This window comes from Geotrypetes seraphini, chromosome 3 (genome assembly GCF_902459505.1).
Source record: "Geotrypetes seraphini chromosome 3, aGeoSer1.1, whole genome shotgun sequence".
NCBI lineage: Eukaryota > Metazoa > Chordata > Amphibia > Gymnophiona > Dermophiidae > Geotrypetes > Geotrypetes seraphini.
In genome coordinates, this window is record NC_047086.1 from 43,926,598 (window position 1) to 45,080,030 (window position 1,153,433).

The 1,153,433-nt window shown below is 43.7% G+C and overlaps 3 protein-coding genes, 1 long non-coding RNA gene and 1 other non-coding gene across 12 annotated transcripts; 3 read left to right on the forward strand and 2 right to left on the reverse strand.

Moving 5' to 3' along the window:
* The first annotated feature begins 21,270 nt into the window (after window positions 1-21,270).
* PHIP (pleckstrin homology domain interacting protein) lies at window positions 21,271-625,173 on the forward strand. Of its 8 annotated transcripts, none has more exons than XM_033937022.1 (39): window positions 21,278-21,732; window positions 21,878-21,907; window positions 22,112-22,171; window positions 61,207-61,357; window positions 86,936-87,034; window positions 107,525-107,685; window positions 124,813-125,034; window positions 136,461-136,561; window positions 155,197-155,267; window positions 191,247-191,347; window positions 191,439-191,479; window positions 203,892-203,990; window positions 253,370-253,523; window positions 278,771-278,905; window positions 281,300-281,428; window positions 292,779-293,004; window positions 306,220-306,357; window positions 315,953-316,136; window positions 338,528-338,651; window positions 340,145-340,282; window positions 354,754-354,851; window positions 374,510-374,750; window positions 397,498-397,617; window positions 410,593-410,700; window positions 427,474-427,598; window positions 455,769-455,851; window positions 469,052-469,163; window positions 475,462-475,523; window positions 494,422-494,535; window positions 498,733-498,853; window positions 508,889-509,014; window positions 539,586-539,661; window positions 552,026-552,076; window positions 565,441-565,590; window positions 573,157-573,309; window positions 577,816-577,979; window positions 588,019-588,284; window positions 600,630-600,791; window positions 622,843-625,173. In XM_033937022.1, the coding sequence occupies exons 1-39, from the start codon at window positions 21,508-21,510 to the stop codon at window positions 623,520-623,522; spliced, it is 5,601 nt and encodes a 1,866-aa protein (XP_033792913.1). In that variant the 5' UTR covers window positions 21,278-21,507; the 3' UTR covers window positions 623,523-625,173. The 8 variants fall into 8 exon arrangements, 7 of the variants coding, with proteins under 7 accessions (XP_033792917.1, XP_033792916.1, XP_033792913.1 ...); XM_033937020.1 differs by having other exon boundaries at window positions 21,279-21,732; window positions 494,422-494,577; XM_033937021.1 differs by having other exon boundaries at window positions 21,279-21,732; window positions 494,425-494,577.
* A 43,441-nt stretch (window positions 625,174-668,614) lies between these two features.
* Window positions 668,615-686,290, forward strand: LOC117358004 (F-box only protein 21-like). Its single transcript, XM_033939350.1, has 7 exons — window positions 668,615-668,767; window positions 672,692-672,833; window positions 675,900-675,986; window positions 678,196-678,254; window positions 683,510-683,673; window positions 685,406-685,516; window positions 686,050-686,290. The coding sequence occupies exons 2-7, from the start codon at window positions 672,709-672,711 to the stop codon at window positions 686,143-686,145; spliced, it is 642 nt and encodes a 213-aa protein (XP_033795241.1). The 5' UTR covers window positions 668,615-668,767; window positions 672,692-672,708; the 3' UTR covers window positions 686,146-686,290.
* Window positions 686,291-702,663: 16,373 nt separating this feature from the next.
* Window positions 702,664-717,089, reverse strand: IRAK1BP1 (interleukin 1 receptor associated kinase 1 binding protein 1). Its single transcript, XM_033937541.1, has 4 exons — window positions 716,808-717,089; window positions 713,382-713,447; window positions 703,011-703,141; window positions 702,664-702,916 (listed from the first exon to the last, which is right to left on the reverse strand). Exons 1-4 carry the CDS (start codon window positions 717,087-717,089, stop codon window positions 702,664-702,666), a joined length of 732 nt encoding a protein of 243 aa, XP_033793432.1.
* Window positions 717,090-718,977: 1,888 nt separating this feature from the next.
* Window positions 718,978-738,882, reverse strand: LOC117358265. The gene is made up of 3 exons (XR_004538983.1): window positions 738,406-738,882; window positions 736,745-736,884; window positions 718,978-719,503 (listed from the first exon to the last, which is right to left on the reverse strand). It is a non-coding gene; the product is annotated as an uncharacterized LOC117358265 (long non-coding RNA).
* Window positions 738,883-756,447: 17,565 nt separating this feature from the next.
* TRNAS-UGA lies at window positions 756,448-756,530 on the forward strand. The gene has a single exon. It is a non-coding gene; the product is annotated as a tRNA-Ser (tRNA).
* Window positions 756,531-1,153,433: the final 396,903 nt, after the last annotated feature.

The following is a 1,153,433-nucleotide window of genomic DNA, read 5'->3' on the forward strand; positions in this document are numbered from 1 at the left end:
GATCGTGCCTATCCCCTGAGGACGTGGTTGATGACCCCAATTGTGCGTCCCCAACAGTCAGAGGAGGAGCAATATAACCGAGCCCTGAACACCACAAGGACCGTCGTGGAACGTGCGTTTGGGTTGCTCAAGTCCCACTTTAGATGTCTACACCGCTCAGGAGGGCAACTGCTGTACAGGCCCGACAAGGTGTCCAGGATGTTTGTTGCCTGCTGCATGCTACATAACCTAGCGCTGAGAAGACGGATGCCAGACCCTCCTGAGCCGGTCCAAGACAGTGACGATGACGAGGACATCCAAGCTAGACGCAGGCCTCTACCTGAGCAAGAAGAGTGTAGGAGAGGGCAGGTGGTCAGGGACAACCTAATAAGAGCCCATTTCTTGGGATAATGGTGAGTATATTTATGTGAACCTCAAACAGCTTCTCTCTCTCTGTCTGTCTCTGTCTCATGTGAGTGAATGTGATGATGCCTCTTTCTCTAGGCAGAAGTTAAAGTTCAGATGTCCCTGACCAGCAAAGCAAGAAGTTATTGGTAGCAGCTCAAGTATTAAAGGTAGAATAATAGGTAAGAATCAAATATAGCTATCTTTGTTTTTGGCCTCATTCACTATGTTGCTCCTGTATATCATTCCATTAGCAGGCTTTATGATGAATTGCCCACATGTCAAATAGCTAACAGCTTTCATACTCTTGTTGCAGGTTGGATGTCCAAGACTTTCATCGTCACCATACAAGGGCATCGTAATGTGCTTCTCGATGGCCTGGTAAGAGCTAGCAGTTTAGGACCTCTTGGTTTTTTTGTTGTTTTACCAACAACAAATCGTATATCGACACATGCTGGTGTTAGGTTAGCATGTGTGTTGATTGAACACCCCCTTAGTTTTAGGTATAAATGACATCTATAGTGGAAGCTCAGAGAAAGCCGATTGGATGACCTATACTGCTAAAATGTTAAAACTATGGCTATCAGAAGCCTATATGCTGCTCAGCTTTCCACACCTTGTAGGAGTTAATGATGGTATTGGTCTACAAGTTTCTGTGTAGCATAAGACTATAGCACCTCCCTCCCCCTTCTCCATGCTGGTACTTCAAGTTCAACTGAAGCTATAGGGTAACTGTAGGTATTGTGACAGTTTGAGGTGGGGGACTTTTCCAATGTATTAACATGCTTCCCCTCTTTGCAGGTGTTCGGGCCCAGCTGATCTCCTCCTCCTCCTCCTGTGGCTAGCATCTCATCATGAAGCTGTTCCTGTGATATGGGCGGATCCTGTGACGTATTCCTGATACTTGTGCATAGGTAGGTATGAGACATTTGTGCTCACTTCTACTAACCTTCAACATTCCAACCAGTGTGTGTAGGCTCTTAGCTCACATATGGACTCTGTAACAAGGAGGACGGCTTTTATTTCCCTTGCTTCTATGGCAGAAACCTCTGGCCTTTATTCTCTGACCTCCTTACTTTCCTGTCTTCCTTTTCCTACATCCTGCCTTACCCTACCATGAGGAAATCTTAATATTTCACAGGCACTGACATTGTACCCTTTCCTCCTGTAGGCTGGGAGTTGATTTGGACCTAGGAGTGGCTTACTCTGTATACCGGTGTAGCTGTGATCCATCTCAGCGAACTGCAGTTGCATGTGTTACAATTTCACACTGCTTTTCTGGACTTTTGAGTGTCAATGAAATGACATGATATTCTACAATAAAAATCTTAAACCATTTAAGGATGTTGTGATTACTTACCAAAGGAATGCCATTATTGTAGCATATAGGACGCCGAATGTTAAGCGCCTAAACGGAATAGATTCATTCAGTAGTACAGTTCGGTTTTAACACCCTCAACTCCTTCAGCTGACACAATACTCATTAGAATAAAATTACAAGATACAGACCAATCACATCTCATTTTCATCTGAAACAGCACATTAGCAATACCAGATACAAAACATTAGAGAAGTTGAATTTGCGTGTGATCAAAACAGCACTTTTGGACTATGTATTCAACCATACTTGAGAATATGGATTTCGGGTTAGTGAAAGCAGTGCTTTAAACCATTTTTTTGTGTCAGTTAATTATGATATGATAGCTAAGCTGATTATACCTTGGCACATCACTAAGGTATGCTATGACAGGGGAACCAGAGACACAGGTGTAGGTCAGTGAGTAAAAGCACTATATCGATCATCTGTAGGTTGTGAGTTCAACTCCCGGCTTGTCTTTTACTTGTGGCATATCTACCTTCCAGGTGCACCTTGATGATGTCACAATGAGGTCAGCATTGTGCTGCTGGCTACTTCCTCTTCCTGTGAACTAGAAGCCACATTCAGGTCTGATCTGTGTTTTGATTCTGTTTCTAAGTTGGGCCAGTGTAAGTTATGGGATTTACCTTTGTTGTGAAGAATGAGCTGATTGTAGGAATGTTTTAAGACCAGGAGAGTGTTCTTTCGAGCAAGATATCACTTCTAAACTATCCTCTCTGAAATAATGTCTCTGGGAAATCGAGAGAAAGCTTATTGGATGACTTAGGGTGCCTTTCCTGCCAGTCTTTGTGGAACTTAAACAAAGTTTATAAGAAGTCTATATTGTGTTCAAAGTCCTATCCTTTCCACTTCCCTGGGACATGAGGCTCTTCTGTTATACCGCCGGGTCAGGCGGATCCAGGAGTTCCTGAATTGCAGATATGACCTGCGATGGCCAGGCACTACAAAGAAGTGATGCTCGTTTGGTAGGAAGAGCCTGGTCAGCAGCCTGGAGTCCTGTGTAGAGAAATTTGGCTGTCTCCTGGCTGCCATTTTATAGGAAATAACTGCATATGAAGAACGGGCGATTCTATAACGTCAGTGCAAAAAAACCGCGATGACGTCTTTTGTGCCGCATGGGCGTACTTGCAGCGGCCAGTCCACTCTACATCAATACTGTTGATTACATGCTCAACGACGCCGATATCGCTGTTATACAAAAAAGTACAGCAGAACGCTTAGAAGCTTAGCATGTAAACCTAATGAAACTTCACCTCCCCCAAACACAATGACAAGTTATAAATTAAATAAATGAAGATTGGGAAGTGAGGTTCACATGCTTAGCTATGCATGTTTGGGTGGGTGGAAAAAAAAAATATTATGTCTTTGGTAACCTTAGTCAGGACTTGAACCCCTGACCTTTGGAAGATACATGCAGTGCTTTTAAGCACTGAGCTATGTTGGGGACTTGGGAATGGGAGTCTCCAGAAATGGCTTTAGGTACAAGCTTAGAAGCTTACCATGTAAACCTAATGAAACTTCACCTCCCCCAAACACAATGACAAGTTATAAATTAAATAAATGAAGATTGGGAAGTGAGGTTCACATAGTTTAGCTTAGCTATGCATGTTTGGGTGCGTGGAAAAAAAAAATAATATTATGTCTTTAGTAACCTTAGTCAGGACTTGAACCCCTGACCTTTGGAAGATACATGCAGTGCTTTTAAGCACTGAGCTATGTTGGGGATTTGGGAATGGGAGTCTCCAGAAATGGCTTTACGTACAAGCTTTGACAAGGGGTAATCATTGCAAGTATCTACAGGTGTATTTGATCTGAGAACACCCAATGAACGTCCAAAACGATTTCAAAATTCTAACGGCTTCTATGACGTCAGATGCTACTTTATGGTTAGGGTTAGGGCTAGAGTTAAGTAGCTCAGTAGCTCAGTGAGTAAAACGCGCTGTACCAATCATCCATAGGTTGTGAGTTCAACTCCCGGCTTGTCTTTTACTTGATTATAACATGAGGGGTTTATGCTGCAGGAGTGTGTTGTTGGGGTGTTGCAGGGGTGTCTAGGATGACAGAGAACAGTCACTTGCATTTTCAACAACGCATTTGAATTTCTTAAGACGAAACCTTAGTGAGCCGGGGGAGGGAGGTCACTGCAGCCTCGCGCCTCAGATGAAAAGGTTCATTTTTTAGGGACCGTGTAAGCTGATCTGGGACAGTCTTCAGCAACTCGGAGCCCTCCCCGCTGGGCAGAAGGAGGAGGCTTTGGCGGTGGTGGTTTTGGTGGTGAGTGAGGGCGGGAGGGGGGAGTCGCCTGGCTGCTGCATCTGCACTCCTGCTGGCCACAGACCTACTGATCACAGAGCAGAGATCACAGAAGCACGCAGGTATGTGCGCATGCGCGGCTAGGGTTTTATTATATAGGATATACACCTATAGCATCTCATTTTCATCACAAACACATTAGCGAGACTATACACAATACATTACAAAGTTGAGCTTGGGTTTGATAAAATAAACAGCATAATTTTGACTCTGTATTACATTTATTGAACCATACTTAAGAATATGGGTGTTGCATCCGTGACAACAGTGCTTTACACCATTGAGCTACCAGTCTTTTGCCTCAACTGACTGTGATATGATAGCTAAGTAGAGTATACTTTGGCACACAGGTGTCAAAGTCGGTCCTCGAGGGCCAGAATCCAGTCGGGTTTTCAGGATTTCCCCAATGAATCTGCATGAGATCTATTTGCATGCACTGCTTTCAATGCATATTCATTGGGGAAATCCAGAAAACCCGACTGGATTCCGGCCCTCGAGGAGGGACTTTGACACCCCTGCTTTTAGCACATCACTAAGGTATGCTATGACAGGGGAACCAGAGACACAGGTGTAGGTCAGTGAGTAAAAGCACTATATCGAGCATCTGTAGGTTGTGAGTTCAACTCCCGGCTTGTCTTTTACTTGTGGCATATCTACCTTCCAGGTGCACCTTGATGATGTCACAATGAGATCAGCATTGTGCTGCTTGCTACTTCCTCTTCCTGTGAACTAGAAGCCACATTCAAGTCTAATCTGTGTTTTGATTCTGTTTCTAAGTTGGGCCAGTGTAAGTTATGGGATTTACCTTTGTTCTGAAGAATGAGCTGATTGTTGCAATGTTTTAAGACCAGGAGAGTGTTCTTTCGAGCAAGATATCACTTCTAAACTATCCTCTCTGAAATAATGTCTCTGGGAAATCAAGAGAAAGCTTATTGGATGACTTAGGGTGCCTTTCCTGCCAGTCTTTGTGGAACTTAAATGAAGTTTATATGGTGTTCAAAGTCCTATCCTTTCCACTTCTAATAGGAGGTGAGTATGACATTTCTGTACAGCTTTCTGTGTAGCATACATCTACCGGTTCCCACCTTCCATACTAATAATGTAAGTTCAACACCCACTCGGTACGTTTCATCTTCTAGTTCTCCTTTGAAACATAACATATTTTTTTTCCTTGTATTAATGGTAAACTGTACAATTCTGATATCCTAGAGGAAAAAGATACAACACAGCAGTGTTCTCTTTGCCATTCCCTACCTCACTGATATTGCTAGATCAACTAATATATAGTTTACAAAATGGTATACTGTGTTTTAGTTATTTTTTTCATCATCCTATACTTACAATGCTGAATGAGTGATAATAAAGAGTATAAATAAAGTATAATTAAAAAAAACAAAAAACAAAACCGTACCCACGTCTTTCACGGGTCCATTGGAGACGTCTTAATGACGTTTCAGAAACCTGCGTCTATTTTGCGCGAAGAGGTTGTAGGGGCGTCTACCGCACGCCTAAGTATCGTTTGATTGACACTTGCGTTTCCCGGACGTCTAAAGCACGCCTATGTTAGACGTAGAGAATTTACCCCATTTTGTATAAACATTCATTAATGAAAATTGAAACTTGATTATATAAAAACTAGTTTTTTAGCCCGTTACATTAACGGGTGCTAGAATAGATGTGTAGACTTAGGCATTTCTTTCTCTTTCTGTATGTGTCTTTCTTTCTTTCTGTCTCTCCCCCCTGTCCAGCAGTAGCCCTTCTCCCTTCCTTTTACCTCACCTCTGTCCCGCAGCACCCCTTTCCTGCTCCCCCTGTCCAGCAGTAGCCCTTTTCTCTTCCGTTTACCTCCCCCTGTCCAGCAGTACATTAACGGGTGCTAGAATATGTGTGTGTCTGTCTTTATTTCTTTCTCTTTCTCTCCTTAGCCGCTTTCTTTCTTTCTTTTTCCTTGGCTGTCCATCACCACCCCTTGCTTGCTCCCCGTCCATTCTCCCTTCCTTTTACCTCCCCTGTGTCCACCACCACCCCTTCACTGCTCTCCTTATGCTGCAACAGCCCTTCTCCCTTTGTTTTACCTCCCCCCTGTCCAGCAGCACCTCTTTCCTTCTCCACCTGTCCAACATTAGGCCTCCGATCCTTTTTCTTCAGCCCCCCGTCCATCAGCATCTCTTTCCTTCTCCCCCTGTCCAGCAGTAGGCGACCCTTCCTTTTTCTCCCCCCCTCTTTCTTATCCCTATGATACACTTACCTTGCTCTGCCCCTGATCAGAGGTTCCCGACAGCCGCCCAGTTGCACCCATTGGAAAAGTTCCCTCTGCCGCATCCCGCACCCCTCCTGACACGACTCCCACTGTCTTTCTTTCTGTCTGTCTCTGTCCCTGGTCCCCTTTGTCTTTCTGTGTATCTCCCTGCCCCTGTATCTTTCTTCTTTTCTTTCTATCTCCCTTCCTCCCTCTGTCTGTCTGTCCAAAGCAGCATTCCCTCCCCCACACCAGTTCCCTGTGCACCTGCCCCTGTCTTTCTTCTTTTCTTTCTGTCTCCCTTCCTCCCTCTGTCTGTCTGTCCAAAGCAGCATCCCCTCCCCCTCCATTTCCCACCCCCCCCAGCAGTTCCCTGTACAGCAGCATTAGCGTTTCCTCTAATCCCCCTTCCCTTCCCGCGGGCCCGACTACCTACCCGGCGATTCAAGCAGCGTGTGCAGCAGTCTTCACACGCTGCTTCGGGTCCTTCTACTGGCCTGATTTAGTCTGGCACATCCCTGATGACATCATCAGAGACGCGGCAGAGCAAATCAGGGCAGTAGAAGTCCACGAAGCAGCGTGTAAAGACTGCTGCACACGCTGCTTGAATCGCCGGGTAGGTAGTCGGGCCTGCGGGAAGGGAAGGGGGGGGCGGCAAAGGACTTGGGTCATTGTAAGAGCCGGTGCGGAAAGTTGCTAGGCTCCTCGGTGGGAGCGCTGAGCGGCGGCGATCCCTCTCCTCCGAGACACCCCCCCGCCCGCCCGCTGGAGGAACATAGATCGGCGGCTGGCTGCGGTCCCGGCTTCAGACTAAGCCGCACATGCGCACTTCCTAGCTGCAGCTCACGGAAAAAAGGACGCACGCATAGGAAGTTCGCATGCGCGGCTTACCATTTTATTATATTAGATTGTACACGAGTGAGATTAAGAGAGACCAGTGACAATTTGATACGTGAATCCCTGTCGGCGTGAAGTGACTGAGCCGGCGTTTTCTGTTCCATATTATCTGTTGCAGCACATTTTACCTCATAGCCCTGAAGAAGTGGTTGGTGTACACTTTTCCCTCTGAAATTCAGTTTCAGCATTTGCGGTTTCGATTATTCACAGTTTTTAGCTTGCTGGCTCCTCCCCTCAAATTACATCAGCTTGCAAAGAGAAATCGCTGATTCCAAGCATTTATAGAGAAAATCGCTGATTCCCAGCACTTTCTTCCCCATGTTTTGCTTCTCCTTCAGGAACAGGCCAGGCCTCCAACCATGTTATTTGCGGCTTTACCATATTCACGATGGAATAGAAAACAGTGAATAACACATGAAAAAGTTATTTGCGGTTTTTCTGTATTCGCGGGTCTGTTAATCCCCTATCACAGCGAATACGGAGGGAGAAGTGTACCACAAAACGCAGGTCCACGTAGGGGAGTGTTCAATATGATTAGTGCTCACTTGGTTGCTTTGCCCTTAAATTCACCAGTGGTTTTTTATGCCAGTGAAGTTGAGCTGATTATTTAGTTCTCTTTAGTCCTGAGGCTTTTTCCTTTATTTAAAACTATTTTTTGCTCTGAGCCATGCCGCGAAGAGGTTAAAGCATAGTGGAGTTGATTAAATTAAGTTAGAGTACAAATGCAAAGCGATGCACATTGGGAAGAATAACCCAAATCATAGTTACCAGATGCTAGGGTCCACCTTAAGATCATCACATACTATCATGACCAAGTTCAGCTCCTCTTTTGTGCGCAAAAGTTCTTCATCTCCTAAACTGTCGTACCCTCAGGTTTTTATAGCCCAAATGGAAGGAAAAGATTGATAGACTGGACCCTTAAGAATAGAAAACTGAAGGCTGATAAAAAGACCATATGACCTATCTAACAGATTACCCGCAGAATCCAGAGTCCTCTTCAAGTTTGCTTGTTTTTGCTACAAAGCTGTCTTTGGGATTCTTCCAGCTTACCTAATCTCCCAGTTCTCCCCCAACGAGTCCAACAAGAGCACTCGCAGAACAAACCTATTTAATTACCCCTCCTTGAAATCTTACCAATACAAAAAGTTTCTAGATAGAATGTTATCATTCCAGGCAGCTAGGCTGAACACATGGCTTGGAAACCCATGCTTGAGGCCACTACATACGCAGACTTTAGAAAATCCCTGAAAACTCGACTGTTTAACAAATTCTAAATTCCCATACCCAACTCTTCCTCGCCATGACCCTTCCACCTCGCCCCCTAATTCCAAGGCCCGAAACTAATTATACTTTCCACCTTGAATCTCATGTACTGACATAATGTATTTTTATTGTAACCCATGTACTGACTAAATGTATCTTTATTGTAACCCATGTACTGACTAAATGTATCTTTATTGTAACCCACCTGTACCCCATACACTAACAAAATGCACCTTGATAGTAAACCACTTGTATTGTAACCCACTTACATCCCATGTACAGTGGTGCCTCGCATAAAGAACACCTCGCACAGCGAACACTGCACACAACGAACTTCATGTCATGATTCATACAACGAACTTCGTTTCACACAACGAAGTCGCCCGAGCTTCCACGATCGCTGCCGATGTATTGCATCCTTCCGCGCAGGCACTGCAGGCAGTCGTTAGTCACTGCGCTTAACTTAAGCACGTATCGCGGCAATCGTTCTTCATTACGAATTAAATCACGCACGCACGCACGTATCACGGCAGTCATCCTTTTAAGATAAACTCAATATTTTTTATATATCATGGCTTCTAAAAAAAGCAGGAAAGTGATTTCTGTTGAAATGAAACGGGAAATAATTAGAAGGAGTGAATGTGGGGTAAAACAGTGTGACCTCGTCAAAGAGTTTGGCCTCAGCAAGACCACCATTTTCACCATTTTGACAAATTTATCTTTTTTTATGTCATCTTAGCATATTTTATGCTGCAGAATGAATAATTTTTTTTAACATGTATTGTTATGGGAAAACGCGTTTCACATAACGAACTTTTCGCATAACAAACTTGCTCCTGGAACGAATTAAGTTCGTTGTGTGAGGCACCACTGTACTGACAAAATATATCTTTATTGTAACCCACTTGTATCCCATGTACTGACAAAATGAATCTTTAATGTAAACCACTTACATCCCATGTACTGACAAAATATATCTTTACTGTAACCCACTTGTATCCCATGTACTGACAAAATGAATCTTTAATGTAAACCATTTGCATCCCATGTACTGACTAAACGTATCTTTATTGTAAACCGTTTCTATCCCATGTACTGTCAAATGTATCTTTATTGTAAACCGCTTCGAACTTCACAGTATAGCGGTATATAAGAAATAAATTATTATTATTATTATCCCTGACATCTACTCTCCCTTTTGCTCCCTTAGAGATCCTTTTGCACTTGTCCCAATCTCTTAAATTTCAGATACACTTTTCGTCTCTACCACTTCCATTGGGAGGCCATAACACAGATTTACCACCCTTTCCTCTTTGTGAAGAAGTATTTCCTCAGGTTACTTTTGAGTGTGTCCGCTTTCACCTTCATCCTATGCCCCCTCAGGAGACTCACCTCCTGTGCATTTATGCCATGAAGGTATTCAAATGTCTGTAACATATACCGGTAGTTTATTATTTATATTCTGCCTTTAAACAAGGGAGATATGCTGGATCAGTGGAGGAAGAGAATGATGCCAGACTGGGTGGGGGAGGGAGTGGCCTGGAGTGGGGTTGGCTGGGTCTGGAGTGGGGTTGGAAATAGGGGAAGAAAGGTGACAAGCTGGATAAGGGGAGAGAAAGGGATACAAAAGAAATTCTGTGTATGGAGGGATCATAGCAACAGGGACAGAGAAGAGATACTGGACAAGGGGAGGGATAGGAACAGAGACATCAGGTGCTGAATATGGGGGAGGGCAGATAGGGACAAGGACACAGAGGGTTGAGGCTGGATTAAGGATGCAGAGGAAAAGATGGATAGTGGAAATAGAGAGAAGAAATTATCAAAAAGACATAAGACTTTGAAAAGAGATTTAAGAAAATGAACAGAGAAAAACAGTAAAGAGAGACCACAAAGAAAAAAAGTATTGTATTCTGAGTTTATGAATTGTAATATGTCAGATTTGAGAAAACTGCATCTCTGGAATCTTGCATTTCAGTTTCTATTACTACAGGTTTTCTATATAGGGCTCAGATGTTTGCTTTTTGCAGGATTTGTATACTGGAGCTCTGAAGGGATTCCTTCTTCTTCTCCCCTCCATCTGGTCCCCCTACCTTGGCAGAGATGATATTATAGGGGTCTCATCTTAATTTTTCTCCCCAGCGCTCATTCTGTCTTGATTACACCATGAGTCCTGCTGTTTAAACTAAAAGCACTATCCCGTGTGTTTTATCTCTATTAGACTGCAAAGTGTCTGTAAACCTGATAGTGGCTTAGTCTCTAAAGTATAAAACAGGGGTTTTAAGACACAGTGTCTGCACTTTCAAGGTGTGAAGGAAGAGGTCAAATGGGATGCAGAGGCAATTTATTGAAACTTTCTAGTGTGAAGACAGTTATTAGGATAGTTAGTGGTAGTATACTGTGTGTGTACTACTGTACTGTAATTTTTGCAACATGTTAGCAGTTAGCAGCTATCAGTAAGTGACATATACAGTACTGCATATAGTAGCTGTCAGTAGTCACTAGTGAACATGTATTTAGGAAAGGGATGCAATGGCTGTTAGTCCACTTTTAAAAGTAATACAGTATATAGAAATAAAATGAGGCGATACCTTTTTTATTGGACTAACTTAATGCATTTTATGATTAGCTTTCAAAGGTAACTCTTCTTCAGATCAGAATTAAGCAAATGTTGACAAATATCCTGATGGAGTGGGGCAAGCAGTATTTATAATTAACATTAAGGCTTGCTTCAGACTGTAAACGGTTTAACACAATGAACGAAGTAATATATAACGATGTATTTATTCCTTTGCTAAGAAAACGGACAAGTCTGTTTCTTATTCATCCCCGCCACAGCCCACTATACTAAAACACGATACTTATTTATTTAATTTTTAAAATTTCTATACCATTTTTTCCAAAATGGTTTACAGGAAATCGCATACATAAAATATGAAAAGTCAATACAAAATAAGAACAAAAGCAGGTAGATTCAATCTTACATGAAGTCAATTACTCAAAGAAATGCATCTACAAATAGTTTCTTTAGCATTTTCCTAAATGAGTTCCTCTCTCCACATTGTTGAATCTGGCCAATAAGGCCATTCCACAATTGACTCTTGCACATGTAAAAGTCATAATTTCTTTATAATGTCACTGGGGTACTAATAGTTAAATACTAGTGGAAGTCAGAAAAATATTAGAGTTCAAACAAAAGAACTTTCTCCTTGAAGAACTCTATACCTCTGAATGACTTTCAAATGTGACGGTTGCAATCCTGAAGTTTGGTTACCAATTTGAATGAAACGACATGTAAAAGTCATGGCATTCGTTTCCCATATTTAGGGTTAGCCTTTGTTTTCAGCAATTCGGACCTTTCAGAACGCAATGATGTTAGTGGCCGATAACTAGACAAAATACTCTTAAAAATTTCAGGAATCGTACCACATAGAAATTGGTGACATTAACATAATTGCTTTGTATTGAATTCTGAATACAACTGCCTATCTTTGACTAACAAGTCACCTAACATAATATTATCCCAGGACAAGCAGGCAGCATATTCTCACACATGGGTGACGTCACCGACGGAGCCCCGCAGCAGACAGCCTCGAAAGCAAACTTGCTTGAAGATCTTTGAACTTTCGAGTGCTGCACCGCGCATGCGCGCGTGCCTTCCCGCCCGAACTAGGGGGCGCGTCTCCTGTGAGGATCCTCAGTTCGTTATTTTCCGCGGAGCCAAGAAGATGTTTTTTTCTTCAGCTCTGCAGTGAAACTTGCCTTCTAGTCACCGCGGCTGTTTCTTTTCTTTTTAAAGTTCGGTCGCTGTGTGTATCTTTTCTTTTCTTTTCCGTATTATTAAAAAAAAAATTTAAAAAAAATTTGTTTTTATTTCTCTCCGTCTCCTTTCATCCGGTCGGTGAGCCTTGGGCCTAGGCCCAACCGCTCACTTCGTTCGACACGAACTTTATTTTTTTCTATGTCCCGGCCTCTTACCGGGTTCAAGCGCTATCGTCAGTGTAATTGTGTGATTTCTGTCACCGATCCTCACTGTCATTGTTTACAGTGTTTGGGTTCGGTCCATTCACCGGAAGATTGTCACCGTTGTTTCACCCTTACACCTCGAGCTTTTCATCGGAGGTGTGCCCAGTTTCAACAACTTTTTGGTGATATGGAGCAACCTTTGGATTCGACCCCGGCGGCGGCCCCGGTCTCGAAGGCCTCGACTCCGACGTCGATGGGTATTCCAGTCTCGAAGGCCTCGACCTTGGCTTCGGCTGGAGCTTCGGTCTCGAAGGCCTCGACCGCGACTTCCACTTCTGTACCGACTTCGACGCCCTTGAAGGTCTCGACAGTGCCCTCTATGAAGATATGCTCGATGGGTAAGTCTCCTGTGTCTCTTTCAGGTGCCGTACCTAAGAAGCCACCAGAGTCCTCCTTGCGCCCTCCTTCTAAGCGTGCCTCCAAGATAAGGGAATACTCACCTTCAAGGTCGCCCTCTTTGGAGCGCACTGCTGCACCTATGAGATCAGATCCTTCTGTCTTGGTGCCAATGCTCGAGGACATGCTCAAGTCCATCTTGACCACTCAGATATCCTCCATTGTGGCTCAACTGCTTCCGTCCTCGACTCTGCCTCGGGTAGACCAGCCTGAGACCCAACCGGATCCTCCAGTCCTCGTGTCTCGAGGCAGGTCTCGTGCATCGAAGCTGTTGTCCTCCAGTGATTCTTCAACTGAGTTGCCTCGTTTGAAGCATCGCTCGAAGCATTCGAGGCACCTTGCTTCCAAGCTTCGTCGTGAGACCTCTACAGTGCACTCTTCTCTGGACACCGAGACTTCTCTGCCTCGCTCTTCCACCTCGAAGCACAGGTCTCAACTGCATTCTGCCTCGACCCGAAGTCCATCCAGGTTGAAGCCGGCTCGCTAGGACTCTTCTTCTTCTGCTTCGACTCATTCTGTGCCTCGCACTCTGGGTGCATCTCCATCGCGGAGCCTGAAGCGAAAACATTCCATGACTTCACCTCACAGTGCATCTTCTTCTGTTACCATGCATCTTAAGTCTGAACCAGTCTCTCAATACTCTAGGGAGGCTTCCAGTGTTCCCGCTAAGCTGCGTTGGCCTGCGCTCGCGCACAAAATATTACATCGCAGCGCAAAGTTTCTCTTCACAGCGCACACACGCGTCGGTAAGGTAAGGGGACGCATTGGGGGGATTGCACTTCCCCACAATTGCCATGCTTCGGTTCCTCTTCTTCCTTCCTTCCTCCCCCCCCCCCCCCCCGCGGGACCCTACGGCACCATCAACTCTTACTCCCTCTAATGTCGGCCCTGCAGCTCCAGACTTCCTCGCACCTTCTCCCCTCCCCCTTTGGATCGCTATTATTTTAAATGTTATAGCCGCGGAGCTGTATCCATCAGTGGAGATGTCTAACCTCGGCCTGCCCCGGAACTCTTACTGCAACAGTGACTTCCTGTTCCTGCCTAGACGGGCGGCTGCTGCAGTAAGAGTTCCGGGGCAGGCCGAGGTTAGACATCTCCACTGATGGATACAGCTCCGCGGCTATAACATTTAAAATAATAGCGATCCAAAGGGGGAGGGGAGAAGGTGCGAGGAAGTCTGGAGCTGCAGGGCCGACATTAGAGGGAGTAAGAGTTGATGGTGCCGCAGGGTCCCGCGGGGGGGGGGGAGGAAGGAAGGAAGAAGAGGAACCGAAGCATGGCAATTGTGGGGAAGTGCAGAGCTGCAGGGAAGAGTGTTGCGGTACCCAGCTGGAGGGAGAAGGAAGATGAGGGAGGGAATTAAAGGAGATGCCAGGGCTTGGAGCGTAGGAGGAAGGTATGCCAGTCTAAGGGAAAAGGAAGGGGGAGATGTGAGAGCATGGAGGGGGAGCGAAAGATGGAAGAAAAGGAAAGGAGAGAGATGCCAGAGAATCAGGGAAGGGGAGATACCAGACTATGAGGAGAGGTGTGGGAGAGGGAAGGCGAGGAGAGAGATGCCAGACCAATGGGGTGAAAGGAGAGATGGAAGGGGGAGGCATACAGTTTCTGGAAGGGGCATAGAAGGAGAGAAGATGCCATATAGGGGAAGAGAGACGGCAGACAGTGGATGGAAGGAAGAGAGTTACAAGAAGATGAGGAAAGGAGAAACCACAGAAGACAAAGGTAGAAAAAAATTTCTATTTATTTATTGCTTTAGGAGACATGTGTCACTGTTTCTGTGAAGCATTGTATGCAGAGTCCAGCTTCTTGCTGGTTCAATTTAACCTTTGTCTATGTATTTTTATTTTATCCCCCCTTTTACAAAACTGTGAAGCGTTTTTAGCACCAGCCTTGGTGGTAGCAGCTCTGATGCTCAGAATTTTATGAGCATCAGAGCTGTTACCTCCGTAGCTAAAATCCACACTACAGTTTTGTAAAAGAGGGAGGGGTTAGTTTGTGATTACATATTCCTTACTAGGCGAAGGTGTTTTCTGTGTTCTGTGTGTTCGAAAGACATGGTTTTCTGTTAGGATTGACGGTGTAGGATTGATCTGTGCTGGTCTGGCTTGTTTAGTTTTACAATGGGTGTATTGATGTACTGCTCACTGCAATATGTAAGATGCTGCCTTTTCCTAGGTACTCATGTGTGACGTGTGGTTTGTTACTAAAAATCATGTTTTTCTTACAGATGGGGGGGGGTGCCAAAAAATGATGGGCCCCGGATGTTACATATGCTAGGTACGCCACTGTATGTAAAGATACCAGAAAGCTGGCGTAGCAAAAACTTCTAAGTTTTGAGTATTTAACCCTCCCACAATCTCACGGGCACTCGTTTCAAGTTTATTGAGATTTTGATTTAAACGCAATATCAAATATTTTCAATGCGTATAACAAAAATAAATTTGGGGAAATAAATAAAACCATTTGAACCAGTGTTCCCGCTAAGCTGCGCTGGCGTGCGCTGGCGCACAAAATATTACATCGCAGCGCACACGTTTCTCGTCACAGCGCACGATCGGAAGAGGCGTACGGCAGATGGCAGGGCGGCGAGAGGAGAATCGGGCGAGTTGGCTCATAACTTGCTGGCGCCCGATATTTTTGGCTCACGGTGAAAAAAGTTTGCTCACAACACCCGCCCGCTTAGAGGGAACACTGGTCAGGCTTCTCCTTCCTACTCGGCGGCTCCAAAGTCTCGTAGTCCTTCCCCAGATGAAGCCTCTGATTTCAAGTCAACTTCCTTTGCCAAGTTTGTGTTTGACATGGGACAAGCTCTCAAACTGGACCTCCATTCAGATTCCAAATATACTCCTGAATATTTGGCAGATATGGAACTCCCTCATCCACCTAAAGAGTCTTTGAGATTGCCTATGACTCCAGTTCTTAAACAGACTTTTATTTGTAACATGGAAACTCCTTATTCCATCACTGCTATTCCATCTAAGCTGGAATCCCGTTATTGTACTGTTCCCTGTAAAGGATTTGAGAAGTCCCAACTCTCCCATAAATCCTTGGTGCTGGAATCATCTTTGAAGAAAGCCCATCCTTCCAAGATCTATGCTCCTCGCCGTCCTCAGCAGCAGCAGCAGCAGCATCAACAGAAGTCACAAACTCCTGCTGCTACCAAGCCAGCTCAGCCTTTTTGACGTTCTCAGCTTGAGCATTCCAATCTCCCTATTTTAGAATTCTCCTCTTCCCATAGGGGGGTCGCCTGTCCACTTTTTATCACCAGTGGGAGCTCATCACCTCAGATCTCTGGGTTCTTACCATCCTACGAGAGGGATACTCTCTTCGCTTACTTCAGGTACCTCCAGATCACCCTCCAAGAGAGTGTCCTTCCAATCAGTCGCAACTTCCCCTTCTTCACGAAGCCCGGGCTCTCCTTCGCCTTTGAGCTGTCAAGGAGATTCCTCTGTCCCAGCGGAACTTGGGGGTTCTATTCCCGCTACTTTCTGGTTCCAAAGAAGAGGGGGGATTTGCGACCTATTCTGGACCTCAGAGCTCTCAACAAATTTCTAGTCAAAGAGAAGTTCCGGATGCTCTCTTTGACGACTTTATATTCCCTGATGGATCAGGGAGATTGGATGTGCTCGCTGGATCTCAAGGAGGCTTATACTCATATCCCCATTCATCTAGCCTTTCGCAAGTACCTCAGATTCAAAGTGGGGGATCTTCATCTGCAGTACAGAGTTCTTCCTTTCGGCTTGGCATCATCCCCCAGAGTATTTACAAAATGTCTGGTGATGGTAGCTGCAGCTCTTCGCACCCAAGGTCTTCAAGTATTTCCATACCTAGACGACTGGCTCATCAGGGCACCCTCTCTTCCAGGGGTTATTGCAGCGACCCAACAAACTATTATATTCCTCCAAAGTCTGGGGTTCCAGATAAACTTTCCCAAGTCTCAGTTAACTTCATCTCAATCTCTCCAGTTCATTGGGGCAACTATGAACACTGTCCACCTGAGGGCATACCTTCCACAACCACGTCAAGATACCCTCATTCGACTTTGTCATCAGGTCTCTCGTCTTCCATCCATTTCTGCACGGCAAATGATGATTCTGCTCTGTCACATGGCTTCTACAGTTCATGTGACTCCTTTTTCCAGACTTCACCTTCGCATTCCTCAGTGGACCCTGGCATCTCAATGGCAACAAGCCACGGACCCGCCATCTCACCAAATTACAATAACTCCTTTGTTGCGGAAGTCTCTCCATTGGTGGATGCTCTCTTCCAATCTTTCCAGAGGTTTGCTGTTCCACAATCTCCCTCATCAGAAGGTTCTCACAACCGATTTGTTCGCCTACTCATGGAGAGCCCATGTCGACGGTCTCCGTACTCAGGGTCTATGGACTTCAACAGGCTGTCAGTGTCATATCAATTTGTTGGAACTCAGAGCGATCTTCTATGCTCTCAAAGCTTTTCAGCATCTCCTCCACGACATGGTAGTTCTTGTTTGGACAGACAATCAAGTGGCCATGTATTATGTCAACAAACAGGGAGGTATGGGATCTCACTCCCTCTGTCAGGAAGCTCTGAAGCTGTGGCATGGGGCAATTCTTCACAACATCTTCCTCTGAGCTGTTTACATTCAAGGTCAACGGAACTGTTTAGCGGACAAATTGAGTCGTCTTCTACAGCCTCACGAAAGGACACTCAATTCTCCCACAAATAGACCAGATGCTTTACAACGTACTCTCAAGTCAACTCCTCAATCAAACATGGTGGTGCCCCAAACACAGAGTGAATAATGCCCCGCCTATTTAAGTCTCATTGGTTGTAGTCACATGAAACAAAGATGGAGTAGGATTGGATGTCCAAATAGCTCACATTTTCTATCAATACACGTGGTGCCATTCAGTTCTAAAATTTAACCCTTTCGGTTCGTTTCCAAAGCACAAATCCAAAAAAGTTATTTTTGCAACAGCAAACGCTGACGATTATAGTGATCTGTAGGAATATAATCTATTACACAGCATTGCAGGTCTTCAAAGACATGATTGAACTCCTGACAGTGAGCAACTATTAGTGCCTGCAGCTTGCCGGTGTGAAGGCAGCTTTTGTGTTCCGTCATACGAGTTTTAAAGGGGCGTGTTGTTTGGCCCACATAGATCTTCTAATATGGACATATGATTAGATATATTACATGTTTGATTGAGGAGTTGATTTGAGAGTATGTTGTAAAGCGTCTGGTCTATTTGCATGAGGAGATTGAACAGCTACTTTACAAATGTTAAGTATTTGAATATATATCTTTTTTTGTCTTGTTTTGTAGGATTGACTGTCACTTCACATCCTGAGGCAGCTTATGATCAGTGAAACATTGGCCACCGTCGATGTGCGGTGTGTCTCTTTGTTCACCTTATAAGATTTTGCTTTTCAAATCATTTTCAGTCAGGATTGGTCCCGACATAAAGCAGAATTTATCCAACTTGCATTGCACAAGGCTTTTCTTTATTGAAACATTATCGATTTTGTCCTCCTAAACTTATTGATACCATGTTTGTGACTGCTCTCATGCATATTCTGAAAAATTGGAAATCATCTTCGTTATTAGATTATACTTTTTGGTGGAACTCTCTATGTATGTACCACAGATTTGAATCATATGCATATGAAAATAAAATTTCACTCCATAAATCCATGAATTGGAAAAACAAAAAATCACCCTGGTCATTTTTAGATTCATATGTACATTCTACTATGTAGACACTCCTGTCTTCTCCTCTCTTTAAAAATTATATATATATATATATTTTTTTTTCTTTCTCTCTTCTTTTTTCCTCTCTCTTTCAATTTTTACTTTGTCCTATTTCACTTTCTATTGTCATACATCACCACAAACAAATCCAAAAACAACTCTGAGCTTTTCTTAATAATATGGGCCTTTATAATTAACTGTATATTAATGCAAAATGTTATACTACTTTTATGTATTTGAATTGCTCCTTGTATTTTTTAAAATACTGAATAAAATTTATTGAACTAAAAAAAAATAAAAAAAAAATAAAAAAAAGAAACATTATCGAGGAGGTTTTTTATGCCAGTGATTTCATCATACCCTGTAAATCGCCACCTATTTTCAACCTGAATTTCTTGGTTTCGGTGGAGGGGGGGATCTGAGGCTTTTTCCTCCTCTTGATAATTTTCACAGAAGAAGCATTGTTGACGTGTTAGTTGTGGGGGGTTTTCGGCCTTATTTCGGAACCCGGTGTCTGTGGGGATGATAGTACCTCTCCCAGTTGGTTCTGTTAATCTTTCATGAGTATTCGTGCTGTGCTGTAAACTAGATCGAAAGTGTAGTATCATATTGTTTTGGTTTTTTTTGAGGGGCTTGTGTTGGTTTTGATAAAAATTTATAAACATTAGAGGCTCTGGTAGAAACCCGTTTACAAAGTATGTATTCTTCCCAATTAATATTTCCAAATTAATAAAGTCTTTTTGCTTATTTTTAAATGGGTTTCTACCAGAGCCTTTAATTCAGTAGCATAATTAACTGAAATAACTATTTCTGAAGTTTATAGGGACGGGCGGGGACGTAGGGATTCCTCGCGGGGACAGGTGGGAGTCCTCACGGGGACGGGTGGGACTTTGGCGGGGACGGGTGGGATTTCTGTCCCCGCGCAACTCTCTACTGCAAAAGTGCCTTGGCTTTCTACCTCCAACACACTCAACCTCACAGAACATCTCCTCAACTTTTCATCTCCTTTGATCCGAATAAGTTGGGACGTCCTATCTCTAAGCGTACCATTTCCAACTGGATGGCTGCTTGCATCTCTTTCTGCTATGCTCAGGCTGGTCTTCCTCTGCAGGGTCGAGTCACGGGCCACAAAGTTCGAGCTATGGCGGCATCTGTAGCTTTCCTCAGATCAGCTCTTATTGAGGAAATCTGCAAGGCTGCCACTTGGTCCTCGGTTCATACTTTCACCTTTCATTACTGTCTGGATACTTTATCCAGGAGGGATGGCCATTTTGGCCAATCTGTTTTGCAAAATCTTTTTTCTTAAATTGCCAACACTCCCTCCATCCCATTTTGCTTAGCTTGGAGGTCACCCAAGTGTGAGAATATGCTGCCTGCTTGTCCTGGGATAAAGCACAGTTACTTACCGTAACAGTTGTTATCCAGGGACAGCAGGTAGATATTCTTACAACCCTCCCACCTCCCCTGGTTGGCTTCTTAGCTAGATATCTGAACTGAGGATCCTCACAGGAGACGCGCCCCCCTAGTTCGGGTGGGAAAGCACGCGCGCATGCGCGGTGCCGTACTCGAAAGTTTGCTTTCGAGGCTGTCCTCTGTGGGGCTCCGTCGGTGACGTCACCCATATGTGAGAATATCTGCCTGCTGTCCCTGGATAACAACTGTTATCCAGTACGATATCCAGTACTGTTATCCAGTACGATAAGTAACTGTGCTTTTCGCACATGGCTTCAAGTACTTTATTTCTACATAAGAACGCACTAAAAATGTGTACTAATTCCGCTTTAACCGTTCACAAAGTAAAGTCATTAATAAGATGACTAAGGCCACGTGTAAACCCTCCCATCCTTTTTCTTACCTTCTACATAAGCTTTGGTGCGTTACTAATCAGCTCAGTGGCCTGCAATCCCCTGGGCCTACTACTCATAGTCCAGAGCACAGCAAGCTTCTGAAAAAAAAAAGGGACGAGCACAAACTACAGAGCAAAGAGAACAAGATATTTCGGAAACAAGTCCATTCAATTTCAGTACGAATACTAGAAAACAAAAGAATACAACATAAAACCAACCCCAAAACCGAGCACCAGCTGAAAGAAATAAAGCGCTTACCAGAATGCAATTAAAAAATGCAGGAAATATCAAGCAAGTGTGTCGCTTACAGAAAGAATTGCATCAATACAATATTTGCAACGCTCTTGCCAAAATATTTTAAAACTATTACAGCAGCACCATCTTGGGTTTTATGACTTCTGTTCAAGTTTGTTGGGCTAATATAATTTCTCAAGAAGGAAAGTTAACGGGAGCTCTTCAGGCTTTCACTTCCACACATTTTTCCGTGTCACATTTCTACGCTCACGGTCCCACACACGAGCTGTACATATGAGAACTGTAAATAAAGAACCGCCACAGGGCACAAAAGCTGCCAGTGCTTTGCTGAGGTTACTGGAAAGTAAGGGCGTGGGGAATCTCTATGCTTTTGAAAGTGTGAAGCGAGAGGAATTGATAAAAACACAACATGTCTACTGGGGTTTTTTTTTTCTCCCCCTCACTCGGCACCTTTCCTTTTTCTAGTCTCATTTTCGTCGTGTTCCGCTCAGCGACGGTAACACGAAATGCGTGCGCGCACACGCGCTCGCTCGCTCGCGCGGACTCCGGGATGTGCGCGTGTGACAGCGCGGGGGCGCGTACGTAGCCCGACGCCGCTGGCTTGTTGTTTCCTCCTCCTCAGTTCGCCTGAATGGTGGAATAGAGCGAGCGCGAGGCTCTGCCTGGTGAACGACCGCTGACAGCTTCGCTCAGAACAGGCACGGTAACCCGCTCGCGCCGGCCGGTGGGGGCAGGGGCGCGCGCCCCGCGACGCCCTCCCGGCCGCCAGCCGATCGCCATGTCTTCGGCCGGCAGACACCGCCGGGAGCCGAAAGCGGCCAAGTGCGGCCCCGCCGCGCAGCACAAGTCGCTGCCGCGCGCGGGAGCCGAGCCCGGCGTTCGCCCAGGCCCGGCCGCGTCTGCTCGGCGGAGCGACGCCGATCACACATCTACACCGGCTACGGAGCTCTACTTCCTTATAGCCCGCTTTCTAGAAGACGGACCCTGTCAGCAAGCGGCTCAGGTACGTGACCCACGAGCGCGGCCCGTCTCACGGCTGGGAAGGAGGGGGGTGACCGGTTGGTGAGAGCTGCCTTGAACGTTGATTACTTATTTTTTTTTTCTCTTTCTCTCGGTTTTATCCTGTCTCGCTGCGGGGGTCTGTGCAGGTCCTGATCCGTGAAGTGGAAGAAAAGGAGGTAAGAGCTCATCTAGAGCGGCCGCTCGTTTTCCCCGCCCCCCTCTGTACGCTGATCTGCTTTCGCCTGGGAAAGGGCTCCTTTCTTGGGGGCCGCTCCGGTGTCCTGGCTTTTGCGTCCCGGTTTTCGGTCGTTTGGAAGTGGGAGTTGATTTTTTAAATTTTTTTCCTCATCATCCCCTTTTTCTTTTTTCTGTGTTCGCAGCTGCTTCCGAAAAGGATAGACTGGATGGGCAAAGAGCACCCGCGGACCTACGAGAACCTGGTGAGAGATGTCTATCGCCGGGGAAAAAGTTTTTTGCAGAGAGAAATAGAAATTGAATTTCCCGCAATTTTTTTTTTTTACAGCTAAGAAAAAAAAAATTTATATAAAAAAATTAAACTGTTCAAGTGCAGATAGTTAACTAACGAGACTTGAAATTAGCATTTCGCATAAAATGAACTTCTATTTGAGGGTCTTCTAGTAAGTGGAGGAAGATTTGTTTTGTTTGTGTGTGGGTTTTTTTTTCCTGTAATGTGCCAGAAATAAAGCGACGTCATGTGTTGCTGGGAGCGAGTGTTGGGGAGGAGCCAAAATGCTGAGCTACAGCGCTCGAGCTTAGCTGGGCGGGGCGAGGGGAGGGAGAAAGAGGGCGCGCGCGTGCTCTCGCGCGCTGCCTTCTGCAACAATAGCGGATACTGGTATTGCTGATTCTCTGTGGAGCAGGCATTTGCTCCCTGTTCAGCACATGATTAAAAACTCAAACGTGGAGCGTGCAGTTCTATATGTATATATAATATAATTTGTGGCTTAGGTTTTAGTATTTCTCACGGCTTATCCGTTTCGTTAAGTTTTATTTTAGCAAGAGCTGGTGTGCTGCTTTATAGTGGGTTTTTTGTGTGTGTGTTTGGGATGACTTCCTAACTATTTTTGAACTGTTAAGATTGGTCCAATGAAAGCTATCACAAACCTATAAGTTATTGTATTTATGTGTTTGCAAAATGTTTCTGTGCATTTTCTTTGAAAGTAGTTTGAAGATAGTTTTTCAATCTGTTTAAACTTTATTTTAGACTGATATTAGGAACTTGAAAAAAAAGGAAATAGGTGTATAAAAAAATATATGGTGACCAGCTTGTTTAGAGAGAGCTTCATTATGCTTTTAGTGTGATTGCTATGCCAGTCAAGTAATTTCTACTACTACTACTACTAATTTCTACAGACTACTAGACATGTGCAGCATGTACATCAATTTCTCCAAGGCACTTATATCTTCTGTGCTCCACTTGTTGAGAAACTCTAATCAAATATTTGAGAACTGTTGTCAACTCAAAAACAGTATCCCTTATGCTTCTCACTAATCCTCTCAACATATTGTTTTGGTTCTCAGCAGCACCACCAGGGACTCAATAAACTTTCATAGTCCAAGGCTGTATGTGTCAATTCTTCATTGAACCCTTTTCAATGTTGAGAGGTTTAGTGAGAAGCATAAGGGATACTGTTTTTGAATTGACAACAGTTCTCAAATGTTTGTTGCACTGTGCATCAATACACAGTATAGATGGTCCCTGCTTAAAAAAGCTTACAAACTAGTCAAGACAGACAAACTGGACAAGAAGGTGCATCAATACACTGTGCTCAGGTGGAGGCATTACAGAGGGAATGCTTAGATATTGGTGCTTAGAAGGTAGGTTGAAGTTTGGAATTGAAAGCATCTTCGAAGAAGTGGGCTTGGAGTCTGGATTTGAATAATACCAGCGATGGAGCTTGACATATTGAGTCAGGCAATTTGTCCCAGGCATACAGTACAGCAAGGTAGAAGAGACGGAGTGTGGAGTTGGCTGTAGATGAGAAGGGTACAGATAAGAGAGACTTATCTGATGAGTGTGGTTCCTAAGGGGGGGAGTGTGAGGAGAGATACTGAGGGAGCTGCAGAGTGAATATATTTGTAGTCCAGTAAGAGGATTTTGAAACTGATAGGGAGCCAATGAAGTGACTTGAAGAGAGAGGCATTGCGACATTGGCGGAATATGAGGCATGCAGCAAAGTTATGAACAGATTGAAGGGAAGAGAGATGGTTTAGTGGAAGACCAGTGAGAAGCAGTTTGCTGTAGTCTAGGCAAGAGGCGATGAGGGTTTTGGCAGTGCGCTTAGAAAGGAAGGGTCTGATTTTAGCCATATTATAGAGAAATAACAGATTTTGGCAGTCCGTTGGATATGTGAAGTTAAATAAGTTAGATAATAAACTTCCACCCTTACCTTGTTTTAAAGCAGACTGAAAACCCACCTTTTTGATATTGCCTTCAGTCCGTAACCCTACACCCCACTCCAATCCAGCCAGCAGATTAACTGTATCTATGACATCCTGTTTCTGTCTTGTCTGTTTAGATTGTAAGCTCTTTTGAGCAGGGTCTGTCTTCTTTGTGACTCTGTTCAGTGTTGCGTACATCTGTTAGCACTATAGAAATAATTAATAGATAATAGGGGCCTATTTGATGACTTTATCTTTCCAGACTTTGTATGATTCAGTTTTGATGACTAAATAATTTGTAAAAGGTGGGATGAGACAGGCATCAGGGAATTGTTATTCTAAATAGATACATAATTTAGCCTTATTTGTTTAATTTTATTTAGGGTTACATTTTTTTTGTAGTTGATTTTTTAGTTGTTTAATGTATTGCTTGCTTCTTGTGAAGACACTTTGACACATGGACATATAAGAAAAAAATCAGGCTTTTCCATTCTATTGCTTTTTATTTGTGGTACAAGGATATAAACAGGGCTAACCTAACCATAGAAACAAGATGGCATATAAAGGCCAAAATGGCCCATCCAGTCTACCCATCCATAGCATCCACTATCTCCTCTTCTCCCTAAGAGATTCCATGTGCCTGTCTATGCTTTTTTTAATTTGGACAGTCTTTGTCTCCACCACCTCTGCTGGGAGACTATTCCATGCATCTAACATCCTTCTCTGTACCTTTTCTAATTTTGCTATATCTTTTTTGAGATACTGCGACCAGAATTGCACACAGTATTCAAGGTACAGCCGTACCATAGAGCAATACAACGGCGTTATAACATTTTCATCTTTGTTTTCCATTCCTTTCCTGATAATTCCTAGTACTGTATTCAATTTGCTTTAACTGCTGCCGCACATTGAGCCAATGTATCCTCAACAATGACACCTAGATCCTTTTCCTGGGCAGTGACTCCTAACATAGACCTTGCATCATGTAGCTATAGTTCCTCTTTTCCACATGCATCACTTTGCACTATCTCACATTAAACATCATCTGCCATTTTGAGGCTCAGTCTCACAAGGTCCTCTTGCAATTTTTCACAATCCTCTTGCGATTTAACAACTTAAGAACATAAGAACATAAGCAGTGCCTCTGCCGGGTCAGACCACAGGTCCATCCCGCCCAGCAGTCCGCTCCCGCGGCGGCCCAAACAGGTCACGACCTGTCTGTATCACCAGAAGGGGCTCCCTTGCCACCTTGGTTTCTCATTTAAGTCCTGTCTTCCTATCGAAGTCCTAACCCTCCGGTCTTGCACATGCACGACCTGGTTTGGTTTCTATACTCATTACCTGATTAGCTTTCTATACTTGTGTTACATCCCAGCTCCTCCCTCAGTATCCCATGATCCCTTTATCCTTCAGGAATCCGTCCAATCCCTGTTTGAATCCCTGTACCGTACTCTGCCTGATCACTTCCTCTGGTAGCGCATTCCAAGTGTCCACGACCCTTTGGGTGAAAAAAAACTTCCTTGCGTTTGTTTTGAACCTATCTCCCTTCAGTTTCTCCGAATGCCCCCTCGTACCTGTTGTCCCCTTCAGTCTGAAGAATCTGTCCCTATCCACCCTCTCTATGCCCCTCATGATCTTGAAGGTCTCTATCATATCTCCCCTGAGCCTCCTCTTTTCCAGAGAGAAGAGCCCCAGCCTATCCAACCTCTCGGCGTATGGGCAGTGTTCCAGCCCTTTTACCATTTTCGTTGCTCTCCTTTGGACTCTCTCAAGTACCGCCATGTCCTTCTTGAGGTGCGGCGACCAATACTGAACGCAGTATTCCAGATGTGGACGCACCATCGCTCGATACAATGGCATGATGACTTCCCGTGTTCTGGTTGTTATGCCCTTCTTTATGATGCCAAGCATCCTGTTGGCTTTTTTCGAGGCTGCTGCGCACTGTGCAGATGGCTTCAGTGATGCATCCACCAGCACACCCAAGTCTCTCTCAAGTCTGCTGTCTCCCAACAATACCCCCCCCAATTTGTAGTTGAACAACGGGTTCTTTTTCCCTATATGCATGACCTTGCATTTGTCCACGTTAAAGCGCATTTGCCATTTGTTTGCCCAGTCTTCTAGCTTGTCCAGGTCTCTTTGTAGGTCCTCACACTCCTCCCTGGTCCTAACTCTGCCGCACAGTTTGGTATCGTCTGCAAATTTTATAACCTCGCACTTTGCCTCCTTTTCCAGGTCATTGATAAATATGTTAAAGAGTAACGGCCCCAGCACCGACCCCTGTGGTACACCGCTTGTGACTCCCCGCCAGTCAGAATATTGACCCTTTACTCCGACCCTCTGCAGTCTGCCCGACAACCAGTGCTTGATCCATCTGTGCACATCCCCTCCCACCCCGTGGTTCCACAGCTTCTTAAGCAGCCTTTCATGTGGCACCTTGTCGAAAGCCTTTTGAAAATCGAGGTAAATGATTTCTATGGGTTCCCCATTGTCCACCCGACTGCTTATTCCCTCAAAGAAGTACAGAAGGTTCGTTAGGCACGACCTTCCCTTACAGAATCCATGCTGGCTTGTTCTCAGTAGGCCATTCCTCTCGATGTGCTCGCAAATGCCGTCCTTGATCATAGCTTCCACCATCTTCCCTATAATTGAAGTCAGGCTCACCGGCCTGTAGTTCCCGGGGTCACCCCTCGATCCCTTCTTGAAGATAGGTGTGACATTCGCCAATTTCCAGTCCTCTGGTACCTCACCAGTTTTCAAGGATAGGTTGCAAACATGCTGGATTGTGCCCGCTATTTCTTGTCTTAGTTCCTTCAGAACCCTTGGGTGGATCCCGTCCGGGCCCGGTGATTTGCCGCATTTTAGCCTGTCTGTTTGAGGACATCCTCTTTACTTACCTCTATGTGATCCAATTTTTCAGCCTGTTCCCCACTCATGAGCTCCTCTGAGTCCGGTATATTGGATGTGTCTTCGCTCGTGAAAACCGACGAGAAGAACGTGTTCAACCTCTCAGCTACCTCTTTATCCTCCTTAATCACTCCCTTCCTATCCCCATTGTCCAACGGCCCCACCTCCTCTCTCGCTGGTCGCTTTCCCTTAACGTAACTGAAGAATGCCTTGAAGTTTTTCGCCTCTCTGGCCAGCCCCTCTTCGTATTCCCCCTTTGCTTTTCTAACCTCCTGGTGGCATTCCTTTTGGCATTTCCTGTGCGTCTGGTGATTTTCCTCCGTTGGGTCCTTTTTCCATCTCCGGAAGGATACCTTTTTGTCCTTTATCGCCCTCTTTACTTCTGTTGACATCCAAACCGGGTCCTTTGATCGCTTGTTCTTGCAGCCTTTCCTGAAACTGGGGACATACATTCTCTGTGCTTCCTGCAGGGTGTCCCTGAATAGGGTCCAGGCGCTTCCCACAGTCTCCATCCTAAAGATGTTTCTGAGCTTCCTCCCTACCATTTCCCTCATAGCAACATAGTTCCCTTTCTTGAAATTCAGCGCAGTTGTTGCGGTCCTCCTTACTATGGGTGTCTCTCTTTCTAATGTGAATCTGATCGTGTTGTGATCACTATTGCCTAGTGGTCCTCCCACTTCTATCCCTCTAGCAGGCCCCCCTAATCCGTTTAGGATGAGGTCAAGAGTAGTACCCCCTCGCGTCGGTTCTTTGACTAGTTGCTCCATGAAGCAGTCCTTCACAGTTTCTACAAATCCTGTCTCCCTAGTGCAGTTGGAGTGACCCGTACTCCAGTCTATTCCCGGGTAGTTGAAGTCCCCCATCACTGTTACACTTCCAGTCCTGCATTCCTGTCTCAATTCTGCTTCCAAGTCGTGTCCGACTCCTTCTGGCGCACCAGGTGGTCGATAGTACAGCCCCAGTTTTATGCCCGCACCCTTGTTACCGGGTAATTTGATCCATAGTGATTCCAGCCCCTCTGCCTTTGTTGCCATATCCATCCCGACAACTTTGTGTCATCAGCAAATTTAATTATCTCACTAGTTATTCCCATCTCTAGATCATTGATAAATATGTTGAAAACCAATGGTCCCAGCACAGACCTTTGGGGAACCCCACTATTTATATCCAGAATATGCTCCCAAATCATAGAAGCATGATGGCAGATAAAGGCCCATCCACAGTAACCATTATCTCTTCCTCTGTCTAAGAGATCCTGTGTGACCATCCCAGGCTTTCTTGAAATTAACCAAAACAGCACAAAAGTATATAGCCCTTTGGGTAATAGCCAATACTATCCTAGAAATAATAATGATGAAATCCAATTGACAATTGGCTAACACACTTAATCCCTTGGACAGAAAGTCTGAACTGGGAAGGAATAAATAAAATAGAAAAAGTTCTTTAAATCCTGGACATCAATATGAGCCCTTAATGAATACACGAGAAATTATGGCTCAGGCGTTGTCTCATAGGTGACCAGCACAAGACCACAGTCTAAATGAGAACTGCCCCATACATCATTTACAACATGTAAACAACAAAAACAAGAGGGCACTCGGAGAAATTGAAAGGTGACAGGTTTAGAACCAATGCTAGAAAGTTCTTCTTCACTCAGAGGGTGGTGGATACCTGGAATGCACTTCCGGAAGATGTAATAGGACAAACTACATTAAGCGGTTTCAAAGAGGGACTAGATAAATTCCTGAAGGATAAGGTATTGAAGGCTACAGATAAAGGAGGACACAGGAGCAAAAAGGGGCTTAAATAAAAGTGAAAAAAGGAGTTTTTCAGGATATAAGGGAGTAGGAATCAACGGGTTAGACAAAAGATCACTCTACAGATCATAGACCTGATGAGCCGCCGCGGGAGCGGACCGCTGGGCCCGATGGACCCTTGGTCTGACCCATCGGAGACAAATTATTATGTTCTTATGTGAATAAAATCACACTCCCAGGAAAAAAATTTTTTCAGACTCATACACCAAGGGAGAAAGGTGGTCTTCTGTGGCCCTGCTCCCGACACGTCGGCTGTGAATACAGAACAGAAATATTTGTTAAGCAATTCAGCCTTTTATTTATCAGCTTCTACATATTTCTCCCCTTCACCTTTGAGTCTCACAATGCAACTTTTGCACTTCTTCCTATCACTAATACAGTATATCTAAAAAAGTTTTGTCTCCCCATTTTACTGACAGCTATTTTTTCTTCCATTTGCATATTTGCTTTCCTGACTACACGACCAGCCTCTCTTAATTTTTCCAGATATTTTTGCCTGTCTTTCTTTTTCTGTGATCTTTTGTAGTTTATGAAAGCTAACCTCTTATTCCTTACCTTCTTAGCTACTACTTTTGAGACCCAAAGCAGCCTTCTTTTCCTCTTACTTTTACTTACCTCACAAAAAGGTTTGTTGCTCTTACAATTACTCCTTTCAGTTTTGCCCACTGAATTTCTACTCCTTCCAGATGTTCCCATCCAGACAATTCCTTGACATAATCCCCCATCCGAACAAAGTTAGTTTTTTTTAAAGTCTAGACCCTTTGCTTTTGAATTAGCCCTATAATACCCATCTTAATATTAAACCGTACCATGAAGTGATCACTGGATGCTAGATGATCACCCACTATAACATCAGAAACACTTTCCCCTTTTGTAAGCACTAAGTCCAGTATGACCTGTTCCCATGTGGGTTCAATTAACAACTGCTTGAACAGTTCTCCTTGTAGAGAATCCAGGATCTCCCTACGTCTAAAAAACCCCGCTATAGGGACACCCCAATCAACATCCGGCATGCTAAAACCACCTATTAGTAAACCTTCCTCTTTTTTAGATATATTCTGAGGCCCTGATTCTCCAAAAGTGCGTCCCGATTTTAGGCAGCTGTAGACGTCCTACAGCTGTCTAATCAGCCAATCGGGATGCACGTTTTTTAAAAAAAAAATGCTCCCCAGGCAGGCCTGAAGGCGCCTTCGGGAGCCTAGGGAGACCCGCAAGATGCCTAAGCTCGCCTACAGGCCTTAGGCGAACTTAGGCGGCCCTACGCGTCTCCCTAGTAGAGGAAGAGACGCTTAAAATGTAGGCCAGCAAAATGCTGGTCTACATTGTAAGTAGACGCGGCCGCTATACTGATCGCGGCAAGGGATCTCCCTGCTGCAATAAAGTATAGCGGCCGCGGCCGCCTGCCCCATCACCGACAGGAGGATGCCTAACTCCTCCTGTCGGAACCCCGAACCCCGGAACCCCCTCCCCCCCAAACTCGTAATCGCCAACAGGAGGATGCCCAACTCCTCCTGTCGGAATCCCGGAACCCCCTTCCCCCCCAAACTCGTAATCGCCGACAGGAGGATGCCCAACTCCTCCTGTCGGAACCCCGGAACCCCCTCCCCCCCAAACTCGTAATCGCCGACAGGAGGATGCTCAACTCCTCCTGCCGGAAAGCCCAACGACCCCCCGCCCCAACTAATCTCCCTCCCCCAACTAACCTTTCAATGTTGGTCAGCTGGACAGGTCTTGCTGCCGTCCAGCCGACGGGTCTGCCTCGTGGAAATGAGACGGCACGCCCCTTCCCGGCCCATCCCCGCTAAATCTAAGGCCTGATTGGCCCAGGCTGTAGAAGCCTGGATCAATCAGGCCTTAGGCATAGCGGGTCCGCCCATCCCCACTAATCCTAAGGCCTGATTGGCCAAGGTGCCTAGCCTGGGCCAATCAGGCCTTAGATTTAGCGGGGATGGGCCGGGAAGGGGCGTGCCGTCTCATTTCCACGAGGCAGACCCGTCGGCTGGACGGCAGCAAGACCCGTCCAGCTGACCAACATTGAAAGGTTAGTTGGGGGAGGGAGATTAGTTGGGGCGGGGGGGTCGTTGGGCTTTCCGGCAGGAGGAGTTGGGCATCCTCCTGTCGGCGATTACGAGTTTGGGGGGGAGGGGGTTCCGGGGTTCCGACAGGAGGAGTTGGGCATCCTCCTGTCGGCGATTACGAGTTTGGGGGGGAGGGGGTTCCGGGGTTCCGACAGGAGGAGTTGGGCATCCTCCTGTTGGCGATTACGAGTTTGGGGGGGAGGGGGTTCCGGGGTTCCGACAGGAGGAGTTGGGCATCCTCCTGTCGGTGATTATGAGTTTGGGGGGGAGGGGGTTCCGGGGTTCCGACAGGAGGAGTTGGGCATCCTCCTGTCGGCGATTACGAGTTTGGGGGGGAGGGGGCTCGGGGTTCCGACAGGAGGAGTTAGGCATTCTCCTGTCGGTGATGGGTCAGGCGGCCGCAACAACTGCGGCCGCTATACATATTACAGCAGGGAGATCCCTTGCTGCCATAAGTATAGCGGCCGCGTCTAATTTAACCCGATTCTCTAAAGACGCCGGTTACAGAATCTGCGTTTAGTATAGGACGCCTCTCCCGGGCGGCCTGCTGGAGAGCATTTTTTTTAAAAAAACATGCATCCCGATTGGCTGATTAGACAGCTGTAGGACGTCTACAGCTGCCTAAAATCGGGACGAACTTTTGGAGAATCAGGGCCTGAATGTCTACTATTAAATCTCTGTCCAATTCTTCCATCTGTGAAGGAGGCCTATATATGACATCAATGTAAATATATTCACCGTTTGTTCCCACTTTCCAAATTGATCTACAGTGCCACCTCTTTGTCCTGCAGATCCTGCAATTGTGTGACTTTAATATGATCTTTAATGTATAACGCTACTCCCCCTCCTTTTCTTCCTACCTTGTCTTTCCTGAACAGATTATAGCCTGGTATAACTACATCCCAGTCATGGTTCTCCGTGATCGCCACTATATCCAACTCATCTTCTATCACAGCTTCTAGATCCAGAATCTTGTTTCTCATACTTCGAGCATTAGTATATACTGCTTTCCAGACATTTCCCCCTTTTTCCATTTGTGTAGAGGTTTTCAGTGATTTATTTGCCTGAGGGCTTATATTTACCTGGGGGCTTTGATCACCCTGCCCCATCACTTCTAGTTTAAAGCCCTCTTCAGTAGATTAGCCAGCCTGTTGCCAAAAACACTTCTTCCCTTCTTTGATAGATGCACACCATTCCTACTCAGCAGCCCTTGGAAAATCATCTCATGATCCAGGTAGCCAAAACGCTCTCAATGACACCATACACGTAGCCTTGCATTCATCTCCAGGATGTGAGCTTCTCTGTCCTGGCCTTTACCCTCGACAGGGAGGATGGTTGAGAATACCACCTGCGCACCTGTCTGCTTCACCTTCTCTCAGAGAGCCCAAAGTCGCTTTTGATATGTTCGCAGGTATCGTTAGTTCCAACGTGGATGAGCAGCATCGGATAAGTCATCAGGCTTGTTGAGTCTCGGCAAGCTCTCCATAATATCTTGGATTTTGGCACCAGGCAGACAGCATAGCTCTCGTGATATCATGTCTGGTCTGCAGATGGATGTTTCTGTACCCCTCAGAAGAGAATTGCCAACTAATCTAATCTAATCTTCAATTTCTGCGTCGCTCATACCTATGTAGGTAGTTCTCGTGAGAACTGGGAGAGCCATTCACAGAGCTGCGCGGGACAAGGCAGGAAGCGAAAAACTCGCACCTGCCTGCTTGCCGCTCTGCCGCTGCCACTTGGGGGGAGAAAGCAGGAGAGAAGGGCAGGAGGCTGAAAGCTCCTGCCCTAAAGCGCTGGACTGCTATTCACGGAGCGGCAAGGCAGGAAGCGAAAAACTTGTGTCTGCCTTCTTGTCGCTCCGACTCTGCTGCTGCCTAGGAAGAAGGGCAGGAGGCTGAAAGCTCCTGCCCTACAGCACTGGACTGTCGGAGGAGTTAAGGTAAGGGAGGATCCTGCTTTCCTCCAGGTGGGGGGCCCTGCCTGCCTGCTTGCCTTGAGTTGGGGGGGGGCCCTGCCTGCCTGCCACTAGCCTGCCTGCCCTGTCCCAGCCTGCCCTGTCCCACACAAGATCACCAGAGGGGGGACAGGATACAGAGCCTGGCAGGGAGGGGGGACAGGGTGCAGAACCTGGCAAGGAGTGTAGGGTTGGGTGCAGAGCCTGGCAGGGAGAATTTGGTTCAGAATGTTTTTTTTCTCTAATTCTTGGGTGCGTCTTATGGTCAAGTGCATCTTATGGAGCGAAAAATATGGTACACCTGAAGGGTAGAAAAATCCTACCAAAGTAATGCCCTGTTCTTGGTTGGCTGAAGAGCCTATAAATCAAAAAGCTCTGCCTTGGGGTGGGCGAGAGTTCATACCTCTGAAAGGAACACGACACGTTAACATAAAGTAAGAATCTGTCTAAAGGAGGAAAAAGCCTCAGATCCCCGTTTGCCACCAGAACTTATCTTTGCATGCAAACTGGAAAGAGAAAACACTTCGACTATAAAAAAAAAACCCAAACCAAACCACTCCTCCCTCCTCATTCTTAATACAATCAATGACATCTTAATCAATTTTGTCTTTTTTATAAACTTTATATATTATAGAGGACAGAATACTTAGCTTTAAAGTTCTTGCTCCCAAATTTGTTTAAATTGTATACATGTTTGTTGTCCACCGCTTATTTACTCTTCTTCATTGAGAATATTGACCATTTATACCTACTCTTCTGTCTTTCAACCAGTACTTAATCCATAATAGGACATTATCAACTCCAGACTCTGTTTCTTTTGTTTTGCTGTGCCATATGCTTGGAACAAGCTGCCCGAATCCCTATGGCGGGCTCCATCTCTGGCAGTGTTCAAGGCCCAGTTAAAAGCCCACCTCTATGAGAGTGCTTTCGACTCCTAACCAAAGTAATGCCCTGTTCTTGGTTGGCTGAAGAGCCTATAAATCAAAAAGCTCTGCCTTGGGGTGGGCGAGAGTTCATACCTCTGAAAGGAACACGACACGTTAACATAAAGTAAGAATCTGTCTAAAGGAGGAAAAAGCCTCAGATCCCCGTTTGCCACCAGAACTTATCTTTGCATGCAAACTGGAAAGAGAAAACACTTCGACTATAAAAAAAAAAAACCCAAACCAAACCACTCCTCCCTCCTCATTCTTAATACAATCAATGACATCTTAATCAATTTTGTCTTTTTTATAAACTTTATATATTATAGAGGACAGAATACTTAGCTTTAAAGTTCTTGCTCCCAAATTTGTTTAAATTGTATACATGTTTGTTGTCCACCGCTTATTTACTCTTCTTCATTGAGAGTTCTGCATCCCCAACCCTATATGTCATGTCTGGCTGTCCAAGTTAGATTGTAAGCTCTTCCGAGCAGGGACTGTCTATAAATGTCAAAATGTACAGCGCTACATACACCTTTTGGCTCTATAGAAGTGATTAGTAGTAGTATCTCCTAACCCACGACCTTGTACTTTCCTGAGAAGTCTTTCATGAGGTACTTTGTCAAATGCTTTTTGAAAATCCAAATACACAATATCAACTGGCTCACCTTTATCCATTTGTTCATTCATCCCTTCAAAGAAATGCAATAGATTGGTGAATCAAGATTTCCCTTGACTAAATTCATGCTGGCTTTCTCTCATTATGTATATGTTCTATCATTTTGTTCTTTATAATAGTCTATACCATTTTATTTTGTCTGGTACCAATCTCCAGAATGGTACACAATATTCTAAATTAGGTCTCACTAGAGTTTATACAGGGGCTTATCCCAGGACAAGCAGGCAGCATATTCTCAATAGTGGGTGACGTCACCGACTGAGCCCCGCAGCGGAGTTGCTTGAAGATCTTTATAAGAGCTTAGGAGTAGTGCACTGCGCATGTGCGAGTGCCTTCCCACCTGAGTCAGGATGCACGTCTCCTGTGAGGTACTTCAGTTCAACGTTTTCCGTGGAACCGAGAAGTCAAGTTCCAAGTTTATTTGTTCTTAATGAATCGCCTATTTAAATTGCTAGGCGATGTACAACATAGTAAAATATACAAATAAAACATTGGTGTTGACATCTAAAATAACTTTTGTTATGGGTTAAAACTTAACATACAAAATACATACATATAAAATAATTTTTGTTATGGGTTAAAACTTACAAGAATTGTGAGGGTAAGTGGGGAAAAAGTTACAATGTTTGGATAGGAGAGAGGGATAAACATAAAAGGAAAGAACAAAAGAAGGGGGGTAATTTTAGCTGCTTAAATTAAAATCGATAATGTATATACTAAGAGTCGTAAGCATCTTTAAAGAAAAATGTTTTTAGAGTTTTTTTGAATAAGGTTAAATCTTTTAATTCTCTAATGTATTGGGGTAAGAGATTCCATGAATGGGGGGCCATAACTGAAAACATATCGTGCCGCCCGATTCCTATAACTTTCATTGAGGGAACGGAGAGAAGATTATAAGAGGTCGAGCGGAGAGACCGTGTCGTGCTATAGGGGATTAGCCACCTGTTGATAAATTGTGGTTCATTAAAACTTAAGGCTTTAAAAACTAAAAGCAGTAATTTAAAAGTAATACGATGGCTTACCGGAAGCCAATGGGATTTAATCAACAGGGGGGTAACATGATCATATTTTTTTGCATTGTAGATCAGTTTCACAGCAGCTTCACTTCAGCTCTGCAGCCCTTCGTTGCCTTCTCGCACTGCGGCTTTATTATTTTTTCTAGTCGTTGTGCTCGCGTATTCCTTCTCTTTACTTTAACTTTGTATTCTCTGATGAATCAGGGAGATTGGCTATGCTCTCTGGATCTCAAAGAGGCTTACACTCGTATCTCGATTCATCTAGTCTCTCGCAAGTATTTAAGATTTCGGGTGGGGAATCTTCATCTACAATACAGAGTTCTTCCTTTCGGACTCGCCTCATCCCCCAGAGTCTTCACAAAGTGTCTGGTGGTGTGGCTGCAGCTCTCCGTACCTGGGGTCTTCAAGTTTTTCCCTACCTGGACAACTGGCTCATCAAAGCCCCCTCTCAACAAGGGGATATTGCAGCAACCCGACAGACTATTATGTTCCTCCAATGTCTGGGGTTCGAGATCAACTTTCCAAAATCCCAGTTGACCCCCATCTCAGTCCCTTCAGTTCATCGGGGCCACTCTGGACACTATCCAGCTTAGAGCGTTCCTGCCTTGACCACGTCAGGATGCCCTCATTCGCCTTTGCCATCAAGTGTCTTATCTCACCTCAATATCAGCGAGACAAATGATGATTCTACTTGGTCACATGGCTTCTACAGTTCAAGTGACTCCTTTTGCCAGACTTCACCTTTGCATACCTTAGTGGACCCTGGCATCTCAGTGGCAACAAGCTACGGACCCAATTTCTCAACAAATTACAGTAACTCCTTTGTTGAGACAGTCTCTCTCCACAGGTGGATGCTCTCTTCCAATATTTCCAGAGATTTGCTGTTCCACACTCTCCCTCATCAGAAGGCTCTCATAACAGATTCATCAACCTACGCATGGGGAGCCCATCTAGACGGTCTCCGTACCCAAGGCCGTTGGTCTCCCGCGGACCGTCTTAGTCGCATCTCAGAGCAATTTTCCATGCTCTCAAAGCTTTTCAACATCTTCACGACCACGTAGTCCTTGTCCGGACGGACAACCAGGTTGCCATGTATTATGTCAACAAACAGAGAGGTACGGGATCTCACTCCCTTTGTCAAGAGGCTCTGAAGCTGTGGTATTGGGCAATCCATCAAAACATTTTTCTCAAAGCGGTATACATTCAAAGTCAGTACAGCTACCTGGAGGACAAATTGAGTTGTCTTACGAATGAACACTCAATTCCTTGCCTCTACGTCAGGTTTTTGCTCAGTGGTGGACCCCTCGGATAGACCTCTTTGCGTCTCCCCTCAACAACAAGCTGCCTCTATTCTGCTCCCGGATATACTCTCCCCAGCATCTCGAGGCAGATGCTTTTCTCCTGGATTGAACGGGTCAGTTTCTCAATGCCTTCCCTCCATTCCCTCTGATTCTCAAGACTCTTGTCAAGCTCAAGACAGAGCATACCACCATGATTCTGATAGCTCCTCGGTGGCCCAGACAACTGTGGTATTCACATTGCAAACAGTACACACATTGCAAACAGCATTATAGGAGTCCAATTAGCTCAAGCAGGAATATCTACACAGAGACATAGCAAACATAAGGTATGGAGGGCTATGTTTAATGCCCACAGTTTGGGCATTAAGATTCTGGAATTAGAGACGGAAATGAGGAACGCCGACCTAGATGTGGGTGGCGATATCCGAGACTTGGTTCACAGACTCCCATGGGTGGAATATGGCTATTCCGGGATACAACTTACTTCGGCGGGACAGAGAGGGCAAAATGGGAGGAGGGGTAGCACTATACACTAAAGATGACATCAAAGTTACCAAAATCACAGATGTCAAGTACACCGGGGAATCCCTCTGGGTGAATTTGGCTAGGGGAAAGGACAAATGCCGTATCTTGGTGTAGTATACAGACCTCCAAAACAACAGGAAGACATGGATATAGAATTAGTCAAAGACATTGAGAATATCACTTTGCGTGGAGACACAGTATTGTTAGGAGGCTTCAATATGCCTGATATGGATTGGAACAAACTTTCCGCTGCGTCCAGCGGCAGCAGGAAGCTATTAACCTCTATAAAGGGAGCGAGACTCAGACAAATGGTATTAGAGCCCACTAGGGATCGGGCGATACTAGACCTAATGCTCACCAACGGAGAAAGTGTCACAGAGGTCTCGGTAGGCGATACGTTGGCCTCCAGTGACCACAACATGATATGGTTCAACCTCAGGAAAGGTTTCACTAAGTCAAGCACATCAACCAAGGTCCTCAACTTTAAGGGCACAAACTTCGAAAGCATGGGAGATTTCGTCCATCGAGCACTGCAAAACCATGCCGAAATAGATAATGTAGAGGTAATGTGGTCAACTCTGAAATCAACCTTACACGAAGCAACCAACCGCTACGTCAAATCAGTAAGTAAAAGGCGTAGAAACAATAGACCGCAGTGGTTCTCTGAGGAGATCTCAGACCTCATAAAAAAGAAGAAAAGAGCATTCATCCTCTACAAACTATCAGGGAAACGAGAATCCAAGGAAGACTATCTGGCCAAGTCAAAAGCGGTCAAAACGGCAGTCAGGGAGGCCAAACTCCGAATGGAGGAGAACCTTGCGAAGAACATCAAGAAGGGCGATAAATCCTTTTTCCGTTATATTAGTGACAGAAAAAGAAACACAGATGGGATAGTACGCCTTAGGAAACCCGATGTGAACTATGTAGAATCGGACTCCGACAAAGTCAAACTTTTAAATGAATACTTCTGCTCGGTCTTCACTTGCGAGCTGCCGACGAGGGAAAACTCGGAAGACCCGTTTCGAAATTTCGAGTTTACGCCCAGCAGTGTCTATGAGTAGCTATCAAGACTCAAGGTGAACAAAGCTATGGGACCGGAAAAACTACACTCCAGGGTGCTCAGGGAGTTGAGTGACGTCCTGGCGGAACTGTTATCCGCGCTCTTCAATCTTTCCCTAAGTACAGGAAGAGTCCCGTTGATTGGAAAACGGTTAACGTCATTCCACTCCACAAAAAGAGATGCAGAACGGAGGCTGAGAATTATAGACTGGCGAGTCTCACATCGATAGTGAGTAAACTTATGGAAACACTAATCAAATGGCAATTGGATACGATCCTGAACGAGGAGAATCTACGAGATCCCCATCAACATGGTTTTACGAAGGGAAGGTCCTGCCAATCAAATCTGATCAGCTTCTTTGACCGGGTAACAAGAAAGCTGGATATAGGGGAGTCCCTGGACGTCGTGTACTTGAACTTCAGCAAAGCGTTTGATAGCGTCCCACACTGCAGGTGGGTTCGATGGGACTGGGTGAAACATTAACCGCATGGGTTAGGGACTGGCTTAGAGGTAGACTTCAGAGGGTAGTGGTAAACGGTACCCTCTCCGATACGACGGAGGTGATCAGCGGAGTGCTGCAGGGCTCGGTCTTGGACCCGATCCTATTTAACATCTTAGTAAGGGGCTTCAAGGTAAAATTACATTATTTGCCGATGATGCCAAACTATGCAACATAGTAGGCAACCGCACAACAGATGAAAGCACAGTGCCCGACAAAAGCTCAATTCCCGACAGTATGAAACAGGACCTACTCCTGCTGGAGCATTGGTCAAAGACTTGGCAACTAAGTTTCAATGCCAAAAAATGCAAGGTCATGCACCTTGGCGGCAGAAATCCATGCAGGACTTACACCCTAAATTGTGAGATCCTAGCAAGGACTGTAGCAGAACGTGACTTGGGGGTGATTATTAGCGAAGATATGAAGACTGCCAATCAAGTGGAGAAAGCTTCATCCAGGGCTAGACAAATCATGGGCTGTATCCGTAGAAGTTTCGTCAGCTGTCTCCCGTCTGAGGAACGACTGGGTAAGTTGCAGTTGTACTCACTCGAGGAACGCAGAGAGAGGGGAGACATGATCGAGACGTTCAAATTTGTCACGGGCCGTATCGAGATGGAAGAGGATCTCTTTTTCCTTAAAGGACCCACGGCAACAAGAGGGCATCCGTTGAAAATCAGGGGTGGGAAATTTCATGGCGACACCAGAAAATATTTCTCCACCGAAAGGGTGGTTGACCGCTGGAATAATCTTCCACAACAGGTAATTGAGGCCAGCAGCGTGTCAGATTTTAAGAAAGGATGGGATTTGCATGTGGGATCTCTTCATGGAGGTAGTTAGGGGGTGGGCCATTAGTGTGGGCAGACTAGATGGGCCGTGGCCCTTTTCTGTCGTCATTTTCTATGTTTCTATGTTTACTCCCTTCTACTTCAACTCAGCACCAGGGAGCCTCTGCTTCTACCAGTTTTTCCCTCTCTGCTTATTCAGAGTCAAGGGTCCTTACTTCATCCCAATCTACAGTCTCTACACTTAACAGCTTGGTACCTTTCAACCTAACTGATTCTCTACAGTGTTCTCAATCTGTACAGGATATTTTGGTAGCTTCCAGAAAGCCGTCTACTAGGCAGTGTTTTGGTCAGAAATGGACTAGATTTTCTGCTTGGTGTTCTTTCTACTCGCCAAATGGAGCCGATGTCTACCTCCTTGGCTTCTGTTTTGGATTATTTATTTCACTTATCACAATCTGGACTCTAGTCTACATCTCAGTGCGATTGCTGCTTTCCATCAGCCTCTTGATTGGAAACCTTTGCACATCCTGTGGTTTCCCGCTTCATGAAAGGACTTTTTAATGTACATCCTTCGCTCAAACCACCTCCAGTGGTCTGGGATCTCAATGTTGTCCTGGCTCAGTTGATGAAGCCTCCATTTGAACCAACTGATAAGGCTCATCTCAAGTTTCTTTCTGATTGCCCTCACATCTGCTCGAAGAGTCAGTGAGTTACAAGCCTTGGTTGCGAACCCACCTTTCACTATTTTCCACCATGACAAAGTGGTCCTCCGTGCTCATCCAAAATTCTTGCCTAAAGTTGTTTCAGAATTTCACATCAATCAATCTATTGTTCTTCCAGTATTTTTTCAAAAGCCTCATTCTCACCCTGGTGAAGTGGCGCTCCATACTTTGGACTGTAAATGTGCCTTGGCTTTCTACTTGCAACGCACTCAACCTCACAGAACAGCCCCACAACTTTTCATCTTCGATCCAAATAAGTTGGGGGCACCCTGTCTCGAAGCGAACCATATCCAACTGGATGGCTGCTAGCTCTTTCTGCTATGCTCAGGCTGGTCTCCCTCTACAGGGTCGAGTTTGAGCAATGGCGGCGTCTGTAGCTTTCCTCAGATTAACTCCTATTGAGAAAATCTGCAAGGCTGCCACTTGGTCCTCAATTCATACATTCACCTCTCATTACTGTCTGGATACTTTCTCCAGAAGGGATGGCCATTTTGGCCAGTCTGTTTTACAAAATCTCTTTTCTTAATTACCAACTGTCCCTCCATCCTACTATGCTTAGCTTGGAGGTCACCCACTGTTGAGAATATGCTGCTTGCTTGTCCTGGGATAAAGCAGCTTCTTACCATAACAGTTGTTATCCAGGGACAGCAGGCACATATTCTCACATCCCACCTTCCTCCCCTAGTTGGCTTCTTAGCTAGCTATCTGAACTGAGGTACCTCACAGGAGATGCGCACCCTGACTCGGGCAGGTCGGCACTCCCGCATGAGCGGTGCAGCACTCGTAAGCTCTTATAAAGATCTTCAAGCAATCTGCTTGCGAGGCTGTCCGCTGTGGGGCTCCGTTGGTAATGCCACCCACTGTTGAGAATATCTGCCTGCTGTCCCTGGATAACAGCTGTTACGATAAGTAACTGTGCTATCAATACCTCCCTTTTCATACTGGCCATTCCTCTCCCTCTGCCCCCTAGCATTCTAGCTTTCGCCGTTGCCTTTTCAACCTGTTTGGCCACCTTAAGATCATCACATACTATCACACCAAAGTCCCATTCCTCTTTCATGCACAAAAGTTTTTCACTCTGTAATGGTTTTGGCACCCCATCAGGTTTTGGCAGCCCATTAGACAAACCTAGGTGATCACTTAGGGCAGCAGCTTCAGTGGGACAGTCAAAGCAAAATAGATAGCCACACATACTTAGGAAGCATCAGCACCTACTTTTACCTGCAAACAAAGTTTAATATTTTAAAAGTTTAATATCCAGTTATGTATTTTAGGCCCTCCTTTACAAAGCTGCGCTGGCATATTTAGCTCCTGCCGTGGCAGTAAGAACTCCAATGCTCATAGGAATTCTAAGAGTGTCGGAGTTCTTACCACTGTGACCGACTCTAAAAACACTAGCTCGGCTTTGTAAAGGAAGGGGTTATAGAATAATTGAGTGATTGCAGTTAGAGTTCAATTGTCAAAATGTTGGAGGGGAAGCCTAATGATCTGATGGGGATTAGTAAGACTGAAGTTTTGCCTAGGACAGGGTTGTCCAGCGTTGATCCTTGAGGGTTGCAGTCCAGTCAGGTTTTCAGGATTTCCTTAATGAATTTGCATGAGATCTATATGCATGCACTGTTTCCATTGTATGTAAATAGATCTCATGAATATTCATTTGGGAAATCCTGAATACCTGATTTGGCAAGGTTGGACGCCCCTGGTCTAGGATACATAGTAACATAGTAGATGACGGCAGATAAAGACCCGAATGGTCCATCCAGTCTGCCCAACCTGATTCAATTTAAATTTTTAAATTTTTTCTTCTTAGCTATTTCTGGGCAAGAATCCAAAGCTTTACCCTGTACTGTGCTTGGGTTCCAACTGCTGAAATCTCTGTTAAGACTTACTCCAGCCCATCTACACCCTCCCAGCCATTGAAGCCCTCCCCAGCCCATCCTCCATCAAACGGCCATAAACAGACACAGACCGTGCAAGTCTGCCCAGTACTGGCCTTAGTTCAATATTTAATATTATTTTCTGATTTTAAATCCTCTGTGTTCATCCCACACTTCTTTGAACTCAGTCACAGTTTTACTCTCCACTACCTCTCTCGGGAGCGCATTCCAGGCATCCACTACCTTCTCCGTAAAGTAGAATTTCCTAACATTGCCCCTGAATCTACCACCCTTCAATCTCACATTATGTCCTCTGGTTTTACCATTTTCCTTTCTCTGGAAAATATTTTGTTCTATGTTAATACCCTTCAAGTATTTGAACGTCTGAATCTAAGGTTCAGGGCTTCCAGTCTCTCCTCATACGTCTTCTGGCGCAAGCCTCTTTCATTTTCGTTGCCCTCCTCTGGACCGCCTCAAGTCTTCTTACATCCTTCTCCAGATACGGTCTCCAAAACTGAACACAATACCCCAAGTGGGGCCTTACCAATGACCTGTACAGGAGCATCAACACCTTCTTCCTTCTACTGACTACGCCTCTCTTTATACAGCCCAGCATCCTTCTGGCAGCAGCCACTGCCTTGTCACACTGTTTTTTTCCCTTTAGATCTTCGGACACTATCACCCTAAGGTCCCTCTCCCCGTCCGTGCATATCAGCTTCTCTCCTCCCAGCATATACGGTTCCTTCCTATTATTAATCCCCAAATGCATTACTCTGCATTTCTTTGCATTGAATTTTAGTTGCCAGGCATTAGACCATTCTTCTAACTTTTGCAGATCCTTTTTCATATTTTCCACTCCTTCTTCGGTGTCTACTCTGTTACAAATCTTGGTATCTTCTGCAAAAAGGCACACTTTTCCTTAACCCTTCAGCAATGTCACTCACAAACATATTGAACAGGATTGGCCCCAGCACCGATCCCTGAGGGACTCCACTACTCACCTTTCCTTCCTTCCAGCGACTTCCATTAACCACCACCCTCTGGCGTCTGTCTGACAGCCAGTTTCTGACCCAGTTCACCACTTTGGGTCTTAACTTCAGCCCTTCAAGTTTGTTCAACAGCCTCCTATGAGGAACTGTATCAAAGGCTTTGCTGAAATCCAAGTAAATTACATATAGTATATGTCCTCGATCCAGCTCTCTGGTCACCCAATCAAAAAATTCAATCAGGTTCGTTTGGCACGATTTACCTTTTGTAAGGCCATGTTGCCTCGGATCCTTTAACCCATTAGATTCAAGGAAGTACACTATCCTTTCTTTCAGCAAAACTTCCATTATTTTACCAACAACTGAAGTGAGGCTCACCGGCCTGTAGTTTCCTGCTTCATCCCTGTGACCACTTTTATGAATAGGGACCACATCCGCTCTCCTCCAATCCCCAGGAATCACTCCCGTCTCCAGAGATTTGTTGAACAAGTCTTTAATAGGACTTGCCAGAACCTCTCTGAGCTCCCTTAGTATCCTGGGATGGATCCCGTCTGGTCCCATCGCTTTGTCCACCTACAGTTTTTCAAGTTGCTCATAAACACCCTCCTCCGTGAACGGCGCAGAATCTACTCCATTTTCTCGTGTAACTTTGCTAGACAATCTCGGTCCTTCTCCAGGATTTTCTTCTGTGAACACAGAACAGAAGTATTTGTTTAGCACATTTGCTTTCTCCTCATCACTTTCCACATATCGGTTCCCAGCATCTTTAACCTAGCAATTCCATTTTTCATCTTCCTCCTTTCACTAATATATCTGAAAAAATTTTTGTCTCCCTTTTTTACATTTTTAGCCTTTGTTCTTCCGCCTGTGCTTTCGCCAGACGTATCTCTCTCTTGGCTTCTTTCAGTTTCACCCTGTAGTCCTTTCTGCTCTCCTCTTCTTGAGTTTTTTTATATTTCACGAATGCCAACTCTTTCGCCTTTATTTTCTCAGCCACTAGGTTGGAGAACCATATCGGCTTCCTTTTTCTCTTGTTTTTATTGATTTTCTTCACATAAAGGTCCTTAGCCCTTTCAGCTTAGACCACTGTCTTTCCACTTCTCTTATGTCCTCCCATCCTAACAACTCTTTCTTCAGGTACTCTCCCATTACATTAAAGTCTGTACGTTTGAAATCTAGGAATTTAAGTATCGTGCGGCCGCTCTTCACTTTAGCCGTTATATCAAACCAAACCATTTGATGATAGCTACTTCCCAGGTGAGCACCCACTCGAACATTAGAGATACTCTCTCCATTAATGAGGACCAGATCCAATATTGCTTTTTCCCTTATGGGTTCCATCACCATTTGTCTGAGCAGAGCCTCTTGCAAGGCATCCACAATCTCCCTACTTCTTTCTGATTCCGCAGACGAAACATTCTAGTCCGCATCCGGCAGGTTGAAATCTCCCAACAGCAAAACCTCCTCTTTCCTTCCAAACTTTTGGATATCCACAATCAGATTCTTATCAATTTGCTGCGATTGAGTCGGAGGTCTGTAGACTACACCCACATAGATAGAAGTTCCATCTTCTCTTTTCAGAGCAATCCATATCGCTTCTTCCTCTCCCCAGGTCCCTTGCATTTCAGTCGCTTGGATATTGATCTTTACATAGAGAGCTACTCCTCCACCTTTTTGACCATCTCTGTCCTTCCTAAAAAGATTATATCCCGGTATGTTTGCATCCCATCAATGTGATTCACTGAACCATGTCTCTCTGATAGCGACAATATCTAGATCTGCCTCTTAACATCAGGGCTTGCAGATCATGAACTTTGTTGCTTAGACTGCGAGCATTTGTGGTCATCGCTTTCCAGCTATTTTTCAGCGATAATCTCTTTTTTCGTATGGATTTTTGTTTCGTTTCACTTTCCGTTGCAATACTAAGAAATGAGTTGCTGATATTGCTTATGTTGCAGTCTTTACTACTATCACATCTTTTCTTTTGCCGGGGGTTTTGTCTATAATTGTCCTTTGTACATACACCACCCCCACCTTCTAGTTTAAATGCCTAGAAAAATATTGTCTAAATTTCTCTGCAAGGTTTCTTTTTCCTGCTGTAGTAATATGTAGCCCATCAGTGCAATATAGCTTCTTGTCCTTCCATGTCTTTCCCCATCCTCCTATGTACCTGAAGCCTGAAGCCTTCTTGATGACACCAGGCTTTGTGCCATCTATTAAAGTCCTCTGTGTTTTTCACTCTTTGCTCTCCCTTTCCATATGCAGGCAGGCCAGTTCTCTCCCTTTCCATATGCAGGCAGTATTGTGCCCAGTACTTTGTTTAATCTTTATTTTGTTCTTATTTCTTTGCAACAAGAAATCTGGTCAAGCCATGTCCTCTTATAATTTTATTACTGGTTTTCTCCATTGTAAGACTATTCCATGCATCTACCATTTTTTAAATGAATAAATTATTTTCTGGCATTGCTTCTTAAATCTTTCCTTATATGAGTTCATACACTGCAGATTATTTTTCTACCCCATTCATAAATTTGGAAGGTGTGATGTGTCTGTAATAGTTATTTTTGAATGGGCCTGTACTGATTAAAATTAAATGAAATGGGAATCCTTTTATATGAGAATTGAATGAAAATAGGTTTCATTATAAGGTGGTTTAATATGGTATGTGCATAGAGAGGAGAGCAAAGAGGACCCTCTCCCGCAAAAAACAACAACAACAAAGGAAGGCAGGGATGCTGCTTAGAAGACCAAAGGCTGAAGCAAGAGAAAAGTGTCCAATTGGTAGGAGAGGAAAAGATGTATGTACTTATAATAATACTTGTTTGAGATAAAGAGAAAGATATGCATTGTGCATATGCATAAATCCTGTATAATAAAACCCTAAGTGCGCATGCGCACTTAAGGTTTTGTGTTCCCTGCCACCGTGGTCTCTGCCTCCATGCCGAATTCGATTTTCAAACATGGAGGCAAAGAGAACACGGAGGCAGGGAATATGCTGGCGACTTCCCCCTCTCGCCCTCACTCACCAAGTGCTGCTGCCGCCGCTGTTGCTCCTCTTCTTCAAAGCAGCCTACTGAGGATCGCGGTTGGATGTAGCGAACCTTGCAGGCCGCTCTCCACCTCTGGTAGCATGTTCCCTCTGATGCACGGGATCGCGTCAGAGGGAACGTGCTACTGAGGTGGAGAGCGGCCTGTGAGGTTCACTACAGCTGGCCGCGATCCTCAGCAGACTGCTTTGAAGAGGAGTGGACCAGAAGATACTAGGAAGCTGGGATGGAGGGAGGGTAGGAGTGGGAACAATACAGGCAGGCAAGGGGCCAGGGCGAAAGGGAAAAGGGGGCTGCTTTGGGGGGAGGGTGTGCTGGGGGGAGACAGCAATCATGCTTTGCTCTGGGAGGTGGGGGGAAGCAGAAAGGGGCCATGGAGTATGCAGGCATGGCACAACAGGGGGCCAGGGGGAGAGGGAAAGGGGGCTGCTTTGGGGAGAGGGGTGTGCTGGGGGCCAGTCAGCAATCATGCTTTGCTCTGGGAGGTGGGGGGAAGTAGAAAGGGGCCATGGAGTATGCAGGCATGGCACAACAGGGTTCCAGGGGGAGAGGGAAAGGGGAATGACAGACAGACAGGGGGGCTAGGGAGAGACACAGACAGAAAGAATGACAAGACAGACAGGGGGCCAGAGAGACAGAAAGGAAGACAGACAGACAGCATCCAAGGAGAGAGAGACAAAGAAAAAAAGACAGACAACAACCAAGGAGAGAGAGACAAAGAATAAAAGACAGACAGAGGCGAAGGAGAGAGAAAGAAAGAAAGAAAGAAAGAAAGAAAGACAGAAACACACATCTATTCTAGTACCCGTTAATGTAACGGGCTTAAAGACTAGTGTGTATATAATGTGTTTGATGCCATTACAGAGTTCTCCCCAGCATCTTTTAGCCGGGCACTCCGCCTGGCTAATTTAGGTGAGCGCCTGGCTGTCATCTAGGTTCGGTACTTTAGGGCATTTTGAATTCTTGCAGTCTGAGCATTTCTCCCTCTAACTGGCCCATCTCCTTCACCGTCACTTTTCCGATGTTTTCTTTGTCAAATGGGCCCTGGCATATGTTTTATCCCAGGACAAGTAGGCAGCATATTCTCACACAAGGGTGATGTCACCGAAGGAGCCCCGGTATGGACCACTTCAAAAGTGTATCACCACTTTAAGTCTTTAGAAAGTTTGCAGTAGCCAGTACCGCACATGCGCGAGTGCCTTCCCGCCCGATGCAGGGCACGTGTCTCCTCAGTTTTTTCATTTCTGCGGAGCTAAGACGACGCAGTTTGACGGTTGTTAAACTTTTTCTTGCGCTCTTGCAGTTTTCTGACTTGTTAGTCAATTCCCTTTTTTTCTTTGGTGTTGCTTTCTTGTTAAACAAAAAAGAAAATAATTTTCAGTTAGCTCATCTTCAAGTTTGACTTGGCGAGGCCTATTTGTTCACTTCAGCCTCTGACTTCAATTTTGCTGGGCTGCTGTTTCCTGTACATGTCAGGCTGCTTACTGAGTTTCTTCAAGTGACGCTGTGTTCGAGCTTTTTTGATTATTTTGGGGCTCTTGTGCCGTTTTCAATTTTGTTGCTGTAAAAAAAAAAAAAGAAGAAGATAAGGATCTTTATTTTTCTTCAGCAACGGACTTCATGTCGTCCTGGAAATCAACACCGTCTTTGGAGTTCCCCGCACCAGATGTGTGGGGCCGAAGTTTCGACACCACAGGATCCATTGACACCGCAGAATCCATGAAACTGTAGGATCCAGTGACGTCGACTCCGGTGTTAGTTTCCTTGGACTTTTTTCAACAAAGACTAATTGATGTTGCTACCAACTCCGGTGCTGACCTGCCTCCGGTGTTGTATCATGCTGTTTCTAAGTCAGTTGGCTAGAAAACTTTCCCTTACTCCATTGGGACTCGGGTCAAAATGGCATTGAGTCAAGTCATGCTGACCTCGACAAAGTCCCGTAAGGGTCCTGTCTCGATCTTGAGGAGTGGCTCAACATTGGCCTCATCCTCATGGGACTGGAGCACGAAATAAATGGTACCGGTGAAAAAGCCAGCAGTATTGGCGTTTTTCCTTAAGTTCAAACAACTGGGACTCACCTTCATGTTCAAGTCATGCTGACTTTGGTGAAATCCCGTAAGTACCTGGTCCCCATCTGTGGCTCGACATCAGCCTCTTCCTTATGGGACAGGAGCGTGACACCGATGGTACCGCTGAAAAAAGCTAGCGGTACCAGTATTCTCCCTTAAGCAAAACATTGACAAATTGCTACGAGAAGAACTGGGTGAGAGTTCTTTCACTTGTTGGTACTGACACTGTATCCGTGTTGACACCACCTCTCTCAGTGCCGGTTCAGTCTGAGTCACTCACAGCACCGACCACAATCTCAAGTCTTCGATACTGATTCTCCATTACTAGCCTCATTTTATCCCAAAATTTTGATTTGGATGGAGACTCTGAACAGGTACCATTTTTTACTGCAAGATGATGGTGATTTTTCATCTTTAGCGTTGTCAGCGCATTCTCTTTCTGCTCACGGCATCGTCTTCCTCTACCTTACTCTGCCTCTTCAGTCTTTAACTCCAGTACAGAGTTTTTGGAGTTTGGGATTATGACTGACCAGCAAAGAAAAATATTGAAGTTTTTCCTTCTTCCCTTTTTGAAGGAGACTTTCTATATCAGTGGTCTCAAGCTCAAACTCTTTGCAGGGCCACATTTTGAATTTGTAGGTACTTGGAGGGCCTCAGAAAAAATAGTGTCTTATTAAAGAAATGACAATTTTGCATGAGGTAAAACTTTAAAGTTTATAAATCTTTCCTTTTGGAAAAGTCTTAATAATAATAATAATAATAATAATAATAAATCAATTATAGCTAAAGAGACATATGATCAAGAAAGTGTTTTATTTTACTTTTGTGATTATGATAAACATAACGAGGGCCTCAAAATAGTACCTGGCGGGCCGCATGTGGCCCCCGGGCTGCGAGTTTGAGACCACTGTTCTATATGGATCTAGAGTCTATTTTTTCCCGTTTTCAGGGGCTTCTCTGAAGCTTGAGTCTTCTACAGAGTGGTTCCTATTTCTGCGTTTGATACGCCTCAACTTCTTTATGAATCTCTAGTGATATAATATATTTTGAAGAAGTCTTCAGGCACTAGAGTCTAACCATCTGTATCTGCTCCTTCTCCTTCTCAATCTAGGAGATAAAGGCAGCATTCACGTCAGTGCATCAGGCTGCTTAACAAAAGTCTTCTCAGCCCTTTTGACTTGTTCCTCAGGAGCTTATCCTCAAAACTAAGACTTTCTTTTCGGTGCTTATATGGAAGGAGAGCTGATATTTCTGTTGTAAACCGAATTCATATTCTCCACAGCATTGTCTTGTGCTGCTTGACTCTGCCTTCTCCATAAAAAAAATATAAATAAAAGTAGAAACAATGAACATTGACTTTTTCTGGGTGCCAGACCAGGGGGAAGGAAGGAGGGAGGGAGAGAGGGGAAGGAAGGAGAGGAGAGGAGATGCCAGATAATGGAGGGGGAGAGGAGAGAGATGCCAGGGCAAGGGGGGAGGGAAGGGAAACTAAGGAGACATGCCAGACCAGAGGGAAAGGAAGAAGAGGAGGTGCCAGAGCAGAGAGGGAGAGATAGGAGAGGAGAGCGATGCCAGGGCATGGGGGGAGGGAAGGGAAGGAGATAGATACCAGACCATGGGATGGAGTTGGAAAGAAGGAAGGAAAGGAGAAGAGAGAGATGCCAGAGCATAGGGGAGGGAGTAGAGACAGAAAAATGGAGAGGGGATGAAGCTGAAATGAATCATGTACAAAGGAGAGAAAGGGTACAGGATATACAGTTTATTGAAGCAACATAAAAAGAGGGAAGATGCTGTATAGAAGAGAGAGAGGACACTGGATGGAAAGGGCAGAGAGAGGGTGGATAGTAGATGGAAGGAGTAGAGAGAGCAGAGGCTGGTTGGAAGGGGCAAAGATAGAGGGCAGATGTTGTATGGAAGGGAGAGAGGACAAACGCTGTATAGAAAGAAAAGAGTGAAGAGAAAATGATTAAAGCAGAAACTACAAAAGGTAGAAAGAAATGTAAAGTACTACATGTGGAAAGCAGAAACCCGAGGTACAGCAATACGATGGGAGGGATGTTATTGAATGAGAGTACCCAAGAAAGGGACTTGGGGCTAATGGTGGACATGACAATGAAGCCGACGGCACAGTGCGCAGCGGCCGTTAAGAGAGAGAGAATAGAATGCTAGGTATAATCAAGAAGGGTATTACAACCAGAACAAAAGAAGTTATCCTGCTGTTGTATCGGGCGATGGTGCGTCCGCATCTGGAGTACTGCGTCCAATATTGGTTGCCGTACCTTAAGAAGGATATGGTGATACACGAGATGGTTCAGAGGAGAGCGACACGTTTGATAAAAGGTATGGAAACCTTTTATACGATAAGAGATTAGAGAAACTGGGACTCTTTTCCCTGGAAAAGAGGAGACTTAGAGGGGATATGATAGAGACTTACACGATTATGAAGGGCATAGAGAAAGTGGAGAGGGACAGATTCTTCAAACTTTCGGAAAATAAAAGAACAAGAGGGCATTCAGAAAAGTTGAAAGAGGACAGATTCAAAACGAATGCTAGGAAGTTCTTCTTTACCCAATGTGTGGTGGACACCTGGAATGAGCTTCCAGAGGGCGTAATAGAGCAGAGTATGGTACTGGGGTTCAAGAAAGGATTGGACAATTTCCTTTTGGAAAAGGGGATAGAGGGGTATAGATAGAGGATTACTGCACAGGTCCTGGACCTGTTGGGTCGCCGCGTGAGCGGACTGCTGGGCACGATGGACCTCAGGTCTGACCCAGTGGAGGCATTGCTTATGCTTATGTTCTTATGAAATATTTTTTGTTGCTTTGCATAGAATCAAGTAGTATTGTAACTGTATTGATAAAACTTTATAAATAGGAAATGGAAATAAGGCAATTTCTTTTGGACTAAACCTCTTTCCTCAGGTCAGGACAGGATACCATAACAGCAGTATACTGTATTGTCTTGAAGAAAGATTTGGCCTCTGAAAGCTAATTGAAAAATGGATTAGTCCAATAAAATGGTATTTTCTCATTTCTCGTTATTTGTTTAATTTCTATTTGTTAATTTTTAAAGTGGTGATTGTTATGTATCAGTTTTTCCAAATTTACATCTACTGTCTTTATATTGTGTCACTGTTTCTGTGGTGTTGCATTAGTTTAACTTTTTGTCTACATATTTCTATTTTTAATTTGTGATTATTTTATATTGGGCGAGGGTGTTTCTGTGTTCTGTGGGTATGAAAAGGACATGGTTTTCTGTTAGCATTGACTACAAAATCAATTGACTGTGCAGGATCTGGCTTGTTTAGTTTTACAATTCGTGTGTTGGTGTTCTAGTGCTCATTGCAGTGTTTAAGATGCTACCATTTCCTAGGTGCACCCTTGTGTGGCTCATGGATTATTACTAAAAACTTTTTTATATAGAGGAGGGGGTTGTTAAAAAATGATCAGCACTGGCTTTCATATATATACTAGGCACACCACTGGATTTAATGACCCTATTCTAACCACCAAATTTCCCTGTCCCATCCCACCCGGCTGAAAAAAATTTCTGGGGAGAATACTGCTACATTTTTTCATTCCTGGGGCCCCTTAGCCCTTTGGCCTTTAGGACCTTTGGTCTTTTGGCCGCTTCCTGGCTGTTACAATCCCTGAGTTCTCGGGATCTGGAGTTTTCTCCTTCCCAATCAATTGGTTTTTAACACCTTTCAGTTATACTGCTGTTTTAGCACCCAGATACATTCTTTTCAACCTTTCCCGAGTCTCAGCTCTCGGGGTTTCAAGGAAGCCTGTATTTCTATGTCATTCCTTCTGGCTTCCCGCATGTGCTTGCGCTTTTCCATCACTTAACTAGAATGAACAGAAGCAAAAAATCACTGTTCCTTTTTTATAATAAGGATGCCTATCAATTATGAATCTAAAAAGATTTACCTTTAGCTCTATGAGGAAAAGTACTGCTTCCATCTTCCCAACATCATAGGTTCCACATATTCATGTAACTTGCATATCCATTTTGCTGGCACCAAAGTTTCAAACAGCATGGGGATTTTTCAGCCAACACTCCTGGAACCAATTTTTATCTTCACTAATTCTCAGACCTGCTAATGACCCTGTGGAATGGAGAGAGTTATGGCAGATATCAGGGGGAGAAAAAGTTAATGGAGAATCACCATAAGCAATAACACAAAATGGGAGTCCCAAAGAAGAAATCAGTTCTGCCTGAGCTTTTATCTAATAAAGACACCTAAGTAGCTAGAAATATATCATTCTCACGTAGATTTGTTATCTTAGTTGCTAGCAAGGAGTTCCTGGAAAGATGAAAAAGGTTAGACAAACTTTAAAATTGCAAATTACTATAGCTGCTGTGAAATGGAGAGAGTTGTGGCAGATATAGGAATGAAAAGGTTAAAAAATAATCAAGAAAAGTCTCAGAATCAGCATAAGCAATAACACAGATAGGAGTCCTAAAAGAGAAAACACTGCTCTGATGGACCTTCTTATACTAAGCATGCCTAAGTAGCGTCTGATGTCATAGGCACCGTTTGGACTTCCCACCAGAAAACTTTCAAATCTGATTGGGCGTGCTTTAGATGTGGTTTGGGCAAACACACCTGTAATGACTTTTAATCAATTCCTTCACTTCTCAAAGCTTTTACTAGAAGCCATTTGTCATCTGCTTAATCTGTAGAGGCTCTTGTTACCAAATTCTAAACGAAGTTCCCTCCATAGCTCTATGCCTTAAAACGCTGCTTTTATCTTCTATACATCAGGGGTTCAAGTCTTGAGTGCGGTTAGCAAATATTTGATATTCATTTTTCTATCAGAAAACCTTCAAACTCTTTAGCCATTCCTTTGCTTAAACATATTTAAGTTGATCTTTAAAATGATTTGCAGCAATTCTTAGCAGCCTGTTCTATCTCATCCTAAACCCCCCTCCCCCACTCCCTCCTGAAGCATGAAACCACAACCAGCCAAGCTGAATATACCAACAAGAATGTCTCTAGGGTACATCTTAAAAACATGTACCTTCCTTCAGTACCTGTCCAAGCCCTCTGAAGTTTTAGTAAACTCTTCTACCTGTTGCCCTGTGCGGATATTGGATAGAAGGAAATCCATTCCTACCACAATGGCTTGTAACAGAGAGAAGATGAATGTATCTGATGCACCTGTGCCTGCAAACTGCAGAATGCTGATGAAAAACAGCAAAGTTCACCACTTATGAGAGCTGTTAAGAAGTTGTTAAAATGAGTGAAGGTGAGATTTGAACCGGTGAGCTTCAGAAGATGGACAAGGTGCAACAAGGCACATTAACCTGGTGAGCCAGAAATGCTTTCCTTGCGGTGACTGTGATATCATTCCTAAGTATATGATACATAGGCAGGTCAGTCAGCTATGATATGACAGGGCAGTGAGCTCCACCTGGGTAGAAGCTGTTGTGGCCTGATCATACAGAGGTTGCGAGTTCAACACCCAGTGTATCTTTTAATTGTGGCATACTATCTTGAAGGTGTAGCTTGATGATCTCACAATGAGGTCAGCTTTGTGAAGCTGAAGAGCTCCATTTTGCAATGAGGGAAAATGCATGTTAAGGTCTGTATCTGGTTTTTCTTTTTTTAAGCGCTGAGAAATGAAGTAATGTGTGCATTAATGAGATGTTTTTCATGTTCTTTCTTTGCTCTCAAGAAAGAGCTGATTGCAACACTGTTTGTTGAGAAAAAAGAGGTGGTGTTTTTTTAAGCAGGAAAGCCAAAGGTGGTATAATGAGTAAATCATATTACTATTTGGGCAGAAAAGTACTATGTTTTCCATGCAATATGTTTATATTGATGTGCTCTATTGATATGGTGGCTTATTAAATCTATTAGGAGGGTGAAAGAAGAAAAAAACCCATATTTGAACTCACTATAGAAAATATTATTGCAGAAGCGGAAAGCATGCCTGTCTTGCGTCTATAGGAAGTCGCCAGCTACAAAAGCTGAAACTCCATTGAAATGAAGCAAAAACCACACTTAGACCAGCTTTTTCTTCGCCTGCATTTTCCACGATGTTTAGACGTGGTCTACCACCTAACTAGCGTCTATGTGGTGCCTATACTTAACCACGCCAAGGTTACGCCCCTGTTACGCCCATGTCTGCAAACTTAGAAGCGACTTTTCCCAAAGGCGCGTCTCTTGTGTCTTTGTTCTGAGAACGCCTAACTGACGCCTAAGTCCCAATTAATGCTTGTTAAGACCCTTAAATTGCTCATTATCCACTTAAATTGAACGTCTAAACCATGCCTAAAGTTAGGTGCAGTTTGCAGAATCGGGGCCTTAATGTTTTTTCAACATCTCTTGAACCCTGGAGTCCTCCTTTTGCATGGACAATCTTCTACCCATGTACTTGTAAACACATGGAGCTACAGGGTCTCTCCAGTTATGTCAAGAATCTCAGAAAATCTGGCTTTGGGCAATTGCTTGCCTCCTTATCTTGACATTTCTCTGTTTTTACAGGGGAGTAGAATTCCCTATCAGAGAAACTCAGTGGAATTATTCAGCTTAACCAGTGGACTCCCAGCTCTCCATTCTTTTAAGTTCAGTGGGGCACTCCATGGGTGGACTTGTTGGTGACTCGCACCAATTCTGAGCCGCCCCACTTTTGCTTCAGACTATACTCATTGCATTGTCTGGGAAATAGGCATCTCTTCTGGATTGAACAAGCATGTTCCGTCCTCTCATTTCAGGTTAATGTCCTTGGTCAGACTATAACATGAGTTCGCCACCCTGCTTCTCATAGCTACTGGGTGGCTCAGATCGCATTGGTTCTCGCTTCTACTTCACTTCAGCACGAGGGAGCAAGTACCTCTGCCATTTTTGTCTACTCTGCTTTCTCAGTAGCACGGATATTTTCTATTTTCCAACCTGCAATCATTCCATCTGGCAGTTTGGTTTCTTTTGGGCTGAACCCTTCTGTATTACATCTCTCTCAGCCTGTCTGCAAGATTATCAATGCCTCCAGGAAACCAGCCACTCTATATTGTTATCATAGACAACAGTGAGTTAAGTTTTCTTCTTGGTGTCTTATTCATCATCAGGATTCCACTTCCTTGTCAGTTGAAATGGTGTGGATTTTCTACTTCGTCTATTAGTCTATCTCGGTGCTATTCTAGTTTTTCACCTGCTAATAGAGGGACAGCTTCTTATGGCTTATCCCTTGGTTTCCAAGTCCATGAAAGGACGTTTCAAGGTGAAACCACCTCTCAAACCTCCACCTGTAGTCTGGGACCTTGATGGGGTTCTTTCCAGGTTAGTGAAGCCTCCATTTGAGCCAATAGCCACAACTCATCTCAAGTTTTTCACCTGGAAAGTTGTTTTTCTTACTCACTTCTGCCAGGAAGTTACAAGTGTTGGTGGCAGATTCATCCTTCACAGTTTTTTGCTATGATAAAGTGATTCTAAGCACGCAATCACAGTTTCCACCAAAGGTGGTGACAAACTTTCCTCTCAATCAATTGATTGTTCTTCAAATTTTTTTTCCTAAGCCTCATTCTCATATAGGAAAAACAGCTTTCTGCATTCTGGATTATATGTGCTTTGGCTTTTTACTTTGCTGGGACAAAGACTTAGAGGTCTTCTCCCCAACTCTTTGTCTCTTTTGATCCTAACAAGTTGGGGCATTCTGTTTCCAAGGGAAAATGCTTGAGTACCTGATTGTAAAAACCGCTTAGATAACTTTGATAGGCGGTATATAAAAATCTAAATAAACTTGAAACTTAAATAAAACTTGAAACTACGGTAACTGTTTGGCTACTTGTGTTTCGTTCTGCTTTCCTTAACCTGGCCTGCACTTGGTGAATTATTTCATGGGCCATGAAGTCTGAGCTATGGCAGCTTCTGTAGTTTTCCTTAGATCTACTCCTATTGTGGAATTCTGTTCAGCTGCCACCTGATCTTCAGTTCACACATTCACTTATCATTATTGTCTGCAGTTTTTCTCCAGACGAGATGGACACTTCGACCAGTTTGGATTCTAAAATTTATTTTTTGAAGGCCAACTCTCCCACCATCCCATTCTGGTTAACTTGGAGGTCACCCATGTGTGAAAATATGCTGCCTGCTTGTCCTGGGATAAAGCACAGTTACTTATCGTAACAGGTGTTATCCCAGGACAAGCAGGCAGCCTATTCTCACATATGGGTGACATCATCGACAGAGCCCGGATGCGGAAGCCTCGCAAGCAGACTTGCTTGTAGAAACTAGAAGTTTTGAGTTGACCACACCATGCATGTGCGAGTGCCTTCCTGACCAGCGTAGGGTGTGTCTCCTCAGTTCTCAGTTTTCCGCGGAGCCGAGAAGTCCGTCTGACTCTCTGCGTTTAACTTTTTCACTTCGTGCTTTTTCTCTCACTGCGGTTTGAGTTATTTTTTTCACGAATCGCTGTGCTTACTTTTTCTAGTTAAAAAAAAATGTATTTATTTCTTCCGTTTGGCTGCTAGGGCAGGCCGCTTGGCCTCAGCCCAGGGGCTTTGACCTTGCAGCGGCTGTTTTTCTTTCTATGTCTTGGCCTTCTATGTTCCGATACATCAACATCCCATCACTAAAGAATATAATATCAAAAATCTCACATATTGCTTATGGGATCTGTTCACTGTTCCTTCATAATGCACCTTATACTCGTATTTATGCCCTCAGAGTTGACTCGTTTCTCAGTAGCTCACGATTCACCTCTGGTCCAGGCACTTCTACGTGGGCTTGATGAGCATTTTGGTTATCTTAACCACAAAGATTTGATTCTGGCTGCAATTATGCTACCACAGATTCATCTTCGTTGGATTGAAGACAATGAAATGAAGATGAATCTTCAAGTGTCTTCCTCAAGCTGGAGAAACTGTGGAGCTAGATGCACAATGAAGCATATTTGGTGGCCTAGTTTGAAAGTTAAGACTTTTTTGAAAAGTATCAATTTTTCAGATTTTGTGGGGGTTTTTCTTCTATGTCCCGGCCAGGTTTCAAGTTAGCCAGTGTCAATGTGCGATTTCTCTTACGGACCCACACACCAGGTGCCTCAAGTGCATTGGGCCACATCATCCAAAGTCGTGCGAATGCTGTGCTACTCTTCAACCTCGAGCCCTTAAACGTTGTCTACTTTCAGTGGAGAAGCTCTTCCAGATGGATTCGACCACTTCTTCGACTCCGAAGCCGACCTCGGTCTCGCATTTGACCGAGGGCCCTCCTGCCTCCACTGCTTTGACCTCGAGCCTCATCAGACCTTCTTCGTTTGCAGCAGCTCTTTCCTCGACGACGTCTGCTGTATCTCCTTCTGTTTCCTCAGGTCAGATAGCTCAGCAGACAGTTCCACCGATGGTGCTTAAGGAGCCTAAGACTTCCAAGACAAAGCACATTTCCACTGCCTTGGTGGAACCTCTAGCCAAGGCAAGTGGTCCGGTTTCGGACACGGATCCATCCTTGCCGGCTTCTTTCCAGACCATGTTAGAGCAGCAATTTGTTCAGTTCCTTACCAAAAAGGGACCGAAGCTAGCTACTCTAATCCAGCCTGGGCATTCTGCAGACTCCCGTGAGGTCGAGCCTCCTTCTGTGCCTCAGTCTGAGTCATCACACTTTATGCAGGGAGCAGAGTCTCTATGAGTGTCTGGTCTGGCATCTAAGCACGTGAAGCAAGGAGCAGATTCTTTGCAAGTGCCTCGGCAGGAATCCTCACACTCCATACAAGGAGTAGAGTCTTTTGGGAGTGCATCGAGGTTCCTCCATCAAGCCTCTGGAGCTTCAATCCACAGCCTCCAGTCTTACCCATTCTTTGGTGGTATTGGCTGCTTCCCTCTCTGGGGTGAAGTTTCCTCGATCTTCGAGATCTGCTTCCAAGCACCGTTCTCACCGACGGTCGAGACCTTCATCGAGGCATCCTTCCAGGCATAGTTCTTCTAAGGAGCGTCCTTCTTCAACTAAGCCTCGATCTACACCTACTTCTACTAGAACACCGACTCCTCGTTCGAGGTCTCCACTTCCACACCTTGAAGACTCTGCAGCTTCGCTTGCCTCGTCCAAGTCTCCCTATTCTTTTGATAACCTTTTTTCCAGCCGAAGCTTCATCTTCTACCCAGGCAAGTCCTTCTCGAGGCAAGGCATTACCAGATCCTGTGGACTTGGACCTTCAATTGGATGCTGGTTCCAAATATTCTAAGGAGTATCTCAAAGTCATGCATCTTCCTCAACCTCCAGCAGAGTCACTTAAGCTTCCTATTCACAAGCTTTTATCTCAGACTTTTACCAGATGCCTGGAGACTCCTTATGCAATTCCAGCTGTTCCAGGAAAATTAGACTCCAGATATAAAACTCTCCATTGTAAAGGATATGAGAATTCACAGTTGTCTCACTAATCCCTACTTGTGGAGTCTTCCTTGAAAAGATCCCATCCTTCCAAGGTTTATGCTACCGTTTCTCCTGGAAGAGAAGGGAAAACTATGGACAAATTTGGACATCGCATCTATCAAAATGCCATGATATCCTCTAAAGTCCTCAATTATAATTTCCATTTTGTCACTTATTTTGAGTTCCTTATTGCTCTTTTGCCTAAATTTCTCACTTATTTAGACACTCAATAACACTTTGAATTTCAGGAAGTCATTGCTTCTCTATCACAACTCAGATTACATCTCCTTCAGTCGTCTTATGATGCCTTTGAGTTGTCTGCCCGGGCGGCTGCTTGTTCTGTAGCAATGCGTCGCCTTGCCTGGCTTCGTACCATTGACATGGATCCTAATCTTCAGGACCTCTAGGCTAATATTCCTTGTGCAGGCAATGACCTCTTCGATGAATCTATCGAGGCAGCCACCAAGAAATTGAATGAACATGAAAAATCCTTTGCTTCTATTGTCAGACCTAAGCCAAAGCCAGCTCCTGCAAAGCCTACACGCCCTCCTCCCATTTATCAGAGGCGTTTTGCTCCGAGGACGGCTCCTTACACTTGCCCTCCTCCTAAGAAACAGCAGCTTCAGAAGCAGCAAAATCTCAACCTTCTGTTGCACCTAAGCCTACCCAGCCTTTTTGACTGTTTAAAACAGCATAACCTCCACCGTTCTGTCTCTGACTTCTCTTCCCGCTATCGGAGGTTGTCTCCATCATTTTTACCACCGATGGATGACAATAACATCCGACCTCTGGGTGCTGTCCATCATCACAAAGCTACATGCTGGACCGGGGGAGCAGGTAAGGGATGCTGCTGACCGGGAGAGCAGGGAAGAGGTGCTGCTGATCGGGGAAGCAGGGAAGAGGGACCGGGGGAGCAGGGAAGAGGTGCTGCTGATCAGGGAAGCAGGGAAGAGGGACCGGGGAAGCAGGGGTGAGGTGCTGCTGACCGGGGAAGCAGGGAAGAAGAACCGGGGGAGCAGAGAAGAAGTGCTGACCGGGAAGTAGGGAAGAGGTGCTGCTGACTGGGAAAGCAGGGAAGAGGAACCGGGGGAGTAGGGAAGAGGTGCTGCTGACCGAGGGAGCAGTGAAGAGGGACCGGGGGAGCAGGGAAGAGGTGATGTTGGACCGTTGGGGGGGGGGGAGGGAAAAAATGGGTTTGTAGCTGGGGCTGAAAATAGGGGACATGTGAGGGAAGGAGGCTTTACTAGCACCCATTAATGTAATGGGCTTAAACACTAGTAGTTTATAAAATGGGACACATTTGAAGTGATTTAGAAAGTAATTTGCACAAACAGTTTTTCCTTGAAGTTCTAGTGACCATATATTTACAAGACATTTTAATATGTGCTGTGCTTAACTTTTATTTAGCAGTTTGCTATTTGTCTTCAAAAATTGAAATAAGAAATGATGGAAAGTGAGAGACAAAGAAAATAAAGTGCAGTTCTTCAAATACCGTATTTTTTGCTCCATAAGACACACTTTTCCCCCAAAAAAAGTGGGTGGAAAAAAGGGTATGTCCTATGGAGCAAATACCTAAATCTACCCCTCCCCCCAGTTACCTTATTTAGACCACTGCCCGCCCCTAGCCCGCCGCCACTGCTGCTGGTCGCTCGCTGCCTCCGAAAGTAGAAGAAGAGAAAGGCCAGGTGGGTGCAGCGATTGCATGCTGCTGGCCCGGAAATCTTAACCCCAACATCAATTCTGGCATCGGGGGTAAGGCTTCTGGGCCGGCCATGTGCAATCGCTGCACCCGCCTGGCCCTTCCCAGCAGTTCCTTCTGTTCCGGTGCCGCACTGCTGAGCCAGGAGTCCCCCCCGCCGCTGATGCTTCATCGATGTGTCCTCACAGCGGAAGCAGCGGGAGGTAATTAAATCCAGCGGGAGGGTGGGCAGGCTTGGGGGGAGAGGAAGAGGACAGAGGCTGGAAGGCAGTGAGAGGAACAGGAGGGAGGGAGGAAGGGACAGTTGTTGGGCCTGAGGAAAGAAAGAAAGAAAGAAAGAAATCACCAGACAATAAAAGTAGGAAAAATGATTTAGTGATCAAAATGTATTAGTTTTGAGAATTTTTATCTGCTGTCTATATTTTGCACTATATTTGTCTATTTTTCTATAGTTGTTAATGAGGTGACATTGCATATTTAAAAAAAAGTCATCTGCCTTGACATCTGTGCCCTGTCCCTGCCCACCCTGTCCCGGCCTACCACTAGTCCACCAGAGGAGGGACAGGGTACACAGCCTAGCAGGGAGGGGGGACAGGGTACACAGCCTGGCAAGGAGTATGGGGTTGGGTGCAGAGCCTGGCAGGGAGAATTTGGTTCAGAATGTATTTTTTCTTGCTTTCCTCCTCTAAATCTAGAGTGCGTCTTATGGAGAGAAAAATATGGTAAGATTTAAGCTAATGTTCTTCCTTTATTTCTCTGTTATCTTAGGTGAAATATTATAGGCATTTGGCACCTGATCATTTGCTGAAAATATGTCAACGACTTGGGCCACTTTTAGAGCAAGAAATTCCTCAGAGTGTTCCTGGAGTACAGACCCTGTTAGGAGCCGGTCGCCAATCTTTACTACGCACAAGCAAAAGTATGATTATCAAATAATGAAATCCATGTTTAATAAGCTGTATAGTAGATATGAAGTGTTTTATTTCAAACTGTTCGCTGTACCCTACTAATATTCTGATTATCTACATACCTATTGAAAGCCATTTTTTTATTTTCTTTCGGGTCACTAGCTTGTTCTATATAGGTAAAAACATAATTTCCCTCCTCCATGGTGTGCTAATTGCACGCACGTTAAGCTGCCTGCAGTGAATCTGTGTTGAATGACAGATAAGATAAACACAGTATTGTTTCACATAAGCCTTATTTCATTTGCAGATTTAATGAAGATAGGGCTGATATAAAGTACAGGTCTCCCTCCATATTCACGGGTTTGGCTCTCGTGATTTTAGTTATTTGAGTTTTTTGCAGCCATAAATGCTGCAAATTAAATTTTATGAAATGTTGGGAGTTTGCGCTGTGTTTTAGAATGCCGCTCTCTTTGTCTCCAAACAAAGCAGCTTCACTCACGTGGTTTCATCCCTCCTGCGACATCGCTGACTCTGCCCCCCTCCCCCTGAGTGTGACATTATCATGGGGTGTTGAGAGAAAAGTTCAGCGCCAGAGAAGTGTTTGACTGAGTTTTTTGCTTCAGTCTGGTTGGACAAAGACCATCATTGGAAAAGTGTTTGGCTTTGAGTTTTGCTGCAGTTACACCAGAGGGGAAAAAAACTACCCTGGATCAACTTGTTGGGAATTCTTTGAGAAACAACTGAGCGTGGTCGTACCTTGCAATTTTTCACAATCCGCATGCGTTTTGACCTTTGAACAGTGTTATCTGCAAATTTAATCACTTCACTCATCGTTCCAATTTCCAGAACAGTAGAGACCCCTGCGGCACTCCACTGTTTACTCTCCTTCATTGAGAAAAATGACCATTTAACCCTACCCTCTGTTTTGTATCTGATAACCAATTCTTAATTCACAACTGAACTTTGCCACCTATCCCATGACTAATTTTCTCAAGAACCTCTCATGAGGAACTTTATCAAAAGCTTTCTGAAAATCTAGATACCCTACATCAGTGTATCACCTTTTTACATCTATGGACCGGCGGAAATAAAATAATTATTTTGTGGACTGGCACCGGTCCACGGACCGGCGGTTGAAGAACACTGGGCTAAGTTGTAGGCTAGATCCCGCCCATCTCCGCTAGGGGACCCTGCCCCCATAATAGTACTAATTGTAACACTATTTTTTCCATTCATTTTTTATATATACACACAATATGGTATAGGCGGAATAGAAGTCCCTAATGTAATGTAATATAATCTTAACACATAATGGTTAACCACAAAATTAAACTACACAAAGCACACACTGTATGCTTCTCAACATTCATTCCTACCAGAACACAGATAACTCCTATGCAACTACGGGACCAAAAACTAAAAGTACTAATATACTGTATAAAATATATTATACTATTATTATAAACGTAATTATAAAAATTCTCTCCCTAAATCCTCCCTCCCCCCTGAGTGTGCATATAGTAAATCTACACAAAGGAAGAAAAATGATGCCTATTCATTACAATACTTTTCCAATGGCCCCCAAATCTTTACGAATTTATTATAATTCCCTTTTTGCAATGCTATTGCTCTTTCCATCTTAAAAATATGAGATAACGAATTCCACCAGAATGTGTAATTAAGATTATTGTAATTTTCCAGTTATTGGTAATATGTTGAACGGCAACCCCCGTCATAATTAATAAAAGTTTATTATTATGTGATGATATTTGACTCTCTTTTTCTCATAAAATAAAATCGTATCATAAGAAAGTGCAACGTGGTTTTCCAATAGAGAATTTACTTGAGTCCAAATTGAATTCCAAAATAATTTAATACAGGGACAGTAGTAAAGTAGATGATCCAATGTCCCTGGTTCCAGATTACATTGCCAGCATCTATTAGATTTAGAGCTATCTAACTTTTGTAAACGAACAGGGGTCCAAAACGCTCTATGCAACAAAAAAAAAACCAAATTTGCTTCATAGATGCTGACACTGTACATCTTATTCTCCAAGACCAAATTCGTGGCCACTGAGATGCAGAAATCTGCTGCTTAATCTCAATGCTCCAAATTTCTCTAAGACCACATTTTGGTTTTTTATTCAAGTATCCAGATAACAATTTATACCACAATGCTGCTTGATGTCCTAGGAAGTCTGCTTGGAAGCATAGGAACTCCATACTATATTGATTATTAAGATACTTCCATTCAGGGAACCCCACCTGAATGATGAAGGGTGGGTGGGTAGGGTTTTTATCATTATTGGTCTATTAGATCTGTGTTTTTCAACCGCTGTTCCTGGTGTGCCGCAGGGCCGCCATCAGGGCAGTACTACCAGTCCTGCATTCAGGGGCCCGGAGCTGACAGGGGGCCCGAGGCAGGGGCGCCAGTAGCTCGCCAAGGCAAAGTGAGTCGATCACCCAGGACTCACTTTGTCTTGGCGATCTAATCTATCGAGCCGATAAGTCTTCTTCTCCCCGACGTCAATTCTGCAGTCGGAGAGGAAGTTCGGGCCAGCCAATCGCTGCCTGGCTGGGCGGAACTTCCTCTCCGATTGCAGAATTGACGTCAGGGAGAGCATGCGTCGGCGTCGGCTTTGGGGCCTGTTATCCATTGGTGGGTCCTGTTCCCCGATGGCAGCGGCAGTGGCAGTGGCTTGGGGAACGAGAAAGAAAGAAAGGGGGCAGGCAGGGAAACAGAAGGAAAGAAGAGAAACAGAAAAAAAGAAAGAAAGGACAGGGAGAGAGGAAGAAAAAGTTGGGGGAGGGAATGAGGTGTGGAGGAGAGAAAGCATACAGGCTGATAGAAGGGAAGAAAGATTGGATGCACAGTCAGAAGAAGAAAGTACAACCAGAAATCACCAGACAAGGTAGGAAAAATGATTTTATTTTAAATTTAGCAAAGTGGAGGCAGTATTACCACAGTTTTCAAAGGAATTTGCCCAAATAACTTAATTGTTAACTGGGTAAATTCCCAGAGATGAAAACTTCCCTTCACTTACTATGCACAGTTCTGAATTTATATCTGCTGTCTATATTTTACAATATGGTCACCTTTTACTAAACCGCAATAGTGGTTTTTAGCGCAGGGAGCCTATGAGCGTCAAGAGCAGCGCTGGACATTCAGCGCAGCTCCCTGCGCTAAAAACTGCTATTGTGGTTTAATAAAAAGGATGGAGGGTATATTTGTCTATTTTTGTATGCTATAAAAACCAAATACAGAGAGAGACTGAGAGCTGTTGACGAAGAGCTACGTGTGTGTCTTTCTTCGATTCCAGCCAGAATATCAGCTTTGTGTTCAGCCAAACAGGCCCAGGTTTCGCACTGAATAAAGTATTTTATAATTTTTCACTATTCTGTTTACTTAATATTTCATAATAAAGTAATTATAAAATACTTTCTTTGTGTTTATTTGATTCCTATTCAAGAGAATTACTTTATATATAGTCAATATAGGCACAGAGTTAAATTTTTTAACATTTTCTAATGGTGGTGTGCCTCGTGATTTTTTTCATGAAACAAGTGTGCCTTTGCCCAAAAAAGGTTGAAAAACACTGTATTAGATTATATGTGTTAGATTTTAAGTGCTATATTGGAATCAATATATGATTTATCCCAGGACAAGCAGGCAGGTATTCTCACTAGTGGGTGATGTCATCCGACAGAGCCCCGATACGGACATCTTGCAAGCATGTCTTGCTTGAAGAAACTCAGAAGTTTCGAGATGCCCGCACCGCGCATGCGCCAGTGCCTTCCCGCCCGATGGTCCGGGCGTGTCTCCTCAGTTCTTTTTCTTCCGCGGAGCTGAGAAGTCTATCTTCAATTTGCGCACATTGAATCTCTTTTTTTGCCTTCTGTTTTGCCGCGGGTTGAGTTCTTTTGGCTCTCCTGTGCATTTATTTCATTCTTTGATTTTTTTTTTTTTCAAAAAAAAAAAATAAAAATTTTTCCTTCCGATACCGGGTCGGCCGCGTGGCTGGGGCCCCGCGCCTTCGACCTTGTGGCGGAGCTTTTCCGGCCTATGTCCCGGTCGATTACCGGTTTTAAAAAGTGTAGCAAGTGCCAGCGCGCAATTTCTCTCACGGACCCTCTTTGACGCTGCTTACAGTGTCTGGGACCGGATCATTTCCCGAAATCGTGCCGGCCTTGCTCCACTCTGACGGCGAGAGCGTTTAAGCGCCGCTGTCTACTGTGGGAGTCCATGTTCAAGATGGAAGCTTCATCGGATCCTGCAGCTTCGACATCAACATCGACGGGTGCTTCGACTCCTTCAGCGAAGCCCTCTGCCTCCCCGGCTGCTTTGTGGAGCTCATGCAGACCATGGGGCCTCGGCTGATTGCCACCATCCAGGGTGACCTCCCAGCTTCGGCTTCGAGGGGCGGACCGCCCCCTCCTCCTTCTCCTCGCCCCACGACCTCGTTGCTCGGCGAGGAGGAGCGGCGAGCGGTGTACGGGTCTTCGAGGAGGTCCTCCGTTAGTGCTGTGCCTCCTTTGGAACCGATTCCCTCGACGAGGGCCTCCCTTAGTGATATGCCTCCCTTGGAGCCCATCCCCTCGAGGAAAGCCTCATTTAGTGACCTGCCTCCCTTGGAACCGGTTACTCTGCCCCATGACTCAGTGTGGCGTCCACCTTCGGGGCCACCCAGTCCTGGGCATAGCAGGAAGCAGGACGAGTTCTTCTGAACCCCCTATCAAGTCTGGGCGTCGTCGGGGGAGGCGCCGACTCTTTCGCCTCTGCGATCGACGGCATCGAGTCCGATCTGCTCCTTGGAGGCGTCTGACCCAGTTTCTCACAGACGGGTTCGATCCCCTTCGAGGCATCGAGAGGGGCATCGATCCAGACATTCTTCGAAGCATTCCTCTCGGCACTCGACCGTCTCGCCTCAGAAGAAATTGCCTCGGTTGGGGTATGCTGCTTCGACTGGGTCTCCTCCTCCGGGCCCGGAGTTCGAGGACCCCGAGGTTTTCTACTCGTCCTGTTGCTCGCAGGCCTCTCTGGAGCCTGAAGCCTCTTCTTCTTCTAGTCTGTCTCGCAGACCGGCGACGGCGGACCAACTGTCCTTTTCATCGTTCCTCAGGCAGATGGCAGATGACATGGACATTACTCTCGATGCTGGGTCTCGATATTCCAAGGAGTACCTCGATACCATGCACTTGCCTCGTCCTCCGGCAGAGTCCTTGCGGCTTCCCCTGCACAAGCTCCTCGACCAGACCTTCATGCGATGCTTCGAGTCTCCTTACTCTATCCCTGCGGTCCCTGGCAAATTGGATGCGCGGAACCGCACGGTGCATCATAAAGGCTTTGAGGGTCCTCAGCTTTCTCACCAGTCCTTCCTGGTCGAATCCTCGCTCAAGCAGTCTCATCCTGGCCAGGCCTATGCTTCAGTGCCTCCGGGCCGCGAGGGCAGAACCATGGATAAGTTTGGTCGACGCATCTATCAGAATTCGATGATGACGTCTCGAGTCCTGAATTACAATTTCCACTTTGCAGCCTACTTGGAATTTTTTCTACCTGTGCTTCGGAAGTTCACACCATACATCGAGTCTCAGGCTAGGTTTGAGTTTGAGGAAGTGGTTGCTTCGCTGTCCCAACTTCGGCTTCAGTTGATGCAATCTGCCTATGATGCCTTTGAGCTCACAGCCCGAGCGGCGGCCTGCTTGGTGGCGATGCGCCGGTTTGCCTGGTTGCGGACCATTGATATGGACCCGAATCTTCAGGACCGCCTGGCGAACGTCCCGTGTGCTGGGGCGGATCTTTTTGACGAATCCATCGAGACTGTCACGAAGAAGTTATCTGACCACGAAAAGTCCTTCCAATCTATCCTTCGGCCGAAGCCTAAGCCTCAGCAGTCTCGACCTTCTCGCCCGCCGTTGATTTATCAGTGGCATTATCAGCCGAGGCAAACTCCACCTGCGAGGCAACCGGCGAAGCGACAGCCTCCCCAGAAGGGTCAGCCTAAGTCTCAGTCGCCTGCTGTCCCTAAAACCACTCAGCCTTTTTGACTGTCTCGTCGAGGGCTTAACCAACCTCGTTCTGCCTCCCCCTGTTTTTCCCATCGGAGGGCGCCTCCATCGTTTTTATCATCGCTGGGAGGCCATAACAACCGACCTCTGGGTCCTTACTATCATCAAGGAAGGATACTCTCTTCATTTCCATCGGGTCCCTCCGGACCACCCTCCAAGAGAGTATCCTTCCAACTTGACTCAGACTGCCCTTCTTCTTCAGGAAGCTCAGGCTTTGCTCCGGCTTCGTGCCGTGGAGCCGGTCCCGACGGACCAACTGAACCAGGGGTTTTACTCCCGGTATTTCCTTGTTCCGAAGAAGACGGGCGACCTGCGACCCATTTTGGACCTCAGGGTACTCAACAAATTCCTAGTCAAAGAGAGGTTTCGCATGCTGACACTTGCTTCTCTCTACCCCCTCCTCGAGCAGAACGACTGGTTATGCTCTCTGGATCTCAAGGAGGCCTACACTCATATTCCCATTCATCCGGCCTCTCGCAAGTTCCTCAGATTTCGGGTGGGACATCTCCATCTGCAGTATCGAGTGCTTCCATTCGGCCTGTCTTCGTCCCCCAGAGTCTTCACCAAATGTCTGGTGGTGGTGGCCGCGGCCCTCCGGAACCAAAGTCTTCAGGTATTCCCCTACCTCGACGACTGGCTGATCAAGGCTCCCTTGGCCTCAGGGGTCATCTCAGCGACCCTGTCAACGATTCTGTTCCTGCATAGTTTGGGATTCGAGATCAACTTTCCCAAGTCTCATCTACAGCCGACCCAGTCTCTTCCCTTCATCGGGGCTGTCCTGGATACCGTACGTCTCAGAGCATTCCTTCCTCCTCAGCGCATGGATGCTCTTCTTCATCTCTGCCAGTCTGTGTCTTCTCGCCAAACCATCTCAGCGAGACACATGATGGTCCTCCTGGGCCACATGGCCTCTACAGTTCATGTGACACCGTTTGCCAGACTCCACCTCAGAATTCCTCAGTGGACCCTGGCATCTCAGTGGACTCAGGTGTCGGATCCGTTGACACATCACAGTCACTCCTGCTCTTCGGCAGTCTCTACTCTGGTGGATGACCTCTTCGAATCTATCCAGAGGTTTGCTGTTTCATTCTCCTCCCCACCAGAAGGTTCTCACAACCGATTCCTCAACCTATGCCTGGGGAGCGCATCTGGATGGGCTTCGTACTCAGGGATTCTGGACCTGTGCGGACCGACTCCATCAAATCAATCTTCTGGAGCTCAGAGCCATCTTCAATGCTCTTCAAGCTTTTCAACATCTGCTTCACGACATGGTGGTCCTCATTCGCACCGATAATCAGGTTGCCATGTATTATGTCAACAAGCAGGGGGGCACGGGCTCGGCCTCCCTCTGCTAGGAAGCTCTCAGAGTCTGGGATTGGGCGGTTCGCCACAACGCCTTCCTCAAAGCTGTCTACATTCAGGGGAGGGACAATGTCTTGGCGGACAAACTGAGTCGTCTTCTCCAGCCTCACGAATGGACACTCCATTCCAAGCCCCTTCATCAGATCTTTGCTCAGTGGGGAACGCCTCAGATAGACCTCTTTGCGGCTCCCCACAATTTCAAGCTGCCTCAGTTTTGCTCCAGGATCTACGCTCCTCATCGCCTCGAGGCAGATGCTTTTCTGCTGGATTGGGGGAATCGCTTTCTGTATGCGTTTCCGCCATTCCCTCTCATTCAAAAGACTCTGGTCAAGCTGAAGTCCGACCATGCCACCATGATTCTGATAGCTCCTCGGTGGCCCAGGCAACCTTGGTTCTCCCTTCTACTTCAACTCAGCAGCAGGGAACCGTACCTACTTCCAGTGTTTCCTTCACTGCTTACTCAGCATCAGGGGTCTCTGCTTCATCCCAACCTGCAGTCTCTCCACCTGACAGCTTGGTTCCTCTCAACGTAACTCCGCACCAGTTTTCCCAGGCGGTGAGGGATGTCTTGGAGGCTTCCAGGAAGCCTGCTACTCGTCAATGCTACTCCCAAAAATGGACTAGATTTTCTTCATGGTATATTTCCAATTCTAAGGAGCCTCAGCGATCCTCCCTATCCTCTGTTTTGAACTATCTTTTACATCTGTCTCAGTCTGGTCTCAAGTCGACATCTATATGAGTCCACCTGAGTGCTATTGCGGCTTTCCATCAGCCTCTACAAGGGAAACCTCTCTCTTCTCATCCTGTGGTTTCCAGATTTATGAAAGGACTTTTTCATGTCAATCCTCCTCTCAAACCGCCTCCAGTGGTTTGGGATCTAAATGTTGTCCTTTCTCAGCTTATGAAACCTCCTTTTGAGCCTCTGAGCAAGGCTCCACTAAAGTTTCTCACTTAGAAAGTGGTTTTTCTGGTGGTCCTCACATCTGCTCGCAGGGTCAGTGAGCTTCAGGCCTTGGTGGCGGACCCACCTTTCACAGTATTCCATCATGACAAGGTGGTCCTCCGCACTCACCCGAAATTCCTGCCTAAAGTGGTCTCTGAATTTCACCTCAACCAATCCATTGTGCTTCCAGTGTTCTTTCCAAAGCCTCATTCTCATCCTGGAGAATCAGCTCTTCACACTCTGGACTGTAAACGTGCTTTGGCTTTCTACTTGGATCGCACCAAACCACACAGAACTGCTCCTCAACTTTTCGTCTCCTTTGATCCAAACAAGTTGGGACGACCTGTATCGAAGCGCACCATCTCCAACTGGATGGCGGCTTGTATCTCTTTCTGCTATGCCCAGGCTGGATTACCCCTTCCCTGTAAGGTCACAGCCCATAAGGTCAGAGCAATGGCAGCCTCTGTAGCCTTCCTCAGATCGACACCGATTGAGGAGATTTGTAGGGCTGCCACTTGGTCCTCGGTTCATACGTTCACCTCTCATTATTGTCTGGATACTTTCTCCAGACGGGATGGGCAGTTTGGCCAAACTGTGTTACAAAATTTGTTCTCCTAAATTGCCAACTCTCCCTCCATCCCATTGAGGTTAGCTTGGAGGTCACCCACTAGTGAGAATACCTGCCTGCTTGTCCTGGGATAAAGCAATGTTACTTACATTGTTACTTACGTAACAGTTGTTATCCAGGGACAGCAGGCAGCTATTCTCACGTCCCACCCACCTCCCCTGGGTTGGCTTCTCTGCTAGCTACCTGAACTGAGGAGACACGCCCGGAGCATCGGGCGGGAAGGCACTGGCGCATGCGCGGTGCGGGCATCTCGAAACTTCTGAGTTTCTTCAAGCAAGACATGCTTGCAAGATGTCCGTATCGGGGCTCTGTCGGATGACATCACCCACTAGTGAGAATAGCTGCCTGCTGTCCCTGGATAACAACTGTTACGGTAAGTAACATTGCTATATTGTTGTACACTTATTGTTTGATTTTAAAATGAATAAAGAATTTGAAAAAAAAAAAGTACTAATATATATACAAACAAACCCTAAGATGCAAAACTCTACATGCTGTACAACCCCAGAGAAAAAGAAACAAATGCATTTCTTCCTGAACAGTGCAAAATACGGACAGCAGATGTAAATTCTCAAAATTGACACAATTCAATCACTAAATTCAAAAATAAAATCATACCTCCTACTTTTGTAGTCTCCCTCCCTCTATGCTGTGCCTTACCTTCTGGCCTGCTCCCGCCTAGCCATTTTATGTCGCCCCCGGTGTTATCTTCGGGCCGTGTCCCTCTTCCTCACTGACGAAGTGCACAAAGCCGCGACATCAGAGAGAAGGCTACCGGTTCAGACGCAGGATGTGCTTAGGAGCCGTTGTCCATGCTTTGTGCACTGTGGCAGTGAAGAAGAGAGAGCCGGCCCGAAGATAATGCCGTATTGATCGCACCGTGGATCGGCAGTTGAAGAACACTGTCTCGGGCCCGATGCGCTGTAGGGCCCCGCAGGTAGGAGTGCGCATGCGCGCTTAGGCAGAGGCTGTCGGCCGCGGTGGCTCTTGGTGGCTGCAGGCCGCGGCGGCTGTCGGCAGCTGTCAGCAGAGGTCAGATGCGAGGTAAGGGGTGCTGCTGGACAGCTGAACAGACTGGGGGGGATAGAAAATGGAAGGGAGGCCTGGACGAGTTACTGTGGTATGCCAGAACAACCGGGGTATCACCAGGGCGTGGAAAAGCTACAAAATAATTGGTGTACCAAGGTTCATTCAAGCAAAGCCGTCATGCAAATCGCAAGTAAGTTGCTTGCAAAGAAATAATAAGAAAGCCCTACTCCAATGAGATATGCGGAGAGTTAAAAGAATATGCAATGTAACACAAGAATTATAGGGATTAATAGGGAGAACCATGCTACCGGAAGGCTATCGATAAATCCAGATATCTTATACTTGTATTTCTATACCACAACATGTAATTTACTTAAATCGTTGTAATGTATTTCTCTCGGTAATGTCCTGATCTCTTTTAATTGTAATCCGCTTAGAACCGCAAGGCACAGGCGGAATAGAAATCACAAATGTAATGTAATGTAATGTATCATATGAAAGTACAGCTACTCACAATAGTAGCACATGGAGGTACAACGAGTCAGAGAGAAAAAAATAAAAAGCCAAATTGGAGGCCTACTTCTGGACAGGGGGACAGGAAAGAGGAACTGATGGACAGAGGAAGAGACGGGGGGGGGGGGAGAAAAAAGAAGGGAGGCCTACTGCTGGACAGGGGGACAGGAAAGAGGTGCTAATGGACAGGGGAAGAGATGGGGGAGGGGGAGAAAAAGGAAGGGAGGCCTACTGCTGGACAGGGGGACAGGAAAGAGGTGCTGATGGACAGGGGAAGAGACGGGGGGGAAGAAAAAGGAAGGGAGGCCTACTGCTGGACAGGGGGACAGGAAAGAGATGCTGCTGGACAGGGGGAGATAAAAAAAAGGGAGAAGGTCTGCTGCTAGATAAGGGGAGCAGTGAAGGGGTGGTGGTGGACACAGGGAAGGTAAAAGGAAGGGAGAATGGGTGGACAGCCAAGGAAAAATAAAGACAGAAATACAGAAAGCGGCTAAGGAGAGAGAGAGAGAGAAAGAAATAAACACAGACACACACACATATATTCTAGCACCTGTTAATGTAATGGGCTATAAGACTAGTAAGAACATAAGAACATAAGAATTGCCGCTGCTGGGTCAGACCAGTGGTCCATCGTGCCCAGCAGTCCACTCACACGGCAGTCCTCTGATCAAAGTCTAGCGTTCTAACTGACACTAACCCTACCTGTGTACGTTCTGGTTCAGTAGGAACTTGTCTAACTTTGTCTTGAATCCCTGGAGGGTGTTCTCACCTATGACAGACTCTGGAAGAGCATTCCAGTTTTCTACCACTCTCTGGGTGAAGAAGAACTTCCTTATGTTTGTATAGAATATATCCCCTTTCAATTTTAGAGAGTGCCCTCTTGTTCTCTCTACCTTGCAGAGGGTGAACAACCTGTCCTTATCTACCAAGTCTATTCCCTTCAGTACCTTGAATGTTTCGATCATGTCCCCTCTCAATCTCCTCTGCTCAAGAGAGAAGAGGCCCAGTTTCTCTAATCTTTTGCTGTTCGGCAACTCCTCCAGCCCCTTAACCATCTTAGTTGCTCTTCTCTGGACCCTGTCGAGTAGTACCGTGTCCTTCATGTACGGCGACCAGTGCTGAACGCAGTACTCTAGGTGAGGGCGCACCATAGCCCGGTACAACAGCATGATAACCTCCTCTGATCTGTTCATGATCCCCTTCTTTATCATTCCTAGCATTCTGTTCGCCCTTTTTGCCGCCGCTGTCACACATTGCGCGGACAGCTTCATTGACTGTTCCAGTTTCAGCTATCATTGCCGCTGCCAGGACACTGTACACATAACGCTGCTATCACTTTAAGTGGACTTTTTTCACTTTAGGGTGTATTCAGCAAGCTCTACTTCTAGATATATGTCCCCTGTCTTCAGTATTGGATTACCTTTTACAGCTTTCAGACTCAGGTCTAAAGACTACTTCAGTTAAGAGTTCACCTTGGTGCCTATCACATTCCTCTTCACGAGAAACATCTGTCTATACACCCATTGGTTTCCAAATTTATGAAGGGACTGTGCACACAAAACCTCTAATCAAAGCCCCTTCGGTTTCTTGGGACTTCAGTGTTGTACTTTCTGCTCTCATGAAGCCACCATTTGAACCACTAGCATCGTTGTCCCTCAAATATCTCATGTGGAAAGTGGTCTTCCTGATTTACATCACTTCAGCTCAACGCATCAGTAAGCTTCAAGCACTGGTTTTAGATCCACCTTATACCACATTTTACCATGACAGAGTGGTCCTTTGTACTCATCTTAAATTCCTATCAAAAGTCATTTTGGAGTTCCACCACAACCAGTCATAGTTCTGCCTGTCTTTTTTCCAAGACCACATTCACATTCAGGTGAGGCTGCACGTCATGCTTTGGCTTATTACCTGGATCTAACAAAGCCTCATAGAGCAAATGGCTAAAAATGTAAAAAGGGGAGACAAAATTTTTTCAGATATATTAGTGAAAGGAGGAAGATGAAAAATGGAATTGCTAAACTAAAAGATGCTGAGAAACGATATGTGGAGAGTGATGAGGAAAAAGTAAACGTACTAAATAAATACTTCTGTACTATGTTCACGGAAGAAAATCCTGGAGAAGGACCGTGATTGTCTGGCAAAGTAACACAAGAAAATGGAGTAGATTCTGCGTTGTTCACGGAGGAAAGTGTTTATGAACAACTTGAAAAACTGAAGGTGGGACAAAGCGATGGGACCGGATAGGATCCATCCCAGGATACTGAAGTTGCTCAGAGAGGTTCTGGTGGGTCCTATTAAAGACTTATTCAAGAAATATCTGGAGATGGGAGTGGTTCCTGGGGATTGAAGGAGTGTGGATGTGGTCCCTATTCACAAAAGTGGTTGCAGAGTTGAAGTGGGAAACTACAGGCCAGTAAGCCTCACTTCGGTTGTTGGAAAAATAATGGAAGTGTTGCTGAAAAAAAGGATAGTGAACTTCCTAGAATCTAATTGGTTACAGGATCCGAGGCAATATGGCTTTACAAAAGGTAAATCGTGTCAAATGAACCTGATTTAATTTTTTGATTGGGTGACCAGAAAACTGAATTGAGGACATATGCTAGGTGTAATTTACCTAGATTTCAGCAAAACCTTTGATACAGTTCCTCATAGGAGGCTCTTGAACAAACTTGAAAGGCTGAAGAAGTTAGGACCCAAAGTGGTGAACTGGATTAGAAACTGGCTGTTGGACAGATGCCAGAGGGTGGTGGTTAATGGAAGTCGCTCGAAGGAAGGAAAGGTGAGTAGTGGAGTCCTTTAGGGTTCGGTGCTGGGGCCGATCCTGTTCAATATGTTTGTGAGTTACATTGCTGAAGGGTAAGAAGGAAAAGTTTTGCCTTTTTGCGGATGATAACAAGATTTGTAACAGAGTAGACACCGAAGAGGGAGTGGAAAATATGAAAAAGGATCTGCAAAAGTTAGAGGAATGGTCAAATATCTGGCAACTAAAATTCAGTGCAAAGAAATGCAGAGTAATGCATTTGGGGATTAATAATTGTAAAGAACCGTATATGCTGGGAGGTGAGAGGCTGATATGCACGGACGGGGAGAGGAACCTTGGGGTGAGAGTGTCCGAAGATCTAAAGGCGAGAAAACAGTGTGACAAGATGGTGGTTGCTGCCAGAAGGATGCTGGGCTGTATAAAGAGAGGCGTAGCCAGTAGAAGGAAGAAGGTGTTGATGCCCCTGTACAGATCATTGGTAAGGCCCCACTTGGACTATTGTGTTCAGTTTTGGAGATCGTATCTGGTGAAGGATGTTAGAAGACTTGAAGTGGAGGAGGGCAACAAAAATGATAGGAGGTTTGAGCCAGAAGACATATGAGGAGAGACTGGAAGCCCCTGAATATGTATACCCTAGAGGAAAGTAGGGACTGGAAAGATATGATTCAGACATTCAAATACTTGAAAGGTATTAAGTAGAACAAAATCTTTTCCAGAGAAAGGAAATAAAACCAGAGGACATTATTTGAGTTTGAGGGGTGGTAGATTCAAGACCAATGTAAGGAAATTCTTCTTTACAGAGAGGGTGGTGGATGCCTGGAATGCGCTCCCGAAAGAGGTGGTGGAGATGCAGACAGTGATGGAGTTCAAAGAAGCATGGGATGAACACAGAGGATCTAGAATCAGAAAATAATAGTAAATATTGAAGAACTAAGGCTAGTACTGGGCAGACTTGCACGGTATGTCTGAATATGGCCTTCTTAAAGTTGTCTCAGAATTTCATCTCAACAATCCATTGTGCTTCCAGTGTTCTTTCCGAAGCCACATTCTCACCCTGGAGAATCTGCCCTGCATACTCTGGACTGTAAGCGTGCTTTAGCCTTCTACCTAAAACGCACCAAGCCTCACAGAACTGCTCCTCAACTTTTCATCTCCTTTCATCCGAACAAGTTGGGACGTCCTGTTTCTAAGCGCACCATCTCTAACTGGATGGCGGCTTGCATCTCATTCTGCTATGCCCAGGCTGGATTGCCCCTTGACAGAAAAATCACAGCCCATAAGGTCCGAGCGATGGCAGCTTCTGTAGCTTTCCTCAGATCAACGCCGATTGAGGAGATTTGTAAAGCTGCCACTTGGTCCTCGGTTCATACCTTCACTTCACATTACTGTCTGGATACTTTCTCCAGACGGGATGGACAGTTTGGCCAAACTGTATTGCAAAATTTATTCTCCTAAGTTGCCAACTCTCCCACCATCCAATTCTGGTTAGCTTGGAGGTCACCCCTTAATGAGAATACCTGCTGTAACAGTTGTTATCCAGGGACAGCAGGCAGCTATTCTCATGTCCCACCCACCTCCCCTGGGTTGGCTTCTCTGCTAGCTATCTGAACTGAGGAGACGCGCCCTGGTCTGGGCAGGAAGGCACTCGCGCATGTGCGGTGCGGACGACTCGAAACTTTGAGTTTTTCTTCAAAGAAGCGTCCGCATCGGGGCTCCGTTGGATCATGTCACCCATTAGTGAGAATAGCTGCCTGCTGTCCCTGGATAACAACTGTTAACGGTAAGTAACATTGCTATATGTCGTCTGCGTATATGTAGTGTTTTAGGTTTAGTTTTTGTAGTTGGTGGCCTAAGGATGCTATGTAAATGTTGAATAATGTAAATGCTATGTAAATATTGAATAGGAGACTCTAGGAAAGATTAAGAGTCCCTGCTTGGAGGAGCTTCCAGTCGAAACAGACAATAGGAGACTCTAGGAAAGATTAAGACAGGCAGTATACAGTATTAAAATAAAGTTGTAAAACATAAAAGATCAGGCAGACAGGCAATCAGAGGCTGTGTACACATCAGGCTGCTATGATTCAGGTTAAATAATAAAATATTTGTTTTTATATTGGTCAATTATGTTGGTATACCAGTCCTGAATTTTATATTTTGAGTTTTCTTTCCTTTGGCTAGTTATTTTCATCTATTTTGTATGTTTGGATGAAGATAACCTTTTGCTGTCCTGCACTTTTCAAGCAAGCACTGTTTCTCTTTGCTTTTGTTCTGAGCTACTTCTGTTTTATAACAAAAAGCTTCCAGTGATCTGCATCAATTGGATCATCAAAGGACATTTTGATCAGAAACCGCAAAATGAAGAAACCATAGCTACAGTTTGTGAGTTTTAAGTTCCTATCTTTAATTTAAATTATCTATAAATTTCAGATATTCTGCTTAATATCTCTCTGCATTAAAACTTCCAAATTATTTCACAGGAGTGATTATACAGCATTTGATCAGATTTAATCTCCAGTGAACAGAAATGCCTTGTTAGATATTAGATGCTGGACTTCAAATTTTATCTTGTTTCAAGAAACTATCTCAAAATGTTTACCAAAAAACTAAAGTTTGTGAAACTTTGAAAAACCAACATTTGAAAACCTATGGAAAGCATTCTCTTCTGATCACATTCCAGAGGACCATTAAACTTAAGTACCCTATAGTTTTGTTAAGTGCCTTTCACCAGCTCTGCTTGCCTTGTCCCAAAGCAATCAGAGAAGTTAGAAATAATAGTACAGTATTTTAAAACTTCTTCCAAGCACATCTGAAGAGAGTCAGTCGAACTGCCCCTCCCACTGGGAAGCAGGCAGGACATCTGAGCAGCTCCTCACCCACATGGGGCAGCTGTATTGTCACCTGGAACTGCCCTATCAGGATCTAGCATTGGCAGAGGAAAGGATTGAGTTGGGCTAGCGTGGGAGAGTTCCCGCACCCCCCCTCCCGTTGTTCATAGAAACATAGAAACATAGAAAGATGACGGCAGATAAGGGCCATAGCCCATCAAGTCTGCCCACACCATTTACCCACCCTCTTAAGTCTACTGACCCCTAAAGTACAATAATTGTACTGTCATTCTACTGACCCGCCAATTCAAGTCCTAGTGACCCTATCCCTTGGCATGACCTCGTAGGGATCCCACATAGGTATCCCATTTGTTCTTGAAGTCTGGGATGCTGCGTGCCTCGACCACCTGCACTGGAAGCTTGTTCCAATGCTCAATCACTCTCTCCGTGAAGAAGTACTTCCTGGCGTCTCCACTAAACTTCCCTCCCTTGAGTTTGAGCGGATGTCCTCTTGTGGTCGAGGGTCCCTTGAGAAGAAAGATATCCTCTTCCACCTCGACCCGTCCTGTGATGTACTTAAAAGTCTCAATCATGTCTCCCCTCTCCCTACGCTCTTCGAGAGTGTAGAGCTGCAATTTGCTCAATCTTTCTTCGTACGGGAGACCCTTTAGCCCCGAGACCAACCTGGTGGCCATCCGCTGAACCGATTCAATTCTGAGCACATCCTTACGGTAATGTGGCCTCCAGAATTGCACACAGTATTCCAGATGAGGTCTCACCATGGCTCTGTACAATGGCATCATGACTTCAGGTTTCCTGTTGACGAAGCTTCTCTTGATACAACCTATCATCTGCCGTGCTTTAGATGAAGCCTTCTCCACCTGAGTGGCTGCCTTCATGTCAGCACTGATGATCACTCCCAAGTCTCGTTCTTCTGTAGTCCTTGTTAAAGTTTCTCCATTCAGGGTGTAGGTTCTGCAAGGATTTCTGTTACCGAGATGCATGACCTTACATTTCTTGGCGTTGAAGCCAAGCTGCCAGATCAAGGACCATTTTTCTAAAGTACGCAGGTCTTGCTCCATAGCATCCTGTAGATTATAGCCGTTTACTATATTGCATAGTTTGGCGTCATCAGCGAATAAGGTTACCTTGCCTTGAAGCCCTTGAGTTAGATCCCCAATGAATATGTTGAAGAGGAGTGGGCCCAGGACTGAACCCTGTGGCACTCCGCTAGTCACCTCTGACATTTTAGAGAAGGTACCGTTAACCACCACCCTCTGAAGTCTGCCACTAAGCCAATCTTTAACCCATGCAGTTATAGTCTCTCCTAATCCCATCGATTTCATCTTGTTCAGCAGCCTGCGGTGTGGGACGCTGTCAAACGCTTTGCTGAAGTCCAGGTACACGACGTCCAAGGACTCTCCTGAGTCCAGTCTTCTTGTTACCCAGTCAAAGAAGCTGATTAGATTGGACTGGCATGACCTACCCTTGGTGAATCCATGTTGGCTGGGATCCCGGAGATTTCCCTCGTTCAGGATCGTATCTAATTTATATTTAACTAGTGTTTCCATGAGTTTACACACTATTGAGGTGAGGCTTACCGGTCTATAGTTCGCAGCCTCAGCCTTGCAACCCTTTTTATGTAGAGGAACGACATTGGCTGTTTTCCAGTCCAACGGAACTATCCCCGTACTTAGTGAGAGATTGAATAGCATTGTCAACGGTTCCGCCAGAACATCTCTCAATTCTCTGAGCACTCTTGGGTGTAAATTGTCCGGACCCATGGCCTTGTTTACCTTTAGCTTTGCCAGTTCGTTGTAGACGTCCCCTGGTGAGAATTCAAAATTCTGAAACGGGTCATCCATGTCTTGTTTTATCATCAACTGTGGTCCGTGTCCCGGTGCTTCGCGGGTGAAGACTGAGCAGAAATATTCATTTAGTAGTTCTGCTTTTTCTGAATCTGCCATCGCGTAGTTTCCGTCCGATTGTTTAAGGCGTACTATACCGTCTGTGTTCCTTTTCCTGTCACTGATATACCTAAAGAAGGATTTGTCCCCTTTTTTAATGTTTTTTGCCAGAGTTTCTTCCACTCGAAGTTTGGCCTCCCTAACTGCTCTTTTGACCGCCGCAGATCTGGTCTTATATTCTGCTTTAGTTTCTTTTCTCTGCGTACGTTTGTAGGAAAGAAATGCTTTTTTTTTCTCCTTAATGAGGTGCGAGATCTCTTCAGTGAACCATTGGGGTTTGTTGTTTCTTTGTCTTTTATCTACTGATTTTATGTAGCGATTAGTTGCTTCGTGTATAGATGATTTCAGGTACGACCACATAGTTTCCACATTGCCGGTCTCTGCTTGATCCTGCAGTGTCTGATGAACGAAATCTCCCATGCGTGCGAAGTCGGTGTCCCGGAATTTGAGCACCTTTGTTTTTGTAATTGATTTAGGGGATCCTTTCCCAAGGTTGAACCATACCATGTTATGGTCGCTGGAGGCTAGCGTATCTCCTACCGCGACCTCTGAGACGCTTTCCCCGTTGGTGAGTACCAGGTCTAGGATCGCCTGGGCCCTAGTGGGCTCCGTTACCATTTGTCTGAGATGTACTCCTTTTATGGAGGTCAAAAGCCTCCTGCTACATGCCACCATTAATGGGAGCCCAAAGGTATCATACTTAAACACAGGTCAGCTCCATTGCCTTCAGGAACTGCCCCACTGGAGTCCACCATCGGCAGAGGAGGGGAGTGAGTCAGGCCAGCATGAGAGAGTTGATCAACCCCCAACGCTCCTACTACGTGTTGCCATTAATGGGCTTCCAAAGACATCAAACCTAAATACAGGGCAGCTCCATTGCCACCAGGAGCTGTCCCACTGGGATCCAGTATTGGCAGAGGAGAGCAGTGAATTGAACTGGTGTGGGAGAGTCACTTCTTCCCCTCAATGCTCCTTCTATGTGCTTAAGGAGCAAGCCAAAGGTGTACTTCTTAGCACATTTCTTTGCGTGGCTCACAAAAGCAACTGAAATCCAAATTAAGAACAAGAGCTACAGTACCCTCGTTGTAAACCGCATAGAACTTCACGGTCCTGCGGTATATAAACTGTTATTATTATTACCCTCACATCCAATGTCCATTGAAGACCTCAAACCACTGCATGCACCCGAAAAGCATCAGAGGAGCGCAGAGAGTTGGTACTGGCATGGGAGAATCACTCCATCCCTTGACACTGATGTCACACACCTGCAACCACCATCCTCCAGGGCACTGAGAATCAGGGAGAACATTGAGGCAGTCCCCTGACTCTGACGTCACTTGTGGCACTTGCTCAGACAGAATTATAGCAATTAATGACACCTACAGGCTATAGGGAACCAACTTCAGATTGTGGGCCAATTCAGACACAATTGCAGTGCCTCACCAAACTTACCTTCTATAGGGCACTAATCTCTGAATGTGAGTTTAACTCATATACTGTACATCTATAACACCCACCCAATCTATTTTCTACAGTGAACTAACCACAATGAGTTGGTATCTCATAACAATTCTCTGCCTATTCATCAGCACCAGACAAACCAAAACCACTTCCACCCCTCCCAACAGTAGATCAGATAACCTCTCAGAACACACAGTCCCATCACAGTCATCCTATGATAAACTGCGCTGACCACATGCAATGGGTAATCTCTATGATGGTTGGACCACCCAGACACCGAAAACCACACCACAATTGCATCAGTAAACCAAACCCGGACAACCTAACAAGAATCCCAACCACTTAGACTAATTAAGTCATATTCGCCTCAATCCCATGTGGTCTCTAAGTCTCAAACCAATAGGGATCCAGCCAAAAAATTTTGCATGTTTTTTTTTTTTTTTGAGGCCCTAGGGAAGATCAACATAAAATTTTGTTCAGTTTGGAGAGGTCGAGCATGCACTCCTCTACTCTTCTTGATATGGAATGACCCATATGACTTTTTAACCCATCCAAGAAAAATTATTTTAGTTGTGCTGCAAACAACTTATCCTAAGCTAATATTGCATCCTCAGTGCTTGAAAACTTTATTCTCTTGAGTTGCTTCTTGAGGTTAGCAAAGAGATGGTAGTCTGAAGGGGTCAAATCAGGTGAGTAGGCTCGGTGTTATAGTGCTCCTGTATCGCTCCGTGGTGCGACCTCTCCTGTAGTATTGCATTCAATTCTGGTCTCCTTATCTCAAGAAAAATATAGCGGCACTAGAAAAGGTTCAAAGAAAAGTGATCAAGATGATAAAGGGTATGGAACTCTTCTCATATGAGGAAAGACTAAAATGGTTAGGGCTCTTCAGATTGGAAAAGAGATGGCTGAGGGGAGATATGATTGAAGTCTACAAAATCCTGAGTGGAGTAGAACTGGTACAAGTAGATTGATTTTTCACTCATTCAAAAATTACAAAGGCTAGGGAACACTCGATGAAGTTACATCGAAATACTTTAAAACCAATAGGAGGAAATATTTTTTCACTCAGAGAATAGTTAAGCTTTGGAACACATTGCCAGAGGTTGTGGTAAGAACAGATGGTGAAGCTGGTTTTTAGAAAGGTTTGAACAGTTTTCTGGAGGAAAAGTCCATAGTCTTGCCCTGGATCAGTGACATGGAGAGAAAGACATGGGGAAAACTACTGTTTGCCCTGGATCAGTGACATGGAATATTGCTACTCCTTGGTACTAGGGACCTGGATTGGCCAGCGTGAGAAGGGGTACTGGGCTTGATGGACCATTGGTCTGACCCAGTGAGGCTATTATGTTCTAAGATCTGCCAATTTCTGTTGTGTAATGGCTGCCTTGTGAAGAGTGGCATTGTCTTGAAGAAATGAGATTCTCTTTGAAAGCTTGCTTTGATGTTTGGAGACCAGTTGTTGATTCAGTTTGTCAAGAAGTGCAACATAGTATTTTGCTGTGATGGTTGTACCCTTTTACAGGTATCTCTTAGTGTGGAACCCTGCATCATGTAGCTGTAGTACATTTTAATTTATTTGCCCACTTCCTTTTTATCTTGTTTAGTTTTTCCTTGGTATACCATAGAAACATAGAAGATGACGGCAGAAAAGGGCTACAGCCCATTTAGTCTGCCCACTCTACTTACCCACCCCCTGTCTATGCCCTAATGACCCAATTCCTTATCTTGACCCTCGTAGGGATCCCACATGGGTATCCCATTTATTCTTAAAGTCTGGCACGCTGTCTGCCTCGATAACCTGCACTGGAAGCTTGTTCCAATGATCAACCACTCTCTCTGTGAAGAAATACTTTCTGGTGTCGCCATGAAATTTTCAGCCCCTGAGTTTGAGCGGGTGCCCTCTTGTGGCCGAGGGTCCCTTGAGAAAGAAAATATCATCTTCCACTTCGACACGTCCTGTGAGGTACTTAAATGTTTCGATCATGTCTCCCCTCTCCCTACGTTCCTCGAGAGTGTAGAGTTGCAATTTGTTCAGTGTCTCTTCATACGAGAGACCCTTGAGCCCCGAGATCATCCTGGTGGCCGTCCGCTGAACCGATTCAATTCTGCGCACATCTTTACTGTAATGTGGCCTCCAGAATTGCACACAGTACTCCAGATGAGGTCTCACCATGGCCCTGTACAACGGCATTATGACTTCAGGCTTTCGGCTGACGAAACTTCTATTGATACAACCCAATATCTGCCTTGCCTTAGATGAAGCCTTCTCCACTTGATTGGCAGTTTTCATGTCTGCACTGATGATTACTCCTAAATCTCGTTCTGCTGAAGTCCTAGTTAAAGTTTCTCCGTTCAAAAAGTCCTGCATGGATTTCCACTTCCGAGGTGCATGACCTTACATTTCTTAGCATTGAAGCCTAGTGGCCAGGTTGAGGACCAACTTTCCAATGTAAGCAGGTCCTGCGCCATATAATTCTGTAAACTGCATTCACTTACTATATTACATAGTTTGGCGTCATAGGCGAATGGTGTTATTTTACCTTGAAGCCCTTGAGTCAGATCCCCTATGAATATGTTGAAAAGGAGTGGACCCAGGACCGAGCCCTGCGGCACTCCACTGGTCACCTCCGATGCTTTAGATTCTTTGCCTAGATTCTTTGCAATTTTTGGCCAGTTGATAAACAAATTGTGAGTTAAAAAAAAAAAAAAATCTATTTCTTGATTTATTAATATGGATATGCATTTCTTTTAAGTGATTTTTCTGTTTTATTAATTTATTAATTCATTTATTTAGCCCATCCTCCCAAAGGAGCCCAGAACGGGTTACAAGAGTACATTCATAGTATGGTTAGGACAAACTTTAGTGAGAGATACAGCATTTACAGTAAAGACAAAGGGGTTTAGATTACAGTATAGACATAACATGCAGACTTAAAATACAGACTTAGTGGACATAGGGTGGATTAAATTGCAGCACATTCAGTGTAGATATCATATGGAGGTAAAATAGCTTTCTTAGCAAGTAGGTGCATGTTTGTTGTCTGAGAATGTAGTAGTAATTCTGGTTATATTTATGGTGGCATGCGAGTATTGGTGAGATTCTGTTTGGAGTTTTAGTAACATAGTAGATGATGGCAGATAAAGACCCAACTAGTCCATCCAGTCTGCCCAACCTGATTCAGTCTAAAAATTGGGGTTTTTTTTCTTAGTTATTTCTGGGCAAGAAACCAAAGCTCTGCCTGTACTTTTATTAGATTCCAAGTACTTGAAGTCTCCGTCAAAGCTTACTCTAGCCCATCTACACCCTCCCAGCCATTGAAGCCCTCCCCAGCCCATCCTTCACCAAACGGCCATATACAGACACAGACCGTGTAAGTCTGCCCAGTACCGACCTTAGTTCTTCAATATTTACTATTATTTTCTGATTCTAGATCCTCTGTGTTCATCCCATGCTTCTTTGAACTCCGTCACTGTCTGCATCTCCACCACCTCTTTCGGGAGCGCATTCCAGGCATCCACCACCCTCTCTGTAAAGAAGAATTTCCTTACATTGGTCTTGACTCTACCACCCCCTCAACCTGAAATTATGCCCTCTGGTTTTACCATTTTCCTTTCTCTGGAAAAGATTTTGTTCTACGTTAATACCTTTCAAGTATTTAAATGTCTGAATCAAATCTCCCCTGTCTGAGAGCGTCAGGTTTGAGTTGAGAATCACTCCTAGGCTGCGGACGTTGTCTTTGGCTGTAAGGGTGTCATTTCCCCAGGAGAGAGATGGATGGGGGTATGCACAGGTGTCCTTATGTATCCAGAGAAGTTCAGTTTTTGACGCATTGAGCTAGAGTTTATTTGCAATCATGCAGTTTTTTATTTCTGTTAGGCAGCAGTGAAGTTTTTTTATTTGTGCATCTCGTTGTTGCACATGCTCAAGGTCCAGCACAGGAGGCAGATCTTCGGGCACCGGCAGGACATGCTGGTGCCGGTGCGGAGGGTACACTGAAGTAAGAAGAGGGTTCGGGTGGGTTGGGGGACCTCAGGTTGTGGCGGGGGGGGGGGGGGGGAGCAATGCCGGTTCTTGTGGGGGGGGGGGGAGCAGCGCTGTTGGCCTCGGGGGGTGGGGGGTGGAGGGTGGGAACCTATCAAAGCGAGTTTCCATTATTTCCTATGGGGAAACTCGCTTTGATAAACGAGCATTTTGGATTACGAGCATGCTCCTGGAACAGATTATTCTCGTAATCCAAGATACCACTGTACTTGATTTTTCTGCTTTCTTTTCCTTTGTTTCCTGTGTCTTCATGATCTAGAGATTCTCACTTGGTCTATTTTCCATCTTTCGTTAAGACTAAATATAAGAATCTATTTCTGCATCATTTCCATATCAAGCAGTACTGCATGGTGTTCTTTACAAACTGAATTGACAATGATTTCATCTTACTTGCTGTTTTGTAAAACACTGAAAGCTTATTTATTTAAAAAGTTTCTTTTTCAGCGGAGATGTCGATTCATAATGCTTCCCACTTTCTTTTCCAGAAACGTCAAGTGCACTGTGATAAAAAGACTAGAGCTGCTACATTGACTATTTACTCAGTTCTTCATATGTTTTGATCCTAATGTATGGGAATTGCAGTATTTAAACTTAATCAAACTGGCTAGTAGACTATATATTCTACTGGTGTGTGGCCTGGCAGGGCTGCTCCTGAATGATGGAGTGAAAACACATGAGGTTCTAGTGATTTCAAAGTTGATTGCCTATCTTTGCTCACCTTTCATTGCAGCATGGCTACCCAGTCAAATGTTTATATCTTATTGCTGTTCAGACAGTGAGACAGTGCTTTGGTCAAACAGTTCAGCTAATAATCAGTACCCTTAACAATATGCTTTTATGGGTTGCCCCAAGAATCCAAAAACTATATATTAAAAGATAACCAGTAATACTTCAGTTATTATGACTTAAAAGGTAGTGGCTAGAGATTGACATGGGGACAAATTTCTCCCTTTCCCCATGGGAACTCATTTTCCTGTCCCGACCCCGTGAGTTTTTTCCTGTCCTGTCCCATTCCTGCAAGCTCTGTCTTCCTCTGCACAAGCCTCAAACACTTTAAAATCATAAGTGTTCGAGGCTTGTACGGTTAAGGCAGAGGTTACAGGAATGGGACAGGGACAACGAAAAAACTTACGGGGACAAATTTGTCCCTGTGTCATTCTCTAGTAGTGGCTATAGGGGGAAACATTTTATCAGTTCTGTCAGATGACATTCCCAACTTTTTGTTTGATTTATCCTTTTGTTGAGAACCCCTATAACAGGAGAACAACTTTGCTGTTTTTGCTAGTTTAAAAACAACTAAAAGCTTGTTTTTATGTGTACTAGATTCTTGATATTCTGCATTTCTGTGATACTTAGGTGCCCAATATTTAACTGTGGTGGTCAGTGGTTAAGTAAAATTCTGGCTGCTGCAGTGATGAAACAGGATACTTGATGCTGGTATCCAAATACCAATTGGTGCTGCATATCTGGTTTTAGTATTGACCCAGAGGTACTATCCAGTTAACAGCACAAGATACAGTTAGGACAACCTTTTTGCTGTCCTAACTTTGAGTTTATCTTGTTAGTGGTCTGAATATGGCCATTTACTGGAGAGTGTAGGAGTGGCCTAGTTGTTAGAGCAGCTGCCTCAGCACCCTGAGGTTGTAAGTTCAATTTTCATTACAGCTCCTTGTGGCTCTGAGCAATTAATACGTCATTACCCCGTGCAAACCACTTTGATTGTGTAAACCACACAGAAAAAGTGATATATCAAGTCCCATTACCGCATTTACCCTTTGTCTCTGCCCAAGCCCTACTTATGGACCACTCTGGTGCTGTCTGGATAGTGCCAAAGTGGTCAGAGGGCATATTCAGGTGTACTGTCCAATTAGTGCTGCTGAATATCCCTCTTGCCTGATAATTGGATAAGTGCCTTGGAATATTGGCTTCTTAGTTTTCTGTGAGGCATTCTGATTCTCTTTCAGTTCACATCTTTTCTTTATGAAATAGGCTGCAAGCATGTGGCGTGGAAAGGATCTGCTCTTGCTGCATTACACTGTGGAAGGCCTCCAGAGGCACCAATAAACTATGGCAGTCCACCAAGTATAGGTAATATAAAAAAAATATTCTTTGGATTTAAGTTGCAATGTTTTAGAACTTTCTAGTTGGTGCATACTTGTTTATAGTGATAACATTATAGAACTGAGTATTTGGATATTATGAGGTGCCTGTTAGGGTCACATTTGTACTGCAGATTTAAATCAAATTAAGCTATGATGATGACTACTCTGTGTACTGTGAAACAAGAAATCCAAGCAAGAAAACTGTAGAAGTGAATCTAGGACTGGAGAGGGAACTAAATGTTGTTCTCTCTGTTGGGGATATAAAAAATTCCTCTGTGTTCCTCCAGACCAGAAATGTGGTGGGTTATGCACTCCTAACAGCAGGTAGAGACTTAACCTCTGACTAGACAATGACATGGCGACCCGTTCCCTTGGATAATTGTGGGTGACCGCAGTAAAATCGCTGGAACGGGTAAAATCAATATCTGTTCACTGCCGGCATGAGGACAAACCTTTTCACCGCTCTGCCGAGTGGTGAAAAGGTTTGTTCCCTCAGGAAACTCCACCTACCACAGCTCCCCAATGTCCAACCATTGCAGGTTCGGTAGACCATGTGCAGAGAAGCTACTGCTCGTGGCTTTGCCAAGAGAAGTGTGGCTGGTAGGAGGGAGCTGGTCAGAGGAGGTAAATACCCATGGGAGGCACGAATTTGGGACGCGGAGCGACGACGATGAGGGACACATAAGGGAGGAAGAAGGGGGTGCATTGGTACAGGAAGGAAGAGGCAGTACCCCATTTCGTAAGTACGAGTTTGACGTAAGTTGAGCGTTGTAAAATGGAGACTGCCTGTATTTTTGCTTAATGGGGCAAATTTTTTTGATATTATAACTATAACTTTTGTTTTCACACTCGGCCAAGCTATGTTGATAAAGACATTCTGTATAGCTTGATAGACTGGTATAGTTCCTTATCCCAGGACAAGCAGGCAGCATATTCTTGACTGATGGGTGACGGCACCGACGGAGCCCCGGTACGGACAATTTTAGAGTGATTGCACTCTAAGAACTTAGAAAGTTCCAGTAGGCCGCACCGCGCACGCGCGAGTGCCTTCCCGCCCGACAGAGGCGCGCGGTCCCCAGTTTCTTAGTTTCCGCGGAGCTAAGAAGACGCGTCTCTCTCAACGGCCGTTGTGAGAGAATTTTTGTGTAAACTTCCCGCTCGCGTAAACTTGTTAAGGAAATTTTATTTCCTTTCCTTTTTTCTTTATTTTCTTAAAAAAAAAAAAAACATTGGTTTTTTTCCTTCTTTTTCGGTTTTGCCCCGGCGGGGCCTTTTGCCACCATCGAGGCCTCGGCCTTCGATTTGGCTGAAGCCGTTTTTACATTCATGCCCCCTCAACCCGGCTTCAAGAAGTGCCAGCGGTGTGCACGACCAATTTCACTAACTGACCCACATAATTGGTGTCTCCAGTGTCTTGGTCCCGACCATCGAGCGTCTACCTGCACCTGCTGTGCGACTTTGAAAAAGAGAACTCTTAAAAATAGAGAAATTCAACAGAAATTACTGTTTGGTGCCGAAATGTCTGATTCTACAACACCGGCACCGACATCGGCACCGGCGCAGTCGGCACCCACATCATCGACACCACGCGATACCGCGTCGGTGTCGACTCCTTCAGATAAGCCGGCTAAGAAGCCTTCCCCGTTGGAGCGTCCTCCGGTCTCGATGGCAGCGAGCCCAATCCTGCCGACCTCGAGGCGCCCACGGAAGCGCTCCGCCCCAATAGAGGTGAGCCCCTCTACATCGGGTTCCTCATCCTCGGGGCGTAGAGCGGCACCGCAGGTACCAGAAAAGAAAAAAGCGGTACCGGTGCCTTCCCTCGAAGACCGTATAGCTGCTGTTCTACAGGCGCAACTTAAAGAACAGTTACAGCACCTCCTGCCTTCGTTCCTGGCACCGAATCTGCCGGTACCAGTTCGGTCTGAGCCACCGGTACCGACAGTGGACCGTCCTATTTTATCGACGTCCACTTTGTCGGTACCGGTACAATCTGTTTCCTCGGTCTCCATGCCGATTCTTGCACCGGAGCCGAGAGCTCACCATCAAGCTGTACAGACTTCGGCTCCGGTGCATACAGTGACATCTCCCGGTACCGAGTCAGGCAGGTCAGGGAAGTCTCTTCGTAAATCCCGTCATTTAGAGCCTTCCACACCGGAATCTCGAGACCGGAGTTTTCAAATTCGAGATCCTGACTTGTGGGGGGACTCAGAGGATCCTATTCTTTCTGAGGGGGAATGCTCTTCTGGTGATGAGGACCTGTCTGCTTTAGGACCCTCCTCTAGACCAGAGGTATCTTCTTTTTCTTCCTTTTTAAAGGAAATGTGTGACTCTCTCTCCATTCCTTTGGAGGCTGAGTCAAAGAAATCCAAAGCTTTTCTAGATGCCTTGGATTTTGACCAGCCTCCAAAGGAATATCTTAAGTTACCTCTCCATGACATCTTGAGAGAGACTTTTTATAAGAATCTGGAATCTCCTTTAACTATTCCTGGAGCTCCCCGAAAATTGGATTCCTTGTATAAGGTCATTCCTATCCCTGGGTTTGACAAACCCCAACTGCCTCATGAGTCCCTTTTGGTTGAGTCCACTTTAAAAAAGTCCAAAGGGGCTAGTGTATATGCTTCAGTCCCTCCTGGCAGAGAGGGCAGATCCATGGATAAGTTTGGGAAAAGACTATACCAAAATGCAATGTTGGCCAATCGATCAGGAAACTACGCATTTCATTTCTCTTTCTATCTTAAGCAGCTTATTCAGAATCTCACTGCTTTTGAGAAATATCTTCCTGATCGGAAACAGTCTACTTTTCACCAAACTTGTTCCTCTCTTTTACAGCTTCGTAAATTCATGGTCAGATCCATTTATGATACCTTCGAGCTGACCTCCAGGGCCACAGCCATGTCAGTGGCCATGCGACGGCTAGCCTGGCTTCGGGTTTCAGAACTCGACGTCAATCACCAGGATCGACTAGCCAATGCACCTTGCTTGGGGGATGAGCTGTTTGGAGATTCCATGGACTCCACTACTCAAAAATTATCGGCTCATGAGACTAGATGGGACACGCTTCTTAAAACTAAGAAGCCTCCACCAACCAGGCCTTTTCGTCCACAATCAACCTACCAACGTAGATTTGTGGCTCGTCCTCTGCCTCAAGCTGCACAACAGCCTAGACGTCAGAGACAACAACGTCCAGCTGCTAGACAACCTCAACAACAGCAGCAGGTAAAACCTACACCTTCACAAAAGTCTACACAACCCTTTTGACTTGGTTCTCCAGAACATAGCCAGTCTTGTTCCTTCTTCCCAACTTCCACAGCCTATAGGAGGACGCCTTACTTATTTCATAAACCGTTGGGAACTTATCACGTCAGATCAGTGGGTCCTGAACATCATCCACCACGGCTACTCTCTCAACTTTCAGACTCTACCTCCTCCAAGTCAACCAAAAGAGTCTGCTTTGCACACTCCTCAGTCTTTCCTTCTTCTCCAGGAGGTTCAATCCCTCCTCCTCCTGAACGCCATAGAGGAGGTTCCTCTAGATCAATAGGGGCAGGGGTTCTACTCCCGTTATTTTTTAGTCCCCAAAAAAACAGGAGATCTCAGACCCATTCTAGATCTCCGCGATCTCAACAAGTATTTGGTCAAAGAAAAGTTCAAGATGCTTTCTCTGGCCACTCTTTATCCTCTTCTCAATCAAGGCGACTGGCTATGTTCCCTCGATCTCAAAGACGCATACACTCATATACCGGTAAGTCTGGCCTCCAGACAATATCTACGCTTCATGATCAATCGTTCTCATTACCAATACAAGGTGCTGCCCTTCGGTCTTGCCTCCTCTCCAAGAGTGTTCACCAAATGTCTGATTGTGGTGGCTGCCTTTCTACGATCTCACCACCTTCAGGTCTTCCCTTACCTGGACGACTGGTTAATCAAGGCCAATGCACCTCGGACTGTTCTTCTGGCCACCAACCAAACCATCAGGTTTCTTCAACTTCTGGGGTTCGAGATCAATCTACCCAAATCTCATCTCATCCCCACTCAGAGACTTCAATTCATAGGAGCTGTCTTGGACACAGTCCTCATGAGAGCGTTCCTGCCGTCCAACCGTCTTCAAACGCTTCAATCTCTATGCCAGCAGGTGCTTCCACAGCGTTCCATATCGGCAAAGCAAATGATGATTCTTTTGGGTCACATGGCGTCCACGGTTCATATCACACCCCTCGCACGTCTTCACCTGCGCACTCCTCAATGGACCCTTGCTACTCAGTGGTCCCAAGCGACGGATCCTTGCTCACGTCACATATCTGTGACGTCATCTCTTCGTCAGTCTCTACAATGGTGGTTGGTATACTCAAATCTATCCAGAGGTCTTCTGTTCCATCAACCTCCTCATCAACTAGTCATCACCACCGATGCCTCTCCTTATGCATGGGGAGCTCATTTGAACGAGTTCCAAACTCAAGGCCTTTGGACAGACCAGGAAAAGAAGCATCACATCAATTTCCTGGAACTCAGAGCGATGTTTTATGCCCTCAAGGCCTTCCAGCATCTTCTCTTTCCTCAAGTTATCCTGTTGTGCACAGACAATCAAGTTGCGATGTACTACATCAACAAACAGGGTGGGACGGGCTCTTGCCTCTTATGCCAGGAAGCCCAGAAGATCTGGACTTGGGCCATAAATCACCATCTATTCCTGAAAGCTATTTACATTCAGGGAGAGAAGAATTCCTTAGCGGACAAGCTCAGCAGAATTCTCCAGCCTCACGAGTGGACTCTCGATCCTGTAACTCTACAATCCATCTTCACTCAATGGGGCACTCCGCAGATACACCTCTTTGCAGCTCCTCACAATCACCAGCTGCCCCTTTTCTGCTCCAGACTCTACTCTCCTCACCGTCTGGCAGCGGATGCATTTCTCCTCGATTGGTCCAATCTGTTCCTGTACGCTTTCCCTCCTCTGCCTCTCATGTTGAGAACCTTGTTCAAGCTCAAGAGGGAACGAGCAACCATGATTCTGATTGCTCCGAGGTGGCCCAGGCAACATTGGTTCTCCCTTCTACTTCAACTCAGTTCCAGGGAACCTTTTCTTCTGCCACTGTATCCTTCTCTGCTTACACAGCATCAGGAAACCCTTCTACATCCCAACCTCCAGTCTCTGCACCTGACAGCTTGGTATCTCTCGGGCTGACTTCTCATGATACGCTTTTGTCTCAGCCTGTTCGTTTAATTCTGGATGCCTCCAGAAAACCGGCCACTCTTCAATGTTACCATCAGAAGTGGACACGTTTTTCTTCCTGGTGTCTTCTCCATCATCATGATCCCACTTCCCTTGCAGTGGAGACCTTGTTGGATTATCTTCTTTCTTTGTCAGACTCTGGCCTCAAGTCCACTTCAATCAGAGTCCATCTCAGTGCTATAGCGGCTTTTCATGAGCCAATCCATGGAAAACTCCTCTCAGCTCATCCCTTGGTGTCCAGGTTCATGCGGGGTCTTTTTAATGTTAAACCACCTCTTAAAGCCCCTCCTGTTATCTGGGATCTCAATGTGGTTCTCTCCGTTTTAATGAAACCTCCATTTGAACCATTAGCTACCGCTTCTTTCAAGTTTCTCACTTGGAAGGTACTTTTCCTTATTGCCCTTACCTCTGCCAGGAGGGTCAGTGAGCTTCATGCGCTAGTTGCGGACCCACCTTTTACAGTTTTCCATCACGACAAGGTGGTTCTGCGTACGCACCCAAAGTTTCTTCCTAAGGTTGTTTCTGCATTTCATCTAAACCAATCCATTGTTCTGCCTGTCTTCTTTCCGAAACCTCACTCACATTCAGGGGAACAGGCTCTGCATACTTTGGACTGTAAGAGGGCTCTAGCTTACTATTTAGATCGCACTAAGCCCCACAGATCGTCTCCCCAACTATTTCTGTCTTTTGATCTGAATAGATTGGAACGTCCTGTTTCTAAACGAACGTTGTCTAATTGGCTGGCAGCGTGCATTTCTTTCTGTTATGCTCAGACCGGACTGACACTGGAAGGTTCTGTCACGGCCCATAGAGTCCGAGCCATGGCAGCATCTGTAGCTTTCCTCCGTTCCACTCCTATTGAGGAAATCTGCAAGGCTGCTACTTGGTCCTCAGTTCATACTTTTACATCTCATTATTGTCTGGATGCTTTCTCCAGACGGGATGGACACTTCGGCCAATCTGTTTTGCAAAATTTGTTTTCCTAATGGCCAACCTTTCCACCATCCCTCTTTTTGTTAGCTTGGAGGTCACCCATCAGTCAAGAATATGCTGCCTGCTTGTCCTGGGATAAAGCACAGTTACTTACCGTAACAGGTGTTATCCAGGGACAGCAGGCAGATATTCTTGCGTCCCTCCCTCCTCCCCGGGTTGGCTTCTTAGCTGGCTTATCCTAACTGGGGACCGCGCGCCTCTGTCGGGCGGGAAGGCACTCGCGCGTGCGCGGTGCGGCCTACTGGAACTTTCTAAGTTCTTAGAGTGCAATTACTCTAAAATTGTCCGTACCGGGGCTCCGTTGGTGCCGTCACCCATCAGTCAAGAATATCTGCTTGCTGTCCCTGGATAACACCTGTTACGGTAAGTAACTGTGCTTTACAGATGGGTTATATGCCTCACTGCTAGCAGCAGGTGGAGACTGAGATCAAACTTGTATATCAGTACAGCTTCCCTTCTACTGATCCAGTCTTCCTCAGTCTCCAGTAGCAGAGTGGTAGGCTAATTTTGATTCCACTCAGCACTGTTGGATTTTTGTGTTTGGACTCCTGGTTCCCCTTTTTGTGCTGGATAGAGCTTGGACGGGTCCTGTTTGGGGATCTGTCTGACCTCAGGGATGTTAAACCTGGTGGGTCTCGTGCTGGGTCCCTCCCCCTACCTTCTTCCACCTCCCCATATTTTTCTAGGGGCCTCAGTAGGCGGCCTGGCCTCCTGGTTCGTCAGCTATCCAGCTTCAGAGCCGTGACGTCTGTTCTGATTGAAAAAAAAAAAAAAAAATCCTGTAAAACTGCCTGTTTATTTTGTGTTTTTCTCATCTAACCGGCATATTTTCTTTCAGCTAAGCATTTTCTGGCACAATGAGCACTTTTAAAGGGCAAAAGGGCTCATTGTGGTCCATACGTGAGTTACTCGGGTCCGGCCTGTGCAGGCTGGAGCAGTGGGGCACCCTCGTCGGCAGCGGTTGCGGCCCGTTTATGGTGCCTCGCGAGTCGGCTTTGGATCGTAGGGAAGCCCGGACTTCCCCCGACACCCACGTGGAGGGTTCCCCAGCCGCCGACGGTCAGGGAGAAAGGATTCCCTTACCGCTGGTCCAGCTGAGGATTCCCTTTTCGCATCGGTTGGTTGCTCGGCCTCAGCGTCAGGAAAGTCCCAGGCATTTCAGATGTGGTAGGCTGCAGGAACTCCGATTTTGGCAGTTTTGGTCCGTTTTCGGCGGTAACTTTCTCCTTCCTCTCAATTACCTCAGGTGACCTTTCCCCTGTTCTCGAGCAGGGAGTCCCTTGGGGCTGCCGGGTTCTTTCCCCCTTAATTTTTGTTAGCACTTTGAAAATCTTATGTGCTGGTGGCAGGAGGTTCTGTGTTCATGCCGGGGGGGGGGGGGGAGGAGGCGTTCCCCTCGACGTCTTCCTTGGCGTGGCCGCACAGAGCGGCGGTTTTGCCCCCCCCTACTCCTCTCTCATCCCAACACCCGAGGGTCTCTTGGGATAAGGATTTTTACCCAGAGGAGCAAGATGTTATTGATGAGGACCTAGATCCTTTGGGGAGAATTCCAGGCTCCTCTTTGGGGGTCGGATTCCGCCCGTGAGGGGTTCGAGCACCCCCCAGCTGGCGAAGATGCGTCTGTGGTGTGCATTTTTCAGCGGGACGAGCTTCATAGTTAATTCTGCAGGTCTCCTCGGTTTTGCACTTTGACGACACTGGGTCGGAGCCCCCACGTACGGTGGACCCCTTGTTTAAGGGGATCCGCTCTGCTTCCCGCTCTTTTCCTTGCATCAGGATATTCAGGATATTATGCTCGCACAGTGGCAGGTGCTGAAAGCCCCTTTTCATTTTACGCTCTTCATGGCCCGCTTGTATCCCATTTCTGGAGGGGATAGGGACACTTTGAACTCACCCGTAGTGGACGCTTTGGTCTCTGCCATCTCTAATAGGCATACTGTCCCTGTTGAAGGTGGTGCGGCCTTGAAGGACCCGGAGGAGCATAAGTTGGAGTCCCTCCTTACACAGTTTTGATGTGGCGGCTCTGTTGGTCCAGGCGGCAATGTGTGGCGGGCTAGTGGCTCAGGCGTCTTTTCATTGCGCCCAGTATGTACTTGACAGTAAATCTGAGAATTGGAACTTGCTAAAGCCAGAAATTGCCAAAATTGAATTGGGTGCTTCTTATCTCTCGGATGTCATGTATGATCTCTTGCGAGCTTCTGCCAAGTCTTTGACCTTTGGAGTGGCGGCACGCCGTACCTTGTGCTTCATGCTTCGTCGGCAGATTTGGCGCCCAAAGCTAAGTTGATGAAGTTTCCTTTTAAAGGATCTTTCTTGTTTGGTGAGGACCTGGACAGGTTGGTTCAGACTCTCACTGATTCCAAAGTGCCTTGTTTGCCGGAGGATAGGCCTAGGCTGCTGGCTTGAGATGGTGCTGTTCGTAGGCGTGGGTGTGATTTCTGCCGATTCCATGCTGATAAAGGGGCTGCCTCTTTTCCATCTACTGGGCTGTCTAGAGGCAGATTTTTTCCAGCACATACAGTCCTTTTGTGGGGCCCACCGGGGTTCAGGTAGCGCCCCTGCCGGGTCCCCTGCTGCCCATCCTGCCCAATGACTTCTTGCTGGCGCCTATCTTGGTTCCGGTGGGTGCCCGGCTGAGAGAATTTTATTCAAAGTGGGCAGACATCACGTCCGATCAGTGGGTTCTGGAAGTGATCCGGGCCAGCTCTGCTCTGGAGTTCGCCCATTTCTTGCCCGGCCGTTTTCTCACTTCTCCCTCGCAGGTGGCGTGGAAGCAGCAGGCTTTTTGCCAGACCCTTCAAAGATTATTAGATCTCCACACGGTGGTTCTGGTTCCCCTGCAGGAGAGGGGCACAGGTTGATACTCATTTTACTTTGTGGTGCTAAAGAAAGAAGGGACCTTTCGACCCATCCTGGATTTGAAGGGGGTCAATAGGGCTCTTCACGTGCCTTTCTTCCACATGGAAACTCTGTGGTCTGTGATTCTGGCGGTTCAGCCAGGGGAGTTTCTGACCTCTCTAGTTCTGACCGAGGCCTACTTGCACATTCCTCTTCGGGCCTCCCATCATCGCTTCCTGCGCTTTGCGGTCTTGAGGCAAGATCATCAGTTCTGTGCACTTCCCTTTGGTCTGGTAACGGCACCGCGGATGTTCACCAAGGTGATGGTGGTCGTCACGGTGGTGGCATTGTGAAAAGTGGGCATTCTTGTTCATCCCTACTCGGACGACTGGTTGTTTTGTACCAAGTTGTTCCAGTAGAAAATTTGGGTCATGGCTCGGGTGGTGAGGGTCCTGTTCGACACCTCCTTGGGAAGGTCTTCCTTCTGGAGGCTCGGGAAAGCAAATTGCAATCTCAGATTCGCATGCTTATGGTGTCCCGGTGTTCTCGGGCGCAGGATTTTCTCCAAGTCTTGGGGGTCAATGGCGGCCTCCCTCGATGTAGTGAGATGGTCGGGGGCCCACATGTGTCCTCTTCAGTATGCTCTTCTTCGGAGGTGGTCGCCTCAGAGGTATTTCTGGATCACCCTGTTCTGCTTCCGGGCTTAGCTTGGGGTGGTCTTCGTAGGTGGCTCCAGACTCCCCATCTTGTACAAGGGAGAGTCTGGACCAGCCGCAGTGGACGGTGCTCACGGATGCTAGTCTTTTTGGTTGGAGATCCATGTATTGGAGACCAGAGCCATCCGTCTGGCGTTGATAGCCTTCCAGTCCTTTCTTATGGGCAGGTCAGACAATGCCATGGTTGTGGCCTATGTCAATCATCAGGGGGTTACTTGGAGCAATTTGGTGGCACAGGAGGCGACTCTGCTCTTGGTTTGGGCGGAGTCACACCTTCAAGACTTATCAGCATCCCATATAGCCGGAGTGGAGAATGTTCAAGCGGACTTCCTAAGTCATCATGTGCTAGATCCCAGAGAGTGGTGTCTAAGCCAGGTGGCTTTTAAGTTGTTAGTGCAGTGTTGGGGTCCGCCCCTCATGGACCTGATGACCACAAGTGTCAATGCCAAAGTACCCTGCTTCTTCAGTCATCGCAGAGATGGTCAGGCTGAGGGCCTGGATGTTCTGGTTCAACCATGGCCAACGGAGGGGCTGTTGTATGTGTTCCCTCCGTGACCATTAGTGAGCAGAGTTCTCCGCATAATTCGCCATCCTGGTCTCGTGGTTCTGGTGGCTCCGTATTGATGTTGACGACCGTGGTACGCAGATCTGGTGAGGCATCTGGTGGCGGATCCTCTTCCTCGTCCTCTCTTGGACAACCTTCTAACTCAGGGTTCCATTTGATCCGGGTCCCTTTTGCTTACGGCTTGGCTCTTGAAAGGGGTCGCCTAGGTAAGAAGGGGTATTCAGATAAAGTGATCTCAACTCTCTTTGGGTCCCGGAGGCTTTCCATCTCTCGGGTTTATGTGAGGGTTTGGCATCTATTTGAGCACTTCCCTGCCTAACATCTTAGAGTTCTTGCAGGATGGCTTGATAGGGGACTGGCGTGGTCTTCTCTCTGAGTTCAGCTTGTGGCCTTCTCAGCCTTTCGGGGGTTAGTGACAGGTCAGCGTTTGACTGCCATTCCTGATATGATTTGCTTCTTGCTGGCGGCCAAGTTACTCAGGCCTCCCGTGTGGCCCTCTGTTCCATTTTGGGATCTCAATCTGATTCTATCAGTTCTAAGTGCGTCCTCCTTTTGAACCATTGGGTGACTGCTCTTTCAAGGACCTTAGTCTTAAAGCGGTCTTCTTGGTGGCCATTACTTCAGCTAGATGTGTTTCTGAGCTGTAGGCTTTCTCTTGTAGGTCTCCCTTCCTGGAGTTTTCTAGGGAGCGGGTTGTCTTGAAACCTGTTCTTTCCTTTCTGCCAAAATTAGTTTCTCCTTTTCATGTCAAATCAATCTGTAGTCCTCCTGGTGTTCGGTAGACAGCTGTGCAAGTTGGATGTCAGTTGGGTCCTTCGCTCTTATGTGCAAAGGACCCAGAAGCTCAGGAAATCAGATCATCTCTTTGTCCTTCTATCGGGTCCTCGTAAGGGGGATGGCGCTTCTAAGGTTACTATTGCGCGCTGGATCAAGAAGACTATTGCTTCCTCTTATCTTCTGAAGAAAATGCCTGTTCCGGAATTTCTCAAGGCTCATTCCACTAGGGGTCAGAAAGCTTCTTGAGCTGAATCTTCTCTAGTTTCTCCAGTGGATATTTGCAAGGCTGCAGTCTGGTCTTCTCTGCATTCCTTTGTCAGACACTACCGTGTAGATGTTCAAGCGCATTGGGACATGGTATTTGGTGTTCTGGTGTTGGCCCATCGGGTATTGCTTTGGTGCGTCCTATCCATTAGGAACTATACCGGTCTATCAAGCGATACATATGGATAAATTAGGTCCTTTCTGTTAGCTTGTAGACCGGTATAGTTCCCCACCCTTTCTATCTTTGTGCAGTGATTGCGGGTTTTTGCTTGCATGCAGATTTTGAATTTTTCTGCGGGTTCTAGTATTTTTCTAGGGCCGGGGAGAAGTAAGAACAGTTGCTATGGCTCAGCTGGCTTAGCTGGTGAGCTGTGGGGATGTTTTCTCAACAGGATTCAGTTCTACACATGTTCTAACAGTTGTTTACAGATGTTTGTACCGGGCAACTATAGACCTGTGAATCTCATGTCGGTCCCTGGGAAGATGGTTGAGGCACTGATCAAGGATAGCATAACCCAGCACTTAGGCACACACGACCTGATGAGAGCCAGACAATATGGATTCAGGAAGGGGAAGTCATGTATGATGAACCTACTTCAATTCTTTGAGAAAGTGAACAGACAAATTGATAATGGAGAACCGGTGGATATTGTATACTTGGATTTTCAGAAAGCGTTCAACAAGGTTCCACATGTAAGACTCCTCAGAAAACTGCAAGGCCATGGAATAGAAGGAGACATACTAAGATGGATAGGCAAATGGCTGGAGAACAGAAGGCAGAAAGTGGGCATAAATGGGAAATTCTCAGACTGGGAGACTGACTAGCGGTGTGCCTCAGGGCTCGGTACTTGGGCCCATCTTATTTAATATCTTCATAAATGACCTGGAGGATGGAACATCTAGTGAGATCATCAAGTTCGCAGATGACACAAAGCTATGCCGGGCAATCAAATCACAGAAGGACAGTGAGGAACTTCAGAGCGACTTGAGACGATTGGAGAATAGGGCAGATAAATGGCAGATGAAGTGATGCACTTAGGCAGAAAAAATAAGGAACACAAGTATAGTATGACAGGAGCAACTCTGGGGAAAACCGAACAGGAAAGGGACCTGGTGTATTAATCGATAGGACCCTGAAGCCGTCGGTGCAATGCATAGCGGCGGTGAAGAACGCAAATAGAATACTAGGCATGATAAAGAAGGGAATCACGAATAGATCGGAGAAAGTAATACTACCGCTTTATAGAGCGATGGTTAGACCACACTTGGAATATTGCGTCCAACATTGGTCTCCATACCTAAAGAAGGATTTAAAAATACTAGAGAGGGTGCAGAGACGAGCAACGAAGCTAATAAAGGGCATGGAGAACTTGGAATATGAGAAAAGACTTAAGAGACTGGGATTGTTCTCCCTTGAGAAGAGGAGACTGCGAGGGGATATGATCGAGACTTTCAAAATACTGAAAGGAATCGACCAAAATAGAGCAGGATAAAAAATTATTTACAACTAGGGTTTAAGCCCGTTACATTAACGGGTGCTAGAATATATGCCTGTCTGTCTTTCTTTATTTCTGTCTCTCTCCCTCATGCTATTTTTCTCTCTCCCTTTGTCTGTCTTTCTTTCTGTCTGTCTCTCTGGTCTCCTGTCTGTCTTTATTTCTGTCTGTCTCTCTCCCTGGCCTCCTTTGTCTGTCTGTATTTCTTTCTGTCTCTCTCCCCCCCCACTTTCCTTTGCATAAGCAGCAGCGGTATTTCCCTTCCCCTCCAGGTCCCTGTGAAGTAGTAGCAGCATTTTCCCCCACCCCCCATTCCCTTCTCTCTCCCCCCCACTTTCCTTTGCAGAAGCAGCAGTGATATTTGCCTTCCCCTCCAGATCCCTGTGAAGTAGTAGCAGCATTTTCCCACCCCCCCATTCCCTTCTCTCCCCCCCACTTTCCTTTGCAGAAGCAGCAGCTGTGTTTCCCTTCCCCTTCAGGTCCCTGTGAAGTAATAGCAGCATTTTCCCCCACCCCCCATTCCCTTCTCTCCCCCCCACTTTCTTTGCAGAAGCAGCAGTGATATTTCCCTTCCCCTCCAGGTCCCTGCTGAAGCAATTCCCTTCTCTTACCTGAGCTGTCCTGCTCTGTTCTGCCCCTCCCTGCGATCTGGCCTGCTCTGTTCGGCCCCTCCCCCTTCCCTTCCCGCGGGCTGGCCTGCTGCGGCCGAAGGTTTTTGTTTTAAGTTTTAAAAGTGCCGGCGGCGGCTCCTCTCACGCTGCTGATCCTCCTGTAAAGAGCAGCCTGCGATGGTGGCCGGCTTTAGCGAACCTCGCAGGCCGCTCTCTAGCCTCGGTAGCACATTCCCTCTGACGCACGGGAGTGTTAGAGAGAATGTGCTATCGAGTTGGAGAGCGGCCTGCGAGGTTCGCTAAAGCCGGCCACCATCGCAGGCTGCTCTTTACAGGAGGATCAGCAGCAGCAGTGGCGGCGGCGAGTGAGGGCCGAGGTGTGTTCCCTGCCGAGGACGCGGGCAGGGAGAGAGCTTGCCTGGCTTCCAGGGTGAGTGAGGGCGGGAGGAGGGGAGTGGCCAGAATGTTCCCTGCCACTGGGTTGGCTGCCACGGATCACACACCACAGCGGCAGGCAACACGAAATCCTAAGTGCGCATGTGCGCTTAGTCTTTTATTATATAGGATGTCCAATGGGACACAGACAAGAGGACATGGACTGAAGCTAAGGGGGGACAAGTTCAGGACAAATATCAGGAAGTTCTGCTTCACGCAACGAGTGGTGGACACCTGGAATGCTCTCCCAGAAGAGGTAATTGCGGAATCCACCGTTTTAGGGTTTAAGGGTAAGTTAGATGTACATCTCCTTATGAGTGGCATAAGGTGACATAAGTAAGGGTAAGCTAGATGCATATCTCTTATGAGAAGCTTAGAGTGATATGGGGACTAAAACTATGCCAGGGTACACCTGGCGGGGCCTCCGCGTGTGTGGATCGCCGGACTTGATGGATCTAGGGTCTATTCCGGAGATGGCACTTCTTATGTTTGGAGTGTATTTTACTGTTTTCCAGTTAAGAATTTTGCTAGGTTCTGCTTGGCTATTTGGCAGGCTGGATCAGTAGAGGGGAAGCTGTACTGATATCCAAGTTTGATCTCAGTCTCCACCTGCTGGTAGCAGTGAGGCATATAACCCATTCGTAAGGAACTATACCAGTCTACAAGCTAAGAGAAAGGAAATTAGCAGATGATAACCTAATTTATCCTTTTATGTAGAGTCTGTTTTATTTGAAAAATAACAATAAATCAGTACAGAAATAACACTAGAGTCTCCAATAAGCTTATTATATTAGTGGGATTGGGTTCCTTAAAACCCCACTAATATGGTGTTACAATCACAAAAGAATAGGAAAACATTCTGTCATCAAATAATGATAAAAAGACATTTTATGCAAAATGTCTAACAGTATTTTATTAAATGAACCTTCAATTTCTGCACTTTATTGTGGAAAATAACAGAAATTTAATATGCGTCGCAAATAAACACATACACTTTGATGTAGTCATCTACCATTGGCATTCCAAATACTCGAGCATTCAATGTCTTCTTGAGGTAGGATAAAGCCTATGATGCTGTTCAGTTCCTTGCAACAAGGCCTCACGCTGCACAAGGCTTTTTTCACTGAGTGGATTTTAAAGAAAAATTACAAATTACTAACAATAGCTCTGCAAGTGCTACTATTTGGGGTTTTAGGCTTTTATCATCTGGACTCTATATTGTTAACATCAGTAATAAATCTCAAAGGGAAGCCTCAGCCCCACCACTCCACTGCAAAGCCGCTTTTCAAATTGCGGGAAGTCTTACGTGGCGCCTCATCATTGGCTGTTACCTTCTTGATAGTAAACTTTTCTTTGTTCTATGTGGTGAAATTATCTAAAAAAAATTTTTTTTTGTTTTTTTTGTTGCATAATAGCATTTCCTTTAATAAATATATATAAATATAAAGTGTTAAATAGTGCATTTGTACTTAGCTTATATCACAGCCAAAACCTAGGAGTCTGACCTGACATGTTTCGCATATATTGCTGTATCAAGGGTCCCCCTACGGAATAAAGCATAAAAAGCAGGAAGCTGTGAAAAAAAACATTCATACAACACAGCTACCCACTATAATCCTTTCAATGCTTCTTATATAAATGAATAGAATGTAGCTCACCGAGGTCACTGTTGTCATCCGACTCCAAAATCTGTGAGAGAAAGATGGCCGCAGCATACTAACCGGTGTTTATATACTCCTCCCCATTCTAATTCAAAACCTCCCTCCCCCTGTTCCTATTGGTTAGATTTAGCCAATCCCCCGAAAGCCATTCTATTTCCCCATTTAACCCTCTAGGGTCCACTGTATCCAACAGGAAAATATATTGTTGTTCGCTTTGATTTAACCTCCTTTGATCTTTCCCTCCGTCTCTCCCTGTGATCTTATTAATAACTTGCCATCTGATCTCCTCCACCGTATGATTGTGTGTGATCCAGTGTTCCACTAGGGGTGTCTGCATGACTTTGTTCACAATACGTGATTTGTGTTCAGTCAGTCTAATTCTTACCCTCCTATTGGTCCGACCGACATATATCAAGTCACACGGACACATAATCACATAGATAACATCCTGCGAGTTACAGTCAGTGTCAGTTTTTGCCTTCAAAGTTACGTCTCTACCTGGCACCTTCCACGAGCTGCCCTGAATAGTGGAGGAGCACCACTGGCACTTCCCACACTGTTCATGGCAACCCCCTGTCTCCCTTATTTTCGCCCCATATTTTTGAAAATTACATTTTTGGCCCAGAGTTATACCCCTAGAGTAGGCTATCCGGGGAAAATCCTGAAGCGAGCTGTGGATCTGTACTATATACCAATGTTGTCTCATGAGGTCCACCATTAGGTTAGTCGCTTTAGAAAAAGGTAATACGCAGGTCAAAACTTCATTGTCTTATCTCACTGCATGCCTTTCGCTCCTCTAGAAGGAGTTCCCGTTGGGCAAATCTAGCTCGTAAGTAAGCTAGTCTTATGGATCTCTCCGGATAGCCTCTCTTTCTAAGTCTATTGGAAAGTAACTTAGCCTGGCTCTTATATTCTTCCACAGTGAAGCATACTCTCCGAGTCCGTAAAAACTGCCCTACCGGCAGATTAAATCGTAGTTTAAAAGGGTGAAAACTGCGGAAATGAAGTTTATTTGGACTATTTGGGGTTTTGCCAGGTACTTGTGACTTGGATTGACCTCTGTGAAGACGGAATACTGGACTAGATGGACCATTAGGCCAGTAAGGCTATTCTTATGTTCATATTTCAGTTTTATCAGCACTCTGGGATCTATACCATCCAGTTCAGGCGATTTGCTACAGTTTAATTTGTCAAATTGACCCATTACCCAGTGTTACAGAGATTTGTTTGAGTTTCTCTGATTCATCAGAATTGAATACCATTTCTGGCACTGGTGACTCCTCATCTTCTGATGGAGATGATGACTGTATCTGAATTCAAGATAGCAAGGGACAGGCATGTGGGATCTCTTTGGGAGAGGTTGAGATAGCCTATGTTGTGGATGGGCAGACTGGATGGGCTATTCGGCCCTTATCTGCTGTCATGTTTCTACAATTGAAGCAAGAATTTATTTAATCTCTCCACCACATGACCACTTCCACCCAAGCACCCCACTTCTTCAGTCATTACAGAAACGGTCAGGCTGAGGGGCTGGATGCTCTGGTTCAGCCATAGCCAATGGAGGGTCTTCTATATTTCCTCCGTAGCTGTTAGTGGGCAGAGTTCTTTTCCGCATTGTTCGGCATCCCGGCTTCGTGATCCTGGTGGCCCTGGACTGGCCCAGGCATCCGTGGAACATGGACCCGGTTCGTCATCTTGTGGTGGATCCTCTGCCTTTCTCGACCAACCTTCTGACTCAGGGCCCCATTCTATTTTTCATTCCGGGTCCCTTTTGTCTTATGGCTTGGGTCTTTAAAGGGAATGCCTAGATAAGAAAAGGTTTTCAGATAAAGTGATTTCAACCTTTTTGGAGTCCCGGAAACTTTCCACTTCTCGGGCTTATGTATGGGTTTGGCGTATATTTGAGGAGTGGTATGCTGCGCGTGGAGTGGTCTCTCTTCACGCTTCCTTGCCTAACATCTTAGAGTTCTTGCAGGATGGTCTGGACAGGGGCCTGGCTTGATCTTCTCTCAGAGTTCAGCTTGCGGCCTTGTCTGCTTTTCATGGGTTGTTACGAGGCCAGCGTCTGACTGCTATTCCTGATGTCATTCGTTTTTTGTGGGTGGCCAGATTGCTAAAGCCTCCCATGTGACCGTCTGTTCCATCTTGGGATCTTAATCTGGTCTTGTCCGTGCTAGTGTACCTACCTTTTGAGCTTTTGGGTGCCTACTCGTTGAAGGACCTTGCTCTTAAAGTGGTCTTTTTGGTGGCCATTACATCTGCTAGACGTGTTTCTGAGCTGTAGGTTTTCTCTTGTAGGTCTCCCTTCCTGGAGTTCTCTAGGGAACAGGTTGTGTTGCGGCCTGTTCCTTCCTTTCTGCCAAAAGTGATCTCGCCTTTTCATGTCAATCAGTCAGTGAAACAGTGAAAGTGTTCAAGGGAGAAATAGAGGACAGCCTCACCACAGAAGTGGATTTGGACCAGATATACTACCAGATCGACAAACTTAAAAGTGACAAATCCCCTGGACCGGATGGAATTCACCCGAGAGTATTAAAGGAACTGAAGGTAAAAATCGGAGAACTACTACAAAACCTTGCTAACCTGTCAATTAGAACTGGACAGATACCGGACGACTTTCTCAAGGGACCCTCGGCCACAAGAGGGCACCCGCTCAAACTCAGGGGCGGAAAATTTCATGGCGACACCAGAAAGTATTTCTTCACAGAGAGAGTGGTTGATCATTGGAACAAGCTTCCAGTGCAGGTGATCGAGGCAGACAGCGTGCCAGACTTTAAGAATAAATGGGATACCTATGTGGGATCCCTACGAGGGTCAAGATAAGGAAATTGGGTCATTAGGGCATAGACAGGGGGTGGGTAAGCAGAGTGGGCAGACTTGATGGGCTGTAGCCCTTTTCTGCCGTCATCTTCTATGTTTCTATGTTTCTATGACTGGAAGATAGCGAACGTCACCCCAATTTTCAAAAAAGGATCAAGAGGAGAACCGGGCAACTATAGACCGGTGAGTCTTACGTCTGTCCCTGGAAAGATGGTTGAAGCACTAATTAAAGATAGCATAGTCCGGCACTTGGATACACACGACCTGATGAGAGCCAGTCAACATGGCTTCAGGAAAGGGAAGTCATGCTTGACAAATTTACTGCAATTCTTTGAAACAGTAAACAAACAAATCGATAACGGGGAACCACTGGACATAATATACTTGGACTTCCAGAAAGCGTTCAACAAAGTTCCACACGAAAGACTTCTTAGGAAATTACAAAGCCACGGAATAGAGGGAGACATACTAAGGTGGATAGACAAATGGCTGGAAAACAGAATGCAAAGGGTGGGTATAAATGGGAAGCTCTCAGACTGGGAGAAAGTGACTAGCGGTGTGCCCCAGGGCTTGGTTCTTTGGCTCATCTTATTCAATATTTTCATCAACGACCTAGAAGAAGGAACGTCCAGTGAAATCATAAAGTTTGCAGACACGAAGTTATGTCAGGCAATCAGATCACAAAAGGACAGCGAGGAACTACAGAGAGATTTGAGCCAGTTGGAGAGATGGGCAGAGAAATGGCAGATGAAGTTTAATGTGGAAAAATGCAAGGTAATGCATTTGGGCAGAAAGAACAAGGAGCACGAGTATAGCATGTCAGGCGCAACCCTGGGTAAGAGCGAACAAGAAAAGGACCTGAGGGTACTGATAGATAGGATCCTGAAACCGTCAGCACAATGTGTGGCGGCGGCAAAGAAAACAAATAGAATGTTGAGCATGATAAAGAAGGGAATCACAAGTAGATCGGAGAGGGTCATAATGCCCTTCATAAAGCAATGGTCAGACCACACTGGTCAGTCCAACACTGGTCTCCCTACCTAAAGAAGGATATAAAACTGCTGGAGAGGGTGCAAAGGCGAGCAACGAAGCTGGTAAAAGGTATGGAGAACTTGAACTACAGAGAACGACTTAGAAAACTGGGACTGTTCTCCCTTGAGAAGAGGAGACTGCGAGGGGATCTGATTGAGACTATTAAAATAATAAAAGGAATCGACAAGATAGAGCAGGATAAAACGTTATTTACGATGTCAAATGTGACTAGGACAAGAGGTCATGGACTGAAGCTGAGGGGGGGACAAGTCCAGGACCAATGCCAGGAAGTTCTACTTCACACAGCGAGTGGTGGACACCTGGAACGCTCTCACGGTGGAGATTGTTGCGGAACCCACCATTCTAGGATTTAAGGGCAAGTTAGGTGCACATCTCCTCGACAGATGCATAGAAGGATAAGGGTGACTAAGTTTTCGCCAGGTTACACCTGGATGGGCCTCCGTGTGAGCAGATCACCGGACTTGATGGACCTAAGGTGATGGCTGTTCTTATGTTAATGTTATTCTTTTCTGTTTTCTGATATTTGAATTGTAAACAGCGTTGCTGTTCTATTTGAGAAGCGATGTTTCAAATATAGTAAACTATAAATCATTTACCTAATGCATATTCAATATGGATATCCTGATAACTTGGATAGTTATGGCGGCTGTTCCTGATGTTTGTAAATTTAAGTGTTTACAGCTAATTAGAGTTTATATTTTTTTGAAGGTGCAATAATCAGTGATGGCTTGGTACCTTTTTTGGTGAAATCAAATACGGATGTTTCTTTGACTTGGGAGTCATTAGCATAGAATAGGCCCAGAAACTGAGTGAAGGATACAAAACAAGCCAGGGCAGGGATGAGAGAGTATTTGGGAAAGTGATACTTTCAAGTGAATAAACACTTACAGTATTTTAATTTTTTTTCCATCATAGGTGTTTTATTGGTATTGGTTAAAGTTTAAAATCAGAAGTCCTAATTATAATGCTTAATTGCCATGTTTTTATTTTTCTGATATTTCTCTCTCTTATTTATAGCAAATACAGTTTTTGCAAGAAATCTGAATGGAAAGTACAGAACTGAACATCTTGTTCCAACTCCAGTATATCAACATATGAAAATGCACAAGCGAATTCTAGGCCATTTATCATCTGTGTATTGTGTAACATTTGATCGGACTGGCAGGAGAATATTCACAGTAAGTTATTTAAATTTTAACAATTACTGGTTCTCGTGTATAACATTGTAGTGCAGTGTATCTAGTGGTCCTGAACCGCAAGGGTTTTGCATCTGAACGTGCAAGTTGTTTGTAGAATGCTGTCGATCATTGTTTGAACTCTGCCTCCTTCCCAAGGAGCTGCTACTACCCCCCTCCCCTCTCAGTTTTTTTTCTGCATGCAAGTTGCTCAAAAGTGTTTCTGCTCTGTTCTGCAGTTTTATTAGTTTAGGGTATTTTTTTCTATGTTTTCGGTTGGAGGTTTGGTACCCAGCAGTTTCCACTTGTTGAGACTTCTTTCTGGGAGATTACGTAGACTCATGCTGTGGAAGTCTGCTACTAGCAGGATCAGCCCTTGAGGTCACCTGGCTAGCCATCCTGCTTTTGTATTCTTTAAAGTCAGAGGCTATTCCCTGCATACCTTCTCACATCTCTGGTTTATCAGGAGCTTGAGCACAGGCTGTTTGGCTCCTTCCTAGCTTGGCCAGGATTAATAGTAGGCTGGCTGTCCCTCCCCCTTTACGGCATGAGATTTTCTGGGGATTGAGGCTCAATTTGACTGGCAGCCTGAAGATCAAGTTTGTCCAGCAAACCTGTGAGGAAGAGTTCTTTTCCATTTATCCCAGCTGCATTCTTAAGCTGAAGCATAAGGCACAATGAGTAAGGCTATTATAGCCTATGGGCAGAATTGAGGGGAGAGGGGTTTCCAAAACTGAAATTTAAAGGTTTCTGCAACTAGAGCCAAGGTCTCCCATCTCTAAATCCCTTTTCCTGCAATTTTTGTACTTCAGGAAAGTCCCTCACGAGCTGTTTTTGGCACGATACTACTGGCAGTGGCCATCTTAGATTTTAAACAATCTTTTTTTCTAAAGCCTCCATCTGCCTCAAAACCCTTCAATTTTACTTAAACTCAATAGGGATGGACACCTCAGGCTTTCCTATTCCTTTATCATGTCAGGTTTGCACCGGCTGAGGAGTGTCCATGTCTTGAGTCCTCCAGGGCTGGGGATCCACAGGAGGTGCATTCTCAGGGGAAGAGACCCTTTCCATAGCCCTCTGAAGGTACATTGGCCAAGTGCAGGGGATCCCTACCAGGGTTCTTGAGACCCCCAATACAAGGCTTCACCCCAGATTTTGTGAACCTTATGTGGAATGCCTATTTGAACTGCCAAGGGTCTTCATTGTCTGCGTTCAGCGAGACGGAAGCTTTGGTGCAGGTGATCTCCTCACAGCATGCACTACGACCATATGAGTATTGCTGGACCAGGAGGTTCAGTATAACATAGACATGAAGGATGGAAAGTCCTATTCAATGCTACTATTTTCCTAGGATGCAGTTATTATCCCAGGACAAGCAGGCAGCATATTCTCACCGATGGGGACAGGATGGAGATATTTGTCCCCATGTCATGCTTCCATCGCCTGCCTTCTGCTTTAAGATCAGCCTGAATTTGGAGAATTGTCTCTCAGATGAACTGAGAATATAGAAAAAAAAAGGAAAACACTCAAGAATTTAAAATCTGGTTTATTAAGTCTCTGCTTGATAGTAGGGACATGCAAGTAGCTTCAAGCTCTATATAAGATTAATACTGGTTGCACACAGTTTTTGTATCTGTTTTGATCAGTTACTTTAATCTTATAATGTTAATAGATATGTTTGTTATAGAACAGAATTGTAGGGTCCAGGATTTTTGTCCCGTTTCCTTCCTTCCAATTATGTCTGTCATTACAGTTCTACTTGATTGCTTTTGTATAAACTGAGGAGACAGGAGCAGCTCCCTAGGAAGGAGGCAGAGTTCAAAAGATGATTGACAACGTTCTACAAGCAACTTGTGGGTTCAGTTGCAAAACCCTAGAGTTCAAGACCACTATACAAATCTACAAAAAAGAAGATTATTGAGGTAAGAACCTAATCTTTCTGTAAGGTTAGATTTTTATTTCAAATCGTAATTATTATTCGTTGTTGTTTCCCATATGCTTTGCATCTTTGCAAGTATTCTGTATCTTAGCATTGAATACGTTACAAAAAATTTCAATAAAAATTTTGAACTAAAAAAGAAAATGTGTCTTGAAATAAATTGAGGTCTGAGAGGATTATTTGCCCAAGGAGTTGCTAAATAACCAAGTGTACTAATTTTCAGAGTTAATTTCAGAGACTTGATATCCTGCCTATCATAAAAAAGTCTAAGCTACTTATAGTCTAAATCAGGGGTGTCCAACCTGCGGCCCAAGGGCCGCATGCGGCCCCGTGAAGTATTTGTGTGGCCCCGGTTGAGGGCGATACTGTGTTTTCCTCTGCTGCCCCCGTGTGTTTACCATTTTGCCGGCTCCCTCTGTCTTGCTGCAGTGTTTGCGTTTTTTTGTGCGGCCCCAGAAACATTTTTTTTGGCCAATGTGGCCCAGGGAAGCCAAAAGGTTGGACACCCCTGGTCTAAATCTTGGGGGGAGATTCTAGTCTAGACATGATCATCTAGTCAGAGAGGCTTCAAACTGAGAGTTGCATAACAGTTTAGCACATGAAAATTACAGTTTCTTAAACACAATCGGTAGGCCTCTCTGTCTTCATGATGATCTTGTTCTTCTATTCATAAAGCATTCAGCTCAACACAAGACTGTGTTTCGTCACAGTTTGATTTCCTGGTAGACAGTGTGTTTCCTGCTTGTCAGCTGATGCCGGCTTGTGCCGAACCCTGGGTCCCTGCTCAAGTCATGCTTAGTTTACTGGTGAAGTTGTGATGTTGGTGAGCCTTGCAAACACAGCTCCTGAAGATGCCAGGTGGTGAAACATAGTCTTGTGTTGAGCTGAATGCTTTATGAATTGAAGCACAAGACCTTCATGAGGACATAGAGGCCTGCCGATTGTGTTTAAGAAGCTGTGATTTTCATGTTTGAAGCCTCTCCGACTAGATGATCATGGACTAATGAACTCATGAACTAAACAAGATCCAGTTTTGGGTAAAAGTAATCACAATGACTGTAGTATGTGTGTGAAAGTTAGGAAGTGAGTGTAAGTGATGGGGATTAGGTTCACTGACTAAAGTATTCTGATATTTATTAATACATTAAGTATTGGTAAATTGTAAAAGTACCGTAATGAAATGAACTGTGGGAGATAAGATTAAAATTGAATTGATTCAGATAATACTTGTTTGTATTAAATATTTAATAGCTGGTTTTAAGAATTTGAGTTATCCAATAAGCAACTATTTAACTAACTGGAAAAAAAAACCCAAGCTTAGGCTTTAGGTTAATGCATATTGTAACCAGACAGTGGTCCGACCGGTACTCCACAGCAATTTGTTCAGTTCCTTACCAAAATGGGACCGAAGCTAGCTACTCTAATCCAGCCTGGGCATTCCCGTGAGGTTTAACCTCTTTCTATGCTTCAGTCTGAGTCATTACACTCTATGCAGGGAGCAGAGTCTCTGCGAGTGTCTGGTCTGGCATCTAAGCACGTGAAGCAAGGATCAGATTCTTTGCTAGTGCCTCGGCAGGAATCCTCACACTCCATACAAGGAGTAGAGTCTTTGGGAGTGCATCGAGGTTCCTCCATTAAGCCTCTGGAGCTTTGATCTACAGCCTCCAGTCCTATCCATTCTTTGGTGGCATCGACTGCTTCCGTCTCCGGAGCAAAGTCTCCTCGATCTTCGAGATCTGCTTCCAAGCACAGTTCTCACCGACGATCGAGGCCTTCATCGAGGTATCCTCCAAGGCATAGTCCTTCTTCTAAGGAGTGTCCTTCCTCAACTAAGCCTTGATCTATACCTACTTCTACTAGAGTGACGATTCCTCATTCGAGGTCTCCACTTCCACTCCTCGAGGACTCTGCGGCTTCCATAGCTTCCAAGTCTCCCTATTCTTTTGAGGCCTTTTTTCCAACCGAAGCTTCATCTTCGACCCAGGCTGCCTCACGACTTGAGTCCTTCTCGAGGCAAAGAATTACTGGATCAGGTATCTTTCTCCTCTTTTCTTCATCAGATGGCTGTGGACTTGGACCTTCACCTGGATGCTGGTTCCAAATACTCTAAGGAGTATGTTGACATCATGCATCTTCCTCTAGGGCAAGACAAATGATGGGGTGTATCCGCAGAGGTTTCGTCAGCAGGAGACCTGAAGTTATGATGCCGTTGTACAGAGCCATGGTGAGGCCTCACTTGAAGTACTGTGTTCAGTTTTGGAGACCACCCTACCGAAAGGACGTGCTGAGGATCGAGTCGGTTCAGCGAACGGCCACCAGGATGGTCTTGGGGCTCAAGGATCTCACGTATGAAGAAATACTAAAAAAATTGCGGCCGTACTCACTTGAGGAAAGAAGAGAACGGGGAGATATGATTGAAACATATAAGTACATCACAGGACGCGTCGAGTCAGAGGATGATATCTTCTGGCTCATGGGACCCTCGACCACAAGAGGGCATCCGCTGAAAATCAGGGGAGGGAAGTTTCATGGCGACTCCAGGAAGTACTTCTTCACCGAAAGAGTAGTGGATCATTGGAACAGACTCCCACTCCAGGTGATAAAGGCCAACAGCGTGACGGATTTTAAGAAAAAAATGGGATACTCAGGTGGGATCTTTAAGGGAGTAAATTCAGGGGAGGGGATACTTGGAATGGGCAGACTTGGTGGGCTATAGCCCTTTTCTGCTGCTTTTTTCTATGTTTCTATGTTTCTAACCTCCGGCAGTCACTTAAGCTTCCTCTTCACAAGCTTTTGTCTCAAACTTTTACCAGATGTCTGGAGACTCCTTATGTAATTCCAGCTGTTCCAGGAAAATTGGACTCCAGATATAAAACTCTCCATTGTAAAGGATTTGAGAATTCACAGTTATCTCATCAATCCCTAGTTGTGGAGTCTTCTTTAAAAAGATCCCATCCTTCTAAGGTTTATGCTAAAGTTCCTCCTGGAAGAGAAGGGAAAACTATGGACAAATTTGGACGTCGCATCTATCAAAATGCCATGATGTCCTCTAAAGTCCTCAATTACAATTTCCATTTTGTCACCTATTTTGAGTTCCTTATTGCTCTTTTGCCTAAATTTCTTACCTATTTAAACATTCAAAAGCACTTTGAATTTCAGGAAGTCGTCGCTTCTCTATCACAACTCAGATTACATCTACTTCAGTCGTCTTATGATGCCTTTGAGTTGTCTGCCCGGGCGGCTGCTTGTTCTGTAGCAATGCGTTGCCTTGCCTGGCTTCGTACTATTGACATGGATCCTAATCTTCAGGATCACTTGGCTAATATTCCTTGTGAAGGCAATGACCTCTTCGATGAATCTGTCGAGGCAGCCACCAAGAAATTTTCTGAACATGAAAAATCCTTTGCTTCTATTGTCAGACCCAAGCCAAAGCCAGCTCCTGCCAAGCCTACACGTCCTCCCATTTACCAGAGGCGTTTTGCTTCGAGGACGGCTCCTTACACTCGCCCTCCTCCTAAGAAACAGCAGCTTCAGAAGCAACAAAAATCTCAACCTTCTGTTGCACTTAAGGCTTCACAGCCTTTTTGACTGTTTAAAACAGAGCATTACCTCCACTGTTCTGTCTCTGACTTCTCCATCATTTTTACCACGATCCATCATTTTATCATTTTGGACGATAATTATATCCGATCTCTGGGTGCTGTCCATCATCCGGGAAGGATACTCTTTTCATTTCACTGATTCCACCAGAGCTTCCTCCAAGAGAGTATCCTTCCAGTCCATCCCAGACCGCCCTTCTTCAGGAAGCTCAAGCTCTGCTTCGTCTCCATGCCATCGAACCAGTTCCTTTGGACCAGCAGAACAGAGGGTTTTACTCTCGTTACTTCCTTGATCCGAAGAAGATGGGCAATCTGCAGCCCATTATAGATCTCGGGGCACTCAACAAATTTTTAGTCAAAGAAAAATTTTGAATGTTGTCCCTGTCATCTCTTTATCCCCTTCTAGAGCAGAACGACTGGTTATGCTCTCTGGATCTCAAGGAGGCCTTCACTCATATTCCCATTCATCCGGCCTCCTGTCAATATCTCAGTTTTTTGGTGGGGAATCTGCATTTTCAATATAGAGTGCTACCCTTTGGCCTCGCTTCCTCTCCCAGAGTGTTCACCAAGTGCCTGGTAGTGGTAGTAGCAGCTTTAAGGAATCATGGTCTTCAGGTATTTCCCCACCTCGACGACTGGCTCATCAAAGATTCCACATATCAGGGGTTATTGTAGCGACCCAACAGACTACGTGGTTCCTACAAAGTTTGGGTTTTGAAATCAACTTTCCAAAACCCAGCTTCAACCCTCACAAAATCTACAATTCATCGGAGCTGTTCTGGATACTATCCAACTCAGAGAATTCCTTCCACAACAACATCTGGATGCTCTCCTTCAACTCTGTCATACAGTGTCTTTCCACTCTTCCATCTCAGCGAGACACATGATGGTACTACTAGTCACATGGTCTCCACAGTACACGTAACTCTTTTTGCTGGACTTCATCTCAGAATTCCTCAGTGGACCCTGGCTTCTCAATGGACGCAGGTTTGCGACCCACTTTCTCAACACATAACAGTCACTCCTTCTTTGAAGCAGTCTCTCCGTTGGTGGATGCTCTCTTCCAATCTCTCCAGAGGCTTGCTGTTTCAAACGCCCCCTCATCAGAAGGTCCTCACAACAGATTCCTCGACCTACGCTTGGGGCGCTCATCTCGATGAGTGTGGGTCTCCGTACACAAGGCCACTGGACCAGTATGGATCGTCAATGTCACATCAATCTGTTGGAACTCAGAGCAATTTTCAAGGCTCTCAATGGTTTTCAGCATCTTCTTCACGACCAAGTACTCCTCATTCAGACGGACAACCAAGTCGCCATGTATTATGGCAACAAACGGGGAGGGGCGGGATCTGCCTCCCTTTGCCAAGAAGTTCTGAAGGTTTGGGACTGGGCAATCCGCCACAACACCTTCCTCAAAACTGTCTACATCCAAGGGGCATAAAATTGCTTGGCGGACAACTTGAGTTGTCTGCAACCTCACAAATGGACTCTCCATTCCTCGCCTCTTTATCACATTTTTTCACAGTGGAGAACGCCTCAGGTAGACCTCTTTGCAGGTCCCCACAACTACAAACTGCCTCAGTTCTGCTCCAGGATATACTGTCCTCATCGCCTTGAGGCAGATGCTTTTCTTCAGGAATGGACGAATCTCTTCCTCTATGCATTCCCTCCATTCCCTCTCATACTCAAGACTGTGATCAAGTTGAAGAACGATCATGCCACCATGATTCTGTTGCTCCTTGGTGGCCAAGACAACCTTGGTACTCCTTTCTACTTCAACTCAGCAGCAGGGAGCCATACCTTCTACCAGTTTTTCCTTCTCTGCTTACACAGAGTCAGGGATCTCTGCTTCATCCCAACCTGCAGTCTTTACACCTGATAGCTTGGTACCTTGCAACATGACTCCTCTTCAGTTTTCTCAACCTGTCAGAGACATTTTAGAGGCTGCTAGGAAACCTACCACTAGATAATGCTATCACCAAAAATGGACTAGGTTTTCTAAGTGGTGTTTTTCTCATAAGAAAGAAGCCTCAACATTCCTCCTTATCTTCTGTTTTGGATTACCTTTTGCACTTATCCACTTCTGGCCTCAAGTCTACATCGATCCGAGTCCATCTCAGTGCAATTGCAGCTTTCCATCAGCCTATTGAAGGGAAACCCTTCTCTGCTCATCCGATGGTTTCCAGATTCATGAAAGGACTTTTCAATGTCAAACCTCCTCTCAAACCGCCTCCTGTGGTTTGGGACCTCAATGTTGTTCTTGCTCAATTGATGAAGCCTCCATTTGAACCAATGTCTACGGCTCATCTGAAGTATCTCATTTGGAAAGTGGTGTTTCTCATTGCCCTCACTTCTGCTCGAAGAGTCAGTGAGCTGTAAGCTTTAGTTGCTGATCCACCTTTCACCGTGTTCCATTATGACAAGGTGGTCCTCCGTACTCATCCTAAATTCCTCCCTAAAGTGGTTTCAGAATTTCATCTCAACCAATCCATTGTTCTTCCAATGTTCTTTCCAAAGCCTCATTCTCATCCTGGAGAATCAGCTCTTCATACTCTGGACTGTAAATGTGCTTTGACCTTCTATTTGGAACACACTAAACCACACAGAACAGCTCCTCAACTTTTTGTCTTCTTCGATCCAAACAAGTTGGGACAAACGATCTCTAAGCGTACCATCTCCAACTGGATAGCTACTTGTATTTCATTCTGCTATTCCCAGGCTAGATTACCCCTACACAGTTGAGTCACAGCCCATAAAGTCAAAGCAATGGCAGCTTCAGTAGCTTTCCTCAGATCTACATCTATTGAGGAGATTTGCAAGGCTGCTACTTGGTCCTCGGTTCATACTTTCACTTCTCACTATTGTCTGGTTGTTTTCTCCAGACGGAATGGCCAGTTTGGCCATACAGTATTACAAAATTTATTTTCCTAAATTGCCAACACTTACACCATCCCATTCTGGCTAGCTTGGAGGTCACCCATATGTGAGAATAGGCTGCCTGGTTGTCCTGGGATAAAGCACAGTTACTTACTGTAACAGGTGTTATCCAGGGACAGCAGGCAGCTAGTCTCACAACCCACCCACCTCTCCTGGTTGACTTCTCTGCTAGCTATCTGAATTGAGGAGACGCGCCCTATACTGGGCGGGAAGGCAATCGCGCATGCGCGGTGCGGTCGACTCAAAACTTTTAGTTTCTACAAGCAAGTCTGCTTGTGAGGCTTCCGCATCCGGGCTCTGTTGATGACATCACCTATATGTGAGAATAGCTGCCTGCTGTCCCTGGATAACACCTGTTATGGTAAGTAACTGTGTTTTTCCTACTGGCCATACCTCTCTTTGCAATCTAGCATCCTTCTAGCTTTTGCCGTCACCTTTTCAACCTGTTTGGCCACCTTAAGATCATCATATACAATCATACCCAAGTCCCGCTCTTCTGTCGTGCACATAAGTTCTTCACCCTCTAAATTGTACCGTTCTCTTGGGTTTTTGCAGCCCAAATGTATGACCTTGCATTTCTTAGCATTAAATTTTAGCTGCCAAATTTCAGATCATTCTTCAGGCTTCATGAGGTCTTTCTTCATTTTATTCCCACCATCCGACATGTCTACTTTATTGCAGATTTTGGTATCATCCGCAAAAAGACAAATCTTACCCGCCAACCCTTCAGCAATATAGTGTATAAAAATGTTAAAAGAACAGGGCCAAGAACAGAACCTTGAGGTACACCACTGGTAACATCCCTTTCCTCAGAGCGATCTCCATTGATCACTACCCTCTGTCGCCTTCCACTCAACCAGTTCTTGACCCAGCCTGTCACTTTGGGACCCATCCCGAGGGCACCCAGTGTTCCACACAGACATCTAATAAATAAACAGTCAAAGACTTTGCTAAAATCTAAATACACCACAACTAGCATACATCTATCCAAGAAATTGATCAGATTTATCTTACAAGATCTATTTCTAGTGGCTCCAGTCCTGTAATCCACAGGATTCCAGAAATTTGGCCATTCTCTGTTTTTAAAGTGTTTCCATTTATTTGCTTACCACAGAAGTCAGACTTACTGGCCTGTAATTCTCTACTTCCATTTTTATGGAGAGGGACCACATCCGCCCTTCTCCAGTCCTCTGATACTACTCCCGACTGTAGAGACTCGTTGAAAAGGTCAGTGAGCGGAGCTACCAGAACTTCCCTAAGTTCCTTCAGCACCCTCGGATGTACACCATCTGGCCCATCACTTTGTCTACCTTTATTTTAGCTAGCTCCTCACGAACACAACCCTCTGAAAATCAATCAGAGTCTATTACTCCTCCATCCCTATTCACATTTATCTTCTGTGGCCCCCGCTCTTGGCGCTTCAGCCGTGAACACAGAACAGAAATATTTGTTAAGCAATTTGGCCTTTTCTTTATCAGCTTCTACATATTCCTCCCCTTCACCTTTGAGTATTATAATGGCACTTTTGCACTTCCTGTTACTAATTTATTTTAAAAAAAAATGTCTTGTCTCCTTAGTCCAGTGGTTATAATTTTTTTTTTTTTTTTTTTTGAGATATGATAGCAAAGGCCTTCAAGCAGCAACACCACCTTAAAATAGCCAGAGGGCACCAATGTTCAAGGATTATCTTGGATTATAGCAGATAAGGGGAAAGAGTTCATTCTTGATACTGACATCACTTCTTCCCCAAAGGCAGGCTCTTTCGAGGCTCAAGAATTCCTGGGCTAGGTTTCCTGTTGAGTGACTTGAGATCACCAAGGAAGCATAGTGAGGTTATGCTGGGCCCCTTGTTGGTTTTTTGGGGAATGTCCCTTTGACAAGGACTGGGCCCATATTACAGTCATAATGTTGGAAATGTGAGTCAAGACTATGCCTTAGATCTGGTGCTTGCGAAACAAAAAGAGGAGAAAAAAATTCCTCAACACAAAATATGCAGAAAGCAGTGCAACAAAAACACACAGTGCCTGGATGAATACAGGAAAATATATTTAAAAAAAATGTTTATAAGAAAGTCCAGGAATAACTAGAAAGCAATACTATATTGTAGGTGATGTGCAATAGAGTATTAGTATCCAACACAGTTCTTGTTTGTTCAGTACTAGTATCCTCAGGAGTCCATGTGTCCTGAAGACGAATCAATGACATACAAAGCCATGCTCACTGCAGCATGGAAACAGACTGTTCTCACTGCCAACAGCAAACAGATCTGGCGACTCCCATTTCAGAGACTTAGCTATAAAATGTCAATGGTCATTGATGTACTTCATCATCTCCAGGTGGAGCCTGTAAAGGCTGTTCTTCTGAAGCAGCGCAGAGGATGTTACTCTATTTCATGGTGCCAAAGAAAGGGGGGGGGGCTCCTTCAGGCAGATCTTTGACTTCAGTGGTGTCATTGTGGTACTTTGAGTGCTGTGGTCTTGGAAGGAGACATTTCATTTGCTCATTGCCTCTGTTCAGCTGGATGAGTTTCCTTGTTTATGATGGAGGGTCTATCCTTACTGCTAGGGAAGCATTTGTAGTTCCGCACTCTCCTGTTTGGTCTGAAAAGGTGGTGGCGGTGGCGGCGAATGTATCCCAGCACCATTCCAAAGATATCAAGATATACCCCTATCTTGATGACTGACTGATCAGGGCTGATTTCAGAAGTGGAGTCTAGAATGGCCACCTCCCCAGGTGAGAAAACAAACAGAAAATCCACCAAAGAGTTCTACAAGAAAAGCAGGGGAGCAAATACAAGGAGAACAATTCTGGAAACGATGATTTGATAGTCTTTTATTCAACCAATTGTAGTATACAAAATGCAATACATAGGCAGCATAGTAAAAGAATTGGGGCACAATTCTTTTACGGTGTTGCCTATGTATTGCATTTTGTATACTGCAATTGGTTGAATAAAAGACTCTTATCAAGATCATTGGTTCCACAGTTGTTCTTGTTTCGTCTCCCCAGGTGATCCATTTCCTGGAAGGCCTAGGCTAGATAGTGAACTGAACACAGCCACTTTTTTCCTTTTCCCAGCAGTTGGAGTAGTTCTGCCTCACTTTTTCCTAAAATGGACAGAATCAGAGCAAGAAATAACTCTTTACTCTGGATTGTATTTGGGCTGTTGGAATTTACCAGAAACACTATGCAGCTGTTTCTTTGACCATAGCAACTTGTTTCTCCTTTGGCAATGTATGTACTAGGTAATTGGCTAACATTCAGTTCTTGTAGCTATGTATGGACTTTATGCTTAGTTCCATAATTCATTCTAAATTTTTACCAAATCCACTATCATTGCATTGAAGAAATAATTGTTTTATCTTAAACTTCATAAGCTTCAATTTGAGAAGTCCTGCCACACAATCAACTACAAACGAGCTTGTTTACTGTCTTACTAATATCATTGAAGAAATAGTGTTTTCATTGTTTTATCTTAAACTGCATAAGCTTCAATTTGAGGAGTTCTGTCACACAATCAACTGCAAATGAGCTGTTTACTATCTTAAAAGAATGGAATCTTCCAGAAAGTCTGTATAATTATTGTCTCCTTAAAAATCAATAGTCTTGGTATACCAGTAGTGAAATGCATGCTGGCTAATTGGTTAGTCTCCTATATTCAGTTTTGTTATGAGCAAACTGGTATCCATATATGTTCTCTTAGGCGTCTGCGGCTGGCATCATGATTTTTTCACTTGTCTGGGTCTTGCCACGTCTGGGTAGGTAGAACTGACATTTCAGCCATCATGCTATGACTTTCTTCAGGATATGATGTGAGGTCTGCAGTTTGTCCTTATATATAGTAGGTCCTCTAACCTGATTGGCTGGGGTTTGAGGTGATTGAGGTAGTAATGTAATGTAATTTATTTCTTATATACCGCTAAACTCCGATTAGGATTCTAAGCGGTTTACAGAAAATAGACAATAGGGTGCATTGAAATTATAAGTAATATAGGTTAACAGAGAAATAAACATTAAAGGATACAATAAAAATAAGATAAATAAAGAATAGGTACTTTGAAATTCCCTTACTGTCCCGAAGGCTCACAATCTAACTGAAGTACCTGGAAAAATAACAATTAACAGTTGAGTAAGAAAAGTAAGAAATAGAAATGGAAGAAAAAATAAGAAAATAAACATTCTAACAAGACTACATTGATCTAAGGACTTTGAAAGGTAGAAAAGAAGTGAGATAGGAATAGCTGCAGAAAGGGGGAACCGTTGAGCAATAGAATTTTGGAGAAATTTAAATGTTAAAAATAAAACAAAACAAGGGGCAAATCAATGAATAAAATTAACAATAAAACATAAACTGAAAAAAAATGAAAATAAAAATCAGAACAGTCGGATTAAAGTCCAGATTGAGATGACTTCACTGCTAGGCTGCCAAATTTCACCAGGTATCATCCGATCCTTGCTAGTAAAGTCCGTTGGTCATGAATTTGAATTTTGGCCAGTCTCCGTCATAAATTTGAAATTTGCGGGAAAGTTCATTGGTCACAGTTTTGAATTTTGGCAGGAAAGTTTGCTGGTACACAAATTTGAATTGTGCTGGGAAAGGCCGTTTGACACAATTTAAAATTCTGCGGGAAAGTCTGTTGGTCAGTTTTTAAATTCTGTCAGAATAGAGGCTGGAAACTTTGAGATGGAGGATGAAAGCATTTGTCCTCTTTCCACGAAATTTCTTTTGGAGAAACGGTTGCCAGGCTTTGTTTATGGAGAGTCCTTTATCTCCATTGAAGGTATTGGGGTGTCTTACTGTCTCTATTGCTTCTTTGTGTCTTCTCAGAATACCCTGAAGAAAGCCACAGCACTATGGCTGAAATGTTAAGTTACACCTACCCAGATGTGGCGAGACCCATAGTAAGGACAACATAAGAACATAAGCAATGCCTCTGCTTGTTTAGACCTAAGGCCCATCGTGCCCAGCAGTCCGCTCACGCAGCGGCCCAATAGGTCCAGGACCTGTGTAGTAATCCTCTAACTATACCCCTCTATCCCTTTTTCCAGTAGGAAATTGTCCAATCCTTTCTTGAACCCCAGTACCGTGCTCTGCCCATTCCAGGTGTCCACCACACGCTGGGTAAAGAAAAACTTCCTAGCATTTGTTTTGAATCTATCCTCTTTCAACTTTTCCGAATGCCCTCTTGTTCTTTTATGTTCTGAAAGTTTGAAAAATCTGTCCCTCTCTACTCTCTCTATGCCCTTCATGATCTTGTAGGTCTCTATCATGTCTCCTCTGAGTCTCCGCTTTTCCAGGGAGAAGAGCCCCAGTCTCTCCAATCTTTCAGTGTACAAAAGGTTTTCCATGCCCTTAATCATTCTTGTCGTCCTCCTCTGGACCCTCTCAAGTATTGCCATATCCTTCTTAAGGTACGGTGACCAATACTGGACACAGTACTCCAGGTGCGGGCGCACCATTGCCCTATACAACGGCAGGATGACTTCTTTCGTTCTGGTCGTAATACCCTTCTTAATAATACCCAACATTCTGTTTGCCTTCTTCGAGGCTGCTGCGCATTGTGCCATTGGCTTCATTGTTGTGCCCACCAGCACACCCAAATCTCTTTCAAGGTTACTTCCCATTAATACTAACCCCCCCATTTGGTAGCTGAACATCACAAAGGAATCCAACGAAAACTGCAGTATCACCAGCCAAAGCAAAAACAAAAAACAAACTGCAGACTCCTATGTACCAGATGCAGGCAATGTTTATTATACCAAATATTTTATGCAGTTAAAAATACTACCTTATAACAAACCAAGAGATCTGACACGGTCCGTGTTTCGGAAAACACTCCTTCCTCAGAAGTCCATGGTTGCTAAGGTATAAAGTAAACCGCAATAAAAGGTATAAAATAGCCGTCTGTATGGTATCCTCCACTTAGAGTGTGGACGCAAAACTAGTAAAACATAGTATCCACATAATATCCATATAATTAGTACAATTAAACCTCATCAAATAGTAGCAACTGTTGGCACCATCTCTTTTAAAATCTGCTTCACAGTTATGCAAAATAGGTACTTGCTCCTTGTCTTCACTTCATACTGCTACTGGGGTCAGAGCATTTCACAATTTGTGTGCCTGATTTACCGTATTTTCACGTAGATAACGCGCACCTTTGTAAAACGCGCACACGGGTATAGCGCGCGAAAAACACAAATTTATGTACAGAAATTTTTATATACCGCGCACACCCGTATACCGCGCAAGCTGCCTGATTGCATGCTTCCCGTCACCACCCGACTCTCCTCTGGCCACCCCGACTCTCCTTTCGCCCGCCCCGACTCTCCTATCCCACTTGAAGTCCTGTCCCCACCCTGAAAGCCTGATGCCCCCCCCGACGTCCGATTCACCCCCCCCCCCCGCAGGACTGCTCGCACCCCCACCCAGAAGGACCGCTCGCACGCACTCCCACCCCCACAGCCTCCCGACCCCCCCCATCATGTAGATGCTCCTACCGGTGTCCTGCTGCTTCCTCTTGGCGGTCCCGACTCCCCGACACGATCGGGGCAAGAGGGAGCTCAAGCCCTCTTGCCCCAGCCAACCGCGGCACCCCCGACACGATCGGGGCAAGAGGGAGCTCAAGCCCACTTGCCCCAGCCAACCGCGGCACCCCCGACACGATCGGGGCAAGAGGGAGCACAAGCCCTCTTGCCCCCCCGACTCCCCGACACGATCGAGGCAAAAGGGAGGCCAAGCCCTCTTGCCCCACCGACTCCCCAATTCCCCGACAATATCGGGCCAGGAGGGAGCCCAAGTCCTCCTGGCCCTGGCGACCCCCCCCCGGTAGTTGTTCGGGCCAGGAGGGAGCCCAAGTCCTCCTGGCCCTGGCGACCCCCCCCCCCCCCCGCTAGTTGTTCGGGCCAGGAGGGAGCCCAAACCCTCCTGGTCACAACGACCCCCTACCCCCACCCCGCACTACATTACGGGCAGGAGGGATCCCAGGCCCTCCTGCCCTCGACGCAAACCCCCCTTCCCCCAACGACCGCCCCCCCAAGAACCTCCGACCGCCCCCCCCAGCCGACCCGCGACCCCCCTGGCTGACCCCCACGACACCCCCACCCCCCTTCCCCGTACCTTTGTGTAGTTGGCCGGACAGACGGGAGCCAAACCCGCCTGTCCGGCAGGCAGTCAACGACGGAATGAGGCCGGATTGGCCCATCCATCCCAAAGCTCCGCCTACTGGTGGGGCCTAAGGCGCCTGGGCCAATCAGAGTAGGCCCGGGAGCCTTAGGTCCCTCCTGGGGGCAGGGCCTTGGGCACATGGTCGGGTTGGCTCCCGTCTGTCCAGCCAACTACACAAAGGTACGGGGAAGGGGGGTGGGGGTGTCGTGGGGGTCGGCCAGGGGGGTCCCGGGTCGGCTGGGGGGGCGGTCGGAGGTTCTTGGGGGGAGGGGGGTTTGCGTCGAGGGCAGGAGGGCCTGGGATCCCTCCTGCCCGTAATGTAGTGCGGGGTGGGGGTAGGGGGTCGCCGTGGCCAGGAGGGTTTGGGCTCCCTCCTGGCCCGAACAACTAACGGGGGGGGGAGGGTCGCCAGAGCCAGGAGGGTTTGGGCTCCCTCCTGGCCCGAACAACTAACGGGGGGGGGGGGAGGGTCGCCAGAGCCAGGAGGGCTTGGGCTCCCTCCTGGCCCGATATTGTCGGGGAGTTGGGGAGTCGGCGGGGCAAGAGGGCTTGGGCTCCCTCTTGCCCCGATCGTGTCGGGGAGTCGGCGGGGCAAGAGGGCTTAACGTCAGAGAAAGGGTGGGACCGCCAAGAGGAAGCAGCAGGACACCGGTAGGAGCTTCTACATGATGGGGGGTGGGGGTTGGGAGGATGTGGGGGTGCGAGTGGTCCTTCAGGATGGGGGTGCATGCGAGCGGTCCTTCGGGGTGGGGGTGCGAGCGGTCCTGCGGGGGGGGGGGGGCATCAGGCTTTCAGGGTGGGGACAGGACTTCAAGGGGGAGAGGAGAGTCGGGGCGGGTGAAAGGAGAGTCGGGGTGGCCAGAGGAGAGTCAGGGCGGGCGAAAGGAGAGTCGGGCAGCATGCGCGGTATACGGGTGTGCGCGGTATACAAAAATTTTTTAAACATATATTTCGGTTTCCCGCGCGCTATACCCGTGTGCGCATTTTACATGGGTGCGCGTTATCTACGTGAAAATACGGTACAGCTGTATGAAATTTTATAAATAGTCTAGCCTGTCCTGCATCAATAACTTAAAAATCAACATCTTTCACAGAATAAATAAGGAGTGGAAGAGTGGCCTAATGGTTAAGGCAGTAGACTTTGATCCTAGGGAACTGGGTTTAATTCGGGTTTAATTCCCACTGCAGTTCCTTGGGTAAGTCACCTAACAATCTATCGCTCCAGGTATAAAAACAGAGTGAGAGCCCAGGGACAGGGAAAGTACCTGATATAATGTGTACAGTGCTGTGTATGTCTAGTAGCGCTATAATAATGATTATTATTAGTAGTAAGTAATATATAATTTGACATGTAAAACTATCATACTGACATTTGTAATGTGATGTGTGAAGCTGTCCTACTGACATGGGTGAGTTTACATCAAACATCTCCACTGATAACAAAATACTTTTAACAGGATTGTGTATTGATGCATTTTATTCTTTAGGGTTCTGATGATTGCCTTGTGAAAATCTGGGCAACAGATGATGGCAGGTTGTTGGCCACATTAAGAGGGCATGCAGCTGAAATTTCTGACATGGCAGTCAACTATGAGAACACTATGATTGCTGCTGGAAGTTGTGATAAAATGATTAGAGTGTGGTGTCTCCGAACATGTGCACCCCTGGCTGTTTTGCAAGGTCATAGTGCATCTATAACATCTTTACAGGTAATATTTTTTTTATTTTGTAAGTGATGCATATTATTTTGAGGTTTCTTATTTTGGAATTAGTAATCTGAAAATGAACCATAGTTGTATATTGCTATGTGTTTAAGTTTCCTTGTGTTGTTTGTTCCCAATGTGGTCATCGAAACATGGTTGCTACTTGGACTATGTTTAGTAGTAGCATTAAGTTTGGTGCCTGTGTGAGTTCATGAATATTTTCAGGTCTTGCCCCCTCCCCCAATCCTGTAAGGGCTTTCTTGTTAGACTGGAAACCCCAAAAGAGCACTGGTATCTGTGAACACACAATGATGCAGGGTCTTGTAGTTGACTGTTGCTTTAATGCTAGGATAAGTAGGGAGGAAGAAGTGACTGAGGGCCCAGATTCTCAAAACTTTAACACCATCGCTAAACTGTTTTCCGGCAGTTTAGCAGCGGTTTATCAAAACGGATTATATCTGTCATTAGCAAGATTTCTAGCAATCTCCAACACAGATATGCAAATGGGCTCTTCAACATTTATTCATCTCGGGTCATGTGGCTGACTTATTAAAATGGAATTATACAATACCTTAGTTTGTAAACATCCTCAAGATCATAGCGCTTTGAGTGTCAGCATTCTTACAATTCCTGTAGCATATTGTCCCCTCTTCCCACGGTATTCCTTTTTTAAATTCTTTATTCATTTTCAATCTTACATCAAATGTACAAACATTAAAACAATACAATTAAATACATCACTTGACAATCTTTCTATTTTATCTTATAATACATAAAATTACCACCCTCCCCTCCCATCACTCCTTCTATTATTTTCCCAATATGAATATTTCTTTTTTTTTAAATCATTTTTATTAGTGAGTCAACAAGAGAAACAAGCTGGTGGAACTCATTATGTCACATATATAAAATGGAAAGAACAATAGCTAAACAACAAGGGAATTATAAGAATTTTAATAAAATTTGGGAGCTATTAATTTCTTATTGTAATGAGTAAATACCATTTTCTATTGAAATATACACAATCTAATGTTAGGAGGCTTTATATATTAATATTCTTCCCATGGTATTCCTATTTGAAAAAGAACACCAGTGAAGTTAAAGGTACAGGAACATGAGCGCTCACTTTCACTTAAGTTCAGTGCACAATGTAGTGACCTTGTTAAAGCTATGGGGGAAGAGGATCAAGTGTTAGTTAGTCCAGTGTTTTTCAACCGCTGTTCCGCGGCACACTAGTGTGCCGCGAGATGTTGCCTGGTGTGCCGTACGGTGCAGACACTGATTAGGCCTCAGGCCGGGTCCCGCACGCGCTCCCATGAGACTCCCTCGGTCCCCGCTGCTGTTCAGTTTCGATCTTCTGCTCTGACGCAACCGGAAACAGGAAGTTGCAGCAGAGCAGAAGATTGAACACTGAGCAGCCGCGCGTGCGCGACTCTTTGGGAAAGCGTGCATGTCGCCGAAAAACAAAACCTACAAACTAAGGTGAGGCGAAGGGAGAGAGCTGGCTAAACAGTAGGATCGATTGGGCAGGCGAGTGGTGGCTGCGGGGACCGTGCGATCGCTCGTGTTCCCGGCTCAAATTGGAAGGAGGGAGTGAAAGGGAAAAGGATTCTGGGCCAAGGGGATGAAGACGGAAAGAAAAACCCACAGCAGGAAAGAAAGGGAAGGACAGGCAGGTGAGCCAGATGCTAGAAGCAGGGGGGGGGAAGAAAGAGGGAAAAAAGCTAGATGGGGTTGAAAAGAAGAGACACACTGGTATGGAAGAGGAAGATAGGGGAAATCTGGACACAGGAAGGTAACAGAAAGAGGGGAAATTATGTGCATGGGGCATAGGGACAGAGACATAAAGGGGACATGCCATGGGGATGGTATATGGACACAGGGGGGGGCAATGACAGATACATAGGGGAGATATTAGAAATGGAGAAAATAGGAGCACAGAAGCGAGATGGTTTGTGGGGATGGGACAGGGACCGAGCTCGCAGGCTCCAGTGGCTTGCACAAATTACATTGTAACGTGCCATGAAAATAAGAGGGAGGAAGGTAGATAGATAAGCCATGTGAGAGGAGCTGAAGGGTAGTAGAAAGGAACAGATGGTAAAGGAGGGAGGGAAGGGTGGTGGTGGAAAGGAATAGGACAGACATTGAAGGAGAGTGGAGAGGAACAGACCCCGAAGGGAAATGTGGAAGACAGAGTGGGAAGAAGACAGATGCCAGACTATGGGGGAGCGGAGGGAAGAAGATGGGTGCTAGACCAATTGGGGGGGGGGTGTGAAGGGAGAGGCACAGTAACAGCAAATGGAAGACGTAGAGAGAAGACACACAGTGGATGGAAGGAATTGAATGAGAAGATGTGGAAAGCAGAAACCAGACAACAAAGGTAGAAAAAAAAATTATATTTATTTATTTATTTTTTGCTTTAGGATAAAATAGTATATTAGTTGTGTTGATAAAAATTTATAAACAAAGCCCTGCCAGCTGAACATCTCTTTCTCTAGTTCAGCAGCAGGAACTTTGATTTATAAGAAAGGAATAAGCTAAATATTACAGTACTAAGGCTTATATGGATGCAGCGGGGTCGGTGACGGGGCGGTGAATGGGATGGCAGTGGCGGTGACGGGGCGGTGAAAGGGATGGCGGTGACGGTGACGGTGACGGGGCGGTGAAGGGAACGGCTGTTGACAAAGAGCTATGTGTGTGTCTTTCTTCGATTCCAGCCAGAATATCAGCTTTGTGTTCAGCCAAACAGGCCCAGGTTTCGCACTGAATAAAGTATTTTATAATTTTTCACTATTCTGTTTACTTAATATTTCATAATAAAGTAATTATAAAATACTTTCTTTGTGTTTATTTGATTCCTATTCAAGAGAATTACTTTATATATAGTCAATATAGGTACAGAGTTAAATTTCTTAACATTTTCTAATGGTGGTGTGCCTTGTGATTTTTTTCATGAAACAAGTGTGGCTTTGCCCAAAAAAGGTTGAAAAACACTGAGTTAGTCTGTTTCTTTCTTTCTCTCTCTTTTCTTTCTCACTCTTTCTTTCTCTTTCTTTTTCATGGAGGTGTCTCTTGTGTCCTGCTTGCATCTTGGAAAGATTTCACTAAGAGTTCATATAATTTTAAGTTGATGAGGTTTGTTATCTTGTGTGATAGCAAGGTTCTTAGCCCTTTCTCTAGTTCTACACAAAAACTGCCTGAATACCTTGTACATCTTTCTATAAATACCAGCTCTGTAAGTGTTCATTTCAGTCCAACTGGAGCTTATCATGTGCAGGGTAAGCTTATCTTTGATCAGCCTTTAGTTCACTTTATGCAGAGCTTGCTGTTAACTAACTCACATCAAGCCTTCTACAGTGTTAGTGGGATCTTGAAGGAAGATTCTCAAAACTTAACATTGCCTTTAACACAGTCACTAAACCTACTCCAGCCGGTTTAGCATGTATGGGCGGATTATCAAAATGGTTTACTGTGGTCTTTTCCAAGCTTTCCAGCAGTCTCTGATTCTGTGCTCAGCAATATTTAAACAAGCACCCTGGGTGATTCTTCTTCATCATTGGGTGATCTCCAGATGTAGTGAACAAAAATCAGCGCCTGGCCTACGGTAGAGAATGACATGGGGAAAAAATTTGTCCCTGTCACCGTCCCATCCCCGCGACCACCCGCCCTTGCAACCACTGTCCCCACCTCATCCCTGCGACCACTGTCCCCGCTCCGTCCCTGTCCCCGCAGCATCCATACAAGCCTCAGTACTGCAATATTTAGCTTATTCCTTCCTTATAAATGAAAGTTCTGGCTGCTGAACTAGAGAAAGAGATGTTCAGCTGGCAGGGCTTTGTTTATAAATTTTTATAACCACAATTAATATACTACTTTATCCTAAAGCTAAATAAATAAATAGAAAATTTTTTTCTACCTTTTGTTGTCTGGTTTCTGCTTCCCTCATCTTCTCTGTGCCTCTCCCTTCATCCCCCACAATTGGTCTGGCACCCATCTTCTTTCCTCCGCTCCCCCTTAGGCTGGCATCTCTGTCTTCTTCCCTTCCAGTGTCTTCTCCACACTCTCTCTTCCCCATTCTCTTCAGCGTCTTCTCCCCACTCTCTGTTCCCCATTTCCCTCCAGCGTCTTCTCCCCACTCTCTGTTCCCCATTTCCCTTCAGCGTCTTCTCCCAATCTCTCTTCCTCATTTCCCTTTAGCATCTTCTCCCCACTCTGTCTTCCCTATATCCTTTCAGTATCTTCTCCCCACTCTGTCTTCCCCATGTCCTTTCAGCGCCTGTTCCTCTCCACCCCACTTCAGCATCTGTTCCTTTCTTCCACCACCCTTCCCATCTCGTCACCTCACCGCCCTTCGGCACCCTTCGAGCGACCCCCCCCCCCTCTCCTGCCTACCTACCTGAATCTATCTATCTCCCTCCCTCCTCTTTACCTTCACAGCGCGTTTTGAGTAACTTCTTCAAAGCCGTCGGAGCCTGCAAACAGTAGCGTGCGTGTGTGGGCGGAAGCTTCTCTTCTGACGCAACTGGAAGTTGCGTCAGAGGAGAAGCTTCCGCCCACACACGTACGCTACTGCTTGCAGGCTCAGACGGCTTTGTGAAAAAGTTACTCAAAACGCGCCACGAAGGTAAGGGGGAGGAAGGGAGATAGAATCTTTTAGGGAGGGAGGGGGGCAGCACGCGATTTGTGACCGCGCACGTTCCCTTCCATAACTGCAGGGACAAGGCCATTCACTGCTCCATGGGGCGGTGGATGGCCTTGTCCCCGTACCTGCAGTGAACACTTCCCCCCCTCACCGTTTTGGCGGGTTACCCGCGATTAGCCACAGGTAACAGCCACCGTGTCATTCTCTGGTATAGGGGTGTCGGTGCTATGCTGGCACTGTGAAAAGCACATCTCTGGTGTGTGCTTTTATTGTGGCTCATGAAAAAATATATATATTTTGTTACAAAATTCACATAAATTATAGTAGTTGTCTTATGTGCTCACTCCTTCCCGCCAAGCACCCCCTCCCCTCAGCAGTGGGAGAGATGCCCACTCTCTCCTACCGCTGCTTTCAAGCAACCCCTCCCAGCAGTGGGATGGATGCCCACTCCCTCCTGCTTCTGCCATCATGCTATTGGTGGCCCCCCTACTCCCCCACACACAGCTTGTTCAAGAAGACTGGTCAGAGGGATGCCTATTCCCTCCAGCCAGCAGGCCTACCTCTTTAAAACGGTGGGCCTAAGGCTCTGATTGGCCTAGGTTGCTTAAGTCCCCTCCTATGGGAGGGTACTTAGGCATCTGGGCTAGTCAGAGCCTTAGGTCCCTCCCTGAGGGGAAGGCCTGCGATTTTGAAGAGGCAGGCCTGCTGGCTGGAGGGAGTAGGCATCCTTCCAACTGGTCTTTGTGAACAAGATAGGAGGGATGGGGGGTCGGGGGTAAGGGGTATAATGGCGAGAGGAAGTGGATATCCCTCCTCCTGCCAGGTGGAAGGGGTAGTGATGTGTTGGGTGGGTTACTTGGTAGCGGTGGGAGTGACATCCCTCCCGCCATCAGGGATGTGTGTGTTGGGTGGGTTGCTTGACGATGGTGGTGGTAGGGATTGGGCATTCCTGCTACCGATCTTTGATTTGGGTTTGTTTGGGGTTTTTTTAGTTTGTGGGTGTATTCTGCACATGTGCTGATCGCTATCACTAGCGATCGGCACATGCAAATTTAATGACCCTCTGCAACTCTCTGTGAACTTCGTTTGCATACTTGGTTTTATAAGAATGACTTGCCTTTTTGAAATCGTTACAATAGTGACTGTGATAGCGGCTTGTTGGATTTTACTGCAAACATTAGAGAATCTTCCCTTCAGAGTTTTCCTCACCTAGCTGATGAAATCTCCTTTTGAGTCACTTGATAACTTGTTACCTGAAGTACCTGATCGGGAAGGTCTTATTTTTGGTGGTGGTCTTCTCAGTCTGCAGGGTCAGTGAGCTCCAGGATCTAGTAACTGAATCTATCTTATATATGATTTAATTACAACAGAGTAGTTCTTTAAACACAACCCAAGCTCCTTCCTAAGGTAGTGTTGGAGTTCCATCTTAACCAGTCAGTTGTTTTCCAACTTTCTTCCCCAAAACCCATACCCATCCTGGTGAAAGAGCACTGCGCACTTTGAACTGCAAGAGAATTTTCACCTATCTAGAGTAAACTAAAGCCCATTGACAGTCTCTCCCAGCTTTTGTTTCTTTAGACCTTAAAAGGATTGGGGCAGCTATTGGTAAACACATTTTGTCCAGTTGCCTAGCAGATTGCATTTGTTTGGTCAGTCCTTTAGCTTTTGAGATCTACAGTAGAAACCAACTCCATTCCCCTAGGCCCATCTTTCTGTACCAGGCTGTTCCTTTAAAAACAAGGCTAAAGAAAATTCCTATGCCTTGCTTGTTGAAGATCACTCCATTCCCTCTTTTCAAATTATTATTATTATTATAATTACAGTATTGATTAAAAAAAAAAAAAAATTCAGACGACTTGGGAGCTAAGGAGTCCCATATTTGAGAATGTGATGTTCTGCCTGTCTTGGAGAAAGTGAAGTTACTCAGCTTCAATAGATATTCTCTGAGCACAGAAGGACCCACATGCTCATATCCACTTACCTTCCCTAGGAGTTGTATTTTATAAGCTGTTATATTAGACTGCATTGGTCCTGCACGATGATGGCTGGCAGGAAGGTACACTTGTGCGGTGGATACTGTCAATGGCTTTTAAGGTTGTGAACACTGGGAGGGGGTCTCCATGCTGTGCTCCATCAGATGATGTCACCCATATGTGACATCATCTGACAATTTGTCCTCTTGTCTTTGGAGAATATCTGCTACAGTGAGTAACTTTGCTGTATTTACTCATACATTATAAGAGTATTGTATGTTAGATTGACATTAAATTATAATAGTAGATTTAGTTGGTCGCTGGAGCTGGAATATGATCAGCAGTGACCTGTTTAAAGAGAAAGTTAAGTGGACAATTGGAGTTTGGTTTGCATTTCTACTTGAAGAGCTGTCTGTCCTGCACTGCTTGCTCTATTGGCTTTGGTTGGGAGTGGGGTACAAATTGTTCACATGTACAGAGAGATAAGCTGGCAGAACATGGTATGAGCACCAGAAGCTAGAAAAATGATTGTTTATGGAGAGTGAGGAGCAGTGGTATCTAAAGTTTTGAAATACTTTGAAGTCCAAGAACTTGGTGAGCAATTGTATTTTAAGTTACACCAGTTTTCTTCTGGGGTGGAGCCATTCTCACAGTATGAGCCTTGATATTAGTATACAGTGGTGCCTCACACAACGAACTTAATTCGTTCCAGGAGCAAGTTTGTTATGCGAAAAGTTCGTTATGTGAAACGCGTTTTCCCATAACAATACATGTTAAAAAAAATAATTCGTTCTGTAGCATAAAATATGCTAAGATGACATAAAAAAAGATAAATTTATCTTGTTAGAGCTGTTAGCATGATATAGAGGGGATATATGTGAAGGGGAGGGGAGACAGGGGTTTTGTTGATCCTTGCTGTGTATTATAATCACCCCCCACATACTCCCCAGTACCTTTTTTAATTCCTCCCATCTTTCCCAGCCAGTGGCGTACAGGCCAGAAGCGCAGAGATCAGGAGCAATTCCTCTGCACGCCTGTGTGGGCCCATGCCGATCTCCGAATGGCTGCAGTTAGTTCTTGTGAGTCCCGCGAGAGCTGGCTGCAGTTAGTTCTTGTGAGTCCCGCGAGAGCTGACTGCAGCCATTCAGAGATCAGCGCAGGCCCAGGCAGTAGCACAGAAGGCTTGCTCTTGATCTCTGTCTGCGCTTCTGGCTGGGAAATTTGCTAGACCACCAGTTCGAGTGAGCGGGTGAGATTAAAGTTGCAGCAGTGGTGGCTTTTTAAAAAAAATATGTGGCGGCGGGGGGAGGTTTAAAAATATGCGGTGGCGGGGGGAGGTTTAAAAATATGCGGTGGCGGGGGGAGGTTTAAAAATATGCAGCAGCGGCGGCAGGGGGGTTTAAAATATGCAGCAGCGGCGGCAGGGGGGGTTTAAAATATGCAGCAGCGGCGGCAGGGGGGTTTAAAATATGTAGCGCCACTGCACAGGGAGCCAGGCGGAGAGAGGGCAGTTAAGCGATGCAGCTCGGGCGACTTCGTTGTGTGAAACGAAGTTCGTTGTGGGAAGCAAGACCTGAAGTTCGTTGTGCGCAGCGTTCGCTGTGCGAGGCGTCCGTTATGCGAGGCACCACTGTAGTTCATACTGCAAGATTAGCTTCAAGATGGGGATGCAAATGCAAAAAATTGACTCTGGGTGCCACAGCCTTGCCATTTTCAAATTCTAGCTTATCTTTTACTGCAGTAGTTAATCTGCTTGATGAAAAACTTGACATGTTTGCCATCTGCTGCTGTTATAAACTGTCCCTTTCTGTTACGTCCCTTCTGGATTCAGTACGCTAGGGGTTCAATCCCTTCCCACAATCTGGGAGTTGCAGAAATCCAAACACTTTTCTGAGCATGTGCTCCTCCTACCTTACAGAGAGAGTTAGAGCCCCCTACAGTTTCAATTTCTGCAAGCAATCCATGCAGAAATCTTCTGCATCGTTTTTTTTATTTTATTCACTTAAAGTTGTCTTTTTTGGTGACATGAGTGCCATGACATCCATTTGTGTTGGTCTTCTGTCAGAGGAAAATGCACAGTCCCGCAGAGCCGAAGTGCTGCTTCACAGAGAAGCTTTGGTGGACCTGTGGAGCCAGTCTATGTGCCACCCTTCTTGTACATGGGGTCCGTTTCCCTGGGAGTTTACTTGCCCTCTGATCTTGTCAAGGGTTTAAGCGCAGGCTGTATGTGTCCTTAGTAAAAGTCCCTCCGGGTTTTAGGGTGCAGGCTGCGTTCCCTTCCCCTGGTCAGAGGATACAGTCGGAGTCTGTCTGACTGGCAGTCCGAAGATCTTCAAGTTTGGCCATTTGGAGCAGTTTATGATACAGAAAATCCATTCCTCTATTCAGCTACAGTGTAACAGAGCTAAGAGGCAGGCACTCCACAGAGTATATGTACACCTCCATTATTTCCTATGGGAGCTTTGGGGGTGGTCTGTGGAACACAGTAAAACTCATTTTTCAGAGTTTCTAAGGGTAGGGTTCAGGTCTCCCACCTCCCCAAACCCCAAATTGTGATTTTTTTTAATTTTTGGATTTTCTTTATTTTTGCCGTTTTTGACACAAATTTGTTGGTGGTGGTTATCTTGGATTTTTATTGATCTTTTTTTTCAAAGTTTATTTTCTGCCTCAAAATCCCTCAACATTGTTAAAAATAGTTAAAAATAATTTGGGATGGACTCAGCCCCTAATCTGTTGAATGTGTGTATAGATTGGTACCGGATCAGCGACCATGTACTGCATGCTACAGTGTGCTGGGGGAGGGAGTGGGAGCTCTGGGTTTTGCCTCTTCCGGGTCCTCAAGAGCTGGGGAGCTGAGTTGGGTCTGTGATTTTGGAAAAAAGTCTAACCCAGAGGTCATTTTGGAGTCTAGCAACAAATGCCTGCTTTCCAAGTTTAGGGTCTCCTTTGCCGATGTGCGGGCACCTCAGTAGAGCTCGGCAGTGGCCACGGGGTATGAATTTTTCCTGGACTTTCTTTGGCTCCTCTGGAAAGTGTATGCTTCAGATCCAGATTGTTTGACGCAGCAGGCGCAGCTTCAGAAATGTCACTGATTGTTCTCCTTCCACTAGGTCTCTGAGATGCCTATTATATCTACCTCATTATTCAGTGCTATATACTCTAATTTTCCTATTTTAGTTGTTTAGCTTCTAAAATTTGTATACAATTTGAGCCCTTTCAGGTACCTCAGTGCCATTTCTGAAGCTGTACTGGAGACACAGTGCTTTGTAGCGCGAGGGAGCGCTGTTGAACTGTTTCAGACCCCTGACCCAGCCTTGACTGGCGAAACAGGGATTCTTCAAATGATTGCAGGACTGTGAGAGTTTATAGGACAGTGCTATGAAATGAAAGTTTGTACCCTGTAAATTTCTACACTGTTTAACGTTTTTGCTCTGCATGTCTTTATGCATACTTTTGAAGTTCATGCTGTAGAACAGCACGAGCTGATAAGTGGAATTTTTTAAAGACCTATGAAGCTATAACTGAGGTCTTTTTTCTCTACAGTGGGCATGGTATTGCTTAGCTTCAAACTCTTTCATGCAGGGAAGCCTTTCATCGACTTACAGATGCAGGAATTGTTCTCCGTACTTTACCTTCATTTCTAATAAAGGTGGTTTCCACTTTCCGTGTCAACCAGGAAGTTAGTTTGCCTAGGTTTCATTCCCCTGGTTCAGAGAGAAAGGATCAGATTTTACGTAAATTGGACGTCAAGAGAGGTTTTTGCTCTATTATTTGGAGAGGACTAATGATTTTTGGTTGTCTGATCACCTCTTTGTCCTTACTGCCCCACCTTGGCATAGTAGGTCGGCGTGTAAGACCTCGATTGCCTGTTTGGATTTCTATGGCCATTTCTTTGACTTATATCGCCGGTTTCCCTTAAGGCCCCCTTGACTGTTGCTGCTTTGTGGGCAGAGTCTCACACAATTCACCCAGATGAAATTTGCAGGGCAGCTACCGTTACCCGGTTTTACCGGGTGGATGTGGCGGTTTGCTCTGATGCCGCTTATGGTACCTCAGTGTTGCGGGCAGACTCTTCGGTCCCTCCCTAGATGCTGCCATTGCTTTGGTATGTCACCTAATGTACTGAATCCAGAAAGGTCATAACAGAATGGAAGATTAGTTTTTCTCCTTCGATAATCTTCTTTCTGTTAGTCCCTGGAAGATTCAGTACAGTCCTACCTCTCTGTGTAAGCTCAGTTGTTCTGAATTGCTTGCTTTCTTTGTCCTTAGTTATTTTCCTTATAGGCTTCAGGATCTTCCAGCCAGTAGATGGATTCTGTGGGAAGTTCACTCTTCTGTGAATATGAATATTACCGAAGGCTGTTTCATGTAGGTGCTCATTGCACATAGCAGGTTAGTTCTACATTGTTCCTCAATGTTTTTCTGTGTTGCCTTTTGCCTGTTTATTACTTGGTTTTATGTTTTGCATAGCAGCCCAGGACAGAAATTGTTTGTTGCTGGGAGGTTGCCCCATGCCCCCTTATTTTATCAAGGATTTGTTCCAGTATGTTGTTTGGCTTTGGGACTGAATTGTATAGGGCTCTAATTCTCTCTCTAAGGTAGGAAGAGCACATGCTCAGAAAGCGTTTGGATTTCTGCAACTCCCGGATTGCGGGAAGGGATTGAACACCTAGTACACTGAATCCTCAAGGGACTAACAGAAGATTTTCAAAGGTGACAACCTAATTTTCCATTATTGGTGGCATTTGTATATATGTTATTTATTTCTTAGAATGTTTGCATATTGGTAAAAGTTAACTTTGTTTTGTATTTTACAGTTTTCTCCATTGTGTAGTGGTTCAAAGAGATACCTTTCTTCTACTGGAGCAGATGGCACTATATGTTTTTGGCTCTGGGATGCTGGTACCTTGAAAATAAAGTTAGTCTTAATTTTATTTCATTCATACTTGGTAAAATGATATTTGTATTTTTGTATTATGGTGTTTGCTAAGTTTAATACTAATTTCATAAATCAGAAGAAGAAAATATATTTTTTAAAGTAATTTACTTTGCTGTGCATTGTTTACTATGTCATTTGACACACACATTATCTTCAGTGACTTGGAGATGGTCCAACCAACTCTGTATCATATTTATGAATATCCGATTCTGACTGTATATAAAGTTTGAATTGGTTCCTAAGTGTTCAAATACTTTTAACAGCTATTGGGATGTAGGAATCATTTGTTGGTCCAATCCATTTCACCACATGCACCCTCTGGAATATGCCTTTTTTCTGGTTAGAGTTTTGATTCAAAATTTTTTTTTTTTGAGGCTGGGGAGGAAAGAATATCTATTTTGTTGTAGAGACATTGGGGCATTTCATGTTATTGTCTGATGTCCTCTAAGAGTGCCCCCAGTGGGAGAACTTAAAAGAGCAATCCAACAACAAAACAAACTGTGGACGAAACACAATGCTCTTGACCTTCCTTTATTTCTTCAATCAATGTTAAGAAAAATACCCACGTCAACCATATTAAAAACTAACAGTTGATGTGGATATTTTTCTTAACATTGATTGAAGAAATAAAGGGAAGGTCAAGAGCATTGTGTTTCGTCCACAGTTTGTTTTGTTGTTGGATTGCTCCTTTTTCTGTGGAACATTGAAACTTAAAAGAGCACCAAGCCTGTGACTTTTTAAAGCAGAAAAGGGAAGAATACTTACTGGTGTGATCTGCAAAAGTTGCCTGTGCTGTGGAAACATTGGGATGTGTGGCTGTGGTATTTGACATCATCTAAGAACACTGTAAAGAGCACTATCACCAGAGAAATGAGTGTCAAATATGTGGCCTGTGGTCGCAGAGGAGAGGTACAACTAAAGGCACGACTAGGGTTCTTATGCATCTTTCTGTTGACTGATTTTATTTTTCTTTTTTTTAAGAATTTCCAGATATAGTACTTTTCTTTTTTGAATTGTACTTATGGGTAAGCAGAAGGGGGAAAACTGAATCTGGGACTCTTAGAGCACCCGGAGTCACTGGAGGTATGGGTGAATGGATGAACATCTTACTACCCACCCTCGAATGTGTGATCTTTCAGCTTCAAGTGTTTCTTCAAGCACAAGGGTTGATCTACCCCATCTCTCCCGGGAATCGCTGCTGCTTGTGATCTTAGGCCTTTTCTAGTTTTTCCAGATTGCAAGAGTTGTCTTCAGTTGGAACTGTGAATCCAGTTTTAGCGCAATAACTTTCTATACCACTGTTCTTCAGTGCAAGGCCCTGGGCCAGTGGCAGCCCCTGACGATCTCTGAATCTTTCAAAACAGCCAATAGTAGCTCTCTACTTTTGGCAATGGGAGAAGTCTATATAATATACAGACAGTTTCCCTGTTGCTATGACATCAGAGGCCTGTTTACTTAATTTCTGCTCTTTGAAAGATTCATTGAACACCGAAATCCCCTTCCTCACACCTTCCCCCTGCCACAATTGGACAGGTCCCCCAAATCCATTTGTAAGGCAAGTGTGGTAAGCGCAATTGCTACTTAATACATCATGTCATGACTAGGTAGTTGAACATATTTACTCAGGCATTCAAGAACTGTCAACCAATCAGCAATGACAGTCTACAGAAATTTGCATAGACTGTTTAGAAGGAGTACCCAATTCTTCATAAACAAGTTTTGTGACAGGCTTATGGGTCCTGTCTAACCTGCGTACCACTACATTATCATCAGCATGCTGACCAGATGAGTCGTTTGAAACAGCAGGCATAATTTCAAATGTATTTTCCTCAGTTACACCAATTAGAAGTACAGGGCATTAATGTCTGTCAATATTCCCTTGTAAGGACTGTTATCAACTGTGGAACTGCTAAGCTCAGGTAGAGGTTCAAATAAATTTGTCTTTGCTTTTGTCCAATGTATAAGGAGGTACATGAGGTGTGTCATGTGTATGTTGTATGAGAGAGGGATTAGTAAGATCCTCTGCACTTCTAGCATTTCTTTCAGTTACCGTCTTAATTAGTGACCCATTTGTGAAGTGTCTCATAGTATGTCGCAAACTTCTGGACGTCGCAGCACACTAAACCCTGTGCCGTGGCTGGAGTGCATCTGGAAATGCTCGGACATTAATGCAATGACATTATGCACATGCGTGATGTCATCACGTCGATATCTGTGCATGTGCGAAGGCCCTCCAGACAGGGCCCTGAGCTGCCAGTGGTGTTGGGGGAGAGGGGAGCACGAGAGGCACGTTCTATAAACAGCATCTCTCTTCGCCAGCATCTTGTGACACACGCAGCGGCACACTAGTGTGCAATACATTGCACTAACTCAGTCGGATTTAGTCCTTGTGATGCTGGTGGGTCCATATAGTATTACATTACATTACATTAGGGATTTCTATTCCGCCATTACCTTGCAGTTCAAGGCGGATTACAAAAGAATTATCCAAGATGTATTACAACAAGAACTTACCAAAAAAAAAATTGGTCATTTTCAAAAAGAGTAAGAAATGGGTAAGGTTATTTGTTTGGGGTAGTTGGCTTTAGTGAGAGGTGGAGTTTGAGACTTGCGGTATTATTTCTTTTTTCAGAGTTTTCTTGAAGAGTATGGTCTTTTCTAAAAGTCTTGTAGTCGAGGGATGCCGTCAGTAGATTGGCGATTTGGTTGTCTAGTTTGGCTGCTTGAGTAGCCAGGAGGCCATCATATAGTTTTTTCCGTTTGACCTCTTTAATTGGGGGGTATGAGAATGGGGTGTGAGTTTTCCTATGTCTGGTTGCGGTGTTGTGGATGAGGCGGTTATTCAGGTAGTTTGGACTGTCTCCATATAAAGTCTTAAATAGTAGGCAGTAGAATTTAAATTGTATTCTTGCTGGGATCAGAAGCCAGTGCGATTAGAGATATGCTTCTGTAATGTGATCATGTTTCTTTAATGAGTAGATGAGTCTTAGTGCTGTGTTTTGGATAGTTTGTAGTTGTTTTGTTATGGTTGTAGGGCATGGGAGGTAGAGGATATTACAGTAGTCAAGTAGGCCTAGTATTAAGGACTGAACTATGAGCTGGAATTGAATTTTCTCGAAGAATTTCCGAACTTGTCTTAAGTTTCTCATGACTAAGAATGACTTTTGTATTGTTTTATTGATTTGAGGTTGCATGGTGCAGCATCTGTCGATAGTTATTCCTAGCAGTTTTAGGGTGGTTTGTATGGGGTAGTTGATTGCGTTGATTTCAATGTTGGTTATGGTTGATATTTTGTTGTTTTTTAGGAGGATGAATTTTGTTTTATCTGGGTTCAATTTCATGTTGTGATCTTTCATCCAGGTTGCTATTGATTTTAGTGTTTGGTATATTGTGTTCGTCATGGAGAGCTCAGGTTGATCGAAGGGTATGAGAATGGTAATGTCATCGGCATGTTTGTCCAGGTGAGAGCTGAGGGAGGCTGTATAGAGATTGAAAAGAGTCGGGGATAGAGGGGATCCTTGGAGAACTCTGCAGGGGTTTGACCAAGGTTCAGATTTTTGTTTGTCTGATTATACTCTATAGGTTCTTGATTTAAGGAATCCTTCAAACCATGTGTATACTTTATCTGTGATACCTATTGTATCCAGGATTTGTAGTAGAATGTTATGGTCCACCAAGTCGAATGCAGCGGTAAGGTCTAGTTGTATGAGCATCATTTTTTTTCCTGTGCTGAGATGTTGTCTGGCTGTGTCCAAGAGAGATCCTAGTAGTGTTTCCGTGCTGAAGTTGTTTCTGAAGCCGGATTGTGTGGGATGGAGTATGTTATGGTTTTCTAGGTAATTGGAGAGGAATTTGGCAACTAGTCCTTCTATTATTTTGACGTAGAGTGGAATAGAGGCAATGGGTCTGTAGTTGGCTGTTTGGTCTATTGGTTCTTTGGGGTCTTTGAGGATCGGGGTGATGATGATTTTGCTGAGGTTGGTAGGGTAGCGGCCGTTTATTAGCGAGATTTGTATCCAGTTTAGAAGAAGAGCGTGGAATTTTGTGCTGGATGTTTTTAGGAGATATGGTGGACAGTTGTTGAGGTCACAGGATGCATGGCTGTATTTTTTGTAGTATTTGTTGAATTCAGGCCATTGTATGTTGGGGAATTGAGACCATATTCTATCTTCTGCAGTAGAATCTCTATCTATGGGGAGAATTGTGAATTCGTTAGGATGGGTAGAGGTGTCATTGAGGGTAGCTCTTGCATTGGTAATTTTATTTTGGAAGTGTTCTGCTAATAGAGTGGCTGAGTGGGGGGGATAGTATTGTTAGTGGTCAGGTAGGGTTTGGTGTCAGTTAGGGTTTTTAGAATTTGGAATAGTTTTTTGGTGTCTTGGGTTTCAGTGCCTATTAGGTTGGTGTAGTGTGCTTTTCTCTTGTCCTTTAATTGTGATTTGTATTGTTTGTTGATTTTTTTCCAGGCAGATTTTGTATGATCTGAGTTCGATTTTCTCTCTAGTCATCTACATTGTCTTTTGAGTTGTAGCAGTTCGGAGTCGAACCATTTATCTGATCTTCTGCTGGGTCTGGATTTGGTTTGCAGTGGGGCTAAATCATCAAGGGTGTTGGAGCAAAGTCTTTCCCAATGTAAGATGAAGTCCTCGGGGTTGTTTTCTAGAATAGTTTCATCTATTTTAGACCAGAATATGGAGGGTTCGATGTGTTTGCGTGAGGTGTATGTTACTTTATTGAGTTTTGTTATAGTTTTTTTGTTGTTTTTGGTTCAGTTGATGTTGAAAGTATAGGTGTAGTTGTCTGACCAGATGGATCTGTACCATGTTCCGTTAGATGTATGAATTTCTGTTAAGGATGGTTGGTGGGTCATGAAGGCTGCAATATCAAGTTGGTGGCCTTTTTCATGAGTTGTTTGTGGATTTAGCATTTGGAAGGATAAGGCTTTGAGAAATGAGAGAAAGTTGTCTACTTGTTTGGATGATTGATCATCTAGGTGTAGATTTAGGTCTCCTAGGAGTAGGTTGTAGGTTGCTATAAGTGAGTTTTGGTATATGAAGTCTTCCATTTTGGCTCTTGCTAAAGATCAGTTTCCCAGTGCTATGTAGCAGAGCATGCAGTTTAGTGTGTCTTTTAGTGTGGTGCTTGAGAGTTGGCAAGCTAAAAGGTCCATGTACGGGTAGATGTTTTCTCAATTATATTAAGGGCTAGGTCTTGTTTGATTAAGATTGCTAGGCCTCCGCCTCTTTTTTTCTCTCTGCAGACCACTGTAATTTTGTATCCTTGTGGGCAGACTTCAGTTATTCTGAGGTCTGACTCGGAGGTTAGCCAGGTTTCTGTGAGGAAAAGACAGTCCTGGTTTTCTTGTGTTATCCAGGTTTTTATAAGCTCTGTTTTTGGACCTAGCGCTCTGATATTTAAGTAGGCGCATTTGAGTGTGGATATCTCTGTGTGATAGTTGTGGGTTGTGTTTGGCTATATAAGTGATTTGGTGTGCCGGTGTAGTTTAGTCTTAGTGTGTGTTGGTCTTCTTCTCCATGCTGTGTTAATGGAGTGTAGAGTGTTAGATTGTAGGTTTGAGTTTCTGTCACTTGATGTTCTCCTATTTTGGAAGAGAGATTTATTTATATCTGTAGCGGGTGTAGGGAGGAGGTTATTTGCTGCTATCTTCCTGCTGGTTAAAAGAAGGATTAACAGTATGAAGTGCTGGGCTCGTGAGGTTAGCTATTTTTTTAATTTTTTGTTTGGTGGTTGGTGAAAGGTGGTAGAAGGGTCTTTGGTGCTTTGGCTGCTGTTTTTTGGTTGGTTTTACGTTTGGTAGTGTTGTGGGGGTGGATTGCTTCTTGGTCGCTTCACAAAGGTGCTATGAGCATCTTAGACAGCGTGCTGTTAGGCACTGAATATTTTATGGGTTCAGCGTAGTCCTGTCGGATGGGGAGGAGGGGCGGAGTGTGCTCCCACGCCGGCAAGCCTCCCTGCCTGCTCCTGGGTCCAGCGAAGTGGCCAAAGTGAGTTTCAAACGAGAAACAAGAAGTAAACAGCAACTAACAGAAACACGGGTGCTGAGAGACTTCCTGAGCCTTCCAACTGGCTCAGTGTAGTCTCGTCGGGTGGGGGGAGGGGTGGAGGGCGCTCCCACGCCGGCAAGTCTCCCTGCCTGCTCCTGGGTCCAGCGATGTGGCCAAAGTGAGTTTCAAACGAGAAACAAGAAGTAAACAGAAGCTAACAGTAACATGGGTGCTGAGAGACTTCCATCTGAAAGAGTCAAATCTCAAACTTTGAAAATTCTGCAGAGAGGTCCGAGTCGCAGCTTTCTTGTTTGTTCTGTGAGCAAGTTTGATGTCTTTTTTTTTTTAATTTATGAATTTGAATAATTACAATATCCAATAATACAAAAGAAAAAAATGATCTCATAAACAATACATAATCAATCATGCATAATTCCTTTTTAAGCCCACATATATGGGGAAATATGATACAATCTCACATAGAAATTATAAGGAAAAAATAAAGGATATAATTCTCGACTTACCCTCGCAAATCTTAAACCTTTCCTTACTTTTATAGGGATTATTAATTTTTCTCCTCTTATTTCTCAGCAGTGAAACTTAAAGAAAAAATTAACTAATTTCTGTTCTCGAGCAATTAAAAATTGTTGTAGTTGAATGGGATCCCAAAAAATATATTCAGTGTCTTGTAACCTGACGACATTTACATGGAAATTTTAGGTAAAAAGATGCCTCTAGAGCCAATACTCTAGCAAGTTTGATGTCTTAACTTTTGTTTGTATTTTGCTATTGGCCTGCATGTTGTAGAATTTTCAATTTGTGGCAATTGGACTGATTGACCTGTTGGAAATAGGTGATTTCTGTGTAGAGTGTTCTCAAGACCTTTTCTACTTTCAGGTGTCAGCTTATACACTGGCAGGTTTGGCAACTGAGTCTCTACCACATAGGGCTTTTTGCACTAGCAGTTTGATAATTTGTGCTTGTCTGGAATGCTTAGAGCCTTGATCAGTACTTTGTCCCCAGCTAGTAGCTCTTGGCTTTTGATTTGGGCATCATAGCAGAGTTTATCCCAGGACAAGCAGGCAGCATATTCTTAACGTATGGGTAACGTCACTGACGGAGCCCCGGTACGGACATTTTTAACTAGAAAGTTCTAGTTGGCCGCACCGCGCATGCGCGAGTGCCTTCCCGTCCGACGGAGGAGTGCGTGGTCCCCAGTTTCTTCGTTTCCGCGGAGCGAAGAAGACGCATGTGTTTTCAACGGCCGTTGAAAAACTAGTTTCTGCCTTCCCGCTTGCATACTTTTTCTTTTTCTTTGATTTTTTCCCTTCGGATTCCTTTGCTTTTATTTTCAAAAAAAAAAAACTCGTCGAGTTTTCTTATTTTTTCGGCCCGGCCCCGGTGGGGCCTGTTGCCACCATACAGGCCTCCGGCTTCGATTTTGCGGAGGCCATGTTTCCCTTCATGCCCCCGCAACCGGGCTTTAAGAAGTGTCAGCGGTGTGCACGCCCGATCTCTCTCACCGACCCGCACAATTGGTGCCTGAAGTGCTTGGGTCCAGAGCATCGGGCTGACACCTGCACCCGCTGTGCTACTCTTAAAAAACGCACATTGAAAAATAGGCAGATCCAGCAAAATATTCTTTTCGGCACCGGATCTGCCATGGAACCTGCCGCGACATCGACGGGACCTCAAAAGTCGGCACCGACTACTTCGACGCCGCCAGATCCTTCTTCGGGGTCGCTGGCCCCAGGTAAGCCGGCTAAGAAGCCTTCCACTTCCCTTGAGCGCCCTCCTGCCACGGTTGCGACGCCGGTCCTTCCGACCCCGCAAACGCTCCACTCCGATATCGGTGAGTGCCTCGTCATCGGCCTCCTCATCGCCGGAGCGTAGAGCGGCACCTATGGTACCGAAGAAGAAAAAAGCGGTACCGGTGCCTCCCCTGGACGACCGCATCGCGGCCATACTCCAGACCCAATTACAGGAGCAGCTGCAGCAACAACTCCAACAACTGTTGCCGGCGCTGCTGGCCTCACACCTTCCGGAGCAGGACCGGTCCGAGCCTCGCACGATCCCATCGGTGTCGACCCCCTCGGTACCGCTTAACACTTCCATGCCGGTGCTCTCGGCTGAACCACACCGTTCCCAACCTGCGGTGCAGGCCCATTCTGATACCGACCCTTCCCGGTACCAGGAACGGCACCGGTCTTCCTCTCCCGGTACCGCCTCGGTACGCTCCGGCAAGTCTCTCTCCAAGACCCGCCATGCCGAGCCCTCCACACCGATGGCCCGCCTTGCGCACCCCGACATCAGGGACCCTGACTTATGGGAAGAATCCCCGCACGGTACCGAGGAAGACGCTTCCTCGACGGACGAGGAACCCTCGACGATTGATACCGGTTCAAAACCTGAACAGTTCTCTTTTACCAAGTTCCTCAGGGAGATGTCGGCTGCTCTTTCCATTCCATTAGAGTCCGACTCTAAAAAGTCCCAGGCTTTTCTCGATGCCCTAGACTTTGAGCAACCTCCCAAGGAATTCCTTAAGTTACCCGTCCATGACATCCTACGGGAAACCTTTTACAAAAATTGGGAGAACCCCCTCACTGTTCCTGGGACCCCTCGCAAACTGGATAGCTTGTACCGGGTCATTCCGATCCCGGGGTTTGACAAGCCTCAATTGCCCCATGAATCTCTCCTGGTGGAGTCCACCTTAAAGAAATCTCAGGGCTCCAGTGTCTATGCCTCCACCCCTCCTGGCAGAGAGGGGAAAACTATGGATAAATTTGGCAAGCGCCTTTTCCAGAATGCAATGCTGGCCAACAGGGCAAATAATTACACCTTTCACTTCTCCTTCTATATGAAGCATCTGGTGCAACAACTCTCCTCCTTACAAAAATACATTCCTGAACGTAAGGTCCCTCTTTTCCAACAGTAAATTTCCAGTCTGCTCCAACTTCGGAAATTCATGGTACGCTCCATTTATGACTCATTTGAGCTGACCTCTAGAGCATCTGCCATGGCTGTTGCCATGCGGCGTCTGGCCTGGCTGAGAGTTTCTGACCTCGACATTAACCACCAAGACCGCCTGGCTAACGCACCTTGTCTTGGTGACGAACTCTTTGGGGAGTCCCTGGACTCAACCACCCAGAAACTCTCAGCGAACGAGACTAGGTGGGACACTCTGGTCAAACCTAAAAAGAAGACTCCGCCTGCTCGCCCCTACAGACAGCAGTCCTCCTACCAACGCAGGTTCTCGGCCAGACCTCTCAACCCGCCTCAGCAGCAGCCTCGCCGTCCTCGTCACCAGCATCAACCTCAGGCTCGTTCCCAGTCTCATCAGCCTGCCAAGCCTCTCCCTCCATCAAAACCATCTCAGCCCTTTTGACTCCTTTCTCCAGGGCATAGCCAGTCTCCCACCATCATTGCCTCTTCCTCAGCCTATCGGAGGACGCCTCCAACTCTTCTTCAGCCGTTGGGAGGTCATCACATCAGACCAATGGGTCCTCAACATCATTTGCCACGGCTACTCTCTCAACTTCCAGACTCTTCCACCAGACAATCCTCCCATAGAGTCTGCTTCCCACTCCTCCCAATCCCCCCTCCTCCTGCAGGAGGTCCACTCCCTCCTTCTTCTCAACGCCATCGAAGAGGTACCATCAGACCAAAGGGGCCAGGGATTCTACTCCCGCTACTTCCTGGTTCCCAAGAAGACAGGAGACCTCCGTCCCATCCTCGATCTCAGGGACCTCAACAAGTGTCTGGTCAAGGAGAAGTTCAGAATGATCTCCCTTGCCACGCTTTACCTTCTTCTCTCTCAACACGACTGGCTATGTTCCCTAGACCTCAAAGAGGCCTACACTCACATCCCAATCAATCTGACTTCACGGCGCTACCTCCGATTTCAGGTACAGCACCGTCACTATCAGTACAAAGTGCTACCCTTTGGCCTCGCATCATCGCCCAGGGTATTCACCAAGAGCCTTATTGTTGTGGCGGCCTTCCTCAGGTCTCACAACCTCCAGGTGTTCCCCTACTTGGACAATTGGTTGGTGAAAGCACCTACGTCTCCACTTGTGCTACAAGCCACTCAACACACCATCTCTTTCCTTCATCTCCTGGGGTTCGAGATCAACTACCCCAAGTCGCACCTACTTCTCACACAGCGACTTCAGTTCATTGGAGCACTTCTCGACACCACTGATGAGGGCGTTTCTCGCCTCCGACCGACAACGGACCCTGCTCCACCTCTGTCGTCAGGTGCTCCTTCATCACTCCATCCCAGCTCGGCAGATGATGGTCCTCCTGGGCCACATGGCCTCGACGGTCCATGTGCTTCCTCTGGCGCGACTCCACCTCAGGACACCTCAATGGGCTCTTGCCACCCAATGGTCACAGACCACGGATCCTCTTTCTCATCCCATCTCTGTGACATCGTCTCTTCAGCAATCTCTTCAATGGTGGTTGAACTCCTCCAATCTTTCCAGGGGTCTACTCTTTCATCTACCCCCTCCATGATCATAACCACAGATGCCTCCCCCTATGCGTGGGGAGCTCACCTGGTAGATCTTCGCACCCAGGGACTCTGGACCCCTCAGGAGCGTCAACATCACATCAATTTCCTGGAACTCAGGGCCATGTTCTATGCTCTCAGGGCCTTCAAGCACCTCCTCTACCCACAGGTTCTTCTCCTGTGCATAGACAACCAAGTCGCCATGTACTACATAAACAAACAAGACGGCACCGGATCTCCCCTCCTTTGTCAGGAGGCCATCCGCATCTGGACCTGGGCCACGGCCCGCAGTCTCTTCCTCAAGGCTGTCTACATCCAGGGCGAACAGAACTCCCTGGCCGACAATCTCAGCCGCATCCTTCAACCTCACGAGTGGACTCTGGATCCTCCCACACTCCCCTCCATCTTTGCTCGCTGGGGCACTCCTCAGGTGTACCTCTTTGCAGCTCCTCACAACCATCAGCTGCCCTAGTTCTATTCCAAACTCTTCTCTCCTCATCGTCTGGCCCCGGATGCATTCCTGCTCGACTGGACGGATCGGTTCCTCTATGCCTTTCCTCCACTGCCTCTGATGTTGCGGACGTTATTCAAACTTCGCAGGGACTGAGCCACCATGATTCTCATCGCCCCTCGGTGGCCTCGCCAACACTGGTTCTTCCTCCTGCTCCAGCTAAGCTCCAGAGAACCCATCCCTCTGCCTGTGTTTTCTACTCTACTTACGCAGCAGCATCAGTCTCTACTACATCCCAATCTGTCCTCGCTCCACCTAACAGCTTGGTTTCTCTCGGGCTGACCTCTCCCGAGAATCTGTCTCAGCCTGTGTGTCGTATTTTGGATGCCTCCAGGAAACCGGCCACCCTCCAATGTTACCATCAGAAGTGGACCCGGTTCTCCTCTTGGTGTCTACTACATCATCACGATCCCACCTCATTGGCGGTGGAAACTGTACTGGACTATTTGCTCTCTCTGTCCGACGCTGGCCTCAATTCTACCTCAATCAGAGTCCACCTCAGTGCCATCACTGCGTTTCATGAGCCTATCCTCGGAAAACCTCTCACGGTTCATCCCCTGGTTTCCCGGTTCATGAGAGGCCTTTTCAATGTCAAACCACCTCTGAAGCCTCCTCCAATCGTCTGGGACCTGAATGTGGTTTTATCAGCCCTCATGAAACCCCCATTTGAGCCTCTTGGCACAACTCCGCTCAAATTTCTTACATGGAAGGTGCTTTTCCTCATTGCCATCACCTCTGCCAGGAGGGTTAGTGAATTGCATGCACTGGTTGCCGACCCACCTTTCACTGTTTTTCACCATGACAAGGTGGTTCTGCGTACCCATCCTAAATTCCTTCCCAAGGTGGTCTCGGAATTTCACCTCAACCAGTCCATTGTGTTGCCTGTCTTTTTCCCTAAGCCCCATTCTCATCCTGGGGAACAGGCATTGCACACGCTGGACTGTAAGCGTGCCCTTGCTTACTACCTTGACCGTACCAGGGCTCACCGCTCGTCTCCTCAGCTCTTTTTGTCCTTCGACCCTAACCGTCTGGGTCGTTCTGTCTCTAAATGGACGCTTTCCAACTGGCTTGCTGCCTGCATTACGTTCTGTTATGCTTGGGCCGGTCTCTCACTGGAAGGTGCTGTCACGGCCCACAGGGTCAGAGCTATGGCTGGTTCTGTGGCTTTCCTCCGTTCCACGCCCATCGAGGAAATCTGCAAGGCTGCCACTTGGTCCTCAGTTCACACGTTCACTACTCACTACTGTCTGGATACCTTCTCCAGATGGGATGGGCACTTCGGCCAATCTGTGTTGCACAATTTATTTTCCTAATGGCCAACCATCCCCCTTCCCTCTCTGTTAGCTTGGAGGTCACCCATACGTTAAGAATATGCTGCCTGCTTGTCCTGGGATAAAGCACAGTTACTTACCGTAACAGGTGTTATCCAGGTACAGCAGGCAGATATTCTTACGTCCCACCCTCCTCCCCGGGTTGGCTTCTTAGCTGGCTTATCTTAACTGGGGATCACGCACTCCTCCGTCGGGCGGGAAGGCACTCGCGCATGCGCGGTGCGGCCAACTAGAACTTTCTTGTTAAAAATGTCCGTACCGGGGCTCCGTCGGTGACGTCACCCATACGTTAAGAATATCTGCCTGCTGTCCCTGGATAACACCTGTTACGGTAAGTAACTGTGCTTTATTGCCTGTATTTTGTTTGTCAGCTGTCTCCTGAGCTGCTTGATATGCATCATTAAGTTGCTGCTTGAGATTCTGGATGTATTTTAGATTGTCTCCTGAAGTGTGTCCATCTGGTGTGACCCTAAAACATACATCCACAGGTAATCTAGCTTCTTGGTGAAACATAAGATAATAAGAGGGAATATCCTGTGGCATCATTCTTTGTGCAGTTGATGCCATTGTTTCTGCTTTGGGTCTAAAGTCGGGCCTCACCAATCAGGAGCTGCTTCCCCCGATGCTCACGCGGAGGGTTCCCCAGCTGACAGTCAGAGTGCAAAGTATTCCCTTACTGCTGGAGCGGCTAGGGATTCCCTTTTCGCATCGGTCAGTTCCTTGGCCTCAGCATCAGGAAAGTTCCAGGCTTTTCAGAAGCGGCAGGCCGCAGGAGCTCCGATTTTGGCGGTTTCAGGTCAAATTTTGCCAAGGACCTCCTCCTTCATTTCTATGTCCTCAGGTGACCTCCTCCCTGAGTTGGAATTACAGGGGCAAGGTATTGCTGGGTCTCCTGGTGTGGCAAGGAGTCCCTTGGGGCCGCCAGGGGGTTCACCCCCCAAAAACACCTTTTCGTTTTGCGCGCTCCATGGCCTGCCTGTACCCCATTCCTGAAGGGAATAGGGACACTTAAGTCACCGGTGGTGGACGCGGTGGTCTCGGCCATCGCTAAACGGCATACCGTGCCTGTTGAGAGCGGTGCAGCCTTGAAGGAACCTGAGGAGGGTAAGTTGGAGTCCCTTCTTAAACAGAGTTTTGATGTGATAGCTCTGGCGGTCCAGGTGGTGATGTGTGGCGGGCTGGTGGTTCGGATGTGTTTTTGCTGGGCCGAGCATGTGCTTGACGGTAAATCTGAGGATTGGGAATTGGTAAAGCAGGAAGTTGCCAATATTGAATTGGGTGCTTCTTATCTTTCAGGTGCCATGTATGACCTCTTGCGAGCTTCTGCCAAGTCGTTGGCTTTTGGAGTGGCAACAGGTCGTACCTTGTGGCTTCACGTTTGGTTGGAGGATACAGCATCCCAAGCTAAGTTGACAAGGTTTCCCCTTAAGGGGTCTTTCTTGTTTGGTGAGGACTTGGATAGGTTGGTTCAGACTTTAACTAATTCTAAAGTGCCTTGTTTACCTGAGGATAGGTCTAGGCCATTGGCTTGGGGTGGTGCTGCTCATGGGCATGGGTGTAATTTCCGCCGTTTCCGCCCTGGTCGAGGGGCCGCCTCTTTTCTGTCTGCTGGGCTCTCTAGAGGCAGGTTCTTCCAGCGCATGCAGTCCTTTCATAAGGCCCACTAGGGTGTGGGTAGCACCCCCGTTGGTTCCCCTGCCACCCGTTCTGCCCAATGACTCCTTGCCGGCGCCCATTTTGGTTCCGGTGGGCGCCCGTCTGTGAGATTTTTATCCCAAGTGGGCAGACATCACGTCCGATCAGTGGGTTCTGGAAGTGATTCGGGATGGCTATGCTCTGGAGTTTGCCCGTTCCTTGCCAGATCGTTTTCTCGTTTCTCCCTCGCAGGTGGCGTGGAAGCAGCAGGCCTTTCTCCAGACCCTTCAAAGATTTCTGGATCTATATGCAGTGGTTCCAGTTCCCCATCAGGAGTGGGGCACAGGTTGGTATTCCATTTACTATGTGGTGTCCAAGAAAGAAGGGACCTTTCAACCCACCCTAAATTTGAAGGGGGTCAACAGGGCTCTTCACGTGCCATCCTTTTGCATGGAAACTCTGCGGTCTGTTATTCTGACGGTTCAGGTGGGGGAGTTTTTGACCTCTCTAGATCTGACAGAGGCCTACTTGTACATTCCTATTCGGGCTTCCTATCCTCACTTCCTGCACTTTGTGATCTTGGGGCAACACTTTCAGTTCTGTGCACTTCCCTTTGGTCTGGCCACGGCTCTGCTGACATTCACCAAGGTGATGGTGGTCTTTGTGCCGGCGTTGCGAAAATAGGGCATTTTGGTTCATCCCTAGCTGGACGACTGGTTGATTTGAGCAAAGTCGTTCCAGGAGAGCACCCGGGTCACGGCTTGGGTGGTGGAGTTTCTGCAGTCACTGGGATGGGTTGTAAACCTTTCCAAGAGCCGGTTGTCTCCATATTAGTGCCTGGAGTATCTAGGAGTTCTGTTGGACACCTCCTTGGGGAAGGTCTTCCTTCCGGAGTCCCAGGTAAGCATATTGCAATCTCAGATTCTCCTGCTTATGGCGTCCTGGTGTCCTCGGGCCCACATGCATCCTCTTCTGTATGCTCTTCTTCGGAGGTGTTCGCCTCAGAGGCATAGTCTAGATCAGTGTTTTTCAACCGCTGTTCCGCGGCACACTAGTGTGCCGCGAGATGTTGCCTGGTGTGCCGTACGGTGCAGACACTAATTAGGCCTCAGGCCGGGTCCCGCACGCGCTCCCATGAGACTCCCCCGGTCCCCGCTGCTGTTCAGTTTCGATCTTCTGCTCTGACGCAACCGGAAACAGGAAGTTGCAGCAGAGCAGAAGATTGAACACTGAGCAGCCGCGCGTGCGCGGCTCTTTGGGAAAGCGTGCATGTCGCCGAAAAACAAAACCTACAAACTAAGGTGAGGCGAAGGGAGAGAGCTGGCTAAACAGTAGGATCGATTGGGCAGGCGAGTGGTGGCTGCGGGGACCGTGCGATCGCTCGTATTCCCGGCTCAAATTGGAAGGAGGGAGTGAAAGGGAAAAGGATTCTGAGCCAAGGGGATGAAGACGGAAAGAAAAACCCACAGCAGGAAAGAAAGGGAAGGACAGGCAGGTGAGCCAGATGCTAGAAGCAGGAGGGGGGGTGAAGAAAGAGGAAAAAAAGCTAGATGGGGTTGAAAAGAAGAGACACACTGGTATGGAAGAGGAAGATAGGGGAAATCTGGACACAGGAAGGTAACAGAAAGAGGGGAAATTATGTGCATGGGGCATAGGGACAGAGACATAAAGGGGACATGCCATGGGGATGGTATATGGACACAGGGGGGGGGCAATGACAGATACATAGGGGAGATATTAGAAATGGAGAAAATAGGAGCACAGAAGCGAGATGGTTTGTGGGGATGGGACAGGGACCGAGCTCGCAGGCTCCAGTGGCTTGCACAAATTACATTGTAACGTGCCATGAAAATAAGAGGGAGGAAGGTAGATAGATAAGCCACGTGAGAGGAGCTGAAGGGTTGTAGAAAGGAACAGATGGTAAAGGAGGGAGGGAAGGGTGGTGGTGGAAAGGAATAGGACAGACATTGAAGGAGGGTGGAGAGGAACAGACCCCGAAGGGAAATGTGGAAGACAGAGTGGGAAGAAGACAGATGCCAGACTATGGGGGAGCGGAGGGAAGAAGATGGGTGCTAGACCAATTGGGGGGGGGGGGTGAAGGGAGAGGCACAATAACAGCAAATGGAAGACGTAGAGAGAAGACACACAGTGGATGGAAGGAATTGAATGAGAAGATGTGGAAAGCAGAAACCAGACAACAAAGGTAGAAAAAAAAATTATATTTATTTATTTATTTTTTGCTTTAGGATAAAATAGTATATTAGTTGTGTTGATAAAAATTTATAAACAAAGCCCTGCCAGCTGAACATCTCTTTCTCTAGTTCAGCAGCAGGAACTTTGATTTATAAGAAAGGAATAAGCTAAATATTACAGTACTAAGGCTTATATGGATGCAGCAGGGACGGTGACGGGGCGGTGAATGGGATGGCAGTGGCGGTGACGGAGCGGTGAAAGGGATGGCGGTGACGGTGACGGGGCGGTGAAGGGAACGGCTGTTGACGAAGAGCTACGTGTGTGTCTTTCTTCGATTCCAGCCAGAATATCAGCTTTGTGTTCAGCCAAACAGGCCCAGGTTTCGCACTGAATAAAGTATTTTATAATTTTTCACTATTCTGTTTACTTAATATTTCTTAATAAAGTAATTATAAAATACTTTCTTTGTGTTTATTTGATTCCTATTCAAGAGAATTACTTTATATATAGTCAATATAGGCACAGAGTTAAATTTTTTAACATTTTCTAATGGTAGTGTGCCTCGTGATTTTTTTCATGAAACAAGTGTGCCTTTGCCCAAAAAAGGTTGAAAAACACTGGCCTAGATTATCCTGTTCTGCTTCGGAGCTTAGCTCATTGCAGTCTTCGTTGGTGGCCCCAGACCTCCCATCTTGTTCAAGGTGCGAGGCTGGACCAGCTGCAGTGGATGGTGCTGCTCACAGATGCCAGTCTTCTCGGTTGTGGGGCTCAGTGTCTAGGTCACTCAGCTCAGGGCACCTGGTCCATGGAGGAGGCTTCCTGGTCGATCAATGTCTTAGAGACCAGAGCCACCGTCTAGCGCTGCTGGCTGACTGGCTGGTTTCGGTAGGAGATACGTTGGCCTCCAGTGACCACAACACGGTATGGTTCAACCTCAGGAAAGGTTTCACTAGATCAAACACATCAACAAAGGTCCTTAACTTTAAGGGCACTAACTTCAAAAGCATGGGAGATTTTGTCCATCGGGCGCTACAAAATCAAGCTGCAACAGATAATGTAAAGGTAATGTGGTCAACTCTGAAATCTACCCTACAAGAAGCAACCAACCGCTATATAAAAACAGTAAGTAAACGGCGGAGAAACAATAAACCTCAGTGGTTCTCTGCGGAGACCTCAGACCTTGTAAAAAAGAAGAAAAGAGCATTTATCTCCTGCAAACAATTAGGAAAATGAGAGACTAAGGAAGAATATCTGGCCTAGTCTAAAGCTGTCAAAACAGCAGTCAGAGAGGCCAAACTCCGAACCAGCCAGTCAGGGTTCTTTCGGACAATGCGACTCGACTCGACTCGCGAGAACTGAAGGCACCATTCGGAGGGCGGCGCTGGCCCAGGCAGGTGGGCGGAAAGCTCGTGCCTGCTGGCCGACATACCACTGGACCACCAGGCAATGGGAGACATTTAAGGGCTGCGGGACAGGAAGAGGCGGCACGAGCCCAGGCAGGCAGGTAGAGGGCTTGCGCCTGCTGGCCGATGCACTGCTGGGGGAGATTTGAAGAGGGACAGGATGGGGGTTAAAAAGATTGTTTTTTTGTTTTTTGTTTTATTGTTCTGCATACTGGAGGTTGCTCCCTGCTCTAGGAGGGTGTGGGGTTCATGCTGTAGTATTCTTGATTATTATTCCAGTTTTGTATGGGACTTGTTTCTGTTTTGGGCCAAGCCATGTTTGTAACTTATTTTGGAAATCAAAAATTGTTGTACCATAAAAAATGGATGGGGAGGGGATTAAAAAAGGTACTGGGGGTCAGGTTACAGGGCAGTGTAGTGGGATAGGGTTCAGAGCCTGGCAAGGAGTGTAGGGTTGGGTGCAGAGCCTGGCAGGGAGAATTTGGTTCAGAATGTTTTTTTTTTCCCCTTGTTTTCCTCCTCTAAATCTAGGGTGCATCTAATGGAGCGAAAAATACGGTATGTGTGTATACTGTATATATACACCTAGGCAGTTTACAACTCTAATAAAAGGAAAAAGTGATAAGGGAACATCAGTGAGAAAAGTAACATGAGTAGTAAGGATACATACCCAAAGTACAGGTTAGTAAATCAAAAATAAACTTGGAAATAAATAAATTTGGATTTAATTTAACACAGCTAGAGCTCTACTGCTTTAATTCTGCTTTTTCCTAATACTGAGTATGTGCTTGTGAGAGTAAGAAAAGAGTTCAGTGTTATTGTGAAAACCTCCTCAAACATTGCAAAGATCAACATTCATCGGTTTTCACAGAATCTGATAGTGAGGCATATCACAATACTTTATTTATAGATGAGCAGCTGTCTGTTACCTTGTGCTTCATTTTGTCCTGATTATTTTAAAAGTGAAATCTGTTGCTTGTAAGTTCTCCAGAGGTAGTTTTAATTTTTGTTTGTTTGTTCTTATAGTCAGAGGCCGGTGAAATACACAGAGCGCCCTCGACCTGGAGTTCAAATGATCTGTTCTTCTTTCAGTGCAGGTATGTCTTTCTACTTTTAGTTGGCTGTGGAAACTTGTGATTAGATAGTTCTTGGACTACTAAAGATGGCATCTCTTCTAATGTGAGCAATTACAATGTGAATTGTTAGTTTATTTTGCAGTTTGAAAAGTCTTGAAACTGGTTTCCTTCACAAGAATACTCTATTGAAGGGATGCTCTATTGTCTACTTATTGGAACAAAGCACATAATGTGATAAATATTTGCAAGTTTCTATGCACACATTATATATGTTGAGAAAATAGTTTTGTGAACTTTTTTCACGTATTAAAAGAATTCTATAAAATTACTCCAAGAATTTTCCCCAGACTATGGCATAGTTCTTCTACAATAAAATCCAGAAGATTCACCTTGAGCGCTCAACCAGGCCATCTTCCCCACCCCTTCCCTCCTTCAATTTATCCCTTCTATTAACCTCCCCTCAACATCTGCCACTCTTTCCTCCTCTGAAATCCCTGAAATCTCTGAAATCTTCTCTCATCCTCCAAACCCACCACTGGCTCCACCGATCCGATTCCCACTCAGTGCTGTCTTTCCCACTGTCAAACCTCCTATCTGTTACATCCTCAACCTATCGTTCTCCATTGAAACTGTTCCTGATGCCTTCAAGCATTCAGTAGTCACACCCCTTCTCATAAAACCTTCATCCCAAGCTATTCTTGATCCACTTCAGTCAGGTTTTTGTCCTCTGCGTTCTATGGAAACTGCCATTACTAAAGTTTCCAATGACCTGTTCCTGGCCAGATCCAAAGGCCTCTACTCTATCCTCATCCTTCTCGATGTATCTGCCGCTTTTGATACTGTTGATCACCACTTACTCCTTGATACGTTGTACTTGCTGGGATTCCAGGGTTATGATCTCTCCTGGTTTTCTTCCTATCTTTCCAATTGCATCTTCAGTTTATGCAACAGTGGCTCCTCCACAGCCATCCCGTTGTCAATTGGTGTACCTTAAAGGCTCTGTCCTAGAACCACTCCTTTTCTCAATCTACATCTGCTCACTTGGAGTGCTGATCTCCCATGGCTTCCAGTGTCACCTCTCTGCTGACGACTCCCAGATTTACCTCTCTCAGCCTGACTGTGCGACATTGCCGCCTAAATATCTCACCGCTACCTAAACTGATTATGGCTAAAACGGAGCTGCTCATCTTTCTGCCTAAATCTACTTTCCTCGTTCTCTGTATCTGTGGACAACACTCTCATCCTCCCTGTCTTGTCTTCTTGCAATTTCGGGGTCATCTTTGACTCCTCTCTCTCCTTCTCCACCCAGATACAACATACCACTAAAGCCTGCTGCTTCTTCCTCTATAATATTGCCAAAATCTGACCCCTCCAAGCATTCTACCAAAACCCTTATCTATGTCCTCTTTACCTCCCATTTAGATACTGCAGCTTGCTGCTCTCAGGTCTTCCACTTGACTATCTTTCTTCCCTTCAATCCTTTCAACATTCATTTTCATGACTGATATTCCACAAAAGCCACTATACTCATGTTACCTCTCTCCTAAAATCACTTCATTGGCTCCCTATGCATTTCCGAATACAATTCAAATTCCTCTTACTGACCTACAAATGCATTTACTCAGCAGCCCTTCAGTATTTTTCTTCACTTATGCTTCCCCTGTGTCCCCCCATGAGCTCCTATCTGTGCCCTTCTCCTCCACTGCCGACTCCAGACTCAGTCCCTTCTATCTTGCTGCACCATATGCCTGGAACAAATTGCCCAGATCCCTAAAGTGGGCTCTCTCTCTAGCAGTGTTCAAGTCCAAGTTAAAAGCCCACCTCTTTGGAATTGCTTTTAACTTCTATCTCCTCGCACCTTGACTTCTTCATCCCCAACTCTTTATATCATGTCTGTCTGTCAAAGTTACACTGTAAGCTCTTCCAAGCAGGGACCATCTACTAAATGCCAAAATGTACAAACAACGCTGCATACACCTTTCAGTGCTATAGAAGTGATAAAGAGTAGCAGTTGCCACTGCAGAGGAATTTAAAATATTACTATTGACAACACTTAGATAATTTTCTGGGTGGTGATTCCTAATGTGGAACTCTGCATCATATAGCTACAGTTTATTATCACTTTGAATTTGCTTACATTAAATTTCATTTGCTATTTGGTTGCCTAGTCTCCCATTGTTGTAAAGGCCGCCTGTGATTTCTCATAATCTTTTCTGATTTAACAAATTTGAGTATCCCAAAAACATAAAAACTGAGAAGAGAATTCAAAAGTGACACTAAAAAGTAACTGAGCTGCTATTTACAGGCTGTTTCTTAATAGGAATGATAAGACTATAACCAACTTCATATTCTGCACAAAAAATACAAATGGCTGATATGAGACTCTCCAGGAATTCTTTAACAACATCACAAAAAGGACAGTGATACAAATTGGATATAACAGATCATCATACATAGTGAGAAGGACACAAACAAGAAGCACCATAAATATAAGCTATGCTGGACAGGTGTGGAGCCAAGTACGCAAAGCCACTCTGGAAAGGTTTCAAAAAATTTCAAACTGTCAGAGAAGCTGTGGTAGCCAACAGAACTTCTGTCGTGAACTGGCCCATCCAGTTTGGCATTCTGCATCTTCCTTTCCCTAAGAAATCTCATGTAACTGTCCTACACTTGCTTGAATTCAAAGTCTTTGTCTCCACCAGGAAACTGTTCCATGCATCCAACACCTTTTCTGTAAAAGAGTATTTTCTTTGATTACTCTTGAGTTTATAACAACTTAAATTCATTCTATGTCCTCTCATTCTGAAATTTTTCTTAATTTGAAAAAGGCTCTCCTCCTGTGCATTAATGCCACAGAAATACTTAAAGGTTTCTGTCATAGCCTCTCTGTCCTGTTTTTCTACCAGAATATGCATATTGAAATCTGTAAATCTGTCCCAAAACACTTTTCTGACAGACCATTGACCAATTTTGTAGCAACCTTCTGGACCTGTTTATATCTTTTGGAAAGTGCAGTATCCAGAATTGTACACAGTATTCTAAATGGAGCCTCACCAGAGGCTTATATGATGGCATAAGAACATAAGAATACCAATGGTCCATCTAGCCCAGTATCACATCTTCATGGAGGCCAATCCAAATCATAAGTACCTGGCAAAAACCCAAATAGCAGCATTCCATGCTACCGATCCAGGGCAATAATAATAATATAACAGTTTATATACCACAGGACCGTGAAGTTCTATGCAGGTTACAATAACTAGAAGATGTTATAGATTGAATGGGATTTAACAATGTTCTGCCGGTTAACATTGATTGAAAGATACTACAAGTTGAGTGGATTTAACAAAGTTAGAAACTAGTGATTAACAACTCTAAGGATCAGTTATTGTGGGATGAGGTTAGTTGCCTAAGTACTTTAGAACAGATATGTTTTTAGGCATTTCCTAAATTCTCCATAAGTAGTAGACGTAAGGTTTCAAGGTTTATTAAATATTTGATGAATCGCTATATCTTTATACAAAGCGATGTACATTAAAATACAATTTGTTAAGATAAAAACATACAATAAATATATAAACATTAGATATTAGACAAGACCAACAACAATTGGGAGGTAAGGGAGGTTAAAGTTACATATCTTATAATAAGAAACACATTTAAGGGTAAAACATTAAGGAGGTAGTAAAATTCTTGAAACGTAAAATTTATATTTAAAAGAAAAAAAAATTTTTATGTTTTAAAAATCTTTTTAAAAAGATAAGTTTTTAGAGATTTCTTAAAAGAGAGAATGTCTTTTTCATTTTTTATATAATGGGGCAATGAATTCCACCATTGGGGGCCAACGACCGAAAACATATCTAATCTACGAGCGCCTATAATTTTTAAAGATGGAATAACTAATAAGTTTTGGGAAGATGATCTGAGTGTGCGTGCGGAACTATAGGGAATTAGCATCTTAGAAATGCACTGAGGTTCTTTGAAAATCAAGTTTTTATAGATAAGTAATAGAACTTTAAACTGTATACGCTGGCAAATTGGAAGCCAGTGTGCATCTTTGAAGAGTGGAGTAACATGATCAAATTTCCTGGCGTCATAGATTAGTTTTATAGCCGTGTTTTGAACAATTTGCAGTTGTCGTTTTTCCTTTTGAGTAGTATTAAGCAACAAAGAGTTGCAATAATCCAGTTTTGATATAACCAAGGAATGAATTAAAATATTGCGAGATTTGGATTCAAGAAATTTTGAAAGAGATCGAATTAGACGTAATTTGTAGAAGCAGACTTTAACTATATTATTAATGTGATCTTTAAATTCTAATCTTTCATCAATTATAACACCTAAGATTTTCGTTTTAGGAACGATTTCAATTGGTTTATTATTAAGGAGGAAAGGAGAATTAAGTCTGATATCTCTTTTCCAGTTGAAAATCATAGCTTTTGTTTTATTTATATTTAATGATAATTTATTATTGTTAAGCCAATTATGAACTTGTTCAAGTTTAGCATTTAAAGATTTGATGTCTTCTTGATTTTCGGGATTAAATGGGTGAATTAATTGTATATCGTCTGCGTATGAAAAAGCAGTGAAACCAATAGACTGGCACAGATTCAGTAATGGTGCAAGATAAATGTTAAATAACAGGGGTGATAGGATAGATCCTTGAGGGATGCCAAAGGTTGTCGTATATTCTTCTGAAAATTCCTTATTGAATTTAACAAGAGAAGTTCGATTAGTAAGGTAAGATGTAAACCAATTAATGACTTGATCACGAAAGCCTATTGATTCTAATCTCCTAAGAAGTAAATCATGATCTATTGTATCAAATGCTGCAGAAATATCCAGGGAAAACAAGACTACAGATCTGTGATGATCCAGAAAATAGTGAATGTTGTTTGTTAAGCCAATTAGGGAGTGTTCTGTGTTATGGTGCTTACGGAAACCTGTCTGATTGGGATGTAATACATTGGTCGATTCTATAAAATCGGAAACCTGATTAAATATAAATTTTTCAGTCAGTTTTGCTAAGAATGAGATATTAGCAATTGGGCGATAATTTAAAGGGTCATTTCTACTGATTTTGTGATCTTTGAGTAAAGGAATAATAGTAGCAGTTTTCCAAAGCATAGGTACTGTAGCGGATTGTAAACTTTTTAGAATAATGGAATCAATAAATGGACCAAAGAGATGAAAGAATTTTTTTAAGTAAAATGGGTGCAGAATTTCAAATCCAGAACTCTTTAGATTTATTTGTGACATGAGTGATTTAATATCATTAAGTGATGGGAGTTTGAAATTTGAACATTTGGCAGTAAAAAGATGGTCTTCAGGATGTTCTATGGAATTATTATTGCTTATATTGGAGTTAAAAGTATTTCGAATATTGTAGATTTTTTGATTAAACGCGTCTGCTAAGTCTTGCGCTTTTAGAAGCAGTGTCTGGTTTGTAGAATTATTTGTATTTTGAGATGTGATAGATTTTAGAATGTTAAATAGAACTGCAGAATTTTTAGCTTTATGAATTTTGTCGGAATAAAATTTTTTCTTGGACTGATTAATTTTTAATTTGTATATGGCCGCTTGTTCTTTAAAGTTTAGAAAATTCTTATGAGTCTTGTAGTGGCGCCATTTTCGTTCTAGGGCTCTAAGTTGTTTTTTTATTAGATGTAATTCGGGCGTAAACCATGGGTTAGATAATTTTCGTGCTGATATACATTTTGAGATTATTGGAGCCTTAATATCTAGAAAAGAGGTAAGAGAGGAATTCCAATGTAGAAGGTGATCATCAATCAAGGTTGGCATGTCTTCAATGGTTGAAATGTCGAAAAAAGGTGTTATGTCAGTATCATGTAAGTTAGTGAGATCACGATATGAAATTATTTTGGATTCAGTTTGCTTTTTATGAGATTTTAAACTAGAAAAGGCTATATTAATAGAAATAAAATAGTGGTCGGACCATGGCACTGGATTAATTAATGGGGTGGAGCAATTAATATAATGAGAATTGGGGGCAAAAATCATATCCAAGGTATGATTTGCTGAATGAGTTGGGCCTTCAATTTTTGGAATTAAGTTTAATGAACAAAGCATATTTAATATTTCTTGATTATTGTTGTCTGAGACATTGTCAAAATGAATGTTAAAATCTCCCAAAACTAGAGGGAATGATGAAGATGAACAAAAATCAAAAATAATATCTTGAAGTAATGTAATTTTATTTTGACATACTGGTGGAGGAACATATAACAGCAAAAAATTAAAGTTGACATTAGAGTTAAGTTTAAGCTCAAGATATTCGATAGCGGAATTACCATTAGATTGATCATTGAGATTAATTAGATTGGATTGAAAAATTACGGCAAGGCCACCTCCTTTACGATTTAAGCGATGATTATAAAAATAATTGTAATTTGGGGGGCAGCAGTATGATAGATATGCTTCCTCACCATCTGAGAACCAAGTTTCAGTAATAAAAAGTATATGTAATCGTTGAGTAGTAATTGAATCTTTTAATAGATGATATTTACTCTTGATAGATCGAGCATTGATAAGTCCAATTTTTAAATTACTGTTTTTTGGTGATTCACTAAGAGGGGAAAAAATGGGAATTTCTAAAAGACAAGGCTGGTGTTGCATTAAGGATCTATGTTTAGGAGGACGAGGCCCCCAAATGGTAGGAATATTATTGTTAGATGGAATTGCAGACATGTTAAAAGTTGAGTCAACGCTAGAAAACGAAAATAATAGACCAATAAAAAAGCAAAGAGTAAAAATTGCTAAAAATGTGATATGCTGAAAATAAATGATGCGCATAAGAACTTGAGTTAGGGCTGTATTCATGTAACAAGTCGCGCCCTCAGTCTGCGCACGAAGTAAGCAATTGTTTTAGATCTTTACCCCATAATGCTGCCTGGTGTGAGAGAGATGTTGATGTCTTTTGAATTTACATTCTCTAACCGGAGGGGAGACAAAATTTAAGTGTGAACTTCTCTTATGACTGTTGGCTGAGAAAGAGAAAAGGTCAGTTATGTATTTAGGGGCTAAACCGAGTAGTACCTTGTAACAGAAACAACCAAACTTGAACTTCACACGTGCCTCCATCGGCAGCCAATGCAGAAGTCGGTAGGAAGGTGTAACATAGTTGAACTTCTTCAACCCGAGGATTAGTCTGATCGCTGTATTTTGCACTAATTGTAGTCGCCGTGTATTCTTCAGGGAAATTGCCAAGTAGGCGATGTTACAGTAATCAAGTTGACTCAGTATGAGGGATTGTACCAGAATTCTGAATGATGACATCAAAATATGCTCTAATGGACCGAAGCTTCCAGAGAGTGATTATGGAGTCCACCTGGTCTTTCATGGTTAGGCTCTGGTCCAGTGTTACACCCAGTATCTTCATAGTAGATTGAATAGGATAACTGAGTTTATTGATGCATAGTGATGTTTTGGTATCGAGCGGGTGTAGCGAAGCTACAAAAATTTCGTTTTTTCTGAGTTAATTTTCAATCTGAATTCTGTCATCCATTGCTCCATCAAATTTAGTACTTCTGTTGCTTTGGGAGTGATTTCCGAGAGAGAGTTAGTAAATGGGATAATGATTGTGAAGTCATCTGCGTAGCTAAAGAATTTTAACCCCAGCTGGGACAATTGCATACCTAATGAAGACATGTAGACATTGAAAAGCAATGGGGATAGTGGTGACCTTTGCGGCACGCCAGATGGATTGCTCCAGGTATCGGAGAGATCGTAATTGAAACGTACTTGATAGGTGCGAGACATAAGGAAACCTCAAAACCAGTCTCTGATACCAATTGCATCTAAGCATTGTAGCAGTTTCCCATGGTCTACTAAGTCAAATGCAGAGCTCATATCGAATTGCCTGATCAGGGCGTTAAGTCCCTTACTGAACAGGAGGCATAAGTTATCCAAGATAGCCGCAATTACTGTCTCGGTGCTGAACAAAGGCCTAAAACCAGATTGAGTTTCATGTAAGAGAGAGAATTGATTGAGATATTCCATTAATTGGGTATGTACCAATCCTTCCATGAGTTTTACAATAAATAGAATTGATGCTACTGGTCTGTAGTTGGTGACTAGTGCTGAAGATTCTTTGCTATTTTTTGGAATTGGGGTTATTATTATGTGGCCATTGTTAGTGAGGAATTTTCCATTTTTTAGATTATCGGTTAAATAATTCAGCAAAGATAGTTTAAAGTCTAATGGAGCTGCTTTCATAATTTCTGGGGGACATGAGTTCAAAACACAATATGATTTTGAATACTTGTTATATAATTTGATATAGTTATTCCATTCTAAATCTTAAAAGGAACTCCAAATCACGTCAACTGGAATAACATTCCTTGTATATCGACTATTTGATGTTCATATGTGTCATTTGTTGAACAGTTAATTCTTAGGTTTTTAATTTTTGAATCGAAATGCTGTGCTAAATCATTTGCTGAAGGTAGTTTGATATTTAAACTGAAACTCAACACAGAAAAAACAAAAATCTTCCTTGCAAGCCCAACTGACAAAATTACTAATTCAACGCTACATATAAAAGACCATGATTACCCAATTACCAACACAATAAAAATATTGGGAGTCACATTGGACACACACCTCACAATGACTGAACACATGAATATAGTAGCAAAAAAATGTTTCATGATGTTATGGAGATTAAAGACCATCAAAAAATACTTCGACCCACTATCGTTTAGATTATTAGTGCAATCACTAGTGCTTTCTACCTTGGACTATTGTAATATCGTTTATCTGGGTATACCCAAAAAAACAACGAGGAAGCTTAGAATCATTCAGAACTCAGCTGTCCACTTGATATATGGATTAAAAAAGAATGACCATGTCACCCCCTACTACAAACTACTGCACTGGCTGTCAGTCGAGGCAAGAATATTATTCAAGTTCTCCTGCATATGTTTCAAGCTAGTTTGGGGACTAACTCCTACGTATCTACAAACTCACTTCGTATTCTACAACCCAATAAGACAAACCAGAAATAGCTATCTTTTTGCATACCCAAGCATAACCAATTGTAAATATAAAATCTTTCAGGACAGAACTTTCTTGCACCAAGCAAATAAACAACAACATTGGCTAGACAGTTACATTAATAAAGCCGAACTGACATATAATGCCTTTAGAAAACTCATAAAAACTACCTTATTCGACAAGATACATCACCTAAACAGAACCTCACCGAGTACTCTGTTTCTTTTCACAATGACCTCTGAAATCCTAATTCTTGCTCTTTCTGAACCTCTAAACAAACTGTATATTGTAATTTTTTCCTTTTTTCAGGAAAGCTGCGATTTTTCTTTACATGTCCGCTCCGAAATTCTTAGCAAACATATTTTGTAATTTTGATTTCTAATAATCTCTGTACTCTGTACTCCTTCTACATATTGTAAATCGCTGAATGTCCAGCTCTCTTGAATGTAAACCGCCTAGAAGTCGCAAGATTGTGGCGGTATAGAAGAATAAAGTTATTATTATTATTATTATGCACGAGTTGAGTGTGGTGTTAAATAAATTTGTAACCAAGTTGAACAGCTCTTTTGTATTGATACCTTTTGGGCTAGTGTTAGATAAGTTGATTATGGAAGAGTAAAATGCTTTATGTTTTTCTTTTATCAGTTGTTTATAGATTTTTATGTTGGATCTCAAGTTTCAAGTTTCAAGTTTATTAGGTTTTAATATACCGACCATCAAATAAATATCTGGCCGGTGTACATTACAATAAAAATATAAAAAAGGAAGAAGAGTTAATATATTCAATATTTAGAGGACAGACAGTGTATATTAAAACATAGACTAGACAAACTTGATTGTGAGGGAAGAGGTTAATGGTAGGGTAAAGTTACAATGTTGAGAGAAAAGGGAGAAAGAGGGGATGGGAAAAAAACATTTGGGTGGGGAAAAATCTTTGAAATAATTTTTTGAAGTTAAATAATTAAAAATAACTGAGAAATAGATACTAAACTGAAATAAATTGTTCCGGTCTGTCAATTTTCCTGTTTTTTTCCAAATTCTTTCTAGTCATCTGACTAGTTGATTCATTTTTAGAAGTTCGGTGGCAAACCATTTGCTATATTTATTCGAGCAGCTTTTGCTGTTTCGTTTAGGGGCAATTTTATCTAAAATGGATGTGCTAGTTTTCATCCCCAAAATCAGCCCCTTCTCCTATCTCCACTTATAGTTCATATTGTGACCACTATTCCTCTGGATTGATAGGATCCCTTGTGAGATGCTCTCTTTTTATCCTTGGTTGTGTTTTAGATCAGTGGCTTCTTCCATATCTGTCTCAAAAGCAGACTATGGACTTTTCCTCTAGGAACTTGTCTAAATCTTTTTTAAAACCAACTACATTAACCACTCTTATCACTTCCTCTGGCAACGCATTCCAGAGCTTAACTATTTCCTCCTATTGGTTTTAAAAGTATTACTCTGTAATGTCGAGTGTCTCCATATCTCTGTAAATCTTGATGCAGTAAAAAAAAAAAAAATCGATCCACTTGTACCTGTTCTGCACCACTCAGGATTTTGTTGACTTAGGGCCGAACTCACTAAGCTCACCGATCATGTTTGTGATCATGTACCGACCCGATTTTTCCCCGGCCTGATTCACTAACCTCGTGGCCGATCAATCTCCGATCCAATTTGCGCATGCAAAGTAGGAACTAAAATCAGGAACACTGACTGGGCTGGCCGATCAACAAAGAAGCAACTGCTGGAGGACCAGTCGCTCATGTCCTTTCCAACTGCCCTGCTCTCTGCTGCCCTGCTCTTGTATGCAGCCATCTTACTCTCGAGCCCGTGGTTTTAACAGAACAGAACAAGCTGTGAGGAAGGATGGAGGAAAGCAAGTTAACAGTTCCTTTTATTGTTACGAGCTCATGGTTTAAACCCACGGGTTAAACCCATGGGTTAAAACCACAGGCTCGCAACAATAAATTTTTTTTTTAAAAAGGAACTGTTAACTTGCTTTCCTCCTTACGATTGATTACGCCATATCGAAGAAGAGATAGAAAAGCTCCAGTGGCAACATAAAAGGCACGTTTTCTTGTAGGTGATTTAGGTTTTCTTCTGTTCCGTGCTGTCAGTCATTTTAGGGAGCGAGAGGGAAGTTAGGAGAGCCAGCGCATGCGCAGACCATCTACAGGCAAAGAACATGGTCTGCGTATGCGTCAGGATCGCTCTGCAGTGATCAGTGGGATCGCTTGTGGGCGTGTTTCCGAATAGAGCATTTGCATGGAGAGTCTTTAGTGAATTGGTCACCCAGGATTGATTAGCCACGGATCGGATCGCTTTGGTAAGTTTAGTGAATCTAGCCCTTAATCATAACTCCCCTCAGCTGTCTCTTTTCCAAGCTGAAGAGCCCTAACCTCTATCGCTTATTTTTTTTTTTTTCTTACTAGCCATTCCTCTCCCTATGCATCCAAGCATCCTTCTGGCTTTGACTGTCACCTCTTCTTCCTGTTTTGCCACCCTAAGATCATCGGATACGATTACTCCCAAGTCCTGCTTTTCTTTTGTATACACAAGTACTTCACCTTTAATACTATTATCATTTCTTTGGATTAGCATTAAATCTTAGTTGCCAGTTTTTGGACCATTTTTTGAGCTTCGCTAGATCCTTCCTCATGCCTCTGGGGTATCTACCCTATTCCAGAGTTTGGTATCATCCACAAAAAGATAAACCTTACCAGACAGTTCTTCCTCAATGTTAAGAGCCGGCCCAAGGACGGATGGATTCCTGTGGTATACCACTGATAACATCCTTTTTTTCAGAGCTAACTCTATTACTATTGCACCCTGTCTCCTTCCATTTAACCAGTTTTTAACCCAGTCCATCAGTTTAGAGCCCATACCGAGAGCACTCAGTTTATTTAGGCTAAGCGGAACCATCTCAGTTTTTACTAAAAATCAAGTACACCACACCAGTCAAAGAAATCAGATTTTTTTGAGAAGTCCTGCTTCTAGTAAAATCACGTTGCATTGGGTTCTACTGTCCATTTGATTGAAGAAACCTCATGATCTTCTGCTTAAGAAACATTTAGATTATTCTACCTACCACTGAGGTCAGGCTAACAGGCCTTTTTCCAATCCTTCGAATCATGAATTGGGCAGCACTACTCTGGACTGCATGTGTGCATTGGCCTACTATTTGCAAAGGACTAAATCTCATAGATTTTCAAAAATTTTTGTCTCCTTTGATCCAAACAAGTTGGGCACCCTGTTTCCAAAAGGACAATTTCCAACTGGTTGGCTGCTTGCATCTCGTTTTGTTATGCTCAGGCTGGGCTGCAACTGGAAGGTCGAGTCACAGCCCATAAAGTTAGAGCTATGGCAGCTTCTGTAGCTTTCCTCCGATATACTCCTATTGATGAAATATACAAAGCTGCTACTTGGTCCTCGGTTCATACTTTCACTTCTCATTATTGTTTGGAATTTTATTCAAGACGGGATGGCTGTTTCAGCCAAGCAGTATTACAAAATTTAAACGCCAACACTCCCACCATCCCATTCTGGTTCGCTTGAAGGTCACCCACATTTGAAAATATGCTGCCTGCTTGTCCTGGGATAAAGCACAGTTACTTACTGTAACAAGTGTTATCCAGGGACAGCAGGGACACCCACCCACCTCCCCTGATTTGCTTCTTAGCTGGCTATTTGAATTGAGGAGACGCGTGCCTACGTCAGGCAGGAAGGCACTCACGCTTGCGCAGTGCGGTCAGTCGAAAACTTTCTTAAGTTCTTAAAGTTCCACAGCATTTTTGCAGCCATCTGCATCGGGGTTCCATGGATGACGTCACCCACGTGTGAGAATATATGCCTGTTGTTCCTGGTTAACAGCTGTTACAGTAAGTAACTGTGCTGTCTGGGTAGTCTGTGCTTAATAGCAGGATATGCGAGTAGCTACAAGGTTAGTTTTGGTTGCATAGTTTTTGAACCTGTTTTGATCAGTTACTTGAATGTTATAATGTTAATGGATATGTTTGTTGTAGAGCAGAATATTCAGGGATTTTTCCCATATCCCTCTGTCCAGTTATGTCTGTCATTACAGTGTTACTTGATTGCCTTTTGTACAAACTGAGCGGGCAGGAGCAGCTCCCTGGGAAGGAGGTGGAATTCAGGAAGAAGATTGACAGCATTCTGCAAGCAACATGCAGGTTCAGGTGCAAAAAAACCCTAGTGTTCAGGACCACTAGACACATCTACAAGAAAGAGATTATCAAGGTAAAAACTTAATCTTTGGCAGTGAAAGATGGTCTGAAAATGTGTGCAACCCTGAGCTTTGGAGTCACTCATTTGTATGTTTGATTACATCCTGCGTCTCAGTGAAAAAAAAAGAAAGCAAAGTTTCTTACTTATAAGAGAGAGATTTCTGCAGACAGCAGGATTAATTGGGCACATAATTCCCTACCCCCAACTCCCCAGTATTTTAATTTCTTCTGCTACAGAAGAGGTTGCTGCAAACAGAAAGGATTGTACACAATCAAAATTTTCCATAAAAGTTCTGAGCTCTGGGAGAGCTGTTAGTTCTGGCGATATTCAAAGACATTCCCTACTTGTATGTCTGATTTAAGCCTGCTATCTACAAAAATGTCTGTTTACAGGTAAGTAACTTTGCTTTAGGGTCATTCCATGTCAAGTGATCAGATTCTTGGAAAGTGCCCTGCATGACCATCACGGATTTTGATGAAACTTCATATGCAGAGTCCACCATGTCTCAAATGAACTTTAGTAAAGTTTTAGTTTCGCCTGTGGAATATTTGTGGAGATATAGCCATTTGTTTGACCCCATACCACAATGAAATACAGTACGACAATGACATTCTGACAAGTTTGAGACACAATATCTCCTGAGCTGTGTTTCCAAAAAAACTGAAACTTAGCTACCCTGCACAACTTTTTGAGCTCTGTTCATTGCTACCAATAACAATTTTTGCCGAGCACTGATCGAATGCCTGAATTACAGTAAACTTGGCCGAAAAAATTAGTGCTCCAAAAAAAGTCAAAGTTTGACATTACTTAGCTCCACAATAATTGAGTAATAAATGCGAAATTTGGCGCATAATGTCTCAGTACAACGTTGTTTTCAAAAGTACAATTTCAACCTCCAAGCTCTTTCCATTAGTTTACAAATTAAGTGTAAAGTTGCTAATTTGTGTAAAAAGGCCAAAAATAGGGTATTTTCAGCCTGCTTTTACAGAAAAATACCTTTTAGAAACTCTTTCAAATCAGTCTCATTAGAAAGAGCATATTTCAAACCCCCTAGAAAAGTGGACTTCATTTTTCAATGCAGGTTAACAATGGCTGAAAAAGGGGGACAAAGTTGGGAGACGTTGCCACGGCAACAACCTCTATTTCAACATAGTTCTGTCATTTTTAAAGTTACAGTTTTGTATTGACGTAGTATTACTACTACTACTCTATTGCGTTGGTCCATGGTGACATTGTCACTACCAGTTCAAGAGTTTGAACTGGCAACCCCATTGCCATAGGAGTCACGCCCGATAGCTGTGCAATACCAGCCAAGGGTGGACCACTTCGTCCAGGTTCCCAAGCCTCGCATTTGGTTTCTTTGTCAAGGTTCCAAAGCCTTTTGTTGGTATCTTTCTGGTTCCAAAGCCAATGATTAGGGTGTCTTATCCTAGGTTCCCAAGCCTAAATTGGGTATCTTATATGGTTCCCAAGCCGAAGTGAAGTCCACTTTGATTTTAACTGCCAGCAATCTTTATAACATTCTGTTAAATTTTTGAGCCACTTTCTTCAATGCAGTTTCTGGAAATTGATATTGGCGGCCGGATGATGTAACTGAAGGGGCACAAAGCATGCAGATGAGGTGTTGCTCTAGAACCCAACAAACGTCTTGCCTTTCTGGCCAATAAAACAAATGAGCTGGACCGTGAGGATGCATAAATTTTATCAATGCATCATTTTGTTCAATTGAGACTTCAACAACGTTGCCTATCCACCATTGATTATCGTAAGTACAGGCAACGTAGCAACCAGGAAAGATTTCGGCCACTTTCAAATTTGGAATGGCAGTATCAGAAATTTTGGCAACAAAATTTATTGTGTCATTTGAAACTTTGCTGACATGAACCGAGTTTGAGTCGACTGGTACAAATTGGTGGTGCTCTCTGGTACCGGCTACTGTGCTGCTTTCATGCCATCTTTCTTCTTGAAACTTTTTGCTTTCTTCAATTTCTTCTTTTGGAACATAAATGTATTTAACTCCGTGTATATTTTGGTCACAAAAGTTAAATAGATCCTTTGGCGTCAATATTTGATCCGTTGATGGTCTTTGGAGGCTAGCCCGGGCAGCCAGTCGTTTAGTTCCACCAACTCAATCGCAGGGTGATTTTCCGTGGCTAGTTCCAAAAAAATTCCATTCAGCCTCAATGTTGAAATCATTTCTGTGATTGCACAAATTCACAAAGTTCTTGTAGTTTTTATATTGTGCAGCTGAGCCGTCACTGAAGTAGTATATTTTGGTAATGTTTGTTTGAGTTACCAAAAATTTGATCAACTTTTGAATAAACACGTGTACAGATATCGTATCATGTTGCATATGATCAGAAATAATGCAACAGTTTACAACTTGCAATGTGCCCACTTCATTGAGGTAATATGCAACAAAAGGATGTACCGTAGCTTGTGAATTTTCCCAGTGAAAGCCTTGGGCGGCATCCTGTACAACAAATGAGTAATTTTCAGCGAAATCCATCAAAACGATAATTTCCGTTTCGTTTAAGCCTGTCTTCAACATCTTCAAATATTCACTTTGATGTTTTGAAATGAAATGGTGGCTTGTTGTCCATGGTTAGTACGCTTGTTTCTAATGTTTCACGGTCAGCGTGAACCCATTGCTTAAATTCTATTGATTCTTCTGGATCTAAATCCTTGAATATTTCTTCCAGGTATGCTGTTAGTGCTTCTTCACCAGGGCAGTTTTGACATCGTTGTAGCATACAGTCCTTGACATTTAGGTCGCACACAGTTTTTTCCATAAGAACTTTGTAGTTTTCTTTGACATTGGCATTGACATTGAAGTAGCATGAGCTTTACATTTTGATGTATCGTGCAGACACACACGGAGTGTGCACCTGATGCACCAACGGTTACACACCACTTTGGCCTGAGCTCACATAATTTAGAAAAACCAATTTCAGTTCCGTATTTGTTACAGTACGCCACGTACAGCTCTTTTAAATTACACAACAGCAGCCGCTTTTGCTTTTGTACTTTTAAACCATTGAGGCGGACTGAAATGCAATCTTTTTTGCCAGGACATATTCTACTGAATTCATCGTCTTCGTAAAAATCTTGAACTCTATTTGCAATTTCTTTTGGAAGGGACTTGCCAATTTTTGCATCAGGTATAGAACAAATGCCTTTCTCTTTCTTTACTTTTTGGGCTGTTCTGACCATGCGCTCTGAAACGCCAAACTTCATTGCTGTTTCCTTTATTGACCAACTTTTTGGGGCCATCGTCAATAATTGAACTTTCATTGACCTGTTGGATATTGCAATTTTCGTTTTCATTTCTTCAATGAGGTCAGTGTAATCTTCACATAACTTGCATTCTACAGACTGACGAGACGGCCCAACTTCTTCAGCTGAAACTCCAGCAGCAGATGTAATCTTCTTGGCTATCACATTCTGCACACGTTCAATTTTTCGTATCACATAGCCGGCTTTATCTCTACTAGCTAACCTTCGAATTTTCAATGGAGAGGTTCCTAAAGCAGTCAAGCTTTGATCAACTGCATCGGAGATGCTGATATCAAAATCGTCTGAAGATGAAGATGCTGCAGTAACTTCACTCATTGAAACGTATTGGGCTTTGCACCTACTGCAAAGTTTCTGACCTGGCTTGATATTTATTTTTGCCACTTTTCTAAAATCATTAGACATGGCAAGATCGACTTTTAACAATCCACTTTGAACAATGTGATTTTTCTTTTCAAATGGATTACAACACGATGTTTGCTTTAATTCATAGAAACATAGAAACATAGAAGATGACGGCAGAAAAGGGCTACAGCCCATCAAGTCTGCCCACTCTGCTTACCCACCCCCTGTCTATGCCCTAATGACCCAATTTCCTTATCTTGACACTCGTAGGGATCCCACATGGGTATGCTGTCTGCCTCGATCACCTGCACTGGAAGCTTGTTCCAATGATCAACCACTCTCTCTGTGAAGAAATACTTTCTGGTGTCGCCATGAAATTTTCCGCCCCTGAGTTTGAGCGGGTGCCCTCTTGTGGCCGAGGGTCCCTTGAGAAAGAAAATATCATCTTCCACTTCGACACGTCCCGTGAGGTACTTAAATGTTTCGATCATGTCTCCCCTCTTCCTACGTTCCTCAAGAGTGTAGAGCTGCAATTTGTTCAGTCTCTCTTCGTACGAGAGACCCTTGAGCCCCGAGATCATCCTGGTGGCCGTCCGTTGAACCGATTCAATTCTGCGCACATCTTTACTGTAATGTGGCCTCCAGAATTGCACACAGTACTCCAGATGAGGTCTCACCATGGCCCTGTAATTCGTATTTGTCGAGATACTTTGCTTTGTGGTGGAGGCAGATTTGGTCTTTATCCATCAGTTCAACTTCAGAGCGCCGAGTGATAAGCAATTTTTCATCGGTTGACAAATTATGTAAAAAAATGAGCCCACATTTTTTAGAATAAAATGTGCCGTCATGACACTTTGTCAACAATTTTTGCCCAATGGCACAGTCTGGCAGAAAAGGATTATTATTAGTCGATTCGTTGGCATCCATTTTAAACTGAATTAATAATAATGTGGATCTGAAAAAGAAAACAAGTTGTAATTTGTGATCTGCATGCAACAAAATTATCACTTCAATTTCTAGTTAGGAATAATCATTAATTAAGAACACTATAATTGTACCCAAAGCTTGAGTAAAAATAAACAGGGAAAAACAGTGTGAAAAGTGACATAATTGTAAGTTGAAACGTAGGCCGTTGCCATGGTGACATCTCCCAACTTTGTCCCCCTTTTTCAGGCATTGTTAACCTGCGTTGAAAAATGAAGCCCACTTTTCTAGGGGGTTTGAAATATGCTCTTTCTAATGAGACTGATTTGAAAGAGTTTCTGAAAGGTATTTTTCTGTAAAAGCAGGCTGAAAATACCCTATTTTTGGCCTTTTTACACAAATTAGCAACTTTACACTTAATTTGTAAACTAATGGAAAGAGCTTGGAGGTTGAAATTGTACTTTTGAAAACAACGTTGTACTGAGACATTATGCGCCAAATTTCGCATTTATTACTCAATTATTGTGGGAGCTAAGTAATGTCAAACTTTGACTTTTTTTGGAGCACTAATTTTTTCGGCCAAGTTTACTGTAATTCAGCCATTCACTCAGTGCTCGACAAAAATTATTATTGGTAGCACTGAATAGAGCTCCAAAAGTTGTGCAGGGTAGCTAAGTTTCAGTTTTTTTGGAAACATAGCTCGTGAGATATTGTGTCTCAAAGTTGTCAGAATGTCACTGTGGTACTGTATGTCATTGCACTATGGGGTCAAACAAATGGCTATATCAACACGAATATTCCACAGGCGAAACTAAAACTTTACATTGCTGAAACAAGGCTGCCCTGTGAACTTCTAAAAGCTAAGTTACTCAACATTTCATATTCTGCTCTTTTGACTGGTTTTCAGCATTATATCTGCTTAATTTCTCTTCTCCTCCCTGTTTCTTACTAAAAAAAATATAAAAAAGCACAAAAAAATCCTTCTCTTTCCTCTGTTAAATCTTATTTCCTCTTCCTGCAGTTTTGTTTAAAATACTGTGTTTTAGGTGGTATAGACTAGAGCCTATATTTCTGGTGCATGTGGCTCAGGGTGACTAAAGTAGGGAAAATCCTGTTATAAATCCTGTGTTTTAGGGTAGCACTGATAGAACCTGCGTTTTTGTTTAAAATACTGTGTTTTAGGTGGTATAGAGCCTATATTTCTGGTGTCTGTGGCTCAGGGGGACTAAAGTAGGGAAAATCCTGTTATAAATCCTGTGTTTTAGGGTAGCACTGATAGAACCTGCAGTTTTGTTTAAAATACTGTGTTTTAGGTGGTATAGAGCCTATATTTCTGGTGCCTGTGGCTCAGGGTGACTAAAGTAGGGAAAATCCTGTTATAATCCTGTGTTTTAGGGTAGCACTGATAGAACCTGCAGTTTTGTTTAAAATACTGTGTTTTAGGTGGTATAGAGCCTATATTTCTGGTGTCTGTGGCTCAGGGTGACTAAAGTAGGGAAAATCCTGTGTTTTAGGGTAGCACTGATAGAACCTGCAGTTTTGTTTAAAATACTGTGTTTTAGGTGGTATAGAGCCTATATTTCTGACTCACTAGTTTTTAGCCATTGTGTCTGATTAGGTGGAGAAGGGAGGGGCTCTGTTTTACTTCTAAGGTTAATTGCATTATCTTTGGGACATTGCTGAAACAAGGCTGCCCTGTGAACTTCTAAAAGCTAAGTTACTCAACATTTCATATTCTGCTCTTTTGACTGGTTTTCAGCATTATATCTGCTTAATTTCTCTTCTCCTCCCTGTTTCTTACTAAAAAATATATAAAAAAGCACAAAAAAATCCTTCTCTTTCCTCTGTTAAATCTTATTTCCTCTTCCTGCAGTTTTGTTTAAAATACTGTGTTTTAGGTGGTATAGAGCCTATATTTCTGCCTTACTAGTAGTCTTACTTATAGTCCCACCAACCCCAGGGACCACTATTCATATATAGAGACCCATATAATCAGGACTTCACAACCAATCAAGATGACCTTTATTCTATGCAATCACTGTGGTGCTTTAATTCCAAGACATACTATTTGGAGGCTTAAGGCTTGCCCCATCTGTCTTCAACTTGCCAGTATTAAGGAGGAGCTCTGCAAACTTAAACAGGAATTGAATACAATTAAAGCAGCTTCCATCACTCCACAAAATCATACCAACTTACCACCTCTACCTCAAAGAATAAAACAGCCCAGGAATAAATGGGTCACAGTAGGCTCAGGAAGACTGCGACATGTAACACAGAAACATCCACCTTCACTAATATTACCTCTACAGAATTCCTTCGCTCCACTAGTGCACTGCGATACTCAGGAAAACAGAAGGGAGGTGGGACTGGAACCAATGAAGGAAACTCAAGAGAACAAGAGCACCCTAAGTACAAATAAAAAAGCCAAAAACAGAAAACTATTACTGTTGGGGGATTCCATCATCAGAGGCATTAACCTTGGAACACAGGGCGAGGAGTCCAAAATAGTGAAATGTCTTCCAGGATCCTCAGCTACCAGGAGTTCCAGGCAAATACTGACTATAATTAAGGAAGAAACTAAGGATTTTAACACTGATGTTGTTATCCATCTGGGAACAAATGACCTGGCCAACAACTCCACACTTGCAGCACAGAAAGCTTTTCGGGAGCTTGGTGAGGGCGTGAAACCTTTTGTAAAGACTTTAGCTTTTTCTGAAATATTGCCTGCATATGGAAAAGGAGAGCAAAGAATGAAAAACACAGAGGACTTTAATAGATGGCTCAGAGCCTGGTGTCATCAAGAAGGCTTCAGGTACATAGGAGGATGGGGAAATACATGGAAGGACAAGAAGCTATATTGCACTGATGGGCTACATATTACTACAGCAGGAAAAAGAAACCTTGCAGAGAAATTTAGACAATATTTTTCTAGGCATTTAAACTAGAAGGTGGGGGTGGTGTATGTACGAAGGACAATTATAGAGACCACCCCCGGCAAAAGAAAAGATGTGATAGTAGTAAAGGCTGCAACATAAGCAATATCAGCAACTCATTTCTTAGTATTGCAACGGAAAGTGAAACGACACAAAAATCCATACGAAAAAGGAGATTATCGCTGAAAAATAGCTGGAAAGCGATGACCACAAATGCTCGCAGTCTAAGCAACAAAGTTCATGATCTGCAAGCCCTGATATTAGAGGCAGATTTAGATATTGTCGCTATCAGAGAGACATGGTTCAGTGAATCACATGGATGGGATGCAAACATACCGGGATATAATCTTTTTAGGAAGGACAGAGATGGTCATAAAGGTGGAGGAGTAGCTCTCTATGTAAAGATCAATATCCAAGCGACCGAAATGCAAGGGACCTGGGGAGAGGAAGAAGCGATATGGATTGCTCTGAAAAGAGAAGATGGAACTTCTATCTACGTGGGTGTAGTCTACAGACCTCCGACTCAATCGCAGCAAATTGATAAGGATCTGATTGTGGATATCCAAAAGTTTGGAAGGAAAGAGGAGGTTCTGCTGTTGGGAGATTTCAACCTGCCGGATGCGGACTGGAATGTTCCGTCTGCGGAATCGGAAAGAAGTAGGGAGATTGTGGATGCCTTTCAAGAGGCTCTGCTCAGACAAATGGTGACGGAACCCACAAGGGAAAAAGCGATATTGGATCTGATCCTCACAAATGGAGAGAGTATCTCTAATGTTCGAGTGGGTGCTCACCTGGGTAGTAGCGATCATCAAACGGTTTGGTTTGATATAACGGCTAAAGTGGAGAGCGGCCGCACGATACTTAAAGTCCTAGATTTCAAACGTACGGACTTTAATGCAATGGGAAAGTACCTGAAGAAAGAGCTGTTAGGATGGGAGGACATAAGAGAAGTGGAAAGACAGTGGTCTAAGCTGAAAGGAGCGATAAAAATGGCTACGGACCTTTATGTGAAGAAAATCAATAAAAACAAGAGAAAAAGGAAGCCGATATGGTTCTCCAACCTAGTGGCTGAGAAAATAAAGGCGAAAGAGTTGGCGTTCATGAAATATAAAAAAACCCAAGAAGAGGAGAGCAGAAAGGACTACAGGGTGAAATTGAAAGAAGCCAAGAGAGAAATACGTTTGGCGAAGGCACAGGCGGAAGAACAAATGGCTAAAAATGTAAAAAAGGGAGATAAAATTTTTTTCAGATATATTAGTGAAAGGAGGAAGATAAAAAATGGAATTGCTAGGCTAAAAGATGCTGGGAACAAATATGTGGAGAGTGATGAGGAGAAAGCAAATGTGCTAAACAAATACTTCTGTTCTGTGTTCACAGAAGAAAATCCTGGAGAAGGACCGAGATTGTCCGGCAAAGTTACACGAGAAAATGGAGTAGATTCTGCGCCGTTCACGGAGGAGGGTGTTTATGAGCAACTTGAAAAACTGAAGGTGGACAAAGCGATGGGACCAGACGGGATCCATCCCAGGATACTAAGGGAACTCAGAGAGGTTCTGGCGAGTCCTATTAAAGACTTGTTCAACAAATCTCTGGAGACGGGAGTGATTCCTGGGGATTGGAGGAGAGCGGATGTGGTCCCTATTCATAAAAGTGGTCACAAGGATGAAGCAGGAAACTACAGGCCGGTGAGCCTCACTTCAGTTGTTGGAAAAATAATGGAAGTGTTGCTGAAAGAAAGGATAGTATATTTTCTTGAATCTAATGGGTTACAGGATCCGAGGCAAAATGGCTTTACAAAAGGTAAATCGTGCCAAACGAACCTGATTGAATTTTTTGATTGGGTGACCAGAGAGCTGGATCGAGGACATATGCTAGATGTAATTTACTTGGATTTCAGCAAAGCCTTTGATACAGTTCCTCATAGGAGGCTGTTGAACAAACTTGAAGGGCTGAAGTTAGGACCCAAAGTGGTGAACTGGGTCAGAAACTGGCTGTCGGACAGACGCCAGAGGGTGGTGGTTAATGGAAGTCGCTCGAAGGAAGGAAAGATGACTAGTGGAGTCCCTCAGGGTTCGGTGCTGGGGCCAATCCTGTTCAATATGTATGTGAGTGACATTGCTGAAGGGTTAGAAGGAAAAGTGTGCCTTTTTGCAGATGATACCAAGATTTGTAACAGAGTAGACACCGTAGGGGGAGTGGAAAATATGAAAAAGGATCTGCAAAAGTTAGAGGAATGGTCTAATGCCTGGCAACTAAAATTCAATGCAAAGAAATGCAGAGTAATGCATTTGGGGATTAGGAAGGAACCGTATATGCTGGGAGGAGAGAAGCTGATATGCACGGACGGGGAGAGGGACCATGGGGTGATAGTGTCCGAAGATCTAAAGGCGAAAAAACAGTGTGACAAGGCAGTGGCTGCTGCCAGAAGGATTCTGGGCTGTATAAAGAGAGGCGTAGTCAGTAGAAGGAAGAAGGTGTTGATGCCCCTGTACAGGTCATTGGTGAGGCCCCACTTGGAGTATTGTGTTCAGTTTTGGAGACCGTATCTGGCGAAAGACTTGAGGTGGTCCAGAGGAGGGCGACGAAAATGATAGGAGGCTTGCGCCAGAAGACGTATGAGGAGAGACTGGAAGCCCTGAATATGTATACCCTAGAGGAAAGGAGAGACAGGGGAGATATGATTCAGACGTTCAAATACTTAAAGGGTATTAACGTAGAACAAAATCTTTTCCAGAGAAAGGAAAATGGTAAAACCAGAGGACATAATTTGAGGTTGAGGGGTGGTAGATTCAGGGGCAATGTTAGGAAATTCTACTTTACGGAGAGGGTGGTGGATGCCTGGAATGCGCTCCCGAGAGAGGTGGTGGAGAGTAAAACTGTGACTGAGTTCAAAGAAGCGTGGGATGAACACAGAAGATTTAGAATCAGAAAATAATATTAAAGATTGAACTAGGCCAGTTACTGGGCAGACTTGTACGGTCTGTGTCTGTGCATGGCCGTTTGGAGGAGGATGGGCAGGGGAGGGCTTCAATGGCTGGGAGGGTGTAGATGGGCTGGAGTAAGTCTTAACAGAGATTTCGGCAGTTGGAACCCAAGCACAGTACCGGGAAAAGCTTTGGATTCTCGCCCAGAAATAGCTAAGAAGAAAAAAAAAAAATTTAAATTGAATCAGGTTGGGCAGACTGGATGGACCATTCGGGTCTTTATCTGCCGTCATCTACTATGTTACTATGTTACCAAAGTTCGTTTGATACATGTGGGACTTTGTGCATAAAGTTTTATCAAAATCCGTGATGGTCATGCAGGGAGCCCTTGATCACTTGACATGGAATAACACTTTAAAGACCAACCTATAGGAAACCAGTATGTTCTTTAAATCCAGCAAAATAAAATACAATTTAAAAAGGTAATGGCGGAATAAAAATCACTAATGTAATGAAATGTAATGTAAAATACTCCATGAGTCCTATATAGATCTACCGCGAGAGTTCACAACGGTTTGGTTATTTCCTGCATAACTTGAATGTGATAAAGCTCCTGGAACCCTAGTAAACAATTATTTAGAATGCCATAAAATAAAGTATTTCTGACAATAAATTACATAGAATAAATCAGGTAACCATATATTTCTCTGATACTGTAGGCTTATTCTTGTGGGAGGGTTATATCTTACTAGGTAAAAAGAGGAGATTTATGAGATGAAATTGGTTAGTAGTGAAACAATTGTAATTCACTGATTGATGAAATCCAGATGTTATATTATGGTTATATCTTATGTTATAGATTTAATTTGTGGAATTTCTAGATACTCTGAATAATGGAAACAGAATAAATCCATAACTCTTTTTAGATGATTTGTATCATGCACTGAAAGAAACTATATACATACCATGCATAAACAAATGAAATATAAAGAAAAATTATTTTACAGTTCTTTAATTAGATTTGTTGAATAAAATTGCATTTGTATTAAATGAGAAAAGCAGAATGATTATAAAACCAGTTAATTGCTATTAATGTGGGTGGATGAATAACATCTTTTTCATTAAACATATTTCTTATCTCAGGACAAGCAGGCAGCTTGTGGATGACGTCACCAATGGAGCCCTGGTACAGAAAGTTTAAAAGTGCATCGCCACTTTTAAGACTTTCAGAAAGTTCGCAGTAGCCCGCACTGCGCATGCGCACCTTTCCGCCCGATGTAGTCGCGCAGTCCCTGAGTTTTTTAGTTTCCGCGGAGCTAAGAAGTCGTATTTCAGTGGCTGTTGATCCTTTTTTTGCCTTCCCTTTCTCACGGTTTTTTACTTTCCTAGTCATAATTCCTTTTATTTCTTTTTTCCTTTTTTTTTTTTTCAAAATAAAAGCACCGTTCCCCTTCAATGTTAAAGGACTCCGACTTGCAGGAGGACTCTGAGCCCGATCCCTCTTCGTCTGACACCAATGCTGATGACTCTCATGCCTTGGATTCTTCCAAAGGTTCTTAAACTCGAGCAGCTTCTTCCACCGTAAAACTCTCTTTTACAAAGTTTATTCGATAAATGGGAAAAGATCTCTCGTTGCAGTTGGAGGCTGACTCGAAGTATGGTAAAGAATATCCAGACACCCTGGACTACGATCAGCCTCCAAAAGAGATGCTCAAGCTCCACCTGCATGGAATTCTAAGGGAGACCTTCTATAAAAATCTGGAATCTCCACTTTCCGTGCCGGTGGCACCTCATAAATTAGAGTCTCTATATAAATCATTGCTCTACCAGGGTTTGATAAGCCTCAACTTCCTCGTTAATCCCTTCTCTTTGAATCTACTTTGAAGAAGTCTACCTTTTCTAATGTTTATGCATCGGCTCCTGGTAGGGAGGGCTGTACCATTGCCAAGTTCGGTAGACAGCTGTACTGGAATTCATTGTTGGCAAATAGAGCTGTCAACTATAATTTCTATTTTTCCTGCTACTTAAAACATTTATTTAAGCAGTTCTCTGAATACAACAAGTACATCCCGGCCTGGAAGTGGAAAGGTTTCCAGCAACTTACCAGCACGGTCCTCCAACTTAGAAAATATATGGTCCGCTCGGCCTATGATATTTTTGAATTGACATCTAGAGCCTCTTCCATGTCAGTGGCCATGAGGAGACTAGCATGGCTGCGGGTCTCTGACATGGGGGTTGAGCTCTTTGGAGACTCAGCAGACACTGCTACTCAAAAGCTGTCTGCTCATGATACCAGGTGGGATACCTTGGTGAAACCCAAGAAGAAGTCTCTACCTTTGAGACCTTTCAAGCCTGCTTCCTCTTATCAGAGGCACTTTTCGGCTTAAACCTCGGCTCTAGCATGACCTCCACCAAAGAAGCAGAAACAGCAGTGTCCTGCTAAAGCTCAGCCCACTGCTCCCACCAAGGCCACCCAGTCTTATTGACCGATTTCTGGAGAGCATAGTCTCAATCAACTTGAATAATCCCCTTCCCTAACCAATCGATGGGCACCTCCAACTTTACATCAATTGTTGGGAACTTATCACCTCAGACCTTTGGGTCTTGAAGATCATTTGAGAGGGCTACTTTCTATATTTCACTGCCCTTCCTCCAGATCATCCTCCAAGAAAGTCTGCTTTCAATCCTCAACAGTCCTTTATTCTCCTGCAGGAGGTCCAGTCCCTTCTCCTCAGTGCCATCGAAGAAGTTCCCGTTGATCAACAAAATCTAGGGTTTTACTCCCACTATTTTCTAGTACCAAAGAAGACGGGTGGCCTGTGACCAATCCTAGATCTCAGAGCTCTCAACAAGTTTCTGGTCAAAGAAAAATTTTGAATTCTTTCTCTTGCCACTCTGTATCCCCTCTTGGCTCACAACAATTGGCTATGCTCTCTGGATCTCGAAGGAAGCCTACACTCGTATCCCAATTCATCCGGCTTCCAGACAATATCTCAGATTTCAAGTAGCTCATCACCACTATCAATGCAAGGCCCTACCATTTTGCCTGGCATCTTCTCCCAGAATCTTGTGTCTGATTGTTGTGGCAGCGACCTTGAGATCTCAGGGTTTTCAGGTGTTTCCCTATCTGGACAATTGGCTCATCAAAGACCCTTTGTGCCAAGATGTTGTTGTAGCAACCAATCACACCATCTTGTTTCTCCAGAGCTTGGGATTCGAGGTCAACTTCCCCAAGTCTCAGCTTCTTCCATCTCGACGCCTCCAATTTATAGGGGCTCTTCTCGACACCACTCAATTGAGAGCATTCCTTTCCCAAAATCGTCAGGATGCTCTAATTCAACTTTGTCATCAGGTGGACCATCTTCACTTCATATCAGCCAGAAAAATGATGGTTCTTCTCGGCCATATGGCCTCCACGGTCCAATTAACCCCTCTGTTGAGTCTTCAACTCAGAATGCCTCAATGTGCTCTGGCTTCTCAGTGGTCCCAAGCGACAGATCCTCTTTCACAGCAAGGACAATCAAGTAGCAATGTATTATATCAACAAGCAGGGAGGGACGGGATCTATTCTCCTTTGCCAGGAAGCTCAAAGGATTTGACTGTGGGCCACTGCTTGGAATATCTTCCTCAGGGCAGTTTACATTCAGGTAGGAACAGAATTGCTTAGCAGACAAGCTGAAGAGAATTCTTCAACCTCACGAATGGGCGCTCAACTCGGCAGCTCTCCATCCCATCTTTGCTCAGTGGGGCACTTCTCAAGTGGACTTATTTGCATCTCCCCACAACAACAAGTTGCCGCAGTTCTGCTCCAGACTCTACTCACCTCACCGTCTGGATGCGGATGCGTTTCTGCTGCATTGGACACACAGGTTTCTCTATGCGTTTCCTCCTACTCCTCTCATTCTAAAGACTTTTTAAAATCAGACAGGTGTCTACCACAGTGATTCTCATAGCTCCTCGGTGGCCTAGGCAGCCTTGGTTTTCCCTTCTACTTCAGCTCAATGCCAGGGAACCAATGCCTCTGCCGGTATTTCCATCTCTTCTAATGCAGAGTCTAGGTGCACTATTACATCCCAACCTTCAGTCTTTACACCTGACAGCTTAGTATCTCTCAGGCTAAATATGGCTGAACTTTGCCTCTCTCAGCCAGTGAGACTTATTCTTGAAGCCTCCAGGAAACAGCCATTCAACAATGTTATCAGCAGAAGTGGACTCGTTTCTCTTCCTGGTGTCTTCTCCATCACTATGATCCACAATCCATTTCAGTTTCACTGGTGCTGGATTACCGTCTTCATTTGTCTGATTCTGGCCTCAAGTCTTTATCTATCAGAGTTCATCTCAGTGCTATTACAGCTTTTCACCATCCAGTGGAGGATAAACCTCTCATTGCTCATCCTCCAGATTCATGAAAGGCCTGGAACACTATTACCACCCCCACCTGGCAACAATTCTGCAAGTTCTACTCTAAATATGCTGATTCCTATTACAAATTAGACTGTTGCCCACCTAATGTGATGAAAGTTGCCCCGGTCACCTTCAAAGCCAAGTTATAAGAACATAAGAACATAAGCAGTGCCTCCGCCGGGTCAGACCATAGGTCCATCCTGCCCAGCAGTCCGCTCCCGCGGCGGCCCAAACAGGTCACGACCTGTCTAAATCACCAGAAGGGGCCCCCATGCCACCTCGGTTTCCTAATTTAGTCCTATCTTCCCATCAAAGTCCTAGCCCTCCGGTCTTGCACCTGCACGACCTGGTTGGGTTTCTACATTTATTTTCTGGTTAGCTTTCTCAGTATCCCATGATCCCTTTATCCCTCAGGAATCCATCCAGTCTCTGTTTGAATCCCTGTACCGTACTCTGCCTGATCACTTCCTCCGGTAGCGCATTCCAAGTGTCCACGACCCTCTGGGTGAAAAAAAACTTCCTTGCATTCGTTCTGAACCTATCTCCCTTCAGTTTCTCCGAGTGCCCCCTCGTACCTGTTGTCCCCTTCAGCCTGAAGAATCTGTCCCTATCCACCCTCTCTATGCCCCTCATGATCTTGAAGGTCTCTATCATATCACCCCTGAGCCTCCTTTTTTCCAGAGAGAAGAGCCCCAGCCTATCTAACCTCTCAGCATATGAGTAGTGTTCCAGCCCTCTTACCAGTTTCGTTGCTCTCCTTTGGACTCTCTCAAGTACCTCCATGTCTTTCTTGAGGTACGGCGACCAATATTGAACGCAGTATTCCAGATGCGGACGCACCATCGCTCGATACAGTGGCATGATGACTTCCCGGGTCCTGGTAGTTATGCCCCTCTTTATGATGCCCAGCATCCTGTTGGCTTTTTTTGAGGCCGCTGCGCACTGTGCAGATGGCTTCAGTGATGCATCCACCAGCACACCCAAGTCTCTCTCAAGATTGCTTTCTCCCAACAATGCCCCCCCCAATTTGTAGTTGAACAACGGGTTCTTTTTCCCTATATGCATGACTTTGCATTTTTCCACGTTAAAGCGCATTTGCCATTTGTTTGCCCAGTCTTCCAGCTTGTCTAGGTCCCTTTGCAGGTCCTCACACTCCTCCCTGGAGTTAACTCTGCCGCACAGTTTCGTATCGTCTGCAAATTTTATAACCTCGCACTTTGCCTCTTTTTCCAGGTCATTGATAAATATGTTGAAGAGTAACGGCCCCAGCACCGATCCCAGCACTTGGCTTTCTTCCCTTCTATGGTCAGGTACTTTTCCAGAGACCCTAGGCCAGATCCTGATCACCCCGATAGTAAAAAATCCCAAAGAATCAATCAAACTGTCTTCAAATTACAGACCCATCACAAACATTCCCTTCTTTGTAAAGTTGATGGAAGGCCTGGTCAACCAGGTCTTAGTAATCTATCTGGACAATTTCAGCATACTAAATGACAACCAATCAGGTTCTGGGTACAGCACTGAAACTGTCATCGCCTCACTGCTAGATTCACTCCACAGCTTATTTAGCCAGGGCACAAGTGCACTGGTCCTGCAATTCGACCTAAGCAGTGCCTTCGACTTAGTTGATCATACTATTCTTATGGATTGTTTGGAGTCAATTGGTCTCTCTGGTAATGTGTTAAAATGGTTCCAGGGTTTTCTGAGCAAACAATCTTACCAAGTTTACAGCGACAACACTCATTCCTTCAGCTGGGTAAACTCGTGTGGAGTCCTGCAGGGCTCCCCCCTATCCCCCACACTGTTCAACATTTACCTTGCCGCACTGGGGAACCTATTGCAAAGTTTAAAAATCAAATTCTACATTTATGCTGACGACATCACCTTAGTCTTTCCCCTAACAAACCTATCCCCCGAGACGAAGAACCACCTGGCATCCATATTAAAGCAAATTGAACTATGGATGACCGAATTCAAATTAAAGCTCAATTCAGAAAAACCCAAATTCTTCCTGGCGAGTCTGAACGACAAAATCAATTTCCTTGAATGGTCAAGTCTTTCCGATTACAGATTCAATAAAAATTTTGGGAGTAACTCTGGACCGCTACCTTACCCTTGAAGCTCACACCGACTTGCTGGTCAGAAAAGGCTTCTCAACATTGTGGACATTAAGAACTATCAGAAAGTACTTTGATGCTGTCTCATTCCGCTTACTGGTGCAGTCCTCCATTCTATGCTCACTTGACTACTGTTACATCATTTATCTAGGGTTTTTCAAAAAAATCACTTGAAGACTCCGAATCATCCAAAACTCAGCAATCCGATCTTTAGGTTAAAAAATTGGGAACACCTGACTCCCTACTACCAAAAACTCTACTGGCTGCCCTTCGAAGCGAGAGTGGTGTTCAAATTTGCCTATCTCTGTTTCAAATCCATTCTAGGTTCGGCCATGTACTTGATTCCCCACTTCAACCTAGAAGTCCATCCAGACACACACACAGAGTCCATCTATTCAACCACCCAACACTAAAGGCCTGCCGTTACAAAAGATACCTGAACAGAACACTTGCCTTCCAAGCAGGTCAATTGAACGATTGGTTGGGTAACATTATCACATACTCCTCTTCCTACCTAAGTTTCAGAAAACTTATAAAAACAAACTTGTTTAACCAATTTGTAACCAAGTCCTCTTAAGCCCTACCTCTCCATCTCCAACTGAATTATTCCCAAGATCACTCATGCCTCACCTCTGTATCCTGCTCTCCTGTATTTTGATGATCTCACATTGTACCTATATTCGCTGATTGTCCAGCTCTTCTTTGTTGTAAACCGCCTCAAACTACCACGGCTTTGGCAGTATATAAGAATAAATTTATTATTATTATTATTATTTTCAATGTGAAACAACCTCTCAAGCCTCCTCCAGTTGTCTGGGACCTTAATGCAGTTCTTTCCAGATTGATGAAGCCTCCATGCGAACCAATGGCTACAGCTCATCTCAGGTATGTTAACCTGGAAAGTTGTTTTTCTCATCTCCCTCACCTCAGCAAGGAGAGTCAGTGAGCTTCAGGCATTAGTGGCAGACCCACCGTTTACTGTGTTCCACCATGACAAAGTGGTTCTTCGCACACATCCAAAGTTTCTACCGAAAGTTAAGAACATAAGAAGTTGCTGCTGCTGAGTCAGACCAGTGGTCCATCGTGCCCAGCAGTCTGCCCCCGCTGTGGCCCACAGGTCAAAGACCAGTGCCCTGATACAAACTCTACCTGCATACATTCCGGTTCAGCAAGAACTTGTCTAACTTTGTCTTGAATCCCTGGAGGGTGTTTTCCTCTATAACAGCCTCCGGAAGAGCGTTCCAGTTTTCCACCACTCTGGGTGAAGAAGAACTTCCTTGCGTTTGTATGGAATCTCTCCCCTTTTAACTTTAGAGAGTGCCCTCTCGTTCTCCCTACCTTGGAGATGGTGAACAACCTGTCTTTATCTACTAAGTCTATTCCCTTCAGTATCTTGAATGTTTCTATCATGTCCCCTCTGTCTCCTCTTTTCAAGGGAGAAGAGGCCCAATTTCTCTAATCTCTCACTGTACGGAAACTCCTCCAGCCCCTTTACCATTTTAGTCATTCTTCTCTGGACCCTTTCGAGTAGTACTGTGTCTTCTTCATGTATGGCGATCAGTGCTGGACACAGTATTCCAGGTGGGGGCGTACCATGGCCCGGTACAACGGCATGCTAACCTTCCAGTTTTTTTCCCAAAGCCTCATTCTTATGCAGGAGAAACTGCACTTCACACTCTGTAAACATTCTTTGGCCTACAGTCTTAACAGAACAAAGCCGCATAGATCATCTCCTCAACTTTTCACCTCCTATGATCCTAACAAGTTGGGGTATCCTATTTCCAAGAGAACAATTTCCAACTGGTTGGCTTCCTGTATATTGTTCTGTTATGCTCAGGTTGGACTTTAACTTCACAGCCCATAAAGTCATAGTAACATAGTAGATGATGGCAGATAAAGACCCGAATGGTCCATCCAGTCTGCCCAACCTGATTCAATTTAAATTTTTTTAAAATTTTTTCTTCTTAGCTATTTCTGGGCAAGAATCCAAAGCTCTGCCCGGTACTGTGCTTGGGTTCCAACTGCCGAAATCTCCATTAAAACTTATTCCAGCCCATCTACACCCTCCCAGCCATTGAATTCCTCCCCAGCCCATCCTCCACCAAACGGCCATATACAGACACAGACCGTGCAAGTCTGCCCAGAACTGGCCTTAGTTCAATTTTTAATATTATTTTCTGATTCTAGATCCTCTGTGTTCATCCCACGCTTCTTTGAACTCAGTCACAGTTTTACTCTCCACTCTCGGGAGCGCATTCCAGGCATCCACCACCCTCTCCGTAAAGTAGAATTTCCTAACATTGCCTTTGAATCTATCACCCCTCAACCTCAAATTATGTCCTCTGGTTTTACCATTTTCCTTTCTCTGGAAAAGATTTTGTTCTACGTTAATTCCCTTTCAAGTATTTGTACGTCTGAATCATATCTCCCCTGTCTCCTTTCCTCTAGGGTATACATATTCAGGACTTCCAGTCTCTTATCATATGTCTTCTGGCGCAAGCCTCCTATCATTTTCGTCGCTCTCCTCTGGACTGCTTCAAGTCTTCTTATGTCCTTCGCCAGATACGGTCTCCAAAACTGAGCACAATACTCCAAGTCCGAGCTATGGCAATTTCTGTAGCTTTCCTTAGGTCTATTGGGGAAATCTGTAAAGCTCCACCTGGTCCTCTGATCATACATTCAACTCACATTACTGTCTGGAATCCTTTTCCAGATGGAATGGGCACTTCGGCCATTCAGTATTACAAAATTTATTCTCCTGAAAGGCCAACTCTCCCACCAACCCATTCTGGTTAGCTTGGAGGTCTCCCACATATGAGAATATGCTGCCTGCTTGTCCTGGGATAAAGCATAGTTACTTACTGTAACAGATGTTATCAAGGGACAGCAGGCATATATTCTCACAACCCTTCCATCTCCCCTGGGTTGGCTTCATAGCTGGCCTACTAAACTGAGGGACCGCGCGTCTATGTCAGGCGGGAAAGCTCTCACGCATATGCGGTGCGGGCTATCGCAAACTTTCTGAAAGTCTTAAAGTGGCAATCCATTTATAAAGTGACGTCACCCACAAGTGAGAATATCTGCCTGCTGTCCCTAGATAACACCTGTTACAGTATGTAACTGTGCTTTGTCAGCTTACACAGTTTTGAACCTGTGGGTGTTATTCCTTCCCACCAGCAGATGGAGGTAGAGAAAATGAATTCAATCAGTGACATCACATCTCTGTAGCAATCCACTATTTATCTCTACGTTCCAGGAAGTGATAGGGTGTGTTGTGATGCTCTGCCCCTGGCCTAGCTCTCTCCTCTGCTGGCTGTGGCTACACAGATGCTCCCAGGTTGGAGTTTCAGGATCATACCTGGCTGAGCTTGGAGCTTGGCTCTGAAGCTGTCAGTCACATTTCCTTAATACCACCGGGTAAGGCTTTGGCTTGGTTCCGAGGAATCTCTTCTGAGTGGTGTGGGTCCTCATCCACCCACCCATCTTGCCTATTCACGCTGTTTGGGTGTGCTCCCTCCAAGGGTTCCCTCTGTGGCTCCCAAGTGCCTAAATTCCCCCCAGATTACCCTGGGCAACTTTTTGTCTCTGCTTTAGGGAGTAAGGCTTTTTTGCTGCTCCTATCCCTGCTTTGATACATCTTGCAGATTTGAAACAGTGCAAACTACCACTAAGAAAGGAGAAATTATGTCTTATCTGATGATTTTCTTTACCTATTTATTTTTATTTATTTAGTCGAATTTCTTGCCCATCCTCCCAGAAGAGCCCAGAACAGGTTACAAGTTTACATGCACAGTAGAATTTAGCAACAAGGTTACAACTTCATATACAGCAGATAAAAAGAACACATTAAAAGGATGGAGAGCAGTAGTAGAAACTCATATGTACATGTTTTGTGTACTGAGCACAGCAGCATGACAAAGAATGGGCAACAAGGATGCAAATTCACATATAAGATATTCAGAACAACAGATTAAAGGGAAGAACAGCAGCAGAGGGATAATTCGTATGAACTGCATGGAGGAATGAATACAAGATTAGGGGGCTGAGCACAGTATCATGGCAACTGATAGGCCCTATAAGTAAAACAGCTAGAATTACAATACATTCAAAGTACAGGACAGATTTTGGCATTTATGATGTGGGTACATGTAGTAAGGAGATGAAATCTTGCATAGTTTCGTACTGAGTGTGCACCTCGAGACTTAGTTCTGCCTGTGTGTTAAGTAGAGGGTATCACTGTTCTGAAATCCCATCCTTGGATGACCTTGGGTTTTGGGTTTGCTTTGTCTTTTCCTATTTGAAGTAATTGAGGTTGAAAATCCTGATTCTAATTGGCAACCATACAGGGTTACATTACATTAGTTTCTTTTATTCCACTAATACCTTGCGGTTCTAGGCGGATTACTAAAGAATGAGATTCTGATCACATCCAGAAGGGAAGCTATTGGTTGGAACATTTATATTCTGGTGATGGGGTGAGGTTATTGGTTGTATCAGGAGTTTGTCTTGATATATTTCTTGAGTAACCTGGTTTTTGTTTCCCTCCTGTAGGTTTTGTAATTTGGTACTGAGATTAGTAAATTGGAGATGTGGCTGTCTAGTTTCGCTGTATGAGAGGCGAATAGTCCGTTGTGTATTTTTTTACGCTGAATGCCTTTGATTGAGAGGTGGCTGAAGGGTGTCTGAGTTCTCCTTGGTCTAGAGTTAGGTGAGTGTTCAGGTAGGATGGTCCATTGCCATAGGATGGTCCATTGCCATGTAGGGTTTTGAAGAGCATGCAGTATAATTTAAAAGTATTCTTGCTTGTACAGGTAACTGGTGTGTGTCTTGGTAGGCGACGTTGATGTGGTCGTACTTCTTCAATGAGTAGATCAGTCTGAGGGCTGTGTTTTGCACTGTTTGTAATTGTTTAATCATGGTGGTGGGGCAGGGTAGGTATATGATATTGCAGTAGAACTGTGACATGGCTATTCTCTAGTATATGCAAAGTAGCGAGTGCCACTCTGTGCTGTATTGCTCATTTGCTTATCATTGCAGCTGCAGGGTTGATTGGCTGAGTATGTTATCAATAAGAGATCTTCTACTGCTTGGATAGATAACACACTAGATTGTTCCTGAGACCACCACACAATGTAGCTAGTAATGTCACTGGATGAATTCAGTTTTCTCTACCTCCGTGTTCTGGGGGAAGGAATTACACTTCAGCAAGATATAATTTATCCTTAAAAATGAGAGGCTATTTCAATAACCATTCCTCAACAATTTTTCTTTTTTTTTGGGGGGGGAGGATTAGTGGAATATGTTTTATAAATTCATAAATAAAATATACTAAGGGTATTAGCAGAATTAATCACAACCCCTTATTCATAATTGCTATCTTGTGTTTATATTCGTTAAACTAAACAAAACTCTTTCAAAAAGTTCAAAGTCTAGGAGGCATTCCATGAGGTTACATGGTGGTAATTTTAAAACAATTGGGAGAAAATTATTTTTTCACTCAATGAATAGTTAAGCTCTGGAACTTATTGCTAGAAGACATGGTTAAAAGGATTGGAAAATTTCATAACCTGTCTACCTTACTAGCAGTGGAAAAGTCACTTCTTGGAGTCTATGTAGCAAACAATCTTGCTACTCTTCGGAATTCAGCCAGGTACTTGTGACCTGGATTGGCCACTTTTGGAAGCAGGATACTGGGATAAATGGACCTTTCATCTGACTCAGTCTTATGTATTAGACACAAATGTGAAAGAAACTAATAAGCTTAGATTGCATTATTATTATGATACGTCCTATTTTCACTTTCCTTAGGTGGAATGTTCTTGGCAACTGGAAGCACAGATCACATTATAAGGGTTTATTATTTTGGATCAGGTCAGCCTGTGAAGATATCAGAGTTAGAATTCCATACTGTAAGTATTTTTAAAAAATATTTTATTAAATATTTAATTGATTATTCTAAGTTTTAGATGATGTAACTTTTATTTATTTCTTTTTGTGTAGGACAAAGTTGATAGTATTCAGTTTTCTAACAGCAGTAACAGGTAAGTAGTGCAATCATATCTGTGCCTTTTCCCTGTTTGTTGTAGTGGTGAATACTGTATTTTTTTATTTGCTGAATCAGAGAGGTGCTTACTTTGGGGTAAATATTCAGCCGGTGGCGGTGTGTGTTTTGTTGACTGCCACTGGTATTAGTCCTGAATATTCAATTCTAGCATATCTGAGCTTTGACACCATATATCCAGCTTATGCAGAGCCAGCTAATGCATAGCCAGTTAAATTGATATTCAGAACTTAAACAGCTGTGGGTTACCGCTTAAGACAGGACTCTGCTGAATATCACCTGACTGCTGACTCTCCCAAACTCTTTCAAATCTAACTTAAAAACATTTCTGCTCAGATACCTTTGAATTTTGATCCTTGTTAAGGACATTTTACATACATGTTAGACCTGCTGTTATGCAGGCCTCTGTTTTTCCTACCATTTGTTTTTTCCTTTTTTGCTCTTTTCTATCTAATTATTGTAGTTCCTCCCTTCTCCTTTCGTACCTCTCAGTCATTGGGTTTATTGTATGACTCATGTTTATTTGTTGTAGATTTGATGTATTATTCTTTTTTGATGTATTTGATGTATTATTCTTTATCCCAGGACAAGCAGGCAGCCTATTCTCACATATGGGTGACGTCATCTACGGAGCCCGGATGCAGACAGCCTCGCAAGCAGACTTGCTTGTAGAAACTAGAAGTTTTGAGTCAGCAACACCACGCATGCACGAGTGCCTTTCTGCCCAGCGCAGGGCGAGTCTCCTCAGTTTTCCGCGGAGCCGAGAAGTCCGTCTTTGACTCTCTGCATTTAACTTTGTTACTTTTGTGCCTTCTCTCACCGCGATTTGTGTTTATTTTCTTCACGAATCGCTGTGTTCTTTTATTTATTTCTAGTTTAAAAAAAAAAAAATAAATAAATTTTTTTTATTTCTTCCGTTCGACTGACGGGGCAGGCCTCTCGGCCACAGCCCGTGGGCTTCGACTTTGCGGCGGCTATATTTCCTTCTATGTCCCGACCAGCAACGGGCTTCAAGAAGTATAGCCAGTGCCAGCATGCGATTTCCCTCACGGACCCATACCGTTGTTGCCTCAAGTGCCTGCCTTGGGCCGGACCATCAACCGAAGTCGTGCGAGCGCTGTGCTACTCTTCAACCTCGAGCCCTTAAATGTCGTCGGATTTTAGTTGAGAAGCTTTTCGGGATGGATTCTTCAACCACACCCTTGACTTCGAAAGTGGCCTCGGTTCTACTTTCGACCTTCTGCCTCCACTACTCCGACTTCGAACCTCATCAGATCTTCCTCATTTCCTCTTTCCTCAAGTACACCTGCTGTATCTTCCCCTGCATCCTCAAGTCAGATAGCTCAGCAGAAAGTTCCAGCGGTGGTAATCAAGCTTGCTAAGACTTCCAAGTCGAAGCACATTTCCACTGCCACTTTGGAACCTCCAGCCAGAGCAGATGGTCCGGTTTCAGACATGGATCCATCCTTGCTGGCTTCTTTCCAGACCATGTTAGAGAAGCAATTTATTCAGTTCCTAACTAATATGGGACCGAAGCTAGCTACTCTAATCCAGCCTGGGCATTCTGCAGACTCCCGCGAGGTCGAGCCTCTTCCTATGCCTCCGACTGAAGCTACACACTCTATGCAGGGAGCAGAGTCTCTGCGAGTGTCTGGTCTGGCATCTATGCACTCGAAGCAAGGAGCAGATTCTTTGCAAGTGCCTCGACAGGAATCCTCATACTCCATACAAGGAGCAGAGTCTTTGGGAGTGCTTCGAGATTCTTCCAAGCCTCCTGAGCTTCGATCCACAGCTTCTAGCCCTATCCATTTCTTCATAGCAACGTCTGCTTTCATCTCCTGGGCGAAGTCTCCTCGATCTTCGAGATCTGCTTCCAAGCACCACTCTCACCGGCGATCGAGACCTTCTTCGAGGCATACCTCCAGGCATAGCTCTTTTTCCAAGGAGCGTCCTTCTTCAACTAAGCCTCGCTCTACACCTTCCAGCTCTAATAGACCACCGACTCCTCGATCAAGGTCCCCGCTTCCAGACCTCGAGGACTCAGCGGTTTCTATTGCTTCATCCAAGTCTCCTTATTCTTTTGATGCCTATTTTCCTGCCGAAGCTTCATCTTCGACCCAGGCTGCCTCGACGTCCTCGAGTCCTTCTCAAGGTAAAGCATTAGCGGATCAGCTATCTTTCTATTCTTTCCTTCGTCAGATGGCTGCTGACCTGGACCTTCAATTGGATGCTGGTTCTAAATACTCTAAGGAGTATCTCGAAGTCATGCATCTTTCTCAACCTCCAGCAGAGTCACTTAAGCTCCCTCTTCACAAGCTTCACAAGACTTTTACATGATGCCTGGAGACTCCTTGTGCAATTCCTGCTGTCCCAGGCAAGTTGGACTCTAGGTATAAAACTCTACATTGCAAAGGATTTGAAAATTCGCAGTTGGCTCACCAGTCTCTGCTTGTGGAGTCCTCCTTGAAAAGATCCCATCCTTCTAAGGTTTATGCTACCGTTCCTCCTGGAAGGGAAGGGAAAACCATGGACAAGTTTGGACGTCGCTTCTATCAAAATGCCATGATATCCCCCAAAGTCCTCAATTACAATTTTCATTTTGTCACTTATTTCAAGTTCCTCATTGATCTTTTTCCTAAATTTCTCAGCTATTTAGATACTCAAAAGCACTTCGAATTTCAAGAAGTCATAGCTACTCTGTCACAATTCAGATTACATCTACTCCAATCTTCTTATGATGCCTTCGAGTTGTCTGCCAGAGTGACTGCTTGTTCTGTAGCAATGCGCCGCCTAGCCTGGCTTCGCACCATTGACATGGACCCTAATCTTCAGTACCGCTTGGCTAATATTCCTTGTGCAGGCAATGACCTCTTCGATGAATCTGAGGCAGCCACCAAGAAATTGTCTGAACATGAAAAATCCTTTGCTTCTATTGTCAGACCAAAGCATAAGCCAGCTCCTGCCAAGCCTACACGCCCTCCTCCAATTTTCCAGAGGCGTTTTGCTCCGAGGACAGCTCCTTACACTCATCCGCCTCTCAAAAAAAACAGCAGAATCAGAAGCAACAAAAATCTCAACCTTCTGCTGCACCTAAAGCTATGCAGCATTTTTGACTGTTTAAAACAGAGCATAACTTCCACCGTTCTGTCTGTGTCCTCTCTTCCCCCATAGGAGGTCGTTTCCATCATGTTTATCACCGATGGGAGATAATTACATCTGACCTCTGGATGCTGTCAATCATCAGGGAAGGATACGCTCTTCATTTCATTCAGGTTCCACCAGAGCTTCCTCCAGTCCATTCCAGACCGCCCTTCTTCTTCAGGAAGCTCAAGCTCTGCTTTGTCTCCGTGACATCGAACCAGTTCCTTTGGAACAGCAGAACAGGGGGTTTTACTCCCATTACTTCATTGTCGAAGAAGACGGGCGATCTGCGACCCATTCTGGATCTCATGGCTCTCATCAAATTTTTAGTCAAAGAAAAATTTTGAATGTTGTCCCTGGCATCCCTTTATCCCCTTCTAGATCAGAACAACTGGTTATGCTCTCTGGATCTCAAGGAGGCTTATACTCATATTCCCATTCATCCGGCCTCCCGTCAATATCTCAGATGTCGGGTGAGGAATCTGCATTATCAATACAGAGTGCTACCCTTTGGCCTGGCTTCATCTCCCAGAGTGTTCACCAAGTGCCTGGTATTGGTAGCAGCAGCTCTAAGGAACCATGGTCTTCAGGTATTTCCCTACCTAGAAGACTGGCTCATCAAGGATTCCACATCTCAGGGGTTATTGTAGCGACCCAATGGACTACATGGTTCCTACAAAGTTTGGGATCCAAAATCAATTTTCCCAAATCCCAACTTCAGCCCTCTCAGAATCTACAATTCATCGGAGCTATTCTGGACACTATCCAGCTGAGAGCATTCCTTCCACAACAACGTCTGGAAGCTGTCCTTTAACTCTGTCATGCAGTATCTACCCGCTCTTCAATCTCAGCGAGACACATGATAGTACTACTAGGTCACATGGCCTCCACAGTACTTCACCTCAGAATTCCTCAGTGGACCCTTGTGTCGCAGTGGACGCAGGCTTATGACTCAATTTCTCAACATATTGCAGTCACTCCTTCCTTGAGACAGTCTCTCCGCTGGTGGATGCTCTCTTCAAATCTCTCCAGGGGCTTACTGTTTCAAACGCTCCCCCATCAGAAGGTCCTCACAACAGATTCCTCGACCTACGCTTGGGGCGCTCATCTCGATGGTCTCCATACTCTGTGAGAACATGAAGACTGCCAATCAAGTGGAGCAAGCTTCATCCAAGGCAAGGCAAATCATAGGTTGCATACGCAGGAGTTTCGTGAGCTGAAAGCCTGAAGTCATTATGCCATTGTATAAATCCATGGTGAGGCCCCACCTGGAATACTGTGTACAATTCTGGAGGCCGCATTACCGTAAGGATGTGCTGAGACTGAGTCGGTTCAGAGAATGGTCACCCGGATGGTCTCGGGACTCAAGGATCTCCCGTACGAGGAACGGCTGGATAAATTGCAGCTGTACTCACTCGAGGAACGCAGAGAGAGGGATGACATGATTGAGACATTCAAGTATCTCATGGGCCGCATCGAGGTGGAAGAAGATATCTTCTTTTTCAAGGGTCCCGCGGCAACAAGGGGGCATCCGTGGAAAATCAGGGGCGGGAAACTGCATGGGGACCCCAGGAAATTCTTTTTCACTGAAAGGGTGGTTGATCGCTGGAATAGTCTTCCACTTCAGGTTATTGAGACCAGTAGCGTGCCTGATTTTAAGGCCAAATGGGATAGACACGTGGGATCTATTCAAAGAGGTAGGGGAGGGTCATTGGGATGGGCAAACTAGATGGGCCTTGGCCCTTATCTGCCATCTATTTCTATGTTTCTATGTAAGGCCACTGGACCAGTACGGATCGTCGGTATCACATCAATCTGTTGGAACTCAGAGCGATGTTCAACGCTCTCAAAGCTTTTCAACATCTTCATGACCAGGTAGTCCTCATTCAGATGGACAACCAAGTCGCCATGTACTATGCCAACAAACAGGGAGGGACGGGATCTTCCTCCCTTTGTCAAGAAGCTCTGAAGGTTTGGGACTGGGCAATCCGCCACAACACCTTCCTCAAAGCTGTCTCCAATCAAGGGGCGAAAAATTGCTTAGCGGACAACTTGAGTCGTCTTCTGCAACCTCACGAATGGACTCTCCAGTCCTCGCCTCTTCATCACATTTTTTTTCACAGTGGGGAACGCCCCAGATAGATCTCTTTGCAGTTCCCCACAACCACAAACTGCCTCAGTGCTGCTCCAGAATATATTCTCATCGCCTCGAGGCAGATGCTTTCCTACTGGAATGGACGAATCTCTTCCTGTATGCATTTCCTCTGTTCGCTCTCATTCTCAAGACTTGTCAAGTTGAAGAACGCTCATGCCACCATGATTCTGATTGCTCTTCGGTGGCCGAGACAACCGTGGTAATCCCTTCTACTTCAGTTCAGCAGCAGGGAGCCATACCTTCTAGCAATTTTCCTGTCTCTGCTACATAGAGTCGAGGATCTCTACTAGAGAATGACACAGTGGCGGTTTACCCGCGGCCACCTCATTTTAGCCGCGGGTCACCTGCCGAAAACGGGGAAGAAAACTAGCAGTCGCTGCGGCGACGGGGACAAGGCCATTCACCGCCCGCGGGGCGGTGAATGGTCTTGTCCCCGCAGTGAGGCATGAAGGATCGCGCGGTTCCCGCAGCTCACACCCGCCTGCCCAATCGATTCTAGTGTTTAGCCAGCTCTCTCCCTTCTCCTCACCTTAGTTTGTAGGTTTTCTTTTTCGGTGACACGCACGCTATCAGAGAGCCGCGCACCTGCTGCTGCTCAGTTTCGAACTTCTGCTCTGACGCAACCGGAAACAGGAAGTTGCAGCAGAGCAGAAGATTGAACACTGAGCAGCAGCGCGTGCGCGGCTCTTTGGGAAAGCGTGCAGGTCGCCGAAAAAGAAAACCTATAAACTAAGGTGAGGAGAAGGGAGAGAGCTGGCTAAACACTAGGATCGATTGGGCAGGCAGGTAGTGGCTGCGGGGACCGTGCGATCGCTAGTGTTCCCGGCTCAAATTGGAAGGAGGGAGTGAAAGGGAAAAGGATTCTGGGCCAAGGGGATGAAGTCGGAAAGAAAAACCCACAGCAGGAAAGAAAGGGAAAGACTGGCAGGTGAGCCAGATGCTAGAAGCAGGGGGGGGGGAAGAAAGAGGGAAAAAAGCTAGATGGGGTTGAAAAGAAGAGACACACTGGTATGGAAGAGGAAGATAGGGGAAATCTGGACACAGGAAGGTAACAGAAAGAGGGGAAATTATGTGCATGGGGCATAGGGACAGAGACATAAAGGGGACATGCCATGGGGATGGTATATGGATACAGGGGGGGGCAATGACAGATACATAGGGGAGATATTAGAAATGGAGAAAATAGGAGCACAGAAGCGAGATGGTTTGTGGGGATGGGACAGGGACCGAGCTTGCAGGCTCCAGTGGCTTGCACAAATTACATTGTAACGTGCCATGAAAATAAGAGGAAGGAAGGTAGATAGGCCACGCGAGAGGAGCTGAAGGCTAGTAGAAAGGAACAGATGGTAAAGGAGGGAGGGAAGGGTGGTGGTGGAAAGGAATAGAACAGACATTGAAGGAGGGTGGAGAGGAACAGACCCCCAAGGGAAATGTGGAAGACAGAGTGGGAAGAAGACAGATGCCAGACTATGCGGGAGCGGAGGGAAGAAGATGGGTGCTAGACCAATGGGGGGGGGGGGGGTTAAGGGAGAGGCACAGTAACAGCAAATGGAAGACGCAGAGAGAAGACACACAGTGGATGGAAGGAATTCAATGAGAAGATGTGGAAAGCAGAAACCAGACAACAAAGGTAGAAAAAAAAATTATATTTATTTATTTATTTTTTGCTTTAGGATAAAATAGTATATTAGTTGTGTTGATAAAAATTTATAAACAAAGCCCTGCCAGCTGAACATCTCTTTCTCTAGTTCAGCAGCAGGAACTTTGATTTATAAGAAAGGAATAAGCTAAATATTACAGTACTAAGGCTTATATGGATGCAGCGGGGACGGTGACGGGGCGGTGAATGGGATGGCAGTGGCGGTGACGGGGCGGTGAAAGGGATGGCGGCGACGGTGACGGGGCGGTGAAGGGAACGGCGGTGACGGGGCGGTGCAGAGGATGGTGGGCCGGTGACGGGGCGGTGACGGGGACAGATTTTTTCCCCGTGTCATTCTCTAATCTCTACTTCATCCTAACCCGCAGTCTATGCACCTGACAGCTTGGTACCTCTAAACATAACTCTTCTTCAGTTTTCTCAACCTGTATGAGACATTTTGAAGGCTTCTAGAAAGCCTGTCACTAGACAGTGCTACCACCAAAAATGGACTAGATTTTCTATGTGGTGCATCTCTCATGATAAGGAGCCTCAAGATTCCTGCTTATGTTGTGTTCTAGATTATATTTTGCACTTATCCACCTCTAGCCTCAAGTCTACATTGATCCGAGTCTATCTCAGTGCAATTGCTGCTTTCCACCAGCCTATTGAAGGGAAACCCTTCTCTGCTTATCCGGTGGTTTCCAAATTTATGAAAGGACTTTTCAATGTCAAACCTCCTCTCAAACCACCTCCAGTAGTTTGGGATCTCAATGTTGTTCTTGCTCAATTGATGAAGCCTCCATTTGAACCAATGTCTACGGCTCATCTGAAATATGTCACTTGGAAAGTCGTGTTTCTCATTGCCCTCACATCTGCTCGAAGAGTCAGTGAGCTGCAAGCTTTAGTTGCTGATCCACCTTTCACTGTTTTCCATCATGACAAGATGGCTCTTCGTACTCATCCTAAATTCTTGCCTAAAGTGGTTTCGGAATTTCATCTCAACCAATCCATTGTACTTCCAGTGTTTTTTCTAAGGCCTCATTCTCACCCTAGAGAATCAGCTCTTCATATTCTGGACTGTAAATGTGCTTTGGCCTTCTGCTTGGAATGTACCAAACCTCACAGACTGCTCCTCAACTTTTTGTCTCCTTCAATCCAAACAAGTTGGGACATTCAAATTCTAAGCTTACCATCTCCAACTGGATGGCTGCTTGTATCTCTTTCTGCTATGCCCAGGCTGGACTGCATCTACAGAGTCGAGTCACAGCTCATAAAGTCAGAGCAGTGGCGGCTTCAGTAGCTTTCCTAAGATCCACTGCTTTTGAGGAAATTTGCAAAGCTGCCACTTGGTCCTCAGTTCATACTTTCACTTCTCACTATTGTCTGGATGTTTTCTCCAGACGGGATGACCATTTTGGCCAAAGAATATTACAAAATCTATTCTCATAAGTTGCCAACATTCCCACCATCCCATTCTGATTAGCTTGGAGGTCACCCATATGTGAGAATAGGATGCCTGGTTGTCCTGGGATAAAGCACAGTTACTTACCGTAACAGTTGTTATCCAGGGACAGCAGGCAGCTATTCTCATAACCCTCCCACCTTCCCTGGTTGGCTTCTTTGCTAGCTATCTGAACTGAGGAGACTCGCCCTGTGCTGGATGGAAAGGCACTCGCGCATGCGCGGTGCGGCAGATTAGAAACTTCTGAGTTTCTACAAGCAAGTCTGCTTGCGAGGCTGTCGGTATCCAGGCTCCGTGGATGATGTCACGCATATGTGAGAATAGCTGCCTGCTGTCCCTGGATAACAACTATTACGGTAAGTAACTGCTTTATATGCTGTGGTAGAATAGTGTGCCTTGACGAGATTCCAGGTGTGCTGTGAAAGAGACGAGTCTGTCAGCACTGGCGCCTCTTCTCATCTCTGCCCAACTGGCGATGGAGAGATTTCCAAAACCTGGCAGTTTGTCCAGGTTTTGGAAGATCCCTGAGCTCAGGGCTGTGTCTACAGGGCCTCTGAGCATGTGCATTGACGTGATGGGAAATGGGATTGGGACATGTATGCTGCCTTTTTGTAGTTATACAATTTCACTCTTAGCAGTTTATATACAGGTCCTTCAAGCTTTTTCCCTCTCTGTCCCAGTGGGCTCACAATATATCTAATGTACCTGGGGAAGTGGAGGACTTGCCCATGGCCACATGGAGCAGTGGGAGGTTTGAACCCACAACCTCAGGGTGCTGAGGCTGTAGCTCTAACCACTATGTCACACTCTCCTCTTCCTGCTGTGGCAGAAAAAGTTTGTGTGACACTGATCTAGAAGATATCACAGTTGCTTAGTTTTTCATTTCACTAAACTGTGAATTTGTCTGCAGAGGTAATGTGCTGCTGCTTCACAGCAAAAATCTTATAAAATATTAATCGATGTAAATTATTTAAATTAGGTCTATCTGACTAGTGATTTAAATAAATTCCACCCTGCTTATTTGTTTTTTTATAACTGTCGGGGACAAGGAGCTAAACTGGGTTACTTTTACATAATAGTGTGGAGAGATCACTTTTCTGTTGCTCACTTTTTAAAAATAAGAGATTGTTATACTTCCCTGGCTTCTAATTGGAAATGGACTCATCATTTAGAAACCTGCCCAAATCCTTATTTAAAAATCAGTTATAAACATTGACCATAGTCTGGATAGCAAACTCCATATTTCCTGACTGAGCCAATTCTGTTATTTGCATTTTTATAAATTAGAATATTCTCTTTTAGATTCTAAAGAAGAAATGCTTTGAAGTACAGTTTCCTTTGTTTCCTTTCAGCTTAAATTTGAATGGCTTTTGAGTATTTTTGGGGAGAGATGACTTCAACAAGATTTTATTGTATGCCTTCTGAGTAACTAGAAACAGCATAAGGAGAAAGGCTCAGAGGAATGAGTGGAAACTGCTTTTAGAGACAATGTATATTCTTCACTGCAAGGCCTAGCAGGCACTGGTAGCCCCATTGACCTTAGGCCTGGCTCTCTAACTCTATCCTCAGAATACATACTTTGTCCCACCTTGTCCAGAGGCTTGCTGCTGACACTGTATCCGGAACATCAGCTCTGTTTTCCTTCAGGACTGTATGGTTCTCAATGAGTTTGAGTTATACAGCATACAATCTCTCATATTCTTTTTGTGAGACTGTACGAACAGTGAAGAAGTTTAAACATCAAATGGCTCAAGGTCACTGAGAGCCACATGATGCTGGAAGAAAGCAGAACATGTGTCCAGAGGCAGTGCCTGTAGGAAGACTCTGGAAAAGGTCAGATGGAAACCCAACTTGGAGGCATAGTGAACATGATGATGGTGGCTGACTGGGAGGGAAGAGCTGGTGGAAATTGAGAATAATTGGGATAGAGTTGAGGTAAAGCATGAATTGGAAGAGGATTTGGGTGGAAATATGGGTTGGGAGAGACAAAGTAGACTAAGGCACAATTCTTCAACCTCCGGTCCGCAAAAAAATCTTGCCGGTCCATGAAGGATTCGGGTCCCTGCCGCAGCAAAAGGTGCCAGTGTCGGCTGACATGCAACTTCCTGTTGCCATCGCAATGCCGGCACTCCTGCCTTCCACCACCGACTCCTGCCGTGTATGTCTCCTGCTCCAGCCTTTATCTCCGCACCCCCAGACAAGCAGCGGCAGCTCTGTGTGCTTTTAACTTCAGCACACAGCTGCCCCTAAGCAGTATTTTAGCCACGGTTTCATGAGACAGCTTCAGGGCCTTTGCTAGGTCGGCCCGCTTCGATGATGCGATGAGGGCCGGCCTACTAGAGGCCCCAAGGCTGCCTCATGAAACCATGGCTAAAATACTACTTAGGGGCAGCTGTGTGCCGAAGTTAAAAGCACACAGAGCTGCTGCTAGCCTACATAGAGGAAACATTTGCTGGAGAGGGAAGGAGGGAAGGGAGAAGGGGTAAAGAAGGGGTACTCCTGGACAAGGGAGGGGAAGGAGGTACTGCTGACAGGGGAGAAGGGAAAGGGAAGGGATGAGAGTTACTGTTGGATAAGGAGAGGAGGAAAGGGAGAAGGGGTACTCCTGGACAAGGGAGGTGAAGGGGATACTGCTGACAGAGGAGAAGTAGAAGGGAAAAGAGTTACTGTTGGATAAGGGGAGGAAGAAAGGGAGAAGTTACTGCTGGACAGGGGAGGAGGAACATTGGAAGGAAACAGCTGGCAGGGAGATTAGAGGAGGAGAAGGAGTCAGGATGGAATGGAGAGATCAGATGAGGGAAAGGGGAGAGACAGAGGAATGACAAAGTAGAAAGAGATTGATGCTGGGAAGGGGAATCAGATGAAAAATAAGGAAAGAGGGACAAAGATGCTAGATGTGGTGTAGGAGAGAGGGGCATAGAAAGAACGCAGATTCCATATGGAAGAGGGAGGGGTAGAGGGCAGATAGTGGATGGAAGAGGCAGACGCTGGATGGAAGAGAGTGAAAAGAAGATGAAAGCAGAAACCAGAGATGACAAAAGATAGAAAAAAAAAATTTTATTTCTATCTTGTGATTAGAATATATCAGATTTAAAATATGTATCCTGCTAGAGCTGATGTTAGCCATAACTGGGGAGTGCAAAGCCCAGGCAGTGTGTCTTTAGCTTCCAGCTGGCTTAGGTCTCTCTCTGAATAGGAGGCAGTTGCCCTAGTTGTACTCCCCTAACACCATTCCTGCCATGCGTGACTGCGGTATTCTGTTAGCATGATATTTGTGTAGCATTCTGTAATAATTTGGCTTATTCAGTTTTCTTGATAGTAGAGGGGATATATGTGAAGGGGAGGGGAGATGGGGGTTTTGTTGATCCTTGCCCTGTATTATTTATATTTATAAAATGACAATTGTACAGAATATTGTTTCTTTTTATATTTTAATAAAATATGTTCAATATAAAAGCATAACTATTTGAGGCTAGTGCGGATGGGATCAGATGGTTAATGGGACCGAGCTTGCGGGGACGGGGCGACAATGGGGTTTTAAAAAATTTCAGTCTTATTAGTTTACCGGTCCACGAAATAATTATTTTATTTCCGCCGGTCCATAGGTGTAAAAAGGTTGAAGAACACTGGACTAAGAGACAGAGAATCTGAAAGCACCTGAGCTTCTGGTCTGTGTTTGATTGGAGAGAAAGAACTCTCTCCTATAGTGCTCAGGGTTCTGGACACAATTTTATCTAGCACGGATTCTGGCTCTCATGTTAATCTTTTGGCTAATATGGCTCCTACCTCAAAAGTGGTGGAGATCACTGTGATTGATTGTTACAGGCAACAGGAATGTAACTTCTGTAGAACCACTGTCATAGGTCATGGAGTATAGCAGATGCATATAGACTAATGACTTCAAGGTTGCTTAATAATCAATTTCATATGATAATTTTAATTATTAGATGTTAATATTTCTATTTATTTGTTGCTTTTTTATTATATTTTTAAAGATTTGTTAGTGGAAGTCGTGATGGGACAGCACGCATCTGGCAGTTCAAGCGAAGAGAATGGAGAAACATTTTGCTAGATATGGCTACTCGACCAACAGGGTAAGAGTTAGCAAGTAGTTTGTATTAGAAACATTTTGTATATATGTTTTCAGCTTTAAGCTGGCATTCTCTGATGATAATCGGTTGCAAAGGAGCCATACACATGGGTCAGCCATTTGTTTTAAGCTAGTATAAATTATATTTCCAGTGCAGTAGGGATGGTATACTGAACCAAGAGTCTTGCATCTGCTCCTGCGAGTCCATTGCAGGAGATACTGATTACTGTTTTCAGTACCGTCTCCTTCTCCCTGCTGTCCCCAATCAGTTATTATTTCTTCTGCAAACGAGCCTGCAGGAGCAACCTGATTGGCTCAGTCTTTTTTTTTGTTTTTCATGTTGGTTGTTTTTATTTTTGCTTGATTTTGTGTTCCTGTTCACCTTCAGTGACTGCTTAACCTGAATGAGAGGAGCAGACTTTGGGTCTGCAGATGACAGATGGATCCTGCGGAGACTTGCTCAGACAGCCTACTTGAACTTTGGAGCCAGGGCTTTCCCCTGCTGTTTGATCGGTGTCAGGTCTTGTCTTCCGCGATTATGTCTATGAACCTGATCGGTGTCAGGTCAGAAGCGCGCTGGGACAAAGGCGCGCGCAGACAATTGAGCGCAGCGTGGAGGCGCGCGCCGAAGAAAATTACTGTTTTTAGGGGCTCCGACGGGGGGGGGCGTGGGGGGGAACCCCCACACTTTACTTAATACAGGTCGCGCCACGTTGTGGGGGTTTGATGGGTTGTAATCCCCCACATTTTACTGAAAACTTCACTTTTTCCCTGTTTCTAGGGAAAAAGTTAAGTTTCCAGTAAAATGTGGGAGGTTACAACCCTCCACAACGCCGCCGTGATCTGTATTAAGTAAAGTGGGGGGGGCTCCCCAACAAAACCCCCCCGTCGGAGCCCCTAAAAACAGTAATTTTCTTTGGTGCGCCCCTCCGTCTTGCGCTCAGTTGTCGACGCATGCTTTTGTCTTCCGCGATTATGTCTATGAACCGTTTGATCACTCCTTGACTTGATCTGGAGTTCTAGTGCAGGCTGAACGGGTACAAATTGCGTTTCTTGCAGTGTACATGATGGTGTGGTGTCGGCTGCACATTCCTCCCCACCTCTTCGCTGCATTTGTCTTCTGGTCCCAGGGGTTGAGGCTTAATCCAGCTGTGGCCCAACTGATAGCTGAAGCCAGAAGAGGCAGCTTTCCTGGTGGCAGAGGTCCTCTCCTAATTCCAGCTACCCTGAGAAGAGCTGTGGCAGGTTGCAGCACATTTTCCCAGCGTCTGGTCTGTGAGTAGAAGTGTCACAGCCCACAGGACAGTTTAGGGTGGGTTCTGAAATTGTAGATTTTGAAGTTATATTTTGTTGTAGCCTTGTTACCCCACCCCAGAAATCCTAAAATTGCTGGTTTTTGAGGTTTTCCGGTGGAGTTAAGCTGTTTTTTTCTGCAGGAAATCCTGGTGGCGACCATCCTGGATTTTTCCCAATTTAAATTCTAAGTTCTCAAACTTCTTCAAAAGTTTTTAGTTTTAACCAACAAGGCAAGCTCTTGGGTCCTTTCTCAGCTCCTGCTGTTCCTACCTTTTCTCCTCTGGGTCCTTATCCTGGAGGTGCTTTCAGAGCCTACAACAGAGATTCTCCGGAAATAGAAAATCCTAGGGCTCCACCTCCTTCCCAGGGGATCAGCTCAAGAAGTTGCAATGACTTTAGGCCCCATCCTCCCTGAGCAATATCGGAGGCAGGCTGCAGGACTTCCTGACAGCTTGGGAGGCTATCATGATTGACTAATGAGTCCTGAAAATCATCTGGGATGGCTATGAGTTTTCTTGTCATCTCTCTGCTTGGTTCGTGAAAGCAGCCCATGTTCAGGCGACTGTCCAAAGGTTGCTCGACATTCAAGCGATTGAGTGGGTACCAGCCACAGACTTGGGATTTGGCAGATACTCCATTTACTTTGTTGTGCCCAAGAAAAGTCAGAGGATTTGAGGCCCATCCTGGACCTCAAGTTCGTCAATGTGGCTCTCAAAGTGACTTTTTTTGATATGGAGACTCTCCGGTTAGTCATTACTTCAGTGCAGCCAGGTGAGTTTCTGGTAGTGCTGGACTTGATGGAGGCATATCTCCACATCCCAATATTTCTGGATCACAGGGTGCATCCTTCGGTTTCATGTACTGAAGCAGCACTTTCAATTCTAGTCTCTCCCGTTTGGTATAGCTACAGCCTCCTGGATTTTCACCAAGGTGATGGTTGTAGTGGCGGCTCACCTCTGCAAACTAGGTTGGTTAGTCCACCCTTATTTGGATGACTGGCTCATCAGGGTGCCTTTGTGGGAGGAACATAACATAAGAATAGCCTTACTGGGTCAGACCAATGGTCCATCAAGTCCAGTAGCCTGTTCTCACAGTGGCCAGTCCAGGTCACTAGTACCTGGCCAAAACCCAAGGAATTGCAATATTCCATGCTACCAATCCAGGGCAAGCAGTGGCTTCCCCCCTGTCTTTGTCAACAGACTATGGACTTTTCCTCCAGGAACTTGTCCAAACCTTTCTTAAAATCAGAGAGAGCTGTTCAGACTGTCTTGACAACCCTTCAAGGCCTGGGATGGATTGTCATCCTGAAGAATAATAACAATAATAATAAAGCTTTATTTCTATCCCATCATACCTATTCAGTTCAAGACGGTATACAGTAGCGGAAAAGTACAAAAGTAGATAATGAACCTTTTTGGTTCTAGACAGTATAAAGTAGTGGATAGTTACAAAGTGGGATTGTGGGAACAGGTATCAATATAAGTAAGGGGGTAGGGAAAGAGAGGGGGAGATGGATGCAGAGGGGGGGGAAGAGAAGCAGGAAAAGAGGGGTGGAGGGGCTTGGAGGATCAGACGAACTTGTCGAATAAATGGTTTTCAGTGCTCCTCTGAGAGCTTAGTACATTGGGGAATTCAAGAGGAGGTCACTTAGGGTGGTGTTCCAGATGCCTGCTTGGAAGGATAGTGTTCTATCAAGGAATCTTTTGTAGTGGTATCTCTTGGGAGTTGGGAATGAGAATATTAACGTTTTGTCCTGTAGGACAAAGTGATTCAGGAGGTAGGTGGGCGAGGTGCCGAATAGTGTCTTGTAGCAAAGGCAACCAAATTTAAAGATGATTCTTGCCTCGATTGGTAACCAATGCAGTTTTCTGTAATATGGGGTTATGTGATCGGATTTTTTCAGGCCGAAGATCAGATGCACCGCCGTGTTTTGGATCAGCTGCAGCCCATTCAGTCCCTAGAGTATCTGGGTGTCTGATTTGAAACAGAGACAGGCTGGGTGTTTCTTCCAGAAGCCTGCAGACTGAAACTTGTGATCCAAATCTACTCTCCTGGCACATCAGTCTCTGTCTGCCTGGGATTATCTTTAGCTTTCCTGGTCTCGATGGCAGCCTGAATAAAAGTGGTTCCTTGGGTGAGAGCACATTTGCACCCCCTGCAGCACACTTCTCTCTTGCTGGTCTTCGCAGAGGGACCCTCTGCATGTTTGATTGCCCTGGACGATGGAAGCATGCAGCAGCATGTACTATTGGCTTCACTCTCAATCACTGTCCTCAGGGATGCCTCTAAGGATTGACTCTTAGACCACGTTGATAACGGATGCCAGCCTACTGGGCTGGGGAGCACAGGGACAATGCAGTGCAAGGGCAATGGTCCCCATCACTGCTTTGTTGATCCATCATCAGGCTGGAGCTCCAAGCCATCTGGTTTGTGCTGATTCAGATTCAGCTCTGGTTGTTGAACAAAGTTGTCAGAGTGTTTTCTGACAACGCAACAGTAGTGGCTTACGTCAACAAGCAAGGAGGCACCTGGAGTATCGGCCTCAAGAAGGAGGTGAAAGCTCTCTTCTGCTGGGTGGAGACTCATGTTCTGGCCATCACTGTGGCTCACGTTGCTGGAGTACAAAACATGTGGGCACACTTTCTCAGCAGGCAGACTCTAGACCAGGGACAATGGTCCCTCTCGCTTTAGGCATTTTAGAGCATCGTTGATTGTTGGGGCAGCCCTATGTTTGATCTCATAGTGACGGTGAGCAGCAAGAAAGTAGTGCAGTTCTTCAGCCACAGATACGAGCATGGAAGCACCAGGATCGATGTGCTGGTTCAACCTTTGCTAATGGATGAACTCCTGTATGTGTTTCATTCCTGGTCCTTGATAGGGAGGGTCCTGAGAAGAGTGGCCAGGCATCAGGGATGGGTTATACTGTTGGCCCCGGACTGGCCTCGATGCTCCTGGTACATGGACCTAGTGTATCATCAGATCGACCACCCTCTGTGTCTTCAACCATTCCTGGGACTCCTCTCTCAAGGTCCGATCATCCTGCGAGATATGGAGCACTTTGGTCTCATGGCATTGCTCTTGAGTGCTCGGCTTTGAGTTAGAAAGGCTATTCAGATCTGGTTGTATGTACTCTTGAAAGTCAAGAAGCCTGCCACATTCATGGCATACACCAAGGCATGGGATACCTTCTAATGCTGGTGCCGCAAGAGCAGCTGGATCCTGCCATGGCTTCGGTATCTGCTGTCCTGTCCTTTCTTTAAGAAGGTCTGGATATGGGGCTGGTGGTTTCCTCACTGAAAGTTCAAGTGGTTGGCATTTCCTTTTTTAGGTCCCAGGATGCCAGATGTTTTCTTTCTGCTTACCCAGAGTTTGTCAGGTACTTCAGGGGTGCTCTGAGGCTGTGGCCCTGTCTGCCAGCCCTGTCTTTCCTAGAATCTGAACATCTTGTTGGAAGGGTTCTCGAGGGCTCTGTTTGAGCCCTTGCAGGATGCTATCCTAATGGACTTGACTATCAAGACAGTGTTTCTGGTTGTCATCACTTCTGCGATGCATGTCTCCGAATTGCAAGCTTTGTCATGTAAGGTCCCTTACCTGCATATCACAGAGGTTGGTGTTTCCTGTTTCTTTGACGGACTGTTCCTTCTTTCTTGCCGAAGGTGGTATCAACGTTTCACATCATCCAAGAAGTTTGTTGTTTAATGTTTGTATTTAGAGCAGAACAGATTTATGTGGTTTCAGGCAGTTTCCCTGCACCACTCTCTTATGTTTGGAATTGGACTCTAGGACTCACTAGACGTTTTGGTACCGACTGAGGGTGTGGAACTCATCCCAGAGTAAAGGGAAGTGGAGCATGAAAACAAAACAGTAGGCTCTGTACAACCCTTGCAGCTAATGAAGATTTTACCTGCTGGTCAAGACTACCATTCCTGTTTACAAGAAAGAAGATTAGCAAGGTAAGAACCTAATCTTTCCTAATGCTCCTTTGGCCTGACTGACCTTAAGCCCTTTTAGCCTTCAACTACTCTCTCTCAGTCCCCCTCCCCCCTTTCAGTTTTCATCCTGTGCAGTGCACTAGCACAGGGCTTCTCTGCTGAGATTTGGCTTTCTATGTAATCTTGAGCTGCACAGTGCAGGAGTCCCGTGGGAGTTGAAGCTGCGAGACTCCTGAGCTTTCTGCACCACGCAGCTCAGTTACACAGAGGGGCTGAATCATGGTGGAGAAGCTCTGTGTTAGTGCACAGCTTCTGAAGTGTGTGTGTTTGTTTGTTGTTTGGGGGGAAATCCTGGACAGTCTACAGCAGCAGGTATAATGAGGGCTGCAGTGAAGGATTGCCGGGACCACATGCGGGCTGTGTGTTGGAGACCTCTGTCCTAAATGGTTGTTCTTGCTAGGGTAGTGAGAATTCTGTTCTATATTTTTGCTATAACTTGTTGGCTAGGGCTGATAGGGCTCTCATTTCACATGTATGATAGCAGCCAGAGTGCACAGTGTTTTCCCCTAGCAAATTACCTTCCAAATTAATCTCCTCCCACCAAATAGATTATTATACTGGTGAAGGGGAGCGCCTCTTTTCTACAGGATGAAAGTAAATTCAATCTTCGGTAGTCTGTTGAGCCACTGGAAATCACTGTGGTATCCCAATTTTATAGTCCATATAATATCAACGGGCAATAAAAATTCCTAAAGAGAAGTTAATCTGGCTTTGTTTCTTATTGTCAGCTGAAAGGTATACAGCTTCATAGAATACAGTATATTAGTTATTCATGATACCTCCATGCTGTAGATGTTATGCCTCTGTTGTTGTTGTTATGGCTGAGCCTTGTCAATGATTTCATCCCATTATGGTTTTTTTCCAAGAAGTCTTCATAGAAAACTAAAAATATAAATCTGTCGTCAATCTAAGGGGATCATGTATTATTTTCAATCATATAATTTTATTTCATTTCAATATTTAGAATTTTTAAACAGAACCACATGGGGCCAACTCTAAAAAGCTTGTGAAAAATGCCAGTTTACGCATAATGCATGTATTTCCCATATATCTTCATTCTATTGTGCCATGCATTCCCAGTTGGTTCATAAAAATGCTTGCTAATCAATTTAAGAATTTAGACCAGATAGAGCTAATAAAAAAAAAATCTATTTTGTAGATATTTATTGAGTCTGAGCAGGAATATGTTTTGATAAATTTCCTTTGAAAATATGTGGCTGTTCAATGATAAAAAATTATAAATCTGAAACCTCCTTATTCTTGTGTCATCAGTGAGCTATATAGGAGGAGAAGATTTCATGATGTCTGCATAACACTGAACAATGTTCTATAATACAGGTCTTCATTTTATAAATTGTTTTCCCAATATATATTAAGGAACATTGGCAGATTATAGCATATATTACTCCCTCTGAATTACAGTCTTTGTAATTATGAGTCTTATGGATGATTGCCAAGGTTGGATGATTAAAGAAAGATACATCTAAAGTATATTAATACACTATACATTGACAACATTTATAATGCATTTTATTTACTTTTTCTCCTGATGACTTAAATGAAAAGTGCTGAAAATTGTATGTACAAATTTGGGCATGAACAATAGAATCTCAGTTTTCTGGCACCTATGGGAATTGATGGCTTCCAGGCTTTTATGGTTAATTGAGTGTGTTAGAAACCTTGTCTAACATGCTTTAAATTCCCAATTATTGACGATAATTAGCTTGTTATTCAATTAAATTTGATATATGTAAAATAGGTACAGTAGAGTCTCACTTAACCGGGGCTCTCGCACAACTGGCAAAAAAAATCACCGGTGGGAAAAAAACCCATGTCTCCTGAAGCACCAGTGCGGCAGCAGTCCTGAGCCGCAAAGCCCTCCTTCCTCAAGCCCTGAAGTGGCAGAAGCAAGCGGTGGTCCTGAGCTATGAACTCCCTCGTGCTCTCTCTCTTACCCGAAGTGCAGTGGTCAGCAGGAGGAAGCCTCAAAACAGACTGCTCAAAGCCTGCAGGGCCTTTCCTCTGATGTGTTGGAAGTGACACATCAGAAGAAAACCCCTGCCAGGGCTGGCTGCAAGCAGCCTGTGCCTACTGCTAACCACTGTGCTTCAAGTAAGGAAGAGAGAGAGAGGGAAGAAGGGAGTGAGGGAGTTCACAGCTCAGGACCACTGCTTGCTTCTGCCACTTCGGGGCTTGAGGAAGGAGGGCTTTGCGACTCAGGACTGCTGCCACGCTGGTGTTTCGGGGCAGTAGGGAGGGGGTTCATAGCTGCTTGGGGGCTTAAGGGAGAGAGGATTTGTGGCTCAGCATGCTGTCGCTGGTGCTTCGGGAGACACGTTGTTGTTTTTCCCACCAGTGAATTTTTTGCCGGTTGTGTGAGAGTTCCGGTTAAGTGAGACTCTACTGTACCTATTTAGCATATATCAATTTAATTGAATAACAAGCTAATTATTGTCAATAAATGACATTTCAACAAGAAATTAGTACTAATTAGAATTAATTACAAGTTATGCATGTACATTTAGACATCCAAGTCAAAGGAGATACAGGAATGGGTGGGTGATGGGTGGATCGGGGGAATTCCTTTAAGTTACGAATATAGTTATATTATAAGGGCATCTGCGTTTAAATTTTGGCTTGGGCATTTGCATCACGTTTTCATTGATGTAAATGGCCACATTTTCTAAAGTTAGGCATGGGTCCTGCGCACAAGCGCTGTCTATAAACCATGCCTAAATTTAAGCACAGCTTATGGAATAGTGCTTTTTTTAGGTTCCATAAATAGAATTTATCTTGTGTGTTTAAACAACAGTTAATCAAAAGAAAGCATGACATTCAGCCATATCTTCTAAATAGTTTCCTTCTAATTAACTGGATGACTGTATCTTTTTTTTTTTTTTTTTTTTTTAAATCTTTATTCATTTTTTTGTGTTACAACAAGTGTTACAAATAAACTCAATAGAAACTTAAATACACACTTGACTAACTCATATATTAATATCAATTTTAACATTAATATAATAATCCCCTGTCCCGCCCTCCTTCCCAACCAATAATACATAAATCAATTTTATTGTACATTCTTTAAATATTAGTTTAGTATGTAATAATCAAAATTGAAAAACCCACCCCCTTTCCCTCTTTACAATTATCTTATCATGGGAAAAGTTCATTAGAGAAATCATGTTAACGGTCTTCAGATATTTTCAAGTTTTATTTATGGGAAAAATTATCCTTCTTTACAAAAATCGGTTAATGGTCCCCATATTTTTTTAAATTTATTCATGTATCCTTTGTGTGTTGCAATAGCGAGTTCCATTTTGTATATGTGGCATACCGAATTCCACCAGAACATGTAATTCAATCTATCATGTTGTTTCCAATTGGATGTAATTTGTTGTATTGCAATTCCAGTTAAAATAAATAAAAGTTTGTTATTACTAGATGAAATTTGGCTTTTTGCTCTCATGGTTGTTCCGAATAATATAGTATCATATGTCAAGGCTACCGGATTTTCTAACAATCTATTAATTTGGGGCCAAATTGATTTCCAGAATGATAGGATAAATGGACAAAAGAATAAAAGATGATCTAATGTCCCAATTTCAATATGACAGTGCCAGCATCTATTAGATCTTGAACTATCTATTTTTTGTAAACGAGTAGGGGTCCAAAAAGCTCTATGAAGAAGAAAAAACCAAGTTTGTCTCATAGATGCTGACACCGTACATTTTAGCCTCCAAGACCAAAGTCGTGGCCATTGAGATGCCCTAATTTGGTGTTTTATCTCAATGCTCCAAATGTCTCTAAGACCATTTTTTGGTTTTTTATTTATATATCCGGATATTAATTTATACCACTGTGCGGCTTTGTGACCTATTGAGTCCATCTGGAAACATAAGAATTCCAAACTGTGATATTTAGCGAGATCTTTCCATTCAGGGAACCCTTTCTGAATAGATTGCTTCAATTGCAACCATTTAAAATATTGTGTTTTATTGAGACCAAATTTTTGTTGCAATTGTGAAAACTCCAGCAATTTATCATTTTTAATTACATCATCCAAAGTGCGAATGCCTGCTATCATCCAATGTTTCCAGATGACTTTAAAACCGCCAATTTTGATCTTGGGGTTTAGCCATATAGTTTGGTTGGTTGATTTACTAATTGGAATTTGAGTAAGATTACTTGTGTATTTTAGAGTTTTCCAGGTATCCATAAATATTTTATGATCTTTGTATATCCTTGGCATTTTGATACTAATTACATGATTAAGACGTAATGGAAACATAAGCCTCCATTCTAGCCAAAACCAGTCTGGAATATTATCTGTGGGTTCTGGGAGGATCCAATACATACCATGACGTAAGATATAGGCTTGATGATACCTATAAAAGTTGGGAAAATTTACCCCTCCCTCCTTAATTGGTCTTTGTAATGACGCTAGAGCAATTCTTGGTTTTTTATTAAGCCATATAAATTTTGTCAAAGTCCTATTTATTTTTGTATAAAACGAATCTTGAAAAAAAACTGGTATCATCCCCATTTGGTAACATACTACCGGTAAAATCATCATTTTTACAGTTTGTACTCTTCCCCACCAAGATAAATGCAAAGGATTCCATTGCTCACACATTTCTATTATTTTTTGTAATAAGCATTTTTCATTAATTTTCATTGTTTCATCTACTGTTTTTGTTATCAAAATTCCAAGGTATTTAATATGTTCTTCCTTCCAAACAAAAGGGAATGTATCAAATAAACCTTTTGTACAATGTATATTTAGTGGAAGAATCTCTGATTTATTCCAATTAATTTTATATCCTGAAAAATTTCCAAATTTCTCAATCAATTCAAGTAGATGTGGAATGGTGGATTCTGGATTCTTCAGATATAGTAATAAATCATCTGCATAAGCAGATATCTTATATTCTTTATCTGAATGAGGTATACCCTGTATCTCCTTAGCTTGTTGGATGGCTAATATTAAGGGTTCTAAAACAATATCAAACAGCAAAGGGGATAAGGGACATCCTTGTCTAACTCCTCTCTGTAGATTAAATTTTTCTGAAAACGTATTATTAATATATAGTCTAGCAGAAGGGGAGCTATACATTGTTTGTATCATTTGTATAAATCCAGGACCTATACCAAACCATTCCATTGCTTGATACATAAAAGGCCATTCTACTCTATCAAAGGCCTTTTCTGCGTCTAATGAAATTGCAAAAGTAGGTTCATTCAATTTCTTTGTTAAATATAACATATGGAATGTTAATCTGGTATTGTGAGATGAATGTCTTTGAGCAACGAATCCTGTTTGATGCATACCTATTATATGGGGGAGAGCTTTAGCTAATCTTAGCGCAAGTATTTTTGCTAATAATTTTCCATCTACATTTATTAAAGATATTGGTCTATAGTTTGAGACCAAAGTGGGATCTTTATTGGACTTTGGCAAAACAATAGTCAAAGATTCTGCTATAGTGCCTTTAATACAACCTTTATTGAGCTGATGTTGATAGAGATTTAATAAATAGGGTAATAAAAAATTTTGAAATGTTTTATAAAATTCCACTGTATATCCATCACCACCTGGAGCGGATCCAACTCTAAGGGACTTCAAAGCTGTTCCTAATTCTTTTAGTGATATTGGTTCTTCCAAACTTCGTTTTATATGTTCAGGAATTTTTGGACCCTCTAACATTTTTAAAAATTCAAAACCATCTTTTTCTTTATTTGGATAATTTTCGGAAGAATAAAGAGATTTATAAAATTTCAAGAATTGTTTTAAAATAGGTTCAATTTGTGTATATGTATTTCCATTTTCGTCTTTTATTGCTATTAATTTTGTTTTTCTTTTTTTCGCTTTAAGATAATTTGCCAGTATTCTTCCTGATTTGTTTGAATTACCATAGTACAATGTTTGTTGAGAAAATAAATCTTTCCTAATCATTTTAGATGAGATCTCATTATATTTACCTTTTAATTTTAATAATTCTTGTTGAATAGAATATTCCCATTTTTCTATAAGTTTTGATTCTAAATTTTTTATCTCTTTTTCTAAGATTAAAAATTGTTTTTTAATTTGTTTTTTTAGAAAAGCCGAATAAGAAATTATTTGTCCTCTAATTGATGCCTTAAAAGCATCCCATAAAGTTTCTCTGTTTATATCATCATTATCATTTATTTGAAAAAATTCTTTCATTTTTGTTAAAAGATTTTCACAAAAGTTTTGGTCAACCAACAGTGTATTATCCATTTTCCAAATTGGTCTGTTATTATTTTGATCTGTAGTTTTAATTTTGATCCTTGATTGAATATTTGTGTACAAAGAACTAGTATCTAAAGTCATTAATATCTAAATTGACTATATAGTACATTTTCCTGGTCCAGGCACTAATACTAGGCCTACCAGACTACTGCAATATCATATACCTACCCTGCCCCGCCACCATGATAAAACAACTACAAACAGTGCAAAACACAGCCCTCAGACTGATCTACTCACTGAAGATGTTCGACCATATCACCGCTGCATCCAAGACACACACTGGCTACTAATACAAGTAAGAATACTTTTAAAATTCTATTGCATACTCTTCAAAACCCTAAATGGCAATGGACCATCCTACTTGAACACTCGCCTAACTCAGAACAACTCTCCTAGACCAAGGAGAACTCAGACACCCTTCACCCACCTCTCAATCAAGGGCATTCAGTGTAAAAAAAATACACGACAGACTACTCGCCATGCAAGCAGCGAAACTAGACAGTCACATCTCCAATCTACTGATTTTAGCACCAAACTACAGAACTTTCAGGAGGAAAATAAAAACCAGGCTGTTCAAGAAATATGTCAAGACAAACTCCTGATTCAACTAATATCCTTACTCCATCACCAGACTCCAAATGTTACAACCAATAGCTTCCCTGTAATCTTCTGGAAATGACCAGAATCTCTTTCTTTTGTAATCTGCCTAGAACTGCAAGGTATTGGCGGAATAAAAGAAACTAATGTAATGTAATTTTCAGTTTCATTGATGTGGAATCTTTTATGTATGATTTCCCTGTAGATACTAATAGGCATAGATATAGGTCAACATAAATAAAGGGTAAAAAGGATGGGACTTGATATACTGCTTTTTCTATGTGATTTTACATAATCAAAGCAGTTTTCCATGGGACAATGAAGTGTTAGGAGTTGTAGTGGGAATCAGACTCATAACCTCTGGGTGCCGAGGCAGCTGCTAACCACTGGGCCACTCTTCCACTCTAGCTACTGTAGAATTGTGAGGAAGACTCAGAAACATAGAAACATGACAGCAGATAAAGGCCTAGTGGCCCATCCGGTCTGCCCTTCCTCATCATCCATTATCTTCTCCCCAAGAGATCCCACATGCCTGTCCCATGCTATCTTGAATTCAGATACAGTCTTCATCTCCATCACCTCCACCAGGAGACCATTCTATGCATCTACCACCCTTTCTGTAAAGAAGTGTATTGTCTTACATTACTCCTGAGCCTATCAGCTCTTAACTTCATCCTATGCACTCTCCTTCCAGAATTTTCTTTCATTTGAAAAGGACTTGCCTCCTGTACATTAACGTCAGATATTTAAACATCTCTGTCATATCCAGTGTCTCCCATCTTTCCTCTAGAGCAGGGGTAGGGAACTCCGGTCCTCGAGAGCCGTATTCCAGTCAGGTTTTCAGGATTTCCCCAATGAATATGCATGAGATCTATTTGCATGCACTACTTTCAATGCATATTCATTGGAGAAATCCTGAAAACCCGACTGGAATATGGCTCTTGAGGACCAGAGTTCACTACCTCTGCTGTAGAGCAGTGTCCCTCAAACTTTCGCGACCTAGGGAACACTAAAGATAGTGTCCACGGCTCGAGGCACCCGTAAGTGCACACCAGTGGGGGGGGGGGTGCCAGCAGGGAAGAGGGCCGGAGAGGAGAGGCGCTAGTGCCGGCTGATTGTCTACACAAGAATTACACTCCAATACTGCCAAAAACCTAAACTAGCAACAACAAAAAAAGGCAGACCTAGTCACATCAAGGTTCATTAGGAGGACGCTCAGGAACACAGACTATACACACAAACCACGTTCAGTATCGTGTGAATGAAGTCAAAATAAAGGGTGCTTTCAGTGTGAACCACCATCGATAGGAGTCCAGCTCCAACACTTCACTTCTAGGTAGAGGCAATAAGCCCCCACCTCCTCCCCAGTGTGCCATGGCACACCTGAAATCTCAGGAGGCACACCGTTTGCAATACACTGCTCTAGAGTATACATATTAAATTCTCTAAGTCTGTTCCCGTACGATTTATGATAAAGGTCCGACTCTATTCTGTTTATATCTTTTTGAAGGTATGGTCTCCAAAATTGCACACAGTATTCCAAATGGGGCCTTGCCAAAGACTTATACAGCAGCATTATTGCCTTTCTTTTCCTACTGGTTATTCCTCTTTTTATGCATGCAAGCATCTTCCTGGCTTTGACTGTTGTCTTTTCTACCTGTTTTGCCACCTTGAGATCATCACACAATCACTCCCATGTCCTACTCTTCTTACGCGCACAAAAGTTCCTTGCCAAGTATACTATACCTTTCTCCTGGATTTTTGCAGCCCAAGTGCATGACCCTATTTTTTTAGCATTAAATCTTAGTTGCCAGTTACTTGACCATTCTTCAAGCTTCACCAGATCTCTCCTCATGCTATCTATAACCTCTGGGGTGAATACTCTATTACAGAGCTTTGTTCATCCGCCAAAAGGCAAACTGTGCCAGACAGCCTTTCCACAATATCACTCACAAAGATGTTAAATAGAGCTGGCCCAAGGACAGTTCTCTGCGGCACTCCATTAACAACATCCTTTTCCTCCGAGCAGACTCATTTACCACTACCCTTGGTCTCCTTCCATTTAACCAGCTTTTAATCAAGTTTATCGTTTTAGGGTCCATATCGCATGCATTCAGTTAACTTGTGATAGATTTGTTAAATTTTGGAATGACACAAAACTTTGGAATATTAAGGTGATTTTTATACATATGCCTTTCTCAGTCATTCCCTGTTCAAATGCGTAATTCAGAATATATTCTAATTCACTCTATCATCTGTCTCCTTTCAGGGGCAACTATATCATTTACCTAGTTCCAGACCTCTCTCTCATAATCATGTTGATCCTAGATCACAATACTGTTTTTATATTTAAAATATTTATAACCCATATAATTCTAATATGCTCGATGGCTAGCCAAATATTCACAATAAAAATACATATAAAAAGTCGAGAGTAGATGTCCTATGACCCAATGCGGCTGTGTTTCGTTGATGTGTTTGCATCAGGAGTCCTAAAACACACAATTTTATTGCCAACATAAAAGTTATTTTTAAAAAAGTGAAAATCAATTAGAAATTATACAGATATTAAAAACATCACAGTAAAAGGACAAGTATCATTTATTTCGTATTATTGACCAAAACGTTTTAAAAACACATTGACCAACACATTTTTAAAACATTTTTTGTCAAGCAGTGGACAATAAGTAAAAATAGTAATAAAAAAATGGAAACAAAGGCATAAATAGATAAAAAAGATAGCACTAAGGCCTTCTTTTACTAAGCTGTAGTAGAGGATTTTATTGTGGCCTAGAGCTGTTATGAGCAGCGCCAGAGCATTTAATGCTTTGGGCCGTAGTAGAAATCCCTACCACAGCTTAGTAAATCTGTAATCTGTTTTAGTTTAATGATGGTCTATTATGTATTTTATGTGCTCTGAACTGTTGGATGTAATGGTTATAAATTTTTTAAATAAAAAAGTGTGCAGTGCATTTTTGGTGGATGATTTGACAAATTACAGCTTCATAAGATCCCTAAGTGAATTATCAACAAGCTTTTGTCTTAATGTACAGTCTACAAAACTATCCATATCTTAGCACAAAAATTAGTCCAGATAAAATATTGCTTCATTAGGCTGTTTTCAGGGCTACATTCCTTAAATATATAGCATGCTATAAATATGCTCTTTTTTTAAAGGTATAATAAAATGAGTAAATATGAGTATTAAGAGCAGTGATGCTAGCACTATTTTATTGAAACTGAAATGGCCATGAATGAAAAACATTATGAAAAACATTAAAACAAAAATGTGTAATTAAAAGGAAAAAAGCAGTCTCTAAAATTGTTCATTTATCAGGCAGCAACCAAAATGGAAAAGGTTTATTAGAATTATTTAAAAAAAAAAAAAAAAAAAAAGGGGGTTATTTAAAAACACAGTTAAGGCATACCCCGAGTAAACTGCACCATAAGTTGTAGCTACTGTGCTATACTTTTATTGTTAATTGACCTCAATCATACAGTGAGCATGTTTAAATTCTTTGTTAAAAAACTCTGTCTTGGAGATTAGAAACATCAAACTTTAAGGAAATCCCTTAATGAGCTACTTTATGAATAATGACAACTATCCCCCTATGTCTGAGGAAATGCTATACAAATGCTGAGCATGCTCAGGCTTAATTTAAAGCTGACATTTCTGCACCGTTAAAAACTTTTTAAGCATACCTTATATTCCACAAAATCTACCAAAGGGCTTAAATATATTGATATAAAATCATATAAACAGCTTCAATAGTAATATAATCTTAAAGGCAAGAGGATTTAGAAAACCAAGGGATCCTTTTCCTAAGCTGTGATGCAGCAAAAATTGGAGTACCATGAGATGTGCTGCAGTGGTAATCTGAAAATGTGTGCATACTAACCATGTGCTAAATAATTACTATTAATTCTTTTTTTAAATTGAGGAGGGGTTTCAAGGGCAGAGAGTGATCTGATTAGCAAACAGGTAATGCAGGAGCCCTTACTGTCTAGAATAGAGGTGTTAAGTGCTCCCACAATAATTTGTAAAGATGGCTGAACACTAATGACAACATTAGTACTTGGCATTTTATGGCCTATTAAACATGATCATAGCATATTGAAAAGGGCTAAAGCCTATATTTACCACAGCTTAGTAAAAGGACCCCTTCAAGTTAGAATCCAGTTTTAATGTGGATTACTTTATAAGTACATATATATCTTAAAGAGGTTTACTTTATAAGTACATATATATCTTAAACCTACTTTATAAGTACATATATATCTTAAACCTGAATTTTAATAAAAGAATATGTAGAACCAACAATTGACAGATTATACTGTAAAGTCTAATAAACAGAAACACTCCTGTCATATGCTTTACACAATTCTCTCGATAAAAATACATATGGAGCCAGCCAGTTTGAACAGCAGATTATTATGGGTTTTCAGCTTACTTGCAGCCTTTAAAAGGTGCTAATAGTATGTTGTCATGCATTCCAGGGTGACTTCCAGATGGTCTGGGAAAGGGCTCATGCTTTAGGACTAGATTCACTAACCTTGCTTTCCATGTCCGATTGCATTCAGACCGATGAATTCACAAAAGGCCTGCATGCAAATGGGGGCGATCGTTGGCACACACCCCCACCGAACACGCAGATTGCTGGAGAGCGATCCTTGAGCATGCGCAGATCATCTTCCTTGACTTTAGATGGTCTGTGCATGTGGTAGCCCTCCGTGCTCGGCAGAGCAGAAAACCTTTTTTGCTATTTTTTTATTTGCAAGCCTGTGGTTTTAACCTGCTTTAAGCCTGCGGGTTAAAACCACGGCTTGCACTGTGGGGAAGGGCAGAAGATTTGGGGCTGAGAGCAGGAGATGGGGTTGAGAGCAGGAGATCGGGACTGAGAGCAGAGAAGCAGGGCAGAGAGCAGGGCGGCATAAGGCAGGGCAGTCGAAAAGGACCTGAGCGACTGGCCCTCAGAAGTTGCTTATTTTTGGATCAGTCAGCCCAGTTGGTGTCCCTTTTTTTTTTTTTTTTAGTGAATCGCATCCCTGCCTACTTTGCATGCCATTTCCCCTCATTTGCATGCACGTATTGGAATCGGATTGGAGGAGAGGTTAGTGAATCGGGTCAGAGGGAAATCGGGTCCCAAAGGGGTGGCAAACAGATCAAATCTAGCCCTTAGTTGCTATCCATTAAGAGAGGATGTCAATTCCTTTTTTTTTTTTTTAATACTGGCAAATTCTACTGAACTAGGTTTCCACTGTGATGGACAGCTCTCTTCCATCATTGCTCATGAGGAAATTTGTCATCGAGAAGGCATACCATCATTTCTCAAAACAGCTTGGTAAATGCTACTAAGTCCTGTATTACATGTATGGATATTGAATGTCATAGAATACAACTAGAAAGACCCAGAGAGAGGACTTTGTGACAAATAAAGACTTTACCTATTCAAACTGAAAGAACTGGGGTTTCATTTGCCATCTAGAAGCAGCCCATTGCTCCCAAAGGATGCACTATTACCTTATCAGAGCAAACACCATGGTTGCATATTTGATCTAGATTGCATAGGCATGTCTGAGATTGAATGGCATGTCTGAGATACCTTGGTTTACTTCTACAGCAGATTGATGAGTATGATGTAATGCTGGTAAGTAATGGTCCACCACAAATGTTCTTAGTCTCTGACATGACACACACAAAGAGTGTACAATTCCTGGCTAACATTCACTCATAATTTCTAATCCATCTTTGACCCAAGGCCCTTGCATTGCTGTTACTGGGTTTTTTTCTACAATAATGGCAAGCAATCAAATTTCCAAAATTTGGAAGAAGATCCAAAGTTGACAGCCAGTTATTGTCCTATTTCTTTATTGAGTGTCTTTTAAAATGCCTTGAACATCTTGTACTTCAGCATCTTTCTCCCATAGATTGGACTACTTTCATCTCAGACCAAGCTGGATCCTGACAGGATCACAGCCCCTGCTATCATGTTGCAACATTAACTGTCTTCATCAAGAATGATTTTCAGGAAAAACTGGATCTTATAGCAGCACATGATATAATTTGGTGTGCTGGTCTTCTGGCAAAATGTGTCAGCGTTCTGTCATAGTGGTTTGCCCATCTGGCTTAATTACTTCTGCATGGATGGAAGATTCGTGTATACTTGGGAGGTGATACAAGTGCTTGGCAGATCCAGCAAAATAATATCCTACAGGATTCCTTGCAAACCCTCATCATTTTAAACTTGTATGTCCATGGTCTCTCAGGCACAAAAAGATGGACATTTGTATATGCTGATGTGACATCTGTTGTGGTATACAGGTTCATATATTCACTGAACATAACACAGGAATAGCCATACTGGGTCAGACCAATGGTCCATCTAGCTCAGTATTCTGTTTCCACTGTGGCCAATCCAGGTCACAAGTACCTGGTAGAAACCCACTGAACTTGAATGTGCCCTCATAGGATATGGTGAAATTGTCTGAGTATTGCCATCACTTGTATTTTAAACCGAATGTCACCAAGACAAATTGCCGCTTGTCCTATTTAGAGATAATATTTCTAAATACAATTTTTGTATCTGAAATGATTGTGGACTGCAGTAGGAGTTGGAAAAAACAAGTCACTGACCCTCAAATTTGGAATCTATTACCGGCCCACGTACGGGAAGAAAAATCCCTTGACAAGTTTAAAGGGAAACTAAAAAGTTACCTATTTAGGGACACTTTTGAATAACCCATCTTAGTGCTTACAGTGACATTAAAAGCAGGCAAGCAACGATCAATGTAACTCCCTTTTGGTTTTCCCCTTCTCCGTTTCTATCCTATACTGATTGTAGTTCCTCTGCATTTTTCCTTTTCATTTGCCCATTTTTCCTTTCGTTTGAAGTAAGTCAGAGTCTCCCTCAACAAATTGTTTGTCTCCACCCCTCCCATTTTTAAATGTACATCGCTTTGAAAGTCTGAAAAAGCGATTTTTATCAAATTTTAAAGAAACTTGGATGAAATCCATTTTGAGGGGAAAGGATAACCTTCAGCAATCTGAAGGCTTATAAATGTGGAAAATATGCAAATTGTGACATTATTTGATAGTATAACTCATAATTGTCATAAATATGATGTTTTACCTTACTTTACTATTGAGATAATTAAAAAAAAAAGAAGTTGCTTTGTGTTTGGGTGTACAGTGAGGTGTTCCTTGAACAGCACCAGTTTGCCTTTCAGAGAGGCACAAATTTGAGAGATTACTCAGATCATATTGAACACCACACAGGTCATCAAAAGAGGAGGTAAATAAAGGTCATTGTAAAGGCAATCAGTGTATAGTAATCATCCAATATTGGCGATAATTCATAAGATTTATAACTATACAGACTGTATTTCAGAGGGTGTAATCTATCCATGCTTCTATATATATACTGGGAAAACAATTTATAAAAATAAAGACTCATGTTATGGAATATTGTTCAGGGTTATACAAACAAAAAGAATTGGCTTTTCTTTCAGTTCATTGGTGATTAAAGAACATGAGATATTTTTTGTTTGTCACCGAGCAGCCATAGAAATTCATTGCAACATTTATTTTGATGTTAGTAGGAATATATTTACAAATAGCATTTTTTAACTTCTATCTAGTCTATATTATGAAATTAATAAACAAGTGTTTTTGTGAACCAACTGGGAGTACAAGCATGTAAGTGAGAATATATGGAAAGTGTATGCAATGTGCATGTTCCAGCACTTTTTCACAAGCTTTTATGCTTGCTTCTTGTAGTTTTGTTTGAAGTTCTGAAATAAAATTTAATGATTGAAAATAGTAAATGATCCCCTTAGTTTAAATAAAGATTTATATTTTTAATTTTAGTTTTCTATGAAGACTACCTGAAGAAGCTCCTAGTGAGAGTGGGACCATTGGCTAAGGTGAGGCTTGAAGGAGTTGCCATGAATAACTTTATTTTCTGTGAAGCTGTGCACTTTCAGCTGACATTGAGGGCAAACCTAGATAATTTCTCTTTTTTGACTTTTAGTTTTCTGTGGACTAGAAAATTAAAATTGTATTGACTCGTATTCTAAAGGGTTATGCACTAAGAATATTATTTTTTTGTGTTAAAAAATGCTTTTGATTTTGAATGTTAGAATCTTTATACAAATATAAATAATTTATGGTTATTTCACTATATATAACTTTACATTTTGGTGCTTTATATGACTATTTTGGATAGTTGGAAGCACAGATTTATTTGTTTTTGCTCTAATGATGGAGTGGGCTAGACTGCAAAAACTTGTGACTCCATTTATTACAAATCTTTTGTTTCTCTAGGACAGGTAAGGAGAGTTGAGTCTTACATAGAAAGAGTGTCATTTTTTGTTCTGATTAGGTAGAGAAGAGTGCCCTGAGGTCTTTATTATTTATTGAATGCTTCTATGCTGCTGCTAATGACAGGGGGAGTCAATTCAGAGTGATTTATATGAGCTTTGTAATAGTGTTACAATACATGAGCTTCTATAAAGGTGTTACAATACAGAGTTTGCATTTCCTGGGATGGGAAAGTGGTTTGATAAACCTGGAATTGGTTGTTTTTTTAATGATCTCCATGCCAGGGCTTTTATCAGATTCGTCAAGTACATTATTTGCTTGTGAAAAAAATCAGTTAAATGAACATAAAAACATAAGAATAGCCTTACTGGGTCAGACCAATGGTCCATCTAGCCTAGTAGCCCATCCTCATGGTCACTAGTACCTGACAAAAAACCAAAAAGTAGCAACATGGACAATACTACACGTAAAACCATTTTCTCTGTTGTTGCTCCCTCACTGTGGAACTCCCTATAAATCTGAGTCAAGAACACTGTCGTCTAAATTCAAATCAGGCCTAAAATCTTTTCTGTTTCAAGACACTTTCAATATTTAAAATATGTTTTCAGCCCATGATTAATTCTGTCAGCAGGCCTCTTGCTGCTTCCTTTACCCCTTTTTGTTCCCTTCTTACCCTTTTCATTTGTTCTTCCACCTAATAAAATTTAAATTATGTACCATTTTACCGTTCTTCCTTATGTATCCAGCTTTACCCTTTTGTATGTCCTTTTTATTTGTCTCCCTTTTGATTTTTGATTATATTATTACCTTTGAAGCATTTGTACAAATGTTTCTATTTTCTAATCTAATCTAATCTAATGCTTAGTTTTGTATACCAAGTCCTCAATCTGAGAAAGCTCGACTCGGTTTATAATAGTTAGATAAGATAATAAAAATATGAAACGGTGATTAAATTAAGCAAGTAACAACATAGCAAGAATGGAAGAGAAATTAATTAGCAAAGTGTTTGGTAAACAGAATGGTTTTCAAAGACTTGCAAAAGGGTGAAAGAGAACTAAAACTTTGCAGAAAAAGTGGAAGATCATTCCAAAGTTGGGTGAACTTGAAGGACAGGGATTGACCAAAAGCTTTGATTCTTTTGATACCTTTACTAGATGGACAAGATAGTTTAAATTGTTGATTGCCCCTTGCAAAAGAGAATCTATAAAGATTCCAAGATAGAGGAACTAACGGGGAAAAAATTCCAAAGAGAATTTTGAAAATGACACAGGCACATTTAAACTGGACTCTAAAATACACAGGAAGCCAATGCAAGTTATAAAGTATTGGTGTTACATGATCAAACTTATATTTCCTGAAAATCAATCTGGCAGTAGTGTTCTGGATCAGTTGTAATCTAGAAAGACAGGTTTTTTTGTAATACCGAGATAGAGGGCATTACAATAGTCAAGATGAGATAAAATAATCGACTGAACCAGATTGGAAAAATGTTGTTGATGAAAAAGATGTCTGACTTTCCTCAGCATACGCATAATTCCCGACAGGCTCTGTTTCGCAATCCTGCTGCATCAGGGGAATTTATTTGAAAACGAGCTACTGCTTCAAAAATCTTCCAGAAAAGACCTGTCGGGAATTATAAGATGATATTCCATATTGGTCTGTAATTTGAACATTCCTGAGTAGATCCTTTATAATTTTTGAGAATGGGAAAGATAAGTGAATGCTTCCAGGTTTCTTGTAGTGTTGCTGAGGTGAGACTTGCGTGAATAAGTTTAAGAATGAATGGTCCAAAAATAGCAAAGTGACGTTTAAGAATGAATGGGGGAATAGAGTCGCGTTCCAGAGCTTAACTATTCTCTGAGTGAAAAAATATTTCCTCTTATTGGTTTTAAAAGTATTTTCCTGTAACATCAAGCATTTCTAGTCTCTTTAATTTTTGACAGAGTAAAAATCGGTCCAGTTGTACCTGCTCTACATTACTTAGGATTTTGTAGACTTCAATCATATCTCCCCTCATCCGTCTCTTTTCCAAGCTGAATAGTCTTTCCTCATACGAGAGGAATTCCATCCGCTTTATCATCTTGGTTGCTCTTTGAACCTTTTCTAATTCTGCTATAGCTTTCTTGAGATAAGGCAACCAGAATTGAATGCAATACTACAGGTGAGTTCGCGTCATGGAGTGATGCAGATGTCTTCAAACATTCTTAGTCTTGATAAGCATCCCTTTTTAAATAATTCCTAGCATCTTATTTGCTTTTTTTTTTTTTTTTTTGCCACTACACCTTGGGGGGAAGGTTTCATCGTATTGTCTACAATGACACCCAGATCCTTTTCTTGGGCACCAACTCCTAAGGTGGAATCTAGCATCTGATAACTATGATTTGGGTTATTCTTCCCAATGTGCATTACTTTGTATTTGTCCACATTAAATTTCACCTGCACTTGGATGTCCAGTTTTCCAATTTCTTAAGGTCTGCCTGCAATTTTTTTACAATCCACATGCATTTTAACAAATTTGAACAGTTTAGTGTCATCTACAAATTGAATAGCCTTACTGGTCAGACCAGTGGTCCATCTATCCCAGTAGCCCATCCTCATGCTGGCTAATCCAGGTCACTAGGTCCTTTCAACTTTTTTTTAACCATTTTCTTCATTTTATTCTAGTTGTCCTTTCGAAAATTAAATTAATTTATTTATTCAATTTTCTATAACGTTCTCCCAGGGGGGAGTTCAGAATTGTTTCCAAGAATTTTATTCAGGTACTCAAGCATTTTTCTCTGTCTTTCCTGGTGGACTCACAATCTATCTGATGTACCTGGGGCAATGGGGGGATTAAGTAACTTGTCCAGGGTCACAAGGAGCAGCAAGGTTTTGAACCCACAACCTCAGGATGCTGAGGCTGTAGCTTTAACCAGTGCACCACACTGCGCTTGTTTAGTATATTTTGTTTGTGACGTCACTCCAGGTATCAACCAAATTTGATCACGTTATGATCACTGTTTCCCAGCGGACCCAACTCAGTTACCTCCTGTACTATGCCTTGAATTCCATTAAGGACCAAATCTAAACTAGTTCCCCCTCTTGTTGGTTCTTGTTGGTTCCAAGTTGCTCTAAGAAGAAATCTAATCTAATCTAAACCTTAGGTTTGTATACCGCATCATCTCTACATTCGTAAAGCTCAACACGGTTAACAAGAGTTAGGGTAAAAAGGAACTCCGAAAGGAACTCCAGTGGAGGGAAGAGGCAAAATGAAGAGAAAATTTAGAGGACTAGAATAACCAGAGAGGGAGGAGGAGTTACATTTTTGAGAATAACCAGGTTTATCCCAGGACAAGCAGGCAGCATATTCTTTACGCATGGGTGACGTCACCGACGGAGCCCACGGTACGGACCTTTTTACTAGAAAGTTCTAGTTGGCCGCACCGCGCGTGCGCGAGTGCCTTCCCGCCCGACGGAGGAGAGCGTGGTCCCCAGTTTCTTCGTTTCCGCGGAGCGAAGAAGACGTGCGTTTTTCAACTCCGATTGAAATCCTCTTTTTGCCTTCCCGCTCGCGTTCTTTTTTCGTTTTATTTACCTTCGGGTTCATTTTTCTTTCATTTCCAAAAAAAAAAAAAAAAAAATTTTCTTTTTGTTTCGTTTTTTGTCCTTGCCCCGGCGGGGCCTGTTGTCACGATCCAGGCCTCGGGGTTTGATTTTGCGGAGGCCGTGTTTCCATTCATGCCCCCGCAGCCCGGTTTTAAGAAGTGCCAGCGGTGTGCACGCCCGATCTCCCTCACTGACCCACACAATTGGTGTTTACAGTGTTTGGGACCGGAGCATCGGGCGGACTCATGCACCCGCTGTGCCACTCTTAAAAAACGCACTTTGAAGAATCGCCAAATTCAGCAAAGTCTGCTGTTCGGCACCGGCCCGACTATGGACTCGACTTCTTCAACTGCGGCACCATCGAAGTCGGCACCGACCACCTCGACACCGCCTGACATTACATCGGCGCCACCGGCGCCAGGTAAGCCGGCTAAGAAGCCTTCCACCCTTGAGCGCCCTCCCACCTCGGTGGCGACACCGGCTCTTTCGGCTCCACGCCGAACTAAAAAGCGCTCCGCTCCGATATCGGTGAGTGCCTCGTCATCGGCCTCCTCATCGCCGGAGCGTAGAGCGGCACCCATGGAACCAAAGCAGAAAAAAGTGGTTCCGGTGCCACCCCTGGATGACCGCATTGCGGCCATCCTCCAGGATAAGTTGCAGGAACAACTCCAACAGCAACTTAAACAGCTCTTGCCCTCTATCCTGGCACCACTGCTTTCGGTACCAGACCGGCCCGAGCCCCACACCGTCCAACCGGTATCCACGCCATCGGTACCTATGGACCCCTCCATGCCCATTCTCTCGGCACCGCATATCCATGACCATGCCGAGGCCGTCGCTCTGACGACATCCGATCCTCCTCGGGACCGAGCGGAACACCGGTCTTCCCGCGAACCTGACCGGCACCGTTCTTCCCGGGACCGAGACAGACACAGGTCTTCATCCCCCGGTACCGTCTCGGTACGCTCAGGCAAGTCTCGGTCTAAAGCTCATCATACCGAGCCTTCCACTCCAGTCTCTCGGCACGCACACACCGATGTCAGAGACCCGGACCTCTGGGAAGAATCTCCCCTCGGTACCGAGGAGGATGCATCGTCGTCGGACGAAGAGCCCTCGGCCCCCGATACCACATCTAAACCTGAGCAATCTTCTTTTTCAAAATTCCTCAGGCAGTTATCGGGGGCCTTATCTTTGCCTCTGGAATCTGACTCCAAGAAATCACAAGCTTTCCTGGAGGCATTAGATTTCGATCAACCTCCTAAGGAGTTCCTGAAGTTACCCGTGCATGACATCCTACGGGAAACTTTTTATAAAAATTGGGAAAATCCATTAACTGTCCCTGGGGCACCCCGTAAACTGGATAGCCTTTACAGGGTTATTCCAATCCCGGGATTTGATAAACCCCAGCTGCCCCATGAATCTCTCCTGGTTGAGTCCACTTTAAAAAAGACTCAAGGCTCCAGTGTATATGCCTCTACCCCTCCTGGCAGGGAGGGCAAAACTATGGACAAGTTTGGCAAGCGGCTCTACCAGAATGCCATGCTTGCCAACAGGGCAAATAATTACTCTTTCCACTTTTCATTCTACCTGAAACATCTGGTAATGCAACTCTCCGCCATGCAAAAGTACATGCCGGAGCACAAGGTTCCACTATTCCAGCAGCACATCTCCAGCCTGCTTCAATTTAGAAAATTTATGGTGCGCTCCATCTATGACTCCTTTGAGCTCACCTCTCGTGCATCTGCCATCGCTGTGGCCATGCGCCGCCTGGCCTGGCTCAGGGTCTCTGATCTGGATGTCAACCATCAGGACCGACTAGCCAACGCCCCATGTATGGGAGACGAATTGTTCGGAGAGTCTCTGGATACCACCACACAAAAACTCTCCGCCCATGAGACCAGATGGGATACTCTCATTAAACCAAAGAAGAAGGCCCCTCCTGCTCGGCCTTACAAACCACAGTCTTCATACCAGCGCAGGTTCTCCGCTAGGCCGCTTAACCCACCTTCACAGCAACCTAGGCGGGCTCGCCAACAACACAACCAGGCTCGTGCACAACCTGCCAAGCCTCTTCCTCCTGCCAAACCTTCTCAGCCCTTTTGACTCCTCTCTCCAGGGCTTAGCCAGTCTTCCACCCTCATTGCCTCTCCCTCAACCAATCGGAGGCAGGCTCCGCATTTTTCTCAGCCGTTGGGAGGTCATCACATCAGACCAGTGGGTCCTCAACATCATCCGCCACGGCTACTCTCTCAACTTCCAGACTCTTCCACCAGACAATCCTCCCGTAGAGTCTGCTTCTCTTTCAACTCAAACCCCCCTCCTCCTGAGGGAGGTCCAATCCCTCCTTCTCCTCAATGCCATCGAAGACGTACCTCTGGAACAAAGGGGCCGGGGATTCTACTCCCGTTACTTTCTGGTTCCAAAAAAGACAGGAGACCTACGTCCCATTCTCGATCTCAGGGACCTCAACAAATGTCTTGTCAAGGAGAAGTTCAGAATGCTCTCCCTTGCCACGCTTTACCCTCATCTCTCTCAGAACGACTGGCTATGTTCCCTGGACCTCAAAGAGGCCTACACTCACATACCAATCAATCCAGCTTCACGTCGCTACCTAAGATTCCAGGTGCACCATCGCCATTATCAGTACAAAGTGCTACCTTTTGGCCTCGCTTCATCACCCAGGGTGTTCACCAAATGCCTCATTGTGGCGGCGGCCTTCCTCAGGTCTCACAACCTCCAGGTGTTTCCCTACTTGGACGATTGGTTGGTGAAAGCACCTACGTCTCCACTTGTGCTACAAGCCACTCATCATACCATCTCTCTCCTCCACCTCCTGGGGTTCGAGATCAACTACCCCAAGTCGCATCTGCTTCCCACGCAGCGCCTTCAGTTCATTGGAGCAGTTCTCGACACCACACTAATGAGGGCATTTCTCCCCTCCGACCGTCAGCGGAACCTGCTCCGCCTGTGTCGTCAGGTGCTCCTTCATCACTCCATTTCTGCCAGACAGATGATGGTCCTCCTGGGCCACATGGCCTCGACGGTGCATGTGCTTCCCCTGGCACGACTCCACCTCAGGACACCTCAATGGACTCTGGCCAACCAATGGTCGCAGACCTCGAATCTTCTTTCTCATCCCATCTCTGTGACATCGTCTCTTCAGCAATCTCTACAATGGTGGTTGAACTCCTCAAATCTTTCCAGGGGCCTTCTTTTTCATCTGCCCCCGCATTCCATGACCATCACCACGGATGCCTCCCCTTATGCATGGGGAGCTCACCTGGGAGACCTACGCACCCAAGGTCTTTGGACCCCGCAGGAGCGTCTTCATCACATCAATTTCCTGGAACTCCGAGCCATGTTCTATGCTCTCAAGGCCTTCCAGCACCTTCTTTGCCCTCAGGTTCTGCTCCTGTGCACGGACAACCAAGTTGCCATGTACTACATCAACAAACAGGGCGGCACCGGATCTCGCCTCCTTTGTCAGGAGGCTCTTCGCATTTGGACCTGGGCCACGGCCCGCAGTCTCTTCCTCAAGGCTGTCTACATCCAGGGCGAACAGAACTCCCTGGCCGACAATCTCAGCCGCATCCTTCAACCTCACGAGTGGACTTTGGATCCTCCCACGCTCCACTCCATCTTTGCTCGCTGGGGCACTCCGCAGGTGGACCTATTCGCAGCTCCTCACAACCATCAGCTGCCCCAGTTCTGCTCCAGACTCTTCTCTCCTCATCGTCTGGCCCCGGATGCATTCCTTCTCGACTGGACGGATCGGTTCCTCTATGCCTTTCCTCCTCTACCTCTGATGTTGTGGACTTTATCCAAACTCCGCAGGGACGGAGCCACCATGATCCTCATAGCTCCCCGGTGGCCTCGTCAACACTGGTTCTCCCTCCTGCTTCAGCTCAGCTCCAGGGATCCCATTCCTCTACCTGTGTTTCCTACTCTTCTTACACAGCAACATCAGTCTCTACTACATCCCAATCTGTCTTCGCTCCACCTGACAGCTTGGTTTCTCTCGGGCTGACCTCTTCAGGAAATCTGTCTCAGCCTGTCCGTCTCATTTTGGACGCCTCCAGGAAACCGGCCACCCTCCAATGTTACCATCAGAAGTGGACCAGGTTCTCCTCTTGGTGCCTCCGTCATCATCACAATCCCACCTCTTTAGCGGTGGAAACTGTTCTGGACTACTTGCTCTCCCTGTCCAACGCAGGCCTCAAGTCTACCTCTATCAGAGTCCATCTCAGTGCCATCACGGCATTTCATGAACCTGTCTTAGGAAAACCTCTCACGGCTCACCCCCTGGTTTCCCGATTCATGAGGGGCCTCTTCAACATCAAACCACCTCTGAAGCCTCCTCCGGTCGTCTGGGACCTGAATGTGGTTTTATCTGCCCTCATGAAACCTCCCTTTGAGCCGCTTGCCACAACTTCGCTCAAATTTCTGACATGGAAGGTTCTTTTCCTCATTGCCATCACCTCTGCCAGGAGGGTTAGTGAGCTTCATGCACTGGTTGCCGATCCACCGTTCACTATTTTTCACCATGACAAGGTGGTTCTGCGCACCCATCCAAAGTTCCTTCCAAAGGTGGTCTCAGCTTTTCACCTCAACCAGTCCATTGTGTTGCCTGTTTTCTTCCCGAAACCTCATTCACATCCCGGAGAACAGGCATTGCACAGCCTTGACTGCAAGCGTGCCCTGGCTTACTATCTTGATCGTACAAGGGCTCACCGCTTGTCCCCTCAGCTCTTCCTGACCTTCGACCCGAATCGTTTGGGTCAACAGGTCTCTAAACGGACGCTATCCAACTGGCTTGCAGCTTGCATCGCGTTCTGTTACGCTCGGGCCGGTCTGTCACTAGACGGTGCTGTCACGGCCCACAGGGTAAGAGCTATGGCCGCTTCTGTTGCTTTCCTCCGTTCCACACCCATTGAGGAAATCTGCAAGGCGGCCACCTGGTCCTCAGTTCACACATTCACTACTCACTACTGTCTGGATGCTTTCTCCAGACGGGATGGGCACTTCGGCCAATCTGTACTTCAGAATTTATTTTCCTAATGGCCAACCATCCCTCCTCCCTCTTTGTTAGCTTGGAGGTCACCCATGCGTAAAGAATATGCTGCCTGCTTGTCCTGGGATAAAGCACAGTTACTTACCGTAACAGGTGTTATCCAGGGACAGCAGGCAGATATTCTTACGTCCCACCCTCCTCCCCGGGTTGGCTTCTTAGCTGGCTTATACTAACTGGGGACCACGCTCTCCTCCGTCGGGCGGGAAGGCACTCGCGCACGCGCGGTGCGGCCAACTAGAACTTTCTAGTAAAAAGGTCCGTACCGTGGGCTCCGTCGGTGACGTCACCCATGCGTAAAGAATATCTGCCTGCTGTCCCTGGATAACACGTGTTACGGTAAGTAACTGTGCTTTTCAGATGTTTACGGAAGAGTTGGAGGGAGCTCAGATTCCTAAGAGGGGAGGTAAGGTTGTTCCAGAGCTGAGTGATTCTGAAAAGGAGGGAAGAACCTAGTTTTTCTACAAGTGAAACGCCTTTCAGAGAGGGAAAGGAAAGTTTCAGTTTTTGGGTGGATCTGGTGGAATTGGGTTTAGAGGAGTTCCAAGAAAGAGGAATGAAGGGAGGGAGGATACCATGTAGTCATTTATGACATCTAGAAATTTTACCTCTCTAGTACTTCCTGATGTAACAATGTTGGGGGGGGTAATTGAAATCATGAATAATTAACCACACATATTCTATATATTCACAGGTACCCCTCTCCCAAGCTTATCCAACAGGGAGAGAAAGCCAAAGCTCAAACAAAAATAAGAAAATGGAGAAAAAAACTTCAGTGTTCATGAGTTTAAAAATCTCCACTTTGTCACATACGAAATAGCCCAAAACAAACTGTAATGTTGTACTTATAAGTATCCCAGGATATCAGCCTTCAAGGAGAGAAATCAGTTCCACTCTGATATTCACACACAGTTCTATTCAACAGGTGGAGGGGCATAATCGAAAGGGACATCTAAGTCCGTTTACGTCCATCTCGCAAGTCGTCCAAAGTTAAAAAGAGCCTAAGACACATTTTCGAAAGAGATGTCCAACTTTTTTTTACTTTCGAAAATTGTCTAATTATACGTCCTGCCGATCTGATCGTCCAAGCCACTAAATCGTCCATCTTTATACCACATTTCCGTCCAAGTCCAAAACGCCTAGAACAAGCCCTGTTGGACATGGGAGGGGTCTGCAAAGTGATGGATTGAACACCCAGACATGCCACCTAAATAGTGGGGTACCTTACAGGGCACTGCTGTGAACTTCACAAAAAGGGTGCCATGGCTTCTCCTCCCTACAGCTCCCTTATAGGTCATGGTAAGCCCCCCAACCACCTTCAGAATCCCCTAGACCCTCTTATCTACCACCCCAATAGCCCTTATGGCTGCAGGAGCCACTTATATGCCAGTAAAAAAGGGTTTTGGGGGTGTATAGGGCAGTGCACATGTTTAAGTATCAATGCAGTGATTACAGGGGCTTATGGGCATGGGTCCTCCTCTCTATGGGTCCCTAACCCACCCCCAAGATGACTTAAGCTGCCTCCGGGCTGGACAACTAGGCTTTCCTATGCCAGGCGGCCAGGTGATGGTCTGGAAGCTGAAATTTAAAGTTGTGAATAAAATTTTTATGGGGGCGGGGGAGGGGTTTGGTGATCACTGGGGTAGTGTGTGGGGGCATGTATTATGTGTTTGCAGTGCTTATCTGGTGATTTTAGGTGGGTTTTTGTGACTTAGACCATGTTTTACATGATCTAAGTCACAACGTCCAAGTTCCGTCGATCCTGGGCTGAATAACTTTCGGTTATACATGCTGTAAGACTAAGTCTAAGCCAGCCCACGTCCCGCCCAACTCCCACCCTCGACACGCCTCCTGAAATGCCCCGTTGAGCGGCACTATGAAGGCCTAGGTCATTTAGAAATATGTCCAAAACTCGTTTTTATTTTCGGCGCTTGGACGTTTTTGAGAAATGTTCGTCCAAGTGAGGACTTACGCCGGTTTTGGACTTTTTTTCTTTCGATTATGAGCCCCATAATGTTCAGTTTCCAAGTTTTATTAAAATTTGTTGAAACGCCTATCATAAATTCTAAGCTTTTTTCAATATTAAAATCAAGGGGGAGAGACTTACAAAGGCATATCAACATGACAAATTATGGACTGGACATGAAAACAATGGGTAAGTAGTGATGAAATACAATAATTACAGGAAAAGGATACATAGAAGGGAAGAATAGGAGGAGAGGGGAGTGGAAGGTCCTCTTTGTTAAAGAAAAGATCTTTTTTATTTTTTGAAAGAAGCTGAAAATAGAGAGCATATAAAGGAAAAGAAAGAAAGAAAAATGTATGTGTAGAGAGGAAGAGACTACTCAAAAGCGTCTTTGAAAAGGAAACACTTTAGACCGCCTTTGAATTTATGTAAGTTCTTTTCGGCCGTCAGAGTATTTGGTAGGGAATTCCAGATTGTGGGGGCTGTAACCGAAAAGGAGGTGGTTGACGACTGCCGATAATTTTTAAGGAGGGGATATGGAGAAGATGTTGGAAAGTTGATCTTGAGGCTTTAGGGGGATCATAGGGGATGAGGGCTCTATTAATGAAAGCAGGTTCGTTGGATTATAGGGTTTTGAATGTGAGGATAGCTATTTTGTAGGTGGTTATTTGGGAAATTTGAAGCCAATGGGCCTTTTTAAGTAAAGGGGTAACATAGAAACATAGAAAGATGACGGCAGAAAAGGGCTACAGCCCATCAAGTGTGCCCACTCTTCTGACCCACCCCATCAAGTCTGAGTGCTAATGACCCAGATCCTTAGCTCGACCCCCATAGGGATCCCACGTGGATGTCCCATTTATTCTTAAAGTCTAGTACGCTGGTGGCCTTGACCACCTGCACTGGAAGTTTGTTCCAGTGATCTACAACCCTTTCTGTGAAGAAATACTTCCTGGTGTCACCATTAACATAGAAACATAGAAACATAGAAAGATGACGGCAGAAAAGGACTACAGCCCATCAAGTCTGCCCACTCTTCTGACCCACCCCATCAAGTCTGAGTGCTAATGACCCAGATCCTTAGCTCGACCCCCATAGGGATCCCACGTGGATGTCCCATTTATTCTTAAAGTCTAGCACGCTGGTGGCCTTGACCACCTGCACTGGAAGTTTGTTCCAGTGATCTACAACCCTTTCTGTGAAGAAATACTTCCTGGTGTCACCATTAAATTTCCCTCCTCTGAGTTTGAGCGGGTGCCCCCTTGTGACCGAGGGTCCCCTGGGGAAGAATATATCGCTTTCCGCCTCGACACGACCTGTGATGTACTTAAATGTCTCAATCATGTCTCCCCTTTCTCTACGCTCCTCAAGAGTGTATAGCTGTAGTTTGCCCAGTCTTTCTTCGTATGAGAGACTCTTGAGTCCGGAGACCATTCTAGTGGCCATTCGCTGGACAGATTCAGCTTGAAGCACATCTTTTTGGTAGTGTGGTCTCCAAAATTGCACACAGTATTCCAGGTGAGGTCTCACCATGGTTCTGTAAAGCGGCATTATGACTTCAGGTTTGCGGCTGATGAAGCCTCTATTGATACATCCCAACATTTGCCTTGCCTTGGATGAGGCCTGCTCCACTTGTTTGGCAGCCTTCATATCTGCACTGACGATTACTCCCAAGTCCCGTTCTTCTGAAGTCCTAGCTAGTGTTTCCCCATTTAAGGTGTAAGCTTTGCATGGATTTCCGCAGCCGAGATGCATGACCTTACATTTCTTAGCGTTGAAGCCCAGCTGCCATGTCGAGGACCAGTTTTCCAACGTGATCAGATCCTGCGTCATATTATCCTTGAGATTGCTTTCACTCACTATATTACACAGTTTGGCGTCATCGGCGAACAGTGTTACTTTACCCTGAAGCCCTCGGGTCAAGTCCCTTATGAATATGTTGAAAAGGGATGGTCCCAGGACCGAGCCCTGCGGCACTCCGCTAGTCACTTCCGATGTCTCAGAGAGGGTGCCGTTGACCACCACCCTCTGAAGTCTTCCACTCAGCCAATCGTGGACCCATGCAGTTAGTTTCTCACCTAACCCCATCGACTTCATCTTGTGCAATAGTCTGCGGTGTGGGACACTGTCAAAAGCTTTACTGAAATCCAAGTACACTATGTCCAGAGACTCTCCCGAGTCTAACTTTCCCGTCACCCAATCAAAGAAGCTGATTAGATTGGATTGGCATGACCTACCCCTAGTGAATCCATGGTTGTATTTCTTTGAATTAGTTATGACTTTTATGGCAGTGTTTTGGATTAGTTGAACGCATCTGATCTTTTTTTGACATAAACCCTTTGTATAATGAGTTGCAGTACCGTAGTCTATTTTTGAAATGGGAGAATGGATAAGAATAGTTAAAGAAACAAAAGCCCTACTCTTCAAAAAATACATAAAACCAATATAACACAACCAGACATGTCCCAAACTCCTCCTACAATACTATCTACTTCTTAGCAAATTAGAAAATGTTCAAACTATTCCTTAAGAACTTATTACTTTAACAATATGTACTTCTTAATATCATAACAATTCTTATGTAATCTGCCTTGAACTGCAAGGTAAAGGCGGAATAGAAATCACTAATGTAATGTAATGTAATTGTTGGTCCAGGATAGTTGCCAGAGATCTTATCATTCTTAACTTTAGAAACAGTTTTTAACTACTGCAGAAATATGAGGGTAATATGTTAACTTATTATCTATAAGTACATCTAGAATTTTTGTTGTACTTATCAGTTCGATTGAAGTGTTATTGATGGCCAAAGGTGCTATAAGTTGAATATTCTCCTTCCAGGTAAAAAGAATACAATTAGTTTTAGAAATACTGAGAGAGAGTATGTTTTCATTTAACCATAGCCTAATTTTATGTAGTTTTAAGTTGATACTGCTAATATCAGAAATGTTAGATGGATCAATGGGGTGAATAAGTTGAATGTCATCAGCGTATGCGTAAACGGTAAAGCCAATAGATTGAGAGAGAGTCAGTAAAGGGGCCAGATAAATGTTGAATAGTAAGGGGGAAAGAATAGAATAGTAAAGGGGCCAGATAAATGTTGAATAGTAAGGGGGAAAGAATAGAATCTTGGGGAATACAGAAGACATGGAGTTATTGAAGGATACTGTAGAAGTGTGGTCTGTAAAGTAAGATGTAAACCATGCAAGGGTTTGGTTAGAAATATCAACAGAAGCTAACCTTTTAAGTAGTAATTTGTGATCTATTGTGTTAAAGGCCGCTGAGAGATCCAATGAGACAAGAATAACTGATCTTGCTGTTCAAGGAAGAATTGAATAGAGGTTGTTAATCCTAAAAAAGAGTGTTCTGTTGAGTGATTTTTACAGAACCCAGTTTGGTTAGGATGAAGAATTTGTGTTTTTTTCTACAGTCTGAAAATCTGATTAAATACGATCTTTTCAGTTAGTTTTTCCAGGAAATGTTATAACTGATCCCAATCTTATTGTAAGCTGCAATGATTACTTGTAAAAAAAATTTGGGGCCGTAAGAAATGGTATGGTATGTTTTTTTTTTCACACCTTAAAAGAAATCAAGCAGATTGGTGAGGCAAGACCTCTCTTGGCTGAACCCATGCTGACTCTGTCCCATTAAACCATTTTTGTGTACGTTTTCTGTAGTTTTATTTTTTATAATGGTTTCCAACCATAGGCATTGGAATGGGGGAGGGGGAGGCACAGGGGCCATGGCCTCCCCAAAAATTGCCAATTGGAAGTATGGATCTCCTAACTCCCCCCACCTATCATCTCCCTACTGCTGAAATTTAAAATCTTTTGGCAGCCTATGGCACAACAAAGCCAGGCTTCCGCCGTCGGCCTGACCCAGAAGTGTTCTTTCTGCAGCATCCTGCCTACGCAGGAAGAGGAAGTGCTGCAGAAAGAAAACTTTCAGGGCAGGCCGACGGTAGGAGGCTGGTTTCGTTGTGCCGTTGGCTGTCCGAAGATTTTAAATTTCAGTGGCGGGGAAGGTGGTAGATAGGGGAGTCGGGAACTGGGGGCAGGTTGTACCGTAGGATCTAGCTGAGAGGGGAGGGCTGGGGTTGGGAATGAGGGAAGAACATGCTGCATGGGCTGTGGCTGGAGAGTGGTTGAGAAAGCAAGAAGGACAGATGCTGCATGGGCTGGGAGAGGATCGGGAAGGACAGAGGCTGCACAGGCTCAGGGTTAGAAAGGGAGGGAAGAAAAAAAGAAACATTTTTGGACATAGGTGGGTAGAGTGGGAGGGAAAGAGAGACAGTATACAGCAGAGATAGTAAAAGCAGAAAGAGGGAGAACTGTTGGACGTGATAGTGGTATAGAGGAGGGAGGGAGAAATTTTACATTGGGAGGGAGGAGAGATGACTCAAAGAAGGGAGAGAGGTCAGATTCTGGATAAGGTTGATAGAAGGAGGGAAGAGAGAGATGTCAGATCACTAGAATAGGAAGGACAAATGCCAGACCATGGAATGGAAGAGAAGGAGGGGAGAGAGAGATGCCAGACTGCAGAAAGGAGAGAAGTAGAGAGATGTTATACCTCCAGAAGAGGGAGGGAGGAGAGAGAGATGCCCGATCATGGGAGAGGAGAGAAATTCCAGGATATGGGAAGGAGAGGAAAAAGTTGCCAGACCATATGAGGGGGGGAATGGGGAAGACAGATGTCTGACTGTTGGAGAGGGATAAGATGGTGCACAGCAATAAGTGCGGTAGGGAAGAGATAAGAAGAAATGCTTCTTATGGATAGATGGGAATAGGGGAGAAGAAAGAGGAAGGAGATGGTACACATGGATAGATGTGAAGGGAAGACATGGAAAAGTCGATAAATTTTGAGAAGAAAGCAGAGAAAAATAGAAGAAAGTGGAATGTATGGCAGAAAGTGAAGGATAAGTTGGCCCTGGATACACAGTTAAGAGCACAGACAGAAGGAAGTGCAGCCAGAGACTGGGAAAAGATGATTTGAAAAAAAACAAAATCACCAGACAACAAAGGTAGAGGAAATGATTTTATTTTCAATTTAGTGATTGAATTGTGTCAGATTTGAGACTTTACATCTGCTGTCTATATTTTGCACTGTTTAGGAAGAAATGCATTTATTTCTATTTCTCTGGGGTTGTACTGCTTGCAATCTTGAATCTTAGAGTTTCATTTGTATATATTAGTACTTTTAGTTTGTGGTCCCATATTTGCATAGGGGTTATCTGTGTTCTTGGTAGGAATGAATATTGAGAAACATACAGTATGCTTTGTGTAGTTTAATTTTGTGGTTAACCATTATGTGCTGTTAATAAGATTATATTGTGTGTGTATATGAAAAATGAATGGAAAAAATGGTATTACAATTAGTAATGGGGGATGGGGTCTGGGGCGGAGCTTTTGAGACTCCCCCAAACAAAAAAGCATTCTGCTGCCTATGGTTTCAACTATATTTCCCAGCACTGAAGTTAGGCTCACTGGTCTATAATTTCCTGGATCACCCCTGGAACCTTTTTTGAAAATTGACATATCATTAGCCACTCTCCAATCTTCAGGTACTATAGACAATTTTCGCATTAGGTTACAGATCACTAACAGCAAATCAGCAATTACATGTTTTGAGTTTTTTCAGTACCCTGGGATATATACCATTTGGAATCATATTTCATCTCAAACTGCAGAGCAAGGAGACAAGCATTTATAAAGGAATTAAATATCAAAAGTTCATCTTGAGAACACTTCCACAGAGAAAAAAAATGTCATAAATAAGAACAAAAACATAAAAATAGCCTTACTGGGTCAGACATATGGTCCATCAAGCCCAGTAGCCCGTTCTCACGGTGGCCAATCCAGGTCCCTAGTACCTTGTCAAAACCCAAGGAGTAACAACATTCCATGCTACCGATCCAGGGCAAGCAGTGGCGTCGCCCATGCCTTTCTCAATAAGACTATGGACTTTTGCTCTAGGAAATTGTCCAAACCTTTCTTAAAACCAGCTACGCTATCCACTCTTAAACAGTCTCTGGCAATGCGTTCCAGAGCTTAACTATTCTCTGAGTGAAAATATATTTCCTCCTATTGATTTTATCTTCAATTCTTTATTTATTGATTTTTATAATTTTTGACAATCTCAGTCAAAACACAAGAAAAAATACCATGTAAAACAAAATATCTCTTTAAATCATAGTCATAGTATAAAGGTAAAGTTTACATTACATAATATAGTTAGTCCACAGTCTAATGGAGACTGAGCTGAAATTCGCTGAAATTAACACTCAAATTAAATACCAGAAAAATCAGAAGGAGGCTCGACTGCCCTTGAACAATTCCTCTCTGAACAGATTTAAAAGAAGCAGAACAAGTAATTACTTATTATCCTGGGATGAAATAAATTTAGATAACTGCTGCGGCTCATAGAAAACATATCTGTTCTCTTTATACACCAAAATGCACTTACAGGGGTATCTCAGGACAAAGGTTGCCCCTAACTGTATCACCTGAGGTCTCAAAATAAGAAACTGTTTTCTTCTCTTTTGGGTCGATCTCGAAACATCTGGATACATTCTTATAATATTTGATAAAAAGGGAACATCCTTATATTTAAACGACAATTTTAACATCCATTCCCTATCAGAATCAATAGCAAACTGTACCAATAATGTAGTCGAAACTTGAGTCTCAGTTTCTGACCTCTCGAGGAAATTAGACAAATCCAAACTATAAGCAGATAAATTCTGCTGATTGGGATTCTGAGACTTAACTCTCCTAGTTAAGTTCAAACAATTTTTATTGATGCAAACAACAACAAATACAACACTTGTATAACAATGATGATGCATCAAATATAATAATATGATGAACATATTGATGTGGTCAATATTACATACAACACCAAGGTGCTTAGTATAATAATGAAGTCCCACTAAGCATCAATTTGCCACCTAAGTTGAGAAATTTCAACACACAAGTTCCTCTGAATGCCACACTAGATATTACATTACATTAGTTTCTTTTATTCCGCCAATACCTTGCGGTTCTAGGCGGATTACAAAAGGAAGAGATGTGTGCTAGCCGTCCTCATAGGAACTTTTAAGTGTGTGAGTTTGTTGTTTTCTAACGTTATATTCTTTAAAAATATAACAAAAATGATAACGATTTAAAAATACAACAAAAATGATAATTATTTATTGAAGCACTTGCACTTTATGAAACGTTAGAAAACAACAAACTGTTACTTTGGTGCACATTGTAGGAAGACCTCCACCATAGAACATCTGTGTACGAGTATAATAGCTACGTAATGTTACCTTGTAATATGTTTCTCTTAACCATGCACATTGTATCACCCCAGGTGTAGCCCTTAAAGAATGGGCAACATCCCAATGTCCCAAATTAAGCTGTAATTCTCTCTCCCATTTATCCCGAATATTCTGGTAGTTCTTATCTGGTTGTAATTTTTGTAAGCTAGCATGAATGCTTGACACTGAAAGAGAAACTCCCTCTTCCCGAGTAAACAACTCTCGCATTTTAACCCCCAAATGTAAACTCAGTTGTGCTCTATCAAGGGATCTTACATAATGCTCCACTTGAAAATAGGCAAACTGCGCTCCCCAGGTCACCCCCACCATAGCTAATAATTCAGCATGGGTTAACATTTTTCCTTCATCCCCTAAAATATGTTCCAAATTTTTAACTCCTCTTAGTCCCCATAACCTATACTCTCTAGAGTCTCGTCCTGGAGGAAAGGCCAGATTACTCTGCAAAGGCAAAAGATCAGTTATCATCGGATTCCCACCTAAGAGTCGCACAAGCCAACACCATGCCATCCGTAATGTGTTGAATAATAAACTTGAACAAATATGAGAAGGCAATGCCAGAGAGAGGTGGGTAAGAGGACTCAGGTGCTTTCAGAACTTTGTTTAGATAACGCTTAAACATAACTATTGCAGGTGTGGAAAACAATTTTGGAAAATTAATAATCCGCAAATTGTATTTCCTGATGGAGTTTTCCAAAATTTCTTGCTTGAATCTGTGCTGCCAGAGCTCGGATCCTGCTTTGCTCTGATGTCTTCAACTCCTCTGTTCACTCGGCCACACCGTTTTTATCTTGTTGGGCAAGTCCTAGCTACAGGATTATTTCCTACTTCACCAGGGTGATGCTCTCCTTTTAGGAGACCCCTCACCTCCAAGGGAGCACAGGGGTTACCAGACTGGAGGTGGAACTTCTCTACAACATCTCTGTATGTACTTCTCTGTCTTCCTCAGCTGCTCCGAGACTGCTACTCTAGCCTCAAGGGAATGTACTCATTCTCTGAGAGCTAGGAGCTCTTTGCAGCGGGAAACACACATAACTTCTTGCCAACCGGGATAAAATCATACATGTGACACTCAGTGCAAAGACTGGATAGCAATCCTCTTGCTGCTGGACTACTGTCTAAATTTTGTTATTGAGCTGATTAATTAATTAAACTTATTAAGCTTCTAGGGGCCAGATTCACTAAAGATAGCGATTCAATTGCTGTTGGCCGATTCCTGGCTGATTTTGAAACAGCGATTGATTCACTATCTTTTTTTACATGCGAATGATTTGCACGCAAATCCCCGACTCTTTCTCCTCGTAAAGAAGCGAGTCCAACAACTGTGCAAACTGAGATTTATAGATAGAATCATCCTCAAAGGCTGTCATAAATAAGTTTGCCACAACGGAGGCAAACAATGCACCCATAGCACTGATGGAAAAACTAATTTTCAAACAAAAATAATTCTTACTCATTGCTATTGAATTCAACTCTATCAAAAACTCTGTGGGAATTGGATATGGGCATGGATGTTGATCCAAATACAGCACACTTGGGTCGTCCATTTGCAGAATGGAAGTGTACAAGGATGATTACATCAAAAGTGACCAAAATACTAACTTCCTTAATCCTCTCTTCCCAGTATTGGAGCTTTTGCAAAAACTGAGTAGTGTCCTGTAATAGAGATCTCGCACTTTCCAAACAGGGCTGCAAATGGGCATCAACAAATTTACAAGATCTCTCTAATAGTGACGCTTGGGCAGCCACGATCATTTTACCTGGAGGCCTGCATAGATTCTTACGTATTTTGGACAACAAATAAAACAAGGGTATCTTATATTGTTGCAAAGTTAAAAACTATATTCATGGAGGGGCATAATCAAAACATAGGTCTAAGTCCGATTTGAGCAGATGGCGCTAGATGCCCAAAGTCGACAGTGGGAAAATGCCCATTATTGAAAAATACGTCTAGAATTTTTTTTTTTTCCTGAAAATTGTCTAAACTAAACTAAACCTTAAGTTTATATACTGCATCCTCTCCATAAAGATAGAGCTCGGCACGGTTTACTTTAAGATAAGGAAGGAAAAACATAACTAAAATTTGTGAATATAAAGAGGGTAGTGAGATTTACATTTTTGAGAATAGCCAAGTTTTCTCGACGTCCAGGCTATTGTTCGTCCAGACTGCCAGGACGTCTATCTTTATACCACATTTTCAACCAAAATTTCATCCAAGTCCTAAACGCCCAGAACAAGACCATTTGGACATGGGAGAGGCCATTCTTGTAATGGACTGGCTACCCAGACATGGCAACAAAGCAGGGCATTGCTGTGAACGTCACAAAAAGGGTGCCAAATAAACATCTCACCAGAGCTCGCTTATAGGTTATGGTGAGCCCCCCAAAACCCACTATACCTACCTGTCTACAACCCCAATAGCCCTTATAGCTGCAGGTAGAAATATAGAATCATGATGGCAGATAAAGGCCAAATGGCCCATCTAGTCTGCCCATCAGCAGGTGGTAACTATATAGCAATAGTGTAGGGTTTGGGGGGGTTGATGGGCTCACATGTTCCACCATAAATGTAGTGGTTAGAGTGGCTTATGGACCTGTGCACAGCTCTACTAGACATTCCTATACCAAGTGCTGATGTTCTGGAGACAGGTATGTACTTTTTTATTCTGATCTTTGTGGGGGTGTGAGAAAGTCAGTGAACACTGGGGGAGTGAACACTGGGGGAGTGTGTGTGGATCTTTACTTTGTCTCTGCAGTGGTTATCTGGTCACTTTGGATACTTTTTTGGCACTTATACCTGTTTTTACATCATCTAACTTACTCAACTATGTAATCTCTTCTGGAATTGTCTAGATAACCTCTTATGTAATCCGCCTTAAACCGCAAGGTAATGGCGGAATAAAAGTCACTAATGTAATGTAAAGTTTAAGTTTCGTCCAGGATGTCTAGTAAAACATTTATCCCTGGAGGATGACTAATAATAATAATAATAATAACAGTTTATATACCGCAGGACCGTGAAGTTCTATGCGGTTTACAATGAATTAGAAAGATTCTATGAATTACAATGAATTACAATGAATTAGAAAGATTCTATGAATTAGAATGAATTACAATGAATCAGAAGGATTCAATGCAGTTTACAATGAATTAGAAGATTCTACAAATTGAATGGAACATTCATAGCTAGAGATTAGTGGTTGACAGTTTACGGGATCGGATTTGGGGGGTGAGATTGTGATGGGGTCGATTGTGCAGATTCGTTACCTAGGTACTTCAAGAACAGGTATGTTTTTAGATGTTTCCTAAATTCACCATAGTTATTTGCGTGTATAATTGGTTTTTCCAGGTCTTTGCCCCATGTGGCTGCTTGATACGATAGAAGTTGTTGATGGTGTCTCTTAAATTTACATCCTCTAGCCGATGGGGAAACGAACTTCAGGTGTGTTCTTCTCTTATGTCTGTTGGTTGAGAAGGAGAAGAGGTCAGTTATATATCTAGGGGCTAGAGCAGATAGTACCTTGAAGCAGAGACATCCCAGCTTGAACTTCGCACGTGCCTCCATTGGCAGCCAGTGCAGGAGTCGGTAGGAAGGGGTTAAGTGATCGGACTTCTTCAACCCAAAGATCAACCTGACTGCCGCATTTTGTATCAGTTGTAGTCTCTGCATTTTCTTTTGGGAGATTGCCAGATGGGCAATGTTACAATAATCAAGATGGCTTAGCATTAGGGATTGTACCAGAATTCTGAATGAAGAAGTGTCGAAGTATGCTCTAATGGATCTAAGTTTCTAGAGAGTAAAAAACCCCTTTCTGACTAGGGAGTCCACATGGTCTTTCATGGTTAGACCTTGGTCCAGTATTACCCCCAGAACCTTCATTGTAGATTGAATAGGGTAGCTGAGATTCTTGATGCATAGTGGTGTTGTGGTGACAGGTGGGTGTGGCGAGGCTATGAAGAATTTAGTTTTATCTGAATTAAGCTTCAGTCTGAATTCTGTGGTCCATTGTTCCATCAGGTTTAGTGCTTCTGTTGCCATGGGGGTGGTTTCAGAGGGCGAAGTATTGAAAGGGATAATGATTGTAAAGTCATCCGCGTAACTGAATAATTTTATACCCCGCTGGGCCAGCTGCACGCCAAGTGATGATATGTAGACGTTGAAGAGCAGTGGGGATAATGGAGATCCCTGTTGAACGCCAGATGGGTTTCTCCATGTTTTAGAGAGGTTGTAATTGAAGCGTACTTGATAGGTGCGGGACGTAAGGAATCCTCAAAACCAGCTAAATACCTCTCCTCTGATGCCGATTAAGCATTGTAGCAATTTCTCATGATCCACCAAGTCGAAGGCCGAGCTCTTGTCAAGTTGCATGATTAAGGCATTAAGGCCCTTGCTGAATAAGGTGCGTAAGTAATCTAGGGTCGCCGCAATCACCGTCTCGGTGCTAAACAGAGGTCTGAAGCCAGACTCGGTTTCATGTAGTAGAGAGAACTGATCAAGGTAGTCCATCAACTGGGTATGTACTAAACCTTCCATTATTTTTATGAAGAATGGAATGGATGCTACCGGTCTGTAGTTGGTTACTGATGTTATGGATTGTTTACGATTTTTTAGAATTGGGGTAATTATAATGTGACCGTTATTAGTTAGGAATTTTCCATTTTTGAAATTATTGGTCAGATAGCTCCACAGTGTTAGTTTAAAGTCTAATGGGGCTGCTTTCATAATGTCAGGGGGACAGGGATCTAGAATGCAGTGAGATTTAGTATACTTGTTATAGAGTTTGATAAAGTTATTCCATTCTAGGTCCTGAAAGGAGTTCCAAATCATATCCGCTGGTATTTCATTTCCATGTATGTTGGCTATTTGATGTGCATGTGTGTTTGTCGGACAGTTGTTCCGTAGGTTCGCAATGTTTGAGTCAAAGTGCTGTGCTAGATCGTTTGCTGACGGTAGTTTCGTATCGTGCATGGATTGACTGTGACGTGTGGTGTCAAATAAATTAGTAACCAAGTTGAACAGTTCTTTAGTGTTGATTCCTTTGAACTCATATTGGATATATTAATTTTGGATGAGTAGAATGCTTTTTGCTTTTCTTTTATCAATTGTCTAAGTCTAGGTTGGCCCACATCCCACCCTAACGACTCCTCCAGATACGCCCCTTTCAGCTCTGAGCGCACAGCGGTATTCAGAGGCATAAAAAGTCCCTTGACATGTCTAGAAAGCTGGTTTGATTATCGGCACTTGGACGACCTGTCTTTTAGGTTGTCCAAGTGCTGACATTTGCGGGTTTTTGGACATGTTTAAGTTTTGATTACGAGCCCCATACTGTGTAAGGAAGCCAGTTTTTTTAAAACCTTATTTTAATGGCTACTTCTAAAATAAGACTATAAGTGAAGTCTGGATCGCCTCCAAGGGTACATAATTACTAGTATATAACTGGGACCAAGCCTCTGCTAGATACTCCTGCCTATCCCATAGTACTATGGCTCCCCCATTATCAGCCCTACAAATTACTGTTGAACTGTCTGCCCTTAATTTATCCAAGGCTAGGCATTCAGCCCTGGACAAATTATGGTTTTTGCTCAAGATGTTCTACATCTTTTAAAACTGCTAACCTAAAGGCAGCCACAACAGGGTCCAAGGGGTCAGGGGGAAACCATATAGACTTATCCCTTACTACAGAGCAAAATATAGTCTTATCCCTTACTTCTGATCAAAATAATAGCCTTAATTGTAGCTTCCTAATAAATATCTCCAAATCAACCCTAAACTGAAAAAACTGATGGTTCCAAGATGGAAGAAAAGACAGCCCTTTTAGATAATAGTGACTCTTCCACAGGGGTAAGAGGATAGCCAGAGATATTTATTTATCGTATTTTTTGCTCCATAAGACACACTTCCCCCCCCCCCCAAAAAAAAAAAACAACAACACAAAATAGTGGGTGGAAATAAGGGTGCGTCTTATGGAGCGAATATAACAACAATACTCCTCCCCCCCCCCCGGAACCTTTTTTTGTATTCCCGGCGGTCCAGCGCGCTTTCCATGCTCCTGCCTAGCTGGATGGCTGCCTCCTGATCTCTTTCCCATACTTTTTACAGCAGAGTGGCGCACAAGGCAGGCGCGAGCTTTTCGTGTGCCTACCTGGTCCCGCACCGCTCTCTGGCTGCTGTCAATTCTCTCGCAGGACCACCGCTCTCTGGCTGCTGTCAATTTTCACGAGTCCCATGAGAACTGACGGCAGCCATTCAGAGAGCGGTGCGGGACCAGGCAGGCACACAAAATGCTTGCGCCTGCCTTGTGCATCACTCTGCCGCTGCTAGAAGAGATCATGAGGCAGCCGTCTAGCAATTCAGGAGCACGGAAAGCATGCTGGACCACCGGGATTAAAGGCAAGGGGGAGGGGGAGATCACTCCCAACTGTTCGAAGAAGGAACCGGCAGGTTAGACAGTCACCTGGGGGCAGAAGCAAGGGAATCAATCACGAGACGAGGGTGGAGGACAAGGAGGGGAATGATATTTGGGTGGGGGAGGAAAGAGATGCCTGATTGGGAGTTGGGGCCTGGGTTGGTGTGGAGAAGAGAGACATGGGATAGCCACTAGAGAGAAAGGCTTTGGGTAGGTGAGAGAAGCAGGCATTTGGAGGGAAGGTAGGAGAGAGAGAGTACACAGATGGGATGGGCTATCACCTCAGCGAGCGAGGGCTAAAGGAGCCCTTCTGCCCCGGAGAAAGTAAAAGCGCAGAGGAGCGCGGAAGTGTGCGCTGGGGCTCGGTTCGGCTTTCCATGGCCCAGCAGTTCGCGAGCTTCCTGAGGAGCAGCATCAGGCGGCAATCCAGAACCAAGGGTGACGAACGGAGTCTGGAGGGGAGACGGGACACATTTGCCCATTGTGTAGCTGGGCAGGTGTGTGCGGGCAGCTGGCTACAGCTTGGTTGATTAAAGGGCAAGAGATCCCTTAGCTGGCACAGCTGGAAGGCGGTTTCAGTGAGGGTCTGGGCAGGGAGAGAGACAGAAAGAAAGAAAGATAGACAGCGGAAGGGAGAGAGACAGAAAGAAAGATAGAAAGAAAGATAGACGGAGGGAGAGAGACAGAAGGAGAGAAATAAAGAAAAATAGATGGGGGCAGGGAGAAAGACAGAAAGAAAGAAAGGAAGAAAGAGACCAGGGGGCAGGGAGAGAGACAGAAAGAAAAACAGACACCAGGGGGCAGGGAGAGAGACAGAAAGAAAGACAGACATCTATTCTAGCACCCGTTAATGTAATGGGCTTAAAACACTATTTAAAGTATTAAAGAAATAATCTGTATAATTGTCATTTTAGAAACACAAATGATACAGAGCAAGGATCAACAAAGCCCCTGTCTCGTCTCCCCTTCACAAATATCCCCTCTACTATCCCAAATTCTTGTCCCTCCCATGTCCCAACGTGGTCATCCCCCCCTCCTTTTTTTCTGTGTTCCACATTGATATCCTCTCTCTCTCTTACTTGTTCCCTTCAGAGCTGATGTTGGCGGGAAGCCTTACAGGTCAGCCAGGGATCCCAGTTACCTCACTCAACAGTCCTCTTTCCAGCTGGGCTGCTCCTTCCTGCCTTCAGCCATACTTGTTTGCAGGGACCGCCGCTGGCAGCAGCTCTTGCACACTGCATGTGGCTGACCTGGAAGCCATCTCTCCTACATCAGCTTGGCTAGTGGCTTGAGGTAGATAGTGAATAGAATAGCTGACCCTATTGATCTTTGTGGTCAGTGCGTGTGGTGACGATGAGGAGCTGCCAAACAGTATGGACTGTTGTCTGTCTGATAGGATCTGAACCAAGCAAGTACTGTTCAATTGATACCTATTTCTGCTAGTGCTAGCATAATATCGTGATCAACAGTGCCAAAAGCTGCTGAGAAATCTATCGGAGCTAGCACAGAGGCAAATGCCTTATCTTGATTTCTGTGAAGATTATCTAGGAGGGATACAAGGACCATTTTCAAAATTGACATGGGTCTAGCCAGTTTCCCTTTTCTAGCCATTCATTGATCTGAATACAGACTTTATGCTCTATTAGTTTTCCTAGAAATGGGATGTTAGATACTGGCCAATAACTTTCTAGTTATTCCTTTCAAAGTTTTTCTTTAGCAAAGGGCACACCACTGCTCTTTTTAATGTTGGTAGTTGCCCTTTGAAAGAGAGGAGTTAACAATTTTTGTGGTGCCTTCTATGAGGCCCTACTTGCCTGTTGCACTGTCTTTGATGGACAAGGATCGAGGGAGCAGATAGTTGTTCACAGGTCTTTTAGAATTTTGTCATGACCCTCCTGTGCTACTAGGTTAAAAAAAGTCTCATATGTATGTGTCAAGGGATGGTGGTGTGTGGTTTCAGTTTGTGATTTCCTGGTTTATGTAATTGGAGACTGGGTGGGACTTCCTGTAAATCTTGGCGGAGACTTTTAATCTTGTTGGCAAAATATGCTGCAAAATTGTCACAGTTGAGTTTTAACTGGGCAGGCTGGGTCTATTGTGATGGCTTCAGTAGGCTATTTACTATGCTGAACAAGTGCCTGATTGAATTGGGAGCCTGTTCAATACATTGATAAATATTGTTTATTGGCTGCTTTTGAGGCTTGGTGATACTTTTGTCATGTGTCTCCTACAATTTAGCCTGTCCTCATCCAGGCAGGATTTATGCCATCTCTACTACTACAACTGCTATTTATCACTTCTGTAGCACTGAAAGGCATACGCAGCACTGTACATTTTACATTTAATAGATGGTTTCCATTCAGAAGAGCTTACAGTCTAACTTGGACAAACAAGCATGATATCCAGAGTTGGGGGATGTAGAACCCAAGGTGAGAGGAGTTAGAAGTTGAAAGCAGTCTTGAAGAGGTGGGCTGTTAACTTGGACTTGAAGACTGCCAGAAACTGAGCCCACCATAGGGTTTTGGGCAGTTTGTTCCAAGCAAATGGCACAGCAAGATAGAAGAGATGGCGTCTGGAATTGGCATAGGAGAACGAGGGACTTACCAGCTGAGCGGAGTTCACTCTGTGGTGGGGGGGGGGGAAAGAGAGGAGAGATTGTATGTATGTGGGGGAGGGGGTAGCCGAGTGAATGCATTAGTAACATAGAAACATAGAAATAGACGGCAGATAAGGGCCACGGCCCATCTAGTCTGCCCACCCTAATGACCCTCCCCTATCTTTCTCTGTGAATAGATCCCACGTGTCTATCCCATTTGGCCTTAAGGTCAATAAGAGGAGTTTGAATTGTATTCGGAAATGGATGGGAAGCCAGTGATGTGTCTTTAGGAGAGGAATAATATGAGAATAGCGACTCTCATGGAGTATTAGTCATGTAGCCGAATTCTGGGTGGATTGGAGGGGGGAAAGATGGCAGAGCGGAAGACCTGAGTGTAGCGAGTTGCAGTAATTTAAATGTGAAGTGATGAGGGCATGGATAAGGGTTTTGGTAGTGTATTCAGAGAGGAAGGGTTGGATTTTGGTGATATAGAGAATTTTCAGTTTCCATTCTTCGTGCTTAAAGGTCTGAAGTTCTGGATAAAACCAGGGTGAGCGTTTGTTATTGGGGCATAAGACCTTTTCTAGTGATGCCATTTTCTCTAAAGTCTTAGCTAAGTGTGTATTCCACTGTAGTTTTAGTTTCATCCACATGTGGATAGTCCAAGTTTTCTAAGAAATTCTCAGCAGTCAGCTTTTTCTTGTTGTCTGATTTCCTTCCAAACTCTAGAAGGTGCCATTTGTTTCAGGTGGTGACGGTGTTCTGGGATGTCAACTCTTTTATTTTGGTGTTCAGTAGAATACCAAGTCTAGTATGTGGCCTTTTTTATGGATTGGAAAATTAATCACCTGTGTGAATCCTAATGCTGTCCTCGTGTCCCCGAAGACATCTGTGGTGGTATCTGGGGTTTCGATATGTAGATTGAAATCTCCCATGATTACCATCCTAAGTTCACAGTCATTTGTGTAATCTGATAAAGTAGTTCTTGCACAGATGATGTGGTGTTACGAGGTACTCTGTATACCATAAGCAGCCAGATTAGTTTCTCTTCTAGCTGAATTAAAAGAGATTTCGATTCATTTAGATGGGGAAGGGTGTTTTTGTGCAATTTGATAGTATCCCAAATTAGAACTACTACTCCTCCACCCTGTCTTCCTGGTCTTGGTTGATGTTGGATATTGAAACCTGTTGGGCATAGTTCAGCCAGTGGAGAACCCCTGCTTACATCTAGCCAGGTTTCATTTATTCCTAAAATGTCCAGATGCTGTTCATAGATGACGACATGGATCACAGAAGATTTCTTAGCAACAGATCTGTCATTCACCAGTCCTGTAGTTCCAAAGGGTGGTCTGGGGTGCTGGGAGTAGCTTTAGTAAGGCGGTGAGATGATCTTTTTAGTACTGTTGTGTAGGTGTTTGACCTCTTGCACTTTGGTCTTCTCTTTAGTTGGTTGGAATTATATATATCATTTGATGTATGTCTTTATACGTTTGATTATATATGTAATTGTATTTTTGTTTAAAGGATCTGTGAGGATGGCTTATTTTTGCTGAAACACTGACCGTGTTGGATCCTATGTCAGTTTATGCCAAGTTTCCTATTGGACTTGTATCATTTGCACTATGTTCACATGTGAAGATTTTTGAGTTTGTTTAGAGATTCAATAAAGAACTTGTCATCCAGTTCATTGAATCCCCTTGCTTCTTGTTTTGGTTTTTCTGTGACTTTGTGGAGCTTAGTGGTTGTTTTCCTTGTGTGCCACTGTCCTCTGAGAACACCTGCTACAGCTAATAAAATAAAGCAAAGTTACTTATCTTCAGTGTTCATGATAAGTTCTAATTATACATGTGTCTTTTAAGCTGAAAAATAAAAATGAACTACTGTATTCTGATAATTTAGGGATATTGAAAGTTGGTCAAAGATGAGTCTGACTTAGTTTGATGCAATGAATTTATGTTCTAATTTCAGGCATGGTGTGCAAGGAGCAGAAGACAAAATCACAAAACTGAAAGTCACTATGGTGGCGTGGGACCGTCATGACATCACTGTTATAACAGCTGTCAATAACATGACACTCAAAGTTTGGAACTCTTATACAGGCCAGCTGATTCATATTCTTATGGTAAGAAAATGTGCTATGGTAGAAGTCTTCCTATTCCTGAATAAATTAGTTTCAGCAAGGTGCTTTTCTTAAAACAGCAGTGTTTCTGCAGGGAAAGCTTTGTCTGGAACAGCCCTATTTCAGAAGAAAACTTTTAAATTAACTAAGAAATATCTAGGAAGCAATATTTCTCTTCTTTCAATAATACCTCAGAATATTTTTTAAGCTACTGTGCAATGGATTTACTGTACATTGCCACTAAATACAATTGTTTTGAAGAATCCTCAAGAAAAGTTACTTTTAAAGTCTTAGCTTGGGTTTTAAACGCTTGTTCTGAATGTGGAGCTGCTTTTCTTCTTCTGAGGAGATTAGGCTATATAGATGACTGCATTCACACCGGAGGAGCCTGCCTTCACATCGGGCCCCCTCTGCATCGAGGAGAGGAGCGTGGGAGCCCTGCTCCGCCCCCCTCCCGACACAGGAGAACACATCGCTGACTGCATTCACACCGGAGGAGCCTGCCTTCACATCGGGCCCCCTCTGCATCGAGGAGAGGAACGTGGGAGCCCTGCTCTGCCCCCCTCCCGACACAGGAGAACACATCGCTGACTGCATTCACACCGGAGGAGCCTGCCTTCACATCGAGCCCCCTCTGCATCAAGGAAAGGAGCGTGGGAGCCCTGCTCCGCCCCCCTCCCGGCAAAGAAGAACACACTGCTGACTCAACCACAACGGAGAAGCCTGCCTTCACATCGGGCCCCCTCTGCATCGAGGAGAGGAGCGTGGGAGCCCTGCTCCGCCCCCCTCCCGACACAGGAGAACACATCGCTGACTGCATTCACACCGGAGGAGCCTGCCCTCACATCGGGCCCCCTCTGCATCGAGGAGAGGAGCGTGGGAGCCCTGCTCCGCCCCCCTCCCGGCACAGGAGAACACATTGCTGACTGCATGCCACTTATTATTCCCACATGTTATTACCCTGCTACCTAAGTCTGGGTTTTCCAACTGTTCTGACTCTTACCCCACCTACTGCTGATCATCCAGTTCTCAACCTCACAGACTACCCAATTCACTATCCTGTCGCTTATTCAGTCTAGATACCATAGTACACCCTCCCCTAAGCTCGGGCTCCTTGCCAACCTTCTTCCTCTTCCGATACAAACTACTTAGCTCTTCACCAGATAAAGCTCTCCCCAAAAATAAAAAAAATTATAGTACCCTCATCATGAAGCCGCCTTCATGGCTCCTCCTCCTCCTGCTCTGCACTTCTCCACTCACCTCCCCCTGCTTGAAACCTCCTTCCCCCAACCTTCCAGACCCCTCAATCGATGCTAACATCTGCCCAGGCCTCAAAATCCCCACGCTGCTACGCACCAGAAACCATCCCTCCAAAAAAAACCCTCGAAGAGTCAACCACGCCTCCCTAAAGCCTGTTCCCTCCGCTAATCTCCCCAACCTTGCCTCAGACTTGCTCACCCCAGTCCCAACACTCTATTGCAACGCCAGATCCGCTTGCAATAAGATCCAAATCCTGAAGGATCTACTCGAAGACTCTGACCCGGGATTCCTATGCATCACGGAATCTTGGATCACAAAAGACGACATATTTACACAAAATGAACTCTGCTCCCACGGCTACCAAGGTCTCTTCTCTCCCAGAACTAACCGAAAAGGCGGCGGCCTGGCACTAATTTACAAATCATTCTTCGATGTCCAGCTCATCGAAAAGAGCAGCCACACCTCCCTAGAATACATGCTTGCCTCGGTCAATGACGAACTCCAACCTCACCCTCTGGGTATCCTACTTTTCTATCGCCCACCTATCCCCTGGAACAAATCCTCTGATCTCGTTCTTGACACCATTTCAAACGCCTTCCTCAAATTTCAAAGACTTTTGATCATTGGGGACATCAATCTCCACCTTGATGACAACACCAACAAGGATACGATTGAACTGAAGAACTTCCTCATCTCTCTTGGTTTTTCCCCCCCCTTCACCTTCCCCAACCCATGAAAAGGGACACACTCTAGACCTCATTAGTTTCCTGGACCTTACCGCCTACAAAACCGCAGCCGACGACACCCGCTGGGAACAGGTCCCCTAGTCTGACCACTTCCTCGGGACCTTCTGCCTACCCATCTTCATGTCGCAGCTTGGGGCCTCTCCCCCCTCCTCTAATTCCATCACCTTTCGCAAAAAAATTTCAGGCGACCTGTTCTGGACAAAATTTCTCAAACAACTCTCCTCCACTCCCAAGCCCGCAGACCCCGAATCCAACTGGCATAACTGGACCTCCCTCTCCGAGTCCACCTTCCACTCCTTCGCCCCCCTTTCCACCAAACCCATCTCCTACCCTCGCAAAGCCCCATGGTACCTCCCTTATCACAGAGAACTAAAGCAGAAATGTCGAGCCCTAGAGCGCATATGGAAAAAATCTAACTCCCCCATAGACAGACTGTCCTGGAGAGCCAACATTAAGCTTTACAATTCAGCACTGAAAAAAGCTAGGAAGAACTTCTACGGCGAGACTATATCCAGATCCAACAACCAGAGCAGTACACTTTTCAAAATCTGGCGCTCCCTAACCTCCAAAAAAGATTCCACCTCTCTCCCCTCCTCCCCCTCATCCGAAGCTCTAGCAAAATTCTTCAATGAAAAGGTCACTTCCCTACGCTGCTCCTTCCCACCCACAATCTCCTACGACGCCCTAGTGCTCATTGACCCCTTCCCTACTCCAACGGCCTCTAGCAATATCCCAGCCGACAGATTCTGGGCAGCCTTTGAGCACGTACCCGAATCCATCATCCTTAAACTCTGTTCCAAACTGAAATCTTGAAACTGTTCTTTAGACCCTTTCCCCTCCTACCTCTAGGAGGAAATACCCACTCAGGCCATCTCTTCCATTACCATACTCCTAAACTCCGCCCTGCATTCGGGCCTTTTCTCCCCAGAAATGGGCCATTTCGCCCTAACCCCTCTATTGAAAAAACCCGACCTCGACCCCTCCTCTCCATCCAGCTATCGCCCAATAGCAAATATTCCTCTCCTAACCAAGATGCTCGAGACCATCATATCGACCCAACTCTCATCCTATCTTGAGAAATTCTCCATTCTCCTACCTTACCAATATGGCTTTCGCCCCAATTTCAGCACCGAATCCCTATTGACCTCCCTAATCTCCAAGGTTCAACAACTCCACTCCCGTAATAAGTTCGCTGTCCTCCTGCAATTCGATCTCTCCGCCGCTTTCGACGTTGTTCACCATGATATTCTGATCTACCAACTCTCCGAGATCGGTATCACCTCCACAGTCCTTGAATGGTTCTCTAAATTCCTCCATTCCCGATCTTACATTGTCAATAGGAATGGCACCTCATCCCCCCCTGGTCACCAATCTGCGGAGTCCCGCAAGGCTCACCTCTATCTCCTATTCTTTTCAACATTTACATGACCTCCCTAAAACTCCTCCATCTATCCCCCCTTGAAACAATTTACACCTACGCTGATGACATCCTCGTCCTTCTCGAGACTGACTCGAACCTCACCAATCTCTCAGAGAACATATCCTCTTGTATCTCGAATCTCCAATCTTGGGCCAACACCGTCCAAATGAAACTGAATGAATCCAAGACAAAACTACTTTAGCTCGGCCCAAAATTAGCTCAGCTACCCACCTCAATTCCACTGTCCTCTGGCTCCACTCTGCAGCTCGAATTCTCCAGCAAGGTCCTGGGCGTCATCATAGACTCTACACTGTCCTTCACTGACCACCTCAACTCCCTGGTTAAAAAATGCTACTTCAGCCTACACATGCTGAGGAAAGTAAGATCCTGTTTCCATCAAAAACATTTTGCTGTTCTCGTCCAGTCCATCATCCTCTCCAGACTGGACTACTGCAATTCTATCTTCATCAGCCTAACGAAGAAAAACCTCCACAAACTCCAACGGATTCAAAATGCCGCGGCCAAACTCATCTTTGCAAAAAGTAAATCCGACCACGTCACACCGCTCCTTTCCAAGCTCCATTGGCTCCCGATGATTCCCAGAGTTCACTTCAAATGCATCTGCCTAACTTTCAAGATCCTCCACGGCATCCTCCCTCCATTAATTCCTCTTTCTTGGAATTCCTCAAATCTTAATACCACCAGACCTATCCAAAAATCGAAATTATCCTTCCCCTCACTAAAAGACATTTCCCACCCTGGAAAACTGGGGACTTCCCTCCTCTTCCGATTCATCGAGCTCTGGAACGGCCTTGCCTCCCCTCTCCGGAACCTGAGTGCTCTCCAACCCTTCCGCAAGCGTCTGAAAACCTGGCTTTTCTCAAAAACCTAACTATCCCCACCTCCGACATCCTAGCTCGCTAACACTCTTCCTTCTCCGATCTTCACCCAACCCTTCCTTGGAATTCCTTTCTCTTTATAATTCCTGTAAACCGTGCCGAGCTCCACAAAAGCAGAGATGGCGCGGTATATAAACCCAAGATTTAGTTTAGTTTAGATGATGTCTAATTGAATGTAAGCTGGTTTTCAAGCGAGTTTTCCAGAGTAATGAACAACACTTTGTGAGTCCTCCTATATTGGCATAATTTGGGGCAACTTTGTTGTGGGTTTTTTTTTCTTTCTTGAAGCTAAGTAGTGGTGTGCTTTTGTAGGTAGAAGTGATTAAAATGATCATGTTGAAAGGCTAGAAGGGCCCTGGAGCTGTATCTGATGCTGCGAAAGCATCGATGTCAAAGTTGAGCATTGACAGATCATCAGGATTGACTTTAATTAAAGAGTTCCCAGTGCAAGCAAAGGATTCTACCGCATTAGCATTGGTGCTTGTTGATGCACCCTGATGAGAGTTGGAAGACTCTTGACTGTTGTTCCTAATTCACATCTGAAATTTATTCTTTTTTGAAGATGATTGATTGGGACGCTTAAACCTAGAAAAATAAGTCATTAAAATGAACTAAGGATGAAATTGTTTGCTATGTATTTTTGCAGTTTTGAAGCCCTTCCTCCTACATAGATTTGAGGCTGTGGGATAATATTAGCTGCTTTTACTTGATATTTAATTCTCAAGTATTCCTGCACAGACGAAAACTCACCCTTGACATATTGTGTAATGCATTACTTTCTAGTGGTCTGAAGTCCAGCCATTAATATATTTCAAGTGACTGAGGAGGATGTTGCTGCTTCTGCACACCAAGGAGGAGCTAGATAGGAAGAAGCAGAAGAATCTATATTGCTGGCCTGTGTTGAAACAGAATGCTTTCACAGTGATGCTGAAGGGAGGTTCAGCTATTATGGAGGCTTAGTATTGTTGTATTGGCATATGCATCTTAGCTGTTTGTATGTTTCCCTCCATTGCAATGGTGGAAGAGGATTCATAGTGACACCAGTCTGCTTCTGAATATAGGACCATTTAGTTGGATGGAACTGTCTCAGAGACTTTATCTGCTAGCCAGATGTTTTGCAGAACTGTCCTGTTGGAATTCTTAAGACCTGAACAATTTCATAACATTCTTTTATAGAAGAAGAGAAAGTCTCCACTGGAGCACATTATTACTGATTTTGTTAGGGAAACAACTGAGACCATGCTATTTAAGCTGGAGAAAGAAGAAGATTCCAAATCAAAGATGTTAGATATCCTCAAATCATAACTTTCCATTCTTTCCAACCAGGAAAACCATGACTGTCTGTGCACAGCATAATTCAGAGTGCTTAAATAAAAATGTGAGAGACCTTCCCTTGCTATTCAAGTTGTAAGGCAGCTAACTCTCTGTATAGAGTCCATAAGGTTTCCAGATATAAAAAGCAATAGCTAAAACACCAGTTGGTGATTAAATCTATTTTTGAGAAGGCTAGACAAGCAAAGACCCACTTCTCAATGCACCACTTGTAGATGTTTCTCGCATACATTTTGTTGCTCGTCTCCTTCATAGCTTTTTACCAACTTTTCCTAGGCCAGTTTATGGGGAGCATTCTAGTAAGTCTCTTAATTTCTTCTTAGGTCACTAATGGACATGGACTGTGTGAAAACTCTTGGTCAGGTTGAGTTTGAAATTGTAATGGAAATTTCTGCTATTGATATCTATGCCTATAGACTCTTATGGCTGTGGCCTACATGTCAGATATGATCATTTTGGAGATAGTCAAGAAAGCTGTGGATCAGATGAAAAACCGCTACTTTGCCTCGAATCCTCTTTCCAATCACCTCTGGCCAACCCTTCCCATTATCCAGGGAGTGCTATAATGAGTTATCAATCAGGAAAATAATGTAGGTATCAGAATAGTCAATATGTTGAAATCTTCTGCATAGTATGTAGCAGCAGCCAAAAAAGCAAATAATGTTAGGAGTTCTTAAGAAAGGAATTGAAAATAAAACAATATCATATTGCTGCTCTATTGATCCATGTGGTGACCACAACTTAAGTATTGTGTGCTATTCTGGCCACCATAACTCAAAGATATAACAACATTAGAAGAAGTGGGAGTGTGTGGGGCACTGGTTTGAGCTACAGCCTCAGCACCCTGAGGTTGTGGGTTCAAATCCCTTGCTGTTCTTTGTGACCCTGGGCAAGTCACTTAATCCCCCCATTGCCCCAGGTACATTAGATAGAGTTTGAGCCAACTGGGATAGATAGGGAGATATGATAAAATACCTGAATATAAAACCACGTAGGATATAAAGTGGTATATATATATATATCCTACGTGGTTTTATATTCAGGTATTTTTATCATATCTCCCTATCTATCCCAGTTGGCTCAAACTCTGTCTAATGTACCTGTGGCAATGGGGGGATTAAGTGACTTGCCCAGGGTCACAAAGAACAGCAAGGGATTTGAACCCACAACCTATCTATCCCAGTTGGCTCAAATTCCAACCTGCACTTATTTATATATATATATATATATATATATATATATATACACATACATAAATAAATAAGTGCAGGTTGGAATTTGATGCTGCAGGTTTATTGCTTTCAGAATTAACATCCATAAATTCTTTGAGACCTGTATTTAAACTAATTGGCTGGGAAGCCTAAGAGTTATACAGTAATAATCTTAGCAGACAGTAGTCCAGCAGCAAGAGGGTTGCTATCCAGTCTTTTGCACTGAGCGTCACATGTATGATTTTCTCCTGGTTGACGAGACGTTATATGTGTGTGCTTGCTGCAAAGAGCTCCTAGCTCTCAGAGAACGAGTACGTTCCCTTGAGGCTAGAGTAGCAGACTTGGAGGAGCTGAGGGAGACAGAGAAGTACATAGAGGAGACCTACAGGGATGTTATAGAGAAGCCCCACCTCCAGTCTAGTAGCCCCTGTGCTGCCTTGAAGGAGAGAGGTCTCCTAGAAGGAGAGCATCACCCTGGTGAAGTAGGAAATAATCCTGTAGCTAGGACCTGCCCACCAGGGGATTCAATATTACATTACATTTCATTAGTGATTTCTATTCCGCCAGTACCTTGCAGTTCAAGGCGAATTACAAAAGAAGTTATCTGGCCATTTCCAGAGGAATTGAATAGTAGAGCGATTTGCTACAGAGAATTGGGTTGAGTCTTGCGGTGTTAGTTTGTCTTCAAGAATGTCTTGAATAGGATGGTTTTTATTTCTTTTCTAAACGATTTGTAGTCTGTAGTCGTTATCAGTAAATTGGAGAGTTGGTGCTCTAGTTTTGCTGCTTGAGTGGCTAGAAGGCCGTTGTACAGTTTTTGTCGTTTGACGTCTCTGATTGGGGGATGAGTGAACAGTTTGTGCGTTCTCCTGTGTCTGGTAGAGGGACTTTGGATTAGGCGGTTGTTTAGGTAGGCTGGGCTGTCTCCGTTTATGGTTTTAAATAGTAGGCAGTAGAATTTGAATTGTACTCTTGCTTGTATAGGGAACCAGTGTGAATCTAGGTATGCCGCTGTGATGTGTTCGTGTTTCCTCAGTGAATAGATAAGTCTTAGCGCTGTGTTTTGAACAGTTTGTAGTTGTTTTATCATGCTTGTGGGGCAGGGGAGATAGAGTATGTTGCAGTAGTCTAAAAGACCTAGGACTAGGGACTGGACCAAGAGCTGGAATTGTGTTCTGTCGAAGAATTTTCGAACCTGTCTTAAGTTTCTCATGACCCCAAATTATTTTTGTATTGTTTTGTTGATTTGTGGTTGCATGGTACAGCATCTGTCTATTGTCAGTCCTAGAAGTTTTAGAGTGGGTTGTATGGGGTATGTGAGTGACGTCCTGACATCACAGACTGGCCTAGACACAGCCTGGTCACCCCACACTATTGCGACGGGTCTACCGATACGATTCTATCTGGCCTCCCTGCAACGCGGAACCTGAGCTGATAGGGCAGGGCATCACTTTACAAAAGTACATAGTGTTTTTTGCATTGTACCGCCTTATCCGTTAGAACCTAGAAAAGTTTACATTGTACTGCCTTGCTGCACTGCGTGAACCCGCTTAACCTGTTCAACCTGTTTAACTTTACATTGCTTTATTGCATCGCTGTAACCTGCTCAACTTTGTACTGCCTTATTGCACCGCTGTAACCTGTTCAACTTTATATTGCCTATTGCACCGCTGTAACCTGCTCAACTTGGTATTGTACCCTTCCCCCCTTCTATTCCCCCCTCAGCCTCCCCCCTGGCTACTACCAAACCCCACTTCCTTCCCCCCCAAGAGCGTGTCACCATGGCATGGCCAAACACCCCTCAATGTGCAGCACTACTTCTACTATATCTCATCACCCTCAGCATCTGCTCTGCAGACCCATCACACGCAACCACCATCCCTGTCCACTTCTCCCTATATCGCCCTTTAAAACCCAAAGTACCTTCACTCACACCCCACACCCCACATTTTCACCCTAACACGATTCCGCCCCCAAACCCGCCACCCTCCTGCAAACCCACCAAACCCTGCTCAAAAAAACCTAGAACACTAAAAAAACTGGCCTACTCCCACTATGCCCCAGCCAACCACCCAAACCACCAGAACCTACTAGGTTTCTACCTAAATATTAGATCCATGAGGAACAAAGCCATTCTAATTAGAGACTGGCTGACTGATACCAACCCCGACTTTGTCCTACTCACCGAAACCTGGCTACTATCAGACAAGGATATTATAATCATAGATTGTCTACCCGCAGGATACAAGATCCTCTCCCTGGCCAGAACTTGGGGAAAAGGAGGAGGTCTAGCAATAATCTTCAGAGACCAGCTTAATTGTACTGTACTTAACACCAAATCCTCTCCCAACGCAGAAATACTAGCCATCTCACTCACCTCTAAATCCCTGGCCTCCTCGCTAACTATCACTCTATTCTATATCCCGCCCAAAAAATGGTCCCTAGCCAAAGAGGACCTCGCTGATTCCTTATTAACGAATTATCTAACAAGTCCTTACAACCTTCTATGCGGAGACATCAACATCCACCTGGAGCAAGCTGACCAACCAGAAGTTACTGACTTCTGGTCACTCACCTCCCAACTAGGCTTCTTCAAACCCCCCCCCAATCAAAACTCACCAAAAGGGCCATCAGCTAGACCTGGTCACTTTCTCCTCCAACGAGCCGACCAACCCAAAAATATACTGGAAACAAGCCAACTGGACAGACTCCCTATGGTCTGACCACAGACTATGCGACTTTTCCATGGGCTGCCAACAAAAACAATCAAAAAACAGCAAAACAAGAAACATCACAAACAACACTTCCAGAGGAATGATAGACCCAGCGGAATTCTGGTCTCGCTACGACACGCACACAAAACAAAACGAAGAAACAGATCAACTCATGTCCGCCTGGATTATTGACAGCACAAACATTTTAAATGAAATAGCCCCTATAAAAACCCGCCACATCAGAACCACAAATCAGGAAGGATGGTTCGACACAGAGCTGCTACTGTTAAAGAGGGACCTCAGAAAGTCAGAAAGATCATGGATAAAGTCAGGAACCCAGGAACTCAGAACTGCCTGGAGACTCAAACTAAAAACCTACAAAAACCTTACCAAGGAAAAACGGAAAAAATTCTACTCCCACATAATTGGTAACATCACAACCAACAGCAGCAACCTCTTTAAACTCGTCAATAACCTTTACAACATCGAAACACTTACTAACAACCATGAAGAATCAACACTAACCGCCAACACCCTAGCGGATTTCTTCAACTCCAAGATCCTAAAACTAAGATCATCATTACCCACCATGACCAATCCCCTGGAGCTCTTTCCCATCCTCCCTGACATTGACATAGCTAAACCAGACCAAGGGTCTAGATCAGACTTAAACTGGAACCACTTTACCACAATCGACTGGAAAACCTTCAACAAATATTATAACAAATACACCAACTCCTTCTGCAAACTAGATACCTGCCCCCCAAATGTAATGAAAACTGCTCCGATCCACTTCAAAGCAAACATGCTATTATGGGTCAACTCCCTACTATCCGCAGGAAACTTTCCTCCAGTGCAAGGTCATATCTTAATAACCCCAATCATAAAAAGCATAAAGGAACCTTCCAACGCACCTTCCAATTACAGACCAATAGCTAGCATACCGCTATTTACCAAAATCGCGGAAGGGGCAGTAAAAGCAGAACTCTCCGCATACCTGGAAAAATTCAATATCCTAAGCGACAATCAATCGGGCTTCTGCACGGACCACAGCACAGAGACCATTATAGCCTCCTTACTTGACCACTTGCACATACTCTTCAGTCGGGGCTCCAGCGCCCTGATCTTGCAATTTGACCTAAGCAGTGCGTTTGACTTAGTCGACCACACTATTCTCCTGGAATGCCTGGCCCACATTGGCATCTCCGACCTGGTCCTCAGCTGGTTCCAAGGGTTTCTACGAAACAGATCCTACAGGGTACGCAAAAATGACAATTTCTCCTACAGCTGGGTTAACTCCTGCGGCGTACCGCAAGGCTCCCCCCTGTCCCCCACCCTGTTCAATATCTACCTCGCCTCCCTCAGTAACCTCCTTCACAAACTCAAGCTCAAATTCTTCATCTATGCAGATGACATCACAATTGTCATCCCTCTAACCAGTCTATCCCAGGAACTTCTCACCTACATAACTAGCATACTCAGTCAGATAGAACTCTGGATGCTCTCCTTCAGACTAAAACTCAACCCGGACAAAACAAAATTCTTCCTAGCCACCCCCAAAGACAAAATCAAAGACACCACAATCCAAGTGAAAGGATTGGTTTTCCCACTCGAACAAACATTAAAAATACTAGGAGTCACGCTTGACAAACATTTATCCCTAGAAAATCACACCGACCTCACTGTCAAGAAAGGCCTTTCAGCACTCTGGAAACTCCGTACCATAAAGAAATACTTTGATGACACCGCATTCCGCCTACTAGTTCAATCCTCCATTCTCAGTATACTGGATTATTGCAATATCATTTACCTAAGCTCCACAAAGAAAATCACCAGAAGACTAAAACTGATTCAAAACACAGCCGTCCGCCTCATTTTTGGCCTGAACAAATGGGAACACATCACTCCCTTCTACCACCAACTGCATTGGCTACCTTTCGAATCCCGAGTCCTTTTCAAGTTCGCCTACATCTGCTACAAAACAGTATTTGGTCTTTCACCAAAATACCTCTCCCCCCATTTCACTATGTATTGCACCAATAAGAAATTCCGCAGAATTCAGATGTTTGCCTTCCCCTCCATAAAATTATGCCAGCTCAAAAGATTCCTCGACAAAACCTTCGCCTTCCAGGCGGCCAAGCTGAACCCTTGGCTAGCCCAAATGATGCTAGTGGCCCCGACCTACCTCGACTTCAGAAAACTTCTCAAAACACACCTCTTCCGCGAACAGGACCCTTAACCCTCTTTCCCCGCTACAATCCTAGCCCCCCACCCCTTCCTTTCTCTCCCCTCCTCTCTTGGTTCCCTCTCCCTCCCTTTTTTCTTCCAATCCAACTATGATAAACATCTGCAAAAACCCAATACTTCCTTCCTCGTTGCTTGTAATTCCGACAAAATTTTGTAAATCCGTGTTCAGACCGGATCCTAATTTAATTGATGTGAACTGCCTAGAACTCTTTGGGTATGGCGGTATATAAGAACTTAATAATAATAATAATAATAATATTACTAGATTTGTTATAGTTGGGGTTTTATTATTTTCGAGGAGAATTAATTTTTATTTATTTATTTATAAGATTTTCAATTTTAAATACAAGCATTGCTTTACACGATGCTACAGATCTAGAAATTATATTCAATAAAAGTTATAAAGGAAACATTAACTATATCTTATTTAGTCCACAAAAATGAAGATCAAGAAAAGAAATAAACTTCCAAATAGAAATAACAAATAACTAAGTTAATTAAGGTCACGGCATTAGATTCCCGAATTACAGCCAGCTGGCAGGTCATACATCACTAGACATGGTTACCGATCTTTCTTTTGATCCAATAAATTCCAAAAGTTGTTTAGGCTCAAAGAAAAGAAAATTCTTATCTTGATAAGATACATAACACTTTGCAGGAAATTTAACAAGAAATGTAGCCCCTAAGGCTAGAGTTCTTGGCCTCAAGGACAAGAACTCCTTCCTATGTCTCTGAGTCCTCTGAGCTAAATCTGGAAAAACTCAAACATTAGAGCCCAAACACTTATCATTTATATGACGGAAATACATACGAAGAATAAATTCCCTATCACTCTCCAAGGCTAGAGTCAACAACATGGTAGTTCTCTGAATGACAACCCCAAGGGAATTTTCCAAAAATGAAGATAAATTCATATTCACTATTTTATCCGCTAAAGTTTCTGTAGGAGTGGATTCCTCTTGTGGTGTCTTTATATTCAAATAGTAAGCTCTAACAATTGGAGGTAAATTTTCTGGTAGAATGGCTAAAGTTTCACGAAAATATTTCCTAGCCATCTCAACTGGAGATAAAATAGGACATTTTGGAAAGTTCAAAAGTCTTAAATTGGTTTTCCTCTGTTGATTTTCAAAGTTCTCCATCTTGCGGGAAACATAAGATCTCTCCTTAACCAATTCCATTTGTACCTTCTTTACATCATTCAAATTATTTCCCTCTTCCTCCAACTTTTCCTTCAAATTATTAAGAAGTACCCCTTGTTGTTCCACCTTGGAAAAGACAGTTCCATAATCTGTTTTAATTGTAGATAAAGTCAATTTGAGATTGGAATCCATGACTGATATGGCCTGCCATAGCGCCTCCATATCTATCTTGTCTGGTTTCTTCATCTCCCCAAAACTGATAGTATTCCCTCCCGAAGCGCCTCTCACCTCTTCCTCTAAAGTGCAGGGAAGTTTCTGATGGTTCCTGTCTCCTCCTTCTTCCGAAGGGCTTAGTGGGATTGTCCCTCCTGTACTGGGATCAAGCTCTCCTTCTCGGGGCTGCCGGATTCCAGCCGTTCCCTGCACTAGTGCACTTCCGGGCTGGGGAGGAACCAGCCTCTGGTCAGGACTCAGCATAGCCCGACTCTCTGCGCTGAGGTTCCCCGGAGAATCCAAGCTTCCTCCCGAAGTAGTTCGGGCCTCCTCACCCGAACGAGCAGAGATGCTCGTTAGCGTCGTCTGGATCAGCCGTTGAGAGGACTCAGCCGCAAGAGGGACCAAGCGGGAAACTCCCTTCCTCTTCCCCATATCGCTACCGGGGAGGAATCTCACAATGCGGGTCCAGGAGCAACGAGCAGCACAGCTTGCTCAGGCGTCCGCTTCCGACGCCATCTTGATCGTTATGCCCGAGGAGAATGAATTTTGTCTTATCTGGGTTCAGTTTGAGTTTGTGATTATTCATCCATGTTGCAACTGTTTCAAGTGTCCTCTGTAGTTTGTCTGTCATGGAGGACTTTGGTTGGTCAAAAGGAAGGAGAATGGTAATGTCATCTGCATAGCTATAGGAGGTTAAGCCTAATTTGTCCAGGCAGGTGCCGAGGGATGCAGTGTAGAGATTGAAGAGAGTTAGGGATAGTGGAGATCCTTGGTGTACGCCGCAGGGGTTGGACCATGGTTCTGATTTTTCTTTGTTCAACTTTGACTCTGTAGGTTCTTGATTGTAGGAAGCCTTGAAACCATGTGTGAACCTTGTCTGTGATTCCTGTTGTTTCTAGTATTTGTAATAAGATGTTGTGGTCCACCAGGTCAAATGCTGCAGTGAGATCCAGCTGTATAATCAGCATTTTTTTTTAACTTGTGCTGAGGTGTTGTCTAGCTGTGTCCAGGAGGGAACCTAGTAGAGTCTCTGTACTGTAGTTGGTTCTGAAGCTCGATTGTGTAAGATGGAGTATGTTGTGGTCTTCTAGGTAGTTGGTGAGGAGTTTGGCTACCAGGCCTTCCATTAGTTTGACATAGAGTGGTGTTGAGGCTTTGGGTCTGTAGTTGGATGGTTGGTCTGTTGCTCCTTTAGGGTCTTTTAGGATCGGGGTGACAACCATTTCCCTGAGGTCTTGCGGGAAAAGGCCATCTGTGAGCATGGTTTGTATCCATTGTAAGAGGAGAGCGCGGAATCTGGTGCTAGAGGTTTTTAATAGGTATGGTGGGCAGTGGTTTAGATCGCAGGTTGCGTGGCTCTATTTTTTGTAGAGTTTGTTTAGGTCAGACCATTGTATTGTGGGGAAGTGGGACCAGGTTCTACTACCACTGCTGAATCTTTTTCTGTGGGGGGTTTTGTGATCTCTTCTAGGTGAGTTGGGCTTCTGGAGAAGGTGGACCTGGCAGTTGTGATTTTGTTTTTAAAGTATTCTGCTAAATGTGTAGCTGAGGGGGTTGGGATTCCGTTGTTGGCCAGATAGGGTTTGGTGACTGTGAGTTCTTTTAATATCTATATAATAAAACCGTAGGCGGCGCATGCGCACTCTAATCCGCGTGCTTCCGTGATCCGTATGTCCGTGGCCGGCAAGAGTGCACATGCAAACTTACAATAGCTCGCACTCACGGTCTGGCTGGCTCTTTAAAGTTTTTTTCGGTGCCGGCTCACCTGCTCCGCCTTCCTCTTCCTGCCAGTCTCAGCCGGACTCACTCCTCCCCCCCTGGCAGCCCTGAACCTGTTCCTCCGTTCCCCGCCCGACGGGCCGGTGAGTGCTGCGCCAGGGGCAATGCAGGTGGAGACTATCGGCGGCGGAGCCGGAGGGAAGGGGGGGTGGGAGGCACGCGAAGCTGCAAGTCGCCGACTCCACCCCCCCCCCTCTCTCGAACCGCACAAGGACTGCCGTTGACGAAATTTGCCCCACCGTTCCTTCCCTTCCACTATCAGGTACAGTTCAGCTACGCCTATGTTAAAAGCAGCTGCTTTGAAATTGGAGTCCTGCCGCCACCGTAACACGTTCCCTCTGCCGCGGTCCCATATGTCAGAGAAGGGGCGGGACCAAGGCAGAGGGGAACGTGCTACGGCAGTGGCAGGCCTCTGATTTCGATGCGGCTGCTTTTAACATTGGTGGAGCTGCACTGCACCTGATGGAGGGAGGGAAGGAAAGGTGGTTGTGCGCTGTTGAGCCCCTCTGCACGCGCCCAAACCAAAAAAGGAGCCAGGACTCTTCCCCACCCGGCGCCGGCAGACCCGAAAAAACGACCCTACCGAACAGACCCGCGAGCAGGGTTGCCATGGAAACCTAACCGGAATTACATGCAGTCGGCAAGGGTCAGTGAGAGGGGATCAGGAGCTAAAGAGAGATTGAAAAAAACAAACAAACAGTGCACAAGTAGAGAGAGACACACAGACAGTCACAGAAGGACAGGGGGCTAGAGCAGAGATGCTTGCAGGGAGAAAAAGCTAAGCAGTAATGTTACAGCTTGAGAGTGCAGACTGAGGAAGAAAGCAGAGACAGCGCTACACAGGGAAATGGAGGGAGGAAAGAGACAGAAAGAAAAATACAGACAGACATAAATTCTAGCACCCGTTAATGTAACGGGCTTAACGACTAGTTAAGAATAATTTTTTTTGTGTCTTGGGTTTCGTTGCCTATTAGGTTGGAGTAGTGTGTTTTTCTTTTTTCTTTTATTTTCAGTTTATATTGTTGGTTTAGTTTTTTCCATGCTGTTTTCGTGGGTTCTTGGTTATTCTTTCTCCATTTTCTTTCTATTTGTTTGCATTGTCTTTTGAGTAGAAGTAATTTGTTATTGAACCATATGTCTGATCATCTGCTAATTCTGATTTTTGTTTGTCTAGGATAGCTGTGCCTAGCTTGCATCATTGTGAGACGAAGTTCTTGGCGTTGCTGCATCTGTTTTAGTCCAGAATTTGGAGGGATCGATGTATTTATGAGAGTTGTAGGTTGATCTTTGGAGTTTTGGTTTGGTTTTGTCTTTGGCCCAGTTGAGGTTTAAGGAATATGTGTAGTGATCTGACCAGAGGGATCTAGACCATTTTCCATGTGATGTTTGAATCTCTGGTAGTAAGAGCTGTTGAGTCATGAAGGCTGCTATGTCTAGTTGGTGACCTTTTCCATGTGTGATTTGTTGGTCTAAAATCTTGTATGTTAGGGCTTTGAGAAATGACAGTAGGTTTTCTACTTGTCTGGAGAATTGGTCTTCGAGATGGAGATTTAGGTCTCCTAGAATTAGGTTGTAAGTTGCTGTTAGTGAATTTTGGTATATAAAATTCGGGTCTGGCTGTGTTCCAGTTCCCTGGTGTTATGTAGCAGGGCATGCAAGTTATGTATTCTTTTAGTGGGGTGCATGAGAGTTGGCAGGCTAGTAGATCCATGTAAGGGGTGGACGTTTTGGCTAGTATATTCAGATTTAGGGAGTTTTTGACTGTGATGGCTAGACCTCCTCCTCTTTTTTTTTTCTCTGCAGACCACTGTTATTTTGTATCCCTTGGGGCAGACTTCTGTTATCCTGGGATCTGAGTCTGATGTAAGCCAGGTTTCTGTGAGGAATAGGCAGTCCAGGTTTTCATTTTCTATCCAGTCTTTTATGTGTTCTGTCTTAGGCCTAGAGCTCTGATGTTTATGTAGGCACATGCAAGTGTTGTGTATTCTGTTTGTGCACTGCTTATTGTTTTAGGATAGATGAGTGGTCTTGGGCGAGGATGTGGTTTGGTCATGGAGGGATTTGTCGGTCTTCTTCCCCATGTTGGTTTGATGGTGTGGTGTGCATAGGTCTGGTAATTTATGTGCCTGTCCAATGTGGTTCTCCTGGTTGGGTGGTGAATTCTATTAGTCGTTGTAATAATTGGAATTGGGGAGATGATATTTGCTGTTGCTTTCCAGTTGGATAGGAGTAGGAAGATCACTAGGATAGTTTGCGTTTGTTTTTATGTTGTAGGCTACATTGTGTGGCTACATTGTGTACGATAGGAGGTAGGAGTTATAGAGAGTGCGGTTGTAGGAGGTTCTTTGGGTTGCAGAGGTTTTTTTTGGGGTTTTTTTAATAGAAGAAAAGGAACGTCGCAAGGGCCGTTGGGGGTGGAGTTGGGCTCCCACACCCGACTAACTCCTTCCCTTACGGCTGATTTTAGTCCGGTCGGGTTGGGGCACCTCCCGATTCAAACGGAGCTGCCCTGAAGAGGAAACTTCTTTAAAAGAGAAGCGCCGCAAGGGCCGTTGGGGCTGGAGCTGGTCTCCCACACCCAACCAACTCCTTCCCTTGCGGCTGCTGAGGTCCGGTCGGGTTGGAGCAGCTCCCGAGTCAAGTGGAGCTGCCCTGAAGAGAAGAAAACCTTTAGGTAAAATGAAGCACCGCAAAGGCCGTTGGGGTGGAGTTGGGCTCCCACACCTGACCAACTCCAACCCTTGCGGCTGCTTTAGTCTGGTCATTTGGGTTGGGGCAGCTCCCGATTCAAACGGAGCTGCCCTGAAGAGGAAACTTTTTAAAGAGAAGCGCCGCAAGGGCTGTTGGGGGTGGAGTTGGGCTCCCACACCCGACCAACTCCTTTCCTTGTGGCTGGTTTTTGTCCGGTTGGGTTGGAGCAGCTCCCAATTCAAACGGAGCTGCCCTGAAGCAGAAACTTCTTTAAAAGAGAAGCGCCACTAGGGTCGTTGGGGGTGGAGCTGGTCTTCCACACCCAACCAACTCCTTCCTTTGTGGCTGCTGAGGTCTGGTCGGGTTGGGGCAGCTCCCGAGTCAAGCGGAGCTGCCCTGAAGAGAAGAAAACCTTTAGGTAAAATGAAGCACCGCAAGGTCTTCCACACCCGACCAACTCCTTCCCTTGTGGCTGGTTTTAGTCCAGTTGGGTTGGGGCAGCTCCTCTTGCTACGAGGATTTCTCTCAAGGGGCTTCTGCCCAGGAGGGAAGGGTTAGAACAGCAGTTGTAGTTGGTGATTCAATCATTAGGCATGTAGATAGCTGGTTGGCTGGTGGATGTGAGGATCGCCTTGTCACTTGCCTGCCTGGTGCAAAGGTGGCGGACCTGAAGCGTCATGTAGGATAGGGGAGGAGCCAGTTGTCTTGGTACTTGTAGATACCAATGACATAGGAAAATGTGGAAGGGCAGTTCTGAAAGCCAAATTTAGGCTCTTAGGTAGAAAGCTGAAGTCCAGATCATCCAAGGTAGCATTTTCAAAAATGCTCCCAGTTCCACGCACAGGATCCAAGAGGCAAGCAGAGCTCCGAAGTCTCAGTGCGTGGTTGAGATGATGGTGCAGGGATGAGGGATTTAGATTTTTTAGGAACTGGGCAACCTTTTGTTCTGAAAGGATGGACTCTACCTTAACCGGGATGGAACCAGGCTGCTGGCACTAACATTTAAAAAGGAGATAGAGCAGCTTTTAAATTGAGATTTTTTTTAATTTTTTTTATTTTTGGGGGGGGCAACAGTTGCCCAGGAGCAGATGGTTCGGTGTTAGGTATCCTTGAAGGATACCATTGAAACAGGATATTTAGAGAGTCCCAGTAGAGGTTCCAATAATGGTGAAAGAAAGCCAGGAGGATTTAATAGGAAGGCAGAGTAAAAGATTCAGATTTTCCCTGTCTTCTCAGCAGCCTGTAGTTACATGGGGAAAAAAACCAATTTGTAGTGTCTGTATACAAATGCTAGAAGCCTAAAAAATAAAATAGGAGAGTTAAGAGTATATAGCACTGAATGATGAGGTAGATATAATAGGCATCTCAGTGACCTGGTGGAAGGAGGACAATCAATGAGATACACTATTACCCGGGTACAAATTACCATATATACTCGAATATAGAACAAGATTTTGGGGGGCCACAAAAATGATCCAAAAATGGGGGTCTCGTTCCATATTCGGGTCATCAACCTGACCCCCTCCTGGACGATATGGTAGGCCGGGACAGGAGGGATGCCTCCTGTCTCCTGTCCCAGCCGTCTAACTTTTTTTTTTAACCCCACCTGTCGTGTGCTTACCTGTCATTTTTAATCCCTGGTGGTACAGCGGTGTACAGGGCAGGAGCGATCTTTTTGTGCCCTGCCCCGTGCTGAGCCTCTCTTTTCTTGTTCCTTTTTGGTGGCAAGCGGCGCACCCGACAGGGCCGAGCACTTCCTGCTCGGCCCCGTGCTGCTCTCTGAATGGGCGCCGCCAGTTCTCGTCCCGTGAGAACTGGCAGCGGCCATTCAGAGAGCAGCGCATGGCCGAGCAGAAAGCAGGAAGAGCTTGGCCCCATCGGGTGTGCCTCTGGCCACCAAAAGAGAACAGGAACGGAGAGGATCAGCACGGGGCAGGGCGCGAAAAGATCACTCCTGCCCTGTACACCGCTGAGCCACAAGAGATTAAAAATGGGAGGTAAGCGCTCCCGGGGTGGGGAAAAAAAAGTTACTCGGCCGGGACAGGAGACATCCCTCCTGTCCCGGCCTACCACTAGACCACCCAGATGTAGGAATGTGAGGCAGGGTGCAAAGCCTGGCATGGAGTGATGGGGGTGCTAGGTACAGAGCCTGGTAGGGCAGGGAGGGAAGAGGGCTGGGTGCAGAGCTTGGCAGGGAATGAGGGGGGCTGTGTACAAAGCCTGGTAGGGCAGGGAGGGAAGAGGTCTGGGTGCAGTGCCTGGCAGGTAATGAGGGGGGGGGGTCTGGGTACAGAGCAAGGGAAGGAAGGGAAGATGGCTGGGTGCAGAACCTGGCAGGGGAGGACGTGAGGGAGGGGACACTGTGTGCAGATCCTGGCAGGGCGTGGAACTTGAATATTAAGCCCCCGTCTTATATTTGAGTCAACCATGTTTCTTCTTTTTGGGAGGAAAAATGGGGGTCTCGACTTATATTCGGTTCAACTTATATTCGAGTATATATGGTATTTCACAAGGGTAGAGTAGATGAAATTGGAGGGAAGTTGCGCTATATGTTAAATAAATAAATATTATGCATGACATAGATAGCAGTGTGGAATCTATATGGATAGAAATTCCATGTGTGAAGGGAAGGAATAAAAAGATAGGGTTATACTACCGTCTCTTGGGGCAAACTGAGCAGACAGATGAAGAAATGTTTTCAGAGATTAGGAAAGCTGGAGAATTGGGCAACAGTATAAAAATGGATGATTTCAATTACCAAAAATTAACTAAGGAGAGGACATAAATATCACAACAACAATCTCTATATGTCCCATGATATGCCCTATAGAGATTGTTGTTGTGATTTCAATTACCCCAACATTGACTGGTTAAATTTTACGTAGGGGAGTTTAAGGGAGGTAAAATTCCTAGATGTCATAAATGACTGCTTCTTGGATTTACTGGTCCAGAAACCAACAAGAGGGGGGGGGGGAGCTATTTTAGATTTGGTCCTTAGTGGAATGCAAGGCATAGTACAGGAGTTAACTGTGTGGGGTCTGCTGGAAAACAGTGGTCATAACGTGATCAAATTTGAGCTGATATTGGGTGTGACGTCGCAAAAGACATCCACTGTAAAGGCGTTTAATTGTTGAAAGGGTGACAATGATAAAATGAAGAAAATGGTTTAAAAGAAACTAAAAGGATTAGTTGCAAAGGTTAGAACTGTAAACCAGGCATCAATGTTATTTAAAAAGGGTGATTTTATTGGGGTTGAAAGCAATTCTTTCTACATGGATAGGTTCTATGGGACTGAATTATTGTCATTGGAGAGCACAAATGTTATCTCTAATGCTAATGGAAGCTATGTGTATTTCTGACTGGGATACGAAGCAAGGTAGGATTTTGCTTGTTTGGAAGCCATTTTTAGAAACATTGACTCCAGCTACTCGCAGTCGTGTTCTTTTAGGAAAACCTTAATTTTTATTTTATTTTATATTTTATTATGCAGTTCTGGAAGGGATATTTATTATTTTGGAAATTGGGTTGGTAGGGATGGGATATGGGTTGGTGGGATAGCGATTGGTAGATGAAATTGCAATTGTTTAAATCTGATCTTTGATGTTTGTATTAACAATTTTCTTTTATATCTATTTCTCATTGTATTTCCTTATATTCAATAAAAAAAAATAATTTACATTAAAAATACCATCATGAAAGCCCAATCATTAAAATCGTCTGTAGTACCTGAAGATTGGAGGGTGGCCAATGTTAGGCCAATTTTGTAAAAAGGGTTCCAGGGAGATTTGGGAAATTACAGACCGGTAAGCCTGACTTCAGTGCTGGGCAAAATAGTGGAAACAGTTATAAAAAATAAAATTGTAGAACATGTAGACAGATTTGATTTAATGAGACAGATTCAGCATGGGCTCAACTGAGGGAGATCTTGCGTCGCCTAACTTTTTTGTTTAGGGGAATCTATCATGAACCTAAAGAATTCTGGAAATAATCCATCTTTGAGATCAACAAAAAGAAAAATCCAACCGAATCTGCAGAAAAACCACTGAAACAGGAAAACCAAACAAAAACTGCAGACAATGTACACGATGCAGGCAAGAATTTATTGTATCAAAGTTAAAATGCAGTAATAAAAAACCTTTTTACCAACCAAGAGACCCAACACGGTCTGTGTTTCGAACAACACGCCTTCGTCAGGGGTCCATGGTAAATAAGGTATACAATGTACCGCAAAAAATGAAGGTAACAACAAATGCCTGTGTATTACACCAAAAGCCACTGCCAATAAACAAAATCACTCAAAAGTTTTAAAATCAATAGGAGGAAATATTTTTTTCACTCAGAGAATAGTTAAGCTTTGGAATGTGTTGCCAGAGGCTGTGGTAAGAGCGTTTAACTGATTTTAAGAAAGGTTTGAACAATTTCTTGGAGGAAATGTCCATTGTCTGTTATTGAGACAGACATGGGGGAAGCCACTGCTTGTCCTGGATTGGTAGCATGGAATTTTGCTACTACAGTGCTTGGATTACGAGCATAATCCGTTCCAGGAGCATGCTCGTAATCCAAAATGCTCGTTTATCAAAATGAGTTTCCCCATAGGAAATAATGAAAACTCGCTTTGATGCGTTCCCCCCCCCCCGAGAACCGGCATTGCTCACCTCGAAGGCCCCCCCCCCGCGATCAGGCACCCCCCCCCCTGCGATCCGGCACCCCCCCCTGCCTCGAACCGGCACCCCCCCGCCACGATCCGACCCCCCCCGCCACAATCCGACATCCCCCCGACACAATTGGACACCCCCCCGCCGCTTCTTACCCTCATCTGGGCACTCTTGAAAATCGGCTTCCTCCTCTGCTGGGCCTTGAGCATCTGAGCATGCTCAAGACCCAGCAGAGGAGAAGGCTGATTTTCAAGAGTGCCCAGATGAGGGTAAGAAGGGGGGGGGGGCGCCCAATTGTGTCGGAGGGGGGAGGGGTCGGACCGTGGCGGGGGGGGGGGGGGGGCGGATCGTGGCGGGGGGTGCTCGTAAATTGAGCCATGCTCGGTTTCCGAGGCACCGATTTTGCAAATGTTTTGCTCGTCTTGCAAAACACTCGTAAACCGAGGTACCACTGTATTTGGGTTTTTGTGAGTTACTAGTGACCTGTATTGGCCACTGTGAGGAGAGGTTACTGGGTTAGATGGACCATTGATCTGATCCAGTAAGGCTATTCTTATATTCCTATTTCTAATAGTATAACCATATCAGTAATCTGAAAAGTTATTAAAAAAGAAAAAGAAACCTTAATCTGGCTGTAAATATTAAGGTGCGGATTGAATGTTTCTGTAGAAAACCATTTTATCCCAGGACAAGCAGGCATGATATTCTCACATGTGGGTGACGTCATCTACGGAGCCCCGATGCGGACAGCTTTTTCAAGCAAACTTGATTGAAGATTTAAAGTTTGCTCTGCTGCTCCACGCATGCGTGCCTTCCTGCTCCACTAGAGGGCGCATCTCCCCCTCGTGGTCTCCAGTTCAAATTTTTCCGCTGAGCCTAGAAGTCGTTTTTTTCCAGGCTCTGCCCCAACTGGTTGGCTGCTTGTATTTCTTTTTGCTACGCTCAGGCTGGTCTCGCACTGCATGGTCGAGTAACGGGACATAAAGTCCGAGCAATGGCAGCCTCCGTAGCCTTCCTCCAGTCCACACCAATTGAGGAAATCTGCAAGGCTGCCACGTGGTCTTCGGTTCATACTTTCACCTCCCACTACTGCCTGGATACATTGTCCAGGAGCGATGGCCGTTTTGGCCAATCGGTATTACGTAATCTATTTGCTTAAATTGCCAACTTCCCTCCATCCCTTTTCAGTTAGCTTGGAGGTCACCCACATGTGAGAATATCATGCCTGCTTGTCCTGGGATAAAGCACAGTTACTTACCGTAACAGGTGTTATCCAGGGACAGCAGGCGTATATTCTCACAACCCGCCCGCCTCCCCGAGGTTGGCTTCTTTGCTGGTTAAGTGAACTGGAGACCACGAGGGGGAGATGCGCCCTCTAGTGGAGCAGGAAGGCACGCATGCGTGGAGCAGCAGAGCAAACTTTAAACCTTCAATCAAGTTTGCTTGAAAAAGCTGTCCGCATCGGGGCTCCGTAGATGACGTCACCCACATGTGAGAATATATGCCTGCTGTCCCTGGATAACACCTGTTACGGTAAGTAACTGTGCTATTTAAATCAAGTCTTGTTTCTACTAGGGAGTTAAATTGATTTAATTTAAATGAAATGGAAGGGAATGGAATGTTTTATGAGGGAGGGTTAAAGAGGTTAGGGCTCTTCAGTTCAGAGAAAAAATAACTGAGGGAAAATATGATACAGGATTATAAAATCTTTAAATGAAGTGGAATAGGTAAACAAATCAACTGTTAATTCTCTTGAAAAGTACAAAGACTAGAAGACACACCATGAAATTATATAGAATAAAATGATTTTGCACTTAAATCAATGAACTCTTAATTTTTTTGCAAGCAGATGTAGTAAAACAGTTAAGGTAGCTGTGTTTAAAAAAAAAAAGAACAAATTCAAGTATGTAAAGTCATAGGGCAAGCCACTGCTTATCTTTCAGTTAAGCAGAATGGAATCTTGCTACTTTTTAGGATCTTGCCAGGTAATTCTGACCTAGATTAGTCTCTGCTAGAAACAAGATATGGGCTAGATTAGTGTTCTTCAGTGTAAAGCCTGAGGGCCAGTAGTGGTCCCCAGAGAACTCTTAGGTGGCCCCCATTGTCTTTCTGGTTTTTTCTGCTACTCTGTTTATCTATTCATACTTAGGACACAAAGAGGAAAGTGGATGGGGGAAAGAGCTGCATGCTGGAAGGACAAAAGAGAATGCATTTGGAAATGCTCACAATTAAGATTGAGGATATGTTGAAACCCTCAGCTCAATGTACAGCGGCTGCTAAGAAAGCAAATAGAATGCTAGGAACTCTGAGGACTTTCTTAAGTGATCCTTGAGGGAAGGAATGCTGGCCTAGTGCCTAACCCTCAGTAAGCCTGGTTCTAAGAGAGAGGTTTTAGAGAATCAGCATTAAAAATAGTTTTCACAGCAACCTGTTAACTACTGTATGCCTCTGCCCACAGGCCACCCATCTGTGATCAAAAATTAACTACTGCTGCTGCTGTAAAAAGTTCAGTACTGGGATATTTTTTGTTTTATTTAGTAATCTGAAATATTGCTGAAATTTAAGGGGGCCCAGTGGAATAAGTTGTAAGATTGTTTAATAAATTTTTATAAAATCAGTCCAGGAACTTTTTGAACAGACCTCGTATGTGAAACTAACATTTCTGGAATTGCTAATGTAAGGTGAACTATCTGTATGTTAAAAATCCTCGTTCTATGTTTGCTAATTTAGGATGAACCACTGTATTAGACAATTATCACTGTAGCCCATACTACCACCTTAGTTTTATCTGTATCTCGTTTTTGTTCAGTTATTAAGTAACCCTTGTAACCCATTCTGAGCTCTGGGGAGGATGGGATATAAAACAAATTAAATAAATATGACAAAAACAGTACATCCAAGTTATTTAAAGTAATTTTTTTTCTCTGCTGTTTTATTTTAGGGACATGAAGATGAGGTTTTTGTACTTGAGTCTCATCCATTTGATCCTAGAATTCTCTTCTCTGCTGGCCATGATGGAAATGTAATAGTCTGGGATCTAGCAAGAGGATTCAAAATCCGCTCATACTTCAACATGGTAAATAACTTAGCTACTTAAGAAATATGTCTTTCTTTTGCTTCTCAACAGTATCACCCATGTCTACCTTGTTTCAACCATGTGAAGGCATAGCTCTGGCAGAGGGATAGACACTTGAAAGCATAAGAAGGGTTAAAGGTTTTAAAGTAATAGGGCAAAAAAGTCTACTTATCAGCTTTCATCCTTATATCTCTTCTCATCATTTTTAGCAGATCTTTTCACCTTTTCATTATTGCCAACCTTTTTTCTCTTTTCTTCAATATCTTTCTCCATCTATTCATCTCTCTTCATTCTTTTTTTCTGCTTCCCTTTCCCTTTCCCCATCAACATTGCTTTATCTGCTTTTTTTCTACTTCTGAATTTCCTACTACTGGTCACTTCCCTATTTCTTGCAGACTTGTTTTAGCATGGAGGTGTCGGCAATAAAACCTAGAATGTGCCATTCTACAAATCTGTTTCTGAGGCTTTATCTTTTTCTTTGAGGACAAACATGATAAGTAATCATCACACTGGACAACATTTGATGGAACCTGAACCAGAGACATAACTTGAAAAGTTGCTAGAACTTTCATATTTCTATTATGTTTCCAAGTTTTTTAAAACTTGCAATCCTGCTCATTATGGTAAAAACCTTTTCAGCGGCTTACAATTCTAAAATAAAAAATTAAAGAATGGAGTATCGTTATAATAAATCTAGATAGTGAGGGTGGACAATAAAAGTACATTCATTTTTAAAATTATAAAAGGAGAAGGGTAGAACATAATGTCATGTGCTTGTCTTCCTGTTTTCCACAATTCACGGCAAAGCATCATTGAAAAGTATTAAATTAAATTAAGTTTTAAATTATTCCAAATTAGTTTCTAGCCATATATTTTTGGCAGAGAATTCCAAATAGTAGGACCTTGAACTGAAAATGAATGGGATGCTACGACACTCTTATTTCTGTATCTTTCATAGAACCTCAAATTATGTCCTCTGCTTTTACCATTTTCCTTTCTCTGGAAAAGATTATGTTCTATTAATACCTTTCAAGTATTTGAACGTCTGAATCACATCTTCCCAGTCCCTCCTTTCCTCTTAAGGTATACATATTCAGGGATTCAAATCTTTCGTTGTTCGTGTTTTGTTGCTAACATCCTATCATTTTTGTCGCCCTACTCTGGACCACTTCAAGCCTTTTTGTGTCTTTGCCAGATACGGTCTCCAAAACTGAACACAATACTCCAAGTGGGGCCTCACCAACGACCTGTACAGGGACATCAACACCTTCGTTCTTCTACTGGTTACGCCTCTCTTTATACAGCCCAGCATCCTTCTGACAGCAGCCACCGCCTTGTCGCATTGTTTTTTCGCCTTTAGATCTTTGGACATGATCACCCCAAGGTCCCTCTCCCCCTCCGTGCATATCAGCCTCTCCCCACCCAGCATATATGGCTCCTTCCGATTGTTAATCCCCAAATGCATTATTCTGCATTTCTTTGTATTGAATTTTAGTTGCCAGATATTAGACCATTCCTCTGAACTTTTGCAGATCCTTTTTCATATTTTCCACTCCCTCTTCAGTGTCTACTCTATTACAAATCTTGATATCATCCATAAAAAGGCATACTTTTCCTTCTAACCCTTCAGCAATGTCACTCACAAACATATTGAACAGGATCAGCCCCAGCACTGAACCCTGAGGGACTCCACTACTCACTTTTCCTTCCTCCGAGTGACTTCCATTAACTACCTATTCGAATATATACGGTATGTGCTGAACTTTCTTTTCCTAAATTCACCTTTCTTCTGAAATCTTTTTGTTTTCAAAAGACTTTTGGTATTTCCCTTAGAGTAAATTTGATTTCATTATTTTTTCTTTTTTTTTTATTCTTTATGATTAAGGTATGCGATTTGGGGTACTGCAAGAACCATTCATTTGTAGTTTGGTTTTTTAAAAATGGTTTTAGAGTTTGTATGGCTCTTGTATGATTGTTTCTTTTATTTATAGAGTTGGCGTTCTTTTCTGTGTTTTGTAATTGGATTGTTTATTATGTAAGCCTCTGTGACTTTTTATGTAATTTATCTTTTATTAGTTATATCAATTCATTGTGAATTGGTAATGTTTATGAGATAATTAAATGCTAATTTTTTAAATATAAACTGTTTTAAAATAAAAATCTGTTGTCAAATATTCTGATCTTTCATAAATCAGTAGTGTTTTGATTTCTGTAAATGTTTTTAAATTCCTAGATTGGATTGAATTCCCATGAGCATTGAAATGATACGCCCTGTATGTTTGTATATACCTCAGAGGAAATAAGGATGTATGTTATAGAATATCATGCACTGAAAGGATTGAAGTCTTCATTTATTATCATTACCTAATGGTTGTTTTCTTGCTTAAATTCCAGATTGAAGGCCAGGGACATGGAGCTGTTTTTGATTGCAAGTGTTCACCAGATGGTCAGCACTTTGCATGTACTGACTCCCATGGCCATCTTCTGATATTTGGCTTTGGCTCCAGTAGCAAATATGACAAGGTAAGGATGAAGAGAGACATTTCCCTTTTCTATTAATCTCCAGCTATTAAGGTCTATTAAGAATATATAAATCTGTTTTTCAGAGATTGTTAAAGATATACTCCTGGGGAGGTCTGGGAAGAAAAAAAAAAAAATGTCTATGCACAATATTCTATATATTGTCTTATTATAAACTATCTTAACATTAACTATATATAGTATATTAATTTGTTTGTAACTTGGAGTATATGCAGCATACAGTTCAGTTTACATTGTCTTTGATTAGTAATTTTAAACAAGAAAAAAATCTGGAAGATAGAAAATTTAAAAATTTTGTTGCAGAATTTTCCCCAGCATAATAGTGCATCATAACTAAAGCTTTTGGTTTTCAATGATTTTACTTTTGGAATCCACAGTCTGGAGATCCTCAGACAGTTGTTGTTTGGCAGTGTAGCAGCACAGCAATGTCTGTAATTGCTACCGCAGATATTATCAGTTGAAAGAAGCTGATTCTATTTGCAGTTGTTAATTGTGAATTGTTAAATTGAAATCCCTGAAATATGGAAATTCAGAATAAACTCTTCCTCCTCATCTCTTCCATTACCTTGTCCTCCCTTCTCTAACTCTCCCCTATTTTTGAGCTTATTTTTCTGAATTTACATCATTGCCTCTTCTGATTTGCCTCTACATGATACAAACTCCTTTAGCTCATTCCTTTTTTCACATTTCTTTTTCTACTCTGTCTTGTAGTCACTCTGCTCCCCTCTCCTCTGCTCAAGGAAGTACACTATCCTTTCTTTCAGCAACACTTCCGTTATTTTTCCAACAACTGAAGTGAGGCTCACCGGCCTGTAGTTTCCTGCTTCATCCCTGTAGCCAATTTTATGAATAGAGACCACATCCGCTCTCCTCCAATCCCCACATCCGCTCTCCTCCAATCACTCCCGTCTCCAGAGATTTGTTGAACAAGTCTTTAATAGGACTCGCCAGAACCTCTCTGAGCTCCCTTAGTATCCTGAGATGGATCTCGTCTGGTCCCATCGCTTTGTCCACCTTCAGTTTTTCAAGTTGCTCATAAACACCCTCCTCTGTGAACGGCGCAGAATGTACTCCATTTTCTCGTGTAACTTTGCTAGACTTGGTCCTTCTCCAGGATTTTCTTCTGTGAACTCAGAACAGAAGTATTTGTTTAGCACATTTGCTTTCTCCTCATCACTCTCCACATATTGGTTCCCAGCATCTTTTAGCCTAGCAATTCCATTTTTCATTTTCCTCCTTTCACTAATATATCTGAAAAAAATTTTGTCTCCCTTTTTTACATTTTTAGCAATTTGTTCTTCCGCCTGTGCTTTCGTCAGACGTATCTCTCTTAGCTTCTTTCAGTTTCACCCTGTAGTCCTTTCTGCTCTCCTCTTCTTGGGTTTTTTTTATATTTCACGAACGCCAACTCTTTCGCCTTTATTTTCTCAGACACTAGGTTGGAGAACCATATCGGCTTCCTTTTTCTCTTGTTTTTATTGATTTTCTTCACATAAAGGTCCGTAGCCATTTTTATCGCTCCTTTCAGCTTAGACCACTGTCTTTTCACTTCTCTTATGTCCTCCCATCCTAACAGCTCTTTCTTCAGGTACTCTCCCATTGCATTAAAGTCCGTACATTTGAAATCTAGGACTTTAAGTATCGTGCGGCCGCTCTCCACTTCAGCCGTTATATCAAACCAAACAGTTTGATTATCGCTACTTCCTAGGTGAGCACCCACTCGAACATTAGAGATACTCTCTCCATTTGTGAGGACCAGATCCAATATCGCTTTTTCCCTTGTGGGTTCCGTCACCATTTGTCTGAGCAGAGTCTCTTGAAAGGCATCCACACTCTCCCTACTTCTTTCTGATTCCGCAGACGGAACATTCCATTCCGCATCCGGCAGGTTGAAATCTCCCAACAGCAAAACCTCCTCTTTCCTTCCAAACTTTTGGATATCCACAATTAGATCCTTATCAATTTGCTGCGATTGAGTTGGAGGTCTGTAGCCTACACCCATGTAGATAGAAGTTCCATCTTCTCTTTTCAGAGCAATCCATATCGCTTCTTCCTCTCCCCAGGTCCCTTGCATTTCAGTCGCTTGGATATCGATGTTTACATAGAGAGCTACTCCTCTGCCTTTTTGACCATCTCTGTCCTTCCTAAAAAGATTATATCCCGGTATGTTTGCATCCCATCCATGTGATTCACTGAACCATGTCTCTGTGATAGCGACAATATCTAGATCTGCCTCTAACATCAGGGCTTGCAGATCATGAACTTTGTTGCTTAGACTGCGAGCATTTGTGGTCATCGCTTTCCAGCTACCGTATTTGCCGGCGTATAGGACGACTGGGCGTATAAGACGACCCCCCAACTTTTAGTTAAAAAATAGAGTTTTGTGTTATACTCGCCGTATAAGACGACCCCTTCTTCCTTCTCCACCCCTTTGTATTCCCCCATGTGCTTTCAGCGTTCTTCTCCCTCCTCTATCTTCAAGTACTTTCAGAGTCCTTCCCCCCCCCCCTCCTGTCTTCACCATGGCATTTCAGCGTCCTTCTCCCCCCCCTCCTTCTCTACCGCCCCGGGTGCAGCACAGCCAGCCAGGTCCCCTTACTTTTGTGGCACTTCCCCGACCGACCGACAACAGCCCGGGTCCGACAAACTTCCCTGCCCTTAACCGCGAATCTAAATTACCTTCTTACAGCTGCTGTAAGAAGGTAATTTAGATTCGCGGTTAAGGGCGGGGAAGTTTGTCGGACCCGGGCTGTTGTCGGTCGGTCGGGGAAGTGCCACAAAAGTAAGGGGACCTGGCCGGCTGTGCTGCAACCGGGGCGGGGCGGCCGCCCCTCTCTCTTGGTACCGCGAGGCTACTCTCCTTCTCCTTACCTGCCATGCCTGCAGCACAGAGCCGAATGGAAGTCTTCCCGACGTCAGCGCTGACGTCGGAGGGAGGGAGGGCTTTGTTTAAGCTTTGTTTAAGCCCTCCCTCCCCTCCGACGTCAGCGCTGACGTCGGGAAGACTTCCGTTCGGCTCTGTGCTGCAAGCAGAGAAGGTAGGGAGAAGAAGAGCCGCGCGACTGAGTACATCCAGCCCCGCAAGTAAGGGCATGTAAACTGTACCCGGCGTATAAGACGACCCCCGACTTTGGGGAGGATTTTAAGGTACTAAAAAGTCGTCTTATACGCCGGCAAATACGGTATTTTTCAACGATGATCTTCTTTTTCGTATGGATTTTTGTTTTGTTTCACTTTCCGTTGCAATACTAAGAAATGAGTTGCTGATATTGTTTATGTTGCAGTCTTTACTACTATCACATTTTTTCTTTTGCCGGGGGTGGTGTCTATAATTGTCCTTCGTACATACACCACCCCCAACTTCTAGTTGAAATGCCTCGAAAAATATTGTCTAAATTTCTCTGCAAGGTTTCTTTTTCCTGCTGTAGTAATATGTAACCCATCAGTGCAATATAACTTCTTGTCCTTCCATGTATTTCCCCATCCTCCTATGTACCTGAAGCCTTCTTGATGACACCAGGCTTTGAGCCATCTATTAAAGTCCTCCGTGTTTTTCACTCTTTGCTCTCCCTTTCCATATGCAGGCAGTATTTCAGAAAAAGCTAAAGTGTTTACAAAAGGTTTCACGCCTTCACCAAGCTCCTGTAAAGCTTTCTGTGCTGCAAGTGTGGAGTTGTTGGCCAGGTCATTTGTTCCCAGATGGATGACAACATCAGTGTTAAAATCCTTAGTTTCTTCCTTAATTATAGTCGGTATTTGCCTGGAACTCCTGGTAGCTGAGGATCCTGGAAGACATTTCACTATTTTGGTCTCCTTGCCTTGTGTTCCAAGGTTAATGGCTCTGATGATGGAATCCCCCAACAGTAATAGTTTTTTTTTTTTTTTGGCTTTTTTATTTGTGCTTAGGGTGCGCTTGTTCTCTTGAGTTACCTTCATTGGTTCCAGTCCCACCTCCCTTCTGTTTTCTTGAGTATCGCAGTGCACTAGTGGAGCGAAGGAATTCTGTAGAGGTAATATTTGTGAAGGTGGATGTTTCTGTGTTACATGTCGTAATCTTCCTGAGCCTACTGTGACCCATTTATTCCTGGGCTGTTTTATTCTTTGAGGTAGAGGTGGTAAGTTGATATGATTTTGTGGAGTGATGGAAGCTGCTTTAATTGTATTCAATTCCTGTTTAAGTTTGCAGAGCTCCTCCTTAATACTAGCAAGTTGAAGACAGGTGGGGCAAGCCTTAAGCCTCCAAATAGTATGTCTTGGAATTAAAGCACCACAGTGATTGCATAGAATAAAGGTCATCTTGATTGGTTGTGAAGTGACTAGATTTGAGTAGTCCTGATTATTTGGGTCTCTATATATGAAAAGTGGTCCCTGGGGTTGGTGGGACTATAAGTCTTACCCTTAATCCTATGAAGGGAAAGGGAAAGAGGAAATACAATTTAACAAAGGAATGACAAGGGTTTATTTTTTGTATTTTTTTAGGTAAGAAACAGGCAGGAGAAGAGAAATTAAGCAGATATAATGCTGAAAAACAGTGAAAAGAGCAGAATATGAAATGCTGAGTAACTTAGCTTTTAGAAGTTCACAGGGCAGCCTTGTTCACAGCACTGTCTGTCTAGGTTAGCATTGCTTCTCACTCTATTCATCACTTTTTTACTTCCATTTTTACATTTCAGCTCCTTCCGAGTAATGTTTTTCCCAAGCTCTCAAGGTTTTCTTGCAATATCTTCACTCAGCTCTTTTTTTAATAATTTATTATTTTTTTATATAAACCTAGAAACAATGATTTTCTAGAGACCATAGTTCATACAGGCATTAGCTCTTATTTTCCTTAGTGTTCCTGTACTTATTTATTTACTGTAGCCATCTACTCATGACATTCTTTTCAACCCCCCCCCCACCCCCCGGCTAGTATTTACAAGTATTAAAAAGGAGAAAAACAAGATCTATCTATCTCTTTATCTAATCTATCTTTTTGTTGGACTCTAAGGCCTAGATTCACTAACCCTCCAAACCGTGTGCGATCTATTTCTGTATGCATGCAGGTCAACAAATTCACTAAAGGCCTGCATGCAAATGGGGATGATCGTTAACACACCCCCTACCCACAGCCAGGATCACTAGAGAGCGATCCCCGCTCATGTGCACACCCTGACAGTAGTGACAGGAGAAGCAGCCTCCTGTCACTGCTGTCAGGGCTCAGCCCCGATCTCTCCTGCCTGCCCTGATCTCTCTTGCCTGCTCGCCAGATTCTCCTGCTCTCTGCCGCCGTTCACTGCAGTGTAAGCCTTTGGTTTTAAAATGGGCCTGCACTGCGGAGAACGGCAGCAGAGAGCAGGAGAGTCCGGCGAGCAGGCAAGAGAGATCGGGGCAGAGCAGGGCAGGCAGGAGAGCCTACACTAGCCCCACCCACCGGCCCGACACACCGGCCCTGCCCAACCCCACCCCAGGCCCCGATCTCTCCTGCCTGCCCTGCTCTGCCCCGATCTCTCCTGCCTGCCCTGCTCTTCCCCGATCTCTCCCTCGACCTCCTTCCCTGTGACCGGCATGTCCCTCGCCTCCCTCCCGGCACGGCCCACCCACCCCCTGCACCAAAAAGTTGGGAGCAGGAGTGGTGCTCAGTCCCTCCTGCTGCTAGGCCTCCTACCCCTGGTCGGCCCAGGCGGTCGGGCCTGGCCCATCCATCCCGGTATCTTTAAAATAGTTGGGAGCAGGAGGGGTGTCCGTTCCCTCCTGCTTCTTCCGACAAGGCTCCTTCCATCTTCGGGAGAAAGAGGGGTGCCCGGACTCTCCTGCTCCTACGTCAATCTTAAAAATCACCCTCATTCTACTCTACAGAGCCCCCCAGTCCACAGCAGAAGCCCTAGAGTGCCTCCTCAAATTCATCACCGAGCTATCCATCTTCCACAACATGTGAGCATCCTAGGAGACTTCAACTTCCCAAATTACCCCAACACCTCAGGAATGAGTGACAGCTTCCTCTCCTCCCTCACCAACCCAGGATTCCACCAAGCTATACCCACCCCCACACACTCAGCAGGCAACACTTTAAACTTAATCTTCACCCATAAGGACCTGACTGCAGAGCCCCAACAAACAACCTGCACCACTACACCTGCCCCATGGTGAGACCACCACCTCATTGAGTTCCAACTCCCGCTTGAAACTACCCCATCCCCGCTAAAAGGCCCTATTCCACCCACTCAACATCGCATCCCTAACTCAGTCAAACCTATAGTCATGGCCGCAGGCATTTGCAATCTAAACAAAACCTTCACCTAACATCCCCACTCTATCGACCTAGCAGCCTCCACCTGGCACTCCAACATCCAGTCCCTCTATAATAGCCTCGCTCAGAGAAAAACAACATGAATAACCACCAACAAAACACCTGCTCCCTGGTACACCAGTGACTTCCAATCCATAAAAAGATCACTGAGGAAAGCAGAAAGAAACTGGATCAAACACCCAAATTGAGAATCCAAAGCTCACTGGGAAAAAACATCTACCACCTACTAAGCCGCCATCCTAGAAGCAAAGAAAGCCTACTACTCTCACTTCCTGCAGAAAGTCCCAGCCAGATCCAAACAACTATTTACCCTTACTGACCAACTCTTCACCAATGCCCAAGGAAAAAAACCCCCACAACAACCCAACTGAACTTGATAGTGAGACTCTCTTGGACTTCTTCCAGTCCAAGGTACATACCATCCGCAATAATCTTGACACCGCCGCCAGCACCAACCCCCCACCAACATACCCCCAACCCCAGTATTCCATCCTCTGCCACTCTATCCCAACTTCACATGGCCACCGATTCTGAGGTTCTCGAAACCCTGAGAGAACTCAAGCCCTCTGGCACCATCCTTGACCCCTGCTCATCCAGCCTCCTACTATCCACAGAAGACGCCATGGTGGAATCTATCCTCCCCATCATTAATTCCTCCCTCTCCACTGGGACAGTAGCACTCAGCTAGAAGTCGGCTATTATCAAACCCACACTCAAAACCCCCGCCCTCGACCCTAACGAATCCAGAAATTATCGGCCAGTCTCCAACCTCCCATTTGTCTTCAAACTCTTAGAATGAATAATGCTTCGCAGATTACATCGTTTCATAGAATAACAAGATGCCTTGTCCCCCGCACAATCTGGCTTCCGAGCAGGCCACAGCACAGAGTCAGTACTCCTGGATCATAGATGACAGCTGGTCAATACTCGACAAAGGCAGCAATGCCTTACTGGTCCTACTTGACCTCAGCGCTGCCTTTGACACTGTCAACCACCACCTCCTCTTATCCAGACTCTGTGATCTCAGAATCAAGGACTCTGCCCTCCAGTGGTTCACCTCCTTCCTTCACCAAGAACCCAAACAGTCCTACTAGGACCACACAAATCTGACCCCAAACCTATCAAATACGGTGTTCCCCATGGTGCCCTTCTATCTCCCCTCCTATTTAACCTCTACATCAGACCGCGTATCAACAAGTAATCCAAGAGGAAAAAGAACAAGGAACCGGCGTGGCTCACCGTAGAGGTGAAGGAAGCAATCAGAGACAAGAAAACTTCGTTTAAGGAATGGAAAAGGTCAAGAACCGACAAAAACTGGAATAAGCACACAAACATCAACGCAGGTGCCATAAGGCGGTAAGAGGGGCCAAAAGAGACTACGAGGAAAAAATATCCAAGGAGGTGAAAAGCTTCAAGCCGTTCTTTCGATATATTAAGGGAAAATGACACACGAAGGAAGCGGTGGGAACGTTGGATGACCATGGAATAAAGGGAGTGCTAAAGGAGGACAAAGCAATCGCCTACAAACTGAACACATTTTTTGCGTCTGTATATACTAAAGAGAATATACACAGCATACCGGAACCCATCAAGCTATACGCTGGAAACGAAGATGGGAAACTGACAGGGTTGCCAGTCAGTCTAGAAGAGGTATGCAGACAGATTGATAGGCTTAAGAGCGATAAATCCCTGGGACCGGATGGCATCCATCTGAGGGTCATCAAGGAACTGAAAGGGACTATAGCTGAACTGCTTCAACTAATAGCCAATCTGTTGATTAAACTGGAAAAGATTCCGGAAAACTGGAAGGTGGTGAATGTTACGCCGATCTTCAAAAAAGGTTCGAGGGGAGATCCGGGAAACTACAGGCTGGTGAGTCTAACCTTGGTACTGGGAAAGATGGTAGAGGCGCTAATAAAGGACCGCAGAATTGATCACCTTGACGGACATGGTCTGATGAGGACCAGCCAGCACGGTTTGAGCAAAGGCAGATCTTGTTTGATGAACTTGTTGCACTTCTTCGAGGAAGTAAACAGGCAGATAGACAAGGGCAACCCGGTCGACATTGTGTATCTGGATTTTCCGAAGGCGTTCGACAAGGTTCCACATGAACGACTACCTCGGAAAATTGTGAGCCATGGAATTGAGGGTGAAATACACACATGGATTAAAAACTGGCTGGAGCATAGGAAACAGAGAGTGGGGGTAAATGGACAATACTCAGATTGGAAGAGCATCACAGGTGGGGTGCTGCAGGGACCCGTGCTCTTCAACATCTTTACAAACGATCTGAACATCGGTACGACGAGTGAGGTGATTAAATTTGTGGATGATACGAAGTTATTTAGAGTAGTGAAGACACAGGGGGATTGCGAAGATCTGCAATGTGACTAATCAAGCTCGAGAAATGGGCTTCGACATGGCAAATGAGATTACATAGAAACATAGAAAATGACGGCAGAAAAGGGCCACAGCCCATTAAGTCTGCCCACCCTATTGACCCACCTTCTTAACTTCATACCGCTAGAGATTCCACATGCGTATCCCATTTTTTCTTAAAATCTGGCACGCTGCTGGCCTTGATCACCTGTAGTGGAAGTTCATTTCAATGATTGACCACCCTTTTGGTGAAGAAATACTTCCTGGTGTCGCCATGAAATTGCCCGCCCTTGATTTCAGCGGATGCCCTCTTGTGGTTGAGGGTCTTTTAAGAGAGAAGATATCGTCTTCCACTTTGATATGGCCTGTTATATATTTAAACGTCTCAATCATGTCCCCCCTCTCTCTATGTTCCTCGAGTGAGTATAGCTTCAATTTGTTCAGCCTTTTCTCATATGGATTTCTGCACCACTATCTGCTTTATTACCACTAGAATCTGATCCTATGTTAGTGATGCATTTATATTCTGCAATAGTAATGATACCACCCACTCCCCACTTTCTTTTAAGTCCAGTTGAAACAGAATGAGTGCAACACAACATTGCCTTTAGCTTTCTCAATATGTCACCCACTTCATTAGCAGTAATCAGAGAAAAATTTTCAAGAACTGTACCTGAATATAACTTTAGAAACACCCTTGGCATAGCCACCTTACTTGTATCACATCCTTTTTGTTCCCAAATATCCATATCTTTATTGGTTAAAAAAAAAAAGTGACTGAATTTGTCAACTTTCAGTCCCAAATAAATATCTTGTTCCAACCCCTAAGACTTGGTGAATTCATGCACCAGGCTAAATAAATGTGTGGATATGTGCATCTGGACTCTGTGAAAGTTTTCATACTCTTATGAGGTTAGCAGATGTTCAATGCTCTCTCTTTGATGATAAAGTTAAAGATTATGTCTGCCATTGAACAAAAGTCATGAGCAGCACAGAATTATTTGTAGCACTACAAAGTCCGGTTGACATCAACATTAGAAGTATTGGTCCCATTTTTCTTTTCTTACCTTTCTACCAGATCAGTCCAAATGATCGGGATGTTCTAAAGCAGTACATTCTGACAGTGGGGTCACTGAAATCCTTGCTGCTAACACTTTGGCCCCAAGAGCCACATTACATTGAGCCTGAATATCCAAAATGTAGTAACAGGCAAAAGAATGTATAGATTCTAGATTACTAGTTTGCAGATTTCATGAGAAAGAACGAAGGAATGCTTTACTCAAGAAACATATTGACTCCTTATAGAATAAGCTTTCCAAAAACTTCTGAAACGTGATGACCATAGAGAATATATGCAGAAGCAATAGCCTTTTTAACGCATTGAGGAAGTGTTTTAGATGTTGCTTTCTCTTTACAGACTCCACAGAGAAGAATAAAGAGCTTATCTGATCTCCTTGTTGTCCCTGTAATCTTTAAGTACTTCTTAACATGTCCTGTATCCAATTTATGGAAGACAACTGTACTGCCTTCTAAGATCCTGAAAAATAGATACTTCGAGAGTCTGAAAAGAAAGATGGAGCCGGTCTAAGCAAACCTTTTTCTTTTCTAAAGACCAAAAATGTTCACTGTAGAATAAGGCCTATAATTCTGAGATTTGCCTAGCCAAACTTTAACTATAAGAAAATCTGTGTTAAGGGGTTATCTTTTAAGATTGCAAATTCCAGAGGATCAAAAGGAAGCTGAACTTAGGCAGACAAGACCAATTTTATATTCAGGACTGGTGTGGAGGCAATACTGTATCCCCTGGTGTGGAGGTGATACTATGCTGGGAGGATGAATTGTAAGAAAATGATGAAAAATCAATTTTTTTTAGTGCTTTCCTGTGTTAGTTTTTTTAAATGAGAGCTGTTCTGAAAATGTGTCTGTATGTGGTGTTTAACTTGTTATGATTGTAATTTTTGTAAACCGTATAGTTAATGTACGGTATATAAATTTTTAAATAAAAATCAAATCAAATAATCATATGACACAGCACCTTGATAAGTTTAGCCTTGTGATAAAAACCTATGTTTTTATCACAGGTCAAAGCCAAGCTCTTCTATTTTTTTTTTTTTTTACTCCGAATACCATGTTAGAAATTCAAAAGTAACATGAGACTGAGTCAGTATTCAAATTCATGGCTGCCACACAAAGAACAGTGGATGATTTATCTGCTTATATTTATGTCTAATAGTCATTGGTCCTATTTGTTTGTGTAGGAGTGCTGTTTGAGCCATCTAAATAGATACGTTGATCCTATTAATGGTGGAACGTTGTCACTATGTATGAATTTGGGCCCTTCTCCAGAATCCCACTGATACCTGGGGCATTAAGTTGTCTGTCCCAAATTATTTATTCAGTGCTTAATAAAAATAAAACGGAGGACATTTATGCAATTTGCATCAGATATTGGCCAGATACAAGTGCTGTTGAATATTGATCCGAGCATTATAACTCTTACAGTTCTGTTTAGATTTAATAAGGTTGATCTTTGTGCTCATTTATCTGTTATTAATTAATCATGATAGAATGTTAAAATACTAGGTAGGATAGAAGTATTGTTAATACAAATAGATGTTGAAGATTTTAATTAAAAGGATTTAATTTTTGTCTTCTTTCATGTCACAGATAGCAGATCAGATGTTCTTTCACAGTGATTATCGACCTCTTATCCGTGATGTCAACAACTTTGTCTTAGATGAGCAGACACAGCAAGCTCCACATCTAATGCCACCACCATTCTTGGTGGATGTTGATGGTAACCCTCACCCAACGAGATATCAGAGATTAGTCCCAGGCCGTGAGAACTGCAGAGATGAGCAGCTTATTCCACAGATGGGGGTCACCTCCTCAGGTATAATGGGTATGCTATGAAAGTTTGGTTTGGGATGTTATAAATTTTTCTTTTGAAAATCCATGTGTAAATTACGTATTGAGATATTTGCAGTAGGTTTGTCCTGGGTTTGCTTATTAATAATAGTTTTACAGGCATGACATTTAGGGGCTTATGTACTAATCTGCAGCATTGTTTTGGTTTCAAAGAGAGAAGGATTTGGATCCTTTTTAGCCTTGTGTCAGAAGCAAGAAGGTGGGGGTGTTGACTGTTGGGCTTCCTAGGCCACAGTGGAGTGGAGATTCCCTGAGAAATAGGATCTGGTGTGACTATTGATTCAGGTTGGAGGGCTCTTTAAAATTTTCCCTGATGTTGCTATGTGAAGGAGACCACAATTCTTGTTACACTTGGTAAAACTACAGTTCTTAAGCTTCAGATTCCAATGAAAATGTTAGAATGGCTTGGTAGACCCATGTTTGTATGTACTGTTCTGTATGCATGTACCGTGTTTCCCCGAAAATAAGACAGTGTCTTATATTCATTTGGGGCCCAAAATAGGCACTAGGTCTTATTTTTGGGGTGTGCACATGACCATCTCTCCCTTCCTCTTTCCTTTTGAGGAGGGGGAGGAAAAGTCCTGTAAGTTCAGGTGAAGACCCCCTAGAATTTCCCTGTCACAGCAGGAGTAGACCAAAGCAAGGCCAATACAGCTAAGACCTAAAATGGTTGCTGAAAAAGCAAGATGGACTCTCTGACAAGAAATTGTCAACTCTGAAACACACTGTGAACTCTGAGAGGCACTTCTGCTTTTTCTTAGAAACAGAGGGCGTAGTTATAGAGAAAAACAATTCTGATGAAAAATATAAGTAGCATGATAACTTTATGAAAGTTTCACCAGAAGAAAGACGAACCACGGACAGAAGTGTACAAAAAGGCTAACCACAGAGCCGGAAAACCATTAGGCCCAGGCGCTCAAAGGAGGAACTTGGTATATTAAAAGGACATTTACGGGGAAGTAAGGGAGAAGCTTATGAGAAAAGGCGTGACACAGAATCACTCAATTATATTAACCAATCCATAGCTTAATATATGAGATAATGAATATGATTAACTAATGAAAATGTGAAATGTAACATGCATCAACGTGGGCCAGAGCTGCCAGAATCATATAAAAGAAAGCTCCTTGAACCAAGGATTCAGAACTCATCGGAAGTTCTCCATCAGTCTGGCCAGCCTGGTGTATGCTCTATCACTCTGTATGCTGTGTGATTTGTTCCTGTAAGCTATTACTATTTAATTATTAAAACTCATATTATTTGTTTCAGCATATAGAGAGTTGAGTGGTCTGCCTGTGAAGGCCTAGGGTCTTCACTTTCTCTCCCCTACATGTGCTGCATCTTTCCTCCCTTCCCTCCCAATACCCTTCGCAGCAGAAGTTTGCCCAGCTTCTATCTTTCTCTCCCTCCCATCCCTTGTGCAGCAGAACCCTTGAGCACCCCTCCCCACCCCCACTACGCAGCTGAACCCCTGCTGACCCTCCATCCTTCCCTCCCCGCCAACCACAAGTGAGCCCTACCTTCATCTGAAGCAGCGTCAGGTCGGCAGCACTCTAAACAGGCTGCTTGGCCTTGTCCATCGGGGATTTCACTCTGCCGCGTTAATGATGATGTACAGTTTAGGAGGTGAAGAACTTATGTGCATGACGAAAGAGCGGGACTTCGATGTGATTGTATGTGATGATCTTAAGGTGGCCAAACAGGTTGAAAAGGTGACGGCGAAAGCTAGGTTGCAAAGGGAGAGGTATGGCCAGTAGGAAAAAGGAGGTATTGATGCCTCTGTATAAGACTCTGGTGAGACCTCATTTAGAATATTGTGTACAATTCTGGAGGCCACATCTTCAAAAAGATATAAAAAGGATGGAGTTGGTCCAGAGGAAGGCTACTAAAATGGTGTGTGGTCTTCATCATAAGGCATATTGGGACAGACTTAAAGATCTTAATCTGTATACTTTGGAGGAAAGGCGGGAGAGGGGAGATATGATATAGACGTTTAAATACTTATGTAATATAAATGTGCATGAGTCGAGTCTCTTTCATTTGAAAGGAAACTCAGCAACGAGAGGGCATAAGATGAAGTTAAGAAGTGATAGGCTCCAGAGTAATCTGAGTAACATAGCAGATGATGGCAGATAAAGACCCGCATGGTCCATCCAGTCTGCCCAACCTGATTCAATCTGAAAATTTGTGTGTGTGTGTGGGGGGGTTTCTTAGCTATTTCTAGGCAAGAATCCAAAGCTCTTAGGTTCCAGCTACTGAAGTCTCCGTCAAAGCTCACTCCAGTCCATCTACACCCTCCCAGCCATTGAAGCCCTCCCCAGCCCATCCTCCACCAAACGGCCATATACAGACACAGAGTGTGCAAGTCTGCCCAGTACTGGCCTTAGTTCTACAATATTTACTATTATTTTTTGATTCAAATCTTCTGTGTTCATCCTACGCTTTTTTGAACTCTGTCACCGTCTTCATCTCCACCACCTCTCTCGGGAGCGCATTCCAGGCATCCGCCACCCTCTCCGTAGAGAAGAATTTCCTTACATTGCTGTCGAGTCTACCACCCCTCAACCTCAAATTATGCCCTCTGGTTTTACCATTTTCCTTTCTCTGGAAAAGATTTTGTTCTACGTTAAAACCTTTCAAGTATTTGAACGTCTGAATCATATCTCCCCTATCCCTCCTTGGGAAATCAACGTCCCTCCTTGAGGGCCGCAATCCAGTCAGGTTTTCAGGATTTCCCCAATGAATATGCAATGAAAGCAGTGCATGCACATAGATCTCATGTATATTCATTGGGGAAATCCTGAAAATCCTACTGGATTACGACCCTCAAGGAGGGACTTTGAGATCCCTGCTCTAAGGTATTCATATTCAGGGCTTTCAGTCTCTCCTCATACGTCTTTTGGCACAAACCTCTTATCATTTTCGTCACCTTCTTCTGGACCGCTTGAAGTTTTTTTGTGTCCTTCACCAGATAAGGTCTCCAAAACCCTTTTTTACAGAAAGGGTGGTAGATGTGTGGAACAATCTCCCGGAAGAGGTGGTGGAAACAGAGACTGTGTCTGAATTCAAGAGGGCTGGGATAGGCAGGTGGGATCTCTCAGAGAGAGAGAGAGAGAGAGAGATAATGGTTACTGCGGATGGGCTAGACTAGATGGGCCATTTAGCCTTTATCTGCCGTTGTGTTTCTATGTTTCTATACATCCTAATAAGCCCCCAACAAGGAAAGTACCCCAAGAATAAAACACAGAACCTACTACAGCCATGCACAGTCAAGCATCTGCCCCCCAGCACTCACAATCCATTTATACCACCCCTCTTGATTTCCATCCATTCATCACACATAACCCATTCATTAGTAATACCCAAGCCCATGCAGCCTAAGCAAGCTCAAAAGAAAAAATGTGGGCTAAACAAGAAACCAGAAAATACAGTCACATGCAGTTCTTAGTCATGCCATGAACAGGAAGGTCAGGCTCTGGACCCTGAGACAGCTACATAAGATGCTCTGTGGTGTGGCCGAGATCTCCATTCCACCCTCTGCTAGTGAAAGGTGGCTAGGCGTTGCTGGAGTGGGCTGCTCCTGCTGCTTGGGGAACTGCTACAATCTCAATGCCTTAAGCAAAATTACACTGGCTTCATCAAGAGTCACCACCCTCTTGTGGACCCCATTGATGGTAATTAAGAGGCCAAAGAGAAAAGTCCAACGATAACGAATGATGGCCCGGGACAGGGAGCGTGTCACCTCCTGAAAGGCCCACTGCTTCTGTAACATGCTGGCTGATAAATCTTGGTATAGTTCTAAGCAGTTATTTTCCCAATTGACCATCTCCATCTCGCGAGCCCAGCGCAGAAACCTCTCCTTTAAAGCAAAACTTTGAAAGAACATAAGAATTGCTGCTGCTGGGTCAGACCAGTGGTCCATCGTGCCCAGCAGTCCGCTCACGCGGCGGCCCCCGGGTCAAAGACCAGTGCTCTAGAATGAGTCCAGCCTCACCTGTACGTCCCAGTTTAGCAGAAACTTGTCCAGCTTAGTCTTGAAACCCTGGAGGGTGTTTTACCCTACAACAGACTCCGGAAGAGCGTTCCAGCTCTCCACCACTCTCTGGGTGAAAAAGAACTTCCTTACATTTTGTACGGAATCTATCCCATTTCAACTTTAGAGAGTGCCCTCTCGTTCTCCCTACCTTGGAGAGTGTAAACAGTCTGTCTTATCTACTAAGTCGATTCCCTTCAGTATTTTGAATGTTTCGATCATGTCTCCTCTTTTCAAGGGAGAAGAGGCCCAGTTTCTCTAATCTCACTGTACTGCAACTTCTCCAGCCCCTTAACCATTTTAGTCGCTCTTCTCTGGACCCTTTCGAGTAGTACCATGTCTTTCTTCATGTACGGCGACCAGTGCTGGACTCCAATGTCCTTAAGGTGATCACCCAATTTAGGTCCCAACGACCGATGCGCTGTCTTTATACCTAGGCAGTCTTTCAACTACTGCTTTAGTGTCTTTATACTGTGGGGAATTCAGAACACTTCACACACATATACTGTTGTGGCGGGCCTTGTTCTCCATATCTTCTACCTTATTGATCAGTTCAGATAATTCTCCTAGCAGCTCTTCCATACTCTGCTGTGAGCCCACCACTTTCTCCTCACAAGAATCCACATGAAGTTCCACAGTGTCAGTTCTGCTCCCCATTTCAGCTAGGTCCTGGCAGAGCTCCTGAACTGCCTCCCGGATCTTCTCAGCAACTCCTGAAATCTTTGTTTTAACTGCTTTCAGCAACTCTCGCAGGTCCGCTTTAGTTGGTGCCTTCATGCCTTTGTTTCCAGAAGCGGGCTCCTCCATAAGAACTCCAGTCAGGAACGGCAATGATACCTCAGAAATGCACCTGTTATCACCACCGAGTGCGCTCCCACCATGTGGTGGCCTGGCTGCCGATTTTTCCTTCACATGACTCTGGTTTTTCCATTTCCACTCGCCTTTTAGAGGACATCATGAGTACAAGCACAAGCTTTATTTGTAGTGTTCAAAGGTTGCAGATAAACAGCAGGGGAAAAGCTTTGGCCGAGGAGCTGAGCCCTGAATCAAGCTTCCATCTTCTCTGGTGACGTCACTTCCTCTCATGTTGTAAGATGGTTTAATAAATTTTTATAAAATCAGTCCGGGACTTTTTGAACAGACCTCGTATGTGAAACTAACATTTCTGGAATTGCTAATGTAAGATGAACTATCTGTATGTTAAAAATCCTTGTTCTATGTTTGCTAATGTAAGATGAATAACTATATTAGATGATTATCACTGTAGCCCGTACTGCCTTAGTTATCTCTATTTTGTTTTTGTTTAGTTATTATGTATGTTACCTTATAACCCATTCTGAGCACTCTAGGGAGGACAGGATATAAAACAAATTAAATAAATTTTGCATCACAGCAATTTATTAATGTAATATTTATAGAAGTTTATTTGCAGAGGTTTACTAATGCAAAGTGTGCTTTTTTGGAAATGACTTTGAAAACTGCTTTTAAAAAAAAACCAACCAAAAACCCCAAACACAAAACACCTGCATTTTGGTGTCTTTCATGTTTCTAGGTATTTTGCTTGATTATTTGCATAAAAAACTAGCCACGTCCACTTTAGTATATAAAGCCCTAAGGCTCTAATCTTTTCTTGAAGGCTGTCTACATTCAAGGGGAGAAGAATTCCCTAGCAGACAATTTCTGCAGAATTCTTCGGAGGTTTCCACAAAAATCCACTCCTGCTTTCTCTAGGCCTCCTTCGAAACGGCCCCTGCAGCAGCAACAACGTCAACCTAAGACTCAGCTGCCGGCCTCGGCGAAGACCAGGCCGTCCTTTTGACAATTCAGTCCGAGTCTTCGGGCTCCCTTCCTCCTGGAGCCTTTCCCCCTCCCCATCGGGGGTCGCCTCCATCATTTCTATACCCAGTGGGAGAGTCTTACCACTGACAGTTGGGTCCTGTCTATCATCCGGGAGGGGTACTCCCTCCACTTTAGTCGCGTACCCCTGGATGTGCCTCCAAGAGAAGTTCCTTCTGCTCAGTCTCAGCTTCCCCTCCTCCTACAGGAAGCTCAGGCTCTTCTTCGCTTTCGGGCGGTCAAGGAGGTTCCCCCGGAGCAGTGTTACTCCGGATTTTATTCCCGGTGCTTTCTGATACCCAAGAAGACGGGGGATCTGCGTCCGATCCTGGACCTCCGTTCTCTGAACAAGTTTCTGGTCCGGGAACGATTCAGAATGCTCACCCTTCTCACGTTGTATTCCCTCTTGGACGAGGGGGACAGGCTGTGCTCACTGGACCTCAAGGAGGCGTACACGCACATTCTGATACACCCGGCCTCTCGCCGTTATTTGAGATTCAGGGTGGGGAATCTCCATCTCCAGTATCGTGTTCTTCCCTTTGGCTTGGCTGCCTCTCCGAGGGTTTTCACGAAATGTCTGGTTGTGGAGGCTGCGGCCCTGCGCCTCCGCGGCCTGCAGGTGTTTCCTTACCTCGACGACTGGTTAATCAAAGCATCTTCTCGCAACGAAGTCCTGCGAGCGACAAGTCAGACCATCTTGCTCCTTCGAAGTCTCGGCTTCGAGGTGAACTTTTCCAAGTCTTACCTCTGCCCAACCCAGTCTCTCGAGTTCATCGTAGCAGTCCTGGACACGGTTCGTCCGCTCCTTCTTGCCTCGCCCTCGTCAGGAGGCCCTAATCCAGTGGTCTCAAACTCAAACCCTTAGTGGGGCCACATTTTGGATTTGTAGGTACTTGGAGGGCCGCAGAAAAAATAGTTAATGTCTTATTAAAGAAATGACAACTTTGCATGAGGTAAAATTCTTTATAGTTTACTAGTTTTTAAGCCCGTTACATTAACGGGTGCTAGAATAGATGTCTGTCTGTCTGTGTTTCTTTATCTCTCTCTCCTTGGCCGCTGTCTGTATCCTTCTGTCTCCCCCTCCCCCCTGAGCAAAGCTGTCTGCCCCCAGCACCCACCTCCTCCCCAAATGTCTCTCCATGGCCCTCTTCTGTCTTCCCACCCCAGAGCAAAGCTGTCGGTCCCCAGCACACCTCCCCGCAAAGCAGCCCCCTTTCCCTATCTCTCCATGGCCCCTTCTGTCTCCCCCCAGCACACCCCTCCCCCCCAAAGCAGCCCCATTTCACTCTCCATGTCTCTCCATGGCCCCTTCTGTCTTCCCCCCCAGAGCAAAGCTGTTTGCCCCAAGCACACCCCTCCCCCTAAAGAAGCCCCCTTTCCCTCTCCCGCTGACTCTCTCTCTGGCCCCCTTTCTCTGTCTGTCTTTTTGTTCCTCTCCCTGCCCCTGTGTCTCTCTTTCTTTCTGTCTCCCTCCCTCCCGCTGTCTGTCTGTCATTTTTCCCCATTTCCCTGTGCAGCAGCATTTCCATCCCACTTCCCTATGCAGCAGCAACAGCATTTCCCTCCTATCCTCCCCTTTCCTGTGCAGAAACAGTAGCAGCATTTCCCCCCACCCCCCTTTCTCTTCTCTTATCTGCTCCGTTCGGCCCCTCCCCCTTCTTTTACTGCCGTTGTCCTGCTCCATCCGGCCTGCTCCTGACCCTCCCACCGCCGACAAACCTCGGGGCTCCAGCCGCGTAGGCAGCACTTTAAACACGCTGCTTCGCGGCCTTCTACTGCCGATTTCCTCTGCCGCGTCTGTCTCCGATGATGTCATCAGAGACGCGGCAGAGGAAATCGGCAGTAGAAGGGCGCGAAGCAGCATGTTTATAGTGCTGCCTACGCCGCTGGAGCCGGGAGGTTTGTGGAGGGTCAACGGCCGGAGCGGGGCTGCTGTCCACCACTCGGTTGCTGCCACTGGTGCTGCCTACGCCGCTGGAGCCGGGAGGTTAGGAGAGAGAGAGAGAGCACAGTCGCGCGCCTCCAGCCCCCGCATGCGCCCTGAGGTTTAGAATGTTGCCACAGAAGCACACCTCAGGGCGCCAGCGCTCACGAATTTTCAAGAGCGCATGCGCCTCTAGCATTTTATTATTATTGATAAATCTTTCCTTTAATAGTTAAAGGAAAGATTTATAAACTATAAAGAGTTTTACCTTATGCAAAATTGTCATTAACTATTTTTTCTGCGGCCTTCCAAGTACCCTATTTTTTCTGCAGCCCTCACATTTAAAGTTTAATATCTTTCCTTTCTCAAAACTGACACATTTCAATCACTATATTGAAAATAAAACCATTTTCCCTACCTTTGTTGGCTGGTAACTTTATTTTTCTGTGCTTTTAACTGTTTCCAGGGCCTTCTTGTCCTTTGACTGTTTTTCTCTCCGTCTTCACTTTCTGCCTTGTATCCATCTTTGGCATTAACTTAAAATTCAATTTTTCTGCTTTCTTTTCAAAATCTACATTTCCATGTCTTGACTTCCCTTCTATCTCTCTCTTCTTCTGTCCCTATTTCCATGGTCTGACATCTCTTTCTTTCCTTTCTCTCCCTCCCTCCTTCCTTTCCCCTGGTCTGGCATCTGTCTCCTTCCATCCCCCAACTTTGTATTTCTTTCACCCTGCCCCTTCTTTCTTTCTCTCTCTCTCTCTCCATGCCCCCTTCCTTTTTATGTCTGTCTTTCTCTTTCTCTCCGTGCCCCCTTTCTTTCTCTTTTTCTTTCTCCATGCCCGCCCTTTCTTTCTGTCTTTCTCTCTCCATGCCCCTTTCTGTCTGTGTCCCATCTCCCTTTTTTCTTTCTGTCTCCCTGTCCCCCTCCTTTTTTTCTTTATTTCTCCCTGCCCTCCCCCAAGCCACCACCATTGGGGAACAAGCCGCAATCGGGGAACAGGCCAGCGCGATTGGCTGGCTCGGAACTTCCTCCCCGACGTTAGAATTGACGTCGGGTGGCGAGAATTGGTCGGCTCTGAGCTGGAGAAGATAAGCAGGGAGAGCTAAGACCTCGGTGCTGGCCTGTTCCCCGATTGCGGTGGCTTGGGGGAGGGCAGTGAGACGGGAAGAAAAGCAGATTGGGGACCCCTGCTTTAGGCGAGCCGCGATTGTCCTCTCCACAATTGGAAAACTTGTGAAGTGGAGAGGACAGATCGCGGGCCGCAAAATAGTCCCTGGGGGGCCACATGCGGCCCGCATGTTTGAGACCACTGCCCTAATCCGTTTGTGCTGAAGGGTGACCCATCTGCACTCGGCTCATCTGCGCTCGGCTCATAATGGTCCTTCTAGGTCACATGGCCACCACGGTTCATGTGACTCTTTTTGCCAGACTTCACGTCCGTGTTCCTTAATGGACTCTGGCGTCCCAATGGAACCAGGATCAGGATTCTCTCTCACGACGCATTGTCGTGACTCCTTTGTTGAAGAGGTCTCTCCGTTGGTGGATGCTCTCTTCAAATCTTTCCATAGGTTTTCTGTTTCATGCTCCTCCGCAAAAGGTCCTCACGACGAACTTGTCGACCTATGCTTGGGGGACTCATCTGGACAGTCTGAGCACCCAGGGTCTTTGGTACCGTGCCGACTGCCTTTGTCACATCAATTTTCTGAAGCTTCGAGCGATTTTCCTAGCTCTGAAAGCCGGTCACCTACCTACTTCGCGACTGGGTGGTGCTAGTTTGCACGGACAACCAGGTTGCCATGTACTATATCATCAAACAGGGGGGCATGGGGTCTAGGTCCCTGTGCCAGGAGGTGATGCGGCTCTGGGATTGGGCCATCCGCCGCAACATATTCATTCGAGCTGTCTACATTCAGGGCCAGCGGAACTGTCTGGCAGACAAGTTGAGTCATCTGCTGCAGCCTCACGAGTGATCCCTCCACTCCGTAACCCTGTGTCAGGTGTTTGCTCGTTGGGGGACTCCGGACGTCGATCTGTTTGTGTTCCCCCTCAATCACAAGTTGCCCCGCTTCTGCTCCAGGGTTTACACTCCTCTCAGGATTGAGGCGGATGCCTTCCTTCTGGATTGGACGAACGAGTTCCTGTATGCGTTCCCTACATTTCCGCTGATTCTGAAGACTCTCGTCAAGCTCCAGTCTTCACGTGCCACCATGATTCTGATAGCTCCTTGGTGGCCCCAACAACCTTGGTTCTCCCTTCTGTTGCAACTCAGTTCCAGGGAGCCTCTTCCTCTGCCTGTTTTTCCTTCTCTGCTTACACAGAATCAGTCTCTGCACTTAACAGCTTGGTTCCTTGAGACTTAATGCCCTCGTTCCAGTTCTCCCAGCCTGTGCTGGATGTCCTGGAAGCATCTCGGAAGGAGTCCACTCACCAATGTTATCATCAGAAGTGGACCCGCTTTTCTTCCTGGTGTGCTACTAGGCAGCTGGAGCCGCTGTCCGCCTCCTTGTCAGCTGTCCTGGATTATCTGTTGCACTTGTCTGGCGCTGGGCTCAAGTCCTCTTCGGTTCACCTTAGTGCCATTGATGCTTTTCATCAGCCAATTGATGGGAAGCCTATCTCTGTTCATCCTGTGGTTTCCCGCTTCATGAAAGGACTTTTCCATGTTCATTCGCCCCTCAAACCTTCTCTGGTGGTTTGGGACCTTAATGTGGTCCTTGCTCAATTGATGAAACCCCTGTTCGAGCAGGTAGCGCGGGCTCACTTAAAGTATCTTACTTGGAAAGTTGTGTTTCTTATTGCTCTCACTTCTGCTCGTCGGGTCAGTGAGCTTTAAGCCTTAGTAGTAGACCCACCTTTCACAGTCTTCCATCACGATAAGGTGGTTCTCCGTACCCATCCTAAGTTCTTGCCTAAGATTGTTTCTGATTTTCACATTAACCAATCTATTGTTCTTCCTGTGTTTTTTCTGAAGCCCCATTCTCACCCTGGGGAAGTGGCTCTACATTCTCTTGATTGTAAGCGTGCACTGGCCTTCTACTTGAAGCTCACCGCTCCGCATCGTTCTGCTCTCTAGCTGTTCCTTTCTTTCGATCCTAATCGTTTGGGTTGCTCTGTCTCTAAGTGGACCATTTCTAACTGGTTGTCCGCTTGTATTTCTTTCTGTTAAGTTTCAAGTTTTATTATTTTTAATATACCAACCATCAACAAATATCTAGCCGGTTTACAACGCTACGATAAAATGAAGAATTAAAATAATGCTTATAAAAGGGGTAAAAGTGAACATTGTAGACGTTTTACAAAGACATACATGAGAGTGTTATGCTCAGGCTGGTCTCTCCCTGCCGGGTCGAGTCACAGGCCACAAGGTCAGGGCGATGGCGGCGTCTGTTGCTTTCCTCCTCTCCACTCCCATTGAGGAAATCTGTAAGGCTGCCATTTGGTCCTCGGTTCATACATTCACCTCTCACTACTGTCTGGATGTTTTTTCCAGGCGTGATGGCCACTTTGGCCAGTCAGTTTTGCAGCATCTATTCTCCTAAATTGCCAACTCTCCCTCCATCCCTTTCTGGTTAGTTTGGAGGTCACCCACATATAGAGAATATGTTGCCTGCTTGTCCTGGAATAAAGCACAGTTACTTACCGTAACAGGTGTTTGTCAGCATAGCTATTGCTAGCAATCAGCATTTTCAGTTAGCATAACTAATGTCAGCAAAGGCTTATGGGAAATTATATCAATCTGACTCTGGAATGTAGATGCAGATAGACCCTGAGTGCTTATTCACAGAAAGCATCCAGGCAGACGGTTTCATATAGCCCTAAAGATGGTTTCAAATAGCCCTGATTAAATCATGATTACAAACCAGCTTGCAGCTAAGAGGGGCGAAGAGGTGCTAAGAAGATGTGTTAATGTCTGATGCTTAGGATGGACAGCTTAGGATATGCAATGGGTCCAGGTGCACAGATAACTAAGATTAATCAGAAACTATTGTCAGAGGCATACTGGAAATTACATTTGACTTCAGCCTATTCTTCTTCTGTCTAGCACAAGTTTACTACGGATGGGGATGTTTAACTTCTATTGAAGCTCAATAGATTCTATATTTAGAATAAGTTTCCAAACTATAAAAGCCCCCTCGCAACATAACCCCCCTCTCTTGGCTCTGGTCTCTCTCTTGCCGGTCTTTTTCTTCTTGCTTAGCTTGGGACATCACCCTCCCCATCCCCTTTCTCTCTCTTTCTTTGTGTGTTCTCTCTCATTCACAAGAACATAGAAGCAGTCTCTGTAACTGTAATTGTAACTTTAATGAATCCTACTTTTCTGTATGCCTATTTCTATAATATATTCTTTATGCAATCACCTCTGGCTGTGCTTCTCATTTGATTCTATTCCTGGTGAATCTTCAGTGAGGGTATTGAATCCGGGACCTGGCGTTTTGTTGTAAGGGCGCCTAACATAACCCCTACAACCTAACATTGTGGGGGCCACTTCAATTCTTACAGTGTTATCCAGGGACAGCAGGCAGATATTCTCGCAACCCACCCACCTCCCGGTGGTTGGCTTCTTTGCTTGCTATCTGAACTGAGGACACGCTGAGAAGACGCAGGCCAATCGCAAGCCTGAAGGTCTTCAAGCAAGTCTGCTTGCGAAAACGTCCGCTAGGGGGCTCCTTCGGTGACGTCACCCACATGTAGAGAATATCTGCCTGCTGTCCCTAGATAACACCTGTTACAGTAAGTAACTGTGCTTTTCCTCCTTTTATGTGTTTGTTTTATTTCTACATATTACCTTGAAGTGTGGACTAACACAGCCACCACACCTTTTCATGCAAAAAAAAATAAAAATGAGATGTTTATTAGATGAACACTGGAAATAACACTTTTGTACTCTCAGCCCTTTCCATGTCTTGATACACTCTCTTCTTTTGTATTTCTGTGTTGATGACACCACAGCTAATAATATGGATGCATTTGATTCAAGCACAAACTGTACCAAGCAAATAAACATTTTTTTGCACCTTTTCACAAATCCTAATTAGGGAGAAAAAGAACACCTAATCCCAGTAATGGAATTTCTAAACAAAAATAAAAATAGAAATCCTGATTATTCTGAAAGAGTACATGACCAGAAGACTACATTGGAACTCCAATGTATTCTAAAAACCAGACTTTTTTTCTGAACTGAGAGTGCTGTTCTACATGGGTGTAGTGAGATATTGTTCCTGAGTTCTTTGGCTGAGTTATCCTTCTGTATATGGAGAGCCCCTGTTACAAATAAGCAACTTGGTTTTCCTTTGGCATTGAATAATTGCATCAGAAAGAATACTATATAGTATTGAAACAGCAATAAATCAGCTAATATTTGCACAACAATGTGGTGTTTCCATAGGTTTGAATCAAGTTCTGAGTCTACAAGCAAACGGTGAAGTTAGCCCATTAGACAGTTTGATTCAACGACTTCAACAGGAGCAAGATCAGAGACTTTCTTTTGAGTCTGGAACCAGCAGTACTAGCCGTTTGGGCAGAGGTGAGTAAATGCTTTCACTAAATGAAATGAAAAATCTTTAATCTAGTGCTGTATTTCATTCTTCCTTTAGAAGATACAAAGAGACAACCAACTTAGAATAAATAATCATCCTGATATTCAGTGCAATTAACAGCCAGGACTACTCTTGGCTCGATAAATAGTGTTTAGCTGGCTAACTGCTAATATTCATTGGGAGATGGCAGTTATCTCCACTGAATTGTAATGGATAGTGGTCAGCCGCTAACCGGCTATGTCTCACTGCTTAACTGCGAGTATTCAGTGCTATCCAAGTTAAGTTTAGTGGGCAAATCAAACCACATAAATAGCAGTTCTATCTTTACCCGCTATTAACTTAAATGGCCAGTGCTAAATATTTGCTTAGCCAGTTAATTTAAACGGCCAAAAACTCCCCAGTATTCAGTGGCAGTTACTGGAAACAGCCCAACAATGAATATCTAGGTTGAGTGCTGGTGTCGGGCAGACAGCACACTGCCCTATGCCATTTGAAAATCACCTGGACTGTTTTCTTTTTTAATCTTTATTAATTTCAAAACTAATACAAGTGCCATGAATTTTAAAAACATTAATAATCAACATAAGCACTTAAATTCCATCAATAATAATACAAAGAAAAATATCCCACCCAACCCTTTCAACAGTACAATCAAAAATAAACCAACAAAATATCCCACCCCACCCTGGATATGCATAAAAATAGACAGAAATTAAATAAAGACAATTATGTTGAATTAACAAAGGATGTCAATGGTCCCCATCTTTTCATATTTATATCCTAAACATAAACTAGCCCACCAAAACGCAAAATTGAGGCGGTCGCAATTTTTCCAATTGCGTGTTATCATTTGCATCGCTATTCCTGCCATAATAAGGAAAAGCCTGCCTTTGTAACGATCCATAGGTGGCTTGAAATGCAGCAAAGTACCACATATAATTGCCTCATACGTCAAAGGGATAGTTGATTCCAATATGAGGTTAATCTGTCCCCATATTGACTTTCAGAAGCTGAGTATCAAAGGACTTAGAATTGTCCAACTTATGTAACCTAACAGGGATCCAAAAAGATCTATGTAATAGAAAAAAACATGTTTGTCTCATAGATGCTGACGCTGTACATTTCATCCTCCAAGTCCAAATTCGTGGCCATCGAGATGCAGAAATATACTGCTTTATCTCCATGCTCCAAATGTCTCTAAGACCATTTTTTGGTTTCTTATTCAAGAGTTTAGATATTAATTTATACCACCGGGCAGCCTGATGCCCCAGTAAATCTGTCTGGAAGCATAGGACCTGCAAGCTATAATGATTTTTGAAATTCTGCCAGTCAGGGAACCCACTTTGAATGGCCTGCTTCAACTGCAACCATCTATAATTTTGAGATTTTGAAATACTGAATGTTTGTTGCAGTCGTGAAAAATCCAGCAGTTTCCCATTAGATATAATATCATCTAATGTACGAATGCTTGCCTGTATCCAATGCTTCCAAAAGATCCCAGACCCGCCTATTTAAATCTTAGAGTTTAACCATAGAAATTGATAAATGGATTTCTCTACTGGAACATCTGTTAATTTATTAATAAATTTCAAAGTTTTCCAAGTATCCAATAAAATACTATTGTCCTTAACATATTTAGGTTACTTAATACATGAGCCAGTCGTAATGGGGACATCAATTGCCACTCTAAATATAACCAATCAGGGAGGTATTCCATGAGCTTGGGGAGGATGCAATACATACCCTGTCGCAGTATATAGGCCTGATGATACCTATAAAAACTGGGGAAATTTACCCCTCCCTCCGCAATTGGCTTTTGTAAAGGTACTAAAGCAATTTAAGCTGCTTTACCCAGCCAAATAAACGTGGTAAGTATACTATTTATTTATTTTGTAAAAGGACCCCTGAAAAAACATTGGTAACATACCCAATTGGTAGCAAACCACAGGCAGAATCATCATCTTAACTGTTTGAACTCTCCCCCACCAAGACAGATGTAAGGGGTTCCATTGCTCACACATTGCTGTGACCTTCAGCAATAAAGATTTTTCATTTACTTTCATCGCCTCTTCCAGAGTTTTATGAAACCAAATTCCTAAATATTTTATACCCTTTTCTTTCCATAGAAAGGGGAAAGAGTCAAATAATCCTTTTGGACAATGTACATTCAGCGGAAGAACCTCTGATTTACTCCAGTTTATTTTATATCCAGAAAATTTCCCAAATCTATCAATCAAATCTAGTAAATGTGGAATGGTAGTTTCAGGATTCCTCAAAAGAAGCAAAATACCATCTGCATACGCAGACACTTAGGCCCTGATTCTGCAAAGTGCTCCCGATTGTAGGCAGCTGTAGGCGTTCTACAGCTGTCTAATCAGCCAATCGGGAGACACTTTTTTTAAAAAAAAAGAAAAAGGTCCCCAGGCAGGCTGCCTATATTGAAGGCACCTCTAGGGAGCCTAGAGAGGCCTACAAGCCCACCTAAGCTCGTGTAAGGCTAGGCGGTAGCCTTAAGCGAACCTAGGCGGCCCTACGCGTCTCCCTAGCAGAACGGGAGATGCTTACAATGTAGGCTAGCAAAATGCTTAGCGCGGGGGTTTGCGTGCGCTAAAAATGCTAGCGCACCTTAGTAAAAGAGGGGGGTTAATTTTCTCCACCACCAAATTTTCCCATCCCGTCCCACCCGGCTACATTTTCATGCCACTCAGTCGTATAGAAAGATACTACATGAGGGGATGGGAAGAAGGGAGGGATAGAAGCTGCAAGGGATGGGAGGGAGATAGGTGAGAGGGGAATAAAGATGCATATGTGGGGAAGAGAAAGGAAATAGGAAAAATTGGGGTGGAGGAGAGGAAGGGAGATGATCATTGTACATGAAAAAAATAAGACATCCCTGAAAATAAGACCTAGTGCTTTTTATCCCAGGACAAGCAGGCAGCATATTCTCACATGTGGGTGGATGTGGGTGGATGTGGGAGCCCCAGCGCGGACAGCTTTTCAAGCAAACTTGATTGAAGTTTCAAGCTTGCTATGCTGCACCACGCATGTGCATGCCTTCTCCCTCCACTAGAGGGCGCATCCCCACCTCGTTGTCCTCAGTTCTGTTTCTTCCGCGGAGCCAGAAGCCCTGTTCGTTTTGTGCTCCGTGCTTTTTTGCCTTCTGCCACCGCGGCTGATTGATTTTTCTCGGTCGCTGTGCTTTGTTTGTTATTTTCTTTGTTCGCGTGTGTGATATTCGTCGAAAAAAAAAAAAAAAAAGTTTTTCGTTCGGCTCCGGGGACTCCCGGAAGCCGCGGCCGCGGGACCTCGTTCGTTCTCGGCCGTTTTTTTGAGTTCATGTCCCGTCCCTTGACGGGCTTTAAAAAGTGCACCCGGTGCGAGCGGTTGCTCTCGATCACCGATCCCCACCGGTGGTGCCTGCTTTGCCTGGGTGCGGAGCACCCTACTGACTCCTGCACTCGGTGCTCCACGTTCCAACCTCGTGCTCTCCGACGCCGGCGTGCCCGAATGGCGGAGCTCTTTACTGTGGATCCCGCGGCGGGAAAAGCCTCGACGTCGGCCTCGGCTTCGGCCCCGGCCTCGACCTCGGCCTCGACTCCCTCAACCTCGCCGCAGCTGCCTTCCTCTTCGAAACAGGCGTCCTCGACCCCGAAGCCGACTCTGGGTAAGTCCTCGCTTCCTTCCTCTGCTCCAGAGTCTTCGAAGAAGCCATCCTCGGGCTCCTCGACGGGGGCGGGTGGGTCGTCCTCGGCCCCGCCCCGGGCGTCGAAGTCGGGTGCCCCGCGGGAATACTCGTTACAGAGGTCGCCCTCGAGGGAGCACCCGCCGACTTCGGACATGCCATCTATGATGGCTGTCCCCGTTTTCCAGGACATGCTCCGGGCGATGATCGCTTCGGAGCTGTCCAACGCCCTGGCCCACATGCAGCCGGCTTCGGCCTCGGCAGCCTCGGCATCGGCAGCCTCAGCCTCAGCAGCCTTGGCCTCGGCACCGGTGGTCCCGACCTCGAACCCAACCTTGCCCTCGACCTCGGTAGTCGACCAGCCTGAGCGGAGTGTGTGGCCTCGGGACAAGGTGCGCAGGGTTCGCCGGATTTCCTCTTCGTCTTCCTCGTCGAGGTCCTCCCGGGGATCCTCGCCCTTGGGTCGGCCTCGGGCGAAGCATCGGTCCCGCAAACCTAAGCGCCCTCGGGGGTCGCCTCGGCGGCGGGGGTCACTCTTCGCCGGCGAGGAAATCGAAGCCTCTGAAGGTCTCGGAGCTCAGCCTGGATAACCCGAGGCTTGTGCGGAGGGAAGGGGATCGAGGGACTCCTCCCCGAGGAGGATGGAGCTTGCCTCGGTGCCTCGTACCCTGGGGACTTCCCCGAGGGGTTCCTCGGGGCATCGGAGGTCGCCGACCCCGACGAAGTCCTGTGGTGTGGCTTCGTGGGGCTCGGAGTCTGGTACTGGTCAGGAACCCAGGTATTCCCGGGAGGCTTCCCCATCCTTCTTGACGGGACGGGCCTCTCGATCTCCTTCCCCTACCTCGAAGCCCTCCTCTTTCTCGAGGTTTGTCATTGACATGGGGAAGGCTCTGGACCTCGACCTTTTGTCGGGGTCCCAATATTCGAAGGAGTTTCTGGAGGAGCAAGATTTGCCATATCCCCCTCGTGAGTCTCCGCGCCTGCCTTTGAACAAGATCTTACATCAGGCTTTCTTGCGGAACATGGATTCCCCTTATGCGGTCACGGCGGTTCCCTCGAAAATGGAATCGAAGTACCGTAAGGTCCCCTGTAAAGGGTTCGAGAAGGCACAGTTGTCCCACCAGTCTTTACTGGTGGAGTCGGCTCTGAAAAAGTCCCAGCCTTCTCGGGTTTCAGCTGCGGTCCCGCCAGGGCGCGAGGGGCGGACCTTGGACAAGTTTGGGCGCCGCCTCTATCACAATTCGATGATGGCTAACCATGTGCTTAACTACGCTTTCACCTTCTCTTCCTACCTGCGCAAGATGGTGAAGGCGATGCCCCGTTATCACGGGGTTATGCCGGATTCGCAAAAGAGAGACTTTTGCGAGTTTATGGAAACCCTGTCTCAGCTGCGCTTGTTCCTCTTTCATGCCATCTATGACGCCTTTGAATTGTCATCACGGGTCTCCGCCTTTGCGGTGGCGATGCGCCGTCTTGCGTGGCTGCGCACGGTGGATATTGACCTGAATTTGCAGGAGCGCCTGGCCAATTTACCATGCGTCGGCTCGGAACTCTTTGATGAGTCGCTGGAGGTGGCGACTAAACGCTTGTCCGAGCATGAGCGCTCTCTCGCCTCCTTGGTCCGTCCTAAGGCCAAGTTGGCAACTCCGAAACCTTATAGACCTCCGCCGCGGCGTTATCCGCAGAAATCTACGACGGCGTTCTCCAGGCCTCCTCCCCGGCGTCCGCCTCAGCAGGCCAGGGCACCGCACCAGAAGCCTCCGGTGCAAGGGGCGTCTAAGCCGGCGCCGTCTTTTTGACGTGCTGAGCGGATGGGGGCGGGCCCCCTCCGCGCTCTCGCCGACCCCGCTTCCGATCGGGGGTCGGTTAAGGACTTTTCATTCGGCCTGGACTCTGATCACTTCGGACGCTTGGGTACTCCGTGTCATCTCGGAGGGTTACTCACTAAACTTCATGGCGCTACCGCCGGACGCGTCTCTTTCCAACCGCATTCAGCTTCCTCTTCTTCTCTCGGAAGCCAGGGCCCTGTTGAGCCTTCGGGCGGTGGAGCCGGTTCCCCCCGAACACCGGGGATGGGGGTTTTACTCCCGTTATTTCTTGGTCCCGAAAAAGACCGGGGACTTGCGCCCTATTTTGGACCTCCGGAAGCTCAACAAGTTCCTTGTCCGGGAGAAGTTCCGTATGTTATCGCTTCCGGTCCTGTACCCACTGTTGGACGAAGGGGACTGGATAGAAACATAGAAACATAGAAATAGACGGCAGATAAGGGCCACGGCCCATCAAGTCTGCCCACTCCAATGACCCTCCCTATCTATCTTTGCGGATAGATCCCACATGTTTGTCCCATTTGGCCTTAAAATCTGGCACGCTTCTGGCCTCAATAACCTGAAGTGGAAAACTATTCCAGCGATCAACCACCCTTTCGGTGAAGAAGAACTTCCTAGTGTCACCGTGCAGTTTCCCGCCCCTGATTTTCCACTGATGTCCCCTTGTTGCCGCGGGACCCTTGAAAAAGAAGATATCCTCTTCTACTTCGATGCGACCCGTGAGGTACTTGAATGTCTCGATCATATCTCCCCTCTCTCTACGTTCCTCGAGTGAGTAGAGCTGCAACTTCCCTAACCGCTCCTCGTACGGGAGCTCCTTGAGTCCCGAGACCATCTTGGTGGCCATTCTCTGGACCGATTCCAGTCTCAGTACATCTTTGCGGTAATGTGGCCTCCAAAATTGCACACAGTACTCCCTGGACCTAAAGGAAGCTTATACTCATGTTCCGGTGCATCCCGCCTTCCGCAAGTTTCTACACTTCCAGGTGGGGGAGTTGCACCTTCAATACCAGGTCCTCCCCTTTGGCTTGGCTTCGTCCCCTCGAGTCTTCACGAAGTGCATGGTGGTTGTCGCGGCAGCCCTGCGATCTCAGGGTCTGCAGGTTTTTCCCTACCTGGACGATTGGCTGATCAAGGCCCCTTCCAGGGAGGGGGTTATCTCAGCGACCCGACAGACTATCATCTTCCTTCAACGTCTGGGGTTCGAAGTGAACTTTCCCAAGTCTCAGTTGTGCCTGGCTCAATCCTTTCAGTTTATCGGGACCGTGCTGGACACGGTTCGCCTCCGTTCGTTCCTCCCCCCGCCTCGGTTGGAGGCCCTGCTTCAACTGAGCCGCCAGATTTCGCTGCAGTCCTCCGTATCGGCTCGGAGTCTGATGATTCTGCTAGGCCACATGGCGTCGACGGTTCATGTCACGCCGTTCGCCCGGTTGCACCTGAGGCTTCCTCAGTGGACCTTGGCCTCCCAGTGGCGTCAGGATCGAGATCCGGTCTCCTTTCCGGTGATGGTGACTCCTTATTTGAGACGCTCGCTCCGTTGGTTGACCAACTCTTCCAATCTTTCCGGGGGTTTGCTCTTTCTCATTCCGCCGCATCGCAAGGTCCTGACCACGGACTCTTCGGAGTACGCGTGGGGGGCTCATCTCGACGGTCTGCGGACTCAGGGTCTATGGTCGGCGGAGGACCGTCTTTGTCACATCAATGTGTTGGAGCTTCGTGCCATTTTTCTGGCTGCTCGAGCGTTCTGCTACCTGCTGCACGATCAGGTAGTTCTCGTGCGGATGGACAACCAGGTGGCAATGTACTATGTGAACAAGCAAGGGGGGACGGGCTCTTGGTCCCTGTGCCGGGAAGCCCTGCGCCTTTGGGAATGGGCGATCTCCCAGAACATCTTCCTTCGGGCGGTTTACATTCAGGGAGAGACAAACTGTCTGGCAGACAAACTCAGTCGTCTTCTTCAGCCGCACGAGTGGTCGCTAAACTCCCGAGTCCTGCACGAGGTCTTCGACCGCTGGGGGACTCCTCAGGTGGATCTGTTCGCCTCCCCGGAGACTCACAAACTGCCCCTCTGTTGTTCCCGGATGTACTCCCAGGATCGTCTAGAGGCCGATGCCTTTCTTCTGGACTGGGGAGGGAGGTTCCTTTATGCGTTTCCTCCTTTCCCTCTGATCTTGAGAACGTTGGTACATCTCAAATTGACCAGGGCCACTATGATTCTCATTGCGCCTCGATGGCCTCGTCAGCACTGGTTCTCCCTGCTTCTTCAACTCAGTGTCAGGGAGCCTCTATTTCTGCCTGTTTTTCCCTCTCTGCTGTCTCAGAGTCGGGGTTCGCTGTTGCATCCCAATCTTCAGTCTTTATATCTGACGGCTTGGTTCCTTTCCCCTTGACTTCGGTCCCTGTTTCTCAGTCTGTGAAGGAGGTTTTGGAAGCCTTGCGCAAGGTCTCGACTCGGCTTTGTTATTCCCAGAAGTGGACCAGATTTTCCTCCTGGTGTTCCTCGCACCGTCTGGATCCGAGTTCGGTTCCGGTGTCTTCGGTTCTGGAATATTTGTTGCATTTGTCCCAGTCTGGGCTGAAGACGGCTTCCATTCGGGTGCATCTCAGTGCTATTGCTGCTTTCCATCGGCATCTCGAGGGTCGGTCTCTCTCTCTTCATCCTCTGGTTACTCGTTTCATGAGGGGTCTTTTGAATGTTCATCCTCCTCTGAAACCTCCTCCTGTGGTTTGGGATCTTAATGTGGTTTTGGCTCAGCTGATGAAGCCTCCTTTTGAGCCTATTGACAAATCTCATCTTAAGTTTCTCACTTGGAATGTGATCTTTTTGCTTGCGCTCACGTCCGCTCGTCGGATTAGTGAGCTGCAGGCTTTGGTTGCGGACCCGCCTTTTACTGTGTTCCATCATGACAAGGTGGTTCTTCGCACTCATCCTAAATTTTTACCTAAAGTTGTGTCTGATTTCCACCTCAATCAGTCCATTGTTCTTCCGGTGTTTTTCCCGAAGCCCCACTCTCATCCTGGCGAGGTGGCGCTTCACACGCTTGACTGTAAGAGGGCGCTGGCCTTTTATCTTCAGCTCACTAAGTCTCATCGGAAGGTTCCTCAATTGTTTTTGTCCTTCGATCCTAATCGGTTGGGACGTCCGGTTTCCAAGCGCACCTTGTCCAACTGGTTGGCTGCTTGTATTTCTTTTTGCTACACTCAGGCTGGTCTCACGCTCCATGGTCGAGTCACGGGGCATAAGGTCCGAGCTATGACAGCTTCTGTTGCTTTCCTCCAGTCTACTCCGATGGAGGACATCTGCAAGGCTGCCACTTGGTCTTCGGTTCATACTTTCACCTTCCATTATTGTCTGGATACGTTGTCCAGAAGCGACGGCCGGTTTGGCCAGTCGGTTTTGCATAATCTGTTTTCTTAAATTGCCATCCTCCCACCTGCCCTTTTTTGGTTGGCTTGGAGGTCACCCACATGTGAGAATATGCTGCCTGCTTGTCCTGGGATAAAGCACAGTTACTTACAGTAACAGGTGTTATCCAGGGACAGCAGGCAGATATTCTCACAACCCGCCCTCCTCCCCGGGGATGGCTTCTTTGCTGGCTATGGAACTGAGGACCACGAGGTGGGGATGCGCCCTCTAGTGGAGGGAGAAGGCATGCACATGCGTGGTGCAGCATAGCAAGCTTGAAACTTCAATCAAGTTTGCTTGAAAAGCTGTCCGCGCTGGGGCTCCGTAGATGACGTCACCCACATCCACCCACATGTGAGAATATCTGCCTGCTGTCCCTGGATAACACCTGTTACGGTAAGTAACTGTGCTTTTTGGGCCCAAAATTAATATAAGACAGTGTCTTATGTTCCGGTGAAACATGGTAGTAGTATTTAGCTCATGCTTTTCCATCAATCACATATGGTGAGTTATATTCAGGTACAGTAAACATTTCCTTGTCTTCCAAAGGCTTAAAATAGTTGGTACCTATGGCACTGGAAGGTCTGAATGTTGGTTTATCAGATTCAGAGTTTTCCTCGACACCCTTGTGCAGTTTAAATTAAAATGCTATATCTTTTTATGTGCAGGCTCTGTAAGTTCTACTTCTGAAGTACATTCACCACCAAATATTGGTTTGAGGCGCAGTGGCCAAATTGAAGGTGTGCGGCAAATGCACAGCAATGCACCAAGGAGCGAAATGGCTACTGAGCGAGATCTTGTTGCCTGGAGTCGAAGAGTTGTCGTGCCAGAATTAACTCTCGGCGTATCCAGGTAAAAAATATCACAATGGAAAATGACCTGTGTATATTTAAAGTAAATATTTTAAAATAAGTACAGTGGTACCTTGGATTACGAGCATAATCCGTTCCAGGAGCATGCTCATAATCCAAAATGCTCGTTTATCAAAGCAAGTTTCCCCATTGGAAATAATGGAAACTCGCTTTGATGCGTTCCCCCCCACGAGAACTAGCATTGCTCCCCCTGAAGGCCTCCTTGCGATCCGGCACCCCCACCCCCCCACGATCCAGCACCCCCCCGCCACGATCCGCCCCCCTCCCCCCCCGCCGCTTCTTACCCTCATCTGGGCACCAGCATGTCCTGTGCTTGATGCCGGTGCCCGAAGATCGGCCTCCTCTTCTGCTAGGCCTTGAGCGTCTGAGCATGCTCAAGGCCTAGCAGAAGAGGAGGCCAATCTTCGGGCACCGGCACCAAGCATAGGTCATGCCAGTGCCGGTGCCCAGATGAGGGTAAGAAGCATCGGGGGTATGCTGGATCATGGCGGGGGGTGCCCAATCGGGCCGGGGGGGGGGGGGGGAGGGGGGGTGCTCAATCGCATTGGGGGGGTGCCGGATCGTGTCGGGGGGGGGGGGGGATGGGGCGGATCGCGGGGAGGCGCTCGTAAATCGAGCCATGTTCGGTTTCCGAGGCACCGATTTTGCAAATGTTTTGCTTTTCTTGCAAAACACTCGCAACCGGTGTACTCGTAAACCGAGGTACCACTGTAGTTTATTTGCAAGCAGCAGAAAGCCCTAATGTGGGTCAAAAATATATAGATTTTTAGCATAATAGTTTATTTCATTTAATATACTTTCTCTTGAATTATTACAGTAAAGTGTTTTACAAACAAAAAGGAAGGAAAAAGAAAGGAACTCTTTGGTAAAGGACATTTAATTTTACAGATTTGCCTTAGAGGTTTTGCATAGTGTTTTTAAATCACTTAAAATTAGAATGTATTTAATACTGTAATTAAATGGCATCTGTTCACACAGAGTGCACAAAATAATCATGTGTGTAGTTTGGTGGGTGGCCGATGGTGGCACGTGGACAGTGTCATCTACCAGTCCTCCCCTCCCTCATATACAGTATAGGCACTATTAAACCCTCTTTTTGGCCTAACTGACATAGAAACTTAATTCTGATATTTTGTGGGACATGGAAATGACCTTGGTCTCTGGCTTGTGGTGTGTGAGTGCATATGCTGCCAGTCACAGAGATTTATGTGGTTGTTGAAGCCATCGGAGGCTGAAGAGTGGTATAGCTGGAGGGAGGGGGTAGGTAGAGGCCTGCTCTTCATTTGGTTCAACTTCAGAAAGTTTGAGTTTGCAGCTGAGCATTTAAAGTAACAGCTCAGCAACTCTTATTTGCTTCAGCTCAGCCTGACAGAGAGGGCTCTCAGCAAATGGATTTGAGACTTCAAGGAAAATCCCTCAAAGCTGCAAATGTTTATAGGAACAGCTGAAGACTCTGGGGAATTCCTGGAGTGGATTTGTCTTTTCCTCTGGAGTTTGTTCTGCTTCACAAAGTATTTGTGATGAAACACTCAGACTTGCTGATGACATAAATTGTTAAAAGTTAAATCACAAGAGGGAGATGAGAAAGTCCAAATCACACAGCACCACTGTGATCTTATGTTCTTCAAAGGCTTTTTTTAATCTTTATTAAATTTCCAAACTACCATTGTGCAAACAAACAATTTCAATATACATAATATTACACGAAATGCACATTAAACTTATAGACATGCACAACTATTTCCCCCCCCCAATAATCATAAAACCATCCCTATATTCCCCGAATGAAACCACCCCTATATTCCCCGAATGAAATTCCAATGCAAAACCCTCCCCCCTCCTACCCACCTTGGATGTGTAGGCTTGTTTATTTTAATAAGGCTTTGAAGAACATAAGATCACAGTGAGACCAGAGAATACAAAAGACCGCGTTGGGTTTTCTGAAACAGCCTTGTTGCGAAATGCGTCAAAACCCACACAAATGCTGCCCAGTGCCAGCTCAGATAAGTCCTTTTCAATTTTGAAAAATATATGTTTAGTAGCTGAAGTTTTTTGCTATTTGAAGTTTTCCAAAGAAGTTCTGTGATTGAAAAAGAAGAGAAGCTTACAGCTGTGGCTGGTGCCCAAAGTCTGGTCTCTTTAACACTTTTTTCTGAGCACTTATTAAGAAGAATAAATTGTATATATGAGTTTGATAATCAGGAATTTGATTAGAACATAAGAATTGCCGCTGCTGGATTAAACCACTGGTCCATTGTGGCCAAAAGTCTGCTCATGCAGCGGCCCTTAGATCAAAGACCAGTGCCCTAACTGAGACTAGCCTTACCTGCGTACATTATGGTTCAGCAGGAACTTGTCTAACTTTGTCTTGAATCCCTGGAGGGTGTTTTCTGCTATAACAGCCTCCGGAAGAGCGTTCCAGATTTCTACCACTCTCTGGTAGAACATCTTCCTTATGTTTGTACAAAATCTATCCCCTTTTAACTTTAGAGAGTGCCTTCTCGTCCTCTCTACCTTGGAGAGGGTGAACAATCTGTCTTTATCTACTAAGTCTATTCCCTTCATTATCTTGAATGTTTTGATCATGTTACCTCTCAGTCTTCTATTTTTAAGGGAGAAGAGGCCCAGTTTCTCTAATCTCTCACTGTACGGCAACCCTTACAGCCCCTTAACCATTTTAGTCGCTCTTCTCTGGACCCTTTTGAGTAGTACCATGTCCTTCTTCATGTATGGTGACCAGTGCTGTATGCAATATTCTAGGTGAGGGTGTACCATGGCCCTGTACAGCGGCATGATAATCTAATCTAATCTTCCATTTGTGTGTCACACATACCTATACAGGCTCAAGGCGACAGATCAGGGAGGTAGGGGGAAAGTAGTAGGGAAAGGGGGCATGGAGAAATAAGAGAGGAGACCCAGAAGTAGGGGAAGTTATACAGAAACTAAGACTGTCAAATGTCAAAGAGGTGAGTCTTCAAGGTTTTTCTGAATGTAGTGTATTTTGTCTCTGTCCTGAAAACTTCTGGTAAGTCACTCCAGGTTTTTACACCCAGATAAGTTAGCATAGAGTGGAAAATTCGCTTGTAGTGGAGGTTTTTTGTGGATGGTAGTTTTAGTTGGATTCTGTTAATGATTGATTCTTTTTGATGTCGACCAAACATTAGAGAATAATTGAATGAGAGGGGCTGCTGAGCTTCCATATAGGATCTGGTGTAGGATACAAGACAATTTGAAAAATATTCACGATGATATTGGGAGCCAATGTAATTGCCTGATGAAGGTTGTGATTGAGTCAAATTTCTTTAATTTGTAGATTAGTCTAACTGCTGTGTTCTGGATGAGTTGTAGTTTGTGGATGAGAGAAGTGTTGATGCCAAGGTAGGCGGAGTTGCAATAGTCCAGCTGAGGTAGGACCATCATCTGAACGATCAGAGCAAAGTGGTGTGGGTGGAAATATGATCTTGTGAGTCGCAATTGACGCATAGTGTAGATGGTCTTTTTCCGAAGGTTAGATTTTTGTGGTTCCATTGTGAGAGTGTCATCTAAGAAGCAGCCTAGTACCTTGGTGGATTTTTCCATTATGAGAGTAATGCCTGATGGAAAAGTGAGGTTGGGTATGACATTCTGTTGTGCGGTGCGGAAACCAATCACTTTGGTCTTAGTGGCGTTCAGTTTCAGCTTGTTGTTTGTTGCCCGGGTTTGAATTTTATCTATATTGTTTGAGATTTTTTTTTTGCAATATTAGAGTGGTTGTTGGTTATGGGAATGAGGAGGAGGATGTCATCGGCATACGAAAGTACGGTTTCAGCTTCCATTTTGATGTGACCCAGCGAGCTCATAAATAAATTGAATAGGATTGGGGATAATGGGGAGCCTTGTGGGATGCCACAGAATGCCTTCCAAGGGTTGGAGTATGATTCTTGCCTTTTGACTACGTATTCACGATTTTGTAGGAAGTCGGCTAACCAATTCAATACAGTTCCTGTTATACCGATTTCCGAGAGTTTGGTTAGGAGTAATTGGTGGTCCAATGAGTCGAAGGCTGCGGAGATATGAAATTGGAGTAATATTGCCTGATGACCCAAACTTAGCAACTGTTTGATTTTAGTGATTAAGGTGATGATGAAGAGCTCAGTGCTGTGCTTTTTTCAGAAGCCATATTGGGATGTATGAAGGCCGGAGTGTTGGTCTATGTAAGAGGTTAGCTGCTTGCTGACATGGGACTCGAGGATTTTAGTGAGGATCGGAATGCCAGCAATCGGACTGTAGTTAGATGCTATGGAGAGGTCTGCTTGGGCTGTTTTCGGTTTAGGGGTTAAGGCTATTTTTCCCATTTCTTTGGGTGGGTGCCCTTGGTTCAAGGAACTATATAACAGATGAGCCAGTTGATGATATGATGCAGAGCTGCTGAAAGAAGGTATGGAGGACAGTTGTCCAGGGGGCTGCTTTGTAAGGCTAGCTTTGAGATTAGCTTATTGGTATTGAGGATGGATAGGTTAGTGAATGAGGACCAGATCTGGTCTGCTTTTATGTATTCCATATAGTTGTGTTGGGAAGTGTTTGTTGAGGCTGTCCTAGCAACTTCCGATTGGACCAACTTGAATTTATTGAGGAAGAAATCTGCAAGTTCTTGGGCTGAGATTTTATTAGTGAAGATTGCAGATTATTGGTTTGTGGGGGATGTCATTTGTCGTACTAGATGGAACAGTTTTTTGCTGTCGGTTGTGTTGCCTCCTATGCATCTGGCATAGTAATTTTTCTTTGTTTTGGATATATTGTCCTTATATTTATTTATGGCTGCTCTCCATTGTGTTCTGTGTTCTGATGTCTTGCTTTTCCTCCATTTCCTCTCTAGACGTCTGCATAGTTGTTTGTCTAGTCTTAAGGACTCCGTAAACCAGGGCGAACCTTCTCTGATCTGTTCGTGATCCCCTTCTTAATCATTCCTAGCATTCTGTTTGCCCTTTTCGCCATTGCTGCGCATTGCAAGGACAGCTTCCTTGACTTGTTGATCAGTACTCCCAAGTCTCTTTCCTGGGGGGTCTCTCCAAGTACTGCACCAGACATCCTGTATTCGTGTATAAGATTTTTGTTACCGTCATGCATCACCTTACACTTATCCACGTTAAACCTTATTTGCCATGTTGCGGCCCATTTCTCGAGTGTGTTTCTGTCATGTTGTAGGTCTTCGCAATCCTCCTGCGTCTTCACTACTCTGAATAACTTCGTATCATCTGAAAATATAATCACCTCACTCGTCGTACCAATTTCCAGGTTGTTTATAAATATGTTGAAGATCACAGGTCCAAGCACTGAACCCTGCGGCACTCTATCGTGATGCTTTTCTAGTCCGAGTATTGTCCATTTACCCCCACTCTCTGTTTCCTATCCGCCAGCCAGTTTTTAATCTACATGAGTATTTCACCCTTGATTCCATGGCTTGCAATTTTCTGAAGTAGTCGTTCATGTGGAACCTTGTCGAACACCTGGAAATCCAGATATAGTGTCGATCAGGTCACCCTTGTCTATCTGCCCGTTTACTCCCTTGAAGAAGTGCAGCAAGTTCGTCAAGCAAGATCTTCCTTTGCTGAAGCTGTGCTGGCTGGTCCTCATCAGATTCTGTCCGTCAAGGTGATCAATGATGTGGTCCTTTATCAGCGCCTCTGCCATCTTTCCCGGTACCGAGATCAGACTCACTGGTCTGTAGTTTCCTGGATCTCCTCTCAAACCTTTCTTGAAGATCTGTGTAACATTCACCACTTTCCAGTCTTCCAGAATCCTTCCTGATTTGATCGACCGATTGGCTATTAGTTGAAGCAGTTTAGCTATAACCCCTTTCAGTTCCTTGATTACCCTCGGATGGATGCCATTCGGTCCCAGGGATTTTATCGTTTTTAAGCCTATCAATCTGCCTGCATACCTCTTCTAGACTGACTGTCAACCCTGTCAGTTTCCCGTCTTAGTTTCCTGCGTATAGCCTGTCGGCTTTCGGTATGTTGTTTATATCCTCTTCGGTAAATATAGATGCAAAATATATGTTCAGTTTGTTATCGATGGCTTTGTTCTCCTTTAGCACTCCCTTTATTCCATGGTCATCCAACGGCCTCTCCACTTCCTTCACGGGTCGTGTCCCCTTAATATATCAAAAGAATGGCTTGAAGTTTTTTGCCTCCTTGGCTATTTTTTCCTCGTAGTCTCTTTTGGCCCCTCTTAACGCCTTTTGGCACCTGTGTTGATTGTTTTTGTTCTGTCTATAAAGACATTGTATTATTTTCTGTTCACTTAGGGGTTCATTGAAAACATAATTTGTTCAGCATGCCTAAGCTTTTACACATAACTTAACATAAAATCCATTTCTAGACCGCATCACCTTTAAATTCTATGCGATTTACAAAAGATATAGCTAGGAATACATAATTTATTTTATTTTATTTTTTTCAATTCTTTATTCATTTTTTCATCTTACATCAAGTGTACAATATTATATCAATTGAATCATACACATCACTTGAAATTCTTTCCTATTATCATCTTAAATACATAAATTAACCCCCTCCCCCACCCTCCCTTTCCACAAATATTGTAAATCAAGAATATCATAGATGTGTTATATTCAAAAATATTGATTAAACCAATAATATAACTATATATCACCCCCTTCTCATTATTATAATTATACTTTCAGTGTAAAAAGGTTTCTAATCATTACAATATGCTATCAATGGCCCCCAAATCTTTTTAAAATTATTATAATTCCCTTTTTGTATGGCAATTGTTCTTTCCATTTTGTATATATGGCACAACGAATTCCACCAGAAGGTGTAATTAAGTCTGGTATAATTTTTCCAATTTCTGGTGATATGTTGAATGGCAACTCCTGTCATTATTAATAAAAGTTTATTATTGCTTGATGAAATTTGACTTTTTATTCTCATTGACGTCCCAAATAGAATTGTATCATATGATAGAGCTACATGGTTTTCTAATAAACAATTAATTTGAGACCAAATTGATTTCCAAAAGGCCATGATACAGGGACAAAAGTATATTAAATGATCTAGAGTCCCAGCTTCCAGATTACAATGCCAGCATCTATTAGACTTGGAGCTATCCAACTTTTGTAATCTAACTGGGGTCCAAAATGCTCTATGTAACAAAAAGAACCAAGTTTGTCTCATAGATGCAGACACTGTACATCTCATTCTCCAAGACCAAATTCGTGGCCATTGAGATGCAGAAAATTGATTCTTAATCTCAATGCTCCAAATATCTCTAAGACCAGTCTTTGTTTTTTTATTCATAAATCCAGATATCAATTTATGCCACTGTGCGGCCTGGTGTCCCAAGAAATCCGCTTGAAAACATAAGAATTCCAGACTATACTAATTGCTAAGATTTTTCCATTTAGGGAACCCCTCCTGAATATCCTGCCTCAGCTGCAACCATTTAAAGCTTTGTGATTTGTTTAGACCATATTTACGTTGCAACTGTGAAAAATCAAGCAGTTTACCATTTGAAATAACATCATTTAAAGTCTGTATACCTGCAATAATTCAATGCTTCCATACGATTTTAAAACCGCCAATTTGAATCTTGGAGTTTAGCCAAATAGATCGATTTGTTGATTTGTGTATTGGGTTAGGTGTTAAATTACTGACATAACGTAATGTTTTCCATTTATCCATCAGTATTCTATTCTCTTTATATATTTTAGGCATTTTTACAGTGAGAACATGAGATAGGTGTAAAGGAAACATGAGTCACCATTCCAAATACAGCCAATCTGGGATGTTTTCCATGAGCTCTGGGAGGACCCAATACATACCCTGGCATAAAATATAAGCTTATAAAAGTTTGGAAAATTTACCCCACCCTCCGCAATTGATTTTTGTAAAGATACTAAGGCAATTCTAGGCATTTTACCCAGCCAAACAAATTTTGTAAGAATACTATTTAATTTTTTATAAAAGGACCCCTGAAAAAAAACTGGTTTCATACTTATTTGATAACAAACCACAGGCAATATCATCATTTTAATAGTTTGGACTCTCCCCCACCAAGAAAGATGTAAAGGATTCCATTGCTCGCACATTTCTGTTACTTTTTTAATAAAAATGTTTCATTCTCCTTCATTGTGTCTTCTAATGTGTTTTTTATTCTAATACCTAAATATTTTAACCCATCTTCTTTCCATACAAATGAGAATGAATCAAATAATCCTTTAGTACAATGCACATTAAGTGGAAGAATTTCTGACTTGCTCCAATTTATCTTATATCCTGAAAACTTTCCAAATTTCTCTATCAATTCAAGTAAGCATGGAATGGTAGTTTCTGGATTCCTCAAATAAAGCAGTATATCATCTGCATAAACAGAGATTTTATATTCCCAATCTGCACGATGAATACCCTTAATCCCTTTTGCCTGTTGAATGGCTAATAACAAGGGTTCTAAAACAATATAAAAAAGCAAAGGAGATAAGGGACAACCTTGTCTAACCCCCCTCTGCAAATTAAAATGCTCTGATAAATTATTATTAATGTACAATCTTGCAGCAGGGGAGCTATACAACTTCTGAATCATTTGTATAAATCCTTAACCTATACCAAACCAATCTAATGCCTGATACATGAAAGTCCATTCAACTCGATCAAAGGCTTTCTACGCATCCAAAGAGACAGAGAAAGCCGGATCATTCATGGTTTTTGTTAAATTTAACATATGAAAAGCCAATCTAGTATTGTTAGAAGAATGTCTCTTAGCAACAAATCCTGTTTAGTGTATATCAATAATAAAAGGGAGAGCCTTAGCCAATCGTAAAGCCAATATCTTAGCTAAAAGTTTTCCATCAACATTGATTAGCGAGATAGGCCTGTAGTTTGAAACCAAAGTAGGATCTTTGTTTGGCTTTGGCAAAACAATTGTTAATGATTCTGCAATAGTACCTGTAATACAACCTTTAGTCAGTTGAAACTGATATAAATTTAATAAATAGGATAAAAGGGTACTTTGAAATGATTTATAAAACTCTACTGTAAAACCATCACCACCTGGAGCGGATCCAACTCTTAAGAGACCAGGAATAAATGGGTCACAGTAGGCTCAGAAAGACTGTGAAATGTAACACAGAAGCATCCACCTTCACAAATATTACCTCTACAGAATTCCTTCGCTCCACTAGTGCACTGCGATACTCAAGAAAACAGAAGGGTAACTCAAGAGAGCAAGCACACCCTAAGCACAAATAAAAAGGCCCAAAACAGAAATCTATTACTGTTGGGGGATTCCATCATAAGAGGCATTAACCTTGGAACACAAGGCGAGGAGACCAAAATAGTGAAATGTCTTCCAGGATCCTCAGCTACCAGGAGTTCCAGGCAAATACCGACTATAATTAAGGAAGAAACTAAGGATTTTAACACTGATGTTGTCATCTATCTGGGAACAAATGACCTGGCCAACAACTCCACACTTGCAGCACAGAAAGCTTTTCAGGAGCTTGGTGAAGGCGTGAAACCTTTTGTAAACACTTTAGCTTTTTCTGAAATACTGCCTGCATATGGAAAGGGAGAGCAAAGAGTGAAAAACACAGAGGACTTTAATAGATGGCTCAAAGCCTGGTGTCATCAAGAAGGCTTCAGGTACATAGGAGGATGGGGAAATACATGGAAGGACAAGAAGCTATATTCACTGATGGGCTACATATTACTACAGCAGGAAAAAGAAACCTTGCAGAGAAATTTAGACAATATTTTTCTAGGCATTTAAACTAGAAAGTGGGGGTGGTGTATGTACGAAGGACAATTATAGACACCACCCCCGGCAAAAGAAAAAAATTTGATAGTAGTAAAGACTGCAACATAAACAATATCAGCAACTCATTTCTTAGTATTGCAACGGAAAGTGAAACAAAACAAAAATCCATACGAAAAAGAAGATTATCGCTGAAAAATAGCTGGAAAGCGATGACCACAAATGCTCGTAGTCTAAGCAACAAAGTTCATGATCTGCAAGCCCTGATGTTAGAGGCAGATCTAGATATTGTCGCTATCACAGAGACATGGTTCAATGAATAACATGGATGGGATGCAAACATACCAGGATATAATCTTTTTAGGAAGGACAGAGATGGTCAAAAAGGTGGAGGAGTAGCTCTCTATGTAAAGATCAATATCCAAGCGACCGAAATGCAAGGGACCTGGGGAGAGGAAGAAGCGATATGGATTGCTCTGAAAAGAGAAGATGGAACTTCTATCTATGTGGGTGTAGGCTACAGACCTCCGACTCAATCGCAGCAAATTGATAAGGATCTGATTGTGGATATCCAAAAGTTTGGAAGGAAAGAGGAGGTTCTGCTGTTGGGAGATTTCAACCTGCCGGATGCGGACTGGAATGTTCCGTCTGCAGAATCGGAAAGAAGTAGGGAGATTGTGGATGCCTTTCAAGAGGCTCTGCTCAGACAAATGACGGAACCCACAAGGGAAAAAGCGATATTGGATCTGGTCCTCACAAATGGAGAGAGTATCTCTAATGTTCGAGTGGGTGCTCACCTAGGAAGTAGTGATCATCAAACTGTTTGGTTTGATATAATGGCTAAAGTGGAGAGCGGCCGCACGATACTTAAAGTCCTAGATTTCAAATGTACGGACTTTAATGCAATGGGAGAGTACCTGAAGAAAGAGCTGTTAGGATGGGAGGACATAAGAGAAGTAGAAAGACAGTGGTCTAAGCTGAAAGGAGCGATAAAAATGGCTACGGACATTTATGTGAAGAAAATCAATAAAAACAAGAGAAAAAGGAAGCCAATATGGTTCTCCAACCTAGTGGCTGAGAAAATAAAGGCGAAAGAGTTGGCGTTTGTGAAATATAAAAAAAACCCAAGAAGAGGAGAGCAGAAAGGACTACAGGGTGAAACTGAAAGAAGCCAAGAGAGAGATACGTCTGGCGAAAGCACAGGCGGAAGAACAAATGGCTAAAAATGTAAAAAAGGGAAAAAATTTTTCTGATATATTAGTGAAAGGAAGAAGATGAAAAATGGAATTGCTAGGCTAAAAGATGATGGGAACCAATATGTGGAGAGTGATGAGGAGAAAGCAAATGTGCTAAACAAATACTTCTGTTCTGTGTTCACAGAAGAAAATCCTGGAGAAGGACTGAGATTGTCTGGCAAAGTTACACGAGAAAATGGAGTAGATTCTGCGCCGGTCACGGAGGAGGGTGTTTATGAGCAACTTGAAAAACTGAAGGTGGACAAAGCGATGGGACCAGACGGGATCCATCCCAGGATACTGAGGGAGCTCAGAGAGGTTCTGGCGAGTTCTATTAAAGACTTGTTCAACAAATCTCTGGAGACGGGAGTGATTCCTGGAGATTGGAGGAGAGCGGATGTGGTCCCTATTCATAAAAGTGGTCACAGGAATAAAGCAGGAAACTACAGGCCGGTGAGCCTCATTTCAGTTGTTGAAAAATAATGGAAGTGTTGTTGAAAAAAAGGATAGTGTACTTCCTTGACTCTAATGGGTTACAGGATCCGAGGCAACATGGCTTTACAAAAGGTAAATCGTGCCAAACGAACCTGATTGAATTTTTTGATTGGGTGACCAGAGAGCTGGATCGAGGACATATGCTAGATGTAATTTACTTGGATTTCAGCAAAGCCTTTGATACAGTTCCTCATAGGAGGCTGTTGAACAAACTTGAAGGGCTGAAGTTAGGACCCAAAGTGGTGAACTGGGTCAGAAACTGGCTGTCGGACAGACGCCAGAGGGTGGTGGTTAATGGAAGTCGCTTGAAGGAAGGAAAGGTGAGTAGTGGAGTCCATCAGGGATCAGTGCTGGGGCCAGTCCTGTTCAATATGTTTGTGAGTGACATTGCTGAAGGGATAGAAGGAAAAGTGCCTTTTTGCAGATGATACCAAGATGTGTAACAGAGTAGACATCGAAGAGGGAGTGGAAAATATGAAAAAGGATCTGCAAAAGTTAGAGGAATGGTCTAATGCCTGACAACTAAAATTCAATGCAAAGAAATGCAGAGTAATGGATTTGGGGATTAATAATAGGAAGGAACCGTATATGCTGGAAGGAGAGAAGCTGATATGCACAGACGGTGAGAGGGACCTTGGGGTGATAGTGTCCGAAGATCTAAAGGCAAAAAAACAGTGTGACAAGGCAGTGGCTGCTGCCAGAAGGATGCTGGGCTTATAAAGAAAGGGGTAGTCAGTAGAAGGAAGAAGGTGTTGATGCCCCTGTTCAGGTCATTGGTAAGGCCCCACTTGGAGTATTGTGTTCAGTTTTGGAGACCGTATATGGCGAAGGATGTAAGAAGACTTGAGGCAGTCTAGAGGAGGGCGACGAAAATGATGGGAGGCTTGCTCCAGAAGACATATGAGGAGAGACTGGAAGCCCTGAATATTTATACCCTAGAGGAAAGGAGAGATAGGGGAGATATGATTCAGACATTTAAATACTTGGAAGGTATTAACGTAGAACAAAATCTTTTCCAGAGAAAAGAAAATGGTAAAACCAGAGGATATGATTTGAGGTTGAGGGGTGGTAGATTCAGGGGAAATGTTAGGAAATTCTACTTTACGGAGAGGGTAGTGGATGCCTGGAATGCCTTCCTGAGAGAGGTGGTGGAGAGTAAAACTGTGACTGAGTTTAAAGAAGCGTGGGATGAACACAGAGGATTTAGAATCAGAGAATAATATTAAATATTGAACTAAGGCCTGTACTGGGCAGACTTGCACGGTCTGTGTCTGTATATGGCCGTTTGGTGGAGGTTGGGCTGGGGAGGGCCTCAATGGCTGGGAGGGTGTAGATGGGCTGGAGTAAGTCTTAACAGAGATTTCAGCAGTTGGAACCCAAGCACAGTACCGGGTAAAGCCTTGGATTCTTGCTCAGAAATAGCTAAGAAGAAAAAATTAAAAAAAATTTAAATTGAATCAGGTTGGGCAGACTGGATGGACCATTCAGGTCTTTATCTGCCGTCATCTACTATGTTACTATGTTAATTTATTTTCCAAATGTTTAATTTCTTTTTCCAAATTATAAAATTGTTTTTTTAAGTTGTTTTCTAATATATGCCGAATATGAAATAATATTATCTCTCATGGTAGCCTTAAATGCATCCCATAACGTTTCTATGTTAATATTTTCTGAAGGATTAAGTTGGAAAAATTCAGTCATTTTTAGTTTAAGTTCTTCAAGGAAATTTGAATCCGCAATCAAAGTATTATCAAATCTCCAAACAGACTTACAATAAACTTGCTCATCAAACTGAAACTCAATCCATACCCCACCATGATCAGATAAAATGATAGGATCTATGGTGGCTTTTGTCACTTTCTGAACTATTTGATTTGAGACAAAAATATATTCTATTCTTGAAAAAGTATTATGGAGCTGTGAAGAAAAGGAAAATTCCTGATCATTAAAATGAAGTATACGCCATATATCTATTAAATTACAAGATTGTGCCAAATTATCTACCCTAGTGACTTCATAATTTTACTTGGTTTTTTATCCATTAATGGATCCATTACAGTATTGAAATCTCCAGCTACTATTAGATTAGAAGTAACCAGTGGGAGTAGTAATTGTTGTAGATTCTGAAAAAATTCCATTTGATTCGTATTTGTGGCATACACATTGAACAGTTCCAGGGTAGTATTGCCCATGCTCATTTTTACATGTACCCACCTACCCAAAAGATCCGAATCAATCAGCTGAAAATTGGCTGTACATTTTTTATTTATTAATATTGCAACCCCAGCTTTCTTGCCAACTGCAGGGGCAAAAATTTTTGTCGAACTCAACCCCCTTCCAATTTTATTGATTCCATCATTGATAGGTGCGTCTCCTGAATAAAATATAAATCAGCGTTTTGCTGTTTTAGTAAAGCTAACATTTTTTTCCTTTTTATTTGATGGTTAAAGCCATTGACATTCAATGAAAATATCTTAATCTCCATCTACTTCCAAATGTATAATCCAACAATGATATTCAAATTTATTAAATTTAATATGATTAGACACCATTGCACAGATAATAACCAATGAAAAATTAAATTGATCTTCTTCAATCCCATCATTCCCTATTCTCCCATCCCTGATTTTGAAGAAAAACCCCTCCCTTTTCCCTCCTCCACCCCCCACAGAAATTGATTGCCTTGGAACACACATAGGATTAGTAATCACAATACCCCCCCAGGCAACATTCCATCACTTCTTTCTCTTACAATATTTGAAAATATTAGATTTATTCATAATGCAGTATGATTCAAGTAACCTACAATAAACTAAACTAAACCTTGGGTTTATATACCGCACCATGCAGAGCTCGGCACGGTTTACAGGAATTAGAATGAGTGAGGAACTCCAGTGGAGAGTTTAAGAGTTAGATGAAAAGGGTAGGGAAGGAGGGAGAGGCCTAAGAGGGGGGAAATGTTACAGTTTAGAGAATAGCCAGGTTTTTAGGTGTTTATGGAAAAGTTGGAGGGAGCTTGAGGATCGGAGCGGGGAGGTAAGGTTATTCCAGATCTCAGTGATTCTAAATGGGAGGGATGACCCAAGTTTGCCTGCATGAGAAATACCTTTTGTGGAAGGGAAGGATAGTTTAAGAGTTTGGGAGGATCTGGAGGAGGTAGGGGTTGGGGAATTCCAGGATAGAGGGATAACGGCAGGAAGGATGCCATGTAGGATCTTGTAGGCTAGGCACGCACATTTGAAGTGGATCCTGGAGATTACTGGGAGCCAATGGAGCTTAGACAGGAGTGGCGAGACGTGATCAAATTTGCTTTTCGCGAAAATAAGCTTAGCCACGGCGTTCTGAATCCGCTGCAGTCTGTGAAGGCTTTTCTTGGTTAGGCTGAAGTAGATAGAACTGCAATAGTCCAATCTGGAGAGGATGATGGATTGTACTAGGACTGCGAAGTGTTTTTGGTGAAAATAGGGTCTGACTTTCCTTAGCATGTGAAGGCTGAAGAAGCATTTTTTTACCAAGGATTGGAGATGGTCGTTGAAGGATAGAGAAGAGTCTAAGGTGACACCCAGGACTTTGCTTGAGAGTTCGAGCTGTAATGAGGAGCCGGAGGACAGTGGGATGGAGGAGGGTAGATGGTCTAATTGTGGGCCGAGCCAAAGGAGTTTTGTTTTGGACTCGTTTAGATTCATTTGTACTGTGAATGCCCAGGATTGGAGGTTCGTTATGCATGAGGATATGTTCGTAGAGAGGTTAGTGAGGTTCGAGTCGGTCTCAAGGAGGACGAGGATGTCATCGGCGAAAGTGTAAAGAGTTTCAAGGGGGGATAGTTGGAGTAGTTTTAGGGAGGACATGTAAATTAGAGAATGACACGGGGAAAAATCTGTCCCCGTCACTGCACCGTCCCCGGCCCACCATCCTCTGCATCGCCCCGTCACCGCCGTTCCCTTCACCGCCATCCCTTTCACCGCCCCGTCACCGCCACTGCCATCCCATTCACTTCCCCGTCACCGTCCCCGTCTAGCACCCATCTTCTTCCCTCCGCTCCCCCATAGTCTGGCATCTGTCTTCTTCCCTTCCAGCGTCTTCTCCCCACTCTGCCTTCCACATTTCCTTTCAGGGTCTGTTCCTCTCTACCCTCTTTCAATGTCTGTTCTATTCCTTTCCACCACCATCTGTTCCTTTCTACCACCCTTCTTTCATATCTTCTATCAGTCCCCCCACCATCACTAGCATTCTCTCTTCTCCCTTACCATGAGCAAATAGAACTTCTGAAAATTGTATTGCTGAGGCATTATTTCTAGTATGCCTTTTTTTCCAGATGGATAATGACATCAATTTTATAATTCTTACTGTCTGCTCTGATTTCATTCACAATTTGGTTTGTGTTTTGTACCTGAGAATTCCATGAGGCATTTAACCTTTTCCTGTCTCTTCTGTGATTTCAAGTTGATTCCTTCAATAATGGAGTCTCAAGGCAGTAGCAGTTTTCTATTTTGGGCTCTTCTGACATTGTTTAAGGGATTTCTTGTACATTTGGTGCTGGTCTTCTTTGATGAAGTCACTTCAGAATCTATTTCCAAGGAAGAGAAACTTTTTTCCTTTCACCCCCTCCTTCCTTGTGTGAGCCGGAACACGCGGTCCCCGCAAGCAAGTAATTTTATATCATTTTCATTCTATTCATTCATAGAAATTAAAGTCTAGATAATGGCAGTCACATAACAAAACATGATTTTACAAAAATAATTCCCTGCACAGTCAAGCCTGCAAGGATTACTAGATGTCTTTCAGCAGCTCCCCTCCCTCCCTCTACCTTACCTTTGTGGCTAAGTCAAAATGATCTACCAATAATAAAATTTTAAAAACACAAAGCACGCTGTACGCAGAGAAAATGTTAATTATCATTTATATTCCGCGGGTTTTCAAAGAGGTCAAGGCAGATGACTTTATGCAATGTCACCTCAGTAACAACTATACAAAAATAGACAAATATTCCCCTCCCTTTTTACTAAACTGCGATAGCGGTTTTTAGCGCAGGGAGCTGCGCTGAATGCCCCATGCTGCTCTCGATGCTCATAGGCTCCCTGCGCTAAAAACCGCTATTGCGGTTTAGTAAAAGGGGGCCATAGTGCAAAATATAGACAGCAGATATAAATTCTCAAAACGGACACATTTTGATCACTAAGTTGAAAATAAAATCATTTTTCCTACCTTTTTGTCTGGTGATTTCAAGAGTCTCTGGTCCTTCTTCTGATCCTTCTTCTTTCTTCTCCTGCCCCCTCCTTTCTTTCTCTCTCCCCCTGGCTCCCCTCTTTATTTCTGCCTTTCTTTTTCTCTCCCCCTGGCCCCCCTCTTTGTTTCTGCCTTTCTTTCTCTCTTCCCTTGGCCTCCCTCTTTATTTCTCTCTCCCCCTGGCCCTCCTCTTTCTTTCTGCCTTTCTTTCTCTCCCTCTTGACCCCCTCTTTATTTCTGCCTTTCTTTCTCTCTCCCCTTGGTCCCCCTGTTTCTTTCTGCCTTTCTTTCTCTCTCCCCCTGACCCCTCTTTATTTCTGCCTTTCTTTCTCTCTCCCCCTGGCCCCCCCTCTTTATTTTTTCCTTTCTTTCTCTCTCCCCCTAGCCCCCACAAAGCCATCGTGCCAATTTCTCCACTTCCACGATTCTTTCCCTACCCTCACCCCCAAGCCAGCAGTCGATTTCTCCCTGCTCCTTTCCCGATGTCCTGATGTCCTGAACTTCATCGGGCAGCAGCAGCATTCACAATTCACTGCTGTTGCCCGCTCCAGGCCTTCCTCTCTGTCGGGTCCTGTCTTCATGAAAACAGGAAGTAGGCAGGACCCGGCAGAGAACAAGGCCTGAAGCCGGCAACAGCAGCTAATTGTAAACGCTGCTGCTGCCCGAAGAAGGTAATGGAGCACCGAGGCAGACCGCTTCTCTCCCCTCCCTGCCGAACCCCCGCTGACCCTCCTATCTCCCCCCCTGGGAACCTTTCCGACCCTCCCAGCGAGAGCAGCAAACCTCCTTCGCAGCTTTCTCCTCCCTCTGCCGCGTCACTGATGACGTCATCAGTGATGCGGCAGAGGGAGGAGAAAGCTGACGCTACTGGAGGGAGGTTTGCTGCTTTCGCTGGGAGGGTCGGAAAGGTTCACTTGGGGGGGGAGAGATAGGAGGGTCAGCGGGGGTTCGGCTGGGAGGGGGGAGAAGCGGTCTGCCTCGGTGCTCCAAGGCCTTGCGCCATTACCTTTTTCGCCCCTCCCGCTCCCCCCTTGGTACGCTACTGCTCTCCAGCTCTCCTTAGTTTGCTGGTTTTCTTTTTCGGCGACCGGCACGCTTTCAAAGAGCCACGCATGCGCGGCTGCTCAAAGTTCAATCTTCTGTTCTGCTGCTTCCTGTTTCCGGTTGGGTCAGAGCAGAAGATTGAATACTGAGCAGTCGCGCGTGCGCGGCTCTTTGAAAGCGTGCCGGTCGCTGAAAAAGAAAACCGGCAAACTAAGGTGAGGTGGAGAGAGGAAGCTGGTTAAACGATCGAGCCGACTTGCGGGTGGGCAGGTTGGGGCTGCGGGGACCGCACGATCCTTTATGCCTCACTGCGGTGTCAAGACCATTCACCGCTCCATGGGGCGGTGATGACCTTGTCCCTGTCCCCGCAGAGGCTGCTGATTTTCATTCCCCATTTTTGGCGGGTTACCCGCGGCTAAACGCAGTAGCCGCGGGTAAACCGCCACCGTGTCATTCTCTAATGTAAATGTTAAAAAGAATTGGGGAGAGGGGTGAGCCTTGCGGGACACCACAAGTCGGGATCCAGGGGGAGGATGAGGTGCCGCTCATGTTAACCGTGTAAGAGCGGGAGCGCAAGAATTTGGAGAACCAATTAAGAACTGCGGAGCTAATGCCTATCTCGGAGAGTTGGAAAATTAGAATGTCATGGTGGACAACGTCAAAAGCTGCGGAGAGGTCGAATTGTAGAAGAACAGCAAACTTGTAACGAGAGTGCAGTTGCTGAACCTTAGAGATTAGAGAGGCCAGTAGGGATTCGATGCAGAAGTTGGGTCTGAAGCCATATTGGTAAGGTAGGAGGATAGAAAATCTTTCTAAGTAGGAAGAGAGCTGGGTAGATATGATAGACTCAAGCAGCTTGGTGAGGAGAGGTATATTAGCTATTGGACGATAGCTGGATGGTATGGAGGGGTCCAGGTCAGCTTTTTTCAGTAGAGGGGTAAGTGCGATGTGTCCCATTTCAGTGGAGAATAAGCCCGATAATAGGGCAGAATTTATGAGTTCGGTAAGAGATGTGATGGCCTGTGTGGGGATTTTCTCAAATAGGTAGGAGGGGAATGGGTCCAGGATGCAGTTGCAAGATTTTAACTTGAGGCAGAGTTTAAGGATCTGAGAGTCAGATATGAGCTCGAAGGCAGTCCAGGATCTATCGGCAGGGATGGGGTTGGAAGAAGCTAGGGTAGGGTTGGGTTCGGGGGGCACCAGAGAGTTCTAGGAGACTGCGGGCGGGAAGGAGTGTCTTAAGGTAGTGATCTTATCATTGAAGAATTTTGCCAGGACCTCTGCTGAAGGAGATGAGGGGAGAAGGTTGGGGTCATTTTTTGTGGTTAGGGAGCGCCAAATATTGAACAGTGTGCTATTCTGGTTGTTGGATTTGGAGATCTTGTCTCCATAGAAGTTCTTCCTTGCTTTTTTTAATATTGAGTTGTAGAGCTTGATATTGACTTTCCAGGCCTGTCTGTCAGATGGGGATTTGGATTTTTTCCATTTTCGCTCTAAAGCTCGACAATAATCCCTTGCAATAATGTAGTCCTAATTATTTATAGTATAGAAGTTTTTCATAAAACCCATTAAAAAAATTTCCAATTAAATCAAGTTTACCAAATCATATCTTATCATTACCATAAATATTTTACTATCTTTTGCAAAAGAAGAAATGATATATATATATGATCCTTATTATATAGACAATAGTCATAAAACATCCCTTAAACTTTCATGATAAAAACTATTTCATTTTTACATGCCTATCAAATTAACATTGACATTAAATCAATTTACTTTTACCATTTGGTAAAATCTTACTCAGTAGAAATCAAGTCTGAATTTATAGAACCTTTAAAGTCAGAGATAAGAATCATCTTTCTTATTAAACAATTCATAGTTCCAAAAAAAAAATAGCATATGAATTTTTTTCCTATAAGTGAAATTAGTTAATCATCTCTATAGAACAACTTCATATAACAGAATTCAACTTCTATTAAATAATTCATATTTTACAAACTTTCTTGTATATCCTTTTAAGTTTTACCATGACCATCCCAAAATGCAGAAATATTGACTCCTTTTTCCCTTTTGACTATTCCACTGACTTTTTCAACACACATTAGATCATCTTTTTCCTTCAATAATATATATTTCATTAAAATGAAATTACCATCCATCTAAACCATTACTATAAATAATAACTTTAATATCTAAATCAATCATGTAAATTTCCCCTAGAACATCACCATTTACAACAATTATATCTTCCTTCCTTGAAATCATTGTTTTAACCTCTTCCTCCTAAATTAATAACAAATAATTCTAAAAGAAATTCATATATCTGAAATTAAACCCCATGCTTTTTTTGTTATTTAAAGTATAATCTGAATTAAACTGAATATTTAACTCATTACTTTCAATATACGCCTAATAATAATTAATGTTTCGGACAATTCATGACATTTACATAACATCTTATTGTATAAAATGAATTTTCAATAAAACCAGTATAATTTTTTAGAAACTTTTAAATTCATTACAGATTAGTTTTCTCACTAAAATTTATTTAACTAAAAGTCAACTTCTTAAATTAAGTCATATTAAAAAAAACCATATCATATTGTTTCAAAAATGAGTATATGCAACTGCACAACCTGACAAATAAAAATTAAGTACATTAGAATTATTTTCTTAAAAATAAAAGCACAGATTAGTCAAATGGTACATTACAAATGTGCTTCTAATTCTTGGTAAGTCACTTGTTCACATTCTGAAATATTTTCATCTGTAAAATGTCAATTTCAGTATGAAGAGATTTCTTTATCATCTTCTTTATAAAGTTCCAACTTTTACTTAAGCCTTAAACACTCTGGATCAATTCTTAAATAAGTACATCTTTTCCGGTTTCCAATCTTTTGTAACATTTTTATTTTTGATTATATGTTCTTTGAAGTCTCTAAGATTTTTGGAATTCTAACCATTCCTGTCTAAGCATTCTTCCGTAGATTCAAAGCATTTATATGAACATTTTCGTTTTCTATCTCCTCTGATACTTTTCCCCAGGTACAAATTTCTGTACTCACTTTTCTAAATTAAGAGAGATCTTGTACTTATCAGTCCATACTCATTGCCAAATCTTGAAACTTCTTTCATAAATTTCTTCTGTTCTTCATTATCTGTTTCTTTTATATATTCCTTCATAAGCATGACTGAGTGTTTTTCCAGATGATCTTCACTTTCCTCAAAAGCATCAGAGAGAAAAGCCTCTCAGAAAACTGTATAACCGTACTTTCCATGTTTTTTTGTCCATATCTTTTGTTGATTGATTTTACCAAAACCTACATGACTATTACAAAGTCCAGGTTGTTCAAATTAATTTCTTTTAAATAGAGATTGGCTTAGAATTTAACAAGAAGTCTTTTAACTTCTCCGGATCTTCAAAAAATAAGGATTTATCTCCACTTGTTACTCTCATTTTTGCAGGGTAATACAATCCATATTTGAATCCTTTTTCTTTCAATTGAGGTCTCAACATGAGGAATTGCTTCCTCGTATTCACCGTGTTCTTAGCGAAATCAGCTGTCAGCTTTAGCTAAGTTTAAAATATCTAAAGCCTGCTGAAATCTCAGTAACTTAAAGATCAGAAGTCTTGGTCTCACTTGACTTGCTGACCGTTTTAATGGAATCCTGTGTGCTCGTTCTATTTCTAGGGGATATTTTGAGTTTAACTGCAATAGTTTAGGCAGAAGGTTTTCTAGAAATTGGACAGCATTCCCCCCCTCCAAATTTTCAGCTAATCCAATAATTTTTATATTCTTTCTTCTACCTCTATTTTCGTATTCTTCAAGTTGTTTCTTTAATTCCTGCACAGTTAAACTGTCATTTTTGCATTGTATCTGAGTTCCAATCGCTCCATCTTGTCTTCTAAGGTCGTCATTCGCTTATTAGCTACCTCCATTTGCCGATTTAAGTTTAACACTTTTTCTTTCATTTCAGTTATGCTGATCGCATTATCCTGCAGCATCTGCTTTATACACCGGAATTCGGCCATTATTTCATTTTTATTTAAAACTTCCGTTTCATCTCCCGGAAGAGGAACCTTTGACGGCGTCATCTGTTCTTGTTTTTGGCGTTTCGCCGCTCCTCCTGCCGCATAAGCCGACTCATTTTTAGTTTGCGGTGTACTAGCCATGCTTCCGCACTAAATCTGATACTGCGGGTAAGAAAAAAAATCAAAGTAACCTTTCAAAATATTCAAACTGTTGCCCGGGTTAGAGGAGCGTCGCGATCACTCCTCCATCTTATGTGCGCGCCAAGCCACGCCCCTTAGGAATACATATTTAGTAATAGTTAGGAGTCTAGAAACCCAAGAACTTTGAAAATAAGTAAGTCTTCAACTTTCTCCTAAAATGCAAATATGAGACAGATGTTAATAGTAAAGGTTTAAACGCCATGTCCCAGACTGCAACCTGGAATGAAAGCAGCTGATTATGATATCTTTTTAATTTACAACCTTTTGCCGATGGAAAAACAAAAGAGCTTTTGCATGTTTTCCCATGGACACAAAAGAAATACTGTGAAGTCTACTTCATTAAACTAATATCTGTGTTCACATGCTGTCAAACTCTTTCAGGAGACAGGAAGAGTGGAGAACTGCAAAGGGAATACAGGAAATAGAAATGTATAAACTAGAAGAGAAGAAGAAAAATACTTCATACCATGCTCCAAGGGAAAATAAAATCTCCCCGATTTCTAAGGTAAAACTACTGACCAATTTTCTTTTGTTTTTGTCACTTTGGGTTTTTATTTAACTTTATTACTTTTATGTTTAGAAAATGTATTACTTTATTTTTTCCTCCATAGGACACACTTTTTCCCCCCAAATGTGGGTGGAAATAAAAGAGTGGCTTATGGAGTGAATATACTTCCCCCCTCCTCCCCCTGGTATCTTTAAATTGTGGTGGTCCAATGGTGTATCGGCAGGAGTGAGCTTTCCGCACTCCTGCCCCTCCCTCGCTGGACGGCTGCCTCCTGAGTCCTCATTATCTCAGGGCCAGCAGCGCATAAGGCAGGAGCAAGCTTTTCATGCTCCAGCCTGGCCCTGCGCCGCTTCCTGAATGACTGCTGTCAGTTCTCGCAGTGGCCGGGACAGGAGGGATCTCTCCTGCCTCCTGTTCCAGCCAATTCAGTGCAGTTAGTGCTTTCCACTCAAGATCTATGTCAAGCCAATATCAGTTCACCCCAAGATAGTTTGAGTCATGAAAAATTTGTTTCATACCAAAACACTTATCAAGGCTTCCCTGGTGGCCTGGTATCTCAATGTCATCCTTGTGGTTTTCATGAAGCCTTCTTTTGAACTTGTCCATTCCTGTTCCTTGAAATTCCTGACATGGAAAGTGGTCTTCATAATAATGCTCACTTCTACCAGATGGGTAAGCGAACTTCAGTTATTAGTGGCAGACTTGCCTTATACTAGATTTTTCAAAAGAGACCAACAATAAGGCAAAAATGGTCCAAGGGTTCCCAGAGTGGTTCAGCAGTGACGAAGACAACTCTGTGATAGTAACATTAGTAAATTACTTTATAAATTTAGTGAAGTAAGGTACCCTCAGTGTGAGGGGTCAGCGACGGGAGCAATCCTCCAACACTTCACACAACAAAGTAGAGGCAACCAAGCCCCCACCTGCACACCATCATCGGGTACCTAAGTGTGCTTTAAATCAAAATAACACAACCACCATAAATGCAGTGAACAGTGAACACAAGTGAATTCACTCACAGCTACCACTCTGGGAACCCCCCCCCCCAGCCAACTCCCAGTCCTTGAATGAAAAATGAAAAAGGAGACTTAGCTTCAGTAAATCTTCATCTGTCATTCAGGTGTACAAAGGGCAAGGCAGATGAAATGCCAAAGAATACCAGGTCCAACCATACTGGTTTTGGGAACGCATCCCTTTACTGAAGCTAAGTCTCCTTTTTCCCATGGCATGAAAGCACCTGCACAATGTGGACATGTTCTCAAAGATTTAAAGTAACAGTATACTTGGAAGTGGCCACACTGGGCTCCATGGTTGACATCACTTAAATATGAGAATATGAACCTGCTGTTCTCGGAGAACACCTGCTAAAGGCAAGTAACTTAGCTTTATTTGTAGTATTTGGTACAACTCTTGTTTCAGATGAGCTAGAATACCTGTCATAAATTCAGAAAGAGGCTAATGTTTTCTCTCATTTTTATGTACTATTACAGAATCATTCTCATGACCTTTTATTGGATGGTGGAGATGCAAAAAGACAGCAGGCTAACCTGCACAACTACTGCACCCGATCTACATTAGAAGAAATGGCAGAACCCGCTGAAGAGTTAGAAAATATCAGTTCTTCTGATGTAAGATGCTGTACAATATATTTCTTGATGTGTTCAAATTAGTCTTAAAGAAACTTAATTTCATCTTACCTTAAATACTCAAATATAAACCAAACCGAATATAAACCGAAGTAACCTTTACCCCCGCCCCCCCAAAAAAGGAGGTAACTAGATTGACTCGAATATAAACTGAGTTGGGGGGTGTTTAATATTCAAGTGCAGGGCCTTGCACTGTCCGGCTCTGTACTCTCTGTTCCCTCTCCCTTGCTTCTCTGCTAGGCTCTGCATCCAGCCCTCTCACTCACTCTCTCCCCTGCCCTGCCAGTCTCTGCACCCAACCCCACTCCCTCCCTACCAGGTTCTGTCCCCTGTCCCCCCCTCTTGATGACTTGCAGATCTCCATTGGCCTGCTGCGAGACCTGGTGGTCCAGGGGTGGCCAGGGCAGAAGAGATCTCTCCTGCCTCCTGTCCCAGCCAATTCTAAGAATTTTTATCTCCCTCCCACCTTCCCTACGTACTTTTAGTATCCCTGGTGGTCCAGTGGTGAATCTCGGGAGGAGCAACCTTCCTTTGCTCCTGCCCTGCCTAGGCAGAGCCGCTAGCTGATTGGCTGCTGTGACCTCGTGGCAGCCAATCAGCTAGCAGCTCTGCATGGGCAGGAGTGAAGAAAGGTCTGCTGCAAATTACCACTAGAACACCAGGGATACTAAAGGTACGCGGGGGAGGCTGGAGGGAGGTAAAAATTCTTAGAATCGGCAAGGACAGGAGGAGGGAGGGATCCCTCCTGTCCTGGCCACCGCTGAACCATTAGATCTCATGGCAGGCTCAGCAGAGGCCTGCAACAGGTTCGAGAGGGGGTAGGTTAGCGCTGACATGAATATAAACTGAGACCCCCATTTTTGGGCCATTTTTTTGTCCTCAAAATCTTGGTTTATATTCAAGTTTATATGGAAACGCAAAGATTTTTTTTTATTGTGCTAAACAAATTTTAAAAGATTTTAGAAGGATATAAAGCAGTGGTCTCAAACTCAAACCCTTTGCTGGGCCACATTTTGGATTTGTAGGTACTTGGAGGGCCTGAGAAAAGAAATAGTTAATGTCTTATTAAAGAAATGACAATTTTGCATGAGGTAAAACTCTTTAGAGTTTATAAATCTTTCTTTTTGGCTAAGTCTTAATAATAATATTGTCATTTATAGCTAAAGAGACAATGATGTTTTATTTTACTTTTATGATTATAATAAACATACCGAAGGCCTCAAAATAGGATCTGGCGGGCCGCATGTGGCTGCTGGACCGCGAGTTTGAGACCACTGATATAAAGCAAATAATATTCTTCTTAACAAGGGAACTGTTACCCAAATCCCATATTATGAGGAAACTAAAGATATTATCTTAAAAGGAAACTAACCAAAAATAGATACATAGTTCTACAATTGCCACCTGTTGCTGGATCTGTGACCAGTAGGAGACGAAAGGTAGTGGTAGTTGGTGATTCCCATCTAAGGAATACAGAGGTGTTCATCTGCAGTCCAGACATGATGTTCCAGAAGGTGTGTTATCTGCCTAGTGCCAAAATTCAAGATGTTAAGGAGAGCTTGTTGAGTCTCTGACCTTTTCTGCCAGCTATAGTAAGTTGGAAGACATTGTATATTGTCTGTTTATCCCAGGATAAGCAGGCAGCATATTCTCACATGTGGTTGACGTCATCCAAGGAGCCCCAATGCGGACACCTGCCAAAGTGCTGCTGCTTTAAGAACTTTAGAAAGTTTGTGACTGATACACCGCACGTACGCAAGTGTCTTCCCGCCCATATCACCGTGTAGAGTCTTGTTCACACTGCGCCACACTTCAGAAACATTCCATCAAAAATCGTCTAATTCGGTGCCATGGATGCATCGCAGGTATCTTCGACACCGTGCAAGCCCTCGACATCTAAGGCATCACCATCGTCAGAGGTACCTGCTTCCATGTCAGTGTCGCAGTCTATAACTGTCAGGAAAGCCAGCTAAGAAGTCACCAGCTTCCCAGACGGTGTCTCAGGCCACAAAGGTACAGAGTCAAGTTGTACCGGCCAAACAGAGACCATTGATGCAGCTCGCTTCAACCTCGAGGGGGTGCATCTTCATCTATGTCATCCTCTCCGGAGCGATCTGCAGCACCAGTGATATCGGCATCCATGCCCCAGGAATTGAAGCAGGCATTCAAAGAGAAGCTTGATGCTCTCTTTAAGTTTGAGTTTGGAGACATGTTCTAGATGCTCACTCCCATGTCAGCTCCTCCGGTACCGGCCCAGCCTGAGTGTCGCTCCATGCAAGATTCAGGTACCAATGCTGCTTCATCGGTACCACCTTGGCGGCATTGAACATCGTGTTCCAGCCATGATTCACGACACCAGTCTTTGAAACATCGGTCTCCTTCACTGAATTCTCGCTCCTCAAAGCACTGGACTTTTTCACCAAAGCATCGCTCCTCGAAGCATCGGAAACCTTCACCGAAGCATCGTTCTTCTAGGTACCGATCAACTTCCTCGGAGTGTAAGCACAAGAAGCATAGATTCAGTCGTTCCAGACATTCATCTCGACACCTTCCATCCTGCAAAACTGGCAAACATTCTAATAAATCCAAGCATGTTTCTCCACGCTTGGACAAGCGTAAGCGATCTGTATCACCTGTTTCTTTGACTCGGTACCATCCTAAAAGAAGGTACCGCTCTTCCTCTATTCCTGAAGATTCGGATCTCCAACTTCAGTCTATGTATGAGGCATCTACGGAAGATTATTGTTCCCAAGCGGATCATTCTCCTTGCTCCACTTCCCTTCGGGAACTTTCATCTTCTGAGCCAGTCTCATTTACCTACTTCATCAGGCAGATGGGTAAGGACCTGGAAGTAAAGTTGGAGGCAGATTCCAAGTATTCAAAGGAGTATATGGAAACCTTAGATATCGAGCATACTTCTAAGGAGTTACTCAAACTTCATCTGCATGGTATCCTGAAGGAGACTCTTCATAAGAATTGTGACTCCCCTTATTCTGTACTAGCAACCCCTAGAAAGCTGGACACTCATAGAAACATATAGAAACATAGAAAGATGACGGCAGAAAAGGGCTATAGCCCATCAAGTCTGCCCACTCTACTGTCCCACCCCATTAAATCAGAGTGCTGCTCGACCCACATAGAGATCCCACGTGGATGTCCCATTTATTCTTAAAGTCGAACACGCTAGTGGCCTTGATCACCTGCACCGGTAGTTTGTTCCAGTGATCCACCACCCTTTCTGTAAAGAAATACTTCCTGGTGTCACCACCAAATCTCCCTCCTCTGAGTTTGAGCGGGTGCCCCCTTGTGACTGAAGGTCCCTTAGGAAAGAATATGTCTTTTTTCACCTCGACACGACCTGTGACATACTTAAACGTCTCAATCATGTCACCCCTCTCCCTGCGCACCGGCTGCAGTATGTATGAGTACCTCCCCTCAGGGACGGAGGCATACTTTTGCAATCGGTGCAGGGAGCTGGAAAGCCTGAAACAGCAAGTTTGGTTGCTGGAGGGAACGGTGAAGGAGCTGGAAGAACTTCTCGGCAATAAAGTGGAAAACCGCACACAAGAGAAGTTGATTGTGGAGTCCAGCACTAATGAAGAGATTGAAGAATTGGAGAGGTACATTGAAGATGCTCACCAACAGATTGTGGAGACCCCAGGGCTGGAGATCAGCTACCAAACAACCAAAGAAGATGGAACAATGGATGCAGAAGGAGACACCAATCCAACCAGCAGAGGCGATAGACCAACTGAGGAGGGGACACAGAACATAGAAAACTGCGCTTACGACGAGGATACAGACTTAAGACCCCCGAGGAACCTCCAAGTAAAGCAGATTGGGATAATAGTCGGAGATTCCATATTAAGAAATGTGGATAGCCACATTGCGGGAAGAAGAGAGGATAGGATGGTCACCTGTCTACTTGGAGCAAGGGTGAAGCACGTCGCTAACAGGATCACCAGGATCATAGACGGAGCAGGAGGAGAGGATACTGCAGTGCTCATCCACGTGGGTACCAACGATGTTTGCGGGAGGAAGTGCAACAGGGAGGAATTGAAGGACCAGCTCTGCTCACTTGGAAGGCAGCTGAAGGTCAGGGAGATGAAGGTGGCTTTCTCGGAAATCCTACCGGTACCAAGAGCGGACGCAAAGAGACAAGACGAAGTGAAAGCTGTTAACACCTGGATGAGGCGTTGGTGCGAAGATGAAGGCTTCGAATTTGTGCGAAACTGGACAGCTTTCTGGGGTAAAAGCAGGTTATATAGAAAGGACGGACTACACCTCGCCAAAGAGGGAGTGAGAGTCCTGGCAGAGAACTTTAAGAAGGCCATTGAGAAGGCTTTAAACTAAAAATCAGGGGAGAGCCGACAGTCGACAACCGGTCGATGGCACGGACACCAGGATACCAGGAGGAGGTAAATTCAAGCAAAGATCTGGGGCAAGTTCATGATGACACAAGAGGCAATGAAAAAGATCAAATGGATACAAAAAAGGATGTGAGGGCCAATAAATTCAGTAAATTGGCACGAACAGAACTTAAATGTATGTACACGAATGCCAGAAGCTTAGGAAACAAAATGGGCGAGCTGGAAGAATTAGCAAATAGGAAACAACTGGATATCATAGGAATAACAGAAACATGGTGGAATGAGGAAAATGAATGGGACACAGCAATGCAAGGATATAAACTATACAGAAGAGATAGGATTGGGCAAAAAGGGGGAGGTATTGCTCTCTATGTCCAGGATGAAATAGAGTCTGTTAGAAAAGGAGACACAGATGAAAATGGTAAACTTGAGTCACTCTGGATAAAGATTCCGGGACAAAAAGAAGCAGACATACATATTGGCCTCTATTATCGACCCCCGGGTCAGACTGAGGACACAGACAATGAAATGATGGACAAAATTATTCGTAATTGTAAATCAGGAAATGTGTCAATCATGGGAGACTTCAACTATCCGGGAGTAGACTGGAAATTGGGAACATCTAACTGCGGAAGGGAGATAAAATTCTTGGAAATGATCGGAGATTGCTTCCTTGAACAAATGGTAGTAGAACCGACAAGAGGAACTGCAATCCTGGACTTGGTCATAAATGGCATTACTGGAAGGACAGCGGATGTAGAGGTTATGGCTCCGCTAGGGACAAGTGACCACAATATGATCAATTTTACCATTGGCATCGGAATGGTGAAACCAATCAAGACTAAATCCACGGCCTTTAACTTCAAAAAGTGGAACTACGACAGAATGAGAACCATGGTTAGAAAACGGCTCAAGAAGGGCAAAGCGGAATACCAAACAGTCGATCAAGCATGGTCTCTACTGAAAAACACCATCACAGAAGCACAGAATCTACACATTCCGAGGATACCCAAAGGAAAGCGAAAAAAGAACAAAGGTGAACCAGCTTGGTTATCCAGTGAGGTGAAAGAGGCAGTGAGGGAGAAGAGAAACTCGTTTAAAAAATGGAAAAGGGAAAAAACAAAGGAGACCTGGAACTGTCACAAAATCGACCAGAAAAAGTGTCATAGACTGGTAAGAAACGCCAAAAAAGTCTATGAAGAAAAGATAGCACAAGAAACCAAAAACTTCAAGCCCTTTTTTAGATATATAAAAGGAAAGAAACCAGCAAGAGAGACAGTGGGGCCTCTAGACGACCAAGAAATAAAAGGGTCAATTAAAGAGGATAAACAGGTTGCCGATAGGTTAAATTCATTCTTCACAAATGAGGACATTTCATCAGTGCCTGACACAGACAGGGAGGATATTAACCAGAGGCATAGAGGACAACCTCGAATCAGTAAATGTGACGTTGGACATGATATACGTTCAGATTGACAAACTAAAAAATGACAAATCCCCCGGACCAGACGGAATTCACCCTAGAGTATTAAAGGAACTTAAGGTGGAAATTGGTGAACTATTACAAACCGTAGCTAACATGTCAATTAGAACAGGGCAAATACCAGAAGACTGGAGGACAGCAAATGTCATCCCGATTTTCAAAAAAGGATCAAGAGGTGATCCAGGAAACTACCGACCTGTGAGCCTCACATCGGTTCCTGGGAAGATAATTGAAACACTTATTAAAGACAGCATTGTGCAACACTTGGAGGATCACGACCTAATAAGGGCTAGTCAACACGGCTTCAGGAAAGGGAAGTCTTGTTTGACAAATTTACTACAGTTCTTTGAGAAAGTGAACAAACATGGATACTGGAGATCCAGTAGACATAGTTTACTTGGACTTCCAGAAAGCTTTTGATAAGGTTCCACATGCAAGGCTTATGAAGAAATTACTAAGCCACGGAATAGGGGGAGAAGTGCATAGAAGGATCAGTAAATGGCTAGAGAACAGAATGCAGAGGGTTAACATAAAAGGGAAATTCTCGGACTGGGTGAAAGTGACTAGTGGAGTGCCCCAGGGCTCGGTTCTTGGGCCTATTTTGTTCAATATTTTTATAAACGATCTTGAGGAGGAAACAACAAGTAATATAATAAAGTTTGCCAATGATACAAAACTATGTCGGGCGGTTGGCTCTCAAAGGGACTGCGAGGAGCTTCAGAAGGATCTGAGACAGCTGGAAGCATGGGCGACAAAGTGGCAGATGAATTTTAACATAAATAAATGCAAGGTGATGCATCTAGGAAAAAAGAATAAAGAACACGAGTATAGAATGTTTGGGGTAACGTTAGCAAAATGCGAACAGGAAAGGGATTTGGGGGTACTGATTGATAGAACCCTGAAGCCATCGGTACAATGTGCGGCGGCAGCGAAGAAAGCAAACAGGATGTTGGGCATAATTAGAAACGGGATCACGAGTAGATCGGAAGAAGTCATAATGCCACTTTATAGAGCAATGGTCAGACCACACTTGGAGTTCTGTGTCCAACACTGGTCTCCTTACCTTAAGAAGGACATAACTCTGTTGGAGAAGGTGCAAAGGCGAGCCACGAAACTAGTCAAAGGAATGAAAAATTTGAGCTATGAAGAACGCCTCAGGAAACTGGGACTGTTCACACTCGAGAGGAGAAGACTGAGAGGCGATTTGATAGAGACTTTTAAAATATTAAAAGGATTCGATGAAATAAACCAAGAAGCAGCATTACTAAGTTTTTCAGATGTGACACGGACTAGAGGTCATAGCCTGAAACTGAGTGGCAGCAGGTTTAGGACGAATGCCAGGAAGTTCTGTTTCTCACAACGAGTGGTGGGCGCTTGGAATTCTCTTCCTGAGGATGTTGTGGCGGAGACTACTCTTCGGGGTTTCAAGCACAAGTTGGATATACACCTTCTTGCAAATCATATTGAGGGATACGGTAATTTCAGGTTTTCATAATAGAGAACCTAAATGGGCCGCCACGTGAGTGGATCGCCGGACTTGATGGACCTCGGTCTGATCCGGCGAAGGCATTTCTTATGTTCCTCTAGAGAGTAGAGCTGCAACTTGCCCAGTCTTTCCTCGTATGAGAGACCCTTGAGTCTGGAGACCATCCTAATGGCCATTCGCTGGACTGACTCAGCTCGAAGTACATCTTTACAGTAATGTGGCCTCCAGAATTGCACACAGTACTCCAGATGAGGTCTCACCACGGCTCTGTACAGTGGCATTATGACTTCAGGTTTACGGCTGACGAAGCTTCTATTGATACATCCCATCATCCGCCTTGCCTTGGATGAGGCCTTCTCTACTTGTTTGGCAGCCTTCATGTCTGCACTGATGATTACTCCCAAGTCCCGTTCTTCTGAGGTCGTAGCTAGTGTTTCTCCATTCAAGGTGTATGTTCTGCATGGATTTCTGCTGCCGAGATGCATCACCTTACACTTCTTTGCGTTGAAGCCCAGCTGCCATGTTGAGGACCAGTCTTCCAACTTGATCAGATCCTGCGCCATACCATCCGTGAGATCGCTTTCACCTACTATATTACACAGTTTGGCGTCGTCGGCAAACAGCGCTACTTTTCCCTGAAGCCCTCGGGTCAAGTCCCTTATGAATATGTTAAAAAGGGATGGTCCCAGGACTGAGCCCTGCGGCACTCCGCTAGTCACCTCCGATGTCTCAGAGAGGGTGCCATTGACCACCACCCTCTGAAGTCTTCCACTCAGCCAATCATTGGCCCATGCCGTTAGTTTCTCACCTAACCCCATCGATTACATCTTGTTTAATAGTCTACGGTGTGGGACACTGTCAAACGCTTTACTGAAATCCAAGTACACTATGTCCAGAGACTCTCCTGAGTCTAGCTTTGGATAAGATTGGATTGGCATGACCTGCCCCTAGTGAATCCATGTTGACAGGGATCCCTCAGATTCCCCTCATCCAATATCGTGTCTAATTTCCCTTTAAGTAGAGTTTCCATGAGTTTACACACTATTGATGTGAGACTTACTGGTCTGTAATTCGCAGCCTCCGCTCTGCAACCCTTTTTGTGCAGAGGAACAACATTGGCAGTTTTCCAGTCCAGGGGGACTCTCCCCGTACTTAGGGAGAGATTGAAGAGCATGGCTAACGGTTCCGCCAAAACATCGCACAGCTCTCTGAGCACTCTTGGTTGCAGATTGTCCGGTCCCATGGCTTTGTTCACCTTGAGTCTTGACAGTTCTCGGTAAACATCAGCTGGTGTGAACTCAAAACTTCTGAAATGGGTCATCCATGCTTTGCTTTGCATCCAGCCGAGGCCCGTGCCCTGGTGCCTCGCAGGTAAAGACTGAACAGAAGTAATCATTCAGTAGTTTGGCTTTATCGGAGTCAGTTTCCACATAATTCCCGTCTGGCATTTTAAGGCGTACTATCCCGTTTGTGTTCTTTTTCCTGTCGCTAATGTATCTGAAGAAGGATTTGCCCCCTTTCTTGATGTTCTTCGCTAGAGTTTCTTCCATACGAAGTTTGGCCTCCCTGACTGCTGTTTTGACCGCTGCAGACTTTGTCCTGTATTCAATGTTTGCTTCTTTTTCCCCCATGCGTTTGTATGATAGAAATGCTCTTTTCTTCTCCTTGACGAGGTATGATACCTTATCTGTGAACCATTGGGGTTTCCTTTTTCTTTGTTGTTTGGTTATCGATTTTATGTAGCGGATAGTTGCCTCATGAAGGATCGATTTCAAGGTTGTCCACATAGCTTCCACATTATCACCAGTCTCTCGTAGTGGAGTCCACGCTAAAGAAATCTGCCCCTTCCAAGTTCTATGCCACTGTACTTCCAGGGCATGAGGGTAGATCAATGAACAAGTTTGGTAGACATCAGAATGCCACGCTGGCCAATAGAGTCATCAATTACAACTTTTATTTCACTTGTTATTTGAAATACTGGATTAAGACCATGCCAACTTCAAATATCTACCATCACATCGAAAGTCAGATTTTAAACATATGTTTCATTCTCTCACACAGCTTCAGGAGCATCTGATGCAGTCCTTCTATGATGCTTTTGAGCTGTCATCTAGAGTCTCAGCAATCTCCGTGGCTATGAGAAGACTTGCATAGCTAAGAGTAGCAGATATGTATCCTAACCTTCAAGACGGGTTGCCCAATAGCCCTTGCCTGGAGGATGAACTTTTTGGGGACACAATTGAAAATACAACTAAAAAGCTTTTCGCGCATGAAGTCTTAACTCATTGCTCAGACTAAATCTAAAGCGTCTGCCTCCAAAACTTACAAACCATCTTCCTCGTACCAGAAGCGTTATACCCCAAAGTCTTCTCCTCTGTTTAGACCACAGCAGAAAAAGCAGCGTCAGCAACATCCTCAGAAATCTCAGGCACCTGCTATTCGCAAGTCAAATCAGCCTTTTTGACCATCTCCTGGAGAGCATAATTTTAATCAATATATCTGTCTCTCCCTCTTCCCATCAGATGTCATCTGCTTCACTGCTATCATCAATGGCGACTGATCACCTCTGATCTCTGGGTTCTCAATATCATTCGAGAAGGATATTCTCTTCATTTCCTTCAGATCATCCTCCAAGAGAGTTTCCTTTCAACCCTCTTCAGTCCTCCCTTCTCCAGGAAGTAGAAAGTCTGCTCATTCTCAATGCCATCGAGAAGGTTCCTTTGGACCAGCAGAACATGGGGTTTTATTCCCAGTATTTCCTTGTCCTGAAGAAGACAGGAGGTTTTTGGCCGATACTGGACCTCAGAGCTCTCAACAAATTTCTTATCAAAGAAAAATTTTGGATGCTGTCTCTGACGTCCTTGTATCACCTTCTGGATCATAACGATTAGTTATGCTCTCTGGATCTCAAGGAACCTTACACTCATATTCCCATTCACTCAGCCTCTCACAAGTTTCTCAGATTTCGGGTGGGAAATCAGCATTGCCAATACAAGGTTCTACCTTTTGGTCTTGCGTCCTCTCCCAGAGTTTTCAACAAGTGCCTGGTTGTAGTAGCAAAAGCCTTACGAAATCACAGATTCCAGGTTTTTCCATATCTGGACAATTGGCTCATCAAAGACCCTACGTCTGAAGGGCTTACGGTAGTGACACAACAGACTATACTATTCTTACAAAATTTGGGATTTGAAATCAACTTTCCCAAATCTCAACTGCAGCCTTCTCAGACTCTGAAATTTATTGCAGCTCTTCTAGATACTGTGCAACTCTGTGCAATTCTTTCCCCAACAATGTCAGATGCTCTGATACAACTTTGCCACCAAGTGTCCATCCTTCCTTCACTCTCGGTGAGACACATGATGGTTCTTCTTGGTCACATGGCTTCTACAGTTCACGTGACTCCTTTTGCCAGACTTCACCTACAGATTCCTCAGTGGACACTGGCTTCTCAATGGTCACAGGCTCTGAACCCGCTCTCCCAGCACATTACAGTAACATCATCTCTTCGGCAATCTCTTCAATGTTGGATGCTCCCTTCTAATCTTTCCAGAGGTTTGCTGTTACAAACGCTGTTTTACCAGAAAGTTCTCATGACAGATTCCTTGATCTATGCTTATGGAGCTCACCTAGATGGTCTCCGTACTCAAGGGCATTGGTCCAACACTGATCGTCGATGCTCTCAAGGGTTTTCAGCATCTGCTTCAAGATCAAGTCATACTCATTCGTACAGACAATCAAGTAGCCATGCACTACATGAATAAGCAGGGAGGAACAGGATCCTTTCTCCTTTGCCAGGAAGCTCAGAAGATTTGGAATTGGGCCATCCCTCATATTTTTCGGAGAGCTGTCTATATTCAAGGAAAGAAAAATTCATCGGCAGACATATTAAGCTGCTTTCTGCAACCTCATGGTCACTCAATTGACGGTTTTGTATCTCCCCACAACAACAAACTGCCCCCAGTTCTGTTCAATACTCTATTCTTCTCATCGCCTGGAGGCAGATGCTTTTCTCCTGAAATGGGCGAACAAATTCCTCTGTGCGTTCCCTCCATTTATTCTCAAGACACTGGTCAAAAACGGAAATCTGCCACCATGATTCTGATAGCTCCTTGGTGGCCCAGACAACCTTGGTTCTCCTTTCTACTTCAACTCAGCAGCAAGGAACCTCTTCTTCTACCAATATTTCTGTCTCTGCTTATACAGAGTCACGGTTCTCTTCTTCATCCCAACCTGTAGTCTCTTCATCTGACAACCTGGTTCCTCAGCATAATGTCACAACTTCAGTTTTCTCAATCTGTTAAAGACATTTTAGACACGTCCAGAAAACCTGCCACCAGACAATGTTACACTCAGAAATAGACTAGGTTTTCTTCTTGGTGCGATCTTCATCACCAGGAGCCTCAGTCTACCTCCTTGTCTTCAGTTCTGGATTATCTAGTTCATTTATCTCAAACTGGCCTCAAATCCACCTCCATTAGAGTCCATCTCAGTGTAAGTGCTGCTTTCATCAACCATTAGATGGAAAATCTATATCTGCTCACACTGTGGTTTCCAAATTTATGAAGGGTCTATTCAATGTTAAACCACCTCTCAAACCTTCTCCAGTGGTTTGGTATCTTAATCTTATACTTGCTAAACTCATGAAGCCTCCATTTGATAGCATAGTTACTCACCTGTAGCAGGTGTTATCCGAGAACAGCAGGCAGATATTCTCACAATCCCCCCACCTACCCTAGTTGGCTTATCTTTTTTTACTGAATTGATGGTCCCACGAACCAACGTCAGGCTGGAAGGCACCAACATGTTTGTGGTATGGGCGATCTCGAGACTTTTCAGTCTTTTCAAGTGATAGTACACTTTTGCACTGTCGGTACTGGGCTACCTGGATGACATTGCCCACATGTGATATCTGCCTGCTGTCCTTGGCTATCACCTCTTATTGGTAAGTAACTGTGCTATATTATCTTTTGGATAATATTCTATTCATTATTTCTTCTAATTCTTACTGATAGTTTAAGATCTTTTGTTTGTTACTGTTTTTTATTTAGTCATTTCTTTAGCCCGTCCTCCCAAAGGAGCCCAGAATGGGTTACAGGAGTACATTCATGGTATGGGTAGGACAAATTTTAGTGAGACATAGACTTTACAGCAAGGACAAAGGGGTTTAGATTACAGCAATTACAGTATAGGCATAACATGCAGACTTTTTTTTATGGTGGTTTATTGTAAATTATCATGAAGCCCTTCTAAATGGATTTATTAAATACCAATAAAATAAAATGAAACTGTGCTGGACTGGGGAGCTTATGTAAATGTGTTCCATACTTAGTGTTCATGGTCCCAATAGTAGAATCTTAATCAGATAAATTTCTTGGGATTGAGAGCTGTATAGAACATTCTAAAGGCTTTCAGAGATTAAATGGGCAATCAGATTGTAATGTATTTTATCAACGAGTGGAAGTATTGTATCTCCTAGGCTGAAAAGCTCTCTGGATATGACACCCTCCTGCCGTGATCGTTGGGGGAGAGGGGGTCTACCTGCAGAAAAGGTTGAGCATCTTCTTTCTGGCGATCGTGGGGGGGGTTTCGGCAGGAGGAGTTGGGCATCCTCCTGTTGCGTTCGTCTTGGGGGGGAAGGGGAGACTGGTGGCCGTAGCCGTGACCACTATACTAATCGTGGCAGGGCCGCCTAGGTGGGCTTGCAGGCCTCTAAGCTTCTGGAGGCGCCTTCAGTATAGGTGGCCTGCCTGGGGAGCATTTTTTAAGAAAACGTGCCTGATTAGACAGCTATAGGACACCTACAGCAGCCTACAATTGGGACGCACTTTGCAGAATCCGGGCCTACGTGTACAAGTTGTGCCTGGAAATTTGAAATGATGAGATAGATAGATTGAGGATGAACCTGTTATGGTTTTGAAGCAAAGGCAAGCAAACTTAAAAATGACCCTTGGTTCAACTGGCAGCCAGTGAAGTTTTTTGTAATATGAGCTTACATGATCAGATTTTTTTGAGACCATAAATGAGACGGACTACAGCATTCTGAACGATTCTCAGTCATTTGATGGTTTTCTTAAAAGATCCCAAGTATATAATATTGTAATAGTTTAAGATGCTTAAGATCAAAGATTGAACCAGCAATTGAAAAGAGAAGAAATCAAAATAATGTTTAATGGTATGAAGTTCGAAGTTTCCATAAAGTGAAAAAGCATTTTTTAACCAGAGAGTTAGTATGATCTTCAAAAGTCAAGCTTTGGTCCAGGGTGACATCTAGGATTTTGATAGTAGCATAAATTGAGTAATCTAACCCATTTAATCTCAAAGAGGTATTCATGATCTTGTTATTAGGACTTGCCTCAAAAATTCTTAGTTTTTTCCGAATTCAGTTTTAATTTAAATTGCATAGTCCATTGTTCTACCTTAGTAAGGGCAGATAAGGTGAATTGATCTGTCACTTGAGTCAGTGAGGTTATGGGAATACTAATTGAAATATCATCCGTGTATACGAGTATATACGATTTCAATGTTAAATCGGATAACATATTTCCCAGTGATACCATTTAGACATTGAAAAGCGAAGGAGAGAGTGGGGAACCCTGTGGAACTCCACAGGGATTACACCAAGCCTGAGAGAAAGTTCCATCATCATAAACCTGGTAAATATGGTTTTTTAAAAAAACCATCCCCCAATTTAATATCTGACCAATAGAATCAAGGCATCTAAGCAAAATGTCATGATCAACAAGGTCAAAGCCACTACTCAAGTTGAACTGTAATACCAATGCGCTTTTTCCTAGGGAAAACAAATGGAAATGATAGTCAATGAAGCTAAAACTGTTGCCATCCATGCCCCAATTTTGTCAAAAGCTGAAGGCATTATGATGCCTATTAAGGGAATAATAAATATTTCCACAGTGCAAATGGATGATAGTGGTGTCCTCTGGTATATGAAGAATAGGCTTACATATCTGCCAAGATTTATTTATTAGTTGAAGTATGCTGCCTTGAATATTCATAGTTTTAACCATTCATAGTAGTTATTGGAGCTTAATGACTTAGAGAATGATTTACACTCTATTTTTTTTATATAATACATTATGTAAAATTTGTTGGTTAGGATGGTGAAGTTGAAGCAGAAGGTGAAGCAGTGGGTGCCAGTGGTGGAACATCTGAAGATGAAGAAAAAGCCTGGAACAGTGATGGCAGTAGCTCAAGGTGGGAAAACTACTCATAAGTAGCATGCTAACTAATTATAATTTGAGGCATCTACCGTATTTTCACGCAAATAACGCGCACCCGTATAAAACGCGCACACGGGTATAGCGCGCAGAAATCACGATGATATGTACAAAAACTTTGGTATACCGCGCTCACGGGTATACCGCGCATGCTGCCCGACGCTCCTTTCGCCCGCCCTGACTTTCCGACTCTCCGTTCACCCCCCCTGACTTCCGTGCACTGTCCCCCCTTGAAGGTCTGTCCCCATCCTGAAAGCCTGATGCCCCCCCCCCCGACGTCCGATACATCCCTCCCCCCGAAGGACCGCCGACTCCCCAACAATATCGGGCCAGGAGGGAGCCCAAATCCTCCTGGCCACGGCGACCCCCTAACCCCACCCCGCACTACATTACGGGCAGGAGGGATCCCAGGCCCTCCTGCCCTCGACGCAAACCCCCCTCCCCCCAACGACTGTCCCCCCCCAAGAACCTCCGACCGCCCCCCTAGCCGACCCGCGACCCCCCCTGGCGACCCCCACGACCCCCCACCCCCCTTCCCCGTACCTTTGGTAGTTGGGCCAGAAGGGAGCCCAAACCCTCCTGGCCACGGCGACCCCCTAACCCCACCCCGCACTACATTACCGGCAGGAGGGATCCCAGGCCCTCCTGCCCTCGACGCAAACCCCCCCCCCCCCCCAACGACCGCCCCCCCCAAGAACCTCCGACCGCTCCCCCAGCCGACCCGCGACCCCCCTGGCGACCCCCACGACCCCCCCCCCCCCCTTCCCCGTACCTTTGGTAGTTGGCCGGACAGACGGGAGCCAAACCCGCCTGTCCGGCAGGCAGCCAACGAAGGAATGAGGCCGGATTGGCCCATCCATCCTAAAGCTCCGCCTACTGGTGGGGCCTAAGGCGCATGGGCCAATCAGAATAGGCCCTGGAGCCTTAGGTCCCACCTGGGGGCGCGGCCTGAGGCACATGGTCGGGTTGGGCCCACGGGTCGGCTGGGGGGCGGTCGGAGGTTCTTGGGGGGGGGGGGGCGGTCATTGGGGGGGGGGGGGGGTTTGCGTCGAGGGCAGGAGGGCCTGGGATCCCTCCTGCCCGTAATGTAGGGCGGGGTGGGGTTAGGGGGTCGCCGTGGCCAGGAGGGTTTGGGCTCCCTTCTGGCCCGATATTGTCGGGAAGTCGGCGGTCCTTCGGGGTGGGGGTGCGAGTGGTCCTGCCGGGGGGGGGGGGGATGTATCGGACGTCGGGGAGTCGGCCGGGCAAGAGGGCTTGGGCTCCCTCTTGCTCCGATCGTGGATGCGGGTGCGGGTGGGAGCGCGTGCGAGCGGTCGTTCGGGGTGGGGGTGCGAGTGGTCCTGCCGGGGGGGGGGGATGTATCGGACGTCGGGGAGTCGGCCGGGCAAGAGGGCTTGGGCTCCCTCTTGCTCCGATCGTGGATGCGGGTGCGGGTGGGAGCGCGTGCGAGCGGTCGTTCGGGGTGGGGGTGCGAGCGGTCCTGCTGGGGGGGTGAATCGGGCGTCGGGCGGGGTGGGAACTATGTTTTAAAACTTTTGTATACCGCGCTCACGCATATAATGCGCGAGGGGTATGCGCGGTAGGTAAAAACGCGTATAACGCGCGCGTTATATGCGTGAAAATACGGTACTCATAAAGGACTCCATTTATTCCTGAAAATGAGAGTGTGGTTTCTTCATACAACTGGTTCACACTCAGAAGATGAGCTTAAGGGTCAAGCAGGGTTCTAAACCTGGGGGGTCCATGACCCATGCACATGCTACTGTAATTTCCTTTCTGTTTTAAAAGTTTGCTTTTTTGGAAAAAAATGATTTTAATATTATGTTAAGGCATTGGTTCTCAACCATGTGTCAAGACATACTGGTGTGTTCCCGTGAAGTGGGAGGTTTGTCCCCAAAGATTTGTCACAAACAGCAAACATATGCTTTTCTTAACAACCATCTTTGCCTACAAACTGGAAAGACCAGAGAGTTAGGCACAGTAAAATCTTGATTGCCAGTAACTTGATATGCAAGTGTTTTGCAAGACAAGCAAAATATTTATTAAATTTTAACATGATATACAAGCATAATATGATCAAGTTCAAGGTTGAGGTAGGAATACCGAAAGGAAAGAGAACCATAGTGACAACTTTTAACTTCAGGAAAGGAAACTACGAGGCAATGAGGGAAATGGTAAGGAAGAAACTTAGGAACACTTCCAAAAAATGGCAAACGGTACAACGTGCCTGGTCTTTTTTCAAGGGCATGGTGAGCGAGGCGCAAAATATATATATCCCCAGGTTCAGAAAGGGGTGCAAAAAGAGTTGAACAAAAGACCCGGCATGGATAACCAAAATAGTGAAGGAAGCAATAGGCAATAAGAAAAATTCATTCAGGAAGTGGAAAAAGGACAAAACTGAGGGGAACTGGAAAGAGCACAGGAAAAATCAAAAAGAATGTCACCGTGTGGTTCGAAAAGCCAAAAGACAGCACGAAGAGAGGCTAGCCAGGGAAGCACGAAACTTCAAACCGTTCTTTAAATATGTTAAAGGGAAGGAGCCGGCTAGGGAGGAGTTAGGACCACTGGACGACGGAGACAGGAAGGGAGTGGTGAAGGAGGAGAAAGAAGTGGCAGAAAGGCTTAACATGTTCTTTTCGTCTGTATTTACAAATGAGGACACATCAAACATACCGGAACCTGAGCAATTCTTTCATGGAAGTCAAGCAGAAAAATTAACATCCATAGAAGTGAGCCTTGAAGATGTACGCAGGCAGATAGAAAAACTAAAAACTGACAAATCCCCGGGTCCAGGTGGAATACATCCAAGGGTTCTGAAGGAATTAAGGAGGAGATAGCGGAACTACTACAGCAAATTTGCAACCTATCCCTGAAAACAGGCATGATCCGGAGGATTGGAAGATAGCCAACATTACACCCATCTTTAAAAAGGGATCAAGAGGTGACCCTGGAAACTACAGACCGGTGAGTCTGACCTCGGTTCCGGGAAAAATGGCGGAAGCTCTGATAAAAGAAAACATCGATGAACATTTCGAAAGGAACGAACTTCTGATAACCAGCCAACATGGTTTCTGCAAGGGGAATTCGTGCCTAACGAACTTATTGCACTTCTTCGAGGGAGTTAACAAACAAATGGACAGAGGAGACCCCATAGACATCATATATCTAGATTTACAAAAAGCCTTTGACAAGGTGCCCCATGAACGTCTACTCCGGAAACTGAAGAACCATGAGGTGGAAGGAGATGTACATAGATGGATCAGAAACTGGTTGGAAGGTAGGAAGCAGAGGGTAAGAGTGAAAGGCCACTACTCGGACTGGAGTAGGGTCAGGAGTGGTGTCCCGCAGGGCTCGGTGCTCGGGCCGCTGCTATTTAATATATTCATAAATGATCTAGAAACAGGGACAAAGTGTGATATAATAAAATTTACAGGTGACACCAAACTATTTAGTGGTGCTCGGACTATAGAGGACTGCAAAGAATTGCAAAGGGACTTGAACAAGCTAGGGGAATGGGCGACGAGGTGGCAGATGAAGTTCAACGTTGATGGGAAGCAGAAACTTGAGGTACAACTATACGATGTGAGGGATATTATTGAATGAGAGTACACAGGAAAGGGACTTGAGGGTAATGGTGGACATGACAATGAAGCCGATGGCACAGTGCACAGCGGCCGCTAAGAGAGTGAATAGAATGCTTGGTATAATCAAGAAGGGTATTGCGACCAGAACGAAAGAAGTTATCTTGCCGTTGTATCGGGTGATGGTGCGTCCGCATCTGGAGTACTGCGTCCAATTTTGGTTGCCGTACCTTAAGAAGGATATGGCATTACTCGAAAGGGTTCAGAGGAGAGCGACACATCTGATAAAAGGTATGGAAAACCTTTCATATGCTGAGAGATTGGAGAAATTGGGTCTCTTTTCTCTGGAGAAGAGAAGACTTAGAGGGGATATGATAGAAACTTATAAGATCATGAAGGGCATAGAGAAAGTGGAGAGAGACAGATTCTTCAAACTTTCAAAAAATAAAAGAACAAGAGGGCACTCGGAAAAGTTGAAAGGGGACAGATTCAAAATGAATGCTAGGAAGTTCTTTTTTACCCAACGTGTGGTGGACACCTGGAATGCGCTTCCAGAGGACGTAATAGAGCAGAGTACGATAATGGGGTTTAAGAAAGGATTGGACAGTTACCTACTGGAAAAGGGGATAGAGGGATATAGATAGAGGATTACTGCACAGGTCCTGGACCTATTGGACCGCCGCGAGAGCGGACTGCTGGTCATGATGGACCTCAGGTCTGACCCAGCAGAGGCATTGCTTATGTTCTTATGTTCAGTGTCTTGCAATACAAGTACATACAGTATACATACATCACAACATCAGAACTGAGCCGATGGTTATTCTCTCTCTGACACTGCAAGAGTGTAGTGACTGTTCTAAACGAGTGAGGTCTTGCAGTACAAGTATATACAGCATACACGCATCACATCATCACAACGGTGCTAGGGGGATCGGTGCTAGGGGAAAGCAACCTTGAAAAGGACTTGGGTGTGCTAGTGGATACAACAATGAAATCAACGGCACAATGTGCAGCAGCCTCAAAGAAAGCAAATAGAATGTTGGGTATTATTAAGAAGGGTATCACAACCAGGACGAAGGAAGTCATCATGCCGCTGTATCGAGCGATGGTGCGCCCGCACCTGGAGTACTGTGTCCAATATTGGTCACCGTACCTCAAGAAGGACATGGCGATGCTTGAGAGGGTCCAGAGAAGAGCGACGAAAATGATAAAAGGCATGGAAAACCTTTCATATGCAGATAGGTTAGAAAGGCTGGGGCTCTTCTCCCTGGAAAAGCGGAGACTCAGAGGAGACATGATAGTGACTTTCAAGATCATGAGAGGTATCGAGAAGGTAGACAGAGAAAGATTCTTCAGACTAATGGGGCCCACAATTACAAAGGGGCACTCGGAGAAGCTGAAAGAGGACAGGTTTAGAACCAATGCTAGGAAGTTCTTTTTCACTCAGAGGGTAGTGGACACATGGAACACACTGCCGGAGGCTGTGCTAGGACAGAAGGATTAGATAAATTCCTGAAAGATAGGGGGATTGAGGGATACAGATAGAGGTAGAGATGGGATATAGAGAGAGTTTAAATAGAGACCAAGGGGATTTAAGGGTTCAGACAATGATCACCGTACAGGTCATGGGCCTGATGGGCCACCGCGGGTGCGGACTGCTGGGCGCGATGGACCTCTGGTCTGACTCAGCAGAGGCAACTTCTTATGTTCTTATGTTCTTATGAGCTGATGGTTCTTCTCTCTCTGATGCTGCGGGAGTGTAGTGACTGTTCTAAACAAGTGAGGTCTTGCAGTACAAGTGCATACATTATTTTGTATTAAAGTTTTGGGGTTGTGGAATGAATCGTCTGAGTTTCCATTATTTCTTATGGGGAAATTTGCTTTGATATACGAGTGTTTTGGATTACAAGCATGGTTTCGGAACGAATTATGCTCGTAAACCAAGGTTTTACTGTACTTGTAATCTCCATAACTGGTCCCTAATTCTGCTTATCAACTAGCTCCAACAATAATAGTTTTGATGGCTACATAGATTCAAAGTCAAGTAACATATTTGAAGGGTTATGTTTTCCTTCTCCTGCCAGGTAGTGTCAGGTATTTCGTGTTGCTTTCACTGTATCAGATGACATCAGAATTTTAAAATATAGTGTGTGTGTGTGTGTGTGTGTGGGGGGGTTATAATAAGCATATGGTTTTCCGCATAGGATTAAATAGTAGCAAAATTTACAAAATTTCTGGTCTCACCTTAGTGACAGCAACACAAAATACTTAACTCTATCTGGCAGAAGGAACGCATAGCCTTTCAAATATGCTACTTCCAATGCAAAAAACTTGAGTCTTCACCCGTGAGTACTGAAGAAGTAAACATCTATGTTTTCAATTCTGCCATCCTGCAGGCGAGTGAGAAGGTGTCTTTTCATCTGCTCTGTTTAAATTTCTTATTTTGGGGTTTTATCCAAGGTTGGCTTCAGGTACTCGTATACAGGTTCCCATTAGTCTTGGGAAAGCTCTGCCTAGGAAAAGATGCAGACTCAGTGTTCTGAGATCTTTAGCTGTATGGGACACTCTTTTTGTAGGGCACCTGTCTGTCTGGCCAGCCTGCCCCAACACTTGGATTGAATCAGGGTTCGGCCCTAGGGAATCTGCTCATCTGGTCTTGTTTGAAGTGCATGAGTGAAGGCTGAAATTGGCCCTACGCTGGTTGGGAGATCTTGTGGGTGTTGGCTGTATTCCCCCCCCCCCCTGAAGAATCATGTGGAGACTGGTGGGATAGAGGGTTTCAGGCTTTTTAGCTTGTGTAAAAGCAGTCTGAAGAGATGAGCTCCTGAACATCCTGCTTGCTTGTTAGAGGCAGAAAAGCTTTTATCCCAGGACAAGCAGGCAGCAGTACGGACCACTTTAAAAGTGCATCACCACTTTAAGTCTTTAGAAAGTTTGCGATAGCCCGAATCACGCATGCGTGAGTGCCTTTCCGCCTGACGTAAGGCGCGCGGTCCCTCAGTCGCTACATCAATGGCTGTTGATATTTTTTCGCTGCCTTCCCACTCATGCGACTTATTTTTTTACTTTTTAGTCAGTATTTGTTTTCTTTCTTTTTTAATAGTTAAAAAAAATTTTTTTTCGCTTTTGCGAGTTCGGCCCAGCAGAGCCTGTTTCACTCCTAGCACCTCGACTTTCGATTTTGCTGAGGCCATTTTTCCCTCCATGTCCCGTCCTCAAACAGATTTTAAAACGTGTGGATGGTGTGCTCGCCCTATTTCCATCACAGATCCGCATCGCTGGTGCCTCCAGTGTTTGGGGCTGGAGCATAGGACTGAATCTTGCACTCGTTCCTCACTCCAGAAGAAGACCCTTAAAAATCGTCTGATTCAACGTCTCCTCTTCGGTTCCACTATGGAGGGTAATTCGACACCAGCGCCGACGTCGGGGTCCGCACCGAAGTCGATGTCGGATGGATTCATCTTCGGTGTCGCATGCTGTGAGTAAGCCAGCTAAGAAGCCTTCCCCCACCACTTCGGGCTCCCAGGTTACTTCAGCAGTGAGCCAAGTCGTGCAGACCTCGAGGAGACCCAAGAAACGCTCGGCTCCTGTTGCGGTGAGTGCCTTGACATCAGCCTCCTCATTGCCAGAGCGCAGAGCCATACCGACAGTATCGGCAAAAAAGCCGGTGGTACCAGTGCTAACTCTAAAGCAGCAAATTCAAGAACTGCTGCGAGAGGAGTCAAGGGAGCATTTACAGCTCTTACTCGCTGTTATGGTGATGCCGGCTCCCCTGGTGCCAGTCCGGTCTGAGTCTTTCATATTGGCACCGATAGTTGCAGCCTTGGTGTCGACATTTCAAAAATCTTCCTCGGTGCCCTCTGAGTTGGCTAAACGCTCTATGTCGGAGACAGTTTGGCACCATTCTTCTTCCCAAACATCTCCCAAGATGATGTCGGTCAAATCGGGTAAAGCATTGAAGAAGATGAAGCATACGGAACCATCGACACTACCTTCCACCCACACGGGACTCAGACCTCTGGGGTGATTCTGAAGAGCCTGTTCTGTCTGATGAGGATGTCTCTTCAGATGAAGACTCTCAACTTCCATCTTCTCAAGAACCTTCTCAAAGAATGGATAAGTCTTCTTTATAAATAATTCCAAAATATCATATTACCATATCTGTTAAATTTGTTTCAATATCAAATAAAGAATGAAAATATATCTGGTACTATGGCAGAATCGATAATTATAGTCTTACCAAAACCAAACAAAGATCCTACTCTGGTTTCAAATTACAGGCCTATTTCATTATTAAATGTGGATAATAAATTAATGGCTAAAGTATTAGCATTAAGATTGGCAAAAGCTCTTCCTTTCATTATTGATGTACATCAAACAGGATTTATTGCTAAAAGACATTCATCAGACAATACTAGACTTGCATTCCACTCATTAAATTTAGCAAAAAATATAAATGATCCAGCTTTTTTAATTTCTTTAGATGCAGAAAAAGCTTTTGATAGAGTGGAATGGAATTTTATATATCAAGCTTTACATTGGTTTGGTATAGGATCCGGTTTTATTAAAATGATTCAGACATTGTATAGCTCTCCTGGAGCAAGATTATATATTAACAATAATTTATCAACTAAATTCAACTTGCATAGGGGAGTTAGACAAGGATCCCCTTTGTCTCCATTACTTTTTGATGTTGTCCTAGAACCTTTATTAATTGCAATAAAAAAAACTAGGGAGATAAAGGGAATCTCATTTACCAGTTTTGAATTTAAATTATCTGCATATGCAGATGATATATTATTATATTTAAGAGAACCGGAAATTACTATTCCATGTATGCTTAATTTAATAGAAAAATACAGTACATTTTCTGGATATAAAATTAATTGGAATAAATCTGAAATCCTCCCAATTAATGTTCATTGTACCAAAGGATTATTTGATCCATATTCATTTATTTGGAAAGAGGATGGAATAAAATACTTAGGAATTATGATCAAAAATACAATTGAAGACACAGTCAAAGAGAATGAAAAACTTTTATTGAAAAAAATAACAGAACTGTGTGAGCAATGGAATCCATTACATCTTTCTTGGTGGGGAAGAATTCAAACAATTGAAATGATGATATTGCCTGTGGTTTGTTACCAAATGAGTATGATTCCAATATTTTTTCAGGGGTCATTTTATAAAAAACTTAACAATATTCTTACAAAATTTGTTTGGTGTGGGAAAAGACCAAGAATCGCTTTAGTATCATTACAAAGACCAATTATGGAAGGGGGGTAAATTTTCCAAATTTTTATAGGTACCATCAAGCCTATATTTTAAGACAGGGTATGTATTGGATCCTCCCAGATCTCTTAGAAAATGTACCAGATTGGCTGTATTTAGAATGGCGGCTCCTGTTCCCTTTAAATCCAGAACATTTAATTTCTATATCAATGCCTATAAGATACAAAGAACACAGAATCTTATTAGATACTTGGAAAACATTAAGATACATAAATAATCTGACACCAGAACCAATTGCTAAATCCCTAAATCAATCAATATGGGTAAACTCCAGGATCAGAATTGGCGGATTTAAAATCGTCTGGAAACAATGGATAACTGCAGGAATAAGAACATTAAATGATGTCATATCAGAAGGTTCCTTGCTTAGTTTTTCACAATTGCAAAATAAATTTAGACTAAATAAAACACAATTTTTTAAATGGATGCAATTGAAGCAAGCCATTCAGGTAGGGTTCCCTGAATGGAAAATTCTCAATACTCAATATAGTTTGCAAGTTTTATGTTTCCAGACGGATTTCTTGGGTCACCAAGCCGCAAAATGGTATAAATTAATAAATGGATTTCTAAATAAAAAAAAGAAAACTGGACTTAGGGATATTTGGAGCATTGAGATTGGACAGATAATTTCTGCATCTCAATGGCCAAAATTCTGGTCCTGGAGATTAAGATTAACAAAGTCAGCATCTATGAGTCAAACATGGTTATTTTTATTACATAGAGTGTTATGGACCCCGACGCGCTTGCAAAAGATAGATAATACTAGATCTAATAGATGTTGGCATTGTAAAATAGAAGTAGGGACATTGGATCATTTAATTTTTTTTTGTCCCTGTATAAAAGCTTTTTGGAATTTAATTTGGCCCCAAATAAATATATTACTAGAAAATCACGTAGGACTCTCATATGATACCATATTATTCGGTACTGCAATGAGAACACAGAGTCCAATATCAGCAAATAATAATAAATTACTTTTAATATTGACAGGAGTTGCCATGCAGCAAATCACACAAAATTGGAAAGATTTTACCAAACTAAATTATACATTCTGGTGGAACTCGGTATGTCACATTTACAAAATGGAGAAAATTTTGGCTTTACAACAAGGAAATATTAAAAATTTTAAGAAAATATGGGATCCATTGACTAATTATTCTAGAGATCAGATATCTTAACACATTGATAATAGTAATATAGGGTTAGGGTGGGAAATATAGATATTAATATGAAAGAAAAATGGAAAAAACAATTAATAGGGGAAAGGGATGAATATTTATGATATGAATTTGTACATACATATATATTTTATTATACATTTTATAATATGTGATTCATGTATTGAAAGAATGAAAATTCTATAAATAAAAAGTTAAAAAAAAACAAAAAAGGATAAGTCTTCTTTCTCAAAATTTTTGAAAGACATGGCAGAGACTCTTTCTATACCCCTTGAAGCTGACTCAAAAGAATCTAAACAACTTTTGGATGCATTAGATTATGAGCAGTCACCTAAGGAGTTTCTTCGGCTTCACCTTCATAACATCTTGCGGGAGACTTTTTACAAGAATTTAGAAACTCCTTTGACCATCGATGTGGCTCCTCGCAAGCTTGATTCGCTGTATAGATTGGTACCCATTTCGGGCTTTGCCAAGTCTCAGCTCCCCCATGAATCTCTCCTGGTGGAATCCACACTTTAAAAATCTGCTGGAGCCAGTGTCTATGCTTCTGTACCTCCTGGCAGAGAGGGTAAGACAATGGACCGCTTTGGCAAACGATTATATCAAAATGCCATGCTTGCCAACCGGTCTGGTAACTATGCTTTTCATTTCTCTTTCTATCTCAAAACACTTAGTTACCCAAGTGGCCACTTTTAAGAAATACTTACCTGATCGCAAATTACATTTCTGACTTGCTACAGCTGCGCAAATACATGGTACGCTCTATCTATGACACTTTTAAGCTAAAATCTCGTGCTGTGGCTATGTCTGTGGCTATGTGGCACCTAGCCTGGCTCAGAGTCTTGGAGCTTGATGTTAACCACCAAGATAGGCTTGCTAATGCTCCTTGTTTGGGCGATGAACTTTTGGTGGCTTCCTTAGATACAACCACCCAAAAGTTATCAGCCCACGAAACCAGGTGGGATACTCTGGTGAAAACCAAGAAAAACCTCCACCTGCTCGCCCTTTCAGACAACAGTCTTCATGTCAGTGTCGCTTTGCTGCAAAGCCTATGCAGCCACCTCAGTCTCAACCTCGGAGGCAGAGACAGCAACAACTCTGTCAACCACAGCAAAAACAGCAGGTTGTTCCACCTAAATCTACACAGCCTTTTTGTCCTGTTTTTTAGGAGCATAGCCAATCTCAGCATTCCTCAACCTTTACCTCAGCCCATCGGAGGTCGTCTTTAGTTTTTTATCAGTCATTGGGAACTCATCACATCGAACCTAGGGGTCCTCAACATCATTCGTCAGGGTTACTGTCTTCAATTTCAGACTCTTCCACCAGACAATCCTTCAAGAGAGTCTGCTTTGAACCCTGCTCAGTCCTCCCTTCTTCTGCAGGAGGTGCAATCCCTTCTTCTACTGAATACTATCGAGGAAGTTCCCCTCAATCAGCAGGCCCAGGGATTCTATTTCTTAGTCCCCAAAAAGACCGGAGGACTAAGACCCATGCTGGATCTCAGAGCTCTCAACAAATTTCTAGTCAGGGAGAAATTCAAGATGTTATCCCTCGCCCTGCTTTATCCTCTTCTCATTCAGAACGACTGGCTATGCTCCCTGATCCTCAAGGAAGCTTGCACACATCCCAATTCATCCGGCTTCCAGGAAGTATCTCTGTTTTCAAATCAATTGCTGTCATTACCAATACAAGGTATTTCCCTTTGGCCTTGCATCTTCTCCCAGAGTCTTCACGAAGTGCCTAATTGTGGTGGCTGCCTCTCTCCGATCACAAGGCTTCAAGTCTTTCCTTACTTGGACGACTGGTTGATCAAGGCTGTCTATTCTCAGAAGTGGCCCAAGCAACATCTCAGATCTTCTCAGGAAGTGGCCCTAGCAAACATCTCAGATCATCTTCTTTCTCCAGGTTCTAGGATTTGAAGTCAACTTCCCCAAATCACATTTCATTCCAACTCAATGTCTGCAATTCATTGAGGCAGTCCTAGACACCACTCTCATGAGAGCGTTTCTTCCTCCAGATCGCCTTCAGGCTCTCATCCGTTTGTGTCAGCAATTGCTTCCTCTTCAAACCATCTCTGCCAGATATATGATGGTTCTTCTGGGCCACATGGCTTCAACTGTCCATGTTACACCACTGGCAAGACTACATCTTCGCACTTCTCAGTGGACCCTTGCTTCCCAATGGTTTCAGGCAATGGATCATCTCTCACAACATATATCTGTGACATCATCTGGTCGCTTCACTGGTGGATGACCTCCTCCAATCTATCCAGAGGTCTCCTTTTTCATTTATCCCGTCATCACAAGATCATCACGACAGATGCATCCCCTTATGCCTGGCGGGCTCATATGTACGATCTGCAGACTCAGGGGATTTGGACTGCCAGGGAGCAGAAATTTCACATCAATTTCTTGGAACTCAGAGCGATGTTTTATGCCCTCAAGGCTTTTCATCATCTTCTTTGCCCTCGAGTCCTCCTCCTTTGCATGGACAATCAAGTAGCAATGTACTACATCAACAAGGAGGTACGGGCTCTCTCCTATTGTGTCTGGAGGCCCAGAAAATCTGGACTTGGGCAACAGCTCGCAATCAGTTCTTGAAGGCGGTCTACATTCAAGGGGAGAAGAATTTCCTAGCAGACAACCTCAGCAGAATTCGTCAACCCCATGAATGGACTCTCGACTCTGCAACTCTCCAGTCCATCTTTGCTCAATGGGGCACTTCTCAAGTGGATTTGTTTGCAGCTCCTCCTAATCACCAGTTGCCCCAGTTTTGTTCCAGACTTTACTCTCCTTTCTGTCTGGCAGCAGATGCCTTTCTCCTGGATTGGACGGGTCTGTTTCTATATGCATTCCCTCCACTTCCTCTCATGTTGAGAACTTTATTCAAGGTCAAGAGAGAAGCAGCCGCCATGATTCTCATTGCTCCACGGTGGCCCAGAGAACATTGGTTCTCCCTTCTACTTCAATTCAGCTCCAGGGAGCCCATGCCTCTTCCAATATTTCCTACTCTGCTCACTCAGAATCAGGAATCGCTTCTACATTCCAACCTGCAATCTCTACACCTGACAGCTTGGTTTCTCTCGGGCTGAATCCATCTGCCTTACGTCTTTCTCAGCCTGTTTGTCACATTCTGAAAGCATCCAGGAAACCAGCCACTCAGCAATGCTATCAACAAAAGTGGACTAGATTTTCTTCCTGGTGTCTTCTTCATCTTCACAATCCAACATCCTTGGCAGTGGAATTGGTGTTGGATTATCTTCTTCATCTATCTGACTCTGTTCTTACGTCTACATCTATCAGAGTCCATCTCAGTGCTATTACAGCTTTTCACATGCCAGTCAAGGGAAAACCTCTCACTGCTCATCCTTTGGTCTCCAGGTTTATGAAAGGATTTTTCAATGTGAAACCACCTCTCAAACCTCCACCTGTCATCTGGGACCTTAATGTGGTTCTTTCTAGTTTGATGAAGCCACCATTTGAACCAATGGCCATAGCTCATTTCAAGTTTCTTACCTGGAAAATGGTCTTTCTTATTGCTTTCACCTCTGCCAGGAGGGTCAGTGAGTTACAAGCATTAGTAGCAGATCCACCCTTCACAGTTTTTCATCATGACAGGGTGGTTCTGTGTACACATCCAAAGTTTCTTCCAAAAGTTGTCACTGAATTTCATCTCAATCAGTCAATTGTTCTTCCAGTGTTTTTCCATAAACCCCATTCTTATGCTGGAGAGATTGCCTTGCATACTTTGGACTGTAAGTGGGCTTTGGCCTTCTACATTGACTGGACAAAGCCATAGCGAACTTCTCCCCAACTTTTCATTTCTTTTGATCCAAACAAGTTGGGGCACCCTGTATCCAAGTGAACGATTTCCAACTGGCTGACTGCTTGCATCTCGTTCTACTATACTCAGACTGGTCTGGCACTGGAGAGTCATGTCACAGCTCACAAAGTTAGAGCTATGGCAGCTTCTGTTGCTTTCCTTAGATGCATGCCCATTGAGGAAATCTGTAAAGCTGCCACCTGGTCCTCAGTTAATACCTTCACCTCTCACTACTCTCTGGAATCTTTTCCCAAATTGGATGGGCACTTCGGCCAATCTGTGTAACAACATTTATTTTCTTAGGCCAACATTCCCACCATTCCATCTTTGTTAGCTTGAAGGTCACCCATTCGTGAGAATATGCTGCCTGCTTTTCCTGGGATAAAGCACAATTACTTACCATAACAGGTATTATCCAGGGACAGCAGGCACATCCCACCCACCTCCCCGGGTTGACTTCTTAGCTGGCTTGTCTTAACTGAGGGACTGCACACCCTACGTCGGGTGGGAAGGCACTTGCGCATGAGCGGTTCGGGCTATCGCAAACTTTCTAAAGTCTTAAAGTGGCGATGCACTTTTAAAGTGGTCGGAACCGGGATTCCGTCGGTGACATCACCCATTCGTGAGAATACGCGCCTGCTCTCCCTGGATAACACCTGTTACGATAAGTAACTGTGCTTTCCTTTCTCCAGGTACAATGAGAGTTGATGCTGGGTTCAGTGCATGGCAGCACTGTGAGTACAGCCTACTACTGTCTATATCAGACATGGGCAAACCACAGCCGTGGGCCATATCCAGCCCGTTTAGTTTTTTAATCCGGCCCGCTGACCATCTGAACCCCGCTGACTGCAAACCCTACATAGCTCCCTACAGAGCAGCATCTGGCCGGCAGCACTCTAAATAGGCTGCTTCGCGGCCTTCTCTTGGGGAATTCCCTCTGCCGCATCACTGATGATGTCATCAGTAACGCGGCACATGGAAGACTGCGAAGCAGCCTGTTTAGAGTGGTGCTGGCCCAACGCTGCTCTGGAGTGAGGTATGTAGGGTTCGCAGTCGGCGGAGTTCGGATGGGAGGGAAGGATGGAGGGTCAGTGGGGGTTTGGCTGCATGGCGGGGGCTGGTGCTCAAGGGTTCTGCACAAGGGATGGGATGGGATGGAGGGAGGGAAGGATGGAAGCTGGGCAAGGATTCTGCAAGAGAGAGGGAGGGAAGGATAGAAGCTGGGCAAGGATTCTGCTGCACAGGGGGATGGAGGGATTGAAAGATGCTTTTGGTCCGGCCCCTCTGTCAAATTTAACCCATTGTGGCCCACAAGTAAAAAAGTTTGCCTACCCCTAGTCTATAGGAAACATCAGGGTGGAGTACATTTGGAGTTTTTTAAGAGGTTCTGGGGCTTCTCTGAGGAACCCACTCTTCTAAAATCCTGTTTTTAGAATTTTATGTCCATTATTGCATCTCCCCTTGGCCATTTTTGGCATCAAAAATGCTCTTCGTGTCACAAAACACTTTGGTCTAAAACTAATCAGAATGGATTCTACAGGTGGTTTAATCACGTTCTACTGCGACAGACTCTCCATTCCTGAATGTGTGGGTAGTCAATTCCTTCTCACAAGGACCTTTGTATGGAGCTTCATTAGCATTATTTTACTTCACTTCCAATCCATCTGGGCTGTCCTCCAATTCCTCAGTTATCTCTCTATGACAAGACTTTTAGGAGCTTGTCTTTTTTTATTTTTTTGCCTGTGTTTCTTTTCATTTAAATTTGGTCTTTTTTGCTGTTTGTGAGGCTTTTTGGTACTGCAGAGGATCCCTATTTTGGGACAGCTCTGGCTGCTGGAGAGCATAGACTCTGAGGTCAAGAGTTTGCTTCCAAGGAGCAGACTACTTTACAGTGCACCCACAGGAGCCTGCACTAACAGTTTGAAGGCTCAGGGACTGTTCCTTTGGGAGCAATACTCGCCCCAGGTTTGTCCACGGTGGGCTTGAGCGGCTCTGTGGCTTTCTTTCCAGGATTGAGACCGACTGCTTCCTCCCCCCATTTGCTTGCATGGGATCCAGGGGAGTTGAGGTCTCTGGCATGTTGGGCCTGAGAGGCAGTCAGAAGACACAAGCAGTCTGAATTCCAAGCTTGTTGAGGCAGAAGTTCTCCTTGTAAGTTATTTGCAGCTTCCACACTTGCAGCTCCCAGCACACAGCATGGTACAGTTAATAACAGACTGACAACCTGAAAACCAAAATCAAGGAGAGGGGGTGAGGTCCTTTAGTTATTTTTTAGATTTTGGGATTAGAGTTAGGTTCCCCCCCACCTCTTGAAGTAAAGTGCTGTTGTATTGGATTTCCTGTGTAAACTTATTCCAGGGATTATATAAAATCTGATGATGATGTGATCACTGATGGTGAAGTGATCAAGTGGCCCCTGCACCATTGCCACCTGCATCTATTTATGTGCTCCATTAAGAACTAGATCTAGAATTGATTCACATCTTGTCGGTTTCTGATCTAGCTGCTCCATAAAGCAGTCCTTGATTTCATCAAGGAATTTTATCTCCCTAGCATGCCCTGATGTTACATTCATCCAGTTAATATCACCCATTATTATTGTGTCACCCAGTTTGTTAGCTTCCCTAATTTCTGATAACATTTCAGCATCTGACCATTCGTCTTGGTCAGGCAGATGGTAGCACACTCCTATAACTATCCTTTTCCTCCTTACACATGGAAATTCTATCCATAGGGATTCCAAGGTGTGTTTCTGCTCCTGTAGAATTTTCAGTCCCTCCTTAACATATAACGCTATGCCTCCACCAATTCAATCCATCCTAGCACTCTGATATGGCTTGTACTCCAGTATGACAGTATCCCATTGGTTATTTTCCTTCCACCAGGTCTCAGAGATGCCTATTATATCTATCTTTCCATTTAGTGCAATATATTTCAATTCTCCCATCTTGTTTCTTAGGCTTCTGGCATTTGTAATTTCTATTTACAATTTGCTTAGCAGTTGGCATGGATAATTTGCAATCTTTATAATCAGCTTCCTCTGTATTTAAGAAAACCAGCTTCTAGGATTTGAAATCAATTTCCCAAAGTCACACCTTCTACCCTCTCAACTACTTCTATTCATAGGAGCCGTACTAGACACTGTTCATCTCAGGATGTTTCTAGCTCAAAGACAGGACACTTTGCTTCATCTTTGCAATCAAGTCTCTGCTCTACAAATCATTTCAACAAGACAGTTGATGCGACATAAGTCACATGGCCTCCACAGATGGCTTCCACAGTTTGTTATCCCCTTCGCAAGACTTCATCTCAGATCTGCTCAGTGGTTTCAAGCTCTTGATCCAATGTCTCGAAAGATCACAGTCACCTCACCTCTTTGTCAATCTCTTCAGTGGGGATGGATTCATCAAATCTTTCCAGAAGTCTGCTGTTTCATATCGCTCCACATCAGAAAGTACTCACCACGGACACGTCATTGTATACTTGAGAGGCTCACCTAGACTATCTCAGAATACAAGGTCAGTGGTCTGCTCAAGAGAAGACATTCCTTATCAACCTGCTAGAGCTCCGAGCAATTTGAAATGCTCTAAAAACCTTTCAAGAGAGTCTTTCCAACCAGATACTCATTGTTCGAACAGATAATCAGATAGCGATGTACTACATCAACAAACAAGGAGGAACAGGCTCTCTCCCTCTCTATCAAGAGGCAGAATACATATGGAACTGGGCGATTGCTTGAAACATATTTCTCAAGGAATACTGAATATTCTAGCTGACTAGCTCAGCAGATTTTTTCAGCCACACGAGTGGACTCTTAATTCCAAAGTATTACGCTACATCTTATTATGGGGGACTCCTCAGATAGAGCTGTTTGTGTCTCCCCCACAATCGCAATTTGCCTCAGTTCTGTTCCAGACAATACTCGCCTCATCTTCTCAAAGCAGATGCTTTCTTCTGGATTGGACAAACAAATTCCTCTATGCTTTTCCACAATCCCTCTAATTCTCAAGACCTTGGTCAAGCTTAAGAACGAGTCAGCCACCATGATCCTAATAGCTCCTCGGTGGCCCAGACAACCTTGGTTCCCCCTTCTACTTCAGCTGAGTGCAAAAGATCCAGTTCCCTTACAAATCTTTCCATCTCTGTTCACTCAGAGTCAAGGAACAGAGATCTGTTACATCTCAATCTACACTCTCTGCACCTGACAGATTGGTACCTCTCAGTTTGACTCTGGTAGATTTTAATCTTTCTGACCCTGTACAAGCTATCAAAGCTGCTTCCAGAAAACCACTTACTTAGCAGTACTATCAACAGAAGTGGACTCCCTTCAGTATTGGATTATCTTCAAATTAGTTACTAAGCCACTCTTTTAAGCAGCTCCGCACTTTGGGCAGGCAAATATCTAATATCTCCACCACTTGATTTTTATCTCTTACTAATGGTTGTTGGGGGGAGGGGGCTGGGAGAAAGTCTAGAAACCACACTTAAGAAAGACTGTCGCTTCGAATGGCTCCTGAACCTTGCAGTGAACAACAATGTCTTAGAAAGATCATCTCTTTTTTTTTCTTTGACTCTTTTTGAACCTGAGAGTGAATTTTGCTAATTATACATTGTTCAGTTCACTAGTCAACTCTTTGTTGCTTATTCTGAAGACCTTTCTATTTCCATTGTAATTTTGTAAACCGCTCTGCTATTGCCTAAGGAAGGGTGGTATATTAAATAAATTTAAATCATAAACCAAACCTGACTTGAGGGTCATGCTGATGCCCATAATGTCCAAACCATGGCTGCATCAATAGCTTAGTTAACCTCTATGCAGGAGATTTGTAGAGCTGTGATGTTGTTGAAGTTGATATGTTCATATTTATTTATTGTTTGGAAAGAAATTTCAAATTCAACAGCAGGCTTGGTCATTCTATCCTCCAAAAGATTTTTGGGATTTTGAAACTAACGTCATCTCGTCTAGTGCCCATTTTATTGATAGCTTGATATAAACATCAGAAAATACTTATTGCTTTTGGCTTTCATGTGTTTCTCCTTTTTTTTTAATGAAGACAGCCTGCAGCTAAGGAGTCCCAGTTATGAGGACTTGATATCCTGTTTGTCCTCAGACAAAACCCAAATTACTTAATCTGCAGAAGATTGTTCTTTGAGGTCAGTAGGATACAAGTCTACCTCTACTAGGAACTGACTCCAAACAATGATTTTGCGAAGGCTTGAAGAGGTCCCATGCAACATAAAGTGGGAGGTTACAAAGGCATAGTAGAGTCTTTTAAAAGCTTTCAACAGGTTTCTAAGTTGGAAAAGCTTTTTTGCCATGGCCTCCATCAGATAATATCACCCATGCTTCTAAATTGGAAAGGCCTTTTTATCCATGGCCACCATCAGATATCACCCAGTTGTGAGTGTAGAAAAAGACTAATTGTTATAGCAGGGGGCTTAGAATTAGCTAAACCAAGATTCAAATCTCACTGAGCCACTTCTAAGTACAAACTTAGATTGTAAGCACTCCAGGGATAGGGAGTTATCCACTGTACCTGAATGTAATTTGCCTTGAGCTATTACTGAAATGTGTGAGCTAATTTTTTTTTTTTTTTTTTAAGAATGAATACCTAATTCCAATCTAAAGGAAGAGAATGAATTGTTTTTTTGGATGTTATAGTCACAAGTCTTGTTCAGCCAAATTAATTACATAATATATTTGCTTTTATTTTTTTATGTATTTTTGAAATAAATTATTTCTTTTGCTCTTTGTATAGTGACTATTCTAGTGATTACTCAGATTGGACAGCTGATGCAGGAATAAATCTGCAGCCTCCAAAGAAAACACCTAAACATAAACATAAAACTAAGAAAGCAGAAAGCAGCTCTGATGATGGAGAAGAAGCTGAAAAGCAGAAGCTGAAGCACATTAAAAAAGAAAGGAAAAAAGGGAATGAAGATAGGAATGGCCCAACAGCTTCACCAAAGAAAAGGAAAGCCAAAGAGAGAAAGCAAAAGGTAAGACTATTAGGTAAAATGTTATGTACAAAGTTATAGTCATGCGTGGGTAACTTCAGAGAGTACTGAGAATGGAAGTGCTACAAGAATGAGTAAAAGTTCTATTATTTATCCTGCTTGCTAAATCAGTCCAAACCAGTGGATTATATCACCTTACCAGCAGATGAAGGAAGAGACTCTAAACTTTCTAATGATATATAAGGAGTAGTTGATATAAGGAGTGGTGCAGCCTAGAATAAACCGGTATTTTGTTGCCTTCACAGATGGTGCAGGTTGGGCTGGTGCTGGAAGACAAAGGCTGGGCCCAGCTCCCTAGGCCTCATTCTAAAGCCTGTGGTCCTGAAGTACTCTATGGCCCCAGCTATTGTGAATTGGTCCACAGACCTTCTCTGAGTTAAGCTCAGAGGCAATGTCCTCCATGCCACAGAGTATTTCACTCTAAATGCTCAGGCTGTCAGTGGCCTCTGCTAATGGGTTGAGTGTTGTCCCTTTTATTTTTTAGCAGAAGCACAGAGCAAACCAGTGGTATCAGGAATGCTGCGATTTATTAATTAAATCAAAACCTGACATGGCCATGTTTTGTCCTCAGGCTGCATCGGGGAAATTTGCTAAAGTTTAATTAAAAACAATAATCAACACATACAATAAATAAGCATACAGATTATAGTAACATAGTAAATGACAGCAGATAGAGAAAATAATCAACACATACAATAAATAAACATACAAATTATAGTAACATAGTAAACGATGGCAGATAAAGACTTGAACGGTCCATCCAGTCTGTCCATTAATTATTCTCATTAGAACTACATGATTAAGTTAACTTGTCTCTTCATTGATATTTCTGGGCCATAGACTAAAGTCCACCTGGTAATGTCCTGGGTTCTTGCACAATCCTACTTTATTCTCCTCCAGCCAAGGATCTGTAGGAAACCTCAAACATTTGAAGCTTTTATCCCTTCCCTCTCACACCTTACCACTAAGCATGCTCCTGGGTATCCCGGTCTTAATTTCTACAGGCCAGGCTGTAGGAGCTTAGCTTTTCAGCTTGTGTTTCATTTCATGGTTTTAAAAATTGTTCATTCGTGATTTTTGCCCTCATGCTGTAGAGGTTAATTGTGGGGACATCCTTGACTACAGGAGATCACAAACTGTTGGCAAAAGTCTGCTTGGGGGGGTGTTTCCCTGCTATGCAGTAAGCCCCCTGGACAGCCTGCACATCAGATTGGAGCTCAGGAAATTTTTTTTCACTCAGAGAATAGTTAAGCTCTGGAACGTGTTGCCAAAGGATATGGTAAGAGCAGATAGCATAGTTGGTTTTAAGAAAGGTTTGGGCAAGTTCCTGGAGGAAGTCCATAGTCTGTTATTGAGAAAGACATGGGGGAAGTCACTGCTTGCCCTGAATCGATAGCATGGAATATTGCTACTCCTTGGGTTTTGGCCAGGTATTAGTGACCTGGATTGGCCAGTAGCGTGCCAGATTTTAAGAACAGATGGGATGCTCATGTCAGATCTCTAAGAGGGAATGGGACATCAGAGTATGATCTCTCAAAGGGTAGTTAGGAGGGTGGGTGGATCAATAGAGTGGGCAGACTTGATGGGACTTGGCCCTTTTCTGCCGTCACTTTTCTATGTTTCTATGAGAATGGGCTACTGGGCTTGATGGACCATTGGTCTGACCCAGTAAGGATATTCATATGTTTGAGGGCTTAACTCCCTCCAAAAGTATAAATCTCTTTTATCCCAGGACAAGCAGGTAGCCTATTCTCACATATGGGTGACGTCATCCACGGAGCCCAGATGCTGACAGCCTCGCAAGCAGACTTGCTTGTAGAAATGTAGAAGTTTCCAGTCAGCTGGACCGCGCATGCGCAAGTGCCTTCCCGCCCAGCGCAGGACGAGTCTCCTCAGTTTTCCGCGGAGCTGAGAAGTCCATCTTTGACACTCTGCGCTAAACTTTTCTTCTTCGTGCCTTTTCTCACCGCGGTTTGTGTTACTTTTCGTCGCGAATCGCTGTGTTATTTTCTTTTCTTTCTGTTAAAAACAAAAACAAAGAGACTTTACTTTTTCTTTGTTTGATTGGCGAGGCAGGCCTCTTGGCCGCAGCCTGCGGGCTTCGACTTTGCTGCGGCCATTTTCCCTCCTATGTCCCGGCCAGCAACAGGCTTCAAGAAGTGTAGCCAGTGCCAGCATGTGATTTCCCTCACGGACCCACACGGTTGGTTCCTCAAGTGCCTTGGGCCTGATCATAATCCTAAGTCGTGCGAGAGCTGTGCTACTCTTCAACCTCGAGCCCTTAAACGTCATCGGATTGTAGTGGAGAAACTTTTCAGGATGGACTCTTCAGTCACATCTTCGACCTCGAGCGCTGCCTCGGTCCTCCTGCTTCCATTATTCCGACCTCGAGCCTCATCAGACCCTCTTCTTTTGGGATTTCTCTGTCCTCGAGTAAACCTGCTATCTCTTTCCCTGAGCTTCCCTCAGGTCATATACCTAAGCAGAAGGTTCCGGCGGTGGTCCTCAAGCTTTCCAAGACTTCTAAGTCGAAGCACATCTCCACTGCCACCTTGGAGCCTATAGCCGCAGCAAGTGGTCCGGTTTCAGACGCGGATCCATCTTTGCCGGCTTCTCTTCAGACCATGTTAGAGCAGCAGTTTGTCCAGTTACTGACCAAATTTGGGCTGACGCTGTCTTCTCTAATCCAGCCTGGGCAAGCAGCAGTCTCCCGCGAGGTCGAGCCTCTGCCTATGCCTCGAGCTGAACCTTTACACTCTATGGAAGGAGTAGAGTCTTTGCGCGTGTCTGGTCTGGCATCTATGCACTCTATGCAAGGAGTATATTCTTTGCGAGTGCCTCGACAAGAATCCTCACACTCCATACAAGGAGCAGAGTCTTTGGGAGTGCTTCGAGATTCCTCCATCAAACCTCCTGAGTTTCGATCTACTGTTTCTAACCCTATACATTCACCTATAGCATTGCCTACTTCTATCTCTAGGGCTAAGTCTCCTCGATCCTTGAGACCTGCTTCCACACACCACTCTCATCGTCGATTAATGCCTTCATCGAGGCATCCATCCAGGCATAGGTCTTCTTCCAAAGAACAATCTTCTTTGTCTAGGCCTCATTCCAGTCCTTCCAGCTCTTCCAGACTACCAACTCCTCAATCGAGGTCTCCGGTTCCAGACCTCGAGGACTCACCTGCTTCCATTGCCTCGTCCAAGTCTCCATATTCTTTTGATGGTCATTTCTCCAGAGAAGCTTCGCCTCCGACCCAGATCGCCTCGAGGTCATCGAGTCTCTCTCGGAGCAAGGCCTTGGTGGATCAGCTGTCTTTCTCTGCTTTTCTTTGTCAGATGGCTGATGACCTAGAACTTCAATTAGATGCTGGTTCTAAGTACTCTAAGGAGTATCTCGAGGTCATGCATCTCCCTCAACCTTCTGCAGAGTCACTTAAGCTTCCTCTTCACAAACTTTTGTGTCAGACTTTCACACGCTGCCTGGAGACTCCTTATACCATTCCTGCTGTTCCAGGCAAATTGGACTCCAGGTATAGAACTCTGCATTGTAAAGGATTTGAGAATTTGCAGTTGTCTCACCAATTCCTTCTTGTGGAGTCTTCCTTAAAGAGATCCCATCCTTCCAGAGTCTGTGCTACTGTTCCTCCTGGAAGGGAGGGGAAAACTATGAACAGGTTTGGACATCGTCTTTATCAAAATGCTATGATGTCCTCCAAAGTCCTTAATTATAATTTTAACTTCATTACTTATCTCAAGTTCCTCATTGATCTCCTTCCCAAATTTCTCAATTTTCTGGATACACAGAAGCACTTCGAATTCCATGAAGTTATTGCTACTCTGTCACAATTCAGATTGCATCTTCTTCAGTCCTCTTATGATGCCTTAGAATTGTCAGCCAGGGCCACTGCTTTCTCTGTAGCAAAGCGCCGCTTGGCCTGGCTTCGCACCATTGACATGGACCCTAATCTTCAGGACCGCCTGCCTAACATCCCTTATGCAGGCAATCTTTGTTGAATTCATAGAGGCAGTCTCTAAGAAATTTCTGAACATGAAAAATCTTTTGCTTCCATTGTCAGACCAAAGCCTAAGCCAGCTCCTGTGAAACCTTCACGGCTTCCTCCAATTTTCCAGAGGCATTATACTCCAAGGGCGACTCCTTACAATCGAGCGCCTCCCAAGAAACAACAGCAACAGAAGCAACAGAAACATCAGCCTTCTGCTGCACCTAAGGCTGTGCAGTCTTTTTGACTGTTTAAAACAGAGCATAACCTCCATCGTTTTGTCTCTGTCCTCTCTTCCCCCCATAGGAGTTCGTCTCCATCATTTTTATCACCAAAAGGAAACAATTACATCCAAACTCTGGGTGCTGTTAGTCATCAGAGAAGGGTACTCTCTTCATTTCACTCAGGTTCCACCAGAGCTTCCAACAAGAGAGTATCCTTCCAGTCTATCTCAGACCGCCCTTCTTCTTCAGGAAGTTCAAGCTCTGCTTCGTCTCCGTGCTATCGACAAAGTTCCTTTTGAACAGCAGAACAGGGGTTTTTACTCCCATTACTTCCTAGTTCCGAAGAAGACGAGCGATCTGCAACCCATTCTGGATCTTAAAGCATTCAACAAATTTTTAGACAAATAAAAATTTTGTATGTTGTCCCTGCCGTCTCTTTACTCCTTCTAGATCAGAACGACTGGTTATGCTCTCTGGATCTCAAGGAGGCTTATAGTCATATTCCCATTCATCCGGCCTCCCGTCAATATCTCAGAATTCGGGTGGGGAATATGCATTACCAATACAGAGTGCTACCCTTTGGCCTGGCTTCATCTCCCAGAGTGTTCACCAAGTGCCTGGTGGTGGTAGCAGCAGCTCTAAGGAACCATGGTCTTCAGGTGTTTCCCTACCTAGATGACTGGCTCATCAAGGATTCAACATCTCAGGGGGTTATTGTAGCTACCCAACGGACTACATGTTTCCTCCAAAGCTTGGGATTCGAAATCAACTTTCCCAAATCCCAACTTCAGCCCTCTCTGAATCTACAGTTCATCGGAGCTGTTCTAGACACTATCCAGCTAAGAGCATTCCTTCCGCAACAATGTCTGGAGACTCTTCTTCAACTCAGTGTCTTCCCGCTCTTCAAACTCAGCGAGACACATGGTGGTACTCCTAGGTCACATGGCCTCCACAGTACACGTGAATCCTTTTGCCAGACTTCACCTCAGAATTCCTCAGTGGACCCTGACATCTCAGTGGACGCAGGTTTGCGACCCACTCTCTCAACACATTACAGTTACTCCTTCATTGAGACAATCTCTCCGCTTGTGGATGCTCTCTTCCAATCTCTCCAGAGGCTTGCTGTTTCAAACGCCCCCTCCTCAAAAGGTCCTCACAACAGATTCCTCAACCTATGCTTGAGGGGCTCATCTCGATGATCTCCGTACTCAAGGCCACTGGACCAGTATGGATCGTCAGTGTCACATCAATCTGTTAGAACTCAGAGCGATCTTCAATGCTCTCAAAGCTTTTGAACATCTTCTTCACGACCAGGTAGTCCTCATTCGGACGGACAACCAAGTTGCCATGTACTATGTCAACAAATAGGGGGGGACGGGATCGCCCTCCCTTTGTCAAGAATTTCTGAAGGTTTTGGACTGGGCAATCCTCCACAACACCTTCCTGAAAGCTGTCTACATCCAAGGGGCGAAAAACTGTTTGGCGGACAAATTGAGTCATCTTCTGCAACCTTACAAATAGACACTCAATTCCTCGCCTCTTCATCACATTTTTTTGCGGTGAGAAACGCCTCGGATAGATCTCTTTGCAGCTCCCCACAACCACAAACTGCCCCAGTTCTGCTCCAGGATATATTCTCCTCATCACCTGGAGGCAGATGCTTTTCTACTGGAATGGACAAATCTTTTTCTATATGCATTCCCTCCATTCCCTCTAATTCTCAAGACTGTGGTCAAGTTGAAGAATGATCATGCCACCATGATTCTGATTGCTCTTCGGTGGCCGAGACATCCTTTAACTCAGCAGCAGGGAGCCATACCTTCTACCAATTTTTCCGTCTCTGCTTACACGGAATCAAGGATCTCTACTTCATCCCAACCTGCAGTCTCTAAACCTGACAGCTTGGTACCTCTCAACATAACTCCTCTTCAGTTTTCTCAGCCTGTAAGAGACATTTTAGAGGCTTCTAGAAAGCCTGCCACTAGTCAATGCTACCACCAAAAATGGACTAGATTTTCTACGTGGTGCATCACTCATGATAAGAAGCCTCAATATTCCTCCTTATTTTATCTTATGTTCTAGATTATCTTTTGCACTTATCCACCTCTGGCCTCAAGTCCACATCGATCTGAGTCCATCTCAGTGCAATTGCTGCTTTCCATCAGCCCTTTGAAGGGAAACCCCTCTCTGCTCATCCGGTGGTTTCCAGATTTATGAAAGGACTTTTCAATGTTAAACCTCCTCTCAAACTGCCTCCAGTGGTTTGGGATCTCAATGTTGTTCTTTCTCAATTGATGAAGCCTCCATTTGAACCAATATCTAATTAAATATCTTATTTGGAAAGTGGTTTTTCTCATTGCCCTCACATCTGCTCGAAGAGTCAGTGAGCTGCAAGCATTAGTTGCTGATCCATCTTTCACAGTTTTTCATCATGACAAGTTGGTCCTCCGTACTCATCCTAAATTCTTACCTAAAGTGGTTTCAGAATTTCTTCTCAACCAATCTATTGTTCTTCCAGTGTTTTTTCCAAGACCTCATTCTCATCCTGGAGAATCAGCTCTTCATACTCTAAACTGCAATCGTGCTTTGGCCTTCTACTTGGAATGCACCAAACCACACAGAACAGCTCCTCAACTTTTTGTCTCATTCGATCCTAACAAGTTGGGACATCCAATCTCTAAGCTTACCATCTCCAACTGGATGGCTGCTTGTATCTCTTTCTGCTATGCCCAGGCTGGATTGCAACTACAGAGTCAAGTCACAGCCCACAAAGTCAGATCAATGGCAGCTTCAGTGGCTTTCCTCAGATCCACACCTACTGAAATTTGCAAAGCTGCTACCTGGTCCTCGGTTCATACTTTCACCTCTCACTGTTGTCTGGATGTTTTCTCCAGACGGGATGGCCATTTTGGCCAGAGAGTATTAAAAAATTTATTCTCCTAAGTTGCCAACACTCCCACCATGCCATTCTGGTTAGCTTGGAGGTCACCCATATGTGAGAATAGGTTTCATGCTTGTCCTGGGATAAAGCACAGTTACTTACCGTAACAGTTGTTATCCAGGGACAGCAGGCAGCTATTCTCACAACCCACCCACCTCCTCTGGTTGGCTTCTATGCTAGCTATCTGAACTGAGGAGACTCGCCCTATGCTGGGTGGGAAGGTTCTCGCACATGTGCGTTGTGGCTGCCTCAAAATGTTTACGTTTCTACAAGCAAGTCTGCTTGCGAGGCTGTCCGCATCCAGGCTCCGTGGATGACGTCACCCATATGTGAGAATAGCTGCCTGCTGTCCCTGGATACAACTGTTACGGTAAGTAACTGTGCTTTCCGGGAGTTGGTGAAAACTCGTGCAACAATGTTTCTTACAGGAAATGCATCTCAGGAAACATGAAAGTTATGTCTGACCACAGATATCCTACTTGTTACTGGGCCTCACAGGCGGGGACAGTGAAGAGGGGAAGAGTGGGCATCTTGTTTGCTAAGACCCTCTCGATTGATGTTCAAAATGTAGTGCGGGATCCCCAGGGTAGGTTCCTCCTATTGGTGGTGGTTATCCAATGTGTTCAGTATACTTGGGACAGTTTTTGCATAACCTTGTTCCCGTTATATTTGAGCATAAAGAAGGGTCCCTGGCTGTGGGTGGCAATTTTAATTTAACCTTGGCTCCACATTTTAATAACTCTGGAGGAGTAGCGCCATACAGCAAAAGGATAGGAGGGAGATGTGGAAATTAAATAGCTTGGATAGGTGGATGTGGTTCTTCCTGCAGACCCAGGACTATATCCACTATTCTCTTTTTCATGGCTCATATTCACGCATCGATTATTTGTATGTGGAGAAGGATTTGGTGTCTTAGGTTTCTAGTGCAGATAAAGAACAGATCTCTTGGTCTGATCTTGCACCTGTCTGACTGCTTTTGGTGGGTCGAGGACTCGCTTCCAGGCTCAAATTCTGATGGCTGAATGAAAATTTATTTGGCGATCCTGTTATTTTGGCCTAGTTGCATTCCTGGATTGTGGACTACCGTATTTTTCACTGCATAAGATGCAGTTTTTTTCCACCCAAAAGTGGGTGGAAATGTCGGTGCGTCTTATGCAGTGAAGATAACTTTTTTAAACACCCCCACCCACCGCACCTTTTTTAATGTTCTGCTCGTTAGGTGTACGTGGGCTGATCGCACCCGCCGCTGCTCCCTGCTCGCCCGCTGCTGCTGCTGCTCCCTGTTCGCCACCATGGTGCCACAACTCCGTGAAGGGAAGGGCCACTATGCAGAGATTGCACATCGCCGGCTCACAAACCTTCAACCGACTTCAATTCTGATGTCGGAAAGAAGGTCCGGGCCAGCCGATTGGCTGGCCTAGACCTTCTCTCTGACATCCTGACATCTGAGGAAGGCTTGTGGGGTGACAGCGTGCAATCGCTGCATGCTTGCCCTTACCTTACCTTCCTGGAGTTGCGGTGAACGGCAGTGTACCGGGGGTAGAGGAGGAAGAATCGGCGGTGGGTAGGCAGGCTTCGGCGCACCAGGGATGGAGGAATGCAGGCTTTGGCACCACAGGGAGGGAGGAAGGCAGGCTTCAGTGCCACAGGGAAGGAGGAAGGCAGGGAGGGAGGGCAAAGGCTGGAAGGCAGAGAGGGGGAGAGGGCACGAACTCGGGACATGGGAGTGAGGGAGGACAAAGAATGGAAGGCAGTGAGGGGGAGGGGTTAAAAACTTGGAATATGGAAGGGAGGGATAGAAAGGGACAATTGTTGGGCCTGAGTGAAGAAAGGAAGAAAGAAAGAAAGAAAGGATGGAAGGAGACTCATGAAATCATCAGACAACAAAGGTAGGAAAAATGATTTTATTTTCAATTTAGCGATTAAAATGTGTCAGTTTTGAGAATTTACGTATATCTGCTGTGTATGTTATGTATATAGGGTCATTCCATGTCAAGTGAACAAATACTGAAAACCGCTCACGCTTGACCCCCTTGAAATCCAACCACATTTTACAGTGATGTTGTCTAGGGTCTCAAATGAAACTCTGCTAATTTTTTTGGATCTATCTCAATTTGGTCAGGAGCTAGGGGTGGTTGAACAAAAGTAATCGATCCACTCCCGTGCCTCGTGTGATCTACAACGCCAACTTTGCTTAAGCACTGAGGCAGAAGGAAACTACTTAGGAGTCTGAAATTTTGCAGTTTGGTACAACACCTTTGGGCAAGTTTGCCCAAACACCTTTGTGCCAAGTTTGAAATCTTTTGCGAATGTGCTTCCATTTCTACAGGTCAGCAAATTAAAAAAAAAAATTTACGAATGAAAATTTTTGACACAGTAGGTAAGTCAGCTGAGAGTACAACTTTTCCAGCAAATATGTACCATGAGGTGCTTCCAAAAGGTTCATAGTCGAAAATGCACAGGACAATCAATCACCAACAATACCAAGCAGACAATTGCACGCAGGACAGCAGCGCACCAGACTTAAACTTAATTTTAAAGTGCTCCGAAGGGGAGTTTGGGGAGGGAGCCCCCACAGTTAAGTTGATACTGTTTGCGCTGCTGTTGGGTGGGGGTGTTAGAGGGGAACCCTCCATTATAGAGGGAAGAGGTGTTTTTCCATTTTTTAGGGAAAAATGTTAATTTCCTCTGTAATGGGGGGTTCCCCCCACACCCTCCCAATGGCAGTGGCAATAGTACTAACTTAAGTGGGGGGTTCCCCCCCTACACCCGCTTTTGAAGCACTTTAAAATTAAGTTTAAGTCCGGCGCGCTGATGTCCTGCGTTCGATTGTCTGCTTGGTATTGTCGGCACTCAATTGTCTCGTGCGCTTTTGTCCCATCACCCTTCCAAGATTTGCAATTTGAGCTTTTACAGTCAAGTGAAGTTGAAGATAAGACCATCCAAAAAAAATGGCTGTATGCATTTATGCAAATTTTCCCTGTTTTTCAGATTAAAATATCTCTAATGTGTAGGGGTTTTTTGTTTAAGAACATAAGAACATAAGAACTGCCATCTCCGGATCAGACCCATGGTCCATCAAGTCCGGCGATCCGCACACGCGGAGGCCCAGTCAGGTATACACCTGATGTAGTTTTAGTCACCCATATCCCTCTATGCCTCTCATAAGGAGATGTGCATCTAATTTGCCTTTGAATCCCAGCACAGTGGATTCCTTGATAACCTCCTTTGGGAGAGCATTCCAGGCGTCTACCACTCGCTGCGTAAAACAGAACTTCCTGACATTTGTCCTGGACTTGTCCCCCCTTAGCTTCAAACCATGTCCTCTTGTCCGTGTCGTGTTGGACAATGTAAATAATTTATTTTCCTGCTCTATTTTGTCGATGCCTTTCAGCATTTTGAACGTCTCGATCATGTCCCCTCGCAGCCTTCTCTTCTCAAGGGAGAACAGTCCTAGTTTCTTGAGTCGTTCCTCATATTCCAAGTTCTCCATACCTCTTATTAACTTCGTTGCTCGTCTCTGCACCCTCTCTAACAGTTTTATATCCTTCTTTAGGTTGGGAGACCAATGTTGTACACAGTATTCCAAGTGTGGTCTGACCATTGCTCTATAAAGCGGTATTATGACTTTCTCCGATCTACTCGTGATTCCTTTCTTTATCATGCCTAACATTCTGTTTGCTTTCTTTGCCGCTGCCGCGCATTGTGCCGACGGCTTCAGGGTCCTATCTATCAGTACACCCAGGTCCTTTTCTTGTTCGCTCTTACCCAGAGTTGCGCCTGACATTCTATACTCGTATTCCTTATTCTTACTACCTAAATGCATTACTTTGCATTTCTCCACGTTGAACTTCATCTGCCATTGATCTGCCCATTTCTCTAACTGATACAAGTCGCTCTGGAGTTCCTCGCTATCCTCCTGCGATCTGATTGCCCGGCATAGCTTTGTGTCGTCTGCAAACTTAATGATCTCACTGGATATTCCGTCTTCCAGGTCATTGATATAAATATTAAATAGGATCGGCCCAAGCACGGAGCCCTGGGGCACACCACTAGTCCCTTTCTCCCAGTCTGAGAACTTTCCATTTATGCCCACTCTCTGCTTTCTGTTTTCCAACCATTTGCCTATCCACCTTTGTATATCTCCCTCTATTCCATGGCTTTGTAGTTTCCTGAGAAGCCTTTCATGTGGAACTTTGTCGAATGCTTTCTGGAAGTCCAAATATATTATGTCCACCGGCATTCCACTATCAATTTGCTTGTTCACGGTCTCGAAAAATTGAAGTAAATTCGTCAAACATGATTTCCCTTTCCTGAACCCATGTTGACTGGGTTTCATCAAGTCGTGTGTATCTAGGTGCCGGACTATGCTATCCTTGATCAGTGCTTCAACCATCTTTCCAGGGACAGACGTAAGACTCACAGGTCTGTAGTTGCCCGGTTCCCCTCTCGATCCTTTTTTGAAAATTGGCGTGACATTCGCTATCTTCCAGTCTTCTGGTATCTGTCCAGTTCTGATTGTCAGATTGGCAAGTTTCTGCAATAGCTCTCCGATTTCAACCTTCAATTCCTTTAAAACTCTCGGGTGAATTCCATCCGGTCCAGGGGATTTGTCACTTTTAAGTTTGTCGATCTGGTAGTATATCTGGTCCAACTCCACTTCAACTGTGGTGAGGCTGTCTTCTATTACTCCACTAAACACTTTCACTGCTTCTGGTATTTTAGCGGTATCCTCCTCCGTAAAGACGGACGCAAAGAAGGAATTTAGTTTGTCAGCAATTTGTTTATCTTCCTTGATGTACCCTTTTCTTCCCTGGTCGTCCAGGGGTCCCACCGCCTCTTTTGCGGGTTTTTTCCCTTTCACGTATCTAAAGAAGGGTTTGAAGTTTTTGGCTTCTTGCGCTATTTTTTCCTCATAGTCCTTTTTGGCATCCCTCACCGCCTTGTGACATTTCTTTTGATCATCTTTATGTATTTTCCATGCTTCGGTTGTTTTCATGTGTTTCCATTTTTTGAAAGAGTCCTTCTTTTCTTTTATGGCTACCCTCACCTGTCTGGTAAGCCATGCCGGTTCTCCCTTACCTTTTGTTCTCCCCTCTTTGGAGATCCTTGGAATGTGGAGATTTTGTGCGTCTGAGATAGTATTTTTCAGTAGGGACCATGCCTGGTCTACCGTTTCAAGTTTGTCCACCTTTTTCTTGAGTCGTTGTTTCACCATGGCTCTCATGCGATCGTATTTGCCCTTTTTAAAATTAAAGGTTTTGGTTAAGGTTTTGGCACGTTTTCTATTCCCGATGTCAAGCTTAAAGTTGATCACATTGTGATCGCTCGTCCCCAGCGGTACCGTAACTTCTACTTCTTTTGTCGGTCCCGTGAGGCCATTTAGTACCAAGTCCAGGGTGGCGTTGTCTCTTGTCGGCTCCTTTACCAATTGTTCCAGGAAGCAATCCCCTAGCACCTTGTTTGTTTTAAATATCATTTGAAAGAGCATGATTTTTTGCTACAGATTTTTTGTTTCATCTTGGACCCGACCTTTCTTTGGTGAGAATTCATGGTTTAAAGATAAGCATTATTTGCTTGCGTAAATGTTTTATTGAAGGGTCATTGGCACTTCATTGTGAATGTGCAATGGAACTATATTAATCTGAAAACTCATAACCAAGCTTTGCTAGCCACAAGTATTCGTCTCGTATTCTGCTCAGCGTTCGACATACTTACTGTGCACTTTTGCAAGATGACAGCCAAAACATGCATTGGCTTGCACAAACTATTTACTGCATGCAAGTCCAAATGCATAATCATGTGATTCACAAGAATGTACGCATGGCTGTAGTAATATGTCTGATACATGCAGCTTTTCTGAACATGTTCTGACTTGCAACTATCACAGCACAGTGGCTTCATGAACAAGTCTGGCTTTAAGGTTCATCATGACCTTATAACACCATATGAATCTGAAAAGCAGTGAAAATTTGCATAAATGCATAATGCCAAATTTTTCAGATGGTCATATCTTCAGCTTCACTTGACTGTAAAAGCTCATATTGCAAATCTTGGAAGTACTCATGGTACATGTTAGGAAGAATTAAGGGGAATGAGAAAGACCTGTACAGGTGAAGATCCTAAGACTTCCATGAAACTGGAGGTGAAGACAGACCCCTGTGAACCTCAGATTAACAGAAATATGGCAATACTATTATAGGCCTGAAAGCATCCTGAACAAACTATTAGAAGAGTCACATCTCTCATATGATTTCTCTTTCTACTAACAGAAGCAGGTTTCATGTGAAACTCATCTTTCACACAGAAACTAGCAAACATCTGCTGACTATGACAAACAAGAAGTTTGTTTGTGAGAATGGAAATTACCAGCATCAGAAGGGAATTACCACATCTCTATAACTTAGGTCAAGTTGATTTACCAGCAATAAGATCAACCACAAGAATATGAACTTGATAACTGTGCAAATAAGTAAAGAGGAATAGGATGGGCTTTGTTCGGAAATTAGTGATTCTTGATATTAAAAGCACATATGTCAGGGAAATTAGGCAAGCCATTTGGCAATAGGACATCACGCTTCAATATGACTCAGAAAGTATAAGTGTTGACCAGTCAATGAACTGATAATGAAAATGACAATTATGAATATCCAATAGAAATCAAGAACGTAGCATGTACTAATGTGGTCCTAGGTTACTAAGAATGTATAAAAGGCCAGCCTACTAGGGGATTAATTAGAACAGACAACAGGTATACGAAAGCCGGCTTTCTGTATATGCTCTGTTGACTGAATTGGCTGAAGACTTGTTCTGTAAGCTGACTATTATTGATTACTAATAAATTACTTATACAGCAGATTGGGTTGTTATGTGAGGTCATTGATGGAGATTTTCGCAGCAGGTCTTCACGTGTCTGCTGGTAAAGTTCTACCCTCAGCTGACTTACCAGCAGCAGTATAGAGCCAAACTGCCAAACATTTTCATTCATGAATTTTTTTGCCTACTTTGCTGACCTGTAGAAATGGAAGGACATTCGCAAAAGATTTCAAACTTGGCACAGAAACCTGCCCCAAGGTGTTGTATCAAACTGAAAATTTCAGACTCCTAGGTAGTTTTTTTTTATGCAATGCTTAAGCAAAGTTGGCATTTTAGGTCACACGAGGCATGGGAGTGCTTATCTTTGAAGCTTTAATTCTCATCAAAGAAAGATCGGGTCTAAGATGAAACAGGATAGCTTCTGTAGCGAAAAACATGCTCTTTCAAATGATATTTAAAAAAAAAAAAAAAAAAGCTAAAAACTCCCTACACATTAGAGATACTTGAATCTGAAAAACAGTGAAAATTTGCATAAATGCATAAAGCCATTTTTTTTGGATGGTCATATCTTCAGCTTCACTTAACTGTAAAAGTTCATATTGCAAATCTTGGAAGTACCTCATGGCACATGTCTGCTGTTAGTGTTATACCCTCAGCTGACTTACCTACCAGCAGCAGTATGGAGCCAAACTGTGCCAAAAATTTTCATTCGTGAATTTTTTTGCCTACTTTGCTGACCTGTAGAAATGGAAGGACAATCGCAAAAGATTTCAAACTTAGCACAGAAACTTGCCCCAAGGTGGTGTACCAAAATGAAAAATTTCAGACTCCTAGGTAGTGAGGTGATTAAATTTTCAGATGATACGAAATTATTCAGAGTAGTGAAAACGCAGGAGGATTGCGAAGATCTGCAACGTGACATAAATCAGGCTCGAGAAATGGGCATCGACATGGCATATGAGGTTCAACGTAGATAAATGTAAAGTGATGCATGTCGGTAACAAAAATATCATGCACGAATACAGGATGTTCGTGGCAGTACTTGGAGAGACCTCCCAGAAAAGAGACTTGGGAGTTCTGATCGACAAGTCAATGAAGCCATCTGTGCAATGTGCGGCCGTGGCAAAAAGGACGAACAGAATGCTAGGAGAAGGTTATCATGCTGCTGTACCGGGCCATGGTACGCCCTCACCTGGAGTACTGCGTCCAGCACTGGTCGCCGTACATGAAGAAGGACATGGTACTACTCAAAAGGGTCCAGAGAAGAGCGACTAAAATGGTTAAAGGGCTGGAGGAGTTGCCGTACAGTGAGAGATTGGAGAAACTGGGCCTCTTCTCCCTTAAAAAGAGAAGACTGAGAGGGATCATGATCAAAACATTCAAGGTACTGAAGGGAATAGACTTAGTAGATAAGGACAGATTGTTCACCCTCTCCAAGGTAGGGAGAACGAGAGGGCACTCTCTAAAGTTAAAAGGGGATAGATTCCGTACAAACGTAAGGAAGTTCTTCACCCAGAGAATGGTAGAAAACTGGACCGCTCTTCCGAAGTCTGTTATAGGGGAAAACACCCTCCAGGGATTCAAGACGAAGTTAGACAAGTTCCTGCTGAACCGGAACGTACGCAGGTAGGGCTAGTCTCAGTTAGGGTGCTGGTCTTTGACCAGATGGCCGCCGTGTGAGCGGACTGCTGGGCATGATGGACCTTTCGTTTGACCCAGCAGTGGCAATTAAGAACATAAGAACATAAGCAGTGCCTCTGTCGGGTCAGACCACAGGTCCATCCTGCCCAGCAGTCCGCTCCTGCGGTGGCCCAAAAACAGGTCAAGACCTGTCTGAATCATCAGAAGGGGCTCCCCTGCCACCTTGGTTTCCCATTTAAGTCCTGCCTTCCTATCGAAGTCCTAGCCCTCCGGTCTACACAAGCACGACCAGGTTGGTTTACTCATTTCCTGGTTAACTTCCTACACACGTGTTACATCCCAGCTCCTCCCTCAGTATCCCACGATCCCTCTATCCTTCAGGAATCCATCCAATCCCTGCTTGAATCCCTGTACCATACTCTGCCTGATCACTTCCTCCGGTAGCGCATTCCAAGTGTCCACGACCCTTTGGGTGAAAAAAAACTTCCTTGCATTTGTTTTGAACCTGTCTCCCTTCAGTTTCTCAGAATGCCCCCTCGTATTTGCTGTCCCCTTCAGTCTGAAGAATCTGTCCCTATCCACCCTCTCTATGCCCCTCATGATCTTGAAGGTCTCTATCATATCTCCCCTGAGTCTCCTTTTCTCCAGAGAGAAGAGCCCCAGCCTATCCAGCCTCTCGACGTATGAGCAGTGTTCCAGCCCTTTTACCATTTTTGTTGCTCTTTTTTGGACTCTCTCAAGTACCGCCATGTCCTTCTTGAGGTGCGGCGACCAATACTGAACGCAGTATTCCAGATGTGGACGCACCATCGCTCGATACAATGGCATGATGACTTCCCGTGTTCTGGTTGCTATGCCCCTCTTTATGATGCCCAGCATCCTGTTGGCTTTTTTCGAGGCTGCTGCGCACTGTGCAGATGGCTTCAGTGATGCATCCACCAGCACACCCAAGTCTCTCTCGAGTCTGCTGTCTCCCAACAATACCCCCCTAATTTGTAGCTGAACAACGGGGTTTTTTTCCCTATATGCATGACCTTGCATTTGTCCACGTTGAAGCGCATTTGCCATTTGTTTGCCCAGTCTTCCAGCTTGTCCAGGTCCCTTTGTAGGTCCTCACACTCCTCCCTGGTCCTAACTCTGCCGCACAGTTTGGTATCGTCTGCGAATTTTATAACCTCACACTTTGCCTCCTTTTCCAGGTCATTGATGAATATGTTAAAGAGTAAAGGCCCCAGCACCGATCCCTGTGGCACACCGCTCGTGACTCCCCACCAGTCAGAATATTGACCCTTTACTCCAACCCTCTGCAGTCTACCCGACAGCCAGTACTTGATCCATCTGTGCACATCCCCTCCCACCCCGTAGTTCCACAGTTTCTTAAGTAGCCTTTCATGTGGCACATTGTCGAAAGCCTTTTGAAAGTCGAGGTAAATGATGTCTATGGGCTCCCCATTGTCCATCCGACTGCTTATTCCCTCAAAGAAGTACAGAAGGTTTGTTAGGCACGACCTTCCCTTGCAGAATCCGTGCTGGCTTGTTCTCAGGCCATTTCTCTCGATGTGCTCGCTAATGCCTTCCTTGATCATAGTTTCCACCATCTTCCCTATTATTGAAGTCAGGCTCACCGGCCTGTAGTTCCCGGGGTCACCCCTCGATCCCTTCTTGAAGATCGGTGTGACATTTGCCAATTTCCAGTCCTCTGGCACCTCACCAGTTTTCAAGGATAGGTTGCAAACATGTTGGATTGTGCCCGCTATTTCCTGTCTTAGTTCTTTCAGAACCCTTGGGTGGATCCCGTCCGGGCCCGGTGATTTGCCGCATTTTAACCTGTCTATCTGTTTGAGGACATCCTCCCTACTTACCTCTATGTGCTCTAATTTTTCAGCCTGCTCCCCACTCGTGAGCTCCTCTGAGTCTGGATATTAGATGTGTCTTCGCTCGTGAAGACCGACGAGAAGAACGTGTTCAACCTCTCAGCTACTTCTTTATCCTCCTTAATCACTCCCTTCTTGTCCCCATCGTCCAACGGCCCTACCTCCTCTCTCGCTGGTCGCTTCCCCTTAATGTAACTGAAGAATGCCTTGAAGTTTTTCGCCTCCTTGGCCAGCCCCTCTTCGTATTTCTCTTTTGCTTTTCTAACCTCCCGGTGGCATTCCTTTTGGCATTTCCTGTGCGCCTGGTGATTTTCCTCCGTTGGGTCCTTTTTCCATCTCCGGAAAGATACTTTTTTGTCGTTTATCGCCCTCTTTACTTCTGTTGACATCCAAACCGGGTCCTTTGATCGCTTGTTCTTGCAGCCTTTCCTGAAATTGGGGACGTACATTCTCTGTGCTTCCTGCAGGGTGTCCCTGAGTAGGGTCCAGGCGCTTCCCACAGTCTCCATCCTAAAGATGTTTCTGAGCTTCCTCCCCACCATTTCCCTCATAGCAACGTAGTTCCCTTTCTTGAAGTTCAGCGCAGTTGTTGCAGTCCTCCTAACTATGGGTGTCCCCCTTTCTAATGTGAATCTGATCATGTTGTGATCACTGTTGCCTAGTGGTCCTCCCACTTCTACCCCTCTTGCAGGCCCCCCTAATCCGTTTAGGATGAGGTCAAGAGTAGTACCCCCTCGCGTCGGTTCTTTGACTAGTTGCTCCATGAAGCAGTCCTTCACAGCTTCTACAAATCCTGTCTCCCTAGTGCAGTTGGAGTGACCCGTACTCCAGTCTATCCCTGGGTAGTTGAAGTCCCCCATCACTGTTACACTTCCAGTCCTGCACTCCTGTCTCAATTCCGTTTCCAAGTCGTGTCCGACTCCCTCTGGCGTACCAGGTGGTCGATAGTACAGCCCCAGTTTTATGCCCGCACCCTTGTTTTCCGGTAATTTGACCCACAGCGATTCCAGCCCCTCTGTCTTCATTGCCATATCCATCCCGACCGAGTGGATAGATTCCTTTATATATAGTACTATGCCTCCCCCCTTTTTGTGGGTCCTGTCCTTCCTATAGAGCTTGTACCCCGGCAGCGCTATATCCCATTGATTTTCCTCTGTCCACCAGGTTTCTACAATTCCAATTATATCCAGGTCCTCCCCCTTGGCGACGACTTCTAGTTCGCCCATCTTGGCCGTGAGGCTTCTTGCATTTGCGTATAAGCACCGCAGGTCCCGTCGTTTTTCTTCCACCTCTGCATTTACCTGGTACACTTGCCCTTGGATTTCTGGCAGTTTTCCTGCTCTCTGTGTTTCTGCTTTACCCTCAGCCTTTACCCTCTTAGCTTTCAGCTTCCCCACATTCCTGCCACCCCACTTTCCCGCTTTTCCTCTGGGATTTTTAGCCCTACCGGCCCCCTCCTGGGCTGTCATCCCTTGAGCCTCTGTTTGATCCCCCTTGCCTTGTGGTGCCTCTATGTTACCCTCGGCTTTCGCCCTTATGCCACCCAGTCCCCCTGTGTCCCCATGCCCCTTAGTCTTCTCCCAGAAATCTCCCTTTACCTGATGTTTCCCTCGCTGTCTGATTTGTAGATCTTCTGGTCCCTCTGTTTCCTCCCTGCAGTCAGCCCGTTCAGCATCTGTTCTGTATGCTGTTGTCCGAAGCGTCAACATCAGATCAGCTGTCGGCTTTCCCCCTCTCTTCAGTTTAAAAGCCCTTTCGATCTCCTTCCTTAAATTGGTTGCCAGTAGTCTGGTTCCCGCTGTGCTCAGGTGCAGGCCGTCCCGCCGGTAGAGCTTGCTCTTTCCCCAGAAGGACGTCCAGTTCCTCACAAATCGGAAGCCCTCCTCCTGGCACCATCTCCTCAACCATGCATTCATAGCTTGGAGGTCTGCCTGCCTCTTTGCATCTGCTCTCGGTACAGGCAGGATCTCTGAGAAATCTATCCTCCGGGTACTCCGCTTCAGCTTTCTTCCCAGGACCTTGAACTGGTCAGTCAGTGCGTCCATGCTGAAGTTCCTCCGGCTCACATCATTTGTTCCGACGTGGATTATTACCGCAGTCTCCTCTGTCTCTGCTCCGTCCAGGATCCTCTCGATCCTGTCAGTGATGTCTCGTGTCCTGGCCCCTGGGAGACAAGTCACTAGCCGGTCCTCCCTTTCTCCAGCTACGTGACTGTCTACCCCTCTCAAGATTGAGTCTCCCACCACAATAGCAGACTTCCCTTTCCTCGGCAACCTCCTCTGCCTCAGGTCCGTGTCCTCGGTGTAGTGTGGTGTCTCTCCCTCGGGGTCCTGATGAGTCGCGGTCTCCTCCTCTTGCGTTGTCCCTCCGCTAGGTCCTTCCCCGGTATCGCCTTGTGGATCCTGGGTCTCGTCTACCGACATTCGTCCGTGCTGCTGCTGATCCCGTTCCTCCACCGTCCTATAGGCCTCCTCAATGAATCTCTCGAGGTCCCTCACCTGGTCCACAATGGGGCCTGCTCCGTCTGTGTTCTGGGTAGATCAGCTCATCTCCTCTGTGGTGCGCAGTTCCTCCAGTCCCTCTAGCTCCTGGACCTTGACCCTCAATCTGCCGACCTCCATCCTCAGGCTTTCCAGTTCCTGACACCGACTGCATATGTACTCCCGCCTTCCCAAAGGGAGGTAGTCGTACATATTGCACTCTGTGCAGTATACCGGAAAGTACCTCTGGGATCCTGGGTCCTCCATCGCTCTTGTGAAGTGCTGGTGTGCTCCTGCTGTGGGTAAGAGAGAGAGAAAGAGAAAAAGGAAAAAGAAAAAGAAGAGAAAAGTGAATTACTTGGCGTTTCTGGCTCCTTCGCAAAGGCGCTCTCGCTAAGGCGAGCGCCTTTGCCGCTCGCCTTCGCCGCGCGCCGAACGGCTGTGCGCCGTTGGCTCGTCTCCTATAAAGGAGGAGCCCGGGCACTGACGCTGCCTCTGACGCGGTGGGGGTGGGCGGAGCTCCCTCTCGCCGCTACCCCAGTTGATTGCCTTCCTGCCCGCCTTCTCCTGCTTCCTCGGCGGCTCTCCTGTCTCCCCTCTCCGGCTTCAGCAAGCCCTTGCTGCTCAGCCCTGCGGTCTCAAACACGCGGTCTGAGGCAGGTCGCGCTGTGGCTCGTCTCCTATAAAGGAGGAGCCCGGGCGCTGACGCTGCCTCTGACGCGGTGGGGGTGGGCGGAGCTCCCTCTCGCCGCTACTCCAGTTGATTGCCTTCCTGCCCGCCTTCTCCTGCTTCCTCGGCGGCTCTCCTGTCTCCCCTCTCCGGCTTCAGCAAGCCCTTGCTGCTCAGCCCTGCGGTCTCAAACACGCGGTCTGAGGCAGGTCGCACTGTGGCTCGTCTCCTATAAAGGAGGAGCCCGGGCGCTGATGCTGCCTCTGTCGCGGTGGGGGTAGGTGGAGCTCCCTCTCGCCGCTACCCCAGTTGATTGCCTTCCTGCCCGCCTTCTCCTGCTTCCTCGGCGGCTCTCCTGTCTCCCCTCTCCGGATTCAGCAAGCCCTTGCTGCTCAGCCCTGCGGTCTCAAACACGCGGTCTGAGGCAGGTCGCGCTGTGGCTCGTCTCCTATTCTTATGTTCTTATGTTAGTTTCCTTCTGCTGAAGTGCTTAAGCAAAGTTGGCGTTTTAGGTCACACAAGGCATGGGAGGTTGTTCAACCAGCCCTAGCTCCTGACCAAATTGAGATAGATCCAAAAAATTATGCAGAGTTTCATTTGAGACCCTAGACAGCACCCCTATAAAATTTGGTTGGATTTCAAGGGGGTCGAGCGTCGGCTCCTGGTCCACTTGACATGGAATGACCCTATATGAAAAATGAAAGGAACAGGGTGCAAAGCCTGAGCAGGGAAGGGGAAACAGGGTGCAGTCCTGGCAGGGATGGGGGACAGAGTGCGGAGACTGGCAAGAAGTGTGGGGTTGGATACAGAGCCTGGCAGAGAGTGAGGGGGCCTGGGTGCAGAGCCTTGTATATATTAGTACTCAATTTAGTTCAGAATTTTTTTTTTCTTGTTTTCCTACTCTAAATCTAGGTTGCATCTTATGGTCAGGTGCGTCTTATGGCTTACCATAACAGGTGTTATCCAGGGAGAGCAGGCAGATATTCTCCGCTGGTTGGTTTCTTAGCTAGCTATCTGAACTGAGGAGACACTGCGGAGATGCGCGCCCTACGTCGGACGGGAAGGCACTCGCGCATCCGCGGTGAGTCAGTTGCGAACTTTCTAAAGTTTTACATGCAAATCTGCTTGCGAGGCTGTCCGCATTGGAGCTCCGTGGATGACGTCTCCCACATGTGAAAATATCTGCCTGCTGTCCCTGAATAACACCTGTTACGGTAAGTAACTGTGCTATACCTAGAATTGCTAATTTACAGTGTTGTGAATAACTCTATTTTATGAGAAGTGGTACAGTTTTGAAAGGTGGATATATAAATACCAGACTCATATTGTTTATTGTTTCCCCTAATGCAAGCATTGTAGTGCCAAAATATGTCTGGCGTTGTGTAAAAGTTGATTTTTGAAGCCTGGATATGCATACCTGAGTCCACTCTCTGTTTCATATTAATAAAGTCTGCCTGAGCTTTCATTTCCCTTGATGCTTTTTAAATATTTTTTTGCATTGGGTTGCAGTTTGGTTTTTGCATTGGATTTGCATTGATTTTGCATTGGATTTGCAGTTTTTATCTGTGCTAAGGAGTTTATAGAAATAGAACTTCAAGAAATTGGTGGTGATAGCAACTTAGAAAATTATTCTACTAAACTTGGCCTATGCAAATCACCGCTTAAGTATTTATAACTTTTTGTGCAGATTTGTGTAGAATTTCTATTTGCAACTTTGCATTTGTCTCCTATAGCTAGTCATACTTTTTCTTCACAAATGCTGGCTACTGATTTTATAGAATAAGATTTAATAGAGTAAAAGAAAAGGCCTTAACGAGGAGATTTGCTTTATTTTTACATTACTGTAATTGAATGTAAAACATAATTCCTGTTTTTTTCCCCCCTCATAATCAGCTTTTACAGGTAATGGCGTATGAGTGCTGCCCATTCAGGATTGTCTTTCTTGTACTGTTGGGAAAAACCATAATAAAGCTTTGTTCAAATTGTAAATATTTATATGATGAATTATGAAAAGTAGCTTAGAAGTTAAATTTTAAAGTTTTGGTAGAGAAATTCATATCTTTATTTTTGTATTTGTTAGAGGTTACCTGTTGGCGAGCTTACAGAGCAAGGCATGACTCTGGAGGAATGGTTGCCTTCAGTGTGGATTACAGATACTGCTCCTAGACGTTGTCCATTTGTGCCTCAAATGGGGGATGAGGTATTTATGTTTATTTTTACATTACATTACATTACATTACATTTGTGATTTCTATTCCGCCTGTGCCTTGCGGTTCTAAGCGGATTACAGTTAAAAGAGATCAGGACATTACCGAAAAATTACATTACAACGATTTAAGTAAATTACATGTTGTGGTATAGAAATACAAGTATAAGATATCTGGATTTATCGATAGAATAACTTGACAGGGTTCAAGTAATTACAAGGTTCAGTGGGGAAAACAATATAGGCAACTGAAGAAAGATACCTAACTTTGAAGGAATCAGTTAAGTGGATACCTAAGGGAGATGCTTATTTAGGAGAAGGTTAAATGGATACCTAAGGGAGATGCTTATTTAGGAGTTTGGATATTTTTCGTAAATGAGGTTCAAGGGGATGACTAGTGTGTTATTTGCTGGGGAGAGTGCATGTGCGATTGGGGAGGGGAATATTAAGTAAGAAGCTGATGTCAGAGAGAAGGCTTCCGAATCAGCCGTGAATCGCGTGCGAGGAGCCTACGTTGCCCGCAGACAACTGCAGCAAGGGAGCCGGCCGGAAAATAAACACTCACGGGGAGGCACAGAAGGAAGGGATTGCTTCCAGCACAGGCGCGGATTGCCGACAGCCATAAAATAAATGCTTCCAGCACAGCCACGGATTGCGTGAGGAGCCAGCCAGCCATCACCGCCCGCAGCTTTTACCAGAAAAGCGATTGCAGCATGGGAGCAGGCCAGAAGGTAAATACTCGCCGGAGGGAGGGAGAAAGTCATGTTGAGACTCAGAGGGAGGGAGCACAAACTTTGGACAAATGATGAAAATAGGAGGGAGGGTGCATGAGCCATAGGATTGAAGAAGGGAGGGAGGGAACAGTAAGGGAGAATTGGGTGTCTGAGAGAGGGAAAGAGATGGTGCACATGGAGAGATGAAGAAAGAGGATAACTATTGGGCAGAGAGAGGGAAAGAGAGAATTATTGGACATGGTGGTGAGAGAGGAGTGAGGTAGCAAAGCATGGGCGTGGAGAGGAGGGGGGAGAACATGTTGGGCCAAGGAAGCCTCCTGGACTGGGGTTTTTATTTTTTATTTTTTTTAAAGTACAGGGGGGAGGGTATTAAAAGAAGTGCCAGATTGGGCATGGGAGGAGAAAAACAGAAGACAGAGAGAGAGATGGTGGGTCTGAAGGGAGAGAAGTTGGACCTGGGGTGGTGTGGAGGAAGAGGGAAAGAGATACTTGAAGGGAGAACTGTTGGGAAGAGAGAGGAGAAATGATGGACCAGGTGGAGGGAGGCAGGCAGGCATGGGGATAGATGGGGTGTGGGGCAGTTGAGAAGAGAAAGAGAGAGAAGTTGGATCTGGGGATGGAAGGAAGGTAGGGAGAAATTTTAGGCCTGTGGATGGAAGGCAGAGAGATGCAGCATCTCTCTTTTTTTTTTCTCCTTCATTGTTCAGCATCAAGGGGGGAGGGAAGAAGAAAAAGAGAGGGAGCAAAATGTTGGACCATGGGGATAGAAGAGGAGAGATGGACCCATGAGAGAGTAGGTGGGAAGAGATCTGGGATAAGAAAGGGGATGGAAAGAAAGGTGCAGAGAGTTATAGCCTGACCAGTGGAGAGAGGGAGGGGGAATTCTGAAAGTGGTGAGCCATGTGGATGAGGTCAAAAGGGAGATGACAAGATGAGTGAGAGAGCAGTGAATACAGTGGTAGAAATGTGGTAATGGGGAGGCTGGGAAAGGAGTGAGATGGGAAATAGTAGAGCTAGGGACTGAGGGAAGATGGAGAATTGAGAGGTAGCTGAACATTTTAAAAGAAGGGTGAGAAAGAAGGCAAGATTTGAATGGACAGAGGCAAAAAAGAAAAGAAAAAGTTAAGAAAGCTGAAAGGGAAAAATCAATACGTTGGAGACAGGCATAAGGAAGGAATGGAACAATATTGAGAAGAGAAGAAAAACTGGACAGCAGACACTGGAAAGAGAATTGGTAGAAGATAGATTAAAAGCAGAAAGAGAAACTGGGACTAAGATGATGGAAAAATAAAATATCCAGACAAGGTAGAAAAAATTGTTTTATTTTGAATTTATTAACTGTAATATGTTAGCTCTGGGATATGTGCATCACAGTTATTTTTGTATTCAGTGGCTTAGTCATATACAGATGATTTTGGGGAGGGACTGGAGCCCAAAATTAGTGGGCACTCCCCGCCTGAATGCAATTTACAAATTCTTGAGCTACTGGGGATTCCCAATCCCTGCCAACTGAAGACATCTTCCTCCAGTCTGGCAACCAAAAATCTCCAAGCTTTACAGCCAATGGCAATATCTTTAAGCTGCCACTGGTTTCATGCATGCATGAAAGCCAAGGTGGGGGAGGGGCAGGGAGGAGGGAAGGCAGCAGCTCTGCAATATTGCTACCAGCTGCAGAACTTGGGAAGTTGGAGGGGGAGGAGGTGGCCATCAGTTGGTGAGGCTTGGGGATCCCTACCTGCTACAGCAGGGGAGATGTTCATTTTGAGGGAGCCTAAGCTTAAAGTGGGAGGCCCAAAAAAGCAGTAATATTTACCCTGACTGAACGATCCTCCACGTGCGCCGCTGACAGCCGATTCAGCATCCCCGCTTTGATGAGGCTCACCATAGCTGTAATAGAAGTGAATGGGAAAACTAGGAGAGTGGGGATGTGGAAGCCTGTGGCTGCTCCCACTATCAGTGGTGCACTTGGAGGATCATTCAGTCAGGGTAAGTATTACTGTTTTTTTTGGGTTCCTTTCCACAGTGTCCCTCTAGGTGTGTGGTGTGCAAGAAGTGATCCCTGTTTCACAGCAGCTACAAATAGAACTTGTAACTTACGTTCTAGGTCACTCTGTTGGGCGTCCTAGATTTCGGCTCCTTCTTAAGGCTCCTTTGCAAAGGCGCTCTCACTAAGCCTTCGCCGCAAGCCGAATGACTGCGCGCCATTGGCTCGCTCCCTTTTAAGGGGGTGCCCGGGCGATGATTCGGTGGGGATGGGCGGAGCTTTCTTTCACTGCTGCCCCTTGCTCCCGGTTCTCCCCCCGACTCTCCCTGCTCTCCTTCCTTCTCTCCTGCTCTCCCGACTCTTCTCTGTATGCCTCCCGACTTTCCTGCTCCCTCTCTGACTCAGCCGGCTCCTCGCTCCTCTCCTTCCGGCCAGTCACGGGCTTCAAGAAGTGTAGCTAGTGCCAGCATGCAATTTCTCTCACAGACCCACACCACTGGTTCCTTAAGTGCCTAGGGCCTGACCATAGTCCTCAGTCATGCAAGCACTGTGCTACTCTTCAACCTCGAACCCTTAAACATCGTCGGGTTTTAGTGGAAAAATTCTTCAGGATGGACTCTTCAATGACACCTTCGACCTCGAGTGCTGCCTCGTTCCCACCTTCCACCGAGGGTCCTCCTGCTTCCACAACTCCGACCTCGTGTCTCATCAGACCCTCCTCGTTTGGATCATCTTTAGCCTTGAGTACACTTTCTTTATCTTCTCCTGAGTTTCCCTCGGGTCAGATATCTAAGCATAAGGTTCCGTCGGTGGTCCTCAAGCTCTCCAAGTCCAAGCATATCTCCACTTCCACCTTGGAGCATTCAGCCTCTGCAAGTGGTCCAGTTTCAAGTGGATCCACATTTGCACCTTGTTGGAGCAGAAATTTTTTCAGTTACTAAGCAAATATGGTTCTGCCTCGACTCTGCCTCCTATAATCCAGCCTGAGCAATCAGCATTCTCCCGTGAGGTCAAGTCCCTGCTTGTGCCTCTGTGCAAGGAATAGAGTCTTTGCGAGTGTCTGGTTTGATATCTATACACTCTATGCAAGGAGTAGATTCTTTGCGAGTGTCTCGACAGGAATCCTCACACTCCATACAAGGAGCAGAGTCTTTGGAAGTGCTTCGAGATTCCTCGATCCAAACTATTGAGTCTCTACTGCTTCTATCCCTATTCGTTCACCAGCAGTATTGCCTGTTTCTATCCATAGGGCGAAGTCTCCTTGATCCTACTCGAGACCTGCTTCCAGACACCACTCTCGTCATGGATCGAGGCATTCATCGAGGCATCCATCGAGGTGCAGGTGTTCTTCCAAAAAGCAGCCTTCCTCATCTAGGCCTCATTCCAGACCTTCCAGCTCTTCGAGGCCTCCAACTCCTTGATCGAGTTCACCGATTCCAGACCCTGAGGAATCAGCTGCTTCCATTGCCTCATGCAAGTTTACATATTCTTTGGATTGCTACTTCTCCAGAGAGGCTACGCTTTCCTTCTCCACTCGAGACGCCTTGAGGTCATCGAGCCCCTCTCGAGGCAGGGCCTTGGCAGATCAGTTGTCTTTCTCTTCCTTCCTTCGTCAGATGGCTGATGACCTGGAAATTAAATTAGATGCAAGTTCTAAATACTCCAAGGAGTATCTGGAGGAAATGCATCTGCCTCAACCTTCTGCAGAGTCACTTAAGCTCCCTCTTAACCGGCTTTTGTTTCAAACTTTCAAACGATGCCTGGAGACTCCTTATGCTATACCTGCTGTTCCAGGCAAGTTGGATTTGAGGTATAGAACTCTACATTGTAAAGAGTTTGAAAATTCACAGTTATCCCACCAATTCCTCCTTGTGGAGTACTCATTGAAAAAAACCCATCCTTCCATGGTCTATGCTGCAGTTCCTCCTGAAAGAGAGGGTAAGACCATGGACAAGTTTGGATGTCGTCTTTATCAAAATGCTATGAAGTCCTCCAAAGTCCTCAACTACAATTTTGTCTTCATTATTTATCTCAAGTTCCTCATTGGTATTCTTCCAGGTTTTCTGAAGAACCTGGATCAAAATAGTCATTTCGAGTTCCAAGAAGTCACTGCTGCACTGTTACAACTTTTATGATGCCTTTGAACTGTCTGCTTTCTCTGTGGTGATGCGCTGCTTGGCCTGGCTTCACACCATTGACATGAATCCTAATCTTCAGGATCATCTGGCTAACTTCCCTTGCGACGGCAGTGACCTCTTTGATGAGTCCTTAGAGGCCGCCACCAAGAAGTTGTCTGAGCATGAAAAATCTTTTGCTTCCATTGTCAGACCAAAGCCTAAGCCAGCTCCTGCAAAATCTTCACACCTTCCTCCAGTTTTCCAGAGGCGTTATACTCCAAAGGAGGCTCCTTACATTCGACCACCTCCCAAGAAACCACAGCAGCAGAAGCAACAGAAACCTCAGCCTTCTTCTGTGCCTAAGGCTGCGCAGCCTTTTTGACTGTTTAAAACAGAGCATAACCTCCATCGTTCTGCCTCTGTCCTCCCTTCCCCCCATAAGAGATCGTCGCCATCATTTTTACCATCGATGGGAGACCTTTACATCCGACCTCTTGGTGCTGTCAATCATCAAGGAAGGATACTCTCTTCATTTCACTCAGGTTCCACCAGACCCACCTCCAAGAGAGTATCCTTCCAATCCATCCCAGACCGCCCTTCTTCTTCAGGAAGCTCAAGCTCTGCTTCGTCTCCGTTCCATCGAGGAAGTTCCTCTGGAACAGCAGAGCAGGAGGGTTTTACTCCTGTTACTTCCTAGTTCCGAAAAAGACGGGCGGTCTGCGACCCATTCTGGATCTCAGGGCTCTCAACAAATTTTTAGACAAAGAAAAATTTTGCATATATGTCCCTGGCATCCCTTTACCCCCTTCTAGATCAGAGCGATTGGTTATGTTCTCTAGATCAGTGATTCCCAACCCTGTCCTGGAGGACCACCGGGCCAGTTGGGTTTTCAGGATAGCCCTAATGAATATGCATGGAGCAGATTTGCATGCCTGGCACCTTCATTATATGCTGATCTCTCTCATGCATATTCATTAGGGCTATCCTGTAAACCCGACTGGCCTGGTGGTCCTCCAGGACAGGGTTGGGAACCACTGCTCTAGATATCAAGGAGGCTTATACTCACATCCCCATTCATCCGACCTCCCATCAGTACCTCAGATTTTGGGTGGGGAATCTGCATTACCAATACAGAGTGCTACCCTTTGGCTTTGCTTCATCTCCCAGAGTGTTTACCAAGTGTCTGGTGGTGGTAGCAGGGTCTTCCCGCTCTTCAATCTCAGCGAGACACATGATGGTCCTCCTAGGTCACATGGCCTCCACAGTGCACGTGACTCGTTTTGCCAGACTTCACCTCAGAATTCCTCAGTGGACCCTGGCATCTCTGTGGACGCAGGCTTGCAAACCACTCTCGACACATTACAGTTACTCCTTCCTTGAGACAGTCTCTCAACTGGTGGATGCTGTCCGTACTCAAGGACACTGGTCGAGCACGGATCATCAGTATCATATCAATCTGTTGGAACTCAGAGCGATCTTCAATGCTCTCAAAGTTTTTCAACATCTTCTTCACAACCAGGTAGTCCTCATTCAGACGGACAACCAAGTCGCCATGTACTATGTCAAGAAACAGGGAGGGACGGAATCTCTCTCCATTTGTCAAGAAGCTCTGAAGGTTTGGAACTGAATGCTGTCTCCATCCAAGGAGCGAAAAACAGTTTGGCGGACAGATTGAGTCGTCTTCATGCAATCTCACGAATGGACACTCAATTCCTCGCCTCTTCATCACATTTTTTTCACTCTGGGGAACTCCTCATATAAATCTCTTTGCATCCCTCCACAACCACAAACTGCTTCAGTTCTGCTCCAGGATATATATATATTCTCATTATCACCTCGAGGCAGATGCATTTCTCCTGGAATGGACGAATCTCTTCCTGTATGCATTCCCTCCATTCCCTCTCATTCTCAAGACTTGTCAAGTTGAAGAACGATTATGCCACCATGATTCTAATAGCTCCTCGGTGGCCGAGATAACCTTGGTACTCCCTTCTACTTCAACTCAGCAGCAGGGAGCCATACCTTCTACCAGTTTTTCCGTCTGTGCTTACACAGAGTTAAGGGTTAGAGAATGACACGGTGACGGTTTACCCGCGGCCACCGCATTTAAGCCGCGGGTCACCGCCGAAAACGGGGAAGAAAACTAGCAGTCGCTGCGGTGACGGGGACAAGGCCATTCACCGACCGCGGAAACGGTGAACAGGTTTGTCCCCGCGGGCCAATGTACCCCCTTCTAGGAACCGCTATTTACCTGTGTTTCACCGCTCCTCGCTCGTCCGGCCAGCAGGCCTGCCTCCGTCCAAATGAGGCGGGCCCGCCCCTCCCCTCCCCTGCCTCCCAATGGCCTCCCCTAAGATCGCCGGCAGGAGGGTACCCAACCCCTCCTGCTGAACCCCCCCCCCAACGAACCCTCCCACCCCGGAACCCCCTTAGTCTTACTTTCCAAGTTGGACCGGACAGCTCCTCGCTCGTCTGGCCAGCAGGCCTGCCTCCGTCCAAATGAGGCGGGCCCGCCCCTCCCCTCCCCTGCCTCCCAATGGCCTCCCCTAAGATCGCCGGCAGGAGGGTACCCAACCCCTCCTGCTGGACCCCCCCCCCCAACGAACCCTCCCACCCCGGAACCCCCTTAGTCTTACTTTCCAAGTTGGACCGGACAGCTCCTCGCTCGTCTGGCCAGCAGGCCTGCCTCCGTCCAAATGAGGCGGGCCCGCCCCTCCCCTCCCCTGCCTAACCCACAGGATCCTAGGGCCTGATTGGCCCAAGCACCTAAGGCCCCTCCTATAGCGGGAGTGGCTTTAGGTGCCTAGACCAATCAGGCCCTAGGATCCTGTGTGTTGGGCAGGGTAGGGGCGGGCCCGCCTCATTTGGACGGAGGCAAGCCTGCTGGCCATACGTGTGAGGAGCCGTCCGGTCCAACTTGGAAAGTAAGACTAAGGGGGTTCCGGGGTGGGAGGGTTCGTGGGGGGGGGGTCCAGCAGGAGGGGTTGGGTACCCTCCTGCCGGCGATCTTAGGGGAGGCCATTGGGAGGACCGGCAGGAGGGGTTGGGTACCCTTCTGCTGCGATTGTCGGGAGGGCCGTTGGGGGGGTCTACAGGAGGGGTTGGGTGCCCTCCTGCCGTGATCGCTGGGGGGAGGGGAGACTTGCAGCCGTAGCCGCGGTCACTATGCTAATCACGGCAGCATTTAAAGTACATGTCGTGTTTGTTTTTGCATTGCTAGCCCCAGGGGTGGTGGAAGATTAGTGATTGAAAAACTGTATGAAAAATAACTATTTTAAATTTAGTGATCAAAATGTGTCAGTTTTGAGAATTTATATTAATTAATTTTTTCTCTGCGTGTTTTGTTTTTGTATAGTTATTAACTAATATTTAACTAAGTTTTAAAGTTTTAAAGAATGTTTCCTTTATACGTAAATAAAGAAAAGTGAATGGGATTGCAGTGGCGGTGACGGGGCGGTGAATGGGGTGGCAGTGGCGGTGACGGGGCGGTGAAGAGGATGGTGAGACGGGGATGGTGAGACGGGGACGGGGCGGTGACGGGGATGGTGAGACGGGGACGGGGCGGTGACGGGGACCAATTTTTTCACCGTGTCATTCTCTATTAAGGGTCTCTAATTCATTCCAACCTGCAGTCTGCACCTGGCATCTTGGTACCTCTTAACATAACTCCTCTTCAGTTTTTTCAACCTGTAGAGACATTTTAGAGACTTCCAGAAAGCCTACCACTAGACAATGCTACTACCAAAAATGAACTAGATTTTCTACGTGGTACATTTCTCATGATAAGGAGCCTCAGCATTCCTCCTTATCTTCTTTTCTGGATTATCTTTTGCACATATCTACCTCTGGCCTCAAGTCTACATCGATACAAGTCCATCTCAGTGCAATTGCTGCTTTTCATCAGCCTATCGATTGGAAACCCCTATCTTTTCATCCGGTGGTTTCCAAATTTATGAAAGGACTTTTCAATGTCAAACCTCCTCAAACTGCCTCCAGTGGTTTGGGATCTCAATGTTGTTCTTGCTCAGTTAATGAAGCCTCCATTTGAACCAATGTCTACGGCTCATCTGAAATATCTTACTTGGAAAGTAGTGTTTCTCATTACCCTCACATCTGCTGGAAGAGTCAGTGAGCTGCAAGCTTTAGTTGCTGATCCACCTTTCACTGTGTTCCATCATGACAAGGTGTTCCTTCATACTCATCCTAAATTCTTACCTAAAGTGGTTTCAGAATTTCATCTCAACCAATCTATTGTACTTCCAGTGTTTTTTCCAAGACCTCATTCTCATCCTGGAGAATCAGTTCTTCATACTCTGGACTGTAAACATACTTTGGCCTTCTACTTGGAACGCACCAAACCACACAGAACTGCTCCTCAACTTTTTGTCTCCTTCGATCCAAACAAGTTGGGACATCCAATTTCTAAGCATACCAACTCCAACTGGATGGCTGCTCGTATCTCTTTCTGCTATGCCCAGGCTGGACTGCATCTAAAGAGTTGAGTCACAGCCCACAAAGTCAGAGCCATGGTGGCTGCAATAGCTTTCCTCAGATCCACTCCTATTGAGATAATTTGCAAAGCTGCCACCTGATCCTCTCACCTCTCATTATTGTCTGGATGTTTTCTCCAGAAGGGAATGCCATTTTGGCCAGAGAGTATTACAAAATTTATTCTCCTAATTTGCCCAACACTCCCTCCATCCCATTCTGGTTAGCTTGGAGGTCACCCACATGTGAGAATAGGCTGCCTGCTTGTCCTGGGATAAAGCACAGTTACTTACCGTAACAGTTGTTATCCAGGGACAGCAGGCAGCTATTCTCACAATCCACCCACCTCCCCTGGTTGGCTTCTCTGCTAGCTATCTGAACTGAGGAGATGCGCCCTGTGCTGGGCAGGAAGGCACTCGCGCATGTGCGGTGCGGCAGACTTGAAACTTCTGAGTTTTCTACAAGCAAGTCTGCTTGCAAGGCTGTCCACATCTGGGTTCCGTGGATGACATCACCCATATGTGAGAATAGCTGCCTGCTGTCCCTAGATAATATCTGTTAACGATAAGTAACCGTGCTTTAGGTTCTTAGTTTGCTAATATCTTTTCCAAGTAGATAGGTGTATCATTTTGGACCCTTGCCCAGTTACTTCATTCCTGCGCCTGCCTCCTGTCTCATTAAGGATGTTGTTCTCAAGTTCTATTATTAGAGGCCAGCTAGCCCTTTGGGCCATGAAGAATAATCTCTTACTAATATACTTTGAGTTACTATTTGAGCTCTGCTGGCATGTTTGTTATTCTGTTTGATTGTTCCTAGTTTTTATGTTACTTTGAACAGCAGCAATAAAAAGGAAACAACTGCAAAAATGGTGTACAAGATGCCAAGTCTTTAATCAGAAAACATAAAAATGAACATAAAACAGTTTGTAACCTAAATATGGTCCAAGAAGGTTGGTGAATCGGGTCCCGACACAGACCGTGTTTCAAAGAAACACTCCTTCCTCAGGGGTCCCAAGAAAACATTCTAAGGTACCTTATGGATCAACTGAAAAAAGCAGTTGTGTAGACAACTGTGCAACCTGGGTAGGCCGTGAAGGAATGGACATGACATCACGGGAGCACATTGTCTTTGGGTCCTCAGTGTTTATGAGCAGGCACAGAGATCCTGCCCTAGATTTCTAGGACTACTTTTGTACATCCCTACTATCCAGAATTTCACACCTATTGCAGCAGAAAAAGAGATTAGGTTCTTACCTTGCTAATAACGTTTTCTGGTAGATACAAGGGTGTGCCATTCTGGAACTTGCCCTATCAATATTTATTCTGCCTGCTTACTGTCTCAATCAGGAAGTTCGAGACAAAATTGAGATTTTGATGTCAGTCAGACCTTAAGGGTATGAAGAATAATCTTTTGCTATAACACATTGTGGAAATGTTTGAGCTCCATAAATGTTTCTGATTCATATGGTTATTTCAATGTTTTGATTATTCAATTAAAATGTTTAACATGTTTATTATAATTTCAGAGTGGAACAGATATGTAGTTTGGGGAGTCTCCCCATACCCCTTCTTGTTATGTGTTCCTATACAGGGGTTTTGCCTGCTTAGGTACAAACCGAAGGGGACAGCAGAACCCTCTGGAGGAGGAGTTGTTGGAAACATAAGAACATAAGCAGTGCCTCTGCTGGGTCAGACCAGAGGTCCATCACGCCCAGCAGTCTGCTCACGCGACGGCCCATCAGGTCCAGGACCTGTATAGTAATCCTCTATCTATACCCTTCTATCCCCTTTTCCTTCAGGAAATTATCTAATCCTTTCTTGAACCTCAAAACCGTACTCTGTTCTATCACACCCTCTGGAAGCGCATTCCAGGTGTCCACCACCCTTTGGATGAAGAAGAACTTCCTAGCATTGGTTCTGAATCTGTCCCCTTTTAATTTTTCCGAATGCCCTCTCGTTCTTGTAGTTTTCAAAAGTTTGAAGAATCTGTCCCTCTCCACTTTCTCCATGCCCTTCATGATCTTGTAAGTCTCTATCATGTCCCCTCTAAGTCTCTGCTTCTCCAAGGAAAAGAGCCCCAGTTTCTCTAATCTTTCAGCATATGAAAGGTTTTCCATACCTTTTATCAATCATGTTGCTCTTTTCTGAACCCTCTCAAGTATCGCCATATCCTTCTTAAGGTACGGCGACCAATATTGGACGCAGTACTCCAGTTCCGGGCGCACCATCGCCCGATACAACGGCAGGATAACTTCTTTTGTTCTGGTTGTAATACCTTTCTTGATAATACCTAGCATTCTATTCGCCGCCTTAGATGCCACTGCACACTGTGCCGACGGCTTCATTGTGTTGTCCACTATTACCCCCAAGTCCTTTTCTTTGGAACTTTCACCCATTACCAGCCCTCCATTGTATAGCTGTACTTCCGGTTTCTGTTTCCTATATGCAAGACTTTACATTTCTCTACATTAAACTTCATCTGCCATCTTGTCACCCACTCTTCTAGTTTGTTCAGGTCCCTTTGTAAATCTTCACAGTCCTTTTTAGTCCCAACTCCACTAAATAGTTTGGTGTTGTCTGCGAATTTTATTACTTCGCACTTCGTCCCTGTTTCTAGATCATTTATAAATACATTGAACAGCAGCGGTCCGAGTACCGACCCCTGCAGAACATCAGTCGTGACCCTCCTCCAGTCCGAGTAGTGGCCCTTCACTCCTACCCTTTGCTTTCTACCAGCCAACCTATTTTTGATCCGTCTATGTATGTCTCCTTCCATCTCATGGTTCTTCAGTTTCCGTAGTAGGCGTTCATGGGGTACTTTGTCAAAGGCTTTTTGGAAATCTAAGTATGCGATGTTTATGGGGTCCCTTTTGTCCATCCATATGTTAATTCCTTCGAAGAAGTGCAATAAGTTCGTTAGGCACGATCTTCCCTTGCAGAAACCATGTTGGCTTGTTTTCATCAGTTTATTCCTTTCTAGATGCTCGTCGATGCTGCCTTTTATCAGCTCTTCCGCCATCTTCCCCGGAACCGAAGTCAAACTTATCTATCTGTAGTTCCCCGGGTCACCTCTCGATCCTTTTTTAAAGGTGGGTGTAACATTAGCTATCTTCCAATCCTCCGGGATCACGCCTGTTTTCAGTGATAGATTACAAACCTGCTGTAGTAGTTCTGCTATTTCCTTCTTTAGTTCTTTCAATACCCTAGGGTGGATTCCGTCTGGGTCCGGAGATTTGTCAGTTTTTAATATATCTATCTGGAATGGATTTCTTTTGCACGGCTCATGAGCATGGGGAAAGTATCATATTGTCCAGAATGACACACCTATGTACTAGAAAAGATATTAGCAAGTTAATAATCTAATCTCTTTTACAGGACTTTTCCTCCAGGAATCTGTTCAAACCTGTTTTAAATATAGCTTCTTTACTACACTTCTGACAACAAATTCCATATCTTACACATGTATTGAGTGCAAAAATGTTTTCTCCAATTTGTTTGAAATATGCTACTTAGTAACTTGGTGTTAATACTTTTTAGAAGAGTAAACAACTGATTTGTATTTACCTGTTCCAATCTACTTAGAATTTTGTAGATCTGTGTTTTTTAACAGGGTGTTTACTAATTCTTTTTTTAATTTGTCTTTGTAGGTTTACTATTTTCAGCAAGGACATGAGGCATATGTTGAAATGGCAAAAAAGAACAGAATATATAGCATTAATCTCAAAAAGCAGCCATGGCATAAAATGGAATTAAGGGTATGCTGTTTCCTTTTCTACAATTTGTTTCATGCAAACCACAATCTCAAATGTAATTGGCATGCTTCCCCAGTAGCATTGTTGCATTACTAGTCTGTGTGAAATGGTTTGGATGAGCATGTGATAATATGTAATACCATCTACAAGCAGGGCTGGTGTTAGACGTATGGGGGTCCAGGGCAGAAACGGGGAAGGGGAGACTATGCTTCCTTCAGCTTGAGGCAGGCGTAGGGTACCCTTGAGGCTTGGGAGCTCAGGGCAATTGCCCTATTTGTGTCTCTATAATATCACCACTGCTTTCAAGAGGCTAAATGACTATTAGTTTATTTTCCATTTGTAGTTTTAAGGGATAGAATACTACAAAAACCAGAAATATAGGACAAGTCTAATGCAACACAAACAATTATGCATGGTAGGTTTAATATGAGCGATAACATTATTCTGAGGCTTCCTCTTATTTCATACATACATTATTTTAACACATTCCTTCAATATAGTTTGGTACATTTTGGGGCCATATCAATAAGCTGCTTGAGAAGTATTGATTCCTTTTACTAAAGTGATGGTAGTGGTAGCAGTTTACCTATGTAAGGCAGAGATCCATGTATGTCCATATTTGGATGATTGACTGATCAAGGGCAAGCCCAAGGAAGAAAATGAACTGGCAGTTTTGAGAGTGGTGCAACTCCTGCAGGACTTGGGATGGATGCAAGAAGAGTCACTTAGAGCCGACCCAGTGCTTGGAGCACCTGGGAGTTCTGTTCGATATGGCTGTAGCCAGGCTTTTCTTTCAGAAACTCCAGAAACATATCAGACTTACTTCTAAGTCCGGCTCAGATGGCATTATCTTCCGGATCTGGGTCTATGGCGGTAGCCATAGAGGTGATCCCTTGAGACCCCTTCAAGACTCTCTCCTATCCCACTGGATCTCCTCAGACAGACTTGGAACTGCATCCATGGACACCAGATTCGAGGAACAGTTTGAGGTGATGGCTGCAGGCAGCTTACCTCTGAAAAGCATGCCACTGTATACCCTCCTGGGAGATATTGACAACTGATGCCAGCCTTAAGGAATTTTTTTTTGGGGGGGAGGGTTCATTGCAACAGACACCCAGTTCAGCATCGTTGGACGCCGACTCAGGAAAAGTGGTATATAAATCGCCTGGAAGTCAATGTCATTAATCTGGTGTTGCAGGTCCTGGAGAAACCCTGAAAGGCAAGGCAGTCAGGATATTCTCAGACAATATGACAGCGGTGGCCTATGTCAACCAACAAGGAGGCACCTGGAGCACTCCATTACATCTAGAGTGTCTGCTCCTTTTGGTGGGCAGAAACTCATCTGTAGGCTCTCTCAGCCGCACACATTGCAGGATTGGAGAATGTTCAGGCCTGCTATCAACACCTGTCAACAGATGCTCGATCCAAGGGAGTGTTTGCTTTTCCCAGAAGTGTTCCGTGCTATTGTCCAGTAGAAGAGGCACTCACTGATGGATCTCATGGCCTCAGCAGCAAAAACAAAGGTGGATCGCTTTTACAGCTGAAGATATGTGCCCAGAAGCGCAGAGTTGAATGCATTGGTTCAACCACGGCTGGAGAAAGGACTCTTGTACATTTGAAATTGTGGTGTTTTTTTTTTTTTTTTTTCTCTCTCTCTGTTTGCTTTCCTATTTTAACTGGCATTCCTTTTTTATTTTCAGATATTTAGTGTTTATGTAAACTGTTGAGAACTCTTGAGTAAGATTCAGCAGTATATCAAATCCGAATAAACATAAACATTTTCTCTATGGTCCCTGCTAGGTCAAGTCATTCACAGGATCACAAATCATCTAGAACTGGTTGTCCTTGTGGTGCCCAATTGGCTCTGCAGACTGTTGTATGCAGACCTAGTTTGCCTACAGTGAGAGAAAGACCTCAGTCCTAGTAAGGAAGGGATACTTGGAGTTGGTCATTTCTACTCTGCTTAGAACCAAGAAGCCTTCGATGGTGGCAGCTCATGCCAAAGTCTGGAAGATTTTCTGACAGTGGTGTGCTAAGATCGATGCAGAGCCCTTACAAGCCCCGATCTCAGTAATCCTGGAATTTCTGGAAGAGGAACTTGAGAAGGGCCTATCAGTCAGATCGCTGAAAGTACAGATAGCAGGCCTTTCATGCTTCCAAGCTTGGGAGAGAGTGCTTCCATGGCCTCTCACCCAGATGTGGCAAGATTATTTCAAAGGGCTCTGGTTGAGTATTACCTCAAACATTGACTTAAATTTAGCTGAGGTGATTTTCCCATCCATGTCAAGCCTGTTGACAGTTTTTATAAGTAATATTTACCTGGTGCCTGATTCCGCACCGGGTGCACAACGGTGTGTGGAATTCCACTCTTCAGAAGCGCACCACAAACAATCCATCAACAGGGAAAGTGTTCGGTGTCAACATGGAGGGAAGTGCATCATCAACACCTTTCACATAGAAGACACCAATGACTGGTATCGACCGATGTACCATCCTCAATTTCGGTGTCGCAAATCATGCCTTCATCTGGTAAGCCAGCTTAAGTCCAACAGCTTCCAGATGAGGTCGCAGATCACTTAGGCATTAAGTCCATTCATGCTGGCCAAGCGAAAACCCCTTAAGTGACTGTTCCAACATCAAGGGGTGATGCAATTTCTAAGTCATCCTCTCCGGAAAATGTTGCAGCACCACAGGAAACGGCGATCAAGCCAAAGGTGCTGGTGCTAATTTCCAACAGAAGCTTGATGCTCTGTTTGGCCAGGAATATGGGGGCAAGTTTTATCTCATCACCCCAATGTCGACTCCTCTGGTACCGATCCGGATGCAAGACCTTCTGGTACCATCGATGATGCATTGATAGGATTCTTGACACCAGTCATTGAGTCCATCCGGTCTTGCATCGAAGCATCGCTCATTCAGACTACTTCCTTGAAGCACTGGTATTCCTTTTCATTCGACACTGAATTCAAGAGGACTTCGGAGCCCAGATTCAGCTACTTTTCCCAACACTACCCTCTCAGGTACCGGCACAGTTTGAGTCTACCATTGCCAGATCCTCCAGTGCCATTGATACTCTACTGATGATGCTCTAAGGACTCTCGATGTCAATCTGTCCTGTCACTTCTGCATCGCAGCACTGCTCCAAAGGAGGATTTTCCTGCTTCCAAGTCTTCACTATATTCCAGGCACTTTGGCATGGGTTTGATGGTCTCAGAGAAAGTCTGAGACTCCAACACTGGATTGGCGTAAATAAAGAATCGTTCCTCCTTCTGTTCGCCTGGACTCGGAGCTACAGGATGACTCCAATCCGGATCCTTCACCTTCCACTACTGAACTTGATGATTCTCCTGCATTGAAGTATCTGAACATTGTACCTGCCATTTTTTCCAGCAAGAGACTTTTCTTTCCAAACGGACATTCTATTTCAACTGTGATAGGGAATCTAACATGGGTGTAGAGCAGCGGTCTCAAACATGCGGCCCCCCATGGACTGTTTTGCAGCCCACAATTTCTCCTCTCCACGTCACAAGTTTTCCGATTGTGGAGATGACAATCGCGTACAGACCGCGACTGCGGCTCGCCTAAAGCAGGGGTCCACAATCTGCTTCCCTTCCCATCTCACTGCCCTCCCTCAAGCCACCGCAATCGGGGAACAGGCCAGCGCCGAGGTCTTAGCTCTCCCTGCTTATCTTCCCCAGCTCGGAGACAACCAATTCTCGCCACCCAACGTCAATTCTAACATCGGGGAGGAAGTTCCGGGCCAGCCAATTGCTGCCTGGCTGGCCTGGAACTTCCTCTCCAACGTTATAATTGACGTCGGGTGGCGAGAATTGGGTCGGTCCCGCACTGGGGAAGATAAGCAGTGAGAGCTAAGACCTCGGCGCTGGCCTGTTCCCTGATTGTGGTGGTGGTGGCCTGTTCTCCAGTGGTGGTGGCTTGGGGGAGGGCAGGGAGAAATAAAGAAAGAAGGGGGGGTAGGGAGATGGGACACAGACAGAAAGGGGCATGGAGAGAGAAAGACAGAAAGAAAGGGCGGGCATGGAGAAAGAAAAAAAGAAAGAAGGGGGGCATGGAGAGAGAGAAAGACAGACATATAGAAAGAAAGGGGGCATGGAGGGAGAGAGAGAGAAAGAAAGAAAGAAGGGGACAGGGTGAAAGAAATAAAAAGTTGGGGGATGGAAGAAGACAGATGCCAGACCAGGGGGAGGGAAGGAAGGAAGGAGGGAGGGAGAGAAAGGAAAGAAAGAGATGTCAGACCATGGAAATAGGGACGGAAGAAGAGAGAGATAGAAGGGAAGATAAGACATGGAAACATAGATTTTGAAAAGAAAGCAGAAAATTGAATATTAAGTTAATGCCAAAGATGGATGCAAGGCAGAAAGTGAAGATGGAGAGAAAATCAGTCAAACGACAAGAAGGCCCTGGAAACAGTTAAAAGCACAGAAAAATAAAGTCACCAGCCAACAAAAGTAGGGAAAATGGTTTTATTTTCAATATAGTGATTGAAATGTGTCAGTTTTGAGAAAGGAAAGATATTAAACTTTAAATGTGAGGGCTACAGAAAAAATAGGGTACTTGGAGGGCCAAAGAAAAAATAGTTAATGACAATTTTGAATAAGGTAAAACTCTTTATAGTTTATAAATTTTTCCTTTAACTGTTAAAGGAAAGATTTATAAACTATAAAGAGTTTTACCTCATGCAAGTTGTCATTTCTTTAATAAGACATTAACTATTTTTTCTGTGGCCCTCCAAATACCTACAAATCCAAAATGTGGCCCTACTAAGGGTTTGAGTTTGAGACCACTGGTGTAGAGCCTGTAAAGTTAGATTCCTCTATCTCTTTTTACAGCCTACCTTACATAGCAGACATCTCACTATTTCTGCTTCTTAAGGTCTACCATGGAGATTTTAACATAGGTGTTGAGTCTGTCAGTTAGATTCCTCCATATATTCTTCAACTGCAACTTTTCAGCACATACTTGACTGCTTATATTGCTTTACAGTTGAAGTCCAGGGCTTTTTCAGAGCAAGGGGTTTTACTCCCATTAATTCCTTGTTCCGAAGAAGACGGGAGATCTGCGACCTATTTTGGACCTCAGAGCTCTCAAAAAATTTACTGTCAAAGAAAAATTTCAGATGCTGTCTCTGGCATCCTTATATCCCTTTCTGGATCAGAATGATTGGTTATGCTCTCTGGATCTCAAAGAGGCTTACATTCACATCCCCATTCAACAAGCCTTTCTCAAGTTTCAGATTTTGGGTGGGAAATCATCATTTTTAATAGAGTGCTACCCTTTGGCCTGACATCATCCCCCAGAGTTTTCACCAAGTACCTTGTGGTAGTAGCAGCAGCTGTGTGCAGCCATGGTCTTCAGGTTTTCCTGTACCTGGACGACTGGCTCATCAAAGATTCCACACCTCGGGTGGGGTTATTGTAGCGACCCAACGGATTTTTTGGTTCCTCCAAAGTTTGGGGTTCGAAGTAAACTTTCCAATATCCCGGCTACAACCTTCTCGAACTCTACAGTTCATTGGAGCGGTACTGGACACTGTGCAATTCAGAGCATTCCTTTCTCAACAATGTCAGGATACTCTCATTCAACTTTGCATAAAGTGTTGCCCCTCATTTCACTCTCAGTGAGACACATGATGGTTCTGCTAGGTCACATGGCTTCTACAGTTCACGTGACTGCTTTTGACAGACTTCACCTCAGATTTCCTCAGTGCACTCTGCCTCTCAGCACATTACACTGACTCCAGTATTCCAACAATCTCTCCACTTGTGGATGCTTTCTTCTAATTTCTCCAGAGATTTACTGTTTCAAATGCCCCCTATCAGAAAGTCCTCATGACATATTCCTCGACCTATGCTTGGGGGGCTCATCTCTATGGTCTCCGTACTCAAGGGCATCGGTCCATCACAGATCGTCGGTATCACATAAATCTGTTGGAACTCAGAATGATTTTCAATGCTCTCAAAGCTTTTCAGCATCTTCTGAATGATCATGTCCTCATTCGTACAGACAATCAAGTAGCCATGTACTATGTCAAAAAGCAGGGAGGAACAAGATCTCTTCCTCTGTGCGAATTGGAATTGGGTGATTTTTCACAACATCTTTCTGAAAGGAGAGAAAAACTTTCTGGCGGACAAATTGAGTCGTCTTCTACAACCTCATGAATGGACACTCAATTCATCGCCTCTACATCACATTTTTTCTCAATGGGGAACCCTTCAAATCGATCTCTTTGCGTCTTCCAACAACAAGCTGCCTCAGTTTTGCTCCAGGATCTACTTTCCTCACCGCCTGGAGGCAGATGCTTTTCTCCTGGAATGGACGAAACGATTCCTGTATGCATTTCCTCCATTCCCTCTAATTCTCAAGACACTCGTCAATCTCAATCAAGAACATGCCACCATGATTCTGATAGCTCCTCGGTGGCCCAGACAACCTTGCTTCTCCTTTCTACTTCAACTCAGCAGCAGGGAGCCACTACTTCTACCAGTTTTTCAATCTCTGCTTAAACAGAGTCTGGGTTCTCTCCTTGATCCCAACCTGCAGTCTCTGCACCTGACAGCTTGGTACCTTTCAACGTAACTACCAATCTACAGTTCTCTCAATCTGTTCAGGACATTTTAGAGGCTTCCAGGAAGCCTGCAATGTTACAACCAGAAATGGACTAGGTTTTCTGCTTGGTGTGCTCTTCATCACAAGGAGCCTCAGTCTACCTCCTTGTCTTCAGTTCTGGATTACCTGTTTCATTTATCACAATCAGGCCTCAAATTAGAGCCCATCTCAGTGCAATTGTTGCTTTCCATCAGCAGTTGGAAGGGAAACCTTTATCTGCTCATCCTGTGGTTTCCAGAATTATAAAAGGACTTTTCAATGTCAAACCACCTCTCAAACCGGCTCCAGTGGTTTGGAATCTCAATGTGGTTCTTGCTAAATTGATGAAGCCTCCATTTGAACCAATGTCTAGGGCTCATCTGAAATATCTCACTTGGAAAGTGGTTTTTCTCATTGCTCTCACGTCTGCTCGCAGAGTCAGTGAGCTACAAGCTTTAGTAGCGGACTCACCTTTCACAGTATTCCAACACGGCAAGGTAGACCTCTGTACTCATCCAAAATTCTTACTAAAAGTTGTTTCAGAGTTTCATCTCAATCAATCCATTGTGCTTCCAGTGTTTTTTTGCAAAGCCTCATTCTCACCCAGGAGAAAGATCTCTTCATACTCTGGACTGCAAACATGCTTTGACTTTCTACTTACAAAGGACTAAGCCATAGAGATCTTCTCCTCTACTTTATGTCTTCTTCGATCCAAACAAGTTGGGTCATCCAGTTTCCAAGAGAACCATCTCCAACTGATTGGCTGCTAGCATCTCTTTCTGCTATGCCCAGGCTGGACTGCATCTAGAGAGTCGAGTCACAGCCCATAAAGTTAGAGCCAAGGCAGCATCTGTAGCTTTCCTTAGATCCACTCCTATTGAGGAAATCTGCAAAGCTACCACTTGGGCCTCGGTTCATACCTTCACCTCTCATTATTGTCTGGATTGTTTTTCTAGATGGGATGGCCACTTTGGCCAGGCAGTATTACAAAATTTATTCTCCTGAATTGCCAACACTCCCACCATCCCATTCTGGTTAGCTTGGAGGTCACCTATATGTGAGAATATGCTGCTTGCATGTCCTGGGATAAAGCACAGTTACTTACCATAATAGGTGTTATCCAGAGACAGCAGGCATATATTCTCACAATCCACCTACCTCCCTGGATGGCTTATCAGCTAGCTATCGGAACTGAGGAGACGTGCACCCTATGTCGGGCGGGAAGGCACTCGTGCATGCGCAGTGTGGCAGTCACAAACTTTCTAAAAGTTCTTCAAGCAAGTCTGCATGTAAAGCTGTCCGCATCAGGGCTCCGTGGTTGATGTCACCCATATGTGAGAATATCTGCCTGCTGTCCCTGGATAGCACCTGTTACAGTAAGTAACTGTGCTTTATGATATGTAACTGTGCTTTTTCTGATCTAGTAGAATCAGATTCATGGGAAAATCTTCAATTCACTCCGTTTTTCAAGTTTCCAACTTTAGGTTTTTCTAGATTGGATGATTATGTGTATGTTTATTTTAATTTGTATGTATGTTTTTATTGTTCTTGTGCAATCCCATTCTATTCTTGGACAAGTGGGTTATACATCCCATGCTTGTGTTAAACCTCATTTACATATTTTTCTGGCCCTCCCCTTTTACCTCAGGATTGCACTCTGACTTCTGGTTACTTTCCTACAAGCGAGACAGTAGGAGCCAGTCATTTCTGCTTGTGTTTATTTTTCTTTTTATTTAGTCTTTACATGTGTCTTTGTGCTGCAGAGGTTCCCCATGAGGACAGCTCTGGTTGCAGGAGATTACAGACTTTATAGGTAAAGAGTGCTTCCAGGGGTTTGGCTTCTTGGCAGTGCTCCCACCTGGATAGCCTGTACTATCAGATTAGGGCTGAGGGACCATTCCTTTGGAGCTTTGCACACCCCAGGTTCATCTGTGCAGGCTGCATTGCTTCGTGGAGACGTGTACTGGATCGGGGCTGACTGTGTTTCTCCACCTGGTTGTGTGTGCGGCATGTCAAGTGTGGTGGAGGTGTCTAGCAGAGGTGTAAGGCCAGAAGGGCAGTCAGAAGACCAGCAATCTAAGTTCTAAGGCTTGTTGAGGCAAATAACCTCACTGTAAGCTGTCTCAGCTTCTTTTCTGCAGCTCCCAGCACATGGCTTTGCACAGTGAGTAAGAGGCTGACAACCTGTGACAGTGAATTGGGGGGGGTCTATAAATCGAGATTTTAGGTAGTTTGGGTGTTAACCCTAGGTCCTCCGTCATAGAAACATAGAAATAGACGGCAGATAAGGGCCACGGCCCATCTAGTCTGCCCACCCCAATGACCCTCCCCTACCTCTCCCACGTGTCTATCCCATTTGGTCTTAAAATCAGGCACGCTGCTGGCCTCAATAACCTGAAGTGGAAGACTATTCAGCGATCAACCACCCTTTCAGTGAAAAAGAATTTCCTGGTGTCCCTGTGCAGTTTCCCGCCCCTGATTTTCCACGGATGCCCCCTTGTTGCCACGGGACCCTTGAAAATGAAGATATCTTCTTCCACCTCGATGCGGCCCGTGAGATACTTGAATGTCTCGATCATGTCACCCCTCTCTCTGCGTTCCTCAAGTGAGTACAGCTGCAACTTATCCAGCCGTTCCTCATACGGGAGATCCTTGAGTCCTGAGACCATCCGGGTGGCCATTCTCTGGACCGACTCCAGTCTCAGCACATCCTTACGGTAATGCGGCCTCCAGAATTGCACACAGTATTCCAGGTGGGGCCTCACCATGGATCTATACAATGGCATAATGACTTCAGGCTTACGGCTGACGAACCTCCTGCGTATGCAACCTATGATTTGCCTTGCCTTGGATGAAGCTTGCTCCACTTGATTGGCAGTCTTCATGTTCTCACTGACGATCACCCCTAAGTCTCGTTCTGCTTCAGTTCTTGTTAGGATCTTGCCATTAAGGGTGTAAGTCGTGCATGGATTTTGGCTGCCCAGATGCATGACTTTGCATTTTTTGGCATTGAAGCTGAGTTGCCAGGACCTAGACCAGCATTCCAGTAAGAGTAGGTCGTGCATCATGTTGTCGGACATTGAATTTATGTCTGTTGTGCTTTTGCCCACTACATTGCTTAGTTTGGCGTCATCGTCGAATAATGTTATTTTACCTCGCAGCCCTTCTGCCAAGTCTCTTATAAAGATGTTGAATAGGATCGGGCCCAGGACCCAGCCCTGCGGCACTCCACTGATTACCTCCGTCATTTCGGAGGGGGTGCCGTTCACCACTACCCTCTGAAGCCTACCTCCAAGCCAGTTCCCAACCCATTTCGTCAATGTGTCCCCCAATCCTATAGAACTCATCTTGCTCAGCAACCTACGGTGTGGTATGCTATCGAATGCTTTACTGAAGTCCAGGTATACGATGTCCAGGGATTCCCCAACATCCAGCTTCCTCATCACCCAGTCAAAGAAACTGATCAGGTTGGATTGGCAGGATCTCCCCTTAGTAAATCCATGTTGACGGAGATCCTGTAGATGCTCCTCGTTCAGGATCGTATCAATTGGCGTTTGATTAGAGTTTCCATTAGTTTGCACACTATTGATGTGAGACTCACCGGTCTGTAGTTTGCTGTCTCCATCTTGGAGCCTTTCTTGTGGAGTGGAATGACGTTAGCCCTCTTCCAGTCCAAAGGGACGTTACCCATACTAAGGGAGAGATTGAAGAGCGCTGATAGCGGTTCCGCCAAGACATCACACAACTCCCTGAGCACCCTGGGGTGTAGGTTGTCATGCCCCATTACCTTGTTAACCTTAAGCTTTGACAGCTCGCAGTAGACACCGCTGGGTGTAAACTCGAAATTACTAAACGGGTCATCTGCGTCAACCCTTGTCTGTAGCTGAGGGCTGAGTCCTGGCGCCTCGCGGATGAAGACTGAGCAGAAGTATTCATTTAACAGTTAGGCTTTTTCCGAGTCCGCTTCTACATAGTCTCCGTCTGGTTTCCTAAGACGTACTATCCCGCCTGAGTTCTTATTTCTGTCACTGATATACCTGAAGAAGGATTTATTTCCTTTCTGGATGTTCTTCGCTAGAGACTCCTCCATGCGGAATTTGGCCTCCCTAACTGCTGTTTTGATGGTTTTTGACTTGGCCAGATAGACTTCCCTAGAGTCCTGTTTCCCTATAAAATCCTAAAATTGCCGCGTTTTGAGGGTCTTTGAAGTTTTATTGGGCTGTTTTCATAGTAAAATCACTCTATCTTGGATTTTCCCAATTTGAATTTAAAGTTGTTTTCTTCCTGTACATGCGTCAATTTTGCAATAAAAACTTCAGATAGACTCCTCAGGGCTGGATACTTCAGATACATGCTCTGTTTGCAGCAGATGGCTGACCACTGAGCAGCCCTATTCCATGTGCCACATGAGGGTGCAAAATGACATTGGCCTTGACTCCATCGGCCCCTTTAGGGGGTCCTTACAGTCCATCTGTGGCCAGTCAAAAAAGCCGAAAGTTGGCCCTGTTCTTGCATCCTCTGAAGCGCAGCTTTAATTGCTTGTTAAAAGCGTTTAAATCCTCCAAGAGCACTAAGAAGCGCTTTGAGGTGGTGGCTGTTCCTCTGGATGAGGGTTTCCCCTCAGAATTTAACAACATGCTCTTTCAGGCCTATTTAGCCAAGGAAAAGATACCAAATCTGTCTCCTACAGCAGCCTTTTCATTGGTGGGGGGATTCTCTCCCTCCCAGGACACGGCTAATCAATTCAGAGTTCCCAGGTGGGTGAGGGATGATCCTCTGATGGATGACCCGGATGATCCCAATGAATTAATCATGCTTTTGCTCACTCAGGCAAGCACCTCCACTGTGAGAGATGTAGGTCCAATCACAGATCTTCAGGATCCAGATCTGGGGGATGTTCCAGATTTGGGAGAGGACCCCACAGTGGATACTCTTCAAGCCCTCCGCCTTGATTGGCTTAATTTCTGAATCCCTTCAGCAGTTGAAGTTGGAGGTTGGGCAGTCTGCAGCAACAGAATGCTCCCTTATGAGTAGCAAGAAGCCACAGTCCTAATTTTTTCCTCATCATCCGGTCATTGCCAAAAATGCTCAAGGATTACTGGGAGGAGCCGAAAGGTTCCCTGAGAGTGACTTGGGCCATGTCCAAGCTCTATCTGATGGCTGAGGCATTTAACCAGTGCTTTCTGTCCCCATAGGTAGACTCCTTGGTGGGGCTGGTCACCAAGCATACCTTGCTCCGTAGTGAGGGAGGGGTTGTGTTGCAAGATGCACAGGACCATAGGATTGATTTTGTCTTGAAACAGCTCTTTGATTCGGCAGCTGCCACAGCTTTATTTTTTGTTGTCAGTTTGCCACTCCAAACTTCACCATGATCCTGACACTATAGTGCTTCAAGACCTTTCCTTTTTGGTTTCCTTTTTGGATTATGTGGCTGATACCTTGTTTGATCTGTTAAAAGTGGTAGCAGGCCATCGGCTTACTCTGTCTCCGCGAGTCGGATGCTGTGGATCAGGCAGTGGTCTGGTGATTCATCGTCCAAAGCTGGCTTTCAGTAAACTGCCCTTTAAGGAACTTTTTGGTCTAAATAACTATGTGGACAGTTTACATACCCTCAGCTCTTTTTTCTATCTTAGAGGAGATCAAGGAAAAGAAATCTAACACAAAAGTGTAGTTATATATTCAAGGCCTTGGAGCATTTTGATCTCTTACTAAGTTGGTAAGATGCTAATCAGAAGTCTCCCCAAATTATAAGTGTCTAGCCATTTTATTGAGATAATGACATCATCAATTAATTCATTATTAAACATACGTAGTTGGTACATCTTCCAATTACAAGCCAATTACAAATTGCATACCAGCAATATTCTATTGGTTCTATTCAAGTCACATGTTTTCTGGTTAATCATACATCATTAGTACTTTTCCTTAGCAACACGTAATGACTTAACTCATCACATGCTATTGGCTTCACCCCGTCAGCAATAGAAGGAAGTGAGCAACATGTTTATCAAGGATATCCATATTATGCTGTGTCACAAGTCTCTGAAGCATATCAATTATTCAGCTACATCTTTTAATATAATATTAGCGTCTTCAGGTCTCAAGTAAGGGGTGTCTAATACATATTGGTTACGGGGCCCCCCCTTATATCCTGCAAAATACAATGATCACAATCGGGGCAATTACTGTTCAGTAAGGGTCTGGACGACCTTATGGCTAGTGTGCAGGACTGTAAACCCAAATTCTTGCTTGACTGCATACCCCAGTTGTCTCGAGGATAGGGACGCCCTAGTTTTCATTCCTCCATACGTTCCCGTCAGTACTAAGGAAGTTCCTCTGGTCAGAGATCCTTTCAGGTATCCAAACAGCGGTTGGAGTTCACAGTATTCAGGAGCCCAAGCAGCACCTGCCCAGAAGAAACAATTATGATGTCAGGCCTCCAGCCAGTCCTCTGCAAATTGGAGGATGGCTGTCAGCCTTCCTGGAGGAATGGAAGGCTATCATTTCCAATTGCTGGGTCCTGGACATTCTGCCGGATGGCTACAAACTTAAGTTTTATCGGCTCCTTTCAGAGATTTTCTGGACTCTCCAGCAGGAAGACTAGAAAAAATGGCCATTGCTGGACATTGCGGCCATAGAGCCTGTCCCAAGAGTCTGACTTGGAGTCTGGCAGATACTAGTTATACGTCATCATGTCAAAGAGAGACTCCGAGTAATGGAGACACATACTGGCCCTCAAGGTTCTCTGGTTCAGGATGGAAATGATGCGGTCTTTGATTGCCTCAGTTGCTCTGGGGGGAATTTATGGCTTCCCTGAATTTGAAGGAGGCCTATCTTCATATTCCCATTTTTCTGGAGCACAGGACATATCTGAAGTTCCATGTCTTACAACAGCACTTCCAGTTTGCTGCCTTGCCCTTCAGGTTGGCGACTGTGTGCCGAGGTGATGATGGTGGTGGCAGCCCATTACAGAAGCTCAGAATTCAAGTCTATCCGTATCTGGCTCATCAAGGCCCAGTTGGAGGCCGAGGGGCATCAGACGGTGCACCAGGTTGTTGCTTCAAAGCCTCGGCTGGATGGTCAACTTTCAGAAGAGCCAGCTCATTCTGGCACGGAATACCTAGGGGTCTTGACTGCTTTGCCACAGTGTTGAACAGGGTGTTCTGCCTGAATCACGAAGGAGAAGCTTCATTGGCTGGTAACACATCTTCCTTGCGAATCTGGCTCCAACAGCCTGGCTGTACCTGCAGGTCCTGGGATCCATGGTTGCAACTATAGATGTGGTTCCCTGAGTGAGGGCTCACCTGCGCCCGCTTCAGAATGCGCGTGCTTCCCATTGGAGTCTGCAGAGGGATTTGCTGTATGTGTGGCTCCTCTGGATTGTGGAGTTGGAGCAGTCTGACCTAACTGAAACCTATCTCTCTGTCATGGGATCTTCCCCTCCGGATCTCCACCTGGAGGATCTCAATGACAGATGCCAGTCTTTATGACCCCACTTTGTGCAGACCATCTAGTCCAGGGACGATGGTCCCAGTCCGAGAGAAAGTAGTTGATCAATTGCCTGGAACTTTGGGCAATTCGGCTGGCCCTGCTCCAGAACCAGACCATGGTGGTTGCTTATGTCAGTCACCAGGAGCTTGCCTCTGCTCCAGGAGGCCCAGCTACTCTTTCGCTGTGCGGAAAATCGTCTCTTGGTGCTTTCCAAGCACACGTGGCCGAAGTCAACAATGTGCATGCAGATTTCCTCAGTTGTCAGACTCTGTATCCCAGAGAGTAGTCCCTATCACAGAAAGCCTTCAGCTGCATAGTGGAGAAGTGGGGTTGTCAAATGTTTGACCTGAAGGCATTGGCAGCCAACAAGAAAGCGGATCGTTTTTTCAGCCACCAGTGCGAGCTAGAAAGTGAAGGCTTAGATGCATTGATTCTGCCTTGGTCACTGGAGGATTTTCTTTGTCTTCCCTTCGTGGCCCAAGATAGGCCAACTGCTCCAGCAGATCAAGGCTCACCGGGATTAGATGATTCTCTTGCCGCCTGACAGGCTGAGGCAGCTGTGGTATGCCGACATTGTTCTTCAGCGGGATCAGGGACTCATGCTTTCCTGTCATCCTCGTTGCCTTACACTGGGCCCAATTGTGCTCCAGGATCCGGACTGCTTTGTTCTTACAGCTTGGCTCTTGAGCATGCGGCCCTAGTCTACAGAGGCTACACGTCAGGTGTGATAACTACTCTCTTGCGCAGCAAAATAAGACCACTTTAGCAACCTATGCAAAGGTTTGAAGATGTTATCAATCTTGGTGTGTCCAGAAGCACAAGGCGCCAACCTCGATGTCAGTACCGCCGATTCTCGCCTTCCTTCAAGATGGCCTGGAAAAGGGACTGGTAGTTGGCTCTCTGAAGATTCAGATTGTTGGTCTTTCTTGCTTTGGGCCTAGACCTCTGAGAGGCACTCTGGCCACTCATCCATATGTTGTCAGATTTCTCAAGGATGCGATGGGTCTTTATCCTCCGCTGCGTCAACTGTGTCTGACTTGGAATCTCAATATAGTTTTCCAGTTGCTTGCTCGTCTGCCCTATGAGCTTCTGGACCATGTGTCCTTAATGGATCTCAACCGTAGTTTTCTTGGTAGCCATTACTTTGGCCCACAGAGTTTCCAAACTTCAGGCCTTGTCCTGCAGGGATCCTTATCTTTGGATTACAGACACCAGCGTGATTCTGTGCACTGCTCCCTCTTTTCACCCGAAGGTGGTCTCTGGTTTCCACAACAATCAGGAGGTCCAGCTACCTACCTTTACTCCCTCGGGATAGCTCAAGCATGATCGAGTGCTGAGCTATCCAGCTATGCAGTACTTAGAGATCACAAATGAGTTTAGAGTGTACAACCATCTGTTCATGCTAGTGAGTCAAACCTGTAAAAGCAGGCCGACTTCAAAAGCAATCATTTCTAGATGGATTCGTAAGGCTATTCCTTGTGTCTATATTGCTTCTAGAAAGAAGCCTCCTCATTCGGTGAAGGCTCATTCTACTAGAGGCATTTCCTTCTCGTGGGCAGAGTAGTCGGCAGTTTCTCTTGAGTAGATTTACAAACAGCTACTTGGTCCTCATTACACACTTTTACGAAGTTTTACAGGATTGATGCGGCCAAACAGGATGCTGTTTTCGGTTCTTTCATTCTGGCAGCAGACTCATCGGTCCCACCCTGATTCTATGGGACTACTTTGTTACATCCTACTTGTCCAGGAATAGAGTGGGATTGTACAAGAATGAAAGATTGGTTTTTACCTTGCTAATCTTCTTTCTTGTAAATCCACACTCTATTCCTTGAACCTGCCCTGGGATTTGCTGATTCGCCGATTGTCTGCCTCTGTAAGTACTGGTAAGCTGGACTCATGATTTATTGACCAGCCTTTCTAAGAGTACCATCTGAGCATGCTGTTCACTTTGCCTTGGGGGTCCCTAGCTGTGGCATTCCTCTTTATTAGTACAGGCTGCATCTTCTCATAACATGCTTTTGTTTCTCAGGTTTATGATGTTTGCAAACCTGTTTCAATTGTTTGATTGTTATACAGTTTAATGTTACAAGCAAATTTGACTTGTTTCTCGGGGAGTTTCCCCGTTCCCTCCCTTTGTTGTCCTGTATCCTCTATAAGTGTGTCTGTCTGCTTTTGGACTTACTGGAAGTCAAAGTGCAGACTCTAGGTAAGAGGGGAGAGTCAGAAAAATATATAAATGAGGCTTCCTACAAGCAGTCTTGTGACATGGGATCCATAACCCACTTGTTCAGGAGTAGAGTGTGGATTTACAAGAAGATTATTAAAGGTAAAAACTTAATCGTAATCTGCTTTGGTTTCAATCAGTGGTTTAAAAATAAAATAAAAATAAATACTGTTTGGGATTCAACCAGGTACTTGTGGCTGGTCACTGTGGAAGCAGGATGCTAGACCTTTCAATTGACAAAGAATGGCACTTTATGTGTTTGCCTTTATACCTTCCCATCATTTTAAAATAGCGAATGAGAAATGCAATGTATTTCTGTAACTTTCCATTAAGACCAGTTTCAAAAATTTGTGTCCCATATTCTTACTGAGTATAAATAATTCCATTGTAGTTCTGTTTGTGAATCATTTCTCTATGGAATTAAGTAATTGATCATATGTTTTATCTTTTTGTAGGAGCAAGAGTTGATGAAAATAGTTGGTATTAAGTATGAAGTGGGATTGCCTACCCTCTGCTGTCTTAAACTCTCTTTCCTTGACCCAGACACTGGTAAACTAACTGGAGGATCCTTTACAATGAAGTAAATGCATTAGTATATATGTTGTATATGAAGAATTCATCAATCTGAATTATTTAAACAGGTTAATGGAAACACTTCAGATATTTTCAGTTATGATCAATCTGATTATATATAATTCCTAGCAAAAATCTTCATGCTCTTGTACATTTTTCACATTCTGCTGTCTAAAAGTGTAATTCAAATGTATTAAAGTAAGTGCTTATTTCATGGTTCTACACAGGAGTGACACTATTCAAAATTATTCTCAATGGATTAAACACTCTAAACTGTATAATATATTTACTATTCCATTGGAAAACTATCAAGACTTTTATTATGTTACTTAAGCCCAGTGGTCTATATTACCATCTAACTATCCTTTATATCTAGGTGGAAAAGTAGCCTCAGACTTAGAGTGACTCTACCAAAGGGTGTAACACACCAATATTCTGGTTGCTCTTAATTGTAATCATAGGCGATTTTGTCCACCAGCCACCCAAGTTAAATTTTTATTTACATTGTCTTTATTTATTGCATCTTCTTTTTTTTAATAATTTTTTAAAAAAATAATAAATATCTTAATTTTCATTTTAAAAAATGTATCTGTCTTCTTAATACATTTTTATTTTTTCTTCTCAGGCAAATTTTTGTTCTTAATCAGCTTTATTAGTATTCATTCTTCTGATCAGGTCTTATAATACTGCATATGAGAAACACTTGTTAAAATATATTTCTTTTAGACTTTACATATCATCCAAAATCATTTGTATTAGTACTTATCTGCCAGTTTCAGCAGTTCTAATGGTAATTTCCAGCCTGCTTCCTAGTGTATATGAACCACTTCATCTTCCATTGTTTCTCTTTAATTTTTTATTTATAATTTCTTACCTCCTTTCACCATATTTTCTTATAAGAACATAAAAAATGCCACTGCTGGGTCAGACCAGTGGTCCATCATGCCCAGCAGTCCTCTCACGCGGTGGCCCTTTGGTCAAAGACCAGCACCCTAACTGAGACTAGCCCTACCAGTGTACGTCCTTGTTCAGTAGGAACTTGTCTAACTTTGTCTTGAATCCCTGGAGGGTGTTTTCCCCTATGTCAGACTCCGGGAGAACGTTCCAGTTTTCCACCATTCTCTGGGTGAAGAAATACTTCCTTACGTTTGTACGTAATCTATCCCCTTTCAACTTTAAAGAGTGCCCTCTCATTCTCCCTACCTTGGAGAGAGTGAACAACCTGTCCTTATCTACTAAGTTTATTCCCTTCAGTACCTTGAATCTGAGATTAATTTTGATTTTAACCATTTTCTTTCAAGTAATCTAAGTTTCTGTTATTTTCATCATCTACTTGACTTTTTTATGATATGTTTAGGGGCAATTTTATCTAATACGGAATTTGATACAGTTTTCCATTCTGATGAAAATTCATTAACATTTTCCATCACAGTCAAGTCCACTTTCTTCCAAAATTCAGTTGCTTCAATTTTTTTTCTAATTAAAAATTCTTGCTTTTTCCAGTTTGGGCTTACAAATAGAATTTTTAGCCCAATTTAAATTAAAATAATAGATAAAATGATCTGACCAAGGAGTAGATATCCATCTTCCATTATTCAACTTAATTTTTGTTGCAATTTCAGATTTAGTAGCAAGCGAAACCAAATCTAAATGATGGCCTCCTATATGAGATTGGAAAATGGTGGCAACAAATAATCTAGATTACATACGCTAGAGAGCGAGGAGCCCATACATCAGTTCCTTTTGTCTGGAGTGGATTGCGTGATGGATGCTCTATGACATTTTCGTGTCATTAGCAAAGCATTGGCTTATTCAATCTCTGAGCGCAGAATGCTTTGGATCAGACAGTGAGCTAGAGATTAATAATAACTTTATTTTGTATACCGCAGTACCACAGCAGTTCAGAGCGGTTTACAGAGGAAGAGACTGTACACAGACAGCAATGTTACAGAAAAAGGCTTTTGAGTTACATTAGCAAGTTAAGAGTAGTCAAGTAAATCTGGAGGCATTTCAACATTTCAGAGATACAACAAGGCAGGAAGGGAGTCAGAGAAATTTATCAAAGAGATAGGTTTTAATTGATTTCTTGAAGGTTTGATAGGAGGGTGCATTTGAAATGAGGGTGGTTAGACATTTATTCCATTTGCCTGATTCCACTTCTAAAGCAGGTTCATTTTTAAGGGGCAGTTATTATTCAGAAAAGGTCTGGACATTTTTATGTCTTGTGTGGTGGATTGTTGGTCCAAGTCTCTGCCTAACAGCAGACCCAGAATCTCTAGAGCAGTGGTTCCCAAACCCTGTCCTGGGGAACCCCCAGCCAGTCAGGTTTTCAAGATATCCCTAATGAATATACATGAGAGAGATTTGCATATAATGGAAGCGACAGGTATGCAAATCTCTCTCATGCATATTCATTAGGGATATTTTGAAAACCCGACTGGCTGGGGGTCCCCCAGGACAGGGTTTGGGAACCACTGCTCTAGAGCAGTGGTTCCCAACCCTGTCCTGGAGGAACACCAGGCCAATTGGGTTTTCAGGCTAGCCCTAATGAATATGCATGAAGCAAATTTGCATGCCTATCACTTCCATCATATGCAAATCTCTCTCATGCATATTCATTAGGGCTAGCCTGAAAACCCGATTGGCCTGGTGTTCCTCCAGGACAGGGTTGGGAATCACTGCTCTAGAGGATCAGCTCGCTCTTCTTTTCGTGGTTCTAGCAGATCTCGGCAGTATTCCAGTTCCCAGAATTACAGGCAATGTTTTTCTGGACCAAGGCACAACCAGTTTTCAGATATAGGTCTCCATCAGGTTGTTTTGGATTGGTTTTCTAAATTTCTTCTGTATTGTTCCTTTTCAGTAAATATTGAAGGCGATATCTCCAATTCCTGGCAGCCTCCTTGTGGGGTTCCTCAAAGCTCCCCACTCTGTCCAATTTTATTCAATCTCTATATGACCACACTGAACACCTTTAAGCTGTCAGCTTGGGAAACATTATTTACTTATGTGGATGATATCTTTATATTGATTGAGATTGATCCGGATATTACCAATCTAGTTTCCAAAGTAAATCTTTGCATTTCCAAACTTCAAGCCTGGGCTTTATCTGTCCTGATGAAGCTTAATACAACTAAAACTAAGCTTTTGTGGTTAGGTCCAAGATTGGACTGTCTTCCTCCTACTGTAGCTCTGGTATCTGGGTCCTCCTTATCAATTGAGTTCTCTGCCAAGATATTGGGAGTCCTTTTTTATTCCTCTCTTTCCTTTAAGGACCAAATAAATTCCTTGGTCAAGAAATGCTTCTTTAGTTTGCGAATGCTGAGGAAGGTTAGATATCTTTTACATCACCGTCATTTTTCTATCTTAGTTCAATCAATTATATTATCTCGTCTTGATTACTGTAACGCTACCTCGGCATTATAAGAATTTGTCTTCATAGATTATAATTAATTCAGAATACTGCTGCGAAACTGATCTTTGGAAAACATAAATTTGACCATGTGACCCCTTTGCTTCAGAGTCTTCATAGGCTCCCGGTTTATTTTAGAATTCAATTTAAAAATTCTACATGGTTTCTTTAATCCTCTTATACCTTTATTTTGGAATGTTTACCGATTCTCCTTTGCAAGAGGTATCCAACAATTTATGCTCTCCCTTCCTTCTAAAAAAGGGATTAAAGGAGTCAAGATCTTCAGTCAATCTTTGGTCTTTAAATTCTCTCAACTCTGGAATGATCTCCCTTTTTTTTTTTTTTTAAAGGAGTTCCAGTTTGTTTCAATGTTTCCGTAAATCTTTAAAAACTACTCTATTTGCCAAACAATTTGAAAATTAATTCTTTTGAAATTTTGCTATTATCTTCTATTTATCATTTGTAAATCATTCCCTGTTTATTTAATTGCTGTAAACCGACTCGAGCTGTCTCAGAATGATGACTCGGTATACAAAGTTAAGCTTTAGTTTAGTTTAATTCCCTGTACTGTTCCCTCCGCCAAGAAGTGGCAATGATATCTGATCAGGGGCGGCCCCTCTCGGGATAGGGGGCCGACTCTTGGACTTTCTACAGGTCTGGGTTCAGATTTCATCTGACTGCTGGGTTCTAGACATTATCTGGAGTGGCTACAAGTTCGAATTTGTCCAGCCCCTAATGGATTGGTTTGTGGATTCTTCCTTGGTGCTCCTACAGAAAGCGGTCTGAGTGCAAGCTCTGTGAGATGGTTGCTCGACATTCAGGCCATAGAGCTTGTGCCACCCAAAGACACGAGCTCAGGCAGGTACTTCATATACTTCATTGTGCCAAAGAAAGGCTCCGAGGATTGGAGACGCATTCTGGACCGTACTTGAGTAAATGCAGCACTCAGGGTCCCCCTGTTTTTGCATGGAGACAATTCAATATAAGGGCGGTGACTCCAGGAGAGTTCCTGGCCTCTCTGGGTCTGATGGAGGTCTACTTGCATATTCCCATTTTTCCAGACAAAAGAAAGTTCTTAAGGTTTCATGCCTGGAACAGCATTACCTGTTCTCGGCTCTGCCCTTTGGCCTGGTTACAACTCCTCACACATTTACCAAGGTGATGATAGTAGTGGCAGCCCACCTTCAAAAGATGGGGTTGCAAGTGCATCCCTTCATGGATAACTGGCTGATCCATGTCCTCATTGTCTGAGCGTTGACGCATGGGAAATCCGGTGATCCATGTCCTGGAGGGTCTGGGTTGGGTTGTGAATTACCAAAAGAGTCATTTGTCTTTGACGCAATCTCTGGAGAACCTGGGTGTCTTCCAGAGGCACACAGACAGAAGCTTTGCTCTCAGATCTCTTGCCTCCTGACCAAACCAGCTCCATTGGTTCAATGATGGCCACAATAGGTGTGTCTTGGGTGAGAGCCTCATGCTTCCTCTCCAGCCTGTATTACTTACATGTCGGTCCCTGCAGACAGGCTTGTTACAGAAGTCTTTGCCTTGGATGCTTGAGGCCAGGGCCAGAATGGATTGGTGTCTCAGCCCTCAGTCTTTTGCCAAGGGCATGCCCCTTTGGATTGCTTCTTCGGTGGTTGTGATGACGAATGTCAGTCTCCTCGGCTGGGTAGGTCATTGCAACCGTCGACCCTTTCAGGGACATTGGTCACCCACTCAGAGGATATGGACGATCAACCTACAAACTCCAAGCCATTCAGTCATTTCTGGTGAAACTACAGAAGATTCTGGAAGGCCATGTGATTCGGGTCTTCTCAGTCAATGCTACAGCAGAGGCCTATGTCAATTGCCAGGGGAGCACTAAGAATGCCCATCTGTGCTTGGAGACCCGCTTGCTCTTCACCTGGATGGAATGTCATCTGCAGGTGCTCTCAGCGGCAAACGTGGTAGGAGTGGACAGTGTCCAAGCCAACTTCCTCAGCAAAAAGATCTTTGATTCAGGTGAGCGTATGCTGTCGGAGACAGCATTCCAAGCCATTATTCATCACTGGGGTCAACCACAATTTGACCTCATGGCTACAGTAAAGAACAAAGAGGTGGCCCAGTTCTTCATTTGAAGATCCCACCTCGGAAGCGCAGGCCTGGATGCTGGTTCAGCCATGGCCGCAGAGTGTTCTTTTCTACATCTTTCCCCATTATTGTCTGAATCCTTCAAAGGATTGCAAGACATCAAGGAAATGTTATTTTACCTCCAGGCTGGCCATGCAGACCATGGTATGCAGATCTGTCATGTCTTTAGACGAGTTCCGGTCTTAGGTTTCAGGTGTATCTGGGTCTTCCTTCCCAAGGTCCAGAGTGCCTAGAAGAGCCTGATCACTTTGCTCTTACAGCATGGCTCTTGAATGCAATGCATTAGCACGTAAGGGGTACTCAGAAGTGGTCATTACAACTCTTCTCAAGTCTAAGAAGCCAACAGTGGTATCGGCCTATGCTAAGATGTGGCAGTGGTATAACCAGGAAAAGGTGGAGCCGTTTTCACCTCCAGTTTCTTTTTTTTTATTATTTATTTATGATTATACAATCTAATTTTACAAGATTAATTCTTGTTACATTAAATACAGGTAAGAAAATTACAAAGCAATGAGACTCTTACAATAATCATCTACTGATTAACCCCATCTTACTGATTAACCCCATCTTAGACCACAATAATAGGAGGTGACCAAACATAAATTTAGAGAGAAATTTAGAGGAATACTACCAAAAAAGAAAGGCATAATGTATCAAGCGCCCATTACTACCAATGTCCCTTAATCCTTGATGATCTGCTTAACATCTAGAAATTCCTTCAGATGGTTAGGAGAGAAAAAAACATATTTAACACTCAAGTACCTAACCAGGCATTTGCAGGGATACACCAATAAAAATGTTGCTCCAATATTTATAGTCTGTTGTCGCATTGAAAGAAATTCTTTCTTCCGTTCTTGTGTAGTCTTAGCAACATCAGGATATATCCATATTTTCCGTCCCCCAAATAATTTTTGGGAATTTTTAAAAAACAATTTTATAATCATATTCACATCCTGTTCAAAAACAAATGATACTAGTAACGTTGCTCTGTCCGTCTCAGATGTTATCGTTTGTTCCAATAAAGCCTTCACATTTGCAAAGTCTATCACGTTTATCTCTCCTTCCCTTTCTTTTCCAATCTTGTTTCCAGTTACATTTTCATTAGGCATCTTTTTATTTGGTAAGTAATAAATTTTGTTAATTTGAGGAATACAGTTTGAAGAAATTTCCAAATTCTCAATGAAGTATCTTTTCAACAATTCAATAGGTAACACACCTGAAGTTTGAGGAAAATTTAGAAAGCGGAGGTTCAAACACCTATTAAAATTTTCGAATTGTTCTAATTTCTTATGAATAGTGGAGCTATCTTTAATTGAAGCCAATTTAAATTGTTGTAAATGTTGTATATCCACCTGCATCTGCTTGGCTTGGCCTGTATATTCTAATCTCATAGATTCAACTGTCCCAGTCAATAATTCCAATTTCTCATTTAATTTTGTTACCTCTTCAGTTGATTTTTCAATTTTTCCTTCCATCCGCTGAAGCAATTGCCAGATGCTATTCATAGAGGCCTCCGTCTGGGACAGAGAAAGTTCCCCTCTCTCTGTTATTCTCTCAGTTGTTTCCATCTGCCGTTCCGCCGTCAACGCTGTGCCCTCGCCTGGAGACCCCACGCTTTCACTTCCGGGAGCGTGTGTCTCTCGCCGCAGCGTTTCGGCTGTTGCCGGGCATGGAGGCGTCATGGGAGCCGGAGGAGATAATGATATCTCAGTGCCCGAAAGGGCCAGTGACTCCCTCCCGTCACCGCCCAACGCCGAGCTCTCCACTCCTGCAAATGTGAGCGCCGGAGAAGGCGCGAAGAAACGATCCATCGTCTGCTGAATCGGGGTGGACGTCAGGGCCGACGAGGAACAAACCCTGAGCACCCCTTTCCTCTTAGAATGAGGCATCGGCACAAGGTATGAGTAAGATAGTGCAGGCTAGGAGATTGTTAACTGCGTCGCTCGCAGCTTCTCTGCATCGCCGCCATCTTGGTCACCTCTGGGCCTTCACCTCCAGTTTCTTCGGTGTTGGCTTTCCTCCAAGCTGACCTTGATAAGAGACTTACGGTGGCTTCCCTTATTGGGTCCAAGTTCTCAGTCTCTCTTGTTTCAGGGCCTGAGACTGCAGATCTATGCTGGCGTCTCTTCCAGACAGCCAGATTTTTGAAGGGTGTAATGCGAATCAGACTTCGGTCATATTCCCGTTCCCTTCATGGGATCTTATCATGGTTCTATGGAATCTCAGTCAAGCTCTGTTCGAGCTGCTAAAAGAAGCATCACAGATAGATTTGATGCTCAAGACAGTTTTTCTGGAGTCTCTTTACGTACCATTCCTTCTTTGCTGCCGAAAATGGTTTTGGCATTGCATGTCAATCAGGAAGTTTGATTGCCAGCATTCCAGTCCACCGGTTCAAAGAAACAGGACCGGATTTTAAAGAAGTTGGATGAGAGAAGAGTGCTTCTGCGATATCTGGAGGTCACCAACGAATTCAAGCTCTCTGACCATCTTTTTGTGCTGACTAATCCAGCTAAGTGAAGTACTCCAGCTTCCAAGGCCACAGTTTTCAGATAGATCTATTGGGCCATTTCGTTTGTGGGAAACAGTCCCCTGGTTTCCGTGAAAGTGCATTCGACCAGAAGTGTAGCTTTGTCATGGGCTGAAGCTAGGGCAGCCTCTCCAGGAGAGATTTGTAGGATAGCAACTTGATCCACTCTGCATACATTCGCTAAGTTTTACAGTGTGGATGTGGTGGCAAGGGAGGACTCTGCTTTTAGGTCCTCTGTGCTATGTGCCGGTGCAGTAGTGAGGAGCTATGTGCTGCCCTAGATTTCTGGAACTGCTAATGTACGTCCCACTTGTCCAGAATGACAAACCTATTTCACTGGAAAAAGAGATTAGGTTCTTACCTTGCTAATATCTTTTTCAGTAGATAGGTGTGTCATTCTGGACCCCTGCCCTGTCTTTCTTTCCTGTGTCTGCCTACTGTCTCATTTCTTTCCTGCGTCTTCCTACTGTCTCTTCTCCAAGTCGGTTCCTTGGAAGCCAGTCAGTCCTTTGGTGCCATGAAGAGTAATTTATTACTAGTGTATTATGGAGTGCTATTTGAGCTCCTTTGATGCTTCTGTTGTTTGATTGTTCATAGTTCTTATGTTAATTGGTTTGAGCAGAACAGACTAATTGGTTGGGAGGTTTTCCCATACTCCTACTTCCTACCTGATTAAGGAAGAGCTCTTGTTTGCTTGTTGAATAACTGTAGAGGGCAGTAGGGCTCTCAGTGAAGTAGGAGAGTTATAGAAAAAAATCCAGAGTGGATTCACAGAGGCTTGCAGCCATGAGAAGATAACCCGCTTGTCCAAATATATTAGCAAGATAAGAACCTAATCTCTTATTTGTGAGCGGAAAAGACCTGTGTTAGGGTGCTGTAAGGCCATTTTTCACAACAGCTTTGTAAATGGACCCCTAAGGCAATAATAAAAATGTTTGTTTTATTAAAGCCCTTTTGTTAATCGGTTATGCCATGCAAATTGTTATCCATGCAGAAGCCAAAAAACAGATCTCAAAAGTTAATAGTCCCATGGGTGCTCTGTACCTAGGCACTGCATGTTTTAAAGGAAAATTCTTTGAAAATATGGATAGTGCATAAATTGTGAAACAAGATATTTTTTTACCTCTGTGCTTTCATGGAGCAGAGCAGATGCAAAAAATGCATACCAGAAAACTGACTATGAAATAGATTATACGATTTCATTTGCGATATCCTTTCCCTGACCTAACTCCACCCATTATTGTGGGCAAGTAGAAGTATGTGCCTTAAACATAGAGGTGGTGAAGGATCAGTTATCAGACTGGTTTTCTTCTAGTAACTTTAGTTTACCTACATGAATTGCTCTAATTATTACTCTTTACCTATTACTTAAAATGTTAACCATGTGAATAGCAACATCATGATGGTGTGCTTATTACGGAATTTTTTAATACTTTACAGGTGGTCAGAGCTTTATTAAAATAAACTAAAACCTTGTTTAATAAAGGATTGGACTTTAATGAAGTGATTTTCATTTTCCATCAACAAGCAGGATTGAGTGAGTCATCCAAGTGGGTGACATCTCACATTGTCTAGTACCTCAGAAAAAAAAATCAATCAAGAAATCTGTGCAGCTCATTGCCAGTTCTGTTGAGTCAAAGGAGACATGCCAGTTGCCATAGAGCTCTAAGAAATTTGCTGGCATCCTCTATTTCTGTTATGGACAAACAGGTATTCCTCCAACATTAAAATTAAGTCTTACCAAATCAGAGCCACAGCAGCTACTGTAGCTCTCCTGAAGTCTGCTTCACTGGATTCTGTTTGTATAGCAGTAACATAATTTTTGTTACTGTTGCATTGTTGCTTAAACAAATTCATAATAAAGGCCATTGCCTCTGGTGAGGCTGTGCTAGCTAATCTGTAAAATGTGTCAACTTCTACAGGGTTTTTTCCCATGAGGGCTGCTCTTAAAAGACAATGTCCAAAAATATGAGCAGTTCTAAGTTTTAAGAGTAGTCAACTTGTGTGCCTGCTTGTCATTGGATAAAGGATTATCCCAGGACAAGCAGGCAGGTATTCTCACTAGTGGGTGATGTCATCTGACAGAGCCCCGATACGGACATCTTGCAAGCATGACTTGCTTGAAGAAACTCAGAAGTTTCGAGATGCCCGCACCGCGCATGCGCCAGTGTCTTCCCGCCCGATGCACCGGGCGTGTCTCCTCAGTTCTTTTTCTTCCGCGGAGCTGAGAAGTCTATCTTCAATTTGCGCCCATTGAATCTTTTTTTTTTGCCGCGGGTTGAGTTCTTTTGGCTCTCCTGTGCATTTATTTCTTTCTTTGATTTCTTTTTTCAAAAAAAAAAAAAAAAAAAATTTTTCCTTCCGATACCGGGTCGGCCGCGTGGCTGGGGCCCCGCGCCTTCGACGTTGCGGCGGAGCTTTTCCGGCCTATGTCCCGGCCGATTACCAGTTTTAAAAAGTGTAGCAAGTGCCAGCGCGCGATTTCGCTCACGGACCCTCATCGACGCTGCTTACAGTGTCTGGGACCGGATCACTTCCTGAAATCGTGCCAGCCTTGCTCCACTCTGACGGCGAGAGCGTTTAAGCGTCGCTGTCTGCTGTGGGAGTCCATGTTCAAGATGGAAGCTTCATCGGATCCTGCAGCTTCGATATCGTCATCGACGGGTGCTTCGACTCCTTCGGCGAAGCCCTCTGCCTCCCCGGCTGCTTCGGGCCTCCTGAAACCGGCATCGTTCACACCGGTTTCGGCCCCGACTTCGGCGCCGGTGCCTTCATCCGTCTCCTCGGAGCAGGTATCGACCCCGACAGTTCCACCAGTGGTGCTCAAGGTGCCGAAGATTGGCAAGCAGAAGCACGCAGCACCCAAGGAGCGCGGAGACCGTGCGGAAGGGCCCCCTTTTGGTGCGGATCCCTCCATATCGGCTTCGTTGCGGTCCATCCTGGAGGCTCAGTTCGTGGAGCTCATGCAGACCATGGGGCCTCGGCTGATTGCCACCATCCAGGGTGACCTTCCAGCTTCGGCTTCGAGGGGCGGACCGCTCCCTCCTCCTCCTCCTCGCCGTACGACCTCGTTGCTCGGCGAGGAGGAGCGGCGAGCGGTGTCCGGGTCCTCGAGGAGGTCCTCTGTTAGTGCTGTACCTCCTTTGGAACCGATTGCCTCGAGGAGGGCCTCCCTTAGTGATATGCCTCCCTTGGAGCCCATCCCCTCGAGGAAAGCCTCGTTTAGTGACCTGCCTCCCTTGGAACCGATTACTCCATCCCATGACTCAGTATGGCATCCACCTTCGGGGCCACCCAGTCCTGGGCATAGCAGGAAGCAGGACGAGTTCTTCCGAACCCCCTATCAAACCTGGACGGTGTCGGGGGAGGCGCCGACTCTGCTGCCTCTGCGATCGACGGCATCGAGTCCAATCTGCTCCTTGGAGGCGTCTGACCCAGTTTCTCACAGACGGGCTCGATCCCCTTCCAGGCATCGGGAGGGGCATCGCTCCAGACATTCTTCGAAGCATTCCTCTCGACACTCGACCGTCTCGCCTCAGAAGAAATTGCCTCGGTTGGGGTATGCTGCTTCGACTGGGTCTCCTCCTCTGGGCCCGGAGTTCGAGGACACCGAGGTTTTCTACTCGTCCTGTTGCTCGCAGGCCTCTCTGGAGCCTGAAGCCTCTTCTTCTTCTAGTCCGTCTCGCAGACCGGCGACGGCGGACCAACTGTCCTTTTCATCGTTCCTCAGGCAGATGGCAGATGACATGGACATTACTCTCGGTGCTGGGTCTCGATATTCCAAGGAGTACCTCGATACCATGCACTTGCCTCGTCCTCCGGCAGAGTCCTTGCGGCTTCCCCTGCACAAGCTCCTCGACCAGACCTTCATGCGATGCTTCGAGTCTCCTTACTCTATCCCTGCGGTCCCTGGCAAATTGGATGCGCGGTACTGCACGGTGCATCATAAAGGCTTCGAGGGTCCTCAGCTTTCTCACCAGTCCCTCCTGGTCGAATCCTCGCTCAAGCGGTCTCATCCTGGCCAGGTCTATGCTTCAGTGCCTCCGGGCCGCGAGGGCAGAACCATGGATAAGTTTGGTCGACGCATCTATCAGAATTCGATGATGGCGTCTCGAGTCCTGAATTACAATTTCCACTTTGCAGCCTACTTGGAATTTTTTCTACCTGTGCTTCGGAAGTTCACACCATACATCGAATCCCAGGCTAGGTTTGAGTTTGAAGAAGTGGTTGCTTCGCTGTCCCAACTTCGGCTTCAGTTGATGCAATCTGCCTATGATGCGTTCGAGCTCTCCGCCCGAGCGGCGGCCTGCTCGGTGGCAATGCGCCGGTTGGCCTGGTTGCGGACCATTGATATGGACCCAAATCTTCAGGACCGCCTGGCGAACGTCCCGTGTGCTGGGGCGGATCTTTTTGACGAATCCATCGAGACTGTCACGAAGAAGTTGTCTGACCACGAAAAATCCTTCCAATCTATCCTTCGGCCGAAACCTAAGCCTCAGCAGTCTCGACCTTCTCGTCCGCCGTTGATTTATCAGAGGCGTTATCAGCCGAGGCAAACTCCACTTGCGAGGCAACCGGCGAAGCGTCAGCCTCCCCAGAAGGGTCAGCCTAAGTCTCAGTCGCCTGCTGTCCCTAAGGCCACTCAGCCTTTTTGACTGTCTCGTCGAGGGCATAACCAACCTCGTTCTGCCTCCCCCTGTTTTTCCCATCGGAGGGCACCTCCATCATTTTTATCATCGCTGGGAGGCCATAACAACCGATCTCTGGGTCCTTACTATCATCAAGGAAGGATACTCTCTTCATTTCCATCGGGTCCCTCCGGACCACCCTCCAAGAGATTATCCTTCCAACTTGACTCGGACCGCTCTTCTTCTTCAGGAAGCTCAGGCCTTGCTTCGGCTTCGTGCCGTGGAGCCGGTCCGGACGGACCAACTGAACCAGGGGTTTTACTCCCGATACTTCCTTGTTCCGAAGAAGACGGGCGACCTGCGACCCATTTTGGACCTCAGGGTCCTCAACAAATTCCTAGTCAAAGAGAGGTTTCGCATGCTGACTCTTGCTTCTCTCTACCCCCTCCTCGAGCAGAACGACTAGTTATGCTCTCTGGATCTAAAGGAGGCCTACACTCATATTCCCATTCATCCGGCCTCTCGCAGGTTCCTCAGATTTCGGGTGGGACATCTCCATCTGCAGTATCGAGTGCTTCCATTCGGCCTGTCTTCGTCCCCCAGAGTCTGCACCAAATGTCTGGTGGTAGTGGCCGCGGCCCTCCGGAACCAAGGTCTTCAGGTATTCCCCTACCTCGACGACTGGCTGATCAAGGCTCCCTCGGCCTCAGGGGTCACCTCAGCTACCCTGTCAATGATTCTGTTCCTGCAGAGTTTGGGATTCGAGATCAACTTTCCCAAGTCTCATCTACAGCCGACCCAGTCTCTTCCCTTCATCGGGGCTGTCCTGGATACCATACGTCTCAGAGCATTCCTTCCTCCTCAGCGCATGGATGCTCTCCTTCATGTCTGCCAGTCTGTGTCTTCTCGCCAGACCATCTCAGCGAGACACATGATGGTCCTCCTGGGCCACATGGCCTCTACAGTTCATGTGATGCCGTTTGCCAGACTCCACCTCAGAATTCCTCAGTGGACCCTGGCATCTCAGTGGACTCAGGTGTCGGATCCGTTGACTCGACACATCACAGTCACTCCTGCTCTTCGGCAGTCTCTACTCTGGTGGATGACCTCTTCGAATCTATCCAGAGGTTTGCTGTTTCATTCTCCTCCCCACCAGAAGGTTCTCACAACCGATTCCTCGACCTATGCCTGGGGAGCACATCTGGATGGGCTTCGCACTCAGGGATTCTGGACCTGTGCGGACCGACTCCATCAAATCAATCTTCTGGAGCTCAGAGCCATCTTCAATGCTCTTCAAGCTTTTCAACATCTGCTTCACGACATGGTGGTCCTCATTCGCACCGACAATCAGGTCGCCATGTATTATGTCAACAAGCAGGGGGGCACGGGCTCGGCCTCCCTCTGCCAGGAAGCTCTCAGAGTCTGGGATTGGGCGGTTCGCCACAACACCTTCCTCAAAGCTGTCTACATTCAGGGGAGGGACAATGTCTTGGCAGACAAACTGAGTCGTCTTCTCCAGCCTCACGAATGGACCCTTCATTCCAAGCCCCTTCATCAGATCTTTGCTCAGTGGGGAACGCCTCAGATAGACCTCTTTGCGGCTCCCCACAATTTTAAGCTGCCTCAGTTTTGCTCCAGTATCTACGCTCCTCATCGCCTCGAGGCAGATGCTTTTCTGCTGGATTGGGGGAATCGCTTTCTGTATGCGTTTCCGCCATTCCCTCTCATTCAAAAGACTCTGGTCAAGCTGAAGTCCGACCATGCCACCATGATTCTGATAGTTCCTCGGTGGCCCAGGCAACCTTGGTTCTCCCTTCTACTTCAACTCAGCGGCAGGGAACCGTACCTACTTCCAGTGTTTCCTTCACTGCTTACTCAGCATCAGGGGTCTCTGCTTCATCCCAACCGGCAGTCTCTCCACCTGACAGCTTGGTTCCTCTCAACGTAACTCCGCACCAGTTTTCCCAGGCGGTGAGGGATGTCTTGGAGGCTTCCAGGAAGCCTGCTACTCGTCAATGCTACTCCCAAAAATGGACTAGATCTTCTTCATGGTGTATTTCCAATTCTAAGGAGCCTCAGCGAGCCTCCCTATCCTCTGTTTTGGACTATCTTTTACATCTGTCTCAGTCTGGTCTCAAGTCGACATCTTTACGAGTCCACCTGAGTGCTATTGCGGCTTTTCATCAGCCTCTACAAGGGAAACCTCTCTCTTCTCATCCTGTGGTTTCCAGATTTATGAAAGGACTTTTTCATGTCAATCCTCCTCTCAAACCGCCTCCAGTGGTTTGGGATCTAAATGTTGTCCTTTCTCAGCTTATGAAACCTCCTTTTGAGCCTCTGAGCAAGGCTCCACTAAAGTTTCTCACTTGGAAAGTGGTTTTTCTGGTGGCCCTCACATCTGCTCGCAGGGTCAGTGAGCTTCAGGCCTTGGTGGCGGACCCACCTTTCACAGTATTCCATCATGACAAGGTGGTCCTCCGCACACACCCAAAATTCCTGCCTAAAGTGGTCTCTGAATTTCACCTCACCCAATCCATTGTGCTTCCAGTGTTCTTTCCAAAGCCTCATTCTCATCCTGGAGAATCAGCTCTTCACACTCTGGACTGTAAACGTGCTTTGGCTTTCTACTTGGATCGCACCAAACCACACAGAACTGCTCCTCAACTTTTCGTCTCTTTTGATCCAAACAAGTTGGGATGGCCTGTATCGAAGCGCACCATCTTCAACTGGATGGCGGCTTGTATCTCTTTCTGCTATGCCCAGGCTGGATTACCCCTTCCCTGTAAGGTCACAGCACATAGGGTCAGAGCAATGGCAGCCTCTGTAGCCTTCCTCAGATCGACACCGATTGAGGAGATTTGTAGGGCTGCCACTTGGTCCTCGGTTCATACGTTCACCTCTCATTATTGTCTGGATACTTTCTCCAGACGGGATGGGCAGTTTGGCCAAACTGTGTTACAAAATTTGTTCTCCTAAGTTGCCAACTCTCCCTCCATCCCATTGAGGTTAGCTTGGAGGTCACCCACTAGTGAGAATACCTGCCTGCTTGTCCTGGGATAAAGCAATGTTACTTACCGTAACAGTTGTTATCCAGGGACAGCAGGCAGCTATTCTCACGTCCCACCCACCTCCCCTGGGTTGGCTTCTCTGCTAGCTACCTGAACTGAGGAGACACGCCCGGTGCATCGGGCGGGAAGGCACTGGCGCATGCGCGGTGCGGACATCTCGAAACTTCTGAGTTTCTTCAAGCAAGACATGCTTGCAAGATGTCCGTATCGGGGCTCTGTCGGATGACATCACCCACTAGTGAGAATAGCTGCCTGCTGTCCCTGGATAACAACTGTTACGGTAAATAACATTGCTTTTGTGCTCAACTATAATGGATGAATTCCATAGACAGCATGAGTGATCAGACACATAGTCCCTCCCATCCCCCTGACAGTTGCATTAATTCTTTAGTTCTTATTACTAATAGAGGAGCCTGCTGCAAATGGGAAAAGCTGCTCAAGCTTAGAACTGTACACTCAGGGCTGGATTCTCAAAACTCACCAGTAAAATCTGGCAAGTCGATGTAGTGGCTGTATCTTTATGACAATGCCCACTGTACCTTTATGGCAATGGCCTTCATTGTAAAGGTACGGGGAAGATGATTGGGGGGGGAAGGGACCCTGGCGGCAGAAGGGCGTGGGCATACCTCCTGCTGTCCTTTGATTTAAAACTGCAGATGGGGGAATCTGAGTTGTCAAGCCTTACTTTCCAGTCAGTGCCTGAGCCAATCAGCACCCAGGCACTGACCGGAAAGTAAGGATTCAATAGCTTAGACCTTGCTAGAAAGTTTTGCCCACAATTGTGGCACAATGAGGTAAAAAAGAACAACAAAGGTGACCAATGGTGTTCAGTCTCTTTTTATTGTGATTGACTCGACACGATCGTGTTTCAGCCCACGAGGGGCCTGCCTCAGGAGTCTTATAGTTAAGTTGTGATAGACAAAATCACAATGCTTTTTTACTTATCATGGAATGTACTACTCCGTATAAAACCTGCATATGTGGCTGAACTGCTAGTTTGAAAAACCAATGTATGCTGCTGTCTATGCCAAAAATGAGGTAAGGCAGGGGTGTCAAACTCAATCACATAAGAGGCCGAAATCTAAAGATTAGCACACCCTAAATGCGCACCCTAAAAGGACCCCTCAGTCTTAGTAGAAGTATAGGGTTACAACCTCTCCAACCCCACACCGGCTCTGTGATATAAACAAAATAAATAAGAGACTTTTCCTCTCTCTTTTAGGTCCTAGTTCACGCTTGCTGTCTAACACCAGCTGTGGCAGGATACACATTTCAAATTGTAATCACAAAACAGACAATAAAATTATTTTTTTCTAACTTTTGTTTACCGGTCATTATTGAAATCATGTTGGTCCCAGGCTCTGGGTGTCTTCTGATAACTTGCTTATCAGGGTTTCCTGCTCATTTGTCATTTTCTTCTTTCTCCATGCTAACAATCCATCTTCCATCTCTGTCCTCTCCTTCCGTTTCCCTTCCCTCCCCCGGAGATCTGGCATCTTTCCTTTTTTTTGTCTCCATCCTCGCTGCTGCAGCGATGGACCCCACCATCCCCAGATCCACCATCTCTCCTTCAACTACCCTTTCATCTAGCATCTCTCCCTCCTTCCCCACCACTCCAGGGTCCACCATCTCTCCCTTTCTCTTCCCAACTACCCTCCTATCCAGTATCTCTATCCATCCCATTGTCCACCATCTCTCTCATTCCCCTCCCCCCTCAGTCCTGCATATGCATGTCTCTTTGGACCCCTCTTTTCCTCCCTTCATGTACTTCTACACCAGGGCCTGCCCTGCCCGCATGTTTTCCTCCTTTTTAGTGTCATCCTGCTTCCCGGTCTCACCTTCAAAGCAGCCTGCAGAGGATCGCTGGTAGGCTGTAGCAAACTTAGCAGGTTGCGGTCGGCCTCTGCAGCACGTTCCCTCTGACGTGGTCCCACCCCTCCTCTGACATACGAGACCGCGGCAGAGGGAACATGCTGCTGAGGTCGATAGCAGCCTGCTAGGTTCACTACAGCCAACCGGCGATCCTCGGCAAGTTGCTTTGAAGGTGAGACCGGGAAGCTGGGAGAAAGATGGTGGACAATGGGATCGAGGGAGGGAAGGAACAGAGGGCATTTACTCACAAGCCAAATCTAATTATTTAGCAACTCTCCAGACCAGCATAGGATCAAATCTGGACTTCATTCTCCAACCTGTCCATCCCAGACACAAACAAACTACTATCTAAATTGTCCGTGCACTGCAGCCCCCTAGACAACTGTCCCTCTTATCTCCTCTCCTCACTACTGTTCCTGAACAGATCTCCAGCTGGATTACCAACCTCCTAAATAATACCCTAAATCAAGGCCACTTGCCAGAAACAATGGGTAAAATAGCGCTCACCCCTGTACTGAGATCGCCAAAGGCAGATCTCTCCTCAGCCTCAAACTATAGACCCATCGCAGGCATACCCATCCTGACAAAAATCATTGAGACCCACGTGTGCAAACAGCTCACATATTACATTGAACAACACTCATGCCTCCACCCATCCCAATTCAGATTCTAGCAACAGCACACCACAGAACTTCTCCTCCTCACTTTGATCACAAAAAAGCAAACTACTCAGTACAGGAAGTCAAGCAATACTCCTCCAATTTGACATCTCAGCAGCCTTTGATTCAGTAGTCCATCACCTACTAATAACAAAACTGTCAGAAATTGGCATAACAGGCACAGTGCTAAGATAGTTCTCAGATTTTCTGAAAAACATTGTCAAACTAAACGGAGAGATCTCCAACCCCTGGAAAGCCTTCTGTGGCATGCCACAGGGCTCCCCACTCTCCCCCATCCTATTTAATCTCTTCATGAGCTCTCTCGGTAACATCAAGTTTGAAGATGAGAGAACATTATCCTACGCAGATGACATCTTTCTCCTTATTCCCATAGCCAACAATCACTCGGATATCACCAACAAAGTCTCACATAATATTGAAAGAATCCAAATCTGGGCGACTACCAACAAACTAAAATTAAACACAACTAAAACCAAAGTTCTATACTTCCACACACCCCAATAGACGGCACCAACAAGCATTACTCTTCGATCGGGCAAGACCCTCCCTGTAGAAGAATCCTCCAAAATCCTAGGTTGCATCCTGGACTCCACACTTACCATGGAACCACAAATCTCCAGTCTCCGAAAGAAATCCCTCTATACCTTGAGACAACTAAGACTAATCAGACCATATTTTCACCAACACCACTTTTGCCTTAGTTGTACAGCTGATGATACTCCATCTACTGCAACACCACTCTGATTCACAAAATGCAATTCATCAAAAACACTGCTGTCAGACCAATCTTCAACCTGAGAAAATATGACTCGATTACAGCCTTCATCAGGCAACTGCACTGGCTACCCGTCCCATTATGAATAACCTTCAAAACTTCATTCATCATTTACCGTATACTTTACGGAAACTCCGCAGCTCCTCTCATCCAGCTCTTTTCCAAGGCATGGTCTACTTCCTGCAGAACCCTCAACAGAATACTTCTAAATCTCCCTTCCACAAAAAATCTGCATGCTCACCTCTCTAGGCGTAAAAACTTGGAGTGACCTTACTGAAATGACCAGGACGAAACCTAACCACACCAAATTCCGGAAGAAACTGAAAACTCATCTATTTGACACTTAATTACTTGTATCCTCTTATCCTCCTGTATCTTCCTGCCCTCCATTGTCCTCCCTACCCTCTTCTAACCCTTTCCTCTGTAATGTCGCCAAGAGCTTGTATGTGTGATGCACAAATGAAATAAATAAATAAATAAATCTTACAAGCAGGTATATATCTCATCATGACCAGTAGGTGGAGACTAAGATCAGGAAAAAGGGAGGCAAAAGAAGACTATCTGGCCAAGTCTAAAGCTGTCAAAACAGCAGTCAGAGAGGCCAAACTTTGAATAGAAGAGAATCTAGCAAAGAACATTAAGAAAGGGGATAAATCCTTCTTCAGGTATATTAGTGACAGAAAAAGAAACACAGATGGGATAGTACGCCTTAGGAAACCGGACGGGAATTATGTAGAATCGGATTCCGATAAAGCCAAACTACTAAATTAATACTTCTGCTCAGTCTTTACCTGCGAGGTGCTGGGGTCCGGTCCACAGTTGCAGGCAAGGCAAAGCTCGGAAGACCCATTTCAGAATTTCGAGTTTACACCCAGCAGCGTCTACTGTGAGCTATCAAAACTCAAAGTGAACAAAGCCATGGGACCGGACAATCTACACCCCAGGGTGCTTAGAGAGTTGTGTGATGTCCTTGCGGAACCGTTATCCGTGCTCTTCAATCTTTCCCTGAGTACAGGAAGAATCCCGCTAACGTCATTCCACTCCACAAAAAGGGTTGCAGGACGGAGGCTGCGAATTACAGACCGGTGAGTCTCACATCAACAGTGAATAAACTCATGGAAACTCTAATTAAGCATAAATTAGATACGATCCTGAATGAGGAGAATCTACGGGATCCCCATCAACATAGATTTACAAAGGGAAGGTCCTGCCAATACAATCTAATTAGCTTCTTTGACTGGGTAACAAGAAAGCTGGATATGGGGGAGTCCCTGGACGTCGTGTACTTGGACTTCAGTAAAGCTTTTGATAGCATCCCACACCGCAGGTTATTGAGCAAGATGAATTTGATGGGGTTAGGAGAAACATTAACTGCATGGGTCAATGACTGGCTTAGCGGTAGACAAGAGGGTGGTGGTTAACGGTACCCTCTCTGAAACGTCGAGGGTGACCAGTGGAGTGCCGCAGGGCTTGGTCTTGGGTCCAATCCTCTAACATATTCATAGGAGACCTGACTCAGGGACTTCAAGGTAAAATAACATTATTCGCCGATGACGCCAAACTATGCAACATAGTAGGTAAAAGCACTTTGCCCAACAGTATGACATGGGACCTACTCTTACATAAGAACATAAGAACTGCCATCACTGGATCAAACCTTGGGTCCATCAAGTCCGGTGATCCGCTCACGTGGAGGCCCAGCCAGGTGCGACCTGGCGAAAACTTAGTCACCGGTATCCCTCTATTTGCCTTCTGAGGAGATGTGCATCTAACTTGCCCTTAAATCCTAGAATGGTCGGTTCCGCAGCAATCTCCACATTGGTACTCGACTTGGCAGCTAAGCTTCAATGCTAAAAAATGTAAGGTCATGCACCTTGGCAGCAGAAATCCGTGCAGAACTTACACCCTAAATGGTGAGACCTTAGCCAGGACTACAGCAGAATGAGATTTAGGAGTGATCATTAGTGAAGATATGAAAACTGCCAATCAAGTGGAGAAGGCTTCATCCAAGGCTAGACAAATGATGGGTTGTATCCGTAGAAGTTTCGTCAGCCGGAAGCCCGAAGTCATAATGCCGTTGTACAGATCCATGGTGAGACCTCATCTGGAATATTGTGTACAATTCTGGATGCCACATTACCAAAAAGATGTGCTTAGAGTTGAGTCGGTTCAACGAATGGCCATCAGGATGGTCTCGGGACTAAAGGATCTCCCATATGAGTTAAGGCTGAGTAAATTGCAGCTATACTCACTTGAGGAACGTAGAGAGCGAGAGACATGATTGAGACGTTTAAATATATCACAGGCCATATCGGGTAGAAGATGATATCTTCTTTCTTAAAGGTCCCACGGCCACAAGAGGGCATCTGCTGAAAATCAGGGGCGGGAAATTTCATGGTGACATCAGGAAGTATTTCTTTACCGAAAGGGTGGTTGATCATTGGAATGAACTTCCACTGCAGGTGATTGAGGCCAGCAGCGTGCCAGATTTTAAGAAAAAATGGGATAGGCATGTGGGATCTCTTGGGGGGTGAAGTTGGGGGGTGGGACATTAGAGTGGGCAGACTTGATGGGCCGAGACTCTTTTCTACCGTCATTTTCTATGTTTCTAACTTTGGAACTGTGCAAATCATGTGACCCCTCCCTAATTTCCTCAGTCTTCTCTCAGTCTCCAGCAGGTGTGCTGAGCTGTACCCATCTCCCTTGTTAGGGCTGTTGGGATTTGTTTAGGAATTTTTTGTCCCTTTCTGTTGCCAGATTGAGCTTGGATGAACCCTGTTTGGGGGTCCTTCCGACCTCGGGGGTGTGAAACCCAGCGGATCTTGAGCAGGGTCCCTCCCCCCCCTTTCCTCCACCTCCCCAACATTTTTCTAGAGGTGCCTCAACAGTAAGCCTTACCCCCTGGTAGTAAGGCATATTGTTTAGAGCACAGGTGTCAAAGTCGGTCCTCGAGGGCCAGAATCCAGTCGGGTTTTCAGGATTTCCCCAATGAATCTGCATGAGATCTATTTGCATGCACTGCTTTCAATGCATATTCATTGGGGAAATCCAGAAAACCCGACTGGATTCCGGCCCTCGAGGAGGGACTTTGACACCCCTGGTTTAGAGAGTCACTGGAGTCTGTTCTGTTAAAAAAAAAAAAAATTATTGAGGTAGTGTCGGTCTGAAGGGTTTCTTTCTCTTTAAATTTGCTGTATTTTACTGTTTTTTTCAACTAACCGGTACTTTTTTCCTAGCTAGGTCGCGTATAGACCAATTGAGCACTTCTCAGGGGAAGAGGTGCACAATTTGATCCAGATGTGAGGCACTTGCGGCCGGTGTGGTGGACAAGCCTCGTCGGCAGTGGGTGTCGGCATCCAGGGCTCCCTGCCGCTAGTGCCTCTTGAGCTGGCAGCAGCTTGCAGGGAAGCCCAGTCTTCCCCTGCCACCCACTGAGGGATTTTCTCAGCCGCCAACGGTGCGGGTGAGGATTTCTTAGTTGTTTTTTCTCTCAGCTGAAGCCGGCTTTTGCCTGCTTTAGTGGCTGGGACAGTTCAGGCTTCCCAGACGCTACAGGCCCTGGAGGGTTTATTTTTGGCGGGAACTTCGTCATGTTTGCACAATAAACCCTCCATTTGCTCTTCCATCTCAGGTGACCTTCCCTCTGTCTTGGAAAAACAGGGGCAGGCTTCTGCTGAGACCCCTGCTGAGCAGGCAGTCCCATGGGGCTGCCGGGGTTTTTTCCCCTGATTTATTTTTTACATTATGCACAGCTTATTTTCAGGCAGCCGGGGTTTTTTGCAGTTGGCCTGGGTGTTTCGGGGGAAGTTGTGCCCCCCCCCCCCCGGCACCCTCTGTGGTTTTGCCCCCCCCCCTACTACTTTCACATCCCCTCATCCTCCCTCGTCCAAGCGCCCGCTGGTGGCATGGGATGCAGACTTATGGTCTGAGGAGCATGCACATCTGGATGAGGACCTGGACCCTTGGAGGGACCTCCAGGATCCTCTTGAGGGGATGGCCACTGTTAGTGGGGCCTTGTTTTCTCCGACTACCAGCGAAGAGGCGTTCGTGGTATGCTTTTTTTTCACAGAGACGAACTCCCAGTTTTTGATTCAGCAAGTCTCCTCGGTTTTAAGTTTTGAGGAAAAGCCACCTAAGAACCCATGTGTGGGGACCCTCTTCTTTGGGGGATCCGCCCGGCGTCCCGCTCTTTTCCTATGCATCAGGATATTCGGGATATTGTTCTAGCACAGTGGAATATGCTGGAGGAGCCATTTCGGTTTTCATGCTCCATGGCTCGTTTGTATCCCATCCCACCTTGAAGTCGCCAGTGGTTGATGCAATGGTCCCTGCTATTTCAAAGCGGCATACTGTGTCTGTAGAAGGCGGTTTCTGCCTTATGTGATTCTGATGAGCGTAAATTGGAGGCTCTCCTTAAACAGAATTTTAATGTCTCTGCCTTGGGGGTCCAGGTGGCTATTTGTGGGTGGCTCGTGGCTCGTGCTGTGTTTCGGTGGGCTGCGTGTATTCTTGACTGTGAGTCTGATGATTGGTCCTTGGTGGATCAAGAGGTCGCGAAGATTGAAATAAGGGCCTCGTTCCTCTCTGATGCCCTCTATAACTTGGTGCGGTCCTCTGCTAAATCTGTGGCTTTTGGGGTGGCCGCGCGTCATAACTTGTGGCTGCGCGCTTGGTCGGTGGATGCGGCATCCAAGGCTAAACTCACAAAATTTTATTTTCGGGGGTCTTTTTTGTTTGGAGAGGATTTAGATAAGATGTTTCAGATTTTCACTGACTCTAAGGTGCCCCGCCTGCCTAAGGATCGTGCCCGCAGACGGTTAGAGGAGGCACTGCTAGGGGGCGTCTGCGGGATTTCCGCAGGTTCCGCCCTAGGCATGGGGCTGCTACCTTCCCATCTTCTGTGTTTTCTTGGGGGCGTTTCTTTTAGCACAAGCAGTCCTTTCGGGGAGCCCATTGGGGGGCTAGGAATCCCCCCGCCACTTCCCTTGCAGCCTGTCCTGCCAAATGATTCCTTGCTGACACCCCCTTTGGTTCCGTTGGGTGCCTAGCTGCGCAAATTTTCTCACAAATGGTCAGAGATCATGTCTGATCAGTGGGTCCTTGCGGACAGAGGGCATTCTAGTGCATCCTTACCTGGTCGACTAGTTGATTCGCGCGAAGTCCTTCCAAGAGTGCACCTGGGTGATTCAGGACAGTTATGCCCTAAAATTTGCCCATTCCTTGCCAGATCATTTTCTAGCTTCACCTTGTAACACTGAGTGAACGAAGCAGGCTTTTTGCCAGACCCTTCAAAGACTGCTAGATCTCAGAACTGTGGTTCCAGTGCCCCTATAGGAGTCTGGCAGGTACTCGATTTACTTTATGGTGCCCAAGAAAGAGGGAATTTTTTCAGCCCATCTTAGATTTGAAGGGGGTCAACAGGGCTCTCAGAGTTCCATCTTTTCGCAAGGAGACACTGTGATTGGTGATTCTGGCAGTTCAGCTGGGGAAGTATCTAACCTCTCTCGACCTGACGGAGGCCTACTTGCACATTCCAGTCGAGCCCTCCCATCAGCACTTCCTTCATTTTGCGATCTTGGGCCAGTACTTTCTGTTCTGTGCGCTCGCTTTTGGTCTGGCCTCGGCTCCCTGGACATTCACCAAGGTTATGGTGGTCGTTGTGGCGGCCTTGCGGACAGAGGGCATTCTGGTGCACCCTTACCTGGACGACTAGTTGATTTGCGCGAAGTCCTTCCAAGAGTGCCCCTGGGTTACAGTTTGAGTGGTGCAGTGCCTGCAGTTGTTGGGATGGGTTGTCAACCTTGCCAAGAGCCGGTTGGCCCCCTCGCAGCGCCTGGAGTATCTTGAAGTTGTGTTTGACACCTCCTTGGGGGAGGGCCTTTTAAGCAAATTACAATCTCTGATTCGCTTGCTTATGGCGTCCCGGTTTCCTTGGGTGCAGGATTTCCTCCAAGTCTTGGGGTCAATAGTGGCTTCCCTTGATGTGGTGAGGTGGGCACAGGCCCACATGCGTCTTCTTCAATATGCTCTGCTTCGGAGGTGGTCGCCCCAGAGCCTTAGTCTAGATCTCACTGTTCCTCTGCAGTGCTTGGCTCGCTGCAGTCTTCGTTTGTGTCTCCAGGCCTCCTATCTTGTTCAATGGATGAGTCTGAATCAGCCACAGTGGACAGTGCTTCTCATGGCTGCCAGTTTTCTCGGTTGGGAAGCTCAGTGTCTAGGTCACTCAGCTCAGGGCATCTGATCCATGGAGGAGACGTCCTGGTTGATCAATGTTCTGGAGTCCAGAACCATCCGTCTGTCGCTGTTAGCTTCCACTCTTTGACAGGCAAGTTGGTCTGGATTCTGTCAGACAATGCCACGGCGGTGGCCTATGTCGGTCGTTAAGGGGGGAGAACACCATAAGCACTCAGGTGGCGCAGAAGGCGGTTCTGCTCATGGTCTGGGCAGAGTCGCATCTTCAGGACATATTGGCCTCCCACATAGCCGGAGTGGACAATGTTCAAGTGCACTTCCTCAGTCGTCACGTGTTAGATCCCAGAGAGTGGTGTCTAAGCTAGGTAGCCTTTCAGTTGATCGTGCAGACTTGTGGTCAGCCCCTCATGGACCTCATGGCCACAGGGGTCAACGCCAAAACACTCTGTTACTTCAGGTCAGGCTGAGGGTCTGAATGCTCTGGTTCAACCATGGCCAACAGAGGGGCTGTTGTATGTGTTCCCTCTGTGGTCATTAGTGGGCAGAGTTCTTCTCCGCATAGTTCGACATCTGGGCCTTGTGGTTCTGGTGGCTCCGGATTGGCCCAGGCGTCCGTGGTATGCAGATCTGGTGAAGCATCTGGTGTCGGCTCCTCTTCCTCTGCCTCTTTCGCACAATCTTCTGACTCAGGGCCCCATTCCCATGTTCACTCTGAGTCCCTTTTGTCTTACAGCTTGGCTCTTGAAAGGAATCGCCTAGGTAAGAAGGGGTATTCAGACAAAGTGGACTGTCCAGGTTCTCGGATGGACTTTCCAAAACCCAGCAATTTGTCTGGGTTTTGGAAAGCCCCGACGAGCTCTGGATGCATCTAGAGGGCCTTTGTGCATGTGTGGATGATGACACACACATCCACACAAGCTCGAGGCCTTCAAGATATGGCCGCAGCTCATCGGGGAAGAAGACAAGGCTTTGAGGGGGTGGGTCTGGAGGCATAACAAGATGGGGATGGAGGAAGTTCTTGCAGGATGGCCTGGACAGGAGCCTGGCTTGGTCTTCTCTCTGGGTTCAGATAGCGGCCCTTTCAGCCTTTTGTGGGTTATTACGGGGTCAGTGTCTGACTGCCATTCCTGATATCGTTCGCTTCTTGCGGGCGGCCAAATTGCTCAAGCCTCCCATGTGACCGTCTGTTCCCTGTTGGGATTTGAATCTGGTTCTGTCTGTGCTGGTGTGCCCCCCATTTGAGCCTTTGGGTGCCTGCATGTTGAAGGACCTTACTCTTACTATTACTTCTGCTAGACGTGTTTCGGAGTTGTAGGCTCTCTCTTGTAGGTCTCCTGTCCTCGAGTTTTCTAGGGCGTTGGTATTGTTGAGGCCTGTTCCTTCCGTTCTGCCAAATATAGTTTCTCTTTTTCCTGTCAATCAGTCTGTGGCCCTTCTGGTCCTGCGTAGTCAGGCAGGTTCTTCTGAGCAGAAACAGTTGCGCAAATTGGATGTTGGTCGGGTTCTTCGCACCTACTTGCGGAGGCCCAGGAGATCAGGAAATCAGATCATCTTTTTGTCCTTTTAGCGGGTCCTCGTAGGGGGGATGGCGCTTTCAAGGCTACCATTGTGCGCTGGATCAAAGAGACTTTTGCTTCCGCTTATCTTCTTCTGGAATTTCTCAAGGCTCATTCATCTCGGGGTCAGGCAGCTTCTTGGGCTGTCTTCGCTGGTGCCTCCTGTGGATATTGGTAAGGCGGCGGTCTGGTCTTCTCTAAATTCCTTTGTCAGACACTACCGTGTGGACATTCAGGTGCATCGGGACGCTGTGTTCGGTGAGCATGTTCTAGTGTCAGCCCTTCGGGGGTCCCACCCATGATGGAGACTGATTTGGTACGTCCCGCTTGTAAGATTAATCCTTTGCTGGTTTGGAGAGTTGCTAAAGAAGGAGAAATTAGGTTCTTACCTGCTAATTTACTTTCTTTTAGCCTCTCCAGACCAGCATAGGACCCCCACCCTGTCTTTTGTCATGTTCTTGCGTGCAGAATTTTATTTTTCGGTCGGTTTCTAGTATTTTTCTAGGGACGGGGAGATGAAGAACAGTGGCTTGGCTGGTGTAATTGGCGAGCTGTGGGGACCTTTGCTATTTGCATTTATTCCTATGTATTTTCTAACAGCGTTCCTGTTTTTATTTATTGATACTCCTGTTCGGAGTCCTGTCTGTTTTCTGTATATAGTTCTTAGTTCTACTTGGCTATTCAGCAGACTGAGGTAATTAGGGAGGGGTCACATGATATGTACAGTTCCAAAGTTTTGTCTCAGTCTTCACCTGCTGGTCATGATGAGATATATACCCGCTTGTAAGATTAATACTATGCTGGTCTGGAGAGGCTAAACGAAAGTAAATTAGCAGATAAGAACCTAATTTCTCCTTACTCTGTGGGTCAAATGTGGCCCACGGGCCTGAGTTTTTACACCCCTGATGTAAGGGAATCACCTAATGATGACAGAGAATCGCCCGGTGTGCGCCTTTTAAATATTAATGAATCTATTTTATCTACCATTTTAGTATTTATAATTTTAATATTTAATATATGTACTACATTTGCATGGCAGAGTCAGAGATTGCTAGGAAGCTTGGGTAAAGCCCACAGTGAGCCATTCAGCTAGTAAAATACTGTCACTCCAAACCATCTGGAACTAGTTTAGCAACCATCGTTAAGGGCACGGTAAGTTTTGAAAATTGGCCCTCAGTTCTTACTTCTGGGAAAACTGGTTTGTTTTAGGCATGAGCAATGACATCCACCTATGTGACTGATCAGTCTTGCTGCCTAGGGAAACCATCTGTTACAGGTGAACAACAGTGTGTTCTGGTTCCATAGTTATTATGCTGCTGTTCTATTATCCTTATATCCAGGTACCATGATATGCCAGATGTTATTGATTTCCTTGTCCTTCGTCAGCAGTTTGATGATGCAAGACACAGACAGTGGAATATAGGTAGGAATCAACTAATGTGGAAGGATAAAGTGATTATATTGAAAGTACTTTATTTTATATTGTTTGCATAGTTACGTATTTTGCCTACCCATTCCTTTGTAAAGTCTTCTGTGTGAATGGACACTTAAGTTGTGTCGCTAGAAAAGAGGGTTAGATTGATTTATTGCCAAATTGAAGTTTGTTGTACATATTTTCATCCTGAAAAAGAATGTTAGGAAAACAATTTAAAAAGTACCATTGAGAAAAGCAGTTGATGGAGATTGTATCTGGATAGATAAAAAAAATAAATTATGAAAGCAGAAGGCTTCAATTTTACAAACATATTTATTTATTTAAGAAACTTGTAGCCCGCATATTAATCATCTATGCAGATAATGATACATACATAGTTAAAACGATACATACATAATCAAGCAAAACTTACCAGATTATTAAAATAACAGCATATAATAAACAACTTATATTTTATATTTCTATTAGTAGCAGTAGAAAATTCCAGGGATAATGCCCCCCCCCCCCACACACACACATTTTTACCTGAAGCCAGAAGTAGAAAAATTAAAAATCTGTTTTGAAGTATTTTCTTTTTTCAAATGCACGAAGCACCTTTGGGCACTAGTTCTGGTTCATAGTCAGTCACGCGCCGACAATGGAGGGCAGACAATTCAGCGCAAGATACTAGCGTGCCGCAGGAAAACAGTTTTAAAGAGCTCCGAAGCGGGGTGTGAGTGGGGACCCCCCACATTTTACTGCATAGTGTTCACGCTGCTGTTGAGGGGGGGGGGTTTGGGGGTTGGAACCCTCCATTATAGAGAAAACTGAACTTTTTCCAATTTTTTTCGGGAAAAGTTCCATTTTCTCTATAATGTGGGGTGTTTCACCCCCCACGCCCTCCCCCCCCCAACGGCTGTGCGAACAGTATGCAGTAAAGTGGGGGGTGCCCTCACACCCCCCGTCGGAGCTCTTTAAGCTAAGTTTTCCTGCGGCGCACTTGTGTCTTGCGCTCGATTGTCGGCGTGCTGGTGTCTGGCACGCGATTGTCCCGTCACCCTAGTTCTAGACACAAATTTGAGATGCTAATATTCAAGAAAATATTTTGGTATAAATAATACCCTAGTTTCTTGGATGGTATCCTGAAGGGGGAATTCTGTTGGAGTGATTTTGGTCTTTGTTTCTCCAGAGTGTTATTGCAGTGGAAGAAATTGTGCTGTGCTGCCTCATAGACCTAGCTCAGGAGAGTGATACCTATCAGCCAAGTGACTGCTTTTTTCAGCAGTGTGTTCGTTTTATTTTGGACTATTTGAGACCAGAAAAAATGTTTTCATATATTACTGTTTTTGGAAGAGGTTGATCCTATAGGTTGGTTTGTTTGGGGTTTTTTTTCCTGAGTAAAAGAATTTTCCTCACTTTTTTGAGGTTTTTGTTTTTTTGCTCAGACCTAGTTCAGAGATCCCTGCCAGGAGAGTGACACCTATCAGCTAAGTGACTGCTGTTTTCAGCAGTTTGTTTGATTTATTTTGGACTATTTGCAACTAGAAAAAAGTGTTTTCATATATTACTGTTTTTGGTGGGAGGTTGATCTTCTTATTGGTTTGACTTTTTTTTATTTCTGAGCAAGAGAATTTTCCTCACTTTTTTGAGGTTTTTGGTTTTTACTTAGTTTTTTTCCGGTCTAACATGGCCAATGATAGTGTTGCTGTACTTTATAAGAGCACCGCTGTGACAACTTTAAGTGGGATTGGTGCTCATTGAGTCTTTGAGACTACATTTATAATTGTGATAAATGATTGCCTCCCCTAATCAGTAATATTTTATAACTTCAGTGTTTATAAGCCAGCCATATTTTGTTTTGTGTGTGAATAACTTAATTGAAGCTGGTCCCTGATATTATACTTATTTCATTAGTAAATAATATCATACCATTTTCATGTGACAGATGTTCAGTTACAAGATGATATACGGGATGTTTCCATATTTTGAAGTTTAATTTCTTATAAATATTTACAGCTAGTAAAGACTGATTTGTTAAGCTGAAGGTAAGGGGTGTATTTTTCCAGATAACGGAAGGTATTTTGAAAGAGATATTAGGGTCAAATTTTTTAGTGAAGGCATGGATTCCATATGATAGCTGTTACTTCCCACTAATTGTGAATCTGCAGAAGGATATCACTTTAAATCTCTGAACTATTCCCCTTCTACAGTGAAGAACAGCTTCCCCCCCCCCCCACCCTCTTCAGTTTATCCTTTTGCAAACAAACTCAGAAGGTATGTTCTGATCTGCTCTGCTTCTTTTTGTTCTTTTTGGGGGGTTTTACTATCTGTCTTTAAATTTTTTTTCTGTTTGGCTTCCGTGCTCAGTCTCTTGCTTGGGCTTTCTCCACTGGTGAATGGATACAGTTCCACATGGATAGACTGCTGCTTCTAGGCCAATCTCATTGAATATCTGTGGAGCCAGCCTGTTTTGTGTCCCTTCAGGAGCTTGGGGTATGTTTCCTTGGGAGCTGCTTGCCTGCTGATTTATCAGAGGCTTGAGTGCAGGCTATGGGGCCCCTGTGTAGCAACCCTCTGGGTATTAGGGAGCTGGATGCAAAGTTTCTCCCCCTGGTGCATTGCAAAGATTTCTGGGGTGGAAGTCCACGGTCATGGTCCACCCAACTGGCAGCCAGAAGATCTCCTTCGATGGACTTGTGCTGAGACTATTTCTGAGGCAGAAATCCTTTCTCTGCAAGCAGGCTGATTTAAGCTGACAGACACTAGAAGTCACAGTGAGTACTCCCATTATTCTCAATGGGGAAATTTGGAGGGGGGGTCCTAAGAATATCAGTTTTGAGGGTTACTGGGGTTAGGATTAGGTCCCCCCACCTCCAAAACTCCTAAATCACTATTTTTTATTTTATAGTTTGGCTTTAATGGACTGTTTTTAGTACGAATATTTTGGCAGTGGTCATCTTGGAGTTTTAGTGATTTTTTTTTTTCTAAGTTCTATTTTCTGCCTCAAAACCCCTTGCTTTGCCTAGGGATCATCTGTAATGGATGCCCCAGGTCAGAGTAGCTGTAATTCCTATGTTTTATGCACAGATATACCGACTGAGGAGCGGCCGTATTCCATGTGCCGAGAAGCATGGGAGGAAGGGGGAAGGGGTGCAGGAGCTTCAGGCTCAGTCTCTAATCAGTCCTACCAAAGGTAGTTTCTGCCTTCCATATCAATCAAGAGATTCATTTACCCGCTTTTCTCCCCATAGGTTCAGAAAAACAGGACAAGATTTTGCAGAGGCTGGATCTGTTTAGAGTTCTCATGCACTGCTTGGAGAGAACTAATGATTCCTGTCTTTCTGACCACCTTTTTGAGTTGACCAGCTACTCGAGATGAGGCAAGCATGGCTCCAAAGCCTCAATTGCCAGATGGACTCACGTGGCAATTTCTTCTTCCTACATTGCCTGCAGTAAACAGCACCCTATGTCATTCGCAATACATTCCACTAGAGGTGTTGCTGCTTCATGGACGGAGTCCTGGGCTTTTTCACTTGATGAGATTTGTAGAGCAGCTACCTGGTCTGCTCTCACCTTTACGAAGTTCAACAAAGTGGATATGGCAGCTTATGTGGATGCTGCTGTTGGGTCCTTGGTTCTGCAGGCAGGCTCATCTGTCCCTTCCTTATTTATTTATTTTAGTATTTATTTACCGCTTATAGCCTAAGCGGTTTATATTCAGGTACTCTAGCATTTTTTCTGTCTGTCCCAGCGGGCTCACAATCTATCTAACGTACCTGGGGCAGTGGAGGATTAAGTGACTTGCCCAGGGTCGCAAGGAGCAGTGCAGGGTTTAAACCCACAACCTCTAACCACTATGCCACACTATTAGGGATATTCCTCAAACCATAGACCAAGGGGCTAAGAATTCCTGCGGCATTTGCCTTCAAGGGGAAACTTCCACACAGGGGCATGAAGGTAAATAGGCACAAGCACCAAAGAACTCCAAACTGCCATCAAAATAAGCAAACATTTCAAGGGCAATTTTAAAGATCTGCCTGCAGGAAGACACTGCTTAAAACCACTCCCCCCCCCTTCCCCACAGTGGGTAAGTATGTGCTGTTCACAGCATGGTTACCTTTTACTCATTTCCGAAATGAGTAAAGAGAGGAAAGGGAAGTCACTATGGGGCTTTCATTTTGCATGGATTTCCTATGCATACATTAGATCCCCTGCTACCCTCAGCCAAATTCTGAAAAGACATACTTGCAGGATCTCTGAAAATTACCACAAACCTGCTTTTAAAAACAAATTTCAGCTCAGTACCAGACAATATTGTCCACCTCTGTCACCTTCTGCTCACTCTTAACATCTCAACTCTACCACCCCTGGAGGATAATATATGAGTTACTTGTAAGTTCCAGCATCTTGTTTAGCTCCAACCAACACAGTTCACTCAGCAAATTAAAAGAGTGCAATACCCTAAAAGCTAGTCAAAATGGATTTAGTGCCCCCTTCACCTCCACCCCCATATCACATCCAGTTCCATGACATGCCTTCTTTGCCATTTGGCACTGCTTTGGTTCGTCAGCTAACGTATGGAATCCCATATCTTTGCTAAAGAATGATGGATTAGGTATGGCCCACTGTCTATGCACTTTGATTCACCTGATTTCTGCCTTGGAAGTTGCCAGTGGCTGTCTCGGATCTAGAGAATGACACAAGGAAAAATATCTGTCCCTGTCACTACACCAGCCCTACCCTGTCACCGCCATTCCCTTCACCACCCCGTCACCGCCATGCCCTTCACCACCCTGTTACCATCACTGCCATCCCATTCACCGCTCTGTCCCCATCCCCGCAGCATCCATACAAGCCTCAGTACTGCAATGTTTAGCTTATTCCTTCCTTATAAATCAAAGTTCTGGCTGCTGAACTGGAGAAAGAGATGTTCAGCTGGCAGGGCTTTGTTTATACATTTTTATCAACATAACTAATATACTGCTTTATCTTAAAGCAAAAAGAAAAAGAAAATAAATAGAATTTTTTTTTCTACCTTTGTTGTCTGGTTTCTGCTTTCCTCATCTTCTCATTCAATTCCTTCCATCCACTGTCTGTCTTCTCTCTGCGCCTTCCATTTGCTCTGTTACTGTGCCTCTCCCTTCACCCCCCCCCCCCCCCAATTGGTCTGGCACCCATCTACTCCCCTCCACCCCCCCCCACCCCCCATAGTCTGGCATCTGTCTTCTTCCCTTCCAGCGTCTTCTCTCCACTCTCTCTTCCCCATTCCCTTCAGCGTCTTCTCCCCACTCTCTCTTCCCCATTTCCCTTCAGCGTCTCCTCCCCACTCTCTCTTCCCCATTTCTCTTCAGCGTCTTCTCCCCACTCTCTGTTCCCCATTTCCCTTTAGCGTCTTCTCCCCACTCTCTTTTCCCCATTTCCCTTCAGCGTCTTCTCTCCACTCTCTCTTCCCCATTTCCCTTCAGTGTCTTCTCCCCACTCTGTCATCCCCATTTCCCAGCATCTTCTCCCCACTCTGTCATCCCCATTTCCCTTCAGCGTCTTCTCCCCACTTTGTTCCCCATTTCCCAGCATCTTCTCCCCATTCTCTCTTCCCCATTTCTCAGCGTCTTCTCTCCACTCTCTCTTCCCCATTTCCCAGCACCTTCTCCCCACTTCCTCCACCCCTCCTTCCCCAGGTCTCTTCAGCGTCTGTTTTTCTCCACCCCACCTTTCTTCCCTTTCTCCCTCCCTGCCCTTTACCTTTGCTGCAGGCAATTTCTAAATATGTTTCCTACCAGCAGCCGGAGCGTTGAAATCACGTGTGGCTGCAGGAAAGGTCGTCTCTGATGCAACTTCCGGTTGCGTCAGAGATGACCTTTACGGCAGCCACACGTGATTTCAGTGCTCCGGCTGCTGGTAAAGAAGCACATTTAAAGAAATTCCCTGCCACGAAAGTAAGGCAGGGAGGGAGATGTGATTGGGCTGCAGCGGCAGTGGCGATTAGGATGGAGGAAGGGAGGGAGATGCTTGGGCGGCGATCGGACTCATGTGGCGGTGGCGATCAGGATAGAGGGAGGGAGATGCTTCAGCGGTGGCAATCGAGCGGCGGCTATCAGAATGGAGGGAGGGAGTGCGATCGGTGACCGCGCATGTTCCCTCCCTTCACTGTAGAGAGAAGGCCATTTACCGCTCTACGGGGCGGTGAATGGTCTTCTCCCCGTACCTGCGGCAACCACTTCCTTTCTCCCCAGTTTCAGCAGGTTACCCGCGGCTACCTGCGGGTAACAACCACTATGTCATTTTCTACTCGGATCCTCTTCTCTTGTTTCTAAGTTTCACCAGAAACATTACTACAAGAACATAGGAATCCCTATTCCCTTTCTTTTTTGGAGGGTTTTATTGTCCCCATTAGTTGCACTTAGCAATTTGGTTCCTAGCTACTTACATGCGTGATTGTTGTTCAATGTTAAATTGTTATATGTTACATGTTTATTAATTGTTATTTTATCATAAGTTACAGAACAGAGCAGAATGTGGTTTGTTCCAGGGAAGCTCCCCATGCCCCTCCTTCTCTTTTCTTCTGTTTTAGTGGAGTTCAATTGTTTTGGTACCAACTGAAGGGGGAGCTGTTCTCCACTGTAGAAGGGGAATACTTCAGAGATTTAAAGTGATACCCTTCTGCAGAATCACAGCTAGTGAGAAGTAGCAGCTAACGTATGGAATCCCATGTCTTCTAAAAGAAAGAAGATTAGCAAGGTAAGAACCTAATCTATCATTAAAATGATATTGTATATTTGTGGGCTGCCCTACCGTGAACAAGTTTCTAAGTTTATTTTTATTTGATGTACTGCTCGTGCAGTACTTATTGAGCGGTTTACAAAAAAGAAGAAATAAATTTGAGAGAGTAATAGTTGAAGTAGAGAGTTAACAGGAATAAAATGGTGGAAGAGGGAACTACCTACAATGCTTGATAGGACAGTGGAATGGGGAGAGGGTAAGCAGGGAAAGCTATTTTGCTGCAGCCGCAGGTAACATATCAGATGATTCTAAGGAAAGAAAGCAAGATGCTTGAAAGTGAATCAAGTAAAGGAAAGGTATTGACAATGCATCATTGAAAAGTTTTTAGCAGGGCTTTAAATTTGTCTAAAGATGATTCATGTCTGAGGTAGGAAGGGAGATGGTGCCAGAGGATAGGTCTTGTAACTGAAAATATTTAATGACGAGTCGTAAGTGATGTGGGTGGTAGGGATGACTAAGAGATTTTGTTGTGGGCAGTGAAGTATATGTGATGGTATTTAATGGATGAGATACTTATCAAGGAATGAAGGTGGATGCCCTGTTCATATATGTCACTTAGAAGAATGTTATTCCTGTGAAACATGGTATGGCTCTTAAGGGAAAGGGAGGAAAAGGAATTGGAACTTGTATACCACCTTTTTGAAGTTATACAACCACATTCAAAGTGGTTTACATGCAGGTACTTAAAACATTTTTCCAATCTGTCCTGGTGTGCTCACAATCTATCTAACGTACCTGGGGCAGTGGAGGATTAAGTGATTTGCCCAGGGTCTCAAGGAGCAGTGCAGGGTTTGAACCCTCAACCTCAGGGTACTGGGGCTGTAGCTCTAACCACTATGCCACACTCTTAAGGACCCTCAAGATTGCTGCACTTCTAAAGAGATCCTTTGAGGTCTCCGCCTTGGCCTTACAGGTGGCTGTTTGTAATGGTTATGTTGCCAAAGCCTGTTTTCGCTGGGTGGAATGTCTTCCATATTGTCAGGGAAGGGCTTTGGAAACTATCATTAACTTGGAGATGGCCACTACCTTTTTAGAAGATACCTTTTATGACTGAGGAAAGGGATGTTACCAGTGGTGTGCTTCAAGGGCCTGTACTTTTTAACATTTTTATAAACTATATTTCTGAAGAATTGTCGGGTAAGATTTTCCTCCTTGCAGATGATACCAAAATCTACAATAGAGTAGACACCGAGGATGGTGTGAATAACATGAAGAAAGACCTGGCGAAACTTGAAGAAAGGTCTGAAATTTGGCAGCTAAAATTTAATGCTAAGAAATGCAAGGTCATGCATTTGGGCTGCAAAAACCAAGGGAACGGTACAGTTTAGGGGGTGAAGAACTTATGTGCACGACAGAAGAGCGGGACTTGGGTGTGATTGTATGTAATGATTTTAAGATAGCCAAACAGGTTGAAAAGGTGACAGCGAAAGCTAGAAGGATGCTAGGTTGCATAGGGAGAGGTATGGCCAGTAGGAAAAAGGAAGTATTGATGCCCCTGTATAAGACTTTGGTGAGACCTCATTTAGAATATTGTGTACAATTCTGGAGGTCGCACCTTCAAAAAGATATAAAAAGGATGGAGTTGGTCCAGAGGAAGGCTACTAAAATGGTGTGTGGTCTTCATCATAAGGTGTATGGGGATAGACTTAACGATCTCAATCTGTATACTTTGGAGGAAAGGCGAGAGAGGGGAGATATGATAGAGATGTTTAAATAACCTATGTAATGTAAATGCGCGTGAGTCGAGTCTCTTTCATCCATCACATTGATTAGCAAATCTATTCTATCTACTTTAGTTTCACCTTTGTTACAATTATCCAAACATAGCTTAAGGAACTTTAAATAAATAGCTCTCAATTTTAATTTTTTGTTGGTTTTGAATTTTATAATTTCAATTATAATGTGCTGTGAAAAACATTTACTCCGATTAGTGTGCCAGAGATAAAAAAAAGTTTGAGAGGCACTGCCCTAAACTTTACCATTCCCTCTAGTTTATACAGCCCAAATGCATGATCCTGCATTTTTTAGCATTGAATCTTAGCACCAAATTCCAGACCATTCTTCAAGCTTTAGTAGGTTCTTTCTCATGTTATCTACACCATCAGGGTTGTCCTCCCTAATGCAGATTTTAATATCTTTCGCAAAGAGGCAAACTTTACCAGACAACCCTTTAGCATTACTTTTCAGCATGTTGCTGAAAGCTCCTAGCCTCTCACGCATGGTTGAGAAAAGACTCCCAGTTACAAGGCAATAACTCTTGTCCAGTATGTCTGAACTGAAAGTTATTTTTTCTTGTTTGATTACTGCATTCAAGAAGGATTTGGTTCAAGAGTTCTGAGTCCCTCATAATAATGTTCTACACTCTGGTTTACTGACAGTCAAGCCTAGTATTTGGAACAGCTCTCTGCAAGGACTGTAATATCTTATTTTGAAGGTCAAAGATCAGAATAAAAAATGGGGTTCAGTGATCAAGCAAAGAACAATTGAAGTTCAGCAAAGAATTATAATTTAGAAGACAGCTATGAAAGACATGGCTAAGATGTCCAGATAAAAGGATGTGTCATAAACAGAGAGATATCTTGTTCAGTCTGTAATTTTCAATCATACAGCTGTAAAAGCTGAACAGTGAAGAGGCAAGAAAGAAGACCAAGGAGTTTGAATTATTGTGTTGGAGAAGATTATTACAAGTACAATGGACTGAAAATAGGTCAAATCATTTGATGTTTGTATGAAGGAAAATCAGCATGTTCACTGGAGACACATTTGAATAAACGTAGATTATTTTGGTTAAATTATATGAGAAGATAAGATTTGCTTGAGAAGAGTATTATGCTGCTAAAGGTGAAAGGGCAGTTGCAAGAGGAAGACCAGCAAACAGATGGATTGACCCAGAACAGCAGTGACCAGCATCTTATCAGCAGCAAGCACTTTGCTAAAAACTGAACACTCCATCAAAAAGCTGTCACTCGATGACCCTTAATCAGTCAAACGTATTCCCCCATATTTCCTTTCTTGAGGTCTTTTAGTCTTATTCAGCTCTTGGTACAAGTCTGTAGCCATTTTGGTTGCCCTTCTGTGGATCATCTCTTGTCTCTAACTTTCCTGAGACCATAGAACAATAGACAAGATCTCACAAGCTGTACAAGTAATGCAAAAGTGGGCATAACTTTTTTATTAACTGACAAAGGTCATTCAAATTGTACATGTTGGTAGAGTAACTCTTCCTCTATACAAGTGTTTCAGAATATTTTTCTTCATTGCAGGTGAATAATGGATTCAGAGCGGATGCAATGTGCTGTCATTGAGTTTTTGATGGAGGAGGTGCAGGCTGTCTGACATCCACAGAAAGCTACAGAATATTTACAGAATATTGACAAGAATAATGTGCACAGATGGATGAAGTTTAAAGAAGGAAAAACTAGCATTGAGGATAAATCATGCAATAGGAGACCATCAGCTGCACCCACTGACACGATTCATCAGTTAGTGGATGGGCTGATTCACATGGACAGATGAGTCGCAATCCGTGAGCTTGCTGCACAACTGGACTGTGGTCACAATGCCATACAGAACATGGTGGAAGACTTAGGGTATCGGAAAGTGTGTGCAAAGTGGGTTCCTTGGCAGTTGACACCTGATTTGAGGGAGAGAAAGGTTGAAGTCTGCTCTGACCTGCTGGAAGAATTGGAAGCAAATGAAGGCACATTTTTTTTTCCAGTCTGATGAAAGGGGATGAAATGTGTGCATATTTTTATGATCCAGAAATGAAATCAGTCCAGCGAATGGCATCACACTTCTTCTCCAAGGCCTAAGGAGTTCAAGTGCCAGCAATCAGCACAGAAAGTCATGGTGACTGTGTTTTCTGTAGGGATGACAAGAGCATCATTCTCCTTGAATTTCTGGAATGTGGCCATACCATGACCAGCGAGAGCAGTACATTGAGACAAGAAGCATAGAGAAACCATTAGTAGGAAGAGACCAAATAAGAATCTGGAAACGATCCACATTCACCATGATAATTTATGACCACACACATCTTTGGCAACAAATAAGAGAATCAGCAAATTGGGCTGGTCAGTGGTCCACCATACAGCTTGGATCTGGCACCCTCCGACTTCCACCTGTTCGGTCCAATGAAGGACAGTTTTTAGAAAACACAGTTTAATGGCACAGACAAGGTGAAAGTGGCTGTGAAGAAGTGGGTATGACAATGCACACCTGAATTTTTTCAAAGAGAATTCGAGAGTTGGGTTCATTGATGTCACAAATGCATCACTCGTGATGGAGACTGTTGAGTAGTACCTTTGCGTACAGGAAGAGTTACTCTATCAACATGTGCAATTTGAATGACCTATGTCAGTTAATAAAAAAGTTATACCCGTTTTGCATTACTTTTGGTACATCCCTTGTATACCATATCCAGTGCACTTCCCCCCTCCCTCGCCCCCAAACAAAATCAGACCAATGTATTTGTCACCCAGACAAATAAATTGATCTGATTGTTCTGACAAGACATAACTTTGTGCTATTTACCCTATAATCCAGTGGATTCCAGTAACTGCACTAAGCTCTGTATTAGCAGTGAGTCCATTAATAATTAGCCTACATTTTCTAGACTCCTATTTACTGAAAGTTCTATGAATAAGAGCCACATCTACCTGTCTCCATTCGTCTGGAACCACTCCTAACATAAATGGATTTGTATGTCCCTTTGTATGCAGATATTGTCATTGACCTTTTTCATTGGTCACTATAGACTATTTGCAATTTTTAGATACTGTATTTTCGCTCCATGAGACATACGTTTTTTTCCCCAAAAGTGAGTGGAAATATCTGTGCTTCTTATGGAGTGAATATTGTGTCACATGATGTGCATTGTTCTCCCTAGCTTCTTTTAGCTGGGCGCTCCTCCCAGCTAATTTAGGTGGGCGTTCAACTGTCTGCCATGGAAACTTATACCTTTTTTCGCCTTTTTAAATCTTGGTGGTCCAGCCGGTGTATCATCAGGAGTGAGCTTTCAATGCTTCTGCCCTGTGCTCAGCCCCTCCCTCACTGGATGGCTGCCTGCCTCAGAACTCGCGAGAACTGATGACAGCCATTCAGAGAGCGGCACGGACAGCAAGATCTGAAGTAGCCATCCAACGAAGGAGGGGCTCAGCATGGGGCAGGAGCACGGAAAGCTCGCTCTTGCCAATACACCGTTGGACCACCATATTATAAAAGGTATCCCCGGGGGAGAGGGGGTAAAAATTGTTATTCAGCTGAGATGGATCCCTCCTGTCCCAGCTTACCACTAGACAATCAGAGGAGGGGCAGGGAGGTGGGACAGGGCATAGAAAACTAGAAGAGTGCTTGAACCTTAAAGTCTCTCCTCATTTGTGACAGTGATGATGGTTCTTAATATCACTGTTGACTTTACATGGTTAAAATATTTTTCTGTTATATTTTATTAAATATATTAGTACACCATTTGGTTCAGAATATTTTTTTGTGTGTTTTCCTCTTTTAAACCTAGGTGCGTCTTATAGTGTGAAAAATACAGTACTTTGTTTAGATGTATTAAATTGTGAATGAATGATAACCTACTCAAAATTAATCCTAGGAACACTAAGTTACTTTGGTTAAGGTAAAGGTATACTCAATGACATAGTAAATGGGTTGGGGGGGTGCGATCTGCCCTGGGCATGGTCTTCCTAAGGGTGAGGCGGCACTCCTCTTCTTCGCTGCCCCCCTCTCCTTCTCACTCCTCGCTCCTTTCCTTGCTGCGAGCACCCCTTGCCTTCCCCCCATACCTTTCTACGGCACGAGGTTGCTGCCCGTGTCTGTATCGGCGCTCTCTCTGACATCACTTCCAGGACCCGCATCTAGGAAGTGATGTCAAAGGGCGAGCCGACAACAACGTGGGCTGCATGCTGCTCACTCTGGAAAGGGAAGGGGACGCACAGCAGCTGGGGAGGGGCGCCACAATCCCAGGCGCCGTTCACCTTTACTACTCCATTGGGTGTACTGAGATGTTGATGGATCATTCATACTGCCATGTAAATTTATCATATGATATAAAGATAAGAGAATGATATAAAGTTGCAGTGAGAGTAATCTTACCACTTCTGGAGAAAAACTGCATTACGATAACTTGCACATGAAAGATGAGAACCACCTCTATAGTGCATAGCCTATGTTCAGAACACAGCAATGTGTTAGAACTTATAGTAATTGTAGTGCACCATTTATGAGTGGTAGTAAATTATTCTTCATTGTAGAGATTATAGTACTGTGTTACAAAGATTATATAACATACAAGTAAGGCACCAAAAGATATTTGTATAGTGAATCATTGTAAACTAAAATGAATGTTAAGGTTTCTATTGTCTGAAGTTAGCCTTCTGCCATGCTTGCAGGTAAAAGTGCTACTTTTCTATTTCTGTTAAGGTGATCGTTTCAGGTCTGTGATTGATGATGCATGGTGGTTTGGAACAATTGAAAGCCAAGAACCCCTTCAGTCAGCCTACCCGGACAGTTTATTTCAGTGTTACAATGTTTGGTAAGCATTTGATTTTCAAATTTCATCAAGTAGAATTTAATAATTCATTTTAAAATTTATGCAATTCTGCCCAGTAAAATGTGTAATTGATAGGGCCAGCCTAGTGCCCATCATCTGCTCCTTTAGCCAGCGGAATCAGTGTTCACACCCATGAGGGAAAAGAGGGAAGGAGATATTCACCCTTTGAAAAACAATGACATTTAGCAATTATATTCAGGATTACTTGTACTGGATTACAGAAGTTGCTATGGTTTCTAGTCCCTTATCAAGAACTGTTGGAATGGTGACTATTTTAGATGCACATGTGGTGGTGGCAGTGGCATTATAAAATTGGGGTAATCTTACCACATTGTTGTGAATGAAGGTCTATAGTACTGTATCTTAATAGAGGCTGATTCTGATTGAGTTGTAAGCCCATAGAGGGATGAGGTAACTTCTGAGCTTGATTGGGGTAAGGGAGAGGGGGATTTAGTAGGGACCCAAAAAACAATAAATACAAAGAATGTACAAGAACCCTAACCTCTTGTAATCATTTTGGAAGGAAAGCAAAGATGCAAATGGAAGAAAAAATAGCTGACACGGTAAAACAGGGAGACAACATTTTTTAGATATATTAGGATAGGAAGAAGTGCAAAAGTGGCATTGTGAAACTCAAAGGTGAAGGGGAGGAATATGTAGAAGCTGAAAAAGAAAAGGATGAATTACTTAACAAATATTTCTGTTCTATGTTCACGGCTGAAGCCCCGGGAGCAGGACCAGAGAAGACAAGCGTGAATAGGGATGGAGGAATGGTAGACCCTGATCGATTTTCAGAAGGTTGTGTTCATGAGGTGCTATCTAAAATAAAGGTAGAGAAAGGATTCCAAGATGGCCGTGGTACAGAAGTGCTGAGAGGATCACATCTGAACTGCGCCACTCACAACTTTTTCCTGCTTATTATTGACGACTCGTGTAACCTACCTTCAACGATGCTGAAGAGGAGAGGCAGGAGTGCCACTAGCGCCTCACGGGGCCCCGATGTCTCGACCTTGGCAATATCGAAGAGTGTTTGCAGAGGAATGTTTGCAGTCGCGACGCTGGAAGCCAGCCCGCTGAGGGCGCCTGGGCATGACAAAACCAGCTTCGCTTCTCCTGGGCCAGACACCACACTTAGCCCGATGTGAGAGCCCTACCACTGCAACCCCAAGTTACCAGCTCTCTAGGGGAAGAGGAAACCCCAGAGATGGGGGGAGGAACTCTACCCTGAGGCGTGAAGTTTACCGTCAGAGAGTTTGGAGACTGAGCCCCTGGTCCAGGGTGTCTCTGTAGGAGAAACCGGGGGAGATTCAGCTAACGGAAGTGAAGATAATCAGTTGGAACAAAGTCAAGAATCAGCTTCTACATACGGTGAGCATTTCTATACTCAGCAAAAGCTTTTAATTTTGGATAAACCAGCACAAGTGACTCTGGAGTCATTATGGGACTTAATTATAAACTTTACAAAGACTATCAGTCCCAATTTCCAATATGTTGAAGCAAAATTGATTCAACATACTAAAGAGCTTAAGGTGTTAAAAGAGGATCTGACAGTTTCAAAATCCTCAGTTCAAAAACTTGACCAGGACTTATCATTAACTAAACAAGTACAACAGTCCCTTGTTAAGGATCAAGTGAATCTTAGGAAGAAGTTAGAAACACTTGAGAACAATGCAAGGAATAATAATTTGAGATTAATTAATTTTCCAAGATTAACGATGGTAACTCCTAGGGAGATACTTAGGAGGTACCTGATGGAAATCCTACGAATTCCAGAGGAAACATTGTCACCTTTTTCCCAAGTGTACTATTTGCCTAACAAAGGAGGGAATCAACTACATGCTAAAATAACTGATCAAGCACCATTAAATGTATCGGAAATTTTGGAAACATCAGACAGAGATATTGCTATGCCATCTACGATGATATTAACAGTAGCTCTTTCAATTGATAAAATGTGGTTATTGAGGCTTTTCTTCAAAAACCAACAGAAAGAATTTCTTGGATGTAAAATTCTAATGTTTCCTGATCTTTCAAGGGAAACTCAAAAGCGTTGTAGAGAATGTTTTCTCCTGAGACCAGGAGTCACTTCACTGGGGGCAACATTTTATCTGAGACATTCTTGCAAGTATATTATTTGCCACCATTCAGTCAAATGTGTTTTCTTTGAACACCAACAATTAAGTGCTTTTTTGGCAATGTCCCGGCTAGATGAAAGAAAATCAAGTCCTCAATAGTTATAGAAGATGCTCCTACATTAGCACTATGTGTAGTTTATCTTGCTATATTGTAGTATTTTTTTTCTTTTATTTTTCTTCTGTGTGTAATCATAGTAGATGATGGCAGATAAAGACCCGAATGGTCCATCCAGTCTGCCCAACCTGATTCAATTTAAATGTTTTTTTTTTTTTTCTTCTTCTTAGCTATTTCTGGGCAAGAATCCAAAGCTTTACCCGGTACTGTGCTTGGGTTCCAACTGCCGAAATCTCTCTTAAGACTTACTCTAGCCCATCTACACCCTCCCAGCCATTGAAGCCCTCTCCAGCCCATCCTCCACCAAATGGCCATACACAGACACAGACCGTGCAAGTCTGCCCAGTACTGGCCTAGTTCAATATTTAATATTATTTTCTGATTCTAAATCTTCTATGTTCATCCCACACTTCTTTGAACTCAGTCACAGTTTTACTCTCCACCACCTCTCTTGGGAGCGCATTCCAGGCATCCACTACCCTCTCTGTAAAGTAGAATTTCCTAACATTGCCCCTGAATCTACCACCCCTCAACCTCAAATTATGTCCTCTGGTTTTACCATATTCCTTTCTCTGGAAAATATTTTGTTCTACGTTAATACCCTTCAAGTATTTGAACGTCTGAATCATATCTCCCCTGTCTCTCCTTTCCTCTAGGGTATACATATTCAGGGCTTCCAGTCTCTCCTCATACGTCTTCTGTCGCAAGCCTCCTATCATTTTCGTCACCCTCCTCTGGACCGCCTCAAGTCTTCTTACGTCTTTCGCCAGATACGGTCTCCAAAACTGAACACAATACTCCAAGTGGGGCCTCACCAATGACCTGTACAGGGGCATCAACACCTTCTTCCTTCTACTGACTGCGCCTCTCTTTATACAGCCCAGCATCCTTCTGGCAGCAGCCACTGCCTTGTCACACTGTTTTTTCGCCTTTAGATCTTCGGACACTATAACCCCAAGGTCCCTCTCCCCGTCCGTGCATATCAGTTTCTCTCCTCCCAGCATATGGTTCCTTCCTATTATTAATCCCCAAATGCATTTCTTTGCATTGAATTTTAGTTGCCAGGCATTAGACCATTCCTCTAACTTTTGCAGATCCTTTTTCATATTTTCCACTCCCTCTTCGGTGTCTACTCTGTTACAAATCTTGGTATCATCTGCAAAAAGGCACACTTTTCCTTCTAACCCTTCAGCAATGTCACTCACAAACATATTGAACAAGATTGGCCCCAGCACTGAACCCTGAGGGACTCCACTAGTCACCTTTCCTACCTTCGAGTGAATTCCATTAACCACAACCCTCTGGCGTCTATCCGACAGCCAGTTTCTGACCCAGTTCACCACTTTGGGTCCTAACTTCAGCCCTTCAAGTTTGTTCAACAGCCTACTATGAGGAACTGTATCAAAGGCTTTGCTGAAATCCAAGTAAATTACATCTAGCATATGTCCTCGATCCAGCTCTCTTGAGTGAGTGACTTACTCAAATTTTTTTAGTTTTTAATTTTTCTTTGTAAATTGTATTAAGTATGATTTACACTTTATGAAGTTGTACTCGGACTATTTCACTTTCTGTACAAGTGTTTGTTTACTTGATATGTAATAATGAAAACTAATAAATAAATTAAAAAAAAAAAAATAAAGGTAGACAAAGCGATGGGACCGGATGATGTACATCCAAGGGTGCTGAAGGAGTTTAGGGAAATTCGGTGGCTCCGCTGACTGACCTATTCAATGAGTCGGGAGTAATACTGGAGGACTGGAGAAGGGCGGATGTGGTCTCTCTCCTCAAAAGTGGAAGTAAGGAAGAAGTAGGGAATTACAGGCCGATAAATCTGACTTCTGCAGTAAGTAAATTAATGAAAACACTTTTAAAACAGAGTATGGTAAAGTATCTGGAATCCTGTGGATTACAGGACTGGAGGCAACATGGATTCACTAGAGGTAGATCTTGTCAGACAAATCTGATCAATTTCTTTGACTGGATGACCAGAGAATTAGCTAGAGGATGTGCGCTAGATGTGGTATATTTAGATTTTAGCAAAGCCTTTGACAGTGTTCCACACAGACTTCTAATAAATAAACTGAGTGCCCTTAGGATGGGTCCCAAAGTGACAGGCTGGGTCAGGAACTGGTTGAGTGGAAGGCGACAGAGGGTAGTGATCAATGGAGATCGCTCTGAGGAAAGGGATGTTACCAGTGGTATAAGGTTCTGTTCTTGGGCCTTTTCTTTTTAACATTTTTATAAACGATACTGTTGAAGGGTTGTCGGGTAAGATTTGCCTCTGCGGATGACACCAAAATCTGCAATAGAGTAGACACCCCGAATGATGTAAATCAGTGATCCCCCAACCCTGTCCTGGAGGACCACTAGCCAGTCAGGTTTTCGAGACAGCCTTAATGAATATGCTTGGGGCAGATCTGCACTCCTATCGTCTTCATTATATGCAAATCTCTTTCATGCATATTCATTAGTGCTATCTCGAAAACCTGACTGGTTGGTGGTCCTCCAGGAAAAGGTTGGGAACCACTGGTGTAAATAACACGAAGAAAGACCTGGCAAAGCTTGAAGAATGGTCTGAGATTTGGCAGCTAAAATTTAATGCTAAGAAATGCAAGGTCATGCATTTGGGCTTCAAAAACCCAAAGGAATGGTACAGTTTAGGGTAGGGGGTGTCAAACTCAATCACATAAAGGGCCGAAATCTAAAACATAGGCTAAGTCGTGTGCCAAATTTTTTATTAAGATACTTAGGGGTCCTTTTATTAAGGTATGCTAACCGATTTAGCGTGCGCTAAATGTGCACCTTCATAAAAGGACTCCTAAGTCTTAGTAGAAGTATAGGGTTACAATCTCTCCAACCTCATGCCAGCTTTGTGATGTAAACAAAATAAATAAAAAAGACTTCCTCTCTTTTAGGTTCTAGTTCACGCTTGCTGTCTTAACACCAGCTCTGGCAGGATGCACATTTCAAATCTAACATATTGTAATTACAAAACAGAAAATAAAATTATTTTTTCTACCTTTTGTTTGGTCATTATTCAGATCATGTTGGTCCCATGCTCTGGTTGTCTTCTGGTAACTTGCTTGCCAGGGTATCCTCCTTTCTTCTTCCCTCCTGTTTCCCTACCCTCCCTCGGAAGTCTGGCATCTTTCTTTTTGGCCTGAGATTTGGCCCTCTGTTCCTTCCCTCCCTGCTTCCCAGTCTCACATTAAAGCAACCTGCAGAGGATTACCGGTTGGCTGTAGCAATTCTAGCAGGCTGCTGTTGGCCTCCGTAGCACATTCCCTCTGCCGCAGTCCCGCCCCTCTGACATAAGGTGACAGCGAAAGCTAGAAGGATGCTAGGGTGCATAAGGAGAGGTATGGCCAGTAGGGAAAAGGAGGTATTGATGCCCCTTTATAAGACTTTGGTGAGAACTCATTTAGAATATTGTATACAATTCTGGAGGCCACACCTTCAAAAAGATATAAAACGGATGGAGTTGGTCCAGAGGAAGTCTACTAAAATGGTGCGTGGTCTTCGTCATAAGGTGTATGGGGACAGACTTAAAGATCTCAATCAGTATACTTTGGAGGAAAGGTGGGAGAGAGGGATATGTTAGAGATGTTTAAATACCTACGTGATGTAAATGCATATGAGCTGAATCTCCTTCATTTGAAAGGAAGCTCTGGAATGAGAGGGTATAAAATGAAGTTAAGAGGTGATAGGCTCCGGAGTAATCTAAGGAAATATGTTTTTTTACAGAAAGGGTGGTAGATGCGTGGAACAGTCTCCGGAAGAGGTGGTGGAGACAGAGACTGTGTCTGAATTCAAGAAAGCTTGGGATAGGCACGTGGGATCTCTTAGAGAGAGGCAAGAGATGAGGGTTGTGGATGGGCAGACTGGATAGGCCATTTGGCATTTATCTGCCATCATATATCTATGTTACTTGTATAATAATCTGCTCTTATGACCTGACATAGACAATCTAAAATGTAAAAATGATGATGCATTTTCTTTAAAGTTGTTTCTTCTTTTTTTTTTTTTTAAGCTGGGATAATGGTGATACTGAGAAGATGAGTCCTTGGGATATGGAAGTTATACCTAATGACGGTACGTGCAAATATGCTTTATAAGTGTATTGCTTTCAAATCTGTAGAATATGTCACAGACTGATCCCTCTAGGTTAATCTCTAGATCAAGAATTCAGTAATACTTCCATTTTCATAGATAAGAAAGGAGGCTGGTATACTATTCTGAGCTATATTATGAAAATTAAAAAAATGTTTCACAATGGGCTTTTCATTAACAACTACCATTATATAGCGCCCAGCAATATTTAATCCAAAGTGAATTTATAAACAATATCATTACCTGGAAACGGCTATTCCAGTGCAATAGGTGAGACATTCTAGACCAGGGGTGCCCACACTTTTTTGACTTGCGAGCTACTTTTAAAATGACCAAGTCAAAATGATCTACCAACAATAAAATTTTTAAAAAAACACAAAGCACACTGTATTCAGAGAAAATGTTAATTATAATTTGTATTTGGGTTTTTTTTTTTTTCCAAAAAGGTCAACGCAGATGACATTAAAATATGCAATGTCACATCAGTAACAACTATACAAAAATAGACAAATATACCCCTTCCCCTTTTACTAAACCGCGATAGCGTTTTTTAGCGCACGCAAGGAGCTACACTGAATGCCCAGCGCTGATCTTGACGCTCCCGGCGCTAAAATCCACTATTGCGGTTTAGTAAAAGGGGACCATAGTGTAAAATATAGGCAGCAAATATAAATTCTCAAAACAGACACATTTTAATCACTAAATTGAAAATAAATCATTTTTCCTACCTTTGTTTGGTGATTTCATGAGTCTCTGGTTGCACTTTTCTGACTGTGCATCCTTTCTTTCATTTCTTTCTTTTTGTCTTTCTTTCTCTCTCCCTGCCCCCCCTTCTTTCTTTCTGTCTTTCTTTCTCTCTCCCTGCCCCCTTTCTTTCTCTCTCCCTGCCCCCTTTCTTTCTCTCTCCCTGCCCCCTTTCTTTCTGTCTGTCTTTCTTTTCTCTCCCTGCCCCCTTTCTTTCTTTCTCTCTCCCTGCCCCCTTTCTTTCTGTCTGTCTGTCTTTTTCTCTCCCTGCCTCCTTTCTTTCTTTCTGTCTGTCTATCTATCTTTCTGTCTGTCTCCCTGCATCCCAAGTCACCACTGCTGATTTCTCCCTGCTTCCCCGATGCTGCAATAGCCTGGCCCATGCAGCCACTGCACAAGCACCGGGGCCACAAGCCTTCCCCAACATAAATTCTGATGTCGGAGAGGAAGTTCCAGGCCAGCCAGGCAGCCCCACCTTGACCTGGCCGCAACACAAAACAAGATGGTTCCTCACTTCTTCAGTTGCAGATCCGGCTCGGAAGCGAGAGACTTGATGCTCTTGGGCAACTGTGACCTTCAAAGGTTCTTCTGTCCATTTATCCGCCTTGGTCACTGTTCGGCTGGGTCCTTTGGAGGTTTGTACCTCATCCTGGCCACATTATTCTGGTGGCACCTGATTTGCATGAAAGGTTGGGGTGCGCGGATCTGATATGACTGTGGGTGACATACAGTCTGTGCCTGAGTGTCTTTTCTGACCTTCTCACCCAGGCCCGGTTGCCATGAAGGATCTTAGTCATTTTGCTCATATGGTTTAGCTGCTTGAGCGTGCAAATTTTTTTTAAAAAAATCAAGGCTATTTGGAGTTTTTCATGGCTAAAACTTCTTTGGTCTACTAAGTCGTCCTGGGTGTTGGCTTATGCTACTGCGTAGAAGACCTTTAGGGCGCTGGAATGCCCAAGATCAGGTGGACCCTTATTCGACTCAGGTGTTGCGGATCCTTACTGTCTCTAAGCAGGTCTGGATAAAGGCTTCACGTTGGTGTCTCTGCGGATCTTGGTGGCCGGTCTCTCTGGTTCTAGATCCCAGGATTGCAAGTTCTCTTTGGAGTTGCATCCGGCTGTTATTTGGTTTTGCAAAAATATCTTCGGGTCTGGCTGCTCGTTAAGAATCTGTTATTATAATAAATTTAAGGATGTGTGGGGACCTTTATTAAATTATAGTAATGAATAAGTTACACTTTTCCCAATCTTAATATACATGTGGATTTGGGGGGGGGGAGATTTCTTGTTTTTCCATTAAGAATATATAGATGATTGTCGTAAGATATTATTTTTATGTGGTATATATTAGTTGTATATGAATTTGGGAGGGGGTGGGGGTTAAATCTTCTTGGTGTATGATATTGAAAATTTTTCAAGTTATGTTGTATTATATTTGGTTGGTATTTACTGTACACTTGATGTAAGTTTAAAAATGAATAAAGAAATTATTTAAAAAAAAAGAATTTGTTCCCAATCTGGGTTCTTAATGTGGTGCTGTCTGGCTTTGCTAGGGCTCCTTTTGAACTGCTGAGAGATGCTTCTTTCGGGGATTTCACACTCCAGTCTATTTTTTCTGGTCACTGTCTCTTGGGACCATAGAGTTCCCGAATGGCAGGTGTTGTCGTGTTTACATCCTTTGCTCAGAGATGAAAGTTCCTTCCTTTTTTGTCCCTGTATCACTCCATGGTGCAACCTCATCTGGAGTATTGCGTTCAATGCTGGTCTCAAGAAAGATAAAGTGGCACTAGAAAAGGTTCAAAGAAGAGTGACCAAGATGATAAAGGGGATGGAACTCCTCTCGTATGAGGAATGACTAAAACAGTTAGGGCTCTTCAGCTTGGAAAAGAGACGGCTGAGGGGAGATATGATTGAAGTCTACAAAATCCTGAGTGGAGTAGAATGGGTACAAGTGGATCGATTTTTTCACTTCATCAAAAATTACAAAGACTAGGGGACATTCGTTGAAGTTACATGGAAATACTTTTAAAACCAATAGGAGGAAATATTTTTTCACTCAGAGAATAGTTAAGCTCTGGAACGCATTGCCAGAGGTTATGGTAAGAGCGGATGGCATAGCTGGTTTTAAGAAAGGTTTGGACAAGTTCCTGGAGGAAAAGTCCATAGTCTGTTATTGAGAAAGACATGGGGGAAGCTACTGCTTGCTCTGTATCGGTAGTATGGAATATTGCTACTACTTGGGTTTTGGCCAGGTATTAGTGACCTGGATTGGCCACCTTGAGAACGGGCTACTGGGCTTGATGGACCATTGGTCAGACCTAGTAAGGCTAGTCTTATGTTCTTAGGTGGTTTCGGCTTTCCATGTCTATCTGGAAGTGTTTCCTGGTGGTTCAGCTGACGGATTCTAATCTCAGGATCGTCTGCTAAAGAACTTGGACATGTGCAGGGTGCTTCTGCATTATTGGCAAGTCTTACCAGGTTAAGTACATAGTCTCCTTTTCTGATCTTTCTGGATCCAAACTATAGCCTTGCTTTTGAACAATAAATTTAAAAGTTTACACATCTTAATCTATAGTGCTTTCTCTAATATTCTTGTTTCCGTTTGTTAACTGCTGCTCTTGGCGTTTTCTTTACATTTCACAAACTTCAGCCTCAGTGTGAATCTAAACAGGAGATTATTTCTCCTGGGCCTTGATCAGTAATATTCCCAGCCCACATACAACAATTTGGCATAACTTATAACCATAATATATTTCAAACTGTTTGTGCTTACCTGTACCCACTTGTCTGGCTGATCCCCAGCACAGGCTTGCTTCCTTAGATATTTAAAGTACTAAATGAATGCTTTACTATCGCTGCTAATCAGAGTTTCTCACTAAGTAAATGTATTGCTAGAGAATGACACGGGGACTGTTTCTTGTGAATAGCCACGGCTAACTCGCAGGAAAAGGGGAAGTAATCAGCCATTTTCCGCAGGTTTGGGAACAAGGCTTTTCACTGCCCCACGGAACAGTGAATTCTCTTGTCACTATATTGAAGGATCTGCTGTGAGTTGCCTCCTTCCCCACCCAGTCAGCACTTTCCTAATGATTTCGGTCCAATAGCCCCCCTTGCGAGTCCAGCAGCCCCCCTCCCTCTCGCAGGTCCAACAGCCCCCCTCCATCACACCCTCGCTCTCGATCATGGGTCAAAACCGGCAAAAAAACAAAACCTACGATTCCCCTGGGTCGGACTCTTTGCGCCTCCCAGGGTGGGCTTACCAGCCTCTCAGAAGCTTCATGGGCGAAGAGGCAGGCAACATTGGAGAATGGAACTGTTCTCTAAGACGAGGGGGGCGGTTACTATAATTCCCATTATAAACCGGGTCATGACTTGGAATTAAGTAGCTCTTATTGGCTCATATCTCTCCTGAATGTGGATGTTAAAATTTATGCTAAAATTTTGGCCACCAGAGTGATCGATGTTGTTCTGCATCTGATAGACCTTCATCAGGTGGGTTTTTGTCAAGGTACGCAGTGCGGTGGTGCATGAAGCGTTGGCGTAATACAGTGGCCCAATTGTTTTACAGGACCTGTTGTTTTACAAATAGGGAGAGCACATATCGCACCAGTTATCTCTCCTTCATTCAAAGGGGCATTAAGCAAATCTAATTCCTCTGATGTAACCGTAGAAAGCTGTAACCCTGCAAAGAATTTATCATCTACTTTAAAAGCAGCAGTGGTATCCTTATATTGTGTTTTATAAAAGCTGGTTAATAATTGGTTAATCAGTTTTATTTACCAAAGACTGCTCGGCAGGATCCCGCAACAGTGGAATAAAACGGGGACCAGTTAAAGCTCGAACCAACCTTGCCAGACACATTCCCATACCATGCTTAAAAATTTGTGTCTCCCATGTCTCTTCGTATTCAAAGTGTGTTGATGTATTAAGGTGTTAAGCACATTTTGTAACTGTATAGATTGCTCCCTATTCTCCTGTGTAAAATTCCTCCATAAGGCTAGCACAACTTCATGTACATGGAATACAGTGGGTCTAAGTTATCTCTTTAAGTGCAAAAAAAAAGTTCTGTCCATATGAGAAGCATATATACAATCATTGGTGCCTAGAGCTTCACAGTTTAATTCTCAATTCCCTCTAGTGAAATTGAGTGGAGAGTAAAGAATGACGTAAGGGAAAATATTGTCCTTGCCCCATCCCCACGAACTCTATCTGTCCTCGCCCCATCCCCGCAAACTCGTGTCTTATCCCATTCGCAGAAGTCTTGAATAGTTATGATTTTATATTGAAATCATTTTATTAAAGTATAAAGATAAACAATATTCTGTACAACTGTCATTTTATAAATCACAAATGCAGAAAAAGGATCAACAAAGCCTGTTCTCCCTCACAATATCCCCTCCACTATAGAGAAAACTGAACACTGCATAGAAAATTCATCCTAACAGAATACCTCAGTCATACACACAGAACACAAATGCCAAATACATGATAGCTGACCAAAAACGATAAACATAATCCCAAGAATTCACACCTTCCATGCAGTACAACACCAAAATATAAAGATCACTTATGCCAGGGATGATGTTAGCTCAAGGAGTGCAATTAGGGCAACTGCTCCCTGGCTAGAGAAAGCCCTAAGCCTGCTGGAAGCTGAAGATGGCATAGGCTAGTAGTGGGCTTTAGGGTCCCCTCCCAATTTCTGCCCTAGGCTTTATCCATGTCTAACCACTGGCAGGATAAACATTTCAGTTCTGATATATTCTAATCACAAAATAGAAAATAAAATTATTTATCCCAGGACAAGCAGGCAGCTATTCTCACATATGGATGATGTCATCCACGGAGCCCGGATGTGGACAGCCTCGCAAGCAGACTTGCTTGTAGAAACGTAGAAGTTATGAGTCTGCCGCACCGCGCATGAGCGAGTGCCTTCCTGCCCAGCACAGGGCGAGTCTCCTCAGTTCTCAGTTTTCCGCGGAGCCGAGAAGTCTGTCTTTGACACTCTTTGCTAAACTTCGTTGCTTCGTGCCTTCTCTTCACCGCGGTTTGTGTTAGCTATTTCGCAAATCGCTGTGTTACTTTCTTTATTTTCTATTTTTAAAAAAAGAGACTTTTATTTTTTCTTCGTCGCTGGTGGGGCAGGTTGCTCGCCCACATCCTGCGGGCTTTGACTTTGCAGCAGTTATCTTCCCTCCTATGTCCCGGCCAGTCACGGGCTTCAAGAAGTGTAGCCAGTGTCAGTGTGCGATTTCCCTCACGGACCCACACCACTAGTGTCTTCGCTGGCTCGGGCCTGACCATAATCCGAAGTCGTGCCCATGCTGTGCTACAACCTCGAGCCCTTAAACGTCATCGGGTTCAAGTGGAAAAGCTGTTCAAGATGGACTCTTCAGCTACACCCTCGGCCTTGGTCTCTGACTTGGTTCAGGCTTCAGCTGGAGTCCCTACTGTTACCAGTACTCCGAACTCAAGCCTCATCAGACCTTCCTCATTCGGATCGTCATTGACCTCGAGTATTGACAAACCTGCCGATTCCAGCAGCATCTGCAGCACTCTACACACGCTGCTTCGTGGCCTTCTACTGCCCTGATTTGCTCTGCCACGTCTCTGATGATGTCATCAGGGACGTGCCAGAGTAAATCAGGGCAGTAGAAGGCCCCGAAGCAGCATGTGCAGAGTGCTGCAGATGCTGCTGGAATCGGCAGGTTTGTCGGGACCATGGAAGGGAAGGGGGGGGGGGGCGGTAAGGGACTAAGGGAGCTGACCAGACTGCAGGAAGGAAAAGGGGGGGGGTAGGGGAAATACTGCTGCTGCACAGGGAAGTGGTGTGGGGGGATGGAAATGGAGGGGGAGGGAATGCTGCTGCTGTGGAGAGACAGATAGAAAGAAAGACAGACAGCGGGAGGAAGAGAGACAGAAAGAAAAGAAGAAAGACCCAGGGGCACAGAGAGACACAGAAAGACAGACAGACAAAGGGGGCCAGGGAGAGAGACAGAAAGAAAGACAGTGGGAGGGAGAGAGAGACAGAAATAAAGACAGACAGACATATATTCTAGCACCCGGGCTAAAATACTCATCTAGCTAATATTCCTTGTGAGGGCAATGACCTCTTTGATGAATCCAAAGAGGCCGCCACCAAGAAATTGCCTGAGCATGAAAAATCTTTTGCTTCAATTGTCAGACCAAAACCAAAGCCTGCGCCTGCAAAGCCTTCTCGACCTCTTCCAACTTTCCAGAGGCATTATCCTCCAAGGGTGGCTCCTTATACTCGAGCACCCACCAAGAAACAACAACAGCAACAGAAACCTCAACCTTCTGCACCTAAGGCTGCTCAGCCTTTTTGATTGTCTCACACAGAGCATAACCTCCATCGTTCTGCCTCTGCCCTCCTTTCCCCCCATAGGAGGTCGTCTCCATCATTTTTACCATTGATGGGAGACCATTACATCCGACCTCTGGCTGTTGTCAATATTTAGGGGAGGATACTCTCTTCATGTCTCTCAGATTCCACCAGAGCTTTTTCCAAGAGAGTATCCTTCCAATCCATCCCAGACCGCCCTTCTTCAGGAAGCTCAAGCTCTGCTTCATCTCCGTGACATCGAGGAAATTCCCTTGGAACAGCAGAGCAGGGGTTTTTATTTCCGTTACTTCCTAGTTCTGCAGAAGTCAGGCCGATATGCCACTCATTTTGGATCTCAGAGATCTCAACAAATATTTAATCAAAGAAAAATTTTGCATGCTGTCCCTGGCATCCCTTTATCCCTTTCTAGATCAAAACAATTGGTTATGTTCTCTGGATCTCAAGGAGGCTTACACTCACATTCCCATTCATCCGACCTCCTGTCAGTACCTCAGATTTCGGGTGGGGAATCTGCATTATCAATACAGAGTTCTACCTTTCGGTCTGGCATCATCTCCCAGAGTGCCAAGTGCCTAGTGGTGGTAGCAGCAGCTCTAAGGAACCATGGTCTTCATGTCTTTCCCCACCTAGACGACTGGGTCATCAAAGATTCCACATCTCAGGGGTTATTTTAGCGACCCAACGAACTACGTAGTTCCTACAAAGCTTGAGATTCAAAATCAACTTTCCCAAATCTCAACTTCAGCCCTCTCAGAATCTACAATTCATCGGAGCTGTTCTGGACATGATCCAACTCGGAGCATTCCTTCCTCAACATCGTCTGGATGCTCTTCTTCAGCTCTATCACAAAGTTTCTTCCCGCTGTTCACTCTGAGCGAGATACATGATGGTACTCTTAGGTCACATGGCCTCCACAAATCACGTGACTTGTTTTGCCAGACTTCACCTCAGAATTCCTCAGTGGATCCTGGCATCTCAGTGGACGCAGGTTTGCGATCCACTCTCTCAACACATTACAGTCACTCCTTCCTTGAGACAGTCTTTCCGCTGGTGGATGCTCTCTTCCAATCTCTCCAGAGGTTTCCTTTTTCAGATGCACCCTCATCAGAAGGTCCTCACGACAGCTTCTTCAACCTACGCATGGGGGCTCACCTCGACGGTCTCCATAGTCAAGGCCATTGGTCCAGCACGGATCATCAATGTCATATCAATCTGTTGGAACATCTTATTCATGACCAAGTAGTCCTCATTCGGACGGACAACCAAGTCGCCATGTATTATGTCAGCAAACAGGGAGGAACAGGATCTCCCTCTCTTTGTCAAGAAGCTCTGAAGGTTTGGGACTGGGCAATCTTCCTCAAAGCTGTCTATATCCAAGGGTCGAAAGACTGTTTGGCAGACAAATTGAGTCGTCTTCTGCAACCTCACGAATGGACACTCAATTCCTCGCCTCTTCATCACATTTTTTTCACAGTGGGGAACTCCTTAGCTAGATCTCTTTGCATCTCCCCACAACCACAAGCTGCCTCAGTTCTGCTTCAGGATATACTCTCCTCATCACCTCGAGGCAGATGCTTTTCTATTGTAATGGACGAATTTCTTCCTGTATGCATTCCCTCTCATTCTCAAGACTCTTGTCAAGCTCAAGACCGATCATGCCACCATGATTCTGATAGCTCCTTACTGGCTGAGGCAACCTTGGTACTCCCTTCTACTTCAACTCAGCAGCAGGGAGCCATACCTTCTACCAGTTTTTCCATCTGTGCTTAAACAGAATCAAGGGTCTTTTCTTCATCCCAACCTGCAGTCTCTATACCTGACAGCTTGGTTTCTTACAACATGGTGCCTCTTCAGTTTTCTCAACCTGTACGAGACATTTTAGAGCCTTCTAGAAAGCCTTCCACTAGAAAATGCTACCACCAAAAATGGACTAGATTTTCTATGTGGTGTATCTCTCATGACAAGGAGCCTCGAACTCCTTGGCTTCTGTTTTGGATTATCTTTTGCACTTGTCTACTTCTGGCCTCAAGTCTACATCAATTTGAGTCCATCGCAGTGCATTTGCTTCTTTTCATCAGCCTATTGAAGGGAAACCCCTCTCTGCTCATCCGGTGGTTTCCAAATTTATGAAAGGACTTTTCAATATCAAACCTCCTCTCAAACTGCCTCCTGTGGTTTGGGATCTCAATGTTCTTCTTGCTCAGTTGATGAAGCCTCCATTTGAACCAGTGTCTACGGCTCATCTGAAGTATCTCATTTGGAAAGTGGTGTTTCTCATTGTCCTCACATCTGCTCAAAGAGTCAGTGAGCTGCAAGCGTTAGTTTTTGATCCTCCTTTCACAGTTTTCCATCATGACAAGGTGGTCCTCTGTACTCATCCTAAATTCTTACCTAAAGTGGTTTCAGAATTTCATCTCAACCAATCTATTGTACTTCCAGTGTTTTTTCCATGACCTCATTCTCATCCTGGAGAATCAGCTCTTCATACTCTGGACTGTAAACGTGCCTTGGCCTTCTACTTGGAATGCACCAAACCACACAGATTTGCTCCTCAACTTTTTGTCTCCTTCGATCCGAAGAAGTTGGGTCATCCAATTTCTAAGCGTATCATCTCCAACTGGATGGCTGTTTGTATCACTTTCTGCTATGCCCAGGCTGTTCTGCATCTACAGAGTCGAGTCACAGCTCACAAAGTCAGAGCCAAGGCAGCTTCAGTAGCTTTCCTCAGATCCTCTCCTATTGAGGAAATTTGCAAAGCTGCTACCTGGTCCTCGGTTCATATTTTCACCTCTCACTATTGTCTGGATGTTTTCTCTGGACGGGATGGCCATTTTGGCCAGAGAGTATTACAAAATTTATTCTCCTAAGTTGCCAATACTCTGGTTAGCTTGGAGGTCACCCATATGTGAGAATAGGCTGCCTGCTTGTCCTGGGATAAAACACAGTTTTTTACCGTAACAGTTGTTATCCAGGGACAGCAAGCAGCTATTCTCACAACCCATCCACCTCCCCTGGTTGGCTTCTCTGCTAGTTAACTGAGGAGACACACCTTGTGCTGGATGGGAAGGCACTCGCACATGCGCAGTGCGGCAGACTCGAAACTTCTGAGTTTCTACAAGTAAGTCTGCTTGCGAAGCTGTCCGCATCGGGGCTCTGTGGTTGACGTCACCCATATGTGAAAATAGCTGCCTGCTGTCCCTGGATAACAACTGTTACTGTAAGTAACTGTGCTTTTTCTACCTTTTGCTGTCTGGTCATTTTATTTTTCAATTCATGTTGGTCCAAGGCTCTGGTTTCTGTTTCCCTCTGTCTTCTCTAAACTCAGTCACCATGGTCTCCTCATTTGACATTTCTTCTTGTCTGTGCTCACTATCCATCTTTGTGTACCTATCTTTCCCTTCTTTGTGTCCCCTATGCTTCCCTGTCCAGCCTTTCCCCTGTGTCCATCTCCCTGTATTTATCATCACTATTCTGCATTACTCATCTCTTTTCTATGTTCCTATTCTCTCCCACACCTAACACTTCCCCTCTGTGTCCATATACCCCCTTCCATGTCTGGCATTGCTCCTCTCTGTCTATGTACCATTCCCATGCAGTATGTCCCTGTCCCTGTTCTCTCCATGCCCATTATTTTTCCCTCTGTTTATGATACCTCCCTGTATCTCTCCCTTTCTCTACTGTGTTTTCAGTATTTCATGTCCTCTTCCTTCATCTGCTTAGTATTGCATCTCTTTTTCTCTTTCCTTCAGCCTCTCCACCAAAAGGTCCAGCACCCTCTCTTACCTTCCCTACAGTACCCCCCCCCCCTTCCACAGGTGCAGCACCTCTCCTCTTTCCGTGAGCTCCCCATCCTTCAGGGCTGTAGCTCTCACCCTTCTCTTCAGTTCCAGCCCTCCCATCCATCCAAGCACCTCTCTCTCCCTTACCTTCAGCTTCATTCCCCTCGTATGCCCTTCCCTCCAGCCCCAGATACCGTCTATGCCATGTTCTCAAGCCCTAGCTATCCCTCCTGTGCCCTTTCCTCCTGCCCCAACCCTCCCCCCTTCCCTCTCATCCTCAGGGCTGATGGGTTCAACCAGCCTGCCTCCCTCCCTGCTGCTGGCATATACCTTGTAGAAGAGCTAATCTCTACACAGGCTTGCTCAATGGTGCTCACAGCCTTCCCACTACTGTGCTCCTCCTTATGATATAACTTCCTATCTTTGTGATAAGAGGAAGTTGCGTCATAAGGAAGTGCCCAGTAGAGAAAAGGCCATGAGCACTGTCGAGCAGGCCTGTGTAGAGATCGGCTCACACAAGGTATATGCCAGCAGCAGGGAGGGAGGAAAGACAACTGGAGCTGCTGGACTGGACCTACAAGGGGAAGTAGGATGGAGCCGGGAGGGTAAGGAAGCTAGGGAACTGTGATAATGGGGTGGGGTGTTCTCTGCAGGATCAAAGCCTTTTACCACTCCTGCAGAGTGGTAAAAAGCTTTGTTCCTATGCCTGCAGTCAACATATCAAATTTTTACCCATTGCTGCTGGTTAACCGCTGGATATGGGCACTGTGTCATTCTTTAGTGGGGAGGTCCTGATGTAGGGTAAATCTTTTTTTTCCCCTCAAAACTGCTAATTATGATTTCTTACAGTGTTGATGATGTCTGTTATGGGGTCGTATCAGAGTCCAACTTACTCATGTCTTTTATTATTTTATTTGTTAGAGATTTGAGCACATTGATATTGGACTGGATGTTATAACACTTTCTTAGAACATATTATTGGAAGTATCTTCTCATCACTCTGATGAGGAGGTTATACTATTGTTTTATATAACAAAACCTAAACTTCTGTATCGCTTGGTAGACTGGTATAGTCCCCTCTGCAATCCAATCCAGTCTTCCTCAGTCTCCATTAAAGCAGGTAGGAAGACTAATTTACCTCCCATCTTAGTACTGTTGGAATTTGTCTTTTGTGCTGGATAGAGTTTGGATAGGTCCTGTTTGGAGATCTGTCTGATCCTGGAGGGTGTTAAAGTTCAGCGGGTCTCGTGCTGGGTCCCTCCCCCCATCTTCTTCCACCTCCCCACATTTTTGTAGAGGTGCCTCAGCCGGCGCCCTGGCCCCTTGGTTGGTCAGCCCTCCAACTTTGAGAGCTGTTCTGACTAAGTGAAAAAAAAATAATCCTGAGGTGTAAAGGATTATTGTAAAGATCTAAAGGGCTCAATTCCCTTTAAAACTGCCATTTGTATTGGGGGGGGGGGAGGGGGTTCTTATCTAACCGGCACTTTTATGACAGCTATGGCGTTTTTCAACACAATGAGCACTTTTAAGGGGGGGAAATGCTCATGGTGCTCCATTCACGAGGTACTCGCAGCCGGCCTGTGCAAGCGTTGTGCAGCTCCAGGTAGTAGCTGTTTTGCCCCCCTCTATTCCTCTCTCGTCCAAGTGCCCGAGAGTGTCTTAGGATGAGGATTTTTGACCAGAGGAGCAAGATGTTATTGATGAGCACCTGGACCCTTGGGGAGATTTCCAGGATCCTCTTGGGGGGTCAGATTCTACCAGCGAGAGGTTCGAGCACATCTCTGTCGGCGAAGTTGCATCTGTGGTGCGCATTTTTTAGCGGGAAGAGCTTCATGAGCTAATTCTTCAGGTCTCTTCAGTTTTGCACTTTGCGGACACCGTATCAGAGCCCCCACATACGATGGACCCCTTGCTTAAGGGGATCCGCTCTGCTTCCCACTCTTTTCCTGTGCATCAGGATATTCGGGACATTATGCTCGCACAGTGGCAAGTGCTGGAAACTCCCTTTCATTTTGCGCACTCCATGGCCCGCCTGTATCCCATTCCAGAGGGGATAGGGACACTGAAGTCACCTGTGGTGGATGCTGTGCTCTCGGCCATCTCTAAGAGGCATACCATGCCTGTTGAGGGTGGTGCGGCCTTGAAGGACCCAGAGGAGCGTAAGTTGGAATCCCTCCTGAAACAGAGTTTTGATGTGACAGCTCTGGTGGTCCAGGCAGCAATGTGTGGTGGGCTGGTGGCTCGGGTGTGTTTTTGCTGGGCCGAGCATGTGCTTGACAGTAAATCTGAGGATTGGGAATTGCTCAAGCGTGATTGAATTGGGTGCTTCTTATCTTTCTGCCAAGTCGTTGTCATTTGCAGTGGCAGCTCGCTGTACCTTGTGGCTTCGCACTTCGTCGGCAGATTCAGCGTCCAAAGCTAAGTTGACAAAGTTTCCTTTTAAAGGATATTTCTTGTTTGGTGAGGACCTGGACAAGTTGGTTTAGACTCTCACTGATTCTAAAGTGCCTTGTTTGCCTGAGGATAGGCCTAGGCTGCTGACTCGATTTCCGCTGCTTCCGCCCTGGTCGAAGGGCTACCTCTTTTCAGTCTCCTGGGCTCTCTAGAAGCAGGTTCTTCCAGCGCAGGCAGTCCTTTCGTGGGGCCTGTTGGGGTGCGGGTAATGCCCCCGCCGGGTCCCCTGCCGCCCGTCCTGCCCAATGACTCTTTGCCGGCCTCCGTCTTTGTTCCGGTGGGTGAGGGATTTTTATTCAAAGTGGGCAGACATCACGTCCGATCAGTGGGTTCTGGAGGTGATTCAGGATGGTTATGCTCTGGAGTTTGCCCGTTCCTTACCAGACCATTTTCTTGCTTCTCCCTCGCAGGTGGCGTAGAAGCAGCAGGCCTTTTGCCAGACCCTTCAAAGATTGTTAGATCTTCACGCGGTGGTTCCATTTCCCTCGCAGGAGTGAGACAGGTTGGTACTCGATTTACTTTGTGGTGCCAAAGAAAGAAGGAACCTTTCGGCCCAATCTGGATTTGAAGGGGGTCAACAGAGCTCTTCACATGCCTTCCTTCTGCATGGAAACCCGGCGGTCTGTGATTCTGGCGGTTCAGCCAGGGGAGTTTCTGACCTCTCTAGATCTGAGCAAGGCCTACTTGCACTTTCCTATTCGGGCCTCCCATCATTGCTTTCTACGCTTTGCGATCTTGGGACAACATTATCAGTTCTGTGCACTTCCCTTTGGTGTGGCCACGGCTCCGCGGACATTCACCAAGGTGATGGTGGTTGTCGTGGCGGCGTTGCGAAAAGAGGGCATTCTAGTTCATTCCTACCTGGACAATTGGTTGATTCGAGTGAAGTCGTTACAGGAGAGCACCTGGGTCACGGCTCGGGTGGTAGATTTTCTGCAATTGCTGGGCTGAGTAGTCAATCTTGCCAAGAGCCAGCTGTCTCCCTCTCACCACCTGGAGGATTTAGGAGTGCTGTTTGACACCTCCTTGGGGAAGGTCTTCTTTCCGGAAGCCCAGGTAAGCAAATTGCAATCTCAGATTTGCCTGCTTATGGCATCCTGGTGTCCTCGGGCGCAGGATTTCCTCCAAGTCTTGGGATCAATGGCGGCTTCCCTCGATCTCGTGAGGTGGTCGCGGACCCACATGTCTTCAGTATGCTCTTCTTTGTACAAGGGGTGAGTCTGGATCAGCCGCAGTGGACAGTGCTGCTCACGAATGCCAGTCTTCTTGGTTGGGGAGCTCAGTGTCTAGGTTACTCAGCTCCGGGGACCTGGTCCAAGGAGGAGGCTTCTTAGTCAGTCAATTTCTTGGAGACCAGAGCCATCCGAATGGTGTTGCTAGCCTTCCAGACCTTTCTGATGGGCAAGTCAGTCAGGGTTCTCTCGTTCAATGCCACGGTGGTGGCCTATGTCATTCATCAGGGGGGCACCAGGAGCATTTTGGTGGCACAGGAGGTGGCTCTCATGGTCTGGGCGGAGTCGCACCTTCAATAAATATCAGCATCCCACATAGCCGGAGTGGAAAATGTTCAAGCGGACTTCCTAAGTCTTCACATGCTAGATCCCGGAGAGTGGTGTCTAAGTCCAATGGCCTTTCAGTTGATAGTGCAGTCTTGAAGTCAGCCCCGCATGTACCTGATGGCCATAAGTGTCAACGCCAAAACACCCCTCTTCTTCAGTCATTGCAGAGACGGTCAGGCCGAGGGTCTGGATGCTCTGGTTCAACCATGGCCAATGGAGGGGCCATGGTTCCCTCTGTGGCCATTAGTGGTCAGAGTTCTCCACATAATTTGCCATCCGGGCCTCGTGGTTCTGATGGCTCCAGATTGGCCTCGACAACAGTGGCATGTAGATCTGGTGAGGCATCTGATGGCGGATCTTCTTCCTTTGCCTCTCTTGGATGACCTTCTGACTCAGGGTCCCATTCCAAAGTTCAATCTGTGTCCCTTCTGTCTTGAAAGGGGTCGCCTAGGTAAGAAGGGGTATTCAGATAAAGTGATCTCAACTCTCTTGGGGTTCCAGAGGCTTTCTACCTCTCGGGCTTATGTGAGGGTTTGGCATCTATTTGAGGAGTAGTGTGGTGCGCGTGGATTGGTCTCTTTTTGTGCTTCCCTGACTAACATCCTAGAGTTTTTGCAGGACGGCCTGGACAGGGGCCTGGCTTGGTCTTCTCTCCGGGTTCAGCTTGCGGCCTTGTCAGCCTTTTGTGGGTTGTTGAAAGGTCAGCGTTTGACTGCCATTCCTGATGTGATTCGCTTCTTGTGGGTGGCCAAATTGCTCAAGCCTCCCGTAAGACCCTCTGTTCCATCTTGGGATCTGAATCTGGTTCTGTCAGTTCTAGTGTGCCCCTGGCGACAACTCTTTGAAGGACCTTACTCTTAAAGCGTTCTTCTTGGTGGCCATTACTTCTGCTAGACGTGTTTCTGAGCTGCATGCTTTCTCTTGTAGGGCTCCCTTCTTGGAGTTTTCTAGGGAATGGGTTGTTTTAAGGCCTGTTCCTTCCTTTCTTCCAAAGGTAGTTTCTCCTTTTCATGTCAATCAGACAGTGGTCCTCCCGGTGTTGGGTAGCCGGGAAGGCTCTTCCGAGCAGAGACAGCTGCGCAAGTTGGATGTCAGTCGGGTCCTTCGCTCTTATGTGCAGAGGATCCAGGAGATAGGAAATTGGATCATCCCTTTGTCCTTCTAGCACAGTGGTCTCAAACTCAAACCCTTTGTGGGGCCACATTTTGGATTTGTAGGTACTTGGAGGACCGCAGAAAAAATAGTTAATGTCTTATTAAAGAAATGACAATTTTGCATGAGGTAAAACTCTTTATAGTTTATAAAACTTTCCTTTAACAGTTAAAAGGAAAGATATATAAACTATAAAGAGTTTTACCTCATGCAAAATTGTCATTTCTTTAATAAGACATTATTTTTTCTGCGGCCCTCCAAGTACTCTATTTTTTCTGCAGCCCTCACATTTAAAATTTAATATCTTTTCTTTCTCAAAACTGGCACATTTCAATCATTTTCCCTACCTTTGTTGTCTGGTGACTTTATTTTTCTGTGCTTTCAACTATGTTTCCAGGGCTTTCTTGTCCTTTGACTGTTTTTCTCTCTCTCTTCACTTTCTGCCTTGCATTCATCTTTGGCATTAACTTAATGTTCAATTTTTCTGCTTTCTTTTCAAAATCTATGTTTCCATGTCTTCCCTTCCCTTCCTGTCTCTCTCTTCTTCCGTCCTATTTCCATGGTCTGGCATCTCTTTCCTTCCTTTCTCTCCCTCCCTCCTTCCTTCCTTTCCCCTGGTCTGGCATCTGTCTTCTTCCCTTCCCCCATGCTCTGGCATCTCTCCCTCCCCCTCCATGGTCTGATATCTCCTTTCCTTCCCTCCCTCCCATGAACTTGGCTTCTTCTCTTGTTCCTCTCCTCTCCCTTCTCCTTCCTTCCCTCAATTGGGTGCAGCAGCAACAGAAGCAGCATTTCCCTTCCCCCTTTCCTGTGCAGGAGAGGCATTTCTCTTCTCCTTTCCCTCCCTCTCCCTTTCCCTGTACAGCAGCAGCAGAAGCATTTCCCTAGGGTCCCCCTTTCCTATGTAGCAGAAGCATTTCTCTTTCCCCTCCCCTTCCGTTCTCTTCCTTGTGGAGCAGCAGTGTGTCTGGCCAGCTCATTCTGTTCAAAGCCGCGGGTGGCAGCTCCTTGCGAGATCCGCGCCTGTGTCTGAAGCCTCTCTGATGTTGTGACATCAGAGAGGCTTCCGATGCAGGAGTGGATAGCGCAAGGAGCCGCCAACCCACGGCTTTGAACGGAACGAGCTGGCCAGACACGCTGCTGCTCCAAAAGGAAGGGAAAGGGGAAGAGAATTGCTGTTGATCGCATCCAGAGCGCGGGCCGCAAATAAAACCTGGAGAGCCACATATAGTCCACGGGCCGCGTGTTTGAGACCGCTATTCTAGCAGGTCCTTGTAAGGGGGATGGCACATCTACTATTGCGCACTGGATCAAGGAGACTATTGCTTCCTCTTATCTTCTGAAGAAGAAGCCTGTTCTAGAATTTCTTAAGACTCATTCCACTAGGGGTCAGGCAGCTTCCTGGGCTGAATCTTCTCTGGTGCCTCCATTGGATATTTGCAAGGCTGCAGTTTGGTCTTCTCTGCATCCCTTTGTCAGACATTACCGTGTGGATGTTCAAGCGCATCGGGACGCGGTATTTTGTGAACGTATTCTGGTGTTGGCCCTTCGGGTCCCACTCTTAATGGGTTCTGCTTTGGTACGTCCCATTCGTAAGGACTATACCAGTCTACCAAGTGATACAGAAGGAAAAATTAGGTTATTACCTGCTAATTTTCTTTCTGTTAGCTTTTAGACTGATATAGTCCCCCACCTTATCTGTGTTTGTGGGTTTTTGTTTTGCTCTCGTGCAGATTTTGGGTTTTTCTGCGGGTTCTATTATTTTCCTAGGGCCGGGGAGAAGTAAGAACAGCGGCTGTGGCTCAGCTGGCTTAGCTGGTGAGCTGTGGGGATGTTTTCTATACCAGGATTCAGTTCTACACATGTTCCAACAGTAGTTTACCAGTGTTTGTTGTTTTTACACTCCTGTTTGGAGTGTGTTACACTGTTTTCAGTTGAAGTCTTTCCTAGGTTCTGCTTGGCTATAGAGGTCTGCATGGGAACGGGGATCGCGGGAATCCCGCTAGTCCAGTGGGAATCCCCCCTAACCCACGGGACTCCCACGGGGACCCCCCTTTGGCTCACGGGACTCCCACGAGGACCCCCCTCTAGCCAACGGGACTCCCACGGGGATGGAAGGCTTTGGAAGCAGGGTTCGTCTATATAATAAAAGGACACGTCAGCCTTAGTAAAAGAGGGGGTTTATAAGTTAATTACCTGAACAGAAAACAAATAAAGGGTTCCACCAAAGAGATTCCACAAGGAAAACAGCAGCGCAAACACAAAAGAAACTGTGGAATTGATGATCCTGTGAGAAGTAATTGCTGCTTTTTATGGGGACGGGTGGGGATGGAGGTAATTCCTTGTGGTGATGGGTGGGGACGGAGAGGATCCGTGTGGGGACGGAGAGGATCCTGGCGGGGATGGGTGGGATTTCTGTCCCCGTGCAACTCTCTATGTGGCTCTTCGGCAGACTGGATTGGATTGCAAGAGGGGAAGCTATCCTGATATACAAGTTTGTTCTCAGTCTCCACCTGCTGGTAGCAGTGAGGTATATAACCCATTCATAAAGACTACCAGTCTACAAGCTAACAGAAAGAAAATTAGCAGGTAAGAACCTAATTTCTCCTTTACAACTTACAAAACAACATAGAAAGAAGTGGGGATTTTGAACAGAGAATGAAACTGTAAAAATATTGAACAACATGAGTATTTTCTTGACTGATTGTATCTATATTTGATTGTTCAATACAAATTGTTTAAAAGTTAAAAAAATTCATTTTTGCCCATTTGTGTTATGTGTGAATTACTGTAATTTATCTTAGCAATTCTTTTTCTAATTTGATCTTTCAGCAGTGTTTCCAGAGGAACTTGGAACTAGTGTTCTTTTGACAAATGATGAGAGCAGAGCATTGATACATAAACCGCTGGATGGAGAGTGGGGTTCCAGAAGCAGGGATGAAGAATGTGAGAGGGTTATTTCAGGGATAAATCAACTTTTGATGCTAGGTAAAAATGCCATTTGTTTTATGCAAAGTATGGATGAGGCAAAAATTCAAAAATATCACTCCAAAACAAAAGCACCACACAAGCCAAGAAAGCTAACTTATTACTTAAGCGAAAGAAAAGCCTCAGACAAACGGAGAGGTGCATGTACCCACAACTTTCACACAAGTTTAAAGTTAGCAGGTGGGAGCAAAAAATAGCCAAGAATGATTAATAATAAAAACCACTGAACACAAACAGGCCAGGCCAAAGATCGTTTCGTGGCCGGTAACCACTGTTTCAGGGCCTCAGCACCAAATCCAGGCTATCAGTACGCAGATCCTAACTGCTGCTTTCAACCACCGGTTGCGAGTTAGGATCTGCGTACTGATAGCCTGGATTTGGCGCTAAGGCCCTGAAGCAGTGGTTACCGGCCACAAAACGATCGTCGGCCTGGCCTGTTTGTGTTCAGTGGTTTTTACCATTAATCATTCTCGGCTATTTTTTGCTCCCACCTGCTAACTTTAAATTTATGCGAAAGTTTTTTGCCTATGATGCTTTGGTGGAAGAGTGTGGGTACACCTCTCCGTTTGTCTGAGGCTTTTCTTTCGCTTAAGTAATAAGCTAGCTTTCTTGGCTTGTGTGGTGCTTTTGTTTTGGAGTGATATTTTTGAATTTTTGTACTATACTTCCCTCCATTCCTCCCTGTTTTTTGTGGAAGTATGGATGAGGTACACACACTGAAATATGTGCTTTTTCTTTATTGAAAATACTTTAATTCTAATTTACATTTTTTATATACCGATTCTATTCAACGTGGTTTATATTCAGGTACTCAAGTATTTCTCCCTATCTGTCCTAGTGGGCTCACAATCTAAATACAGTACCTGCAGCTACAGAGGGTTAAGTGACTTGCCTAGGGTCAAAAGAAACAGCACAGTGATTGAACCCACAACCTCAGATTACTGAAGCAGGGGTTCTGACCATTAGGCCACTCCTCCACTCCATAGCAACAGAAAGGCCATGGGGGATAAACAATACAACCCCAGTAGTGTTTCACACATGTAAATGTTTAAACACCATCAGGATTACTCGTCATCCTGATCTTTTTGGCATGAATATTGTAGCCTTAATCTAGTTCTTCCTCCTGTTTTCTCTCTTCCTGGGACTTCTAGTTCTCATATGTAACCTAATTATATTAATATATTTTTGACAATTTCTATACCACCAATCCAAACAAATATATTTTCAGTGCAGTAAAAATAACATACAAATTACAATAAAACAAACACAACATTACAGTATATAAGACAAAACTTGTACATGGTGTAGAAACTATTCTGAAGAACAAAATTGCTTAACACATGGAGGTAATAGACCTTTCTGTGTGCAAAGCATGTTTTACATGTGGAAAGATGATGCTTACTTAAAGCTACATGAACACAGAATCAGTGAAAATCCACTACTAGTAATTATGCAACACTTTCACATGGACGGTGCAAACTAAGGCAGTGACAAAACAGCACAGGCAAAAAGTCCTAAACTCAAGGAAGGAAAAAGCATCAGACACAAACCCTCCCACCCCACAATGGTGGTTTAAGGTACTCAGGCAAAAACCTTTTTGCCATAAAAAACCTCCCCTAGAGTGTCTACAAGCTCTGTGCAGTGCAAAGTTTAAAGTGGAATAAAAAATGTATAAATAACTTATCTTCACGATTGGTACACCAACAGTGGCCAGCGTTTCACAATTTTGCTGCCTCAGGATGTAACCAGCCCGATCAAAGCTTTAGTGTGGGATATTTAGGGAGTCCCAGAATAGAGGTTTTAATAATGGTGAAAGAATGCCAGGAGTGTTTAAGAGGAAGACAGATTAAAAGACTTAAATTTTCCGTCTTCTCAGCAGCCTATATTTACAAGGAAAAAACACAATTTGAAGTGTCTGTATATAAATGCTAGAAGTCTAAAAAAAAAAGCAAGAGAGTTGTGTGTAGCACTTAATGATAAGGTAGATATAATAGGCATCTCAGAGACCTGGTGGAAGGAGGACACTGTTATCTGGGTACTAATTATATTACAATCATGGAGTAGATCAAATTGGCGGAAGGGTTGTGCTATATGAAACAAACAAAATAAACAATCTGCACAACACAGATAGCAGTATGGAATCCATATGGATAGAAATTCCATGTATGAAGGGAAGGAATATTTGAGTAGGGTTATACTGTCGTTCCCCGGAACAGAACAAGCAGACAGATGATGAAAGGTTTTCAGAGATTAGGAAAGCTGGCAAATTAGGCAACAGTTTAATAATGGGTGATTTCTACTACAATTATTTGATAGATTTGTAACCTAAGGTTTTTTTTTCCAGTTTTTACTGTTTTGTTCATTTGGTTTGTCATTTATTCTATTATGATTTTGTACAATTTGCTGACTATTTCAGTTTATCTTGTTGTAAACTGCCTGGTCTGCATGGTCTGGCGGTATATAAGAATAAAGTTGTTATTATTATTATTATTACCTAGTGCCACTAGATGAAAAAAATCAATCACAAAAAAACTCTAAATTTAATCTCTTACTTCTAGTGAGAGGGAAGCGAAATTGCTGTAAATCAATATGAAGGAGAAAAAGACTTCAATTCCATCAAGGCGCTCATCATTAACAGAGCAATGCTGTAAAAAGAGTGAGCCCTCAAATCGTCATTAGTCATAAAAAAAAAACTCCTTCAAATCAGCAACATCCCTTCCCAATCCACAACAGGAATGTGCAAGAAAGGAAAAAGCAGGTTAAAAAGGAAAAAAGTATGTTCTTATGAGAAGTGTTGGCGCAACAAAGTCAGTATAAGGTAGATAGTCTAAATCCAGCAAGAAAAAAGCAAAACAAAAGTCCATGCTCCATTAAACAGCAAACTTCTTACAAACTTGAAGCATGAAGACCATATCAAAAATAAGTACTTATCCAAACAAGCTGGAACAGAAACAAAAAACTTTTGTAATCCCCACAGTCAATGCTTTTAACACTGGAAACACCCCAACGGAAGACCCCGTTTCGTATCCGCATCATCAGGGGGTTGGGTATTAGATTAGCACCTAACAGCAGCACATCTTGGAGCCATTCACACTGCATACAGAGAATTTGAAAGCAAAATAAATACTCACTCATGCTACCATGATACAAAAATTAATTTTAACATTTAAAATGCAAATATTTTTATCATTTGTTATACTGATTATTTTTGTTAAGCTATTTTATACTTTTGTAACTGTATGGTTGCTCAAATGATACAAACCAATTGGAATTTGTGGGGTTAAGCTATAGCACGCATAGTAAAGCAGAGTGGATTCTTAATTGTTCTCCCTCAACTGCTGCTGGCAATCACAGTCTGAAAAGGCACATTTAGGGGAGCACAGTGGGTTGCCCTCACTATTGCTTGTTTCTTAACTTTGCATCCCTGGTAATACAGTTGCTTCCCATAGCTGCCAACTTACCCCATCCCAATAAGGCTATTTTAGACCTTGCCTGGTTTTCAGCTTAATCCCAATTTCAGTCTGGTATATTTATTCCTAATTCTACCAGCTAAAAATCAATGCTACCATGGGGATGACACTGGAGGACCTTTCTGGACTAACACAAAACCGATTTCTTTTTAGATCTGCAATTCATCAAGTCGCTAGGAGTCGAGCAGGAGCCTAATGTACCAGGATAGAAATCCAGGACTAGACAAAAATGTCCTTAAAAGAAATGGGTTAGATGGCAGCTATAGCTTCATGTTTCAAAGAATGGGTTATATTAGAGCTTGTCCAATCACATCAGTTTCTCTAGGATATAATATTCTGCATATTAAACATGCATTTATAATTTAAAGAATATTAACTGCAATTAAAGGCCCAAGGCAAGTAAACAAAGCAACTATTTTCATCACTTCTATTTCTATATGTACGTAAGAAGAGTTTTTTTGTTCAATGAGTTTACCTCCAGCTGTCAAAGATGAAGGCTGATCATTTTACTTACTGATTTTTATATGAGATAGCTTTTCTTTTAGTTTTGGAAAAGAAAACAATATTCCATTTCTGTCATTTGTTTTCAAACCACATAAACTGTGTGTCAAAAAATATGATTTTTAGAGCATTGTAGGTTTATGGTAAAATTCAAAACAATGTTTTCTTTTCTAATATGTTTTAGATATTGCTTCTGCATTCATGGCACCCGTGGATCTCCAAGCTTATCCAATGTACTGCACTGTGGTGGCATATCCAACTGATCTCAGTACAATTAAGCAAAGACTAGAAAGCAGATTTTACAGGTTAGGTCTATAGTCTTTCATTATAAGAAAGCTTTTGGCTGTAAAGAAATTCTAAGCTGTAAAATTATTTTTCTTTTTTACCAAATATATGCCATAGGGTCAGAGCTTACTAAGAGGTAGAATCTTCCAGATAAATGAAATGAAGTATAAACAATTGACCTGTTTCAGTCTGATTTATTTGTGAAGGAAGGTTAACAAAAAAAGTTAACTCATCCTCAGATTTTTAAATTTTTGTAGGAGAGGTGTGTATTTCAGGCTTTTGCTATTCAGGTTTGGTTTTTTTAAGAGATTTGTGTGTGGTCATCACAACATGCTTCTGTATTCCTTTTATGTGTATTCATTATCACTTAAGTTTACAGTACTTTTCTCCAAAGACAAGCAATGTTAATCGTATGATATGGGTGACATCAATGTTGGAGCCACTACTGTGGTAAGGGAGGGGGGGGGGCAAACTCCCCGGGCGCCATCTTGGTGGAGGCCCTGGCACCTTTCCACCCCCGTCACACCATACTAATAACCTTCCTTCCCCATTCCCATAACTTTTAAAAATCTTCGCTGGCACGAGCAACTACTCTAGACTACTGCTCACGCCAGTATTGCTCCTTCTGAAATCACTTACAGGTTGCGTGGCCAGGAAGTGACATCAAAGGGAAAACCAACACCAGCATGAGCAGCATTCCGGAGAAGCTGGCAAAGATTCAAAGAGGTATGGGGTTGGAAAGGGCGAGGATGCAAGTGTGGCGTAAGAACGTTGAAAGAGCGGAGGAGCAATTGGTGCAGAAGGCATTGGGGGGGGGGCAGAGAGGAGGGTACAGGTGTGCCACCTACCCTTACCACGCCACTGAATGGAACCCAACATGGGTAACATCCCAGAAACTTTTTCTAGAAGCCTTTCGCGTGCCTTACCACGCTTGTTCACCCATTTCCATCGTCCGCTGTTGTACCCCTTAGAACCTCAAATTTTGGAGAAATAAATTATATATCCTATCCTATTGCTGTTGCATAGTTTTTAGCATTTCCTCAATTGTTTCTTAGGGGGTTTTTTTTTTGCCATTTTTCTAAGTAGAAATGTAGAAATATTAAGCCAGATAAAGGCTATATGGCCAGTCTAGTCTGTCTAACAATGCATCTGCTATCCTTTCCTCTCCTTTAGAAATCCAATGTACTTGTCCCAAGCTTTCTTGAATTCAGATACACTTTTTGTCTCCACCACTTCCACTAGAAGGCTTTTCCAAGTATTCACCACACTTTCCATGAAATAATATTTTCTGAGATTACTTATTAATATGTACCCTTTCACTTTCATCCTATGCCCACTCATTCCAGAGTTTCCTTTCAATTGAAAGAGACTCACTTCATGCATATTTATGCCACATAGATATTTAAATGTCTCTATATCTCCCCCTCTCCCTCCTTTTTTCCAAAATACACATATTGAAATATTTGTCTGTCACCGTACACCTTATAATGCAAACCACCAATCATATTTCTGTTACATATACACAGGAGTCTGTACATTAGGTTTAGGTGATCAATCCATGCTCATGAATAAGTTGCAGAAGAGTGTTAGTCACATATTTAAGCTCCTCTTCCTTCACCAGTAGAGTATAGCTCTCTAGTTTTTTCTTCTGCAAGAGAACAAAGAAGAGGTGTTTTGATTTGCTCTGTTCGGTTTTTATTATTTTGGGGCCTTTTTACTATGTTTTCAGGAGGCTTTGGTGCCAGAAGACCCATTATGTGGGCTACTTTGCTTGGGAGAGAGCCCAGACTCTGTGAGGGTGGATTGCAGCTTGTATGGCAATCCCTGGGTATACCTGAAGAGCCAGCCTGCTTTGTGTTACTTTGAGGCTCTGGATCCATTCCCCTGGGAGCCTGCTCACCTTCAGATTTATTAGAAGCTTGAGCACAGGCTGTGGGGCCCCTGTGGGAATTCCTTTGGGTTTCAGGAAACTGGCTACATTTTATTCTCCCCCTGTTGTGCTCTGAGGGTTGAGCATTAAGTTGGCTCTGGTCCAGCTAGCAGCCTGATGATGGCCAGGTCTGGATTGTTCTATAAGGATTTGAGGCAGAAAGTTCTCTTCACTTCATAGAAACATAGAAATATGATTGCAGATAAAGGCCAAATGGTCCATCTAGTCTGCCCATCCGCAGTAACCATTATAATAATAATAAATAATAATAATAATTTATTGTTTATATACCGCCAAAGTAGTTCGAGGCGGTTTACAATAAAGAAGAGCTGGGCATACAGCGAAAAAACAATGAAGTCTTTGAATACATGAATATTTGTACAAGTATGGTAACATTCTAGATGCGGGTTTACAATAAAAAGTAAGTCGAGGCGATTTACAATTATCTCTTTCTCTCCCTATTGGCTAAGGCTCTTTACACCTGCATTGTGAGGTCACAGAGCATTGTTGTTATAAGTTACGACTCTTAACACTTGCATTATGAGGTCATAGAGCTTTATGGCAGTCTTCATATCTTCACTAATGACTACTCCTAGGTCCCGTTCTGCCACAGTTCTTGTTAAGGTCTCACCATTCAGGGTGTAAGTTCTGTATGGATTTCCACTGCCAAGGTGCATGACCTTACACTTTTTGGCATTAAAACTCAGTTGCCAAGTTGTGGACCATTGTTCCAGTAAAAGTAGGTCCTGCGTCATAGTGTCGGGCACGATGCCCTTGCCCACTATGTTGCACAGTTTAGCATCATCGGCAAATAATGCAATTTTACCTCAAAGTCCCTTAGGCAGGTCCCGTACAAAGATATTAAATAGGACTGGAGCCAAGACCGAGCCCTGCGGCACTCCGCTGATCACTTCCAACGTTTCAGAGGGAGTACCATTTACCATCACCCTTTGAAGTCTGCCACTGAGCCAGTCTTTAACCCATGCAGTCAATTTTTCTCTTAGTCCCAACGAACTCATCTTGTTCAGTAACTTACGGTGTGAGACACTATCAAAAGCCTTACTGAAGTCCAAATACATGACATCCAGGGACTCTCCCATATCTAGCTTTTTCGTTACCCAGTCAAAGAAGCTGATCAGATTGGACTGGCAGGACCTTTCCTTTGTAAATCCATGCTGGTGGGGATCCCTCAGTCTCTTGTCGTTCAGGATCGTATCTAATTTGTGTTTAATCAACTTTTCCATAGGTTTGATGTGAGACTTACCGGTTTGTAATTTGCGGTCTCCGATCTGCATCCCTTAATGTGGAGCGGAATGATGTTCAAGTTTCAAGTCCAACGGGACTTTTCCCGTGCTTAGGGTAAGATTGACTACCACTCTGCGCTTCGGAGGGAGCTGATCCATTGCCTCCGGAACCGGAGTCATCTGCTGGATATCCTCCTGAAAGTCATTGACAGGTTCTTCCTGTAGAAGCTGGAACCTGTTCCTCAAGGTGATCTGTGGGGTTGATGTAAAGCTGTTCTGATTGCGTGAAGAGGAAGAAGAAGGCTTTTGTTTTTGCTTGTAGAGGTAACCAGTTGCCAGGTGTCGGCATCTCTAGCCTCTTCTTGCACCCCAACCGTTTCTTCAAAAGCTGCATGTCTGGGCGTCTCGAAGAAGGTCTTGTCTCCAAGGAGTGAACTTATGGACTATAGAACTTGTTAATGGATGAATTATTAAAGACCAATTGATGAACTATGTGAAATATATGAATTAAGCACAGCCGGAGCCTGACTCCGTTTTGGCACTAGAACACATTTTGCACTTTATAATTGTAGTCATTGTAGTAATTATGATCATTGAATCATTTTAGAAATAAAATGTAAGGATAAATGAAAAAATTTTAGATAAAAAAAATGAATGAAACGAAATAAAATACAAAATATGACATTCTGATTATAGAATCCCATAGAAAGCTGTCATAGAAGTACTCAACCATAGTCTGGGGAGAAAGCAAAGGGAGGTGAGGTTACTTTGAATAGAGAGTTGAGGGTGGCAAAGAGATGGTGATTAGATCCAAGAGAATTAGTCAACATAAGAACATAAGAAATGCCTCTGCTGGGTCAGATCTGAGGTCCATCATGCCCAGAAGTCCGCTCACGCGGCGGCCCAACAGGTCCAGGACCTGTGCAGTAATCCTCTATTTATACCCTTCTATCCCCTTTTCCAGCAGGAAATCGTCCAATCCTTTCTTAAACCCCAGTACTGTACTCTGCCCTATTACGTCCTCTGGAAGTGCATTCCAGTTGTCCACCACTCGTTGGGTAAAGAAGAACTTCCTAGCATTCGTTTTGAATCTGTCCTAGGAAGTTCTTCTTTACCCAACGAGTGGTGGACAACTGGAATGCGCTTCCAGAGGGCGTAATAGGGCAGAATAAGTATAGTAGTCTTGTTTTGCAAGTGGAAAGGTGACATCAGGAAGTATTTTTTCACCGAAAGGGTGGTTGATCATTGGAATGAACTTCCACTGCAGGTGATCGAGGATAGCAGCGTACCAGATTTTAAGAGAAGATGGGATAGGCATGTGGGATCTCTTGGGGAGTGAAGTTGGGGGGTGGGTCATTAGAGTGGGCAGACTTGATGTGCCGAGGCCCTTTTCTGCCATCATTTTCTATGTTTCTATGGGAGGAGGTCAGCAGGAATTTGAAATGCATAAAGTCTGCATGAGTGTGGGATTTCAGCCAGACATTCCACAAATAGAGGTCAGGCAGGGCTGGGGTTTGGCACGCTTTACAGAACGTGAAATGGGAGGAGTGAGGGTATCGAAAGCAAAGGAAAGAATTGTATTATAGGAAGAGACTGCCTCATTGATAGACTTAAATATGTTTGAAAGGAGAGAGGAGATAATGGTGGAGAGTGTGTGAGGTAAATAGCTTGCAGATTCCTGAATGTATTGGTAGAGATTGGTCATGTCTGAGGAGGGATGGTGATGAGTTGTGAAGATTATCAGATGATAATCAAAGAGGAGAAGAATTGAGGCGAAGAAGTTAGCAATTGAGCAGTTGGAGGAAAGGACAAGATCAAGATAATTGTCATTCTGGTGTGTGGAAGGTAGTGGAGAACAGATGAAGATTGAATGAAAATATTAGAGCAAGAAATTTTGAGGAATAAGAGTCAAGAGGAGTCATCATCTTTAGTTTCCTAACTGCACTAGCCTGAAACATCAGTATGGTTCTTATCTGATGAAAGTCCCCTTCAAGCCACAGATCTTTATGAGCTAAAGAAAAAAGAATTGCCATGCTGGGACAGACTGAAAGTCCATCAAGCCCAATATCCTGTTTCCAACAGATCCCAAGTACCTAGCTTGATTCCAAGTAGTAAAACAGATTTTATGTTGCTTATCCTAGGAATTAGAGAATGACACGGGGAAAAAATCTGTCCCCGTCACTGCACCGTCCCCGGCCCACCATCATCTGCACCGCCCCGTCACCGCCGTTCCCTTCACCGTCACCGCCATCCCTTTCACCGCCCCGTCACCGCCACTGCCATCCCATTTACCGCCCCGTCACCGTCCCCGCAGCATCCATATAAGCCTCAGTACTGCGAAACACCATGAAGACAGAAGAGAGTCCTGCCACTACTACTATTGCACTGAGAATCTGTTTCAATGCCTCTGCCCTGTAGTAAAAACAGAACATAAAATAAATCAATTGACTTGTCCTCCCTTGCAATGACGTGTCCCCCATGTTCCTATAGCTCGAATCAGATCAATTGTGCACACTAAAAATGCAGGAGGATCTGGAACATGAGCGCAGGTAGGCAGTGATACAAAAACAGCAGACACCCGACCGATTGCAGTGTTCTACCATCTTTCTCCCTCCATCTCACCTTAGATGTAGAGTATGCCGGCTTTGTTTTTCGCCCAGCCGCACGTGCAGGTGCTCATTTGTTCAATATTCTCCTCTGACGCAACCTGAAACAGGAAGTTGTAAGAGAGGAGAAGATTGATCAACTCGAGCAGCCACGCAAGCGCGGCTTTTTGAACGCATGCGGCTGGGCGAAAAAGAAAGCCGGCATACTCTACATCAGTGTTTTTCAACCTTTTTACACCCATGAACCGGCAGAAATAAAAGAATTATTTTGTGGACCGGCAAACTACTAGGACTAAAATTTTAAAAACCTGTTTCCTCCCCATCTCCGCAAGCTCGGTCACCTCAGTAACTATAGAAAAATAGACAAATATAGTGCAAAATATAGACAGCAGATATAACTTCTCAAAACTGACACATTTTGATCACTAAATTGAAAATAAAATCATTTTTCCTACCTTTGCTGTCTAGTGATTGATTTCATGAGTCTCTGTTTGCGTTTCCTTCTGTCTGTATATTCTTTCTTTCATTTCTTTCTTTCTGCACTCAGGCCCAATAATTGTCCCTTTCTATTCCCTCCCTCTTTCCTTCCTATGTCCTTAGTGCCCCCGGTGCCTCCTTCCCATGTCTTTAGTGCCCCCAGTGCCTCCTTCCCATGTCCTTAGTGCCCCTTCCTGTATTTAGTGCCCCCAGTGCCTCCTTCCCATGTCTTTAGTGCCCCAAGTGCCTCCTTCCCATGTCTTTAGTGCCCAGTGCCTCCTTCCCATGTCTTTAGTGCCCCTTTCTGTCTTTAATGCCCCAATGCCTCCTTCCCATGTCCTTAGAGCCCCTTCCTGTCTTTAGTGCCTCTAGTGCCTCCTTCCCATGTCTTTAGTGCCCCTTTCTGTCTTTAGTGCCCCCAGTGTCTCCTTCCCATGTCTTTAGTGCCCCTAGTGCCTCCTTCCTGTCCCTCTCACTGCCTTCCACACTTTGTCCCACCCCCGAATCCTGCCTGCCTACCTTTCTCCCTCCCTAGCCAAAGCCAGCCTGCTGCCTCCCTGCCGCTCAAAAAAAAAAAAAAGCCTCCTTCCTTTTCCCCTGCTCTTACCGCCATGCTCATGCTGCAGTTACTAAAGCCGACAGGAAGTCTTTCCGACTCAATTCTGAAGTTGGAGAGGACGTTCTGGGCAGCCAGGCAGCGATTGGCTGGCCCAGAACGTCCTCTCCGACGTCAGAATTGACGTAGGAAAGACTTCCTGTCGGCTTTAGTAGCTGCAGCATGAGCATGGCGGTAAGAGCAGGGGAAAAGGAAGGAGGCTTTTTTTTTTCCGCGCCGGACCGGCAGAAATTCAACCGGCGATAAGGAGGGAGGGAGATGGTGGGGACCGTGCGATCCTTGATTGCCTCACTGCGGGGACAAGTCCATTCACCACTCCACGGGGCGGTGAATGGCCTTGTCCCCGTCCCGCAGAGGCCACTATTTTTTCTTCCCCGTTTCGGCGGGTTACCCGTGGATAAATGCGGCTGCCGCGGGTAACCCGCCACCATGTCATTCTCTACTAGGAATAATCAGTGGATTTCCCCAAGCCATCTCAATAATGGCCTATGAACTCTTTTAGGAAATTATCCAAACCTTTTATAAACCCCGCTAAGCTTGAGGATCAAACATGGTAGTCAATTCCATCATTAGATCAATGGGGGGAGGAATGTTGGACTCAGATTATGGAACCCTGCAGGTTTGATACTATGAATCCACCTGCCATTGAACTGAGGAACCAATATGCAGCCCTGGTAGTTGAGGAGATGAGAACATGCAAGGGTGAGGAAGGACCAAAGCTCGAAATCCCCAAAGTTGCTGGATCTGTGAATAATAGGAGGCATAAGGTAATGATGATTGGTAATTCCCTTCTGAGAGATACAGAGGTGACCATCTGCAGACCAGACATGATGTCCTGGAATGTATGCTGTCAGCTTGGTGCCAATGACCAAAATGTTACGGAGAGCTTACCGAGACTCGTCAAGAATAATGACTATTATCCAATGCTGCTCATCTGTGTTAGCACTAATGATACTGCTAGGTACCCTTCCGAACATATCAAAAATGACTTTGTGGCTCTGGGTGAGAAGGTAAAGCAGGTGCACAGGTGGTATTCTCATCAATCCTCCCTGTTGAGAGTAAAAGCCCGGGCAGAGAAGCTCGTATCCTGGAGATGAATACGTGGATGGTGTCATCAAGAGCATTTTGGTTTGGGATGATTTTTTAAGGGCTACTGAGCAGAGATGGTATGCATCTATCAAAGAAGGGAAGAACTGTCTTCAGCAGCAGACTGACTAACCTGCTGAGGAGGGCTTTAAACTAGAATCGTTGAAGCAGGGTGATCAAATCCCCAGGTGAGTATAAGCCCTCAGGTAAGTGAATCACTAAATTTTGTTTGTTTGTTTGTTTTCTTCCTCTAAATCTAGGGTGCGTCTTATAGAGCGAAAAATACAGTATATACATTTATATTCCATTGCTTTCCAGACATTAATCTCTTGGTGGAATTGTAGGTTTGGACTGTCCATTTTCCATTATTTTATTCTTCCTACAGTAAAAGTTTCCATTTTCAGGTAGTTTTCCATAGTTAAAAAAAAAGAATTAAAAGAAATAGAATAGTTTTCTGTCATTAGAAATATTGCCCACCTGTTAGTGATTTTTTATGTTTTCCATTGCATATGTGACCTCGGTAAATGCTTGTCTTCAAAGAAAATGAAGTTTGTATTTTTCATTATGTTTATTGAATTTATATTATGTCTTATTCTCAAGTGTTCTAAACAAATTCTAATAAAAAAAATCTGGCCCCGTCACTGCCCCGTCACCGGACCACCGTCCCCTTCACCACCCTGTCCCCGCCGTCCCCTTCACCGCTCCGTCACCGTCCTCACCATCCCCATTACTGCCCCGTCCCCACAGCATCCACCTCTCTCGCCATCTCACCGCCCTTCAGCGGCCTGAGAATCTCCCTCCCTCCCCTTACCTTCGCGGCATAAAGAAACTTAAGGGAGGGAAGGCTTGCGGTCACCAATCGCGCGCGCAGCCCCTTCCCTCTCTTTTGTCAAATCTATCTCCCCCCCTCCCTGCCTCCCTCTTACCTTCGTGGCACTTTAGAAAAGAAACTGATGTCGGTGAAGACTGCCTGTGCCACCCTGCAGTCATGTGTGTGTGGGCGGTAGCTTCTCCTCTAAGAATTGTCATTTTATAAACACAAATAAAACAGAGCAAGGTTCAACAAAACCCATCTCCCCTTCCTTTCACAAATATCCCCTTCATTGTTGTAAAAACTGAACAAACCAAATTACTACAGAATGCTACATAGAAAAATCAAGCTAACAGAATACTTTAGTCACACATGGCAAGAATAATGTTAGGGAAGTGCAACTAGGGCAACTGCCCCCTTGTCAGAGAGAGAGCCCTAAGCCAGCTGGAAGCTAAAGAAGTACAGCCTGAACTTTGTGGTCCCCAGTTATGTCTAATACCAGCTCTAGCAGGATACATATTTCAAATCTGAAATATTCTAATCACAAAATATAAAATAAATTTATTTTTTTTCTTTTTGTTGTCTGGTAATTTTATTCTTAAAATCACATTGGTCTCGGGTTTTGGTTTTAGGTTCCTTCTGTCTTCATCATGGCATGGCTGGCTCCGAAGATGAAATAGGCACAATTTTTTTTACCACAGGAGTAAGACTTTTCACCGCTCCCAAGGGGCGGTAAAAGGTCTTGTCCCCATTCCCTCGGGGTGGTGAAAGGTCTTGTCCCCATTCCTGCGATAAACCAGTTGCAAATGTCTCCATTCCTGCGGATTTACTGCGGTGACCCGCGGTTTACCGCAGTAAACGGTCCCCGTGTCAATTTCTAACTGCACCAAGTAACCTCGCTCAGTACCCTTCACAGGTAATAAAACAGGTACACAAATGGTTTAACAAGTCTTGTCAATCTGCTGTCTAATGGCAGTGACATTTATTATGTTTTCTGAAGACAGCAGTTCACTTGTCACACAAAACATAGTTCTCTGCCTAGGGACACCCCAGCACAGGGAGCAGGGAAAGGCTTTTCTTTTCCAAAGAGTTCTGGAAGTTTGCCTTCACTGTCATGTGTCTGACACATCTGACTATTGAATTGCTATCTTCAGAGAACACATGTTTCAGGTAAGCAACTTTATTTTTGAAGTCAGTTTCTGTATATTTTCTTTTATTTAAACAGTCTGGTTTAAATTGCTATAATGATAATTTAATTATTCAGTGTCTTCTTTTCTCTTCAAAGGCGTCTTTCTTCACTTATGTGGGAAGTTCGGTACATTGAACATAATGCACGCACATTTAATGAGCCTGGAAGCCCTATTGTAAAGGCTGCCAAATTTGTTTCAGATCTTCTCCTACATTTCATAAAGTAAGTTAAGCGATAAGAGCTCAGCATTTATTATAAACTGTTAGTGCAAGATAATTTGAGCTGCATTTTCTAATTCTTCAGTTGGGGATGTCTCATTAGAGGGATGTAAATAGACTAGTCTTACCATTAGGAATTGCATCTGCATGCTAGCAACTCTTAAAATGCCCTGTAAATCTCCTTTTCCAGTGCAATAGGTTAGACATTCTAGACCTTAGGGTTATTTCCCCTTACTCGCATGAAATGCAGAAGAAATCCATTCCAGGTTTTTCACTCTGCCTCAAGAGTATATCACAGGCTAGTTTAGCGCCCTCTAGCAGTCTTTTCGTCTACACCCATGAGCTATGCGGATTCGGGTCTTCCCATTTTATTATTTTAATTTGATGTAGTTTTGTCCCTTTCGTGGGTATTTTCGCATTTGAAGCGGATTTGAAGCTGTGCTGCTTGAGAATTCACAGACTTCAGTCTGTAGCTGGCAGGCCGATCCCTTCGAGGTACCTGTTAGCCAGTCTACTTAGTCTTCCTTGGAGCTCAGGGCCATCCCTGACCTAGTCTCACTCCCTGTTAAGCGGCGGGGTCGAGCGCAGACTGTGTAGCACGCTTAGGGGGCTCAGCAATGTTGCACGCTGGCTGCGTTTTGGCGCCTCCACCTACCCAAGTGTACATTCGGTGGTCTGAAAGGGTGGAGGCATAATCAGACACTGGAATCTGACTGGCAGCCTGAAGATCAGCTTGGAGGATGCATTTCCAGCAGTGTGGTAGTGAATTCTGAACCAGCCATTGAAAATGCTGGAAGCAGGTGCAGCAGTTGTCTCTCTATGAGTATAGAGGAGCTGACAGGCTCCAACAACAATTTTTAAAAGGTAATTTCGAGGGGGTTTTAAGGTTTCCTCTGTGTTTCCCCACCTGAAATATGCTATTTTTGTAATTTTTTTAAATTTTGGGAAGTGCAAATTTTTAGTGCAAATTTGGATCCAGCAGCCTTAACAATCTTTTTTTCAACTTTTCCCTGCTAATTTAAAATTCAAATTTTTGCCAGGAAAACTGCTGGAATGGATTCCTTAGTATCTCCTAGTATGGATTAATACCAAATTTGTACAAAATTGCCGCCTTTAGAGCATTTTAGCACCATGTGGCATGTGACGCGGTTGGGGGGGGGCGTAACTACTGGTTCATCCTCTCCTTCACAGAAGCAGATGATTACACACTTAGCTAGCCTGTTGGGGTGGCCATCTTTGTTTTCGGGGCTTGGTTTTGCAACATCATCTTTCCACTGCAAGACGGACCCTCCACGTCCTAAGAAGCACAAGTCTAAGTCATCTAAGGGTGACTCTCTGCCCCAGGATCCAGATATTTTCTCAGAATTCATGAGATTTGGGTGGTCCAAATTTTAATCCAGGAGTCCAGCTGCTGGGTACTCTTCTGTTCTCCCTGCTACGTATCTCAGCAGCTGAGTGTCCTCAGAGGTCTCTGCGCCTCCGCCTTCACCATCTGTTCCGCTTTCCCAGAATGTTTCAGGGGTTCCAGCGGCTGATCTGGACCTCCCTGATCTTTTATTGGACAGTGCTGCACTTCCCGGATTTGAGAATCCGGACTTGGTTGCTGGATCCATGGATCCCTTTGGGGCTCCAGATCCTGGAGATGATCCAACTGTCAGGCGCTTGTTTAAATTTGAGGCACTACCGGATCTAATTGCTGCATCTTTACAGAAGTTGAGCTTGGATACCCAGCCCGCTCCTTTCATTTCTTCAATTTCTTCTCCCTGGTTCTGCAGTGTTTGTTCACAATCTGCAACTTTTCCTGGCATCCGGATATGAGTTCATGGTTACAGAGCAGTTAAACTCTCAGGAGGGTCCTATACGGAATGCTTGGACTATATCCAGCTTGTATCCTCTGGCGCAGGAGTGTCCATAGAGTTTCTGAATGGCAAGGGTTGTCTTGTTGACACCCTTTGCTCTGAGATTCTGAGACAGGAGTTTCCATGCAGACAGTTCATTCCTTTTGTGATGTCAGAGACAAGGCTTCGGTTCAGGCGCAGGACACATGTAGGAGCTGCCACTTGTGGCTTTGTGCACTGCGGCAGTGTGGCGGAGGGAGAAGGCCAGAAGATAACGCTGGGGGCAGCAATGAAAACGCTGCATCGCACCGCGGACTACAAAAAATATTTGAGTCTGGTGCTTATAGATCTGTTTTTATGGAACTTTGCTGTGTAAAAATTAATTTGGTAAAGCAGGCAAGAAAATGAAGAAACTATATAATGTCAAGAGCTGATCTTGAAATAAAATATATCCTGGTATCAATCTTGGTTAGGTAAATGTATTCAGCAAGCTACGTTATCCAATTGCAGTTTTCGGAAATTAGTTAAGACCACTTTGTTCGATAAGTTTATTACTTAGTGAGTTTTATTATTGAAATTCTATTTTACAAATATTTGTATTTTTACTGTATTATTGTATTTTGCTAATTGTCCAGCTCTTTTTAGTGTAAACCGCCTAGAACTTTTGGTTATGGCGGTATAAAAGAATAAAGTTATTATTTTATAAAATGGGCAGGCAGGCTGAATTTGGCCCGTGGGCCTTGAATTTGACACCTCTGATCTAGAATGTCTCACCTATTGCACTGGAAAAGGAGATTATGTACTTACCCTGGTAAGCTCTTTTCCAGTACATAGGTGAGACATTCTAAACCCCACCCCCATGTCCTTGCTGTACCTGTTTCAGATTCTCATTTCAGGTTTCAGTCTTCTGCTTATCCAATCTGTTTCTTGGAGACCGGTCAACCCTTTGGGGTTAAAAAGAGTTTGTACATATGTATAACCTGTTGTGGGAGTAGTTCTAAACTCCTTTGATGCCTCTGTTTTCGGTTAACAGTACTGTTTGAGCTAAACAATAGTTTAGCTTGTCGTTACAGGTGCCTCTACTTCACATATGGGTGTGTCTCTCTATGCTTTGGTTCTGACTGCTAGAGGGTGCTAAACTAGCCTGTGATGTACTCTGGAGGCAGAGTGGAAAAACCTGGAATGGATTTTTTCTGCATTTCATGCGAGTAAGGGTAAATAACCCTATGGTCTAGCATGTTTCACCTATCTACTGGAAAAGAGCTTACCAGGTTAAGTACATAATCTCCTTTTTGTTAACTCAGGAAAAAGCCATGACTGTTTGGGTGCATCTGTTCAGAGAATGCAACAGAGGCTACCTCTAAATATTCATCTTACTCCACCATGCAATCTTCAGCCACACAGTTTCTTCCATCCAGTAAGAGTACATTCCCTGTCAGTCCAAACCAAAAAGAATAACGCATGTATAGGTGAGAGAAATGCAGCTTCCCCTCCATTGTTTGAGCTTCAACTGTATTGCTCCATTCATCCAAGTTTTACTTTGGTCTAAGCCAAGAAAGAACATATCACTGCTCTGAATAGCAATGGCCATCTTTTTTTTTTTTTTCAACTTTCATATATCCTGCACTTTGTTCAAAAGACTAAATTTGAACAGTAGCTTGAGTAAAGTAAGAATCTGTGTTGCTTTTTTAACAACACACAGACCCATAAAGATCAAATTGCTGTTCTCATCTTAACATCAGCTTACAGAATCAGAAAATACAGTGACCCAGTTAGGTATCTAACCTGAAAGGTGAATTTGGTCCTTAGCACACCAGTGGAGCCTTCCTTTGAGCCCTTTAGAAGGTTTCCTTATATTTTTTTAGCTTTGAGTTTTGTTCTCTTTGTAATCATTTGATCAGTGATAAATAGTAGTTGTAACCAGACTACTAAGTGAAGTAAGGGTCTATGAATTTGCTGATAGTTGTGCTGTATTCCAAGATTTGTTCTGAAAGTTAATTTAAATTTTCACATTAATGTTGACTGCTTTTTGACTGAAGCTTTTTAATCCAGTGTAAGGAAAATCTTTTTCATTGGATGTTAATTGTGTTAAATTATTTGGAAAAGACTAGGGGCTCCTTTTACTAAGCTGCGTTAGAGCATTAACACGCGGAATAGCGCGCTAGACACTAACGCCAGCATTGAGCTGGTGTTTGTTCTAGCCGCGTAGCATGCGCTATAATGCCGCGCGTGCTAAAAACGCTAGCGCACCTTAGTAAAAGGAGCCCTATGTTTTTTCAGATATTCTGAATTGCACTCTCTTGGTTAGAATTTTTTTTTATACAATAAAATTAACAGCCAATGGAGGCTATGTTGCCAGTTGGATTTTTTTATTTGTTTCTATTTCTTTTTATTTATTAATATTTTAAATATTTTATTATATTATACTGTATGTACTTGAATATAAACTAATCTGAATATATAAATCGAGAAAAGGGGTTGACTCAAGTATAAACTAAGGGTTTATATTCAAGTATAGGTATTGATGATACGGTGATGTTGAGACAGGAGCAAGCCATCCTTGTCCTGGCCAGCTCTAAGCCCCCTCCCCAACCTATTGCAGGTCTCCTCAGGCCTGCCTTGCACCTCCCCAACCCGTTGCCGGCCTCCCCCGGGTCCCACGGCAACAAGGGGGCATCCGTGGAAAATCAGGGGCAGGAAACTGCGCGGTGACACCAGGAAATTCTTTTTCACTGAAAGGGTGGTTGATCGCTGGAATAGTCTTCCACTTCAGGTGATTGAGGCCAGCAGCGTGCCTGATTTTAAGGCCAAATGGGATCGACACGTGGGATCTATTCACAGGGTAATGGTAGGGGAGGGTCATTAGGTGGGCAGACTGGATGGGCCGTGGCCCTTATCTGCCGTCTATTTCTATGTTTCTACCTTATGCCAGGAAAAGAGCGACCCCTCCTGCATCCTGTCCCAGCTAGCTCAGCACCACCCCACCTCCCTCCCACCTCTGTCACCTGAAAAAGCCTACCTTGCACGCCCTGGTGGTCTAGCGGTGGACCAGGGCAGGAGCAATCCTATGTTCCTGCCCAGTGCAAAGCTGCTAAAGGAAATGGCTTTTCCAAGTTCCCATGGTCTTGTGAGGTTGTCATGGGAACTCGCGGCAGCTGTTTACTTTAGCAGCTATGCAAGTGCTGAAGATGGGGTAGTGCGGAGCCGGCCAGGGCAGGATGTGGGAGGGGTTGCTCCTCCTGTCCCAGCTCACTGCTGGACCACTAGGGCTCAAGGCAGGCCCGGGGAAGGTGAGGGAGTGCACAACTGGATAACTCGAATATAAACCTTGATCCCATTTTTGGCCCAAGAATCTTGGTTTATATTTGAGTATATATGGTACATTGCTTAGATTTGTTTGTGTACAAGAGGAGTGGTATATCAAATACTGAAAATAAACATAAATATTATTCTTTTCAGAGTATTGTGATAGTTTTATCCATGTTTTAAGAGGAGGAAGTATACCATCCTAGTAGAGATATGCTAAGCAGCCAACTAATTTCATATATCCTTTCAACATATACTAAAGCAGCGTTCTTCAACCTTATGACACCTATGGACCGGCGGAAATAAAATAATTATTTTGTGGACCGGCACCGGTCCAAGACCAGCAGGGCCACACCCCATCCAATCTCCGCCCCAGACCTCGCCCCCATAATAGTACTAATTGTAACACCATTTTCCATTCCTTTTTCATATACACACACACACACAATATAATCGTATTAACAACACATAATTAAACTACACAAAGCACATTGTATGCTTCTCAATATTCATTCCTACCAGAACACAGATAACCCCATGCAAATGCGGGACCAAAAACTAAAATTACTAATATATACAAACAAACCCTATGATGCAAGACTCTGCATGCAGTACAACCCCAGAGGAAAAGAAACAAAAATGCATTTCTTCCTGAACAGACAGCAGATATAAATCAATCACTAAATTAAAAAATAAAATCATTCCCCCTACCGTTGTTGTCTCCCTCCCTCCATTCTGTGCCTTGCCTTCTGGCCTGCCCCCCGGTGTTATCTTCGGGCCGGCTCCCTCTTCCTCAGTGCTGCAGTGCACAAAGCCATGGGCAACAACTCCTTGCATGTCCCGTGCCTCATCTGGAAGCCTTCCCTCTGACGTTGCGACGTGAGAAATTGCTTCCGGTTCAGGCACAGGGCGCACGTAGGAGCCTCTGCCCATGGCTTTGTGCACTGCAGCACTGAGGAAGAGGGAGCTGGCCCGAAGACAATGTTACATCGTTCGCACCGTGGACCAAAAGCTGAAGAGCACTGTCTGGGGTCCAATGCACATGTTGGCTCTGTGGACCAGCAAGAAATTTCTGTGGACCGGCGTTTGAAGAAAACTGTACTTAAAGATGGTCAGACATAGTTTTTGACATAAAAGTTTTTCAGGCCATGATGAGCCATACTCAATGAGATATTGCTCAGTACTGAGAAGGATAGCAGAAAATATTTTCTTTTACCAGTCCATTTAAAAAAAAAAAAAAAAAAAAGGTCAAAACTGCTGTCTTATTGCCAACTTTTATATTTAAATCTTTTTTATTAAACAGTGAAAACAGCAGGAACATCAAAAGCATAAGACAAGGTTTACAATAGAAACTAGCTACTGCGGAGGATTGGACTCTTATGTCTTCCACGATCATGATCAACACCTCTACCCCACAAAAAGAACCCCGCCCACCGCCCTGCCCTCTCCCACCAACAGAAATACTACAATACACAGATGTCAAACAGGTATACCAGAATACAATTGGAGTCTATTTAGGATATGGCTACGACTCACAGGGGACAAAATGTTCAAATATGGAGTCCAGGTGTTGGCAAAGTCTCTGCTCCGGCGACGAGAAGAACAGGCCAAGCGGCCGGGCCTCCCAGCATAAGCTTATGTAGTCGATTCCTCCAAAGCCAAAAAGAGGAGGGTTCAGAAGAGAGCCAACAACATAAGATACATTTCTTCTCCAAAATGAAACATTTACTAAGAAATAGTTTTTCTGAAGAAGTGTACAAGGAGAGCAAGGAAAAATGAGCAAATAACATAGAAAGCACCGATACAGGCACGGGAACCTGCAAAAGGTCCTGCAAGAAGGAAGCCAGCGCCTTCCAAAAGGCCTGTATCCCCTCACAACTCCAGATACCATGAAAATAAGAGTTAACCTCAGCAGAACAACACACACAGAGTTGAGTGTCAATACAGCCCATATAATAAGCCTGACTTTGGGAAACATAAGCCCGCAGGACTGTGCGATAGTGACATTCCCATAATTCAGCATTATAGACTAGGCCAGCTGTGCGTTTCAGCACCCTTAACAAAAAACTGTCCCCAAGGTCCCTGCCCAAATCACGCTGCCAGGCTGCCAAAACCCCGGGGAAAACTCTAGTCGGTTGAAGATCCATAATCTGTCTATGAAAGTAAGAAATCGACTCCCTAGTGTCCTGATCTGCTGCCAGAAAAGCACAGAAGCGGGTCCCAAATTCCCCACCCAGGGAACCCCCCGGGAGAGAGCCCACATAATGCCTGAGTTGACAATAGGCAAAAGGAAGGCCAAGCCCAGGAAACCCCCACCATTCCAGGTCATCGCAAGAGAGAAGGGACCCATCAACCTGCAGAATATGCTGTAACTGCTCCACGCCCGAGCCCGCCGGCAACCAAAAATGCATGGGCCAACACCCGGAGGGAAAGCTAAATTCCCCACCAAGGGCAAGAGTACACTAACATGGAAGTCCTGATTCTACAACCGAAGAGTCTGGTGCCACGCTATCCACAAAGACCGAAAAAGAATACTACTCTTACAGGGTCTTGGCAACTTCGACAAAGGGTCATGAAAGAGATACAGAAGATAAGAGGATAAAAATAATCCCACTCCAAGGAAAGATCAGTATAAAAAGAGGTGGCCAACACCCAATCACTGACATGACGTAATAAGCAGGCCTGGTTATATGCCCTGATGTCAGGCACCCCAAAACCGCCCCCGGGTATGCTATTATATCACTGCTGTTGATACTATAAAGTGGACTATGTCTATCTCTGCTAGTATTTTACTTGTTCAACAATGCAGCTGATCAGTGGTCAGATAATAGAGGGAGAGTATGATTTGCACTTCTCTTGCGCATACACCATATGTATGCTGTGTTTTTGTTTTAGGAGAAGTACTCGTGCTAGAAAGAAGAAGCTGTGCAGCTAAAGATTGCATGATCTAATCTAATATTTCTGGGTCACTCTGTCTATCTAGGTTCAAGGCAACTTACAATTCAGGAGTTACACAGAATGTTTAGTGAAATGGCTGGGTTAGTCCACTCTTCAAAGTAATATGTAGAAATAAAACAAAAACATAAAGGTGTATATGATCTGACTGAATCCTTCAAACAAAAAGGATACAACCCTAAAATAATCTCCAAGAATATCGCCTCATCCTTTAAAACACACAGAGAAAACCTACTGCACTACAAGGACAAGAAAACAACAGAAAAGGACCCCCTTAGTAGTGACATACAATCCAGAGCTGGAAAAACAAAGAAAAATTATGAGAGATCTATAACCACTAGTCCAAGAACTGAATTACTAAAAGAAATATTCCCAGCTCCATCTGTTCTGACCTTCGTCAGTCACCTAATCTTAAACAGAAACTGATAAGAAACAAACTCCCTACACAAACCCACAAAGATAATGACACATATCTTTGTGGTGTGGCAAGCTGCAAACTGTGTGAGTACATCTCAAAGGATCCTATGGTCACTCATGGGAAAAACATTCAACTTAAAGGGATTCTTCACATGTTCATCTTCCAGTATGGTATACGAGTCTGACAATTAAATTCATGAATTAAATTCATGCCACCTTACACTTTCATTGGCAGCACTGCACAAACAACTCAGTAAAGTTTCATAACCTTGGTATATCACTGTCTCACAGCTGTGTTCATTTCAACGTGCGGCGGTGTCTTGCTGAGTGGCGTTCATTATTGTTGCATGTTTTTGTGTGCCATCTCGAGAATGTTGGAGCTTGAATTAGAGCAATGAACAAACATTAAATTTCTTGTTAAACCTGGCAAAAATTGAATTGAAATCAGGGACAAGCTAGTCCAATTTTATCGGGATAATGCCATGAAGAAAATGTCAGTGTACAAATGGATTAAACATTTTTCTGAGGGGAGAGAAAAGTGTCACTGATAGGGCAGCCAGTAACGAGCAGAACTAACAAAAGCATTGCAAAAATTCATCGACTTGTGAGTCGAAATTCTCAGCTGACTTTGAGAAGCATAGCAGACCAAGTAAACATTGATAGAGAAACAGGAAAATCTTAACTGAAAAGCTTGGCATGAGAAAAAGGAACTCACCAATGAACAAAAGCAAAGGAGAGTCAAAGTTTTCCAAGACCTTTTGGAGAGGCAAGACAATGTTTTGGGTCTTATCACTGTTGATGAAACACGGATGCACCAATACGACCCTGAAACAAAGCGTCAAAGTGCATAATGGAAATCGGCCAATTTTCCACAACCCAAAAAGTTCTGACAGTCCAAATCAAGAGTCAAAACAATATTAACCTTATTTGATTCAGAGGGATTATTCATTATGAATTTATGCCAACTGGACAAACAGTTAACCGAGTTTACTATTTGAAAGTGCTGAAAAGGCTGCATGAAATAGACCAAAATGATCTGTGTTCTTCTTTTATGTATAAATTGGTAGTTCTACCCCTACTTTCCCCGAGACTCAAGTAAGTTATAGTCGATGTCTGTCTTTATATGTTCCTTTCCCCCTCCCCCCCCCATTTTTATTATATAAAGGCTTAGAAATTTTATAAGCTTTGTATCAAATTTTTAATGAAACTTGGAACTCATGGCTATTACATCATGACAATGCACCAGCTCACGTGGCACTGTCTGTGACGGAGTTTTTAGCCAGTAAATGAATAATTGTATTCGACCACCCTTCCTACTCACCTGATCTGGCCCCCAATGACTTTTTCTTTACCCGAAGATAAAGGAAATATTGAAAAGAAGACATTTTGATGACATTCAGGACATCAAATACGACGACAGCTCTGATAGCCAATCAAGAAAAAGAGTTCCAAAATTACTTTGAAGGATGGACTAGGTGCTAGCATCGGTGCATAGCTTCCCAAGGGGAGTACTTTGAAGGTGACCATAGTGATATTCAGCAATAAGGTATGTAGCACTTTTTCTAGGATGAATTCATGAACTTAATTGTCAGTCCTCGTATATCATTCAATGCAAAAGTGCAAAGAAGGTTGCTACATTGGTGAAACAGACCAGATGCTAAAAACTAAGATCAACTTACACAGATATCATATTAAAAATTACAATGCCAACCAGGATGTCACCTCTGTTGGACAGCACTTTGGAAAGACTGATCACTGCCCCAATGATTTTATGCTGAGAATACTAAAAGGAAATTTTAAGATGGTCTAGGAGCGTAAGACTATTGAAATCAAAATGATAAAATATTTTGATACCCACCAGACAGGACTCAAAAAGGACCTTGGCTTTCTTTCTCACTACAAAGAAACTTAAGTTGCTTTGACACCTCTTTGGGGAAGATTCTTAAAACCCACTGTGCCTTTAACAGTGGTTGCTAAACCGGTTCCAGCTGGTAGAAACATAGAAACATAGAAAGATGACGGCAGATAAGGGCCATATAGCCCATCAAGTCTGCCCACACTATTTACCCACCCTCTTAAGTCTTCTGACCCCTTAAGTATAATTGTAATTATACTGTCACTCTATTGACCCGCTCATTTAAGTCCTAGTGACTCTATCCCTTGGCATGACCCCGTAGGGATCCCACATGGGTATCCCATTTGTTCTTGAAGTCTGGGATGCTGCGTGCCTCGACCACCTGCACTGGAAGCTTGTTCCAATGCTCGATCACTCTCTCCGTGAAGAAGTACTTCCTTGCGTCTCCACGAAACTTCCCTCCCCTGAGTTTGAGCGGATGTCCTCTTGTGGTCGAGAGTCCCCTGAGAAGAAAGATATCCTCTTCCACCTCGACCCGTCCCGTGATGTACTTAAATGTCTCAATCATGTCTCCCCTCTCCCTACGCTCTTCAAGAGTGTAGAGCTGCAATTTGCTTAGTCTTTCCTCGTACGGGAGACCCTTTAGCCCCGAGATCATCCTGGTGGCCATCCGCTGAACCGACTCCATTCTGAGCACATCCTTACGGTAATGTGGCCTCCAGAATTGCACACAGTACTCCAGATGAGGTCTCACCATGGCTCTGTACAATGGCATCATGACTTCAGGTTTCCTGTTGACGAAGCTTCTCTTGATACAACCTATCATCTGCCGTGCTTTAGATGAAGCCTTCTCCACTTGAGTGGCTGCTTTCATGTCAGCACTGATGATTACTCCTAAGTCTCGTTCTGCCGTAGTCCTGGTTAAAGTTTCTCCATTCAGGGTGTAAGTTCTGCAAGGATTTCCGTTACCGAGATGCATGACCTTACATTTCTTGGCGTTAAAGCCCAGCTGCCACATCAAGGACCAACTTTCTAAAGTACGCAGGTCTTGCTCCATAGCATCTTGTAGATTATGGCCGTCTACTATATTGCATAGTTTGGCGTCATCAGCGAATAAGGTTACTTTGCCTTGAAGCCCTTGAGTCAGATCTCCAATGAATATGTTGAAGAGGAGTGGGCCCAGGACCGAACCCTGTGGCACTCCGCTAGTCACCTCCGACATTTTAGAGCGGGTACCGTTAACTACCACCCTCTGAAGTCTGCCATTAAGCCAATCTTTAACCCATGCAGTTAGAGTCTCTCCTAATCCCATCGATTTCATCTTGTTCAGCAGCCTGCGGTGTGGGACGCTGTCAAATGCTTTGCTGAAGTCCAGGTACACGACGTCCAAGGACTCTCCTGAGTCCAGTCTTCTTGTTACCCAGTCAAAGAAGTTGATTAGATTTGACTGGCATGACCTACCCTTGGTGAATCCATGTTGGCTGGGATCCCGGAGATTTCCCTCGTTCAGGATCGTATCTAATTTATACTTAATTAGTGTTTCCATGAGTTTACACACTATTGAGGTGAGGCTTACCGGTCTATAGTTTGCAGCCTCAGCCTTGCAACCCTTTTTATGTAGAGGAATGACATTGGCTGTTTTCCAATCTAACGGAACTTTCCCCGTACTTAGTGAGAGATTGAAGAGCACTGCTAACGGTTCCGCCAGAACGTCTCTCAATTCTCTAAGCACTCTTGGGTGTAAATTGTCTGGTCCCATGGCCTTGTTTACCTTTAGCCTTGCCAGTTCGTTGTAAACGTCCCCAGGTGTGAACTCAAAATTCTGAAATGGGTCATCCACGTCTTGTTTTATCATCAACTGTGGTCCGTGTCCCGGTGCTTCGCAGGTGAAGACTGAGCAGAAATATTCATTTAGTAGTTCTGCTTTTTCTGAATCCGCCACCGTGTAGTTCCCGTCCGGTTGTCTAAGGCGTACTATACCGTCTGTATTCCTTTTCCTATCACTGATATACCTAAAGAAGGATTTGTCCCCTTTTTTAATGTTCTTTGCCAGAGTTTCTTCCACTCGAAGTTTGGCCTCCCTAACTGCTGTTTTGACCGTTGCAGATCTGATCTTATATTCTACTTTAGTTTCTCTTCTCTGCGTATGTTTGTAGGAAAGAAATGCTTTTTTCTTTTCCTTAATGAGGTGCGAGATCTCTTCAGTGAACCATTGGGGTTTGTTGTTTCTTTGTCGTTTATCTACTGATTTTATGTAGCGATTAGTTGCTTCGTGTATGGATGATTTTAGGTACGACCACATAGTTTCCACATTGCTGGTCCCTGCATGGTCCTGCAGCGTCTGATGAACGAAATCCCCCATGCGTGCGAAGTCGGTGCCCCGGAATTGGAGCACCTTTGTTTTTGTAATTGATTTAGGGGATCCTTTCCCAAGGTTGAACCATACCATGTTATGATCGCTGGAGGCTAGCGTATCTCCTACCGAGACCTCTGAGACACTTTCCCCGTTGGTGAGTACCAGGTCTAGGATCGCCTGGGCTCTAGTGGGTTCCGTTACCATCTGTCTGAGATGTACTCCTTTTATGGAGGTCAAAAGCCTCCTGCTGCTGCTGGTTGTTGCTGAAAATGTGGTCCAGTCTGCATCAGGCATGTTGAAGTCCCCTAGCAGTACAGTGTCGCCCCGTAGAGTTATATTCTCTATGTCTTCAATTAATTCTGCGTCCATGTCTTCTGGTTGTCTTGGAGGTCTGTATACCACTCCAAGATACAGGCATTTTTTGCCACCTCTTGCCAGATTTACCCAGAGGGATTCCCCGGTATACTTGACATCAGTGATCCTGGTGGTTTTGATGTCCTCTTTAATGTATAGTGCTACCCCTCCACCTAACCTGCCCTCTCTGTCCTGACGAAGTAAATTGTACCCCGGTATAGCCATATCCCACCCATGTGCGTCCGTGAACCAAGTCTCAGATATTGCCACCACGTCCAGGTTGGCATCCCTTATTTCAGTTTCCAGTTCTAGAATTTTATTGCCTAAACTGTGTGCATTAACATACATGGCCCTCCACACTTTGTGTTTGCTGAGTCCCTGTAAGGCTATTCCTGACTGAGTCTGTGTGACTCCTAGAGAACTGTTTGCATATTGGGTCCTTACCTCGGAAACAGAGTGTCGACTCGTCCCATCAGGATAGTTCCTTTCCACACCAGTATATGAGTAGGTCCCCTCCCCCAGAAGTATTCTACCAGCCAATTCTCATAAGGGCTCACTGTGATCTTTTCCGAGCTTCCTGGCACACTCCAACTCTGCCATGCAAATGTATTACAATGAGGTCATTAATATTTAAGCAAACAATCCAGGCAATTTTTTATTATTGCGGGGTGATTCCCTAACTTCACTGTCTTACATTTACAGGCAAAATTTTCCGGTAGGTCTGAGCTGTCCATAGACTTAATTTCTAGTCAGTGTCTGAGCGCTAATTGGCTCAGGCATTGACAGAAAAGTAAGACTTGACAGCTCAGACCTGCCAGAAAATTTTGCCCCCAACCCCCAATACTCCTGGCAGGAGGGATGCCCACTCCCTCCTGCTGCCACTGTCAAGCAATTCTATGGAAGAGTCCTTAGGTATCTGGGCCAATTGGTTCTGTAGCTAAATCGTGCAGGTCAATGGCGCACCAACACGTGCACAGAATGAGTGCATGCCACCGTTTCCAGCGCTTTTAAGGCTTACCGGGAGCGTTTTGAAGGAGTGGGGGGTGGGCCCCCCTGTACACTTGTAAGTGGTCGTGCTACCATGGGGGGGGCTTTAGGAAGGGGAACCTCCCCAATACACTGAAAACTTCCGTTCTCTCACTGTTCGAGAATTTTCAGTGTATTGGGGGTTTCCCTCCCCCCAGCGGAAGCACGGGCATTTCTAAGTATAGTGGGGGGAACCCCCCACACCTCTCCTTGCCTCCCCTCAAAACGCTCCTGATAAGCCATAAAAGCGCTGGAAACAGCGGGGCACAATCGTCCTATGTACATTGACCTGTGTGCGATTGGCATGCCACTGGGCCAATCAGAGCCTTAGGCCACTCTGTGCCAGGGCGGGGAAGGCCATTTTGAAGAGGTTGGCCTACTGATCAAAAGGAGTAGGCATCCCTCCAGGTGGCCTTCATGGACAAGTGGGGGGGGGGGGGGTATTTATTTAGTTAGTCAAATTTCTAGCTGAGGGCTGCCCAATTCTAGTCCTCGAGATCTACTGGCAGGCCAGGTTTTCAGGATATCCACAATGAATATGCATTAGAGAGATTTGCTTGTACCGCCTTGGTATGCAAATCTCTCTCATACATGTTCATTGTGGATATCCTGAAAACCTGACCTACCAGTAGATCTCAAGGACCGAAATTGGGCAGCCCTGTTCTAGCCCGTGCTCACAGAAGAGCCCAGAATGGGTTACAAGTTTACATAGGCATGACGGCAGTGGCAAGTGAGACATCTCTTCTGCTGCTGAGGGGAGTGTGTCGGGTGGGTTGCTTGGCGGCAGCAGGATAGAGTTGGGCATCCTTCCCGCTGCTGGGAGTGGGTGTTTTGGATGGGTTGTTTGACGGCAGTGGCAGGAGGGACTGGGCATCCCTCCTGAGATTCAATTTCTGGTCTTTTTTAAAAATTTAATTTGTGGGTGTATTCTGGTGACGTAAGGAAGTGGAATGCTGGTCAGCGCAACGCTTCTGCAGGGAGAGCTTGGGGCAGCGATGGCTTGGGGACCTGTTCCTCGATGGCGGTGGCAGCAAACCTAGTGGCTTGGGGGAGGGCAGAAAGAAAGAAAGGGGGCAGACAGGGAGATAAAGAAAGAAGGGAACCAAAAAGAAAGGGGGAACAGGGAGACAGAAAGAAAGGGGGCATGGAGAGAGAGAGAGAGAGAAAGAAAGAAAGGGAGGCAGGGAGAAAGAAATAAAAAGTTGGGGGAGAGAATGAGGTCTGGAGGAGAGGAAGCATACAGGAGGCTGAAAGAAAGGAAAAAATATTGGATGCACAATCAGAAGAAGAGACTCATGAAATCACCAGACAACAAAGGTAGGAAAAATTATTTTATTTTCAATTTAGTGATCAAAATGCGTCCGTTTTGAGAATTTATATCTGCTGTCTATATTTTGCAATATGGCTCCCTTTTACTAAACTGCAATATCAGTTTTTAGCGCAGGGAGCCTATGAGTGTCGAGAGCTGCGCGGGGCATTCAGCGCAGCTCCCTGTGCTAAAAAATGCTTTCGCGATTTAGTAAAAAGGGAGGGGGTATATTTGTCTATTTTTGTATGGTTGTTACTGAGGTGACATTGCATAGAGTCATCTGCCTTGACCTCTTTGAAAAACCCCCGGAATATGAATGATAATTAACATTTTCTCTGCCTTTCAGTGTGCTTTGTGTTTTTAAAAAAATTTTATTGTTCACACATACTGATTATGAAAAAGGATAATAAACTTGAGACCACTGTCTTCAGAAAAGAAACAGATCGTAACTCTTTTTTTGCATTTTAATAGCTTCCATCCTATACATTTGAAAAAAAAGTTTACCTATTTCACAATTTCTAAGATATCGTCGCATATGTTCTTCTATTGGAGAATATAAAATTAAGTCTAAAGAACTTATTACAAAATTAGTGAACAAAGGATACCCTTATGGACCGTGAGTACGTAGTTATGGCAACAAAATCAAACATCTACTGCACAAGACACTATAGTCATATGTGTTCTTCAGTACAATGTAGAAACAGACCAATTGTCTAATACCATGTATTAAATGATGTGATCCTCCAATATAACCTTGATCTTCTTTGTATAACCGAAACCAGGCTCTCTGATGGCAAGGAAGCATATTTAGCTTTCGCTTGTCCTCCCGACTTTACTTATCATTTTTTTTTTTTTTTAGTTCAATAAAGTTTTTTTAATTTTCAATCATAGAGTAAACAACAAGTAGTTTATGTATCATTTTAACCACCGTACTGATAGAAGAGGTGGTGGAGTAGCCATAGTTCATCGACAAAATCTAGTATTTGACCATGAATTTTCTTCTCCCCAAAGCCTTCTTGAATTTATCCAATTCAAACTTAAAACTAATGTCATACTTGACTGTTTGTTTCTATACCTTCCACCACCTATTTCCCAAGAAAAGATTCTGTTACTACACTCCACAATATTCGACTTCTGTACTTCCACTGACAATCCCATTATTGGAGATTTTAACATACATCTTGAAGATGCTAAAGACTCATATCTTAGAGATGAAGACACTCTTTAATGACCTCAATTTATTGCCACTAATCTTCTCCCCAACACATAGAGCAGGGCATACATTTGACTCGATTTTAGTACCTTAGCCTGCAGCTCCTAACTTCACTTTGATGTCAAATGTTACAGTGCCCTGGTCAGACCATTCCCTACTTGTTTTTTCCCACCACTGGTCCCCAAAGGCTTCATTTTCTGGTTCCAAACAAATTAGTTTCTGTGGCTTCTAAAAATTAGATGCCGCTACCATCTCCTCCTCTTTTAATTATTGTCATGTTTCCAGTCCTAATGCTACAGTTGATGAGATTCTGGCCCAATGGAATGATTCTATACAAACTTGCCCCACGTCAAACTAAAACTATCTCCAACTGACAACAAAAAACAATCCTGGTACTCGATTGAACTTACCTTGATTAAAAAACAACTTTGCTCCTTGGAGAGGAAGTGGAGACATGACAAATCCCTGACTAACCTTTACCTCTATAAGGAACATGCTGAATATTACAAGTCAAAAATTGTCAAAACAAATCACTATTATTCAAAACACTGACCTCAAACCACCTAAATCAATCTAATTCATTGCACTTACCTTCAGCACAAGAATTGGCAGATTATTTTACAAGCCAAATTCATAAAATTAGAGATACATTTCACCCTTTGATTCATGCAAACTGTATCGCTGCTCCAGCTACTATTTTTCCATCTCCGGATCTATCTTGCTCCAAATGCTCCCATTTCAGGATCCCTTCACTCTTGGAGATCCAATAGATAATAAATAGATGACAAGGTCCAAACCACAATCAACCTAGATATAAACGCAATCAAATACCCCATCCAAACCACCATAAAACTGCTTGGCATGACCATAGACAGACGCGGCACTATGCAACCGCAAATAAATAAAACAATTCAGAAATCATTCGCAATCATGAGAAATCTGAGACAAGTCCGAAAATTCTTTGAAAGAACACAATTCCAACTTATAGTGCAATCCCTAATACTAGGTATATTGGACTACTGCAACATCCTCTTCCTTCCTTGCCCTGCAACGACGATTAGACAACTCCAAACAATCCAAAATACAGCTTTGAGACTCATCTATTCATTGAGAAAACATGATCACATCACGGAAGCCTTCATCAACTCACATTGGCTTCCAATCCAAGAAAGAATCCAATTCAAATTCTACTGCATATTATTTAAAACCCTACACGGAGACAGCCCATCATACTTGAACAATCGCCTCATCCAAGCACCCACTACCAGACACAGAAAAACGCACTCCCCATTCATACCCCCCCCAATCAAGGAAGTCAAAAGAACAAAACTACACGACGGCCTCCTAGCCACTCGAGCCGCAAGACTGGACAACCAGATCTCCAACCTTCTGATGACCACCCCAGACTATAGGACGTTCAGAAAGGAAATAAAAACCATCTTTTCAAGAAATTCCTGAAGCAGCAATAACATCACGACCTCTTAGCAACTCTAAAACTGACATTAGACCTACCCATTACCGCACTAATAATAACAAAAGAACCTCCACTACGACCACCTTTTAATTCTTTTACAAACCACCTCACCCACAACAACACGTTAAATGTTTATAAGATCTACAACTTACCTCTCTAGCTAATCATTGTAACTCTACTTTTTTAATTAACCTTTTGTAATCCGCCTTGAACCGCAAGGTAATGGCGGAATAGAAATCCCTAATGTAATGTAATGTAATAAATACTATGAACTTGAAAGGTTCTAGCATTGAGACTATTCCCCCTTTTATTTTGAAATGTCATTTCTCAATTTTTGTTCCCTACATACTCCATTTTGTATCTACTAGCCTTTCTTAAAGCTCTATCCCAAAAACCTGGAAAGAGGCAATTATCTACCCTTCTACCAAAGACTCCAAAATTAACGTAGCTGAAATATCAAACTATCGCCCCATCTCCAATATCCTTTTCTTGGCAAAAATCACTGAAAAGGTTGTGTTCTCCCAAATCTCTCACTTTGTGGAAAACACCACTGTTCTTCACCCGAACCAAACTGGTTTCTGAAAACACCATTCCACAGAACTCTCACTTATTGGGTTAATTACTAACATCATATACCAATTGGACCATAATAATTCTGTAGTTCTCATCTCTTTGAATCTATCCTCTGCCTTTGATACTATAGATCACCAACTACTACTCAACTGGCTTCAAGAAATTGGTATATCAGATCAGGTGTTTGAATGGTCCATTTCATATTTCAAAGATCGTACGTCTAAAGTTTCATTTAATGGCTCTTCTGCTAATATGTTTCCCAATAGTTTTGGAATTCTACAAGGTTCTATTCTTTCCCCTCTTCTTTTTAACATTTTCCTGGCACCTTTGATCACCCTAGGACAGTCTATCGGCTTTTCTGTCTTCACGTATGCTGATGATATTCAGCTAACCCACACAATTAATTTAAATAATCTCGATGACATCTCTATTATTAATGATAGGTTGGGAAAAAATAACGATTAGCTTAGCTCTAATATGCTATCTCTTAATATAAACAAAGTCTATGGTTTTCCCTATCAAGAACGGTCTAACATTACTTTCTCCTATTGAAATTAAGTCCATTCCAATCCAATCTGTTAGAACTATCAAGCTCCTGGGAATCACACTTGACGAGAAATTTACCTTCCATGACCATATCAGTTCTGTTGTATGTAAATGCTTCTACTGTCTCTGTATGATACGATCACTTGCTGAGTTGTTGGATCAGGCCTCCCTTAACGTTCTTATCCATTCTTTAGTTATTTCCTGTTTGGACTATGACAACGCCCTTTACAAAGTTATCACAAAAAAAGAAACTAGACGTCTGCAAATAATTCAAATACTGCAGTTAAAATTATTTTCAATGCCAAAAAATTCAATCACATTACCCCCCTTCTGATTAGAGTACACTGCCTTCCAATTGAACACCGTATCACCTATAAAATCATGTTGTTGATGTTCAAGACCAGACAAACAGGGCTTCCTAAATTCATCAATAGATTTCTTATATCCCATTCCTTTAACCGTATTCTCCGTTCATCCAATCAAAACTTGCTCGCAATCCTATCACTAAGACATATTAAGTTTATGAGAAATAATATATTTTCAGTTACTGCCCCATAACTCTGGAATTCAGCACCATACTATCTACGAGAGATCACAACGTTAGATAAATTTAAGTCATTTAAAAACTATGCTTTTTAAAGATGCTTTTACATTATAATCGTCCTTTTAAGGGTGTTTAAACTTCTTTCTCTTGCCTTTAGCCTTCTTGACTAGTCCAGTCATTTAGGTTGAGCTCTCTGTTTCTCCATCCTCCCGTTTTTCCCTTTTTTGTTCTTTCCTATCATTATTTGTAGTTCTTCCCCTTCCTCTCATGCCAGTTCATCTTTGGTCAGTCACGTCAGTCTTAATAGTTTGTCTTTAGATGTTTATCCAATGAAATGTCAGTAGTGTTTATTAGTTCCCTGTATTTTGTAACTTTAAATTATGTAATGCCACCTTGATTATGGATAAGGCGGGATAACAAATTTTAATAAACTTGAAATTTGATATTACGGAAACACTGGCACATTGTGACCCTGCTGCTGTTTTTTCAGAACACATGGTTACAAATACCCTATAAGAGAGGCCCTAATTTTAAAGAGATGTTATGTCTGGCCATATTGCAGAAGCCTATAATGGATGTAAGAAGAAACAGTGGTCATGTCCCTTGTGAACACTGCATGACGTGTGATATCTCATTGACATTGAAAGAATTTGTGAACCCTATAGATCAGAGAACTTAACGTGTTAAAACATAACACCAATTGTGATACAGAATTTGTTGTATACTAAGAACATAAGAACATAAGCATTGCCTCTGCCGAGTCAGACCATAGGTCCATCATGCCCAGCAGTCCGCTCCCGCAGCGGCCCCGTAGGTCAATGACCTGTAAGTGATCTATTACTCTAAAGCGTTTTGTACTATACAGTAACCCTCTAATTGTACCCCTCAATCCCCTTTTCCTTCAGGAACTCGTCCAATCCCATTTTGAAACCCCAAATCGTACTCAGCTCTACCACCTCCTCTGGAAGCGCATTCCAGGTGTCCACCACCCTCTGAGTGAAGAAGAACTTCCTAGCATTAGTTCTGAACCTATCCCCCTTCAATTTGTTTGAGTGTCCTCTAGTTTTTGTTGCCCCCGCCAGTCTGAAGAATCTGTCCCTCTCTACCTTCTCTATACCCTTCATGATCTTGTAAGTTTCTATCATATCCCCTCTAAGTCTCTGCTTTTCCAGGGAAAAGAGCCCCAGCTTCTCCAGCCTCTCAGCATATGAAAAGCTTTCCATGCCCTTTATCATTTTTGTTGCTCTTCTCTGGACCCTCTCGAGTATCGCCATATCCTTCTTGAGGTACGGCGACCAGAACTGAATGCAGTACTCCAGATGTGGTCACACCACCGCCTTATACAGTGGGAGGATAACTTCCTTGGTTCTGATACTCTTTTGTTTGTCCTTGCAAAAAGTTTTATATTGGACAAACCAAGAAAATTTAGCATTAGAATCAATGAACATCAGAGTGCTATCAAGCATGGTATCACACAAGCACCCATGGTAGAGTATTACATTCAATTTAGGCATGATTTCAAAGATTTGAGATGTTTCATCATTGATCACATTGTTACAAGTGAACATGGAGAGAATCGTAAGCTTTTGCTTCAGCGGCAGGAACAGTCTTCAAACTGAATTCAGTTCATCCTTATGGTTTAAATTTATCCATTGATTTGATTTACTTTTACTAATATAGGGTTTGTCAATCAGTAAAGCAATTTATGAGTGGTCTCCTATGAATAGACCCGATATAGAAATGAAAGCGGGTCTAACCTGGATTGCCTAATCACAATATTGCAAGTATGAGATTGGCTATAGCTGCTTTTAAATGCTGAGATGCATCCCCAGCAAAATGCAGCTGCAATTCCACATGTAAACCTTGCAAAACCTCCAAGAAGTACTAACAGGAGGTGGTCGTCCCTCAAGATCCAGGTCCCTCCCCCCTGGAATTTATTAATATGCTCTTTTAGTATCATCTAGCCAAGAAATATTTGTCAAATCTACCTACAATGGCGTCTCTGTTGGCATCAGGGATCCCCAGCAGAGGGACCATGCACAGCCAAGAGGCGATTTGCTGATGGTGATTCAGATGATCCAGATGATGTGACCATGCCTTTGAATATTCGGGCACCTCCACCATGATTTGGCTGTAGTCACAGATCTCCAGGATCTGGATCTGGGATATGCTCCAGATCTTGGGGAGGACCCTATAGTGTGGAAGCTATTAAACCTTCCACGTTGATAGGTATTATTTCAGAATCCCTTTAGGAGTTAAAAATGGAGGCTAGTCAGTCCTCGAGAGCACAGTGCTCTTATGAGCAGTATGAAGCCGCAGTCTTCCTCCTTTCCTGACCATCTAGACATTGTGAAAATGTTCACAGATCACTGGGAGGCAGAAGCCTTTAATCAGCGTTTTGTTTCTCCAAAGGTGGATTCCTTGGTGGCTCAGGTCACCAAGTGGACTTCTCTCCCCACTGAGGGCAGTGTAATGTTGAAGGATACACAAGACCGCAGGATTGATTTTGTGCTAAAAAAGGCTTTTTGATTCTGGGGCCTCAGGTTTGAAAGCAGCTGCAGTGGTATCCTTTGTCGCTAGAGCCTGTCACTCCAAGTTCCACCATGATCTAGATACTATAGTGCTTCAGGATCTTTCCTTTTTGGTTTCTGGCATGGACTGTGTGGCTGATGCCCTGTATGACCTATTCAGAGTGATGAGCAAGCTGATCGTATACTCTGTCACTGGTCTGGTGATTCTTCATCTAAGGTGACCCTCTGTAAGTTGCCCTTTAAGGGGCAATTACTGTTTGGTAAGAGTCTGGATGATCTTACGGCTAGTGTGCAGGACCATAAACCTAAGTCCTTGCCAGACAGTAGGCCTTGGTCTTCTAGGGCAGTGCTTCTCAACTTCTTCAAAGGAAGGTTTAGATAGATTCCTAAAAGATAAGGGGATTGAGGGGTACAGATAGAAGTAGAGGTAGGTTATAGGAATAGTCAGGGACCACTTCACAGGTCATAGGCCTGATGGGCCGCCGCGGGAGCGGACCGCTGGGCACGATGGACCTCTGGTCTGACCCAGTGGAGGCAACTTCTTATGTTCTTATGTTCTTAAGCCAAGTATCCCCTAAACCTAACAAATGTGTTTCTTAACAGTGTTTCTCAACTTCTTCAAGCCAAGTATCCCCTAAGCTTAACAAATACCAGACCTCCCCCGCCGCAGACCTGCTCAAGCTCCACCCCTGACTCCACCACCCCATAATGATAGTACTAATTGCAATGCAATTTCTTCCATCCAATTTTCATATAAACACAGTATAATCTTATTAATACATAATGGTAACCACAAAATTTTTTTAAAAAACCACACTGTATGCAGAGAAAATGTTAATTATCATTTATATTTGGGGGGGGTTTCAAAGAAGTCAAGGCAAATGTCTTTAAAATATGCAATGTTACCTCAGTAACAACTATAGAAAAATAGACAAATATAGTGTAAAATATAGACAGCAGATATAAATTCTCAAAACTGACACATTTCGATCGCTAAATTGAAAATAAAATTTTTCCTACATTTGCTGGCTGGTGATTTCATGAGTCTCTGGTTGCTCTTCCTTCTGACTATGCATCCAATATTTCTTTCATTCTACCTCCTGTATGCTTCATCTCCTCCAGACCTCATTCCATTCCCCAACCAACAACTCTTTCTGTCCCTCCCTGAGTCCAACATTTCTTCCTCTCTCCTCTGCCCCCATTGGCAACATGTCTCCTTCTCTCTCTAATTCTCTCCCATGCTGCAAAGGGAGTAGGGAAAGAGAGTGAGAGATCCAGGGTGCATCTCTCCCACTCCCTCTGTTGCCACATCCAATATTTCTCCCTCCTTTCCATCAGTCCAACATATCTTTCTCTTTGCCCCCTGCACGCTTCCTCTCCTCCAGTCCTCATTCCTTCCCCCCAACCAACATCTCTCTCTCTCTCTCTCCCTCCATGAGTTAAACTTTTTACTATCTTCCCTTTTTCCCTTCCTCTACTTGTGACGTTTCTCCTTCCCTCCCCATCCATCTCTCCATGAGTCCAACACTTTGCCTTCTACATTATTCCTATCCTCTGGACCTCATTCCCTTCCCCAATCCAACATCTCTCTCTGTCCCTCCATGAGCCCAACTTTTCTTCCTCTCTCCTCACCCCTATTAGTAGCAAGTCTCTCTCTCTTACTGCCCATCTGTCTTGAGAGATCCTGGCAACTCCCACCCCCTCTACTGTCACATCAAACATTTCTCACTCTCATTTTTTGCTACTGCCCATGAGTGCTGCCTGATTCAGTAAAAAAAAATTTCTTTTCGATTCAATTTTCCTGCCCATTTGGGTGTTTTTTCCAAACATTCTGGTGGGTTTATTTTATAGCCTCGTCACCCACTCCACCCCCTTTGCCCTCTTCTACCCACACTGGCGCTGTGGTGTAAACAAAATGAACAAACAAAAAATACTTTTCCTCTCTCTGTTAAATCCTAGCTCACATTTGCCGTCTGATACGAGCTCTGGCAGGATACACATTTCAAATCTGACACATTGTGATCACAAAACAGAAAATAAAATTATTTTTTTCTACCTTTTGTTGTCTGGTCATTATTCAAATCATGTTGGTCCCAGGCTCTGCAACAAATGTCTTCTGATAACTCACTTGCCAGGGTCTTCTGCCCATTTGTTGTTTTCTTCTTTCTCCGTGCTAACCATCCATCTTCCATCTCTGTTCTCCCCTTTTGATTCCCTTCCCTTCCCCGGAGGTCTGACATCTTTCCTTTTTTTCATCTCCATCCCTGCAGCTGCAGTGATGGTTCCCACCATACCCAGATCCAACATCTCGCCTTCTCTCAAGTACCCTTTCATCCAGCATCTCTCCCTCCTTCCCCACCAGCTTTCTCTTCCCTACTACCTTCCTATCCAGTATCTAAATCCCCCCTCTATACCATCCCTTGTGTACAACCTTCCCTCCCTAAATCTCATTGTCCACCATCTTTCTCCCTCTCCTCTGTTTTTAGATCCATTATTTCTTCCCTCCCCCATTTCCCCTCTTCATGATCTCCCCCAAGGTCATCTCTCCCTCTCCCCCAAGTACATCTTCCCTCTCCATCATCTCCCCCAAGTCCATCTCCCCCATCCACCATCCATCTTCCTTCCTCCACCAAGTTCATCTCTCCTATCTTCTCCCCCAAGTCCATCTCTCCCTCTTCAATCCACCTGCTCCTCAAAGTCCATCTCCCCTCTCCCCCATCTACCTTTATTTTGATTTTAAAACTTGTTGCCGATGGTGATAATGATTCAGTGATCCACAGAGTTCTCCTGCCGCCACTCCTTGTGTCTTCTCTCCACTGTGGCCCGCCCTCAGTGAAAACTTCCTGTTTCCGCTTGGATGGCCGAATGGAGAGAAGATGCCTGGACTAGCGGCAGGGTAGTGAATCGCATTCGCTACCATCGCTTTTGCCTGGAATTAAAAGGTAGATGTGGGGAAGAGAGGAGAAATGTTTCCAGGGAGGAGAGAGCCAGCCAACCAATATAAAAATTACAGTGCTGCCGCCAATCTGCACAGAGAGGTCCGCACAGTGCTCCCTTTGCCGAAGTCCTTTCTTCTGATGTAACTTCTGGTTTCGCAAAACAGAAAGTTACATTAGATGGAAGGACTCCGGTGGCAGAGGGAAAGCCCGAGCAGGTCCTAGCAAGGGGGCTGACTTGAATCAGTGAGTTCGGTATTAAAAAAAAAAAAAAATCGATTCAAATCGGGAAACACTACTGCCCACCAGCCCCATGCCCATTTCTCCTTCTATCACCCCTCTCCAGCACAATGCCACCTCTCTCTCTCCATCACTATGTCCAACATTCCTCTCCCTTCCCTGCCATGTGGCTGCGGCTCTCCATGCCCCACCCCTTTAATCCCACGATTCCCTCCCCAGGCCTGATGGTCCCACGGAGGATCTTCGTGGCAGGAGTACAGCTCTCTCGCTCCTGCCTCCTCAAATGGCTGCCATAACCTCTTGCAGCAGCTCACGGTAATAAAGGAAATGCCAGCAACCGTGAAAGGTCACGGCATCCATTCTAGAAGGCAGTCGTGAGCAGGCAAAAGCAAGAAGGCCACACTCCTTCCATGAAGACCCTGCTGGACCACAAGGTACCTTGGTAGGCCTGAGAGGTTGGGGGGGCGATCGTAGGGTTGGGAGGGAGATTAAAGCGTCAGGGCCTGGAGAGGGGAGAGAACCTTGGCTATGTGTTGAGGGGATGGGGAATAAAGAGAGGTGCAGAAACCTCCAAGGGGTTGGAGGGAAGAAAGAGGGGAGAAAAGATAAACCTTGGGGAGGGAAGAGAGAGTAAATGAGAACCCTGGATTATCTCGAACTCCCTTCTCTACCCATTGTGGCACTTTCTAAACCTTGGGTCAGATTTTTTGGATAAATTGTCATTTTGCTTTAAAAAGGTTGCCGACCCCTGGTATAGTAGGTGGGCAGATTGGATAGGCCGTCTTCTCAGCCTTCATTTTTCTGTGTTTCTGTGTAAGAATTGTTGAGGAATGCCACACTGTAAGATACATAATTGAGATCTCAACCTACTTTATTCAAATGTATGTTCTCCTAAAAATAGAATCTAGGAATTTATTTATTTATTCAATATTCTATTCTGTTCTTCCAGGGGAGCTCAAAACAATTTACATGAATTTATTCAGGTACTCAAGCATTTTTCCCTGTCTGTCCCGGCGGGCTCACAAATGCATGATTACTGCATCTTTTTGGTAAAGCAGTAGTAAAATATGAGCATGAAAGAGAGAGAGAAATGGATTTTAGTGAAAGAACAAGGAAATGAAAAAAGCAAAGATTACATAAAATCTATGAGTATGTAGGCAGACATAAATAACAACGTAAATTTTATATTACATTACTGACTTCTATTCCACCTGTACCTTGCAGTTCTAAGCGGATTACATCAGAAGATAGCTGGACATTTCCAGGAACAAAAGTTACAATTAAGAGAACTGGACATTTCCAGGAAAAAGTTACAATTAAGGAGCTGGATACATTGTACAATTAAGGAGCTGGTTCATAATAATGTTTTGAGAAGAGGGTACCAGATAGGTGGAGAGAATAGGAAAAGTGTCGGATGATGCTGGAAGAATACGAGGATGTTAAAGAGTAGGAACTGTCACATTGTTGAGTCTTTGGAGGATAATACAGGTAGAGGGTGGGAGGGGGGAGATTGCAAGAGGGGAGGAGAAGGGGGTTAAGCTAGCAGGATAAATTTTTTGAATAGCAGGGTTTTGATTTCTTTACGGAACGTTTTGTAGTCAGTTGTTGCTATGAGCAGGTTGGAGATGTAGGGGTCCAGTTTTGCTGCCTGTGTTGCTAGTAGGTGGTCGTACATCTTTTTGCGCTGAGTTCCGTTGAAAGGGGGGAAGGTGAATGGAGATTGGGTTCTTCTTTGCCTGGATGAGAGGTTCCAATTTAGGTGGTTATTTAGGTGGGTGGGTGCAGTTCCGTTTACTGCTTTGTATAGTAGGCAGTATAGTTTGAATTGAATGCGGGCTTGTATAGGTAGCCAGTGTGAATCTAGGAAGGCATTGGTGATGTGATCAAATTTTCCAAGTGAGTAGATCAGTCTGAGGGCTGTGTTCTGTACAGTCTGTAGTTGTTGTATTAAATATGTGGGGCATGGTAGGTAGAGGATATTGCAGTAGTCCACTAGACTCAGGACTAGGGCTTGGACTATGAGTCTGTATTTATCTTTGTCGAAAAACTTTCTTATTTTTCGTAAGTTGCGCATGGTAAAGAATGCTTTTTGTGTTGTTTTATTGCTTTGGACCTGCAAGGTGTAGCATCTGTCTAGTGTAACTCCGAGGAGTTTAAGAATGGGCTGTATGGGGTATTTGGTGGCTTTTATTTCTAACTCGGTTATAGATGGGGTTTTGTCCTTTTCAAGCAATAGAAATTTTGTTTTGTCCGGGTTGAGCTTCAGTTTGTGGTCTAGCATCCAATTTTCCACTGCTTCTAGTGTTCTTTTCAGGTTGTCTATTGGAATGGAATCTTGTGAGTCGAAGGGGAGGAGTATGGTTATGTCATCTGCGTAGCTGAATGAAGTTACTTCTAGGTTGTCTAGAATAGTACCAAGGGAGGAGATGAATAGGTTGAAGAGTATGGGCGACAGAGGTGACCCTTGAGGTACTCCACAGGGGTTAGACCAGGAATCCGATATAAGATCTTTTGTTTTTACTCTGTATGTTCTTGTCAGCATCTTAATAAGTTTCAAAATTGAATCAGACCAAAGGACCATTTTGCCCAGCATCCTGTTTTACATTTTTGGTTTCCTTTTAGAAAGAGTCTAATAGAACCCTAGCATTAGTAATTATTTGTCTAACAACTAATCAGAACTTTCATAGAATAAATGATAGTCAACAGACACCATCGGCCTCTTTTACAAAGCCGCGCTAATAGCCCCAAAGCCCATAGAGATTTATAGGGCTTCGGGGCCGTTGCCGCGCAGCTTTGTAAAAGAGGCTGCCTGTGTGCCTTCTCTCTTTTATGCTTGAATCTTTCCAGGGTGTGGTGCCAGAGTTTAAGAACTTTTTTGTACATAAGAGTCGCCATACTGGGACAGACTGAAGGTCCATCAAGGCCAGAATTCTGTTCTTAACATTGGTCAACTCGGGTCAAAAGAATCTGGCAAAATCCCAAAGAATAAAACAGATTTTATGCTGTTTGTGTTAGGAATAAGTAGTGGATTTTCTCAAGTCCAACTTAATAATGGCTTATGGACTTTTGTTTTAGAAAATTTTCCAAACCTTTTTTAAACCCTGCAAAGTTAACTGCTTTCACTACATTCTCTAGCAATTAATTTGAGTTGAATTACACATTGAGTGAAGAAATATTTTCTCTGGTTTGTTTTAAATTTACCACTTAGTAGTTTCATTACATGCCCCTAATATTTCTGGAAAGAATAAACAAGCAATTTACATCTATCCATTACTCTCCATTCAGTATTTTATAGACCCCCCTGAGCCGTCTCTTCTCCAAACTGAAGAGCCCTAATTGCTTTAGCCTCTCCCTCATAGGAAAGTCATCCCATTCCTTTTATCATTTTTGTTGCCCTGCTAGGATTGGCTGGAAACAGCCTGTTTACCAGCAATTCCTCTGCTTGCTGGCTGCTGCTACAGCTTCGGGTGAGGAAGGAGGGGGTTTTGTCAGGACGCTCTGCTGCTTTGAGAACGGGGCTAGGGGCTTGTCAGGATGCTCTGCTGCTTCAGTAATGGAGGGAGGGAGTTGTCAGGACCAGCACTACTGCTTCTGGAACAGAGGGAGTGAGGGTTGTCAGAACCAGCTCTACTGTTTTGGGAGTGGAGGGAGGGAGGAAGGGGAGGGGATTGTCAGGACCTGCTGCTTTGGGAGGAAGGGGGGGTTGTCAGGACCTGCTGCTTCTGGAACCGAGGGAGAAGGGGGTTGCCTAATGCTTCGGGAACTGAGGGAGGGAGGAGATTTGTAGCTGCTGTGATGTTTTGGGAGCTGAAGGGAGGGAGGGAAGGGGATTTGTGGCTGCTGCTGATGCTTCTGGGGCTGGAGGGAGGAGGGATGTTGTGTCAGGAGCACCATTTAGACGTTGTCTGAGCGGAAGACATGTTTTTTTTGCCAGTTGGTTGAGCGTACTGATTAGCTGAGATTCTACTGTATCTCTCTTCCCCTTCCCCCTTGCAGAATTTTATCTCTTCCTCCCTTCCACTGCCATATTTAACATTTCTGTTTGTTTCCCACTGTCCACCATTTCTGCCCCCCTTTGCCTTGTGCCCTCAGTCATATCTCTCTGTCCCTTCCTCCCCTTCATCATCGTGTGCAACACTTTTTCCTCTCTTCCCATGTAGTATCCCTCCCTACACCCCTGTGTCCACCATTTCTCCCTCTCCCTTCTCCATTCATCTCTCTCTCCCTTCCATGCTATATGCAGGATTTCTCTCTTTCTCAATCCTCTCCACTTATTTGTTGCATCTCTCCCTTTGTCTCCTCCACCTCATGTCCAACACTTCTTTCTTTCTCCCCTCTCCCCTGTGTGCATATTTCCTTCCTTCCCTAGTCCACTGACAACTCTTGTCACATCTCTCCCTTTTTCTCTTCCATCCCATGTCCAAAATTCTTCATTTCTGATTCTTCCCCCCCTCCATATGCAGCATGTTTCCTTCCTCCCCCACCCCACTGACAACTCTTGCTGCATCTCTCCTTTCCTCTTCTCTACCCTATGCCCAACACTTTTTCATCTCTCCCCTATATATCCAACACTTCTTCCTTTCTCCCCTTTTCCCCCATGTGCAGCATCTTTCCTTCCTTCCGTCCCCCACTAACAACTCTTCCTCCTTAAGGCGTTGCTTCAATGGATCGTGGCTACAATTCCTGCAAGCAGCATGTGGGAATTGTTACCACAATTCCCTTGAAGAAACATCTTAGGGAGGTATGCTACTAAGAAAAAAAGTTCTCTGCCAAAAAGGTAAATTTTACACAGCTGTGCAGTTCTGTGGAAATTCTGCATTGTACAGTCATGCAGATTTCCGCTAGGAGTAAGAATTTAAGGTGCAGCTGCACCATAAAGTGATATAAAGACATTATAACATTCATGAAGTGATACAAATACATTATAACATTCTCATCTTTGCTTTACTATAGTGACTGAATTTTTTTTTTAACAGTAAATTTTCAAAAATCTTCACTAGTTTCCTCTTTTAAAATGGAATGTTATCATTCATTGTATAGTGTTTTTCAATAGGGAGAAAGGGTGGATACTGTAAAGTAAAAATGTATATATTTCTGTGCAGAGACCAGGCTTGCTATGATATAATTCCACTATACAACAGCATGAAGAAGAAAGTTTTGTCTGATTCTGAGGAGGAGGTAAGATACTATGAATAATATATTTTCCTATTATTACATAATTTTATAATAGAATTATATATGTTTTATCTGTACTGTTATTTTTATGTTTAAACACTTGTCTAAATAAAGAAGAAATGTCTAACTTAAAGCCAAGAGTCAAAGCAAGTGAGCAGGGGTCCTTTTAGACCATTAATTTTCAGAGAGTTGTGTCTAGATCTTCTTAGAATTTTTTTTAATCTGGCAGTGCCATATGCTTTTATTCACAAACACCTGTCTCCCTGTTCTATCACTTCCCCAATAGTGGTAGTTTGTGTGCCAGAGCTTTCTAGAAACATGAAAACTTGGGCCCTGATTTCAGCCAATAGTTGTCTTCCTTAAGCATAAACCATGAAAGCTCAGAACTAATATGACATTGGAAGCATGAAAGAAAAAATGACCAACACATACACACAGAGCAAAGTTAGATAGAGTGTAAAAGGGCTTGCCATACAAAAATTTGTTCTTTCACTCATAGGCAGTTAATTATTTTCTCCCTTTTTATGAGAATTCAGCACTTAGCTAGAAATTTCTACTTGTGTAGTTGATTCATCCTATATATCAACTAGAAAATTTACGTATGAGGAGAGACTGGAAGCCCTGAATATGGATACCCTAGAGAAAAGGAGAGACAGGGGAGATATGATTCAGACGTTCAAATACTTGAAGGGTATTAACGTAGAACAAAATCTTTTCCAGAGAAAGGAAAATGGTAAAACCAGAGGACATAATTTGAGGTTGAGGGGTGGTAGATTCAGGGGCAATGTTAGGAAATTCTACTTTACGGAGAGGGTAGTGGATGCCTGGAATGCGCTCCTGAGAGAGGTGGTGGAGAGTAAAACTGTGACTGAGTTCAAAGAAGCGTGGGATGAACACCGAGGATTTAGAACCAGAAAATAATATTAAATATTGAACTAAGGCCAGTACTGGGCAGACTTGCACGGTCTGTGTCTGTATATGGCCGTTTGGTGGAGGATGGGCTGGGGAGAGCTTCAATGGCTGGGAGGGTGTAGATGGAGTAAGTCTTAACAGAGATTACGGCAGTTGGAACCCAAGCACAGTACTGGGTAAAGCTTTGGATTCTTGCCCAGAAATAGCTAAGAAGAAAAAATTTAAATTGAATCAGGTTGGGCAGACTGGATGGACCATTCGTGTCTTTATCTGCCGTCATCTACTATGTTACTATGAAAAACAAGTTGCTTATTCTAATCTAATCTGGGATTTATGAGTCGCACTATACCTAAGTAGGTTCAAAGTGATTTATAGTGCACTTTAAAGAGATACAATTTAGTACAGTATAAGGATGCTACAGGAGTTACATTACAACAGTTAGTGAGATAGTACAATCCAAGAAGAGAAAAGTAGGACTGTTTAAAGAATGATGCTGCAAGGTGGAAGGTGTAGTCCAAAGTCATGTGGATGACGGTGTGCACAGTGTCATAGAGGTTGCAAGATGCTTCAGATAGGTATTCTCTGTAGACAACAGATTAATCAGCCAAAGATTCCCTCTTGCCTCCCCTTTTGCAATCAGCTTTTTTAAGGTATATACTGTAGGATTTTAGGTGTCTGCGTGGGAAACCCTGTGCATACCCAGAAAAGCCACGTATGCTTTTCTAAGTTTGTGAAAAATATGGTGCTGTCAGATGGCATTCTTTACTGGGGTGGCTGATTATTCTGCTGCCTATGAAATTTAAGCAACTTTGTTTTATATGTTTAATTTATTTAATGCGTAGCATGATACCCTCCTTCCCCACAGAGTTCATTTTTTTTGTAGGTGGAAGCCACTAGTTGTCTCATTTTTTTTATGTCAGACTTTTCGCTCAAGATTCGCCTATATCATTTAGGGATTTAAGAGTTCTGATTTCATAATTGCATTCCTTAAGAAAAGCAAGATTACAAATTTGTGTGTGTGTGTTGGAGTGAGCCCAGAACTGGATGAACCCCACTGGACAATTCTAAAACCAATTGGCAAGCCTATGTGTAATAGGGGTTCAGATTCATCAAGTATCAGTGAAAACTTTTGTGTGTTGTCATCTAATTACTGGTTTTTTCCTCCTACAAACTAATTGAGGGCAAAGTTTACTAAAAGTTTACTTCTGTTTTGTATCTGAGGATGGGGAAGGGAATGGGAACTTGTAATACCGCCTCTTTGTAGCTTTGGCATTCAAAGTGGTGGGCACTGGAGGATTGAGTGACTTGCACAGGGTCACAAGGAGCAGAACTGGGATTTGACCTCACAACCTCTGAGTGCGCTGGCACGGAAAAGAGCAAGGGAAGAAGAAAATGGCAAGGCCGAGGTCTCGACATTGCTAGAACCACTGAAGGAGGGGGTCACGTGATGGCAGCGCTGTGAGCAGACGTCTTGGGCTCGGGCTCCGCTTCCCCTCCGCCTACAACCCCGATAATCTTTGCTTGTCAGCTATCTCTCCTTTTCGGACGGAGCTACTATCCCTAGCAGAATCCTTGTTCTCTTTGAGGGGGATTTTCCGGAGCTCCTCGTGTCTGGGATAGGCAGTTATGCCTCTTAAAACGCCGAGGCCTGGTAAAGAGAAGCCTGTCCCGACTCCCATCATGGCGGCGTCCAATGCGGCGCCATGCAGCACGCCTCAGCATGAGGACGATATGCAGGTGTCTGTCCGCCATTTATCCACACTGCTCGACGAGAAGCTGTCCAAGCTCCATGCTGTCCTGGAAGAGGTGAAGGACAGTATAGCCGGCCATGCAGCGCGACTCGACCAGGCTGAGGAGCGGATTTCGGCCCAGGAAGACCGGGCCGAGACGGCGGAGCAGCGTATTGCCCTGCTGGAGACCAAGGTAAAAACCTTGGCGGATCGAGCAGAGGACGCTGAAAATCGTGGACGCCGGAAGAATCTCCGTCTGATCGGGTTACCGGAGACGGTTAAAGACGCTGAATTGGGACAGCTGCTAGAGACCTGGTTACCGCGAACCCTGGGCTTAGAGGCCACGTTGGGCCAGGTGCAGGTGGAAAGAGCCCATCGCATCGGAGCACCGCGGGCGGACGGCGCACGACCCAGGCCGGTGATAGCCCGCTTTCTTAATTATGCTACTAAGGCAAAAATCCTGGATGCCTATCGCAAGATCCGCACGTTGGATTACCAGGGCTCAAGGCTTCTGCTATTCCAGGATTTCTCTGCCCAGCTGTCTGAACGTCGACGAGCCCTTACTCCATACTGCACTCAATTGCATTCGAGGGGGATCAGATTTGCACTTCAATATCCTGCCAAAGTTCGCATCCAGCATAACAACGGGACGGTTACCTTGGATACCCCTGCAGATCTTCAATCCTTTCTGGCTAAGTTACCGGTGCCCTGACTGGGGACCTTCATACACGCCGTGGATCTTGTGCCTGAACTGGACCTGATTATCTTGGCATCAGCTTTCCTGGTGCCATCTAGTTCTGGTTTTGGGCAGTTTTATTTTTTATTTTCTGTTCTCTGACTGGGGACAGTCCGGCCTGATGTCACATTCAGTCTTTGTATCTGGGGGGATCCCGTTGTTAGATATGGCTATGGGGTTTGTTTGTTTTCTACCATGATCCCCCCCAGCTATCGTTCTGGCGCTGGACCCCTTTTTTTGTATGCTGACAAGCTTGGACACCTTGCTCCTGATTTCTGTGGACGGGGGGGAGGGGGGGCTGGGGAACTGTATGTACTATTTTGGTTACTTAGGGTGGTCAGTGGGCTGTTTTGCTGAGGTATTTTTGGGAGGGGGTGGGGATTAAGGTTGGGTGGGGGGAAGTGCGAAGGGGAGGGTATGCGTGGGACTGGGTGTATGTTGGTGTGCATGAGGGTTGTATGTTGGCTAGCTTGGGAGTGTGGGGTTTGGTTTCCTTTCTGGAACCGCCTTGCCCTTTTCTTTTTTTTTTTTTTTTTTTTTTTTTTGGAATACCTGAAGGATATGATTCTTTATTGGTTTGTGGGGGAGGGACCTGGCTGGGGGGTCCGTCCCCATTTTTTCTGGGGTGGTTGTGCATTCTTTCTCTCCCCGTTGTGGGCTTATAGAGGATGGTTCAATTGAAGCTTTCCACCCTTAATGTGGATGGGCTTCACTCCCCTATCAAAAGAAAGAAGGTATTGACATGGATGCGCAAGGCGCGCGTAGATATAGCTTTTCTGCAGGAGACGCACCTCAATACAGTAGAACATGAGAAATTAAGACGGGAATGGGTGGGGGAGGTCTATTATTCTTCCTACAGTAGCCGCCATCGAGGGGTTGCTATCTTGATCCACAGGCAGCTGCCCTTTCATTTGCATAAGGTTGTCCAGGACGGGGAGGGTAGATTTGTGCTGGTGCTGGGGGAGTTATGGGGACATAAATTGGCGCTTTGTAATATCTACGCACCCAATATTTACTCTCATCGTTTTTTCTCAGGGTTGATGGCACGGCTGACACAGTACCCGGGCTACCAAATTGTGCTAGGAGGGGACTTTAATATCACTGCTGATCCCACCTTGGATAGTGCTCCGCCAAAGACTTTTCCACGGGGCCATGGTGGTAAAGGGGTGAATTTTCTCACTCATCAACTCGGGCTGGTGGATATCTGGCGGGTGTTACACCCTACAGAACACAGCTACACTTTTTTTTCTAACCCCCATAATCTTTATACTCGGTTAGACTACTTTCTGCTGTCCTCCTCCCTACTCACGGTGGTCGCCGGTGTTGACATTGTAGACGCACCCTTATCGGATCACTCCCCGGTATTGCTCTCTCTTCAGATTACGGCGGATCCCAAGGAGCACATCTGGCGATTTCCCTGTCATCTGTACAAGGACCTTGCTTTTCGCAGGTATCTTCGCGATAAATGGTTGGAGTACTATGATAATAATTTCCAGCCCGACATTGACCCGAGCCTCTTTTGGGAGGCATCCAAAGCAGTTATTCGGGGCTTTATAATAGCCTACACCGCGGGCAGGAGGCGACGCCAAGAGCGAGAGTTGCTGGAGTTGTCGGACGAAATGCAACGGCTACGCCGCAGACATCAAAGTAGCTTGTCCCTTACAGATAAAACTAGATTGACGGAAATTCGGCGGCAAGTAGATCTTATTCTAACGACCCGAGCGGAACGGGATATTTATTTTCATCGCTATCGCCTTCACCGCTGGGGAGGCAAGGCAGGTAGTTTACTAGCCCGTTTAATCAGACCATCTCGCAAGAAGCAGGTGATCACGTCTATTACAGATTCGCAGGGTCGGAGGCATACCACAGTAGCTGCTATTCATCAACAATTTGTGAAGTATTATCAGGAGTTGTACGCCCATCGGCCGTTCGAGGATGGGGAGAGAGATGAGTTTTTCCAGGACGTCGTGCTCCCTCAACTCGCGCCCGCACAGATACACCAACTGAACGCCCCTATCACTAGCTTGGAAGTGTCCATGGGTATCAAGGGGCTCAAACTTACCAAATCTCCGGGCCCAGATGGCTATGGGCCTGAATATTACAAGATTCTATCGGACATCATTGCGCCATCTCTTGGGGCGGCTTTTAACGCCTCACATTCCCAGAGAGCCCTTGACAGCTACAATATGGCCCATGTTGTTCTATTGCCCAAACCTGGAAAGGACCCATCTCAGGTGGGCTCCTACAGGCCCATCTCCCTTCTTAATCAAGACGCGAAATTGTTGGCCGCTATATTGGCGAAGCGTTTGAACAATTTTCTGCACCTACTCATCCATGAGGATCAGGTGGGCTTTGTACCGGGTAGATACGCTTCTATGAATTTGACCCGTGCACTTATGGCTATTCACTCTCGGCGGGGGAACGATAGTAGAGCGGCTATAGTTGGCCTCGACATGGAAAAGGCGTTCGACAGCATTTCGTGGTCGTACCTTTTTTGGGTCATGGGACGCTATGGCCTGGATGGCGCCTTTTTGGAGTGGGTTCGTAGTCTCTATTTTTCTCATCACGCCCGACTTCTGGTAAATGGTCATCTCACCATCCCTTTCCCCCTGGAGAGAGGGACGCGTCAGGGCTGCCCGTTGTCACCGCTACTGTTTCTCCTTGCTATTGAGCCTTTGGCGGTTAAAATGCGATCGGATACGGTTATTCAGGGCATACGAATAGGAGCGCGAGAAAGTCGCATTAATCTTTTTGCAGATGACATTCTCCTCTATTTCGAGGATGCTTCGCTTCACCTGCCCAGGGCCCTACAGGTTGTTCGGGCCTTTGGGAATATTTCGGGCCTCCGAGTCAACTGTGCCAAATCTGAACTACTTCCTTTAGCGTCCGAACATCCGGAACGTTGGCATGATGGGCTTCCCATCCCACCTGTACGAAAGCCGATGCGCTATTTGGGGGTCTATCTGAGCACACAACCCTCTCTTATATATCGCTACAATGTTCTTCACCATCTAGAGGCTATCCGTGCCCTTTGCATCAAGTGGAAAGATTTGCCCCTGACCTTATGGGGGCGGGTGGCTTTATTCAAGATGGTTTTGCTCCCTAAACTGTTGTACCCGTTACAGACTATTCCTTTATGGATTACTACCAAAGATGAACGGACTTTTAAATCTATTTTGAGCTCTTTTATATGGCGAAACAAGGCAGCCAGAATTAGCTCCAGTACTCTATCTTTGGATGTCCGGATGGGAGGTTTGAACTTACCGGATATTCGGCTGTATAATGTAGCGTCTTTGATGCGGTTTGTGCATGAAGGTATTACGGGTGACTGCAGATTTTCCCCATCGGGCTGGATGTCGGCATGGTGCGAACCTCACTCCTTTCTTTCCTTGCTGCATGTGGAGTCGCAGAGAGTGATGGGAGCGGGTCCTCGGTTCGCTTTTTTGCGTCCCCTGCGCATGGCGTGGAGGTGGTGGCGCCGGAAACAAGGCCGTACCCCTCAGGCGTCTCCTTTTCTTCCTTTGGTTGGTAATGCTGTCTTTCTTCCGGGGATGGGTGCCTCGGGATTTAAGCTATGGGAGTTAAGGGGCTGTGTCAGTTTACGCCATATTCATGAGACGGGGGGGGGATTTTTCCTACCTTTGAACAACTCAGGGCCCGATGGGACCTTCCCGCTACTCATTTTTGGGCCTACTTACAGGTGCGCCATTACTGTTCTTCACTGGAGCGCCAATGGGGGATGCAGTGGTCCTTGGGTAGATGGGATGCCCAATTGATGATGGTACCAGCGCAGATGAACCGGCTAGCCACCTGGTACAGGGTCCTCAAGTTCGCCCCTACAGCACCTTATCTGGAGAGGGTAGCTGGCCTGTGGTCTCGGGATTTGGATGGTGACTATACGGGAGCCCAAGTGTTGGATCTTTTTGCCAATATTTTTCTCCTGGCGGGGCCTGCTGATCTTAAGGAAATGCAATTCAAAATTTTGCATCGAGCCTATATTTCTAGAACACGGGGCAAGATCATGGGTCTCTGGGATGATGCTCGCTGTTCCCATTGCCAGAAGGCCCAGGGCACCCTAGTACATATGTTTTTGGAGTGTCCACATGTGGCTCTTTGGCTCCAGGTTCTTCCCTTTTTGGACGACCTGATTGGGAGAGGGGTGCCTAGGGAATATGGCTTGTTGTTATTGGGGGATCAGAGAGATCTTCTTCTTGGGGGGTTTACACTACCGCAGCGGAAATTTCTATACACTGCGCTTTTGCTGGTGAAGAGAGTGCTGTTGCAACATTGGGTGTCGCCAACTCCGGCTTCTTTTCACCAGTGGCTCCAGAGACTGTTGGAGGTTGCTGCCTTTGAAATCCATGCTTACAAAGATGCCCTCTCTGGGGATCACCAATCTTATGTTTTCTTGTGGAGAGCGGCCAGACTGGAGGCGGAGGCGGCGGTTTCTGCGGCCTCTCCATGACTCAGTTTGTTTGTTTTTAATTTTTGGCACTGGGGCTTTCGGCCCCTCCCCCCCCCTCCCTTCTCTCTCAGGCTGGTCTGTGTGGATGGTATGTATGGGTTGGTATGACTGGGGCTGGGTGGGGTGTAGTATGGGTTTCCTGAGTGTTGCGATTAATATGGTACGGTCTGTTTGAGTGGTGCTTGCTATTGGTTTGGTTGTGTGGTATGGATGTTCTGGGGTTGATAAACTAAATGTTTATTGCGGCTATGGCTTACTTTCCCACGGGAGGTTTTTCCTTCCTTTGCTTTCACTGTTGGGAGACTTTTGCTCCTAGTGTTCGGGCTTTGCTGATTTATTCTTCTTTTTTTTTGGGAATGTACCTGTTTGCCCTTGAATCTTTGTTCCTTATGTTTATTGGTGGTTTATGTCTGCTGCCCTCGTGGGAGTGTTCTCTTGTTCTGGAACTTTTGTTCATTGCTTGTTACAGGGCTATTGGCCCTGAGTCTTGTATTGCTGTTGGCTGCTTTAACAATAAAAATTATTTACAAAAAAAAAAAAAAGAACCACTGAAGGATGTCGGTGAAGACAACTTCCACAGCAAAGCAACCGCTCGGATGGAAATTGAACAGGAAAAACCTGAATGGAAAACCAGGCATAAGATGGCATAAGATGGGGAGAAAAAAGTATGGTGACCCATAAGGCCCTACCAAGCCAAACTGACGATGGTAAAAGAAAAAAATAATAATTTAGTTGTTTTTTTTTTAAACTAAAAATGAAAGAAAAGAAAAAACTGACTAAAAAGTCAGAAAACCGCGAGAGCGGGAAGGCAGCGAAAAGAGAATTTTTCAACAGCCGTTGAAACATGACTTCTTAGCTCTGCGGAAATTAAAAAACTGAAGGACCGCGCGCCCTCATCAGGCGGGAAGGCACATACGCATGCGTGGTTCGGGCTATCGCAAACTTTTTGAATTCTTAAAGTGGCGATGCACTTTTAAAGTGGTCCGTACTGGGTCTCCATCAGTGACGTCACCCATACATGAGAATATCTGCTTGCTATCCCTGGATAGCATAAGAACATAAGAATTGCCGCTGCTGGGTCAGACCAGTGGTCCATCCTGCCCAGCAGTCCGCTCACGCGGCGGCCCCAAGGTCAAGACCAGTGCTCCAAATGAGTCCAGTCTCACCAGTTCAGCATGAACTTGTCCAACTTTGTCTTGAAACCGTGGAGGGTGTTTTACTCTATAACAGAATCCGTAAGAGCGTTCCAGTTTTCTACCACTCTCTGGATGAAGAAGAATTTCCTTACGTTTGTATGGAATCTATCCCCTTTCAACTTTAGAGAGTGTCCCCCCCCCCCCCCCCCCATTCTCCCTATCTTGGAGAGGGTGAACAGTCTGTCTTTCTCTACTAAGTCTATTCCCTTTAGTATTTTGAATATGTTGATCATGTCCCCTCGCAGTCTCCTCTTTTCAAGGGAGAAGAGGCCCAGTTTCTCTAATCTCTTGCTGTACGGCAACTTCTCCAGTCCCTATACCATTTTAGTCGCCCTTCTCTGGATCCTTTCGAGTAGTACCGTATCCTTCTTCATATACGGCGACCAGTGCTGGATGCAGTATGCCAGGTGAGGGCGCACCATGGCTCAGTACAGCGGCATAATAACCTTCTCGGATCTGTTCGTGATCCCCTTCTTGATCATTCCTAGCATTCTGTTTGCCCTTTTCGCCTTAATATATCGAAAGAACAGCTTGAAGTTTTTCGCCTCCTTGGCTATTTTTTCCTCGTAGTCACTTTTGGCCCCTTTTACCGCCTTATGGCACCTGCATTGATGTTGTTTGTGCTTATTCCAATTTTCATCTGTTGGTGACCTTTTCCATTCCTTAAATGAAGTTTTCTTGTCTCTGATCCCTTCTTTCACCTCTACAGTGAGCCATGCCGGTTCTTTGTTCTTTTTCCTCTTGGATCCTTTGTTGATATGCGGTATATATAGATTTAGCGCCTCGGTGACTGTGTCCTTAAAAAGGGACCAAGCTTGCTCTAGCGTTTTTACAGTGCTTATCCTCTTCTTAATCTTCTTCCCCACCATGAGTCTCATCCCTTCGTAATTCCCTTTTCAGAAGTTCAGCGCCGTGGCCGTCGTTTTGGACTGATGTTTGTCACCTGCATCTAGGTCGAAGCGGATCACATTGTGATCGCTGCTTCCCAGCGTCCCTTCCACTTCTACATGTTGTGCCGGTCCTCATAGTCCATTTAGAATTAAGTCCAGAATTGCATTTCCTCTCGTATTTTCCTTGACGAGTTGTTCCAGGAAGCAATCGCCTACAGTATCCAGGAACTTGGTCTCCCTAGCGCACCGGAGGTGCCTAGGTTCCAGTCTATCCACGGATAGTTGAAGTCACCTATGATAACTACGTTGCCTCCCTTGCAGTTGCGCTTAATCTCTTCTGTCATTTCCCCATCAATTTCTTCAGACTGCCCTGGGGGTCGGTAGTAGATGCCAATCTTCGTTTCCATTCCATTTGTTCCTGGAATTTTGATCCATAGAGACTCTAACTTATCCGTCAGTGGTGGTGTGTTCTCTTCAGTAGATTCAATTCCCATTTTGACATATATGGCAATGCCCCCACCTTTTTGAGCCATTCTATCTCTGCGGTATAGTTTGTATCCTCGTAGCACAGTGTCCCAGATGTTTTCCTCAGTCCACCATGTTTCTGTGATGCCAATGATGTCAACGTTATCTTTTTGTGCCATAGGTTCTAATTCACCCATCTTATTCCTTAGGCTCCTTGCGTTCGTGTACATCCACTTGAGTTTACGACCCGTTCCTTTCTTGCATTTCCTTCCCTCTTGTGTCCCTTTCAATCTGTCTTGCTTGTGATCCGGTGGGCCTTCCCCTATATCTTCCTGCACGGTATCTTCTGGTGAGTTTTCCCCTCTATCTTCCTGTACGGTATCCTCCGGGTATACCGGTTCCCGAACCATCGACTCTCTCTCTCGGTCGACTGTCGGCTTTCCCCTTCTTCCTAGTTTAAAAACTTCTCAACTTCTCTCTTGATGTTGCTTGCAAGTAGCCTCGTTCCGTTTCTGCTGAGGTGGAGTCCATCCTTCCTGTATAGCTTGCTCTTCCCCCAGAACACCGTCCAGTTGTGCATGAAGTGGAATCCTTCTTCCTCACACCAGCGCCGCATCCACACGTTGATTGCTTACAGCTCCATCTGTCACTTCTCATCTGCCCTGAGTACCAGCAGGATCTCCGAGAATGTTATCCTCTGCATTATGGTCTTCAGCTTCCTTCCTAGCATCCGGAACTGGTCCTTCAGTACTTCCCTGTTGTAGTTCCTGTTGCTCACGTTGTTCGTCCCCCACATGGATCACCACCGCCGTATCTTCTTCTTCCACACTGTTGATGATCCTGTCGATCCGGCTCACTATGTCTTCTACCTTGGCTCCCAGTAGGCAGGTCACTAGCCAATCCAGTCTTCCTCCCGCTATGTGGCTGTCAACTTGTCTGATGATAGAGTCCCCCACGATGATTGCTGTCCTCTCTATCTTCTCTTGATTCTCAAGATGCAGGTCCGTGTCCCTGGTGTATGTCCATCTCTCCTGCCGCAGGTCCGTATTCTTCATTCTCGCTGCTGTGTCATCCATTTCTTCGTGGTGGTTGTCTGTCCACAGGTCCGTATCCTTCATTCTCGCTGCTGTGTCATCCATTTCTTCGTGGTGGTTGTCTGTCAGATGGTCCACACTCTCTGTAGGTGTCTTTCGGCAGTTCCACTGTTGCTGGTGATTTTCCACAGCCTCCCTGTATGCCTCCTCTATGAACTTCTCCAGCTCTCTGACTTCTTCCTCGATGGTGTCCTCTGTCTTGGTGTTTGTTGTGTCCTCGGTCTCGATGTTCGCTGTGTCTCTGTCTTCCTTCTCCATTGCTTGAAGTGCCTCCAGTTCCAGTATTCTACCCTCCAGGAGTCTGACTTGTTTCTTCAGGCTCTCCAGTTGTCTGCATTGTGCGCATACGTAAGACCGCCTCCCAGAGGGGAGGTAGTCATACATATGGCAGAAGGTGCAGAAAACTGCATAGCTCAACATCTTGCTTCTGTCTGCTGCTTCCATTGCTACCTGCTTGCTGGTCTGCTGTGGCTGTTCTCTGTTTCTGCCTGGCTGTTTCCTCTGCGCCTGCTGTGATGTCCTTCTGCTTTCTTTTAGTGTCCATTCTCAGTGAGCTTCGGTAGTCTACGTCGGGGGGTGGGCGGAGCTAACTCATGCCGATTCCCCCCTGTAGTCTCCTGCCTCTTCTTCTCCTCGTGTGGTTTTCTGTTCTTGCTTTGCTTCCCTCTCTTTCTCTCTCTCCTGCTGCTTCCTTTCTCATGCTTGCCTGCCCAAGCTCTGATAACACCTATTATGATAAGTAACTGTGCTTAATCTAATATGTACTGTGGAGCTTTGTAAGTCTAAATACCTTTGAAAATGAGCCCCTTAGTAATGTTTCATATTGCACAGAAACTACATCACAATGTTTCATTTGATTCCTGTCTTTTTTGTTAAAAGGAAGAAGAAAAAGATGCTGATGTGCCAGGAACTTCAGTAAGAAAGATGAAGGTATTGATTTCCCTTTGCTTCTCATAATCAAAATATCAAAGGTCAGTAAATATTTTTCTCTATTCTCGGAGGACAAGCAGGATGTGGAATGTCCTCACAGTTTGATGGCATCCAACAATTTGGAACATGAAGACGGTGCTTGGCAGACTTTCATGGTCTGAATCCCGCAAACAATGAGATAAGAACATAAGAACATAAGCAGTGCCTCCGCCAGGTCAGACCATAGGTCCATCCTGCCCGGCAGTCCGCTCCCGCGGCGGCCCAAACAGGTCACGACCTGTCTGAATCACCAGAAGGGGCTCCCTTGCCACCTTGGTTTCTCATTGAAGTCCTAACCCTCCGGTCTTGCACATGCACGACCTGGTTGGGTTTCTATACTTATTACCTGGTTAGCTTTCTATACTTGTGTTACATCCCAGCTCCTCCCTCAGTATCCCACGATCCCTTTATCCCTCAGGAATCCGTCCAATCCCTGTTTGAATCCCTGTACCGTACTCTGCCTGATCACATTCCAAGTGTCCACGACCCTTTGGGTGAAAAAAAACTTCCTTGCATTTGTTTTGAACCTATCTCCCCTTCAGTTTCTCCGAATGCCCCCTCGTACTTGTTGTCCCCTTCAGTCTGAAGAATCTGTCCCTATCCACCCTCTCTATGCCCTTCATGATCTTGAAGGTCTCTATCATATCTCCCCTGAGCCTCCTTTTTTCCAGAGAGAAGAGCCCCAGCCTATCCAACCTGGTTTGGATAGGCTAACGTGAGCTTCTACTACAGTAGTTGGAATCTGAGGACAGTGCCGGGCAGACTTCTAAGGTCTATGGTAGAGAGCTGCACGGGAACGGGGACGACTGGAATCCCGCGGGTTCCCCCTTCGGGTCACGGGGATCCCGTGGGGATGCCCCCGAGGGTCACGGGGATCCCGTGGGGACGCCTCCGAGGGTCGCGGGTTTCCTGCGGGGCTGGATGTACTCAGTCGCGTGGCTCTTCTCTCTACCTGCTCTGCTTGCAGCACAGAGCTGAACGGAAGTCTTCCCGACGTCAGCGCTGACGTCAGAGGGGAGGGAGGGCTTAAACAAAGCCCTCCCTCTCTCCGACGTCAGCGCTGACGTCGGGAAGACTTCCGTTCGGCTCTGTTTCTGCAGGCAGGGCAGGTAAGGAGACGGAGAGTAGCCTCGCGGTTCGAGTGGCTACCAAGGGAGGGGGCGGTCCGCCCCGCCGCGGATGCAGCACAGCCGGCAAGGTCCCCTTACTTTTGTGGCGCTTTTGTACGTCTTAGGAAACCAGACGGAGACTATGTGGAAAAGGATTCGGAAAAAGCCCAACTATTAAATGAATACTTCTGCTCAGTCTTCACCCGAGAAGTGCCAGGGCTCGGCCCTCAGCTACAGACAAGGATTGGCTCAGTTGACCCGTTTAGTAACTTTGAGTTTACGCCCAGCAGTGTCTACGGTGAGCTGTCAAAGCTCAAGGTTAACAAAGCAATGGGGCCGGACAACCTGCACCCCAGGGTGCTTAGGGAGCTGAGTGATGTCTTGGCGGAGCCACTGTCCGCGCTCTTCAACCTCTCCCTTAGTACAGGCAGCGTCCCGTTGGACTGGAGGATGGCTAACGTCATTCCACTCCACAAGAAAGGCTCAAAGATGGAGACAGCAAACTACAGACCAGTGAGTCTAACATCGATAGTGAGCAAACTAATGGAAACTCTAATCAAACACCAATTAGATAAGATCCTGGATGAAGAGAATCTACGGGATCCCCGACAACATGGATTTACTAAGGGGAGATCCTGCCAATCCAACCTGATCAGCTTCTTTGACTGGGTAACGGGGAAGCTGGATATTGGGGAGTCCCTGGACATCGTGTACCTGGACTTTAGCAAAGCATTCGATAGCGTACCACACCGCAGGTTACTGAGCAAGATGAGTTCTATAGGATTAGGTAACACATTGACGAAATGGGTTGGGAGCTGGCTTGGAGGTAGGCTCCAAAGGGTGGTGGTGAACGGCACCCCCTCCGAAATGACGGAGGTGATTAGTGGAGTACCACAGGGCTCAGTCTTGGGCCCAATCCTATTCAACATCTTTATAAGAGACTTGGCAGAAGGGCTTCGAGGTAAAATGACATTATTCGCCGATGACGCCAAACTGAGTAATGTAGTGGGCAAATGCACAACAGACGAAGATTCAGTGCCCGATAACATGATGCACGACCTACTCCTACTGGAGCGATGGTCTAGGACATGGCAACTCAACTTCAATGCCAAAAAATGCAAAGTTATGCACCTGGGCAGCCAGAATCCATGCAAGTCTTATACCCTTAATGGCGAGATCCTAGCAAAAACGGTAGCAGAACGAGACTTGGGAGTAATCGTCAGTGAGGACATGAAGTCTGCCAATCAAGTGGAGCAGGCTTCGTCCAAGGCAAGACAAATCATGGGCTGCATACGAAGGGGTTTCGTCAGTCGTAAGGCGGAAGTCATTATGCCATTGTATAGATCCATGGTGAGGCCCCACCTGGAATACTGTGTGCAATTCTGGAGGCCGCATTATCGCAAGGATGTGCTGAGACTGGAGTCGGTGCAAAGAATGGCCACCCGGATGGTCTCGGGACTCAAGGATCTACCATACGAAAAACGGCTTGACAAATTACAGCTATACTCGCTCGAGGAGCGCAGAGAGAGGGGGGACATGATCGAGACGTTCAAGTATCTTACGGGCCGCATCGAGGCGGAGGAAGATATCTTCTTTTTCAAGGGTCCCACGACAACAAGAGGGCATCCGTTGAAAATCAGGGGCGGGAAACTACGAGGTGACACCAGGAAATTCTTTTTCACTGAAAGAGTGGTTGATCGCTGGAATAGTCTTCCACTACAGGTGATTGAGGCCAGCAGCGTGCCTGATTTTAAGGCCAAATGGGATCGGCACATGGGATCTCTTCACAGGGCAAAGGTAGGGGAGGGACATTAAGGTGGGCAGACTAGATGGGCCGTGGGCCCTTATCTGCCGTCTATTTCTATGTTTCTATGTTTCCCCGACCGATCGACCGACAACAGCCCCGATCTGACAATCCTCCCTGCCCTTAACCGCGAATCTAAATTACCTTCTTACAGCAGCTGTAAGAAGGTAATTTAGATTCACGGTTAAGGGCAGGGAGGTTTGTCGGACCGGGGCTGTTGTCGGTCGGTCGGTCGGGGAAGCGCCACAAAATTGAGGGGACCTGGCCGGCTGTGCTGCACCCGGGGCGGGAGAGAAGGAGGGGGGAGAAGGACGCTGAAAGCACTGGAGAAGACAAAGGGGTGGAGAAGGACGCTGAAAGGCCATGGGGAAGACTGGCCGGAGGGGGGGGGGGAAGGACTCTGAAAGCACTTGTGGAAGACAGAGGAGGGAGAAGGACACTGAAAGCACATGGGGAAGACAAAGGGGTGGAGAAGGAAGCTGAAAGGCCATGGGAAGGGCGGGTGGGGGGGAAGGACTCTGAAAGCACTTGTGGATGACAGAAGGGGGAGAAAGATGCTGAAAGCACATGGGGAAGACAAAGGGGTGGAGAAGGACGGGGGGTGGGGTGGAGAAGGACGCTGAAAGGCCATGGGGAAGACAGAGAGGGAGAAGGACGCTGAAAGCACATGGGGAAGACAGAGGGGGGAGAAGGATGCTGACAGGACATGGGGAAGATGGGGGAGAGAAGGACGCTGAAAGGAAATGGGGAAGAGAGAGTAGGGAAAAGACGCTGGCAGGGAAGAAGACAGATGCCAGACTATGGGGGGAGCGGAGGGAAGAAGATGGGTGCCAGACCAATTTGGAAGGGGGAAGAAAGGGAGAGGCACAGTAACAGAGCAAATGGAAGATGCAGAAGGAAGAGAGACAGTGGATGGAAGGAATTGAATGAGAACATGAGGAAAGCAGAAACCAGGAAACAAAGGTAGGAAAAGAATTATATTTCCTTTTTTTTTTTTGCTTCAGGATAAAGTAGTATATTAGTTGTGTTGATAAAATCTTATAAACATTAGAGGCTCTGGTAGAAACCCGTTTACAAAGTATGTATTCTTCCCAATTAATATTTCCAAATTAATAAAGTCTTTTTGCTTATTTGTAAATGGGTTTCTACCAGAGCCTTTAATTCAGTAGCATAATTAAATGAAATAACTATTTCTGAAGTTTATAGGGACGGAGGGGATTTCTCGCGGGGACGGGTGGGGACGGAGGGGATTCCTCGCGGGGACGGAGGGATTCCTCACGGGGACGGGTGGGATTACTCACGGGGACGGGTGGGGATGGGTGGGATTTCTGTCCCCGCGCAACTCTCTAGTCTATGGCCCAGAAATAACAAAGAAAAAGTACACTTTAATTTAATCAGGAAATTATAATGTATGTAATTATAAGGCAGACTGGATGGGACCGTCCTTTACTATGTGACAGAGCCAGCATAGGCAAGCTCTTCACTTAGCTTTTCTAACTGTAAAGTCTTAACTCTTACTGTGTTTATGCTATAGTTCCATGCTGCAAGTTCTCTGTTTCCATAGTACCTTCCCATCTTGGTAAAACATGTTGATAATTTTTTTAATTCATTTTCATAAGTGGTGACTTCTTCCTTTCAGATTTCCTTACTTAGGGTTTACAAGTGGTTTCCTTCTTTATTTGCATCCTTGCTGTGAATCTCTTATTTATGCCTTGATTACTTCAAAGTTGGATTATTATAAGATTGTTTATTCAGGGCATCCACAGGTATCTATCAAGAAACTGCAGACTATTCAAAATACTGCTATTAGAATTCTTCCTAACACTCGCAGATATGACAATGTTTCTCTTCGCTTTAAGGAGTACCATTGGCTTCCCATAAAATATTGTTAAATGCATAAAGCTTTAATCATAGCATTTAGGGTTCTGCCTGCTGGTCATCCTGATTATTTGGTAAAATTACTTGTGGCATATAGGCCTATTCGTATTTTGCGTTCATCAGCTTCTCAATTGGCTTTACCAGCAATTCATCTGGTTAGGCTGGTGTCTACTCATAATTCTTTTTTTTTTTTTTCCATCTCTCCCAACTTTGTAGAACTCATTTCCAAAAGAATTACGCTGTGAGCTTTCTTATTCTAAATTTAGGACTTTATTGAAGGCTTATCCTTTTGGATTGGCATTTTCTTAATTTTCTTATTCTTAGGTTTTTATTGATGTTTTTACTTTTGGCATTTCTATTTTTAAATCTGTAATTTTAAGGAAATTGGTTCCTGCAGCAACTATTAGGGGTGGGGGGGAGGGGTCCGTCCTTTTTAATATTGGCATTTCTTTCTTCTTCTAATTTTTTTCTAAATCAAACTGATGATGAAGCGAAGAGCAATATATAAATACCAATAAGCATAAACATCCCAAAAAATTTTCAGGTGTCTTTGCAGCTTGGCTGCACTTTTTGGCCCAAAATTTAACTTGGCCATTTTTTTCAGCTGCATTAAAAAATACAGGCAGTATAGCAGGACCATATCATCTGTTGTTTATTAAACTTTTTGATATATCACCTGGTTTCATCAAATTATGGTGATATACAATTAAAAGAAAAACTATCAGAAAAGAACTCCATAAATCACGATAGGAAAGACCTAACATATATATTCCAAAAACAAGATAATTTAGAAAAAGACTAGAGAAAAAAAAGTTTCTTAAGTCCATTTTTGATGCCCAGAAACAATTCTTGCAATTATGATGTCTCTTAAATTTCATTTGGGTCCATCACTTCCAACTTTAAAAGCACGCTGCAGCCACAGCACCTTGGGAGCATTACTCACTGGAGGGTTGGCGAGAGGAGACTTTACTTGAGCCCCGGAGTTCCTTGTGGTGGGCTAATCTCCTTAAACTTTCTTTCCTGCTGGAACTGGTGCCGGGACCTTGCAGGCACTAGGAGAGATTGACCGCTCCAACAACTTTAAAAGCACGCTGCAGCCGTGGCACGTGGCCACGGGGCGTGCCCTAAGAGGCATGCCAGGCCCCTTGGGAGCCAAGAAGAGCTTAGAGGAAGGTCTTAATTTGTGTATCTGATTTGACTTATAGAGAGTTAAGATAAATTATGTGAAAAAGAAAAGTCAAGCCAAAAAGTTCAACGCCAGCAATTATAGGTCCAATGGATAGACATTTGAAATCAGTTGATTTAGAGTATCTCTAAATATGGATTCCTCTATCTCTGCTGCTTCGTTATCTTTTTGGATTGGCGAGAGAGATTAGGTAAAGATGGTGGGGTATTACATGAGATAGAGGAGACCAGAATAAAGGCTGGGAAGGGGTATTTGAGAGAGAGTGCAAGACAGGGTGAAGGCTGGAAAAGGGATGATACACCGTTTTGGCCCTACAAATGTTACAAATTATAAAATGTGACTCCCAATAGAAAAAGGTTGGACATGACTGGGTTAGAGGATGAGGTAGTGTCCAGAACGGAATTATTGAACATCTTTGAATTCCTCAAACAGTATGACAGTGACTATTCACAAGGTCTAGAAGAATATACAGATAAGAATGTAAGAGAGAGACAAGCATCTCTTTGTGGATTTTGTGTATACAGCTTTAGGACTCTTATGCATGTCTTACTGCCAGGCCAGTAAACATTTCAACTAGGCTGCAATGTAATGGTGTTGGAAAATGGTCGGTATATCAAGCCATGAATAAACTTGAAACTTGATACCTCCTTTTCCTTGTAACTGAAACAACACTGATTTTCCCACTCGAGGTGGCTTAAGTTTCCAGAAATAGTGGAACACTTTATGTAAGGGGCTAAAAAAAATGTTGAATTGCAATATTGGAAAAGGTGTAAATAAATATGAAAAGTTCTAGTACAATGTGCCTAATGGTCTTAAATGCTAGGGTCTTGTATCTGAACTAGAAAGTTGCTTGCAAAAAATTGTCAATCATGTTTTCACTCCATCTTCCTCCCAGGGAGCTACTCTTGCTCCTCATTTTTTTTTCTGCAGGCAAGTAGCTCAGAAGTGTTTTTGATCTGCGGTTTTATTATTTTCGGGTATTTTTTCTCAGTGTTCTTTGGAAGCTTGGTGCTTGGAGGTTCTCACCTGGTAGGACCTCTGCTTGGGAGAAGATGCAGACTTGCACAGTGGAAGTCTGCTAGCAGGATCAGTCTTTGGGGACACTTAGCTAGCCAGTCTGCTTTTCTGTTTTTTTTAACTCAGGGGCCATCCCCTGCATAACTGCTCACATCCCTGATCTAGTCAGGAGCGTGAGTGCAGGTTGTTTGTCTCCTTCCCATCTTGGTTGGGACTAACAGTGGGCTGGATGCTGGATGCCCTTTTGCAGTGCATTTTCTTGGGTTGAGATTCAGTCCGACCTTGATCTGACTGGCACCCAAAAACCAGGTTCATCTGAGGCAGATTTCTTTTCCCTTGATTCCAGCTGAAATCCAATGCTGAAGCAGGCAGACACTGCTATTGAGCTTAAGGGGAAAATTGTGGGGCTCTCTAAAAGTTGAATTTGAGGGTTTCAGACCCTAGAACCTAGGTCCCTCTCCTCCAAAACCCCTTTCCCTGTGATTTTATTTCATTCAGGTAGGTCTCCATGGGCCGTTTATGGCGCAGTTTTTCTGGCAGTGTCCATCATAGATTTTAAACAATCTTTTTTTTTCTTTTGCCTCCATCTGCCTCAAAACCCCTCGATTTTGCTCAAAATTTACTGAGATAGACTCCTCAGGCCTTTTTACCCATATATCATGCCAGATTTGCTTTGGGTGGCCGGAGGAGGAGCGTCCATGTCCCTTGTGTGATGGAGCGCATGGGGGAGGGGCTGGGGATTTGCAGGAGGTGCATCCCCAGGGTCCTCCAAATCTGGAGTGGCCAAGTGCAGTCACATGGGCTACAGAGCCCAGGAGGACAGGCAGAGCATCCCTGTTGGGGTCAATGAGACCCACCAGTACAAGGCTTCACCCCTTGATTTTGTGAGCTTTATGTAGAATACTTATTTGAACTGCCACAGGTCCTCAGCATCTGTTAGCAGTGCACTAATGGCAGTGGCACAGGGATCCTCCCCTCGACAGGCACCCTGACCAGATGAGGAAGCAGACTTAGACTAGGAGGTTCAATCTGTCATGGACTGGAAGGATGGCAAGTCCAATTCCATGCCACTTTTATCCCAGGATGAAGTCTCCTTGGCAGAGTCTGCTGCTTCTGTGCAGGAGAGATAATGGTCAAGAAGTGATGGTGACTCTGAATCAAGGGGAAGACCCCACAGTATACCACCTGTCCAGGGCCTCAGTGCTTTTGAGCATTATTTCTACCTCACTGCAAGAGTTAAAGCTGGAAGTCCCACCAACTTCCTCTCCATAACGCCCAAGATGTAATTATAATTTCAGTGTTCTCCTCAGGGTTTTTAGCCGGACAGTCCGCCCAATAAATTTAGATGACCACCCAGCTGTCATCTATCGGGAATCTTGCTGCTGCCGCCGCTCAACATAAAAAAATCCCCCCCCAAAAACATCTCTCACTGGCTTGGAGATGCGATCTCATCCTTCGGGGCTCTAAGGTATGCACGCCGGCTTCCCTTCTCTTCCCTCCGAAACCGGAAGTTATGTCCGGGGGGGGGGGGGGAGGGGAGAATAGAAGGGAAGCCGGCACGCACACCTTAGAGCCCCGAAGCATGAGTTTGCTACAGGCTAAGGCAGGAGACTGGTCAACGACGGATAGAAGCTTACAATTTGCATCGGGCCTTCCTCGCTGCCAGGTCCTGTCTACTTTCTGTTTCCGCGAAGGCAGGACCCGGCAACAAGGAAGGCCCGAAGCAAGTTGTAAACTTCCCTCCGTCGCTGACCTATGCCTAATGAGGCAAAAACTCACGGCGCAAGGGAAGCCTCCCCTTTGCTCGCTTGGAAACTTCACCGCAGCGCAGGATGCCTATGGTGCAGGACAGGACACTGAACAAATCGGACCTCGCACTCTCTTCCAAGCTGTCCTTCGCAACCTCGTAGCGAACAAGGAATCTTTCTGGGAGCTCGAGTGGGGTTGCCAACAGTAGAAGTCAGGTGGACTGGTCTGGACTTGTACGTTATAGGGGTGTGAGTGACATATAACTCTATGATTGATATTTCTGATTACTAGTTGACAAAGGGCCAAAATTTATTTATGGATATGTTTTGATATTATTTTATATTTAGCAATTTGTCACTGGAAAAAAAACTGTGCAGGTACAGTAGTATAGTGGTATTTTTTCCCCCCAGGATTTGAAGTTACTGTAAAGTTATTTAAAGTTTGTTTAGCTCTTGGTAGGATAGTAATTGTGAATCATTTCTTACCAAAATTTGTATGTCTACTCAGTAAACAGGGACGTTCAAGTTGCTGAGTGCAAAAAAAAAAAAAAAGAGAGAGAGAAAACTTAAAAAATGGTGAACATGTGTCATATGTATATAAAGAAGCGAAAAAGCTAATATAAGGGGCCTATATGCAAAAACTTAAATAGCTATGTGTAGAAAATAGCTCGGTTTGCATCTAGGAGATAAGGGTTTTTTTAAATTGAAAATGCAAAATTATGCCAAGATTTCTGGGATGTGATCATTCGTCCCCCTTCCTCCCAGCAGGTCTACCATCTCTCCTCCCACACTAGGTCCAACATCCATAGTCAGTGGAATGCTTTTTTGTTTGGGAAGCCCAAAAGCACTGCCCAGGCTCCACCCCAGATCCAGCCGCCATACTAATAATAGTACTAATTGTAAATGCCATTTCTTCCATTCATTTTTCACATACACACACAATATAATCTTATTAATAATGCATAATGGTAACCACAAAATTAAACAACACAAAGCATACTCTTTTACCCCTCCCCACCTTGCACAGCATTTCTTCCTCTCTCTTCCACCCCCATATGCAATGTCCACCATCTCTCTCTCATTCCTTCCCTTGCTGCAAAGGGAGTGAGGAAAGAAAGAGAGGGATCTAGAGTATATCGCTCCAACTCCTTCTACTGCCACATCCAACATTTCTTCCTCTCATCCTCCCTGGACTGTGTGCAGCATCTTTTGCCCTTGCCCACCAGCCCCATGCCCAACATTTCTCCTTCTATTACCCCTCTCCAGAACTATGCAACATCTCTTTCTTCATTCTCTCCACCACCAGGTCCAACATTCTTCCCTCTTGTATCTGTCCCACTGTTCCCTCTCCACCACCACATCCAACATTTCTCCCTCTCATTTCTTTCTACTTTACTCCTCTCCCACCAACATGTCCAATAATTCTCTTCCTATGCCCAACATTCTCCTCTTTCTTCCTTTCCCCATGTACACCATCTCTTTCCCTCACACCCCTGATCAACAATTTTCCCTCCTCCACCTCAGCATCTCTTTTCTTCTATCCTTCCATCCTATGTCCCAAGTTCATGCCCCTTCCCTCCCTTCCTTCTGTATCCTTCCCTTCCTGTATCCCAAGTTTGTGCACCCTCCCTCCTTCCTTAGACTTTGTCTTAAGTTTCTGTCCCTCTCTTCCTTTTGTGTCCCAACATGTCCCTCTCTCTATTCTGTGTCCCAAGTTCATGCCCCTTCCTTCTGTATCCCAAATTTGTGCCCCCTCCCTCCTTCCTTACTGACATTTTCTCTGCGTACAGTGTGCTTTGTGTTTTTTAAAATTTTATTGTTGGTAGATCATTTTGACTTGGTCATTTTAAAAGTAGCTCGCAAGCCAAAAAAGTGTGGGCACCCCTGCTGTAGAGCCATTTCTTGTATGACAGGATGAGCTATATTTATCTTTTTTTTTAGTTGTTTAAATTCATGCAGAAATAAATGGCTAGATTGAACCTAATGACTTCATTAACGCCTTTCCCTTCTTTAAACCTCTATACCATTTGAAAGAGGGCAAATATCTAATTATTCCCTTCTAGAATTGGATACTTCTTAAATTTAGTAAAAATATTCTGGCACAAGTGTCAAACCTTAAAAAAGGAAGTCATATTGAGCATTGGAAAATAATAATAAACTAATAAAAAGTAGTACATATTTAGGGCTCCTTTTACTAAGTTGCGATAGTAGTTTTAGCGTGTGCTTAGCATGCGCAGAATTGCCATGTACAATAGACGCTAACGCCAGCATTGAGCTGGCTTTAGTTTTCCCGCTTAGCACGGGGGTTTGCGCGCGCTAAAAATGCTAGCGCACCTTAGTAAAAGAGGGGGTTAATTTTCCCCATCCCACCCGATAATTTTTCATGCCACCCGGCTGGAAAAAATTTCTGGGGAGAACACTGAATTTGTTTGTTTTTCCATCAGTAAAGGGTCGTTTATACAAGAGCTATTTTCAATGACGCCTATCTTTTCAAGGCGCTTCTTATGATAAAGAGTTTGTAAATCTGTTAGTTAGCTCTATCTCTTACCAGCAGTTCCGTAAAAATTATTGAAAACCTACTTATTTAATACATTTTTGTAATTTCTAGGTTATTTGTTTTTATTGTCATTGTTTCAATTTTCTTTTGTAAACCGCACAGAACTCCTAAGGTACTGTGGTATATAAATACATTTATGAGCAGTTCTGTGGCTCCAACTATATTTATTCCCACCCATCTGGTCATCACAAAACTGGCCACTAACCACTAAGAATCGCAAGAGGGTCCCCTTCATATGGTTAAAACTAGGGCTAAGCTGTATTTGATGGCACCAGATTTCCAGTACCTGTTTGTTCAGCCGAAAATAGATTTGCTGGTGGCACAGATCACTAAATAAACCTCCCTGCCTAGTGAAGGAAGGGTTATGTTAAAGGATCCTCAGGACCTTAAAGTGGACTTGCTCCTCAAGTGTCTATTTTAAGCTTTGGCCCTAGAGATTAAGGTGGCAGCTGTATCTTCCTTTGTGGCATGTTCTTGTCACACTCGCCTGTCTTGGGCCTCAGACCCGATAAATGCGGAAGATCCCCAAAGGCTCCTCTCTGGGGTAAATTATATTACAGATGCTCTGTATGGTCTTATCAGAGATATAAGCTGTAAGGTTAGACCCCCCTCAAAATGTAAGGTTTGGAGGGGTTATGGTTGAAGCGGCCTTACAATCTGCGGTCCCAAGTTCAATACCTTCACAGAAGTTTCATTAGGGAGTAAACTCAAATGACACGCACAGCCAATAGTGATTGCATAAAGAATATAGTATAGAAATAGACTTAATATTATAGAAAAGCAAGGTTCATAAAGATTAAGCATTACAATTAAGCATTACCATTAAGGAATAAGTTTTACCAATACATAGACTGATTCTGTGCTCTTATAGATGAGAGAGAATAGGTGTTGTGAGGACAGAGAGGTAGAGAGAGGGTGGGGGGGGGGGTGATGTTCCAAGCTTCAGGTTCCAGAGATAGAGAGAAGGGGCATTGATGTTGAGAGGGGGCTTTTTATAACAAATAGAATCTATTGAACTTCGATAGAATCTATTGAAGTTAAGTATCCCCATCCTTAGTAAACTGTCTGAAATAATAATTAGTTTCACTGACCAGGAAGGTGAGTGAGGTGTGCTAGACTAGAGAAGAATAGACTGGAGTCAAATGTAATTTCCAGTATACTTCTGACAATATCTGTGCATCTGGACCCATTGTATATCTTAAGCTGTCCATCTGAAGCACCAGACATTAACACATCTTCCTAATACCTCTTAGCTGTCTTTAGCACCTTTTTACTGCCAGGTCCTCTAATCATTGATTGAATTAAGGCTGTCTGCAATGGCATTCCCTAAGGTCAGACATGAATGATATGATCTCCCATAGGCCTTTGCTGACATTGGTTAGGCTAACCCAATGCTAGGCTGACATGAGCAAGGTCGTGGCATATACTATCTCCGCCCGATGGATGCTCTGGATCAGACAGTTGGCAAGAGATGCTACTTCTAAAGCTACGCTAAGCAGGCTCCCCTTTCAGGGGTAAATGTGCTTTGGCAAGGGTCTAGATAAGTAGTGGGGGGTGGGGGAGGTGTATTCGCTCCATAAGATGCACCCACTTTTTGGGGGGTGGAAAAAGTGTGTCTTATGGAGCAAAAAATACGGTATATGCCACTTAGTGCCTAAGTGGTTTGCATTCAGGTACTCAAGTATTTTTTTTCATATTTAGCAATGATTCCAATAACTTTTCAGATAAACAAGGAAGGTTGTATCTTCTCAGGTATTTTATACTTCAGTTTGGCTCTTTAAAAAGCAGTGTAATTTTACTATTATTACTCAGTAATAGTTAAAGTAAGGAAGTAAGGAAGGAAAATGGCATACTGGGAAAAAAATGAAAACATCCTGTAGCGAGAAATAAGTAAAATGCTTAAATTTACATCTGTACTGTTACTAACACAATGTAGGTGAGTAAATTAACTGTATGAATTTGCTACCTTTGACAAATCATTGCTGAGAAAAAGCATATTATAATGCAGTACTTACTGCCATTTTAGGATCCTCAACCTAAACGGAGACTACGCAACAGAGCTCAATCTTGTGATATTCATGCATGGAAAAAACAGTGCCAGGAATTATTAAACCTCATTTTTCAGTGTGAAGACTCTGAACCTTTCCGACAACCAGTAGACCTTGTTGAATATCCGGTGAGTTGTTGTTTTTTTTTTTTTTTTAAATGATATTGTCCCTTCTCCAGTGTTGTTAGTAAACCTTCCAGTTTGACTACTGCAGCAGGGTCTGTTGATTTCTGTACTAAATGTTATCATTCAGTCTTCCTTCTCAAGATTCTTTTTATTCTTCTGTCTTAAGAGTACTTTCCTAATTTAGGGGGTCTTTTACAAAGCTGTGGTATTGATGCTGCCGCAGTAAATGCTCCAAAGCCCATTCAATTCCTATGGGCTACAGTGCATTCACTGCGGCAGCAACACTACCACAGCTCTGTAAAAGGGGCTTTTAGATTTGTTGAAACATTTTAGAGGATATGCATATGTTAAAACTTCTCTTATGACAATTTAGGGATAAATTTAACAGAGAACATTTAGTAGCAAATTTTTGTACACTTCGTATATCTTGATATTGTCACCATGTATTACTTTAAATCTTTATTTAAAATTCTTTAAGAAAATAATGAAAAATAGTTTCTCTGGATTATTTACTTTATAACAGTTAATTTTCTTTGTTGATGTAAAACTTACATTTTAGCTAATGTAGCTCACCCCTAATGCACATGAATCTGTCTCCAGGTTTTAAAAGTTTTCTCTTCTGTAAGGCACTCCCTGCTGCTCCAATTGAATAACTCCCTGCCTTGCCTACTTGAAATGAATGGCTTCCCCTCCTCCTCCTCTTCCAAGAATCACATGACAAGGTGATTTAAAAGGCACTGCACAATTAGGACTGATCCTTTTCAATGTGGGGAAGGTTTGCTCTTCATCTCAACCTCACTGCCTCTTCGCGATACTGATATTCTACCTTATCCTTGGACAAGCAGGCGGCATATTCTCACATGGAGCCTGGTATGGACAGTGCAAAAGTGCACTATCACTTTAAGCTTTTGAAGCTTCTAGACTGCCCGCACCATGCCTGTGTGACTGCCTTCCCGCCCAGTGTTAGCTCACGGTACCTCAGTTTTTCATTCTCCAAGGAGTGAAGAAGTTATGTTAGACTTTGTCTAAACATGTTGCCTTCCCCTCCAAATATTTTTTCATCGGATTCTTTGCCTTCGCATCTGTATTTCTTAAGTTATTTGTCTTTCAATAAAAATGGTTGCCACGGATACGGGCCATCCATCGCCCCATAGCCTTGTCTCTGCAGTTAAGGGAGGGAGTGCGCGCGGTCACCGATCCCGCGGTCTAGCAGCCCCCTTCCCTCCTTACTACCGATCACTGCCATCTGTCCAGGCATCTCCCTCCCTCCCTTCCCCTTACCTTCGTGGCGATTTCAATTTTGTTTCTACAAGCAGCCGGAGCCTTGAAGTTGTGTGTGGCTGCTAGAAAGGTTTCCTCTGATGCAACTTCCTGTTTCCGGATGCGTCAGAGGAGACCGTTCTGGCAGCCACACGCGACTTCAAGACTCCAACTGCTTGTAGAAACACCACGAAAGGGAAGGGAGGGAAATGCCCGAATGGATGACGGGAGGGAGGGGTCTGCTGCCCACACGAAAGATGCTGGGGGGAGAGAAGAAGACGCTGAAGGAAACTGGGGGAGAGAGAGTGGGGAGAAGACGCTGAAGGGAATTGGGGGAGAGAGAGTGGGGAGAAGATGCTGAAGGGAACTGGGGAAAAGAGAGAGGGGAGAAGACGCTGAAGGGAAATGGGGAAGAGAGAGTGGGGAGAAGACGCTGAAGGGAAATTGGGAAGAGAGAGTGGGGAGAAGACGCTGAAGGGAACTGGGGAAGAGAGAATGGAGAGAAGACTGAGAAGGTAACTGCGAACCATTTCATAAACTGACCTCGCAAGAATCCAATTGCTGTATATAATATAGGTTTATTAGCAATAGACAAAAGTCAGCTTTCATAGAACAAAGTACAGCGCATTGAGCCAATGATTAACATACAGAGTGGCCTGCTCTGATATGTATCCATCCTGAAACTTAGGTCAGCCGGTATGCTACTTATATACTTTAGTTCAGTAATCTAAAGTAACACCTAGTTACAGATTACATACTCCCTTTCTATTGGTTTGTCACTATTATCATTTCTATTGATTGTATGGTCTACATACTTATCACTGAGCCATATTGAAGCATGTCACCTAGTATCAAAATCTGACATGCCTCCCTATTTTCCCTGAAAATGCATTTTTAATACTAAGTTCAATAATTTCTGAGAGTAGGCCCCCTCCCTTCCTGAGCTTGATTGTTGATTGTCAGAATTTCTGATATCTTTTGGTAGGACACTTTGTTTTGGTTTGTCTTCTGGAAAGTCCTGAAATGCTGCTACCGTCAGCAGATATTTGCCAGTTACTGGGGCAAAGTTGAACCTTTTACATAAGCATATTGTCTCTTGCTTACAGGAAGAGATATGATTGTCCAGAAACTAGAATTCAATAGCACAATGTCTCTCTTAAAAATATAACTTTTGGGTCTTAAAGGGGTCTTTCACCTTCATTCTCATGAAGGTCTTATTTCCTATTCTTCCTCAAGACGCTGAAGGGAAATGGGGAAGAGAGAGAGTGGAGAAGATGCTGAAAGGAACTGGGGAATAGCGAGTGGGGAGAAGACGCTGAAGGGAAATGGGGAAGAGAGAGGGGAGAAAACGCTGAAGGGAAATGGGGAAGGAGAGAGAGGGGAGAACAGGATGCTAGGAATTATTTAAAAAGGGATGGTTAATAAGGCTAAAAATGTTATAATGCCCCTGTATCGCTCCATGTTGTGTGACCTCATCTGGAGTATTGCATTCAATTCTGGTCTCCTTATCTCAAGAAAAATATGTTAGAAAAGGTTCAAAGAAGAGCAACCATGATGGTAAAGGGGATGGAACTCCTCTCGTATGAGGAAAGACTAAAACGGTTAGGGTTTTTCAGCTTGGAAAAGAGACGGCTGAGGGGGAGATATGACTGATGTCTACAAAATCCTGAGTGGAGTAGAACAGGTACAAGTGGATCAGTTTTTTCACTCTGTCAAAAATTACAAAGAGTAGGAGACACTCAATGAAGTTACAGGGAAATACTTTTAAAAGTAATAGGATGAAATTTTTTTTCACTCAGAGAATAGTTAAGCTCTGGAATGCATTGCCAGAAGATGTGGTAAGAGCAGATAGCGTAGCTGGTTTTAAGAAAGGTTTGGACAAGTTCCTGGAGGAAAAGTCCATAGTCTGTTATTGAGAAAGACATGGGGGAAGCCACTGCTTGCCCTGTATCGGTTTTGGTCGGGTACTGGTGACCTGGATTGGCCACTGTGGGAACAGGTTACTGGGCTTGATGGACCATTGGTCTGACCCAGTGGGGCTATTCTTTTGAGAAGACGCTGAAGGGAAATGGGGAAGAGAGAGATGCCAGACTACGGGGGTAGCAGAGGGAAGAAGATAGGTGCCAGGCCATTTGGGGAATGAGTGGAGGAAGAGAGAAGGCAGACAGTGGATGGAAGGAATTGAATGAGGAGAAGATGAGGGGGAAAAAGAACTGCAGATGAGAGTACAAGCTTCAGGCTCAGTTTATTAAAACAATTATATATTGTAGTTAATATCACCACCTTTTTACAAACCAGGAGACCCGACACGGTCTGTGTTTTGGTTAACACGCCTTCATCGTGGGTCGTAACAGATAAAGCTGAAAACGACTGAAAGTCTTAAATGTAAATAAATACATAAACAGATAGACGAATTAGACATAAGAACATAAGCATTGCCTCTGCTGGGTCAGACCAGAGGTCCATCATGCCCAGCAGTCCGCTCATGCAGAAAACCAACAGGAAATGAACAGATGAATGGTGATAACCAACCACATTTGTTGTGATATGCAAGATTGAAATGACAGGACGAAGTGTGGTGCATATATGTGAGATGCAAGTGTAAACATAGATTTGATAATAAGCACAGTGAAATAAAGGACTTAAGTGTGGTGCATGTATGTGAGATGTAAGTGTAAACATATTTGGTGATAAATACAGTGAAATGTGAGCCAAGAATAAGGATAATAATAATAACTTTAATAACTTTATTTTGTATACCGCCATACCCAGAGAGTTCTAGGCGGTTCACAGCAGTTAATAAGATTACACACGAAAAAAAACATTGGAATTTACAATTTTTTGGAATGTACATGTCGTTGAATTTAGCAGGAGTTTAACAATTTTTTTTTTTTTGTAGAGTTCAGGTCAATGAAGTGGACATAAAATACCATCAGTAGGAATATACAAGGAATATACAGGGAATATAGTACATGGAATATACAAGAGTGTATAAAAAATTTTTTTTTAAATTTATTTTTTTAATAGGGAAAAAACATACCGGTCAGGGAAGTTAATTGGTTTGGAGGGAACCTTGGGGGGGAAGGTGGAGGTTCAAGTGTATTGAAGGGAGTAGAAGTCGCGAGTGGGAGTGTTAGGGATTCTGTCCGTGGAATAAGTGAATAAACGTACCCTAACCTGTAAGGTATTTTTGATTTTCACTTTGCATTTGTCCACATTAAATTTCATCTGCCATTTGGACACCCAGTCTTCCAATTTCCTAAGGTCCGCCTGCAATTTTTCACAATCCGCATGCGTTTTAACAACTTTGAACAGTTTAGTGCAGGGATCTCAAAGTCCCTCCTTGATGGCCGCAATCCAATTGGGCTTTCAGGATTTCCCCAATGAATATGCATTGAAAGCAGTGCATGCACATAGATCTCATGCATATTCATTGGGGAAATTCCGAAAACCCGACTGGATTGCGGCCCTCAAGGAGGGACTTTGAGACCCCTGGTTTAATGTCATCTGCAAATTTAATCACCCATTCGCCGTTCCAATTTCCAGATCACTTATAAATAAGTTAAATAGCACCGGTCCCAGTACAGACCCCTGCGGCACTCCACTGTTTACTCTCCTCCATTGAGAAAAATGACCATTTAACCCTACCCTCTGTTTTCTATCCAATAACCAATTCCTAATCCACAACTGAACTTTGTCACCTATCCCGTGACACTTTAATTTTCTCAGGAGCCTCTCGTGAGGAACTTTATCAAAAGCTTTCTGAAAATCTAGAGTCACGATATCAACTGGCACACCTTTATCCACATGTTTATTCACACCTTCAAAGAAGTCAAGCAGATTGGTGAGGCAAGATCTCCCTCGGCTCCCTTTCCTGCTCTAGAATTCAACCTTTTTGGAACAGAATCTGTTCAACTATTAAAGTAATCACTAATTGCTCAAATGACCTCTCCTTTGAGATCATCATCATGCGTTCCTTATATCCCTGCTTTGTTAACTGCTTCTATAATCCAAAAATCATTGATGATATGAGTGATCCATAAATCATTGATGATATGATTTCAGTAGGTACCCAACAAGTTTTACAAAACTGGAAATCTGCTTCCCTACTGGATTACACCTTTTGGTGGAACTCACTCTGCATGTATAAGAGAGATGAGCAGTATTTTTCTGAAAAACTTTATCCTCTCTCATCCGGATCCAGTCACCGTATTTGGTCTCCCATTGACAATTATATGAGTGGAATTCAAGTATCCTCTTGAATGATCTTTAATTTTGACATTTCCAATTCCAGACCTGTCTTATGTATATTTATCTATCTGCTGAACATCCTGCTTATTGTTACTTATTAACCACTGTATTTGGGGTTTTTCATACTTGCAAACAATTCAATAAAAATATTGAAGTAAAGGTTTTTTAAAAAATTATCTTCACAGACAGGTATGTTTTGGATTGTTGTTTGGGTGAAATATCCAGTCTCTTTTCAACTTCAATTTTTTCACAGACTGGACATTTACTTCTATAATATGTTGATATGTGATTCATGGGTTCTGTTCAGGATTGTAGAGACGTCATGAACCATGGCACTATTGGGAAGAGTGTGCTCGCTTTGTAAAGATGATGCACTGTTCCATAAAGAGTGTTTGCTCTTAACAATGTTGCTCCTGAAATGAAATTAACTCTAACTAAAACAAACAAACTATGAACAAATCTGGAAATGACATGGGAAACAAAATAAATATTTTAGGGTTGCCCATTCCTAGCTAAATCTTGGGATTATCATCATCTGGCTAATGAGGCCTAGTGAGCTAAACATCTTTTTGGGCTTTGTTAAGAACATAAGAATAACCTTACTGGGTCAGACCAATGGTCCATCATGCCCAGTAGCCTGTTCTCATGGTAGCCAGTCCAGGTCACCAGTACCTGGCCAAAAACCAAGGAGTACCAAAATTCCATGCTACCGATACAGGGCAATCAGTGGCTTCCCCCGTGTCTTTCTCAATAACTTTTCGTCCAGAAACTTATCCAAACCTTTGTTAAAATCAGCTACGCTATTCGCTCTTACCACATCCTCTGGCAACGTGTTCCAGAGCTTAACTATTCTCTAAGTGAAAAAAAAAATTCTCCTGTTGGTTTTTAAAAGTATTTCCCTATATTTAAAATGGAAAGAACAATAGCAATACAAAGAGGGACATATACCAAATTCATAAAAATATGGGGGCCATTGACAAAATACTGCAATGAATAAATATTAAGATTTCTCTTCTTCTTTTAAGTATCTTTTTTATGACGCACATAGAGGGGGGATAATGAAAATAATATTTACATAATATGTTATAATATGTTATACAATATGTATGAATGAAAAAATAATAAAAGGGTGGGGGGAGGGAAAGGGGAAATAAATATATTTAGAATATGATCTATTAGATAAAAATGATATTGTGTATTTATTAATTGTAATTTAATATTTTGCACATTTTATGTAAAAATTGAAAATTAAAAATATTTATATTAAAGTAATAAAAGGGTGGGGGGAGGGAAAGGGGAAAAATCAAATTTGATATATAATGTATTAGATATAAAAGTGATACTATGTATTTATCAATTGTATTTTAATATTTTGTACACTTTATGTAAAATTTGAAAATAAAAAATAATGGGAAAAAAAAAAAAAGTATTTCCCTGTAACTTCATCGAGTGTCCCCTAGTCTTTGTAATTTTTGACAGATTGAAAAATCGATCCACTTGTACACATTCTATTCCACTCAGGAGTAATGAATTAACTGGAAGGGTGTCCAACCTTTGGCACATGTCATATTCACTCTTTTCTTATTTTGAATCTTTTTTTTTTTTTTTTTTACTACAAATAAGTTGTAATTATGTATTAAAATTTTAAGAATATTTACCTTGAAGTTCATTGAAATATACCATTTGATCATGGATGCCTAACCTTACTGAACCTGGTATTTTGCTAAGGCAGCTTTTATAGTAGATGTTTAGTCGCTTTACAGCATATGATGACACTATTTATTTTCTTCATATGTATTGTTCTTAAGAAATGCCCATGATGATTTTTTTTCTAACTTCAAATTTTGCAAGACAAAGTCCTCCAAGTTTCTCACATTAGATTATTCTTGCTAAATCCTTATTCATAATAGTTCACCTTTTCAGATAGAACCTTTTTTCATTTATTGGAAGTCTCACATAGTATTGAGGCCTAATGGTTTATACCATACGGTTTTTAACAAATACATATCAGTTATCTATTTAAAATATCACATTTTACTAATAAGACTTTATTTTTAGGATTATGGAGACATCATTGATACGCCAATGGACTTTGGGACTGTTAGGTCAACGTTGGAGGCTGGAAATTACGAAACCCCCATTGAACTATGTAAAGATGTAAAACTGATTTTCAGCAATTCCAAATCTTACACACCAAGTAAAAAATCAAGGGTAAGAATTCATATTTTGTGAAGAATAAATTTATATCTGCAATGTACTATTAACTCAAAAGTCCTTATTTTTAAAACCTGTAAAACATGGCACTGTTTGCATACATGCTTTAAATTAGAGACCATTTTAGGAAATGTTAGATAGAAAAAAAATTCTCTAAGGGAAAGATGGTTGTCTTAAACGTGTGTAATAGTATCCAACAGAGCCCACAGTAGAAAAAAAGCTTCCATAGCATAGAACAAGTTGTAGAAGCTTTTTGAGACTCACGTCTCACATCGCCTCCCCAGGCTTTGTTTTTCTAGAGTCAGTTGGACATTGTTCCTGCTGTGGGGTGTTGGGGGGTGTATGTGTATGTATAATTTTATATTTAGAATTTCTGTCATGTGCATGGAGATCCTCCCATCTAGTTAAGCTTACCCTTAGGTTTTTAGCTATTTTTCAAGATTTCTATTTCTTTGCTCACCTTTCTTTACACCTCTTTTAGCTTTAGCGGTTTGGTCATGCCTTTTTCTTTTAAAATTAAGTTGTTTGATTTCAGTGTGACCCAGAAAAAAGCCTTCAGTATTTTAAAAAAAAAAGCAAGGTATGTAGAAAAAATTGTAACTATTGTGGATATTCAAGGAGCTTGCATTGCCTGAGGCTTCATCATGATCCCTCTATGTAATCTTGTGTTTCTAGTACAAAGGGCATAATAGTCTGGACAGTAGAGTTTATATTCCATACTCGTGAGTAATTGGAGAAGGAATTCAAAGATTTCTTCACTCCACCTCCTTGTTCATGGGCATAGCCCCTCCTCAGTTTTTCCTTCTCCAAGTGACTTGAGAAGGTGTCTTTTGTTCTGCTCTTTTTAGATGCCTTGATTCCATCGGCATTTCCAGCCAAGTACTAAATTGCTTTACGGGTTTCCTTTAAAACCATATCTACCAGGTCTACATGAAGGAATTTTCTCTCAGGCTTGGTCTAATCCCTGCGGAGTGCCACAAGGCTCCCCACTCTCCCCTTCACTCTTCAATATCTTTTAGGAAGTCAATCAAAACTTATCTCTTTGATAAATTTCTTTGACCCCACCTCTCCCTTGATGTATTTCTAAAACACTTCCAGACAAAATTTAATTAACCTTAACATGCTAATGTAATTTCAAAAGTCTTCTGTAATATCACTGTCTATATACAGTCTCTTTCTCTGTAAATTGCTTTAAACCAGGGGTGTCCAACCTGCGGCCCCGTGAAGTATTTTGTGCGGCCCCGGTCGAGGGCAATGCAGTGTTTTCCTCTGCTGCTCCCGGGTGTTTATCATCTTGCCGGCTCCCTCCTCTGTCTTGCTGCAGGGTTTGTGCGGCCCCTGAAACATTTTTTTTGGCCAATGCAGCCCAGGAAAGCCAAAAGGTTGGACACCCCTGCTTTAAACTGTTTGTGGTATAGCGGTATAAAAGTATCTGGGTATCATCGTAGACAATACGATGAAACCATCCGCCCAATGTGTGGTGGCAGCCAAAAAAGCAAACAGGATACTAGGAATTATTTAAAAAAGGAATGGTTAACAAGACTAAGAATGTTATAATGCCCCTGTATCGCACAATGGTGTGACCTCATTTGGAGTATTGCGTTCAATTCTGGTCTCCTTATCTCAAGAAAGATATAGTGGTGCTAGAAAAGGATAAAAGAAGAGCGACCAAGATGGTAAATAGGATGGAACTCCTCTCGTATGAGGAAAGACTAAAACGGTTAGGGCTCTTCAGCTTGGAAAAGAGACAGCTGAGGGGAGATATGATTGAAGTCTACAAATTCCTGAGTGGAGTAAAACGGGTACAAGTGGATCACTCCATCAAAAATTATAAAGACTAGGGGACACTCAATGAAGTTATAGGGAAATACCTTTAAAACCAATAGGAGGAAATTTTTTTTCACTCAAGAGAATAGTTAAGCTGTGGAAAGCATTACCAGAGGATGTGGTAAGAGCGGATAGCATAGCTGGTTTTAAGAAAGATTTGGACAAGTTCCTGGAGGAAAAGTCCATTGGTCTGATCCAAGTAAGGCTTTTCTTATATAAAAATAAAGTTGTTATTCTGGAAGCGTATAATCTCTTACATGTCAGGGTTAATTAGGAGAACCTTGCGCAGTACTCCGGCCTACTTTGTCTTGGATTTGCCAGAGGCTTTTGGCCATTTGCCTAGGGGGCATCGGGCTCTGTGTGGGAAGCTGAGTTTACTAACCAGGAAATGTATTCTTCAGTTCTGGACGGTCCCTGACCCTCTGGCATTTTGGCACTGGCAGAACCAGTTGCATTAGTTGGCCACCTGGGAGGCGCAGGATGCTGGAGGAGCTAGGAAGCGAAAGATGTTATTCTTGAATATTTGAGAGCCATATTTGCAATCCTTGCATCCAAAGGGTCGTAATGAGGTTTTAAGATGGGTGTCCTAATCTGGGCACTCAGTATGTAGGGCTGGGAGAGCAATGGTGAGTACTGGTGGGGCGGGGTGGAGAGTACCACTGGGGGGTAGGGGGATTGGGGAGGGGAGGTGGGGGTATTGAAAGGTTCTGGTACTTAGTCACGGATATGATAAGTGGGGTTAGGTGGGGGAAGGGGGTGGTGTGGCATTTTCGGGGCTCATAAGAGTCCAGGGCCTCGGAGTGCCTTTCCACCCCATTGGTCTTGCGTGCCCTATGTAGAGTAGGAAGGGGGGGAGTTGGATTGCTGTTACTCTTCTTCTGTACATGCTTGTTATATTGTTGTATCTGATGCATCATTGTTTGTATCGTGCACCCTTGGGATGCCCTGGCGTTGTATGCGCAGTTGTTTGCATCAATAAAAAATTGTTTGAACCTAAAAAAAATAAAGTTATTATTTCTTTTTTGGGGTATTTTTGTTCTGATTATTGAGGCTTGCCAGTGCCATAGAGGTTCCCATTTTTGGAGGGCAGCACTGCCTCTGACTTCATAGGCCTGCAGCTGGGAGGGGCAACCTTTCATCTAGATTTTCAGAGGATTGTGTTTGTGAGGAACTAGCTTAATTAAAGGTAAATAAAGCGATGGGGCCGGATGGTGTACATCCAAGGGTGCTGAAGGAACTTAGGAAAGTTCTGATGGCTCCACTGACTGACCTTTTCAATGCTTCTCTAAAGTCGGGACTGGTACAGGAGGACTGAAGAAGGGCAGATGTGGTACTTCTACACAAGTGGAAGTAAGGAATAAGTGGGAAATTATAGAGAATGATGAAGTTTCTGGAATCCAGTGGATTACAGGACTGGAAGCATATGGATTCATTAGAGGTAGGTTTTGTCAGACAAATCTGATCAATTTCTTTGACTGGGTGACCAGAGAATTGGATAGAGGGAATGCGCTAGATGTGGCGTATTTAGATTTTAGCAAAGACTTTGACAGTATTCCACATAGACATATAATAAATAAACTGATTGCCCTTGGGATAGGTCCCAAAGTGACAGGCTGGATCAGGAGCTGGTTAAGTGGAAGATGACAGAGAGTAATGGTCAATGGAGATCGCTCTGAGGAAAGTAATGTTACCGGTGGTGTGCGCATGAGGCGAGTTTCATTTGAAAGAACGCTCTAGAATGAGAGGGCATAGGATGAAGTTAAAAGGTGATAGACTTAGGAGTAATCTAAGGAAATACTTTTTTACAGAAAGGGCGGTAGATGCGTGGAATAAGCTCCCAGTAGAGGTGGTGGAAATGAAAACTGTATCTGAATTCCAGATAGTATAACAGGCGCATCAGATCTCTTAGGGAGAGGAGAAAATAGTGGATGCTCTGGATGGGAAGACTGAGTGGCCATAGTGATTTTGGTGCAATGGCTCAGCCCACGAAACAAGGACCTTGTCAATAGTTTTGTTTCACACTCAGTGGAATATGGCCAATTCTGGAAAATAGTGAACTGCAACCTACTCTTCTTTGAATATTGTGGTGATTCTGGAGTTATAAAATGCATTTCAATGTCCGGCGAGATAGATAAGTGACTGAGAATTGCATGTTCCGGCTTACAAGTAGTTATATTACTTCAGCTCTGGAGAGATATTGCTGGTTTTGTCAGGTTCAGCCTTATGATTATCAGTATTGTAAAAGTATGGGTTTTTGAAGAACAAGTTTTTCTCAGATAATTTATCTTGAGTTTTTGTTTTGGTGTTTTTTACTGTTCTGTTTTTCCCAACTTTATATTTGAGCCAGTGATAATAAACGTGGTTTCTACAAGTTGCAATTGCATTTAAGGCTGCACTTAAGTTTTTAAGGCTCACTTTATACAATTCTGTTGTTTTGGGCCTTTTCTGACAATGTAACAATTCTTTAATGTTTAGCAAACTGTATGATTGATTATTACAGTATTGTAAGGTTTTAGTTTGCTCCAATTTAAACTTTATCATAGCTTTTTCCTCTGCCAGGATGATGCCACTCATTTGTGAGGACTTGAATTCTGCTTTCCATGAAGAACACATGCTACTGATATGTAACTTGATTTCATCCAAATTCATAAAGCATTCTATTTTTTCTTTCACCAGATTTACAGCATGAGTTTGCGTCTATCTGCTTTTTTTGAGGAGCGCATTAGTTCTATAATAACAGATTACAAATCTGCTCTGCGCTTTCACAAGAGGAGCACAGTGACCAGATGCAAAAGAAAAAGGAATAGAAGCAACTCTGTTTCCAGTAGTACGGCATCAAGGTATTTTCATTTTTCTAATTCAGGATTAGATTTAAACTTTGATATAGTAAAACTTATTATCCCAAGACAAGCAGGCAGCATATTTTCATGTATGGGTGACATCATCCATGGAGCCCCAATGCAGACAGCTGCACAAGCAATCTTGCTTGAAAAACTTTAGAAAGTTCGCGACTGACCACACCGCGCATGCAAGAGTGCCTTGCCGCCCAGTGCAGGGCACGCGTCTCCTCAGTTTGTTTTTCCGTGGAGCTAAGAAATCGGCTTTTCAACTGCTCTTCATTTTATTGCCTTGCCTTTCCGTTCACATGTAATATTTCTTTCTGAATTCTATTTTTTATTTTAGTTTTGTCCCTTTGGTTTTTTTTTAACCCCCCCCCCAAAAAAAAAAAAATAATGAGTTTTCTTTCCCTCACGGGCTTCTTGTCAGCAGGACCTATTTACAACGCCTCAGCCTAAATTTTGGCTGCAGTGGCTCCTTCGTTGATGTCCTTTTTTTTGGGGGGGAGGGGGGAATCTTCACCTGCCTTTAAGAACAACGGAGGACTATGTCACATGTCATTATGGCATTGAGCACATTCATGCCGACTTTACTGAGACCACCTTGCGTTTCGCCTAATTTCACGAGGGTGGCATCTCATCCTTAGCCCCTTTTTTGGACGAAATGCAACACTTTGAGTACCGATAGCCAAGTCTAAGAGGTACCACTGTCTTCTATCTGCCACCAGTATCAATGATGTCGAGGGTACACTCGATGTCGAGGATACCGATGCGGTGTCGAGGGTACCGAGGGTACTGAAGAATATTCATTCTGAGTTCAGTGGTTTCAGTGCTCCTGATCATAAGGGTGACACCAGTATGACTAGCATCCAATTCCCAAAGATCGGGGCAGCTATTCCAGAAGCAGTTTTATACTCTCTCCACTATGTAATACCGCTGATATGGCAAGTAACTTCAGCAATAAATTGTCATTCCTCCTGTTTCTTGGATATATAGCAGAGCCTTCTATCAGTGTATAACCTACTGGAGGAACTCTCTGCTCCTTCAACTACTGTTTTCAGGCATGATATAGTAGACCCTCTTATCAGTGTACAACCTATCAGGAACTCTGCTTCTTCAACCAATGTTTCAGGCATGATATAAGAAAGCCATCCCACCTGTCGGAGGAACTCTCTACTTCTTTAGCATCATATTTCCATTATACTGTCAAAGTCTTCAGACAACTTGTCAGAATAGAAGTGTCTGGCTCAATGTGTAAAAGCCCTGTGCTCATCTTTCAGAAGAGGTGGTTCAACTCCCAGCACATCTTCAGTATAGCACAGACTACTATCGAGATACAACCTATCAGAGGTACTCCAGCTTCTTCATCATACTAATCCTTCCAGCATCCGGCTGTTGACAACTGGTTATACCGCAACTCTATCTTGACCTATGAAGTTTCTTCATTTATGACTTTTACTTCATCCATTACTCGAAATTCTGGTTTAAGACCATGCTGTCCTATTTTGAATCTTTACTGTGGCATCAGGCTGTCGCTACACCACTTCAGACTTAGGCTACCACTGTATCACCAATGTTAGCCTGTACATCAAGATTGGACTGTGTTTGTTTTCAACATGCGTGTTCTCTACACGGTGTCGGTGTTTCCATCCATGTTCCGCCTGTTCACCACTTCAAAACATTTGCCACTTTTTTCACTACCTATCCTACACCTCTGGTGCTTCCAGTGCCTAGGACCAGAGCATCTGTTCAGCTCAAACTGCTTTCTCCTTTGGGCGTGATTTGACGGAGACTAACAAGGGTGGAGAGCCTGTCAGTTAGTTCTCCACCATTTTTTACCTTTGCAACAAATATTGGTATCATGCAGGATCAACTGGGTTTTCTTTAATCATGCCATCCACTGGATCACCAATGTTAACCTGTGTTTTCCTACAGGTTTTGCATTCCCTCAAAGTTTTTTATTCTATATCCTTTTTCCTGTTTCTCATATCCCGGAGGTCTGGGAGTGGCTATAGGGGAGGTGTGGAGGCCACTACATCCTTTTTTTAGGATGTTTTTTCCCTGATTTCTATGATTAAACACCAGGGACTTACTTCCCCTTTCTTCATTCACAAAGCACCACACATGTTCTACCGTGTAACTTCTTCCCTATTTGATCGACTGCTTATATCTCTCGATCTCAGGGACTTTATTTCTTTCTTCTGAACCTTACCTCTAGAACAGGGATCTCAAAGTCCCTCCTTGAGGGCTGCAATCCAGTCGGGTTTTCAGGATTTCCCCAATGAATATGCATTGGAAGCAGTGCATGCACATAGATCTCATGCATATTCATTGGGGAAATCCTGAAAACCCAACTGGATTGCGGCCCTCAAGGAGGGACTTTGAGACCCCTGCTCTAGAACCTCTAAAGATTTTGTATATACTCCCTGGGCATTTTTTCCTATCATCCTTGGATTTCACTGTTTCCCTCTTCTTGATTGTTTTTCACAGGAAATTCCAGTGGTTCAATGGTTACAGTTTCTTCTATCATTTTCCACCCCTAGGGGTTCAGAACCTTCGTATGGCCAGGTACTTCGGCACATGTTCATTTTTATCTACCAACTTGGTTTCCTCTTTCAGGGCATTACCCGAGTGCCTCATTTGGTGACAGCAACCTGAGGATCACAGGGCTCTTTCAGTATTTCTCTGATCACCTGACTCAGTCAGGATCGTATGTCTCAGGGTGTTGTCTTAGTGGCACAACTGACTCTTTTCACTCAGTGTGTTTCTTACTCAACAATTTCAGAACACTCTATTTACATTTAGCCATTTCTGGCCGAACGTTTCTACTCTCGGCATAGAGCATATTGCCTTCACAGTCCATGTGGTTGGTTGGTTTTTTTTGCAAGGTTTCATCTACGGTTCAGCGGGTTGTTTCTTCTTTTTCAGACAACTCTATTCACAGATGCCTCACTCTATTCTTGCTGAGCTCATCAGCATGATCTTTGTATCAAAGTCTCTAGTTCTCTCAGATCTTCTAGTCCGTACAGACCATCAAGTACGAATAAGCTATATTAACTAGCCAAGTGGAGTGACATTTTTTCTGCTGTAACAAAAGCCTCGAAAGGTTCGGAATTAGGCACGTCCTCACAGCAGTTTGTCTCAAAGCTGTTTCCATTTAAGGGAGTATAATTTTTTTCTGACGAACATGCTCAGAAGCAATTTTTCTTCTTCATGACTGGACTCTAGATTCAGCAATTCTCCATTTCATTTCCTCTATGTGGGAGACTCCGCAAGTAGTTTTCCTTGCGTCTTACCTCGCTGATGAGCTACGCCGTTTTCACTGCAGGCTTATGTGCCTCATCTCCTAGAGGTGGATGTTGTTCTTCTAAACTGGACAAACAAGTTCCAGATGTGTCCAGTCTTCCTCTTCTGTTCAGACGCTTGTCCAGCTTAAACAGGGGATTACCACCATGATTCGGGTAGCTCCATGGTGGTTCAGATGACCTTATTTTTTCCTTCTTGTTCAACTTAGTTGACACCAATACCTCTGCTAATCTTTCCATCTATTCTTACACAGAGTCAAGGTTTGGTCTACAATAGATTCCAATCTTCAGCTTTAGCTCCTGACAGTTTGATATTTCTCGGACTGCATTCAGCTGTTCCTCATTTCTCTCAGCTTAACACATTGATATTAACAGCTTCCGCAGTGTTCCCACACCTCTTTTCCGCTATGTGTCTTATTCCTCATTAGGATCTGAGGTCATCTCTGTATTTTTTTTCTCTGATTTTGACTTCTCTCCTCCATTGGTCGGATTCTGATCTCAAACTCACTTCTATTACAGTTTATCTTACTGCTATTACTATCTTTCATTGGCCAGTGGATGGTGCATCCATTTCTGCTCATCCCCTCATTCTTAGATTTATGAAAGGTCTTTCCAATATACAACCACCTCTCAGTGGTATGGGATCCCAATGTGGTTTCAGTTTTCATTTTAATCAATGTCTTCCATTTTTTTCTCTTTGAAAAGTTTTTCTCATCTCTATTGCACTTCTGCCAGACGATTGGATCCACTCTTTACAGCATTCCTTCCACGACAGCATTGTGCTTCGCACTCATTCAAAGTTCCTATCACTGGTTGTCACTGACTCCAAACTTCTTCTCATAGATTATCACTGATTTTTATTCCAATCAATCGATTATGCTCCTAGTATTTTTTCCAAGTCTTATTTTCATCTAGGAGAATCGACTCTTCCTACTATAGACTGCAACCAAGCATTAGCTGCTTATTTGCAGAAACCTATATCATTCAGATCATCTCTACAACTTTTTCTCTAAAACTTTTGATGTTAACAAGTTGGGGCATCCTGTTTCCAGGGGATTCATGTCCAACAAGTTGGCTGCATACATCTTGTTTTGTTATATTCAGACTGTCCTGCACTTAGAGTCTCCAGTCACAGCCCTTCAAAGGTTTAAGTTTGGCAGCTTCGGTATTTTTTCTCAATCTATTTTTTTTTCTCCTCGGTTCATTTCTTTAATCTTTCATTATTGTCTGGAACTTTTGTTCAGACAGGATGGGTCCATCAGCCTCTCTGTATTTCATATTTGTTTTTCTGCAAGGCCAACTCTCCCACCATCCTTGGAGGTCATCCATACGTGAGAATATGCCGCCTATTTGTCCTGGGATAAAGCACAGTTACTTATTGTAACAGGTGTTATCCAGGGACAGCAGGCAGATATTCTCACAACCCACCCACCTCCCCTGGTTGGCCTCTTATCTGGCTATCTAAACTGAGGAGACGCACGCCCTGTTTTGGGCGGGAAGGCACTCGCGCATGCGTGGTGCAGTCAGTCGCAAACTTTCTAAAGTTCTTCAACCAAGATTGCTTTTGCAGCTGTCCGTAACAGCGGGAGAAATGTTTAATCTCTCCCGCTGTCAACCAACAACCCCACACCCTGCAGTGGGAGAGATGCCCACATTCACTGCCCTAAAATCCTGGCTGCAAACTCCACCCCTGCAACAGGAGAGATGCCCACACTCTCTCGCTGCCCTAAAATCCCTGCCACGACCCGACCCCTTCCCCCTGTAGCGGGACAGATGCCCACATGCTCCCACTACCCTAAATTCCCCAACACATCCCCCTCCCCCTCAGCAGGAGAGATGCCTACTCTCCCCCACTGGTAAGTGACCCCCCTCCCCATTACCTCAAATAGATAACCCGGAGGGGCGCGGACTCCCTCCTTCCAGCTGTCTGCGTTGTCTAAAATGGGCCTTCCCTTCCCCAGTGCATCTTGGGAAGGGTCCTAAAGCTCTGATTGGCCCAGATGCCTAAGGCCCCTCCTATGGTGCATCCGGGCCAATCAGAGCCTTAGGACCCTTCCCGGTGCATCCGGGGAGTGGCCTGAGGCTCTGATTGGCCCTAGATGGGATAGGGCTAGGGGATCACTTGCATTTCTCCCACTGCATCACAACACAGGGGCTTTCTAGCAGTCTCTGACATTGACTGGCACCCCTGGACCAGTCACTTATTTTTGTTGCCAGAAGCTGACGCTGCATTTTGAAAATGGCTCTGCATTTTTTAAGAATCCATCGGAGGGCTCATTTCAATGATGAAGAGCCCATTTGCATGTCAGTGTCGGAGACTGCTAGAAACCTCGCTAAAGACATAGATAATCCATTTTGATAATCCGCCACTAAACTGCGTACAGGCTAAACCGCTGGAAAACAGTTTGGCGACGGCATTAAAGTTTGGAGAATCTGGGCCTAAGTTCTTACCTTACTAATATCTTTTCTAGTAGATAGGTTTGTCATTCTGGAGCCTTGCCCTGTCAATTATTTTTCTGCCTGCCTACTCTCTCAATGTGATGGTTCAAGTCAAAGCTGAGATTTTGATGTTAGCCCTCAAGGGTATGAAGAATAATGCATTCCTTTAGTAATTTGGGGAATGTTTGAACTCCATAAATGTTTCTGATTTGTATGGTTTTTCTGAAGTTTGAATTGTTCCATTGCAATGTTTAACATGTTTGTTATACTTTCAGAGCAGAACAGCATTGTATTTTGGGGAGTCTCTCCATACCCCTCCTTCTTATGTGTATCTATATAGGGCTTTCACTTGCTTTGCTACAAACTGAAGGGGCAGCAGAACCCTCAGTTAGAAGGAAGAGGAGTCGAAAATCTGGAGTAGATTCCTTCTGCACAGCTCACAAGCATGGGGAGAATCTCCTACTGTCCAGAATGATACACCTACCTACTAGAAAAGATATTAGCAAGGTAACTCCAGACTCCGTCCCTTCTACCATATTGCATTGTTTGCTTGGAACTAAGTAACTGACTCGATACATCAGGCTCTGTCTCTGGCAGTATTCAAATCCAGACTCAAAGCCCACTTCTTTGAAAATGCTTTCAATTCCAAACTCCAACCCACCTTCTAAGCACCAATATCTGTCTTATCATTCCCTCTGTAATTCCTCCAGCTGAGCACAGTGTATCAATGTACCTTCTTGTCTAGTTTGTCTGTCTTGACTAGATTGTAAGCTCTTTTGAGCAGGGACTGTCCCTTCTATTTTTTGATATATAGCGCTGTGTATGTCTAGTAGTGCTGCCCGATTCACAATTCGAATCGGTTCACCGATTCACTTCGGGTGAATCGATTCGAATCTATTTACATTTAAAAAAAATTGGCTTCCCGATTCGGACCCTCGCCCCCTAAAGCAGGAGGGAGGGTCAGTCGGGAAGTGCTGCTGTTGCCTCCCCAAAGGACTGCGCATCACCCCCTCCCCCCCCCCCCCCCCGGGAAGGCCTCTGTGTTCCCCCTGGCCTCCCCACACCGTTTATCTTATAACTTCAGCCTGCAGCAAAGATTGCGGTTACAGCATCTTTGCAAAGTACTTTAAGCTGTTTCCGCCGCGATCCTGTCTCTGATGTCAGAGGAAGGGCAGGACCGCAGCAGAGGAAACAGCTTAAAGCACTTTGCAAAGGCGCTGTAACTGCGATCTTCGCTGCAGGCTGAAGCTATAAGGTAAACGGTGTGGGGAGGCCAGGAGGAACACAGAGGCCCGGGGTGGGGAGGGTGTGCAGTCCTTTGGGCGGGGTAGTCCTTCAGGGGGGGTGCAGACCTTTAAAGGGGGGGCAGGCCAGGGAGGGTGGCATAGGCCTTCAGAGGGGACAGGCAGGCCTTTAAGGGGGGGCAGGCCTTTAAGGGGGGGGGCAAGCCTTCAAGGGGGGGGACAGGCCAGGGATGGTGGCATAGGCCTTCAGGGGGGACAGGCAGGCCTTCAAGGGGGGGGTCAGGCCTTCAGGGACGGGGGTACAGGCCTTCAGTGGGGGACAGACCTTCAGGGGAGGGGGGCCTGGTGTAGAAGTACACTGAGGGAGGGAAGAGGGGTTCAAAGAGACGTGCATATGCCGGACTTTGGGGGGGAAGAAATAATGGGTCTAAAAATAGAGGAGAGGGAGAGAGATCAATGGGATTTAGGGAGGGAAGGAACAGAAAGGGAGAGAAGTTGAACACAAGGGATGGTGTGGAAGGAGATAGAGATACTGGATAGGAGGGTAGTTGGGAAAAGAAAGGGAGAGATGGTGGACCCTGGGGTGGTGGGGAAGGAGGGAGAGATGCTGGATGAAAGGGTAGTTAAGAAAAGGTGGATCTGTGGATGTAGATGAAAAAAAGAAAGATACCAGACCTCCGGGGGAGGGAAGGGAAACGGAAGGAGAGGACAGAGATGGCAGATGGATGGTTAGAATGGAGAAAGAAGGAGACAGCCTGCGTTCGCCAGCATAGGGGTGGCCAAGATGGTGGCGCTGTGCTAGAATGCTGAGATCTGCTCTCGTTCTGAGGAGTTTTTTACCCGAGTTCAATTATGCCACACACAAAGCGAAAGGGCACAGTGAGGGTGTTTTTCTCCTCAACACTATTGGCACCCTTAAATTAATTGACGATCGAGCAATGCCTAGCAACACTTGCCTCAAGACTGTACGAGTTAAGCCCCGCAACGGGGGAGAGTCAGAGGCGCTCAACCCTGTTGGAGCATGAGAGATCTCTCTCGCCCGCACCAGATGTCCTGCCTCCCTGTCCGGCAGAGACAGCTGCACTGGAGCACAAGAGCTCGGTGGCCGGAGATGCCCCCAATGTCTCCGTGGAGGATGGATCCATGGCAGAAGAGCCTCTGCTGGTGTTGACCAGCTCTGGGAACTTGGCTCCTGACAGAGAGGATACTTTAGGAGTCATCTTGGAAACACTCCAGAGAATGGACGTAGCGACCAGGAAGACTTCAGAAGAGGTAAAGAATTTGAGGAAGAAAATGGATAATTTTACAAAGGTTTTTGAACAGACAAATACAGAAACAAAAAATTCCATAATTAAATTACAAAATGAAGTCCAGACTTTACAAGTTTATAGAACCGCAGCAATAAAAGACAGTGCTATGTCGCAACGGAAAATAGAAAATATAGAGAACTTTAATTGCCGGTTGAATGTAAGGATTCTAAATTTCCTGAAAACTCCTGGAATTTCTTCATACGAAATGTTTAAAAAATATATGGTGGAAATTTTGAAATATTCTTCTGAACATATACCCCCATTGAATGAAATTTATTATCTTCCACCATTTATAAAAAATTTTCAGGAGGTTAAGGAAAGAGAGGGTGAAATTAAACAAACTCCGCAAATTGATATGGAAAATATATCTGCCTTTTTGGAAGAATCTATTTCTGAGACAGCGGAGAGAGCTACATTATTGATTTCCTTTGTTTTCCAACAGGACTTGGACTCATTTATGAAACAGTACTTTAGATCTTCAAAATCTTTATGGGGAAAAAATATGGCATACTTGGATGTTTCAAAAACAACACAGGAAAGGTGGAAACAGTTCTTATCTTTAAGACAAGAAACAATAGCATTAGGGGCCTCTTTCCTGTTGGCATACCACTGTAAATGTGTTATAAAGTATGCACAAGTTAAATATGTATTCTTTCTTCCTGACCAGCTAAAGTCCTTTCTGGAGTTGAAAAAGATGACTTGAAGTTTTGACCCAGTGTATTTAGAGTGGCAAGTTAATAGCGTTATAGCCTTTCTTCATAAATTGTTTTCTTCTTATTTATTAAGCTTCTTTTAATTCTAAACCGGCTCCTCCTTGATTTGTGGTCTAAGGAAGGATAATCTGGTTTTGTTTTCTTTTGAATGTATAATACATCTTTATACTGTATTTCTCTAATAAGAAGTACATTTTCTTGAAAACTTATTGAAAATAATAAAGAATTAAAGATAAAAAAAAAGAAAGAAGGAGACCCTGGCAAGCAAGTTATCAGAAGACAACCAGAGCCTGGGACCAACAAGATTTGAATAATGACCAGACAGCAAAAGATAGAAAAACTAATTATATTTTCCATTTTATGATTACAATATGTCAGATTTGAAACGTGTATCCTGCCAGAGCTGGTGTTAGACCGCAAGCGTGAGCTAGGATTTAAGAGAGGAAAAGTCTTTTTTGTTTGTTTATTTTGTTTACACCACAGCGTCAGTGTGGTTAGGAGAAGGCAAAGGGGGTGAAGAGGCTATAAAATAAACCCACCAGGATGTTTGAAAAAAACACCCAATTGGGCAGGAAAATCGAATCGAAAAACCAATTCAGTAGGCTAAATCGAATCGAAATTTTTTTCCCTGAATCGGGCAGTACTAATGTCTAGTAACACTATAGAAATGATTAGTAGTAGTAATGTTTCCTTATTAATTATTTTTTAATATTTCTTTCACACAAGATGTCAAACATTTTGAGTAGATAAAGAATTAAATTTGTACTTTTTACATTTTAAATTGTGTTTTTGGAAAGCAAGTTGTTGAAAATGTACAATACACAAATTACTTTTACAAGGCACTGTACATAAATTGAAATCATAATACACAAAAAGTGTATTAGGATACAATTTAACAAAAGATCTGAAACCTAAGCTGGCTAGGTCTGTAAACCATTAATCTAGACAAAAACTAGCATTTATTGTATGTATTTCAGTTGAGTTGTTTGTAGTAATATCATCAAATTACAGACATTGTTTTTAATCTACAGCCCAGAAAGGAAGAAAAAGTTAATCAAATTTCTGCCAAAGACTGAAACACTTACCTCTTCTCTGGTTACGACATCTGCACGTTCTTTGGCACAGAAACACTCTGTTATTCAGATAAATGGTAAAGCAGCAGATCTAGCCACTGTGGTTTGCACCAGAAGCAATAGGCGTCAACTAGATCTGAGAGTTGATGAGCAGCCATCTACTTCTTTAGGAGTAAAGCCAGTAACTTCAAAACCCAATACTTCTGCATTATTAGGAAGATCAGGTAAGTCAAAATGTGATCTTTTAAGTGCAACAAACAAGTAGTGTAAATTATTTCCAGGCACCTAACCAGAATGGAGACGCTGTGCAGCGCTGCGTGCGTCTGGTAGTGCTATAGAAATAATTAATACTAGTAGGTAATGTTCAGACTTGCTTGCCCAATAAAATCAGCACAGGACAAGGTTATCTGATCGGTACCTGCCAGCCCCACAGTGATTCTCAAATGACAGTTGAACTGTGGCTCTAATATTAGCAAACTTCATTGTGGGGCATGTGAGCCAACATGTCCATTGCATCGGTTTCTGTAGTAACTGGAAACCCATGCAGGAAAACAAGGTTCACAGATCCCCATATAACACATTAACAATGTATGGATTAATTGACGTTGCTCAACAGACCTAGCCAAACACTAAGCTCAATGTTTTCTTTAGCGCCTCTCCAAACCGGTACAGTTCACTGATGGTAATAGCTCACCATGACCAGCAGGTGAAGACGGAGACAAAACCTTTTGGCTGTAATTTAAGTAGCTGTGCTTCCCCCTAATATAACCAGTCTGTTCTCAGTCTCAGCAGGTATGGTAAGCTGTTGCCAGTCTTCCCTTGGTTAGTGTAAGCCTATTGGAAGTTGTTTAGTGGCCACCTTGTCCCCATCTGGTGCCGGAATGAGCTTGGGGGGGACACTTTCGGGGGTCTGTCCGACCTGGGGAGTATTACACTGGACAGGTCATGAGTTGAGTCCCCCCTCCCATTTCCTCCACCTCCTACAAATTTTGTAGAGGTTCCTCAAATGTAAGCCTTGCCACTGATAACAGCTTAGAGAGCTAGTAGAGTCTGTTCTGACAGAAAAAAAAATCCTGAGGCAGTGCCGGTCTGAAGAGAGCCTTCAATTGTTTGTAATTGATTTTTTATTAACTGGCACTTTTAGCTAGGTTGCATATTGCGCAATGAGCACTTTTGAAGGGAAAAATTGCTCATTGTACTCCAGATGCAAGGTCAATGCGGCCTGCCTGTGCTTGCGGTGTGCCAGCCCCTGCAAAGAGGAATCCTCGTCGGCTTCTTGTGCCGGCGTCCAGGGATTCCCTTCGCGAGTGCCTCACACACCAGCAGCTGACAGCGGGGAAGCCTGGGCTTCCCTTGCCTCCCACACAGGGATTTCCCTAGCCGTCGACAGTCAGGGAAATAAGGTTTCCCTTTCCGCCAATGCTGCTGGGGACTCCTGCTTTAGCGGCTGGGGTGGTTCAGGCTTCTCAGCCACTACGGGTCTCGGGGACATTTTTCTCGGAGGGCTTTGCTCCGATTTTGGCGGGAAGCACCTCCATTTTGTCTGCAGCCTTAGGTGATCTTCCCCCTGTATTAGAGAGACAGGGGCAGATTTCTTCTAGGTCCACTGCTTTTTCAGTGGGGGTTTCCCCTGATTTTGTTTTAGCCTTGTGCAAGGCTTATCTTCAGGTTGCTGGGGATCCTGGCATCCACCTCGGGGGGGGGGGGGTTGGGGGGTCCGTCCGCATCCACTCCGGTTTGGCCCCCCTTAGCACCGGTTTCATCCCCGTCTCCTCCTCTTTCATACAAGCGGCCGAGGGTCTCTTGGGACAATGATTTTTTGTATGAGGAGCAGTTTTCACTTGATAAGGACCTGGACCCCTCGGCGGACCTCCAGGATCCTCTCAGTGGGATGGATGCTGCTAGTGGAGCGCTGGTGGAGGTTTTTCAGTTCCGCCAAGAACTTATTCTGAAGGTTTTTTAGATTGAATCAGGTTGGGCAGACTAGATGGACCATTCAGGTCTTTATCTGCCATAATCTACTATGTTTCTTCAGTGTTGCGCTTTGAGGAAGATGTAAAGGAACCCCCGTGTGTCATGGACCCCCTCCTTCAGGGGTCCGCTCAGCCTCCTGCACTTTTCCTATGCATCAAGATATTCGGGATATTGTGCTTGCGCAGTGGAAGGCACCAGAGTTGCCCTTTCATTTTGTGTACTCTATGGCTTACCTGTATCCCATCCCAGAGGGAGATATGGATACCTTGAAGTTGCCGGTTGTGGATGCGGTGGTTTCGGCCATTGCAAAACTACCTACAGTGCTGGTTGAGGTCAGCTCAGCTTTGAGGGGCTCGAAGAAGCATAGGCTGGAGTCTCTTCTTAAGCAGAATTTTGATGTCACTGCCCTAGCGGTCCAGGTGGCGATGTGTGGTGGACTGGTAGCTCGGGCTTGTTTTCAGTGGGCTGAGCATTTCCTTGACCGTGAGTCTGATGACTGGTCCTTAGTGGAACAGGAAATAGCCAAAATTGAGATGAGTACTTTGCTGCCCGTTTGGGTCCTCGTTTCTGCCTCCAGGCAGCCCCGGTGCTGTGATTGGGCGGCCGTCTGGACGCCCGGCTCTGCCGTGCGCTTGGAAGATTCGTTTCAACAGATGGCTGGGGTTAGTGGGTTTCATCGCATTCGAGTGGGGATTTAGAAGAGCAAAGCCGGCCTGTCACGGCTTTGTGGTCTATCTCCCCACCCCCCCACCCCAAGTGTGCCATGGCTGGGACCGGAAGAGCCTTTTGAGAAGGATTCCTTTTTAGCGAAACAGTTTGCTCAGTTACTGCAGGATGTGGGAGTCGATCCGCCCCTCCCCTGAACCAGCGGGGGCTTCTTTAAATTCAATAACATCAACAGTGCACAGTTTAAAGCTAATGTTTGCCGAATTTAAAAGTCTGACTAATGCAAACTATTACCACTAGATAACAGACTTATAGCAGATTGGAAACTATTACCATTAGAAGACAGAATAATATTAGATTAGACAGAATAATACTAGATTAGAAACCCAATATATTAGAATTGATTAATGTATTAGAATTAATTAACCACTAGATGACAGATTTATAATAGATTGGAAACTATTACCATTAGAAGAAAAAATATTAGATTAGAAACTCAATATTAGAATTGATTAATGTATTAGAATTGATTAACTCCTCAAACCCATACCGAACTAGATATGTTAGGTACAATGTTAGGTACACTTAGTACCACTGTGAGAACCACATCTCCAAATTATACATAAGCAATCCTTCTGATACTCCTGCTCCTAACTGACTGGAAAGCAACTGCAAACAATATATATCCAATACCAATCATAGCAAACTCCAAAGGAATTACCCAACCAAACTGGCATCTCACAATAGACAGAAACTCAAACCATCAGTCTTTCACATACCAACCCTCCCCAAAATCAACAAGTAGAAAACCTACAAAACCAAAAAACAACCCCACCAAAGATCACTCATATACCCGAAAACAACTCACAACGAACCAATAGAATACACCACTCTCAAGTGTGCATATATGAACATCAGAGCCATAGGCCCTAAAACAGAACGCATAAAAAACTGGATAGAAGAAGATAACCTAGACTGCCTTTTTCTCACACAGACTTGGCTTGACACGGACCCCAGAATAATTGAAGTTTGCCCAAAAAGCCACAAATTAACATTAGTCTGCAGAGAAAATAAAAGAGGAGGAGGAATTGCCATCATAGCCAGAAACACCATAAACCTAAAAATACAAGACAAAACAACCGACCAATACATGGATTTACTAGCCTGTCAACTTTCAAGCACATCACTTAAAGGAACACTAACATGCATACTATGCTACATAATCTCAAGTAACTGGAGCACAGCTAAACCAATATTTGAAGAATTTATTTATCGAAACTCTAATGACAACCTACAACCTCCTTCTAGGAGACCTCAACCTCCACCTCGAAAACCAATCCTGCAAAAATGTAGAAACCTTACTAGCATATCTCGAGGCCTTAACATATAAAACCTTAGATCCTCAAACCACACACGAAAAAGGACACCAACTAGACATCGAAGCCTACATGTCCCAACAGACCACACAACCAGAAATCCAAATGGAAAATGGAACCGTTCCCTTTGGTCTGATCACTACACTTACTCCTTCAAAATCAATTGGACCAGTAACAAAAACATTCCAACTACTCAACAAACCACATACAACTCACGCAAACATATAGATCCCACCACATCCTGGACAAAAACAGACACCATAATCCAATACTACACACCCAAAGACGTCATCTCAAAATGGAACCATCTAAGTACTGCAACCCTGAACGAACTAGCCCCAGAAAAACCCAAAACTAAAATCCACAGAAAATGAGACAGGTGGTTCGACAGCGAACTACTCCAACTCAAAAGACAATGCAGACAACTAGAAAGAAAATGGAGAAAAAGCAGCCAAGAATCCACAAAAACAGCATGGATAGTAACAAACCGAAAATACAAACAAAAACTGAAAGAAAAAAGAAAGACATACTACTCAAAACAAATAGGAGAAGGACCCCAAGACACAAAAAAGCTATTCCAGCTACTAAAAGTTCCCACAAACACCACACCCTATATAGCCAACAGCAACTCCCCCCTTCCCCTCCTTCAGCTACCCTCTTAGCCACATACTTCAAAAACAAGATCGCAAACATCAGAGCCTCATTCATTGGAACCCCCACACACATAGAGACATCATTTCCCCCTACAGAAAAAGAACCAGTCGCAGCAGATAGAACCTGGTCCCATTTCTCACCCATACAATGGTCAGTGTTCAACAATCTATATAATAAATATAGCCATGCAGCCTGCGACCTTAACCATTGCCTCCCATACCTACTGAAAACCTCAAGTACAGTGGTACCTCGGTTTATGAGTGCACCGGTTTGCAAGTGTTTTGCAAGACGATTAAAACATTTGCAAAATCGGCACCTCGGAAACCGAGCATGCCTCGATTTGCGAGCGGCGCACCCCGCGATCCAGCACCCTCCCCCCGCTATCCGGCACCCTCCCCCCCCCTGCGATCCGGCACCCCTCCGCCGCGATTGGGTACCTCCCCACCACTTCTTACTGTCATCTGGGCACCGGCATATCCTGTGCGTTGGTGCTGGTGCCCGAAGATCGGCCTCCTCTTCTTGCTGGGCCTTGAGCATCTGGAGAGAACGTGAACTCGCAGGCCTTGAGCAATTCTAGTTCTCGGGGGGGGGGGGGATAGAGCAGCGCTTCGGGGGGTGGGAACGTATCAAAGCGAGTTTCCATTATTTCCTATGGGGAAACTCACTTTGATAAACGAGCATTTTGGATTACGAGCATGCTCCTGGAACGGATTATGCTCGTAATCCAAGGTACCACTGTACATTATTCTGCTCCCTGCTTCTACAATGGATACATTATTTACTACTAGAGGGTCATTTCCCACAAGAACTCAACGAAATCATCATAACTCCAATATTAAAAGACCCCAAAAGAGCAACGGACCAACCATCCAACTACAGACCCATAGCCTCAATCCAAACTGATGGAAGGCCTCGTAGCCAAAACTTTAACCTCATACCTAGATAATCACAACTTACTCCACCCTACACAGTCTGGCTTCAGAGCCAACTACAGCACGGAGACCCTACTAGGAACACTAATGAACACTGCCAGACAATACCTCTGTACAGGCAAGAAAATCCTGCTCATACAACTAGACCTCTCTGCATGCGAGAGTGTGACAGCCGCCCTGGAGCCACTGCACTTCAGCAAACTGGACTTTGGCAAGACCGGCGTGCTCAATCGCTTCTACAATGCAGGTGCACGGGAAACGCGAGGGGGGGGGGTAGAAGTGGCCAGAGTGAGAAGGTATCAGGTGCCGTGGAGTTGTTGGGGGTGTATTTAGGTTTTTTTTATTACTTATAACCAGCTGAGTTTCAAAATAAACGTGTGAGCAGAGTGGCTGTACTGCTATAAATAATTCGTTTAAAAAGTGCATTAACAAATTGCGTGGGAAGATCGCTCCTGCCTGAAAACCTGCTAGACCACCAGATAAGGTTTAAGGGGGGGGGGCTTTCAGGGCTTAAAATAGCAAGTCACTCAGTCCTCCATAGCCTCAGGTACGCTAGATAGATTGTAGTGTACCGGGACAGGTAGGGAAAAATACTTGAGTATCTGATTGTAAAACCGCTTAGATAATCTTGATAGGCGGTATATAAAAACCTAATAAACTTTAAACTTGAACTTGAAGTTATTCAGAGTATTAAAGACGCAGGGGGATTGCAAAGATCTGCAACGTGACATAATCAGGCTCGAGGAATGGGCATCGACATGGCAGATGAGATTCAACGTGGATAAGTGTAAAGTGATGCATGTTGGTAACAAAAATCTCATGCACGAATACAGGATGTCTGGGGCGATACTTGGAGAGACCTCCCAGGAAAGGGACTTGGGAGCTCTGATCAACAAGTCGATGAAACCGTCCACGCAATGTGCGGCGGCGGCAAAAAGAGCAAACAGAATGCTAGGAATGATAAAGAAGGGGATCACAAACAGATCAGAGAAGGTTATCATGCCGCTATACCGGGCCATGGTGCGCCCTCACCTGGAGTACTGCGTCCAGCCATACATGAAGAAGGACACGGTACTACTCGAAAGGGTCCAGAGAAGAGCGACTAAGATGGTTAAGGGGCTGGAGGAGCTGTCGTACAGCGAAAGATTAGAGAAACTGGGCCTCTTCTCCCTCGAACAGAGGAGATTGAGAGGGGACATGATCAAAACATTCAGGGTACTGAAGGGGATAGACTTAGATAAGGACAGGTTTTTCACCCTCTCCAAGGTAGGAAGAACGAGAGGGCACTCTCTAAAGATGAAAGGGGATAGATTCCGTACAAACGTAAGGAAATTTTTCTTCACCCAGAGAGTGGTAGAAAGCTGGAACGCTCTTCCAGAGGCTGTTATAGGGGAAAACACCCTCCAAGGATTCAAGACAAAGTTAGACAAGTTCCTGCTTAACAAGAACGTGCGCTGGTAGGGCTAGTCTCAGTTAGGGTGCTGATCTTTGACCAGAGGGCCACCACGTGAGCAGACTGCTGGGCATGATGGACCACTGGTCTGACCCAGTACTAGCAATTCTTATGTTCTTATGTTCTCTCCTTCTCCAGTCCGCAAACTCCCCCAAGTCCATCTCCCCGACGTTACATGTTGCTAGTGGCGGTAGTGATATAGCGATCCACTCCTGCCACCACTCCTTGCATCTTCTCTCCACTGCGGCCTACCCTCAGTGAAAATTTCCTGTTTCCGCCTGGGCAGCCGAATGGAGAAAAGACTGGGATGGGTAATCAACCTGTCCAAGAGCCAATTGGCTTTGTCTCAGCGCCTGGAGTACTTAGGGGTTCTCTTCGACACCAGCTTGGGGAAGGTCTTCCTGCCGGAGGTCCGAGTGGTCAAGTTGCAGTCGCAGATTTGCCTTCTGATGGTGCAGGATTTTCTCCATGGTTCCAAGCTCACATGTGCCCGCTTTAGTATGCTCTGCTGAAGCGGTGGTTGCCTCAGTTGCACGACCTGGACTCTCCCATTCCTCTTCGTGGGTTGGTTTGTTGCAGTCTCCGTCAGTGCCTCCATTCTTCCAATCTGGTGCAAGAAGTGAGTCTGGATCAGCCTCAGTGGACCATGCTTCTCACGGACACCAGTCTCCTCGGCTGGGGAGCTCAGTGTCTCGGTCACTTGGCTTAGGGAATCTGCTCTCCGGAGGAGGCATCTTGGTCGACCAATGTTCTGAAGACTCATTTGACCAGAAGTGTGGCATCTTCATAGGCCAAGTCTTTTGTGATTACATCTGTGGAGATCTGTAGAGCAGCTACTTGGTCTACTCTACATACCTTTACAAGGCTATACAGAGTGGACATGGCAGCTTGAGAGGATGCTGCTTTTGGGTCCTCGGTTTTGTGGGCAGGCTCATCTGTCCCATCCTTGACATCTGACACTGCTTTGGTACATCACCTAATGTACAGACTCCTATGTTTATGTAACAGAATGAAAGATTAGGTTCTTACCTGTATGATCATTTTTCTGTTAATATACACAGGAGTCTGTATGGCCCGCCCTGTGAGTCTTGCCATTCGCCTTCTTTCTGCCTCAGACACCTGTATAGTCCAGAACTGGAGTTCTCCTCCTGTCAATTGGATTACCTATGAAATAATGAGTTTGTTGAGCTTTAGGGCTCTGTATTTGTTAGTTCTAGTTGCACACAGCAGATTAGATCATTGATACACCTATGTTGCAAGTTTATGTTAATTATTGTTACTTTTCATGGTTACAGAGCAGAATAGAAATGTACACGAGGAAGTTCCCCATGCCCTTCTCTTCGGTTACAGTGGAGATCAATTTCTTTGGTTCTAACTAATGAGGGCACTATATAGGGTCATTTCATAAATAATGCACAATATGGGCTCCTTTTACAAAGGTGCGTTATGGCCTTAACACGCGGAATAGCGCACTCTAAAATGCTGTGCGCGTTAGCCGCTACCGCCTCCTCTTGAGCAGGTGGTAGTCTTTTGGCTAGCTTGCGCTAAACTGGTGCGTACACTAAAAACGCTAGCGCACCTTTGTAAAAGGAGCCCTATATTTTTTTATTTACATGTTTATTATTTTTCAAGTATTTCTTTACAATCCTTCAATATAGTCTTCCTGCTTTTCAGTGACCGAGTCCCAATGTCTGGGAAGCTTCATTATTCCATCCAAGACACCGTTTTGTTCAGTTGCCGAATGGCTCGGGTAACGGCGGAAGAAAGCTCTTCCAAAGATGCAAAACAATGCCCATGCATAGGTTGTTTCAACTTTGGAAAAAGGTCAAAGTCTGGTGGACTCATGTCTGGACTGTAGCCGTATTCGCATAATTTTTCACTGATGACATTCCCTATGTGCGGGCGAGCATTGTCGTGAAGAATGAGTGGCCCAAACTAGAGCAACTGAGGTTGGGTTTTGTGTATTCACAATTCGCTGCTGTTGCCGGCTTCGGGCCTTCTCTGTTGGATTCTACCTTCATGGAAACAGGAATTAGGCAGGACCCGGCAGAGAGGAAGGCCTGAAGCTGGCAACAGCAGCGAATTGTAAACACTTCCCGAAGAAGTTAATGATGCTAGGCCTTGGAGCAACCAGGGCAGCCCACTTCTCCCCCCCGCTGACCCTCCTATCTCTCCCTTCCATGCGAACTCCACCGTGAGATGACCGACAAACCTCCTTCCAGCAGCATTGGCAGCCGCAGCAATCTAAACAGTTATAGCTATAATACCAAGAAAATTGCTTCTTTAATCAAAAATAATAGCAAATTTTAAGAAAGATGGAGCTTTGTAATCAGTGACTTTGTAATCAGTGACCCCAGGAAGGGCTTTCAAATTTTTAAAACAAATTATTTTCTGATCAAGAATAATCAAATTCATGGAGTGTGTGGCGCAGTGGTTGGATCTACAGCCTCAGCACCCTGGGGTTGTGGGTTCAAACGCCGCGCTGCTCCTTGTGACCCTGGGCAAGTCACTCAGTCCTCCATAGCCCCAGGTACGTTAGATAGATTGTGAGCCCACCGGGACAGATAGGGAAAATGCTTGAGTACCTGATTGTAAAACCGCTTAGATAACCTTGATAAGCGGTATATCAAATCCTAAGAAACTTGAAACTTGATGGGGAAAACTTCAGTTCAGTTTTTCCAACTTTAGATTTTTCTGAGCAGCCTTTGAAAGCAGACATGGAAGATTGGCTCAGCCTTCTGGACAGGACAATGTGGTAGTGACACTTCTCTCACTCACCGTTTGTCCTTTTGTGGGAGGAAGGCCCAGCTGTGAAAAGGAGGAGCAGGTAAAAGGGAGTGGGGGGCTCTGAAAACGACAATGAAGAAAAAGTAAATTCTGTAGCGACAGTAAAGGAGAGGTAAAAGACTGCTCAGTTTGGCTCTTCTGAGCTGCCAAAAACAAAACCCCCCCAGCTGAAATAACTACCAAGAAAACAGCAGAGCACTAGTACTAACAAGGGGGCAATTTGTTAATGCACTTTTTAAACAAATTATTTATAGCAGTACAGCCACTCTGCTCACACGTTTATTTTGAAACTCAGCTGGTTATAAGTAATAAAAAAACCCTATATACACCCCCAACAACTCCACGGCACCTGATACCTTCTCACTCTGGCCACTTTTACCCCCCTCTCGCGTTTCCCGTGCACCTGCGTTGTAGAAGCGATTGAGCACACCGGTCTTGCCAAAGTCCAGTTTGCTGAAGTGCAGTGGCTCCAGGGCGGCTGCCACACTCTCGCACGCCTCCCGCAGGCACTGCAGTGCCACCGCTGGGCTCGCCTCATTGATTACATAAGGCCACCATCGTCCTCCTTCTGCTACTGCCTGCGCCAGTAAAGTACTGGCTGTGGTAACCACAGCCGATGGCTTCTCGCTGCACTACTTGATAAAAACTAAGGAGCGATGTTGTAGAGAAGTGCTGCTGGGTCCTACCTTCACGGAAACAGAAAGTAGGCACGACCCGGCAGCAAGAATAGCAAATTGTAATTTTCCCGCCTTAGCCCGTAGCAAACTCATGCTCCAGGGCTCTGTCGTGTATGTGCCGGCTTCCCTTCTCTTCCCCCCCCCTCCTCCCCCAGACATAACTTCCGGTTTCTTCGGAGCGAAGAAAAGGGAAGCCGGCACACACACTTTAGAGTCCCGGAGCATGAGTTCGCTACGGGCTAAGGCCTGAAATCTCCAAGCCGTTTTTTTTAATGTTGAGCGGCGGCGGCAGCAGAATTTGCTATCGGATGACTGTGATTTCAGCTCCAGTTCAAAGTATCTGACCCACGTTTCATCAATTGAAACAATGTGATTCAAGAATGCCTGACCTTCAGTGTTGAATCTTTGTTTCAGCACAGTTGCATTGTCCAGGCGTCTCTGCTGCTGTTCAGTAGTCAAGAAGTGAGAGACCCATCAAGCAGAAATTTTTCTTTTTTTTAAATCATTTGTCAGAATTTGATATACTGATGTCGGTGGAATCTGTGGTTTCAGAAAGTTCCTCGCATGTCGCACGATGATCTTGTTCAAGAGCATCAGCCACAAGTTTCACACATCGTTCATCAGTTGTTGATTTTGGCCTTCCTGGTCTTGCATCATCATCTATGCTCACACAACCACTCCGAAAACGAGTTGCCCACCGAGAAACTGTACTACGGTCCACTGTTAACTCACCACAAACTTCACGTAACGCACTTTGAATTTCTGTCTGGTTTTTGCCATGTAGAGTTTCAATGTTAATGTATGACCTCTGATTGTCAACAGACACAGTACCCGAGACCCCTGCAACCTCCATTTCCAACACTTGTCACAGCCACACTATGTACACTACAGAGCTCCTAAGCACACGCCCTGCTGCTTCAAGCACTGAAATGAAAATGAAACAAAATTTACTGCAATTGCATCATCCACTCCTCAATGTTGTCAACCTATGCATTATTTATGAAATGACTCTAGTAACTGAGGAGGGCACTATATACCATTGGTGACAGAACAGAAGCTTAAAGATGTGATTGACACCTTTCTGTAAGTAAGCAGTTTGTGAGCATGGGTTGATCATCTAACGTACAGATTCCTGTGTTTTTTTTATTTAAAAAATTTATATACCGTTTAAACCTAAACGGTTTACATATCGTTACATACATAATTCAGTAAGAAAAATAAAACCAAACATTAACATATAATCATCAGAAAATCACATAAAGTGCCTATCAAAAGAACAGTCCCAAAGATCAGTTCCTAGAAAAATACATTAACAAATAACTGCATTTTTAATCGTTTTCTGAAATTACCCTTGTCATAACATTTTCATAATTGACCGACAAGTGAGTTCCACAATTTGACCCCCACACAGCAAAAGGCCATTTTACTGGTCTCAGAATATTTTGGATTAGCATTTGTTTTTAATAACACTAAATTCTCAGAACGCAGAGACCTAGATGGTAAATAGTTTGACATCTTACTTTTAAACAATTCAGGTATGGTTCCATACAAGAGTTGATGGCAAATCATATTGAGATCTAAAAGCAACAGGCAACCAGTACAATTGTTGGAGATGTGATCGTATTTAGATACACCTATTATCAGTCTTGCTGCTGCATTCTGCACAACTTGCAATGCCCTGCATCTTGTCTTAGTTATTCCGAGATACAGGACATTGCAGTAATCAAGTCTAGATAATACCATTGCCTGAACTAGAAAGAAGATTATTATCCAGGTAAGAACCTAATCTTTTATTTTAATATATGTTTTGGAACCTTTTGCTAAGGAATGAAAGTTGCAAAAATAGTAATGTGTGATGTTTAGGATATATTTCAGATGGTAATAATAGGCTAATTTAAGAAAAGTATACACACAAGCAACATTTTTAAAGCACCCAGAAAATAAATTCTGTTAGTACGAGAACCTTCCTGGTGAGTATAAAATATAAGAACAAAAATTATCATTTTTCCATGTAAGATGTTCAGGATGTTTTGTTAAATTATTGTTGCAGTACTAGAGAATTACAGCAAACATTCCAAGAGCCAGAATATACTGACGAATCTTAGCCAGTCCAGCATCAGTTATAACACTAGGACAAACTTCTCAAATGAAAATCTGGAAAAGGATAAACAAGTCAAACGTAAGATGAAGACTTCCATCAACAATCAGCAGGGTAATGTTTACTATGCTTCTTATATGAATATTTTGTTGATATTTAAGAACCACAATATGTCTTATTAGTGAAACAGTAATGCTATGTTGGACTACTCTGAGTAGTATAAGGTACTATGGCCCTTTTTTACTAATACTTTCTAAAAACAGAGGATCAAATTATCAACTCACACTGTAATGTAACAAATGACAGTGCTCAGTGAAAAAGCCAACGGGCTTTAAATGTAAAAGCAGCAGGTGCCACCAGCCCAGACCTTATGACATCATAGCACCCTCCTTCCTACCTAATTTATATTATTACTTCGCTACTGACTTCAAAAATGAATTATCTTAGAGCAGTGTTCTTCAACCATTTGACACCTATGGACCGGCGGAAATAAAATAATTATTTTGTGGATCAGCACTGGTCCACAGACCAGCAGTTGAAGAACACTGGGCTAAGTCGTGGACTAGACCCCACCCAATCTCTACCCCAGACCCCGCCCCCATAATAGTATTAATTGTAACACCATTTTTTCCATTCATTTTTCATATACACACACACAATATAATCTTATTAACAACACATAATGGGTAACCACAAAATTAAACTACACAAAGCACACTGTATGCTTCTCAATGTTCATTCCTACCAGAACACAGATAACACCATGCAAATACGGGACCAAAAACTAATATATACAAACAAACCCTAAGGTGCAAGACTCTGTATGCAATACAACCCCAGAGGAAAAGCATTTCTTCCTGAACAGACAGTAGATGTAAATCAATCACTATATTAAAAAATAAATTAATTCCCCCCTACCATTGTTGTCTCCCTCTCTCCATGCTGTGCCTTGCCTTCTGGCCTGTCCCCCCCCGGTGTTATCTTCGGGCCGGCTCCCTCTTCCTCAGTGCTGCAATACACAAAGCCATGGGCAGTGGCTCCTCGCACGTCATCTGGAAGCCTTCCCTCTGACTACACGATGTTGGAGAGAAGGCTTCCGGTTCAGGTCAGGACGCACGTAGGAGCCTCTGCCCACGGCTTTGTAAGCTGCAGCACGGAGGAAGAAGGAGCCTGCCCGAAGACAACGCTGCATCGATTGCACCGTGGACTGGTGGCTGAAGAGCACTGCCGGGGCCAGATGCCCCTTGCCGGCTCTGTGTACCGGCAGGAAATTTCTGCAGACAAGTACTGGTCCATGGACCAACAGTTGAAGAACACTGTCTTAGAGGGTTATCCATAACAATGATGATATAATAGATGAAAAAAGTAAGATGCTGTACTTATCTTTCTGGCTGAATTTCACTTGGTCTGCTGCTTACAATACTCTACATCTTCAACACGCTAATTATGCTCCCAGTGATATCCCAGAAAAACTTTTGAAAAACTCAAACCACACACACACAAAATTTTTTTTAGTCCATTCACTCAATAAAATCCATGCACCAAATGTTAATTCATCCTTGTATAAAAGTTACAATCCTTTAAAAATCCTCAACACTGTACATGCTTCTGTTGATGTTTGCTTCTTCAGGAGGAAGAGAAAATCAACGCTGTTGAAAAATGGAGTAGTGTTTATCTTCAACATCTCAATCTAAATATCATAACCACTTTAAAAGCAACTAACTCATGTTCTTAAACATTTTAAACAGCTTCTCAAAGAACTGGAGTCACCTCCAGAACCTACTGACAAACCAACTGCTTCCGGATGCCACCAGCTAACACACTGAATCAAGTCTCTGAACTTTTTAAGGGGCGTGTAACTGATGTTATCCCAGGACAAGCAGGCAGCATATTCTCACAGTGGGTGACATCACCAACGGACAGCCTCGAAAGCAGACTTGCTTGAAGATCTTCATAAGAGCTTCCGAGTGCTGCAGTGCGCATGCCTTTCCGTCCAAGTTAGGGCGCGCATCTCCTGTGAGGTACCTCAGTTCAACATTTTCCGTGGGGGCCAAGAAGACCTCTTCTTTTCACCTCTGCAGTCTTCGTTGCCTTCTCTCATCGTGGCTTTTTTATTATTTTTATCTTAAGTCGCTGTGCTCGCGTTTTCCTATCGGATTCTTTCATTTTTTTTTAAAAAAAACTTTTATTATTTTTTGGTTTTTCTCCAGTCAGCGGCCTTTCGGCCTAGGCCTGGCCGCTCACCTCGTTCACTATGTCGGACTTTGTTTTTTCTATGTCCCGGCCTCTTACCAGGTTCAAAAAGTGTAGCCAGTGCAACAAGACCATTTCAATCACCGATCCTCATAGTCGTTGTATTGCTTGTTTGAGTCCTGAACATTGCCCCGACGCTTGTCTGCGCTGTGCTACCCTTCAACCTCAAGCCCTTCGTCAACGCCGTTCCAAGCTTCTACAAATTTTTGGCACTATGGACTAACTGTCTGAGAAGGTCTCGACCTCGGCTTCGGGGACGGCCTTGACATCTAAGTCCTCGACCTCGAAGCCAGCTTCTGCCTCCACCAAGGCCTCGACATCGAAATCCTCAGTCTCGAAGGCCTCGACGGCAGCCCCTCTGAAGTCTTCCTCGATGGGTAAGTCTCCTGTCTCTCCTTCAGGTACCACTAAGAAGCCTCCAGAGTCTCAGGCATCCCAGGCCGTATCTACGGTCCTGCCAGCCTCTTCGAGACCTCCAGCTAAGCGGGCCTCCAAGCATCGGGAATACTCATCCTCGAGGTCGCCCTCCTTGGAGCGCACTGCTGCACCTTCGATATCTGATCCCTTTGTCTCGTTCTGATCCCTATGTTCGAGGACATGTTAAAAGCTATTATCCCAGGACAAGCAGGCAGCTATTCTTGACTGATGGGTGACGGCACCGACGGAGCCCCGGTACGGACAATTTTAGAGTGATTGCACTCTAAGAATTTGGAAAGTTCTGGCATGCCGCACCGCGCACGCGCGAGTGCCTTCCCGCCCGACAGAGGCGCGCGGTCCCCATTTTCTTAGTTTCCGCGGAGCTAAGAAGACGCGTTTTTTCAACGGCTGTTGAAAATTTTTTGAACTTGCCTTCCCGCTCGCGTAAACCTTTTTGGCTTTTGCCTCTTTCTTTTTCTTTCATTATTTTCAAAAAAAAACAAATCTTTTGTTTTTTCATTCAATTTGGCTTTTCCCCTGCGGGGCCCTCTGCCACCATCGAAGCCTCGGCCTTCGATTTGGCTGAAGCGGTGTTCACGTTTATGCCCCCTCAGCCAGGTTTTAAAAAGTGCCAGCGGTGTGCTCGGCCCATATCTCTCACGGACCCACACAACTGGTGCTTACAGTGTTTGGGTCCTGAGCATCAGGCCTCCACCTGCACCCGCTGTGCCACACTGAAAAAGAGAACATTAAAAAATCGCCAAATACAACAGCGATTACTTTTCGGTGCCGAGATGTCCGATCCCGTTCCATCGACTCCAACTTCGGCACCGGTTCAGTCGGCACCCTCTTCTTCGACGCCGCGAGATTCCTCACCGGCGTCCCAACATGCAGGTAAGCCGGCTAAGAAGCCTTCCCCGCTGGAACGTCCTCCGGTCTCGAGTGCAGTGAGTCCAATCCTGCCGACTGTGAGGCGCCAGCGGAAGCGCTCCGCCCCTATTGAGGTGAGTCCCTCGACATCGGGCTCCTCATCTCCGGGGCGTCGAGCGGCACCGCAGGTACCGCAGAAGAAAAAAGCGGTACCGGTGCCATCCTTGATGACCGTATTACGGCCATTCTCCAGGAACAGCTCAAGCAGCAATTGCAACAGCTCCTTCCATCGATCCTGGCACCGAACCTTCCGGTGCCGGTCCGCACTGAGCCGGTACCGATAGTGGAGCAACCTATATTGTCGGTATCCACTCCCTCGGTACCGATTCACTCCACCTCATCGACATCGATGCCAGTCCTTGCGCCGGAGCCGAGAGCTCAGCATCAATCGGTGCAAACTTCGGCTCCGGTACAACCGATTACATCGCCTGGGTCGATGTCAATGAGATCGGGTAAGTCGGTGCGCAAGACCCGGCATGCAGACCCAACTACCCCTGAGTCTCGAGATCGTTCTCCCCATGTCAGGGATCCTGATCTGTGGGGAGATTCAGAAGAGCCTTTTCTCTCTGAAGGAGAATGTTCCTCAGATGAGGAGGAGTCTGCTGTACATGACCCGTCCTCTAAGCATGACACTTCATCTTTCTCCAGTTTCCTGAAAGATATGTGTGATTCTCTGTCTATTCCTTTGGAGGCTGAGTCCAAAAAGTCTAAAGCTTTTCTGGACGCCCTAAACTTTGACCAACCTCCAAAGGAATATTTGAAGCTCCCTCTTCACGACATCTTGAGGGAGACTTTTTACAAGAATTTAGAGACTCCCTTAACGGTTCCAGGGGCCCCACGTAAGTTAGACTCTCTGTACAAAGTAATTCCCATTCCTGGGTTCGACAAACCACAACTTCCTCATGAATCTTTACTTGTCGAATCCACCCTTAAAAAATCTGCGGGAGCCAGTGTATATGCTTCTGTTCCTCCTGGCAGAGAGGGCAAAGCCATGGATAAATTTGGTAAGAGGCTCTACCAAAATGCAATGTTGGCAAATAGAGCTGGAAATTATGGCTTTCATTTTTCTTTCTATTTGAAACATCTCCTTACCACCATGGCTTCCTTTGAAAAATACCTTCCTCAACGGAAACAACAATCTTTCCACCATTGCTTGTCTTCTCTGTTTCAGTTGCGTAAGTTCATGGTTAGATCCATTTATGACACCTTTGAACTTACATCCAGAGCGACAGCAATGTCTGTGGCAATGCGTCGCCTGGCCTGGCTTCGGGTATCTGAACTTGATGTTAATCATCAAGATCGGTTAGCCAACACCCCATGCCTAGGGGATGAGCTTTTCGGAGAATCCATGGATTCGACTACTCAAAAGCTGTCGGCTCATGAAACACGTTGGGATACCCTTCTTAAAAATAAGAAAAAGCCTCCCCCAACAAGGCCTTTTAGACAACAGTCAGCCTATCAACGCCGTTTCACAGCTCGGCCATTGCCAACAACTGCTCAGCAACCCAGGCGTCAACGGCAGCAACAGCGTCAGCCTCCCAGGCAACAACAGCAACAGCAGCCTGTTAAGCCAATTCCACAGCAGAAGACACAACCCTTTTGACTTACTTCTCCAAAGTATAGCCAGTACTCCTATATCTGCTCTCCTGCCTCAACCTATAGGAGGTCGTCTCTCTCTATTCCTCAGCCGGTGGGAAGTTATCACTTCGGACCAATGGGTCCTCAACATCATCCGCCACGGCTACTCTCTCAACTTTCAGACTCTTCCATCCCAAAACCTGCCAAAAGAGTCTGCTTTGAACAGTCCTCAATCTGCCCTCCTCATTCAGGAAGTTCAATCCCTCCTTCTTCTAAACGCTATAGAAGAAGTGCCTCTAGATCAAAAGGGTCAGGGATTCTACTCCCGTTATTTTCTAGTCCCCAAAAAAACAGGAGATCTCAGACCAATTCTAGATCTTCGCGATCTCAACAAACATCTGGTAAAGGAAAAATTCAAGATGCTTTCCTTAGCCATTCTTTATCCTCTTCTCAACCAAGACGACTGGCTATGCTCTCTCGATCTCAAAGAAGCATACACTCACATTCCAATCAATGTAACCTCCAGACAGTATCTCCGTTTCATGATCAATCAGTGTCATTACCAGTACAAGGTGCTGCCCTTCGGTCTTGCTTCCTCTCCAAGGGTGTTCACCAAATGTCTCATCGTGGTAGCTGCTTTTCTGCGCTCTCACCACCTTCAGGTATTTCCTTACCTGGACGACTGGTTAATCAAGGCCACATCCGCTCCAGCAGTTCTCCTGGCCACCAACCAAACCATCCAGTTTCTTCAAATATTAGGATTCGAGATCAATCTACCCAAGTCTCATCTCATTCCCACTCAAAGACTCCAATTCATTGGAGCAATATTGGACACACTCCTCATGAGAGCATTTCTACCATCCAACCGTCTTCAGACTCTTCAGTCTCTATGTCAGCAGGTACTTCCACAACATTCCATCTCTGCCAAACAAATGATGATACTCTTGGGTCACATGGCATCCACAGTTCATGTCGCACCCCTCGTACGTCTTCACCTGCGAACTCCTCAATGGACCCTTGCTACTCAGTGGTCCCAAGCGACGGATCCTTGCTCACGACACATCTCTGTGACATCATCTCTTCGTCAATCTCTACAATGGTGGTTGGTATCCTCAAATCTATCCAGAGGTCTTCTGTTCCATCAGCCTCCTCATCAACTAGTCATCACCACCGACGCCTCTCCTTATGCATGGGGAGCTCATTTGAACGAGTTCCAGACTCAAGGTCTTTGGACAGCCCAGGAAAAGAAACATCACATCAATTTCCTGGAACTCAGAGCGATGTTTTATGCCCTCAAGGCCTTCCAACATCTTCTCTTTCCTCAGGTCCTTCTGCTGTGCACGGACAATCAAGTGGCCATGTACTACATCAACAAGCAAGGGGGGACAGGCTCTCGCCTCTTGTGCCAGGAAGCACAGAAGATCTGGACTTGGGCCATAGATCACCATCTCTTCCTGAAAGCTATCTACATTCAGGGAGAACAGAATTCCTTAGCGGACAAGCTCAGCAGAATTCTCCAACCTCACGAGTGGACACTCGATCCTGTAACTCTACAGTCTATCTTCGCTCAATGGGGCACTCCTCAGATAGACCTCTTTGCAGCTCCTCACAATCACCAGCTGCCCCTATTCTGCTCCAGACTCTACTCTCCTCACCGTCTGGCAGCGGATGCATTTCTCCTCGATTGGTCAAATCTGTTCCTGTACGCTTTCCCTCCTCTGCCTCTCATGTTGAGAACCTTATTCAAGCTCAAGAGGGAACGAGCCACCATGATTCTGATTGCTCCGAGGTGGCCCAGACAACATTGGTTCTCCCTTCTACTTCAACTCAGTTCCAGGGAACCTTTTCTTCTTCCACTGTATCCTTCTCTGCTTACACAGCATCAGGAGACCCTTCTACATCCCAACCTCCAGTCTCTGCACCTGACGGCTTGGTATCTCTCGGGCTGACTTCTCATGATACGCTTTTGTCTCAGCCCGTTCGTTCCATTCTAGATGCCTCCAGGAAGCCAGCCACTCTGCAATGTTACCATCAGAAGTGGACGAGATTTTCTTCTTGGTGTCTTCTTCATCATCTTGATCCAACTTCCCTGGCAGTGGAGACGTTATTGGATTATTTGCTATCTTTGTCTGACTCTGGCCTTAAGTCTTCTTCCATCAGAGTCCACCTCAGTGCCATTGCTGCTTTTCATGAGCCGATCCATGGAAAACTTCTATCAGCTCATCCCCTGGTGTCCAGGTTCATGCGGGGTCTTTTTAATGTGAAACCACCTCTTAAAGCCCCTCCTGTTATCTGGGATCTCAATGTGGTTCTTTCCGCCTTGATGAAGCCTCCATTTGAACCTTTGGCTACCGCTTCTTTCAAGTTTCTCACTTGGAAGGTACTTTTTCTTATTGCTCTTACCTCTGCCAGGAGGGTCAGTGAGCTTCATGCACTGGTTGCAGATCCACCTTTTACGGTCTTTCACCATGACAAGGTGGTTCTGCGTACGCATCCAAAGTTTCTCCCTAAGGTTGTCTCTGAATTCCATCTCAACCAATCCATTGTTTTGCCTGTTTTCTTTCCAAAACCTCATTCTCATTCTGGGGAACAAGCTCTACATACTTTGGATTGTAAGAGGGCTCTAGCTTACTATCTAGAGCGTACGAAACCCCACAGATCAGTTCCCCAACTCTTTCTGTCCTTTGATCCGAATAAATTGGGACGTCCTGTTTCTAAACGTACGTTGTCTAATTGGCTGGCAGCGTGCATTTCATTTTGTTATGCTCAGACCGGACTGACACTGGAAGGTTCTGTCACGGCCCATAAAGTCCGAGCTATGGCAGCATCTGTAGCTTTCCTCCGTTCCACTCCTATTGAGGAAATCTGCAAGGCTGCTACTTGGTCCTCAGTTCATACTTTTACATCTCATTATTGTCTGGATGCTTTCTCCAGACGGGATGGACACTTCGGCCAATCTGTTTTGCAAAATTTGTTTTCATAATGGCCAACCTTCCCTCCATCCCTCTTTTTGTTAGCTTGGAGGTCACCCATCAGTCAAGAATAGCTGCCTGCTTGTCCTGGGATAAAGCACAGTTACTTACCGTAACAGGTGTTATCCAGGGACAGCAGGCAGATATTCTTGCGTCCCTCCCACCTCCCCGGGTTGGCTTCTTAGCTGGCTTATCTTAACTGGGGACCGCGCGCCTCTGTCGGGCGGGAAGGCACTCGCGCGTGCGCGGTGTGGCATGCCAGAACTTTCCAAGTTCTTAGAGTGCAATCACTCTAAAATTGTCCGTACCGGGGCTCCGTCGGTGCCGTCACCCATCAGTCAAGAATATCTGCCTGCTGTCCCTGGATAACACCTGTTACGGTAAGTAACTGTGCTTTCTGACCACGCAGATTTCCTCGGTCATGGCTCAACTCCTACCATCCTCAAACCTACTTCCTACGAGCCAGCCTGAGCAGCAGTCTGAAACCTCTGTGACAGCACCTCGAGGCAAGCCTTGGCAGTCTCGCCGGTTTTCATCCAGCGACTCTTCCCCTACTCCTCGGACACAGTCTCCTCCACCTCGACCGAAGCATTGCTAAAGGCATTCTAGGCACCTTGCTTCCAAGCTTCCTCAGGAGACATCTTTGCAACAGAAACCTTCTCCTTCTCTGGATACTGAGTCTTTTATGCCTCGTTTATCCAAGGCTACTGAGACTTCTTCTAAACCCAAACATAAGTCTCGCAAAGCTAATACACCAGCTGCTTCTCCCTGAAGTCCATCGAGGTCGAAGACTCCTCCACCGAGACCGCCTCTGAGGGAGTCTTCCCCTCCTGCCTTGACTCAATCTGTTCCTCGAACTCCGGGGCCTTCACCGTATTCCAGAGAGGCCTCTCCTTTCTATTCAGTAGTGTCTCGGTCTCGCACTCTTTCTCCTGAAGGTGCCTCGACTTCGAAGTCTACCTCTTTTGCCAGGTTCGTCTTCGACATGGGAAAAGCTCTTCAACTGGATCTCCACTCTGATTCCAAGTATACACCTGAATACTTGGCCGACATGGAGTTGCCTCATCCACCAAAGGAGACATTGAGACTTCCTATGACTCCAGTACTGAAGCAAACTTTCTTAAGGAATATGGAAACTCCTTATTCCATTACAGCCATTCCATCTAAGCTGGAATCCAGGTATCACACAGTACCTTGCAAAGGCTTCGAGAAATCTCAATTGTCCCACCTGTCTTTGGTTGTGGAATCTTCTTTAAAGAAAGCTCATCCATCTAAGCTTTACGCTGCGGTCCCTCCAGGCAGGGAGGGCCGTACCATAGACAAGTTTGGCCGCAGATTATACCAGAATTCCATGATGGCTAACAGAATTCTCAATTATAACTACATTTTCACGTCTTACTTTAATCATTTCCTCAAATTGATGCCTAAGTTCTACCCGGCTCTTGAGGAACAAAATGTTTCTGAATTCAAACAGATCATCAGAACTCTGTCTCAACTTCGACTCTTCATGCTCCATACCACATACGATGCTTTTGAGCTCTCTTCTAAAGTTTCTGCATTTGCAGTAGCCATGCGCCATCTTGCCTGGCTCCGCATTGTTGATATGGATCCCAATTTGCAGGACCGTCTAGCGAATTTGCCCTGCCAGGGGAATGAACTCTTTGATGGTTCCATTGAAGCTGCTACAAAACGCTTCTCTGAACACGAGCACTCTTTTGCTTCTTTAATTCGACCAAAGCCTAAGACTCCTCCTGCTCGCCTATACAAGCAACCACAACGTCGTTATCCTCAAAAAACAACACCAGCTTTCTCCAGGCCTCCATCTAGAAGGCCTCCACAGCAACAACGGCAGCAGAAGGCTCAAACTCCTGCTGTTACTAAAGCTGCTCAGTCTTTGTGACGTTCCCAGTCTCAGCATGCCAACCTCCCTGCATTAGAATTCTTTTCTGCCCATAGGCGGTCGTCTTCACCATTTTTACCACCGGTGGGAGATGATCACCTCAGATCTCTGGGTTCTCACCATCCTTCGGGATAGATACGCTCTACACTTTCTTCAAGTGCCTCCAGATCGCCCTCCAAGAGAGTGTCCTTCAATTTGTCACAACTTCCCCTTCTTCTTCAGGAAGCTCAGGCTGTTCTTCATCTTCGAGCTGTCAAGGAAGTTCCCTTAAACCAACGGGACATGGGTTTTTATTCCCGTTATTTTCTAGACCCAAAGAAGACGGGGGATTTGCGACCCATTCTGGATCGCAGAGCCCTCAACAAATTTCTAGTCAAAGAGAAGTTTTGGATGCTTTCTTTACCAACCTTATATTCCTTGATGAATCAGGGAGATTGGCTATGCTCTCTGGATCTCAAAGAGGCTTACACTCGTATCCCGATTCACCCTGCCTCTCGCAGATATCTACTATTCCAGGTGGGAAATCTTCATCTACAATACAGAGTTCTTCCCTTCGGACTAGCCTCATCTCCCAGAGTCTTCACGAAGTGTCTGGTGGTGATGGCTGAAGCCCTCTGCACCCAGGGTCTTTAAGTTTTTCCGTACCTGGACGACTGGCTCATCAAAGTCCCCTCTCAACAGGGGGCTATTGCAGCGACCCAACAGACTATTATGTTCCTCCAAAGTCTGGGGTTCTAAGTCAATTTTCCAAAATCCCAGTTGACTCCATCGCAGTCTCTTCAGTTCATTGGGGCTACTCTGGACACTGTCCAGCTCATAGCGTTTCTTCCTCCACCACGTCGGAATACCCTCATTCACCTTTGCCAACAATTGTCTCATCTCACATCAATTTCAGCAAGACAAATGATGGTTCTGTTCAGTCACATGGCTTCTACAGTTCACGTGACACTTTTTGCCAGACTTCACCTTCGCATACTTCAGTGCACCCTGGCCTCTCAGTGGCAACAGGCTACCGATCCGCTTTCTCAACAAATTACAGTAACTCCTTTGTTGAAGCAGTCTCTCCACTGGTGGATGCTCTCTTCCAATCTTTCCAGAGATTTGCTGTTCCACACTCCCCCTCATCAGAAGGTTCTCACAACAGACTCATCAACCATATTCATAAGGGACTTGACACAAGGGCTGCAGGGTAAGGTAACATTATTCGCCGATGACACCAAACTATGCAACATAGTAAGTGATGGCTGTTTGCAGGATAATATGACACAGAACCTTCTTGCATTGGAAAACTGGTCCTCAACATGGCAGCTGGGTTTCAATGCTAAGAAATGTAAGGTCATGCACCTCGGTAGCGGAAATCCATGCAGAACTTACACTTACACCTTAAATGGAGAAACATTGGCTAAGACCTCAGCAGAACGAGATTTCTGTTGGGTGTAATCATCAGTGCAGACATGAAGGCTGCCAAACAAGTGGAAAAGGCCTCATCCAAGGCAAGACAAATGATGGGATGTATCAATAGAAGTTTCGTCAGCCGGAAACAGGACCATGGTGAGACCTCATCTGGAGTACTGTGTGCAATTCTGGAGGCCACATTACCGTAAAGACGTGCTTAGAGTCGAGTCGGTTCAGCGGATGGCCACTAGGATGATCTCGGGGTTCAAGGGTCTCTCGTACGAAGAGAGACTGAACAGATTGCAGCTCTACACTCTAGAAGAACGCAGGGAGAGGGGAGACATGATTGAGACATTTAAATACATCACAGGACGTGCCGAGGTGGAAGATGACATCCTTTTTCTCAAAGGACCCTCGGCCACAAGAGGGCATCCGCTTAAACTTAGAGGGGGGAAATTTAGTAGTGACACGAGGAAGTATTTCTTCACGGAAAGAGTGGTGGATCATTGGAACAAGCTTCCGGTGCAGGTGGTCGAGGCCACCAGCGTGCTTGACTTCAAGAATAAATGGGACATCTACGTGGGATCCCTACGAAGGTCGAGTTAAGGAACTGGGTCATTAGCATTCAAACTTATTGGGGTGGGTCAGTTGAGTGGGCAGACTTGATGGGCTATAGCCCTTTTCTGCCATCATCTTTCTATGTTTCTATGTAACCTACGCATGGAGAGCCCATCTCGACGGTCTCCGTACTCAAGGCCATTGGTCTCCCACAGACCGTCTCTGTCACATCAATCTGTTGGAACTCAGAGCGATTTTCAATGCTCTCAAAGCTTTTCAACACCTTCTTCACGACCAGGTAGTCCTTGTCCGGACGGACAACCAAGTTGCCATGTACTATGTCAACAAACAGGGAGGGACAGGATCTCACTCCCTTTGTCACAAAGCTCTGCAGCTCTGGGATTGGGCAATCCATCACAACATCTTCCTCAGAGCTGTCTACATTCAAGGTCAGCACAACTGTCTGGCGGATAAATTGAGTCATCTTCTGCAACCACACGAATGGACACTCAATTCCTCACCTCTACATCAGGTGTTTGCTCGCTGGGGGACTCCTCAAATAGACCTCTTTGCCTCCTCCCCCTCAACAACAAGCTGCTTCAGTTTTGCTCTCGAATATACTCTCCCCAGCGTCTCGAGGCAGATGCTTTCCTGCTAAATTGGACAGGTCAGTTTCTTTATGCCTTCCCTCCATTCCCTCTGATTCTCAAGACTCTTGTCAAACTCAAGACAGAACATGCCACCATGATTCTGATAGCTCCTTGGTGGCCCAGACAACCGTGGTACTCCCTTCTACTTCAGCTCAGCACCAGGGAGCCTCTATTCCTACCAGTTTTTCCCTCTCTGCTTACTCAGAGTCAAGGGTCCTTGCTACATCCCAACCTTCAGTCTCTTCACTTAACAACTTTGTACCTTTCAACCTAACAGACTCTCTACAGTTTTCTCAGTCTGTACAGGATATTTTGGTTGCTTCCAGGAAGCCATCCACTAGGCAGTGTTATGGACAGAAATGGACTGGATTTTCTGCGTGGTGTTCCACTCGCCATATGGAACCAATGTCTACCTCCTTGTCTTCTGTTTTGGATTATTTACTTCACTTATCACAATCTGGACTCCAGTCTACATCCATCCGAGTCCATCTCAGTGCGATTGCTACTTTTCATCAGCCTCTTGATGGGAAACCTGTCTGCACATCCTCTAGTTTCCTGCTTTATGAAAGGACTTTTTAATGTTCATCCACTGCTCAAACCACCTCCAGTGGTCTGGGATCTCAATGTTGTCTTGGCTCAATTGATGAAGCCTCCATTTGAACCAATTGATCAGGCTCATCTCAAGTACCTTACTGGGAAAGTAGTTTTCCTGATTGCCCTCACGTCTGCTCAAAGGGTCAGTGAGTTACAAGCTTTGGTTGCAGATCCACCTTTCACAGTTTTCCATCATGACAAGGTGGTCCTCCGTACTCACCCAAAATTCTTGCCTAAAATTATTTCATAATTTCACATCAATCAATCTATTGTTCTTCATGTATTTTTTTCCAAAGCTTCATTCTCACTTTGGAGAAGTGGCGCTTCATACTTTGGACTGTAAGCGTGCCTTGGCTTTCTACTTGCAACACACTCAACCTCACAGAACAGCCCCACAACTTTTCATCTCCTTCGATCCAAATAAGTTGGAGCATCCTGTCTCGAAGTGAACCATATCCAACTGGATGGCTGCTTGCATCTCTTTCTGCTATGCTGGTCTCCCTCTGCAGGGTCGAGTCACGGGCCACAGAGTTAGAGCAATGGCAGCGTCTGTAGCTTTCCTCAGATCAACTCCTATTGAGGAAATCTGCAAGGCTGCCACTTGGTTCTCTGTTCATACGTTCACCTCTCATTACTGTCTGGATACTTTCTCCAGATGGGATGGCCATTTTGCCAATCGGTTTTGCAACATCTCTTTTCTTAAATTTGCCAACTCTCCCTCCATCCCATTATGCTTAGCTTGGAGGTCACCCACTGTGAGAATATGCTGCCTGCTTGTCCTGGGATAAAGCACAGTTACTTACCGTAACAGTTGTTATCCAGGGACAGCAGGCAGATATTCTCACGACCCACCCTCCTCCCCTGGTTGGCTTTTTAGCTAGGTATCTGAACTGAGGTACCTCACAGGAGACGCGCGCCCTAACTCAGTCGGTAAGGCATTTGCGCAAGCGTACTGCAGCACTCGGAAGCTCTTATGAAGATCTTCAAGCAAGTCTGCTTTCGAGGCTGTCCGCTGCAGGGCTCCGTCGGTGACGTCGCCCACTATGAGAATATCTGCCTGCTGTCCCTGGATAACAACTGTTACGGTAAGTAACTGTGCTTTTAAGGGGCGTGTAATTTAAACGGATTGGCTAGACTAGCATTCATGTCATAGGCCACTCTATTTCTTTATTCAACCCTAAAGGGAATACAGTTTTCCATTTAAAATTAAATCTCTGTTCACAATTTAATAATTGACAAGATATATTACCTCCCTGGGTACTGTGAAATTGTTTCAAAACTACAAATTTTAAATCTGGACCGGATGAAATTCACCCGAGAGTCTTGAAGGAATTGAAGGTTGAAATCGGAGAGTTATTGCAAAAACTTGCAAACCTGTCAATCAGAACTGGACAGATACCAGACGACTGGAAGAAAGCAAACGTCACACCAATTTTCAAAAAAGGATCGAGAGGAGAACCGGGCAACTATAGACCTGTGAGTCTTACGTCTGTCCCCGGCAAGATGATTGAATCACTGATCAAGGATAGCATAGTTCAGCACTTGGACACACATGACTTGATGAAACCCAGTCAACATGGATTCAGGAAAGGGAAATCGTGTTTGACGAATTTACTCCAATTCTTTGAGACCGTGAACAAGCAAATTGATAGTGGAAAGCCGGTGGACATAATATACTTGGATTTCCAGAAAGCGTTCGACAAAGTTCCACACGAAAGACTTCTCAGGAAACTACAAAGCCATGGCATAGAGGGAGATATACAAAGATGGATAGGCAAATGGCTGGAAAACCGAAAGCAGAGAGTGGGCATAAATGGGAAGTTCTCTGACTGGGAGAAAGTGACTAGTGGTGTACCCCAGGGCTCGGTACTTGGGCCGATCCTTTTTAATATTTATATCAATGACTTGGAAAACGGAACATCCAGTGAGATCATCAAGTTTGCAGACGACACAAAACTCTGCCGGGCAATCAGATCGCAGGAGGATAGTGAGGAACTCCAGAGCGATTTGTGTCGGTTAGAAAAATGGGCGGAGAAATGGCAAATGAGGTTCAACGTGGAGAAATGCAAGGTAATGCATTTAGGCAGTAAGAATAAGGAATACGAGTACAAAATGACAGGTGCAACTCTGGGAAAAAGTGAACAAGAAAGAGACCTGGGTGTACTGATAGATAGGACCCTGAAGCCGTCGGCACAATGCGCGGCAGCGGCAAAGAAGGCAAATAGAATGTTGGGCATGATAAAGAAAGGAATCTCGAGTAGATCGGAGAAAGTAATAATGCCGCTTTATAGGGCAATGGTCAGACCTCACTTGGAATACTGCGTCCAACATTGGTCTCCCTACCTAAAGAAGGATATAAAACTGCTGGAGAGGGTGCAGAGACGAGCAACTAAACTAGTGAAGGGTATGGAGAAACTGGTATATGAGGATCGACTTAAAACACTGGGATTGTTCTCCCTTGAGAAAAGGAGACTGCGGGGGGATATGATCGAGACCTTCAAAATACTGAAAGGAATCGACAAAATAGAGCAGAGAAGATTATTTACATTGTCCAATTTGACACGGACAAGAGGACATGAAATGAAGCTAAGGGGGGACAAGTTCAGGACTAATGTCAGGAAGTTCTGCTTCACACAGAGAGTGGTGGACATCTGGAATACTCTCCCAGGGGAGATTATTGCGGAATCGACAGTCCCAGGCTTCAAAAGCAAACTAGATGCATATCTCCTTGAGAAAGGCATATAAAGATATGGTGGCTATAAATAAACCAGGTGTATACCTGGCGGGGCCTCCGCGTGTGCGGATCGCCGGACTTGATGGACCGAAGGTCTGATCCGGAGATGGCACTTCTTATGTTCTTATGTTCTTATGATGATGTTTAGTATACCAGTGCTCAACAAGTGGAGCCTCCTCTCTCTTAGTTCTTAAACAGCTTAAATGTTCTGCTATTCTAATCTTAACCACTCTCAGGGTCTGTCCAATGTAGAATAGTCTGCATGGACAAATAATGGCATAGATCACTTGAGCTGAAGTGCAGTCAGTATGTCCAAATAATTTAAAACATGGACCAGTATGAGGTATAAGCACTGACCTAGTTTGTAGGGCATACGAACAATAAACACACTGACCACAGGGGTAATGACTGTGATTCTCTACATGTTGAACTCTTGTAGGTTTGACCCTCTTTACCAATTCACCTACATTCCTTCCCCACTTATAAGCAAACCTAGGCAACTAAGTGAATTCTGGATGAAGTTGCAGTATTTCTGAATGTCGCTGAATAGCTTTACGCACTTGAATAAATAAACAAACTACTATCATTTTCTCCTCTTTTACTAAGCCACGGTAGAAGTTTCTACTGTGGCCCAGAGTGCAAAATGCTCTGACACTGCTTCAATGCTCTTAGAGAGCATTTAGTGCTCCAGGCTGCGATAGAAACCTCTACCACGGCTTAGTAAAATAGGAGATAATGACAGTAGTTTTTTATTTATTCATTTATTTCCAAAGTTTATATACTGCACCATCCTACATACTAGGTTTACAAATCAACATAATTAAAAAGTCACACAACAAAGACAAAATACATTTATAACAAAACAATATCATCATATAATCAAATGTTCTTGTACAATCCCACTTTATTCTGGGACCAGTGACTTATTTCCTTCTACCCGCCAGGACTTTGTTAGAAGCCTCAAACTTCAGAGACGTAAACCCCCCTCCCCCTCTTATCACTGTCCCTGTAGGAATTGGTTTTCCTTCCTACAAGTAGGAGTTTGTCTTTTCTGCTCGTGTTTTATTTCATGTAATTTCAGTCTTTGCGTTCGCAATTTTCATCCTCATGCTGCGGAGGTTCCTTGCAGGGACAGCTCTTGACTGCAGGAGATCGCAGACCTTTGTAAAAGTCTGCTTCTGCCTGTCATTACACCCCTCTGATAGCCTGCATATCAAGGCTTAGGAACTATTCCTTTGGTAGCTTGTTCAACCCATGTTCATCCGCTAGTGAGTCAAGTGCAGGCTGTGTGGGTCCATGGAGGTGCACCTGGAATTGGAGCCGTGGAGATCCGGCCGGTGGGGGAGTCAGAAGACTCGAAGTCCAGCTTTCCAGCTATTTAAGGCAGAGGATTTCCCTGTGAGCTGTTCCAGCTCTGTATGCAGTGTTTCCCATTCAGCATATGTCACTGAGTACAGGCTGACAGCCTGAATCAGCGATTTGGGAGAGTCTTTAAAAAGGGGTTTTGAATGTTTTCCCTGCCCTACCCCCTAATCTTAAATCACCATTTTATAGGGTTCTCTGTGGTTTTCCTGGGCTATTTATAGTGATAATCGGCACTCGCGGTGGCCATCTTGAATTTTTTCCAATTTGATTTTAAAGTTATTTTTCATACTTGCCAGCTTCATTTTCACAAGAACACCACATAGATGGCCTCCCCAGGGCAGGATGTGATGGATTCATGCCTTATTTGCGAAGGATGACTTTCAGATGTGCAGCTGTGTTCCATGTGTGCTTTGGAAGCCAAATACCTTCAACCTCCAAAGAGAGTTTTCTAGCACCTTCTGCCCCGACTCCTGTGGTGTCAGGGAGCCCTGGGGACTACACAAGTGATGCTAAGGCGAAACACAAGTGCTTCTCAGGAAATAAACCTCATAAATCCACCAAACATTCCAAAACTGGACCACAGGGGTTGATTACCGCCACGGAGGATGGGTTTTCCCCGGAATTTATTAATATGCTGTATCAGGCACACTTAGCTAAAAAGTCTCTGCCTATCTCCCTTTCAACGGCTTCCTTTCTAGTCACAGGTATCCCTGTTCCTGTGGACTAGGGTCTTTTCTCTTACCTCCGCTTGGGAGTACCCACAGTTGCACCACAGTAATGCCCACTGTTGCACCAGATACGCTTTCCATACCTCTGCTTTCATAGGGGGCACCGCAGCGGCTGCAGTTCTGGTGGATCTCCAGGATCCAGATCAGTGTGGAGCCACTGATTTGGGGGAGGATCCCACTGTGTGCAGATTTTTCAAGCATGCGCATCTTGTGGATTTGATTTCTGAATCTCCAAAGGAATTAAAGCTGCAATCTGAGCAGCCTGTCACTGCAGAATGTTCCCTCTTGAGTGACCAGAGGCCACAATCCGCCTCTTTTCCTGATCATTCTGACCTAGTTCGGTTTCTTACGGATATCTGGGAGACTCCTGAGGGTTCCTTGAAACGTGCTTGCGCCATGGCACAGCTTTACCCATGGTGGATGCCTTTAACAGAGCTTTGCTTACCCGAAGATGGATTCCTTGGTGGCACAGGTCACCAAGTGCACTTCTTTCTCTAGTGACAGGGGAGGATGTTCAGGACCGATGTGGATTTCATCCTTAAGCGTCCATGTAATTCAGTGGCTACTGGCATTAAGGAGGCATTGGCCTCTTCTTTTGTGGCCTGGATATACCATTCTAAGCTCCGCCATGATCCTGATATTGTGGTGCTCCATGACTTGGATTTCCTACTCTTGGGTGTGGACTATATGGCTGATGCTTTGTATGACATCTTGAAAGTCTTTGCTAAACTTTCTGCCTATTCTGTTTCGGCTTGCAGGATGCTCTGGATCTAACAGTGGTCTGCCGATTCGTCTTCTAAAGTGACCTTGAGCATGTTGCCCTTTAAGGGACAGCAGCAATCCAGTGTACAAGATAGCAGGCCCAAGTCGTTGCCTGTGAAAAGATCCCGTCCTTCCAGGGGTTCAGGGCACCCTCATTTTTGTCCCTTCAGATGCTCTCGTCTGTACTCGGGCCCTCCTGCTGGCCACTGGTCCTCTTCATCTGCCAGACCATGTTTCGGTGGTTCTTGACACCAACTGTCTACAGGGAGTCGTTAGGTGGCTCCTGCAAAGAAGCAATTTTGACACTAGGCCAGTGTTTCCCCTCCCACACATCGGTGGGCAGTTGTCAGCTTTTCTGGCAGAATGGCAGGCCATTACCTCTGATCAGTGGGTCTTGGAGGCTAAAAACTGGAGTTTCCCTGTCCTCTGATCAAGTATTTTCTGGATTCACCAGTGGGCTGTCCCTAGAAGGCAGTTCGGGTGCAGACCGCATTCTGCAGATTATGCGATATTGCAGCAATAAAGGCCTTTCCAGGGCGAGACTTGGGCTCTGGGAGATACTCGATATACTTCATCGTTCCAGAGAAAGGCTCAGAAGATTGGAGACTGATTCTGGACCTCAAGGCGGTCAATGCAGCGCTGAAAGTGTCCCACTTCCACATGGAGACGGTGCACTCAGTGATAGCATTGATGGCGCCGGGAGAGTTTCTAGCCTTCCTGGATCTGATGAAGGCATATCTCCACATTCACATTTTTCTGAACCACTAGATGTATCTGAGGTTCCACATCTTCAGGCAACATTTCCAGTTTGCAGTGGTGCTTTTTAGGTTGGCGACTGCACTTAGGACCTTCACCAAGATGATGATAGTGGTGGGGGTGGCCCATCTTTACACCCTGGGTGTTCTGATTCACCAGTATCTGGATGACTGGTTGATCAGAGCTCCCTCGGAGTTTGAGGGACATCAGGCTGTTCATCAGGTGGTACAGTTGTTGCAGCACCTGGGCTGGGTGATCAATTTCAGAAAGAGTCACCTTCAACCAACACAGGATTTGGAATACCTAGCAGTTCAATTTCACACAGGACAGAACAAAGTGTTCCTGCCTGTGTCCCGTCAGGAGAAGCTCCGTCAGGTTATCAGGAACTTTCTGGCCTCTCCATTCCCCATGGCATAGCAATACCTCCAGGTTCTGGGGACCATGGTGGCAATGATTGATGTGATTATGTGATTCCTTGGGCAAGAACCTGTCTGCACCCACTGCAAGATGTTCTGCTTTCACGCTGGAGTACACAGCATGACTCATTACATGCGCCCCTGCCCTTGTCAACCATGGCACGGAACAATCTTGCCAGGGGCCTTCCCTCCAGATCTCGAATTGGGTGATTCTGTCTATAGATGCAAGTCTCATAGGCCGGGGAATGGTGTGTATAACCATCCCTGTTCAGAGCCAGTGAGCTTCCTCAGAGCGCAAATGGTTGATCAGTTGCCTGGAGCTTCAGACAATTTGGCTGGCTCTCTTCCACTTCGAGGGTCATCTCCATTGAGCAGTCCACATATTCTTGGACAATGCCATGGCATTGGTACTTCATTGGTACTGGTGCAATCCTTTTGCGGGAAGCTCGATGATTTTTTTCGCAGGGAGATTGCAAATGTGCTTAAGTCACACTTCATGCCTCTCCCTCAGTCGATTCCCTCGATACTGGCTCAAATTGATCTCACTTCTTTGGAGTCTCATAATACTTCTGTGACTGATTCATCGAAACATCAGGCTTCTACTGTGGGATCCCCTGCTTGAGGACGTCGTACTCCACATCGAGGTCATGCTTCAAAAAAGTTCTCTTCAGTGCAGCGTCCTAGGCCTCAGCATCAGAGTTCTTCATCACGACAACCTCCTCTTTTGAAATGACAACCTGCTTTCTTCCCCTTAATCATCTTCCCCTTCATCAGATCGCAGGCCTTTTTATAGACATTCTTTCCCAGAAATATTGTCTGACTCAAGAACTGATGTAGGCTGCAGTTTCTCTTTTTCAGAACCTGAGCCTTTTGAGTCATCTTTCTCCAATAGGTGAAGATTTTGCCTTTACCTCATACATTAATCAGCTGGGCAAGGACTTATCTCTTTCAATGGAGGCTAATTCATCTTTAATTATTATTTACAGTGAACTCAGCCACATAGAACATATCCTCATCTCTTTTGATCCTTGCAAGTTGGGACTAGAGAATCACACAGTGGTTGTTACCCGCAACTAGCCGCGAGTAGCCGCAGGTAACCCGCCGAAACGGGGAAAGAAAAATAGTAGTCGCTGTGGGGACGGGGACAAGGCCATTCACCGCCCCGTGGAGCGGTGAATGGTCTTGTCTCCGCAATGAGGCATCAAGGATTGTGCAATCCAGTAGCCCCCACCCGCTCGATCGCAGCGTTTAGCCAGCTCCCTCCCTCCACTTCACCTTATATGCCGAGTTTGCCGGCTTTCTTTTTCCCGAGCTGCACATCTGCTTCATTATCAGCCAAGGATGTACAGTCCCTTCACCTCTCATCAAGAAGTGATAAAAGCCTCTTCTTCAAAGCTAGCAGAGCATCGAAATATTCTTATAGTCATTTTCATCAGATTTCTCCAGACTTGCGACTAGTGTTTTCCTTTATCTGCTTCTGTCAAATCTACTTGATTTGGGAATCATCAAACTTAAGTATTTTCCTCCCCACCAAAATTGCAACTTTCTGCAATTATGTTCCAGCCTGCACTACCTCATCTTTTGGATGCCACTGAATTACTTCCAACCTGAACAATGCAGTTTCTACATGTGTTCCCTTACTTTCCCCAAATTAACCTACATCACTAGACCGGTATGTTTGTAAGAAAAGATACTCTTTCCATTCTTTGAAAGTTATATCCCATGGATATTTATAGAGGCGTGTTGAGGGCAAGGCACCACTATTTAGGCACCCTGAGAGCCAATTCTGTAAGTTGCTTGTCTAAATGTCTGCACCACCCATGTGAAAATCCACCTTACAAACACACACAATGTTGCCTGAATGTTGGTATTCTGTATTTACATATACAGTTGGCCTGTAAATGTAAGGGACTTGATATAGAATTGTTCTTTAAGTATTGCTATCAAATCTAATGTTTATTTTCATTTTATCTATTGATGCATATTGGATCAGTGATTTTAAAGCGCTATCCACACTAACACCCAAGATCAAATGTTTTTTTCAGTGATAACAGTCAACAAAAAAGCCATCATTTTGCATGATAAATTATAGTTGTGCACAGATATAAATATATGCACACATTTGCAAGCCTGGTAATGATTCTCTTTCTTTTGCAGTTGACAAGAAGAATAATACTTTGGCACCTGAAGCTATTCAAATAAATGGACATGGCGGGCAGCCCTCTAAAATAATAGTGAAAAGACGTCCTGGCCGAAAGCCTAAGATAAATGTTACCAACAATACCAATACCAGTGCCAGTTCCTGCAGCAATGAGGTGGTAGTTCACAAAAAGAGAGGCAGAAAACCCAAAAAGCTGCTGAGTATTGAACAAGAGCGTGAAAAGCAGGGCACGATGCAATTTAGCAGAGACACTGCAAACAATGTAGAGGAGCAAGCAACTTCCTCTTCTTGGAACTCTCATTCTGAAATAAATGTAGGAAAAGATTCATTGCACAAAAAAGGCCAAAGGGGCCGAAAACCCAAAACAAAGACCCTACAACCAGACTTAAAGCATACAAGTCCTGAACGTGATAAAATGCAGACAAGAAGCAGTCGCAGGAAGCCAGAGGAGCTTCTGGAAGAAACTGATGAAGGATCAAAGGAATGTAAAAACTCAGAAACACACATGAGAACTAGAAATCAGGGCAGGAGAACAGCTTTTTACAATGAAGAGGATTCTGAAGAGGAACAAAGGCAGCTACTGTTTGAGGACACCTCTTTGACTTTTGGAACCTCTAGCCGGGGTAGAGTTCGAAAGTTGACTGAAAAAGCAAAGGCTAATTTGATTGGTTGGTAGCTGGTACAAACATTTTACTGATAAGGTTGTAAAGTAGGTACATAATTGAAAAAATAAGCAGATCTGATGCTTCTGCTTTGCTGCTGCTATTATGTATTGGACAATATTCATCAGTGAAAAGAATAGCCAAAAAATTTCTTTGAAAGAAATATATTTTAAGATTTTGCTATTTATTGCCCTAAATAGGTTATGCATTTCAGCAGTCATTTTCTTTGAAGACTTTGTAAATAATTCTTGACTGCTTTGTGGATGTGTATATTGCCTCAAACTCCTTTAAAGAGGTAATGGAACTTTTCAGACAGCAAAAGGAAATAGGTCTATTTTTTACAATGCAAGGTAGTGCTTTATTAATTGCAAATGCTTTATCTCCCAGGACTGTTTTGGCAAAGCGTGGTGATAACTTGAAAAAAAAAATTTCCAGTAGGGACGAATGTATGTTTACTCAACTTTGCTGAGCTGGTTCGAAAGTATATATTCAGTAGTGATGGATTATAGCAATTGCAAGAGAAGCCTAGCAAATGGGGTTTCTATTTGGTCTCACACAGTCAGTGCATAGATGTAATCAAATGTTTCTCTACTTCTCTCACTATGCCAGCTCAGGTCACCACTATTGCGGCAATAGCAGTCCTTGCACCAACACATTGACGTGCTGCTGAGATTTTGTCTGCACACTCAAATGGACATGCAGCTTGGAGGGAAAGTCGGTTGTAATAGCAAAATAATATATATATATACAGAATATATATATATATATATAATGTATCCACATTGGAAAATGTTTCATTAATAAGTCTAATTTTTCAGACCTTGATTCTTGTAATCAATCACTAAATCTCTGTTTATTGTGCCAAAGACTGAGAATCAGTGCAGTGGAAAACCTACTTTTTATTTTAACTGTCAGGGCAGCATACAATTTTCTGTAGTGAGAAATTGCTGTATCTTGGTCTTCACATGGTATTAGAACTTGTGCTCTAGTATGGTCTTGTTTTTGGTACACAAGAATACAACAATGCACTGCAGAGGTCCATTGACAGAGATGCTTGGAAAAGCATAAAATTAGTTTAACGATTAAAAAAAAACTGCAGGGAAGGGTACGTTACTCTCCATGTTAGCTTCAGGATTGTTATTTCTATGACTTCAGACATCTTTAAAGGATACAATAACTTACCAAGAACCATGTGCACATGTATTCATATTACATGTGTAAATACATATATAACTCTATACATTCATTTTTGGGATTTTTTTTTAGGTATCAATAGATTAAAGAAATTAAGATATCATATGTATTTTCATTTTAAGGACATTTTCCATTACCGAAGATTTAAAAAAAGGCCAAATCATTTTTTATGCAATCATGTTATATACAGTGGTCTCATTGCATATATAATTTTTTTTTTGTCTGCACCTTTTCTGGCATACTTATCATACTGACAATTCAAGTTACATCTGAAAAATTCCAGTTAATGATTGTGCCTTGTATTTTATCATTTCTTGCATCATTAGTAAAATGATTAAGTTCTTTATTGTAAAAATGGATAGCTATATGACTTAAGGGAATGTATTATACTATGTACTGCTATGGAATGAAAAAGCAGTTATTTATTTGTTTATGGTACAATGTTATCTTATAATTAAAATTGAAATTCCATGTTCTTTTAAAAAATATATATACACTGTCCCACCTGTTTTTTACAAAAGCATAGATGGCTTCAGTGGCATCTAAAGTATGGTACAAAAATGTAAACAGTTTATTAGGACCAGTTAGATGGAACAAAAGTTTTTAAGCTTAAAAAGATCAAGTTACACAAAATTGCTGTTTTATACACTGTGATAGGAATAGTTCTTTAATTTCATTAAGATTAATTTGCAGTTGATATGTTGATCAGAGTGACTCCTTAGATTAATTTACAGGATCAAACTACTCAAAAACAATACAGGGTTATTTGAAAATATTTTCTAGAGGCAGAATAGAAGTGATTCTGCTGTTACAAACAAATGATTTATGCTGTCTACCTTGTTTTCTTTATAAAAAAAATCATCTGGCTTTTTACCTAAAATCCAACCTATTCATGCAGAATGTTTGCAGACTCTGCACTGTGAAATTTTCTGTAGCTGTCGGAGATGTTGTCAAAGGTTTGTTTCTCATTGTAAAAGATCAGATCACTATCACTGAAAGCAAGCAGAACAGAATTCTTAATTTTTTAATAATGTTTGAGGTCAGAAAGTGAGTTAGAGAATAGTTCTAATCTCTTCTCCATGTAAGAATGCTGTTCACAGTTGAGATGCATATCCGTATTAAAGAAATGCACATAAAGTAGTAAACTGGAATATCGGTTCTCATTAGGGATGTACATTCATTAGTGTGCCTTGAAAAATTTAGAGTCCTTTTACTAAGCTGCAGTATAAATTGGCTTGAGCGTACCCTTCCACAGATTTTTCTTATGCACTAAGACCAATTTACCGCAGCACAAAATGGCAAATTTTCAATTTTTGCTTTAATGGCCATGTGCTAATGTCACCATTAACTTGCAGCCATTAAAAAAGATGACTGTTTTAGTACTTACCAATACCTATTTTGTAGGTAATAAGGGCTACCCAGGAATCCCACATTAATCAATGCACAGTAATGTAGCTGCACTAACTGATTAATGCAGAAATGTTCACTCTCTGCCCCCTTAGTCACATCCTATCTGCGCAAAAAATAAAAAAATATTTTAGTGCACTCAGATTAGGAATTTACCACAACATACTGGAATGCATCCCACATTAAGCCATTTTAAGTTGTCTGTAATTGCACTATTGCTTACCACATCTTAGTAAAAGCACCTCTTAATGTGCATTAATCTATATACAATAAATGTGTGTGCATTAAAATTTTAATGCACAATATTTTTTTTTATTACATAAATGTTTGAAATGAACTAAAAAAGGGCCATAAATTCATAAAAAGATCTGACAGAACACTTTTTTTTTTTTACCTATGACTGTCCCTAGTACAATCCAAAACAAAAGACTTATCCTATATATAAATTTTTATTAATTTAAAGTCTTCAGATCATGCCAACCACAAGCCAACTTATTCTTAGGCTTGTTTCTCTTATTAGCTTATATCTCATCATCAGTCTTAAATTATAATTTTTAAAGTGCTCTGTGCAATTCATAAGTGTAATTCATTGTGGAATACAATCCCAAAACTGTATAAATTTATAAGTTAAAAAACTTTGTACTTAGCTTCTAGCTTTTAGCCATAGTTTTATCAGCTAAATCTTTGAACATCGGGTAGGACCTATGGATTCAACATGTTTCGCCCGAAGGCTTTCTCAAGAACAAGTCCCCCCTTTTATTTTGTTCCACAGCATCCCGACAAGCTATCTTCTGTCTAACACAAATGAATTGCACAGAGCACTTTAAAAATTATAATTTAAGTCTGATGATGAGACATAAGCCAATAAGAGAAACAAGCCTAAGAATAAGTTGACTGGTGGTTGGCATGATCTGAAGACTTTAAATTAATAAAAATTTATATAAAGGATAAGTTTTATAAGAAAGTTAAATGCCACCTTTTGTTGCGGACTTTATGAAATATTGACGGTGTTTTGAAGAGTACTGAGCTATATATCTGCACAGTTTATCCCTAGTACAAGGCATACTATAATTCTACAGAAAAACAGCAGTTGAATAAATATATTCCTCTGCAGCAAAACATTTGACTTCTATTATCGTTGAAATAGTAAATTTTTCTGTAGAATAGTACAGCTTTAGTTAACTTTAAATTTTGATATACTGTCTCGCAAAACTGGATAAGGATCTAACAAAGTGGTTTACAAAAAAATATTGCAGAAATTACTAGAAAAAGCAGAATTAGACCTTACAATTCTCAGAAAAAAAGAGAAAGAATTAGTCACATTGTTATACCTAGTACTCTAGAGCCTCAACTTTTCTAAAAACCAGAGAGAATAAATAAGTCTTCCCTGCTTTCCTAAAGCAAAAACAATTTGGTCAACCACAAGTTTTCGTACAACACTCCTCTGGAAAGCCTTGCTTCCTGGATGAAATTTTGTGGGAGGGGAGATGACAAGCACACTTGCTACCGTGTTTTCTCTAGCTTTTAAAGAAAGTATTTACAGTTGAAATAACAATAGTGACAAGGGGTACTGATATGTCCTTATTCTTTCAGCAACTCTTTTGCCATTCTGCAATTTCAGGTGGTACAGTCTTTACAAAAATTGTATTTGTTTCTGCATGGTTCATATTGACTGTAATGCTGTAAATAGTATCACACTCTCCATGGTACAGTCATAATCCATGTAAATGAATTTGTGACACTGTTTAAAAGAATTATGGCGACTCCTTTGAAATGGCACCTTGTAATTTAATTGCGCTGTGTGATTATTGCTTTACTATACAGAGACTACAGTTTTTATCACTTATAATAGAGCTTTCCAGATTTCTCTTGGTGAACTGCAGATAAGTCTTATTTTGTATCAGGACAGTTTTCGGGAGCCTTGAATTTCTTTTGAGGGTCAGGTTTCATCAAATCTTATTTTCTGGTTTTGAGACACATTGAAGCAATCAGACCATTTCTTGATAAACATTCTGATTAGAGTGGCTACTTAGATTTACTTACAGGATTAAACTACTCAAAAATGATACATGTTTATTTGAAAACATTTTCTAGGTGCAGAATGGATGCAAGATTCTGCTGTTACAAGCAAATGAATTATACTGTGTACCTTGTTTTCTTAATAAAAATCATCTGGCTTTTTATCTAAAAACTCAGGTGCTAACTGGCACCTGAGGTTTTCTAACTAAGACTATTTGATTTATTGATGTGATAATTCAAACTAGTAGTGGATTTTACTCTCAGATTATTTGTACATAACCATTGTCAATCATTCAAAGCTAAATCCAGAAGGTCGGAGGTGCAGGGATAATTCTGACGGATGATGATAGGAAGTAGAGGAATAGGGGAAACAGCTCATCCTTTGCCTCTTACATTCCAACAGGCTTTGCCATAGTTTTATATATATTGTGTTTATGTCCATTCTCATATATGTGAATGAGATTTTACAATCTGTTGCCATCTCGTGTCTGAAAGTAGTGAATAGTGTTTGATCTGTACAGCATTCTGTTGCATACATAAATTGTAATATACAGACTTTTGATGCACATCTGTTTCACAGCTTGTAAGAGATACAGTTAAGTTCATAAATCATAAAATATTATTGACCTCTCTGGGACTATATAAACAAATGTCATTTACAATTAAGCTTAGTTGTATCTCTTATTAGCAAACGTGAGGTTATTTTATAGTCTTTGTTATTCCTGTCTTTTAAAGGCGTTAATTGTCAGGCAAGTTGGATGTATCTGACATTTCCCTGCTCAGTTTATGATTAGAATGAATCATTTTCTGTCATGGGGTACTAATATTATTCATGTGAAGCAAATCTGCCAAATCTCAGGAAAAATCAGTGATGAACTATAGACAAACAGTTTATCATGTTTTTAAATTTAACATAAAAAACTGAATTTGCAAATTTAATTCTCCTGCAGTTTTCTAAGAAATATCACTGATATTTGCATACCACCAAACCATAAATGCTTAGATTTACTTTACCTATTAAGCTATCTTTTGTATTGCAGTTCCTGTTAATTTCTCAATTCCTCAAAATTAATTTGTCTAATAATCAGAAATTTGAAACTGAAATTCGCAAACTGTCCAACCCAAGTATATTTCCATTGGTTATATCTGGTTTGATTTAGTAATGGGTATTAAACCGCCAAAAAGATTTCTGTGCTTAGAAACTGAACTAGCTATAATGGTGATAGGTTTGATATAAGCAGAATGTTATTGTTCATAATTTAGTGGTGCATATTAATCATTTTCAAAATAATATTTCCTATGATTTATGATATAAAAGAATGCTGTTCTTCATTTTACATTCACATCAATTAAACTCATGGTATTTTTGTTTAAACAACATAAAAATTGATATATGTATTTTGAGCAATAATATTGCTGTACAAAACCAGCTTTTCTGATTGACTTATTTAAAATTATGATGTAACTAACCCTTGTTTGATTCAAAAAGATACCTGAGGAGGAAAATTGTAGTCTGACCTTAAAAAAAAAAGACTAAAGTATTGTAAAATACAATGAATAATGAATGGGAAGAAGAATTTATATGTCGAGGATTAGTTTGCATGAGTCGTGGATTTCACGTTAATGGAAATGGTTAAAATATAACTACCCTTCTTTCAGACAGCATATTATTGTATTGTACTTGGGTTTGTGCATGTCCTGTAGAATGTAGAAACGCTTACATTTTTGGACCATATTGAAATTGACAGAACTGTCTTAGGTTTTAACTTGCTGAGGATTCACAGCCTTTTAGTACATCTCTTTTGAGACATGTCATTTATGAGAAGTAAACGTATAGAATGTAGTTTAAACTTTATGAAAGTGACCTAGAAGGATAAGTTTTCAAACTGACATGTTTTCAGATTAACATACTAATTTTGTACAGAATAACATACAAAACACAAAAAGTTGTATTTGATGTGTAAGATAAGTTTTAAAAGAAAGTCTTTAGCTTTATAATTTTCTACTCTAGGTATCTAGAGTATTATGTTAAATAACCTGCAGTATCACACCAGAATAACAGTGCCCTTTCTTTTTTTTGTACATATTGAATGGACCGTTTGTTACTGTTACATGGAACAATTTTATGTTAGTTTGGATGCATACTACTTTTAATCCTTTTATACAGATTAGAATGTATGTGTAAGAATTACTGTCACTGCAATGTAGTAACTACAAACTATTATTTTTAAATAAATAGAAAACCTGTATTTCTAAGCCTTTTAAATCTTGCATTATTTCTGAATAAAGCAGTAGTGTGATTGCTAATATCAGCATGTATCTCTGCATTGCAAATACAGTACTTATTTAGATTTCAAGCCTCACTACAGCATAGAGGAACTGATGCAGCAATCTTGCATTCTAGTGCATAAGGAATATCAGTCTTGAAACAACAGGTATTTACCCTCTTTTACTATGTATTCTATAGAGAGCCTAATTTACATATTCTTGTGCTCCTCTTCCTCACTCTAGGCTGTGTTGGATTTCCTCACTCTTACTCTCTATGTCAGGGGTGTCAAACTCAATCACATTAAGGGGCTGAAATCTAAAACACAGGCTAAGTCGCATGCCAGGCCCCGCCCAATCTCCACCCCAGACCCCACCCCCATCATTGTAACACCATTTTTTCCATTCATTTTTCATATATATATAAATATATATACACAATATAATCTTATTAACAACGCATAATGGTTAACCACAAAATTAAACTACACAAAGCACACTGTATGCTTCTCAACATTCATTCCTTCCAGAACACAGATAACCCCTATGCAAATACGGGATCAAAAACTAAAAATACTAATTTATTTATATATATATATATAAATAAATGAAACCCTAAGATTCAAGACTCTGCATGCAGTACAACCCCAGAGAAAAAGAAACAAATGCATAGAGAGCAGATGTAAATTTTCAAAATTGACACAATTCAATTACTAAATTGAAAATAAAATCATTCCTCCTTCGTTTGTTGTCTGATGATTTTGGTTTTCAAACCTTCTTTTCCCAGTCTCTGGCTGTACTTTCTTCTGTCTGTGCTCTTAACTGTATATTCAGGGCAACCTTATCCATTTGCTGTTTTTCTCTCTTTCACTTTCTGCCATATATCCATCTTTAATATTAATTTTAACATTCAGCTTTCTTCCATTTTTCTGCTTTCTTCTCAAAATCTATTTACTTTTCCATGTCTTCCCTTCCCATCTATCCATGTGTACCATCTCCTCCCTCTTTCTTCTCCCCTATTCCCATCTATACATAAGAAGCATTTCTTCTTATCTCTTCCCTGCCGCATCCAATGCTGTGCACCATCTCCTCTCTCTATCTCCCTTCCCCTCCATGCCTGTTCATCATCTCATCCCTCTCCCATGGTTAGACAACTCTGTCTTCCCCCTCATATAGTCTGACATCTTTCTCCTTCCCATATTCTGGAATCTCTCTCCTCTCCTATGGTCTAGCATCTCTCCTTTCCTCCCTCTTCCCGAGGTCTAACATATCTCTCCTTTTTGCAGTCTGGCATCTCTCTCTTCCCCATACATCTCTCTACCTCACTCCTCTACCACCACCATGTCCAATAATTCTTTCTTGCTTCCTCTCTCTCTGTCCAACAATTCTCCTTTTTCTTCATCTCCTCATGTGCACCATCTCTTTCTCTGACACCCAATTCTTTGTTTCTATTCCCTCCCTCACCTCAGCATATTTTTCTCTCACTCCCTCCTAACATTCTATGGCTCTCTCCTTCCTTTCATTCTGTATAACAAGTTTATGCCCCCTCCCTTCCTCCCTCCATTCTATCATTTGTGCTTCCTCATAAGTCTCAACACGCCCCTGTCCCTCCATTCTGTGCCTCAACTAGGTGCCTCCCTCTGGTGGATATTTTATGTTTGCTGCCCCAGGTTGTTTTATCTTCTGGCCAGTTTCTTCCTCACTGCCGCAGTGTGCATAAAGCTGCAGATGGCGGCTCCTATGCGCAATGTCAGAAGGAATGCTTCCGGATGAAGCGTGGGACATGCGAGGAGCCGCACATTGTGGCAGTGAGGAGGAGGGAGCCGACCAGAAGATAAAACACCTGGGGGTGGCAATGAAAAAGCCGCATCACACCTCATGCTGCATAAAACGGCCAGGCGGCCCAGATTCGGCCCGCAGGCCTTATGTTTGACACCTGTGCTCTATAGTGAATTTATAGGAGCTTCTCTGTTCTGCTCACGTTTATTTTGAGGGGGTTCCCCGTAAGCGAGGTTTTTTGGTGCTACAGAGGCTCTCAGTTCCTCCAAGATATCTCTGCCTTCCAGAAGATACAGACTCTCAGGGCATTAACAGTCCAGAGACATTAATAGTCCGGAGGCTCAAGGGCGTTCCCTTGGGAGCAGGCTTGCCCTAGGTCTTGTCTGCAGTGGGCTTGAGTGCAGGCTTGCAGCTTCCATGGCGGTTTGTACCAGGATTGGGGTTGACTGCATTCCTTCCCCCACAATGTTGTGCGGGCTCCGGTGGGGGTCTTAGGGCCCAGTCCCACAGGGAGACCAGATGGCAGTCCAAAGACATAAGCTAGTTTTCCTTTGTCAGGCTTGTGTGAGGCAGAAATCTTCTCATACCTCTGACTAGAAGTTCTAGGTGAACAGCATCCAGTATGGTACAGTGAGAAAGGCTGTTACAGCCTATGGGGGGGGGATCCTTAAAAGCTAATTTTATAGGTTTCTGAGGCTAGGACAAGGGTCCCCCCACCTCAAAAAACCCCTCTGAAATTTTTGTTTCATTTTTGCCTCTACAGGCCGTTTGAGGCACTAAAATCGCTATTGCGGTGGCCAGTTTAGATTTCCCAATTTGATTTTAAAAACTTCCATCTGCCTCAAAACCCCTTGTTTATTATTATAAAGGGCTTAGATGAATTCCTCAGGTAAAGATCCTTTGGATTCATGCCAGATTTGAGGCAGATGCCCATCTTTGTTCCATGTGCATGTTCCATGTGAGGAATGGGAGCTTTATCCCTCCTTATGCATCTGGAGGGAGTGGAGCCCATATGGAACGTTTCCTGGGCCAGAAATTTTGGCTGGAGCCGGAAAATGGAGTTTGTGTCCTTGGTGAAGCGTAGCCATGTGCAAGTTTGAGGAGAGACTGGAAGCCCTGAATATGTATACCCTAGAGGAAAGGAGGGATAGGGGAGATATGATTCAGACATTCAAATACTTGGAGTATTAACGTAGAGCAAAATCTTTTCCAGAGAAAGGAAAATGGTAAACCAGAGGACATAATTTGAGGTTAAGGGGTGGTAGATTCAAGAGCAATGTTAGGAAATTCTACTTTACAGAGGTAGTGGAGAGGAAAACGGTGACTGAGTTCAAAGAAGCATGGGATGAACATAGAGGATCTAGAATCAGAAAATAATATTAAATATTGAACTAAGGCCAGTACTGGGCAGACTTGCACGGTCTGTGTGTCTGTATATGGCCGTTTGAGGAAGGATGGGCTGGAGAGGGCTTCAATGGCTGGGAGGGTGTAGATGGGCTTTAGTGGGTTTTGACAGAGATTTCGGCAGTTGGGGAACCCAAAGACAGTATGGGGTAGAGCTTTGGATTCTTGCCCAGAAATAACTAAGAAGAAAAAATTTAAAAAAATTTAAATTGAATCAGGTTGGGCAGACTGGATGGACCATTCTGGTCTTTATCTGCCGTCATCTACTATGTTACTATGGACAAACCCCAGAAGGCACCACACGAGGTCCTGCCAGGTCCCTCTGGGCAACCTGAGCAGTGCTTCGCTCCTGAATTCATACATATGATATATAAAGAGTTTTTAAGCTATAGAAGTCTGCCTGGTACCTGGACTTCTCTCCGCAAAGGGCACGGGGTCCCCTAGTCAAAGCCATGCTGAAGTGTCAGGGACCCAGACAGCGCAGTATTTGGATGATAGTTCAGAGTCCTTGCTGCTGAATTCTCAGTCAGGGTCCACTGCTGAATTCTCAGTCAGGGTCCTCTGTACTTGGAGATTCAACATCTGAGTTTGATGGGTTAGACCATAATAAGATCCTCGGAAAGGACCCGATGGTGTTCAAGCCATCCACTCTGCAGGTAATCTTTACCAGGATCCCTCCAGGAATTAAAATGCCATTCAAAGCTCAGCCAGGTAGGAGACCTAGACGACAGCAGTGATCTCCATTTCCTTCTGCCAGGGGTTGATTATGTAGCGGTTTCACTGTATGATCTTTTTAGGGTCTTGCGTAAGGTCTCAGCAAACGCTCTGAATCAGGCAATGGGCAGGAGATTTAGTCTCTAAGGCGACATTGTGAAAACTCCCCTTTAAAGGACAATTGTTCTTTGGCAAGGATCTCAATGATCTGATGGCTAGTGTGGTAGATCATCCAATCCAATCTTTAGTCTTATATACCGGGTCATTCCCCTGAGGGACTTGAACCGGTTAACAAAAATTAACTTAAGGAAACATTAATGAACAACAATAGGACAGGAAAAAGTCAGTTAATGTCAACATTCAGTCATCAACTAGAAAATTCTTAAACAGATACATCATCTTTCAGTTATCAGTTAGAAATTTCTTAAACAGATACGTTTTCAAAGTTTTTCTAAAGCAAGTCAGTGAAGAGAGAGTTGTAATATCTGAAGGGCGATCATTCCAGATTTTCATGAACCAAAGTCCTTACCAGATAGCAGAATGCAGGCCCCACGAGGGTTGTCAGGGAAATTTTCATGGCTCAAGGCAGTTCCAGCAGTACTCAGGAGCATCAGCTTCCCAGAGGACATTTCAAGGCCTGAGACAGTTATGGGAGTCACAAAAATACTGTAAAATACCACTTATATAGAACAATACACATCAGTATTGTTAAACCCTAACACTGTAGGGCTTGCTAAATGGCCTCAGAGATGGAGCCTACGCACAGCCATACAATCACAAGCTGGGATGATCCGCGTAGATGTAATACTCCTGCTCCAATCATTGGCCAATAAATACTTGTTTTAACTTTTTTGTGCTATTTTTTAAAGCTAATATAAACCCTTCACCAATCACTACTGAAGATATAGTGCGTTTTCAAAAAAATCTTCAGCGAATATTGTGCATATTGTCCAAATTTGAAAAACTAGACCACACAACTTATCTTTTTTGTTGAATAGTCTTCGCTGTGGGAGTCTTTTTTTTTAAAACCTCAGTTAGTTCATGTCCGTCTGCCGAAGCGGCCAGCGTTTCGCGGGAATTACATACATCCGCTGCGTCAGGGCCACCGGGACATTAACAATCACACGCACACTGCTGATTTATGATGCCTAAATTAATCTGTTGAGTCAGGGGAGAAAAGTGATTTCCTCTGTAATGTTTTCCAATATTAACAAGCAAGACTTTAATATTCAACAGTTCATCTACCTCTGCCTGGGCTTGTTGCCAGAAGGTGATCTGTGGCTTTCTGGCTCTCTGTGCTTGCAATCGGTGGCTTGAAGCTGCTGAATGGCTCTGGCTTGCTGGGTCTGAAGTGGGTGTGCACTCTGAGGCTGGCCCTGGAACTGTCTGGAACAGTTATGGGAGTGCCAGGCATCTGAATCCCATTCCACTGCAGCCCCCAGAAAGCAGCAATGATGCCAGGCCTGTAGCGCCCCCCCCCCCCCCTCAGGTGGGGGAGACTGGTGGAGTTATCTCATACGTGGACGCGAATCTCTTCAGACCACTGGTTGGACATCATTCAGGAGGGCTACAAGCTAGAATTCTTTTAACCCCTTCTGGATCTCTTTGTAAACTTTCCTGCAGGAAAACTGGACAAAGCCAGAGTTCTGGCTACAGTACAGAGGCTCATCGATCTAGGAGCCATAGAGGCTGTGCCAGAAGGCGAATGGGGCTTGAGCAGATATCGGTATACTTTATCATGCCCAAAAGAGACTCTGATGACTGGAGACCAATTCTGGATCTGAAGTCGGTCAGTGTAGCCCTCAAAATCTCCCCTCTTCCACTTAGAAACAGTCCGGTCAGTCATTGCATTGGGGGAATTCTTTGCCTCCCTAGATCTGATGGAGACTTATCTGTATATTTCCGTCTTCCTGACTCACATAAAGTTCTTGAAGTTCCATGTACTAGAACGTTATCTCCAGTTCTCCCAAGGTTCCGTTGCCCTGGAGAATCCAGACTGCTTTGGTCTTTTGGCTTGTCTCTTAGTGTGCAAAGACTATTTGGTGATTACCACCCTGTTAAGCTCTAAGAAGCAGTCCACTTTGGCAGCTTATTTAAAGGCTTTGATGTGTTTCTAGAGCTGGTGCAGTCAAACACACAGATCCAACCAAGGCTCCAATTGCCATACTCTGAGCCTTTCTTCAGGAAGGGATTGATAAAGGCCCTGCAGTGGGTTCACTCAAGGTTCAGATAGCAAGAGTTTCCTGTTTTAGATGACAGACCAAACAACAAACCTTGGCTTCTCATCCAGATGTGTCCAGGTTTTTAAAGGGAGCGTTGCGTCTTTGCCCTCCCATGTGCCAGCCCTTTCTGCCATGGAATCTTAATAATAATAATAGCTTTATTTATATCCCGTCATACCTTTTCAGTTCAAGACAGTATACAGTAAAGTAGAAATACAGTGTGGATACCGCAGGTATTGATTTATGAGGAGAGAACAGGAGGATTACAGCATTGGTCTAGTGGGAGAGAGGGTGAGAGAGATGCATGGTTAGAATGGAAGGTTTGAAGGATCAGATAAACTTGTCGAATTGTTCCAGATGCCTGTCTGAAAGGATAGTGTCCTGTCAAGGAATTTTTTGTATCTCATCCTGCAGCAGTAACTCGGGCTCAGTATGAGTTCTTGGAGTAGACCTCACTCTTGGACTTAACAGTCAAGACGGTGCTTTTAGTGGCTGTTATTACAGCCAGAAGGATATCAATTGCAGGCTCTGTCTTACAAGGAACCCTTTCTCAGAATTCAAAGGGTACCAAGGAAGACAAGATCTTGAAATGCCTGGATGTCCATAGAGTTCTTCACTACTTAGACAAGTTTCACCTGTCAGATCATCTCTTTGTGTTCCTGGGTTCCTTACAATGGGGATGGTCGGTATCAAAGGCGACCATTTCAAGATGGATCTGATTGACAATTTCTTCAGCCTGTATCAGGCACATTACACCAGAGGGGTGGTATCATCCTGGGCAGAGGCTAGAGCTATCTCACCTGAAAAAATTTGTAGGGAAGTCACATGATCGTACCGCCACATTTTTACCAAGTTTTACAGGGTAGATGTAACAGCCAGAAGGAGTGCAGAGTTTGGTTCTGCAGTACTGACAGCAGGCTCACTTGTCCCTCCCTAGGCACTGGGGACTGCTTTGGTACAATTGATATTCCTGTTGCACTAGGATGGAAGATTGGGTTCTTATCTTTGCTAATCTTTCCTGTAAACAGGAATATCAGTCTTGATACCTGACCTGTCAGTTTGTTCATCTGCTTTTTATCTCAGACATGTCTGGAGTGTCAGATGTCTTGTTTACTTCCACTCTCTCTTATGGTCAGGGAGGAAAATAAATTTTATTACAGTAGTGTAAAATAATTGCAAATTGAGTATTTTTCAAATTGATGCAGGTTGCACACAAATTTCATTTCACCTTGTTATGCATTGCAAATTATTTTAATTACAGTAGAGTCTCGGTTAACCGGGACTCTTACACAAACAGCAAAAAAATCGCCGGTGGGAAAAAAGTCCCACAAAGCACCAGCAGCAGCAAAATTCGGCAGCATCCTGAGCCGTAAATCTTCCCTCAAGTCCCCAAGCCTTGAAGCAGCTACAAACCCCCTCCCTCCCACCACGAAGCACCAGCACAGTATCGGTCCTGAGCCGCAAAGCCCTTCTCCCTCCCTCAATGCCTCCTCCCTCAATCCCTGAAGTGGTAGAAGCAGGCAGCAGTCCTAAGCTGCAAATTCCCTCCCTTACCTGAGGTGCAGTCAGTCAGCAGGAGGCAGCCTCAAAACAGGCTGTTCGCGGCCAGCCCTAGCATGACCTTTCCTCGGATGTGTAGGAAGTGTTGCGTTAGAGGAAAGGCCCTAACAGGACTGGCCCTGAGCAGCCTGTTTTGAGGCTGCCTCCTGCTGACTGGCTGCGCTCAGGTAAGGAAGGGAGAGAAGGAGCGAGGGAGTCAACATGGATTCACAAGAGTAGGTCCTGCCAATCCAATCTCAGCTTCTTTGACTGGGTAACAGGAAAGCTAGACTCGGGAGAGTCTCTGGACGTCGTGTACTTGGACTTCAGTAAGGCTTTTGATAGCGTCCCACACCGCAGGCTGTTAAGCAAGATGAAATCGATGGGGTTAGGTGAGACACTAACTGCATGGGTCAACGATTGGCTGAGTGGCAGACTTCAGAGGGTGGTGGTCAACGGTACCCTCCCTGAAACATCGGAGGTAACCAGCGAAGTACTGGGTCCGCTCCTTTTCAACATATTCATAGGAGACTTGACTCGAGGGCCTCAGGGTAAAATAACATTATTCGCCGATGACGCCAAAATATGTAATATAGTAAGTGAAAGCAATTTGCAGGATAGTATGGCGCAGGACCTGCTTACATTGGAAAGCTGGTCCTCGACCTGGCAGCTGGGCTTCAACGCTAAGAAATGTAAGGTCATGCACCTCGGTAGTGGAAATCCATGCAGCACTTACACCTTGTATGGAGAAACATTAGCTAGGACTTCAGCAGAACGAGATTTGGGAGTAATCATCAGTGCAGACATAAAAGCTGCCAAACAAGTGGAGAAGGCCTTATCTAAGGCAAGGCAGATGATGCGTTCAGTACTGGTCGCCGTACCTTAAGAAGGATATGGCGATTCTCGAGAGGGTCCAGAGGAGATCAACAAAAATGATAAAGGGCATGGAAAACCTCTCATATGCTGAGAGGCTGGAGAAGCTGGGGCTCTTCTCCCTGGAAAAGCGGAGACTTAGAGGGGATATGATAGAAACTCATAAGATCATGAAGGGTATAGTGAAGGTAGAGAGGGACAGATTCTTCAGACTAGCAGGGGCAGCAAAAACTAGAGGGCACTCAAAAAAATTGAAGGGAGATAGGTTCAGAACAAATGCTAGGAAGTTCTTCTTCACGCAGAGGGTGGTGAACGCCTGGAATACGCTTCCAGAGGAGGTGGTAGAGCAGAGTACGACTTTGGGGTTCAAAAGGGGATTGGACGAGTTCATGAAGGAAAAGGGGATCCATGGGTACAATTAGAGGGTTACTATTCAGTACAGAAGGCTGTAAAGTAATAGAGTAGTAGAGAAATAGATCACTACAGGTCATTGGCCTAGGGGGCCACCGCGGGAGCGGACTGCTGGGCTTGATGGACCTATGCTCTGACTCAGCAGAGGCAATGCTTATGTGTTTATGGGTTGTATCAATAGAAGTTTCGTCAGCCGGAAACCTGAGGTCATAATGCCACTGTACAGAACCATTCCAGAGACCTCATCTGGAATACTGTGTGCAATTCTGGAGGCCACATTACCATAAAGACGTGCTCAGAGTCGAGTCGATTCAGCGGATGGCCACCAGGATGATCTCAGGGCTCAAGGGTCTCTCATACAAAGAGAGACTGAACAAATTAAAGCTCTACGCTCTCGAAGAACGTAGGGAGAGGGGGACGTAGAGAGACATTTAAGTACATCACAGGACGTATCGAGGTGGAAGATGAGATTTTCTTTCTCAAGGGACCCTCGGCCACAAGAGGACAACCGCTCAAACTCGGAGACGAGAAATTTAATGGCGACACCAGGAAGTATTTCTTCATGGAAAGAGTGGTAGATCACTGAAACAAGCTTCCAATGAAGATGGTCAAGGCCACCAGCGTGCCTGACTTTAAGAAAAAATGGGACACCTATGTAGGATCCCTACGAGAGTCGAGTTAAGAATTGGGTCATTAGGGCACAGACTTAAGGGGGTGGGTCATTAGAGGTGGCAGACTTGATGGGCTATAGCCCTTTTCTGCTGTCATATTTCTATGTTTCTATCTATGTTTCTATGACTGCTGCCTCCTGCCACTTTGGGCTTGAGGGAGGGAGGAGGGCTTTGTGGCTCAGAACTGCTGATGCATTAGTGCTTCGGGGGAGGGGTGGAATGAGAGCGTGTTAGATAAGGTTTCTAACACACTCAATTAACCAGAAAAACAATTATCCGGTATCCATCAATCCCTGTGGATTTCAGATAACTGAAATTCTATTGTACTGCTGTTTCTGTTGAGCAAAACAGACTTGTGTTCTCTCAGAGAGAATCCCCACGTTCTCGCTCTCTTGTACACACTCTAGGGCTGACTAGCTGCTTTGGTACACACTGAGGAAATCCAGCACAGCCCCCACAGTGAGGGGAGGAGAAACAGAAGAATATACAAATTAGGCTATCTACAGACTTCACAGTAAAGTAGGGTAAATACCTGTTGGTCAAGACTGGTATTCCTGTTTACTAGAAAAAAATTAGCAAAGGTAAGAACCTAAATCTTTCATTAGAGTGGTGCACAGTAGCCAAATATCAAAATCAGCCTTATACAAACACCCCCCCCCCCCCCAAACCCAAAAACGTACTCGCATAAGAGAGCTCACAAGATGTAAGTGCACACACTGGTCTATGGTAGTGGATGTTGTCTTCATATGTGCAGATGTATGCACATGCAACTTGAATGACTAAAAAATTTTTTAGCCCAGACCTTTCCCCATAGTCCAGCACTTAATGCTCTTTATACCAATAATCAGGGGCATTGTATATATGATAAATACTGTTAAAAATATAGTTGCAAACCATGTTCATAGTAAAGGGAAGATACAGATATAAAATCCTCATGAAAGCTACCAAAGAAGTTCCAAGCTAACCTTTTATACACATGCACACCTAGTATTAAAGTCCCAGTGTTGTATTTGTGGTCTTCTGCACACTTCTCTGCATCTGTGCTAGATCACCAAAAGCCTCATTACCATGGATTTAAATGTGCTATGTACTAGCGTGTACGCTAGGATTCCATATGATTAGCTTACATGCAAATCCTTTTTTTTTACATAAGGCATCTACAAAATAGTCACCCACAAAATTAAGCTAATCAAAATTGTACTTTGTGGATAATGGAAAGGTAATTTTGTTGGTTGTACTCAACCTCTCAGTAACATTTGTCTAATACTGAACTAATAACAAACTAACAAACATCTGCATAATAAATAACTAATAAATAATAGTGCTAGTAGCTATAATTCACTTTTGAATGTAAAATCTCAGTTAAGGATTTCTTTTGACCTTTGTAGGCCAGAAGTAGATCACAATTGCACAATATTTTTTGTAACAAGTATTAAATGTGTTTTTATAAATACTGTAAGCTTAATAAATATATCAGAAAAAACTACACATCTGAGCGCGTATCTGAACATACACATCTGTATGATCCCATCCTCTTCAGCTTGCCTATAGCTGCAACATGCAGGTTAAAAATGTACGATATGTTGATATGTGCACCTTCCTTCCTTCCCATCCATCCTCCTCAGCCTGTCCTTACACATCCACAGCTGCATGTTAATGATGATGTATATGTTATGATGATAAATAAGTGCATATGAGCACATCATTAACATGCAGCTATGGATGAATATATAATGATGTGAATGTGCACCTCTTCCTTCCCATCCTCCTCAGCATGTCACATACAGCATGTTACATTACACAGACTTTGTGTAATGTAACATGCTGTATGTGACATGCTAAGGAGGCTGGGAAGGAAGAGGTGCACACTCATAACATCATTATATATTCATGAATCAATCTGATAATCATCACCACCAGGCTGTGTGTGTTATGGGATGGAGGAAGAAAGGTGCATGTTTAAATTGATCACTGCCTTACTAGTTCTGCAGCTCCTCGTGCTGCTCTCGTCCTGTCCTAGAGATGTGGTGATGTCATCCAGCCGACCCGCTCTCGCAAATCCAGTGGCAGGCAAGTGATGTGTCTCCTGATTGGCTAGGCACCCTAAGCCCAAGCCAATCGGAGTGGAGATAGGGCGGGCCTTGGTGAAGGAGTCAGGAGACGAGAGGCACACACCTAGTATATCGCCGACTGCGGCCGCGGGCCAGGTACACGGATCCACTTTTGTCCGGGGGGGTGCTATCAGGAAATCGGCAGGGGACAAAAAAAAGTATGACAGCAGTGTTTATTGTTGTGCACAGCAGAAGCATAATACAGAAATTTGTACTATGGTGGCCTAGGACAGTGTTTTCAACCTTTTTACACCCGTGGACCGGCAGAAAAAAAAAGAATTATTTTGTGGACCGGCAAATTACTAGGACTAAAATTTAAAAACCCCGTTTCCGCCCCATCTCTGCGAGCTCAGTCCCCACAAATCATCTGATCCCATCCAAACAAGCCTCAGTTATGATTTTATATTGAATGTATTTTATTAAAGTATAAAAAGAAACAATATTCTGTATAATTGTCATTTTATAAATACAAATAATTCAGAGCAAGGATCAACAAAACCCCTGTCTCCCCTCCCCTTCACATATATCCCCTCTACTATCAAGAAAACTGAACAAGCCAAATTATTATAGAATGCTACACAGAAATATCATGCTAACAGAATACTGCAGTCACACATGACAGGAATAGTTTTAGGGGAGTGCAACTAGGGCAACTGCCCCCTGGTCAGAGAGCGCCCTAAGCCAGCTGGAAGTTGAAGCACTGCCTGGGTTTTGCAGTTCCCAGTTATGTCTAACACCAGCTCTAGCAGGATATATATTTCAAATCTGATATATTCTAATCAAAAAATAGAAATAAAATTATTTTTTTCTACCTTTTGTCGTCTCTGGTTTCTGCTTTCAATCTTCTTTTCACTCTCTTCCTTCCAGCGCCTGCCCTCTCTGTCTCTTCAATCCAGCACCTGCCCCTTCCATCCACTGTCTGTCCTCTCCCCCTTCCATATGGTATCTGTCTTCTTTCTATGCCCCTTTCCATCCAGCTTGTGCCCCCTCTCTCCTTTTTACATGATTCATTCCAGCTTCACTGCTCTCTTCATTTTTATCTCTCCTACACCAAATCTATCATCGTTGTCTCTCTGCTTATTTTTCTGCTGACCCCTTCCTATCATCAAGCTCTCTACTTTCTCATGCATGTCTCCCCTTCCCCTCCTCTAATCTGTCTGCCAGCTGTTTCCTTCCTTTTTTCATTCTCCCTTCCCTCCTCCTCCTGTCCAGCAGTAACTCTCTTCCCTTCCTCCCCTCCCAGCAGCATCTCTCCTCCCTCTCCAGTAGCAGCTGTTCCTTTTTTTCCCTTGCCCAGCAGCTTCCCAGACTCCTTTCCCTCCTCCCCTCCCAGCAGCATCTCTCCTTCTCCTTCCCTCCAGGTCCAGTAGCAGCTGTCCCTGTTTCCCCTTGCCCAGCAGCTTCCCAGACTCCAATAGTGGCTTTCTCCCCTCCCAGCAGCTCTCCTTACTTCCCAGCGCAGCGATTCAGGAAGGCAGTCTCGGGTCCTTTGTTGGGTCGCGCCGCCTCTGAGGAAAGAGGAATTTGCATCATCAGAGGCAGCCGCGACTCAGCAAAAGCCCCGAGGCTGCCTTTATGAATCGCTGCGCTGGGAAGTAAAGGAGAGCTGCAGAGAGGGGAGAAAGCCACTGTCGGAGGCTCCCCAAGATCTCTCCGGCCCAGCGCAGACTTCAGCTGTTGATCTTGCTGGCCCTGTGCGGACCGGCAGGAAATTGAAGGGAGTCAATCTTGCCGGCCCTGTGTGGACCGGCGGTTGAAGAACTGTGGCCTAGGACCCTGGGGGAGCCCAGGCCCCCTGTCAGCTCCGGGCCCCTGAATACAGGACTGGTAGTACTGCCCTGATGGCGGCCCTGGATAGGAGAAATATTGGTTATGGGGCTGGTGGGCAATAGTGCAAAGTGCTGCACAAGATCCAGGGGATGAGAGAGGGAAAAATGTTGGACATGGCAGTAGAGGGAGTGGGAGAGATGCACCATGGATCTCTCTCTCTCTCTCCCCACTCCCTGTAGAAGGGATGGATATGGGGGGGGGGGTTATTTCAGTTTAGTAGTTTGCCGGTCCACAAAATAATTATTTTATTTCTGTCGGTCCATAGGTGTAAAAAGGTTGAAGAACACTGGTCTAAGTCTTCTAAGAAATTCTCAGCAATAAGCTTTTTCTTGTCTGATCTTCCAAACTGTGGGAGGGGGGGTACGATTTGTTTTAAGTGGTGACAGGGAAAATTAGAAAGTGGTCTGTCCATAAAAGAAGGTTAATTTCAATATTGCTATCCTGGTGTTCTGGAATGTCAACCCCATATAAAGCTGCTCTAATCGCTCCAATATCCATAGGGAATTAATGGACCTCAGAGTATTTGCCGTGCAGCTTTGTAAAAGAAGCCACTTGTATGTGGCCCTTTTCATAGGTTAGAAAATTAATCACCTGTGTGAATCCTAGTGCTGTCATGTCCAAGAAAATAGCTGTGATGGTATCTGGGGTTTTGATGTGTAGATTGAAATCTACATACACTCAAGGGGATAAATTGGATATTAATTAAGCATACATAAACCAAACCATATATCCAACATTACAGAGCTCACATAAACAATCACACTTTCACAAATCCATAGTGGAGAAAAAAGCCTCAGATTAGAAGAGCATTCAACTGTAAGTACATATGTTAGCACTACAAATGGAAGAGCTCAAATTTATTCACAGACAAAAACAAAAACTCCACATACTGTTAATAAAGGCATATCTTATTCCATTATATAAATTCCATTTGTGTAAGCTCTTAATATCAAAAATGAAAGTATGATGTACAAATGCAGATCTGCATACACTGAAAGTTCAGTGCAATTTTCAAAATAATCCCATGGTGTTATCGATATCAATATTCTTTATCCACAACCTTTGTTAAGTGAAAGACTCTTTGCAATGTGCTCAGTGCTCCTCCACCCAGGTCATTAGCAAAATGCTGTAACCGTGTGTGTGACTGCTGGGAACCATCATCACACATGTATGTTCTCACCTATATATCTACTCAACTTCACATAACACCAACTTGAAATTGCTACTTATCTTTAGCATAGATGTTCCATGGTGATGATGTGCAATGAGGATCTGCAGTTCACAGTATTTTGTTTATACAAAAGTGCTCGTGCAAAATCAGGAAATTATATTAAAACCTTCAGTCATTTCATTGCTCTTTTTCTTATTTCTCTGGTTCTCCAACTCCAGCTAAGTTTTGAATTACATCATCAGGGAGACTCCTAATAAGTCAGTGGTCTCAAACTCAAACCGTTTGCAGGGCCACATTTGGATTTGTAGGTACATGGAGGGCCACAGAAAAAAAAAGTTAATGTCTTATTATAGAAATGACAATTTTGCATGAGGTAAAACTCTTTATAGTTTATAAATCTTCCCTCCCCAAAGGCCTGCATGTTCCCCCCCCCCCCCTTCTTTTCAGCGTCCTCCAGCTTCTCCCCTAGCCTCCCGGTCTTAGTTTCAGCTAATTACCATGCCTGAAGAGAGGATCACCGGTGCTGTCACATTCCTTGCAGGCTGCCATCGGCCTATGCAGCACATTCCCTCTGCTGCGGTCCCGCCCCTCCTCTGACGTCAGGGGTAGGATCGCGGCAGAGGGAATGTGATGCTGAGGATGACGGCAGCCTGCAAGTATCGCTACAGCACTGGCAATCCTCTCTGTATGCTGCTGTAATTATTTGAAGGTAAGAGCTGGAGGCCAGGGGGGAAGCCAGAGGACAGAAACATCCAAAAGAAAAATGCTGACAACCCAACTAGATTGAGGATCTCAAGGACCAAGGATGGACACTCCTGTGTCAAACATGAGCGTCATACATACCCTTAACCAAGGTTAATGTGCGTCCTGTTTGTGCTGAACGATGTCATATCTTGGTCTCTTTCTGAAAAACACCTATAACATTTGCTACTTCTCCTTTTGACTGTCGATGTGAAGAAACTTAAGTTATGTATCACTACCACCTTTCTGAAATCTATCCTTCAGATTTATACACAGACTGACATTTTGGGGAGTGTGTGGCACAGTGGTTAGAGCTTAAGCCTCAGCACCCTGAAGTTGTGGGTTCAAATCCCATGCTGCTTCTTGTTACCTGGGGCAAGTCACTTAATCCAGCTCAAAGCTCGTAACCAATGGAACCCCAAAGTCAAACACTAATTAAATCAAGTTCTACTTATAAATAAGGCATAGAATATTTCAATGTGTTACAGATAGTTCAATTGAGATCTACTATCACAGTAAACTAAATAGAATGGGCGAAATGCCTCAAGGCACGGTTCAGGACTCAGCATCCTCACAAACCTTATCTCCTCCTCACCAGCATAAAAACCCCATTCTATTTCAAAATATACATAGAATAATCAAACTTAGCTTAAGAAGAGCCTCTTCTATCAAACTGCACTAGCAGTTTTTAGCATGGTGAGCCAAGCTGAATGGCTCGCGCTGCTCCCGATACTCATGGAGTTCTTATGAGCATCGGGAGCAGCACGGGCCATTCAGCGCAGCTCACTAGCGCAGTTTGATAGAAGAGACCCAAAATGTTTTTCTTCTACCTTTTGTTGTCGGAATGTTTTATTTTTTCAACATATTGGTTCCTGTTTCTTTTTTCTGCTTTCTTGTCGTCTGCTAATTCTTCAAGTAGCTGCTATTCATTTGTCTTTTCTACTCTCTCCTATCTGTTCCCTCACTACACTTGCTTCAGACATTGATCATTCCTTTTTAACTCTTTTCTGCCTCTTTCTTACCCTTCTCTTTTCCACTTTTCAGCTACCTATCAAATTTCTATCTTTTCTCTCATTCCCCATCTCACTCCTTCAGCCCTGCATTCCCTTTCATCTTCAATGTACCCCCATTACCATATTTCTACCCTCTATTATATCTATCCTCTCATCCATTTCCTTGCCACCCTCACCTCCCCCTCAGGGTTCTACCATTCTCAGGATCTTCCTCCCTACAGCCTTATAGCCCAGCATCGGCTCCCTCTTCCTTCCTTTCTCACCCACGTAGCTTGACATCTCCCTCTGTCTTTCCTCCTGCACTCTCCCCCATGGTCCAGCATTTCTCCTCTCTTCTATCACTCCCATTGCCAGGCATCATCACTGCATTCTGCTCCTGGATCCAACATCTTCCTTCTTCCCCTCCACCTCCTATGTATGTCTCCCTCTCATCCACTCATAGAAACATAGAAACATGATGGCAGATAAAGGCCAAATGGCCCATCTATTCTGCCCATCCGCAGAAACCATTATCTCTTTCTTTCTCCGAGAGATCCCATGTGCCTATTCTAGGCCCTTTTGAATTCAGACACAGTCTCTGTCTCCACCACCTCTTCTTGAAGACTGCTCCATGCATCTACCACCCTTTCTGTAAAAAAGTATTTCCTTAGATTACTCCTGAGCCTATCACCTCTTAACTTCATCCTATGCCCTCTCATTGCAGGGTTTCCTTTCAAATTAAAAAGACTCGACTTGTGTGCATTTACATTACTTAGGTATTTAAACGTCTCTATCATATCTCCCCTCTCCCGCCTTTCCTCCAAAGTATACAGATTGAGATCTTTAAGTCTGTCCCCATACGCCTTATGATGAAGATCACATACCATTTTAGTAGCCTTCCTCTGGACCAACTCCATCCTTTTTATATCTTTTTGAAGGTGCGGCCTCCAGAATTGTATACAATATTCTAAATGAGTCTTATACAGGGGCATCAATACCTATTTTCTCCTACTAGCCATACCTCTCCCTATGCAATCTAGCATCCTTCTAGCTTTCGCCGTCACCTTTTCAACCTGTTTGGACACCTGTTTGATCATCACATACAATCACTCCCAAGTGTCCCACTCTTCTGTCGTGCACATAAGCTCTTCACTCTGTAATCTGTACCGTTCCCTCGGGTTTTTGCAGCCCAAATGCATGACCTTGTATTTCTTAGCATTAAATTTTAGCTGCCAAGTTTCAGACCATTCTTCAAGCTTTGCCGTCTTTCTCATGTTGTTCACACCATCTGGCGTGTCTACTCTATTGCAGATTTTCGTATCATCCACAAAGAGGCAAATCTTACCCAACAACCCTTCAGCAATATCATTTATAAAAATGTTAAAAAGAACAGGCCCAAGAACAGAACCTTGAGGCACACCACTGGTAACATCCCTTTCCTCAGAGCGATCTCCATTGATCACTACCCTCTGTCTCCTTCCACTCAACCAGTTCTTGACCCAACCCGTGACTTTGGAACTCAGCCCGAGGGAACTCAGTTTATATATTAGATGTCTGTGTGGAACACTGTCAAAGGTTTTGCTAAAATCTAAATATACCACATCTAGCGCACATCCTCTATCCAATTCTCTGGTCACCCAGTTAAAAAAATTGATCAGATTTGTCTGACAAGACCTCCTCTGGTGAATTCATTTTGCCTCCGGTCCTGTAATCCATTGGGTTCCAGAAACTTGACCATTCTCTGTTTTAAAAGTGTTTCCATTAATTTGCTTACCACAGAAGTCAGACTTACTGGCCTGTAATTCCCTACTTCTTCCTTACTTCCACTTTTGTGGAGAGGGACCACATCCGTCCTTCGCCAGTCCTCCGGTACCACTCCTGACTCTAGAGACTCATTGAAAACGTCAGTCAGCGGAGCTACCAGAACTTCCCTAAGTTCCTTCAGCACCCTAGGATATACACCATCCGGCCCCATTGCTTTGTCTACCTTTATTTTAGCTAGCTCCTCATGAGCACAACTCTCTGAAAATCCATCAGGGTCTATTACTCTTTCATCCCTATTCATGTTTGTCTTCTGCAGTCCCTCTCCCTGCGTTCAGCTGTGAACACAGAACAGAAATATCTGTTAAGCAATTCGTCCTTTTCTTTATCAGCTTCTACATATTCCTCCCCTTCACCTTTGAGTCTCACAATGCCACTTTTGCACTTCTTCCTATCACTAACATATCTATAAAATGTCTTGTGTCCCTGTTTTACTATCAGCTACTTTTTCTTCCATTTGCATCTTTACTTTCCTGCCTACAAGACCAGTCTCTTAACTTTTCCAGATATTTTTGCCTGTCTTCCTCTTTCTGTGATCTTTTGTACTCTATGAGAGCTAACCTCTTATTCCTTACCTTCTCAGCTACTACTTTTGAAAATCAAAGTGGCCTTCTTTTCCTCTTACTTTTACTTACTTGCCTCACAAAAAGGTTTATTTCCCTTACAATCGCTCCTTTCAGTTTTGCCCACCGCATTTCCACTCCTTCCAGACATTCCCATCCAGACAATAATTCCTCGACATAAACCCCCCAGCCAAACAAAGTTAGTTTTTTTAAAATCTAGAATCTTTGCTTTTGAATGAGCCCTCTCTATACCCATCTTAATATTAAACTGTAACATGCAGTGATCACTGGATGCCAGATAATCACTCACTATAACATCTGAAACATTTTCCCCATTTGTAAGCACTAAATCCAGTATGACCCCATCCCGTGTGGGTTCCATTACCAACTGCTGGAACAGTTTTCCTTGTAGAAAATCCAGAATCTCCCTACTTCTAGAAGACCCTGCAATATGGATACCCCAATCAACATCCGGCATGTTAAAATCACCTATTAGCAAGGCTTCCCCTTTTTTAGATATATTCTGAATGTTTGCTATTAAATCTCTACTTCCATCTTTGAAGGAGGCCTGTATATCACACCAATGTAAATATATTCGCCATTCCCTCTTTCCAAATTGATCCACAGTGCCTCTTTCTTGCCCTGCATATCCTGCAATTGTGTGGCTTTAATATGTTCTTTAACATTTAACTCTCCTCCGCCTCCTCCTTTTCTTCCTACCCTGTCTTTCCTGAACAGTTTATAGCCCGATATAACTACATCCTAGTCATGGTTCTCTATAAACCATGTCTCTGTGATCGCCACTATATCCAACTCCTCTTCTTCCATCACAGCTTCTAGATCCAGAATCTTGTTTTCCATACTTCGAGCATTAGCATATACTGCTTACCAGACATTGCCCCTTTTTCCCATCCATGTAGAAGTATTAAGTGATTTGCTTACCTGAGAGCTTAAACTCACCCGGGAGCTTTGATCACCCTGCCCCATCACTTCTAGTTTAAAGCCCTCTTTAGTAGATTAGCCAGCCTGCTGGCAAAGACACTTCTTCCCTTCTTTAATAGATGCACACTATCTCTGCTCAGCAGCCCTTGGAAGATCATCCCATGGTCTAGGAAGCCAAAACGCTCTTGATGACACCATCCAAGTAGCCAAGCATTCATCTCCAGTATGCGAGCTTCTCTGCCCTGGCCTTTACCCTCGACAGGGAGGATGGACGAGAATACCACCTGCGTACCTGACTGCTTCACCTTCTCTCCCAGAGCCACAAAGTCACTTTTGTTAGTGTTCACAGTATCGTTAGTGCCAATGTGGATGAGCAGTATCGGCTAGTAGTCATCAGGCATGATGAGTCTCAGCAAGCTCTCCGTAACATCTTGGATTTTGGCTTCAGGCAGACAGCATACCTCTTGTGATATCATGTCTGGTCTGCAGATGGACTCTTCTGTACCCTTCAGAAGGGAATTGCAAACTATCACTACCTTAACGCCTCCTAGTGGTTACGGATCCAGTACTTTTTGGGATTTCAAGCTCTGGTCCTTCCAGTCCTTGGGTTGCTCTCATCTCCTCCACTTCCAGGACAGCTTACCGATTCTTCAGTACCAATCTTACCAGTTCTGTAATCTGAATCCAGCTGCCTTTTCTCAGCACAGCCTCTTCTTCTCCACTACTGGAAATCTTTGACAACTCATGAATCATTTCATCGATGTACATCTCATTTTCATGGATGCTTCTCAATCTTGCCACCTCCTCTCTCAGTTCTTTTACTTTCTTCATGAGGGATTCAAGCTGAAAGCAGCTTGTACATGGAACTACGCCCTCTGCCTGGGTAACATTTTCTGTCTGCACAGAGACAGAAGTTGTAACCTGAGGAGCAGCTTTGGTGATACGATGTTTCCCAGCCATACTGTGGTGCAGAACTTACACCTAGAAGAAGAAAAAAAGAATAGGGCAGAAAAATCTTACCAAATTAATGCTCTGTTCCAGAGGCAAATGGTAGTTTACAGATTGCTATAAGTAAAGAAATGAGCTACAGGTGGGCCTCAAGCAGATAAATGCAAATTATATATGCAGTTCACAGGTTACTGTGAAAACTGCCTTTAATGCTGATCCTCTACCTCTCTCTTAGAACCAGCCTTACTGAGGGTTAGGCACTAGGCCAGCATTCCTCCCTTCAAGGATCACCTTTGGAGTCTGAACTCTTAAGAAAGTCCTCAGAGTTCAGTCCTATGTCCAACACCTCTCTCACACTCTCCCTTGCACCCCTTCCCCCATGCAGCATTCTCTCCCTTCCTCTGCCATATCCAGCATTTCGGATTCATATCTCTCTCTCTCCCAGCCTTGTGTCCTGGCTCATATCTCTCTATCCCCCTCCATGCACCATCTCTCCCTTCTCCCCTCCATTATCATGTGCAACATTTCACCCTCTCCCATCACCATGCTTGGTTCCCTCCCCCTGTACCATCATCTTTCCTTCCTCTCACCCATCCCCTTTCCTCCCCGTGCCAGCAACTTTCCTTCCTCCCCTCCCCAGTACTCTTTCTAGTAAGGCTGCTTCATCGGGTCATGGTATTGGTAACGTTTCTCACACACTGCCTGCTGCTAACCCAGAAGCCTCCCCTATGCCACGGAGAGACTTCCGGGTTAGTGGCAGGCAGTGTGTGAGAATGGCTGCTGATACCATGACCCAATAGCTGACACCGTCCAAAATTCTGCAAAGGGGGAATTCTGTGTTACTATGAAATTTTGTGCAAATTCTGCATTGTGCAGTCAGGCAGAATGCTGCCTGGAGTAAAATGAGAAAATCCACAAAACAGCATTTCCAATAAAAGCATCAGTACCAATAAAACTATTATCTTCAATGTATACTGTTCTCATAATGCTTATCATAGTGTACTATATAGTAAGCTAAACCATCCCTTCCATCCCTGTGCACCATCTTCTCCCTCTCTCTTCCCTTCCCCTCCATCCCTGTGTACCATCTCCTCTTTCCCTTTCCCCCCTCCTGTGGTCTGGCATCTTTATCTGTCCTTTCTCTTCCCTCCTTTGGAGGTCTGGCATCTTTCCTTCCCTTGTTTCCTCATTCCCTCAGTCCAGTATTTCTTTTACACACCCCATGCAATTCAACTTCTTCCCCCCTCCCCCAGGATCCGGTGCTCGCTCACCCGGCACTGGTGTAAGTCTTCGGGGCATTGGCAGCATAACTGAAGTAAACACTGCCTTCAGCCACCTAGAAACTTTTTGCTACTGCTTTCTGGCTATGTGGGGACAGGAAACAGTAGCAGAGAAGGAGCTTCCTGGTCGCCGAAGGCAGCGTGTTTAGTTCAGTCATGCTGACTATGGCCCAAAGAGTTACAGCAGTGCCGAGTGAGAATGTACCAGTTCTTATGAGGGGGGAGGGAGGACTCGGGATAGGTGAGGGGGGGGAAGAGGACTCCAGATAGGTGTGGGAGCTGCTGTAAGGGGTACTAGATATCCGGTTTTCCCAGACAAAAGTTATAGAATTAAAAAGCTGCCCAGACTCCAGACACAATCCTCAAAAAGATGGCATGTCTAGGGAAAACTGGACATCTGGTATCCCTAAGTAGAATTAATATGCAAGGGTGAAATTCAGGGTCCCTAAGAGCTGCTCGGTAAGCAAGCTGCCTACTAACTTATCTTTTGTGCAAGCAACTTTTCATCGAAGGAAAAGCAAAGAAAGAAGGACTTTTTGATACACGTTCTGAAGATGCAAACAACAATGCATCAACTAAATATTTTGGTAGCAAGCCATTTAAAGCTTTATAAATAAAATACAGCCAAATTTAAAAAGTACTCTACTGGAAGCCAGTGCAGATTTTGATAATGAGGCCATTATCTGTTTGTATTTTGACAATTTAAAAATCAACCAACCTCCTCAATTTTGTATAATTCCAAAGTCTTGCAACTTTTTTTTTGAGAACCTGCTACATATATAATATTGCAATTATCTAAACTTCTAAGTGCAGGAGATTGCACTAATAATTGAAAGGGAAAATCGTCAAAATGCAACCTGATTGATTTAAGTTTCCATAACATAATAAAATCTTTCTTGACCACAACATTTACCTGAGAAGACATTGATAATGTTCTGTCAAGATATGCTCCTACAATTTTAATGGTAGGCAATAGCAAGTATTCAATAGAGTCAAAGTTTATGCCAGGCAGGTCACATGCAACATTTAATTTGTAAGAACAAGTATTACATGAACCTAGCAGGAATCTGCTCGTTGCTTTATTTACAGTATTTTAAATTTTTTTTTAAATCCCATGCTAGTCAATAATTTTAGGCTTTAATTTACAGGCTGTTAGTAGAAAACAAAACCTAAATTACAACTTTTGGTGGAACTCTCTATGCCATATCTATAAAATGGAAAGATTTATTGCATTACAAAAGGGTTATTTCAAGAAATTTCAGGATGTATGGAAACCATTAACAAAATATTGTACGGAGTAGTAGAGTTTGTTTCCCTTAAATTTATTAGTATTAATTGGGTAGGGTGGGGATATTTTATTAATACATATTTATATTATACTGGATTATATGGTAGGAAGGTGGGGAAGGGGGAAGGATAAGATTTTAAGTAATGTGCAAATGATAGTCTGTAAGTGATATATTTATTGTTAATGTGATTGAATATATGTAACACTTAATGTAATCTTAAAAATGAATAAAGAATTAAAAAAAAAAAAAGAAAACAAAACCTAATGTAATCATGTATACAGGCGCTGTAGGGCCAGAACACAATGCCTAGGGACATCAAGAGGACTATCAAGTATCAAGATATGCAGAGATCAAGAAGGTGTGGCCTAAAGATACAAAAATTGCCGTAACTGACCTGATTAAAAAGAACTTCCAAATTCACCTTGATAGGTTGCCTGTATGTGTTACATTGCATGGGCTCTGGAAGGAAAATGTTTGGCACCGTGAAAGAAATAAGAAGAGCATTAGCATGAGACAATTAGATGAAGACAGGAGTTGGGGAAAATAGGAGTATTTTGAACAGAAGTAGAGGGAGAATCTGGGTTAGGAGAAGAGGAGGTAATTCAGATTAAGGGCTGTGTGTGTGTGTTCCTATACCTTCTTAAGAATATAAGAATAGCCTTACTGGGTCAGACCAATGGTCCATCTAGCCCAGTATCCTGTCTTCACGGAGGCCAATCCAAGTTGCAAATACCTGGCAAAAACCCAAATAGTAGCATCATTTCATGCTACCGATCCAGGGCAAACAGTGACTTCCAGCCTTCCATCTCTCATCCCTGCTCCTCCATTAGCCTGTCTTTTCACTTTCACTCCACCTGCCCCCCCCCCCCCTAGATTGCAAGCTCACAACACCGACCTCCCAATTATTTCTCTAACCAAGTACGCTTTACCTTTTTAAGCAGCCTGTCCTTAAGTAACATAGAAACATAGAAGATGACGGCAGAAAAGGGCTACAGCCCATCAAGTCTGCCCACTCTGCTTACCCACCCCCTGTCTATGCCCTAATGACCCAATTTTCTTATCTTGACCCTCGTTGGGATCCCACATGGGTATCCCATTTATTCTTAAAATCTGGCATGCTGTCTGCCTCGATCACCTGCACTTGAAGCTTGTTCCAATGATCAACCACTCTCTTTGTGAATAAATACTTTCTGGTGTCGCCATGAAATTTTCCGCCCCTGAGTTTGAGCGGGTGCCCTCTTGTGGCCGAGGGTCCCTTGAGAAAGAAAATATCATCTTCCACTTCGACACGTCCCGTGAGGTACTTAAATGTTTCGATCATGTCTCCCCTCTCCCTACGTTCCTCGAGAGTATAGAGCTGCAATTTGTTCAGTCTCTCTTCATACGAGAGACCCGAGATCATCCTGGTGGCTGTCCACTGAACCGATTCAATTCTGCGCACATCTTTATTGTAATGTGGCCTCCAGAATTGCACACAGTACTCCAGATGAGGTCTCACCATGGCCCTGTACAACGGCATTATGACTTCAGGCTTTCGGCTGACGAAACTTCTATTGATACAACCCAATATCTGCCTTGCCTTAGATGAAGCCTCCTCCACTTGATTGGCAGTTTTCATGTCTGCACTGATGATTACTCCTAAATCTCGTTCTGCTGAAGTCCTAGTTAAAGTTTCTCCGTTCAAGAAGTACGTCCTGCATGGATTTCCGCTTCCGAGGTGCATGACCTTACAATTCTTAGTATTGAAGCCTAGTTGCCAGGTTGAGGACCAACTTTCCAATGTAAGCAGGTCCTGCGCCATATAATTCTGTAAACTGCATTCACTTACTATATTACATAGTTTGGCGTCATCGGCGAATAGTGTTATTTTACCTTGAAGCCCTTGAGTCAGATCCCCTATGAATATGTTGAAAAGGAGTGGACCCAGGACCGAGCCCTGCGGCACTCCACTGGTCACCTCTGATGTTTTAGAGAGGGTACCATTAACCACCACCCTCTGAAGTCTGCCACTCAGCCAATCATTGACCCATGCAGTTAGTGTCTCTCCCAACCCCATCGATTTCATCTTGCTTAGCAGCCTGCGGTGTGGGACACTGTCAAAAGCTTGACTGAAGTCCAGGTACACGACGTCCAAAGACTCTCTCAAGTCCAACTTTCTTGTTACCCAGTCAAAGAAGCTGATGAGATTGGATTGGCAGGACCTACCCTTGGTGAATCCATGCTGACTGGGATCCCGAAGATTCCCTTCATTCAAGATCGAGTCCAATTTGCTTTTAATTAGTGTTTCCATGAGTTTGCACACTATTGATGTGAGACGCACCGGTCTATAATTCGCAGCCTCTGCCCTGCAACCCTTTTTATGCAGAGGAACAACATTAGCTAATTTCCAGTCCAGGGGAACTTTCCCCTTACTCAGGGAGAGATTGAATAGCTCAGCCAACGGTTTCGCCAGGACATCGCTCAATTCTCTGAACACTCTTGGGTGCAAATTGTCTGGTCCCATGGCTTTGTTCACCTTGAGTCTTGCCAGTTCACTGTAAATTTCACCTGGTGTGAACTCAAAATTCTGAAACGGGTCTTCTGTGCTTTGTGTTGCCTTCAACTGTGGACCGTGTCCCGGTGCCTCACAGGTGAAGACTGAGCAGAAGTATTCATTCAGTAGTTCGGCTTTATCGGAATCTGCTTCCACGTAATTTCCGTCCGGTCTTCTAAGGCGTACTATCCCGCCTGTGTTCCTTTTTCTGTCACTAATATACCTGAAGAAGGATTTTTTCCCCTTTTTAATGTTTTTTGCCAGAATTTCTTCCACTCGAAGTTTTGCCTCCCTAACTGCCATTTTGACCGCTGTAGACCTGGTCCTATATTCTACCTTTGCCTCTCGTTTCTCCGTGCGCTTGTAGGAGAGAAACGCTTTTTTCTTCTCCTTAATGAGGTGCGAGATCTCCGCGGTGAACCATTGGGGTTTATTGTTTCTTTGTCGTTTATTTACTGATTTTATGAAGCGGCTAGTTGCTTCGTGTATGGTTGATTTCAGTGTTAACCACTTAGCTTCTACATCATCGGTCTCCACTTGGTCCTACAGCGTCCGATGGACGAAATCTCCCATGCGTGCGAAGTCTGTGCCCCAGAAATTGAGTACCTTTGTTTTCGTGCTTGATCTAGGGAAGCCTTTCCTAAGGTTGAACCATACTATGTTGTGGTCGCTGGAGGCTAGCGTATCTCCCTTCCTATTAGCTAGCCCAGTGGTTCCCAATGGGGGTACTACTGCTCACTGGTTGGCGCTGAGAAGTCTAAGGGGAGCATTTTGTGTCCAAGTTATATTGAGGGGGTGTTGAGGACTAGCCACTGCCCCCTTGAGCAATTGGCGAATCCAATGGCCACTGATGGCAGCACTGTTGTCTTTGTTTTCATTCTTCAACTTTTGACACTTCAACTTTTTGCCACCATGGCAATGTTCTCACCAAGACCTGAGCAAGCTGCCCAGATGGAAACAGGAAATGCATCAGAGGAGAAGCTTTAGGGCAGTTGCGCGGGGCTTGGTGAGAACTTTGCTACATCCAAACACCTCAGAAAGAGAAAACTATGAAGGGCACCCGTGAAGGTGAGGGGAAGGGAGGAAGGTGGCCCCATGAAGAGAAAAGGAAGGAAGGGGGAAGGGTAACAGATGCTGAAGGGAAGTGAGGAGGGGAGAGAGAGGGAAGCAGACAATGAAGGGAAGTGGAGAGAGGGGGCAGGAGTAGACGCTGGATGGCATTTTCATCAAATCAAACTCGGCTCTCTCACTAATAATATATTCATTTTTTAATAACATTTTTTAAAACCATACATATGAACATAAGAATTGTCGCTGCTGGGTCAGACCAGTGGTCCATCGTGCCCTGCAGTCCGCTCACACGGCGGCCCTCTGGTCAAAGACCATCACACTAACTCAGACTAGCCCTACCTGCGTACGTTCCGATTCAGCAGGAACTTATCTAACTTTGTCTTGAATCACTGGAGGGTGTTTTCCTCTATGACAGACTCCGGAAGAGCATTCCAGTTTTCCACCACTCTCTGGGTGAAGAAGAACTTCTTATGTTCGTACAGAATCTATCGCATTTCAATTTTAGAGAGCGCCCTCTTGTTCTCCCTACCTTGGAGAGGGTGAACAACCTTTCCTTATCTACTAAGTCTATTCCCTTCAGCACCATGAATGTTTCGATCATGTTCCCTCAATCTCCTCTGCTCGAGGGAGAAGAGGCCCAGTTTCTCTAATCCTCTAATAAAATAATTTTAAAAATTTGTCCTTGTTTTTCACTATATATTATGTACAATATAGTTTATCCAAGAGGGGTGCTATCGAATCATTCACTGAAAAAGTGGGCTCTGATTCAAAAAAGGTTGGGAACCTATGAGCTAACCTAATGGATCCCTTCTCTTATCTCCCCAACCAATTGCCTAATTCACATATCCCTGTGTTCCTATGCAACATCTTGAGTTTGTGCCTTTTTACCTTCATCTAATTTCTTCTCATTTCTCCATTCCATCTTCCATCTTTTTCCTCTTTCTCCCCCTCTTTCTTTGCATTCATCTCTGCCCTTACCCCCTCCTTCATATTTTCTCCCCCTTACAACTTTCTCCTTTGAATAATTTTCTCTCTTCTGTGTTTCCTATCACTCCCTCCCTACTCCTGTCCCTCTACCTCTCTTTCAAACATCTCTCCTGCTATCATCCCTATCAATCTTCTTTTCAACAACCTCCCCCCTTCCAAATCTCCCTATATCTTTCATTTCTTCCTTCCTCTTCCCCCTCTATTTTTATATTGCTCCTTTCTCTCTCTGAGACTTTCCCCTGTACCTACCTATCTTTCAGGTTCTATTATGGTGTGCCCAGTCCAGAAGGTAAGGTCAGCAGTGCTCCATGCTGCTTGCTTTCTGTTTGCAGTACCAATATCTATGTGATTACCATTGCACAGTCCACAGTGAGTCAGAGCTGCTGGTTCCTGACACTCTCCTTTCTCTGTGTTTAAAATAACATTGTGAAGCATGAAGAGGAAGTAGGGAACCTCAGAGATGGGCAACACTGCATCAAGGTAGTTGCTCAGATGCCAGTACTGCAGAAAATCAGAATGCTGCTGGTTCCTCCTCCAAAACTGGTCACCTTCCAAAGGAACTGTGAGGTCAAGGTGTTAACATGGGACTTAACTACCTCTGTAAGTCTGGTAGCGTTATATAAATAATTTGTAGTAGTAGTGTGAAAAGTTTCAGTCTTTGGGAAGCAGAACTGAGATTGTGATGTCATAATGCCTCATTCCACCAATAAGAGCCAACCTCATCAGTGTAGTCATAATGGCTTAATTGTCCTGTACTCCCCTCTGCCCTCCAACCCAGCCAGCAGATTAACCGTTCCCCTTAACTGTAGCCATGACATCCTGTTTGTCTGTCCTGTCTGTTTAGATAGTAAGCTCTTTTGAGCAGGGACTGTCATCTTTGTGACTGTACAGCGCTGTGTACATCTGGTAGCATTATAGAAATAATTAATAGTAGTAGTAGTAGTAATAAGTAATGTCGTCTGACAGCAAAAAAGTTGGTCAGACCAGGGTCCCAGTAGCCCACTCCATTCTGCCTATGCCAGGGGTGGACAACCTTGATCCAGTCAGGATTTCCCCAATGAATGTGCATGAGATCTATTTGCATACAACAGAGGCAAAATAAAGATTATGAACATGGAAAATGATGAAGTTTTTAAGTTTGAAAGTGATAGAAGTCATCAAGAATTTCAATCTTCTGGGCTCTTTTGCAAACAAGAAAGCAACTAGTAGGGAAAAAAGTACTCGGCAGAATAGCAATTAGCTGCTCTATAATGAAGGCTCTTGATAAAGAATTTAAAAGCAAGGAAATAACACTTAAAACAAAGATCAGGCTGGTCCATGCACTCATGTAAAGCCAGGACATTATGGAAACAATTATCAATATGCCAGCATATATCTTTTAAAGTATACAAAATATTTTTTAAAAAACAACAATGTTTTAAATATATAAAGTGAGAAGTGCTCAGTGCCCTTTGTCTCCTGCACTTATGTTGCTGCTAAGAGAGCAAATTTGGGACCATCATGACACTCCTCAGTCCCAATCTATATATATAAAATCGGAGGTATGTGTGTGTGTATGTGCCGCGATCACGCAAAAACGGCTTGACCGATTTGAACGAAACTTGGTATGCAGATCCCTCACTACCTGGGATGATATGTTCTGGGGGTCTCGCGGCCCACCTGCACACGTGGGTGGAGCTACAAACAGAAAATCAGATTTCACCCATTCAAGTCAATGGAAAAAATGTAAAAAGCTGTGGGACCGATTTGAACGAAACTTGATATGCAGATCCCTCACTACCTGGGGTGATATGTTCTGGGGGTCTTGCGGCCCACCTGCACATGTGGGCGGAGCTACAAACAGAAAATCAGATTTCACCCATTCATGTCAATGGAAAAAATGTAAAAAGCTGCCATTCTCACTGTAATTCCAACTACCTGGGGTGATATGTCCTGGGGGTCTCGTGGCCCACCTGCACATGTGGGCGGAGCTACAAACAGAACATCAGATTTCACCCATTCATGTCAATGGAAAAAATGTAAACAGCTGCCATTCTCACAGAAAATCTAAAACGGCTTGACCGATTTGAACGAAACTTGGTATGCAGATCCCTCACTAACTGGGGTGATATGTTCTGGGGGTCTCTTCACCCAAGAATTTATATGTTCTTGCTCCTGGAGGTGAAACTAAAAGTGTTGTTTATAATCAAGTTTTGTGTTAGTTGTATTGTATTCATTTTGTCAAATATTTCACATTATAGTTTGAATATTGTACTTTTTATAAAGCTGTAAAAAAATAATTTCATTCACCACTATAAAGTATCTTTATTTGAATCCATTTACAGTGTTATTGCTATAATTAAATACCCGTGCAACGCCGGGGCATCAGCTAATCCCCTATAATAAAACCCTAAGCGTGCATGCGCACTTAGGGTTTTGTGATCCCTGCCACAGTGCTATGTGCCTCCATGCTGGATTTGATTTCCGGTGTGTGGGGCAGCTTGCGGTGGCGGTTTGACTCCTGTGCAGCTGCTGCCGGGACGCTTCTTCTCACGCCCGGACCAGCAAACACAGAAGCCGCGGAGCATTTGCTAGGCTGGCCCACTTCAATAATGCAAGGTGGGCAGGCCTAGCAAAAGCCCAGAGGCTGCCCGGGCTAGCGGATGCTGGACAGGGAAAGGCGAAGGCCTACTGCTGGATAGGGGATCAGATAAGAGGTGCTGCTGGACAGGAAGGAGGTAAAAGGAAGGGAGAGGGCCTACTGCTGGACAGGGAGAGCAGAGAAGGGGTGCTGCTGGACAGGGAGGAGGTAAAACGAAGGGAGAAGGGCTGCTGCTGGACAGGGGGAGCAGGGAAGGGGTGCTGCTGGACAAGGAGGTAAAAGGAAGGGAGAAGGCCTACTGCTGGACAAGGGGGAGGAGGGAAGAGGTGCTGCTAGACAGGGGGGAGGTTAAACAAAGTGAGAAGAGTTGCTGCTGGACAGGGGGAGCAGGGAAGGGGTGGTGGTGGACAGCCGAGGAAAGAGAGAGACAGAAAGAAAGAAAGACAGACAGACAGCAGCCAAGGAGAGAGAGAGACAGAAAGAAAGAAAGAAAGACAGACAGAAAGCGGCCAAGGAGAGAGAGAGAAAGAAAAAAAGACAGACACACACCCGTTAATGTAATGGGCATAAAGACTAGTACAGATATATTGCTACAACAGTTGCTTCAATGTGACTATTATATCTCTACTACCTTAACTGATGAAATTGAATAATAGTAGCACTTATCTTTTATTTGAAGCAACTGGTATTGTTCATACAATGTAACCACAGAACAGCAAGGCAGGAAGTTTCCTTTTTATCTTTTCTTTTGTGCTTCAAAGTGGTTTGTGTGTGCTCATAATGTGTGCATAACTTGACTGCTCCTTAGACCCAGGTTTCACCAGAAAGTGGCTTCCTCAGGAGGAGATGAAATGAACTGGAGCAAGCTAGACTGCTCAAATCCAGCGATAACACAGCCGCTGGAAACTTGGGACTGAGGAGTGTCAAGATGGTCCCAAATCTGCTCTCTTAGCAGCACTGTTAAGTGCAGGAGACAAAGGGCACTGAGCACTTCTCACATTATATACTTAAAACATATATATATTTGGGGAAATATTTTGTATACTTTAAAAGATATATGTTGGCATATTGATAATTTTACCTTGAAGAGCATATTAATTAATTTTATTTGCTCCTATTGGTCTTCAGCATTATGGAAACAAGACAGAAAGAAGATTGACTCATTTGAGCTTTAGTGCAGGAGAAGGCTTTTGTGTGTGCCATGGACTGCCAGAAGAACAAATTGATTTTGGAAAAGATTGAAGCCCACATGATGAAGTTACAACTATCTGATTGTGGCCATATCGTGAAATGAGAGAGATCATTGGAAAAGGACATCATGTTTTGGAAGATCGAGGGAACTAGGCAAAGAGGGTGACCTGCAACTAGGTTGCTGGACACGTTGACAACAACCATGGGAATGAGACTGGAGGACCTTGTCGGACTAGTACTAGACCAGGGGTGGGCAACTCCGGTCCTCGAGAGCCAGAATCCAGTCGGGTTTTCAGGATTTCTCCAATGAATCTGCATTGAAAGCAGTGCATGCAAATAGATCTCATGCATATTCATTGGGGAAATCCTGAAGACCCGACTGGAGTTGCCCACCCCTGTACTAGACTGACCTCTTTTTGGTAAGCACCCGGGGTGGTGGTGCCCCACCCCTGCCCCCCTCACCCCTTACTACTCCACCGCTTTATCAAGTCGCTAGGACTCAAAATGGCACCTAACACATAAAGGAAGTGCATGCAAATAGATCTCATGCATATTCCATGCGCTTTCCTGTATTAGTTGTTTCCTTTATGAGAGCTGTACTGCAATTGTGTCTGTATATGGTATTTCACTTGTTATGATCATAATTTTTGTAAACTGTATAGTTAATATAATGTATATAATTTTTTTAATAAATCCTGAAAACCAAGGTTGGTCCACCCCTGACCTATGCAATGGTACTTCCATGGGTATTGTATCTTTGTCCAGTCACTTACCCCAAATGTTAGCCCTGGTGGGGTAGAACAACATTGACTCCAATACATAAAATCACAATGGGGGCTCTTCTTAATAATTATGTAATGTGTTACTGGATCAATTTTCAAAAGAGAAATTACAAGCTTACTTTCCCCTTGAAAACTGCCTCAGAAATTGCACCTGCTTTTAGCGTGGTCATTTTCTCCATGGAAAACAATAGCTACAGATTAGATTTATTCATTTATAATCTGCTTTTAACTAAGCAGTGAACAAATACAGTGGAACCTTGGTTTACGAGCATAATTTGTTCCAGAAGCATGCTCGTAAACCAAATTGCTCATATATCAAAGCAAGTTACCCCATAGGAAGTAAGGGAAACTCGCTTGATTGGTTCCACCTCCTCCCCCCACGAGGCCACCAGTGCTGCTCCCCCCACCTGAGAACCGTCATCGCACCCCCATGCTGGAAGTGGCATCCCCCGCCCGCCAAAACAATCCCCTTACCCCGTCTGGCACCGGCACATCCTGTGGGTTGGTGCTGCGTGCCAGTACTAGTGAAAGAAGATCCCGCCTCTTGCCTGGGCTGGGCCTTGAGCATCTGTGCATGCTCAAGGCCTTCTGGCTCTGGCTCTTTCCTTCTGGCGCTCACTCACTCTGTTTCCCTCTGTTAGAGGGAAAGATTCTGGGTCTGTTTTCCAGTAGAGTGTAGGAACTGCAGCTGGCGACCTGATGAGAAACAGAAATGCTGCACGGGCTGGGGTTGGGTAGGAAGGGAGGGAAAGAGAGAAGCTGCTGCACAGGTTGTGGAGCGGGAGAAGGCAGCCCACTTTGGGCCCAGGCCCGCCCAAAATTGGCTGTCTGGCTACGCCACCGGTATACTGTATACATGTGGCATTCAGAGTCTGTCTGACAGAAAGAGCTTGGCAGTGATCGCTATTCATCTACTAGTGTGCGAGTTGTGCGGGGACAAAATCCCACCCATCCCCACCACTATCCCACCTGTTTCTGCCCGTCTCCATCAGAATCTCTTCTATCCCCACCTGCCCCACAAGGAATCCACTCTGTCCCCACCCATTCCCGTGAGAAATTTCCTGTCTCCATCCGTCCCCCTCATACAAGTTACCTGTCTCCATAAAAAGCAGCAATTACTTCTGAAAGTTTTGATTTCTTTTAAAGTCTTAGTTTATTTAAACCAACAATAAAATACAATATAAACAAATAACAGTGAACAGAAATAAGAAATGCATACATCACCGGAAAGAATTAGAATAGACATGTGACTGTAGAGTTGACCATTTCTTGTTAAAAGAAATAAAAGTTGGATTTTGTGGCAATATAAAGCTCACATCTGTAGAGCAAACAAATCTGGTTCCACCATCTGGCAAAGGTAACTTGTGAGAGGTCCTTCCAAGATCCACAAATGATTTTTAAAGCAGCAATGAGTAAAGATCAAACAATACAACATCAAAATCATTTATATAAAGCAGAATTGAGAGAGGCACTTTTCAGGACAATGGTTGCATAGGAAAAATGTGCCAAAACAAACTAGGCAAGTACTTCATTTTGTACTAAACACAATTGGTGGCTTAACCATGAGAGGGGGCTGGGCCTCCCACTTTGAGCTTAGCCCCCCTCAAAATGAACATCTCCCTTACTGTAGTTGGTGGGACATTTTGTTTTTCCATCATCTTAGTCCCAGTTTCTGCTTTTGTATATTGTCTACTAATTCTCTTTCCAGACCTCAGGAACCCCATTCCATCCCCGTGGGAGTCCTGTGAGCCTGGGGGGGATCCCCGCAGGAGTCCCATAGACCTGGGGGGATCTCCATGGGAGTCCCGTAGACCTGGGGTGGATCCCTGTGGGAGTCCCATAGACCTGGGGGGAATCCCTGCAGGAGCCCCATAGACCTGGGGTGGATCCCTGCGGGAGTCCCATAGACCTGGGGGATCCCCTGCGGGAGTCCCGTAGACATGGGGGGATCCCTGTGTGATTCCCATAGACCTGGGGTGGATCCCTTTGGGAGTCCCATAGACCTGGGGGGAATCCCTGCGGGTCCCATAGACCTGGGGGATCCCCACGGGAGTCCTGTAGACCTGGGGTGGATCCCTGTGGGAGTCCCGTACACCTGGGGTGGATCCCTGTGGGAGTCCCATAGACCTGGGGGGATTCCCTGTGGGAGTCCTGTAGACCTGGGGGGAATCCCTGTGAGAGTCCCATAGACCTGGGGGGATCCCCATGGGAGTCCCATACACCTGGGGGGAATCCCTGCGGGAGTCCCATAGACCTGGGGGGATCCCCACGGGAGTCCTGTAGACCTGGGGTGGATCCCTGTGGGAGTCCCGTACACCTGGGGTGGATCCCTGTGGGAGTCCCATAGACCTGGGGGGATTCCCTGTGGGAGTCCCGTAGACCTGGGGGGAATCCCTGCGAGACTCCCATAGACCTGGGGGGATCCCCATGGGAGTCCCATACACCTGGGGGGAATCCCTGCAGGAGTCCCATAGATCTGGAGGGATCCCCACGGGAGTCCCGTAGACCTGGGGTGGATCCCTGCGGGAGTCCCATAGACCTGGGGGATCCCCTGCGGGAGTCCCATAGACATGGGGGGGGATCCCTGTGTGATTCCCATAGACCTGGGGGGATTCCCTGTGGGAGTCCCGTAGACCTGGGGGGAATCCCTGCGAGAGTCCCATAGACCTGGGGGGATCCCCATGGGAGTCCCATACACCTGGGGGGAATCCCTGCAGGAGTCCCATAGACCTGGGGGATCCCCTGTGGGAGTCCCGTAGACCTGGGGGGAATCCCTGCGGGAGTCCCGCAGGGCCCGTGGGACTCACACAATCCCCATTCCCATGCAGACCTCTAGTTAGGACTAGAACTAGGGATGATCCTTGAACGAGTGGAGAAGTAGCCTAATGGTTAGGTGAAGCAGGCTGGGGAACTGGGTTCAATTCTTGCTGCAGCTCCTTGTGACACTGGGCAAGTCACTTAACACTCCATTGCCCCAGATTCCAAAAAACAAACAACAAACCCTGTTAACAAAATTGTTTTATGTTGAATTATATCTACTGTACACCACCTTGGGTCAATATCTTCATAAAAGTGGTTACTAAATCTCAACAAACAAATAAATATGGGGCATGTGTGGCGCAGTGGTTGGAGCTACAGCCTCAGCACCCTGAGGTTGTGGGTTCAAATCCCACGCTGCTCCTTGTGACCCTGGGCAAGTCACTTAATCCCCTGTTGCCCCAGCTACATTAGATAGAATGTGAGCCCACTGGGACAGATAGGGAAAAATGCTGGAGTACCTGAATATAAACCACATAGGCTATAAGTGGTATATTTATTTATTCAATTTTCTATACCGTTCTCCCAAGGGAGCTCAGAACAGTTTACATGAATTTATTCAGGTACTCGAGCATTTCTCTCTGTCTGGCCTAGTGGGCTCACAATCTATCTAATGTATTTGGGGCAATGGGGAGATTAAGTGACTTGCCCAGGGTCACAAGGAGCAGCGTGGGTTTGAACCCACAACCTCAGGGTGCTGAGGCTGTGGCATTAACCACTGCGCCACACACTTCCCATACTTAAATAAATAAAACACTGTGTACACCTAGTAGTGGTTAATGCTACAGCCTCAGCACCCTGAGGTTGTGGGTTCAATCCCACGCTGCTCCTTGTGACCCTGGGCAAGTCACTTAATCCCCCCATTGCCCCAGGTACGTTAGATAGATTATGAGCCCACTTAAGTACCAGAATAAATTCATGTAAACCATTCTGAGTTCCCCTGGGAGAACAGTATAGAAAACTGAACAAATAAATAGTGTGAAAAGCTTCAGCCTCTGGTAACCAGAGCTGGTATTGTGACATCATAATGCCTCCTTCCACCAATGCCTAAGAGCCAACCTCATTAGTGATGTCACAATGGCTTGATTGTCCTATACTTGGCTCACTGTTGCTACATTTTGATTTCTAGAGTGGTGCAGTGGTTAAAGATACAGCCTCAGCACCCTGGGGTATTGGGTTCAAACTCACACTGCCCCTGGGCAAGTCACTTAATCCCCCTGTTGCCCCAGGTACGATAGATAGATTGTGAGCCCACCAGGACAGACAGGGAAACATTACTGTAAACCATTCTGAGCTCCCCTGGGAGAACAGTGTAGAAAATTAAATAAATAGTGCTATAGAAAGGATAAGTAGGAGTAGGAAAATTGAGGGACTGAGAAAGAGTGAGGGGAACTTGGCTACTTCGGCAGAATTGAAATAGGGATCAGACCACCATCACTGTTCTCAGACAAGGAATAAGAGGAACAGTGGAAATTATTTAGGTCGGAGATTCAACAATGAATTCCCATCTGGGAAGTAACCGTCTACCACAGTGATTCTCATAAGGGACACATTTTTCCCCATCCCAGCAAGTTCTCTTCTCATCTGCACAAACTTCAAACACTTTAAAATCCTAAGAGTTTGAGGCTTGTGCGGTTAAGCAAGAGCTTACAGGAGGGATCTCAAAGTCCCTCCTTGAGGGCCGCAATCCAGTCGGGTTTTCAGGATTTCCCCAATGAATAGGCATTGAAAGCAGTGCATGCACATAGATCTCACGCATATTCATTGGGGGAAATCCTGAAAACCCGACTGGATTGCGGCCCTCGAGGAGGGACTTGGAGACCTCTGGCTTACAGGAATGGAGCAGCAACAGGGACAAAACTCACAGGGATGGAAGAGGAAAATTCAGTCCCTGCGGGGGCGGGGAAAAATTTGTCCCCGTGTCATTCTCATCCCTGTCCTGTGGGAACCCCCAGCCAGTCAAGTTTTCAAAGAGATCCACAATGAGACCATTAACTGAATATTGTAAAGAATGATTAATTTTCCCATATATAGAACTTGATTAGAAGAAAATGAGAGGGATCATATTTCTAAATATTATATAATATAATAACACTTGATTATATAATATGAAATATGGAAAGAATAGCATTTTAAAAATTTTATTCATGTATTAATGTATAGAAGGGAGGGGGGAGGGGATGGGATATTATTATATAAAGTAAGAATTATATAAATTTAGATTTTTGAAATAATAGTATGAATTTTATATTTCTGGAAGTAACATATGAAAAGAAATAAAGATTTCTCATTCTGTATTATTGATAGGGAGGGAGGGAGGGACGGGGGATTATTATATTCAATAATAATTATATAAATTTTGAATATCTTGCATAATATTATAACTTTATAAAATATTGATTTTTTTAAAGAAATGTTAAATTTGATATTAATTCAGGAGTTAATCAAGTGTGTTTATTCAAGTTTATAATGAATTTATTTAAAACACTTGTTGTAACATAAGAAAATGAATAAAGATTTATAAAACAAAGAGATCCACAATGAATATGCATGAGACAAATTTGCATACCAAGGAGGCAGTCTATGCAAATTAAATCTCAGGCTGGGGAATCTCTGATCTTGCCAAGACTTTGGCCTACAGGCTGAAGGGGCTCAGCTTCCTGAGAAATCTTTCAATTTTTTAAAAATATCAAACAACCCCCTCTGTGGGGCCCTAAGTCGAGAGAGAGAGAGAACAGCTGTCAAAGACTGAACCGCTAGCAAAGTAGACAGTTCAACAGCCTGTCTAACAAGAGACTTTATTTCTCTTAATGACTGTAATTAACCGAGAGCTAGTTAAGCCAGCGTTTAGTTAGACTTGGACTTTCTAGGCTAGACTATATTTCTGGATGAGTGCATTTTAAGTGTCTTCCAGCCTCCTAATTTATTAACCTGCCCTTAAGGCCATCGGGCAAGCAGAGGTTTAAATCTCTCAGCAGCCTAACGAGAAGGTCCCAGGTGCTGCTCGTTGTCGTAGGGCCTGCAGGGGCGGGGTTAGAGCTGACATTTGCTATTTCTTGCTCTCTCGCTCCAGCATCGTCTACACTTTCAGCCCAGAGCAGGAGAAGGCAGGTAGGTGGTTGCTTGTTTGGGGAGGAGGGATGTCTCTGACTAGTATAACGTGTGCTTTGAAGTTTTGACTAAAGAGTGATAATTGGGGGGTACAATAGCGGTGGCTAACATTGCCTTTTTGTTTTTCCAGATTAAAGTTGGTGTAATCTTGAGTTTACTTCACCCTTAAGGGCTTGTAGTTCTGATTTACTTATTGACCTGTTATAACTAAGCCAAAAATAAGTCGGCTGTCTTTAATGAGCTGGCTTCGCTAATAACAAAACTAAAAAAAACCCCAACTATATGGATAATTAGGGGTATGTACTGGTGCAGATTAAAGATTTAAAATAAGCTGAATATGTATTTTATTCTAGTGATAAGACTTAATGTTGCAATATATTGCAACTTGAAGTATTTTTATATGTAGCTGTATAAATGGGTTTGTATTTGATTGCATGTATGCCTAGTTTTATGACAACGTGTTCTGTTATGTGACTGAGTAGATTTTCTTAAATTTAAGAAGAGCAAACTGCATGCCTGCAACAGGTAAAAACCAAAAGTGGATGAATCTGCCAGGAGCTAGTTAGCCATGGTCGGGGAGTAGAGATTTGAGTTACTTAGCTACAGTAGAGAGCTATGGAGCTAGTCCTGAATTTCTTCCCCTCCCCCCTCCCTTCCTGTATCTGCAGCAATGAATTCAAAGAGTGGTATGGAGCACTACAAATTCCATACTGCTCTACCATGAGGGCTTTTTAAAACCAGGACTGGCCTAAAGTCTCCCTCCTGGAACATGAGAACTTAAAGCAGTTCTGGGGGAAGGTTATTGCTTAAACCTTCCTATTTGGAATGTTTAAAGTAATGTTTTCCTATGTAGGGTGGACTGATGTCTTTAGAGGTAGTCTTTGAAAGGCTTTTTTCTCCCCCTCCCCCCCCCCCCAGGGTATAGTTTCTAGAATAGGAATGGACTCTAGTTTTGTGTGGTTCAAGATGAGAAATATGACTGGAACTAGTTTAACAATTTATGCCAGAATCTAAAGAGGCTACATCAGAATTTAGACCCTGGATATGTTTTAATGCAAGTAAATGAATTCTGGAATCTGTAGGTTTTACCTTTTTTAGATTAGAGTTAAAGAAATGTTGAAAATGTAGATATACAACATAGTCGCTTAATCTGTTATCTTTCCTTTATAATTGATGGACTACATAATAGTGCACTTAATGTCTTCCAAGTTTACCTTATCCGTCCCACATCTTATAGTGGGAGAGCTCCCACATCTTATAGTGGGAGAGCAGTCTAGTGATTAGTACAATGGGTTGACAATCAGGAAAGCTTGGCTCAAGTCCCACAGCTGCCTCTTGTATTCTTGGGTGAGACATTTAACTTTCCACTGGTCCAGGTAACCACAGATGGTAAGCCTTCTGGTGAGTTACTTGAAAGTAACTCACCTTGAGATAACTGCTAGAAAAGATGGCACTAAATCAAGCTATTAGCTGTCTTGTCTCGTCCCAATTTGGCAGTTTTTTGTATGCTTCATCCTGCATCTTAAGTCCTGGTACAGAAGCCCACCTCTGTTAAATCACTTTCTTAAAGTATCAATAACACCAGTTGCTATGGCAAGGCTTGGGCTGTCTCATTGCGTATACTGAATAGACCACATGAGGCTTTCTCTGCCACCATATGATGTGTTAGCTATGCAGCTCTGCTCTGCTGCTGTCAGGGCAGTGCTTGGGGTTTCTGGTTTAGGCTGCACCCATTTTACCGAGGTGGGGCAGGGCAGCTTCTGTATGGTTTGCAGGGATCCAAAAGCTTCTTGGAGATGGTAAGAGAGAACTTAATCTCCATTAAACTTTTTTTTCTTAAGGCAGATTGTTTTTTTCTGTGTTAAAACTGTTTTACTTTATTATATCCAAAGTAATTGAGTAGTGAACAAGTCTGACATGCGCTAAATCTAAAGTGGCTTTTTAAAATAAAAAAAATTAATGCTTTTAAAACTAGAAACCATAAACGGTTTAGAAACAGAAGCTCTCTGAGGCATGCAGAGTTTTTATAGTCGGAAAACCGCCCATAATTTCATAAATATTCCTCATCCTACCTGACTATTATCCCTTAGCCATCTACACAACAGCCCTAGGGGATGAGGAGAATGTATTAATTGGGGGTAGGGGTAAATAGTTTGTACATTAAGGGAGGTATAAGCAGCTGGCAGTAGAAAGAGGCACATCCTGATGGTGGGCTTTAGGATCCCCTCACAAATTTCTGCACTGGCCCTAGGGATCTAATACTGACCTGCCTGGGGGTCTTTGCCATGCCCCCCCCCCAAGCTTGAGAATATTATGTCTTTGGTTGTTTGACTTTGGATTGACTTGAGAAGGCAACCAGCAGTTTCTGGGGCTGAAATATTTTTTCAGTGCTACATTGCTCAATCCTTCCCCCCCTCCAAATTGTGTTTAGAATGTGCACCCTACTGAAATTTAGGTCATTTTTAAAAATTTTAATTTTGTGATATTCTCCCCAAAGAACTCAGAACAAGTTGCAGGTTAAAACATATGGTATACAGTTAATAAGAACATAAGAAGCACCATCTCCGGATCAGACCTTCGGGCAATCGAGTCCGGTGATTCGCACACGCAGAGGCCCTGCCAGGTGTACGCCTGGCGTAATCTAATCACCCATATACCTCTGCCTCTCGTAAGGAGATGTGCATCTAGTTGTCTTTTGAATCCTAAGACAGTTGATTCCACAATAACCTCCTCTTAATAGCTTATGACTTGCTATAAGTCTTTTTTTAATACTAGGGTCTAATACCAATATAAATAATATAAAATTGCCATAGTTAACAGTACAAGTTTTAATCCCAATGTGACTTACTGGGATCTAGTACTATTACATTTATTTTTGTAATCAATCGGTCAAGGGTAGGGGAGTTAAGTGAAGAGAAAATAGGATTATAATAAATACATAATTAAAAACATAGCTTTAACAATTCAAAACACTGGCCATTATGTGTATATTTCATCTATCAAAAGATGGTGCTTAACCCTTTCAGGACCAAGGGACATATTTGTCCCATAACTTTAAAATCCTATAAATTTTGATTGGGATAGTCTACAGTTCTAAATTTGATATGTACGGATTCCATATGATACTGCCTTTATGTAAACAAACTGGTTCTGACATTCATTCATTAGCGTCGTTGCCAGATTGACGAGAAGATTCACTTGCCACACTGTCCATAAGCCAGAAGTGTGATTTTTTTAAATAAAAATAATATTTCACAAAAAAAATCAATTTTTTGGCATCTGCAAGCCCTTTTTACCATAAAAATGTCGTCAAAACCACAAAAATTGGCCTACGATCCTTATGGTCCTGAAAGGGTTAACCCCCCCCAAAAAAAAACCCCTTTTGAATTGACACAAGCTTGTTTGCTACCAGAGACTAGCCTTGCATATAAGAAAGTCCTCTTCCTTATTGCTTCCAAATACAATTGGTTCTGAGGGAACAACCAGACCTGAAAGAACCTGGGAGCATAATCTTGCAATGATTTGGGCAGATTCTGCTCGAGATTCGGATCTGGGATGCTTGCCCACTTGTGAGACTGAGCCAGAGTTTGAAGTGGAATAGAAACTACAATACAAGAGTGATCAAAGGAGTGATATTCAAATACAGTGGATATTTCCTTTATCTCCTGGTGGTTCACAATATCTATTTGAGGTGATGGCGGGTTTTGCCACTTGGCCAAGATTACAAGGAGCAGTATTTATTCAATTTTCTATACCATTCTCCCAGTATTGTGTGTTGTACCCTGTTTTCATGGTTCTTTGGTCAATCTTGGCACTAGGCTAAATGTTTAACTTGTAAGTAAGATTCTATAAGAAAATAAATGTTTAGTTTGTATCATGGCCTGACTTGGACAAACATATCAACTTGACTTTTTCAACTTGCAGGCTACAAAGAAAAGGCAATGCCTCGCCTTAATACCGTAACAGTCTTTCGTATCTGCTTAGTGCTCTCTGCCATTCCAATACAGTACTTCATATCTCAATACTATGGATTAGATTCTGCTGAATGCCTTCAAATAATGCAAAGGTGATATGGGGTTGCTTTACTAACTATCCTTTCTTGAAAAATAACCTGTTTATCTTTTCCTATTTCACTGATGGGGGCTTTTCTGGGCACAAAGCCAGAATATGTAGTGAAAATTCATGTTTTTTCTCTTTAATCCAAGATATGTAAAACAACTTTGAAACTTTGTGTAAAGGTGTCAACTATTCCTTTATTTAAACCACCAGTGCGGTGAACATAATGCTTGAGGGGGTTCTCGATGTACGTTGTACAATCAGCATGAGGTGGTGATGGGGAGACTAAAAAATCATTCAGATATTGTAACACTTAGCTTAAATGGGGTTTTCTATTTATTTTAATAAATATGGAGTATATCTGGATTTCAGTGTCAAAACCAGGTCTGACCAAGTCAGTCCTCGATCTACTGGCAGACCAGGTTTTCAGGATATCCACAATGATTGATTTGCAAACCAAAAAGGCAGTACAGGCAAATCTCTCATGCATATTCATTGTGGATATCCTGAAAACCTGGCCTACAAGTAGATCTCGAGGACCGGACTTGGCAGCCCTGGTCTAAACAGAGTTTCTTTCTACAGAAGAAACTCTTCAGAAAACCAAATTTCAAACTGAATTTACTTTTCAGTAGGTTACATGAAATATTAGAATTTGCAATTGGATACAGGTCTGTTTGGCAGGGATTTTTTTTTTGGAGGGGGGTTGTCTACAAGGAGACAAAGATTATTTAGTTAGAGGGGGTAAGAACAGCAAAAAGTGTAGCCCTACTGACTGAAAATGCTATTGGGGGGGGGGGGAGTAAAACAGCCTGTGTTGGAAGGAGTGAACTAGTACAAGTACAACTTGGGCACAATTTTCTGTAGATATGAGTGTATTGGGTTTTAAAAAAATTTAGTTCAGTGGTTGATAAAAGTTTTGCAATCTTCTAGTCAGATTAAGAGTTAACTGAGGTACAAAGAGGAAAGGTTGCGTCCCTTTTGTGAAGCCTGTCTGCATGAATTTGGGGGGGGGGGCAGACAGCTGAGTAGGGCTGCTTAGGACAAGCGTGCTCTCACACTAAGCTTAAGTGGGTCCGAGTGCTTCAGATGTCTGTATAGTGCAGGTTTAAGCTGGAATCTAACCAGGGAGGGTAATGAGTGAGGCAGTTTCTTTTGAACTCTTAAGTTATAATTCCAGAAGCAGAACATGGTACAACTAGCAGCTGTGGTTGTGAAGAAAGCAGCACTGACTGAGTGGCACTGAGGCTTAATACGTATAAGAACATAAGCAGTGCCTCCGCTGGGTCAGACCATAAGTCCATCCTGTCCAGCAGTCCACTCTTGCAGCGGCCCAAACAGGTCACGACCTGTCTGACTCACCAGAAGGGGCCCCCTTGCCACCTTGGTTTCCCATTGAAGTCCTATCTTCCCATCGAAGTCCTAACCCTCCGGTCTTGCACATTCACGACCTGGTTGGGTTTCTATACTTATTACCAGGTTAGCTTTCTATACTTGTATTACATCCCAGCACCTCTCAGTATCTCACGATCCCTTTATCCCTCAGGAATCCGTCCAATCCCTGTTTGAATCCCTGTACCGTACTCTGCCTGATCACTTCCTCCAGTAGCGCATTCCAAGTGTCCACGACCCTTTGTGTGAAAACTTCCTTGCATTTGTTTTGAACCTATCTCCCTTCAGTTTCTCCGAATGCCCCCTCATACCTGTTGTCCCTTTCAGTCTGAAGAATCTGTCCCTATCCACCTTCTCTATGTCCCTCATGATCTTGAAGGTCTATCATATCTCCCCTGAGCCTCCTTTTTTCTAGTACTATTAAACTAGATGGAATGGTCTTAAAACGTCACCATGGATTCTGCATTCATGCACCCTTACTACTCATGCCAAGATTAGGAAATAGACATTTTTTATTGAAAGATTTCAAGAAATATACAAGTTATAAAGCAAAATATTGATCCATTAAGCTGCAAACACATAAATCAGATAAGGAGTAGGACTTTTGGAACCTAGGCAATATCACTTTACAGTCTTTGGCCCAGAAGCATCAGACAAGATAAATCATTTTTTAAGTGAGTATCACTAATGGGGCAGACTAGATCATTCAGGTTTATCTGCCGTCATTTACAATTGGTAGTCTCCAAAAGGCAAGGTATTGCTTTATTAGTCTAAGTAGGAACAGGAAAACAGACACGAACTGCAGCAACCCATGAGTTCCCATACAAGTAAGAACTGGTACAAGAGCTAGAAACCACATAGAATTCTTGTATCACTCCTGAGAAATGCAGGAGGAATACTTCTCCCTACTTCTCTTAAACCTATCAGTTGGGGGGAAATACTTACCTGAGAGAACAAGATATGGTATTCTGTGGCAATCCAGGCCTGGGAAAGTGAGGGTTGCAAATCTTTTTGGACAGATACTTATATGGTGTCTAAAATTATGTTCTTGGTAGCTTTACAAAGTTAAGAAAAGAAATGCACATTTAAGATTCTTTGGTTGATGAAACTGTTGTGGTATAAGCAGGGGTCTTGAACTTTTTCATTTTCTGGGGATTTAAAGAAAATACTGAACTTTATCTGAAACTTTTTTAATAAACTGTTTTAACTAAAATCTATTTTTAAAACAATTAAAGTACATTGACTTAATCTGGATCTTTAACAATTCACTTAATACTAACAGAATTACTGTAAAACACAAATTTCTAGTATTTGGTTGCACAACCAACCTGGTCCCAAATACTTGAAACCTGTTTGGCTTCCCTAAGTGGTGCAAGTTTGTGGAAACCCAGTGACTGGCAAATTTCTTTCAAAATTCCATTATGTAATTACAGATCTTCCCACTACAGGATTTGCAATATATTCTTGGAACAATTTAAGACTTCCTAATTGGAAACCTGGGAGATTTTTCTTAATCTGTGGCTGGGGACCAGAGAAGTCTTATTGTGGCAATAGTTTATAAATTGGGCTTTGATAGGATAAAGTAATCTTATTACTCTTCCCTTCCTCTTTAAAAAAATTTTACTTTTTTTGTGATCATGAAATCATAAGGTATTAACTTCCCATTTTTATGAACTGTTAATTGTAGGATGGCTCGCTTCTGCAGTCATGTTAAATCTTATTTGGATCTTAATGTGTGGACAGACCAGGTAAAGGAATGGATGTCAAATGCCAGGTAAGTTGACTTGTACTATAAACATAGGACTTTTCCTGAACAAAGGTTTTTTTTTTTAAAAGTGGAATCAAATTACACCTCAGTGTCAAAACTGATAGCAAATTGAAGTGAGTTATGTAGTTAAGCAATGTGGTATAATACAAAACACTGGTTACGTCAAGTTTCCTCCATACAAATCTACCTTTTACAAGACCAAATGATTTTCCCAGTGGCTGAAGATACTTGGGACCCAGGTTCTACAAATGTGATCATTGGCGGTAGCTGCCAATGACACTTCCAGTGTTGGCTGTGCCTACAATAGCATTGGGCACCATAAAGCACCTCCATAAATGCAATACCAGTGCTAGTTTAAGTACCGGTAGGCACCCTTTAAAATTTTTTAAATGTTCTTTTAAACTGTGTTGCACTTAGGTGCAATAGGGCCACTACTGGTGCTTTTTTCAGTTTTTTTTTTTGGGGGGGAAGGTTGTTTTGTGTTAAAGGCAATGACCATAGAATTATGGGCCTTGGAATGCATTAAGGAGAACCTTGAAGCAACTTGTAAAAATTCTACAAAACAAGGACAAATTCCATGAATATGAGGGAAAAGGATAGTGATTAACGGTGTACTACCATCCGCTTGGCTAAGATGGACAGATGCAGAAATGTAAAAACAAATTAGGCAGTTTAACAAAACTGGGTAACACAAGGATATAAGACTTCAATTATCCCCATACAAGTTTTTAGATTTTTTTTTTAAAAACACTAATGTCAAAGCTTCATAATCAACGGGTCATCCTTCTAGGAGACATTAATGTAGGTTTTTTAATTTCTACCATATAGGAAGGTAGGTTGGATATGGTGGAGGATCCCCCAATCTGTGGAGAAACAGACTTGCTAGCAGAGCAACTCTGTAGAGAGCCATTGTTCTCCTTTGTGGGGCTAGATATCTTTGGACCCCGATCAATTGTAACATGATGCACATTGGTAGAGGACCCAGTAATAAATATTGGGCTGTAACTTTGATATGAATAAACCATCTGAGCAGTGCACATTGAAGTCATTTAGTCAATGGATACTTCAAGTTTATCAACACTTTAGAGATTTCTTCTTTCCATCAGTCAAGCAGAACAAATACATTCTGACTTTGAACCAACTTTGTAGGTGCTTACAGAGAACTGAACATTCCACAATTGAGGTACCTATGTGACCAAAAGCGTACTTGGATCTTCAACCCTCACTCTTCTCACTGGGATTTCTGTTAAGTCAGCCTCTAGCAAATTCAACTATCCATTCACTTTTGGTTGGCAAGTATCTGGCCTTAGCTAGAAGGTAAAGATGACTGGGGAAGGCAGTGGCAAACCATCCTGCTAAGTACTTCATAGAAATTTAAGTCAAACCATGTGATCAGGGTCACAGGGGTCATGTCTTGCAACTGCTTCAAGATGCAAATATAATTCATAGTACAAAGTCTTGGTTCTATTTTCTCAAAAGCCAATAGAATTAGGCAGCAATAGGTGTTGGTAACAGTTAATAGTAACTAACATGCTAGGAATGTCCCTCAACACTTAAACAGCTCAGACTTTGTACAAATATATTGGGGTAAGACTTTACTGCACTTTAATACAAATCTACATACTCTTTACTGTAAAGGAAGAAAATTGTGCATTTTTAAGTACTAAAATATCTATCCAATTTGCTAAAGGGAATTCTATACAAAATGACTAAAATGAAGTCTAGTAAACTGGGGACTCTTTGTCATCAAACATACACAGAACAACCTCCCAGTAGGAGATGAAAGAAAACCTTTCTATCCTACCTCATTCAGAATTTAATGTGAAGACAGATATGATAAAATCAGAATAGGGTCCATGTTCAATGCTGCAAAAAACTTGAATGCTTTCAGATTGTTCTGCCTACTTTTCCTCAACGTATACTGACTATATGAGTCGGATATATTGGCTGGATTTTGAGTCCCGAGTCGGGCATTTATCACTGAACCATAGATCTGTCTGGCAAGATTTTCATGTATAACTCCTTTCTGTATGTAGTCAAATTCAGCAATCTTTATGTATTGGTTTTAGAAACATTTTCAGTCTGTTAATAAATTTAACATGCATAAAACTATTTTCTCTGTAGTAGGAATTTGGTTTCTTCCCCCACCTCCTGTTTAGACAATTAAGGCTCTGCCATTTACTTCTATAAATTAATGCCTAGTTTTGCATTTCAGGATTTGGTTCTATGGTGACAGTACTGAAAAAGAGGACGATAACACAACTTATTTTGCAGGTACTAATTTTATTTTCTTCCCCTGAAAGGTCATTTTCAGTGCATAGACTTGCATTTTACTGTAGTTTGTACTGTTAAACATTGCACAGACAAATGCATTGACCCCCCCCCTGGATCTTTACAAAAACTTTTCAACTCAACATCTAGATCACACCAAGGAAGAAAATCCAGGGCAGGAAGGGGCAAATCATGGCATGTTCCAACAGATCCAAGCATCCACTCTAGTCTTTTCTCTCGCTTTCAACTGAGTAGTGCATTTGCTAAATGGGGAAATACTTTGTAGGTGGTTATCTTAGATTTCTTTATAGTTTAAACCAGTGTTTCAACCTTTTTGGGCAAAGGCACACTTTTTTCATGAAAAAAATCACGAGGCACACCACCATTAGAAAATGTTAAAAAATTTAACTCTGTGCCTATATTGACTATATATAAAGTAATTCTCTTGAATAGGAATCAAAAAACACAAAGTATTTTATAATTACTTTATTATGAAATATTAAGTAAACAGAATAGTGAAAAATTATAAAATACTTTATTCAGTGCAAAACCTGGGCCTGTTTGGCTGAACACAAAGCTGATATTCTGGCTGGAATCGAAGAAAGACACACGTAGCTCTTCGTCAACAGCTCAGTCTCTCTCTGTATTTGGTTTTTATAGCATACAAAAATAGACAAATATACCCTCAATCCTTTTTATTAAACCACAATAGCAGTTTTAGCGCAGGGAGCTGCGCTGAATGCCCAGCGCTGTTCTTGACGCTCATAGGCTCCCTGCGCTAAAAACCACTATTGCGGTTTAGTAAAAGGTGACCATATTCTAAAATATAGACAGCAGATATAAATTCAGAACTGTGCATAGTAAGTGAAGAAGTTTTCATCTCTGGGAATTTACCCAGTTAACTAAAGTTATTTGGACAAATTCCTTTGAAAACTGTGGTAATACTGCCTCCACTTTGATAAATTTAAAAAAAAATCATTTTTCCTACCTTGTCTGGTGATTTCTGGTTGCACTTTCTTCTTCTGACTGTGCATCCAATCTTTCTTCCCTTCTATCAGCCTGTATGCTTTCTCTCCTCCACACCTCATTCCCTCCCTGACCTTTCTTTTTTTTTTTTCTGTTTCTCTTTCCTTCTGTTTCCCTGCCTGCCCCCTTTCTTTCTTTCTCCCTGCCGTTCCCCAAGCCACTGCCGCTGCCATCAGGGAACAGGACCCACCAATGGATAACAGGCCCCAAAGCCAACGCATGCTCTCCCTGACGTCAATTCTGCAATCGGAGAGGAAGTTCCGCCCAGCCAGGCAGCGATTGGCTGGCCCGAACTTCCTCTCCGACTGCAGAATTGACATCAGGGAGAAGAAGACTTATCGGCTCGATAGATTAGATCGCCAAGACAAAGTGAGTCCTGGGTGATCGACTCACTTTGCCTTGGCAAGCTACTGGCACCCCTGAATGCAGGACTGGTAGTACTGCCCTGATGGCGGCCCTACGACACACCAGGCAACATCTCGCAGCACACTAGTGTGCTGCAGAACAGCGGTTGAAAAACACTGGTTTAAACCTTTTTGATATGACGCCTTAACTGTAGAACATAATGTACAATACATAAATGATATATATATATGTATTGTACATTTATGTATTGTACATTATGTATATATATAAACTCCAGTACCAGATGAGAGCCTCAAAGCCACTCAATACAAAACCAAATCCCTTTCTTCCAGAAAAGGGAGACGTTTCTCAATTCTAAGCCCTACTCATTTTCCACCTTGCATATTTTCCATCTTGCATACTTTCTTTTTGCTCCATATCTGCTATAACTGTCTGAAATAGTGTTCAGCTTGCCAGCAATAGCAAATATCTAGTAAAGATTACTTTTCCTGGAATAGAAAGACTTGATTGCTGCTTCTTGCATGCAGTAAGTCTTTAATGAACTTAACTCTTATTGCAAAAAAGTATAGACTATTCCTTGTTTAAATTGCCAAGTAGCAACATGAACATATGCTTTTGAGATCGGCACAGCTTTCTGAGCCATAGACTATAGAAGCCTTCCTGGTATAGTCTTGAGTTCAAAATACTAGTCATTTTTTTTCTTTTGTAGTTATTACCCGCCTTTCCCAAGGCAGGTCACAATAGAGTACAAACAATCACATGCACTACAACAAATTAAACAAAACAAGTGGATAACAAAGCCGCCTCAAATTACAAAGGCTACTGGCACCTCATCAAAACTATAAATCAAGTCCATATTTCTTCTTACAGAAGAGGTGTTCCAACTACTCAAACTTGATTGCTGTCTTAAATATCCCAGAAGCTCATTCCACTATCCACATACTAAAATGCTTGCTCATGAGTCACCAAGCACATGTGCTGTGCTTCATATGGCACAAGGCTATCCATCAAATGCCTTATGTATATATATATAAAGATGCACCATGACAGTAACTTAAAGGATTCGATGTTCTAATTTTAACCAATACAAAGATATATAAATTGAAACAGTTGCCATCAAAGCTCATGCAAATCTATGCAAACCATCTGCTCATTTGCAGGATACAGACATGAGTCTGCTCAGCACTGTCCTCATTACAAATGAGTTCTCATCAAAACCCGCCCTGGATCAGTAGCATGGAATGTTGCTACTATTTGGGGCTTTTGCCAGGTATAAGTGACCTGGATTAGCTACTGGGCTAGATGGACCATTGGTCTGACTCAGTGAGGCTCATATGAATTGCTTTATATACAGGACAGACATGCAAGTCTGCCTATACCTGCCTTGGTTCAATTTATACTATTGACTTTCTAATTGGAGATCCTGTTTATCCCATGCTTTTTTGAATTTGTCACTTTCATCTCCACCTCTCAGGAGGGCATTCTAGGAATCGACCACCCTATGAAAATTCTTAACATTACTTTAAACTACCCTGTAATCTCAATTTATGCACTAATTTTTACCATGTTCCCTTTTCTGGAAAAGATTTGGCTCTATATTAAACATTTCAAGTATTGAACATCTATACCTTCCCCATACTTCAGAGTATTTGTATTCAGGTCTTCAGTCTTTGACGCAAACCCCCATCACTTGTCTGTCTCTGGATTTCTTTGTCGCTTTATCCTTGGCCAGATGACATCCAGAACTGAACACACTTCAAGTGGGACCTCACTGAAGAGGTGTTGACATTAATCTTTGAGGAAAGTTCAAGAAATCTCTTGAAGGGACAGACTTAGTAGAGGCTCTATAAAGGCAGCATTCTAACTAGTCACAATATTTACACTTTCCAGTGTTCATATTCTCTGATCTTGCCACTCTTGGTCATACAGTAGAACTGTTACAAAAATGGACCACACCTACTGGCTTGATTCTCTTTAGAGGTATCTGAGGCTTTAGGCTGTTTGTGGTATAAATGGGAACCTCATCTGGAACAGTTTATTCCAGGGAACTGAAATAGTATGTCCTTGGCCTAAGATAGTAAAGGTATGGATGGGGCTTCTGGGTTTAATTCAGATGGAAATAAGCTGGGGGTTTTTCTTTCTTCAGACTTTCAGAGCAGTGAAGGTGCTCCTGGCTTCCCAAGCACCTAGGGCAGGGCTTACTCCTGTCTGGCTACTGAAAACTCATTGACTTTTTTAATGTATCCCCTGGGTTAGAACACAGCCACACGAGCTGAGACTTACTGGCTAGGGCCTGATGGATCTCCTTAATACACAGGACTAATTATACTTCAGGCTTTAGCACTGAGCTGTTCCCTCCAGTAACTTGCCCTAATCTATTATTTAGAAGTATCTTCTAATGTACAGTATTCAGATCAGATCATAGCAACACTGATCACTGATAAGGGATGATTATGTAATATACAAATCACATTGCTATTGGTTGAGGCTTTGGAATTTTTTTTGTACTCTTGCATGGGTATAAACCAAACCACAAACCCCACAGTATCTACACTAACTTGTCAGGAAGTAATCTGTATGATCTAGTAGACATAAGATCAGACTCAAGGCAGAGAAACTGCTTCCAAAGTAATAAACTAACTTCTTTGGATCTGTTAACTATTTTATACCACCTTGTGTTAATGTTATATGGTTCTGCTTCACCTTGAGATAGTTATCTTACTAGAATGTCAGTTAATATCATTTTGGTTAAATTCTTTAATTTTCAAAGCTTCAATTGTGCACAAAAGATGATGCATTTACATAATTATCACAGCACAATATAATTAGTAGAATAAAGAAGACTTATTTTCCCCCACCCACTTTCCAATTAACCAGTACCTCAAATACCTGTAAACAACCCTTCTAAACTTCTATGCCAAAACACATACCCCCTCCCCAGATGTGCATGCTTTCCTTAATTGTATAAATAAATCCTTACAATATTTAGTTAATGGTTCCCAAACTTCCATACTTTCTAATATCCCTTCTGAATGGCCATAAACTTGTCCATTTTAAAGACATAACATAGGGATTCCCACCAGAATGAATTAATTTTTTCCAGTTCTTTAAGATAGCTGCATGGCAATTCCATTATAAACAAAAGCTTTATTTTTGCCAAAATTTGACTCTCAGATGTTCCAAATAAAATGGTATGATAGTGCCACTGGATTTTCTAATTAACTTGATCCCAAATCAACCTCCAGAAATTTAGTATCAAGGGACATTAGTATAGTAAATGATCCAACATCAAACTTCCAGATGACAATGCCAGCATCTATTAGACTTGGAATTATCTACTCTATGCAAACAAACTGGGGTCCAAAATACTCTATGTAATAAGAAAAAACATGTTTGTCTCTTACATGCAGACATTGTACATATAAACAATTTTGTATCCATTGATATTTATTCTTTCCTACATTTACAGCTCCAGTAAACCAAAAGTTGCACTTTCACCTCCATCTTGCACATCTTCACTGCTCTCCACCCCCCAACAAAGGCAGGGTCAACGTAATCCCTGTCCCCTGCATTGCATCCTTACATGATTGGCCCCAGCCCTCCATTCACTTAATACCATCTCTAGGGCCTTTTTGCATAAACCAGGCAAGGGTTAATTCAGAGAGCTTTTATAAACTAGTATAATCCAATTTCTCTTTGATATTCCAAATTTTTACTTGTATTATCAGAACATAGACCTAAAAACAACTCTTAATCAGGAAGGGTGAACAGCCTGCGGATCAAGATACAATCTATGAACTGGAATGCTAGAATGTCAAATGTTATCAGCTTTTGGAAAATCTTATTTTGGACCTTTGTTGTCATAGAATCTACTGACATTCGCAGCCCAAAGCCAGCATCTGTCCGTCTTAGCGTGGGACAAGTGATGATACACAAGAAATTGGGCTATACAGGGGTGATCATTGGCTGGGATGCAAAAGTCCGTGCTCCTGAAGATTGGCTGATTGAGGAATATGGATCAGAGGTAGAGGTATGTGGTTTCTTTTAAACTGTAAATATCTAACTTTCTAACCTGGCTCTAGCACGCAAGACATGCATCTGTTCACATGGCTACCTTCAGGCATGCCAATGGGAACTCCAGTAACTTGGAACCATGAGGGTGTTACTGGCCAAACGTTATGGTAGATAGGATGGTTGGATAGGCTGGAGTGAGCTTGGACGATAACTTCAGCATTTGGAACCTAGGACAATACCAGACTTTACAGTCTGACCCAGAAATATCAGAAGTTTTATCTGTTATGTTACAATGAGGAACATTCTGGATTCCTTTACCAGAGTACTACCTGACGATGTACAAAGGATGGCCTGTTTTTGAGGAAGCAGAATCTTAGGCACCTTTTACAATGCCACAGCAGTGATTTTCTGTGACAAATACACCAGAAACTCATAGGAATTGAATGAGCTTCAGTGCACTTGCCATGGAGGAATCACTACTATGGATTAGAATGGCTGGTTAATTTCTTTTTTTAGATATGCTTCAGACATGAGATGTGCTCAAATTCTCAGCCTAACCAAGAAGGGAATGATGTGGAGGCATGAAACTTAACAAGTTGTTCCACATTCCTGCTGCACACCCCTCCCCCTCCCCCCCCCCCCGTTCAACACAATTGGCCTCAGGTTATTTGGGCTAATGAATATGCATTTTTCCTACTCTGTGCATGACTGACTTGAGAAACCTATAAACTGAATTCCTAGTTTCAGTAGGGGGAGGGATGTCTTGTCCCCTCATGTGTATTTGTGTGTTGGGATGGCCATACCTCCTGGGGAAATCCCCCTCTTTTTTTTTTTTTGTTAAACAGTTTCTGGGCCAGGATTACAGATCAAAATCTGTCTGGCTTTGTCTTGTTCTGTCTAATAGTTGTGGGCTGCTTATATGTATGGCTTGTCCTGAGCTTTGTATGCTTTATTTGTGAAACCTTCCTATCGGTGTGAGCATAAGCTAGCCCTGAATAAAAATTACTGGTTCACAGATGTGGTATTAGGGGTGTCTGTTTGGGCTATAGGGTGACTCTAGGCGCTGTCCATGTCCACTGGAAAGGATGCTGTATCTGCAAGGTCTTTGTAAAAGGAGCCCTTAATTTTTTTGAGGAAGTATAAAACTGATTCTAGGGAGGAGCCATGGAAGGGTCCAAGAAAAGAAATATGAACCTTAAAAACTTTCTTACCTGGGTAAATAGCTGTGAAAACTACTTTTCAAGTAAGCATCTCTATAGCTAGTGTTATCGAATCAGTCTGGCTTTCAAGATAGTGTTCCCCTGGTCAGCAGTTCGCAGTCCCACAGCCAGAGCACCAAGAGTGCAGGAAATCACTTTGCAGTATATTCTGACTGCCTTATCCAATCAGGAGCTGCTTTGACACACAGCTCCTGATTGGATAAGGCCCAACTTAGTGCAGGAAGAGGCAGACGGAGCGTACTGCAAGTGATTTCTGTACTTGCAGCGCTCCAGTTGCCCTCTCCTGCTGCTCTTCAGGCTCCCCCATGAAAAACCATATTTCATGGTTTTTCAAGATTCACAGGGGTTCCTGGAACAGAACCCCTGTGAATATCAGAGTACTGTACTCAATGAAAATGAAAAGGTGCATATAATTTGATTTGTCATGCAAGTTAAACTTCTGTTCCATGGTATCAAACTTTATATGGAGAATGAGGATTGGGCATAGACTCTAATTTTTAATTTTTAATTTCAAATTTCCTTTTGTAGGAAAGAAGGAATATGCCTCACTACAGAATCCTCATAAGCCTATCAAAGAAATATAATAGATCAATATCCTATATTACCGAGGATCAGATCACAATAATCCAGGGATTCAAGGTATGAGGAAGGAGGTGGGAATGGTCTATGTTCTGCAAAGTAACTAATGTATATATTTGTCTCTTTTTGGTTCATGAATGCCAAGAAGTATTGGATTCATATCCACAGTGAATGACTCTGAAAAGAATTTCAGTCCTAAATGTATCACCATGGCATTACATGGTGGCAAAAAGTACAAGTTCTGGCATTGTGCTGTATTCCCCCATCAGCTCCTGTTTTGCTTGAATGTTTCCTGGCCCTGGGATGGTGTCAGTTCCATCCTGGAAGAAATAGGTCTCATGGAGCCACAGGTTAAATCGGGGATCTCAAAGTCCTCCTTGAGGGCCACAATCCAGTCATGTTTTCAGAAGTTCCCCAATGAACACATTAAAAGCAGTACATGCACAGATCTCATGCATATTCATTGGGGAAATCCTGAAAACACAACTGGATTGTGGCACTCAAGGAGGGACTGAGATCCCTGGGTTAAATAGATGCTTAATTTGGTCTGAATTACAATTTAGTCTCTGAGCTAAATATAAATATTTTCACAGATAAACCATCCTGCTGTGCACATCTACTTCACCATGTTTGATGGATCTAGATATGTTATGCATCCCTGGCTGCAGCGTGTTTATCCACATGACTGAAGACTCTGTTCAACTTTTTTCTACTGATATTATACCTACTGTATAATCTGGCAAGAGATGATTCCTGAATATTTTTCTGTAATACTATTACTGACATGTGTAACTTCATTGGTTTTTCATTAAAGAAATATACTTCCTAAAATCTTATTGCAGTAAGACAATACATTAAAGTTGAATCATACTAGAAACCTGATGGGGTACAGGGTCTCAAAATCCCTCTAAGGGCCAAAATCCAGTCAAGTTTTCAGAATTTCCCCAATGAATATGCATGAGATCTATTTGCTTGCACAGCTTTCATTGTATGCTAATAGATCTCATGCATATTCATTGAGGAAATCCTGAAAATCTGACTGGATTCCAGCCCTCAAGGAGGTACTTTGAGACACCTGATCTATAAGCTAAGATGCAGTAGTCTAACTTCCCCACAAAAACCCAAGGATATAATACTTGAGCAGTGTGGGGACCTCTTCCCTTCAGCTCCTATGTAACTTGATTTTTATAAAATGGGAGACCCAGCTTTTAGATTCCACACCCCAGCTTTGCCATATTGATTTTCCCTGCTTCTTAGTTCACCCCCTATTTCAAGGCTGCCTCTAATGTGCTAGGTTGCTTCCTGGTATACAGCTACTACAGTACAATCACTTGTATCCTTTTAGATCGGGGCTTAATCCAGTCCTTCTCAATCCAGTCCTTGGGTAAACTAGTTATGTTTTCAGGATATCCACAATATATGCAATTCTTTCATACATATTCATTGTGGATATCTAAACCAGATTGGCTGGATGTTTTATGGTATGGGTTGTATTACTGCTTTAGATCAGCTACCATGCTGTGGCTTTCTTCAGGATATGGTTTGCAGTGTGACTTTGGAAATAGTGAGTTCACTGACCTAAGAACATAAGAATAACCTTACTGGGTCAGACCAATAGTCCAAGCCCAGTAGCCTGTTTCATGGTGGCCCATCCAGGTCGCTAGTACCTGGCCAAAACCCAAAGAATAGCAATTATTCCATGCTACTGATAGGACATGCAGAGGTTTCCCATGTCTTAACAGATTATGGACTTTCCCTATAGGAATTTCTTAAAACCAGCTATTATCTGCTTTTACCACAACCTCTGGTAAAGCATTCTAGAGCATAACTATTCTGAGGAGAATTTCCTCCTATTGGTTAATTATTTCCCTGCAGTTTTGATTGTCCCTAAATCTTTTTGATGGAGTGAAAACAATCCACTTGTAACCATTCTACTCCACTCAGGATTTTGTAGACTTCAATTATCTCCCCACAGCCTTCTTTTCCAAGCTGAAGAGACCTAACCTTTTTTAGTCTTCTCTCAAAGAGGCATTCCATCCCCTTCTTGGTCACTTTGAACCTTTTTCTAGTGCTGCTATATCTTTGAGGTAAGGAGACCAGAATTGAACATAATACTCAAGATGAGGTCACACTGTAGTAATAGAGGCATATCTTTAGTCTGGTTAACCATCCCTTTTTAATCTAGCAGCTTGGTTTTTGGTCACGTTTTAGTTGGTTGTAGAATTTGTCCTAAACCTTATGCCATTTGGCCACATCTGGTGATCCAACATTGCCTTCTCCAATCCTAGTCTACAAAGGTTTTCTGACTACAGAAGCACACCAAGAACTGGTGTAAGCATTCATTAAATTCTACTTCTATTGAATGTTGCTGGTGTTCCTGCTTAAGTCATGTCCAACTTACAAGTACTTTAATGCTTTAACTCCCCTCTGAGCTTGCATTTAATTCATTTTTGGTATCTAAAATCCTAATCTATACAGCCAAAGCTCTGAAGTATTTACTGAATGGAAGTCCTAGATTAACTAGTCCATAATTTAAAGACTGGATAGACTTTTCTTTGCTTACAGTGGTATTAGATTAACTTGCTTTTCTGGTTTGTGACCAGAACAGCTGAAAGCTTGTTTTGGTTAATACTATATTGAGCTAGCTGTTTAATGGTCTGTGATCCCATAAAAGGAATATTGTAAGAGCTTTCATGGATATATATGGAGCTGTCCATAGTACTGAAAGACCATGCAAAGCTTGTTTTTACAATAACTGTTTAATGAGGGAATAAATTTGGAAAATTTGCAGAATCATTGACAGGAAAGACATGTCAGTTGGCTTTTGCTGTAGATTAACAAGGACATTGAATGTGTAAAATCTACTAGTGTCTATAGAAACCATGGTGGTCTGGCACTAGAGCTTTCCTAGATCATGGGTACCAAGGAGACAATGAGGATAAGACTTGTTGTACTAGGGCAGACCGAAGGTCCAAGCTCAGTATCCTGTGGCCAAGTACCTAGCTACTCTAGATCTTGAAATAAAAACACTTTATGCTTCTTACCCTCAGAAGTAGATTTCCCCAAACCATCTTGCTAGTGGACTCCCTTTTTTTCAGAAATTTATCCAAGCCTTTTTTAAAAAACCCACTAAGCTAACTGATTTCACAACATTCTCTGACAAATTTGAGTAATTACCCATTGAAGAAATATTCAATTAGTTTAAAATCTACTAAAAGTAGTATTGCATGCTCCCTAGTCTTTTGGAAAGAGTGAACAAGCAAGTCGCATCTACTCTTTTCCACTCACTCATTCTTTTTATAGACCTTTGTCATATCACTCCTGAACCATCTCTTAAAGCTGAAGAGCCCTAGCTGCTTTAGCCTTTCCTCTTAGGGAAGTCATTCTTCTTTTCCATTCACCATCTCTGTATTTTGATATGGTGACAAGAATTGCACATGATTTTGAGGTATGGCTGTACCATGTTAATACAAGGGCATTAACATTTTCATCTTTTTTTCATTCCTAGCATCTATTTGCTTAGCTGCTGCTGCACATTGAGCTGAGTTTCAATATATTCTCAACAATGACACCTAGAACCTGTTCCTGGGTAGCAACTCCTAAAATAGAACCCAGCATCATGGAGCTATAGCTCAGATTCCTCTCACAAACATGCATCACATTGAACATCTGCCATTTTTGATGCCCAGTCTCACAAGGTCCTCTTGTAACTTAAACTTTCATCAGCAAAATTAATTCTCACTAGTTGTTCCTCTCTAGATCATTAGTAACATAGTAAATGATGGCAGAAAGACCTGAATACATGATTTACTTCTCTATTTATGGGTCATGTTAGACTAAGTCCACCTGGTATTGCCTTAACTTCCAAATGCTGAAGTTGCCACCCAAGCTCACTCCAGCCTATCAAACCATCCTGGTTGCAGGATATCTACTGTAGTCTGGTCAGTAACATCCTCAGCTTCCAAGTTACTGGAGTTCCCATTGATACCCTCCCCAGCCCATCCTACACCAAATTGCCACATATGAGACAGACCACGCAAGTCTGTCCAGTATCGGCTGTAGGTCTTTAAAATTTACATTCATTTTCTAATTAGAGATCCTGTTTATTCCATAACTTTTTCTCTACCACTTCCCTTGGGAGGGCATTCCAGGCATATACCACACTAAACATTTCCTTACATTGTTCCTCTTTGCAACCTCAGATTATGCCCTCTAGTTTTACCATTTTCTTTGGCATAGATTTGGTTCTATATTAATACCTTTCAAGTATTTAAATATCCTGTATTATCTTCCCCTGTCTCTCCTCAAGTATACATATTTAGGTCATCCAGCTTCTTATATTACTTTGGTTCAAACCCCTTACCATTTTCATCTTACTCTGGACCGGTTCAAGTCTTTATATCCTTCACCAGATATGGCCTCCAGAATAATGCAATACTTGGTGTGGACTCACCAATGACCTATATAGAGGCATCAACATCTCCCTCCTGCTGGTGGTTCCTCTTTCTATACAGCCTAGCATCCTTCTGGCTACAGCCACCACCTTATCACACTGTTTAGATGCCTTTACATCCTCCTCTAACACAATTGCCCCCCATGTCCCTTTCTCCATCAGTGCTTATCAGCCTCTCACCTCCCAGCACATAAAATTCCCTTGGATTTCTAACTCCCAAATGCATCACTCTGCATTGATTTTTAGTTGCCAGACCATTCTTCTAACTTTGTTTAAAAAGCAGTGGTCCTAGAACAGATCCCTGGGGAAATGCACTATTTACTAAGCACCTAATCTATACAGGCATCATGAGGTTATTTGGGTTTCTTTTTTTTTTTTATACACACTGCACTATTGAAATACTTTAGTCAGCCCATTACTTTGTATCAATTGTGGGGAATCATTTACCCTTTTCCATTGAGACCATTTAAACCCACTGCTTTCTGTCTTTCAACCAGTTATTAATCCATAATAGGGCATTTCCTCAGAAGTCTTTCATGAGGTACTTTGTCAAAATGCCTTTTGAAAATCTAAATACACAATAACTGGTTCACCTTTATTGGTGAGGCAAGATTTCTTTTGACTAAGTCCATGCTGGTTTTCAATCCATGCTTATGTAGATATAAAAGAACAAAAATGACAGGATAATGGTCTCTACCACTTTGCCTAGTACTAACATCAATTGCCAGTCTATAATGTCCCAGATCACCTCTGGAACCCTTTAAAAATTGGTATCATGTTGGCCAGTCTTCTAGTCCTATGCTGGACTTTAGAGAAACTACTAACAATAGCTCTGCAAGTTCATTTTTCAATTCTATTGACACTCTGGGATATATACTGTCTGGTCCAGGTGATTTGCTACTATTCAATTTGTCAAATTTGACCAGTAGAGTAATACTTATTAAAACCAATAGGAGGACATTTTTTCCACTCGGAGAATAGTTAAGCACTGAATACATTGCCAGAGGATGTGGTAAGAGTGGTTAATATCTGGTTTAAAAAAAAAAAAAAGTTTGGACAAGAATAACTGGTCAAAGGTTCAGTCCCTGAAGAAAATGATAAAAATAGGGGGATAGAATGCATCAAAATTTGGAGGCCTATTAATTAAGTTATGATGTGTAAATTGCAGGAGCAGGTTCACAGAGCTAGCAGTTGGACAGAGTATGCATTTTGTTGTGTGTAAGGGCTCACTCCCCAAAGTGCCTGCTTTTCTATATAGTTAGCCTAAGGCACTACTTCAAAAAATTCTAATGAAGGGTTATATTCTGACTAAATCTGAGAATGCTAGAGAGACTCTCACATTTGTATTGCACCTTATTAACTCAATATCATATATACACACATCATAACTGAATTAATAGGCCTCCATATGTATGTCTTCACAATCCACAGCAGGGCCACCAGGCACTCAAATACTTTTCATAGTGCTTGGCTTTATGCTCCAACTCGTCATCAGATCATTTCACTTTGTTTGCGTCTGTTTTAGCTGTATAGTGACGCCCTCATTATAAGCTAAGTACTTTTAGTACATATAGCACAGTTACTTACTGTAACAGGTGTTATCAGGCAGATATTCTCACTGATGGGTGATGGCACTGACGGAGCCCCGGTACAGAGACTTTAGACTGAATTGCACTCTAAGAACTTAGAAAGTTCTGGCTAGCCTGCACTGCGCATGCGCGAGTGCCTTCCTGCCCAATGTAAGCACGCGGTCCCTCAGTTAAGATAAGCCAGCTAAGAAATCAATCCAGGGAGGTGGGTGGGTTGTGAGAATAGCTGCCTGCTGTCCCTGGATAACACCTGTTACGGTAAGTAACTGTGCTTTATCCCAGGACAAGCAGGCAGCCTATTCTCACTGATGGGTGACCTCCAAGGTAACAGAGATGGGACGGTGGGAGTGTTGGTCCTCCAAAAATATAATTTGAAATACAAAATGGCCGAAGAGCCCATCCCATCTGGAGAAAAATCCAGACAGAGAGAAGTGAAGGTATGAACTGAGGCCCAAGTGGCAGCTTTACAGAATTCCTGAAAGATGTAGGTGATGGGAAAACAACAAAAGCTGCCAGAACTCAAACTCAGTGGACTGCAACACGATTTCCCCGTGCCAGTCCAGTCTGAGTATAGCAGAACGAAATGCAGGCAATCATCCAGTTGAAAATTGTTCTCATGAATATAGGAGATCTGAACTGGGTTGAATCAAAAGTAAAGGAGGACAATAAAACCGCTTACATTCCAAAGTATACAAAGCAAGGGCTCCCGTAGCAGAATGAGGTGCAAGAAAAAACAGACAGAAGAACTGACTGAGTGAGATGAAAACTATGAAGTTGTAGAAGAGACTTTGGCCATGTACACACAACCACCTTGTCATGAAAAACTGTGAAGGATAAATCTGCTAGTAATGCATGGAACACACCGACCCTTAAGGCAGAGGCGAGAGTAATAAGGAAAATAATAATAATAATAACAGTTTATGTACCGCAGTACCGTTAAGTTCTATGTGGTTTACAAAAGATTAGTGAAGTACAAGTTGAGTTGACGTACAAGTTGAATTAACTTAAGGGATGTGGGAACAATAGGGAGAAAGGGCAGGAACACCGTTAGGGAGGGGAAGAGAGAAGTGGGTCAGGAACTACAAGAAGTGCTCAGATGACAGGAGGAGACTGTAGAGATGGTTTCACAGGGAAAAAATTCCATCATAAACTTGGAAACCCAGTAGAAAAGACTATAGCCCAAATGACAGGAGAAGGTTTAAGGTATGGTTATACACATAGAAAACCCCCTGCCATGAATCTAGAAACCAGAGGATAAGCAGAAAGAGGTTGACCCTTGACTTGACTGAAAGGGAACAAATGCAATAGCATTGAAAAGAAGTCTGAGAGATAAAGACTCGAGACTAGAATGAAACAAAAGGCAAGTTCAAATCCACTGGCTAGGAAGGTGGAACATGCAGATAAAAAAGACACCAGGAAAAAAACCGAAACCACTTTTGATATTAATATGGTTGAGTGGCTGGTGTCCTGGAGACATCCAGAAATTAACAAATGGGCTGAGAAAGATGTAAATGCAATGGACGCAGCCTGAGGAAAAACCAATGGAGATTGGAAGAAATCAAAGATTCCTGCGTCGGAGTTAACCGAGTAGGCAAAATAGAAGAAGGGCTCCCTAAAACTGAGTCGAAGAAGAGAGAACCCATGTTGCCTAGGCACCAGGAAATAAACAGAAGCATGATGGCTATTTCTCTCTTGAGCTTGAATAAAATGCTCTACAGGAGAAGAAGAGTAGGGAATGCATATAGAAACATGCCCATCCAATCCAGGAGAAAATATCAGTTGCCAGATGAAGGGAGTAAAGTCTAGAGCAAAAACCTGTGGCAACTGGTGATTGTGAGGAGTCACCAACAAGTCCACTGGTAGAGCGCCCCCTTGAGCAAAAATGGACTAGAGAGTTGTAAAATGGAAAGTCCATGCGGGAGATTAAGAATCCTGCTAAGATTGTCTACCAGGAAATTCAGCTCCCCATGCATAGTAGCAAGAGCAGATAGCAAGTTGTTTCTCAAGTCCATAAGAGCAGGGCCTCCTGACTCAACAGGAGAGAGCCCTAGCCTTCTTGCTCAATTATACATAGTGCATAAGTACTGGACTGACAGTGCAAGAGAGGAGGACTTGAGGACAGAATAGATGTTGGAAAAACCCCTGAGGGCCTAAAAAAATCACTCGAAAAATAGGGAAATTTCCGTTCCCTGGCAGTCAAAAGAGCCTGAGGCTGCAGATTGCCCATATGAGCCCCCCATGCAGAAAAAGATCCATCAGGCATGATGACCATGCAAGGAGGGGACAAATAAAAAAGGGAACCTCCGGATAGAAGAGAGGAGATCAGCCCTGCAGAGGAAATATATACATGCTTTGAGAGACGAGCCTTCGCCTGATACCACTGGAAAACAAAAGACCACTGAGGAGTACAAAAATGTAGTCCGACCCGTGGCATAACATATACAGGAGAAGCCCTGTTGCTCAAAAGAACTATCAAGAGTCTGGCAGGAAAGAATTGAAACAACTGCTGACCCAGATGGATGAGAGATTGAAAGCAATCTGAAAGAAGAAACACTCTCAAGAGTAGTGTCGAGGAATACCCCAATGAAACATAGACATGAAGTCGGGTATGTAAACTCAAAATCTAAAGAAAATGAGATGGTTTGAGAAGGCGTCTGAACCATTTCCCAAGAAAAAACAGCCGGAGAAAAACCAGATGTTTAAAAAAGGAAAAATCTAGAAGGCCCGTAATCAAATGTGGCCAGCACATTGAGGCACCTCCTGAAGAATCTTGGAGCAAATGCCAGTCAAAAGGAAAAAAACCCACAATACTGGGAAGGAGAACGGCTGAGTAGAACTGAAAAGCATAGCCTGAAAGCTGTATGAATGTGGCGGCTGCCTTGAAAACCAGGAAGCAGAGCCCTGAGGTCTGAAGAAGGAGAAACTAGTCCCGAAGAACTTCTCAACTAGAAAAAAAAGACCTGAGATCCCGAAAAAGCACTGTCTTCCAGTATACTTGAAACTCAATAGAAAGAAGGGATGAGAATCCCTAACTCCATTAATCGAAGAGAATCTGTCAAGAAGAATCAGCAGTAGAAACAAGGAAGGATTGCATAGGATTTGTATATGCTGGGAGGTGAGACGGGAGTGGTTCCTAGGGATTGGATGAGAGCGGATGTGGTCCCTATTCACAAAAGTGGTCACAGGGATGAAGCAGGAAACTACAGGTCGGTGAGCCTTACTTCGGTTGTTGGAAAAATAATGGAAGTGTTGCTGAAATGAAGGATAGTGTACTTCCTTGAATCTAATGGGTTACAGGATCCGAGGCAACATGGCTTTACAAAAGGTAAATCGTGCCAAACGAACCTGATTGAATTTTTTGATTGGGTGACCAGAGAGCTGGATTGAGGACATATGCTAGATGTAATTTACTTAGATTTCAGCAAAGCCTTTGATACGGTTCCTCATAGGAGGCTGTTGAACAAACTTGAAGGGCTGAAGTTAAGACCCAAAGTGGTGAACTGGGTTAGAAACTGGCTGTTGGACAGACGTCAGAGGGTGGTGGTTAATGGAAGATGCTCGGAGGAAGGAAAGGTGAGTAGTGGAGTCCCTCAGGGTTCGGTGCTGGGGCCGAACCTGTTCAATATGTTGGTGAGTGACATTGCTGAAGGTTAGAAGGAAAAGTCTGCCTTTTTGCAGATGATATCAAGATTTGTAACAGAGTAGACACCGAAGAGGGAGTGGAAAATATGAAAAAGGATCTGCAAAAATTAGAGGAATGTCTAATGCCTGGCAACTAAAATTCAATGCAAAGAAATGCAGAGTAATGCAATTGGGGATTAATAATCAGAAGGAACCGTATATGCTGGGAGGAAAGAAGCTGATATGCACGGACGGGAAGAGGAACCTTGGGGTGATAGTGTCCGAAGATCTAAAGGTGAAAAAACAGTGTGGCAAGGCAGTGGCTGCTGCCAGAAGGATGCTGGGCTGTATAAAGAGAGGTGTAGCCAGTAGAAGGAAGAAGGTGTTGATGCCCCTGTACAGGTCATTGGTAAGGCCCCACTTAGAGTATTGTGTTCAGTTTTGGAGACTGTATCTGGCGAACGACGTAAGAAGACTTGAAGCGGTCCAGAGGAGTGCGACAAAAATGATAGGAGGCTTGTGCCATAAGATGTATGAGGAGAGACTGGAAGCCCTGAATATGTATACCCTAGAGGAAAGGAGGAACAGGGGAAATATGATTCAGATGTTCAAATACTTGAAGGGTATTAACGTAGAACAAAATCTTTTCCAGAGAAAGGAAAATGGTAAAACCAGAGGACATAATTTGAGGTTGAGGGGTGGTAGATTCAAGAGCAATGTTAGGAAATTCTACTTTACGGAGAGGGTGGTGGATGCCTGGAATGTGCTCCCGAGAGAGGTGGTGGAGAGGAAAACGGTGACTGAGTTCAAAGAAGCGTGGGATGAACACAGAGAATCTAGAATCAGAAAATAATATTAAATATTGAACTAAGGCCAGTACTAGGCAGACTTGCACGCTCTGTGTCTGTATATGGCTGTTTGGGGAAGGATGGGCTGGAGAGGGCTTCAATGGCTGGGAGGGTTTAGATGGGATCGATTAGGTTTTAACGGAGATTTCGGCAGTTGGAACCCAAGCACAGTACTGGATAGAGCTTTGGATTCTTGCCCAGAAATAGCTAAGAAGAAAAAATTTAAAAAAATTTAAATTGAATCAGGTTGGGCAGACTGGATGGACCATTCTGGTCTTTATCTGCCGTCATCTTGTTACTATGATCCCACGTAGACTCTCATAGAGAAAAGAGAGTCTGAGAGCAGGGTGAAACATTAAGGCCCTGATTCTGCAAAGTGCTCCCGATTGTAGGTGTCCTACAGCTGTCTAATCAGCCAATCAGGAGGTATGTTTAAAAAAAAAAAAAAAAAAGCTCCCCCAGGCAGGCCCTTATATTGAAGGCACCTCCAGGGAGCCTAGAGAGGCCCGCAAGCCCGCCTAAGCTCGCCTAAGGCTACCCGACAAATCAGAACTACAAAGCAGGAGGGATGGTTCGATGCAGAGCTACTTCAGTTGAAGAGGGACCTTAGAAAATCGGAAAGAGTATGGCTAAAATCGGGATCCAAGGAACACAGAGACGCCTGGAGACTTAAACAAAAAACCTATAAAAGCCTTACCAAGGAAAAAAAGAAAAAATTCTATTCACACAAAATTGGTGACATTACAAATAACAGTAGCTCTCTCTTTAAGCTGGTTAATGACCTATACTACATAGAGACATTCACCAACAACCATGAAGATTCCACATTAACCGCAAACACCTTAGCTGATTTTTTCACCTCCAAGATTCAAAAACTAAGATCTACTTTACCTACCTCGACTAATCCTCTTGAGGTTTTTCCCATTCTTCCTGACACCGACATATATAAATACAACTAATAAAAGATTGGTATTATTAATGATATTATCTTCAGAGAATGTCCTTGGGGATGATACTGCTAATTTATATATAAACCTTAACAAACAATAAATGAAAAAATAATGAAAAAATAAAAATAAAAATAAAAAGATGATTATCAATCCATCAAACGGATCAAAAGAAACAATCAGTACAAATACAAAAAAATATATATAATTCCCAATCAAAAAACTTTCTAAAAAAACGTGAAAATATACAATGTCCTCAATCTGTGTATCAAAAATTCAAAGTGAATTTTGAACTCCATCCCGTTCTGAAAGGACTGAGCTAAGTACTTTTATTGATTTTTATTGGTTTCCACTTTGCATCACGTTTTTCAGACTTTTCATTGACAGACACTTTGAATTTTTGATACACAGATTGAGGACATTGTATATTTTCACGTTTTTTTAGAAAGTTTTTTGATTGGGAATTATATATATTTTTTTGTATTTGAATTTTTTCATTTTACCATTCACATACGGGGTTTTTTCATTTGAGGTTTCAGGGAGATATTCTTTTTCATGATTTTTTCTTCAGAAGTCCACGCTTGGGGATGAATGTTTTCATTTAAATTTGTGATACGTTTCAAAAGAATAAAATGATGTACTGGGCACGGTTTATCTAGATTTATTTCTAAGTGCATATCACTGCATAAGCAATGCCCGGGGCCATTGGTTGAAACGAGAGCGCACGGCCCGTACTGATTGTTTCTTTTGATCCGTTTGATGGATTGATAATCATCTTTTTATTTTTATTTTTATTTTTTCATTATTTTTTCATTTATTGTTTGTTAAGGTTTATATATAAATTAGCAGTATCATCCCCAAGGACATTCTCTGAAGATAATATCATTAATAATACCAATCTTTTATTAGTTGTATTTTCATATAATTTGGTATTAATTTATATTCTGGTATAGCTTTTGAGACCGACATATATAAACCAGAACAAGGGTCCAGAGCAGATCTAAACTGGAACCAATTCAAAACACTGGACTGGGAAACCTTCAATAAACTCTACAACAAATATTCTAACTCCTTCTGCAAACTAGACACCTGCCCTCCAAACATCATGAAAACTGCGCCCATTCATTTCAAAGCCAACATGCTAACCTGGGTGAACTTCCTACTTTCCTCAGGATACTTTCCTCCAGACCAAGGCCATATTATGTTAACCCCAATCATAAAAAACACCAAAGAACCCCCAAACGCCCCTTCTAATTACAGACCAATCGCTAGCATCCCTTTTTTCACCAAAATAGCTGAAGGGGTGGTAAAAGCTGATCTCACCGCTTATCTGGATAAATTCAACATACTAAGTGACAATCAATCGGGCTTTCGAAAAGACCACAGCACCGAAACCATCATAGCAGCCTTAATTGACCACTTACATACCCTTTTCAGTCTGGGCTCCAGCACATTGATACTCCAACTCGACTTGAGCAGTGCGTTCGACCTAGTAGACCACAACATTCTCCTTGAATGCCTGACCCACATAGGCATCTCCGACCAGGTCCTCAATTGGTTTTGTGGATTCCTACAAAACAGATCTTACAGAGTACTTAAAAACGACTCTTCCTCACCTAGCAGGGTTAACTCCTGCGGGGTGCCACAGGGCTCCCCCCTGTCCCCCACACTATTTAATATCTACCTTGCCTCCCTGGGTAACCTCCTTCATAACCTCAAACTCAAATTCTTCATCTACGCAGATGACATCACAATAGTCATCCCACTCTCCACTTTCTCCCCAGAACTTCTAGCCTACATCACAAGCATAATCAATCAGATAGAACTCTGAATGCTATCCTACCGATTAAAACTAAACCCGGACAAAACAAAATTCTTCCTAGCCTCCCCCAATGACAAAATCAAAGACTCCACAATCAAGGTGAAAGGTCTGGTCTTCCCCCTCGAACAAACATTAAAAATACTGGGAGTCACTCTAGACAAACATCTATCGCTAGAAAATCACACCGATCTTACTGTCAAGAAATGCTTCTCGGTGCTCTGGAAACTGCGCACCATAAAAAAATACTTTGACGACTCCTCTTTTCGCCTTTTGGTACAGTCCTCCGTGCTCAGTGTACTAGACTATTGCAATGTCATTTATTTGTGCTCTACAAAGAAAACCATGAGGAGACTAAAATTGATCCAGAACACTGCCGTCCGCCTCATATTCGGCTTGAACAAATGGGACCACATCACGCCTTTCTACCACCGACTGCATTGGCTCCCTTTCGAATCCAGAGTCCTATTCAAATTCGCCTGCTTCTGCTACAAAACAGTTTTTGGCCTATTACCAAGCTACCTCAATCACCATTTCACTCTGAATCTCACCAACAAGAAATCCCGCAGAAACAAGCTGTTCGTCTTCCCATCCCTAAAATTATGCCACTTCAATAGATTTCTCAACAAAACCTTTGCTTACCAGGCGGCTAAGCTGAACCCTTGGCTTGCCCAAATGATACTCGAGGCCCCCTCTTACCTTAGTTTTAGAAAACTTCTCAAAACGCACCTCTTCCGTGAACAGGGCTCGTAATCCCCTTTGCCCCCGGCTTCCCTTTCCCACTCTCCCCCGTTCCTTCTGCTCCCTCTCCTCCCCCCCTCCACACTTGGTCTCACTCTCGCTATCGCTTACCAACCCTACCTTCTGTCTTACCATTACCCCTGCTAAATCTCAGTTATAGCTTTCCCCTCGCCCCCCCTCTTCATTGCCTGTAATTTTTTTTGTTAAAATTCTGTAATTTTGTAATTTTGTCAAAATTTTGTAAATCCGTGTATCACCGCGGACCTTAATTAATGAATGTGAACCGCCTAGAACTTTTTGGGTATGGCGGTATACAAGAATAAAATTATTATTATTATTATTATTAAGCAAACCTAGGCGGCCCTACGCAACTCTCTAGCAGAGCGGGAGACACTTACAATGTAGGCTAGCAAAATCCTGGCCTATATGGTAAGTAGACATGGCCGCTATACCTAATCGTGGCAAGGATCTCCCTGCCGCGATTAGTATAGTGGCCGTGGCTATGGCCACCAGTATCGTCTCCCCAAACCCTCTGATGATCAGGGCAGGAGGGTGCCCAACCCTTTCTGTCGACAAAATCCACGATCGCCGGCGGGAAGGTGCTCAACCCTTCCTGCTGACAGAACCCGCCCCCACCCTGACGATCGCAGCAGGAGGGTACCCAACGACTCCTATAACGCGACACCAGTTGTTGAAGTTACCAGTGTCGGTATTGCTCCAGTATGGGAAGGCTTTGCAGTCATTAAGCTGTATTCGGCCTTCGATGTCCGAATACAGCTTAATGACTGCAAAGCCTTCCCATACTGGAGCAATACTGACACTGGTAACTTCAACAACTGGTGTCGCGTTATAGGAGTCGTCAAAACTAGAGGAGACTCCTGCAAAAATGCTACCGGTATCAATAACTCAACCGGATCAGCACCAGAAGAGAAGGTTTTGACACAGCAAACGACCCGACCAACTGGAAACACAATTGAACATTTCGATGTCAAGAAAGGAGCTCCGACATATTGACATTGGTGTCGATGTGGACGTCGACATGGATCACGTCTATAATCGGTGTCAACGTCTATGATTGATGTCGGCATCCATGTCGATGTGGACGTCGACATGGATCACAGATGCCGACATCAATCATAGACGTTGACACCGATTATAGACATCGACACCGATCATAGATGTCGACATCGACACAGGAGGTGACAGGTACAGTGAAATATGCCGATGCCGACAAAAGTCGTGGACATGAAAGAAACACTGCTGAAAAGAAAGCCAGTACCAATGGCTGTAGTGCTGATACCATCGTGCTATACTCCAGAGATGAAAATGCCAGTATCAAGGTACACATCACTAAAGGAGCAGAAAGAAAATGACACCGGTACCCCTGGTCCATGACCGATACCATCGGTGTCGCTGTGGAGTAGAAAGAAAGAACACCGGTACTCTTGCTCCATGACCGGTACCATTGTTATCACTCTGGAATAGAAAGAAAAGAACATCAGTACCCTTGTCCCATGACCGGTACCATCGGTGTCACTCCACACTTCCAAGATGAACACGCCCATATTAAGGCAGCCATCGATATCGAAGTGGAGCCAAAGATGGGGCTAAAAAGAGGTCGGCAGGACTGGACTCACTGCTACAATGACCAAAGTCGTCAGAATTAGACTCACTGCTACAATGACCTGAAGCCCAAGGAAGAAATGGCACCAACTTATCCAGAGTAGGATCGGGCCCGACATAGTCGGTGTGGACTGGAGGAGCGGCACTGGAAGTACGCTGGGCACCGGATCACTAATGTCGGTTGGTGCCAGAATCTTGGCAGCGCCGACAGAAAACTGCTTCTGAAGAATTCACATGAACGTGTGCTGAAGAGGAAAAAAGCAAGGGAAGAAAAAATCGGCAAGGCTGAGGTCCCGACAATGCAAAAATCACAGAAGGATGTCGGTGAAGACAGGTTCCACAACAAAACAACCGCATGGAAGAAAATTGAGCAGGAAAAACCTGCACGGAACAAGAGTCATGAAGTGGGGAGAAAAAAAATGGCGATCCATAAGGCCCCACCAAGCCAAACCGACAGCGGTAAAGAAAAAAATAAATAAACTATAAAAGTTCAGTTGGTTAGTATCATTATTATTTTTTGAACGATAAAAGAAAAGAAGAAACTGACAAAACAGTCAGAAAACCGCGAGAGCGGGAAGGCAGCGAAAATAAAAAATTTTCAACAGCCGTTGAAAACGCGACTTCTTAGCTCCGCGGAAACTAAGAAACTGAGGGACCACGCGCCTACATCAGGCGGGAAGGTACTCGTGCATGCGCGGTGCGGGCTAGCCAGAAATTTCTAAGTTCTTAGAGTGCAAGTCACTCTAAAGTGTCCGTACCGGGGCTCCGTTGGTGCCGTCACCCATCAGTGAGAATATGCTGCCTGCTTGTCCTGGGATAATTATTTAAATTATTTAAATTATTATAAGCTAAAACAAACGGAAATATAAAGTGAAATGATCCGATGACGAGTTGGAGCAAAAAGCCAAGCACTATGAAAAGTATTTGAGTGCCTGGTGGCCCTGCTGAGGATTGGGAAGACAGATATATCTGATATTGAGTTAATGAGGTGCAATACAAATGCGAGAGTATCTCTTGCATTCTCAGATTTAGTGCTTTTCTATATAGAACAGGATCTAAATAATAAAACTAAGCAGGCCTTTGTAGAATTACCCTTCACATTAGTAGCATGGATGCCTTCTCTGAGGTGTTGAGCATAAGATTTAAAATTTAATGTGACTCAACTGCTATGTATTTTTTGAACCCTCACACTTAACTACATTTCTGTCCTTAAAGTGCCTCGAAGGAGTTTGAAGTTTTTTGAACACTTAGAAATTAGATTCTGGTTTCAGATGTTGGAACATGCTTTTCCTTGTTCTAGTCATCGGGGATTTCAACCATTATGTGGACTTGACATGGATTAGCTTAAGTATTTTCTTTTGACATAGATTATGTATTATTTGCTCTTAGCTAATATTTTCTTTTCTGTACAAGATTAATTCTTGATACTGTATGTTTAAAATTGATAGATTAAAAATAAAAAAGTGACTCAAATTTGGCTGTTAACATGGGTTAGCTGGAAAAACTTCATACATACGAGTAATAGGCTGCTTAGGGAAAATAGACGTGAAATTTGTTAACTTGTATTTATGTATTTTTTTTATTTTTTTCATGTTTTTCTTTTGCCTTTATTTCAAATGTGACAAATACTTTAGAGCTTACAAAGACGGTACCACTTTTAATTTTCTGTTGAATTGTCAAGGATTCTGTTTGGCATGCCCATTCTTTCAGCTTCTCTTCTCTGATTAGTAAGGGCTTCCCTAAGACTTGGCCAAGCATTCGACAGACTTCTTGAGCTTTGCCCCTTGCGTTCCCAACAGCGGTGAGGCAGACTTGACGGCTTATGATTTAAAAAGCAGAAAGTCTATAATCGACTTTGAACAAAGGATATGGAATAAGAAGACAGTAGCTTTTTAAAGGTACGAATAACATACCGGAGTTTTTCCAGGGCTTCTTGGGTATGATAGAATTGATGCGGACTGAGGAGAATTGAACTACCCAGTTTTTCAACAAGCAGATTACAAAGATTCTGCATCTTTCCAAAGTCGCTGAATATAATACTGACCTGTCAGGAATACAAGCACAGAAGACACTTTTGAATGTTGTTCAATCCAGTTTATAGTATATATTAGAATGACTATTTTCTACATAGTTAAAAAAACAGCAATATTTCAAAAAGGGACTGGATGACTTCCTGGAAGCGAAGGGGATACAGATAGAGGTTTACCTTACAGGACATTAAGCGAACAGGGTATGGATGTTTTAGGTTAGGTAGGGAACACTTACAGGCCATGGACCTGGGGGGCCGCCGCAGGAGCAGACTGCCGGGCACGATGGACCCCTGGTCTGACCCGGCAGAGGCAATTCTTATGTTCTGTCTGAAGCAGTATTCCTTTGTTATTCTTATAAACCAGTACATTATAATTCTTGTAGTAGTATGAGTTGGATGCATTAAGCCGGCTGCCATATACAATAGTTTTCAGATCATATCCTTGAGAACCTACCACCAGCACTGTTTTTCAAGATATCTCAGCTATGCATTTATTCTAAAAGGCAGATAAATTTACCCTTAAGAGTAACCTAACACTAGATAAGTTGAGACCATACTCGTAAAATATTACCATAAACTCAAGATGCAGAAAATCTTTTGGGATATCCAATGGCACTTCTCAGCTGAGTTTGCAGGACCCACCTAGTCATTAAGAACTTCAGGATTTCTACAAAGAATATGTATAAGATAAATTTTCATATGCCTTTTCCTTCCTACACAAATATGTATTCATTGTAGATATCCTGTAACCTGACAGGCTAGGTGTGTCCCAGGGCCTGCACTGAAAACCAGTGATGTAGTGGGAAGATGGTATATGATAGATAGAGGTAGCTAAGGCCAGAAGTATACAGGGCTACACAAAGTGGAGGTAGAACTCCCCAACCCTGAGATGTCCTAATTAGATTGTAAGTTCTTCTGCGCAGGGTCCATCTTTAATGTTAAAAGTACAACATTAAATAAATGATAAATAAAGGAACAGGGGATAATGTTCATGTACCTGTTATTGGTGAGGCCTTACTTTCAGTGCTGTGTTCAGTTTTGGAGGCCTTATTTGACTAAAGATGTAAAGAGATGGGAAGGGGTTGAGAGGGCATAGGAAATGAGTAGATCTCAATATTTATATCTTAGAGTACGGTCGATCAACCCAGTCTTTGGAATGCAGTTAGATAATCGGGTTTTCAGGATATCCATAATGCATATAGATGAGGTAAATTTGCATGTACTACTTTCATTCTATACAAATCTATCTTTATGAATCGTCAGTGGGTCTTCTGAAAACCTGACTGGCTAGGTGTGTCCTGAGGATTGGATTGAGAAGTCATACCCTGGAGCAGTGTCTCGCAAGCTTCGGCAAGCTACTGCACACTAAATCCTTTGTCTTGGCTGGAGGGTTTCCGGAAATGTACGGATGTTGACGTGATGTCATACATGAAGGCCCTCCAGACAGGGTCTTGAGCTGCCAGTGGGGAGGGTACTGCAAGAAAAGAGGCATGTAGAGGAGAGGTGCCAGCCAACTGTCTACAGAACGTGTCGTTTGCCGCAAGAGTTGGCTGGCACCGACGCCTCGCAGCACACCCCGAATCTCACTTTGGGACACAGTTTGCAATACACTTCCCAGGAAGAATGGGAAATGTGATACAGATATCTGCTATTTGAAAGAGAAAGATGGGGAATCTGTGGAATTAGAGGACATGAGATGAAGTACGGAGAAGTAGTCTAATGTTTTACCCAAAGTCTGGTTAAAATCACTGCAGCTTCTCCTGCTCTTGGGCAAGTCCATTAACCCTTCATTGGCTTAGATCAGGGATGTCCAATGTCGGTCCTCGAGGGCCGCAGTCCAGTCGGGTTTTCAGGATTTCCCCAATGAATATGCATTGAAAGCAGTGCATGCAAATAGATCTCATGCATATTCATTGGGGAAATCCTGAAAACCCGACTGGACTGCGGCCCTCGAGGACCAACATTGGACACCCCTGGCTTAGATTATGAGCTCTCCAGGGACAGGAAAAAAACTACACCTTACTGTCATGGAATGCTCATTGCTTCAATAACTATAAGAAAGTAAAAATAAAAATTTGAAGGAAGAATATTGGTAATAGATACTGGAATCTTGGTGGAGACAAAATCGTAATGGGATGTAGAAAATGAATGGGCAACACCCATAGAGGATCTCTAAATGGCAAAGGGATGGAGTCAAAGTATAGAGCATTTCTGCTCAAAGGCAAAACTAAACCAACATGGAGCCGCAGTTACAAACCTAAAGGTAATCTTCACTACAACCTTAAACAAAGGCACGCAAGAGGAGTAAAAACAAAACAAAGAAAAATCACTAAATTGCTCCATAGAAAGAAGAGCAAAGAACAAAACTGTGGAACCGATTGTCTTGATGTCAAAGTTTTTAATGAAAGTCTTCACAAATAAAAAGTAATGCAGATCAATTGGTAAATTCATATAACACACAGTAAGAAAATGTTGTGGTGTGAGTAACCTTCTGGGGTCCAATCCAATTGTACATTCTCTCGCTAAGTTACTAGAACCAGCTTCCTTGAATACATTGATCTATCTCTAGTAATTTCTTGCATAGATTACTGTAATGCAGTGGCGTACCAAGGGGGGGGGGGGGGCGGTCCGCCCAGGGTGCATGGCTTGGGGAGGTGCACAGCCGGCCAGGTCCGGGTCTTCCTACCCTTCCTTTCTCCCGGCTGCACCGCTACGATCGATCCTACCATAGACACGGGACGGAGGCACTGGGGGCACCATGGACATGGGATGGAGGCACTGGGGGCACTATTGACACGGGAAGAAGGCACTGGGGGCACCATGGACACGGGAAGAAGGCACTGGGGGCACCATGGACACAGGACGGAGGCACTGTGGGCACTATGGACACAGGCAGTGATTGGCTGGCCCGGAACGTCCTCTCCGACATCAGAATTGATGTCGGAAAGACTTCTTGTCGGCAGAGGGAGGTAGGAACGTAGCACGCGGGCTGGGGGAAAGGAAGGGGAGAGGCGCACTTTTTTTTCCGGTGGCAGGGAGGGCAGGATGTAGGCAGACAAGCCGGTTGGCTTTTGCAGGGAGGGAGATAGGTAGACAGGCAGGATGGCCAAAATCTGGAAGACAATGGGGGACACTATGGACACGGAACGGAGGCACTGGAGGCACTAAGGACACAGGATGGGGGCACCATGGACATGGGACGGAGGCACTGGGGGCACTAAGGACACAGGATGGGGGCACTGGGGACACCATGGACACGGGATGGAAGCACTGGGGGCACCATGGACACGGGAAGAAGGCACTGGGGGCACCATGGACACGGGATGGAGGCACTGGGGGCACTATGGACATGGGAAGGAGGCACTGGGGGCACTATGGACACGGGAAGAAGGCACTGGGGGCACTATGGACACAAGACGGAGGCACTGAGGACACAGGACGGAGCACTGGGGGCACTATGGACACAGAACGGAGGCACTGGGGGCACCATGGACACGAGATGAAGGCACTGGGGGCACTATGGACACGGGAAGAAGGCACTGGGGGCACCATGTTCACGGGACAGAGGCACTGGGGGCACCATGGACACGGGAAGGAGGCAATGGGGGCAATATGGACACGGGACGGAGGCTCTTGGGGCACTAAGGACACAGGATGGAGGCACGGGGGGCACTAAGGATACAGGACGGGGGCACTGGGGGCACTATGGACACAGGACGGAGGCACTGGGGGCACTATGGACACAGGACGGAGGCACTGGGGGCACTTAGGACATGGGAAGGAAGGAGGGAGGGAATAGAAAGGGACAATTGTTGGGCCTGAGTGCAGAAAGAAAGAAATGAAAGAAAGGATACACAGTCAATTAATAGATGTCACCTTTTGATGAAAAAAATAAATGGTCACGTTACCTCTGACTTACTTTCGCTGCAGCAGAGTCGGCAGCCGTGCTGAGGTGCAGGAAGGTCCCGTGCTGACTCGTCTGCCAGCTCTGCTCCGGAAGAAGTAAGTTACGTCGGAGGGGGTGGACCCGGCAGACGCCGTCATTGCGGGACTTTGCCACAACTCCCTGCGTCTGCCGGGTCTACTCCCTCCAACGTAACTTACTTCTTCTGGAGCAGAGTCAGCAGATGAGTCATCACGGGACCTTCCAGCATGCGGCTGCTGAGTCCGCTCCAGAGCAAGTACGTTGGAGTGGGGTGGACTGGCAGCCGGCAGCTACAATCATCGTGGGACCTTGCTGCATGAAGGTAGAGAAAGGAGCAGGATTGCTGGAATGGAAGAATGGTGGAGGGAAAGAAATGGGGCAGGGTGGTATGGAAGGGTGGTGCTGATAGAATTTATGTACAGAGAAAGGGGACAGACATAAGGGGGAAGGATATTGGAGGGAGAGAAAGGGGGCAGGTGCTGATTGAAGAGGGGTGGATGGTGAGAGAAAGGGCAGACATTGGATGGTAGTGGGGAGCTTATGCTGGATGGAAGTGCAGATGGGAGAGATAAGGGAGCAATTGCAGGAAGGAAATGGGAGGAGAGAAAGAGGGGAGCAGATGCTGGATGGAAGTGGACAGAGAGAGGAGAAGGTACATGATGGAAGGAGGGGATAAATAAAAGGAGGGCACATGATGGGGCGAAAAGGATTGAGTTAGGGAAACACTGGAGGGATGAGGGAAAGAGGTGGCAAGTAGAGAATGACACGGTGAAAAAATTGGTCCCCGTCACCGCCCCGTCCCCGTCTCACCATCCCAGTCACCGCCCCGTCCCCGTCTCACCATCCCCATCACCGCCCCGTCCCCGTCTCACCATCCTCTTCACCGCCCCGTCACCGCCACTGCCACCCCATTCACCGCCCCGTCACCGCCACTGCAATCCCATTCACTTTTCTTTATTTACGTATAAAGGAAACATTCTTTAAAACTTTAAAACTTTAAAACTTAGTTAAATATTAGTTAATAACTATACAAAAACAAAACACGCAGAGAAAAAATTAATTAATATAAATTCTCAAAACTGACACATTTTGATCACTAAATTTAAAATAGTTATTTTTCATACAGTTTTTCAATCACTAATCTTCCACCACCCCTGGGGCTAGCAATGCAAAAACAAACACGACATGTACTTTAAATGCTTACAATGTTAGCCTATATGGTAAGTAGACGCGGCCGCTGTACCTAATCGCGGCAAAGATCTCCCTGCCGTGATTAGCATAGTGACCGTGGCTACGTCTGCAAGTCTCCCCTCCCCCCAGCGATCACGGCAGGAGGGCACCCAACCCCTCCTGTAGACCCCCCCAACGGCCCTCCCGACAATCGCAGCAGAAGGGTACCCAACCCCTCCTGCCGGTCCTCCCAATGGCCTCCCCTAAGATCGCCGGCAGGAGGGTACCCAACCCCTCCTGCTGGACCCCCCCCCAACGAACCCTCCCACCCCGGAACCCCCTTAGTCTTACTTTCCAAGTTGGACCGGACGGCTCCTCACACGTATGGCCAGCAGGCTTGCCTCCGTCCAAATGAGGCGGGCCCGCCCCTACCCTGCCCAACCCACAGGATCCTAGGGCCTGATTGGTCTAGGCACCTAAAGCCACTCCCGCTATAGGAGGGGCCTTAGGTGCTTGGGCCAATCAGGCCCTAGGATCCTGTGGGTTAGGCAGGGGAGGGGAGGGGCGGGCCCGCCTCATTTGGACGGAGGCAGGCCTGCTGGCCAGACGAGTGAGGAGCTGTCCGGTCCAACTTGGAAAGTAAGACTAAGGGTGGTGTTTCGGGATGGCGGGGTTTGTTGGGGGAGGGACCGGCAGGAGGGGTTGGGCACCCTCCTATTGGCGATATAGGGGGCCGTTGGGGGTGCCGGCAGGAGGGGTTGGGCACCCTCCTACCAGTGAGGGCGATCGTCGGGGGGGGCGGGTTCTATTGGCAGGAAGGGTTGATCTGACAAATGAGGAGCACGGTGAAAACACAGGTAAATTGCGGTTCCTAGAGGGGGGGACATTGGCCTGCGGGGACAAATCTATTCACCGTTTTTGCGGTTGGTGAAAGGATTTGTCCCCGCGTCTGCGGCGATTTGCTAATGAGGTCACCATATAACCCGCAGCCAAACCGCAGCCACGCAGCGGTTCGCTGCGGGGATCGCTCCCCGTGTCATTCTCTAGTGGCAAGCTTTAGGTAGACAGTAAAGGACATTGATGAGAGGGTAGTAAGAACGTAATCTAGACAGATGCAGAAAAGGAAAATGAGAGAAAAAAGGGAAAGGGATTGCAGAGGAGAGGTGTGGGAGAGGGAAGGAGAGGAGAGAGATGCCAGACCAATGGGGGTGAAAGGAGAGATGGAAGGGGGAGGCATACAGTTTTTGGAAGGGGCATAGAAGGAGAGAAGATGCCATATAGGGGAAGAGAGACGGCAGACAGTGGATGGAAGGAAGAGAGTTACAAGAAGATGAGGAAAGCAGAAACCACAGAAGACAAAGGTAGGAAAAAATTTTGTATTTATTTGTTGCTTTAGGAGACATGTGTCACTGTTTCTGTCGTGCACTGTCTGCAGAGTCTAGCTTCTTACTGGTTCAATTTAACCTTTGTCTATGTATTTCTATTTTATCCCCTCTTTTACAAAACTGTGGAGCATTTTTTAGCGCCAGCTGTGGTGGTAGCAGCTCTGATGCTCAGAATTCTATGAGCGTCTGAGCTGTTACCACCATGGCTAAAATTAACACTACAGTTTTGTAAAAGGAGGAGGGGTTAGTTTTTGATGACATATTCCATACTAGGCGAAGGTGTTTTCTGTATTCTGTGTGTTCGAAAGACATGTTTTTTTTTGTTAGGATTGACTGCAGGATTGATCTGTACTAGTCTGGCTTGTTTAGTTTTACAATGGGTGTATTGATATACTGCTCACTGCAGTATGTAAGATGCTGCCTTTTCCTAGGTACTCACGTGTGATATGTGGCTTGTTACTAAAAATCATGTTTTTCGTACAGATAGGGGGGGTGTCAAAAAATGATGGGCCCCAGGTGTCACATATGCTAGGTACCAATAACCAACACAGATATATTGAAGACCAATGTATCTAGAATAAACACTTTCAATTGAAGACTGTTGTGGTAAGATGATATTACAGTTATGCAGAAATAGTGAAGAACCAGTAACACTCAATGTTCACTGTAACAGAAGGAAAAAGCCTCAGAACGGGCCCTCCCACCGCCACAAAGGTGGATATAACAGGTGGTTGAGCGGTAACCTCACAGGCAAAACCTTCATTAATTCAGAGTTGAGCACTAAAAACACTTGAGCAAAAACTGTGCTTCACATAAAAAGTTTCTCAGACAGAGGAAACAATTCCACTTATCTCAATGCCCTTTTTGGATTTTTGAAGCGTTCTTTACGTTCTCATAAAGACTGATCGGTCGGGTCACACCCTGATGTAGCCTGTCGGTGAAACGCTGGCCTCCGTTGGTGTGCCGATCAGCATTGAGATAAGTGGAATTGTTTTCTCTGTCTGAGAAACTTTTTATGTGAAGCACAGTTTTTGCTCAAGTGTTTTTAGTGCTCAACTCTGAATTAATGAAGGTTTTGCCTGTGAGGTTACCGCTCAACCACCTGTTATATCCACCTTTGTGGCGGTGGGAGGGCCCGTTCTGAGGCTTTTTCCTTCTGTTAGAGTGAACATTGAGCGTTACTGGTTTTTCACTATTTCTGCAGAACTGTAATACCATCTTACCACAACAGTCTTCAATTGAAAGTGTTTATTCTACATATGCTAGGTACGCCACTGCTGTAATGCCCTATATAAAGGCATTACTAAAAAAGAAATTAGACGACTTCAGATAGTGCAGAATACAGCTATCAAGATTATCTATGGCGCTAAGAAATACGATCACGTTTCACCTCTCCTGTTCAGTGCGCATTGGTTACCCGTTGAACATAGAATTAGTTATAAAATTTTACTCTTAACTTTTACAACACGTTTAAATAATTAACCAGAATTCATTGATAGACTTTTAATTCCTTATGGTCCTTCAAAATCGCTTCGTTCAATGCCACAGAACCTTCTTGTCATACCATCATTAAAATCAATCAACACGTTGCGTTCTAATAATTTTGCTGTCACTGCCCCTTCTCTTTGGAATTCGCTGCCCAATCATTTGTTTAGTGAATCCGTAATAAATCAATTTAAATCAAAAATAAAAACATTCGTGTTCCAGGATGCTTTTGGACAATAGCTGTCCTTTTAAGGACAAAAACAAGCTTTATTGCTTTTTACCCTAACCTATTGTTTTTTTTCCCCCTTTTATTGTGCTCTTTCTCTCACAACTGTAGTTCTTTCCTCTCTTCCCTACTGTTTGAAATTAGTCCATATGTCTTATTATGCGTCTTACTAATCCATTTTGGTATTGTTTAGTATCCATATTCAGGGCTGGCACTCGCATAGCTAAGTGGACGAAATTAGGATGCTTTTTCTGTAAGTCCTATCTGCTGCTCAAGCTATGTGAGCGCCAAAACTGAATCTGTGCTGTGCTCGTATAACTGCTGGCTCTTTGCTGATTGACCATGGACTGCTTCAGCATTAAGTGGGCAGCGCCATGGTGGTCAGAGCCAATATTAGGTGACGCTGCCCAGTTAAATATCGACGGTAGAACACGGAGCATGATTTAATTGGACAGGAGCCCCTTCTGCCTGGTTAAATCACTTTCAATTTCAGTCCCTTCGGGTCTCTGTCTGCTGTCATTTACTATGTTACTATGTTCAATTGATGTGCATGGTATAAAGATGATTTGGTGTTGGATTTATTTGTTCACTTGTAGAAATTTTGATTGTGTTTCATAATGGAATTTCACTAAAGCTGAACTTGTGATCTTCACTCCAGGTGTATATGGGGCACTGGGGGCACTATGGATATTAAACAGTCTTTAACTCCTGGGTTCACTATTGCCACACTGTCCTAAGTACTAGTACGTATATGTAAGTATGGCGTAACTTATAAATGTTTATGGTAAGCCATTTGTTAGAGATGAGGGCACAGGAATACTCCAGCACCTGATGAATATTTTAAAATCTCCTTTAGCAGCTCCTTGTGACCCTGGGACTTAATCCCCCCCCCCCCATTGCCACAGGTACATTAGATAGATTGTGAGTCCGCCGGGACAGACAGGGAAAATGCTTGAGTACCTGAATAAATTAATGTAAACCGTTCTGAGCTCCCCTGGGAGAATGGTATAGAAAATTGAATAAATAAATGAGCAAAGATTCAAGTTAATTTATGTAACTACATGGAATTAGCCCAGTGATGCAGTTAGGAGGGTGCAAACTCGGCAGTTGCCATGAGATCCCGTAATGCATGGGGCCCCCAAGCTTGTCTGAAGCTATAGAGCAGGGGGTGTCCGACCTTTTGGCTTCCCTGGGCCGCATTGGCTGAAAATTTTTTTTTTTTCTGAGGCCGCACAAACGCTGCAGTGAGACGGAGGAGGGAGTCGGCAAGACGGTAAACACCCAGGGGCAGCAGAGGAAAACTCTGCATCGCCCTCGACCGGGGCCGCAGGATGGACACCTCCGCTAGAGAGTTTGTAGCCCTCTTCCAAATTTCTTCCCTGGGCCCTAGCGCATTAAGGCCAGCCCTGAATTAGCCTGTGCATTTCAATGCCTTTCCTCTGGTTCTAGAATTCATGCTAAGCTTAATGACCCTCTTTCTGCTGTGTTGCCCACCATAAGAACATAAGAACATAAGAACATAAGAAGTTGCCTCCGCTGAGGCAGACCCTAGGTCCATCCTGCTCAGCGGTCCGCTCCCGCGGTGGCCCATAAGGCCCATTGCCTGAGCAATGGTCTATACCTATCTATACCCCCCAATCCCTTTTTCTTCAAGGAATCTGTCCAAACCTTCTTTGAAACCATTTAATGATTTGTTGCCTACAACAGCCTCTGGAAGCGCGTTCTATGTATCCACCACCCTCTGAGTGAAAAAGAACTTCCTAGCGTTTGTTCTAAACCTGTCCCCTTTCAATTTCTCCGAGTGCCCCCTTGTGCTCGTGGTGCCCCTTAATTTGAAAAATCTGCCCCTGTCTACTTTTTTCTATGCCCTTCATGATCTTGAAGGTTTCTATCATGTCTCCTCTAAGTCTCCGCTTTTCCAGGGAGAAAAGTCCCAACTGCTTCAATAAGGGAAATTAAAGATAAGATTTAGCAATGAATGTTTTGATTCCTAGTGCACTGGTAATAAATGGATTCATTTGTAACAATATATTTAAAAAATGAAATCTAATGAGTCATACACACCTCCGCTTCCATGTGATAAGCATTTTCTATTCTAGTAAAAGTCTTTGTAACAGTCATGAATTCCTCCTGAAACAAAATGGGTCAGTATACATTCATTTTTCTAGGAAGCTGACAATAAGATGATTAAGTTAAATGCATGAAAATGATTGTGAATCGGAGTAGAGAATGACATGGGGACGAATATGTCCCCGTCCCCGCAGGAACTCAATTTCACCGTCCCATCCCCGTGAGTGTTGTCGCTGTCCCTGCTTCATTCCTGTAAGCTCAGCCTTAACCACACAAACCTCGAACACTTATGATTTTAAAGTGTTTGCGGCTTGTGAAGATGAGGATGGAGCTTCCAGGAATGGGGCAGGGACAGGAAAAGAACTCGCGGGGTCGGGAAACATTTTGTCCCCGTATCATTCTCTACATCAGAATACAGTACAGGAATCTATGCCTTATTTCATAGGAGCCAACTCTTTCAAAATGCTTGAGGACGCTAAACCCAATGGAACTGAAGCAAACGGAAAACCCACCTTTTTGATAACGCTTTGAATCCTTAACCTTACTATTCTGCCCTCCAATCCACCCCGCTGATTAACCGTTCCCCTTAACTGTATCCATGACATCTTGTTTATCTGTCTTGCCTCTTTAGATTGTAAGCTCTTTCGAGCAGGGACTGTCTTCTTTGTGACTCTGTACAGCACTATGGTAGTAGTGTGAAGAGTTTCAGACTTTGGAAAGCAGAGCTGAGATTGTGATGTCATAATGCCTCATTCCACCAATATGAGCCAACCTCATCAGTGATGTCACAATGGCTTGATTGTCCTGTTCTCCCTTCTGCCCTCCAACCCAGCCAGCTGATTAACCATTCCCCTTAACTGTATCCATGACATCCTGTTTGTCGGTCTTGTCTGTTTAGATTGTAAGCTCTTTCGAGCAGGGACTGTTTTTGTGACTCTGTACAGCGCTGCTTGTGTCTGGTAGTGCTATAGAAATACATAATAGTAGTAGGAACGTACCCCTCCCTCGACACAGCTGAGGAGTTTGCTCACTATTGGGGTTGCTACTATGCCTTAATCATTCGCACAATGAGAGCAGTAAAAAAAAAAAAAACCCAACCACCTAGCTCTCTTAAAAAAGATGTTCTCCAATATCAGGAATGTAGTGATTCACGTCAGCAGCAGCAGCTTATACGAGATGGAGTCAGAGGATTTGCATTTGTGATCACTGTCTGGGAGTCTTCCACCTACAGTCCTGTCAATGGGAGGCGCTATTTCACTGTCACATTTTCAGTAGTGAGGGACAGGCACGGTGTAGCAAGGGTAAGGAGGCACCAAGGGCAGTGATGCCCCCCCGTGCTCTCTCCCACCCCCCATTTCTTACGCGCCCTTCCCCCCCCCCCGTGCCGCACTTGAGCCCTCTTCATATCTTCACCAGAGCAAGCAGCTTCTCCGGCCTGCCGCTTGCGCCAGTGTCGGCTGTCGCTCCTTCCTGGCCCTGCGACCAGGAAGTGGTTTCAGAGGGGAGCCAGGCCAGCACAAGCAACAGGCTGGAGACGCTGCTCGCGCTGGCGAAGATTCAAAAAGGTACAGGGGGGAGAAAGAGAGGGTCCAAGCGTGGTGTGGGGGGACAGACGCAGTGCCCGGGGTGGCAATCCCCCGCCCCCCAGTTACTATGCCACTGAACAGGCAAGCTCTAAAAGACTCAAGCCAACCTGTCTGTCCCTAGTAACTGAAAGCATGATGTTGAGATACCGCCCTCCCCCCTCCCCCCACTGGCAGAAACGTAGGTAATTAGCTCCTGCTCAGCTTAGAGAGAACAGTGCTTGTGGTTTGTATAATATAGCTTACCCTCACAGAAAGCAAAATTACCAACTTAAAATAAATATAGATATCACAGCTGTGATTTATACCTGCATGACCAAAATGCACACGCAGGGTTTCACTTTGAAAACTACCCAAAGCACTCTGTGTACACACAATTACACTTTTTTTTTTTTTTTTTTTTTAATCATTTTTATTGAGAAGGGAACAAGGTAACAAATACAACAAGTTTTCTGCGAGGAGCAGTGAAGTTATATATATTTGAATTTTCAAAAGTATGTGTGCAAGCCCTCTTTTGTCCTCACTCCATGGAACGCTTCTGCTGGGCTGCAGGTATAAATGCAGGCTGAACATGTGAACCTAGACCTGTATATTTAGAATATTGTGTACAATTCTGGGGGACGCACCATCAAAAAGATATAAAAAGGATAGAGTCAGTCCCGAGGAAGGCTACTAAAATGGTATGTTGTCTTCATCATAAGGCGTATAGGGACAGACTTAAAGATCTGTATACTTTGGAGGAAAGGTGGGAGAGGGGAGATATGATAGAGACGTATAAATTCCTTCCACTATTTGGGATTTGGCCAGGTACTAGTGACCTGGATTGGCCACCGTGAGAGCAAGCTTGATGGGCTTGTTGGACCATTAGTATGACCCAGTTTGGCTGTTCTCAGAAACATAGAAACATGATGGCAGATAAAGGCCAAGTGGCCCACCTAGTCTGCCCATCCACAGTCACCATTATCTCTTCCTCTCTAAGAGATTCCACGTGCCTATCCCAGGCCCTCTTGAATTCAGACACAGTCTCTGTTTCCACCACCTCTTCTGGGAGACTGTTCCACGCATCTACCACCCTTTCCGTAAAAAAGTATTTCCTCAGATTACGCCGGAGCCTATCACCTCTTAACTTCATCCTATGCCCTCTCATTGCAGAGTTTCCTTTCAAATGAAAGAGACTCGACTCATGCACATTTATATTACATAGGTATTTAAAAGTCTCAAACATATCTCCCCTCTTCCACCTTTCCTCCAAAGTATACAGATTGAGATCTTTAAGTCCGTCCCCATGTGCCTTATGACGAAGACCACACACCATTTTAGTAGCTTTCCTCTGGACCGACTCCATCCTTTTTATATCTTTTTGAAGGTGCGGCCTCCAGAATTGTACACAATAGTCCATCTAGCCCAGTATCCCATCTTCATAGAGGCCAATCCAAGTCATAAGTACCTGGCAAAAACCCAAATAGTAGCAGCATTCCATGCTACCATCGCATATATGTCTCAACAGCAGACTATGGACTTTTCCTCCAGGAATTTATCCAAACTTTTTTTTAAACCAGCTAAAACCAAAAAAGCACTAAGCCAAGCTAGAATTGTCTCAACAGCAGACTATGAACTTTGTTCAATCTTTTTTTAAAACCAGCTAAAACCAAAAAAGAACTAAGCCAAGCTAGAATGTATTTAGGTGGGGGGGCGGATCAAATGTTACAGTATTTCCATTCAAAGCGGAGAGCAAAAGAATATGTTTCTAATCGGGGAGACTTCAGCAGAAATCTAGGTCATATGTGGTGACTGGGGTTGGTCTCTCGCGCCTCTTGTCCCTCCCCTCCACACTCACTGTGATGCCCTGTCGCCGGACACTCTGCACAATGTAATCCAGCCGTCGGCACACGCTGCTCTTGGCCTCGCCTGCGACATCTTTCTGGCTGTTGACCTGTATTGAGACTCGTGCCCTGTCTGGGGCAGCTGAGAGTTCAGCATGGCCGATTACATGGACTTCTCGAGAGGCAGCTGCTGCCGCCGTCCCTGGGGTCTGTCCATTTTCTGGCTGGTTCTCCTCCTGGTTTTCTTCATGGGATGGAGCCAGTGACATAAACACCCGGCCCTGAGGCACTGACATCTCCACCCTCACCACCGACACCAGTTCTACTCTGTCTCTATAGCAACGCACTCAAGGAATTCTGGGAGATGGAGGTGAGAAGACTGCAAGCTGAGTCCAGGAGTGACTTCTGATGTCTGTCTATGTGGGGCTTATACCATCTTATGTAGACCACAGAGCCTTCTTATTGTACTCTGAAACGTGCCTTCAGCTACTACTTTATGATGGTGAAACTAGTGGAAAATAAGGTAGAGCTCAGAGGTTAATAAAAATCTGAGAGAGGATTCTGGCAACTTTAATGAATTTTGTAACAAGTAACCCACCCTGCAGAATAAATTTGCTTGCATTGTCAGTTTGTTCATCTGTGACATTACAGTAGTGACATTTGTAGACAGGGTGGCAACTAGGAGGCAAGCTAGTTTTGGAGGGGGGCATGCCAAAGCACTATTTCTGTACATCACACCTATCGCCACATCACACACCCCTCCCCCTCTCCACCACCCACTCTTAAATTAGCAGTTTGACACCAGGGCCTTTTTTTGCCTAGAGAAATCATCTCCCTCTAGCTTGTTTCAGCTGCCATTATAATTGATAGTATCATTCAATAAATTACTTTGTGTGGGATGAAGTCTGGATTTTCTACAGGACTGGACTGAATCAGAGCCGTAGCAAGGGTAGAATGCACACGGGGCGGTGGCTCTCTCCTGTGCCCTCCTTCTTCCTTCCCCATCCTCCATGCCACATATGTGCCCTCCCTTCCCTCCGTACCTCTTAAGTCTTTGCCAGCGCAAGCAGCTTCTCCGGCCTGCTGCTTGCATTGGCGTTGGCTTCCCCTCTAACATCACTTCCTGGCCCTGCGACCAGGAAGTGATTTCAGAGGGGAGCTAAGCCGGCACAAGCAGCAGGCCTGAAAAGTTGAACTGATGATGATTTAAAGAGGTACGGGGGTGGGGGGAGGGTATGAACATGGCGTGGGGGTGGGGTGGATGGAGAGGTGCTGGGGGGGGGCCCCAAAAAAAATGGTGCCCAGGGCAGTCCACCCCTACGCCATTGGGCAGAATCTCAATATAAACTCTTCATCACCAGTTCTGTATCACAAACTCCCAACAATGGACTCTCTATACAAAAATTATTGAGATTGTTAATACCAGCTCAGAAACAGCAAACACTCCTTCCACCATGAGACCGCTAGTTTTCACCATTTTTATTTTTGGTGCCAAGGTCCACTTTTGTTAGCCCTCACCGCAGTTTGTTTTCGACTAGGACCAGAATGTCTCCCGCCTTATTTGCGGTTTCAGGACCAGAGGTTTCGCCTATTCACATTTTTTGTGCCGGGACCCCCTCTAGCAAATCGACCTTACCTGGTGGTGTAGCAGTGATGCAGGGCAGGAGCAATCGTCCTACACTCCTGCTTCTTGCAGAGCCGTCATCAAAAATGGCTGCTGTGAGTTCCTGTGGTCTCACGAGACTATAACGGGAACTCATAGCAGCCATTTTTGAAGACGGCTCTGCACGGGGCAGGAGTGTAGGAAGATCACTTCTGTCCCATGTCATCGCTAGACCACCAGGTAAGATCTGGTAGACTCATGAAATCACCAGACAGCAAAGGTAAGAAAAATGATTTTATTTTCAATTTAATGATCAAAATATGTCAGTTTTGAGAATTTATATCTGCTGTCTATATTTTGCACTATATTTGTCTATTTTTCTATAGTTACTGAGGTGACATTGCATATTTTTAAGTCATCTGCCTTGACATCTTTGAAACCCCCCAAATATCAATGATAATTAACATTTTCTCTGCATATAGTGAGCTTTGTAGTTTATAAAAATTTTATGGTTACCATTATGAATTAATAAGATATTATGTGTACATGAAAAATGAATGGAAGAAATTGGGGGTGGGATGGGGCGGGGCTAGGGTGGGATGGGGGCAGGACTAGGGCGGGATGGGGTGGGGATAGGGCGGAATTGGGGGGGGGCGGGTCTGACAATTAATAGATGTCCCCTTTTAATGAAAAAAACAAATGGTCACGTTAATCATGCAGTACTTAGACAGACACGTACTGACACAAGAGAAGCAGACATGCATTTTCTTCTCTGCTTTTCCAAAATACAAAAGCCAGAAATGATGTATGAGGGGCTTTCAATAATTTATCTACCTCAGTAGGAAAGAAAAGAGTTTTTAAAACAATTTTGTTTTATTTTTCAATATAGTCCCCTGATAGCTCCATACACACCATCCACTTTTCCTGCAATGACTTTAACCTCTTTGAAAATAATTCTTCTGTTTGACGTTCAGACAAGGACATCACAACTTCCTTGACGTCTTTATCACTTGAAAACCGCTGTCCACGGAGAGATTTCTTCAAAACTCGGAACAGGAAATAATCCGAGGGAGCCAGGTCAGGACTGTAGGGTGGCTGGTTCAACTGCTGAAACAAATGTAGAACAAAGAAAAGTGAACAAAAACCCAACGTAAAAGCCAACAGAAAGAGAACATATGGGGAGTGGGATAGAATATGTCAACCTTGAGACAAGCAATCTTTAATTTATTTTAACTTAAAATAAAATACATGTAGAAACACATGAATAAAAAGTTCTATAAACACAATGCCCTTAGTGTGAAAGGATCCAGTTGATGACCCGACATGGTCTATGTTTCGGCATCCAGATGGAGGCCTGTCTCAGGGGTGTTTTGAGGTCTAATAAAAGTGTATTTCTTTTAGACCTAAACACACCCCTGAGGCAGGGTGTACACTACTATAGTGCAGCAATGTATTCCTATCAGTGGTTTTAGTGTAGACAAGTACAAAATCTGTTTTCCTTCCATTCTTCCTTGGGTTCACGTTGCCTGTTTTCTCTATGATCTTTATTTCTTTGATTTAATGCGTGATTCTTTTATCTGTCAACAGTTTATCCTTTGAATATGATCATGTGGGGGTGGGATTGGGGTTTATTTTACTATTTCTTATTGAAACTTGCATTATGATGGGGTTTGCTATGTATATTTCTCACTGCTTGTTGTATTTTTGGGGGGTTGGGGGGTTCAATAGGGTTTGAAACTGGGCGTCTGTTCACCAGTGGACACAATGCATATATTCTGCTATTATGAGGAAAGACTAAAACGGTTAGGGCTCTTCAGCTTAGAAAAGAGATGGCTGGGGGGAGATATGATTGAAGTCTGCAAAATCCTGAGTGGAGTAGAATGGGTACAAGTGGATCGATTTTTTACTCCATCAACAATTACAAAGACTAGGGGACACTCATAAGAACATAAGAATTGCCTCTGTCGGGTCAGACCGGAGGTCCATCGTGCCCGGCAGTCCGCTCACACGGCAGCCCCTCAGGTCCAGGACCTGATAGTGCTCCTACCCTAAAACTCACATACGCTTTTCGCTTATGTCCTGTAGAGTAACCTTCTATCTATACCCTGCAATCCCCTTCGCTTCCAGGAAGTCATCCAGTCCCTTTTTGAACCCCAGTATTGTACTTTGTCCTATTACCTCCTTTGCAAGCGTGTTCCTGGAGTCCACCACCCTCTGAGTGAAGAAAAACTTCCTTGCATTCGTTTTGAATCTGTCCCCTCTCAGTTTTTCTGGATGACCTCTTGTTTTTGTTGTCCCCGCTAGTCTGAAGAATCTGTCCCTCTCCACTCTCTCTATGCCTTTCATGATTTTATACGTCTGTATCATGTCTCCTCTCAGTCTCCGCTTTTCCAGGGTAAAGAGCCCCAGTTTGTCTAACCTTTCGGCATATGAAAGGTTCTCCATTCCTTTTATCATCCTAGTTGCTCTCCTCTGAACCCTCTCAAGTATCGCCATGTCTTTCTTAAGGTACGGTGACCAGTATTGGACACAGTATTCCAGATGTGGTCGCACCATTGCTCGATACAATGGCAGGATAACCTCCTTCGTTCTGGTAGTGATACCTTTTCTGATAATGCCCAGCATTCTGTTCGCTTTCTTTGAGGCCGCTGCACATTGCGCCGCTGGCTTCATTGTTGTATCCACCAATACCCCCAGGTCTTTTTCTAGGGTGCCTTTCCCCATCACCCTTCCTCCCATCGTATAGCTGTACATGGGGTTCCCTTTCCCCATATGCAAGACCTTACATTTCTCCACATTGAAGCTCATCTGCCATCTTTTTGCCCACTCGCGCAGTTTGTTCAGGTCACTCTGCAGTTCTTTGCATTCCTCAACAGTTTTGACCCTGTTGGAGAGTTTTGTATCGTCCGCGAACTTGATAACTTCGCACTTTGTGCCCGTTTCCAGATCGTTAATGAATATATTGAACAGCAGCGGTCCCAGCACTGACCCCTGCGGGACACCACTCGTGACCCCTTTCCAGTCAGAGTAGTGTCCTTTTACTACTACCCTCTGCTTCCTATCCGCCAGCCAATTTTGGATCCATCGATGGAGTTACAGGGAAATACTTTTAAAACCAATAGGAGGAAATTTTTTTTCACTCATAGAATAGTTAAGCTCTGGAAAGCGTTGCCAGAGGATTTGGTAAGAGCAGATAGCGTAGCTGGCTTTAAGAAAGGTTTGGACAAGTTCCTGGAGGAAAAGTATGTTATTGAGAAAGACATGGGAGAAGCCACTGCTTGCCCTGTATTGGTAGCATGGAATATTGGATTCCAGGCTACACCTTGGATTTTGGCCAGGTACTAGTGACCTGGATTGGACACCGTGAGAATGGGCTACTGGGCTTGATGGACCATTGGTCTGACCCAGTAAGGCTATTCTTTTGTTCTTGTGTTCTTATGGTTACCTTGATTGTCTCGCACATGTGTTTGGTTTTCTCTATTGCCCAATAAAATAATTTTGCAATAAAAAAATCTTTAACATCTAGAAAATTCACATAAGTAGAATGGCATGTATACTCAAACTTGATTGAGGAATGACAGGAATTCAAATATAAAAAAAAATTGTAAAAATGCCTCTATCTGTCCATTCTATATCACAAAAACATCACCAATATAACGCCACCAGCATACTATGTGACTAGCCCATTGTGAAGGATATACCCAGTTTTCTTCATAAGATAGCCCCCATTGCTATCCCTGAAATCTGTTGATAAAACTTAGCTGCAATAGTAAAGTCATTGTTACAATCCTTGTAAGTTCAATGGGTACTGTATGGGCTAGAGCAGTGTTCTTCAACCTTTTTACACCTATGGACTGGTGGGGGAAAATAATTATTTTGTGGACCAGCAAACTACTAGGACTGAAATTTAAAAACCCTGTTTATGCACCTTCTCCGTGAGCTCGGTCCTCGCAAGCCATCTGATTCCATCTGCACAAGCCTCAGTTATGATTTTATATTGAATGTATTTTATTAAAGCATAAAAAGAAACAATTTTCTGCACAATTGTCTATTTATAAATACAAATAATACAGAGCAAGGATCAACAAAACCCCTGTCTCCCCTCCCCTTCACATATATCCCCTCTACTATCAAGAAAACTGAATAAGCCAAATTATTACAGAATACTACGCAGAAATATCATGCTAACAGAATACCGCAGTCACACATAGCAGGAATAGGGTTAGGGGAGTGCAACTAGGGCAACTGCCCCCCTGGTCAGAGAGAGCCCTAAGCCACTGCCTGGACTTTGCAATCCCCAGTTATGTCTAACACCAGCTCTAGCAGGATATATATTTCAAATCTGATATATTCTAATCACAAAATAGAAATCAAATTATTTGTTTCTACCTTTTGTTGTCTCTGGTTTCTGTTTTCATCTTCTTTTCACTCTCTTCCTTCCAGCGTCTGCCCCTTCCATCCACTGTCTGCCCTCTCCCCCTTCCGTATGATATCTGTCTTCTTTCTCTGACCTTCTCCCCTTTCCATCCAGCTTGTGCCTCCTCTCTCCTTTTTACATGATTCATTCCAGCTTCACTGCTCTCTTCATTTTTATCTCTCCTACACCAGATCTAGCATCTTTGTCCTTCTCTATTTCTCTGCTGACTCACCTTCCCATCTCTCTACTTTCTCATTCCTGTCTCTCCCCTTCCCCTCCTCTAATCTCCCTGCCAGCTGTTTCCTTCCTTTTTCCTTCTCCCTTCTCTCCTCATCTGTCCAGCAGTAACTCTCTTCCCTTCCCTTCCCTTTCCCTCCTCCCCTCCCAGCAGCATCTCTCCTTCTCCTTCCCTCCAGGTCCAGTAGTAGCTGTCCCTTTTTTTCCCCTTGCCCAGCAGCTTCCCAGCCTCCAACAGTGGCTTTCTCCCCTGCAAGCAGCTATCGGTATTTACCAGCGCAGCGATTCAGGAAGGCAGCCTTGGGTCCTTTGAAGGGTCGTGCCTTTGAGGAAAGAAGAAGTTGATCATTAGAGGCGGCCGTGACTCAGCAAAAGCCTCAAGGCTGCCTTCCTGAATTGCTGCACTGGTAAGTACAGCTGCTGGTAGGGAAGAAAGCCACTGTTGGAGGCTCTCCATGATCTCCCCGACCCTGCGCGGACTTCAGCTTGTCAATCTTGCCGGCCCTGCGCAGACTGGTAGGAAATTGCAGATGTCAATCTCGCCTGCCCTGCATGGACCAGCAGGAATTTTCTGTGGACCGGCACCGGTCTGCGGACCGGCAGTTGAAGAACAGTGGGCTAGAGAAGCTTGTTCTAAATGTTGTTTAATAATCTCTAGGGCTTCAAATTATGAGATGCTTGTGAATATAGTCCATAGTAATCAACAATTTTGAGGAATTTCTTCTAGTCCCACTAATAACTGTAACCAAATATAAAGCCTATTAGTCTTGAAATAACTTAGAGTGAAGCTTAATAACTTAATTCTTCAATCCATGCAACACTCACAATAAATACTCATATTGCTCAATTCATTCTTCTTCATATAAAATTGCTTCAATAAATATAGCTTAATATTTCACATGTAATTTCGGAAATTCATTCTTTAGCATTCTTATAATTCTTCTTATGACCTCAGGGCTACATCATAGAAACATAGAAACATAGAAATAGACGGCAGATAAGGGCCACGGCCCATCCAGTCTGCCCACCCTAATGTCCCTCCCCTACCTTTGCCCTGTGAATAGATCCCATGTGCCGATCCCATTTGGCCTTAAAATCAGGCACGCTGCTGGCCTCAATCACCTGCAGTGGAAGACTATTCCAACGATCAACCACCCTTTCAGTGAAAAAGAATTTCCTGGTGTCACCTCGTAGTTTCCCGCCCCTGATTTTCCATGGATGCCCTCTTGTTGTCGTGGGGCCCCTGAAAAAGAAGATATCTTCCTCCGTCTCGATGCGGCCCGTAAGATACTTGAACGTCTCGATCATGTCCCCCCTCTCCCTGCGCTCCCTGAATTATCTATTTCATGTATAATTCAGATATTTTGTAGCAAGCCTCCTCATCGGTCAAAATTCATTTATTTTTAAAACTTTAATTAATAAGACCCCTGCTTTTTTATATAGATTACTGATTCCATACTCTGCAAAGAGAATATTACGTTCTAGTGAACAAAATCTGCTATCGATCCCATCTTTAAAAATTATTAATACAAGAAGACAACTTATTTTTTCTTGTACGGCACCTCAAACATGGAACGCCCTCCCTATTTCTTTACGGGAGGAGAAAGACCTTGGAAAATTTAAAATTGAGTTAAAAACTTTTCTTTTTAAAGATGCCTTTTCTACATAATTTTATATTTCATGAATTAATCATTTGGTTGAACATGTTTTAATTACTGTATATCCTTTTCGTATATGCCTTTAATGTTTCTTCTTTATTTTAAAATTATATTTCATCCCTCCCTTCCTAGTGTTTTATATTGTTTAAATTTAGAATATTTTAGCCATTATTTAAATTGTATGTATTATGTATTGCATTATTATTGTTCTTTGATTTTACATTGTAAATTTTAAATGTAAATCGCTTAGAATATCCGATTAAGCGATTTATCAAGTCCCATAATAAACTTGAAACTTGAAACTTATATATCTTTAAAGATAGTCATATCAAAAAGCACAGTAATGAGGGACTCCGACGTGAATTCGTGTTTCGCAAATAGCTGTTTCAAGGAAAGTCCCCATTTAGATCGGATCACCTCATTCTCCGTGCTGTTCTAATATCTAATCTAATCTAATATTGTTCTGGAACGTTGCCCGCCTCACTGCTGTAACCTCACGCAAGCGCTTTCCTGCGTCTGCAAGCGATTGTGAGGTGGAGTGGAGAGGGCAATTGTGTACACACGCAGGAAAGCGCTTGCGTGAGGTTACAGCAGTGAGGCGGGCAACGCTCCAGAACAATATTAGATTAGATTAGATATTAGAACAGCACGGAGAATGAGGTGATCTGATCTAAATGAACGTAAGGCAACCATTGGAGGCAGTGCAGCTTGTGCGTGTGTACGTAATCTCATGAACTCTCGCGAAATTCGGCACTTCTCCTGGCGATGACTGCTTGATGTAAGATGGCGGTTGTGTCTGGTTCTGGAGGAGGTGAGAGCTGAAGGCAGTTGCGGCCGCGACCACTGGACGCTTAAGGCACAAGTTTTCCAGGCACAAGTTGGATATTGATTCTCCCGTCTACAAAAGTCTTCTCTCTTCCAGTTGATACTTTAGAATCTAAATCATTACATTACATTAATGACTTCTATTCCGCCTGTACCTTGCAGTTCTAAGCGGATTACAACAAAAAGATAACTGGACATTTCCAGGAATAGGAATACAATTAACGACGTAGGGCCTAATACATCTAAACGATAGCTGGACGTTTTCAGGAAGAGGAATACAGTTAAAGGCGTTAGGTCTAACTCACATTTTGAAGGGAGGATCCTAAGAAGGGGAGAGAGGGGAGAGGAGTGGGGTTAGGAAATTAGAATGTATTTCTTGAATAGTATGGTTTTGATTTCTTTTCGAAAAGCTTTGAGGTCAGTTGAAGCTGTCAGTAGGTTGGTGATGGAGGGGTCCAATTTAGCTGCATGTGTTGCTAGTAGGTTGTCGTACATCTTTTTGCGCTTAGTTCCTTTATAAGGGGGGTAGGAGAAAGGGGACTGGGTTCTCCTTTGTCTGGAATAGAGGTTCCTATTTAGGCGGTTGTTTAAGTGGGAGGGTGCCGTTCCGTTTAATGTTTTGAATATTATGCAATATAGCTTAAATTGGATGCGGGCTTGTATTGGAAGCCAGTGTGAATCTAGGAAGGCGTTGGTGATGTGGTCAAATTTTCGAAGGGAATAGATCAGTCTGAGGGCAGTGTTCTGGACAGTCTGTAGTTGTTTTATTAGGTGGGACAATCTTTCCTTAATTGCTTCTGATCATCTCAGCTATACACAGCTGAAAGCAGTGCAACATGCAGAAAGTGAAGTTTAGATATTTTTCACTTTCTGCATATTGCACTGCTTTCAGCTGTGTATAGCTGAGATGATCAGAAGCAATTAAGGAAAGATTTATAAACAATAACGAGTTTTACCTCATGCAAAATTGTGATTTCTATAAGGCATTATTTTTTCTGTGGCCCTCCACAAACCTACGGTTCATAGACAACCCCGCGAAAGACAAAGGCGCGCGCCGACAACTGAGCGCAAGACGGAGGTGCGCGCCGAAGAAAATTACAGTTTTTAGGGGCTCCGACGGGGGGGTTTTGTTGGGGAACCCCCCCCCCACTTTACTTAATAGAGATCGCGCCGCGTTGTGTGGGCGTTGTGGGGGGTTTGGTGGGTTGTAACCCTCCATATTTTACTGTAAACTTAACTTTTTCCCTAAAAACTGGGAAAAAGTGAAGTTTTCAGTAAACCCCCCCAAACCCCCCACAACGCCCACACAACGCGGCGCGATCTCTATTAAGTAAAGTGGGGGGTTCCCCCCACGCCCCCCCCCGTCGGAGCCCTAAAAACTGTAATTTTCTGCGTTGCGCGCCTCCGCGCTGCGCTCAATTGTCTGCGCGCGCCTTTGTCCCGGCGCGCTTTTGACCTGACACCCAAACCTACAAATCCAAAATGTGGCTCTGCAAAGGGTTTGAGTTTGAGAATGCTGCTTTATGGTGCACTCTGGTAACCAAAGCAACTATCTTAGAACCCGAGTTATATGAAAAGTCTTGACACACCTGTAACTGACCATGCCGATCCAAAATGCGTGCTCAACTAAATGGAATTCAAATTTTCAGTGCACCTCGTCTATAACAATGTGGGCCTAAATCCCATGGCGCACATTGGGATTGTAAAGGGAGTGAAGCCGTAGGAGGTGCATAAGCAGGTCAGGGGCATTCCTAAAATTTGAATGCAGTGTTATAGAATACAGGGGATGCCGAGAATTACACCTGGGTCCCGCATCCAAATTTGGGTGCTGAAATTGGTGCTCAGTGCTAATTCATGAGGCCCGGATTCTGTCACCGGCACCTTTGTAGGTGGCCACCTCAAAAGCAGCTGCCGATTGTGTGTCGGCAAAGGTAGGCGAAAACAAAATAGATCTGTGGAGATGGTGATGTTCAAGATGCAGGCTTTATTCACAGATTGGATAATCCACATAAAATATATCTAGGACCTAAATCATAGAGAGGTGTGGACTCCTACATACTTGCTATCTCACTTCGTATTATACAAACCAGAAACTGCAAGCTATTTGCATACCCAAGCGTCACCGGCTGTAAATACAAAACCTTTCTGGATCGGACTTTTATGTACCAAGCAAACAAACAACAACACTGGCTAGACAACTACATTAATGGAGCTAGACTGACCTACGACGCTTTTAGAAAAGTCATAAAAACGGCCTTATTCGACAGATAAATCACCTAAACAGTAATTACAACAAACACATGTTCCATTGCTTCTTCCATAATATGTCCCCTCTGAAATTCTTAACAAACTGTACATTGTAATTCGCTGCATTTCTTTTAAGTTTTAAGTTTCCTAAGCCACGCCGATTGACTTGTTTATAACCTCTCTATCTCCTTCTTGCCTGCTCCCGACTCGCTAAGTTATATTGATTGATTGACTTATTTGTAAATTTCGCTGTAGATGTACAGTCTCTTGTCATGTAAACCGCTCTGAACTATTCTGGTACTGCGGTATACAAAAATAAAGTTATTATTATTATTATTACTTCCTATAATTCTACATATTGTTACTCGCTGTTTGTCCAGCTCTCTTCAATGTAAACCGCCTAGAAGTCACAATATTATGGCGGTATAGAAGAATAAAGTTATTATTATTATTCAAAATGGTCCGTGTTTCGACAATGATGTTTCTGGATAAAAAAGAACTTCCTAGCGTCAAACGCTAGGAAGTTCTTTTTTACCCAGAGGGTGGTGGACACATGGAACGCGCTTCCGGAGGCCGTGATAAGCCAGAGGACACTACAGGGCTTCAAAGAAGGTTTGGATAGGTTCCTAGAGGATAAGGGGATTGAGGGGTACAGATAGGATTTGAGGTAGGTTATAGGAATAGTCAGGGACCACTGCACAGGTGATAGGCCTGATGGGCCGCCGCGGGAGTGGACCGCTGGGCGGGATGGACCTCTGGTCTGACCCAGCGGAGGCAACTTCTTATGTTCTTCCTCAGGGGTCCCTAAAAGTCCTAATATTAAAGCACGTGGATTAGACACTGAAAACAATACTGCACGGATGAGGATTCCTCAAAAGCAAGAAACAAAGGTAGGCGCCAGAAATGTAAGCTAGGGTTTTCCAAATGTAAGCTACATTTCCGGCGCCTACCTTTGAGGTGAATTGCGCCTCCATAGGTGCTTTAGGCCACCTAATGACACTTCTGGTATTAGTGGGGTTAGGCGGCGTAAAGCGCCTACGGAAGTGCGATTCTGGTGCCGATTTTATAGGTGCCTTGAAACTCAGTTAAAAACTTCCTTTAAATGGCATTGTTAATGAGCTGGGTGCCTACTGGCACATAAAAACCCAGCGCCGGTTAGGGAATCCAGGCCTGAGTGCCCATTCTAGGATAGCATTGAACCCTGATTTTTGAGCACCATTTACTGAATCTATCCCTATATGTTAAAAAAAAAAAAAAAATTGTCATCTCTTTATTTTCTGGTTAAAATTATCCCCCTCCTTTACTGACGCGTAGTGCGGGTTTTAGCGCCGGCAGCGGCGGTAACTGCTCCGACGCTCGTAGAATTCCTATGAGCGTTGGAGCCGTTACTGGTGCTTTTTTATCTTTTTAATTCCCCGTTATCTCTCCTACCTGTTGTATTTTTACCATTTATGTTTTCTTTAATATATACAATTGTAGTTCTACCCTTTCTTTCCCCATGTGTCTGTTAGTCTGTATGACTTTATTTATTACTTTGTATGATAATGTGTTAAATTTATGTATCTTTTTATAATTAATCTGATGTATCTTTTTTATCTGTAAATCGCTTAGCAAATTAAATTAAGCGATTCAATAAGTCAAAAATAAACTTGAAACTTGAAACTTAAAACCCACGCTACGCGTTACTAAAGGAGAGGGTATGTGCCCTTCTTTTGAATTAACTCCTGATGTAATTGCTCCATAGTGCTTGATTTTTAACTGTACATAAGAACATAAGAATGGCCTTACTGGGTCAGACCAATGGTCCATCAAGCCCAGTAGCCCGTTCTCACGGTGGCCAATCCAGGTCACTAGCACCTGGCCAAAACCTAAGGAGTAGCAACATTCCAGCATCTCAAAGAGTAGCAAGATTCTGGAACCCCAATGAGAGCAACATTCCAGAGCTGAGATTGTGATGTCATAATGCCTCATTCCACAGTGCCTCAGAGCCAATCTCATCAGTGATGTTACAATGGCACATGTAAGAGCATAAGAACAGCTATACTGGGTCAGACCAATGGTCCATCAAGCCCAGTAGCCCGTTCTCACGGTGGCCAATCCAAGTCACCAGTACCTGGCCAAAACCCAAAGAGTAGCAATATTCCATGCTACCGATTCAGGGAAAGCAGTGGCTTCCCCCATGTCTTTCTCAATAGCAGACTATGGACTTTTCCTCCAGGAACTTGTCCAAACCTTTCTTAAAACCAGCTATGATATCCGCTCTTACCACATCCTCTGGTAACGCGTTCCAGAGCTTAACTATTCTCTGAGTGAAAAAAAAATTCCTCCTATTGGTTTTAAAAGTATTTTCCTGTAACTTCATCGAGTGCCCCCTAGTCTTTGTAATTTTTGACTGAGTGAAAAAACAATCCACTTGTACCCATTCTACTCCACTCATGATTTTGTAGACTTCAATCATATCTCCCCTCAGCCGTCTCTTTTCCAAGCTGAAGAGCCCTAACCGTTTTAGTCTTTCCTCATATGAGAGGAGTTCCATCCCCTTTACCATCTTGGTCGCTCTTCTTTGAACCTTTTTCAGCGCCACTATAGGCCTGTTTTACAAAGCTGCATCAGTTCCGAAGCCCTTTAAATCTCTATGGGCTTCGGGGCCGTTACTGTGCTGCAGCCGCTAGCATGGCTTTGTAAAACAGGCCCTATATCTTTCTTGAGATAGGGAGACCAAAATTGAATGCAATACTCCAAATGAGGTCGCACCATGGAGCAATACAGGGGCATTATGACATTCTTAGTCTTGTTAAGCATCCCTTTTTAAAATAATTCCCAGCATTCCTATTAGAGTATTTTTTTCTCTACATTCAGACAAGAAATACATTTCAGGTAAGAATATTTCTTTGTTGGAACGTGATACACATTTGAGCACAACATTTTGAACAGAGATCAAACATTCTGGTGTGTTGATTAATATTCATAAATTGCAGGCGGGTCAGAGAAGAGCTGTGCTTTGATTTCCTGAAGAGCGCTTGGAAAAAATGAGCTTTGATGTTAAGAGCAAAAAAAAAGAAAAAAAAAGAAACACACACGCACAAAAAAAAACCCCACCCCAAAACAAACAAACTAACAAAACCCCTTCAAGTGTAATTCCGATTTGCTTCACTCAGGCAGCAGCAATTTATCAGTTTAGGCCTGGTTTCTGTGTAATAATAAGAGATTACATAAGGTGGCAGTAGGAGATCACAGGACACAGGCTTTTTTTGTTTTTGTGGTTGTACTTTGCAAGAGATCAACCACAGAATTGCAATAAACATGGTTATATAACCAGTGACAGCATAGCAATGCTGAATTGTACTGGGGCACAGTTTTTCCATTTTAGTGAAAAGACTTTTGGCTTATTATAATTTCCTTTTTTTGTTTTAACAATGTGCTGTAGTAATATCCTATTATAGTCACTTTAGCTTTTGTGGCATAAAATATATATATATATAGAGAGATGCTTCTATTTGTCTATCTATGTCATGATTCCTATTAGTGGTTTTGCATTAAGAAGTGCCCTTTCAGATGAATTAGTAACTTAATGGAAACAAAACAGTGTGGTAAATGCCGGAAATCAAAAGGGTCCCATTAGGTTGGACCACTTGCTGTCCTGGCAGTGATAATGTGAATCTGAGTTTGTGTCCCAGAATGTTGCTAAGTATTAAGCTGAGATTCCCCAGGGGGAAATACTCCTTCCTGTCTCTAACATCAATTACAGTCTCTCCACGGAGTATCGGCTTTCTATTTTAACATGCTCATTTTGTTACAGCATCACATATTTGCCCAGTAATGATGTCGGTTTACATTTAAAGCTTGCTGTTGCCTGCGACTTTATCTCAAGCATGTTTATTCCACAATATTTTCCACTGGCGCGCCGGATTAAAAGTTAAATTTAAAGTGTTCCAAGGGTGGGTGTGTGTGGAAACCCTCCCTCTCCAGTTTACTTAGAAGTGTTGGCGCTGCCGTTGGGGGGTTCAGAGGAGGGGGAACCTCCCCCCTTTACAGAGGAAAGTGCAATTTTTCCCTGTTTTAGAGAAAAATTACAGTTTCCTCTCTAAGTGTGTGTGTGGGGTCTCCCCCCCCACAGCAGCGCCAACATTTCTAAGTAAAGTGTGTGTATTGGGGGGGGGGTTCCCCCTCCCACACCTTCAGAGCACTTTAAATGTAACTTTTAATTCGGCGCGCTGACATCCTTCGCGCATTTGTCTGAGCTCCTTTGTCTGCGCACAATTGTCTGGTGTGCTTTAGTCCCGTCACCAGATAAACAGCAACTCCCTCAGCTGTTATCTTTCATTCAGATAACCCCCTCGTTGTTTTACTTATTTTGGCTCTCTATACTGTTATTATATTGTCTAAATAGCTCTTGTCTCCAGCGTAACAAGTATACAGCTAACAAGCAGACAGAAATGAGATACGTAAGTGTAATAAGAACAGGAGTGAGAAGACATCAAGATGCAGGAGAAGAGCGTGCAGGGAAAAAGAATTTAGTCTGGGGAAGTTACAGAGAAACAAAACAAGATAAAAGCATACCTTTGTAGAATATGACAGCAGAGGGAATGGAAAGCTTAGGAGGGATCTAGTGAAGCTTGAAGAATGGTCTAGAAATTGGCAACCAAGATGTGATGCTAGAAAACCCAGAATCATGCACAGGAGGGATCTTGTGAAGCTTGAAGAATGATCTAGAAATTGGCAGGCAACCAAGATGCAATGCTAGAAAATCCAGAATCATGCACAGGAGGGATCTAGTGAAGCTTGAAGAATGGTCTAGAAATTGGCAACCAAGATGTGATGCTAGAAAATCCAGAATCATGCACAGGAGGGATCTAGTGAAGCTTGAAGAATGGTCTAGAAATTGGCAACCAAGATGTAATGCTAGAAAATCCAGAATCATGCACTTGAGCTGCAAAAAATCCAAGGGAACAGTATAGTATAGGAGGTGACGTATAGGATGAAGAAAAGGCAATGGCCAAAGCCAGAAGGATGCTTGGGTGTATAGGCAGAGGAATATTGCTAAAGGTCTGTCTGGTAAGATTTGCCTTTTTGCAGATGTTACCAAAATCCTGTGTCAAAATGCGTTAAGCCCAGGGCCCCTTTGCAATTTCATGTTTAGCTACATGATGACAAAAATAATATATAAGATCTCTAAAGCAAAATCTAAAGTAAACCTATGATATAAAGCTTCTAAATCACATCATGTGAAAGTTAACATACACTCAGAATTGGGTAATCAAGCAAAGGACCGAAGTCCCTAAAGCGAGACCCACCATCCGATCATATTGCCTTCATTTCTGAGACTGCTCATATGACAAGATTACAAACTATTGGAATCAGACTTCCATCTTCAATTTAAATGCTTTTTAAGTAGTATTTCTCTGTGGGTTCCTTGAAAAGGGTTACGAAATGTGGTCTGCGTCGGGACCCTCAACACCTCATGAGCTAAGTTTAAAATTAATACACATATTTTTCATCAAATGTATATGAGCTAAAATCACTTTAATTAAACATTTAAAATGTGGGTCTCGCTATAGGGACTTCGGTCCTTGGCTTGATTACATAATTCTGAGTGTATGTTAACTTTCACATGATGTGATTCAGAAGCTTTATATCATAGGTTTACTTTAGATTTTGCTTTAGAGATCTTATATATTATTTTTGTTTAAAGCATTTTGATCTCTATTCTCATTACAGCATATCTTTGGTAATCTCCCCTACGTTCGTTTGACTGTGGCTACATGATGACAGCATATCGTATGGTATGCTGACTTTCCAAAGATTAAGTCAAGTGATTTTATAATGTGATGCCCCCTTGTGAGCATCCCTGGCTCTGGGGCCAACCTGGCAGGAGTCTCCCTCTGGCAGATTCTGAGCTAGATGTACTAAACAGGGTCAGTAAGACCACATGAGTCCGTTCAGATCCGATTATTGGCCGATTCCAAAAGAGCTATTGATGTACAAAAAGGTTTGCATGCAAATGATTTGAGCAGAGGTTTGTCGTAATCCTGGTCTGATCCCGCTGATGAATCGCTGTGAGAGTAACTCTCACACATGCGCAGAGCCAGTAGGTGAAGCCTGAACAAATGAGAGGCCCCAAAGCAGCCTCCTGTCACTCAGCTGTTCGGGGCAGGAAACCTTTTTTTATTTCTAGTGGACACACATGTGCATGTGTTACATATGCACAATATCTGCCTCATTAAAAAAAAAAAACCACAACCCTCCCCTGTTGATGAAGGCCCTCCCCAACACCCCCTCGATGAACCGGCATTCAAAGCCTTAGACTCCTCCCTCTATATCCTAGGATACAGAGGAAGGAGCCTAAAGCCTTAATAGCTCAGATGCCTAAGGCCCCTTGGGAGGGGCCTTAGGCATTTGAGCCAATCGGGGCTTGAGGCCCTTCCCCATGCATCACATGATAAATCAGGGAGGGGGAGGCTCGCCATTTTGGACTGACAGGCCTTGGGGCAGGAGGGATCAAGCTTCCCTCCTACTCCTGACTTCTGACTAAGGTATGGGGAGATTTTGGGGAGCATCCGGTGGCAGGACAGAGTGGTCATCCCTCCTGCCTTTTGGGGAGAGGAGAAGAGGGTAGGGTACGGGATGGTTCGTGAAGGGCACCTGGCATGGGGGGGGGAGCCTTCATTGGCAGGAAGGAGTGAGCATCTCGCCTGCCAATTTTTTCTCACGGGGGGGGAGGGGGGAACCATCCATCCTGCCAATTTTCACTGGTGCAGGTATGAGGGGGTCGGTCCCCGGTGCCGTTCGTCGAAGAAACGATGTGGAAGGCCGTCTTCAGTGGGGGAGGGCTTTTTCTTTTGGGGTTTTTTGTGAGACAGATTATTGTGTGTGTGTGTAACACACACACACACACACACACACACACACAAACAGTATACAGTATCCGATACAGTATTGGAGTTGTTTGTTTGGATGACAGCGGGTTGAGTTGAGCATGCCCCTGAGGAAAGACGCGAAACAGGGGTCTCTGTAGAGCATCCACTCAAGGCACCTTTCTTACCATAGGACATGGACAGCTGCGATCAGCTCCAAGATAAGTTTAAGCACTTTTAAAATTGCGGTTGCAAATTTTTGAAAATTGATTTTTTTTCTCCTCTTACAGGGGAATCAAGTGACACATATATTGAATGACAAAAATTTCTAGATTGCACATAGCACTTTTGGATAAGAATTTTTAGGATTAAAAAATAAATTTAAAAATGACTGTGAATGTACATGATGTTTTTGGGTTGTACCAGCAGTGTGCTTTGCAGTGCACGTTCTCTGCAGGACATACCAGGGTGAATACCTAGCAAGCAATTGAACAGGTGGTTTCCCAGAAACTGATAATTCACCTGCATTCGGTAACATTTAGAAAATAATCCTCCCATCTCTTACAAATCCATCATTCTATGCTCCTCAAATTCTGATATCATGATCCCACAAACCCATACCAAAATATTTGCCGTAATGATTGCATTAGCTATCCACCATATCGCCATCAATTGGAAAGATAATTCTAAACTCAACTTTCCTGAATGGTGGAATTATTTGAGTATAATTAGAAAATATGAGGAAATAATAGCCATTAAACAGAATAATATTGCTAATTTTACTAAGAAATGGACCTCCCTGGATGGTTTTTGTAAAAATTTGAAGGAGAATCTTCCCTAACTCCCTCCCATCTGAATTGGATATATGCAGCTTGTGAGTATTTTATTTTATTCTATGTTTAATTTTTGTTTAATTTTAGGTTGTTATTTCATAATATGACAAAAACGAAAAAGGAAACGGAAACCAAAATGAAAATGCCTTTAAACCTCGAAGATGCTCAGAACCAATAGATGGTAAGAAAGTGACCAAACCGGGGCAACAACCCCTGTAAGGACTTTCAAAGAGTCTATCATTGCACCATCCTCAAATGGTAGAAAGGTATTTAAATTTTGGTGAATATCTTTTTATACTTTTTTTCTTCTTTTTTCTAATAAATGTCCATTTAAAATGTCCAATGTTTAAGTGAAAACTATGATCCTCAAAGTAGACAAAACTTAACTGTGAGTGTTTAGGAAGCCAACTTGCTACAGCAGGTACAGGTGGATCCTAACGCGTTTCGCTGACAGGCTTCTTCAGAGAACCCCCATGCTGGATGGAACATCAAGTTCAACAACTTCCTGAATCTTCACTTCTAAACCGATTGCATTTCCTGTTATAATAGACATAGGGCTCCTTTCACAAAGCCGCGCTAGAGCCTTACACACGCTAGACGTTGCCGCCTCCTTTTGAGCAGGTGGTAGATTTTCGGCTAGTGCGTGCTAATCCGGTGCGTGCGTTAAAAACGCTAGTGCACCTTTGTAAAAGGAGTCCATAGTCCTCATTAAGTTGTAATAATGTGTGTATAATAATAATTATTATTGTATTGTACTTATTGGAAGTGTGTGTTATTGTATTGTACATATTGTTATTAATAAAATAAAAAATAATAATAATAAAAAGAAAGTATAGTGGTGCTAATGGCAATGTTGAAATTGATGAGGATGTCTTTGTTCGCAGATAATTGATTTTTGACCTCCTTTAACATTCTTTAGAGGCTTTTTTGCTAATATAGATTTCTAAACTATGCATTTCCTACCCACTAGGTAGAATCTTCTGGAACATGTCCTCTTTTTGTGATGCATTCCTTTCTTTGTACTAGACAAATCATATGTGGCTCATGCTTCTTCTGTTTCATTTGGTGAGTTACTCATTGTGCCCATTAAATTATTTAAGAAGGGCCCCCCCTGGGTTCCCCCTCCAGCCCTTCATTGTAGCTGAAATGTTCTATTTGAATCTACCAACTAAGGCATTCTCTGAAGTGTTTCTACATTGAAATAGCCTTGTCTTTTCAGTGGTGTCTTGGCAAATGTGTTTCATTTGTTCTTTGTTAAATCAACTCTTCTTCCTTACCATCATGTTTTCCGTGCCTGTCCCTCGTTTTCCTTATTTATAGTGTCTGTATATGCCACATGATGGTAATAACTCTTTGCAGTGCTGCAGCCGGGTTCCTTTCTGCTTATATGCAGAGCATAGTTAAGAGGAATTGAACTCTAAAAAAACAAAAACAAACCCTCTTGAATAACAACAGTAAGGGTATAGAAACTAGTCTGAGAAGTCTGACTAACTCAACCCAATTTGTCTTCAACAAAGTCCATGGGGGTCCTTTTATTAAGGTGCGCTAACCGATTTAGCACATACTAATGATTATCGCGTGCTAAATGCTAACGTGTCCATAAATCGGCAAGCGTGCCTTAGTAAAAGAGGGAGTCCGTGTGTGTTTTGTTGTAACCTGTGAAGAAATCTGCGGTGGATTTGTAGAAAACCACCAACCTATAGAAATCCAGAGCAGTCTGTCATTGAGGCTGTTTCTTCCTATAATACTATTCTCACCTCTGTTCTGGACTCTCTTGATCCTCTCATTCCTTCATCTGTAAGGTAAGAATCTGCTACCTAAATTACTGTGCCTGATCTACTGAACACCTTTGGCTAAAATCTCATGCCTATGCTGACTTCATACATCATTGGGACAGGTATTTTGAAATCTCGGTGTGAGTTATGGAATGTATGCAGATGATATACAATTTTTCTTCCCTATTTTGGGGTACATAGAAAAAAACCCCCATTGCAAAATCATCCTACTCCCTCACAGATCCACAGCAGGCTTCCTATGGGCCTGCCTTAAGCCCTGGTGGTCTAGCGGTGAGCCAGGACAGGAGAGGTCCTTCCTGCATCCTGTCCCAGACGGTTCTGCTCCATCCCGCCTTCCTCCTGCCCCCGGAACTATTCACAGCTTACCTTTTATGCCCTGGTAGTCCAGAGGTGAATTGGGATAGGAGAGAATTTCCTATGCTCCTGCTCACTGCAGACTTGCTGTTCAAAATGGCTGCCATGAGTTCCCATGGCAACTTTGTGAGACTGCAAAATCTGGACCGTGACGGCATAAAAGGTAGACTGTGGAGCAGCACCGGCCTGTCCCGGCTCACCGCTAGACCACCAGGGCTTAAGGCAGGCCTGCGGGAGGCCTGCAATGGATATGGCTGCCAGGCTGGGAGGCGAAGAAATGAAAAAGAGCTTTACCCTCAATTTATATTTGAGTCAACCTTTTTTCCTCTTTTTTGAGGGGGAAAGGGTTACCTCATTTTATATTCAGACCGGTTTATATTCAAGTATATACTCTAAGTGGATGCGCTCAAATGGGCTGATATTGAACATTATAAAGATTGGGAGGGAGATACAGTTGCTACTTCCTTTGGTTTATAGTATAAATGAGGTATTTCTTCCTGTTAGACAGCATATAAAATGTTTGGGGGTGATTTTGGACTCATGTCATTTATTTATTTATTTGGTTTTATATCCCGTATTCCCAGAAGAGCTCAGAACAGGTTACAAATTTACCTTTAAAAGATTCCTGGACAGAACTCTTGCCTCTCAGGCAGGTAAATGGAATGACTGGCTGGCTAACATCATCAACCATTCCTCATCTTACCTCAATTTTAGAAAATCAATAAAAACGAATTTGTTTAACCGATTGTAACCTATGAATCTAGTGTATCACTCCTCCCAAACTGTACCTTATTTCCGATGACTTTGCATTGTAACTTCTTCGACTTTATATTGTAACTACTTCGATGACTTTGACTTGTAACTACTTCGCTGATTGTCCAGCGCCTCTTGTTGTAAACCACCTCGAACTATCATGGCTTTGGCGGTATATAAAAATAAAATAATAATTATTATTATTATTACATAATATAGCATATTCATACAAAATGATGGCAAGCATAGCAGAACATTGCCTGACAAAAATGGCAAAAACATAGTTAACAAAGCATGGTAAAACACCATATCACAAAACACGGTATGGTGAGACATAGCACAGCACGGCGAGCATAGTATTACAAGCATGGCTAACCTAGTATGACACGACGTGGCAAAAATAGCAAGGCACGTGTAGCATGATAAAACCTAGTACAGTGGACATTGAATGGCAAACATTCCCCTCCTTTTACTAAACCGTGATAGCGGTTATTAGTGCAGGGAGCTGCGCTGAATGCTCCGCGCTTCTCCCGATGCTCATAGAGTTCCTGTGAGCGTCGGGAACAGCATGCAGCATTCATCGCAGCTCCCTGTACTAAAAAAACGCTATCATTGTTTAGTAAAAGGGGTGGATTTTGTGGCATGCATAGCTTGAGAAATCGTAGCATGATAGACAGTATGGCAAGCATAGTGTAGTAAATACAGTAAAGTACAGTATAAGAGAAATGGTGAATATATGATAATGTATGGTAAAACATTGTATGACAAAACATGGCATGCCAGACATAGTACATAATATGGTGGGACCATGCATAACAGTGGACGCTATACATTATACCACTGGAGGGGTCTTGGTAATGGTAGAGCATTATATGATGGACAATACAAAGTGTGATAGTACATGGCATGGTAGGATGAAGCACATCAGCATTAATGTTAGTGATGCAGACACAGACTGAATAGGTAGTAGCGAGGGTGACCGACGCCTGGGCAGTGGTGCCCCTCTCCCCCCCTCTTCCTCGCCTCCCATGCTGTGCGTGCTCACGCCCCTTTCCTGTACCTTTTCAACTTCAGCGTGAGCAGCAAAGAACTAGCTGCCCGTGTCAGCTTCAGAGCTCTCTCTGATGTCACTTCCTTCTGGTTGCTGCATGAGTTGAGTCTGTGAGCTATGCTCACCACATGAGCTGGACAAATTCTGGGGAAAGGCCACACACTCCCGAGTGACCCCAGATGAGGTTTGCAAGCGGTCCCTAGACTCGGCGCACTTGCATTTTGCACTGCCGCCAAAAACTGGTACTGGGTGGGATTTTTTGCCCAAATCACGTTTCCACATCAGCTCCCCCAGCTTAGTAAAATGTCCCCAGATAGACACTTGGTCTGACCCAGTGGCGCAATTTGTATGCAACTCTCAAAACCTGAAAAGCTCGGGATAGTTTACAGCTCCAATTTAGCACATAAAAAGTATAACATTTAAATAATGCTACAAAAAAATTAGAAAAGATATTTTTGAAATAACCAAAATCTCAAGAGTGTTTGAAGCTTCAAATAGTTTGGCTCCATCCATAAATTAACAGGAAGGGAGTTCCATAAAATTTGTGCAACAGTAAGAAAAAAAAAAAAATGTACAGGTAGATGAGAAATTCAAAATAGAAGCTGCAGGAAGTTTGAGCTTATTCTTATGTTGAGAACATGCTGAAAAGAAACTACAATAGACAAATATAAAGGAATATTTCCTTAAAGAATTTTAAAAAACAGGCATAATATTTAATGATGCAGAGGGATGGATATTGGGGATAGGGGAGAGGCAGAGGCAATGAATATTTCAAGTTTTATTTAAGTTTTATTTAAAATTTGATTATATCACTAATCAAACTTTCTAAGCGATGTACAAAATTTATTTATTTAAAAATTTATATACCGCATAGAATTATGCGGTTAACATGTTGGTTGCATACATAATATACTAATCGCCCTTTAGTCGCATAGATGTGGACACACAATGGACAAACATCTCAATTAAACATTCAGTAATAAAACTGTAAAAAGTTAAAACCCAAATATTCACTAGCATTGTAACTTATGGGAAGAACAGAAATAGCGACATTTTCATAGGAAAGCATTAACAAAGAGCTGCAGTTTCAACATTTTCTTAAAATTAATCTTTCCAACACAAAATCCACAGCAGTATGCCTGGCAGAGCGTTCCAAAGCTGGACACCAGCCACTCACATCATTGATGCTCCAATTCTAACATGAGTAATAGACATCTTCCCCTCTAAACTTAATTTCATAGTATTTTCAGACCTTAGATTTCTTCTAGGTCGGTAAATTTCAAACAACTCTTGTAGTACTCTTGGAGCAAAACTTAAAATGGGTATAGAGATTAGTACTTTCAGACATTTTGATTAATTACAATATACAAATACAAATGGACAGACCGAAACAGAGAGGGAAAAAAAGGGAGAAATACAATATAAGATAGGATAGTGGAACATTTAAGGTAAAAACAGTGAGGTAGGGGTTAAGAAAAATGAAGGAATCAAAGAATGATTGGAAGTGGGGAAATGTAATTGGTAGAAAAATAATCTAATAATGGATGCTATAAATTGAAAGCGTCTTAAAATAGGAAGCTTTTCAAGTTGCCTCTGAACCGATCAAAAGGTTTTTCTTCTCTTAAGTCAGGGGTGTCCAATGTCGGTCCTCGAGGGCCGCAATCCAGTCGGGTTTTCAGGATTTCCCCAATAAATATGCATGAGATCTATATACATGCACTGCTTTCATTGTATGCTAATAGATCTCATGCATATTCATTGGGAAAATCCTAAAAACCCGACTGGATTGCGGCCCTCGAGGACCGACATTGGACACCCCTGTCTTAAGTGAATTGGTAGAGAATTCCAGAACTGAGGTGCGAAGACAAGGGCTTTGCATGTCATTATGCGGGACTTTCCCATGTGCAGAACCCATTTTTAGCCATTAAAGAGGGGATTATGGAGAAAAAGGGTTATGGAGAAGGTGAGAGGTGAAGATGGAAATGGAGGAGGTAAAAGGAGGTAAAATGAATTATGAAGGAAAAGCTAGAGAAATGAAAATACGAGGAGGGGCTGCTGAAAAGTTCTCAGCCCAACCACCAAAGCTGGGGCAGTCTCCATCGAGGGTCTATACACTTAGTCCAGCAATTTTTCCACTTTGTTTGTTCCATCCTTAACTTAGATTACAAGATAATGGCAAAATTACTTGCATTAAGACTTACCAAAGTGATTCCATCTCTTATACATAAAGATCAAACAGGGTTCATGAAACAAAGATATATAGGAGATAACCTGCGCCTCTTTCACCATATTAACGCTCATGCTAAAACAATGTCAGACCCTATAATAGGCCTAGCTATTGATGCTGAAAAAGCCTTTGACCGGGTGGAGTGGCCTTTTCTTTTCCGTGTCATGAAATGGTATAATTTTGGCTCATTCTTCACGAATTGGATAGAAGCGTTATATCACCAACCCACAGCTCGTATTCTGATTAACAACTCTTTATCCAATAAATTTTCCCTTCACAGAGGCACTCGACAGGGCTGTCCTCTCTCACCATTGCTATTTAATTTAGTGTTGGAGCCTCTTCTTTCTGCTATTCGACAAAACCCTTTAATTAACGGTATTCCCTCCTCTGATCGAGACTTCAAATTAGCAGCCTATGCTGATGATGTTTTAATTTTTCTTAGGAACCCTCTATCCTCTCTTCCTCATCTTATACATATTGTCAAACAATATTCCCTCCTCTCCGGATACTCTGTCAGTTGGGAGAAATCAGAGATCTTCCCTCTGAATGATAACATTCTTCAATCAGATTTGGCTCATTTTCCATTCTCATGGTCACATGAATGCTGTGAAATACTTGGGGATTTTTATACATAAGGATCCGGTTCTTGCTCAAGATCTTAATATATCTAAAGTCAAAAATCTAGTTCTAAATACTACATCTCAATGGTCTCCACTTTTTTTGTCTTGGTGGGATAGAATAGCATCCATCAAAATGACCCTAGCACCTCAAATTAATTACACTCTCTCTATGCTTCCTCTTCTATGCCGGAAGTCGTTTTTCCACTGGCTAAATAGGAAGCTATCTGAATTCATTTGGAACAAGAAAAAACCTCGAATTGCTCTCGCCAAGCTGAAAGCCTCTAAGATTAACGGTGGTTTTAACTTTCCGGATTTCTATCATTATTATATTGCTTCACTAGCTAAATATGGAGCTTACTGGGTTACTGACTCCTCTCCCCAAGATTCTCCTACTTGGTTTGAAATGGAGTGCTTTTTATGCACGCCTTTACACATCTCTTGCTTACTAACGGTATCAGTACCCAGACATTTGAGAAGGTATTCTTTGTTGAGTTCAACGCAGCATGCTCTTCATCTTTTAGATACATTAGCTGAGATCTCAGTTAATGTTAGCCCACTCATGTCTCTTTGGAATAATCCCAAAATCCAAAACCATGGCAAATCCCTCTCATGGAAACGGTGGCAGCGGGCAGGTATATGGTTTGCCCATCAATTGTCTACTCTCACTGCGTCAGTTCCTTTTGATATACTTTGCTCCACATACCTGCTGCCTTCTTCTGTTTATTCACAGTGGCTCTCACTCATTGGAGTGCTGTCTTCTGTGCATATACGTTTTGACTTCATGACTTCCAAAAATACTATCCGCCATTGATCTTTATTGACTCTATCAAAAGGCAAGGCTATATCTTTTTTCTATAATATTTTGAGAGATCATTCCTTCACTTTTTCACCTCAATCTATGAAACACTGGGATATTATACTCACCACTCCGCTTTCTGACATTGATTGGGAACTCTTTTGGTCTTCAAAAAACCGCCCGCTTTTATCTTCTAGAGTTTCACAATCAATGTTCTTTATTATGTGGAATGCAGTATGGACCCCATTTTGCATGTGGAAAGCCAACTTAAAGCAAGACTCTGTTTGCTGGAACTGTTTGAAAGAGGAGGGAACTCTTGATCATATGTTTTTTCATTGTACTTTGGTCCGCTCCTTTTGGACTCAAATTTGGAACACCATACAATCTATCACTAACTGCTCGGAAGAGATCTCTATGGACATTATAATCCTTCGCTCTCAACATCCCTGTTTCGCACAATCAAACTGTCCTCCTAAGCTCATCGATACCATGTTTGTGACTGCTCTCATGCACATTCTGAAAAATTGGAAATCATCTTCGCTACTAGACTATACTTTTTGGTGGAACTCTCTGTGTATGTATCATAGATTTGAATCCTATGCATATGAGAATAAAATTACACTCCGAACCTCCATGAATTTGAAGAGCAAAAAATCACCCTGGTCATTCTTAGATTCATATGTACGCTCTGCTTTGTAGACACTCCTGTCTTCCCTTCCTTTTCTTCTCTTTTCTTCTTTCTTTCCTTTCTCTTTTAGTTTCTATTCCTGTTCTCCCTCATCTTTTTCTCATATAGTCTTCACAAGCAGTTTCAATACTTGGAGCTTTTCTTACTGCTATGACCCTCTACAGTTAAATATATATTTGCAGATCCTTTAAACACAAAGCTTTATTTTGTTTTTATATATTTGAACTGCTCCCTGTATTTTTCAAAATACTCAATAAAAATTTATTGAACTAAAAAAAAAAAAAAGGAGAAAAGAAACACACGGAATGAAGAGTGGAAGAGCCCTCGATGGAGGCTGCCCCAACTGTGGTGGTTGGGCTGAGAACTTTTCTGCGGCCCCTCGTAAATCTAAATACTATTCCTAGTAATTTCTCTAGCGCTACCAGACATATGTAGCGCTGTACACATATGCCAGTACTTTCTGTGTCCCTGGTGGGCTGACAATCTAACACTGGCTTTTACAAAGCCACAGTAGAGGTTTCTACTGCGGGTCAGCAAGGTTAATGCTCCAACATTCATAAAATTCAGAACATTTACCTCGGCTCTGTAAAAGGAGCCCTATGTTTTTGTTCTGGAGCAATAGAGGGTAAAGTTGCTTGACCAGAGTCACAAGAGCTGCAGTCCTGCCCCCCAATCCCGCCCCAGCCATGCCCCCCGCGGATGACCTCCTGCCCGACGTGATGTGGAGGAAAGCTTTTCAAAACCCAAAGTGCAGGGTTTTGAAAAGCCATCCGGACTCCCGGACATGTTCTCAAAAGGAGGACATCCGGACGTCTGGTAACCATAGAACTGAACCCAGTTCCCCAGGAGATAGAAAGAAACAAAGGAAGTTGACAAAAATAATGTGTGTGTGTGATGTGAAACAGAGAATCAGTAGGAGGTGGGCGAAGAGAAACTAGTCAATCACAAATTCCAGGGGAGGCGGAGAAGTTCACTTCCTCCTCAGCCACTAAATTGAGCTCTCTAATCCAGTGGTCTCAAACTTGCGGCCTGGGGGCCACATGCGGCCCGCCAGGTACTATTTTGAGGCCCTCAGTATGTTTATCATAATCACAAAAGTAAAATAAAACAGTTTCTTGATCATATGTTAGCTATACATTACAATACTAGTTTTTTTAGCCTGTTACATTAACGGGTGCTAGAATATATGTCTGTGTGTCTTTATTTCTGTCTCTCTCTCCCTCCTGCTGTCTGTCTCTCTCCCTGGCCCCCTTTGTCTGTCTGTCTTTCTGTGTCTCTCCCTGCCCCTGTGTCTTTCTTCTTTTCTTTCTATCTATCTGTCTCTCTCCCTGCCTCCTATGCAGCAGCATTTCTTTCCCACCACTTCCCTGTGCAGCAGTCACAACAGCATTCCCTCCCCCTCCATTTCCCTCCCCCCACACCACTTCCCTGTGCAGCAGTAGCGTTTCCCCTACCCCCCTTTCCCTTCCCGCGGTCTGGCCGGCTCCCTTAGTCCCTTACCCCCCCTTCCCTTCCGATTCCAGCAGTGTCTGCAGTATTCTACACACTGCTGCTTCGGGGCCTTCTACTGCCCAGCAAATCAGGGCAGTAGAAGGCCCCGAAGCAGTGTGTGTAGAGTGCTGCAGACACTGCTTGAATCGGAAGGTTTCAGGACCCGCAGCCCTTGCCGGACCCGAAGCGAGCTCTGGGGGTTTTTGGGGGAGAGGAGGAGGGAGGAGAGCAGCTCCTCTCCTTTCCAGCTCCGGTCCGGCCCCCGCTGACGTCGCTCTGGCCAGTTCACACTCTGAAGCCATGGGAGATGCTGCGCTGTACGGCCTCTTCTTTCTGCTGCCGCGAGCGTGAGTTCTGGCCGACAGGCTCTGCGCCGCCGTGTGCATGCGCACTCTTACCTGTGGGTCTCTACAGCGCATGGAAAACAGGAGCACACAGGTGGGAGTGCACATGCACACTTAGTGCTTTATTATATTAGATTATTATTAAGACTTAGCCAAAAGGAAAGATTTATAAACTACTAGCTGATGGCCCGGCGTTGCACGGGTATTTACTTATAGCAATAACACTGTAAATGGATTCAAATAAAGATACTTTATAGTGGTGAATGAAATTATTTTTTTACAGCTTTATAAAAAGTACAATATTCAAATTATAATGTGAAATATTTGACAAAATGAATACAATACAACTAACACAAAACTTGATTATAAACAACATTTTTAGTTTCACCTCCAGGAGCAAGAACATATAAATTATTGGGTGAACCCACCCTTGAGCAAGCAACATAGAGTTGTCCATGGGAAAAACAGGGGGATCTTATATCCACTCCACAGTATGTAATAGTCTGTCCCTGTGATTTGTTGATTGTGATAGAGAATGCAAGTCTCACTGGAATTTGCAATCTCTTAAACTGAAAAGGAAGATGTGTTGGAATAAGTGGTATCCGCGGGATAAATATGGTTTCACTTTGTCCCTGTCCCGAACAAAAGTTTCAGTATTGATTTAAACAACTAAATATGTGGAAACTCAGGTTGAAAAGAAACTCCATGCAGGTTTTTCCCGGTTCAGAATGGAACCTGTGTTCCTAGTTCAGCATATGTGAGTACTCATGTAATGTAATAACATTATGAACTGGGGTGCATGAAGGAAACAGTTACAAACACAGTTAGAACATACAAACTCTATATGTATGGTGTCCGTGGTAGAATAGTAACGATGTCCCTAGTGGTTATAGTGTCATAAAAAGTGTTTTATAGTTGGAATTACTGTGAGAATGGCAGCTTTTTACATTTTTTCCATTGACATGAATGGGTGAAATCAGATTTTCTGTTTGTAGCTCCGCCCACGTGTGCAGGTGGGCCGCGAGACCCCCAGAACATATCACCCCAGGTAGTGAGGGATCTGCATACCAAGTTTCGATCAAATCGGGCAAGCCGTTTTTGCGTTGGCAGCTTTTTACATTGACATGAATGGGTGAAATCTGATTTTCTGTTTGTAGCTCCGCCCACGTGTGCAGGTGGGCCACGAGACCCCCAGAACATATCACCCCAGGTAGTGAGGGATCTGCATACCAAGTTTCGTTCAAATCGGTCAAGCCGTTTTTGCGTTAGCAGCTTTTTACATTTTTTCCATTGACATGTATGGGTGAAATCTGATTTTCAGTTTGTAGCTCCGCCCACGTGTGCAGGTGGGCCGGGAGACCCCCAGAACATATCACCCCAGGTAGTGAGGGATCTGCATACCAAGTTTCGTTCAAATCGGGCAAGCCGTTTTTGCGTTGGCAGCTTTTTACATTTTTTCCATTGACATGAATGGGTGAAATCTGATTTTCTGTTTGTAGCTCCGCCCACGTGTGCAGGTGGGCCACGAGACCCCCAGAACATATCACCCCAGGTAGTGAGGGATCTGCATACCAAGTTTCGTTCAAATCGGTCAAGCCGTTTTTGCGTTAGCAGCTTTTTACATTTTTTCCATTGACATGTATGGGTGAAATCTGATTTTCAGTTTGTAGCTCCGCCCACGTGTGCAGGTGGGCCGGGAGACCCCCAGAACATATCACCCCAGGTAGTGAGGGATCTGCATACCAAGTTTCGTTCAAATCGGGCAAGCCGTTTTTGCGTTGGCAGCTTTTTACATTTTTTCCATTGACATGAATGGGTGAAATCTGATTTTCTGTTTGTAGCTCCGCCCACGTGTGCAGGTGGGCCACGAGACCCCCAGAACATATCACCCCAGGTAGTGAGGGATCTGCATACCAAGTTTCGTTCAAATCGGTCAAGCCGTTTTTGCGTTAGCAGCTTTTTACATTTTTTCCATTGACATGAATGGGTGAAATCTGATTTTCAGTTTGTAGCTCCGCCCACGTGTGCAGGTGGGCCGGGAGACCCCCAGAACATATCACCCCAGGTAGTGAGGGATCTGCATACCAAGTTTCGTTCAAATCGGGCAAGCCGTTTTTGCGTTGGCAGCTTTTTACATTTTTTCCATTGACATGAATGGGTGAAATCTGATTTTCTGTTTGTAGCTCCGCCCACGTGTGCAGGTGGGCCACGAGACCCCCAGAACATATCACCCCAGGTAGTGAGGGATCTGCATACCAAGTTTCGTTCAAATCGGTCAAGCCGTTTTTGCGTTAGCAGCTTTTTACATTTTTCCCATTGACATGAATGGGTGAAATCTGATTTTCAGTTTGTAGCTCCGCCCACATGTGCAGGTGGGCCAGGAGACCCCCAGAACATATCACCCCAGGTAGTGAGGGATCTGCATACCAAGTTTCGTTCAAATCGATCAAGCCGTTTTTGCGTTGGCAGCTTTTTACATTTTTTCCATTGACATGAATGGGTGAAATCTGATTTTCAGTTTGTAGCTCCGCCCACGTGTGCAGGTGGGCCAGGAGACCCCCAGAACATATCACCCCAGGTAGTGAGGGATCTGCATACCAAGTTTCGTTCAAATCGGGCAAGCCGTTTTTGCGTGATCGCGGCACATACACACACACATACCTCCGATTTTATATATATAGAAGATTAAGAGTTTTACCTCATGCAAAATTGTCATTTCTTTAATAAGACATTAACTATATTTTCTGAGGCCCTCCAAGTACCTACAAATCCAAAATGTGGCTCTGTAAAGGGTCTGAGTTTGAGACCACTTCTCTAATCCTTACTACTTCAAACAAAGCAGGCAAACTCCATCTTCGTCAACTCAACAGCATATAATTTGCTGTTCATTCATTTCACAACAGCATTCACACCGCCGTGCATAACAATGGATTATTATTGCACTCATTATTGGGATTGAAAATGGAGAAAAGCCTCAGTTTGCACATTACAGCACTGCAGAGGACCTGGCAAGCTCGTTTGTATGCAGCTACTGGTTTGTACAATATTTCCTTTCATGTAAAAGCTACATGCTGGAAGGTTTCCTGTGTGGTAATAGTCCATAATTTGGTTTGAAACTTCAACATTTTTACTAAGGCAGAATGAAGGAAAACAGTTGGGGGGAAGGGGGAGGGGAGAGGCGGGAGAGGAGATTCATAACAATAATTACATATAATTCTGCTCTCCACATCTAATTGGCATTTCCAAAACAGCAAGAGCTGAATTTGCCTTAAACAAAGGCAGTGGGAGCCAACAAGAGGCTTTCATCCTATAGATGGACTGTCAGAATGTTTTAATGATTTTGCTTGTGATGATGCATGCACTTGTTACCATTTGGATTAGAGAAAACTTTATAGACCAGATTGCAATTACTTGCTTTGGCAGTTGCCTGAAAGGCAGTAAGGAGAGGGCACAGGAGTCTACTGTCGGAGAATCCGTAGCTTAGTGACACAAGAATTAATCATGAAAGCTCAGTTGTGTTCTTCTTTAGACCTTGGCTTTCTTTTCCACTTCTTTGTCATCGCTCTGTCTCCTGCTTAACAAAGACCTTGGCTTTCTTTCCCATTACAAAGAAATTCAAATGGCTTTGTCAACTCTTTGTCTTCAAATACCACTGAAATACTTTTATGTGTCCCTTTTATATACAATGGTACCTTGGTTTGCGAGCAAAATTCGTTCCAGAAGCATGCTCGTAAACCAAAGCGCTCGTATATCAAAGCGAGTTTCCCCTTAGGAAGTAAGGGAAACTCGGATGATTCTTCCACATCTCAAAAACAGACTCCCCCCCCCACCCCGAGGCCACTGGCGCTGCTCGCTTCCACCCCTCCCCACCCCGGAACCGGCATCTCTCCCACCGCGGTCCACCCCCAAACCTATACCTCCAGCGGACACTGGCATGCACCAACCCACAGGACATTGGTGTGCAGGTGCTGAAAGAGCCTACCGCTGATGTTCTATGCTGGGCTGCTGCGGGGCCTTGAGCATCTGCGCAGCTCAAGGCCTTCTGGCTCCCACCCTCTCCGAGATTCTCATGAGATTCTCAGATTCAGCATAGACCATCCGTGGCAGGCTCTTTCAGCACTGGCACACGTATGTCCTGCGGGTTGGTGTGTGCCGGTGTCCATTAGAGGTAAGGGTTTGGGTGGGCCACGGGGGGGAGAGAAGCTGGTTCCCAGGCTGGGGGTAGTGTGACAAGCTCGCTTATCGAGTCAACGCTCGGTTTGGAAGTGAAAGTTTGCTCGAGTGTTTTCCTCGTCTCGCAAACCACGTTACTCGCCATCCGAGGTTTCACTCTATACCGATTTTGCCAACATTTGCTTATTTCTGATCTGAGGAAGAAGGGGGTTAGCTTTGAAAGCCAATCATAAACTACATTAAGCTAGTCCAATAGAAAAGGTATTATTTTTTCCTTTATGTTTTTGTTTTATTTCTACATATTACTTTGAAGAGTGGACTAACACAGCCACCACACCATTTCACTGCGTGAGTTTTTGAAACTCTGACTTTCTTGCTCATGCAGCTAGAGTGCAAAAACCACCCTGTACTTCTGGCTATTGCTTGTGTTCACTCTGAAATATTTCCCCTTGGGTTTCTACCTTACAACTCCCGCAGTCCTAACTCCTGCTGTTTCCCTTTATGGGCTTCCATTTTGAAATAAGTAGTTTTGGTCATGATACAATTCCAGCCCTGCCAAGGGAAGAGAGGAGCAGGCAATGCCAAAATCTAAGTAGATGGACTGCCTCCAGATAGAAATGCCCATGATTACTGTTAAAATTTGGAGACAAGCATACTGAAAATTAAGTAGAGAAAAACTGGCACAATTCTAAATCATTCTATTAGGAAGAACAGATAGGTGAAAACCTGTTCTGTAAGAACTTAAGGATGAACTTCCAGCTGGTCAGTCATGCCCCTATGTGTAGGGTTACCAGATGTAACATAGTAACATAGTAGATGACGGCAGATAAAGACCCGAATGGTCCATCCAGTCTGCCCAACCTGATTCAATTTAAATTTTATTTTTTTATTTTTTTCTTCTTAGCTATTTCTGGGCAAGAATCCACAGCTTTACCCGGTACTGTGCTTGGGTTCCAACTGCCGAAATCTCTGTTAAGACTTACTCCAGCCCATCTACACCCTCCCAGCCATTGAAGCCCTCCCCTGCCCATCCTCCACCAAACGGCCATACACAGACACAGACCTGCCCAGTACTGGCCTAGTTCAATATTTAATATTAGTTTCTGATTCTAAATCTTCTGTGTTCATCCCACGCTTCTTTGAACTTAATCACAGTTTTACTCTCCACCACCTCTCTCGGGAGCGCATTCCAGGCATCCACTACCCTCTCCTTAAGTAGAATTTCCTAACATTGCCCCTGAATCTACCATCCCTCAACCTCAAATTATGTCCTCTGGCTTTACCATTTTCCTTTCTCTGGAAAAGATTTTGTTCTACGTTAATACCCTTCAAGTATTTGAACGTCTGAATCATATCTCCCCTGTCTCTCCTTTCCTCTAGGGTATACATATTCAGGGCTTCCAGTCTCTCCTCATACGTCTTCTGGTGCAAGCCTCCTATCATTTTCCCTCCTCTGGACCGCCTCAAGTCTTCTTACGTCTTTCGCCAGATACGGTCTCCAAAACTGAACACAATACTCCAAGTGGGGACTCACCAATGACCTGTACAGGGGCATCAACACCTTCTTCCTTCTACTGACTACGCCTCTCTTTATACAGCCCAGCATCCTTCTGGCAGCAGCCACTGCATTGTCACACTGTTTTTTCACCTTTAGATCTTTGGACACTATAACCCCAAGGTCCCTCTCCCCGTCCGTGCATATACGGTTCCTTCCTATTATTAATCCCCAAATGCATTACTCTGCATTTCTTTGCATTGAATTTTAGTTGCCAGGCATTAGACTATTCCTCTAACTTTTGCAGATCCTTTTTCATATTTTCCACTCCCTCTTCGGTGTCTACTCTGTTACAAATCTTGGTATCATCTGCAAAAAGGCACACTTTTCCTTCTAACCCTTCAGCAATGTCACTCACAAACATATTGAACAGGATTGGCCCCAGCACCGAACCCTGAGGGACTCCACTAGTCACCTTTCCTTCCTTCGAGCGACTTCCATTAACCACCACCCTCTGGCGTCTGTCCGACAGCCAGTTTCTGACCCAGTTCACCACTTTGGGTCCTAACTTCAGCCCTTCAAGTTTGTTCAACAGCCTCCTATGAGGAACTGTATCAAAGGCTTTGCTGAAATCCAAGTAAATTACATCTAGCATATGTCCTCGATCCAGCTCTCTGGTCACCCAATCAAAAAATTCAATCAGGTTCGTTTGGCACGATTTACCTTTTGTAAAGCCATGTTGCCTCGGATCCTGTAACCCATTAGATTCAAGGAAGTACACTATCCTTTCTTTCAGCAACACTTCCATTATTTTTCCAATAACTGAAGTGAGGCTCACCGGCCTGTAGTTTCCTGCTTCATCCCTGTGACCACTTTTATGAATAGGGACCACATCCGCTCTCCTCCAATCCCCAGGAATCACTCCCGTCTCCAGAGATTTGTTGAACAAGTCTTTAATAGGACTCGCCAGAACCTCTCTGAGCTCCCTTAGTATCCTGGGATGGATCCCGTCTGGTCCCATCGCTTTGTCCACCTTCAGTTTTTCAAGTTGCTCATAAACACCCTCCTCCGTGAACGGCGCAGAATCTACTCCATTTTCTCATGTAACTTTGCCAGACAATCTCGGTCCTTCTCCAGGATTTTCTTCTGTGAACACTGAACAGAAGTATTTGTTTAGCACATTTGCTTTCTCCTCATCACTCTCCACATATTGCTTCCCAGCATCTTTTAGCCTAGCAATTCCATTTTTTATCTTCCTCCTTTCACTAATATAACTGAAAAAATTTTTATCTCCCTTTTTTACATTGTTAGCCATTTGTTCTTCCGCCTGTGCCTTCGCCAAACGTATCTCTCTCTTGGCTTCTTTCAGTTTCACTCTGTAGTCCTCTCTGCTCTCCTCTTCTTGGGTTTTTTTTTAATATTTCGTGTCTCGGAAAACCCGGCCATGTCCTCTTTTTAGAGTACTGTCAGGGCTCCCGGATGGACTTTCCAAAACTCAGCATTTGTCCAGGTTTTGGGACGTCCCTACAAGCTCTGGCCACATCTGGAGGGCCTCTGAGCATGCGCAGATGATGTCGCATGCATCCGCACATGCTCCAGCCCCTCCAGATGTAGCCAGAGCTCGTTGCAAAGAGAGGAGGCTTTCTGGGGGCGGACTGGAGGGCGGAATGGGGCAGGGCTAGAGGCAGAACTGGGAGGGTCTGGGGCAGAACAGGGTTTGGCTGGAGGTGGAATAGGGAAGGGTCATGTGACCTGGAAGTGGCCACCATGAGAACGGGCTACTGGGCTTGATGGACCATTGGTCTAACCCAGTAAGGCTATTTTTATGTTCTTAATAAAAAAAGGACTCCGATGTTTCTCAACAGGTATCCAATGTAAATCAACAAGAATTGGTGTAATATAATCAGCCCTGAACACATCAAAAGCCATGCAGCATGATTTTGTACTCTCTGTAAACACTTTAAGCTCTTCACTGGAAAACCCTTAATCAGAGCATTGCAGTAGTCAATTTGTGATAAAACATAAGCATAAAGGCAAAATTCTGTGAACGACACGTTGCAGTTAGGCAATGGTAGGTGCCGTACCGCCACCTAAATGACCAATCAGGAGACACATTTTTTTTTTTTTTTAATTGAAGGTGCCAGTCTCATGCCTACAGAGGCGCCTAGGGATGCCTAGAGCAGGCAAAGGCATGATTTGCACCGGCAGTGTCCTTAGGCTTACGTAAGCATTCCTATGTGCCTTTGAGGCGCAAGACCGGTGCCTTAAATAAGAGCCTTTAAAATAGAAACATAGAAACATAGAAGATGACGGCAGAAAAGGGCCACAGCCCATCAAGTCTGCCCACTCCAACAACCCTACCCCCTTGAATTTACCCCCCTAGAGATCCCACATGTGTATCCCATTTCCTTTTAAAATCCTTCACGTTGCTGGCCTGAATCACCTGAGGTGGAAGTTCATTCCAACGATCGACCACCCTTTCGGTGAAGAAGAACTTCCTGGTGTCGCCATGAAATTTCCCACCCCTGATTTTCAGCGAATGGCCTCTTGTGGCAGAGGGGCCTTTAAAAAAGAAGATATCATCCTCCACCTCAATACGGCCGGTGATATATTTAAACGTCTCTATCATGTCTCCTCTCTCTCTACGTTCTTCAAGTGAATATAGCTGCAATTTATTCAGCCTTTCTTCATACGGGAGGTCTTTGAGTCCCGAGACCATTTTGGTGGCCATTCTTTGAACCGACTCAACTCTCAGCACATCCTTTTGGTAATGTGGCCTCCAGAATTGTACACAATACTCCGGCCTACATTTAAGAAAGCAGTGGGCAAAACTGAAAGAAGTCATTGTAAGGGCAACAAACCATTTTGTAAGTAAAAGTAAGTGAAAAAGAAGGCCGCTTTGGCTATAGTAGCTGAGAAGTTAAGGAAATAAAGTTAGCTTTCATAAACTACAAAAGATCGTAGAACGAAGAAGACGGGCAAAAATATCTGGAAAAGTTGAGAGGAAAGCAAAGATGCAAATGGAAGAAAAAAATAACCGTCATGGTAATACAGGGGAACAAAGAATACAACAGGGGAAACAAATCCACTAACTCAAATGCATAAAGTAAGGAGTGGAAATGCCCTAATTAGACTGATGACCACAAACTATCATAAAAATGTTCTTTTGCTCATCCAATGGTTCAAATGACTTTATTCATCCAATAACTCAATGACTCAATACGTACATGTTTCGGCACTTTTTTTGGCTCTGAGTACTGTTATAGAAGATCACGCTGTAGAATTGACTTGAGAACATTTATCCAAACAACACTTGATATTAATCTAATCTAATCTAATCCTTAGGTTTGTATACCGCATCATCTCCACGTTTGTAGAGCTCGACGCGGTTTACAGTAGGAGAAATAGGAAGGAACTACAACAGAGGGTTAGAGGTAGAAGTGTGAAGAAAATTTAGAGGACTTGGGATGCCAAGATATAAGAGTTTCCTTGATTCCTAAGTTGGAGGGAGACTTACATTTTTTGAGAAAAGCCAGGTTTTCAGATGTTTGCGGAAAACTTGGAGAGACTTAGAAGACTCTCAAGACTCCTGAAGCAGGCCTGTTGGCTGAAACATGTACGTGTCGAGTCATTGAATTATTGGATGAATAAAGTCATTTGAACCACTGGATAAGCAAAAGGACATTTTTATAATAGTTTGTGGTCATCAGTCTAATTAGGGCATTTCCACTCCTTATTTTATGAATACAGGAGAACAAGACATTTTTTAGATATGTTAGTGATAGGAGGAAGTGAAGGTGAAGGGGAGGAATATGTAGAAGCTGATAAAGATAAGTCTTCCTTCATTTTTCTTAGTTTCCATTTTCCATTCTTGTGATTCCTTTTTGGAATTTTCTGCCTTCCTTAATTACCCCCTTCTTTACAAAACTGCACTTGCATTTTTAGTGCTGGCTGCAGCGGTAAGAACTCCGACGCTCATAGAATTATTGTTCTGTAACAAACATTCAAAACATAATTCACCATGCTGCGGACTAGAAATCAGATAAGACTCATTAAATCATCCTACCGGAGCACAAAAATGGAGAAAAGATTTCGGTGTCCGCGAGGGTCTCAAACAATAAAGAATATCCTCCAGACAAACTTGTCTCAATTAAGTTCAATTCAACACTGAGACAAAGTGACATATCCTCGGTCAAAAAAACTCCATATAAATTGTATCCAATATTCTATTTAAGTGTTACTATAATAGTTTCTCAAAATATTCAATAACAGTATTCCACATCTAAAGAATGAAAAGAAGGACAAACTTATTCAAAGTCCAATCTACTGTGGCATCCAACAGTCGAGAGCAGAGTACTTAATATCTCTCAAGTTTTGCGGTTCTCAGCTACCGCTATAAACCAATTAGTCCCCTCCCGTTGTAAGATCTCCAGCAGGGTCCCTGTTTCGTCATAGCTGCATCAGGAGAATCTAGCACTAATAATCCCGCTTCTCTCACTATTGCAAAAACTATTTGAAGCCCCCATCTTTTTGCAATCATGTTCTCTCATCCAAAATGCAAATAAAGACTTCCTTGCGCTTCTGGTCTCTTCATCCCTTCCTTTTCCCTTTCCCTCTGGAAATACCCTCACTGGTGGAACACCTGGTTTTGATAAGGGCAACAGCTGTCCCCAGTTAGTAGTAGTGATGCTGGGAAAAATATTATTTCTGAGACCTAGGAGATAGCTGGTTGTAATAGGATTTGGAGGGCAGGGACAGGACCATGGGAAGAACATGAAGAACCATAGTGAGAAAGGAAAAAGACATTCTTAGATATTGTTCTTTATTAGGGTTACCAGATTTTCCATTTGGAAAATCCAGACCCCTTAGACCTGCCCCAGGCCCAGCCTCATCATCATGCACAGATGCCCTCCTGCCTGATGGCGATTTTGAAGGAGGCTTTTCAAAACCCAGATGAAGTGTCCATAGAAATCAGGATGTACGGTAAGCCTATTCTTTATGCACAGAAGAAGGCCCTTCTTGGGATTAAATTTACCAAGATAAATTGCTCTAGAAACACAAGGCCTGGTATTTGGCTACTGTGGTTGCCATTTTTTTTCTTTTCTTTGCAGCAGTGGTTAAAGATAAGGTAGATATTCAGCACTGGCATCCAGATAGCAAATAGCACTGAACATCTAGGTTCCTTCTCTGTTGTAGTCATGGGAGAGTGGTTAAGATAATGGACTTGAAATCCATTGGGGGTCTCCCTACGCAGGTTCAAGTTCTGCTGACTACAGGGCTACTGAATATTTAGATATAGTAGTGCATGATGATATTGAGACCAGTATACGTATACCAGCTTTTTTCTGACCTACCATTGTTCACCATATATCCACAGATTACCATGGTTACGTTTGTCGGCATTACCATTATCTGGATAAATGGCCTTGAACATTTGATCTGAAGAAAAAGGATTACTTTTGAAAGCTAATCTAACTATGTTCTAGTTAGTCCAATAAAAAAAGGTATCGCCTGAATTCTTTTTGTTTTGTGTTATTTCTTTTTATTTCTACATATTTGTCTTCAGGGTGGAATCTATGTTAAAAAGAATGAACAGAACTGGGCCAGAGATCATAAATATCACTAACCTTGAAAGTCCTGACTCAGAGAAGTCCTAGATTAGTTAAGCAGATTAAGGTAAAGGGTCATGGATTTGATATACTGGGGCAATGAAGGGTTGAGTGATTTGCCCAGATTCACAGGGAGTAGCAGTAGGAATTTAACCCATTTCCCTGCTCAGCCCATATCGTTAACCAGCAGCCTACTCCTCCAATTGCTTCAGAGCCATTACTAGAAGACTAGCGCCGTGCAGCTCAAATATTTTCATTCCCCAAGTCATTTTTAATGAATTTTCCTTTTGGCACCCTTTTATAAAGCTGCAGTAACTTAAATGGCATACCATGGGGCATGCGGAGGCACCCACTGCAAATTTTGAATGTTTAGACACAAAAGGCTTGATTCTGTATAGGATGCCGGTCTCGGCGGACGCCTAAGAAGTAATGCTGCCCGATTTAGGAAAAACATTTTCGATTCAATTCAATTTTCCTGCCCAATTGGGTGTTTTTTTCCAAACATCCTGGTGGGTTTATTTATAGCCTCTTCACCCCCCCCCCCCTTTGCCCTCTCCTACCCACACTGGCACTGTGGTGTAAACAAAATAAATATACAAAAAAGACTTTTCCTCTCTCTAAGTCCTAGCTCATATTCGCGGTCTAACACCAGCTCTGGCAGGATACACATTTCAAATCTGACATATTGTAATCACAAAATAGAAAATAAAATTATTTTTTCTACCTTTTGATTGCTGGTCATTATTCAAATCATGTTGGTCCCAGGCTCTGGTTATCTTCTGATAACTCGCTTGCCAGGGTCTCCTGTCCATTTGTCGTTCCTTCTTTCTCCATGCTAACCATACATCTTCCATCTCTGTCCTCCCCTTCCATTTCTCATCCCCTCCCCCGGAGGTCTGGCATCTTTCCTTTTTTTCATCTCCATCCCCGCAGCTGCAGCGATGGACCCCATTATCCCCAGATCCACCATCTCTCCTTTTCTCAACTATCTTTTCATCCAGGATCTCTCCCTCCTTTCTACCACCCCAGGGTCCACCATCTCTCCCTTTCTCTTCCCAACTACCCTCCTATCCAGTATCTCTATTCCCCCTCCACACCATCGGGTTGGCCTAAAGTACACAAAATACATTTCATTCTGGTTTATTTCCCAAGTATATATTTGCCAAATTAAATTAAATGTGGTGGATGCATAATTAAGATATAAGTAGAACATTTTAATGATTTCTGCTGAAACACTGATAAACTCTGCCCGCAGAACAATATATCATAACTCAATAAGATTGCTTAATGCTAACTGGGATTTTAAAGACCTTCTTTAATCATTAGCAAGCGGCCATTGAAAAAAAATTACTACGGGAGCATTTACTGACACCTACTTTGTAGGCGATAAGGGCTCCTGTGCTATCTATGCGCTAACCAGTTAGCTGTGTTAACTGGTTAGCACAGGAATGCCTGCTGTCTGCCCCTGACATGCCACCTAAACCCCCCCCCCATTATTTAACACAGTGTTTCTCAACTCAGTCCTGGAGTACCCCCCTGCCAGTCAGGTTTTCAGGATATCCACAATGAATATGCACAAAAGAAATGTGCATATCATGGGGGCAGTGTATGCAAATCAAGTTTATGTATATTCATTGTGGATATCCTGAAAACCTGACTGGCAGGGGGGTACTCCAGGACCGAGTTGAGAAACACTGATTTAGCACACATACATTCAGAAACGGTGTGATGCTCGACTCCTCCAGTTCAGTGAGTTGGGAGTGATCCTTCACTCTCACTTTCTTTGCATCCCTATTCCATTTGACCTCTCTCCACTTCTTGCCATTTTCCACTGCTACTAAATCACTTCTGTGGTTACAAGATTCAATTTTCTTTATAAGATCAACATATCATTACCATGTAGTTATGTCTTTACAGGACACACAATTTAGCAGAAATGATAGACGCTGACCGATTTTAACAGCGGTACATGCAGCTGTGTTTTGTTAGCTTGCTAAGTCCCCAGTTGGAAGCTGGCCGGCATTTGCCATCACTCATTTAATAAGTAACTACTGCCTCTGTTATAAACACACGAGAATGCTCAATTCAATTTAATCACAAGCTGCATGTATCACCATAGCTACATTTTCAAAAGCAACACTTGCTGTCTTTTGATATTTTGGCACAGGCTTTAGTCCTGCTTTGGCAATGGTCATTGCATTGCTGTTTTTGATTCGGGTGGATGGCAGGTCACATACCCCATATTGTACAAATCTTCCATCTCGGCCAGAGTCGAGAAGGAACCATCCTCAGCCCTAGGCTCTGTGCTTGGATCTTAGTCAGAGGACTGAAAAGACTCTCAACCTGGGTGTGGTGCTCGGGGGAGGGGGGAGGCCTGGATTCCTCCACTTTGGCCTTTGGCCCTCTCTTATTTATTTATTTAGCCAAATTTCTAGCCGGTTCTCCCAGAAGAGCCCAGAAGGTTTAGCAACAAGGCTACAACTTCATATACAGCAGATAAACAGAACAACAGATTAAAAGTATGAAGAGCAGTAGTAGAAACTCCTATGTACATGTTTTGGGTACTGAGCATAGAAGCATGGCAAAGAATGGACAACAAGGATGCAAATTCACATATAAGATATTCAGAACAGCAGATTAAAGGGAAGAACAGCAGCAGAGGGATACAAGATTTGGGGACTGAGCACAGTAGCATGGCAACCGATAGGCTCTTTAAGTAAAGCAGCTAGAATTACAATACATTCGAAGTATAGGACAGATTTTGGCATTTATGGTTTGGGTACATGCATAAGAATTGCCACTGCTAGGTCAAACCAGTGGTCCATCGTACCCAGCAGTCTGCTCACGTGGTGGCCCTTAGGTCAAAGACCAGTGCCCTATCTGAGTCTAGCTTTACCTGCGTACGTTCTGGTTCAGAAGGAACTTGTCTAACTTTGTCTTGAATCCCTGGAGGGTGTTTTCCCCTATAACAGCCTCCGGAAGAGCGTTCTAGTTTTCTACCACTCTCTGGGTGAAGAAGAACTTCCTTACATTTGTACGGAATCTATCCCCTTTTAACTTTAGAGAATGCCCTCTTGTTCTCCCTTCATTATCTTGAATGTTTCGAGGGAGATAAGATCTTGTTTAGTTTTGCGCCGAGTGTGCGCCTCGAGACTTAGTTCTGCCTGTAAGTCAAGTAGAGGGCACATTCAGGGTGGCAGAATAATTTTGCTGAGGTAGAAATAGAGGTTAGGTGTTTGCAAGAGTCAGGTAAAAAGGTGGGATTTTACTGCTTTCCTGAAGTTTAGTAAGCCTGTCAGGCACCAGATGCATGACTGTTGAGGAAGTATAAGCCTCACTAACCAAAGCAATTCACCACCCGAGCCCTTGTCCATTCTGCCTGAGCAATGAGGAACTTGGTGGGGGTGCTCTAGCCACTGATGCCGGCATGACTGTGCATGCTGAGCTCAAGCATGGAACTGTGCATACATGGAAATACAAGGGTCAGTTGCTGGAACACCCTACAGACTTCCCCAGTGCTCAGGCAACATGGTTGGGGGCTCCAGCAGAACCTCTTTGCAGGCAGAGCTTGGGCATCCCCACCAGCGAAGGTATAATGTGGCAGTAGTGGTGAGGAGAAAGGGCGAGAAGAACCGATAAGAAATGTGTGAACCCCTCTACCCCGGAGTCCCTCCACAATGTCCCTGATTGTAATTCCTCCACAACATACCCCTAGCTTTTGTTAATCAGTAATGAGACTTCAAACATAAGAACATAAGAAGTTGCCTCCGCTGAGGCAGACCAGAGGTCCATCCTGCCCAGCGGTCCGCTCCCGCGGCGGCCCATCAGGCCTAATTGCCTGAACAGTGTCCCTGACTAATTTTGTAACTGCCTCTAATCCTCTAATCCTATCCCTATTACCTACCTCTACTATCTGTACCCCTCAATCCCTTTGTCCTCCAATGCCTTTAAGGAAAATTCAGAGGTACCTTTACTAACATTCATGAAGAACTTATTTTATCTGCGAACAGCTTGGTGGACTTTTTCAACCTCAAAATACAAAAATTAAGATCTTCATTAATTGAACCTGCAAAGCCTCATTGGTGTTATTCTATTCTGTAGGACTCTGATGTTCCTAGAACTGATTTGTGTTGGAGTAAGTTTACAGCTATTGATTGGCAATCATTCAACAAACTGTACAATAAATATGTCAAATCTTATTGTAGACTGGACACTTGTCCACCAAATCTCATGAAGAGTGCTCCAGTCACCTATAAGGCCAAGTTGCTAATCTGGATTAATTCATTATTATCCTCAGGAAAAATTCCCAGTGGCATATTATGATCACACCAATCATAAAAAATGCCAAAGGACCCTCTAATATAGCATCCAATTTTAGACCTATCGCCAGTATTCCCTTGGCCACCAAAATACTGGAAGGGTTAGTAAACGTTGAACTTACTACCTATCTGGAGAAATATACTATTCTTCATGATAACCAATCTGGTTTTCGGGAAGGCTACAGCACGGAAACAGCTTCACTGATTGATCACTTGCACTCACTCTTTAGCTTAGGTTCAAGTGCTATGATTCTGCAACTTGACCTAAGCAGTGCATTTGATTTGGTGGATCATTCTATTCTTTTGGACTGTTTAGAATCCATCGGAATCTCAGACAATGTCCTGAACTGGTTCCGAGGGTTCCTGGGAAAAAGATCTTGCAAGGTGTTAGAGGATGATAAGCTTTCCTATGGTTGGGACAACCCTTGCGAAGTACCTACCCTGTTTAACATCTAGCTTGTTTCATTGGGTAACATTTTGCAGAGTTTAAAGCTTAAAATCTTCATTTATGCAGATGACATCACTATTGTTATCCCACTAAGCTCTCTTACATCCAAGCTTATAAATTCCCTATCAATCATCCTAAATCAGGTTGAACTCTGGATGTCTGCTTTTAGACTAAAATTAAATAAAGAAAAGATCAAATTCTTTTTAGCAGCCCCTAATGATAAAATCAAGGCAACCATGATACATGTAAATGGGATGAATTATAATATTGAACAATCTCTAAAAATACTAGGAGTAACTTTGGACAAACACCTTACATTAGAAAAGCATTCTGATTTAGTGTTTAAGAAAAGTATTGCAGTGCTCTGGAAACTCCGTACTATTAAAAATATTTTGATGAAGTTTCCTTCCGTTTACTAGTACAATCCTCTATTCTGCGTATTCTTGACTATTGCAATATTATCTATGTAGGCGCTCCCAAGAAAATTATTAGAAAATTAAGGGTGGTCCAGAACATGGCTGTCCGCCTTATTTATGGCCTAAAGAAATGGGAACATATCACCCCTTCCTATCAAAAGCTTCATTGGCTGCCATTTGAATCCAGAGTTCTGTTTAAGTTTTCTTGCTCCTGTTATAAAATAACATTCGGTATGCTTCCGAGTTACCTAAACTCTCATTTTAATCTGAGTTATACAAACATGAGTTCTCGAAGATTACATCTGTTCGCCTATCCCTCAGTTAAATTTTGTCAGTATAACAGGTTTTGTGAAAGAATCTTTGCCTTTCAGGCAGTCAAATTAAATATTTGGCTTGCCTGGTGTGTGTTAGAAGCCCCTTCTTACCTGGATTTTAGAAAACAGATAAAAACTCAATTATTTAATAGGCTAGGGCCTTAACACTTTTTTATATTTTTACTTTGCTATGTAAAATTCTCCGCATTCTTTTATGCTGCATGCACTTTAAAATTTATGCATTTCTTCTATTAGTTGCCTTCAATTGCTGTCTTTTAAATAACTTGCACTGTTTGTATCTTATCCAATTGTTGTGAACTGCTTAGAACTCCCGGGTATGGCGATATATAAAAATAAATTTATTATTATTATTATAAAGATTGTATCACCCTCATTCAAAAGCTTACTCAACTCTACCTCTATATAGCCTTCTTTTCTCATTGGGGGTTCCTAAGACTTCTGGGACTAATACTGTAAAAAAAAAATATATATATACAGTATTACATTACATTACATTACATTGATGTCTTCTATCCCGCCAATACCTTTCAGTTCTAGGCGGTTTACAACAAGAAATTAGCCTTGGCATTTCCAGGGAGATTACAAGGTTGATAGCTATAGTATGCGTCGGGATCTAGGAATGGTCGATACGGTTTGGTTAGATCATTTAACAAATTTCTTCAATAGTATGGTTTTCAGTTCTTTCCTGAATGTTTTGTAGTTGGGCGTCGTGGTCAGCAGATTGGAGAGGTGGTGGTCTATTTTTGCTCCTCTGGTGGCTAGTAGACCGTCATATATTTTCTCACTTTGAATACCTTTGATTGGGGGGTGGTAAAGTGTGCTTGAGTTCTCCTTGGTCTGGATGTGTTTTTCTAGATTAGGTGGTTGTTCAGATAGCTTGGTCCATTTCCATTTAGGCCTTTGAATAGGGTGCTGTAGAATTTGTGTTGTATGCGTGCTTGTACTAGGAGCCAGTGTGAGTCTTGGAAAGCTGAAGTAATGTGGTCATATTTTTTCTAGGCGGCTTACAATAAAAACATCGAAAATAATTAATCAAACAATTATAAAAAAAATATCATTTACATCAATAAAATAGATGAAATATATTTTAAAAATATATGTATATATAAGAGTGGTTTGAAAAGTTTAGTAAAAAAGCAAGCTAAACAATGTAGTCTCTGTCGAGGGCTATACATTTAGTTCTGCGAGTTTCCAGTTTTTTCTCATATCATAGGAAAAATCGCTTATGAGACAATTGGAAATTCACTGGAGTATAGTCCTCGATAGAGACTACATTGTTTAACTTGTTTTTTTACAAAAATTTTCAAACCATCTTCATATAAATTAGGGTGGTCCATGGTAGTATACAAAAAATCAACATTGTTGTTCTGCCCCCGTTTTATGTGGGCATTTACTCAATTTCTTGTATAAGAACTAGTATAAGTGTTTATGCTAAGTTGTATGAATAAAGTGTGCTCTGTGGACTTAAATCCCCAGAGGGCTTTCCTTCTCCCAGGAGATAGGTTGCAACCATAGAGCTTATGCACCCCCCTCCTCCTTTTCTGGTTCAGTCTGAGAACAGTTGCCATATTCATGGACTGCATAGCTATATGAGATCCTGAGTCTGTCATTGTTCCTCTACCAGTTTTCATCCTTTATCTCTAATAATCTAACACAACTTAGTTTTATATCTAAGTCTGGAGAACAGTGTTATTTTTGGATCGGGAAAGCTGGTAGAGTGAGAAGATTCTGTGACAGAGTTGAACTGCCTTGAAGTCATCAATTGTGAGTGTTTATTTTTTACTTCGTGTTATTAAAGAGAGTTGTTCACGAGTCTGGCTAATAACTGAGTCTGGCTGATAGCAGAGTCTGGCTGATAACATGGAGATTACAAAAGTAAGCGTTAACAGAATAGGAGCCCCTTACAATTGCCAATATAACTCAGAGGAGTCTTGCTTTCAGTATAAAGCCTAAGGAAACTTCAGAGTAAAGGAATCTACAAAGATGGTACAGTAAAGCTGTATAGTGAGCTATAGTCAGCACACTTGTCCAATCTTGTCTCCACAAGGCTTATTTTTGTCCACTTGGTATGTCTTACTCCTGTGCCAAATTTCAGCTTGATTAGACAATATTTAAAGGTCACCCTTGCATGCACTGTTTGTTTGTGTGCTGTGCATGTAGGTGATTGCGCATAATTAGTTTGTATGGCATCGCCATAGATTCCCTTCCCTTCAACCCTCCCACGCTATGTGACTACTACCTTCTCTCTCTTCCCTTTTCTCCAGCCCTTCTCACACCATATTGACATCATCTTCTCTATTCCCACCAGCTCCAGCCTCCGACAGTCAAATACCCCCTCCCCATAGGCCCTGCATCCTCTCTCCCTTCTCTCCAACTTCCTGCTCCTCATGGGTCCATCAGAGGCAGAGGTAGAATGGGTCCAGTAGTAGTAGCGATGGTGGCAGTGCCCCCCGTGGGTCCGATGGCAGCAGCAGAGAAAGCAGTGCAGCACAGCACACCACCCCACTACCTTCACAGCTTTCTCAGCCCTCATCTGTCACTGATCCTCGCAGAGCTGCTCTTGGACTTTCCTTCTGCCAGACTCCTTCCTTCTGATATAACTTCCTGTTACAGGAAGTTACATCAGAAGGAAAGATTCTGGGAGAGGGAAAGGCCAAGAGCAGGCCTGAATTGGGGGAGAGTTACCAGACATCCATATTTCCCCGGACGTCCTCCTTTTGAGGACATGTCCCGAGGTCTGGATGGCTGGGGGTGGGTGGGCCTGGGGGCATGGCCATGGGTCTGGATTTGCCTTTGGGAAAATCTGGTAACCCTAAATTGGTGAGTCAATTTTTTTCACAAAAGAAATTGATTTGGATCAATTCAGCTAAACTGAATCGGTAAATTGATTTGAATTGTAATCGTGCAGTACTACTAAGCACATTTTCCTGTATACTTTGCCTCCCCCTGCCTCATTCCTTTTTGCAATACCTACAAGTACATGTCCTCTGAAATCTATGCACAATCTTTAACCCTTGAGTGGAGGGTCCATTTTAGTTTGGAAAATTTACATATATAATTGCCTAGTTACCTGGACAAAGTCCTTTGAAAATTGCCTTGTACTGCCTCTTCTTTGCCTAAATCATTTCCAGAGAGACGCAACAGGTCTTAGGGGTGTCTTTGTGCCCTACACATGTACCTCAGAAACAAATAGGGTTACCAGACATCCGGGGACACCTAGACACGGACGGGCTTTTCAAAACCTGGCATTTGTCCGGGTTTCAGAAAACCCCGACGAACTCCAGCCGCATAGAAACATAGAAACATAGAAAAAGCGGCAGAAAAGGGCTATAGCCCACCAAGTCTGCCCATTCCAAGTATCCTCCCCCCCTGAGTTTACTCCCTTAAAGATCCCACGTGAGTATCCCATTTTCTCTTAAAATCCGTCACGCTGCTGGCCTTTATCACCTGGAGTGGGAGTCTGTTCCAATGATCCACAACTCTCTCGGTGAAGAAATACTTCCTGAAGTCGCCATGAAACTTCCCTCCCCTGATTTTTAGCGGATGCCCTCTGGTGGTTGAGGGTCCCATGAGCCGGAATATATCATCTTCTGACTCGATGTGCCCCGTGATATACTTATACGTTTCAATCATATCTCCCCGTTCCCTTCTTTCCTCAAGTGAGTACATCCGCAATTTCTCTAGTCTTTCTTCATACGTGAGATCCTTGAGCCCCAAGACCATCCTGGTGGCTGTTCGCTGTACCGACTCGATTCTCAGCACGTCCTTTCGGTAGTGAGGTCTCCAAAACTGAACGCAGTACTCTAAGTGAGGCCTCACCATGGCTCTGTACAACGGCATCATAACTTCAGGTCTCCTGCTGACGAAACCTCTGCGGATACACCCCATCATTTGTCTTGCTCTGGAGGAAGCCTTCTCCACTTGATTGGCAACCTTCATGTCCTCGCTAATGATCACTCCTAGATCGCGTTCCGCTGTGGTCCTAACCAAGGTTTCACCATTTAGTACATAAGTTCTACGCGGGTTTCTCTTTCCCAGGTGCATTACCTTGCATTTTTTAGCATTGAAGCCAAGCTGCCAAGTAGTTGACCATTGTTCCAGCAGCAGTAGATCGTGTGTCATATTATCAGGTAATAAGCTTCTACCTACTATGTTGCAAAGTTTGGCGTTGTCGGCGAACAGCGATACCTTTCCCCTAAGTCCTTGCGTCATATCTCTTATGAATAAGTTGAATAGAATCGGACCCAGGACCGAGCCCTGCGGCACTCCACTTATCACGTCCGATGCTTCAGATGGGGTACCGTTCACCACTACCCTTTGATGTCTGCCGCTCAGCCAATCCCCAACCCATGTAGTTAGAGTGTCTCCTAATCCTATCGATTTTAGCTTGTTCAGTAATCTTCGATGAGGGACGCTATCAAATGCTTTACTGAAGTCCAAATACACTACGTCCAGTGACTCTCCAGCATCCAGTTGTCTAGTAACCCAGTCAAAAAAGCTAATCAGATTAGATTGGCAGGATCTACCCTGGGTGAACCCGTGTTGGTGTGGATCACGCAGTTTTTCTTCGTCTAGGATTGTGTCAATATTCTGTTTGAGGGCATCTGAGCTTCTGCAGATGATGTCACACATATCTGGTATGCTCTAGGCCCTCCTGATACGACCAGAGCTTGCCATAGAAGAGAGTAGGCTTGCTGGGGGCGGGGTCAGAGGCAGAACGGGGCATGGTTATGTGTCCGGGGTTTTCCTTTGTAAAATATGGTAACCCTAGGCACAAACATATATCCAAAGAACTCACTCATACACCATCTGTGCACAGACACAATTCTCTGTTTTGCTCTTTTTATTCTGCTTGGTTTATACTCTTATACATACTAATATCAAAAAGATTATGCAAAATAGAAATGAACACTTATCATATAGCACACGGTTATCTCAGGACAAGCCTTACACATAATAAACACACAGTAACATTTCAGGTAAAGCATGACAAATGGAGACAAAAACAGATTTGGGATCTATTCTGTACTCCTGTCCCAGAAACATTTTTCTGAGGCATTAAGACATGGGGGAAGCCTCTGCTTGCCCTGGATCGGTAGCATGGAATGTTGCTACTCTTTGGGTTTTGGCCAGGTACTAGAAACCTGGATTGGCCTCCTTGAGAACGGGCTCCTGGCCTTGCTGGACCATCGGTCTGACCCAGTAAGGCTATTCTTATGTTCTTATGAGAGCATAGCTCCCCCCGGAAAGATGTTGCCCCTCCCGGCACAGAAATCATGTGTGTCAGAGATGGCAAACCACACACCCCTCCCAACTTTCCTGGGGCTAGGAGCTCAGTTTTATAGGTTTCTGAGTACCATATAGAGTAGGAACCTTAATATAGCTACCTTTGAACTTCTTATCTCTTTCATATGCTTATCCAAACTCTAGATTGTGTAATTTCTCATGTTGCTAACAAAATTGTAGAATGGCCTTTTAATTGGAGGGCAATGATTTATGGGCCAGGGGCTAATGGCTATGCATATCCCTTCAGATCACGTGAATTACCTTGTACTCTCCCTTACCTGGTCTTATCATGAAAGGAAAAGAGGCCCTTAGCAAAGTTGTGGTTTTATCCTTTAATTACTATTTGTTTTAGCAGTTACAGAATGTGGGATTGTTAGAGAAAGATTCAAAGAGACATACAGAAAGAAAAGAAAAAAAACATGATTTTTCTTATCAGACTCTGCAGAAGCAAAATTTATAGCTTTATTGTTCCAAGGCTTTATTCTGATAACCTTGACTATTTACACATCCCACATCTCCCCATAATTAAGCCTGCTGTGATCATGATGGTTCTTCTGATGCTTTGTGCAAAGACAGTCTTATGTGAAAAAAAAAGAAGAAACAGCTGAAATGCAAAGCTCTCTCCTGGTTTTCTTCCTGTTTCTCCCATTGCACCTTTAGTGCATGCGACGGTGGTTCCCCCTCCACAGCCTTCCCGCTATCGATTGGTGTACCTCAAGGCTCTGTCCTGGGACAACTCCTTTTCTCAATCTACACTTGCTCACTTGGAGTGCTGTTCTCCTCCCATGGCTTTCAGTATCACCTCTATGCCGACGACTCCCAGAGCTACCTCTCTGCACCAGATATCTCTACTGAAACCCAGCCCAGAGTCTTGGCCTGCCTGTCTGACTTTGCCACCTGGATGTCTCACCACCATCTAAAACTGAACATGACTACAACTGAGTTGCTCATCTTCCCACCTAAACCCACCTCCCCCACTTCCCCTGTTCTCTGTCTCTGTGGACAACCCCGACATAAAAAATCTTTTCAGATTAGTCAACAACCTCTATGACATTCAGACCCTCACCCTAACTCCTCTCACTTTGGGTTCTGCATCCTTAAACAATACCCAAAGACTGCAAAAATGTGAGTAAGTAAACTAAAACTAGATACATCAAAAGCATTCTGCTCTATGAAAATGCATAACCTAATACCATCATGATGCATTGATGGTATTTTTTTATGAAGGAAAAAGGATCTCAGAAATTCAAACCATAGATTAATTGTGATATCTTTCATCAGTCCTAAAAAAATATTCTGTTTTCTTTTTTCTGTATTTTTGTCTTTATCTCTTTAAATGCAAAACACCCCTTAATTTATCATGTAAGAACATAAGAATAGTCTTACTGGGTCAGACTAACGGTCCATCAAACCCAGTAGCCCATTCTCACGGTAGCCAATCCAGGTCACTAGTTCCTAGCCAAAACCCAAAGAATAGCACCATTTCATGCTACCAATCCAGGGCAAGCAGTGGCTTGCCCCATGTCTTTGTCAATAACAAACTGTGGACTTTTCTTCCAGAAAATTGTCCAAACCCTTCTTAAAAATAGCTACACTCCCCATGCTCTGCTCTCCATGTTCCAGAACTTAACTATTCTCTGAGTAACTTCATCGAGTGTCCCCCTAGTCTTTGTAATTTTTGATAGAGTGAAAAATCGATCCACTTGTACCCGTTCTACTCCACTCAGGATTTTGTAGACTTCAATCATATCTCCCTTCAGCCAGGGTTCGGTCCTTGGGCCCATCTTGTTCAATATCTTCATAAACGAACTGGAAGAAGAAACAACAAGTAATTTAATCAAGTTTGCAGACGACACAAAACTATGTAGGGCAGTTGGGTCACAAAAGGACAGAAAAGAACTCCAGAGAGATTTGAACCAGCTAGAGAAATGGGCAGAAAAATGGCAGATGAAGTTTAACATAGACAAATGCAAAGTGATGCACCTGGGTAAGAAAAACAAGGAACATGAATATAAAATGTTAGGGACCTGGGGGTACTGATAGACAGGACCCTGAAGCCATCAGCACAATGCGCAGCGGCAGCAAAGAAAGCAAACAAGATGTTGGGCATGATAAAGAAGGGTATCTCGAGTAGATCGGCGGATGTCATAATGCCGCTTTACAGAGCAATGGTCAGACCACACCTGGAGTACTGTGTCCAACACTGGTCTCCTCACCTAAAGAAGGATATAACCCTGCTGGAGAGGGTGCAAAGACGAGCCACAAAGCTAGTTAAAGGTATCAAGAACTTGAGCTACAAAGAACGCCTCGGAAAACTGGGATTGTTCACCCTCGAGAAGAGAAGACTGCGAGGGGACATGATAGAGACTTTTAAAATACTAAAAGGATTCGACAAAATAGAGCAAGAAACATCGTTATTCACATTGTCCAATGTGACTCGGACAAGCGGTCATGGATTGAAGCTGAGGGGCACCAGGCCCAGGACAAATATCAGGAAATTCTGCTTCGCACAATGAGTGGTGGACGCTTGGAACGCATTCCCGGAGGAGGTCGTGATGGAGACCACCATTTCCGGGATTCAAGGGCAAGTTGGATGCACACCTTCTCGCAAATCACATTGAGGGATACGAGTAAACAAGGTTTCTCAACAGGGAACACCTGGCTTGGCCTCTGCGGGTGCGGGTCGCCGGACTGGATGGACCTAGGGTCTGATCCAGCGAAGCCATTTCTTATGTTCTTATCTCTTTTCCAAGCTGAAGAGCCCTAACCTTTTTAGTCTTTCCTGATACGAGAGGAGTTCCATCCCCTTTATCATCTTGGTCATTCTTCTTTGAACCTTTTCTAGTGCTATATTTTTCTTGAGATAAGGAGAACAGAATTGAATGCAATACTCCAGATGAGGTCACACCATAGAGCGATAGAGAGGCATTATAACATTCTAAGTCTAGTTAACCATCCCTTTTTAATAATTCCTAGCATCTTTTTGCCTTTTTTGGCCACTACTGCACATTGGGAGGAAGATTTCATCGCATTGTCTACGATGACACGCAGATCCTTTTCTTGGGTGCTAACCCCCAAGGTGGACGCTAGCATCCGGTAACTGTGATTTGGGTTATTCTTTCCAATGTGCACCACTTTGCATTTGTCCACATTAAATTCATTTGCCACTTGGTCGCCCAGTCTTTCAATTTCCTAAGATCTGCCTGCAATTTTTCACAATCTGCATGCGTTTTAACAGCTTTGAGCAGTTTAGTGTCATCTGCAAATTTAATCACCTCACTCGTCATTCCAGTTTCCAGATCATTTATAAATAAGTTAAATAGCACCGGTCCCAGTACAGATCCCTGTGGCACTCCACTGTTTACTCTCCTCCATTGAGAAAAATTACCATTTAATCCTAACCTCTGCTTTCTATCTGATAACCAATTCCTAATCCACAACTGAACTTTGTCACCTATCCCATGACTTTAATTTTCTCAAGAGCCTCTCATGAGGAAATTTGTCAAAAACGTTCTGAAAATCTAGATACACTACATCAACCAGCTCACATGTTTATTCACACCTTCAAAGAAGTCAAGCAAATTGGTGAGGCAAGATCTCTCTCGGCTGAACCCATGCTGACTCTGTCTCATTAAATCATTTTTTGCCCGGCACTGAAGTCAGGCTTACTGGTTTGTAATTCCTGAATCTCACCTGGAACCCTTTTTAAAAACAAGCATAACATTGGCCACTCTCCACTCTTCAGGTACTACAGATGATTTTAGTGACAGATTACAGATCACTAACAGCAGGACAGCAATTTCATGTTTGAATTTCTTTAGTACCCTGGGATGTATACCATCTGGTCCTGGTGATTGATCACTTTTTAACTTGTCAATTTGGCTTAGTACATCTTCCAGATTCACCATGATTTCTTTCAGTTCCCCCAGCATCATCACCCATGAAAACCATTTCCGGTTCAGGTAGATCTCTTCTATCTTCTTCTGTAAAGACCGAAGCAAACAATTAATTCAATGTCTCCGCTATGGCCTTATCCTCCCTGAGCATCCCTTTTACTCCTTGATCATCCAACAGTCCCACAGATTCCTTCACAGGTTTTCTGCTTCTGATGTACCTACAAAAATTGTTATGAGTTTTTGGCTCTTTTGCAAGTTTCTCCTCATATTCTTTCTTAACTTTCTTTATCAATGCTTTGCATTTAACATGCCAGTGCTTGTGTCTCTTCTTATTTTCTTCATTTCCATTTTTAAGGATTTTTTTTGGCTCTAAAAGCCTCTTTCACCTCACCTTTTAACCAAGCCGGTTCTCATTTCCTCTTCTTTCCACCTTTGCTGATACATGGAATATATCTAGTCTGGGCTTCCACGATGGTATTTTAAATATCATCCACACTTGGTTTACAGTCCTAACCTTTGCATCTGATCCTTTTAGCTTCTTTTTAACCATTTTCCCCATTTTATCATAGTCTCCCTTTTGAAAATTAAATGCCTCTACAGTATATACAATAAAACCTTGGTTTGTGAGTAACGCGGTTTGCGAGTGTTTTGCAAGATGAGCAAAACACTCCCGCAAACCTTAACTCGCAAAATGAGCGCCATCCTGATAAACGAGCACGTACTGCACATTATTTGTAAGCATGCACAATGTTGATGACATGCGTGCTTACATGTGAAGTGCGCGTACGTGATTGTTAATCGGGACGGCACTCGTTTTACATTGCCATGTCGCACCAGAAGACCGCCTCACAAATCGAAATGATGCCTTCTTACCCCTGCCCACGAGTGGCACCCTACCGGCACTCTGCCTTCGTGCCCACCCATTCATACCCCGAGGAGTGTTTGGACATCCACTACCAGAAGGACGAGAGCGCTGAGGACTCCTCTTCCTCCTCCACCAGCAGCAACAGCCTGGGGGGCCCGGAGGGCAGCGAGGTGCAGCAGGGACTGAATGAGCCTGCCAGGAAAGTAGACTATACCGTGCAGATCAAGAGCCGGTTGGCTTGACCCATCCATTTCTCCATGGACGCAGCCAAGGAGCCCAAGAGCCCCGGTGAGTACGTCAACATCAAGATTGGTGACAAAACATTCTCCTATACCCTGTGCTTATGATTCTGTTGCTTTGGTAGCGTTTGCTGCCTGCTCTTCTTGCGGCTTACTTCGGGAGCTGAGAGCCCAAGCTGGCAGACGGCAGAGGCATCGCTGTACGGGGACCCTGAGGGTTGCCAGCGCCTGGTCACCTGAAGAAAGTCACCCTGCTGAAGGAGCTGTGGCACCCAGGCATCATCAAGGCAGGTACCTACCCCTAGAATAAATCATATGAGTGTCCTTTAATGTCTATGGGGAAATTTGGTTTGATATAAAAGAGTGCTTTGGATTACGAGCATGCTTCTGGAACGAATTATGGTCGTAAACCAAGGTAGCACTGAAAATATATAATTTTATTCCATTGGCACACAATGTAAAATCACTAAAGGGGAATATCAAGGAGAAACAATGTCCTTATTGAAAAGCTACCTAGTGTATCGTGACCAAGTAGCAAAAAAGCTTGCAAAGGATTACAAGCAAGTGTATCTCCAAAATATATTGAACCCTCTGCGTAACTGACCATGGCTTCAAACATCAGCATTATTGAACTTTTTTTTGAAAGAATCACTTGTCTCAAGTTTGTAATGAATAGCTTTATTCTTCCCACATAGCAAGCCAACGGGAACCCGTTTCGATGGTTAGGCTTCTTCAAGGTTTGTGCCAATTGAGTTGCATCAATGCTCTTTCAAATTACAAAATTGAGCCAATCAGGGCCTTAGGCCTCTCCCACTGCATCCCAAGATGAATTGGGAGGGGAAAGGCCATCATTCGCAGCAAGCGGCCCTGTAGGCAGAAGGGTGTGATCTTCCCTCCTGCCAATTTTGCAGTGCAAGGAATGGGGTGTTGGGTGATGTGGGTGACGCTGTTGCCTGAAGTCAGGTTATGTCTGCTGATGGGGGGGGGGAGGGTGCCCAGTGATAGGAGAGCAGAAATTTTGGGGGATGTGGTGGTGATGTTGGGGAGGGGTTCAGGGAGGGTTGTAGGACTCCAGTTGATCCTGGCAGGGGGAATTCCCTTCAGCTGAGGCAGCAGGAATCCCTGCTAATGGGGATTTTTCTGCTGCGGTCAGCTGATGGCAAACCTTCAATGTGCTGTTCTTCCCCTCCAACTCTGGGTGGTGGGAGGAGGTCGTGACCACTGGGGGAGTAAGAGGAGGGGGGGGGGGTCATGCCTTAAACCCTCCAGTGATCATCTTGTCAGTTTGTTCACCTTTGGGGCACTTAGACCTGTTTAACTTTGGCCTAAGTCTCGGCATGTAAGTTCCATCTAGGATGTCCTGGAAAAGCTTTGATTATTGCTTCAGGACATCCAGGTGGAAGCCTGCCTGATTCCCGCCCATAATGCACCTCCCAACATGCCCTTTTGAGCTTTGGACGCACAGCAGATTAGAAGTGCTGGTGAAGTACATCCAGAAAGTTTGTTTTGATTACTGGCACTTGGACGTCCATGCTATTAGGATGTCCAAATGCTGACTTAGGCAGGTTTTAAAGTTTTGATTATGCCCCCTATAGGCTTTAAAGGCAGTTCAATAAATACGATGTGCTAAGCCCTGTACCGTTCAAAGCACAACTCAACCCTCACATTTCATTTGACAAAATAAATGACATTTTAACAATCGCTTGAACATGGTCAAATTCCTTATATATAATGGAAGACTGTGCAGGAAAAAAACACCCGCACTGATGGTCTGTAAACCTTAACTCTTTTCTTGTTGGTACTGAATGATCACCCAGCAGAGCGCGACTTTGGAAGTGCAGCATAACATGAAATGCTCTCGACCAAATAATTGGGAGCCAACCCATATAAGCTCAAATAAGTAAGCAGTGATAATTTATACAGAATTCTAAAGTTAATCTTAAGCCAATAATATAGCATGGCACAGGAAAGCCCTACGCGGGTGATAGTGCTGGCCACATTTGAGCACAACTTAGTCAAAAGGCCCCCTATATTTGCTCGACGGTTAATTTATTTATTCCGTTGATAGTTACATTTTTCTTTTTCAACAGACTTTTGAACACATTGTTTGAATAACTGCTTTAAACATGTATTGCAATAGCTCCTGGGTCATACGTGAGCATAGCATCTTATATCTTCTCTCTATAGACAGCTTAAAATATTCTTTGAGTAATCCTTACCACATGACATTTCTTTTTATTAAACTGGATATAGTTTCATATTGAAAAGATCAGATGTTCTGAGTAGTAATTTTTTTTAAAAAAAGATTGATTTGATAATAGAGAAGTACAGTATCTTGGTCAAAGTGCTCTTTACACTATTTCCTTGGATACTCTAGTTCAATTGCCTTCTGCCAATACTTGAAAATTACTGATTGCTGTATTTTCTACTTGACCCCTCTTTTCCTGAAGTGAGCCAAGCCATTCATAGTATAGTTAGACACCATTGTTCGGAGCTTTATGCATTCTCTCCTATATTGTTCTGTAGGCCATTTGGCAGTGGTGCAGCCTAGCATGGGAAAGATGAACTTTGATTTTATTATCATTTAACTATTTATAGTCAAATTTTTTTTTTTGTACTTACATTTGTGAATTATGTGCAGGGCTGGTGCAAGTGTATTACACACTCAAGGTAGGCAAATTTATATTTGTCTGTCCGGGTTTTTAAAAAGTGAGTTGCCCGCAAGCCTGCCCACCCACTTTGGGCTCAGCATAAATTATACATCCAACCTCTCCCCCTTTCTGAAGTCTGGCTTGTCTTCAGTCTTCCTCTCCTCCTGGCTGCCCTGCATGCCCTCTCTAGTCCCTCCCCCCCACTACGGTCTTCCGTGACTTGGATTGGATGCTGACAGCGTCAGCGATTAAGATACCCACTGCCAGCCTTCTCCTCCTGAACTCTTCTCTCTGCCACGTCCCACATCCTGTGATGCAATTTCCTGTTCCTGTGCAGGTGGGACATGGCAGAGAGTTCAGCAGCTGGCAGTTATCGGGTATCAAAAACATACTGACACTGCTGACAATGTGTCACAGATGTCAAAAACCATGGGTGGGGGGAGATGGGGGGGATGACTACAGAGAAATACCGGAGTCCTAAACCGCATGATAGAGAAAGATGCTACTTCAAGTTTCCAAGTTTATTTATAATTTGGTATACCAACCATCGACAAGTATCTGCCCAGTTTACAATACTAAAATTTATAAAATATAAAAGAAAATAATATAGGGCAGATTGTAGCCTGGACAAGGACAAAGATTAGACAACTTGGATATGAGAGGGACTGGGGGTACAGGGAGATTTTTAAATTACATCGAAAATAAAAAATAAAAAGGGAGGGAAGAGGGGAAGGAAAATACAAGAGGGAAGGGAGGTCACTTCTTAAAAGTGGTTCTCATTATTTCTTGGAAAGGAATGGAGGAGGGATCTTAACTGGAACTTTGGTATGTGTATGTGTGTTATAACATTGCCTACTTGGCACTCCCCCAGAAGTATATGTGGCGATTGCAACTAGTTCAAAATGCAGCGGTTAGACTACTTTGTGGACTGAAGAAGTTTGATCACGCGACACCTTCCTATCGACTTTTACACTGGCTGCCGATGGAGGCACATGTAAAATTCAGGTTTGGTTGTTTTTGCTTCAAGGTACTTTATGGCTTAGCCCCTAAATACATAACAGACCTTTTCTCTTTCACAACGAACAGACACAAGCGAAGCTCACACCCGAACTTTGTTTCTCCACCGGTTAGAGGTTGTAAATTTAAAAGTCATCACCAACATTTTTTCGCACATCAAGCAGCATTATGGGGTAAAGACCTTGAACAATTGCTCGTGCCTACTACCTATGGGGAATTCAGGAAACGCCTAAAAACAAATCTGTTCCTGAAATACTTGGGAAATCAACCTATACAATCTTAGTACTCAACAAACGATCGCTAGAACTATCAATCACTAAGTCTGTACTTTGTTTATTCCATTCAATCTGAAACATTTCTAATCATTGTAAACCGCATAGAACTTCACAGTCCTGCGGTATATAAACTGTTATTATTATTTTCATGGCGGAGGTGTGGTGGCATGGCATTCCAAAGGGCAGGGGCTATGGTGGAGAAGATGGTGTTTCTGGTATAATAAAGGTCTTTAATCGAGGAAACCGTCAGTAAATTCTGATCTGCGGATCTGAGGGCCCTAGAAGGTGTATGTGGAATAAGCTATTTATCTAAGAACGCAGGTGAGTGGGAGAACTTAATTTTGAAGACAAGTAGAAGTATTTTGTATGTTGTTCGCTGTGAGATTGGTAACCAATGTGATTCTCGAAGAAGCGGGGTGACATGGTCGTATTTTTGGGCTTTGTAGATGAGTTTGATTGTGGTGTTTTGAGACAGTTACAGTCGACAAATTTCCTTTTGAGTTATTCCGTGGTATGGAGAGTTGCAGTAATTGATGTGTGAGATGGTCAGTGAGTGGATTAAGGTTTGAATAGAGGCAGGCTCTAGAACAGAGGTAATAGAGCGGATTAGATGGAGTTTATAGAAGCATTTTTTGGTCAATTAACTAATTTGGTTGTGGTAAGTGAGATCTTTGTCAAGAATGATTCCTAGTAGTTTTAATTTGGGTTCTATTTGAAGTGGGAGGAGTCGATACATAGCTGTCCTTTTACAGTATCATTGTTTTTGACTGGGAATAGTATTCCTCGATATTTGGCTATGTTAAGTGAAAGTCTGTTTGCTCGAAGCCATAGGCTGATTTTAGCCAGTTTGCTATTGAATTCTTGAATATCGTTGATATTTTTGGGGTTAATGGGGTGGAGAAGTTGAATGCCTTCGGTGTAGGCGAAAGTGATAAATCCAATTGATTGAGCTAGAGTCAAGAGAGGGGATAGAAAGATGTTGAAAAGTAGAGGAGAGAGAATAGAGCCTTGTGGAACACCGTAAGTTTGGATGATTGGGGAAGAGGATGTTCCTTTGGAGTAAACTTTGAAATTCCGATTTGCAAAGTAGGAGGAGAACCAGAGGAGAGCGGAGTCTGTTATATTGCTGTTTTTAAGAAGATTGATAAGCAGGTTGTGATCAATCTAAGGGTGGTAGATGCATGGAACAGTCTCCCGGAAGAGGTGGTGGAGACAGAGACTGTGTCTGAATTCAAGGGGGCCTGGGATAGGCACGTGGGATCTCTCAGAGAGAGATAATGGTTACTGCGGATGGGCAGACTAGATAGGCCATTTGGCCTTTATCTGCCATCATGTTTCTATGTTACTACCACCTTTTCTGTAAAAAAGTATTTCCTTAGATTACTCCTGAGCCTATCACCACTTAACTTCATCCTATGTCCTCTCATTCCAGAGCTTCCTTTCAGATGAAAGAGACTCGACTCATGTGCATTTACACCATGTAGATATTTAAAAGTCTTTATCATATCTCCCCTCTCTGGCCTTTCCTCCAAAGTATACAGATTGAGACCTTTAAGTCTGTCCCCATACACCCCTTTCCTCCAAAGTATACAGATTGAGACCTTTAAGTCTGTCCCCACACACCATTTTAATAGCCTTCCTCTGGACTGATGCCATCCTTTTTATATCTTTTTGAAGGTGCCGTCTCCAGAATTGTATACCATATTCTAAATGAGATTTCGCCAGAGTCTTATACAGGAGCATCAATACCTCCTTTTTCCTACTAGCTATACCTCTTCCTATGTACCCTAGTATTCTTCTAGCTTTCACCATCACCTTTTCAACCTGTTTGGCCACCTTAAGATCATCACATGCAATTACACCCAAGTCCCGCTCTTCTGTCGTACACATAAGTTCTTCATCCCCTAAACTGTACCATTCCCTCGGGTTTTTGCAACCCAAATGTATGACCTTTTAGCTGCCAAATTTCAGACCATTCTTCAAGCTTCACTAGGTCTTTCTTCATGAAAACAGAAGGATCTCAGATATCTGGCTTATTTGGATAATGGAGCTTTTACTCAGTCAGGTTAGAGTATCTATACATACTGTAGGTAGTGAAGACATGCATTGTGGATCCACTTCTTCATGCCTTCACTACCTATATATAGCTACCTTAACCTGACTGAGTAAAAGCCCCATTATCCAAATATGCCAGATATCTGAGAGCCTTCTGTTTCATGCTCCAGCATGCAGTATTCACACACTATTGTATGCTTTTGAACATAATTAAGCCTTGTGGCATTCGGACCCCTGAAGAAGGCATTCACAAACGAAACACAGGCCGTTTTGGGCCCGCACCACAATTCATTGCTGTGTGTTATATGGATTGCCTTTTTTTTTCCTTGCACCATTTGAACTATTTGTGAAGCATCATTAGAATAAACTATTAACACCAGTTTTGTATTTGGTTTGGGCTTTCCTTTTGTAGACCTCTAACATATATTTCCTCAGCCATCATTTCTCCAAGCTAAAGAGACCTAACCTCTTAGGTTTTTCCTCATACGAGAGGAGTTCCATACCCTTAAATCATTTTGATCACCCTTCTTTGATCCTTTTCTAATTCTGTTATATCATTTTTGAGATAGAGTGGCCAGAATTGTATACAGTACTCAAGGTGAAATCACACCATGGAGCAATAAAGAGGCATTATGATATTCTTTATCTTATTTTCTATCCTTTTTCCTAGGGTTACCAGACCCACCCCACAGGCCCGACCAGTTCCACCCATCCCTGCCCCGTCATGCCCCAGTCCTGCCCCCTGCTGCCAGCTCTCGTTGGGCAGGAGGGCATCCGCGGATATGTGGATACGACATGATGTCATCGCGTGGCATCTATGCATGTGCAGATGCCCTCCTGTCCGACGGCGATTTGATAGAAGCTTTTCAAAACCCGTCCGGACCCCACAGGCATGTCCTCATAAGGAAATCCGGACGTCTGGTAATCCTAATAATTCCTAACATTCTATTTGCTTTTTTGGTTACTGCCGCACACTGAGCATAAGATTTTAATGTATTGCCCATAATGACACCTAGATCTTTTTCTTGGGTGGTGATTTCTAATGTGGAACCTCAAGTAACAATAATATTGATTATTCTTCTTAATGTGCATCACTTTGCATTTATCCGTATTAAATTTCATCTGCATCTGCATCTGCAATTTCTCACCATCTGCAAGTAATTTAACAGCTTTGAATAGTTCTGTGTCATCTGCAAATTTATTAGCTTCACTCCATTTTCCCATTTCCAGAGCATTTAATAATGTGCTAAATTAGCACCAGTCCCAGTACAGCTCTCTGGGTCACCCCACTATTCACCTTCCTCCATTAATAGAAACAGCCATTTAACTCTACCCTTTGTTTTCTGTCATTTAACCAGTTCTCAATCCACAGCAGAAGATTGGCTACTATTCTATGGCTTTTTAAATTTTCTCAGAAGTCTCATCAGGGATTTTGGCAAATGCTTTCTGAAAATCTAGATACACTGCGTCAGCTGGCTCACCTTTATTCAGATGTTTATTCACTCCTTCAAAGAAATGAAGGAAATTGGTGAGGCAAGATTTCCTTTGACTGAATCCATGTTGGCTCTGTCTTATTAATCCGTGTTTGGTGCTTTTATTCCTTATAATAGTTTCTACCATTTTGCCCAGCACTGAAGTCAAGCTTACTGGTCTGTAAATCCCTGGCTCATCCTTGAAACTCTTATGTTAGTCCAAAACGTTTTTCACACTTACAGGCTGCACTTGTTGAATTTGGAGATGTTCCTTGTATTAAATGACTCTGGGCAACTCACTTAACCCTAAATTGCCCCAGGTACAAAGTACGGTAAGTATCTGTATATATGTAAACTGCTTTGATTGTAACCACAGAAAGGCAGTATTGTATTTCACTCAATAGGCTTCCGATATAGAGTGGTACCTAATTTATGATCATATTTAAAAATCATCAGATCTAAAAATTCTATTGCCATATGATGACTTTTAATTTCAAACTTAAGATTCACATCTTTTTTTTTTTTAATTCTTTATTCATTTTTAATATTTTCAATAAGTGCAATACAAATTAAATACATTTTATATTTAAGACATCACTTAATATTAGTTCAAGAAACAAATCAATCTATATCCCTCCCCCCACCCTATCCCATAACTATTATAAATTTAATAAAAAGCTCATTATGATATACATTTCATATCCATAAGAGATAATAAGCACTAATAAATAATCCAATACATTAATTTTAGAAGAATTCAGAGAATCATTTAAAAATAAATCCACCCTCCCTCCTTCCCCCTGGATGTGCACATAATATATCAATAAAAATCAAATCTATAATAGATCAACAAAAGACGTCAATGGACCCCATATTAGATTCACATCTTGATTATTCAACCAATTATGAAATTCCACCAACTCTTCAGAAGTACCTGACCAGAGGAAAAAGATATTATCCAGATAGCGTTTCCAACATTGAACTTTCAGGAAAAATTGGGAGGTGTAGATAATCAATCTCTCAAATTTAGCCATATAGAGAGCTGTTAGTTTCAAGTTTCAAGTTTAATCTTTATTTGATAAATCGCTTATAATAATATCTAAGCGATGTACAATATAAAAACCATCAGATTGTGGTAATACATTTAGATAACAAAAGTCAATTAAAAGACAGACAGTATTGGACTGACACGAGGGGATGGGAAAAAAAGGGAAAAAGTTACAATGTTGTTTTACAATAGAAATTAACATCAAAAGGAAAGCACATTAGGTAATAATGGGTTAAGAAAATCTAATAAGAATGTGAAAACTTGAAAAGTTATGTTCTATGAGTCGTATGCATCTTGAAATAGATATGTTTTTAAAATTTTCTTAAATGTGACAAGGTCTGTTTCGCTTTTAATATAGTTTGGAAGAGAATTCCATAATGTAGGGGCTTTCACAGAAAACATATCATTTCGTCTTGTACCTATGATTCTTAGCGAAGGGATTGAAAGTAATTGCAATGAGGAGGATCTTAACGGACGAGAGGATTTGTATGGGACAATCATTTTTGCAATGAATTGGGGTTCGTTAAAGGTCAGCGTTTTGTAAACCAAAAATAAAGTTTTAAAGGTAATTCGATGAGTTATGGGAAGCCAATGTGATTTGATTAATAAGGGGGTAACATGATCGAATTTCTTTGCTTTATGAATTAATTTGCATGATGTATTTTGGACGATTTGGAGACGTCTATTTTCTTTTTGAGTTATGTTGATTAGGAGAGAATTACAGTAGTCCAGTTTAGAGATGATAAGAGAGTGAACTAAAATATTGAGTGATTTATCATCCAAGAAAGTAGAAATTGAACGTAAGAGCCGTAATCTGTAAAAACATGATCTTACTATTTCACTAATATGATCATGAAAAGATAGATCTACATCTATTATTACGCCAAGGATTTTCAGCTTTGATACTGATTCTATGGGAGTGTTATTAAGTATGAAAGGTATGTTTTGAACTATATCTCCTTTCCAATTGAAGAGCATAGTTTTTGTTTTTTGGATGTTCAGGACCAGTTTGTTGTTGTTTAACCAGTTATTCATTTTTTCTAATTTACCGTTGATAATTTTTATTTCATCTGCATTTTCTGGATTGAAAGGATGCATGAGCTGAATGTCGTCAGCGTAAGAAAAAGTTGTAAAACCTAGAGACTGAGACATGGTGATAAGCGGGGAAAGAAAAATGTTAAATAGAAGTGGAGATAATATTGATCCCTGAGGAACTCCAGAAGATAAAGAGAAGTTTTGAGAAAAGGAATCATTAAATTTGACTCGCGAAGTACGATTTGACAGAAAAGAAGTTAACCATTGTAAGACTTGACCTTCTATCCCTAAAGATTGCAGACGATTGAGAAGAATTTCGTGATCTATAGTATCGAAAGCTGCGGATAGGTCGAGAGAAAAGAGAGCTACAGATTTATGATGGTCAAGAAAATAGTGAATATTTGTGACGAGACCAATCATAGAATATTCAGTACTATGATGCTTTCGGAAGCCTGTTTGATTGGGATGTAATGCGTTAGATGACTCGATGAATTCTGAGAGCTGTTCAAATACTAGTTTCTCAGTCAGTTTCATTAAGAATGGTAAGTTTGAAATGGGGCGGTAATTGGATGAGTCATCTGGACTTGATTTGAAGTTTTTTAATAATGGTGTGACAATAGAGGATTTCCAACCGGAAGGAACAGTAGCAGAAGAGAAACTTTTTTGTATAATCGATTGGATAAAAGGACCAAAATAAAAAAAGAATTTTTTTAGATAAAACGGCGGAATAGGTTCAGTAGAGGAACCTTTTAAATTGATAGATTTAAGATGTCTTTCGATATCGTTTAAGGTTGGAATTCTGAAGTTTATACATTTAGCTGTTGGAATAAAGTTGTTAGTGGTAGAGATTTCTAAAGCCGAAGGGGTAGAAGTGTTATTTGAAAATTTTTGTCTAATTTTAGCTATCTTTTGGCAGAAAAAATCTGCGAGATCTTGTGATTTTAATAATGATTTTTGCTTAGATGTATTTTTATTGTTTTCTGGATTTACCGATTTTAAGATATTAAAGAGGACGGCCGTATTTTTTGCTTTTTGGATTTTGTCATTATAGTAAGATTTTTTTGCCTTAGTAATTTCATTTTTATAGTAAAGAGAAGTATCCTTAAATTTTTGGAGATTAGTAAGGGTTTTAGAAGAACGCCATTTTCTTTCTGAAGCTCGGAGCTGAGTTTTTATTAGAGATAGTTTTTTAGAATACCACGGATTTTTGTTTTTCCCATACGCTCAAAGAGATCTGCTCTTACAGTATCAGAATGAAGAGGAGAGTGATAGATTAGTGTGTGTGATTCCTTTTTTCACTCTGTCGTCTGGATTTATTTCTGCTTTCATTGTATGCCTATAAATCTCATGTATATTCATTGGGGAAATCCTGAACACCCGACTGGATTGCGGCCCTCAAGGAGGGACTTTGACACCCCTGCTCTAAGGTACAACATTTACAATCACACACTGTTCTTAATGTGGCCATTAGAGAATGACACGGTGACAAAATTCATCACCGTCCCCGTCCCCGCGGATAACCGCGGGAAATAATCCCATGTCATTTTCTAGTGTCTATCTCAACCTCAGTCCTTCTACACCAGCATTCTTCAAAGCAAAGCTTGCGGGTCAGTGGTTGTGGCCATTCATACTCTGATTCTTCCCTCTCTCCTTAAAGAATGACATGAATATGGTTTTCCGCGGTTATCCGCGGGGACGGGAACGGTGATGAATTTTGTCACTGTGTCATTCTCTAGTGGCCATGCATCATTTCTGAATCTGCTGCAGGAGAAGTGCTGTAGTCTATGCCAGTGATTCCCAACCCTGTCCTGGAGGAACACCAGGCCAATCGGGTTTTCAGGCTAGCCCTAATGAATATGCATGAGAGAGATTTGCATATGATGGAAGTGATAGGCATGCAAATTTGCTTCATGCATATTCATTAGGCCTAGCCTGAAAACCCAATTGGCCTGGTGTTCCTCCAGGACAGGGTTGGGAACCACTGGTCTATGCCACTGGAAATACTGTTTAGACTTGTGATCCAGTAGATGGCGCTGATATGATATATGTAAAGGAATGGTTCAGGCTTGTAAAATTGCACTAACCCCCCTCTTTTATGAAGGCGCGGTAGCCGATTTAGCGCGTGCTAAACACTAACGCATCCATAGAATATAATGGGCGCGTTTGCATTTAGCGTGCTAAATCGGCTAGTGCGCCTTAGAGAAAGGACCTTTAAATGACTCAGTCCAAATGTTGCGTAAGAGAACTGGCAGCATCGTAACTGAAAAACCAAAATGCCACGGAGAACTCAATCATGGCACCATTTATAGAATTTACTCCTATGTGGGCTGGTAAGAGGCAGCAGGTGGTCGAAGTTAGCATTGACTGGGACAAGCATTCTGGATGTGGCAGCAGGAACTCTGAATAGAATGTAGACCCGGTCAGGGGACAGAGTCTGAGGCCGGTGGACATGAGAGCATGTGCAGCTGGCTTTACTGACAGGCAGCTGATGCTACTGTGAAGCTACCAGAGAGCAGGAGCAGTACAGGGCAGAGGAGTGAACAAATGTTGTCTTGAATCTCTTGGATATGGGAGCTGGGTTAGTAGCTCAGGGCTAAACGAGGGGCTGCTGCAAGCAGTGTTGGAGTGAGGGTAGGAGGGCATCCCGTGTCCTCCTCTCTACCCCCTGCCCTCCCTTCTCACCCCGTACCTCTTTAAATCTTTGTTTGTGTGAGCAGCTTCTCCGACCTGCTGCTCGTGCTGGCGTTTCCTCTGACGTCATTTCCTGTCCCTGCCACCCGGAAGTAATTTCAGAGAGAGCCAAGCCGGCACGAACAGCAGGCTAGAATAGTTGTTGGCGTTGGTGAAGATTTTTAAAGAGGTACTGGGGGTGGGGGGGAGGACACAAGTGTGGCATGGGGGGGGGGGGCAGAGAGGTGCCAGCATCCCCATCAAGATAACGTCCGGGGTGGTCCATCTTCCGCCCCCCCTCCCCCTTACTACGACACTGACTGCAAAGTATTGGAAACAGCAGCATGCATGTTCTGTGCGTGTAGGATCTGGTGTTGCAGAGAGCTTGGGCCAGTAGGGTCTCTCTCCTTGGCCACTCTGTATGTCAGTTACAGCTTGTGTTGAGTTCTGTGAGGGTGGTATTTTTTTTTTTGAACTGTGTGTAAGATCCTTGTGGCAGTTGGGGGCTGAGAAATGAAGAGGGAGGCTGCTGTGGCCCGATGCTCCCTGTGACAGAATCCTGACTGGAAGGTACAGAGAGGAAATAATCGTCACTGAAGCAAAAATCAGATGTGAGAAGTAGAATTGAATTTAACTGGGAAAAGTATTGGTTTTAATGGCACAGCCAGAGGTTATAATAGGGGTAACACTGGGTGTAAAAAAAAAAAAAAAAAGCACTTGAGAGGGAAGACATTTTTAAAGTTGCAGCACTTTAGACCAAGCCTGAAGGAAATTGCGTTGGGGCTGAGAAGGGGTGTCTGTGTGACTGAACGCGGTTCTGCTTTATAGAATCCCTAAAGAGACAGTTGGCAAGGCCTGGCTTATTAATGCCAAGAGGGCCAAAGTGTGCTCTGGTGCCTTGAGTATGAGTCTCTGGAAAACAAAGTGTGATGTTCATTGTTGTGTGAGGAATTAGATGTAACTGAGCTCTCTCAGTAAGAGCAATTGTATGTTCTGAAAGAGAGAAACAGTGGATTTCAATATTATATACTCCTCAAAGTATCATCTCTAATAAAAATTTATTTGGGTTTAGCTCACTTCTTTTTCAGTAATAGCTGAAGCCGAGTTACATTCAACTTTAGTAGGTAAGTTCCTGTCCCCAGAGAACCGACAGTAAAGAAATGGCAATTATATGAAAAGAAGGGATTGGGTGCGCCTATGGACAGGCAGCCGGACATGATCATAAAGATAACGCAAAACTCTTTATTAACTCAAAAACCTGAGGCCTGTTCCTTCATAGGGTCAGGAGCAAAAAAGGAAACAGTCTCTTAAGTCAGAGGGAAAAGTCTAGAGTTGGGGCTGTGGTTGGTATTAGAGGCCAAATTTTCCCCGTCCTCGCGGGAACTCATTTTCCCGTCCCGTCCCCGTGAGTTCTTTTCCCGTCTCTGCCCCATTCCTGCAAGCTCTGTCCTCATCTGCACGAGCCTCAAACCCTGTAGAATCATAAGTGTGGACAGACAGCCGGACATAATCATAAAGGAAAAGCAAAACTCTTTATTAACTCAAAAACCTGAGGCCTGTTCCTTCATAGGGTCAGGAGCAAAAAAGGAAACAGTCTCTTAAGTCAGAGGGAAAAGTCTAGAGTTGGGGCTGTGGTTGGTATTAGAGGCCAAATTTTCCCCGTCCTCGCGGGAACTCATTTTCCCGTCCCGTCCCCGTGAGTTCTTTTCCCGTCTCTGCCCCATTCCTGCAAGCTCTGTCCTCATCTGCACGAGCCTCAAACCCTGTAGAATCATAAGTGTGGACAGACAGCCGGACATAATCATAAAGGAAAAGCAAAACTCTTTATTAACTCAAAAACCTGAGGCCTGTTCCTTCATAGGGTCAGGAGCAAAAAAGGAAACAGTCTCTTAAGTCAGAGGGAAAAGTCTAGAGTTGGGGCTGTGGTTGGTATTAGAGGCCAAATTTTCCCCGTCCTCGCGGGAACTCATTTTCCCGTCCCGTCCCCGTGAGTTATTTTCCCGTCTCTGCCCCATTCCTGCAAGCTCTGTCCTCATCTGCACGAGCCTCAAACCCTGTAGAATCATAAGTGTTAGAGGCTTGTGTGGTTAAGGCATAGCTTATAGGAATGGGACAGAGATGGCGACAAAACTCACGGGGACGGGAAAATTGAGTTTCTGTGGGGATGGGGACAAATTTGTCCCCGTGTCATTCTCCAGTTGGTATGCCCTAAACACAGTCTATAATGTCTGTCTTTGGGTTGTAAAGCTTGGCCCCAGCCATACCTCAGAACAGGGTTCACATATGGTCAATAGGAAGTTTGGCTTAGCTCGGCCAAGCAGAGTATCTAGATAAATGGCCATACTGAGTCAGACCATGGGAAAAAGTGAGGTAGACTCTTGGAGATCTGTTTAGATACATAGGAAAGAGAATCAGGGTGCCTGGCTTCAGTGTGTGGCAAGGGTAGGGTTACCAGATTTTACGTCAGTAAAATTCAGACCCCAAGACCCGCCCCCAAGGCCCGCCCAGTTCCGTCGATCCCTGCCCCGTTATGCCCAAGCCCTATCCCTGCCCTGCCCCCCTCTGCCTATTAGTCGGGCAGGAAGACATCTGCGCTTGTGCGGATGCTCCCTCCGACGCAATTGCTTTTCAAAACCCGGACAAAGTTTCTGAAAAGCCGTCCGGACCCCCGGACGTGTCCTCAAAAAGAGGACATGTCCGGGGAAGTCTGGACGTCTGGTAGCCCCAAGCAAGGGACATATTTAGGTCCAAAAGAACAGGTGCCAGTGTGAACTGAGACTTATCAGAGAATGATACAGGAACAAATTTGTCTTCGTCCCCAAAGGATCTTTCTCCATCCCCATAGGTTTTGCCCCTGTTCCTGCCCCTTCTCCGCAAGCTCTGTCCTCATAACTGCTTCTTATTTCCTTTGGACGTGCGCACAAGGAAGCTGCGATTACTCGCATGCTCCCCCATTTATTGCAAATTTTCATGCATATAACTTGAATGCGTTTAGCTTGAATACGTAATGAACTGCCATTTGATGAAATATCGGATCTTTTCCAGATAAGCCCCGCCAAAAAGTTAACCCCCGCCACCCAAAAAAAATTATAAAAAAGAGGCGCGATCTGTAGAAAGTAAAGTGTGGGGGGGGGGGTTCCCCCCCATGCCCCCCCTCCGTCGGAGCCCTTATAAAAATGGTCGACAGTTTATCCTATTTTTTTATAATGTTAAGTTTCATATCCTCTTTTTTATAATCTTTTTTGGGTGCTCCAACGGGGGGAGGGGGGGCGTGGTGCCGCATTGTGGGCCGTTGTGCTGAGAACTTCACTGGTTAAGGTTGCGTGCACTGGCAAAAGGTGGCGGGGCTTAACTTTCGGCGCGTCCACTTTTTCCATTAGTGGCGGGGCTTATCTGGAAAAGATCCGAAATATCTGCAGTGACGAGGTGTCACTTGATGAAAATGGCAAAGTGATAAAAATGCTGTTCTTCAGTGCCTAACTATGAACTTTGCAAAATTTTGGTGTAAGAAGTTTTAGCGAGGTTAATATTTAGATGCGGAAGGAAAGATAGGGATGTGTGCTGGCACCCCCCATTTGCTGCACATATAATTTGAATATATTTAGCTTGAATATGTGATGAAGTGTTACATTGCAGGAGTCTGGGACTGGTTTTCCTAAGTGTTGAACTAAGTTTTCTCTTTAATAAAATGCTGAATTATGTTTAGCTGCAGACCTAACTTATCTCATGCCTGCACTAGGTGTTTTAGCTTGGGCATTCTAGCTTCTTATGGCTATCTCAGCATACACGATATTGTATTCTGCCCTCCTGGACATGTAACAGAAAGACTGCAGGGCTTAGATAAGTGACCTGCTAGTGACCTGCTAGTGTGAGCTTAGGACCAATGATTGTTAAGAAAAGTAACACGTGAAAAGTTTTTTCTAGAATTCAGTTGTATATATAGAAGAATGTATAAATATCTCTGAAACTTCCTGGTTTCGGGACTTCTGAAGCCAACTTGGGGCTCAGGGGTCCGCATATGCTGAATAAACATCTGTGCTTTCTTCAAGTCTCTAAGTTTTGTGGCTGCCCAAAGTGACCTTTCAACACGATGAATGTCCATAGTGATAAAGGGCCAAATTCTATAAATGGCTTCCCGATTGTAGGCGGCCAACTGCTGCTTAACCAGCCAGGAGCCTAGGGAGGCCCGCCTAAGCTCGCCATGGGCGTGCCTTGGCTTGGAAGTCACCTCAGGTGGGCCTAGGTGGTCCTAAGCACCTCCCTAGGCCCGTGGTAGACACGTACAATGTAGGCCAGCAAGACCGACAGGGAAAAATGCTTTGAGTACTTGCATAAGTTAATGTAAACCGTTCTGAGCAACCCTGGGAGAATGATATGGGAAAATAAATAAATAATTGAATAAATACCTAGATAAAGTTAGCACAGTCAAAAGGCTCTGGATACTGGCATTGAATATTCCTAGAACTCAGATAACTTCTGGGAGTGGCAGAGTGCCTGGGTATTCAGTGCAAGTGCCTTCAACTTGTCATATTCAGCCTGCGACATCACTGACTGCTGGATGAATATTGGGGGAGGGGGGTGGGCAATGAAATGTTTCAAAAACATCAGGCCATTCACTTGAATTAATTAACCTCCCCCCCCCTCCTTTACAAAGCCGCGCTAGCATTCTTAGCACTGGCCACGGCGGTAACAGCTCAGATGCTCACAGGAATGCTATGAGCGCCAGAGCTGTTACCGCAGCGGCTAAAAACGCTAGCTCGGCGTTGTAAAGGAGGGGGGTAAGTTAAAAAAACATCAGCTTGAAATAAAACGCTGCAAGTTATGGAGAGAGGGGAGAGGAAAAGGGAAGATGAGAAAGGAGGGGAAAGTAGAGCTGAATTGTAACTCCTCCTCCCTCTGGTTATTCTAGTCCTCTAAATTTTCTCTTCATTTTGCCTCTTCCCTCCACTGGAGTTCCTTTCTACCCTAACTCTTGTTAACCGTGTCGAGCTTTACGAATGTAGAGATGATGCGGTATACAAACCTAAGGTTTAGATTAGATTAGATTAGATTAGATTATCTCCGTCAGTCTTTGTAGCATTGCCATTACAATTCTAAAATGTGTAAGTGAATGGTACTTCCTTTTGCTATCAACCGAGCTAAGAGCTCCCTTTTCCTGCCGAGTATTGTTTATTCTCCTTTTGTCTATATGACTGAAGCAGTTTAAAAATACTTTTTTACACTTAAAAAGCATTTGCATTACAGATTCAATTGATCAGTGCTACGGAATGACCCACATCTTGAAACGGGGTCGCAAATTCTGTCAATTGACAGCTCTACCGGTGACTCAGCAGCAAATTCTCCTGGGACATGAAATATGCTATCTGCTCTGAAAAATATAGCTTGTCCTTGGAACTGATCAATAGTTTAAAACACAAGGCTCATTTATATCTCCAGTCAACTTGGAGAAATGTGGAGGGCAGCAGGGGTGTCAGAAATAAGCTGCACCACATTTTGAAACCAGCAGATTCAGTTTTTATCAGCTTTATATTTATTCTACATTTTAGTGTATGTTATGAAAAGGAATGTATAGTTGTAATATGGCCATTCTATTCATCTCTAAACACCGATGTCATTGATATAATAATAATAACAGTGGCCAATGTACACAAGAAAGCGTAAGTATGAGAAACACCAGCAGGAGAAGCAGGAGAGCTGACTGGAATTCCCTATTCCTATCAACTAAAGAAGAAGAACTTATAACTGACAGCCACGACAACTGCGAGACTGTTGGAAGTTCCTTAGTCCTGACAGCACTTAGTCAGCCCTTGGACAGCCCTTGGTCAGCAGAACAGTGAGACAGGTGTGGTTCCCTAGCTTGTCCCCCTGTCAAAGATGGCTGGAACTGGTGATTGAGATGGGGGCTGAGGACTTAGAGATGGGGAAGAGGTTTGTGTGGGGTGGGGAAGAAAGAGGGGCGGGGTGAGAGAAACTGTGTGGAAAGCAAGCTGTATATATAAAAGATGTTTCCAATACATTATTAGGTCAATATTCAAACTGATTTAAGAATATAACATAAGAACAGCCATACTGGGGCAGACCAATGATCTATCTAGCCCAGTTTCCTGTTTCCAACAGTGGTCAATCCATGTCACAGTACATGGCAGAAACCCAAATAGTAGCAAAATACCAAGCGGTGACTTCCCCCATGTCTGCGTCAACAGTAGGCTATGGACCTCCTCCAGGAACTTGTCAAAACCTTTCTTAAGCCCGGTAACCACACCCTCTGGCAACCATTCTGAGCTTCCCTGGGAGACCAGTATAGAAAACTGAATAAATAAAAAACAAACAAACCCCCAACTCTTTTCCAAACTGAACAGCCTCAACCTCTTTAGTCTTTCCTCATATGAGAGGAGTTTCCATCCTCTTTATCATTTTGGTTGCTCTTCTTTTAACCTTTTCTTACTCCACTACAAGATATGGTGACCAGAGCGTGCACAGTACTGAAGATAAGGATTCAACCATGGAGCCTACAGAGGCATTATATCATATTTTTCGCTCCATAAGACGCACCTGATCATAAGACGCACCCTAGGAGTTAAAGCCAAGAAAAAAATATTCTGAACCAAATTATGCCTCTGAACCCAGCTCCCTAGAAAAATAGACAAATATACTGCAGCAGACAGATTTTGATCAGTAAATTGAAATCCTACCTTTGTTGTCTGGTGATTTTTGGTTGCACTAGATAGTTCTTTCTTTTTCTTTCTTTCCTTCCTTACTTCCTCGGGCACAACAATTCTCTCTTTCTATTCCCTCCCTCCCTTCCTCCTTCCTTCCCGAGTTCTTGCCCCTCCCCCTCACTGCCTTCCTTGCCCTTCCTCCCTCCTGCACCGAAGCCTGACAGCCTGCCTCCCTCCCACACCAAAGCCTGTATGCCTTCTTCTCTGCCATGCCGATTCCTCCTCCCTGGTCCGCAACTCGCCTACTGCTGCCACAACTCCATGAAGCCTTCCTTCCTCCCTGCCACGCCGATTCTTCCTCCTTGGTCCGCCAACAGACGCTGCCACCGCTGCAGATGATCCCTTCGAACTCCACCACCCCTCCCTCCCCTGGAACCAGACTTTTTAGCAGGCACCATAAGGAGCACAAAAAAACCTTCATCCAAACCTTGGTAAACTCCAACCTACCAACCTACCAACACCCCACTACCCCAAATAACCAGAGGCTCACCTCCCAGGCCATACACCATTGCCACTAGCACACCCATACCAAGCTACCCCTCCCACACAAACTTGCCACAGGAACGATCCTCAAGGTCCCACCCCAGGAACTGCAGCACTGCCCACCTCTCCAGGAGCCCGAAGATCCCTCTACAGAAGATCAAAAGCCGGATCCTCTGACTAAAATGAGGCTCCTGCACCGCAACACACTCAAAATGATTCTCCTGCACTCCTGGACTGCAGAGCACACCCGACGCCGCTACCGTGCTGACTCCTGCTGCTGACAGAGCAAAGCGGCTGCTGACTCCTGTGCGCAACTCCACGAAGGGCCGGTGGCTTGTAATCGAGCCCACAAGCCTTCCTCCGACGTCAATTCTGATGTTGGAGATAAGGTGTGGGAATTGACATTGGGGCAAGACTTGTGGGCCCGATTGCACACCGCCGGCCCATCTCTTCCTTTCCTGCAGTGGCGAGCAAGTAAGAGGGTAGTGAGGGGATGGTGGGGTGGTGATGAGCAGCAGCAGAACACTGGGGGGGGGGGGGCGGAGGTGTGTTCCCCCTTTTTGGGGGTGGAAAAAGTATATCTTATGGAGCGAAAAATACAGTAATCATGATTTTATTTACCATCTCTTTCCTACTAATTCCTAGCATCCTGTTTGCTTTTTTTTGCTGTAGCCACACACTAGGCTGAAGATTTAATCATAGATAAGGTAGCTATGATTTGGATTATTCTTCCCAATGTGAATCACTTTGCATTTGTCCACATTAAATTTCATCTACCATTTGGATGCCCAGTTTTCCAATTTCCTAAAGTCCACTGCTTGCCCTGGATCGGTAGCATGGAATATTGCTACTCCTTGGGATTTGGCCAGGTACTAGGGACCTGGATTGGCCACCGTGAGAACAGGCTTCTGGACTTGATGGACCATTGGTCTGACCCAGTAAGGCTATTCTTATGTTCTTATATTCCTGCAGTTTTTCACAGTCCTCATGTTTTGACAAATTTGAATAGTTTTGTGTCATCTGAAAATTTAATCATCTCACTTATCCCAAATTCTAGCACCCAAATCAAATTCACTTTATTAGAAGAACATAAGAATAGCTTCACTGGGTCAGACCAATGGCCCATCAAGCCCGTTCTCACAGTGGCCAATCCAGGTCTCTAGTACCTGGCCAAAACTCAAGGAGTAGAAATATTCTATGCTTCTGATCCAGTGGCTTGCCCCATGTCTTTCTCAATAACAGATTATGGACTTTTCCTCCAGGAACTTATTTAAACCTTTCTTAAAGCCAGCTACGCTATCTGCTCTTACCACATCCTCTGGCACCGCGTTCCAGAGCTTAAATATTCTCTGAGTAATAAAATATTTCCTTCTATTGGTTTTAAAAAAGTATTTCCCTGTAACTTCATCATGTGTTCCCATGTTTCGGCATAAATTACCTGTATCAGGGATCTAAAATAAAAATATAAATACATACATGAAAACAAACTAATAAAAACATGGAGGAGAGGATAGGTTCCTGCATCCTCACCAGAACGGCGCCCAGGGTGCCACTGGATTCATCACCCCTTTGCATCATGCAAGAGCTAAGAGTGTATCTGTTGCCAGCTCTACACTCGACTTCAGAAAGTTAAGTTCATTCTCTCTGTTCCCTGAATACCTGAGCTCTGGATTTAAGTTAAATCATAGGGCCCTTTTACTAAGCTGTGGTAAGCACTAATGCGTGCTTACTGCAGTTTAAAAAAAACGCTACTGCAAGGTACGCTCAGCAGTTTCAGGTCTGGCGTGCATGGCCCTTGTATTAAAAAAAGCGCTGGGGGGCAGAGACCAGGTGTTTACGGTGCTAATTGGTTAGTGCAGCTACATAATCATGCACCGAATAGCATGTGGTTAGTGCAGTGTGTCACAAGCTTTTTCCACAGTGGCACGCTAAACTCAGGGCCACGTCCACGGGGCCTCTGAGCATGCGTGGACACTGATCGGCGATTTCACGTGCATGACATCATTACGCCGACATCCACATATTCGTAGAGGCCCTCTAGAACGCGGCCCTGAGCTTGGGGGCCTTCCAAACCCTGGACAAACTGCCGGGTTTTGGAAATCCTTCCATTGCTGGGGGAGAGGGGGGGCAGTGAGGAGGAGAAGGGCCAGTGTCTGTGCCGGCAGTAACAAGCTCCTGTCTCACCATGGTGTACCCAGAATCTTGCCGCAGCACACAGTTTGCGATTCACTGGGTTAGCGCATCAACCCTTCCCGGCTAGAAAATAGGTGTCGGTACGTGCTCACGCGCTAAGGGTCTCGCAGAGAATGGAACATGGGGCCATTTTACCACCACACTAAAAATAGCCTCAATGTGTGGGGAAAACCTCAGGCTGGGGATAGCGCTGGTCCCTTTTTTAGCACAGTTTAGTAAAATGGCCCCAATGGTTGCCACAGAAGGTTGCAAAGGTGTAACCTCCTGTTATCCCTATTTTTTAGAGTCACTGTAGCCCACAAGAGGTTGGCCACTCTCTGAGAGTTCAAGAGGATATGCTTACATTTACATTTCTAGACCGTAAAACCTTGCGGATCATAAGAACATAAGAATAGCCTTAAAGGGTCAGTCCAATGGTCCAGCAAGCCCAGTAGCCCGTTCTCACGATGGCCAATCCAGGTCACCAGTACCTGGCCAAAACCCAAGGAGTAGCAATATTCCATGCTACCGATACAGGGCAGGCAGTGGCTTCCCCCGTGTCTTTCTCAATAACAGACTATGGACTTTTCCTCCAGGAACTTGTCCAAACCTTTCTTAAAACCAGCTACGCTATCCGCTCGATGCGGTTCAGAAACAGATAAAAATTGGACATTCCCAGCGATCTACAAAACTTGTCATAGATCATATTAGTGCTCTAGAGATTTTGTAAATGAAATTGATTTTAGTAGTTTTCTAAAATGTAAGTAGGAACAAGGCTTTGTGAATGAAGAGCGTAACTCCCTGTCCCAGCTCGCTGCCTGATAAAGCAAGCAGAAGCTGCTGGAACCTCTTTTGAGTACAACCTCGAGCAGGGGGGAAGACAAATAAAGCAGAGCTGCGTAATGTACGGTTGGCTCTAAACAAAGTAAATAATTCTAGTAAGCACTCAGGCGCCTGGCCATGTGAGACTTTAGAACAGAGAGTGCCCAGTTTAAATAACACGTGAGCTTCAAAAGTAGTAAAATGTGATCTGATCTGATTTTTCACATCAAAGATCAAGCGTACTGGCTTAAAAAAAATACAATGAGGGAAAATGGCATCAGGATAAATTTAAAACTTACACCAGACTTCTATAAGATTAACTAGGTAGAGTTAAAAAAAGAAAAGCTAATACAAGGCAAGATTTATGGTACGTAGACTTCCACCCTCCTAATCCCTTATTCAGACAGCATCATTTTTTCTGGAACTGAATGTTTGGGAAAGTAGGATTCGGAACGACAGGAAATCAATTCCTGACCCTTTCAGGACTCTCTGCACACTTGAAAAGCATGTAAGCGAGTTTATTTTAATGCTGAGCTGTTTTCCAAAGGTCTTCTCTCATTTGTGCTATTTGCAAAAACCTTAGTGTGCTATACATTTGTGGGCATTAGAGCAATATTTCTTGATGGGCAGAAATGGATTTTTTAACATCACCTTTTGCTTCATGGCAGAGTTTATTTTGGTGTACAAATGTGTTCAGAATTTTAAAAGCCATTTTTTTAAGTTTCTTCGTTGCTTCATTACTCTTTGCTTGTATAAGAAACTTCTGGATACCACCTTAGTGGAGAAAGCCTTTGAGAGATCACCACAATGGTTCAAAGACAAAAGCGCGCGCCGACAACCCAGCGCAGACAACTGACCTGTCACCCACCACAATATATTTCAAGACAAGGATGCAATATTGTCTGCACCTTTACAACCCCCTCCTCCAAAAAAAAGAAAATCGCAAACTGTGTGCTGCGGCAAGATTCTGGGTACACCATGGTGAGACAGGAGCTTGTTACCGCCGGCACAGACACTGGCCCTTCTCCTCCTCACTGTCCCCCCCCCCTGCAAATTTATAAAGGAAAGTATCGGAGGCAGAAATGATCCCACAGAGAAAACCACCAAGGATTTTAATATGCAAAGAAAGGAACATTAAAGTAAGCATAGTGAAGGAAAAACATGTATTTCTGAAATATTCCTGATCAAAATCATATTGGAGCTAAAATATTGCTTTGTGAAGAGGTGAAAAGTATCTGGAATAAAAATATTGTATATATTCAAATATAAACCTAGATTTTTGGGTAAAAATATAAAGCCCCAAAATGGGGGTTTTGGTTTATATCCGAGTTCCCCCACTGACGGGTACATTGCTTTCTCTTCTCTCTTCCAATGTCTATTAGTGCGCTAAAGTCCTCCCCCCTTGCCTCCTCCCTCTGACCATCTAGTACAAACAGGGCTTTAAATCACTTAAAATGGCTCCAGCTAACCCAACAATAAATACCTACTAACTTTAAGAAGCCTTCTATTGCATTTATCATTTTTTATTACCACATCAATAATAATAAAACCCTAAGCGCATATGCGCACTTAGGGTTTCGTGATCCCTGCCGCCGTGTTTTCTGTTCCCTGGTCGAATTCTATTATAGAACACAGCGGCAGGGAACACTCCGGAGCTTCCCCCTTCCCCCCCTCACTCACCAACCGCTGCCAACGCCTTCAAAGGAGCCTTGTGAGGACTGTGGCCGGCTGTAGCAAACTTCACAGGCCGCACAGCACCTTGGTAGCACGTTTCCTCTGACGTTCGCGATCACGTCAGAGGGAACGTGCAATCGAGATGCAGAGCGGCCTGCGAGATTTGAAAAAGCCGGCCGCGATCCTCACCAGGCTGCAAACGACCATGCTGGACTGGAGGAGCAGGGAAGAGGGACACGGGAAGCAGGGAAGAGGCGCTACTGGACTGGGGGGGTGCAAGGAAGAGGAACAGGGGGAGCAGGACCTGGGGGAGCAGGTAAGGGGTGCTGCTGGACCAGGGGAGCATGGAAGAGGGACAGGGGAGCAGGGAAGAGGTGCTGCTGGACCATGGGAGAAGGGAAGAGGTGCTGCTGGACCGGGGGAGCAGGGAAGAGGGACAGGGGGAGCAGGGAAGAGGTGCTGCTGGACCAGGGAAGCTGGGAAGTGGGACAGGGGAGCAGGGAAGAGGTGTTGCTGGACTGGGGGAGCAGGGAAGAGGGACAGTGGGAGCAGGGAAGATGTGCTGCTGGACCGGGGGAGCAAGGAAGAGGGACAGGGGGAGCAGGGAATAGGTGCTGCTGGACCAGGAGAGCAGGGAAGTGGGACAGGGGGAGTAGGGAAGAGGTGCTGCTGGACCGGGGGAGCAGGGAAGAGGTGCTGCTGGACTGGGGGAGCAAGGAATGGTGCTGCTGGACAGGGGGAGCAGGGAAGAGGGACAGGGGGAGCACGGAAGAGATGCTGCTGCACAGGGATGTGGGGTGGGGGAGGGAAATGCTGCTGCATTCCTCTCTTTCCAGGATGACCGACACTGCTCTCATACATCAGAACTGACCTTCCACCCACCCCCTGGTGCTGCTCTCATACACTGGGACCCATCTCTGGACGGCATCACAGTTACCCTAAACACACTGCCAGTGATCCTCCGTATTGGGCCACTGCAGGGCCTTGAGTATCTGCGCATGCTTAAGGCCTGCCAGTTCCCACCCTCTCCAAGGAATTAATCAAGATAAGGTAAACACGGTTTCAGCAATCTGCAGGATATTAGTACCACAGGTCACTGAATCCTGGGTCGAGAATAACACAGCTTTGTGATTTTTGGGCCTTAACATAACTTATGCTGTCATTGCAAAGTTGCATTAGTTAGCAAATAAAATATTTAGAATTAGGAAAGGAATGGAAAACAAAGGTGAAAATGTTATAATACCCCTGTATCGCTCTATAATATGGCTGCACTTGAGTACTGTATGCAGTTCTGGTCGCCGTATCTCAAAAAAGATATAGCGGAATTAGAAAAGGTACAGCGAAGGGCAACGAAAATGATAAAAAGGATGGGACAACTTTCCTATGAGGAAAAGCTAAAGCATCTAGAGAGCTCTTCAGCTTGGAGAAGAAACAGCTCAAGGGTGATATTATAGAGGTCTATAAAATACTGAGTGGAGTGGAAAGGGAAGATGTGAATCACTTGCTCACGCTTTCCAAAATTACTAGGACTAGGGGGCATGTGATGAAGCTACTAAGCAGTAGATTTCAAACAAACCAGAGAAAATATTTCTTCACACAATGTGTAATTAAACTCGTTGCCGGAGAATGTGGTGAAATCAGTTAGCTTAGCAGGGTTTAAAAAAGGCTTGGCTAATTTCCTAAAAGAGAAGTCCATAGGCCATTATTGAGATGGTTTGGGGAAATTCACGGCTTATTCCTAGGATAAGCAGCATTAAATCTGTTTTACTACTTGGGATCTAGATAGGTACTTGGGTGGGCCACTGTTGGAAACAGGATACTGGGACTGATGGACCTTCGGTCTGCCCCAGTATGGCAATTCTTATGTTCTTACAGGGTGAGTCATATCTCTCTTCACTTATCTCCCCGTGAGCTCCGTTCGCCGTGCAAGCCCCTCTTATCTGCACCCTTCTCTTCCACTGCCAACTCAAGACTCCGTCCCTTCTTTCTTGCAGCACCCTATGCCTGGAACAGGCTGCCTGAATCAATACGTCGCGCTCCCTCCCTAGCAGTGTTCAAAGCCAAGCTAAAAGCCCACTTTTTTAAAAAATCTGTTTTCAACTCTTAACTCCCACTCACGGCTGTCAGATACCTAGACCCACTGCATCATTTCCTCTATCATAATCTCCCCAACCCCAAAATGTCCTGTCTAAATTAGATTGTAAGCTCTTCTTAGCAGGGACCATCTATTGTATGTTAAAATTACAGCGCTGCGTACGCCTTGCAGCACTTTAGAAATAATAAATAGTAGTAGTAGATTAACTCCCCTATAGCAGGGGTCTCCAGTCCTTTTCATCTCAAGGGTTGCAAAGTGGTAAGAAGAAAGCTCCTAGGGCTGCAATCCCCCCACCCCACCCCTCTTTAGTTGACATCCTCCCACTCTCACCTCCACATAATTGCCTACCTCAGCCCTCCAAACCTTCCACATACAGTGGAACCTTGGTTTACGAACATAATCAGTTCCAGAAGCATACTCATAACCCAAATTACTCGTATATGAAAGCGAGTTTTCCCCATAGGAAGTAAGGGAAACTCACTTGATTGGTTCCACCTCCTCCCCCCCCCCCGCGGTAACTGGCACTGCTCCACCCCATCACATTCGCAAAAGACCCCCCACCCCCGAGGCCACTGGTGCGCTTCCACATTCCTCCCGTGAACCGGTATCGCTCCCCCCAGCTCGCAAACGCCACCCCCCATGAACGCCCGCCCAAACTGAAACCTTACCCCCCTGACATCCCACATACCTCTGATGCCCTCCTACCCCTTACCTTGTTTACGAAGGCTAGCTGGAGGGATGCCTATTCCCTCCAGCCAGCAGGCCCGCCTCTTCAAAATGGCGGGCCTACCCCTCCCCAATGCATCCTGGGATACACCAGAGAAGGGCGTAAGGCTCTGATTGGCTCAGGTTAATTAAGGACTCTCCTATGGGGCAAAAAAAAAAAGAAGACACTTGATCCTGCCCACACTCCAGCTACACCCTTGCCTACACCCCACCCAAAGTCTCACCCATACGCCACCCATTTCCTTGGCCCTCCTTCTCATCCTCTATACCCTTTTAGTGCTTTCTCTCTCTCTCTCACTTCCTCCAAACCTCCTCTCCTGTGAACGTTTCTTTCTTTCTTTCCAAGCCCTAATCCCCCCACCGTGGGTGACCTTTTATTCTCCCAACCTCCTTTCCTGCTCTTTCTGTCTGTCCCCTCCCATCCAGCACTACCCTACTCCATGCTCTTTTCTCCAGTACTCTCTCCTTTCTATAATGCTTCTCCAGCCCACTCTCCCTCCCTCTTTGTTATTTCTCCAGCCCTCCCTCCAACCATGCTGCTTCTCCAGTTCCCCTCCCTCCATGCTGTTTCTCCAACCCCACTTCATGCTGTTTCTATAGCCCTCCTCCCTCCCTCCCTTCATGCTGTTTCTCCAGACCTCTTCCCTCCCTCATCCAATGTTGATTCCCCTCACAATCTCTCTAGCTCCTGATCCCCCTCCCATCTCCTTCCTGGGCCCAGATACTGTAATTTAATGTTTGGGCCAGCAGCAGCAACATGGTGAGCCTGCTGCCACCAGCCTGTCCTGGAAGCTGCCTCTCTACAGTGACTTCCTGTTCCCATGTAGGCTGGACCTGCAGAGAGGTGACTTCCGGAGCAGGCTGGGGCAGCAGACTCACCTCAGTACTGCTGCCTGAAGATTAAATTACAGCAGCTGGGCCTTGGGAGGAGGTAGGTGGGGCGTTGGGAGAGCTGACTAAACCTGGACGAACTCCCCCATTAAAAAAAAAAAACCCAACAAAAACATTCAGGTATATGGACAGTCCTCTAAAAGAAGGATATGTCTGGGTTTTCTCGACATATGGTAACCCTACCAGAGCCTGACCTGGAAAAGGGTGCTCCACCAAATACCAATGGAGAAGCTACTAATAGCCCTGGGACCCCCTCCCCAGGTACATTTTTAAACAGTTTTAACCTTTGGCTACAGTAATACATATGATAACTAAATAAGTATGTAAAATGTTTTTTTTAAATCCAAAGAGGGTTTACTTGTTTTTTTACCTCACCCTGTATATAATATCAATGCCTTTACATCCCTTGAGCATATCATTCCACATTCTTTATGTTTTTTATTCTTTTTTTGGAGCAGAGTGAAAGTAATTGAGGCTACAATTTACCCCCCAGCCATGTTATAGCACTCAAAAATAACAGGCTAGGACAGTCAATCATTTGCAGATCTGCTTTCTAGAAATGTGCTTATAGATTTGGAAACGACTTGGCTCTTTTTCTAATATGGATGTGTCATCTCTGCTCTGGTGTTTGATTGCCTTATTTTGGGGATCATTTATCATTTGGAAATGTTTTGTTGTAATGTCAGTAAGAATATCAAAATAGATTTATTTCTTTACCGCAGCTGATCTATCATCACCCAATATTATTTATCTGAACCTGGAACATTTAGCAATTCATATGCCTGCCAGCAAGTCATTTCTCTAGCCCTTCCAGTCTTTATGTATTGTCTAGAAGCATATTCTAGTGCAGTATGTGTTATTCTTATATGTGACTTTGATGCCAACCAAATTTGAGACAGTTTAAACAGTTACTGAAGTGACATTATTTATTCAAGACGGATGATGTAAGTGATTTATGACCTCAGCTCTCCATTGTTATACATATTGGATTGTTGTTTTAATATTATTTTTGTACACCGCTTTGGAACAAGGTGGTCTATACCAGTGTTTTTCAACTGCCGGTCCACAGAAATCTGCTGGTTCCCAGCCGGCCTGTGCTTCAGGCCTGAGGAGATCAGTGCACAAAGACATGGATGGCGGCTCCTACGCGCGTCCTGCACCTGAACCGGCAGCCTTCTCGCTGAGGTCATAATGTTAGAGGGAAGGCTTCCGGATGATGCGCGGGCCATGTGAGGAACCGCCGCACGTGACTTTGTGCAAACTGCGGCAGTGAGGAAGAGGGAAAGTGAGGAAGAAGGAGCCAGCCGCGGGCAGCATAAAACGGCCAGGTGGGAGTGCTGGTATGTTTATTGCAGAGGGGCAGACAGCTGGCTTTCTCAAGGCGTTGCTTGTAAACAAGAGAGGGCAGGACACCAGCCTGACCCAACTGCCGTGATGGAGGGATGGCACATTGACAAGGAGGTCAGAGAGAAGATGCGTGCAGAGGGAAGCATCTAATTGAGGCACAGCATGGATAACGTGACCATTTATTTTTTTCATCAAAACGGGACCTCTATTAATATTCAGTCCCGCCCTAGCCCTGCCCCCAATCCCACCCTAGCCCCGCCCCCAATTTCTTCCATTCATTTTTCATGTACACACAATATCTTATTATTTCATAGTGGTAACCATAAAATTTATAAAAACACAAAGCACCCTATACGCAGAAAAAATGTTAATTATCATTTATATTTGGGGGTTTTCAACGATGTCACCTCAGTAACTATAGAAAAATAGACATATAGTGCAAAATATAGACAGCAGATATAAATTCTCAAAACTGACACATTTTTATCACTAAATTGAAAATAAAATCATTTTTCTTACCTTTGCTGCCTGGTGATTTCATGAGTCTCTGGTTGCGTTTCCTTCTGACTGTGTATCCTATCTTTCATTTCTTTCTGCACTCAGGCCCAACAATTGTCCCTTTCTATTCCCTCCCTCCTTCCTTCCTTCCTTAGTGCCCTCAGTGCCTTCCTATGTCCTTAGTGTCCCCAGCGCCTCCTTCCTATGTCCTTAGTGCCCCCAGATCCAGTGTAAGTTCTCCTTTGTACCTTTGTTCCAGGTCTTCCTCTCTCCCTCCTCTGTTATGATCTTGCCTCTCTCTGCTCTTCCTCAGGGGCTCTCCCCCTCTATCTGCACCTCCCAAAGTCCTGCTTCTGCCTCCTGTCTTTCCCCTTTGGTCCAGGCCTTTATCTCTCTAGTCTTTCTCTTCTTATAACCCCCCTCCTTCTCTGCCGTTTTCTCTCCTTCCTTCATCCCTCCTACCTATGTCCCCTCACTGCCTTCTAGCCTTTTTCCCACCCCCTCCCAAAAAGCCTGCCTGCCTACCTCCCTCCCTCCCCCAGAGCCAGCCAGCCAGCCAGCCTGACTGCCTGCCTACCTACCTCCTTTCTCTCCCCCCCCTGGAAAACAAAAGCCTCCCTCCAGGCCCGATTTAAACTTCCTTCCCGGTCCACCACCGCTGCTCATCTGCTGCCACTACTCGCATCCGGAAGCCTTCTTCCCGACGTCAATTCTGACGTCGGAGAGGACATTCTGGGCCAGACAATCGCTGCCTGGCTGGCCCAGAACGTCCTCTCTGACGTCAGAATTGACGTTGGGAAGAAGGCTTCTGGGTGCGAGTAGTGGCAGCAGATGAGCAGCGGCGGTGTTAGCCTCTTGTCCGTGTCACGTTGGACATTGTAAATAATTTTTTTTCCTGCTCTATTTTATCAATTCCTTTCAGTATTTTGAAAGTTTCGATCATATCCCCTCGCAGTCTCCTTTTCTCAAGGGAGAACAATCCCAGTCTCTTAAGTCATTCCTCGTATTCCAAGTTCTCCATATCTTTTATTATCTTCGTTGCTCGTCTCTGCACCCTCTCCAGCAGTTTTATATCCTTCTTTAGGTTGGGAGACCAATGTTGGACACAGTATTCCAAGTGGCATTATAACCCTTTCCGATCTACTTATGATTCCCTTCTTTATCATGCCTATTTTATTTGCTTTCTTTGCCACTGCTGCGCATTGTGCCGATGGCTTCAGGGTCCTATCTATCAGTACACCCAGGTCCTTTTCTTGTTTGATCTTACCCAGAGTTGCATCTGACATTCTATACTCGTGTTCCTTGTTCTGTCTGCCTAAATGCATTACTTTGCACTTTTCCACATTAAACTTCATTTGCCATTTTTCCGCCCATTTCTCTAACTGACACAAGTCACTCTGGAGTTCCTCGCTATCCTTCTGCGATCTGATTGCCCGGCATAGCTTTGTGTCGTCTGCAAACTTGATGATCTCACTGGATGTTCCTTCTTCTAGGTCATTGATGAAAATATTAAATAAGATGGGCCCACCGCTAGTCACTTTCTCCCAGTCTGAAAAGAGTAAAGAATATCAAAAGCTTGTATATTTTTGTTTCATTGATTATAGTAAAGCTATTGACTGTGTGGATCATGATAAACTATGGAGAACTGTAGTGCAAATGGGAATACCAAAATAAAGCCTCTATGAAAATCAAAAAGCTGCAATGAGAACTATAGTAAATATGGTAACACTGATTAGTTCCCAATAAAATGTGGTGAAAGGCAAGGATGCATTTTGTTGCCCTAATGGTTTAATCTTTACAGTGAAACTATTTTCAGAAAAGCAAATCTGGAAGAAGAGAGCGTTGGTTTTAAAGTTGGTGGTTGAAATACAAACAACCTGCATTATGCAGATAACACAATGCTCATTGCCAGTAGTAAAGAAGACATGAATCTACTGAGAAAAGTTAAAGCCGAAAGTCATAACATGGGATTAGAACTGAATATAAATAAAACAAAGATTATGAACATGGAAAATGATGAAGAGTTTGAGCTTGAAGGTGATGTAATAGAAGCTGTAAAGAGTTTTAATCATTTGGGCTCTTTGGCAAACAAGGAGGCAACTAGCAGGAATGAAGTACTCCGCAGAATAGCAATTGGTTGTTCTATAATGAAGGCTCTTGATAAAGTATTTAAAAGAAAGAAAATGACAGTTAAAACAAAGATCAGATTGGTTCATGTACTCATTTTCTCAGTGTTCAATTATGGAGGCGAAAGCTAGACATTACGGAAACAAGATAGAAAGAGAATTGACTCATTTGAACTCTGATGATGGAGAAGGATTCTATGCATGCTCTGGACCGCCAGGAGAACTAACAAATTGATTCTGGAAAAGATCAAACCAGATAAGCCACTTGAAGCCCACGTGATGAACTTACGACTGTCTTATTTTGGTTACACTATTAGAAGAGAGAGATCACTGGAGAAGGACATCATGTTTGAGAAGATCGAAGGAACTAGGTGAAGAGGGTGACCTGCAACTAGGTGGCTGGACACATTGACAACTACAATGGGGATGACCCTGGAGGACCTCGTCGCACTTGACCGACTTCATTTTGGTTCTTTAACTCATTAAGTCACTTGGACTTGAACTCAAGTCGATGGCACCTAACTGAGGGTCCTTGATAGCCGCAATTCTGTAAGCGGCGCCTGTCCATGAATGACACACGGCAGGCGGCAGGCACCTTACAGAATCAACCCCTAAGAGCCCTCATTTTCTTATTAAGTCAAAACTCCAACCATGGGGTTATCTGTGAGCTCAGGCCCAAAATATATTATTGTCTAGTACAGCCACAACAAATTTATAAAACTTGAAAAAAGATCTCTTCATGTTTTATTAAAGTAATTGGAAGATTAATTAGATGAAATCTCTAAAGGCAGGATTAATCATGAAAACTGCTATTAAAAATTCATGGCATTTATGCAGAGAGCTCAAATATATTTCATGAATAAAAATACTTTTTCTAGCCTGCAATATTTCTACGCAAGTAAATAATTTGTTGTTGAAAAGCAGTGAATTACATATAATTTTGATTAGCATTTGGTGTGTTATGAATTCTGATGAACTAATTGATGTAAATTAAATTCCACCGTGCAACAATCTGAGCTTCAGTTCTATTGACACATCTTTTCATTGATCCAGGCTGTGTGGAAGACGTCATGGAGCTGCAACAAGGGAATTCCTCTTCAGTGAGAAATTCTTCAGTCTATCAAGCAATAAATGACAGATACTTGGAAGCTCATTGTTCAATCAGTTAGAATATATTGTTAATCAAGAGTTACTGAGGGAACTGCATTTTGACACACTCAACAATTTCTCGCTCTTTTTGTTTGCATTTTGAATATTATTATCAGCAAAAACTATAGTAAAAATAAAAGATTTCAGTATTTTACAGGATCTTTAATGTCTCCTTTATTGAATTGTTATCATAAGTCTAATTTGTTATGGATTGTAATTTTTGAAAAGCTTTTCTGTTTTATTACAGAGATCCTTTCTAAATCGATTCCAAAACCTAGATCGCAAAATCATCTCTAAGGGGTATTATCTCATGCTGCCAGGGAAAATTATTTTTTAAATTACATTCGACTGGTGAAGTCATTTATTAGATTTTCAAAGGTCAAGTTATCTATGCTGTGCTCTTGGTAATGCTCTGACTTAATCTTATTTTCAGAACATGAAAATATAGTCAAGATGTAAGAACTGATGAAGTCTGTTGGTAGGCCTTAGTTCAAAAAATCTTAATAAAAGTAATATTGCTTGCTATGTTAAAAAAAAAAAAAAATTGCCCAAGAAAGGGTGAAGGTCAAAGAAGGTCAGAGTAAACATTGTTTTTCTGGGGTTAGGATAGTGTTAATGTTCTTGGAAAGGAAAAGTCCATAGTCTGATATTTAGAAAGACATGGGGAAGCCACTGCTTGCCCTGGATCGGTAGCATGGAATATTGCTATTCCTGGGGTTTTGGCCAGGTACTAGGGATCTGGATTGGCACCATGAGAATGGGCTTCTGGGCTTGATGGACCACTGGTCTGACCCAGTAAGGTTCTTACATGTTCTTACATGAGCCAAGTATAGAACAATTAAGCCAAGTATAGGACAATTAAGACTTCACTGATGAGGTTGGCTCTGAGGCACTGTGGAATGAGACATTATTACATTACATTACATTACATCAGGGATTTCTATTCCGCCATTACCTTGCGGTTCAAGGCGGATTACAAAAGGTTAGTTTAAGGACAGAGTTACAGTGAATAAAGAATTATAGCATTACAGAAAGATAGAATTCTATGAATTGTAGAGGATAGCTAGAGAGGTTATATGAAGATCTTGAGGGCTTTTGGTGGTCGTGTTGTTAATTCTGTTTTAGGAATTTCTTGAATAGTGTGGTTTTTATTTCTTTTCTGAACGTCCTATAGTCTGGGGTGGTCATTAGAAGGTTGGAGATTTTGTTATCCAGTCTTGCAGCCTGTGTGGCTAGTAGGCCGTCATGTAGTTTTGTTCTTTTCACTTCTTTGGATGGGGGGGGTATGAATGGGGAGTGCGTTTTTCTGTGTCTGGTGCTGGTTGCTTGGATGAGGCGATTATCAGAATCTCAGCTTTGGAATGTTGCTTTCATTGGGGTTCCAGAATCTTGCTATTCTTTGAGATGATGGAATGTTGCTACTCTTTTGGTTTTTGCCAGGTACTAAGGACCTGGATTGGCCACTGTGAGAATGGGCTATTGGGCTTGATGGACCGTTGGTCTGATCCAGTAAGGCTATTCTTATGTTAAGAACATAAGAACATATGAATTGACGCTGCTGGGTCAGACCAGTGGTCCATCATGGCCTGCAGTCCGCTCATGCGGAAGCCCTTTGGTCTTATGACATTGAAGTTCCTTACTTCCCCTCACTGGGATAGAGTCAAGAAAGAGGGCCAAAATATAGGCACCAGGATGATGCGCAATAAGGTATGGATTCTGTATAGTGCAGGTAAAATTACATGCACACAAATCTGGGCGCATTGATAATTTGTACGTGCAATTTAATTGTATAACAAGCCAACCCGCTCCAATAATTGCCAACTAACAAGTAATTATTGGTACGAATTAGAATTTACACACACAACTTTCTAAGCGGTGCATGGAAATTCTAGTGTGAGGATCTCAAAAGTAGGTATGGCCAGGGGAGGAGCATGGACGGGTCATGGGGGTTCCTAAAAGTTAGACACGCTGTTATAGAATACGTCTGATCTATGTACAACTTATGTGCAGACATTTAGGCTTCTGCCACAGACTCTGCATATCGGAGTCCACCTTGCTTATTTCTGTTGGCGCTGGGCCTAGATCACTTCAGACCTGTGGGTCCTTCAGGTGGTAAAGCAGGGCTATGACCTTTGCTTCCACATGAAACCACCTTCCAAGAGAGTCTATTTTCTACTACCAACAGGAGATACTGGCTCTCCTCCAACTTAGTGCCATAGAGGAAGTCCCTCCACAGGACAGAGGCAGAGGATTTTACTCCAAGTATTTCCTCATTCCCATAAAAACCGGGAACATCCGTCCCATCCTGGACCTCTGGGCCCTCAACATATACTTGGTGAAGAAGTGGTTTTGCACGGCATCCATGGGGACTCTGCTATCACTGTTGGAACAGAATGACTGGCTATGCTTTCTACACCTCAAAGATGCCTACCCTCAAATTTCTATTCTTCCCACCCACAAGATGCATCTACGCTTCTGACTAAGCACTCATTATTTTTATTACAGAGTACTCCCATTTGCCCATGCCTTGTCCCCGGGGGTGTTCACCAAATGCCTGGTGGTATTGGCTGCAATCCGTTGCACCCACAGATTGCAGGTCTTCCCCTACCTAGATGACTGACTAAGCAAGGTTGTCAAGTCTCACCAAGCTCGCCAAGCAATGCAAGCAACAGTTCATCTGTTGGAGTTCCTAGGGTTTGAGATCAACTACCAAAAATCTCATTTGGAGCCCACTCAAGTTCTGGAATTCATGGAAACCCACTTAGACATGGCTCTAACTCGGGTGTTTCTGCCCTAACAGAGACCTGATACCCTTACCCAGCTCTGCCAGAAGACCTCTTCTTGCCACTGCATCACAGCACATCATATGTTGAGGGTTCTTGGCCACAGTTTATGTGGTACCATTTGCCCATCTGCACTTCAGGGAGCCTCAATGGGCATTTTCCACCCAATGATCTCCAACATCATATGGCTCTCACAACAGCTCAGAGTGACCTCAGCCCTCTGGATGTCGTTTCAATAATGATTGCCACCTGTCAACATTTCCAGAGGCCTCTTGTTTCAACCACCGACACACGAGAAGGTCTTGACAACCAACGCCTTCACGTTCAGCTGGGAAGCCCACCTTGACAATTTCCAAGGTTTATAGAACCTTTCTGAGAGAATCCTCCACATGGTTCCTTCTCCTTCTACAACTCTCAGTGAGGGAACCCATCACCCTTCTCATCTTTCCAACGCTGCTGACACAGAACGAGGGCTCACTCCTCCATCCCAACCTACATTCCTTAACTCTCACAGCATGGTTTCTCTCTCCCTGGTGCTAAGTGCCAAGGCGCTCTCGGCTCCAGTGTCAGCCATTCTGGAGGCCTCTAGGAAGCCTTCTATGCAATGTTCCCATCGTTTCAAATGGACTCGCTTCACAATGTGGTGCAATGCTCACTCGCTGGATCCCAGCAACTGTCCTCTACCAGCTGTGCAGAACTATCTCCTGCACCTTATTTATAGAAGGAAACAAAAAATCCATTTTATTCATGCTGTTCTAAATACCCGCTTCCTGAATTTATTGTAGCACCCTTTCTGGGCAGGAGACAATATAAATAAAGAAAATAAAGAAGAAAAACATCAAGTCCTTGCTAATAGCTCACAAAAATGAAAATTAGTCCTTCATAGGTGAATTGCAGAAGGGAGAATAATAAAGATAATAAACAGCTCTCAGAAAAAAATATGCATCATAATGTTGATTTCGCATCTCGGAGCGCTGAAAACAAATCATTTAAATGAAAAATAGCTAGAATAGTGCATAATGCACACCCACACTCTTCTTTCATAAAGGAAATGCTTAGAAATTAGGTTCTCCTTAGAAATGACATTGTTTCTTAATTTGATGCTCATATTAAAACTAAGAGCAATTGCGGCACACGTGACATGACTCTTACGCTCAACAATGGAGGCACACACTGATGAGACATAGGAGGTCTTTTGTACCGTACTGTTTGACAGATTCATCTCCTAAACAGAAGCCACACTAAATTTATAAATTTATATTTTCCTTCTGTCTATTTCTTGTGTAATATGTTGTACCCTCAGTGGCGTACCAAGGGGGGGCGGAGGGGGGGGAGATCCGCCCCGGGTGCCAGCCCTGAGGGGATGCTCTCGGCCTTGCCGTTCAGTCCCCCCCACCCCCGAAGGACCGCTCGCCCCACTGAACTCGCCCCACTGACTGCACCACCTATGAAGCAGCCCGCAGCAGGATCGCGACGTCAGCGATCCCTGAGCTGCTTGGGCGCTGCTTCCTGCGCCGCAGTCCCTCCCTTCCTCTGATGTCAGAGGAGGGGCGGGACCGCGGCGCAGGAAGCAGCGCCTAAGCAGCGCAGGGATCGCTGACGTCGCGATCCTGCTGCGGGCTGCTTCAGAGGTGGTGCGGGGAGGCCAGGGGGGCGAGCGGTCCTTCGGGGTGGGTCGGGGCATCAGGCCTTCAAGGGGGGGGGACAGGCCTTCGGGGGGGTGCAAACCTTCAAGGGGTGCAGGCCTTCAAGGGGGAGGGACAGGCCTTCAAGGGGGGGCAGGCAAGCCTTCAAGGGGGGGACAGGCCTACAGGGGGGTGGGACAGGCCTTCAAGGGGGGGACAGGCCTTCGGGGGGTGCAGGCCTTTGGGGGGGTGCAGGCCTTTGGGGGGTGCAGACCTTCAAGTGGGGGACAGGCAGGCAGGCCTTCAAGGGTGGGACAGGCCTACAAGGGGGTGGGACAGGCCTTCAAAGGGGGGACAGGCCTTCGAAGGGGTGCAGGCCTTCGGGGGGGGGTGCAGGCCTTCGGGGGGGGGGTGCAGGCCTTCGGGGGGGTGCAGACCTTCAAGGGGGTGCAGGCCTTCAAGGGGGGGACAGGCAGGCAGGCCTTCAAGGGGGGGACAGGCCTACAAGGGGGGGACAGGCCTTCAAGGGGGGGACAGGTCTACAAGGGGGTGGGACAGGCTTTCAAGGGGGGGACAGGCCTATAAGGGGGGACAGGCAGACCTTTAAGGGGGGGACAGGCCTTTGGGGGGGACCCTGGTTTAGAAGTACACGGAGGGAAGGGGGTGTTCAAAGAGACGTGCATATGCCAAACTTTGGGGGGGGAAGAAATAATGGGTCTGAAAATAGAGGAGAGGGAGAGAGATGATGGACCATGGGATTTAGGGAGGGAAGGAACAGAAAGGGAGAGAAATTGGACACAAGGGATGGTTTGGAGGAGGGATAGAGATACTGGATAGGAGGGTAATTGGGAAAAGAAAGGGAGAGATGGTGGGCCCTGGGGTGGTGGGGAAAGAGGGAGAGATGCCGGATGAAAGGGTAGTTAAGAAAAGGTGGATCTGTGGAGGGAGATGAAAAAAAGGAAAGATATCAGACTTCCTGGGGAGGGAAGGGAAATGGAAAGGGAGGACAGAGATGGCAGATGGATGGTTAGCATGAAGAAAGAAGGAGACCCTGGCAAGCAAGTTATCAGAAGAAAACCAGAGCCTTGGACCAACAAGATTTGAAATATAACCAGACAACAAAAGGTAGAAAAATTAATTTTATTTTCTGTTTTGTGATTACAATATGTCAGATTTGAAATGTGTATTCTGCCATAGCTGGTGTTGGACTGCAAACGTGAGCTAGGATTTAACAGAGAGAGGAAAAGTCCTTTTTGTTTCTTTATTTTATTTACACCACAGCGTTAGTGTGGTTAGGAGAAGCCAAAGGGGGTGAAAAAGCTATAAAACCCACCAGGAGTTTTGAAAAAAATCACCCAACTGGGCAGGAAAATCGAATTGAAAAACCAATTCAATAGGCTGAATCGAATCGAAATTTTTTTTCCTGAATCTGGCAGCATTAGTTTGCGCTACTGTCTTAGACTTTAGGACTTGGGATTGGGGAGAGATGGCATCCTCAGTACTTTATAATGCAAGTGAAACGAGGATTTGGTCAGACTTTTGAAGGATCTGCAGAAAAAAAATATTGTATAGGCCGGGGACATGAGACAGCAGGAAATGGGAACTTTTCTTCCTTCTATTTTTGTGAATGGAAAGGCTGAGGATGTCAGAGAGTTCAGTTAAAATATGTGCTTTATAAGAAAATATAATAATGTGTTTTATAAAGTTTATAGCATAGCTGGCCTACCCAATGAGGTGTTCCTAGTGGTGGTGGTGGCAGCGTGTCAATGTGTTGAGAGGAAGAGGTGGTCTGGGAAATTCTGCTGAGCAAACTCCGGGCCCATTTCCACCCCCCAGTTAGTCCACTCCACTCAACTGGTTCACACACTGAGTGGATCTTTGGGTGTTGTTTTGGGATCTCTTCCAGTGGTTTATCAGTATCTCCTTCTGGTCCAAGGAAGGAAACTTTGTTATCCTTAGCATTGACCTACAGAATATGTTTGTAACAGCGCTGCTTGTGTGGCATTAGGCTATGTAGTGATCGAAAGAAAAAAACAGACCTTTGCACATTTTTGCACTATATGGTGGGTGTATGAGGAGATTCACATTTCCTGCACAGCTAAGTCCATGTGAAGTTACCTTGTGCTGTATTTGACATCTAGCAAGGTCTCTGTTTGAAAGGAAAGATCTAAACTTAAAAATGAAGTGGCCAGAAGTTATGGTAAAAGCAGATAGTGTAGCTGGTTTTAAGAAAGATTTGGACAAATTCCTGGAGGAAAAGTCCATAATCTGTTATTAAGACATGGGGGAAGTGTCTGCTTGCCCTGGATCGGTAGCATGGAATGTTGCTACTCTTTGGGTTTTGACCAGGTATTAGTGTCCTGGATTGGCTACCATGAGAATGGGCTACTGGGCATGATGGACCATTGGTCAGACCCAGTTAGGCTATTCTTATGTTATGTTCTCATCTGTAGGGGCCTTTGTTTTCACTTCTTATTTTAATGTATTTTTTTCTGGGAACTTATCAGTGTTTTTTATAATGGGAACAAAAATGGAAGAGAATTAATGTGTGTGGGATGAGGGGGTAACTAATTTCTTCAGCTAAATAATTCAATCCACCTCAAACAGACATAGGAGAACTCACGCACCATTCACACACCCTCCAACCAAAAACGTCAAAAGAAAAAAACAGTTCGACAACCTCCTAGCCATTCGAGCTGCAACACTCGACCCCCAACTCTACAACCAATTGACATCAACCACAGACTGCAAAACCTTCAAAAAGAAATAAAAACCCTTCTATTCAAAAAACACATAAAACCGAACTAACACAATCAGAACTGTCCCAAGCAACACCTGCAACTACTCCATATATACTTCTGATGTCATGACAATTCAGACATATGTTTGGAATATAAGAAAATTTTCACTGCCTGTTTCTATTCTGACCATTTATTCCGTTTCATGGTCATTACAAAAAAATTTTTTTTTTTTCATGGGGGGGGTGTCAAAAAATGATGGGCCCCGGGTGCCACATACCCTAGGTACGCCACTGTGTACCCTCACTTTTTGCATTCTGCAATTCGCTGATTGTCCAGCCGTCTTCGATGTGAACCGCCTAGAAGTCATCTGACTATAGCGGTATGGAAGAATAAAGTTATTATTATTATTATTATTTTAATAAAGTGCATTTTTGCACATAGCACACCATAAAGGCAGAAATCAGCACACATCAGTGTAATTGTTGGGCAAGTGCCTAGCGTTTCTCCCCAAAACTGCATAACGCAGAATTTCTCTGCCCCGCAACGTACAGAAGTCTGCTCACTGCTGGCATCAGGCCTCTCTCCCCCCTCCCCTGCAGAGATTATGTGATAGGAGGAGGAGTAAGTGAACCACTGCACCACATGTCACTTCCTCTTCCTCTCTTGGCATACACCAGCAGGCTGTTTATGTCTACTACAGGGGTCCTGTGGTTCACATATGCAGTCGAGCCTAAGCTGGCAGAGGAGAAGGAAGTGACTTGATGAACAGCTGTTCACTTTCTTCTCTTCGTGCTGTGCAATCTCTGTGGGGGAGGGAGAGAGGGGTAGCCAGCTTCAGGAGTACAATGAAGTGGAAGGAGGGTAGTGTCAGAGAAATATGAATATTAGAGTTACCATATTTGTGATGACAAAATGAGGACCCCTGGCCCCACCCCTGGCCCCACCCCTGGCCTAGGCATGTGCAGTCAGGGCTGTAGCAAGCTATAATTGCACCCCATGTGGCTTTTCCTACATACCGCCTCCCCATTGTCCTACATATCGCCCCCCCATTTCCTACATACCGCTCCCTTGAAAAGTTGTGGGGGTCTTGATAAGAAGCAGACTCTACACCTTAATAGCTTATATAGCTTTACAGCGCTGGGGATATTAACAGTGGTGCTTTCCTGACGAAGCTCCTGTTTAACTAATAAGAGCGAAACGGAGATCTTCCGTCGGAAATTTTTGAGAAAACCACAATAGGACATAGTCTGCCAAAGAAGGAGAAAGCTAAGTAATCTCTAATATATTGGCAAAAGAACTTATTTATATATACAAAAAAGAATAAAAAATAAATCAAAATAGAAACAGAAGAAAATAAAAACAAGCACGAATCATTGGTATAGAGAACATAAACGGGACCGATGATAGCTCACTGTATAAGCCATTAGCTTTGAAATATATATCAGGCTTCTGGCTGTGAGCACTTGAGACCCCTGATTTCTCTCTGTAATACCTATGAGAGTGTGTATATATTTGTGTGACAGCGTATTTTCATAAGATTTTAGTGTGATTCACAAAATTAACAAAAGTGGTTTTATAATATGTTAGAGAAAAGCCAGGTTTTCAGTTGTTTTCGGAATAGTTGGAGGGAGCCCAGGTTCCGCAGCGGGATAGTGAGATCGTTCCAAAGGTCCGTGATTTTGGAGAGGAGGGATCTACCCAGTTTTCCTGCGTGGAGGATGCCGTGTAGAGAGGGGAAGGATAGTTTATGTCTGTGGGCTGATCTGGTGGTAACAGGCGTCAGGGCGAGGAAGGATAGAGGGATTAGGGGCGGAAGGATGCCGTGAATGATCTTGAACGCCAGGCAGGAGCATTTGAAATGAATTCTGGAAAGTACTGGGAGCCAGTGAAGATTGGTAAGTAGTGGGGAGACGTGATCAAATTTGCGTTTAGCAAAAATCAGTTTGGCTGCAGTATTCTGGATAAGCTGGAGTCTGCGAAGACTTTTTTTTGTTAGGCATAAATAAATGGCATTACAGTAATCGAGTTTGGATAGGATAATGGATTGTACAAGGACGGTGAAATGTTTTTGGTGAAAATAGGATCTAACTCTCCTCAGCATGTGGAGGCTGAAAAAGCATGATTTTGCCAGGAAATTCAGGTGATCGCTGAAGGAGAGGGAGGAATCGATAGTGATGCCGAGGACCTTGCTTGAGAAATCAAGGTGCAGAGCAGGGCCTGTGGGTAGTGTGAAGAGGGTAGGCAGGTGAACTAATTTTGGGCCGAGCCAGAGTAATTTTGTTTTTGATTCATTTAATTTCATCTGTACAGAGAGGGACCAGGCATGAAGTCTCATTATGCATGAAGTGATGTTCTCTTGGAGGTTTGTAAGGTTCTGATCTGTTTCGAGGAGGATAAGGATATTGTCTGCATATGTGTATAGTGTTTCAAGGGGGGATAGTTTGAGGAGCTTCAGGGAGGTCATATACATGTTGAAGAGAATAGGAGATAGGGGAGAACCCTGTGGGACACCACAGGAAGGTGTCCACGAAGCAGATTTGGAGCCGTTTGCGTTGACAATGTAGGAGCGAGCGCGAAGGAAGTTTGAGAACCACTTTAGGACTGAGTCTATTACTATCTCAGAAAGTTGGTAGATTAGTATGTCATGGTGCACTACGTCGAAAGCCACGGAGAGATCGAACTGTAGAAGAACGGCAAATTTGTTTCGAGCATGGAGTTGTTGTACCTTTGAAATTAAGGAAACTAGGAGGGACTCGGTGCTGAAATTGGGTCTAAATCCGTATTGGAAGTGTTGGAGAATGGAGAATCTCTCTAGGTAAGAGGAGAGCTGAGTAGCGACTATGGTCTCTAGAAGTTTTGTTAAAAGAGGGATGTTAGCTATGGGGCGGTAGTTCGATGGTAAGGAGGGGTCTAGATCGGCTTTTTTCAGAAGAGGGGATAAGGCAATGTGTCCCATTTCTGTGGAGAACAGGCCCGATAGTAAAGCTTTATTTATAAGGTTAGTAAGGGAAGAGATGGCCTGCGCAGGGATGTTTTCGTAGAGGTAGGATGGGAAAGGATCTAGGATGCACTTGCAGGATTTGAGTTTGAGGCAAAGTTTAGAGATCTGGGGCTCAGATACGAGTTCGAAAGCAGTCCATGATCTGTCAGCAGGGATCGGGTCGGAGTCCTTCGGAGGAAGAGAGTTGTAAGAGATAGCTGGGGGGAACGAGCTCTTTATGGTAGTGATCTTATCGTTGAAGAATTTGGCTAGGTCATTTGGAGAAGGGAGGGGGGGAGGGGGAGGAGTCGTTTTAGAAGTTAGGTTTTGCCAGATGTGGAACAGTGTACTGATTTGATTTTTTGACCTGGAGATTTTGTCTCCATAGAAATTCTTCCTAGCTTTTTTTAGTACGGAGTTGTAGAATTTGATGTTTTCTCTCCAGGATAGCGTGTCTGAGGGGGATTTCGATTTTTTCCATTTTCACTCCAGGGCCCGACATTTCTGTTTTAATTCCCTGTGGTATGGGAGATACCAGGGAGCCTTATAAGAGTAGGAGATGGGTTTAGTGGCTAGGGGGGCAAGAGCACGGTATGTGGTTTCGGAAAGAGTCACCCAGTTGTGCCAGATTGAGTCTGGGTCCATGTGATCGGGAAGAAGAGGGAGTTTGTTAAGAAACTGGGACCAGAATAATTCACTTGTGATTTTTTTACGGTAGGTGATGGAGTGTGTGGCTCGGGTTGGGGTACCAAGGTCGGACATGAAGACAGGGAGGCAGAAAGAGCCTAGGAGGTGATCGGACTAGGGGACATGTTCCCAACGGGTCCCATCAGTGGAAGTTTTGTGCTCAGTCAGGTCGAGAAAGCTGATGATGCCAATGGAGTGTCCCTTTTCGTGGGTAGGGGTGGGCGGTGGAGCAGTGAAGCCTTCTTCATCTCTTCCACTACATCCATCTCTAACATTTCTTTCCCTCTCAGGGTTCTTCAATTTATTTTTCTCTCTTCATTCATGCTTACTCTATAGTCTCAGTTTACCTCTGTTTACAACTATCTATCTCTTTTCTCTCACACCACACCTCTCATTCCCCATCTTTCATTAACTCTGGCTTCTTTCCCTGCCATCCAGCATACCCTTTTCTCTCTCTTCCTACTTCCCTCCAGTGTGTATCCCCTCTTGTTCTCCCAGCCAGTGACCCCCTTTCTCTCCTCTCATTTTGCTCTAGTGTGTATCCCCTCTCGCTCTCCCAGCCAGTGCACCCCTTTCTCACCCCTCACTTCCCTCTAGTGTGTATCCCCTCTTGTTCTCCCAGCCAGTGCACCCCCTTTCTCTCCCCTCACTTCCATCCAGTGTGTCGTCCCTCTCTTTCTTGGATCTCTCCTCACTTCCATCCAGTGACACATGTTCCCTAATACTGTGCAAAATATAAAGGTAGCCCTTCGGGATGGTGGGAGGAGTTGAAAAAAGGTGTGTGTGCCACTGAGGAAGCTGAGGGAGGCTGGAGCTTGAAGAGGGAAACAGGAGGAAATTTTGGATCTTAAGATGGGGAAATTCTGTACCAAAACACTACAAATAAGCAGCTACAGAATTTTCAAAAAATTTTCACAGAAGTTCCCAGGTGCAATTAGTGTACCAAGAACTGTGTTGCAATTAGCACTGCAGCATTAGTGCCTCCTATTGAGAAGGCACTAAAGGGGGAATTTGTCAAAGGTTGCTAAGTGCATTAGCTGGTGCTAACCGCTAAAGATGCCCATGTAATGTTTATTCAAATTTGATATACCGCTGAATCATACTCAGAGTTCTCAGCAGTTCACAATGGGCTTCTTTAACGGTTAGGTCGTACTAACACGTTTATGTGCGCTAACGTGATTGCGTACGCTAATGTGCTTAGCGCGCTGATGAATTTTCCCACCAAGTGCATTATGCAGTCCACACCTGTTCTCCAACCGTAGCTCACCTGAAGCCACTGGAAGGTAACCTTCTAGGTATACAAAAGAAAAAAAAACTCTGGAAGGTAAATTTCCCCCCCCAGGGAAGATTTCTAAGCCACAGTAAGTACTAGAAAAAAAGCAAACTTGGGAGTTAAATTCCCCCGACGAGACCACACTCGATTAAAATCACAAACCACAGGGAAAATGGTTTATTATTATATATGAGGGGGCCGCTGAAAAGTTCTCAGCCCAACCAACAAAATTGGGGCAGTCTCCACCGAGGGCTATACCCTTAGACAAGCGATTTTCTACTTTTTTTGGTTCTGTCAGAAAAATACAGAGTGAAAAAAGTGGAAAATCGCTTGTCTAAGTGTATAGCCCTCGGTGGAGACTGGCCCAATTCTGTCGGTTGGGCTGAGAACTTTTCAACAGCCCCCTCGTATTTCGTTAAGTTCCAGTTTGCAGAAACTAAAGTCTATGTTTTGATATTGTTGGAGATCATTAATTGAACCACATCCACGGCCTTCGTGGTTGGGGCTGAGAACTTTTCAGCACCCCCCTCGTAATGCTCCAAGAGCCATAACTCTAAGGTGCATTATAATAAATTGCCGTAACTTTAGCCACATCAGAAAACACCTTCACAGCTAAGGAGTTTTATGCCTGAAATAAAATCTCAATAGCCAGTCTATGTTTAGAGCTAATTGCAGATTCATCCCCAGATTCATAGATTTTAACCGGACAATAAGGGCTCTTTTTATCAAGCCGCGCTAGCGGTGTAACGCGCGTAATAGCGCACGCTAAACCGCCAGCCGCGCTAGCCGCTACCGCCTCCTCTTGAGCAGGCGGTAGTTTTTCGGCCAGCGCAGGGGGGTTAACGCGTGATGAAAAGTCGCGCATCTTAACCCCGCTAGCGCGGCTTGATAAAAGGAGCCCTAGGTTTTCTGGCTGCCTCGTCTGAAAAAGTATATCGTGCAATTTAAAAAAGGATCAGAGAAAGGCAACAAAAGATGATAAAGGGAACAGTACCCTTAAGCAAAAAGGCTGACAAAAAAAATAGGGTTTTTCAGCTTGGACAAAAGACAGCTGAGAGGGATATGACAGTCTATAAAATTTTGGGTTCATAGACAACGGCGCGAAAGACAAAAGCGCGTGCCGACAATTGAGCGCAGTGCGGAGGTGTGCGCCGCACAAAATTACAGTTTTTAGGGACTCCAACGGGGGTTTTTGTTGGGGAACCCCCCCAGTTTACTTAATAGACATCGCGCCGGCGTTATAGGAGGTTTGGGGGGTTGTAACCCTCCACATTTTACTGTAAACTGAACTTTTTCCCTAAAAACAGGGAAAAAGTTAAGTTTTCAGTAAAATGTGGGGGGTTACAACCCCCCACACCCCCCACAACGCCCCCACAATGCGGCGTGATGTCTATTAAGTAAAGTGGGGGGGTTCTCCCCACCCCCCCGTCGTAGCCCTAAAAACAGTAATTTAGAGCGGCGTGCGCCTCCGCGCTGCGCTCAATTGTCTGGACGCGCCTTTGTCCCGGCGCGCTTTAGACCTGACACCAAATTTTGAGCAGTGTGGAACAATTAAATATGCAAGGTTTTGTGTCAAGCAATGCAAAAGCAAGAGAAAATTCAGTGGAAGTAATGACATGCAAGCTGAAAACAGTTTTTAAACCATTGATTGCCATGACCTGAATATACAGTATGTGTATATGTGTGTAGGGGGGGGGGGGAAAGTTAATTTAATTTATGCTGATTGCCATTAGAATGGGGGAGCCATTCCCTTAACCTATGAAGCTATAATTTGTGGTACGCTTTTGCACGTTAAGCCTTCTTTGGATAAATATAAAAGCCGTCTTTTTTTGATCATGACGGGAATAGCCAATCAAATAGTTACACATAATTGGAAGAACTATGACAGACTGAATTACACATTTTGGTGGGCAAATGTTTCTACCACTTATAAGTATGAGAGAATGAATGTGGAATGTTTAGGGTTTAGTAATACATGTAATAGGATGTGGAGCCCATTGACTGCATTTGTTGCATCGCAAATAATTGTCATATATTTCTCTTTTTATTAGATTTCCTTACACATCCGGGGGGGGGGGAGAAATGTATTCTGATTATTAAAATTACTTAATTATAATATTGTAATCACATAATATATCTTCTTGTATTAATAACTAGGAGGAGGGGGAGAAAATGATTGTTTTATGTATTAATTGTGTATTTAATACATAGAAACATAGAAACTGACTGCAGAAAAGGGCCACGGCCCATCTAGTCTGCCCACACTAATGACCCACCCCTACCTTCCTCTATGAAGAGAACCCATGTGCCAATCCCATTTTGTCTTAAAATCTGCCACGCTGCTGGCCTCAATTACCTGTAGCGGAAGATTGTTCCAGCGATCAACCACCCTTTCGGTAAAGAAATATTTTCTGGTATCTCCATGAAATTTCCCACCCCTGAGTTTCAATGGATGCCCTCTTGTTGCCGTAGGACCCTTGAGAAAGAAGATATCTTCCTCCACTTCGATACGGCCCGTGACATATTTGAACATCTCTATCATGTCTCTCCTCTCTCTGCGTTCCCCGAGTGAGTATAGCTGCAGTTTATCCAGCCGTTCCTCATACGGGAGATCCCTGAGTCCCGAGACCATCTAGGTGGCCATACGCTGAACCGACTCAACTCTCAGCACATCTTTGTGGTAATGTGGCCTCCAGAATTGTACACAGTATTCCAGATGTGGTCTCACCATGGATCTGTACAACGGCATTATGACCTCGGGCTTACGGCTGACAAAACTTCTACGGATACAGCCGATGATTTGTCTAGCCTTGAACGAAGCTTTCTAGACAAATCATCGGCTGTATCTGTAGAAGTTTTGTCAGCCGTAAGCCCGAGGTCATAATGCCATTGTACAGATCCATGGTGAGACCACATCTGGAATACTATGTACAATTCTGGAGGCCACATTACCCCAAAGATGTGCTGAGAGTGCGTTTTATGCAATGCTTATGTTCAATTAATTGTATTGCACTGTCAAAGTTTGAAAATAAATAAAGATTTATAAAAAAAAAAAAGAAAAAGAATGGGGGATCCACAGATGCCATGCCTCTCTCCGTACAAGATGTTCATTCCCTTAACTCCCAAACCAGGGTGGTGACTTGGTCAGCTGCATAAAATGTATCATGTGACCGGCCAGCATGAGACCTTTTGCATCTGTGCTTGCTCAAAGATGGCCATCTTCCGTCCCTTGGAAGGGAGGTAGGGAAAGAAAGAAGTGCTAGAGTCCCAGAGGAGATTATGACAGAATCGACCATCCTAGGCTTCAAGAGCAAACTAGATGCATATCTCCTTAAGAGAGGCATATAAGGATTTGATGGACTATAAATTACGCCAGGTGTACACCTGGCAGGGCCTCAGCGTGTGCGGATCGCCGGACTTGATGGACCGAAGGTCTGATCCGGAGAAGGCAGTTCTTATGTTCTTATGTTCTTATTGGGGAGGGAAGGGAGGGAAGAGAGAGATGATGGAGACCATGAGGCATTAGCTATTGCTACGCCTCTTATCGGCTGTTCTGATTGCATATCCACACATCACAGTAAAATCACACTGGCCATTATTTAAACTCTGTGGCTGGCATTGCTTTAAAACACAAGCTGCACTGTTTAAAGTTACACAGGATATTCAACAACGGCTAGTACCTAGATACAGATTCTGAATATCCAGGTGTAGTGGGAGTGACAATATTCTATGTCCTAATTAACCCGATTGTTATATAGGTACCAGTGCTGAGATTTGGCGATAACCACATATCTTCTGATCCTGCCAAGGCTCCAGCCCTGGATGGTGCTGGGGTGGTCAGTTAGGATTTTTAATGGCCTTAATTATTTATTTTATTTAGTATTTATACACCACTTATAGCCTAAGCGGTTTACATTCAAGTTCTCAGGTATTTCTCCCTATCTGTCCTGGAGGACTCACAGTCTGGCTACTAAAAAAAATCCTGGTGTTGCCTCAGTGAGCAGTACAATATTCAGCAGATAACTGGACCCATATGTCTGAAACAGCTTTAGAGGGCAGAAACAAACAACTTAAAAAAACCGCAGAGACCAACAAAAAGCTGTTCATTAATTTCCAAAATGCACAGTAATCATTTGCCGTGACAGAAGGTTCCACAAAGTGCAGGGAAAGCTCCTTTGCTTGTTCATTTTAGTCTTACTGCCTGGGGGAGGGGAGGGTGCATGTGTGTGTGTGTGAAGGAATTGGCAAAAAGTCATTTGCTGAGCAAAGGTTGCCTCCCAGATATAGACAGTAATTCTCCAGATATTCCGTCAACTGAGCAGGCAATAACCCGTACAAAAATGGAAGCATTTTAGAATTTGCATCACTGTTCAATAGGCAGCTAATGAAGGGACTGACGCGACAATGATATGTGACAGTCATAAGGAACATTTAATAATAATTCAGGAGACAAATTCTGAATCCTTTGTAACTTATTAAAGGTGGCATAAGTAAGCCCACTAATACTGAGTTATAGTTGACTAACTCATCACTAATCAACGTTTGGAATCAGAGTAGATAAATCACTAGAATCTAAGACTGCTTGAATTTACCAGAACTGGTGGGGTAGGAACTAAAGCAGCTCTCTCTCTCTGGAAAGGCCCAGGACCTAAAGCAATGCAAATGGTATCTGATAAGAAAAGGCTTAAAGAAAGCTACAGACTTACAGTAAGAATATAAGAATAGCCATACAGGATCAGCTAGTCCAGTATCCTGTTTCCAACAGCGGTCAATTCAGGCCTGACAGAAATCCAAATAGGAGCAAGATTCCATGCATTTGATAGTAAAGAAAAGGTTATACCTTCCATCAAGTCCCATGCTTTAAGAAGCTTGTGGCCCATTATTTGGCCATTGATTATAAATGAAATGTTCAGGGACACACCGCGAGAAGACCGAATTTATGACACATATTACTGAGAGAGGCACCTTAGATTGAACACCCCCCCCCCCCTGAGGAAGACCCGTTTGGAGTTGAAACGCCTATGATAAATCAAGGCGTCGGGAGTGTGAAAACATCAACGTTGATGGTGGCAAGGTCCCACCTGATTCAGATAAGTGCTGCCTTTCAATTACAATGAACTAATTGAACATCGCATAGGGCTCCTTGTACTAAGGGGCGCTGGCGGTTTATAGCGCACACTAAAGATTAGCGCGCGCTAACCGAAAAATATTAATGGAAGCTCTATGGAGGCGTTAGCGTTTAGCGCGTGCGGTATTGTAGCGTGCGCTAAGCATGCGCTAAAATCGCTAGCTCACCTTAGTAAAAGGAGCCCTTAATTGTGGAAGAGTTTTTTTAAAGGGTTTTGTTAAGAAATATACTTACATGTATTATTTTTAATTAATGAATTGTTTAGATTTAAAATATTAAATTTATGGACAACATTATCAATTAATAAATTATTCAGATCAGAAAGTTTAAGTAAAAACATTAATTGGTAGGGGGTGGTGGGCATAAATGATTAAAAACGACATACATTTATGTCAAACAGATTCTTATAATGTTTTTAAGAAAATTTTTAAAAACACACTTATTTGATAAGTTTGTTAAATAACTATGTAATCTTCTTATCACTTATTTTTATTAACCTGATGTACCTCTCACTGATTGTACTGTTCTTCTTTGTTGTTAACTGGAACTTCGTGGTTGTTATTATTATTATTATCATCATAAGAGGTTCTAAGAACTGATGTCTGTATAGTTATGACATAACCACCCCAAATTTAATCGCCCAACGTAAAAATTACAATGACACATAATAGAATTTACATATAAACAATATTAGAGATAAGACAAATAATAGTATTTGTTATCATAACGGCAAAAATTAATTAGAAATTACTGAGATCTTTTATTCATCATCTAGTTACCCCATTCTTTACTATCAAATGTTACCCCATTACCCCATTCTTTACTATAAAATGTTTTATATTGGGGAGATGCTTTAAGGCTTTAGTTTGTAATACCGATCCCAAAGCAGCTCCTGATTGGTGTAGCCCGACTTTAGTACAGGAAGAGGCGGTTGGAGCATACTGCGAGCGATTTCCTTCACTCGTCAGCGCTCCAGCTGCTCTCTCCTGCCTCCCCAAACGAAAAACAGTGGTTCGTGGTTTTTCGATTTTCGCGGGGGTTCCTGGAACAGAACCCCCGCATATATCGGGGGAGTACTTTATACCGATTCAGTGAACCCTGGCATTTTCTATCTACAACTTTTGCCTTGATTCTATTGTTTGATGATTGAAAAACCATTAGCTTATCCTGAATTGTGAGAAGACCATTGCCTCTTGGTTCACTAGCCAGCCTTCTTGACCATCCTTTAATCTCTCTCTCGTTCTTTTTAAAATTTTGCCTAATTCTCTTTTTCCCCCCCTCTTCCCCTCTCTTTTACTAACACGTAGCATGGGTTTTAGCACCGGCAGCGGCGGTAACTGCTCCGACGCTCACCGAATTCCTCTGAGCGGTTACCGCCGCTGCCGGCGCTAAAACCCACACCACGCGTTCGTAAAGGAGGGGGTTAGTGTGGACATTTGGATTTTTCTGTACGGTGGCTGATTCTGTTTCATGCATTTTTCCTGATTATGAGATTTTAAAGTTATTAAATGAAATAAAGTAAACTCTCAAGTCAAACCAGTTCTCACATATTTAACTGGTGGCAAGAAGCAATTAATAAGTACTTGGCTATGTGTGCGCACTGAGATGCGACCTCTTATTTTGCAGACACATTTTGTGAGAGGAACAAAAAACTGCATGACATTTACAAACAAGTGGAAATTGCTCTACTTTTCCTCCTGTGAGAAATTTAGGACTTGAAAATTGAAAATGCCTTTTGATATGCTCACCTTGAATGACACCGATAGTCTTATCAGAAGGAGAGTTCTGATTAAGCGGAGCAGTATTGCAAAGATATGAGACATAGGTAGTCCATCTATCTTGGCAGTTCATCTATCTTTTGCAAGGCCTCCTCCAGTCTGATAGTATATTTTTTATTTATTTATTTTTTTATATACCACCAAAGCCAAAGTAATTTGAGGCGGTTTACAATAAGAAGAGCTGGACAGTCAGCGAAGACATAACAATGAAGTCCTTGAATACAATGACTATTTAGAATAACAGTGATGCATATTTGTGGGGAGGAAGAGAAACAGAGTGAACGTCACATTGTAGGGATTAGAGAATGACACGGTGACAAAATTCATCACCGTTCCCGTCCCCGCGGATAACCGTGGGAAGCCATCTTCATGTCATTCTTTAAGGAGAGAGGGAAGAATCAGAGTATGAATGGCCACAACCACTGACCCTCAAGCTTTGCGTTGAAGAATGCTGGGGTAGAAGGACTGAGGTTGAAATAGACGCTACAAAATTACATGGGATTATTTCCCGTAGTTATCCACAGGGACGGGAATGGTGATGAATTTTGTCACCGTGTCATTCTCTAGTAGGGATGTCAAGTACAAGTAAGTAGGAATATGGGGGGGGGGGGGGGGGGGGGAGGGAGGGGGGCGTTGTCATTGAGAGTTCTTGGTTACAAATCGGTTAAACAGGTTGGTTTTGACTAGTTTTATGAAGTTAAGGTAGGATTAACGTAGAACAAAATCTTTTCCAGAGAAAGGAAAATGATAAAACCAGAGGACATTATTTGAGGTTGAGGGGTGGTAGATTCAAGAGAAATGTTAGGAAATTCTACTTTACGGAGAGGGTAGTGGATGCCTGGAATGCGTTCCCGAGAGAGGTGGTGGAGAGTAAAACTGTGACTGAGTTCAAAGAAGCATGGGATGAACACAGAAGATTTAGAATCAGAAAATAATATTAAAAATTGAACTAAGGCCAGTACTGGGCAGACTTGCACGGTCTGTGTCTGTGTATGGCCGTTTGGTGGAGGATGGGCAGAGGAGGGCTTCAATGGCTGGGAGGGTGTAGATGGGCTGGAGTAAGTCTTAACAGAGATTTCGGCAGTTGGAACCCAAGCACAGTACAGGGTAAAGCTTTGGATTCTTGCCCAGAAATAGCTAAGAAGAAAAAATTAAAAAATTTAAATTGGATGGCTCATTCGGGTCTTTATCTGCCGTCATCTATTATGTTACTATGTTACTAGGATAAAGAGTGCTTGATAAGATTACCTAGCCAGCCGTTCTGTTGATATGCTTGGAACGCAAGAGTTCTGTCAAGGAATCTTTTGTATCGGCAATTTTTTATTATTGGGTGGCTGAATATTTGTAATCTGCGTCTTGGTCTGGTGGAAGGGAAGTCTGAGGACCTATAGCAATATTTGGAATTAAGGGTTTATTTCAGGCGAGAAAAATTGGGGGTCAGTAGGTGAATCTGTTCAAACTGCATCCCTGTAGCAGCACGCTGTATTTATAGACAACTATGTACTTTGGATAAATAGCGGCCGCATTGACACGCTGTCAGATTCATAGCTTGTTATATTCAGCATTAATGCAAAAATCAACACTGGAACCTGCCCCCTCTTTTTCTAAAGTGCGCTGACCGATTAGTGCGCCCTAATCGAATTAGCACGCGCTAAACGCTAACGCGTCCATAGACTAACATGCACGCATTAGCATTTAGCGCACGCCAAATCGATTAGCGCACCTTAGTAAAAGAGGGCCTTGGTGGCAGAAATATTACTATTTTTTTTTTTGCAGCTATCTTCAACTCGTTTCGTATTATAAATGGGTCTTTTTCCAATAAAGAATCATTCATCCCGGTTCTGTCGGCGTGCACACTTCTTTGTGAGTATTATAAATGCACAGCAGGACCAATTATTTTATTTTAAAATTTCTATATACCCTCTAGCAGTTTACATAAAATCAAACAAACCTAATGCATAAAACAATACAATTGATTTTACAGAAGCAGTTTGATACTTAGGAAAAGAGAGAAAACCGCAGATGAGATTTAACATGTATACGTGTAAAATAATGCATTGTGGGCAGACAAATAGGCAAAAACATTATACTTTGAATGGTATCTGGGCGTACTAGCTGGCAACGTACTGGAAATCCTGCCTTTTGCAAAATTGGGACTTGGACGTTTCAAGCACATGGCCGTCCATTTCAGCGCTGGAAAGGTGTCGATTAAGGCAAAAATAGAAACTAGTGTCCAAATCGTAGCTAAAGACCACAGGTAGAGCTACATTTTGGACACTAGTTTCTATTTTGCTTTAATCGATACCTCTCCAGCGCATCTACCCAAGTGCACGTAGGCACTGTGCTACTTTGAAGCCAGACTCTTGATAAAGGCACAGACACCGAAACACTGCCGGTGTAGAGTCTATTGAGCCGTTGCGGCATACCCATCAATAAAGTGACTTTTTGAACCATACATCCTTGACAGCTTGTCCTCATGACTCCCTCGTTGCGTACTTTTGTCTCATCATTTCAGGCCTGTCCTTGGCTTCCGATTCAGTGTCTTTTAAAATAAGCGCCACAGTGTTTTTAGCATGTACTGTCATAGATAGTGTATCTTAAATCAATTTAACTTGGACAAAACTTTTTAAAGCATGTTAACAATCCGAGGAGCTGTTTTTACTAAGCTGCATTAGGTGCTAATGCTTATTATTAAGCTGCATTAGGTGCTTATTATTCAGCTTGAAACTGAATAATAATAATAATAATAATTTTATTTTTATATACCGCCACACCATGTAATTCTAGATGGTTCACATCTAGAAGAACTGTACAAACAGTGAATAAAATACAATTGATTTAAAAATACATTAAGATTAAAATAAACATTAAAAATATCAATTTGCTTTTTTTTTTTAATATCATGTTTATTGAGGTCATCCAGAGTAACACAGGGCATACAAAAAGTACATACCAGAAAAGCAGAATCAAGCCAAAAACCCAGCGAGGAACAATGCAATGCAATCCAAACAACCGCACCATCAAAGAGCATAGGGATGGTGGGAAAAACAAGAGGATAACAAACAGTGCAGGGTAGGGAAAAAGAGGAAAACACAAAGCTGCAGCTTTGTAAATATCAATTTACAAATTTCACAAACAGGTCAGTTTTCAACAGCTTCCTAAAAGACCCATAAGAATAAGCCTGAGAAATAATGGTACATAACCATGAATTCATTTTGCCTGCCTGAAATGCAAATAGTTTGTCAAGAAATCTCTTATATTGGCAAGGAAGTCCTTGGGCCGTGGTTAATTACCAAGTCTTTGTGTGTGAGCTGTGCGCTAAAAAAAAAAATGATTTTGAGGGGCGTGTCTGAGCAGAGAGTGGATGTTCCTACATTAAACAGCCCAGCTAAATTACCATACGCTAACTGGTTAGCCCAGGAATACTGCATGACCCTTTACTGCACAGGTGTCAAAGTCGGTCCTCGAGGGCCGGAATCCAGTCGGGTTTTCAGGATTTCCCCAATGAATATGCATGAGATCTATGTGCATGCACTGCTTTCAATGCATATTCATTGGGGAAATCCTGAAAACCCGACTGGATTACGGCCCTCGAGGAGGGACTTTGACACCCCTGCTTTACTGCCTACAAAATGGGTGATGTGTATTGATGCATCTTCTTGTCCAGTTTGCCTGTCTCGACTAGATTGTAAGCTCTTTGTCTCTTCTATGTTTTAATGTACAGCGTTGCGTATGTCTAGTAGAATTATAGAAATGATTAGTGGTAGCAGAATCTGTCTGACTGCTCAGTGACATCACAATGCATCTGGGTAATATCCAGAATTCTTGATGACATCATAATGCAGCTGTATATGGTTCCCCCACCTGAGCCCTGGGTATTGAAGCGCCTTCTTGTCCAGTTTGTCTGTCTTGACTAGATTGTAGAGACTGTCTCTTCCATGTTTTGAAGTACAGCGCTGTGTATGTCTAGCAGCGCTAAATAAATGATTAGTAGTAGTAAATGACGTCACAAAGGCAAGTGACAGCAGATGTTGGATGCAATAATCAAACTTGCCAATAGGTGGTGTAGTAAGGGGGGTACGATCCACCCCGGGTGCATAAAGGCATGGAAGCACCCCTCCTCCTCTCTGCCCCTCGCACTCACCTGCCCCCCCTGCTCACCCGCTTGCTCGCTCCTCCGCCCGTCCACTCACCCATCCGCCTGCTCGATCACTCCCTGCTCACTTGCCCACCCACTCGCTCCTTGCCTGCTCACTCGCTCCCCACTCCTCTCTTTGCCTCGGGCGCCCCTTATCTTGCCCATACCTTTTTGGCGCTCTCTCTGATGTCACTTCTGGGATACGTGCCTAGAAAATGATGTCAGAGAGAGTGCTAAAAAGGTACGGGGGAAGGCAATGGAGTGCCCAGGTGGCGGGGGAGGGGTACCATCACCACAGCTGCCCCTTTCCCTTACTACACCACTGCTGCCGATATCAATGCAGTTTCCATGCATAGTTCTGCATGTGGGGGTTTATAGAAACAGAGAGAATGCTGGTGGATAAAGGCCATATGGCCAGCCCAGTCTGCCCATCCATATCATCCACTATCTCTTCCTCCCTTTATTAGTTTGCTCTAGTAATCAAAACACTGGCTTTCTTGGTGCATAAAACAGCCCTGGTAATTTAATTATACTAAGTTATGCACATTTTTCATTGGGTTGTGTCACTAGACAGCTATATTTAACCATTCAAAAAGGGGGAAGCCCTGGGATGGAAATTAGATGCCTAGAGCTGGTTAGGCACTTAACTGAGGCATTCCAACGTGGGCGCAAGGCCAGCTGGCCTACATCTAAGTGCTATTCATGTACTCATGAACCGGTAATCATCTCTCTTTGCCCACAAGTGCTCACTGAAACATAGAGAATGACAGCAAATAAAGACCAAGGCATTGATATTCTAAGCGATTTAACTGGGCTGGAAAGGAATTTGTGCTGGTTGCCCCAGCTGCTAATATTCATCATCACTTAACCAGAGTGCCACCGAATAGAAGCTCTGACCACTGCAGCATTCTCTGGTTAGTGCCGGTGAGGTCCAGGGGTGGAGTTACTTGGGCACTTTGGGCCAGATTCAATAGAGAAACATAGAAGATGACGGCAGAAAAGGGCTACAGCCCATCAAGTCTGCCCACTCTGCTTACCCACCCCCTGTCTATGCCCTAATGACCTAATTTCCTTATCTTGACCCTCGTAGGGATCCCACATGGGTATCCCATTTATTCTTAAAGTCTGGCATGCTGTCTGCCTCGATCACCTGCACTGGAAGCTTGTTCCAATGATCAACCACTCTCTCTGTGAAGAAATACTTTATGGTGTTGCCATGAAATTTTCTGCCCCTGAGTTTGAGCGGGTGCCCTCTTGTGGCCGAGGGTCCCTTGAGAAAGAAAATAACATCTTCCACTTCGACACGTCCCGTGAGGTACTTAAATGTTTCGATCATGTCTCCCCTCTCCCTACGTTCCTCGAGAGTGTAGAGCTGAAATTTGTTCAGTCTCTCTTCGTACGAGAGACCCTTGAGCCCCGAGATCATCCTGGTGGCCGTCTGCTGAACCGATTCAATTCTGCGCACATCTTTACTGTAATGTGGCCTCCAGAATTGCACACAGTACTCCAGATGAGGTCTCACCATGGCCCTGTACAACGGCATTATGACTTCAGGCTTTCGGCTGACAAAACTTCTATTGATACAACCCAATATCTGTCTTGCCTTAGATGAAGCCTTCTCCACTTGATTGGCAGTTTTCATGTTTGCACTGATGATTACTCCTAAATCTCGTTCTGCTGAAGTCCTAGTTAAAGTTTCTCCGTTCAAAAAGTATGTTCTGCATGGATTTCCGCTTCTTACATTTCTTAGCATTGAAGCCTAGCTGCCAGGTTGAGGACCAACTTTCCAATGTAAGCAGGTCCTGCGCCATATAATTCTGTAAACTGCATTCACTTACTATATTACATAGTTTGGCGTCATCGGCGAAACTATGTAATATAGTAAGAAAATGCAGTTTACAGAATTGGTAGGTGCCAAGAAAAGCAGCACTTACCACATTTCAGTCAAAGTGAGCGACTGTTGGGCACGATGGACCACTGATCTGACCCAGCAGTGGCAATTCTTATGTTCTTATGTCAAACGCCGTTTGTAGAGTTGCATCTACTGGTGCTGAAATCATCGTAGGTGCCGGTAGGCTTGTTTACCTTAAGTGCCGCTATATTAATCCAGGGATTTTTTTGGCAATAATGTACCAGCACCTAACTGAATCCGTGCACAAACTGTCCCAAATCTACCACAAACCACGCAACTTGCTGGTAGGCAATGGTAGGCACCTTGGTGTAGATGCCTACGATGAAGTTGTAGGCACCTACCAAGATAGGCCCCCAACTGGCTAATTCATTTTTTAAAATCATTTTGTAATTGGTTTATAATGGCACTTTCAAATTATCAAAACCAATTAAGCCAATTAAAATAAAAATAAGTTAGACACTTAGATTGGCTAGGCGTGCCGATCTAGTTGCTTAACTCTAGGCACATGTTATAGAATCAGGACCTTTCTGTGTTCAGCAGCAGTGCTCAGATAACTATCTGGCTAATTTGGGACAGTAAAATGATCTCCTAAGTTAACGAGGTAGCTATCCAGATGTTGTCGCTGAAGGCTGTCAAGAATCCAGATGTTCAGTGCTGACACTGTATATATGGTTACTTATGCAACAGAGAGTACAGTTTAAGATTCTTTCAGTCATACGGCAAATCTTGTATCACGTTTCCCCCAATGGCACTAAAAGAGTTTTTTGAAGTCAATCAACCCAGAAAATGTTTGAGAGCTGAAAATAGTATGAAGTTGAGTTTAGAGGGGAAGATGTTAGTTTCTCATGTTAGGATTGGGGCAACAATGCTGTCTGTAGCAGGTGCCAAGCTCTGGAATGCGCTGCCTGGTATTCTGCGATTTTGTGATGGGAGACTGAACTTTCAGAAAATGTTGAAAACGCAATTATATATCAATGCCTTCATGTGCTAATGCTATTTGCTGCTAATGCTCTTCCGGCCTGTAAATGTTTTTTTTATGGGATTTTGTCTTTCCATCTTGTAGGATGAATTTAAATGAAGGTTTTAATAATGATATCGTTAAAGTTTTATTGTGTTTGTCATGTTTAGTATTTTTAATATGTATGCATGTAATTTTGTAAACTGCAAAGTTTTTATGCGGTATATAAATTTTTAAATAAATAATACAGCCATGCACTTCATCTCAGCCAGCAAATCTAATTTATGTATAGTAACATACAGTATAGTAAATGATGGCAGATAGAGACCCGAATGGTCCATGCAGTCTGCCCAACCGTATTCGCTTTATAAATTAATCAAAATCTGGAACTAAGACTGTTTTCAATTCCTTATGTACTGAGCAGGTTTCCGAGATCCTTTTCCCCTCTTTTTCACATTTGTTGCTGGCTACAATTAGAAAGAAGCTATTTTGGTGGTTTGTACCAATTCTGTGGACACCCAATCAAAAAAGTCAATCAGATTTGTTTGGCACGATTTACCTTTAGTAAAACCATGTTGCCTTGGTTCCTGTAACCCATTAGATTCTAGGAATTTCACCATCCTTTAAGAATCTGATGAATGCTATGGACCCCCTTCCCCAGAAATGTTCACATAAACACAACTTTGCATGCAATGAATATAATATACTTTATTTATTGAGATTTGATTGTCTCATACATATATGATGTATACAAAGTATTATTAAACTTTAAAGTAAACAATCTAAAAAACAAAAAACACTCCTTTTTTATGCAAAAAGTAATATTAGGCCACTCATCCGCTATAATAAAATCCTTAGCGTGCACGTGCAGTTGAAACTCCATGCATCTGTGCTCCGTGCCACCGCATGCGCAGTAGGAGCCTGCAGCGGTTTCTCTATCGGCCTCCGTCCTCATGCGCATACGCGCCAATGGCTTCCCCCCTCCCACACCCCAGTCAGCCTGTGCCTCGACAAACGGCAAATGTCCAGGCCTTTAGAGGTCAAGGCACCTCTGCCAGGCGCACAGACAAGGACTAGCGGGGTTTCCCCAGCCTGAGGGTAGCCGCTGGGCGTGGGGGGAACATGACCGCAGCATTTCGGCGTTGTGACTGGGTTCACTTGATGGGAAGCCATGGAGCTGGAGGTAAAAGGGAGGAGAGCTGCGATCGTACATCTTGCCTGTGAGAGACAAAAAGAAAGAAAGACAGACAGACAGCAGGCAGGGAGAGAGACAGAAAGAAAGAAAGACAGATAGACAGCTGGCTGGGAGAGAGATAGAAAGAAAGACAGAGAGACAGAAAAACAGGGGGCATGGAGAAAGACAGAAAGAAAGAAAGAAAGACAGACACACAGAAAGACATGGGGCATGGAGAAAGACAGAAAGAAAAAAAGACAGAAAGACAGTTGGCTGGGAGAGAAACAGAAAGAAAGACAGACAGAAAGGGGGCCAAGGAGAGAGACAGACAGCGGGCAGGGAGAGAGACAGAAAGAAAGACAGACAGGGGGCCAGGAGAGAGACAGAAAGAAAGACAGACAGACAAACAGACAGCCAGTGGGCAGGGAGAGAGAACAAAAGAAAGGAAGGAAGGAAGAAAGAAAGAAGCGCCTCAGTGCCCCATTGTGCTAAAAGTCTACACATCTATTCTAGCACCCGTTAATGTAACGGGCTTAAACAATAGTTATAATTATGAAATACAATCCTCTTGTGCAAATTAAAACTGATCTACTACTACTACTGATACGTTTTCTACTACTATTACTGCATGGTTTTAGGGGAAGTGTGTGGCGCAGTGGTTAAAGCTATAGCCTCAGCACCCTGGGGTTGTGGATTCAAACCCTCACTGCTCCTTGTGACCCTGGGCAAGTCATTAATCCCCCCATTAGCCCAGGTACATTAGATAGATTGTGAGCCCACCAGGACAGACAAGGAAAAATGCTTGAATACCTGAATTCATGTAAATCATTCTGAGCTCTCTTGGGAGAAAAGTATAGAAAATTGAATAAATCAATCTATCTACTCTCTCATTATCTGCAAGAAAAATCAACAGTACCAGGCTGTATAGTGAATATAAATGTTAGTTTTTATCTGATCCTCACGGAAGAGAGTGAATGTCATTCCAATCTTCAAAAAAGGATCGAGAGGAGAACCAGGCAACTATAGATCTGTGAGTCTTACATCGGTTCCTGGGAAGATGGTTGAGGCATTAATCATGGATAGCATAGTGCAACACCTGGAAAACCACGACCTGATAAGAGCCAGTCAACACGGCTTCAGGAAGGGGAAGTCATGTCTGACGAATTTACTTCAATTCTTTGAAAAGATGAACAAACAAATCGACAGCGGAGACCCGGTGGATATAATATACTTGGACTTCCAGAAGGCGTTCGACAAGGTTCCACACGCTAGGCTTCTAAGGAAACTACAAAGCCATGGAATTGAAGGGGATATACTAAGATGGATCGGCAATTGGCTGGAAAACAGATTGCAGAGGGTAGGCATAAATGAGAAGTTCTCAGACTGGGAAAAGGTGACAAGCGGTGTGCCCTAGGGCTCGGTTCTTGGGCCAATCTTATTCAATATATTCATAAATGACCTGGAAGAGGAAACGACGAGTACTATAATCAAGTTCGCAGATGACACAAAACTATGTCGGTCAGTGGGGTCACAAATGGACAGGGAAGAACTCCAAAGAGATTTGAACCAGCTAGAGAAGTGGGCAGAAAAGTGGCAGAAAAATGTAAAGTGATGCACCTGGGCACAAAGAACAGGAAACATGAATATAAAATGTTAGGTGTGACGTTGGGCAAGAGCGAACAAGAAAGAGACCTGGGGGTACTGATAGACAGGACCCTGAAGCCGTCGGCACAATGTGCAGTGGCGGCAAAGAAAGCCAACAGGATGTTGGGCATGATAAAGAAGGGAATCACGAGTAGATCGGCGGATGTCATAATGCCGCTTTACAGAGCAATGGTCAGACCACACCTGGAGTACTGTGTCCAACACTGGTTTCCTCACCTAAAGAAGGATATAACCCTGCTGGAAAGGGTGCAGAGGTGAGCCACGAAGCTAGTAAAAGGTATGGGAAATTTGAGCTACAAAGAACGCCTCGGAAAACTGAGCTTGTTCACCCTTGAGAAGAGAAGACTGCGAGGGGATATGATAGAGCAGCGATGGCGAACCTATGGCACGCGTGCCAACTGTGGCACGCGAAGGCCTTGCAGCTGGCACGTGCAGGGCCGCCATCAGGGCAGTACTACCAGGGGGTGCACAGGAGAGAGAGCTGAATGGGGACGATGGGGGACCCGTGGGGTTAAATATAACTTGAGCCGCGAGGCTCGTCTTCTACTCCGACTGCCCTGCCGCTCACACAGCCGATCGGAAATCTTCCCTGACGTCAGCGCTGACGTCGGAGGGAGGGCTTAAGCAAAACCCGCCCTCCGACGTCAGCGCTGAAGTCGGGGAAGATTTCCGATCGGCTATGTGTGCGCGGCGGGACAGGCAGGAAATAGAAGACAAGCCTACGTGGCTCGAGCTACATTTTGCTGAGAAAGTTGCTAAGATGGGCTGGGAGACAAACGGGGAACACAAAAGGGGGAGGGAGTGTGTTTTGGACACAAGGCATGCACTTGGGAGAAAGGAAGGGAGGGAAAGAGATGCTGAGGTGGGGGAGGGAATGGGTTTTTGGACACAGAAAGCATGAACTTGGGAGAGAGGAAAGGAGGGAAAGAGATGCTGTGGTGGGGGAGGGAATGGGTTTTTGGACACAGGAAGCATGAATTTGGGAGAGAGGAAGGGAGGGAAAGAGATGCTGAGGTGGGGGATGGAATGGGTTTTTGGACACAGAAGGCATGGACTTGGGAGAGAGGAAGGGAGGGAAATAGATGCTGAGGTGGGGGAGGGAATGGGTTTTTGCACACAGAAGGCATGGACTTGGGAGAGAGGAAGGGAGGGAAAGAGATGCTGAGGTGGGGGAGGGAATGGGTTTTTGGACACAAGGCATGGACTTGGGAGAGAGGAAGGGAGGGAAAGAGATGCTGAGGTGGGGGATGGAATGGGTTTTTGGACACAGAAAGCATGAACTTGGGAGAGAGGAAAGGAGGGAAAGAGATGCTGAGGTGGGGGAGGGAATGGGTTTTTGCACACAGAAGGCATGGACTTGGGAGAGAGGAAGGGAGGGAAAGAGATACTGAGGTGGGGGAGGGAATGGGTTTTTGGACACAGACGGCATGGACTTGGGAGAGAGGAAGGGAGGGAAAGAGATGCTGAGGTGGGGGAGGGAGTGGGTTTTTGGACACAGAAGGCATGAACTTGGGAGAGAGGAAGGGAGGGAAAGAGATGCTGAGGTGGGGGATGGAATGGGTTTTTGGACACAGAAAGCATGAACTTGGGAGAGAGGAAAGGAGGGAAAGAGATGCTGAGGTGGGGGAGGGAATGGGTTTTTGCACACAGAAGGCATGGACTTGGGAGAGAGGAAGGGAGGGAAAGAGATGCTGAGGTGGGGGATGGAATGGGTTTTTAGACACAGAAGGCATGGACTTGGGAGAGAGGAAGGGAGGGAAATAGATGCTGAGGTGGGGGAGGGAATGGGTTTTTGGATACAAGGCATGAACTTGGGAGAGAGGAAGGGAGGGAAAGAGATGCTGAGGTGGGGAGGGAATGGGTTTTTGGACACAAGGCATGGACTTGGGAGAGAGGAAGGGAGGGAAATAGATGCTGAGGTGGGGGAGGGAATGTGTTTTTGGACACAGAAGGCATGGACTTTTGAGAGAGGAAGGGAGGGAAAGAGATGCTGAGGTGGGAGAGGGAATGTGTTTTTGGACACAGAAGGCAAGGACTTGGGAGAGAGGAAGGGATGGAAAGAGATGGTTGTGTACACGGGGAATAGAAGAAAGGAGAATTTTTGGTCATAGGGAGGGAGTGAGGTACAGACAGTGGCATACCAAGGTGGGGGTGGGGGCGGTCTTCCCCGGTTTTACGCCCAAAGGGGGTGCACAGCTGGCCACCCTCCAGTGTTCTCCCTAGGCTGGCAAACTGCGTCTCTTTAGCCACTTGAGTGCCACCACTGCCATTGGGAACAGGCCGGTGCCAAGTTCTCCCTGCTTTTCCCTGTGGGGCCGACCAACTCTCGCCACCCGCGTCAATTCTGATGTCGGAGAGGACGTTCTGGGCCAGCCAATCGCTGCCTGGCTGGCCCAGAACGTCCTCTCCGATGTTAGAATTGACGTCGAGTGGCGAGAGTTGGTCGGCCCCGTGGGGAGGAGAAGCAGGGCGAACTCGGCGCCGGCCTGTTCCCGATAGCAGCAGTGGCAGCCTATTCCCCAGTGGCAGGTGGCAGCATTTTCTCAATGGTGGTGGCATAGGGGAGGGCAAGGAGAAAGAAAGAAAGGGGGGGACAGGGAGCCAAAAAAAAAAAAAAAGAAAGAAAGAGGGCTGGGTGAAACAAAGAAAAATGGGGCACGGAGAGAGAGATAGAAAGACAGACATACAGAATGAAAGAGGGTATGGAGAGAGAGAGAAAAAGAAAGAAGGGGGCAGGTTGAAACAAAGAAAAAGTTTGGGGAGGGAATGAGGTCTGGAGGAGAGAAAGCATACAGGAGGCTGAAAAAAGGGAAGAAATATTGGATGCACAGTCAGAAGAATAAAGTGCAACCAGAGACTGATGAAATTACCAAAGGTAGGAAAATGATTTTATTTTCAATTTAGTGATCAAAATGTGTCCGTTTTGAGAATTTATATATGCTGTCTATATTTTGCACTATGGCCCCCTTTTACTAAACCTCAATAGCATTTTTTAGTGCAGGGAGCCTATGAGCTTCAAGAGCAGTGTGGGGCATTCAGCGCAGGTCCCTGCGCTAAAAACCGCTATCGCGGTTTAGTAAAAAGGGAGTGGGAATATTTGTCTATTTTTGTATAGTTGTTACTGAGGTGACATTGCATAAAGTCATCTGCCTTGACCTCTTTGAAAACCTGCGGAATATAAATGATAATTAACATTTCTCTGTGTACAGTGTGCTTTGTGTTTTTAAAATTTTATTGTTGGTAGATCATTTTGACTTGGCCACAAAGGTAAGGGGGAGGGAGGGGAGCTGCTGAAAGAGTCTACCTTGACGTGGTTGCAGGCTTACAAATCTTTTGGTCAAAGAGTGCGGTGACAGAGAAAAGTATGTGTGTATTCGGCCCATGAATGAAATCATTAAAACATTATAAATTGCCAATAAATTGAAATGAAAACCAAAGGATTGTGAATCAAATTGATTCTCTGACAATACAAAGATTCCAACCTTTTAAAAATGATGTTACATAGTTCAGGCAACTTTATAAAGAGTTTTTAGATACTAAAATCTTGTTATTAAGGTTTAATTGACGTGCTGGCACTTTGAGGAAATTCTTTGGTTTTGTGCGGCAGTTTGGGCACTCGGGCTCAAAAAGGTTAGCCATCACTGTGATAGAGACTTTCAAAATACTAAAAGGACTCGACAAAATAGAGCAAGAAGCATCGTTATTCACATTGTCAAATGAGACTCGGACAAGAGGGCACGGGCTGAAATTGAGGGGCGACAGACCCAGGACGAATGTCAGGAAGTTCTGTTTCACACAGCGAGTGGTGGACGTTTGAAATGCTCTCCCGGAGGAGGTTGTGATGGAAACCTCCATTATGGGATTCAAGTGCAAGTTGGATGCGCACCTCCTTGCAAATCACATTGAGGGATACGGCTAAATATGGGAACACCTAGGTCTCCATCAAGGAACACCTAGATTGGCCTCCGCGTGTGCGGGTCACCGGACTGGATGGACCCAAGGTCTGATTCGGTGAGGGCATTTCTTATGTTCTTATGACCCCCTGAAAATTATCCATGGACCCCCTAGGGGTCCACGAACCCCAGGTTAAGAACCCCTGCTCTAGAGCAGTGATTCCCAACCCTGTCCTGGAGGAACACCAGGCCAATTGGGTTTTCAGGCTAGCCCTAATGAATATGCATGAGAGAGATTTGCATATGATGGAAGTGATAGGCATGCAAATTTGCTTCATGCATATTCATTAGGGCTAGCCTGAAAACCCAATTGGCCTGGTGTTCCTCCAGGACAGGGTTGGGAACCACTGCTCTAGAGAATACTTAATAACATTTTCTATCAATTAAAAATTGAAGATCTGACACATTAACATTGTAACTAATTTTACAAGTTAATGCATTGATTATGATTGAAAATGTGTTTGTGGTCTCTGAGGCATTGAGAGTAACCAGCGAGAAGAAATCAGTTTCCCGATGGAATTTTCCAGCTGTATCAAATTCTGCTTCTGTAGAATACGGAACAGAACAACACTGTATGGGTGCGCTGAGAATTGCAAAAATAAATATTATTTTCCCAGACAGAGGAAAACTGATGCAAAGAACTGTCTCTGAGAGGAATTGGCCGAAGTAAAAGCAGTGTTTGAATTCAAGAAAGTCCAAAACTTGCGCAAAGGATCTTTATTTGAAGATCAAGGAGGGCACCCGACAAGGGAGAGATTTCAAGGTAAATACCGTACATCTTGATATTCTCAAGGCAGCAAAAGCAATATTACAATGCAGTGGTGAAAACTAGAAGAATGCTCTTGTGGCCAAAGAGAGGTTGTAATAATTTCATGTAAATATTTATATATCACCTCTAAATAAAGCTGTCCAAGGGGATCTATAATAAGTACACTGGTAAGGAAAAAATGGGGAGAGGGAGGGAGGAAGAGGGGATTGGTACACTTCATGCTGAGACCTGAAGTTATGCAGGTATCAGCCAATATTCAGTGCCAGCAGTGACTTAGTAAGGGAGGGCAGACCGCCCCGGGTGGCGTCTTGGTGGGGGCGCTGGCACCTCTCTATCCCCCCACACCGAGCTCGCACCCTCTCCCCCTATACCTCTTTAAATCTTCACCAGAATGAGCAACTTCTTTGGTCTGCTGCTCGTGCCGACCTGGCTTCCCTCTAAGATCACTTCTGGGTTGCGGGGCCAGGAAATGACATCAGAGGGATTGCCGATGCCAGTGTGAAACTGCTCGCACTGGCGAAGATTACAAGGGGAAGGGAAGGTGAGAGTGTGGGGGGGGGCAGGGAAGGAGTGGAGTGAGGCCAAGAGGATGGCACGGGGGCGGTGGCATAGCGAGGGTAAGAGGCACCCGGGGCATCGGCATTCCCTCTGATGTCATTTCCTGACCCCGCAACCCGGAAGTGATCTTAGAGGGAAGCCAGGTCGGCACGAGCAGCAGACCAAAGAAGTTGCTCATTCTGGTGAAGATTTAAAGAGGTATAGGGGGAGAGGGCGCGAGTCCGGTGTGGGGGGATAGAGAGGTGCCAGCGCCCCCACCAAGACGCCACCCGGGGCGGTCTGCCCTCCCTTACTAAGTCACTGCTGGCACTGAATATTGGCTGATACCTGCATAACTTCAGGTCTCTGCCAACCCCTTCCTGATGCTACCTCCGGAATGTTCCCCCCTCTCTACGTACAAAATAGCCAGTCAGAGCTGATATTCAGCAAGACTACCTGCTTAAGAGCCACTGAATATCGACGGCCAGCTTGCATAGTGCAATATAAGCAGGCAGGGGCATCTTTTATCATTGTAAATCATTTTGAATATTGATTGTAATATGTATTTAAAAAAAAAAAAAAAAGCAACAACTTATTTAAGACATGATTTCAGAAGACTCTGAAATAACTAGTTTTGTTGACACCTGTATTAGCTACTGTTTGGTGCTGAACCAGGAAATCTGGAGTAACAGTTTTTTCCTGGAATGAAGTCTTTATATTGACATGCCTGTCATGGTAGGTCAGAACCGCTGTGGATATGTATAAATACGTTTTTAAGGAAAGCCAGGAAGTTATTTTTCTGCCAGATGGTGTTTTTCTACAGAAACTGACAGAAATCTAACAAAGTTTTCTTCATTTAAGTAATTTGGATAGAAGTGCAATTATTCATTTGTTTTCTCTGAAATGAAATAATAAGCTACCTCATGAATTAGCAAGGTGCCTCGTCAATGGACAATATATTAACCAACATTTAACATGTAAGAAGAGTTCCTTTAAAAAGCTGTCTCAAAATCCTTGCTGTGATAGATGTTTAGTATCGTGGCAAAACTGTTTTGTAAGCAATACTCGTATAATGACAACTAAAGGATAAGAGAGGGAAAAGAAATCCTCATGAATTGTTCATAGCTGATGGATTTAAAACATCTAAGCCAATGGTTTCAAACTTGCAGCCCACCAGGTACTATTTTGAGGCCCTCAGTATTATAAAGAATGATTCTTTATGGAAAACCTGTGCCTTAAGTGTCTGGCGGTCATATCCACGACTGCCTTCAGCTCTCACCTCCAGCACCGGACACACGCACAAGCTGTACTGCCGCCAATGGTTACCTTATGTTCTGGAACATTGCCCGCCTCACTGCTGTAACCTCACGCAAGCGCTTTCCTGAGTCTGTATGCAATTGTCCTCTCCACTCCACCTCACACTCATTTTTAGCTCCTGGACTACGGTATTAGACCTCGATTTACCGTACTTTCTTTTTTAACTTCCAGCAATGAAACAGGTTGTAATCCGCGGCATGCAATCAATCTTTGGGGTGGCGGAGAAAATAAATCATGGTGAATTACCTAAATTCTTCTTTTGCTGAACATAAACTATAATAATGCACGTTCTTTATAGATTTCCTTCAGGGCCTGACCATGCACATATTTCATCCCCATAGCTCCCGTAGATAGGGTGGGAAGGATGACAAGATATGTCTCAAGAGACTGTTATATAAATGATCCAGCCGATGCAGATGTGACTCTGAGACAATCCTGTAAGGTAGCCACAATCCATCACCGGCAAAACAGTCATTGTACTAGGAACTGTCGAGCGTCCAGCAGTTTTTGTTTTTGACTGATAAAAATAGACATAGTCTGGTTCCAGCATTTTTAACTGTCAGTTCAATCTGTTTCTTGAAGGACAGTGTACAATGCCTTGAAACTCCTTAATATTTTCGATTGCTAGCAATTTGTAGCACCGGTCTAACTATCAATGTCATAAAATATTTATGTCATCTTTTGGTGGGGCTTTATCAAAATCCTATGGTGTGACATATCACAGTAATCTTTCTCTTCTGAAAAGCTTATGAAACCTGTTTTTTAAAAATATTTTGTCAAAAATCACTAAAAAAAAATGGAAGGTGTAATTGATAATCTTGCAGGAATGCAGAGTTTGGTTGTTGTAACAAAATACATATTAAGAAACCCTCAGGGGTGATGGGATTCTTAGAATTCTTCTAAAGACGTCATGGCTAGGGTAGTGTATTGCCTATGCAAAACTGAAATGCAGCTTTTAGCTCTGAAATCTTGGGTTTAATTAATAGCCTTTTCTAAATCCAAACAGGTACATTACATTACATTAGTGTTTTCTATCCTGCCAATACCATTCAGTTCTAGGCGGTTTACAAAAAGAGTTGGCCTGAGCATTCCCAGGGAGCTTACACGAATTGAAGACTAGCATGAGCGATGGGTTTTGAGGGAGGGTTTATAAGGTTTTTGATTAGCTCATTTGACAAATTTTTTTAAAAGTCTAGTTTTCAGTTCTTTCCTGAATGATAGAGACGTTGAAATACCTATGTAATGTAAATGCGCATGAGTCGAGTACATGACATGAAAAGTGTAGAGCTAATGCTGACTTATGCTTTGACAGGCAGTCAGCCCACTTGGCCATTAAGATTCTAGGGCCAGCACTTGTTACCGATTCTCTCTTCCCCCATCCTGGACATGGGAGGTATAGACACATAGTAGTGCACATTTTTATGTCGGACCTGAATTACGGAACCCATTGCCTATTGACTTTTGGAGAGTAAGAAACAAAAGTACAATCCAAAAGGGTCTGCAGTGAAGCGCAATCCAAAACAAACTGCAGGCAAGAGTACAAGATGCAGGTTGGGTTTTATTAAATCAAATATATATTGCGGCTAATGGCACCACCTTTATCCAAACCAGTGGACCCAGCACGGTCTGTGTTTCGGTTAACACTCCTTTCATCAGGGGTCCTCAAAATAAACCGCAACATGAGCCTGTATAACACCAAAGTAAATTGCTCAAAAAACGTCTCCGTAGAAAAACCTCTGTTGGGTCCCCTGGTTTTTTTCTCTGTTTGACTTTTGGAGAATGCCAGAACTCTTAAAATTCAGGAGACGGGTTAAAGGGGGAGAATGTGGCGCAGTGGTTAAAGCTACAGCCTCAGCACTTTGAGGTTGTGGGTTCAAAACCACACTGCTTCTTGTGACCCTGGGCAAGTCACTTAATCCCCCCATTGCCCCAGGTACATTAGATAGATTGTGAGCCTGCCAGGACAGACAGGAATAAATTCATGTGAACTGTTCTGAACTCCCCTGGGAGAACAGTATAGAACATAAGAACATAAGTAATGCCTCTGCTGAGTCAGACCAGAGGTCCATCATGCCCAGCAGTCCGCTCACGTGGAGGCTCATCAGGTCCAGGACCTGTATAGTAATCCTCTATCTATACCCTTCTATTACCTTTTCCTTCAGGAAATCATCCAATCCCTTCTTGAACCCCAAAACCGTACTCTGTCCTATCACGCTCTCTGGAAGTGCATTCCAGGTGTCCACCACCCTCTGTCTGAAGAACTTCCTAGCATTGGTTTTGAATCTGTCCCCTTTTAATTTTTCTGAATGCCCTCTTGTTCTTGTAGTCTTCGAAAGTTTGAAGAATCTGTCCCTCTCTACTCTCTCTATGCCCTTCATGAACTTGTAAGTCTCTATCATGTCCCCTCTAAGTCTCCGCTTCTCCATGGAAAAGAGCCCCAGTTTCTCCAATCTTTCAGCGTGTGAAAGGTTTTCCATACCCTTTACCAAGCGTGTCGCTCTCTTCTGAACCCTCTCGAGTATCGCCATATCCTTCTTTAGGTACGGCGACCAATATTGGACGTAGTACTCCAGATGCGGGCGCACCATCGCCCGATACAACTGCAGGATAACTTCTTTCATTCTGGTTGTAATACCCTTCTTGATTATACCTAGCATTCTATTCGCTTTCTTAGCGGTCGCTGTGCACTGTGCCGATGGCTTCATTGTCTTGTCCACTATTACCCCCAAGTCCCTTTCTTGGATACTCTCACTCAATGACAGCCCTCCCATTGTGTAGCTGTACCTTGGGTTTCTGTTTCCTACGTGCAAGACTTTACATTTCTCTACATTAAACTTCTTCTGCCATCTTGTCGCCCACTCCCCTAGTTTGTTCAGGTCCCTTTGTAAATCTTCGCAGTCTTCTATAATAATAATAATAATAATTTATTTCTTATATACCGCTATACCGTGAAGTTCGAAGCGGTTTACAATAAAGATACATTTGACAGTACATGGGATAGAAACGGTTTACAATAAAGATACGTTTAGTCAGTACATGGGATGCAAGTGGTTTACATTAAAGATTCATTTTGTCAGTACATGGGATGCAATTGGGTTACAATACAAGTGGTTTACTATCAAGGTGCATTTTGTCAGTGTAAGGGAAACAGGTGGGTTACCATAAAGATACATTTAGTCAGTACATGGGTTACAATAAAGATACGTTTTGTCAGTACATGGGGTGTAGGTGGGTTACAATAAAGATACATTATGTCAGTACATGAGATTCAAGGTGGAAAGTATAATTAGTTTTGGGTCTTGGAATTAGGGAGCGAGGTGGAAGGGTCATGGCGAGGAAGAGTTGGGTATGGGAATTTAGAATTTGTTAAATAGTCGAGCTTTCAGGGATTTTCTAAAGTCTGCACATGTAGTGGCCTCAAGTATGGGCTTTCCAAGCCATGTGTTCAGCCTAGCTGCCTGGAATGATAACATTCTATCTAGAAACTTTTTATATTGGTAAGATTTCAAGGAGGGGTAATTAAATAGGTTTATTCTGCGAGTGCTCTTGTTGGACTCGTTGGGGGAGAATGGAGAGATTAGGTCAACTGGAAGAATCCCAAAGACAGCTTTGTAGCAAAAACAAGCAAAGTTGAAGAGGACTCTGGATTTTGCGGGTAACCAGTGGAGTTTCTGATAATAAGGGGAAATGTGTTCCCATTTTTTTAAACCGTGGATTAGTCGGATCGCGGTGTTCTGAATTAATCTCAGCTTGTTGAGGTTCTTTTTATAAGCTCCTAGGTATATGATGTTACAATAATCTATAGTCCTAGCCCCATTAAATAGTTTGGTGTCATCTGCAAATTTTATTACTTTGCACTTCGTCCCTGTTTCTAGATCATTTATAAATACATTGAATAGCAGCGGTCCAAGCACCGACCCCTGCGGAACACCACTCGTGACCAGTGTTCCCGCTAAGCTGCGCTGGCCTGCGCTCGCGCACAAAATATTACATCGCAGCGCAAAGTTTCTCTTCACAGCGCACACACGCGTCGCAAAGGTAAGGGGAGGTAAGGTAAGGGGACGCATTGGGGGGATTGCACTTCCCCACAATTGCCATGCTTCGGTTCCTCTTCTTCCTTCCTTCCTCCCCCCCCCCCGCGGGACCCTGCGGCACCATCAACTCTTACTCCCTCTAATGTCGGCCCTGCAGCTCCAGACTTCCTCGCACCTTCTCCCCTCCCCCTTTGGATCGCTATTATTTTAAATGTTATAGCCGCGGAGCTGTATCCATCAGTGGAGATGTCTAACCTCGGCCTGCCCCGGAACTCTTACTGCAACAGTGACTTCCTGTTCCTGCCTAGACGGGCGGCTGCTGCAGTAAGAGTTCCGGGGCAGGCCGAGGTTAGACATCTCCACTGATGGATACAGCTCCGCGGCTATAACATTTAAAATAATAGCGATCCAAAGGGGGAGGGGAGAAGGTGCGAGGAAGTCTGGAGCTGCAGGGCCGACATTAGAGGGAGTAAGAGTGGATGGTGCCGCAGGGTCCCGCGGGGGGGGGGGGGGGAGGAAGGAAGGAAGAAGAGGAACCGAAGCATGGCAATTGTGGGGAAGTGCAGAGCTGCAGGGAAGAGTGTTGCGGTACCCAGCTGGAGGGAGAAGGAAGATGAGGGAGGGAATTAAAGGAGATGCCAGGGCTTGGAGCATAGGAGGAAGGTATGCCAGTCTAAGGGAAAAGGAAGGGGGAGATGTGAGAGCATGGAGGGGGGAGCGAAAGATGGAAGAAAAGGAAAGGAGAGAGATGCCAGAGAATCAGGGAAGGGGAGATACCAGACTATGAGGAGAGGTGTGGGAGAGGGAAGGCGAGGAGAGAGATGCCAGACCAATGGGGTGAAAGGAGAGATGGAAGTGGGAGGCATACAGTTTCTGGAAGGGGCATAGAAGGAGAGAAGATGCCATATAGGGGAAGAGAGACGGCAGACAGTGAATGGAAGGAAGAGAGTTACAAGAAGATGAGGAAAGGAGAAACCACAGAAGACAAAGGTAGAAAAAAATTTCTATTTATTTATTGCTTTAGGAGACATGTGTCACTGTTTCTGTGAAGCATTGTATGCAGAGTCCAGCTTCTTGCTGGTTCAATTTAACCTTTGTCTATGTATTTTTATTTTATCCCCCCTTTTACAAAACTGTGAAGCGTTTTTAGCACCAGCCTTGGTGGTAGCAGCTCTGATGCTCAGAATTTTATGAGCATCAGAGCTGTTACCTCCGTAGCTAAAATCCACACTACAGTTTTGTAAAAGAGGGAGGGGTTAGTTTGTGATTACATATTCCTTACTAGGCGAAGGTGTTTTCTGTGTTCTGTGTGTTCGAAAGACATGGTTTTCTGTTAGGATTGACGGTGTAGGATTGATCTGTGCTGGTCTGGCTTGTTTAGTTTTACAATGGGTGTATTGATGTACTGCTCACTGCAATATGTAAGATGCTGCCTTTTCCTAGGTACTCATGTGTGACGTGTGGTTTGTTACTAAAAATCATGTTTTTCTTACAGATGGGGGGGGGGGTGCCAAAAAATGATGGGCCCCGGATGTTACATATGCTAGGTACGCCACTGTATGTAAAGATACCAGAAAGCTGGCGTAGCAAAAAACTTCTAAGTTTTGAGTATTTAACCCTCCCACAATCTCACGGGCACTCGTTTCAAGTTTATTGAGATTTTGATTTAAACGCAATATCAAATATTTTCAATGCGTATAACAAAAATAAATTTGGGGAAATAAATAAAACCATTTGAACCAGTGTTCCCGCTAAGCTGCGCTGGCGTGCGCTGGCGCACAAAATATTACATCGCAGCGCACACGTTTCTCGTCACAGCGCACGATCGGAAGAGGCGTACGGCAGATGGCAGGGCGGCGAGAGGAGAATCGGGCGAGTTGGCTCATAACTTGCTGGCGCCCGATATTTTTGGCTCACGGTGAAAAAAGTTTGCTCACAACACCCGCCCGCTTAGAGGGAACACTGCTCGTGACCCTCCTCCAGTTCGAATAGTGGCCCTTCACTCCTACCCTTTTTCAAAGGAAGCTATTGCTAGTGACAGTGTAAACTTAAATTTAACTATAGGACTTGTTTAACTTTGGGGTCCTTCTAGCAAGATGCTCTAAGCTTTAATGAGAGCTTAGCATGCCAAAAAAGGCTTACAGAAAGCTAAAGCATCCTGAAGGAATTTCCCTGTTTGCGCATGATAATTGCATGTTATTTATTTTTTCTATTTATCTTTTGGAGGGGGCATGGAATAAGTGGGGAATGGACATGGAAGTGTTACGCAGCTAGTGCATTCACATTACTGCACACTAACTGGTTATAGCAGACATAATGCAGCAACATTTATCGCCTCAAATGCTCCCATGGGCTTATCAAATGGGAAAGTCCCACATTAGGACGTGCTAAGCTTATTCTATACCACAGCTTAGTAAAATGGCCCCTTTATATTTTGTGAAAGGTAATCTCATATAATATTAGCTGATATGACAGCTTGTATTAACCATGTAATCTGGTTTACTAAAGTACATTAGATTTTAGCTCTTTCATAAGAACATAAGATTTGCTGCTGCTGGGCCAGACCAGTGGTCCATTATGCCCAGCAGTCCGCTCAAGCGGCGGCCCTTAGGTCAACGACCAGTGCCCTATTTGAGTCTAGCCTTACCTGCGTATGTTCTGTTCCAGTAGGAACTTATCCAACCTTTTCATGAATCCCTGAAGGGAGCTTTCCCTATAACAGTGTTCCAGATTTCTACCACTCTCTGAGTGAAGAAGAACTTCCTTACATTCATACGAAATCTATTCCCTTTAAACTTTAGCGAGTGCCCTCTCGTTCTCTTCACCTTGGAGAGGGTGAACAATCTCTCTTTCTCTACTAAGTCAATTCCCTTCAATATCATGAATTTCGATCATGAGTTTCGATCATGTCCCCTCTCGGTCTCCACTTTTCAAGGAAGTAGAGGCCCAGTGGGTTAATGGCCAAAATTAATAAGTGCTATGGGCCAGATTCTAAAAACGGTGCCTAACCTGGCAGGTGCCTAGCAAAGCAGCACCTACTGCATGTTAATCAAAGTCGGGTGGCATTTGTAGAATAGCGCCTAGCGACACCTAACTCAATTTAGGCGCCGGTCATCATAATGTAAGGAACTGCTGCTAACTTCGCCTAGTTTCCATGTAGGTGCCTCATTGTAGACCCCTACAGAGAGGTAGTAGGTGCCTACCGGCTAATTAATATTTTTAAATTGTTTTTTTGTTAATCGTTTTTTAACGACACTTGGAATAATCACTGCCAATTGTTAGGTGCCATCGACTCGTGTTCGAGTCCCAGCGACTTGATGATATCATCAAGTTTTCATGGCAGAATACAGACGTAGATTGCTGGGCCTTTCTTCGGCGCAGTAAAAATTTGATGTTGTCGCCATTGTCGCATCAAATGCGATCTTCCGCCTCCAGCACAGCCCGGCTGCTGCCGCCCAGATGGGTGGTGCATCGTTAGTCTGACATCTCCGCTGAAAATCTATCTGCCTTGGGAGGCTCTGCTGGTAGTAAAGCTACCGACGGCATGGATTTCAGCTTCACAGATGGGCGCAAACCCCAGTGGCACGACAAGTCCATGCACCATCACTGCCAATTATGCCAACTAAAAAAAAAAATTGTCAGGTGCCTAGATCAGTAGGTGCCCCAATCTAGGCACCTTTTATAAAATCAGGGCCTAAGTGCAAAGGCCCAGCATTCCCCCTTGCAATCTTCATTCAGACATGCTCCCTACCACATATTTCTTTCAAGTATGATAAATAGGGATGCGCATTCATTTAAAATTACAAGGGAAACTGTCCACAACATTTTCTATACTGCTTCGTGTCATTTTGAACACGAAATAACAGGAAAAGCCCGACTCTGTAATAGATTTTAGTGTCACGTGGAAAAGGGCGAGCTTATCCTACTAGCCTTCAAATGTGTTCATTTTATTTTATTTCGTGTAGTTAATAGATCACATTTCAGTTTCCTATCAGAACAGTTAACAATCAGGATAAGCAGTCGGGAGTGAAACAGAAACAACATTACAAACAATAGCAACCCAGAGGTGAGGAGAGCGGTAGCACAACAGTTCAAAGCAGAGGATTAATGAAACAACGAACCATTGAAACATCGAAGTAGATAGACCTGGGACTAGATCTGTAGGCATTCCACTAATTAACCTTCTTTCCTGTTGAGCGGACTCCATTTATCACTGTCATCTATCGGGTTTTCTCGTTCCCCTCAAACTCTTTTTTTTTTTTTTCCATAAAATTTGTAGTGTCTAAACTACTACTATAAATACTCCAGTCAATTATCGGTATTTTTATTCTCTCAACCTTAATTCGGTAAACACTACGAGGGGGGTGCTGAAAAGTTCTCAGCTCCATCAAGACGAGAATGACGTGGATACGGTCGAATCAATGATCTGAAACAATGTCAAAACATAAGAATTTTGTTTCTGCAAAATTGGCACTTAACAAAATAAGGGGTCCTTTTATTAAGGTACGCTAACCGATTTAGCACGCGCTAAATGCTAAGGCACTCATAGAATATAATGGATGCCTCAGCATTTAGTGTGGGCTAAATCACTTCAAAGGACCCCTCAGATAACGTCCTTTTCAGCTACAATGGCAAAATGACACTCAGAATGTAAGAAGTTGGTTGGTTGGGCTAAGCATTTTTCAGCACCCCTTCGTAGTGTTTACTGAAAGTGAGTTTTTTTTCCTCAATCTCTTTGTATTATTCTTTTTATTAGTCTTAAAATTCTACTGAAGCCATCTGCACAGTGCGCAGCAGCCTCGAAAAAAGCCAACAGGATGCTGGGCATCATAAAGAGGGGCATAACAACCAGGACGCGGGAAGTCATCATGCCATTGTATCGAGCGATGGTGCGTCCACATCTGGAATACTGCGTTCAGTATTGGTCGCCACACCTCAAGAAGGACATGGCGGTACTTGAGAGAGTCCAAAGGAGAGCAACGAAACTGGTAAAAGGGCTGGAACACTGCCCATACGCCGAGAGGTTGGATAGGCTGGGGCTCTTCTCTCTGGAAAAAAGGAGGCTCAGGGGAGATATGATAGAGACCTTCAAGATCATGAGGGGCATAGAGAGGGTGGATAGGGACAGATTCTTCAGACTGAAGGGGACAACAAGTACGAGGGGGCATTCGGAGAAACTGAAGGGAGATAGGTTCAAAACAAATGCAAGGAAGTTTTTTTTCACCCAAAGGGTCGTGGACACTTGGAATGCGCTACCGGAGGAAGTGATCAGGCAGAGTACGGTACAGGGATTCAAACAGGGATTGGACAGATTCCTGAGGGATAAAGGGATCGTGGGATACTGAGAGAGGTGCTGGGATGTAACACAGGTATAGAAAGCTAACCAGGTAATAAGTATAGAAACCCAACAGGTCGTGCATGTGCAAGACCGGAGGGTTAGGACTACGATGGGAAGATAGGACTTCAATGAGAAACCAAGGTGGCAAGGGAGCCCCTTCTGGTGATTCAGACAGGTCGTGACCTGTTTGGGCCGTTGCGGGAGCGGACTGCCGGGCAGGATGGACCTATGGTCTGACCCGGCGGAGGCACTGCTTATGTTCTTATGTTCTTACTTTCCCTCCTTTCATTAACATTCTTAAAAATGTTTTGCTGTCTTGCCTCTTACCATCATTATTACCTGTTCTGCTTCCCCTGGATTTTCTAGATACCTGTATTCTTTTTCTTTGTTTTAACTTTATTTTTATTTGATATTCTTCCATTTTGTTACAAATGCAACTTTGTGATCAATCCACTTTAAAATTGCATAGCATTAATGAAGATGCCATTGGCAATGATTGAGGTCAGTTAAGGCCTTTCACATAATTCACAGTACAAATTATTGTCTTTCCAGGCCGCATACAATATTGCATATTTGTTTGATTTCTGTTGGGTTTTTTTTTGCAGATAAACTTCACTTTTCAAACTTTGAAACAGAAAAGCTTGACTTAAATCTTAATAACTAGTGCATGGGTGTGTTCAGGTAGGCCATTTGAGGGCTGTAATGTGTGACTTGTTCTATTTGTGGCAGGTAAGATCTGTTCATGTGTATTTTAATTGCATTCTGGCAGATAAGTTGTGTACTATCTATCTCCATATTTGTTTTATTTCCTATTTTTTTATTTGTTCTTGCCTTTCTCTCTCTCCTGTAATAAAGGATGCCAGATTTGTTTGTATTTGACCTCTATCTCTCTCATTGTTACTATTCTCCATTCCATTTCTGGAATTTGCAATAGTTGCACTGAGGAGAGGACTGCAGCCATTCTTCTCAACTTCTGAAATAGAGAGAGGTACTCTTATTCTAGTGAAAACTGAGGTCGGCCAGCTGTCTAGGCCTACCCCGAGATAGAGACCTCACACTCTATATACTGGTATCAATCAATAAGTATATTTATTAACAAATCAGTAACAGCTTACAAGAATAAATCATTCAGCATATAGAGTAACAGAATGTGATCTTCAGGCCTGAGGATCCTTTGATGTCTGTTCTACATACTTCCTCTTCCATGCCTGTTTTTAATACATTTCTTGGTGGCCAGCACCACGTTGGTCTAAATCACATGATAAATCTTTATTGGTTATTTCTTACACATCATTACATTTGTTAATTCATTAATTGGTTTATAATATTTGTGTCATGCTATATGTATGTCCAGTTTACCAGAAAGCCTATTCTTTTCCCGCATATGTCCTTTTAATCCTACAACATCAGCAATTCCAAGCCCTGCCTTTATCACAAGATACTCTTGCTAAATAATTTTCTTTAGAATTCCATTCTTGACCAGGATGTGGTCATCCTTTTATGATATCATAACAGATGTTGTCAGGAGAAGAACTGGATCTTTGCTTGTTTTTTGTTAATCATAAGTTTCACTTCTCCTAGCTCATGACAGCTGATAAGTGTAGTCAGAATGTCTCATAAATCATTTTTTTAGACTTTTAATACAGTGATTTATTATAGTAGGAGAGGAGAGAGGGAATTTTTCCATTGTGATGTCTGTTTCTTCACCTTTAGCTGTATCTAAAGGACTTACTGTGCTTCACCTGTATCATACAAGGACTTACTTAGTGTATTCTTCTTCATACAAGAGCTTACCGCATTTTCCTCTTCCTCTCAAAACTCCTTGAAAGGACATTCCTTTTAGATGGAGGGGAACTTCTATGTTAATTTTTGGGAGGAAGAGAGAGGACTAAATAGATTTGTTCCTTATAAAAAGTATAAGCGGGAAAGGAGGTAGGGTGTGTGTGTTTGTATGTATGTGTTTGTGTGTGTGTGGGCTGGTTAATATGATTTATGTGCATGCAAAAAATACTCAGGAAAATTTGGGCACAAAGTGGCATAGTAAAGGGATGGACCGCCCCAGGCACCATCTTGGCACCATCTTGGGACCTTTCCTCCTTCCCACCCCTCCCCTGTCACATGCACGTCTTCACTTTCCACCCCCATACCTCTAGCTTAAGCGACAGCTCCAACCTGCTGCTTGCACTGGTCTCGGCTCTCCCTCTGATAACACTTCCTGGTCGCGGGACCAGGAAGTGACATCAGAGGGAGAGCTGAGGCTGGCGTGGGCAGCAAATTGAAGATGATGTTCGTGCTGGGGAAGTTAAAGAGTTATGGTGAAGGGAAGGGGTGCATGCGCATGGCGGGGGTGGGGTGGGTGAGGAAGGAGCAGAGTGTGAGAAGAGGGCAGGGGTGCCACTGCTCCTGGCACCTCCCACCCTCACCATGCCACTGTGGACACACTTCATGACAGGAAGGACATCCAGGGCCTGATTCTATAAACAGTGCCTAATGATGCTTAACTCCTAGGTGCCGCTCAGCACAGATGCCAATCAATTGCTAGACACTATTTATAGAATCACACCTAGCAGCACTTAAGTGGACTTAGGCATCACTAGGTGTCCTAGTGCTGGTATATTAGGCCAAGGTTTTCCTGGCCTAATTTACTAGTGCCTAACACAGACGCCTAATGTACTCCTCCCCAGACCTCACTCCCCTAATAATAGTACTAATTGTAAACACCATTTCTTCCATTCATTTTTCATATATGCACAATATAATCTTATTAATAATACACAATGGTAACCACAAAATTAAACTACACAAAGTGCACTCATTTTCCCCTCCCCACCACTGCACAGCATTTCTTCCTCTCTCCTCCATCCCCATGTGCATCGTCTTCCTCTCTCTCACTGTCCACCATCTCTCTCTCTCTCTCTGTCATTCCCTCCCTTGCTGTTCTTATGATGGAAAACTGGAACGCTCTTCTGTTATAGGGGAAAACCCCCTCTAGGGTTTCAAGACAAAGTTGGACAAGTTCCTGCTGAGCTGGAATGTATGCAGGTGAGGCTGGACTCGTTTAGAGCACTGGTCTTTGACCTGAGGGCCACCACGTGAGCGGACTGCTGGGCAGAATGGACCTCTGGACTGACCCAGCAGCAGCAATTCTTATGTTCTTATGGTGGATCCAGGGTGCCTTTCGCCCACCCCTACTGCCACATCCAATATTTCTCCCTCTCTTATTCCCCGGACTGGTGTGCAGCATCTTTCGCCCCTGCCTACCAGCCCCATGTCCAACATTTCTGCTTCTATCACCCCTCTCCAGCTCCATGCCACATCTCTTTCTCCATTCTCTCCACCACTGTGTCCAAAATTCCTCCCTCTTGCATCCATTTCCATCTGTCCCACTGTTTCATCACACCACCACATCCAACATTTCTCCCTCTTATCTCTCTCTACCTCATTCCTCTCCATCACCATATCCAATAATTTTCCTCTTTCTTCCTTTCCCCTTGTACACCATCTCTTTCCCTCTCACTCACACTCATACTTAACAATTCTCCTTTTCTATTCCTTCCCCCACTTCAGCATCTCTTTCCCCCATTCTTCCATCCTATGTCCCAAGTTCATGCCCCCTCCCTCTCTTCTGTGTCCCAAGTTAGTGCTCCCTCTCTCCTTTCCAGCCTTTCTCCCAAGTTTGTGCCCCCTCTCTTGCTTCTGTGTCCTAAAACGTCCTCTCTCTCCATTCTGTGTCCCAAATTCATCCCCCCTCTCTCATTTGTCCCAAGTTCACGCTCCCTTCCTTCCTTGTCTCAATGTGCCCCTCCCTCCCTTGTCCCAACATGCCCCTCTCTCTCCCTCCTGTAACCCAATGTGCCTCTCTTCCTTCCTTCTGTGTCCCATGTTCATGCCCCCTCCCAAAACTGTGTACCTGTGTTCTGGCTGGCTCTAAAACATCTAAGTAGGTCTCCTCCTCCTTCTTTCCAGCTGCACTTCTTTCTTCACAAAGCCACAGGCAGTAGCAGCAGAGTATCGCCAGATGTTCTGGTGTGCTCCCAAGTATGACATCTCTCACCTCTCCCGGACTCCAGTCCATATCCCCTCCGTCTTTCTCTAGCCATATCATCTCTTCTTTCTCCATGCCTTCTCTTCCTTCTCTTTCCCTGAGTTGTCCATCTCTCCCTCCCCCTTCTGTCCCCTCCCCTGAATCTCTTTCCTTTCTCCATCTTGCCCCTACACCAAATCTCTCCCTTTCCCCATTTTGCCCCCTCCACATCCATTTCTCCCTTCCCCACCTTCCTTCATGTCCATCTCCCTCTCTTACTCCCTCTGTCCTTCTCCAAATCCATCTCTTATTGTCCCTCTTCTGCCCCTTCCTGTCCTCCTTCTACCCCCTCTGCCATCCCCAAATCCATCTCTCCCTGTTCCTCACACATCTGACATCATTCCCTCCCTTACTCCATTTCTCACATCTCTCTCCCTCCTTCACTCATCTGAGTCCAATATTTCTTCCTTCCCCCAGTCTCATATGCTCCTCTCTACACCTAGCTATTGGCCTGCGTGCCTGCTGGTTGGCACTCTCTAATGCGCCCCTTCACCTGCATCTACTCCTCCCTCCCGCCTGCTCACCTGCCCGCCGCATTTAACTTCTTAGAAAAGTGCTATGCGGGCACTTCGGCCCGCCTGCATCCTGACACGCATGTCAGTTGTTGGTTCTGAGTACTCACCAGCTGCACACTGCCATTCTCAACCTGGCCCGAGCGCTGTACCAGATCCTGCTTTCCGGAGTCCGTGGAAGCGTTGGCTCGCTGGGGTCAAAACCCAATTCCATGACCACATGCCACATGCAATATGCCCTTCAGAGCGGGCTGCCGCACAGAAACGAAGGCTGCCGGCCAGCTCGGGGCAGGATGCGCAGCCCAGGAACACATGCCCACAGACACAACATCCCTCTCTGTCCCGGACCTAGAGTTCCACGTGTCCGTCCCTCCGACCGCGCGCACACAGGGAGGGAGCCCGGCTCAACCAGCCCTACTTGCTAAGTCAGAAAGAAAGCGCCAGAGCCAGCGGAACCTTTCCTGCCTGACAAATAAATAAAAAATAAAATTTAAATAAGATGTAAAATTTTTAAAAAAGAAACAAGGAAAGAAAAGTGCTGCGCTGCCTGCCACTGGCCCGGCGTCTTCTTTCCACTGCGGCCCGCCCTAGCTGAAACAGGAAGTTGTCAGAGAGGGCGGGCCGCAGTGGAGAGAAGACGCCTGGCCAGTGGCAGGGCAGCGCAGCGCTTTTCTAAGAAGTTAAATGCGGCGGGCGGGTGAGCAAGCAGGGAGGGAGGAGTAGATGCAGGTGAAGGGGCGCGTTAGAGTACCGACCAGCAGACACGCTGGCCAGTAGCAAGCTCCCAGCCTCGCAAGAAGTGTGGGGTGGGTTTCCCCCCACCATATCGCCAACAGAACGGGCATTTTTTAGGGAGGCCATGGCCCCTGTGGCCCCCCCAATTCCGACGCCTATGACCGTAGTGATATTCAGCAATGAGGTATATAGCACTTTTTCTAGGATGAGTTTGCGAACTTAATTGTCAGGCCTCATATATCATCCGAAGGCCAAGTGACAACTGAGCCGTAATAACTTCTTTAACTCTGAATTTAATTTATCATCTTTAAAAACTTTTACATCTGAACAGTGACAGACAGTTGCAATGCAGCTTTCAATTCAACGCCGCTCTGCAGGGTATTATTTTGAGAGAACGTCATTTGTACTAATAGAATTTTTTGGAGTAGCTGTTGTGAAAGGAACATTTCAGACTAGTATAATTTTAGAAAATAATTGTTAGAATTAACAGCGTTTCAAAACCATCAACTCATATTATTTGTTTCTTTTGATGAAGTAAAGCTCTGCCTAGACACATGCCTGCCACTACATACTTTGACTGAGAGATGTTGAGTATATTTTTTCACATATGATTTTTCTGCTTTTCTTTTTAACTCTGTTTCCTCTCTACCCAGTACTTCCTAAGCAAGCATCAGTTGTAAGAAGTACCTGATACTCAGATATACATAGAAACATGATGGCAGATAAAGGACAAATGGCCCATCTAGTCTGCCTATCCACAGTAACCATTATCTCTTCCTCTCTCTAAGAGATCCTACGTGCCTATCTCAGGTTTTTTTGGGTTTGTTTTTTTTTAAATCTTTATTGATTTTCAAATTTTGATAGTGCAATACATTTGATTAATAATGAATATTACATGAAACGCACTATTAACTATACAATTGATGCATTAAACAATCATTTCCTCAACTTAATTACTAATACAATAATACATATAATGTACTTGCAATATTATAATTAAATAATTTAACTCTTCAAAGTATATTTCCCAGGTTTTCTTGAATTCAGACACAGTCTCTGTTTCTACCACCTCTACCGGGAGACTGTTCCACGCGTCTACCACCTGTTCTGTACTAATTTTTTGTTTGTTTATTTTTCACCCACCCTTATCCAGGGCAAGTTACATATTAACATACATATTAAAACATTTACATTTGTCATACAAAACACTTCAAGGACACATTATGACAAATTGCATACATACATACATATCAAATCAAATTACATATAACATACACATCGCATCAGCGATGAATATAATTTAACTTAGATTACTCCAGAGCCTGTCACCTCTTAACTTCATCCTATGCCCTCTCATTCCAGAGCTTCCTTTCAAATGAAAGAGACTTGACTCATGCGCATTTACATCACGTAGGTATTTAAATGTCTCTATCATATCTCCCCTCTCCCGCCTTTCCTCCAAAGTATACAGATTGAGATCTTTATCCATGGATTCTGGTACCTAATAATGCATGCATGAATTTGAATTGATGCCAACTAGCACTGATAATTGATTTTTAGCACCTAATTATCAGCTCTAATTGGCTTGTTATTCATTTAATTGCATGTAGAAATTGGGAGTGTGTCCAAATTTCTACACACAATTTTTAGTATCATTTATAGAATTAGGCCATAAATACTAAGAAGCCCATATAATGGACTTCTTAGCAATTAGGCCCTGATTGTACATGGCCTTGATTGTACACGCCTAACTTCTAGGTGCCGTTGAGCGAAATTGTCACTCTTCAGGTAGGCACCATTTATAGAATTGCAACTAGCGGCACCTAAGCGGTCTTGGGCAACGGTAGGCATTGGAACTTTAGGTGCACTCCCATTTACACTAGAGTTTTCTTGGCCTAAATGAGTGTGCCTAAGTTAGGCACCTATCAGCGCCTATGTCAATTCACAACCCAAATCCATCCCTATCAAACTTATTGGCTGGTAGCTCCTTGGAGTAGACACCTACCTTGAAGTGGTAGGCGCCTACCATCTAAAGCAAGGACAAAAAGGAAATCCAACAAATCTGCAGTAAAAATACGGTGAACAAAAGACAAAGAAAGATACTACAGACAGATGCACAAGATGCAGGCAAAGTTTATTTTAAACAAACAAACGGATTGTTGCGCACAAATGGACCACTGTATATAAAATATGGGACCCAACACGGTCTGTGTTTTGAACGCGTCTTCTTTAGGAATCTTGGTAATATATATATATATATATTCAAACATAAAATTGTTACAATATCAGTACAGAATAAGTGGCGACGGAGTGATATTTGATGGATAAGTGGAAGAACAATGAAATGTGGTAAGTGCATGTGATGGAGGAGATAAATAAATATAGTTAAAGATATTTAAGTGGGTAATCATGGTGATCCAAAAAGATGTGAATTACAAAGCCGGAAGTGACTAAAGTACGTGCTACTTGGAGTCCAAAGAAAAATACCTGAAGCCAGGGGTACAAACCCAAAAAGTGGTGGCAACAAAGGACTCGCAACAAATGCTAAAAATAATATGTTGGTTTAAAATAAACTTTGCCTGCATCTTGTGCATCTGTCTGTAGTATCTTTCTTTGTCTTTTGTTCGCCTACCAGCTAATTCATTTTTTTAAATTGTTTTTTCAATCATTTTTTAATGGTGCTTTCAATTAAGAGCACCAATTAAGAAAATTAAGTCAGGCATCTAGCTGGCTAGGTGTGCCAATCTAGACTCCTGTCTTATCTTCAAGGGCCGTTTACAGAATCTGGGCCTTAGTGTGCAGTAATTCCACGAATGTGTACTAAGCTTTATTCAAAGGGTCCCTAAGTTTATACCTGAGGCTACGGAGGGTTAAGTGACTTGTCCAGGATCACAAGGAGCACCAGTATGATCGATGTCAGGCTTTTCTGATTGTCAGTACACTGTTCTAACTACTACTACTATTTAACACTTCGATAGCGCCGAAGGGCATACGCAGCACTGTACGTGTTGACGTTAAATAGATAGTCCTTTCTCGGAAGACCTTACAATCTAACTTGGACAGACAGACATGACATAAAAGGTTGGGGATGCGGAACCCAAGGTGAGAAGACTTAGGAGTTGAAATCGGTCTAAAAGTGGTGAGCTAATAACTCCGACTTGAACTCTGCCAGACAGAGCCCGTCGTAGGGATTCAGGCAGTTTGTTCCAGATATACGGCACAGCAAGGCAGAAAGGATGGCGTCTAGAGTTGGAAGAGGAAGAGAAGGGCACAGATAGGAGGGACTTACCAGCTGAGCTGAGCTCGCAGGAGAAAACATAGGGGGAGAGAAGTGAAGAGAGATAATGAGGGGCAGTTGAGTGAGTGCATTTGTAGGACAGTAAGAGGAGTTTGCATTGTATTCAGAAAGGGATGGGAAGCCAATGAAGTGACTTTAGGAGATGGGTAACATGAGTATAGCGGCTCTCATGGAATATGAATCATGCAGCCAAATTCTGGACAGATTGGAGGGGAAAAAAATGACAGAGCGGAAGGCCTAAGAGTAGCAAGTGAGAGATTAGAGAAACTGGGCCTCTTCTCCCTTGAAAAGAGGAGAGTGGATATGATCGAAACATTCAAAATACTGAAGGGAATAGACTAAGACAGATTGTTCACCCTCTCCAAGGTAGGGAGAAAGAGAGAGCACTCTCTAAAGTTGAAAGGGGATAGATTCCGTACAAATGTATGGAAGTTCTTCTTCACTCAGAGAGTGGTAGAAAACTAGAACGCTCTTCCGGAGTCTGTTATAGGGGAAAACACCCTCCAGGGATTCATGACAAAGTTGGACAAGTTCCTGCTAAACTGGAACGTACGCAGGTGAGGCTGGACTCATTTAGAGCTCTAGTCTTTGACCTGGGGGCCGCCGCGTGAGCGGACCGCTGGGCACGATGGACCACTGGTCTGACCCAGCAGCGGCAATTCTTATGTTCTTATGTTCAGTAATCTAAAGCGTGAGGTGATGAGGGTGTGGATAAGAGTTTTGGTAGTGTGCTCAGAGAGGAAAGGTCAGCATTTGGTAATATTAGAGGAAGAAGTGGCACGTTTTAGTAATATGTTGTATCCGGGTGGAGAAAGAGAGAGAGGAGTCAAAGATGACCCCGAGATTGTGAGCAGCCAAGACAGGGAGGATGAGAGTGTTGTCCATGTATACCATGAATGATCGAATTAGATCCATTGTTTTACATACTGTAGTCTGGCTCCTCTCTTTTATCAACCTCTCATGGACCTCTGATTGCTTCCAAAAAGCGTAAAAGTTCTTTCTTGCATTCAAAAAACAGCTTGACCTTGGAGAAGCTGAAATTATGCTAGAATTCTGTACTCCAACGAGAGGAGCTAGGGGATTGAAAAGACGTTTAGAGGTAATCAGCCTTTGATTATACTGTAAAATGTCACCTTATTTTTTTAATATCAGACAAGCTCAGTTGTACTCAGTATTCTGGACCTGCACCATAAAAAAGCACAGATAACTAGCCCCACAAATTGCTTTATGTCTCTGAAGTTTGAGGGATTTATTGTGCGACACCCAGGCTCTTTGTGGATCAAAAAGTCACGTGGAGGCTGAATTATTTTTCAGGCTTTCATGGTCGGTCAGCTTATGCAGTTCAAAAGTGTAATTTGTTATTTTTGAGCTGGTTCTCTGCTTCTGCATTTAATATCATTTACACAAATGCCAAAGAAAATGAGTTATGGAATTTTAGGGGCTAATGTTAAAACCCATGTCAGCAATACTTGTTTAAAACACTGGCTGCTGCAGCAGCTTTTTCTATTCCCAGATATTCAGCCACAGGAACAACCAATGTTCGGAGCTGGTTCCTATATAGCTATCCAGGCAAGTTAGGTCAGTGCAGTATTTATCTAGTAACATAGTAGATGACGGCAGATAAAGACCCGGATGGTCCATCCAGTCTGCCCAACCTGATTCAATTTAAATAGGTACCACTAGGTACCACTGCTGAATATTGGACCCTAATATTTCTGATTTTGCATGGCACTGCCCCATTATATATGTCATCACTGTTAAATCTATCAACCAGAAAAGTAAGGGGTCATTCTAGTAATATTTTGTTTCATTACCCAAGTATGAATAGAGTGGCCTAGTGGTTAGAGCTATAGCCTTGGCACCCTGAGGTTATGGGTTCAAATTCTACACTGCTCCTTGTGACCCTGGGCAAGTCACTCAATCCTCCATTGTCCCAGGTACATTAGATAAAGTGTGAGCCCACTGGCACAGATAGGGAAAATGCTTCAATACCTGATTGTAAACTGCTTAGATAACTTTGGTAGGCAGTCTATAAATACCTTAAATAAATAAGATGCTTTCATCAACTTTTACAAAGCAAGCGACTAGTTGGTTGAATTCCTTATCAGTAATTTTGAAGCATCTAACTGATTGCAGGTTGATTGTTGCAGTTGTCCATGTCTTAATGTGTCTGGGGGAGTGTGTGTGTTGGGGGGGGGGGTGTCATTCCTTCATCCTTCCAGTGTTTGTCTGGTCAGAGAAGCCAAACTCCCAATAGAAGAAAACATAGCTAAGAAGGTAAAGAAAGGAGAGAAAGCCTTTTAAAAATATGTTAGCGACAGGAAAAAGAACACAAGCGGTATTGGGCGCCTAAAGAAAACTGATGGCAACTTTACAGACTCGGACGCAGACAAAGCAGAACTACTCAACAACTACTTCTGTTCAGTCTTCACCTGCAAAGCACCAGGATCTGGTCCTCAGTTACAGGTAAAAGGGAATTTGGAGGACCGTTTCCAGGACACAAAATTTACTGCGAGTGAGGTCTACCTAGAATTATCAAAATTAAAAGTAATCAAAGCTATGGGCCCGGACGATCTACACCCTAGAGTACTTCGAGAACTGAGTGAGGTCCTGGCAGAGCCGTTAGCTGTGCTCTTCAATTTTTCCCTAAGCGAGGGAAAAGTTCCCCTGGACTGGAAAACTGCCAATGTTATCCCGCTCCACAAAAAGGGATGCAGGTCAGAGGCTGAAAACTATAGACCGGTGAGTCTCACATCAATATTGAGTAAACTCATGGAGAAGTTGATCAAGAACAGATTGGACACATTTCTGGATGATGAAAGATTAAGGGATCCCCACCAGCATGGCTTTACAAAGGGAAAGTCTTGTCAATCCAACTTGATAAGCTTCTTTGACTGGGTAACAAAAAAACTGGATGAGGGTGAGTCTCTGGATATCGTGTATTTAGACTTTAGCAAGGCTTTTGATAGTGTTCCACACCGTAGGTTACTGAACAAGATGAACGTGTTAAGACTAAGAAAAACATTGACAGCATGGGTACAGGGCTGGCTCAGCGGCAGACTCCAAAGAGTAATGGTGAACGGTATTCCCTCTAAAATGTCAAAAGTGACCAGTGGTGTCCCACAGGGTTCGGTCTTAGGCCCGATGCTATTCAATATCTTTGTTCGGGATCTAACTCGGGGACTTCGAGGCAAAATTACATTATTTGCTGATGATGCTAAACTATGCAACACTGTGGGCAGAGCAACAGAACCTGATAATGAGACCAGGCCCAGCATTATGGAACAGGACCTGCTGATGTTGGAACAATGGTCAAGTACTTGGCAGCTAAACTTTAATGCCAAAAAATGTAAAGTAATGCACCTTGGGAGCGGAAATCAATGCAGAACATACACCTGAATGGTGAAATCTTGGCAAGAACCACTGCAGAAAGGGACTTGGGAGTTCTCATCCGGGAAGATATGAAAGCTGCCAACCAGGTAGAGAAAGCTTCAGCAAAGGCAAGACAAATGCTGGGTTGCATCAGAAGGAGCTTTATCAGCCGTAAGCCTGAAGTCATACTACCGTTGTACAGATCCATGGTGAAACCTCACCTGGAGTACTGTGTCCAGTTTTGGAGGCCACATTATCAAAAGGATGTGAAGAGAATGGAATCGATCCAGAGAATGGCCACTAGGATGGTCTCAGGACTTAAGGACATCTCATATGAAAAACATCTGACCAGATTGCGCTTATATTCTCTCGAGGAGCGCAGAGAAAGGGGGGACATGATAGAGGCATTCAAATACATCACGGGTCGCATTGAAGTGGAGGAAGATATATTTTTTCTTACGGGTCCCACTGCAACAAGGGGGCATCCGCTAAAACTTAAGGGGGGAAGATTTCATGGTGACACCAGGAAGTACTTCTTCACTGAGCGGATGATCGATCAATGGCATAAACTTCCATGCCAGGTGGTCGAGGCTAGTAGCGTACACGACTTCAAAAATCAATGGGACAAACAGGTGGGGGTGCTACAGGGTTATGCATAAAGGATGGGTAATCCAGGGAGGGAAGGGTCTTGAGTGGGCAGACTTGTTGGACCGCCGGCCCTCTTCTGCCGTCATACTCTATGTTTGGCACTTTTTTGGTCTAGCCCAGACAATTGCAATTCTGGTCCTCGAGGGCCAGAATCCAATCGGGTTTTCAGGATTTCCCCAACGAATATACATTGAAAGCAGTGCTTGCAAATAAATCTCATGCATATTCATTGGGGAAATCCTGAAAACCCGATTGGATTCCAGCCCTCGCGGACCGGAGTTGCCCATATCTGGTCTAACCTCAAATGTCTAGTTTTTGTCCTGGATGTTTTCATTATTGCCAAAAAAAAAAATCCAAATTATAGGCCTACTCAAAACATGTCTCCAACATGTTCCCTTGAGATTTAGATTGATTACAGACAAATAGCATACAAAATGGGTTTTGAAAATATTGATTTGGAAGGTTTGGCAGGAAAAATTTATATCTGCCCCTTTATGCCACCTTTTTGGATGATTTTCTTTTTTGAAAATGAGCCCTATAGTAACACAGTAAATGATGGCAGATAAAGGCTAGCATGGCCCATCCAGTCTGCCCAGAAAGGCTACCTTGTGCAGGTTACCCTCTTTAAAATATAGCTGTAATAGGGAAAGTACTATTAATAGATAATTTTAATATGCCAGATGTTGATTTGGGTTATCCCTATCTCTTTTTGAAGAAAACTGTATTGTTTTTATGCTTGTTTATTAATTTATATATGTATATTGTAACCCACACAGATTGTTTGAATATGCGGGATATAAGTGTTTAAAATAATTAACTAATTAACCCCCCCTTTTACTAAACCGCAATAGTGGTTATTAGCGCAGGAAGCCATGCTGAATGGTCTGTGCTGCTCCCGACGCTCATAGGACATTGTTGTGTGCAGAATTGAATCGGTTCAGCGGACGGCCACCAGGATGATCTTGGGGCTCAAGGGTCTCTCGTATGAAGAGAGACTAAACAAATTGCAGCGCTACACTCTCGAGGAACGTAGGGAGAGGGGAGATATGATCGAAACATTTAAGTACCTCATGGGATGTGTCAAAGTAGAAGATGATATTTTCTTTCTCAAGGGACCCTCGGCCACAAGAGGGCACCCGCTCAAACTCAGGGGCGGAAAATTTCATGGCGACACCAGAAAGTATTTCTTCACAGAGAGAGTAGTTGATCATTGGAATAAGCTTCCAGTGCAGGTGATCGAGGCAGACAGCATGCCAGACTTTAAGAATAAATGGGATACCCATGTGGGATCCCTACGAGGGTCAAGATAAGAAAATTGGGTCATTAGGGCATAGACAGGGGGTGGGTAATCAGAGTGGGCAGACTTGATGGGCTGTAGCCCTTTTCTGCCGTCATCTTCTATGTTTCTATGTTATGAACCTGATGCATGTGCCGGCCCTGTGGACCGGCACTGGTCCATGGACCAGTGGTTGAAGAACACTGCTCTAGACTTTTAAAAAACTAACTTTGTTCAGATGGGGGATTATGTCAAGGAATTGTTTTCTGGATGTGAATATCAGGAAGAAGTAGGAAAGCAGTGGGCAAAACTGAAAGGAGCTATTGTAAGAACAACAAACAATTTTGTAAGGAAAGTAAGTAAAAGTAAGAGGAAAAGAAGGCCACTTTGGTTCTCAAAAGTAGTAGCTGAGAAGGTAAGGAAAAAGTACGAAATATCACAGAAAGAGGAAGACAAGCAAAAATATCTGTAAAAGTTAAGATATGCTGGTTGAGTTGTTAGGAAAGCAAAGATGCAAATGGAACAAAAAAAATAAATAGCTGACACATTAAAATGGGGGGGGGGGAGTGAGGAGACATTTTTTTAACATATATTAGTGATAGAAAGAAGTGCAAAAGTGGCATTGTGATACTCAAAGGTGAAGGGGGAGAAATATATAGAAGCTGCTAAAGATAAGGCTGAATTGCTTGACAAATATTTCTCTTCTGTGTTCACAGCTGAAGTGCTGGGAGTGGGACAACAGAAGACAAAAGCAAATAGGGCTGGAGGTTGGGTGGACCCTGATCAATTTTCAGAGGACTGTTTTCGTGAGGAGCTAGCTAAACTAAAGATGGACAAAGATATGGGGCTAGATAGTTCTCTAGAGTCGGGGTGGTACCAGAGGACTGGAGAAGGGCAGATGTGGTCCCTTTCCACAAAAGTGGAAGTAAGGAAGAAGTAGGGAATTACAGGCCAGTATGTCTGACTTCTGCGGTAAGTAAATTAATGGAAACTCTTTTAAAACAGAGAATAGTGACGTTTCTGGAATTCAGTGGATTACAGGACCCAAGGCAACATCAATTCACTAGTGGCAGGTCTTGTTAGACAAATCTGATCATTTCTTTAACTGGGTGGCCAGAGAAATGGATAGAGAGAGTGCGCTAGATGTGGTGTATTTAGGTTTTAGCAAAGCCTTTAACAGTGCTCCACATAGGCATCTAATAAATAAACTGATTGCCCTCAGAATGGGCCCCAAAGTGACACACTGGGCCAGGAACTGGTTGAGTGGAAGCTGATAGAGGGTTGTGGGCAATGGAGTTTGCTTTGAGGAAAGGGATGTTACCAGTGATATCCCTCAAGGTTCAGTTCTTGAGACTGTTCTTTTTAATATTTTTGTAAATGATATTGCTGAAGGGCTGTTTGGCAAGATTTCCTCTTTGTGGATGATACCAAAATTTGCACTAGAGTAGACACCCCTGATGGTGTGAACAACATGAGGAGGGACCTAGTGAAGCGTGAGCAATGGTTTGAAATTTGGCAGCTAAGATTTAATGCTGAGAAATGCAAGGCATGCATTTGGGCTGCAAAAGTCCGAGGGAATAGTAAAGTTTAGGGGGTGAAGAATTTTTGTTTACAAGAAGGTGGGAGAGTGTGGCGCAGTGGTTAAAGCTAGAGCCTCAGCACTGTGGGATTGTGATTTCAACCTCCGCTGCTCCTTGTGACCCTGGGCAAATCACTTAATTCCCCCCATTGCCTCAGGTACATTAGATAAATTGTGAGCCCACTAGGATAGACAGGGAAAAATGCTTGAGTACCTGAATAATCTCATATAAACCGTTCTGAGCTCTCCTGGGAGAACGGTATAGAAAATTGAATAAATAAATAATAGATAAGGCCACGCCCAATTAGAAGCCTATGAAAAGTTTTGGTACAAAGATATAAAAATTTGAATATGGATTGCAGCTGAGGCCAGAAAAACTAGAGATTAACAGAAAAACACTAGAGGGTACTAGAAATAAAAAGCATAATAATATTCTCTGTATGTACTTTGCTGGATTAAGCAAGATCATAGGAAAATCAGGTGTATGTATACATAAATCATGGAGATATTAATCTTTCTCTCTCTCTCTCTATTCAGTATTCTTTGTGTCTTTTCTTTCTCTAAACTACTATAGTTTTCCCGCCTTGACTTCATGGTTTAATTAATGTCAGACGTAGGAGGGAAAATATAAGGTTTCACATTTTTGAATGCAGATAGTTTATATGTACCTTGACAATAATTATTGAAATATAACGTGTTGCTTGTGTATGAATGATGGGATCCCATGTGTGATTGTGTATATGTATGTGGACATGGGGAATGGTTTTACAAACATTTTACATTTATAAGATTCAAAAAACTTTAAGAGGGCCTAATAGCAACATATGGAGCTCGTTAGAATATGGCTGAAGGAATGGTTACCATGGAAACCCTCTAGAGGCTCAGGTCAGCTAGTTTGACCTCCAGCATAGGAATTTTCATTTGTCTGGGTTTTCTTTTCTTTCTTGTGTGTGTGTGTATCAGTGAAACTTGAAACTGTCAGTTTTTCCAAAGTAAGAGTTCTCCAGACACAGAGTGCTGGTTTGCTTTAAACTTTTCAAGAATTACTGAGAGAAAGTGTTCACAAAAATATAATTTGTAAAACTTTTATTTGAGCTTGGTAACTATGTTAAAAGGAATTTCTTTGTTCAAACCTAAGGACGGCCTCTGTTGGCTGATTGGTTGATAAGGAGTGATGTCATACTAGTCACTGCAAAAGTATATAAGTGAACCTAGTGGGAGCAGTTCTCTGAGTTCATATTGCCCAGGAAAGATGCACTGTGACATGCCTGACTATATATGGCTCCATTGTACAAATATCTTTTGAATCAAGATTTCTGTTAATTCTAATAAACAATATATGATTGGAAATATTTGTACAATTATCATTATTCCTGGTCACCTAAGGGCGGGGTTAGCACAGTACTCTGCTTAAACCTCAAATTAGAATGGAGTTAATGCCTCTGATATACTGTATGTTTTGTGTTTCCTATTTATAGTAATTTTCAGCTGTATATTGAATTTAGCATTAATAAGAAGTTTTTCAGCATTTCTGCTCTAACGAGCCTATGATGTATTTCAGCATCGCTGCATTGCCATAGCAATGATGCGATGTCACTTCTGGCTCTGATGCGCAATGAGCAGAGAGGGTTCAAATTCCTGGCGTCAGCGTGTGGAAGCCATCTTGCTGTACATGGAGACACGAGTCCCACGTTAAAGGTTTGTTTTTGAGTGTTTGAGGTCTTTTGGGTTGGAATTTCACTATTCACCTTACTTCAAGCTTCTTGATTTTATAGTTTCTTTTTTTTAATGTATTTTCAACATATTACATCCATTTAAACATAATAAAATATGGATTTCAAAGTAATTTATACATCATCCAAAATCAAATTAACCACTTAAGGTGAATATCCATCTAGCCCACAATTGAAGGAAGACAACTCTTATAATTCAGATAACATAAAGAAATAAAAAAATAGGAAAAAAAAACTTTCCCCCCCTTCTCAACCTATATACCTTCATATGGTGCTATATTTGTATATAACCCCACTGAGAATTGCTAATAACTAGTCTTGTTTCTTTCCCTTAAGAAATAATTCTAATTGAAATGGGTCCCAAAAAACATAATCTTTGTCTTGAATATGCAACAAACATTTACAGGGAAATTTAAGAAAAAACTTTGCACCCATTTCAAGAACTTTAGGTTGCAAAGCCAAAAAGGCTTTTCTCCTATGTTGAGTAGCCTTTGCCACATCAGGAAACATTAAGACCTTATCTCCACAGAATTTTGCCTCTCTATTTTGGAAATATAATTTCAAGATTAAAGTTTTATCTAATTCATTTGCACAGGAAATTAACAAAGTAGCCCGGGTTTGGATCAATTCTTGAGAATCTTCTAGAAATTTTGTTAAATCTACATCCACAGCACTCAATTGATCCATTCCCCTTTCTACCGGAAATTTTTTTCTTTTGAGGTATATAAAAGAAGTTAGAGAACATGATAGTATCTGAGTTAGTTACCCCAAGTATCTCCTTGAGATACCTTCTCAAAAGTATCTCAGGGGATAACAAATGGGTCAATGGAAAATTCACCAATCTTAGATTCCTTGCTCTAACCTGATTTTCATTCATTTCTAACTTATAATGAATATTCAAAGAATCTTTTGTAGATGCCACCATAGTTGTCTGTAAATTCTTTATCTGCTTTCCCAAAGAGAGTGTACGTTTGTCTAGATTCCCAATATTGGCATCTACATTTCCCAAATTATCTACTACTTTCTTAGAGAAAACCTGAAGTGATTAGTAACTTTTCTCAACATTGCCTCCATCCTCGTATTGAGTCCACAAGTCTTTTAAGGTAACTTCCTCTGGATTTTCTTCCAGCCCCTCAGCAAGTGGAGTTTAAACATCAAATATATTATAAAATTAAACACTGCTTAACAAATAAAAGTGCATCAAATTGGTTTTGCAGATTACTAACTAAACATAAAACATAATTACAGATTATATACCATAATCCCAAATTATTCAGGCACAAAACCTATTCACTTGTAGTATGACAGACATCAAAGGAAATTGTTTTTTCTTCAAAGCAATTTCTGCAAGGCCCACACCAAGAATACATCTGTTCACCTATCTGACAATAAAAGCCTGGTACTACAAAAGATTCATGGACAGAACTCTTGCCTTCCAGGCAGGCAAATGGAACGATTGGCTTAGTAACGTTATCCCGCTCTCCTCATCCTACTTCAATTTTAGAAAACTGGTAAAAAAGAGTTTGTTCAATCGATTTGTAAACTAAGAATCTATACAGCTCTGCTTATTCAACCAGTAACCCTAAGAACTATATAGCTTTCCAATTGTTTCATTATGTAAGATTGTATTGTTGACTTTGATTGTAACCTCTTCGCTGATTGTCCAGCACTTCTTGCTGTAAACCGCCTTGAACTTCTATGCCTTTGGCGGTATATAAGACTAGTTTCCGGGACACAGCGAGACCCAGAGACCTGCAACAAGAAAAATGTGAACTATTTTCAAAGGGGGTGCAGACTTTATGTAGCCACAGTTTGGCCCTCTTCTATTAAACTGCGCTAGCAGTTTTTAGCACGGTGAGCCGCACTGAATGGCCTGCTCTGCTCCCGACGCTCATAGAGTTCCTATGAGCATTGGGAGCAGCGCGGGCCATTCAGCGCGGCTCTCTGCACTACAAACTGCTAGCGCAGTTTAATAGACAAGGGGGTCTGTGTAAGATGTGTTGGGACAGCTCAGTTTCTGAACTAGAGATTTTTGTTTCAAGATCTTGTCTTGAAGCTATCCTTCTTTACACCTGTAACAAAGCCTTCAGCAATTTTTACATATTCATCTTGATGTACTTATCTGGTGCTTTTGAGTCACATCCATCTCATTTCCTACTTGTGAATCTCCTGTGATTTAAAAAAAAAAAAAGTTGAGCTGTTGTACATAAGAAGCTTTTCCATAATTTCAGATGACTGGCAGCTGCTGTGTAGACATGAAGCAGATGCTTAAATTCCTCAGCCTGTCTCTGTGATGCCCATTGAAGCTACTGTGGTAAGGGAACGCAGAGAATTCATCTCAGTTGATTATTGCTGACAGATTGCCCAAGCTAAAAGTCAAGAGAATTCATCTCGGGACAATGCCATCATCAAAGGCACTATCAATATTAAGAAAAATGCATACCATAGAGTTAGCATTGACAACATGACTCTGAAGATTTCTTGCTCAGACTAGCCCCAGGGCCTGTGTTAGACATGTTGGGGCCCAGGGCAGTAATTAAGGAAGGGATCCCTGATCCCCTCTCCTCCCTGCCCCCTTTTCCTAAATTCATCGCATGCCATTACTGCCACTTTATACACAAAACACAGACAGAGCATCACTACAAGAGAACTAGAGATTACACATTACAAATAGAAATATGAAGACCAAAACCCATTCTGAGCTCATTAGTACTACTACTGTTAATTATTTCTATATCGCTACCAGATGCACGCAGCGTTGCACAGAGTCACAAAGAATAAGAAAAAGAAAACAGTCCCTGCTTGAAAGAGCTTACAATCTAAACAGCCAAGACAAACAGCTACGGGGAACGGTTAATCTGCTAGTTGAGTTGGAGGGCAGAGGGGAGTACAGGACAATTAAGCCATTGTGACATCACTGATGAGGTTGGCTCTTATTAGTGGAATGAGACATTATGACATCACATTCTCAGATCTGGTTACCAGAGACAGAAACTTTTCACACTACTACTATTAATTATATCGATAGCGCTACCAGACATATGCAGTCCCTGCTCGAAAGAGCTTATAATCTAAACAGCCAACACAGACAAACAGGATGTCATGGATACAGTTAAGGGGAATGGTTAATCAGCAGGCTGGGTTGAAGAGCAGAGGAGTAAGGTTAAAGACTGAAGGCTATATCAAAAAGGTGGGTTTTTAGTCTGCTTTTAAATAAAGGAAGGGAAGGGGCTTGACGGATAAACCCAGGTAATTTATTTCCAGCATAGGGGGCAGCTAGATGAAAGGAACAAAGTCTGGAATTGGCAGTGGAGGAGAAGGGTAATGCTAAGACTGACTTAACTGAGGAACGGAGTTCTCTGGGAGGTGTATAGCAAACAAATTAAATAAATACTTCAGCATTGGAGAAATTAAAACGGAAATGGACTTCCTTTTGTACTGAACATAATCAGTGGCATAGCCATGGAGGGAATTCCCTTTCCCCAGCTTAGACTCAAGACCCCCCCCCCCAAAAAAAAAATAATTTGCTATACCCCTTGCTGTGGCTGGCATGGACTCCTAAATCCCAACAGATGAAGACCTCCTCCACTGGTCTAGTGGCCAGAATCTCCAAGTTCTACAGCTGGCAGCAGTGTCCCTGAGCTGCAGCTGCCTTTGCTCCTGAGCATGCCCAGTTTTCATGCGGACACAGAGCAGCAATAGTGGCTGCAAAAATTCAGGGCCACTACCGCCGGCTGCAGAGCTTAGATAGTTCTGGCTGCTGGACCAGAGGATAATGTTTTCAGCTGGCGGTGTCTGGGGATCCCCTTTCTCTCCGCCTCCTTGCAGCTTTCTGTCCCATTTCTCTTCCCTCCTGTCCCCCCCCCCCTGGTTATTCTCTCCTCATCTTTCCCTCATGGTCTCACAATGTTCCGTCTCTCTTTTCTGCAGGTCTTCCCTCCTACTCCCCATGATCTAGAACTCTCCCTCTCATTGTTCAACATCACAACCTCCCTCCCCCAGCTCTAACATTTCTCCTTTTCTTCTATCCTTCTCTTTTATGCCTGGGTCCAGCACTTCTCTCTTTCTTCCTTACTACCCTTACTGCCTTCCTGTGGTTATAATCAAAGCATTTCACATATATAAAAGGTTATTTTGTACTTGAGGCATTGAAGGATTACGTGACTTGCCCAGAGTCACAAGGAGCTGCAGTGGGAATTCAACCTAGCCCCCCCCCCCTGCTTCTTAGGCTCCTCCTCCACCCCATTATCTGCTATCTCACTCTCTTTAACCTGTGTTCCTACCATGTCTCTCTCTAGTCCCCTCCTTCCATTGCCAGTCATGTCTCTCTCTTAAACTCCCTCCCCCAGGCTACCTTAAAACAGCTCCAGGGGCCCCCTATGGTCTGGCATCTCTTTTCCATCTTCCTCACCTTCCCAGTCTACCTTTAAAGCATTTCTCTTCATTTGGGGCTGCAGAAAAGGCAACAAGTCTCGTGTGCTGCCTGTAAGTACCCAAGAGCTTTTCTTCTGCCATGTTCTGCTCTCTTTTGATGCAGCTTCCTGTTTCTACCTGTGCAGAACACATCAGAAAGAAAGCTCCGAGGCGGTTACAGATTTTCTGCCATTTCTATAGCCCTATTATGTTGTACCCCCCCTCCCCAACACTGGCCCTGACTAGCCAAATATCTAGTTGACATCTAGATAGCTAGCTTCCCATCCATTTCCGAATACAATTCAAATTCCACTTACTGACCTACAAATGCACTCACTCAGCTGCCCCTCACTATCTCTCATCACTTATCTCCCCTATGATCCTCCTGCCCCTGTGAGCTCTGCTCAGCTAGTAAGTCCCTCCTATCTGTGCCCTTCTCTTCAACTGCTAACTCTAGACTCTGTCTTATCTGCCTTGCTGCACCGTAAGCTTGGAACAAGCTGCCTGAATCCCTACAGCGGGTTCCGTCTCTGGCAGTATTAAAGGCCCGTTTAAAAGCCCTCCTCTTTGTGCTTTTGACACCTAACTCATCTCACCTTGAGTTCTGCATCCCCTACTCTCTATGTCATGTCTGTCTATCCAAGTTAGAGCAGGGACCAACTATAAATGTCAAAATGTACAGCACTGCGGACGCCTTTCAGCTCCATATAAGTGATAAGTAGTAGTAGTTGACACCAACATTTTATCTTCTGAGAAGGAATAGCTTTGCTTATTTTTAAAGTATGGATGTCAGTCAGTTACTTCTGAAAAACATCATTATTACTTCACAAATCCAAATCCAAAGACAAACATGGAATTGGATTTGCTCCTGTCTTTTGGGGCCTCCCTTGGGTGACCAAGAGAGATTTGTATTACAATTATTTATTTATTTCCTTTTGGTAAACAATCGTCATAGAAGGGTCTAATCAGGAATTAGTTGATGCTGACAATGTCAGTGGCAGAACCATCCCATATGCTTCATTAGCATTTTTTGCTGCATTAACCAAACCACTTATGTACACTATTCACAGATCTCTCTACCCATATTTGTCTTAGGGCAGAAAGATGTTATGTATGTTATTCTGAGCTTATATTCTGTGTCTACATTCAAAGGCTCTGCGTGGATTGTAAAAAAGATTTCAGCTGGTTAAAACAATACAACCAGGAGCTAACAGAGTGAATGTTATGATATAACAAACTACATCAATCTTTCTGAGATACATATTTTTGAAAAAGAAAAGTTTGAAGTGGATTATTAATCAGTCTTATGACAGTAGGTATGGAAGGTCATTTTTGCTAGTCCGATAAATGCCACAGCGAGCAGTGACTGATGTAAGCTGCTCAGCGCTGACTCATTGTCTTCCCTCTAATGCAACTTCCTGTTTCTGCACAGGTGGGCCTACATCATAGGGAAGACTATGAGTCAGCACAGAGCGGCTTGCATCAGTCATTGCTAGCTGCTTGCTCCCAGCAAGGTGGCATTTAAAAGGTACATGGATTGGGGGGAGGGGGGGACCAGGTTAGTTGAGAGCTGGATCACCTGGGGCATCACACTGTCCAACTAGAACACTCCGATCCAGCAACCAACACCTTCTAATTATTCCTTCCCTTCGCCACCTATTTTACAATACCACTAGAAAGAAGATTTTCTCTGTTGTAACATCCACACTGGGGAGTTCTTTACCCTTACATCTCCAAGAAGAAACAATATACAATATAGAAAAATTTATAGTAAATTTAAAGACCTTCCTATTTAAGGACACCTACGATAAGTGATCTTTATTGTCTCTCTCTCCTATCGCCAATTGTATTTTTCCCCTATCCCCCTTGTTTCAATATGTCATTTAAGTCCGTTGTCCAATTATGTCCCCCCTTGATTTTATCTGTTTATGACTTTATACACCACTTAGACAACTTTTTAAGCAGTATATCGAATTTTAAATAAAACTTGGAAAACTTGAGCACCCGGATTGCCTGCGGGCTGTGGGGAGTTGAGAGCTTGGATCGCCTGGGGGGCTGGGAGAGAGATGCTAGGCAGAGAGAGCGGTGGGTGGGGTTCTTTTGCTCGTCCACCTTGGGTCCCGGCTCACCCAAAATTAGGTGTCGGCCTATACCCCTTGCTGCACAGATAAAAGATTTTAACCCTAAGGTATCTAGAGTAGTGAGCAAAGTAGGACATTATAAAAGTAAAGGAAGGGGACAATGAAGAGACTGCCAAGAAGGTGAAAAAATCTCTGCTTTCTTAAACATTATAACTACGAGAAGAAAGAAATTCTGAAAACCAATTTAGAACTTTATCTTGAATTTCAATTCCGTTAAGGCTGTTAACATAAGATTATGATCTACAAGATCAAACATACTGGATAATGATGGAATTTTGACTGTGGCTCAATAAAGATGTTCTGCTTGCAACAAGTTACCCCACAACTATTCTATCACACAGCTGTCATTACATTCTGCAAGAACAAATGCATTCTATTTATTTTCTTTTCCTCTCATAGGAAATCTTGCAAACTATGCCGTCCGTCCTCTTGCTCTATCTGACAGGAGGAATGGAGGAGTGCAGGAGTGAGCAAACAAAAGAGGATTTCACAAGTTTTATTTTGTTGTAAAATCAGCAGGTTATAATGTGCACATACAGCCATGCAATTGGAAAATAAATGGTCTCATTTACTGTTATTCTGGAAAGCAGTTATTTATATTTATGGCACTATGTATCATGGGGAATAGGACAGTTTAAGAGGAAAGGGGATTAAAAATTTGATGGCTGATTCTTGGTACTTTTTTCAATCTTCTTGTAACAACAGATATCGGTGAGGCAATATTCAGCACTGACTGATTAAGGGCTCCTTTTACAAAGGTGCGCTAGCGTTTTTAACGCACACACTGGATTACTAGCTGAAAATCTACTGCCTGCTCAAAAGGAGGCGGTAGCGGCTAGTGCGCAAGGCAATTTAGTGCATACTATTCTGTGCGTTAAGGCCCTAGTGTGGCTTTGTAAAAGGAGCCCTAAGTTTAGCAGCCAAATTAAGCCACATAAATATAGATAGAAACATAGAAACATGATGGCAGATAAAGGCCAAATGGCTCATCCATTATGCCCATCCGCCTATTGGCTAAAGCTCTTTATACCTGCATTGTGATGTCATAAAACTTTATGGTTAAAGAAACATGATGGCAGATAAAGGTCAAATGACTGTGGAAAGATTTATGGTCCACTAATCAGTTACATAAACAAATACGTGCCTGTTAGTTTCTAGGGAAGACCCTAATATCTCATCCAGGTTCAGCTTTCTTTGCCTACTTACACGACATCAGACCCAGGCTAATGAGAAATACTTTTATTATGAAAATAGAAAAATATACTTCATAAGCCAGCAGCAATAACTAATTATTGTTCAAAAAAATATCCGATTACATATATGAAACTCAGTACATAATTATTACAACACACTTGCTAGATAAATAAGTAAACTAATTCTTACACTCTAATAATTCCTTATAATAATAATACCTGATTAGCAGCAATTATTACAGGTTATCACCAAGAGTAGCTTCACTTCTCCTTATCCCGAACCACAATAGGATTCATTTATCTAACCCCAGCTGATAAGATAATAGAATTCCGTATTCTCACCATCCAATTAGGTCTTGGCACAAAATCAGGTGAAAGGGAGGACGTCTTCTACTCAGCACTGAAGATAAGAATTCTTTTGGTACCGGAACAAGAGTTTGTAAGCCACTTGAGAGGCTGTAACTTATGTTGGCAGCAAAGGTTTCCTTTATGTGATATGAAAACCAGGTCTGGATAAAAGTCCTGTTCCTTCACTCCCTGGAAGAGAGCTAATCACAAGAGGTAACTTCTCAGGTCTTAATTATTATAAAAGAAGTGCATGGAGAACACCTATGATAAGGTGCGAGTTCACCCACATCCTAACACAGACTAAATTATAATTAGCACCTTTTCACTTTGTGACATTTCCGCTCCCCGAGACGGTCATGTCAGAGTGAAACCCTGGTCTCAGTCTCTTACTCGAGACCAGACTCTCCCTGAGAAGGATCAGGAAGAAGATCCTGAAAGCCTAGCTGCCTATCCTGAGTCTTCTAGCCTAGAGCAGTACCCTGAGTATAGGTTAACTGCACGGCCCAGAAAAGCTTCCAGTCACACTAAGAGGTTTAATCAAGCTCCCAGTGATATTCTGCCCTGTAGCCTGAGGGGGAGCCCAAGAACACACAAGCTAGGCACACAAACACCCAGTGTAGGGCGTGGCCCTAAGCCTGTTAAGCAGCTCTCCAAAGCATTAAAGGAGGCTGCCGAAGAGAGGCTGGGAGAGAGAGTTCTCCGGGCCAGGAGAAGGCCAGACCTCACTCCAGAGCCAATGGAGTGTGAGGCTCCAATGCCTCAGGAGCCAGCAGAGCCGCTGGATACACCAGAAAGCATGGACCTGGATGAAAGGTGTATGCCAGAGACCGTTATGGAAGAAGCCATGGATGTGGCCTTGGCAACTTTCCACTAAACACTGCAGGTACAAGGCTGTACAGGAATAATAGTGGAGAGGAGTTTTGGCAGAACTGATTTTGATTGTTTGTGCTGTAACACAAGCTTAGAGCAGTGCTGCAGCAGCTTGATTATCTGGCTACACTGCAGCTGTGCAGAAGCTCAAGAGAAGCCCAAAGGACTGTGAGCTAATCAGGGCTGGAAGTTTAGGAGCCTGCAGTAAGGCTTCAGTTTTTGTCTTTTGTTCCTGCTTAAAGTTTACTTTATATTCAAGAATGTAAATACCTGGTGAAGAAACTGGACTGTGTTGGTTAGTAAGCCCAGGACTCCAGCTCAAGGCTGGATAATTGCTTAAGAGACTAATTGTGCTGTGTTTTTCAGAGACTGTGTGATCAGGTAGAGCAAGCCCTAAAACCTGGACTGGAAGTATACCTGATAGAAAGCTTGCTGTGCTTTCACTGGACTGGGTGAAAGTTAAAAGTCTTTTTTTCTGTTTTCTTTCTTTTTGCCCTTGTTTGGGAAGAAAGGAAACTTGGACTATAATAATATCTGATATGATTTATGTGGCAAGTGACTAATTAAACTTTACACATTATTTTTTTTGTTCAACTTGACTCACGGTGCTTTATTTTTAGCAAAGCCCAAGATAGTGAGACACCAGTGAGGTCTCCCCCTTTGGGAGCCACGTCAGGAGTGTGCTACCCTCTACCGGGGGTCTTCTTAACCTTACCGAGACCCCGGCAGGTGACAACTTGGATCTCGTCAGATGACCTCTCCGGACCAATCCAGAAACAGAACCTAGATGAATAGCCTTTCTGTATAGAGTCTCGTACAATCTGGGAGACAGAGGCACCTTCGTGAGATAAGACCAGCACAGGAGCAATTCCTCCCCCATGATTCACACAGGCTATGCATGAAGGCATAGATGGATGTCCTTGACTAGAATACAATTCTGGTACATACCCAGAATGCATCAGGCAGAAACAGCAAAGATATATTCTTCTTTCTCTTCTTGTTAGGTTCAGGCTGGAATGATGTCAAAGAGGCCTAACTGTGAATAAGGAAACACCCCTACATGACCCATCCAGTCTGCCTATCCGCAGTAACCATTATCTCTTCCTCTCCCTATTGGCTAAGGCTCTTTACACCTGCATTGTGATGTCATAGAACTTAATGGTTAAAGAAACATGATGGCAGATAAAGGTCAAATGGCCCATCCAGTCTGCCCATCCGCAGTAGCCACTATCTCTTCCTCTCTCTAAGAGATCCCACGTACCTAACCCACGCCTTCTTTGACTGCTATTAACCTAACCGGACAGCACTGAATACTGACTCAGTGATTAAGTTAATACCAGTCAAAAAATCCCCTTGGATATTCAATGTAGGTCACTGGAAAAAGGCCTGGCACTGAATATCTGGTCTTGTTGCCAATCTTGGGACTTAGCCGGGCTGCTTCCTGCAGTCTGAATATTGGCCCTTTGGTTCCTAAATATCGGTGCCTCTATAGGGGGCAATTCCATAAAGGGGTGGTAAAGTTTAGGAACCCATACTCTAGGCATTACGCTAGCATTCTGCGCATGCTCTAGGCAAGGGGTGCCTAAATGGTTGATCGCGATCGACCAGTATATCGCAAAGGCAACGTAAGTCGATCGCATTGCCTTTGCAATCTTTTTCTTCCTGCCTCCCCGAGCCAGGCCAGGCGTGTAAAAGCGCCAGACCCACAAGACTTCACCTCCGACGTCAATTCTGACGTTGGAGAGGAAGTTCTTGGCCAGTCAAATGCTGCCTGGCTGGCCTGGAACTTCCTCACCAACGTTAGAATTGACACCGGAGGTGAAGGCTTATGGGCCCGGTGCTTGTATGCGCCAGGCCTGGCTCGGGGAAGCAGGGAGAAAGTGGCATGGTGGCTTGGGGGAGGGGTTAGGGAAAGAATTAGGGAAGTGTAGAAATCGGCGTGATGGCTTGGGGGCAAGGGGAGAGAGAAAGACAGAAAAAAGAGAGAAATAAAGACAGGCAGGCAGGGGGAGAGAGAAAGAAAGGCAGAAATAAAGAGGGGGCAGGGGGAGAGAGAAAGAAAGACAGGCAGGCAGGGGGAGAGAGAAAGAAAGAGAGACAGAAAGAAAAGAGGAGGGGGCAGAAAAAATGAAAGGCAGAAAGAAAGAAATATTGGATTTACAGAAGAAGGAAGTGCAACCAGAGACTCATGAAATTATCAGACAAAAAGGTAGGAAAATGATTTTATTTTCAATTTAGTGATCAAAATGTGTCCATTTTGAGAATTTATGTGTGATGTCTATATTTTGCACTATGGCCCCCTTTTACTAAACCATGATACTGGTTTTTAGCGCAGGGTGCCTATGAGCGTAGGGAGCTGTGAGGGGCATTCAGAGCAGCTCCCTGTGCTAAAAACCGCTATCGTGGTTTAGTAAAAGGGGAGGGGGTATATTTGTCTATTTTTGTATGGTTGTTACTGAGGTGACTGCTTATTTTAAAGTCATCTGCCTTGACCTCTGAAAACCCCCTAATACAAATGATAATTAACATTTTCTCTGCATACAGTGTGTTCTGTGTTTTTAAAATTTTTTTATTGTTGGTAAATCATTTTGAATTGGTCATTTTAAAAGTAGCTCGCAAGCCAAAAAAGTGTGGGCACCCATGCTCTAGGCATTCCAGATGCGGCTTGAGTTGGTCCGGAAGAAGAGAGTAAGTTTTGTGGGGGTGGAACAGGGCATGGCTGGAGGCAGAACTAAGTGGGGCTGGGATAGAATGGGATGTGGCTGGAGGCGGAATGGGGAGGGGTCATGTGTCCAGGGTTTCCTGGAGAATAATATGGCAACCCTATTACCGTCCTGTTCCCTTGAGCATATTGCATAAAGAAATGCAAAAATATCAGGAAAATTAGTAAAAATGACTGCTTTCACATTTTATAAAAGGAGTCAATGCTATTTTCTTCTGACCATGTCCACTGTAGCTCTGAGGTTTTGAGTCATAGGGAAAAAAACACAAGAAAACCTTCTTCTGTGCTTAATAATCATGGTCTAAGTCACAAAAACCCACCTAAACTCACCAGATAAGCACTGCAAACACATAAAACAGACTCCCACACACTACCCCAGTGATCACTGACCGCCCCACCCCATAAAATTAATAATCACACCTGTAAAATTCTGCCTCCAGAATCATCACCTGGCAGCCTGGCATAGGAAAGCCTAGTCGTCTAGCACAGAGGCAGCTTAAGAACATAAGAACATAAGAACTGCCATCTCCGGATCAGACCTTTGGTCCATCAAGTCCGGCGATCCGCGCACGCGGAGGCCCTGCCAGGTGTACCCTGGCGTAATTTATAGTCCATCATATCTTTATATGCCTCTCTTAAGGAGATATGCATCTAGTTTGCTCTTGAAGCCTAGGACGGTCGATTCCGCAATAATCTCCTCTGGGAGGGCATTCCAGGTGTCAACCACTCTCTGAGTGAAGCAGAACTTCCTGACATTAGTCCTGAACCTGTCCCCCCTTAGCTTCATTTCATGTCCTCTAGTCTGTGTCAAATTGGACAATGTAAATAATCTTCTCTGCTCTATTTTGTCGATTCCTTTCAGTATTTTGAAGGTCTCGATCATATCCCCACGCAGTCTCCTTTTCTCTAGGGAGAACAATCCTAGTGTTATAAGTCTATCCTCGTATTCCAGTTTCTCCATACCCTTCACCAGTTTTGTTGCTCGTCTCTGCACCCTCTCCAGCAGTTTTATATCCTTCTTTAGGTAGGGAGACCAATGTTGGACGCAGTATTCCAAGTGTGGTCTGACCATTGCCCTATAAAGCGGCATTATAACTTTCTCCGATCTACTCGAGATTCCTTTCTTTATCATGCCCAACATTCTATTTGCCTTCTTTGCCGCTGCCGCGCATTGTGCCGACGGCTTCAGGGTCCTATCTATCAGTACACCCAGGTCCTTTTCTTGTTCACTCTTCCCCAGAGTTGCACCTGACATTGTATACTCGTATTCCTTATTCTTATTGCCTAAATGCATTACCTTGCATTTCTCCACATTGAACTTCATCTGCCATTTCTCCGCCCATGTTTCTAACCGACACAAGTCGCTCTGGAGTTCCTCTCTATCCTCCTGCGATCTGATTGCCCGGCATAGTTTTGTATCATCTGCAAACTTGATGATCTCACTGGTTGTTCCTTCCTCCAGGTCATTGATATAAATATTAAAAAGGATCGGCCCAAGTACCGAGCCCTGGGGTACACCACTAGTCACTTTCTCCCAGTCAGAGAACTTCCCATTTATGCCCACTCTCTGCTTTCGGTTTTCCAGCCATTTGCCTATCCACCTTTGTATATCCCCCTCTATGCCATGGCTTTGTAGTTTCCTGAGAAGTCTTTCATGTGGAACTTTGTCGAACGCTTTCTGGAAGTCCAAGTATATTATGTCCACCGGCTTCCCACTATCAATTTGCTCGTTCACAGTCTCAAAAAATTGGAGTAAATTCGTCAAACATGATTTCCCTTTCCTGAATCCATGTTGACTGGGTTTCATCAAGTCGTGTGCGTCCAAGTGCCAGACTATGCTATCCTTGATCAGTGCTTCAACCATCTTGCCGGGGACAGACGTAAGACTCACAGGCCTATAGTTGCCCGGTTCCCCTCTCGATCCTTTTTTAAAAATTGGCGTGACGTTCGCTATCCTCCAGTCGTCCGGTATCTGTCCAGTTCTGATTGTCAGGTTTGCAAGTTTTTGCAATAACTCTCCGATTTCAACCTTCAATTCCTTTAAGACTCTCGGGTGAATTCCATCCGGTCCAGGGGATTTGTCACTTTTAAGTTTGTCGATCTGATAGTATATCTGGTCTAAGTCCACTTCAACTGTGGTGAGGCTGTCTTCTATTTCTCCTGCAAACACTTTCTCCGCTTCAGGTATTGTTGAGGTGTCCTCCTTCGTAAAGACGGACGCAAAGAAGGAATTTAGTTTGTCTGCGATTTGTTTATCTTCCTTGATGTACCCTTTTCTTCCCTGGTCGTCCAGGGGTCCCACTGCCTCTTTTGCAGGTTTTTTCCCTTTCACGTATCTAAAGAAGGGCTTGAAGTTTTTGGCCTCCTGGGCTATTTTTTCCTCATACTCCTGTTTGGCATCCCTCACCGCCTTGTGACATTTCTTCTGATCATCTTTATGTTTGTTCCAGGCTTCGGTTGTCTTTATGCATTTCCATTTTTTGAAAGAGTCCTTCTTTTCTTTTATGGCTTCCTTCACCTGTATGGTAAGCCATGCCGGTTCTCTTTTGCTCTTTGTTCTCCGATCTTTGGAAATCCTCGGAATGTAGAGATCTTGTGCTTCTGTGATAGTATTTTTCAGTAGGGACCATGCCTGATCTACCGTTTCAAGTTTGTCCACCATCTTCTCGAGTCGTTTTTCTACCATGGCTCTCATGCGATCGTATTTACCCTTTTTAAAGTTTAAGGTGGTGGTTAAGGTTTTGGCATGTTTCCCTTTCCCGATGTCAAGTTTAAAGTTGATTACATTGTGATCACTCGTTCCCAGTCATCTTGGGGGTGGGTTAGGGACCCATAGAGAAGAGGACCCATGCCCATAAGCCCCTGTAATCACTGCATTGATACTTAAACATGTGCACTCCCCTATACACCCAAAACCCTTTTTTACTGGTATATAAGTGGCTCCTGCAGCCATAAGGGCCATTAGGGTGGTAGATGTGGGTCTAGGAGATTCTGGAGGTGGTTGGGGGGACTCACCATGACCTATAAGTGAACTGTATTGAGATGATGACATGGCATCTTTTTTGTGATGTTCACAGCAGTGCCCTGTAAGGTACGCCACTATTTAAGTGCCATGTCTGGGTGTTCAGTCATAGAAACATAGAAACATAGAAATTGACAGCAGATAAGGGCCACGGCCCATCCAGTCTGCCCACCCTAATGATCCTCTCCTGCCTTTACTTTGCAAATAGATCCCACGTGTCGATCCCATTTGGCCTTAAAATCAGGCACGCTGCTGGCCTCAATCACCTGAAGTGGAAGACCATTCCAGCGATCAACCACCCTTTCAGTGAAAAAGAATTTCCTGGTGTCACCACGCAGTTTCTCGCCTCTGATTTTCCACGGATGTCCTCTTGTTGGCGTGGGACCCTTGAAAAAGAAGATATCCTCTTCTGCATCGATGCGGCCCGTGAGATACTTGAACGTCTCGATCATGTCTCCCCTCTCTCTGCGCTCCTTGAGCGAGTATAGCTGTAATTTATCTAACCGTTCTTCGTACGGGAGATCCTTCAGTCCCGAGACCATCCGGGTGGCCATTCTCTGGACCGACTCCAGCCTCAGCACATCCTTACGGTAATGCAGCCTCCAGAATTGCACACAGTATTCCAGGTGGGGGTCTCACCATGGATCTATACAGAGGCATAATGACTTCAGGCTTACGGCTGACGAAACCTCTGCGTATGCAACCTATAATTTGTCTTGCCTTGGAAGAAGCTTGCTCCACTTGATTGGCAGCCTTCATGTCCTCACTGACGATCACCCCTAAGTCCCGTTCTGCTACCGTTCTTGTTAGGATCTCGCCATTAAGGGTATAAGTCCTGCATGGATTTTGGGTACCCAGGTGCATAACTTTGCATTTTTTGGCATTGAAGCTGAGCTGCCATGTCTTAGACCAGGTCTCTAGTAAGAGTAGATCGTGCATCATATTGTCGGGCATTGAATTTTTTTCTATTGTACTTTTGCCCACTACATTGCTTAGTTTGGCGTCATCGGCAAATAATGTTATCTTACCTCGGAGCCCTTCTGCCAAGTCCCTTATAAAGATATTGAATAGTATTGGGCCCAAGACAGAGCCCTGGGGCACCCCGCTGATCACCTCCGCCATTGCAGAGGGGGTGCCGTTCACCATCACCCTTTGAACCCTACCTCCAAGCCAGTTCCCAACCCACTTCGTCAATGTGTCGCCCAATCCTATGGAACTCATCTTGCTTAGCAACCTGCAGACCCCTCCCACGTCCAACAGGGCTTGTTCTAGGCGTTTTTGACTTGGACGAAAAGTTGGATGAAAATGTGGTATAACGATGGATGATTTAGCGACTTGGACAATCAGATCGACAGGACGTATAGTTAGACGATTTTCGAAACAAAAAAATTTTTGGACGTATTTTTCGAAAATGTTTCCTAGGCTGTTTTTTTACTTTGGACGACTTGCGACTTAGATGAAAACGGACTTAGACGTTCCTTTCGATTATGCCCCTCCACGCATATTGAGGCAGACTCATACATCTCAATATGTATACTTTAAGAAAAAAGACGAGAGGGGAGATATAGTTGAAACATTTACATATCTCTGCAGCATAAATGCATCAGAAGCAAGTCTCTTTCAGCTTCAAGAAAGTTCTAGAATGAGAGGGTATAAGATGAAGTGGAAGGGGGTTAGAATCAAAAGTTATCTTCATGGAAAGAGTGGTGGATACATGGAACAAATAATTCAAAATATTGCAGTCAAACTTTTATATAATGGTAAAAAGTATGAACATGTGACTCCTTATTTGATCGAGTCGCATTGGCTCCCCATTACTCATCGCATTACATATAAAATTTTGTTGCTGGTATTTAAAACTCTATCCATAAATGAACCATCATTTATAAATCAGATGCTTATCCCATATAATTTATCACACTCTCTTCGATCTTTAGCACAAGGATTACTGGCAGTCCCTTCTTTAAAAGTGGTAGGTACTAGACTTCATGACATGTTTTCAATTGTGGCCCCCCAGACTTGGAACTCCTTGCCACAATACATAAGAGATGAAAAGGAACTCAGTCTTTTTTAAAATAAATTAAAACTTTCCTTTTTAAAGATGCTTTTAGTCTTTAATACAAATACTTTTAATTACTGTAGTTAAGTCATCCCTCCTTATGTTTTTTCCTTGAATGTTCCCTTTCTTCTTTTCAAAACATTTATTATGTAACTTTTCCCCTTTTATCATTATGTGTTCTTGTGTTTGTCCGTTCATGAGTCTGTTTTTTACCTTTTACTTAATATTATTAGTATGTTTTTTAAAATGCTTATGTATCTTATTGTAAATCGCTTAATAAATTATGGATAGGCGAATCATCAAATTAATAAAATTAAACATAAACATAAACGACCTTCTGGTGGAAGTAGACAAGTCAAGGTTTAATGGCATAGTAAGGGGGTAGGAGGCGACCACCACAGGTCCTGCCTTAGTAGGGGTGCCATAACCTCTCCTCCTCTCCGTCCCCTCCTCCTTCCCACCCCTCACATCCCCCAGTACCTCTAGCTCTTTGCTGGCGTGAGCAGCAGCTCTAATTTGCTGCTGGCTTCAGCTCTCCCTCTGATGTCACTTCCTGGTCCAACAACCAGGAAATGACATCAGAAGGAGAGCCGAAGTCAGAGTGGGTAGCAAGTTGGAGATGTAGCTCACACTGGGGAAATTAAAGAGGTAGGGGGGAAGGGAAGGGACATGCGTGTACGGCAGGGGGGCGGGGAAGGAGTGGGGAGTGAAGAGGGGGCTGGGGGGCCACCGCCTTGGGCGCCTCCCATCCTCACTATGGCATCAAGGATAGTATTTGAATTCAAGAAAATATGGGACAGGCATGTGGGATCTCCTAGGGGAGGAAGAGATAGTCCATGATGTGATTGGGCAGACTGGATGGGCCTAATAGATATTAACTTTCTGGTTATATTTCCCTAGTTTATTTGTATTGTATTGTAATATTTAAAAACTCTCCTTGTTTTCCTTGAAATTCTTTCTTTTTTTTGTTCTTTAGGGTATTCTTTTTCTTTGTGAGAAGAATTTTCTTTAGTTGCATTTTTCTTTTACCCTGTTGTCGTACAAGGTTTTTCCTTGATTATATTGTTAAAATTTCATAAAGAAATAAAAATAGGTAAGAACTGGAACAATTTCACATTGTTGAAGTTTCATTTTTGGTGGGGAAACTGTGTGCCTCTTTTATAAATATGAAGCTAATTTAGCTGAAAGATCGGGGAATATGGCATCATTTAAGGAGGGTTTCGTAAAAACAATGTGTGTGATGGAATGATTGACCTGTCAGACATATGGGAGGGAGGTAGGGTGGGGATTTGGGTTAGGGAGGGATGGATAGGTAGATAATGACATGTTTTTTGTTAAGAATTTTGTAATGTATGTTTACATATGTTATAATATATTTGTGTGTTGCATTTTTCTGTAAGATGTTAAAACTTAATAAAGATTGAACTAAAAAGAGAAAAGAAATTGTGTTATGTAACTATCCAAAATTAACATACAGTACTCTGTATTTTGGGCTGAAGAAATGGCAAAGCTCCCTGGCACACCGTGAAAATATCTTTAAAGGTTAAAACAGAGTTACTTTTGGACCAGGCTAGACTGACCTTGGAACTACTAGGCATCAATCCCAATAGTCCCTGCTGAACTATTCTATGAATTATTTGCTTAATAATCTACCTGTCATAGAGAAAGTATTGAATGAATGATAACATATTTTACACTTTAAAGATACAAGCGGGAAGCAAAAAGAAAACTGCAGACTAGTATATACAAGATGCAGGCTATGTTTATTATACCAAATATTTAATGCAGTTAAATGTTACCACCTTATTACAAACCAAGAGACCCGACACGGCCTGTGTTTCGGAGAACACGCCTTCTTCAGGGGTCCATGGTTGACAAGGTTTGTAAAAAGCCGCAATAAAATGGTATCAAACTATTGCCTGTTTAAAAGAAGGTCACCGGCCAGCAGTGCAGCGCTAAATAAAACTGTTTGTAATAAGGTGGTAACATTTAACTGCATTAAATATTTGGTATAATAACCATAGCCTGTATCTTATACATACTAGTCTGCAGTTTTCTTTCTGCTTCTCGTTTACCTCTTTTGCACTGCAGACCTTGTTGGACTTCTTTTGCTGTTTACACTTTAAGGATACCCCAGAAATAGGACTCCATGTACTATGGAAAATATCTGCTTCCCCCCCCCGAAATAGGCTGAGATGAAGCAAAAGTTTGCAGAACTGATATGCTTGGAAGGGTGGTCTTTGAGAAAGGGGCATGCACAAGTATTAAGTTGATCCGAATGCAGGGAGAACGGAGACTCTTGCCGAGCTGGACTCAGCAGCTAAAGAATACTTGGAAAGGCCTTTTTTCTCTTTGAGAGCTTTACAGGGCCTATGGCATCCCTTGAAAATAATACAGCGGCAGAGGGCAGACCATTTCCATTCCATGCAGCGAGACCTAAGCACTTAAAGGATCAGATAGCGTCTCAGTTGGTAGCAGTTTTTAATGACATCGGGAGAACTGCATATCTTTCTGGAATATAATTACTATGTTGAATTCAATTCAATTAATGGGGCTTAGAATTATAGAATCAGTTACTGACTCTTGGGATCATAATCTCCACAGTCAAAATATCAGCCTGTCTCTAATCATTAAAGTGCCATTTGAAGTAGGCATCGTAACAGTTCAGGCTTTCTGGACAAACGATTATTTTCGAGTTTCTCCTGTGCTGAAGGCAACTGTATACAAATGTTGTTTTGTGAAATTTGTGTGAATGATGCGCTCTATGGCATAAAATAATATTATATATTTATGGCCCTAGAAAACCATAATAGAAATATTTCCCCATATTGCTTGATTTTCTGCCTACAAATCTATGGCCCTCTTTTACTAAGGTGTGCTAATCGATTAGCGCGCAATAATCGATTTAGCGCGCACTAAATGCTAACGCGTTGTGACATGCCCATCCCCAAGGATGACCCTGTCAAGGTTAGAATAGGGGTTAAGCCGTCTCCCCTAACCAGGAATCCAGGAGCAGGTAGAGCCTCAGAGATTGTAGAGGACATGGCTGCCTATCCTGAGGACAATGAATCTGTTGCAGACCTAGTTCCCTTTCCCGAGCCAAAGCCTGCCAGGAAAACAAGCTCCCTTAGGAAATACAACCAGATCCCATAGTGTAATTTTACCCCTGAACTGAGAGGGAGCCAGAGAGCCTCCAAAGCAGTACCTCAGCCACATAAGACTGGGAGTGGCTCTTCCACATAAGACTGGGAGTGGCTCTTCTCCCTTAAAGCAGCTCTCAAAGAGTCTGAGGGGGACAGCTCAGGAAGGGCTGGCAGAAAGAATCCTCCTGGCCAAGCAAGGGCAAGCTTCCAAACCAGAACCCATGGATTGGGAAAGTCCTGTAACACAGGACCTGACAGCGCAAGAGGTTCCAGAGGAACAAATGGAAGTGGCAGAGTCTGTAATGCCTGGGGTGGAATCTCTGGAACCCATGGATGTACGTGTGGCAGTTTCCTGCCCATGAATTATTCTTTTGTTTTTGGAAGTTTCCTTAAAGAGTTTTGTTGGGACTATTTTTGATTGGGTAGGACCTGGCAAAGAATGATTGAAAAGTGTTTTTTTTTGTTGCACAGCAGCTGGGGCTGGGCTGGAAGCAGTATTGAACTTGTGCTTAGCACTAATTAAGTTACTCCACACCAGCTGGGAGAGAGCTTTGTGAGAAGCTGGTGTGTTGCTGGTGTTAGTACTGGACCAAACCTAAGTCTCACAGGATTGGGGTTGGGTTCACAGAAGACCTCGGGTTGGGGATTTTGTGGGTGTTTGTGAAAAGCTTTTTGTGAAAGTGAACCCGACAATCCTGTTGCTGGAACACCAGGACCGGAGTGCTGCATAGTGCTGGAGTTTTTGTTTCCTGGTTTGAAGCTGTGTAAGGCTGCCAGGATGTTGCCTTGAACTTAACAATACTTACCTGGGACAGGATATTTTTGTTCTGATTTCTTTTGGCTAATTGAGCTTCTGAGAACCTTGGCAGAAGTACCGTATTTTCACTCTTATACCGCGCACCCGTGTAAAACGCGTACACGGGTATAGCGCGCGGGGAACTGTAATTTATGTAAATAAATTTTTATATACCACGCACACCTGTATACCGCGCATGCCGTCCCGACTCTCCCGTCGCTGCCCGACTCTCCTTTCGCCCGCCCCGACTCTCCTCTGGTCAGCCCACTCTCCTTTAGCCCGCCCCGACTCTCCTCTCCCCCTTGAAGTCCTATCTCCACCCTGAAAGCCTGATGCCCCCCCAAATGTCCGATTCACCCCCTCCGCACGACCGCTCGCACCCGCACCCCAAAAGGACCGCTCGCGCTGGAACACGCACCCGCACCCAGACCCCCACCCCGAAGGACCGCTCGCACCCCCACAGCCTCCCCACCACCCCCCCATCATGTAGAAGTTTCCTACCGTCGTCCTGCTGCTTCCTCTGCCGGCGGTCCTGCCCCTTCTCTTAGCCCTGCTTCTACGCTGCTTCCTCTTCCGGCGGTCCCGCCCTTTCTCTGACGGAAGAGGAAGCAACGTAGATGCAGGGCTAAGAGAAGGGGCAGGACCGCCGGCAGAGGAAGCAGCAGGACGACGGTAGGAAACTTCTACATGATGGGGGGGTGGGGAGGCTGTGGGGATGCAAGCGGTCCTTTGGGGTGGGGGTCCGGGTGCGGGTGCGTGTTCTAGCGCGAGTGGTCCTTCGGGGCGCGGGTGCGAGCAGTCCTGCGGGGGGGGGGGGTGAATCGGACGTCGGGGGGGAACTATGTAAAAAAAAAAGGGGATAACGCGCTCACACATATAACGTGCATGGTTATACACGGTTTGTAAAATCGTGTATAACGCACGCGTTATATGCGTGAAAATACAGCATTGTCTGTCGCTATCTCTGTGCTGAGACAGAAAGCCAGCTTTGTTTGTTTTTTTTGCTTGAATTAAAACTGTTGACCGAATGCGGTGTATCTGATGTTGATTTAGTTAATACACCAGTGAACTGAACTACTATGTAGGGTCTTCCCTCATTGGGAGCCACGCCAGGGTTGTGCTGCCACCCATCGGTGAACTCCGCAATGCCCTCGTGGGCCCGACTGGGTGACAGCATGCATGTTAGTGCTTGGCGCACGCTAATTCGATTAGCGTATCTTAGTAAAAGAGGGGGATGTTTCACATACTAATTCAATTTATACCAGTAGGTCCCTGTACTATATATGAGAAAGTCCTTTGAATCCAATAACACTTGTCATGGGTTCATAGACAACGGCGCGAAAGACAAAAGGCGCACCGACAATTGAGCGCAGTGCGCGCCGCCGCGCCGCTCTAAATTACAGTTTTTAGGGGCTCCGACGGGGGGTTTTGTTGGGGAACCCACCCAGTTTACTTAATAGACATCGCGCCGGCGTTATGGGGGGTTTGGGGGGTTGTAACCCTCCACATTTTACTGTAAACTGAACTTTTTCCCTAAAAACAGGGCAAAAGTAAAGTTTTCAGTAAAATGTGGGGGGTTACAACCCCCCACACCCCCCACAACGCCCCCACAACGCGGCGTGATGTCTATTAAGTAAAGTGGGGGGGTTCCCCCCCCACACCCCCCCGTCGGAGCGCTAAAAACGGTAATTTAGAGCGGCGTGGCGGCGCGCGCTGCGCTCAATTGTCTGGGCGCGCCTTTGTCCCGGCACGCTTTTGACCTGACACCCTTGCCATGTGGCCTCGTAGTGATTGCGAATACCAGGCGCTTTTATTTTTCTGCGTGAAAGCAGAACAGCTTGTCTTCGGTAGTGCATTTTTCCCAGTCACTGAGGATAACGGTTTGTATTCATGGTTTGCCCAGCATAGATGTCAGGCTTTCAGCTGAATAAATGTAATATTTCTCCTCTTTGTGAACTGTGACCGAAAGGAGCTGTCCTCGCTAGAAGACGTGACCAGACAGAATGAAGGGATGCCAAACAAGTGCTATCTCGCTCAATACCCCACTTATCTCGTTTAGGACAAGGGGTGACCTTTAACTGAAACAGTGATCATTTTGTGGTTGACATTTGATTTCCCTCCGTATACAATACACGCCAAAAGCTGCTTCCTCTAAACAAGCAATAAACAGCGTTCCTCTAAGGTGAGGATATTTTAAAAGGGTACATCACTTCTACAATAGACATCTCATTTCATGATTTGGCAGGCATTTCACTCGAGAAGCATGTGAAACTGCTAGAAAAAAAAGAGAACAGGGTAGGTGTTAGAGAATGACACGGGGGACATATTTTTCCCCGTCCCCGCGGAAACTTATTTTCCCATCCCGTCCCGGTGCGTTCTTTTCCTGCCCCTGCCCCATCCCTGCAAGCTCTGCCCTCGTCTGCACTAGCCTCAAACACTTTATAATCATATGTGCTCAAGGCTTGTGTGGTTAAGGCAGCGCTTACAGGAATGGGACAGGTTTAGGGACAAAACTTGCGGGGACAGGACGGGAAAACTGAGTTCCTGCGGGGACGGAGAAAAAATTTGTCCCCGTGTCATTCTCTAGTAGGTATTTCATCAGAAAGCAGGCATAAGCAAAATTTAGTAAGATGTACAAAGGCATCTGTATTAAATTATTTGCTCAATATTTTAATTTTAATAAGTTGTTTCTGACTATAGATGCAGAGGCATCAAGCATTAAATTAACTAGTAGACTATGAGCTGTTTGTTATGTGTTTTACTAGTATAACAATGGTTTCCTGGATGTAAGTTACATTTTATATAAGTACCAAATATTTCTTTTTCTAAACATATTTCTGCCTTCCTGGAGCATATGATAGTTTATTTTGCTTTTAGAACATAAGAGTTACCATACTGGGACAAACTGAATGTTAATTAAGCACAATATTCTGTTTCCAGCATCGGCCAAATCAGCTCACAAGAACCTGGCAGGACCTCAAAGAGTAAGAGATTTGGAGGACAAATTCTATAAAGTGTCTTAATTATAGGCAGCGGTAATCAGCCAATTGAGACGCATGTTTTTAGAAAAAAACCTACCTGAGGCAGGCAGCCTACACTGTAGGTGTTTTTGCACATCTAGGGAGACATGTAGGAACACCTAATTCGCCCAAGGCTGGGTGTGGGCGTGGTTTCACTTGGAAGTGGCCTTGAGTGAATTTAAGTGGCCCGAGCCGTCTTCCTAGAGACACGACAGACATCTGAAATGTAGGCCATTTAAAATACTGGCTTACTTTTCAAATAGATACAGCTGACCTGATCACAGCAAGGAATTCACCCTGCCACAATCAGCTGAGCAGCTGCAGCAGGGAACCCCTGAACCCCACTACAAGTTGGCCAGCAGAAGGGATGCCCACTCCCTCCTGCTGCCACCCCTGAACAAACCTGGCACTGTTTGCATCAGGAGGAATGCCCAATTCCTCCTGCCATCACCCCTGAACCCCCCACTCAACACTGTCCATGGCAGGAAGGATGCTTAATTCCTCCTGTTGCCACCCCCAACCCTCCCCCTCAAAATCCCCTGCCAGAAGGGATGCCCACTCCCTTCTCCTGGAATCCCCATAACAAACAAAAACAAAAACTGCAGACCATGTGCAAGATGTAGGCACTGTTTATTACAATATTAATGCAGTATGGTAAATATACCACCTTATTACCAACCAGTGGACCCAACACGGTCTGTGTTTCAGACAACACCTTCCTCAGGGGTCCTAATAAACATAAATAATGATACAATAGTATTAAACATACTAGTGTTTAAGCCCGTTAGATTAACAGGTGCTAGATGACCGCCTCTCTTGCTTTTGAACCTGGGCAGGGGCAGAGGCAGAGCCGGGGCGGGAGGGAGTGACGGTGGGAGAGCAATTTCAAAGCCTCGGCAGCGGCGGCTCCTTGACCAATCCGCGCTTACAACGTCCCCACACTCGCGGTCTGGCTGGCTCCCCCACCAAAGCCCTTCGCAGCGGCAGTCCCTCCTGCATCCGTCCCCGTGTCCCAAGCCTCTCCGAAGGCCGGCTCCCACGAAAATGGTGGCCCTCTGTCCAAAGCCGCGGCGGCAGCCTCCCTCAAGACACATTTCAAATCTGACATATTGTAATCACAAAACAGAAAATAAAAGTATTTTTCTTACCTTTTGTTGTCTGGTCATTAGTCATACCATGTAGGGGTCCCAGGCTATGGTTGGCTTTTGATAACTCACTTGCCAGGGCCCCTTCTTTCTTCTTCCCTCCCTCCATCCCTGCAGCTGAAGTCAGGCACCTCCCCCCAGTGGTCTGAGACAGGAGGGTGCAGTTAGGAGAGGGTCTGAGGGCAAAGAGGGGCTCAACAGCGCACAACCACCTTTCCTTCCCTCCCTCCATCAGGTGCAGTGAATCCACCAATGTTAAAAGGAGCTGCGTCGAAATCGGAGCCCTGCCACTGCCGTAGCACGTTCCCCTCTGCCTTGGTCCCGCCCCTTCTCTGACATATGGGACCGCGGCAGAGGGAACGTGTTACGGTGGCGGCAGGGCTCCAATTTCAAAGCAGCTCCTTTTAACATAGGCGGAGCTGAACTGTACCTGATGGAGGAAGGGAAGGAACGGTGGGGCAAATTTCGGCAATGGCAGGAATTGTTTGGCGGGCCAAGCACCGTGAAACTTTGTTTCTTTAGGCAGCCCCGGTTGTTTACTTGGATTCAATGTCAGCATTAGGGTTCGCCGCCTGCCAGCCGTGAGAGGAAGGCCGCCGCAGGCTCGCGGCTAGGTAGGGGGACAATGGCGCTTATGCTCAAGCCCCCGCCGCAGCTCCTCTCTCGATCCTGGTGCGGTTCGAGAGAGGAGTCGTGGCAGCGGCTTGAGCATAAGCGCGATTGTTGTCCCCCTACCTAGCCGCGAGGCTGCGGCAGCCTTCCTCACCCAGCTCTCATGGCTGGCGAACCCTAATGCTGACTTTGAATCCAAGTAAACAACCGGGGCTGCCTAAAGAAACATGGTAATCATATTCTGTCCTGAAAGCCCCCGCCGCAGCTCCTCTCTCGATCCTGCTGCAGTTCGAGAGAGGAGTCGTGGCGGCAGCTTGAGCATAGTGCACAGTGAGAGCCAGGGGCGCGCATGCGCAGTCGTGTTTTCGCGACGGGATCAGGGAACACGTTTTTTTGGTGCGCATGCGCGGCCTAGCATTTTATTATATTAGATGATTTAACTACATATGTGCTAATGGTGTTCAAGTGATGGTGTAAGTGTAACAAAATAAGGGTCCACTGGTTGGTAATAAGGTGGTATATTTACCATACTGCATTAATATTGTAATAAACAGTGCCTACATCTTGCACATGGTCTGCAGTTTTTGTTTTTGTTTGCTGTTTGTTTACTGCAGATTCCGTTGGATTTTCTTTTCGTGTGATCCCCATAACCCCACAACCGTGATAGGCAGCAGATATGCCCATTCCCTCCTGCTAGCAGCCCCCCTGAACCCATGACCCCCAATCTGTGACTTCCCAGGCTCAACCCCCCCCAACCCTGGCACAGTAACCCCCTGACCCGCCTCGTATCTACTCTCTCCATATGCCAGGCCCGCCTCTTCACAATGGTGGGCCTTCCCTTTCCTGGTGTATGCTGGGATGCACCAAGGAGGAGCCTAAGGCCCTGATTGGCCCAGGTGCCTTTAGGAGGGGCCTTGGGCACCTAGGCCAACCGAAGTTTTAGACTTCCTTCCCAGTGCATTCTTGGATGTACTGGGAGTGGCCTAAGACTCCAAACGGCCAAATATCATGGGTGTGGCCTTTGGTATCTGGCCAATCAGAGCCTTAGGCCCCTCCCTGATGTATCCCAGGATGCACTGGGAAGAGGAAGGCCTGCCAATGTAAAGAGGCAGTAATAATAATAATAGACTGGAAGAAACCTCCAGTAGTGCAGACACAAGTCAAAACAGGTTTCTTTAACACAACTCAGGTATAAATCGAGAGGAAAAGATCTTGGATGGCTTTGCAGATCAGGTTGTCTTTCACCGTTCAAAAACCTCTCGTATGCTGAACTCGTGATATATGCTTATAAACTATATGACTCTCAGTAGCACTTATTGAATAAGCAAATGGTCAGCATCAAGTAAGCAAATAAATAAATAACCGCCCTTAACTTTGTTCTTGAAATGCAGCGATTATTGAGCTAAGCACATTTCTAAAAGACCCTCCCAGGCAGCCAAGAACATTGGCGAAACGGATCCCGTCAGGCTTAACAACATAGATAAGCACGAAGATAAGTGCAGTTATTTATTTATATATCTACTTGATGCTGACCGTTTGCTTATTCAATAAGTGCTACTGAGAGTCATATAGTTTATAAGCATATATCACGAGTTCAGCATATGAGAGTTTTTTGAATGGTGAAAGACAACCTGACCTGCAAAGGCTATTTGAATTTCTATTCTAAACCAGTGCAGGCATCTGAGATCTTTTCCTCTCGATTTATCACCCGAGTTGTGTTAAAGAAACCTGTTTTGACTTGTGGTTGTATAGAGGCAGACCTTGCAGCCAGAGGAAGTAGGCATCCCCCTGGCCCACCATACTACGAAAGGTATGGGGGGGGGCTAGGGAACTGGGATGGGGGCTTCAAATCGGGTGGGGAGGGGTTGTAGATTGGGGGAATCTGCTGGCAGGAGGGAGTGGGCATTCCTTCTGCCTTTCGCAGTTGGGAGGGGTTGTTTTGTGGATTCCGGCAGGAGGGAGTGGGCATCAAGGGAGGGTTCATGAGGTAGTGGCAGGAGGAATTGGCCATCCATCCTACCATGGACAGTGTCGGGGGGGGGGGGAAGGGGAGAAGGGTCATTGCCACTGCCACTCAGTTGATCGCGGCAGTGAGATTCCCTTGCTGCGATCAGCTCAGTGGCAACATGATTCTCTAAGCAGCACCTGTGACATGGGCGCTAGTTAGAGAATCGGCATGGTTAGGTGGGTTTAAGCTGGGTGGGTTTAAGCTGAACTACTGTAATGTTAGGGAATCCCTTAGGGCAGTCGCAATTCTGTGTAGGACGCCAGTATGTGATTCGCAGCTGCAGAAACCGGCATCCTTTGCAGAATTTCCCCCATATTGAATACTGTTTTTCTAAATGCTCCTAACAACAGTGTATCCAACTTTCCTACAATCAAATTATTTTTCAGCACACACATTCGATTCAGATAACTAGATTTCTTTAGCATTTTACCTTTTGTTTATATCTCAGCTAAACTTTTCTTATATTCAACTTAAGTATTGATTGTTTCCTAACATTTTGCTTCAGGTATGCTTGACAGTCCCTCCCTTAGGTAAGCAAAAAAAGAATAATTCTATCTAAATCAATTCTGGTTTTGCTTTTTTATTTTTCCCTTAGGGTATTTGGGTTGATCTTACCAGTCTTGACCTTTCGTGATCTTGTCTCTTCACCTTTCTTGCGAAGGAGCTATCTTCCAACTTTATCTTCTTGATCTCCTACTATCCTTGCACTTAAAATCTCAAGAAAACAAAGCTGTCTACCTAAAAAGTTGTACATTTTTTCCCTTTCTAAGAAACTTTCACCACAGGTTAAATTTACTAGGGTACAAGCTATGAAAGAAAAGTAACAAAATTCTCTGACATAAGACCTGCGCTTACGCTGAAACAACTGAAATAGAGAAGATTACTCTTCAGTATCAAAATGCCAAAAACACATTACTGCACAGGTTACTGTAAGGCCTCAGTTCAAATTTTTACTCTTTCCATCTTCTGAGTAAACATGAAATTAATACTACATGGAAGAAATGTTAAATTACTCTGGAATAACACTCAAAACGCTCACATAAACCTTCAATTTCAAATTTAAATAGATATGAGGGGCCACTTAAATGTCCTCAGCCCAGCCAACAAAGTTGGGGCAGTCTCCATCAAGGGCTATACACATAGGGGCAAATTTCCGATTGTACGCATCCTACCGCTATATAACCAGCCAATCAGGTTGCACTTTAAAAAAAAAAAACAGAGGCCTATATTGTCCCTAGCGTGTACAAAACATGGCAATCAAACTTCTTAAAAACCTCCGTGCCCATGACCCTGTCTCCCAGGCTCTATCGTCGGCTCATTGGCTTCCCGAAGTCAAACGTTGCATCTTCAAGGGCCTGATGCTAGCATTCAAACCTTGCATGACATGGCACCGAGCTAGATGAGGACCAAGCTTCCTCCATATGTACCAAACAGGTCTCTCTAGTCCCAGGATAAAATGCGACTCAAAATGCCCCCTGGTGGTGCCCTGCAACTGCGAACTGCCAAATGACGTTTCCAGTGGTGGTGGTGGGGGGGGAGGGGGGGTCGGACCGCCCTGGGTGCATGCCCTAGGGGGGTGCACAGCCGGCCAGGTCCGGAACAACCCACCCTACTCTTTAACGGGACCTGCACCTTAGTGCGGCTGCTGTACTTATTCTGGAGCAGAGTCGGCAGCCGTGCTGAAGTGCAAGAAGGTCCTGCGATGACTGCGGCTGCTGGCTGTGCTCCAGAAGAAGTACGTGATGTCAGAGGGGGTGGACTGGCAGCTGCATTCATCGCAGGACCTAGCCTGCAACTCCCTGGTGGTTACCCCCTCCGACGTCACGTACTTCTACTGGAGCAGAGCAGGCAGACGCAGTCATCCCGGGACCTTGCTGGTTTGAAGGGAGAAAGAAAAGAGCATAGAAGGGTGGGGGAGGGAGAGAAAGAGGGTCAGGGTGGTATGAAAGGGTGGTGGATGGAGAGAAAGGGGGCAGGGTGGTATGGAAGGGTGGTGGAGGGAGAGAAAGGGGGCAGATGCTGATGGAATTGGTGTGCAGGGAAATGGGAGAGAGACATAAGGGGGAAGGATACTGGATGGAATTGGGTTGGAAGGAAAGAAAGGGGGCAGATGCTGATGGAAGTGGGGGGAAGGGAGAGAAGTGAAATGCCAGACCATGGGTGTGTGTGAGAGGGAAGGAAAGAAGAGGAAAGGAGAGAGATGCCAGATCATTGGAGGAGGGAAGGGAAGAATATGGATACCAGATCATTGGGGTGAAGGGAGAGATGGAAGAGGGAGGCATATAGTTTCTGGAAGGGGCATAGAAGGAGAAAAGATGCCATATAGAAGGGACAGAGAGAGGGTAGACAGTGGATGAAAGGAAGAGATTGACAAGAAAATGAAGAAAGCTGAAACCAGAGAAGACAAGGTAGAAAAAAAATTTCTATTTATTTATTTTTTTGCTTTAGGGGAGATGCATCGCTGTTTCTGTGGTGTTGCATTGTATACAGAATCCAACTTCTTGGTGGTTCAATTTAACCTTTGTCTACGTATTTCTATTTTATCCTTCCTTTTACAAAACTGTAGAGCATTTTTTTAGCACCGGCCGTGGTGATAGGAAGAAGTGCAAAAGTGGCATTGTGAGACTCAAAGGTGAAGGGGAGGAATATGTAGAAGTTGATAAAGAAAAGGCCGAATTGCTTAACAGATAATTCTGTTCTTTGTTCACGGCTGAAGCGCTGGGAGCAGGACCGCAGAAGACAAACATGAATAGGGATGGAGGAGTAATAGACCCTGATTGATTTTCAGAGGGTTGTGTTCGTGAGGAGCTAGCTAAAATAAAGGTAGACAAAGCGATGGAGCCGGACGGTGTACATCTGAGGGTACTGAAGAAACTTAGGGAAGTTCTGGTAGCTCTGCTGACTGACCTTTTCAACGAGTCTCTAGAGTGGTATCGGAATCTCAGGAGTGGTACCGGAAGACTGGTGAAGGGTGGATGTGGTCCCTCTCCACAAAAGTGGAAGTAAAGAAGTAGGGAATTACAGGCTGGTAAGTCTGACTTCTTTGGTAAGCAAATTAATGAAAACACTTTTAAAACAGACAATGGTCCGGTTTTGGGAATCCTGTGGATTACAGGATTGGAGGCAACATGGATTCACTAGAGGTAGGTCTTGTCAGACAAATCTGATCAATTTCTTTCAGTGGGTGACCAGAGAATTGGATAGAGGATGTGCGCTAGATGTGGTGTATTTAAATTTTAGCAAATCCTTTGACAGTGTTCCACACAGACATCTAATAAATAAACGGAGTGCCCTCTAAATGGGTCCCAAAGTGACGGGCTGGGTCATGAACTGGTTGAGTGGAAGGTGACAGAGGGTAGTGATCAATGGAGATCGCTCTGAGGAAAGGGATGTTACCAGTGGTGTGCCTCAAGGTTCTGTTTTTAGGCCTGTTCTTTTAATATCTTTATAAATGATATTGCTGAAGGGTTGCCGGGTAATATGAAATATGATATGAAAATCTGCAATAGAGTGTGAATAACATGAAGAAAGACCTGGCGAAGCTTGCAGATTGGTATAAAATTTGGCAGCTAAAATTTAATGCTAAGAAATGCAAAGTCATGCATTTAGGCTGCAAAAACCCGAGGGAACAGTACAGATTAGGGAGTGAAGAGCTTATGTGCACGACAGAAGTGCGGGACTTGGGTGTGATTGTATGTGATGATCTTAAGGTGGGCAAACAAGTTGATGGTGATAGCTAGAAGAATGCTAGGGTGCTTAGGGAGAGGTATGGCCAGTAGGAAAAAGGAGGTATTGATGCCCCTGTATAAGACTTTGGCGAGACCTCATTTAGAATATTGTGTACAATTCTGGAGGCCGCACCTTCAAAAAGATAGAAAAAGGATGGAGTCGGTCCAGAGGAAGGCTACTAAAATGGTATGTGGTCTTCATTATAAGGCGTAAGGGAACAGACTTAAAAGATCTCAACCTGTATAGTTTGGAGGAAAGGCGGGAGAGAGGAGATATGATAGAGACGTTTAAATACCTACGTAATGTAAATGCGCATGAGTCGTGTCTATTTCATTTGAAGAGGTAGTGAAGACAAAGACTTTATCTGAATTCAAAAGGGCCTGGGATAGGCTCGTGGGATCGCATCTGAGCTGTTACCACCATGGCTAAAAAACACACTACAGTTTTGTAAAAGGGGAAGGGGTTAGTTTGTAATTACATATTGCATAATAGGCAAAGGTGTTTTCTGTTAGGACTGACTGTGCAGGATTGATCTGTACTAGTCTGGCTTGTTTAATGTTAGAATGGGTGTATCGATATTGTACTACTCACTACAGTATGTAAGATGCTGCCTTTTCCTAGGCACACTTTGGTGTGTTATGTGGATTGTTACTAAAAAATCATGTTTTTCATACAGATTGGGGGGAGGTCATAAAAATGATTGGCCCTGGGTGTCCCCTATGCTAAGTACGCCACTGGACGTTCCTACTCGCACTTCATACCGAGCCACTGGAATCAACTGCCCCCGCAAATCAGATCCCTTAAAGGACTCCTCAACTTTAGAAAAGCAATAAAAACATTCCTCTTCACCTAACTCTCCTGCCTAAGGCCAATAGATTACAAGGAAATATTAATGTATAGTGGTACTAGATCCTCAGTATACAGTATGTCACATAGGATAAAAAAAAAACGTATATTGATAAATCTTGCACTGTAAATATGTCAAATTTATCATGTAAACTGTATATTAAGCATATTGGAATTAGATCCCTAGTATGTGTCAAGTTAGGATAAAACTTGTATTGAAAAACCTTGCTCTGATTGTTATTATGTATTTTATATTCACCGACTGTATGTATTTTTCCCTTGTTGTGAACCGCTTTGAACTTTCGGTATAGTGGTATACAAAAATAAATTATTATGATTATGCTCTGTAACTGTGGCAAATTGCAAGTGTATTGTAAACTATACTATGTACAGTATGTTGGTATTAGATCCCTAGTATGTGTTGAATTATTTTTTTTTTTTATTTATTCAATTTTCTATACCGTTCTTCCAGGGGAGTTCAGAACGGTTTACATTAATTTATTCAGGTACTCAAGCATTGTATAAAAAAAAAACAACCACATGTACTGTAACTATGGCAACTTGTAACTTGTTAACTATATATTATGTATGTTACATAGTAACATAGTAGATGACGGCAGATAAAGACCCGAATGGTCCATCCAGTCTGCCCAACCTGATTCAATTTAATTTTTAATTTTTTTTTTTTTTCTTCTTAGCTATTTCTGGGCAAGAATCCAAAGCTTTACCCGGTACTATGCTTGGGTTCCAACTGCCGAAATCTCTGTTAAGACTTACTCCAGCCCATCTACACCCTCCCAGGGTAACCAGGGCAGGATTAACCAATAGGCCCAGTAGGCACGTGCCTAGGGGCCGAAATGGTCAGGGGGGCCCGATGAAGGAAGGCATCAACATTGTTTTTCCCAAACGGCGATGAGTCCCTCCAGCATCGATTGGCAACACGCCCCCCCCCCCCTATCGATGGACAAGCAAGCAACGTGGGCATAGAGAGAGTAGAGAGGGACAGATTCTTCAAACTTTCAGAGAATAAAAAAACAAGAGGGCATTCGGAAAAGTTGAAAGGAGGCAAATTCAAAACTAATGCTAGGAAGTTCTTCTTTACACAACGTGTGGTGGACACCTGGAATACAATTCCAGAGGAAGTTATAGGGCAGAGTACAATACTGGGGTTTAAGAAAGGTTTGGACAAATTCCTGCTGGAAAAGGGGATAGAGGGGTATAGATAGAAATTTACTGCACAGGTCCTGAACCTGTTGGGCCGCCGCGTGAGCGGACTGCTGGGCGCGATGGACCTCGGGTCTGACCCAGCGGAGGCATTTCTTATGTTCTTATGTTCTTATGTAAGAAAAACAATGGGAGCTGTAATTTTGCAAGCGGTGCTGCTTGCCCAAAGCTTCCCTCTGATGCAGCTTCCTGTTTCTGCCTGGGCACATGGTGGGGTGGGGCAGGAGGCCCAGTGTACTTGTGTGCCTAGGGGGCTCTGGACGAATTAATCCTGCCCTGCCTGTAACCCGTTTTAAGCTCTTTGGGGAGAATGGACTAATGAATGAATCAAATAAATAAATACATATCTCAAGATGTCTTCTGACTCATAATGCAGTGTTCTAACCCCTAGACTACTCTAGCTCTTCCTAGCAGCAAATATGGAGGAGATAGCAGGTTAGTCTCCACTAGGAACACGATAGGGTGAACACAGTAGAGATACCCAGAATGGCGGAGGATATGATAAACAAAGGGCCAGTTTTACAAAGCCGCGCGGCAACAGCCCCGAAGCCCTTTAAATCTCTATGGGCTTCGGGGCCGTTACCGAGCTGCAGCCGCTAGTGGGGCTTTGTCAAACAGGCCCAAAGTGCAGAAAACTGGAACTATCAGGGTGTATGTAAATCTAAGATGAACATAGAATACGATACAGGCATTACGGGGCAGATTCTATAAAGGATGCCTAAAAGTTCCGTGTCGTTTAGACGTCTGGGAGCACAATGCTCAGTGCGATTCTATTATGCATAGATGCACAATAGAGAATTATGCCCAGCGGTGTCTAGCAAATTTAATTCATTCATTTTTCTATACCGTTCTCCCAAGGGAGCTCGGAACAGTTTACATGAGTTTATTCAGGTACCCAAGCATTTTCTCTCTCTATCCCAGTGGGCTCACAATCTATCTAATGTACCTGGGGCAATGGGGGGGGATTAAGGGGTCCTTTTACTAAGGCGCACTAACCGATTTATTGTGCGCTAATCGATTTAGTGCACGCTAAAGATTAGCACATGCTAAATGCTAAGGCGCCCATTATATTCTATGAGCACGCTAATCTTTAGCGTGCGCTAAATTGTTTAGCGTGCCTTAGTCAAAGGACCCCTAAGTGACTTGCCCAGGGTCATAAGAAGCGACGTGGGTTTGAACCCACAACCTCAGGGCGCTGAGACTGTAGCTTTAACCACTGCGCCACACTCTCCCACCCTATATGTAGTTAAGCATCCTTTATAGAACCGTCTTTTAGGCATTGCATTTTAATGTTATGACATCATTAGAACAGCAATTAGGTATATGTTTGCCATTATCAATAAAGATATGTTTAAAAAAAAAAAATTGTATGCAGTAAAATGGCACCACTATTATGTTTTATTTATTTATCTTTCAATTATTTATATACCACTGATATCCTACGTGGTAATTACATTTGGCTACTTGATCATATTTCCCTTCTGTCCCAGTGGGTTCAAACTCTTTATCTAGTGCTTATTATTTGACCGCCTAAATCATTGGACTTCCACATTCTGAACGCCTAACTTTAGCATCCTTTACAGAAGTTTCCCCTATGTGTGCAAATAAGTAGGATTTAGTATGAACATAATACACAATACTAGTATCAAGTTTCAAGTTTATTATTTTTCTTGATTGATCGCTTAATCAAATTCTAAGCGATGAACATATTAAAATATAGTCAAATAGAGACAATACAATACAGACTTTAAATAATAACATTGGGTGGAAAACTAATACATAATACATTATACTCATTACATAGGGTAAGATAAGGGTTTGAAATACAATTAATAAAGAAAAGCAAAACAAAGGAAAAATACATTAGGGGAATCAATAAACACATAGCATAACACAGTAAAATAAAATCACTAATTTAAGAACTGTTTAATTAAATATTAAGAGCATCTTTAAAAATAAATGTTTTTAGATTACTTTTAAATTTTCCTAGATCCTGCTCATTCCGTAGATAAATGGGGAGATCGTTCCAAGTTTGAGGAGCAGTTACAGAAAAAATAAACTGACGTCTAGTATTAATAATCTTAAGTGATGGAATGGTTAATAAGTTTTGCTCATTAGACCTCAGGGTTCTGCTTGAATGATAAGGTATTAAATGTTTAAATATGAACGCAGGGGTCTTATAGAGAAGAGACTTAAAAACAAGCAGACAGAGTTTGTACGTTATCCGATGGGAGCCAATGTGCATCTATCAAGAGGGGTGTAACATGGTCATATTTTCTAGACTTAGTGATGAGTTTAATGGATTTTTGATTATGGTATAAATGTGTTTAATGGATGATTGATTATGGTATAAATGTGTCTGTATTGAAAACCATCTCAGAAAACGCTAACTCTGTATTGTAACACCTTTACAGAAGAGTTGGGATATCTGGATAAATTTTTTGAATAGCAGGGTTTTGATTGGAAAAGGAATCAAAACCCTGCTATTCAAAAAATTTATCCAGATATCCTAACTCTTCCCCTTGTCCTCTCCCCTCCCTTGTAAATCCCTCCCCCAAAGTCTCACCCTCTCTTGTCATTTCTTCTCTCCAAAGTATCAACCATGTATACAGCTCCCTAAATTGCAATTCTCCTGGAAATGTCCAGTTAGCTTCTTTTGTAATCCGCCTAGAACTGCAAGATACGAGCGGAATAGAAGTCACTAATGTAATGTAAGCTCATGTAAACCACTCTGAATTGATTATCCCGTCATTAGTAGCAATATAGAAGCTTTCAATAAACAATAAAAGTACAGTCAAACCTCGGTTTACGAGTGTTTTGCAAGACGAGCGTAACATTCTCATAAATCAGATTCGCAAACCGAGCATTGACTCGATTTTCGAGTCCCCCCCCACCCGCTAACCGGCATCGCCCCCCCTCCCGCAAATGCTGGCCCCCCGCGAACTGGCATCCCCATCCAAACTGAAAGCTTACCCCCCAATGTGGCACCGGCACGCAGCACCAAACCACAGGAGGAGCCGGTGCCCGAAGATTGTGCCTCTCCTCCGACTGGGCCTTGAGCATCTGCGCATGCTCAAAGCCTTTTGGCTCTCGTTCTCTCCAGTCGGAAGAGAGGCACGATCTTCGGGCACTGGCACCGGCACCTCCTGTGGGTTGGTTCTGCATGCCGGTGCCACATTGGGGTGTAAGCTTTCAGTTTGGGTGGGCAAGGGATGCTAGTTTTGGCGGGGGGGGGGGGCGGGCATTTGTGAGGGGGGGTGATGCCGGTTCACGAGGGGGGAAGCATTTGCGGGCGGGGGACCATGCCGGTTTGCGGGAGTGGGGGGAGATGTGGAAGCGCACCAGTGGCCTCAGGGGTGGTGGGGTGGGGTGGAGCAATGCCGGTGTCCACGGGGGGATGGGAGGTGGAACGAATCATGCGAGTTTCCCTTACTTTCTATGGGGAAACTCGCTTTGATATACGAGTAAATTGGTTTACGAGCATGCTTCTGGAACGAATTATGCTCGTAAACCAAGGTTCCACTGTATTGGTTTTAAACTCTCAAACACATTTAGGGCACCTTTTACAAAGCCGCGCTAGAGCCTTAACCTGCGGAATAGCGCACACTAGCCGCTACCACCTCCTTTTGAGCAGGCGGTAATTTTCAGCTAGCGCGCGCTAATCCGGTACGTGCGTTAAAAATGCTAGCGCACCTTTTGCAAAAGGAGCCCTTAGTTTGGCTTAGAACTTTGAAAGCGCCAAACAAGCTTTCCAGGGAGCAAAATAGTATATTACTACACTGTTGCATTGATTTTAAATTTATTTTTAAGGCTGATTAATACTGCATTTAATCATGGATACATATTTTAATTCTGTTGTAATATTTTGGCAGCATGTCAATCTGAAGACGTTCACACCACAGACATTAGTTCCTGTTGTGCGGTTCCCTATGAAAACCAAAGATAAATAATATGGTTAACACCAAAGACTAATTAAAACAATATATTGTAGAGATTGTAGACATGGAAACAGACTAAAGACATGCAGAAAACTTAATTCATTTGCACACCTATTAGACCAGTGGTCTCAGACTCGCGGCCCGGGGGCCACATGTGGCCCGCCAGGTACTATTTTGAGGCCCTCGGTATGTCTATCATAATCACAAAAATATAAAATAAAACAGTTTCTTGATCATATGTCTCTTTAGCTATAAATGACAATATTATTATTAAGACTTAGCCAAAAGGAAAGATTTATAAACTATAAAGAGTTTTTTTACCTCATGCAAAATTGTCATTTCTTTAATAAGACATTAACTATTTTTTTTCTGAGGCCCTCCAAGTACCTACAAATCCAAAACATGGCCCTGCAAAGGGTTTGAGTTTGAGACCACTGGTCTAAAACAATACATCTGTTATAACACTATTTTTTTTCCTAAACTTTCAATTAATGATTCAAATAATGGTGGAAAGTGTGAGCCCACCCAAACCCAGAAATCAGTCTTGTAATGAGGCATGATCTTTACATACCCTTTGCAACCTACAATTCTTTGAAAAATAGTCTTTTCTCCTCTTTTTTAAGGCTCCAACCAGCATCAACAATGAAAATGCCAACTGAATAGCATGTGAAAACAGTCAATTTTTTTTTTTTTACTAGTGATGGTAATTGTGGCAAATTTACTCGTGGCAAGATATAAAAGGGTTCCAGATTTATGAAATTGACTTGACTTGCACTCTGTAAGATATGCTGAAAGACACTGCTACTATTTATTCTAGCAAGTCCTTTTAATAAAATCAGGCTCCAATTTGCCTTCCCTACTGTGCTGCTGGTAAGAAGCAGGAGGGCTGATGCAGGAAGCTGTGCGACTTCCACCACAAAATGAATGATCCAGAAATATCATGGCAAATTGTAATCAACGCGCGCGTGAATCACTGCCATATTAAAATTGTGGCAGTAATTTACAGGTCATTGCGAAATGCCACTCTTCCTTTTAGTGTGTCAAGTTTTATTTATTTCAGCAGTGATTGCCTGACGCACTGCCAGGAAAGGCACTTTTGGAACCCAGCAGGAAAGCATCCCTTCACTGTCTACCAGCTGCCTCCCTCAGTACCTCTGTTATTCATAGTATTATGCACATTTTATGCACTCCAGGGAATTATGTACCCCCATAAAAATCAAAACAATGAACAGCTTAATACATAGAAACATAGAAATAGACGGTAGATAAGAGCCCACGGCCCATCTAGTCTGCCCACCTTAATGTCCCTCCCCTACCTTTGCCCTGTGAATAGATCCCATGTGCCGATCCCATTTGGCCTTAAAATCAGGTACGCTGCTGGCCTCAATCACCTGTAGTGGAAGACTATTCCAGCGATCAACCACTCTTTCAGTGAAAAAGAATTTCCTGGTGTCACCTCGTAACACCAGGAAATTCTAATAATACAACATATTTACTCTTAAGTGCTGTAACACTTTTCTCGCAGTCAGCCCTAGCTCCCCAGTCTAGCATCTTCCTGTTGGCCATGTGAATAGTGATGTTCGGCATAAGAGCATAAGAATTGCCGCTGCTGGGTCAGACCAGTGGTCCATCGTGCCCAGCAGTCTGCTTACGTGGCGGCCCTTGGTCAAAGACCAGTGCCCTGTTTGAGTCTAGCCTTACTTGCATATGTTCTGTTCCAGTAGGAACTTATCCAACCTTATCTTGAATCCCTGAAGGGTGCTTTCCCCTATAACAGCCTCTGGAAGAGCGTTCCAGATTTCTACCACTCTCTGGGTGAAGAACTTCCTTACGTTTTTTGCGGAATCTTTTCCCTTCTAACTTTATCGAGTGCCCTCTTGTTCTCTTCACCTTGGAGAGGGTGAACAGTCTTTCTTTCTCTACTAAGTCAATTTCCTTCAATATCTTGAATGTTTCGATCATGTCCCCTCTCAGTCTCCTCTTCTCAAGGGAGAAGAGGCCCAGTTTCTCTAGCCTCTCGTTGTACGGCAATTCCCCCAGTCCCTTAACCATTTTTGTTGCTCTTCTCTGGACCCTTTTGAGTAGTACTATGTCCTTTTTCATGAACGGCGACCAGTGTTGGACGCAGTATTCCAGGTGGAGGCGTACCGTGGCCCGGTATAACAGCATGATAACCTTTTCAGATCTGTTTGTGATCCCCTTCTTAATCATTACTAGCATTCTATTTGCCCTTTTTGCCGCCACTGCGCATTGGGATGGGCAGATGGGCAGACTGGATAGGCCATTTGGCCTTTATCTGCCATCATATTTCTATGTTTCTATAACCATAAAGCTCTATGACCTCACAATGCAAGTGTTAAGAGTCGTAACTTATAACAATAATGCTCTATGACCTCACAATGCAGGTGTAAAGAGCCTTAGCCAATAGGGAGAGAAAGAGATAATGGTTACTGCGGATGGGCAGACTGTATGGGCCATTTGGCCTTTATCTGCCATCATGTTTCTATGTTTCTCTCTTTGATCTTCCACTGTTATAATATTACAATTGGAAATCCACAAAAATGTAATATATTGTTAACTGTGTGAATAGCAGCAATAATTAACTTTTCAGATCCAAAATTAGAGACAGTTATTATTAATGTTTATAATTAAAGATGTAGCTAGATTTTCAGAATCTAATTATATTTTTCAAATATGTCATTTGAGCTCCTGCAGTATCTCAGGGATGGACTAACAGTCAATAAAGGTCACGGGCCGTTAACCAGCTTTCAAAAGTGGTCACAGTAAATGAAGGATAGGGGAGAATGGGCCCTTTACTGTTGAGGACCCTTGGGCACTATGCTGTCATCCCAAGAGTCTCCCCCCTTCCCCCACATTGCTATAACTCCTGCCTTAGATAGTCATTTTGTTATAGAAATTAAGAGATAAGTAAGTCATTTGTCTTATTTCCAGCACTACAAAAGCAGAAATAATCTAATAAGTAATGATTACCTTAGGCTGAAGATACTAATATGCTAGCAAGTAGAAATCATTTTTATTCGAGATGCCATCTTAACCTGTTTTCAAAAATTAATAACAAAGAGTATCAGTGTATGTTTTCCTTACAAGGGTAATATTTCATACAGACCCAGAAGCTGAACAAGATAGCTCCTAAGCTGGAGAATGTGCTTTCTAATTAAGAAATTATAGGTAGTGCATTACCTGACCATTCAGATGTGCCACGAAGCACCAGAATTGCTATAATGGTGAGATCAAACTTGATTTACCATACCACAGAGTTTCTTATATCCCGCAATTTAAAGCAAGGAATCACTGCAGTGTACAACAAGATTGAGATCAGTTATTACATTAGAATTAGGTTCTAGGGAGCGAATTGGATATAGATCTGTCAACTATAAGGAGAAGATTTGGATCAGTTATTACAATTAGATTATAGAGAGTATATTAGATAGAGATCATTCATTATAAGAAGAAGAGATAATACCATATAGTTAAGGATCTCAATTGCAATATACGAAGGAATATAATTTTCTGGTAAATTCCAAGTGATTTCTCCAAATCTTTAGAGGTATTGTACATCCTTTTTAAATTTTCTTTTAATTTTGCAGGTTGCCTAAGAAATGCATACGCTAATAGCCTATACTGGATTTCAACTACTGAAGAATTGGTAAGGGCAATTACTACATAGAAACCTGTGGCCTGATATTCAGCGGGCTGGCTAAATATCTCTAAGCTAGCTAACTACTGATATCCAGCAGGAGATAGCCGGCTATCTCCTGCTGAATATCCTGGTCAGTGGTTGGCCGGGTGATCAGCGTGCAATTATATAAAAAAAAAATAAAAAATTACTGTGCTAGTGTTTACTACCACCTATTTTGTAGACTGTAAGATCTCCTGTGGAAACCCTGAGTTAATCAATTAGGGGTCCTTTTATTAAGGCGTGATAACAGATTTAGCACGCGCTAAATGCTAAGGCCTCCATTATAGTCTATGCGTGCCTTAGCATTTAGTGGGTGCTAAATTGACTAGTGTGCACTAAATCAGTTAGCACGCCTTAATATAAGGACCCCTTAGTGCATGATAATGTACGGAATAGCGCAGAAATGCCCACTCTCTAACCTCAACCACATCCCCTCTGTGCAAAAATTAAAAAAATATATTTTAATGCACATATAGGGGTCCTTTTACTAAGGCGCGGTAGACATTTTTGCGCGTGCTAAACGCTAACATGTCCATAGACTGTAATGGACATGTTAACGTTTAGCGTGCGCTAATATGAACATAAGAAGCGCCATCTCCGGATCAGACCTTCGGTCCATCAAGTCCGGTGATCCGCACAGGCGTAGGCCCTGCCCAGTGTATACCTGGCGTAATTTTAGTCACCCATATCCCTCTATGCCTCTCGCAAGGAGATGTGCATCTAGTTTGCTTTTGAATCCTAGGACGGCCGATTCCGCAATAACCTCCTCTGGGAGGACATTCCAGATGTCAACCACTCTCTGCGTGAAGCAGAATTTCCTGATATTTGTCCTGAACCTGTCCCCCCTTAGCTTCATTCCGTGTCCTCTTGTCCGTGTCACGTTGGACAATGTAAATAATTTTTTCTGCTCTATTTTGTCGATTCCTTTCAATATTTTGAAGGTCTCGATCATATCCCCTCGTAGTCTCCTTTGCCCAGATTAGGAACTCACCTGAGCGCATCCTGTCATAAGCTATTCTAGCCTACGTAATGTGTGCTAGTTCTTAGTAAAAGGATCCCTTTGGGCAATCCCACAAATCAGATAATTTTATCTGGAAAATGTCAATGCTATCCAGATAAGTGCTGGTGTCAGAACATTTATGACCTCTCCTAGATATTTGAATAAATGGCCAACGTTTACCCATTAGAAAGTGCAAAATCTTTTTTTTTTTAGTGGAAACTTTATTAATTTTTTTGTGAAACAGCATGATACAACTGCCACGTGAAACCTAAAATAACCACAAATAGTATTGCCCTCTCCCCTCCCATCCCCTTTAGCTGGTACAGAATTTTAAAGCAAAAACACGCTTGTGGTTAGTATTACGTGCTGGCTGCATATGTTTTTGAATATTGACCTGCTGCTTTCTTAAAACAAATGATGTTTTTTTTTCAATTCAAAAGTAACATAACATAAATAACATAACATACATTTTTATTTATATACCGCCAAAACCCTTTCTGCACTATGCAGTTTACAAAATTAATACAGTAGGCACATAGAACTACCCTCTCTGTCCCAGACGGGCTTACAATCTAAAATAAAAGTGCCTAAGAAAAAACATTTGTAAATTAAGGATGAAATAGAAAGGCGGAAAGAGCATTAAAAAACAACAACAAAAACCCCCCAAATAAATAAAATCCTAGCAGAAACATCAAATCAAATACAATTGCAATGAAATAAAAAAAACAATCTAAACAATGTTAAACAAATTGGCAATCTCCATTTTGGTAGGACTGATAAATATACAGTACAGTTCTAAATTTAAATGGTCTGTTATTTTGTAGTACTTCGACCCCTGGATTCTATATACGGTACTCATCAGACATGCCTATGCAACAATTGGCTAATGAGCAGTTCACGGTTAATAACTGAATGCTAACAACCAATTATTGATGTTAGCTAGCACCAAATAGGATTTGTACACACATCCAGCTGTGCTCTATAACGCTGGGCTCCTAATCTCATACCACCCCCCCAAAGGGGGCGTGGCTATGGGAGGGGCATGGGTGGGTCGTGGACAGTCCAAAACGATGTGCACAGTGTTAAGAGAATACTGGGGCTCCGCCTCCGACTTGGGCACTGGGATTTATACCAGGCTTCAGCGGGCATCGGTCTGGCTTCTAGAGAGCTGGATATGGGAACCCGCGCTAAGCACCATTCCGTATTTATCGCCTTTCGGTTCAGCAGCGAAAGGTAACGTGAGCTCTGTCTGATTTCCAGAAGTTTAAGAAAATGCTCAAGACTACACTTTTTACAGAAGCGTTCCAATGATTGATGATGCTAATTGTACCCGGTGTTTGGATTTCATATATTATGGAACGCTGTAAATTAATTGTTCTCGTTGAATGATTTGTAATCTTTGATGTTTGCATAAATTTGCTTGTCTTATTTTATGTATGTGATTATCTGTAAAGCCGCCTAGGAATTGGCGGTTGAGAAATCTTTTAAATAAATAAAAAATAAAAATAAATTTTCCTTACAAACAGCAGTAATTTGACTATCTTCTTGAAGCTCTCTCTCTCTCTCTCTCCTCCTGTCTCCCCATTGTTATTTTGGAGTGGCATTCTACTGTATTTCTAATTTTGTTTGCACCCTGGAAATTACGCTTGGATGGTGACAGAGGGGTTATAGGAATCTTTCTCAGCTTATGTATACTTTTCTTGTCTCTGCAGCTGCCTGTTTCACTTCTGTCTCCTGGGAGGTCTGGCACTATCTCCAAAAGCTTTCACACATCAAACAGCACTTCCAAGAGCATGGGCAAGGGAATCTCAAAGTGATGGTCTTGCAGATCTTTCTTTTTCAAATGCACGGGGAGAAAGGGAATTATGTTCCTAAGCATCCCAAATAAATTGTGCTTCAAAAATAAAACCCATAGTTTTCCTATCAATCTTCTTCTTTTGTTACCTAATTACTTCCAGCCTATAACATGTTATAAGAATCACCTAGATGCAGAATTTGTGGATTCTCTGATCTGGTTTGCAAAGGAAAAAGACAGACGAACACTTCTCCCTCCGTATTCGTGGTTTTTTAGCTTGCTGGCTCCTCCCCCCAAATTACATCAGCTCGCATAGAGAAATCGCTGATTCCAAGCGTTTACAGAGAAAATCGCCGATTCCCGGCACATTTTTCGCCGTGTTTTTTGCCTCTCCTTCAGGAACAGGCCAGGTCTCCCACCATATTATTCCCGGTTTCACCATATTCACGATGGTTTTTAATAGAAAACAGCGAATAACATATGAAAAGGTTATTTGCGGTTTTTCTGTATTTGCGGTTCTGTTAATCCCCTATCACAGTGAATATGGAGCGAGAAGTGTACTTTCTTTTTCAAAAACTGTAATTGATACAAAGCACCAATAAGCTTTCATAGTTTCTTTTTTTTTTGTGTGCAGGTACTATGCATACATATTCAAGCTTTAAATCAGACCTGTTTGTGATTTTGCCACAAAGTAGCAGATAGCTGAAGACATGCTTTAGATATTAAAAGCATCTTGGAATAGGAAAGTTTTGTGGCCTGTTTTAAATTTAGAGACACGGTGTTCTTGTCTTAAATTGATAGGGAGGGGGGTTCCACAATGATGGTATAAAAAGTATTTAAACTTCAGCATTTAAATTATGAAGATCAAAATGGTTTTGCTTTCTTTACATGAGAATAACCATACTGGCTAAAACCAATGGCTCATCTAGCCTAGTTTCCAACAGTGGCCAATCCAGGTCCCAAATACTTGGCAGAAGCTCAAAGAGTAGCAACATTCCAGATCTGAGATTGTGATGTTATAATGCCTCTTTCCACCAGTGCCTTCGAGCCAACCTCATCAGTGATGTCACAATGGCTTGTCCTATACTTGGCTCACATAAGAACATAAGAGTTGCAATGCTGTGACAGATCAAAGGTCCATCAAGCCCAGTATCCTGTTTCCAACAGTGGCCAATCCAGGTCCCAAGTACCTGGCAGAAGCTCAAAGAGTAGCAACATTCCAGATCTGAGATTGTGATGTTATAATGCCTCTTTCCACCAGTGCCTTCGAGCCAACCTCATCAGTGATGTCACAATGGCTTGTCCTATACTTGGCTCACATAAGAACATAAGAGTTGCAATGCTGTGACAGATCAAAGGTCCATCAAGCCCAGTATCCTGTTTCCAACAGTGGCCAATCCAGGTCCCAAGTACCTGGCAGAAGCTCAAAGAGTAGCAACATTCCAGATCTGAGATTGTGATGTTATAATGCTTCTTTCCACCAGTGCCTTCGAGCCAACCTCATCAGTGATGTCACAATGGCTTGTCCTATACTTGGCTCACATAAGAACATAAGAGTTGCAATGCTGTGACAGATCAAAGGTCCATCAAGCCCAGTATCCTGTTTCCAACAGTGGCCAATCCAGGTCACAAGTACCTTTCATTGTAGTATACACTGATTAGCATACGAGAAATACCAGCACTTGTTTGACGATGCCCTATAGCAGTGTTCTTCAACCTTTTTACACCTATGGACCGGCGGAAATAAAATAATTATTTCGTGGACCGGCAAACTACTAAGACTGAAATTTTTTTAAAAAAACAATCGCCGCCCCGTCCCCGCGAGGTCGGACCCACAAACCATCTGATTCCATCCGCACAAGCCTCAAATAGTTATGATTTTATATTGAACATATTTTATTAAAGTATAAAAAAAAAAACAATATTCTATTCAATTGTCTTTTATAAATACAAATAATACAGGGCAAAGATCAACAAAACCCCTGTCTCCCCTCCCCTTCACATATATCCCCTCTACTATCAAGAAAACTGAATAAGCCAAATTATTACAGAATGCTACTCAAATATCATGTAACAGAATACCACAGTCACACATGGCAGGAATGGTGTTAGGGGAGTGGAACTAGGGCAACTGCTCCCTGGTCAGAGAGAGCCCTAAGCCAGCTGGAAGCTAAAGACGCACTGCCTGGGCTTTGCACTCCCCAGTTATGTCTAGCAAGATACATATTTCAAATCTGATATATTTGAATCACAAGATAGAAATAAAATTATTTTTTTCTACCTTTTGTCGTCTCTGGTTTCTGCTTTCATTGCCTTTTCACTCTCTTGCAGCCAGTGTCTGCCCTAAGAACATAAGAATTGCCACTGCTGGGTCAGACCAGAGGTCCATCATGACCAGCAGTCCGCTCACGCGGCGGCCCTCTGGTCTAAGACCAGCACCCTAACTGAGACTAGCCCTACCAGCGCACGTTCTTGTTCAGCAGGAACTTGTCTAACTTTGTCTTGAATCCTTGGAGGTTGTTTTCCCCTATAACAGCCTCTGGAAGAGCGTTCCAGCTTTCTACCACAGAACTTCCTTACGTTTGTATGGAATCTATCCCCTTTCAACTTTAGAGAGTGCCCTCTCATTTTCCCTGCCTTGCAGAGGGTGAACAACCTGTCCTTAGCTACTAAGTCTATTCCCTTCAGTACCTTGAATGTTTCTATCATGTCCCCTCTCAATCTCCTCTGCTCAAGGGAGAAGAGGCCCAGTTTCTCTAATCTTTCGCTGTACGGCAACTCCTCCAGCCCCTTAACCATTTTAATCGCTTTTCTCTGGACTCTTTCGAGTAGTACCGTGTCCTTCTTCATGTACGGTGATCAGTGCTGGACGCAGTACTCCAGGTGAGGGCGTACCATGGCCCAGTACAGCGGCATGATAACCTTCTCTGTCTCTTCAGTCCAGCATCTGCCCCTTCCATTCACTGTCTGTCTTTCCCTGCCATCTCTCCTCCTGTCCCCCCCCCCCCCAATTTGGTCTGGCATCCATCATCTTCCTTCTGTTCCCCTCATGGTCTGGCATCTCTGTCCTTCCCTCCCCCTGTGGTTTTTAGCATCTCTCTCTTCTCATTTCCTCCACTCAGATCTGATATCGTTCTCTGCTCTCTCTTCCCTTTTCTTCTCTGGTCTTCCTTCTCTATTTTCTGCCTCCATCTAAATTAAATTCTTTCTTACTATTTAGTCCTGTTTCCCTCTTTTCACTGTGTCTACCCACAGCTTGTCACCCCTTTCCCTCACCCCTCCATTATCTTGCTATTTTCTTCCCCCTTTATTTATCTCCTCCTTCCATCCAGTATGTGTTCTTTCCCCACTTCCATTCAGCATCTGCTCTCCCCTCTCAACTGACATCCATCTGCCTTCTGCTCTCTCTCCCTTCTTCTCACTTCCATCATCTGTCCCCTTCTCTCTCTCATCTCCTCCATTCCATCATCTGCCCCTTCTCTCTCTCCCCCCCCCAACTTCCATCATCTGCCCCCCTTCCCCTCACCTTTGCGGGTCACTTTCTTTCCCCTGAGGGTGGCTCATGTCAGAGGGGAAGCTTTGGCTGAGCAGAACCGCTTGCAAGGAACAGTGAAACTTACTTGATTGATGTCGATGCTGGGGCCCGTTGCCGTTTGAAGGAAAAAAAAAGGGGACCTGCAAAGGCGAGAGGAAGGGAAACCGCCAGGACAGCTGCTCTTTGCCCTCCTTCAGCGGCCCAAGAGTCCAGACCAACAGCGGCAGCTCTGTGTACTTTTAACTTCGGCACAGAGCTGCCCCTAATCAATAGTTTAGCGCGGTTTCATGAGGCAGCCTCGGGGCCTTTGCTTCGATGATGCGATGTGGGCCGGCCTAGCAAAGGCCCCGAGGCTGCCTCATGAAACCGCGCTAAACTACTGTTTAGGGGCAGCTCTGTGCCGAAGTTAAAAGCATACAGAGCTGCCGCTGGTGGTCTGGAGGTGAGGAGACAAGGCAGGAGGCAAACGCGGTGGAAGGCAGGAGTCCCGGCACAGCGACTGCAACAGGAAGTTGCAAGTCAGCTGACGCTGGCCTTTCGTTGCAGCGGGGACCGAATCCTTTGCGGACCGGCAAGATTTTTTTGCGGACCGTCACCGGTCCGCGGACCGGCGGTTGATGAACTGTGCCCTATAGGGCCAGTAGTGAATGCATCTTGCATCTTGTACTGTGACATGTGTATCCTAGCTCTGAAGTTTACATATGTACCGGAGCAGCTTCTGTGAAACAAAACCATTTTAAGCAAACACAGATGGTAGTTTTAATATTTAAAGATGTTAAATAATCAATTTTATTTTTTTTACAGGCTTTTTTCTTCCTCAAGGTCACCTTTACTATTCGGTCGTAAAGGAAAACAACAGCATCTGTGCTTGTACCATACTCTGTCATTTGAAAGTGACCATTGAAAGCAAATTGCAACATTTCTTCTTGTATTTTGGCTTTACCCAGCATGATGGAACCCTCCCCCCTCACTGTTACCCACTAGACAGCAATTCTGGTATCCTACTACAAGCCAATCACTGGCAGAGCAAATAATCTATTCAATGGCATGCAGAAACCTGTCTTGGAAATAAATATTGACATTTGGCATAAGAGACGAGAATATCTAGCATGTTCCTTTACCCATGCTTAATTTATCTTGTTATTACCAAACACAGCGTGGTGTCATCATCCATTTTATTGAAAGGGGGGGGGGGGTTCCACTTAATCTCTCTTCAATAAGTCCATTAGCATTATGCCTATCAGACAGAACAACACTTAAATTAATGGCCTAATAGAGACTAGAGGTCTGCATGGGAACGGGGATCACAGGAATCCCAAGGATCCCGCAGGAATCCCCCCCTAACCCACAGGACTCCCACGGGGACCCCCCTCTAGCTAACGGGATTCCCACGGGGATGGAAGGCTTTGGAAGCAGGGTTCGTCCATATAATATAATGGACACATCAGCCTTAGTAAAAGAGGGGGTTTATAAGTTAATTACCTGAACAGAAAACAAAAAAAGGGTTCCACCAAAGAGAAAACAGCAGCGCAAACACAAAAGAAACTGTGGAATTGATGATCTTGTCAGAAGTAATTGCTGCTTTTTATGGGGACGGGCGGGGATGGAGGTAATTCCTTGCGGGGATGGGTGGGGACGGAGAGGATCCTGATGGGGACGAGTGGGGACGGAGAGGATCCTGGCGGGGACAGGTGGGGACGGAGAGGATCCTGGCGGGGATGGGTGGGATTTCTGTCCCTGCGTAACTCTCTAATAGAGACCTTGTGACCAAGCTAGCTAAGCCCATGTAGATGTCCATAGTAGAGAATGACACGGGGACAAATTTGTCCCTGTCCCCTCAGGAACTCAATTTTCCCGTCCCTGCGAGTTTTGTTGCTGTCGCTGTTCCTGTCCAATTCCTGTAAGCTCTGCCTTAACCGCACACTCGGACACTTATGATTTAAAGTGTTTGAGGCTTGTGCAGATGAGGACAGAGCTTGCAGGAATGGGGCAGGGGCATAAGAACATAAGAATAGCCTTACTGGAGATTGGGGGGGAGTGGCTTAACGAAGATGGCCGCTGATAGCTGGAGTTAAGACGCCACGGAGGTTACCCATGCTAAAGAAGCTGCCTTTTTACCTTTTGGATGGTTAAGCGTAAATCTAAGCCCCGGGTTTTCCCGGATGAAACTTCAGCAGCAGCGGGGGGTCCGATGGACGCTTTCCTCCAGCGAGGGCCAAGAATGAGTGACCCGGAGCTTACTTCGGCTGAGAGAGGCACGCCAGCTGAAGCCTTTGCACTCTCCTTCGAAGCTACATCATTATCTCCGGAGGAGCGGAGTCCTCTGAGTCACCGGGGGCGTCGATGCAGCAGTTGGTGGAAGGTGTTCTCCCTCCAAACCAGCTGAGTGCGGAAGTCGATTCAGCAGGAGGAGGTTTGAAGCACACTCAGCCATCGGGGCACTCGGAGGAGTTGAACCAGAAAATCCCTCAGGATTTCCTCATATTGACTTCTTCTCCAGCTGAGGCTCCAGGTACTTTAAATATTTCAGGAGATCTGGGTTTTGAACTAACACCCATGCAGAGACCCAAGGTTTTTTAATATGGAAACAATTTGGGAAGCAATATCAACCTTACAAATCTCTTTGGGGACCCAAATGCAGCAGCTTACATCAAGGTATACTACTGTTGTTTCTGAAAATTTGGAAATGACGAATAGATTATCTAGCGTGGAAAATAAAATGGATGGATATGAGACTAGAATAAAAATGTTGGAGTCCCAGGCTTCGGTCTGGGTAAGGGATAATGGAAACCTGAATTTTAAGGTACAAATGTTGGAAAATATGACTAGAAGAAGTAATCTTAGGATTACAAATTTCCCCAAATTACCACTAACTCCAGTGCAAGATACATTTAAGAAATATCTGAAAGAAGTTTTGAAAGTTCCTGAAACCTCTTACAAAAATATATCATTTACCTATTAAAACTTTAAATCAAAAACCAAACCAGCAGAATTTATCGACGGATAGTTTGGATTTAATATAATTTCCTGGAGAGATCTGATAATGAGTAGGCAGACTAGTTGGGATGGAGGGTTCTTGAGTAGGCAGACTAGTTGGGATGGAGGGTTCTTGAGTGGGCAGACTTGTTGAGCCGTCGGCCCTTTTCTGCCGTCATACTCCACGTTTCTATGTTTCAACTGCTACGCTGCTAGTACAATTTGCAATTGACTCTGACAGAGAATGGATGCTTAAGTTACTTTTCAAGTTTAAGGATGTTCCATTTATGACAAAAATTGTGAGGATGTATCCAGATGTGTCACGGATGACCCAAAAGAGAAGAAAACAATTTCTTATTTTGAGACCAAAGGTTTTACAATTGGGTGCGATGTTTGTTCTCAGATACCCATGTAAATGTGTGATAGTCTATCAAGGGAATTGATTTTTCGTGCCTCAGCAGTTGGTTAAAATTATTTCTGCTAAAGAGCAAGTTTAATATTCACGAGAGAACCTCTGCTTCAAGTCAGCTTAGTTTATAAGGATCTTGTGCCGAAACAGATATATCTTTATTTTCTTTGTATTGTTTGATTTTTAAAATTTCAGTGAACGCATGTAGTCTTTCTCCCCCTTAATTAAGGTCTATCTATACAAATCAGTATATTTAATTTCCTGAGATAAGTTTGGTATTATTAAAGTGAAGGGGGAAAAAATTTTGAAAGTGTACCCATGTGTAAAGAATTTTTTCCATTTCTTTTATCTTTTCCTTTCCTTTTCTTTATATACCAATTTGTAATTGAAAGATGTTGACTGATATTGAATTATTTCTTGTTTTGACTAATAATTTTGTCAAAAGTATAAAATGCAAATAAAGATTTAAAATAATTAAAAAAAAAAAAAAAAGAATAGCCTTACTGGGTCAGACCAATGGTCCATCAAGCCCATTAGCCCGTTCTCACGGTGGCCAATTCAGGTCACTAGTACCTGACCAAAATCCAAGGAGTAGCAATATTCCAAGCTACCGATCCAGGGCAAGCAGTGGCTTCCCCCATGTCTTTCTCAATAGCAGACTATGGACTTTTCCACCAGGCAGGAAAAGAACTCATGGGGACGGGATGGGAAAATGAGTTCCCGCAGGGACAGGGAAAAATTTGTCCCCGTGTCATTCTGTAGTCCACAGTTTGACTTAAAACACCTTTAGAATTGTAATAAGAAATAAACATGTTTAAAAAATGCTATTGCTATATCATAATAGGCATGCATTTAAAAGCACTTCATTAAGCCAGGAAATATTTATATAAAGAGCTATGCAGACAGCACTCAATGTTTTGGTTTTTTTAAAATTTAAATTAAGATACAGTTTGGAATTACAGCTCAGTATTCCTAAGTTAAAATTGTTTCATTTAGATTTGGGAAAAGTCAGAGATGTGGATACAGGGTCAAACTTTACCTGGGTAACAGGTATTTAAGGGAATCAAACAAACTTTAAATCAGTGTATCGCAAACTGTATGCCTCCTGAGATTTCTGGTGTGCTTCAACACACTGGCGAGAAGGAGAGTTGTCCACGCCAGCTGCCGGTGAGAGGCACGTCCTGTAGGAAATCAGCCGGCGTGGACGACTCTCCTCCTGGCCGACATCTCTCCTCTTCTCCCTGCACCTCCCGGATCCCTGTAACAGCGGGGTTGCGGCAAGACGGGCCTCTGCACATATGTGGCCGTTGACGTGATGACATCACTGCATCAACTTTTGGGTTCCTTGCGGCCGGGGCACTGCATTTAGTGTGCCGCCGGCTGGAAAAGTTTGCGGGACACTGCTTTAAATCGATGACCTATCCAACAGAGTTTAGGACTGCCTATTCAAGACAGGGGGGCGGGGAATTCATGAAAGGTCATTAAGGGGTCCTTTTATTAAGGTGCGCTAACCGATTTGGCACGCGCTAAATGCTAAGGCGCCCATAGAATATAATGGATGCCTTAGCATTTAGTGCACGCTAAATCAGTTAGCATGCCATAATAAAAAGACCCCTAAATGCGTTAACACGCGCTGTTAAAGATGCCCATTATATCCCTATGGGCGTCTTTAATGGTTAGTGCATGCTAACAAGCTTATATGAGTTCCCCCCCCCCTAAATTCTATAAATGGTGCCTAAAAAAAATCAACGCTGAAAAAAATAGCGCTGAGCGCTATTCTATACACAACGTTCAAAGTTAGGTGCCGGTTGTAGAATAGCCATTAGTGCTGGGAAGCACGCTAATTTTAGGCGCGGCCGTTTACACCAGCTGAAATGTGATGCAAATCCCCGTGCCTAAATTAGGTGAACATCCCCCTCATTCTATATCTGCAGGTGTAAATTGCTGGACCACTCCTGATCTGCTCGTAACCCTCCCATCATACTGCACCTCCTTTTTGGAACTAAATGCAAACTTTAGGTTGCAGAGCCCGTGTGTAAATCTACATGCTTAAAGTTTTAATTAATTGCAATTAGCACCAATAATTGCTTGTTATGATCCCAATTATCGGTACGAATTGGCACATTATTCAATTAAATGGTATGCACAAATTATGCACCCACTCAAGGTTGCACCCACCATTTTTAGCTTTTCAAGAATTCAGGAGTTGGCGTTCTCCTGAAGTGGATGGAGCTGCTGAATACAGGGCATGAAAATAACCAGATAAGTTAAAAAAAAACACAAAAAACCACCACAAAACTCCAGAGTACCGTGTTTCCCCGATGGTAAGACACTGTCTTATTTTTTTTGGAAGGCCAAAATATGCTCTAGAGCTTATTTTCGGGGGGATGCCTTATTTACCCATGAAGAAGACTACAGTACACAGTTATTGTTGAAAAAAAACAGAATTTTATTACCTGTATTGGATGTTCTGGCCGTGAACAAACTCCTGCAGTCTCCGTTAGGGAGGGATGAGGGAAGCTGCCTGTGTTTCCTTGCGCGGAGTCACGTGCGCGCGCTGCAGTCCTGTCACTTCCTCCTCTTCACTTCATGACGAGACGCGGCACGCAGCCATGGAGGCAAATATGGTAGACGGAGGGACCACACGGAGTCACCCAAACAGCGTTCCCGCTAAGCTGCGCTGGGGTGCGCTGGCGCACAAAATATTACCTCGCAGCGCACAAGTTTCTCGTCACAGCGCACACAGTGTAGAGCACAGTTCTTCAACCGCCGGTCCGCAAACAAAATCTTGCCGGTCCGCGAAGGATTCGGTCCCCGCCGCAACGAAAGGCCGGCGTCAGCTGACTTGCAACTTCCTGTTGCAGTCGCTGTGCCGGGACTCCTGCCTTCGCCGGGACTCCTGCCTTCCACCGCGTTTGCCTCCTGCCTTGTCTCCGCACCTCCAGACCAGCAGCGGCAGCTGTGTATGCTTTTAACTTCGGCACAGAGCTGCCCCTAATCAATAGTTTAGCGCGGTTTCATAAGGCAGCCTCGGGGCCTTTGCTAGGCCGGCCCACATCGCATCATCGAAGCGGGCCGGCTATCAAAGGCCCCGAGGCTGCCTCATGAAACCGCGCTAAACTATTGATTAGGGGCAGCTCTGTGCCGAAGTTAAAAGCATACAGAGCTGCCGCTGCTGGTCTGAACTCTTGGGCCGCTGAAGGAGGGCAAAAAGCAGCTGTCCTGGAGGTTTCCCTTCCTCTCGCCTTTACAGGTTCCTTTTTTCCACCTTTTTTTTTTTTCCTTCAAACGGCAACGGGCCCCAGCATCGACATCAATCAAGTAAGTTCCACTGTCAATCAAGCGGTTCTGCTCGGCCAAAGCTTCCCCTGTGACATGAGCCACCCTCAGGGGAAAGAAAGTGACCCACAAAGGTGAGGGGAAGGGGGGCAGATGATGGAAGTTGGGGGGGGGAGAGAGAGAGAGAGAGAGAAGGGGCAGATGATGGAATGGAGGAGATGAGAGAGAGAGAGAAGGGGACAGATGATGGAAGTGAGAAGAAGGGAGAGAGAGCAGAAGGCAGATGGATGTCAGTTGAGAAGGGAGAGCAGATGCTGAATGGAAGTGGGGAAAGAACACATACTGGATGGAAGGAGGAGATAAATAAAGGGGGAAGAAAATAGTAAGATAATGGAGGGGTGAGGGAAAGGGGTGACAAGCTGTGTGTAGACACAGTGAAAAGAGGGAAACGGGACTAAATAGTAAGAAAGAATTTAATTTAGATGGAGGCAGAAAATAGAGAAGGAAGACCAGAGAAGAAAAGGGAAGAGAGAGCAGAGAATGATCAGATCTGAGTGGAGGAAATGAGAAGAGAGATATGCTAAAAACCACAGGGGGGAGGGAAGGATAGAGATGCCAGACCATGAGGGGAACAGAAGGAAGATGATGGATGCTAGACCAAATAGGGGGGGGGGGGGGGGGGCAGGAGGAGAGATGGCAGGGAAAGACAGACAGTGAATGGAAGGGGCAGATGCTGGACTGAAGAGACAGAGAAGGTTATCATGCTGCTGTACCGGGCCATGGTACGCCCTCACCTGGAGTACTGCGTCCAGCACTGGTACTTTAAGAAGGACACGGTACTACTCGAAAGGATCCAGAGAAGAGCAATTAAAATGGTTAAGGGGCTGGAGGAGTTGCCGTACAGCGAAAGATTAGAGAAACTGGGCCTCTTCTCCCTTGAACAGAGGAGATTGAGAGGGGACATGATAGAAACATTCAAGGTACTGAAGGGAATAGACTTAGTAGCTAAGGCAGGGAGAACGAGAGGGCACTCTCTAAAGTTGAAAGGGGATAGATTCCATACAAACGTAAGAAAGTTCTGTGGTAGAAAGCAACATATTTATTTGGCTCATAACTTGCTGGCGCCCGATATTTTTAGCTCACAGTGAAAAAAGTTTGCTCACAACACCCGCCCGCTTAGAGGGAACACTGCCCACCGTACCACCCGATTCGGGTAAGCGCAGGTATCGGTGGGTGGCTTATTTGCGGGGGGATGCCTTATTTTACATTTTTTTCTAAAAAGGGGGGGCTGTCTTATTTGATGGCCCTGCCTTATCATCGGGGAAACACGGTAGTTATAGAACAATATGCTTAGCTTCTCTTGGGTTATGGTATTTCCCCGGATTCTCTATATAGAGCCCACAGTAGCATGCTCAACTTTGGATGTGCTTTCAAAGTGCATGCCCAAATAAATTGGATAATGAGCTTTGAACCATCAATAATTGAGTGCTAATTGTCACTCATTAAAATTTGTACATGCATCTAGATATGTGCTATTCTATAAGGCAGAGCGCTTAACTCCCATGGTGCATATTTGAAAAGGGGGCTTGCCCAAGGGTATGTCAAGATTCTTCTGAAAAGTTGCATGCGAAATTACAGAATACTGCCTCATGATGCCTAACTTGGGTGCCAGCATTTACACCAGGTTTTAGCAGGTGTGAGTCCAGTTTTTTTCAGCACCTAAGTTTCAAAACCATTTACTGAATCTGGCCCATTATGTGTAACTCAACCATGAAATGAAAGTGACCCTTAATATTATAGGTGTCAGTTCTAGAACCTCTTTAATCCTATTATATAAAAAGAGCAATAATTATATTTTTGTATGTATCGGTATGTCTCTGTATTAGATGTTGAAAACAGTCCTAAGGATTTTGATGAAATGGGGGAATCTATGGTTTTCAGGTGCAAGAAAGCAATTTAGTTAGATCTGGAGTTTGACAAAACTAAGGTGACCATACATCCCGTTTTGAACGGGACCGTCCCTTTTTCAGATCCCATGTCCCGTTGTCCCATTTTCAGAGACGGTGTCCCAAAGCTGTGAGTTGGGACAACGGGACAGGGGATCACAGCCTGGATTCGGCAGTGGCAGCATCATCGCTCCGGGCCCCGATGACCCTCCTATCTCTCCCTCCCATGCAAAACCCCGCTGACCTGCCCATGTGAGATAACCGACTCAGTGACAAGCCTCCCTCCAGCAGCGTTGGCAGCCGCAGCACTCTAAACAGGCTGCTTTGCGGCTTTATCCTGCCGGTGATTCCCTCTGCCGCGTCACTGATGACATCGGAGTTTGAAGTTGTTCAGGCGGGGGGGGGGGTGCCGGTTCGCAGGGGGGGGGGTTGCCGGTTCGCGCAGGGGGGCCTGTGCGAGCAGGGGGTAGGAGGGGAGCGATTCCGGTTCTTGGGGGTGGAGCAGCGCCGCTGGCCTCAGGGGGATGGGGGGGGTGAGAATGTATCAAGCGAGTTTCCCTTAGTTCCTATGGGGAAACTCGCTTTGATATACGAGTATTTTGGTTTACGAGCATGCTTCTGGAACGAATTATGATCATAAACCAAGGTTCCACTATATTTGTCTATTTTTCTGTAGTTACTGAGGTGACATTGCATATTTTAAGTAATCTGCTTTGACGTCTTTGAAAAAAATTCAAAAACTCGTAAATGATAATTAACATTTTCTCTGCATACAGTGTGCTTTGTGATTTTTTTAAATATTTTATGTTTACCATTATGAACTAATAAGATATTGTGTGTACATGAAAATGAATGGAAGAAATTGGGGGCAGGATTGGGGGAGGGACTGAATATTAATAGATGCCCCATTTTGATGAAAAAAATGGTCACATTAGACGAAACTCATATTTTTTTTGGGGGGAAGGGTCAAATGGGTAATTTTCACGATGTACTGCTCTTGTGGAAAGCAGAAAGGCAGCATCTCTCCTGAAGCCCATTGGTCAAACATTCTTAAGGAAGCTTAGCCAGCCAATACGCTGAAGTGAAAACCAGGACTGAAGGTTGCTAAGGCAATGTCTCTATGGCTACTGTTCCCATCTCCATCTTCAGCCCATTGGTCAGATGTTTGTAAAGAAACTTAGCCAGCCAATAGGCTGCAGGGAAAAACAGGACTAACAGCAGACAACACAGAAAATCTGCAGTGAAGGTAAGGGGTGGTAAAGGTAAGATAGGCTGAGGGAAAACATATGAGTAATAAAGGGAAAAGCAGGACTCAAGGTTGCTAAGGCACTGTGTCTGTAGCTACTGATCCCACCTCCCCCTGCTGGCCTTTGGTCAGACGTTCATAAGGAAGCTTAACCAGCCAATAGGCTGCAGGGAAAAGCAGGACTGCAGGTTGCTAAGACAGTGTCTCTTTGGCTAGTGTTGCCGACTCTGTCTGCAGTCCATTGGTCAGACATCCATAAATAAGGAGACCCTAGCGGTGGGAGGGAGTAGGCATCCCTCCTGACGTCCTTCGATTTGGGGATCTTTTTTTTTTTTTTTAATTTGCCAGGTCTGAGCTTATCAACGCCTGAGCCAATTAGCACTCAGGCACTGACCGGAAAGTAAGCCTACCACAGCTCAGACCCTGCCAGAAATGTTTGCATGCAAATGTGTCACAGCAAGGTTAGGGAATCACCTGGCGATGACAGAGAATCAACCGGAGTGCTCCTTTAAATATTAATGAGCCCATTTTACTACCATTTTAATATTAATGACCTTGTTTTACAGCTTTTGCACGGCAGAGTTGGAGATTGCTAGGGAAGCTTTGAAAAGACCACGGCGAGCTGCTCTGATAATCGGCAAGGAAAATATTGGCACGCTAAGCTGGCTGGAACCGGTTTAGCAACCATTGGTTATGATAGTAACCAAATAATAGTGGAACCCAGAATGATGAGGGGCCTCCAGGCCTGGTTCTCTACCTAAAATTGGCCCCAAAATTCACAGTTGTAAAATGACTGGTTGTGCAGTGTGTCTATTTTTTTTAAAGTCTATACAATACAGCTCTAGATATCTGATGGGATAAATGAATATATTGTTAAGAGGAGAAAAAAGGTTACCGAAAATGAAAAATATCCTTTTGGAAATCTATAATGAATATAATTGCATGCTACTTTAACAACTACTGATACCCACTGCTATTGTCTCCATTTATAATGCGAGGAATAAAAAATTCAACATCTACTCTTAGCAAAGCCTTTTGGGATCTCCCCTCTTTATTGGTGATATGTCCCAAGTCCCTCTTCATCCTGCAGATGTGTTTTTACCACTAATTTCTGTGAATGCTTCTATACGTCCCTCAGTTACCTGCTCCTCCGTATCTACCCCCACACCAGGTGTATATACACCTGGGCTTCATCTCTTACATAATTCCAGAACTCTAGCAGAAATGCATACAGAGGTGCAAAAGAAACAAAGGAAAAAAATACCTCCTTTTTCTGTTGCTCACTCATAGCGCCAGCTGTCCACAAGTCCCACAGCAATCCACAAGTTAAGCCAAAAGAAGTATTTCTTCTTTCTTTCTATTTATGTTAAAACAAAATAGCAGCAGCATTTTTCTAAGCGACTACTCCCTTGAGACGCAAGAGATCCAGGAACTGTAATATAACATCCTTTGTTATGCTAGAGAATTTCCCATGTAAATAAAACTCAAAAGAGAAGAATAAGCAACACCTTTGAAAAGTCCGGTGCCGTTAGCTCTGTGTTTCTGATGATTAATGAGCTGGTTTGTCAGAAGACTCTGCCTAGGTATTGAGACTATATTATCGTGATTGGATCTGGTGGGTTCCTGTTACACATCTTTTGATATATGGCACATTGCATAGCAATCATTGTGAGATCAAGGTGGTTATTTTGTAAGGTCTGTTCTTGTTTTGGATGTCTGAACACTGGCATTTCCAAATTGCAGGATATGGACATCTAACACTGGAATAAGTTCATATGGCAAGGGATATGGTCTGAGTGTTGTTTTAGACATCCAACTCCAGTCGCAGAAGGCAAATGTGTAGTGGTTAGAGCTACAGCCTCAGCACTTTGAGGTTGTGGGTTCAAACCTTATGCTGCTCCTTGTAACCCTGGGTAAGTCACTTAAGGGCAAATTCTATAAGAAGCGCCCAAAAGTTGGGCGCCTAATTCGGCACTGTTCAGCACGATTCAAGTAAAATTGGGTGCTGTTTAATGAATCGCGCTGAGCGGCACCTATTTTGGAGACGCCCAATAAATAGGTCAGCTCTAGGCCCAACTAAAAGTTAGGCACCCATGCGAGCGCTTAAGCATGCTTAAAAGCAGCGATTCTGTAACAAGGCACCTAACACGTAGCCACGCCTAACATGCATAGCGCCTATTTTTTGAAGGCCGCCTAAATTTGTAGAGGCGCCTTGTTACAAAATCGCGTTTTCTTGATAGGCGCCTAGGTTTCAATCAGTGCTGATTGAAAAGTTTAATTGAGCTTGTTCTTCAATTTAGATAGGCGCCTATCTAGTTGGGCACCTCCGAAATAGGTGCTTAACTTTAGGCGCTGGTTACAGAATTTGGGCCTTAATCCTCCACTGCCCCATTAGATAGATTGTGAGCCCAGCAGGACAGAAAGGGAAAATGCTTGAAGTACCTGTATGGAAACTGCTTTGAATGTGATTGGGTAACAAAAAGGCAGTATACAAGTCCCTGCCCCTATCCCTTATCTCATGCCTAAGAAGATGGATGTCTGTATTTAGACCTGATATCTATCAAATCTGTTAAAGAAAGGTGCTCTGATAGAGCAGCTGTCTTCTGGAGAGGTACAATACCTCCTTAATCCCTGAATAGTTGCTGTCCTCTTCCTCTTCCCTGAATGTGAAACCAACAAAGAAGGCTATGGCCATTTTTAACAGAGTAGCATGTAGATCTGAGTAGGATTACCAGATGTCCAGGGAAACCCAGACATGTCCTCTTTTTAGAAGACTGTCTGGGCTCCCGGAAGGACCTTCCAAAACTTGGCATGTGACTTGAGGGATAGCGACACTGAAGGAATATGAGGCATGTTGCAGAGCTCTGAACAGATTGAAGGGGAGAGAGATGGTTTAGCGGAAGGCCAGTGTGAAGTAGGTTGCAGTAGTCTAGGCGAGAGGTGATGAGGGTATGAATGAGGTTCTTAGCAGTGCACTCGGAAAGGAAGAGTCTGATTTTAGCAATATTGTAGGGAAAGAAATGACAGGTTTTGAATATGCAAAGAGAAGGACAGAGATGAGTCAAAGATTATCCCAAGGTTGTGAGCTGAAATGACAGAGAAAATGAAGGTGTTATTCACATAAATAAAGAATGGGGGTAGAAGGGAGCTAGGTTTAGGTGGAAAGATAAGGAACTTAGTCTTGGACATATTTAATTATAGATGGCGGTGAGCCATCCAAGTAGCAATGCCAGAGAAGGAGGTTGAAATCTGGGACCAAATATCTGTCAAAATTTCAGGTGTATTGAGATAGATCTGTGAGTCGCCGGCATAGAGATGATACTGAAAGCCATGGGAGGAGATTATAGCATCAATGGAAGAAGTGTAGATGTAAAAAAGAAGTGGTCCCAGGACAGAGTCCCGAGATACACCAACTGACAGCGGGATGGCAGTGGAGGAGGATCCATCACAGCAAATGCTAAAGGTATGATGGGAAAGATAGGAAGAAAACCATGTGATAACAGAGCCCTGAAATCCAAGTGAGGACAGTGTATCAATGAGTAGGTGGTGATTTACTGTGTCAGAAGCTGCGAATAGATCTAAAAGGATGAAGATGGAGTAGAGGCCTTTGGATTTGGCCAGGAGCCAGGCCATGGGAGACTTTCGCAAGGGCAATTTCTGTGGAATGAAGAGGGTGAAAGCCTGATTGAAGTGGGTCAAGGATAGCTTGAGATGAAAGAAAGTCAAGACAATGGCGGTGATCAGCACATTCCAGTAGCTTGGATATTACATTACATTACATTGATGTCTTCTATCCCGCCAATACCTTTCAGTTCTAGGCGGTTTACAACAAGAAATTAGCCTCGGCATTCCCAGGGAGATTACAAGGTTGATAGCTATATTATGCATCGGGATCTGGGAATGGTCAATACGGTTTGGTTAGATCATTTGACAAATTTCTTGAATAGTATGGTTTTCAGTTCTTTCCTGAATGTTTTGCAGTTGGGTGTCGTGGTCAGCAGAATTGAAAGATGATGGTCTATTTTCGCTGCTCTAGTGGCTAGTAGACCGTCATATATTTTTTTGCTTTGCATGCCTTTGATTGGGGGGTGGGTAAAGTGTGCTTGAGTTCTCCTTGGTCTGGATGTGTTTTTCCAGATTAGGCGGTTGTTCAGATAGCTTGGTCCATTTCCATTTAGGGCTTTGAATAGGGTGCAGTAGAATTTGTGTTGTATGTGTGCTTGTACTGGGAGCCAGTGTGAGTCTTGGAAAGCTTGAGGTAATGTGGTCGTATTTTTTCAGCAAGTATATTAATCTTAGGGCTGTATTTTGTACTGTTTGTAATTGTTTTAGCATGTTGGCGGGGCATGACAGGTAAAGTATGTTACAGTAGTCCAGGAGTCCTAGCATTAGTGCTTGTACTATGAGTTTGAATTGTTCGTTGTTGAAGTATTTTCGGACTTGTCTTAAGTTGCGCATGGTTGCAAATGCCTTCTGAACCGTTTTGCTGATTTGAAGTTGCCTTTGTCAGGACGATAGTTGGAAGGGCAGGTAGGGTCCAACGAGAGTTTTTTGAAGAGTGGTGTACCAACAGCATGTTTGAAGGCATCGGAAATAGTTTTTGAATTTTTACTACTTGGTTACCAGGCTCAATATTGTTGCTGATTCTGCAATCTGTCCCCCCCCCCCCCTAAAATGCTAAGTTGGCCTGTTTTAGATTGTCAGTGGAAAATCATAGTATGGACTAGGTACTTGGGACTTATTTGCTTACGAGTCACTCCTACCCAGAGTATCCTTTGCCGAATAACCATCAAAGATTTTAAGACGCGCTCTAACTTAATAATTTATCTTCTAGCATTAGAAACATAAACAACAGGAAGATAGATGAGGGCAGAGAACAGACAAAATATGATTTTTTTTTCCTGTGAAATAAGCGCTGAATTGTTATAATTGGTTTTCATCCTTGGAAATATTTGTGTAGAATGCCAGCATGACACATTTGTCTCATAAACTGAAATGTATTAAACTAATTTGTGTGAAATTTGTGCACATACTGAATCTCAGGGAAGGTCTAATTTGATTGTAAGCTGATGTTTAATTAACAGAGGAAGTAGTTTGAAGAAAGCCTGAAATGTGAATTTATGTCAGCACATGTTAGATACTAACTCAGTGGGAGCTGAAGGATTTGAAAATCTATCAGGCAAGGCATTTTGATTATAAAAAAGGATTATGTCTGCTGGAACGTAAAAGCATGGAAAACCTTTGAAAGCGGAATGATATCAAACTTTTTCAAAGATGTTTTAGAAGAAGATAACTTAATGGTTCAATTTTTAAAACATCTATGGACATAACTGTGTAACCATGAAACAGCTGGGCCCAAAAAAAAACAAAACACATTCCTGAATAATTTATAAATATATACATTATGACGCGACTGTCATCAAGTATATATGAGTTGATATGCTCAGGCAGAGAAGATAGACAACCAAGTCTCCAACCTATTGACAACAACCCCAGACTACAAGATGTTCAGAAAGGAAATAAAAACTATATTCTTCAAGAAATCCCTTAATAAAGCTTAATACCATGATAAAGCTTAACCCCCCTCTTACCATCCCCTCCCTAACCCCAGATCCTACTTTTCCCTCTCTTGGAAACCTTCTCTGATCTAACGTTGTAACCCTTCTTCTATAACTCTTTTTGTAATCCGCTTTGAACCGAAAGGTAATGGCGGAATAGAAATCTGTAATGTAATGTAATTGATGTGTCTGGTTAATAGTTTTTGCCCCTGAAGAAGCATTGTCCAGGCAAAATAGCACCTACTTGTGGAGGAAGAGCCTAATAGTTAGTGCAGCGGCCTGGGGAACTCCTTGTGACTTAACTTTCCATTGTCTCGGGTACAAAATAAATACCTGTGTATAATATATCGACTGCTTTGATTGTAACCACAGAAACATAGGTGTTAGGTGACTCAGATGTTTTGGGGAGGCTAAAGTAGGGTGTGATGTGGTGATCCAAGCAAAAACCTTGAGGCGTGTTGTCCACAAGAACATATGAATAGCCATATTGAGTCAGACGAATGGTCCATCTAGCCTAGTATCGTGTTTCCACAGTGGCCAGTCCAGACCACAAATATCTGGCAGAAACCCAAATAGCTGCAACATTCCATTGTGTCTTCCCCCATGTTTGTCTCAATATATTCGTAGATTCAGTGGCATAGTAAGGGGGGTGCGGGATGGTGTGGCACCCATCGTCTTCTCTGCCCCTCATTCCCTGCTCCTTTCCAGCCACCTTATTGCCATGTGTGCATGCCGTTTCCCTTCCCTGTACCTCTGTAACATTCCTGGCATGAGCAGCAACCCCCGAGCTGCTGTCACACCAGCGTTGGCTCTTCCTCTGACATCACTTCCTGGACCCATGCCTAGGAAGTGATGTCAGAGGAAGAGCCAACAGTGGCGCAACAGCAGCTCGGGGGTTGCTGCTCATGCCAGGAACATTACATAGGTATAAGGAAGGGAAGCGGCACGCATATGGCAGGAAGGGGTGGGGAAAGAGCTTGTAGAGGTGGGGGGGGCAGAGAAGAGGTTGGGGGAGGGGCTTCACTACCCTGGGCCCTTCTCACCCTTGCTACGCCATTGAGCAGATTATGGACTTTTCCTCCAGGAACTTGTCCAAACCTTTTTTAAACCCATCTATATGAACCCTCTGTCTCTTTTCCAACCCAATAGTCCTCGCTCATGAGTCCCATCTCACCCCATAATTGCTCCATCTTTCTCTCTCTCCATCTTCCCTTCACTGATTCACTCTGCTGTGGCAAGAACAATGTGAAGGGGTGATTTTCCCTTCACTGCAGCTGATTCTCAGATTCTTTTGGGTGAATCTCTTCATAAACCTCCCCTTTTATGAACCTGCATTAGGCTTTTTTTTTTTTGCCGGCTGTGGCGGTAAAAACTCTAACGCTCATGAAATTCCTATGAGCATCAGAGCTAATACTGCCGCGGCTGGCAATAGAAAAGCCTAATGCAGGTTCATAAAAAGGGGCCTAAGGCAGTTAATAAATTCCTATAAATAAATAAATAAATACTCCAGAGGCTGCCTGCTCTGTTCTTCTTCCTCCTTCCCTTGTGATGTAACATCCTGTTTTGAGAAGGAGACAGGTAGAGCCAGCAGCGGCATGCGCAAAGCTCTGACACCACACATTTTCTTTGTGGCATCAAGAGTCAGGGATTCAGAGGCAGGGAAGGGAAGATCACACTTCCTATTTGTTCTTTCCACCACTGACTCAGGCAAGGAGGGAAAGTTAGAGCCAGATTCTGTAAACGGTAGGTGCCTGTGAAAACGGCACCTTTACAATAGCACAAATATTGATTAAGGTTTAATAATGTATTGATTATAGTTTAAGGGCTCCTTTAGAGATTAGAGATGAAAAAACATTTCTCTATTTAAAAAAATGTTAAAAAACATATCTTTTTAAAGATGCGTTTGGCTATTAACACCGAGATTTAACTCAGGAATCTTCTAATTTTTCTTGTTCTTTTCCCGTCCCTTTTGTTTTCTCCCTTTTTTTGTTTTTCTCTTTTAATTTTTATTTAATAAATTGTAACTTTTCCCCGCTTTCCTTATGTTTCACGTTAGTCTTTTTGAGTCGAAAAATACATGTTTTACCCTGTTAGTCTCCTACTCTTGATTTTATAAACTGTACATCGCTTAGTAAATTTTAATAAGCGATTTATCAAACAAAATAAAAAACTTAAAACTTGAACTTGAACTAAGCTGCGATAGCATTTCTAGCGCACGCGGGATTTTAGCTACGCGGCTAGAACTAACGCCAGCTCAATGCTGGCGTTAAGGTCTAGCGCGTGGGGCAATTCAGCACGGGCGCTAAAACCGCTATCGTAGCTTAGTAAAAGGAGCCCTACGTTTATGTATATTTAAAACTTTATATACTGCATAACGGCCTAAAAGGATCCAAGCGGTTTACGATGCATAAATCACATTCATCAAGAAAAGAACTCCATTAAAAAATAGAAAAGGAAAGATTAAGAACAAAAGTTTAAAAAAAAAATTTTCATAAATATTACAACAAACTACATCTCCATGAAAAACATTCTAATGACAAAACAATAAAACATTCAAATCTCAATGAACCATAATTTATACAGACAGCTAAAAACTCTCCATTACAAAATCAACCATTATAATAAACACAAATCACAGTCCCTAACTCCGTTCTAATTTGAGAAAGCCAATTGAAAAAAATGTACTTTTAAACGTCTTTTAAAATTTTATATCGGATTCTTCTTTTCTCAAGTCTAGGGGAAGGTTATTCCATAACCGTGGAACTAAATAAAAACATGCACAATCTCTAGTTGACACAAGATGTGCCTTTGAGATGTGAGGAACGAGTACCCTATTATCGTTCAGAGATCGTAATAAACGCCTTGGGGCATAAAATTGCACCAAGTTAGAAAGATATGAAGGCTGTAGTGGAAATAATGCTCTATGTGCTAACATCAGGATCTTAAATTTAATCCTAAATTCCATTGGTTGCCAATGGAATTTTAAATACCAAGGTGTCACGGGATCACGAATAACTGTCCTAACCCAATACTAAATTACCATAATTTAACTTTGATAATACAAAGGCATTAATTAATGTATGCAATGATTTCTCATCCAGGAAATCTTGAATGGCTCTAAGCTGTCTGTATTGAAACCATCCCAGGAAACACAAACTCAGTATTGTAACACCTTTATAGAAGCTCATTAATTTATTTATTTTTAAAACTTATATAATGTTTTATTCTAAAATGGTTTACAAATAGTTACATGCATAAAATATTATAAAATTCAGAACAAGGTTAGAACAAAACAAACCGATTCAATCCTTACATCTACAAATTATTGTGTTTTCAGCATTTTCCTAAATGAACTCTTAGCTCTACATTTTCAGATTTGACCAACCAGGCTATTCCACAACTTAACCCCTGCACATGTAAAAGTCAATATATTGAAAATGTGAAACGGATGTCACTTCCACACCCCTTTCTATAGACTCACACTTGCCAAAAGTTTCTTCAATATTCACCAACTGTCAGAAGTGCCACCACGATACTCAAATATTTATAGCATGTAACACTTCAGGTAGCTATTCTTAATATCAGTACAGTAGAAATAGGAACTTCTTCCTTATTTCAGCTAGCAACCTGTTCAGTCAATTGTTAGGCCCTCAGCGTCACCACTCAGAACTCAAGCATATCACTGTTCTGAGCTTTACGTGGCAAATCGTCACTGGGTCTAATTTTTCTAATTTTTCACTTTTACAAGAGCTTTAGATATTTAAATACTTATAACTTTCTATAATTTTCTATATAATTGAGCTTCATTTTACTTAGCTTTAATGTAGTTCTCTCTATTAGAGATGTTTTATAATCAAGCAGGGTGACATAGCCGACATGTTTCGCGGGAAACCGCTTTATCAAGGCACCACCCCTAAAAGAGATTAAGAAGATATAATTACTCCTGCAGAAAAGACTGGAATATCTATCAATCAGAATATATACCAGATTTGCTTAAAATAAGCTTCTCTCTCACCTTCAACACTATCGAGCTCCTCAAATGCTTTACAGAGGAGCCGACAGCGTCCTCCCTTTTTAATACAACGTACCGGCTCTGAGGCCACGCCCACTTGATGACGTGAGAGCCTGACGACAGAGAACGGTTGTTTACAGTACAAACCAACTTTATTCAAAACTCTTTTTGGAACTCTTTTTGGATCCCTCCCACTGATACATGAACTAGATCAAAGATGTCCACTCCAGTTCCAGATTTAACCCGTGTGGGATAACTGTGTTTAGCGCATAAATCCAGCATTGTTCCTTATAATTTAAACATTCAGCTATGTTTAACCTTCCCTCCCTCCCAGCATTTAGCTGATCTATAACTCTCCATTTAATGTAATGTAATGTAATGTAATTTATTTCTTATATACCGCTACATCCGTTAGGTTCTAAGCGGTTTGAAGAAAATATACATTAAGATTATAAATGACCCAAGGTAACACAATGTTCCACCATAGGAGCTTGCATGGTTTTTGTTTTTATACGAGATTTATGTTCATTAAGACGAATATGAACAGGTCTTGAAGTACGACCCACATACACAAGATTACATGGGCATATCACTATGTATACAACCCCTGCCGTCTGGCAATTAGTGTTCGCTAAAGCTGTTATAGTACGCTGCGTTTGGGGGTCTATCCAAATCTCTCCCTCAATGGTGTTTACACACCTTTGGCAATGGCCACATTTTTCATGTTTGCCAATGTTTCTAGGTTTCTTTAAGGCTGTCTTTTGGGCTATTAAAACCCGACCTATAGTTTTTGCTTTTTTAAAAGAAAACATCGGAACCTCTGTGAAAACCTCATGAAGTTGGAGAATATGCCAGAATTTTTTAATTTGGATAATCAGTTCCTTGGCTGCTTCAGAATATGACAATACACATATTAGTTTCTCTACTTTCTCCCTTTCTATCTTTTCTTCTAATAAAAGATCTCTATTTGCATATTTTGCCCTTAAAAAGGCTCTATGGATTGACTTTTCTGGATAACCTCTTATCCTAAACCTATTTTTTATCTCATCTGCAGCTTCTTTAAATGTTTTCATTTCTGATGACACCCTTCTCACTCTCAGAAATTGACTCACTGGGAGATTAAACTTTAAATGATAAGGATGATAACTAAGAAAATGCCACAGGTTTCCTATATAATCTAGTGTCAATTTTTAAATCTTTTTTTACTAATTATCATATCCAAGAATTCAATCGTGGTTCTATTGTAAGTAAGAGTAAATTGAAGATGGGAATCTCTGGTGTTAATCCATCTTATAAAATCCATAAGCTGTTGTTCTGTCCCCGACCATAGAAAGAAAACATCATCTAGAAACCTTTTCCACAGGATGATGTGTTGAAAGAAGCTTGAAGGATAAATTTCTGTTTCTTCAAAAGCAGCTACATAAAGAGTAGCCACTGAAGGGGCCATCGTGGCTCCCATCGCCACTCCCTGGATCTGTTGATAATATACTCCCTCAAACTCAAAATAATTATTTTCAATGACCCATTTTGTTAGCCGTAGTAAAAAGTAATTGCTAATCCTCAGATCTCCCGTTCTCTGTGCTAAAATATTTTTTACTACTATTTGTGCTTTATCTTGAGGTATTTTCGTGTAAAGTGACACCACATCTAAAGTACATAAGAATGAAATCTGGGGCGTGTCTATACCTCGAGCTAGGATTCTAAGGAGATGAGAAGAATCCTTAAGATAAGAGGGGATCTTGACTGTTTCTTTCCTAAGAAATGTATCCACAAATTGAGACAATGGTTCTAAAAGAGATCCTCTTGTATTCACTATGGGCCTACCGGGGGGATTTTTCAGATTTTTGTGAATTTTCGGGACGAAATATATATAAGGGGTAGATGGATATTTCTCCACCAGAAATTGATATTCTTTTTTTGTTATCATTCCCATTTCATAATGGAAAGTCATCCAGTCATATATTTCTTTCATCATTTCCGGTAATGGATCTTCAGGCAAGGGAGCATATGCTGTTTCGTCTGTCAATTGTCTATTAGCTTCACTTAAATACTGGTCTCTTGCCAACACCACAGTAGCTCCTCCTTTATCAGCTCTCAAAATCATCATATCCTGTGAGTCTTTTAATTGTAAGAGAGCTTTATGTTGTTGGAATGTCAAATTGTAAGGAATTTTCCTATATTTAACACTTTCATATTCTGTAATGCCTGCCAATACTAGATCTCTAAAAGTAGAGATCACCGGATCCATTGGTCCCGGTGGAACCCACCTTGAACTACTCTTACAAATAGAAACCACTTCTTCGTCTTCACTACTAGTTTCCATTACTTCTGATGTTATTTCTGAATCCTTGAAAAATAATTTCAGTTGTAATTTTCTTAAGAATTTATGAAAAAAGATTTTCAACTGGAAAAAATCTGGACGTTGGCATAAAGCATAATTTAGTCCAAGCTCAAGTACTTCTTGTTGCTCTTTTGTTAATATTTTTCTAGAAATATTTACAACCGTTGATTCTACTTTTTCCCATCGGGCTGGTTTTTTCCCCTGCCCCGTTGGACTCCTCTTGTTCTTCCTCTCGAACGCGATCCCCTTTGGCCTTGAGATCCTTCCCCCGACGTTTTTGAAGTATTATCTGTGGAATCTCCACTGGCAGCATCAGATTCTTCAGACGAAGTATTAAATGCTACTTTCTTCTTTGTTATTGTTCCTCCTGCTGTTTTCTTATTCCATGTATATACTTTTCCAATTTGATAGTCTTTTTCATCTCTCTTCCATTTCCGTATTTTCGTCTGTTTTATTGAATCTCTAAATTGTACCATTTCATTTTCCAGTTCTTCACGAGAGAGAAGCTTATTTTAAGCAAATCTGGTATATATTCTGATTGATAGATATTCCAGTCTTTTCTGCAGGAGTAATTATATCTTCTTAATCTCTTTTAGGGGTGGTGCCTTGATAAAGCGGTTTCCCGCGAAACATGTCGGCTATGTCACCCTGCTTGATTATAAAACATCTCTAATAGAGAGAACTACATTAAAGCTAAGTAAAATGAAGCTCAATTACATAGAAAATTATAGAAAGTTATAAGTATTTAAATATCTAAAGCTCTTGTAAAAGTGAAAAATTAGAAAAATTAGACCCAGTGACGATTTGCCACGTAAAGCTCAGAACAGTGATATGCTTGAGTTCTGAGTGGTGACGCTGAGGGCCTAATGATTGACTGAAGAGGTTGCTAGCTGAAATAAGGAAGAAGTTCCTATTTCTACTGTACTGATACCACGATACTCAAAACATTCACTGTATCTGGCTTCACGCACTATATCTTCACTGGGTCCAACTTTTCTAACTACCTTAGTTGAATTGTTTTTAAAGTTATTTTTAAACATTTTATAAACAATCATTTCTAAGAAAGGTACTTAGCTTTTAACTTTTTGCCTTCAGGTGGTCAGTTTGTAGGGACATCTATGCCAACATGTTTCACCCAATGGGTTTTTTCAAGGCTCATATCCCTATATATTAAACAGACAATAGAAGCCTTGTAACAGATATCTATTACACAGTCCAGACATGAGACCACCAGACTTCGACCTTTTTCCAAAGTTGAAGCAACCTATGCGTGGACATCGTTTTGCATCTCTGGAAGAGCTTTCTTCCGCCAGTACCCAAGCCATTCGGCAACTGAACTAAAATGGTATCTTGGATGGAATAATGAAGCTTCCTGGATGTTGGGACTCGGTCATTGCAAAGCAGGGAGACTATATTGAAGGATTGTAAAGAAATACTTGAAAAAAAATAAACATGTAAATAAAAAAAAAAAAAATTAGTGTGCATTATTTATGAAATGACCCTCGTATGTATTGTAACACCATTACAAAGCTCATATAAACTGCTCTGAATTGACTCCTCCAGTCATTAGCAGCAGTTTAGAAGCTTCCACTAAACAACAAAGTTAGGCACCATTTGTAGAATCAAACCTAGTGGCACCTAACCCAGCCTAGACGCTGGTATATTAAGCCAGGGTTTTCTTGGTCTAATATACCAGTGCCTAATGTAGACTTCTAGCAGCACCTAACTCAATCCATACCAAAACTCCACTCTTAACACTACTTCTGTGTAGGTGCCTCGGTGTAGATGCCTACTGGGAGGTGGTAGGCGTCTACCGAGTTAGGTGCCTTCTGGCTAATTTTTTAAATTGTTTTTTAATCTTTAATGGCATTTTCAATTAACAGTGCCAATTAACCAATTAAAAAAAATTAAGTTGGCTGCCTAAGTCGGTAGGCATCCCGATCTAGTTGTCTACCGGTTGGCACTATTTATAGAATCTGAGTCTTAGTGCTTGGGGCTGGGGAAGCTTAGCCCCCCAAGCCTCTTATACAGGGTACCTTTTCCTTTGATAAAATAAAGCACCTTACACACATCAGACTTGTTCATTGTTATTGAATCATGACATCATCTGGGAAAGCCGATCTTTGATTTTAGTTTGTGCAGCCCTGCACAACATATGGCCCGCGGGCTGCATGCGGCTCGATACGACTCTCACTGTGGCCCGTGCCAGGGTGAACTCCTACTGTCTGCCCATTCACCCGCCTCGTGGTAAATCTTTGAGCAGCTGCCGCATCAATGAGCAAGCCTGCCCGCATTTCATTCTACTTCCGGGGCAGGCTTGCTGCTGCCATCGCATATGCCGGGACTCCTACCTTTTGCTGCCGTCACGTATATGCCAGTACTCCTGCCTTCCTCGTCTGCTCTCCCCACCCCTAGACCAGCAGTGGCAGCTCAGTGGGCTTTTAACTTTGCCAAACAGCTGCCGCTAGCATTAGTTTAGATGCTGTTTCATCGGGCAGCCTCGGGCCTTTGCTAGGTCAGCCCACTTCGATGATACATGGCGGGCCGAACTAGCAAATGCCCCGAGGCTGTTTGATGGAACCGCGTCTAAACTAATGCTAGTGGCAGCTGTGTGGCGAAATTAAAAGTACACAGTGAGCTACCGCTAGGCTAGAGAGAGGAGAAGTATTGCTGGAATGGGAAGAAGGGAAAGGGAAGGGAGGAGAGTTATTGCTGGACAGGAGGAAAAGGGAAGGGAGGAGAGTTACTGCTGGACAGGGGGGAGGGAAAGGGAAAGGAGAAGAGTTGCTGTTGGTCTGGCAGAAGGAGAGGGAAAGGAAAGGTGCTACACACTGGAGGGGAGGGTGAGATGGTGCATGGGGAGCGAGCATGTTGGGTTGGGGGTGGGAAGGAGGGATGCCATTCAAAGGAAGAGGCAAGGACAGAGAGAGAAAGTTTGTAGGAGGCAGAAAGTATTGGACTCACAGAGAGGGTGAGATGGATGGAGAGGACAGACAAAAGGGAAGGAGAAATGTCACACTCGGAGAAAGGGGAAAAGGGCATAGAGTGAAAAGTTGGACTCATGGAGGGAGAGAGATGTTGGTTAGGGGAGGGAAGGAGGACCGGAGAAGAAGAGAGAGGAAGAGAGAAAGAAATGTTGGACTGGTGGAAAGGAGGGAGAAATGTTGGACTGGAGGGGGGGGGGGCTAGAAAGGAGGAAGGGAAGAGAGATAGACTACAGGGGGGCAGAAAGGAGGAACGGAGAGATAAGTGTTACACTGGGGAGGGGGGGGGGGAGATATGACTAAAGGAAGGGAGAGATACCAGACCAGGGAAGGAGGGAAGTTTGGTAGCGCAATAGAAATAATAATAGTAGTGGTAGTAGAGAGAGATGCCAGGTTATGGGAAGGAGAGGAGAGAGATGTCAGACCACTGGGAGGAGGGAAGGAAGGAGAGAGATGTCGGACTATGGAAATGGGGAGGGAAGGAGAGAGATAGGAAGGGAAGGTAAGACGTGGAAAAGCAGATTTTGAGAAGAAAGCAGAAAAATGGAAAAATTGAATGTTAATGGCAAAGATGGATTCAGGGCAGAAAGTGAAGAAGGAGAGAAAATAAGTCACCAGATAACAAAGGTAAGGAAAATGATTTTATTTTCAATATAGTGATTGAAATGTGTCAGTTTTGAGAATTTATATCTGCTGTGTGTATATGAAAAATGAAAGGAAAAAATTGCATTACAATTAGTAATGGGGGCAGAGCTTGGGTGGATTTAGGGCGGAGTTTGGGAGGTCTGTGGATATCAACGTGATGATGTCATGCATGTGCGTGATGTCATCACGGCAACATCCACGCACTTCCGGGTGCCTTGAGCAGCCCGCGCTACATTTTTTGACTTTGTTGCAGCCCCGGATCATTTTTTGAGCTGTGCAGGCCTGAGTTAGCCGACTAAAAATCATACAAAATACAGCTATTCGTTTGATTTTTAATCTGAAAAAAACACGATCATATCAGTATATATTATCAAAAGCTTCATTGGCTGCCGTTTGAGGCTAGAGTGTTATTTAAATTTGGATGCATTTGTTTAAAAGTTTTATTTGGCTTAGCGCCGGTTTACCTTGTTTCTCATTTTAGTTTTTTTATTTCTAAGAAAAATATTTGTAGATCTGGTTGGTTTTATTTTCCTTCAGCAAATTCACATTATTACAAAAAATTTTTGGATAGGACCTTAGCATTCCAAGCAGAACAAATGAACTATCAGTTTGGAAAAGATCTTAAAACCCACTTATTTAAATAGTATAATATACATTACTGATTTTCATATTATCATGTAGTTATAGTGTACTTTTAATCTTTTAATCTATACTTATTTTAGTTTATATTGTGGGTTGGTTTTTTTTGATTCATTAGTTTTAATGCTTGTATTAGTTACTTAGAATTTTATTATGCATGATGTTATTATTATATTGTATGCTGAGTACCTATTGTGTAAACCTCTATGAACTGCTGGTTAGGCGGTATATAAAAATAAATAATAATAATTATTATTAGTGCATTACAAACCACCTGCAAGTTGAGTGAATGACAACCCTTGAGCTTCCAATTGGTTGCCTCCCATACTCTAGGAGGCCTGAGGGTAACATGTGTACAATCAATGACCCTCGTAACAGATTGGAAATGGTCTATGTTGTAAAACTCAGTGTGGGGGAAAACATCCCAAAATCCAGTAGAGAAATGGCCATTTTCAAACTAGAAAAATGTCTAACCTTTTGTTTCAAAAATTGTCATTTGCTAGGATTAAAAAAAAAAAAAAAAAAAAAAAAGAGTAATAAAAAAAATCAAAGCGACCAACATTCTAAGCAGATTGGCCACAGAGACATCCCAGCAGAGCAGTTGGGTACAATAGGAGGCATTGTAGTGGACTTCACACCAAAGGTCCCAGGTACACATCTCACCATTACCCTCAGCCCTCCAAAACCCACTAAAAACATACTGTATCCAACTGTACATCACAACAATAGCCCTTATGTCTATTTTTTGGTGGATTTTAGAGGGCTCACACTTTCCTCCACAACTCTACCATATTATGTGGTACTTTATAACTATATTTTCTACAAGATTAGAGTACGGGATAAATGACATCTCAACTCTTTATCTGCTTACACTGCTATTACAATTTGGAATAATCTACCTGTTCATATTAGGACTGATATTAATTACTTAGGGCTCCTTTTACAAAGGTGAGCTAGCGTTTTTAGTGCACGCACTGGTAGTGCATGCTACCCGAAAAACTACTGCCTACTCAAGAGGAGGCGGTAGCGGCTAGAGCACGCAGCATTTTAGCGCGGGCTATTCTGTGCGTTAAGGCCCTAACGCACCTTTGTAAAAGGAGCCCTTAAGGTTTTGTAAAAATTTTTTATATGATTTGTTGTAATATTCATGCTATGATGATATTTTAAGTATTGATTGCTTTTGTATTCTACTAATAATCATTTCTATAAAGCTACTAGGCATGCACAGTGCTGTACACATTATACACAGGTACTTTATCGGTGGGCTCACAATCCAATGTGCTTTTTGTACCTGGAGCAAATGGAGGATTAGGTGACTTGCCCATGGTCACAAGAGCTGCAGTGGGAATTAAACCCTGCTACCCAGGATCAAAGCCCAATGCACCAACCACTAGGTTACTCCTCCACTCTATTATATTTTAATTCATGTTTCTATAGTTGCTATTTGCTTTAGTGCCCCTACTCCATTTTCTCCCACTGGAGACTGTTCCATGCATCTACCACACTTTCTGTAAAAAAGTATTTCCTTAGATTACTCCTGAGCCTATCACCTCTTAACTTCATCCTATGCCCTTTCATTCCAGAGCTTCCTTTCAAATGAAAGAGACTCGACTCATGCGCATTTACACCACGCAGGTATTTAAATGTCTCTCAAGAATCCAAATCGCAATAACAAAATATAAATACAATCAGCAAAAAAATTGTTATTAGCCTAGTGGTGGAGATACCCCATGAAAGTACATTTATAATAGGTGGAGAAAAAGCCTCAACTTATCAACAATATACGGATGGCAACCCAATGAGTTCTTAAGCCAGTCCTGCTCTGTATCGTAGGCAAAAAAAACTCCACACGTTTCAAAATGTAACTTTTCAAAACGGGACCAAAACCACCACTGTGCACAGGGAGCCAGAAAAGAAACAAAACAGTTCACTTATCTTCCACGATGGCAACAACAGCAGCGAGTGGATCTTCCTGCTATAGCACTTCTCACGCTGAAAAAAGACAAGGAACTGGATGTCACCAACAAGGCTCTTGTTTCGCCGAACAACGGCTGCGTCAGGACAATCACATTCTCTCCTGCTCCGTTCACACACGGCTCAGAAGGGCGCTGGAATTTATACTTCCGGGTTCATAGGGGTCACTGTCAAAAAACTTTATTTACTGGAACAAACGATCTCACCATCAGTAGAAGGCACACCATTCTACTTTCTGATTAAGTCCATTAGGCCAGATAGTTTTCAAAAAGAAAATAGACCGCTGTTCACATTGATATAACAATCTTTTCACATCCCCACGACGAGCTGTAAGGGGAATATGATGTAATACAAAGCACCTAAATTCCTCAAAAGAATGATTTTTTTCAACACAATGTCGTGTGAGTATATCTACCTGTCTTTTGTGTGAAATGTTAGAACGATGTTCAAACAGCCTTGTTTTAAGACTGCGTGCAGTATGTCCTATGTAGCACAGATCGCAAGGGCAGAGTTTTGCATAAACTATTCGAATGCTTTAAGAACATAAGAAAATAAGCAGTGCCTCTGTCGGGTCAGACCACAGGTCCATCCTGCCCAGCAGTCCGCTCCCGCGGCGGCCCAAAAACAGGTCAAGACCTGTCTGAATCATCAGAAGGGGCTCCCCTGCCACCTTGGTTTCCCATCTAAGTCCTGCCTTCCTATCAAAGTCCTAGCCCTCCCATCTAAGTCCTGCCTTCCTATCAAAGTCCTAGCCCTCCGGTCTACCCATGCACGACCAGGTCGGTTTACTCATTTCCTGGCTAACTTCCTACACCCGTGTTACATCCCAGGTCCTCCCTCAGTATCCCACGATCCCTCTATCTCTCAGGAATCCATCCAATCCCTGCTTGAATCCCTGTACCGTGCTCTGCCTGATCACCTCCTCCGGTAGCGCATTCCAAGTGTCCACGACTCTTTGGGTGAAAAAAAACTTCCTTGCATTTGTTTTGAACCTGTCTCCCTTCAGTTTCTCAGAATGCCCCCTCGTATTTGCTGTCCCCTTCAGCCTGAAGAATCTGTCCCTATCCACCCTCTCTATGCCCCTCATGATCTTGAAGGTCTCTATCATATCTCCCCTGAGTCTCCTTTTCTCCAGAGAGAAGAGCCCCAGCCTATCCAGCCTCTCAGCGGATGAGCAGTGTTCCAACCCTTTTACCATTTTCGTTGCTCTCCTTTGGACTCTCTCAAGTACCGCCATGTCCTTCTTGAGGTGCGGCGACCAATACTGAACGCAGTATTCCAGATGCGGACGTACCATCGCTCGATACAATGGCATGATGACTTCCCGTGTTCTGGTTGCTATGCCCTTCTTTATGATGCCCAGCATCCTGTTGGCTTTTTTCGAGGCTGCTGCGCACTGTGCAGATGGCTTCAGTGATGCATCCACCAGCACACCCAAGTCTCTCTCGAGTCTGCTGTCTCCCAACAATACCCCCCCTAATTTGTAGCTGAACAATGGGTTCTTTTTCCCTATATGCATGACCTTGCATTTGTCCACGTTGAAGCGCATTTGCCATTTGTTTGCCCAGTCTTCCAGCTTGTCCAGGTCCCTTTGTAGGTCCTCACACTCCTCCCTGGTCCTAAGTAACAAACTGGGTCATCCTGATACATTTTCTTCCGGGTATGAAAATTTGGTCTCCCTCATTTAATAAAGAACAAGCAGTGCACTGGTTACACCGAAAAAGTCCAACCCTCCCTCTTTCCTTCTTTGTCCAAACATCCGCAGGGCACAGCAAATCTTTCAAATTTTGTATTCCGAGCGAATGCAATTCTACAATCCAAATCCTGACAGTTTTGCTTAGTTTGCAGCATGGGCCATAAAGATTTAATCTTTCTACCAAGCCGCTGTGATATGCCAGAATATCGTAGAACACATGCTATAGAATCACTCTTGTCATTCTTTGGTCTATATTGTAACAATTGTTCCCGAGCACTAAACCTCGCCCTTTTATAGGCTTTAGAGATGACAGACTTTGGATATCCTCGCTGTTCATATTTACTGTGTAACAATTGTGCATTCACAAACAATTGTGCATCATTCACAAACTCTTCAGTAGAATGACATATTCTTCTATACCGGAAGAATTGTGACACCGGCAAGTGGTTCTTCAGCGTGATAGGGTGCATACTAGTGTACTGCAACAAGGTATTCCTGTCTGAAGGTTTCGTAAAGACAGATGTTACAAATCTACCATTATCCTGTATGATTTTCACGTCCAAAAACATAATTTCTACACTATCACATTTCATTTCAAATTTAATTGTGGGGCGGCAGCTGTTTAAATATTGAAAAAAACTTTCAAGAGGTTCCTGCGTCGAGGTCCATAGCAGAAAAATGTACTTTCATGGGTTATCTCCATCACTAGGCTAATAACTATTTTTTTGCTGATTGTATTTAAACGTCTCTATCATATCTCCCCTCTCCTGCCTTTCCTCCAAAGTATACAGATTGAGATCTTTAAGTCTGTCCCCATATGCCTTATCACGAAGACCATACACTATTTTAGTAGCCTTCCTCTGGACCGACTCCATCCTTTTTATATCTTTTTTAAGGTGTGGCCTCCAGAATTATACACAATATTCTAAATGAGGTCTCACCAGTCTTATAAATAATAATGATAATAATAATTTATTTCTTGTATACCAGAAGTTCAAAGCGATTCACAACAAAAAATACATACAGTCAATATCTAAATACAAAATAAAACCAGTCGATAAAAGGATACATCTGATAAGATCAATAACGTTAAGACAATAACACAATTAAGATGTAAAAAACTGTTAAGAATTCATGATAGATTAGGCAGTAACATGACTAAGAAGAAAACATGTCAAACAAGCGTGTTTTTAGTGATTTTCTAAAATCAAAGTAAGAAGTGGCCTCAAGTATTAATTTGCAAAGCCATGTATTCAGTTTGGCGGCCTGGAATGATACAATTCTGCCAACGAACTTCTTGTATTGACATGATTTAAAAGAAGGGTAATTAAATAGGTTTATTCTATGAATACTCTTATTAGAACAATTCAGAGAAAACTGAGATGCAAGGTAATCAGGTAGCATCCCAAAAACTGCTTTGTAACTAATGCAGGAAAACTCCACTGGCAACCAGTGAAGTTTTTGATAGTAAGGGGTAATGTGCTCCCATTTTTTTAGACCATCCTTCTAGCTTTCGCTATTACCTTTTCAACCTGTGTATCATCACATACAATCCCAAGTCCCGCTGTTTTGTCGTGCATATAACTTCTTCACCCCCTAAACTGTACTGTTCCCTCGGGTTTTTCTAGCCCAAATGCATGACCTTACATTTCTTAGCATTACATTATAGCTGCCAAATTTCAGACCATTCTTCAAGCTTCGTCAGGTCTTTCTTTTTTTTTTTTTTAATTTATAATTTTGAATACTTTACAATATCCAACAATTCCAAAGGAAAAAAGGAAAATCATATAAAACAGTACATAATCAAAACATACATACATAATTCCTTTTAAGCCCACATTAATGGGGAGCACATGGTACTATTTTTCATCAAATAAAGTCAGGAAAATAAAGGACAATAATTCTCGGTTCACACTAGAGAACCTTGATTGGGATATTAATTAATTTAATTCTCCTCATAATCTCAACTAAATGAAACGAATCTCATTTCTGTTCTCTTGCAACTAAAATTTGTTGTAGTTGTATAGGATCCCAAAAAGCATACTCAATCTCTTGTAACTTTACCAAACATTTACAGGGAAATTTCAGGTAAAAGGATGCATCCAGGGCCAAAACTCTATAGGTCTTTCTTTATGTTATTCGAACCATCCTGGGTGTCTACTCCACTGCAGATCTTACTCGACAGCCCTGCAGCAATATCGTTTATAAAAAATTAAACAGAACAGGCCCGAGATCACATTTCAATTACATGACCAGGCAGAATTGGAAAAAGGGAGAGCAGGCCATAGGGATGCAGGTTTTGGTTAAGGCGGTTGGGAAGCTAGGTTTTGGGGTACTGCTTTCCATCCCATGCCACCCCATAGCAATGCCTATGAATGAAACATATCCCTAAAAGATCTCTGGCTGTGAGAGTCTGGTGTAGTGGTTAGAGCTACAGTCTCAGCACCCTGAGGTTGTGGGTTCAAACCCTATGCTATTCCCTGGGCAAGTCACTCAATCCTCCACTGCCCCAGGTACATTAGATAGAGTGTGAGCCCAGCAGGACAGATAGGGAAAATGCTTGAAGTTCCTGGTTGTATAACTACAAAAAGGTGGTGTAGAAGTCCCAATCCCATATCCTGTCTCTGAGAATGGCCAGTCTGGGTCAAAAACAAAGTACAGATGGAGCTTTGAGACAAATGGTGCCTGGACAAACTTTATCTTATAGAGCCTAGAATAGCTTAATCCCCCCATGACCCCATGTGCTTAATAGAGTATGGAAGAAAATAAAAATCAATTTTCCTTATACCATATTAAGCATTTTAAGTCCTTGACTTGCAATTCTAATGTAGCTATAATTAGTCTCCCTCATTAATGTTATCTAATTATTCATAAGATCTGAGTTTAACCTCTAGTTATGCCATCAAGCAGAGACATACAAATTGATACTATCTTTAGAATGCCAAATGTTGGAAAAAAAAGTACAGGTTATTTGGAAAAATATCTAGAATGTGTGAAAATTAATATAAGCGTGAATGATAATACTACTTGCTTAATTTAATTTGTTACACAAACAGATTGTTTTCAAATAAAATGTAGAATGCATTAAAAAAAAAATTAATTAGATCGTAAAGCACAGGGGCTTTGCCCATTTCTCTGTGCACAGTGAGGTGCACATGGACACATTAGCACATGCATAGCTCTGTCCCCAAAATGTTTCCAAAGCATCCCTTCTCGGGGGAGGGGGGAGGGGGAGAGGGATTGTGGCGGATGTGACACCACACAGCTGAGAAGACAGCAACGCAAGCTAGGAAGAGGTGTCCCTTGATGGCAGGGATGCAGTGAGTACACTTCTCCCACCTTATTCGTGGTGATAGGGGAATGGCAAGAGAGTGCATACAGAAAAACCGCGAATAACTTTTCGTATGTTATTCGCGGTTTTCTATTACAAACCATAGTGAATAACAAAAAAGAGATTCGCGATTTAAGTTGAAAACATTTATTGCAGCTTTTGAATAACACTGTGCTGTACATTAAGCATGGGTGAACCAGTACTGTGTAGAGCAGTGTTCTTCAATCACTGGTCCATGGACCAGTGCCGGTCCACAGAATAATTCTTTTATTTCTGCCGGTCCATAGGTGTAAAAAGGTTGAAAAACACTGGTGTAGAGTACTGTACATTAATTATCTCTTCCTCAGTCGGTGTCTTCCTCCTCATCGTCCAGTACATGTATTGCATGCAGTGCAGGAGGAGGAGAAAAAGAGGGTAAGTGAGCACCAGGTCCCTCCTCTGGCAGTGGAAGTGGATCTTCAGTGTGCGGTGTAGGAGGAAGATGAAGAGATGAGGAGGATGCCTCCTTATGGGTGGAAGAGGTGGCTGAGGGGGAGGAGCCAACAACTGAAAAAGCGCAAATAATTGAAACCGCAATTGCTGAAACCGCGAATACGGAGGGAGAAGTGTAGTGTGTTTTCCTTTAATCCCATTCTTTTGATAGATAAGGATCCTCTGTCTTTTCAAACTATGTTATTGTTTAGGTCCCAACTATCTTCACCAGGAGGGTGTTCCAGGCATCCACCACCCTTTCAGTGAAGCTTGAAGAATGGTCTGAAATTTGGCAGCTAAAATGTAATGCGGATAGGCAGATTAAATGGGCCATTTGGCCTTTATCTACCAACATGTTTCTATGTTTCTAAGTATTTCCTGATGTTGTTTTTAAGCTTACCTCCTTGCAGGGTCTTATTTTCCTTTATAGAACAGATGCTAAATGGGTACCTAATTAAGCTCTTCAGGCCCTCCATCCCTAAGAAGTAGCCTTCCCTTCCTCCTTCATTTCCCGCTCATCAGCAATATACTGAAACCAGCTTTCCTGACCACCAGGATTGGTCAATGAGTGCAGTCCCTGTCATGGAGAGAATTAAGAACTGGGGTGGAACTGCAGAATCTGTTGGGGAGGAGAAACATCCTTAATTCCCTTGGGAGGAAGGTCCATACACGTTCTACCCCAGGGCTTCTGATTGCTTCCAAGTGCAATTCAAAATAATAAATTTTTTTTAAAAAAAAAAAGTTTAAAAATGATATAAAATACAAAGTGATGAATAACAAGTTTAAAATATGATACAAAATGAAAAGTATTTTGTATCATATTTTAAACTTAAAAAAAAATTATTATTTTGAATTGCACATTAGATTCAATCTGTATTATATTGTTTTTCTTCACTTTGTACTTTATATTATCATATTATAGTATATCATATTATTCCGTATTAATTATTGGGTTGGTTTCTAGGGAGTGTATGTATTTATTGTGCCTTTCCCACACTTTTTCCCTTGGTGTACAAGTCTGAAAAAATTATTTCTTCTGGGTGTGTGATTTTATTCACATGTTTGACAATTTCATAATGGACTAAGTGATGTATGGGGCAGTTCTTGTTTAGACTGTGGTCTGGTACTGGTCACCTTTGAGATATCGCCCGAGCCACAAGTTCCCATTTATCCACCAAGGGCTCATATTGATGTCCATTATTTAAAGAACTTTTTTCTATCCTTTTCTTTTATTTATATATTTTTTCCCAGCACAGACTTTTCATCCAAGGGACCAAGTGTGTTAGCCAATTCTTTAATACTACTGAAGACATGACTAATGCTGGAAGTGGCATTAGGCATCAAAGCACCTCCTTAGGTACGATTTACGTGAAAGGTAGGCACCGGAAATATAGGCCTTGGAAACCCTGGCCTACATTTCCGGAGCATGCTTTACATGTGGCTATAATTCTGCAACCAGTGCAGGTTTTAGAGGTGCAGGCTAATACCGGTGCCAGTTGCAGAATCTGGCCCTAAGGGCTAAGAAGTGTGCTCAGCCTGAAGAACTTTGGGACACTATGTTGGTTTAGGCTTTTGCCTATGAACTATGTTGGAGCACATAAGGGAAAGGGGTGGGGATTGTCCCTAAGTTTGCAGAAGGTTAAGAGATCATAAACCCTTTTTTATTTTTGTCATTGATTAGAACTGCTGCTCTCTGTCTGGGCTTCCTGGGTTTTCTTTTTGGATTTTCTGGTTTTGTATTTGACTCTTGTCTGGAATGGTGACCATGATGTTTTTGCTGGCACTGCTGATCAACTGTTACCTTCCGGGGAGGGAAGGATTCCAATTTTGTGCTGGTTTTACTGCTTAATTAAAGTGCATGTTGAAGTCCTCTCTGTGTTCGGCTGAGGTTTTCTGCTTGTCAGCTCTACGAAATGAAAACCAGGAGAAAAACCTCCACACACGAGTCAAGAGCCAACAAACAAAAGTGGTGTGCAATTTTATTAATCAATTCACGGAGTCTTGTACATGGTTTTGTGTGTCCAGGGGGTACTTACACACCTGTCCCTATCTCCTATGCAGGCTATCTCTTGGCAATCGAAACTGCATTATGTAAAATAATGGCTTATAAAACTTCTTTATACAGCAACATCAACAATAAAAAGCACGAATAAAAATATTAGCAGTAGTTTTGTTACAAGTTCTATTTGTGTGCAACTAAATCTATTTAACGTATAACAACCAATAAATAATTCCTAAGGGGTGTACATGAACGGACACGTATCAGAACTTTAGTAAGTGTCCTTAGGCATATGTTGTTTAAAGATGCAAAGGTAGGCCCTGTTTATCTTTCCCTTCTTTGAAGATGGTACAAGGACAGGTAATGTTTAAACAGAGATAATGTGAAGTGAATTCAATTGTTTTGTTAAGCCGTATTTACAGACAGATTTAGTTAAGAAGCTCTGCTGGTTAAGGCTTTTTCTGACCCTCTGTGGACTTCAATCTCTAGCTAGGAAAAATGCTGATGTGTTTAAAGTTTCATGTGACCTTCCATATATGGTTTGTATTTACGTCACATGCTGACACATGCTGGCAAACCTGATTCGTATAAATATGTGAAACTCATAATAAAAGACGGACATGTTTTGGAAGACGATTTCTGGTCTTTAAGATGTGTCCCCAGGTACCTGACTTACATATGACAGAGACAGAGAAAGTATGGGGCAGGAATTGGGACCTGAATCCTTTTCAGTTGGGGGCTCGTCCGGGATGGGCAGATGATATCACCGGTATTTTGTGAGTATTTCTGAATTTTTTCTGTTCTTTAATACTCACTGGGTAGTGGTGACCTGTACCCACCCTTTATTTTAAGTTCAAGCTTTGGGTTCTATTATGGAGTTTTTTTGGGAAAAATCTCGGGGTACTTTCGGTAAGCGCCCCTCATATATATAAGCAGCTGCCATTCTTTCGGGAAGAATGAAATTATTTATAGAACCCCCCTGCCCACTCTGTCATTTGTAAGGTTAAAACTTTTATAGAGTATAAGATTTTATTGTCTCTTATTACTGTACCTCGCTTATAAGGTAAGATAAGCGAATATTTTTGCATTGTTATATTGGGCTTTGTAATGAGTCATAAAGGCACTTACTCCTAGACAAATGAGACTTGTACGGCTGTGTGTGTGTATGACATTTTTCCTTCAGCTCACATCTTTCTGTGTCACCAATGTTTAATACTGAGGTAGGACATGCTGTTATGTGGAATGAATTGAAAGCGCTGTTTGAATCAGTCTAAGATCTTTCCCTTGTAGTTTGTACACAAGCACTATTTCTTGTCTTCCTTTTGATCCTGACTAATTTTGTGCGTTTCTTCTACCGGCTGCTTTCTTTGTGTTCTGTGCTGGATCATAAAAAAAAAAAAAAAAAAAAAAAAAGAGAAACAAGAAAAAGAAAAAATTCCGTTTTAAAGGTTTTCTTTCTTGTGCAGAGCAAAGCTAATCTGTTCTTTGCTTTCATTATCAGGGTCTGTGCATGAATGTTTTTGTCCCTTCCCCCAGACTTCTCTGTTTGGGCTTCCACTGACCCCCTATAGTGCTTCTTTGAAGTTACTCATTCTTGGTTTTATCAAGCAGTAAGGTGAGATTCCACTGCTTGTCTCTTGACTTTTCTCCGGCATTATCAAAACCACCATCTCTTCTTATAATACGCCCATCGCTCTTGTTGTCAAAGCTGATGGCATTCCCCGTTTCGTGTTTTGGTAATTCTCATTGCACTTATGTTTCTTCCACCATTCCATCGGCAGCCAATGATTTTTTTTCTGTCATTGTCCTAAAGAATGTTTTATTTTTAGTCCCTTTGGTGAGGCTGCTTTCACCTTTAAGCAACAGTATACCTAGTGTGGAATGTCCTTCGGGCTATTCTACAAGTCATGCACTGCCCCTCATGGTCCTATTCTCATTTTGTACAACTTTTTGTGTTCCATAATTCAGGAGACCTGTCAGGCTGATAGTTTGTACCTTTTATAATGGTTGTCTGTGTGTGGTCACAAGGTGTCACGAAATAAACTGCACTGGTGTACATCTGAAGTGAAATACCTGGGTTTTGTCCTGTCTCATGGTCAGAGGAAAATCTGCACTTTCTGCACTGCTGCTATTCTGGGTCTGCCCCGCCCAGCTACCAAGAAAGACATGCTTACTTTTCTTGCTATGTTTGGTCACTGCCGCCAATGGATCTCTGCTTGTTCCTTCTATGACCAGATTTTGAGACAGACCCTGGTTTCTGAAATGACTGCTCTTATCAGATGGACTTATGAAATGCTGGACATTTAAGATGTGCTTTGGTTTCTAGCTCAAGTCTGGGTTTTCCTGCTTATGCCCACATGTTTTATCTCTTTGTTTGGGACTATTGTAACACCATGAAGGGAGAACATGGCGGTAAGTTACGCTCTGTTGCCTTTTTTTATAGTCACTCCTGTTCAAGAAAGCCCTGGCTGCTTGTGCTATGGTGGTAGAGATGGTTACTTCTTTGACCCTTGGTCACCTCATTACCCTTCATACTTTTCACGATGTCCAAGCCCTTCTTTTAAATAGGCTTCTGGGTCTCAAGGGTGAACAGGATTCTCTTCCTCTCTTTTTTCACAGCTTCAGTCCTTTGTTACCACCCCCTCCTCTGAATTTGATGCCTGGCGTTTGGCAGGTGCCCAAAGCCGCCCTTTTGGACGGACTTTGGTGCAAAGAGGGGAAACCCTGGATACCAGCTGCTAGCTCTCCCTTATTCATTGCCCAATATCATGGTATTGGTTATCGTAGTGCTCGCTCGACATTTTAACTTCTTGCTAGTGATATTTTCATTCTTGACCTTTTGCTCCTTGATACAGATATATATAGCTCAATAATTACAACTGGCACGGTTGTGAATTGAAAATAAATTGGAAAATACAATTCCTTTCTATTGTTTTAGCTGAAATTAGGATGTTGCTAATTTAAAATGTTTTTTCCGGATTTATACATAGCCATCCCAGATCAGTTTTGGCACAGATATTTCTAATGTTTTCCACGGGTCCTCTTTATCACTGCAGAGATAGAGACGCTCCAAAGAGACATTAGCTTTATGCCTTTTTCCAAATATGAGATGGTTATGATATACATTATTTGTAGTTTTGGTTTTTTTTATATCAATGTGTTTATTTGCAGAGTTAAATTCAGCCCTGCACACTTGACAGATGGAGTAATAGCTCCACGCTTAAAACTTTATGTTTTGTCTGTGTCATGTCTACTTGTTTTAGTTTAGTGGGTACCCCAGGATACATAACATTGGCCATTTCTAGAGCTCTTTTTCCACTTCTTACTAGCCTAACTGCGCAATGTTCTTTTACTTATAGCTTTTATATTCTGAATATAGTTTAGTTAAGGGTTATATGTTTAAGAAAAAGTTTTATTTTATACAGCATTTATTTCGTGGTGTTCCCTACATATGATCCATACATTTCTGAATACATTCAGTACATCAGTATGGTCTCTCTGAAGTGCATAATAGTTATATGAAGCACGAAAAAACATATCCTTTTGGATTGTTCAATTAAGAACCTTAAGTAAGTGAGTATTGTCTCTCTTTTGCAATAGCTATGCTAAGTAAATGAATTGGTATTGTTGCATGTTGCCACATTCAGTACAGGCAACATGGTTTCTCTTGTTTTCTATCTCTTATTTGGATCACATTGGAGTACAGCTGCTGAATGATATTTGGAATGCTTTTCAAGCATCTCTTTTCAAGTATCTCTTTCTGTATGCACAGACATCTGGCTGCTCTCCCTTTGAGATTCTCACGGGATGACCTTTCCCCGCCCCATGGGTAGATTTTCCCTTGATACAGGAGGAATAGCTAATTGAAATATTAGGGCTTGTTCAAAGAAACGTGTCTTGCACTTCTCCTTTCTCTCCACAGATTCCTACCCATTTTTTCCAGCCTGGTGATTATCCAGCAGCTTTCCAAGGTTCGGAAGCAGACGGATTTCCCCTTTGGCCTTCCCACTACTGTGATCGCTGTGACCAGGCCCGCTGCACTCACTGAGGAGTTTCCTGTTTGGATCCACGCAAGTCGCTTGAAGAGGGTTAACCTAAAACCCCAGAAGCAAGTCTTCCCTGCGCAGATTTCACCTCCTCCAGTGGAACAACATGATGATCTCATTGCAGCATTCTACCAACTTTATCATTCTCTTACTGGCACCGCTGCTGCTAGTTTTTCTCCCTGTATGGATCATTTCTAACTGGGTCTACAGGGATGATGTGTTCTGGGTTCACGACACTTTCTGCCCATACCCATCTGTAAATGACACTCCTGCTATAAACAGCACCCCCGACACCTCTTTGCGAACACGACGTCAAGCTGGACTACTCCCTCGCAAAGGCTGTCCTTCAATTGGAATCCAGAAAAGACCGATAGTATGCTACCCTTTGGTATAATTCCAGCAGTGTGCAAGTTGCCACCTTCTCCTTTGAGTATTGTGACATTGTGGACTGTTCATCAATTGATATCCCAAGGCTGTGCTATTGGTCCTCAGAGATTCCTAAAACTAAGGACATATATGTATATGTTACTGACTCACGTTGGGGGTTAAGTGTGCATTCTGGGGAGTGGTAGGGTGGAATATTTATACTGACTGGGTTTATAAACTAGAAAATACCCTGAAAAACAGTGGACCAAAATGGTAAATCACTGCTTACTTGTATGACCTTTCATAAGGTTGGACACTGTTATAGGAAAAGTGTTCCTGCAAAAATTACTAAGCTTTCTCTTACTATTGACAACCCTAGACCTACTGATGAAGGTATGTACATTATGGACATGAGGTTTAAGGGTGGGTCTAGCTATCCGACCAATCAGTTTTCTTACGGGATCTATCTACCTCCACTCATCTTCTCCCGCCATTTTGTGGGGGCCCCAAAAAATACTAACCCACTGGCCCCTACATTCAATAAACTTACTGACATGATGGCTATTGCCAATCCCACTTTTGAAGATATTGTGGCTGTTGAGGTAGGGTTTTCAGAACGTAACCTTTGGTTAGAATGGATGAAATTCACTGCTGATCAACATAATAAGAGTAATTGTTACATATGTGCTCAAGCTAGACCCCATCTAGGAACCGTACCTCTGGACCTCCCTCCTGGTATCCAACCATGCCTTTTTGGGTTATTTACCAGTATCTCCTCTAATTTTACCTATCCTCTTTGTGCACTGCAGTGTTCTAAATACCCTTTGTTGCCAGGACAGCAAAAGCTTGATATTGCCGTTACCATCTATAAGGGCAATTACACATGTCATGTTTCTAATCTGACACAGGGTAGTTTTGTAGGTAATTTACCCCCAGGTTATTGTTCTGTCTTGGCTCATAGGTATGCCCCATTGTTGCTGCATCAGATTTGATATTTACTGGCTTTATGGAGACTTTTGGCTCCCTGTTAAGCTACCCAGCCAGTGGATAGGCCAGTGCACTTTAGTTAAGGTTACTATGCTCCTGCATATTTTTCTGAAAGGCATCCTTCCTATTCACATGGTTTTTCCTTTTATTTGTCTTGATATAAATCTGATCACATGTATACATAAGATGTTATAGGGGTCCCAAGAGGGGTCCCAGATGAATTTAAGGCCCGAGCTCAGGTTAAGGCTGGGTTTGAGTCCCTTATTCCCTTTATTACTATTAATAAGAATGTTGATCGGATTAGTTAAAATTATTATAATCAGCAACGCTTTTTGAACTATTCTAGGGATGCCTTGCAAGGTATTACTGATTAATTAGGCTCCACTTCTCAGATGGTTCTCAAAATCATATGGCCCTAGATATGATTCTAGCTGAGAATTCTGTTAAATTCTCCTCAGTATTTTATGCTGTTGTACTGTTCTTTCTGACAATATAGGTCCTCCTATGGACATTCAGAAATTAGCAGAACTCTTTGCTGAGTTCAAATGTAACTCTGATTTATCTAATTCTTGGGATCAGCACTTTAGTTGAATGCATAATCTCTTATTATTTGCACTCTTGTCTTGACTGCTCATGTACTGTGTTATTCGTATTACAGCTCCTAAAAGACCCCTCCTTGAGAGACATACCTAGGGTATCACTCCCTTCCAGCTCATGCTGTGTATTTGTGACGTCATTTACATGACGTAAGAGGGGAATTGAACGGACACGTATCAGAACTTTAGTAAGTGTCCTTAGGCATATGTTGTTTAAAGATGCAAAGGTAGGCCCTGTTTATCTTTCCCTTCTTTGAAGATGGTACAAGGACAGGTAATGTTTAAACAGAGATAATGTGAAGTGAATTCAATTGTTTTGTTAAGCCGTATTTACAGACAGATTTAGTTAAGAAGCTCTGCTGGTTAAGGCTTTTTCTGACCCTCTGTGGACTTCAATCTCTAGCTAGGAAAAATGCTGATGTGTTTAAAGTTTCATGTGACCTTCCATATATGGTTTGTATTTACGTCACATGCTGACACATGCTGGCAAACCTGATTCGTATAAATATGTGAAACTCATAATAAAAGACGGACATGTTTTGGAAGACGATTTCTGGTCTTTAAGATGTGTCCCCAGGTACCTGACTTACATATGACAGAGACAGAGAAAGTATGGGGCAGGAATTGGGACCTGAATCCTTTTCAGTACAAACCAAAATATCAGAAATTCTGCCATACACTTGGCAGATCACAAGAACACATCTATCTGACCCCCAGCAATGAGAAGAATTTATTAGACAGCAGTATACAACTTCTGTGGCAGATGACATTTTTGTCTGTTCCTGGAAGGTCCCCGATTAAATATATACAATTGCAGGCTCCAACCACCCAGTTGCTAGTGAGTCTTCAGGAGACAAGTCACATACAAGGTATCAAAAGGAATAGATAATAAAGTCTCCTATCCAGTATCTCTGTAAATCTAGATAGTGTTGATTGAAAGTCAGGACATGATATTTCAACCCTCGGTGACTTGTGCAAACTTGAGGGAATCAGGTTTCAAGAAAGAAATACCAATGGCAAAGCTGAATAATGAAAAATTGCCAGAAAGAAAATAGAACTATAGAAACATGAAGGGCAGATAAAGGCCAAAAGGCCCATCCAGTCTGTCCATCCGCAGCATCCACTATCTCCTCCTCTCCCTATTGGCTAAGGCACTTTACACCTGCATTGTGAGGTCACAGAGCATTATTATGGCAGATAGAGGCCAAATGGCCCATCCAGTCTGTCCATCCGCAGCATCCACTATCTCCTCCTCTCCCTATTGGCTAAGGCTCTTTATACCTGCGTTGTGAGGTCACAGAGCATTATTATGGCAGATAAAGGCCAAATGGCTCATCCAGTCTGTCCATCCGCAGCATCCACTATCTCCTCCTCTCCCTATTGGCTAAGGCACTTTACACCTGCATTGTGAGGTCACAGAGCATTATTATGGCAGATAAAGGCCAAATGGCCCATCCAGTCTGTCCATCCGCAGCATCTACTATCTCCTCCTCTCCCTAAGAGATCCCACGCGCCTGGCCCATGCTTTCTTGAATTTAACGATACAGAAACAAACTGAGACAGAGAAGGCAAAGTAAAACAGAAGCTAACCCCCCTCTTCTACGAAACTGCGCTAGCAGTTTCTAGCGCAGAGAGCCGCGCTGAATGGCTCATTGAGTTCCTATGAGCCTCAGGCGCAGCGCAGGCCATTCAGCGTGGCTCCCCGCGCTAGAAACTGCTAGCGCGGTTTCGTAGAAGAGGAGGGTAAGTGTGGCGAAAAGCCAAAGTCTCAGAAGACAATAATTAGCTCTGTATTGTAATCAGTGCTCTGGCCTCCATGCCCGAACCCTGGAAGCAATCTCTTTAATTGATTGGATCAGAGCTTTCAGATGCTGGCAGGACCAATCAGACAGGCGCTCCCAGGTGGATATCTAACACAAAGTCCCTGACTGAGTTCAGTTCAAGAATATGTGTTTTTTTAAAATACTGCGTGAACAGTGTTGAGAGGAATAACAAAACGAGTCTATCAAGTAAGAAGGAACTACCTTATAGTAAACCCATGTAAATGCCTAAGTGTGCTTTCACCCAGATCTGTTGGTTCTGCCCTGTTTTGGTGCCTTTCATCCGTTAGAATGCTCTTCTTCGAAGTAGGGCCTGACATTTTGTGCCAGATATAGAATCCCCCCCATTAGTAGGGTTATCAGATTTTCCTTTGGGAAAATCCGGACCCATGGCCATGCCCCCAGGTTCTCCCAGTTCCACCCGCGTCTTGCCCCCAGCCCCTTAACCCGTCATGCATCGGGACTGCATTCGCATGTGCGTGAATGCGATACGATAACGTCATATGTGTGCGCATTATGCCATGTGTTGCATCCGCACGTTCGCGGATGCCGTCCCGCTGTCAGAAGCTTTTCAAAACCTGGACAAAGTGCCAGGTTATGAAAAGCTGTCCGGGGAAATCTGGACTTCTGGTTACCCTACCCATTAGCAGATAGCACTGGATAGCTGCATTACTGGCTTCTCTTTAAATCTACCCCCAGATTAGAGAATGACACGGTGACAAAATTCATCACCGTTCCCGTCCCCGCGGATAACCGCGGGAAATAATCCCATGTCATTTTCTAGTGTCTATTTCAACCTCGGTCCTTCTACACCAGCATTATTCAAAGCAAAGCTTGCGAGTCAGTGGCTGTGCTTATGTGAGCCAAGGATAATGAAGCCATTGTGACATCACTGATGTGATTGGTTCTTAGGCACTGGTGGAATGAGGCATTATGACATCACAATATCTGCTCTGGATACCAGAGACTGTTATTCTGTAGTGTCTGTTTCAACCTCAGTCCTTCTACACCAGCATTCTTCAAAGCAAAGCCTGCGGGTCAGTGGTTGTGGCCATTCATACTCTGATTCTTCCCTCTCTCCTTAAAGAATGACATGAAGATGGTTTACCGCGGTTATCCGCGGGAACGGTGATGAATTTTGTCACCGTGTCATTCTCTACCCCAAATGACTCCCAGGATGTCTCCAATTAAGTTTTCTTGTTTAGCTAAAAGTTAAGTATTGACTGGCTGCAAATTAATAAAATAAGATTTACATAGTTTGCCTCATAGCTGAGCATATAAATTTCTGTGAATATCGACATTAGATATTTCTAGCATTGTTTGCTCAGTGAATGAAAACCTATTTCAGTGTTTCCTATTGCAGAGGACATAAATAACCACAAAACTCCCTCTGAAAAGAGAAGCAAATGAATGGTAATTTAAAATTCTTGTATTGATAATGATAAATTATATAAAACGTGCCAGCTCATAGACAAAGTAATTCACTTTCTTTCATATTTAAAACAATTAGACATCCATCTTGCAAATTCTTTATTGCGTGAGGGTGTGTAGTGCAGTGGTTAGAGCTACAGCCTTAGCTCCCTGAAGTTGTGGGTCAAATCCCTCACTGCTCCTTGTGACCCTGGGCAAGTCAGTTGATCCCCCCATTGCCCCAAATACATTAGATAGATTGTGAGCCCACCAGGACAGACAGAGAGAAATGCTCAAATACCTTGTACACTAGATAGTGTTTGAGCCCATCGGGGCAAATAGAGAAATATGATAAAGTACTTGAATGTAAAACCACTTAGAATATAAGTGATATATATAAAATTATAATGCACTCCTTGCATTTTGTCAGAGAACAAAGCAAGTGGTTTTTTAAAAAATCTAACATGGATATTCTTAAATTGTATTTGTGTTTCACTTAGAACTTTTCAGATATCACAAAAATCAGTTTGATAAGTCTTTTAAAAAGAAACTGTGTCTGTCAGGATTTGAAATTCACGTACCATGCTAATGTCCTAACCAGACGAACTAAGAAATTAATGAAGCATAATTCATCATGTCTGACAAGAAAGGATTGATCAGTCCAGCACGGAAGAGAAACAAATATTAACTTTCCTGCCCAGTAAAATACTGTTCACAGGCTGGTATAAAATATTTTAAATCCAGTGGTTTTCTAGACAGTACTTTAGTTCCCTCTTATACAAAGTCTGATAGTGTGGGCCACTTCGGTAACTGTCCCAAAGCCCATAGGGATTTAAAGGGTTTCAGGGCTTTTGCCTTGTAAAAGCTTTGAAAAAAAAAGGGGGGGAGGGGGCAGTTGTTCAGAAAACCTAAAGTTGGTAAAACTGTACAAATTGAAGTTTTCCCCATGTATTTGATTGTGCTTGACCAGGTAATAATTACAAAAAAAAAAAAAAGTTAAAGCCCATCCTGGGGTCCCTCAAAGTCACTATTACATAAATTATATCTGTATGGTTGTAATCCGCTTTGTTTAAAGACGGGCTATAAATAATAAACTATAAAACTCAGTTTTTCTTAAAATTTGCTGTTATTTTTGCTTAATGGAGCAAATATCTTGGTATTATAGCTGTGATGTATAGAATACAAAAGTGTCCAGTATTTGAAAAAAAAATCAACGTCAGCACCATTCATTAGATGTGGAATCTGCCCTCAAGAGTTCATGCAGCTCAAAATCTTACACTTTTGCTTCTCCAGGCAGAAAAGGCAAGACGTGAGACTCTTTTGGCAAATGCATTTTCCAATCACCTATGCTCATCAATAGATTTATAGACTACCAATTCTACACATCCATTTATTTTAAGTCCTTACTGAAACAACTCTCTGGGAAGCTTAGGGCTCCCTTTATGAAGCCACGGTAGCGGTTTAATGCGCGTAATAGCGAGTACTAAACCGCCGGACGCACTAGCTGCTACTGCCTCCTCTTGAGCAGACGGTCGTTTTTTTGCTTGCGCGGGGGTTAGCGCATGATTAAAAGCCGCTTGTGTTAAAGCCGCTACCGCGGCTTCGTAAAAGGAGCCCTTAGTCAATCTTTTGTTTTCAAGTTAGTAGAGATCTGGAATGGACTACTTGACTTTACTAGGTCGATAGGCCAACTGCAACTATTTTGTAAAACTCTGAAAACTTTGTTATTCTCACAATTTTTAAATAGTTTAACTACAGTATCAACAAAATGATAATACTATAGTTTTTACTTCTCTCATGTTTCTTTTCCTACGTACTCTAGTCTTAATTATATGTGAACTGAGTCGAGCTCCATTGGGAGAAGACCCCGTAAACAGTATAAACCGAAGATTAGATTAGATAACATTCCAGAATTGTCTCCTCTGAGCAAATAATCCTTGTCCATGTAGACAATCAAGCTGCCATGTTCTATCTGAACAAACAAAGAAGCACGGGATCTTTCCCCTTTGCATGGAACCAATCGAGATTTGGAATGAGGTAACTTCTCATAGCATATTTCTCAGAGCAGTTTATTTTTTCAGTTACTGCACCTCAAACCTGGAATTCTCTACCTAGTCATTTAAGGGAAGAAACTAATGTAGAAAAATTCAAATGTAAACTAAAAACTTTCCTTTTTAATGATGCCTTCATAAATTAACTTGCTCTAGTGTGACCCTTATAACATTCACGAGAATCTTCTAAATTATTCTTTCAAGTCTCATTTTCAACTTTTATCATCTTTTACATTTTATCTTATTATTATTATTATTATTTTTACCCTCTCCTTATGTTCCTTCCCCACATGTTTCTTCAATCTTTATTTAAATTGTAACTTCTTCCCCATCCTTTCCCTTTGTTTCTAGTTTTTGTCAAATTTGTCATTAGCCTTGTTAGTTTTATTTATTGTGATTTTGCTTTTATATTGTAATTTTATCACTATGTACATCGCTTTGAATTTAGATAAAGCGATTAATCAAATTTGTATTAAACTTGAAACTTGAAACTACTTAGTGGGGAAGTGCAATGTCTTGGCAGACAAACTGAGCAGGGTTCTTCAGCCTCATGAATGGTCTCTCAGTACAACTGTCTTACATAAGATTTTCTCCAAATAGAGAACACTGGACATAAATCTATTTGCTTCCACCCACAACAACCAACTTCCACAATTATACTTCGGACTCTATACCCCTAATCACATTGCATTGGATGCCTCTTTTTAGAAAAGAAATAAAGACCATACTCTTCAAGAAAACTCTGAAAAAAGAAATAATACCGCAAGTCTCAAACTCCACCTCTCACTAAAGCCAACTACCCCAAACAAATAACCTTACCCATTTCTCACTCTTTTTGAAAATGACCAATTTTTTTTTTTTTTGGTAAGCTCTTGTTGTAATACATCTTGGATAATTCTTTTGTAATCCGCCTTGAACTGCAAGGTAACGGCGGAATAGAAATCCCTAATGTAATGTAATGTAACATAAGAATTGCCATACTGGGACAAATTGAAGGTCCATAAAGCCTAGTATCCTGTTTCCAACAGTGGCCAACCCAGGTCCCAAGCACCCAGATAGATCCCATGTAATAGAACTGATTTTATGCTGCTTATCCTAAGAATAAGGAGTAGATTTCCCCAAACCAGCTTAATAATGGCCTATGGACTTCCCTTTTAGTAATTTATCCAAACCTTTTTTAAACCCTGCTAAGCTAACTGACTTCATCACATTCTCTGGCAACAAACGTTGTGTAAAGGAATATTTTCTCCAGTTTGTTTTAAATCTACTGCTTAGTAGCTTCATCACATGCCCCCTAGTCCTAGTATTTTTGGAAAAAGTGAACAAGTGATTCACATCTACCCTTTGCATTCCACTCAGTATTTTATAAACCTCTATCAAATCACTCCTGAGCCATCTCTTCTCCAAACTGAAGAGCCCTAGCTGCTTTAGCCTTTCTTCATAGGGAAGTCATCCCAATCCTTTCATCATTTTCATTGCCCTTTTCTAATTCCGCTACATCTTTTTGGAGATATGACTAGAAATGCACACAGTATCTGAGGTGTGGCTGTTCCATAGAGCGATACAAGGACATTATAACATTTTCATCTTTGTTTTCCATTCCTTTCCTGATAATTCCTAACATTCTATAGCTGCCGCCGCACATTGAACTGAGGGTTTTAACGTATCCTCAACAAAGGAGGAGCGCAGAGAGAGGGAAGGCATGATCGAGACGTTCAAGTATCTCACGGGCCGCATCGAAGCGGAGGAGGATATCTTCTTTTTCAAGGGTCCCACGGCAACAAGAGGGCATCCGTGGAAAATCAGAGGTGGGAAACTGCGCGGGGACACCAGGAAATTCTTTTTCACTGAAAGGGTTGTTGATCGCTGGAATGGTCTTCCACTTCAGGTGATTGAGGTCAGCAGCGTGCCTGATTTTAAGGCCAAATGGGATCTATTCACAGGGTAAAGGCAGGGGAGGGTCATTAGGGTGGGCAGACTGGATGGGCCGTGGCCCTTATCTGCCGTCTATTTCTATGTTTCTATGTTTCTAGATCCTTTTCCTGGGTAGTGACTCCTAACATAGAACCTTTCATCATATAGCTATAGTTCGGGTTCCTCTTCCCCACATGCATCACTTTGCACTTGCTCACATTAAACGCCATCTGCCACTTAACATCCTTAGTCTTTTGTTAACCTTCTCTTTTTTAATAATTCCTAGCATCTTGTTTGCTTTTTTGGCCGCACATTGGGCGGAAGGTTTCATCGTACTGTCTACAATGACACCCAGATCCTTTTCTTGGGCGCTAACCTCCAAGGTGGACCCTAGCATCTGGTAACTAGGGTCCACCTTGGAGGACTAGTTATTCCAAACTAGCTAAGTATAGGGACACAAACAATCACCATTTACCTCAAAAATGCGCCCTAAATAGAACACTCAAGGGTCTTATGGGACACTGCAAGGCCACCCACACATCACACAGACACAGAAAAAAAGTGGAGAAAAAGCCTCAGTTAAGCTTCATATGGCTAAAAAAACCCTCCACTTACGTGTCTTCATTATATCAAAAACAGTGGTGAAAAAATGAGGCACAGTAGCAGCCTCCCAAAAAACACCTCACAACCAGCACGCCAAAATCTCACATACAAACATTGTGTGGAAAAAGAGAGCAATCCAGAGGCACAGTCAGAAAAAATTGCAACTTGAGCAAGGAAATAGAAAAACTTAGCTGTCCACAAAGTCCCAGCTGTGTCTAATCAGGCTTACTCACAAGCCCCACTATCCAGGCCTCGTGGATAGTCTGCCTACCCGACGGGGAAATCTCCGTTTCGCTCTTGCTGCATCAGGGGTGTAGAACTTCTTGCCTCAAAGGCAATCAACTACGACCCTCCGTACAAATCTTTCACATATTCCACAATCAATGCGATGCTGGCGGCAGGAAACACTGCAGAACACAGCCCTTCTATACTAGTTATTCCCATCTCTAGATCATTGATATGCTAAAAAGCAGCAGTCTCTGCACAGATGCCTGGGGAACCCCACTATTTTAATTACCAATCACAATCCCAAGGAAACCAACAATTCAATACTCCAAACACCTAAGGAATATATTCACTTGTTCCCTAATTAAAAGGGATTAACTTTCAATATAGTGTTATGCTATCATAAAGTATTCAGCTCAAAGGATACCCCAAGGAAAGGAGGAAAGAGCCTCAGACTCCCAGCCTGCCACTGCTCATTAGCTTTCAAGCAGGCTGTATTCAAGAGCTACCTCATAGGCTCAAAAACCTCCTCCTCCCTATGTTTCTTTGTTAATTTTATAACTCCCTATCAGTTTTATAATTTCATAATCAAATAATTAATTTTGTAATCTTTAATTTAGTAATAAATGATTTTATAATTTTTAAAATAAGTTTTTATATTAAAAAAAACAAACTTCCTCAGAGCTAAACACTACATTCCAGACTTACTTTCTTAAGCTGGAGGGGAGCCTAACAGTGTTTCACATGGTAATTTGAACCCCACTATTTTCCCTTCTCCATTGAGAATATTGACCATTTAAACCAGGGGTCTCAAAGTCCCTCCTTAAGGGCCGGAATCCATTCGGGATTTCCCCAATGAGATCTATGTGCATGCACTGCTTTCAATGCATATTCACTGAGGAAATCCTGAAAACCCGACTGGATTGCGCCCTCAAGGAGGGACTTTGAGATCCCTGAACCCACTCCCTGTTTTCTGTCTGTCAACCAGTTCTCATTCCTTAAAAGGACATGACCTCCTATCTCATGCCTTTCTCATTTCCTCAGAAGTCTTTCATGAACTTTGCCAAAAAATGGATCATGAAGTTTACGTATGCGATAATAATAATAATAGTTTATATACCGCAGTACCGTGAAGTTCTATGCGGTTTACAAAAGATTAAAAGAAGGTACAAATTGATTGAACTTAGGAGAGGTGTAAGAAAGAGATTAATAGGTCAGGATGGCTGCAACACTATGGGTTCCTTTCATAAAGTCGCGGTATCGCTTTCTCCTGTGACAAATGCGCTGAAGCCCATTCAATTCCTGCGGGCTGTGTTGCATTTGCCGCAACGGAACTCGCAACCATCGCTTAAAAGGGTTTATCACCTAGGGCTCCTCTCTTAGACCTCTAAAAAAAAAAAAAAAAAAAGAAAGTAAAGCTGGAGATTCGTTTTCACACAAAAAAGAGCATCTCACAGAAATGACATTGAGAAATTAACCTTATTCGTGTTTAAAGACAAAACGTAATTAACTGACTTAAGAAAGCACTGATCTGATCATAATTGAGAAATGAGGGAGTGAGCCGTAGCAGCATGCCGACTCTGCACCGGCTGGGCAAGGGTTAGAATCATGAGTTTCTGTTCATTACAGTCTCCATCTGCTAACTTTTGCATTTATGCATTCATTGGTGAGCTATACATATTAATATGCCGCACAGCTTCAGAAGAGTGCCAGCGTTACAAGGCTACATTCACTGAGCAACTCTTTAGTCACTTTTGGGTGCTTAGAATTCTTTCCTGAACCTCAGCATTACAGCCCTGAATTTATAAGCCCACAAAAGGCGCCTACTTATTCAAGGCTTCGTAGCCTGTGGTGCTCATTTTCGCAGCACATGGACATCTCAAAACTGCCAAGAAAACGTCCATCTGCTGAAAACATCCTTTTAAAAATTTCTTTATTGATTTTCCAAATATCAATAATGCAAGACATAACTATATAACTTATCATAAGTCAATAAAAGCACAACTTACAAATGTACGGAACCAATCATTTTATCCCCCCCCCACCACCCACCCAATGTTTAATCAATAAAACACAGAAACATAGACTTTCCAATAACCTAACCCTATTCAGATTAATATTATCCTCCCACTCTCCCAAATACTCAAAGGTCAAAATTACGATAAATAATAGCTCCCCCCTCCCCCCGCTGAAAACATCTAAATTGCGATTTTTTTTTAAAAAAAATGCATAATTAGAACGTATTTCACTGCAACAGTAAGGGGATATAATGGAGGCTGTTTTGGGTGAGACTAGGGCAGGCGCTCAAGTGTTAGTCATCTTTCAGTGAAAATGGAACAGGCCTGCCCTGGAACCCTTCTTTCTACTTCAGGGGGGCAGGCCTGTGTGTTGATGCCGCGTGGCAGCTGCCCAAAGATTTAAAAGTACAGTGCCAGGAGGAGGTGGGTGGGGGAGTCGGGAGCTGGTGAGAGGTCGTGCTGCAGGACTCCACTGGGGCCTAGGTTGGAGCCCCTGGGCTCCCCCCACCCCCAAACAAAACAGCGTTCCCACTGCCTGTGTTGTGAATGCCTTCAATTAAATCTCTATTCATTTCATCTGACTGTGACGGAGGCCTATGCGCCAGATTAACCCATAGTGCTTCTTCCTTATATCCTTTGTCTTGCAATTCTGACACTTAGGGCTCCTTTTACGAAGTGGTTTAACGCACGTAATAGTGCGCGCTAAACTGCCGGCCGCGGTAGACGCTAACGTCAGCATTGAGCTGGCATTAGTTCTAGCCGCATAGCGCTGGTTTAGCACACGCTGAAAAAGCTGCGTATGCTAAAACCGCTAATGCGTCCTCGTAAATTAATATTATTCTTAACATACAATGCCACTCCTCCACCCTTTTTTCCTACCCTGTCTCTCCTGAATAGATTATAGGCAGGAATAACTATATTCCAGTCATGATTCTCCATGAACCGTGTCTCTGGGACTGCCACTAACTCCAACTTGGCTTCTACTTTAGAGTCTCTCGATCTAGAAATGTGTTTCCTATATTATGGGCATTAGTATAAGTAGCTCTCCAGATATTACCTTTCCCCCCCCAACTTCTATACACTCGTATCTTATATTCCTGAGGGTTATTAGTGACTTTGGGGGCTTATTTTTTCACCCATCCTCAGAAAATTTAGTTAAAGCCCTCTTTAGTATGTCAGCCAGTCTGTTACGGAAGACTCTTTGTCCTTTCTTTGAAAGATGGACACCATTATAAGGGGATACAGACTGGAAAGGAGGGAAAAAGTAGCCTAACAGAGCAGTGGGCTGAGAATCAGGAAAGCCCACTTCAAATCTTCTTCCAGTCCTCTCAACCAACTTCCTGTCAGAATGCACTGATCCTTTATACACTAACTGCAATCCATATCCTTGCTCCCTTCCCACTCCCAAACCTCCTTCCCAACCACACACTTTTCTTCCATTCCCCTTGCTTACCTGAATTCAGTATCATTCAGGATGGCACCACAAACTCAGTAAGGAAGAATCTGAATATATGAGCTCTACACCACCACAAATGTTGGCTTTAAAAGGAATCCCTCACATACTTTGACCTTCTCCATATGATATAAGCTAGTCCTCCAATGCTAAAAGGTGGGACCACATCTTCTCTCCTACACACAAGAATCACCTTCCCAGCCACTAGCATGGTCTAGAGCAGTGATTCCCAACCCTGTCCTGGAGGAACACCAGGCCAATCGGGTTTTCAGGCTAGCCCTAATGAATATGGATGAAAGAGATTTGCATATGATGGAAGTGATAGGCATGCAAATTTGCTTCATGCATATTCATTAGGGCTAGCCTGAAAACCCAATTGGCCTGGTGTTCCTCCAGGACAGGGTTGGGAACCACTGGTCTAGAGGGCAAAAAACTTCAGGAACTTTCCCGTAACACCAACTTTCACCTTAACATCGGCTGCAACTTGAATACTGTGTGCAGTTCTGGTCACCGTATATAAAAAAAGATATAGCGGAATTAGAAAAGGTACAGAGAAGGGTAATGAAAATGATAAAAAGGTTGGGATGACTTCCCTATGAGGAAAGGCTAAAGCAGCTAGGACTCTTCAGTTTTGGAGAAGAGACAACTCAGGGGTGATGTGATAGAGGTCTGTAAAATATTGAGTGGAGTGGAAAGGGTAGATGTGAATTTGTTGTTCACGCTTTCCAAAAATATTAGGACTAGGGGGCATGAGATGAAGCTACTAAGCAGTACATTTAAAACAAACTGGAGAAAATATTCCTTCACAAAATGTGTAATTAAACTCTGGAATTCGTTGCCAGAGAATGTGATAAAATCAGTTAGCGTAGCAGGGTTTAAAAAAAAAAAAAACCCCCAGATTTGGCTAATTTCCTAAAAGAGAAGTCCATAGGCCATTATTGAGCTAGCTTGGGGAAATCCACTGCTTATTCCTAGTATAAACAACAAAGAATCTGTTTTGCTACTTGGGATCAAGCTAGGTACTTGGGACCTGGGTTGGCCACTGTTGGAAACAGGATACTAGGCTTCATGGACCTTCGGTCTATCCCAGATGGCAATTCTTATGTTCATATGCTTTTATGGTGTGCCCAGATTTCAGTTCCTAACTGCCTAAATATAGGTTACGTCTTCATAGAACTACCCTCATACCAGTAATTTATTAGGGTCTATTTTAAAATACAGTAAACATTTTCCCTGCTTGTTTTGGCTGACAGTTGCAATATGTCAGTTCCTGCTGAAAGGAAATCAAACTAGAAAAGTGCTACTTTTTATTGCTATGAAAAAGTCACATCTTTTATAACGGTTTCATATGGATTAGAATATAGGAAACATTCATAAACCTAGTGAACTTGCAAAATGATGGCTAGTTTTGTGACACAGCCAACAATTATATTGTCATCTTTAATTACAGTATATTAAGTTCAGTTTACAGTGTATAAAAACAATCCAAGGGAATATAACATTCAAACTGCATGACATGCTAATAAATGCTATCTATTGAAACAGTTAACAGTTACCAAGAGTGTGGTAGAACTGTTCAACAGATGGTAATGGAACACTAGGGATTACAAGGTACCTGAGAAGCAAATTCAGGGGCAAATACTCGTATTGCTCCAGGAAAGCCAATAACAATAAAAATTAATAGGCTGAGTATGAATATCTAGAGGCTGTTGCTAAAAAGTCAGCTATCATTTAAGATGCATACCAAATAGCAGGCTAGTCACTGCTGATTTAGAATTGCAGAACCCATGCTAAATTGGGCATGCTAATGCAAGTGAAAATTTAGCATTCAGTAAATCCAAATATGGTGATTAATGGGCTCATTAGCTATTCTCATCCTATTTACAATCTAGTACTTAGTGGTCTATTGATTAAGCTGCAAACATATGTACTACTTTCTGTGGGATTTATCAATCTGTAATTTCAAGATTTCATAAATTCCATGTTTGGCACTGAAAACACATTGTTATGGGCAAAAAGTATTCTCATTCCTAGTCTTGGCTATGTATATTCCCAGCTGGTTCAACATTTAATCATAGCTAGAGTCACAAGCTTTATAAAAGTACTAAATCCAAATATGTAAACCTTGGGTTTTTTTTTTTTTTAACCCTGCTACGCTAATCACTTTTACCAAATAATCTGGTAATGAATTCCAGAGCTTAATTATTTATTGAATAAAGAAATATATTCTCCAATTTGTTCTAAATGTACAACTTAGTAACTTCATTGCATACCCCCTAGTTCTTACACTTTTGGAAAAGAGTTTACCTATTCTAGTCTCCTCATTATTTTATATACCTCTATCATACCTCTCTTCAGCTATCTCTCTTCCAAACTAAAGGAATCTAACTACTTCAGCTTTCCTTCATAGGGAAGTAGTTCTACTCCCTTTATCATTTTGGTTGCCCTTCTCTGTAACGTTTCTAATTCAGTCATATTTTTTTTTTTTTATATGTGATAAACAAAATTGCACATAATATTTGAGGTACAAGTCGCTCCGTGGAGCTACACAAAGATATTATAATAGAATCAGTTTTATTTTTCATTCCTTTCAGAATGATTCATCTAACATTCAACACTGTGAATTGGAAAAAAACCCACTGAAATGGTTTTTTTCATATCTTCCACAGAACTCGGCTGATTCTTATGAAATTTAGTGCATCGTGTCCTAGATGAAGTTCATGAAAAATGTTGTAAATATTTCCCACCATACCACAACAATACCTTGCAAAAATGAATTGTGAACTGAATAAGAGCACATCAAAAATCGACTATTTACTCTTCTCCATTAAGAAATTGCCTTTGGTTCCTTTGTCACTTTTACCAGATTTTAAGATTTTATTTTATTTTTTTAGTTTGTCACATTCATTTTAATACAAATGTTAATGCATGTTAGAACATTTTAATGTGAATTAATTTAACGTGTTAATTCACAAGTTGAAGATTAAGAGGGGATATGATAGAGACTTACAAGATCATGAAGGGCATAGAGAGAGTAGAGAGGGACAGATTCTTCAAACTTTCAGAGAATAAAAAAACAAGAGGGCATTCGGAAAAGTTGAAAGGAGGCAAATTCAAAACTAATGCTAGGAAATTCTTCTTTACACAACGGGTGGTGGACACCTGGAATACAATTCCAGAGGAAGTTATAGGGCAGAGTACAGTACTGGGGTTTAAGAAAGGTTTGGACAAATTCCTGCTGGAAAAGGGGATAGAGGGGTATAGATAGAAATTTACTGCACAGGTCCTGAACCTGTTGGGCCGCCGCGTGAGCGGACTGCTGGGCGCGATGGACCTCGGGTCTGACCCAGCGGAGGCATTTCTTATGTTCTTATGATATAGCATGAACTAAAGCTTTAAAGACACACTACTAACAAAAGGGGCTCTTTTAATAAGTAACAAGAAAATATATATTATAAATAGATGTTCATTTGGTGAATAACACTAACTGCTTATATCTGGGTAATATTTAATGATAAATATTTAGAACATTAAGAACTAGATTCTTATTTTTACAGAGCAAGTTTATTTAAAAGAGTATGCAGGCAATGCAGTGATTTTAGTTACAATTTAGGGATCTTTAAACAAGGGAAATATGCCACAAAACAAAATATTGTTATAGAGAGAATGACTAATTATGCTGGGAGAAAGTAACTCACTTGTGTATGCAGAGGATTGCTTGAGATGATAGTCCCTTGATGGAAGGAAAGTTCTTCAGTTGCAGAATGGCTGGGAATAGAGCATGGAGACTTAGATGCAGAGGAGATTTCAGCAAGGTGTGTTGCAGGTCCAGTGCTGATCCCCAAAGGACGAGCTTGTCTCAGCACAGCCATCACCGATGAGAAAGTGGGGCGTGCTGATGCTATTCATGAAAAAAGGTGCATTTCTATAGACATTCTGGCCAGGGAATTAGTTGACAATATTGGATCTGTACATACCATTGTCATGGAGGTTCTCAAGTATTGCCTATATATTTGCTGACTCCCTTATCACCTGGATTCTATAAAGGGTGTGATTCTTTGATGTCTATGCAACTAAATTGGGTAATGAGCCAATGGACACCAATAATTGGGGGTTGCTGTATATACTCAAATATAAACCTAGATTTTTGGGCCAAGAAATGGCCCAAAAATGGGGGGCTCAGTTTATATTTGAGCCTTATTCTAATGATGGTGCTTTTTTTTGCTCCCCTCCCCACCCAATGACCGTAGAAACATGATGGCAGATAAAGGCCAAATGGCCCATCTAGTCTGCCCATCCGCAGTAACCATTATCTCTTCCTCCCTCTAAGAGATAAGAACATAAGAAGTTGCCTCCGCTGGGTCAGACCAGGGGTCCATCGCGCCCAGCAGCCCGCTCCCGCGGCGGCCCATCAGGCCCATGACCTGTAAGTGATCCTTTGTCTAAGACCTTTCAATCCCCATTTTTCTTCTACCTATACCCTTCCATAATCCTATCTCTACCTCTATCTATATCCCTCAATCCCCGTATCTCTCAAGAACTTGTCCAATCACTCTTTGAATCCCCTTAGTGTATCACATCCTCCGGAAGCGCATTCCAGGTGTCTACCACCCTCTGAATGAAGAAAAATTTCCTAGCATTGGTTCTAAACCTGTCCCCTTTCAATTTCTCTGAGTGCCCCCTTGTTCTTGTAGCTCCCAATAGGCTGAAGAATCTGTCCCTTTCCACCTTCTCTATGCCCTTCATGATCTTGTAAGTCTCTATCATGTCTCCTCTGAGTCTCCGCTTCTCCAGGGTGAAGAGCCCCAGCCTTTCTAGCCTATCTGCGTATGAAAGGTTTTCCATACCTTTTATCATTCTTGTCGCTCTTCTCTGAACCCTCTCAAGTATCTCCATGTCTTTCTTTAGGTACGGCGACCAATATTGGACACAGTATTCCAGATGCGGGCGCACCATTGCGTGATACAGCGGCATGATGACTTCCTTCGTCCTGGTTGTAATACCCTTCTTAATAATACCTAACATTCTGTTTGCTTTCTTTGAGGCTGCTGTGCATTGTGCTGTTGACTTCATTGTTGTGTCCACCAGCACACCCAAGTCCTTTTCAAGGTTACTTGCCTCTAGTACTAATCCCCCCATTTGGTAGCTGAACATCGGGTTCTTTTTCCCTATATGCATGACCTTGCATTTCCCTACATTGAAGTTCATTTGCCATTTATTCGCCCACTCCTCCAGTTTGTTCAGGTCCCTTTGTAGGTCCTCACATTCTTCCACAGTTCTAACCCTGCTACAGAGTTTAGTGTCATCCGCAAATTTTATAACTTCAGACTTCGTCCCCGTTTCTAGGTCATTGCTGCTTTCTTCCACCCCCACTAGATGTCTGGCACTTTTATCCTCCGTCCCCCTGTTAGCTTCCCCATGTTACAAATAGGTCTTTTCCCCCTCCCAGAACCCCCACCCCCTCCAACCCCAACACCAAATATATATCAAGGTACAATGATTCCAGGTAGGTACAAGTACCAATATAAATAAGCTGTACAATACTTGACTACAGCTTAGAAATGCCAAGAAATGCAATTGGACAACCAAACTAGCACAGAATCTCAACAGAGTACTTAACCCGCAACATCCTTTATAGAATCACTCTGGGCCCTGGTTTTTTACGGTGCCCAACAGTGGGCACCATTTACTGAATCTGGTCCTATGTGTATTTTACAAAATGCTCCACATTCAGCTTGGACAACATCTCAACTTGGACATCCCAATTGCTCCCTAGACAGTCTGTATATCCAAGACTCATACTCTAAAGCAACTTACTATAGTAATCTAATCTAATCTAATCTTTGATTTTATTATACCGATTCATCCCAACAGGAGAGCTTGACTCGGTTAATAAAACATTAATAAAATTACACAGGAGATTAGAACAGAAACTATCTTTTAGGCCAGAATTTTATCTTTTATGATTTACTAGTATTTTAGCCCGTTACATTAATGGGTGCTAGACTATATGTCTGCCTGTCTTTATTTCTGTCTCTCTCTCCCTCCCGCTGTCTGTCTCTCTCCCTGGCCCCCTTTGTCTGTCTGTCTTTCTGTGTCTCTCCCTGCCCCTGTGTCTTTCTTCTTTTCTTTCTATCTGTCTCTCTCCCTGCCTCCTATGCAGCAGCATTTCTTTCCCACCACTTCTCTGTGCAGCAGCCACAGCAGGATTCCCTCCCCCTCCATTTCCCTCCCCCCACACCACTTCCCTGTGCAGCAGCAGCATTTCCCCTACCCCCCCTTTCCCTTCCCGCGGTCTGGCTGGCTCCCTTAGTCCCTTACCGCCCCCCTTTCCCTTCCCACGGTCCCGACTAACATTCCGATTCCAGCAGCGTCTGCAGCACTCTACACACTGCTGCTTCGGAGCCTTCAGTAGAAGGCCCAAAGCAGCGTGTGTAGAATGCTGCAGACGCTGCTTGAATCGGAAGGCTTCAGGACCCGCAGCCCTTGCCGGACCTGAAGCGAGCTCTGGGGTTTTTTGGTTTTTTTTTACGCGGGCCCAGCCGGAGCAAGAGGAGAAGCCTGGGAGGCAGCAATTAAATTCCATTCCGGCCCCCGCTGACGTCGCCCTGGCCAGTTCACATCCTTCAGACTGCAAGAGCCGCCACGTCCGATAGGCTCTGCGCCACCGTGCGCATGCGTACTCCTACCTGCGGGTCCCTACAGCTCATGGAGCACGCAGGTGGGAGTGCGCATGCGCGCTTAGGGCTTTATTATATTAGATTATTTGAAAAAGAAGGATCATTAGTAAATTTCTGAAATAAATATGTCTTCAGAACTTTATGAAAAGTGGGTAGATGAGAGCGAACTCTAATTATAGAAGGAAGGTCATTCCATACTTTTACAAATAAAAAAGAAAATGATCGACAAAAATTGACCATAGTTTTTATTCCTTTAACAGTGGGAAAGCCAAGTTTATATTTCTGACAGATCCTAGAATTAGAGATTTCTTGTGAATTAAATGAGACAGGAACAAAAGGAGAAAAATGCCATATAGGATTTTGAAAATTACAGTTGTACATTTAAATTGGATTCTCCAGTAAACAGTCAACCCCCCCTGCATTGAGTACGTGGCATACAATGATACAAAGTATTCAAAAAGAGTGCCAATCCACAGCACATCCACACATCAAGAAAAACAACAAAAAAGGACATGAAAAAGAAAAGAAAGTGGAGGAAAAAAACCTCAGTTTCTCAAATCATAATCACTTTCTCAAATCACTTTCTCAAAAACTCCACTTTCTCAAATCATAGAGTCTTGTATCAGCAATATCTTCTACTAATATCATACAGAAGCCGACTTTCAAACTGCAGGGTAAGTTAACCCCCCCCCCCCCCCCCCCAAGGGCACAGTTCCAGCAAAGTGCAATCAAAGGCAAAGAAAAAGCAGGTACTTAGCTGCTAATCAAATGATCCTGCTTATGCTTTTATCCCCATGTTTCCTGGATTGTACACACAGGACAGCAGTCATTCTAAGCAGGCATCTTCAGTAATAATAATAATAACTTTATTTATATATACTGCCATACCACAAACAGTTCTAAGCAGTTTACAAAGGGAAGAGACTGTATACAGACAGCGACATTACAGAGAACTTTTGAAATTACATTGACATGTTAAGTTTTAGTCAGGATTATCTGGAAGTGTTTTGGAAGTACAGGACCCAACAGGGAACTTCCTTGTTTTGCCGAAACTGCGTCAGGGGTCTCACTTTGCAAAATGCCACTGTTTGTACTGCTTCAATGCAGTGACTGCAAACACACAAATCGCACATATAATAATGATTATTTATCTTTAAACTTTTCTAAAACTTCAGTTGTACTTCAGGTCCTGTGGTATAAAATTTTGTTTTATTTTAAGCATGTACAAAGAACATTACATAGAAACATAGAAAGATGACGGCAGAAAAGGGCTATAGCCCATCAAGTCTGCCCACTCTACTGACCAACCCTCAATAAGTCTAAATGCTAATGACCCAGTTCCTTAACTCGACCTTCGTAGGGATCCCAGGTAGATGTCCCATTTATTCTTGAAGTCGAGCACGCTGGTGGCCCCGACCACCTGCACTGGAAGCTTGTTCCAGTTATCTACTACTCTTTCCGTGAAGAAATACTTCCTGGTGTCATTACTAAATTTTCCCCCTCTAAGTTTAAGCGGATGCCCTCTTGTGGCCGAGGGTCCCCTGAGACAAAGGGTTTAAAAAGTAACATGGGGCAATTATTAGTCAGATGGAAAGCAAAGTCATGAGTCAGTTACTCTTCTAAAACTAGTTATACTGGTTTTATATCACAGACAACAGAAAAACAAAATTATTTCATTTAAAGACTGAACTTTAAACATTTTTTATATAAAATTCTACATATCCTTGTTTTTGGTCCATGTATTATTTCATATAAAGTAAATTTTTTGGTATTTTTTGTCATAATTTCTACCCTCTGATGACTTATTTCTCTTGTAAATATTGAATTTAACTTTTTGAATTTAATTAAATCTGCTGCACAGGTTTTGAAGGAATAAGGCTAAATTAGCATAGGATAAAATGGTGTGTTATGCAATTTGCTCTTAATTATTTCAGTCTTCAAGGTAGCGTGTGCTTGAGATGCGACCTCTGATCCGCAGAAGAAAGAGAGAAGTGCAAGGGATGAACTTAAAAAGATCATCTTGCTTGCTCTGATACTCGGGAGAAAGGACTGGAATGGTTAAAGATTTAAAAATGTTACACAGCGTACCCTGGCATGCATACTTTAAGCTGGGTTAAAGCGGGGCATTCTTGAAGAGGAGAAGAAAAGCAGCCATAGGATTGATTTTCAATGTATCTGATTGACGGCCCTAAACACTAGCAAACAGAAAGTGGTACACGTACTTTTTATACAAGTGCATTAATAGGATGGGAGGACATAAGAGAAGTGGAAAAACAGTGGCCTAAGCTGAAAAGAGCAATAAAAATAGCGACCAACTTTTATGTGAGGAAAATAAATAAAAACGAGAAAAAGGAAACTGATTTCGTTCTCCAAACTAGCGGCGGAGGAAATAAAGGCAAAAGAGTTGGCATTTGTGAAATATAAAAATACTCAAGGAGTACAAAATGGATTACAAGATGAAACTGAAAGAAGCCAAGAGAGAGATATATCTGATGAAAGTGCGGGCGGAAGAGCAAATGGCTAGAAATATAAAAAAGGGAGACAAAACTTTTTTCCAAGTAAATTAGTGAAAGAAGGAAGACAAAAACTGGAATTGTGAGACTGAAAGAAGCTATGAACCGCTATGTGGAGAGTGATGAGGAAAAATCCAATGTACTAAACAAATACTTCTGTGTTCACGGAAGAAAATCCTGGAGAAGGACCGCTATTGGCTGGCAAAAGTTACACATGAAGATGGAGTGGATACTACACCGTTCACAGAAGTGTTTATGAACAACTTGAAAAACTGAAGGTGGATACAGCCATGGGACCAGATGGGATCTATCCTATGATATTGAGGGAGCTTAGAGAGGCTCTGGTGGCTCCATGTAAAGATTTGCTTAATCTAATCTAATCTAATCCTTAGGTTTGTATATCGCATCATCTCCACGTTCGTAGAGCTCGACGCGGTTTAAGTAGGAGAAATAGGAAGGAACTACAACAGAGGGTTAGAGGTAGAAGTGTGAAGAAAATTTAGAGGACTTGGGATGCCAAGATATAAGAGTTTCCTTGATTCCTAAATTGGAGGGAGACTTACATTTTTTGAGAAAAGCTTAATAAATCCTTAGAGACGAGAGAGGTTCTGTGGGACTAGAGAAGAGCGGTTGTGGTCCCTCTTCACAAAAGTGGTCACAGAAGAAGCAGGAAGCCTCACTTTGGTTATTGGAAAAAATAATGAAAGCATTACTGAAAGAAAGGATAGTGAATTTTCTAGAATCTAATGTGTTTCCCAAAACGTCCAAACTTGGACTTAGACGTGCTATTGAAAATATCCCTCCATGTCTACCTTTCCCCAAGTTTAAAAACAGTTTCCCAGCAAATTCTTACCAGTAAAGATCTCTCCCACTCTGGAACCTTTCTCTCCTACTGCTACAACCATAAGGCTAGAAAGATGAGAGGAAGAAATGTTATGGGGGTAAAGAGGGAACAGTGGGATAGATTGAAAGGGATGCAAGAGGGAGGAGTGGTGGACATAGTGGTAGAGGGAATGGAGGGAGAGATCTTGCATGAGAGGTGCTGGAGAGGGTGATAGAAGGAGAAATGCTGAGCATGGGGCTGGTAGGCAGGGACAAAAGATGCTGCACAAGGTCCGGGGGATGAGAGAGGGAGAAATGTTGGATGTGGCGGTAGAAGGGATGGGAGAGATGTACCCTGGATCCCTCTCTCTATTTCCCAGCTCTCTGCAGCAAGGGAGGGAATGAGAGAGAGATATTGGACAGTGAGAGAGAGAGAGAGAGCGAGAGAGAGCGAGCAAGACATGTTGCACATGGGGGTGGAGAAGAGAGGAAGAAATGCTGTTCAGGAGGGGGGAGGGGAAAAAGAGGGAGATTGATCCAGGACAGAAGGGAGTAAGGATGCTGTATAATGGGAGGAAGGAAAGAGAAAGGGAGAAATGCTGAACCATGGTAGGAGGAACCAATGGACAGCAACAGAAGAATTTGCAGAAGACGGGAAAGCAGATAAAAAGAGAAACTGGGACCAACTTGATGGAAAAATAAATCTCCAGAGAACAAAGGTATAAAAGGAATTTATTGAATGAAATACGTATGTTAGCTGTGGGGGAAATGTATATAGCAGATGTCTTTGTATTGTGTTCAAAAGAAAAGGAAATGAATTTCTGGTTTTATTTCTCCAGTGCTGAAGTACTTGCTGACCCTTGCTGTGGCTGGTAGGAATCCCCAAGCACTGCCGGCTGAGGATCTCCTCCAAAGACAACCAGAACTTCCTTCCACCAAGCGCAGCAGTCGCTGGCAGCATCCCTGAGCCACTGAGGTGCTTCACTCGGGGACACTACAGCTGCCTGCCAAGCTTGGCAAAAGGAACCCCCTGAGGAAGTCCTCAGCTGACATAGCTTGGGGAGTCCTCCTCAGCTGGAGTATTTATATTTTATATTTACATTAGAGGATCTGGCAGAGACCTGTTTACAAAGTATGTATTCTTCCCAATTAATATTTCCAGATTAATAAAGTATCTTTGTTTATTTGTAAATGGGGCTCTACCAGAGCCTTTAATTCAGCAGCATAATTAAATGAAATAACTACTTCTGAAGTTTATAGAGACAGGCGGGGACGGATTCAATTATTTGCGGGAATGGGCGGGGACAGATTCAACTCCAGCGGGGACAGGCTTGATATAGATGATTGAAAATCATTACCCACACAGGATGTGAATTTGAAATAACATCCAGGTTATAAGAGGTTCTATGAACAATTCGCATGTTTTATGATATATCAACCTCCTAGCTGATAATTGATCCAGATACGGTTAAAATGTGGTTTTTCATGAGGATTGGAAAGAAGGTTTTAGCTGTTAGTTTTGAATATACAAGGTGAGTTATTAGCGTTGGATTGCAATTGAAGTGGATTGTGATTGTCCATTAACCCCTATTTTTGCAAATTGAATTTTGGTATGGGTTGAATTCAGTTGTGAAGACCCTAGTTTTTTGAGTTGTAGAACTCCGTGCAACTCTCTGCTCTAGAGTCTGTCCCTGTTTGCAGGGGGCATGACAATTGTGTATGTGTTGGGGAGGATACTTTAATAGTCACCCTACCTCTTAAGGAAGGCCCTGCATATAAGCACCAGAAATTTTTTTTTTTTTTTTTTAAACTAGAAAAAACCAAACCATGTTTATATCTGTATGTGGGAACATTACTGAAGCTATTGTAATTGCTTCCGGAATAATAATTTGCCGAAGCGTCCATCACAGTAGAGCGTGCCATCTCTTAGGAATTCAGTTTTCTGAATGCTTAATAGATTCCTAGAAGAGAAGGCTGAACAGATCTGCATATTTATGCCCAACCAAGCTTACCAGGTGCTCCACTCACAGTACTTTGCCAGTTTGGCTTCTCCTCTAGTGCATTTGAAAAACATTAGCTCGGAAAACCATAATTAGAAATGCAGAAATGCTGTCAGATGTTATTTGTCTACAAGCAATATCAAATCAGTTTTTTGGAAAAAAAAAAAAGTCTGGCAAAATTGAAAAATGAGTACTTCTCAGACTTTTTAGCCATAACAAAATGTTGGGAGAAGGTTTAACAATACGAGTGTTCGTTGTTGTGAATGATTTCTTTATTCATAGTCTCTGCAGATGATACAAATTTATATAGGGCTTTGTCCACACAATCTAAATTTGGACCTTTGAAGGGTGAATATTGAGAAAAACCAAATAGCAGCCATTTTAAGAGCAGATATTCATGTGTTATTTGGCAACATTGAATTATACTGTATTATATTATGCTTTTATTTGTTTCCCTCTTGTACTTTTCCTTTTTTGTTCTGCTTTTCTATATTGAATTGTATTTTGCATCCCCTTTTTGCCTTATGTTATGAGTATAATGAGTTAATCTTTAACCCTATGTTACTATTTAAAGTTTGTACTGTATTGTTTCCCACTGAATGTATTTTAAATTGTTCATCGCTTAGAAGTATGATTAAGCGATTAATCAAAAGAACCATTAAACTTGAAACTTGAACCAATGGGGTCTTTTGCTAAAGATTAGTGCATGTTACCTGTCAAAGGACCCATTTTATTCCCATGGGCCCTGATGCAGATAACATGTGCTGATCTTTAATAAAAAAAGACCCTCCCCTTAAGAGTGTCCATAGTCTGCTATTGAGACAGACGTGGGGGACCGCTGCTTGCCCTGGGATTGGTAGCATGGAATGTTGTTACTCTTTGGGTTTCTGCTACGTGCTTATGACCTGGATTGACGGTTGTTGGAAACAGGATACTGGGCTAAAAAAGGGACCATTGGTATGACCCAGTATGGCTATTACTGTATGTTCTTATAAATGTTACATCACTTTAACTTCCCTGCCAGGTCAGACCAAAGTCCATTGAGCCCCAGCAACCTATCTAGTGGCTAGTTCAGATCACAAGTATCTGATAGGGTCCAAAAAGCTGATTGATTTCTCATAGCTCACGTTGAAGGATAAGCAATGGCTACCTGGCAAATAATTTTTTAAAACATTTTTTAAATTTAGGTCATATGTGTTCCAACCAAGTAACGACTCTTATACATCAATGGCTTTCTCAAGTCTACCTGGTGAATCCATTTTTATTCTTTTGTTATTCAGAATTTATCTAATATTCACAACAAATTGACTGCATTGTTCATCTGCCATTCTTAATATATTTTAATGTTACAATTAGAGAATGACACAGGGACACTTTTTCCCCCGTCCCCGCTGGAATTCATTTTCCCATCCCATCCTGGTGAGTTCTTTTCCTGTCCCTGCCTCATTCCTGCAAACTCTGACATCTGCGCAAGCCTCAAATACTTTAAAATCATAAGTGTTCGAGGCTTGTGTGGTTCGGGTAAAGCTTAAAGGAAAGGGGCAGAGACGGGGACAGTGGCAAAACTCATGGGGACGGGATGGGGAAATTGAGTTCCTGGGGGGACAGGGACAAATTTGTCCCTGTGTCACTCTCTGGTTACAATTAACATGAAGAGCATATTAGGCTGGGATTATTCGGGATCTTTGTTCTTTGGTGACAAACACAGAATGCTGATTACTCTGATAAATAATGCACCATGCAAACATTGGCATCTTTTCACAAATAAAATTCAATTTAGTTTGGTCACAATCTGCTTTTCAAAACTGAATACATATTCGTTTGAAAGAAACTTAACATATTTAGACTATCATCTACTTCTTCATAATTATATTTAAGGATTCTAATCCTGGTTGTTTATCCTATGAAGTTCAAGGGGTTTATTTGAGAGGATTAGGTTCTGCTCAAAGGGCAGAAATAGGAGTCCTTTGGGAGAGGCCTTAAGCAACCTGGGCTGGGTGGAGGTAGGAGGCATCCCTCCGGTTGGCCTTTGTAAACAAGTTAAGGTGGAGTCAGGGGTCAGTGGAGGCATTTGGGGGGGGAGTTGTTGAGGGTACAGCAGCGGGAGTGGGCATTTTTCCCGCTGCCAGGAGGATGTTGGGGGGAGGGGGGGTTGCTTGTCAAGAGAATGAGCATCTCTCCCGCTGCCAGAGGTGTGTATCGGGGTGGGGGGGAAGGGTTGCTTGGTGGCGGGAGAGAGTGGGCATCTCTCCCGCTGCCAGGGTTGTGTGCCATGGGGGTTGCTTGATAGCGGGAGGGAGTGGGCTTTTCTCCCACTGCTGGGGAGTGTCAGGATTATCCATACAAGCCCTTTTGAAATTTGATTATTCACCCGTCAAATCCGTACCTTCATTGAAATTGTTAGGGGGGTCACTTTAGATAGCAAATTCTTCTATCATCTCCATATTAGTACAGTTGTCCAGCGATGTTTACATGGGCTAAGAATGATTAGATCGATTTCTAAACTTTTGGATACTGTATCTTTGAACATCCTAATCCATTCCCTTGTTATTTCATGTATAGATTACTGCAATGCCCTCTTTAAAGGAATAACAAAAAAAAAAGAACTTAGGTGACTTCAGATTGTGCAGAACACAGAAGTAAAAATCATTTATAATACACAGAAATATGACCACATTTCCCCCGTTCTGCATAAGGCACATTGGCTACCTAGTTAGTTACAAACGTCTCCTTTTAACCTTCAAAATCCGATTATATAATCAACCAGAATTTATTGATAAACTACTTATTCCATGTAGTCCATCAAGATCTCCCCGTTCTGCTGCTCACAATCTCCTTAACATTTCATCTTTAAAATATATTAACACTTTAAGATCCAATAATTTTGCCTTGACAACACCTTCTCTTTGGAATGCCATTCCCATTTATATAAGGGAAGAAATGTCCTTAGGCCCTGTCAAGATTAAGTTGAAGACCTTCCTATTTATAGACGCTTTTGATACATAACTGCCCTCATTAGGGCAACAATCTCATCGTTGTTTTTTAGGTCTAGCCTTTCCTTATTTTTTTCCCCTTATTTGTTCTTTCCTTTATTGATTGTAGTTCTCCCCTTTTTCCTCTTGTTGTACTTCTGTTTGTCTGATGTGAGGACATGAAGACTGCTAAGCAAGTGGAGAAAGCTTCATCTAAGGCAGGGGTGCCCACACTTTATGGGCTTGCGAGCTACTTTTATAATGACTAAGTCAAAATGATCTACCAACAGTAAAATTTTAAAAAAACACAAAGCACACTGAAAGGCAGAGAAAATGTTAATTATTCATATTCCGGGTTTTTTCAAAGAGGTCACGGCAGATGACTCTATGCAATGTCACCTCAGTAACAAAATACAAAAATAGACAAATACACCCCCTCCCTTTTTACTAAACCACAATAGTAGGTTTTAGCACAGGGAGTTACGCTGAATGCCTTGTGCTGCTCTCAATGCTCATAGGCTCCCTGCGCTAAAAAACGCTATTGCGGTTTAGTAAAAGGGAGCCATAGTGCAAAATATAGACAGCAGATATAAATTCTCAAAACCGACACATTTTGATCACTAAATTGAAAATAAAATCATTTTTCCTACCTTTGCTGTTTGGTGATTTCATCAGTCTCTGATTGCACTTTCTTCTTCTGACTGTGCATCCAATCTTTCTTCCTTTCTTTCAGCCTCCTGTATGTTTCCTCTTCTCCAGACCTCATTCTCTCCCCCAACTTTTTCTTTCTGTCTCCCTGTTCCCCCTTCTTTCTGTCTCCCTGTCTGCCCCCTTTCTTTCTTTCTCCGTGCCCTCCCCCAAGCCACTCGGTTTGCTCCCACCGCCATCGGGGAACAGCCCCCAAGCCACCGCCGTCCCAAGCTTTCCCTGCAGAAGCATCGCGCTGACCAGCATTCCGCTCCCTGACGTCAATTCTGACGTAGGAGAGGAAGTTCCGGGCCAACAAGGCATTTCTCCTCATTCCATCCAGCCTGAGCCCCATCTCTCCTTGATCCAGCAATTCCCTTCTGTGTCTGTCAGAATTACCATTCCACCTATTTTCCAGCATCACCCTTCTTTGTGTCCATCTCACCTATATCCCTATCTCACCACTTTTTCAGAATCTTCATTTGTCTCTGTCCTTGTCTTTACCCCATGTTCACCATTTGCCCTTTCAATGTCTTTATCTCCCCCCCTCCACACTTTTTCAGCATTACTTCTATGTCTCTATTTCACCTCCTCTTCATGTCCCCTCTGTATCTCTATCCTTATTCAGTAGGTCCTGCTTACTCTTTCTCTTCTTTGTGTCACTATCTCCATTTTCAGCTTTCCCCCCTTTTCCTTTGTTAATGCACCCTGTAGCCAGAATCTTTCCACCCTCCCTCCACTCCGGCCCAGCCCAGTATGAAATATTTCCTTTTGTTTCCCTTCCCTCTCTCTTTCTCTCTCTCTTCTGCTCCCTCACCCACGAGTCCTGCATCTGGCCCTCTCCCTTCTACATGCACCTGGCAAAACCCCCCTACTCCGCGGCTCTCTTAAGCAACTCGTCAGCAGCGGTGATCAAGACAAGCTGCCGACATCGAGGAAAAAGGAAGTTGAAACAAGCGGGACTCGCAGAGGGTAGGCCCCGACATCAGAAGCTTGTGTCGATCGCTGCTGCTGAGTTGCCGAAGAGAGCCGCGAAGCAGGGGGTGTGGCCGGAAGCAGGTAGAAGGGAGAGGGCTGCTGGAAGAGGTAGAAGTTCCGGAGTATGACACCGACCCGGGCCAGGATGATTTCTTTTTCAGGCTGTTGCTGCTGCCGCCGCCACGCCACCACGCCCCCCCCCCCCCGAAATGACAAAAACAGCCTAATGCCCAGCGTCGGTGTCTTTGACGTCGGGGAGAGGAAGGCTGATAGGCCTGGTAGATCGGGACGGCAACACGAGTCTTTCACAGAGCCCGGGATGGGCTCTGCGATCGACTCACGTTGCCTTCCTGAGCTACCGGTCGATCGCGATCGACGCGTTGGGCACCCCTGATCTAAGGCTAGACAAATCATAGGTTGTATACGTAGGAGTTTCGTCAGCCGTAAGCCTGAAGTCATTATGCCATTGTATAGATCCATGGTGATCCATCTGGAATACTGTGTACAATTCTGGAGGCCGCATTACCGCAAAGATGTGCTGAGACTTGAGTCGGTCCAGCGAATGGCCACCCGGATGGTCTCGGGACTCAAGGATCTCCCGTATGAGGAACGGCTGGATAAATTGCAACTATACTCACTCGAGGAACGCAGAGAGAGGGGAGACATGATCGAGACGTTCAAATATCTCACGGACTGTATCGAGATGGAAGAGAATATCCTTCTTTTTCAAAGGTCCCACGGCAACAAGAGGGCATCCGTGGAAAATCAGAGGCGGGAAACTGCACGGTGACACCAGGAAATACTTCTTCACTGAAAGGGTGGTTGATCCCTGGAATAGTCTTCCAATACAGGTAATTGAGGCCAGCAGCGTGCCTGATTTTAAGACAAAATGGTATCGTCAGTGGGATCTCATCACAGAGAAAGGTAGGGGAGGGTTATTGGGGTGGGCAGACTGAATGGGCTGTGGCCCTTATCTGCCATCTGTTTCTATGTTTCTATGTATTTTTGTTTTTACTGACAAATCCCCAGTAATGATATGTTCTGTTTTTAATCATTTGTTTTTGTGCCATTGTATGCTGATGATGATTTTTATTGTACACCGCTTTGAATTTTAGAGTAAGCGGTATAACAGATTTTTAATAAACCTTGCTTGGTGGTGGGAGGGAGTGGGCATCCTTCATGCTGCCTGAGGGGGTTGGGGGATTGCTTGGCGGCAGCAGCATGAGGGAATGGACATCCTTTCCACTGGCGGAGGGGGGTGGGGTGGGGGGGAGGGGGGTTTGTGTTGTTTGATGGTGGCGGCGGGAGGGAGTGGGTATCTCTCCTGCCAATCTTCAGTTTGGGATCATTCTTTATTTTTTATATGTGCATTTATTCTGCACATGTGCCGATCACTATCACCAGTGATCAGTACATGCTAATTTAGTGACCCTCTGCGACTCTTTACCAATGTCATTTGCATGCATATTTTTTAAAGAATGACTCACCTTTTTAAAATCATAACAGTAGCAGCCGCGTCAGATTTTATTGCCAAAACTGGAAAATCTTCCCCTTAGGTGCCATCGACTCGCGCTTGAGTCCTAGCAACTTGATGAATTATAGATCTAAAAAGAGATCGGTTTTGTGCTAGTCCGGTAAGGTCCTCCAGGGTCATCCCCATGGTTTTTTTCAGCATGTCCAGTCATTTGATTGCCCTTTTCACCTGGTTCTTTCCTTCTTCCCAATTAGCTTAGTGGTGTTTAAAAAAGGTTTGGATAATTTCCTAAAACAAAGGTCCATAAGCCGTTAATGAGATGACTTGGGATCTTGCTAGATACTTGTGACTTGGGTTGACCAGTGTTGCACTAGCAAAATTACAAAAAAAAAACAAAACACCCGTGAAAATGTAAATAAACCAGAATTGACTACAGATACTGAAGAACGGGTTTAAAGCATTGCTAGAGTGCTTAAATGAAGGAAAAAGGATCTCAGAAATCCATGCCAAAGATCATTACAATCTCAATTGGAGGACTTGAGGATGGGGGTTTCATTCATCGATCCTTAAAAAACCTTCAAAATTAACTAGATTGCATACACAAACTTACAGTTTTATTACATACAGTATGGCAACTCTTATGTTCTTATGAATTAACTGGATAAATCCCAATTGCTAATATTCCTAATGCCCACATCCTACCTCCTGCTCAGCAAATACATTTTGCATGGAGAGCTCCTGAGGTACATTTTCATTAGCTTGTCAGTTTTGTCCAGGTACCTTAGACCAGGTGGGTTTTCAGGATATCCCTAATGAATATGTATGAGAGAGATCTGCATGCCTGTCACTTCCATTATATGCAAATCTGTCTCATGCATATTCATTAGGGATATCCTGAAAACCTGACTGGCTGGTGGTCTTCCAGGATAGGTTTGGGAACCACTGCCTTAGACCACCCAAGTAACAAATTTAAAGTTAACCAGAAAACATTTGTCTGGTTAACTTCAGACTGGATCGTGGCCTAGCCAAGGATGGGCAAAGGCCTACCTAGTTGAGACTCAGGTTCAAGGGACCAGGAATTTGCATCAAAAAGGCAGCTCTGGGCTAGTGTGAGCAGCAGGAATAAGTCACTGCTCACTGCTGACGAAAAAACTAAAGGACTTAAAAGATACCAAGGGTTGGAGGAGTGGAGGTAAGAGATCCCCAATCATCTGGGAGGGGAAAAGAGGAGAGGGAGACATGCTGGGCAGGGGCAGAGTTCTTGTGCCCACACTTTGGGTATCTGGCTATGTCCATGATTCAGCCTGAGCAAATTAGTGCTAGCTGGATAAAGCTAACTGGAACAAGTTGTCTAGTCAAAGTTGGCTAGCTGAATTTTGACCTCAGAGTGACCTTCCATGTAAAACATTGTGAAAATCAGATATTTGTATGTTATTTAAAAAAAAAAGTATAATAATCTTTCATTTCTATTCCAGTTTCTCACTTGATAAAATACAAAAGCTAATAGCACCTGGCATTTGTTTGGAAGCACTTCTGTGTAAATAATATATATGTTTTCCGTAACCTTTACTTCTTTCCTTGATAATTGCTTTGTAGTAAAGGCAATCTACACTATTTTTGAAGTTCAGATTTTGAGTGAGGGGAAAAGGTTTCCTGCTCAGCAATTGTAAACATACATAACATGAGATGACTTTGTTGTTTTAATTAAACAAAGAAAACCTAGCAGATAAGGTCTGTCAAAATCTCTAGGCTGACATAGCCTAAGCTAGTGCAGTCTAAAGGCTTGCAGACTTTCTGTAGGACAGGGCTGCCCAAGTCCGGTCCTCAAGATCTACTGGCAGGCCAGGTTTTCAGGATAGCCACAATGAACATGCACGAGAGAGATTTGCATACCCAGAAGGCAGTGCAGGCAAATCTCTCTCGTGCATATTCATTATGGATACCCTGAAAAACTAGCCTGCCAGTAGAGCTCGAGGACCGGACTTGGGCAGCCCTGCTGTAGGGTATACGCCCCTGGTGCGACTTCCTACTACATCGATTTAACTACGGGGCCCATTTTCAAAAGAAGAAAAGTCCCCAAAATGGCATAAAGAGGGGAATTCGTGAAAGGGTGCTAAGCGCATTTGTGCATGCTAACGAATTTGCGCAGGCAATTGTGTTATCACCCGCTAACCACTAAAGATGCCCATAAGAATATAATGTCACCAACTATGGCAATATATTAAATAGTCTCTTTTATCCAGCCTCAATTTATTTCAACATCCAAACTAATAGCTTCTGGATAAATAATGTTTTATGTACTTCAAGGAAGCCTCAGCCCCACCACTCCTCTGCTGTATAATCTCGCAACCGCTGGAAGCATTACGTGGTGCCTCATCATTGGCCATCCCTGTTGTGCTTAGAATATTTTTTATCTGATTTATGATTTTCAATAAATAAAGGAATAAATATCCAATATCAAAATGTGTAAATATAAAATGCTTAGTACTTAGCTTTAAGTTAGCTTTGAATTAGCTTCATTGTCAGCCAAACCTGGGAGTCAGACCCGACATGTTTCGCTCAAAGAGCTGTATCAAGGGTCTCCCGAGGCTGCCGCTGTCATCCGACTCAAATTTCATACATTGAACATGCAGCGGCAACTGTTCTAAATAAACTGGGGGGGGGGGGGTTCTTCCCCAAAACCCCCCTTGGAGTGCTTTAAACTTATCTTTTAATCTGGAGCGCTGACGTCCTGCGCGCATTTGTTTTAGCGGGTTTGTCCACGTGCAATTGTCCTGCGCGCTTTTATCAATGAACTGCTTTGGAGAGCTCACCATACAATGTAAGGGAGTAATGGTGAGATATGTACCTGGGACCTTTTATGTGAAGTTCACTGCAATGCCTCCAAGGGTCTCTCACTGCTCTGTTGGGGTCAGTGGCATAGTAAGGAGGAGGCGAAGGAGGCAGGCTGCATGTGTGGCAGGGGAGCTGGGGTGAGGCACCACCACCCCAGGCTCCGCTCACCCTCACTACGCTATTGATTGCGGTGTCTGTGTGGTCAGCTTGCTAAGAATGCTGGCTGCTTCTATGTCCCAATGGTTGGGTTTTATGTGGTTTTCATTTGAATTTTTTTTTTTTTTTTTTTTCAAAAATGGTTCAAAAAAGATAAATGCGCTGAGTACAAACACATCTAGGAAATGGCCCATAAAAAAAAGGTTTGAAAATGGTCATTTTCTGGATTTTTGGACTTTTTCCCCAAATGTCCAAAATCCAATTTAAACATCATATTGAAAATGCCCCTCCAATTCGCTTCTAGGGGTTAGAATGCCTGACTTGACGCTGCTGTGTCCCACTCCCACCCTTGCCTGGCAGGTTGCCATGCCATTATCTAATCTAATCTAATCTAATATTTGTGCGTCGTACAAACCTAATCAGGCTCTAGGCGACTTGTAAGAGAACAAGTGGGAGAGGTGGGGAAAGAGAAGGGGGGAGGGGAAGAAGAACCTAGTCATGCTAAATAAAAGAACATGAGCGAGAGTGATCTTGTAGAGTTTGATTGTCAAAGAGTAGAGTTTTCAGTTTCTTCCGGAAAAAGAGTGTGGTTGGCATCTGTTCTTATGGTCTCTGTGAGTTCATTTCAAGTCTTGACTCCTAAGAAGGTGAACCACTGTTTACCTGGATCTAGGATTAATGCACAGCCCCATGCTGCCGTCTCTCAGAGGCCTAGACAGCCTGCCAGCCACATCTCCTGCAGCTCCCACCTCTGTAACCAGCATTATCTAAACAACTCCTTTTATGGTTCATAGACAAAACCGCCGAAGACAAAGGCGTGCGCCGACAACTGAGCGCAAGACGGAAGCGGGCGCCGAAGAAAAAGAGTGTTTTTAGGGGCTCCGACGGGGGGTTTTGTTGGGGAACCCCTCCACTTTACTTAATACAGATCACGGCGGCGTTGTGGTGGGTTTGGGGGGTTGTAACCGCCCTCATTATACTGTAAACTTAACTGTTTTTAGGGGAAAAAGTGAAGTTTTCAGTAAAATGTGGGGGGGTTACAAACCCCCAAACCCCCACAACGCCTCCACAACGCGGCGCGATCTGTATAAAGTAAAGTGGGGTGTTCCCCCCCATTAATACATATACTCTCAGGAAAAGGGTCAATTAAACTCCAATAATATTACCTCTAAATCAGAACCCCATACGGACAACAAACCTCCCCTCTATCCAGACCCACCACCAGATCTGTGAAGTGGTGTGAGAGCCTGAAGAGCTTGGTGGGTCTGGATAGAGCGTATGAGAAGCAGTGAAGTTGAAACCCCTGACTCAGCAGCCAGAGCGAAACGGAGGGTTCCCCGTTGGGTTCAGTGGCTGCAGGACCCAGGAGGTGAAGGACTGAGAGATCCTGGATGCCAAAGCAGCTAAGTTGTTCTCTTTTTTTTTTTTTTTGCTGTGTTCCACGCTGAATCCTGGACTACTTTGCTACAGTGCTGATTTACCCATTTTTTCCACAACTGAGGGCTGTGTGTCCCGGTGTGTTTTGCAACATCTCCCTGCAGGCTACCATAGAGCTTTTTCTATTGGTTCTATATTTTGGAGTACAGGGTTAGCCTTGAAAGGTGGAGTTTTTTGCCAGATGAAACTGAACTGAGGCTTTTTCTCCACCTTTCTTTCCTTTCTTTTTCCCTGTTACTACCTGTTGTGTGATTGGCTTGTGTGTGTGTGAAATTAAAGCCTGTTAGTGTTGCAGAGGGGAGGTTTGTTGTCCATATGGGGTTCTGATTTAGAGGTAATATTATTGGGGTTCCCCCCCACACCCCCCATCGGAGCCCTTTTAAACAGTCATTTTCTTCGGTGTGCGCCTCCGTGTTGTGCTCAGTTGTCTGCGTGCGTCTTTGTCCCGGCGCGCTTTTGACCTGACACCCCTTTTATATACCAAATAGGTGTAATTAGAGAAACCAAGAAAAAAATCATTAAGCAGTTTCATATAATAAATGCAACTGGTAACCCAGATGTGATGAAAAACCAATGTATGATAGAGTAAACACTTTCAACACTGAATGTGAAGATGTCCAAAAATGTAAGACAGGAACAGCATAGACCTAACTCAATCCACAAAATGAAGAAAAAAGCCTCAGAAAGGCATACCGATCAATGAAGATAAGTGGAATAATTCCTCTATTATTTAATTTTCGTTGGCACATCACAGAACAGCATAAGACTGTATCACATAATGAAGGTTTTTTTGCCAGTGAGGTGAACGCTCGACCATCTCTTTGAGCCGTTTTGGTGAGGTGGGAGGGCCCTTTCTGAGGCTTTTCCTTCATTTTTTGGATTGAGTTAGGTCTATGCTTTTCCTGTCTTACATTTTTGGACATCTTCACATTCAGTGTTGAAAGTGTTTACTCTGTCATATAATAAATGCAAACCACTTTGATTATACCACAGAAAATGATAAAAAGATGGTATATCAAATCCCATTACCTAAACTGAAACTAAACTTTCATCAGTTGCTTATGAAATAGCTAATCGGAAAATAGAAAGTAGGATTCATTTTGTGAAGAAAGATGCATAAGAAAGATGTTCATTTTAAGTTTAGATCAGTCTCAACACAGGCTCTAATTTATATCACTACGGTCCATATTCCTCCGTGCCTCCAGTTGTTTCAAACTGAATCACCCCTCCGTAGATCCAACCTCTTAGTGACCAGATCCTCAGAAGCACCACCTGAGGCTCAAAACTTTCACTGCCTCTGGCTTTACGTGCTGCCTCATCACTGGATCATTTCTTTCTATTATATATCTATATTTGCAACAATATTTTAAATAAGTGCTCATTTACATCACTATAACTGAAGATTGTTACTTAGCTTTATGTCTATGTGGTCTTGCTGCTAGGGTATTTCACCGACATGGCATGTTTCGCTGGGTAGCTTTATCAAGGTGTTAGCCCTGAAAACATTAAAATGAGGTATTATAAAACTTTTATTTAACTTTTGTTTAACAAAATACTCTCTCCATTTCATTTTCCAATTAGAACTGAAATATTGTTCAAGAAGCCCAAATCCAAGGCATGATCACGAAAGCTGAAAGTTGTTTTCTTCAACTTTCTAATCTAAGAACTCTAGTTTTTTTATACTGTCCCTAAAATCCATGTCTTTAGTTTCTCCTACAGGTAGACCCATTGTGTCCCTAAAAAATACTGTTCTGGAACCTTTATCCCAGTTTTTGGACTATTTTCTTCAACCTTTTGTGGGTAAATCACAGTCCTATATCAAGGACATTACAAATTTTTTACGCAAATTACAGGAGTCAGAGCCATATTGTAGTAACTGAAGCTTACTTAGTCACCCTTGATGTAGTTATGCTTTATACAAGAATACCTCAAGATGAGGCTCTAAATATAGTTGAACAGACTACATTCTCGTCAGCTTCCTATCAGAGTAACCACCACATTTCTTATGGAGCTTGCCAATCTGGTTTTGAAAAAGAATTATTTCAGATTTGACACCACTTTTTACCAACAATGCCAAGGAGAGGCAATGGGGACAACTGTCACTCCCAGCATAGCAAATTTGTTTATGTCAAAATTTGAGGAAGAACACCTTTATCCCAATGCTTATTTTCAACAGATACAGTGCTATTTGCATTTCATTGATGACATCTTTTTCATATGGATTTCTACCAAGGAATTTCTAACCACTTTTATTACTTGGATGAATTCTTTGACTTCCTGTTTACGTTTTACAGCTACCAGCAGTCAACATTCTATTAATTTTCTTGATACCACCATTAATTTTGAAAGAGGCAAAATATTCACTAAAGTTCATCATAAACCTACAGCAAAGGAATCATTTTTTATCTTTTGCTAAGATGTTTAAAGTCAGCCATGCCCATTGGTCAATTTTTATGGGCCAGAAGAATTTGCACCACAGATGCAGACTTTAAAAGGGAGGCTAAGATTTTACAAGAAAAAATTGAATCTTGGGGCTATCCAAAATCCATAATTCACAAAGCCTATCTGAAGGCGTGGCATGCCAACAGGGATCTCTTGCTTACTCAAAGGACTAAGGAATCATCTAATCATATTTGTGTCCTTTCTCATTCCACTTAATCTTCGAGGGTGTCTCAGAGTATACGTACCCACTGGCATGTCCTTCAACTTTGTTCAGCTTTTCAAGACAATCCATGCGTTGCGTTCTCTATAGGGAAGAATTTATCTGAATATTTGGTGTCTTCTGATTTTGGTTTTACACCCTGTCATTCATTGGCCAAAGGTAGTCACTCCCCTTGTGGCCGGTGCTCTTTTTATGAGACTTCTGTCATGGGAGCTGAATGGATTCATCCTATCATCAGGAGGTCATACAAATTACGTTCTGTGACATCATGCACTTCTACTTTTGTAAACTATGTGATTTCATGCCCCTGTAAGATGATATATGTGGGCTGTACCTCCCGGGTGATCAAGACGAGACTGACAGAACATCGCAATTGCCTTAAGACAGCTAAACACACGGCTCCTATGGTCTCCCATAATATTCAACAGTACCATACATTTGCTGATCTCAGCTGGTGTGTATTAGAACAAATACCTGCCTCCTTTAATGGCGACAAAATTTCTCATCTTTTGGAGAGAAAGAATTTTTGGATTTTTCATCTCAAAGCTTATTTTCCTATTGGTTTGAATGAAAATGTGGATAAATGTTTCTCAACTTAATCCTCATCAATTTTTTCTCATGTTTTTTAGTTTTATTTTTCTCATTTTTTCGTAATTTTTTGTTTTTACATTATGATGTTAATTGTGACAACATCATGTTTCAGAGTACGATACTCATGCAGGATTTCCAGGGAGACTCTAAAAGCTTCAGTCGCCATTGCTCCAGCCACTATGACCGGTGTTATTATGCCAGAGGTTGGAGCTTTCGTTTATTATTTTATTACTATTATTTATATATTATTTTATTATTTCATTTATTATTTTTGTTTATTTCGTTTATTTTGAACAAACTTGAAAGGCTGAAGTTAGGACCCAAAGTGGTGAACTGGGTTAGAAACTGGTTGTTGGACAGACGCCAGAGGGTGGTGGTTAATGGAAGTCACTTGGAGGAAGGAACGGTGAGTAGTGGAGTCCCTCAGGGTTCGGTGCTGGGGCCGATCCTGTTCAATATGTTTGTGAGTGACATTGCTGAAGGGTTAGAAGGATGATACTAAGATTTGTAACACAGTAGACACCGAAGAGGGAGTGAAAAATATGAAAAAGGATCTGCAAAAGTTAGAGGAATGGTATAATGCCTGGCAACTAAAATTCAATGCAAAGAAATGCAGAGTAATGCATTTGGGGATTAATAATCAGAAGGAACCGTATTTGCTGGGAGGTGAGAAGCTGATATGCACGGACGGGGCGAGGGACCTTGGGGTGATAGAGTCTGAAGATCTAAAGGCGAAAAAATAGTGTTACAAGGCGGTAGCTGCTGCCAGAAGGATGCTGGGCTGTATAAAGAGAGGCATAGCCAGTAGAAAGAAAAAGGTGTTGATGCCCCTGTACATGTCATTGGTGAGGCCTCACTTGGAATATTGTGTTCAGTTTTGGAGACCGTATCTGGTGAAGTAAGTAAGAAGACTTGAAGCAGTCCAGAAGAGGGCGACGAAAATGATAGGAGGCTTGCGCCAGAAGATGTATGAGGAGAGACTGGAAGACCTGAATATGTATACCCTAGAGGAAAGGAGGGACAGGAGGGATATGATTCAGACGTTCAAATACTTGAAGGGTATTTAACGAAGAACAAAATCTTTTCCAGAGAAAGGAAAATGGTAAAACCAGAGGACATAATTTGTGGTTGAGGGGTGGTAGATTCAAGAGCTATGTTAGGAAGTTCTACTTTACGGAGAGGGTTGTGGATTCCTGGAATGCGCTCCCGAGTGAGGTGGTGGAGAAGAAAACGGTGACGGAGTTCAAAGAAGCGTGGGATAAACACAGAGGATCTAGAATCAGAAAATAATATTAAATATTGAACTAGGCCAGTACTGGGCAGACTTTCACAGTTTGTGTCTGTATATAGCCTTTTGGTGGGGGATGGGCTGGAGAGGGCTTCAATGGCTGGGAGGGTGTAGATGGTCTGGAGTAGGTTTTGATGGAGATTTCGGCAGTTGGAACCCAAACACAGTATCTGGTAGAGCTTTGGATTCTTGCCCAGAAATAGCTAAGAAGAAAAAATTTAAAAAATTTAAATTGAATCAGGTTGGGCAGACTGGATGGACCATTCGGGTCTTTATCTGCCGTCATCTACTATGTTACTATGTATTAAGAAGATTTCTTCTATGATATGTCTCCAACCTGGATTTAACTGGATGTTTCAGCTCCTGAAGAAGTGTACGAAACGGAGTTCTGTCGAGCCAAGACAACCATCTGTTAGGACTCAGATAAGTCCAATGAATGAACTGAATGGACTATGATTTGTGACCATTGTGTGTTGGGCTGCTGTGGTAAAAGTTCCCACGCTCATAGGAATTCTATGCATGTCGGAGCTTTTGCTGCAGCGGCAGACAATAACAAACCTTAACGTGTTTTGATAAAAGGGGGCCTTAGCTCATAATTTGCAGGAGAGACCAAGAATCAATAATCCACAGGAAGATGGATAAACCTCCAAGTGAATAAGAAAAAAAAGAATAGGGAAAACAAACCCTTCCTCATAATAAAAAGAAAATAGCACAGCTGTGATTTTTATGTTGAGAAGGAAACATAAAAATCACAACTATGATGTTCATAAAATACATATCAATTATAACCGATAAGAAATAAAACATTTGCAAAGACATTTAAGCAGCCTATCACATCATTAAATAAATGAACCTCATTGTTTGCATTCATTTGGAAACATCTGGAAATATTTAGATCTTGCCTCCAAGAAAAGTGTTATCTGTAGCTCTATAGCATAGAAACATAGAAACATAGAAAAATGACAGCAGAAAAGGGCCAAAGCCCATCAAGTCTGCCCACTCTAGTGACCCTTCTCCTTGATTTTGCTCACCACCCCCTGCCCTTACCTCATTAGAGATCCCACATGAATATCCCATTTATTTTTGAAATCTGCCATGCTGTTGGCCTCAATCACCTGCCGTGGGAGTTCATTCCAATGATCGACCACCCTCTCAGTGAAGAAATACTTTCTGGAGTCACCATGAAATTTCCCTCCCCTGATTTTCAGCGGATGCCCTCTGGTGGAAGAAGGTCCTATAAGACGGAAGATATCCTCTTCCACCTCGATACGACCCGTGATATATTTAAATGTCTCGATCATGTCCCCTCTCTCTCTTCGTTCTTCAAGTGAGTACAGCTGCAATTTGAAGAAATACAAATGAAATCAATATGAGTATTTCTTGTAGAAACCTCTGTCTCTGAAGATTCCAAAATACTAATACAATACATTAAACCAAGAAGAGGCCTCCACATCAGGATCACCCATCTGTGGTAAAGAATAGGCTTTCTTGCAAAGATGAAAAAGAAGTCTCAGGATATCTGTATTTTGAGCACGGATTGCAGAAATCTATTAAATTGGTCTCTAGCAGAAGCCAATCTTGATTGTGGAAAATTAAGTAATCTCAGGTTTAGATTCCTCCGTTCTTCGAATTTTCAATTATCCTTAACATATTCTTATCTTGAACTGAGTCAACACAATCTAATGGTTCTTCAGCTTTGCAAATGATGTATCCAAACCATGTATCTTTCAGGTATTTAAGTTCACTTTTGGTTCCAAATCTTGCAGTTTGGAGGTCAAAAAGTAAGAAATAATTTTAGAAAAGAAGAAGTAGAACGGGTACAATTGGATCAATTTTTCACTCTGTCAAAAATTACAAAGACTAGGGGACACTCAATGAAGTTACAGGGAAATACTTTTAAAACAAATAGGAGGAAATTTGTTTTCACTCAGAGAACAGTTAAGCTCTGGAACGTGTTGCCAGAGGTTGTGATAAGAACGGATGGCGTAGCTGGTTTCAAGAAAGGTTTGGACAAGTTCCTGGAGGAAAAGTCAATAGTCTGTTGTTGAGAAATACATGGGAGAAGCCACTGCTTGCCCTGGATCGGTAGCATGGAATGTTGCTAGTCCTTGGGTTTTGGCCAGGTACTAGGGACCTGGATTGGCCACCATGAGAATGGGCTACTGGGCTTGATGGACCCTTGGTCTGACCCAGTAAGGCTATTCTTATGCTCTTATGTTCTAAGAAACCTGGTGCAGGCTCTCCCAAGTAGACCATAGGGAATCCAAAGTTACTGTCTCCCATCTTACCAAGGATTTCAGGGGAGCTGGAGCCTACACAGAAGGACCTTTTACCAAAGTATTTCCTTTTCCTGATGGCAGTTCTGTATTAGCTCTCCCACTCTCAAATCTGTGGGGATGGTTGGTTTCCCTGTCCCGATGCAGTGTTGATACTTCCAAAGACACCAATGATGTCACTCACACATCAAAGCTAAGTTGAACTGCATGACCTGTGGCACTAACACTACTTCTACAACTCAAAAAAACTAGGGTCTTCACAATTGAATTCACCCCATACCAAAATTCAACTCGCAAAAATAGGGGTTAATGGACAATCACAATACCATTAATCCACTTCAATTGCAAACCAACGCTAATAACTCACCCTGTATATTCAAAAACTAATAGCTAAAACCTTCTTTCCAATCCTCATGAAAAACCACATTTTAACCTTACCTGGATCAATTATCAGCTAGGAGGTTGATATATCATAAAACATGAGAATTGTTCTTAGAACCTCTTATAACCTGGATGTTATTTCAAATCCACATCCTGTGTGGGTAATGATTTTCAATCATCTGTATCAAAACCTCCTCTTCCCTTAAATCAATAATATATTATGGAAATGGCATTGAACATATAGTAAACTTCTAGCTGTAAAACTGACATGTGTAGAAGCAGCAACACTTATCTCAAATGGCAGAATGCCAAATCCAACGCTGGCTTTTTATCAAACACTACTTCTGGCATTCTTGCATCACGTATTGGCCGCTCTTTAGTTATTCTGGGATCCAGAAGGACCTCCGATCCTATCAGGTTCAGCAAAGTTTCACCATCTATTCCTAATCCTGACCGCAGATTCACCCACAAAAGGAGGTAGCACCCCTTGGTTAAGTGGGGTGTTAGAAGGTTGCCTAGTCCCTGTCTGGATGAAGGCAGAAGAGGTACATAAAGAATTTATTTGTTCGCAAACAACTTTGAAGCTGAGGGGCTGTTGCAAGCACACATTGGACTTTCCACCCGCTCCAAGAAAAGTAGACCTCACCAGATTTTTAAACTCTAAAACCATAAACTTTACTCTCACAGTTGATGAAAGAGGCGCTTTCCTTGAACAGTTACATAGCACAACCAGATCCAGCTTATTTACAGCTGATATACATTCTCCTTGCTCCTTTCAGTAAAAATAAGATGTTAACTGCACTGTTCTTATTGGATGGTAAATGCTGTTCACAAAAATGTAACTTTGCAGATCCCAGACTTGTAGGGTAGAACACTACTAACAGAGCCATACTGACTTCACATTATCTCCCTTCTCCCTGAGATGTAGGTTCCCAGAGGACTGGAATATAGGTAGGGTTATCAGATGTCCGGGAAAACCCAGATATGTCCTATTTTTAGAGGACTGTTTGGGCTTCTGGATGGACTTTCCAAAACCCGGCATTTGTCCGAGTTTTGGGAAGCCCCTACGAGCACCAGTCACATCTGGTGGACCTCTGAGCATGCACAGACGATGTCAAACACATCCGCACATGCTCCAGGCCCTCCAGACGCATCTGGAGCTCTTCAGGAAGAAGAAAGGCTTTGTGGGGGCAGGGCTGGGAGTTGAATGGGGCAGGACTGGAGGTGGAACGGAGCAAGATCATGTGTCCGGGATTTCCTGGAGAAAAATATAACCCTAAATATGGGCTATATACAATCTTGAGGCCTTATTTGTCATGGGAAGGGTTCCCTAAACCTTCCCTCTGTAGCAAATCAGCACCGGGTTTCAGTTCTGTTATTTGCCCTAGACTAAGATTCCATGCTCAGAGGCAAATTCCTATTATGTCTAACCTGGGTAGTATACAAACTCAGAATGTGTGAAAAAATCAAAATATCAGCAATAAACACTTTCACAATGATTTAGTGGAAGGCAAGGACATACTATAATATGAGCTAAAAAGAGTTCCCACGGGGAGGAAAAGCCTCAGACAAAACCCGCTCACCGCCACAACAGTGGCTAAGGTGTTCAGACGGAGAACCTCATCGGCATAAAAACCTCCCGTGGAGACCACCGTGGCTCTATATTGTGTTATAGTTAAATAAATAAATAGGTGGTGAAGTTTAATGGCTTGGTCAAACTCTTAAAATTGTACTGACTCAAAACAGTCACCCGAAGTGATTTCAAACTTATCTTTTGTTCGTGAGCTCGGTCAGAACACCAACGATGGCCAGCGTTTCATATAGTGCTGCCTCAGGGTGTGACCTCCGATTATGAGCTTTCAAAAATGAACACGCTAACCCGTGTCTCAATGCACAAAAGATGGCGGACAATGTTTCAAAGAGAAATCATACGATTCTTAATGCCAGCTTGTCTCTTCTGCATCAACACTCCATTTTTCCATGCGGTTCAGGGCTCAATCTGCTGCTAATTCAGCCCATGATCTTGTCAGATAAAAACTTATACACCACTGAAATTAATTTAATCTATCTTTCTGTGGGCAAAACAGTGTTTCATCTGTTACAAGGACTGATTTCTGCCCTTTGCAACTGCAAAAGCGTAATATCTTCCATTTATTCATGCCAGAAAAGGTCTCTTCTAATAAATACACTGATCTGTACTATAACGTCTAACTCTAAATTAAAGTACTTACTCATGGGTGCTCTATATAAGAGGCTTGGGGTAGTTAAAAACTTCCCTAAACTTGCTCAGTTTTGCTTCTTGACCTTCAAGCAGGAAACAAAACAGAGCAAGGAAGATGCCTAAGTTGGAAGGTACCGTTTATCAAATTTGGATGATACAGGCTTGCTCAGTAATGAGGCAGTTTTCTCAAAAGAATGCCCTGGCGCTAATGTGAACTAAAGGAAGAAAATGGTTTGTGAATCTCAAATTGAATAACATGGCAAAAACCTGCATGGGGCAACAAGCAATGTCATAAGAACATAAGAACATAAGCAGTGCCTCTGCTGGGTCAGACCAGAGGTCCATCGTGCCCAGCAGTCCGCTCTCGCGGCGGCCCAACAGGTCCAGTACCTGTGCAGTAATCCTCTATCTATACCCCTCTATCCCCTTTTCCAGTAGGTAATTGTCCAATCCTTTCTTAAACCCCATTACCGTACTCTGCCCTATCACGTCCTCTGGAAGCGCATTCCAGGTGTCCACCACACGTTGGGTAAAGAAGAACTTCCTAGCATTCGTTTTGAATCTGTCCCCTTCTATCTTTTCCGAGTGCCCTCTTGTTCTTTTATTTTTTGAAAGTTTGAAGAATCTGTCTCTCTCTACTTTCTCTATGCCCTTTATGATCTTGTAAGTTTCTATCAAATCCCCTCTAAGTCTCCTCTTCTCCAGAGAAAAGAGACCCAATTTCTCCAATCTCTCAGCGTATGAAAGGTTTTCCATACCTTTTATCAGACGTGTCGCTCTCCTCTGGACCCTCTCGAGTAACGCCATATCCTTCTTAAGGTATGGTGACCAAAATTGGACGCAGTGTCATGTAAGAGAAAGACAAAATAAGTTGACAGCAAACGCACCCCTGCAACTCAGTGGCACTAAACGGATGCAATGTTCAGGGGAGCTCATGTCATCTTTTTCAAATGCAAAGCAGCATAGGTGGACAGTTTTATGAATTTGAATGCTCTACCATTAGACATTAGACTAGAATCCTCCCTAGACAAACTTAAATCCAAAATGAAAACTTTCCTTTTTAGAGATGCTTTTAGCTCCTGAGGCGAGACACTTTACGCAGAAAATGCCCAGATCACAGCTGAGAAAGACAAACACTTCATATGAAGCGACCCTCCCTTTTCTTTTTAATCTAGATGTATCTTTTCATTTCCCCTTCCCCCTCCACTCCTATTGGCTCTAATATATATTGTTTGATTCGTTATCCCCTACTATCATTTAAAATTTTTAATTTTTATAATATTGTAAGCCGTTTAGTTATTAATTGATAGACGATATATCAAGTGACAAACTTGGAAACGTGGAAAGCAAATCAGAAGCCATTGCTGGCTCGAAATATAAACACCTTGTTCTTATCTAGTTCACCATTCCTGCAGAGTCAAACCGCATATAACATCAGTGTGCCAGACTGCTGTCAAGACGACAGATGGCTGATGCCTATTATGACGTCTTTCATGGCCCAGTGGAGTCTTATCTCATCTCATTATTTCACCAATACATTATGCTCTACACAATGTACCAATTGATATAACGCCAGATTGACCATTGTGGCGTGGCAATTTCTTCATCTACAGTGATTCGAAGATGCTTGGAATGTAAACTGAGGGGATATAAAGCAAGAAGGTTTGCAACAAAGTGGACACCTCCAGAGGAAACACGAGAAGTGATCTAAAAAGATTAGGAGAGTGGTCTAATGTTTGGCCGATAAAATTGAATTCAAAGAAGTGCAGAGTGATGCGCGTGAGGGGTAGAAACCTAAAAGAATTGTATTTGCTAGGGGGTGAGAGCAGTGGCACAGCGAGGGTGACCGGCGCCTGGAGCGGTGGCGTTCCTCTTCCCCCTTGCCGCGCGTACATACCCATGCCCCTTCCCCGTACCCTTTTAACTTCGGCGTCAGCAGCGACAAACTTGCTGCAGGCGTCGACTTTGGCGCTTTCTCTGACATCCCTTCCCACTGGGAGGGCGGTACTTCAATATTATCTTTTCAATCACTAGGGACATGTAGGTCGCCTGGAGTAGAGAGTTGCACGGGGACAGAAATCCAACCCGTCCCCACCCGTCCCCGCCAGGATCCTCTCTGTCCCCACCCATCCTCGTCAGGATCCTCTCCGTCCCCACCCGTCCCCACAAGGAATTACCTCCATCCCCGCCCGTCCCCATAAAAAGCAGCAATTATTCTGACAGGATCATCAATTCCACAGTTTCTTTTGTGTTTGCGCTGCTGTTTTCCTTGTGGAATCTCTTTGGTGGAACCCTTTTTTTGTTTTCTGTTCAGGTAATTAACTTATAAACCCCCTCTTTTACTAAGGCTGACGTGTCCGTTATATTATATGGACGAACCCTGCTTCCAAAGCCTTCCATCCCCGTGGGAGTCCCGTGGGTTAGGGGGGATTCCCGCGATCCCCGTTCCCGTGCAGACCTCTAACCTGGAGTCTTGCAGACCTTGCAAGTCCGTCACGATCGAAAATGTGGCAGTGAAATATGAGGGGCGCTCAAAAGTTTTCAGCCCATCTGAGAAGAGAACGACGTGGGTATGGTTTAGGGTTTGCTAGACGTCTGGATTTACCTGGACATAGCCTCTTTTTCGAGGACATGTCTGGACATCCAGGCGGCTTTTCAAAACCCAGCACTTTGTCCAGGTTTTGAAAAACTTCCACTTTGGGACCACAGATGCAACAAGGTGACGTCGCACACATGCGCAGATGTCCTCCCAACGTGGTCCAAAGGATGAGAACAAGTTGAGGGGGCATGTTTGGGGGGGCGAGGCTGGGGTGTGAAGGGGCATGACTTGGGCGTAACAGGGCAGGGCTGGGTGGAACTGGGTGGGCCTGGGGATGGGGCTATGGGTCCAGATTTTACAGGAGTAAAATTTGGTAACCCTAATATGGTTCAATGATCTGAAACAATGTCAAAACATAGACTTGTGTTTCTGCAAATTGGCACTTTCAGCTACAGTAGCAAATTAATGCTCAGAATTTAGGAAGTTGGTTGGTTGGACTGAGCACTTTTCAGCACCCCCTCGTAGCACCCCCCCAGGCAGGATTACAGGTAGAGGACTCCCGCTCAGCTTGATATAAACGCTGAAGAACACTAAGAACATAAGAATATAAGATTTGCTGCTGCTGAGTCAGACCAGTGGTCCATCGAACCCAGCAGTCCGCTCACGCGGAGGCCCTTAAGTCAAAGACCAATGCCCTGAATCTAGCCTTACTTGCGTATGTTATGTTCCAGTAGGAACTTGTCCAACTTTGTCTTGAATCCCTTGAGGGTGTTTTCCCTATAACAGCCTCCGGAAGAGCGTTCCAGATTTCTACCACTCTCTGGGTGAAGAAGAACTTCCTTACGTTTGTACGGAATCTTTTCCCTTCTAACTTCAGCGAGTGCCCTCTCGTTCTCTTCACCTTGGAGAGGGTGAACAGTCTCTCTTTCTCTACAAAGTCAATTCCCTTCAATATCTTGAATGTTTCGATCAGGTCCCCTCTCAGTCTTCTCTTCTCAAGGGAGAAGAGGACCAGTTTCTCTAGCCTCTCATTGAATGGCAACTCCCCCAGTCCCTTAACCATTTGTGTCGCTCTTCTCTAGACCCTTTCCAGTAGTACTATGTCCTTTTTCATGTCCTTTTTCACCAGTGTTGGATGCAGTATTCCAGGTGGGGGCGTACCATGGCCTGGTATAAAGACATGATAACCTTTTCAGATCTGTTCATGATCCCATTCTTAATCATTCCTAGCATCCTGTTAGCCCTTTTCACCACCGCCGCGCATTGCGTGGGCGATTTCATTGACTTGTCTACAAATACTCCCAAGTCTCTTTCCTGGGGGCTCTCTCCGAATATAGCTCCAGACATCCTGTATTCGTGCATACGATTTTTGATACCGACCTGCATCACCTTGCACTTATCCACGTTGAACCTCATTTGCCATTTCTCATAACTGGAGTGAGCTTTGGCATGAGCTTCAGAGGTTGTGAAGTATGACCAATGCTGAGCAGACTTCTACGGTCTGGGTCCCGCTCAGGATCAAGGCTGGAATAGGCTTCAACAACAACTCTAGCAATTGGGAAGTAGGAGCAGTGCTGGACAGACTTCTACAGTCTGAGCCCCATTGGCAGGGATAGACAGAGATTACGTATACCAGCATTTAATCAGATTCAACTCTGGCTTTCTTTTTCAGCAGACTGGAAGGACTGTGCAGGTCTTTATCTAGAAACAAAGAAACACTACTAGTTAGAAAAGCATGAAGCAGATGGTTATATTGCCCATGTAATTGGCCATGGATCAGTATTATGGCCATTGTGCAAGACTGTTGTTGAACGGAAGCCTACCTTTTAAAGAAAGAGGCACCTTAGAAGTTTAATGTCGGTTGGCAAAATGAATAGTGGTTAATGAACATCTCCTGAAGAAGCTCCTAGTGGAGAGAAAAGGGGACGCTCTATTGGGCAAGAACAGTTTCATTATTTGAAACAATTACTATATGACCATCGCTCCAACACCTATAACTGGGAAGAGAAAGAACTTGCAATACATTTTGGACTATAAGCTAAGTATATTTAGTACTATATAGAGTATGGAACGATTGAGATTTTTTATCAATTTACCTTCTATCAATAAAAAAATAAAAAAGGAAAAATTAATTTATTGTCTTTTTATAAAATTAAATAAATTCATAAATAGTAAGTGTAGGGGGATATAAGGGACCTATTATAGCTCAAAATTAATTTATTGTCTTTTTATAAAATTAAATAAATTCATAAATAGTAAGTGTAGGGGGATATAAGGGACCTATTATAGCTCTTGAAGTGGTTGTATTGATAAGACAAGTTCTAATTCAAACAGCCCGTGGGCACTTGAGGTCACTGTTCTCCAAAGGATTAACTATCAAAAAGAAAAAGGAAGAGTGTACTTTCCATGTTTATCATAACAGAAGGGTGATGTGTCATTGACAAAATATTAGAAGGCTAATACGGCCATAGTAAAAATGCCTGAGAACTTGTATTGATCTAACATTCTTAACCTTGAACCAAAGAGATCTCATTATACTGTATTATGCCACTACTCCAAGATGTTTTGTACAAACTGACTAAAGCTTGCCTATTTACACTGATACAAGTGATGCATTCCTGCAGTGTAAGTTAAATGAAAAAAGCAGTCTCATTCTGGACTCCATAGGGCAGACAAAGATAGCTCAAGCTACCATTTGGAGTCTCGGTAGCACCAGAGGCTATCAGGTCTAGCTTCGAACATCTAAGTTCCGTCCAGGACGTCTTGGAATAGGTTCGATTATCACGGCAAGTCGTCCAAATTAAGCCCACCCAAAGCCTGCCCAAAACATGCCTCCCAGCAAGCCTCCAGGAACTCTGGATGCACAGCTGGAGAAGCATCTCGCTAGATGTCCAGTTAAAAGGGTTTTGATTATTGGCACTTGGACATCCTGGTGATTAGGGTGTTCAAGTGCCAACTTAGGCATTTTTGGGGACATTTTAGTTTTTTGATTATGAGCAAGCAGTGTCTCACTTCCGGCTCACCACACAATTGTTTCCCATGTACTCACCTTTATAGGACCCCCAGGGACCCCTGAAGAAGACTTTTTGTCAAAATGCGGACTGTGTTAGGTCCTGTATCCCTAGCGGACTAGGTCCTTTAAGGCTCTTATGTAGATGATTTATTTTTATGTGGATGGAATTATTTTATGTGGATGATTTCAGTGTACCTTTGGAACTTTGACACTTTCAAACAAAGTCCATTTAGGAGCATCGTCACTCCACAGAGTTTTTTTTTTTTTTTTCTCTGGATTTTCTTCTTTGTGGATATTTTGGGGTCAATTCCTTTTGTTTTTTACTTGTTGATTATGAGCCATCCATAACATTTTTAGGTATAACCGAAGCAAGAAGCCAGTAAAAGAATCAGTTGAACTACTAGATGATTGAAGAGTATATATAAGGAGGGGAAGATGGGGCCATAGATGAGAGATGTAAATGAATTTGTTTCTTCAGTCTTCACATGTGGGGGGGATACTCATGCCAGAAATAGCATTTAATAATCATACGTTGAAAGACGGAAATAAATCTCTGTAAACCTGGGAGATATAATAGAGCAATTTGACAAACTAAAGAATAGCAAATCACCTGGATTGTATGGCATACATCCCAGAGTTCTGATGGAACTAAAAAAATGAAATTTTAGATCTATTATTAGTAATATACATTTAAAATCAAGCATGGGTACTGGAAGATTGGAATGTGGCCAAAGTAATGTCATTTTTTTAAAAAGGGTTCCAGAGTTGACCTGGGAAATTATGGACCGCAGAATTTAGGAAGTTGGTTAGTTTGGCTAAGAACTTTTTAGCACCCTCTCATAGCCCTTCTCTCCATTGCGCTCCCGCTGCCGCGCCTCATCGGTTTTCTTCCTAGTTGGCATTTTTCAGCTGCTCCAGTCCATGGGAGGTCCAGGCACTCAAAACTGCTTCGTGCAAAGGCAAAGAACAAGGAGTATACAAGGCAATAAACTACTAAGAGTCAGAGCGATTTCACTAACCTTCCATCTTGAGCGGTGACATCACCGGAAGCCTCTTCATTTCACTTTTTAACCACGCTGGCTCTCGTTTCCTCTTCTTTCCACCTTTGATGATACGTGGAATACATCTGGTCTGGGCTTCCATGATGGTATTTTTAAATAACATCCACGCCTGGTTTACAGTCCTAACCTTTGCAACTGATCCTTTTAGCTTCTTTTTAACCATTTTCCTCATTTTATCATAGTTGCCCTTTCGAAAATTAAATGCCCCTACAGTAGATTTCTTTTGTGACGTTAGTCCCAGTATCAGCTCAAATCTGATCATGTGATGATCACTGTTTCCCAGCGGACCCAACACAGTTAACTTCCGTACTATGTCTTGCATTCCACTAAGGACCAAATCTAAAATAGCACCCCTCCCCATCTTGTCAGTTCCCGGACCAGTTGCTCCAAGATACAGTCATTTATGACATTTAGGAATTTTACCTCTCTAGCACTTTCCGATGTAATATTTAACCAGTCAATGTTGGGGTAATTGAAATCAGCAAGCAAAACTACTGCTCCAATGTTTACCCACAATATTACTCATCAACATGATTTTTCTCAACTAAAGTGGTGTATTTTGGAACAAGTTTCTCCAACCTTTAACGGTGACAAACATACTTACCTTCTCAGACGGGAAAACTTTAGGATTTTTTTTATCTTAAATCTCATTTTCCCAAGGGACTTAATGAAAATGTAGACAGATGTTTTACCATCTAACTTTTTTCTGGAAGTTTTTAGTTACTGGTGGCTTTTTCAGATTTTTTTTCATCTTCTTCTTTTGTTTTTGACTTGTATTTAACTTGGGTTTGCTGGGACGCCTGTATAAAAGATTTTTTAGCGTCCCAGCGTCTGTATGTCTTCTGACGTCATTACATTATTTTGTGCGCTGTTCTCGTTGGTTCTCCAAGGCGTTCTTAAACTCCTGAGACGCCATTACAAACTTTTAGCTCTTCTGCAGTGATTGTTTAATTTTCTCACGCTTTGGAAGTCAGAGTCGACAGATTTGAAAAGTTTCCTGTCACTTGGTCAATTTAACTCAAGTATCTTCTGCTCCTGACGAAGACAACGAAACGGAGCTCTGTCGAGTGGCAATACCTTTTTGAAACAGGATTGAGCTAAGTACTCCTCGAGTGGCAGTACCTTTTTGAAACAGGATTGGCTATGTACTCTTCTGTGCATTACAGTTTCTGATGAAAGTGGCATTATGAACTGTTTTTCAGAAAGATGAATTGTGATGAACTATTATGAGCAATATATGAATTGTTATGAGGAAATATGAACTTTATATAGGACTTTTTTACTTCTCCATTTTTCTACTTTTTATATATCATTCCTAGCACTATTTCAGCGTAATCAAATGTGTGTTTTTTGGATATTTATTTATATGTGTTTTCATGAATTTTTGATGATGTGAGCATTTGGGGTTTCTTCCTTATGTATTATTCTATGTTCATATTTATCATTCTATGGTCCTCATTAATTTTTAGAAATTTTCTCATGCACTTTATAGTTAACTTATGTGATATTATATAATCACTAGGGATCTCAAGGGGTTTCTTCACATTAGAATGTAATTTTTGATCAATTTCATTAGTTTAATATATTTGTACCACCTTGCACTTTATTTTGTAATTGTTATTGAGGATAGGGCAGATTCCTGGGAGTTTACATAGTTTAGTTTATAATTTTTCTCCCAGGGTGACTGTTTGACCTTGATTTACCTGCACTTTATTTGCACGGTTTGCACATTCAGGACTAAATGATGTATGAGGCAGTGCTCATTAGACTTATGTCTGGTGCTGGTCACCTATGAGCTGCTGCTTGAGCTCAAAATCCCTCATGTACATTTTGAGAGCTCATACTGATGTCCGTTTATTCATAGTATCTGGAATAGGTTTTCATTCCTTCAAGGCCAAACATTCCCCCGAGGACTAAAACAGTTAGCCAACTACAGACTGTATTGTGCAATTGAAATCACCCATTATTATAGTGTTGCCCATTTCTCCAGCTTTCCTAATCTCTGAAAACATTGCTTCATCTGTCTGCCCATTTTGGCCCAGGGGACGAGAGTATAACCCTACCTTTATATTCCTTCCCTTCACACTAGAGAGTTGCGTGGGGACAGAAATCCCACCCGTCCCCACCCATCCCCGCCAAAGTCCCACCCTTCCCCACCCGTCCCCGTGAGGAATCCCACCCGTCCCCACCCGTCCCCACGAGGAATCTCCTCTGTCCCCACCCGTCCCTATAAACTACAGAAATAGTTATTTCATTTAATTAAGCTACTGAATTAAAGGCTCTGGTAGAAACCCATTTACAAATAAGCAAAAAGACTTTATTAATTTGGAAATATTAATTGGGAAGAATACATACTTTGTAAACGGGTTTCTACCAGAGCCTCTAATGTTTATAAATTTTTATCAACACAACTAATATACTACTTTATCCTAAAGCAAAAAAAAAAAGAAATAGAATTTTTTTTTCCTACCTTTGTTGCCTGGTTTCTGCTTTCCTCATGTTCTCAGTCAATTCCTTCCATCCACTGTCTCTCTTCTCTCTGCGTCTTCCATTTGCTCTGTTACTGTGCCTCCCTTTCTCCCCCCTTCCAAATTGGTCTGGCACCCATCTTCTTCCCTCCGCTCCCCCCATAGTCTGGCATCTCTGTCTTCTTCCCTGCCAGCGTCTTCTCCCCACTCTCTCTTCCCCATTTCCTTTCAGCGTCCTTCTCCCACCCCCATCTTCCCCATGTCCTGTCAGCGTCCTTCTCCCCCCTCTGTCTTCCCCATGTGCTTTCAGTGTCCTTCTCCCCCCTCTGTCTTCCCCATGTCCTTTCAGCGTCCTTCTCCCCCCGTCTTCCCCATGTCCTTTCAGCGTCCTTCTCCCCCCGTCTTCCTCATGTGCTTTCAGCGTCCTTCTCCACCTCTTTGTCTTCCCCATGTCCTTTCAGCGTCCTTCTCCCCCCCATCTTCCCCATGTCCTTTCAGCGTTCTTCTCCACCCCTTTGTCTTCCCCATGTGCTTTGTGTCCTTCTCCCCCCTCTGTCTTCCCCATGTCCTTTCAGCGTCCTTCTCCACCCCTTTGTCTTCCCCATGTCCTTTCAGCGTCCTTCTCCCCCCATCTTCCCCATGTCCTTTCACTGTTCTTCTCCACCTCTTTGTCTTCCCCAGTGCTTTCAGCATCCTTCTCCCCCCTCAGTTTTACCTTAAGCGCCTTTTCCTCTCCATTCCACCTTTCCTCCCTTTCTCCCTCCCTGCCCCTTATCTTTGTGGTGCTTACCCGCCCGACTGACAACAGAACAGGCCCGTTCCAACAAACCTCCCTGCCCTGTAGCCGCGAATCTAAATTACCTTCTTACAGCAGCTGGAGTATTGAAGCTGCTGTAAGAAAGCAATTTAGATTTGCGGCTACAGGGCAGGGAGGTTTGTCGGCCGGGCCTGTTGTCGGTCGATCGGGGGACTTGGCTGGCTGTGCTGCACCCGGGGCGGACCCGCCCCTGCCTTGTACCACTGCCTTTTCCCTGCCTGCCCTGCCGCAGCACACAGCCAAACGGAAGTCTTCACGATGTCAGCGCTGACGTCGGAGGGAGGGAGGGCTTTGCTTAAGCCCTCCCTCCGACGTCAGCGCTGACATCAGGAAGACTTCCGTTCGGCTGTGTGCGGCAGGGCTGAGGGCAGGAAGGGAGAACCGCCGCAGTGTTCCCGCTAAGCTGCGCTGGCGTGCGCTTGCGCACAAAATATTACCTCGCAGCGCACAAGTTTATCGTCACAGCGCACACAGTGTAGAGCACAGTTCTTCAACCGCCGGTCCGCAAAAAAATCTTGCCGGTCCGCGAAGGATTCGGTCCCCGCCGCAACGAAAGGCTGGCGTCAGCTGACTTGCAACTTCCTGTTGCAGTCGCGGTGCCTGGACTCCTGCCTTCGCCGGGACTCCTGCCTTCCACCGCGTTTGCCTCCTGCCTTGTCTCCGCACCTCCAGACCAGCAGCGGCAGCTCTGTATATTTTTAACTTCGGCACAGAGCTGCCCCTAATCAATAGTTTAGCGCGGTTTCATGAGGCAGCTTCGGGGCCTTTGCTATGCCGGCCCGCTTCGATGATGCGATGTGGGCCGGCCTAGCAAAGGCCCCGAAGCTGCTTCATGAAACCGCGCTAAACTATTGATTAGGGGCAGCTCTGTGCCGAAGTTAAAAATATACAGAGCTGCCGCTGCTGGTCTGGATTCTTGGCCCACTGAAGGAGGGCAAAGAGCAGCTGTCCTGAAGGTTTCCCTTCCTCTCGCCTTTGCAGGTCCCTTTTTTCCACCTTTTTTTTTTTTCTTCTTCAAACGGCAACGGGCCCCAGCATCGACATCAATCAAGTAAGTTCCACTGTTCATTGCAAGCGGTTCTGCTCGGCCAAAGCTTCCCCTCTGACATGAGCCACCTCAGGGGAAAGAAAGTGACCCGCAAAGGTAAGGGGAAGGGGGCAGATAATGGAAGTTGGAGGGGGGGAGAGAGAAGGAGCAGATGATGGAATGGAGGAGATGAGAGAGAGAAGGGGACAGATGATGGAAGTGAGAAGAAGGGAGAGAGAGCAGAAGGCAGATGGATGTCAGTTGAGAGGGGAGAGCAGATGCTGAATGGAAGTGGGGAAAGAACACATACTGGATGGAAGGAGATAAATAAAGGGGGAAGAAAATAGTAAGATAATGGAGGGGTGAGGGAAAGGGGTGACAAGCTTTCCCCACTCCCTTTGCAGCAAGGGAAGGAATGAGAGAGAGAGAGGAAGACATTGCACATGGGGGGTGGAGTAGAGAGGAAGAAATGCTGTGCAGTGGTGGGGAGAAAAAAAAGAGTGCACTTTGTGTAGTTTAATTTTGTGATTACCATTGTGTATTATTAATAAGATTATATTGTATGTCTATGAAAAATGAATGGAAGAAATGGTGTATACAATTAGTGCTATTATTATGGGGGTGAGGTCAAGGGAGGAGCTTGGACAGGTCTGGGGTAGGGGTCTAAGGTGCAGCTTTTGGGCCTCCCAAACAAAAAAGCGTTCCGCTGCCTATGTATACTGTGTTCTTCAGTGGAGTCTGGCTGGTACTTGACAACAGTTTGGGGCCAGATACTAATCGGGTTAAATAGGGAGGATAGCTCTACCAGCATTGGATCCTTGTATCTAAACAGTTAAGACAGGTTAAATGATTAGTAAAATAGCCCTTCCATCTGCAATGAAACCTACTCATGCTTGAAATAGAATAGTTAATATCACCTGGCCGAAAAGAGACAGGGCTGAAGTTTATGTGGCTGAGAATACATATCAGTTTCATAAGCAAATCCCATGTGTTCTTTATGCCTTAGAGAGTTTCCCTTTGTAAATTTTCCTGTTACACTATACGGACTAGAGTATGTCCCCATGAACCTACAAATCTTAAATTCAGTTCCATAACTGGCCTGGAACTTAAGCTGGCCTGATGCCTTGACAACATATTTATTTGGCTCATAACTTGCTGGCGCCCGATATTTTTAGCTCACAGTGAAAAAAGTTTGCTCACAACACCCGCCCGCTTAGAGGGAACACTGGAGACGAGCCTCGCGGCTGAATACATCCAGCCTCGCAGGAACCCCGCGAACCTCGGAGGCGTCCCCACGGGATCCCCGTGACCCTAGGGGGCGTCCCCACGGGATCCCCGTGACCTGAAGGGGGAAACCGCGGGATCCCCGCGGGTCCCGCAGGATTCCCGTCGTCCCCGTTCCCGTGCAGCTCTCTACTTCACACATGGAATTTCTATCCATAAGGATTCCACACTGCTATCTATGTCATGCAGAATGTTTATTTTATTTGATTCAATTCTCTCTTTAACATATAGCGCAACCCCCCCCCCTCCAATTTGATCTACTGTATCCTTGTGATATAATTTGTACCCAGGTAACACAGTGTCCCATTGATTGCCCTCCTTCCACCAGGTTTCCGAGACGCTTATTATATCTATCTAATCATTCAGTGCTACATACTGTAACTCTCCTATTTTATTTATTAGTTAGGCTTCTAGCATTTGTATACAGACACTTTCCTTGCAACTACAGGCTGCTGAGAAGACAGGGAAAATTTGAGTCTTTTACTTTGCCTTCTTCTTAAACTCTCCTGGCTTTCTTTTACCATTATTGGAACCTCTCTACCGGGACTTCCTAAATATCCTGTTTCAATAGTATCCTCCAAGGATTCCTCACACCGAACCATCCATTCCTGGGTGACTGTCAGCTTTCCCCCACATCTCAGTTTAAAAGCTGCTCTATCTCCTTTTTAAATATTAGCGCCACGCCTGTCCATCATAAATGAAGTTATAGTTTTTGATCTGTTGAGTTTTGCATCAATATTATTCTCTTTCTATTTAGGGATCCTTTGTGTCTATCCCATGCATTTTTGAACTCTGTTACTGTTTTTGCCACCACCACCTCTACAGAGAGGGCATTCCAGGCATCCACCACCCTCTCTGTGAAGAAGTATTTCCTGACATTACTTCAAAGTCTACCACCCCGCAACCTCATATTATGTCTTAATTTTACCACTTCTCCATCTCTGAAATAGATTTGTTTATAGATTAATACCCTTCAAGTATTTAAACATCTGTATCATATCTCCTCTCTCCCTTCTTTCCTCCAGGGTATACGTATGTATTCAGATATTCAAACCTCTTCTCATACCGGACATCTCTCGGCACAATCCCGGTATTTTTGTTGTGTTCCTCTGGATCACTTCAAGTCTTCTTACATCCTTAGCAAGGTATGGCCTCCAGAACTGAACACAATATTCCAAATGGGGCCTCAGGAACGACTTGTAAAGGGGCATCAACATTGTTCTCTTTTTCTGCTACTGATTCTTCTCTCTGTGCAGCCAAGCATCCTTCTGGCTATGGCCACAACTTTGTCACGTTGTTTCGCTGCTTTGAGATCCAGATTCTGACACTATCACACCAAGGTCCCTCTCCCTGTTTGTGCATATCGGCTTCTCACTCCCAAGTATATACAGAGCTCATGTGGATTTTTACTCCTCAAGTCCATCACTCTGCACTTCTTTGCATTAAATTTGAACTGCTAGATATTAGATCATTCTTTGAACATTCACATGTCTACTCAGTTGCAAATCTTCATGCCATCTGCAAGAAGGCACACTTTTCCCTCTAATCCTTCAGAAATATCACTCACAAATGTATTGAACAGAACAGGCCCCAATACCGATCCCTGAGGCACGCCACTACTCACCTTTCTTTCCTCCAAGCGAATTCCATTTACCATCACTCTCTGTGTCTGTCCAACAACCAATTTCTAATCCAGGTCACCACTTTGGGTCCCAACTTCAGCCCACTAAGTTAACTGATGAGCCTCCTATGAGGAACTGTGCTAAAATCCAGGTAACTACATCTAGCACAAATCCTATATCCAATTCTCCGGTCATCCAGTCAAAGAAATCAATCAGATTCATTTGGTACAATTTCCCCTTTGTGAAACCATGTTGTCTTGGGTCTTATAACCTGTTGGATTCCAGGCAGTTCACTATTCTTTTCTTCAGCGGTTCACTGGTGCTTAGCATGATTCTATAAGGTGCACATACATTCTATAGAAATGTGCTAAGCGATATTATAGTTAGCGCTGATTTGTGGGGGCGCTACATATAGACTATGGCCATGAATGGGTAATTAAACTCTGGAATTCACCGCCAGAAAATCAGTGAGCTTAGCAGTTTTAAAGTTTGGACAAGTTCCTTAAAAAAAAAAAAAAAAATCCATAAACCTGTATCAAGATTTTACGCTGCTTATTTCTGGGACAAGCAGTATAATACCTATGTACTCTTTCGGGTTCTTACTAAGTAATTGTAACCTGGCTTGGCCACTGTTGGAAACATGGTACTGAGTTTGGACCTATGTTCAGTATGTCCCAGTATGACGATGCTTATGCACCACTAAACTTTAATTGGTCAAACTGAGATCTTAAGATTTTTAAAATTTCTCTTATAAGGAACTTCTGTATTATTAAATTCTAACATGCTCATGCTGTAATCATTAGCATAATTTAGCTTGAATCTTAAATATCTCTGTGCTCATTCTACCTATGTGCTTGGCATGCTCTTCCCTTCAGATTTAGGAAAATGTTGAAGAATGAACTATATGTCGAGGCTTTTTTCTGAATCTGTGTTGTAGAGTAAGCCAGGATACCTTGAACTGTGGTCATGATGATGTAATATAGTCCTCCAGTCTTTGAGGGCTTACGTTAATATGTGATTGTACTGTAACTGAAAATGTTTTTATGTATACTGTCTTGAACTATTGTGAATGTTTTTTCTTAACCATTTAGAAATAGGTGGTCTAGAAGTTTTAGAAATGAATAAATAAAATATTTTTCATTATTTTATGCACCTTTTTCATTATTTTATTTTGCATGCATTCCATGTTCTGTACAAGTATACTTTTCCCCATAAATCTTCCATTTCCCTTTCACGGTTCACTTTGGTTTTGCTTTTCTTTGAGAGCTGAACCTCTTTGTTGAGTTTGCTTAGAATTCTCGGCTGCCCCTGAGCTGAAAGAGCTCAAGTAAAAGCCAGGCCTTTAAAAGATCAAGGCAGCAGAAAGTGCACTTTGGCACAATTTATCTCTATTTTCTGTATTTATCTCAACCTCCTTTCCCTGGGCTCTCAGGGTAAGCACTTTTCTTGAATGCCGAAATCTGAATGATCTCATTTTAGTCCCTGCACAGATTTTCAGCCTCTAGAAAATAGCTTGCTGTTTTTTGTCATAAAAGAAAGAAATTACTGCTCCCATTTCTGTCTGTATATTCACTAAAACACCTTTTATTTCTCGGGTTTACAGCAACAATCAAAGACAAATTATTGTTTTTGTTAGCTTGATTATCCCGTCGAAACACCATCCCCAGAGACTTGTTGCTGATTTCTCTTTGGGTTATTTTTTTAAATTTTAAATTGTTATTGATTTTGGACATTATAAATGAACCAAAGTGAAAGTAATGAGCAGAGAAAAAAAAAAAAGTCTTCAAACCTCTCCCATCAAAAGTGAAGCCATCACAAAAATAAATCAAGAAAAATGTTATCACATGTCCCATAACAGTGTTACTCATTCCAGTATCGAACATTTATTAAGGTGTGATAATCGATTTAGCACATGTTAAAGATTAGCGAGTGCTAAATGCTAAGGTGCCCACAGAATATAATGGATGTCTTAGCATTTAGCGTGCGCTAATGTTTAGCGCGTGCTAAATCGGTTAGCGCACCTTAATAAAAGGACCACATAGTTAACAACCACATCAGAAAAGGAAAAAAGAAAAATGAACAAATAATATTACCTCATACATATGGGGCTCCTTTTACAAAGAAGCGCTAGCATTTTTAGCGCACGCACCAGATTAGCGCGCGCTACCCGAAAAACTACCGCCTGCTCAAGAGGAGGTGGTAGCGGCTAGCATGTGGAATTTTAGTGCGTGTTATTCCGCGCGTTAAGGCCCTAACGCACCATGGTAAAAAGAGCCCATGGTCTAATTTATTTTGTATTGTGATTCATAGATGTATGATTTCCTTTAAATACCAATAAAAATTTATTGAACTAAAAAATTACTACCCAAGAGCCCCTCATAAATACTAAAAACCCAAGCAATAGCTAAAAATAAAAATCTAAACACGTACAACTACAGAACCCCGATGTGAATCCTGAAGCAGAGGCTGAGTTCATATAGCTTTGTGCCATTGTTTCAATTATACAGAACTATCCCCCTTGTCTATTAAACTGCGCTAGCAGTTTTTAGCGCAGAGAGCCGCGCTGATCCCGACGCTCATAGGAACTCTATGAGCGTCGGGAGCAGCGCGGGCCATTCAGCGCGGCTCTCCGCTCTAGCAAGTGCTAGCGCAGTTTTGTAGAAGAGGGGGGTATGGGCTGCTTTTACAAAGCCTCAGTAGAGGTTTCCACCGTGGGCCAGTGAGGTAAATGCTATGAGCATCGGGGCATTTACCCTGCTGGCCTGTGGTAGAAACCAGCTTTGTAAAATCCAGTGTATGTGGTCTATTTAGTAACTTGTGCTAAGGTGCATAAAGTAAAAACGAATAAAAAAAAAAAGCTCCTCAATAATAATAAGCGTCAGGGGCAGCGCGGAGCATTCAGCGTGGCTCCCTGCGTTAATAACCACTATCGCAGTTTAGTAAAAGGGGGGATGGGGGGTTATGTTAACAGATAAAAAAATCTATTAAAAACTCAGCTGTTTGTTAAGGCATTTCGGTGAGGCATCTGACTTTTCAGCGGCACAGTGGGCTGAATTTAAGAGTAACTATTTAAAGATTTTGCTCTGTGATGTTTTTCCTAATCTTTAATATTTGCATTTGTGTAAACCCCGCCTAGTTGTAGGCGATATATAAAATTTCAAACTAAATAACCCCCCTCCTTTACAAAGCCGCGCTAGCGTTTTTAGCGCCGGCCGCCGCGGTAACAGCTCCGACGCTCATAGAATTCCTGTGAGCGTCTGAGCTGTTACTGCCGCGGCTGGTGCTAAAAACGCTAGCGCGGCTTTGTAAAGAAGGGGGGTAAATTAATTAATAGTGTGATAACAAGAGAGGCATAAGGTGAGGAGCATGGCTAGACCACAGTGTAAAAGTGGTGTCAGGTCAAAAGCGCGCCGGGACAAAGGCGCGCCCAGACAATTGAGCGCAGCGCGCACCGCCGCGCCGCTCTAAATTACTGTTTTTAGCGCTCCGACGGGGGTGTGTGGGGGGGGAACCCCCCCACTTTACTTAATAGACATCGCGCCGCATTGTGGGGGGCGTTGTGGGGGGCGTGGGGGGTTGTAACCCCCCACATTTTACGGAAAACTTCACTTTTTCCCTGTTTTTAGGGAAAAAGTTCAGTTTACAGTAAAATGTGGAGGGTTACAACCCCCCAAACCCCCCCATAATGCCGGCGCGATGTCTATTAAGTAAACTGGGGGGGTTCCCCAACAAAACTGCCCGTCGGAGCCCCTAAAAACTGTAATTTAGAGCGGCGCGGTGGCGCGCGCTGCGCTCAATTGTCGGCGCGCGCTTTTGTCTTGCGCGCCATTGTCTATGAACCGTAAAAGCAAGCACAAGCTTAGAGGGGAGGAGTGACCCAGTGGTTAGAGCTGCTGCCTCAGCACCCTAAGGTTGTGAGTTCAAATCCCAGCCTGCTTCCTGTGACTTTGGGCAAGTCACTTAACCCTCCATTGCCCCAGGTATCACAGCTAGATTGTGAGTCTGCCAGGACAGATAGGGGAAATACCGAAAGAGTACCTGATTACTGTTCAATGTATTGCTTTTTTATCATTTATTTATAACTAGTCTTTAAGCCCATTACATTAACGGGTGCTAGAGACTCCTCTTCCTGTATAAAGTTGTTTTTTGGTTTTTTTTTTCATTTTAGGCTTCCTCCCCCCTCCCTTTCCCCTTCCCGACCCACCTTTCGCTTTTTCAACCCCCTTGCATTTCCCTTTGCATGGTCTCCCTCGTGCTGTGATCATGCTCCTTCTCCTGCACGGGCCACCGGAGCAGAGGGGACAAGGCGGAGGGGGCTGCCGGCCGAGGCCGGCGGAGAGGAGCTAGGCGGCCGGAGGAGTAGCAGCAGCCGCTGCCGATCGCAGCCTCCATCCCGCCTTCGCCTACCTGGATTTGCTTTTTTTTTTCTTATAGTTTTCTTCACCGATCCTTTTGTTTCTTGCATTGCATCAGGAAGGTGGAGAGCGGCCTGCAAGGTTCGCTACAGTGGCTGGCGAACCTCAGCAGGCCGCTTTGAAGAGGACCAGCAGCGGGAGGGAGGAGTCGCTGGCACATGTGCCTCCAGCTAGCGCAGGCGCCGTGAGGACTGGCACAGAAGCACACCTCACGCCACCAGGACTCACGGACTTTCAACAGCGCATGCGTGCTCTAGGGTTTTATTATTATAGATTTCAACATTTAAATTACAAGAAAAAACACTTCTTGTTACAGCAAATCAGTAGGTATAATATTACTTCACATTACCATTAAACTAAACAAAAATTATTAACCTTCCTTAGACCACAGTTTGTGGGGGAGAATTCAGCCAGAAAAATCAGAGAAGTTATTCTAAATCACTGAAGAAAAATAAAATTATAGAGGTACAGGCTTAACACAAGCGTTCTGCAATTCAATTCTAATCGCTCAGTTGGAAACATTTCTTTTTAGGTCCTTCAACTGCTCAGGAAGGAAAAACACATATTTAACTTGAGTGTACTTTACAATACACTTACAAGGGTAAGCTAACAAAAATGACGCGCCTAGAGATTTAGAGCCGCGCTGAATGGCCCGCACTGCTCCCAACGCTCATAGGAACTCTGAGCGTCGGGAGCAACATGGGCCATTCAGCGCAGCTCAACGCACTACAAATTGCTAGCGCAGTTTGATAGAAGAGGCCCTTCCTCCACTCATGGGTCGATTTGGTGCCATCCTGGTATGACTATATTCGCTTTTCATGAAACAAACTTTTTGAGGATCTAAAATACTGTTTCATAAATGCATCTAAGTCTTGCTGGAAGGCATAAGAAGCAAGGAGTGTCGCTCCGAGTGCTGTATCTGATATAGACTCCTCCAGGTTTTGCAAATCAAACTGAGCACCTTGATTATTTTCCCTTTCCAAGGCTTCTCGGTCTTGTTTAGAGTTGAAAGGAATTACCTGGCCACACGCCCGCCCCTTTCCCCCTTCATTGATCACTGTCTTCCAGCTCACTTACCCTCCTCCTTCTTCATCAGCCAAGTTCGGCTAAAGTTGTTGTAAATCCAATAAATCGTGGTAAATCGGCCCGTTCGGCCCTTCCCCCCCCTTTATTGACCGCTTTCCTCCTTCTCTACTTCCCACTCCCTCTTCTTCAGCCATGTTCGGCAGAAGGTGTTCTAAATCCAATACATTGTTTGTATATCCAATACATTGCCTGTAAACCCAATACATTGTTTGTAAATCGGCATGTCAATGCGGATCCTAATGTAATTATTGTGAACCACCTAGAACTCGATGGGCATTATTATTATAATAAATCTTGTTCAATGTATTGTAAACCACTTTGGGTGAATCTATTCATGTAAAAGGCAGTTCATAAATCCCAACAAATAAAAGGAAATAGGGTTACCAGACATCCGGATTTCTCCAGACAGGCTTTTCAAAACCCGGCACTTTGTCTGGGTTTTGAAAAGCTGATGAGGTTGGGGCCGGGGCTGGAGCGCATGTGTGGGTGCGATGTGATGATGTCACATGCACGCACGTTACTTATCACTTCACATCTGCGCATGCGCAGATGCGCTCCAGCCCCAGCCCGAAGAGATGAGGTTTGTATGGGGCTGGGTTTGTGGGGGCAGAATGGAGTGGGACTAGGGGCAGAGTAGGGCGGACCCGGGGGCATAATGGGGCGGACCCAGGGCTGGAATGGGGCGAGGCCACACATCCTCTTTTACCAGATGGAAAATCTGGTACCCCTAAAAGAAAAAACTGTTCCTTTTGCTGGCTATCTGCTCAGGAGTTCACATAAACCTCCAGTTCTATAAATAGTGCTCAAATTTGGGTGCACAATTGAGAGTACAGTGTTACCATAGCGCCAGTTATTTGCATAACATAATTAATTGGCACTAAATTGATGATAAAGACCAGTATATGGCATTAACAAGCACTAGTTGGCATAAGGGTGAGTTAGACTTGGACATCTTGTAACGATAATCAAACGTTTTGCAAGATGTCCTGGATGGAACTTAGATGCCAATAAAGGAGCCTAAACTGACCAGGCAACCACTGCTTGCATCAAGGTCCCACACTCCGCCAGTGCTCACTGACCCCCCTTCCACTACACAAAAATGCGAACAAAAAGGTACATACCTGGCTCTAGAATAGCAGCATCTGGGGTGTAGAGTTATCTGGTGGGCGGGCTAGTGAACCATAGAGAGGTTGTTACAGGCTCATAAGGCTCTCTAACCACTACATCTATGGTATTAAGTATGAGCTTATCAAAATCCACCCAAACCCTACTATATTACCAAAAAGGTGCTACCTGCAGCCACAAGTGCTATTGGGGGGGGGGGGGGGGGGAGATGGTATACTAGGTTTTGGGGGAGTTTTGAGGGGCTCCCCATAAATTATAAGGGGGTTATGGTGAGATATACATCTGATACCCTTTACGTGACGTTCACAACAGTGCCCTCTAAGGTGCCCCACTGCTCTGTTGGGATGTCTATGTGGCCAATCCATTACAATGCTAGTCCCTCCCACGCCCAAATGGTATGGATTAGCATGTTTTGAACATGGACGCTTTCTTATTCATAAATAGCCAAAAAAGTTAGACATCCTAAAAGTCAAGACTTCCAAATAGGTCATTTCTGGATATCTAGTGGTTTTGAAAATGGCTGCTTCCCCGCCCCGATATGTGGACGACTTGCAGGATACGTCCATAGTCGGACTTAGACGCGCTACTGAAAATTCCTCTAGGTATGTATATGAAGAATGAATGGAAGAAATGGCATTACAATTAGTACTATTGTTATGGGGGTGGGGTCTGGGGTGGAGCTTTTGCCCCCCCCCATACAAAAAAGTGTTTTCTGTCTATGATTGCACTCACTTATGCCTGCCATTGAGTTGACATTAGTGGCTGTGTCTATATTCTGTGCCTATATTTTGGTGCCTGTATTCCGTAACAGCCTTATGTGCACCTAAGCACCCTTGGAAATCTGTAACCTAAGACCTTAGGGTTGGATTCTCTAAACAGTGCCAGCAGGTGCCCAAACTCTCAGTATAAAATGCCATTGAAACAACATTTTTACTGAGTTTCAAGGCGTCTACCAGCACCTAAAAAATTGATGCCAGAGTCATGCCCTCTATAGGCACTTTAGGCTGCATAATGCACTTTAGCTGCCTAATGCCACTGTGGGCGTAACTAACGCCAGAAGTGGTGTTAGACGGCCTAAAGCACCTAAGGAGGCACGATTCACATCATAGGTAGGCACCAAAAATGTAGGCCAGGAAAACCCTGGCCTACATTTCTGGTGCCTACCTTTGATTGACATGTGATTGGTGGCTGCTTTTAAAAGCAATAAATATATGAAAAATATGTTTTGTAAAATTTAGTTATTAGTAGGGAAACATACAGGTCATGTATACCAAGAACAAAGCTGACAACACATAAACCAAAAATTGAAGCGGAGAAAAAATAAACCTCAATTGAGGGAGGTTGGGACTACACAAGTACCCAACCATCCACACATCATCACGGGTTTATAAAAAAACTCCGTAAACATATATATGAGTAACAGCTTCACTCGTTTCCATTCATACAAAATCTTATTTAGGTCACTATTTTTCTTCTTTTTTTCACCAAAGTCTTTTTTAATATGTAAACGTCAGTGTGTAGTAATACAGGCCAGAATCCCAAACTTAACTGAATCAATCAGCAAGGGCTACAGCTTAATTGCATTAGTGTAAGAGTTCTTAAAGGTATGGAGCACACAGTCAAAATAATAAGGAAAAATACACTCATCTGAAACAGGCTTTCTCCAAAGGCTTCCAACTCATACTCCCGACAGAAAAGACTTTCTGTTTCGCCCGACAAGGGCTACTTCAGGGGAAAAAAGCCAACTTCTGCTGTCTCCATGCTTCTTACAATTTGTTGGTAGTGAAGCCGACTCCTCTCAAACCGGTACTGGGACTGTGAGACGCGCCCGGCTCGAACAAAAAACGAACCGGGCGTCATGACGTCATCCACTACGTGATGCGTGATAGGCTAAACACAAGCACTACTATTAAACTTCCAAATGGTCATAAAATAAAACCTTCAAACAAAGTTCATAACTCCAGAGAGAATTCAGAAGAATGGCTACCATACATAAGTGGAATTCAAAAAAATGGTTGCCATTCATAAGTGGTATTCAAGCCCAACGGCTCCAAAGTTTGCAGACGATTAATCCACTGTTGTTCCTTCTGCCATAACACTCTTCTGCTGTCACCTCTTCTCTGGGTTGGGGGCAATTTCTCAATTACCCAACATTTTAAATTCTCAAACTTATGACCCAATTGTGTACAATGAGCAACTATAGGAGCTGTTAATTTTCTAGTATTCAAACAGCTCTTATGTTCTGTGATTCTAACAGTTAACGTACGTGATGTTTGGCCGATATAAAGTAAATCACATGGGCATTGAATAACGTAAACTATGTTAGTGGACTGACATGAAGACGAATGATATAAACCAAAACTTCTGCCATCAGTTGGATTAATGAATCTAGAAATGGTCATCATTATATCACAATTTCAGCAATGGCCACAAGGTCTATGATCATAAACCGTATTTAAATCTTCTTCTGTAAATTTTTCTTTAGAGGTATGACATAACCAGTCACTTAGATTTTTATTTCTTAATTGAGAAAAAATAAATCACTTGTTAGAAAAACAAGGAAGAGTTTTTAATAGAGGGAGATGTTTCTTATATTTCTTGATTATTCGTGATGACATTCGAGTCTGTTTAATTACACATGGGATTATTGTTTCTTCTAGTTGAGGTTTTTTATAGTCCAACAACGTGTCCCTAGGATTATGTAGGGCACGTTTTTTAGCTCTTTTTACTATATTATCAGGATAAAAGCAGCCATCAACAACGACGCCAATTACAGAATCCGGGCCTTAATGTGTAAATTAAGGTGTTACAAAATAAGGTTAGTGTGAGCATGATACTTGTAATATTAGCCAGAAATATAATGAAACTTTAGCATGATCAAGGGAAATAACAAGCTAGACACTTATCCTCCTGGCATAAGCAGCATACAATCTGATTTTATTCTTTTGGCATCTTGCCAGGAACTTGTGACTGGGATTGGCCACTGTTGGGAACAGGATACTGGGCTTGATGGACCTTCAGTCTGTCTCATTGTGGCAATTCTTATGTTCTTACATGAGTCAAGTCTAGGCAATCAAGCCATTGTGACATCACTGATGAGGCTGGCTCTTAGGCATTGGTGGAATGAGGCATTATGACATCACAATCTCAGCTCTGGAATGTTGCTCTCATTGGGGTTCCGGAATCTTGCTATTCTTTGAGATGCTGGAATATTGCTACTCCTTGGGTTTTGGCCAGGTACTAATGGTGGCCAATCCAGGTCAGAGAACTGGGCTTGATGGACCTTTGCTCTGACCCAGTATGGCTATTCTTACGTGTGCCAAGTATAGGACAATCAAGCCATTGTGACATCACTGATGAGGCTGGCTCTTAGGCATTGGTGGAATGAGGCATTATGACATCACAATCTCAGCTCTGGAATGTTGCTCTCATTGGGGTTCCGGAATCTTGCTATTCTTTGAGATGCTGGAATATTGCTACTCCTTGGGTTTTGGCCAGGTACTAATGGTGGCCAATCCAGGTCAGAGAACTGGGCTTGATGGACCTTTGCTCTGACCCAGTATGGCTATTCTTACGTGTGCCAAGTATAGGACAATCAAGCCATTGTGACATCACTGATGAGGCTGGCTCTTAGGCATTGGTGGAATGAGGCATTATGATATCACAATCTCAGCTCTGGAATGTTGCTACTCTTTGGGTTTCTGCCAGGTACTTGGGACCTGAGTTGACCACTGTTGAAAACGGGATACTGGGCTTAATGGACCTTTGGTCTGTCCCAGTATGGCAATGCTTATGCTTTTTTATGTTCTTAAGCTGTTTAGCAAGTGCTTGCAATTGACATGAAATGTAACACCTGCCTTGGAACAGATGTTAACTTTTAAATATGCGTCCTGCGAAGAGGACTCAGCTAACTGCAACAGATGGCAGAAGAGATGACTGTACCAGTATGCCACAGAGAAAAAATATATTTGGACACGTGTCTTTGTCAAGTCAAAACACAGCCCAACACACTCTTTTTACTCATACTACTACTACTATTAATCATTTCTATAGCGTGACTAGGCGTATGCAGCACTGTATACATTATATGCAGGTTCTATTTCTGTCCCTAGCAGTCTCACATAAGAATATAAGAATTGCCATACTGGGACAGACTGAAGATCCATCATGCCCAGCATCCTATTTCCAACAATGGCCAGCACAGGTCCCAAGTACCTAGCTAGAACCCAAGTAGTAAAACAGATTTTATGCTGCTTATCCTAGGATTTCCCCAAGTCATATCAATAATGGCCTATGAAATTCTCTTTTAGGAAATTATCCAAATCTTTTTTAGACTCTGCTAAGCTAACTGATTTCACCACATTCTCCGGCAACGAATTTCAGAGTTTAATTACATGCTCTGTAAAGAAATATTTTCTCCAGTATGTTTTAAATCTTCTACCTAGTAGCTTCATCACATGCCCCCCTAGTCCTAGTATTTTTGGAAAGAGTAAACAAGCGATTCACATCTACCCTTTCCACTGCACTCAGCATTTTATAGACCTCTACTATATCAACCCTGAGGCCTCTCTTCTCGAAGCTCATGAGCCCTAGTCGCTGTAGCCTCTCCTCAAACCTTTTATCATTTTTGTCACCTTTCAAGGTGCAATCACACCGTGGAGCGATATAGAGGCATTCTAATATCATTTGACTAATTTTCCATCCCATTCCTAATAATCCTTAGCATCTTTTTCACGGGTGCTGACTCCTAAGGTGGACCCTCGCATCAAGTAGCTATGATTTGATTATTCTTCCCAATGTGCTTCACATTGCATTTGTCCACCTTAAATTTCATCCGCCATTTAGATGTCGAGTCTTCCAATTTTCTAAGGTCTTTCTGCAATTTTTCACAGTTCACATGTGTTTTAACAACTTTGAATCGTTTTGTGTCATCTGCGAATTGAATCACCTCACTTGTCATTCCAATTTACAGATCTTTTACAAATATGTTAAATAGTGCCAGGACCTATTCCTGTGGGTACTTCACAATTCACTCTCCTCCACTGAGATAAATGTTCATTTAAGTCTACCCTTTATTCTCTCCATGGTCTCTTGATTTTCTCAGGAGTCTCTCATGAGCGACTTTGTCAAAAGCTTTCTGATAATTTAGATACACTACACCAGTGGTTCCCAACCCTGTCCTGGAGGACCACCAGCCAGTCAGGTTCTCAGGATAGCCCTAATGAATATGCATAGGGCAGATTTGCATGCCTGTGAGCTCCATTATATGCAAATTTCTCTCATATATATTCATTAGTGCTATCCCGAAAACTCGACTGGTTGGTGGTCCTCCAGGACAGGTTTGGGAACCACTGCACCCAACTGACCCAACTGACCCACCTTTATCCACATATAAATTCATGCCTTCAAAGAAAAGAAGCAAATGCCCTTGGCTGAAGGAGTGACCAGGGGAGAAAATCAGGCTCAAGGTGTGTCCAGAGTAGTGAGCAGATGAGGAGAAAATCTGAAAAAGGCCAGGTTAGGACATAAGGAAATTCCCTAATTAGAGCTTATTCTATAAAGAAAATAGGTGTAAGCCATAGAGCTGTCTAGATTCCAGAGATATGCACATAACATAGCATTATATAAGTTATATGTGTAACCCTGGTCCCGCTCACGGAGCCTACAGGCACTGGCCAAGCTCTTCATGACAGGTACCTGAGATTAAAGTGTACACAACAGAGTTGAAGTTGCTGAGGTAGGAGCAGGCCAGGGCCAGGGCCAGGATATTTCATAGCAGGTTGAAAGGTTTTCCAACTGTTAGATCATGCAATCACTCCGTAGGACGCCAACGCAGCAAGACTTTTTTCACAGGCACACCGCACTTCAACTTGGATTACAATTTCCTTTGTGGCTTAGCTTTTCTCCTATTGTAGCTGGCAGTCTATTCAACTATCTGGCTATCGATTTACTTGGTAACATCAAGTGTCCTCTGAAGAAGGCACAGTTTTATACCGAAACTAGGATCCTTGTTGGGATAGAACATTACATAATGAAATCAACGTTTGTTGGATTAGACACCGTACTTGCCTTTATTTGTTTTCAGGAGAAGAATGACACAGCAGCCATAGGGAGTAAGGCCAAACCAACACTGACTGCACTAAAACCACTGGTATTCCCTTTGTAGAAATCCAGACTGTTTACAAAGTCATTGAAGCAATTTCGGAACCACTTTCCATATTTTCAAATACAGTTTCGAGTCTGTCCCCTCTTGGCAATAGTTCTCCAAAGGGCCAATAGTTCTCCAAAGGGAAAAATCCACTCTTACTCTCTTTCAGTGAGCCACTGGATCCCACTTGTGTTCCTTATCCTGGGGCCACTTCTTTCCCGTTGTGCTGTTACCAGTACTCTGACCATTGTGCTCTGGCAGAGGACAATTCATTTCTCTCCCCCCCCCCCCTCCAACAAAGGTCTGTTGTAGTGCTAGGATTTCCCTCAATACTCAGGGCAATCAAAACCCTACAGTACACACACTCTGGTTATTTATTCTCTTTAACCCTTCTTCTCTAGACAGGATTCTGTTCCATATCTCTCCCACCTTCCCTCTAGTGATTCTGAGGAAACACCATCTTATCCGAGGAGGGTCACACAAGTGTAAGTGTGCGCCCTGCCTACACTTTGTCCAGATGCCTTACCAGATGAATATCTACCTGCAAGCTTTGCACTATTGTATCCTTCACTATAAAACCTTTATATTAGTTGGATCATCAGAAGGTGCATTTGGCACAGGTAATGTCACCCTAAATCACAATTGGTCCATTTTGTCATTTTCAATTTGATTTTCTTTAAAACAGTTTTTATTTATTTTTTTTTTAAATCAGAATTTGTTACATCTTTTTTTTCCATCAGGGACTAGCATTGTAATGGATTGGCCACATAGACATAGATATTTACTCATGCTGGTGCACACATATGCGAGTACATGCTTGTTTTCTGGTTATTTTACGCACATTACTTATGTATATATTGGTGTCCTCTTTGTAGAATTATCCCCCCAAAGTAAGAACTCAGGAAACCAATGAATTACAGAATCCAAATCAGAATCCAGTCAGATATTCAGCCCACGGCAGTCAGCAATTTTAAAGGCCGCACCCCGTGTGGGCTGAATCTAACCCATATATTCAATGCTGGGACCATACCAGGGCACCAGCATTAAATACCTAGGTCAGCCGCTAAACCAGAAAATATTCAGTGCTGGTACCAGTATCGCTATGGCTGCCAAATTTCCTCTTAAAAAAAAAATAGGACACCTGTCCCTGCCCCGTTCAACCCCCAGTTCCACCCCATTATGCCCCCAGCCCCGCCTCCACACAAACCCGTCTGCTTCCCTGAGCTCGGGGCCGTGTCCGGAGGCTATCTGTACATGCGTGGATGTTGATACGTGGATGTCACACACATGTGCGCATGCATATGATGTCACCATGTTGACAGCACAAATGCACAGACACCCTACAGACCTGGCCCCAAGCTCAGGGGCTTTCCAAACCTGGACTACCTTCCAGGTTTTGGAAATCCCTTTGGGTACCTTGGCAGTCAGGGTCTCCTGCCCATTTGACATTTTCTTCTTTCATCTTCCATCTCTGTACCTTCCTTTCCACTGCCATAAGTTTATTTCCCACTATCTACCATCTCTCTCTCTCTTCCTGCCTTGTGCCCTGGATCAAACCTCTCTATTCCCTTCCATGCAGACTCTCTCTCTTCCTTCCCTCAATTATCATGTGCAATATTTCTTTCTCTCCCCATGTATCATCTCTCCCTGCCATCCATCCTATGTCCAACATTTCTCCTTCTCTCTTCCCCATGCATGTCTCCCTCCCCGCCACCATTTGTAGGATTTCTCCCTCTTACCCCTTTCTACCTCTTTGTTGCATCTCTCCTCCACCCAATGTCCACCAATTCTTCCACTCTCCTCTCTCCCCCCCATTTGCAGCAGCTTTCTATCTATCCTATCCCCCATGCAGCAGCTTTCCATCCCTCCCTTCCATCCCCCTGTGCAATAGCTTTCCCTCCCTCCCTGGCCGACTAGAAGAGGCAGCACTCTGAACAAGCTGCTTCTGGCTTGCCCTGTCAGGGCTTCCCTCTGCTGCATCATCAGTGATGTGGCAGATGGAAGGCCCCAGCGGGACAGGTCAGGAGCAGCCTATTCCGACTCCGAGCGCTGCTTCTTCCCACCAGTTACCCTCACCGCTGCTGCTGTTTTAGGAGACCCAGAGGTGTCAGGACTCACTGAATCGGTGAGTCTGTTTTTGTTTTTTAGAAAGCAAATCAATTTGAATTGATTCACCAATGTGAATTGGTGAATCAATTTGAATCGGCGAATTGGACAGCACTAGGGCAGAACACATCTTTAAAAGGATGTAAATGGGTTGGAGTTGGTCCAGAGGGCAGCTAGTGAGATTTTATTTTATTTTTAGTTCAAATCATCTTTATTGAAGAATTTTACAATAAAATGAAACAGAACAGAATAAAAATATTATTACATGCTGTTGCTTAGTGAGTTTCTGATAACACTTCAAACCCTGCCCCTACTGAGTTTTAATGTTTATTACTGTTTATAGTATGTTAATGACTTTACACTTCATTTTTGTTTTGTAATTTGTGAAACTCATTAAAATTTCAAACAGCAAAGAAAGCATGAAGTGCTAGAGAGGGGATATACGATCATCTAAACACCTCTCCCCCATCTCCCATTTCCCCCATATACTGGGGTCTTTCTGGTATCTACAGGGGGCAGAAGTAATCTGCCCAGTTGATCTTGCTCTGTAGGCTTCTGGCTTCAAAATGGTGCCTCACTTCTTGAGAATGACATTGGGGTAAATTTTTCCCAATCCCCGCAGGAACTCATTTTCCTGTCCCATCCCGGCAAGTTCTTCTCCTGTCCTTGCCCCATTCCTGCACAAGCCTCAAACACTTTAAAATCATAAGTGTTTGAGGCTTGTGTGGGTTAAGGCAGAGCTTTCAGAAACGGGGCAGGGACAAGGACAGCAACAAAAGTCGCGGGGACGGGATGGAGAAATTGAGTTCCTGCGGGGACGGGGAAAAATTTGTCCCCATGTCATTTTCTACTCACTACCTCTAGTACAGGGGTCTCAATCCAGTCGGGTTTTCAGGATTTCCCCAATGAATATGCATGAGATCTATGTGCATGCACTGCTTTCAATGCATATTCATTGGGGAAATCCTGAAAACCCGACTGGATTGCGGCCCTCAAGGAGGGACTTTGAGACCCCTGCTCTAGTAGTATTCTCAGAATACTACCATTTGGGGGTCTGACTAGCAAATATGTATTTCTCCTTTCTTTTCTCTTCCTCCTACATGTGTCGCATTTTAACCCTTTCATCTTCCCTCTCTTTTACACTTTATTCATCCATGTTCCAGCCATCTTTATCCATCCAATTCTCTAACTATACTCCTCCTCCCACCTTCATCAGTTCTAAAAGTATTGAACAGATATGGATCTAGGACCTGTCCTTAAGGCACTGCACTGATGACTCTGCTTTCCTCCGAGCAAACTCCATTTACCGCTTGCCTTTGTTGTCTAGCTCTGAACCAGTTTTCTGACCCATTTTGTCACCCTAGGGACCCATCTCTAAGCTACACAGCTTATTTATAAATTTCCCTGGTGGAAGTGTGTCAAAATCCTTTTCTGAAATCCTAATATGCCATTTCCAGTGCCTGGACCTGACTGAATTCTTTAGCCATCTAGTGAAAGAAATTGATTCTATTTATTTGACATGGTCTCCCTCAGGTAAAACTATGCTGATCTGTGTTTCAACTGTACCTATCACGTTATTCTTCAGAAATATATTTTTTGGTAATATTACTGCTGAATAGAATTATATTTTCATGGATGAGCATTTTCGGATAAATAAACCAGGTTTAAAGACTAATTACAAAGCTGCATTAGAAATGTACTTGTCGCTATGTTAACTGTTAGTGAATGCCAATTCTTGTATTAAATGTGTACCACAAAAATTCCTATTAGGGGCATGGTATGGATGGAGATTGGTTAGGGATTACAGTGGCTTTTAGTTTACGTGGAAGTTATTACTGTGGATTTATGGCTAATGCAGCAGATAACATACTAAAGTTCACTGCACCTTATAAAGATGCTCTGCCTTAAGGGTACGGCTGCCTTTCCCAATTAATGCAGAGATTTCACACGTCATACTCCTTAATTTGGATTTTAGGATATGGCTTTGCACCTAACATGCATTAACTCCCCTCCCCCTTTTACAAAAGCACGCAAGAGGTTTTTTTAGCGCTGGCTGGTGCGCTGAATGCTCTGCACCGCTCCGATGGACATAGAGTTCCTACGAGCGTCGGAACAGCACTAAAAACCTCTTGTTCGGTTTTGTAAAAAAAAAAAAAGGGGGTAAGTTAGTAAATGGGCCCATAGGAGGTCATGTTCGAAGCATCTTTACGCATTTAGGGGCCGATATTCAGGCTGCGGGAGTTAGCTGGGCTGACTCCTGCGTTTGGTGCAGAGCTCGGATATTCAATGCAATGAATGCCCCATTTATTTTTGACTAGTCACTCAAAATATTTGACAATCACGTATATCACAAGACCTCACTACTGATCGCCCAATTACGCTGAGCTCATCACTTTCATTTTCATAGTCACTTCCACTTGGGGATTCTCAAAATGCCACCCTGATACTTTAACACAGCATGGCAGCACCCCTCACTGATTCCTCCAATAGTGTGTGTTGTTTATATTTTCTTTTACTGTGCTTTACATTTTTGCTTGATTTTTAACCTATAATGCTCTTCTAAACCTTTAATCAAGCAAAAAATGTAAAGCACGGTGGTCCCCGAGGCATGCAGGACAGGTTGTGGCATATGGTGAGAGTCATTTGTGGAGAGAAAGATAGCTGATTAGTGATTGTCAGGGTATGGATGGGTATGCTTAGCTCACCTAGAAGCCATTCATTGGTGATCTAGCTATTTGGGATCTAGCTAGGTACTTAGAACCTGGGTTGGTCACTGTTGGAAACAGGATACTGGGCTTGATGGAGCTTCGGTCTGTCCCAGTAAGGCTGCTCTTATGTGAATATTGCAAATACAAAAAATTGGTAATATCCTATCTAAGCACCAAAATCTGAATCTTCAATGGTATGCACCAAGCACCACCAACAGGTCCTAAAATAAGGCCACAGATAATAATGCAAACTACAATGCTCTAGTCAGTACGGGCTTGATTTTCCCTCGTGATGACCAATAGCCCCAGGCAGGTATTTATTAAGTGATAAACACTTAGGCCAAAGTCTAAATAAATCCTGCCCCGTACATCATTGTTCCTTTATAAATTATATGTTAGTGAACTGGTGGAAAAATCAAGTGCTTGAGCAAAACCAAAGGAGAGACAGAAGGAGCCAAAATAAGAAACAGGGAAGAAAAATCAACCCTCCAAAAAACACCCCACACTACCTAAATAAAAAGAAAAAAAATCAAAATGTCTATCAATCAAAAAACGCTGGAACAAATGAATAAATAGAATGAGATCACAAAATAGTCCATGGTCCATATTACAGTCACGTTCCAAATACCAGTAGTGAAAAACAATCAGTGGAACTTTGTATAGAATATCCTTCCGTAGTGAAAATGAATATGAAAGGGTGTCCAAAATAACAAAAGCAAATAGTGAAAAACAATATCAAAAATTTAAAGACAGAATACCGTCCGTGAACAAAACTTAATACTAAAAGAGTCACTATAGCTTCCAGCTGAATCAACCATTTGTGGGATGATTCAGTGATGGTAAAATAAAATGTGGGGTAGAGCCAATCCACCTCACAAAACCAGTAAGAATTAAGGTACTTAGCTTAAACAGCTGGAGTTGAACAGTCAATGCGGATACTCGTCCGCGTTGTATCTCTGCTCGACAGATCCTGTTTCAATTTCCTCATCAGGAGGGAGACAAAAGAGTCACCATTGCGATGTATTAAGTATGGTAAACTGGAGAGCCAAAACCTAATGAAAGGTCTAAGCGCTACACGGGCCGCGGCACAGTCACGCTGGCACTCATATGTGAGCCATGTCTAGGACAATCAAGCCATTGTGACATCACTGCTGAGGTTGGCTCGTTGGCATTGATGGAATGAGGCATTATGACATCACAATCTCAGCTCTGGATTGTTGCTACTCTTTGAATTTCCACCAGGTACTTGGGACCTGGGTTGGCCACTGTTGGGAACAGGATACTGGGCTTGATGGAGCTTCGGTCTGTCCCAGTATGGCTGCTCTTATGTGAGCCATGTCTGGGACAATCAAGCCATTGTGACATCACTGATGAGGTTGGCTCGTAGGCATTGGTGGAATGAGGCATTATGACATCACGATCTCAGCTCTGGAATGTTGCTACTCTTTGAGTTTCTGCCAAGTACTTCGGACCTGAGTTAGCCACTGTTGGAAACAGGAGGCTGGGCTTGATGGACCTTCGGTATGTTCCAGTATGGCAATTCTTATGTTCTTATGATCTGCTGACTCTGACTCATGTATTCCAGGTTGTGACAGTTATGATATTTAAGACATTGAAAACTACCTGCCCTCTTAGTGAATGGTAGAACTTTTGATTCCTAGTGATTGCCTCCTTCCCTGCAGGTGGTCTTATGGCTATGTAGGTGCAGTCTATTGCTTTAAGCTTAGAGAGGAAATATGCCAGCTGATAGAAGTCTGTCATGGTTTGATGTTTCTCTGGTTCTTGCTTAAAGAAGTGAATATATTGTGTGTCTCTACAGAGCAAAGCAACATGAAGCAACTGGCTGCCTCTTGCCAGCTATGGCCCCAAGAGATCTCTGGAATGATCCTGTGGAAAAGAAGGCTAAGGATTTGCCGGTAGGCTGGAATGTTCCAGAGGATGCTGGACCTCATGAACCTGATGCCATCAAGATCATGGGCTCCTTTTACAAAGGTGCATTAGGGCCTTAACGCGCGGAATAGCGCGTGCTACCCGCTACCACCTCCTTTTAAGCAGGCGGTAGTTTTTCAGATAGCACGCTATAGCATGCGCTAATCCGGTGCATGCGCTAAAAACGCTAGCGCACCTTTGTATAAAGAGCCCCATGTCTTTTGAACTCTGTAATTGTCTTGTCTGGTAAATAGCTTACTTTTCTGTGAAGGTTAGCTAGACAATTTAGACTTTATGATTTAGCTTATGCTGACTACGACCAGTTTGGAAAATTAGAATCCACATGAATTAAAATGTATTAATTAGTTTGTCATAAGAAAAATATTACTCTTGTGCTCTTAATCATTTTGAGGTATCTAATCTCAAAGAAACATTCTAAAATTAGAAATAATTTCCTTGTGTTTGCTGATGCCACAAATGAATTGAACACACTTCAAATCTATGCTTTAATAAAATAAAATATGCTTATACCAGTCATCACGTTGTGCCTGATTTTATATTCACACCACTAATTTCCATCAGAGATTATGCCTCCAACAGAAAGAACAGCGATGGATCTATGAACTTGGATCGATAATGCCTGAGGGGGTTTAAATACGGGAATTGACTGGTATTATTTTTATTAAACATCTTTATTTAAACACCCTCATCAGACTGTTGCAGATTGTTAAAGTCACCTTGCTCTATGAGTTAACCAGTCCCTGATGGTCGGGGCTGAACCAGCCAATCGGAGAAGAGCAGCCAACGTCCCCCGCGTAAGATACATGGTGTAATTTGATAGGTGGTGCTCTCAATAAATTAAGAAGGAGTATTTACCACATTGACAGGACGCTGAAGAAGTAGAACAAGCAGCTCAGTGAGTACTCGTTTTAAAGACCTTGCAAGATATATGGAGTGAGTAAAGTCGATACAGATAGTATTTTTTATTTTTTTTAATTTTAAACATATGTTTATTAACATTGAAGCAACACAAGCAATCAGGCGACAGCAACGCCAGAGCACACAATCAGATACCACAATAGATATAAAAACAACTGGTATACTTGAGTTTCCTTCTGAGACATTGAAGGTAATTGTGCCCCCACTTCAAACAAACAAACAAAACCTTAGCCAACTGCATGGTGCAGCCCTGAGTGTGCTATGGTGCAAGAGCCTGGAGAGGGAGGGAAGCTGGCTGCTATAATTTTGTTCTCACTTTCTGTCCATAAATCTAAACTGAGGATCACCATTTCAGGGGTCATGTTTCTCAAACCTTCTGGGCCAGCACGATGTTCTGGTTCTGAGGTATATTTCGGTGGTGTTTGCTTTGAGGGAGAAAGGATATAACAGAGGGAAAACTGAAGAAGGAGCACATCTATATTGAAAACCGACAAATCAGTAAAATAGATTCATTGTGCACGAGTTGTAAAGATTAATATAAGCGCCATTAATCTAGGGCAGACAGGAGCAAGAGGATACAAGGAGATTGATTTAGTTGTACAGTGAAGACTGATATATCATATTGATTTCTAGCTTTAGAGCACTGAAAATATGCTAAAATGCAGAGTATAAGGTTTAATGGACATCACCAGGTCTCAGAGAGCCAGTTATGAGCTAATTGGATCCTGATCGCCCTATAACAGCACTAATAAATTAGGATTAAATATTTACTTGCATGAGCATAAGCCTCTGTGCACCACATCAAAGCTATAAAAAATCCCTTTTAATTACCGAGGTAATCAAAAAGGTCACATTTAGTAACCTTGTCAGTGTATTCTGTACTAAAGCATGTACAATGCATGCAGGAAGTAAAGAATTTAACTATTAACATATGAGCGCTAAACATTACCCCAGTACAATATATAGCAATGGTATCAAACTGAAACCCTTTGCAGGGCCACATTTTGGATTTGTAGGTACTTGGAGGGCCTCAGAAAAAATAGTTAATGTCTTATTAAAGAAATGACAATTTTGCATGAGGTAAAACTCTTTATAGTATATAAATCTTTCCTTTTGGCTAAGTCTTAATAATAATATTGTCATTTATAGCTAAAGAGACATATGATGGAGAAACTGTTTTATTTTACTTTTGTGATTATGATAAACATACCGAGGGCCTCAAAATAGCACCTGGCGGGCCGCATGTGGCCCCCGGGCCGCAAGTTTGAGACCACTGATATATAGTATAGAAAACTAGAATGAAATGCTACTTTGATGCTGCCAGATGCTTGGGGAAATCAGGAGGAAATAGAGATGATGCTCATAGATGCTGGAGGAGAGAAGGATACTGTGGAAAGAAGGGAAGAAACTGGGCACAGGCACTGGGAATAGATACTGGGGAAGGAGGCATGGAGAGAGATGCTGAGAAGAGGGCGATGGAGGTATGGGGAAGTGGCAGACTGCAGATTTAGGGAAAGGAAAGAGGAAGGTGGATGCATACTGGAGAAGGACACAGATGGGAAGATACTGGGGAAGGGGGAGTATAGGGGAGGAATTTGGATGGAAGGTAAGGGAGGGGAGGGAGAGCTGATAGGGAAAGAACGCTGATGCCAGCAGATTTTGAGAGGAATGGGGAGTAAAGTTCATATGCTCCGAAAGGGAGAGAGAGCACATGGTGTGGAAGGTGGAGAAAGAGGAGGAGTAGGGTTGCCAGATTTCCTTAAAAAAAAAAAGAGGGCATCTGGCCCGCCCCCAGTCCCACCCCCACACTAACCTCATGTCTCTTTCCACGAGTTCAGGGCCGCAATCTAGAGGGTGTCTGCGCATGCACAGATGGCGGCATGATGACATCACGCACATGTGCCTGCATGTGACATCATCACGTCGATGTCCGTGCATGCTCAGGTGCCTTCCAGACATGGCCATGAGCTCGGAGTCATCCAAAACCCAGACAAACTGCCGGGTTTTGGAAATCCCTCCGGGTGCTCTAAAAAGAGGACATGCCCGGGTTTTTCCCGGAAGTCTGGTAGCCCTAGCAAGGAGCAGTAAGAGGATGGTGCTAGGGGAAGAAGGATAGACAGGATAAGTGAATGCTGAGGAAGGAAAGAGAGGAACCAATGCTGGGGAAGGAGGCATGGAGAGAGATGCTGAGGAGAGGCTAATGAAGGTATGGGGATGTGGTGGACTGCAGATTTAGGGAAAGGAAAGATGAAGGTGGATGCATACTGGAGAAGGATGTAGATGGGGAGATACTCGGGAAGGGGGAGTATAGGGGAGGAATGTGGATGGAAGGTAAGGAAGTAGGAAGATAGATATTGGGGATATTGGGAATGGGGAAGCAGAGTCAGACATAGCTGGAGACTCAGAGATTAGGTAGAGGAGTGGGGAACATAAGAGATGCCGTACTGGAACAGACCAAAGGTCCATTAAGCCCAGTATCCTGTTTGCAACAATGACCAACCCAAGTCACAAGTAACTGACAAGATCCCAAAAGAGTAAAACAGATTTTATCCCTGGAATAAGCAATGGATTTCCCCAACTCTCAAAATATTGGCTTAAGGACTTTTCTTTTAAGAAATTATTCAAACTGGTTTTGTTTTTGTTTTTTTAAACCATGCTAAGCTAATAGCTTTCACCACAATCTCTGACAACAAATTCCAGAGTGAAAAAATATTTTCTTCATTTTATTTTAAATCAACTACTTAGTTGCTTCATTGCATGCCCCCTAGTCCTAGTATTTTTGAAAAGAGTACAGAAGCAATTCACATCTACCAGTTCCACTGTACTCAATATTTTGTAGACCTTTATCATATCTCCTCTGAATTGCCTCTTCTCCAGACTGAAGAGTCCTAGCCGTTTTAGTCACTCCTCATAGAGAAGTTGTCCCATCCATGAGCATAGTTTGGAAGGGGAGCAAGGGGGTATTGTCCCCCCCCCCAAACGAGCTTTCACCTGGGTTGCCACCCCACCCCAGTAATTTTTTTCCTGGCTGGCAGTCCCCTGAGTGGTGCAGCATCTCTCTTTCTCTTTTGAACCCTGTGGGCCCAGTGGCACTTCCCCTTCACCCTGCGCTTCAGTCTTCTACTCTTCCGGCTGCCAGCAGCCTCAGCAATGAAGGCACACTGCCGTTGGCCTGTCCTGGAAGCCCTTCTCTCTACAGTTTTCCCTCCTCTTTGTTTTCCTCTGGGTCCTTTAAACTGGTAGATCAACTCTTGTTTTATAGATTTGCTATGCTTGTTTTGTGGTTCCCTTCCCCCTCCCCTATCCACTCAGCGACCAGCTAGAGGCTCCCAGCACTCCCTCTCTCTGTTCTGGTTCCCTCCCAGGTGTCTCCTTTGGCAGGCCCATTGACTTTCATTGGCCTTGCCTTCTCCAGCTTGCAGCTTTCTGCACAAAAGTCCCATTAGGGCTGTGAAATATAGGGTCAGCCACATAACTGTTTTGGTCAGTGATGTACTGTATAGGATATAGGCAGTAATTTTGTGAGCTAAGAAATGTATCAAAATTTCACACACAATACTTAGTAGTTAGGGGTTAATGTTATTGTAATGCACTATACTTAGGAGTCTCTAAAGTGAAATTGAGAGCTCTGCAGATGTTGATTAACTCTGCAGCAAGATTGATTACAGGCATCCCCAGAATGTCTCGTATAACTCCGGTTTTGAAATAGTTGCATTGCTTACCAATGCAGCAAAGAGTGCATTTCAAAGTCTTGCCCATAACACATCAGATTTTGTAGCATGTATTTTCTGCTTTTTTGAAAGGATTTTTTGAAATCTATCGGCCTAGGAGGAGTTTGAGATAGGAAAATAACATGAAAATATGCTTAGGAGGGGGGATGGTAATTTCTCAATCCAGAATTGGTGGGACTATGTTATCGGTGGGAGGTGCAAAACTCTGGAATTCTCTGCCAGGTGTTTTGCGATTTTCTTTATTTAGATTTCTATCCCGTTCTCCCGGGAGCTCAAAATGACATTCACAATAAATAATTACATGACAAAAGCTTTCGTAGAAGAGAGAGGGGAAGAAGACGACGAGAAGGAAGGGAAGCACGGGGGAGAGGGTTTGGAGGAGGGAGCTGGAGAGAGAGGAGACAGGGAAGGGGAGCGTGGAACAGGGGGAGGGGGGAGGAGAGTAGGAATTCTAAGGAAGGGGAGCAAGGAGGAGGCAGTTCGTTGGTGCTGTTCAGTTGAAGAGATGGGTTTTAAGAAGATGGTGAAGAAACAATTGTTTGCTAGTGCATTTCTGAGTTGAGATTTTATATAATGTAAATACCTGCTAATGTATTATCTGATTAACGATCAAATTGTATGGTACAGTTTTTATAGTTAGTTGAAATAGCTAAGAAGAAAAAATTAAAAAATTTAAATTGAATCAAGTTGGGCAGATTGGATGGATCATTCGGGACTTTATCTGCCGTCATCTACTATGTTATGTTATGTTAAAATGTTTGTTTGTCCAATATTTATGATGGTGATTATGTAAACCATATAGATAATATACGGTATATATATTTTTAAATAAATAAATAATAGTTAGGCATCAAAAAGATTTGGGGCTAAGTTAGCATTCTGTAGTGGCAGAGTTGCATGACAAATCTATTAGTCAGAGGTTATGCACCAAATTTTAGGCATGATCACTTATGCCATGTCAATGGCTACTACTACTACTTATCATTTCTATAGTGTATACACGGTGCTGTGCATTTAACATTCAATAGATGATCCCTACTCAGAAGAGCTTACAATCTAATTTGGACAGACAGGACATCTTAGAGTTTGGGAGTTTCTGGTAGAAGGAATGATACAATGAGTATAGGTATCTGACAGTGAGTTGAAAGCAGCTTCAAAAAAGTGGGATTTTAGCTTGGATTTGAATAATGCTAGAGACGGGGCATGACGTATTAGAAACATAGAAACATGACGGCAGATAGAGACCAAATGGCCCACCTAGTCTGCCCATCCGCAGTAACCATTATCTCTTTCTGTCTCTGAGAGATTCCACATGCCTATCCCAGGCCCCTTTGAAATCAGACAACAGTCTCTGTCTCCACCACCTCTTCCGGGAGACTGTTCCACACATCTACCACCCTTTCTGTAAAAAAGTATTTCTTTAGATCAGTGATTCCCAACCCTGTCCTGGAGGAACACCAGGCCAATCGGGTTTTCAGGCTAGCCCTAATGAATATGCATGAGAGAGATTTGCATATGATGGAAGTGATAGGCATGCAAATTTGCTTCATGCATATTCATTAGGGCTAGCCTGAAAACCCAATTGGCCTGGTGTTCCTCCAGGACAGGGTTGGGAACCACTGCTTTAGATTACTCCAGAGCCTCCAGAACCTCTTAACTTCATCCTATGCCCTCTCATTGCAGAGTTTACTTTCAAATGAAAGAGACTCGACTCATGCCCGTTTATATTACGTAGGTATTTAAACATCTCTATCATGTCTCCCCTCTCTCGCCTTTCCTCCAAAGTATACAGATTGAGATCTTTAAGTCTGTCCCCATACGCCTTATCACGAAGTCCACACACCATTTTAGTAGCCTTCCTCTGGACCGACTCCATCCTTTTTATATCTTTTTGAAGGTGCGGCCTCCAGAATTGTACACAATATTCTAAACTAGTGTTTAAGCCCGTTACATTAACGGGTGCTAGTAAAGCCTCCTTCCCTCACATGTCCCCTATTTTCAGCCCCAGCTCCAAACTCCTTTATTAGCCCTCCCCCCAGCCCCCTTCTCCCATCTTTTCCCTTTCAGTTTCCAGCCCCAGCCCCCTTTTCTCACATGTCCCTGGTGCCTATCCATCACTGAGAAGCCCCACCCTTCCCTACCGCAAACGGAAGCGTCCCTTTCCCCCTCTGCGGCAGCGCTGGTTTTTATTTTTGGTTTCGGCCAGAGTTTGGAGACAGCTGCGACTGAAGGGCCAGAAGCTTACGAACTGCTCTAGCTGTGCCAAACGTCCATCCTCCACCCCAAAAGCTTGCATATGACCCCCCCTCTCTTTTCTCAGTTCTGTCCTGCCTCACTCCGTCGTTGTTAATGAATTAAGGGAAGGGAAGGATATTTTGGTATAAATGATTATTCAAAACTGAACAGAATACGGACTTGGGATAACATGTTATGGGAGGTCCTATGAACTCAAATCTGTTTGAATCATATGATATACCATCCTCCTAGCAGATTACTTGAGGGTCTAATGATTAGTAAAAGATTTTTTGTAAAAATGATAAATGAATAATAGTTAAATTGGATTATAAAGGGTAAAAGAGTTCTTAAGTACATTTGTGACTAATTCTAAATAATGAAAGGTAAATGAAACAATATCCTATAACCCCACATATTTAAGCTATTCTATCCTGGGTAGGATTTTTTTTGAAAAGGATCCATGTCTTTGTTTTTGAGACTCCTTGGGTTTTAGCCAGGTACTAGCGACCTGGATTGGCTACTGTGAGATCGGGCTACTGGGCTTGATGGACCATTGGTCTGACCCAGTTAGGCTATTCTTATGTTCTTATGTACCATACTTTTATTAAGGTGCGCTAACCAATTTAGCGCATGCCAAAGATTAGCATGTGCTAAATGCTAAGATGCCCATAGGATATAACGGATGCCTTAGCATTTAGCATACGCTAAATTGGTTAGTACACCTTAATAAAAGGACCCCAAAACGCTGTTTGCCACCAACGTGCCCCCAAGATAAAGAATGCCATGCAGCCACTTTGGGAAAACACCCTCCAGGGATTCAAGACAAAGTTAGACAAGTTCCTGCTGAACCAGAACGTACGCAGGTAGGGATAGTCTCAGTTAGGGCGCTGGTCTTTGACCAGAGGGCCGCCGCGTGAACGGACTGCTGGGCGCGATGGACCACTGGTCTGATCCAGCAGTGGCAATTCTTATGTTCTTAGGTGACGCCATTCAAGACAAAGCTTTATTGAACACAATTGTGATGGTAAAGTTGCATTATCTAAAACTTGCTGAAAACACCATTTACCAAAGTTGATCTATTCAAAATTTAGCTGAATAACTTATCTCCAATCTGTGTCTCTACACTCAAATAAATCACCTTCTCAAGTCATCTCATTGTCTCCATATCTGTTTTTGCATACAATTCAAACTTCCCTTACTCGCCTACAGACCCCTTTCTTTCTGTGGCTGGAATAGACTTCCTGGGTTAATGCATCATGTTCTTATTTAATCCTATTCACCTAGCCTTAAAGTCGATATATTTGAGGCTGCTTCTAAATCTTATTCTACTGTTCATACAACTGTTTCCCTCAATATTTAGCTCACTATAGCTAGCATGTTTTTAAATACCGACAGCTGTGAGATAATTTATACCTAAATATTCAATGCTGGGCCATTTCTAGACATCAGTATTGAATATCTGGACATATCTAGGTGTTGTGGACCCCTTTTCGGTGGAGTGGTATAACTCCAGTGCAAGTGTCACAGTACCTAGCAGGGTTCCCAAATAACTCCACACAACCAAGGGTTTCAAGAAAAGAAGTATAAAGTTTATTGAGCAAAATTATGTGAAGAGTACTAGGTAAGCTCTTCAGGGTAGGTACCAATTTGAAAGGCTGGATGGTGTTCAGCGATTGGTAAGCTTATAAAGGTAAACAGGATATTGTATTTATCATTTAAAGTTCATAGAAACTTAGGTTAAATGCTACAAGACACAAACTATATCACGCATCTACCCTTAAACCCATATGACTACTGAAACCCAGTGTTTCAACTGACCACATTCGGGGTTTCTATCCTCAGATAAGTTAAAGTCTATCTTCTTGTGTGGTGGTCACCCCTACTCGATAGGTCAGTTGAAAGCAATGGAAGTAAAATCTGTATAAGAACATAAGAACATAAGAACATAAGCAGTGCCTCTGCTGGGTCAGACCAAAGATCCATCATGCCCAGCAGTCTGCTCATGTGGCGGTCCGTACAGGTCCAGGACCTGTATAGTAATCCTCTATCTATACCCTTCTATCCCCTTTTCCTTCAGGAAATAATCTAATCCCTTCTTGAACCCCAATACCGTACTCTGTCCTATCACACCCTCTGGAAGTGCATTCCAGGTGTCCACCACCCTTTGGGTGAAGAAGAACTTCCTAGCATTGGTTCTGAATCTGTCCCCTCTTAATTTTCCGAATGCCCTCTCGTTCTTGTAGTTTTCAAAAGTTTGAAGAATCTGTCCCTCTCCACTTTCTCTATGCTCTTAAAGATCTTGTAAGTCTCTATCATGTCCCTTCTAAACCTCTGCTTTTCCAGGGAAAAGAGCCCCCGTTTCTCTAATCTTTCAGCATATGAAAGGTTTTCCATACCTTTTATCAATCGTGTCACTCTTTTCTGAACCCTCTTGAGTATCGCCATATCCTTCTTAAGGTACGGCGACCAATATTGGACGCAGTACTCCAGATGTGGGCGCACTATCGCCCGATACAACGGCAGGATAACTTCTTTCATTCTGGTTGTAATACCTTTCTTGATAATACTTAGCATTCTATTCGCCTTCTTAGAGGCCGCTGCGCATTGTGCCGACGGCTTCATTGTCTTGTCCACTATTACCCCCAAGTCCTTTTCTTGGGTACTTTCACCCATTACCAGCCCTCCCATCGTATAACTGTACTTCGGGTTTCTGTTTCCTACATACAAGACTTTACATTTCTCTACATTAAACTTCATCTGCCATCTCGTCGCCCACTCTTCTAGTTTGTTCAGGTCCCTTTGTAAATCCTCACAGTCCCCTTTAGTCCCAACTAAATAGTTTGGTGTCGTCTGCAAATTTTATTGCTTCACACTTCGTCCCTGTTTCTAGATCATTTATAAATACATTGAACAGCAGCGGTCCGAGTACTGACCCCTGCAGAACACCACTTGTGACCCTCCTCTAGTCCGAGTAGTAGCCCTTCACTCTTACCCTTTGCTTCCTATCTGCCAACCAATTTTTGATCCATCTATGTACATCTCCTTCCACCCCATGGTTCTTTAGTTTCATGGGGTGTTCATGGGGTACCTTGTCAAAGGCTTTTTGAAAATCTAAGTATACGATGTCTATGGGGTCCCCTTTGTCCATTTGTTTGTTAATTCCTTCGAAGAAGTGTAATAAGTTCATTAGGCATGATCTTCCCTTGCAGAAGCCATGTTGGCTTGTTTTCATCAGTTTATTCCTTTCTAGATGCTCATCGATGCTGTCTTTTATCAGCGCTTCCGCCATCTTCCCCGGAATCGAAGTCAGACTTACCGGTCTGTAGTTCTCCGGGTCACCTCTCGATCCTTTTTTAAAGATGGGCGTAACATTAGCTGTCTTCCAATCCTCTGGGATCACACCTGTTTTCAGGGATAGATTACAAACCTGCTGTAGTAGTTCCGCTATTTCCTCCTTTAGTTCTTTCAGTACCCTAGGCTGGTTTCCATCCGGGCCCGGAGATTTGTCAGATTTTAATCTATCTATCTGTTTATGTACCTCTTCAAGGCTTACCTCCATGGATGTTAATTTTTCTGCTTGATCTCCTTTGAAGATTTTTTCAGGTTCCGGCATGTTTGATGTGTCCTCTTTTGTAAATACTGATGAAAAGAACATATTTAGTCTATCCGCCACTTCATTTTCCTCCTTCACCACTCCTTTCCTATCTCCTTCATCCAGCGGTCCCACCTCCTCCCTTGCCGGCTGCTTCCCTTTAACATATCTGAAGAACGGTTTGAAATATCGTGCTTCCTTGGCTATCCTCTCTTCATCTTCTCTTTTTGCTCTTCTAACCATGCGATGACATTCTTTTTGATGCTTCCTGTGCTCTTTCCAGCTCTCCCCGGTTTTGTCCTTTTTCCATTTCCGGAATGAATTTTTCTTATTTCCTATCGCTTTCTTCACTTCTTTAGTTATCCATGCCGGGTCTTTTGTTCAGCTCTTTTTACATCCTTTTCTAAATCTGGGGATATACAGATTTTGTGCCTCACTCACTGTCTCCTTGAATAAAGACCAGGCTTGCTCTACAGTCTGCAATTTCTTTGAGCTGTTCCTAAGTTTCTTCCTTACCATTACTCTCATCGCTTCGTAGTTTCCTTTCTTGAAGTTAAAAGTTGTCGCTGTGGTTCTCTTTCCCTTCGATATTCCTACTTCAACTTTGAACTTGATCATATTGTGATCACTGTTTCCCAACGGTTCCACTACTTCCACTTCCTTTGCAGGTCCTCTTAGCCCATTAAGGATTAGATCCATAGTGGCATTCCCTCTCGTCGGTTCTCTGACAAGCTGCTCCATGAAGAAGTCCTGTATAGCCTCCAGGAATCCAGTCTCCCTAGCGCATTGTGAGTTTCCAAGACTTCAGTCTATCCCAGGATAGTTGAAGTCTCCCATAACAATCGTGTTACCGTTTTTGCATTCTCGCTTCATCTCGACTTTCATGTCTTCATCGTTTGCTTCGGTTTGCCCAGGTGGATGATAATACAGGCCCATCTTTATCTCAGGCACTTTCCTTCTCGGTATTTTAATCCATAGTGATTCCAATTTGTTTGGTCATCGCTGCTGTGTCCACTCTGGTCGAGTGTATGTTTTCCTTTATGTATAGGACTATTCCTCCTCTTTTCTGACCTGACCTGTAACCCGGCAGTGCAATGTCCCATTTGTTTTCATCATTCCACCATGTTTCAGAGACCCCAATGATGTCCAGGTTCTCTTTTTTGGCCATGACTTCTAATTCTCCCATTTTATTTCTTAGGCTCCTTGCATTAGTATACATGCAATTTAAGTCCTGGTATTTTTTTGTCTTCAATTTTTTATCCTGTGCTACGATCTTCTTATCATCCTCTTCTTGATCTGTCAACTCTTGTTTTTTGCCCATTGTTTCTTCTCAGCATTTTTCCCACTCAGTTTCCTCACGGGATACCTTCTTCCGAATCGTCGACATTTGGTTGACTGTCGGCTTTCCTCTTCTTCTTAGTTTAAAGCCTGCTCTATTCCTCTCCTGACGTTGTTTGCTAGAAGTCTAGTTCCCGCCGCGCTCAGATGCAGTCCATCTCTCCTGAAAAGCTAGCTCTTGCCCCAAAACGTTGTCCAGTTCCTCACGAAGTGGAACCCTTCTTCCTCACACCATCTCCTCATCCATGCATTTATTGATTGTAGTTCCGTCTGCCTCTTCACATCTGCCCTCGGTACTGGTAGGATCTCTGAAAATGCTATCTTATGAGTCCTCATCTTCAACTTCCTTCCCAGAATTTTGAACTGTTCGATCAGTGCATTTCTACTGTAGTCTCTCCTGCTGACATCATTTGTCCCGATGTGGATCATTACAGTAGTCTCTTCCATCTCTGCTCCTTCTAGGATCTCTTCAATTTTGTCGACGACATCTTTTGTCTCGTTCCTGGGAGGCAGGTCACTAGTCGATCCTCCCTTCCTCCTGCTATGTGGCTGTATACTTGCCTTAGGATTGAGTCTCCCTCTAGGATCGCAGACTTTCCCTTACATAGAAACATAAAAACATAGAAAATGACGGCAGAAAAGGGCCATAGCCCACCTAGTCTGCCCTTTCCAATTATCCGCCCCCCAGAGTTCGCTCCCCTAGAGATCCCACTGAATATCCCATTTCCTCTTAAAATCCGTCACGCTGCTGGCCTCAATCACCTGCAATGGGAGTTCATTCCAATGATCCACCACTCTCTCGGTGAAGAAGTACTTTCTGGAGTCGCTACGAAATTTCCCTCCCCTGATTTTCAGCGGATGCCCTCTGGTGGTTGAGGGTCCTATGAGACAGAAGAGATCATCTTCCAACTCGATACGTCCCGTGATGTACTTATACGTTTTAATCATGTCTTCCCGTTCTCTTCTTTCCTCAAGTGAGTAAAGCCGCAACTTTTTTAGTCTTTCTTCTTACGTGAGATCCTTGAGCCCCAAGACCAACCTTGTCGCCATTCGTTGAACCAACTCGATCCTCAGTATGTCTTTACGGTAGTGTGGTCTCCAGAACTTCAGTTTTCGCTCCAGTTGCAGGTCTATGTCCTCTATGTGCTTCACTGCTTCTTCATCTAGGATCGGCAAGACCTTGCCTCCCCTTCCTGCGAGATTCCTCTGTGGGTTTCTTGCTTGGAGTCATCTTCCTCTTGCTCTCCATTCCAAGTCGGTGTATCTTTATCTTTCCTCTGATGCTCATGTTCTTCCACCCTCCTACAGTAGGCCTCCTCAATGAACTCCTCGAGCTCCCTGACTTCCTCCTCAATGTGTCTCTCTCTCATGAAGTCTTCAGCTGTCCTGATTGGGTCTTCTGTGATGTGAAGTCCTTCCAATTCCTGTATCCTGTCCTTCAGTTGCCTAACTTCCTCCAAGCTTTTCAGCTCCTGACACCGACCGCATACATATAACTGCCTCCCCAAGGGGAAGTAGTCATACATATGGCAGACTGTGCAGAACACTGGAAAGCTCATCTTCGGGGGTGGGTGAAGCTAACTCTTGCCGATTCCCCCTGTAGTCTCCTGCCTCTTCTTCCCCTCGTGCGCTTTTGTTGCTCTCCCCTCTAACTTTCTCTCTCCTGCTGCTTCCTTTCTCTTGCCTGCCCAAGTTCCGAGTTGATTTCGCTGGTTGGCCCCACCCCTTTTAAGGGGAGCTTTGAGGGTGGGCGGAGCTAACTCTCGCCGATTCTCCCCTTTAGTCTCCTGCTTCTTCTTCCCCTCGTGCGCTTTTGTTCTTGATTTCTGCTCTTCCCTCTAACTTTCTCTCTCCTGCTGCTTCCTTTCTCTTGCCTGCCCAAGCTCCGAGTCTCAATCTGTCCTCTTTTTTCTGGAGCTATATTGTAACCCTAAACCCATCCCCAATCAACCCATGGGGAGATCAGAACTGGGACTGAGATCAGAACCAGGGAGGGTTTCAAGGGAGATTAGGCAGGGGGGATTAGAAATGGGAGGGGGATGTCTAGGCAGTGGTGTACCAAGGGGGAAGGGCGGGGGGGTGGTCCACCCCGGGAACTTCACTGCTCTGCCAGCATCGGGCCTTCCTCTCTGCTGGGTCCTGCCTTTGCAGAAGCAGGAGGAAGCCCGACACCTGCCTTTGCAGAAGCCCAACACCAGCCTGTCTTTGCAGAAGCCCTAATTACTGGCTCTCTTAATTTTTCAATCTTCCTTCAAGTCAAACAGTATATATATCACAGAGAAGATCTTATATAGATTTATAACAATATTTAGTACACTCGCAGACCTCAGTGATACCGTCTGTATGCCACTAAGCTTTAGAACATACAGACACTCTTGGTATCCCTAGACCAATGACGATTAGGGATACCAAGAGTGTCTGTATGTTCTAAAGCTTAGTGGCATACAGACGGTATCACTGAGGTCTGCGAGTGTACTAAATATTGTTATAAATCTATATAAGATCTTCTCTGTGATATATATACTGTTTGCAGAAGCCCGACACCTGCCTGCCTTTGCAGAAGCCCGACACCAGCAGAGCAACGAGTTAAGGCTGCTGACAATGAGAGAACGCTCTGAACAGGCTTCTTATGGCCCACCGGGGTCTTATCTCTGCCGTATCACTGATGATGAGCAGAGAGAAGTCCTGGCAGAGCAGGCTGCATAAAATTTCATGGTGGAATAGGATGGGGTGGGGGGAGTCAGTCGGGTTTGGAGGTGCTGCACAGGAGGATGAGAGGAAGGAATAGAAAGCTGTTGCACATGGGGAGGAAAGAGGAGTGAGGAAGAATTGGACATGGGCTGGAGAAGATGAAGGAAGATGCAACAAAGAGGTTGAAAGGGATGAGAGGGAGAAATCCTGCATATGGTGGAGGGTAGGGAGACATGCATGGAGACGAGAGAAGGAGAAATGTTGAACATAGGGTGGAGGGCAGTGAGAGAGGGTGTATGGGGAGAGAGAAAGAAATAAGCAGAAATGTTGAACATAGGGTGGAGGGCAGTGAGAGATGGTGTATGGGGAGAGAGAAAGAAATGATGCACATGATTATGGAAGGGAAGAAGGAAGAGATGCTACATGGAGAGGAATAGAGAGGTTTGACCCAGGGCACAAGGCAGGGAGCGAGAAAGAGAGAGATGGTAGTGGGAAAGAAACAAAAATGTTGGATATGGTAGTGGAAGGGAAGGTACAAAGATGGAAGATGGATGGTGAGCATGGAGAAAGAAGAAAATGTCAAATGGGCAGGAGACCCTGGCAAGTGAGTTAACAGAAGACAAACAGAAACCAGAGCCTGGGACTAACATGATTCGAATAATAAAATGACCAGACAACAAAAGGCAGAAAAAATAATTTTATTCTCTATTTTGTGATTACAATATGTCAGATTTGAAATGTATAGCCTGTCAGAACTGGTGTTAGACAACAAGCGTGAACTAGGACCTAAAAGAGAGGAGAAAAGTCTTTTTTGTTTATTTTGTTTACACCATAGTGCTGGCATGGGGTTGGAGAGGTTGTAACCCTTTATAAAGTTATATTGTAACTCTGTGAATGTTAAACTAACCTGTTCTGAGCTGTCGGGGGAGGACGGGATATATAAATTAATTAATGAAATTGCTAAATATATTTTTTTATATGGGGTGGAGGTGGGGTTGTTAAAAAATGATCGGCCCTGGGAGTCACATAACCTAGATCTCTTTAAATACTAGGTGGTATATGTATATATCACCCCACCACCCAATCTTTGAGCCATCAGGAACACCTACACACAGATCACATAAAATTACATGTGCTCTTCTCCAGTGGCGCACCTAGGGCACCTTCCAGATGGTCTGGCATCTCAGTGTCCTTCCCTCCCTCCATGCCTTGACATCTCTTGCCTCTCTTTCCCTTCCATCTCTCCTTCTGATCTCTCCTTTCCTCTCCTTCCTTTCCATCCCTCCCTCCTTTCTTTCTGGTCTGGCATCTCTGTCTCTTTCCTTTCCCTCCCCCCATGCCTTGGCATCTCTTCCTCCCCCGCCATGGCCTGGCATCTCCTTTCCTTCCTTCCTTCCTTTCCCTCCCTCCTTTACTACCCCATGGGCTGGCATCTCTCTTTCATCTCCTCTCTCTTCCCTGGTCTTCTTTCTCTCTCCCTCCCTCCCTCTCCCCAGTCAGGTGCTACATTTCTCTACCTGTCCCTCCATCTCTCTGTCACCCTCCATTTGACAGCGCAACATTCACAATTGGCTGCTCTTGCCAGCGTTGGGCCTTCCTCTCTGCCGAGCCCCACCTACTTCCCATTTCCATGAAGATAGGACCTGGCAGAAGGAAGGCCCAATGCCAGCAAGAGCAGCCAATTGTGAATGTTGCTGCTATTGCCAGAAAGAAGTTCTTGACGCCGGCCCTCTGAGGGGTTGTCAGAGCACCCCCTTAATGGCTTTACCCCCGGCAGACCACCCCCGGGCCCCCTCTGTTCTTCTCAGCATATTGAATTTGTATGTAGAATTCTATCAGAACAATTTTCACATGGTTTTGAAGTTTCCTTATGTCCCATACCTATCAAGTACGTTTCAATTACGATCTCTCCGATACCTGGAGCAATCCATCTGGCATACCGCAGGGGTCACCACTATCCCCATTGCTTTTCAATGTCTACATGATCTCACTAGGTGCACAATTGACCCACCTAGGGATAAGATTATTTAGTTACGCAGATGACTTTACGATCATCATACCATTTGCTAACTCTCTCTCGGAAGTTACTCCCAAGGCAACAGAAGTACTAAATTTGATGGAGCAATGGATGACTGAATTCAGGCTGAAACTTAATTCAGAAAAAACAAAATTTTTCATTGTTTCGCCACACCCACTTGACATCAAAACACCACTATGCATCAATAAGCTTAGTTATCCTATTCAGTCTACTATGAAGGTATTGGGTGTAACACTAGACCAGAGTCTAACCAAGAAAGACCAAGTAGACTCCTTAATCAGAAAGGGTTATTTCACTCTCTGGAAGCTTCAGTCCATTAGAGCATATTTTGATATGCCAGCATTTAGAATTCTGGTACAATCCCTCGTACTGAGTCAACTTGATTACTGTAATATCGCCCATTTAGCAATTTCCCATAAGAATATGTGACGATTACAACTGGTGCAAAATGCAACGGTCAAACTGATTTTTGGACTGAAGAAGTTTGATCATGTGACACCTTACTACCGACAACTGCATTGGCTGCCGATGGAGGCACGTGTGAAGTTTAAGTTTGGTTGCTATTGCTTTAAGGTACTATTCGGTCTAGCCCCAAAATACATAACTGACCTTTTCTCTTTCTCAGCCATCAGACATAAGAGAAGCTCACATTTGAACTTTGTTTCCCCTCCAGTTAGAGGATGTAAACTCAAAAGACATCATCAATACGTTTTCTCACATCAGGCAGCACTATGGGGTAAAGATCTAGAACAATTGCTTAAGCCTACTACTTATGGGGAATTTAGGAAATGCCTAAAAACATATCTGTTCCTGAAATATCTAGGCAGCTGACCTGCACAATAACTGATCCCTAGAGCTGTTAATCACTAGCTTTTAACTCTGTTCTGTACTATTTTTTTAATCATTGTAAACCGCATAGAACTTTATGGTCCTGCGGTATATAAACTGTTATTATAATTATTATGTAAATCATGCTTTACACTTGGAAATGCATTAAAAAACTGATTTCTGTAATGTTGATATTACATTTTTTCATAGTTCCTAAAGTCTGTTATTTATAAAAAGTAAAAGAGCTACACATAAAATCCTAATTTTTCTGTAGAGTCACAATTTTATTTCATCTAGCAAGTTTGTACTATATTATAGCACAGGTTAAGGGATGATGCCCTAGACAAAGCTGATTCACAGTAATAATGACTAATTTAGTTATAGAACTTCTTGAATGCCATACCATACCACAGTCATTCTGACCGCACTTGAGTTTATCCTATTCAAGTGCTGCTCATCTTAGAAATAAACAACTCTTTTATTGTTTTAAATTATTCATTTTCCTTAAGGTTTTTATACACGGAAAGAACATTTAATGAAGTCTTTTATTCAAAAGAGACGAAACTGTCTGCCTAGGAATACTAATGAGTGTATTAAGACACCAAGACAATATTATCTTCATATAATGAAACAGTGCAAATGCAGATTGCATTTGGCCATAATTACAGCAAAAGATAATCTTGCTAGCCTTTGGTGAAACAAGAAAAATTAAATGATAATTTATCGTCTGATCCTAGCAATATGCTTTTGTTTAGAACAATGATTGGAGAGGCCTACTAGAATATAATTCAATTGCTAGATGGAATCTAGATTTTAGAAGAATAAAGAGCTATTAGTATTTTTCATTAGGAAGTCTCGCAATTATATCAGTCCTTGTGGCTTTACTTATGAACGAATATAGATATGAGAACCACCTCTAGCCTACCTCTTGAAGCAGAGGAGTGAATTAGTATACATCCCTCCAAGGCAGTGATAGTGTCTGAGGTACTGAAGGTGTTGAAACAGTGTGATAAGGCCACTGGTATAGCGAGGGTTAACTCCTTCCCCACTCCCCCCGCCGCGCGCATGCCCCCCTTCCCTTCTCCTGTACCTCTAGTTAAGAGGTGTCAAAGTCCCTCCTCGAGGGCCGCAATCCAGTCAGGTTTTCAGGATTTCCCTAATGAATATGCATGAGATCTATTTGCATGCACTGCTTTCATTGTATGCTAATAAATATCATGCATATTCATTGGAGAAATCCTGAAAACCCGACTGGATTGCGGCCCTCGAGGAGGGACTTTGACACCCCTGCTCTAGTTGTTCAGCGCCACAAGTAACGAGAACTTCAACGTGCTCCTCGCGACCCCATCAACCCTCCCTCTGATGTCACTTCCTATGTGTAGCACTCGGAAATGACATCAGCAGGAGAGATGACGCAGTTGCGAGGAGCTCGTTGAAGTTGTTGCTAGTGGTGGCAGACAACTAGAGGTACGGGGAAGGCGAAGGGGCACGTGCGTGGAGAAGGGAGAAGTGGGAAGAGGCGGAGGGTGGAGAGGAGGAGGGGTGCCGGCACCATCACCAACATGGCACTGGGGCGGACTGCACCCCCCACCCCCTTACTACGCCACTGGATAAAGCAGTGGCTGTAACCAGAAGGATGCTAGGCTGTCTAGAAAGAGGAGTGACCAGCAGAAAAAGGGAGGTGTTGACACTCTATACAAGTCATTAGTTAGGCTACGCTTGGACTATTGTGTTCAGTCTGGGAGGCCGTATCTGGCAAAGAACAGAAGAATGATTGAAGAGGTCCAGAGGATGGCAATGAAAATGGTAAGGGGTCTGTGCCAAAAGAAGTGCGAGAAGAGACTGGAAGACCGGAATGTGTATACTCTGGAGGAGAGGAGGGACAGGGGAGATATGATACAGACGTTTAAATACCTGAAAGGTATTAAGATAGGACCAAATCTTTTCCAGAGAAGGGAAAATGGTAAAACCGGCGGGCATGAATTGAGGATATGGGGTAGTAAACTTAGGAGTAATATAAAGAAATTCTTTTTCATGGAGAGGGTGGTGGATGCCTGGAAGCCCTTCTGAGGGAGGTGATGGAGAGGAAAACAGTGATGGGATAAACATAGAAGATCTCTAATTAGAAAATAAATGGTCTATATTGAAGAACTAAGATCGATACTGGGCCCACTTGCACGGTCTGTATCCCATATATGGCAATTCGGTATAGGATGGACTAGGGAGGACATTGATGGGATCTCCAGTAACTTGGAACATGAGAACATTGCTGGGCAGACTTTATGTTACGCATTCACAAATGTTTGAATGGGCTGGAGTTAACTTTGATGGCAGCTCCAGTAGTTGGAACCTAAGGACAGTACTGGGTGGACTTTACGATCTATGGCCCAGAGATATCAAAGAAAAAAGACAATTTAATCATGAATTTATAATGCTTGTAACTAACGGGCAGACTGGATGGAATGTTCAGGTCTTTATCTGATGTCATTTACTATGTTACTATATTACTATGAGTTGTTTGTGGAGGCCGACAATGGTTGGGATTGCCCCCTGGAGAGACAGATTACTGGTGCACACTCTGAAGCTCTTTAAGGATGCCACAGAGGCCCTGTCATAAGCTATCCCCAACCATAGACAAGATCATCACTACAGTCAAACCGCTTTAGGAGAAGTCGAAGGGTTTCAGGCAAGAACAGGTAATAGTATTGCGATCTTCATGCTGGTGGAACACTTTCAGTGGTAAGCACAAATGCTTGCTTACAACAGGGTGCACTCAGGCATCCTGTTGCTTACCGATTAGCAGGTGAGCTCTTACCACCTACAAAGTAGGTGGTAGTAGGAGCTTACATGCTAATGTAAAAACTAGCGTGTGACTATTAATACAGAAAATAGAAATATCGGCCATTTTACACCCTGAGTTAAAAATAGTCTTAGCATGCGGGAATGACTGCAGTTTGGTAAAAGGGCCCCTAAGTTTGCGCCTGTTGATTTAGGGCTCCTTTTATAAAGCCACATTAACTTTTTTTTTTTTTTTTTTAATCGACGGACATGGTGCTATTAGCTCTAAAGTTCATAGAATTCCTATGAGCATTGCAGCTGATACTGCTGCGGCCAGCGATAATAATAATAACTTTATTTTCTATACCACCAACTCCCCAAAGAGTTCTAGGTGGTTTACAGGTAAGAAAACTGGACATTCAGTGATGAAATAAAAATTTATAAAAAACACAAATACAGTACATTATTCTTAATCAAGGAGAAATTTTTTTAACAGGTAGGTCTTAACTAATTTCCTGAAAGAGCAATATGGTGCAGCTTGATGGATCATATCGTCTAACCAGGGTTGGACTTTACCTGCTTGATAAGCCAAAGTTCTATCATAAAACTTCTTGTTTTAGGATTTGGAAAAGTAAATAGACGAGTATGGCGAGTAAGCTTAACTGATCTTTGACATTCAAAATGTGAGAACAGATAAGATGGAGATAATCCGGATAACAGTTTGTAACAGATACAAGAAAATTTAGATTCAAACAGTTTTATTGATGCAAACATCATCAGATTCAACAAATACAACATCAAAGCACAACAATAATGCATCAAATATAATAATATAATATACATAATAAAAAAGACAAATTCCACTTTAAATAAACCCCCATTTTATCTATATGTAACTATGTGTTTGAACCTTTCAATAACCTCTACCATCCCTCTCCACACCCTCTCCTCCCCACCCAATGGTACTCTCTTCTCAATGATACTCTCTTCATTCAACTAAATAAAAGCCCAATTAAGAGACCCAACTTAAAATCGCACTACAGCCCTTAGGATGCAAAGCTTGCAAATATGAATCCCAGGTTTGTATAAACAACATCTTTCGCTTTCTTATAATTCCAGCATCTCTAGCTTCCCAAATGACCAACTGATGTAATTGGTTCCACCAATGCCAAAACCTCGGAGGATCAGGGATTGTCCAATATTGAAGTATACATTTTCTAGCCAAAAGACTCATTTTCCTACACAGCGCCTTATGTCCCTTAGGCTAATGGCCAAAAGCTTCTGGCAAATCCAAAATAAAGAGAGAAGGAGAACAGCGCAAAGATCTTCCAATTATCTTTAACATATAATTTATTATTCGCTTCCAAAAGTGCTGAATTATGGGGCAAAACCAAAATGCATGTCCTAATGTATGACCCTCCCTCCCACATTTATGACATAAAGGTGTAGGAAGACCTCCACTATAAAACAATTGTGTATGTGTGTAATAGGCACGTAATGTAACCCTATAATATGTTTCTCTTAACCATGAACATGAAGTCACCCCAGGTGTCACTCTTATAGTACGGGCAACATCCCAATGTTTCAAATTAAGCTGTAAATCTTTCTCCCATTTCTCCCGAATTTTCTGATAGTTCTTGTCTGGTTGTAGTTTTTGCAAAATAGAATGAATACAAGACACCGAAAGAGACATCCCTTCCTCCTGACCAAACAACTCTCTCAATCTAGCACCTAAATACAAGCTCAACTGTACTCTGTCAAGGGATCTCACATAATGTTCCACTTGTATACCCAATCACCCAAATGACGAAGCAAACACGCATAATTATAAATCCGCATATCCGGTAAACCCCCCCTCTATTCCAATTACCCAGCAAATATGTCAACTTTAATTTAGGTTTCTTAGCAGCCCAACAGAAACAAGTAATTTTTTTTTTTTTAAAGATCTTTACATTTTCTTGAGTAAACATAACGGCAAAGTTTGCAACATATACAACTATTTAGGAAAGATAAACAGCTTGACCAAGCAGATGAGACCCATTAAAGAAAGGGGCAACATCTGCCAGGTATCCAACAATAGTTCCATATTCTGTTGAAGCCTATCCACATTAAGACGATATAAGCAAATTTAAATAATATTCTAGCTTCAACAGGTAACCAGTGCAGTTGCCGTTAATAAGGGCTGACATGTTCTTGTTTTTTCAACCCAAAGATTAAGCCTAACATAGCTTCAACGATAAAAAAAAGCCTAACACAGCTTTGTAAAAAAAAAAAAAGGGGGGGGGGGGTTAATGTTTGATTGAATTTCTAGCTTGCTCATCCATGCTACTGAATTTCTAGGTTGCTCAGCCATGCTACTGAGCAGATTGAAATGAAAACATAATAAAACAATGAACATAGTAATATGAGATACATTACAAAAATGAAGTACTGAAAGGCCGGCTGCTTAGCCCTCCACATAATGACCTCAATACTGTTTCATATAATTATTTAAGTTTAATGAATAATAAAGCAAAGGAAATGTATCAGAAGCGAAGGAAATGAATCAGAAGAATATACAGCAATTGTGGGATCAGAAACAACCCCCTCAGATGCAAGCTTGTCTAAGAGCTCCAAACCTGTTCTAAAGCACTTCCTCATTCTACAGTTCTATTATAGTTTCACTTCTTTGCACTGAAAACTTACTAAGCTTAATTTGATTGGCAGGAGACATTGGTATTTTAATTGATTGGCTGTGGTTACATTCTTAATGTCTAATGGGTAATGTCCCCTATTGACATATGTCATTACCAAGCTTGGGAGGTGTCCGAAAAACACTCATGTTATCTACCCTGACAGCTTTGTCCCTGAGGCTGACCACAAAGGCTTCTGAACATGACCTTCACCTTCACCTTCCACCAGTAACCCCCACCCTCTCCTAGTTTCTCATTCTTATGCAAAGTAGGTGCTGCAGTCAGTGAGTATGTGCAGGCCAGCTGGTGCCCAGGTTTTCATGGCCAAGGTAAATATAGTTAGTTCTGCTTTTCAGTGCTGTTCTCAAACGTTATCTGATGTCCAGTATTTCTGTAGAAATGTCCTAGCACTTATTCTGAAATTTCCCTATCTGTGGCTTGGAAACTGTCAGTAGTGCAGAGGCAAAGTTGTTAGAAGCTTGAAGATTCACAGAGTCCTTTCTGTGCATAATTTCCATGCTCTTGTGCTTGACCTGTTTTTGCTTTACCAGGCCTGATTCTTTAGCCCTGGAATCAGGACCCAATGATGAAGGGTCTCCTGGGGATCTCTCAGTAGCAAAACTAATACAAATAGAGAAAAATAAAACAAAAAATTGAAAATATATATGTATTTTAGGGGTTGAAATTCAACCAGCTGTGCTCAGCATTTTGCTGACTGCTGCTGAGGTTATGCCCAGAAATTCAATGCCAGGCCATGTCTGGGCTTTAGTACTGCATTTCTGGGTTTGTGGAAACAGCTAAAGCAGGCATGCCCAACTTCGAACAGGTCATGATCTACTTTCTCTGGCCAAAAGTGCTGGTGATCTACCACCATGAAAATTAAGTTTCAAATTAAATTTCAACCCAATAAAGTTGGAGGATTTCCACGCCCCCCCCCCCATATTTAATGAACCTTCTGTCATTTACTTGGATGTGTTCAGCTGTTAAGCAAATTATGCAAAAACAAAACAGAGAGACAAAGATCCAGTAAGAACTGCGAAGGGAAATGGAAAGTCCATTTTTCCTTACAGTTTTATTGAGTAATAACTTTCTTTAACTATCAATAACTCTCTTTAACTTTTATTGAGTAATTTGTGTTAAATTTAGGTCGAGTATTGATCTAGGCTGATCTTGCACAATCTTTAATATTTCGTTCATGCTCATTAGTGAGACATCTGAGCCTACATTTCATTCACCAGTTTTTGAAGTTGGCTGAATGTTGTATGAGGGCCAATCTCAGGGAATCCTGGAGATGTTCATCTGTCATGTTGGAACGTTGTGTACTCTATGTCATTTTCAGATGGGAAAACGCAGATTCACACAAATAAGTTGAACTGAAACAGTAGTGTATAGCTTCACTGCATCTTCTCAAGTTGGGAAATTTGTCTTTAGGCACCAGCTTCCAAAACGATTCTTGCTCAGCATGGGTCTTGAGAAAAATGTAATTTTTAAAGGGTTAATATTTCGTTTTCAAGAGATGGCTTGTTCAATGAGTAATTTTTACTGATAGCAGCTGCAGGTTCTTTAATGTCCACATCTACTTTGAATGGGTATGACAAGTGCTCCACAACTGTTCCAATTTTTGGGAAGTCAAAGAATCTATTTTCGAATTCCTGGATAACAGAACAGATTTCTGTCACATATTTCTCGTTCTTAAAAACAAAATTTGGATATTGTCCCAGATGGTCCTGCATATTAGAAAAATGATCAAAAGTGTTGTTTGCAAGGTAAGTCATCATTAGCTCAAATTTTCTCTTGTAGGATGAAACTGTACTCATCTCACCAATGCATTTGTTTTTACCTTGTAGTTCAAGGTTCATATCACTTAGTTCACCTGTGAAGTCAGCGAGAAATGCCAGATCACATAGCCACTCCTCATCTTCCAACTCTGCTTGGCCATCTCCCCTCTCCTTCACAAAACTTCTTAGTTCATTCAGCAAATCACAAAATCTTTGCAGAAATGTATGCCTACTTAGCCACCTTACATCTGTGTGCAAAATGATTTCTGCTGCCCCTTCATCAAGAGTAAGATTGAAAAGCTGTCTTTGAAGTGATCTTCCACAAACTGAATTTACAATTTTGAAAGTGATGTCCATGACAGTCTTTGTATTGAGTCTCTTGCTTGCCAAAACTTGCTGGTGAATGATGCAGTGTTAAGAAAGGAAAGCTGGGAAGTTGTCATGCTGTCTACAGAGGGCTATGAAATCCTTAACCTCACCTGTCATTGCTCTTGCTCCATCAGTAGTGATGGAAACAAGTCTGTGCAATGGAAGATTACACTTTATCACAAAAGAATGGAAAGAACTGAATATTTCCCGACCGGTAGTTCTCCCTTTTAAAGAAATCATTCCAAGTAGTTCTTCTTTAACACTGAAATCTTCAAAAACCATCCGGATAAAGACTAGTAACTGGGCTATGTCTCTCATGTCTGTAGATTCATCCAGTTGGAGTGAGAAAGCAACACAATTTGAAACATCCTTCAACAATTGTTCAGTTGTGTCTCCACACATCTTTTCTATTCGCCGCATGACGGTGTTTCTTGACATTTGTACATCTTGAATAGCAGCTATGATCTTTCTTTATTTTTAAATCCTTCAAAAAGATTGTCAGCTGCTTCAAGAAAACAATCTTTTACAAATTCCCCTTCAGTGAAAGGTTTGCATTTCTTTGCGATCAGGTTGCTGACCTTGAAGGATGCTATGGTTGCATTGACCAAATGTGACCTTGGCTTCGCCAAATGTGACCTTGGCTTGCTGAGTAGCCAATTTTGATTTAAGTTCTTTGAGCTTCAGTTTATGAATTTCACTTTTGGGTGGAAAATCAGCATCAAACTTATTGCTATGCAGAGCCTTATAATGACGTTCCAGATTACCCTTTTTGGGCAAGGATACTGGGGCATTACAAATTACCCAAAACACTTGTCTTTTACCATGATGAAGAAGTAGTCCATTTCCCATTCATCATGAAAGTGGTAGGTGGGGGGGGGGGGAGTCGTGGGTTTGGGGGGGGCCAAGCGGTGGTTCGGGAGGCGATTGTGGGGAGGTGCATCGAGGGCAGGAGGGCCTGGTATCCCTCCTGCCCGTATCTTAGTGGGGGTGGGGGGTAAGGGGTTTCGGCGGGGCAGGAGGGTCTGGGCTCCTTCCTGCCCCAATCGTGTCGGGCAGGTGCAGGTGGGATTTCAGTGGGACAGGAGGGCCTGGGCTCCCTCCTGCCTGATCTGATTGGGGGTGTGTGGATTCTGTTACTGGTGTTCTTTTTGACAGACACCGGTTACAGAATCCAGCTTTTAGTCGGACTGGCTCCTCCTTCGCCTAAAAGCTCTTGTGTTGGGCATTTGGAACTTAGGCTTTTTTTGGGGGTTAATTATATGTTGTTAGTGTAGATGTAGTGGTGGTCTGGGCGTTTAAACAGCTGAATGTAGAGGCAGGCCATTATTTAAAAAACCTCCTTTTGGACGTTTATATTGAGAATGGACATTTTCCCTGCTTCTACTTTCAGCGTTTAGGGCCTAGGCCAAAAGGGGACTTAGATGTTATTTTTGATTATGCCCCTCTAAGTGTATTCAGGTAAAGCCCAGGTGAATGGATATCGTCCAGTATATAACACACTTCTAAGGGGTGTTGGGGCGGGGGCAGGAATGGGTGATTCTGAGATGCAGGAGACCAGGCCAGGTATGACGCCGGGCCTGTGGTGTATCGACGCAGGGCGTGGGTGGCAGCTCCCTGGGGTACCCACAAACTATTGGCATGAAAACACCAAGCGTCCCCCAATACACCCGCAGGCAAGATTCCCGCGGGCAGGGAAAAAAGTCAAGCAAAGGATCATCAGCGGCGGCAAGACCTGCCGGCACAAGCTCTCTCCTAGCGATGGGGCTAGCTGCTGAAGAGATGGAGCCAAGTGGGGCTGGCGATCTACCTCTGGCCCCTCCGCGATCTACCTGTTGGACATGCCTGAGCTAAAGCATAGCTGTTTAATCTCCCCCTTTTACAAAACCATAGTGTGGTTTTAAGCGCCGGCCGTGGTAGTAACAGCTCCAATGCTCATAGAATTCCTATGAGTGTCAGAGCTGTTACTGCTGCAGCCAGCACGAAAAACGCATTACGGATTTGTAAAAAGGGATGGGGGGGGGGTGCTAAGTATGATAGTAAGTGCAAAAAGACAAGTCTCACTTTTCTGAGGTCCTGTTTTTGTGGTGACCTTAGCTGCTTTCATTCTGAATATTGGAACTTACGTTTATGTTTATTGAAATTCTTTATATACCGCTTAGCTATACAGCAAGATCAAAGCGGTTTACCAAATAATCCAATCATGAGTCCTGAAAAGAAGTCCATTAACAACAGAAAAAGTCAAATCCAATCATTCAAGTCATTCAAAGAAATATTCTTTAGCACACATGCACATTACAATACAGGCTGCATCAAAGAAATTCCCAATCTTTTTAATCTAAAAAAGCTAGTTGAAAATCAAGTTTCAAGTTTATTAAAATTTTTGATTAATCGCTTTGTCTTTTTTTCAAAGTGATGAACATACATATATATAAATAGAATTAGTTAATATTACAATATTAAAAACAAAAATTAAAACATTAATTATACATGACCGTAAAAATTAATTTAAAAGAGACAAAAACATGACACAACATGAGTATAGGGAAAAAAGGGATAAGAACTACAAAATATAATTAAAAGAAGGTTGGGTAAAAACATAAGGTAGGAATTTATTTTCTTTAACTATTGAATTATTGTGTTCCAGAATATAAGTTATTAATCAAAAGTGTCTTTAAAAAGGAACGTTTTTAAATTAATCTTGAATTTATCAATATCATGCTCTTGTCTTAGGTAGATTGGCAAGGAGTTCCACATTTGTGGAGCAGTAACAGAAAAGATAAATTGTCTTCTAGTATTTATAATTATAAATTTATAATTATAAAATTATTTATAAAATACAAGGGTGTGCTTTCAGCTGTCTTTTAAAATTTACCAGAGACTCTCCTTTTCTGAGTTCCAATAGTAAACTATTCCAGAATTTTGGTGCCAAATAAAAAAATGCAGAATCTCTAGTAGATGCAAGATGAGTCCTAGAGACATGAGGTATGACCCTCCTATTATCATTTAATGACCTTAATAATCGACTAGGATCAGAGAACAATGCTAAGTTGGAAGACGATAAGAAATGATAGCTCAAACAAAGCTCTATGAGCCAACATTAACACCCTCTTTTACCAAGCCCGATAGCGTGGGTCAACTTCTTAATTGCTCCAACGCCTATAGGGATTGAATGGGCGTCGGAGCATTTGCCGTGCAGCACTCGCTCACATGGCGTAGGTGGCCTAAGATTTTACAATTTATTCTGTATTTCATAGGCAGCCGGGGCAATTTTAAGTACAGTGGGGGGGGGGGGGTCACAAAATCCCTAATTTGTGATCTGCCTAATAACCCAATAGTTGCATTTTGCAACGTTTGCAGCCGTTTTATTTGTCCTGCTAGTATTCCTGCGTAAACTCAATTTCCATAATCCAACGTGGATCATAAAAAGGCATGTGAAAGAGTATTGAAAGAGGCATCATCGAAAAAGCTCCTGATTGCTCTAAAAGATGCCTCAAAACGCCAAAACCCTTAGCAATTACTGCAGATGCATGATACCCGTTCTTCAAAATGTAATTAGTAATTAACACCCCTAAATATCTAAAACTATTTACCATCTTAAAACTAGATTGATTCCACAATGAGCTGAGGTTTCTCCAAATCACCTGTGATACAACAAGCAATTGTCTTGGAAGTGCTGACTCTGCCCTTGGAATGTCCTCAAAATTTGCCTGTTTTGAGTTCGGTGCTAATCGGACATTTTCAGAAACATAGAAACATGACAGCAGATACAGGCCAACTGGCCCTTCCAGCCTGCCCATCCGCAGCATCCACTATCACCTCTTCTCCCTAAGAGATCCCACATGCCTGTCTCATGCTTTCTTGAATTCAGACACAGCCTTTGTCTCCACCACCTCTAACGAGAGACTATTCCATGTATCTGCCACTTTTCTGTAAAAAAGTATTTTCTTAGATTACTCCTGAGCCTATCACCTCTTAACCTCATTCTATGGATTGGATTTTATTATTTGATTTACGGCTGTTGACATAAGTATTTAGCGGTATACAATAAAAATCTTATTGGTATAATACACTTGAGTTTCTTTTCAATTGAAAGAGACTCACCTAGTGTATTTATGCCATGTAGGCATTTAAACATCTCTATCATAGCTCTCCTCTTCCACCTTTCATCCGACGTATACATATTGAGATCCTTATGTTTGTCTCCAGGTGACCCATCAAAAGCGCGCCGGAATCTGGCGTGCCGAGAATTGCGCACAAGATGTATGCGTGCCGCTGGTCCCACCGCTTTAAAGCCTTACCGATACTGTTGTGAGGGTGTGTGTATGGGAAACCCCCACTACATGTTCAAGTCCTCGCGCTCCCGTTGGGGGGGGGGGTTGTGGCGGGGGAACTCCCCCACTACACTGGAAAACTGATGGCCACCGAAAACTGAAAGGAAAATGGAAGTTTTCAGTGTACTTGGGGGGTTATCCCCCAAACCACCTCCCAACGGGAACGCAAGGACTTACATGTACTGGGGGTTCCTCCCCCACCCTTCACAGCGGCAATGGTAAGGCTTTAAAGTGGCGGGACCGGTGGCACGCATATGTCTTGCGTGCAATTGTCGGCACGCCTTTGTCGGAGCACTTTTGTCCTGCGCTCAATTGTTAGAGTACTCTGTCCCCATATGCTTTATGACGAAGACTACCAACCATTTTAGTAGCCTTCATTTGGACTGACACCATCCTGTTTATATCTTTTTGAAGATGCAATCTCCAAAATTGTGTTGGGGGCTGCCGCAGCATTTTGACTTTCCTATTAGTGCCTGAGCCAATCAGTGCTCAGGCACTGAAAGGAAAGTTAGCACAGAGTTCTGAGCAGCAAATTACTACTGTGATTTTAATGTAGCTTTAATGTGCGTGCTCGTTACTCTGAGCATGCCTCAGCAATTTCCCTGCACTAGATTTGCACTAGAATTTGCCAGGTACTTGTGACCTGGGTTGGCCACTGTTGGAAACAGGATACTGGGCAACTCTTATGTTCTTATTTTATTCTACTGTGAGCCTTTGAGCATCAACCCTTTAGAGTCTCCTCCCCAGAGCCCCATACATATTGTGATGGAAGAATACCTCCAGAATAGGGAGAAGGGAGAATCAATGGGAAAACTACATTTCCCAAGAAGCAATGGGCTTTGAGTGAAAAGACTCGGAGAAGGATGTGTGGAGTCTGGCAAGAAGATAAATGTCTGTCAGTTTACCTCTAGTATTTGATAAAAAGCATATATACTGTATACCTGAGTCATTATAAAATAAAAATAATTTTTAATGAAATGAAGGAGTGCTCTCTCTCTCTCATGCACTAGAATTTTGATTTTTTTAAATGTTTTCATTGGAGTTGTCATTATTGGAGTCTTCTGGTATATGTAGGCTTTATATAATAAGACAGTAATAGATAACTTCTTGCCCTATTAACCTAGGTGACCTGCTATAAAATTACCCTCAAGGATATCGCTCTACATAACATCTTTATTATAATGATCATTCTTGGGATTCAATTGAATGCAGCAGCTGTGTAGCAGATTGATGCATCTGACCACGTTTTGAAAGAAGCCTCAGAACAATTTGCCAAACAGCAGTGCCAGTCCTAAAAGTATTGTGAATCCCCCTTATAGGAGTTAAATAGCAACCCTCTCATCACCTATCCTTCCTAAAGAAGCTGACAAGCAATACAAAGGCAGGTGTATTACTCTCCAGAGGTTCAAGAAGCTGACAAGCAATACAAAGGCAGGTGTATTACTCTCCAGAGGTTCAAGAAGCTGACAGCATAACAAATCATTTTTACTTAATTAGCAAAGCTGCTGTGACCTGAGGAAATAGAAAATCTACTGAGAAAAAAAATCTATGAGCACACTATAGCTTTCCAGGTCTAATTTTAACTACATGCACATCTGATGTCAGGAATTTGCAAGAAATTCCAAGGAAAAAAAAAAAGGTCTAATGATGCATATTTTATATTAAGACAGATTGCTGGTATACTTTATTTAAGTAAGCATTTGCAAGAGGATAAGCCATTAAATTATAAGTACAATCTGTTAATGGCTTTAATGCCTTTTGATTTCAGTCCTATGAAGTATTACAGGGGCAAAGGGAAAGGAGATGGGACCTGTATACCTCTTTTTTGTGGTTACACATTCAATAGGGTTACCAGACATTACTCAGGCTTCAATCAATAGGCATTACAGACCAAGTTTTATCCTGGTTCCAATCTTACTTCTCGAATCGATCCTCTACCGTCTCCTTTAACAATACAATGTCTAATACTTTTTCTACAACACACGGCGTTCCTCAAGGTTCTATATTGTCTCCACTACTATTTAATATATTTCTAGCACCTCTGCTGACCTTATGTCAATCAATAGGCTTCAATGCTTTCGCTTATGCCGATGACATACAACTTCTTCACCCTATTGATACTAATAACCCATCTGACATATCTTTAATTAATACAAAACTTGAAAAAATCCATCACTGGTTAAACAACAATCGACTTGCATTGAATATCAATAAATCTAACGTATTGCTCTTTCCCTGGAAAGATAATCCAAAACTCATCCTTCCAATCTCCATTAATGGGATTTCTGTACAAGTTGTAAACAATACTAAAATACTTGGAGTAATTTTTGATCACAAACTCTCCTTTCATGATCATATTAGTAGCGTCATCAAGTCCTCATTCTTCAAACTTAGACAAATACGTTCTATCTCACAATTTCTCAGTACTGACTCTTTGAAAATTCTTATTCATTCTCTCATCATCTCAAAATTAGATTACTGTAATGCTTTGTTTAAGGGAATAGCCCAAAAAGAAATCAAACGTCTACAGATCATACAAAACACATCCATTAGGCTTATTTCAAAAGCTAAAAAATTTGAGCATATAACACCACTTCTTAAGGAAGCCCATTGGCTTCCAGTGGCCCACAGAATATTATACAAACTTAGTTTGCTCACTTTTAAATCTCTTCTTTTTAAAACTCCTGCTTTTATTCACAAATTATTAATCCCTTACTCTTCTAATAGAACTCTAAGATCAGATCAACAGCATTTATTAACAATCCCTTCGCTAAAAATAATAAATACACGCCGGCAGTATATTTTTTCAGTCACAGCTCCTCAAACCTGGAATTCTCTCCCTAGTTATTTACGAGAAGAAATCACTTTAGAAAAATTCAAAATTAAACTGAAAACCTTCCTTTTTAATGACGCCTTCACAATTTAACCCCAATGAAAAATTTTTCTTTTTAAAGAATTTTAATAAGTCTTAGAATCAACCTTTTCTTCTGTCCACAATCTCATTTTAATCATTTTCTTTTTTTAACCCCTTCCTTATGTGTTTTCCATTTTTGTACCCCACTCTTTAATTATATATTGTAATCTCTTCCCCGTCCTATCCCTTTGTGTCCAGTTCTTGTCAAATTGTCTATGTCCCGTCAGTCTTTATCTATTTTATCTATTTTATTTTTTTTACTGTAATTTTAATTTCTTGTAAATCGCTTTGAAGAATGACAAAGCGATTAATCAAATACATATTAAACTTGAAACATCCAGATTTAGGCAGACATGGCCTCTTTTTAGACGCCGTCCGAATGGCTTTTCAAAACCTGACACTTTGTCCAGGTTTTGAAAGGTTTTGAGCTTGGGGCCGCGTCTGGGGAGCATCTGCGCATGCATGGATGTGACACGGTGATGTCACATGCATGCGCTCCTGCAGGTGACATCATCGCATCACACCCACGCATGCTTGGATGCCCTCCAAACATGGCTCCGAGCTTGAGAAGAGGAGGTTGGGGGGGGAGGGGGAGGAGCTGGAGCAGAATGGGGCATGACTTGGGCAGAACAGGATGGGCTGGGCCGAGGGGCGGGGCCACATGTCCGGATTTTACTTATGTAAAATCTGGTAACCTTAGGTTTACATATATACAGGTACTTATTTTATACCTGGGACAATGGAGGATTAAGGCCCAAATTCTGTAACCAGCGCCTAAAGTTAGGCACCTATTTTGAAGGCGCCCAACTAGATAGGCGCCTATCTAAATTGAAGAACAAGCTCAATTAAGCTTTTAATCAGCACTGATTGAAACCTAGGCGCCTATCAAGAAAACACGATTCTGTAACACGGCGCCTTTAAAAATTTAGGCGGCCTTCAAATAAATAGGTGCTATGCAGGTTAGGCGTGGGCGTGGCTACGCGTTAGGCGCCTTCTTACAGGATCGCTGCTCTTAAGCGTGGTTAAGCGCTCGCATGGGCACCTAACTTTTAGTTGGGCCTAGAGCTGGCCTATTTATTGGGCGCCTCCAAAATAGGTGCCGCTCAGCGCGATTCACTAAACAGCGCCCGATTTTACTTGAATCGCGCTGAACGTGCCAAATTAGGCGCCTAACCTTTGGGCGCTTCTTATAGAATTTGCCCTTAAGTGACTTGCCCAGTGTCACAAGAACTTCGGGGCAACTAGATAACCCAATTTTATTTCCCCACAGTTTCTTATAACTTCTGGTTGGTGGTGACAGCAGTACATGTACTGAAGTACAATAAATTTGGGAAATTACAGTCAATGGAGAATACAGCTTTAACAATTGGTTGCCTATCCAGGCAAGAATTATATTTAAAGTAAGCATTCTTGTATTTGAAGATCTTATATGGAAATTACGGACTATTAGACCATATTTTGATGTTTTGAACTTTTAGACTGTTGGTACAGTCATTAATCCTATGTATTTTGGAATACGGTAATTTAGTTTACTTAGCAGGTTATCAGAAAAATCTTCATAGACTCCTCATCATAGAAAACACAGCAGTCCGATTAATTTTCAGTCTTATTACCAAAGCCTACATTGGTTACCAGTCGAGGCCAGAGTCAGATTTAAGTTTGATTGTATCTATATACAGTGGTGCCTCGCATAACGGACGCCTCGCACAGCGAACGCTGCGCACAACGAACTTTATGTCTTGATTCGTACAACGAACTTCGTTTCACACAACGAAGTCGCCCGAGCTGCATCCTTCCGCGCAGGCACTGCGCTTAACTGCCCTCTCTCCGCCTGGCTCCCTCTTGCCCCCCCGACTCCCCGACACGATCGGGGCAAGAGGGAGCCCAAGCCCTCTTGCCCCCCCGACTCCCCGACACGATCGGGGCAAGAGGGAGCTCAAGCCCTCTTGCCCCCCCGACTCCCCGACACGATCGGGGCAAGAGGGAGCCCAAGCCCTCTTGCCCCCCCGACTCCCCGACACGATCGGGGCAAGAGGGAGCCCAAGCCCTCTTGCCCCCCCGACTCCCCGACACGATCGGGGCAAGAGGGAGCCCAAGCCCTCTTGCCCCCCCGACTCCCCGACACGATCGGGGCAAGAGGGAGCCCAAGCCCTCTTGCCCCCCCCGACTCCCCGACACGATCGGGCCAGGAGGGAGCCCAAGTCCTCCTGGCCACGGCGACCCCCTAACCCCACCCTGCACTACATTACGGGCAGGAGGGATCCCAGGCCCTCCTGCCCTCGACGCAAACCCCCCCTCCCCCCAACGACCGCCCCCCCCAAGAACCTCCGACCGCCCCCCAGCCGACCCGCGACCCCCCTGGCCGACCCCCACGACACCCCCAACCCCCTTCCCCGTACCTTTCTGTAGTTGGCCGGACAGACGGGAGCCAAACCCGCCTGTCCGGCAGGCAGCCAACGACGGAATGAGGCCGGATTGGCCCATCCGTCCCAAAGCTCCGCCTACTGGTGGGGCCTAAGGCGCCTGGGCCAATCAGAATAGGCCCGGGAGCCTTAGGTCCCTCCTGGGGGCGGGGCCTGAGGCACATGGGCCCAACCCGACCATGTGCCTCAGGCCCTGCCCCCAGGAGGGACCTAAGGCTCCCGGGCCTATTCTGATTGGCCCAGGCGCCTTAGGCCCCACCAGTAGGCGGAGCTTTGGGACGGATGGGCCAATCCGGCCTCATTCCGTCGTTGGCTGCCTGCCGGACAGGCGGGTTTGGCTCCCGTCTGTCCGGCCAACTACAGAAAGGTACGGGGAAGGGGGGTTGGGGTGTCGTGGGGGTCGGCCAGGGGGGTCGCGGGTCGGCTGGGGGGGGCGGTCGGAGGTTCTTGGGGGGGGCGGTCGTTGGGGGGAGGGGGGGTTTGCGTCGAGGGCAGGAGGGCCTGGGATCCCTCCTGCCCGTAATGTAGTGCAGGGTGGGGTTAGGGGGTCGCCGTGGCCAGGAGGACTTGGGCTCCCTCCTGGCCCGATATTGTCGGGGAGTTGGGGAATCGGCGGGGCAAGAGGGCTTGGGCTCCCTCTTGCCCCGATCGTGTCGGGGAGTCGGGGGGGCAAGAGGGCTTGGGCTCCCTCTTGCCCCGATCGTGTCGGGGAGTCGGGGGGGCCAGAGGGCTTGGGCTCCCTCTTGCCCCGATCGTGTCGGGGAGTCGGGGGCAAGAGGGCTTGGGCTCCCTCTTGCCCCGATCGTGTCGGGGAGTCGGGGGGGGGCAAGAGGGCTTGGGCTCCCTCTTGCCCCGATCGTGTCGGGGAGTCGGGGGGGCAAGAGGGCTTGGGCTCCCTCTTGCCCCGATCGTGTCGGGGAGTCGGGGGGCAAGAGGGCTTGGGCTCCCTCTTGCCCCGATCGTGTCGGGGAGTCGGGGGGGGCAAGAGGGCTTGAGCTCCCTCTTGCCCCGATCGTGTCGGGGGTGCCAGGGACCACACGGAGTCACCCACCGTACCACCCGATTCGGGTAAGCGCAGGTATCGGTGGGTGGCTTATTTGCGGGGGGGTGCCTTATTTTACATTTTTTTTCTAAAAAGGGGGGGCTGTCTTATTTGATGGCCCTGCCTTATCATCGGGGAAACACGGTAGAAAAAAAAAAAAAAATGAACAGTCCCAGTTTTTGCCGCTGAGACTCTGCCCTCTCTCACTGTAAAATTAGACTCTACTTAGTCTGTCTTTAAATTTAAAAAATGTGTGTTGTTTTAAAAAACAATTATGTTTTTAGATGTATCTAAATAAAAATAATAACCAAAAATTTATCTTTTTTTATGTCATCTTAGCATATTTTATGCTGCAGAACGAATTATTTTTTTTACATGTATTCTTATGGGAAAACGCGTTTCACATAACGAACGTTTCGCATAACAAACTTGCTCCTGGAACCAATTAAGTTCGTTGTGTGAGGCACCACTTGTATATAAAATCGGAGGTATGTATGTGTGTATGTGCCGCGATCACACAAAAACGGCTTGACCGATTTGGACGAAACTTGGTATGCAGATCCCTCACTACCTGGGGTGATATGTTCTGGGGGTCTCGCGGCCCACCTGCACACGTGGGCGGAGCTACAAACAGAAAATCAGATTTCACCCATTCATGTCAATGGAAAAAAATGTAAAAAGCTGCCATTCTCACAGTAATTCAAAAACGGCTTGACCAATTTGAACGAAACTTGGTATGCAGATCCCTCACTACCTGGGTTGATATGTTCTGGGGGTCTCGCGGCCCACCTGCACACGTGGGCAGAGCTACAAACAGAAAATCAGATTTCATCCATTCATGTCAATGGAAAAAATGTAAAAAGCTGCCATTCTCACTGTAATTCAAAAACGGCTTGACCGATTTGGACGAAACTTGGTATGCAGATCCCTCACTACCTGGGGTGATATGTTCTGGAGGTCTCGCGGCCCACAACTCTATGTTGCTTGCTCAAGGGTGGGTTCACCCAACAATTTATATGTTCTTGCTCCTGGAGGTGAAACTAAAAATGTTGTTTATAATCACGTTTTGCGTTAGTTGTATTGTATTCATTTTGTCAAATATTTCACATTATAATTTGAATATTGTACTTTTTATTAAGGTGTAAAAAAAGAATTTCATTCACCACTATAAAGTATCTTTATTTGAATCCATTTACAGTGTTATTGCTATAATTAAATACCCGTGCAACGCCGGGGCATCAGCTAGTATTCTATAAAGTCTTACATGGTTTAGCACCTGCTTATCTTGTGGATCATTTTTTAATTCTTTAATTTACAACGCCCAAGACGTAATTGTAATTTGTTTGCTTTTCCATTGGTATTTTCAACAATCCTATCTTTTCAGGCAGCTACTTGTGATAAAGAGTTTGTAAATCTGTTAGATAACTCTGTCTCTTACCAGCAGTTCAGGAAATGATTGAAAATCTATTTAAGAAATGTTTGTAATTTCTAGGTCATATGTTTTTATTGTCACTATTTCAATTTTCATTTGTAAACCGCATAGAACTCCTAAGGTACTGCAGTATATAAATAAATTTTTAGGTTGTGTTATATGGACAAACAGAATTCTTATGAGCGTCGGAGCTGTTACCACTGTGGCTGGCGGTAAAAACCACACTAAGGTTTTGTAAAAGTGTGTGTGTGTTGAGGGGAGGGGGACTATGTCTTCATTGATAGTCTGGTCTTCTCTTCAAGGTAGATTGTTAAGAACAGCAGTGCCTCTGCTGGGTCAGACCAGAGGTCCATCATGCCCAGCAGTCCGCTCACGCGGTGGCCCATCAGATCCAGGACCTGTATAGTAATCCTCTAGCTATACCCTTCTATCCCCTTTTCCTTCAGGAAATTATCCAATCCCTTCTTGAACCCCAATACCGTACTCTGTTCCATCACACCCTCTGGAAGCGCGTTCCAGGTGTCTACCACCCTTTGGGTGAAGAAGAACTTCCTAGCATTGGTTCTGAATTTGTCCCCTCTTAATTTTTCCGAATGCCCTCTCGTTCTTGTAGTTTTCGAACGTTTGAAGAATCTGTCCCTCTCCACTTTCTCTATGCCCTTCATGATCTTGTATGTCTCTATCATATCCCCTCTAATTCTCCTCTTCTCCAGGGAAAAGAGCCCCAGTTTCTCCAATCTTTCAGCATATGAAAGGTTTTCCATACCTTTTATCAATCGTGTCGCTCTTTTTTGAATCCTCTCGAGTATCGCCATATCCTTCATAAGGTACGGCGACCAATATTGGACACAGTACTCCAGATGCGGGTGCACCATCGCCCGATACAACGGCAGGATAACTTCTTTCGTTCTGGTTGTAATACCTTTATTGATAGTACCCAGCATTCTATTTGCCTTCTTAGAGGCCGCTGCTCATTGTGCCGACGGCTTCATTGTGTTGTCCACCATTACCCCCAAGTCCTTTTCTTGGGTACTTTCACCCATTACCAGCCCTCCCATCGGGTTTCTGTTTCCTACATGCAAGACTTTACATTTCTCTACATTAAACTTCATCTGTCATCTCGTCGCCCACTCTCCTAGTTTGTTCAGGTCCCTTTGTAAATCTTCGCAGTCCTCTTTAGTCCTAACTGAGTAATGCCGTTTAATATTGTAAACATCTTCTCTGTTCCTTGGATTCGGGGTAGGAGTGAAGGGTTTGTCTACTACTACTATTTATTATTTCTATAGCGCAGAAAGGCATACGCAGTGCTGTACATTTTAACATACAATAGACAATCCCTGCTCAGAAGAGCTTACAATCTAATTTAGACAGGATATTTCAGGGTTGGGGAGATAATGGTAGAGGAAATGATACAGTGGGAATAGGCATCCGACAGCAGTGAGTGAGAGTTAAGAGTTGTCTGACAAATGCCCCCACCGAGGCCAGCTCTATTGTCCATCTCCCCCCCCCCCCCCTTTATGTATCATATATCTCTGGCATTCTGATGCTTACACCCAAGGAGAAAGGGTTTAAAGGTTGAACTCCTTTCCCTTAGGAACTACTACAAAATCTCAGTAAATTAATCTTCTAAATCTCTCAGAGAAAGATTCTCAAAACTCACCAGTAAAATTTGGCAAGTCAATGTAGTGCCCGTAGTGGGAGTGACTTTTATTTTATGGATGATTCTCAGCATAATAACATGCAAATTATATGCACGCTATTTGAGCAGATAATTGCCGGTAAACAGCAGGAAGAACCATGCCTAGCAATTGCTAGGCATAGCTCCTCCCTTCTGTCAAAGCTGCTCTCCCTGCTCTAATCAACTGAGCTACAGGTCTCCCCGAGTCCTGCTGGCTTAGCTGATTAACTAGCAGGGAGAGCAACAGAAAGAAAAGCCCCCCCTCCTCTTGCTGACACTCCCTCCTCACCCAGTGCTGCTCGTACCCCCCCCCCCAACACTGTAGAACCCCAACAGGAGGGATGCCCACTCCCTACTGCCACCAGTGAGACCTGACACCCCGAGAATCCTCTTGGTCATCATCTGAGCTGTTTCCTCTGGTTGGCTCAGTGCTTCATGATGCTCCATGATATCATATAGCAATGCCTGTAACAAGATATGAAAACCTGAACGAGGTGAGGTGTTGCTGAAGAAGGAGATCTCTACCCATTAAGAAGATCAGTGAAGAACTTAACCAAGGCTGGTCATCATCTGAGCTGTTTTCTCCGATTGGCTTGGTGCTTCGTGGTGCCCAATAATATCATCTAGCGATGCCTGCAACAGGATATAAAAACTTGAACAAGTCATGGTGTTTCTAGAGCAGCGGATCTCTACCAGTAATGGTCATACCTGACATTGGTCTTATATTCAATCCATTCCCACACTGGCTCTCCATGACATCATCTGGTAGTGCCTGCAATAGAATATACTCCTGCAATAGAATATACGCCTGTAATAGAATATACTCCTGGCAGGAGGAATGCCCACTCCCACTGTCGGTGATCTCTGACACCCCAAGAACACTCTCAGGCAGGAGGGATGCCCACTCCCACCACTGGTGATCCCTGATACCATGAGAACCCTTCGACACCCCCATTGAGATGGATACCCACTCCCTACAGCTGCTGAGGTTCTCCACCCCCCCCCCCTGACCTTTCTGATGAAGGCTGACCAGAGGGATGCCTAATCCCTTCAGCCAGCAGACCCGCTTCTTCAAAATGGTGGGCCTTCCTCTTCCTATTTCATCCAGAATAATTAGAAGAGACTCTCTCGTTTCAACTTATGAATACAAGCCTTTCGTCTGAATCACACAGTCACCCATTCTCTGGCATTTGAAGTTTTCCATCTCTCCTTTGGGTTTCTTGAAACAGACCCTCGAAACATGGCCCATGTCGGGACTTGTTAACATACTTTAAAGCTAAGGAGTGTTTTTCGTTTATTGCCATTGAGAACAAATATACCATGTAAAGAGCACTTTGCCTTCAGTTCAGCTTTCTTGCACTAAAGTCATACACAGTGATAGGATGGTGGGTTCGACTATAGGAGCCTCGGCTCTTGGTCGGATTACACAATTTTGAGTGTATGTGAAGATTACATTCTTTCTACTAATAATTATATTTAAAATTTATACTTTGACTCATATATTGAGAAGTCTTGGTTTCAGCAATTCTTTAGTCATCGTTTTTGACCTCTCAGCTTTGCATTTATTGAGAATATTCACCTCACTATTTGTTACTTTTGACTTACTTTGTAGGAAAGGCAAGAGAGGGGAGATTTGATAGAGACGACACCAAACTATTTAGTGGAGCTCGGACTAAAGAGGACTGTGAAGAATTGCAAAGTGACTTGAACAAACTAGGGGAATGGGCGACGAGATGGTAGATGAAGTTCAACGTTGAGAAATGTAAAGTATTACATGTGGGAAACAGAAACCTGAGGTATAACTATATGATGGGAGGGATATTATTAAATGAGAGTACCCAAGAAAGGGTCTTGGGGGTAATGGTGGACATGACAATGAAGCTGACGGCACAGTGCGCAGCGGCCGCTAAGAAGGCAAACAGAATGCTAGGCATAATCAAGAAGGGTATTACCACCAGAACGAAAGAAGTTATCCTGCCATTGTATCGGGCGATGGTGCGTCCGCATCTGGAGTACTGCATCCAATATTGGTCGCCGTACCTTAAGAAAGACATGGCATTACTCGAGAGGGTTCAGAGGAGAGCGACGCTTCTGATAAAGGAGATGGAAAACCTTTCATACGCTGAGAGATTGGAGAAACTAGGTCTCTTTTCCCTGGAGAAGAGGAGATTTAGAGGGGATATGATAGAGACTTACAAGATCATGAAGGGCATAGAGAGAGTAGAGAGGGACAGATTCTTCAAACTTTCAAATAATTAAAGAACAAGAGGGCATTCAGAAAAGTTGAAAGGAGACAGATTCAAAACGAATGCTAGGAAGTTCTTCTTTACCCAACGTGTGGTGAACACCTGGAATGCGCTTCCAGAGAGCGTAATAGGACAGAGTACAGTACTGGGGTTCAAGAAAGGATTGGACAATTTCCTGCTGGAAAAGGGGATAGAGGGGTATAGATAGAGGATTACTGCACAGGTCCTGGACCTGTTGGGCCGCCGCGTGAGTGGACTGCTGGGCACGATGGACCTCAGGTCTGACCCAGCAGAGGCATTGCTTATGTTCTTATGTTTAAATACCTACATGGCAGAAATGCACATGAGGGAAATCTCTTTCATTTGAAAGGAAGCTCCAGAATGAGAGGGCATAGGATGAAGTTAAGAGGTGATAGGCTCTGGAGTAATCTAAGGGAAAATGGTTTTACAGAAAGGGTGGTAGATGTGTGGAATAGTCTCTTGGTAGAGGTAGTGGAGACAAAGACTGTGCCTGAATTCAAGAAAGCATGGGTCAGGCACATGGGATCATTTAGGAAGAGGAGGAGAGATAGTGGATGCTGTGGATGGACAGACTAGATGGGCCATTTGACCTATATCTGCTATCATGTTTCTATGTTAAGAACATAAGAATAGCCTTACTGGGTCAGACCAATGGTCCATCCAGCTCAGTAGCCCCTTCTCACGGTGGCCAATCCAGGTCACTAGTACCTGTCCCAAACCCAAGGAGTAGCAACATTCCATGCTACCGATACAGGGCAAGCAGTGGCTTCTTCCATGTCTTAATAACAGACTATGGACTTTTCCTCCAGTAAATTGTGCAGACCTGACAGAAAGAAGAACCTTGACAGAAAAAAGAAAGAGAGAGGGGGTATGATTCAGAAATTTAAGTACAAGTGGTAACAAAACACAAGGGGAACCATTAGGGAATGGCAGTTCATCTCAAAAGAGCAGTGAAATAATTTGCTTCCGAGAAACCATGAGGCAAACTACATGGAGAGGTGGTTACAACCCTAAGCAGAAGGCAAGGAAATCACCTTTGTAAAAACCTTGGGGTCCTTTTACGATGGTGCGCTAGCCGTTTTAATGCGCGCTAAATATTAGCGCACGCTAAACACTAATGTGTCCATAGGATATAACAGATGCTTTAGCGTTATAGCGCGCACTATAACAGCTAGTGTGCCTTAGTAAAAGGACCCCATTGCTAGGCAGACTGGTTAAGTCATTTTGATATTTATCTCCTTCCCATTGTATTTATGTTAATCTGTCTTACACCGAGACAACAATGGTAATTTCCTAAGAAATATTTCATTAGACCCCGTTGTGAAATAACTTTGAGTATTGTGTGCCATTCATAAAAGCTATAACAAAATTAAAACTGGTATCAAAGAAGGCAATTCTGTTTAAGATCGGCTGGGGAGGACTTCAATGGGAACTCCAGGACAGTGCTGGGCAGATGATGGGATGATTTGGATAGGCTGAACATAAGAACATAAGAATTGCCACTGCTGGGTCAGACCAGTGGTCCATCGTGCCCAGCAGTCCGCTCACGCGGCGGCCCTCTGGTCAAAGACCAGCGCCCTATCTGAGACTAGCCCTATCTGAGCACGTTCTGGTTCAGCAGGAACTTGTCTAACTTTGTCTTGAATCCCAGGAGGGTGTTTCCCCCTATAACAGCCTCTGGAAGAGCGTTCCAGTTTTCCACCACTCTCTGGGTGAAGAAGAACTTCCTTATGTTTGTACGGAATCTATCCCCTTTCAACTTTAGAGAGTGCCCTCTCGTTCTCCCTACAATGTCGACCGGTTCACCCTTATCTATCTGCCTGTTCACTCCCTCGAAGCTGGAGTGAGCTTCATCAGTAGCTCCAGTAGTTGGGACCTAAAGACAGTACCAGACAAACTTCTAAGGTCTATGTCCCAGAAATATCAAAGAAGAAAGATGATTTAATTTAATCATGAATTTATACTGCATGTAACAATTGGGCAGGCTGGATGGACGATTCATGTCATTTACTCAAGTTACTATACTATGAAACAAAAATAAAAATTATATATGGAATAGCTCACTTAAGAAGAAAAACTTAGCAGTTTGAAGAAAAGATGACTAAGAAAGACATAATAAATGTTTATAAAGTCATGAGTGACATGAAACAAGTAAATAGAACATGGCTATTTTCCCTTTCAAATGCTATTAATGGATATTTGATGAAATTGACTAGTAGTTGATTTAAAACTAATTTAAGCATATACATTTTAGTTAGCACACAATTAACCTGTAGAATATGTTGTTGAATAATCCAGTGAAGTTTTATTGAATTAAAAGCATCTGGAGGTCAGGTCCAAGGACAGCCAGGTAGCTAGAATGCGTTTTCCCACGAGGATCTGCTGGGAATTCCTCCAAGTCATATAGATTGGCCACTGCCAGAAAAGAAATGCTAGATTCATTGTATTAGAACATAAGAATAGCCTTACTGGGTCAGACCAATGGTCCATCAAGCCCAGTAGCCTGTTCTCACGGTGGCCAATCCAGGTCACTAGTACCTGGCCAAAACCCAAAGAGTAGCAAGATTCCAGAACCCCGATGAGAGCAATATTCTAGAGCTGAGATTGTGATGTTATAATGCCTCATTCCACAGTACCTCAGAGCCAACCTCATCAGTGATGTTACAATGGCTTGATTGTCCTATACTAGGCTCACTTAAGAACATAAGAATAGCCATACTGGGTCAGACCAATGGTCCATCAAGCCCAGTAGCCCATCCTCACAGTGGACAATCCAGGTCACTAATACAAGGCCAAAACCTAAAGAGTAGCAATATTCCATGCTACCGATCCAGGGCAAGCAGTGGCTTCCCCCATGTCTTTTTCAATAGTAGACTATGGACTTTTCCTCCAGGAACATGTCCAAACCTTTCTTAAAACCAGCTATGCTCCACCTTCACTTCTAGAAACATAGACACATCAAGGCCAGATAAAGGCATATTTATTTTAAAAATTTCTAGTCCGCCTATCAACTAGGCAGATTATAAATTCACATGTAAAAAGACATACCTAAAAATGTACAAATTCAACCATCTACACACAATTGAAAATCATATAAAATATCAGTGCCCCGGTTCAACTTTGATCCTTGTGAAAGAGCTGCCGACATCTTCTTATTTATGGAAAGTTCTCACAAATAGATGGGTTTTTAACAGTTTTTTTTTTTTAAAGGATCTAAATTCAGACCACAACCTCGATGAACCCTTTATTGCATTCCATAGCCTCGACCCAGCCATCGAGATTGCTGCCATCCAGGTCTTTTTATAGTGCACATCATGAGTTTGTTCAAGGGACAGTCTCATTGACGTTTGTGAGCGTAGTTTGCGTTTTGGCACATAGCTTCTCAGTGCCTGAACCAAATACTTTGGTGCCTCCCCATAGAGTATATAATGTATTATGGTCAAAATGAGTTCAGAACGGGTAACAAGGATGACATACATAATGCACAGACAAACAAATTATAAATTTACAATTTTCCAAAACTTTCAACTATTTCTCCACAAGATATGTTTAAGAAATACCTGAAAGAGATTTTGAAAGTGCCCGAAACTTCTTACCCACCTCTCACTAAAATATATTATTTGCCAACTAGGACTTTGGTCAGGAACCAGGCCAGCAGAATTTGTCTGCTGATAGTTTGGACCTAACAAATTTCCTTGAGAGGTCGGATAATGAGCCACCGGCAACTGCGACGCTGCTGGTACAATTTGCTATAGACTCTGACAGAGAATGGATGCTTAAGATGTTTTTTAAGTTTAAGGACATACCATTTATGACAAAAACTGTGAGAATGTATCCTGATGTGTCAAGGTTGACCCAAAAGAGAAGAAAACAGTTTCTCATTTTGAGACCGAGGGTCATACAGCTGGGTGCTACGTTTGTACTCAGATACCCCTGTAAATGTGTGATGGTCTATCAGGGGAATAGACATGTTTATTTTGAACCTCAGCAGTTGATAAAATTTATTTCTGCAAAAGAGCAAATTTAATATTCCTGAGAGAATTGTAGTTACAACCCGCTTAGTTTAATTGGGTTCCTTGCCTTTACTCAATACCATCTGTATTTTCTTAGTAATGTTTGATTGAAACTCAGCTAAATTAGCTTTCTCCACCTTTATTGAGGTCTAATTTTTCCAATCCAGTATAATTAGAATTTTAAGGAAAACTTTTCCTATTGTACTGTACTATTGAATTGTTTATTTTCCTTTTTGCTATTTTATTTACCTTTTTTATTATAATGTTAACAATGGTTGAGACTGGTATTGGAATATTTCTTTGAATTGACTGTTTATTATGTCAAATTATAAAATTAAATAAAGAATTTTAAAAAAAAATTTACATATGTACAGTAACGTTAGATATACAGAGTCAAGTTTAGCATACAGTCTGGTCATTTTAAGTTAATGTATGATTATTTCCATCTTCAGGTAACAAACAGAGTGGATCTAGTTCAGCACACATTACATATCGTTGGAAGGGAGTGACTGAATTTATGAGAAGAGGTAAGCTTTTATTGCTTTCCTAAAGTTCAGAAGCCCTTTGAGGGATCTGACGTGGGGAGGCAGTTGATTCCAGTAGCTAAGTAGGAAGTGGGAGTAGGAACAACTTCTGGCTCTCTGGAGTTGGAGGGCTTGGACAAGGGGTATTTTCTGATGTAATTCCTCCTAGGAGTGGAGTGGTCTGTTTGGGATGTATGGAGGAAGTTTGGTTGATATGAAGCTGGGTGCCATGTTGTGTAGGGACTTATTATTAGGCTCTTGAAGATACGACGTATGGTAATGGGTAGCCAGTGGGCTGTTGATAGTGCTTCTGAGATGGAGTCAAGGGCATGGAGGTTTTTTTAGGGGTCTAATTGTCGCTTTTTGTACACATTGTAGGCGCTGGAGATTTTTTTTTTTTGTCAATCCGTTGAATCGTGCATTACAGTAGTCCATGCAGGACAGGATGAAGGCTTAGAGAAATTGGGTGAAGTCAGTTTTGGAGAATTAGCTTCTTATTTTCCAGAGCTGTCAGAGATAGTAGAATGAGGGGGAGACAACCTGAGAGATGTGACAGGAGAGTGAAAGGTTTGTGTTGAGAAGTATTCCTAGGCTGCATGCTTGGTCTTTTGTGGTTAGGGTAGTGGTTTCCCAGATAAGAGAAGGACGGGTGTAGGTACAGTGCTCTTTGCGAATTCAAAGGAGTTCTTTTTTTTTTAGGCATTTAGGGCTCCTTTTACTAAGGTGCGCTAGCAGTTTTAGCCCGGGTTACACGCTAACGCCTCTATAGAGCTTGCGTTAGTATTTTTCATGTAGCGCGGGGTTAGCGCACCTTAGTAAAAGGAGTCCTGAGTTGCAATTTAATTATAGGCATCCAGGTTTTGATTTCTATTAGACAGTGGAAGAGTTTTGCAATCTGGGAGTCACATCTCTTCCCTGGTGAACTCCTTATTGATTTATGGGAGATTCACCATAAACTGACTGACCACCCTGTAGGAAAGTATTAAAGTGTCATTGTGACCAAATAGTACAGTTTGAACCCAGAATTCTGAGTGCAATCATTTGAGAATCGGGAGTAGATCCTTTTTCACCAGTGTGGGCTGGTGAACCATAGAGAGGAGAACATAGGCCCTAAAGCTACTCAATACTGCATTTATGGTGGAAAGTGTGAGGCTACCAAAACCTTACTATAGTGCTATATAGGTAATACCTGCAGCAATAAGGGCTATTAGGGTGGTAGACAGGTAGATATAGTGGGTTTGGGGGGAGTTTTGGAGGGCTCAGCATAAATTATAAGGGGGTTATGGTGAGATGTACATCTGGCACCCTTTATGTGAAGTTCACAGCAGTGCCATCTAAGGTGTCCCATTGCTCTGTCGGGATGTCTGTGTGGCTAGTCCATTGCTATGCTGGCCCCACCCATATCTAAATGGTCAGGATTAGGATGTTTTCAACCTGAACGTTTTTTTCTGAGCGAAAATAGGGTTTAAAGTTAGAAATCCCGGTGGCCAAGATGTCTGAGTAGACAATTTTCAAAAAATAAATTATATATGGACGTCCAGCAGTTTGCCGTTTGAAAATGGCCATTTTTGTTACTCCAACTTTGGATGTTCCGCTTGAAACGCCCAAGTTGAACTTAGACATTTTTTATCAAAAGCGTGCCTCCAAGTGGGCAAGATGGAAATGAACGCACTTACAGGATTTGAAGAGCATGTCAGCCCTTGTTTGAGGGCCACAATGGAGGACTTCAAGGGCAGCGCAATGAAAACAGCTGCCCTAAGTGAAGAAGTAGAAAATGCACATGGCCAGAAGGTATACTCAGGTGTATGGAATTCTTAGTTATATATGGTGTGCATTGCTGTGACAGTGTTGATATGTCATTGGTTTCCTTGTAGAGAGCCTCTCGCAATGTTCCTGCCGAGTGCCCTTTGCGCACTTAGCCTGCCTGTTATTTGTCTTACACTGTACTTTCTTCTTACATAGCTGTTTCATTTTTGTTTCTCAGGTGTTTGCTGCCCCCAAGTGCCACTGTTTTGCTTCTCCTAGTTTAGGCTCTGTTTGCTCTCCTTTTTTTTCCCCTCCACTGTACTTACATTATATCATGCACCCATTTCGTCTGGAAACTTTCTCTTTGCCTTTCTGCCTGAACCCTCCTTCTGGTCCCTGTCTTGTAATCTACATTCACTGTCTGTCTCCTCTGCCCTGCTCTTCTGTCAACTGAGTCATCTGGCTGGTCCTCGTTTTGGTCCCTTTGATGCCACAGTTTGACCTCTCCCTTCCATGTAAATGTAGCTGACTCTTGCCCATTATACCAATACTATAGTGCTAATGGTACAGGAGCAGTAGTATAATGTAAGTCTCCAGTGCCTGAAGGCTATGTTTTCATTTGTATTCCCTTCCCATCTCTCCTTGCTTTTCTCCCCAATAATAATTTAATAATAATTTATTTTTATATACCGCCTAATCAGCAGTTCATAGCGGTTTACACAATAGGTAGTCAGCATACAATATAATAATAACATCATACATAATAAAATTCTAAGTAACTAATACAACCATTAAAACTAATGAATAAAAGAACACAATATAAACTAAAATAAGTATAGATAAAAAGATTAAAAGCACATTATAACTACATGATAATATGAAAATCAGTAATGTATATTATATTGTTTAAATAAGTGGGTTTTAAGATCTTTTCCAAACTGATAGTTCATTTGTTCTGCTTGGAATGTTAAGGTCCTATTCCAAAATTTTTTGTAACAACGTGCATTTGCTTAAGGGAAATAAAACCAACCAGATCTACGAATATTTTTCTTAGAAATAAAAAAACTAAAATGAGAAACATGGTAAGCCGGTGCTAAGCCAAATAAAACTTTAAAACAAATGCATCCGAATTTAAATAATACTCTAGCCTCAAACAGTAGCCAGTGAAGCTTTTGATAATATACACGGATATGATCTTGTTTTTCAGATTAAAAATCAAACAAATAGCTGCATTTTGTATGATTTTTAGTCGGCTAATAGTTATTTTATACGATCCCAGATAGATAACATTACAATAATCCAATATTGAAAGGATTGAAGATTGAACCAGGATTTTAAATGATATAAAATCAAAATAGACCAAGGCCAGCCAGCATCTCTTCTCCAGGGTCTTTGCTTTCCTCCCCTGGATCTAGCTAGCATCAACCAGCTACGCTAACCACTAACCACTGGAACCCAGTATAGCTATTCTTATGTTGTTATATTCTTCCCACCTTCACATCACATTCAGCATCTCCCTTTCTTTACCTTCCATTTCTCAAGGCTATCATGTTGCAGCCACTAGAGCTGAAAATGTTGCATATGCTCCTAGCTTGACATTAGGGTTACCATATGACTCCAGAAAATGGAGGATTCTAGGAGAGCTGCTATACTCAAGTAACCCCTCTCCTAAAGTCACTTCATTGGCTTCCCATCTGTTTCAGACTACAATTCAAACTCCACTTACTGACCTACAAATGCACTCACTCAGCTGCCCCTCACTATCTCTTTTCATTTATCTCCCTCTATGATCCCCCTCCCCCGTGAGCTCTGCTCAGCTGGTAAGTCCCTCCTATCTGTGCCCTTCTCTTCAACTGCCAACTCCAGACTCCATCCGTTCAACCTTGCTGCACCGTATGTTTGGAACAAGCTGCCTGAATCCAGGCGGGCTCTGTCTCTGGCAGTGTTCAAGGCCCAATTAAAAGCCCACCTCTTGGAGAATGCTTTAGACAACTCATCTCATCTTGGGTTCTGCATCCCCAACCCTATACGTCATCTCTGTCTGTCCAAGTTAGATTGTAAGCTCTTCCGAGCAGGGACTGTCTATAAATGTCGAAATGTACAGTGCTGTGTACGCCTTTCAGCACTATATAGGTGACTAGCTGATGCCCCGGCGTTGCACGGGTATTTAATTATAGCAATAACACTGTAAATGGATTTAAATAAAGATACTTTATAGTGGTGAATGAAATAATTTTGTTACAGCTTTATAAAAAGTAAAATATTCAAAGTATAATGTGAAATATTTGACAAAATGAATACAATTCAACTAACACAAAAATTGATTATATACAACATTTTTAGTTTCACCTCCAGGAGCAAGAACATATACATTCTTGGGTGAACTCACCCTTCCCACGTGTGCAGGTGGGCCGCGAGACCCCCAGAACATATCACCCCAGGTAGTGAGGGATCTGCATACCAAGTTTCGTTCAAATCGGTCACACAGCTTTGTACATTTTTTCCAATGACTTGAATGGGTGAAATCTGATTTTCTGTTTGTAGCTCCGCCCACGTGTGCAGGTGGGCCGCGAGACCCCCAGAACATATCACTCCCGGTAGTGAGGGATCTGCATACCAATTTTCGTTCAAATCGGTCCCACAGCTTTTTACATTTTTTCCATTGACTTGAATGAGTGAAATCTGATTTTCTGTTTGTAGTTCCGCCCACGTGTGCATGTGGGCGGCAAGACCCCCAGAACATATCACCCCCGGTAGTGAGGGATCTGCATACCAATTTTCGTTCAAATCGGTCCCACAGCGTTTTACATTTTTTCCATTGACATGAATGGGTGAAATCCGATTTTCTGTTTGCAGCTCCGCCCACGTGTGCAGGAGGGCCGCGAGACCCCCAGAACATATCACCCCAGGTACTGAGGGATCTGCATACCAAGTTTCGTTCAAATTGGTCAAGACGTTTTTGAATTACTGTGAGAATGGCAGCTTTTTACATTTTTTCCATTGACATGAATGGGTGAAATGTGATTTTCTGTTTGTAGCTCCACCCACGTGTGCAGGAGGGCCGCGAGACCCCCAGAACATATCACCCCAGGTAGTGAGGGATCTGTATACCAAGTTTCGTTCAAATCGGTCAAGCCGTTTGTGAATTACTGTGAGAATGGCAGCTTTTTACATTTTTTCCATTGACATGAATGGGTGAAATCTGATTTTCTGTTTGTAGCTCCGCCCACGTGTGCAGGTGGGCCGCGAGACCCCCAGAACATATCACCCCAGGTAGTGAGGGATCTGCATACCAAGTTTCATCCAAATTGGTCACAGTGAGAATGGCAGCTTTTTACATTTTTTCCATTGACATGAATGGGTGAAATCTGATGTTCTGTTTGTAGCTCTGCCCACGTGTGCAGGTGGGCCGCGAGACCCCCAGAACATATCACCCCAGGTAGTTGGAATTACTGTGAGAATGGCAGTTTTTTACATTTTTTCCATTGACATGAATGGGTGAAATCTGATTTTCTGTTTGTAGCTCCGCCCATGTGTGCAGGTGGGCCGCGAGACCCCCAGAACATATCACCCCAGGTAGTGAGGGATCAGCATACCAAGTTTAGTTCAAATCGGTCCCACAGCTTTTTACATTTTTCCCATTGACTTGAATGGGTGAAATCTGAAGTTATGTTTGTAGCTCCGCCCACGTGTGCAGTTGGGCCGCGAGACCCCCAGAACATATCATCCCGGGTAGTGAGGGATCCGCATACCAAGTTTCGTTCAAATCGGGCAAGCCGGTTTTGCGGAGGCAGTTTTTACATTTTTTCCATTGACATGAATGGGTGAAATCTGATTTTCTGTTTGTAGCTCCGCCCAGGTGTGCAGGTTGGCCGCGATACCCCCAGAACATATCACCCCAGGTAGTGAGGGATCTGCATACCAAGTTTCGTTCAAATCGGGCAAGCCGTTTTTGCGTTGGCAGCTGTTTTACATTTTTTCCATTGACATGAATGGGTGAAATCTGATTTTATGTTTGTAGCTCCGCCCACATGTGCAGGTGGGCCGTGAGACCCCCAGAACATATCACCCCAGGTAGTGAGGGATCCGCATACCAAGTTTCGTTCAAATCGGGCAAGCCGGTTTTGCGGAGGCAGTTTTTACATTTTTTCCATTGACATGAATGGGTGAAATCTGATTTTCTGTTTGTAGCTCCGCCCACGTGTGCAGGTGGGCCGCGAGACCCCAGAACATATCATCCCGGGTAGTGAGGGATCTGCATACCAAGTTTCGTTCAAATCGGTCAAGCCGTTTTTGCGTGATCGCGGCACATACATACATACATCCGATTTTATATATATAGATAAGTAGTAGTAGGATAGAATGAGACGTCCAGGTTTTATTTCCATTGAAAGGAATGGGACTAAAACCTGGATGTCTCAATCCTTCCTCTTTTTTTCTGGGGTCTTATGGTAATCCACATCCCCATTTCTTCTAAACTAGAAAATCGGTGTCAGAGGGGGTGGAATGGGGTAAATCTCAAGTTTGTGCAAGGGTTGAAAGACCGCGCACGTCTGTTATTTAGCTGTCTGCTGCCACAGCATCTGATAGAAGTCCCACTCCTGCAGCTGAGGACAGGCACCGAGGGCTCCTCTAGCACCCTTGTCACATAAGTGCCCGGGGATCACCTGCTCCACCACTGTTAATCTCGAATCAAACGTTCATGTAGGTCTGCCTTATGCAAAAATAGCCCTCCAACAGCAAGCTGCAATCATGTAAAAATCCCAAAATGATACGGCAACCCAGTCTGTACCTCTTCTTATGCTGCCACTTACTCTCTTCCCTTACTCACTCTCTTAATCATTTCCCCACCCCTCCCCCTCCTCCCCAGCTCCAACATGCACAACCCTACACAAAAGTCAGGAACCCAGGAACTCAGAACTGCCTGGAGACTCAAACTAAAAACCTACAAAAACCTTACCAAGGAAAAACGGAAAAAATTCTACTCACACTTAATTGGAAACATCACATCCAACAGCAGCAACCTCTTCAAACTCGTCAATAACCTTTACAACATTGAAACACTCACTAACAACCAGGAAGATTCAACACTAACCGCCAACACCCTAGCGGATTTCTTCAACTCCAAGATCCTAAAACTAAGATCAGCACTACCCACCAAGACCAATCCCCTGGAGCTCTTTCCCATCCTCCCTGACATCGACATAGCTAAACCAGACCAAGGGTCTAGATCCGACCTAAACTGGAACCAACTTACCACAATCGACTGGAAAACCTTCAACAAATATTACAACAAATACACCAAATCCTTCTGCAAACTAGATACTTGCCCCCCAAATGTGATGAAAACGGCTCCGATCTACTTCAAAGCTAACATGCTACTATGGGTCAACTCCCTACTATCCGCAGGAAACTTCCCTCCAGAACAAGGACATATCTTAATAACCCCAATCATAAAAAGCATAAAGGACTCTTCCAACGCACCTTCCAATTACAGACCAATAGCTAACATACCACAATTCACCAAAATCGCGGAAGGGGCAGTAAAAGCAGAACTCTCCGCATACCTGGAAAAATTCAATATCCTAAGCGACAATCAATCGGGCTTCCGCACGGACCACAGCACAGAGACCATCATCGCCTCCTTACTAGACCACCTGCACATACTCTTCAGTCGGGGCTCCAGCGCCCTGATCTTACAATTTGATCTAAGCAGTGCGTTTGACCTAGTTGACCACACTATTCTCCTGGAATGCCTGGCCCACATTGGAATCTCCGACCGGGTACTCAGCTGGTTCCAAGGGTTCCTACGAAACAGATCCTACAGGGTACACAAAAATGACAACTTCTCCTACAGCTGGGTGAACTCCTGCGGTGTACCACAAGGCTCCCCCTTATCCCCCACCCTATTCAATATCTACCTCGCCTCCCTCAGTAACCTCCTTCACAAACTTAAGCTCAAATTCTTCATCTATGCAGATGACATCACAATTGTCATCCCTCTAACCAGTCTATCCCAGGATCTTCTCAACTACATAACTAGCATACTCAGCCAGATAGAACTCTGGATGCTCTCCTTCAAACTAAAGCTCAACCCAGACAAAACAAAATTCTTTCTAGCCACCCCCAAAGACAAAATCAAAGACACCACAATCCAGGTGAAAGGATTGGTTTTCCCACTCGAACAAACATTAAAAATACTAGGAGTCACGCTTGACAAACATCTATCCCTAGAAAATCACACAGACCTCACTGTCAAGAAAGGCCTTTCAGCACTCTGGAAACTCCGTACCATAAAGAAATACTTCGATGACACTGCATTTCGACTATTAGTTCAATCCTCTATCCTCAGCATACTGGATTATTGCAATATCATCTACCTAAGCTCCACAAAGAAAATCACCAGAAGACTAAAACTGATTCAAAACACAGCTGTCCGCCTAATTTTCGGCCTGAACAAATGGGAACACATCACCCCCTTCTACCACCAACTGCACTGGCTACCCTTCGAATCCCGAGTCCTCTTCAAGTTCGCCTGCATCTGTTACAAGACAGTATTTGGTCTCTCACCAAAATACCTCTCCCCACATTTCAACATGTATTGCACCAACAAGAAATCCCGCAGAATCCAGTTGTTTACCTTCCCCTCCATAAAATCATGCCAGCTCAAAAGATTCATCGACAAAACCTTCGCCTTCCAGGCGGCCAAGCTGAACCCTTGGCTAGCCCAAATGATGCTAGAGGCCCCGACCTACCTAGACTTCAGAAAACTTCTCAAAACACACCTCTTCCGCGAACAAGACCCTTAATCCTCACCCCCCGCATACACTCCAACCCCCCCACCCCCACATCCCTCTCCCCCCCCTCCTCTGGTTTCCCACACCCTCCATTTTATCTTCTCACCCAACTACGATAAACCTGTGCTAAAACTACTTTGCTTCCTTCCACGCTACCTGCAATTCCGACAAAATTTTTGTAAATCCGGGTTCAGACCGGATCCTAATGTAATGGATGTAAACCGCCTAGAACTCTTTGGGTATGGCGGGATATAAGAACATAATAATAATAATAATAATAATAGCCTATCTCTTCCTCTACCTACTAGGCTCTAGAAGTTGGATTTCAATAACTTTAGCCTTAGAACCCATCCCAACTTACTCTACATGGAATAGAATATTGGGGCCCGACAAACCTCTTCGCTCATTTTGTTCCCTTCATAACTGTACAGAATCTGGCCCTTTCCCAATCTCAGTTGTCAACACCTCTCGCCATTCCTCCAGGCCAAGACCCAAAAGAATCCGATCCCTAAAGAACCTACAACATATTGAGCCCCTCCCCTCCCCTAGAACAATTCATCTTCTCCGGGGCATACCTGAACATCCGCTCAGTCAGGAACAAATCCCAACTAATCAAAGACTGGCTAAAAGAAACCCACCTAGACATCCTTCTTCTAACCGAAACTTGGTTAATTTCCGATCAAGATGCAATTATTAAGGAAATCCTCCTACCAGACTACAAAATCATTCCCCTATCTAGAAACTCTAAAAGAGGAGGCGGCCTAGCAATAATTCTAAAAGACCACTTTGATTTCCAAATCCTAGACTCCAAACTAACTAATGACCTGGAAATTCTCACATGAAAAATATCCAAAACTGACTGTAAAGACAACCTAATCGTCACTACATTCTATATACCCCCCAACAAATGGAACAAAGCAAAAGATGATTTCTATGAATTCCTCCTTACAAATTCGATAGCCGGCACCTACAATCTCCTTGCCGGTAATGTTAACTTACACCTCGAACAGGAAGAGAACTCCAATGTAGCTGAACTCTTCTCCTTCCTTACCTCACTAGGTTTCTCCAAGCCTCCCCCGACTTCCACCCATAGGAAAGGGCACCACCTCGACCTGATCACCTTTCTCTCCAATGTCCCTACCACCCCCAGCTTATGCCTCATAGGAGAAACATGGGCTAATACGCCTTGGTCGGACCACCTCCTTTGTAACTTCAAATTAACTTGGATCAAAAAACTACCTGAAATGAAAACTAGGACCAACCCTAAAAAGATGTTCTGGTCAAGAGGCCAATTAAACCCAACAGACTTTTGGTCTCACTATAGCCCACCTTCCAACCCCAACCCAGAACCTAATTTCATACGTGATTGGAATAATTTCAGCATTCAGACTCTAAACGAAATCGCGCCACTGAAACTTCGCAAAAAAACTCTCCGTCCCTCAGACAGCTGGTTCGATGCTGACCTTATAACTTTAAAATGAGAAGTACGTAAATTAGAAAGAACATGGCGCAAAACCGAGACAGATTATGCCAGACTCAACTGGCGAATAAAAGTCAAAGAATATAAAAGAATCATCATAGAAAAGCGCTCTAAACACTACTCCCAAATAATCAATACTCCATCACTGAACAGCAAAGAACTTTTCAAAATAGTTAACTCACTATTCGATATTGACCAATTCAAATACTCCAACTCAGACCTCCCACCCTCCGCCACTACCCTAGCCGACTATTTTACCAATAAAATTCACACTCTGAAATCGTCCCTCATAATCCCCAGCACAGACCTTACAATCAACCAACCGACCCTAGGACCTAATAGTTCAATAGCAGACATGACCTGGAACCACTTCAAAAGCCCAGACTGGAACCTATTCCTCAAGCTCTACTCCAAATATGCAAATTCAAACTGCCTACTAGAGAGCTGTCCCCCCTCCATCATGAAATCTGCCCCTCCCTCATTCAAAATTGAACTCCTCAACTGGATATCCTTTTGCTTGTTCACCGGCCATTTCCCAAAAGAACTCGGCCACATCCTTGTATCCCCGATTATAAAAAACCCCAAGGATTCTACCTCCTCGGCTTCCAATTACAGACCCATCGCCAACATACCGCTACTCCAAAAAATTATGGAAGGCCTAGTCAACCACGAACTCATGAACCACCTTGAGAAGTTCAACATTCTCCATGATTCTCAGTCTGGCTTCCGCCCAAATCACAGCACAGAAACTGTCTTAGCCTCTCTGACTAATTACCTCCTCCACTTATTCTCTCTGGGAAAAAGTGCCTTGATACTCCAGTTCGACCTAAGCAGTGCCTTTGACCTGGTTGACCATGACATTCTACTCAGATGCCTTGACTCCATCGGCATCTCCGGTCAGGTCCTAAACTGGTTCACAGGATTTCTAAAAAACCGCTCTTACCGAGTACACTTCAATGGGACCTTCTCCCAACCCTGGCACAATCCCTGCGGAGTTCCTCAGGACTCCCCTCTTTCACCCTCTCTATTCAATGTCTACATGGCTTCACTAGGTCATATGCTATCCAACCTAAAACTAAAATCATATATCTACGCAGACGACATCACTATTATCATTCGCATTACCTCGCTTTCACAAGAGATTGAACAATTTACCTCATCCATCCTCACCAAGATAGAACAATGGGCCACTCAATTCAAATTAAAACTGAACCCAGAAAAAACCAAAATTTTCCTGGCCAGTCCCAACAACAAGCTAACAAAGACCTCCCTGAAACTTAACTGGTTAGACTACCCAATTAACCCCACAATCAAAATCCTTGGAGTCATCCTGGACCGCTGCCTTACTTTCGAAGCCCACGCCAATGCTCAGATTAAAAAATGTTTTGGTACCCTCTGGAAACTCCGCACCATCAAACACTACTTTGACTTCTTCTCCTTCCGATTACTGGTCCAATCACTAATCCTGAGCATCCTAGACTACTGTAATATCATCTATCTAGGTTCATTTAAAAAAACCATCAAACGCTTAAGACTCGTTCAGAATGCAGCCGTTCGACTCATCTATAATCTCAAAAAATCTGACCATATAAGCCCCTTCTACAAAAAACTGCACTGGCTGCCTATGGAGGCGAGGATTATCTTCAAATTTGCTTGCCTCTGCTTCAAAACCTTAACAGGCTCGTCCCCAATCTACCTATCAGATCACTTTGTCCATCCGGGCCCCACCCGCACACGTAACGCCCACCTGTTTGCCTTCCCATCCCTAAAGTGCTGCATCTACAAGAGATTCCTCGACAGATACCTGGCATTCCAGGCATGCAAATGGAACAAATGTCTATCCACTCTCATCTCTAATTCTCCCTCCTACCAAACTTTCAGGAAGTCAATCAAAACTTATCTCTTTGACAAATATCTCTGACTCCCACCCTCCTTGTAACTCTACTGTTAGCTATGCCTTGTACCTCCCACCTTCCTGCACCTCCCACCTACCTGCCTTCTCCCTACCTGCACCTCCCACCTACCTGCACCTGACTTCCTAAGCCACTCCGATTGACTTGTTTATAACCTCTCTATCTCCTTCTTGCCTGCTCCCGACTCGCTAAGTTATATTGATTGATTGACTTATTTGTAAATTTTGCTGTAGATGTACAGTCTCTTGTCATGTAAACCGCTCTGAACTATTCTGGTACTGCGGTATACAAAAATAAAGTTATTATTATTATTATTATGATTAGATGCGTTGACTTGTTTATCGGAGAGGTCCAGCTGTTCAGTAGAGATCAGCATTCAAACTTCAGCCACGCCCATCTAGTCAACTTTTTTTTTTTTTTTGCATTGAGGGTGTCACAGACCAACAAATGGACAGATTCATCAACACGTTGGGCATATTTTATTTTTTTTCTGAAAGTCACCTAAAAAAAAAGGCAAGTACAGTAAAACTTTGGTTTGCAAGCATAATTCGTTCCGGAAGCATGCGTGTAATCCAAAGCACTCGTATATCAAAGCGAATTTCCCCATAGGAAATAATGGAAACTCGGACGATTCGTTCCACAACCCAAAAACTTTAATACAAAATACTGTGCTGTTGTGTGTGCTTGTGTCGTGCTTGTGTGCTCAGTTGAGATGCTTGTGCCGCGTTCCGTTGCGCTCAGCGGTGTGCGGATGTTGGGCCTACTTGTATGTGGAGCATCGACGTGCTCGTATTGCAAGGCAACGCTCATTGATCAAGTTAAAATTTTATAAAATGTTTTGCTCGTCTTGCAAAACACTCGTACACCAAGTTACTCGCAATCCAAGGTTTCACTGTACTGAGAAATACAGAAAATGAATGAAGAATACATAATAATAATAATAATAATAATAACTTTATTTTTCTATACCGCCATAGTCAGGCGACTTCTAGGCGGTTTACATTGTAAGAAGGCTGGACATTCAGCGAATAACAGAAGGTCTTAATACAATACAATAAGTCTGAATACTATACAATGAGTCTAAATACAATACAATACAATAAGTCTAAATACAATACCATACAATGAGTCTAAATACAATACAATAGTCTAAATGGAAACTTACGTACTAATTGTAGTTCTATGGGTAGAGAATACCTGAATACATGAAAGGAGCTTCTTGAGAGAAAGAAAAGGCGTTTACAGAGGGGGAAGTCTTAGTGAGGGAGGGGACAGTTTTAGTCAAGTGTGCATTAAGCTGTTCTTTTGTAATGTTTTGATCAGTAAACACTGGCTTACACATTCTTAAAATGCTTTACCATTTATAAAAGATATGCCCAGATGACTGTTTAGTTTGATTCTAGGCGGTCTGATTAATTAGGACATAGAGAATTACTCTTCAGAAATGCTTTGCTTTACAAATTTTACTCTTCTGAGAATTTGTGAGCTTTCTTTAATCTTTTATTGAAACATTGTTTTTTGTTTTTTTTTTTTAGTTCAAAAATGTTTTATTAAGTTTCCAAAAACATAATACAAAAGACAACATAAATACATTAGAAAGTATATGGTCCATGTACATGAAAACAACATTGAAGTCAAGTATCGAGTAGGCATACTATCAAAGTAAAGCAGGAGGTGACAAGAAATATCTCATCTAAGGAAGTGCAGTTGAGAGGTATCAGATTCTAGCGGCGGAAGAGCTATATGAATTCAATAAGAATATACAATATCAATTCACTCATTCAAACAGTAATGGTATATGGGAGACCAGACATTCTTATACTTTACTAGGGCATTATTTTTTTCTGCTATAACTCGTTCATATTTACTATGAAGACACAGTGTATTCCACCAAGTATAGTATTCAACATTTTCCAAATGTTTCCAACTAAAAAGAACATTTTGGATTGCTAACGACAGCATGATTGTCAGGAGAGAGCCTTTATGCTTGTCTAGTGGAGCGGTCAAACTATGAGACATTAAAATAAGGGTTCTGAGAGAGAGAGGTTCTGAAATGTCTAAGATAGAGCAGATTGTGCCCCACACTTTGTTCCAGTAGATCCCAAGGTGTTTACAGTTGAATAACATATGTTCTAAAGACCCATCATCATTGTCACAAGACCAGCATTTAGAGGGAGTAGATGGATCTATTCGGTGTGATAATTGAGGGGTCCAGACAGCACGGTGTAACAAGAAGAATAATGACTGTAGAACAGAAGCTGATCTTATGGATTTGTGGAATGTTTGCCAAATCTTAGGCCAGTCGATGGCATCCGAAGGTAAGTTTAATACATGTTGCCATTTAATTTCAAAAGACAAGGGGTCTTTGTCAGAGGCTGTTTGAATCAACTTATACCATACAGAGGCTTTGTAGTTGAACACAGAGGATTTATCCAAAAGCGTACTTAGGCTCGGTATATCAACTAGGACCTGAAGATCTGGAAGGGCGGCCCGTAGGCAGTGAGTGAGTTGGAGCCATGCATAGCATTGATTGTTGGGGATGTCTCTGGCAGCTACGAGTTCGTGAAAGGACATCCATCCTTTCGCATCAGTTAAGTCCTTGATCGTCTCAATACCCCTCTGCTGCCATATAGGCCAACAAAAAGGTTTAGCTTGGATCAAAAATCTTTGGTTGTTCCAAATCGGTATTAGAGAAGAAGTTTCCCAGCTATGAGGCAGTATGCTATCTAGGGTATGTATAGCGGATTTGTAGGACATAAGTATGTAATCCGCTTTATCTAGGCGAGATAGGTTGTGTCCAGGAAGGTATTTCATGCGTGACACCCCGTACAGGCACGTTTCCAAATCAATCCAGCCAGGTCTATCTGGAGATCTGTTAGCAGCATGACCTTGAGACCAATGTCTAATGAGAAATGCACTGTGGTATTTATAAAAATCTGGAAAATTCACCCCCCCCTCCATCTTCGCTAATTTGAGTTTACCTAGAGCAATTCGAGGCTGTCTCTTATTCCAGAGGTATAGCGTGAGAATAGAGTCTAGATTCTTGTAGAAGGAGCGAGGTAAATAGAATGGTAACATGTTCAGAACATAGTTGATTTTGGGAACAATCATCATGCGTATCGATTCCAGCCTGCCCCACCAAGAGAGGTTGAGAGGAGACCATTTAGATGTTGTATGTCGGGCTATGCGTAATAAGTAATCAGAATTGAGTTGTATAGTTTCTTCCAAGGTGGGTCCAAAGTAGACTCCCAAGTATTTCATTGTAGTAGCGGACCATTGGACTCCATATGATTCCACATCTGTCTTGACCTCTGGACAGTTGAGAGGCATAACCAGCGTTTTATTCATGTTTAATTTGTATCCAGACAACGCGGAGTATTGCGTGATTGTTGTGAGTAGGTGCGGAAAGGATGGAGGAGAAATATATAGAAGTATATCATCGGCATATGCCGAGATTTTGATTTCGGCTTCATTGGTTTTGAACCCTTCAATGAGACTATTGGTACGGATGGAGGTGAGCAGAGGTTCCAGCGCCAGATCGAACAGTAGTGGGGACAAGGGGCAGCCTTGTCGGGTACCACGTGTCGGGTGAAATGTGGAAGACAACGTTCCATTTATAAAAGTTCTGGTAGATGGAGATGAGTAAAGGATCTTAATCTTTTTGATGAAATTCGCTGAGAATCCATACCAGGCTAGGACTCTGAATAGGAAAGCCCACTCCACACGATCAAAGGCCTTCTCTGCGTCCAGCCCCACCGCAATAAGATCTTGATGATGATTACGAGATTGTGCAATGATGTGTGAAAAGGTTCTAGAATTGTCAGAGGAAAACCTCCCAGTGATAAAACCACTCTGCTCCGACTTGACCAAGGAGGTTATTACATTCTGTAACCTGTTAGAAAGGAGTTTGGCATATATCTTCGCATCAACATTTATGAGAGATAAGGGTCTGTAATTCGTTATTGAGCGAGGATTTTTATCAGGTTTCGGGAGGACAATGATGTGAGCTTCAGTGAATGACCCATGCACTTGCCCAGACTCAATGACTGAGTTAAGAAATTGTAGATAATGGGGGTGAAGTACATCCTTAAATTCCTTGTAGAACTCGACTGTTAGACCATCAGGTCCGGGTGCCTTGTGGGAAGCCATGTCTTCAATCACGTGATCAAGTTCTGATACAGTCAAGGGTTCATCCAGTGGTATGTTGTCCTCTTGGGATAGGGTAGGGTGAGGTAAAGTATCCAAAAATTTTGAAGCGTTCTCATTATTATCCAATTCTGAAGTGTATAACTTCTCGTAAAATGACTTGAAGGCTTGAGAGATGTCCTGGTTGGTGGTTAAAGTGACCCCATTTTCCAGCTCAATAGCAACTATATTCTTTTTATCTGCTCTCTTCTTTAAATAAGACACTTGTTATTGTCGGCGAAGTATGAGGCTGATTGTTGAAACACCGACTTAGCAGCTGATTTACTGAGCATTGAGTTGTATACATAACGAGCCTTAGCTAGTCGGGTGAGAGTGGGGACATCCAACGGATCCTGTTGATGAACTTTTTCCAGATCCGTAATGTCACGTTCCATCTGAAGGGTAGCTTCCGTCTGTGATTTACGTAAACGCGCTGTGTAAGAAATGATGACCCCTCTGATGTATGCTTTGAAAGCATCCCAACAGGTAATCCAGGAGGTATGTTCCGGGGTATTGAAGGAGAAGTATTCCTCAATAGCCTTGCGCACATCAATTTTAAATTGAGGGTCTTGGAGCAAGGAGGCATTAAAGCGCCATTGTCGGTGTGGTAATTGGGGCGTACTACACTGGAGTTGGAGTAAAATGGCTGCATGATCTGATACAGATATGGGTAAAATGTCAACTGCTTTAACAGAGTCGCACAAGGCTCTATCAAGTAGGAAATAATCTATACGAGAGTATGACATATGGGGATTGGAATAGAATGTATAGCCTCTATCAGCGCCATGATTAGTTCTCCAAATGTCCACTAAGTGTAGATCCGTAATCATGTGATGAAGAGCAAACCACGCTTTAGATTTTTTGTATTTGAATTGGGAGTTTCTGTCAATTTCAGGGTTCAAAACCAGGTTAAAGTCGCCTCCCAATAACAGGTGGGAATCAGAGTCCTGTAAAATCGATGAAGAGATTCCATTAAAGAACTCGGGTGAATCTATGTTTGGTCCATATACATTAAACAGAGTTATTTTCCGACCTCCGTGTTCAATCAGAACTCTGACCCATCTGCCCTGGAGATCATGCGAGGAGGCGATAATTTTGATATTTTGATTGTTACGGATTAGAATCAACACCCCACCCTTTTTCTCTATGGCAGGGGAGTAAAATGCAGGCAAAGACCACCCGAATCTGACTTTATCAGAGGCCACACTGTCCAGATGGGTCTCTTGTAGCATAATAATATCAGGTGTTTGTTGTTCAAGGTATAGCAGTATTTTCTTTAGTTTAATCGAGTTATTAAGCCCCTTAGTATTTAAGGATATACATTTAAGGGTCATGTAAGTGTGTATATGGATTTACAGAAAATTGGAGACATACAAGCTTCATGGAGGCAGTAATATAAAATAATTGTAAATATCTGTTGCACAACCTATGGAAAAAAGACAAGTTAATATACTGCAGTGCCTGAGACAGTAAAGGACCAAAATATCTAAGAAATGACCTAAAGTCAAACATTGCGAAACACATGTGCACTGTGAGAGTGAAACAGCAGCTATGAAAGCGAAGCACCCATATGAATGAGACAGTACAATATATGCAGTGGAATAAACAAGAACAACATGATGTAATAAACAATGAGCAATGAGAGATAAATCAGAACAAGAGACAGAACAATTAATGAACTATTGCAATCAGCAAGATACCATAATACAGACAAGATGGCTCAGAAAACAGCCCCAGTGTAGTGGTTAAACCTGGTGAATGGGGGTAGGAGACTGCAATTCAATAAAAGCTGCTAAATCCTCTGGGTTAGTGTAATCTTTGGTTTGATTGAAGAGAGTGACTCTCATCCTAGCAGGGTATAACATGCCAAATTTAGCGTTGAGCTGCTTTAATTGAGGCCGATATGAGAGCAGTTTCTTTCTCCTTGCAGCCGTGGTTTTGCTCAGGTCAGGCAGGAAAAGAATGGTGGCTCCGTCGTGTTTAATAGGTGCTCTGATTTTAGCACGCTGCATAATGTCTAAGACATGCTGGTAACGGAGGAGTTTAATAACCACCGGTCGAGGGAAGCGGTCATTAGGATTTTTAGCAGAAGGTACTCTGTGTGCCCTTTCAATTTCAAACTCACGTGTGAAGGTAAGGTCCAGCAGTTTTGGAATTAAATCCTCCAGAAATGTAACCAAATTGTTGTCATGTGATCCTTCCTTAAGCCCAAGTAGACGAATATTGCAGCGACGTGACCTGTTATTATTATCTTCCAGTTCTGACTCTAGGAAGGCAATTTTCCTTGTATGAGCTTTCAGCTCAGCCATGTGCTGTGATGTGGACTCCATTTTGTCTTCCAGAGTCTGAACTCGGGTCTGGAGCAGTGAAAAGTCAGTAGTCAGGGTAGTTAGCTTTTCATTTATTTCCTCCGTTGCAGCTTTAGTGTCAGAGACTAAATTTTTTAACTCCCGAAGTTCAGCTAGTATCTCTGAAGCACTTCCGGAATCGGGACCCGGCAACGGTACTTTAGAGGGCGACGGGGGGTCCGGTTTGTGACGCTTATTTACCTTTTTGTCTGCCATTTCGCCGAGCAAAAAGTAGCGATTCTGAATGGGGACACCTGGAACTTGCCTGTTCTTAATTTTTAAAGCGGTTCTGAGCGCCGACGCAGCGCTGCAAATTGTGATTTTCCGTTCGGGTGCAGGAGCTCCACATTCAAGCTGCCATCACACGTGGGCTCAACAGCGCCCCCCCTTTATTGAAACATTGTGAAAAATTCTCTTTCTTCCAACTATCTACATGAAAAAGAGTTATAAACCATAAAAAGTCTAATCTCATAATAACAAGCAAAACCCTAGACAGAGCAGTCAGTTCCCTGGTTTTGCAAAGGGCCTACTCTCTGCCCAGACATTAGCTGTCCCAGCCCATCAAGGATTATTTAATTCTTAGTAGCACAATATACAATATTTTGACACAGAAATGACACCAGTTGCCCTTCTAACAATCTGGGTACAGCATAATTAGTGGAATTAGAAAAGGTTGAAAGACAAATGGCGAAAACGATAAGGCGGATGGAACTCCTCTCGTATGAGGAAAGGCTAAAGAGGTTAGGGTTCTTCAGCTTGGAAGAGATGGCTGAGGTTTACAAAATCCTGAGTGGTGTAGAATGGGTAAAAGTGAATTGATTTTTCACTTTAAAATTTTTTTTACAAATACTAAGGGACACAAGTTTCATGGAAATACCTTTTAAAACAAATGAGGAAATATTTTTTCACTGAATAGTTAAGTTCTGGAACTTGTTATCAGAGGATGTTGTAACAGTGGTTAGCATAGCTGGGTTTAAAAAAAGGTTAGGACAAGTTCCTGGAAGAAAAGTCCATAGCCTGCTATTGAGACAGACTTGGGGGGAAGCCGCTGCTTGCCCTGGGATCAGTAACATGGAATGTTGCTACTATTTGGGTTTCTGACAGGTACTTGCGACCTGGATTAGCCACTGTTGGAAACAGGATATTGGGCTAGATGGACCATTGATCTGACCCAGTATGGATATTCTTATCATATATAATAAAATGCTAGAGCGCTCATGCGCTCTCGAAAATTCGTGCGGTGTGGCGCCATGAGGGGTGCTACTGTGGCAACATTCTAACCTCACGGCGCATGCGGGGGCTGAAGGCGCGCGACTGTGCTCTCTCCCTGCCTCGGTGCGTCACCGCCCGCCCTCACTCACTGCTGCCTCTCACTCACTGCCTGCCCGTGTCCTCGCCGTGCCACCTCACTCGCCGCTGCCGCCGCCAATCCTCTTCAGAGCAGCCTGCGATCGTGGCCGGCTTTAAAGAACCTCGCAGGCCGCTCTCCAACCTCAGTAGCACGCTCCCTCTGACGAGCAGCCTGCGAGGTTCGCTAAAGCTGGCCACCACAATCGCAGGCTGCTTTGAAGAGGAGCAGGCCAGAAGACGCCGGGATGGAGGGGAGGTTAAGAAGGGGATCAATACCGCGAGCCAGGGGGAGAGGGAAAGGGAAAGAGGGCTGCTTTGGGGGGAGGGGTGTGCTAGGGGGAGACAGAAGGGGCCATGGATAGGGAGAGGGAAAGGGGGCTGCTTTGGGGGGGAGGTGTGCTGGGGACAGCTTTGCTCTGGGAGGAGACAGAAGGGGCCATGGAGAGATAGGGAGAGGGAAAGGGGGCTGCTTTGGGGGGGAGGTGTGCTGGGGACAGCTTTGCTCTGGGAGGAGACAGAAGGGGCCATGGAGAGATAGGGAGAGGGAAAGGGGGCTACTTTGGGGGGGAGGTGTGCTGGGGACAGACAGCTTTGCTCGGTGGGGGGGGGGGAAGATAGAAGAGGGCCATGGAGAGACAGTTAGGGAGAGGGATTCTAGCACCCGTTAATGTAACGGGCTTAAAGACTAGTGTTCTTATATTCTTATAATTCAGTATTTTTCACACTTGTTTTATGGTAGAGTGAGAGAAAAAGATAAACCTTGACTGTCCTTTTAATAATGTATTAAGAATACAGGATGTCCAGGGCAGTACTTGGACAGACCCCCCAGGAAAGAGACTTGGGAGTACTGGTCGACAAGTCAATGAAGCCGTCTGCGCAATGCGTGGTGGCTGCGAAAAGGGTGAACAGAATGCTAGGAATGATTAAGAAGGGGATCACGAACAGATCAGAGAAGGTTATCATGCTGCTGTACCGGGTCATGGTACACCCTCACCTGGAATACTATGCCCTGCACTGGTCACCGTACATGAAGAAGGACACAGTACTACTTGAAAGGGTCCAGAGAAGAGCGACTAAAATGGTTAAGGGGCTGGAGGAGTTGCTGTAAAGCGAGAGATTGGAGAAACTGGACCTCTTCTCCCTTGAAAAGAGGAGACTGAGAGGGGCATGATAGAAACATTCAAGATACTGAAGGGAATAGACTTGGTAGATAAAGATAGGTTGTTCACTCTCTCCAAGGTAGGGAGAACGAGAGGGCACTCTCTAAAGTTAAAAGGGGATAGATTCCGTACAAATGTAAGGAAGTTCTTCTTCACCCAGAGAGTGGTGGAACATTGGAACGCTTTTCCAGAGGCTGTTATAGGGGAAAACACCCTCCAGGGATTCAAGACAAAGTTAGACAAGTTCCTCCTGAACCAGAATGTACGCAGGTAGGGCTGGTCTTAGTTGGGGCACTGATCTTTGACCTGGGGGCTGCCGCGGGAGCGGACTGCTGGGCATGATGGACCACTGGTCTGACCCAGCAGTGGCAATTCTTATGTAAGATATCATTAGGTCTGGCTCTTATGCTGTCGTTCCTTGTTCCCCTCCTTATTGTATGATCCTTAAATGTTCTTTACTATCTAAATATTTTAGTTCTTTCCCCTTTTCCTCTCATTCCAATTAATCTATATTCTTATGTTTGTCCATGTCTTATGCCTGTTTACTTTATTTGAGTCAGTTTTTTGCCCGTTTCTTAATTTATTAATTGTTGTAAATTTGCTAATTTTATTTTGTAAAACCGCTTTGAATTTGGAGAAGGTGGGATATCAAATTTTAATAAATCTTGAAACCTTGAAAAAAGGGTCCTTTAACTAAGCTGCGATAAATTTACCACAGCTTAAAACGGCTACCATGGGACCATGGGTATCCTGCAGTAAGTTCACAATCAGCATATGCTACCCTCATGCTAATTTTTAAAAATTTTTGCACAGAAGGGGTGTGTCTGGGAGGGGTGGAGAGTGAAAGCCCACTCTCCACCCCTCCCAGACACACCCAGCACTATTCAGTTAGCGTGTCCATATTACGATGCACTAACGGATTAGCACAGGATTACCATAGAAGCCCTTACCACCTACAAAATAGGTGTTAGGATGAGCTCTTGCAAAAGTTATTTTAATGGCTGCTTAATAATATCAACATTATTTGTCAGATAGATTGAGCATGTATGTGCCAGCTCGTATTCTACACTCCTCTCAGAAGAATTTGCTTCAACTGCCATCTTTGGTCAAGGTGAAATTGACTGGAACAAGGAATAGAGTGTTTTGCTATGCCAGTTTCTCTCAAACTGTGTGCCATGGCACAGTGGTGTGCCCTGAAGAGATTTCAAGTGTGCCACGAGAGATTCCATAATATTACTTTATTTTTTAAAAATTCCCTTCATAAGTATACACTAGAATAGATGACATGTATGTTGCGTATGCAAGAGTCTGTCAATGTTATGAGTGCCTGCATGTGTAAGGATACAACCTTTCTATTGCAAATGCAAGCAGTGTCTCACTTCCGGCTCATCACACAATTGTTTCCCACGTACTCACCTTTATAGGACCCCCAGGGACCCCTGAAGAAGACTTTTTGTCGAAACGCGGACCGTGTTGGGTCCTGTATTCCTAGCGGACTAGGTCCTTTAGGGCTTTTATGAGGATGATTTATTTTTATGTGGATGAAATTATTTTATGTGGATGATTTCAATTTACCTATAGAACTTTGACACTTTCAAATAAAGTCCATTTAGGAACATCGTCACTCCACAGAGTTTTTTTGGTTTTCTAAGGATACAACCGCCCAGACAAGCATCATTCTTTGACCTGATTGATCCTTCTAAATGAACAGCAAGTAATTTTACCCTCTCTTCTACGAAACTGTGATAGCCGTTTCTAGTGCGGGGAGCCACGCTGAATGGCCCGCGCTGCTCCCGACGCTCATAGGAACTCAATGAGTGCCGGGAGCAGTGTGGGCCATTCAGCGTGGCTCTCTGCGTTAAAAACCTCTAGCGCGGTTTCGTAGAAGAAGGGGTTAGTTTTATTTTTTTATGCAGTAGTTATCGTAACTTGAGCACCAAAGCAATCGAGGCTTTGTTACCGTGTGGATCTTCTTATCTTTACGAACTTGGATTTTAAGCTCTGACAGAAATTTAAAGAGAGAACGACTATAGATGGTGGATAATGAAATGGGTGCTTGCTTGTCGACTCTCGAGCCATGTTTCGAGCCATGTTTTGCACTCAAAAACAAGCTCATCCCATCGCATTGATTAGCGATGTGTGACGCGGTGGTTAAAGCTACAGCCTCCGCACCCTGTTCCTTGTGACCCTGGGTAAATCACTTAATCCCCCCATTGCCCCAGATAGATTGTGAGCCCACCACGACAGACAGGGAAAAATGCTTCAGTACCTGAATAAACCCATGTAAACCGTTCTGAGCTCCCTTGGGAGAATGGTATAGAAAATTGAATAGATAAATAAATTAGTTTCACCATTGTTTCAATTACCCATACATAACTTAAAGAACTTTAAAGGCTCCTTTTACGAAGGCGCTTTACAGACTTAACGTGCGGAATAGTGCGTGCTAAAATGCCGCATGTGCTAGCCGCTACCGCCTCCTCTTGAGCAGGCGGTAGTTTTTCGGCTCCAACGCTTATAGGAATTCTACAAGCATCAGAGCAGTCAGAGCATTTAGTGTTCTGGGCTGCAGTAGAAACCTCTACCATGGTTTAGTACAAAAAGGGGAGAGGGGTATGTTCTATGAAAAATATATACCCATATACGAGGGTTCTTTCAAAAAGTTTCCGCACTTTCATATTTTTGCTGGAAATGGTTGGGGCGGAAGAAGTGGTAAGAGGGTGTGTCGAAAAAATATATCGCAAAACAGGGTGATTATGTGGAAAAGTGAGGTCATTTGCTTTTCAGATATGCAATAAATAGTGTTTAAAAAATAAAAGTGTGGAAACGTTTGAAGATCCCTTGTATATAGTGCAAGAATGATGGAGAAAGGAAAAAAGGAGGTGAATGAAAAAACATGAATGAATATAGTGGAAGGATCATTTACCATCTTGATTCTGGGCAATGTGAACTCAGTGGAAGGAGTTAACTTAGCATCTATGGAAGCTTCTCTTCCTGTAAGGAGCTGGAGTTTGCCCCCAGTACTGACAGCACAGACTGGGTTATTATGCAGGAGGTGGATGAGGTTTCACCTGGCTCAGCTGCAGATTTGCCTTCACTTCCAGAGGCTATGGAGATTGCAGAATGTGTGCCTGAAGTCTGTGAATACCCTGAGGTTATGGAGGCCAATGAAACCAGTGTATTACTCTGGAAGAAGAATTATGGGTAGGATATGGGGAGGGAATTCTGTTCAAAGCTTTTGCCATTTGGCTTGACCTCAGAGTGGAGGAAGACAATAGACTTCATCAATCTTTGCATTCTTAAACAGATATAAACCTTTATTTTATAAAATTCTATATAGATGATAAACATAATGTGGTGTTTGCGTACTGGACCAGACCAATGGTCCATCTAGCCCAGCACAGTGGCCACTCCATGTCACAAGTGTATGTTTATTAAGAACTTTATATACCGCATACCAGCCTAAAAGGATCCAAGCGGTCTACAATATATAGTTTAGTTCATATTCATCAAGAAAAGAACTCCATTAAAAATAGAAAAGGAAAGATTAAGAGCAAAAGTTAATTTTTTTCCCCATAAAATATTAGAGCAAACATCTCAACAATAACAATTCTAATAGTAGCAACATTCTATGTTACCAATCCAGGGCAAGCTGTGACTTCCCCCATGTCTGTCTCAATAGCAGACTGTGAACTTTTCCTCCAGGAACTTGTCCAAATCTTTTTTAAAACCAGCTATATTAACCACTGTTACCACATCCTCTTGCAAAGTGTTCCAGAGCTTAAATATTCTCTGAGTGAAAAAAAATATTTCCTCCTAATGGTTTTAAAAGTATTTTCCTGTAACTTCAAGTGCCCTTAGTCTTTGTAATTTTTGATGGAGTGAAAAATCGATCCACTTGTACCCGTTCTACTCCACTCAGGATTTTGTAGACTTCAATCATATCTCCCCCCCTCAGCCTTCTCTTTTCCAAGCTGAAGAGCCCTAACCTTTTTAGTCATTCCTCTTACTAGAGGAGTTCCATCCCCTTTATCATCTTGGTCGCCCTTCTTTGAACTTTTTCTAGTGCTGCTATAGCTTTCTTGAAATAAAGTGACCAGAATTAAACACAATACTCAAGGTGAAGTCGCACCATGCAGTGATAAAGGGGCATTATAATATTCTTACAGCCTCTTTTACAAAGCTGTGCTAGCGGCTGCATAGTGCTTACAGCTCCGAAGCCCATAGAGATTTAAAGAGCTTCGGGGCTGTTGCCGCGCGACAGCCGCTAGCACAGCTTTGTAAAAGAGGCCGTTAGTCCCTTTTCTAATAATTCCTAGCATCTTATTTGCTTCTTTGGCCGCCGCTGCCGCCACCACACATTGGGCAGAAGGTTTCAACATACAGTGGAACCTTGGTTTACGAGCATAATTCGTTCCAGAAGCATGCTCGTAAACCAAAATACTCGTATATCAAAACGAGTTTCCCCATAGGAACTAAGGGAAACTCGCTTGATACGTTCCTACCCCCCCACCCACACCCCCGAGGCCAGCGGCGCTGTTCCACCCCCCATGAACCGGCATCGCTCCCCCTCACTCACACAGGCCCCCCCCCCCACACGAACCGGTACCCCCCGCCCGAACAACTTCAAACTTACCCCCCCGTCTGGCACCGGCACGCAGCTCACAGGATGCGCCGGTGCCGCTTGAAGACGTTCCTGCCTCTGCTAGGCCTTTAGCATGCATCTGCGCATGCTCAAGGCCATCTAGAGCTCCCTCTCGCCAAGATCTCCGAGAATCTCAGCGAGAGGGAGAACTAGATGGCCTTGAGCATGCGCAGATGCATGCTCAAGGCCCAGCAGAGGCAGGAACTTCTTCAAGCGGCACTGGCACGTCCTGTGGGCTGTGTGCCAGTGACAGACGGGGAGTAAGTTTGAAGTTGTTCGGGGGGGGGGGGGGGGCTGGTTTGCGCAGGGGGCCTGTGTGAGCAGAGGGGGAGCGATGCCGGTTATTGGGGGTGGGGTTCTCGCAAATCGAGTCAACACTCGGTTTGCGAGGCAAGATTTGCGAGAATGTTTTGCTCGTCTTGCAAAACACTCACAAACCGGGTTACTCGCAAACCGAGGTTTGACTGTATTGTCTATGATGACACCTAGATCTTTTTCTTGGGTGCTGACCTCCAAGGTGAACTCTAGCATCTGGTATCTATGATTTGGGTTATTTTTCCCAATGTGCATCACTTTGAATTTGTCCGTATTAAATTTCACCTGCCATTTGGATGCCCGATCTTTCAATTTCCTAGATCTGCCTGCAATTTTTCAGTCTGCATGAACATTTAGTTTGCTCTTGGAAGACATCAGGGAGAGCAATTAGCACCATGCAGAATGGGTCACAATTTCTGAGGTGCTGAAATGATTCATAGAGCGAAAGCTGCTGCTTATAAGTTGCAGTAATTAATCCTAAGGAAAACTCACGTGGAGCGGTAACCCACCCTGAGCTTCCGAAAAGGATGGGCTAAATATAGAAATAAAATGAAATGAATTGAGAGAAGTTAACAGGAACAGTGAAATTCAGATTTGAAAACTACTTTTATGGAAGAGCAAATGTAGGGAAGCGGAGAAGTGACCTAGTAATTAGAGCAATGGACTTGTAACACTGTGCAACAGAGGTTTGGGGGCATGAATTGTAGTGGGTGTTGTACAGCATTATAATGCAAAAATTAACATTTTTGCTCTATTTTCTAATGCTTGGACTTAATGTTATAACAATCTCTGAAATATTAAAACAGTTTGTTTACAAAAATTAGACATCTCTAAGTCTAATAGATTCTGGCATTGTCATCTTGAAGCCGGGACTTTGGATCATTTAGTATTCTATTGTCCACTAGTACTTAATTTTTGGAACTCCATTTGGAGTCAAGTAAATAATTTATTGGAAAATCCGGTGGCATTATCGTATGATATGGTGTTATTTGGTACTTCTATGAGGGTAAAAAGTCAAATATCTTCTACTAATAACAAGCTATTACTCATTATGACAGGGGTTGCCATAAAACATATTACAAAAAATTGGAAAAACTGGGACCGATTGAGTTATAATTTTTGGTGGAATTTTTTATGTCACATCTTTAGAATGGAGCGTGCAATAGCCATACAGCAGGGGCATTTAAAGAAATTTAGAGATTTGGGAGCCATTAACAAAATACTGTACAGAATGAATATTTATTTTTCCCTTTGAACATACATGTCCATGAGGGGTGGGGGGAGGGGGGTGGTAATTTTTTGTTTTTATTATGTGTAAAGATAATAATGGGATATATGTGTGGGGGGGGGGATATTTGATCTGAACTAGTCTTTGTTAGTTTATTAAGTGATGTCAAAGTATACAATGATTTTTCCTGTATTCCACTTATTTAAAGTTTTAAAAATGAATAAAGAATTAAAAAACAAAAAAAACAACAACCCAGTTTGCCTCAAATTAGATTTTTAAGCTAAAGTATTCATTTTAATGATGATGTAATAATGTGCTATATAATTTAATTATTATGGGTGAGGAGGCGGAGCTGGAATATGCAGTTCACTGTAGGCCTATTGCATCATCAGCCATTTTCAAGCTTCATCTGCACAGTTGAGATTAAATCGTCGATTATGTATCAGGGGTTTTGCTTCTTAGTTAAATTGGCGCAATGCGTTACATTATGAGTTCGCATGCTATAAATATTTGTGATTTGCTCAAAAACTATACGTGATAGGAGTAAAACTGAGGCTATTTTCATACACAGGAGGTCAAAGTAAACCTCATTTTCTTCTTGCCCCAGAAAAAAGGTTGTGGGTTGTGTTTTTTTTTTTGTTCAATAAATTTTTATTGGAATTTAAGGAAAAATCAAACATACATCATACAACTAACACCATACAATATAAATTTGATCATATGTATGTATGTAACAATAACCAAAACCAAACAGAATTAGAAAAAACAGCAAATTAACAATTACCGGTAAATAATGATCATTGATATTATCATAAATCAACAAAAAGGACAGTAGGGATGTGCATCTTATTCAGGCAAGTCATAGTCAATCATTTGGTTTATCAGGCGCATGTCTATAGGATATCAGTGGCTCCCATATTTTAGTAAATTTATGCAAAGCATTGGCTCTTTTTGCAGCGACACGCTCATATTTGGTAGTTAAACAAATAGTAGTCCACCAGGTTATATGCTCCACAATTGATGTATCTTTCCAATGTTGCAATATAATTTTAATAGTCAAACTGAGCAAAATTCTTAATAATTTTGAGTGATTCTCTGGTATTGGCTGCAGAAGACCAAAATGCCCAAAACATTTTTTCTCTGCTTCGTGTTACAGAAAAAAAAAAGTTAAAATTTTTTGCGCAATGGAATCAGGGAAGTCAGCATTCAAATCCTATTTCTGCCATTCACAGCCCTCATGAGCTCAGGCGAGACACTATCTCCCGCTGTTCCACGTACCTCCTTAGATAGTGGGGGATCCATCAGTGGCATAGCACCCCTTCCCGCCCTCTTCTCCACCCTCCTGCTTCTTCCCTGCACACCCCTTTCCTACACCGTAACTCTTTTAACTTCTCCGGCGTGAGAAACACCACCAACTCGCTGCCCGCATCAGTTCTTCCTCTGATGACACCCCCGAAGTGATGTCAGAGGGAGAGCCAATGCTGGCTTGAGCAGCAGGTTGCAGTTGCTGTTCGCACTAATGAAGAAATAGAGGTACGGTGGGGGGGGGGAGGAGTAGTAGAAATGAGCAGGGGGGGGGCAGAAAGGAGAAGGGGTGACGATGCCTTCACCACGACAGCACCTGGAGTGGACCGCCCCCTCCCTTACTACGCCGATGGATCCAATATTCAGAAAAACTTAAAGGATAAGTCTATAGACTGGAACCTAGACTTACACATTACTTATGCACATCAGAAGCATTGGTAATTGGTAGTTACGCAACATTTGTGCCCTAGACGATATTCTGCAAGGGAGGCACCCACATGTCCATTTGTGCTCTAGAGTGCATTCTGCAAGGGAGGCACACACATGAGTAGAGCATGCATGGTCTATGGGTATAAGCGATCCATCCAACTTATAGAATTCTATCAGTTACGTGAAGTACTTGGCACACTTAGGTGTACCAACTTATGCAAGCCATTGACCTTGTGTAAGTGGTTTCGCCCAAATACTGGCATACCAAAGTGGTTTAGGGGGATCCTGGTGGAGGTGGGGGGGGGGTATGGATGGGGTGGTGGGGCACTTTCGGGGGGATCCAGGGTGTGGTGGTGGCGCACTTGTGATGAACCATATTCGGGATTATTGTTTATCACCAAAAATTGTCTTTGAGTGCAATGATTGAAAAAGGAGAGACATTCTCGTGTTGGGGCAAGACTCCAGTCTGGTCGCTTTTAAACTGTTTCTGAGCACTGTGAAGTAGAGAATGACACGGTGACAAAATTCATCACCGTTCCCGTCCCCGCGGATAATCGCGGGAAACCATCTTCATATCATTCTTTAAGGAGAGAGGGAAGAATCGGAGTATGAATGGCCACAACCACTGACCCGCAAGCTTTGCTTTGAAGAATGCTGGTGTAGAAGGACTGAGGTTGAGATAGACACTAAAGAATGACAGTCTCTGGTATCCAGAGCAGATATTGTGATGTCATAATGCCTCATTCCACCAGTGCCTAAGAGCCAGTCACATCAGTGATGTCACAATGGCTTCTTTATCCTTGGCTCACATAAGAATTAGAGTATGAATGACCACAACCACTGACCCGCAAGCTTTGCTTTGAAGAATGCTGGTGTAGAAGGACTGAGGCTGAAATAGACACTAAAAAATGACATGGGATTATTTCCCGCGGTTATCCGCGGGGACGGGAACGGTGATGAATTTTGTCACCGTGTCATTCTCTACTGTGAAGCGAATGCAAGTAATTAGCCAGTTATATTTACTAGGGTTCTTTTGATACGTACGACCAATGAACACAATAATATACAGTGTAAAAAAAGTTTATGTGCCATTTTCAGACTGTTGTCTAGGGAGCACTCATTAACATTCTGTAGAGTTAAAGCTGTCAATACACAGACTGTTTATGGCAGAATGTTAAACCTAGGAAACCAAACCCAGAAGAGTCGATATACATGCCAATACCTGGACATATTTGAAAGCAGATTCCATGACACGCTTGCTGAACAAAATGCAATAGCTCCATCCTACACAGCTAAAGCTGTTCTTTTCACCAACATGGAAAAAGCACATGGATGAACAGCGTGAGGCCCTTTTTTGTTTGCACAATGCAGAAATATCTGTTAATGGATTTAAAACATCCATTTACCAACAAATTCCGGCATTTTTCACAGCTTGTAATGGTATGTGCAGGTTTGGAAAATATATAACAAATGAACAGCTCGTTCCACACCGATTCAGTTCTCCAGCCCTCTCCTAGGAGAGACCTGTAAGCTTTTTTGGCAGCCTTATACATAGACTGAGTTTGTGCAGGACTACAATAGATTCCTACAGAAAAACAGTAACATAGTAAGGGAGTGCAGGGGGGGGGTAGCGGTCCGTCCTGGGCAAGATCTTTCCCTCTGACATCACTTCCTGGCCTCGTGACCAGGAAGTGATTTTAGAGGGGAACCAGGCTGGTGCGAGCTGCATGCCAAAGAAGTTGCTTGCACTGGTGAAAATTTAAAAAGGTATGGGTGAAAAAGAGGGCACAAGCATGTTGTGCCGGGGGGGGGGGGGGTTTAGAGAGGTGCCAGCACCCCCACCAAGATGGCACCCAGGATGGTCCCTCCCCCTTACCACGCCACTGGCGGCACCTAGAATGTAGAGGCACTTAGGCACCCTTTATAGAATCAGGTTCTAAGCCCTATTTATGGGTCCCAGGCAAACACCTACTGAAACTTATGTTGGGTACACTGACCTATTATTTTGTAACAACATATGAAATTTTCAGAATGTCCCTGGTATGCCTGTGCCCCTCCCATGGCAATGCACCCCTCAGAGTTGCACGCTATGGGGTTTGGGCACCAGATGCATGTGTAAATCCTAACTGGTGTCAATTAATAACAATAATTGGTTTTCAGCAGCCAATTAATCCTCATTAGGGGATCATTAGCCAATTAAGTTGCACACGCATCTTGGTATCATGTCCAGATTTAGGTGTCCAAATCTTAGAGTATATATAGAATCCGGGGGTTATTAAACAACTAAGGCCGGTACAGGACAGACTTGCATGGTCTGTGTCCAATATGTGGTGATTTGGGGTAGGATGGGTTGGGAAGGGCATCAATGGGCACTCCAGTAACTTGGAACATGAGGATGCTACTAGCCAGACTTTATGGTAGATATCCTGCAATCAGGATGGTTGGATAGGCTAGAGTGAGCTTGGACGGCAACTTCAGCAGTTGGAACCAGTCTGTGTGTGACTCTGGTTGTGAGAGGAGCTGAAGAGAGAGCTGCAACTGAGAACCAGAGGCCTGTGGAAGGTGAGAGCTGGGCCTAGCTCTGTGCCCCAGACAGAGCTATGAAGCCTGGGGTCCCTTCCAAGGGAAGGTCCTGGTTTGGAGGGCCTACTATGGAAGGAAGGAGGGAACCAGATGGTGAAAAGCCTGGGCCATCAGGCTGGAGGAGGCCAGGAGAGCCAGACCCCAGAGCTCCTAGAGGAAGGGTTCCTGTTCCAGAATTGACACCAAGGAGCATGAAGGTACAACAGGGGTCTGGCAGGGCCTTGGAGTTGGAGGTGGAGATGAGCAGGCAGAAAGCCCAGGCTGTTACAGTGGTGGAGGATATGGAGGACTCACAAGGGTCAGAGGAGGATATTTTCAGTGGGGGGGAGGAGGAGGTGGAGAAGGACATTGATTTGGCCACAAGAGCCATACTAACAGTTAAGGGGATGGCTGGACTGGAGAAAAAGCTGCAGGACTTACAAAAGAAACAACGTATGGTGTCCACTCTGTATAAGCTGGCTCCAAAGCAGCAAAAGAAAAAGTATAAGAAAGAACAGCAATACCTTCAGCGGCAGGTGGAGAACTGCATAACAGAAATGGCTGTTATCAAAAAAGATGTGTCTAACCCCATGGCTGAAGTGTATCAGAACAGAGAGAGAATGGCAGGGCTTCAGGGACACCAGGGGAAAGTACAAGCAGCAGTTTCTACAGAAGAACCCTGTGCAGAAGCAGGGCAGTTAAAAGAGGTGCAGGAAACTCCCACAGCAGTGGAAGAAAAAGCTACCACAGAGGCTACTGGAGAAAAGTTGGGAGATAGCCTTAATTGGTACACCTGGGGAAAGAGTGCAGTCACAGTAGAAACCAGAGTGGAGGAGGGACGGACAAAGGAGCGCAGGAAGAAGAAAGTCAAACAAAGAGTGAACTACCTGGAACAAGCAGGGACTGAGAAACTTCATATAGAGTTTGAGCAAGTATTAGCAGGGACTGAGAAACCACAAACAGAAATTGAGCTACCACAAACTTTAATAAAAGCACCTGAGGGAGTGCTGGAACAGCAGGTAGCTGAGACTAGTTTGCCCAGTAACTTGCTAAAATTCTTGGAGGAGGAGGAATGTGATTTGAAAGTGATTGAGCAGCAGCATGGATTGGAAACACCTGAGTTCCATCTGCAAGGAATATCCCAGAATGCAGCTCAGGGGAGGAGTTCCCAAGAACTGGTGGGTGGAATTATTTGTGTGAGTGAGAATGTGATTGAGAAAGGGGTGGAGTCTTCTCTGAGCTGTGCTGAGGGAACTCAGCCTAATTCAAAGTGCAGAGTACAGTATGTTGGAAGGAGTGGAGTCAGGAGCTGGAACCTGAGAATCTACAGAAAGAAGTACTGCAGGAGGTGGCTGTAGGTGATGAAGCTGTGCTGCCACAACGGCAGCAATGGACAAAGCAAGTTTTGCCTTGTTCTAAAGAACTGCAGTTGAAAGAACTGAATGCAGGGCAGTTTGAAGTAGGACAGATCCCTATGGATGTGTTGGGGAGGGGGAGGGAATGGGAGAGGGTGGGGGATCTGGTGGTGATGGGCATGGTGCCCGGAAAGGGGTTAAAAGGGGGATGTCTTTTGCAGATGTGGTGGCTGGGGAATCGGGGAAGGGGGAATGCACAAGGGGAAAGTGTGGGGAGGAGGGAGGATGGTGGGGGGAGGGGGAGAGGGTGGTATTTTCAAGAGAAGAAATGTGGTTCAGTTGAAGGGGGTGGGGAATATGCCAACAAGGGACAGGGTGTTGAGAATGGTTCTGGGGTTGGGCTTCATCCCTGAGGACCTGTATGCCTGTATTCACCCGGTAATGGTTCCGGAGTATGACATCAGTTTCCAGAGACAGAGGGGTTTAGAGTTATTTTGGGAAAAATATGAGGGGGTGAGGGGGAGGGAGCAGTGGGCAGAATTTAAAGCCATACCTGTGAGTAAACCTGACCTTGTGCAAGTGACAGTGTTGGTGAGAAATGAGTCCATCCCCAGTTCAGACCTGACATACTGGTTGAATCGGTATGGGGTGCTTCGGACTCAATTAGTAAAGATCATGGACCCGAGTAGGGTCTGGGCTGGTGGATGGACAGCCAGCATGAAGCTAAGTCAAGTGGGTAATGTGATACAGCATGTTCCACCAGTGGCATACATTGGGAGAGAGTGCATCCAATGTTTTTACAAGGGACAGCCCAGGGTATGTTTTTGATGTGGATCGTTTAGGCATCTAAGTATGGTGTGTCCTACCCTGATGTGTGTAAAATGTGGAGGGAAGGGGCATATTGGGGAGGAGTGTGACCTCATTCGGTGCAACTTGTGTGGATGTCTGGGGCACCCGTTCAGCAAGTGTCCGAGGGCTGCACATAACAGGTGGCGAGAGGAAAATGAAGGGGGGAGGGAGGAAGATGATGGGGGAGGGGAAGAACCTCGGGAGCAGGCCCAGTAGGAGGAACGGGATCAGGAGAGTGGTCAGGGAGATAGCCAGGAAAAGGTGAGGCAGGGTGAAGGGCTGGTGCAGGAAGCAGAGGGGGAGAGAGAGGGTGGGGGTGGGGATGAGGGTACATAGGAAAAGGTACGTAGTAAGAAGGTGGGGAAACAGCAGAGGAAAAGAAGGGGGGATAGGGTTGAGGATACTAATAGGTTTAGTGTATTGGCACAGGAGGAAGAGGATGGAGGTGGGGTGTCCCAGAAGAGGAAAGGGAAAAAAGGTCGGGAGGGAGGGCAGCAGGAATACCCGGCGGTGATTCTGGAGAGGTTGCGGGTTGAGAAATTGGGAGAAGAAGGGAATGGGGGAGGGGCTTTTCTAAATACAGAGGTGGGTGGGAAGGAGGGTATGAAAGTAGATGGGGGGGACGTTTTGCTGGTGGGGAGGGATGTGATTAAGGAAGGGAAAGATAAGGAAAGGGAAGGAATTGGGGAAGAGTTGATTTTGACGGAGGGCGAGGCGGTCCCGCCAGGGGTGGTGGTGGGGAGGGGAATGGAAGAGGAGAGCGGAGAGAAGGGGGGGAAGAAATCTAAATTAGTGTCATGATGGGGGGTCCCGGTTTGAATATTGCAACTTTGAATGTTGCTAGTCTCCGAACGGAGAGAAAGCGGTTTCTGGTTTATGAGTTCCTGGCTTCCAAAAAATTGGATGTTATCATGTTGCAAGAAACAAGGGTTGACCACCTGAGTTTATTGTGGAAAGCTAAAAGGGACTGGAAATGGGGGCCGTCATACTGGGTATTAGCCCAGGAGGCTTATGGGGGGGTGGCAATTCTGTTTAACTCCAGGGCGGTGGAATTGGGTGGGGGGAGGGGGCAGATATTGGATGTAAGGGCGGAGGTGGAGGAGGTAAGGTTGGTGAACATCTACAGTCCTCAGAGGAAGTGGGAGCGTAAAGCTCTAATCTCCCGGATCAGACCATATTTATACACGGCCAGGAGGGTGGTGTGGGGAGGGGATTTTAATGCAGTGGTGAGGCAGGAGGATAGGGAAGGGAGGAAATTTTCTTTAGGTTTTGATGAATTATTTTTGAAACTGGTGGGGAGGGGGCAGGGCTAGTTGATATTTATACAGTTTTTGGGAAGCAAGGGGGGGTTTACATTTGGCAGGGGGAAATGCCGTAGTCGTATCAACAGGTTTTTTGTAAGGAGAGAAGACTGTCAGGTCCCTCCCCAAATGCAGCATGTTGAATTTACGGATCACGCTTTGGTGAGCATACAGGTAGGGGGGAAGAACCCAGTTATGGGTAGGGATCTGTGGAGGCTCAACAATGCATGACTCCAGGAGAAGAGTGTACAGGAGGCCTTTAGGGAGTTCTGGACAGACCAGCTGTCTACTGTGAGCGCGTTCGGGTCATTGGGGGGATGGTGGGAGGTTGTAAAGGGTAGGATCAAGGGTTTTTTCAAGAAAATAAGTAGGAGGGCATCACAAAACAGGGAGGGGAGGCTGGTAGCCCTGAGGAAGGAATTAAATTGGAGGCTGGAAGGGGTGAAAAGGGGGAGGGGATTCAGGTACTCAAGAGAAAAATTGAAGCACTATAATACGATAGATATAGGTCATTAGTGTGTGAAAAGGACTATGGGCATTTCATCTCACCGGACCCTTTCAGGTCATGCAAAGAGAGGGTCAGGCGGCGTAAGGTGGGGAGTTTGTGGGACAATGAGGAGATAGAGCAGGAGTCTCGAGAAGGGATCTTGAGGGTGGTGGGAGAGCATTTTGGGGGGGCTCTTTGCAGTTGGGCAAGAGGAAAAGGAGGGGTGGGAGGAATATATAGAGGGTGACCCCGGGGGTGGAGGGAGGGTTAACAAAGGAGCATGCAGAAGCGCTGAATGGCCCATGGACCGTGGAGTTGGTAAGACGGGCGATAGCCGGCCTGACCAGAGGGAAATCACCCGGTCCAGATGGGTTGACAGCTGAGTTTTTTAAGACATTTTGTGAGCAGATGATACCTTTCTTGGTGCGGCTGTTTACGGAGCTTAGCTGTCAGCCTGTTCTGCCGAGGTCCATGAGGGAGGCGGTATTGGTTTTGATTGCGAAGCCAGAGAAGGAAGGGTCAAGGGTGGAAAATTGGAGGCCGATTTCTTTGCTTAATACAGATAGGAAAATTTTAGCAAAGATGATGTGCGCAAGACTGGGAGAGGTGGCGGCAGCAGTACCGGCACCAGCACAGATGTATGGCATACAGGGGAGGGGGGGCAATAGAAGCAGCAGTAAGAGAGGCAGTTGAGAGGGGTCGGAGGGCCCAGGGGGAGCGGGTGCTTGTTAGTTTGGACCAAGCCACAGCCTTTGATAGGGTGCCATACGAATATTTGTATGGGGTTCTTACAAAGTATGAGATTCCTGTGCAGTTTGTGGAGGAGTTGAAGACTGTATAGGGAGGCAGCAACTTTTCCCTTGGTGAATGGGTGGAGGGGGGAGAGTTTCTCCATTGGGAAAGGGGTGAGACAGGGATGTCCCTTAAGTCCATTGCTATATGTGTTTGCCTTCGATCCATTGCTGCAGTGGCTGGAGAAGGGTGGGGGTTTAACAGGGATAGATATGGGGGAAGGCACAAAGGTCAGGGTGGTGGCATATGCCGATGACATCTCTGTGTTTGTGTCTTCAAAGAGAGAGTTTGGGTGGATGGAGGAAAAACTGGGAGAGTATTCGGGAGCCACAGGAGCGTGCATTAACCAGGAAAAGAGTCATTTGTTGAAACTTGGGGATCCGACATGGGAGGTGGAGAGTACAAGTGGGTTCTTGCCTCCAGAGGGGAGGGTAAGGGTGCTGGGGGTTGTCTTCAATGCGGATGAGGAGTATCAACTGGAGAATTGGAAGGGAAAAATTCAGGAAGGGCGGCAGAAGGTGGAAGCCTGGAAGCAGTGGAAGCTGACATTTCTGGAATGGGTGCGTCTAATGAAAGTATATTTGGTTCCTTTGTTCCTATTCCTTAGTTATGTGTGTTTGCTCCCGCAGGGGTTGCACGCTACGATGTACAGTTTTTTTTTCCAGTGCCTCTGGGGTAACCGCTTAAATCCAATAAAGAGGGGGGTAACGTATTTGGCAAAAGAACAAGGGGGCTTGGGGATGGTGAACCCCATTCTTTTTTTCTCCTCCCTCTTCCTCCAGTTCCATTTGGGGGGGTTGGTGAGGGGACAGCAGGAAAGGGTGGCATGGGTAGAAAGTGTTCAGACGTGAGGTACAGTGTTTTGGAAAGACTGGTTGGGGGGAGTGGAAATAGGGAAGAAGCGGGTGGTGGGGGTTTTGGCAGGGGTGCCGGGTCAGGCGGACATGTCCCGTTTAATTAGGAGTTGGAGGGTAACGGTGGATGAAGTGGTGGAGGGGAGGAAGAAATGGACAGAAAGAGTGCTGCACCAGTGTTATGCGGTGGGACCTCTGCTGAAGGATTGCCCGGGGATAAGTCAACAGCAGGCACTCCGTTATGTGGCGATGCCACGCCTGCCCCCTAAGTACTTCAATGTGGCATGGCTGGCACTGCACGGCAAGATGTATGTCCGGGCGAATCTGAAGTGTAGGCCTGTGGCTGACAGGGAGTGTCCAAGGGGAGAGTGCCAGGGAGTGTTAGAAACAATGGAACATTTTTTTGTGTTTTTGCCCCTTTTCAGTTGAGGTGGGGAGGAGGGTGGCCAGGGATTTGGGGTTTCAGGTGGGTTTGTTTGAAAGTCTGAGTTATGCGGATTGGGTTTATGGGGGTGATGGGGGGAAGAGGGTGTATGGTGAAACTTTTTTTATTATTTTGTCCATACTGAAATATTTCATTTGGATGGCACGTTGCCAGATGTCGCTGAGGCAGCGACAGTTTGCACCGGACACAGTGGCGATGGATGTGGTGTGGGCAGTGTGCCAAGTTGCAGAAGCAGAGAGAAAAAGAAGGAGTGAACAGCAGTGGCGTTTACTGTGGAAGGGGGTGCGGCTTCGGCCTCCCTGATGCCTGTGGATGCGTGTTTCTGTTTTTGTTTTAACTGAGTTTTTTTTAATTTATATTAATTTATTGGTGGGGGGGAGGGGGGGTTTAGTTACTTTGTGTACAGGGTTTGGGGCTGTTTAGTTTTCATATGTACAGGTTTGGTGTGGGGATAGTGAAGTGTCAGTTTATGTTTGTATTATTTGTATGATATTTGCTGCTGTGACTTTGTAATGTGTTGACTTGTAATGCTTTTTTGGTGTAAGTCTATATAATAAAAAAGAACTTTTCAGCATTTGGAACCTGGGACAGTATTAGTTGGACATAGAAACATAGAAACATGATGGCAGATAAAGGCCAAATGGCTCATCCAGTCTGCCCATCTGCAGTAACCATTATCTCTTCCTCTCTCTAAGAGATCCCACGTGACTATCCCAGGCTTTCTTGAAATCAGACATAGACTCTGCCTCCACCACCTCTACCGGGAGAGTGTTCCACACATGTATTTCTTTAGATTACTCCGGAGCCTATCACCTCTTAACTTCATCCTATTCCCTCTCATTCCATAGCTTCCTTTCAAATGAGACTCGACTCATGTGCATTTACATCATGTAGGTATTTAAATGTCTATCATATCTCCCCTAGCCTGCCTTTCCTCCAAAGTATACAGATTGAGATCTTTAAGTCTCTCCCTATATACCTTATAATGAAGACCACTCACCATTTTAGTAGCTTTCCTCTGGACTGACTCCATCCTTTTTATATCTTTTTGAAGGTGGGGCCTCCAGAATTGTACACAATATTCTAAATGAGGTCTCACCAGATTCTTATACAGGGGCATCAATACCTCCTTTTCCATACTGTCCATACCTCTCCCTATGCAAGCTAGCATCCTTCTAGCTTTCGCTGTCACCTTTTCAACCTGTTTGGCCTACAAAATCAAAGCATATTTACCCAAAGTTTCTCTGTTCACCTTCAAGCAGAATTAGGGGAAAGGTGTTCCCCTATTTTCTACTTATCTTGCATTAGGTTCAAGACATATTTAACAAATCCATTTAATGAACCTTAAAGGAAATTGCCTACCCCATGTTTCATGTGTCCTAGCGTACAGATGATGCTCTGAGGGGGTGAGAAAACACTATCAATCTGGCCTCTTTTCATTGGCCCAGTTCAGTATTTCCGCCACATAGTCCCCTATTCCAGATGCTTCATTTGTCCAACTCATTACAGCTCATCAGAGCTCTTTACCCTATCTGGGATGCAATCAGTGGTGCAGTGAGGGTGAGAGGCGCTCCTCCCCCACCCTCATCTCTGCCTCCCCGCTCTCCCTGCTGTACGCGCGCCCCCTTCCCTGTACCTCTAGTTGTTCACTGCCACGAGTAACAAGAACTTCAATGTGCTCTATGCGACCCCATCCCCTCCCCCGCTGATGTGACTTCCTATGGGCGGCACCTGGAAGTGACATCAGCAGGAGAGACAACGCAGTCACAAAGAGCAGCTAGAGGTACGGGGAAAGAGAAGGGGGTATGCGCGCAAGGGGAGGAGTGGGAAGAGGCACCCCTCCTCTCTGTCCCCCATCAACATGGTGCCCGGGCCAGACTGTCCTCCCGTGCTCCACTCTCCCCCCCCCCCTTTACTATGCCACTGGATACAATGTCAGCTTGACCATTTATTGAATTCCCTAGCAAAAATCCATAAGTTTTTCTCCAAAACCTTCCCTGCCCCAGAAATGTATAATTTTCTATACTTTGCAATTAAATTAGTAAAAGTGATATATGCATCTGGTTCAGATTTTAAGTAGAAAACCACTTATGTGGTTGGTGCTGCGTCTGGCAGTGTAAGTGCTTTTGAATATCAACCAAAATGTTTCAAACACACTCAGAGTAATTTTTTCAAGCCCGTCTCTCTTATAACAAAGAAAGTTGCAACCACCCTGAAAATTACACATAAAATGGTCTTCAGTAATCACGTTCTCCTACTTGCAGGGATATGCAATTTATATGTTTATTTTTCTCTTAGCATATTGACAGCAATTTTTTTATATAACTTTCAGACAAAATTGAAAAATCTGCATTTAGATTAAGAAATTCAGACGCAGGCAATATATATTGTATTTATAAAGCAGTACAGTCCATTCCTTGTTTTATCTTTTTAAACACAGACATAAATTGTAACAGGGCAGATTAAGGGCGCTTTTTACCAAAGTGTGTTCAAATGCATGCTCTTAAGTGTATCTGGGCCCCTTTTATCAAGCTGCACTAGAGGGTTTTAGCGTGAGCTGGCGCGGTAAATGCTCCGATGCTCATAGAATTTCCATGTATCTCACCGGCCCATGCTAAAAACCTCTAGCAGAGCTTGATAAAAGGGGACGGGTTTAGTGCTACATGTACAGAGTTTCATTCAGAGTCTGGTGTGGTTTCACTTTCCCTTTAGTAATTACCTGCCAGCCATTGAGAGGAAGAACCAGTTACTTCTTTAAAATGATCATTTATTTACTTTTACTTAAAATGTTGTTTTCATGATCAGTTTGTAAAAATAGAAATTATGAAAGGTTGGTCAATGTTGAGACCTCCTTGTAATTTTCCCAACTATTCTTATTTATATATAGTATCTTTTCACAGACCCTCAGAAATGCCACCAGCCACTCAAATGCATATCAACCACTATGATATGCATTTGAGTGGCTGGTGGCATTTCTGAGGGTCTGTGAAAAGATACTATATATAAATAAGAATAGTTGGGAAAATTACAAGGAGGTCTCAACATTGATCAACCTTTCATAATTTCTGTTGATACGTATTTCCCATCTAAATAGACTTTCTTGACGAAATAATTTACATCAGTTTGTAAAAATAACATAGATCCAGGATACATTTCAGGAATTCATGTGCATCACTGTGCATAGGGCTACAAGAGCATTTTTAGATTTTGCAGACCTGCTTAACAAGGGATATACAAGTGCATCTTGCTGGTGGCCCATTAAAATATTGTTTCTGCGGCCAGGAATGCTTATGTGTAGGGTTACCAGATGTCCGGGAAAACCCATCTGCACAATGTGCTACGGTAGCGAAAAGGACAAACAGAATGCTAGGAATGATCAAGAAGGGGATCACGAACAGATCAGAGAAGGTTATCATGCCGCTGTACCGGGCCATGGTGCACCCTCACCTGGAGTATTGCGTCCAGCACTGGTCGCCGTATATGAAGAAGGACACCGTACTACTCGAAAGGGTCCAGAGAAGAGCAACTAAAATGGTTAAGGGGTTAGAGGAGTTGCCGTACAGTGAGAGATTGGAGAAGCTGGGCCTCTTCTCCCTTGAAAAGAAGAGATTGAGAGGGGACATGATCGAAACATTCAAAATAATGAAGGGAATAGACATAGTAGATAAAGACAGGTTGTTCAACCTCTCCAAGGTAGAGAGAACAAGAGGGCACTCTCTAAAGTTGAAAGGGGATAGATTCCATACAAACGTAAGGAAGTTCTTCTTCACCCAGAGAGTGGTAGAAAACTGGAACATTCTTCCAGAGGCTGTTATAGAGGAAAACACCTTCCAGGGATTCAAGACAAAGTTGGGCAAGTTCATGCTAAACTGGTGAGACTGGACTCATTTGGAGCACTGGTCTTGACCTTGGGGCCGTCACGTGAGTGGACTGCTGGGCAGGATGGATCATTGGTCTGACCCAGCAGCGATGATTCTTATGTTCTTATATGCCCGGGTGGACTTTCCAAAACCCAGCAGTAGTCCAGGTTTTGGAAAGCTCTGGCTGTGTCTGGAGGGCCTCTGAGCATGCACGAATGACTGCACCCGCGTCCGCGCATGTTCAGAGACTCCTGGCCACAGCCCGAAGGCTGCAATTAAATTTACGATGCTTTCTGTGGGTGGGACTTGGGGCGGAACGGGATGGGGCTGAAGGTGGAACAGGGTGAGGCCGTGCGTCTGGGATTTTACCAAAGAAAACATGATAACCTTACTTATGTGACCTCATTTTGTTATGGCATATCCAACAGGATAGTGCTCCCAATTTGCAAGTTTATGTTTCCCATGTCACATACATGAATGTTTATCACCATTTGGTATGCTGAAGGATTTATACAGGGGGAAAGAGGGCAGAGATGTACTAATTGCACGTATATAGGCAGACATGCTTTTCTGAAATAATGTCCTAGACAGTCCCAGATTTTCTTACACATTTACCTTCCCCTTTTACCAAGCCACGTTAGAAGTTTCTACCATGGCGCGGGACGCTAAATACTACGATACCACATACATATCCTATTTAAAATGTACCTCTAAATGTATAGGTGTCCTATTTCAGAAGAATATACTTAGAAGGTGCACCAGTTGAGTGTAGTCTGAAAAGGTGCAATTGAACTAAAAACAAACAAACTAGTAAACAAACAACCCCCCCACCAAAAAAAAAAAAAACCCGACAAAAAAGAAAAAGGAGGCTAAGCACAGTTACCCTCCATTATCACTCTTTGAGTACTTTCGTGAAACATTTAAATGGCTCAGGGTTCATGCAGAAACTGCCAGGGAATGTTTTTAAAAGATGTATTCCCTGTGTAATAAAGTTGATACTTTCTCAGCCTGCCCAAACCACACCCAAATTAAACGTCCAAAAACCGGCCTAAGTCGGCACTTGGACGAACATTTTCAAAATATGTCCAAGTGCCGATAATAAAAATGGATTTTGGACGTATTTCTGAACAAACTAGGCCTTCATAGTGCTGCTGAACGACCATAGTTAAACAGGGTGTTTCAGGAGGAGTGTTGAGGGCGGGATTTGGGCGGGACATGGGCAGGCTTAGACTTTGCGAAGCGACTGAGCGGAGCATACCCAACCTCCCCTGCTCAAGCTTCTCATCACCTGTAGCCTGGCACATCCAAACAACGGGCGAAAATCACTAATTCTGCCACCCAGCTACTCGGGGACTGCCACGCTGAACTTCCACACATCTCTACAAGTTCCTCTGAACAACTTGCGCCTGCTTGAGAGATCTTTACTTCTGCCCTGGAAGACCCGCAGGCCCACGGACTGGAAAATCTCTGATAAGTATTTGCATGACTACTCCAGCTAAACCTTTAGCTTAACTTTTCCACTTAAAATACCTGCATGATTACCTCTCTTAAGCCTCTCAGTCTCTTGGTCCACTCTATTTAAGATGGCTATCTTAACTATTTGTTTTGGGTCCTTATGGTCTATTGGATCTGCTACAAAAGCAGGTTAGTTGCTGCATTTTTTGCTATCCCTATCCCAGTATTCATAAGATCTCGCCCTGCTAACTCAAACCACCTTAGAGCTGATAATCCCTCTCTATATAACTGTTCTGAATGGGGTCCTTTCCAAATCCCGGTAGTACCCCCTTCACAAAAACCTAGCAGACCACACTGTAAAAGACTGCAGAAACTGAGAAAGATCACCTATTCTGCAACCACCGATGCTCCTCACCACCAAATTCTTCACGGTTTCTATTTAAACATACGTTCTATTAGGAACAAGTCACAGCTGGTTAAAGACTGGCTGGAAGAAGCCAACCCCGATTTTGTCCTTCTAACAGAAACTTGGCTGGTCTCGCTCACACTGGCGTCCAATTACAGACCCATAGCGAGCACCCCCTTTTTCACCAAAATGCTGGAAGGGCTGGTCAATTTGGAATTAGTAAATCACTTAGATAAGTACTCTCTCCTAAATGACCACCAATCTGGATTCAGAAAAGGATTCAGCACCGAGACAGTCCTAGGCTCTCTCCTAATAGTACATCCAAAAGTTATTCATTAGAGTATGGTATCCCTCAAGGCTCAAAATTATCTCCTCTTCTATTCAATATATTTCTTTCACCACTTCTAAACATAGCACAATCCCTAGGTTTTACAGCCTTCGTCTATGCTGATGATATTCAGCTTATTCATCCATTGGACCCAAATAGTAATGATGACATTGTTGCAATTAACAATAAACTGGAAACAATAAAAAATTGGCTAACCACAAATAAATTATCATTAAACATTAACAAAACAAAAACGATGCTTTTCCCCTGGAAAAAAGATATAACTTTGAGTTCTCCAATCGCTATTAATAACACTAACTTAGAACAGGTTACCTCTTTAAAAATATTGGGTGTTGTGATTGACGATAAGCTTTCTTATCACAACTACATAAACAATATCGTTAAATCATGTTTTTACAAACTTCGATTGATTCGCTCTCTTGCAAAATTCTTACAGCCAGAATCCATTAACATTCTCATTCACTCCCTAATAATGACTAAATTGGATTACTGCAATTCTCTTCTTATAAATGTAACACAAAAAGAAAAAAAAAGACTGCAACTTATACAAAATACCGCCGTGAAACTAATTTACAAAGCTAAAAAATATGATCACGTTTCCCCTCTGTTGATTAAATCTCATTGGCTTCCTATAAGCCATCGTATCACCTTTAAATTACTGTTTTTGGTGTTCAAAGCGTTAAATTTTAATGAACCCCAATTTATTAACAGATGGCTTATCCCATATAGCACAACACGTTCACTTCGTTCATCTTCTTTTAATCTTCTTACAGTGCCTTCTATTAAAATGATAGGAACTAGAAGACAAGACATGTTCTCAGTTATGGCCCCTCATTCTTGGAATCTTTTACCACAATATATTAGAGAACTAAAAGACCTAACAATGTTTAAAAAAATGTTAAAAACCTTTCTCTTTAAAGATGCGTATGGATCTTAGGACAAATAAAAAGTGATTAGTTTTTATTCATTACCGAGTTTTCTATTTTTTATTTTTTTATTTTTTTTAAAACAACAGCTATTATAACCCACCTTTTGTTTTTTCCTTTTATGTTTTTTTCTTCTCTTCTATCAAAAATTGTAACTATTCCCCCTCGTACCGCACAGGTCCTGTATGTTTTACCCACAAATTATTTTAAACTTATGTTTGCACCCAGTTTGTTAAATGTGTTAAATTTGAACTAACAAATTTGTTTTTTATGTCACCATCAATATTGTACTTGTTTCATCTATTATTACATGTTATTTTATTGTACATCGCCTAGCAATTTAAATAGGCGATTCATCAAGAACAAATAAACTTGAAACTTGAAACTTAACCACCTATACGACCTTTTCAATCAAGGTTCCAGCGCCTTGATCCTACAGTTAGACTTCAGCAGTGCCTTCGATCTCGTGGACCACGAAACTATGCTTAGGTGCCTCGACGAAATGGGAATATCAGGAAGAGTGTGGACCTGGTTCCAAGGTTTCCTAACCAAACGATCTTATCAAGTGGTCCATGAAGGAAATTACTCTGAACCCTGGAAAAGCCCCTCGGGAGTCCCACAAGGATCCCCCCTATCTCCCACCTTGTTCAATATATACATCTCTTCTCTAGGCCACCTTTTACAAAAGCTTAACCTAACTTATTATATATACGCAGACGACATCTCCATATTAATACCAATAACAAATGTGACCTCAACCAACTCAAAACATATCTCCTCCATCATGCTCGAAATAGAAAAATGGACTTTAAACTTCAAACTGAAATTAAACTCAGAAAAGACAAAGATTTTCCTTGCTAGCCCAAACGAGAAAATCTCCGCAACTACAATATATGTAAACGGCCATGATCACCCAATACTAAAAACCATAAAAATACTGGGAGTCACCCTGGATACCCACCTGTCCCTGACCGAGCACATAAACTCGGTGACTAAAAAATGCTTCTTCATCCTTTGGAAACTGAAAACCATAAAAAAATACTTCGACCCGCTATCCTTCAGAATATTGGTACAATCACTGATTTTATCCACCCTGGACTACTGTAACATTGTCTACTTGGGAATATCTAAAAAAAATGTGAGAAAACTGAGAATAGTTCAAAATACGGCCATCTGTCTAATATTCGGACTAAAGAAGAGCGATCATGTTAGTCCATTCTACAAACTCCTTCATTGGTTACCAATTGAAGCATGAATTCTATTCAAATTCTCCTGCCTCTGCTATAAACTAATCTGGGGACTGGCCCCCAGCTACCTACTACCTCACTTCGAATTCCACTCCTCTATTAGGCCTACCAGAAACCGTAACCTCTTTACCTACCCAAATATCATAGGCTGTAGATATCGTACCTTCTTTGATAGAACATTCAAATTCCAAGCAGGTAGACTGCAAACTTGGACAGGCTACTTCACTTATGCCGCCAGAGAATCATATAGTATCTTTAGGAAAGAACTAAAAACCACATTGTTTAAGAAATTTATAACCTAACCAGACTTCTCCCCTAAAATCGGAGCCTCCTCCCATCCCAAGGAGTCCGTCTACCCTCTTCTGCCAAAATTTCTATCTTTAATTGTTACCAGCTTTTCCCACTGGTGCCCGTCCTTCATTCAAATGTACCAAGTTAACAACTTACTTCTCATCAACATCTTATGTTATCTTTTTCACCTTCGCAGCCTTGCACCTTTGTAACTCAAAGCGCAATCTCCTTTCTCTTCTCCTACTTATGCTCTGAATATCGTCGACTGTATAATGCTACTCATTGTGAAACCATGTAATACACAGCCCTGTAACTCTCCTGTTACTATCACTTGATGTTCAATGCTATACTCTGTAATCGCTGTCTGTACAGTTTCTCTTCATTGTAAACCGCCTAGAAGTCGCAAGATTGTTGGCGGTATATAAGAATAAAGTTATTATTATTATTATTATAATGACATTATTATATGCGACTGTCTCCCTCCTGGGTTCAAAATTCTATCTCTACCTAGAAGCAGAGGTAAAGGAGGAGGATTAGCCATCATCTTAAAAGAATCTTTCAAGTCCACAATCCTAGCCTCAAATTCCTCAGCGGACCTTGAAATCATGTCCTGTAAATTCTGGACAGACCAGTTAGAAGACGTGCTAATAATTACCTTATTCTACATTCCGCCTAAGAAATGACCCGCAGCCAAAGACTCTTTCTACGAATTCCTCCTCACAATCTCTACACTAGGTCCACACAACCTACTAACAGGCGATCTAAATATTCACCTAGAGCAGACAGAACAGGGTGACTCCAAAGATCTAATTTCCTTAATTTCTTCACTTGATTTCTTTGTGCCACCCCCAGAAAAGGCCCATCAAAAAGGCCACCAGCTAGATATAGTCACTTTTTCCACCAAAGAACCAACCAATCCCAAGATTCACTGGAACCAAGCCACATGGACCGACTCTCTATGGTCCGACCACCGTTTATGCAGTTTCCAACTCAGCTGGCTAGTAAGACGCTCCTCACCCAAACCCAGAGTGGCAAAAAGACCTAATAAAATGGTAGCTAGCAGAGGTAGGGTGAACCCAATAGAATTCTGGTCACACTATGAACTAACGTCTAGCCCAGACCAAGCCTCCTTCTTGGCGGACTCTTGGACCAACAAGTGTACGCAGTTATTAAACGAAATGGCCCCAACTAAACTAAGAAAAATAAGAAACAAGAACCTGGATGGCTGGTACGATACCGAGTTAGGAAATATGAAACGGGAGTTACGGAAACTCGAAAGACAATGGTTGAAATCAGGGGACAGTGTGGGGAGGTCAAATTGGAGACTAAAATTAAACGAATACAAAAAACTAATAACAAAGAAGCACTCCAACTTCTACGCCCATAAAATCGGATCGCCAAACACCAACATTAGAAATCTCTTTGAATTAGTCAATAATCTCTATGACACACAGGCCCTATCTCGCTCTACCCTTGATTCCCCTCCATCTGCAGATGAACTGGCGGAATTTTTCAACAACAAAATCATTAAATTGAGATCAAATCTAGCGAGCTCCTCAACCAACCATTTGAACTATCCGGTTGCCAAACACAAAGATGACCCTAGGGTAGATATGGCCTGGAATAACTTCACTACACCATCCTGGCAACAATTCTCCAACTATTACGCGAAATGCGCCGTCTCCTACTGCAGATTAGACTGCTGCCCCCCATACATTATGAAAGTCGCGCCACTCTCTTTCAAAGCCAAGCTATTCAACTGGCTCTCCTCTCTCCTGCTAACCGGTACTTTTCCTGAGGATCTAGGCCAGATTCTGATCACCCCAATCGTAAAAAACCCTAGAGAATCTACCAAACAGACATCTAATTACAGGCCAATTGCGAGCACTCCCTTTTTCGTCAAGTTAATGAAAGGTCTGGTCAACCAGGAACTAATAATGTATCTGGAGAAATTTAGCATACTGCACGACAATCAGTCTGGTTTCTGCTCTGGATTCAGCACCGAAACTGTCATAGCATCACTACTGTATTTCCTCCACACATTATTCAGACAGGGTACCAGTGCTCTTATTCTGCAACTAGACCTAAGTAGTGCCTTCGATCTAGTTGACCACGCTATTCTGATTGACTGTCTGGAGTCAATTGGTCTTTTAGGTAATGTGTTAAAATGGTTTCGAGGGTTTTTGAGCAAACGGTCATATCAAGTCTACAGTGACAATAAAAAATCCGGGATCAACTCATGCGGAGTCCCGCAGGGCTCTCTCCTTTCCCCCACTCTATTCAACATCTACCTTGCCTCATTGGGGAACTTAGTTCAAAACCTAAAGGTTAAATTCTACATCTATGCAGACGATATCACCATTGTTATTCCCATTACCACTCTGACCTCCAAGACTAAGATTCATCTATCATCCATTCTAAAGGAAATCGAACTATGGATGACCAACTTCAAATTGAAGCTCAACACCGACAAAACTAAATTTTTCCTCGCTACCCCCAGTGACAAAATATTGATGAAATTGAACACTATCAAGCATAGACACACATTAATAAAAACATCATAAAAAGATAAGGGATGGGATGGAAGTAATAGTATAAATGATTATTTGTTGAAATTGGACAGAATGTGGACTTGGGATAACATATTTTTATGTGAGCTCCTATGCACTGAAAACAGTGCATACTGTATGATATGCCATCCTCATAGTTCATCACTTGAGGATTCATTAATTGGGTTTGTGATAAAAAAAAAAAAAAGGATAAGAAATATGATTAAGTAAAAAGAAAAATAGTTTGAAGGTATATTCAGGCCAAAGTATCATAATATAAAGTAATTATGAAATATCCTTTAACCCTAGGGCTCCTTTTACTAAGGTGCGTTAGGGCCTTAATGCTTAATTGCCCCGTGCACTAGACCTTAATGCCAGCATTGAGCTGGCATTATTCTAGAAGCGTACCGTGCGGTTTAGTGCGCGGTAATTTTGTGCGTGTGCTAAAAACGCTTGCACACCTTAGTAAAAGGAGCCCTTAGTCATTGTAATTGATTTGGGGGGGGGGGGGGGGGTTGGATTTTAATTAAAATGATCCGTTTGCTCTATGTTAGAAACCCAAGGATTAGCAACGTTCCATGCTACTGATCAAAGGGCAAGCGGTGGCTTCCCTCACTAATGACTGTGCCTTCAATCTAAGCACTACTGCTTTTGGGGTTTGAAAAGTATTTTATAATGTCAGATAGGCTCTTGTGTTTCTCTTTTTTATTCATTTTCACATTTACTGTACCGCTACAACTGTAGAAGTGCTTTGTGATCTAAAATTTGGGATTTAAAAATGAGAGAGGAAAAAAGCTGCCATCGTGTAGATAGGAAAGAAGCATATCATTCACACAAGACAAAATAGCGCCTGTATAGGCCCTTTCCTGTGTACTTAAGCTAGCCCAAATTTGTAATAGTTGTAATTACTATCGCATGTGTTTCTTTTGTTTCATTGTAGGTCATTCATTGACATCATCGGCGTCATGGAAACATGGTGGAACGAGGAAAATGCCTGGGACACTGTGCTACCGGGATACAAGCTGTACCGCAGAGACAGAGTAGGTCAAAAAGGTGAGGGTATTGTCCTATACATCAAAGAAGGAGAGAACACATCGGAAATCAAAAATAAGGTAGAGTCTCTATGGGCCAAAATTCCGGGAACAAAAGGAACGGAAATGAAGATCGGCATCTACTAACAACCCCCAGGGCAGTCCAAAGAAATTGATGGAGAGATGACGGACGAGATTAAACACAATTGCAAGGGAGGCAATGCAATTATCATGGGTGACTTCAATTATCCGGGGATAGACTGTGATAGAGAGACCAAGTTCCTCTATGCTGTAGGTGATTGCATCCTGGAACAACTTGTCAAGGAAAATATGAGAGGAAATGGAATTCTGGACTTAATTCTAAATGGACTACGAGGACCGGCACAAGGTGTAGAAGTAGAAAGGATGCTGGGAAGCAGTGATCACAATATTATCCGCTTCGACCTGGACACAGGGGCAAAACATCGATCCAGAATGTCGGCCACGGCACTGAACTTCCGAAAAGGGAATTACGAAGGGATGAGACTCATGTTGGGGAAGAAGATTAAGAAGAGGATAAGTATTGTAAAAACGCTAGAGCAAGCATGGTCCCTTTTTAAGGACACGGTCACCGAGGCGCAAAATCTATATATACCACATATCACCAAGGGATCCAAAAGGAAAAAGAACAAGGAGCCGGTGTGGCTCACTGTAGCTGTGAAGGAAGTGATCAGACACAAGAAGACTTTGTTTAAGGAATAGAAAAGGTCACAAATAGACGAAAACTGGAAAAATCACAAACAACATCAAAGCAGGTGCCACAAGGTGGTAAGAAGAGCCAAAAGAGACTATGAGGAAAAAATAGTCAAGGAGGTAAAAATCCGTTCTTTCGATATATTAAGGGGAAACGACCCACGAAGGAAATGGTGGGGGGCATTGGATGACCATGGAATAAAGGGAGTGCTAAAGGAGGACAAAGCCATCGCCAACAAACTGAACACATTTTTTGTGTCTGTATTTACCGAAGAGGATATAAACACCATACCCGAGGCTGATAGGCTATACGCAGGAAATGAGGACGGGAAACTGACAGGGTTGACGGTCAGTCTAGAAGAGGTATGCAGACAGATTGATAGGCTTAAAAATGATAAATCCCTGAGACCGGATGGCATCCATCCGAGGGTCATCAAGGAACTGAAAGGGACTATAGCTGAACTGCTTCAACTAATAGTCAATCTGTCGATCAAATTGGGAATGATTCCGGAAGACTGGAAAGTGATTAATGTCACGCCAATCTTCAAGAAAGGTTCTAGGGGAGATCCAGGAAACTACAGACTGGTGAGTCTGACCTTGGTACCGGGAAAGATGGTAGAGGCGCTGATAAAGGACCACATCATTGATCATCTTGATGGACACGATCTGATGTGATCCAGCCAGCACGGCTTCAGCAAGAAAAGATCTTCCTTGATGAACTTGCTGCACTTCTTTGAGGGAGTAAACAGGCAGATAGACAAGGGCGAGCCGGTCGAAATTGTATATCTGGATTTTCAGAAGGCGTTTAACAAGGTCCCACATGAACGATTGTTTCGAAAAATTGCGAGCCAAGGATTCGAGGGTGAAATACTCATGTGGATTAAAAACTGGTTGGTAGATAGGAAACAGAGAGTGGGGGTAAATGGACAATACTCGGACTGGAAAAGCATCACGAGTGGAGTTCCGCAGGGTTTGGTGCTTGGACCTGTGCTCTTCAACATATTTATAAATGACCTGGAAATTGATACGATGAGCAAAGTGATTAAATTTGCGGACGATACGAAGTTATTCAGAGTAGTGAAGACACAGAAGGATTGTGAAGACCTGCAACGTGACATAAACACGCTCAAGAAATGGGCCGCGACATGGCAAATGAGGTTTAATGTGGATAAGTGTAAGGTGATGCATTTTGGTAACAAAAATCTTATACAAGAATACAGGATGTCTGGTGCGATACTTGGAGAGACCCCCCAGGAAAGAGACTTGGGAGTACTGGTTGACAAGTCGATGAAGCTGTCCGCGCAATGTGCAGTGGCAGCGAAAAGGGCAAACAGAATGCCAGGAATGATTATGAAGGGGATCACGAACAGATTGGAGAAGGTTATCAGACCGCTGTACAAGGCCATGATACGCCCCTACCTGGAATACTGCATCCAGTACTGGTTGCCGTACATGAAGAAAGACATGGTACTACTCAAAAGGGTCCAGAGAAGAGTGACTAAAATGGTTAAGGGGCTAGAGGAGTTGCCGTACAGTGAGAGATTAGAGAAACTGGCCTCTTCTCCCTTGAAAAGAGGAGACTGAGAGGGGACATGATAGAAACATTCAAGATACTGAAGGGAACAGACATAGTAGATAAAGACAGGTTGTTCACCCTCTCCAAGGTAGGGAGAACAAGAGGGCACTCTCTAAAGTTAAAAGAGGATAGATTCTGTACAAACGTAAGGAAGTTCTTCTTCACTCAGAGAGTGGTGGAAAGCTGGAACACTCTTCCTGAAGCTGTTATAGGAGAAAACACCCTCCAGTGATTCAAGATAAAGTTAGACAAGTTCCTGCTGAACCAAAATGTACGCAGGTAGGGCTGGTCTCAGTTAGGGCACTGGTCTTTGACCTAAGGACCGCCGCGTGAGCGGACTGCAGGGCATGATGGACCACTGGTCTGCCTCAGCAGCGGCAATTCTTATGTTTAGATCTTTGCTTCCTCCAGAGTTGCATTGCCTGCCAATAATTGCCCATGTTTAAATTTGGGATTCTGACTTAATTAAAATAAAATTCAAACATGCCAATAGAAGGTAATATGATATACTTCCTTGTTGTTCTGTTTTACTTCGTGGCTTGTCGTCTTCTCTATTTGTTCTTCGCATACTTCCTTAAGCAGCACTCTTCTATCTGTCCCTGGTTAATGTAGAACTGTTTCCTAACAAAATCCCAAATTACAAAAAAAAATATATATATATAAATATATATATAAAACTCTGCTACACGCCTTATCTTCTACCAACCTCACTACACTTATGTCTCCTTAAATCACTTCACTGGCTCCCCATCCACCTTCGCCTATAGTTCAAGCTCCTATTGCTGACCTACAATTGTGTTCATTCTGCTGCCCCTCAATATCTCTCCTCTCTTCTTTCTCCTTATATACATCCCAGAGAACTCCACTCCTCAGATTAGCTGCTCTTAGCTGTACCCTTCTCCTCCACTGCCAATTCCAGACACCATTCCTTTAATCCAGCTGCTCCCTATGCCTGGAATAAATTACATGAGTTTGTCCCTTCCCTTGTTTAAAAGACCCTTCCCTTGTTTAAAAGCAGACTGAAAACCCACCTTTCTTATATAGCCTTCAATCCATAGCCCTACACACCACTGCCCACCAACCCAGCCAGCAGATTAACTGTTCCCCTTAACTATATTCATGACATCCTGTTTGTCTGTCTTGTTTGTTTAGATTGTAGCTCTTTCGAGCAGGGACTTCTCCTTTATGACTTTGTACAGTGCTGCATATGTCTGGTAGCACTATAGAAATAATTAATAGTAGTAGTGTGAGGAGTTTCAGTTTTTAGAAAGCAGAGCAGAGATTGTGATGTCATAATGCCTCATTCCACCAATGCCTAAGTGCCAACCTCATCAGTGAGGTCACAATGGCTTGACTGTCCTGTACTTCCCACTGCCCTCCAACCCAGCCAGCAGATTAACCGTACCCTTAACTGTATTTATGACATCCTGTTTGTCTGTCTTGTCTGTTTAGATTGTAAGTTCTTTCGAGCAGGGACTGTCTTCTTTGTGACTGTACAGCACTGCGTATGTCTGGTAGCGTATAGAAATAATTAATAGTAGTAGTAGTATACAAATATTCTTTTTCTGCTGCAAGATAATAAAAAGAATGAAGTCTGATGAATGTTACCAAACTATGGTATGGTGAAATAATGTAATACTATATTCCTGATGTTTTACATAAAATAACTGGGTCATTTACCATAAGAGTTGTCAAGGTCAAAAGCTAAAACAGAATCCATCTAATCTCTGAATGCACATCAATTTACATGCAATGATGTATTTGTCATTTTTTTTTCTAGATCAATAATGACACTTTAAAATATGAAGATGGCATGCAGGTGGTGGGAAGTAGTGAATACTAAAATGTAATGAGCCAATTTATCAGCATTTGGTGATAGAGAACACATCAGGATTTGGCTTTGCAGCCTTCATGCCACCCTCAATTTATTAAGACTTACTGAACCATTTAATATGACACAGGAGGGCTGCTTTTATGGATATGACCTGGTGATCTATTTTCTGCATGACAAATTCAAATTTGTAGAGTAAAAGCAATCGAAAATAAGTGATTCCCTACCTCTGATAGGCTCTAGGATTTTCTGTTATTTCTGGGAGGGGGCCCTCCAGACCTATAGACCTTCTTCTCTCCCCAAAAAGGATTCAATATTGTCTGTATTCAAGAACAGTGTAATTCATCAGAAGCATAAACCATCAATAAATGTAATCAAAAGCTAATTTATTAATCAATTATAATAAATACAAAGGACAATCATAAAAACCCTAATCCCTCATTCTCACCAGCTTAATAAATAACATTTGATCTACATTTTTAAACATTTCCTTGCGGCTAAGCCCCCAGTGGTGGAGGAGCCTAATGGTTAGTGCAGTGGACTAAGATCCTGGGGAAATGGGTTTGATTCCCGCTGCAGTGCCCTGTAATCCTGGGTAAGTCGCTTAACTTTCCATGGACTCACGTACCCAAAAAAAACCCCAAACCAGCTTACACTGTGAGCCCACTAGGAACAAAGAAAGTTATCAAAAGTTAAATGACCTCATGGCTGTTGATGACTTATGAAGGGCAAGAATAGTGCTTAGATGGAAACTCCAGTAGTGAGGAATTAAAGCTAGTGTTGGACAAAATGCTGTAGTCTCTGTCCTGTACAGAGTATATAGCGAGACAGATCAGATGAACTGGAATGGGCTTCAATGGCAACTTCAGAAAATGGAAAGTGGGGCCTATGTTGGGTAGATTTCTACAGTCTTGTCCCAAAAATGGCAAGGTCTAATTTATGAGGGTCATTTCATAAATAATGCACACCAATTTTTTTTTTTATTTACATTTGTTTTTTTTTTCAAGTATTTCTTTACAATCCTTCAATATAGTCTCCCCTGCTTTGCAATGACCAAGTCCCAACAGCCAGGAAGCTTCATTATTCCATCCAAGACACCATTTTTGTTCAGTTGTCAAATGGCTTAGGCACCGGTGGAAGATAGCTCTTCCAGAGATGCAAAACGATGTACACGCATAGGTTGTTTCAACTTTGTAAAAAGGTCGAAGTCTGGTGAACTCATGTCTGGATTGTAGGGAGCATGAGGTAACACCTCCCAGCCGTATTTGCGTATTTTTCAATGACGAGTGGAGAGCTCCATCTTACCCATGACCAAAAAAAATTTTGATGAGCTCAATCAAAAGACAAACAAATGATGATTTTTGCTTATGATCACGAAGGCATCATCATCACAGACAAAGTTCCATGTGGAAGAAGTATCACAGTAGTATATTATCGTGACTTTTTTCAAAAAATGCTCGGAAAAATGTACAAAACCAAACCTCAGTTGCTATTGTCTGGGCCACTCATTCTTCATGACAATGCTCGCTTGCACATAGGGAATGTCGTCATTGAAAAATTATGCGAATACAGCTGGGAGGTGTTACCTTATGCTCCTTACAGTCCAGACATGAGTCCACGAGACTTCGACCTTTTTCTAAAGTTGAAACAATCTATGCGTGGGCATCGCTTTGTATCTCTGGAAGAGCTTTCTTCTGCTGGTACCCGAGCCATAAACGGTGTCTTGGATGGAATAATGAAGCTTCCCGGACATTGGGACTCGGTCATTGCAAAGCAGGGAGACTATATTGAAGGATTGTAAGGAAATATTTGAAAAAAAATAATAAAACATGTAAATTTAAAAAAATAGTGTGCATTATTTATGAAATGACCCTCATAGCAAGTAAAATGTTGTTAGTAATACTGTTGGATTTTTAGATTAATCATGAATTGATAATGAATGTGACTATTGGATAGACTGGAGGGACCATGGAGGTCTTCATCTGCCATGATTTACTATATTACTAAGTTCCAGGATCGCTGATAAGAACATAAGAATAGCCTTACTGGGTCAGACCAATAGTCCATCAAGCCCAGTAGCCCAATACAGTTAAGGGGAACAGTGAATCTGCTGGCTGGGTTAGAGGGTAGTGGGGTGTAAAGGTCAGTCAAGCCATTTTGACATCACGGTGGCCAATCCAGGTCACTAGTAACAACATTCCATGCCCCCGATAATACTTTTTACATCTTATTTCAGAAAGTAATGAATTCCATAAGCTTGGAGTAGCTACATTAAAAAGTTTCTTAAGAGAAAAGCTCCAATAAACAGAAGAAGGCTTTGGAAGTCAAACATATTAGGACTTATTAAATGATTGGACACTATATCTGGGCCTAATCTTTGGCACAGATATCAACTATGGTGGACATTCTTCATATATTTGTTTAAAATCAAGACAAAAAATTTTAGACCCAATATGAGCTTCTGTTGGCAGCCAATACAATGACTTTAAAAAAGGAGTCTCCCTATTGTATATTGACTAATATAAGATGACCTTAGCAGGTCTGTTCTGTAGAAGTTGCAATCTTTAAAAAACCCAATCATTTAGAGCAGGGGTAACAAAGTAAAATAGTAGATGAGAGCAGATAAAGACCCAAATGGTCTATCCAGTCTGCCCAACCTGGTTCAATTTAATTTTTTTTTTTTTTTCTTAGCTATTTCTGGGCAAGAATCCAAAGCTCTGCCCGGTACTGTGCTTAGGTTTCAACTACTGAAGTCTCCGTCAAAACTCACTCCAGCCCAACTACACCCTCCCAGCCATTGAAGCCCTCCCCAGCCCATCCTCAACCAAAAGGCCATATACAGACACATACCATGCAAGTCTGCCCAGTACTGGCCTCAGTGCTTCAATATTTACTATTATTTTCTGATTCTAGATCCTCTGTGTTCATTCCACGCTTTTTTGAACTCCGTCACCGTTTTCTTCTCCACCACCTCTTTCGGGAGCACATTCCAGGCATCCACCGCCTTCTCCATAAAGAAGAATTTCCTTACATTGCTCTCGAGTCTTCCATCCCTCAGCCTCAAATTAAACCCTCTAGTTTTATCATTTTTCTTTCTTTTGAAAAGATTTTGTTCTACGTTAATACCTTTCAAGTACTTGAACGTCTGAATCATATCTCCCCTGTCCCTCCTTTCCTCTAGGGCAGGGGTAGGCAATTCCGGTCCTTGAGAGCCACAGGCAGGTCAGGTTTTAAGGATATTCACAATAAATATGAATGTGATACATTTGCATCTCAAGGAGGCACTGCATGCAAATCCATCTCACACATATTCATTGTGGATATTCTGAAAACCTGACCTGCCTGTGGCTCTCGAGGACCGGAATTGCCTACCCCTGCTCTAGGGTATACATATTCAGGGCTGTGTCAAAGTCCCTCCTCGAGGGCCGCAATCCAGTCGGGCTTTCATTGTATGCTAATAGATCTCATGCATATTCATTAGGGAAATCCTGAAAACCGACAGAAAAAAACAAGTACCTCATTTGAAATTTTCCTTTTTTAAATCTGAATCAATCCAGAATCTTAAACTGTGGACTGAGGTTTGGAATGAAACTACACGTATTATATCATTCAATTTAAGGTCATCTGAAGATGATAGCCTAGTTTCCACACTAATCCAGAGCAATGCAGGTTTTTTTTTAACAGTATTTTCATTTAAGTAGGTTGGCAGCCATCTCTTTCAAAATGTTATTAAAACAGAAATATATTCAAATGAATAAGCAAATGATGTAGAGACACAAGTCCCCTGCTTTCAAATTCTCACCTTCTGAACAGGAGGAGGGGCATAATCGAAAGGGACGTCTAAGTCCGTTTACATCCATCTCGCAAGTCGTCCAAAGTAAAAAAACAGTTTAAGACACATTTTCGAAAAATACGTACAACTTTTTTTTCGTTTCGAAAATCATCTAATTATACATCCTGCCGATCTGATCATCCAAGCCACTAAATCGTCCATCTTTATACCACATTTTCATCCAAGTCCAAAACATCTAGAACGAGCCCTGTTGGACGTGGGAGGGGTCTGCAAAGTGATGGACTGAACACCCAGACATGCCACCTAAATAGTGGGGTATCTTACAGGGCACTGCTGTGAACTTCACAAAAATGGTGCCATGGCTTCTCCTCCCTACAGCTCTCATATAGGTCACGGTGAGCCCCCCAAACCACCTCCAGAATCCCCTAGACCGACTTATCTACCACCCTAATAGTCCTTATGGCTGCAGGAGCCACTTATATGCCAGTACAAAAGGGTTTTGGGGGTGTATAGGAGAGTGCACTTGTTTCAGTATCAATGCAGTGATTACAGGGACTTATGGGCATGGGTCCTCCTCTTCCTGAGTCCCTAATCCACCCTCAAGATGACTTAAGCTGCCTCTGTGCTGGACGACTAGGCTTTCCTATGCCAGGCTGCCAGGTGATGGTCTGGAGGCTGAATTTTAAAGGTGTGATTAATATTTTTATGGGGGTGGTGGGGTCAGGGATCACTGGGGTAGTGTGTGTTTTATGTGTTTGTAGTGCTTATCTGGTGACTGTAGGTGGGTTTTTGTGACTTAGACCATGTTTTACATGGTCTAAGTCACAACGTCCAAGTTCCATCGATCGTTGGCTGTATAACTGTCGGTTATACATGCTGTACGACTAAGTTTAAGTCGGCACACATCCTGCCCAACTCCCGCCCTCGACACTTCTCCCGAAATGCCCCATTTAGCTTTGGTTGTTCAGCGGCACTATGTAGGCCTAGGTTGTTTAGAAATACGTCCAAAACCCGTTTTTATTATCGGCACTTGGACGTATTTGGGACATGTTCGTCCAAGTGCCGACTTAGGCCGGTTTTTGAACGTTTTTCTCTTTCTATTATGAGCCCCATAATATTTTTGGCCATAAGTTATAGCCAAAGTTATGTGGATAAAGTAGGTCAAAAATTATTGCCCAAAAATTATGAGGAAAAAGGGATAAATACTTTTAAGGCATGCTAGGTGGCATGCCCAATTTTTCCAGATAACAGTGATACTCAGTCACTCTGGGGGGTGATTTTATAACTGGGTGACTCCATTTAGATGCCCTCAGACCATGAAGTAGGAGACCCGGGTGCCCAGGTTTCATTATAGAATATAAGGATAACCTGGTATTGGCCTGTACTTAATCCAGCCAGCATAGAACTGGGATAAGCGTGAGATCCTAAATGTGTCAGCAATGTGCGCAACTTACAGAATTCTATAACTTAAGGAACATAAATGGCCTCTCTGATTATGTCCTGTCCATGCTCCATATAAGTGTATATCCTTCTTGCAAATTTATACTATGCAAGATAGGCACAAGTTTACAGAACAACTTTTAGGTCGAATGCTAGTATTCTAAATATATGCGTACATAACATATACGCAGCGGCAAACAGAGGGAAGGAGGTGTCTGGGTGGTGGTGGTTCAAATTCTGTGCTGCTTCTCGGAACCCTGGGCAAGTCATTTAATCCTCCACTGCCCCAGGTATGTTAGGCAAACTGTGGAAAAATGCTTGAGTGCCTGATTGTAAACCGCTTAGATCAGTGGTTCTGAACCCTGTCCTAGAGGACCACGCCTAGCACAAAGGGAAATACGATGGATCTACAAACTAAATTCTATGAAACCTGCAGGACTGAACACCTCTATTGATAGCATAAAATAAAATATCTGCTATAAAATAAAATCTTTTCTACAAAAATTGCGTTTGTAGCTTACGTAGCACGCATGCGTCAGCTTATGTGACAGCTGAGACACCTGTTAAAAGCGCATGCGCTGGCGTTCTGCCGGCTGTCAGCGCCATTTTTTCCTCTTTAACAGAGTAGAGCTGTACCGTAAGTTTTTGGTCTTTCTTTTGCATTCTAGTTAGGCCAGGGGTGTCCAATGTCGGTCCTCGAGGGCCGCAATCCAGTCGGGTTTTCAGGATTTCCCCAATGAATATGCATTGAAAGCAGTGCATGCAAATAGATCTCATGCATATTCATTGGGGAAATCCTGAAAACCCGACTGGATTGCGGCCCTCGAGGACCGACATTGGACACCCCTGAGTTAGGCCATAAGTTTTCCATCATATGCATTACGTGAATGTTTTAAAGTGTTTTAAGTTGTTCATGCTTTATTTCTTTGTTATAGATTTTGACCCCTGAGGAAGCCACAAACGGTGAAACGGGTCCCCGTAGGGCAGGGGTGTCCAATGTCGGTCCTCGAGGGCCGCAGTCCAGTCGGGTTTTCAGGATTTCCCCAATGAATATGCGTGAGATCTATGTGCATGCACTGCTTTCAATGCATATTCATTAGGGAAATCCTGAAAACCCGACTGGACTGCGGCCCTCGAGGACCGACATTGGACACCCCTGCCGTAGGGTTTTTGATACAAGCACTTGAACAATCCTTACCATCAGCAATAAGATAAGTGCGATTATTTCATTTATTGATTTTTTTCACTGGATGTTTTGTTTAACACATGTTATTGCACCAATTTATTATTTATAACGAACTCGATGAATGATACCTTCTCCTGCATTTCTGGACAGAAATCTTTGATGATTCTCCAGAGCAGGGATCTGAGAGTTCAGTTATAGACTTGAAACATTTACTGAACAAGTTCTGTTATCTGTGATCTTAGGAATTAGTAACTTGTCCCCATTGATTTCGATTACTAGAGGACCACCAGCCAGTCGGGTTTTTGTCATAGCCCTAATGAACATGAGAGAGATTTGCATATAATGGAGGTGACAAGCATGCAAATCTGCCCCATGCATATTCATTAGAGTTGTCCCAAAAGCATGACTGGCTGGTGGTCCTCCAGGACAGGTTTGGGAGCCACTGGCTCAGATAACTTTGATAGGCAGTATATAAATATTTCTCAAACACTTTAGATTTTATTTATTTATTTATTTTTTCTTTTCTTTTCTTTTTTTTTAAATTTTTTATTTATCAAATTTTACATTTTATAAATCAAGCATCCACTTGTACAGAAAGTTGAAGAAAAGCAGGAAAATAATACTCATAGGTAAAATACATAATAATCAAATCAAATAAAAATAAATGTTTAGCTTAAATTCAGCTCAAGTCCTCTAAATTAGATCCAAGAAGGATAAGGCGGACATATTAAGAAATGCTAACAAATATCAATTCAAATATTAGGAAAACAAAATCCCTTAGCTGAGGAAAGATATCATTTATTCAATTGCACCTCGCTTGATTTCCCTTCATCCAGTCGAGTTCCTGCCAGAAAGGCTGTCAACTGGAATGGCTCAAAGAATACATATTTCTTCATATGGTACTGTATTACACATTTACAAGGGTGTCGTAGGAAAAAAGTCCCTCCAAGAGATATAACACCTGGCTTCATCAAAAGAAATTATCGCCTTCTTCTCTGGGTTTCCCGTGCCAAATCTGGAAACATTAATATTTTATGTCCAAGAAATTCTTTCATTTTATTTCTAAAGTACAATCTAAGCAACCAGTTTTTATCTGGTGCAAGAGCCACCGTAAGAAGCAATGTTGCCGGAGATGCAAGCTCTCTATTTAGATTTTATTTATATACCCCAGTGGCACACAGATCTGCAGAAAAAAATTGAAAAACAAACAATTTAATAAGCGTAAACTATGCAACAACAAATAGGAAAAATATAAAAACTTTAAAGAAAACAACTATACAATGGATATTAAAGCTCTCGCGGTAAGTTTTATGTAAATTTTTTAAAATGTTAACATTTCACATCTATTCTAGCACCCGTTAATCTAACGGGCTTAAACACTAGTAAATAAATAATTTTTTATATGCATAACACTCATATAAAGCTTATTCAGTAGCATGACGTGTATGGAAAAATGGACTTAATCTGTACATGTAGATATAGAGGAAATAACATGTGTGGTCACCACCCTGCTGAATATGCTTTTCCAAGAGAATAAGTTTCATTGTAATGCATATGAATGAATTCTGGGTCACTTTTTGGCCAATGACATTTTGAAATGTCTTAATCTGACTCAATTTCTTTCATTTCTTATTAAAATATAAAGGACACATGGTTAAATTGTACAGATCTCCCATTTCGCCTGCTGTTTCTGTATGAACAGCTGCCTCTGAAATTGCAATCCTTGTCACAGCTGTGATATCTCAACAGGCATTCATTAAGACTTTAGAAAACGAGGGAAAGTTTCCATTCATTTTTTTCCAAATGGAATTACGGGAGAAGTGAGATACGTTATATAAAACAGGTTAAGATGCATTTAAATATTAAATCTGATTTTTTTTTTTTCCCCCCATTCAGATGGAGTATGATAGCTACGGAAATAATTATGCCAATAAATTGCTAATGTAAATTGGTACAGTTCTGTTGCAATCATTTTGCAGTTCATTTTTCTTTTAATTTATGCTTAACAGGAGAAACTTAATAGACTGTAATCCCTCTAATGCTCTTTAGAGTTTTCTGTAATCTCTGACGGTAGCAGTAATTTATAAATGAAAGAAGATATCTTGTAAGGTATTTTACGATCACTTTGGAGTAATTTTATGAACTTTTTTTTTGTTATGAGCTACTGAAGCTTCTTTCTATAGATACTGATATGTGATTCTGAGGAGCAATATTTATGTGCTCTGGTTGTGATTTTTAAAGGCGGGGTGTTTATTGAAATTTTTGACTTGGGTTCATAACTCATTTTTAACTTCTAATTTTTTTTTTTTTTTTTAGTTCAATAAGATTTATTGAGTATATTTATAACAAAGAATAAAACAAAACATAACAGAACTTCAATTGCAGGAATTAAGGAATAACATATCCATCATCTGTATCAAAGTAGAAATAAGATAAGACAGATCCTGTAGACAAAAATTACATTACAATCATGTGCAAAAACTGGTATAATGGGAGGAGGATACATATAAAAAAAAATGCTCGTAAAGTGGGATCATTACGCCGCTTTCATGATATTTGGGATCCTGTTTTGCAATATTGTTCTCAATGCTTATAATTTTTTTAATTTTTAAACTCACTAATTAGGGGCTCCTTTTGCCAAGCAGCAGTAGAACCTTTTACCATGGGCCAGTCAGGTAGATGCTCCTATACTCACTCAGTTCCTATGAGTGTCAGAGCATTTATTTATTCAATCAATTTTCTATACCGTTCTCTCAAGGGAGCTCAGAACGGTTTACATGAATTTATTCAGGTACTCAAGCATTTCTCCCTGTCTGTCCCGGCGAGCTCACAATCTATCTAATGTACCTGGAACAATGGAGGGATTAAGTGACTTTCCCAGGGTCACAAGGAGCAGCATGGGTTTGAACCCAGGGTGCTGAGGCTGTAGCTTTAACCACTGTGCCACGCTCTCCCCACCACCACCTTGCCAGTCTGCGGTGAGGGGCTCTACTGCTGCTTGATAAAAGGAACCCTAGATTTGCTTCTTTGACAGAGGGTCATTTACGGTGGACAATGTTCTCTACTTGGTTAGCAGGCAGCTATATAAGTTATAGCCACTTAAAGGAGTTATGTCTTCTGATGGTATAAATTCATTGGTGGAGGATGCATGTCTTTTGCTCTTTTAAGGATTGCTCATATCCTTTCTGCCTTCACCACGTCCTTGTGTGTTCATTTTATTGTGATGTTTCCCCAATGTACATGCCAGTCAAAGCATGATGATATGTTATGCTCTGTTATGTTCAGTCTTATATCCCAATGCACACCAACAGGAGATTCGACAAAGAAAACAGAGGTGACCGATGGTGCTCAATATTTTTATTGTAGCCAAGACTCGACACGTACGTGTTTTGGCCAGAGGGCCTGCCTTAGGAGTCTGAGCCTCAATACGAATCAACGTATTTCAGCTTTTCTTTCTTAAGCCTGTGATACTTAAGTGGGATATGCAATCGCTATAGCGCTCGCTAGCTGGAAAACTACTGCCTGCTTAAAAGGAGGCGGTAGCGGCTAGAGCACGCTAAAACCACTAACGCACCTTTGTAAAAGGAGCCCCCTAAATGATCAAAGAGCCAAAAAATATAAAATGATAACAATAAAATGGCTACACACATCTAGCAAATTCTATTGTAGGAGGAAAAGACCTCAAGTGCTCCAGACATATGGTACACAGAGCCGTAGTAAAGGGGGCGCGGGGGGAGGTCAGTCCATCCTGGATGCAGTCTTCCTAAGGGTGTGGAACCCCTCTTCCTCTCCGCCCCCCGCTCCTCTCCTTGCCGTGTGCGTGCACCCTGTCCTTTCCCCGTCCCTTTTATACTTCCCTGGTGCCTTAGGCATCTGGGCCAACCAGAGTCTTAGGCCTCTTTCCCAGTGCGTCCTGGGATGCACTGGAAGTGGCCTCCGATTGGCCAGATACCTAAATCCCCTCCCATGGGAGGGGTCTTAGGCATCTGAGCCAATCAGGGCCTTAGGCAGCACTGAGCAGATAAACAACATACTATTGGGGACTTACGTTTTTTCCATTTTGGAAATCCCAAGAATAGCTAGAAGTGGTAATCTGTCACAATTATTATGGATCAGGAGCTACGAACCATGGCTTTTTAAGATGTAATCACCCATCTGTAACGTAAGATGTTTGTACAAGTCTTGTTTGTTCTATTTTGTGTATGTTACTTTTGTAAGGCTGCCTAGGAATAGGTGGTTGACAAATTTTATCAATCAATCAATAAATTTTATAGATTAAATACCTTGTTTCCAAATGGTCTCAACAACGAATTAGAGTGGTGAGCTATTTTGCAATATAGCATGCTCACAGTTCATTGTTGGTTCTCCCTAGGATACGTCATTACGTTACAACGTCAAGACATTGAGACACTTTAAATAAAAAGCCATAAGCGTTTTTTGCCGGTTGGGAGTCTCTGAATGGGAACAAGAAAAAAATTCTTCAATTTCACCAGCTGACAGGTACCTGACCAGTAAAGCCCTAAGTTTAGAACAAATATATAAGTATTTCATAGTTTATTATTTATAAATATGAGGTTAGTTAAAGAGAAGGAATGAACATGTATGTTTACTAGTTGAATGTATGCGGTTTGCATTACCTTGCAGAGCTAATTGGGAGCTGTGAAAATTCTTCACTGATTGATTTAAAGTCACCAGCAGAAATCATTCTACTACTAGAATCAACATAAGACTCCTTTTATCAAGCCGTGCTAGCGGTTTAACGCGCATAATACTGCACGCTAAACCGCTAGCCGCTACCGCCTCTATTGAGCAGGCGGTAGTTTTTAGGCCAGCACGGGGGTTAACGCGTGATGAAAAGTCACGCGCGTTAACCCCGCTAGCGTGGCTTAATAAAAGGAGCCCATAGACTCTTAGAATATTTTCTCTATCGGGTTCCCTGACGAAGATAGTGAAACGTGGTCCATCGGGGCCCTCTGAGATCTTTTGAGATGTGTTCCATTTTTTGCTCATGCTCTTGGTTAAAGCTGCAACCCAACTGTGAACACTTTAAATATATTGCAAGTGGTGAAAATTTATTTAAAAAGTACAGATCATAACCCTTTGCACATATGTGGTGATTGGATGGTGGGTCTTTCAACAGTGATTTTCCCCTAGGAGGACTTCGCATCTCTGAGCGAATGTGTCCACAAAAGGTTCCCATTATTTGGGATCAGGGGTCTTATGTGTATAATATTTCAATATTTGGAGTTTGACCTCTGACTAATATAATATAGTATTCCCTGGCATTCAAACATTGTAGTATTTTTAACAAGTAAGTGGGAAGTCCTTAAAATAATTGAAAGAGCCTTTAAAGCACATGTGTAGCATCTATGTATTGACACGGTGCCATTTTGATGTAAGTGTTTGTGGAGGTAATAACCAGCAGCTAATAAAAGTAAGTCCAACAGCATAGTTAATAGTTAGATTGAATATGTAAAAGAGCATTTAAGAGATATATATTTTATAATTACAATTCACTCTTTGGCCTGAGAGCCAGTTTATGACCCCTGAGGAAGCCGCTATTGGCGGTGAAATGCGTCCCGTTGGGAAGGAATAAAATAATTGCTGCCTTTCATATTGCGAAAATTGGATAGTTGGGTACTTTGATGGCAGTATTATAAATTTTGAATTAAAAGACAAAGATTATTTTAATTAAGTAAAAAAAGATATATTTGATACAAAGAAGATATATTTTGCATTAAACATAGGGGTATTATAGGATCCATGAAAGATAATGGCACCCCTGTAAAAGTTTCCCCCCTCTCTCTTTTATTACATTACATTACATTAGTGATTTCTATGAAGCCATGTTAGCATTTTATTGCCAGCCATGGCGGTAAAAGTTCCGAAGCGCATGGAATTCCAAAGAGCGACGGAGCTTTTACTACGGTGATAAAAATCACTAACGCAGCTTCATAAAAGGGGAGTTAAAGACCTATTGATGGTGCTGCAAAGATCCCTTTCTCTTTATACACAGATATTGTAGAAAATCACATACCAGCAGAGATGCAATTTGATTTTCGATATATTCCTCATACTTTTGGAGGGTCTCTTTACTCCACATCCCTCCCCCCTGCTGCCCTACACTGTCATCTTTGCTGGACGATTATGGCATTTCCTGTCTTTTGAATATTGGGTTATTCTAAACTGCTTTGCTGCACTATTTAACTTGAAGAATGTGGTATCAAGAATTAAAACCAAAACTAAACTCATTTTACATAGGCCATCAATCTGATTTCTGGCAGTAATCATTTCTAATTACAGTTGATAGGAGCCAGATTTGAAGCAATAATCTAGAGATGAAATCTTCAGGATCATTAATATTCATGTTAAGTACTTAATAGACTATTGTACAATCTGGATATCATGCCACAAGTATAAGGAAGGATTCATCGCCACCAATATACTGTTTATATAGCTTTCTTAACGAAAGACACATAAATGCAGGAAGCATGCCACACGAGACAAGAAGATGTAATTATATCTACAAGCTATTTAAGTCTTCCCCTTGTGAGCAGCATTGCTTTTCATTTTATTGCATGTTATTCCTGCATTTTGGGTTGATTTAATTCATTAATTGGATTTATACTTCTTTTCACTTATGCGAGGCATAATTTAATCTTAACAGAATTTACTTTAACAGTGGAAACAATTAAACACTGAACTTGTTAAACGATTATATGCAGTCTTTTTGCTGTTTTGTGCTGTCTCTTCTGTTAAGTAATAGAGAATGACATGGTGACAAAATTCATCACCGTGCCCGTCCTCGCGGATAACCGTGGGAAACCATCTTCATGTCATTCTTTAAGGAGAGAGGGAAGAATCAGAGTATGAATGGCCACAACCACTGACCCGCAAGCTTTGCTTTGAAGAATGCTGGTGTAGAAGGACTGAGGTTGAAACAGACACTACAGAATGACAGTCTCTGGTATCCAGAGCAGATATTGTGATGTCATAATGCCTCATTCCACCAGTGCCTAAGAGCCAATCACATCAGTGATGTCACAATGGCTTCATTATCCTTGGCTCCCATAAGAATCAGAGTATGAATGGCCACAACCACTGACCCACAAGCTTTGCTTTGAAGAATGCTGATGTAGAAGGACTGAGGTTGAAATAGACCCTAGAAAATGACATGGGATTATTTCCCGCGGTTATCCGCGGGGACGGTAACGTTGATGAATTTTGTCACCGTATCATTCTCTATTAAGTAAGACAATCATATGCAGATAGAAATGTTAACTCAACTTTTCGTTTTGGTGGGCCAGTTTATGTTTAGGTTACAAATACGAAAAAATGAATGCAGATATACTGTGGCATAGCAAATTATTTAAATTGGTTTGGGCCCGTTGACATCCTTTGTTACTTCAACATAGTTATCTTTGTTTAAGTTTTTGTTTCTTTTTATATACGTCCAGGACAGGGTGGGGGGGGAATATCTTTTTGGTTTATTTCTTGATTACATTGTTGGATGGGAGGGGAGGGATATTTTTCTTTTGTATGGTTATTGATGGAATTTAAGTGCTTTGTTAATGTCAATACACTTCTCCCTTGTTATTCGCGGGGATATGGGCAGAGCCGGAGCGCGAATGGCGAAAAACCGCGATTATCCAGCTCTGACCCACCCCCACCTCCCTGCTGCCTTCCCGGCCTTACCTGGTGGTCTAGAGGGCTTTCGGGACAGGAGTGATCTTCTTATGCTCCTGCCCCGTGCAGATCGCCATGAGGAAATGGCTGCTGTGAGTTCCCGTAGTCTCTCAAGACTACGACGGGAACTCCCTACAGCCATTGCCTCATGGCGATCTGCACGGGGCAGGAACGTAGGAAGATCACTCCTGCCCCGAAAGCCCTCTAGACCACCAGGTAAGGCTGGGAAGGCGGCAGGGAGGTAAAAAATATGGGTTTTTAAATTTTCCCCCTCCCCAGAAAAAAAATCGCGATTATGTGAAATCGCGAGTGCAGAAACTGCGAAGGGGAGGGGGAAGTGTATATTTTCTGGCACTTTGTATTAGTTTGGAAAATTAATAAAGATTTATAAATAAAAAAAAAAAAAGAAATGTTAAAGGAAACAATGTTCAAAATGACTTTAAAATTATGATACTCCAACAGAGATTCAGAGCAATTTTCCATCTGCACACTTTTAAAGAAGCCTTTTTTTTCTCATTTTTAAAAAAGTCTTTAGCATCTACTTGTTCTCAAACTAACTTCTGAGGCTCTGAATATGAAACTTATAATCTCTGAATATAGTTTACCAGTTTATATCATTTCAACCCATCTATATATATACTGTACATTACATTAGGGATTTCTATTCCACCATTACCTCACGGTTCAAGGCGGATTAGAAAAGAGTTAAAGAAGGTGGATTACAAAAGATGCCTGGTCATTTTCCGGGAAAATAAAGAGTAGAGTAGGTTATTTCGGTGGGTTGGGGAAGTTAGTGGAGGGATGGAAGAGGACTTGTGGTGTTTGGTCTTTTTCAGGGATTTCTTGAAGAGTATAGTCTTTATTTTTTTTCTGAATGTTTTGTAGTCTGGGGTCGCTATCAGTAGATTGGAGATTTGGTTGTCAAGTTTTGCTGCTTGGGTGGTTTTTTCCTTTTAACTTCTGTGATTGGAGGGTGTGTGAATGGGGTGTGAGTTTTCCTGTGCCTGGTTGAGGAGGTTCGGATGAGGCGGTTGTTCAGGTAGGTTGGACTGTCTCCGTTTACAGTTTTAAATAGTAGAGAATAGAATTTGAATAGTATTCTTGCTGGAATTGGAAGCCAGTGTGAATTGAGTTAAGCCTTTGTAATGTGGTCGTGTTTCCTCAATGAGTAGATGAGAGTTAGGGCTGTGTTTTGAATTGTTTGTAATTGTTTTGTTATTGTTGCAGGGCAGTGGAGATAGAGGATGTTGCAATAGTCTAGTAGACCTAGTTTTAAGGATTGTACTATGAGCTGGAATTGTGTAATCTCGAAGAATTGGACACTGTGAATTGGAAAAAAAAACTCCACCAAAATGTTTTTTTGTTGTTTCTTCCACAGAACTGGGCTAATTCTTATGAAATTTAGTGCGAAATGTCCTGAATGAAGTTGATGTAAAATGTTATAAACATTTCCCACTGCACCACAACACAATCTTCTGAAAATGAATTGTGAACTGAATAAAAACACATCAAAAAGTTTTATGCGTATCTTGCAGGAAAATGTAAAGTCAAAAAGTTATGTTTCAATTAAGCAGATGTTTGAAGTGCGCTCCCTTTGCATGAAGGCATACCCTCAGCCTTATCCACCACTGATTTTTGGACTTGTCAATGACGCTGTACTTCAGCTCAGCCCAAACAGAAACGAGGTGCAGTTTAAGGTCTTCAATGCCAGATATCGCTGTCTGGTAGCTGTGTTCCTATATCGGCCCCCAGATCCAGTAGTCAACTGGATTAGGTCTGGTGAATTTTCAGGCCAGATGTCTAGACCAATGAAGTATGGGGTTTCCCAATGTAGCAGTTCTATTGTGTCCTTTGTCCAATGTGCTGTGGCATTGTCCTTTTGGACGATAAAGTAGTCTCCCAACATGCGATGGATCACGGGGAACAGCTTCTGTATTAAGATGATATCCCAGTAGTATGAGCCATTGAGCTTAACCCCAGGATCGATGAAGAACAGATCTGTGAGTTTCGAGATTGTGATTGAGACCATGACTGATTGGCTGACCGGTGGATCCATAGTGGGCATTTGTATGATGAGGCCCATGCCAGGAACAAAAGGGGCAGACCAGTCCATGCATACAGTCATTCCCTTCCCCCTCCCAAACTGGTGTTCACACCTTCTCCCCACCTCTGTCATCCCAGTACTCCTCCCATTTTCTCTCTGTCTGTGCTCACCTTCAGGCAGCTATGTGAGGTCTTTTGGCATCTATGAGACATGGTTCACTGTCAGATCAGGCTGTGGTAGGTGTTTATAGGGACAGACAGGTTAGTGCTTCATGACACTGGTACTGCTTCTGACTTGAGCACTGGAGGGGCACAGACAGAAATAGTGGTAAACTGTGGCAGTTATTAGTCATGTCCAGGACCGATATCTCCTCCCCTTTTCCCAAGCAGATGAAGACGCTGAGGCAGAGGCTGGTCCCAGGCCACCACCACCACCAGGGGATACAAGATCTGAAAGGCACCTGGAAACAGAGGGAGTCCCACATGATGTCCAGGATCTGCATGGTTTCACAGCGGCAGCAGAGCAGGCAACAGCTGTCAGCACGGATGAGAATGCTGCTCAGTAGCAGAGGCAGAAGCTGGAGCACACTATTCTCCCTCCCCATGAGTTCTCAGAAGAGGGTGGCCAGGCATATGAGGACAGCCGCAGAGGCGAGTCTGTCCAGAGGAGGGGACCACAGTGACAGTGCCACCAGCTGATCCAGAGGCTTCTGGGACATAATATCAGCTTGGTAGAGTATCGTGAATGAAAACTGCAGCTCCTACAATAGGGGTGGAGGCCCAGAGGGAGCACACTGTGGTGCTGTGCCAGTTGCTCCAGGCGACTGAAAAGATGAGGGAGAGCCAGTCACAGTCCATTGACAACCTCAGGCACTAGGTGATGTGACTCAGGGCTGACATCTGGGTCCTCTGTAGAGCTCATGAGGCCAACCAGTCCCCGACTCAGCAGCCCCACATACTCTCTACCTCCAGCATGAAGGCACCAGACAAACACCCAGCCAAAGGTGGCCATGACAGCGAGCAGCCAAATCCGGGGCTGGTACCCCAAATGGCATCTTCACAGACCGTCAAATGGGCGTCTTTCAGCCAGGCTTCACCTGGACCCTGCGAGATCAGTGAAAGCAGCACAGATAATTACTCAGGGGGTCTCTCAGAGCCTATAGAAGCTGCCTCCTGTGCTGCAGCACAAGCAGAGGGGGATGAGGGAAGGCTCAGAAAGAACATGGGAAAGGGAACGGCGGAGGCAGGAGGAAGAAGGCCCAGGAAGTGGGTGTTATTGTGGGGAGGGGTGGTGTGGGATTGTGTTGAGGAGGGTGTTTGGGGAGTATGGGAGGGTGTTGGGGAGAGTGTGTGGAGGGTATGTGTGGAGGGTGGGGGGGATGATGGTGGGGTGGGGGGATTTATGGTAGAGTAGCATAGGGGAAGGAGATATAAGGGTGTGTGGGAGTGTGCTGGTGAGGGGGATGGCAATATTTGTGGTGGCCATATTCTCCACTTATCCATTTCCACTGCAACTGTCCCCGCTGCCTTCAAACATGTGGTGGTTAAACTGCTTCTCAAAAAACCCTCACTAGACTCCTTCTGCCAATCCAACTATCACCCTGTCTCCCTTCTTCCATTCCTATCCAAGCTACTTGAGTGCGCTGTTGTCCATCGCTGCCTGGACTTCCTTTCAACTCGACAGATTCTTGATCCTCTACATTCAGGCTTTTACCCCCAGCACTCCTCAGACTGCCCTCACCAAAGTCTGCAGTAACCTGTTCATGGCCAGATCCAAGGGCCTTTACTCAATCACCATCCTTCTTAATTTGTTTACTGCCTTTGATACTGTTAATCACAGATTACTCCTTGATAAGCTGTCCTCGTTTGGATTCCGTGAATCTGTCCTCTCCTGGTTTGCCTCCTACCTCTCCCATCACACCATTGGTGTATGTGTTGGCGGGTCCTCTTCTGCTGCTACCCTGCTAGTTGTTGGCATATATTAGGACCTCTCCTTTTCTCTCTCTACACCTTTTCCCTTGGTGCCCTGATCTCCTCTCATGGCTTCCAGTATCACCTATATGCTGATGACTCTCAGATCTACCTCTCTACACCCAAAATTTTACCTAAAGTTCAGGAAAAAAGTCTATCTGTTTGGCTGATATTGTTGCCTGGATGTCCTGCCATCATCTGAAATTAAACATGTCTAAGACTGAGCTTCTCTTTTCTCCTAAAACCTCTTCCTCCATTCTCCATCTCTGTAAATAATACTGTCATCGTTCCAGCCTCCTCTGCTCGCAAACTTGGAGTTGTCTTTGATTCTGACCTCTCATTTTCTATGCACATCCAACAAACTACTAAGACCTGTCACTTCTTTCTCTACAACAGTGGTGCCCACACTTTTTTGGCTTGCGAGCTACTTTTATAATGACCAAGTCAAATTGATCTACCAACAATAAAATTTTAAAAAACACAAAGCACACTACACAGAGAAAATGTTAGCTATCATTTGTATTCGGGGTTTTTTTCAGAGGTCAAGGCAGATGACTTTAAAATATGCAATGTCACCTCAGTAATAACTATACAAAAATAGACAAATATACCCCTCCCCTTTTACTAAACCGCGATAGCATTTTTTAGCACAGGAAGCTGCACTGAATGCCCCTCGCAGCTCCCTATGCTCATAGGCACCCTGCGCTAAAAACCACTATCACGGTTTAGTACAAGGGGGCCATAATGAAAAATATAAGCAGCAGATATAAATTCTCAAAACGGCCACATTTTGATCACTAAATTGAAAATAAAATCATTTTTCCTACCTTTTTGTCTGGTGATTTCATGAGTCTCTAGTTGCACTTCCTTCTTCTGTAAATCCAATATTTCTTTCTTTCTGCCTTTCTTTCTTTCTGTCCCCTCCCCTTTTCTTTCTGTCTCTCTTTCTTTTTCCCCCTGCCTGCCTGTCTTTCTTTCTCCCCTTACCCCCCTCTTTATTTCTGCCTTTATTTCTCTCTCTCCCTGCCTGCCTGTCTTTCTATCTCTCTCTCCCTGCTCCCCCAAACCATCATGCCGATTTCTACACTCCCCCGATTCTTTTCCTACCCGCCTATATTAGACTTCAATAAGCACAACATTCACATCTTAAAAACACAGACCGAACTACTACATTAATACGAGTATGAAGTAAAAATGGCAGAGTGCAATCTGAAAGAACTAAATTTAACTGATACTTCCACACCCTGCAACAATAAAATTGAAGGGGATGCAAAAGCAGCCTCTTGAGACACCATCAAGACTCAGATTTTCAGACATTTAATTGCAGGCCAAGCCACCACGCCGATTTCTCCCTGCTGCTTCCCCGAGCCAGGCCAGGCATGTACAAGCGCCGGACTCACAAGACTTCATCTCTGATGTCAATTCTAACGTTGGAGAGGAAGTTCCGGGCCAGCCAGGCAGCGATTGGCTGGCCCAGAACTTCCTCTCCAACGTTAGAATTGACATCGGAGGTGAAGTCTTGTGAGTCCGGTGCTTGTACGCGCCTGGCCTGGCTCGGGGAAGCAGCAGGGAGAAAAAGATTGCAAAGGCAACGTGATCGACTCACGTTGCCTTTGCGATCTACTGGTCGATCGTGATGGACCATTTGTTCACTCCTGCTCTACAACATCACCAAAATATGCCCCTTCCTTTCTGTGCACACTATCCGAACCCTCGCAACCTCACGCTTAGATTACTGCCATCTATTTCTAACTGGTCTCCTACAGTGCTGCCTCTCCCTCCTACAATCTGTGCAAAACTCTACTGCACGACTCATCTTCTACAAACCTTGCTACACTCATGTCACCTCTCTCCTTAAATCACTTCACTGGCTCCCTATCCACCTTCACATACAGTTCAAGCTCCTATTGCTGACCTACTTTCGTTTTTACCCTGCACCACGTAGGAGCTTTCACATCTGCTCAGCTATTCACTGCTGATTTCAGTTTTTATCCAGTTATCCATCAGGTTCTCTTGTATCGACATATTCTAGGACCCCTGAGGAAGGAGTGTTTCTTCGAAACATGGACCATGTCGGGTCTGGTCTTATCAGTCCTTTGGATACAAACTGTTTTATGATCCAATTTTTATTTTTATGATTGTTTATTATAGACTTGGCGGCCTGTACACCATCACTGCAGCTTTTGTTTTTGCTCTTCGACTCGATATTTCACTGCAATTTTGTTGGATTTTTTTGTCTGTTGTTGCCCCCTTGACCTACAAGTGTGTTCTTTCTGCTGCCCCTCAATATCTCTCCTCTCTTCTCTCTCCTTAAACACCTCCCAGAGAATTCTGTTCCTCAGATCAGCTGCTCTTAGCTGTACCCTTCTCCTCCACTGCCAATTCCAGACTATGTTCCTTTCATCTAGTTGCCCTCTATGACTGGAATAAATTACCTGAGTTTGTCCACCAAGCCCCTTCCCTTGTTTAAAAGTAGACTGAAAACCCACCCATAACCCTACTCCTCACTGCCCACCAACCTAGCCAGCGATTAACAGTTCCCTAGCCTAACTGTATCCATGACATCCTGTTTGTCTGCCTTGTCTGTTTAGATTGTAAGCTCTTTCGAGCAGGAACTGTCTTCTTTGTGACCCTGTACAGGCGCTGCATAGTGCCATAAAAATAATTAATAGTATAATAGTTTAGAAGAGCCAGGGAATCGGGCACACAC

Coding starts and splice junctions, on each gene's coding strand:
- IRAK1BP1 (XM_033937541.1), bottom strand. CDS start 717,089: ATGTCAGTGCCTCAGGGCCGGGTGTTTATGTCACTGGCTCCATCCCAT. Junction 713,448..716,807: donor TCCGGCGACAGGGCATCACA/GTGAGTGTGGAG, acceptor ATTTTGTTTCAG/GAGGAATTCATGACTGTTAC. Junction 702,917..703,010: donor GAAGCCCTGGAAAAACTCCG/GTATGTTATTCG, acceptor TTAAATCATAAG/CCGTCAAGTCTGCCTCACCG.
- LOC117358004 (XM_033939350.1), top strand. CDS start 672,709: ATGCCTCGCCTTAATACCGTAACAGTCTTTCGTATCTGCTTAGTGCTC. Junction 675,987..678,195: donor GAATGGATGTCAAATGCCAG/GTAAGTTGACTT, acceptor TTTGCATTTCAG/GATTTGGTTCTATGGTGACA. Junction 685,517..686,049: donor CAATAATCCAGGGATTCAAG/GTATGAGGAAGG, acceptor ATATTTTCACAG/ATAAACCATCCTGCTGTGCA.
- PHIP (XM_033937020.1), top strand. CDS start 21,508: ATGTCTTCGGCCGGCAGACACCGCCGGGAGCCGAAAGCGGCCAAGTGC. Junction 61,358..86,935: donor TTTACTACGCACAAGCAAAA/GTATGATTATCA, acceptor TTTATGAAATAG/GCTGCAAGCATGTGGCGTGG. Junction 565,591..573,156: donor TAGACCTTGTTGAATATCCG/GTGAGTTGTTGT, acceptor CTTTATTTTTAG/GATTATGGAGACATCATTGA.